Source organism: Paralichthys olivaceus, chromosome 6, assembly GCF_024713975.1.
Source record: "Paralichthys olivaceus isolate ysfri-2021 chromosome 6, ASM2471397v2, whole genome shotgun sequence".
NCBI lineage: Eukaryota > Metazoa > Chordata > Actinopteri > Pleuronectiformes > Paralichthyidae > Paralichthys > Paralichthys olivaceus.
The window spans coordinates 10,800,515-11,895,683 of NC_091098.1; the positions used below are offsets into that span (position 1 = coordinate 10,800,515).

At 40.7% G+C, this 1,095,169-nt stretch overlaps 60 protein-coding genes, 5 long non-coding RNA genes and 1 other non-coding gene across 151 annotated transcripts; 28 read left to right on the forward strand and 38 right to left on the reverse strand.

The window, feature by feature from the left end:
• Positions 1–9,766: 9,766 nt before the first annotated feature.
• On the reverse strand, positions 9,767–46,177 carry LOC109630572 (uncharacterized). 3 transcript variants are annotated; one of them, XM_069527181.1, is made up of 16 exons: positions 46,066–46,177; positions 34,100–34,165; positions 33,574–33,678; positions 31,802–31,906; positions 30,025–30,129; positions 28,247–28,351; positions 26,469–26,573; positions 18,971–19,075; positions 17,949–18,019; positions 17,096–17,725; positions 15,878–16,612; positions 13,472–15,266; positions 12,191–12,367; positions 11,468–11,644; positions 10,950–10,996; positions 9,767–10,781 (listed from the first exon to the last, which is right to left on the reverse strand). In XM_069527181.1, exons 2-16 carry the CDS (start codon positions 34,123–34,125, stop codon positions 10,255–10,257), a joined length of 4,815 nt encoding a protein of 1,604 aa, XP_069383282.1. In that variant the 5' UTR covers positions 34,126–34,165; positions 46,066–46,177; the 3' UTR covers positions 9,767–10,254. The 3 variants fall into 3 exon arrangements, with proteins under 3 accessions (XP_069383282.1, XP_069383281.1, XP_069383283.1); XM_069527180.1 differs by lacking the exon at positions 46,066–46,177 and adding an exon at positions 34,734–35,309; XM_069527182.1 differs by lacking the exons at positions 33,574–33,678; positions 46,066–46,177 and adding an exon at positions 34,734–35,085.
• A 4,366-nt stretch (positions 46,178–50,543) lies between these two features.
• On the forward strand, positions 50,544–52,779 carry LOC138410554 (uncharacterized). Its single transcript, XR_011243265.1, has 2 exons — positions 50,544–50,659; positions 51,077–52,779. It is a non-coding gene; the product is annotated as an uncharacterized lncRNA (long non-coding RNA).
• A 742-nt stretch (positions 52,780–53,521) lies between these two features.
• On the forward strand, positions 53,522–56,559 carry selenok (selenoprotein K). Its single transcript, XM_020088944.2, has 5 exons — positions 53,522–53,661; positions 54,101–54,191; positions 54,874–54,948; positions 55,391–55,486; positions 56,028–56,559. Exons 1-5 carry the CDS (start codon positions 53,643–53,645, stop codon positions 56,029–56,031), a joined length of 285 nt encoding a protein of 94 aa, XP_019944503.1. The 5' UTR covers positions 53,522–53,642; the 3' UTR covers positions 56,032–56,559.
• Positions 56,560–57,031: 472 nt separating this feature from the next.
• Positions 57,032–61,921, reverse strand: actr8 (actin related protein 8). Its single transcript, XM_020088685.2, has 13 exons — positions 61,634–61,921; positions 60,741–60,911; positions 60,522–60,632; positions 60,244–60,348; positions 59,934–60,107; positions 59,583–59,676; positions 59,337–59,469; positions 58,953–59,106; positions 58,763–58,858; positions 58,492–58,632; positions 58,076–58,385; positions 57,726–57,889; positions 57,032–57,531 (listed from the first exon to the last, which is right to left on the reverse strand). The coding sequence occupies exons 1-13, from the start codon at positions 61,766–61,768 to the stop codon at positions 57,388–57,390; spliced, it is 1,932 nt and encodes a 643-aa protein (XP_019944244.2). The 5' UTR covers positions 61,769–61,921; the 3' UTR covers positions 57,032–57,387.
• Positions 61,922–62,089: 168 nt separating this feature from the next.
• Positions 62,090–67,748, reverse strand: LOC109630736 (uncharacterized). Its single transcript, XM_020089071.2, is given in 12 exon segments — positions 62,090–63,125; positions 63,127–63,495; positions 63,702–63,973; positions 64,379–64,459; positions 64,563–64,598; positions 64,679–64,714; positions 64,829–64,961; positions 65,072–65,178; positions 65,695–65,814; positions 66,100–66,124; positions 66,207–66,288; positions 67,609–67,748. Coding segments are annotated over 11 exon segments (1,299 nt in total). The 5' UTR covers positions 66,282–66,288; positions 67,609–67,748; the 3' UTR covers positions 62,090–63,080.
• chdh (choline dehydrogenase) lies at positions 67,590–76,859 on the forward strand. Its single transcript, XM_020089068.2, has 10 exons — positions 67,590–67,729; positions 69,566–70,018; positions 70,247–70,477; positions 71,348–71,514; positions 71,631–71,782; positions 72,340–72,469; positions 72,609–72,743; positions 73,730–73,872; positions 74,559–74,661; positions 74,883–76,859. Exons 2-10 carry the CDS (start codon positions 69,594–69,596, stop codon positions 75,293–75,295), a joined length of 1,899 nt encoding a protein of 632 aa, XP_019944627.2. The 5' UTR covers positions 67,590–67,729; positions 69,566–69,593; the 3' UTR covers positions 75,296–76,859.
• On the reverse strand, positions 76,549–145,957 carry cacna1db (calcium channel, voltage-dependent, L type, alpha 1D subunit, b). 27 transcript variants are annotated; one of them, XM_069527184.1, is made up of 52 exons: positions 145,782–145,954; positions 142,692–143,160; positions 141,974–142,079; positions 120,167–120,306; positions 119,710–119,852; positions 119,013–119,165; positions 116,577–116,773; positions 115,041–115,144; positions 114,644–114,813; positions 111,280–111,354; positions 109,576–109,663; positions 109,338–109,364; positions 108,635–108,795; positions 108,279–108,504; positions 107,356–107,563; positions 106,449–106,569; positions 106,147–106,261; positions 105,940–106,000; positions 105,759–105,819; positions 104,729–104,873; positions 104,426–104,555; positions 102,059–102,118; positions 101,911–101,970; positions 100,669–100,775; positions 99,972–100,059; positions 99,761–99,868; positions 99,520–99,572; positions 99,285–99,431; positions 98,334–98,535; positions 98,025–98,183; positions 97,613–97,723; positions 97,182–97,259; positions 96,485–96,568; positions 93,867–93,908; positions 92,892–93,020; positions 92,247–92,312; positions 92,041–92,132; positions 91,794–91,953; positions 91,589–91,716; positions 91,328–91,424; positions 91,113–91,215; positions 90,319–90,420; positions 86,345–86,481; positions 85,297–85,413; positions 84,099–84,553; positions 83,153–83,179; positions 82,711–82,851; positions 82,428–82,588; positions 81,897–82,006; positions 81,650–81,784; positions 81,136–81,321; positions 76,549–80,400 (listed from the first exon to the last, which is right to left on the reverse strand). In XM_069527184.1, the coding sequence occupies exons 1-52, from the start codon at positions 145,813–145,815 to the stop codon at positions 80,095–80,097; spliced, it is 6,885 nt and encodes a 2,294-aa protein (XP_069383285.1). In that variant the 5' UTR covers positions 145,816–145,954; the 3' UTR covers positions 76,549–80,094. The 27 variants fall into 27 exon arrangements, with proteins under 27 accessions (XP_069383285.1, XP_069383287.1, XP_069383286.1 ...); XM_069527186.1 differs by having other exon boundaries at positions 104,729–104,846; positions 145,782–145,953; XM_069527185.1 differs by lacking the exon at positions 145,782–145,954 and adding an exon at positions 144,443–145,169.
• A 985-nt stretch (positions 145,958–146,942) lies between these two features.
• On the forward strand, positions 146,943–154,676 carry dcp1a (decapping mRNA 1A). The gene is made up of 9 exons (XM_020089070.2): positions 146,943–147,139; positions 147,467–147,507; positions 148,011–148,138; positions 150,189–150,255; positions 150,392–150,530; positions 150,798–150,893; positions 151,034–151,591; positions 151,736–151,963; positions 152,256–154,676. Exons 1-9 carry the CDS (start codon positions 147,008–147,010, stop codon positions 152,334–152,336), a joined length of 1,470 nt encoding a protein of 489 aa, XP_019944629.1. The 5' UTR covers positions 146,943–147,007; the 3' UTR covers positions 152,337–154,676.
• Positions 154,677–156,153: 1,477 nt separating this feature from the next.
• Positions 156,154–171,798, forward strand: LOC109630570 (transketolase). The gene is made up of 14 exons (XM_069527252.1): positions 156,154–156,392; positions 158,214–158,331; positions 158,887–159,000; positions 159,885–159,982; positions 163,500–163,691; positions 164,271–164,389; positions 165,917–166,113; positions 166,234–166,398; positions 167,214–167,370; positions 168,403–168,533; positions 168,631–168,714; positions 168,865–168,958; positions 169,128–169,250; positions 170,944–171,798. The coding sequence occupies exons 1-14, from the start codon at positions 156,286–156,288 to the stop codon at positions 171,129–171,131; spliced, it is 1,887 nt and encodes a 628-aa protein (XP_069383353.1). The 5' UTR covers positions 156,154–156,285; the 3' UTR covers positions 171,132–171,798.
• Positions 171,799–179,900: 8,102 nt separating this feature from the next.
• On the reverse strand, positions 179,901–183,982 carry nsun5 (NOP2/Sun RNA methyltransferase 5). The gene is made up of 4 exons (XM_020108376.2): positions 182,824–183,982; positions 181,485–181,692; positions 180,647–180,808; positions 179,901–180,212 (listed from the first exon to the last, which is right to left on the reverse strand). The coding sequence occupies exons 1-4, from the start codon at positions 183,746–183,748 to the stop codon at positions 180,017–180,019; spliced, it is 1,491 nt and encodes a 496-aa protein (XP_019963935.2). The 5' UTR covers positions 183,749–183,982; the 3' UTR covers positions 179,901–180,016.
• A 774-nt stretch (positions 183,983–184,756) lies between these two features.
• Positions 184,757–192,370, reverse strand: mybl2a (v-myb avian myeloblastosis viral oncogene homolog-like 2a). The gene is made up of 12 exons (XM_020108378.2): positions 192,211–192,370; positions 191,190–191,292; positions 190,768–190,836; positions 190,440–190,532; positions 190,105–190,325; positions 189,875–189,995; positions 189,288–189,326; positions 188,939–189,153; positions 187,974–188,676; positions 187,281–187,523; positions 186,271–186,471; positions 184,757–186,081 (listed from the first exon to the last, which is right to left on the reverse strand). The coding sequence occupies exons 1-12, from the start codon at positions 192,219–192,221 to the stop codon at positions 185,449–185,451; spliced, it is 2,652 nt and encodes an 883-aa protein (XP_019963937.2). The 5' UTR covers positions 192,222–192,370; the 3' UTR covers positions 184,757–185,448.
• Positions 192,371–195,939: 3,569 nt separating this feature from the next.
• On the reverse strand, positions 195,940–207,651 carry sgk2a (serum/glucocorticoid regulated kinase 2a). Of its 2 annotated transcripts, none has more exons than XM_069527222.1 (13): positions 207,459–207,651; positions 205,640–205,664; positions 204,968–205,029; positions 204,416–204,473; positions 203,686–203,769; positions 200,795–200,926; positions 200,358–200,470; positions 200,210–200,246; positions 200,012–200,098; positions 199,662–199,757; positions 199,075–199,230; positions 198,655–198,744; positions 195,940–197,858 (listed from the first exon to the last, which is right to left on the reverse strand). In XM_069527222.1, exons 2-13 carry the CDS (start codon positions 205,652–205,654, stop codon positions 197,703–197,705), a joined length of 1,086 nt encoding a protein of 361 aa, XP_069383323.1. In that variant the 5' UTR covers positions 205,655–205,664; positions 207,459–207,651; the 3' UTR covers positions 195,940–197,702. The 2 variants fall into 2 exon arrangements, with proteins under 2 accessions (XP_069383323.1, XP_069383324.1); XM_069527223.1 differs by having other exon boundaries at positions 203,686–204,183; positions 207,459–207,553.
• Positions 207,652–208,652: 1,001 nt separating this feature from the next.
• On the reverse strand, positions 208,653–224,543 carry l3mbtl1 (L3MBTL histone methyl-lysine binding protein 1). 3 transcript variants are annotated; one of them, XM_069527364.1, is made up of 22 exons: positions 224,386–224,543; positions 222,408–222,734; positions 221,654–221,841; positions 220,447–220,576; positions 218,627–218,789; positions 218,124–218,262; positions 217,812–217,860; positions 217,236–217,324; positions 216,608–216,712; positions 216,300–216,435; positions 215,100–215,191; positions 214,837–214,988; positions 213,630–213,706; positions 213,285–213,370; positions 213,051–213,161; positions 212,693–212,834; positions 212,232–212,334; positions 211,742–211,930; positions 211,609–211,658; positions 211,167–211,321; positions 210,999–211,061; positions 208,653–210,338 (listed from the first exon to the last, which is right to left on the reverse strand). In XM_069527364.1, the coding sequence occupies exons 2-22, from the start codon at positions 222,709–222,711 to the stop codon at positions 210,204–210,206; spliced, it is 2,658 nt and encodes an 885-aa protein (XP_069383465.1). In that variant the 5' UTR covers positions 222,712–222,734; positions 224,386–224,543; the 3' UTR covers positions 208,653–210,203. The 3 variants fall into 3 exon arrangements, with proteins under 3 accessions (XP_069383465.1, XP_019944341.2, XP_069383466.1); XM_020088782.2 differs by having other exon boundaries at positions 218,627–218,771; positions 224,386–224,541; XM_069527365.1 differs by lacking the exon at positions 224,386–224,543 and adding an exon at positions 224,035–224,369.
• A 1,330-nt stretch (positions 224,544–225,873) lies between these two features.
• Positions 225,874–229,984, reverse strand: LOC109630808 (serine/arginine-rich splicing factor 6-like). The gene is made up of 6 exons (XM_020089213.2): positions 229,682–229,984; positions 229,123–229,283; positions 227,423–227,541; positions 227,098–227,300; positions 226,907–226,993; positions 225,874–226,782 (listed from the first exon to the last, which is right to left on the reverse strand). Exons 1-6 carry the CDS (start codon positions 229,786–229,788, stop codon positions 226,332–226,334), a joined length of 1,128 nt encoding a protein of 375 aa, XP_019944772.1. The 5' UTR covers positions 229,789–229,984; the 3' UTR covers positions 225,874–226,331.
• A 2,041-nt stretch (positions 229,985–232,025) lies between these two features.
• Positions 232,026–238,727, reverse strand: eif2s2 (eukaryotic translation initiation factor 2, subunit 2 beta). Its single transcript, XM_020089356.2, has 9 exons — positions 238,567–238,727; positions 236,570–236,753; positions 236,336–236,436; positions 236,001–236,130; positions 235,815–235,915; positions 234,423–234,571; positions 234,198–234,254; positions 234,021–234,106; positions 232,026–233,280 (listed from the first exon to the last, which is right to left on the reverse strand). The coding sequence occupies exons 1-9, from the start codon at positions 238,579–238,581 to the stop codon at positions 233,105–233,107; spliced, it is 999 nt and encodes a 332-aa protein (XP_019944915.1). The 5' UTR covers positions 238,582–238,727; the 3' UTR covers positions 232,026–233,104.
• Positions 238,728–239,401: 674 nt separating this feature from the next.
• Positions 239,402–244,888, reverse strand: LOC109630498 (charged multivesicular body protein 4b-like). Its single transcript, XM_020088727.2, has 5 exons — positions 244,540–244,888; positions 243,209–243,386; positions 242,735–242,849; positions 241,422–241,548; positions 239,402–240,682 (listed from the first exon to the last, which is right to left on the reverse strand). The coding sequence occupies exons 1-5, from the start codon at positions 244,721–244,723 to the stop codon at positions 240,618–240,620; spliced, it is 669 nt and encodes a 222-aa protein (XP_019944286.1). The 5' UTR covers positions 244,724–244,888; the 3' UTR covers positions 239,402–240,617.
• Positions 244,889–245,753: 865 nt separating this feature from the next.
• Positions 245,754–252,373, reverse strand: LOC109630872 (vesicle-associated membrane protein-associated protein B/C-like). Of its 2 annotated transcripts, none has more exons than XM_020089351.2 (6): positions 252,031–252,373; positions 250,672–250,824; positions 249,812–249,915; positions 249,376–249,456; positions 248,491–248,673; positions 245,754–247,760 (listed from the first exon to the last, which is right to left on the reverse strand). In XM_020089351.2, exons 1-6 carry the CDS (start codon positions 252,086–252,088, stop codon positions 247,596–247,598), a joined length of 744 nt encoding a protein of 247 aa, XP_019944910.1. In that variant the 5' UTR covers positions 252,089–252,373; the 3' UTR covers positions 245,754–247,595. The 2 variants fall into 2 exon arrangements, with proteins under 2 accessions (XP_019944910.1, XP_019944912.1); XM_020089353.2 differs by having other exon boundaries at positions 248,491–248,622; positions 252,031–252,349.
• A 3,755-nt stretch (positions 252,374–256,128) lies between these two features.
• On the reverse strand, positions 256,129–279,977 carry gnas (GNAS complex locus). Its single transcript, XM_020089395.2, has 12 exons — positions 278,204–279,977; positions 274,786–274,858; positions 268,606–268,660; positions 268,307–268,426; positions 265,531–265,628; positions 262,213–262,267; positions 261,945–262,018; positions 261,246–261,304; positions 261,024–261,144; positions 260,313–260,443; positions 259,139–259,206; positions 256,129–258,280 (listed from the first exon to the last, which is right to left on the reverse strand). Exons 1-12 carry the CDS (start codon positions 278,340–278,342, stop codon positions 258,134–258,136), a joined length of 1,140 nt encoding a protein of 379 aa, XP_019944954.1. The 5' UTR covers positions 278,343–279,977; the 3' UTR covers positions 256,129–258,133.
• A 5,993-nt stretch (positions 279,978–285,970) lies between these two features.
• On the forward strand, positions 285,971–317,695 carry LOC109630521 (piezo-type mechanosensitive ion channel component 2). Its single transcript, XM_069527363.1, has 56 exons — positions 285,971–286,271; positions 287,675–287,770; positions 289,679–289,780; positions 289,997–290,042; positions 290,120–290,279; positions 290,363–290,576; positions 290,699–290,912; positions 291,373–291,565; positions 292,102–292,200; positions 292,437–292,478; positions 292,665–292,797; positions 292,934–293,088; positions 293,727–293,993; positions 294,603–294,711; positions 294,946–295,067; positions 295,420–295,479; positions 296,215–296,363; positions 296,468–296,632; positions 297,087–297,128; positions 297,301–297,333; positions 297,531–297,643; positions 297,788–297,963; positions 298,491–298,667; positions 298,829–298,993; positions 299,249–299,449; positions 299,604–299,808; positions 300,371–300,472; positions 300,587–300,752; positions 302,192–302,435; positions 302,575–302,671; positions 303,508–303,667; positions 303,849–303,938; positions 304,460–304,542; positions 304,936–305,001; positions 305,197–305,309; positions 305,821–305,941; positions 306,687–306,758; positions 306,869–307,035; positions 307,366–307,562; positions 307,998–308,147; positions 309,312–309,647; positions 309,769–310,027; positions 310,767–310,955; positions 311,096–311,306; positions 311,790–311,922; positions 312,130–312,277; positions 312,392–312,606; positions 312,948–313,106; positions 313,370–313,517; positions 313,652–313,840; positions 314,359–314,451; positions 314,618–314,787; positions 315,359–315,475; positions 315,724–315,803; positions 316,032–316,257; positions 316,815–317,695. Exons 1-56 carry the CDS (start codon positions 286,208–286,210, stop codon positions 317,068–317,070), a joined length of 8,259 nt encoding a protein of 2,752 aa, XP_069383464.1. The 5' UTR covers positions 285,971–286,207; the 3' UTR covers positions 317,071–317,695.
• A 64-nt stretch (positions 317,696–317,759) lies between these two features.
• Positions 317,760–319,693, reverse strand: atp5f1e (ATP synthase F1 subunit epsilon). Its single transcript, XM_020088771.2, has 3 exons — positions 319,536–319,693; positions 319,055–319,182; positions 317,760–317,950 (listed from the first exon to the last, which is right to left on the reverse strand). Exons 1-2 carry the CDS (start codon positions 319,565–319,567, stop codon positions 319,056–319,058), a joined length of 159 nt encoding a protein of 52 aa, XP_019944330.2. The 5' UTR covers positions 319,568–319,693; the 3' UTR covers positions 317,760–317,950; position 319,055.
• A 791-nt stretch (positions 319,694–320,484) lies between these two features.
• LOC109630888 (PRELI domain containing protein 3B-like) lies at positions 320,485–326,187 on the forward strand. Its single transcript, XM_020089381.2, has 6 exons — positions 320,485–320,661; positions 321,986–322,154; positions 322,267–322,356; positions 323,184–323,254; positions 323,385–323,487; positions 323,608–326,187. The coding sequence occupies exons 1-6, from the start codon at positions 320,630–320,632 to the stop codon at positions 323,722–323,724; spliced, it is 582 nt and encodes a 193-aa protein (XP_019944940.1). The 5' UTR covers positions 320,485–320,629; the 3' UTR covers positions 323,725–326,187.
• Positions 326,188–326,807: 620 nt separating this feature from the next.
• bpifcl (BPI fold containing family C, like) lies at positions 326,808–334,624 on the reverse strand. Of its 2 annotated transcripts, none has more exons than XM_020088953.2 (16): positions 334,473–334,624; positions 334,212–334,329; positions 333,797–333,905; positions 332,246–332,377; positions 331,411–331,566; positions 331,262–331,325; positions 331,091–331,151; positions 330,446–330,537; positions 330,113–330,289; positions 329,970–330,029; positions 329,547–329,714; positions 328,937–329,004; positions 328,806–328,848; positions 328,092–328,152; positions 327,220–327,296; positions 326,808–327,140 (listed from the first exon to the last, which is right to left on the reverse strand). In XM_020088953.2, exons 2-16 carry the CDS (start codon positions 334,309–334,311, stop codon positions 327,063–327,065), a joined length of 1,446 nt encoding a protein of 481 aa, XP_019944512.2. In that variant the 5' UTR covers positions 334,312–334,329; positions 334,473–334,624; the 3' UTR covers positions 326,808–327,062. The 2 variants fall into 2 exon arrangements, with proteins under 2 accessions (XP_019944512.2, XP_069383468.1); XM_069527367.1 differs by having other exon boundaries at positions 327,216–327,296.
• A 566-nt stretch (positions 334,625–335,190) lies between these two features.
• On the reverse strand, positions 335,191–338,851 carry LOC109630540 (vesicular inhibitory amino acid transporter-like). The gene is made up of 2 exons (XM_020088798.2): positions 338,023–338,851; positions 335,191–337,268 (listed from the first exon to the last, which is right to left on the reverse strand). Exons 1-2 carry the CDS (start codon positions 338,401–338,403, stop codon positions 336,081–336,083), a joined length of 1,569 nt encoding a protein of 522 aa, XP_019944357.1. The 5' UTR covers positions 338,404–338,851; the 3' UTR covers positions 335,191–336,080.
• A 6,848-nt stretch (positions 338,852–345,699) lies between these two features.
• On the forward strand, positions 345,700–351,155 carry actr5 (actin related protein 5). Its single transcript, XM_020088748.2, has 9 exons — positions 345,700–346,174; positions 347,138–347,376; positions 347,656–347,825; positions 347,918–348,135; positions 348,246–348,410; positions 349,127–349,231; positions 349,460–349,599; positions 349,828–349,960; positions 350,437–351,155. Exons 1-9 carry the CDS (start codon positions 345,797–345,799, stop codon positions 350,761–350,763), a joined length of 1,875 nt encoding a protein of 624 aa, XP_019944307.2. The 5' UTR covers positions 345,700–345,796; the 3' UTR covers positions 350,764–351,155.
• Positions 351,156–356,249: 5,094 nt separating this feature from the next.
• Positions 356,250–359,775, forward strand: ndufa4l2a (NDUFA4 mitochondrial complex associated like 2a). The gene is made up of 4 exons (XM_020089010.2): positions 356,250–356,415; positions 358,018–358,103; positions 358,929–358,989; positions 359,100–359,775. The coding sequence occupies exons 1-4, from the start codon at positions 356,371–356,373 to the stop codon at positions 359,154–359,156; spliced, it is 249 nt and encodes an 82-aa protein (XP_019944569.1). The 5' UTR covers positions 356,250–356,370; the 3' UTR covers positions 359,157–359,775.
• Positions 359,776–362,020: 2,245 nt separating this feature from the next.
• Positions 362,021–370,594, reverse strand: LOC109630655 (serine hydroxymethyltransferase, mitochondrial-like). Its single transcript, XM_020088964.2, has 12 exons — positions 370,470–370,594; positions 369,323–369,517; positions 366,767–366,846; positions 365,966–366,166; positions 365,571–365,652; positions 365,315–365,437; positions 365,038–365,177; positions 364,758–364,920; positions 364,477–364,576; positions 363,848–364,003; positions 363,422–363,529; positions 362,021–363,210 (listed from the first exon to the last, which is right to left on the reverse strand). The coding sequence occupies exons 1-12, from the start codon at positions 370,542–370,544 to the stop codon at positions 363,083–363,085; spliced, it is 1,551 nt and encodes a 516-aa protein (XP_019944523.1). The 5' UTR covers positions 370,545–370,594; the 3' UTR covers positions 362,021–363,082.
• Positions 370,595–371,368: 774 nt separating this feature from the next.
• On the reverse strand, positions 371,369–376,820 carry LOC109630695 (neurexophilin-4-like). Its single transcript, XM_020089011.2, has 2 exons — positions 376,631–376,820; positions 371,369–372,328 (listed from the first exon to the last, which is right to left on the reverse strand). Exons 1-2 carry the CDS (start codon positions 376,691–376,693, stop codon positions 371,501–371,503), a joined length of 891 nt encoding a protein of 296 aa, XP_019944570.2. The 5' UTR covers positions 376,694–376,820; the 3' UTR covers positions 371,369–371,500.
• Positions 376,821–377,031: 211 nt separating this feature from the next.
• On the forward strand, positions 377,032–381,631 carry LOC138410578 (uncharacterized). Its single transcript, XR_011243289.1, has 2 exons — positions 377,032–380,836; positions 380,933–381,631. It is a non-coding gene; the product is annotated as an uncharacterized lncRNA (long non-coding RNA).
• On the forward strand, positions 378,666–378,779 carry LOC138410649 (U5 spliceosomal RNA). Its single transcript, XR_011243350.1, has one exon. It is a non-coding gene; the product is annotated as a U5 spliceosomal RNA (small nuclear RNA).
• Positions 381,632–381,865: 234 nt separating the features above from the next.
• stac3 (SH3 and cysteine rich domain 3) lies at positions 381,866–388,333 on the reverse strand. 2 transcript variants are annotated; one of them, XM_020088968.2, is made up of 13 exons: positions 387,965–388,333; positions 387,203–387,243; positions 386,743–386,821; positions 385,831–385,984; positions 385,594–385,691; positions 385,380–385,440; positions 384,746–384,843; positions 384,505–384,571; positions 384,151–384,200; positions 383,701–383,783; positions 383,516–383,567; positions 383,271–383,408; positions 381,866–382,725 (listed from the first exon to the last, which is right to left on the reverse strand). In XM_020088968.2, exons 2-13 carry the CDS (start codon positions 387,208–387,210, stop codon positions 382,618–382,620), a joined length of 996 nt encoding a protein of 331 aa, XP_019944527.1. In that variant the 5' UTR covers positions 387,211–387,243; positions 387,965–388,333; the 3' UTR covers positions 381,866–382,617. The 2 variants fall into 2 exon arrangements, with proteins under 2 accessions (XP_019944527.1, XP_019944526.1); XM_020088967.2 differs by having other exon boundaries at positions 387,985–388,267.
• Positions 388,334–389,755: 1,422 nt separating this feature from the next.
• mbd6 (methyl-CpG binding domain protein 6) lies at positions 389,756–403,842 on the forward strand. Of its 2 annotated transcripts, none has more exons than XM_020089300.2 (13): positions 389,756–390,038; positions 390,958–391,175; positions 392,384–392,523; positions 393,471–393,573; positions 393,836–394,007; positions 395,184–397,619; positions 397,898–398,883; positions 399,200–399,308; positions 399,472–399,617; positions 400,031–400,804; positions 401,022–401,074; positions 401,271–401,337; positions 402,005–403,842. In XM_020089300.2, the coding sequence occupies exons 3-13, from the start codon at positions 392,408–392,410 to the stop codon at positions 402,074–402,076; spliced, it is 5,034 nt and encodes a 1,677-aa protein (XP_019944859.2). In that variant the 5' UTR covers positions 389,756–390,038; positions 390,958–391,175; positions 392,384–392,407; the 3' UTR covers positions 402,077–403,842. The 2 variants fall into 2 exon arrangements, with proteins under 2 accessions (XP_019944859.2, XP_019944860.2); XM_020089301.2 differs by lacking the exon at positions 389,756–390,038 and adding an exon at positions 390,105–390,413.
• Positions 403,843–404,846: 1,004 nt separating this feature from the next.
• Positions 404,847–424,083, forward strand: kif5aa (kinesin family member 5A, a). Its single transcript, XM_020089458.2, has 29 exons — positions 404,847–405,427; positions 408,168–408,255; positions 408,340–408,413; positions 408,719–408,823; positions 409,036–409,084; positions 409,197–409,252; positions 409,345–409,432; positions 412,360–412,484; positions 412,616–412,720; positions 413,299–413,447; positions 414,009–414,157; positions 414,268–414,440; positions 414,700–414,768; positions 414,857–415,063; positions 415,568–415,714; positions 415,788–415,976; positions 416,149–416,266; positions 416,373–416,434; positions 416,900–417,009; positions 417,159–417,260; positions 417,938–417,998; positions 418,100–418,171; positions 418,559–418,663; positions 419,030–419,246; positions 419,357–419,531; positions 419,706–419,785; positions 420,126–420,165; positions 420,467–420,552; positions 421,328–424,083. Exons 1-28 carry the CDS (start codon positions 405,299–405,301, stop codon positions 420,543–420,545), a joined length of 3,123 nt encoding a protein of 1,040 aa, XP_019945017.2. The 5' UTR covers positions 404,847–405,298; the 3' UTR covers positions 420,546–420,552; positions 421,328–424,083.
• A 1,771-nt stretch (positions 424,084–425,854) lies between these two features.
• LOC109630962 (pleckstrin homology domain-containing family G member 4B-like) lies at positions 425,855–462,679 on the forward strand (the record flags this gene model as incomplete). The annotated part of the gene is made up of 25 exons (XM_020089501.2): positions 425,855–426,103; positions 443,609–443,806; positions 443,968–446,230; positions 446,340–446,543; positions 447,047–447,167; positions 447,743–447,836; positions 448,231–448,317; positions 449,052–449,168; positions 449,293–449,391; positions 450,004–450,155; positions 450,677–450,815; positions 451,181–451,303; positions 451,390–451,587; positions 451,970–452,631; positions 452,789–453,238; positions 454,566–454,815; positions 455,128–455,217; positions 455,840–456,166; positions 456,273–456,443; positions 456,595–456,772; positions 456,899–457,015; positions 457,985–458,266; positions 458,587–458,822; positions 459,195–459,253; positions 459,817–462,679. Coding segments are annotated over 24 exons (6,846 nt in total), but the record flags the coding sequence as incomplete, so codon positions are not given.
• Positions 462,680–463,202: 523 nt separating this feature from the next.
• On the forward strand, positions 463,203–471,458 carry LOC109630806 (protein-glutamine gamma-glutamyltransferase 2-like). Its single transcript, XM_020089211.2, has 15 exons — positions 463,203–463,370; positions 463,785–463,970; positions 464,364–464,597; positions 464,804–464,922; positions 465,092–465,220; positions 466,258–466,426; positions 466,588–466,720; positions 466,849–466,952; positions 467,490–467,578; positions 467,768–467,921; positions 468,710–468,798; positions 469,449–469,632; positions 469,743–469,903; positions 470,599–470,735; positions 470,988–471,458. The coding sequence occupies exons 1-15, from the start codon at positions 463,361–463,363 to the stop codon at positions 471,133–471,135; spliced, it is 2,046 nt and encodes a 681-aa protein (XP_019944770.2). The 5' UTR covers positions 463,203–463,360; the 3' UTR covers positions 471,136–471,458.
• A 386-nt stretch (positions 471,459–471,844) lies between these two features.
• Positions 471,845–478,033, reverse strand: rprd1b (regulation of nuclear pre-mRNA domain containing 1B). The gene is made up of 7 exons (XM_020089212.2): positions 477,860–478,033; positions 477,203–477,332; positions 476,828–476,961; positions 475,512–475,630; positions 475,250–475,376; positions 474,288–474,463; positions 471,845–473,925 (listed from the first exon to the last, which is right to left on the reverse strand). The coding sequence occupies exons 1-7, from the start codon at positions 478,008–478,010 to the stop codon at positions 473,776–473,778; spliced, it is 987 nt and encodes a 328-aa protein (XP_019944771.1). The 5' UTR covers positions 478,011–478,033; the 3' UTR covers positions 471,845–473,775.
• Positions 478,034–478,564: 531 nt separating this feature from the next.
• Positions 478,565–486,322, forward strand: tas1r1 (taste receptor, type 1, member 1). 3 transcript variants are annotated; one of them, XM_069527372.1, is made up of 6 exons: positions 478,565–478,611; positions 482,191–482,518; positions 482,603–483,373; positions 483,465–483,683; positions 484,155–484,275; positions 485,268–486,322. In XM_069527372.1, exons 2-6 carry the CDS (start codon positions 482,222–482,224, stop codon positions 486,191–486,193), a joined length of 2,334 nt encoding a protein of 777 aa, XP_069383473.1. In that variant the 5' UTR covers positions 478,565–478,611; positions 482,191–482,221; the 3' UTR covers positions 486,194–486,322. The 3 variants fall into 3 exon arrangements, with proteins under 3 accessions (XP_069383473.1, XP_019944390.2, XP_069383472.1); XM_020088831.2 differs by lacking the exon at positions 478,565–478,611 and adding an exon at positions 481,526–482,063; XM_069527371.1 differs by lacking the exon at positions 478,565–478,611 and adding an exon at positions 481,526–482,063 and having other exon boundaries at positions 483,465–483,485.
• Positions 486,323–489,779: 3,457 nt separating this feature from the next.
• Positions 489,780–491,002, reverse strand: her12 (hairy-related 12). Its single transcript, XM_020088956.2, has 2 exons — positions 490,852–491,002; positions 489,780–490,742 (listed from the first exon to the last, which is right to left on the reverse strand). Exons 1-2 carry the CDS (start codon positions 490,918–490,920, stop codon positions 490,323–490,325), a joined length of 489 nt encoding a protein of 162 aa, XP_019944515.2. The 5' UTR covers positions 490,921–491,002; the 3' UTR covers positions 489,780–490,322.
• A 3,510-nt stretch (positions 491,003–494,512) lies between these two features.
• On the reverse strand, positions 494,513–495,936 carry LOC109630638 (transcription factor HES-5-like). The gene is made up of 2 exons (XM_020088940.2): positions 495,791–495,936; positions 494,513–495,678 (listed from the first exon to the last, which is right to left on the reverse strand). The coding sequence occupies exons 1-2, from the start codon at positions 495,851–495,853 to the stop codon at positions 495,229–495,231; spliced, it is 513 nt and encodes a 170-aa protein (XP_019944499.2). The 5' UTR covers positions 495,854–495,936; the 3' UTR covers positions 494,513–495,228.
• A 1,926-nt stretch (positions 495,937–497,862) lies between these two features.
• LOC138410575 (uncharacterized) lies at positions 497,863–499,012 on the forward strand. Its single transcript, XR_011243288.1, has 2 exons — positions 497,863–498,252; positions 498,665–499,012. It is a non-coding gene; the product is annotated as an uncharacterized lncRNA (long non-coding RNA).
• A 1,734-nt stretch (positions 499,013–500,746) lies between these two features.
• Positions 500,747–547,925, reverse strand: ubr4 (ubiquitin protein ligase E3 component n-recognin 4). Of its 13 annotated transcripts, none has more exons than XM_069526013.1 (106): positions 547,761–547,918; positions 544,049–544,146; positions 543,823–543,926; positions 543,427–543,556; positions 542,961–543,106; positions 542,723–542,822; positions 542,487–542,628; positions 542,187–542,311; positions 541,827–541,951; positions 541,452–541,511; positions 541,063–541,253; positions 540,749–540,848; positions 540,158–540,295; positions 539,735–539,852; positions 538,629–538,667; positions 536,699–536,886; positions 536,369–536,525; positions 536,175–536,260; positions 535,873–536,042; positions 535,310–535,589; positions 534,742–534,871; positions 534,338–534,417; positions 533,867–533,995; positions 533,383–533,565; positions 532,980–533,102; positions 532,655–532,884; positions 531,996–532,114; positions 531,787–531,884; positions 531,308–531,465; positions 530,985–531,191; positions 530,358–530,459; positions 530,174–530,274; positions 529,602–529,989; positions 529,314–529,377; positions 528,961–529,152; positions 528,319–528,389; positions 527,615–527,762; positions 526,605–526,838; positions 526,342–526,512; positions 526,057–526,239; positions 525,624–525,782; positions 525,241–525,393; positions 524,824–525,051; positions 524,538–524,695; positions 524,254–524,428; positions 523,740–523,941; positions 523,368–523,531; positions 522,855–523,071; positions 522,146–522,362; positions 521,597–521,629; positions 521,253–521,316; positions 521,015–521,149; positions 520,469–520,643; positions 520,171–520,302; positions 519,936–520,057; positions 519,574–519,685; positions 519,161–519,291; positions 518,625–518,802; positions 518,144–518,248; positions 517,693–517,830; positions 517,165–517,333; positions 516,723–516,927; positions 516,536–516,649; positions 516,020–516,229; positions 515,773–515,922; positions 515,442–515,669; positions 515,217–515,295; positions 514,878–515,111; positions 514,590–514,758; positions 514,262–514,406; positions 513,787–513,872; positions 513,603–513,690; positions 513,075–513,268; positions 512,715–512,954; positions 512,485–512,623; positions 512,142–512,267; positions 511,724–511,852; positions 511,263–511,612; positions 511,051–511,141; positions 510,829–510,913; positions 510,588–510,715; positions 510,234–510,363; positions 509,941–510,101; positions 509,646–509,755; positions 509,200–509,341; positions 508,877–508,958; positions 508,547–508,720; positions 507,774–507,895; positions 507,467–507,664; positions 507,244–507,324; positions 507,003–507,090; positions 506,679–506,806; positions 506,174–506,281; positions 505,976–506,092; positions 505,697–505,887; positions 505,366–505,539; positions 505,172–505,271; positions 504,794–505,012; positions 504,566–504,679; positions 504,205–504,347; positions 503,984–504,109; positions 503,696–503,890; positions 503,349–503,573; positions 502,990–503,080; positions 502,483–502,645; positions 500,747–502,266 (listed from the first exon to the last, which is right to left on the reverse strand). In XM_069526013.1, exons 1-106 carry the CDS (start codon positions 547,883–547,885, stop codon positions 502,202–502,204), a joined length of 15,537 nt encoding a protein of 5,178 aa, XP_069382114.1. In that variant the 5' UTR covers positions 547,886–547,918; the 3' UTR covers positions 500,747–502,201. The 13 variants fall into 13 exon arrangements, with proteins under 13 accessions (XP_069382114.1, XP_069382108.1, XP_069382112.1 ...); XM_069526007.1 differs by having other exon boundaries at positions 527,570–527,762; XM_069526011.1 differs by having other exon boundaries at positions 540,740–540,848.
• A 696-nt stretch (positions 547,926–548,621) lies between these two features.
• Positions 548,622–559,353, forward strand: emc1 (ER membrane protein complex subunit 1). The gene is made up of 22 exons (XM_020089181.2): positions 548,622–548,797; positions 549,270–549,397; positions 549,508–549,573; positions 549,647–549,740; positions 549,831–549,959; positions 550,226–550,352; positions 550,590–550,739; positions 550,939–551,106; positions 551,449–551,520; positions 551,778–551,876; positions 552,020–552,116; positions 552,742–552,858; positions 553,664–553,863; positions 554,410–554,559; positions 554,861–555,022; positions 555,321–555,440; positions 555,878–556,015; positions 556,943–557,116; positions 557,358–557,568; positions 557,719–557,803; positions 557,896–558,025; positions 558,147–559,353. The coding sequence occupies exons 1-22, from the start codon at positions 548,643–548,645 to the stop codon at positions 558,324–558,326; spliced, it is 2,952 nt and encodes a 983-aa protein (XP_019944740.2). The 5' UTR covers positions 548,622–548,642; the 3' UTR covers positions 558,327–559,353.
• Positions 559,354–559,747: 394 nt separating this feature from the next.
• On the reverse strand, positions 559,748–569,328 carry LOC109630793 (ERBB receptor feedback inhibitor 1). 2 transcript variants are annotated; one of them, XM_020089182.2, is made up of 4 exons: positions 569,116–569,328; positions 563,998–564,123; positions 562,799–562,878; positions 559,748–561,896 (listed from the first exon to the last, which is right to left on the reverse strand). In XM_020089182.2, exons 2-4 carry the CDS (start codon positions 564,033–564,035, stop codon positions 560,884–560,886), a joined length of 1,131 nt encoding a protein of 376 aa, XP_019944741.1. In that variant the 5' UTR covers positions 564,036–564,123; positions 569,116–569,328; the 3' UTR covers positions 559,748–560,883. The 2 variants fall into 2 exon arrangements, with proteins under 2 accessions (XP_019944741.1, XP_019944742.1); XM_020089183.2 differs by lacking the exon at positions 563,998–564,123 and having other exon boundaries at positions 569,116–569,282.
• Positions 569,329–576,849: 7,521 nt separating this feature from the next.
• LOC109630565 (putative oxidoreductase YteT) lies at positions 576,850–582,006 on the reverse strand. 3 transcript variants are annotated; one of them, XM_069527239.1, is made up of 14 exons: positions 581,869–582,006; positions 581,465–581,573; positions 581,139–581,223; positions 580,972–581,045; positions 580,598–580,657; positions 580,239–580,346; positions 580,067–580,123; positions 579,662–579,792; positions 579,414–579,468; positions 579,057–579,149; positions 578,824–578,958; positions 578,274–578,375; positions 577,653–577,814; positions 576,850–577,451 (listed from the first exon to the last, which is right to left on the reverse strand). In XM_069527239.1, the coding sequence occupies exons 2-14, from the start codon at positions 581,555–581,557 to the stop codon at positions 577,323–577,325; spliced, it is 1,284 nt and encodes a 427-aa protein (XP_069383340.1). In that variant the 5' UTR covers positions 581,558–581,573; positions 581,869–582,006; the 3' UTR covers positions 576,850–577,322. The 3 variants fall into 3 exon arrangements, with proteins under 3 accessions (XP_069383340.1, XP_069383341.1, XP_069383342.1); XM_069527240.1 differs by having other exon boundaries at positions 581,465–581,596; positions 581,869–581,942; XM_069527241.1 differs by having other exon boundaries at positions 581,887–581,930.
• An 874-nt stretch (positions 582,007–582,880) lies between these two features.
• Positions 582,881–586,198, forward strand: taf10 (TAF10 RNA polymerase II, TATA box binding protein (TBP)-associated factor). Its single transcript, XM_020088755.2, has 5 exons — positions 582,881–583,318; positions 584,006–584,163; positions 584,655–584,719; positions 585,628–585,742; positions 585,886–586,198. Exons 1-5 carry the CDS (start codon positions 583,186–583,188, stop codon positions 585,973–585,975), a joined length of 561 nt encoding a protein of 186 aa, XP_019944314.1. The 5' UTR covers positions 582,881–583,185; the 3' UTR covers positions 585,976–586,198.
• An 833-nt stretch (positions 586,199–587,031) lies between these two features.
• Positions 587,032–598,806, forward strand: ppih (peptidylprolyl isomerase H (cyclophilin H)). Its single transcript, XM_020089558.2, has 9 exons — positions 587,032–587,234; positions 593,985–594,049; positions 594,186–594,209; positions 595,787–595,831; positions 596,486–596,528; positions 597,361–597,453; positions 597,737–597,824; positions 597,915–597,955; positions 598,376–598,806. Exons 1-9 carry the CDS (start codon positions 587,169–587,171, stop codon positions 598,442–598,444), a joined length of 534 nt encoding a protein of 177 aa, XP_019945117.1. The 5' UTR covers positions 587,032–587,168; the 3' UTR covers positions 598,445–598,806.
• LOC109630992 (probable G-protein coupled receptor 160) lies at positions 589,169–593,343 on the reverse strand. 2 transcript variants are annotated; one of them, XM_069527380.1, is made up of 4 exons: positions 593,193–593,343; positions 592,270–592,434; positions 589,914–590,698; positions 589,169–589,814 (listed from the first exon to the last, which is right to left on the reverse strand). In XM_069527380.1, exons 3-4 carry the CDS (start codon positions 590,647–590,649, stop codon positions 589,549–589,551), a joined length of 1,002 nt encoding a protein of 333 aa, XP_069383481.1. In that variant the 5' UTR covers positions 590,650–590,698; positions 592,270–592,434; positions 593,193–593,343; the 3' UTR covers positions 589,169–589,548. The 2 variants fall into 2 exon arrangements, with proteins under 2 accessions (XP_069383481.1, XP_019945116.2); XM_020089557.2 differs by having other exon boundaries at positions 589,169–590,698; positions 593,193–593,342.
• Positions 598,807–601,068: 2,262 nt separating the features above from the next.
• On the forward strand, positions 601,069–606,469 carry ybx1 (Y box binding protein 1). Of its 8 annotated transcripts, none has more exons than XM_020089137.2 (8): positions 601,069–601,431; positions 603,683–603,746; positions 603,996–604,029; positions 604,117–604,206; positions 604,338–604,619; positions 604,996–605,081; positions 605,419–605,708; positions 606,130–606,469. In XM_020089137.2, the coding sequence occupies exons 1-7, from the start codon at positions 601,320–601,322 to the stop codon at positions 605,660–605,662; spliced, it is 912 nt and encodes a 303-aa protein (XP_019944696.1). In that variant the 5' UTR covers positions 601,069–601,319; the 3' UTR covers positions 605,663–605,708; positions 606,130–606,469. The 8 variants fall into 8 exon arrangements, with proteins under 8 accessions (XP_019944696.1, XP_019944690.1, XP_019944691.1 ...); XM_020089131.2 differs by having other exon boundaries at positions 601,120–601,431; positions 604,338–604,682; positions 604,996–605,093; XM_020089132.2 differs by having other exon boundaries at positions 601,120–601,431; positions 604,338–604,682; positions 604,996–605,093; positions 605,422–605,708.
• arhgef16 (Rho guanine nucleotide exchange factor (GEF) 16) lies at positions 606,254–619,501 on the reverse strand. 2 transcript variants are annotated; one of them, XM_069527378.1, is made up of 16 exons: positions 619,197–619,446; positions 618,455–618,634; positions 617,743–618,384; positions 617,160–617,211; positions 616,329–616,492; positions 616,053–616,109; positions 614,052–614,212; positions 612,743–612,895; positions 612,521–612,650; positions 612,035–612,109; positions 611,852–611,944; positions 611,544–611,695; positions 609,745–609,927; positions 608,853–608,923; positions 607,673–607,774; positions 606,254–607,557 (listed from the first exon to the last, which is right to left on the reverse strand). In XM_069527378.1, exons 3-16 carry the CDS (start codon positions 618,310–618,312, stop codon positions 607,418–607,420), a joined length of 2,103 nt encoding a protein of 700 aa, XP_069383479.1. In that variant the 5' UTR covers positions 618,313–618,384; positions 618,455–618,634; positions 619,197–619,446; the 3' UTR covers positions 606,254–607,417. The 2 variants fall into 2 exon arrangements, with proteins under 2 accessions (XP_069383479.1, XP_019944687.1); XM_020089128.2 differs by lacking the exon at positions 618,455–618,634 and having other exon boundaries at positions 619,197–619,501.
• Positions 619,502–620,737: 1,236 nt separating this feature from the next.
• On the reverse strand, positions 620,738–659,118 carry espn (espin). Of its 4 annotated transcripts, none has more exons than XM_069527374.1 (15): positions 658,115–659,118; positions 655,590–655,783; positions 650,275–650,461; positions 649,531–649,713; positions 648,552–648,683; positions 646,905–647,160; positions 646,182–646,465; positions 642,046–642,204; positions 639,017–639,248; positions 637,671–637,724; positions 633,544–633,689; positions 632,522–632,905; positions 624,348–624,427; positions 623,386–623,406; positions 620,738–622,819 (listed from the first exon to the last, which is right to left on the reverse strand). In XM_069527374.1, the coding sequence occupies exons 1-15, from the start codon at positions 658,412–658,414 to the stop codon at positions 622,672–622,674; spliced, it is 2,760 nt and encodes a 919-aa protein (XP_069383475.1). In that variant the 5' UTR covers positions 658,415–659,118; the 3' UTR covers positions 620,738–622,671. The 4 variants fall into 4 exon arrangements, with proteins under 4 accessions (XP_069383475.1, XP_069383474.1, XP_069383477.1 ...); XM_069527373.1 differs by having other exon boundaries at positions 642,046–642,207; XM_069527376.1 differs by lacking the exon at positions 637,671–637,724 and having other exon boundaries at positions 658,115–659,116.
• On the reverse strand, positions 627,772–632,509 carry LOC138410579 (espin-like protein). The gene has a single exon (XM_069527379.1). The coding sequence runs from the start codon at positions 630,938–630,940 to the stop codon at positions 628,838–628,840; it is 2,103 nt and encodes a 700-aa protein (XP_069383480.1). The 5' UTR covers positions 630,941–632,509; the 3' UTR covers positions 627,772–628,837.
• Positions 659,119–661,942: 2,824 nt separating the features above from the next.
• Positions 661,943–664,803, reverse strand: LOC138410580 (uncharacterized). Its single transcript, XR_011243290.1, has 3 exons — positions 664,657–664,803; positions 663,819–664,026; positions 661,943–663,261 (listed from the first exon to the last, which is right to left on the reverse strand). It is a non-coding gene; the product is annotated as an uncharacterized lncRNA (long non-coding RNA).
• A 7,982-nt stretch (positions 664,804–672,785) lies between these two features.
• hes2.1 (hes family bHLH transcription factor 2, tandem duplicate 1) lies at positions 672,786–674,189 on the forward strand. Its single transcript, XM_020089009.2, has 3 exons — positions 672,786–672,957; positions 673,067–673,250; positions 673,362–674,189. The coding sequence occupies exons 1-3, from the start codon at positions 672,868–672,870 to the stop codon at positions 673,712–673,714; spliced, it is 627 nt and encodes a 208-aa protein (XP_019944568.1). The 5' UTR covers positions 672,786–672,867; the 3' UTR covers positions 673,715–674,189.
• An 8,022-nt stretch (positions 674,190–682,211) lies between these two features.
• LOC109630703 (transcription factor HES-2-like) lies at positions 682,212–683,419 on the forward strand. The gene is made up of 4 exons (XM_020089020.2): positions 682,212–682,586; positions 682,690–682,785; positions 682,901–682,988; positions 683,088–683,419. The coding sequence occupies exons 1-4, from the start codon at positions 682,497–682,499 to the stop codon at positions 683,417–683,419; spliced, it is 606 nt and encodes a 201-aa protein (XP_019944579.2). The 5' UTR covers positions 682,212–682,496.
• A 1,028-nt stretch (positions 683,420–684,447) lies between these two features.
• Positions 684,448–732,217, forward strand: acot7 (acyl-CoA thioesterase 7). 4 transcript variants are annotated; one of them, XM_020088941.2, is made up of 10 exons: positions 684,456–684,770; positions 690,349–690,466; positions 691,321–691,477; positions 700,290–700,381; positions 700,655–700,769; positions 701,155–701,169; positions 701,303–701,389; positions 715,213–715,329; positions 721,718–721,902; positions 731,704–732,217. In XM_020088941.2, exons 1-10 carry the CDS (start codon positions 684,721–684,723, stop codon positions 731,800–731,802), a joined length of 1,035 nt encoding a protein of 344 aa, XP_019944500.2. In that variant the 5' UTR covers positions 684,456–684,720; the 3' UTR covers positions 731,803–732,217. The 4 variants fall into 4 exon arrangements, with proteins under 4 accessions (XP_019944501.2, XP_019944500.2, XP_069383327.1 ...); XM_069527226.1 differs by lacking the exon at positions 684,456–684,770 and adding an exon at positions 688,008–688,235; XM_020088942.2 differs by lacking the exon at positions 701,155–701,169 and having other exon boundaries at positions 684,448–684,770.
• Positions 732,218–736,760: 4,543 nt separating this feature from the next.
• Positions 736,761–769,882, forward strand: LOC109630492 (probable G-protein coupled receptor 153). 3 transcript variants are annotated; one of them, XM_069527157.1, is made up of 7 exons: positions 736,761–737,496; positions 751,929–752,551; positions 755,698–756,127; positions 761,337–761,526; positions 763,821–763,850; positions 766,084–766,103; positions 767,041–769,882. In XM_069527157.1, the coding sequence occupies exons 2-7, from the start codon at positions 752,178–752,180 to the stop codon at positions 767,884–767,886; spliced, it is 1,890 nt and encodes a 629-aa protein (XP_069383258.1). In that variant the 5' UTR covers positions 736,761–737,496; positions 751,929–752,177; the 3' UTR covers positions 767,887–769,882. The 3 variants fall into 3 exon arrangements, with proteins under 3 accessions (XP_069383258.1, XP_069383259.1, XP_019944280.1); XM_069527158.1 differs by lacking the exon at positions 763,821–763,850 and having other exon boundaries at positions 736,762–737,496; XM_020088721.2 differs by lacking the exons at positions 763,821–763,850; positions 766,084–766,103 and adding an exon at positions 764,333–764,517 and having other exon boundaries at positions 736,763–737,496.
• A 2,524-nt stretch (positions 769,883–772,406) lies between these two features.
• her3 (hairy-related 3) lies at positions 772,407–773,660 on the reverse strand. The gene is made up of 4 exons (XM_020089000.2): positions 773,538–773,660; positions 773,339–773,434; positions 773,168–773,249; positions 772,407–773,024 (listed from the first exon to the last, which is right to left on the reverse strand). Exons 1-4 carry the CDS (start codon positions 773,589–773,591, stop codon positions 772,552–772,554), a joined length of 705 nt encoding a protein of 234 aa, XP_019944559.2. The 5' UTR covers positions 773,592–773,660; the 3' UTR covers positions 772,407–772,551.
• A 6,935-nt stretch (positions 773,661–780,595) lies between these two features.
• LOC109630564 (taste receptor type 1 member 1-like) lies at positions 780,596–786,033 on the reverse strand. Its single transcript, XM_020088828.2, has 6 exons — positions 785,849–786,033; positions 784,942–785,242; positions 784,043–784,768; positions 782,272–782,478; positions 781,747–781,867; positions 780,596–781,524 (listed from the first exon to the last, which is right to left on the reverse strand). The coding sequence occupies exons 1-6, from the start codon at positions 786,031–786,033 to the stop codon at positions 780,596–780,598; spliced, it is 2,469 nt and encodes an 822-aa protein (XP_019944387.2).
• A 1,855-nt stretch (positions 786,034–787,888) lies between these two features.
• Positions 787,889–791,380, reverse strand: LOC138410546 (taste receptor type 1 member 2-like). The gene is made up of 5 exons (XM_069527137.1): positions 791,114–791,380; positions 790,293–791,018; positions 789,884–790,090; positions 789,263–789,383; positions 787,889–788,817 (listed from the first exon to the last, which is right to left on the reverse strand). The coding sequence occupies exons 1-5, from the start codon at positions 791,378–791,380 to the stop codon at positions 787,889–787,891; spliced, it is 2,250 nt and encodes a 749-aa protein (XP_069383238.1).
• A 2,822-nt stretch (positions 791,381–794,202) lies between these two features.
• On the reverse strand, positions 794,203–798,942 carry LOC109630699 (taste receptor type 1 member 1-like). The gene is made up of 6 exons (XM_020089014.2): positions 798,758–798,942; positions 798,182–798,479; positions 797,361–798,086; positions 796,770–796,976; positions 796,412–796,532; positions 794,203–795,687 (listed from the first exon to the last, which is right to left on the reverse strand). Exons 1-6 carry the CDS (start codon positions 798,940–798,942, stop codon positions 794,759–794,761), a joined length of 2,466 nt encoding a protein of 821 aa, XP_019944573.2. The 3' UTR covers positions 794,203–794,758.
• A 547-nt stretch (positions 798,943–799,489) lies between these two features.
• rer1 (retention in endoplasmic reticulum sorting receptor 1) lies at positions 799,490–807,236 on the reverse strand. Of its 4 annotated transcripts, none has more exons than XM_020089410.2 (8): positions 807,097–807,236; positions 805,503–805,584; positions 805,024–805,128; positions 803,591–803,687; positions 803,084–803,162; positions 802,093–802,228; positions 801,455–801,509; positions 799,490–800,024 (listed from the first exon to the last, which is right to left on the reverse strand). In XM_020089410.2, the coding sequence occupies exons 2-8, from the start codon at positions 805,581–805,583 to the stop codon at positions 800,014–800,016; spliced, it is 564 nt and encodes a 187-aa protein (XP_019944969.1). In that variant the 5' UTR covers position 805,584; positions 807,097–807,236; the 3' UTR covers positions 799,490–800,013. The 4 variants fall into 4 exon arrangements, with proteins under 4 accessions (XP_019944969.1, XP_069382762.1, XP_019944966.1 ...); XM_069526661.1 differs by lacking the exon at positions 807,097–807,236 and adding an exon at positions 806,559–806,743; XM_020089407.2 differs by lacking the exon at positions 799,490–800,024 and having other exon boundaries at positions 800,945–801,509.
• Positions 807,237–807,818: 582 nt separating this feature from the next.
• Positions 807,819–833,485, reverse strand: tp73 (tumor protein p73). 2 transcript variants are annotated; one of them, XM_069526110.1, is made up of 14 exons: positions 833,331–833,485; positions 828,190–828,285; positions 827,535–827,685; positions 822,632–822,880; positions 814,538–814,724; positions 814,259–814,374; positions 813,765–813,874; positions 813,252–813,394; positions 813,044–813,132; positions 812,648–812,775; positions 812,038–812,192; positions 811,710–811,842; positions 810,167–810,260; positions 807,819–809,854 (listed from the first exon to the last, which is right to left on the reverse strand). In XM_069526110.1, the coding sequence occupies exons 1-14, from the start codon at positions 833,360–833,362 to the stop codon at positions 809,453–809,455; spliced, it is 2,085 nt and encodes a 694-aa protein (XP_069382211.1). In that variant the 5' UTR covers positions 833,363–833,485; the 3' UTR covers positions 807,819–809,452. The 2 variants fall into 2 exon arrangements, with proteins under 2 accessions (XP_069382211.1, XP_019944921.1); XM_020089362.2 differs by lacking the exons at positions 827,535–827,685; positions 828,190–828,285; positions 833,331–833,485 and adding an exon at positions 823,727–824,015.
• wrap73 (WD repeat containing, antisense to TP73) lies at positions 831,313–843,685 on the forward strand. 3 transcript variants are annotated; one of them, XM_020089364.2, is made up of 13 exons: positions 831,313–831,566; positions 832,035–832,127; positions 832,281–832,433; positions 833,498–833,614; positions 839,248–839,320; positions 840,086–840,189; positions 840,477–840,563; positions 841,306–841,440; positions 841,820–841,897; positions 841,980–842,082; positions 842,178–842,303; positions 842,454–842,645; positions 843,137–843,685. In XM_020089364.2, exons 2-13 carry the CDS (start codon positions 832,059–832,061, stop codon positions 843,247–843,249), a joined length of 1,350 nt encoding a protein of 449 aa, XP_019944923.1. In that variant the 5' UTR covers positions 831,313–831,566; positions 832,035–832,058; the 3' UTR covers positions 843,250–843,685. The 3 variants fall into 3 exon arrangements, with proteins under 3 accessions (XP_019944923.1, XP_019944922.1, XP_069382213.1); XM_020089363.2 differs by having other exon boundaries at positions 831,313–831,476; XM_069526112.1 differs by having other exon boundaries at positions 831,313–831,476; positions 832,040–832,127.
• Positions 843,686–843,860: 175 nt separating this feature from the next.
• tprg1l (tumor protein p63 regulated 1-like) lies at positions 843,861–848,522 on the reverse strand. The gene is made up of 6 exons (XM_020088769.2): positions 848,121–848,522; positions 847,849–847,940; positions 847,535–847,585; positions 847,311–847,436; positions 846,489–846,642; positions 843,861–845,907 (listed from the first exon to the last, which is right to left on the reverse strand). Exons 1-6 carry the CDS (start codon positions 848,346–848,348, stop codon positions 845,713–845,715), a joined length of 846 nt encoding a protein of 281 aa, XP_019944328.1. The 5' UTR covers positions 848,349–848,522; the 3' UTR covers positions 843,861–845,712.
• Positions 848,523–848,570: 48 nt separating this feature from the next.
• LOC138410441 (uncharacterized) lies at positions 848,571–853,972 on the forward strand. Of its 2 annotated transcripts, none has more exons than XM_069526114.1 (6): positions 848,571–852,108; positions 852,260–852,301; positions 852,423–852,464; positions 852,681–852,764; positions 852,864–852,995; positions 853,078–853,972. In XM_069526114.1, the coding sequence occupies exons 1-6, from the start codon at positions 851,832–851,834 to the stop codon at positions 853,359–853,361; spliced, it is 861 nt and encodes a 286-aa protein (XP_069382215.1). In that variant the 5' UTR covers positions 848,571–851,831; the 3' UTR covers positions 853,362–853,972. The 2 variants fall into 2 exon arrangements, with proteins under 2 accessions (XP_069382215.1, XP_069382214.1); XM_069526113.1 differs by having other exon boundaries at positions 848,573–852,108; positions 852,414–852,464.
• Positions 853,973–854,059: 87 nt separating this feature from the next.
• prdm16 (PR domain containing 16) lies at positions 854,060–1,031,603 on the reverse strand. 9 transcript variants are annotated; one of them, XM_069526109.1, is made up of 17 exons: positions 1,031,465–1,031,603; positions 972,766–973,244; positions 936,776–936,823; positions 880,515–880,655; positions 875,556–875,658; positions 871,622–871,823; positions 871,381–871,528; positions 870,943–871,096; positions 868,657–870,292; positions 868,416–868,500; positions 866,246–866,418; positions 865,807–865,884; positions 865,234–865,403; positions 863,346–863,517; positions 859,118–859,375; positions 858,559–858,739; positions 854,060–857,453 (listed from the first exon to the last, which is right to left on the reverse strand). In XM_069526109.1, exons 1-17 carry the CDS (start codon positions 1,031,499–1,031,501, stop codon positions 857,319–857,321), a joined length of 4,200 nt encoding a protein of 1,399 aa, XP_069382210.1. In that variant the 5' UTR covers positions 1,031,502–1,031,603; the 3' UTR covers positions 854,060–857,318. The 9 variants fall into 9 exon arrangements, with proteins under 9 accessions (XP_069382210.1, XP_069382206.1, XP_069382204.1 ...); XM_069526105.1 differs by having other exon boundaries at positions 868,416–868,503; XM_069526103.1 differs by having other exon boundaries at positions 868,416–868,503; positions 868,657–870,325.
• Positions 1,031,604–1,031,790: 187 nt separating this feature from the next.
• Positions 1,031,791–1,034,344, forward strand: LOC138410442 (uncharacterized). Of its 2 annotated transcripts, XR_011243142.1 has the most exons (3): positions 1,031,791–1,031,930; positions 1,032,293–1,032,602; positions 1,033,690–1,034,344. It is a non-coding gene; the product is annotated as an uncharacterized lncRNA (long non-coding RNA). The 2 variants fall into 2 exon arrangements; XR_011243141.1 differs by having other exon boundaries at positions 1,032,293–1,034,344.
• Positions 1,034,345–1,095,169: the final 60,825 nt, after the last annotated feature.

Below are 1,095,169 nucleotides of genomic sequence, written 5' to 3' on the forward strand. Positions count from 1 at the left end.
TTGGTTTGTAGGATTTAGGAAACAAGACCAAGGCCACGCTCCTAAAGTTAATAGTGTTGTTCTGAGTGTGGTTCTGACATCACCATGTCCTAACTCAGGGGCATTGCAACATTGTCGGCAAGGAAGGCAATTTCTTTGGGCCCCCCGAGTGGAGAGGGGGCCCGGAGAGTGGCTGATTAAATTTGTCCCCAACGGTGACAATTATGTGAGAACCCCCTTAAAATTTTATGTACAGGCAATGACACTATGGTCGAAAACCCCCTAACAAGGCCCCATGGCACAAGCTCTCTGCCAAAAGCTTAAGAGGTTTGGTTGAAAACCAGAATGTCTAAATGCATGTTTAATGTGCATGGTGTGGATGGTGGTGGTTGCACTTAAACCCAGTCCCTTGAAACACTCCTGCCTTAACTCCAGGGGGTCTTGTTAAATACTCCATTTCCTTGCACAATTTGACATAAGGAGGAGTTGAGACAGGTGCTAAGCGACACACAACACTGCTCCTTCCCAGATGAGAAGTTTGCTTTCCCAGACTGCAACGTGTTTTTTTTAACCATTTTATTGTTTACAGTGTCAAATCTTTCTGAGAACTCTAAAGACAATGCCCCACAACATTTCTTTATTCATCTGATTCTAAATAATCTGTAATAGAAAAATCAGGAAATCCCCCAGATGGTAAAAGACCAGAATTTGCACATTTTGCACCAATATGACACAAAGTAAAATATATTCATACTCATACTCAGCTGATAACAGTAACTTTTACAATGTTTTATGTCCTGCTCTGAAATTTTGTGCTCGGCATGAGTCAGTGTTGGTTTTGACCTCATCATACGTTTCTCTGTCTGTCCAATTCTTGCAGGTATGAGGTGAATCTGAACAAATGTCTTTATCCTACCGATATTCATGAATTAATCACACTGTTCTTCAAGCTGGTCTCCAGCTAAGGAGAAAAAATGTACTGTTGATGGTATATTGGAGTCCCAGTGGGAGTTATTCAAAGCAAGGTTCTCAAGGCGCTGACCCTCTTCTCAGACCTTTTCACCTCTTCTGATTTATCACCACATGATCCAATTTTCCACAGCAGTGGAGGGGAAGGGAGGGGCGGTGAAACAAAACAGAAAAGGAGGGAGAATATGACAGAAAGAGAGAAACATACAAGACAAAATGTAAAACAAGAAGAGGAGTGACCACAGGTTGGATAAAGGAGGCCTTGGGAGATGATTGGAAAAAATATGGGGTGGGAGGGAAGAGGAAGAAGAGGAGGAAAAGGAGGAGGAGAACAGATGAGACAGTGAGGCAATCTACTGTATATCCAGAGTTAACATTTGTGTTCTGTCTAGGTATAGAGATGAAGAGGAAGGGAGAAGGAGACAAGAGAGGGTAGAGGTGAGTGTATTGGGCTGAAAAGACAAAAAAGAGAGACAGAGTAGAAGAAAGTAGGAGGGAGGGATGAAAAGAAACAAGGACAGGGCTCTGGGAATAGAAGCCTTTTCAGAGGTGATGAATGTTGTTTTGACACGTGTGTATCCACAGGCCCACAGGTCACAGTTTAACAGAAGGAACGCAGGTCAGTTTAAAGTCTGGGTCAAGTCAAATATGATTCCCCAAGTGACAGCTTTGGAATTTAAATATATGGATCAGTGTATGAGATTGACGCTGGTTTGACTGCATGATGGGTCAGATTTAGCAAAATGAGCATAGTGGTTGTAATGTGCAAAGTCATCCACCATATATGTAGATAGAAGGAAAGCAAGAATGGAGTAACATAATGCAATATTATATATTATAAATTTTGGATTGTACAACATGGAGGAAATAGAGCCAAGCGAGAAAACTACAGTAGATTTATAGAGGAGAGGGGGTATGAATGGGAGGAAAATATGAATAGAAGAATGAGGGAAAGAAAGTGGGAGTAGTATAAAAAAGATGGAAAAGAAAGTTAGTTATTGTTACACGTCAGTTTCAGCCTCTATTGCAAATGTGACGATAATTTTTATTGTTGCACCTTTGACCAGTGCAAATGCACACACACGCAAATCTGGGACCAATTACTCCTTACCTGCAGGCGACCCTCATCGCACACGCTGTGTTTGGACACGCGTAATCAACACTGCACTTTATGTGCTAAAAGAAGGCGTCTCCACGATGCAGAGCTCTGGCCAATCAAAGACTCTGGAGCTGTCAGATCTGATGTTAGTGACCGGCAGGAAACACGGACAAATGCTCAAAGTACAAAGTGTTGATTGCCCACAACACACACACACACACACATACTGACTAGGATTCTTCCAGACTAGCTAATGTAAATAAGTTGATATCAGGGAAGATAAGACAGACAAGTGAAACTGCCTCTGACATCATTTCAAGACCACATCTAGACTTTGTGGTTTTCTCTTTGTCTCACGCCAAAATTGTTTTGGTTTGCTCTCTGACATGTTCTGTGTCCTTGTCTCGTATTTCGACCAAATTCTTACACAAATAAGCTAAAAGAATTGCATCAGAATCACAATACGCTCTGTCTCTACTCTTCTGAAAAGTTACTGTTTTGAACTGTGTGCAAACTAGTTCGGTTTTGCTGTTGACGCGACTCAGGTTTGGCCCGTCTGTGTTTTGACTTGGCCTTGGAACGTCATTTTCCCTGGAGGACGACTCAGGCCGAATGAAAGGAGCTCGTTTTGAAATCAGCAAGGGGTTGTTACAGTTCAAGATCAGACACATCATGTTCGACTGGGGGGGGGCGGGGTTTACAGCTCCAACTTGGGTACAAGCCATTAAATTGCCAGTAGTATCAGGCAATTACACACTAGTTATCACTTGTTGCGAAGATACTCACATTAACTAACTACCCAACAGTAAAAGTAATTACTTATATTACTTTCTGTTACTCATGCCAGGTTAAAAGGCACTCACCCCCTCCTCAAGCCATGAAGCCGAGAAATGAATGCCCCACTGATAGAGGTTCTTCCAGTCATTTCTTCAACTCTCTCTTTCAGCTGCCATTATGAGACAGCCAGTGTTTTCAACAATCTCAAAATACTTTGCTAACAACTGTCCATTTAACAAACTCCCTTTCATTTTTAACAACAAAAAACAAGCTGGTTCTCAAAAATGTCCAAGTAATTAAATATTGTTAGGAGCAGAACAATAAAAGGTCTATAATGTCTACTACTCTCCAAAACATAATTCATAAATAATAGAGAGTGGTCAAATGTCCTGCGTATGACCAGGATTATTAATCCAGCACAGATCTGTTGTGTTGCTGACGTCTTCTCATTTTACAGGATGGAACGAGAGCAAAACCTTTTTAAAAATCAAAAGTATCCCATCATTCATAATCTAACGTTTCAACGCTATTGTGGTTTAAAATTTCCACATAAAAATCTATGACTCTGGCATCTGGTTTTATCTACAGTTTGCTCACAACAACACAATGAAGGCTAAACCTGGTTCAAAGCTGATTAGAGCTCATACGTGCAATTGTGTTGTTTTCACCGCTTTTCTCTTGAGTGACAGAGACATAACTTTACAATGAGCTCATTCCGGGGGTTCCTGTCCTTGGCGAGACTGTACGCTACGTCTCTCCCCAAGAGACAATCATGTGGGTGTTTCTCAGTGCTGAGTCCTGTTTTAGATATCTGGAAGAAATAAAGCCAGTCACAACAAACGCAGTACATACCCAGTATATAAATATGACACTGCTGTCTGCATGTAGGAAATCATCATATCCTGAGGGTCACCATTGTTTTCTGTCCATCTCGATACACACTGAGGATCTCATTAAGACACATTATACTTGCGTCTGTTTATGTTTGACTAAACATCTCTATGTTTATCATTGTATGCATCTGTGCCAAGGTTTCATGTAAATGAAACAAGTTTAAAGGTTAAAAACAGTTTAGTTACTCAATAACTGAGGGTAAAAAGTGAGGTAAAATACAAATGAAAGCAATGTTTAAACATCATGTATAAAATGTTTTAATGTTTTGCGAATAAGTGTGTGTGTGCTTGTGCATGTGTGTGTGCATGTAGTGGAATGTTTATATCTGGATTTGTTGTGACAGACCAGGTCGTATATCCCTCAACACTCTTCAGCTTTCCTCTCCATCATGACTGTCTGCACTCTGTTTTTCAGCAAGTGTATATGTGTGTGTGTGTGTGTGTGTGTGTGTGTGTGTGTGAGAAAATAGAGAGAGAGAGAGAGAACAGACAGATCATAAATGAAAGGTCACTGCTGTATGTTCTTAGCATGTGCTTCACATGAAAGAGGGAGCTGTTACATGGAAACACATGTTGGCTCTGTCATAATCTCTGTTACAAATTTATAAACAAAATTACAGTGTCAACACACCGGGTTTAAGGTGACACATGCAAATTGACAAAACACCCTCACCCGGTTGACAACATACAGTGTTGTGCTGAGAAATGAGGAGGTGAGATTAATTTAGAGACTCTGTACCACGTTTTTGAACCAGACAGTGATTTTTTTTTTTGCTTTTAAAATGGCAAAAGTAGACATGGGTATGCCCTAAATGTACATATGCCATGATTTTTAGACCAGATTGACAATATGCTTAAATCATTAAATAAAGCTATAGAGCTAAAGAGTTAATAGACAGGTATAGTTGAAAGTGGTATTCCGTCATCAATTTTTTTAATTTGCTTGTGTTTTTGTAAGGTGCAGTGAGTTGAGCCACCAAAGACAAACAAGATGAATAAGAGAAAACAGCAAAGGAGAGATAGAGGGATAATGAGAGAGATGAAGGAGCAGATGAATTGTGAATCAATCACAGTTTAACTTTGTGTTACTGGCCTATTTAAACCCACCAGTGACAAAAATCAAGCAGTATCCGGTCATACAACAGACAGACACAGGCCGGCTTTGCCACCCAAGAGATAAATGAGGGACTGGAGACATCCAAGACGAGAAGCTTTTAAATTTGAATAGAACAAGAGTCTGTCAACTCTTTTCCAATCCTTTAAGTTCTTCCAGGGCTTCAACCCAAATTTAAAATCTCAAATGCACCCGCACACACAACTATCAGCCATATGCAGACCAATCCTTTTATCTGTCATGATGATTTATGAGTTTTGAGCAGCTTCATGTGTGGACCAGATACTCTAAGCTAAATGATTTACGCTAATGTATAGTCAGCATGGTATTACAACATGAACATCTTATCAAGTTCATACAAGTAGCTCAATGAAGTTGGGAATGTTCAAAAATAGTTGGCCATGTGTAGATGGTCAGTGAGGAGCTCATATATCTGGAGGCTGCCTGGAGTGGAGCTGCTGCTCGTTTGGATTAGAAAGTAGCCAGTTGAGGTGGTTCTGAATTTGATCAGGATGACCCCTGTATGGCTCCCTGTGGGGGTAAAAATGAGGTTCAGTGGCAAACCCAGAAGACGCTGGAGGCCTGGGAGCCCCTCAGGAGCCCCTCAGGAGCCTTCAGATAAAGCTGCAAAAATATGGATGGAGAGGACTTGCTGCAAACTGGAACTGGACAGGCATCAAAACCTGGATGGATGTAAAAAAAAATATAGGAAATATTGAATGTAATACTTTTATATTGTGACTATGAATTGATGATCTAAGTTTGAATGTGAGAGTGAATAGTTGTTTGTCTCTTCATGTCAGCCCTGCGACACGCTGGCGACCTGTCCAGGATGTACCCCGCCTCCCACCCAATGTCTGCTGGGATTGGCTCCAGTCCCCCCTTGGGACCTTTAAAGGAGGATTAGCAGTAGATAATGGATGGGTGGATAGAGGTTTTTATAAACTCAGCCTTTAAATAATGGGAAAAGGATAAATAAAATAAAAATATTTGTGTTGAGGTCCAACCACAGCAGCTTCACACTAAATCATTAAATTGAACAAAAAGTCTGTCAATGTTTCCCCTCTACATCTCACAGCTAGTTTAAGTCTTTAGTCTTTTCCAGTTCAACAGAGCAGTGAAAACATGGTGGCAGTGACATCATTCTTCTTTAGTGATTCTTAAAAATCCCAGTGCAGCATTTTTTTATCCTTTTACACTCAGTGCCCAAAGACAGTGATGAAGTATAAATATGTATGTGTGTGGACAATATGTATTAATGCTTCAGTGGAGAAAAACATGTACATTTCTATATTGAATCATTCATATATTATATAATAACATAAATGTTTCAGTTAAGAGTGGCTTAGTGCTCTTCCTCACTCCCTCTCTCTTGTCCGTTCCTATTTTACCCCATCAGGTCTCATCTAATCATTTAAGTACCAAAGGGGGTGACCTCATCACCCCAGTGCCATGGTAACGCCCTGCAGCCGTGCACCCTGGGTCCCGAGGATCCTGGGAAGGTGGAGGAATGTGGAATGTGATTGGTCTGTGAGAGTAAATGTGGACACACAGGGTGGGAGCGGAGGAACCTGAGGATGGATGGATTAAATGACAGCTGGGGTATGCATGCGCACACACACACACACACACACACACACACACACACACACACACACACACACACACACACACACACACACACACACACACACACACACACACACACACACACACACACACACCAGTGTAAATGCAAGACAAAGACTCACAGGAAAACACACAATATGCAACTTCTGATCGTCAAAGTATTAGATGACATAACATGTGACCCTGCAGCTACACACTCACATTAACACATAACCATGTGATACCTGCAAAACAGCAGCTATCAGAGCCTAATTCACTTTGTCTTTCCAGGCTGCAGGGCAGAGGTACGAGGTGATGGAAGTGAAAGGTGCTGAAAGCCTTTGTTTTCATACATTCACACAATGTCAGGGTTGAAATATTTCAAATATCTGGGTCGTACTTGCTTTGCTGCAGTTTACTAAATCACAAGACCATTAGAGCTTCCTTTTAAACAGTTAAAGTGCACTTCACATTGATGACCCTGTTACTGAATGGGGCTACGTTGGATGTGAATCACCATTCTGAAAGAGCATTCAGGTTCATATTGAGAGCAACGTGAAAGGTTAAATATTTAGTTTTGGCTGAAAGAAGAGAGTGAAGTCACAAAGAGAAAGTCAGCTGCGGAGGAGAGTAAATCACAGTTCTACAGAAAGGTTTGTGTCTGTCTGCTGTGTGTACTCTCCATGATGCTGGGCTTCTCCAACCAGAAGTGCTGTCTCTATAACAAACACACCAAACTCTTTAGAATTCTTGATATTCTACAAATGTCTTCTTAAATTGATCTAAAGTTCAGTATCTTTTCTATCCACTAATTGCACAAAATGTTGACTGTTTGTGGAAAGCATATCTTGTGAATCTTTCATCTTCTAACCTTAACACTTTGCATGGTGGCCAAGGAAAGTGCTTTGTCAAATTTGGTGCAGTTTGGACATGTATCAACAAACTTTGGATGAACAGGCGACCAGCACTCTGTTGCAGCAGCCACTGGGACTAATCAAATTCAGTCATGTTGAGTCGAGCTTCACCAAACTTTAAATGAACAGGTGAACAGCTATTTGTGCAGCAGCAGTGAGTGGTGCAGTGTCAGGGTTCTGTGGACTGAGCTTTTATTTGCCACAGCTCAGTTCCTGCAGGTCACAACTTTTACAGTTTCATAAAGAAAGCTGCAAACACCATTAGCACAAGCCAAACTGGTTAAGATCAGCCACTACACAAGTTATCCTGGACTTACTGGGCCTGAAGCAGCAGACTGTCAGTTACACTTGTCATGGGAGATCATAATCACCGAAGATACATAGCACAAGAGCTATTACAAGTCAGTCTTCCATCCATATGATTTAGAAGCTGTTATTATAAGGTAAATAGGTTGCATAACATTTAACATATCTGAGAGGAATCAGAACTTTTCCTTTTCCATATATTCCATATATATATATATATATATATATATATATATATATATATATATATAATTGTACCCCAGCTCCATCACTTTCCATATCAACAAAGAATTAAATGGTATAGAGATTAGATTTTAATGTAATATTTTCCCAGCTGAATCAGAGCTGGATAAAGAGTAAGAATTACACATTTAGACTTGCATCCAGTTGAGCAACTTTTGAGTCAGAACTGCAGACCCACAGGATCTCTAAAGTGGAGCTTGCTGTAAGAAGAATGTAAGAAATCATACACAACTGTATGTGTCAGAGGGATCAAATAAGAAAATCAAACACAATTAATCTCCGAAATAGAGCAGGTCGTCCACTAACCAGAGGGTTGGCAGTTTGATCCCCATTTCCCCCATTCCGAATGCTGAAGTGTCCTTGGGCAAGATACTGAACCCCAAATTGCCCCTGACAACTGAGTGCTTAAACGATGTGTGCTAGAGGAAGTGTTGCACATGTAGATGCATTGCATGAATGTGTGTTTGAAAAAAACTGTAAAGAGCATTTACCATTAGATCTAAAAGACTAACAAAGAAACAATTTAATGAAGCATATGACATAGACTTGCAAAGATTTTTTGATCATGGAAGGAGGAATTCAAGTTTTGCAGCTCAAAAGCAATGACTTTGACACATACACACAAAGTCCCTTGTCTCCATCCAGCAAACCCAAACAGACGCTCATTCATTCAACTTGAGGCTGGCATAGGCAGCTCACTAATCAAAACAAATCTTCAGAGACAGAGGCAGAGAGAGCGAGAGGCACTCCAAATGTGTTGTCAATTAGCCGCAGCAGATCAATGGTACAGACTGAAAGAAGCAGGAACAGGAAAGGTCCTGAATGAATCAAACAGGTCTGTTGTTGTTATGAGGTCTGTGATGTGGGACCAGGACTAAATGTTCAGCTGTGAGTTTTTCAGCCTCTTCAAAGATTTGGTCAAGAATTAGGTTTATGAAAACAATGAGGCAGCTTGTGTAAAGAGGCCTTCACTGCACTGGTTGCTATATTGTCCCTGAACGTTTTCCTTTCAGTTCTTGGTTTCACCCTCCCTCTCTTTCCTCCTTCTTTTTGGCCCAGCTTTCCTTCAGGCCTGTCCTCCATGGGTGTAATTCATTATCGCGTCACACACATGCATGCAGACTTGCACATACCAGCAAAGACATTTAGCTGTGAAAGACACACATGAATACATGGGGAGTGGCATTCAAACGAAGTGATAGCTGTTAAAAGTATGTGCATGCACGTGTTTGTGTGTTTTTTGGATGATGCATTTGTTTGCATCATAATGAATTGATAGCTTGTACAGGGATTTCTGCTTTTGAAAATAGAGATTTGAAAATATGCATTGGTTTTAAGTGCATCACTCTGCATAATTAGTTGATGGGCCCAGGATCGATTAAAAGAGTTTCTTGTTTGGGATGACATTTTTAATTATTTTGTTTCGGGTATTTTGAATTTCTCTGTGCCTTGTTTGTGGGGAGGCGACAATTGGAATAATATTGATTTAAACTGCAGGCTGTTGCATTGTGCACAATGGTTATGTCGCTTTTAATCTCTGCATTAGTTTTTGTTTCAGTGTAGCTGAGTGCCACGTAAAATAAGATAATCCTTCATTATTCCCACAATGGGTAAATTTGCATTACAGTACTGGGAGGCTAGTCACTCCAGTTGAGGTCCCAACTTTGATGCAGTTGAGTGAGAGCACCGGGATATGAAAGTTTGTTGTCTCCGCCTCTTATCAGTACGAGCTTGTGCATTTGATTGGTGTCCAGTGAAGGACCTTGAAAGAAGATCCTGGGGTGCAATTCCTCAGGTGGCGTTGTTCTTCAAAGCAAAGTCAACAGTTTTAAAATATTATGTTAAAATATCAATTAATAAATTATGTGTGGCAAGACTATTTATTATGCACATTTAGGACACAATCGAAATTCAAAGGGCTTTATATATATATCAACATTCATTCCAGATCTGCGGAGCATAAAAACTAAAAGCTGCTTCTCCATATTTACCTTAGCTGCTTGTTACAAAATAACCACCCATAGGCAATTCTATGTGAATAGTTGCCCTATGATGTACCTCAAAAATTTAAAATGTGTAAACACAATGATCATTATAAGAAAACATGGAATGTGACAATGTAAACGTTTTCCATAAAAGCAGTTTTAAACAATTGCTACTTCTGTTTTTTTCATTCCTCACAATGTGAACTTTCTTCCTTTGCAATGGTCATACTGACTTTCAGTATGAACAACTGAACAAAAACAACATGGCATATTATTGTTGAAGAATTGAAATGATGCAGTGACGCTTTTACAAACTTAAATGCCAAATAGTGCATCAGGTCCTCAGCTCTTCCCACCACACAGTCCTTCAGTCAATCTCACACAAAGTCACAGAGCCCTTCTTGAACCAGAAGCTTGGGAAGAGCGGTTTTGTGAACTTGGCAGAGAAGGTGTGTATAAGGCTCAACTTTCCTGATGTCACACTGTAATAACTCACACTACCACCATCCCAATCCAGAAACACTGCTATTTTTTGGCAAAGGGGCACATTTATAGGTGTGGATGTTTTCCCTCTTCTGGCAGTGTATCCAGCCTTTGAACAGAGAAGACTCCAGGACATCATGTTGCATCCTAGGCCACCACTGCTGTCCCATTTTCTAGACACTTCTTCATATGACACTGCAATGCCAAGCTCCCCTTTCCACTCCACCTCCCAGTAGCAAAGGCCCTTCAAGCCCTCCTCACAAGATACCTGAGACCTCTTAAACCTCCTCTCATTTTCAGGTTGTGTAACCCTCTCCTGCCCAGTCTTTGCAGTTCTTACTTTCCTGTTCGATTCAGAAAGAACAAGTCGCTTGCTGGCTGTGTTTTCATCAAACTTCAAATCTACAGCATCTAAAAAAGAGAAACAAATGCAATAATTTAGCTGGAGTGTTAATTGTGTGGTTAGAAGACTACTTCACATTTTGAATTTGATTTAAATATTTATGATTTTAAAAAAGCAACATTATTAAGTCAGTTCTGTGATTCAGACTTTATTGATAAAAAAAATGTCACACTTACATTTCTTCAGTCCTGGCTTTAACCGATTTGCTCCACCATGGTCCAAACTGTACAAAATGAAAATATAGTTCTCCATATCAGGGTTGCCGTATAAATGCATATCAAACAACAGCAAAACCCACAAAAACAACCGTTCTTTTAACTGTGAGGTATTAAATGTATATGTAGTGCTTAAATAGGCCGGTTTTGTATTGAATTGAAGGTGACAGTTTGGTAAAGCGGCAAAATTAATGTGTTAAACTGAAGACAGTCTGAATCAGTCATGTGCTTAACTACTCTTGTAATTACTGAGAAGAAGTGCATTTTAAAAGAGAGGTAACCACTAAGCTTTGATTATAATCAATTATCCATGAATATGAATCTTTGAACTGAAGTGAATTTAATGACTGAATTATGTATTTTATGATTTCCATCTTCATGAGGAGCTTTTGTGTAGTTTCAGTATAACCTGTTGTAGGGGAACCGGCTACATCTTTAAAAATTGACACATTTAAACACATCCTGCCATCTTCACATACCACAATGTCTTCAGTTTCATTTTTGGATCATTTTTCACAGCAACGAGCATCTTCGACCCAACGTCTCCTGGATGATTGTAACTGAGGTCCAGTTCTTTTAAGTGGGAAGCTGTGTTGGAATTCAGAGCTGAGGCGAGGGCCCAGCAGCCTTTCTCTGACACCTGACAACCCGACAGCCTGCCAACCATACACACACACATTTTGAAAAAACAAATAGCAGAAAATTCTGTTGATGCATTAATCCTGATTAAGTGCTCAAGTATGTCCTGATTATGAAAACACAATCACAGACTGCATTTTTTCAGAATCAGAATCATTCTGATCTAATCATTATTAGAAAACAGTCTTATATGTTTTTCAAATATTAAACCTAGTCAGCCTGCCTCTAAATATTTTCCAAAATGTTCCCTAAAAATTAATCAAATCAACTTAGAGCAACACATACAATTTTGTCACAAAGATTGTTAATAGAAATGCTCAATAAGAAAATACAGAAAGCTACAAAGGTTAGCCGAGTAGCTAGGTCAGGACCTCATTCATGCTGCTTCTCTCAAACTTGAGCCACTTGAGTTACTCACAAGTGCAAGGTGTGCTGCAATGCTCAATACACTTTTTTGCACTTTAAAATAGTTACACTCAACTCAATGCAATGCCCCTAACATGTCCATGATATTGTGTAGGTTGTGTTGCTCGTTATAAAATGTAAAGGAAAGGTATACTTACTTTAGACTCTCTAGTTTACAGTGTAAACTATTTAGGCCTACAGCAAGTAGCTCCACCCCTGAATCCATCAGGTCATTATGACTCAGGTCCAGCTCTGTGAGATTAGAGGACGTGGAAGTGAGGACTGAGGATGTTAGACCATTGCATGACTCCTCAGAGAGCTCGCACCAACTCAGCCTGTAAAAAGAGAAAGGTCCTGAGGATGATTATTTGGTTTATTAGGTAGGTGCCAGTGCTGGAAATATGCTGGTTAGTTACATGTAGCTGAGACACTGTTATCTTGCTTCAGAGGACAGGGCTGAGAGTGTAAGAGCAAGAAAAGATGTCACTGGTTCAACTCAAAGAAGCACTATTTAAAAAGGTTATCCACTAGAGTGTAGAAAACCATTCAGTCATATTGGCTGGACTATCTACTTGATTTGTTACACTGCACGTGCCTTTAATCGGGAAAAAACAATGGGCTTGGACACAAAAATCTGAATCCTTGTCGGGTTTGCATCAGGCTTAGGTTAGTTTTCTATCGAGCTTGGTTGGGTTCAGTCAGAATATTTCAGCCCAACTTACTAGGGGCCAAGATTAATTTACAGTGGTATATACATATATATATATATATATATATAGTGATCACGGATATAGTAATCAAACGTTTATATGGATCAAAAAGCTTGGGACAGAATCGTTCCTATACAATTGCCATTTAAATAATTTGGTTATAGTGATCAGGTAATCCACTTAGTGTTCTTTTCTTTTTTTGTTTAGTTATTAGTGGCTCTTTCAGTAACTCACTGCTCCTCTCTGTGTCTCTATCACTATATAGTCCTCAGTGTTGATATTGTGGCATAATTTCAGCTGAGTTGGTGTCAGTGTGTGTTTGTCTGAGAGAGAGAGATATAGAGATATAGAGAGAGAGAGATAGAGATATATATATATATATATATATATATATATAGAGAGAGAGAGAGAGAGAGAGAGAAGCGAGCAGCAGATTCAGTGAGTGTGTGTGTGAGATGTGGGCAATGTTACCTTACCCTAAACTTCATACAGGAGCAACACAATTTGTTTCTAGCAATCAATCGCTTATAATGATAATTTTGGCTTAGGACAAACGTGATCACTCTAAGCAATTTCCACTGTATTGACCCTGACATACAAAGAAGGATCTAAAGATAGATAATAATCATCATCATCATATATATATATATTAGAGAGAGAGAGATTTTTGCATGGGGCTATATGAAAATTCCTAAATAATGTTTGCAACAATCATTTTAAAGTACTTACAAGGTAGTTTTGGAGACTTTGACCACTGGCAACATCCCCAGAAGAACTTTTTCTGATTTCAAGTACTTTTTCAGATCAAACACACCAAGTTTCTCATCGGACATAAGCAGCACAAAAGTCAGAGCTGACCACTGGGAGGTGGAGAAATTTTCATATGCCTTTGTCTCTGACAGCAGGTACTTTTTCACTTCTTTAACAAGAGAGTGGTCATTCAGCTCATTCAAACAGTGGAAAAGATTGAGGTTTTTATCCGAATCCTTGATCTCCTCGCTAATTTTCCCTTTGATGTAGTCAATTGTTTCCTTGTTGGTCTCTGCGTTATGTTCTGTCTTTTTTAGCAGGTGTTTCAGTAGATTTTGATTCGTTTCCAGAGAGAGACCAAGCAGGAAGCGAAGAAACAGATCCCAGTCTCCGTTTTCACTATCTAGAGCCTTGTCCACTGCTTTCTTGTAAAAGTCAGAAGCAGGCAAGTCTGCAACCACTGAGGTGGGTTTTGAGAGCAGATTTTCACCTTTGTTATTGAAGGCATGAAACACAAAAAAAGCTGCCAGAAACTCTTGAACACTCAGATGGACAAAACAGAAAAAATTCTTCTGGTGCAGCCCACAACCTTCTCGTGTAACCCGAGTAAATAATCCAGAGAACACTGCAGTTTTTTCTATGTCAATATCACACTCTGTCAGGTTTTCTTCAGTGAAGAGAAGGTTTCCTTTCTCTAGCTCCTCAAAGGCCAGTTTTCCCAAAGACATGATTGTGTCTTTGTTCCTTGTATTCCAGCATGAATCTGTTTCAGAACTCTCACTTGTCTCCTCATCACCATATTTCACATTAGCCTGTCTGCATTGCAGCAAAAGAAAGCAAACATACATGTCAGTCAGTGTCTTGGGCATGCCTTCTTCTTGGTTTCGATTCACAAAGTCCTCCAGAACTTTTGAAGTGATCCAACAGAAGACTGGGATGTGACACATGATATAAAGGCTCCTTGATTTCTTGACATGTGACAAGATTTTCTCAACCAGATCCTTATCATTGAATCTCTTCCTGAAGTACTCCTCCTTCTGGTCATCATTGAATCCTCGCACCTCAGTAACCCGGTCAACTTTATCAGCAGGGATATTACTGGATGCTGCAGGTCGGGAGGTGATCCAAATCTGAGCTTCAGAAAGCAAGTTTCCTTTGATAAGGTTTGCAAGCAGATCATTCACTGAGGTTTCCTTTTTCACATCAGTCAAATCCATACTTTGACTGAAGTTTAGGTCAAGGCGACATTCATCAAAGCCATCCAGGACGATCAGAATTTTGTACTTGTCATAGTTGCTTATTTCTGATTCCTTCATAGCAGGGAAGAACTGATGAAGAAGTTCTTCGAGACTGTGCTCTCCGTCTTTTTGCAAATTCAACTCCCGGAAAGGAAGAGGAAATATGTAATGTATGTTTTCATTGGCTCTACCCTCAGCCCAGTCCAGCATGTACTTCATTGATGCAAAAGATTTTCCAATGCCTGCCACTCCAATTGTCAACACAGTTCTAATGGGTATATTTTCACTTTCAGGTTTGAAGATGTCGTGAAATTTAATGGGCTTTTCTTCTTTTACCGGTTTGAATTTTGCTTGAACCTGTCTGGCCTCATGCTGAGCATTGACCTCTCCCCTCTGCCCCTCTATGATGTAGACATTTGTAAAGATATCATTCAGAAGAGCAGAGGTTTTCTGCTTATCAATCCCCTCAGACACCCAGGTGAATTGCTCCTTCAGCTGAAATTTGAGTTTTCTTTGACTTGTGACATCAGGCTTTTCTGTAAGAAAACATTTGTGCATGAATTATTAAAACACCAAGAGTTATGTGGTTGGTTTTTGTTTTCGTAAATGCTAGTGAAGCTCTAAAGGGTTACATAAGCAAAGAGTGTTCAGTCATCTGCCCCCTTTGTTGTAGTGTTCATTACATCTGTCTACTAATTCCAAAAGCTGTCTGTATGTCTCTCTGTATGTGGAATGCATATCTCAAGAATTGTTCATCTTATCACACTTGGTATGTGTATTGTTAAAACCCCTAGGAGGTGACATAATAGATAAAATATTAATAAACTTTGAATAAATCAGTGACCATCACTCATCAGCCTCAGTGATGTCATCTAATGTCGATACCAAAATGTCTTGATGGGTTAGAAGAATTATGTTTGTAAATTTTTCATAGCAGAGGGTTTAATCAGTTTGTGATACTAGTAGTGTGCAGGCTAATCCTGGGTTTGAGCCTGATCACCATGAAATGTCAGATGAACAATGTCATTTATGCTCTTGTTTGTTTGTAACTTGTTAACTCTAGTAACATAACTTCTTATTATAGATATGAAAGCTGCTGCAGTGACAGAAAAAAACACACATAAATACTCATAAAGATTAATAATACCTCGTATTTCTGTCATCCTGCCATATGTCTCATCAGGCAGCCGTTTATAAGACGAAGGTCGGGAAGTAATCCAGAGCTGGGCGGAAGGAAGCAGGTTTCCTTTGATCAGGTTTGTCAGTATCACATCCACTGAGGCTGGCTGTCGGACATCTGTTATAATGTCATTGTGGTTGAAGTCAAGAGAATGATGATAAGAGTCCAGTCCATCCAAGATAAATAAAACTTTGACATTGTCAAAGTTAGATATGACAGATTCTTTGGTCTCCTTGAATAAATGATTTAGAAGTCCCACCAAGCTGATTTTTTTCTCTTTTGTCCAATTAAGTTTAAGGAAATCTAGTGGAAATAAAAGTTCTTCACTATCCTTTGGTTGGAAAAACTTCCTCTTAAGGTTTTTTAACCAAGTGAAAAATGAATTCTTATCATCATTTTCTGCCCATTTTTTAATGAACTGCTGCACGTGGAAGGATTTTCCAATATCAGGTTCTCCAATAGTCAGCAGAGTTCTTATCTGTCCTGTTTCATCTTTGAAGATTTCAGATGTCTCATTCACTTTTTTCCATGATTTTTGCTTTCCATTTTTCTCTTCATCATTGGCGTCACCAACACTTTCACCTCTAATAATGTGTTCAGTGTTTGTCTTGTTAGGATGAGTTTTATCTTCAACTTGAGAGTATTCTCTACGAAATCTGTTCTTCAGGTTTGATACCAGCTGCTGTCGGCGCGAGCAGGTCTCTGGAAAACAGAACCATTTTCTGCATATTATATCAACTTTTGTGCTATTTTTAAAGGTTCAGTGTGTAAGATTTAGGTGAAAATAATCTATTGAAAGGAAATAGAATATAAAATAATCTTAGTGATATTTTCACAATGTGTTTCATCTAAATTGTACGTATTGTTGTTTTCTTTACCCTAGAATGGGCTCTTTATATGTAAATACTTTATATCTACATTAGGAGTGGGTCCTCTCTATGGAGGCCGCCCTGGTTTTTTACCGTTGTCCAAACTAGACATCTTTTGAGTTTTTATGACAGTTGAAGGCTTCCATGTGTGGAAAGGGAGGGTGAGCTGAGGGGTATTCAGCTGCAACACAACACTTTAGATGTCACTAAATTATACACACTGATCCTTTCCTGAACATTCATTTTTCATACAAAAATAACAACACCTACATACCAGTATGATATTGTGAGCGATGGAATGGCCATGGTTTCTTACCTCGACATTCTGTCACTTTCTGAATATATTGAGTAGGAATCTTGTCAACTCCTGAAGGTTGAGAGATGATCCACAGTCGAGCAGAGGGAAGCAACGTCCCCTTGATGAGGTTTATGAGCAGCACATCCATCGAGGCTGGCTCTGTTATGTCAGTCAGGTCCTTAGTTTTTTCAAAGTTAAGATCAAGTTTACATTCTTCCAGGCCATCAAGGATAAAAGCTATTTTATACTTGTCATAGGTGGGGACTTGTGGTTGTTTGATATCCCTGAAGAAATGATTAAGCAGACCTTCCATGCTTTGAGTTTCGTGACTTCTTGAATTGAGGTCATTGAAATGAAAAGACACGATCAAGTTTATGTTTTTGTTGGATTTTTCATTTGCCCAATCAACCATGAACTTCCCTGTTTGAAATGTTTTACCAATACCAGCAACACCCTTCATTAGCACTGTTCGCGTTCTTTTTTTCTTTGAAGGTTCAAATATTTCACTGTAACTTTTTAGTTGTTCATCTTTCTTCTCAGTTTTTATAACAAATAGTTCTGTGTCAAAATTTTTTTGACTCTGAGCTATATAATCCCTGATAATTATCTTCTTCAGCTCGGTTCCGAGGACATGCTTGGCATTTTTCTCTAAGGAAAAAACAAAACAAAATTTAAATATAATTTTATATATATATAAATTTCTAATGAGATATGGCAGTAATTGTATATTTTCGATCAATGTGGCATTTATTAACATGTTATGAATTCAGATAAAGCACAGAGAAGAAATTGTATTATGATGATGAATTGTGACCATCAATGTACAACGTTATGAAATTCAACTTCCTTTGTTGAATGTTTGTTTGAGTACCTGAATCTTTGTTGAAGTCGAGTGGGTCATCCTGAGATGGGTTGCCTTGCGCTGTCGTTTTCTGGGGAGGGCTTCAACAAAGACACAACATTTCACACTCACATAGTTCAGTTCTCAGTTTGTGTTAGTGAGGAAATATATATTAACTGTGACAAAAATAACAATTCTTGCTCATGTTTGACATTAAATGCCAGTGTCAGGCTTCACTGCACAATTAGGGCCTGATCTACTAAGATCCCAAATAAAGGGTGCTAAATTGTGTGTGCATTATAACAGATTGCACGTTTGTTTGTAGGGCATTTTGTGGATGAACTACTAAAAATAATTGCATAATAATGCTGTGCCGATTAGCACCTACCTTTCAAACATATTAAATATAGACGCGGTCACAACCACCAAAATTATTTTGAGGCTAAATGAAGGTATTTGCATCTACTCCTCCCAATATTTTGTGCACTTGGGTAGAAATGCCCGATATTGCATATTCATTAAAGTAAATGTACTAAATGGACACAAGTGTCACTCCGCCCGCAATCGCCCCATTAGGAGATGAGCTTGCAGGTGAAATCAAGTTTGCACACATTTTCAAACGTGCAAACCTTTAGTAGATCAGGCCCTCAGTTTGATACAGATTTAAACAGTGCATGACTTAACTACCAGCAGTTTTTACTTTTTATAGCTGTTCTTAATGGGAAAGAATCTTCTGTATCTAAGCAACCAACAGCAGAGTAGACAAACTACTTCCTGTTTTCACCAGCATGTGCATGCCCGGCGTATGTTCATTGATTTGCGGGTGTGTTAATATGGATAGTCATTACTTCTGACATATGCTAAAATGCTAATCTGGACAATCATTTTCAATTTAAAACTAAAATGTGTTAATGTGCATGTAACCTCAGTCTTGAAGGTGGGAGGTTCATCCATGTAATGTATTATCTTTTTCTTATTTTCATTCACTCAATTTTCTCTTTAACTCAAGATCTAACTGTACCAAAGCACTGGCATTACCAAAATGATCTCACCTTTGTTGTTTGTCACTGAAGTTTATAATTTTGTCCATGGAGCTGTCACTTTTCACAGAAACATGGCTGGGTTCAGGAGAGACAGATATTTCTTTGTCAGGAGACCTTGAACACAAATAGAAGAAGTGTCTTTACAATGTCAAACATTAACAGACATCTTCAAAATTATTGAGCGCTCCAATATTTCAATTATAGTCAATGCATATGCACCAGTGTACGTCACTCTTCAGAGTCAAGCTCAGACATTCAAGTGAAGTAGCAATAAGCAAAACACATTTCTGAGTGAAGGATGACTTCAACACAATGGAAGAATTGCTCTCTACTTCACTCAAGCCTCCTACAGCTGGGAGGTGTAATTCACTGTTGTAAATACAGTTACAGTTTTGAACCTCTCCATTCACAGCAGTGCACATGTGCATTTGTTTACATGCTGACGGAAAAGGAAGCAGCAACCTGAGAAGCCAAAGAACCAAGACCGACAGGGCAAAGTAATGTTACAGGATATCAGACTTCCGGTTATGGCGCGCTGCTAGGCAGACGTGTGAAAGAGAGCTCCCATGCACAATTCATAGAAAAGTAATCAGGAAGCCACTAAGAATTACCAAAAAGTTACTACTGATCCAAAAACACAACAAACAGCCGTAATGCCACCGAAACTGCAGCCAAAGACTTCAAAGTCTACTAAATCAACCGGTGGTTCCTCCAGCCCGACGATGCTACCTAGCTCCAATGCTAGCGACGACGACACAATTAGCCCCGGTCCAATTCTCAACGCTATCCAGACAATGAAAGAAGATTTTGTGTCGAGGTTTGATGGGCTATTGGGCGCTATTCAGGGAGTGCAAGGCGAATTAAAGTCATTGACTGGCCGACTGACCGAAGCTGAAGACCGAATTGGCACCATTGAAGATGACCTAGCATCTCTGAAAACACGGACCACCACCATGAAAGCAGCTATGGATGAGCTTGTGCTAAAGGTGGATGACTTGGAAAACCGAGCACGCCGCTCGAATGTGCGGTTGGTGGGTCTGCCTGAGTTAACCGAAGGAGGTGACGTGCGTACATTTTTGGAAAAGTGGATTCCTAAAGCTCTCGGTGAAATGAACTTTAATGGGCCATTGCTTATAGAAAGAGCACATCGAGTTGGTAGACTCAACAGTAAAGATGGAAGCCAACAAACCGCTGCACGCCCTAGAGTGGTGGTGATGAAGTTTCTGAACTACGCCGACAAAGTTCGAGTGATGAAAGCGGCCAGAAGCAAGGGAAAGATACTTGTCGACGATAAGAATGTCATGTTTTTTCCCGACGTGTCGGCGGATCTGCTTAAACGTAGAAAAGTCTTTGATTCAGCAAAGAAAGAACTAGCCTCCCTTTCTATCCATGACCTGCGTTACGGAATAATTCACCCAGCTACACTTCTGGTGACCATCAAGGGAAGACGGCACACGTTCAACACTGCATCAGAAGCGGAGGCTTTTGTGCAAGAATTGAAGTCTGAGCAAAGCTAGGCAACGCTGGGTGGTGAGAAAGCTAACGTGTTTAGCGCTGTCAATACAGGTAACTGAATTCTTCCTGGACTGTTTAAAGAATGCAGCCGCAATACAGGCGCGATAAGCTTTTCCTGGACTGTTTAAGACTGTTAATTTAAGTCTAATGTTTTGCTGCAACGTGGTTATTTCTGATTGCAATACACAATAAGTTCACTTTTAATATTTTGCATGGAGGTCCAACATGATCGCTGAGCATGCTGTTCCTCGACATGTGGGTGGACCAGCTTAGTTCCATAGTCAGACTCTGTTCAGGGGTCTATTGGAAGTGTGATCTATGGGAGGGAAGCGTGTACTTCGTTTGGGGAAGTACAACCCTATTATGTTTACGTCTACGTCTTAAGGCACATATTTTTATTTTCATTCTTATTAATTAAGTTTTCTTGTATTGTATACTCAATTCCAACCCGCACATACAATATAGTATTATACCATGTCATTTGAACTCCAGTTCACCTCTTGGAATGTAAGAGGTCTAAACAAACTTGTCAAGCTTAAGCAAGTAATGAGTAGGATTAAACAACTAAAAGCTAAGATAGTCTTTCTGCAGGAGACACATTTAACACCTGAAGATGTAGTAAAAGTGAGGAGGAGGTGGCCAGGTCGAGTTTTTTCTGCTTCACCTAGTTCTCGCTCACGTGGGGTAATCACTCTGATACATAACTCCCTACCCTTTCATCTCATCAATGTGGATGAAGACCGATACGGGAGATACATTATTATTCAATGTGAAATACTTTCAATTAGGTTAAATCTGGTAAACTTATATGGACCCAATGATGACAACCCGTCTTTTTTCAGAAATCTGTTTTTGTCCCTGGCTGATTTGTCTGGTAGTTTCATAATAGGTGGAGATTTTAATTGCACTCTCCAACCAGAGATTGATAGATCCACGGGGATAGATACCTCCCATGCCCAGACACGAAAGGAGTTATTACAATATATAAAAGAATTTAATTTAACTGACATATGGAGAAGAGACTATCCTAATCAGTCAACCTTCTCATGTTATTCTGCCACCTGCCAGACATTCTCCAGAATTGACTACTTTTTGGTCTCTGCTTCCTTGATGTCCACAATCACAAGAAGCTGGTACGACAGCATTGTAATTTCAGACCATGCTTCAGTTTCATTTAGACTAAACATGCCAAAGTCAGTGAATTTCTCCATGAGGTGGCGCCTTCAGTCATTTTGGCTGAAGGATCCAGAATTTATGAAGTTTATTGGGGCACAAATTGATGATTACTTTGTAAATAATACAACTCAAACATCAGCTGCTATACGGTGGGAAGCATTTAAAGCCTTCCTGAGAGGACATATGATAAGTTATACAAGTTATAAACAAAAATCTTGGAGGCTGGAGATGCAACAGTTAGAAAAAAAGATAAAAGAAACTGAATCAAAACACTTCAAAAATCCTTCCCAACAGTCATTTAGAGAACTTAATGAATTTAGAGCTAAGTATAATGTTTTATCTGTCAATAAGGCAACTAAAAGCCTGCTGAAATTGAAACAGTCCTATTATGAGCAAGGGGAAAAGGCTAGTAAACTCTTAGCTTGGCGTATTAAACAATCAGAATCTGAAAGAACAATAAATACTATTCAGCTAGATGATGGGTTGGAGACTAGTGACCTTAAAGAAATTAATAAAGCTTTTAAAGGTTTTTACGAGAACTTATACAGCACAGACTCTTCAGCCTCAGCCTTGCAAAAACAAAAAGACTTTTTGGATTCATTGAACATCAAGCCTCTTGAAGAAAACTTCCTGGATGATTTAGACCTAGACTTAACCATTGAGGAATTGTCTGCAGCCATTGGGAGTATGAAGGGGGGTAAGACGCCTGGCGAGGACTCGATTCCCATTGAAATCTATAAAGCTTTTCAGGACAAGCTACTGCCACCTTTACTTGAAATGTATAAAGAGTCCTTAGATAGCGGGTCCTTCCCCCCCTCTCTAAATATGGCCGTAATCACTCTATTGTTAAAACCAGGTAAAGCTTTTAACCTTTGTGGATCGTATAGACCAATATCACTTCTTAATAACGATCTCAAAATTCTCTGCAAAGCATTAGCCAGACGGTTAGATACACTTCTACCACAAATCGTGCACTCTGATCAAAATGGCTTTGTTCAGGGACGACAGGGTTTTCATAATATAAGACGAGTTCTTAATATTTTGTTCGAAAATTCAGGATGTATGGACACTGCTATTTTGTCATTAGATGCCGAGAAGGCCTTTGACAAGGTGGAGTGGCACTTCCTGTTTGAGGTTCTTCGAAGATTTGGCATAAAGAAGAAATTTCTCTGCTGGATCAGACTACTTTATGCTGACCCCCAGGCAGTAGTTTTAACAAATGGGCTATCTTCAGCACCCTTTAAGTTGTACAGGGGCACAAGACAAGGCTGCCCCCTGTCTCCACTGTTATTTACCCTGGCAATTGAACCGCTGGCCATGGCAATTCGCAACCATACTAGTTTTAAAGGCATAAGGATAGGAGATATGGAACATCGAATAGCACTGTATGCTGATGATGTCATTTTGTTTTGCTCTAATTTGAAACAGACTTTACCAGCTTTATTGGACCAAATTAACTTTTTTGGCACCTTTGCGGGATACAAAATTAATTACTCCAAATCTGTAATATTATTCATGAATGAAAAGGAACGACTACACCCCCCAATTCCTACTCCTTTTACGGTTTCACTAAATGGCTTCACATACCTGGGTGTTAAGATTGCCCCTACCACTGACAAAATTGTTCCTAATAACTACAATACCTTAACTGATAAGGTCACCCAACTTATAAATAGATGGACAAATCTACCCATTTCTATGATTGGGCGTATAAATGTATTGAAAATGTCAATTTTACCGAAGTTTCTTTATCTCTTTCAATCTATTCCACTTGCTCCTCCACCCTCACTCTTTAATTTTCTTAAAAAGCTTTTCTCTAACTTTATATGGAACAACAAGCGTCCCAGGCTCAGGCTCTCCCTGTTGTATTTACCATATGATAGAGGGGGTTTACAACTACCAAATCTTGAGTGGTATTACTGGGCAGCTCAAATCAGAGCAGGAATGTTTTATTTTGAGAGAAACCACCCTCCAGCTTGGGTTTCAATAGAAGCACATTTAACAAACATACCTTTAAACCTGTACATCTTCTCTGCTAAAAAACATAAACTAATCAAACATACTAAAAATCCTTTTCTCAAAAATACATTAATGGTTTGGCACAAATCTCTTGCATACCTAGGAGAAACAGCTAAACTATCTCGGTTTTCTCCAATTTTTGGTAATGATGACTTCCAACCTGGTAGAGCAGACCCAGGGTTTAAAATATGGGCAGCCCAGGGTATAGCTAAGGTAGCTGACCTTTACAATGAAAACTTGGCTCTCATGTCATTCGAAGAGCTCAAATCAAAATATGGGATTCCTGCAAAACATTTTTTTAAATATTTACAATTTAGAAGCTTCATCCTTTCCAGACAGAGCAATGATTTGAAACTTCCCCCCCTATCTACTCTAGAAGATTACACTTTGAAGTTTTTACATTCTAGGGGACAGGTTTCATTACTCTATGAGCTTTTTGTAAGCAAGTCTAAAGAATCATCACAGCGCTCACTTCAAGCATGGCGAAGGGACTTGCAGGATAATGTAACTGAGGAGGAATGGTCAGAGGCATGTTTTCTAGCTCAGACCCAATCCGTAAATACAAACTCCAAACTGTTACAATATAAATGGATAAGCAGACTGTACATAACACCAGCTAAATTGCACCACTTTAACCCTAACATACCTGATACCTGCTTCAAATGTAAAGACCAAAAAGGTACCTTATTTCATTGTATGTGGGAATGTCAAAAGACACTTTCTTTTTGGAGTAAGGTGGTGGACCTTGCTAGCCAAATCATTGGCAGGAAAGTGCCTCTTAGTCCTAAATTGTGCCTATTGAATCTCTATCCAGAAGACTTCACTACCTCTAAAAAAATTAGGTCTCTCCTGAATATTTGTTTTCTGGAAGCCAAACGATGTATTGCTCTCTCATGGAAATCAGATACACCCTGTGCCACATCACAATGGTTGAAGGGAATGACTTCTTACTTAGCTTTGGAAAAGATAAGTTACACAACAAAAAATAGACTTGACAAGTTTTGGGAAATATGGAAAATTTTCTACAACTTCCTTGAAAATAACAACATGGATGTTGATGGTTGGTTGGATGATAAGACGGATTGAGTACTTTTTGTTTCTGTTTTGTTTTGTTTTCATTTGTTCTCCCCTGTAAACAATGTAAGTTAGCAGATGTAATTTCAATGACTGTAACACACTGTCTACTGTGACAAGAACATCTATTATATGTGCTATATGTGAGAGCAAATTGCATTATATGTGCCTTGTTGTGTTGTCTTGTATTGTTTGTCTGTAAAATGAACAAAATTCTTAATAAATATATGTTTAAAAAAAAAAAATGTTACAGGATATTTTACAAATATGATGAATAGTTGTATTTGTTGTGACGTTGGAGAAAAAACAATGACAGGTATCAGAGGAGTGATGCATACTTTGTGCAAGTTGTATATAGGCTACAATATACACACTGTGCACTATATTTGTCACAGTAAAGTTAGAAGAGTTTGTTAAATCTGACATGTCATGTTTGTACAAACTAACCATACGATCAAATCTAAGAGAAATTTAGGGAAAACAATACATTTTTCTTGCATGAAGCCCATTGTTTTTCCTATCTTGGTTCAGGCTACATCCACACTACTATGTTTTAGTTATAATAATAATAATAATGATGATAGCTTGCATTTACAGAGCGCCTTTCAAGAGACCCAAAGATGCCTTCCATATCATTAAATGCATTACATACTACAGAGCTTTAATTAAGAATGCTTTTATCAGGAGACAGTGAAGTTGAATAAAAGTCAGGGTGATGTGCTGTGAGGGCTTAGTGCGGGTGAGAGTTCTGTACATTTTGAAGTCTGTTTAGCATGTTGTCTGGTAGAGCAGACAGGACCGACCCCATTACAGTAATCCAGGCGAGTGGGTGATGAAGGCATGAGGGAGGGTTTCTGTCACGGAGTGAAGACCAGACTCTGGAGAATGCCCCATCTCTGGACACCAACAGAAAGCTCATGAAAACCCACTTGTTCACCACAGCTTATGGACTCTAGCCTCAGCCAACCATCACTATTATTATCTTGTGTTTGTGTCCTTTTACTTTTGTGTTCTCTCTCTGTAAAGCACCTTGGGTACCCTGAAAGACGCTATACAAACCTGAGTTATTATTATTATTTTTATTATTATTATGTTCTTGAGGTGAAAGAAGCTGATTTGGAGACAGATTTGATTTGGGTTTGGAAGGAGAGGGTGGAGTCAAGAATGACACACAGGTTGCAAACCTCAGGGGATGGGAAGATGGGAGCAGCCGTCAATGTAGAGTAGGAGGTCTCCAACCTTCTGGAGCAGAGTCTTGAGGGCCACAACCATGAGCTCAGTGTTGTTACTGTTCAGTTTGAGAAGGTTTGATGTCAACCAGATTTAAATGTCGTGCAGGCAACTGACTAGTGACTGGAGGGGAGCTGAGCGGATGGATGAGTGCTTAAATGGAGCTGGGTGTCCTTGGCATAAGAGTTGAAATTTAGGCCATGTTGAAAGGATAGATACAACCAAGCGGGAGTATGTAGATGGTGAAAAGAAGGGGGCCCTGCACTGAGCCTTGCGGCACACCTTGGTTAACTGGGACTGATGTGGAGCTATATAAAAGGCTTGACTGTGTTATACTTACCATCCATACTACATAAGAATTGTACACAGCTTTGGTTTGAAAAAGGACAGACAGAAAGGGAGATGTAAGGAAACAATAAAGCGGTCACCAAAGTCTTGGGGTCTTATCCAATCTATCTGTACCAAAGCCCTGGCATTACCAAAATGATCTCACCTTTGTTGTTTGTCACTGAAGTTTATAATTTTGTCCATGGAGCTGTCACTTTTCACAGAAACATGGCTGGGTTCAGGAGAGACAGATCTTTCTTTGTCAGGAGACCTTGAACACAAATAGAAGAAGTGTCTTTACAATGTCAAACATTAACAGACATCTTCAAAATTATTTGCAGCTCCAATATTTCAATTATAGTCAATGCATATGCACCAGTGTACGTCACTCTTCAGAGTCAAGCTCAGACATTCAAGTGAAGTAGCAATAAGCAAAACACATTCCTGAGTGAAGGATGACTTCAACACAATGGAAGAATTGCTCTCTACTTCACTCAAGCCTCCTACAGCTGGGAGGTGTAATTCACTGTTGTAAATACAGTTACAGTTTGAACCTCTCCATTCACAGCAGTGCACATGTGCATTTGTTTACAAGCTGACAGAAAAGGAAGCAGCAACCTGAGAAGACAAAAAAACCACATCATCTGACAAGGCAAAGTAATGTTACAGGATATTTTACAAATATGATGAATAGTTGTATTTGTTGGGACGTTGAAGATAAAACAATGAAAAGCATCAGAGGGGCGATGCATACTCTGTGCAAGTTGTATATAGGCTACAATATAAACACTATATACACTATATTTGTCAGAGCAGAGTTAGAAGTTTGTTAAATCTGTTTGTACGAACTAACCATACAATCAAATGTAAGAGAAATTTAGGGAAAACAATACATTTTTCTTGCATGAAGCCCATTGTTTTTCCTATCTTGGCTCAGGCTACATCCACACTACTATGTTTTAGTTATAATAATAATAATAATAATGATGATAGCTTGCATTTATATAGCGCCTTTCAAGAGACCCAAAGATGCCTTCCATATCATTAAATGCATTACATACTACAGAGCTTTAATTAAGAATGCTTTTATCAGGAGACAGTGAAGTTGAATAAGAGTAAGGGTGATGTGCTGCCAGGGCTTAGTGCGGGTGAGAACCCTGGCAGCAGAGTTCTGTACATATTGAAGTCTGTTTAGGATGTTGTCTGGTAGAGCAGACAGGACCCCATTACAGTAATCCAGGCGGGGGATGATGAAGGCATGAGGGAGGGTTTCTGTCCTGGAGTCAGGGAGTGAAGACCAGACTCTGGAGATGTTTTTGAGGTGAAAGAAGACGGATTTGGAGACAGATTTGATGTGGGTTTGGAAGGAGAGGGTGGAGTCAAGAATGACACACAGGTTGCAAACCTCAGGGGATGGGAAGATGGGAGCAGCCGTCAATGTAGAGTAGGAGGTCTCCAACCTTCTGGAGCAGAGTCTTGAGGGCCACAACCATGAGCTCAGTGTTGTTACTGTTCAGTTTGAGAAGGTTTGATGTCAACCAGATTTAAATGTCGTGCAGGCAACTGACTAGTGACTGGAGGGGAGCTGAGCGGATGGATGAGTGCTTAAATGGAGCTGGGTGTCCTTGGCATAGGAGTTGAAATTTAGGCCATGTTGAAAGGATAGATACAACCAAGCGGGAGTATGTAGATGGTGAAAAGAAGGGGGCCCTGCACTGAGCCTTGCGGCACACCTTGGTTAACTGGGACTGATGTGGAGCTATATAAAAGGCTTGACTGTGTTATACTTACCATCCATACTACATAAGAATTGTACACAGCTTTGGTTTGAAAAAGGACAGACAGAAAGGGAGATGTAAGGAAACAATAAAGCGGTCACCAAAGTCTTGGGGTCTTATCCAATCTATCTGTACCAAAGCCCTGGCATTACCAAAATGATCTCACCTTTGTTGTTTGTCACTGAAGTTTATAATTTTGTCCATGGAGCTGTCACTTTTCACAGAAACATGGCTGGGTTCAGGAGAGACAGATCTTTCTTTGTCAGGAGACCTTGAACACAAATAGAAGAAGTGTCTTTACAATGTCAAACATTAACAGACATCTTCAAAATTATTTGCAGCTCCAATATTTCAATTATAGTCAATGCATATGCACCAGTGTACGTCACTCTTCAGAGTCAAGCTCAGACATTCAAGTGAAGTAGCAATAAGCAAAACACATTCCTGAGTGAAGGATGACTTCAACACAATGGAAGAATTGCTCTCTACTTCACTCAAGCCTCCTACAGCTGGGAGGTGTAATTCACTGTTGTAAATACAGTTACAGTTTGAACCTCTCCATTCACAGCAGTGCACATGTGCATTTGTTTACAAGCTGACAGAAAAGGAAGCAGCAACCTGAGAAGACAAAAAAACCACATCATCTGACAAGGCAAAGTAATGTTACAGGATATTTTACAAATATGATGAATAGTTGTATTTGTTGGGACGTTGAAGATAAAACAATGAAAAGCATCAGAGGGGCGATGCATACTCTGTGCAAGTTGTATATAGGCTACAATATAAACACTATATACACTATATTTGTCAGAGCAGAGTTAGAAGTTTGTTAAATCTGTTTGTACGAACTAACCATACAATCAAATGTAAGAGAAATTTAGGGAAAACAATACATTTTTCTTGCATGAAGCCCATTGTTTTTCCTATCTTGGCTCAGGCTACATCCACACTACTATGTTTTAGTTATAATAATAATAATAATAATGATGATAGCTTGCATTTATATAGCGCCTTTCAAGAGACCCAAAGATGCCTTCCATATCATTAAATGCATTACATACTACAGAGCTTTAATTAAGAATGCTTTTATCAGGAGACAGTGAAGTTGAATAAGAGTAAGGGTGATGTGCTGCCAGGGCTTAGTGCGGGTGAGAACCCTGGCAGCAGAGTTCTGTACATATTGAAGTCTGTTTAGGATGTTGTCTGGTAGAGCAGACAGGACCCCATTACAGTAATCCAGGCGGGGGATGATGAAGGCATGAGGGAGGGTTTCTGTCCTGGAGTCAGGGAGTGAAGACCAGACTCTGGAGATGTTTTTGAGGTGAAAGAAGACGGATTTGGAGACAGATTTGATGTGGGTTTGGAAGGAGAGGGTGGAGTCAAGAATGACACACAGGTTGCAAACCTCAGGGGATGGGAAGATGGGAGCAGCCGTCAATGTAGAGTAGGAGGTCTCCAACCTTCTGGAGCAGAGTCTTGAGGGCCACAACCATGAGCTCAGTGTTGTTACTGTTCAGTTTGAGAAGGTTTGATGTCAACCAGATTTAAATGTCGTGCAGGCAACTGACTAGTGACTGGAGGGGAGCTGAGCGGATGGATGAGTGCTTAAATGGAGCTGGGTGTCCTTGGCATAGGAGTTGAAATTTAGGCCATGTTGAAAGGATAGATACAACCAAGCGGGAGTATGTAGATGGTGAAAAGAAGGGGGCCCTGCACTGAGCCTTGCGGCACACCTTGGTTAACTGGGACTGATGTGGAGCTATATAAAAGGCTTGACTGTGTTATACTTACCATCCATACTACATAAGAATTGTACACAGCTTTGGTTTGAAAAAGGACAGACAGAAAGGGAGATGTAAGGAAACAATAAAGCGGTCACCAAAGTCTTGGGGTCTTATCCAATCTATCTGTACCAAAGCCCTGGCATTACCAAAATGATCTCACCTTTGTTGTTTGTCACTGAAGTTTATAATTTTGTCCATGGAGCTGTCACTTTTCACAGAAACATGGCTGGGTTCAGGAGAGACAGATCTTTCTTTGTCAGGAGACCTTGAACACAAATAGAAGAAGTGTCTTTACAATGTCAAACATTAACAGACATCTTCAAAATTATTTGCAGCTCCAATATTTCAATTATAGTCAATGCATATGCACCAGTGTACGTCACTCTTCAGAGTCAAGCTCAGACATTCAAGTGAAGTAGCAATAAGCAAAACACATTCCTGAGTGAAGGATGACTTCAACACAATGGAAGAATTGCTCTCTACTTCACTCAAGCCTCCTACAGCTGGGAGGTGTAATTCACTGTTGTAAATACAGTTACAGTTTGAACCTCTCCATTCACAGCAGTGCACATGTGCATTTGTTTACAAGCTGACAGAAAAGGAAGCAGCAACCTGAGAAGACAAAAAACCACATCATCTGACAAGGCAAAGTAATGTTACAGGATATTTTACAAATATGATGAATAGTTGTATTTGTTGGGACGTTGAAGATAAAACAATGAAAAGCATCAGAGGGGCGATGCATACTCTGTGCAAGTTGTATATAGGCTACAATATAAACACTATATACACTATATTTGTCAGAGCAGAGTTAGAAGTTTGTTAAATCTGTTTGTACGAACTAACCATACAATCAAATGTAAGAGAAATTTAGGGAAAACAATACATTTTTCTTGCATGAAGCCCATTGTTTTTCCTATCTTGGCTCAGGCTACATCCACACTACTATGTTTTAGTTATAATAATAATAATAATAATGATGATAGCTTGCATTTATATAGCGCCTTTCAAGAGACCCAAAGATGCCTTCCATATCATTAAATGCATTACATACTACAGAGCTTTAATTAAGAATGCTTTTATCAGGAGACAGTGAAGTTGAATAAGAGTAAGGGTGATGTGCTGCCAGGGCTTAGTGCGGGTGAGAACCCTGGCAGCAGAGTTCTGTACATATTGAAGTCTGTTTAGGATGTTGTCTGGTAGAGCAGACAGGACCCCATTACAGTAATCCAGGCGGGGGATGATGAAGGCATGAGGGAGGGTTTCTGTCCTGGAGTCAGGGAGTGAAGACCAGACTCTGGAGATGTTTTTGAGGTGAAAGAAGACGGATTTGGAGACAGATTTGATGTGGGTTTGGAAGGAGAGGGTGGAGTCAAGAATGACACACAGGTTGCAAACCTCAGGGGATGGGAAGATGGGAGCAGCCGTCAATGTAGAGTAGGAGGTCTCCAACCTTCTGGAGCAGAGTCTTGAGGGCCACAACCATGAGCTCAGTGTTGTTACTGTTCAGTTTGAGAAGGTTTGATGTCAACCAGATTTAAATGTCGTGCAGGCAACTGACTAGTGACCGGAGGGGAGCTGAGCGGATGGATGAGTGCTTAAATGGAGCTGGGTGTCCTTGGCATAGGAGTTGAAATTTAGGCCATGTTGAAAGGATAGATACAACCAAGCGGGAGTATGTAGATGGTGAAAAGAAGGGGGCCCTGCACTGAGCCTTGCGGCACACCTTGGTTAACTGGGACTGATGTGGAGCTATATAAAAGGCTTGACTGTGTTATACTTACCATCCATACTACATAAGAATTGTACACAGCTTTGGTTTGAAAAAGGACAGACAGAAAGGGAGATGTAAGGAAACAATAAAGCGGTCACCAAAGTCTTGGGGTCTTATCCAATCTATCTGTACCAAAGCCCTGGCATTACCAAAATGATCTCACCTTTGTTGTTTGTCACTGAAGTTTATAATTTTGTCCATGGAGCTGTCACTTTTCACAGAAACATGGCTGGGTTCAGGAGAGACAGATCTTTCTTTGTCAGGAGACCTTGAACACAAATAGAAGAAGTGTCTTTACAATGTCAAACATTAACAGACATCTTCAAAATTATTTGCAGCTCCAATATTTCAATTATAGTCAATGCATATGCACCAGTGTACGTCACTCTTCAGAGTCAAGCTCAGACATTCAAGTGAAGTAGCAATAAGCAAAACACATTCCTGAGTGAAGGATGACTTCAACACAATGGAAGAATTGCTCTCTACTTCACTCAAGCCTCCTACAGCTGGGAGGTGTAATTCACTGTTGTAAATACAGTTACAGTTTGAACCTCTCCATTCACAGCAGTGCACATGTGCATTTGTTTACAAGCTGACAGAAAAGGAAGCAGCAACCTGAGAAGACAAAAAACCACATCATCTGACAAGGCAAAGTAATGTTACAGGATATTTTACAAATATGATGAATAGTTGTATTTTTGTGACGTTGAAGATAAAACAATGAAAAGCATCAGAGGGGCGATGCATACTCTGTGCAAGTTGTATATAGGCTACAATATAAACACTATATACACTATATTTGTCAGAGCAGAGTTAGAAGTTTGTTAAATCTGTTTGTACGAACTAACCATACAATCAAATGTAAGAGAAATTTAGGGAAAACAATACATTTTTCTTGCATGAAGCCCATTGTTTTTCCTATCTTGGCTCAGGCTACATCCACACTACTATGTTTTAGTTATAATAATAATAATAATGATGATAGCTTGCATTTATATAGCGCCTTTCAAGAGACCCAAAGATGCCTTCCATATCATTAAATGCATTACATACTACAGAGCTTTAATTAAGAATGCTTTTATCAGGAGACAGTGAAGTTGAATAAGAGTAAGGGTGATGTGCTGCCAGGGCTTAGTGCGGGTGAGAACCCTGGCAGCAGAGTTCTGTACATATTGAAGTCTGTTTAGGATGTTGTCTGGTAGAGCAGACAGGACCCCATTACAGTAATCCAGGCGGGGGATGATGAAGGCATGAGGGAGGGTTTCTGTCCTGGAGTCGGGGAATGAAGACCAGACTCTGGAGATGTTTATGAGGTGAAAGAAGTCGGATTTGGAGACAGATTTGATGTGGGTTTGGAAGGAGAGGGTGGAGTCAAGAATGACACCCAGGTTCCAAACCTCAGGGGATGGGGAGATGGGAGCAGTCGTCAATGTAGAGTAGGAGGTGTCCAACCTTCTGGAGCAGAGTCTTGAGGGCCACAACCATGAGCTCAGTGTTGTTACTGTTCAGTTTGAGAAGGTTTGATGTCATCCAGATTTTAATGTCGTGCAGGCAACTGACTAGTGACTGGGGGAGGCTGAGTGGATGGATGAGTGCTTAGATGGAGCTGGGTGTCCTCTGTACAGGAGTTGATATGAAGGCCATGTTGAAAGGATAGATACAACCAAGCGGGAGTATGTAGATGGTGAAAAGAAGGGGGCCCTGCACTGAGCCTTGCGGCACACCTTGGTTAACTGGGACTGATGTGGAGCTATATAAAAGGCTTGACTGTGTTATACTTACCATCCATACTACATAAGAATTGTACACAGCTTTGGTTTGAAAAGGGACAGACAGAAAGGGAGATGTAAGGAAACAATAAAGCGGTCACCAAAGTCTTGGGGTCTTATCCAATCTATCTGTACCAAAGCCCTGGCATTACCAAAATGATCTCACCTTTGTTGTTTGTCACTGAAGTTTATAATTTTGTCCATGGAGCTGTCACTTTTCACAGAAACATGGCTGGGTTCAGGAGAGACAGATCCTTCTTTGTCAGGAGACCTTGAACACAAACAGAAGAAGTGTCTTTACAATGTCAAACATTAACAGACATCTTCAAAATTATTGAGCGCTCCAATATGTCAATTATAGTCAATGTAAATGCACCAGTGTACGTCACTCTTCAGAGTCAAGCTCAGACATTCAAGTGAAGTAGGAATAAGCACATTTCTGAGTGAAGGATGATTTTAACACAGATTAGCCAACTGCAAAATTTAGGTGTAATAGCCAGGGCAGTCACTATGCATATTTACTACAGTGTCAAAACACATTGCAGTACAGAGATTTGATCTATATAAATTCAAGTTGTTATTTATTATTGGTTCGACTTTAAGGTAAAACCAATACATTGTCTTGCTTTAATATTTTACTGTGTCACATTTCAATGGTATTCAGTGTGAAGTTAATTATTAATTGTACTTACATGTACTTCTCAGGTGATGGGAACATTGCCTGTCCCTTGTAGCTGTTGGTTTTAGCCACAATCTCCCTGAAAACAAGTCAGCAAATGGTAGAATGTCACTGACAAATAGTCCTTCAGTTCCTGTGGTATTTATATCAAGAAAATCTGAGTAAAAACTATGAGCCTCGGGATTTCAAAGTTAGAGGTTAATAATTACTCAAATCAAATATATAAAGTGTATGGACCTTTATCTTGTTGTGCACCTTGACAACCCACTTTTATAGCCAGATACTATGGAAATAAAACCTCCTGCACCGTCTTACATCAAGCCTGATGAAGGTCTAGTGGCAAAAAAAGCAAATCATTTGTTCCACTTACTTTTCTCTGAGGGACCTGGCACTAAAAAGATTTGAAGGCGAAGGATTCGTCTGTTCTGAATCGTAGTCAGATATTGCCTCAAGCGCTTGCATAAAGTAGCAACTAACATCATTATATTAATAAATAAGATATTTTCCGCTGGATTTAAATATTTTTCTATGGTTATTTAATACTTTAAAAGGCAAGAGGCCTTGTGTCAGCACATACTCAGACATGGCAAAATGATTGAATTAGAAAAAAAGTATGAATTTGATAAAGTAGATGGTATCAATCTTACCGCTACAGTCAAAGATACATTTCTTCAATCCAATGTAATTCCCACAGCTGTTGTTGTAATGCAGGTTTCACGAGGTGTCTCTTTCCTGACTGAGCAGACAAGCGGACTTTCACTTTAGTTTTGCGTCATAGCATGGACGTCTTCCTTAAGCCTAGTTTATGCTTCTGCGTCACGTCGACGCCGTAGCTAGAAGCTAGTGCTTCTTCTAGCCTGAAGCCTAGTTTATGCTTCTGCGTCACGTCGACTAGCTACGGCGTAAGCCTAGTTTATGCTTCTGCGTCACGTCTACGCCGTACCTACGCCGTAGGTCGTTGAGCATTCGAAGTTCTGCGTCGAGGGAACGCGTTGCTCTGCAATTCACCGCCATGCCGCTAGGGGGTGTAGCGGTGTGTTTGTGTGGTTATAGCCGAATCCTCGCTTTTTCTTCCGTAAAGTAAACAACAGTAAACAATGGTGACCGAGGTGGAGCAGCTGTTTTTGTTGTTGGAGCTCATCAAAAATGAAGAACAAATGCTTATATTGCAAATGTTGAAGCGCAGACCCCTACGCCGTAGCCTGACGCGCACCTCCAAAAAATCCTTTGACGCGGACCGCAAGCGCTGTGATTGGTCCGCTCAGAACGTAAGTTCCGGCAGCTGTTTTTCCGGTCTTTCTTCCTCGTGGTACAAACCACCTCTGCAAACGTCCTCTCTGTCGCCCGCGCTTCAACATTTGCAATATAAGCATTTGTTCTTCAATATTGATGAGCTCCAACTCCAAATACAGCTGCTCCACCTCGGTCGCCATTGTTTACTGTTGTTTACTTTACGGAAGAAAAAGCGAGGATTCGGCTATAACCACACAAACAGACAGCCACACCCCCCCCTAGCGGCATGGCGGTGAATTGCAGAGCAACGGCGTAGGTACGGCGTCGACGTGACGCAGAAGCATAAACTAGGCTTACATCCTCCTCAATGTAAAGACTGGTAACAAATAAGGACTCAAGTGCAAGACTATATTCAACAACAGTCAGTTAAGACACACGTATAGACAGTCAGATCAGGCAGAGGTATCAAATGACAAACTGGGTATTACACTCAGAAAGAATAAGGAAGAATGCTGGTATTCTCAGAGAAAACTAAAGAGTTTAACAGACAGAGAACTGAGGAAAACAAACTAAATACACAGCTGATAAGGACCACTGGTGAAACCATCAAAGGTCGGGCAGCACAACGGGCAGGAAGGCAGATAAAGAAAATATGATTTAACTCAGCCACTGGATGGAGCACTTAATATATTACATATTATCTCATACTCCAAGTTGCTTCAATTATTTACTACTCAGTTGCCTCCTCAGGTAAAATAATCTTAGTGTGTCCTTGACTAAAAAAGTGTAACTACATATGAACCTGCCTGTTTATTCCTGGGCATTGGTGAGTCCCCCTGAAACAGTTCTACAATATACTGTCTCTTTATTGTTTATGTGCTGGACGTTGTGTGCAGAGCTTTTCATAGTCTATGGTGCAGACTTCGATCATCCTACCTGGTTTATCTGCATTGAATGATTTATAGTAAATGTTTTTCATAAAATGATTCAATGCTTTATCACTGTTCACTTGTGAGTTTTATATATAAGTTTGAATGATTTACTGAACTTAATTTTTATATGACATTTCAGTTTCTGAGGTCTGTGAAGCAACCAACACAATCTTCAGCTCTGTTATTCTGCTCAGTATAAAGCATTGCAGCAAAAAAACAAAAGTTGGTCGCCAGTTTATTTATAACCCTAACCCATTTTTAATAGAATTGAAGGAAGTAAAATGTCCAAATCAGACTTCCCTGGTCCCTCAACAACACACATTCCAGTAGTGCATCCTATTTTCTCAAGGTATGTGTTCCACAGACAGACAGACAAATATTGAATTAGTCAGTAGATCAAGAATTATCAATGGTCATTTAACATTGGTCTTGTGTGATCTGATCACAAGTGGACTGCTATACACGTAGGTTCACAAGTTCACACCAGTCATTAGAATGTGTCTCATACAGTGTGAATGTGTCCAGCAACCAGTGGTGATCCGATTTCAAATGCATCCAAACTTGTTCACACCTGCACATAGAGGTGTTCAGCAGTGATTGAATAACCCAGGACAGATGTCATTGACTGAACAAAACAGAGCCGACATCCCAGCTCCAGTACTAATCACATTTTACCCTCTCATTGTTCATGTGTGTTTCTGTGTATGTTTCCCTGCATGTCTCACAGTGATGGGTCCAGGTGTCACTGCTCTTAAGGTGGGACACATCGCCACTGACCCTAAAATGAAGACACATCCATTATCTCACATATAGCTGTTTCCAGACCAGGTGTGTGTGTGTGTGTGTGTGTGTGTGTGTGTGTGTGTGTGTGTGTGTGTGTGTGTGTGTGTGTGTGTGTGTGTGTGTGTGTGTGTGTGTGTGTAGTATCTTGAGTCTGTGTGTGGCTTTCAGAATAAAAGCGCACAGCAAGCAGGGTAAATAACTGGGAAGACTCCCCATAGAAATGTAGGAATTTAGAACCTCCTCGATCTCACTCTGTCACGCATCGCTGAGTTGTGAGATCCACATACACACAATGCAAACATACAAAATAACAGACACACATGACCCTGCAGACCTGCGCTGTGTTTTGTCCAGGAGTGAGTGCATGGGGCAGGCATTGACTGTGTGTGTGTGTGTGTGTGTGTGTGTGTGTGTGTGTGTGTGTGTGTGTGTGTGTGTGTGTGTGTGTCACTGCCTTTACACTGAACACGTGGTCAGCACCTGTTCACTGCTCTGTGCCATGTTTTTTCATTACCCATGCAGTTCACTGAACCCTCACTACAAATACAACCTGATTCACCTCCTCATGCTCGTCCTTCACCCTCCTTTCTTCTGTATCTTCTGCCTACCAACAATAATTTTGCAGTACATGTCCATTAACGTCACTAAAGAGCAACGATGAAAAAGTGACTGGTCAAAACTAACGCAGCAGGTCAGGAAATAGTGACTTTTAGAGCATTTTCACACCTGAAGGTCTAAACAATGTTTCATGTCCTACATTTTTTAAATTTCATCCAGTTAGTTAGAGGTGGTTGTGGCTCAGGAGTTAGGAGTCAGAGCCAACCTTAGGTTGGCAGTTCAATCACATTCTTCCCTATTCATCATCCAAAACAGTTTTCAGTGTGCCACACCAAAATTTGGTCCATTGGTGATTGGAGGCACCTCTCAGACCTGCTTGTTTGGTGCGGACTAAACTGAAAAGATCCGGTCCGAACCACGTGGATATGAAAGTGACCTGAATTGGGTTGAAGTCCACAATGCTCACATAATCTGCGGTTATTTCTAATGACAAGACACCCCTGTGCCACATCTTTCACACTCTACATTATCTACATGATTACAGATCCCTGGTATGGAAGAATAAGAAGAGAACGCCAGAGTGAGAGAGAGAAAGACAAATTGTTACTTCTGTGTTCACTTCTGTGTAACATGCGTGAGTATCTGTTACCATCCAGAAAATGCAAACACACGCGTAACACATCAGTAAATTCACAGAAGAAAAGAACAATAGACTTATGTTGTGTTTAAACCAGAGTACAAAAGCCCATCAAGCTCATTTTGTACATTAATGTTTTCTCTGTGATGAATCCTAATGACGGGTGATGATTGCCTGACTATTCGTGTAGTACGCTCACAAGAACTGTGTAAGTCAAAGCGTTTTGATCCGTTGTGTCTCCCACTGGAGATTAGTATTTGGGCCAGTGGCAGCTTGTTTTTCTTGTTTTTTTTAAAATCAGAACAACATATTTGGATGCATACCAAGATTTATCATCTTTTTTTACTCTAAATTTGTTTATGATTTACAAAATAAACTTCATGCTGTATAGAAGAAGACCTGACACTAGTGCCTGAGACCATAAACTTTTTTTGCAACCCCAGGAGTCGCCCTCTGCTGGTCATTTGAGAGAATACAGATTCAGGCATTTGCTGATGGTTTCACTCTCCAGACCTGGCGTCTACATCCATTTTTCTAGACAGGCTATGGATATAGTTAACAGTAATGGTCTTTAAAAACACAATGTTGGAAATAACATGTTGCTAAAATCCCTCCAATTTAATTTTACTCTGTACTTTTTCATCCCTTTCTCTCCTCTTCTTTCTTTCTTCTTTTTCCATCTCTTTTTCTCTCTGCTCTACCTCTCTTTCGTCTTTTGTAAAACGTTCCCTCCAGTGGATAAGTTTGGTTAATGAGACGGAGACACAGCACACATATGGACGTGGTTCCCTGCTGATACACACATTGGATGCTAAAACACAAAGCCATAAACACAGACAAAAAGACCAGAATCCTTCTGTGGTCAAGCTTAGCTCAGCAGAGTGTGGGAAAATTACACCAAAGGCTGAAGATACACCACTCACTCAAGCTGGATGAGTGAGTAAGTTCTTTAGAATTAAAATGTGATGCATCATCGTTTTTGAGAAAGGGTGAATTGTTAGTTTTTACAGTTTTTATGTGTGTAGGGGTTGAAAGTAGTTGTTGATTCCAAAGACATTGAGAAGATCCATAATGACTCAACTGCATCATTAAAAAGATTTTGAGTGAAGGCCTATGCAAACTTGACACATTTCCATGCAATTAATTCGCAAGCTTTCACATCTGCTACAGAATTTCACTGAGAGATATTGCAGCTTTTATTTTTCTGACCCATGTCGATTTTTTCAGAAAGTTTCACATTCAACATGTGCACATCTAACCAATCACAATGCTTGTTGACAATGTCACTGCTTGTAGTAGTAGAAGAAGAAAGATTCCTTTATCTAGTCTGGTAGAAGTTTATTTGACGACTTATTCAATATATTTATCTTTAGTCATTGCTCATGGTTATAATCATCTTTACAAAGATTGTGATGTAGGAAGCTCGGATCAAGCAACAGGTGACCCAGCACCTCTCGAAGAAAATTAATGATCCAAATGCACACAGCTGGGATAGTTTAGAAACAAACAGGACTGTCTCAATTTGAATACTCAAGAAAAAGCTATGATCTTGGTTTAGGTTAAAATCTATCTTGATGTTGAGAAGGCGGAGATCAATGATCTTAAATAAAAGTAACAAGCCTGTTTGAAAATGTGAGGAGGAGAAAGTTGTCAGAGAAATAAATACGCAAGTGAAATACTGATACCTGAAAAAGTAACAAAGCATTTGTGCTTTACTACTTCCCTCCGCTGCAGTAAAGATAGCTCGTTGAAATATTCTCCATCACTAACCAGGTAGCAGCATGTCCCACATAGTTTCAGGGGAAGAAAAAAATATATTTTGACTTTCTCTACAAAAGTGTTCACACAAGTGATTTGTACTTTGATGCTGAGTCATTTGCAGCACAAACTACCTGGACAGTTTCACTGCCAAGATGCTGACAGCACTAAGCTTATCAGAGGGCCGGACCCCAGGTTGTGCTGTGAAATATGGTGTTGTGTGATATTTTACTGCTCCGGCCCTGACTCTGAGGTGAGAGAGGGTTTAAAGGATTAAGAGTGATGAATGACCCGGGATTAAAGAGGAGAAGATTCAACTTTAGCTCGCTCCAAGTTCATCAGCATCAGGTGCAACCTGTGCTCACTGGAGAGGAACCGAGGAGAGAGTAAGAGTTTCCCTCTTTTTTGGGGGATAAAAACTTTGAACCCATTTGTAAAAACTCAGCCACAAAAGGTAGTTTCTGTTTTCTGTGGGAGGGTTTGTTGTACTTTAATGAAGAATGCAACCTACATATATATCTGGGTAGGTGGAATAGGCACTTTGAAGTTCTGATGATTTGAGTGGACTCTCAATTGTGAATGTGACTGGCGACTTGTTCAGGGGGTTCCCTGCCTCTTGCCACAATGTCAGCAGGGATCGGCTCCCCCCACTACCCTCAAAGGATAAGCTATATCAATGATGGATGGATGGTTGATTTGAGGAATTAATCGTTATAAAGGAACTAAATAGTACGTTTGGCACGTATTCTGCAGCAGAGGTGGATGTACAGTTTGTAAAGGAGAGAGTGAGGAAAACAAGAGATCACGACAGTCAGAGTGTGGGTGACTGATGAGAGAAGTTCCGTTTAGGCAAAAGTATAATTACCTGATATCTCAGCTCCCATCTCTCACCCTCCCCTCTCTTTCTGTCTGCTCTGTCTCGTACCTTCCTACTCATGGTAATAACCTCTCCGTCTGTTTTTTCTCTCATGCTTGTTAATTATACCTTTCTTGTATCTCTTTCACCACCAGCTAGCAACACCCCCACCCCTCTCTCTGACTGCTCTCTCTGCCCCATCGCCAGCAGTGAAAGACGACCGGCCATCAGTGTGTGTGTGTGTGTGTGTGTGTGTGTGTGTAGACTGATATATGATGATATGAAGATTCAGAAACAGAGGCCCTCATTGTGAGGTGCAGGAATCAGACAGCACATCCACCTGACATTCCACAGAGACTCATGGTGGAAACATCAACTTGACCCATATAAGCTGCTCAGGGATGCATTTACCCACATTCACAAGAAGTGTTATTTTACATAAATAATAATCCAAAACAGAGTTTACACCACGGTAATACATCTTCTTACTTGAAGCGAGAGAAAGCTGAAAGTGTGTGTGTGTGTGTGTGTGTGTGTGTGTGTGTGTGTCCAGGTGCCTGAAAAGGGTTAGAGTGACTAAATGTTTCCAGTGGAAGAATTTAACCTCTGAACTAAAAAGCAAAGTGATTTTCATTCATCAGTATGAAACTGGACACAAACTCACATACACACAAATACTGTCACAAGCAAACACACTAATAAGCACATATGGGAGTTCCACACACACACCTACACCCACTTATTGGTTGCCATGATGATTCATGAGAACATGGTGTATGATCATTTCCCTAAAGGCCACACTCTGAACTCTGACCCCTCCAGTGGCAAAAAGTAGTTTAGCTCACCCTCAGAGAGATCACATCCGTATAGCTGTCTGACTTTCCTTCTTCCTTCACCTCAGTGTCTCCCATCCGTCCCTCCTCACCCTCCAGTCACCTTTACACTTTGCCTTCTCTAACTCTCTTCTAGAGTCTTTATCTTACCCAGCCACTCCACCCATACAGAGAGGATGCATACCAAACAGAATTATGAGCTCCTGGAATGTTTTTCACCTTGTCTTCCAGAAATTTATGGCCACTTATTTCCAAAAAGCTAACATATCATTTCCTGAATCTGCATGTTTTATTTTGATGGATGCTGCAGGTGGATGCTGGGGTGCTGGTGGGGCTGAAACCAGAAGGCTGTGTCTCTGAGGCATTGACAGGCAAAGGGAGGGACGGAAAATATCCATGAATCCATCTATTATCTATACAGCTTATCCTTTATTGAATGGGGCTGGAGCCAATACCGGCTGACATTGGGCAAGAGGATGGGAAATAGAAGGCTGTGTATGAGAGATGGTTGTGGAGAGGGAGACAAATCATATGTAGACCAGCCAGCTTCAGTTATCTGCCTGAATTAGCTTGCACGCATCACAGTCCACTAGTAATTTGTTCATCTAAATTTGTATTCTGATACTGGACATTAGTTGTAGGGAAACATGTTTTAGGTTGGATGGGAAAACATTTGAGCCATTTCCAGGCATGAACTCCAGAGAATGTCAGCAGAACTGGGTCTGGACTTTCTCTGCAGTTTGCCTTTCACATATGACGTCACAGCAGGAGATTCTTCACTCAGACACGTTCATGTTATTGTTATGATTGTTGTTACACGAATTGTTCGGTTGAGGGGTGGTGCAGCGGGCAGAAACTTGATGTAACATATTACATAGACAATAGTCTTTTTGTTTACAGCATATCAAGACTGGTGTCTGCCCTTAAAGCTCTCTTGACATGTTTTACGTTTTGGCTTCTTTTTTTAATCCTGAGATATTTGTGTTCTTTGTTTTTGCATCTGTCACATGTTTGAAATCATCATCTCCATCAATACACTGAAACATTTACAGTGAATCCTCAAGAGGATCTCCTGCTGCGTTTTCCCATGGGCTAAATCTGGAGTTTTGAAGATTTTGGTTTATCATTAAAATAAAGTCATCAGATCCAAATATAAACATTAGCATAAAAATGTTAATTGTGCATTCATTATTAGCAATGTGTCTTATAAATTGCCACTTTAAACAGTTTTTAAAATTGAAACAAAAATTCTGGTTATAAAAACGTGACTTTGTGAACACACACAAAAAAGACAATCAAAATATGTCCTTTCTTTCCTTCTGTTCCCCTCCTTTATCCTTCAATCTGTTTCTGCTCCTCACAGCTAATCAAGTAATTTGTCCGCTGGCTGTCATTATCCACTATTATACAGACTAGTCCCAATCCCTCTTGGTTATTGCTTTTCTTTTCCTTATCAGTTGAAGCCTAATAGTGAGTGTAAATACACAAACTAGCAGCCAAGCAGCGCCTCATAATCTCCAATAACCATTAACAGCTGAAACAGGCTTAGCTGCAGTTATTAGGGAGGAAAAGAAGAAAGGGGGGTGAAATAAGGAAAAGGAAGGACAGAAAGAAAGCTCAAAAAACTGCTGACATTCCTTCTTTTCTCTCACTCTCCTCTTTTATCCCCCTTCTTCCCCTGTGTCCTTTTCCTCCCATCCTAAACCTCATCCATATGTCTTCAGCAGGCCTGAAGGACCCTTAATGAAATATAGACTGGATAAATAATCAGATCTGCCCACAATTACACTGAAAAAGTCCCAAAATACACAAATTCCCACCTACACATGCTCACACGCATATCTTTGTTTTCCCATCGCTGGACATATGATTAGGTTACAGGCAGACATGCAAGTGCCAACACGTGCACACTCTCATGCACTCGATATACACTCATTCTAACACTTTCTCAGATGACTGCATCACTGTCAGCACCTACTCTAATTCAGCACTCAGATGTTGAAAGTAAATGTCATTTGTTTGTAGTAGGAAAATATTTCCACTTATTTTTTCCCTTTTTTTTAATACGTCTGAATTGTATTTTACAGTTTTTATTGAGATTATAAACAGTAGACATCTGTGCACTATTTCATTAAATCATGTTATATGAAAAGACTGATATGTCCGAGCTGGCAGAATGAGAGGATGAGATGCGCCAGTGTGTGCAGAGTGTGTGAACGTGTTTTCATGGTGTGAAGTGATGACTGTGTTGAAAGCTCTGCATATTGTATGAAGATCGGTCCACTTTTAGCCAAGTGGGGGCGTGAAAAATAGCCAAGCCTGCTACTTAACACTAATGGACTCATCCATTACAATCTTGTGAAAACACAGTGTAAGTGTCTAACATTAGCATTGGTGTGTGTTTGTGTGTCCAGAAAGTGATTGTCAAAATGATGGATGAATGTTTTCATATGTGTGTGCATGCCTGTACACCTGTATTGTGCGTGTGAGTATGATCACAATTATTCCATTGTTTCCCCTGTTAATAAACCAGACAAAGTACAGGCGGTCACATTAGCACAACAGCAATTCAGAATCCTGCTGCAAACGTATATAACAGAACATTGCTTTAAAAAATATATACATAGTGCAGAAATATCGAATACAAGTTAAATAAATAAAATAAAACCAGTTAGACTGAATTTATAATCCAAAAGAAAAAGATAAACCTCTCCAGCCTCTGTGAAACACTAACAATCTGACTCCTTCTGCTTGAATTTTCCAGAATTCAGAGTATAATTCGCAAAGGCACACACACAGACCACAAATGAGCACAATGCCAAAGTGTCTCAGCCACAAACCTGCACACATGTGAGATCAGAGAGCAAACTGGGTGTGGTGTACAAAGCAGGCCACATTTGCATTTTGTCTCGTCTCTTCCTCGAGCCCGCACGAACCAACAATCTCCTGTAATCATCTCCAGAAAGTTTGGTTTGTGACTGACACAGCAGATGAGAAAGATTTCAGAAGCATTGGAGCGTTTGTGTCTTAGAAACACATCAGAACCAACAGGCAATAACATGTTCAGTGCAACAACTCTCAGTAAACCCTCACTAGCATTGTAGTGACTTCATCTTTGTGAGTTAAAACTGGCAGGTTCTCATACAACCAGCATGCAACTGTCAAAAGTATGACTGTCTGACTTGAAGGATACACATTTTAGTCGACTAGAAAATGTTCAAACAGCCACTGCACAGCACAACACTCATGTTTTCTTTTCTTGAAATACCCTTACATGACAGCCACCCCCCCTGAGGACCAGAGACTGTATTTAAACTTGGACGACCAATCCACACTTCCTCCAATTATCCAACTAACCTCCATCTTGTGCATTTGGGGGATGGAGCTGCAGTATCGAGGTCCCGTCGATAAATGTGCTCAAACAATCACAAGTGCGTCTCAGCTGTCAATCACAAAGTTTTTATAGCATTAAATAACCTTTCAGAAAAATGTATTTAATGAGTATTCAGTCTTTAATTTTGTCCATGTCCCATCCACTAACATGGAGTTGGGATTTGTTAGCTGTGCACCACCAGGTGGCGATTGTGACACTCTCTCACACTCATCATCCATCTTTACATACAGTTTATGCTGAGGACAGTGACTTGGCATCCATTACAGAATAGTAATAGTACTGAGAGCTGTATCAGAAAATGTAAATCAACCCGTATCTGGTGGATTCTTTCAACAAATTGTACAAAGTGTTTGGAAAAAAATCATTTTAAAAAGAGTATTGCATTTTTGTAACAAATATTTCCACACTTGAAACACACGGACATTTTTAAAACAAAGCATTGGAATTTGCAGATCAAATGTGACCCAGCTTAAAAGATAGTGTTGGAAACAAATTCCAACATTCAGCAAGTGCTGAGTGTTTCCCTGTGGAGCTTCTCTGACATGAGTTGACAGTAAGCTGACAACTGCATGCTGGCTGAAATCCAATACCTGTTACATGTGTTTATGGGCGTGCCAGAAGAATGAATTCTTAATTATTTGGGGTAAATGAAGGTCGATACAGATTCAGAAAGAAAAACAGTAAAGGGTTGTGGAAGGAAGAAGAAGAACTGACCTTTGAGACAAGAGGAGATAATGATATCCAGCTGCCCACCACAATTTCATTTGCTTTCATGACAGTTGAATGATGCTGTATCAAATGCATTTAAACACACAGTTTAATGAGGAAAATAAACTTGATTAAAATACTCCCTTTCAGATCTTTTGCTCTCTTGCTCCTATGTGTGATCACTGTTCATGCCTGACTGTTGTGTGGTACCTTTGCCCCCCCCCCCCCTGGCCTGGGTCAGCACTCAGAAGTACAGCCCTGTTTTGTCTGAGCCTGTGACCTCTCACCTTCAGTCTGGGGTCGTGGCCATCAGGAGCAGCGGCAGACGAACACCAGTGTGGTTGTAAGCTGCTTCAAAAAACCCAGAATCCCAGTGGTAGAGCTGTTTCTTTTTCATTCATTAGTCTTTCCCAAAGGGCGGTATGGGACCTCAAGGGGCTTCACAGGGTCAGGAGGGTCCCTGTCAAAATAAAGAATAGTATATTATCACTGTTAGTTTGTTAATGAGAAGGTAACAGAGCCAGACTACTACAACAACTTTTTTAGAGGAATATTAATCTGTGGACTCTGTCGCCATCTGATGGCCGAACAGTGCAAACAAGATGATTGAAGTTAGAAGAAATCATGGAGCTTGTAGAAACAGGGAAAGAAAAACTAAGTACGATGTTATATTAACATTTTGTGACCTTGATGATATCCAATGCATAAGACCCAGAATAAAGTGGAACCAGGGACTGCTGTACCAAAATACAGATTTAATATACAATGCATGAAATAATAGGCTTATCTCTCTTCAACTAGATGGCTGTAATGAGGTTAGGTGACAGAGCACAACAAACACAAAAACGTAGTTGTGAATTAAATAAACAAACCCCCAAAATGAAACAGTGTGGGGTAAGACTGGAAGGCGTAGGTAAAAAAGATGAAATGGTCACAAATTATGAATAAACCACCACTACTCATAAAACAATTCAAAACGGTTCTGCAACACTGATGGTTGTTCATATGCACAGCAAGCTATGGTGACTTAAACCTCACACTAGAACACACAAGATGGCTTCTCTACCACTCAGACTTAAACACAGCAGAAAGACCCTCATGAAAATAAAACAGAAAAAAATACCATTTCATAGATGAGTTAAAGTCACAGTAGAATTTAATAAGTATAGAAAAACTAAAGACACAGAAGCAAATTAATAAACAAAAACACTTTTAATTCAAAAACATTTGTAATGTTAAAAATAAATATACCTTGCAGAATTGGGACAGTCCTTTTTGGAGACATGCAGGAGACTGGAATCTACATTTATAAATATTCATGTTAATATGACATTAAAAGGAGGACTTTATAATATATATGTGCATATATATATATATATATATATATATATATATATATATATATATATATATATATATGTATATGTAAAACAGGCAGTGTGATTAAAATGACACCATGGCTTTGGTGTGTGAAGCTTTGATTTGAATAAATTAATGAATGATGTTTGTGATGCCAATATATAAATTATGAACATATTAATATGGTGTCTGTCTTTATGATACGATGGCGGGGCCAAAAGGGAAAGTCGAAACAAAATTGGGAGAGGGTTGTGATGTGAATGTGCTTGTGTTACTTGGTTTGTGACTGTGCCATAGACTGTATATAAAGACTGTGCTCATGTTACTAGGGGCAACATGTAACACGTAAAATAGGGACAACATTTTATTCAACTTTATTTTAAATTAACTTTTCCTCAGTCATGGGCCTCAGGCGGTTTCCTTTTTTTTTAAGATGGTGTCGCCTGCTTTAGAAAATACCTTTTCACGGGGCACAGATGAAGCTGGGGTGCAGACAGGGGGAAATCTCCTCTTTCGTGCTGGTTCCATCGCAGAAAGAAGCTCGAACAGATTGCAAACCAACGCGCAGTAAAGTCTGAGGTCCACAAAATGTGTGTGTGTGGGGGGGGGGGGTTCATTGCCTTTCGCCCATAGACTGAAAATAAAGATAAAGATAAAGATAAAGGTAAAGATAAAGATAAAGGATTCGCTGATAAAGGATATTTCGAATCGCACGCCAAACCCGCGAACCAGTTCCTGATTCAGTCACGTGGTACGGCCGCCTCGCGAGGCTTCGAACGTCACCACATACGTCGTCACCACATACGTCATCACCACATACGTCATCAACACAAGCCTCAATACTAGGGCTGGGCGATACTAGGAATTTTGGTATCGGCGATCCGCTACCAAGTAAATACAGTGCTAGTATCGCCGATACCGATACCTTCTACTTGAAAAGTCCTGATTAATGATGTCAACAACACAACAATAATACTAACAGTAATAGAGCAACAAAGTCAGTTGTGCAAAATAAGTAAACAAAAGCAACAATGTAATGACAAACATGAACAGGGTCCACACTGCGCCTCTCTCTCCACCATCACAGGCTGCTCTCTCACTCAGTGCTCCGACTCTCCGCTCTGCCGCAGAGCAGGGGGGGGCAAGTGTTTCTGAGAGAGAGAGAGAGGTGAGTTGTTGCACAGACAGACTTGGAGAGAAGCTCATGCTCTCTCGCATGAACTCTGGAGGAATTTCGAGGAATTTGCTGGATGTATAGATGGGAAACCGTTCAGATCGATACGCCCAGCCCTACTCGACACGCACAGCAAAATCTTGCTGGATTATTTAGTCGACACACGCTTCAGAGCCTCGACACGTAATGACGCATCAGTAGTGATGACTCCTCTGTACACGTGTAGTAAGTGCATCACTACACCATCACTACCAGAGCGTGTCTCATTCATTAATGACGTAGCATTGATATTGCGACACCTTCCTCTGAGTACATGTTTTCTAAGCTAATCTAACTGCTTGCTAGGTGGCTAACATCAACTCACGTTACAGCCTCGGATAAGATCACAGAGTGGATTGAAAACCTTTATTTACAACATTGTTTTAGCACTGCACTATAAAGTGTTTATATTCTATTCTTTGTTTTCCAGCCTAATTAAATGTTAATTAACCTGTCTGAAATAATATGTAAAATATAAATAAGTATTGTAAACACAGCAACAAGGTGCTTTATGCGTTCGAAATGTAAAATTAAGGGCAAACTATAGGAGACAGGTTAAACTCAAACAATTTAAAAGTAAGATGAGCAAAGATAAAGCAGATTAAATACAATGTAATGAACTGAAAATAGTTAAAGGTAAAATGAAATATTTTCAGGCAGTGACAGAAAAAACCTTGTCTCCTCAGGACTGGGGATGAATGGTGAGTAGTGCCTTCCCTGAGGACCTCAGGTAGAGACGCGGCACATATTGTGTTAAAAGATCTCAAATGTACTTAGGTTCAAATCCAGAATGGAACCTTTAAAGCCAGCAATACAATCTTAAAATCAATTCTACAATTTACTGGAAGCCAATGAATAAAAGGTAAAATCGCTGTAATATGCTCATTTAGTAGATTTTGATGTGGTTATAAAAGTCGTGATACTGGATTTACTTTAATGCAGACTCTCACATGCAAAGCAGTGTTGCTGTTTCAGACCTATGTCTCTTTCACAGACCGACAGTGAATGTGGATCTCCCCTGCACTCTGCACATCGATGGGCCAAGCAAGGAAAACAGCACAGAGAAAAACATTGAAGTAAATCAGATCTACAGAGGCCGCTGCTCGGTTGATTGACCGTTGGGCTTTGTGTGCCAGCATCAGAGGGGACAGCCAACACCTCCACCGACAGCATGAGTGACTTAACAGACTTTGTCAGGGGCCAAATTGTTGGTGCCCAGCTGGCAGGTCTGTCTGTGAGTGAAACTGCACAGCTCTGTGACGTGTCAGGAAGAACTGTCCTCAAAGTCATGAGTGTCTACAATATGCACGGACATACTGCATCAGCAAAGAAGAACAGCAAGCGCAAGCCTAAAAGGAAAGCTGGAGTTGATAGAGGAGCTCCCATCAGGAAACCAACGTCTGACTCGAAGATGGACTCACAGAACCCTGAGGACGAGACTGAGACACCTGAATCCCAGAAGAAAGACAAGGAATAATGTGACTGGGTTTCAGACTTTCATGTATATTTAGACTGGTTGACGTTTGCATTAAGCCACAGCATGCCTTGATTTAAAACACAATTTTTGCTTACTTTATACATAAGTTATTTGTTTATTTCTATTGTAAGGCTTGAATATTAGCCTGTTCTGTCAGCCTCAGTACCTTTCCAGGCTTTGTCCAAGTGTCTGTGATTGTGTTTTAATACTGTGCAATAATTTCAATAATAGATAAAAACGTGTTCTCCTTTCTGCCTGTCTCTTCTGTCCTTCTATTACTGCTCTGGCCTGAGGATGCACTTTTTGTCATGACCATTAGATGTGACGGCAGATAAAGAATGGTGACTTTTGATTGTCACAGAGACACCCTCCAGAGTTGTAGTTTCCTCATTTTCCATTGGTCTCCCTTAGAGATGAATCAATAATAAATAATCGATAATGGTCAAATAAAACAAGGTTCCCCACAATAGAGCCGGGGGCCAAGCTAATGCCAGTTAGTCTCAGGTTGGTGATTCATTTATAATTAAAATATTTCTTTAAATGTTTTTATGGCAAAATTGTTGTTTTGTGTTTTTCATGTAGGCCTATAAGCTACTATGTAACCTTCAAAAGTAAAGAAGTTTGCATAAGTCTAATGCAATTTTTCCTGCTCATATGCAAAATAAATCAAAAAATGTAGTGGAGCAGATGACACAAAACTTTTATTCTGAAGGTGTAATACCGGATGTGTCGGTTGTCATTCTTCCTGTAGAAACAAACTTAGGTCGGTGATAAACAGCAGCAGTGGACAGACCATAGACACTGATCCTCTGTTCTGATCGTCACACAACATGTGAGTTTAATGTGTCAGTACGTAGCTTTAACATGATAACACACTTGTTGTCGACGGGAGCTAATATATTAGCTTGTAGCCTGGCTAGCTTAAATAATAGCATCGAAAACGCTGCTGCTCTCGAGCTGAGCACATAAACATCATCCCTGTCGTTAGTTAGCTTATTAATGAGTGTGTGCTAAAAAGCTTTGTGCTTTACTATATAATTCATTACTATATATGTAGTACATGCTGGCTGTTGAATGAGTTGATACTTAATTCCGTGTTTTAAACATTTATAAAAATAATTATGTTTACTGTTATTATTGTTTATTTTTATATGAATTACTATTGTTAGTATTATTATTATATACTGTATTAAACATTGTTATTATTTGCTATATCTTATTATCCCATTTTCATCTTTTTATGGATCAGTGATGACACCGTCCACCTCAGCCCCTAATCTATGGATCTTCCTCAAACCCTGGATCTAACTGTTCAAAATAACGGAAACAACACATGACAGAGGACTTTGATGAATTCAAGCAGCAGCTGCAGAGCCTGCAGCGTGTCTGTCCTTTGACTTAGCCTGTTGCTTCCATGAAATACACTCAACACTTTCACAGGGGTGTTCAAAGAAACATGAGTGACTTAACAGAGTTTGAAAGGTGCCAAATAGTTGCTGCAAGACTTTCCGGCGCATCTGTCACAAAAACTGCACAGCTGTTCAATGTGGCGCGGGGAACGGTCTCCAGAGTCATGACAGTGTACGTCAAACATGGACGAACAACATCGGCAAAGAAGAACAGCGGGCGCAAGTCAAAGCTCACAGAAAAGGACAGACAAACGCTTCTCAGGATAGTGGATGAACACCCTGATTATACGGCCTCAAAAATAACTTCAGAGTTGAACACACACCTCTCTCATGCCGTCTCAGTGAAAACTATAAGGCGTGAGCTTCACAAAGCTGGTATTTTTAGAGGAGCAACCAATCGGAGGCCAGAGACTGATGCACAGAATCCAGATGGAAACAACACTAAACCTGAAATTGAAAAAGATTGTGACACACAGAAACCGAATGAAGAGAGGACAAGACCTGAAATGCAACCAAATGTCAAAGAGTGTGGCGTACAGGAGCCTGTGGGACAGGTACAGACAATATCTGAACCCCAGGCTGGTGTTGAAGAGTACAACAGGAAAATCAGGAAAGAGGATACAATCTGAAACCCAGGAGTACAGCGCACAAAAGCCTGGTGAAGGGAGCACATGACCTAAACCCCACATCAGTGAATAAGATCACAACTCTCTTAAGTATGATTGAGAGGACAGAGGACCTGAGCCTCAGACCAATGAAAAGGACTAACACAATCTGATGTGTTGTATTTCAGCCTTTCTAATACATGTAGCATCTTGTTAAGGGAAGACCACAGAATGCCAGTGTCACCAACTATCAATCATGCTCATGGCTGTTTAAGAACATGTCAGATTGTAAATTATTTTATTTATTTTTGAATGAATGCATCATAGTGCAATACTAGGGCTTTTTATAGGCCCCGTGAGCCGGCCTTACCCAAGACTGATTCAGGAACTGGTTCGCTGGTTTGGCATACAGAATGTCCTGTCAATGAAAAATGGGATAATGCAGATATGGCACTTTGTCTACGTGTATGGAATGTAAAATATCATAAATTGAGGCATTTGACAAATTTACCTGCATGCACAGAATGCACTCTTTGCTTCCGATGCACAGAATGATAACTGATGACCCCACCATAATATGTTGAATCAGAAATCCCTACATCCATACCTAGCTACCTATGGTCTGCTGCATGTACCGTTTGTAGGACCTGTAGTAGAGAGGAGAGTGGGACACAAAGCGCGGGTTATCAATGATTGTTATGCATATTTAAAAACATTACACCAGAAAAGTTTAAAGGTTGTCGGTACTTTGTTTTGTTTAAGTGGAGATATGCTCTGTTCTCTCTGGACAGGTTGAATGTGGCTTTAGCAGTGAGTGAGAGTCCTAGAAAAGTTTCACCATGTGTTTTTCTTCTATGTGCATTATTCAGAGTAGACTACTTTATACTGCTACGCCACACACAGCAAATGAATAAATAATTGGTCATTGTTGCCAAACACCCAGTGCAGTCATTCTCAAGAATATGTCTTTCAAAGTGTGAATACTTACATGTAGCTTTGATTGATTGGAGTCTAACTTTAACACAACATGGTGTTAATGAACTGCAGTTCATTAACACCATGTTGTGTTCCTGTTGAAAAGATTATTTGTGAGTCTGTTAGCAATCCAGAAAACAAAACACGACAGACAACATTCTATAAATGGCTCTGTTGTGAATGGAGGAACAGACAGACTTCTTCCATCACATATGTGATTGTGGTCTTAATAATGTTTCTAAGTCAATGGTTTATTTAAAAGAAGGTAGACGGTATATAAGAAACCCCCTCAATATAACACATTGCAGTTCAATGCTTCTACAGCCTCCAGAAATACCAAAAGGTTGAATGAACGTCTGTGTAAAACTGCTAACAAAATGCTACTGTATATAAATGATTACAAGATAGACTAAAACAATTTGAGTTGGGTGTATTCAAAATAATGAAATAATTGTGGGGGATATAGTAGTTTTATCACATAATACATTAATTACAGACTCTTAAGCAAATCACATTTCTTCTCTTCGTTTTTAATCAGCAAGAGAAGAAACTACACATATACAGGGAGAGAAAAAGACAAAATACATAATGTAATGGGTTTTAATAACCTTTTTGTTGTTTATATATATCGATATATATATATAGATAATGAGAATAACATCTTTGAATTTGTATTTGTGGATAAAAAATGCACTATATGGATTCATTTCATCTTCCTATATCTCCTGCGCATGCGCTCGAAGTAATGACGCAACGGTGGTGTACCCGGAAGTAGAGTTGCAATTGTAAACACAGCCGTGAAAGCTGTGTTGCTACTCTTTACAAGATGGTGTACGTGTCCAACGGTGAGAGGTTTATCCTGTTTTCAACTGTTTTCTCTCCGTAATTACTAGTTTGTTGATTCCTCATATATATTCGAACAGTTTCTGTGAAAACAAACGACTCCGACAGGAAGTTATGGAAACAGAGCGATGTTATTTAGCAAAGTAGCCTGTTAGCTAGGCTAGCCGAGCTGGATCTGCGTAGATTTCTATGAGCGGATATTCATAGTGTTTCCTCTAGAGATGATTTCACTGTCAAGTGCCTGAGTTTTTTCGCTGGGCTGTGTTGAACATGAGGTTGTGTTAACTTGATGTATTTTGTGCTGTCTGTCTCATTTTTAAGCCCAGATTAGCTGTTAGCCTGTGTCTCTTGGGTGCTAGTGAGGGAGTACAATAGGTTGATTTGTAAACTAGAAGGGTCGTGCGTTTGGTTTTACGTAATAACAAACTGTCCCTCTCTCAGGCCAGGTCCTGGACAGCAGGCTCCAGTCACCGTGGAGACTCTCTCTACTGGTCGATCTCTTCTGGGGAGCAGTAGATTTTATCGGCCTGTTGTAAGTCAGTCACACAAACACTGGACTAACTGAACCAAAAAGTGATGTTTAAACCAATGTGATCTACACGGAATCAAGTGTTAGAACGTAACAAGCATACACACAATGCAATAAGTGCTTCTGATTTGTTTAATTTAGCAGTCTCATGAAGATTTCCATCTCTTTTTTAAGAGACACGTGACACTCACAACCAGCAAATATTATAAGATTCTTGAAAAACATCAGATAGCATAGATTAGATGTCAAGGGGAATGTAAGACTACAGGTGTTGGACAATGCAGCTGGTTCCTTTTAAAAAGTGCTTAAAACCTCTCTGTTCTTTTCTGCCATCATTAGTGTGAGCGAAGGCATATGTAATGAGGTAAATAGTTTTTTCTGATGCTGTAACTGAACACAACAGTGTTAATACTGTGGAATACTGAGATTTACTAGACTTTCTATAAAGTCACATTGGTAGCTCTGCTAGACAGCGGTGCTTTGAGTTAAATTACATGCTGATGATTAGCAGGTATAATGTTTATTATTCACCAACTCAATGTAGTGCATGATAACACGTACCAATTAGATAGATCCTAAGGCTTATAAGAATGTAATTTTTTCAGTAGGTGTCATGTCATTAACCAAAGAACTGTACTGTCCCTCTGTTACCACCACTCTGATCATCCTCTTCGATCTCTACCAGTTTTAGGACATTGGTTCACCCGGACTTGACAAAGGATGGAAAGCCTGGTTCGTCACAATACAGTGATGGCAGAGGGTAGGTTCCGGTGGCACAGTTATTCCTCTATTGACACATACATGGTAAAGAGGAGGTGCCCCTCTGTCCTGAACAATGGACGTGACAAAATCCAATGGTGGGATGATGAGTAAAGGGATTTTTGCAAGTAGCTGCATGCTGTGGAGCGCATATATGAAACCTATATATAAAAATTGCTTATAATGCAGGGAGAGTCCTGACCTGAGATCTTCAAAGTTAAACTATTATCTTGTGCACAACCCACTACTTCAAATTACTCCTAACTGCATAATAGTGAGTTGAATGCAGTGTTTCTCATTCATATTATCTATCCCACTGCACAGACCCAGTGTCATAGGTCTGATATAAGCAAGATAATGACAAAAACAGCTATAAAGGATTCATACAATTTCTAAATTTTATGGCCTCATTTTAAACCATTGTTCTCGTTTCTGTGTTGCAGTCCCCCTGGTCCCCCTGGAGGCAGGAGGAGAATGGGAAGAATAAACCATGGTGCAGGTCCCAGTGCTCCGCCAATGGGTGGAGGAGGATGAGGAAGGTGAGTAATAGTTTTTCTGTATTAAAAGATCCTCCTGGGATACAGAGCTCCTAACTTGTATGGCTGGAGCCTGACTCAGTAAATCTTCTTTCAAACATACATTGATCTCCAGCCATTGTGCTGAACCTTTCCGGAGATGCTGAACTTGAGAACCCATATGTCTGAGTCAGTAGCTGTGTGTGCCCATCTGAGAATACAGCATTACAATGTGATTTTTTGAGGGGTTTCTGACAAAAAAACATGTGATTTCTGCAGTGACATGTATACATCATATCCTGCCTCATGCATCCTCAATCCAGTTGCCACCTCCTGGCTTTGTTTTCTGGTGGTTTGTTAACCCCTCTGATGCCCACAATCTCCTGCTGTGTTCATCATATGTGAAAGACAAACTCAAAACTCTGAAAAGATTACAGGTGTAGTCTAGTAATAAATTCAAAAACTGTTGTGAATAATGTTAACACTTATCAGTTGCTCCTTAATTGATCAACATATATTTTGACAAAATGTATAAATATCATTGCCTCTCTCTCTCTCTCTCTAGGTAAATGCCTACACATCCAGTGTAGGCGTGGGGCTTGGCCTGTCCGTTTGCTGAGGACCTGAAGAAAGATGGTGACGTTACGGTGCTGAAGCCCCTCTTCATCAGCTGCCACTGCCACAGGCAGTTTCTTGACACCTTTCTGGGAATTCCTATTCATAGGGGCCAGAATGGCTGATACAGCAGCTAGCCACATCCCTCCCCCCATTTTCACCTGCATCTACCCTTCCCCTGTAGTCTCTCAGAAATGAGTATCACTGAAATCTCAGTTAGGGTAATCCCCTTAGTCCTTGTTTTGTAACCTTCTGTTTAAATAAAAAATGTGCAGTTATAAGATGCTGCTATTGAGTTGTTCTTATTCCATTACTGAAAAACTTGATAATCAGCCAGCTTGACTCAAGACAACGCTTGACAAAATGAGATGGCAAACTTTTGACTATATATTTGATTGTAAGTAATGTGAGGTTTTTATACAATATTAATTCTAAGTAGGTGATTTGGTGACTGCAAAATAAAGTGGATAATAGCAGAGCGACTAATTGTATTTGTTATTTTTTTAACTCAACTGCAACAGTTAGATAATGCATGTTAGACCTAAAAGCACTGAGTTGCTGTGAGGGTTTTTGAAGAGAGGTTTGGGCTGTATCAGAGACAACAATGTGTTTAAATTCCATTATCTGTATTACCCCCCCTACAAGCTTCAAGCTGATAATAGGCGAGAGCCAGGATACACCCTGGACTGGTTGACTAGAGTCTCACAGAGACAAACAACCATTCACACTCACATTCACACAGACAGTTTAGAATCTCCAATTAACCTGACCCAAATCTGCATGCATTTGGACTGACACCTTTCTGACTGGAACCTACACAGACACAGGGACAACATACAAACCCCACACAGAAAGACAGCCGCCAGGCTGGGATTTGAACCTGCACCACTGTGCCGCCCTGTTAAAATTCAATATATGCATAATTCAAAGAAAGGTAGAGTTGTTGGACAATTATTGTGTAACCAACTATCACAGGTTTATTAACACAGCTCTGAGTTTCCATAAACATGGGAGAATCAGTTATATTTACAGAATTGTAAAAAGTGAGCACACTCATATTATAGACTTTTCAAACATTCAAGACAATAGCAACCTCTGGGGTTTTAGAGCAAGAAGAGAAAAGATAGTTCTGGTGTTATCAGAAAAATGACACTTACCCATTATTCACAGGGCTGTTACATTGACTTTAACTTGAGCACCTCTGGTCTGTTCAAGAGCTTTATCATGAGCTTGAGAATTTTATCATTTTGTGATAAAAGTCTTGATGTGTCAATTTGTGTCCTGGAGGAGTTTCTGAGTTTGATTTTGTTTCACCAGACGAAGGCAGCTCTTTCGCGGAGCATTCGCACACCAAAGCGCTGCCATTCCCTCTGGTGGATCCACATCTCCTGGGTGGTGTCCAAACACGCCAGCACTGCTCCCCCCTTCCACGATATCAGACGAGGGTCCATGTCCTACAAAACATGACATTAGAAGAGGCAGTGTATGCTATTATTGTCTCCCTCTCTCTAGGATGTATGTATAATATTGTGCAGCACTCATTAATTCACATCTTCTATTAAATATGGTAATAATAATACTGAGCACCATGATACTCAGCCAGGATTGCGGATCCCTATCTTAGACTGTACAATGAATTCCAGGTTACCTTTGGTCGAGTGATAACTTCCACATTGTCTACCAGCCTTCTGAAGGAGGGCGGCATCTTATTGATGATGCGGTGTAGCAGAAATTCCTGAGCTCCGTGAAACATGAGCCCACCTCCTACTACCAGGATGGAGCTGTACATCTTTCGCTTGGTTTCGTCTGAGGCTGTTGAATAAAAACAGTAGACTTAAAACAGGATGTCCTGAGCTGTGAGCAACATCTATCCTCCTTTATTATTGTACTTTATTGTAAATTTAATAAGTTGACAAGACGTAAGATATGATTACATTTTTTTATAGTATTATTCTACCACTTAGTCCTTTCCTCCCTTCACCATTCATCCACGCTTACCACAGCAGTCGATGCTATGCAGGATGGCTTTATCCAGGCCCAGTGCTTTGCTCTCAAACTGGTTCATGATCGCAGTCTTCCTGGAGAGGTGAGCGGACAGGGGCTCATCTACTTCTCCCGTCCCCATCATGCACTCTCCCTGGGTAGGCCCAAGCTCCATCTCCCCTTGCATCCCGGCTCCACTGCTGCCACTCCCGCAGCCCCTGGGCAAGTCAGAGAGCTCTCCGATCCCTCCTTGATTGCTCATCTCCCCATCCAAAGCTCCACCAGGTCTGGAGAGAGCTTTCCGGTCTGCAGCCGATTTGGAGGACTGTAGCAAAAAACAATGGAGGAGTAAGAAAAGAAGAATGAGAAACCAAGAGCATGTATCTAAAAAAATCGGTTTGAATTAAAAGAGTGAAATGTGTGTGTGCTACCTGGTCCTGTTTGCTCTGTGTGGCCAGCAGGTAGTGTTCATCATGAGGATCCTCCGAGTTGCCTTGGGAACGGTACTGGAGTGATGACATCTTTTGACCTACGATGCCAAATGTGGTTGGGTAGAAAAGTCCCATGGGTGCCTTACACACACAGACACACACACAAGAGACAAATAGAGCCATACATAAAGCGTAATTCCAGATCACAAAATAATGCACAGCATTCCAGCACTTAATTAACATCAGCATTGTTTTTCATTACTGTTTATACCTGTAATTTCTCATCTCCTAGTCGAACCTGGTACAGTAGAGCTGGGGCTTCTGGGAAACGTGTCTGGAATTCATGATCTTGTAGTCCTGAAATGTCCTGTTAACGGAAAGCAGAAGACAACTGCAGATTTCTCTCTTTTCACTAAACAAAGATAAACAGATCCTGCTTCCCAGACAAAAAAAAAACACACTTGGTTTAGATGGCAGAACGTCTCTTTCAGGTGTTGCAGTAGCTGACTGTCCAGTCTGCTGCCCAGCTGACAGTCCCTGTAGGGAAACCCCGCTCTCTGCAGGAGCCAGAAGAAAGTACGGGTCACGTCTGAGCCACCGTACGCTAAACTCAACCTGTGGAGTTCAACAGAGTGATGTAAAAAGTCACACTTAAAGCAATATATCAACACACATTTTTTAATATCAATAAACTACTGTTATCCAATGTATGTCACTGTTCCTGATTTCGTTAATAAAAGGGATCCATTGTCTTTCTAATGAAAACCTGGACAAATGTATGATTTCATGGAAATGGAGAATAACAAAAAATATAATATAAATAAAAAAGCAGCTCTCAGTCAGACCTGGAGTTCCGGTGAGACACTCCATCCTCTACACAACAGAGACTGGTGTTCTGGTCTCCTACATCCACGACACAAGCACTGCTTAACCCACTGCCGAATGTAGCACACACCGACTCCTGGTGCACAATGATTGCTATTAACATGCAAACACACAGACACAAAAAAGACATCGGATGCTTATGAGTAACAGTCTTTGTCCAATGTACCATACATGAACTCTGTGTGTGTGTGTGTGTGTGTGTGTACCTGAGAAGCCCATATTAAGCAGCAGCATGTTGACAACTTCCTTTATGTGCTGCCTGTTGTAGATGTCAGGGACCAATAGGATGCATCTGTAATACTAACAACCAATAAAAAAGCTCAGCGTTGATTTGAGAAGAAAAGTGTAAAGATAAAAAGAGTACAAATTAAGGAACTTTAACATGATCACAATGATCTAACTTTCAAATACCATGATACATATTAAAATGATGATAAGCCTTTCTATATCTGTCTTCTTTCATCATTTATTATATTCTTCTTTCAATGTGTTGCAAAGCTTTTGCCCCTCTCTGCCCCTGGAGAAAAGAGAAACGAGGAGGAAGAAGTTTCCCCTACCTTTAAATCTTTGAGGGGGATCTCAAGTTGCTTCTGAATGACATGACTCCAGATCGTCTCGAGGTCAGACAGGACGGCAGTCAGTGAGCCTCCAGGACCAGGGTGCACATTGAGCTGACCTCTGACTACAGGCCAGTGGATGTTGTAACAATCGGATGGATTCACATTGAGAGCCTGCATGAAGCCACGATGGTAAAGTGGAGAGAGAAAGAGAGAAAAAGCTGGATGAAGAAAATGTATAAAAGAAACAAAGGCTCTTGTCTTGTTCAATGTAAAGAATAATAAAACTAATTTAGAGACATGCACTGACCTCCTCTCCCACCAGATGAGGAGGATGGTGGGCTGTGTTGGTCCACTTCACTCTAGAGCTGTTGTCGAGTACCGCTGGACGGATCTGACAATTATACGCTCTGGCCTACACACACACACACACGCGCACACACACGCACACACAATAGTAATTTACATTTCTGTCATTTGTCTCCTCCGTTCTTTCCCCCATGAGATGGACTCGAACCACTTTGCTTGCGTAAATGTATTTGCACAAATCCTTTCTCTTCCTGTTGTTCTCCTTCATAATACACACACCTGTTCAGCAGACACTGGAGTCCTCCGCACGCCATTTGACATCTTCTTTGACCAGATGGCCTGGTCGACCATTTTAAGTCCATTCTGCCTCTGCTCTTTACTCTCTGGTTTCTGGTGGATGAATGAAAAATGACACGCATATGAAATTTATTTGAACAGCCGAGCAAAACACAGACTGAAAGAATTTATCGTTGTTGTATCTAGTCAAGAGTGACATACATTGAGACCATCTCTCAGCAGCCAGGCGTCTTCATATCTGGGCTGTCCACTTTGCTTGTGCCTGCGTGCTATCACATGTGGGATCATCACCGGAAGATTGTCTGTTGCCCGGCCAATACGGAGTGTCCTTGAACCAGGGTGGATGACGACTATAAAATTGCTTTGTATTTGCTGTAAAAGAGGAACATTTAAAAATGATCAGGAAAAAGCCTAACTTACACTTCTATATGTGATTATTAAACATTTTGTTTCAAAACCAAAGACACTGATGTGCTTCTCCAACTCTCGCTGCTCTTCTAGGAAAACCTTTAACTAAGACTTTGGAGCCTGGCTGCAGGTATTTGTTCCTGTTCAGCCACAGCATCTCTAAATTGACACAGAGGTTAGGACATAATACCGAACACACTGTGTTCCGGTGCAGCACAAAGGTGTGGGATGAGGCTGAGGTCAGGAATGTTAAATAGTATTATAGTACTATTGTTTGCCTTTAATTTTTCAATTTTAACTTGTAAAGCACCTTGTAACTGTGTTTTGAAGTTTATCTTCAGATAAAGTGTATCTAAATTATTATTAATAATAATAATTTTCGGTTTGGAACATATAAACCAATGACAAACAGAAGTGCTGAACATGAGGACTCAAAGCATCTGAACACATCACTTTGGGCATATTGCAGCTTGAAATGGGTTTTGGTGAAATGTTTGACATTTAGCTCAGTATAAAATAAAAACAAAGAACAATAATATTATCAACAACTAGTGCGTAAATGTAAAGTAACCAATGAGTCTCAGTAACGAAGACTTTACTGTAGAGGAGGCAAAGCCTGAGCATGTGAAAGCTATAAAGAGAATCGTAGCCTCATATGAAATCATGAGGGTAAACAGTGGAGTGACCTCCTGCAGGGGCTCCGAGATGACTGGAGGAGCGATCGGTCTTTTCACCCCGCGCTGCTGCTCCTTCTCTTTCTCCTTCTCTCGCTCCTTCTCTTTCTCCTTCCCGTTGTCCTGCTCCTTCTCGGCCTGAGTCATCTTCACCTTTACTTCACTCGTCTCAAGGATCCGAGTCTCTGTCTCTGGCGCCTGTAAAACTCCTCAGAGTCAACAACAGACACGAAGCTTCCGCTGGAGAGAAACGCTGCTCGCTCCGCCACTTCCGTGTTTGGTCACATGGTACAAAACAGCGATTTCTATTCGTCGACAGGTTGATTTCCGCTAAGCGTCCACAGCTTCTGATCTCTGATTCAAAAATGATGAAATAAAGTTGCGCAAACCAGGAATTATTATTAATTGTTTCTAATTCTTATTATTTTTTTTACAGAACATTGACACAACATAACACGTTACTCGGTATCAAGTTTCACGTTTTATTTGTCAGATGTGAGTGAACACAATGAATCGTGTTGTAGGAGAAGTACAGGTCAATAACATTATCTCACAGAATCATTTCAGATGTGATTATTTTATTGGATTCATGATCCAACTGGTCAAACAGAGGGAGAGAAGGCAAAACAAGTGAATAAAACAGTCCCATTACCTAGTTAACAACACGTGAGGGTGAATGTGGACAAGGTTGCGATCCTTTTTTTATACAGCACTGTTTTCACACAACAATTTAATATTGGTTTTATGTGTAATGCTTATAGGATTCCATTTATTCTCAAAGTATGTTTGTCAAGGTATCCAAAAATCAAACAGTATATAGATGCAACTTATAAATAAAATAAATTAACTTATAACTTTTACATTTGTTTTCAGTATGTTAGTATGTATAATGCCAGACTGTCACATTTCTGAATTATGCATAAAAGATTTTAGTATTGTTTATGATCTTATATATATATCGTTGTAAACAAAATCATTATAAAGTACATAATAAATTAAGTATTACTATTCAGAAACAGTTTGTATAAATCTACAGTAATGTATTGACTCTACAGTATTGACTTTAATAAAGCTTTTTACTACAAATACATTTCTCAATACTCTTCCGCACAAAAAATGGAGACCTAAATTGTCTTTGTTCCCTATATCTGTCTTTGTTGGTGTTCACCAGTTTTGAAGCTGTTTACTGTTTTATATGAAAACAGATTAAAAGGGCAGGTTTCTACACTACTAGAAAAACATTTCTGTTATTACAAAATAGATGAAAAAACAGACTACAAAATGCAGTGGTGCAAACCACTGATTACATCCTGGTGTCAAATGGTTTGGATGATCTAAATACATAAAGGTCTGCAGTGAGATATCTTTGAAAAGTAAATTGCATTTTTCAAAACAATAAGAATAACTGAAGAGTTTCCATCCCTCATTATATAGTCATCTGCTCATTCTCATTAAATGTTCAAACTGAGGTGACCACATTTCTCAGTGGTTCCATGTGTCTGAAAAATCTTTTCTACAGCTTCTTGTAACTTCACTGTGCTCTTTTCACTGTAGGAAACCTGTGCCCGGGAACTCAGGTAGGACATCTTCTTGTTGCCCTGCCTCTGAGTATGAAGACTCCTGCACAGCTTGTTCAAATCCTTCATCAAACAGAAGGACCTGCACGCCCTAAGTTCCACTGCCAAGTCACTACACAGCCTTTTGTCCTGTTGCTTGCCCAGTTGCACCACCCAGAACTTAGCCAGGTCACTGGGGCTTTTTGCATGGCTGGCCACCATGTTGAGGGTCAGAGGGTAAAGGTCATGAGCAGCTGCTGGGATGGAGGGTTGTGGGAAACTGCCATCAGGAGGAGAGTGGCTGGGCTGTTGAGAGTGCTGAAAGGAGAGGAGATAATGCTGCAGCATGGATTAAGTCAATAAAGGTAATTATATATTATATATTATATTACAATATGAGAAAAGATGAGTCCATCATATAAACAATGACACAATAAACACTGACCCCAAAAGTCACTGCTAGTGAGATGGCAAAAAATAGTCGAAATATGCTGTATAAATGACCTACAACATACAAGCTGTACCTGAGGGCAGATGATGAGCACTCGGTCGGCAGCTTTGGCCTGTTCCGCCAGCCAGCGCATCGGCCCCAGAGCTGCTATCTTCCCCTGCTGCCACATGTCGATAGCCACTTGGCAGCCACCGTGCCACTGCAGGAACTCTGTCAGGGCCACCACAGCCTGCTGGAAGGCTGCATTCTCAGCAGGGTAAACCACCAGGACAGGGACCGGAACCACGAGAGTTTGAGGTAAAATTTGGAAACCAAACGGTTTGGCAATTCTGTTTCCATATTTATCTGTGGTGTAAGAAGACAGTTTCAGCACCTAGCAGCAGTATCAAACATTTGGTATAATCTGAAAGGGATCTCTACATTTTATAAGGAAAGGTTGTTCTGAGCCAAACATTTATCTAGTTGAATACTTGAAGAGAGAGATTGTTGTTAATGGGTTTGGAAACATTTTGCAATTTTCAAATGTTTTGGATCAGTAGTCAGCGATTGAGGACATATCCAGAAGACATAAATGTTAAATGGAATTATGATAAATGGGAGCAGTTCTGATAAATTTGACATTGCTTCACACATTATAAAAATGTAGCACTGGATTAAACCACGATGTGCACACATAGAAAAGGAGTTGCAGTTTTTTGGTGCCAAGGTCCTCCTACCACTAAATATACATTTTAAAAGTAGGAAAATTACATATAATGTAGCAGGATGTCAGGATCATCAAACAGATCATTCCTCCGACCATGGCAACAGCAACGTGACCTATTCTCAAGGCTGAACAAAAAACACATGAACATGAAACACATCCTTGTTTTACTTTGTGTGATACTGACATTGAATGATTTCGTGACAGTGTGATGTACCTGTGGATACTTACATGAAGCAGTGCTCCTGCCTGGAGTGACAGCTGTAGCTGAAATATTTTAGGAAATTCTTTAGGAAGGTATGATGGATTGCAAACACACACAAACAAGAAAAAATGTGATCACTCACCTGTAGAAATATGAGAAGACTGCAGTGCAACACTTGCTAAAAAAAACATGGAGTCAGAGAGAAAGTGTTAACATTGTATTTTATATAGTAATGTTACTGTTGAGGAAGTTACTGAGAATCAATAAAGATGGGAATAACAATTTTACTTACACTTTGTTGGATAAGGTATCCTAATTAGTTTTCTCTTGTAAGAGGAGTCGCTCCCCAGTGGAGGCAAAGGGAGATTAGTAGCTTGGATGAGGTAGGTACCAGGGCTTCCTCTTATTAAGTAATGAAACCATAACTAGATTTGAAAAGATGAAAAGTTAAAATATATATGTACATACATATATATATTCTCAATTTATAAAAATGAATTACTATCAATACAAGATAATATTCAATCCATGACACCTGTGGTGCGCCAGTCTTGTCTGCCTTGGACAAATGTGGGTTGTATTCACAGATGTACGATGCTTCCCCTGTCAAGATCTGCGTTCCCGTCAGATACTCAACACTAACTGCAGAGAGACAGAACATGAAAGGCAGAGTTCAATAATGTAAGATCTCTATCCTCTCACTGCTCAGTCTATTTGTTCATTTAGGAATTCCTGCTATGTTTTCATCTGCTTCACCACTCCCTCTTTTCCACACTGTCAACATTGCCGGTCATTATTTACTAATATGATTGTAACTGACACTGTCCTGCTCGCAGGATCACTGAGTCTACAGTGATATACAAAGTGCTGTACAGCAGAAAACAAATGGTTAGAATACACAATTCAGTACATGAATAATAATAATAACAACAACAATAGTGCTGCATAACAGAAAAAAACTAAAGAAAGTACATAAATGATAATGGTAGTAATAATAATCATTATAGAGATGAAAGAACAATAACACCCTGGCACCCCAAGTAAATTCTGGATTATGCCTTCTTAAAAAATATACGTTTTTGGACATCTAATATTTCATAGCTTCTATTGTTTGTCTGATAAAACACTATTAAAGTGAACCATATGTTTGTCTCCTACCATCAATGTTGACTGCCCAGCTGATGTTCAGCATATCCTTTCCTCCCTCTGTCACATGTGCCACCTCAAAGTCTGCCAGGACGGATGGAGAGGTGCCATTGCTGGGATGGAATTCTGTGACTGTGATCATTGTCCACAAACACATAATGCGTTTAATATCAATCTCTGATATTTGATCAGAATCTTTAAGTCAATGTAAAAAAGTCTGAAGCCATTAATGTTAAAAACCTGAGGGTCCAAGGATATTTATTAAACTCTTGTTGCTTACAAATGAAGCCATTTTATTTCACATAAGTTTGATTAACGGGAATTTCTAGCTGATGTGTCATTCTTGACAACAGAGATGACAGAGACATGGGAAATCTTTACTCTCACATCAGAAGTGAATACAAAAATACAACTTACCATCAAATTCGTGACACTCCACTTTCTGCAAACCAACGAATCACGTTAATTACTTCCGGTGTTGAGTAAAACATTTAAGGGCTTGGTTACTAAAATCAATAACTTACAGTCTCATGAGACATCACGTGCACGTGGACACAAGAGAAAAGAATCAACGCGAGTTTCCACATCATGAAGCACATGTCTGGCCTGACAATAAAAACACAGATAAAAAGAAGAGAAAAGTGAGGTACGCTTCTATAATCAAATAAATCTTAATTAATTAGTCTGTGTATTCTAATTATACTGCAAATAAAGACAAACAATTAAGGCCCATTCTGTCTTTATCAAATAATTCTGTCTCAGCTTGAGCAACAACAGCAACAACAAAGAGGAAAAACCAATATATAAAAACACATTCGATTAACATGAATGCACATGAAAGAAAGAAACATAAAGCTATCTTTTATTTACTTAAACATCTTGTGAATACAACTTAACAACTTTCAATGACTTATTTAAAAGTTTTAACTCATATTATGTACTCTATCTACCATTTATGTATAAAGAATCTGCCCTAAAAACAACACAATATTTAGGACGAATTTGATCATCTTGACTGTCAAGGGAGGTAGTTCAATGTCTCTGGACATCACAGCATCCCAGAAAGACTCACACTGTAGGGACACATGTTCCAAACTTTGACAACAAGGAATGACAGTTCAGTGGATGTTTGTCAGTCCATGTCTGTACTGGTATCTGTATTGCATTATACTGTGATAATAATAAACCTCAAATTATAGCACTTTACATAATAAACAGGCAACATGTACATAATGAATAATATCCCTTTCACAAAGTTATTCACATACAAAATACACAGTTATCCACATACAAAATACACAGTCATTCATATACAAAATACACAGTCATTCACATAGAAAATACACAGTCATTCACATAGAAAATACACAGTCATTCACATAGAAAATACACAGTCATTCACATAGAAAATACAGTCATTCACATAGAAAATACAAAGTCATCCACATACAAAATACAGTCATTCACATACAAAATACACAGTCATTCACATAGAAAATACACAGTTATTCACATAGAAAATACACAGTCATTCACATAGAAAATACACAGTCATTCACATACAAAATACACAGTCATTCACATAGAAAATACACAGTCATTCACATACAAAATACACAGTCATTCACATAGAAAATACACAGTCATTCACATACAAAATACACAGTCATTCACATAGAAAATACACAGTCATTCACATACAAAATACACAGTCATTCGTTAGTTGGCCTCATTTAAAATGTTGACTTCCACCCCTCACATAGAGGAAGTGGATATGAAATATAGGTTTTTCTTATTTTCTCTCTCTCTCCTCCACAGTGCCTCTGATCACATTAGGTAAAGATAATATTCATTTCCTAACCAGTTTCCCACAGAAAGAAAGCACTGACCCTGACACAGACTGTATTCTGAAGTGTATCATCCTACCTGGAGTGGATTTCTTGCAGATTCTGGTTTAAGCTTCAGCTCCGCTATTTTATACGATGGCCGCTAGGCTCCGCCCCTCAGTCGTCCACCGTTCAGTCTGCGGTGGTGAGTTCACGTCCAGGTAAGATCCTCGTTTAGTGGCTGCTTTAGTCTACACGGGGACACTTTCCTCCTCAATGTGACCACATTCAATCTCTTTTTAAATCCGAGTGTAGCGTGTGAAGTGGTACTGCAGAAAAGCGACTGTTTGTGTGTGTGTTTGTTTGTGTGTGTGTGTGTGTGTGTGTGTGTGTGTGTGTGTGTGTGTGAGAGAGAGAGAGAGAGCTGCGGACGAACAAACAGTCCAGAAATAAAGTCCTCACCGCTGACACCGAAGATTTGAGACATTTGATCGTCTCTTTGTCAGCACGAGGAGTTTCTAAAGTGTGTTTAAATGAAGGAGACGTGTTTCCACACACGCAGCTGCAGCAGACCGATATAGACCCAGCGAACGGTTACCACGTTCTCATTTGATCGTAAACATTTAACTCAAAAGTGACATTAAGAGATGCATTTAACTTCATTGAACTGTGTTTTCCTCTTGTTGTGTTATTTGTATGAAAGTGTCATTTGATTAAATGTGTTTACTGACATTCTGAGTTCAGGTTGCAACTGAAACTGCTGAGCTGAGTTTACTGCCACTGACCTAGATTCTCCTGACACAGCCTGATAACACACTCACTCTGGTAGAGATCAATAAGTATTGCAATATAACTTGCATCAATAGCAGCATAACAAATTTAAACTAAAGCAATATAACAAAAGTCCAATGTATGTCGATGTATTGCTTATGAATGGTGCAGAAATGGTTAGGAGGTTTATTAAGGCTGAGATGATAAATCAATATAAATAAGAAGCACAGTATCATTTTCATCATCGCAATATAACTGTCATCGATAGCAATATAACACAAATTCAGAATATATATTGGTATAGTACTTATACATTGTGTAAACACTGTGAGGAGGTATATTGTGGCAAGGCAATACAACAATATAAATAATTATCCCAAATATAATTTTCATCAATAGCACTGTAACAAAAAGTCCAATACATATCAATGTATCACTTATACAGTGTGCAAGCACAGTTTGAAGGTGTATTAAAATGATACCAATTATATTGCAGCATAATTTTCATAAATAGCAACATAACAAAACTCCAAAATACATATCCATATAATGCCTTTGCCTGTGCAAGCACAGTGAGGAGGTATATTAGGGCTGCAATTTATTATTGCAATATCATTATGTAGTTATAAAACAAAAGTTAAATGTATATCGATATATGGCTTATACATTGTGTAAGCGTTTGTCATTCTCTGCTCACTGAAGAAGAGTTTAAAACAACCTTTGCTCCAACTCAGGAGTAAAAATCTGTCTTTATATTGATTTTAGAGAGCTCCTGAAGATTTGGCCATATCATCCAGCCCTACTTGCTCCCAATATGGAAAAGCTTTCAAAAAGATTTACATTTATTAATATGACATTTAACACACACACACAGGAAATAGCTTGTCATGCTCTTGGATCTTAACAGACTGAATCATAAAGTCCGACTGCAGCATCATATTCTTACTGGTTAAAATGCTAGACTTTGCCTACAATGACACTTGGAATTAGATGAATGATGAGTGTGAAGCATGATGATGATTAATCTGGGCTCCAGGTCAGCCAATTCCCCATGCTCAGTAAGCTGTTAGTCATTTTGAAATTGGTCAGAGTTTGGCACAAGTAATAATTCACATTGATTGGATCCAAACTGCCAAATCAAATGTCTCTCTGAAAAGCACAGTATAGAATATTTAGTATGACACAAATTAGTGTTATTTCTTGACAATTAAACTGTGTTAGATCTGTTAGTTTCAGATCCAGCTTGACGTGTCTCCTTAAGTGTGTGTTGTTGTTGTGATTTCCAGTTTATGAAGAAACCCTCCCACACCCAGGATGTTGTCTTCGGCCACACTGTGCCAAGCTGGAGCCTGGCGAGTTGTGACCACAACTCAGTGGCGATCTTTGAGTGACAGGAGATGCTGGTTTGCCCGTTTGCCAGAATGTTTCTCTGTCCCAACGACCAGAAACACGGGTCCTTCCTTTTCCCGCTCCTCCTTAAGCCATTACCGATGCTTTAGTGCCTCTGCTGCTCATTGCAACTCTTCATCATCACCACATCAGAAAACCCCGTCCTACAGCTATATCATTGTCGGGGCCGGGTCGGCGGGCTGCGTCCTTGCAAACCGTCTCTCAGAAGATGCCCATGAGTCTGTGCTGCTGCTGGAGGCTGGGCCTAAGGACATGTTGCTAGGCAGTGTACGGTTGTCATGGAAGACACACATGCCGGCTGCACTGACCTACAACCTCTGTGACGACAAGTACAGTAGTTTAACTTTCTTTACTCGTCCGTCACTGGTTTCAAAACGTGTTGGTGCCAGATGTATGAAAATATTTTGAAATCTGAGTTAAAATTTGGATATGATATCAGAGTATTCAGTCTGTTAAATCACTGTCGAAGAATAATTATTCATAAAGGTAAATGTGAATTAATGCTATTGATGCCATTCATTTGATGCCATGCTGCATTTCTTTTCATTTCTCTGCAGGTATAACTGGTACTACCACACTTTACCCCAGGCCCATATGGACAACCGGGTGATGTACTGGCCGAGGGGTCGTGTTTGGGGGGGGTCCTCCTCGCTCAACGCCATGGTGTACATCCGCGGACACGCCGAAGACTACAACCGGTGGCAGAGAGAAGGGGCCGAGGGCTGGGATTATGAACACTGTCTGCCTTACTTCAGGAAAGCTCAGTGTCATGAGCTCGGAGAAAATAGGTTTGTACAAAAAACTATCTGGAGGATATTTTTTTTATACTTAGTGGATATTCAGGGACAAAGGAATCATTACACTGGAAGGGCGAGTACTTTGGTTCCATAGACTCATCAGGTGTCAACGGTTTATTTTTAATTTTGACACGGTGAGGATCTTTCCAGGAAGAAGCTGAACACACTGGCTTAATACTGCGTGTCACATATTTGAATAACATACAAAATAGTCTGGAAACCCGTAAGCACATGGAAAGGAAAGATGTAAAGCATCTCTGACCCAGAATGTCACTGGCCAAAGATACGTGTTTGTGATTTAATGAAAGATAGAGAACTAAGATATTACATACAGTAATTACATTGATTCTGTGAATGTGTTAAATGTGTCCAACGCTGGTTTAGATAAATGTTATTCTCCTGCTGAGCAATAAACCACCAGATATTGTCCATTTATTTCTGTTAAGAACAATCCAATGCTCAACATGAGATCAAAGTCCGATGGTTGCTAGTTTTCAGGAGCCGATAAGGTGCAAACAGCTTCACAGTTTTGATTTAAATAGAAAAAATGTGGCGGTCTAACATTTGTATAATCCCTCCAGCATGAGGTTTAGAACCTGTGTAGTCTCTATTTAAAGGGTTGTTTTATTTTTTGTGTCAATCGTTCATTGAAAACAACTCTAGAAATTGTTTAATCATATTCATCTTTTAGTTTTAGGAAGAAGGGTCTCAGCATGTTTGTTTATCAACCTTTATCATCACTATAAATTCAAAAGCTCTGACTGGATGTTTGGCATGAAAGCAAACAGAGGGATATGTAGTACTGCTGTTAATGAAATGATTGGGAATGTTAACATTTGTGTGTTTATGTGTGCACTCTAGGTATCGAGGTGGCAGTGGACCTCTTCATGTGTCGAGAGGGAAGACCAGCCACCCCCTTCACAAGGCTTTTATTGAGGCGGGGCAGCAGGCAGGATACCCCTTCACTGACGACATGAATGGGTACCAACAGGAAGGCTTGGGCTGGATGGATATGACCATTTATAATGGTTTGAGGAGCTATAACTATAATTATAGGATCTTTCAGATTCAGTGTTCAAACAGTTTAAAAGTTTATGAAACAACCCCTTAATATTATCTGCATCCAACTTCTAAATCTGTGCAGGGAAGAGGTGGAGCACAGCCAGCGCCTACCTGAGGCCTGTCCTGGGTCGACCCAACCTGAAGACAGAGGTGCGCTGCCTGACCTCCAAGATCCTGTTTGACGGAAACCGTGCGGTGGGAGTGGAATACATACAGAAGGGACAGAAGAAAAGGGTAAGATGCTTCCGGACATGCATTGAGCTCTGGACATTAAGCTGATTGGCTGTATGTGAGAACGCAATTGTCAAAGTCACTTGCTGGGGACATTTTATGCAAGCTTTTCTGCCAGACCCCTTGGTTCAATGTCTTGAGTATGTCCGAGTGAGAACACAGCAGGACAAATATCTCCGAAAGAAAATAAGGATCTGTATATGTAGAAGACATCAACATTATGAGACTTGAAAGCTTTTGGTGAAAAGAGCTGATGCTGGGGTCAATGTGCTGTAAACATGTGGTTTCCACAGTGGTGTTTATATCACGTGTAGCCCTCTACATGTGCTATCCAGGCATTACCCCTCTCCTGAATGTTGTGCACACTTTCCTGTTGTTGTGAACTGATCTGACCTAAACTATCTCCTGCTGTGTTCTTCAAAGGCAAACCCATGTCTGGAAACAATTTTCTGCAGTTAATGTCTGTAAACGTCTCTATCAACATTGCAGTTTCCCTAGCTTTTTATCTGGTATTGTAATTCCCATTCAGTCACTCATCAGTTTTTATCTTCTCTCCTCAGGTGTTTGCAGATAAAGAGTTGATATTGAGCGGAGGAGCCATCAACTCCCCTCAGCTTCTCATGCTGTCTGGGGTGGGAAACGCTGACGACCTGAAACAACTCGACATCCCTGTGGTTCAGCACTTACCAGGTATTTTTAGGCATTTACAAAGATCTAATTCCAACAAACTGAAATGGAAGAAAAGGACTCATAGAACCTCATAATCATTAGTTTTTAAAAACAGACCAAATTGCTTTTATTGTCTCCTTATGTATTTTCTTTGTCTCAGGTGTTGGCAGTAACCTACAGGATCATTTGGAGCTGTACGTCCAGCAGCAGTGCACTCAGCCCATCACCCTGTACAAGGCCCAGAAACCTTTCCACATGGTCAAAATAGGCCTTGAGTGGCTCACCCTGTTCACAGGTAATCAGAGGCACCTACACATGCAAATGGCAACACACACGTTCTCCTCGATGTTCAGCAAAAGAATACATTTCTGTGAGGTTGTTTCACTGAAAGACATTGATTCAGGATTTATCAGTTATGAGCAGGTATGTGTCCTATTCCTTCCACTCAATGTTCACCAGTCAGATGCATGGAATTATTTACTCTTTGGGATTGGCACTGCTAATACAAGTAATCTAAAGAGAAATACAACTAAAATAATAACTGAAATAATCTGACTTTTTTAAGAAAAAAAAAGAAATCTTTATTCAAGAGCGTGGTCTTTCACTTCGAGAGCAGGACTTATTGATTTCACGTTCAGATTTTTTTATGTTTTCACTCAAAACCCTGCAGTTGCATTAGAATATCCCCCGTTTGTGCTTAGATTTGCTCTGATTATGCTCAAACTGTGCACTTGCACTCAGGTATTTTGTTGCTTGGAAGGATTTCCTGCGCTCCAGCTTCAGCTCTTCTCCTCACACGGTGTCTATGCTTCTCTGATCTCTTTTCTGCGTCTATGCAACAAGTCTCTCATAATTCCCCAGCCATTAGAACACCATGTGTAGTGTTGACAAGAGAAATCTAAAGCAGGGTATATTTGAGTGAAAGTATTATAAAAAATGAACGTGAGATCAGTCCTGGTCTCAAGCTAAAAAGATCACGCTCTTGAATGAAAGAAACATTGTGTGATTGTAAAGAGGAGAAACACAACAATATAACAATATATTCAACTGTCTGGTGGAGGTTTCACGAGACAAATTCAATTATTACATGCGCACAGGAAATAAGGGGGTTTTATAGGTGAGCCGGAGGACCATTTTTTTGGGCATGCACACCACATTTCGCTCATACAGACAGGTAGAAGTCTTCATAATTTTGGCGGTGGCTTGACAAGAAAAACGAGGTGTGGTAAATGTCAGTGCAAATTAATTATCACGAACACAATCTGTGTCACCATCCCCCAGGTTATGGAGCAACAGCCCACTTGGAAAGCGGAGGGTTTATCTGCAGTCGCCCCCATGTTACACACCCCGACATCCAGTTCCACTTCCTGCCCTCGCAGGTTATTGACCACGGAAGAGTTGCCTCTAAGATAGAAGCGTATCAGGTAATAAACTGTGGCTGTGTTTTGTGTAGGTGGGAAATATGATGGGAGACAAAACCAATGTATTTGTGTTTGGCAGATATTAGGAGGAAGTTACTGTGAGTCATAATTAGATTTATGATTAGAGCAAAGGTCATAAAGGTGTGTTGACATCATAACTAAACGTGCTGTTCCATGTAAATCTGTTGTAATTTTTCTTTTTTGTCAGAGATGTTTACTCAGCCAACCACCAGGAGATAATATAGCCCTACCCTGCCCACAAATTACCACAGAGTCTGAGCTGTGGGTTTCTACAGGAACCCTTCAAATGCACAAAGATGGTTGTTTTTTACAAAGCTGTCTTAAAACACAGCACAAAGTTCACACTATTCCCAGGGAGTGTGATTCATGTGACAGAGCTTTGTTTTGTTTTCTGAAATTACGATTCAGACTTTTTCCATACACCCTGTTAGACTGAAGTGCTGTGTCAATAAACTCAGTTTGGGCTTTCAGTTCATTCAGCAGATCATTTGTCTGGAGATTTTCATTTTTGTTCCAGCACCTGTAGAGGGTTTCTGGATGTGGATTGTGCCACACAGAACAAGCAAGTCATTCGGAAAATACAGTGGCACTTTGGGATATTTGTTATCTGTGTTTTGTTAAGAGACATTCTTCTAAAGATCACTGGGTGTTGTTGCGTTGTGTTGTAGGTTCATGTGGGACCAATGAGAAGCACCAGTATCGGCTGGATGAAGCTGAAGAGCACAAACCCTCTGGATCACCCGAGTCTCCAGCCCAACTATCTCTCCACTGGTAAGATTCACTCCCTGAACTCTTCATCAACCAACTGCATCAGAGAGCTTGAGAAGATCTGTCTGTCCACGAAGATATTAAACTTCTGCTATGATTGAAGGGATATGATAGTAATTTGAAATATTTCCAATTCATTAGTGTAATTCGTAATAAATATTCAAATTTAAATGTTGGAGGTTTGACTGGTGTGACAGCCTCTCCATCATTTCCTCTCCTCTCAGATGTCGATGTGTGGGAATTCAGAGAGTGTGTTAAACGCTCCAGAGAGATTTTTGCTCAGAAAGCCTTCGATCCGTTCCGCGGCACCGAAGTCCAGCCTGGTCCTCAGGTCCAATCTGACGCCGACATTGACGCTTTCGTCCGCCGAAAGGCCGACAGTGCCTACCATCCTTCCTGCACCTGCAAGATGGGCTCGCCCTCTGACCCGATGGCGGTCGTCGACTCTAACACGCGGGTTTTGGGTCTGGAGCGGCTGCATGTGGTTGACGCCTCCATCATGCCCAGCATCGTCAGCGGCAACCTAAATGCGCCGACCATCATGATGGCCGAGAAGGCTGCTGATATCATCAGAGGACGGCCTCCTCTCATCGACGCAGGGGTTCCCGTGTACCGACCACCAACGCTCGACGTATAGAGATGAACAGAGATCCAGACGAAAGGGTAATATGTTGTCGGCCATTAGGCAACAACAGCAGTGAGCAGCTTGTCAGGAGGATCTTTCATCTGTTAATTAATGTGTGTTTTCAATACTGGTGAATTTTAACAGTTTACATCTGAAATGCAGTTTTACAAAGATAATATAGAAACAGTGGCCTTGGTCTCTCAGCCACACAGCAGTTTTAATGTTGTGGCTGAATATAAAAATAGAATATACATTCTATGTGTATATTGACTCAACTTTACATATACTGACTTGACACTTGCACACACTTCATCCAGTATTTGTTGCACCAGCTACAGTTATTTTTAAGCCTTTTTGAAAAAAAATCAAAACCCTTTTTTTCATAATCACACGACAATAATTGACAGCAGCAGGTTCGGTTATTAATCTGCTCTAGACAGTTATCACCATTGTCACATCCCTCTTCCTTCCTGAAAACTTGCAGATTCAACATTTAGGTTTGTCGTTTGTTTGTAACATTTTAACTATAAAAAACAATATAAAATTTCCACTTTTAGTAAATAGAAATCTAGCCTCATCTCTTCTTCAACAGTAAAACAGTTTGGAGTTTTATCGTCAGGCTTTCAATTGTTTTTAAATTCCACAGTATGAACTCTGGCCTTATATGGTCTTGAGACTTGAGCTCGTCTGACAAACAGATGTGACAACCAGAAGTGTGTTTCATATTTAAAAAGAAAAGCACACAGCTCATTTTCTGTTTTAATGCTTTGCTTCAGGTTAAAACGGATCCTCCTGATGTGTGAAATATGTTACTTTGGATGATCACGTTTTTCAGCTCCAAGCTTTCAACTGCATCTCGGTTCAGACCAGTCTTGCTGCAGCTGAAGTAGCAAAAAATGCAAATTATAACCCTGAATATATGAAAAAGTCCAAAAACGAATCTAAAAACTAGATAAAAAATCAATTGCACGTTTATTTCTATGTTTACAAAGAAGCTTTTGAAGATGATTGTGTTGAACCGACCGACCGATCAAGTTTTAGAATCAGCTTTACTGAAAGTCTTAAATTCATACATGAGGTATTACGATATGTTTACATTATATAGTGTGTTACACAATATTAATTTTATGTTTAAATCATTATCATGTGTATTAATGAAGGATCACAAAGGGAAATGAATTGTGAAAATAGATACAGTATTATGTTTGCATGTTTGTTTAATTGTTTGCACTATAAGAAAACACTAGAATCGTCCTGACACTGTCCTCATTTCATTCAGACTTTATTTAGTCTTTTTAAAAAATCCTCAGCAGGATCATTGTCATTTCAGACGAGAAGTAAAATGTACAAAACTGGGTTTGTGTTTTCATTGGTACAAAAGGTACGAGTACGTTTGCTACAAAGTAGACAGAGCTATGTTTGTTTTTTAATTTTCATACAACAATCGGGTAGAAAGCAGAAATCTTCAAGTTCATCACTGACTTTTTACAAACAACTGTACAGATTTTATACATCGTTACATATTCATCTGCAAAACAGCCAAACAGTACAAAAAATAAAGCTGTCAGTTGCACAACACGGTTCTATGTTGTTGTTTGTCACTATGCCTCTTGCGATAAAACTCTAGAAGTTGGACGTGTGTGTGTGTTTGTGTGTAGTTGTAGTGTGAGTAAACCGCACATTATTATCCTGGTATCTCTGAGTTTCTGAAATGTTGTGAATTGTGAGGTTTGTTTACATCGACTCATTGTGTTAATTTGAACTGAACAAAACCATGTAGTGTTTCCAGAGAATCATTAACTTACCTGAGGTGGCCAATCAGAACTGTTTACAGATAAAATGTTTCAAATTAATACTAACTTCTCAACGTCATGTTTCCTTCATTATGTGTAAATGCAGCCATTACCACACCGTTTCCCTGACACGTTAACTAACAAACCTGGATTGGTACACAGGTAATAACATTAGTATTTGTTGGAAATCTCAATTAAACATTTTACATGCAGTTAAAAAATGCATACGTTGTATATATATCAGGCATATTGGCCATTAAAATGTCATGTGTGTGTGTATGATCTGATCTGTAGAAAGGAGTAGAAAGGAGTAGAAAGGAATGTATTTACAGTACATGTGAGGAGTCTTTGTGAAACCAGCTCACATCCTGTTCCAGGGTCGATTCATCAGTTAATACCACAACAGCCAACAGCACACCTTCTCTTCAGTATCTGCGTCAAGCATGTTCAGTGTGTGGAACAAAATTTGAAGATCGATGTGCATGTAAATGATGCAATTTTCCGCTGGTTTGCTTTTATATTTGAAGGAGCCCTTTGACTGTACAAATTGAACTTGTTGCCTTGACAACAGTGTATAGATAAAGGGAAAAAAAAAGAAAAGGTCGATCGCTCTGCCATGACCCAGCGCTGGTTTTTAAAAGTTGTTATAGTAACGATTCACAAACACCGGCCTGTGTTGGAGGGAACGTTCAAAGCCGTGGGGGAAATATGTTGCTTCTCTAAAGTGTTTTGTTTCTACGAGCAGCTCGTGTCGCAGCATGTTTCTTCAGTGAAGCAGCTGTTTTATCTTGTGCACTCTAACGGTCAGAACAAAAAGGAATCCTACAGATAAAATGTGACAGCTACCATCATTTCATTAAAAAAAAGAATAAAAAAAAAAAAATACACACACCCAACCACTATTTACTGCATTTATATATATTTTCAGTAAATACAAAAAATTGTATAGTTTTCCTGTCTGTTGTGACGTTTCATGTGTCAGTGTACATTAAATTACACCTGACTCATCCTGAAACAAGTCAGAAAACTGTCATGGCTGCCCAGAGGAGGAGGAAAACATTCCAGCTTGACTCATGACTGACAACACATGATACTGTTGTGCTGCAGCAAAGCAGGGGAATCTCTGTATCATCTTTTACAGCATCATGGAACCGTTACTGTTTTGTTACTTTATTATGTATATTAAAGCAGTGACACCTGATGAGTCACCCGCTAGGCAGTGCTCAGTCTAAAAAAGCCTGAATTGTTTTGTTGGGGTTTCCCTAACAATTCTTAATAAGTGGGTTTAGCTTGACGTTACATTTTATGTTCAGTGGCCGTCCACCAAATAGCTGGTTACCTTTTTAACTGATTTGTATTATCGGCCATATTTAAATACAAGGACTCGTTTCGGTCCACTCTTACTTGCCCTGATTCTTTGCCCCACCATGTGCAGATGTGTGCACACACACATACACACAGTGTGATCAGAGCAGTGGACACTGAACCAGGTGAGGCGACTCGAGTTGACAACTATGCTCATCAGTGTCTGTGCGGTTTAAATTAAAAAGTGAAAGGCCAATTTAGTTCTTAATAAATATTTGTTCCACAAACACAGAAAAGTGAGTTTTAAATGTTTTGTTTTACACAACCACAGCGCACTGGTTAGGGTAAAAGCTAATATTCTGGGACATTATACTTTATATAACAAGAAGCCCTCCATATTCAGGTAGCTGTCAATCTCAGAAAGTTTGGTTACCCCTGGTCTAAAGCAGCTGTGAAAAAGAATCTCTGCATATTCTGAGTGCGGTTGTGACAGTTGTTCCTCACAGTTTTCAATTAAGTTAACATCATTGTAACGTCATTCTTAAGTTTGTTTGTTTACTGGTTGTAAAGAGCAGATTTAGCCTCAGGTTTGTTGGTATAAAAGGTGGAAAGGATTGGCAGTGTGTTTCTCTGTGTGTCATATGAGCGTGCATGTGAAACTGAGGGATATGCCTGAGGACAGAGTCTGTCTCGTTGATATGTGATTTCTTTTTCAAGTCAGAAAAACAGAGTAGATCAACATTTAACCCTGAAACCCTGAAAAAAAAAACGTTAACTGCGGATTCACCGGCTGCAAAGTCTTTGGATCGGCCTGATCTGCAGCCACCCTGCTCTGAGATGAAAATAAACCGACATAGAAATATTAACTATACATGTTTTTATGAAGTTATCTGAAGCATGGAGGCCAAACTGTAAAAGACAGAGCAGCAGATCAAAACTGTGTCTGTTGCTGTGGCCAGTGAAAGCTTAGAATCACACTTAATATATACATGAAGTGAAACTAAGGGGAATCTTGGAATCATTGAACTGCCATTTTTGGAGCAGGACCACTGCAACTTTGCAAAGCCAGCTCAAGCATTTTTCCTTCACTCCACTCATTGTCACTGGTGTTTGCTTCTAACATCCAAACTGGAGAACGAGGGAAATGTTCTGAACTTTTATTTGGAGTAAAATCTGTTTGTAAGTTTTATTGCCTCCTCATATACATGAGTAAACTGTGGGACTTACGGCCTCGCAGCAGAACAATAACAGGCAGACGATCCCTCAACCTGAAGCTAAAAGTATGACATGTAATCTCAGTTATTGTTATAAATCTTATCCCTGTAGTTTACAGCTGCTGGACTCTGTGAATGTTGTTGGGAAAACTAACTTGACGAACATCGGGCTGGCTTTGCGAGGTTGCTGAGTTGTTCTGCTGCACTGAAAAGAAATTCAAAAGAGAGTCATGAATTATCTTTGTTTAAGAGGCAGCCCGGCAGGTAGATGATTTCTTTATTTTCTCAATTCATCTCAGTTTTTTCACTTCTCATCTCTCTGGAATTTCAGTTTTCTACTCCTCAAAAAAGAGAATCCAAGGCACTTTGTTCTCTTATTTGTCCATGTTTGACATTTTCTGTCAATTCCAGGACGCACTTGAACAGAGACGTCCCCTCAGAGTGAAACAGCAGTTGAAGTTCAATTGAAAAAACCTAAATAATCCTGTGTGAGCCGCTGCTATAGCGACGTGATGCATATCATCTCATCTTTTAGGTCCTCCTCGCATTTCACAGCCACATACGGCTCCTCGTCACTGTAGTCGCGGATGCTGTGGTCTCTAAGATGTACGATGGCTTGTGTGTCCGGGCTGACGTTACCCGTTCCCCCGTTGGTGTCATCAGCCACACTCCCATTCAGGAGATTACTGGCGGCACTCTCCATCTCGTCTATGGTCATCTCGCAGGCGTCTGCAATCTCGTGTTTGGTCACTGAGACAAACTTGGGGTCTTTGGCGTATTTGCCCAAACCCTTGGAGATCAACACCTGGGAAAGAACAACAAAATGATCAAACGGCATCAGGAATGTTTGTGTTTTTTGAAACTGTTTCTTTGGTTTGGACAGTTATTACCATACATTTATTAATAAGCAGTGACATAAGAACCAGGTACAATCCAAAGCTCAGGAGGTCAGATCACAGTTTTTGAGTAATAGTGCCTCAACACGCACTGTTAACGTCCGTTCTGAGAGATTCAGAAGTGGTCAGCATTAAGTAGTTCACATCTGGCATTAAGATCTGAATGTGTCTGCTGTGTGATCTGATCTCACTTCCTGTGTTTTCCCAGTTTGAGTTTACAGATGTGTGTGTGTGGGTGTGTGCCCATGTGTCGGTGCAAGCAATGGATAAATAAAGAAAGGAAAACAAAAGTGAGCAACAGCAGGGACTAAGAGAATCCATTCACCGTGCACAGTTTTGCAACGGAATAACATTTTACTCTTGAGAATAAACAGAAATCATTATGTGGTGATCAGTGTTGATACTGTGACCACAGACATATCAATGTTCGGACACTGAGAAGCATAAAAATGTGTTTAAACTGTAGCAGGTCAGAGGATGTCAGCTCAGTATGTGGCCCAGAAAGCATTTGCAGTCACACAACGAAAAGAATGTTACCGCATGTATCCAAGACAACCTCCGAATGAGATCGCACCTCAGGCATTGATGACATATTCCAGTGAGTTCAGACCTGAAATTGAAAATATTTTTGAATAACTACTCACAGCCTCCACCAGACTGTTGGCACTGCCTCTCTTCTGCAGGAAGTGCGAGCAGCTCTCTGCAGGTAACTGCAGTCGTGACGGGGAGTGGCTGCGACTGGGAGGACCGTCCTGGCCGTCTGTGTACCACGAACTCCTCTTCACCGCTCCGGGGATGCTGCTGACGCTGCCAGGGCTGCGCCAGTCCACCTGAATACAAACAGACACAGACACACACACACACACACACACACAGACACACACACACACACACACACACACACACACACACACACACACACACACACACACACAAACTTTTATTGACTTTAAAATGCTTGGATCCAGCTTTACTGGAGCATCAACAGCAAATAAATACTTTTTCTGAACTTCTCTAACTTAAAATTCATTGGTGGGAAAACGATGATGAATGAAAGCCAGTTGTATTTCAGTTTTTTTCTTTGTCATTCTCCTTTTTTGTATTTTATCTTACAAAACCAGTCTTGCCCAAAAAACAACAAAACAAACATATAGAAACCTGTATGAGCGGCGTGTAGCAGGGCGAGCAGTTGAGGCTGATGGGTGAAGCAGGAGGCGTGGCCCAGGATCGCAGAGACCTCGTCGGAGACAGACGGTGAATTCTGCTGGGATCAAGACCAGCCACCGCCATTACCTGAGGTTGGAGTTAAAAAATCATGAAATATCATGATTTTAAAAATGAAGAAGAGTTATTGACAATGATGAGAATACTTTATATCTATATTTATATAATCATATGCTGGTACCTGTTGCTGCACCAGATGTAGTGGAAGAGCTGTGCATGACGGAGAAGGAGGAGCATCATCCTCACTACTTCTTCGACGGAGACACTCAAAACTAAATGGTTTGTTGGAGGCTGAGAGAAAAATGAAAAAAAAAAATGAAACTGTCAAACTTTCAGTTTCCATATTTGAGAACTTACTGAATTCATATTTTAATTTTATTCAAAAACACTGTTGGATGAAACATTAGAAAAATCAATTCTATGAACAATTATACAAGCACATAATACAGTTATAACAAAACCGAATAGATGGCCTTTTCATTACATTAGTGCTAGTGCCATAGTTATTTTTTACTTGGGTACTTTGAAAGGCAATACATAAATCCAAGTTTCAATTATTATTATTATTGTTTATTAATAAAATAATCCCAAAGTCGCTCCAACTAACATCTAATGTCACAAATAATAAATAAATAAAAGTAAAGTTTATAAACATCTTGAATCTCAATCACTCCACCATGACGACTACAGCTGTTGTACTGCGGCACCTCACCTTGAGGCGAGGGTAAAAACCATCTCCTTGGTGACCGCCTGCTGTCTTGGTGGATCAACTGTTGATCATCACTATAGCAACTATCAGGCTGGTGGTGGTTGCCCCCGGCCTCCTCATGTTCAAAGTCTGCCTCTGAATCATGTTGTTCCTTGTTGGAGAGCCTGTGAAACAAAGAGGATAAAACTTTGCATCTGTAGCTAGACTTTTTTAAACTTAAGTAGCTACATGAATTCTTGACGAGGAGGAATGTCAGACTCAGTTTCTTGTTAGAAACTTGCTGTACCTGTCTCTTGTGAGCATGATGTCATCCTCATGAAACTCCTCTCCGCTGAAGTACTCTCCTGAGCCTGGATCGTCATCGCTGTCCCCACCGCCTGGCTCCTCTCGACGAATGGTGGGGTAGAGTCCACCACCACTTTCTGACCTGGCATCAAAACATTGTGACACAGAGAGAATTTGCATGTATGAATTCAATATCCCCATCTTGCTAATATTCTTTGTTGGAGATTATTATGCAGATTCAGTCTCTCACCTCACGTCTCTGTATAACCAATAATACTGTAAAACCCTGAATTCACTGAAACATCACAGAGCTGCATTTTCCCACAGTGCTCATTCCCTCTTATTCTGCAGCCACGTTTGTTTTTAATTTACATCCTCTTTTTAGGAAAACTATCACCATCATGAAGAGCAGATTGCGGAATGAAGCTACTGCATGCACATACCTGATGTATGCCTCATAGTAGCGTGTCCTGCTCCGGGTAGAGTGAGTGGTCGGTCACAGAGGATTATTTGGAACAAGAGAGCAAGAGACGAAGGGAATGAGGTAGCATGCAATGACAAAATACAAGAGCACACAAAATAAAACGCTAAAAAATGTTTTAGGTACTGAGAGGTGTTACTGGTTTCATTTAAAATGTTGCCCCTGGAATCTGGCAGAAATCTGCCCCAACCTTTGGGAACAGTGTCTGGGAATGATCAGGAGTAATTGGGGCATTGTTTTTGGAGAGGGAAATAGCATTTTTCCAGTTTTTATGTTTTTAATTGTTTGATTTAAGGTGGCCAAGGCACTCTTGAGATATCATGTTCACAAAAATGAGATGGACAACCCGAAAACAAAATGCTTGGCCACTGGCTGTGGCTCTGGCTGGTGCGGAGGCATTAAAAAATAAAAAATGACACTGACCTTACTAAGTCAGCTAGAGGTAAAACAGGGGCAACGGAACATACTTTGTTCAACTATTAATCAGTTCAAGGCAGACACATTTGTAGAGTTTTATTTGTGTGGGGAAACTTAGTGGGAGATTCCTGTGAGAGACAGAGAGTCTGTCTGAAAAATGCACACTGGGAAATAAGGTGCTCTTTCATAGTCAGCAGCGTGGACAGACGAAACAGCAGTGGGAATAATATATTTGATAAAAGACGGAGTAGATCTGTGTGGGATGAACAAGGTTTGAAATGGAGTTGTGAAATCTGCTCATGCTGAACAGGAGGCTTGGGCAGTTTCAGGGTTTTTTTCACTGTTCAGAAGTAATTTTTCAACCAAAGCTGCCAGAAGGTCACTGATTCCAGCTTCTATTATGTGACATGCCGCTGCTTTTCATTGTCTTCAATGAGGGTAGATTGAACAACATAGTGACTAAAGGTCAGACAGAGAACCGATCCACTGACCTCGTGGAGTGTGACCTCAAAGTCTTGTCATGCGCTCCTTTGCTGTGAGTGGATGCAGAGGATCCCTTTTTGGTGGAGGACGGACGGTCTCGTTTTAACAAACACTTCTGTTGCCTCCCACTGGTCATGGAGAGAAGCGAGGGCACGTTGGCATTGTTGAGGTTGGCATTGGAGGGTATTGGCGATTGATTGCGGGTGGAATTACAATGAGGGGAATTATGCGGATGAGGGGGATGATAGTGATGATTGTACTGGATGGGTGAGGAGTTCATCTCTGTCTCTCCCTCCCTGTCATTGCTTCCGGCTCTCCTGCCAGTCTGGGTGGGCTCTGTGGAGGAGCTGCAGGACAACGTCAGGATCTGGAGCGGCCGTTGAGTGACCGTGGTCGGGTGAGAGGAGCCTTGCTGATCGCCGCTGACGTGGTTGACGTGGTTTCCAAACAAACCGCCATTTCGCTGCACAAACCAATGAGGAGGGAAACAACACAGCAAATCAAACACAACAGAAGGAAACAGTTTAAATAGACCCTGAACTCGTGACAACTTGGACCAGTGCCACTAATACACTGTAACCAATACACTTCACATAATGCTTCAATAAGCAACACAATGATTCATTTAAAGGTCTTATTTCATTTACTAAGATTTAACTGCTGTTTCCATTGCTTTTTTATTCTTATTTCTTAACCATGCACACTTTCTGAGACCTTGTGAATATACAGCATCAGCCATTATACAGTACACTGAGATAGGAAACCTGGAATAACCCTTGATTTGAAACATATTTTTAAAAATGAAAAAAACATTTTGTCCATTTTCATGACAAGAAAAAGTTGTTATTCATTCTTTCTGTAGCTGAGCAGATCAAGACTTATAGGACACAAGTAATTCCAATAAGGCGATTTAATCAAAGAATAGTGTGTAAAGAAACAAAACACTTATTTGTCAAGAAACATAGTTTGAGGATTCATTTAAGGTTTTATCATAAGGTTTGATCAATAATAGAAATTCTCAAATTTGAATTTGTATGAGATATTTGCTTTGATTCACTATTTCTGATTTGCTATAATATACATACAAGTTTCACTCTTTTGTGTTTCAGAAACTGTTTTGGTATTGTCAGTTGGTTCCACTACAGAGAAACATCAACATTAGAGATAAATCTTAATTGTCTGAAGAGGGTCTTTGTGCATGTTTACCCTGTAGATATCTTCCTCTTCCTCTCCATTAGCATCTACAAGCCCTTCTTCCTGCAGGTCGCATGATATGGCTCGACGGATCTCTGGTCCAATGTCATGCAGCGTGCGCAGGCCGGCCTGCAAAGAGAGCTGCTGTGATAACAAACCAACAAGCCGTGACAGGCTCTTTATCTATACTTACATCAGGCGAAGAGAAAACTGGGTGATTTTCTTGGAAATATTTTGTGCTGCTTTTACAGACGAGACAGGAAGAACAACTTCAAATGAGTGGCTACACCCAAATGAAAAATCAACAAATATCTTCTCATTCAGTTTGGTTGTAAAAGGGTTTCATAGGATCTAACAATATGTGTCTGTTAGAAACAGGACTAGTTCCAATGAAAACTTTACACACTGTACTGTTTCCAGGTTTTTTGCAGAGATGTCATCATGCTCCTTAATATTTTTTGGGGGGTATTTTTTAATGCTGTGAGAACAATAAAACAACTTCTATTCACCTTCATTGTTCTGTGGTGGAGACAGACTGACATTCACTTAACACATCAACTTTGTGTGGTGTGGCTATTAAAATCTAAGTGATTAACCAACAGACTGTATATACAAAAGGACGACATGCCCCCCCATTATCCAGGAATGAAGCCAAATTATCCTGGAAATGAACACTGTCATCTTGTCTATTTGGAGCCTGCCAAGTAATGATTGGAGACGAAGAGAAAGAATAACACATAAACAAACATCAGTATAATAAAAACTACAGAAAATGACAGAAGCCATCTTTGACAGAAATGTATATGCCTCTTTTGTATGGTTCATGTCCATATTCTATGACCACAGCAACCAGCCACCAGGTGGCGATCAAGACACTCTGCCCTGCTTTTAGAGAGCTTTCATGTCCTCTATGTTTAGATACAGTTGAGAGATACAGATTAAACCAATAGTTGATATAAAGGCTGATATAAAGGTTTCAACGACACATACATTCAATGTGATGACGGGACTTAAACATTCAGTCGCTGACATGTTCAGTGAAACACTGCACTTCACTCACTTGTAGAGCCATGGTGGTGTTCAGCCTCTCCCACGAGGGCCTTCCCACAAGACCTTGCTCTTTGCGCCTCTTGAATTTCCTGAAGTAGTCCTGTATCAGGAAGGTGGCATAGAACTTCCCCACTGTTACCTCGTCATCTGAGTGAACAGACCAGACACACCAAAGCCTCCCAGATCAACACCACAGTTCAGGAGCACCACAACGCCTCAACACTGAAATGCTCTTTCAACAAAATCCCTCAATTGAGGCGTCACCCACTACAATCACACAGTCTAAGAAAACTAACAGAGAAGAGACTATATCTTGACAGTAAAACAAAATACTTCTTTAACAATCAAAATGAAATAAATGGAAAGACATGTTAACTCTGAGAATGCCAGAAATCCTCACTGTTGCAGCATCATCATACATGTCTAGTCCAGGAAACAACAGAGACCAGCACTCAAACCTCTTTCATAATTCCTCCTGAATACATTGAAAAAACTGTGTTTTATGACTAAACTTGAAATAACAGGATGTGTCACCCACTGCAATGACTCACGAGTCAGGTTATTAAAGTTATTATCGTGTTGACACTAATGACAGTTAAACTCCTTCCTAAAGGTGTTAGTATTGGCAATATTCAAATTTCAGACCTTCATGTGAGAACACGTCCATTCAACTGTTTCAAACATTTGCAAGAATCACACACACACACACACACACACACACACACACACACACACACACACACACACACATCTCTCTACAGTTGTGAGGACACTCATTGACATAATGCATTCCCTAACCCCTTACCCTAACCTTAACTATCACAAATGTCCTGAACCTATAGATAGACATGTGCACACACACACACACACACAGAGACCGACAGACATGTCTATACTACACTGAGCCATAAGAGAGCAGTCATATTCAATGTTAGTTCAACTAAATCTCAGCAGCTCCTAGCTCACACACCACTGCCACATTATATGTCAACTGCTACCACAGTTAATGTCAGAGACAGGGATGTGTGTGTTTGTATCCCAGACATACAACATGATCTGTAGAAGCAAATGCAAGAAGGCAGCAAAGTAAAGTAGTGTGGAGAAGCAGCAAGGGTCAAACCTTCAGCTCCCGTCACAGAGGAGAACACAGAAACTACATTAAGCCAGCGAGCAAGCTGTGACTACACACACACGCCATGCAGGGAGGCTGATCAAGCGTGGATCTGATTCACTCAGATAAAGTGGTTTCTAAGAACTGGGGAGAGGCTCTTGAAAAAAAGAGGCTGAATTACAGTGTGTATGAAATGTGTGGGGTTTTTTCTAGAGCACGGAGCTTAATCTGATCCATCTTCAAACACCGAACACATTTCTCTACAACACCTAACACAGCCAGACAGGAACTATGAAAGCCTCTGTTCAGAAAGAAAACCTGACACCCAAAGACAAATTTAATTGAATTTTTCTTCCATCTTGATCAGAACGCGGAGATGTTAAACAGCTCCACTAAGCAATACACAACATGTAAATGACATCTGATTAGACTGATACTCTAAACCCGATTTTCACCTGAATATATGGATTTTTTTTACATTTTCATAGATTTGCTCAGTTTGGTAAATTTTGACTTTGAGTCAGTGGCCTTTTAGGATTGCATTTAACTGACTGACTTGATTAGATGGTAAGAAAGTATTTTAAGTTTCTAAATAATACATCAACCTGGTGTGGCCAGATCAACATATAGAAACTTCTTTTCCAAAAATTGGAAGACGCAGTTTCTGTTTCTGGAAAGAGGCAGATTCAGTTTTTATGAGAGGTATCAGTCGTTTCATGCCACCAGACTAAAACAGAACTGCTCCAAAGAGCTCAGGATGGCAGAAAGAGAAAAGAAGAAAGGCCAGCGACTGACACTGAAAGCAGAGGAAGCTGTGGAGAGCGAGGCTTGGCAGAAAAGTTTTTAAAAAGAGAGAGAAAGACAGAGGGGTTAGCAAACTAAGGCACACAGAGACATGCAGTCGCATTTAATTTCAAAAGTTCTAACAGCAGAGCTGAAGCAGAGCGGTTGTATGGGAGGATAGTGGAAAAACTCTATGTACAAAAGCAATGTTAATTTGAGGTTCGTGTGTGTGTCTTCAGGCTGTTCACTACCTCTATGCGAAGAAAGGAGATGTCTGATCTGATAAAGATATCTGGAACGTTTTGCACAACTGACGGCAAACCACATAATCACATTTCTAAATGTTATGTAATCATGAATTAGAAATATAATGGCAAAACAATCTGTTAAAAGAAGTGTTTTTTTATATATATGTGCACATATTAAATCAGTGTGCAAGCTTGTCCTGTAGATACATATAATGTACATGAGACAGGGGACTGACATGGTGCTAGTTGTGGCCACATGCAGCAGAGGTGTGTGAAAACAAAATGTTTTGATTCTTGTCTTATGCAAACTGTTCTTACTTTCTCTTTTATGTGCTGGTATGTGGCACTTACACAATATTCACTATAGGGTATTGTGGATCCTGTAGATTAAATTGACCCAGTTGCAGAACTAAAGGATTTAGAAATTAATTTATCCTTGCTGCCATCAGCCTTTTAAATATCTCACTCTGATGTATTTGTGCTGATGTGTATTTATTGTTATCAATGTGGTCTGACCATATTTGGCAATAATTTCCTTTCTGGGATAATAGAGATACCTTAAACCTTGAACTACCATACATATATATGTATATATGTGTGTGTATATGTACAGTATATATATATATATATATATATATATATATATATATATGTATATAATGAAAATGTCTTTTCTCCTGCAACCATAGTTAACAGTAGAAGTATACAATAAATATGTAAAAACAAAAGCAGCCAATGTATAACTTAATATCTGTATTGCAAAGACATACTGGTATATCTCTTTTATCATGAAAGGCCCTCTGCTTCATCTGTAAATGATGCATGCAGTTCAAAAAGAAAGTGCACTGTATGCTAAGAGGTGTGTGTATATCCAAATCTGTTGAACTCTGACAAAACCAGCTAGTTCTCTTACACCTAGTGTAACATACTGATCAAAGAAACTTAAGTCCAAGGTTATTTTTTTAAGATGATTGTAGGAACAAGGCCTCAGCACAGACTGAAACCTTCATGAGTTTAGGTTTCATAAACAATGAAGAACATTAGTGCTAAGCATACACTAGAGTGAGAGGAATAGACACTGAAGAACCACAGCCAGAGATGAGTGATAAACAAATCTGTGGGACAGAAACAGCAGCTCAACTGTGACAGTGATAAGGAGCGTTTCTGTGAACTGAAGTGAAAGGAAATGGCAGCAGAGGAGTTTTTCCCGTCTATCTCATTTGGTTAGTTGTGCTCAGCATTTCTCAAACCTTTGCTGAGTTGAGAAATGCAAAAACAGGATGAATGCGGTGTCTGATTGATCAACCACCCGTACCAAAATCTACCTTTTGTGTTAGAAAATATACAGTGTGGTAGTTCATAGAAAAGTCTCTAAACAATAGACCCATCACAGCAGACATTGACATGACACAGTAGAAAAAGTTAAAGTGTAAATAACAAAATGAATGATGGTTGAATTCCAATTAGCTTTTTTGAGTTTCTGGGTCCTGGTTGATGCGAGCTCACTCTCAAAACAGAGCCATAATAAATGCTTTATGTTTTTGTGTTGTTGTATGTTGGTCCTGTGATACACTGGTAACCTTTCCTGTGTGTAACCCACTGATTGGCTGCAGCCTCAACCCCCTGGGGGACCATCAAAAGGATAAGCAGTATAGAAAATAGATGGGTGGAGCTTGGAGAGCAGTATTTTTAGCTGTATGTTGGTAAAAGGATGGTTCACATGTGATGCAGTTTTTCCTTTTTAGGGAAATGTTAATGCAAAGCAGTGCATATTCAAATCAGGTGACTGAAGCCACCGTTTGAACTGTGAATAATGGTGATGAGGATGTAATGACCACTGACCGCCTGCAGGAGGGACAACTTGGTCCAGTAGCTTCATGCTGGTTCTCTTCCAGATCTTTTTGATCACAGCTCTGAGCTCCTCATTGGCTTGTTCCAGATTTCCTGGAAAATGGCAGAAAATGTGAGAAGTGTAACTGGGGCTCAAAAGCACATAATCAAATGTACAGTCGCTCTCTTTCACCAACACACACCATCACACAACACACACGACATCAGACACATGAAGTTACAATGAAGATTAAGAGCACTCCACAAATGCTGTTGCAACTGCAGTAGATGTCTACAGCCCCCTCTTGTGGCAAGATGTGGGCTGATCATATGCTCTGTGGTCAGATGGGCATATTCACATCCGACCACAAAAAGGTCAAGACGCAGGCACTGCTGAGAATGAAGAACTAGATCTTAGGTAAATAACGGACCGAACAACTACTACTCACAATAACTAATCGTTACTCTCTTTGTTTCTCCTGAATTACTTTGTCTATTTTTCTGATCTTACCAACTAGTGCAATCATTTTATCTTGTTTGTACTCTTTTCACATCTGTAACATTTTATATTTTGTACTATGCTCTTTAAATTACTTTTTACTTTTCCTATTGTTTGCCTTCGATTTACATTTTTAACTTGTAGTAAAGTTGTAACTGTGTTTTGAAAGGTGCTATATAAATATATATAATATAAAGTTTATAATAATAATATCAATAATAATAATAGTTGTTCAATCTTATTTCACACAGTACATTTTTTATTGCATCTACTGGCGACACACCACTTCATGCAGGTTCAGACTCACCCTCAGTCTTAATCTTGAGAGCAGTGCGGACCAGAGCAAACAGAGTAGCGTTAAACATGACAGTCCCGTCACTGTTCAGGGGCATGTTCATCGCCACCAGACGCTGCAATAGGATTCAAAGTACAGATCAATAAGGAGGCATCAAATGTGAAGTGAGTTCTGTGAAAGTTATTTATCTACATGTCTAAGACGTACAAATGCTTTAATGTACCCACCTTACAGGCCACCCTGTGTGGGCAGAGCTTGCCAAAGCCCAGAGGAGGCTGGATCCTCCTCAGCAGAGTCACCACGTCAAGATGCTTTATCCTGCCCCTGACAACAGCATGGAGTCAAATAAAAGTTGTTAGACCACAGTGAATAATTTGAATTTACCAGCAAACCGTATATACTGACGCAAATATTTCTGAAAAATATACAGGATAAATAACATGAGAAACGTTTTTTGTTTTTCCAAAAAATGGGCCCTGTGCACTCACTTGGCTTCAGGATCGTATTCAGACCAGATCCGTTTAAACTCATCCAGGTGATGCGGCCCCAGAATAGACCAATCACGGGTCAGATAGTCAAAGTTATCCATGATGACAGCTACAAATAAATTTATGATCTGAAACAAGAACATGCAACATAGTTTAGCTTTTTTACTACTGGCACAGTGAAGCCGGAGAAACATGTTAGGATTACCAGAAAAGCACAGAGCATGTAGAAGCTGATGAAGTAGATAATGGCAAAACCACTGCCACAAGTTCTCTCCTCTCCTGGGTTGTAGTCGGACTCTGAGTCACACAGCTTCCCAGGCAGACAGGCCAGCATGATCTCCTGCCAGGCCTCACCTGTAGCACACCTGACATACAACAATATTTACTATAAGAATGTATGATCACATATAATTTCTTGTAACCAACGATTTGACCTTCGCAAACACAAATACCTGAAGAGCATCAGGACAGCTTGAGGAAAAGTTTGAAAGTTGTTGTTGCGGTTGATTTGTGTTCCATCCACCATGGCTATTTTACCAAACACCTGATGGCAGACAGAGAAATGTTGTCCACAGAATCAGTCAGCATGCTCTCAAATGACCCTGCAGTGAATCTGGTCTGGTTTTACTGTAATTTTGAAAAACTGATTACATTTTACCTGCATTCCTATTACAGCATATATGAAGAACAACATGGCGATCAGGAGTGCAACATAGGGAAGAGCCTGGGTGGAAAAAAAAGAACGTTTCAGTATCTAAATCGAGTGATGCACATTATCAATTACAGCACAAGATCCACTGATAACTAATTGTCTGGTTAAATCTACAGTGGACCCCAAACAATACCGATTTTTAGGGGTTGATGTCAAAACGATGTTTGGGAGTAAAACAAATAAATCTTATATAATTTTGGCAAGGATTCTTAAGACGTAGAGATTAGATTATTCAATTTAAGTTTGATATTTTTACAGTTTTAAACTTTATCACAAATAACTTTAAGTAAATTAAAAAATACATACATTTTAGCACTTTTATTTCAAATGCTCATTACAACAGGCTCATTTTGATGTATGTACGTAGGCCAGAATGAATTAGCTGTCTTTGTCATCTGCTGAGTTCACCCTATTTATCACATGGGTTCTATTTGGTTATCAAAGACAATTCAATTCTGTTCAATTCTGTTCAATTCTGTTCAATTCTATTCTATTCTACATATATTCTTCTTTAAATTCACCAATCTCATGCTGAATTATCACTGCAGATACAAGAAGGATGTTTCCTGGCTGTTTATCTTACGATCTCACCTGGAAAGACTTGATGAAGGTCCACAGCAGAGTCCTGATGCCCTCCCCCCTGCTCAGCAGTTTCACCAATCGCATCACCCTGAACAGGCGGAAGAAGGTGATGGAGATGCGAGCGCTGTCTTCTGTGTTCTGAGGTGGAGGAGGTGAAATGTGATTACAAGAACGCAGAAGGAGAAAACATCCTGTACCACTCAATGATTCATGCAGTCAGTCATACATGCATTCTTCCAACCATCGTGTGTGACAAATATCAGCTCACAAGCATTGTATTAATATGATGAAATATTCCAGATTGTGATCTTTTTCCATCTGTGCAATGACAAAAATCAACATGCATGCATAGTTGACTGTGTCTTGAATAGCATGCCATTAACAGACCTGGACTTACACATACAGTACAGTTAACTCTGAACAGCTGATTAAAAACAAGCAACATACAGAATTAACGAAAAACCAAAAGACAAACTGTAACTTATTTTTTCACCTGATACAAACACTGAGATGAATCTTTTCCTGTTTCGTTTTTACAATACAAACACACAAGACCTTTAACGAGAAATGTAAACTCGAAGCAGTGCAATGTCCACACAATGCTGGTCACCTGACGGCAAACACTCAGAGAAGCTATGCTGAAATGACCAAATAACCAAACAGTGTTACTGTTCACCCGTAGTCATGCCATGCACCCAGACAGGACAACACGTCAGCTGCATGAAAGTGGAGCCAAAATGCAACAAACCAGGTGGAGTTGAAAAAACAAGACTTGATCAAACACAGAGAGTTCAGTCACAAACCCTCACGTTTTATTGAATAAGTGAAATTAGAGGTTCTGGAAGAAAGTATCTCAATGTTTTCTTCCCTAAGTGACTGACAGAGAGTGACAACAGAAAGATCTCGGCGCTTTCAGTTTTCCATTAACACAAAAGGAAAGGGTGAGGGTCTTTAATAGAGAAGGAGGGGGGGGGTTCTTCTTACCCCTGGCTCCACTATCACCTTGACGACAGGAATGGCTGCCGACTTGAAATCAAAAGCCTAAGGTTAATCCAAGTTACACAAACCAGCTGTGCAGCAACAAAACGTTCACGGGTCAGAGCTGCTGCAAATATGATCTCATATTAACGTAACCTTTGATTTATTTAACATGTAATCAAATGAAAGACACTTCACTTACACACAGCACCATTTAGAACTCATCCCACAGACAAGAACATCATCAAAGTAAAGCATAAAGCCCATCGAAGCTTTACCACATCATCTCAGCACTAACAGACATGAGAGGCAAGTGTTGGATAGTGAAATGATACTGAACAACAATAAGGAGAAAACACTGATACACCAGATCCTATTGTTTTTTTTTTATCATTACAATTGTCTTCATACAATTTGCTTGATACTCAACTGTTTTAACTCCACTATTTATTTTAAATTATGCAATAATTCAGTATCTAATCTGATGGTTAACAGTGGCACAATGTAAGGCAACCATTCTTTTAGTTCCGTTTAGGGAGGTGACGTTTTCATTTGTTGGTTTTTTGGTTGGTTTATTTATTTGTCAGCAAAATTACCCAAAATGACTGGACGGGTTACCATGAAACTTGGGTGAAGGGTGTGCTCTGCGTCACGGAGAGTTAATCACAGAGATCCCCAGGGTTCTGTGCATGGCCTAATTCTAATACATTATATTTGCTATTTATGCATGTTTATGGGACTGATTTCTCTGAGTGTGCACAATTTTGTACAGCTTTTTTTATTTTAAGGGGACTGTTGGGCCTTGGCTGAGATGCACTCTTCTGAGTTTTATAGCAAAGCTGAAATCCCTTTCTGTTGCTGTCTGACAATTAAATTTGAAAAGTAAGTTAAGCTGTTTGCTGTGATGCTTTTTCAATCTTATTAGCGAGGAGGTCGGATGTCATCTCTCTTTGCAAATAAACATCATTTAAACAATTGTATTCTCTTTAACAGTGGGTAAATGATGTGATATCTTCCAATCTAGTGGAGGAAAACTATATCTACAGGAAATGACAAGGACATTAAGATTTATAATCAATTTCAAATAATGAATAAACTGGTATTTTTTTAGTTGCAAATCCACACAGCACATGTTGATGGGGTACTGGCATACTCTCAGGGGATATTTACCCTGTAGCTGTAACTCAAGTGTCACATTCATTTTGTACATTAGAATGTTTCCAAACATCTGATCATAAAGAGTGAGTTTGCCGTAAATCATTCATTTAAAACAAGTGTTCTAAACAGGAAAAACAAACACCTTCACACAGATCCTTTAACAAGCATGGAGTCAAACCAGGACAGAGTGGCCTTTCAGTAGCATCACAGCAGATTCAAAGAGATAACAAGCGAAACAATCTGGCACAAAATGATGACGCCCAAGATTAGAGACAAGACAAATCAACAGAGCTGCATTCAAAAACAACAGCTCTCAATAACATTATAGATTGTTTTAGATAACTGTTGACATTTTATCCTTAGCATGTCACAACATCCCAACACATGTGAATGTTTCTAATCACATTTCCCCCCCTTTCATATTCAGTTAAATAATTGTTTAATACTGCGTCTACAGAAGAGTAATAGGGTCAGGCATGAGGCGTCTTTTTGCATTTCGAGAATAATGTTGAAATGTAAAACAATTAACTCTGTTCCTCCGGTCCATCAAATCCAGTTGTGTGAGCAGAAGGTGTATAGCTTGTTTATGTGATCAGGATTTGGCACAGTCTCTTCAAATTCATAACACTGATGAACCAACTGTGATTGTCAGGTCAAACAGAGAGAATCTTCTTACTAAAACAGGCTCAGAAGTACAATTTCATATGTCAATCTACACAAGGTATTTTGTAGTGGCAGTCATATGTGGTAACATTAGAAGTTTGATATATTAAAATATTAAAAGTTGGACTTTAATTTATTCTCAATATTATTTCAAATAGAAAAAAGCTCCTCTGATTTAGTTTGACTTTGTTCTCAACAGTTCTTCTTAATTCTTAAAATTCAAAATGAGAAAAACCTTCCTCTTCTTATTTTTTGTTCATAAACGTACAATGTGTAACTTTGGCAGATGGGTCTTTCAGTGTGGGATCATGGGAGTTGTTCACTTCACCACCATTGCTGATCAAAATCTACCTGACACAACTCAGGAGCAAGTCATGTACATGCGTGAGGTAACTAACTGCCTACTAAGGTTTTTTTCCATCATCATACATCGTTTGCACCGGACGTTATACCAAAGATGGGTAAAACCATGGGAGAGGTGCATACGATACAATTAAATGGACCAGTAACAGAGGACCTGCAAGCTTGAATAAAATTGGGTATTTCTCTTGGTTTGAATGTTGTTGAAAACATTTTGGATAATGTAAGTACACAAGTTAACAAAATATATAACATAAGTTTATCTTTATGTGTGTCATGCCTCCCATAATACAAAATACCACATTAATGCCAAATGTGAAGACCCTTAATTTAGCTGTGAAAATATTGTGATTTTGAAAACAGCTCTGATGCTAGAGCAAGGCCCCCTCTGCTGGGACGGTCACAGTAAGACTGGCGCGTATGTGTGATAAATGACTACTTACATTGATCTCAGTGATGGCAATGTCAACCACGCTACCCACAACAATTAAGGCATCAAACGTGTTCCATGCATCAGCAAAATAGTTCTGCGAGAACAAGCAACAAAGACACACAGAAAAAAAGAAAGAGAAAGACAACAGAGCAAGAAAGAGAAGGAAGAGGAGGTAAAACAAAATAAGGAAAAGAATTATGACAGATAGAAAGATGACAACATCAAGAGGTTTTGATATAACAGAGTGAGATTGAAAGTCGAATTATTCGTGCCACTGAGTCTGTGAGAGTATAACATTTTTAACTTGTTCTTTATTTATTCCATATTATAAATGAACTGTCTGTATAGCAAATTTCTCTCATTGATAGAGTGGCAGGTTGTAAGAAATGACCACCACAGACTTTAAAGTAAAAACTTCAGCAAGATTAAATCAGTATGAACGAGTGAATTAATGTGATGAAGCCATATCGTAGTTGTAGTGGATGGACATAGTTCCAGCCCATTTGCGTGTATTTAGTCTGTGGTGCTCATCAACTATCAGTCAGATTCAGCAGAATTCAAAAGTAGAAACTTGATCAAGCCGACTTAAAAAGATAAATTAAAATTAGGACAGGGAGTAAGGGAAGGAGGAAAGGTGTGAAGGAAAGAAAACAGTGGCAGCAGCAACGGAAGAGCACGAAGGGTTTTACATTATGGCGACTTTCTACCTGGCTGAGTATGATGTCGACTACACTGCCAATCACCACCAGGGCATCGAAGACATTCCAGGGGTCCCCGACATAGCCCTGAATACAGCAGCATGCACAGCCAGCAGGAGAGGAGGGGTTGAGAGGTTGCGGTGACGGGAGAGGTGAAGGGTGAGGAGAAAATGGTAGAGGAGTCACAGCCAGTGTGGTAAAGAGCCCACGAGTGAGCAGCGTCAAGGAGAGCCAGAGGGGAGGGAAATGGGACAGGAAGAGTGGATGAGGCCTGGGTTTAAGGGGAAAGGGGGACTCCTTAAAAATAAAAATTCAAACAGGAACTTTTTTAGGGGTAGAATTTTAAGGGAGATCTAAAGGAGAAAAGTCTGAACAGGAGGATTTAAGGAACAATACATATGTTTGTATGGAGGTACAGGAGAGGAAGGGGGGGGGCTTACTCTGGGTTTGAAGGCGATGAGCTTGAGGATCATCTCCACTGTGAAAACCCCAGTGAAGACCATGTTGAGGACGTCCATGGCGTAATTAAAAAGATGAGACTGACCATGATGCTAGAAAGAGGCAGGCTGATCAGAGACTGTAGACGAGCTGTATCTGTGTACACTGGTCTCTGTCATTTATTTAAACTGACATAAATCTTTCTGATAAAAGAGAGTTCATTAAAATCATAACTGCAAATGAAATGTATTCAGATTATAAGTCATGAATATTATATAATTCTAATTGCATGTAGAATTGAGGGAATTATAAAATAAATCAATCCTTTACATCAATAGACATGAATTAATCAATTGACTACATCAGCTAGTTTATGTTCATTGTCCAAAAGGACCAAAGAGAGAAAACACTTACCTGTATAGCCAGACACAAGGTGTTGAGGATGATCAGGACAAACATGACGTATTCAAACCCAGTGGAGTTGACCACATACCAGAACTTGTACTGGTAGGGGTTTTTGGGGATGTAGCGTCGCAGAGGGCGAGCCTTAAGAGCGTATTCCACACACTGACGCTGCGGTGGTTATGAGAGCAGGTGTAAAGAGACAGAGACAAGGACATTTAGTGACAAAGGATTATCAAACATAGTTTCTTTGTGTGTTGTGATAAAGATTCTGATTGTATACTCACAACACACACACAGACACACACACACGCACTGTACCTGGTTCTTGTCCAGCTCGCAGTTCTTGTACTCCTTCTCCCCCTGCTCCTGGAAGGTGACGATAACGAAACCAACAAAGATGTTCATCATGAAGAAGGCAATGATGATGATGTAGATGATGAAGAAGATGGAGATCTCGATGCGGTAGTTGTAGATGGGACCCATGTTCTCTTTGTTGGAGTCGATGGCCTTGTACAACAGTCTGCAGGGACGCACAACAAAGAGAGTCAGCCAAGATGATGGACAGTTACTAATTATATTAACTCTGCTAATTGACTTGGTTTAAAAGTAATTAATACTCCAGGATGCTGGAGGTAGGGGTTCTGAGTAACAGTAACCCCTACTGGCAAGAGTCTGTAAAAAAGTCTGTGTGTTAAGCTAAGCTAATCAGCTACAGCGTCATATTTAATGAAAAGACACAAGATTAGATAAGATAAGACAGTGAAAAGTCAAGAGTTGTATAATATTGAATATATTTTTGTGTTGACTATCTGATGCTCAAATGTATATGACATAGATTACGTGAGGGGTGATCTGACAGGATCATGTAATTTAGTTAGTAACAGTGGGTTAGATATGTCTCAGAATAAATCCTCTGATTAATGAAACTGCCCTAAAGCCAGGTTTGCTGACTGTTGTTGTGTAAAAAGTTCTTAAACTGGAATCAAATATTGTTGGGAAATTCATTTCAATACAAAATTCATGAATGTTACACTGCATTTAATATGACAGCATTCTGGCAACAACCCCAACTCTAACTCTGACTTCCATGAAAATTCAGTTTTTTACATTCAACATGCCTGTTTAAGTTTCTAGCAATAGAACATTTTCATTCAGACAGAGATAAAAGTGAAGAATTATCAAACAATAAATAAATCCAGAGTCTCGCTGTTATTCTCTTATAATGAGAGTCAAATCAGAGTTGTACCTCAGACACAGAGCGGTACTTACGTGGGCCATCCTTCAAATGTGGACACGGTGAAGAGAGCCATCATGGCCATGAGGACATTGTCAAAGTTGAAGTCACTGTTGTGCCAGATCCTCTCCTTCACCATGGGCATTGCCGTGTCCCCATTGTTGAAGAGAATATATGTACCCCTGAGATTTGAAGACGAAACTTTAAACACACAGAGACACTCAGGAAAATACACAGAGGTGGAAATACTGAAGAGTTAAACAAACTCACTTGCACTCCTCCGGGCTGGACTTTGCGTCATCTGTGCATCGATAAAATTTCCCCTTTATTAAAATCACAACAGAGAAAGTCAGAGGCTTATTTCTAACTTTTATTCAACTTCTATACAACTATTGGATGTTTTACAGAAGAACCAGTTGATTTGCACATCCATAAGAGACAGCAGTTAAACATCAGGTGTGGCCCAATTACCCTCTATCACATTTTCCCTCAACACATTTCTACAATGTACCTTAAAGAGCTGGACACCGATACAGGCGAACATAAACTGCAGCAGGGTGGTGACGATCATGATATTGCCGATGGTCCTGATCGCCACAAACACACACTGGACCACATGCTGAATGAGACACACAATAATCCTCAATTAATAGGAATACATGCTAATGAGTAGCAACCATAGAGATAAACACTGCACCATGTTGTATTATTTTCTTTCTGACCTTGAGTCCCTTGGCTCTGTTGATGGCCCTGAGGGGACGGAGGACTCTGAGAACACGGAGGATCTTCACTACGGAGATAGCAGAGGACCTATGGAAGACACAAACACACCAGAGGATTTAGCAGAATTTTCTAATTTCAAACTTTTGCAACTGTACTTTGAAAAGTGCAGTAAACTAAAAGTACATCCCTTGACAGCTCATCTCTTTTCACCAAGAACAGATTTTAGTTTAAGCTAAAACACTAACAGTGTTTGTTGGACAGTTTGTGGGATTTTCCATTTGAGTGAATAAAAAGATTTTGCACTTCTCCTGTATTTTTCCATGTCATACTTGTTTCATACTGAAACACAGCAGCAACAGTAACATGTGATTCAGACTCATCACAGCACAAAAGACTCCTGCTTTTCTGTCCTCACAGTGACAACGAGACATGATAACATCCAGCACATACAGTAAGTACTTGGAAAACTACAAATTATCTCCATGTTACTTAGAGAGCTTCAGATATGCTGGTTGGTAACTTTAAAAAGAGACATCCTTATAGTTTATTCTGGTTTACAGTCTCTGTGTTAAGCTAAGCTAATCAGCTACAGCGTCATATTTAATGAAAAGACACATTATATTAGATAAGATAAGACAGTGAAAAGTCAAGTCAAGTCAATAACCTGTTACTGATGAGTAACTGAATGATACGTACTGAATCCCGAATGATACCAGAGACACACCAACGACCAGCAGGTCTAAAAGGTTGAAGTAGTTTCTACAGAAAGCCCCTTTATGAAGGAACGCTCCGAATGCCGTCATCTGGACACATGGACAGAGGTTAGACTAACTTCAGGACTGAAGAGGACACATCTGCCATTCAATACATTCACATAGGGACAGTAAGGCTGAAATGGGATTATGACTGTAATAATGATTTTAATGATCTCTTGCCAAAACTAACTTTCAAAAGAATATTTTCTGTGAACCAAAATTTTAATTGTAAAATGTTCCTCTTAAGTTCAAATAATTGTTTTCAATTTAAAAGACTCAATGACAACAGTTTACACTATGATCTGAGCTGTTATCTCATTCTGAAATCAAACTATATTGATTATGTAGCAGTATTTCAGTAACTAAATAAACATTATCATTAACTATCATGTCGATATTGTTGTTTGGTTTAAATTAAAAAAATTCAAATGACTGGATTCACACTAACAAATGTTACAATTTGAAAGATATTGTGGCCCCACACACACACACACACACACACACACACACACACACACACACACAAATAAACCGATTACAAACAATTCAGAATGTTCAGACAAGGCAGGTCAAAAGCCACTAAACTAATTTCTGATGCAGATTAAGCCAGAAACAGCACTGAATAGGGGCCGGTAATCTTCTTCTGATAGAATTTCTTTTTTTTTTTTTTTCTTAAACCATAATACATGAGATTTACCTGTTGCAGGCATGCAGACAGCAAAGGGGTAAAAGCAAGAGGACTGAATTCTAACAGGAAATATTATGTTGTTTGTGGATTTCTTCAGGCTTATTCTTTAAAAGTGCATTAACCCCAAAAAACAGGTAAATATAAGGATGGGGGAACATCTGTGTGTAGAGTGTACGATCAGGCAGAGGGATGGAAAGTTTAAGGTTAGTTTGTCTCTGTACAGTTCAGAACATTTCAAATTTAACGTCTTTCTTGTTCATATGGTAAACTGGTCGAGGATGAAGGAGGGGGAGTGGGCTGTGATGGAAAAGTGACTGACAGACAAAAAAAATATGCGAGCTCCACGGATTGGCGTCATGACAACACGACAAGCAGGCGGCCATTTTACTCCAAAAAATATTGAGACAAAAATGAGGGGAGAGAGGATGTGTTCACCAAGCTCGGAAGAAATGGGTTGTTACCGAGGCAGCACAACAGTTTTTTTTAGTTGTTTACCTTAATAAGGATCTCAAATGTAAACATACTAGTGAAGACATAGTCTGCATAGCCTAGGATCTGAGGAGGCAATAAGAGTGACATAAGCACGCAGGGTTACTGAAGCTCTACCCAGCACAGCACAACACAGCACGCAAAGGACATTTACCTTCAACAGGATCTCAACAGTAAAGATTGCGGTGAAAGCATAGTCAAAATAACCAAGTATCTGCAAGAGGTAATGCACAAGTTCAAGTCATTGCAGGAAAACAACACAGTGAATGAGCTGTTAAATACTGTAGAAGAGCTGGAGATTGAAGAGTCAAACAAAGATAATACATGAACTAATTCCGAGTATATCAAGGCTGCACTAGGTAATTTTTAATGTAAACATGTATAACTCACACACCAATCCTGCCTCCACTCTGTCGCCTAAATTGAATTCTTAAAGGAGACATTTTACACTTTTGCAGTTTGTCTTTCTTCTTTCTTTCCATCTAGTTTGTTTGTCAAGAGTCTGCAAACACTTGAAATGAAAACACAGATTAAAACATTCCTGAATCTCTTGAAACGCCGCATTAGTAGTTCTCCCAATACTTCTGATTATTTACATAACACAGTTCAGACAAAGGCTGAAAAGAGGAGCTGCAGCAATGGACAGTATGAGGAAAGTTATACTTTTTTTTCTTTCCAATAACACAATTATGGATACTGAATATGAACCTAATATGCCTCTTTTAAGTTTGTGAATAGTAGGGGCAGGCTTTTCTCTCAGCAAAGAGTGTGTGAATAAAGATTTTATACAGACAGTCTTAAATTCACAGACTTGCCAAAGGTACATTTTCAGCCTCCAGTTATAGGGCTGTTGTTGTTTTTCAGAGAAGGTATTCGTGCCAAGCCATGTGTTGAACAGCTGTGAGCAGTCAAGCAATGCGGTGCAAGTGTTTTTAATTTGTAGAGTTGTTTATATTGATGATGTATCTGGAAAGACCTCATCACAAACCACAGTAAAAGTCTGTGACCCGCAGCTCTTTTATCTCAATGTGGTTTTTTTCTGTTCACACTATTAAAACTCCACCAACTTGATTGAAAAAGGTTTTCTTGTAAGTATTGCACTGCTGATAAAGCCCCACTAACTAAAACTAAAAGTACAAACTGGAAAACATGACTGAAAAGAGACAAAGGTAGAAGCTGCATATACTGACAGCTGAGCACAGAGATACTTTACTAAAAGAGCTTTCCCTCTAATCTCCGGCAGAGACACGCTGCTGTGTTCTGCTGTGAACACAGCAAGGAGGAGACGTCACAGATTGGCTGTGGTCGGCCCTCCTGCCACGCAGGACCACAGCGGCGCGGCTCACTGTGGTTATGTCTCCTGCTGTGAAGCTGTTGTAGTAACACATGTCATCACGACTTGGCTTGGCACGGCGCAGCAAATGCACATGTAGGGCCACGTCTGTTATGAGCACTTTGTTGTCAACACATTGCATAACTTCTGAGTGAAGAAATCCTGAAATGTACCAGTTGCCAACATTAGAAATTGCTTAGTGCAGCTTGTTTTTGTTTGTTGATCTGTAAGTACACAGAATTATAACAATGTAACATGACGGTATCGTGTAGGTTATGCAGTATGCAGTTCTGTGAAGCAGTTATATCAGTAAGGAAGCAAAACATTTTCAGACCAGAAACTGTTTATAAAGATGGACGTCACGACTGCTCCCAAAAAGTGAAGCCAAATCCTCATGATCACCCCCTGGTGGCTGGTGGCAGAATGGTTCATAAACCCTGCCTCATCCAAGTTAGTGAATGATGAATATGTCAAATTAAAAAGTACATGTTAATGTTACATGTTAAATAAATTCTTCTCAAAGATGGTTTCTGTCATTTTAGGTAGTTATCATACTGAAGTGTTTTTCCAGTAAATTTGGTTTTAATTAGTTATTTGATGCTGAAATAAGGAGAAATGTCATGATCGACAGCTGAGACTGATTTGTGATTGGTCAAGAGTGGGACCTTGATAGCGCGGCACCATCCCCATAGAGCTACTTTGCAGACTCTGGCTCCAAATGTGCGAGATGGGGCATTTATATCAGAGATATTCTGGCTTTATTTCTGGATAGTTGGAGAAAATCGAGACGCATCGTCCATTTTTATGTACAGTCTGTGGTTCAGAATTTTAAAAAAACCTAATCAAATAATTACTGTAACATAATATTTTTTTAGTTGAACATTTCACATTGTTTGAGTTACGTCCCTTAGGCCTTTTTCACAGTAGATATTTTGACTCAACAAAGTGTCACTAAAAACAATGACAATCGCTCTGTTTCTTCAGTAAGCCATGATAGTGTGACAACCCTGACAGTGAAGCAAATATATGGAAATCAGTCATTGTTAATCATATTATTTAAACCTGTACTTTTTCTATGGTGACATGTCGAGATATCTGCACCTCAGCCAGTTACAGTGACCCTGAGATATAAGTGGGAAAGCCTTTCAGGGACATTAAAGTCTGCAGTGCCTGTGGTTGTTTACGTACAATATTGCGAGCAGAGAAGTTGCGTATGGGGTCCTCAGCAGCCAGAGAGACAGAGCTGAGCATGATGAAGACCAGGATGAGGTTGGTAAAGATCTGATGGTTGATCAGCTTATGGCAGAACACACGAAACCTACAGGGAGAAATAAAAGAGGGTGGACAAAAAGGCACAGAGGCAGATTACACAAAATAAGTATTAACATTTTTTGTCTTTTTATATCTAAATCTTTTTCTTCTTTTTGATTTGAACATTTTTGTTTACACACTGAAACAGGGTGACTGTTACTGTTATTGTGTGTGACTCACGGGTTTGTGCTGCTGAAGATGAAGAAGGCGCTGCCCTCTGGGATGGGTGGAGTCTTTTCCTTGATAGTGAGTTCAGAAAGCCTCTGTGGGCGGGGTCCAGCGGGCACTTCTGGAAGATCTTCATTATCATGTTCAATGTTACACACTTTGACAGAAACAGAGCCATTTATTATTAGCTTGCGATACAATCCTACTGTTTTATATTTCATTTTGTTACTGAGGCTTAAAACAAATGATTTTTTTTTTTTTCAGTGTAGATCATTTTTACAGAAAGCTGTTTTAATATGTCAAACCAATTCTATGCAAGAACGTTTCATTAACGTGCAATATTCTGTTGTTTTTTTCAGTTGACATTTTATTGTGTACATGAATTGAGTTGCTATTACCTCAGCCAAGGATGTTTTCATCTGCGTCTAGCAGGATTATGTGAAAAACTACTCAACAGATTTCCATGAAATAGAGGGGTGGGGCATAACCTAAGGAAGAAACCTGGATCTCATTTAAATGTGGGCTCATAACGGGACTGTTGGGCCTTGGTGGAGGAATACACTCTTCTAAATGCCATTCAAGTTGAAAATATGGTGTTAAGTTTTATCTTATTGCACAAACTAATTTCTAATTGCAGAATCACTAAAATCAAATAAATAATCTAGAGGGCATTCAGAGACTCCATATCTCTGACCAGGCTGACACCCTGTCTCACCAGGACAAATAAGTAAAAAGAAATCCTGGATCCACCAAATATCTGGATCTGCTCCAAAATTGAATGGGTTCTTCCATGGGTCATGCTCGACTCATCTACAAATTTCATGAAAATCAGGTGAACAGACAACATAGCCGCCTTGGCAGAGGAAATAATTATTTCCCAAGCTATACTAAAATATGATTTTTTGAATGACACTTTTAATAAATATTCGAAGAGGACAAGAATTCAGTAAGGTTTTGCTTCTTGTCTATACGTAATGTGCTCTTAAACACAAGTAGAATTTGATTTATTTATTTCAGCAAATTTGCATATAATCACTTTTACCTGGAGAGTCGATGGCAGGATACAACTCTTTGTCTTCCTCTAGCATGGCGTCTGCTGGCATCTATAGATCGAGAACAGGTCAATCTTTTTGAAAACGTATACTTTCTGAGATGAAAACTAGATCAATGGTTCAGATATGTGGTCATGATGTAAAAAACTCAAGCCCCTGTCTGTCTCTTACCTTGGTCTCACCATCACTGGATTCTGTTATTTCCACTCTATTGTTATCTGTGCTTGTATCCCTGTTTGAGACACACAGAGAGTAACGTACAAGTCAGAGAGACATTTATTTCTGCCTCAGAAAAGTGCTTGTGACAAATGTCTAATCAAACAATTAAACAGCAAGTGTGAACAAAAATTATAATGTGAAATATTGAGGTGTCCTCACTTGGCACTGTTCTTCCTCTTCTTGGCCTCCTCTTCCTCCTTCTGTGCTGTGTTGAGGCTCTCTGCATCTGCCAGGTTGTCGACGGCAATGGCCAAGAAGACGTTCAGTAGGATGTCTGGTCACATGACTTAAGGACAGGACACTGACCAACATGATGAATTGAAATCATTAAACATCCACCAGGACTTTGTGAATATGGGACAACGTCAACTGGTTCAATATCAAAACACAACTTATTCACACATGCAAGTGAGAAAATGTGGATTATTGTTTTTTTCATTATTGTTTAGGCAGTAGGATACAGTTTCCACAGATGAAGAGGATGATGAAGTAAATGCAGACCACCATTCCAGAGGAGGCTGGACCACCGTAGGCCATGATGCCATCATACATCACTGTATTCCAGTCTTCTCCTGTCAAGATCTGGAGAACATGACACAGAGCCATTTCAATCACTATCAAGAAGCATCTGTCCATCCGTCATGTGTCTCTGTGACTGGCACAGTTATTTCACAGCAGTGATGAATTTGATAATAATCACCACACCCTCCAATTTAAATTATATTTCTCTCTCCCCTTCAAGCAGGTGCACTTGAAGACGCCCACATTGTTTATGCATCAAGACTTAAAGCTTCGCAAAAGTCATTGCACTTGAGTGATTAAAATTGGTCCCAAGAATTCTTTGGCAAGAAGTCTGGTATATAATGCTTTATTTGAAGCTTTTATTTTGAAATGAACTTGGGTCTGGACATCGTGTCGATTGCTTAACAGACCTCTGAAGTAGACATGCAATGTATGAAAAATATAACACCAGTTCAGTAAATCATTCAAACTGATATATAAGCCACACACGTGAACAGTAATGAAGAAAATACAGTTTCATTTTGTGAAAAACATCAACAGCAAAATCTCCAATGCAGATAAACCAGGTAGGATGAACAGGAACTTAACACACAGCTCTGCACAAAATGTTCAGCAGTCAAACAAAAAAAAAGACTGTATATTGAGGGTCTGTTTGCAGAGGACCCGCTAATGATTATGAGGAATGGATAGAACAGGCACTGCTCTAGTATTTTGAGAAAAATAAAATAATCTACTTTGCTAAGTAGAGAACATCTTGTTGAGTTTGAATCTTGAATTAGTTCTCGCCTTTCTTGTGAATGGATGTTATATATCCTGCGAGTGTTGGAAATTAAACCAACCACCAACCTGGAACACGGTGAGCAGAGCCTGGGGGAAATTATCAAACGTGCTCCTCTTGGTCACTGTCTCATCAAAGTTGAACTTGCCCCCAAAGAGCTGCATGCCCAGTAGGGAGAAAATGATGATGAAGAGAAAGAGCAGCAGCAACAGGGAGGCGATGGACTTCATGGAGTTGAGCAGAGAGGCCACCAGGTTACTGAGAGATGCCCAGTGACTGGAGAGGAAAAGATATCAAATGACTTAGCAGAAGGTCAGACAGAAAGAAAGCAAAGCAAATATGGAGATGAAAACACTGGAAAACTGCTTAGTTTGGTTTTAATTAGTTGTTTGATGCTTTAAAAAAAACAAGGTGAAACATTATTGACAGCTGAAATTGACTTGCGAATAGTCGAGTGCTTGAATCAGCAAGACCTCAATACTGTGGCTCCATCCCCCGATCGCTACTGCACAGACCCTGACCTCTAATTACGTCATTGGCACAAAATGGCAACATTCCTATCTGGGATATTTTGCCAGAATTTTACAGAACACTCTGTTGCAACCATAGACTTTATATAGAAATGAAGTCACTTTGGAGTGACAGTGTTGTACCTTTCTACGTTTGAGTGAGTTTTGTCACTGGTTTGTTTATTGCACAGGTCTGGATTGTACTGAAAGGTGTAGATTTATTTTTCAATGAGGATTTGAAATTTATACTAAAAATTTTACTTTTATATTGAGTTTATTGTAATACCTTACTGAATCATCTGAATGATTTCTTCATCATAGAATGAAAAGGAGTAAGTCGTCTCTACCACATCCACAAAACATTCATTGTTTTTTCTGTTGTGTTTGTATCTCTGCCGTGTAAGGTGCTCTGAAACGTGCCTATAAGTAAAATAAATTATTATTATTATTATAAAACACACTTGAGTCTTTCTATTCCTCACCGAGTAACTTTGAAGATCCTGAGGAGGCGTACACAGCGGAAAACAGAGATTCCCAAAGGAGACATGATGGCCAGCTCCACCAGGATGGTCTCTACGATGCCTCCGCACACCACGAAACAGTCAAAGCGGTTAAACAGGGACACGAAGTAGGCCTGCAGCCCCAGACTGTACATCTTCACCAGCATCTCCATGGTGAACATCGCCAGGAGAACTTTGTTGGCTATGTCTGGCCAGGAGAAGAGAGAAGAGTCAAACAAGCTGTTTACAATATCATCTAACATCTCATCATTGAAAACTGACCCAAACATATTATTTACATCACAACAGTAGAACAAAAACAGAATTAAAATAGATACCCTGTACTTCAGTCAGCCAGTCAGGCTGGTTGTAGTGCTCAGAGGCGATGGTGAGAGTGTTGAGGAACACCAAGATGATGACCAGCCAATAAAATGTCACTGATTTCACAGCTGCACGACACTTTCTGCGACAAAACCGGTTCCACCGCCGCCACTGACGACTGACAAACAGTTGCACTTTAGAATCAATTGTCAGGACACGTGCGAGCATGTTCAGAAGAGTTTATTTCCCAAATGAGACATTATTGGATGAGTTAATGGAAAACTCTTGAACATGTTTTGGAATGAAATCTCTTGACTTCAGACTCAAGTTGTATAAAATGTGATTGCAAGGTTTTATTTCTCACACATGCATTTAATTTATGGTGAATTAACATGACAGCACAAAATCACAACGAATCAAATTAGACAAAAAAATGGATTAGAAAGAAGCATGAAAGTAGAGTTTTAGGTGCAAAGAGAGAAATACAAAATGATGGAACTGGTGAGATCAGGATAACGATCATGAGTTTGTCACATATAAAACATGATACATGCTGGATAAAGGTCCAAATATTAAAATGGACAAGAACACAGATGGAAACATTTGGGATCAGAGCTTTCAGCATTAAAATATGAGGCCAACATCAGCCATGATGATGCAAGCATCAGCCATGCAAGGTGAGTTGGATGAAAAAAAAATGCATCATGCCAAGGTACTAACCTGCACTTTGACTTAGTAATTTTTTGACTGAGGAGAATAAAACATGAAGCAACTTTAATACAGGGCAACAACATGTGCAGCTTTGCATTGTGGGTTTGAGTTATGTATATGATTTGTATCAAAAGGCACGGTGTCATTTATCTGGTGAAAATGTCCTGGAAACACTCAGTGAACCTCTTTTCTATTGGCTCATTGTAAGCGACTGGACTGCCAATCAGTTATACTATGTTACACTCACCACAGTGGTCCACAACACGGTGATTTGTCCTCCTCTCCATTGTGATTGTCTGTGTTCACCGACTCTGTCTCACTCGTGGGCATGCTCGCTATGGTATCACACATACACACACACAAAAGTGAGTTAATGAAGAAGTACAGGGTAAAGGAAACAGGTCTCATCAATAAGTCACATGATGACATACATGCATTTTTGGTTTGGCTTGGCTCTAGTGTGACAAAATTCTATTTTTCTCTTTATGTCTTATTACGTCAGATTAAACCTTTGACTGAACAACAAAGCCATATTTCATGACTTTTCAATTCACGATGAAGTCATATTTTCAGGTCTTAGCTGTTGATTGAAAATAAGACTTCTTCACTTTTGGCCGAGACAAACCGCCAGAAAATAAAAACAAAAGCTGAAAATGTGAAGAATGCAGGTGTCAGGTAGGACATGTTAGGGTGACCCCCCTCTCAAACTTTGCCATCATTAAAGAGGTTTCTCCTTGAATCCAAAATGTTTTAGTTCTCAAAGACAGAGACTGACTGTGTCCATTTGATACAGATGTGAAAGCTGTTCTGTTTTATGACACAAAAAGATGAATTGCATAGATGAAGTCATAGTGAGTGCAAGCTGACCGACCTGAGTCAAATATTAGATTGTACAATTTGTACATTAATTCTATCAATGACTAACCAGAATCAGAATACAAATATTGTTACCCAGATTAAATATTTCCCTTGTGACACATATTTAGTGAAAAGCTGATGGCATCATCCTGTTTAATTATTTGATCAAACAATTTGGTCCAAGTCTTTATGTTGAGCAGGGTTACAGCATACAGTATATTATAGATCATATATACTGTATATACAGGAAATATGACAAATGAGAGAAATTCGAAATGATGAGTGAATGAAGGAACCAAGATATTATGACAGTTCTGTTTCCGTATATTTACCAAAATATAAATATAAATTTAATGAATCTAAGATAAACTGGAAACATTAATTTTAGCTTTTTAAAGTACAGCGTGCCAAGTATCCCCCGAGACATCAGATGGAAACTTCTAAGTATTAAATGTGTGATTTATTTTAAGTTAAGGTATTTGATATGATGCTTACCAATTCATCTGTAGTAACAGTAGTGTGTAGTATTGATAATGATTTAAATTCAGTCTTTCTCTTGCATGAAACTTTCTATGTTTCATATTTACTGAAACCAGTAATGTAAAATTGGTTAAAAGGGTATTTTATATTATATCTTCACACACTGTTGGTGCAACAGGTGTACGTGTATGATTACAATGATAAACCATGTTGAAGATGAGCCTCTCATGAGGGTGGTATCAGTGTTATTTTCTCTCAGATGAAAAACATTGTTTCCCATAAATGGGCACTTCTCCAGACAAAGACGACATCGCTGCTCAGTAAAATCCTCCACGGTTACATTTGCATTTCTTTTCTTGCTTTCTACAATGAGTTGATTCATTTCACAAGCGGTTTATTGTTTTTTATTGTTTGTTTTTTTCACTGGGAACAATGTAGTATCATGAGATGAGTTTTCTTATGATAAAGATGGTAGGGATCACCAAGGGCATGCGAATACAAAAGCACAAACAAAAGCATAGGTGGAGCACATGCACGCAGAAAGACACCCTGCAGGACAAGGATGAACTGTCTGCAAGAACACACGCTCGCACACACACTCAAACACATTTACCCTGTGTCTCTGTGGACTGGGTGAACCAGCCAAACTTCCCTTTCTTCTTCTCAGTGAGGTCAGCCAGTGTGACCCCTTGGTGTTACCAACATGCAGTGCACACAGTCAGACAGCAGAGGAAGCAGTGAGTCAGTACACAGCAGAACAAGAGAGAAAGAGAGGAAAGTAGGAAGGAGAGACAGCAGCAGTACAAACTCCTGACACAGCTACCATGTCCACACCAAGCAGAGGAACTAAACAAGTGACATCATCTTCCTGTAACTGACTGAATCAATCTATCGATGAACCTGTTCTTCCTCAGTAAAACTTTTCTGTATTATTTGCTTCTGTGACTGGCAAGTTACATGAAAGAGAAAGTTGAGACATTAAAGTTAAACAGTACTAGTTTTTAAGTTTTTGCAAAAAATGTGTACATACATTTGCTAGAAGCATATGATAGCATTACGTAATAGAGGTTTAAATAATATTTTGTGCAAATATGAAAAAACCGAAGATGTGACTGAGGTAGTTTTAACCAGTGTCGAATGCACTGGTTGTCAAATGTCATGCTTGGAACTGTAAATCTGGTGCTTTCAAAAAAAGTAATTAAACAAAACAGTTCAGTGTTGCTCGAGCTGCATCCAGGTCTGGACAGAGTAACTATGTAATATGATTTTAGACTGGGAGGGATCAGCAAAAAACAAGGCTCCAGTAAGAAAGCAGACAATAGAAGGAGGGCAGAGAAGAGAACAACTGTTGGTGACAAGAGAAGAGAACAACTGTTGGTGACTAGAGAAGAAGAACTGGGAAACAAAAGGAAGATAAAGGAGGAAGAGGTAAGAAAACTAATGTTAGCAGCAATCTATTTTTTTTTTTTTTACAAGGCACACAGACACTGCAGGAATAAAGGAAAGACAGTTAGTTGTTTGGGTGTTTTTTCTACAACAATGACAGCGGAAGTCAAAAGGACAGAAACTAATGGAGGACAAAGAAAACAGACAGGCGGAGATGCACTGACCACACTGGTTTTAAGGCACTGTATTAAGAAGAGAGGCGAGGCTGCCATCAAACGTCACTGTGGGCCAAACTGAGGTACTGCTTCACAAACGTTTCAAAGGCGCAGTTGGTTTCAGGTGATTTACACCCACATTTCATATGATTCAAACTCATTATATCCAATCTGTCCACAAACAAAAATGTTAAATTTAAACAAGAATAATAAAATTAAATAAATATAACCATGAATTTAATTTATTATAAAAGCAGATTCTGGGGAACATGCAAAAATTCTATACACACTCTGGCCTTCTTGTAAAATAACGGTGCTGAGCCACCATGTCCCCATTTATATTAGAAAAGAAATAATGAGTAAAGTAAAGTGTGAGAAATATACAAAGGAAATATAGAGTTACAACAAAAGCACGACCCTGTTCCCTCACCACCAAATATTTTCATGACATGAAATCCGAATACAAAAAAATAAAAACACAGTCTAAAAACATTTGACTGAATTCATCCAACATTTCGCAGCCAAAAATCAAAGACCAAGCATTTTGGTTCTTATCACAGGGCTTCAGTTTTTAGATACATTTTATCTTTCAGGTGCTTCTAATTTTTCACATCAGGTCAGAGTGTGTGAACTAATCTAAACAAAGCCGTCCAGCCTTTCATCTGTCTCAAGAGTAAATTTCCAGCTTTGCTTCATTTTGAAAACATACATAATCCCTTGGTAATCCCTTGATTATTTACCAAAATAAAATGAGTGAAAACTGTCCAGACTTCCATCTGTTACTGCAGAGTCAAGTTACGACGTAAAAACTAAATATCAGATGAACTTTCTTCATGGTTCATGCCTCAGATCAGGAAATGTGAGAAGGACTTTATTTAACAAAAGTGGATGAAGTGAGAATTTTTCTCTGTGAGTGATGATATGGAAAGAAATATTTTGTCTTTGTTTAAACAAACGGCTAAAAGATAAAGTGATAAAGAGGCCAAATGGAAAGGAAGAGACAAAGAAGAAAAAAGGTAGTTATGAAACTAGAATCATCGCACTGCCTCCACCAACCAGTCCAGTTTCTGTGTAAATATTTCTACATATCTTTTTCCAGATTCATATGAGGTCACTGTGATCTTTGAACTTTGACAACTGAAATGTAATCACAATTAGAAGAAAGTCCCAGTCGGTGATATATACATCACATGCAAGAGGCAAAAAACATGTTTCTGAGGCCACGGGACCTTGACCTTTGACATTTGACCACTGAGTGACATTTCACCACTCAGTGAGGCCCAGTGAATATGTGTGTCAAATCTGAAAGTATTTCCTCGAGATGATCCTGAGACATTACATTCACAAGACAAAACATGTGTTTGAGAGGTCGGAGTGACCTTTTACCACCTACGTCTATTCAGGTCATCTGTGAGTCAAAGGGAATTCCTGAGCTTAATGTTTGGCCTTTAAAAATGTCTTGGCTCATCTTTGGTTGCAAGTGAATGTTTGTACCAAAATCACATTCCCTTTAAGACATCATGTTTAAGAAAAAAATACTTGTATGAGGCCACTATGACAATAGCCTTTGACCTTTGGCTACAAAAAATGAAATCCAAGTTCAAGTGAATGTTTGTGCCAAATCTGAAAAAAATTCCCCCAAAGGCATCCCCGAGATATTAAATTCACAAGGCCAAAAATGTGCATTGCGACAGTGATCTTGATCACATGACCTTCACCTTTAGACCGTCGACCAACAAAATGTATTCAGTTCATCTTTGAGTCAAAGTGAATATTTGTACCAAATTTAAACAATAGACAACCCGCCGCCACTTTTTTTAAAAATTGTCAGCTTCAATGTGTATAGTTTTATTTGTATATTGTCCAGTTTGTTTTTTTTAATAAGTTTTGTTAATATTTTGTTACAGTTAATGACTTTTTTCTGGGTTGATTCTCTCTGACAAATATTTACTACATTTTTAATGTATCCCTGTAAGGTTGATACTGTCCTTATGTAGTAAATATCAATTACGATTTTTATATAAACTTCTTGTATTCATACAAGAAATCAGTATAACTTAGGTAAAAAGCTGCATATAATGATAACGTTTTGATGTATTTTTCAACAGTCCCACAGCTGAGCTAAGGCAATTTCCCCTGGTATACAGACATTTTCTTTACGACACATTTAAGGCAAATATAAATGAGATAATGTGTTAGAACAGCATGTTGTTGGGTGAGTAAGGGTTTGCCCTCATCATCTCCCTCTGTTCACTACTGATGGAGTAAAAAGATGTGCAACACTCAATTAAAGGCAAAAAAGTTAAGGCTTGGAAACACAGAGTACCGTCTGTATTCTTCTTTTCCCTGCTTTAGATAAGAGTAGCTATAACTCACGGTTACGCTTGCCCTCCTCGTCTCCTTCTTCCTCGTTCTCGGGGTCGATGTCCTCGGCCTGGGTAATCCAGTCCAGGTAGCCCTTCAGGTCTTCTTCCAACTGTTGCTTCTCACGGAGCTTTTGGAAGTCTCCGCGAGCCTTGGCCTTCTCTCGCTCTTTGGAAAACTCTCTGGACATGGCAGAGCATAATGACATTCAAACCTGCATCACATAATACTGTACAGGATCAGGACATGTGCTTTTTCCCCCTAACATCCCCCCAGAAATAATTAACAAATAATGTGTCAAAGTATATTCTTAGTCTGTACAAACTTATATGTCATATGTCATAAACATCAGTTGCAGAAAAGAAAAAAAAGGACAAGCCAAAACAAAGTAAAAACACTCTAAACCTACCCGCTCAACACACCCAGGACCAAGTTGAGTACAAAGAAGGATCCAAAAATGACCAGACTGACAAAGTAAACCCAAGGCAGCTCAAAGCCCATTGCATCATTCATCTACATGGAAACAAGAGCAGAGAAAAAGAAAAGAGGATTAAATAGTCTATATAATATTTTCTTTTTCAAATCGATGCATGACATATGCATAAAATATTGATAAAACCTATCTCAGTGAAATGCACTGTTTTAAACTAGTAAACAGGCTGAGATGATAGTGAGTGCTCAATATGTTTTAGTGTCCTCCAGTAAAACCACCTGCCATTTGAATCAGATACTGTTGTTAGTGCTGATAATAATAATGTTATTTATTTTTTGTCTTGATTTGTATTCCACTGTTATTTTTGTGTTTTAAGGGATCAACAATCTTGTGTTTTTAGAGCTATATAAATAAAGTTGAAGCACCAGTGGCTTGAGTGAACATTCACCAAACACGAATGCAAGGTTTGTATGTTTTAGTACTTGTTTTTATGCATCTTTTTTCACTTAAGGGGAACACTACTGAAGCACTGGATTACAAAAAATGAATGGCAGCTCAAAGCTGTTATTCAGCTGTTGAGGGCCACTGTCCACTCTTAGCTGTGGCCACTAGAGGGCACATGTGGGATATTAGTAATGAGTGACAGGAAATATTAGAAAATGAGATATCTATTAGAAATGTGGTGGTAGCCAAAGACCACACCACAGTGCAATTTAATAGTTTGGAGTAGATTATGGAGTTTGTTCATGTATGACCTCACATCTAATATTCACAGAGATGACAAGAGTTCTCCTCTCAAAACCAAACGCACAAAATGCTCTCACCCACCCTGCAGCGAATGATTTCTGCAGGGCAGGCCGAAGGTTCAGATTGAATTCATCCATTCCTTCTCCATCTACATTCTTTTAGGGTTTTTTTGAGTGTCCTTTCTCTGACACTTTGAAAACAGCATTAGCATGGTATCGCCATGGCAACACATACATGCATTAGAAAAGTAAAGCGTGTGTGAGGGGGAGAGAAAGCGAGGACGGAAGAGAAAGAGAAGGAGGGAGAGAACCTCATTATTTCATAGATGAGGGTCTCTGTCAATAAAAGGATGTGGGTGGATTGTGATTAAAACTGAGTTTAGCTTCTGAGTGTTTTGGTTGATGAAAAGCTCTTTGGTGATTTTTGCAAATGAGAAGCAAAGGGTTTTGCTTTGTGTGGTTTGTGTTGATTGTGCAGCTAATGTCACTTATCCCAAGACAATTCAATAACTCTACTTCTACTACCCTCCTTCAACTGAATGTATTTTGCCAATATATAACAGCTGACATTATCTAATGTGGCTAAACATTTAAGTGGCCTTTCTAGCAAATATGTGACCTAGTTTTCATCTGTAATCCTTTTTTTTGACATTTCTTGGAAGGTGCTATCAAAATCTAAAAATTAAAAAAAGTGAGAAACACAATATTTCATTTAAAAAAATATGGTACCGCATTTGTGCTTCATTAAAGTCATTTTGGAGATTACCCAGTAAAGAACGTCAGTCCAGCCTTCCATGGTGATGCACTGGAACACAGTGAGCATGGCAAACAAAAAATTGTCAAAGTTGGTGATGCCGTTGTTGGGGCCCTGCCAGCCCTCTCTGCAAACTGTACCGTTGAAAATGCAGTGACGGCCATGCCCTGATACCGCACATGGCGTGGACTCTTCTTCGGCGAGGGCACCTGGAGAGGCACAGAGATAGACGAATAAATCATTCAAATCAGTTTATGATAAAAATCAAACTGAACCAACTAAGGCGTATATCACCATGTTTTAAAAGTATAACCCGACCAATATATCGGTTGGCTGATAAATTCACAGTATCTGCGTTTATGTTTGCCAGTACACGACGATATGATGCAGACAAGATTTATTTAATAAAATGTATGGTTAAACTATGGTTAAAATATCATGCCTGAATTACATGTATTTTGTTCATAAATACATATTAGGAATCATTGACAATGTTTATTTATTTATATAAATATTGGCATTGGAAATGTTTTACCAATATTGGTATCAGCCCCCACAAATCCATCCTCAATTAGCATCATATTATTGCTGTGAAAGATAACTTGATTCTTTCGTAGGTCAACAAACACAGACTTTACTTTATTTGCACAATATGAGAGTCTTCCAATTGTGTTAGCATCTTGACATTAGTTGTCCATCTATAGTTGTTTTAGGATAGTTCTTACAGTACAAGATTGCACTGGTGAACATCTGTCTTCAGAGACTCCAGCTGCCAGATTAGGTCTTTGTCTGATGCTGATGTGCATCTGACTGCTACATCCTTCCATTTCCAAAAACCACTTTTGTTAAATCTCACCTCAAAACCCTCCTTTTACATTTTCCTTCCTACTTAAAAGCTTCTCTCTACATGTAAGCTATAAAGAACAGATTTCCACAGAGAATAGTTGAGAGTGTTGTACTTAGAGCTCTGCATCAGTGTTGTGACCACAACCCAGTTTTTTTCATCCTAAAGTACCTTCGGACATGGAAAGGAATTAAATGAAAGAAAGAGGGGATATTAGAGCACTGTGGAGATACAAATTTGAAATGAGTTAAAGAAAGCTCAAATTTGAACTTAACTGCAGGAGGGGCTTTTTGACTCAGGTCTTAATCATAATATTTTATCATCATCTTTCCACTGGTTATCTCAATGCAGTGGCTTAACTTACTATTGCGATGCATTTTTTGTAAGAGTGTGCCATTTTCTCATAATTTCTTCTCTTTTCCTTTAATTCCATTTTCCAACACATCCTATTTTCTACTGATTTTGAAATGATAAAACCGAGTTCCAGTATTTAAGCTGCATCACTACATGGAGATCAGCTGTCCATACAGTGTATTGTAATACAGTCCTCTAGGTCATACTTTGGTACTGGATGTTCTGTCACCATGCTGTCATTATATAAGTGTTGCAGAAATTTAATGTACACACAGATGAAACCACACCCACTCACAAACAGACATCCATCAGATTCTGTCCCTTCTCTAACAGAACAGGCACAAGGAAAAATGGGATCAAAAGCAGCTTCCATCTCCCTCTGACAGGACCTTGTGAGTTAAGTCTACAATTCTTCTCCTGACTTCAACAGACACACAGATCAGAAGAGATCAAAGCGAGAAAGAGAGAGAGAGGGGATGGGGTGTACAGTACATGATAGAGTGACACACACTGTGTAGTCCACCTATCCCTGTTTGCCATGTTAGAACAGGACTGTCCATCAATTTATCCTTACTTCTTGAATTATTCTGCCATGTTGGAAGCAATGCTGGAGTAAAGGTCAAGCATGTTTACATAACAGTCAGATATTAGTCATTTAATCCCAGCATCTGTTGTTCTGTCCCGTTTTCAGCAGCTTGTTGCTATTCATACATTATACAAGGACCATGTGTCCATTCATCCTCAGGGATTAAATCCTGTAGCCTGTTTATCTCTGATGTATATATCGGTTGACACTGTGCTATAAGTTGGTTTTTGAATTGGTTTAACTAGAGTTACCGCCCTGTGGTTGCATGCCTCCACCAACCAGTGCAGTTTCAGTCTAAGTACATCTCTGTCCAGACTCATAGGAGGTCAATATGACCTTTGACCTTTGCAATCTAATCAGCTAATCTTTGAGTCCAAGAGACAAGTAGTCAAACTTTGAGGGAATTCTCTAAAAGCAGACTTGCGATATCACATTCAAAAGGCCAGAACAGTTCCCTCAAGGAATTCTTGAGATATTGTTTTTCACAAAATGGGACGGATGTACATACAGATGTACAGACCGAAAACACAATTCCTTTGGCTACTGGCTGTCGCCCTGGGCATAGGCCTAAAAACCACTCTCTGACAGTTCCCCATCAGGCATGAGTATGAAATAAAAACCAACTACAACCAAAACATAAATGAATATCTCAGCACCACCTTACCTGTTTGTATCACATAACATGTGGCATGCATTTTGCCAATGAAGAGTTCCAGGCCAATGATGGCGTAGATTATGATGACGAAGAGGACGAGCAGAGCGATGTGAAGCAGGGGAACCATGGCTTTAATGATGGAGTTTAAAACCACCTGTAAACCTGCAAATATACACATAAGCCAAGGTCAACACATAAATATATTATTATACTCAGGGTTTAACAAACATCCCATTATCTACAGCCTCATGATACCACTGAGCACTGCTGAACAGGCTTGTATGCCAACAAACCGGCTGCTGTGGACAACAAAGACAAATGGTAAAATAGAACAGAAATTGAAAATGTCGTTTCAATTCAGTTCAACTTCATCTTTTCCAGAGGTCCTTTCCTTGCTGATAGTGGTGAATGATCTGTTGCTATGGCAACTCAAAGAATGCAGATACATTAGGGCAACTTCATGTAAGGCCAGATGTGAACTGAAAAAAGAAACTGAAGGAAGCAGTATCTCCTGAGAAATAAAGGAACTGATCAGAACAGTAGGGACGACAAAGATGCTTTCCTTAAGAAAGACGTAACATTTCTGTTTAAATAATATAGTATAATATAATCAATTATGGATATATAACAGAATATAGTGACTTAATGTACAATAGCAAGGTGTGAAATGTGACCTAGGCTTAAAAACAGCTCTGCGTTAACTCACTGGGAACTCCAGAGACAAGGCGAAGGGGTCGAAGCACGCGGAAGGCTCTGAGGGCCTTGACATCAAACCCCCCAGGTTTGCCTCCAGACTGTCCACCAGAGTCAGCGTCTTTGGTTATCATCTCCAGAACAACACTGAACAACCTGGAGAGCAAGAGACAGAGAAGGGCAGTGATGGAGAAGCCATCAAAACAGGGCAAAAAAATATGAAAGCGTAAGAGACAAAACACAGAGAGCAAAGCCACAAATCCTCTTTGTAGTTTTGCATGCACCTGTGTGTGTAAGTGTGTGCTTATATACATGGTTTATGTGTGCGTGTCATTTATGTCTGTGCATATTTACCTTTAGTTTTTCACAACTCATCACAGTTTACATCCCGGAGGAGCCAGGTGGTCTACTGATAAACCATCACACTTGTGTTTGATTGTGTACATACATACAGCTACCTTTGAACTTACCCCACAATGACAATGACAAAGTCCAGCATGTTCCAGCCGTTTCTGACGTAGGAGTTTTGGTGCATGACCAGGCCATAGGCAATAATCTTCAGAAATGTCTCTATAGTGAAAATGATGAGGAAGGCATACTCTACTGTTTCCTGCATGTAGAGAAAGGGGGAACAGAAGGAAGAATTGTAGGGAGAGAAAGAGAAGGAGATAAAGGAAAGTTATATTAAACTTCAAACACATTGACTGTTAGCCAAATAATGTGCATGTTACAGACAGGTATAAGGCTCAATAAAGAGGACATATTCAATGGTCAGCACAATTGGTACAACAATTTATTTATTTTTTGTCAAAGTCAGCATTAAATGATCCTTGATTTGACTTCCACAGCCTCATGTCGATCTCAGAAAAGAAATATATATATATATAATTTTTTTAATATTTTTTCTTTTATTAAACATTTTAATGGTTTTTCATGGTTATACCATGGCATTCACAAAAAATTAAACCCACCAAAAAAAGTCTCAAATCTTCAAACAAAACTTCTAATATTGTTTTGTAATAGAGAACAATGGTCAGAATGCAGGCGGTAGAGATGAAAGCTTTTCAAAAACAAAAACTGAGATCAGGCAGATTCGGCTGAAGTTCTTGTATCAAATGCTTTTCAACAATCTGGCAGGGTAGTGGTGTTCCAGTCAGTCTTTATATACTGCACGTAATTGCTTGCCTTGTCTACCTGGTTGCAACACCCCTGGTCATGGCTGAAAACATAGTTAGAACTTTCAGAATTGAGAAACATGTAACACTTGCCTTTAACAAAGGGATGTGAGTGGAGAAGACCTGTATGAAGCCTATATGTCTACCACCATATTATGATGCATCTACTTTAAAAGATATAATTCACGTCACGTTTATACTTGGTAATAAAAAGACTATCGTTGCAATGAGCAGTGAACATCAGAATACATCAACAAAAACATAAAGTCATCAGAAGAAAACAGAGGGGAAGATGTCACAACATGGCCTGTGCTGTTTGACAGATGATCTCTGGGAAAAACACAAAAAGAAAAATTTCAGGGCCAAACCTGTCCAGCCATACTGTCTGTCCTGCTGCATCATCAGCGTGTTTCCATGGTAACAATGTGTCTGATGATGGAAGCAATTCCTTGAATTTGGACGTTTCCTCAGACACATCTAATTATTTTGATAATACATTGTTTCACTTTATCAGCTCCACTTTCTCTCTCTCGCACAAGAGCACCAATCACTCTTCTACATATCTCACTTCTTTCTGTCTCTCCCACACACAAACTGTCTCTCTCTCTCTCTCTTTCTCTCTCTACGACTACCTCAATGCCACAGGTAAGTGGTGCGGCAGGTTTGAGGGCCCATTAAGTAAAGCTTGTCTGTTGATGGTTTAAAGAACTTAAATACATAAAGCGCACTTGGAAAGCATGCACAAAGATTCACACTAACACATTCATGCTCACAGAAAGTCACTGAAGACAACAGTAACACGCACACTCAGACTTCACACCCACACACCCGGGCAGAGAGACCCACAGAAATACACACACACTAACCGCATTTCTGAAAGGAAGCAAGCCACCCAGACAGACAGTTTTACACAGGGATTATTGACGCTCTTAACTGGTAAATTAGAGACAGCCACTGTATGAGCATGTACTTAAACAGCAGCCTTTGAAATTTAATAACACTAATGTGAGTACCAACGTTACATTTTTTCTTATTAATGCCAACTATTTTTCAGCGCAGCATTCTACTTTATATTTTGCAATCATTTTCTTTTCAGGTAGCCATTGGCTTCCATTTAAGTGCCCCTGCTATTCAAAGGAGGTTTTTTCTTATTGTTACTTCACTTGAATGTTTGGCCTTGGCTGAGCAGAATGACGTATCTGCACTAAAAGGCTGTTTTCACATTTATCTGCTGGAAGGGGAGAGTTTGTCTCAAATGGGATTTTAGCAGATTTTGACACGAGAGAGTTTGCAGGACCATTGGTCCAACATGCGGCTCACACATCATGGTCTGTAAACTTGAAACCTCCAGTGCAAACACATTGTACACAGACAATTTACTTTTCAGTGACGCTAGAAGATCTTTTGTCGAGCCAATCACTTGGAAACTTAAAATGAAAAGATTTTCATATAAAATGTTCATAGATTCTGGATTGTTAAATTTGTGTTATTTTAAGACTATTATAATAGGTGATAGCAACTTTATATGGAAAACCCATTTCTGATAGAAATTCAAAGAAAGAGAGTGTTTTAATAAGGAAACTAATATCTGTAAAGTAGAAAAATTAATAATCCCATTTTGTTTAGTTTTGAAATCCATCATAATGAAAAACTGAGTTTGTAAAAAAACATTGTTCCAGCTACAATGTGTCTATTGGTGTTGGTAATGTTGTTTTAGTCTGAAAGCTTTTTCCTGAATATAACATTAACGAATATCACTCAGCAGAGGACACACCCAATAATTCCCTTAAGTCAATCAAACCACAACAAGTTGCACACACTCATAGATATCAGTTCCCTAAATGTGACTGATTCTTTTCATCAAGATCCATGAATTACTTCCCTGACAAATCAAAGAAAATGTTGGAAAACATATCTCATAATGTTAGAGTAAGTGAAAGAAACTTTCTGGATCTACCCCCTGATCTGGATCCGCACACCAAAATCAAATAGCATCGTCCCTTGCCAATACCACATTCTTCCACCAAGATTTAATGGAAATCCATCAAGTTGTTTTTGTGTAATGCAGCCATCTAATAAACAAATACACAAACACAACAGATGAAAGCAGAACCTTCTTAACGGAGGTAAAAAAAAAGTGAATGCAGGCTTAATATTCAACGTGATGAGTAACACAACACAATAGTCTGCCAACTGATTTCCCTATCATTACTAAGGAATAGGAAAATTACGCCCAACAATCTGAAATGATTGGAGCACTCTGGTGGCTGAATACAGCGGTTTCCACATGACCACAGCTTCCATGGTTCGATTTCAGCTGTGAACCTTGTTGCATGTCACACACTCCGTCTTTCGCTTTGTTTCCATTCTGCTTCTTCACAGTTGACTATCAAATAAAGGCTAAATGACAAACAGTAAACACAATAGTTTCAGCATGACCACCACTTGGAGAATCACTGCTGTCTTCATTTCATGCTTCAGAACTGCCCAGATGCTTCCACTCATCAAACTCATGTCAATATTGATTTAGCTACAATGGTGGTGGTCTTTGTTGTCCTAATTGTTAGCTGGTGTAAACTGAGTGGTGTGCCATTACAGGAGCTGGGTGATGACCCGTTTAGGTCAACAGGTGCCATGACTCAGATCTGTGCGGCACTGATAAGAGCCATCGGAGCATACATAAACATGAACACACACCTGCCTCTGTCCAATTTAACATTCTTGTTCCATCCTCCTGTTGTTTACATTGGTCTGAAATGTCCGCTCTTCTGCTCAGTGAACAGATGACAAAGTGTGTGTGTGTGCTGAGATATGTGTGGAGCTGTCTGTGTGTGAGGCTGTGCCTGAAGAAGAGAGATTACTGCAGGACAATGGAGACAACGAATGGAGGGGTCACATGATCTTACACACCGATATGTAAAGAGAAATGCACACACATAACAGACACAATGCAAATGGAAGTTTAACACAAACACCTAATTCAACTGCCAGCTGTTAAAAACTGAAGAAAATATAAAAAATTTAATTCAGTGTATTAATTCAGAGGTTTACACACTACCTTCATTACTTTAAGACAGTGTGTTTGCCCAAATTAATAATTTAGTTGTAATACTGGTAATAAAGGTACCCCCACCAAGGAGGTTATGTTTTTGCCTCGGGACGATGTGACACGGACTAAGAAAGAATCCATTCAATATCTGGGGCAGATATGGACAAAAGAGCAGATCCTAGGTTTAAACAATGAGGGGTTAACCCTAACCCTTTAACAATGTAGGCATGTTTCTGACACTTTCACCATTTACCCAGGAAATCATTTCTGATTTTGAATTTTAAAATTGGGCACATTTAGGGGTCTAATATTTATGAGCGTGTGAAATTTGGGCCTGTTGAGCTGTGTTTTAGAATGTATCTATGCCATATTACAACTATCGTATCTTAAATATCTAAATATCCATAAGCACATAAATCTAAAGTAAAAACCAAAGACTAAACAAACTGAAGGGGGACAGGTGAGCAATTCTTAACTATTATTACTTCACTGTACTTTATTAGAAATAAATTCTCAGGACAATTCTTAACTATTATTACTTCACTGTACTTTATTAGAAATAAATTCTCAGGACAATTCTTAACTATTATTACTTCACTGTACTTTATTAGAAATAAATTCTCAGGACAATTCTTAACTATTCTTACTTCACTGTACTTTATTAGAAACAGATTCTCAGTTTCAATTAAACCGCAGCAAAATAACCCAGCCAAAAGTAACTCGAACAACCCTAAATCAAATGAAGAGACATGCTATGCTCACATAAGCCCCAATACCCCCCACCTCCCCGCTCTGCAAAGAAGTGGATTTAATATTATCAGCAGAAAAGTAACAGTCTTTGCCCTCTGCCCTACCTCACGGAAGCCATAAAACACATGGCATGATGTTATATAAATATTAAATCCGTCTTATTTTTCACATCCCCGGGGGGTTCCTGGTCAGTAAGTGGTGTGTGAGAGTAACACGTGGTTCCATCCTGAAACTGTTTCTGCACAAGAGAACTAGAGTGGTGTCGAGTGCACAGCGAGAAAACAAGTGGCACCTGAACCCGCCAACCTTCGTCTCTACTGAAGAGCTGCACAGTTGTGTGTGGTTTGTTTGTTGTTCTTTGGTTTACTTCATGTAGGCTTCTTCCAAAAAAGGATCAATGACACAGTTTAATGTTTATTGGTTCAAGTTGCTCTCGTTTCCTGTGTCTATGTTCAGTGAAGAACTTTACACCACTGCATTGTGGTTCACTTCTCTGCTTGTTGTGTGGATGTGATGGACATAACGTTGCCATGGCAATCAGCCTTGTTTTGTGTGTGGGCAGAGAATGAGACTTGAAGTTGAGATACTCAAGACAACTGCCTCGGGTACAGCATGCAGGCTAGTATGGTGCTCTACAGTGAAGGCTCAGATCTTTAACTGGAACATGTTCAAAATTATATATTTTAGACAGCAAACACCATTTAAATCTGCAAAACTGCAAGTGAGTGTAAACAGTATTTTATACATTAACACTGAGTAAGTAGTATTAAATATGTTTGATGTTTGCTTGGTTTTACGTTTAGTTTAAATTCACAATAAAATTCCATATACTATTATCTCAATGTATCTAAAGAAGAAAAGCTTAATTGGCGTGTTAACTGCTAATGACATCCACCACTAACCAAATAATTGGATTGTCTGCCTTCAGTAAACATATGAATCCCCAAGTCTGGAGCTCACTGAAGTCCCTGCAGAAAACAACACATGTGTTCAGTACGTAAAAGAGCCACTGGATGAGGCAGGGCTCTGCTTTCCCCTTTTAACTTACCCTCCATGGCTTAAAACGTTGTTCACGCAAAAACAGAGCACAGCACAGGCCCAGTGAACCACAGCAGAGAGAAAGCGAAGCAGCTTAATTGATTTAAGGAGGAGCAGTGCGTCCTGTAAGCTCCCAAATCCCTCATTTTGGGAGCCTGACAAGAAATTTTGGTTGCTGGAGCTGAAGCCAAGAGCGCTAAGAGAGTCTGTGCAGAGGACGGACAAAATGTCCCAGATGATGTTTTTGCAATCACAGCATGCACTGTGGAGAAGGTTTTCAAACAAGAGGAGTAAAGGTTATGGTTAAAAGAACTCTGAACAACTCTGCAACATGAAAAACATCATTCACTGCCCTATTAGCCTGCACTATAATTACTTGGCTTATTATCTGCAATGTCAATTTAGGAAACTTTACTACATTTGTTATCCAAGTTACATTTACATTAGCGTTGAATGTTTGTTTGACAGGCAACATCCATACTACTGTGTTGTCCATTGAATCTTCAAACTAGAATGATCTCTCTCAAAACAAGCATTTTGGCTCTGTATCAGTTATAAGTAATCCCAGACCATACTAACATGACTTAAAAGACATATTAAGTGACCACTCACACACATGTTCAGTACACCCGGTGTGAACATAAGACATTTGTGTCCAGGAATTGTCACAGATTGTCTTCTTCACATGTAAGCAACTGCATTATTGTAAAATGGGGAATTTAACTGTTCAACAGCAAAGAGGGTCAGTAACGCTTCACCGGCATTGATTATCCATGTTGTGTTCTATACTGGCAGCCAGTGTAGATGCTAGTGCTGGTTGTTTTCCTCCGGAAGGGGGTCATGTGATAGGAACGAGACAAATCAGGATCAAACAGACCCAATCAGGAAGTTGTTGTGTGTCTTTTTTATCAAAGGTTTCCAAACATGATTCTGCCCATCCACACTAAAATGCAGCTCTGGAGCTCTGGAAAACACATTCTCTCTCTGGAGTAGTGCAGACACCAGGTGTGTCCATAGCAAATGAAAAGGTAGTTGAATGCAGAAACATTTAGCAGGATTATGCAAAAACTACTGACAGGATGGAAAGGATGCAGGATGAGTCAGGAAAGAAAGCATTAAATGTTTGACCGGGACTGATCCGGGTTACATTACATTCTAAGAGAATCTTGCGTGAATCTTAAAGAAAAAAATCAGCTCATTTTTAGGGGGTTAGTATTCAAATCAAAATCTGTATCTTTATTTTGTTCAACACTGTTCCATGAGAGCTATCCAAAAACACTTAGAATGTTCTCCTAGACTATTGAGCAAATTATATTTCAACTCTTAAAATGAGAATGAGAAGTAATGCTGAATCACAATTCATGAAATAATAATGATAAACCTGATTTTAAAGAGGAGGTGAGTCATGTTAAAAGTACATTGAGGACTTCACTACTTTAAGTGCTACAAAGCTTCTACAAGTGTTCCCCATTTTGTGTGGGCCACAGACACACACAAGGACTCATGCACGCGAGCACAAGGGTGATGCCACACACATTGCGGTCACTGGTTTTACACAAAAGATTGACTGAGAGTTTGTGGCACTAACGTTTAAAGTAGCAATGCACCAATGAAGGCAAAGAAGATGTTGACTGCTGAGTAATAAATGCGCGTCAATAATGAAGGATTCAAAATTATTTTTACATTGAACAAAAAGAAGGTAAACAACAACTCAATTATCCAATTAATAAATATTATAATCATGGATTTCCATTTTTAGAACATTTAGGGTATTTTCTGTGCGGCCTACCTGATGTACAAATGTCAAACGGTTGGACAAAAGTTAGGCGTGACTTCTGATGAGGACTAAACCTGCATTGCATGTGTGAACTGTCCACAGCTAAATATGGTCCTCTGCTGCTTTGGCTTGAAAAAAAGTTTGTGTAGTTGTAGTTTTCTTTCTGTTATTTAAAATGTTCAAAAGCTGATGTAAAATGCTGGTGACCATTTCTGGTCCAAAATCATGAATGTTGAGCTGAAGCATTGTGCTTAATATGATGTCATTATATAGACTTCCTGAATGCCCAACTCTGACTGACATTCAATGTCCGTGTCATGAAGGGGAGTAAAAATGTTCTGATGTAATGTAGGAAAGTGGCTGGACTAATTAATTATTGTAAATATTTGACTGATAGAAGACATTATCTGCATTAAATTGAATGATTTAATTTATTAAATTACTACTTTATTATTATATTTTCAACATTTAAAGGGTCATTACAATACATTGTGTTTGATTACATTTGGATGATTGATACAACATTCACAGTTCCAGTGTCAAAATGTTTGAATCGCCTATTTGTGATGGAGATAAACTGACATAGTGATGTCCAATTCCTTATTACTTTGTAGGTTTTAACCTTGGCTCAGAAAACTGCAGACAAACAGTAGATGGCGTAAAGGATTAAGAGCCACATCACAGCAGGAGAGAGAAAAATAAAGAGTGACGAATCAGAGGGGAGGAAGGATGAGGGACAAATAATGAAACTGCCAACGAGAGAGAAGAAGAGAAGATGAGTGCAAAAGTACAATGAAAAATAAAATGACAGAGGAGCATATAAAAGGAAAGACAAACAAGGAAAGACAATCATCTATCAGCTTTCTGATAATCTATTTGTGAACCATTGGTGAACTCAGAAAGAAATCTATTTATCTAGCTTTAAATATAGACAGAGAATTTGGCTAAAAAACCCAAATTCTTCAACAGGTTTAATTCACATTTTGAAAAATGTAATCTAAAAAATCTATCACTACTCCATTAAAACACAACAAACTACATTCCTGATTCCTGAATCTTAGAGGCTGCACAAAGACAGTATTTGTGGCAGGGTGAGTGAATGAGATGGCATTACATTGTAGTTGTATTGTACACTCTGTCTTCACACTGTTATGGTAAGAATTCAGTGGCGTGTTCCCCAATAAGTGAAACTGGTAGCAGCAGTTGTGAGTTGGCTGTACTCAGCAAGTGCCACATTATGTTGTGTGAATCTTTGCAGTTATATTAACAAGTTAAGTTTTTATGTGCTGTCCCCACTACACATGTCCCCACCACCTAATTAATGATCTGAATGTGATTTAAAACACAGGACTGAGACTCAGTACTCCCGACTCATGGATCAGGCAAGACAAATCTTTGAGCTCTGCCATCATGTTAGATTTCATTGCAGTAGAGTTTTGTTACTATATCTTGCACGATTGTTATTATCACAGTGACATCATCATCTGTCCACAGATAGACAGACAGACTGACACCTGCCAAAGTACTTACAACCACATCAGATGACAGACACACATACACAGACTAACAATATGTTCTTTAACTGTTTCTTAAACCGTTTTCAGACATCATCTCCAATCTGGAGAATTGGTTTCGGACTTTACCTGCAATCTGCCTTTTACGCATGCACAACACAGTGAGGGGTTCTCTGCAATGACGCATCAAATCCTCCGCGTTGACAATGACACGTAAAAAAGGTGAATGCTAATCCTTGAATTCCCACTTTGTATCCTTAACACCTGTTACTGCACTATGGGTTTAGATAATATGATCTCCTGCGAATATAGTCTGTAACGCCTTCCAGCACTAGAAGTCACACACCACCAATCACGGTTCAGCTATAGCTAGAAGAAGAAGCCAGCTCGTGATTCTCAGGACGGACATCATGACAAAGCATCTACATTTGGCGGAGAGTGGGCTCAAATGAATTTGGTCAGTCAAAGTGTAAATGTGCGAACAGTGTGATTGCTGGTTTTTACTCAGATGATATTGTCTCCGAAGCCACTGATAGGCTAACCACTCGCAGCCCAACAGAATACACTGCTGGCAGATGACAGTGGCACTCACAATACAAGTGTACAATAGCAGTGCAATAAAAGAGTGTCACTGTACAGATGACTGGTGTACTGACACACATTTTTTCTCACCCCTCATTCAGACTTGCTGTAAATCAGTATATTTGTGTGTGTGTGTGTTTAAATTGATTCAAGGGAAGGGCAGGACCATACCACCATCATGCCTGACCTGCCTAATAGATCAGTGGAGAGCAACACACACACACACACACACACACACACACACACACACACACACACACACACACACACACACACACACACACAAACAAACACAAACACACAAAAACACACACAGAGAAAGGGAGCAAGAGAGAGAGAGAGGTTCACTCTATGTCACTACACTCAGTGATGATAACACAAACTGACATAATGCTCAATGCCATGTGGCTTAGATCAGTGTGTATGTGTGTTCAGTCTAACTCTGGTCATTTCCCACCCAACCCAACAGGTACTCCTGCATCCCATAATGCTCTGTGTGTGACCAAGAGCTGTGGTGATGCCGCCTGGGTCACATGATGTAAACAGGAAGTCTTTAAAAATGTATAAACTGTAGAAAATATGTTACTGTTTCATTTACATGGGCCTATTTGCACTTGAGCATGAACTACATTTTACAGTATATTTGACTTTCTTTAATGGAGGAGATAAATGGAGATACATTTTGCTATCGAGCTTGTCACATGGCAGAATCTTAATGTGTGTGTGTGAGAGAGAGACACACACACAGAGGACACGTGCGTGTGAATGGGTGTATGCCGGTGAATCATCCAGGCGGTCAGATGCAGGCTAATCAGCTCCTATTAGCCTGTGTTCGCAATGGTCTTAATAAGATTAATGAGGACCAGAAAGGCTGAGGATGTGCTGCTCATTGCTTCAGCACAAGCTGAACAAAAGAGCCACTGATGTCACCACCATTAGGGCTCCGTCTTTTACGCGGCTGGCGTTAAAGCAAGTGATGCTGAGGCCCTTTGATCAATTATCAATATGTATAGTATATATTTACAATCCTCTTAAAATGCCCAAAATACACACATAGAGTGTATCATGTTAACTGAGAAATTAGGTCTCCTTTGCACAACTCTCTCTCTCTGTTATATTCATGAAAAAAACGTGGTTACATTATGGATGCTTAAATAAACCAACTATCATCACCTGCAGGAAGCGCTGCACAATTTTTAAGATTTCAAGTCACTTACAAACACAAACAATTTGGTAAACTATATATGAACTCTATATATGCATGTAAGAGTAACCCAAAACATTCCAGTGATTGGTGAACTTGTTGTATTTGACCATATGAGAGCACAGTTGCAAATGCACCCAAGACAGAGCCAAACCACCTCCGGAAGTGATTATTGTGCCCACATTTTTAATGCAAAGGCCTTGTCAATCCAAATGTTCAAATCAGTGGCATAGCAGCAGCTAAGCAGTGATCACACAAAGCAGTTCTCTTTCCATTCGTCACGATATTCATGACCAACCGAAAAAGCAAGAAAACACAATAATGCAGAGTCACAGATGGTTACCATCTCCATTCTCCTATATGTTTTGTTTCTGTTTTCCTGATCTCTGCAAATGAGAGGAGGATGTGACAAAGAGAGAGCAATCTGATAACAATCACAACTTTTCAAAATATTATTATTATTAGATTTCATTTAACTGACGCTTTTATCCAAAGCAACTTACAATAAGTCTATACAGCCACGAGTATACAAACCCAGAAGGACAAGAATCAAGTGAGTACAATTTGTGTGCTACATGTAATATATATCAAATATGTTGATGTTTTGTGCTCATTAATGTTTGATTGATGTTCTGTGTTGCCTCCTGTTAAATAGAAATAGAAAAGGAAGAAACCGAGGGAGGGCTGAAGAATGAAAAAGCTGTCGATAATCTTACTTTGTCCTGGAGCACACAATTGCAACAAGGGACAGGAGAATATATTGTCAGCCTCCTGCCTCTCCCCTATGGCATGCCTTTTCCGCTTGGCCTCCCTGTTCCTCTGTCTTTCTGTCTGTTTCTGGTTTTCTTTTCCTCTCAGTCTCAATGTCCACATCCCTCTCATCAGTGGAGATCTGTCTTCTGATATTGTGTTTAGTATACATAAAATCCGATATGAGTACAGAGTAGAACTCTGTAATTGCTGCTTGGTAATTATTAAACCAATTAGTTTTGCCTTACAATCATTTTAATTGGCACAATTGCATGAAAGCGATTTTATCATATACAGCATGTTCTTTGTATATTTCAAACAATGGAAGTTGTGAGGTCTATTTTAATCCCAATATTTTGAGGAGTCAACTATGACTACTCAAAAGCCCAAACCAAAAGGGAGCTGCAAACCTGAGGTAAACAGACACTTAAATGCGGTAAAGTCTAATCCAGTTAGCAGAAAAGCAAAAGCCAGGGAAGTGAGAGGGTCATGAAAAGTTGAACTGGTGATGTATGTGATCATAGGATCTAAATGTCCCCAGAGGTAAAGATGCATATAATGTTCAAGCATAAAGGGAAGCAACTTCAACATATAACGGGCATCATCCGAAAGGAATGGAGAGAAAAAATGTTTCTGTTGTTGGTTAACTGCTGGCAGAACTTGTCATTTTATCAGTTTAAATGTGTCAACCCACCATGTTAAGATGCCATACACTTTGTAATTTGTCAAAAATATATTACGATGCTAATCAAGGAACAGATCTTTGTCCTATATGTAGAAAGACATTCAATTAGAAATGGATGAACTTGTGACTGATGCTGAATGCTAGTCTCTTCATATACTGCAACTAATTAACACTTTAAACAGTTATTGTGCTTATATGATCCCCATTTCCAAAGACAATTTATCCTCTTTAAGTATCATCCCCTCCAACCACAGAACAGATTTCTATAATTTGGTGGAAGCATGAGACATGGGCCAAGAAAGAACCCAATTTGTTTGGCACAGATCTGGACAAAAGCACTAATGCTTGATAGCAAGCATGTTTAGCAAATAATGCTACATACAGCTAAACAATGCAGCAACAGAGCAAAACACAAAGTTAAAGATCTCTTATGATAGTATAAGTGTAAACATTTTCATTGGTTCAACACTGCTTTGGCATGGTTAGATTACCAGGTCATTAGCCTTGGTGGAGGTATGTGCCCTCTAATGTCCCCCTTCTAATTACCTTTGACAAGGAGGTTATCTTTTAATCTGAATACTTGTTTTTTAGTTTGTTAGCAGAATTATGCAAAAGCTACTGGACATATTACCATGAAACCTACTGGAGGGATGCGATCTGGGTCATGAAATACACCATTACGTTTCATGATCATTTTTTGATCCAGGCCTTTTTTTTTTAACTTTGACAGTGTGAGATCGTTTTTGATCCAAATAAAAATCCAGATCTAGTAATTTTCAATGTGGTCTCAAAATGGGACTGTTGAGTGCTATTCTAGTTGCATATGGATTTGAAACGATGAGAAACATGACTGTTAACAGGTCTGCGATAACAGGTTGGCAATTATGTATTAGAAAAATACAGTTTTTGTAATGACTCTCTGATTTTTCTAAAACAAAATAACATTTTTAGTTTTTGAATCAATGTTTCACATCATTTCTTGCATCGTGGTAAGATCAGTCCAGACAACGTTTATTGATGGTTCAGCAGCGGAGTTTGGCCTCTGTGCTTTTCTATTTCTCTCTTTGGGTTTTTCAATTAAGCCCATACGATTCTAGCTTGCATCTATCTTTAGTCGTGGATATTCATAATCCCCATGTCAAAAGAGCGAGCGAGGGCACAAATGCAGTCAAAACAGCCAACATTGGTACTGAGTGACCACCAAAAGCTTCCTAATCCGGAGCTAGCATTAAGATCAACGACCATGACAGCATCCGAAATCTGCCACAATATAAAACAGTCATGTGTATGATGACCTGGCTTGATAAATGCAGGTAAATAATGGTAATGCACAGAATGCATACAAAGTAAAGCTGTTCAAACATCAATTCAATTAGATGCTGAATGTGCACAGCAGATTAACAGGAGGTCTCATTCTTCTCTTCATATTCCTCCTGCTTTAATCCTTTTCTCCTCTTTAATTCTTCCCTGTCTTGTCCTGCCCTCATTCTCTTCTCTCATCTGTGTGTCACCTACAATCTTAACCTCCTCTCTCCTCCCTCATTGTGTCTCTGCTTTTTTTTATCCTGCTCTTATTATCTCCTCCTCTCTCTCCTTGGACTCCTTTTCCACTCTTGTGTCCTCTCTACTCTTTTCTCAATATCCTGTTCCTCTCTTTCGCCTCTCATTCTGCCTCTCCTCCTTTTTTCTCATTTCTTTCTCTGTCCTGTCGAGAGCCTTCTCTTTGGATACTCCACAAGTCTCCATGGCCACAGTTGTCACGGCAGCAGACTTTGCTATATGTAAAACTAAGTGGAGGAGCAACACAATGAATGCAAATGCACCGTACTTATAAATATACAGTATATTTGTTAGTCAGTGAAGCTGTGTCTAACTAAAACAGTGCCTTTATTTTCTTAATGAATTAGGATTTCATCCAGTGTAACAGTGCAACTCGTGGAGGCGTTTGTACTCATTAATGCTCTACAGCACAGACAAATTAGCTAAACTAGATTCAAGGACAATATTTATTAGTAATTTGTACTTAATTATCATGACAACTATAGAAAATCTTCATCAGGCTGACCTGATATCCCAGTGCTGCAGTTGGACACTACCGAGCTGCAAAGCTCACATGCCAGCAGAAATTGCTGGATTTATGTTTGTATTTAGGTTTTGTTAGAACCTACTCTCTGAATAAAATGTTAAAGCCTGAATGGTTTGTCTCTGGCTGCTGTGGTGAGACCCTAGTTGGCAACGTCTATTGCCACAGAAAATAATCTTGAATATAATCCTATTTTAATTGTAGATTTTTTTTTAATTCAGTTATATTTCAATGTTTTACATGAAAACTGTTTTGTTGATATTCTGAACAGTAGTTAACTGTCTAACATTTAAATAAGACATAAATAAGCGGTTAAATTACAGTCAACCTGTAAAACAGACACGCTGCATATTTTTGCAGCTTCTTCACACACACAGCAAAGCATTCTGCTATAAAGGAGAAAACTGTTGCAGCTACAAAGAGATTTAAGTTCTCATTTATTCCACGAGCCATAAACCTGCTTAGCTGTAACAGATAATCTCCTCATCACATTTCCTGGTCATTCAATCGGGTGCAACTTTCATCATTCATAATAAATACATTTATCATTTGAACCATTAAGTAAAATCAATTAAGACACAATAACAAGTGGATCAATGGATCAGTAATATTAGAGTTATTGATTTATGAAGAGCATTTCCAAAAGACATCTTCATTTTGAAATAATTGCATTTCTTCTTTTTTTATTCAATATTTGTTTTGATCTATTTATTTGCAACAGAATCAGGTCAAGTTCACTTCCTTCTTCTTGTCTATTCATGAAAATCAAATTAGGTGCGCAGACAGCAATTTGTATAAAGTGCAGCAGAACAGGGCCTTTGGTCTGGTACAACAAGGTTTAACGCTCGTTCACACATTCATTCTCTGTGCACTGTTCTGTGGCTAATGTCTGAACAAAGTGTGTCTCAGGAATACAAAGCTCAAAAACTACAGTGTGTGCATGTTTGCATAGGTGAGTGCGTGTGTGTCCCTCATTCCCTGCAGTGTGTGTGTGGTCCCTTTGTTGCCTTTGGGTGCTAAGTAGCGAGTCCAGCAGGACTCCTGACATCTGGGCATCAACTCACAGCCTAAAAACCTGTAAAGCCCCTGGGCTCCTTTTTTAAAATAAACACTTGCATAACCATCAGACATGCACACGTGTGTTTGGGAAGGGGGGAGGGTACATGGTATATAAAAATACTAGTTGTATTTTCGTGAGTGTGAACATTGGAAGTGTTTTATGTTTACGAGTGGATATGAATGTTGCTGCTGTAGATATTCAAAGTCTATATTTAACACATTGTAATGATGAAGAGGAGTGACAGCACAGAGAGCCATGGAAATGACTCACAATGATGGGACTACAATGTAATATAGCTATAAGATGTCCTGAAGCTACTTTGACTGTGACTGCACACGCTACGCTCTAAAATAAAAATGATTCTTACAGAATCAATGTATATTTATGCATATATAATCAGACAGAAATGTTTTAGGCAAACCAAGGGAATTAAATATGTGACATATATACATACTTCATAATGATGCAAGAATCAGACTGATGAGGGTTGACTGTCAGTACGCAGTTCACCCTGATGTGCAACTGGGCTGAGTGAAAGGTAGAGAGAGGGTCAGTGGTATGCCTGCTGACAAACTGCACGCCCATCACAGAGCACACAAACCACAAGTTCTACTTTCCTGCTCAGGACAGTAAAAACTTTATGGATGTTTTGACAGATTACAAAAGTGATGGGATTCCTCCCCATGCTGCTAATGACCAGTCTGATTATGACAGATAGATTAATGTGTTTGTGTGAGAGAGAGAGAGAAAGAGCGCTGCACGACGAAGCAACTGTACTAAGTTAAAGAACTTTTTATGATATATAAAGTATTGAAAATGGTTGACAATGAAACTTTGGCAGGACAAAATTAGAATGGCAGGCCACCACAGTCTTGGTAATTCATGGAAAACACTACAGGGACAAACAAACCACACTTTAAACAATACTGAAAAATCAGTAGTTGACAAGTATTATACCCCTTCAATTGATTTCAATATATAATTATGTATATTGATTACAATTCCAACATCTTCTTTATTTTATCAGAATATTTCAAATAAATGCAAATTACACTTCTACCCAGTTAACAGTGACTAAAAAGTCATTTCAGAAGCTGTAATAAGATTTTTGGGGGATTTTTACTTAATAATTGAGATGATGCGTCTATTATAACAATTGTCATAAGTTTTTTTGTTGGTCTGCTTATTTGTCATTGGACTTATCATGGCAGGACTATCTGTGTCACTCTTATACACACACACACGCAAACACAGACCCTGAAGCATGTGAAACTGCTGTTGACATTTTATAAGACACACAACCACACACACACAGACACACACAAACACACACAATCATAACACGTGGACAGTGAGAGAACCAACAGGGTAAATGAAGCTTTAAGAACATGCGGTCTTGTGAACACTGTCCAACCCACTCTCTATCCTTTTTCTGTCCTTCAATGTGACACTGCTAAGTAAACACTTTGGTTTGGACACAAACACAACTTGGTTACATTTGAAGCCAGATCCCAGTTAGTATGTCATCAAGGTTAGAGGACTGTGGTGTGGTTAAGGTCACAGAACAATGTTGGTTATGGTTAAAAGAAACCTCACAGACTTTTGAATTAAGAAGTGAGCAGCAACCTCCTACGTGAAAATCCACTGAGACTCTCTTTTGTATGCATCATAATTATACAGCCACCAAAGAGCTTTGTCACTTCAATGTAAACATGTTGTTCTGACACTGCTGATATGGTCTCACATGACTGAGGCCAGACTCATGCATTAATTCCATTTTCCCATTGTCAGATTTTTTCATTCGGTTGTGTTGTGAGTATTTGCAGTGCATATTCTATTTGCTAAAATGAGTTGACAAATTGATGAAGATGTGTTGTGTCTATTAAATAACTTTTGACCATTACCTCAAACACTGATGAAATCCATCTCAGTCTCAAACATCAACCACTGTCCCTTTTACCTCTTAGCTTATTTCACACACACACCGTCCATGCTTCTGTCTGCCTGAATGTTAATGAGATGGCTTCACCTCAAACACTCCACACACACCTTCACACATATATCCATACACATGCAAACAGACAAGAAGACAGACATACATTTAAAATGTCAGCTGTGTGTGTGTGTGTGCGTGTGTGTGTGTGTGTGTGTGTGGGTGTGTGTGTGTGTTTGACCATGTATGTTGGTATGAAAACACTGCCCTGCAGGCTGATCAGCAACCAGTCACACGCTGCCTTCCTCTGATCACCAATACAATTAATCAATCTCGCTCTTTCACTCTCTCTATTGTTTTTAGGTCTTAAAATGGCAGACAAATTATACCAATACTGTTTCTAAGATATTTGAAATCAACATTACAATATGAATATGATATTTTTTCCTGTTATATAATACAATATATAAATGTTTGACATTTCCATAAATGATCATCAATGCAAGATTTAATACTTTTATTTCTGATTTCTGGCATAAAATGTGTTTTGAAATGTTGATCAAACCAAACAATTGATTCTTATATGAAATAGACTTTTAAATGATTTATAGAATTCAAAATAATCTGATTAGTGACCTTGATAGAAAACACTTTATGAGCACAGTTGTGTAACACAATATATTGATATCGACACATGATCAGACAATAACAATACAAAATCACTCAAGTCTAGGATATTGTTTAATTCTTCAGCTCTCACTTCAAAACCTCCATGAAGAAACCTCTAATTTCCCAGGCACAGTCTGTGTGCATCTCCATCTTTCATTGCAACGCACACATACAAACACAAACATGCAAAGAAAAAGTCACGTCCACACACGCTCACGTGCTTGATGGAGTAGTGTGTTGCTTAGTGTGACTCTCATTTCCCTTCTGCTCTAAACCTTTAATCCCTGACAGAGAGAAATGACGCAACCTGACATTCTCAGAATCTACACACACACACACACACACACACACACTTAGAGGAACACAAACACATGCAACCCAAAAACCACACATCATGCAGGAATGCAACAGCAACACATGCGCATGTACAGACTGTGTTGAAGTCAACACAGGCATAGGGGGCTGTGTGAATATAGATCCACAGTACAAATACAAACAACACACTTGTATGAACATACTCACACACAACACAACACACAAAGAAAACACACAGAAAAAACTGAATAAACTCTCTCCTGTGCTGATGTTTGGATGAACCTGCCCACCTAAAATAGCATTCAGGTCTTATGATTGCTGTTATACAACCAACTCAAATATCTTTCTGAATCACAGTGAAGACAAACAACTTTATGTCACACACACACACATGTTCGGGGGACATCTGGATGTTTTCTGCAGTGTGCTTTGCCTTGATGTCATGACAAGTCTCAGGCACTCGAAACTCCCCTGCTGCAGAGCTTGCCTATGTTTTTAATAAGAAAATTATGTGGCTTGTTACCATGGTTTTAACTTCGATATCCAACCCTGCATTAGCCAAAAGATTATTTACCCTCTGATCTCTGACTCATACTGTTCATGTGAAGACTCACCCACATGCAGTTAAAATGGAGTCCGATGATGAGGACAGAATTCAAACACAACCAGTCAGGTAAACTGGGATTGCACACTGGAGGACTTCAGCTTATGATACTCAGAGGACATTTCAGATATAAAGAAATTATATTTAAAAGTATTCATCTTCACATTGTCTTTGTCTACTTTTTACACCGTCAGTACTATCTATAATATTGTCTCATGCACTGTAGTATTAACGAGACACTATTAACCATCACACCTACTCCTTTCACCTAATGCCAGATTTCTATATGCAGTACTGAAGGTGTTCAGATAGAGCTGGGCAACGAATCAATATCTTCCCTATGAGGAAGGTTCTCATATTTATAATAATTATTGTGATGCAAAGTTCTAAAAAAATCTGTGACAGTGTGAAATCTAAAATACCTCTGAACATATCTTTTTTTTAAAATACACTGGACTGTGTTCTAACAAAAGACTGCAGGAATGATCTATACTTTGGATATGCATTCGGTTTTAAATAATGTGATTTTATTTACTTTGGCAGATACAGCACCATAATTATACTAGATAAAGTATAAGTGGTCATCAGTACATATTAGATTCAATACAGCATTATTGTTTATACATGATGTAAGTAACTCCACACGTCAGGATACCCAGATTTTATGTGATTTTTCCAATAATTTATTACTATTTAAATTGACTATTTTGTATCATGACACAATATTGTCTCAATCACTTGTCATAGGCTTAACTGAGCATATCCACTTCAACGTACATACAGTACATGCTTTTAAGCCATTCACTCAGACACACACACAGACTGCATCTCTGTCTCCATATGCTCATACAGCAGACTCATATAGGACTCTTATGAGATTATAAGATGATCAGCAGTGTATGTTAGTCAGCTAGCAACCAAAGGGGCCGTCATAAGTCTTCTAAATCACTTATCAGCTTAATATGATATTAATCATCATTCTCCACTCTGCACTGAGGGAGGGGGGGGGGGACAGATCAAGGAGAATAAACAAAGTGGAAAACAATTTAGTAGACATCAGAGAAGAGAGACGGATTACAAATATGAAGAGACAGAGTTTAGATAGATAGATGGACAGATTACTATAATACAATAAATAAATGTAGAACATATAGATAGATAGATAGAGAGAGAGATCTATGTACTAAATAGAATGCAGGTAGATAAATGAGAGGAGATTTCAATGAACACTGTCATGTGACTGACATGATTTCTACTATCAGTTGACCCTCCCACTTGTAAACTCCCGCCCTATACCTCTATCCATCCACCAATCCTCCCATCCATCCATCCATCTCTCTTTCCCCCCCCCTCTCTCTGTAACCTCCACTCATTTACTGTCGACTAATCCACTGCCCTGCTTAATCCCTCAACCCGCTCTCTCTCCCTCTGTCTCTCGCTCCCTCTCTCTCTCCCACACAGATACACAAGCACACTTACACACACTCTCTCAGTCAAGTCAACAGATATCCTGGAATATACAATTACATGGAGAATGGAGATACAGAACTGGCGTTAGTTAGAAAGGCTTGAAGGATGCAGGTTGAGAAAATTTTTACTGGGGTTAAATATATTTTGTTATTTCCACAACACACATTTTTACACTGGTAAATATACTGTTATTATATTAATATAATTTCACTGATGAGTCTTTTTCGTATTACAGTGTTTTTACACTGGTTCACTTGACAGAGACACAAAAAACTGCATTAATGTGCACACACATGCATGCAAAAACACACACCACACATACTGTACATTGTGCAGCGAGTGATGAACATAGACTTGGACATTATGAATAATTCCCATCTGTTAAAGGAACATGCAATATTTCTGTATCCATCTCTCATTCATTCAACATGCACACACACATGCGCGCACACGCACAGACACACACACAATTCCCTTCAGAAGGTCCTATGCCAGCCTCAGAGAAAAAAGCAAATGTTGGCACTGCATGAACAAATCAACAACACCAAAATGTGCTGCTCTTTTAGCAATTACATGTGAGGTGAATTGTTTTTTGGTCAAATCAAGTGAATTCACAAAAACAGGAGATTCATCCTTGAGTTAATTTCCATCACTGTTATTCAAACTTTCATTGTTTTGTAATATTTAGCTATATAAAAACATGTTACAGTCTAAAAAATGTTTGCTTTGGGGCAAATTTCAAAATATCACATCATGTTTTACATAATCAGATCTTAATTAAATTATTTAATTGAATTCACTATATTGTATTGTAGTATTGTATTGTGTGGTAATGATTGTTAATGTGTTTATAATTCCATGCTGTCAAACTACATTGTAATTATGGAGGCACCAAAAAATGGTGTGTATGTGTGTGTGTGTGTGTGTGTGTGTGTGTGTGTGTGTGTGTGTCCGTGTGTGCGTACTGGTGTTTACGTTTGTCAATAAAACAATGAAACCTGACACATCCATCCAAATATTGTCAGGAAAGCCCTCTGACGCAACTCACACATCCAACCGGTCACACTCTTTCAAAGGTGTTGTCTGGCTTTTGTGTGTAATCTGGCTGATGACAAATAGCGGCTCGATCAGCAGCGCAGTATATGTGTGAGAAACATTTTCAACCTTTGCTGCACAACAAAGCAGGCAACATCAGAAGAACTACATACAGAGCAAATTGATATGCGAATTATTAGAAAATAATTTACTCAATCGCTGACCTGTGTGTGGTATATTTCAATATTGGATAAAACTGGGGCAATAAAAACACATCTGTCTGTAGGTCTGGACACCACAGGAGTTAAGTGAGACAATGCGTTTGTTGATAACTTGGGAAAAAACAACATTTTAAGACTTGTCAAGCTAATACACTAAAGTTTAAAGTAGAATCTTCCTGATTTTAATGCATTCCTTCTGACCGCTAACAAAACTGAAATGCATATAACATGCTGATTCAAACCATCACAACATATCCTGCTGTCATGTGGATTTTACATTAAAGGGGATATATACTCTGCAGTGTGGTTTAGATAATGATAACATCACCAAGCCATGTTTCTGTATTTTCCAGTGTCACTCACCAGTTCTTGGTTGGTAGAATTGGAGTCGTCTCCAGGGAAGGGGATGTAGATGGCTAAGGCCACACAGTTGGCAAAAATAGACAGCAGTATAAAGATATCAAATGGTCTGGAAACAGACAGTTAAGGAACATGGTTATCTCAGAGAGACAGCACAATTATAATAAATATAAATAATAAATAATCAGGACTTATTTGAAGTTGGAAGTTTTTGAAAATCTTGTATGAACTGTGTTAATTGTGGTTTTTTTTGGTGAATTGCTGCAATACAAACAAAAATATGGGCGATATAATGATATATTAATGTGCGACGATAGATCAACATCTAATGTTTCATATTATACGCTATCATTTATTTCTCTGTTTCACAAATCCCTGTTTGGTAATTTCTTTTGTCATTTCTCAAAATAGACAAACACCACTAACCTCTATCACCACCTTCTTAAGAATCATGTCAATCAGCACTGAGATCATTTATTTAACATCTTATTCAAGCTTTTACAAAATTGCTGTCTTTAATTCAGGTATAGCACATGCACATTATACGGCAAGTCCATTCCATCAAAGAAGTTACGGGTTATTATTTCACGGATAAAGTGATACGTTATTTCAATCACTATGAAACAATCTGTCCGTACTTACATACACAATCCATTCAGACACCCAAACATCTACCTCACATCCATTCAACCAGAGCCTCAGTCTTTGGGATAAAGGATACTTCCACTCCACCAGGCTGATGCAGGCCCTGCGGATCGGATTGTTGAGGGTGAGGCAGAACAGTGCTCTGGGTGGCCTACTGTTGGTAGATCCTCCTTGTTTTTTGCTTTTGGCATACTGCTGCCTCTTCCTCTGTGCCAGTGAGCCTACAGGAGCTGGTCCAGTGGTGCAAACTGAGGGCCGTGAGTCTGTGTCAGGCTTTGCAGTATCGCCCTGTGCTTGGCGAGCGGCGCTAATGGCGGCGTGCCAAGCGAGAACCGGGCTGACACTGGAGCCAGTGCCACCGACACCCTGATTGCCACTGTTGACCCCAAGGAGGCCATAAGAAGTGCCCACTGGCTTGCCGGTGCTGGCCGGAGCCTGCAGCTGCTCTGGTGGATGGAGCTGGTGCAGGCGAGTGTTGCTTCCTGACCAGAGGGCTGAGGCATCAGTGGAGGGAGTGGTCGTTTTGTTGCTGGCATACTGTGCCCCTGGAGGGAGAGGGGAGGAAATAGAGACGAGATTTTGAGGCTGTAAGAGAGAGTATAAACAAAAGAGGTGGGAATAGTCACATGGCACTCTGTGAGTAAGTGTCAGAATTGCGTTTGGGCAAACTGGTAAAACATAAAGAGTTTTTTAAAGGGTTACTGTTGATTTTACCTAAAGAGGAATTTTAAAATAATGAATTGTCAGATAATTTCAGAAGAAGCAGAAGAACAGTTTGAAGGGAGTGTGGAAGAGAGCGACAGAGGGGGGGGGGGGGAGAGAGAGAGAGAGAGAGAGAGAGTTGGACAGCCTGTGTGGATGAGAGAGACTGTGTCATTAAAATCAATGCAAAGCTCCAGTGAAAAAGACAGTGTCCTTGACACAGTCACTTTGGTTCACAGCAACTCTACAGCAGAGTCTCATCGGGGAATAACTGTCACAGCTAACCAACATTACACGTCATAAAGCAGCTCCCACACAGTTGAACAAATGAACAAATTTGAAGAAACACATGTCATCAGAGATGTATTGTAAGAGCAACAGATCGAGTGAAAAAGTCAGCCTGATAAAAAAAAACTGAGATATTTAGAAAAGACACAAATCCAAAGGATCAAATAATAATAATACTAATAGATTTAAAGATGACCAGCCTGTGTGCTGTCTCTGAGATGAGGTTATAGGAGTGAGCCCTGGGTGTCGCACATCTGTCACACGACGCGTCACAACAACTGTTCACGACTTTAGTTTGACCCGTGGCTTCTTTTTAAACGGATCAGCGTTTGTTTGGACTACTTCCACACTGTGACAACTGAGGCTACAACACAAACTAAAAGAAACTAACGGGATTTACTTGAAAAGTTCGTTTAGCGTGTCATTCTCCAGGACGCATGACGCACAGTTTGTCACATGGTCCAAAAACAATCACTTGACCATGATAACATAATAAATACTGTCAACCATTTTTAGTTTTAAAGAAGTATAGTCGCAACTCGCTTCCCAGTGGATTTGATAACTGATGTCATTGCATCCATGTAGCAGCGCTCACAATGACAATACTTAATCTAATCACTGGAATAAGTTGGAAAAAGGACACAGCAGATTATGGACAGTTACATAGAACTGAGTAGAATATAACAGAATAGCGCAGAGTAGAATATAATAGAATAGAATATAAGAGAATAGAATAGAATAGAATAGGCCGACATCCAGGGAATACAGCACACGGGCGCTCTCGCCCCCTCGCGCAGCGCTCCAACTCTGCTCCTGCGCTCCACGCACGGTTTTTACCTCCACACTGTTCATCTGCTTCTTGCATCCTCGCATCCACATTGAAACAATCCGCTTTAAACCCAACTCATCGCTGGAGACATCATCCGGAGGAGCAGTCGACGCGCGCGCCCGAGCCGAACCTTCAGCCTGAATCATGAAATGTTTCCCGAGCGCAGCAGACCCTGAGAGGAGCGCCAAACATTTTCGCCACATCCGGGTGCCTGTCCGCAGACACACGGCGGATCCGAGGAGGACAGCAGCAGACAATCCACTGCTGTCCGTCAATGACTCCTCTCAGTGTGTCACTGTGTCCGGGGATGGACTCATACAAGTTGGAGCGACTGTAGCTGCTGGAGTCACTCACGCACGTAGCTTTCCTTATTATAGGACTATGCACTGACTTCCATTCATTGTGGACAGGCTAACCAAAACATTATCCCTAACCATAGTTACTACTTGCCTAACCTTATCTTAACATAACCTTAAAAAATATCTGCACGTTCAAAATTAATTATTTGCTTGCTATGCTTCATTGCTATAATGCACTCACTAGCCTCTTACCATAACCTCAATCACAATTAAATGCCTAACCCTAACCTGAGCCTAATTCTAAACCTAAAACCAAGTCTTAATCCTGAAACAGCCAATTTGAAAGTGGGTCAGAAACTGCCTAAATGTCCTCACTTTTCCAAAATGACCTCACTCCGTACAGGCTCAGTAACATACGCACACACATACATGATCTGAAAATGCACCTGCATGCCTTTCAGGAAACTTCCAACATCAGCTCAAACTTCATAAAGACTTTTGGCTAAAATGCTAAAGAATCATACAGTCTATGTAAAAAATGGTGATTTGAAAAACTTTGATGTTATGCTATATAAATTGAGCTCTGCCAAAACAAGAAAACGACATATGGCTGGCAGTGAACAACAGGCAGTGAAGCCAAAAAGGAGTCATCTGTTGGTAATTAGGTCTAATTGCTTAAATTGTATTAATTATGTTTCCATTAAGAAGCATGTGACTGTGACACAAACCCACAGAGAGACGCACACAAATTAAAGTCTCAGCTCCTAAAGCTTGGCTCGGAAATAGAGACTAAAGCTGTAAAAACAACATTTAAAACAACTGCATGTTCAGGCCAGCAACATGCAGGCTATTGCATCTTTCCTACCATGTTTTAGTTCACGGTCAGACTTAAATCATGACAAAGCCCATAATGCAAAAAAAAAATATCATGGCTGCTTGAACTTTCTCCTGACGGAGGTTTCTGGATTTTAGGATAAACAGCACATCTCATCCACCCCCTCCAGTTAAGCCACTAAAGAGTCTCTGTCCTCCAGCTCTTTGGACTTACCCCTCAGGGGTCTTCCCCTTATAATGAACGGCATTCTGTCACCTGGCTCTTCTCTGGGGCCTCATAGCGGCGTTTTCTGCCCTCACTCCTCGGTGATTCGAGAGGAATTGAGTTGCCGGGAGCTGTGCTGGAAGGTTACCAGTGATAGGATTACCTGCGCCTGTATGAAGGATAACAGTTTCACGGCAGCGCGTAATCCCCGGGATTATAATCCCAATGTTCTCTCTGCAGTGGCAGGTAAAGCAGACAGCTGCAGCTCAACTGGACTGGAAATAATAAACACGCTTTGTCTCTTTCCCAGAAGTTTACATATGATGGATTTAAAGATATGTGAATCAGTAGTCTACAATATTAAATTATAGGATACAATATTGGGGATAATCCAGGAGGCTGAATTCTTCTGTAGCCCTTGTCAATATCATTGTGGTTAGGCTGTGTCCTAGTAAAAAGTCAGGATTTAACAAAGCCCTGCAGAAATCTTGTGAATTCACTTAACATGTGAACAGCCCTTCACTTGTGGTCTGTCATGCATGGAGGTTCTCAGATTAAAAACCACGTGTCAGATTGGACCCAAAAATATAAGCAGCAGCGCAGCACTGTGGGATTATGTAACGTGAGGATACTGTGGAGGATTCTGTGCACGCACACTGTCCTTACCAAATAGAAAAAAATTTAATTATATTTATATATTATGTGTGTGTGAATATATGATTTAATCCCCATCATTTCAGCATAGTTAAAGTAAAATATATTCCCTCAGCTAATATAATTAACCTTTTTCCCTATTCACTGCTACATTTAAATTAATGTTATCTTCACATGGCAAGTTAGCTACTTTTTGTAATTTATTTTAATCAACACAGAGGCGAGCAAATGCTTTGGCAAAACTTCTGTCCATTGTGGCAACGTTTGCATCAACGTGGTCTGTTTTTTTTATCGCTTAAGGTTTTCACTCATTCATTTTATTTGTTTGTTTTATATCTAGTTTGATTTTCGAAAGCACACCGACTAAACTAAGCTAAGCTAAGATCACGAGGTGAACTACCTATCACTACAAACATGTACATTTAGCTGCACTCTGACCAACGTGAGACCAACCTGAACTGCATCTCAGACTGGTGCTCGCAGAATAAACACAAACCTCACAGCTGTGATTTCCGGGGAACAGCGGAAGTTTCAAGTGTCTGCAGAAATCCAACCGTGCGGGAGCAACAGTCACATCCAAGATGGAGACGCTAAATGCGGGACATATGATGAGCTTAGCAGCTCTACAGAGACAAGACCCGTACATCAACACACTGCTCGATGTCACCGGCCAGGTGGCTCTCTACAACTTCAACTCCAAGACGAACGAATGGGTGAGTTTGTCAAAAGAGCGCAAACTGTTTTGTGTATCCACTTAGCATGCTAACGCTAGCTCATCGCTAAAACAGAAAAAAAACAAGTAAGGCATGTGTTAGCATTGGTCTGAGTATAACTCATGTAGATACACTCACATACGCACTTGTTTTGATACCAGTGTCATTCTGTGAATGTTGTAACGACTTGAGCAATAACTTAGCGTCCTCTTACCTGAGCTAACATGGTAGCTGGTTATGCTAATAGCAAACGTTCGTTGCTCTTATTTAGCACGTTTCGGATTAGCGGTTGTTGTTTTTGACTCATAACGTCACGTTTCATTTCAGGAGAAGACCGAAATCGAGGGCACCCTGTTTGTTTATACCAGGTGAGCATTTACAAGTGTTTCTATGAGTCGTGTGGCTCAACAACCATGAAGGTTGCGGTCTTGTTCAACGTTACTTTCCTCTGCGCTGTCACTTGACGTAGTCCGCACACGTGTGTAGGCCGCAGTCTTTGTAAACAAACGTGAACTGCGTATCGTCAAAGACACATTCATGGACATCTCTAATACCTTCATCTTTGTTGTTCTTGTATTTCTTTTCATAGCATATTGAGCACAATTAGAACTCAATTAGATTGCAAAGGTCCATAGTTCAGTATATACATTATCGATCTTCACATTAAAAGGGAGGGAGGAAAGCAAATTGCTCGATCAACTGTTCAACTTGTTCATTCTATGCCACATCAAGTTTCAGAAAATCTTCTTAACCATCTTTAATTTGTGCAAATAACCTAGTTGTTCCCAACTAGTTTGCAAAATTACAATTCTTTTCATGGATACAGACCAACAATAAGGACTCAAACAGGTTTTATCTTCTCTCCTCTCAGGACTGCCTCCCCTCACCATGGCTTCACCATCATGAACCGACTGAGCACAGAGAACCTGGTGGAGCCGATCAACAAAGACCTGGAGTTCCAGCTGCAGGATCCCTTCCTGCTCTATAGGAACGGCAACTGTGAGTGTTATGTGTAATAGAGACACTAAAACAGTAGATATCATTACAAACCTCCTTTTGTGCCAACATGGGCTAAAATTTGATTCGCTCCAAAGTTTAGGAGACATATTTAAAAACATTGAAAAAAAGTCCAACATTTTGCACACACACGTAGTTCACACACAACATGAGACGTAATGTGATGCCCACAGCCAGGAAATCAGTATTAAAGAGACAGGAATGATCCGGATTCATGATCAGACATCATTGATTAATAACGAAATAGATGGTCAATTTGTGTGAAGCACAACAGGCACAAAGTGACACACACACAGGAGTGTGTCTCACACACAGACAGAGAGAAGTTTTTCTTATGATGCAGCGCAGTGTTTTAACTTCATTGTTGCAGAAGAAGCAACGCCCCATTTATCCAGGAAAATAAATATTTGAAATAATGAAAATATTGATTTGAAGTAATTTCGCCTAGCCCTAGTTTCTGTACAACTGTCAGGAAACACTGCTGTATCATTGCATATCTCTGAAATGCCAAGTAAACAGTTAAACAGGTGTTAGTGACATTCACTGCCACACACATTAAGTGCAAAAGATCAAAATAGTACCTCTGAAAATGCCGAACAAACACCTCCTCAGCGTTCTCTGGAACATCTCTTTTCCCCTTTGCTTGAGGTCATTGTGTCGTCTTGGAGTCACATTGAGCAAAACAATTTCCTCAGAGGCGACTTTTTCAGTCATGACGTCATGAAGGTCGTCCAGGCGGCAACCGTTTCAGCTTGCTTTGACCACTGTTGATGTTGTTCTCCATTGATGCAAAAGCAGCCTAGAGACCTTAAGGTTAAATCAATGAATCTATATTTTACTATACAAGTTGTGCATTTGTTGATGGCTTCATCTAATGCCAATGTCGCAGTCAAACTCATCTGGCCTTGTTGAAAGCGCTCTGCAGTAATGAGGTGAAAAGTGAAGAAATTCCTCAGAGCTTTAGAAAGTAACTGACAGCATTGCCACCGAGGTAATCGATCAGAAGTCTAAAAAGGACTTTCATCAAGGCAACCAACAAGGAATTTGATTGTTTTCCCAATTGTTTGCTTATCAGAAAAAATAACATGGCCAGGGTCAGCGTCAGAGTTGACTGTTCCCCTTTTGGACTTGTTTTGCCCATCAGCTTGGCAGGTATGGAAGACATTATGTAGCTTTCTTGTTAGTCTTCACACCAGAGCAGCTTCTCCAGTACTTAGCATCCTAAGTCCTCAGAGTGGGTTGAAGTGACAGATGTGTTCAACAAAAACAGAAAAAACATGGATATTCCTCAGGTTGTGTTGGAGATGCTTCCGATCCCTGGCAGCTGACGGTCACCTCTGGAAGACTGGTCAGAGTTAATTCTTCCTGTGAGTGTCCTGGTTTTTCCCCTGGCAACTTACCGGCTGAGGATCCTTAGGTTCGTCTGAGGCATTACTTGGTCGGACATGTCCACATTTCAGATGTTGAGAGAAAGAGACAGCTTCAAGATTGTTCTTAGATTCCTTCTTCTGCTGTAAACAAGGGTAAATCTGAACAGGAGCAAGATAGAAGGTTGATTGAAGAGCAGAGACCAACACAGGGAAGCTGGATTCTTCAGGATGATGAAAATGATGATTGTTTCTTGCTGTAAGCCTCGTTACCTACTGGTGAACTCTCTGCCTGAGGGTGACAAGTCCGAGAATATTGTTTCGAGAAGGCTCAGTTGTTTGACGCACACAAACTCACACACACCTGTTTACACCTTTCCATATTCCCCTTGGTTGCAGTAGATGCAGGAAGACAAACACTCAAGTTGCTAGGTTACCACAGCCTCCTGAGGGAACTTCCATACGACAGTGTTTCATCACACAAACAAATGACACACAAGCCTTTCAAGCTAACAAGCTGTACCTGCTATTTTTGGATTTGAATTTATTGTGTAATAAGTCTTCTGTTTTCTTGGGGGGGGGGCACTGAATTTATTTCATTTTATAACTGAGCACAGAAACATATTTTCAAGCAATAACATGTAGTATTTGTGTTCTTCTTGCAGTGGGTATCTACAGTATTTGGTTCTATGACAAGAGGGACTGTCAACGTATCGCTCAACTGATGGTCAAGTAAGTTGCTCAACATGTCTTATTTATCTGGGTTTTCTTCATCCATTAGGGGTTAGTTGACAGTGCAGCTCAAATATGACACATCAAGTACCACTTAGGCGTGAAGACAACCTGTCAAGCTTTCACTCTCCTCCAGGATTGTAAAACAAGAGGCAGAGCATGTCCAGAGAGAGTCACCAGAGAGGGCAGAGCCAAGGAGGACCAATGGCGTTGCAGAACCAAGGCCCATCGATATCCTGGAACTGCTCAGCAAAGCCAAGGAAGAATACCAGAGAGTGAGGAGGCAACACACACTTGCAGATATGAACATATGTTGTTTTTGTTGCACTGACAAAATGATTTTACAAAAGAGAAATTATTTCATAGCAGATGACGTATACAAAAACGTGAATGTGGCATTTGTAGTATTAGAGTGGGACTTAATCTGGGATTAGTTTAGGTTTGAGGTGTCTGTAAAAACAAGTGAAGTCTATGTGTTTATCCTCTGGCTTTCTATTTGAAAATACCATTGAATTTCTATGTACGTTTGTGTTGCGATGCAGGGTCGGGCATACGAAACAGATGGGCCTACAGAGCCACACCTGAAAGCAGCTATCAACCCTACAGAACATCCCCACAGCACATCACAACCTCAAAAGGTACGTACATTACAGAGATGTTTGTGGATGAGTAATTTAAGCCCTGTAGTTTATTCTGTTCCTCCCTACAACAAACACTGTCAAAGAAAACATAGAGATTCTTATTCTAGTGGCAATGAAATCCTATTTTTACCCACCAGAGCTCTCACACAATAGTGAAGCAGATCACAGTTGAGGAGCTCTTTGGCTCGTCCCTCCCCAAGGACCCCTCACTCCCCGCCATGCCTGCACAGAACACCACCAATGCTTCCGGTGACCCCTCTACTGCCTACATCCAGAAGCCCGGGTCCAACCAGCGACACCAAGTCCCCGGCCTGCTCCCAGCTCCATATGCACTTCATCCCAGCCCTGTTTTCCAGTCAGTAGTCCCCATGTCAGACCCCCAGCCTCTGTGCTCAGTTTCACCTCTCATGGTGCCGCCAGCTGGCTCAGAGCAGCGGACTGCTCCCCCTGGCCCTGCTGCAGCATCACCATCAGCCTCTGGAGCTTTTTTGGGGCAGGAAATATTAAGCACCCTCAAATCGGCAGTGCCATCCATGAATTCAGACATCCACAAACCCATCCTCGCACCCAGCTTTCTGCCAAGCACACTGGTTCCACCCCACAGCTTCCACGAGCCCATGGGGAAACCCATTATCCAGCACAGCAAAGAGATGGATGTCTTCACTCAACCTCCAAACCTGATCAAACCCATGTCTGTGAGTTGAAGGCTTTTCTTTGCTGCTGGTTGCGTGTATCTGTCTCTCACATATACTTTTATACTAAAACAGAATAGTTATACAACTACATGTCAGTTGCTCTCGTGTATTTTACTTTGCTTTGTCTGTTTTTCTTTTTCTCAGGCTGTCCCCATGAGTCCAGGTCTTGCTGTTCAAGGACCTGAGATTTCGGTGCTTCTCTCCCCCAGCGCCTTCCAGCAGTCCGTCAGTAAGATGACAACAACAGCAGCAGCATCGGTGGTCCTCCATGCCCCCTCTGAGCCCCCCTCCACCACCACAGGAGCTGTAGAGCCTCCGCCAGCTCCCTGCAGCAAAACACAGCTACAGGAGACTCTGATACACCTCATCAAGGTAACACCATGAGCATATAAATGTATATGTATAAATGTACTGCTGGCTTCAGTTAGCATGAAAAAAGCTAAACACAATTTTATGTCAGAATTAAATAATTCAAGTACAATTTTTTTTAATTTAAGTTAGCTGGTTAGTTATAATTTATTATAACTTTCTCCAAGTTATAGATTTAACTGAAAACAAACAAAAAATGTAAAAGGTTCTAGTACAACATGTGTCATTTTAAACTACACAGCGCACTCATGTAGTTTTGTTCATTGATTCTCTTTTTTACTTTCTCCCCCTCTAGAATGATGCAGACTTCCTTAGCACCATTCACGATGCTTATCTGCAGACTCTGTCCAAGGACTTCAGCAACATGAAGCTATAGTCCTACTTCATCCGCCCACCTCTGTTACTTTTAGTGCCACGACCCCTTTGTGACATGTGAGACAGCCAGAAGTTAATGTGAGTTGAAGAAGTGCAGCGAACAGGGTTTTGTCACTCTGTACATCACGACTCTGCAAAACATGTCTGTGTTCTGAGGGTTATTATAGCATGCGCCTAACTGTTTAATCCTGTTTGAGTCTTTTACTGAACACTGATGCTGCCCTGGCGACTATGTCAACATGGATCGACTTTTTGTCTGCGTACGTCGAGCCAGAACTATTGTGGGAGAAAGGGATGAGATAAAACCTCCCACTGTGGCCTGGGGTTTTCTTTTTATACTTAAGAAATGTGATGAAACTTTGGGCCACGTGCTGGTAAAGTCTAGCTGTTGCTGATGTGAGAGGGGACAACAGAGGAGCTTTCGGTGGCCTTGAGCTATTTGACATTTGTACTTTGAGCAGATGATTTTGCAGCTCAGAACCACTGACACTGCTTTTCTCGCAGTGCGAGAGTATATGAACGCTTATAAAACACCTAAGCTTTGACTACTTGAGAGAAAGACGTCTGTGTTTGGGACCTCAGAACTGTTTGGGGAATCCTTGTAGACAAACTGTCCACATAGTGGCTTGAAAAAGGACTGTCCATTAGTCTCTTAATAAGGAGGAGATGATTGATCTTTTCAGCCCTTGTTCAGGGAAGATAAAGAAGTTCCTTGCGTGTTTGGAGCAGCACTTGCAGCTAAACAATCTAAGAATTCATTCCTCTCAGCTGTTTCTTTTCTGTTACATCAAAGACTTTGACATGTTCACAAAGACAGATTAATGCGTTAACTCACTTCTTTGCTACATTTCCTTTCTCCACATTTCTTCTTATCCTTCATCTTTCTTTTAGTTTATTCTCTGCCTGTGTGGCTCCGCCTCCAGCTGAGCTCCAAGTACTTTCTGTTGTTGAGGAAGAATGTGCAATAGACCACTGTCGCGATGCCTTTAGGGACTCCAGCATTATGGGAGATTTGACGATGGGACCTTGAGCTAAGTTTATCTGAACACAAAACGTTCTGCAAGAGATGCATAATTTAAGTATTACAAAAAAAAGCTAAATAGCTATTAATTTTTGCTTCTTGTTTACATTCACCCCTTTAATGTTAAATTGCTTAAAAATATAGGGGACAGTTGTGTTTTTGATAGCACCAGTCTGTTTCAAATATACTAGTAGTCCAAATTAATAATGAAAAATACAAACTACCTCCATTCGTGCTACCACTTTTATTTTTCCAAGCCACAATTGCATCTTAAGTCAGAGTGACTGAAACACAAAACACATTTGCAGTAAAATGCTACTGCAGCACAGAACAGGAAGAAGTAGATCTGTCTTCTCATCATGTGCAACAGTGAGTGGGAATGAAAGGTGATTTCAAACTAAAAATCAGCTTTCAATAATTTTAAATGTTTCTTAGCTCGTGTGCATTTCTAAACACATACAACAAGTTTTATTGGTCCCGTTGTCACAATATGTTCAGCACAAAAAAGATCAGACCATGAAAACAGTCTGAAAATGATGTATAGCATGAAGATTTAAGTTATAAAGCTTTCTAACAAGTGGTACAGTGATATCAGCAGTTGGTTCAATAGTACAGACAAGTAAACCATCAGTATGCAAATCATTCCAGGTAGAAACTGTGTATTTTTGTTTAGTTGTGTTAACAACAAGGTGCAGAAATTGTTTCTTTTAGTTTCATGTCAAAAAATCCTTAAAAATCGTGTATTTGGAAAATGTTTTTCCCCGTTTAAAATTGGAAATATCTGAACGAGTGATATGAGTTTCATCTTGTTTGTTACACAATGACTTTGTATCTGGTCCTGCTATTTGAATGTATTTGAAGTTTATATGTGCCAGTCTTGTTTTCCTCTGAGCTCGGATCAACATTTTTTCACTTCAGACTTGTTTAACCTTGATTTTCTTAATCCCTTTATTTTGATATTTTTAAATTTAGGAAGCAAAAGAGGATATGTCCGCAGCTGGAGAGTTAATCAAACAATTTGTACACTTCAGTGCATTGTTATCATTTCAGAGGTGATTGTGGCCAACACGGGCCTGTGTTGGTTAAATAAACGCACACCGGAAGATTGATTTGAAATGGACAGATTTTTAAAATCCCGCTCACATATTTAAGATTTTAATGTTATTTTACATTGAAATAATTTATCTTAATTGATTGAGCCGAGGTATGATTTTGGAAAAGTCTTTGCAAAATACATTTTCTCATTTCCTGAGATTGTTGTCACTGTGCAAAATTTGGTTTATTATGATTATTTTGTGATATTAAAGATTTGAAAATGGAGTTGGCTGTTTTTTTTTTTTGCAGTGTGACGTTCAGCTGTCTAAATGAGCTTCAAAGAGGAAACGATGCATACTTTTATATTACAGGATTTTGTGAATGAATATTTTTTACACAGTTTAACATAGAGCCGACATGAACTAAGATAATATATAACTACAAAATTTTCCTCCTGAACATCTTTGTTTTCAGCACAGGATAACGGTGCAGTTTCTGCGTTTAGCCACCAGATGGTACCAGCTTCCTACTGTTAACCGCCTACAGTGAGCTGTACTCCTGCTATCACTAAATTGGAATCAGTTGATATCAGGCCTGACTGAAGTAACAGAAGTGGATGTTTCTCCTGATTTTCTTGATTGGCCAAGATAGTTTGTGTCATGTCCTCTTTGAATCACTGTCCCCCTGCTGTCCACATGAGGTTCATCTCAGCCAGTGCAAACATACCCTTGCCTTGAGATTTCTTAAAATAACAAGACAAACCATTACTTTGCTTAAACAAACATTTTTTAAACCCAATAAGCAAAATGAACTCAGTTATCAGTGAATGTTAAATGTGCATGTTGCAGGAGTAGCTGCTTTGTGCTGCAGCTAATCAGGTCAGGGAAATGTCATTAAGGAGAGATTACTGTCATTTGTGATCCTTCCCTTTGCGTGTCACCCATCCGTCCTCCTCGTATCCTGCAGCTTCAATTAATTTGCTCTTCAAAAATTCTTACACTAGAATTTTTGAGCATCAATAAAGTTTTGCCCCCTAAATTATCATGTTATCCTTGAGCACTGATACTTTGTGAAAAGGGTTGACTCCTAATTTGGTAATAGTCATATTTTCATTATAAAAGCCTAAAGATAAATATTTTATCATTTAAGGCCATTTTTCAAACGCCAGACTCAAATCCTTTGTGTGGAAATGTGACGGTTTCACATCCAGACCACATGGTGCAACTACAACGAACGACCACTATTACAAATTAAGAGTCACACATGTTCTCACTTTATATTACTGCATTTTATAGATGCGCTTTCTCATGAATAGGGGAATTAATTCTTTTTTAGTTCTGATCTTACCGACTATTTCAATTCATATTTTTTGTTTTGTTTCATCTTATTTTTGCTCTTCACATCTGCAAAATTCACATTTCATATTTATGCTCCAAAGCTGTTTTTTTTCCCTGTTTCCTATTATTTGCCTACAATTCTTCGACCTAAAGCTGTGTCCTGTCTGCCGCTGCCAACATCTAGATGCTTTGTGGAGCTTGACAGTGTGTGAACGTGGATTTGCGCGCACGCGTGTGGCCTTGGCCTCGGCCCAAAGCCGCCCTCCTATTGGCTGCGCTCCTGCGTGACACGGTGGACCAACTGTGGGCTCACTTTAGCCCGAGATTAGCCATATTCATAGGCTTTACTCGCGAACACGCCCCGTCCCCCCTCCTCCTCCTCCTCCGCCCCTCTGCGTCTCTCTCAGGTTCAGCTGCTCTGCCTCTTTTTAACCCCTGACATCGTCCGACGCACACTCATCATCGCCTTTTATTCTCGGGACAGCAAACCGGGGACTTTTAACTCTTAACTCCACTTAACCAACTTCTGTGTGTGTGTGTGCGTGTGCATCGGCCAGATGGAGGACTACCACAAACCAGACCAGCAGACTGTGCAGGCGCTCAGGAACATCGCCACCCGGCTCCGGATCAACTCCATCAAGGCGACAACTGCAGCGGGCAGCGGGTAAGAGGAGAGATGCGGGGAAATGACACCGAGCTGCAGGTGCAGTTTTTTAGAAGCGGGACGAAACAAATAGGACTCACTGTCCTGGGTCAGTTTCTATACGCTTCCTCTAGGTGATAGTGATTGAAGGACACATCCGAGAAGTAGAGGAGAAATGCGTAACAAGGGAAAATAAGACATGATGGACACAGTGTACCCAGCAGACGTGCAGGAGGAGCTGCAGCGTAAAGCTACGAATCATTTGAAGCAGAGTCTTTGAATCTTTGCGTCGCATAACGTGCGTAAACGGAAACATTTTCTATAGTTTCACTGTGCGTAAAATGGGTCAGCCTTGTGCGCAATTTACGCACCAGTCCTGAAATAGTTCGGTTTAAAGAGTTAATTTACTTCTTTCGGTTGACGAGTTTCAGAGAGCAGCTGGATTTAACACATGTAATAAAGTGTTCAGACACTGAACCATTAAGCAGATCGACTCGTATGTGCGGGTTCGATCATGAGCTGCTGCAGGTGCACCAGTGGTCCACTCTCCCTCTTTACCCTTGTACACTGTGACTGGTTATGTAACAGAGGGGACCGGATCGGTGCACGATGCCGTGCGTGCAACCAAGTGGTGCTTGGAGGCAGCGGAATGGAACCGGGGGGGGGGGGGGGGTCGCACGAACGCGCTCGTGCCGCTGCATCTTGTCTTCACAGTAGATTCAAGCAGCCTGAATTTAACAGGCAAAATACGTCCGGTGTGCAATTTTAAAATAAAACACGAAGTGACTAATGGAATGCAAGTTCTTTTTTAATGAAATTAAATAGGAAGTGTGAAACTATGTCATCTCTGCATGTCCCTGAACATCTGATGGGCAGTGTTCCACAAATGCTCTCCTTTCTGTCCAGTGTTTGATAATTGATCACTGAGATCTTGGAGTACTCTTCAGTCATGAGAAAGGTTTGTAGTGACTGACTGAATGAGTAGACTCAGAACTGAAGCACATCTGTGTCCACAGGTCTGAGTCTTGAGAAGCTGATTCCATGTCGATCAAAAAGTATAAACCAATAGAAATTTCCAGTTTTGAGTTTTGTAATATAAACCATGAATAATCTCAAACGGATGTGTGCTGTGTAAAAAGCTCTTTAAACTCATGTCTCAAGATCAGCTCTTCCTCCTGTTGAAATGTTAGTGAAATGTTAATCTAATTCAAAATCTGGAATATTACCAAATTTGTTTTTTGATTTCAAACTGCTCATAAGATGAAATATTTGTGTTTTTTTCCTTATTGGATAACAGGGAATTAATTGCTTTTGTCATTTAATCAGTGGATCCAACACCAAGGGGAAGCAATGATCGTACACTTAAGATGTTGATACAGAAATATACACTTGAATAAACTGAGACTTTGGCCTGGTGCTTTTTTTGGTGACTTTGTGTTAAGTTGTCATGACTCTAACAATTGAGGATTACTCACCGAATCATGTCTTTGCACTGTATGTACTGTATGTGTGCACATGTACAAGAGAGAGTGAAAGACACGTCCTCCAAACGTATTTACGCTGTTTGATATATGTCTGTGTTTGAGAGAGGGAGATACTGTGTATGTACTTACTGACAGGCTGACCCTGATAAACTCCTCTTTCCATCTGCTTTACTCCACTCTCTGACTTGGTCGGGGCATGAATCAACCAGTTAAATCAGAGTTGAGTCAAACTCCGCCTCTGGTCCCTTCTGTCCACCTGCCTCCTCTGTGTCTCTGTGGACTTAAGATTTGAACAGAAGAATGAGGAGGCTCCTAACATGTGATCCTATACCTCTTCTCTTTCTACCCTTTGTTGCAGTCATCCCACATCATGTTGCAGCGTAGCAGAGATCATGTCTGTGCTCTTCTTTCATACCATGAAGTACCGACCTGAAGACCCCCGCAACCCCAACAACGACCGTTTCATCCTCTCCAAGGTGATGATGCACGTCCACACACATCCATACAGGGGCCGTGTGTTACTGTGAGGCATCATACACAACATCTGATATATAAAGCTAGCTGAAATCTGATTGGCTCTGAAGTGCCTCTGTACTTTCAGTGCTCTTAAATAGAAAAAAAAATCTTATTTTCTAACATATTTAAGAATTTAGGAACATCCTAGATCCACCACTGCTTGTGTCACTTGACACATATGTTTAACTGTAATACTATAAATTATTTTATGTCAGCAAAAGCCAGAACCCAATTCTAGACTTTATTTTGCTTAGCGTGATGCACATACACTTTAGAATGACATTTAATTTGTCATTTCTCATGTCATTCATTTAGGAAACCCTTGGTTCAGGTTTGAGCTCTATTGATTGAAAAATATAAATTAGAGATTTGATGACATGATTTACATTAACTGTCATATCAGTTCTAGCTTTAGCACCAGCAGACAAGTTACACATTATGTGATCTGCACCACATGTCGTAATAACACAGATGAGACACTTCTGACCTTCGATCTTTTCCCTCTGCCTCCTCAGGGTCATGCAGCTCCTGTGTTGTACGCAGTGTGGGCAGAGACCGGATACCTGAAGGAGAACGAGCTCTTCAACCTGCGCAAGGTCGACTCCATCCTGGAAGGACACCCGGTGCCGGTGAGGTCACATTCACACCTACAGGATGTTCTGGATCTGAAATCTGATATATTCAATAAAACAACATGAGTGCCTTAATATTGTGAAAATGTTTCACCAACAAGCATTTTGTGAAAAGTAGCTCACAAGAGGGTTGGACTTCCATACAAAAGGTTTCACTAATTTACAAAGAATTTGTGATTGTGCAAATCAACAATAAAACAATCCTCATAACCTGCTGTTCAACTACTAACACTTGTTTTAATGAATTTAGAACCTACATATCCCTTTAAAATAAGTTCAGTCTACTCCTGTATGATTTTTCACAATTTTACACAGTATCACAATTTTATACAGTTTTAGGTTAAGTTTGAATCTTAAAAAGATAATGACAAGACCAAGGAAACATTCCAAAATGAATTTCAGTATTGTCTCATTCCTTCATTTAGAAATAGTTTGCATATTTCACACATTTCCCTATAAACATCCAGCAGCAATGAGCTATTGAACAGTGGCTCCAAACCAATGGACTGAGACTATCCTAGAGGTTGGGTCTCTAACTCTGCAGCACAAAACTCAGGTTTACATTCTTTGTCTAGTTTTTGCCTTTACCCTCTAAAATATAGTTTTACGTCTTCATGCCAGACAATCTACACATAGAGACATGAAGACACAGACAACACATTGTGTACATGCAGGGACACAGTGACAAAGATGTTCTTGTGTGAGAGATGGTCCGTCCTTGGTTCCTTTCTCTTCTGTTGCAGACAATGTTGCAGACTAGACACCAACTGTAAAAGAGTAATCCACCCACTGTGTTTCATGTTTTCTGTCTTGACAAACTTGAGCTCTCCTACATTGTGTAGAATAAGAAACATTTGTGTGTGATGGTGTGTGCCAAACAGAAGCAGCAGTTTGTGGATGTGGCCACTGGATCTCTGGGTCAGGGGCTGGGAGCTGCCTGTGGGATGGCATACACCGGGAAGTACTTTGACAAGGCCAGGTAACATACACACAAACACACGTATAAAAACACATTCTGTCCAGTTATAGCAGGACCCCCAAAAAAATGCAGAGGCAAAACTTAACAAAAAGTGTCCTTTAATTAGGCAAAATCCATAAACAGAAAATAAGGACAGGAAACCAAGAAGCAAAAATCCTCAAACAGCAAAACAACTTGAGAAAGACACCAAACAGGCTAAACTGAAAAACATAGAAAACACAAGGAACTCACGAGTGAAGGAGAGAGGGTGATGGCGTGAGGCGGCACGAAGACGACCAGGAATGAAGAGATTCATATACACATTGAACTGATGACACACTAGAGTCAGGTGGCACAGGACAATCAGTTGAAACTAATCAAGGCAGGAAGTCAAGGTGGAAAACACACATGAAACAGAAACTACAAAATAAAACAGGAAACAGAGTGAAACACAGAGTGGAACACATTGAGTGGAACACAGAGTTAAACAAATCTGAAAACAAGGAAACACACCAGGAGCAAATCTACAACATCAAATGGAAAACTCAGAGAACACAAACCCAAACATAAGGGAAACACAGGTATAGATACAATAAGCAAGGAGTCCATAATCAAAATGAAAACACCCTTCATAAAAGAGGCAAAAAGTCCAAACACTAGAGAGTCCAGAGAAATAAGTCATGACACGTACAAAGAAAAACAGCCTCATGCTGAGATGCTCCAACATACACAGGTCACATATGCAGCAGCCCAGCTCGTATCTGCACATACTAAAGTGGACCACATGAAATTATGCATGACATGTACACTGCAGTGCAGCGTGCTGACATGTGACATTTCAGCCTGGAGCTTAAGTGAAACCTTCAGTGACAGACCTGGTCTGGGATGACATTTAGGTAGCCAGTCAGGAGAGCTGACCTCTGATCAGTTTTACCTACACATCAGCATGAGTATAGTCAATGGAATCTGCCATAAACAGTCTGTTGTATCTGCTATATACAGTCTGTGAAATCCGCTCTATAATCTGACACTAAAGAAGAGATCTAATTAATTTTCTATCTGTATAAAGATTAATAGAGTTTACTTTGTTTATCCTGCTGCTATTTAATGTCCAAACATATATTAAATCAAATTACATCCAAATATATTAAAGAGCCTGTAAAGCAGTTTTTAGTCAAACGTTATTTGCTCTAACAGATCAGTCCACATGTGTCCCCCTTTGTTCTCGTGTGGTCTAGAAAGAGCCATGTGGGTTCCACTCCAACAATAGACACATGGAGTTGTGAGGCCTATACAAGCCCACAACACATTCCTCTGACATTGTCACAGAAGCATGATGTGATACAAAAGCATCTGGGCCGAACCTCAACTTTTCAGGAGCATCGTTTTTTTGTCTTTCATTGAGCACAGAACACACAGAGATGGTCTGAAAGGCAGTTTTGGTTTTGCACATAGCAGATGCATTGAAACGGGCGGTCAGCAAACGGCAGACTTGCAGTCTGTGATGGCGGGCCCTTGATATCTAGCTCTCGCTCTCTCTGCATTCTGTGTGCACTCAATTGTTTCTGCTCCAATAATTACACATGCAAGAGCACAGTTCCTCCCTCATCCCTCTGCCTCACCCTGTCACCTCATCTCCTCTCCCAAAAAAGAGAGGTTTATGCATACGCTGGGGATGTGACTGAATACACTATGCACGCGATTGCATACGTTGCGTGTAATTGTGCAGAAGCATGTGCGCTTCCCCATGCAAGGCTCGGAGCTTGTCAAGCTAATTTGCTGCAACCTATCGGCGCAAACCTCACTCACTTTGAGGTTTCAGAGCCTAATCAGAGGCAAAGACTGTTGGGCAATTATAACGACCTTCACACATTAATATTGTCTCAACAAGAAATCCTACAAACAAGCAGACAGACCTCTTCAGGTTCCCAGAGTGTGTGTTTTATTAAAGAAACGATACATGGACGAACATGTCACATGCACTTATCAGCAGCGCGGAGACGAGGCTGAATAATTGATACTCGTCACTGTTTCATGCTTGTGTGACTCTGGTTCAATAGTGTGCTGTTGTAAATATGAGATTATTGGATTAAACGCAGGCAGAGGTTTCTCTTCATGCTCCCTCACACTTTGCACCGACTCCAGGGGATAATACAACCTAACACCGAGTGTATCGAGTGGAAGTGCTTTGGCTCTGTGTTGGCAGAGTGGAATGGTGTGGGTGACACGATGAGACAGGGGTGTGTGTGTGTGTGTGTGTGTCCCAAAAAATGTTGGATATCAAGATTAAAATTTTATGTCATAATCTCATAAAAGCATTTAAAGGGTGTGGGGGGGTGGGGGGAAGTTTTTAAGGGGGGGCAGCACCTTACTGATCTGTTATTCTCACCTCAGGACAGATTGTTAGAAACACAAACACAAAATCCTGAGGGATGACTTTACTTCTGTCACTGAACCAGATTCCTCTCGGTCTCTATGTTCTCATAATGAATGTAATAGTAAGACTGATAATAGTAATTGTTGTAGCGGTTGTTGAGCTGTATAATGGGAGCAGGTGGGGGGTGTTTTACAGTCACTAATCTGGACTCCGCAGCTCCAGAGGCAGAAATAACAACAACAGGAGGAGAGAGAATAAGCCGAGCTAGTAACATAATGAGATATGAATTTGTAGAGAATGAGACAAGGCAAGAGGAGCTCAGTGCATCATGGGAAAAACAAACAAACGGCATAACTACAGGAATGTTCAAGACAAACCTCACAGACGGTGACTCTGCCTCCTCGACCCACAGTGTAGGATGGTTCCACAGGAGTGGAACCTTTCAGAGACGTTTGAACACAGTAATAAACTTGTGTACTTTTGTACTGTATCTGGTTATAAATACTAACAATAACAAAACTAATAATAAAATCAAACTAATGAATATCAGTACGAGTATAGACAAGCTTTATTGTCCTGGCCCTGTTGTTTCTTCAGACTTCTCCCTTGTAAAAAGTTTTCAAAATTGAACTTATTTACGTTATTCTCTGTTAAAGATTTTATAAAGATCTACAAAGGGCCATTTGAAAAATGTATAGAACCTGTAAAACAGGTAGGATGGTCGTCTTTCTCTTCCCTCTAGTCTTGACTCTCTTTTACCTCCCTCTCTCCATCTCCACCTCTGTTGAAAATATCTCTTCTCTTTCTTCTCCTCCTCCTCTCTTTTCTGTCTTCACAGTGTGTTTTTTCGTTGCACTCGGAGTTGGAATGCGTGGTGTAATGCGACATGTCTCGGCTGATCTTCCAGCTTTAATGAGAATGTGTCTATTTGACTGGAAAGCTGTCAGAAGTCGTTATGCCACGGGAGCATATAGCGAGGATGATCTGAGCATTGCAGGGGGGTGAAGGGCGTGTGTGTGTGTGTGTGTGTGTGTGTGTGTGTGTAAGTGTGCAGGGTCATCTCTAACGTCAACCCCTACAGGAAGAAATTGAGAATGAGAAAATCTGTCAAGGAGCTGAGACTTCTGATCTCTTCACTTCTATCTTACTGTCTGTTTGCAGCTATCGCGTGTTCTGCCTGCTGGGTGACGGAGAGCTGTCCGAGGGCTCAGTCTGGGAGGCCATGGCTTTCGCCTCCTTCTACCAGCTGGACAACCTTGTGGCCATCTTGGACATCAACCGCCTGGGTCAGAGCGAACCGACTCCGCTGCAGCACCATGTGGAGAAGTACCAGCGGCGCTGTGAGGCCTTTGGGTGAGCAGGGGGGGAGTCAGAGGATGAGAGGGTGGTGAGGAGGGCGAGTGTTGAGCTCTTTAATGCTGAAATATTACTAGATTAGGACAAATAATCCACAGCATGTCTTCGATTGGTTCAATCATTTTTTATTAATGAAACTAAAAGGCAAAAATCAACTTGTTCCAGCTGGTAATTTTTTAGGATTTTCTGGTTTTATGTCATCATTTGTTGAAAACGTCTCAGTTTTAAATTACTATCAAACATAAGTCATGTGAAGACATCACCCTGACCTCTAGGAAACTGTGATGGATTGTTCACATAAGAATCTTCAGATGAATTCCTGTGAAGTAAATTTTTTATATTTTAGTGTTTTGTCAGCATGCAGTTTCATGTGTTTGAAACAGTTGCGTGTTTGAGCTGGGGTCACATCAGACCTTCTGCCTGTCCTCCCTGTCACTCTTGCAGTAAAAAGCCATAATGCTGCTACAATACAGTGTGGTGGTGATGACTTTAGAAACCTGTGTGAACTCCAGAAGGATTGTTATAGTTATGTATCTGTAGGACTGCTTTTAAAGTCTGATCTCTGTGTTTTCCCAGGTGGCACGCTGTCATTGTGGACGGCCACAGTGTGGAGGAGCTGTGTAAGGTGCTGAGTCAGCCCCGCCACCAGCCACTTGCCATCATCGCCAAGACCATCAAGGGCAAGGGCATGTCAGGTACAACCAGTCACACTCAGTGGAGCGCGTACCTCCAACAGTCCCCTTAAATTCAATCATGCTGCACCAAAGTTCACAAACTCATAGATATCAGATTTTTTTGCAAAGTGCCAAAAAAGTCTTATCTTGCAATGTCAAAAAACATTCCTGGATCCACTCCCTGCTCAAAATCCACACAAAGTTTAGTGGGTTCCTCCCTGACCCATACCACATCCTTCAACCAAGTTAGAAAGCGAGGGGCCGCCTGAAGTACATCCCATGTGCATAACGTGACACCGGGTGTTTCACTCTAACCTGCTCTGAAAACGATGACTAGGTAGAATTGTGAGGACTGACAGGGGATTATGGCTCCGTCAGAAGTCTTCTTGACGGCCCCCGGGGGCATGTCGTCGGTGCAGAGAGGCGCTAAACTCGCTGTAATCCTGAAAGCGCTTTAGTGATTTAGCTGCCGCAGCTCGATAATACCTCAGAATGTGTAGGATTCACTCACAGCAATAGGCCATTGTGCTGGAGTTGTGATAAGAGTAAGGGGGAGTGTGTGTGCCCAATGTTTGTTTATGTGTGTGTGCGAAGCACGCTTGTAACAGCAAGGTGTTTGTATAAGAGAGGAGTAGGTCTTTATCTATTTAGGATTCTGTCAGAAGTGACAAAAGTAAAACTGTCTCATGATTTTAACCTTTGACCTCTGAAGTCGCCTGTTGTGACCCACTGAGGTAGAAAATTGCCGAGCATGGTTTATTTTATGTACGTTTTCACGTGCATGCACAAGCATGTGGAAGAGATGCATATGCAGGATGACATGAGGAATTTGGTTTATAGAGTATATGTACTTTTTATTTTCAGGACAATACTACAGATGTGTACAGGTCACTAGTGTCTTTTCAGGATTATGTTTAATCATTAAAGTTGTTTAATCATTTAGTTGTCGGCTGCATTTAAGAATTTTATGACTGTTTACTCTGTAAAAGGGTTTTATTGTTATTTTTCTTCATATCCATCGTGTTTCGCACATCAAAAAATACAAATTAATTAATAATAAATAAACAATAACACAAAAACAAATAAAAACTTGGTCATAAATAATTGAATTAAAGAATAAAACTCTAAACTTGTGAAAATTAAGCATGGTCACCCATTACAATTATAAAAACTAGAAAGGAAATCAGGGAACGTGGTCCAAAAAAGTGTGATTTAAGCTTTGATTCGAAGGAAGATACCGACACAGCCTGTCATATTTTCTCAGGCCAGATGTTAATAAAAGTCTATTTCAAAATCTCTGTCCCTCAAAGTCTTTAGTCTAGAATCTGGAACAGTTAAAAGGCTCCTGCTAGAGGATCTCAAAGTGCCAGCAGGTCTGCATGGGGATAAATGATCTGCAATACTGAGGAGTCAGACCTTTGAGTCATGTGTACTTCTTTGTTACTTGGGGTTAATGTAAGAAATCCACCAAAATAACAGAATGGTAAAGAAAACAAGTGTTTTAAATATGCATTGGTGCTCAGATGTGTGTCCATGTGTGTGTTTCAGTGGCTGAGGATAAGATGGGCTGGCACGGCAAACCTCTGCCCAAAGACATGGCCGAGAGCATGATCAAAGAGCTGCAGGGCCGCATCATCAACTGCAACAAGCGCCTCTATCCTGCTCCGCCGACCGAGGACGCATCATCCGTCAGCCTCCGCAACATCCGCATGCCAAGCGCACCCAGCTACAAATCTGGAGACAAGGTACGATCAGAGGTGGCAGCCAACATAAGGCCAAGAGCAACAACAGCCAAGTTGTGTAACCTGAGTAATTAACAGCAGAAGGTCATGAATGTGTTGATCCATTTGTCCCTGTGTGACCAGATCGCTACGAGGAAGGCGTACGGCATGGCTCTGGCCAAGCTGGGTCGCTACAACGAGCATGTGGTGGCTCTGGACGGAGACACAAAGAACTCCACCTTCTCCGAGCTCTTCAAGAACGAACACCCCAACCGCTACGTGGAGTGTTACATCGCAGAGCAGAACATGGTGAGAAACAAAGAGGAGAGCTTTCGAACCACAGCACAGACCAAGAACATAAGACATGAAGTTCAAAAGTCACTAAAACAGAGAATATTGTAATTATAATATATTTTCAAAAAGGTTTAGTGTTATAACAGATGTCAAGATGTGAAGTCAACCTTAGTAAAAGAAAAAAAGACCAGTATTTCAAAAATTGTTTCATATTATGAACTGTATTCACTTCTCGATTTGAATGTTAATATTTGTAAAATTCCTCTTGGCTATGGTTTACAAGGGAGAACAGGTTTATCTTGAACTCATATTTAAGTGAGTAATGTTTTAGTGTAAAATACGGTTTGTTTATTGAGGCTCATTCAAACCAGAATAGCAGGTTACAGCCGCACGAGCAGCTCTGTGAGGCTGAGCTCTAAACCTCGGCACTGCTGACACTGCTGAGAGGCTGATAGAGGCTGAGCAGGTTTGATGTTCACCTTCATCTTATTTCGGCATGTTAACCTTTGCTAATTACCTCTAAACACCGAGTGCAGCTGAGGCCAAGGACTATGTGGTGAGGTCAAAGCTCCAGCAGCGCTTGTGTCAAACTGGACACAAGCTAAGACACTTCGGTCTCCTCTCTGAGGAAGCCAGTGTACAAGAGATGATCACCAAAGTGATACAAGAGGGATCGTGTTGAAAACGATCGTGACGAAGTGTTCATTTAATAATGTTAAAAAAAAATCGAATTAAGCTTATGACTGATGATCTCTGACACACACATCCTGTTTTCTCCCACCTTAACTCCTCCCTTTTCCCCCTGATTGTCTCCCTTTCCTCTCCCGCAGGTGAGCGTGGCGATGGGTTGTGCGGTGCGCGACCGCAACGTGGTGTTCGCCAGCACCTTCGCCACCTTCTTCTCTCGAGCCTACGACCAGCTGCGCATGGCCGCCATCTCTGAGAGCAACATCAACCTCTGCGGCTCCCACTGCGGCGTCTCCATTGGTCAGTGCCCACCCTGTCTGTCCACCAATCATGTGATTGAAATGACCTGTTATGATGTTGAAAGATAAACATGACATTACTGATTTAAAATTAGGGTCATAAACAGATGTTTTTGACCACAGCAAAAATGTGTTTATTATCAGTTCCTCCACTTTATAACTCTTCTGTCCTCTCACTACACCTTTTTCTTAAATTCTGTTTGGTGAGTTTCTGGTTTAGTCTGATTCAGCCCACTGAAGGATAAAGAAAAACTGATTTTCCAAATTAATATCTTGGTCAAAGTAAATTCAGAAAAGTCTACTGATTGTAAATATGTTTTAAAATTAAATATTGCTTTATCATAAAGTATCTTAAAACAGAGAATTGCCAACAGTGTTTGAGTGATGTATGACAAAGAATGTGAAAATAGTGTGAAGCACTTTGAGTTGTCATCAAGACTAAAACGCTTTATATAAATACAGACCATTTATCTGATTTTATTCATCAAGCTCCACAGGAAATTAAAAATGTTTAAAACAAACACATCCTATCCAACGGTGTTAAAGAAAGTGAAAAATAAAATGTAATGGGTTCTTGGCCAATGTCTCATCCCTCCACCACGTTTTGTTGTAAATCCTTTTAGTAGATTTTGCGTAAATCCTTCATTCTTTGCTGTTCCTCAGTTTCACTGCAGTGGGTTGAACTCCTCCTACACTATGTCTTTTGTCTTAATTTCCCTGAATCCTAAACTTTTTTTGTCCTCTCACCTCCGGTATCAGCACTCCTTTTCCCCTCCTCCCTCCATCCCTCTCTCCATCTCTGTGTGTCATGAAGGTGACGACAGAGCGGCCTGATTCTCTTTTACCTCCTCCTCCTCCTCCTCCTCCTCCTCCCCTCTCTCCTTCTCCTCCACCTCGTCAGGTATATTGCATGCTCACGTTTGCAGATTGAATGCATGCATGCCAGTCTACTTGAATTTATTTCCCAGCCTTTAGTGACCTTTTCAGTCCCACCATACCTGACTTCTGTCTGTTTGTTGCTGTGTGTGTTCAGGCGAAGACGGACCCTCTCAGATGGGTCTGGAGGATCTGGCCATGTTCAGAGCCATTCCCACTGCGACCGTCTTCTACCCGAGCGACGGTGTCTCCACTGAGAAGGCCGTGGAGCTCGCAGCCAATACAAAGGTTTCCATTGACACCTGTCATAAAAAATAAGGGAAAAAGAAAAGTATAATATCAGATCAACTGTTTGTGCCAAAAGTAAAGTGTAGATTCTTTCTAGGGTTTGTGTTACATCCGAACAAGTCGCCCAGAGAACAACATGATCTATAACTGCAATGAAGACTTCCATGTTGGTCAGGCTAAGGTTCGTGTCGGCTCTTTTCACCTGTTATCATCGTTCAAAAAACTGAATTAAACCTATTTATGTTTGTAACTTTTTTCTGTTTTCATCCATCATGATTTACCACAATCTGACTTGTGCACGTTTTCTTCATCAAATATGTCTTCTCTTCAGGTTGTGTACAAAACCAACGATGATCATGTGACTGTGGTCGGAGCAGGAGTGACCCTTCATGAGGCTCTGGCTGCTGTTGAGATGCTGAAGAAAGGTACAGAGACAAAGATAAATAAAACCAACTCATGACAGCATACAAACACTGTAAAATCCAGCATATCGTGTCATAGCTTCCATTTCTGATTCGATATCTGAGGACCAAGTTGACTTTGACACGAAGCGTCAAATAGGCTAAAGGTGCATCCTCCCCTCTCCTCCCTCAGAGAGAATCAACATCCGTGTGATCGACCCTTTCACCATCAAACCCCTGGACTCCAAGACCATCATTGACAACGCCAGGGCAACCAGAGGACGCATCATCACAGTGGAGGACCACTACTATGAAGGTGAGGAGGGACAACACGGTCAAATTCACAAGATAACCTTCAAACCAAACAATTCAGGGAAACACTTTTAGGGTCATGTTGAAAAAAGAGATTTCAAGAATAAAATTGGAATTGAGAAGAAACTCATAAAATTATGAGAATTAGGTCATAATTCTTAATGTATCTTGATGATACATTTTGTAAAACTATGAATGTTGCTGCATGAGACCAATTATATGTCACATACTTTAAATGTCTGTAAGAAATTACTCATTTTCAACAGCCCCACAATATACAGAGCCAGCTCAAGTGCATTTGTGCTGTAAATCCAAAGAATCTTATGATCATACACAATTATACTCAGGACAATCTCCTGTGAGAGAGTAGAAGACATTTTGTGTATCATATGTATTCATGTGAATCAGCTCATTAATAAAAAAAAAAAAAGTGCAAGGGTCCATGTGCCGACAGTCTGAGGTGTCGTACAAGAGGATGGGACAAAGACTACGAGAACAATGGAGATGTAGATGGCAGAGCATTGTGTTGGATGTTGTGAAGAGAGGGATGGAAGATGCAGAGAAGGTGAAAAACAAACAGTATATGAAGGGGGAGGAGGAGGGAGGGAGGGAGGGAGGGAGGGAGGAGGAGCTGGGGGAGCCTGTCAGGGCATCTTAATTTCAGCTCTGGCCTTTGGGCTCTCGCTGACCTACATTCAGTACCAGCATGACAAAAACGAGTGTCTCTGTCTCGTCCTCTCTTTCATTGGGTTTGTATGCATTTTTGTTCTTTTACATGTAATTACTTCCTCCATCCTTTGAGATTAACCTCCATCTGCTTGATGAAATAGTCACACACAAAACAAATGGTAGATGGCACTGTTAAAACACACACACACACACACACACACACACACAAACACACACACACACACACACAGTAAATATTACTGTACTGTTGTTTTTTTGACCTCTTTGCTTTATTTCTTGAGTAATTCACAAAACTACTGAGAAATAACGTAATGCTAAAGTGAAAAAATACAATTCTGGGATCCGCCCTCTTATTCAAATCCGCTCTAAAGATTAATTACATTTCTTGATCCCTTCCTCAAAGTTTCAATAAAACAGGCTCAGTTATTTTTGTATGATCCTGCCTACATACAAATAAATACTTCATATTCATAGTTTTATCAGCAGTGAGAAGCTATTTCAAGCGTGTGTTGGATTCTAGTGTCCATCAACATTACACAACAACACATGTGGTTGCATAGTGGGAACAATCAAAGTGACACAACTCATCTATCTCTCTCTCTTTTGTGCTCATGTTCAACTAATGAAGGACAAAAAACAAATCACTCTCCTTTCTTAATTCTTCGGCTTTCCTGTCTCACTCACTGAGAAATGTTTGGAGGGGGAAGTAAAAGAAAACGTGACAGAAAGAAGGGAAGTGAGAGGAGTGTTCTGGGGGTGAAGGTGAGACAAGAGGAGTGAGAAAGTGGAGAGAGGGCGGTGTCAGTCCTGTCAGGCCTCATCACATCGCTCCACAGCTCAATCGTCCGTGGAGGTGTGAGAAATTAGATTGGACAGAAGGGTGGAGGGAAGGAAGACATTTGTTCCACTTCTTTGTGTGTAGACTTGAATATGAGAAATCTGATATGTGTGATTTGAGTGAACATTTTAAGCCACAGTTGTGACGGTTTTATTTTCCGATACCCAAGGTGGTCTGGGTGAGGCCGTGTGCTCGGCAGTCGTCAACGAAACCGGCTTCAACGTCCATCGCCTGGCAGTTTCCCAGGTGCCACGCAGCGGGAAGCCCCAGGAGCTGCTCCGGATCTTTGGCATTGACCGTGACGCCATCGTTCAGGCGGTCCGTAAAATGCTGAGCACCTCCGCCAACGCCAAGTAAGAACACTGCAGCCGGGGCGGCAGCTGCAACAACATGATCGAGGACTCTGTGGTAAACTGGTAATTATCATGGAGGCATCAAACAAACAAGCCAACACAGGAGGAGAAGCACTTTGGCCCAATTACGCTCTCCTCCCCGTAAAACTATCTGAAGCATTTGTCAGAAAAATAAAAAAAAAGATTCCATTGTTTTTCTCTTTCTGTCTGTCATCGATGTGATTTGATAACCCCACCCCAGATTTTTGCCCCATCTGTTTGTGAGTTCAGTAAACACACCTCCTCCCCTTCACACATATACACACACATATACACACACACACAAACAACACACACTGTATATTCACACCTGCACCCTCTAACCCTTCCTACCTCCCAGAGAGAGATCCGGTGCTGCTCTAGTGTCTCAGTAAAAGCAGTGAACGTGGTTTGGAGTAAAAAGTCTTTTTTAAAATCATTTCTGTGGAACCCATCTCACTACTTCGGCGCAGCATTTCAAACGCCTGCACCCAGTACGACTTTGTAAACCCCCCCCCCACCCCACCCACTATAGCCAGCAGGGTGTGGAGAAACTCTGGTTTGGTCTGTTTGAGCACTGACTGTTTCTAGCCCTTCTGACCCTGACTTGGATGGGACTGCTTCACACCAATAAAGGGATGGTTTCTTCACTATTCAACTGTGTCTGACGTCTTTCTTTTGGGTTGGGTTGTGTATGAGACAAGGATCACTGTTACACTGGAAATAAAAAGAAATGTTTTGTTAACTTTACGTTAAATTCAATTAGTTCACATCCTGTAAAACTGTCCTTGTAAAGGTTGCATAGTTAGAACATTGTCTGATGCACACAATGCCAACTCAAAATTCTCTGAATATATTTGTTAAGAGTTTATTTTCAAAGTCTGAATATTGTGGTTTGCAATTGAAAAGATGACAGAGTTAAGCTCAACAGTCATATTGCTGCTGTAAGTACTTTACAGGAAACTATAGCCTATCTGGCTGAAACGGTTGATGATGAGTTTTTAGTCAAACTCCCAGCAAACTTCTAGCGCTGCCAAAGATTCTCACAGCGCCACCTACAGGTGGAACTAAATACATTTTCACTTTATCAAAGCACATGTTATTTCAATACATTAAAATTTAAAATTAAAGACCAATTTGTTGTCCTGTTTAAAGTAAATATAGTTCAGCAGATATACATGGTGCTGGCATGTTATTAGATTAATTGCAGTATATTTTACTAACCCTGAGCCCAATCTATAATCACAGGCATACATGCTACATGTTGCGATGTTAAAATGCTAATCAGTACAGTGGGTAAAATAAGAGCACTGCAGAGACAGTCTCGTCTGTGTAACACTGCACGGTTTATAATGGAATTCACAACCAGGGACACTGAACCTCACACCTCACATCTTATATCACTCTGCCAATCTTAATCATCACTCACATCACATGCGTGTAAGGACTGCCTCATTATATAGAGTCAGTCTCATCCTAGACCGACATTTCCAAGTGGCTCAACCTGAGGAGTCCTTTCACTCTTCAAATTAGATTCCAATTAGATTAATTAATTCCATTAGAACTGTCTGTCTAATTGTATAAAAATAGTTGATAAAATGAAGATGATCTTTTGAAAGGATAAAGGTTATTAATCATCCGAGCAACACAATGATTACACAATACATCCCTTATCTATATTGATATCCTGTGAGGGTCAGGGGGGCAGGAGCCAAACTCAACTGACATTGGTTGAGAGGTGGGCTACACCCTGGACACAGGTCACCATCATAGGGTCAACATAGAGGCAAGCAACCATTCACACTCACATTCACAGCTACAGTATGTCTTTGGGCAGAGGGAGGAAGCCGAACCTGAAAAAAAACAAACAAAGAAAAACTCTGGCCAACGAAGGATTCAAACCGAGAACCCTTAGCCGTCAGGCGACATTGCAAACCACTGCATCACAGACCATTTCCACAAAACAGTGTTGTCCAAGAGGGAGATCAGTAAACCCGCCCCTACTGGTAATACTAGTAACTAGATGTTTAAGTCGTTTCCTTATCAATATAAACTATAAGTAATATTACATAACAAAAGTAATAAATTATGAAAATGAAACACACTGACTTTCTACAGGACAGTTATGAGGATAGATATGATTGGTTTAAATTCAGGTTTAAGTTCCCCAGTGAGTCTGGAGGTTCATCTGAGTCTGCAGCTGCCATGTGCTGTGCATATTTAATGTGTGTTAATAATTGAAAAGCCCATTGAAAAATTCACACACGCTGCAGCAAGTGTACGTGAGCATGTGCATTCGAGATGTGTGTGGTGAACATATCTGTGTCCTTTAATCCGATTTACAGACTGGGCTCTGCATTTCAGCAAAGGAAAACATTTTACACATCTTTGTATCTGTCATGTTACATCCATGACCAGACAGTACATTCATTAAAAACTTTAACAGAACCAATTCTGTGTTGCCTGAATGAATACTACAAAGGCTAAAAGCTCTTCACTGGACTGTACTTCATAAAAAGTATTTTTTTGAATTGCAGTGGATGTTGCTGGGTCACAACATTTATCTCTAACTGATCTTATAAACTAAAAAGCCAACAAGCTCAACTAGACCATGAACAATGTGATCTCAGACATTTTCTGATTCTGGGAGTTTTTTTAATTGTTTCTTTGGAAAACTATTTGAATCTGTAGAGGACAGACTGAATGCTTTACAGTATGCAACGTTTGTTTTTTATTACAAAGTAGCGGATCAGTTGTAAATATCGAAACTGTGTAAATATAACTTACTTCTTTTTTGGGCTTTGTTCAGTTTATTTTCGGGCAAACTGCCCCTTTTAGTTCTGCCATCTCTCTATTGACAGGAGTAATCAGGATTAGGATTTACATTTGCTTATTCACAACAATTGTGTATCCAAAAAAACGAAAGGGGATTTTGTGCAAATCCTTTCTAAATGCAGATAGTGTATCCACAAACACAAGCTCCAGTCAAAGGTCGGCACAGTTGTCTTAAAGATGTTTTGTGTATGTTTAAGGTGGAACAGCCGACTGCAGCAGGTCAGTGAGCTCCCCTTTGTCTTTGTACCTGACGTCGTTGTCGGCTCTTTGTGCACCACGCTGATGGTCTGAACTCCAGCTGGTGAGAAGGACCCGAGAAGATTGGATGTGATATCTGGGCCGACCTTTGACCCCCTGCCCCTATAGCGCAGCAGGAGCCCGTCTGCTCTGTGAGGAGGACAGAGTGTGTCAGCTGTGGCTGTGTGTGTGAGGGAGAAAAGTAAAGCGGAGTGACACATTGTGTGCATGGATGTACAGTACGTGTGTGTGTGTGTGTGTGTGTGTGTGTGTGTGTGTGTGTATGTTCATACTGTTCTCATACTGTACTGTGGGTGTTGGGAGCGGAGACAGGCGTCTATCTCTGAAGGCCGTCTAAGCATCTGTCTGCATATCTGTCAATCTGTCGTATGGATTCTTCTCCACCAATGAACACGCAACGCTCTCTCTCTCTCTCTCTCTCTCTCTCTCTCTCTCTCTCTCTCTCTCTCTCTCTCACACACTACAGGACATATGAGCACATACGGAGCAGCTCACACACCTGTCAAATTAAATTGATGCTGCTTTAGCACCTTTTAAACACGCATACCGTACATAACATGCATAAAACCCTCCACAATAAAACATGTCCCCAGCTCACACATAAATGAGTTAATTACATACAGTACAACCTGTACGTAACAAACACACACTTCGCAGTTATTATTCACTTGTCAATATAAAACCACACACATGCACACAATCCAGAATCCAAAGTTTCAAATCATCAAAGATAATTTTATATAAAGACGGGATCGTTTCTGTTTGTATACATTATGTGACAGTGCTACAGGGTCCCCCACTCCCTTCCACTTCACTGAGCCCCTGCCCCCCCCCACACACACACACACTGATGCTCACACATGCGTTAACAGTTGACCTCATGGCCAGCGTTTCAGACACAAAGGAATATCAATGTATAGTACGTCATTATCGTTTTAGAGGGTCAATGCATCTTAATATAAATATCTTGAATACAATGTAAATTTGGACACTGTAGTTTTGTGGACCGTACTGAACAGACATTTTTGAAAGGTGATTGGATTTCTGATGCTCAACATATTGGAAAAATGACAAAGAAAACATGAAATGAGTAAAAGCTAGAAGCATCCTCTATTTTTAGGAACAAGATAATCCACTGATCTCCATGAACACTGACTAGACACCACAAGACAACATCTTATTTGGGTGAAATGTTCCTTTGATGGATAAAAGCCAGACTAGAGTTGTGATTGTCATAGTTCCCAGACCATATCTTATATGTTTCGTAAACTATACATTTATACAACTGACACACAGAACTTCCTCTTAATCCTCTGACTTTTAAACTGTTCGCGCAGCTCAGTGAAAATGTATTCATGCTTGAAATAGCTAATTTGAAAAAGTGTTTGATCTGTTGAACTGCATCGAATATTCAAAACAATGTCACCTTAACACATTTTCATAAATGTCACTGAAGTAAAAGAAAACTAGAATGGCACCCAGTAAAAGGCAAATCGCAAAACACAAAACCTAATTTCAATCATTCACACAGTCATAGAAATCAGTTCCTGAAACATGTATATTTTTCTAATCAAGAACCATGAATTAATCTGTTGCAAAATGTCCTCTCTCACAATGTTAAAGAAAAAAAATCATGCATCTGTTCACTGATCTGCACGAGAATGTAGTGGGTTCTTCCCTGATCTATACCACATCCTCCCAGCAAGTTAACTGGAAATAAGTTCAGTCCTTTTTACGAAATCATGTGAACGAACAGACATATAAACCAACATACCCTCCTGCTTGGAGGTAATTAACAAAAGGGACAAAAAGAATAATCAGAGTCATCAACATTTAATTATTTTCAACTTATGAGTCGCTTCTACATTACTCCTCCCCCTCCTCACCCCATCTGTCACATCCACTCAGCCTCCCTCCATCCCTCCTCCCCCTTTAGCTCCTGTACTCATCCCCACAGTGCTCGAGGAGTGCCATGGCCTCCCTGGAGCACCGTGTCACAGCGAACTCTTCCTCCATCAGCGTCAGGGCTGCAGCTACGCAGACTGTCACTGATGTGTTGCCCCGCCCCCCATGTGATGCCTAACCAACACCCTTCATTCACCCGCCCATCCCAGGGTGGTCCAGCACATAACGTGATGCCTTGCTGGCCAGTGAACAGTCGGGTCTCTTGGCAACGGTAACTAAGGTGACAAGGATGTCCTGGAAAAACGGTCCAACCACCCAAAGTGAGGATCACGTTTTTGCACTTTAGAGAGCGAGGCGATGAAGACCTCCGGCCTATAGTTGGGCTCCGAGAGTAGACCGCCAGCTGAGAGAGGACAGATGTGGAAGAAAAAGAGAAAGGAAAAAAATGGAGGAGAGAGGCGGGCCGAAGAGTTTGAGGAGTCGGGGTTTCCCATTGCTTCTTTGCTTTGCCCTCTTCCTACATTTTCATTATTCGTGCCACCTCTTCCTCCCACTTCTCCTCTCTCCATCCTGTATTCTTACCCCTGCGGTCTCTCCATCCCCCTGACTCCTTGCAGTCTCCCCATGCTCCCTGAAGAGAGAGAAGAAGGGAAGAAGCGATGGGAGGAAGCGGGCAGATATGGAGACCATGGATGAGGGGGGAGGAGAGAGGATGTGTCGTAATGTCGACTGACTCCATCTTAGAAACCCACCATTTTACATTTTTCTGCCACGAGGTTGACTGTGCTGCTCACTTCATTAAACATGCTCCTGCTTTGTAACGGCTCCACAGGAGTAACAGTCACTATATAGTTAAGTGATGGGAAATATGAAGCTATAGTTTTATGTATCTCACCCTGTCGTCCATGTGGAAGTGACCTCAGTCCAGAATGTGGAACCTGCAGCGTCCTCTCCACCACCTGCACACACACATTCAAACTGTGGCCATGTAAAAAAACACGGGTGGTTTCACTCACCTCTCAATAACACAAACACAATACCTGACAAAACAATATACATGGATGTGTTTGTGAATCTGACAAACTAAATCATCCAACATGAAAAAACATTGTTGATTTACTAACATACTGTAGATATACATGCATCCTGTAAAGTGTGTGCACTTGCAAGATATTGTCTAGATGAAATCATATCCCAGTGCACATGAAGGCAAAAATAAAACCAGTTGTGATGTGAAATTAAAGTGAGAACCTGAGTCAGACACTAACAAAGAGATTGAATGTTCCATGTATTTTTTCTTTTGTTCAGTGGATCAGTGAGGAGATGTCCTGGTTCTTTGTGAAGACAAACACTGCTCTCTGCTGGATACACAAAAACACATTTTGGTAGCTTTACAGTTTTTAAGATTTTTTTTTTTTTCCGACACATTTTTTTTCTTAAATCATGTTCTATTTACTTGGTTGTATTTGTGTTTTCATTTTATTTAAAGTGATTTATTTTGAAGTGTATGGTTACACTGTAACATGTCAAGCCTCGGTTACATATCTTTGTCACAAGAGTTTGATTACAACATCTAAAGAATCATTGCCAACTTTTTTCTAATATATATCTGCACCAGATATATCAGAAGCAGTTATTCAGCTTAGTTCTACTCCATGTTTTCCACTGGTGATACACACCATCCCCAACACCCCCCTGCCCGATGGCTCGATGCCCCCCAAGGAGCGCTCACCCCCCCAGTTTGAGGACCACTGCATTAGTCTGTCACAACACATCAACCACAAAAACTCTGATCTGAGCCGCACAGAGACCTGTGTGTGTCTGTGTGTGTGTGTGTGTCTGTGTGTGTGTCTGTGTGTGTGTGTGTGTGTGTCTGTGTGTGTGTGTGTGTGTGTGTGTGTGTGTGTGTGTAGATCTTAATGTGTGTCTTGCGTGTCTGTAGCTCTGTGGCAAACACAAACACTAACAGCTGGAGGAAAAATCAATACCTGGACAGGACTGAGCTACAGGAATATACAGTGTCTATTATATCTGTTTTATCTTCATAAAACTTAAATGGCCTTAACATGGCTCCAGACCAAAGAAAATCACTTTACTTTTTACATATGAGGAGCGAAGAGAACTATTATTAATATTCATGAAGCTGAATTCAGAGAATGTTGATGTTTTTTCATTAAAAAAACATCAAAATTCTGATCAATCAAAACAGTTGGCGATAATTTTAGTAGTCGATTACTGATGGAATAATTGTTGCAGCCTCAGCAGGACAGGGCTCACTTAACCAAAACTGAGGTATCAACATATCAAAATTAGAGAAATTAATTGTATTTATAGATGAAATGCATTTTTAGGGAGACCTACCACATAACAGGTACTGATTTTTTGTTGTGTACATCCTAAAATACGAAGAGTCTTTTTGCTGTTTCTTGTTTCTCAATGTCTTATTCTCTTCCTTGTAAATGTCACATACAACCACTGTGGAACATTAAGTTCAGTCTATTACATTGCAGCAGCGCCCTCTTGTGTTTAAGGTAGAGAAGTCAGTCACCACATATTTACTGTAAATGACTTGACGACTCTACAGAAAGACAAGTTGTTAATTGTGTTACGATTGAGAAACTTAGGAAATAGGTTTGTTAATTTGGGACAAATCGTCTAAACAGTGTGTTGCACTGAAATATCCTAATAAAGGTCCAGTGTGTAAGATTGTGGTATTTTGAATATGGGGTACAAAAATTAAAATGGATAGATTGATTAAAATGTGTGTTCAGGTACTTTGACTGTTGAATCTTCTGCTGAGCCATAATCTTCTACCATGTCAAATGTGGAGAGGGCAGCGTCTGTGTAGGCCAGCACATCCGCAGCTGGAGAGAAGAGAGGAAACAGTGCAACCTGTGGTGAAGGAGAGAGGAGCATTTAACAGCAGGTAAGAACGTTTCTTTACATCTTAAGTATTGGTAACTGTCTATTTTGAAAAGATACTTTACTGAGATTTTTTAGACGTTATTACTCATTGTTGTACGTCACAGCTTTGCTTCATAACCCTAGTATACTGATCACTGAGGGTAAAGAGCATCTGTAGCTTGTTTAGTTTCACTACAAAGAAATCAGGCCTTTCACTTTTTGAACAACTAAATCGAGGTTGACAAGAGTATAAAATCTCATCTGGAAAATAATGTCCAGGTTGTCTGTTATTTCCATGATCTCTAGGCTTGTATTTACCGGCTGTGGCTGTATGTAACGTCCTGTGCGCCACATCAGCTTCATGACCCCGCAGATCTCCACACCCACGCACAGTCTTGCTCTGGGCACCAGGGACATGAGCTGGGGAGGCAGCTACAGGAGGCAGCCTGCAGGTTTGAACACAACTACACAACATTCTTCCAAGGTTAGTACAGAGACGGACAGCATTTTTTTCCTTTACACAACATTAAAATCAGCTGCATCGGAAAGGTAACTTGGGTTTTCTACAAGTTGCACTAAAACTAATACACAATATCACAGTATTTAAGTTACCAACATTTGATATTTCATAGGATTACAATAGTCTCATCGGTTAAAGGACTCGTGTCTACCCATGAGTCTTTAACATCTCAAATGTCCCCGTTGAGGGAGGACTAAATAATTTCTCTCCTGGTTATCTGGCCCCTCCCACATGATACCTGTTACTTCTCTGCAGAAACAAAAAAAACTCAACCTGTAAAAATACAAAGAAAGAAACCAGAGACTTCAACAATAATGAGGCGCAGACACGTGATACAGTAAAATATTATTTACTTCTCATTCACATTACACACATGTATCTATTGGAAATTAATATTTGCAAACAATTGCTCCTGGTAAAATAATGTGCAAGTCCTTTTCTTCTTATCATCACTCTGCCACCACTGCTGCTGCGGCCGTCTTCTTCTTCTTCTTCTTCGTCCTCTTCCTCTTCTTGCTTGGTGTACTGTCAGTCTGTGCGCAGGGCGTCACGTCTGCTGCAGGTGTCTGTTCGTCCTCTGATTCTGAATCTTCTGGTCTCTCCTCACAGGGTGGTGGACTGTGTGTAGTTGTTGCCTCAGGGCTGCTGTGATGGAGCAGACAGCCAAAGACAGATTACTAACAGATTGTACTGCCTCTCAGTGATGTGGCCATCAAGAGAAAAATGTCCACATCAGTCGATATATAGTGTATATATATAATTATTATGATAATTGTCACATTATAATTTTTTTTAAGTTTGAAGACTGATTTTGCCTCGAAGTGAAGGCTGTTTCACACTTTTCTTTATGAGAATAGAAAAACATTTTATGAATCTGAGGTCAATCAATTACGGGTTAAACATCCTCCGTACCTCCATATGTATTACATCTATACATAGACTTTTTTAGGAATCCTAAATAACTAGGTTGCAAAATCAATATCCATGAAATTGCTGATGGAGTATCGCCCAGAAATATAAACCCTACAGCATTTATAACATTATATAAGAAGGACTTTACATGATACCTCAGTATTTACCTGAACTGAACAGCTTCCTGATTTATATTCGCAGCCTCACTGTGTTTCTCCAGCAGCGCCACAAAAAAGCCATGTGTGCGGGTTGTGGCGGTGCTGGCACGCAGACACTGAGTAAAGGGCTCCAGGCCTCGTTCAGGCCACTGAGCCAACAGAGGAACCAACCTGGAGGAAAAACAACACATATACGTCACACATTCAAGCAATAGTGATGTTCCAGATTCCAAGCTCTTGCTGCATTTCAGTAAAACACAGAAGGGAATAAACTAAATATAAATGGGAAACCATCATACTGGCAGGTTTGTGAAAAGTACTACAGGCAAATATCTGGCCAACGTACCATATCTCCTGACTTTCCTTTCTTTAGAACAACAATGAGACTTAAACAGAGATGTTCTGATACCATTTGTCCCTTTCCAATTCTTGGTCCTTGCATATTGTCTTATATCGAGTATCGGTTGGTCATTGTAACATCTCTACTTCTAGATTCTCATGACAAAGTCTTTTAACAAGCACTGCTGGAGATCCAAAATACATTACAGAAATAATTATTCCAGCCCAATTTATTACGCTAACAAAATGCAATGTATCAGTAAAATGTTCACATCAAGTGACCAAAAAGTGAAGCTCTGAATTTGACCAAACTTTGAGAAAACTTTGAGTAACAAATAGAGTGTTTCTCTAACACAGGGTGGACAGAGCACTGACATTTAATACTGAACTACTCTGTAGAAAACAGCCTCAATACAAATTGAAGGAATGATGCCAAGTCACATGACATAGACAGGTCAAAAGTGAATATGGCAGTATGAATATTTCGATTTGGATTCAGTGTTGCTACCTGAAGCTGGGGTTCTGCTGCAGACAGGATCTTATGACGTCCTCATTCTCCTGGCTGTGGATGGAGCAGGTGGAGTAGACCAGGCGTTTCAGGCGGGGGAACCTGAGAGCGTGGTTCAGGCACCGCAGCTGGAAGGAGGCCAAGGAGGCCAGGCGAGCCTGATCCTTCTCCTGGTCGGCAGAGGTGCTGTCCCGGAGGCACACCATACCTGCAGATTATACCATCATTAATATTTCCATTTTAACATGATATGTCTTTTTGTTGTAACTGTTAATGGTAAAAATACTAAAATATGACTACACACGGTTTTTTAAAGACGCCATGAAGCCAAAAATGAATTGAACCACTGGATTAACCTCGAACAGATGTATTTCAGTAATTTTGTGTTCAATGTAAAATCATCTGTAGAGTAACCTGTAAATATCTCTGTCAAGCAAAGTCAGGCAAAGATCACAATATTATGAAATGCAGAGTAGAACAAAATAAAATACAATTTTTAGTCAAATTAAAAATTCATGTACCTCAAAATTTTACTTAAATCTACTATTTACTTTCCACCACCGGCAATAACATGTAAGTAGGTTTGATGGAGCCACTCTGCTCCTGTGATGCTCCAGAACAAATGTTTAAAGCTCCACAGAGAACTGACTCTGACCCAGGCTGGACAGATCCAGGACATTAAACTTTTGGACTCAGACAGGGATGTAACCAGAAGTAGTGGTGATGGTGCAGAGAGAAAATGATGAGGACAGTTTATATAAAGTGTGTTTTTTCAATATAGGTTGTGATCATATGATGATATGAGTCACAGGTTCCATAAACCCTTTTAAGATGAAACCAAGAGCAATGTCAAGTTTGAGGGTGTTTTTCTGGAGTGTTTGCTTTTCATATATGAAGAACGCAGCAGGAGCTCAGATGTGCTCACGACAACAGGAAAATGTCCAGAACATTCAGGCGAGAGGTGACATCTGGTTAGAGCGAGCAGGAGGCAGACATGACGTATAGATTCTGCTGCAGAAAGCCCAGTGGTTTTGTTTACAGCACATCAACACCAGCATCTTGACTTATCACATTATTACATTCTTCCACTTTCACGTTTGTTATGTGTTAGAAAAGTCATCAACTCTCTCTCGCTCGTGAATTTTCCAGTCATTTTCCTGCTGTATTCTCACGTGAGCTCACCCGGACATTCTACTGAGGAACTGTCTGGAAAAATGTTGTCCAGAATTCAGTGCAGGTCTGAAGCAGCTTTAGATTCACTGGGATGTCAAAGACCTGTGAAGACAGCAGGCAGGTGACACCTGGGTCATGAACACACAGGGATGATGGATTACTGTACCTGATCCACTGCAGGAGGGATCCAGCAGGATGTACTCAACATCTTTATACTGCGCGGCCTCAGTGTCCACCTTCAGGAAGTCCTGGTTTGCCAGCTGTTGACAGGTGACCCCGGCTCGGAGCAGGAGAGTCGACATGGTGGCCAGTCGCTTGGCGTCCAGATCAAAAGCAAACAGCTTGCCCTTGTTCTTCATGATGGCGGCCAGGTGGCTGGTCTTGTTGCCGGGGGCAGCACAGGCATCTAGGACATGGCAGCCAGGTGGAGGGTTGAGGAGATAGGCGGGGAGGCAGCTGGCTTTGTCCTGCAGGATGATGTGCCCGGTCTTGTACAGGAAGTGGTCATGGAAGTCAGATTTAGGAGCGAGGACCACAAGCTCTGGAAGGTGCATGTCCCTCACAAAGTGTTTAGGCTTCAGGGTGAGGTCCTCCAGCCTGGAGGCGCGTCCCTGGTAGGTGAAGCCATCCCTCTTCAGGTAGTCCACAACGTCCTCCACGGTGGTCTTCAGGGTGTTCACACGCACGTACCTGGGCAGGTGGTCCCCGGCGGGCTGCTGGACACCGGCCGGGAGCAGGTCTTCGTTCCTGCTGACCTTCTTCTTCACCTTCATGCGGGCCAGCGCCGCCTGCAGCCTGGAGCGGTGCTTCATCATGGTCACCTTCCAGGAGCCGCCGCACTTCAGGCCCTGTCCCATCAGCAGGTCGTACACCAGCACCAGGGCCAGGTGCGGCCTCAGCCGGGTCTGCTTCAGCAGCTTGGTGGACTCGATGAGCTCCTGCAGGACGGAGGTAAACTTCTGGGTCTCGCACACCAGAGCGAACAGCTGCTTGATGTTGGAGAACTTACTGTCGTACACCAGAGTTTTCAAAGCGCCCTGCTTCTTCTCCGCCTTCTCCAGGATCTCTGCGGCTTTCACGTACAGAGCCATGGCCACAAACAACCCCCAGTTAGCGAGCTAACCAGGTTAGCAGGTTACTTGTAGTCGGGCAGTTCCTGGTGTTTACCTCGTGGCAGCTCTCTGACTCAGTCCTCGGCGCTGGCAGGTGGTTTATTCGTCTCCTCCGGGTTTTATAAACGCAGCTCATGGGTTGTTTTCCCTCCGCACATGGCACAGGAGCGTCGCTGCGGAAGTTTCCGCTGGCGCATTGTTTTACACGTAGTTGGTCTGTCCAGCCAATCACTGAAGACTACAGAATGACGTCAACAAATCATCACAACTCAACAAAAATACTTTATTAGTAAAATCTACTACAGTACACAATGTGTAATGTATTTGACTGTACTCTCACACCTCTATTTATTTAGGAATTAACTAATTCATTTTTTTATTATTTTATTTTTATACATTTTTACCTTTTTATTTTATGTTAGATATGAATACTTATTAAAATAATTGACAATGTTCAAACAGTTGAGTTTATTGTGGAAGAATGTGTTACCAAAACCAAAAAAGGAAAGATTCTTTTATCAGAAATATATCTAAAAAAATTACAGATGAATTGACTTTGTATAATCTCCCTTTAAAATGTTTTCTTCTCCAAAATAAAGAATGGGAGAACTGAATGGCCACCATCCAGTACTCACAATCGGTACCCTTTAAATAAACTTCAACAATAATATCACAATAATTGAAGAATTATTGATTTATAATTCATGAAATGTTCAAATGTGTATTTCCGGGTTATGCTTTGATTTACAGCATATCTCATCCGGATTTGGATTCCTGGAGTCACAATGGTATTAAATATTTTAAAATTATGCTTTTCTTATTTTTTCAATCTTGTGTTTGGGATAATCTGCTCATACTACTTAACTGGCTCTCCTTTCATTCTTTATGGAGACACTATTCCCAGCTGATTGCAGCATTAGTTTTATTTTTACCAACATGGTGTTGTAACAAAAAAAGAAAACTTCACTGACATGAATTAAGTAAAGAAACTGTAGAGAAAAATGTCTTTATTTTATCATATATGAACATTCCCTGGGTACTTCCATGTGGATGACTGAAATTTGCATTTGATTCTTGAGAACAATTCATTGCTGCACATTGACACGACGGCCAATAAAAATGAAAGATGAACAAACTGTAAAAGACAAATAAAACAAACAAGATCTTTACAAAAACAGCAGGAAAAAGGTGCATTCTCATTCAGTTTACTGTCATGAACCAACACTGTACAACTAATTAAAACTTTTACAAACGTTAAACTCTGACTGACCTGCTGAAGAGAGCAGAGAACATTTCTCCATCAAGAGAAACAGTGTTCTTGCACATCTGATTTAAGCACCTTTACAATTACTTTGATGGTATTAAGGTAGATTTGTGTGGGTTTTTTTTTTAAAATATAACCAGTGAGAGACAGACAACTTCAGAATTTACGCATCAGGATTCAGATAACTTTTTTTTCATCTCCTCCTTTGTGACAGCATGAGATCTTCAGTGGAACTGATTTCAGTTTGAACTGAAAAAGCTGGATAACGCAAATCCCTGTTCACTCCCCTCTCCTGATCCGTCTTTATGCATCAATCAAAGTTGGGAATACAGTTTCACAAGTCTATCAAATTCTGTTTTAACAATAAAGGTTAATTGCTTTGTGAAAGCAGAAATATGCTGCTTTTTACTTGCAATCATCTGAGCCCAAACTCAGAGCTCTGACAGTCGGCCACTGGTTTACATTTTGGCTTTTTAACAGTCTTTGTCTTTAAGGAGTTCTTATATAGAAGCAGTCTCTCTGTGGTGTGAGGTGACAGGCAGTTTCTCTTGGCTCGTATAATAGATGCAGCCATTGGCCAGAGTCTGTCGAAGCCGCTTGAGGTGGCCGGTACTGCCAGTAGCTTCTTGGCGATGCCCTGCAGCCCAGGAAACCGAGCAGCAGATTTCCAAAACAGTAGACTGGAGTTGCACTCCAAAAGTGGTTCAGCCAGGTACACATCAAGCTCAGACATCTTCATGGTCTTTGCAGGTGGCTGGAGGAAGTTGAAGATGGACTTACGCTTGAGTTCATTTCCACTGACTTCATCGCAGCTGTTTTCATCTTTGCTGGCACCTGATGCCTCCATTATTGTGTTGGTTTGGTTCTTCTCTTGGTCATCCGGCTCTTTTTTCAACTCCTTTTTCATCTGGTCTTTATCTGCTTGCACAGAGGCAGATGCTGAGACCGCAATGCTTTCTAATGTGGCTTCTATGATGGTGTGAGCCTGGTGCTTTGTTGGAGGAGTCAGGAAACCTGTCTGGTCATCCAGTCTGGCATCAGAAAACGGCTGAAAAAACAAAAAAATATAATATATATATTATATTTTTTTAATTGATGCACTCCATATAAACAACATAGAGCTAAATATATATTGAGATAAATATCAATATTAAGATGCATTTTTAAGCATTCAGTTCAATCATCAGCTCTCTAGATAGAAAATGTGGGACAGAACCGTTCTCTGCTAATTCAGTACCTGCATTTTTATCCTAGGCTCTAGCACAGCTGCGAGTATCATGTCCTTCTGGTGAATTAGAGATTGAAAGTGTTTGTGGAGGCCTGTGCGCAGAGCCTTGTTGAAGTTGATGTAGTTGGTGACACAGCTCTCCAAGGTTTTATCCAGTCCAACGAGGGAGGGTATGATTAAAGACACGGTCACACCATTTCCTTGCAGGACCTAAGTTATAAGAGGCAAAAGGGAAATGTTTGCACATGCTCTTCTACAAACAATACCTCTATAACAAAGACTTTTGGATGTATTTGTATTAGGGGTTCACAAGGAAAACAGTGTTTTCTTGAGCCAAAGCTCAAAAATGAATTAATAAATAATAAAAATCAATAGTGTGTTCCCTCCTGTCTGCAGGTGTGTGTGTGTGTGTGTGTGTGTGTGTGTGTGTGTGTGTGTGTGTGTGTGTGTGTGTGTGTGTGTGTGTGTGTGTGTGTGTCTGCCCGTCTCAGGCCCTCTTCAAACTAAACGATCACATTTATTTATTAACTAATTGATGATATCGATCAGGAATCCTGATCGTTCTGGTCACTTCAACCCCGATGTCCCGACTGTGCACATCACCTCTCGTCTCATGTTGTGTGTGGTGGACTGCGTGCAAAATGACTTTTTTTCTCCTATGTGTTTAAATGCGTGTCTCACAAACTCTCTCTTCTTCAAAAGGTCCAGTGTTTAGGACTGAGAGGATGAATCAGCAGAGGTTGTAAGGTAAAGCTCATAATTAAATTTTAATAAGTGTATAATCACCAGACACTAACATTTTTGTGTTTCTGTCCTTTGAGAGTGGGTCCTCTTCCACAGAGGCCGCCATGTTGAACAGAGAAACCAAACACAGGATCTAGAAAGGGTCTTTTGAACTTAAGTTACCTGAGCCAGTGTTAATCTGTTTGAAGTTAGACGGTTGGTTGTAAGATGCAACTTCACTTGATGCCACTAAATCCTTCACAATGTATCTTTGCTTCATTAACGTTCTCTTTTACCTGTAATGCCTCCTCAAAGGGCTCAAGGAGACTCAGGATATCAATAACTTGCTCCCTCTTGACCATGACCAATGGAGGGGCGCTAGCTGTGTCGCTGGCCTCTATGCGGGCCTGGGCAAGGAGCATCATGATGGCGCTCCAGGCCGACTCCTGCACCATGCGGCGTAAAGACAGCATCATGGAGTTCCAGTGACAACTACTGGAAGATGGGCACAGAGACACGTTGCACTCCCTCAACAAAACCTAAATAAACGAAATGACACAAAATGGTGATGTTAAAACAAATCAAGAAATATATATTACCTTTCGAATCACTGTTGCCATAAAAAAATTGAATAACATATGCCCAGCATCAGGAATAAATTATGGAGTATTACCATTTATTGGACAGTTAACAAAGAAAATGCATTAGAAACTACTAGTAAATCTGGTGCCTGGGATTAAATGTTGTAAATAAATAAAGGATTCTAGCAAAAAATGTATTGTTGAAAAATTTAAATGTGAGATGTTCTGAGATTGATATGCACTTAAAACTTAATTAAAAGCAGAAGGCACCGTAGTGCCAGCTCTTGTAAAATGTAAAATCTGATAATCTCTAAAATAAAAAATACTTTCTGACAGGCAGTATGTGCCTTGTCAAGAAAAATATATAAAACATAGTAGAAAATAAATCTGCTCGTCTATTTCTCCTACCTCACTCCAGTAGGCACTGCTCCTGAAGAAAGCCACTATGTTGTTGACCTGTGAGAGCAGGTTCTCCACCACTCTGGAATTCTTCAGTGCCTCCTTGATCACTAGCTGCAGTGTTTTGGCCACACAGGTGATCCTGGTCCCAATGTGCTGATCTGAGAATGGGGACTCGGCTTCTGGTATCTGGTTTGACAAAAATGTCACTGTCTCCTTCCCATTTGGTTCTTCCCTGTTGGCTGAGCATGTGAGTTTGTAGTCGCAGAACAAATTGTTCTCAGTCAAGGTTTCTTTGGCCTGGGTGGTGAGGATGTAGCCGATGCTGCGAGGAAATATGCCGTAGCTCAGCAGCACGTCTTCGAGCTCTCTGGCCACGGCGGCACTGAGGTTCTTGTGGCTGAGGTGTCGGAAGGCCACCATAGGACGGCAGATCTGCCAGGAATCACTGACAAAGTGGAGCTGCACGACGACAACGGGCTCCTCCGCTGGTTGGGATTCATTCCCAGCCCAAAGGTCATAGGTGACATGAATGGCTTTCTCTCCATCTTTGGTGCTTGCAAGGCAGGCTTTAAGGTTACGGATCAGCTTAGGTTTGATTGTTGTTTCCACATCATTGTAAAGCTGCAGGCCCATGGCACGCTGGGATAGCCTGCTGTATTCAGGGCTAATGGTACTGATGAAATTCCTAAAGCCTGCGCCTTCAACAAAACTGTGTGGAACAAGGACATATTAATGTGGTGGGTGTGTGAGGAGGTGATCAGGTTTCGTATCAACATTTAGTAAACATTCAGATAACTGGCCTTTCTGCTTTAGTGCAGTCATTCAATACACAAACAAAGTTGCTTAAAAGACCAGGAACACACGTGACATCGACCAAGGAACACAGACTGATGAAGTTATTTCTTTAACTTTCAAATGAACACAATCTGCCCCACAGGAACAAATAAACAGCAGCAAGCACTCAAAGTCACCTGAGTGGCAGCATGTCTTCAGCGATCATCCTCAGTGCTGCATTAACAAACTTTTTCTGGTCCACTGGCATGGCTGCTGGTGGAGCACCTGAGTTGGAACTGGGACTGGAACTCGAGCTGGGGGGCAAGAGGGGACACGGAGAGGCGATCTCTCTCCTTGATGCCACAGCCTCTGGAGGTGGAACGGCCACCTCCTGTTTGGAGTTCAGCCTGACCTGCAGCAGAGCAATAAGAAGGAGAATGAGACCACGTCTGCCAGCTGGGGATATTTTTGGAAATAAATGCTAAAAAGTTATGCATCCAAAACCAGCTCTTAATTTGCAAGGTAAAAAAACACAACAGGACTTACTGGTTCAGCGTCTAACACAACATCACACTTAAAGTCCACCTGTAACACAACAGCTAATGTTAGTCCAGAATACTCTCAGGGCAGAAATATCTTATAGTTTCATTCATAGTCTGATCAGCAACCCACAAAATGTTTAAAACACTCACATAATAACTTTGCAGTATCTTAAAATACCAGTTTTATGATTTAAAGCAAGCAGTGTAATACAATCACCAAGAATTTATTAGGAACTAACAGTTCTCTTTTGAGTAAACTTATTTTTGAAAACCCCAGAGATAAGAAATACTCAAACAAGCGCATCTGGTAACATCAATTACACCAGATTTTCTCACTTCTGATGTCTGGTGTGAACATTAACTAATCTGTATCTGCATGATTTTATGCATCTGCTGCTACACAACGGGCTGATGGGATAAATACATGAATAAGCAGGTGTTCCTAATAAAGTGCTTTGTGGGTGAATTTGCATTTTTCAAACTGTGACCAATAAACATCTACATCCCAGTGATGATTAATCAACAACTAAAAGGGGAAATGAGAAGCAACAAGTCTTACACAGTACATGTAAAAAAATCCTCTCAAAATACCTCTCCTTCCACAAACTGTTGAACATCAATGGAAATGCTGTCAGCCGCATATTTGAACAAGCCCAGATCCACCTTATGTTTCAAGTTGAAGTGCCAGTGATTCTTCACAGAGGTGTTTGTCCTTCAAGAGAAATAAAAATCACTTTCATCCCTGAAAAAAAATAGACTCACAAACAACCATGCGGCTGCTTTACATTGACCTCGTCAAATTTCACCACAAACAAACCCACCTTCCAGGCAGCAGCTTGGCGATCTCCGTCCACTTGTTTCCAAGAATGGAGTGGGCTTTGTAGAGGACGAGGTCTTCTTCATTGGTCCAGGGGTTCTTACTGAGCAGTGGGTCAAGGTGGTTGTACCAGCGCGAACAACAATCTTTCCCCAGTCGCCTTTTCAAGCACTTGGCGATAAAAGACCATTGTCTGTTGCCGTACATGCTCACCAGCTCTGCTAGCTGTCCAGAGCAAATACATGTGCAAATGCAGAAGTACAAAGTGAGATGGTACAATATTAACTAAAAACTTTTAAAGTTAGATCTCTAATCAGACTTTCGGTGTAATTTTTCAACCTTTTCATCTTCGTCTTTGGTCCAGTTGTCTTTCACTATATCAGGATTGAGATGATGATGCCAGCGGCGCCTACACTGGATTTCTGTCCGCCCCTGTCATGGCAAGAGGAAATTAACCCTTTTTTATATTAAAGCAGGTTGTTGCATTATTCTATGTTTTAATATTCAACATGGAGACATTGGTTAGCATTCAGAGATTGAATGTTTTTTTAAATTATAGATACATAGCTCCAACCTCTCTGGATTCACCCATTCCATTAAGCTTTAGTTCACATTGCTGATTAATTCATTCTCTTTCTCAACCGATTTTGTTTTTCGGAATACTTACGGGTAAAAAAGTGGCAATGGTTTTCCATTCGTCCCCAAATTTGCTGAACAGAATTTTGAGATTTTCATCCTGAACAGAGGAAGAAATCAGTTCAGATGAACTATAATTCAATAAAAAATTTTATCAGGAACTCATTACAACAACATGGGTAAATCACAGAGACTTCACATTAGGATAATTGTAAGATAGCCATGTAGTTTTTATTGAATGTATAGTTATATTTAACATTAGCTAACAAATACATGTGGCATTTCATTTTCTTAAGACTAATCTGCCCTCTGCTAGCATGCAGCATCACATTTTAGTGGCCAGTGTAATTGTGTTAAGTGAGTAGCTCCAGATAACATCAATCAGTAAGTGTCCAAAATATGAATATCAGTGTTGTAAGGACAAAGATGTTTAAATGTCTTCCTCTCACTCACCTCTTCCTGAGCCCATTTGACTCTCCACTTGGTAGCATCCGTCTTCTCTGCTGTGTCCGAGTCAGTGTCGATGTATGGATTACTATCGCTGTTTTCCTCCATGCTGCGAACCAAGATAGAGAATAATCAAAACAATATTAGTGGCTTTCGAAAATATAGAAATTACTAAGAGTGAGAAAACACATTGGAAAAAACATTAGACATCTCAGCAAAATGTAGACAGTGTACATTGAGAGATCGACACATTATATGGTTGATAATAATATTGCTGTTATTTTGACCAGGGTATTCAGCTGCAACACGCAACTTCACCACTAGATGTCACTTAATTCTACACACTGAACCTTTAACTTGGATATTCATTTATAAGTACTCATCCAACTCAGAGTTTCCATGAGTATTTACTATTTCATTATCGTGTGCCACAACCTCAGACACATGTTGTTGTGTATTAGGTCAACCGTCTCTGTGATGCACAGTATTTTGGATTACTTTAAATACTAAGCAGATACTGTGGGAATAAACCAAGCATGCACATTGAGCTCAATCGCTTTGTATTACAGTTTCTGGTTGCGCTCCACAGCAGCGAGCTGACACAGAGAAGTTACTTCCGTTGTTAATTTATTTATATATTTTCAAAATATTAATGACAAAGTACAATATTTACCTTCTCCATTAGGCTGCAACTTCGCCACAGTTTTGTAGGAGAAAGTTATCGATCATTTAAAAAAAAGCAGACTAGAACACAAGAGTTTTCCGGGAGAGTAAAGAAATTCCTGCATTGACTTCAAATGTTGGTTGAACTTTTCCAGCGTGCTGCCATGACACAACAGAGCAGCACCAGAGAAGAGGAGACACCGTCGATCCCACACGATCTCCACAGCAGAGCGACCTCTTCTCAGGCAACTACAACTATGTTTGACTTGAAAACACCACAGGCGGAGGACATGTCCTCCCCGAGGACACTCACGTCTCATTCCCTCAGACAACACAAAGCTGAGAGACACGTTCCCTCACTCACCCGCGCGACATGTCCTCTGTGTTGTCTCTGGTCTCTGGTCTCCTCCACACCGCTGCTGCTGCTGCACAGTCCACTTCTGTCCACACATACGTGGGAGATGCCGCCGCCACACACTCTCAATGAAAACGTGTGTTACTACGACACACAAACAGGAAGTCGCGGCTCCGCGTGAGTGCGGAGAGTTCGCGGGAGAACGGAGGGGTGCGTTCAAGAACACCACGGCCGCTCCACTGACTCCGGAAACGGAACAGCTGCGGTTGCTCAGATGCTTGAGACTTCACTCTGTGTCCTGTGGAGGATATTACTTTTAAGTCGTTAAACACTGTGTACACCATGTTCCATCTCTTGTCCACAGCTTTAGTTGCCCTAGTTTTAGCATGACCATTGTTTGGAGCAATAACACACGAACATGATTGCAGTGTGCTCAGAAGGAGTTGCAGGACACGTCCAGGAAAGTTACCAGCATCTGCCCCAGGTTCTGAAGGACAGTAAATAATGTCAGACCAGGTGTAGTCTTGAATGGAAGATAAGCACACACATTTTGCTGTAAAGGTCAGGAGGAGCTCTTCCTTCTCCCACATTGACCAAAACCATATCAGGAGTTGTTATTGTGTTGAAACCAAAGATGATGCACTGTGCATGACTTGCAAGAGGAGATAAAAACATAACTGGAGTTAGGTAGAGATGGAGACACGAGGTTCAAGGTAAAGATGGTACCACATCGCCAAAGGAGGGACCAAGCAATGAGCAGCTAGTGCTAAACCGTGGCTATTCCCCGCCCATATTGACCAATCACGTTTATGCTCATGTTACAAAAACTGTGTGATACCAAATGTACAGCGACTTTTCACAACTCAGGGTGGCTTACAGCCAGATTGTGTGAGGATGCCCATAGCTATGAAATGACTTTTCATTGTTTGGTAATAAATGTTCATTGATTACACACAGATTGTACACGGATTGACTCTTCTCATATCTCGGGATAAACGAATTCGACAGTTCTCGTCTTCTCTTTCTTACATCAACGAAAGATCTACTCTTATAAAAAAGTTTAGAAAAAGAACATGGTCTCTTGCAAACATTGATAGACAATAATGGTAAAGCATGAGTGAAGTTTCTAATAAAATTGCGGTGGAATTGCTGCCTTGTTGCTAAACTGAATTTCTATGAGCAGTTGTAGTTGTATGAAGAGTTGAAAGTGACAACTTAAAACAAGAAGCACTGTAAGACTCTGGGCCTCCTCTCACACAAAGATTGGAAACAAAGTTTGTCTCATTTTCCAGATCCAATCCACAATTGAATAAAGATCAATATATTGATTTGGCATAATATGAGATTACACCAACTACAAAATATTTCTGTCTTTAGGCATTTTTTAGTGTCTGACTGATTGGTAAAAAAACAATGCCCCCAAATTCCCCAATTCTCCAAAACGATATATCTCAGAGCTCTCCCTTTATCTAAATGACACACATACACATGTAGGCTGCTCTCTTTCATAACAAAGTATGTAATATGTGTAAAATATTTTCATCTCCATTCACTGAGTCTCACTTAAAACAGTTTGGAGCCACAAAGATGCATGTAAGGCCTCGTTGCAGAATTCAAAGTGAATTATGTTTGCCTGGTCATGTGTGTGTGTGTGTGTTTTGAGGTTAAGTAAGTTGCACAGCCTTGTTCACTTTGCCCGTTTCAATCTCATCCCTTTGCTCTGCTCTCAGCGTTGCCAAGCAACTGTCAGTTCCTCACAGTTACTACGGTAACTTGCACCAGTGTGTCTCTGACCAAATGTACACGTTTATCTTCAGACCATATTTTGAATGTTTACCACTAACACAGCCTGTGTAAAGCTGTTACCTGTCATGTTACTAACCTTGGCTGCGGCTTGTGTTTATTTTGCGTATATTGTTCCATCAGCAGGTCAAGGCCATTAATAATGTGTTGTATTTCACTTGTCTACCACTAAGTGGGGCAATTCTACAAAAATGTAGATTATGAGCTGCTTTTAAAGTCATATCTTTTCACCTGACTACCTTCCTTCTTCCACAGAACCCTCAGGACCTGATGATCACACATCATTTAAAATAACAACTGTTACTTTACACATGTACTATTTATATCTATTATATCTGGAATTAGCATAATTTCCTTTGATATGAATGATCTGGAGTTTTTTTTTAAATCAGGGAAGTTTCAGTGATGACATGTTCCTCACACAGTTGCACATGTTCACACCTGGATGCTGTCAGTGCAACCACCAGACAGGTTTGGGCATTGAACTAGCGACAAAAGTCCACTTCAGACACCGCTGCCTCCGAGACGTGACGTGTGTTGTGTGACAATTTTCTGTAATGCAGTTGTGTTTTGACCCTCAGGGCCACCGTAGTACCACTTTGTCAGTAACTTTATTCAATTCATAAGACTAAACAGTGCACATAGTAGTGCCAATAGATAGTTTACCAGAAATGAGAGGTGTGCTTTTAAGTTGAGGAGAAAAATATCTGAAACGATGTCACATGGAAATAAAAACACAAATGGTGTACATCACTGTGAAATAAAACTAACAATGCTTTTATCTACAGAGTGTTTCATTTGTTTATTGTGGGTTCAGCAGTTCCACTGTGAAGTGTTTGTAGTGTTCACAGATGAATACAGTTTACTGACACCTTTGGACACACACACACACTGTGTATACCAAACCATCAGTATGTCACGGTTGAGATACCACTGTGTTACAGGAGGGAAGAGGAGCTCCTGTGATTGTTGCCAACAGAGCTGCAGTAATGTTATCACCTACTCAAGTGGTCTGACAGGTTTGAGTCCACAAACACACAGTATCTGAAGTCCAAGGTTTAAAATCACAAGTAAATTCAAGTATTATCAGCAGAATGCGCTTTAAGTAACAAAAGGCTCTACTCAAGTACTCCTTACTATATGTGATTAGTATTGTTAATGCAGTGATGCACTGCTATATACTGTTGGACTGACGGCATTTCTAGTTATAACTGAGTTAATGTGCAATGTTGTATGAATATTCAGCTTATTGAATAAATGTTCTACATGTAAAATGTTTTCTTTCACTATTTCACAAGAACTCAGTTTTTCCTGAAAGATGCATTCTGTTTTAGAAGCTCATCATGTTTCAAATAACTTTATTATAATAACAGCTGAGTTGTGCACCCATGTCTAAATATTAAATGGAAAAGTTAAATCAAAGTACTGCAACAAAGAACAATTACATGCTGGTTAATTATCAAAAACATTGTTTCTACTATTCACACGTCATTGTGTTTAATGGTTCATTCAAAAGAACATGCCAATATTTAGACATGTTTAATTTGCTAGCACGTTTACTATGTACACACACACACACACACACACACATACACACACATGGATTTTTGCTTCTGCTGTCATCAGCCCATAATGCTGCTGCTGCTGGCAGCGTGACAGCTCTGTGTTTACAGGATCAGTCAGGGAGAGACAGCTTGTCACGCAGGGTTACTTTTTTAGAAGGCAAATGTGAACAAGGAGAGTCAGAGAAGCATTTGTCCCTGAGAGCTTTTACATGAATCAATATAATTTACACCGTTTCATTCATTCATACAATTAAAGAAGTTTTCTGAGGAAATACATTGTGATTTCCCTGTTAGTGTATTTAGTTTTATAGAAAAGCATCTGATCCAGTATTCTGAGAAATTAAAAGTAAATAGATGAATAGTAACAGGCTTTCTTCGGAAATTGTTGCTTCTTTAATATCAGATGAATAAACAAGACTTTATGTACATATGAAAGACAAGGACATCAGCCGTCACTGCTAACATCAAACTCCATCCATCACTAATAAGGCAGAGAGGTACTTCATGGTTTACACTGATAAAATCCCATGGCTGCAGAACATAATCCTATTGGTGCAGTATATTTACAGTATTTTCACAACATGAAGTGTTTTAGCCCCATAGACTGTACTTAACGATGGATGGCATGACAGCTCCACAAACATAAAGCCAAAGTGTCATAAGTCCATCCTCCCATGTTAGTGGAGCGAAGGTAAAAAGTCAAAAATATGTAAAATGAACATTTCTCAAATATGATTTCTGTCTGTGTTCATTTTTTCCAGCAACATGCGATGCAAAACCTGACAGTTTGTATCTGGGATACTGGAAGGGAGTGGAGACACGTCGTCCATCTTTATATATAGTCTAAGTTGTAGCCTGTTACATATCATGAAATAAAACTAATTCATATCACTATCTATAATAATGTCCAGACAAATACATGTGAAAACTTTCCTCAGTTAAAAAGCATTAAAATAAAAGCACAATTCACATAAACCACATAAACCACACAATCTACATCATGTGCACACTGCTGCGTAGTGTAGTGAAATTATAAGTCTGCGTCAGTCATTATTTTTCTGATGCAAGACTGAAATTCTTTTTTTTCCACCTTCTTCGTTTCTTTGATCAAATATTTTATTTAGGTTTTTAAGGAGGAAAAAAAACATTTGAATCCATTTTTTCACCACTTGCTTCATAAACTTGTGAAGATATGGCACTTTTCTGTTTTATGTATTGTTTTATGTGGTAAGAAAAACAAATGAACAGGAAGCATGGGGAGTTTCTGCTGCTCAACCAAAACCTGTCCTTGTGTCACAGAGGGAAGCAGCAGTTTCCCTGAGAAATCTAATCCTGCACCGTGTAAAATCAGGTCAAAGCCAGTAGAGGCTTGAACAATCTGGCAAAAACATTTCACTAATATCTGATGTTAAAAAACAATTCAAAAGTTATTTTTTTACAAACTGTCTCATGACCATTTTTTGATTTAAATTCATTTCATTTTCTGCATCTAAATCTCAGTTTTACAGCAGACTGGAAGACAAGGGTTGTGTTTTTATACCCCTCTACACAGATGTGTGTAAAAAACCTTTAACATGTTCTTCATTCCTTAGCAAATGAATATAAAGTCTCTCCCACATCTTCTGAGCCCTTTGTATTAAGATCCCCCACAACCTTTTCTGAGGGCAGGCCTGGGATATATTCTGGTAAAAAACATGCAGACAGGCGATGAATTAAAGAAAAACCCTGAAAAAACGCATAGAGAAAGAGAATGAAACGCTTCCACCCATAGGGCACAGGCATGAAACTGATCTGAATCAGATGCTTTGGCCTTCACAGTCCGCTGGTCTCATCCTGACTGAACAGAAATGTGAGATTTTAGGCAGCTCTGTCCACCATCAACATCAGAACCACATGAGGGAATGTATTTTAGAAAAATAGCGACCGATCCATCCAGAGACTTGCAGAATCAACTTGCACCAAAGTTGTTCTGGTGGCTCATTACATTATCAACACATCACCAAGACGATTTACTTTTCCTTTAATTTGTCAAACGTCTGTCTTTGAACCTTACAAATACTCCATCACAGGCATTTTGTGGGTACCATAGTATGTGAGGGGCTCTTGTTTCCAGGACACCTGAACCCAAACGTCTCACAAAAAGCTGTCGTCGCTGCCGACAAAGGAGAAGCCGTTGAAGGCGTTGTTGCAGCTGGTGCTGGCGTTGAGCTCCGGCGTCCGACTCACCGAGTTGGGAACCATCTCTCTGGTGAACTCTGGATCGATATGCTGAGTGTCGGCTGGACCTTTCTGAAACATGAGATCATCAGGTTATGAGGTGAAGTCTCTTCTGACTTTTAAGGACGCTAAGTTTTTTTACTCGGGGTCTAAATTCACCTTCAACCTTTTATTTTTATTTATTTAGTTTCTTTTTTAATCTAGCTCTGATTTTCATTCTAATATTTGCGCACAATGCTTCTACTACTGCTCTAATACTTAAGAATGTTTCCTTCATTATTTAGTTTTAACTTGTCAAGCATCTTGTAACTGTGTTTTTGAAAGGTGCAATATATATCATTATTATTATTATTATTATTATTATTATTATCATTTACAGAGATTAAACTGGTAATGGTATGTGTGAGGTGTCCATTTAAACATACTTATGATACTTATAGTATGTAGTTGTAAGCTAATTATAATTATATAATTATATAACTATAATACTATTTTTTACAGTAATTAATATAAATAAGTATAGCAGTCTATATATTTTTGATATATGAATATGAAGATTAAAATCAATTGCTGAACGAACAAAAACTCAAGGTGATAAAGAGGGGATAAAACAAAAATAAAAATAAAACACACACAAAATGTGACCACGAGTCAAACTCTAACCGAGGCTGACACAGAGGATTAAGGGATTTAAGAAAATAAGTGGATCAGCTTTCGAGAAGACTACAAGAGGGGGAATTGTCGGCTGGTCTCACAAAAAATGGAGGGTGAGTAAAAGATTGTGCAGGAGATATGTGAGAAGGCACCAGAGTGTCTACAGGGACACACACACAGCTGACTGAAGACAGAGAGCAGGACGGAAACTCACCACATTGGGGTTGTAGGGAGGAGTGATTCTCTTGTGGTAAAGGTCATCCCAGTTGATTGGAGAGAAGAAGGTGTGGTTCTTTATTTCTAACTATAAATAAAAGAAAGAAATGTACTTAATATGAATATACCATCATTTTTAGAACTTCCTATTAAGAATTCAGATTCAAGATTGTCATGACAAATAAGTAAGAGAGAGAAATGCTGAAGCTTTGTCCTTGAAAAAAGTCCAAACCCTTTAAATGCTGTCTTTTCTTGTTGTATTTTCAGGAGGGACTGAGACTAGTCCTCGGTTAAAGCATAATTGAATGTGGTTGCCCTTTGAAATTATCCTTTGTCTCAGACTAAGCTTATGTCCTGTCTGGGAAACCATCTGTTTTATTGTGCAGCTACAGTTGAGAATTTCTTTGATCACACTCACAAAGTCAGCGATGGACCCGAGGCGTCTGTGCTGGTCCTTCTGCAGGAGACCCACCAGCAGAGAGCAGACGGCCTCAGACTTCCCCTGAGGCAGCGGCAGCGACTTGTGGAGGATCCCATCATACATTTCTCCGACGTCACGGCTGTAGAACGGAGGCTGAACCAAAGGGACAAATAGAAATAGAAAATTTAGCAAATTTGCCAAGATACAGTATATTCACTCGTAAGGAAACTGATCATGCAGGATATATGTTTTGTCTTATACCAGCTGTGTGTAAGGGAGATGAAGAGGGGGAAAACATTCACACAAATACAAATGAACATGAATGCAAAATACACACATTTTATATGTATAAAAACATTTTCAGCATAAAGTTTGATACTTGAAACATTAACCTGTGCGTACGGACTGAATGTAAAGTAGTTACCACTTGCCTAATCCTAACCCTTAACTTTAACCTAGTTCTTAACCTAACCATAACCTAAATTTAAAACTTTTAGACTGATTAACATTGTGGTGACTTGTTTCCTTTTTTTGAAAAGGAAGACAAGTCCTCATAATGTGACTGTGTAAACAGATTGACTCACCAGGCTGTAGATCATCTCATAGAGAACTGCTCCCAGACACCACCAGTCCACTGTCCTGTCATACGGTTCCTTACGAAGAACCTCTGGAGCCAAGTACTGCAGACGGAGAGATGGTTGAGGAGGGAAAGAGAGAAAACTCGATGAAGGGAAGAACAGACAGGATTTACTGCACATGACCTTTATAATCTCTAAGTCAGTTAGTTTGAATGGACTGGTGTCCGTTTGGTGAAAACTGGCTCATTCATTTTGGAAGAAAAAAACTCCCCTCCTTTTCAAAATGTTCAGAGGACATGGATGATGCATGTATGTAATATGACAGATGTCTTGCATGATCGTGACATGTCACTCACTTCTGGTGTCCCACAGAAAGTTGAGGTCGTCCCCTCCGGCTCCACACCTTCTTTACACAGCCCAAAATCTGTCAGTACCACGTGGCCCTGCACACACATAACATGAGCAGGCCTTCTTCACTCAGAGCAATTCTATATATGTATATATACAGTATTTTACAATAGAGACAAACACAGATGAAGGGGTTTCTGACTTACCTGAGAGTCAAGAAGAATATTCTCTGGTTTCAGATCTCTGCAGTGAACATGAACAAGCAGATCGTCATTATAAATAAAAAAGATCACATGTGAGTTCAGCTCACATTTTTAAGAGATATGTGACCGTGACTGTGCGAGTCTGTCGGACCTGTAAACGATGTTGAGAGAGTGAAGGTAGCCGATGGCGCTCGCTACTTCGGCGGCGTAGAACCTCGCTCTGGGCTCAGAGAAACATCTCTCTCTCTGCAGATGGAAGAACAACTGCAGCGACAGGAAGAGAGAGAGGAAGAGATAGAAAAACGCAAGGAGGGAAGAAACGACAGTAAGTAAGCCAGTAAAGAGAATACACACACAGACATCATGCAAAGCCAATATTAATTAAAACAAATTAAAATGTACTTTCACTCATGGTGTGGGGTAAAACACCAGCTCATCAGCATAGAAGAGGATTTCATTTGTCTGATTTCACAGTCTAACTGTTTTAATGTCTTTCTCTGGCTTCCAGTAAAACAAAAGCTGATTCTTTTTTATTCGAGTTCACCATCGACAGACCTTACATTAATCTATTCAGTCTCAAAAGCGTACCTCTCCCCCGTTTACATAGTCGAGGACAAAGTAAAGCTTCTCAGGTGTCTGGAAGGAGTAGTGGAGCCGAACCAGAAACGGATGTGTGAGACTCTTCAGCAGCACGTTTCTCTCGGCCATGATGTTCTTTTGCTGAAGAGAGAGAGGAGAAAGAGGTGAGACAGAAGGTAGAGAGGGAGAAGAGGCGGTCCGGTGGTGCTGTGCGGCATCGACCGTCCTGTGTATTTTTCTTAATCGTCCTCCTTTGAGAGGCTAACTGTCAGTTGTGTTATTTTCTGTGAAACTGTAAATCGTTTCCTGATCTATCCGGTTTCATCCTCTCTTTTTAGTTCCTGGTTTTGAAATCCCTTGAATTTCTGGGGAGGTAACACCTGCATATATGTTAAGTTCTAAATAAATACATTTAGATCACAGACCACAGAAGAGGAAAGTAATTAACTAAGAAACGCTACCTGTAAATCATTGGGTTCATTTTAGTTTTAGTGTCTCTAATTATCATATAATTCATGATAAATACTTGATTCTTTTCACTGTTGTTCCTGTTTCCTTTCTGCTGCACACGGTTTACAACAGGCTCCAAGATAAGTAAAAATCCTGTGACTGTAAATGACAGCACACTGGTGAAAGTACCTTTGTGTTCTTTGACGATACAAATCGAAAAAACAAACACAACATGTGAATGAGTTATTTTTATGCTGATGCTGCAGCATAAGCCAGATAATAAGAGCATTTATCACAATGCCACATGCACCCTAATGACTGCGATGCCTTTTTCAGCCAGTCGTCTCACAAAGTTATACCAACTTGTTCTCTAGGAATAGTCTCAGAACATAATAGAGTTTTTTAAATGTAAGTCTATATTCATGAAATACGATGAATGCACAATGACAAACGTTAATCAACAGCGAACACAAGAGGACGCTCACAAGATGAAGCTGCGACCAGTGAAGCACTGGAGCAGTATCACTGCCTGCTGAGCTGCTCGGCCACAAACAAGAGACCAAACGTAATGAAGGAGAGAAGCTGAGGACGAAGGTGGAGGAGGATGAGGAATAAAATTTCAGGTTTCAACCCTGATCCACTCAAGGACTTATTTGCCATCAGAGCAGATTGCATTGCCCTGAGGAATATTGTGTACTGTGTTATTGCATTTATTACTCGAATTGCAACTACTAATTACTGATTTTCGATGATGCTTCACATCAAAATATAAAAGATAAAGTGTTATGCTCCTGTGATAGACTACATGACGAGATGTAGGTTTAAACACAGTGATGACCCTGCCTCCTTTTCTCTCCTTTTTCTTTTCTTTCATATTACATATGTTTTGTTTACAGGTACACATGAGTATTACTAATCTATACTACTACTAATACACTATTTTCTTTTGCTAATGCTATTTATTCAACATTTCCAACTTTATCTGTAGTGATTTCAGTCATACTGTGTCACTACGTGTTGTTGTTCTCACACTGCCCAAAATAATTAAGATATTAATAAGAAAAAAGATGGAGGATGGGAGGAGAGACGTCTGAGAGTAAAGAGTGCATAGGAAAGAGAGGAGTCACAAAGGGGATGTGAGGAGGGGGGAGCATTATCACGAGGGAGAGGCGTGTGAGGGGAAGAAGAGGAGATAATACAGTGTTTAACACAGAAGGAGGTGTGTCTCCTCATACTGGCAGTAGTGAGAGTTTCTGAACAAACCTGCTGTATACTGAAGAGTATTTAACCTGGTAGTTTGTGGGACATGGACAAGTTTTTAGAGCAATAAAAAATAATTGGTAATAAACCATTTCTCCTTAAGTGATTCGGCTGTGAAATGCAGTAGATATTCTCACTTGTTAAATGTTATTTTATTATTATCACTGCATTTACAGTTTCTTTAAAAATATAGCATTTTCAATTTAATATCTTGACCCTAACCTAATGAACAAGATCAGATTTATAGTCAACAACTATATAACTTGAAAGAAAAATATTTTTCTTTTCATTTAAAAGCAGGAATGTCTGGGTTTTAGAGTAGATATTCATGTTTTAATCATACACACTGTATTAGTCTAAATGCTGTTTCAGTCAAATACTGTATCTTTGCAATGTTTCAAAAAGAAACTTCAAATAAAGTAAATTATATTAAACAACAGCACAGTGTAACTTTTTCTTCCTGAAATCTAAAAGACTGCTGTCTTTAAATAAGGTTTCATAAAAAAGACAGAGGAATTCCTCTAGAAACAGAGGAATGACGTGGACGAGTCGTCTCCGTTTTAAAAACCACACAAACAACAAAGTGTTTAAGCAGATAATCTCAGTCTCACTGTTTATTTTCTAGGAGTCATAAAAATTGTCCTTTGTACAGAACAAGCTGAAGATTAGATAAGATTCAGATCGTGTTGCTGGGTCAAAACGCTGTTTACTAATAACACTCAAAGATACTTGTACACACACACACACACACACACACACACACACACACACACACACACACACACACACACACACACACACACACACACACACACACACAAAGATTTTTTCTCTTGGCTCATGTTGAGATATTTTCCACCTTCACCTGCTTCACCTGCTTCAGCCTGCAGTTCAAGCTTCAGATTGAGGGTTTATATCAGTTTGTATGTTTATTTTCACTATTTCACATCATATAATTCTGTGAGTGTAACTAGTAACTATTTTAAGCCTGTGTTAATTAACGTGCAAAGTCCCTTTTAAATATATATGTTTATTTATATATAGTATATTTAAGATAGTATATATATAACTCTCCTTTATCGAGCTGAGTCTCTGAGCATGAGAACTAAAGTGCTTTAACGTTGCATTGCAAATGATGAATTCAGAAAGAAGCAGCCGAGATCAGAAATGTCAACGACAGCAGCACCCACCTCCTTTTTCTTCAGGATGACCTTCTTCTGCAGCACTTTGACAGCGTAGAATTTGCTGTCGGCTTTGAGCTTGGCGAGCAGGACCTGCATGAGGGGTTTGTTTGTTAGTGCTTTGTTTGGTAAACAGTCGGCGCCACCATCGCCACAGATCGCTGTCAGGACACTGCATTAATCCTCTGTGAGATCAGCACACACAACACAGATCTGTGGAAACAGATGATCCTGAGATATCTGAGAGGTGTTTCATATAAAGAGAAAAAGGAGCGTCCTATAAACAAAAATAACACTATTCATTTGTTTAAATTCAAAGCTGCTGACAAAAGGAAGTATTCATATAAAGAGTGTGTTGTATAGTTCATGTGAAGCACTTCTCTGCTGCTGTCGGACTCTTCTGTTGACTGGCTGATGTTTGGGTCTCAGTGGACTGCGCAGTTAATCATTCATGAAGCTGGCAGCACATTGTGATCCGACAGTGGTGAGCTGGTCCACTCTCTGACCCTGTGAGAACAACTAGGCTGAGAGTGACTCTCTATCTATATGACCCGCCATTAATTCCAGCACAACAGATTAATTTTTCACGTCCTCAATGCAAGGTCACAACACAGAGGCCACATCTGCTTTAATCACTTTCACTGACGAGTCTCTGTTTCCAACGTGCGACCTGATTGTGTCGCAACGAGGAAGCATTTTCAGACTCATGGATATAAATAAGTAATAGTTGGAGTGTTACCTTTCCAAAGGTCCCTTTGCCAATGACGGCCAAGAAGTCAAAGTCAGTGGGCCTGGCACTGAAACAACACACACAGAGTAATGTATTAAATGCATTATACAAGATTGCACAATAACCCCTGAAGAGCTGCATCTGTAAGAGCTGCAAAAAGTCACCAGCCAAAAAAAGTCATTCGCTGAAAATGATTCTTTCAAAAAAGTGGCCGTTTTCACCTCCGTCATGTTTTCATCCCTGACCATTTGTTGGTTTGTTAGTTAAGAGCAAAGCCACTGAACAGATTACCATGAAACTGACATGGTAGAGGTCAGGGAAGAACCCATTCAGGTTTGGTGCTGATCAGAATCACAGGGGTGTTGGTTTGTTTGTTCGTCAGGGGGATTACGCAAAAACTGCAAACATTTTTCAAATTGGGCGTATCTAGGGGACCCATTTCTATGAGTGTGGGTAATTTGGTGCGGTTGAAGTAGAATATGTTATTTCTAGATTGGGAGCTCTGCAGTGTGTTAGAGTAAAGAGAGCGATATGCTGGACAGTGAGAGCAGAGCTACTGACTGTGGGTTCGCTGAAGGTCCCAGGTTGACATCATCATGAGATGAGGAGGATGGTGACCACATCTGGAGAATGAAAATAAAAATAAATACAATTCAACACACTGAGGACTGAAAACCACAAACAATTAGTAGTCACTTTCATTCACTTGCACCTCAGCAGCAGGTGTTAAACCAGCATTCTGTTTAGTACAGTGTCCTACCTCCCTACATACCTACAGTATCTATCTATCTTCTCTACGTTGGCAACAACATTGTGCATTACAACAATCATATAGTACCTAAGGTGTGGGACAGAGCCAGGCCAGTTTCTCTTCTTTTTATTAGCATCACTTTTCCTCCAGAATCTTTTAAAAGCTTTTTTTTTCAGATTTCTTTGTGAAAAGCAAAACTTTTGCAGCGTGAAAATGTTTTTAAAAATATACAGAGTTTCAAATTTAGCTGGCTTCATGTGAACATCAGTTGTTGTGACAAATCAGTCTCTCAAAGTGAGAGTGGTTTAATATGAGCACATTCAAAATGAATCAATTTTAGATTGGAAATAGAATTGTCTTCACAAACTGGGAAACACAGTAATTTATTAAATAGACAAACCTTTGTTAAGTAGAATTTAAACATAACTGGCACAAAATTAAACAGACCAAGGCCCAAAACACAAGCACTGAAATGTACTCACATTACCGTCTGCCATTCCACTCCCACTGCAGAGTCAGCATCATGAGAGGAGAAGAGGAGAGAAGGGAGGAGAAGAAAGAAGAGGAGAGTTTGTCACAGTTTGTGAACGAAAATATCAACTTTTATCCTTTGAACTTTGATATTTCTGCTCATGAGAGGCTCATGAACTCTGTCTGTGTGTGTGTGTGTGTGTGTGTGTGTGTGTGTACGTGTGCGTGTGTGTGTGTGTGTGTTTCCGAATCAACCCGCTGACCTCAGTGTGACACCACAAGGATGCAGAGCGGCTGGTAATTTGGGTGTGTAAGAAACAAGATGCTGGAAAAGCAGACACACAATAAATGACATTGTGAGTATATTATGTGGGTGTGTGTGTGTGTGTGTGTGTGTGTGTAGGGACTGTATCAATGAACATGTTTATATAGTAAATATTGCTGTCTCAATCAAATCTGTCAAAAAATACGGGATCACCAGGGCGTCTCTCTCTCTCATGCAAACACACACACACACAATAAAAGTTGCAATTTTTTCGATCTATTTAAAGGCATAAAGAAAAAAGATGAAAATGTTGGTATTTAACTGTTTAACTAAACTGTAATTCTATAAATGGTGAAGACACACAAAAACGTCCCAAGCTTCAAACACCCTGACACACCGTACGAGAAGATAAGACTACATGGCAACAGACACAAAGCATCTATGTTTAAATATGGAGCAGGACAGATGTACACTGGGCACATCCAGTTTTTATTCATGTTTCCTGATGTAAAGTCCTCTATATGTTATCTGAGAGAGAACTGAAGAATTCCACACTCTGTCCATCAAATCTTTCTTTTCAACAAGAGAGTCTGTGATCTTCTGTCATTAAAAGTTTAATTACACGACTAACCTTTGCTTAATTGTTGGCACATGTCCATTCAGCCAAGTAGTTTTCATGTTTGTGGCAGATCTACTTACAAAACCACCGTGTCTACATGTTGAACACTGTGACAGGACATGAGCTGAACAAAATATTTTCTTTGTGATTTGAACTAAGCCTAAATAATATAACAGACTTGCTGAATACGGCTGTGATCATCAAGGTGAATCATTCAGAGCTCTGAGAGAAGGATTGTCAAGAAATAAGAGCTGAAAAGAGGGATTTACCAATAAGACAGCACGTCAGCAGGTTCATGAATGAAGATAAATGTCTTAATAACAAGCATCATCCACAGGCAAGTTAATCTATTTCCTGCAAATAACAGTAAGAGACAAACAGCTGCAGGGTGTCTCAAGGTTTATTTCTCAGAGTGAGCAGCAGACTGTGGATCACTGAATCAACACTAAACTAAAAGCTAAAAGAAATCAGCCACGGTAGAACAGACAAGAGATGTTTTCTTTCAGTGTTGAGACCCTGACTTAACATTTACTTAATCCTTCAGATGTTTTCATAAAATAATCTGTATAATAGCCTCCTTGTGTATCCTCAGAACCACTAAGAGCCTTCTTTAGAATGTGTTATCATAGACTTTTATTTAAAGATAGAAAAAGAAGTTAAGCGACAGGTTTCCTGGTTAAGAACATATTCATATACAACCAGTAAAATATATGATTTTCTTATCACCTGAACTCTGCATTGGCTAATTCTGATACCACAGGGGATCAATGACCTGATGTGACTATAAACCTGATAAGTATCACAGATATCATTGTCTGTGTTGGATCACACTTCTCAAAAACAACACTAACGAGGAGACAAGAGAGACCCTCCACAGAAAACAGTCTCTGAGCTGTGGGACCAAACCACGCACACATCAGTAATGTGGAATCAGGAGTTCGCTCACCTGTGTGCAGACACTTGTTCAGGTTCAGGACTGAGGCTGATCTCAGGTCGGTTCTCAAAGTCAGACAGTATGAAGAAGGTTCACTTCAACAGAGTGAATCATTGATGGACACTTTCTGAGTTTAAAACACCTGGGCGGAGCTTGTGTGTGTGTGTGTGTGTGTGTGTGTGTGTGTGTGTGTATGTGTGTGTGTAATGTCCTGAAGCGTAACCTTGTGTGTCTGATCCACACGTCAAAGTAAAGTAACTTCCGGGCGCTGCTTTTCTTTCAAAATAAGACAAGTAGCAGGAGAAGAGTTATTTTTTTCCCTTATTTAATCATCTATATTTTGATGTATAATTTCAAATTAAGTTTGAGTTGCATAAACATAATTAGGCTTCACCTTAACACTCTTAATGTTTACAGTGTTGTATTTGATTTTGATTTATATTGACTTTATTGACTCTATTCTTTTTTAATTATTTCATTTTGTATGAAACATTGCTCTTATCGCTGAGCTGACATGTTCCTTTCAACACTTTTCATTGTACCGTTGACCCTGCATTCATTTACATACACACAAACACACACACATTTACAAAGACATACTGTAGTTACTAGGAAAAACCTCATTCTTTTGACAAACAAATAGAAAAGCTGCATTCTCGTGTCAAACTCTGGACATGCACCTTTTGCAAAGTGAAGCCCCTTGAGCAATTTTCCAATCCTGCAGATAAGCATGCTTTTGTTTTGAAAGCACCCACCACCAGTCTTCTTGGCATACTCCCTTCAAAAGATATAGATCCTGCTCACATGCTGAACCCTCCAGTCTGAAACATTCACCATGCAACAGTTAACTGATGCTTGGGTTCTGCTGTGTCAGGCTGCAGCAGCATGTCATGTTTTCCTGGCCTCTGCAGCGGAACGTGAAGGAGATAAGCAGCCAGAGCAGAAAAAGGGCGTGAGAGGAGTTGTCACCACCACAGACAACTGTTGCTGACAATATGGTCGATGGGGGGATGTGATGCAAGCAAAATAAGTTTATAGTCAATAGTGCAACAAACACAACACACCTGCACAAGCACAGGAAATGCAGTGTGTGTGTGTGTTTGTGTGTGTGTGTGTGTGTGTGTTTGTGTGTGTGTGTGTGTGTGTGTTTGTGTGTGTGTGTGTGTGTGAAATCGATCATATAAAAGAAGAAGCAGAGACTGTGAATCAGACAAGACAGCTTTGGACATTTATTAATTCATATGGATTGAATGGCATTTGTGACCCGAGATTATCTTCACTTGCACACTCACACAAACTCTCTCACACACACACTCACTCACACACACACATGTAAATCCCATCAGAGAGACACACAAAGAAGTCATACTCCAGGAGCCCTTAAAACTTTCCAGTAAAATAACTTTTCATCTAACAATATCAAATCCATCCTTTTTTTTTTAAACCTATTCTGACATAAAATGTAAACATTTGAAAGAACAAACACTCTGAATGGAATTTCCATCACATCTGAACAATAGGCCGCTCCACTGGCTCCACATCAAATCCATGTTTATAGTGCTATCATGTGGATTTTTGCACTCTCTAGTGACCAAGTGTGAGAAAATCATGTGTAAAAATCCACTTGGATTTCACAGTTGTGCTAACATGCCAATGCAAAGTGTCTATTTCATCTATTAAGATTTGTAAAGAAAATCACTTTTTTTTATGCAAAAGTAAAAACACTGTTGTTTCTGACTCTAGATTGGAGGGTACGATTTTAAATGAGGGCTCTGGTTATCACTTCAGTGTTCACAGTAACGGTGCATCTGCCACAGCACTACACCTTTCTCTGATAGTCTGAACAAAGTAGCTTATTTATTTAACTTCCATTGTATTCTATTAGAATTAGTCTGATAACAAAGTAGCAGCAATATGAAGTGTTGCTGTATACAGTACATCTGTCTCAATATTTTTATATTGCACAAAACGTGAAGCTTGTAGCAGCTTCACTGACCAGCCTCAGCAGCTGCATTAAACTGGCCACATGTCCCTCAGCCCACAGTCCCCCCATTTATTTTCTTTTAAACAACATTGATATTTTTCACAGTTAGTTAGTACATCTGGAATTTCAGTGTTTTTAACTAATGGTTTTGTCCAAACAGGCAGCAGTTTCTCATGAAGATGAGGTCTTGTGTAAAGTTCGTTTTTTCCCAAATTCCCCTGGCTCCTCACCCGGTCTGAGCTCAGTTCCAACTGACCTGTGGAACAGCTTGAATTAATAGGAACGATACTCATTCAGGTAGATAACATATTAAATCAGTTTCTGAGAAGCTCCAGTGCAGCTGTGAGTTGCAGCATGATTCTTCTGCTTCTCCAGAAGCAGGTGCCACAACAGCTGGATATTCAAAACAAGTGGCGTTTGGTAGTCTGGTAAAAATCGAACTGTGATACTGAACCAATCTCATCAATTGTAAATCCACCAAACTATAAAAAACGTCTGTTGGTGCCCCTCACCTGCTTCTGCTGCCTTTTATCCACTCTTCACAGTTTGTCCATCATCTTCATGACATTCCTCCATTATTCCCCAAAAATATTTGCATTGCCTTATTTCCCTTTTTCTCAACACCCCCCACCCCCCTCTCTGATGGGTACAGGACACCAAACACATGAAAAAAGGGGTCAGGGTCTTTTTCCCTGCAATAGAATGAATTTGGCACATAATGATTGGTGGTCCCACTCCCCCCATGCCCACCCTCCCAATGAGCGAGGGCAGGATCACTTAAGTCCCTCGTCTGTGCTCTTGAACATGAGGATGGCGTTGGAGATCTTGAGGGCGGGGCCAAGCTTGATGCTCATGATTTTCACAATGTCGGTCTGGGTGAGCAGCAGGAAGGCCTCCCCGTCAATCATCTGCAGAGACGCAACAGTGGAGATGTCAGTGGTCATAATCACGGAGGGGTCAACAAAATAAAAGAAATATCTTATTATACACCTTGAAAATGAGATTTGGACAATATTATAATGTTCCCTTTTCTTGAGATGACCAAGTGTTAATTTGAGTTGTTGGACATGTGTGAGATCATAGTTTGTAATGTTTGTAGACTTAATGTTTGTGCACTAGCTGCCCAGTTCCAAATGGCAGACTGACACAGTTTGGTACTAGGTAGTGAACATAATGAGGCATTTAGCGGGCAGATATTTTCATTGGGGCTAAAGAGTTGCTGAAGAACATAACGGAGACAAAGGGGGAGCGAACATTGGACAAAAACTCAATTGAATGCTAATGTTGATCCATGTCACTCATGATCAAGCCCCTGTTAGGAAATTGTCAATATCAGAATTAATAAGTGATAACAGGCCTATATCATATCTTAACAATTTCTGCTCTGCCACTGACAGTGTGTCTTCAGTAAAGAACAACAGACACATAGCAACACTGAGTGAATCACAGCAAACAACTGATGTTTAATACTATTAAGTATTTTCCCTACACAAGTGTCTACAGTGCAACATGACAGCTAATTATGATGATGTTGTGTGGCTTTATTCACGAGCACTCAGTGGTCTCACCTCGTCTTTAAACAGACGAGCTTGTTCTTCACAGCCGATTAGATTCTGGACAAAACTGGAGACCTGCAGCGTAGAGTACACATATTTTGAATAATCAAAACAGTTAGAGATTTCCGACACATCAGAGAAAATAAATAAATAAGAAAGTAAGCAATGATACTCACTGACCTCTTCAACGTTCCATGCCACTACCTGGCTCGCGTGAATGCCCTGAACGCCAGGCAGCAGTTTACAGTGCTGCTCCCAGCACAGAGACAGTGTCCTGTCTGACTGGCCACTCAGCGCTGACATGAACAGTGATGGATACACTTCTGAGGACATGTCTTAGAAACACACATAAAAACATGTCAATATATGAACACTAACAGATTTTGACACATCAACAGTAGAAACAAAGTAGTAATTGATTCCATGTAGATGTCTTTGTAGAAGTAACTAGGCTTGGGTGTGTGTATGCAGACAGATAGAAAACTGTTTCTAGTGGATAAAATAAATGTGGTGGGAGATGATGGAGGAGCGTAGCCACTGAGCAAACAAGTTGCTGTCCATATCCCCTATGTTAATAAAGTTCAGTCAAAGAAGGATCAGCAAAAAACAAAAAAAAACTCACTCTGGTAGTCTCTCTGCTGGTTCTTCCTGTATTTGGGAGGACGACCGATCCTGAAAACAGAGAAAAACATACATGTGGGAAAAAAAATGAAACCTACACGTGCAACTATGCACATGCTTATACACATGCTTACCTGCCACGGTAATGGGTCTTCTTGGTTCTCTGGCCAAAGAAGAGGTTCCTCTTGCACTCCGAGTCTGAAAGCTCAGCCTTCAGCCTGCCCTGGTTACGCTCAGCCAGCGGGCAGCCAGATATGCAGTGATGAGCGGTGAAACGACCAGTCACATGGCCTGAACCGTCACAGCCTGGAGTCGGACACTTCCTGTTTAAATGACAGAAAACCACGATCATATGGAAATCTGGCCTCAGTACAATTTAAAGGTTAGACTTGGTAAGTTGTAACTTTGACAATAGGGATGATGGGAGGGGGTGGAATGTATCGGTTGCATTCATTTCAAAAATGCACACTGCTCTTGCCTTTTAAAGGATTCCTAACCCTAACTTTAAAAATATAAACAATCACATCATTATTTCAAAGTTTGAAAACGTTGTCAATGCTTTTAAAGTCTTTATCTCAGGGACTGGTGTGTAATTTTATTGGTAAATAAAGCATTATTTTCGACCTGTTGTGGAAGCTGTACTTGTTGGATCTGGGGTGGCTGATGGGTTTGCAGGGAACAGAGGAGGGGTAGACAGACTGACCCGTAGCAGGAAGCTCCCTCACACCTATAAACACAAATACAGTCAGATGAGGCCTCACATGTGCACACACAGCAGGATGTTCAACAAACCCTCATCCCATGCTGCTTGGTGCAACATTATTTCTGTTATGAACTTACAAGCAGTGCAGATTTCAACATGCTAGATACTTTTGACTGGTCAGAGTAGACAAAGAGTGAAGCCATGCGTGAGCTTATTATTTACACCTGTGCTTTTTCTGCAGAACAAATCTAAAGATCTTAATCCAGCAGCACACAAGATTATCGGTCCATTGAGTATATCGGCAACATTCATGGTATTCAGTTGTACTTTGCAACTTCACACACTAAACCTCTAGATGTGTAAAAAGCATTGTAGTTGCTACCATGTGGCTCCTGTGTTTTGGAGTCCCGTGGGGGAATTTTCAGTGGGTGACCAGTTGCTTCACACCAGCCTGCTGGATGTATGTCTGGGTGATCTGAGTCCATCCACTCATCATAGACGTGACTCCAGCCGTCATAATGGATCTGAAGGAGGAACAGTCCAAACCATTAGCAACAAAACCCCAGCTGACAAGTACACACAGTAAGAGCTATAATAGACCTGAGTGAGAAACATTTTTAACAATATCATACATATACAAGATCATCAAATATTAACCTCAGACATTTTGTATTTAAACATCAAGGACACACACACACACACACACACACACACACACACACACACACACAGGGTATTACCTTAATGCGATGAGTCTCGACCTCCTCCACTGTGGCTACTCTGATCAGACCAGGACTTCGCTTGTCCACGGCCTCCAGTTTCATCTGAGGTTGGAAGCTGTGGGCCACACGCTGGAGAAGATGAGCGAAGAACAATTTCCTTTCAATGAAGCATTGGTTTCACTTGCACCATTCTTACATAGATTCAGTAGATTGATACTGTGAACGAAGTCAAAAACTGTTCTTTGCTCTCACCACTTTAAATGCATCAGCAGCCACTGCCTTAGAACCAGTCTCCTCCAGGTAGTGAGACCAGGAGAACTGGGCCTGGTCTGGATAATCTAGAGAAGCAGCAAAAATAGAACAAAATCACAGTGATTAATTTGCCCATTAATTTCTCATATGACATCCCTTTACATGATCAGTAAATCCCACATAATTAATTGCCACACTCACAAGTATACATTCTGTGTGTAGTGTTTACATTTGAAAAATTTGACAGGGCAATGTTGAGGACATGGAGGAGAACTGGACAGGCTTGTTTTTTAGGTAAATGACCCATGATCGACTATAATGATCAACAGCGAACACACTGGTCACCTTGGGGTGGCGTTAGGGGCAGGTTCCTCTCCTGGCACCAACCAATCGGATGAATGTATGGACTGCTAGCATCACACCTGTATTATTTGACAGCCAACAACGACAACAACATTCAGTTTTGGTATAGATGAAATGATGATGAAGCAATGCTGCAATTTCATTGGAAAGGAAAAAAACCTGGTGAATTAAATGAGTTAGGAGGCTGCACAGAAAGAGCAGCCGAGCTGATGCTTTGTGACATGTTAACTATCTGGTTTAGTTTCACTAACACTGCATCCTGCAGCACCAGGGAGCAGTTTTAAATATTTGAATGTCATATGTGGGAATTTGCTGAACAGTTTAGATGACAAGGTATACTCAAAATTTAATGCAGATTGTTTTTTATTTTATTTCTATTTTATTGTTGGTCCATTTTTTTGAAAAGGAAAAAAATATATAAGTAAGATGTTGATGTTATGCTGTTAAAACCATATGAGGTACAGGGATGCCACGTGCAGGTAGGAAAGAGCAACCTCAACTGACTGAGAGCTGCTAATGAGATGTGATTATGCTAGTGTATCTTTTACAGATGCTGGTAAAAATAAAACTCATTCTCATTCTCTCTAAAGGACGGGTTTTTCTATTGAAGTGTGCTATATATATTTAATAATAAATGTGTAGGACAGACAATGTTAGCAGCTAATAAAGAAGCAAAGATGTTAGTTGAGACCAAATCATAAAGAACACAAGGAGAAAACAAACTCAAAATTCCATAAAGTGTCTCTATGTTTGCTGGATGTATAACTAGACTATTTTTTGCTATAACTTTAGCCGAAGCAACTTTATACAGTGATAATATGTCAGGGGAATTAGGCACTTTGTCTGCAAGCAGTTCTGTCCCTCAGTGGCCACGTTTAGATGAATGCAGGCCCAGCACAACTGAAGTGGAAGTTGTGCAGCTCTACAGCTCCAGCAGCTGTTTGAGAGGAACAAAGGTGCATGGGTGCTTTAAACACGTAAAACTGTAGTTAACTGAGAAACGTCAGTTTGCAACAGTGAGATGCCTTAACAACATCTTTCTCCTGATGAAGGGAAATGCAGAGAGTACTGTTCTCAGTGTACATTTTAAAAAATTCTATCCATATCCCAAGTGTCAGTTTCTCCATAGCTGCTCAGTATCATAGTAATTGGATCATTTCCCAAATCTAATGTGTTCAGACAGACCCACCAGTAGTCATATGTGTCATCCCAGTTGTCAAAATGAACCAGGAAACGGTAGTCCACCATGTCAGTGACAGTCGCTACACAGATGAGGGAGGGGTTCATGCGGTCGACAGCCTCCAGCTTCATTCCCATCTCGAAGCTGCACTTCACGTCAATCTGAACAGAAAGCTCAGATATTGGAAACCTCAACTAGAAATGTGAATTCATGCTTGCAGATGTTATATTACATACTATATACAACAAATTATACTGTATAGCAGCAGTTACCCTGCCAGGACTGGCGAACAGTTCTTTGGGAGCCACTTGTGCTTTAGTCATTCTCAGGTAGTTGGTCCAGGTAAACTCCTCCTCTTTACAGCCTGCAGAGACAGAAAAACAAAAGATTAACTTGATTCATCGTCTGGAAAAGCAGCAAAATATTTAAAACATTTAGAGGAATAATTCAAGACAATGCACTCATTCGCTTTCATGCCCAGAGTTAGATGAGAGGACTGATGCCACTCTCATCTTTACTGTACATACAGTACTAGTGTTTCCCCCCCATAAAGACACAGGGGGAAACAGTTTGTCTGATTCTGTCCAGAAGTGACAACAAAACCATCTGCATCACCTCACATATTTACTTAAGCTGCTTTCAGACATTCACTGAACTCAAGATAATCTCCTTACATTCTCAGCAGGGGCTGTATCTGAGAGCAAAAATGTCCATGTGAATGGCTAAGCACATCAGCCCTCTACTAAAAACTCTGGATAATGTCTGATGTGAGAAAACAGCAGGATATTCTATGGAGGATTCACAGCAAGCAAGTGGGCATGTTGATGATGTTTCTAACAATGCGAGAGATGCAAAACTGAGAAAAACTCAAAAAATACATCTCAGGATGACTACGAAGGGCTATTCTCAAAGAAGACACAGAAAAAGATGTCAGGAAAGCCTTTGGGAATGAGGCCAGATGCTGGTGTTGATGTGCTGTAAACAAAAATATGTGATCTGCACCACCCCACCTGAACGCTTCAGAGATTTCTGTGTTGTGAATGTTTCAGAGCAGAGAATCTCCTGCTGCGATGATCAAATGTGAAAGGTAACCTTCAGAGAAAGTCCAGACACCATTGAACAGACATTTTCAAGAGTTCATGTCTGAAAAAGACTTAATTACCACTTTATATCTTATCGTACTTGTATGGGTTAAACAAATTAGATAAAAAAGGTCAATTATAGTTTAAATGCACATAAATGTGTTACCTTTGCTCAAAGCTAGTTTCTTTAGAGCTAATTCTCTGCAGGCTCATGCTTCATATTTACTCTGTAGACGTGAGCGTGGTACCAACCTTCTCATCTAACTCATGGCCAGAACATGATGAGTGTATTTCCAAGAGTTTCAGTCTATTCTTTTAAGTGATAAGCTTCGTCCTCTGAAAGGGTAAACATAGTCTTTGGTCTGTGTACACTTTGTTGTCACCTCTGACCTTTGGGAGTGTGCAGTTTGTGTCCTGTGCTCTCACACCAGCCTGCAGGGTGGATGTCGGGAGAGTTTGCATTCACCCAGAAGTCGTGACAGTCGGAGTAGCCATCAAAATGGAGCCGCAACCGGTAACCACAGACCTGGACATGACATGACATGAGAAAAACAAAGCCAGGCTGAAGGAGATGACACCTGGCAGGACTCCTCCTGCATGCAAAGCAGTCTGTGAATTGACTGAAAGGGATTTTCAATTCTAAATAATCCCCCTGGTCATTAAGATCCATGGACCGTGTTAATGGACGTGTGGCTCACCTCTGCCACAGTGAGGACAAAGTACATGGACGGATGCTGTGGGTCGATGCCTTCCAGCTTCATCCCCTGTTTAAAGCCGTTCTTCACTGTCGGCACTCTCTGAGACTAGACACGCAGGATGAAAGAGCAAAATATGTCAGTACAGAACAGACAATAAGATAAAATTAAGTGAAATAAAAATCCTCCTTGTGGGAAAATTGGTTCAGAGGAAAGATAAGAACACAGCAAATTGACAAGCAGAGTTACAGAAATGTTCTCATAGTGGATTTTTACTTCCTTTTTCTGGAGACAAAAAGTCTGTGGCCAAGCTCAGATTGCAAAATGGTTAGATAGTTCAAGAAATAAATGTATTTAAAAGAAAACCACTTCAAGAACCTCCTCAACCGTACACTCAGTAACACGCTGGCTGCATGCATCACTTTCTCCAAGCTAAATTTACATTTCTCATCTCCTCCCTTGACAATGATGTACAATGCCAACTGGGTCTACCCTGTCCTATAAAGATAGCTGCAGTGGTCGTAAAAGAGGCAGTAAAAAGAAAAAAAGTATGGGTATACTGGGAGAAGCTGTGCGTAGGTAACATGAGTTCAGGCTGAAGCTGCAGTCTGAATATTAGAGTTTAACATACCTCTTGGAAAAGCTTGTTGGGAGCAGCAATAGCTTTGGTTTCCTCCAAATACAGAGCCCACGTCCACTGCTCTGTCTTACTGTCTCCAGCTTCACCAAAAACACAAATTAAAGGAATTTAATAACAGATGACAGACAAGAAGTCAGACTGGGAAGGAAACAGACTCATCAGCAGCTAATGTTGCAAGATTGCTGCTTCTGTAATATTACAGGCAACTTCTCAGCAAAATGTTCATCGAAAGTAGAATATTAAAAACAACCACTACAACTTTAGGATCAAATAACTGTCTCACAACAAAATCCACTGAAGAAGCATTATAATAAATAAAATGCATTTTTTTTATAGCGTCAGTATTTTTTTAATTCAACTTGAAGTTAATTTTAGAGTCATAATTTATTGCTGTTGTTTTATGGAATTGCATTATATGACCAGAGATATTGCATCATTATTTAACTTGTTAAGATGTTGCCTGCTTAAGTGAAAGGGGAAAGATAAGATAAAAAGATACAGTAAGCAAATTAACAAAAAATTATTGATGAAATGAGACCAACAGAATGACAAAATTATTATTCCAACCTGCTCTGATGTGTCGGCTGTCTGCTTTAGAGTCATCCATTTTCTCATCCTAAAAAACATGTAATAAAACTGGTGTGAGTGTAAAGCCACGGACAGAGTCACTGAATTAAAGCTGATTTTGATTAGAAAACAAAAATCTTGTGTTATTTGCAAGGACTATTCAGTCAGCTTTTCCCACCATATCACTCACAATATCTTTAGTCATGAAATGCCAAAGTCATGCACATTCGAATAAACTCTTCAGATACGACAACATCTGGCTATCTCTTGGTCATCCCCAGATGTTAAGTGGAGGTAAAATGACTGTCCCACCGTGCCCTCCATGTCGGAGTCTTCCTCAGAGGGACTAAGGTACTCCTTCCTCTTCCTCTTCCTCATGGGTTTCAGGTGATCAGGGTTAATTGAGGACACCCTGCCGCCTGCCGGCACTTTTTCCACCCCAACGCTCCTCCTAAGGTGCAGAGAGCACAGATACCATTCCTCAGGTCTAAACACATCACCACACTCTGAACCACTACCTATTTTTTTGTAGTCATGCAGTTTATTTCTACCTTGCAAACTCAGCTGGGTGCCTGTTTATCAAATTTTATATGCCACTAAATTTGACACTGTACTTTCCTGGGCCAAAAACAACACACAAGCCAAGTGTGAAGCCGATGAGATGAATAGTTTGCGAGTTATGAGTTCCACATACAGACAGACAGACAGACGTTTGTAGAATTAGTAGGTATACATATACATATATATATACATAAAACAATGTACTTAGAGATGCATGAGAGATTATACAGGAGAAGCAGCCACTGTGAACACACCTGTCAGTGATGGGCTCTCTTCGCAGCTCCTCTGTGTAGGGCCTCGGCACTCTGGGATCATGGTTAAGTTGTCCCGGTCCGACCTGAACTTCAGGTTTGACGGGAACCAACCTCCCAGGCTCCACAGCTGCTGCACGCACGGGGCCTACAGTGGACAACACATCTATCACATCAGGAACAGGCGAGTCAGTTAAACTGCTACAGGACGAAACTGACAGTTGATTGAATCCAAATGCATTGGTTAAGTGACTGGAATTTACCTGTATCTCTAGTCTATCATTACTTCTGACATGTACTTGAGTAGTTATTTCAATAAATTGTAGTTCTGAGAGTAGTTGTTTTGCAAAATACTTTTCACTCTTACTCAATTACGTTTATGATGAAAAAGAAATACTTCTGCGTGAGTGTAACAACTGCTCCGTGGATCTGGTTTCTGGTTTCTGGTATGATCACTGTATTTCCTTGAATAAAAGTACAGCTATATATGCAACTAACTGTGAGGAAACTACGCTATGAAACCATGCATCTTCAGGTCGTGCTTAACTCTAAAAATATTTTTAAAACAAAACCTTGTTTAAACAGCATAAACACTGTAGTGCTTTTACTTTGAAAGGAGTACAGGAAATAGAGTAAATATTTATTTTTGTATCATATTCAACACATGAACATTAAAACTGTGGTGAAAGGTCATTTTGACTGTCTATTCCGATGTGAACCACGTGGCACGTGGGGAAAATAGGCAAGACCACGATTCAAAAGATGGATGTTTTAAAAACATATGGAGAAATGGTTTATTACTGAAAGGCTACTGAAAATTACATGCCTGAATTTATTTTACATATTTTAATTAGATTTACTTTATTTAGTGGAATACATTGTTCTATAATGATTGCATAATAAGCCACTCAAATGTCAACACCAACACCATGTGCCTATATTCGTGCTCTTCACCTGTTTACTTTACACAACCCAGTTTGGAAGATGTTTATTATATGGTATAGAATTCTTTTGTTTAATTTATTGAAACATTATTTCAATTTTTAAATGTCTGCGTCTTCTTATCTTATGTTAATTAGGTTAACAGTTTCTAATTCAATTTCAGTGTAGGCTGCATCCAAGCCTTTCCTGGGGGGATTCAGTGAAGGTTTTTTCTTGATGTTTCAAAGCAAACAGTACTTAACAGCATGTTTTTTTTGGCATTTTCCTAGTTTTGAATGTCACTTTATTAATTACAATCAATGTGCACTTTACATTACTATTTTACTCTTACTCAAGTACTTTTTTATGAGTACATTTACTTCTACTTGAGCGATTATAATTATAAAGTAACAATACTTTTACATGAGTACTGTTTCTATTTAATCTACCCACCACTGTTTCTGTATAAACTTGTTCACTTTTCAGCAGAATTTGTATTCTCCAAACATCTTATATTGATATTTTTAACATGAACCTGCAGCTTCATTATCTTCACTTGTCAAGAAGAGCTCTGCTGCATCTGATGTAATTCTTGCTCAATTCAGCTTCATGCACATTAGTCATTGTTGAAAAGGGCATGCTGCAATATATGGAAAGCAGCAGTTTATCATAACACCTACAACATGAGTATTTTTTTATTCTTATAATACAAAACTGTATTTATCAGATATGTACTGTTATATATGAGATGAACACGTGGTCCCTTTAAAAACAAAAAAAACAGTATTTCTTGGTATTTTTCTGTCAGGCATTGAAATTGGCAGCTACTACTTCAATCTAAAATGTAGTATTTCTTGCTAAGTCCCTGATGATACAACAACCTTATGTAACTATGAGTCTACCTGGCTTGTCTGCTGGAGCCCCTTCTGCGTCAGCGGATCTCCCAGAAGTCCCTGCTGCTAATTCAGCTGTGCTGCTGGTGGTCCCTGGGGTGATCAGTGTGCTCAGCGTTCCTACGTCACTCACGCAGAACTACAACACACACACACACACACACACACACACACACACACACACACACACACACACACACACACACACACACACACACACACACACACATGCATCAATGAGTCCGTCTGTCAAAATGTTTTATGGTTTTATGATGTCTATTCAACTATTTATCAGACATTTCTTAAATACGTACTCTGTCAGGTTGTTTCCAGTTGAGACTCTGATCAGAGTGTGGAGAAATAAATGGGATAATTTGAATGAGTCAAGATTTTAATAAGCTATTATCATTCTGATGACCTCTCACTCCTTTTAATTCGAAAAACGCTGCATCACATAGTTCATCTGGCTGTTTGGCTTTGTTACTGTGTTTGCTTCCATACTGACCCAGTGAAATGAGTTCCAGTGCTTTCAGTTTCAGGTGCTAAATAATTAATCAGTTTAATTCCACTGACTCATTCGACATTTACTGCAGATACAGGATCACTGTGTTCAAAGGTAAGTGGAAAAAGCCTCCCTGAGCCACAGAGAAAGGAATGGATGAGTGATGAGCCTCTTATCATGAAACACTGTCTGATTAGAAACCAGTCACCCACCATGCACGTGTGTGAGATCATCCAACAAGTACCCAGGGACGGGACTATCAGTGATCAGCACTTCAGCTTTAATTGTGTTTTTTTCTGTTGCTATTTTTGCCTACTTTTAAAGCCAAGAAACAATAGTTGTGTAATTTGTTATATGGCCTGACTGATTTATTGTACGTATGAGCCTTTCCCAATCATATGGGGAGATATGAAAGCTTTTATTCAATAGAATAAACCAGGCAGAAAAGTGTTTCCTTTACTCGCATGTGTTTAGTGCTTTCCTCTCTTGCCGCAGCTGATCTCGTGAACAGGAGTTTGTGATGTGTGATAATCTAATTGCTGTGGGAATAAGATCAATGAGACACCAGGAAGTGAGCCACAATCTATAAAGCTCTTAAAGAAGCAAACAAGCAGGTGAGAAAAGGCTTGAAATCCTCTCTGAAAAAGATGCTGTGAGGAGTAAAGGTTTGTTGTGCAGCAAAACAAACTGTTGTATATTTTTCACATCACTCACCTTGAGGTTGCTGCTGGGCAGGATGGCCATTCCCTCCTTCCACTCCAGGACATGGACAATGCTACAAGCCCCACCCACTTGTGCTGTAAGGGTGGGTGCAGCCGTCTGATTGGCCCTGACTCCTTTACCTGGGTCTCCCACAGCAACAGTTGGAGTCAGCTCCACCTTCTGATGACTAAGAGCAGGAGCTGAGGAAAGATGTGTTCAGATTGAGGGACTTGAACCCATGAGAATACAACTCAACTAACACATCGCATCACTTTGTTTTCTGTATTATTTTGTTTTTAAAAGAAAACTTAATTTACTTGGTTTACTTTACTTTACTTTTTTGATTCTGTCTTGTCTTTGACTGGTGTTTAATGCTGACATCTTTCAGAAAAAACATCCAGATTATCTCTGAGATGTCCTCTGTCCTATTATATCAGAATACAATAGTTACTATTATTTTTTCAATAAATCAATTGATAATTTAGTCTGTGAAATGTCAAAAATATATGAGAAGTCATCTTTAATTGTCTTACTTTGCATGAGCAAAAGTCCAAAACACAAAGATACTCAGTTTACTGTCACATTAGTAAAATGAGCATGTAGTAATTATGGCTGATTTTTTCTTAAGACGACTAATGACAAGGAGTTTTACTGATGCCATAGGCAGCGTCACAATGGACCAGCGGGTTGCATCACATCCTTGTTATAAGGATGACATCTGTTTGTTAAAGGATGGTCTTGCCAACACAGTCAGACCGGTGCTCACCTGGAAGGAGTAGAGCTGTGGTGGTGGTGTGGGGCTGCTGCTGGGGCTGCTGCTGGGGCTGCTGCTGGGGCTGCGGCTGGGGCTGGAGCTGGAGCTGGGGCTGGAGCAGGGGCTGGAGCTGGAGCTGGGGCTGGGGCTGGGGTTGGGTTTGGGGTTGTGGTTGTGGTTGGGTTTGGGGTCGGGCCTTCTTGGCCACACCATCACTCCCACAGATGAGAATGGTCTCACTGGGAGACGAGGAAGATGGATCCACAGATCTGTGCTCTTCTTTGGGTTGAGCCTCCATGTTCACTTTGGCACTCATGACCTGTCCCTTACTCCGGAGCGCTTAAATTCAGAGAGTATGAGGAACAGTGTAAAGCACAAGACTGAAAGGGTGACAAGTTTACAGTGTTACCAGGGTGTGGTTTTGTGGTTTGGGTCCTTTTTAAAGCCACCCTTGAAAAGTTATTATAGCTCTTTTTTAAATCTAGTAATTTATCATAATCTTTTTGTACTACTCACTCTATTAATTACAGTATTAATGTTTTATTAATACAATACACAGGAGGACAACACAAGGTGAAATCTAAGCACACTTTGAAGCTATGAACAAATCCTGTTTTCATTTTCTCCATTATGTTTATACTATTTTTTGCTAACCATTAATATTCTGGCTATATAAACACCTATGCAAACATGTTTGGATTTAAGTTGGATTTTCTACACTTAGTTTACAATTTTTTAAAGTTTACTATTAGTAAATACTTTCAAGTTTAGTATTTTTGCACAAATAATTTTACACTGTCTGCTTCATATGGCATTGACTGCTGGCACAGCCTCTTATAAACATATATCTATACTTCAGTAATTCCTGAGGGTTTTTTGTCCTGTGTGTATCTTTACTTAACTACTTGATGCCTAAATTTCCTTTGGTATCGATCTGCCTATTTGTCCAAATTAAGTGTCAAGAAGATGTTATCTTTTAAAAATCACTGAGGCACATTGTCATTTTGGGGTGTATAAATAAAACTGACTTGCATGGTAAGAAATCTTAAAAGTTATTATAGCTCTTATTTACATTAGTTTATTTATCTTCACTGTTTTGTACTAAATACTCCATTTTTGTACTAGTATTATTGTGATATATAAATATATTCACAAATAAATAATTCAGCGGGGAACATCCACAGGAAGGGGAAATTATATAAGATATATATATAAATATAGGACAAATAAAAATAATTTATAGGTTTTTTTGCATGTGTATTTACTCTCTGCCATTTCCTCTAAAATGGCTTCTGGATGTACAGAACCATTAAAAGACAACGTTAAAACTGCATGAGTATATTTTCCTGGAACTTAAACCAAATGAGACAAACAATAAAAACAATGAGGAGCAGTGTTTTCAATAGAAATGGCAGAACAGAGACGAGTTCCTCCATCAACAGCCATGATGACCCCGAATGACTTTTTAACAGGCGTGAATAATCAAGACATTAATATGTAAAACTACTGTGTTCACGAGCAGGCGTCAAACTCCACACACACCAAAATACAGCATTTCAGTTAAAATGGCGGAGGATGTGAAACCCTTGAGCCAAAAAACATCAATGAAATGTGTAAAAAATCAGTGTCTCAAACCCACAGTGAAAAAAATCCCATTTAGTGAAAAAGGAACCCTGTCACCCATTCCGCCAACATCTCCGGCTCCCGGCAGCGTTAGCATGTCACATCTGACTCCGACCCCAGCGCCATTTCTTCGCGTCCAAATGTGTTATCACTCGATTAGCTTCATTAAACGCGCGCTATTATATATTTTAACATGGAACAGCTTGGAGCTTTAAATCCTTATCGTCGAACACGCTTTACATTCAGGTAAAAACACGCCGACACTCGCCGTCCTCCAGCCCCGCTCGGTTTAAAGACGCTTCCATGAGGAGGAAAAGATGAAATGTGAAATTAAATGGGATAAATTTCGAAGTGAAATTTCTCTCACCAGCTCTGATCTCCTGCGGCTCCGGGGCTCGCACTGCGCATGCGCGGGCCCACAGCACAGTCACTGCCTCGGACTGAAACCCGCTCCACTTACAGTAGAGATCGATACGCGAAAAGATCTTTTGATTGCAGTGGCGACCAATCAACACCAGCGTCTCACTTCAAAATGAATTACCGCTTCTGCAAACCACACAAAGGCAGTCCCCCCCCCACCCCCATACCATAGTATATATTATATAATTAGCAGGATATAGGTCATGTCAATGCTGCAGTCAAAAGAAATAAATAAGCAACACCACACAGAGATTTTTTCATTAAGATCTTTAATTGAACATACAATAAAAAAAAGGACATTTTCTGTTAGATCTCATTTGCATGGAGAAAAATACAAATCTATTCCACAACCTGGAGAGAGGGGCAGCATTCTGCAAAGCTGCTTTCAGACATGCACTGAACGGTAAGTTAACACAAAAGTGAGAGGCTCCAGACTTTATCCGACCCTAGTAAAAACTCCTGAGAAAGTCCGAATTGTTCCATATGAGAAAACAGCAGGCAATACTCTGGAGAGTTCGCAACAAAGGCGAAACTGGGGGGGGAAATACAAATATCACACCAACGTTGATGTCAAGAGCTTTTAGTGATGAGTACAGACGCCGGTGTCAATGTGCTGTAAACAGAAACGCATGGTTTTTGCAGTAGAATACATTACATCCTGCATCCGAACGAGAGATTTTGAGTAGCTGTGAATGCATGAGAGCGGAACATCTCCTGCTGTGTTGTTCATGTGCGAAAGGTTAGCTCTGAAGTCTGCACCAACCTGCGGACATTTTCCGGAGTTCGTGTCTGAAAACGTGTCGTCTGATGATGTTCGCTCTAATATAAACCCACAAGCTGACCTTCCAGAGATTTGTATGATGTACCTTTCCAATACAAAAACACTCCAGTAGTAGCTGTGCACTTTGAATAAGCAGAGGCGAAACCAAACCCTTAACCCTGAAGTAAGCTTGCAGGAAAAAAATTAAAACTAATTGAAAATCATCAAGGCTGCAATCAGAACTGAGGAAAGCCAAGAAAAATGTGGCGCTGCATTTGACGCCTTGAAACTTCCCAAACTGAAAACCATCACGTAAAACAAAGTGGTCTTCCACAGACTACCTGGTCATGGTTACAAAAAAAGGAATATATCTGTTTGATGCAAGATCTATGTACAAGAGGTTAAAAAGAGGTCATGACACCTACAACACAAGCTGTTCAAACGTGAAATTCAAACCCTTATCGTTTTCCTGCAAATATGAAGTTACAAGTTCTTGCATCCATTTGAGCATTTTAAAGTCCCGCAAGACAACACGAAGATCGATGATTTTTTTGTAAAGCAATTAAGAGACGGCAGATCAAAAGAGAACCTTCTCCAATGCTGTGGCCATATGCTACTTTTCTCCCACAACCACACAGTCAAGTGTATGAAACAGAGAGGTTGCATCAAACAAAGCCTGATGGATGATGCATTTATTAGCAGAGGGAAACTGTCACAATCTACCAACAGAGCAAGATCTGTCACAGACTGAGATGATTTAAGTCCAATAAAGAAAACTATTTTTGCTAAGCTATTACAGCTTCAAAAACATGAGACTGGTATAACAAGGTGACATGTTTGAGACAAAGTGACTTAAACTACCTCATGTTGCAGATCTTAAGACTATATACTAGCACTTTATTATCTGAAAATAGAGTGAAAATAAATCTGGGAGGCAGATGATTCAGAGACTCAAGTTTTCCAAAAAAGTAGCCTGGTCACTGTGGCACACCCTCTAATAAAACTGCATCTAAAACATGTTAAAGACAAGTGCACGCTTGCAGGAGAAAAGTAGACAAGTCAGGAAGCATAAGCCTGTATGACGACACTGCTCGTTATGTACAGCATAGGAATCCCTCCCATCTCTCATTCCACTAATCCTGAGAAGCTGATCTAGATCGTGAGCGAGATCTCGAGCGGGAGACTGAGCGCTTCTCCATTGAGTTGGATCGGCGGTCGTTCTCCCGCGGGGATGGGGAGCGGGAAGCAGATTTGGCAGCACGCGCCTCCTTCCCATTCTCCACTGGGGAAGATGATCGACTGCGGGACTTCTTGTCAACGGCCATCTCCTTTGAGCGACTGCGAGAATCCCGCTCTGACTTTGCCTTGGAACGGCTCTTAGAACGGCTCTTGGAACGAGACTTGGATTTACGGTCCGCTGAATGGGAGCGGGACTTGCCGGAGCGTGAATGAGATTTGGATTTGCGGGAACGAGAGTGCGACCTGCGATTGCGAGAATGTGATTTTCTTTCTCCTGACTTGGAGCGAGACTTCCTTCCAGATCTAGAGTTGGCTTGATTTCTCTTGTTGCTGGGGGAGCGAGACCTGTAAGTGATAAAAAAAATGCTTATCTTTTGCTACGTGATTTAAGGTTCAGATTTTTTTAAGTTATTAACACAAGATCCAGAATCAGAATTCTTTTTCTTTTGCTTTCTAGAGAGATCCTCACCTCGAGCGGGATCTGGAGCGACTCCTGGAGCTCCTGCTCCTGTGGCTTCTGCGGCTCCTACTACGAGAGCGGCGGCGACTGCGAGATCTGAGGATCAGTTAAGGAATTAAGTTAACATACAACATACAGTTTACAGCACAGCCTAGTGTGTCTCCAGTTAGAGAAATGATTGAGCGCTATATTGATCGTACCTGGAGCGACTGCCAGAGTAGGATTTACGTCTACGGGATCGTTCCTCCACAAGACGAATCTTCCGGCCATTGATGTCTGTACCGTCCAGTTTGTCCAGTGCCCTCTTCATGTCCGATTGAGAGCGGAACTCGATTACTCCCTCATTGGTGCGCTCTTTGTGGGCGTCTGCGTAGGTCACTTCCCCTGCTTGGCGCATGAAGTCCTGGAGGGCACAGGCATTTTAGTAAAGGAAAAACATATATATAAAAAAATATATATATATAGTCTGTAATGTGAATGACCTCAACCGAATTGACAAAACACAGTTTGTGAACAATCACATACCTTTAGGTCTTGCCAACTGCAGCGGCTGGACAAGTTCTCCACGACGAGACGGTACTCAGTACGGACCGGGGGTCCATACTTCTCCCTGCCAGTGTGGCTCCGGCTGCTGTAACCACTGCCTTTAAAAACAACAGCACATGAAAAAAGTAAGAACCGACCAAAATGGCCACGTCACAAAGAAATACTGGCCTGGGTTATCAAATCAACACAAGGCAGTGACTTGAAAGAATTAAGACCAAGGGGGTTAAAATTTGAACTTAATAAAAAGAGTAACTCTGATCCCATTTTCAAACAAAGGGCTTCAGATAAAGTGATCAACAGCCACTATTGTTCAGCATTTCGAAGTTGCACTCTGCTGCAAAGAACACCACTGCATCTGTCTCAGGCTCTACAAAACCTGTCTTACTTTCATGCATCACACTGTGACGCTTTAGTTGCATAAACAAATGGACAGTGATGTTCTTTCAAGACCTCTGAACCCTGGAACAAACAGAAAGGAGGCATCCACATAGGTCAAGGACACTGTTCAGTCAAATTAAGAGAGAATGGTGTAGTGAAACCTGTACACCAATCTTTTGGTATAGTCGCTAGACCAAATGTCAGTCTGAAAATATTTTCCACTTACAACATTTCTTTTGCTTGTAAGTTCTTTACTAGAGCCGGTCCACTTATGTTTGCTGTCAACATAGAAACCAATGGCAATTCTCACCATCACCCCTGGTCTATTGGCAAAAGGCTGCTGTCATCATGGCTTCCGGTTAGGTCAGCCAAGGATCAAGGGGGCAAAGGTCACACACACATTGTAAGGTGAAAGGCAAGGCCAAACGGGACAGGCAGTCATCTTAGCCAGTCATCTTTAGCCTCAATGGACTCTCAGCCTCAGCCCGCAACTGGACTCTTTCAAATTGAAACATCAAGGACTTTTGTTAATGTTGAATATGAAAATATAGATATGTATACCAAAGTTAGAAATACACATTTCACAAGAAAATGTTAGTCTAGTTCTATCAATCAAGCTAAAACTACACTAGCTATGTTCGCGGTCATCAATTGTGATGGCTACACTTCTGTGTTGCAAACAAATTTGGAAAGTCAAGCCTTTAAAAACACAAGGCTCACCATCACCATCATCCAAGAGAAGTTTGCAAACCATAGTAACGACGCCTTGCTTTCAAATTACTTTAACTAGCACCATCACTGCAGTCTAAACAAGAGTTCTGCTTTTTGAGGGCTCCAACTTGCAGCTTTTGTTTATACCCAATAATGAACCACAGACCAATTGCGTGTGGCTCATCCGGGAGGAGCAAAAGCCTGCAGGTCACCAACCCTGGATAGTCCAAACTAAGAACCACTCTTCCGCAGGATGAGATTGGGGAAAAAGTTAAGATATCCTGAGTGACAAAAGTAGATCAGACATTCTCTCCATAGTCAGGTTTACACATCAAATAAATGAGATCATTGGGTCACTACTGATGTAACTAATAAAGGCCCATGCAATCTTTATCATAGTAAATAGGGATTAAAGGTCTGGTTGGTAATAAACCGTAACAGTGTAACCTGGCAATAATCTATTAAACGCTCAAACATCTGTAAAACTTGAGATGCAAGAATCCAATAAACACTGTGTGTGCAGGCCACATCCGACACCTCGCCCCGAGGGGAAGGGGAAGAGGGGGTATCTTGTAATAGACTCCACTTACTGCGCCCACCACCCCCGTAACCCCCACTTTGGCCATCTCGGTCTCTCCGCGGCCCGCGTGCATGTTCGACGATCACCCGCTCCCCGCACAGCTCCTTCCCGTTCAGCTCATACACGGCATCGTCGGCGTCCCGGTTATCTTCAAACTCCACGAATCCATAGCTGAGAAAGAAGGAATACAGAGTTTAAACACGGAGTAAGAATAAAGTCAAAATCAACAGGTTCAATCCTAGTGTGTTCGATCAGTTCGCTCCGATGCGGCTAGCTAGCTAGCTAGGTTAGCATGGCCCGCTAGCTCCGCGCTGTAGCAAACACAAAGACGACATGTTGGCCATGCGACATTTTCCACACGGGTTAGAACATTGTCGAGGACATGAAGCACAGTTAGGCTCAAAATAATAATAACGTAGCAAATAAAACACACAGATATCGATTGCAAGCTAACGCAAATATTAAACTAAACATATATTTACTTATTACCGTAAGTTTTTTACTTTGGCTGCACTGTCGTATTTAGCATGAGAGGCTAGCAAACGTTAGCTTTCCACCGAAAAACTCACCCGTTCTTTAGATCGACTTCCATGAGTTTCCCGTATCCGCTGAAAAATCGCTGGATGTCTTTTTCGCGGACATTGTAGCTCAGTCGCCCGATGTACACCCGAGGCATGATCTCCCGCTTTTAGATGATATCGTTTCGGACAGTTTCTTCTCACAGGTCGCTGTTGAAAGGGACGATGCCGCCGCGCAGAGTGAGATTAGCCGCTGGCGTCTCAGCTAACATATTGTCTGCGACCGCACCGGATCAGCCAATCAGCGTCAGGCTAGAGATCACACGGTTCCGGTACGGAGTATCAAATTAAAAGCTCCACTTTATTCATTTGTATCATAGACGGACAGACAAACAGTCAGACAGACAGATCGATCGATCACAATTTGGGAAATAATTGTGTTCCAGCAGTATGTCAAGAGCAAAGAACAAAAGTTTAAATGCAAAAGACGACAAAACGGACAACTTGCAATAGTTGTTTGAAATTGCAGTCGTTGTTTGAGTTAGGTTAAAGTTAGGGACATGACACACGTTGAAAGTTCTCAACTTCCTCAGGAAATAGAGTCTGCTCATCCCTTTCTTGTACACAGCGTCAGTGTTGGTTTTCTGCTTTAGTCCATTATTGATGTGGACTTCCAGGTGCTTGTAATTTATTCACAAAGGCAAGCATTGCATCAAAAATAAACTAATAAAGTTTAAAAAAGTATAAGCAGTAAAATATGGCCTTATAACAATATAGATTGATGTCTCCATCCCTATGCAAGTGGTTCAAGTGGTATTGACTGAGTACTTTACTACTAATTTAATTTGTGCACCACTAGGCGATGCATTGCAGGGGCCCATTTAGAGCGAGTGGTCAACTGAACAAAAATGAGTGTGAAAAAAACGTCTGTTTTTCAACAGCTTGCTAAAACTGCTCTCAGAGCCACAAATGGAGGTTGTCAGACATGATTTTAATTTGAAAAAAAAATAGAGTTTGTTTCTTTCGCAGATATGTAACTATGACATCTATAGGACCTATACTTTTAGCTGTATCATTTTTTTAAAAAGAGTTTTCCGGTTTCACCTCTCCATTGGATGCCATGTTAATTTTGAAAAAAAGGTCAGAGAGGAGAACAGCAGTCAACATTTTCTAACTCACTCCCACGGTCACATTTCTTATCTCTCACCAATAAAAAATACATCTGTACGTCCGGGGAAGTCTTGGGATTCTCGCAGTGTTTTTATTTCACAGATTTAAAGTTTTTGAGTAACAAGCATTTGTTTTAAGACTGGTGCTAGAGCACAGCACTCTCTCTTCCCCATTGGCTCTAATGTTAATCTTGAAAGTAGATTCCCGATGAGAAAACTAAATTTCTAACTCGCTCCCACAGTCCCATTTCTTAACTCTAACCAATAAAAAAATATATGTGTATGTCTTCGTGTCTCTCCCAACTGGGAGATAACAAGTGCACACAATCATGTCAGTGAGTATCCATAGCAACCACATACGCATGCAGAGGAGAGGGCTCCTCTTTATATTTACTGATTTAGTCCAGTGGCTAAATCACTTGCCCAGTGATGCAATGGCAAGGGGTCAAGACTGAGTGAGGACAGGAGCTTCTGTTTCAGCCCCCCCACCCCCATAGTAACAGGATGATACCAAGAAACCTGTAAAGAGCCTGGATTTTCAAAAAAAAGCCCCCCCACCCCCATAGTAACAGGATGATACCAAGAAACCTGTAAAGAGCCTGGATTTTCAAAAAAAGCCCCCCCACCCCCATAGTAACAGGATGATACCAGGAAACCTGGAAAGTAAAAACAGGATTTGCTATTTATTGTGTGGTATTTGACTGTTGATTAGATTATTAAAGATTATTAAAGTGTAATGGTTATGGTTGATCTTGTACTTCAGGTTAATAAAATCATGTAGAAATTATTGATAGGTATAAAACCTGTGGCCCTTGTACACCTGTCGTATGAAATCGAAAAAGTTCAAATATCCTTTACGCTCTGCATGAATTGAGCTCAATAAAATTATTTATTAAATTATTATAATAGACTACACCACAGACGCTGAAAGTAGGGCTTCCAATGTTAAAGTTTACAGAATTTTGAGTTTTCTGTGTAGCCAATCTGATGCATAAATGTAGTTTGTAATGCAGATGGTAAACGTAGTACGATCACAGGTTTTAGTGATGATAATAGTATGTTAAGAGACATCTAAAAAAAAAGGTGAGTTTTGCCCCTCAGTACACCCTTGCTGTTGTTTAAAATGTTGTTGAGCATGCAAATGAATTTAATATGACAGGATTCACAAGTTGTGTTCTGTACATAAGAAACTGTAGTGTGGATGTTAAGTACAGACAAAGCAGTAATGGAGAGAGAGAATAAGATTTTATTTTTGTAAAAACCAGGTTTTAAAATGATTCCAGTCAGACGACATCCACTTTTTTCCAAACAAGAAGGGAAGCAGTATCGTTGGTCTGAAACTCTTCATATACTAGCTAGCCTGTGTTGTGAATTTCTTGATTCACACTGATTCACTATGACCTGCATTCGTTTTCAGACCGTCATTAGCTCAAGAAATCTTCTTCTTGAAAAAATTTATCGTATCAATTTTCACTTCTTTCTAATCAAATCTTTAGAGTTTGACAAATTGTGTTATCCTAAACCTTTGAAGTCAAAGAAATGATAAAGTACACAGCTGTTCATCAATGTCTCAAAAGCACTCCAACACTTTATAATTTCCGTTTCTGGCTCACATACAACGTCTCTCTAAGTCTTCAGTGAGAAGGTGCTCTCTCTATCGTCAACCCCTGCAAGTTTGACTTTGTAATTTTCTACTGTAAAACAATCCGTGACAAATCTCTCTGTATGTACTCCAACCTGGTGACTTTGAATTTTATCTTTGCTCCGGCAAAAAAATCTACTCTGGAGTGGCAGTTTTGTGATTCAGGGCCAGACCAGACACAGAAATTCAACCTTCAGTTTAACCGATGTTGAGCTCAAGAATAAAGAAGTGAACTGTTGTTGCAGAAATTACAATTTGGCTGGTTAGATGGAGAAATGTATTCATGTGTGTTGTATGCAAGGTAGGAGAATGAATGCGGAAGAATAGGAGCCGTGTTGAATCAGAATCAAGAATCACAGCAAATGGGAAGAAAAAAAACCTTGGAGGTGGAGGGTTCATCAGCAAGATAACAAATCAAATCCAACAGTGTATGTGGAATACATCATCTGCCTACAACACCTGATCCCCATGCGTCAACTTTAGATACTCTCTCACTCCCTGCCTGGTCAGGCCATGACACAGCTAACAGACAGCCAAACCCTCCCGCAGTTCGATTCAGAGAGTCCTTTTAGCAAATCAAGGGGCGCCCCGACCCAGCTCCAGCCCTTCTGACGAGGAAAGGGGAGGCATAGAGAGGAGCGGGGAGCCCAGTTTTGTTGGCCTTTAGTTGGCTTTGGCGCGGAGCTGCGCCCTCTTGCCCGTCACAGCCTGGAATCCGGTCTTGATGCTGGCGACTGAGCAGCGGGAGTGGCAGGTCTCACACTGCAAGAAATAGAGGCGAGTGTCTTTCTGCAGGATGGTCTCAGGGGAGCGGCAGGTGTGACACGTCACGTATTCCTCTGCAGGTGAGAACAGTTATTAGCACTGCAGCAAGCAAGAGTTCATGATAACTAACTATTTTGAAACATAAACAGTAGTAAGTAGTAAAGAAAAGAGAATATAGCTATGATTTTATAAAAACCTGAAGGGGAATTCTGGTATTTTTCAACCTGGGCTCTGGAGGTTACATTTATAAATGTGGATATGTAAGTTGATCGTACTTACAAAACCTTTTTTTATTAATAAAAGGCAGAAATTGTCATTGACTGTTGCCCGATAGGATTTCATTGTAGCCACAACTGCAGTGTCGACCACCAGCTGCTGGTGGAGAAAATCTACTGGACCGATTCCAAAAGTTTTGCGAGCACTGCTCATGTTCTAAAACATTTACACACCCACATTTAGAAACAAAGGACCCAGTTGAAGAATACCTGAATTCACCTCTCTCAATATTCTGAACGAGAACCCAGAGTTGGGATGAATGATGAAAAATGAAAGAATCAAACCTATTCATACTTTTATAACAAAAGGGCCTGTATAGAAAAATCATCACTTTCTGGAAATGAGATCAAACCATGAATGATTTCTATTAATAAACCGTTTTTTAACTTCTACTTGTTCCTGTGAGATGAGTTACATTTACATCTTCGATAGAGTTTAATGTGAAATTAGAAACACATCATCACTTACAGACCTTGAAGGAGTTTAAGTTTTAATTATCATTTCATTAAGGCAAATAAAATGTTAAATTCCCACTTACTGATATATCTTCTCAACACGTTTTCTATCTGTTTCTGTTGAAATCTGCCTTTAATCACGAGCTGGTTATTTCCGTCTATGGAACCACTGTTGACAGAAACAGATCCAACTTTCAGGGCAGTGCACACATACGTTTGCTGTCATTTGAGAAGTCTACACAGTAAATACAAAGACATACCTTGTTCCAAGCTCAGCCAACAGGAAGGCGAGGAGATGTTTAGGTTGACGATGCAACCTGGGATGAAATACACGAAAGGTCAGTTTGTAGATAGTGACACCATTTGGGTTTGATACTTGGATAATATGATTTGGTTTCCGTCAAACTTTATCGGACATTCAAAGTGAAGTGAGATCGACAGTAACAGTGAGGGAGGTCGGTGTGTACGGGGTGAGAGAGACTCACAGTTTGCAGATGTCTGTGAAGTTGACAAAGGAGGTTTTCTTGGTTCCCACTCGCACCACCTGAGGAGGCTTCATAACAAACTTCCTCTTCTCTCCAGCCACCATGTCTGGGTTCTTCTCCCTCATGATGTTGAAGACTCGGTTCAGGAGCTGAACACAGATACCGCAAGAGTTACGCCGACTGTGGCTGACAGTATCTACACCAGGATCTTTCATGACACTTGTTGACCAAAAGGTTTTTGAGACAGGAGTGGGGGTCATTCTACTTTGTTTTAGTTTTAAAACACATCACTGTTGCTAGATTCATGTCTAATGACCATAATACTGAAACTGACTGTTTGGAAAAGTTGTTGACCCTGTTTAAGTTTAAAATCTCTGGGGCTGTGTTGTAGTATGGACAGCCATACTTTTTGCTATTGCTGTTCCTAATTCATAGTATTTTGAGTAATTAAGCAATTGACTGCAGAGTAGACAATCGAGTATATAGGTGTGTGTGTGTATTTGTAAACTGCGTGTGCAGCGTCTGTTGTTTTCTTACAGTCATTGAGTTATAACTGATTACTAAAATCTTATAATTTTCTCTTCTGTTTTCTAGTCGTTTCTTTTTATTCATTACTAGAAGGCTACATAGCCACTACTGTATTTTGTATGTTCAAATATTTCTGTAAAGGAGTGTGTGTTGAAGTAAACTGGGATTTATTGTGCTGTTTTTGCCATGGTATCGAAATGTGTATCAAGAATTGCGAAAATGTCATGTTATTGCTACATATGAATGTGAATTACCATGTTCTCAGTTTTGGAACTTCAGTTTTTATATATAGAAATATTATGTTGTCATGGAGCCAGTTAAGTTTGCTAGGAAATATGCTCCATGAAAGGTATGCAAAATGAGCTAGTGCTTGTTTGCAAACAGACTAAATTACTAAATGATTACTTTGGCACTAAAGAAATCGTCAAATTTCTTTCTATGATATTTAAGTGAACATATGAGACTCATTCTGAAGACATGTGCCTCATGTCTGTGTGAGTAATTACACAGTTCCGCTGGTAACAACAAAAAGAAAGACTTCTATTTGGACTTGTGATCAGGAAGTCAGACAGAAAACATAAAATAACTTACAGACTTGCCCTTGTTCCATTCTGTTACCTTAACAAGGTAAGAACTCACATAACTGGATTCTTTGAGGCAACTTTCTTTCCGTTTAAAAATGCACAAGCGAGAACGACACTTGGCTGGAGAAGAAGACTTTAAATCTGCATCACTGCATTTTCAGAAATTACATCTTTTAGTTTTTCTGAACTCAAAAAGGTTGCCCTTCGTCATGTTGGTGGGGTTGCCAGTTTATAAATGAATCTTGATTGTGTGTGTTGTGATAGTTCACACTTGCCCTACCTCATCATAAGTGTAGTCTCTTTCTGTGCCGGCCCAAGCTGGTCCCGTGAAGGAGGTGAATGAGACACCATCGTTGTTCTTTCCATCGTCATCGTCCAGAACTACAAACACAACATACAGACATCATCAGTCATGCTGCTCATTTTACTTCTCTACATGAAAAAGGGGGAGGTGGCTTATTCCCACCATCGTCCTTCTCCAGTGCTTCTCCCTCGTCAAAATCTACTTTCTTCTGCTTCTTCTTTTTGGTTGGAAGCATCAAGTCCAGGTTGTCCTCTTCCAGCACCTCTGTCTGCTCTCCTTCAATTTTCAGCTCCTGGTTGAGACCAAGTAAAAATAAAATTCAGCGACAAGATGACAAACACTACATGTGAATGCGGTTAAGACATTAAAGTGAAGTGATGGGAAAACTACAGTAAAAGTGGAAGAGGAAGTACTGATGTAAAATGTTGAGAGAAACAGAAACGATGAGGAGAGAAGAAAAGAAGGATTGCGAAGGTTTCAGTTTAGCTGGGACTGACCTTTAATCCCTCCTCGACTTCATTTTCAAATACTTTTTTGGGCTTCTTCTTCTTTTTCTTCTGGTTGAAGAAGTTGAGGTCGTTCAGATCATCAGATGGCTCTAGAGAAGATGAAACTCAGATTAGATGCACCTTAATGCAGAGGGACATTAAATGAATATTGTAACATCCCTCTACAACATCAAGGCTTATACATGAGCTTTCAGTGAGAACCATCTTTGTTTTCATTCAAACCTTTCTTCCTGCCCTCATCTTCATCCAGATCCATCTCCTTGTCATCTCCAGCCTCTGGTTCCATCTCCTTCGCCTCCACCTCTTTAGCCTCTTCTCCGCCCACGCCCTCTCCTCCTTCCTCATCCAGCATGAAGGGCTTCTTCTTCTTCTTCTTCTTCTTGGTCATGTTGGGATCGAAAATCATCTGAAGTGAAGAGAAAACCAGAAAGAAATTAAGTTTTATGACCCCATTAACAAGATGACGGCAAACATGGACATTTTTGTTTTCCCCATGTGTGAAATTAGTTTTTTATTTTATTAACCAAAGGTCAACTTTTCCTTCCTTATCTATTGTGACGTTTTTCCCGCTTCCCCTTTCATGTGACTACAACAGGTTACAGGGCAATAAAGCTGTGAATCCAGGAGTAAAATGCCATTCATTTTCTGAATACAGATTTTGATTGTCAGCCATAATACTGTAACCATCCGATCCACAAGCTACACGACTGTGAAACAATGTTATGAGCTCCTGTAGAAGCCACAGGCCTGAATGAAGTCAACTGTGTTTTAAGAAAAACTTTTTTGTTTGCCATCTTAAGGAGGAATACTAGAATACCCACAATCCTTGGCAATGTACCACATTTACAAAAATTATGGCTAAAATCAGATTGTTCAGTGTGACATTACGTTCACCACAGAGCAACCGTGACTTCTCTTTCTAACATGAGAAGTCCATGGGAGAGAATATCACAACACGGTTTAATTCAGGAAGAAGCACACTGGAAATCATTGGAAAGAAACTATTCACAATGGTTTATGGGAAGTGTAGTTCCTTCACTCTATAGTCTTGTAATATTGCCTTTTTTCCATGGGAATCGAATGTTTTATGCTTGAAACTCTTTTTACAAGGATTTTCTGAAACATCAATGGAGACAATGAATGAAACATTTCTTTCTGGAACCAGAGCTGTTCTAAAAGTGGGCGGTCACAGTTACCGCAGGTGTCCCATGTACCAGGAGACCAGATGAGGCAGAAGGGAAGAACATGTCTCCTCTCTTTACACATCAAGTCACCACTGAGTCACCACAGCCACCTGCTGTGTAAAATGTGTTTCCAGTCAGTTTAACCCATTGCCACATTCACAGCAGATTCACATTCAATGAATGGAGTACTGTTGTTCCACCTCACTGTAGTTTGACAGATAATCACCACTATTAAGGCCTAAATGAAAACTCTGATTAAAAATCTGAGGCTGAAACCATCATTTCATTGACTAAGTTTATTTGATGGTGAGTCATGAACCTGAGTCAAAAATCATTTACCTGGTTAGAGACTCTCCAGTGAAATGTGATGGTTGATTGAATGTGTCATTGTTATGAACTTTATCCAGTTATTATGGATTGATCGATGAGCGGCAGCACAAACATTCAGAACTGGTTTTAAATGTATTAACGACTGAGATCTAACGTCACATTGACTCTGTTCCTACAAAAAGCACATAAATGAAAGACGACATGTTTCATTGTAATAACGATGAGCAGTCAGCGGTGTGTTGTCTCCACTGGGTTTTAGAGGAAAGACACTTCAGTAGAATATAAATGAACCCTCGCTGGCTCTCCTGCTCCCGATGGGGAAAAACCAAGGGCTAGCGCCGCAGCTTATTGAACAGTAAGCTAACTATGCTAACTAGCTAGCTCCAGCGCCTCGGTGCGAGTTCCCCAGCGGCCATGACAAGGCGGATTAAAGAGCCACGCGACTATCGATCATCTACACGATGATCGCGAGCACATGGACCGTGTAACAGTGGCGCATCGGGGGGTTTTCTCGTAATTTCAGACCGGGTCGGGCCGCTGTTAGCTCGGCTGCTGCCATGTGAGCGCTGCTGCGGACAGGGAGGGGAGCAGCAGCGGCGAGGCCCAAAGTCATCCTCCACATCTGAGCCGAGATCCCCGACACATTTACCCAGCGAGAGCGCCCGGTGACGCGGGCCGCGCGGCGGACAACCCCCGGAGACTCACCTCGTCTCCTGACATGTTTGCGGGCTGAAAAGAATCTGAACTCCGGTCACTTTTTTGTCCTCCTCGATCAGACCCACACCGCTGCGCCGAAAATGTCTTGCATCAGCGCCGGAACCGCAGTGCGCAAGCGTGACGTCGACGCAACCCGACGTGATCAGTGCGCGACGGCGCGTCTCAGTCGAGCTGCGTTCAAGAGCACATCCAGAACTGTTGCTAAACAAGTACTGTGAGTTAGAAGAGGTCTGTTTTCACCACGGTCCTGGAAACAGACACAGCAATGGTTCAGCTCTTATGTTCTGTATTTTTTAATGTTAGCTGAATACCCTGGATGATCACTATTATACTGTCACTTCCTCCTGTTACAGTTGTTTTACTAATAGACTGATTATGGAGATAACTAAACAACAGTTCACCTTCTGATTATTATAAAATTATACCAATAATAACTTGTAGATCTTTGTTGATTTGAATTACACTGAAATTATTAACCAATAATAAGTCAGTCAGCAAAAATTATAATCTATTGGCTATTTTTGGTGATTTTTTAATTCAGCTTTCAAACTAAAATGCCAGATTTGCTCTGATACTTTGTGATTTGCTGTTTGTCTTCTTTGATCGTGTGTTTTTAAGTGCTGGTCAGACAAAAGGTTCAACATGAAAGCTTTACCGAGGGAGAGGGAAACTTTAACTTCAAAGTTGATCAATCAAGAAAGTAATTAACAGATAAATTAATAATTCTGTGAGCCTGATGTGGCTGTAAAGCAACAAGTGATACACTTCACTAAATACACTGAGATCACATGACGAAAAAGTGAAAAGATTCAGTACAATAAAATCATTTGAAAACTTTTAATGATTTAGCAAATAATCTGGATAAATTAACACTGAAATGCAAACATGCTGCTTCATCCTTTATCGTGTTATGCTTTTCTATTTTTTATGTAAAAAATGTACATCATGACTTTGAAAAACTAAAGGAATTAACTCTTTCAACTCCAAAATGCTGATGTTGTAGACAGACTATGTATTCTTATTAATATTATTATTATTGTTTACATTATACAATTTGAAATAGAAACCTTTATGAGAAGGACGGAGACAGACAGCAGGATGTTTAAGGTTCAACACCTCTCTCTAGCTGTGCATTGTGAAGTGTGTTGTGACCTTCCACTGTTGCATGCTTTAGTTTACACAACCCCAACAGAAACTCTCAGTGACAGCAAAAATACAGCATATAAAAAGAGATACATTTGGGATATTTACAACAAATAACAAGAACCACTGGTGAGAATGTGTCTGTGGGGTGGGGGCATTGAAATGACAACAAAAGTAGGGAGGGGGGCAACGCACACAACCTAATACAAAAGAAGAGGTTCAGATTCTGGCAAACACACACACAGCCTCTAGCCTTTTCACCCAGCGCATGCTCAGCTGCTCTTCTATTTTCAGTGCAGTTAACAAATAAAATAAGATAAAACAACAGGGAGTAAAACTTATTTTTGTCAAAAAGGAAAAAAAACATCTAGTGGATTTCACCATACAAACAAAGGTAAATATGTCAGACACAGATAATTGAAGATTAATCTTCAGTCAAATTTCCCTCTTGTCATTCAGTGACGTGCACAACGCCACACACAACAGCTCCGTTAGTTCACCACAGAGCTCACAACAGTAGCAGCGCACTTTAATGTGAGCCCTGTAGGTGTTGAAATGCCCTGCCCACTGCAAGGACCAGGAAATGCTTGTGTTGTATTGAAATCAAGGGCATGGCAATTACCATGGTAAAGTGACAGAGATTCAATATAAAAGCTGCCGACTGGCTCATCTTCATTAAACACGGAGGGGTTTCTGGATATCGGTAGTGCAGGGGATGGAAAAAGAGACACTACAGCATTATTTGCTTTTTTTTTTTTAGTGTTACATAAAATAGACGTTATCTCTCTGCAGACACACAAAGAACACTCATCACAACATCCTATCAGTCCATTCATTTCCTAATTGTTCTTTCAGCTTCCCTCTCAGATGCAGGTATGATGTAGCAGATGCTGTGTTTACATGGCTTCCATCGCCCAGCGCTGCAGGTCCTCGATGTCGTCCTTGTCCTCCTCTTTCTTGGCTTTAGGGGTGAAAAGACAGAAATAATGTTACGTTATGTTTCAGCGGATGTCTGTTGGATTCCAGACCCAGGGATCAACATAAAGACAAACCCTCTACAACAGAAGCTGCTTTCAGACAAGCACTGAACTGATTCTCATTCTCCACTTCTTCTGGAATTTCTGTTGCCAGCACCCTGATAAAACTCAAGGTAAGCCCATGTGAGAAAACAGCCAGAGATTATCCAGAGGATTCACCCCAAGTGGGTGGACGCGTTAATGATGTTAAACATGTGACGGACGCAAAACTGCAAAAAAACGGAATACAAATGTTTCAGGATAGAAAAAAAGGAGTCATACATGTACGAGATGGCGACAAAGATGTCAACTTGGAAAGACAATAAGATTCGAGTCACCGTTTTGGTGATAAGGCCAACACCGGTGTTTTCGTACTGTAATTTAACACAGAGCTGTTACAGTGCTGTATGCTTGCAGCGCCCCCCCTCATCCTGAACACTCCAGAGATTTCTGGGTTGTTGTGAACACGTCTGAGTGGAGACTCTTCTACTTTGCAGTTCGTATGTAAAATGCAAACTCTGACCCCATTGTAAGGATATTCTCCACAGATCATGTCATAAAACAGCTGGAACCGGATTTTATTAAATAGTTTGTTCTCAAATTTCCCACCGAGCTCTAAATGAGACGGATAAAAAAAAATGGAAACTATTCTTTTCACTGATAAAGTGAGATAATGTGTCTCACCAGGTCTGGAAGGTAATGAAGTAGAAGGCACGTTTGGTAGAGGGACGTTCTCTGGTCCCCCGATCTCCAGCAGGTTATTGTCCAGCTGCTCCTGTTCCAGCTCATCCAGCTCCGCCAGCAGTTCATCCTGAGAAACACACAAACACAACAACACAACACTGCAGGTGAGGGAAAACCCAAACGTTATTTTTAATTTCACTTTCACAATTAGTGGGAGTTGGTACAATCTTGTGTGTCAATTACCTTGGTGAGTTAAATGTTTCACTAAGAGTTAAGATTAAAATACTTAAAGTCAGTTGACTGAGAAATTAAGAAAGAACATATTCATTATTTTCTCCCTAATCGTCCCAGGATGACTGGATACAATAATCAGCTGAGGTGAGGTCCAGCTATGAATAAGACCATTCAAAATGAGGTCGACAGCCTCAGCGAGTGAGGAAACAGAGGCCAGTCAGCAGTGATGAGCCTGAAAATATCCATCCTGCAGTAACAGGACAAGAAGAACCTGTGCTGGTGAATATAATACTTCTAGGTTTGTAATTGTTGTCCGGAAGCAAAAGATGACAAATCAGCAGGAATCCATTCAGAATAACAAAGTGATTTTAGAATAAACCACAAAGCTGGTAGTTGTATGCACCAGCCAGTTACAGTCCACATACATTTTGTTTTCCAGACTCATATGAGGACACTGTGATATTTACACTAGATTCCAACTGAAACGTACACCTGAGGATTTTTCTGCCACTGGTACAGCAGAAAGCCATGGCTAGCAGGATGTATAGAGAATGAGTCAGAAGATATCCAGCAGTATATGTCCCCTCCTTTTATTTTGTCTTCCTAGTGTTTGTTAACAGCCTGTATATGCTTCAGGAATGTGTACTTGTAGTAACAAGACTCTGTCTGTAGTCTAGTGATGTATACTCTACTTACTATCTGAACACAAGGTCAACAACTATTAATCATTTTATCAATCAGATGATTATTATCATTTTTCTATATATTACTTAGATGTAGTTATCTAAGTTTGTTTGTGAATATGCAGTATACTGTTAGCTTTCTGTTTTGGTGTAGAAATGACTGACATGTTTATTATTGTTTATTGATTCAATAATTACCGACTCTTTCACACCTGCAGTTTGTGTTAAATCGTAGTGGGATGGTTACTGAAAACTGAGTATGGCACGGCACAGCCCCACCAAGAATACTTTTCACCAGCTGTCACCGTTCTTGACATATCGAGTTCACAAGACCGCGACGGACAACCTGAAAACATTTATTTAAAAAAAAAACAGACATGTGAAAAAGTCTCTGACCTCATCAAACTCCTCCCCGAAGCCGACAGGTTTGGAGATGGTGTCAGATATTTCCTGGGCCAGCTCCTGCTGCTCTGTAATGTTCTGCATCAGGTCGTCCACTTTGTCAATGTCCCTGAAACATTCACAACAAGGAGAGGAGCAGAATGTTGTCCATTTAATCTGGAGGTGTAATGTTAACATTTCAGCAGGTACGTTTATATAAATACCTGTCTACTATACATGTTTCATTTTTGTCAACAGTAGATGCAGATGGTTTTGGCTGAAGCAGGAGAATATGTGCATATGGGTCAAATCTTTCAAATCCTCTTAATTTTCCAATGAGTGAAACATATTCCTCATAATCCTTCTATTGTAAGTAAAGACTAAATGTTTCCTCTTCCCCTGGATTTCCATGAAGGCTACGCTTCTGTCTGATTGATGGATCAGTGAAATTGCAAGGAACCTGATCAGTGACGGCGTGTTCGCTCTTACATGTTTTCATGGGCAGACTTGATAGCCTTTGCAGCGAAGCCCATGTTCTTGAGCACTTCAGTGTTGGTGTTGGCGTTCTCCAGAGCCTCCCTCTGAAACTCGATGGTCGACAGCGTGCCGTCGATCTGAGCGAGCTGCTTCTCGTACCTCTTCTTTCTTTTTAAAGCCTGCAGGGCCGCTGAGGAGCGAGAGAGGAATCGGGGGTCAGGAGGAATAGAGACAGGTTGACGACATAAATGCGAACTTCAACGGTGAATCATGGGGATTGTTTTGTGCTTCAACAGAAGAGTCGTGTCATGGGAGCTTGAATAAGTGGTTAAACGTCTGCTGCGTGAGTCAAGACCGCGCTTAACGCTCTGTGACATAGTGTTCCACCACTGATGGGAATCATTAAGAAAATACTTCTTTCCCGGACATTTTAGTGACAGCACAGACGACAAGCAGGACAACTGGAGACAGCTATGACGAGAATGTGAGGGATGAGGTGGAAAAGACTGAAATGTATTGAAGTCAGAGGAAAACACATTTTGACTTGACAGCAGCCATCGCACATGTTGATCAAAAAGCAACGACGCCTGCAAATAAAACCACTTACACACTCAGGTTCATTTAGTCAGTGTCTGTTGTTTTGTCACAATCTGAAAAGTCTTTTCCCTGAGATCCGAGTCTGCCCTCAAAATCTACATCACCCTTCTATATACACTTCAATCTAATATTGTTTTGTATTGATAGGCAGCACTGTACACATCATAATTGAAATGACACCTTCTCTAACCTTTGTTCCATGTTGATTAATGGCTTTGTATTTCAGAAGTTAAGCTTCATTAGTGGCTGTAAACGTGTTCTGACATTATGGACTCACACAGTCCCCTCGCAGTGAGCTGCAGGACCTGCTGCAGGGTTCACTGCACACCTCACACCTCCCTGTCAGTGACTCCAGACTCCAGCATTCAACCCTTGTCCCTGTCGGTATCTTCATGGCCTGTCTCTCTGCAGCAGGACACCTGTCCACAGCCATGTGCACACCAGTCACCCAGTGTTTTGGTTGTGTTCCGTGGCCACTGATCCATCACACGAAGTCGTGATGTGCAGAGACACGTCGGTAACAGAAGCTCCCTGACTGAAGACGATGATCGGGAATCAAATCTCACACTAAATAAATAAAACACGCAACGATCCAAGGTGTTGACAGCGGCTGTGATAACGGGCTGTCGTTACAACGATCACACTTCACCTAGCTAGCATGCTAACACTTAGCTCCGGATTATTGACCAGGCATTTCTGACGCCACGAAGCAGAAACCGGGAGGAAACCCCACGCTGCTGCCCCACCTCGTTTGTTTTTCGTGCCGTTTTTCTTGGCGATCTGCAGCTCCTGCTCGATCTTCTTCTCCAGAAATTCCTGCTTCTTCGTCAGCATCTCCTCCGTCTCCCGGAGCTTCTGGATCGCCTCCTGCGGGCTCGGTCCCTTTCCTCCTTTTCCTCCTGCTCCGAAGATCTTCGTCAGCAACGACATGTCCGCGACGTTCAAACACTGTTTATAAATATGAAACCAACAATGTGCGTGATGCCGGAGAGGACGAGGCTCAGCGGCTGGACCACACTGACACTTGTCCCAGTCTGAACCTGCAGGATTGTTGATGTTTTTCTACTTCCTGGATAAGGCCCGACGACGTCATGAGCACTGACAGCGTGTGGACGGCGCTTGTTGTCTCCACCTGCTGGCGAAGTTAATAATAACAATTATTATTTTATGACGGCGATGACAATTATTATGATTGTTATTTATGATGGTGGTTATTATTATAATTATTAGAACATAATATATATAATTATTATTGTTTGCCAATAAGGTTAATTATTTCCCAGCTGATCCATAATAAAAATCGCCATTAGATGCAATGAATGGTGGATTTATTTATCTGTTTACTTAATGAACATTCATAGCTTTTGATTAGATTCAAAGACTATGGACAGGTTTATAAACCTGAATGAAACTCTGGTCATGAATTCTCTAAACCCATTAGACATTAGTGTGAGCAGAGGTATAACTGTGGTGGGAAATCTAAAAAGAAAACCTGCGACACAAATTATTATCAAATAGAACTGCATCTCCTCAAACATGCCTGGAACCTCGACAGTTTTGAACAGCACTTGAAGTTGGGTGACTTGATTTGAGAGAGAACTGTCAAAGTAAGGCAGCAGGGCCCAGAGACTATGGCCTTTACTGCTCAGTGTGGATCAGGACCTCATAAACACTGGATCCTGTTGTTCCCACACTGCAACTGATGTCCTCTCATGTTCAGACCAACCATGAGACCCTGTCTGTTTATTAAGCATGTTCTCAAGGCACCTGAGTTTGATGACATGATCATGAGAAGATGTGAGGAGGAAATCAGTCATCTGTAAATAATGTGAAGTGGCCGATTAATCTGTTATCAGCTCTGTGCACCTCAGATGTTTTTATTGGCTTTAATATACCTCGGACACACACACACACACAGTCCAACTCAGAAAAACAGAGTAAAGTTTTCACAGAAACAAAGTTGGGGGTTTATGTATTTTAATTCATTATGATGCTACATGATCCATGGTGGTTGTTTACTCATTTTCTTCCTTTACTACAGTATGTTAATAACGTTGCCAGTTATCTTTTGAAGTCTTTTTTATTTTTATGTACATACAAAAGAGTATCCAATTACTGTGTGATTACATTGACTGTATCTCTGCATGTGTAGTCTGAAGCATAGATGCCTTTTTTTATTTTCTTTAATGTAGTGTGTATTCACAGGTCAGTCCTCCTCCCAGCCGCCCACATTTCTGCTCCCCGAGCTCCCTCATGTAACAAAAAAATACACATATAAAGTTTTTTTCAAAACAACCAATTTTGATGAGATGGCAACGTGATCACCGAGATAACACATCTGTGTTGTCTCCGTCATCTCGAACCCTCCTCTCGTTTCCAACAGGAAACAAGAAATTAAAATGACTGAAATGAAGCAAAACACACACAAGCCGATAACCCAGACTCAAGATGGTCCCTTTTTTTTTTAAAGACAGCTATTTTTTTGTTTTGCTAATATGATTTCAACACTCAAAATAATAATAATAATCATAATAAACCCAGGTCAGTTCATGCAAACTGCAGAGAGGACACTTTAATATAGTGCATTTGAATATTATAAACATCAGAAGCTTCGTGGCTACATATTTATGGAAGGGAGAAAAAAATGCAAACAAATCAATGTGATACACTAGAGGACACACAATACCCCATGGGTGAAATCAAACAACGTGGCGTAAACTGCTGAAGATGTACAGTTGGTTTTACTTGATATGTTCACTGGTTTCAGAGGGAAATTGGGTCTTTTTTTCCTTTCTCTGGCAACCTGAGGAAGTAAAATTATCTGGGAAGTGGAACTTGAACTGGGAAATACCTGACGCCTTAAACTTGATTACAGCTGTTTTTGAATTAGATCACTGCAGCAGAAATTATTGATCATTATCTTGATTTTACGGACCCATCATTTGGTCCAAGAATAGTTTGTTGAATTCTTTAAAGATTCTCTGGTCTGGTTAGCAACTGAAATCATAGGTTTTATTCAACCTGCCCCATTTTTCTGTTGTGTACAGGATATCTGTTCAGATGTATTTTTTCCCCACCACCCTTCATCCTTTGTTCTAAAACCGCCTACGATTTTACGTTTGTGGCTTCCTCATACAAACATCCACACGCAGTCACATGAGCCCTCCTGCAGGAGGCAAAACCAAAACACACACATGCATGGCCTCTACTGGCTTACATTTTCACCGCCTACTGTTCAGAAGACAATACACAGAGTATGAATCGAGGAAATAAAGTCTTTCACTGATTACTTGTGTTCACTTTTAGCAGATCATCAGTATTACGTGGAAGAGAGATTATCAGAGGAGTGTTAGAGCTTTCTTAGAGACGATGTGAGTGAGGAAGTCTGAGACTAATGAATCTATAAGGAAGAAATGAAAGACTTCAGACATTCAGCCAGCGTGAAGCTACTTCCACACACCACTAACTGTGACCTGTGCAAGTTGTGGAGGATCATTTAGGAAAGAGAGGTGGACGGAAAGAACAGATCAGAGATCATTTCACAAAACAAAGGAAAAGGCAAAACCTGTGACAAAAACGTTTGCAATCATGGTTTAACTTGGGATCACCTTCCTTCGTTTTCTTTTTACACATTAAATTATTTTCCATCCAGACAAACCATCATGATATTGCCTTAAATGTAAAAAAAAAAGAAAATAAAGAGAAATCAACATAAACCCAGAAGACATCCCCGTTGCCGTCATGGCGCGTGTTCGTCCAAGCACGCCGCCCGTCCGTCCCTGTGCTCTGTCCATCTGTGTCTCTACAGGGCCAGCTTGCCAATGATGACTCCAATGACAAAGAGCAGCACGCAGAGTGCCAGGACACGGGTGCTTAGGCCTTCGTCCCTCACAGCTGAGGTCGCCATGGCGGAGGAGTGAGAAGCGGCCACTGACGTCACCTTTCTCTTCCGCAGCCCGTCGTCCTCCTGCAATGAAGAGAGGAGTCAGATAGACGTTCAAAACAGCAAAACAATTAAATAAACACAACAAATAAAATATTGAAGCCACTTAGTTTTCAGCTTCACTCTCATACAGTTTGTTTTATTATGTCTGGTTATGTCAATAAAACAGGCTCTATTTTTTTTAAGTTATTCACCTTGTAATTTTATTCCAGATGATCTGGAACTTTCAAAATACAAACATTTTACTGTAAAGGTTTCTACTCCTCTTTGTACAACAGAGGAAGAGCTGCAGTAGAAAATAGAAGATGCAGGCTACATCCACATAATCTGATTTCTAGCCCGTATTATAAAGTATTATGTGTCCTAACTGAGACCTGAAAAGGTTTATCACCTGTCCATTAACACACTGATTATGCATGTTGCTATAAACAGGAAGCAGATGTTTTTTGCCGTTTGTTTAATTGCACAAAATGCAATAAGTGAAAAAAGTTTAAGGTGTAGCAACACTTTGTATTCAACAATGTCAGTCAAGTCAAGACTGCAGAGACCCAATCAGGCAAATATGGGCGGCTGGGTCACCATTTCCAAAAGCTTCCATTTCTGCCTGTTGGTACCAAACGCAAACCGTTTTCAATATTGCGTGAAAATTAGTCAGTCAGCTCTTCAGAAAACCTTCTGGTTTAAGGAGGTCGTTTTCAATGCTTTAATCAACGCTTCAGGTCTTAATGAGTTCATTTAATCTTGTGCTTCTCACCCTGATCTGTTTGTTTTCTTCCCGTAGCCTTTGCACCTCCATCTGCAGCCGCTTGCACTCCTCCATGATCTTCTTCACCTCTCCATCATCCAGCGAGGCGCTGGCTGACTTGGGCAGCACAGAGTGCTCAGTCTTAACAGAGGAGGTAGAGGAAGTGATAGTTTTGTTGCTTTCACTCTCATGCTGTGGAGAGAGTGAGGGTGTGGGTGGACAACGGGGTGAGAGCAGAGGGAGAGGAGGGAAGAGGACGAAGACACATGCAGAGACATGGCAAGGAGTGAGATGAAAGTACAGACAAATAAATCATAAATGAATAAATAAAACATGCAATGGGTGATACACAGTGATGTGCTGCTGATGAGCAAAAGATTGAGAAACTATCTAAGGACACATGTAATGTGAGTGTCTGATCTTCTTCAGTAAGATTGCATCCAATGGACGGAAATTGCTTCAGTTATTTTTTTAAAATATCAAATACAAAATGTCTTAGTTTGTAGATCAGATGAGGATTGTTTTTGCTCTGAGTAGTTGTAGTGAGCAGGTCCGACAGAAGAAGTGTGTAACTGGTCGTTGCAGCTTAAATTGTCAGAATCAGGTTCAGCAAGTTCATGAGTAATGCCGAACTATAGATCAGTTAAAAAGGCATCGAAGTCATTAAATACCAGCATTTATATCTGGGGCTCTGGTCAAGACAGTGATGGACTCTACATGAAAACTTAATCCCTTGGACAGAGCACAACAGACTTAATCACTGTGTAGTTGTGTATGGCTTCAGAGGGCGCTGCTGCTCAGTAAAAGTTGTGTTGCTTTAAAGCCTGAGTGCTCTTGAATAGAAAAATTGCCTGAGTACCCTGTAGTAGAAATTAAGACTAAATTAAGACTTACAGTTTTGTCATTTTCTAGAGGCATCTCAAATGCACATCTCAACTTTGAATCCATCAGCTCTTCAGGCTTCGCCTCCTTCCACTGTGGATGACAAAAATCAAGAGTGAACAAGAGACAGAAGGAAAATTCTGTGAAAATTCATACAGAGATTCTTTAGCGTCAGGTCAGTTTATTTTTCAAGTTACATCTTTCTATCTTTTAAGAATTGCTTCCACACAATGAGACAGACAGATGTAAACTATATACAGTATTCAAGAGTTCAGCTGGAGGCACTGTGTGATTGCGATGTCTCCAGTGTGATTCATCAAGAAAAACTCAGTAGATCATCTGTGATGTCATGTAAAGTTCAAATAGTTCAACAGCTACATACTCAAAGATTTATCCTTTGCTGACTAAAAAATATTTTGCCAAATCGGATTTAATGTTGTATACTCACAACTCCTTCCATGTCGGTCATGTCGTATGGAGCCAGCAGGGACTGCACCATGAATTTGTGTTTACTCTTTTCATTGGGGTCGTAGTCAAAAGGCTGTAGCATGACTGTGGACAAAAAAAATGGAAAACTTTAGAGACAGAACATAAGGGAAAGACCAACTTCCTGTTTTGCCCAATAACAACTATTACACAACCCGTGAATGAAAAGACATTGTTTGAGTTTATGATCCGAGTTGCAGCACGACATTCATACTCCTCGAGAACTGACTGTATAATTATTACAATAATAAAAGACATTTTAGTGTTATACAAAGGTTATTAACATATAAAGCTCAATATAACTGTAATTTTAAATAACATTTCATGAATTTAAACACTTAACTACAGTGTTATAGTTTCCATCTTCTTTTATTCTTCAAATATTTAAAACAAAGCATTGTGAAGGTATTTCCACATGTTTTTATGTAGATTGTTATTACACAGCACTTGCATAGATAGTTACTGATATAAATAAATACCTGGTCTGAGGTATAAAAATACTTGAGTACTAAAATAATTAATAGATGCAGCCCAACACATGGGACTATTTTATTAGTATTTAGATGATAGCTTGACTGTCACTGTAGCATTAAATAATCAATATCTCCCTCCTTCTGCCATTACATCCAGAATTGTTGTGACTTTTTCCACTTGAATAATCAATACCTGTCCTAAATGTAGTCGTTCTGTCTAAAACCAATGTTGCAGATCATCACATGACTGTGTCAGTATCCCACAGCTGTCTAAATGAAATGTGAGTAACCACACTGTGGGTTTGAACTTTATCACCAGTTGCAGAGGATGTAAAAAATTGTTACGAACCAGAAACATTGATGGAGGTTCCAGCGTCAATGATGCCGCTGTTTGGGCGCACGCAGTATCTGCGAGGGGCAGTTGTCTTGACTTTGAAACACACATTTCTATCTGTGGGGTTGGTGAGCTTCAGAGTGGCAGTGACCACGTCTGTGAACGGGCCTGAGGGGGAGACAGAGAGAAAAAGCACAGTGACTATGGAGAAGACGAGTGAACGCACAGACTTGTCTTGTAGTTTGGAGGCTGCATTTGTGAGTATCACTTGTGTTACCTCAATCAATCGAAATCTAAACGCAGGGAGCACTCAAAGCATCGATTCTTGTTTGCTAAAGCGTGAGTGGTGTTTGTGAGGGACTCTGGTCTGCCATAAATATTGCACATTAATCATTAAAACAGTGGAAAGAGCAGCAAAGTGCGCACATATTTATTATATTATTTATGCCCCGCCCTCAGCCATAAACCAGATGCTGTGGAAACCAGAGGTGCATTTTAAGACATATGAGCATGACTCTGGACAGGAGGGTTCAACTTGATTCAATGACTAAACCTTGGTTGTGGAAATTCGTGTCGGACAAACAACCTCGCTGAGCTTTCCGCACTCCTCCACTACAGTGTGTCCAGGATGGATCCTGTCCTAATAATCAATCAGGGAACAGCCTACCACTGACTGATCCGTAGGCCATCACTTGACCCATTTCTCCAGCTCTATCACACCCAAAGGCCAAAGGCAGTTCTCCACAGAAAACAGCATTTATCCCGAGAATTACTACAGCTCAGCCTGCATTTTCACAGTCATTCTGCCCGGATATAGAAAATCTGGAAAGGAATGCAGGTTGCACAGTTTAAGTGGAGTGTAAAGCTCCTCCTGGCAGCTTGCTAGCTTATCACATTGGGAAATATAGTGATAAGGCTAAGCAATGACACCCGATCGCAGAAAATGCAAAATTACTCCCTGTTTGACAGCCGGGCAATGGTGACAGCACCGATCACACGGTGCATGTCAGGAATCAGACCACATTACTGTGTCGTTTCACCTGCTGTCAGTGGACAGGAGACAGAGGCAGGGACCATAGGAGTCCGAACTAGAGAAATGGGACGGTGGGCCTGCCCTGACGCTGCAATGACAGCTAGCAGGTTAGCTGAATGCTAGCTGGATAGCATCGTCGCGCACACTGTCGTTTCACCTGTTTCAACGCATAGTGCGGCTAGCTAGGTGTGTCTAATTTAACACAACACCGACAACAAATGAAGACACCGGGACAAAGTGGAGTGGTTAACGCAGATGTCCACACACTAGCTGTCATTGAGGGCTTCTAGGTTAGCGAGCTAGCCCCCCGGCCGGGACCCGGCCCTCTGCTCCAGCGTTACCTCGGAATTTCAGTTCGTGTTGTGGCTCTAGCACCAGGACTTGTTCTGGTCTGGCCATGTCCCAGGGCTTCTTCCTGTCGTGACGGGGAGGACGGCAACGTTTTACTGCAGGTGGCCCGGCGAGGTGGAGCAGCTGGCTTCCGAGGTAGCGACCCAGCCGTTCACAGTTTTTTTTCTCTTCGGGAGGGAGGAGGATTACAGACGCAACACCCGGGCTGACTGACTGCCACCGACAGCTGCTGGAGGCTAGCGGGCTAATGCTAATTGTGCTAGCATCAGAGGGAGCGACGGGAAGGAAGGTAGAGGCTGACGTCACGGGAAGAGAGGGACCCGAACAGGATATCAGCAAAAAAAAAAAAGAAACTACATCTTCAATAATTAAACTTATATTTTAAATATAAATTATTGTAATATAATTCAACAATTTTTAACACTGAGATTAACATGGTTAAAATGAACAGGGAGCCATATGAGCCAGGGCCGTAGCTAAAGCTGGGTATGGATTTCTTCTGCACGGCCCCCAAAGCCTGGAGGGTGGGTGGTTTAATGCCTGGTCACATAATATGAAGCAAATACTGCAGGTCAAAGTTCACCAAAGTTGAACTCCGCACAAAGTCACCGGAAGCAAATGCTTTCTTCACCTCGGGAGACGAAGGATCACCGATGAAACATTTGCGTATGTGACCGGGCCCTTACTCCAAATGAATTGGATGTTGCATAATCTGACCAACAGAGGATTTGTTTGAAATGCGCTCTGTTAAAGTACATCACTTATGATGGCGCCTTCATATTGCTTCTGTATATGTAAGAGAATCAAACTAGTTTCATTCCATCATGAAGAATGAGTCTTCATATGATCAGCAGATCTGACAGTTATTTAACAGTGGATTGATCAGTGACTGTAGCAATATAAAGATGGACCACATGACTGCTTCTAAAATTGAAGCCAAATTATTTTGATTTCCCCTAGTGGCTGGAAGAAGTTAGGCCATAAGAGCCACCTCCTCCATTTTGTCCAGTCTGTGGTATCGATGATTAATCAATGCAGAACATATCAGAAAATAGTTAAAAGTGCCAATCATTCATCCCTGAAGCTCAAAGTTACAGTCCCTGTTCTGTCTGACCACCAATGAACACAAGATTATGAGTTTGCTATTGTAGGAAATGGAGAAAATATTCATATTCATAATCGAAAAGCTTGCACCAGAGAAGCTGTGGCTTTTGCACTTGAAAAACTGAAGTGAAACGATTGAGCAGTTATCAGTGTTGTTTTTCCAATTACCTTTCTGTCACTCAACAAGTCCATTGTTTGACGACTGGTTTGTTTTAAGGGTCATAAAGAAAGTGCCATGCCTAGTGGAAGTCAGCAGAGGAACAACAAATATTAGAAAAACTGAGGTTATATGTTCCGTTGCTAAACACACTCAGTAGACTCTGACCAGAAACAATAAGTCACAAAACCTTTTAAAGTTACTTCCCTTTTTTAATCCGTCACATTTAGACGTATTGAGTATAAAAGTACTGGAAATACCATGTAAAAATACCCACCATATGCACATTTGTAGACCGGGATGCTAAAACTGCAGATTCCCCAATCTGCCCTCAAAGTCCCTAAACAGCACCTACAACCATATTATTAAAAAGTACCATAAAAAACATGTTTCTATATTATACGGTAGGTTTGTAAGTGTTACCAGAGATCAGATCAATTTGAGCTCAACTACAAACTCACATCAGGATTCACATTGGTTTCAGCCCATCCCGACATTTCTTTCAGGTTGACTCAGTGCATGGGTCAGTTCTTGTGGCTGGTCTCGGGTTACCTTCTTCAAGCTCAGGTCCTCTAGCGCAGTATGTTAGCTGTTCCTAGGACTGTGGTCTTCTGGACAGAGATCTCAGATGTTGTGCCTGTTCCTTCATTTTGATGTTCTGTTGCTTGGGATCACTACATTTATCGCAACTGCCTTTTGCCGTTTGTTGACCACAACGATGTCAGGTTGGTTGCCGTCACGGTGGGTTAGTCTGGATCTTAGCTTGGTCAATCCTGACCACCTTCCATATTGACCCTGGGACTCCCAGATGTTCCTGTACACTTTGCCAGCAACTTGGTTATGGAATTCTGTGTAGGCTGTACCTGCCTGCATGTTACAGCCTGCTGTTATGTCTGCCTCAGGGGCATCTTTACTTAGCCTGCACCTGGGGACCTGTCTGCTGTGGTTATGCTCAGCGCCTGTTCCTGTGTTTCCATGATTAGAGCCAATCTTTCATTCTAGGACTCTACATAGAAGTACAGAGGAATTCTGTATATGAGTGATCAAAGATTCACTACAACATGAAGTTAGACTCACTAACCATCACAAAGCCATCCATGAATCCTGGGTGTGCTGAGTCAGGAGTCTCCAGTTTTGAACTTTCCTCTGCTGGTAGTTAAATTTCTTTAGGGTTTGACACACAACTCATCAGTCTTTAGGTTCTCCCTTCAATTGCACTACAGGTTTTCCTTTTCTGATAAATGTGTCGTTTCAGGCTTTGTATTCCACATCAATAAACAGAGAATTTGCTGGCACTGAATTCTCTTAAACTTGTTAAATTTCATACTGGCTACAAGTTTCACTGTTGACACCTTCAGCAGTCATGGGGGGTGGATTAGCCCAGTTGCAGTGAAGTAAATGCAGTGTAGTGTGGTATAAGTCAGTTAACAGTTAAGAGGCTAATATTTACATTTATTTAAATACATAAATATCAGCTGTGGTTAAACTTTTTATTCTGCTTTCAGTTCATGGTTCACCTCCACGCTCAAAACTTCCCTCCACATACGTTTTAATTTCCATTAGAGAAAAAAAAAAGATGCCTCTTTACTTTCTCATCAAACTCCACTTCTCTTTTGGTTCATCTTTGCCTTGAGGCCCGTTCCATCATATAATACCCGAGGCAACAATAAAAGCAACATTTACTCTCAGCTCTCCTCAGATCAGCTGAAACTTGGGAAGTTGAGCTGATGAGGTCAATTTTGGGTTGTTAGATGCACTGTGGCTATATAACACTTTGGCTGTCTGGGGTAAATGTGAGACTGCAGATAAGCACTGTGAAAAGATGACAAGTAAAATGAAACAGCTTGTGTGACGGAATTACAGAAGAAACCTTCTGTGTCCGTTTGGTGACCCAGACTTAAGCTCTTCTATTGGGTTTGAGAAAATGTTCTATTTTTGGATAAAACAACTCTTTTAAATCAGTTTCCTTAACTTTTCTGTCAAAGTGGCCTCAAGACTGAAAATATTTAGCTGCTCCACATCAGCAGTCTCTTATCAAGATAGTTTATCAGTGTGATCCAGCTCTACAGTGAAGACGTGGGCGTTGTTTACGGAGCGAAATCCTTGGTGTTTATGACAGCACAGTTTTATACACATTTGTCCCTAAAACAGAGGAAAAACATCCATCAGGAGTTGTATTTTATAGAATAAAGCTGGACGTTCAAAACCTGTCGGGTTCCTAAAATAGTTTCCACCCTGAATTTCCACATTATCGAGCATTAAGACAATGTGCAGAAAGGCCCTCCTATCAGAGTAGAACTTTCAAACCATCACGGTTGTCCCGATAAATACAAGCTCTGTTTACATGAAGAGGAAATGGCTGGTGGACGAAAAGGAAACTCCACTTCCTCTAGAGTAGATCTATAACAACCCTTCTAGCTGGTGAGCATTTAGTGAGAAGAATGTCAAACTGCAGCTCATGTAAGAAAGAGATGTTAGCTTTGTGTTTGACTGTAATGACAGACCGGTTACTGTCTGCACCCCCACAAAAACAACTTTATTTCTTAGAGCTCCTCTTCAGAAAGTAACGACCCATATTTGATGTACACATTAAATGAAGATGAGAGAGATGCTAGTACTGTACAGGCTGCCTCTGCTGTGCCAGGCTACGGAGGAGGACCCTCCTTTTCCACGCGTCAGAAAATAAACAGAAATGTCTTTTTAAGTTTTGGCCTTTTCTAGCAAAAGAATGAGGTTTTTATAGAAACAAGCAATGTTTTGCATCTGTCGTCTTTTAACCCTTTAAAAAGTTGTCAAGTGAAGAAAACAAAAGAAACCTGAACACAACTTCAGTTGAAAGGATTTAAGTTATAGCAATACGCACACTATCAAGTGTACAATTTGTCAAGGTTCATTTGATTCTAATAAAATACTTTTTTTTTTTTAAAACCCATATACATTTCATATATTTATCTTTTTGGGGTATATGGATCCAAAAATAGACATTTAAATCATAAAGAGAAAGGGAGGTGGGGGAGGAGAAATAAAACTACAAAAGCTACGAATGGTGGTCCTCCATCCCAGAGGAGAGAGTGACAGAGGACAGAGGGGAGAGACAGAGATAGAGAGAGTGGGATAAAGAAAGAGAGAAAAGAAAGTGATGAGGGAGGCAGGGAGTTGGAAGGGGGATTGGCCAAGCTATACAGCGCAGTATGACACCCACTTTAGCTCATTACACACGTACAGTCGTGATCAAGGCACAGGGATCTTCTAAAAGTCTTTTTTTTCAATAAAGTTGTACAAAATAATACATTTTACAGTCTGTACAAGAATAATAGTTCAGCAGTAAAGTAAAGACAGACATACAAAGGAGCAAGAGGTCAGGGAGGAAGGAGGAAAGATGGAAGAATGGCAGGGAGGTGCGAGCACATTGTTGTACAAAATCAAACATTAGTGTCCCATTTGTTGTTTTCTTCTTGTATTTTTTTATACTCGAGGATTATTATATTTTATTTTGTCTTTAAACAAAAAGAGCACTGAAAAGAGAGGTGAAAAGGCAGCTGAGAAGTAGGTGGTGGGGAGAAAGAGAGAGGCAGGAAAGATGTGAAAATGGAGAGGAGAGTGAATTCCTCAGGGGAGAAGAAGGAAAAAATAAAAGAAGGAGAGAATGACAGAGACAGAAAGCTTAAAGAGAAAGAAAGAGCGCACAGGGCACAATGGCACAAAAGTCTACACAGACAAAAACAGCTGTGGAGACAGTAAAACAGGGTCAATCATGACGAGATGAGAGTTCTTTTTAACTTATATGGTATTGTACTGTAGAAGGATGATTTTCGCCCTCTGTTTGTTAAGTTCCACAAAAGATGGTATATTTTTTCCTTTTTTGTTTTCAACTCAATACATCCTCATCACGTTTTGCTCCACTAGCAACAAGGCAGAGTCAGATGGCAAAACAATGTTGTGGAGAAGTCGAGGGACCGCCATTGTCTTCGACCGTGTCCAGACTCCATCAAAGTAATTCACATTGGAGTCGGCCGTCTGTCCCTTGTGCCTCCTGCAGCCTGACTGATCACAACACACCCCTGGTCCGTGTAGTCTGTGGTAATGCTGCAGTCGGTCACTCGTTCAGTTTATTCTAGAAGCACTGTGCTGGAAAAATATGCCAGCAGGTCGAGGAGCCTGCCGCTCGTCAGCAGGGATCAGTACGTTTCTGGATTGACGGCGATTGTGCATTCCGATAAAAAGCAAATGCGATGAGTTTCTGTGTGCAAGCAGATCCTGTGGTTGAATTCATGGGTAGGAACGATTGGTTTACACAGTCCTGAGCACAGTGCTTGTGTTTTCTGTTAGATACAGTGTTCAGCTGATCTTTTGTGACATGTTAATTCTCTATTTTTGTGGTAATTCAACACTTTTCTCTTTCCCAGTTGCATTTTTCATGCCGGCTCAAAGTACAGCCTCAACTGCAGCTCAAACCTGCCCCCCTGCAGGAAATACAATCCAGACTGGGCCAGTCAGGGTGTTTGGACAGGTGAAGGTAACAGGGGTGATACATGATGTTGAGAGCTGGGAGTATGGCTGAACGTGGACATCCAAGTTCCTTTATGCTTCAGCCCCTCAAACCCCTTCATCAAAATAACTCTGTCTACTGCAGGTGGGGAGTTTTCATAAGGGGAAGTTCTGTGTTCAGGGTGTGTTTGTGTGTAAATGTGTGTATGTTTGTGTGGTTGTTTTGGCCCCTGTTCCTTCACAAGAGCTCACACACTTCTATGGAAGAGGAGAGTTCAGAGACTCAGGGTTTCTCATAGTCCGATCTGTTTTTGTGTTTCTGGTTGAACCCTTTTCCTCTCCCATCACAACAGCTCGTACTGCCGCAGGTGCATCCGCTGGATGATGTCTCGACAGTCGTTGAAGACGCGGCGGATGTTTTCTGTGTCAACGGCGCAGGTAAAGTGAGGATAACAGTAGTGCCGCCCGTCCCCGCTCGCTGTGCTGATCCTCTGTACATGGAAGAATAGAAAATGTGAGGAAATGGTTTTACTACAAATATTACGAACTCTGGCTACATCCATACTGCTACGTTTTATTTTGAAAATGTTTTTTTAACTGGGGCATGTGTCTGCTGGTGTAAACAGGAGGCATTTGGTTGAGGTGTTACAGATTGTTTGAATAATAGCTTGTCTCCTCCATAGCTGTATCATTGGAAAATGCAGAATCTAACTGCACAACAGCTGTAAGCAAAGACAACAGGGTCAGCAACCCTCGTAAATAATTATCTATGTTGTGTTTTACACTGGTGGCAAAGGCTGATGTCAGTTGTTTTGTTCCAAAAGGGGGTCATGTGACAGGAGCCAAAAGGGGGTTGTGTGATCAGTTTATGCCTGTTCAGACTAAATTGCCAGAGTCCCGGAGTTTTCAAACTGAAACTGAAACTGGATCAGCAGTGTTTTCAAACCTCTCCATTTTAGCAGCTCTGAAACTCTAGAGAAGTGCAGACACTGGGAGTATCTGCAGAGTTGATGAATTTCTATTTTTAACTAACAGGCAATTGGGAACAAATGCTTAATACACTCTTTGTCATACCATGTTTAGCTCATTAAAAGATTCATAGCAATCCAATAAAAAGACCACAACATCGCTGGAGGCTCTCAGCTGAGGGCTATTTCTTATTTTTTATTACTACTGAAGAGAACATTTTTAAAAACAAATCCTAAATATTTTGATACGTGTCAGTAGAATCAGTTCATTCTTGGTTTTGGTCTTATCAGGGGATTTGTTGACAATAAGAACAGTAGGGACTATTGTAAGACTTACTCTTTAAATTTACATAAAGCACAAAAGCAGGCTTATGCACTTACCAGGAATTCATCTCTTATGAAGTACTTTGCCCTTGTAACACGTGGATCTTCTCCAGGCTCTGGTGTTGCTGAGAGAAGAGAAGAAGACTGATGAACATTTGCTTTTTGGGGCATTTGATAGTTAGAGAGGATATCTTTGTATAATGACTCATTACTAGGTTACTGTGGTTGAGTGTGTGAGATCAGAATGACCTCACAGGTGTGTATCAATGATGACCTCTTGTGGTCAACGACACTGAATTCACTGCCTGTCACAGATTATGTTTTATGAGCCAGTCATAAGTTTTGCAGGTCACATTTATATTCCCTCACAGTAAAAAGAATGCTATGTTTCTTGATACATCCCTATGAAAGCTAAAAACTATTAAATTGATAAGCAAACAAAATCATATATTTGGTAAAGGACGTGGAAAGCTGAGATATTAATAAAGTGTCTGCACAACCTATTTTATAAACATGATTACAAGATGTAATCAAATATGTAGGGTCAGGAACCAAAATCACAGCCGGTACCTGCACAACGAAGACTTCAGTGCCTGAGCTCTGGACAGAAATAGCTGCTCTAGTTACAGGCAACATAAACATCACCACATGTGTCTAGTTAACAATAACTCTGGTTTGCAACTCACTCTCTACATGGCTCTGGCAGCACGAAACATTAGCCTCAAAGTGAGTCGACACAACATCAAAATTACTAAAGCTAAACGGCCGACGTGTGGCTGCATTTCACAAAAAAGGATTTCAACACCAGGACGAGCAGCAAGTGTTTGAAATCAATTCTGTGTAGGGGGAGGAACACAACAAACTCAATGAGGCAGCTGGTGACACACAGATACATTTGAATGCGAGGGGATGCTGTGTTTGACTATTTGCTCGATGCCATGTTGAGCACATGCATAAATCTATTATATCTGTATATTAGTGTACCTTACATTAAACTCATTACAGGTAATATGTGAAATAGCAATAGTTTATATGTTAAATAGCAATAAAAAAAGCTGTATTCAATTGACTGTAAGGTAACGTAAGGTATCGAATTGGCATCCCAAGTTGATACCCAACCCTAAAATATGGCATTTATATTTGTACAGTATCATGGACAATGTTGACTTGAATTGTTGAGAAAACATTTCAATGGATTAAAAATGGATTAAACTGAAGAACGACTGCTCACCGTCATCAGGTGTGGTGTAGCGAGCAAACTCAGGAAAGTATTCCTCGATTTTGGACTTCCCTGCCAGCACCTTCTCTGCTAGCAGGTCCTGTTTATTTAGGAACAAGATGACAGAAATGGTCCGCAGCCACCTGTACAGAACAAAACAGTCTGGGTTAAGATCACATGTGAGTGTGATGTGAGATATGACAAATGGAAAAAAATACACAATGGATACATTTCTTCTAGAGAAAGATGATCTGTATGTGTGAATGGACTGAAACATTTCCACTCAAACCTGAATGAAAAGGGTGGAGTAAAATTTGACTGTCTAAGTCTCTGTACACGGACCATGCCGGCAGCTAAGCTGCCAACAATCTTAGTAAGTTTCCACCATTCTGCAACTTTTATTAGCGTACACGCCTGTGGAAGTAAATAAAGTACATGATCTAACCTTGATTTGTGTTATGCTGTGTGTGTGTGTTGCTAAGGAACCCCCACACTAGGTTATGCAATCATTCAGGAGAAAAATCAGGCAAGCCTTGACACTTGGCTTGGTTTTGTAGCTACCGATTATGCGTCTGCAGTTGAAAAAGCCAAAAAACAACAACAAAATCCCCAATAGAGACGCCTTATATTAAAAATAGTTTTTAATCACTTTGAAACTGGGGATCCATGTTGTTTTCCGTGTTTTCTACAGAAAACAACAGGTTAGTTTCTGCCCCTCTTCACCTGTTGTTCCAGATGTTCTTGAAGAGGTTGAGTGCCTCCTGTAATCGGTTGGTGTGATTGTCTTCTCTGATCACCATGTTGTAACTGCTACTTGCCACCACGAAGATGATGGCTGTTACATCTGATGGGAGACGAGAGAGGGAAAGTGATGATTTAGCCAAAGAGAGGGACAAAGACATGAGACAGGTGGAGTGAGAAGAAGCGGAAATAAACTTAAGTTACCGTTAAAGCATTGAATCCATTTCCGGCGTTCGTCTCTTTGACCCCCGACATCGAACATACTGTATAAATCAAATGAGACAATGTTAGCAGGTCAAATACCGCCATCATGTGGAGAATCTGCACATCTTAGATTCTCTAAGGTGGTCCATTTGATTATATTTGCCACCATAGTTCATGTTAAATATGGAATCAATGTGTGGGCTTGGTAGGACATCATTATATACACTCGGGCTTCCTCAGAGGCTCCTCAAGTGACTGAGATTCTTGTTATATATGAGACTTTTTTATGGTCAGTCAGTGTGCAGCAACTTGTGAAGACATTTTGGAACCCAAAAGTAAAGTAAAATCATTCCACTACATCAAGTCGTCCTGTCTGCTTGGTGAAAGTATCTGTGACATGCAGAGGCAGCTGTGGACCAACTTAATATGATATAGTCTTTGGATTTTGTTTGATATCTAAATGTTGCTGCACATTTTCGATACGTTTTAAGTGTAGTTAGCATGCAATAGCATGGAGGGCTATCTTGGCTTGTTTAATCTATTACTTCAAACCTATTTTAAAAACTGGCAGTTCAGAAAGGTGTTGCTTAATAGTGTATGTAACAAAAATACCTGAATTTACTGACAAGTGTCTTATTAAGGTACAGCCATAATATACACTAGTATTTCATGGTCTTTTTCTTTAAGTATTTTACTTACTGGAAATTAACTTTGTCCACTTGGAATCTCGTCTCAAAGATCCCTGAAGTCAGAACTCTGCAACGCAGCAAATCCTGGTGCAAATAAGAGAAATTAGCTGCAGTTAATCATTAAGGCAACGCTGCTCTATAGTAGGTAAAACACTAATCCACAACACATGGTTGCCCGCAATTAAACTTAAACATTTTGAAATTGCTGGGTATAAGTAGTTATACATATATAATGAGCAGTAAGTTATTTAACTTTGAGGCAGCAGAATTTCACCCACCTGATCTGTTGGAGTGTAGTCGCTCTGCTTCACAATGTCAATCTTTTCTAGAAAGCTAAAGAGAGAGAAAAGGAAAATGTAACAAGTAAGAGACTGTTACAATATCACTGATCACACAGTTCCTTCATATTGTTGAGGAGTTGTACAGATGTGCTCCACTCTGTAAAAAAAACAACCCCCCCCCCAAAAAAAAAAAACGAAAAGTAAAAGTTTGAGCTCTAAACATAACAGTGCACTTCTCTAACAGTGCACACACATATCATTTATGTGTCAGCAGATGTTTTACTGTTTTAGATGCAGAATATAATACCAACCAGGAACAGCAACAGCAGAAAGTAAGACCAGGGACTTGGACTGACGATGAGGTGGAACTCTTAGTGAAGTTTAGCAAAGCCAGTATGCATATGTTATCAATGTTGTATTAACATGTAGTCAAGTCATGGTTGATAAGACCCAATTAGGAAGCAAACTAATCTGTTTCGTTTCAGTAAAGTTTCTGATTGTCTAGACTTAAATGCATCCCAGGAGGTTTCAAAGTAAAACTGGGCCTGCAGAATTTCAAAAAGTTAAAGGGTCTTAAAATCTCTGGAGTAAAGTATGGAGGTCAGGCCATACTTAGCAAATGTTTTTGTTTTGAAACAAAAATACAATAAAACAACTGAAATGTGTTTTGCATGTCCGAATCGACTTGACAATGCACTTTCCTGGGCCACTAATAATACACATGCCAAGTGTGAAGCTGATTAGATGAACGGTTTGTGAGATATGCATGTACAGACAGACAGATGTTTGTGGAATTAGCTGGTAGATGAAAACGCTGGATTTTCTAAAAAAGAAACCAATTAGTTGTTTATTTTATATGTGTATGTCTTGTATGTATATTTACTATGAGGATAACACTACTATTTACTGCTATTATGGCAAAAATATTTTCTCATTCGATTACCTGATGAAATTACAAAATCACTGCATCCCTATTCACAAGATGAAATCACTAACATGTGAACTAGGTAGGGAAATGGGCTGAGAACTTTTCATCTCACAAAACTGAGAAGATCTCGGGAAGTATTTTGCAAAAACTGTAAATTCCTGAAAAACATAGAAAAACTGCAAGCAATGTGAGTGCAGAGCAAGTGCATGTGCTGAGATGAGAGTGCACGTGGAGTGCACATGAAGGAGGTGAAGAAAGAGAAGGAGAGAGGAGGACAGCGACTGCGAGAAACAGAGAGAGAGAGAGAAAATGAAAGTATAGTGGTGCCTGTCTGACATTACAGAGCAGATTTCAAAAATAGCTCCCCAGCGCCCTGGCCCACAGCGAGGTTACCATGGAGACCCAACCACAGAAGCTATTAATAGTCTATCAGCTCCCAATCTAGTGCGGCTGGAGTAGCTCCAGAGAGAAGACAGACAGACAGATGGGGATGGAGAAAAGACAGAAAGTGGAGGAGAAGAAGAAAGTGAGAGCAGGATGAGTTTGTGTTTTTGTGCTGGATGTGTGCAAGCAGGAAGAGGGAGGAAACAAGACACTGGACTGTACCATCTCAACCACGTGAGGGAGGATAGGGTGGAGGGTTTCTCCTCCTAAAAACACCTAAACCAAACGTAAATGCTTAATTAAATATGTGTAATGTTCACTAAGAAGGATTTACCAGTAGAAAGCAGCTGAGGCTCATAGTCTAGAGCTGAGGAGCGACAGTATCCTCCTGAAAATAGTACCCCCCCCCCCCCGTCCTCTAAACGTCCACTGATCTGCAGATGACTCAGCCTCGGCCATGTTTGCTCCCAAACACAGAAAACTGCCATTGTTTTATGAAAACTAGTTCAATTCATTATTTCTTTAACTATATTTTTAACTGTATTTGCTTCTGAAATGATTAGAGGACACCGGTTTGTTAGTTACCATTAAATCTGAGCCATTAAAACAACCCGTGTTTCCAGTTCATCTGCTAGAGCAGCTCAATGCTCACACAGGTTTCTACTGACAGACAGTAAACTGTAGAGCCACTGACATGGAGCAGCAAAGATGTTGTTAATGTTGGTGCTATCTGTGCTTTGGCTTAATATTGGTCTGTCAGTGTATACAGGAGGAAAATACACAGAAGAAACTAGTCAACCAGTTAACCAGTTCACCTGCAACACTTTTCACCACGTGCCAGTGAAAAATAACATCTGGCGGACGAGTGAGTATGTCTGAAGTTAGTTACTTAACAGGGAGGTATATAATGGCTGACAGTAGATGTTACTGCTGGGCCACACTGGGTGCATGACAGCTGTGTTGCTCATTTACTGCGTCTGTTGTTCACACACGGAGCGCGTCTCCTGCAGAGCTGCTACGTGGGGTTTCTGGTATGACTACTGCATTTCCTCCACACAGGCAGTGTGGCCGCTTTGACCTAATAACAGAGGCGTCAAAACGAAAAGCATGAGGACCCAAACCTCATCGCACATTTGACTGTACATGAATTGTTTAGTACTAGCACTTGACCTTGTTAGATATAGGACACAGTGCAGGGAAGTGGTAATAGAAAATGCACTGTATTTATATGGCGCTTTTCTAGTCTAAACAGTCACTCAAAGCCCTTTACACTACAAGTCGCATTCACTCATCCACACTGACATTCATACCTCACTTCTATGCTTTTTCTCTCACACCACTGTCGATACAGCTGCCCGTTTTTACATACATCTTTTAAAGTTTACATCAGCATGTTGTTTGAGAAAGAGGGAAGGATGACACTAAAATAAACAATGCCATAATAGCATTTAAATTCTAAAAAATTTTTTTATAATGTGGTTGCTGGTTCCCTTTCCTAACCACAAGGTGAACGCGGTTATCTGTTTACTTGTGATTGGGCAGTGTGATCCAAAACAAACCAAATAACTGCAAGAACATTTTGCCACTAACAGTTAATGTGTTAATGTTTAAAGTTACAGTTTAATTTTCTTCCTTGAAAATGCTTAATAATGAAAATCAACTTAAGTGAGAGCTATGGTTAAAAGGATCATCTAAATATGAGCCCGCAGATTTAGTCTCTCTGACAGATCGTTGTTTTTTTTACTAGTTTAGACTTGTATATGGCCATTAGGCTATTCGATCACAGAGGGTGATGTCAACCATATTTTTAACGATTTCAGCCATTTTACAGACAAAACAATACACTGATTGAAAAAAAATAAAGAAAATAATAAATTGAACCCCTAAATCCAAAATTATACCACCACCAACTACAATCCCAAAAATAAATGAGCTGAATCAAAGTCCATTAATTCACAGCTCAGTGTAAACACCAAGTCACAATGGAGCAGAGAGTTACTTACTACTGTGCACAGTCGATAAGCTGGTACTCGTTGGATCTCTCAAAGCACGCCCTGACCCCCTCATCCTGCCACAGTGTCTTGGCATGATCGTAAAACTCCTGCAGAGAGACAGGAAAACAAAGAAATATGTTAGTGAGAGGTAACAGAAAGTGGGTTTAAAAAATGGATGGAGAATTAGATAAGTTTTTGCTTCTGGGGATTTTCTACTGTTCACTGTGGTCACAGGTCAGAAGCAAAACGCACTCATTCAGTTTCACGGCAGGTGGTGTATATGTTAGATTACATGTTGTACATTAAGCCTGTGAACTTTGCTTGACTAAACACAGTCAGCTCACAGTTTGTCTGCTGAATCAAAGAGGGGAAATGCTCCTACAAGCAGGAGATGTTCTGCATTATTTGCAGTGCATTTTACCTCGAATATGACAGCTACGACGGACGTAAGAAAAAGGCCAGTGATGTCAGTCGACCGTGGTGCATGTCTGAGGGCACAGGGCACTCAGCGTTTTTGTTGACACCACATGCAGTGTACGTTGTGCCTGGGCGACGCCTGTATATGTCCGTTTAGGTAAATAGTGGTGGGGGTGAGAGAGGCGCAACTCACTGTGCACAGTCACTACAGACAGGCTCACTGGCACGCTGGGACTGAACAGTGGGTGTTCGTTGATGACGTTTGTAACAAGCGAAAGACGCAAAACTGGATTCAAAAAAATGGATTCAAAAAAGAAAACAAATACCTTAGGATGAAAAGAAGTTCCATAAAAGACACTGACAAGGAATACAGCTTTAAAGGAAAAATGGCCAGCACGTTAGGGACATAAATTGTCATCTGCTCTGGATCATGTAAAAAAATGATCTTTTCATCATGCAGTTTTCCATGACGACAAACTTATGTGTTTACAAACAGAGCACTCTTAATAATCAGTCATGTGCTTTAAGAAAAAAACCCCACTTTCATTCTTGATGTAATGCTTCCTCTATCCCTCCTTTCCTTCATCCGTCTATTACAGTCTCTCTTTGTTCTCTCTCTCATCCTCCAGTAACTGTCACTTTACAACAGTGAACCCATCAAAGCAGGGGACCATGTAAACCTAAACGCTCAAATGGGACACCTGACACTATCGGTCCTCATGAGGAGGACAGAGTGCAGTGTTAGCGTAAAAACAGAGCAGCTGGAAGTGGTAATTAGCAAGTGTCTTGCTCATGGACAAGTCGTCATCTGTGAGTGAATGGATGAGCTTTAGATTTCTAATCAGCTTGCTTCTCCAATTGATGCATTAACTGCAGGTAAGTCAAAATATTCTGCTTTTAATAACACATGGACACTTTTAATATGAACTCTGTGACTCAAGTTATTAAAAAGGGCCGTGCCAATGTTTCACATGTTTTAACTGTACATGGCTGCTCAGTGCAGCATCAGGGTTTTCATGACTAATGAACATGAGACATTTGTGGTGGTTCATTCATTTTAGACCAATATGAAAATCAATTTCCCATGAGGAGCATGAATGTCAGTTTAAAAACACGAATTATAAAAATCACAATGTGGAAATGTAATTCAAGCACAGTTAAAAGTGTTCTTCTAATACAACAATTCCATGAAGCTGCACCAAATGTTACCCACTGCTAAAAATCTGATCCCAAAAGAAGCCTAAAATATTTCATCAAGATCCACGAGCTATTCTCTGAGAAATCAACGGAAATGTTTAAAAACTTCCTATCTGGCAATGTTAAAGAAAGTCCATCCCCTGACCCGGATCCGCACAAAAATGTAATGGCTTCTCCCCTGAGCTATACTGCATCCCTCACTGAATTCCATGTTAATCCATCTTGTAGTTTGTGCATAATCCTAATAACAATCACACAAACAAACAGAGATTAAAACATAATCTCTTTAGCGGAGGTAATAAATGACTCCACAAGTTATATTGAAAAGTGAATTGGGGTGGCCCCCACAGGTGGTTGTGGATAACCATTTAGACTCAGAGGTTTGGTCTCTTGGCCTTGACAATTAGATAATGAGAAAGTCCCGTATGGGAATACTAAAGCCCACACAGACATTACCAATGAGGTCATTAGTAAACCTCAGTGTCTGCGACCCGTGTCATGGGATTAACAATTGGGATATTGGGACAATTACCAACCATCATCTACTGAAACACAAGCAGCAAGGGAAACCTGCCCCTGTGTGTGTTACACAGACCACTGTTTTAAAAGGTCCAGTGTAAGATTTAGGTGAAAGGGATCAATAGGTAGAAATTAAAAATAATCCAAGGGATTTTTTCTCTGGTGTGTTTCATCTAAATTGTACCAATTGTTTTTTTACCCTGGAACGAGCCCTTTATATTGACATCAGGAGCAGGTCCTCTCTACAGACGCCGCCATGTTTTTTTTTACAGTAGCCAAAACTGGACAAACTAAACACCCCTTTTGAGATTTATGACAACTGAAGAGTACCACAGGTTCTCTTTAATGTTTGAAGTGGAGGGATAGGTGAAAGCTATTCAGCTGCAACATACAACTTCGTCACTAGATGTCACTAAATTATACACACGGAACCTTTAAAAACTATCGTGTGTGCAGTATATCAAAACTGATGGCTGTTAACAATGATGTCGGTGTGGAAACCACTGTCATCATAGCAACAGGTATGAAGAGCTAAAGGGCAAAGACAGTTTGTAAACACTGCCAAAAAAGCTGTTTAAGCTGTTATGAAGATGATAATATTTCTCAGATGGTGTGTAAATGTTTGTGTGTCGTCTGATTTTGGGCTACTCACAGATGGAAACTCAAAGTCCTTCTGGTTGACGAGATTGACGATGTATTCGATCCGGTACCGGTTCTCTGGGCAGGCCAACTGCACGGGTGGCGTCAGGTGGTTCATAGCTGTTACTATGGTCTGTCACAAACACACAAACACAAAATCATTTAAAAGACAGAACATTAACACAATTTTATCAACATTAAATGAAAACAGCTTGACTTGCTTTCTTTACTCAGCCAAGTTAGAATATCTGATGGTATTTCAATGTTTTTATCGGTTATGAGCAAAGAAATTACACCAACATAGCCACTTACCTCTATAGCTTCTTTAATATTATTCTTGATGTCCTGAATTTTCTGCTTTTTCTCTCTGAAACAGACAAAAAGATTAATGTTAGGTATTAATTGTGTACAGCAGTAACATACACATGTAAGAGTGCCTTCAGAATAAACAAAACTCACAAAATCACAGACCATGACAGTGGCTCCTGATACACATTTAATTGATTAATATAAACCTAGATTATTTAATAAAGCCACAAGTGATGGGACACAAAAGAGGAACATTTTACAAGAGGAAACTCAACGCAGCCAAATTGTCCAACTGCCCTGACATGTAGTTACACACAAAACAAAACATATCAATAGAGAAAAATGCTGAGTCCGAGAGATTCAAATAACTTGCTGTTCATTGGGAGTGTGAATAATAATAATCATTGCAGTAGGAAAAATAAACACACTTCACTACATAATTTAAGTCAAAATTATTACTGGATATTATAATGTTAACAAGAACTTTCCATTAAACATTGCCACTTGCACTCATCACTCTAAATCTGCTTTGTAATTGAAAAACAGGGGAAACTAAAATCAAACTGTCATCATAAAGGATCCTGCACCTAAGATTACATAATTGTTTCTCACAAAACAGTTTTATTTAGCTATCAAGTATTGTTTTAGTCAAGTTTAAAAAAAAAAAAACCTGCAGGGAGGAAGTTCCATGTTACCAAGTCACGGTGCACTAAAGTAACCTGCATGAAGTTTGTTTTTGAGGCAGGAAGGGTAAACAGACCTTCATTGGCACACATGCTAGAGAAATTATGTCTGTCTACTGTGGAGGAGAGCTGTTTGTACAAAACGTTTGGACTCTATGTGACATAAATGTTTCTAATAAAGGCAACCGGGGGACCAGTTAGCTTATCTTTCACCTTGAGCCTATCAAGAAAACAGTGCATTGTGTTTACAATAGTTCTATGTCAGTGACAAAGGGCGAGATGAGCCTCTTTGCTCTGTGCCAGTTTTACATTCTCACAGGGACACTGTTTTATTGTTCCAAACCCTTGCAGAAGGTAACTAAAAGGAGACGACTGACAATCTCAGATTGCTTGTAAAACATTTTTGGGATGAGTGTGATTTCCATGCTGAACTATTTGATTTGCTGAAGACAAAAGTTACACAATTCTTCCACAACTTCAACCTACAGATAAAATCAATTGGGGGGGAAGTCACTCTTTTAACTGTACAACATAGGGCTGCATGATGCAAAGTGTATTTTAGAAGTAAAGCACCAGAGTTTAAGTGTATTCTAACTCAAATCACCAATATACTCACTTACGTTTGGGATTGATTATCCACAAGGGGGCGTTACTTTTTAAATAAACTCAGACCAGGTCTACTAATGACAACACCAAATACAAGGAAAGTAACAGCAATAGCAGCTTAGACATGCAGATATACCAATGTTAGCCACCTACTGGCAAAGAAAGTACTAACTACAGCGAGTTTGACAACAGCTGCTTCGGAACATGCACTGAACTCTGGATAATTTTGAGATTATCTGGAGTTATCTGGAGTTCAGTGCATGTTCCAATGCAGCCGTTGTCAAACTCGCTGTAGTTAGTACATTCTTTGCCAGTAGGTGGCAACATTGGAATATTTGGGGCTGTATGTGAGAACACAGATATTCGAATCAGAGGCTCTGGACATTCACAGTAGTTTCACCTGCCAGCCCCCCAGTAAAAACTCTGGATAATGTCAAAATGACAGTAGGAGATCCTAGGTGATAACGTTTCTAACACATGATGCCAATGAAAAAGCAATATCACACACATAGAAGACTCAGACAAAGATGTCAGGAGCTTTTGGTGAAGCCAGTGTTAATGTGCTGTAAACAAAAACGGGTGATCTCCGCAGTGAAATTTGTACGTTATGTTGTGCCTCCTGCTACACCCCTTCCCCAATGCTGCAGAGAATCCTGTGTTGTTGTGAACGTATCTGACCGGAGAATCTCCTGCATTCTCCATACATGAAAGGCAAAGTCCAGAGAACACAGACATTGTCTCAAATACTTATATATATATGGACAATATAAGGACTCTGACCAGCTATGACAAAACGTTGAGTTTGTACCTGAAGGACAAGATACCTCTGTTGTATCGACATGGTTTATGTATGGAACCTAAAAAGGGTTGAATTAAAACAAGGATTGGGCGATATGCTAAAATTTTCCTTTCAGCCACTGTCAGTAAAACAAAGTTTATTGGGTTAGGAAGGATACTGAGAAGGCTTTTTCTTTACATTTTCAACCTGACAGTCATTTAAAAAAAACAAAAAAAATAAAAAAAAACAATCACATGGTCGTGTGGGTGCATTCTCCAGACTAGAGCGTGTGAGTGCAAGCCTGTTTGTGGTTAGATAGAGGTGAAGGAGACAAGAAGACATGACACAACAAACTTGTTATACTGAGACATTAAGGTGAATAAAGCAGACAATTATCAGTTGGATTTAGAAAAGATGAGTGGGAGTTCCAGTATGAGCTCATGTAACATTTTTGTCATGTCATTTGTCATGGTATGGATTATTTTATCTTTAGGAAAATGCTTAAAACAGAGGCTGTGAAGAGCAAATTCATGATGTTATGATCTTGATGAGCTACCTTCCAGGTGACATCACTTCACTCATGATGCAATTTCACACTATGACTAAAGGCAGTCTGCAGGTCTGCTGACTGCTACTGTAAAAAATTCAGTTGTAAAGATACAATTTTGATAGTTTACGTACTTGATCCAGACGGTATAGAGATGCCTGTGATTTATTTTCACAATTGCATTTTCACCTATTGCATTACTATTGACTGCAATAGGTGACATGATGATAAATGTCATTTAAAAAATTCTGTTATTGAGATATGGTATTTGTCATTGGGAATCTGAGAATTTCCAGTATCTGTTTACAGTACAACATTTTTATGCACTGTGGGCTCAAATTGATCGATCAAATATCTGACCGGGTCGTTTGTGGAGGACTGGAGGTCTGGGAATGCTGTGTCGCAAGTTTGATGTCAATTGATCCAAAATTGTGGTACGAGACAGGTTTAATTAGTTTTACAATATTTGAGAGAAACTGAGTATTGGACTTCATAATTGCTGTCAACTCATGTGCATAAAACATCTTTGTCAATTGGGCCTATAATCTGGTGAAAATGGCAAAATTCTAGCAATTACTCCTGTTACGCAGTAGTATGGATGTAACCTCAGTGTCACTGGTCTGTTTGATGTCAGAGCTTTTGCATAATTGTTTGGTTTTGTCAGTTTTTTCAAACACCTCCAGCTGTTGACCACTTAAAAACTCTAGCAACAAAGCTGGCAGTAACATGCCTTGTCTAAGGGCAGCTCATAGGCTCACACACAGGTCACAGAGAGAGCTGAGTCAGTCATTAAATCCTCTTCCAAATCAGGCCAGCAACTGGAACCAACAGTCTTTCAGTCACAAGCCAATTACTCTGACCTTTAGGTTACCACAACACTCAATCCATTTACTCAAAATCTTTCATCACAGACGTTACTGAACTCTTTCAGCCCCAAAGCTGTAAATTGATGCCCTGCCTCAGGATCCAGGCTCATTAAAACATATTACTATGCTCGTCATGTGGAGACGCACAAGCAAGCAGACTGCAACACTGTTGATTTGATTTGACATTTGAGGATACACTGATAGTTTAACCGATCATATGGAGCAACCTATGTAGACAGGGTTAACCTCTATACTACATGTAGGAGTCAAAGGAGCCATTCTGCAAGAAGGATAGTCTAGATAATCCAAGCAATGTCATAGATCACACTAGGAGTGAGGCTGTTTGTGTTTGTGTGTCTTGTTAAGAAAGACACTCACCGACCAGTGCAGACACAGACAAATACTGTCACACACATTGTCATTGGTGACTTTTGGGGACATTACATGGACTCGGATCAATTTCCTGACTAAAGGCTAATTTATGCTGCCTTTACATATATAGAAAAGAGATGGGTCCATTACACCTGATCAGGTTAAACGTGATTGAAACTATTATGGTAAATTATAATATCACCAAACTACATGGATCAATAAGAATGACAACAAGTCCACAAGGCCTCCCACCCAAACAAGTGCTTCACAATTAACAGGAAAGCAGATTTGTCAATCAAACACAACTTGTTCATTCAGAAATGAAATTTGTCCCCAATGGTAGCCTATGACACGCGCACACATACACACAAACACAGTTCAGTGTTATGGAGTCACGCGCTGGGTCATACGCTCTTGTCAGCCTTAGGTGCTGATTTTCTCTTCTAACCTTGCAAAGATGCTTCTAATGCTCATCAAAACCACCAGACCAACACATCATCACCGACATACAAAAACACACACACGTCTTTCAAGTTCTCCTGTTGAAACCAACACAACTCAAATATACCTTGTGGCAAAAGGCAAGGAACAGAGAGCAGCATAATTGCAAGCTTTCATGAGAGATACTTGAGAGTTGTGTGTCTACACTCTATCTAAAGAAAAATGGAAGATTTTGTTACTAATGCAACAAAGTTTGAAAACGATTATTTGAATGGTACATGGTCGGCATTCATGTGGACTTTTCTAGTGTTGGCGGCCACTCAAAGTCACATTTACCCATTCGAGTGCTACTATATGCTGCATTTTTTCTTAAACATTCGCACTCTGACAGCACATTGGGAGCAATTTAAGTGTTCAGTGTATCGCCCCGTAGACACTTCTAGCACAGGGGCTGGAGGACCCTGGAACCGAACCACCGACCTTCTGGACAACGCACTCTACCGAAACCACAGCCACCTACTATGCTACATAAGCTAAATGTCACTTTTAGCCATAACAATCAGGCACCCATCAACTCTGTTGACCTGCCAATATCAACAACTCGAATGGCATGTAAAAGTTTAGGTTAGTATGTTTAACCCACAAATTCTGCATTAAAATTGTACATACTCTCACTACCTTAAATATACCTGATAATTTTTCATCTAGATCTTCCCATTATTCCCTGAGAAATAAAAAAAAACACCCAATCTATCAACATTAAGAAAAGTGAAAAAGGATAATTCATCATGAAACTTGTACCTGTTTATCACTCGTATTTAGCATTTGACAAATATGTCAGGGCAGCCGCAATGAGTTTTGCCAAATACACCCTGTACTCCAAGCTGCAGCCAAAATGGTCACATATGCAATTTAAGAGATGTCCTGGTTAAAAATATCATGTGGTCACATTCGTGTGAGTGCATGATGATCATGAGGCTGTTTTGGTGCCCCTTCGGCATGGTTACTGCCGTAGCCATTGTGGTTCAGAGCACTATTTCTTCACTGGCTCAGTCACTTTCTCCAAACCTGCACTGATGATGCAATATGCAAAACAATTGAGGCCATATTCCAAAGATGAAGTAGTGTATAGTTCATAATAAAAAAAAACTGTGGAGAGAGAAGGAGGCAGATGTTGAGGGGTCCTGCCTCAGATAACTGCTGATGAGTGCAGGTACAGGCACGAAGTGACCGACTGAGCCAGTGAAGAAGAAAAAGTACTATTTTCAAACACAGATTAGATTGAGATATTTTGAAAATGCCATCTCACAATTAAAGGTCCAGTGTGTAAGATTTAGGTGAATGGGAACTATTGGCAGATATTTAATGGAGAATAATCCTCATGATGTTTTCACTAGTTCATTTCATCTAAATTTTAGGAATTGTAATGTTCTTTACCCCAGAAAAGACCCTTTATATTTAAATACTTTATATTAACATCGAGGGGACCTTCTCTACAGAGGCCGCCATGTTTTTTACATTAGTCCAGACTGGACAAACTAAACACCTTTTGAGTTTTTATGACAATTAAAGGCTACCACAGTTTCTTTTTCACTTTTGGAAGGAGAGGGTGAGGGGTGTTCAGCTGTAACATGCAATTTCAACACTAGATATCACCAAATTCTACACACTGTACCTTTAACTGTCAATCTTAAGAGTCAGCAGGTATAGTCACTGATTAGTATTTGAGAAAATATGTAGCGTCAGAGCAACCACTGGAAAAGTTACTCTGGATCCCTGACACCATTACTTTGGTTTCGGTGAGACGCTGCATATTTAGTCTTGCCAAAGGGATCATCTGGTGCACTCAGCAGAAGCTGCCTAAAGTTTACTATTCACATATATACTTACTCTGCATTGAAGCCATTGACATGAAGGATCCTCATCTGTTTCACTATGGTGCTCTTTCCTGACTCTCCAGCTCCTGAGGTAGAGAGAGAAAAGAAAAATGTGGATGTGTTAACATGTGAAACAGGACAGCATACAATTGGATGCTCATAACCTGTCATGGCTGTGACATACCATGCTCTACAGGAAATTTGCAACGGACAAACACATTTCATACAAACTATGACTTTTTTTTTTTCCACGGAAAACTATGGCTAGAGGAAAATACAATTCTGGCTGCTGCATGTCAGGCCTGAAATACAAAATGATAAACTCCACTCGAGAGTGTGATCAAAAATCCTGAGATTACATTTTTAAACATGATTGTGGCAGATTATTCCATGAAAAGCAAGGTTGAAGATTTCCATTCAAAAGTGGGTCCCATAGTGATAATTGTAAAAGAGTTTGACGTGCAGTATACTCTTCCACTACTACCAACTAACCAAAATTTGAGTTTCCGATACGAGACCAGTAACAAAATTGAAGACAAGTCAATATCAATCAAAGGTTTTTTTTATAAATTATAGATTTTTGTGTGCACGTGTTTTACTTTTTGAAGTACTAGGCTACATGTTTGGATGAACGGTGCCATATAAAGTGGAGTTGATAAACTAGCTTGTTTGCTGTGTGCTGCAATTTGTGAGTTTCTGCTTAAGGAATGAAACACACAGCTCTTGCACTGCAACGTCAAACCTTCAGTATGTGAAGCTGCAAGATTGCGAATCATTTACAAGTTGAAACTCTTTCACACTTGTTGAGGAATTGACAATGAATGAACAATTACTTTCACTAAGTCAAATAAATATTACATCTTGGGCAAAAACATTCAAATATATTGCAGGGAAGAAAAGCTTACATGTCCACCATTGAGTATTCACAAGACATTTAAGTTACTGAGTCTCTTATAAAAGATGACAATGAGACTAGATAGACAAGCTACAGCTCATACCATGAACTCATAACATCATGTTCTCAAATCTGATGATGACCTCATGCAACGCAAAGTCAGCGCCCCCATTATTCTCGCAGTCTCCTCCCACAGTGCATTGTCTGATAAAACAGACACTGTGACATCTTGAAAAAGAATGGTATTAAATAGTAAAGTCAGGTAAAGTAGGGTATTGGTGATCTGAGGGGCCTGTACTTCTTGTGTGCTAGAAACATTTGTGGTTGCATGTTTGAAAACAGACTCAATAGAGTTTGTCACAAAACATAAAATCGTATGGGGACCAACAGAGCCCTGTCCAACTGCATTTGAGAAGTGTGAAATGTGTAATTGACATTCTGCCCATTAGTGATGTGTCCAACAGGAAATATTCCCACATCTACATGAAGAAACTTTAAAAACATGCTGTTAAAGTTTTAAAAATATATATCTCCAAAAGGGGTAGGGATCATACTACAATATACCAGTATTGTCAGGGGGAGCCTGTCTTTAATTGTAAATGTTGTTTAATCCAGAAGTTATGAAATATACCACTTAACTTATGTGTTACTATGTTAAATGGTGGGTTTGGTCTGCTCTGAAGGATATATAACCTAAACCCATGACAAATGCCCTCATAATATCACTAATAAATTCAGCTATTAAGAATCTAAGTTATAGAAATACACAGACATATGTTGTCCACTGCAACAGCGAAATAAAAGTTGACTTTCCACAAACTGATCTTGATCACTGGGGATTCAACATTGTATATTTAATATTTACTGCAGTTTAATAACATGAGGTAGGATGTTACTGTTTTAACAAACATCGGCAGAGCTTTGTGCGAAGACGATTGTCTCTTTCTCTTCTATCTTTCATAGAGGTTCGTAAAGTTGAGGTAAATTACTTGTTTTGGTTAATTTTAAACTTTATATTCATAACTGGAGACCACTATATCCATTTTGGTGAAAATAATGTTGCCTGATGTTCATTATATATTCAGTGTAGAGGCTCTTATCTTTAAAGGTGCTGTTTTGTCAAAAGTAGATTAAGATGTGCATATGCTCAATATAATACAGAATGGCATCACTCTTTTTGTGAACCAGTCTGTTAACATGGGCCAGGAACTCCTTAAGACTTCAATTAGGAGATCTACTTTCTCTTCTGTTCTGTAAATAAATGGTCACACAGTTCACGTTTCGTGTCACTTACACATACACCCAGTCTGATCAAATAATCAGATTAAAGTATGCGTCATGTTTTGGTTCCTGACTGCAACTTTCATCGCTGGCTCATTTATAGTAAGAATATGCTTTGTACTATTTAAAATACTATCTTCTCTGTGGATACAAACCAAGCAACAGGCCCTTTGCATACTAGCTTTTCCAGCTGCACTGAGAGTGACCCTTTGATGGATCATTCGGCTTTGTTCACTGTTCTTCCTTATCATCCAAAAATATGCAGAATTGCAAATAAGAATCTGCAGGTCTGCAAGTGTGTGAAAAAGTCAAACTAGTAGATTATATAATTGAAAGGCAGCTAATTTTGTGGCAGAAATCTTTATTTAGGCATTCATGTGGGTCCTGTCCTTCTGCTTTCCTAAAGTCACCACAACTTCCTACTCAACATAAATACCACTATGTCATACAATACACACCCTTGCCGGCATTTCTGTAATTAAATAACATGTTTGTTTTTTTTACAAAGAACATTATGACTTTGTGGAAGTGATAATAAGCCTGAAAACAGACAGTCGAGGAGGGTGCAGAAGTGAAAGAACGGCAGGGAAAGTTAGACGCTCTTATTTGTCTCTTATGTAATGTAGAGACCCAGCCCACCTCCAGTTCACTCTCTGACACACACACACACACACACACACACACACACACACACACACACACACAGTAGGTTTTAGTTGCTTAAAGTCACATTATCTTAAATCAGTTTAGGCTACACACCCACAAACCGGCATGTAATGCTACACTAGTGTTCATTTAGCCACCTTCCAGGCTCACATGCATGATTAGGACTAAAATGAGTTCTGTACACTACACTGCACTGTGCTTCATGCCAACCTGAAAAAGTTATGTTCAATTAAAAAGAATGGATAAATGATAGATCCTACTTGACTGGTGTATGTGGTTGTTTATGTGACAATGACATCTGACAGCAGTTGAACCACCAGATGAATTAACCTCCACATCATCATGTGCTCACATATCAACCTATGGACTGTGCTGCAGCTTGTTTTTGTGTTTTTTGAAAGCAACATGTGTAAAAGACCCAGCACAGGGCTGCATTTCCAGCCTTATGCAATGGCAAGTCCCACTGTTGACAATGTTTCCCAAAACAACATCCCAGAAGGTTATACAGAGGAAGCAAGAGCCCAACTGTGCACACCGAGGCCTTTAGCTGTAGAAACCAGCAACATGGACAGTAAAATGACAAACTCACCTAAAAGAAGTAGTCTGTGTGTTGCTCTGTAGATCTGTTTGTCTTTTTGGAGCTGCTTCTCTATCTTTTTGTTTGCTTCTCTTTGTGCCTTCTCCTCATTTCTCTGGTCTTCGGTCTTACTGTTGCCCAAACAACCCATCTTCCCTCAAGAATAAAAAAAGAAAAAGGGGGGGGGGGTCCAGGGAAGAAGGAGGAGGAGGAGGTGGTGGAGGAGGAAGAACAAGAAGAAGTAGTGGTGGAGGTGGAGAGGAGAGGGAGGGTATGTGCAGAAAGAAAAATAATAAATAAATAAACTAGTCCTAGATCCCTCGTTTGACCCGTGGATTTGGCAGCAATGTCAGCCACATTCACACCGGCCTGCTCCGGGGACAGCACGGTGCAGCACGGGGGGAACTCTGAGTCCGTAACGCGTCTTTTCGCTGTCAGAGGAAAGCGCAGGATACTGTTGCTGACGACACCGAGGCCGCCTTCTCAGTTTGCTGAATCCTCATTCACATGCACTGTAGTTTAGCTTCAGTTTCCACACACACTCTCACACACACACACACACACATTTACACACTCACTCACTCTCACACACACACACACTCCCCTCTGCGTAACGTTAACAACTATAATCCACAGCACCGCAAAAAAAAACGGGGCTTCTCCTCGTACCGAGGCACCAGAAACAGCCCAATGTGCATCTCCGGAAAAAAAAAAGCCCGGGTCTTGCGTCTCACTGCTGCCCGCGACGGGGAGCCCCGCTCGGCGTGTCCGAAAGAGTCGCCCGTGCTGCGGCGCGGCTCGTTTCCACGTCTCCTCCCGTGACAAACATTTCCAGAGGTGTGTGCGCCTTGTGCTCGCCGCTGGCGGGTCTTCTCCGTGGTGGGAGGCCTCGCAGGACAGGAGGAGGGGAAGGCAGATATGATATTTACACCCAAACCGAGCTACATGTGAGGCGTCCTCGCTGCTTCCGTCGCCATCCGGCTCCTTCTCGTTCTCTGCACCGAATCGGCCACAAACAGCTCCGGGGCTCGCACGGTCTCCTCGGCCACCCTGGGATCCAATATCCCCCCTGATTGATCCTCCTTATTATTCGTGATGGCTGCTTGGCGTGTTTTCTCCTCCACGGGGCCTTCTCTCTCTCTCCTTCTCTATCCCTCCCTCTCTCTCTCTCTTTTGTTGCTGAAATGTGTTATCAGCCCCTCACATCACCACCGAGCCTCCAAAAACTGCGCACCCATACACTTCTTAGAAAATCGGCTCCGATGATCCTCCTCGAGCAGAAGAGAAACACACAAAAAAGGAAGGAGAAGAAATGAAAACGTGATCGAGATGAGGGGGGGAAAAAAATCCCCCGAAATGTATCCACGTTTCTTGCAGGTGAAAAAAAAAAAAAAGCACCAGCCGCTGTCAGGCTTCAGCTTGTGGAGCACACGGCCTGTGAGTGTGTGCACGCTCCCATGCAAACATACATATATTCCTGTTGGATCCGAGGTGGAGGCTACATGTGCATTAACATTCACAGAAAACAGGACACGGGCTGGTTGTAGCAGCACATTCCCAGCGCGTAGGCCGCTCCCCTCCTGGCCGCCGCTCGTGGAAGGTGAAAGACAGGAATAACCAATTCTTGGAGGTTATTATTTTCTCCCTCTCTCGCTCTCTCCGAGAATAGTAGCTCACATTGAGGAGATAGACAGCAGCGCCGAGGAGAGACGGGGTGGGGCCACACGGCGCTCATTGAACCATGGGAAGGAAAAAGACCGAGAGAGGAGGAGAGAGGAGAGGCCGCTTCGCCCCGTCACGTGGCCCGGGCGCGGGGCAGCGGCGTCGGCGGCTCTGCGGAGAAAACGGCGCCCTCTTCAAAGAAAAACCACCGCACACCGTTTATTCACGGTGGGAGTCACGCACTGCAGCCGGGGCCGGGAGGGGGCTCCCCGCAGCTTTCTGCACAGCCGGGAGCAAAAGTAACAAGGGGACAGCTAAAAACAAGTCCCACATTTAAAATACTGGAAGTGCAACTAAATGTACTTGAAGCACCATAAACAGTAGAACTCATTATATCGAGTGATCTGTTTAAAAGAATATATTATGGTGGAACATGTGGAACACCACTTTATTGCTATTCTGCAGGTATCTCTGACTCCAGTTATTGTTATTATTGTTGTTATTATTATTAACTGGGGCAGCTATAATTAATAGCCCCCCCATTTTTCTCCTCTCACCCAACCGATCGAGCCAGATCCTACATATTGTCTTTGATTCTGCCCCAAGGTTTCCTCCAGTTTTTTTCATTGTGGGACCTGTTGGGTTTAATTTGTAAAGGTCTTGAAATTTACGTTTTAAAGTGCCTGGAGGTAATGTATGTTGTGATTTGGCGCCACAAAATTAAACTGAATCTAAAGCCAACATCGTGAGTCAAATTCACCAAAGATGAACTCCACATGAAGCCATGGTACAATTTGCTTTGCAACAGGAAGCAAATGTTTTACCTGTCCCCTTGTTCCTACAGATTGGAAGTGAACGGAAGGTGAAGGTTCGCCACATTTGAAACATACATTTGTACGTGTGTGAGCAGAGAGTCACAGCTACATTGAACCCAGTATTCCTCCAACCCTGAATAGGAATGTCTTTATAGGTCAGGAAATAAAACCCACTACCTCCTACCCTCAATTGATGTGCATGTATCATCAAGCACAGAAATCTCAAGAGCAACTGAGAATCCTGTTATTTATTTAGACAGCTTCTCAACCTTGATCAGCTGACCTCAGTTATCTCAATGCCTAAATTTACCTAGTATCTTAGATTCCATTCCAACAAAGTTAATAAATGGTACTTTACTGAACACAATCAATCTGCACGAACATGAAGTAGTGTAAAAACATGATGTGATTTCTGCAGTTTCAAGTCGAATTTGAATGTCAGAGTTTTTTTTCTGTTGTTTTTTACATTTGAAGACATGCTCACCAGTTACTTCATTGGATTTTGCTGCAATGCTGTTCACCCCTGAAACTCCCAAATGGTTTTGTGGACTCAGTGGAAACACTTCCCCCACCATTCCATCAGAAAAGTGGTGAGTAGATCATTTTTTGGTGAACTATTCCTTTAATATCTCACCAATACATGTTTCTGACTTGACCTCTTCCTTGGAGTCCTTGTGCTATATCTGAGGTCTGACATTTTTGGTCTGCGGACCGCGCGTAGCTCTCCCGTCCTCTCCTCCCCTCCACTCTAGTGCGCCCCTGAAGTTGGTTCTCTGAATTCTGAGATTAAAGTCAGAATTCTGAGATCCGAATTCTGAAAAAAAAGTCAGAACTCACTTTTTTTTCCCACAGTGGCCCTAATCCTCTTCCGTACGTTCAAGCCTTACAAACCTTAATAGTAGAATTAATGTTAAGAAGAGTTGATGTCACAAAATGTTTATAGACAAGTCCTACAAGAATTTTTTTGCCAATTAAATGAACCATTTAATAAATGTTTACAAAATGCTGTTAGAATAATAATAGTAACTTTGTGAATTGTATTTCCTTCGATTTTTTAAATTAAATCCCAAATTTTCTATAAATGAATTATGGATCTGAATTAAAAGGTTTAAAATGTTCACAGGAGCAGGAGTACACACCTACATTGCTGTTAGGTCTATTCAACACTAGGTGGTAGCAGTCTTAAGTCTGGGAGGCAGACTCAGGTTTCATTTATGAGCTTTGGAGTTAAAACTGTAATTCTCATTCCGCATTCTACAAGATTTTCTGAAGGGACATGTCACTCATGTTCTGGACTGACTTTGAAAGCATCTTCAAATGAGCAGGAACTGAAATAGATCTTAACAACACCAAAATATTTTCACTTGTACACAAATTGTTTGTTGAAGCAAATAATAGTTAATTTTTTGGATCCTCCACCCAGATCCTCCACTATATAGGCACAGCAAACGGAAGAAAACACCATCTCACACTCACATGGTTTGTCCCAGTAACATAAAAAGTGAAAAGCATCCTTGAGTGGACTAAAAGATGTGCCAAGCTCTGTAGTTGAAGCCCTCCCTGGCTTGTCCTCTGGGTTTTGTGGTGGGCTTCGGAATAAAGTGTTGTGCTGATCTGGTGCTCTCTGGAGCACGAGGCCAAGTCTCTGAGGAGCGGCCTCCCATCTGTTAGACTAACATGAGTAATATTACCACCACACCTCTTTTCTGAAGCTGGCTTTCCCCCTCTACATGCATTCTATAACTTTGTACATAAACTGGATGAAGTAAGTAACAGATAAAAAGAAGATGCACATTGAAAAGTTAACCTTTCTTACTCTGAAAAGCTCACGTCTGATGACCTGAAGTCATGACTTCATGCTATAAATCTGCCATTGATTACACGCTCAATAACATTCTTTCACCCCATGTGTTTTGTAAACATAGTTACGTCAGTGTGTTTACACACAGTCAATGGTCTGTGTCGACCCACTGTAGAACTTGATTTCTGTTTGTTGTGGTACGCACACACTTTATCATAAAACATTATGACCAAAACAAACCATTGAACCTACTAAACATGCATATCAATACGGCATACACTACAATTTGCATAGTGTGTGGAAGTGGAAGTGATTTGAGACTGTTAACAGCAACATATAAATGTCAACTAAAAATCTGGGCATATATATTGCTACCTAGCATATATATATATATATATATATATATATATATATATATATATATATATATATATATATATATATATATATATATATATATATATATCCTAGGGCATATATAACTTGACTTGAATAAAATAAACTGTTAGATGTAAAGAAGACTATAGGGACTTACAGTTTGAGATTGTTATTAAATTAATACCGCAATAACACGTTTTGTCACAATTTAATTGGTCATTGTGTGGATTTTAAATTTAAGATTTACACTTATGTATGCCACAGGCGTGGATCCAATCAGTGACGAACCTTGTTGATTGCAGGTATCTAACTTCTCCAGCAGAAGTTATGTCATTGTGTTTTCATCTTTGAGGATGTGGATTCTGTTTTGTAGTATTTCCTCTTTTCACACAAGCTCAGTACAGATTATTTATCAGCTTTGTCTAACTAACCAACACGTAATCAAATCATGATCCTAAAACTGAGGCTACATCCATATTACTTCTTGACTGTATCAACTGACACACAGACAGTGAAGCCGAGATGACAGAAGATGAACAGTGGCAACAAAATGTGTGAATACAGGATTTCAGCAACGGACTGCGAACACCAAACCATTAGCGCGGCTGCTTCAGGATCAGAGCAGAAGCATTGGTTGGTTTGTACTGTGTCAGAGCTCCTGTTTGAATGTCCTCCCTCCACACTCCCGCTGACCTGCGCTCACTTTAAACTTAAACGATAAACACCTGCATGATTATGCTATAGTATTATCATCGTACCAGTGGTTTAATATAGATTCAAATGACAATATTATCACCCACCACAATTATTTTGTTATTATGACAGATCTAGCTAAAACCCTTTTTAATAATGCACCAAGTTAGAGGTTTTCTATCACAGTTTACAGCTTTGGTTCTCTGAGAATGTTTATCATATCCAGGCAAAATTGATATTGCACAATTTAAAATACCCTTAACTGAATCGTTATTGGCTCGAATCGGAAATCGAATCGATTTGGGAAATCCATGATCAATACACTGCCCTCAAGAAATTACCTTTATATGGGAACTGTCAAGAAAAGCTATAATAGGTGTATTATTGTGGGGCTAAAAGGCACAGGGAAACATTTTGGGTGCACCTAAATTATGTGCTTATCTGGTGCAACCAATTTGTTAGTCTGGAGCCTTGAACCTAAACACAAGCTTTGACCATGAGCCCCACAGCTGAAGAGAGAACTTCAGTTGTTTTTATAATGTTTTCTTTCTATCCTTGGCACACACAGTCACCCACACACACACACACATGCTTTCCTCCCACATCACCCTTTTACAGCACGTCCGCTCACAGCTCTTTTTAACTGCACTGTCATGAAATGTTAGCTGCCTACTCAGCACTGATTCTCATCATAATCAATTCAGATCTACTGCTGAGTAGTAATTGAGTATGTGTGTTTTTTCCTCTCATTGAGTCAGGAGGTTTATCTGCCCACAGAGGGGCATCATCTACAATCATCTACAAAGGAAAATATATTACTTTAGTAGCCCTTAGTTAACAAGGTTTGGAAAATCCGGATTACCTGTAGTGTAGTGTTTTTTTTTTAATATTGGGATCAATATATTCGGGATTGAGTCGGTATTCTGAGCATTTTCTAAAACTGTTAAGAGGAAAAAGCTTCCTCATCCTTTCCCTCTTGTTTGTTTTTTCTTTTGAGTTGTGCTAAGTTATTTCTTTTCAACACAGCTGTTTTTCGTGACATACATAAGCTGCAGGACAGACTAACACATTGAGGCCCCTGAACAAGATTTTAATTAAAGGACGAATCGCTTAAAACATTTATAATAATAACTCTAAACACAGCTGAAGACCCACGGAGGTCAAGTACATGAAACCTCCAACTATTCAGTTAGAATTGAAGAAGCCCTGTGGATGAGAGGGGAAATTTCTTCAACAAACACAAGCAAGTCCAGTTGCCCATGTACACATGCACAACTCCTGAAGATAAACTTTACAAAGTATAAGGAATCTGCACCTGAAAAACTGAACCGTCCTGATTATACCTGTTTCATATCCTCGACTGTTAATGATCCTCCTCAGTTCTCTCAATGAAGTCAATGAAGAAGGTGGAGCTCTCAGGATACTACTGCTAAAACAAACTGGGACACACTATCTGTTAACTTTTTTTATTTCAATAATGTAAACAAGTGTTTCCTGTGTTTCCTTTTTTTGGCCCTGTTGCTCCAATTTTCTGTAAATGACATAAAACAATGAAAATCATTTAAAAACTGAATACACTTTACAGTGTTTACGTTCTCTGTTTGAAGCTGTTAATTAACTTCATACACTCTTGCTCAAACGTCTGTCACTGGTAATAAAACAGCAATTAACCACTTCCCCTCTCTGACAGTCTTAAACAGACAGAGCTGCTATATTAGCTTATTTGTGTTGATGCTTGATGTTTTCCAACAATATGAGTTGACACACACGTATTACATTCTTTTTCCCCTCATATCTTGGAATAAACTTGATGTATTTGCTCATCTCAGTCTTTGCATTGATCATTCCACTGTAGTCACACCAGCTCTTAATGGCCTCAAAGCCATGAATATTAGATACACTTCCCTTCACCCCACAGTGCAAATGTGATGAACCAGCCTGATGTGGCTGTGAGGATACAAACACAATCCTGCACGAGTATCTGTCTGAGTTTCAGATATACAAAGTACTCGACTAGTAGACTGCAATAATGTGTGAAAAAGTCCTGCAAGCACATGCAGAAACACATGTCTTTCAAAAAAACTTTTCAGCACAATGACAGGAGAGGAAATGGTGATATTTTGTATAATATTATGTGGCAGTGTTTCTCTCAGTTGCTGTTTGTTAATCAGGATTTTACATTTTAGTGGAAGCATGTTTTTCAGTCATGTAATGAATGCGGATATTCTCCTGAGTGAGATTAGCCTCAATATGAGCATAGTAACACAGTTGATGGGTTACAACCCATTATGTCTGGAAGAGAGTCAAAGAAAGAGAGAGAGAGAGGTGAGGGAGGGAAAGGAGGGCGTGACGGAGACACAAGCAAAGAGCAGACGGAGACATCCTCTCAGTTTTAAGTTCAGATCTTTAGCTCCCTCTCCTCTTATTTTCTTCGTTGTGCTGATAGTCACTGGACCAACACGTCTATCTTGTTGTATTTCCTGTGTTTTCACAGCTGTATTGGAGGATGCTTTGACTGCATCGGCACAAGTTTTTCTTCAGAGACATGTGTGAGCAGGTTGGAGTTTCCCTCCACACTGCTGAGACATTTACGTGTTTGTGCCCACATCTGGAGGACGATAGTATCTGAAGGAGCTGTGTGGGTGTCTCTGGCACAGTGGAGGAGACATGGCAGGGGACCTTGTGGTTGGGATGCTCTATAACTTATTACTGCCAATGCTCCTGCTGACTGGTGAGTTGTAGTGTGATTATTTTATCGATGATTTGCTGACAGGAATGATATTTCTGATGCCTCACCAGAGATCAGCTAGAGAGAAGGAATTATATTAAGCTTAGTTTAAATATACAAACGGTATTTCTGCAGCTGATTTAGATCTTATTGTGCCTGAGGTGAGATCAGATCTGAGTACGACTAATCATTAAGTTTACTACACACAAAATCTTATCAAAACTATTTATCTGCACTTTCTGTGTATAGAACAGTTTTACAAACTGCTTACGTTCTCAGGATCATGTACAAACATAATAAACATTTGTTCATAAGCTTTTTTACTTGTTGCCTAGTTGACCTATCTCTCTTCCATTTCATATATTTGAAAATGCCCGACATTAAATATTACTTTCCCACAAATTGTAATGAATTATATTATGATAAAGATAAAATAATGTAGGTATATTTACTCCAGTTATTGAAGGTGACATATCAAAGAGTTATTGGAGTACATGCGTGCTTACTGTTGCACACAGTTCTCCTTTTGCTGAACACCAATTCAGTTTTAAAGACTGATAGCTTTCTATTGGATTAATTGAGTTGGGTCCTAACTGTTGTTATTGAGAAGGAGTGTGTTCCTACAGAGATACAGTGGATCATGCTGACTGCAGACGATTAAACTCAACATCATTTCTGCATTTATGATCATTGTATAGTGAAACAATCTGTCAAACTGTTGATTAAGACACTGTGTGTAGTTTGCGTTTTTGTCCATACAAAGTGAATTTGCTCACTAAATGTACATTTATTGAAGAAGAAATCGATATTTGATATTCTAGAAACCATAATTTGATTTGCTGCACAACAAAAAAAAAAGGTATAAATTTACACAAACTTAATTTAAATTCTAATTAAGTTGTGTTTTCTCTGGGTTCATGGTCACATAGTTTGGGTTAATTGGAGAGGCTAAATTGTTCGTAGGTGTGAATCTACTGCGAATGGTTGTTTGTTTGCGTGTCGGCCCCTTTGGTAGAAGGGCTTGTACAGGGTGTACCCTGCCTCTCCCCCAAAATATTTCAATAAATTGGCCGAATAATGGAGAAAATATTAAAAACTTAGGAATGAGGACATGAGGACATCAATAACTCCTGATGACTGGTATTTATACACAACCTCAGAGATTAATGTAGCTATCACAAGGTATTTCAACTCAAGAAAACTTAGGCATAGGTCTCTATTTTTCTTGTTTTTCTGTTTTAATGTTAAGTCTCTGCACTTGGTGGTTTCTTTATAGTGCGATGAAATACTTATAAGTACTTATTTTCTCTTGTACATTTTTGTTTGTGTATTTTCGGCTGTTACAGTTGATTCAAATATTTCCATCAAACAGATGAAATATATGTCTTCTTTCTTCTGCACCTCAGCCTCTTCTTTCCGCTACAATGGTCTGTCAGTGGTGTATTTCCTGTTCCTGCTCGTCTTACCGCTGATGCCAAATCCCAGCCTGGTCACCATGAAAGGTGAGAGTGGCTCCAAAGACTAAATATATATAATTTGTTTATTTTAAACATTTTGATTTGACCCAGTTTCCAAAATGTATAGTTTTTCATATTATAGAATTACAAATTACAACACCAGAAGTTTCACTCCTACACAAAAATGCTGGGGTTGAAATTCATGTTCTTCCCTCAGTTTCTGTCACAGTAATTTTCCTCATTATTACCAGTAGTATCTAGCAAACGTTTTAAGGCTGTCAAGTATTAACTATTATGTGCACAAAACATTTCTATCAACAGTCCATGTTAAATCAAAGTCATATATATTTTTTACAGAAGTGTGTTTTTCTGAAAGACACTGATCTGTGTCCAGAAATATATATATATATACATAATTCAAATATAGTTTATTGTGCTATATCATTGCACTCATTGTCTTATTTTACACAAGCACCTTTGCATGTGTGTACATATGTGGTTGCATACATAATACAAAACAATGTATGTGATCTGACTCTCCCTTTATTAACTTCTGTAATGAGAAAACTGATGAAAAAATAACTTTTAATTGCTGATGAAAGTTTAATGTGATGAAAATGGTGGTGACAAAGCACAATATATAATATATATATCATATATATTTTGAGTAAAATAAAAAAGTGTGTGTGCATGTGTGTGTCCGCTTCGTGTGTGTGTGTGTGTGTGTGTGTGTGCGTGTCTTCTCTATATTGATCACTACAGTCTGATGAATTAAAGTATCTTCACCCCTCCCTCAAAGTACTTTGTAAAGGGGATGTGGTCGGAGCAGTCAAATCAATTATACATAGCCTGGTAATTACAGCGAGGAATTAAAAGATGTGATGTCAGCATTTTGACAGCCTCCTCTCTTTCTCTCTCCTCCCATCCCTCTATCTCAAAACAGTTTGCTTTATTGCTGGTCTTTGAAAGCTTCACAGATCACACAGTTATCTAAATCTCCCAAACATGGGCTCGCTTTGGGCTAAGTGGTCGAGTGTGTGTACATCCTGTGTGTGTGTGTTTGTGTGTGCATCTCCATTTGCTTCATGGGCTTTTGTGCGTTCACCTATTTTTTGCATGAGTGTCTATGTGTGTCTCTTATTGGGAGGCAGAGAGGTTTAAGTGAAACAAAGCTTTTAGTAAAAAAACCTGAACATCAATAACAGATATGCTGGCTCAGCTGATGTTGAGCTTCAACAACTATCAATGCTTTCAGATCTCCATTCTTTTTATTACTAGTATTTAAGTGAAGTCTGGGATGATAAATTGGAATATTTAAAAATCATAGTATTTTTAGGATCCTATTATAATCTTTAATGAAATCGAATTAATTTGGCACAGAAGGAAAATACTACTTACTGAGTCTTTGCCTTTGCTCAGAAACACACAGGCTTCAAACCAGGCCTTGGCAGAAAAGAGGTAAGAGAGGAGTTTCACATCAGGGACTCTGATCTGGATCTGATTACATTTGAATTCAAAGTAAATATTATTTTATTAATGTCAACACTTTGTTTTGTTGAGTACAATTGAAAATGTATTGAATATGATTCGTGTCTACTCGGCTTCGGTTCGCATCAGGTTAGAAAACTACTCAAAACACAGAAGTGGATTGCCATGTGACAGCTGTCCTGTTCAAAGATGACTGCCAAAGGATCTGGTCTAATACTTAAATTAGAGTTTGTACCACCCGATGAATTCAAAATGCTTAAAAAACATACAACCCGTGAAATCTGTGACATCCAACTGTGACAAACACTCCAGTTCAGACATAAATAAATAAACCATGATCTGCTTTTAGCTCCATAATTTGTGAAGATACACAATTGGTCTGAATAGCTTTACTTTGAAATGTATTTGTTCACTTTCACTTTTGTCTCCTCTTGCCTCTCTGTCACTCTTTGCTGCTGTGTTTAGGTAAAACAGGGCAGTTTCTGCTGATTATCATCTACACTAGTGTGATCTTCCTGACCCTGCAGTGCTTCATGCAGATCCCCTTCACCTACATCCCTCCACATGGTAAAAGCAAAAATTGTGTCAAATTTTGGAATAAGATCATCTTTGTTCAAATAAATGCCACAATCCTGTGATCAGACTTCAAAACTGGAAATATTGCTTGACTGTGGACAAGAACAAAGAAATTCAATGAAAGTGCTGCAAATAATGACGGTCACATATAAATTCAAATCTTTGAGGAAATAAAAAGTATCCTGATGATTATGTTTTCTTCAACAGTCAGTGGCCACTTGGATGATTTCCTCTGCCACGTGGGCATTGTAAGGTAAGGGTGCACATTTGATGTATATCCCAAAATTTTAAATCACATCTACTTCACTGCTAATGCTTGTGTGTTTCCAGATTCAGCTCAGTGGATGCAGGGGACATTGCGCGTCTCCTGGCCCCAGACGTGGGCCTCTTCGTTTCTTCCCTTTTCGTTCTGAGACTCTGTAAAAAGCTTCTGCGCCGCGTACCCCAAATCAGTCTCCATGAAAACGGAATACCCCCGTCTGACCCTGAGGTAACCACACACGCATCCACTAATATGGCATTATTCTAAAACCTGACAGTGATATCAATTGGATAATTCCCCCCATCTGGCAGGAGGTGGAGACGTCTGAAGCGGAGTCTGATGGAGACAGTGACTCAGAGGGATCCTCCTTTGACAGCTCAGAGGAGACCACGGTGCCGGTTCAGGCGAGTCCGCCCCAGTTTGTCCAGAAGCTGATTGTGTTTGCAGCTGGACTGAGGCTGCTGCTGTCAGCAATCATGAACACAGCAGGGAAAGTGGTGGTGACCTTGTTGCTGGGGTTGGCAGGTACATGACAGCAGCTGGTCTATCGAAATTACAATGCTCATACATTTTTGTATACATTTTATATATTTATTTAAAAATCTCTTGCCTTATCACACTTTGTTGTGGGGTTTGTGTGTGTGCAGGTATCACGCTGCCTTCCCTCACCTCAGGTGTGTATTTTGGGGTATTTCTTGGGCTTGTGTGGTGGTGGGTGTTCAGCCGCTCCATCAGCCTGCTGCTCTTCAGCTCTCTGTGTGTCATGATGGCCATCTTCAGCGGGGGACACCTGCTGGCTCTGTACCTCTACCAGCTGCCCCTGTCCCAGCAGATTGTCCCACCAGAAGACGTCTACGCCAGGTACAGAACTGATCGGAGACAAACTGTGGACTCATCTAGTGTTTGTATTAAATATATACAGTATAAGCAATATTGATTTTAGTCTAAAGTAACCTTAACACAAATAAAAGTTACAAGCTTTTGTTATTTCTGATAACCACTGAATGCAAGGACAAACATTTCCATGCAAGGTACATGTTCTACTCAATGAAAAAGTACTTTTGTAGGTAAGAAGGTAGAAATATATATGGTGCAGTTTAAAGACAAAGTAAGTAGTGTGATCATCTTGGGGCAAAGTATTAATGTTTACAGTGCTGAGAACTGATTCATTTAGTCCAGTCCAGTCAGTGTTAACAGGCCTGGCAGAGGTAGATGAGTTGATCATGGCCCAAATAATCGTTTTATTCCTCATGCACATCCATTTTTGAACCGCAAACAACCTCTTCACTCTACCGTATCTCTCTCTTCCCCCTGTCCCCAGACTGTTCGGTATGACAGGTATAATCAGAACCAACAGCTCAGACCGCAACTCTCTTGGTCTGCACCCACACGTCAGCTGGCCTGACTTCATCAACCCTTTGGTTCTGCTGCTGCTGTACTACACACTGGTGGCTCTGCTGCACAAATGGGTCCATATAACTGAAGAGGTTTGTGCAAATTGCACTATCACTACTGTGCAACCACAATTCCTGCTGGTGCCATTCTGCTACTAACAATCTCTGCTTGGGCTATAGTGGGTGGCAGTTACAGATCACATTAAAAACTCCAGAGGCTACTTTCCAGTAGTGTCCTTGGTAATAGGTGGCTGTGGATCAGAGTGGGTCATCCACTAACCAGAGGGTTGGCAGTTCAAACCCAGTCCACCCCATTCCATGTGCCAAAGTGTCCATGGCAAGATACTGAAAGCCAAATTGTCCCTGCTGTGCTGTGCCTGTAGTGTATGAGTGATGTGTGATAGTGAAAGTGCTTCACATAGATTCATTGTATGAAAGTGTGTGTGAATGTATCAATGGCACTTTACTACAACTATCACTATCAATGATTCTACAAAAACAAAGACTAGAGTGACTGCTGCTCCCTCGAATGACAAATGTCTTTTTGTGTTTGTGCTATTTTCTCAATTAATATAATTCACGCTCATTAACTTCACATATTATTCAGATGGTATTACCTTACATGACAGGCTCCTCACAGCTACTGTGCTTCTCAGGATACTGTTGATGGTGAGGAATCTGAGAGTCCAGTGGACAGTCCAGACATTCCTCCAAGCTTCTCCAGAGTCATCTACATCTCAGGAGATAAACAGGAGGTAATCTGTAAAAACAGATGTTTGGCTTCTTAATTACATTGTTGGCTCACAGGAAAAATGTTAATGTATTTGGCTCTGAACATATTTGTTACCTAAGTCTGTGATGGTTAGTTTGCCTCTGATAATTATAGCGTCAGGCAAATGCTGATAAAACAAATAACACATTATAGTTTTACTGCAGTTTCACTGCTGCACATGTCAGAAGACACAACCAACCAAAGATTTTATTGTTTCAGCTTTTGAGCAGCACAGATGATGAAACCTATCTACCTGATGAGGTAAGCCGGTTTATTACCCAATGTTGTTTTTCACATGACTCTCAGATGAGTCAATAGCAGTAATAAACAAGAAAACGGGAGGCATGTGGACTCATTTAAAAAGTACTAGTGTCTCTCTCACTGTTTTTTGCATCATGAACTTTTCAGACCTAAACTTACAGCATGATCTACTCTCTGTTTCTTCAGCCAATGATCTTAATGACAAGCAGCTCCTGGCAAGATGTCCATAGTAATGAGCTGGGATCTCTGTTAGGAGGGGCCGGTTTCACAAACTGTCATCCTCCGCCACAGTATGAAGACAAAGACTCAGTGTCTAATGGTAAACACACTAACATCTCTGAATACCTCAGTGCAGTGTTCTCAAATGTCACCTACACATACAGTATGTTAAATCCCTGTGAATTAATGAGCTGCATTTGATTTCCCACTTTTCTTTTGTCCGTACCTTGTGCTAGGGCCAGAAAGTGAGGAAGAACTGGAGGAGGAGAGTGAGGAGGTCCTGAACAGTCCGGCAGAGACGATGGCTCCTCCCTCAGGTCCAAGTGGTGTGGTCATCTTTGGACAGTTGGTGCAAAAACACAGCTATGTCAGTGCCCTGATCATCATGATGGTAAAGTAAACTGATTATTGAAGGTTTTGAGTTTGTGTGACAAGTCTTATAACAAACATTACTTGTACCACCATAGAGAAGAGAGACATCTAAAATAGAAAATATGCTCTGGTGTATCTGCAGCATGGGTCAGTTAAATCCAAGTACAGTGTATTGCAATAATAATAATAATAATAATAATAATAATAATAATAATAATAATGATAATTTCACATATAGGGCACATATATTATTAATGACACTTCACATAGGTTAAAAACAGGAGTAAGAAACACAAAGTTATCTAGACCTAAAACTATGCTAGTGTTTAAAAAATGTAGTTAATTAACTGTGGGCTATATTTACATTAGCACATTATGCTAATGTTGGCTAGCTGCTAGCTAATTGAGTAAATTTGAAAACAAAGTGATTGTTATGAGTTTGTTAGTCAAGCTAACTATTAGACATTGACTTAACAAATAAATCTGAAAATAAAAGGTGTAAAGCACAGCAGACGTCAGTGTTAACTTTACAATTTTTCATTTAGGATGAAAAGTAAAAAACAATTCCATGTTTTTTCATATACAGTCTGTGTTAGTGTTGTTCAATGGAGGAAAAACCAAGAATAGCATCAATGCATTTAGAATATGTGTCTTAAGGTTTGGAGCATCACCTACAACAACTGGCTAACCTTCGCCCTGCTGGTGTGGTCCTGCATCATCTGGATGATGCGAGATCGCCGGCGCTATGCCATGATATCCGCCCCATTCCTCGCCATCTACGGCACCGTGCTGCTGGTGCTGGGCTTCCTGAGCAGCCTGCGCCTGAGCCGGGCCGAGCTCTACCCGGGTCTGCCCCCCGCCGTCATAGTGGACTTCGACCTGAACAGCTACCACCCAGCGCCCTGTGTCCACCTGGGAGCAAAGGTCAGTGGACAGAAGACTGAAAGAAAAAAACTGCTAATTCTTTTCAGTCTTATGACAAAGTTAATGTTGATGCTAAGAATCCAACTTTGTTTATTGAGACAGGTGTATTAAATAAAGCGCCTGACAATGTTTGAATATTAAATGTATCTTTATAACATTAAATTCCTGTGACAAGTTCACTGAGAAACAATTCAAACATTTACTAAGATAAATAAAATAAAAATTCAAAACAATCTCTTGGTAGTTTAATTCAGATTATCTGCTTCATCAAGACTGTGTAGGAGGGTGTTCAGACTATCGTATTACTGTAATGTTAAAATGTGATGTCTACATAATGCAACTTAAATCAAATACTCTACGTCTTAATTTGATTGTTGCTTACTCAGAGTATGACATTATACTTAGGTAATCAGAAAATTATAAGAACAACCTTAAAGGACAGAGACCATCTGTGTTTTAATATGTACCTGGCTCATGTCCCATATATTAACATTGAGGAGGTGGGATTTAGGACCTATGTTCAGAACCTAAGTATGTTTACCATTGCAGAGTATAGCACTGCACATGTCCACTACATGTTTTACTCATGATAAACTGTGTGTGCTGCAGGTCTTCTACAGCTTCAGCTTTTGGCTGATGTTTCGACAGCAGCTGAAGGAAAGACTGGAGGAGCAAAGCTTAAAGGACGAGTCGCTAGATGAAGTCAAAGTCATGTCACGTAATTTATTTTTGGATTTTCTTTGTAAAGATTATGGTTAATGTGTTCAAGAAAAAAAAGAAGTGGTTTGGAGCAATGGAAGACGTACTCACCCTGACATGAGACCAGGCTGTGATTGAATGGCTGGCTCTGTTTCCTGCTCTTTTGTCATTTATTTTCCTTCTGTCTTTCAACTTTATCCCCATCTTTCTCACCCTTCTCCTCTCTCATCCTCCCTTCTCTGTTTTCTCTTAGTGGAGGAAAATCCACCCTCACCTCTCATAGCGATGCTGCTCTCAGGGGTTAAAGGGACACTGGTGAAATACTGGATACTCTTCTGCTGCTCCATGTTCTTTGTTGTCAGCTTCTCTGGAAAGGTATCTTTTGACATTTTTAAAAACTAAGTGCTGAAGAAATCAATGTTCATGACATATTCGTCATCAGACTCTCCCAGCTCTGCCACTTAATCTCTGGAATTACCATTTGAAGAAAGTCCATAGCAGTATCTTCGATCTGAAGTCAGGAAACTGGTGGATTTCATTTAAAAAATTATTGTAAACTGCATGAATGGGGGGTCACTGGGTTCAGGGCTGGGTTTGCTTTCATTTAATTGAGAATTTTTTTATTTATAATTATTATAATAAAATTAGTTCAGAATATTTATTAAATCAATATTTATTCACTATTCAGAATTGATTTATCTTTCTTTACCATGTTCCAATTTTTTAGGTGGTCGTCTACAAGATCCTCTACATTGTCCTCTTCCTCTTTTGTGTTGTCCTCTATCAGGTTAGTGATTTTAGAGACTGGTAAGATACAGACAAATAATATTCGTCTAAAGGACTAATGTGGGACCTTAGTTTTTCAGCCAATGAAGCAGTGACTTACCAGAATCCTGCAGCTTGTGTCTCCTGGGTGTAAAACTTTTACTCGTACATATTTATTATTATTATATTTATTTTCAGACGATGCAGCCTACTGTTTACGTATTGTTGTATCTCTATGATATTGTTGATTTTTTTTTTACAGTCACTATGGAGTAACTGTTACATCAATGAATCTTTAAAATGTGCATTAAAATGTTCAGAACAGTTTTAGCTTGTGCAGCTAAACTGTGTACGCTCACACAAACACTGCCTGTGCCTCATCAATGCTGCTTTACACTTAAAACTATTGATTACGTCTCATAAACACTCAGCCATTTTTTGTTGCTGTTTTTCAGTTTTCTCTTCACTGTCTTATGTTTCTGCTGACCTTTAAGAAACAGTGGGCACTTACAGGAAGGTCTAATGGCTGTAGAGGTGACGTAACACAAGAGAGCACTGTCTGTATGTTTGGACAACATCTGCAGCAGACAGTTGTTTTACATGCTGGAGCGTGTAATGCTGCTTATTTTTAGAGACACACAACATTCAGATAAAACTGTGAAATCGCAGAAGGTCTGACTAATGAGTAATCCTGGCACCTTCAGTTCTGATTAAGATAAAAGTACTGTCTTTTAAATTCTGCATCGTTCCCCCTCAGGTCCGTTATGACGTGTGGCGTCGGCTCCTGAAGACGTTCTGGGCCGTGGTGGTCGGTTACTCCATGGTGGTGCTGATAGCCATTTACATGTACCAGTTCAGAAGTGTGTCGGGGCTGTTTAGACAGATCATGGGCATGTCGGAGGATGGGTAAATTATTTGTGTTTTTCCTCTTATCGAAATAATTAAAAAAAGGATTTTATTCAGCAGACTTGACCTTTTAATTATATTGTGTTTCCTGTTTGATTCTGTAGTCTTCGTGACCTGGGTTTGGAACGATACGACACAGTGGAGCTGTTTGCGCGTATTCTCCTTCCTGCTGCGTTTCTATTGGCCTGTATTCTTCAGCTACATTACTTCAATACAGACTTCCTGACGCTCACTGACCTCGACAACGTACCTGTCAGACAGGCTTCCAGGTGAGAGCATCCTATTCAAATACAAATACTTTCACCTGACATAAAATCCCTTTTATTTTTAGAGGGGAGTCAATAAAGTACCAAAGGTACCTGAGTGTGTGAGTGATGTGTGACAGAGAAAGTGCTGCACATAGATGAACTGTATGAATGTAGTGTAAATGGGTGATTGGTACTTGTACTGTGGCTTGTAGTGCCTTGAGTTGTCATCAAGATTAGAAAAGCTTCTATATAAATAAAGACTTTTACTACTATTAATAACAGACACTTACACCTGGTCACTTTTCAAGAGTCCATATAACAAAATGGATAGATGTGAATAAATAAGTTTGTATTTTAAAAAAAAATATTTCATTGTAAAGTTTCATTCTATAAATCATAAAGTTGGCTGACTGGTAAATATACTATGCTATCTATATACTACTTGTTTGTTCCATGTGTCCTTCTCTTCACACAGAGAGGAACAACTCAGGGGTTCAGTCAATGTGATATCTGAGATGTAAGTGATGAATTTATTCCTCCATAAATGTTTTGTTGCATTCACATTTCACAGACTTCAACACTGTGTAAAGACTAATCACAATTTACTTTATCTTACACAGTTGATTTATCATCACAGTATCGTTCACTTTATGTAAAGTTCACAAATGTGTCTTTGATCTAATTCCCAGCATTAAAGAAAACATTGAAAAGTTCCAGAAAAGGTAAGAGCCTTGTTTGACTATTGATTATTGTTGTTTAATGACTCATAATGCTTACCTGGAACATTTATATACCTATGTAAATTTTGAGAATATTTCATTTAGGACAACCTTTAGAGTTATTTTTTTCCTTCAAATTACAATAGTAAAGAAAAAATTGTGTTTTAGAAAACTCTGAAACGTTCACTCTTGTCCTGCAGACTTGTGAAGGAGCAAGAGGGAAATGGGAAAAGTCAGGAGACTCTGGACGACATCGGACCACAAACGTCATTTGAGAGAGGAGCTGAGGAGCAAGAGGAGATAACAGGAGAGGGTAACTACAGCTCAGAAACAAAACTGGCTCTTCAGTCTCATTTACTGAATGAGAGCTGCAGGAGAGTTGTTTTTCATTTTCAGATTATGTCTGATGCTTTGCTCCTTCCCTCACGATGGATCCTCACTTCTCTCTTGCTCCCAGGAAGTGACCCCAGCAGCCAGGATGACAAGTGGATTGTGATCGTGGACCGTGCAAGCCTGCTGATCATTCAGGCTCTGTCTGGATTCTACAAGCTCCAGGACCTGAGCTGGAGACTGCTGGAGCTCCACAGCCTCAAAATCGTTTCCACAGGCATCATTTGGGTGTCACTACAGGAGGTGGGATGTTTGATGTGTGCATATGTGAAAAAGTATGCATATATATGTTTTTTTCTAACTTAATTCAAGAGCATGATCTTTCAGTTTGAGTGGAAGAACTTACTGATTTCACATTCAAATTTTGAAATGCTTGTAATGCTTGCACTCAAATAGCCCCTGCTTGTGCTTAGATTTGCTCTGGTTGTGCTCAAACTGTGCGCTTGCACTTAGATATTTTGTTGCTTGGACAGATTTCCTCTCCACGTGCTCCTCACAGAGATAGCTTGAGCATGGGGGAAAAGAGCTGAGCCTGGAGGGCAGGAAAATTAAAACATAAGCAGAGGCTATCTGAGTGTGAGCGCATGGTTTTGAGTGAAAGCCATACAAGAACTGAATGTGAAATCAACAAGTCCTGTTCTCCAACTGAACACCATACTCTTGAATAAAGTGAGGAAAAAACTCTCATATATGTAGTGGAGGTAAAATCACCATGGAAGACATTTTTTTGAATATTCAAGGAGAGAATCACTGTTTTTCCATGTTTTCAGGTTTCTCTGATGAACTTGGTCTTCCTGGTCCTGTGGGTGTTTGCGCTCCCGTTCCCACGATTACGACCTTTGGCGAGCAGCATCTCTGCTGTGTGGGCCTGCGTCATGGTAGTGTGTAAGATGTTTTACCAGCTCAAAGTCATCAAACCCCTCGATTACTCCTCCAACTGCACCGCTGTGAGTATGCATAACTGTGTGTTTGAGGCAGAATTAAAACATTAAGATCGTTGTTTTTTGTTGTTTGCTCTGGGCATCACCCCTCCTCATTTTTAATCACATACAACTGTTAAAATGCAACTCACCTTCCTGCTCACACATAGTTGTCTTACGTTTCTCAGGGCCTGGTGCCATCCAACAGCTCAAGCCTGGATGATGGATTCGGGATGAGGGGGAACATGGTGGAGCTGCTCAGAAGATCTATTCTCTACATCGAGCCTGTAGACCCCATCTATTGGTGTGGAGCGCTGCGCAAGTGTGAGGGCAGGATTCTCCCCTGTCTCAGGGTACGATGAGACTTACTTGTAGTCTGGTTCAAGGAAAATGTAATCCTTGCACAAAACTGGTTTTGCATTTCTGTATGAAGTACACTGAAACAGGTTTATATTGTGACATACTTTCCCATGCAACATTATATCAATACAAACCATTTTTTAACCTAATAATCACATTATTAATATTCCTTATCATTTGAACCACCTGACATTAGGACATTATGCCCCAGTTCAGTTTTCTTCTAAGAAGTGTGTTTTGTGTTGTAGAACCATCTGATGATTCTTGGGCTGCTGGTGTTCGAGGCCACTGTCCATCGCCACCAGCTCTACTTCCGTCTCCACAACGACCTGAAGACCCCGCCCTTTAGCATCATCTTCCAGGGAATCACGAGGCAGCACCTGGACCACGGTGTCCTGCCCTGCATCAAGTACTTAATCAACTTCTGCTTCTACAAATTTGGACTGGAGGTACGCTTTAAGGCCTATGTGTGTGTGTGTGTGTGTCTGTGTGTGTCTGTGTGTGTGTGTGTGTGTGGGTGTGTGTCCAGATGTGATCACATGTTTCTGAGCTGTGTAATATGTCTGTGATTGACGTCTTTCTCACACATGCACTTCCTCTTAGATCAGTTTGATCGTAGGGGTCAATGTGATTGGTCAAAGGATGGATTTCTACGCCCTGCTCCATTCTTGTGCCTTATTGGCTGTCCTGTCAAGGCGCCGCAGGAAGGCTATTGGGGAGGTGTGGCCTAAATACTGCTGCTTTACTGCAGGGCTCATGGTGCTGCAGTATGTGCTTTGCATCGGCATCCCCCCCGCCTTCTGTGCTGGTATGAAAGTTTTAATCTCTGGAATTTCTGTATAAACTATTGTTTACGTCCAGTTCTTGAAAAAAGTGATGCTTTTAAATATCTATAGAGTTTTGCTTTGAAAAACAGATGAGGAAGTGAGAAAATATATATGTAATTGACAAAATAGATATGTGTCATTCCTTCATTATTAATTTAACCTGCCAACTTTTTTATTAATCAATTATTAGATGATAATAATTAAATTAAAATAAGATAAAACAGAGAATAGGCACCCACTGGAAGTAGTGAAAATAAATGCCAATTATATTATTCCATATATATTTCCATATATTTCCTGTTATGAAAATGTGTATATAATGTCCATATCTCTGTATTTGTATTTGTTGTCTTGTCTACCTAATTCTGACTATCTGCTGCTGTAACAAGTGCATTTTCCTACCTTTTCTTATCCTAATTTGGGATCAATAAATTACTTCATTAGTGATTGGTGATAATTTTTCTGTTGATTGAGTATTAAATATGTCACTGCATTAAATTCTCGCTCTATGCTCTTCCTATTCTACTCTGTTATATTTGTCAGATTACCCCTGGAGAACGGCACTTAAACCTTTGACTTCTAATGTCATCAAGTGGTTTTACCTGCCTGACTTCGCCATGAGACCAAATCCTTTATTCATATTCTGTGAGTCTATCTTCCTGTCCTTTGTTTTCCTCTTTTCTCTTATTCCTCTATTCCACTGCTCCTCCTCTGTCATTCCTCATGTCAGATCGTTTGTGTCTCTCCTGCTCTCCGCAGACGACCACCTCCTGTTGCTGTGCTCGTCTCTGCAGTGGTTGGTCTTTGAGGAGGAGAACCGTGCGGCGGTGCGACTGCTGGCCGGAGACAACGTTGAGATCAGCCGCAGTTTGGATCCTTGTTCCTTCAACCAGTTCATACCTGTGAATAACTTCCTTCACTGCAGGTCAGAGATATTATTTTAGCTTTTCAAGTTTCTTATGAGTTGAGTCTTTGTCTCATTTCAGTTGGTCTGAATGTTCATTTTTAATGGCTATCTACACTATCAAAAATATATGTGACTTATGGTTGGATTTATTTTCTAATCACGATGCACACCGCTCTCAAATCTAAATGTATGGACTCTGAATAAAAGCATGAACAAGCCGGAAGTCCATAATCAAGCACTTAGTTAATTCTCAAAACAGCTTCCTGGTCTGCAGGTTAAACTGCAGGTGGAGAACCGGGACTGCATCATTCTGGTTTGTGGTTGTTTTAGGAGCATTAATGGGTTGAGTTAGATCATTAATTTATGTCCGTTGTCAAACTCGTGAAAGCTGTTCTGGTAAACTGAAAATGCTGGATAAGCACTCATGGACATTTCCCATTTCCATGATAGATCAGTGGCTTTGCTTATGGATTTCATTTCACTTTCTGCTGCAGGCCATCATCAGATTTCTTGCTGTTGACAGAATATATTTCAAAAAAACGAAACTCAACCACCAAGGACATATTCATGGACAACGCATTGATGTTTAAGAAGTTGTGTTGTTTCATTTATCAAGATTTTTTTCTAATTTTTTTTCAGGCTCAGAGCTGCATCCCTAAATTTGCAATTTGAATATATTTGGGCTTGAAATTGAGATTTATTTTTGTAAATGTTTTATAGTATATATTGAACTATCAAAATATCAATTAAATAAAATCTATTTATTGATTGAAAGAAATAAGCATTACCCTACATTGTCTTCTACCATATAATTACACTAAAACAGCAACAGGAGTTAAAAAGACATTTACGGTAAATCAGAAGCTTCAGTGAGAGAATGGTTATTTTAGTTTATCTCAGCATAAAGACTGGAAACAGCCAGACTGCCCTGGCAAACCACGTCGGGCTGTTGCCAGGAATAACACTGTAAAACCACAAGTTGTTGATTTGACTTTGTTGTTCACATGTGATACAATATGTTAATCAGTGTTAGCTGGATGGAAACATCCGCAGTAAGCTAACTATCTGTAGCTTTACATTGACGATACTGATGTGTATTGATCTTCTTATCCATCTCTAATTGGCAAGGAAGCAAATATGTGTTTTTTCAGAAATGTTCTTGGTGAATGGTGAGAGGTGTAGTGACTGTAAAATGCTGCTGTTTATGAAGATGAATTTAAAACCACAATAAACCTTCTTCAAATTTTCACTCAGCAGTAATAATCAGCCTGTAAACTTTTATCATGATAGTTCTGGATAAAGGCTGAGATATCATTTTTGGCCATATAACCCAGGCCAAAATTATGTCTTTTTTTCGTGAATGCAGCGATAAATGGAGTTGTTTGAAGATGCAATTTGACAAGAAGGATAAGAAATGACTTCATGTTGTAAAATGTCCGTCTCTCCCTGGTCTTCAGGTGCTACCTTGACATGGTGAAGGTGTTTGTGTTCAGCTATTTCTTCTGGCTGGTGCTCTGCCTCATATTCATCACCGGCACCACTCGGATCAACATCTTCTGTCTTGGCTACTTGGTGGCCTGTTTCTACTTCATGTTGTTTGGCGGCAGCGTGCTGATGCAGCCTGTCAAATACATCCTGCGTCTGTGGGACTGGCTCATTGGCTACACTTGCTTTGTGATCGCCATGAAGAACCTACTCTCTGTGAGTTACCACACAGTGATCAAGTTCAGCATTTGTCTGCCTCATTTTAGACATGCATTGATTTATTGTTTAGCTTTTCTGCTCTTTTTTGCCTCTACAATACTGATTACTGCCTCTTTCTGCCTCTTTCCCTGTTCAGCTCGGTTCTTGTGCGTACCTGGACAGCCTGCTGAAGAATGGCTGCTGGTTAATCCAGGCCTTCAGTATGTTCTGCACCATCAAAGGCTACGATTTCCGTAAGTGTCTGTTATGACAATCACTGACAGCTTCCATGTATTTATATACATTATGTGTTAAAATAGTGAAGTAAAGAGACACATTGATGATTTTATATTAACATCGTGAAAGATCAGAACATGTTTTGATTTATTTCATATTAAATGAATACTGCTGCTGTCACTTTCATGCAGTGTACATTAGAAACTTGGTCGCACATTATTTTACAGTGTGCTAATAAGACTTAACAAAGCATACTGTATACCAAACAAAACTAGAAATAATATTTCATTGATTAGACAGGAAACAACCCCAGTTGTACTTTATATTAGATTTGACAAACCAAGACATAAAACCCATTTTAAGTTTTGTCTAATTTGATATAAAGTACAGATTAGACCCAGATATCTTCAGATAAAAAAGAGATCCCTAAAGACATAATTTGGTACTAAAGTGGAAAAGGAAACAATTAATACACAATATGCTGCATTCATTTACTGCAAATGTTGTATGATAATGGTAATAAGTAGCAGAAGAAGCCAACACATACAGTACAAACCAATGACAAATATGTATAAAATGAGAGGTAATAATAATAATGCATTATTTTGATTCAAGTCCCTCTAAGTTGTTTGTAAAGTATGTGATTCATGACTCACTTATGCACCCTTCTGGTTCTGTACTAATAATAGTGAACAATAGTGAAATATGGATGGGAATTTAGCTATAATGTGTGTAGAAGCTTTATACATGTGTAATATTTAATCTTACAGTGTACATATACAAATACACACACATACACACACATACTGTATATGTATATGTATATATATGTATGTCTTCTCTCCCTTGGCAGCTGATCCTGATGATGAGTGTGAGCTGCCGGAGGGCGAGGCCGGCATCGTCTGGGATGCGATCTGTTTCACTGTCCTCCTCGTACAGAGGAGGGTCTTCCTCAGCTACTACTTCCTCTATGTGGTGTCGGACCTCAAGTCTTCTAAGATATTGGCCTCCAGGTCTGGGCTCTACAAATACTCATCAAACTCCTGTTTACAGATAGTGGGGGTACAAATATGCTGAGGGTATATCACTGAAAGTGACATGTCTGCAGCTGACAGTGTGAATTTAGTGGATCTCACTCTCTAATTGTCCTTTTATCTGATCAGATGTTCTGTTCCTCTTCTCTCTGTCTCAAAGGGGTGCTGAGCTGTTTGAGGCCAAGGTGAAGAAGCAGGTAGCAGCCAGACTGGAGATGGAGAAGAAATCTGTGGAGACGCTGAAGAAACAGTAAGACACATTTAGCAAAACTGACTCTTCAGTCAGTTTAAATTCACACAAATTCAAAAAAGATGTTTTGATACCAAGTTCAATGGTGAAGTCTCACTCTAAGAAAGAGTAAACTAGCAAACTGAGGTTTCCTGGTCCAACAGACTTTAATTATTTTAGAGTGTATTAGAGTACTAGTGTGATGGACCGTATTCAGACCTGGTATTGAAATCTGTCCTGAGTGATCTGATCAGAGGTCAGCTCTAACAACACAGCTGAATGCATTGAAATGCATCATGAATATGTCCTGAGATCCAATCACTTTTTGAGGTGGTTTGGGACACATGTGGCCACAGTCTTTTCACTGTGTGAATGCAAATGTGTTCTGGGCCACATACGAAAGACTGCTTACTCAGCTGATGCCCTCTATACAGTTTAAACATATGTTTATGCCAGACTTACTCTAACCTCAACCATAGATCCTACTTGAGAACAATGTTTACGAAAAGTAAACCACTGACCTCCCCACCCTCTTCCTGTAGGATGGAAAAGATCAAATCGAAACAGAAGCCCCCATCAGCAAACAAAGCAGAACCTCCTACGGTTCAGGAGCAGGTGACGCTGGGTAACACAAGTGAATCTATTTTCTTTTTCTACTGTTAATAACCCATCAAATCATGAGCAGGCTTTCACAACTGTATCGAAAATGTCCATGAAAAATATGTTTGGTACAAAAACTCATGTCTCTAAAAAAATTCTTGTAGCAAAAGAGATCTTAAATATTCAGTTGTTTTTAAATATCTTAAAAAAGCACAGATTTTTTCTATTTTTTATAAATTTGATACAGATGCAGATATAGAGAAGAGTTTGAAGTTTGTTTTTATGTTGTGCGATTTGTTCAGTCCAGCTTTAAAAATGTATAGTCAATGATGTGTAAAACCCATGGAGTTCATCAATCTCAAACACCATAAGAAGGAAAACAAATGTCATTTTGAACAGCATGAACTGTGTTTCTCAGGTGATGATGAGAAGGCAAAGAGAGATGCAGGAAAATGGTGGAAGCCTTGGGTCTCTCAGCCTGGAGGTGAGCAACAACACCACACAACCAATACACTGCTTGGTTCCCTGAGAGTGATGCACACATTTTTTTAAATCACAGAAAGCATAGCAATGGGAAAGAATGAAGACCGGCCACTGCGGCAGCTTTATATCAGGTGCCTGTTGAAAGGCTGAACACAATGCGTCTTGATGTAGTTTTGACACTTTCTGTTTAACACAGTGGAAAACAACTGTGGCTACCATCTGTTTGAGAGCGACACGGAGGAGGAAGAGGAAGAAGATCTAGAGAAGAAAGAGGAGGAGGAAGCACCAAAGAAGAAATCTGCTTTCCAGGTAAGAGCCAGAAAAACACCTGAGACATGAACCTAAATATGAATGAAAGGGACACGTTACATGTTTTCCATACACTGAATGATAATAGTGACTGACAGCCAGTGGCTGGAGGATTTCGTTTTGCAGCAGATATTCACTTCAACTCGTGGATGAACTAATTCGATTTTGATGGTCAATGCTCAAAGTCACTGTGACCTCAGAAAAAAACATTTCTTACCTTGTGAACGCATCTCAGGGTCTTCTTCCAAGGGTCTTCTTCAGATTGGAACAAAATTGTGACCTTGTGTTCTTGATTGAATGTGATTCATCAGGAACACCCATAGTGATTTCATTACGTCTGGCAAAACCTTCACTCAAAGATGAAATGATTCGACTCTGAGATTTCACCAACTGATTCGATATGGGTGGCCAAAGGTCAAAGGTCACACTGGTTATAGTCTTTTTACTGCTGATGTCTCTCTATGGTGACTTCAGCAGCCCATGACTTGTAACTGTGTCTGTGATATTCCAGCTGGCCTATGGCGCCTGGGTGACCAGCTCCAAGACGGCACTGAAGGACCTGAAGACGGATAAGAAGAAAAGAAAGAAAGAAGAGAAGAAGAGAGCAAAGAAAGAGCTGCAGAGACTGCAGGGTGAGAGAGCACCATGTGGTGTTTACAGCATTTAATCCCCCTCCCTAATCAGTCCTAATATAATCCTGTTTTTGAATGTGGTTTATGTGAACCAGCTATTTTATTGCTTTTATAAATGATTTGAGAATCTAGACACATTACTGAGACTTTGAGGTCACAGGTTTGATCCCCACAGGCACCAGTGCAGAGGAGAAGGAAGACCAAAGCTAAATGTAAATCCATTTCACAAAATGTTCAACATTTTCAAATCATTCAGAAATTTGTTGTGAAAGGGAGCCTGAGAAGCACTGTAAAGGATTAATCAAAATCTGAAACTCTGCAGATGCTAAATCTAATCTGCCGAGTGGATTAAAGAGTAGTGGATTACAGGGTAGAAGAGAAAAGTAGAAGAAGATACAGTATCTTGTTTGCAAAGTTTTCTCTTGTCGAAAGTGCCCAAATTTAAAGTGCCTTTTATTCAAAGCCTTGATTTAATCAGTCCATTATATTTTAATATTGCCTAAAGATGAACATTATGGCACCAGGGGATTTATCTGATCACAGAAGCTTGATAATTCATAAGTTTATATAATATTATTAATATTTTGTCCTGGAACTTGAGGTCACGAGGTCACAAAATCTCCCCTGTGGGGACCATGAATCTGATACTAATCTAGCTGATCATTGTGGAGACTTCCTGCTGTTGTTGGTCACCAGGTCGTCACTAGCTGCAAAAAAGTTATTCAAATTCCAAACCTTTTTACAGGCATTGACAGAGCGGACTCCAGTGAACTGGAGGAAAGCACTGTGGAGGAGGAGGTGGCAGAGGAGGAAAAAGGTAAACACACATGAATGACTTTATTACACAAACCACTGGATATCACCACCAGTGTTTGAGTGGTCTTTTTGGATCCATGTGTACTGTTTGTATGTGTCCTCTCCTGACAGAAAACATCCTGCAGCGTGTCATCAGCACCCTGAAGTTCAGCTGGGTGTTCGTTCAGTCTCTTCTCGACGACCTGACAGAGGGTCTCAACTCGTTCTGTAAAGACAACCTGGACATTTCCAAAGTCCTGCGCTTTGAGCGAGCGTTACTCAACCAGCAGCAAAAGAAGGTGGGATAAAAGGATATAACTGACCCCAACCCTTTTATATAAAATAACTATTTATTGAGAAATATGTTGTTAGATTTAGGAAAAAAAATGTAATCCAAAAAAGTTCTTTTCTACGTACTACATATCAAATTTTAAGTTTATTTCAATTCAGTGAGATAACTTGATTAAGTAAAGATCGGAAAACAAAATAGAAACAACTTAAATATTATATGTATTCTATAAAGTACATATCGTACAGTATGTACTTCCCACACACACTGTGTCTTGTGTGAGCTACAGCCTCAGTCTTTTGTTTCTGACAGTGTCAGCGTTTTGTTTCTCCCTCTTCAGGGCAAAGAGGTGAGCCAGCAGAGTGTAAAGCAGTTTTATGAGAACTGGCTGTCCCGTCAGAACACACAGTCGTCTCAGGATTACCTGGATGACTCCTCACCTCCTCCATCCTCACCAGCCATCATCTCTTCACACCATGCATATGCCAAGCTGAAGAACCAAGCGTCGAAAGTGTCCTGGGGCAGCAGTGTTTCCAGGTAGGACACAGAGTTAGTCACATAATAACGTCTTCTCATGATGTCTCTTCTCTGTCTGCATCCGCTGTGCCCTCTGTGTCCAAGCATGTAATGCAAATAAGTAGTTAATATAACAATTCGGCTTAATTGGCTTTTCTGAAGTTACAACTGCCAACTAATCCTAAAAATTGCACAAAGATAATCAAGGCAAGTTCATTTAGCACATTTCAACAACAAGGCAATGTAAAGTGCTTTACATAAAAAAGTTAAAAGTTACATAGAAAATAAAAAATACATAAATATATTGATAAATAAATAAAAAAGTAACAGTGCTATGTAAAAACTTTATAATTATTTAATTTAATAAAAGCTGGTTGCAATGTTTTATTTACTATACTATTTAGAGCCTACCTGTCTGTAGACCACTTATCTGCTCTCTCTCTCCTCCACCTTCAGCTGTATGACTGATGAGACGATGCTGGGCTCCCGGCAGCCGACCCAGGAGGAGCTGGACGAGCCGCCCGCCGCCGACCAGCTCAGAAGGAGGCTCCTGAAGACGACCAACATCGACCTCAACTCCTTTGAGATTGACGATCTCTCACCAAGGTGAAGGAGAAATCTTATGGTTCACAGACAGATTTGCTAAAGGTTTGTGTAGACAATAAATTCATAACTAAACTCTCAGTGGCCACATTATTAGGTGCACCTGCAAAATCTAATGCAATCCAATATGACAGCTCAGCCATAAGTTCTTCCTGTACAAATTAATATGTGTGCTGACTTTGTGTAACTGGATGTTTACAATTGAAGTTGCAGTTTGCAGTGGTGTTGGATAACACTGTTCTATATATTAAGAGATGTTATCGATTGTTTTCTATATAAATCGATTAATTAGGCCATAAAATGTCCGAAAATGGTTGTTTTGTCCAGATATTCACCTTTTTTCTTATAATATTAAGTCTATCAACTGATAAATTGATTATCACAATAGTCTGCAATGAATTTAGTTGTTGATTTTTTTAAATTAATTAATTAATCGGTTAGTTATAACAGTGTTGACCTTCACATTTCTCAACATGAAGGAGGAGAAATATTTGAAAACATATTTGAACACAAAGCTGTCCATTTCAACACCACCCCTATGAGCTATCCAAAAAAATTCAATCAACATCAGGGGTTTTTGTGATGTGGAATTTGTGGCATATCTTGTAGTATTATATTGCACTAAATTAAAATAGGTGTACCTTATAAAGTGGCCAGGGTGATGATGCAAATTAATTAGATGTCAATTATTCCCTATGGTAAGTCTAGACTGTCCTTAAATAATATCCATTTCCCCCACAAAATGAGCACAGTTTACATAATGTCCTTTAAATGTGGAAAGAAGACATTGCAGAGTTTAGCCATTTATTCATATAACCAGACGTGGGAAAGAGCATCGACATGAAACAGATCCGAATTAGGATTTACTCCAGAGGCCCAGTCCATCATGCAAATGTGGGCAGAATGTTTTGTGTGGGAATCAACCACCATCGATTAGTACAAATTAAATGGAAGCCATCATGTTGTTTTTGTCTGAGATGTTTTTTTCTCCTGGAGATTCATTTATTTCCCTACATCTTACTTGTTTCTCCATTTTGATTTGTTTCTTATGTGTTTTTATATATCTTGAATGTTTTTGAGCAACACAACATTTGCTCTCTACATGCCTTGTGTAAATGTCCTTTATTTGTGAAGATAAAATATCTGGTTCCATCTTCCTCTCAAAAGCTGTGAAGATGGTGTCCTTCCAAAGGAAGATCACAAACAGGAAGAGGAGGAGGAGGAAGACACAGAAGACGAGAAGAAACCTGAGCAAGAACAAGAAGAAACAGAGGAAGAAGAGAAAGATGAACTGCATGAAGAGGATCGTGAGGTCGAGAAAGAGCTTGAGCTGGACGAAGAACAGCAGCAGAGAGAAGAAGATGAGTGCATTGAATATCCAGAATGCGCCTTGGTGGGTTTCAGGGAGAGTGATGGAGAGAAAAGTCTGGACCTCACGGAGTCGCCCAGGCCTCTGAGTCAGGAGACGAGGAACCTCACTGCCAGCGAGCTTCTGCTCAACAAGTCAGTCGACGCTAGAAATGTTTAGAGCATCTTTTAAAAAGTTCTTCAAGAGACAAGCTGCTAATCTCCATCTCTTTCTCTTTCTCTGTCTCTTCCTCACTTCCCTCCATCCTTCCTGCAGCATGTTTGAAAATGATGAGATCTCAGACTCCGACAAGTTTTTTGTGACGTTGCCGAGGCCACTGAAGCTTCTGTTTGCCCTCTACCACACCATGGTGTCCAAATCAGAGATGCTCTGCTATTTCGTCATCATCCTCAACCACATCGTGTCAGCCTCGTTCCTCTCACTCATCCTGCCCATTCTCATCTTCCTCTGGGCCATGCTGTCTGTGCCTCGGCCGTCCAAACGCTTCTGGATGACAGCTATAATCTACACAGAGGTAGGTTTATCACCAGAGCTACAGGAGGTTTTTTTCACAATGATGTTATTGCTCTGCTTGCACAGTAACATAAAGATAGCCTTTATCAATTTTGCATACATATATTACTGTGCTCATATTTTCCATGATGCTGCACCACATGAATATATAATACAGTAATTTTATACTATCACAAGCTTTAAGTGTATGAACCACATTATTCAAGCTGCATTTTATTCTATTTTTGAACATCCATCCATCATCTATACCGCTATCCTTTAAGAGTCACGTGGGGAGGTGACATTGGGCGAGAGGCGAGATACACCCTGGACTTACGGTTAATTTAAGATAAGATAAGATAAAACAATCCTTTGTTAGTCCCACAATGGGGACATTTGCAGTGTTACAGCAGCAATGGCAGTCAAACTGACATCAGTAAAGTAATAAGTAACATGTAATACCTATGAGTGTAAGGAATATTCAAATCTAAATGGAATAATAACTAAACTCCATGCACAAGGACTTCTTTCTTTGAGGAGGAAGTCCGCTGCAGAGCATCTATTACAGAACAAATGAAATCCACAAAGTTGCATGTTGATCCATTACTGTCACAACAGAAAAGGTTTGATTTAGGGGCGACATCTTGAGAAGACGTCTGGTGTTATTTATTTATTTGTTTTGATATTTTTTCTCATTCAGTCTCAAATGATTAAAACTGGTGTTTTGCTCAATCAAGGACTTTCTCCTCTGTTTCTCTCAGCTGACTGTTGTGGTGAAGTACTTCTTCCAGTTTGGTTTCTTCCCCTGGACCACCTCTGCCTACAGAGGCATCAATGCAGAGCGGCCCTTTGCCCTGCCCAACATCATCGGGGTGGAGAAGAAAGATGGCTACGTCCTCATGGATCTCATCCAGCTGCTCGCCTTGTTCTTCCACCGCTCTATTCTCAAGGTTGTCATGAAAGACGACGGTTCAGATACATCTGCTCATTATCTAACATCCCCTTGTGCCACAGTATCTCTTGTACAGGAATTCCAGCACAGTTTCCGTGCAGCTATGTTGAATTAACTTGTGTGTTCATGACTGCACAGTGCCATGGGCTCTGGGACAACAAGGAGGTCGAGATGCCCGACTTCTTCAAGAAAATGAAGAAGAAAGTGGACAAGAAGAAGATGATGGGTGGTGATAAGATGGGCAGCAAAGAGAAAGCTGGACGCCGGCTGAAGTTCCTCCCGCTTCAAGCCTCCACCACCTCCATTTTCTGTAGACGAAAGAGACGCGACTCTGGCGGATCTCAGGATGGTGAATATTCAGATAGAAGACATTTTTATGAGAGTTTCACTTCTCCTCTCTTTTCTGATGTCTCTCCTGCTTAATTTTTGGTTTGTAAAAGTTATGCAGGAGAATATGTTTTCTTCTGCGTTTGTTTGTTGGTTTGGTATTTTACTTTTATATTTCCTTTTACCAGGATTTTGCAAAAACTACCCATAAAATGTTGGTCTGGATCTGAATCAGGGGGACTTTTTCCTCTCTTTCTTAAATTTTTATTTTGACATTTTCACTGATTTACAAAGAAATAATTAATGGATCTTTATTAAAATATTCAGGTATATTTAGGGAGCTGATTTCTTTGAGTGTGTGAAATTTAGTGCAGCTTTATTGAATTTAAGGGAACTGTTGGGCCTCGGCGGAGGTATGAGCTCTACTAAGAAACATTCTAGTTGCTTGATGAAATTTATCACCAGACAAGACTCACAAGACTCCATTTCATTATTTTCACTGGAGAGGTGAAGCCCAAGAAGCAGCACAGCAAGAAGACGAGACGACAGCAAAACAAGGTCCCACTGACCAGGAAGCAGAGGATCAGACAGCAGATCAGAGAGAGGATGCTTCGGGCCAAAGCTGCCATCATAGAAGTGTACGATGTTTTCTCTTTCTTGCTTCACATATGACATGCACAATGAGCTGCATTTCTTTTTGATTAATTGCATATAATCTTTTTTTGTTGCTTACAATATACAATGTTTTGTTTACGCCTGACGTCTGAGAAAAGTTTGCACCTGTAGAATAGTTTTCCAGCTTCTATGGGTTTCTGATTTCTGTACTTCTGTCTCTTTTTCTCTAGTGCCCTTCACATTTATTTACCCATAAGGCAGTTTTTCTACGACATCATCCACCCAGACTTCAGTCCTGTGTGTGACGTCTACGCCCTCATGTTTCTCATCGACGTGGTCAATTTCATTGTGACTATATATGGATATTGGGCTTTTGGGGTTAGAGTCTTTTGTGTATCTCGTCAAAATCAGCATACACATCTGTATGAATGTTACAAGATACATTCACACTCAAATGTTCAATATGAAAAAATCTGTGTCATATTTGTGCAGAAATATTCCGCAGCAGCCGACATCACAGAGTCCCTGTCGGAGGACCAGGTTCCAGAGGCTTTCCTGGTCATGCTACTTATGCAGTTCGGCACCATGATAGTGGACCGGGCTCTCTACCTGAAAAAGTCCCTGATGGGAAAGTGTGTTTTCCAGGTGGTGCTGGTGTTTGGCATACATTTCTGGATGTTCTTCATCCTCCCCGGGGTCACTGAGAGGTCAGAGTTCATCACTTTCATTTGTTTCTGGTCACTCAGCTGTAATATTCACTACATTGACACTGAGCCCTTGTTTAATGTACATGCACACCACACACACACACGCATTTAAAAAAAAAGCAAAAGGGGTGATGCATACCCTGCATGTGCATTGTATACATCACTGCAGTGTCTTTGTTAATGACCTAGACTGTGGTGGCCCACCATAGTTTCATAGTGATACACTCCTGGCCCTGATCTGTAAGAGCATACCATGTGTCCCACTCTGTAAAATGGATAAAGGGTAAAAAAGCAAAAAAAGAAAACACATTTCAAAACACGTGTCATTTATTTCTCTGCAGGCGGTTCAACAGGAATCCTGTCGCTCAGCTCTGGTACTTTGTAAAGTGCATCTACTTCGGCCTGTCTGCCTACCAGATCAAGTGTGGCTACCCAAACCGCATCCTGGGCAACTTCCTGACCAAGAACTACAACTACCTGAACCTTTTCCTCTTCCAGGGGTATGAAATAGTTTCAATCAGGATAGACTTCAAATAACAAATAAACTAAAATTATAGCCATGAATCGCTGAAATTACAGCTGAGAGTGACTAAGAGGAGAACAGAGTTGACAGCAGTGACATGATTGGCTGATTGAGATCATGGTGAGATCAAATTGGATCACCGTAAACATCCAACAAGCAGCTGATCAGAAGAGGTGGAGAGAGTGAGAGAGGACATTTTACAAAACAAACGTATTATTCTTGTTTCCTCTCCTCTTTCAGGTTTCGTTTGGTTCCCTTCCTGACAGAGCTGAGAGCAGTGATGGATTGGGTTTGGACAGACACCACTCTCTCTCTGTCCAGCTGGATTTGTGTTGAAGACATCTATGCGAACATATTCATCCTCAAGTGCTGGAGAGAGTCTGAGAAAGTAAGTGGGACACTGATGTACTGCTGCAGCACCGCCATGCAGCACACACTTGATAAAGAGAACGATATAAAAGCTGTGTAGACACGATCATTTATATCGTCAGCTTCTAATATATGACAAGTGGTTTCTTCCAGAAATATCCCCACACTCCAGGGCAGAAGAAGAAGAAGGTGGTGAAATATGGAATGGGAGGATTCATTATCTTCGCTCTCATCAGCATCATCTGGTTCCCACTCCTCTTCATGTCACTGGTCCAGTCAGCAGCCGGGGTGACCAATCAGCCGGTGGACGTCTCCATCCAGCTCAGCATTGCAGGATACGAGGTCAGGATGGACATGAGTGTGTTAAACGTTTGGTGTTAAGACCCTGTTATACCCCCTTTTGTTTTTTTCTCCTCCTCCTTTTTTCTCACTCTCTCTTCTGTCAGGGGCACGTGATGAGCAGGACTAAGTGGAAGGGGATTTAAGGACTTTAATCGCCATCTGAGTGCCAGCACCCTGTGTCATCGTGGCACAGTGATAATTGTTTGTTTCCTTTTGAGTTGGGGGTTTGATATTCCTCTTTTGGTTTTTTGTTTTATTTAGATATTGTTTCTTAGGTAGGCAGGAGGGGAAGTATCTGGATCAATGAGCAAAGAGAGAGAGTGAGAGAATTGGGACTGTCTTCCTAATTAAACTTACGCTGAGCTTCATAAGACAACACTGCAGCTCTCCGCTGCACAGGGCCACACTGCAAACAGCTGACCGCTACCACAACAACCACCTCCCTGCAGTGCAATCATGATGTGCACCAGTAATTATAGGTCTTTTACTCTCTGGTTTGTCTGCTTTCGTTTTCACAGCCTCTATTCACCATGAGTGCCCAGGAGCAGAACCTGGTTCCATACACAGAAGCTGGATTAAACCGGCTCACTAAAGTCTACGCTACTCATCCAGTAAGCACCACTTCATTTTACTGTGTGTGAGACCAAATACGAAACAATTCACCCCAGCACTTCAAGTTAGAGGAACAAGATATCAATGAATCGGACATAACAATGATCTGTTTGTGTGTTTTAGGATTTGATAGTCACCATCTATTAAATGTTCTCTCTCTCTCAGTCTGCCATGCAGTTCATAATGAACTACTATGCTGAGGACATCATCGTTGCTAAGATCAAGAGTGATGCCAGTCGGCTGTGGAGCATAAGCCCGGCCAGTCGAGAGGCCATGATACAGGAGCTCACCAACTCCTCTCACATATACATAACCCTAGGCTGGACGCTGCTAAGGTCAGTGTGTGTTTCATAATCTCTAACAATGTGCCTGTATGTGGTCATGTCGTAACATGTGTAGCTACTACTAAATGACTGATTTACTGTTATATGCATTTTTCTAAAATGTTAAGTGCTTAAATATATTTTCATACTTTTTGTTTTCACTACTTACTCTTTTCTGTATGTTGATCACTAGTTGAGAATCTGGATTAATAGTTAATGTGTGAATGGATGTGAATAGTTGCACATGTCGCCAATGTGAATACATGTACTTCAGGCAACAGTAGAAAAAGGTGCAGGGCAGGATCAAAGTCAGGCGATGAGCATGAAGACAACCATACAGTGTAAGCAGGGAGGTGCAGTATGAAGACAGAGGGGATGATCTGGTCAATTGAAACAGTTGTGTGCAGGGGGTGGAGCGGTGGTAGAGGGGTTTGGCTGGGTCTGAAAGACACACGTGACCGGTGACATCACACGTGACATGACTGTCATGATCATAGATGAATGTGATGACCGTGACACATTTTGCACAGATGTACAAAGCTTTGCATAAACTGTGGCACCTGTGCCACTTAACACTCCTCAGGGATGCGTCCATATCGATGAATGCAGAGACGGTGGGAGAACACACTGTGAAGTTTGAAGACAAGACCTTGAGAGAGGGGATCATCCACATGCTCAAAGGAAACAGCAGCAAATCTGTGTGAGTCTCTGTCAATGTGCACAAACAGCTGCTCTTGACTGTTTCATCTTCTGCAGGTTTCCTTTAGAAATGCTAGTGCAAAAAAGAAGAGCTTCATGGAATCAGACGAGTAAAACTCATACCTACAAATGTAATACGGATAAAACTAAGAGTTGTGTTATCAAGTATTTCCCAACACTTTCACAGCCCAGACATTCATCTCATCACATACAGTATATTTTGTTATGTTGTGTTATTCTGCTCTGCAGGATCATTAACTCTCTGCTACCAAAGTTCATCAGGGGTCCCAAAGGATCCGAATCCAAAATGGCGACCAGGATGAAAGTAGGTTAGTTACAGTTTATTTTACATAAAGAAAATACTGCAGATATTCTTTGGCAAATTATAATTGCATGGTACTAATGTCATGCATTTGCTTGTAATTTAGCTCCTTTTGTCTCTTTCTATGTAGGATTTTTGAAATTGTATATCAATGAGGTCTGGACTCCAGAGAGGATCAGCTGATCAAAGATCCTCCAGCAGTTTAGTTTGACCATGGTGTCTTTTCCCCCCCCAGAGCACTCAGACCGCCCAGACCTCCAGGCGCTCGCTTTCTTCAGGCCCATGTCGGTCAAACTTCAGCAGGTCAACAGGACGTCAGGGAAGGACGCAGAGCAGTGGTGGGTGGTGGAGGAGTGCTCGCCTGTTCTCACCTCGTCTGAGCTCAAGTGTGAGAGTATAGAGATCGTGGTGTTCAGTGATAAGGTCAGCCCCTCCAGTCTGGGCTTTCTGGCTGGACACGGGTAGGTAACAAGACAAATTTGATCTGCACTCTGTCAAGAAGTCAATATTATGATTGTGGCTGGACTTGATTCTCTCTTCTCTGGTTTTAAAGAGACATTTCAATGTGCACTGCAGTAAAACCTGTCCTTGTTTACAAAACTGTTATTTTTCCTGAGCTTAGAAAACACTGTCTCTGCTCACTGGTTCTCAACTTTAGAATTTATGATGATGATAATCCACACACCTCATTTCTTTCATTATTATATATATTACCAGTTTTCACAGTGGTGGGATGTTATAAACTACACTTCCTCAGTTACTCTACTTGAGTAAATTTTTCATGCATCTGTATTATAAATATTTTTTTACTTTTCTTTATACATATATCAGCATATATTTTTTCTGTGATATACAGCTGATATAGATTTAAACGTCAGCAGATTTGGGGAGAACTGTCCCTTTAATTTCACATCTGCACAAGTCAATGAAATGATCTAATGTAAAATTCTATATTGTTAAAACTTCAATGGGTTTTTGACTCTCACGCACACACTTACCTTAAACTTCCTCACCACAGCATCGTGGGTCTGTACATGTCCGTGGTGCTGGTCATCGGAAAGTTCGTCAGGGAGTTCTTCAACGGGATCTCCAGGTCCATCATGTTTGAGGAGCTTCCGTGCGTGGACCGGGTCCTGAAGCTCTGCACGGACATTTTCGTGGTCCGGGAGACGGGAGAGATGGAGCTGGAGGAGACACTGTTTGAGAAACTCATCTTCCTCTACCGATCGCCGGAAACCATGATCAAGATGACCAGAGAGAAGAAAGACAGCTAGGGTGTGAGGATATATCACCAATCACTTGCCATATCGATCAAGTTGTAATAAGGATGAGAATCCATTTCATCGATACTAATCTTGACCTCTGACCTTCATGGACAGACTTTTTTAGTGGATCAGTAAAATATTTTCCATTGTAAGAATTCATCCTTTTCCCGATTTCATTTATAAACATGTTTAAAATTTCAATAAAGATCATCGATGTAGATTTAACTTGTCTGAGATGTTTACCAGTATTATGTCCCTTCTTTTAACAAGTTCATCCAGGAAAACGATTATTCAATAACTAACAAGGCACTTAACTGTAACACCAGTTAATCTGGACTGCAGTTAGATCAATTTGACTGCAGGCTACTATTTGTCATTGTTAATACCATTTTCTGCCCATTGAGTATAATGCATGCATTTCTGATTTTGGATATAGGTTTTTACTGTTGTAAAGTACACACATCATCATACTCTTTTAGGGACATTTAAAAAAAAAAAAAATCCTTGATATACTTACAGATCAACACACACACATACCTCTGTTCTGTAAATACCAATGTGTCTATGTAAACTACTGCTCTGATTCATTTATATCAAAATAAAAATTGTGGTTACAGACAAAATGCTTTGTGTCTCAATCAATCTGGGATGGTGTAAATAGTGGATTCACCAACAAGCAAATATACTAGGAAACAACATGTATTTCAGATATTCATCTTTAATACAATTTTAATTACAAATGAAAGGGATAAACAGCAATTTCATTCGGGTCCCCGTTCTAACAAGTCATCTTGATAACATCCATTTTTCTTCCATTCTCCTTGGTGGACAGGATAGTGACAGGACCTCACAACTCCAGAAAAAGTTATCTACAGTGTAGTGTCACATCCTGGAGGAAAAACAGAGCAGAAGAGTGCAAAGCTTATTAAACATTAACAATATATATTTCAAGACTTGTGTTGCAGCCGGTGGAAAACACAACATTTTACTATTGTAATGGAAAAATAAATCCAATGAAATACCAACAAATTCTGTTAACAAGAGTTATTGGAAGATGATATATCCCACTACTTTGCACTGTCACTTAATTACCTCCACCAAAGAGGTTATATTTTCATCAGGATTAGTTTGTCTTTCAGTGAGTTAGCAGCATTACACAAACATCTGGAAGGATTTCCACAAATCTTTGTAGGATGTGATATGGGTCAGGGAAGAACCCATTCAATTCCACAGATACTTTCTTTGAATGTGAGCATTAGTGCATTTTTCACCAATTTCCCAGTGAATAATTCATGGTCCTTGATAGGAAAAAAATATTTAGAGGAAGCCAAATCTGAGTGTTTGCAATTTGGTGCAGCTTGATTCAATTTTAAATGATTTTTGGGCCTTGACCATTACCATTAAAATTACATATCCAATTATTCGTAAAATATAGTATATATTATGCATATTCATATGACAGCTGGAGTTACTAATATGCAGGTAAAGATTTTGCATTCTAACCAATCTTTGCCTCACGTAACTGAGGTAGAAAATATAATACGTTTCTATAGTTTAAACTAAGCAATACTACAGCTTATTAATCAGTTAAACAAGTTATATGTTAGCTGCACTTTAACAACGTCATTACAACGTTGCAATGATGCACAAGAGTTAGTGTCAGAAATAATAAAACCACATAACTAAAATACACTGAACAGGGTCGTTAGTTCCCTTTTACACTTTGCATGTTGTAGCTTATGTCAGTGATACTATTGTACTGACTCTTCATAAATTGGATATGTATTTGCTTGTCGTGCAGTACTGATCAGTGGTGTTGCTGCTTAAAGGATGTGAAGACTCCTCACACCACCGAGTGGGACTGAAGCGTGAAGCTGTCAATGTCACCGCCGCCTCTCCTCCACACAGCCCTGCTGCTGTCAGGGGCCATGATGACTCAACCTGCACTACCATTCTGTGGCTTCAGACCGTCGGTGTGACATGACGAACTTACGTTATGCTGCAGGTTTGGGTTTGAGGACTTTGACGTTGGCTTCTGCAGCCTTCATTGCTTCGCCCCGCAGCTGCGGCTTCAGCGCAGCGCGCACCGCGTTAGCGCAGATAGCGGAGAAGCGGATGTAGCTGCAGAGGACACACACATGTTAGCCGCATGCTAAAGGGCAAACATTGCTGAGGACGATCGGTGTGATGAGATAAGACACAAGTGTGAACATTTCTTTAATGACACATGATATCACCGGTGCATTAGCAGAGAGAGTCGCATCGTACACGGTTGTCACTTAAACGAATGGGTTGGGAAGCTAACTCAGGCTAGTAGCTTAGCCATGTAGCTCTGGTTAGCATTTAATAATGAAATACGGACAAATACTTTGTAAACGTTATGAGTTATGATAAAACAGTCTTTATTAACAACACAGCGTTTAACTGTGACCATAGCAGTGACTCTGTGGTGGATATTTCCTGCAGTCTCTTACCTTAGGCCTGCCTGTCTCCAGTATGCGACCATCTTGTCTGTGTTGTGGCTTCAAGGACAGGTCGGATATGTGCGTGATGACGTCTTTTGACCTACGCAGGCTCTGGTTTCCATGGTTTCTCCCTCACCCAATGAGGACCGCGCAGAGTCATGATTGACAGCTCTGATGTGGTCTGCTCCGCCCCCTCACACAGAGTTATAAAACAAATTGAAGTTTAGCGTTAATAAATATACTGCGAATAAAAACTTTACAAAACCTCACCCTCACTGAAGTTTGATTCTATAGCATTGACCCGAGGATAGAAACTGCTCGGTTTTTCTGGATCAGTAAAATTATTTTCCAAATCGAATGTTTCTCTGACTCAAAACGATTATTTTCTATTTTCATGAAAATAAATAATCTATTCTGAATTCTGTTAATTCTGAATTAATAAGGTTATTTACTGGTTCCATGTTATTAGTTTGTCAGCAATGTGACACCTCAGGAGTTTGAGATTGTAGATTTGTTGAGTACAAAGATTTTTGAGCCAGCTCAGAAATACAAAAACAGACAAACCGAGAAGATGTTTTTCTTCTCTAGTGAATGTAATTTACTTCTGTACACATTTTAAAGATATTTTTTAAGTTTGTGTAGAATGTAGATTAATCTACAACACATGTTCAGGACCATGATGATTTATCTATATATTTGAGTGCGGCTTCTCAGGGAAATAGCAACTTTATCATGATAATCATTATTATTAGGACTACGTGGTGATAATATCCAGAATAAACATTATTTGTGGCTGTAGTGAAAGGATTTCACCATGAGCCTGGGTGTAGAGCAGAGTAGCACAGGTAAAGAGTTTTAGTGACATGAACCTGTTCATATTATCCTTAATTATACTCACATTTATGAATAAATAAAAAAAAATTAAAATAAACTCAAGGATTGTTCTGGGTGTTGTCAGGGTGCAGTACGTCTCTCTGTCGCCAGGGGGGATGTCGGCGCTCATGTGAACTAAAGCGTCACTCCCCCGGCTCCTCCCTCCTCGCTCACAGGTCACGCTGTCACCAGTCGCCGGCTCCCGAGCCCCGACAGAAAAGTCTGTTAAAATGAAGATCTGGGCGTCAGAGCACATTTTCAAGTGAGTGGTTTTCTGTCTGGGGTCTTGTGTTATAAGAGGAGGGGGCTCAAAGTCACTGGTTCCCCCTTGAATGAGCTGTTTAGTCGGTTCCCTCCACACTGTCCGGGCAGCAGCTGCTAGCCGCCTGTCGCTGCTAAGGTTACACCTAAGTTAGGTAACTTCACACAAAGAGCCCGGGGTTAAATGACGTAAAGAACGTCTGGTACTTTATCTGTCGCGGACATTAAATCCAGCCACACGCAACATTATGGTTGAACTCTTCCTACAAATGTCTACATTTGACATTTCCGCCTTTGTCCGCGATAACCGCTGTAGCTAGCTGAGACTGAACTTCTAGGTTAGCGTTAGCTGCTAGCGGGGGAGCTAACTTTAGCAAATCTGATGCAAGTTGCTCCCAAAGTTACATCGTTGTCTGTGTGAAAGCTCGTGGTGACATTGACTCCACACAAGTAAAGATGTTTTCTAATCGCGGAGACTGAAGCTGCGGCTCAGTGTGACATCTGTTATGTAACGTCCTGTTGCACCAGATGCTCTGAGATTAAGAAGCAGCGTCCACCCTCCCAGTAGTTCTCTTCCTCAGTCCTCAGAAAGTATAGCGATGATACGTGGAATCATTTTTGTTGATCTCCCTGAGTGGAAGTGTAAACACATCATGTGATGATCTGTGATGTGCGGGGGGGGGGGGCGTTCACTGCTTCATCTGTAGCTGCGCAGTCAGAGTCATGCTTCAGTAAAACTCAAACATGTCTGTCAAACATATAATATGATTTCTACACGTGCACTAAGTTTAATGCAGGTCCAGAGGCACCACTACTTTTAATGATTTTCTACCAAAATTAGAAATAATCTTTTTCCACTGCCATCGGTGATAATTCGTTGTGGTGTTTGATGGAGCAAAGTTTTGTTTTAAGTTTGATGCTGCTATAGTCACAATCTGAAGACTGCACTTGGCTCAACCCATCAACACATGAGTTACCCATGTGTCTGTCATGAAATGGAGTGATCATCAGCATGATCAATCTGATTCCCACTCTTTGATATCCTCATCGTCGCAATGCATTCTTTATTTGCAGGTTCAGATCACCTAATCCAAAAAGTAATCAAGATATTCTTATTATTACATTTACCTAATATTATTATTATAACACAATCGTAACTTATTGTTTAGAGTTTTGTGATTATATATCACAGATTCTAAACTTGTGCATTACAATATAAATACTTATCAGCTGATTTACATCTGATCCAATTTTCGTCTTTTGCCAGGATGCTAAACACCCTGCAGGAATTTGCTGTTTCTAATGTCAGTGTTGGTTTTTGACAGCCACCCATGGGAGACGGTGACTCAGGCGGCGATGCAGAAGTACCCCAACCCCATGAACCCCAGTGTGTTTGGTGTGGATGTCCTGGACAGAAGTGTGGACACAGCGGGACGGTTACACAGCACCAGACTGCTCAGCACAGAGTGGGGACTTCCTGCCATGGCCAAGTCTGTAAGTTACATCATCAAAGAAATGCTTGAGTTGAAGTGAGGCTGCATTTTGTTTGAAGGTGTTAAATTGTTTTTCTTTGCACAAAGCCTGAGTTGTGTCCATTTTCCTCCAGATCATTGGGGCAACGAGAACATGCACGTATGTTCAGGAACATTCAGTTGTGGACCCCAAAGAGAAGACCTTCGAGCTGCAATCTACAAATGTGAGTGTTATTCATAGATGGATCTATATTAATGAGAAGAAACACTTGCTCTTCTTTTGGAGCAGCAGTTCTAGTAGACAAAGAAAAGAAATAAAGATCATGAATGAACAGAACTTGTCGTAACTTTCGCAGACCTCAGAATATCACCTGTCCTCTCTGTGATGTTACCTGCTATTTGTGTGGACATGAGAGCGTACTGAGTGTGTTTTCAGTGGGCAATCCTAATATATGCTGATGCTGTGCTGTTCAATCCTGTTGACTTGATGGGAATTAAAAAATTAAAAATTAGGCTGATGCACATGGCTCTTTTGAACATGGTGTCCTTATTACAATGTTGTGTTAAAAATAATATAAATAGAAAAGTCCATGGGCTGTTTTGAACTTGGATATACTCGACAGTACATTTCAAATTTAGGATGAAACGTTGAAATTCAGATTGTCGATCATCATTATCTTTTACAAATGTGCTACATCGCATGACTATGAATTTCAGGCATGTTCCCTCTGGTAAAAGTTTTTTTTGTTAAGTTTTTACAGCCATTGGTTTGAAAAGGGCATGCTCTATATTTCTCAGTGGACATTACTGTTTGAAACAAAATAAAGTTTAACATTTAACCATCAAAAAGTGATCTGTGTTACATGTTCACCAGGAGAACTCTCTATCAGAGAGTGGCTCAATGTTAGAGCTGCGTGGCTCTTCCCTCCCTGACTGTGCTCACTGTAGTTGCTGTTCATTTACCTGTATGGCATGTAAATGTTAACAATATAAACACTGTAAATTTTATATGTGATGTAAACAGACCAACCACTTTATTTTGTCTATCCAGATCTCCTTCACTAACCTGGTATCTGTGGATGAGAAGTTGACGTACAAGCCACATCCGCAGGATCCTGAAAAGTAAATGACCCTGTGTTTAACATATGAAATGAAATCAGTTTGTACAAACGTGCAGAAGTCACAATAGATTTAAAATGTTTTCAGGTTTATTGTTGACCTTTTAATTTATGTGTTTGTTGTTTTTTTTCAGAACGGTGCTGACACAGGAGGCTCTGATAAGTGTGAAAGGCATCAGTCTGAGCAGCTACCTCGAGGGTCTCATGGCCAAAACCATCTCTGTCAACGCTGGCAAGGTGAGTAAAGCACTCAAATCTCCCAATAAGTCGTCACGACACTGCGACTCAACAATGTACCTTACTGCGCTTAAAAATAATGTCCCTGTCGTTGTATAGTAATACAGTTGTCTGTCTCAGGGTCGGGAGGCGATGGAGTGGGTCATCAGACGACTAAACACTGAAATCGAGGAGTTGGCGGCAACTGCTCGTGGTACGATACGTGCTCCCATGGCAGCAGCCGTTGCAAACAAATGAGTAGGCCTGCCCCACCGCTTCCTCCTCCATCATGAACCGATGGTCTTCTCAAACCTCTGCCCCTTAAAGGGGTCCTCATCCGCCAGCACAGCCTAGTAACAGCCCCGTCCTTTGGTATGTTTGTCTTTGTACGTCACAAGAAGTCGCTGTTCGTCCTTCCCCAGCAGGCTGCGCAGACGAGTTCGATACTCGTCTCTGTGTGTGGTGACGGAGAGTATTGAGCTGATGACAGTTAAAAAACAGAACAAACAAACACAGGGTTCAATTGAACTGCACTTGAAGCTCGTAGGACTTAGTCTTGTGAAGTTAAAGCTCTTTTAAAAAAAATTCACGCCGTGCCTCCACATCATTCATTTAACTTATTCATAACTTTTCTAATCTTTCTCCCCCTCATCTTCGTATGTCTTTTCTTTTTATTCTTCCCAAGTCTTTATGAACAAGCTGAGCACTGCTAGCAGTCGAAATGAAGTCACTTTCACCATCCTGTTCTGGCTTTGTACAGCACAACTGGCCAAAATGTGTCACTACTAAAACCTCACCAGTTCCGACAGGCTACCATCTTAGACTGTTAGTCACAAACTGCATGAGCTTTCACTCCTTGGAACAATTTTTAGAAATTCCAGGATTTGGGTATTTCTGTCACGATTAAGGCTCCGAACAAGCCCCCAGAAACATCTGCCATCATGTGTGAAGAGTGTGTTTCTACTATCAAGACAGACACAGCTCAGTGCCAGATCTGAGCACAGGTTAAGTGGCCAGACAGGAACACCAGTTTGCGGTTATTGCATGGTGCTGGGAAAAAAATGGTGCCTTTCTTGTCTGGGTCTGGTACAAGCAGCACAAGTTTGCGTCAAGGTGGAAGTTTTAGTTTGAAAACTCTGATGCTGTGTTTTTGCCTGCGCAGGTCTGCTAACAGCTGTTGTTTAGTCAAATTCTGCTCTTCACAATGAAACAGCTCCTTACATGCGTACAAGAGCTGTTACTCCAGCAACCTGCGTCACTTGCCGTGTGCATCGGTACACACGCCTTCCCGTTAACATCGACACATGCATACCCAGTGTACGTGAGTGGTCATATGATGTGGGTTTTTCAGGTGTGTCGTTTTGGACGTTATCAAAACTGATAAGGAACCAAAACGCTTGTCTTTTATTTTGGAAACATCATAATAGTATTGATGTAACCAGTGTACTTAAGGTCCACAGCTCGGCAGCAGGGTGCGGTGCTGATAAAGGTTGTGCACAGCAAACAAAACGGCTTGTAGGCTTGTTATTTGTTGAAGGAGTCAAAGCATTTTAACAGAAAGATGCTGGTCTGGTGCTGGTGCTGGTCTGTCTGTGGTCCTGTTGGGCTGATTTAGTTGTCTCGTCTCTTGAGGTCAACAATGACTTGATTTCTCTCTCGTGTTTGTCAGACACTGATTGACAGTAGTGTTACAGTAAATGAACAAGCTTGGATGTTTAACTTATTTTCAGCATGTGTACTTAAACGTGGGGGGGGGGGGGGGGTTCTTGAGAAGTACAGAGCTTTGCATTTATATGGCTCTTGATGACCACTCGAACAGTTTGCCATTCACACCCGCACTCATGCAGTGCATCTATTAGCAGCACTTTTTTGGGAGTTCAGCATCTTGCCCATGGACGCTTCGGCATGCTGATGGGAAAGACTGGGGATCGAACTGCCGAACATCACCTGGTTGGAGGATACACACAGCTCTACCCCTCAGCCACAGCCGCCACATGTTCAGTGTGTTGTGAGCTCACCAGTGTTATCAGAGGAGCTCTACAGGGTTATGTTCAAGATCATCGAGTGTGCCAAGATGGAAATCATTTTTACTACCCCCATAACTGTTCACTTAGGATATAATGTATAAACAAACTGTTAATAGATGGTGATGTTTATTGTTTATTTATATTGGTGAATATTGACAAAGACTGTTAGATTGATTGATTAAAAAAAAAAATGTATCTGCAATTTTTATACCTCATTTCCCGGGTCCATCCCTGCAGGACTCTCATACAAATGCTAAGCGATGATGGTTTCAGTTTAATTTACTATTATATATATTTTGCACCGTACCATCTCTTAATGGAGCTCTACAGCATCTCAAGTCTTCCCACGTGCCTCCACAGTTCGTCTCTTGCTCGACCATCGTGGTCTCAGGTAGTTCAGTCTTTTTCACACCTGCCCCTCCGTGTAGCACCGTCCTGCCCCGGATCCTTCTGTCTAAAGCCTGGTCTGCTTCCTATCAGACCCATCCACCAGTCAGTATCCACACACAGCATCTCCTTCCGTGAGTGAACTGTGATGTTTTTTCTATGGGGAACATTTTAAGTACAAGTGGCTGTAAATAGGCTTCTATTTATATTTTGGTTGTGTTACATTCTGAGAATGTGAACATGGAATAGAATCTGAAGAGTGCACACTGAAATGTTTCAAAATAAAGAGATGTCATTGTTTCATGAACAAGTGTTTTGTTAACTGTCTCAACTCTCTCACTTTAACTGAGGTTCTCAACCAACAAATACATTCATGCCACTAAATCCGAGCATTGGCGCCAATACAGATGAAAATAATTATATTCCTTGGGTTCAGAAATATATAAAATTAAAACTAGACTGTTTCAATTGAAGTTCCAGAGCAGCAATACTTTTAGACCCTCTTTCATTTTGTGCTTTTTAAGATTCTTTGTGTATATTTTATGGAATGTGGCGCCCTCTGCTGGAAACTGGAAAAAACTTCAAACGTGAGAAGAAATCAAATACTCTGTTACTTGGCAAACAAGCCCCACCCCCTTTTCATTAATTCTGCGAATTGGTAGTACTACTTCCACAAAACCTGAATAAAACTTTGACTTTCTACTGTAGAAAGAACGTTTTTCAATTCAGGTTATTACTTACTCATTAACATGAGCAGCATTAAAGTACCATGATATTTATACATGAACGCACCCTTAGAAATAATGAAATATATAAGAGTCTGTACTTTCATACTCTGTAGTATGAATACTGACTTCTGGTGACAGTAAAATTCCCATCCCCTATAATAAGTTAGGTCTCAACATATTTGTACTAATGACAGTTTGATTGGGATTCAGTAATATTTAATCTTATTCATCATTACGTAGGCAACATTGTTTTTTATTGCAGTCAGAGTTGATTTGAATTGATTTTTTTTACATGTGTAAATTATGTATGTAACATTTCTTAATCGTTGTATTATTTATCATTTCCAGTCTAAGATCCAGAACTGGAGTTCAGACGACTTAATCATTTAGCTCAAGCTTCTGTCGTGTGGTATCAGATACAGAAACTTGTCTGTGAACTGCTTGATGTTGAGAGTTACACAGATCTGTTAGTCTGTAAGCTGAAGCCTCTGTCTGTTAACACCTCAGCATCAGAGAAGAGGTCGATGAATCCCTGTTAGGAACAAAGACAGTGGTCAGTTTAAAGACAGTGAAAAGTCAAATATTTAATAGCTGTTTTTAACGTTACTGACCTCCTGCACCTTCAGACCTGAGTTGACCAGCTGTGCATGTTTCAATCTGGGTATGAGGACACCTACGGCCAGTTCCTCTGAAACAGAAAATAGCAAATCATAAATTGATTCACTCGTAATATCAGAAGGAAAAAAAAGTCAACCACTACTGAACATTTCCTCCTCCACTACAGAGGCTATTTCCTTCATGTCTGTGAGGCTCTTCAGAATACAGACAGATTCTTACACAATCTTTTTTAAAGTCCTGATACTTATAATATGAAACTTATGACCAAAGTATTTAGTGTTTGGTTATTTGTTAAACTTTTACAAAAGTATAACTTAAAGGTACAGTGTGTAGAATTTTGTGATATCCAGTTTTGAAATTGCATGTTGCAGCTGAACACCCCTCACCTCACCCTCTCCTTCCAAACATGGAAAAGAACCTGTGGTAGCCTTTAAATGTCATAAAAACTCAAAAGGTGTTTAGTTTGTTCAGTCTGGACTAATGTAAAAAACATGGCAGCCTCCATAGAGAGGGTCCCCTCGATATAAATATAAAGTATTTAAATATAAAGGGTCTTCTCTGGGGTAAAGAAAACTACAATTAAATTTAGATGAAATGAACTAGTGAAAACATCATGAGGATTATTCTCCATTAAATATCTGCCAAGAGTTCCCTTTCACCTAAATCTTACACACTGGACCTTTGAGATGCTCCTCATTCATCATTTTAAAGCAGGCTGATCTGATGATGATGACACATGTGCCTTAATAACTAAAATCATGAATTTATTCTACGTACCAAGATTATACTTGATAACTAGGAAGTTGTCCGGTGATTCACAAAGTGAGATATGAATAAATGACAAATAAATGAAACTAAGACTCACCATTGACTTCTGCCAGGACAGTATCTACTCCTTTCCTTGTAACGTTTTCCAAAGCATCAGTCTGAAAAGAGGAATGTGATGGAAAACATGCATATGAACTTTGCTTGAACTCTTTCCTATATCTGATCAATGCTTGTGTGCTGTGTTCAACAATCACTTATATAGAAACACAATTGTGTTTGCATAAGAGAAACTGTCTGGCGTACGTGCAGACGGACGATTCGAAACTAGACAGACTTTTACTTTTTTATCCTCAACAATCAAATGCCCTGACTGTTGCTATGCACTTGGCGGAAGTAACCTCAGAGTTCATGTCCTTTCTTGATGATGATCCTCTTGTTGACCCTGATCTGTGCAGTAGCAAACTTCTTCTTTTATGCAGAAGTAAGAGCAGACAGTGTTAACCAGTTAAGCAATAGCATGAAAACTGTGTTAATCAGTTTTCATGCTCAGAAACAATTGTCTCTTATGTTTCCTGTTTACCTGTCTGTATAAACCCTTCTTCTTTCCCTATTCAGGGTTGTTGCACTTTGAGGTGTGCTGAGTGTGCAACCCTCTGCAGAGCTTTCTATTAAATCTAAAGACCTAAAGACAACTCCGGTCTGAGAAACTCTTTATTTCACATCTCGAGATAAATTTCCACCACATGAACTTGATTGTTTACAGTCACACACAAACAAAACATGGTGCATTGTTCTATCATGTTTCATTTACCTTAAATTTTCCGATTTCACTTCCCACCAGTGTCAGTGAGAAACTGTTTGAGAGAAAACAATAACTCACCATTAGTTTAGCTCTGAGTTTGTGATCTCACATCTGTATTTTTAAAATGTGCTGATGCTCACTTGTCCATTGAAACGGAGCCTTTGATTCTTTGATCAGCGATCCACACTGTGCTGCTGAAGTTTGACACCTGGAAGAAGACAGTGGTTTGACTTTAGGCTACAGAGGATGGTTATTTTAACCAGGAAGTCATTTTCCCTGTTGTTTCCTCAACAACATGTCTGACATTCAGCAGAAGCTTTTGCAGAACAATGTGATAAAAACTAATTTGAGAAGCTGGAATCATGACGATTCCCATTTATGCCTGTAAATAACTGACACTATAGGAATCATCCATTCATTAACTTTCTGATGATTTGATTGTAGAATAATTTGACAGATCCTTTGAGCACTTGTGTAAGTTTTTCTACTGTGGATTGAATAATAACAAAATGTTTATACGTTTCAATTTGGCCCAGAGGTTAAAGGATTTCCTAATAAATAATAATGATACAATATGTATTTACAAGCTCACAAAAAATAACCAAGATGTATTTTTGAGGAAGATCGTTTTGCTCAAAACATCATAATACGGCAAATAAATCCTTTAACATGAGCTTCTAGGTGTGCAGATGTTCACATGAACATTTATTTCTGGGCGTGCTAAAAGGACAGAAAAAAAATGGTACTCACAACACTGAGTTTGAACAGTGGAGTCTCTGTGGCGTTTGGCTGGATGGCGAAGGCCTCAATGGTGCCCTGGATGTGCAGGTTAACAGCATCAGGCTGGAAGGAAAACATCGGAACCTCTGTGGCATTAACCTGCAGGTTCATCAGCAGACCTGGAAACATCTTGGGAAGCTGCAGAGAGAGTTTGATGGTTTGAATATTCTTCTGTTTCATTAGATGGTAAATTAAAACATTTGAGAAGCATATTTTGGAGTCTTCACTGTATGGAGGAGCAGATTATTGATGTTTAAAGTTTAAAAGGGACAGGACTGTTTTCTTGACCTTAAAGTATGTGGATGCTGGCTCTGTGGGATTAGGTGCCTGCAGAAGCCATTCATACACAGAGATAATAAAAGCTAAATATAATCCATATATAAATGAACATACCTGAGGGATGTATGGTCCCATCAGGCTGGTATTCAGGTGCAGGGGAAAACCAGGAGGGATCTGAAAGGATGACAATGTTAGGAAATGCAAACTTCAAACCAAACTTAAATTGTCTTGCTTTCTTTTCTGCTTTTTGAACTTACATTGCTGTCGTTGATGAGGGTCTGAAACATTCTGGCTGAGTAGTATCCATACAAGACAGAGTTCACAGTGAAGTCCGACAGGCCCAGTGACAACATGTAGCCCTGCTGCTCAGGCACGGTGAAAGGCTGAGCTTCAAACGGAGGCTCTGCGTGAGTTTTGATGCTGTAGAACTCACCCTTTAAATAAAGAGTTTCCAATTTTATTTTTTATTTTCACATGCACGAGCCCTCATTTAGCTATAGGTGCCAGAGTAGCTTGAACACAGACGTATAGGTGTGTGTGTGTAAGATGAAAGTTTGTGTGTGTGTGTGTGTGTGTGTGTGTGCCTTTACCTTGAGACCCAGATTCAGACTTGAAACATTGGTAACAGGTGAACCGGTGAGAGAGAGGTTCAAAGTGAGAGCCTGACCCACATCGAAGGAAACTGGATAAAATAGAAAGTTAATAGTTTTATCTCACATAACCTAAAGTAAAGTAACATCTGTCTTATGACCCTGGTGTCAGAGTGTGCATTTCATTTTGTAATTGGGGTCTCTATATTCCTTTTCAGGAATATTTCCAAAGTCGGACCCTTTCTCTCCTGAGCAGACACAGAATAGTTAATACATGCTTTAATCTTCAGCAGGTCTGTCACAGAATTATTTTTAAATGATTTTACTTGTTTTAGAATCACTTTGCCCTAAAACTGTGGAAAAGTCTCCCTCATGGTCTTAGGGGCTTTACATCTGTTGACAGAATCTTTAAGACATTTCTTATTACAAACGCCTTTTTCTTTTGTTTTTATTCATTTCATTAATATATTTTATTGTCTTACCTGATGGCTGTTAGATCCTGTCCAATTTTAGTTTAATCTGCTATTTATATCAAATATTATGTAAGGCCATACGTGTTACATTGCATGCATTGATAATAATAATAATTACAATAATAGTAAGAAGAAGAAGACGAATTATTATAATAGTAGTCTACTGCAATACCGTTCATGGCCTGTAGGTATCGCTCTAACTTTACAATCGATTCCTCCACATTGGGGCAAATCTGAGGAGGGAACAACATTACAAAGGTTCAGAAAATGTTCACAGTTTATTCATCCTCAGATAATCACATCAGGGAAGACCAATGACTACACGATGAGGAGAAACACTCACTCTGATCTCGATTTCTCTCCTGATTTGTCTCCTGAAAAGCTTCTGAAAGAACCGGAACATCCAGCTGATGACAAATGAGAATGCAGGGCTTTATGTCTTGACATCAGTACCCCCCCCTCTGTGACTCTCTCTCTCTGTGTCTCCTGTACCTGGATCCACCATATAATCTGACGTCTACACGTCCAACTTGAGCGTCACAGCTCACACTGGTCACAGACAAACGGCCACCAGCATCTTTCCCCAGCTCCACCACAGAGATCACATTCACCCCATACACAGCCATGTCGAACGTCCCCTTGTCATGACTGGAAACACAAACACATCAGTTCACGTGGAAATCTGGTTGTGCAACAAGAGACACAAAAGCTGCAAGTCACCATCAGCCACCTAAAATCAGCTGCCTGACTGTGCCTCAGTGACTCATCAAGTCATAAGTTATCATGGGTTTTTTTATTGCATCAATCAATATCTGGAGTTTAATCTGTATAAGGTGCAACATCATCTGTCCCTTTACACTGTCTGTATTTGATCCAGGGCGGTTTGGCACAAACTGGTTTCAACAATCTTGTCTTTTGTCTTTTTGGGACCTGAAGAGCAAAGTAAAGATATATGTTACAAATTAAAAGCGTGGATGGTGGAATCTGTGTAAGAACAAAGCCAAAGCTGCTGCACGCATGAACATATAAAATAACAGAAGACAGGACGCACTGATCTGACACATTTAAAGAGACACTTTTCTAACCACATGATGACTTTTATGAACTCCTCAATCAACATTTAAAACAGAAGCATGTAACTTATACCTTGTAAAAAGGTTTGATTTTCATACAACAACACTTTTATCACACTTTTGATGATAACTTTTCTCAAGATTTGTCTTTCGCCCAAATGGAAAACCCGACAGTATGCAAACCCTGGGTTGTGTAGTCGCTGACTTTGAGATGAAGGAGTTTACATGTAGGGCAGAGACTAGATCAAACTCACAATATACCGAGGCATGTCCTCCACTGTCCGTACAATGCAACATTGAGGCCTGACAGTGACGTCTTGAATCCTGAGGAATCGGGATAGAACTCAGTAGACGGCTCTGGAAGGTCACACTTCTTTATACTGGTGCTGGAGCACATGAGGAGAGCACAGGCACGCGTTAATAGGTGAAATGACAGAGACCTACTGATAATAACAATAACAATAATAATTATAATAATAACTTTGTTGAGAGAACAAATTTCCAAACAAAGTTACAAAGTGCTTTACAATAAAGCAGACGATGAACATAATAAAATACAAAATATAAAATGTAACAGGAAAATATTCTATTGTTTCAACCATACCAAAGGTTAAGAATATGCCATTTGATAAAAGTGAGTCTTGAGTAGAGATTTAAAAGAAGATGGGAGTTTTCCTGCCTGAGATCTCCAGCAGTCAGACTTCTCACCAGATTCACTAAAATAGAGCATTTTAGCTTCTCTTCGTTGGCTTCAATACATTTTAGAACTGATTCTGAGATTTTATTGCTGACTTTTAAGGTTAAAGTACATTTCAATAAGTCCCTGTCGTAACCTGAGGTCTTCCCCTGTGGAACAATCTTCCTGAGGAAATCATTATCCTCTTTTAAATCTCTCTAAAAGACACGCTATCATAGGTAAGCTTTCTACTACTATACTGATCTAACCAACTACTTTAATAATTGTATTTCAATTTATGATCTTTTTAATCTTCTCTTATCTGTAACACTTTATATTTCTTTATTTGTGCTACAATGCTGTGTGTTTTTAAAAATGCTTTTGGCATGTGTCTTATTGTTTGCCTTTAATTTTTCCTGATTATTTTGAAAGGTGTATTTACAGTTATTATCATCAGTGAGTCGGGCTCTGCTGGAGGATCTCAGACAGTGAGGGGGTCAGCAAGAGCCCAACCGTTCAAATCTTAAAATCAATAACTCACAGATAACCAGTGAAAGGCAGCAAAGATTGGTGTCATGTCGTTACTTCTTTTAGAGCGTGTTAAAATCCTGGCAGCATACCGTGCTGTGGTTTTAAGATTTAACATGACAGGTACATTAAATGACCTACAGTGAGATGGCACCTCCCTCTCTTTACTCTCAATGTGCTATATTCATCTGTCTGTGCAATATCAACTGTTCATGTGCAATCCATTCACTGTTCACATGTTCACACTGCATATACTTTTTATATGTATAAACACTACAATTACATATCTTTACACTGTATATACTAGTTTAATTACATTCATATTTTTCTACATATTTTTAATATTCCTTACACTTAAGTATTGCATATTACTAATTCATTGCTGATGGCTATTTGACTCTTGCTGCTGTTATACTGCAAATCTTCCCATTGTGGGACTAATAAAGGAATATCTTATCTCACTTTTTTTTGCACCCAAAAGTTCAAATATACCCCATCTACTCTCTTTAAATAGTAAACAGTTTGAAGGGGTATAATCTTATTATGAAATTTGGAACCAAAAAGAACGTCAGTGTTCAGGAATCTCGAATGTATAACGTACCCGGTCAGTGTGTAGTGTATATTGACCACAGAGCCTACGTGACCATTGAAGTCAGGGAGGGTGATGAACTCCAACATCCCCTGAATCCAGTCTGTCACTGCGTGTTTCCCTGAGACACAGCACATGCATGAAGTGTGACTGCAACATGTCTTACATACAGATCATACAGTAAGATTTTGTACTCCTGCTTTACTCTTACAAGATAAGATAACACGAGATAACATTATTTATTATCCTTTATTAGTCCCACTATGAAAAATAATGTTTACAGTTACCGTGTTTAGCTGAAAAAAGGAAAAAAAGTTAAAGGAAATAAATAAGTCAATTTATATAATATGAACTCAAGAAACAATACCAAATAGAATTATGTAAAATCATAAACAGTAAAACAATGCCTCTCACTCTTACACCTTACCATACTGAAGCCCTTTGTTGGTCAGGATGACTTGTATTGCAGGGTTTTCTGCACAGGTGCAGGAGAAGAGTGTGAGAACTGCTGCCACAGACAGAAGCATGTTGCCGGGACCCCCCCCCTATTTGCACCAAATAAAACATGTGAGTAATGACTTTAATCACAAAACTCACAGAACTAATGAGACATTTACATTCCTAGTGTGAAACATAATGTCTACAATCCAACATGGTGTTCATATTAAAGTGGATATGAAGCATATACCTGAGTCACTGCAGGATGAATTGGTTGAAGGTGGCTGCTGATGTTTCTTCTACATGTGAGCGAACGTCGTCTCCGCTTCTGTGCTTTATGCGCTGCTGGTGCTTCCTGTATCACCGAGAAGTGAAACTCAGCCACACGTGACAATAGTGATGTGCTGGTGTCTCGAAAACCACATGGTACTTTTTCTTCCTTTTTCTTTGTTATTCTTCTTCTCTTAATTACGGATTTGAAAGACACTATAGTGTGTAAAAGAACTCACGACATATACCAGCAAAGTGTTGATAGAAATACGCACCTGCACTGAAGGTAGAGAAGTGTTTTAAATTGATGTCAGTGTATCTTAGAATAAAAACATATCTAGACATATGGACAGTTACCTTTAAAGGGGAAGTGAAACCTACTACCTTCTGTTGACTTATGTATTTCGAATTATTTTACGGAATGAGCAAAAGAAGAACTTTGAGATCTATTGGCTCAAAAATCCGTCTTCTCCACAACCTGTTATTTTTTTAACAATTATTTTGGGCCCCAAGATTTCCGGTGCACACCCAGGTCTGATCAGCCTGTGGTGGGCCTGCCCTCGGAGAGAGGGTTTGTGATTAACAGGCCGGAGCCCCCGATGACACTAAGGTTAGGGTCGCTAACATCTGCTGTGAAGCTTTTCAGTCCCCCCCCGGTAACATTTCATTACATTTCAATGCGCAAGGAGACATTAGAATCACCAGCCATAAAATATTTGATTTATTTATCTCTTAATTCAACAAACTCTTGGTCTCACACACCATGATTAGTTCCATTTAAATCACAAGTAACACGTTCAATAGGAAGAGAATATCATCAGACAGACAGTTTTCATACATATAACACAGTTAGGACCCACTTGCTTGAACTTTGAATTCACTTCATCCAGAATGACACTTGAAACACCAAGAAAACAAAACCAATCAACAGGACCACTAGCTATAAGATGTCAAATAAAACACAACAAAAAAACCAAACTGAAAATAAAAAGTAATTCTGTTTTAAACAACTACACATAAGTTATTCATGGTTTTTTAATATTCCACAGAGCATCCTGTGATCTGAAGGGTGCCCTGCTCTTATATTTTCTCTGAAGTGGGATTAATGATATATCTAGCAGCTCAAAAACCAGTAACAACATATTCACCTCATTGTTTTTCACATATTTCATTCCCCAACTATAAACACGTACACACTCACAGTTATAGAGCCACGGCGGACATTTTCACTGGCTCTCTGATAACTTTGCATGAAGACTCAGGCCTGGACGGGCTCCATCATGCCTGCATATTATTTAATCACCCCCCTGTCATGCGGAGGCTGTTTTCCTGTGTCCACTTAATAAAACATGTTTTCTGGAATGAGAAGACTAGACTTTACACTATGATTGTAGAGTTCATTATTGCACATTATATCACGAAGGCAAAATAAAAAGATGTAGGCTACATTTCACACTAATAATCCTCCTCCCAAGCTTCTATGTCAAGTGGTCAACATGATGTTTTGATAAGGTCTGAGTCATGACAGCCTGCAGGAGTGCGGCATTATGGGATGTCACGTTTCAGTAAAAGGTCATCTCTGAAGCTCTCAGTCTTGGATATTGTACCTGTAGGCCTCTATGAGTCCTTCAACCGAGTGAATGAAGCCAGATATGGCGCATATGCCTCCAATTACAAAAATGGCAACGTCGAAGAAGACGTGGTGCCACAGGAGGTTCCTCCACTGGAGCTTCAGGTGGAAGAGGCTCGGCAAGAGGAAGCAGAGGCCGGCGCCGGTGAGGCTTCCAGTTAGCCCCATCAGAAGGGCAAAATGGGGGACAAAGACAGCCATGAGCAAGGTGAAGACTACCAGGGTGACTCGAAGGCCGAGACCCCAGGATTTCAACTGCCCATTGGGGCCGTAGCAGTCAGGAAACACGGCCCTGCCGCCGTCCTGGAAAAAGGATTTCTCCAGAACCTCAACTGCAGCAAAGAAAGGCAGCGGGTAGGATAGCAGCGCCTTGGCGACGAGGAAGATGTTCACCACGGCCCTTATGGTTGAAGGCAGGTTATCCGTGATGACCTCTTTGGTGGCGTCTGCCCACGTCAAGTAGGCCACCAGGGCAAAGAGGCCCTTGAGGACGCAGGCAGAGATGTGAGTCCAATCCATCATGCAGTGAAACTCACTGGGCCTCTGCATGTTCCCCTCCAGGGAGGGCAGGAAGATCTGGGAGGTGTAGCTGAACACGATGATGCCGATGGAGATGGGGAACTTCTTCACGTCGATGTAGAACTTGACCTTCTCCCAGGCCCACTCGCGCGCCCTGGACAGACAGTAGGCGATCACGAGGACGTTGATGACGAAGTGCGCCAGCGTGCACAGTAAGCTAAACTTGGACACGGCCTTGAGGTTCTTCAGGAACGCGCACGGCAGGAGCGCGGCCGTGGCCACCACGGACCAGGCCTTCTGGGAGACGGGAAAACCCGGGAAGCTGTTGTACATCAGGTTGCCGCTCACCACCACGTAGAGGATGCAGGTCATGACCAGCTCGATGATCTGCGCCACGTTCACGACGTGGCCGCCCAGGGACGGGAAGCGGGGCGCGCAGCAGGCGTTGGCGATGTCCACGTACGAGTCCCTGACGCGCACTTTGATGCCGTCCTCGTTGTCCTCGTACAGACACGCGATGAGGATCTTGCCCGTGTAGCAGCACACCACGGCCGCGAAGATAATGAGGAAGAGGCCGAGGTAGCCGCCGTGGAGGATGGCGTACGGCAGGCCGAGGACGAACATGCCCTGCGGACAGAGAGGCGCAGTTGAATGGTAATGGACGAGGCCCACATCGCAGTGACAGGTCGAGGCAGCCCGGGCAATGACTGGCTCACACAGCGCACATCTTACATAATAACAGTAAAAAATACATGGGGATATTTGCGCATTCAAGCGTCATGCGAAGCAAACATGTGTGATTTAACACAACGGATCCATTTCTCATGTCTGCATCACACCAATTCTTTTCTATTTCACTTCGCCCTTGAGAAAACAGGCCTTTAGTTTGCTTTAAGGAAATTAGAGCTTTCAAAGGAAACAATTTCAAAACGAAATGTTCGTTAATTTGTTTAAAAACTGCATTTGATGGAGCCGCTGATAAGCACGTGGAGCCATTGAGACTCAGGTCTATCACGGAGGAACAGGCCCTGCCTGCAGCTCAGCTGATAAACAGATTTGAATAAATACATTCTAAGACCCACTGAATGCAAAGAATCACACACAATCCAAGAATTGTTTCATGTTAAATGGAAGCATGCATTTAATACGGCCATGATTAAAATATAGCAGATTAAAATATATTAAAATATAATTTAATTCTGCTATGTTAAATAGTTTTCTTTATTCTATTTTTTGTTGGTTTAATTTACGCGCACCTCCAGGCCCTCTTCCTCCTAAAACATCTTCAAGGTGACATCTTGTGCAGTCGCAGGCCTTCATGCATCTCATGCTATTCTTTGCATCCTCACATGATTTTGATAATAAAGTGATCACAGTGTACCTGAATGGCGTTGGTGACGTTCCAGCCAGCTTCCCATGTCGTGATTTTTGGTTTGTCCTCGTCCAGAGAGCCTCCTGTCTTCAGGGACGAAGGCCGGGGCCCGGTGCCGTCCCTCTGGTAGTGGCTGTCTCCGTCCAGATCCCCATCTCCCTCCACGTGTGCCCCTTCGTCCTCTCCCTGAAGGACATCCATCTGCATCCCTTGTCTGTAGTCATAATCCAGGTCGTCGCACTCGGCGAAACCCAGGCCCTCCTCGTCCGTCGCGGCCTGGAAGCCCAGGCGGGCGAACACCCCGCTGACCTTGGCCTGGGATTTGTTGGACACCGTGTGGGCCGCGTTGGTCAGCTTGTTGGAGAGCTTGTGTCGGATCAGGTGAGCCATCTTCTATCTGAGTAAATGCGGTCTTCGAATGAGAATGATATTACGGAGTGAAAAAGCAGAGCTGCAGATGCATGCAGGAGAGAGGTTTAATTCAGTGCTACACTGAAGTCATGCCTGTTGCCTCTTCGATGTGGAGCTGCCTGACCGTCTCACCCAAACCCTTCACAAATCCTCAGCCTCTTCTCTCAGCCTGCTCATCCATATTAGTCCTTCACAGAAAGAACAAGAAAACACTCAGACATGAGTCTCAGCGAGGAAACGCCCCGAAACATGCAGAGGAAAAAAATGTGTCCTCGATCATTTGTGGTTAAAAAAGACAATTTCGCATATTTCTTCTCATCCAAGCTGTTTTTTTATTCTCCCTGTTGGGGGTCCTGGTGGTGACAGCGCGAGCAGTGGAATCTCTGACTGCATCACCCAATGAGAGAGAGAGAGAGAGGGAGGGAGGGAGAGAGGAGCGTGCACGTGTCCGCATAGAGAGCCGGTGTAACACGGCTCGTGCACAGCGGAGGAACTGTCACGGAGAGAGAGAGAGAGAGAGGAGTGTGCACGTGTCCGCATAGAGTAAGATGCGCGACAGTGTGTTGCAATGTTTCTGACATTATTGCTTGAATGAATGAAAAGATCAAACATTTCACCTGCCCTCGTGCTCTACTCTGTCAACAGGTACCCCCCCCAGCCCCAGCCCCACACACGGCCATTATGCATGCAACAATAGCATTAACAATAAAAAATCTTTCTGCATCAACTTATCAAAAAATGAGGAATTAAAAATAGCCTGTATTTATGATATTTTTTAACATTCATCTGCAGTTGTATTTGTATTTGTTATCAAAATTTAACTGGATTTTAATAAAATCGTAAGGATAAACAAGTCTTCCACCTGATCTGTTCAACTGTGTTTTAACACGTGAATCAATCTTATATTTGTGAAATGAGGCACACACTGAACCTATTTTCAAAAATATCAAGACAAAAGTATATATATGGAACATATGTGGGATACTGTTTTTAAAAATAAAAAACACAACTATTGTTTTCCCATAGAAATAATCAAATGTTTCCAAATATTGTATTTTTTTATTTAAAAAAAATCCTTTTGTTGCGTAAAAAAACACAATTAAATTATTCCCGTGAAATACCGCCCCAACATTTAAATGAATGGCGCTGTTTGCCCAGATTTGTGCATGAATTCCTCACGCATGAATGCGGATTTTTACGTTTCCTGCTCATTTAACAGCTGGACTCCAGATGTGCATGTGCAGGCTGTGCGCGGAGGGAAGCAACTCGTTGGTGATATGATGAGCACCGTGCATCTGGCCTGATGCTGCAGCACCACGGACAGCTCCTCACACACACACACACACACACACACACACACACACACACACACACTGCAAGGAAAACACGACCTCTCAGCTTGTATTAATTTCTCCATCACATAATAATAAAAAAAACGAATATAATTATCAGCTAGTAAATATATAGATATTTGCAGCTTTGTTACATTTACCGAAGCTCCACACAGAGGAGAGGAAAGAGGGAGAATTATTTCTTCTCCACCTCGGCTCTAATCGTCGGGAATAGGAAGCACATCGTCTTCACCGCCGTAATCTGCTGTGACACGGCTGAGCAAAGCTGTCATCTTTTCTTTTCTTTTTTTTTTTTTTGCAGCATGCTTGCAGAAATGAAGCCCACTACAGCAAGAAGGCTGAAAACCCAAGTCTTTCCTCTCTGTAGTCGCCATCATTTAAAAGCTTCACACCCTGAAAAACAACACATTTCTGGTAATTATCAGAGGACATGTGAACATATTGAGACATTTTCAAGGCGGATTCAAAACAGGAAAATCTTGTGAGAAGTGTGAGACAATGTTGCACTAGCAGCGTCGCAAGACAAAATAAAAAAAAACGTAACATGGAGGAGAAGTCTAAATTTAGAAAGCAGCCAGAGGACAGAGAAAGTTCCGCATATTTTCATGCTTGACTTGGGCTGCTTTGCCAGCTGCTGTTTGTGTTCAGGCCAACGCAGTGTTTGTTAGTGAGTGTGTGTCATCAATGTCTGGGGGTATGTGTGTGTGTGCGTGTGTTCGTGTGTGTGTGTTTGTGGGACAGTAGTGAGGAACCAGGGAGAGACCTTGAGGCATCTCTCCCTCCCCCCATGCACATGCACAAACCCCGGGCTGACGCTGGGACTGAGGATGGGCTGCAAATGTCACACACACACGCGCATTTACAAGAAACGCAAGCACGCAAAAAAATAAAAAAAAATAGGCTACACGCATGCAGCCTCTATAAACCAAAAATGTGCAACGAAAAGAGAAGACGTAGGAAACGTAATGAGGCGGGTATATAATACGATATTACAAACATAGCTATAAAATATACCTTAATACATTGAGCTCTGTCAAACACGATGAAGTATTTCTGAGCTGACAAAATGGATTTTCAGTCTCTTTTCTCTTTGAAAGGGTTTGGAGATTGGTTGCTGTGGCGACCAATTTAACTTCAATAAGGCTACAAAGAGAAGGATTAATTCAGTGCAGTGTGTGTGTGTGTGTGTGTGTGTGTGTAGGCCTGAGATATGGAAGGGCTTACCGCCTCCTTTAACAGCCATGCAGCCCTGACTGGGAGCAATAATCTCTGATAGTTGCCATGGTCACAGTAATTGGAAAGGGTGTGTGTGTGTGTGTGTGTGTGTGTGTGTGTGTGTGTGTGTGTGTGTGTGTGTGTGTGTGTGTGTGTGTGTGTTGAGATTTTGGAGAAAAGAGATTTCCCCAGCAAGTAGTTTGCATTTTGCACCTGACTGACTCAATGTAAAAATAATTTAAAGCATTCAAGCCAAACCTCAAAAAAAGCGAAATACAAATAACAGAATGAAATGATGCTTCCTTCTTTCAATGATGCACAGTGCTGAGAATTTTATTTCCTTTTTTTGCTCATGGAAAATACATATTTTTTTGCATCTTCATGGTTTGATAATGTTGATGAGCTGATGGGGGTCACGATGTTTTCAGAAGTATGTCCGGGCTTTGCGCAAGTAGACATTGCACAAAATTACAAATTAGTCACACTTATTTCCAGATTCAATCATTTTCCTGTTGCACAATAGGCTGTGGGGTTTAGGAAATCAAGGTCCACAGATGTGAAAATGTTTTGTCTTTTCTACATCTAATCCAAAAACAGTATGTGTGCCACATAAATGAAATTTAACTATTTTGTAAAAATACAAAAAAACTGTTAAACACATCTGTTTCAGTGGAAGGCCCACAATTTTAGACTGAAAAGTGTGATTCAGAAAATATGATATTTTTACCTCCAATTACAGGTGTTAATAGTTATTAAAACTTTACTCATAAAGCACTTTTCAACACAAAGTATAAATCCCTGCATAACACAAAAACAAATGGTTAAAATACAAGAGGAAGTACACAAATAATAATGGAGATAAAAGACTGGTTATAGCCTGGGTAGATTCAGGAATGTGTCGAGGAAATATTTTTTCCTAGACTTTAAAGAAGAGGTGACGTGTATATATATTTATATAATTACTGGTGAATGAGATGTCCTGTCAGCCTCTTTTCAAAACACAGTGACACACATCCTGGTTTTCTTTTGGGGAAAGCAACAACACAAATGTTGAACCTGATTAAACCTCTTCCCAGGACTGTGTTAATTTTAATGGTGACTTGCGTTTTGTCCCTATAAGAAAGACAAGTCCCCATAATGTGACTGACGTAGGGAGGACTCTCCCAATCATCACTGCCCCCCCCCAACAAACACAAACACACATTTTAATATTTTTCAATCTAGAAATACCCTTCCCACACACAGTCACATCATGCACTTGTGCACACACTCCCACACATACATGAATGCATGAATAGTGACAGGTGCACAAACACATTAATCACTCTCTGGCCCAAAAATATCTGCTGGGCTTACAGGGCCATTTGAAGAGAGCGGTAGTGACAGACTGTGTGTGTGTGTGTGTGTGTCTGTGTGTGAGTGAGAGAGAGAGAGAGAGAGAGTTAGTAAGAGAAAGGCAAAGAGATAGAGGTTACAGTGTGTGCATCTAGAGGAATGAGAATGTGTGTGTGTGTGTGTGTGTGTGTGTGTGTGTGTGTGTGTGTGTGTGCGTGTCTGTGCAGGCGTGACAGGGTGTGGAGCAGAGTCATAGAGGTTGTGGGGGGGTTTTGTCCACAGTGATGCTCTGATATATAAGAAGTGCTCAGAGTCACGATTGTTATGTAAACTGGTCTCTGCTCCTCCAACTGTCATTTCATCACTCCCTCACTCACCGAGGAGTTTCTGCTCCTGTGAACAGGTGAATATTATTCTAAACATTGGAAATGTAGCAGAGAATACATTTTTAATGGATAACTCTATTGTGACATCATAAAAACACAAGATGGATAAAGTTCCGTTTTCTATGAGAAAAAGTGGCATCATGTGGTTACCCTGTTGTTTACAAAAGAAAGTTCTCTGTTGAGAACAAAATGGAAATGATTGCAGAACTCTGTGATTCATAATCACACATAATCGTCACTGACAGATGTTTTTCCCCTCAGAGCGTTCTGCAAACAAAACAACATAATGTCAGTGACAAGTCACAGTCTTTTCCTGCCCACAGAAACACATGACAGAACCAGAAGTGAGCTGGTGGTTCAGGGTTTCCTCCCTGGAGAGAGAGAGGATGCTCCACTGTGACATATGTGGAAAAACTCAAATAGAATAAATCAGTTATCTAATTGGTAGTTTATTATCCATCCATCCTAAATATGCAGCACTTTCCTGTATTACCATTGAAATGTTCACTGACTATTCCTCAATTATATGATATCATGGTCAGTGGGAACGACCCAAACATAAAATGAAAGACAAATCATTAAACTAGAAATCATGAGGACGTGACGTGAGGACGTGTGATCAAACCCTATTGTTCATGAACATTCAATAAAACTCAATCCAACAGAATATTGCCCTCCTTCCCCTCCCTGTCAGTGGGAACTAACAGTCTGCTCATTCCTCCACAAAATGGACGCTGCCTGGCATCACGCATGGCAGTCCCACAGTGCTTGTAGACTATTAGTTCCCCTGCGCCTCATCACTGCTGCCTGGATGACAAGCACAACAAGCAGAGAGCTGCGAGCAACGTGCACGGACAGCGGCACAATGTCATGTCTTGCCTCCTGGGAGTAATGGATGCCATGTGCGTGTGTGTTTTGGAGGAGAGAACGTAGATGGGGGTGTATTTGTTGTCTGAATTTGAGGCCGTATGTGCAAGTGTGTGTGCATGTGTGTTTGAGAGAGTAAGCTGACCCAGATCTGCTTATTAGCATCAGGAGGAGGGGGACGTCAGGCACTTAGAGCTTTGTGCCTGAGCACTGAACTGTGCTCGTGCTTCAGTGTCACACCATTAGACCTCATACAGTAACACCCCTCACACACACACACACACACACACACACACACACACACACACACACACACACACACACACACACACACACACACACACACACACACACACACACAGACACACACTTTCCTTCTTCCATCCTTCTTATACTCTCCACCCAAATATCGTTGCTGTCCAGGAAATAAACCCTCTCACTTCCTACTGTTAATTGCATGTTCTTCTAAATGAGAGAATCTCTTCAATGAATTCACAAATAACAGATAACAAGAACATATATATATATATTGTAAATATAATAACATAAAACATAATTGACTTCAGACATATTTGGCATATTTTGGATTTCAAATAGAATCTTCAAGATTAATATGTCTGATATTAATCTTGCACCTTTGAAGGGATTCTACAGTTACAGTTAGCCTCTGCATGTGCAGTGAATTAATCATTTCATTATTTTAGCAGTCAGAATATATTATTAAATATTATGCTATAAAAACAAGGCAATAAATAAGAGCATAATGAACACCGCTGTGAAGAACAATATTGAAAAAAAGATTATGCTCCAATCTGATGCTTCCATTTTAGTCCAACATAGATTATGTTTCACATCATATTAATCCCTCTCATTAATTTTTGGCTCATTAACAGATTGCTGAATTTAATTATGAATGAAAGGTAAAAGTTCTGTGTTGCTAATTTAGATAGCCAGTCATTTATGGAACATGACAAAGTGTTGCACAGAAAAGTATAAAGCCATGTGAGCAGAAATTCCATCAAGGTTAAGATTATTCAGTGCAGGGTGATAACAATCAGAGTGTGGGATCTGCAGCACGTTCATTGACTGAGTGGTCTGAAGTGGGCCGTGCAGCATCTCCCATGTGCAGGTGTCCCACATCACCAGCTGAGGCTTCACCCGGTCAGCTGAGAGTAACAGGATGGCAGACAGAAAGGAATCAGGAATCTCAGGCCTGAGGGAAAATGTCTCTTCACATGGTTTCATTCAAAATCAACTCTATGCATGTCCAGCAAATAATCCCAGTTGTGCCCAATTTGAGGTGATGATAACAGTTAGTTTGCATTCAGACAGAAAATAGATCTGCAGTAAACACAGGGCTTTTTATGACTGCATCATTCCATCAGTGGGACTAGAATTTAAAATGGAGGTCTGTGGATTTGAACAAACTGAGGCTGCACAGCTTGAAACAATGAGTCAGACTTTAGTGGTGCATTGAAATGCCTTGTGTACATTGTCATTTTCTTTTCAGTAAATTATTTTTAACATGAGGGAGAAATGTTTTCATAATGCTCATGTACACTGTGACTTAATGATAAATAGGCCTAATCAGAGTGTTTGACTTATAAATCGATGTGTCTCATCTCGCGTTCATATTACAATCAATGAAGTCGCAGTACGACCCCTGGTGGTCAAAAGTATGTATGTTTCTTTTAACCAAATTATTTCATAATTTCATCAAAATAATTTTCTTGTATTGTTTAACATCGTTTGTATTGTTTTACTCCTTTAACTAATTGTTTCATCCAAATTTTATCCGGTTCATCCCTTTTGCCTCTTATATCCTCTTATATCCTTGAATCTACCTCAGTGTATGAAATGTGCTTTATAAATAAAAACAGCTCGCCTTGCCTCAGAGCACATCCACATGGTATTCATACACAACACTTGTGCAGACAGACATGTGTTAAAGTTTTGCTGAAAATTAAAATATAAATCTTTGAGATATGGGGCATTTTGTTTGCAAACAGTAAAAACCACAGTCTTTTATATATATATATATATATATATATATATATATATATATATATATGAATTCTACTTATCTTGTTGTTAAAATATACAACAAGTAGTTTGTTGCTTTGCAAAGATTAAATGTCTTCTGAAGTTAAGGCAGAACTATAGGTCAGCGACACCAAGCTTCCACTCGGAGGTATTTTGCAGTAGCACCTTTTCAAAATGGCTTCCACGGAGCGGCCGGTCTGTCAGATCTTCTCCTTCCAGGACTGCAAAGCGTCTCCGGACCCGATCTTTGAGCTCCCCGCCCCGAGCCCCACACCGGCCTCGATAGTGATAGATAACGGCTCCTTCCAGACCCGGGCCGGATGGGCGACAGCGGCGGGGGAGCTGGACTCCCCGCGGCTGCTCTTCAGGTCCGTGGCGGCGCGCAGCAGAGGAGCCGCCCGCAGCGAGACCCAGATCGGCAACGACATCCCGAACCTGGAGCCTCTGCGGTGGCTGCTGAAGAGCCAGTTCGACCGCAACGTGGTCGTCAACTTCGAGATCCAGGAGCTCATCTTCGACCATGTGTTCACACATCTGGGCATCAGCTCTGAGGTGACTGCTGGGGGATCGAACATGGTGTCTCCCCTGCACACATGTGCAGTACACAATACACAGGGGAACGTGAACACAGTCTAACTTTTATAAATTATTTATTTTTATTATTATTTATTTCAATGAAGCTTTTTTATAATGGCATTCCTGAAAGTTTCAGCAAGAGTAGAACATGTTTATTTTGGTTGTAAAGCCATACCATTAGTATTATTTATTTTTCCACCAACATATTATCAGCAGCACTGGTCTTCGATTAGTGAGTTATTTAACTGACACAAACAAATGAAACATTGGGACCAAACATTCATATACAAATAAACAGTAGAAAGAAAAGGAAATGCCCTCCACAATGACCCAGAGCCAAATGTGACACCTAATTCAACACTTTAAACTTCTTTCTTGCCCTGACATAAACTTTGAAGATGTACTTGTCAAAACTGCTGATTTAGTGACTAATTGTTTAAGTTGGACAAGTAGACTGTATCTAATTTAGTAGTAAAAGCACCTGAATTCAACTTGAGGTCAACATATGTGTTTGGAAGTTCCAAATATTTACAAATGAGAAGTTTATGTGTTACAAGGTGTTTAATCTCAAACACATCCATTTGACTTCTCTCCCGGAAGTGACAGGGTTTCCACCTGGTTTTAAAAAGTCTTCAGTAGTTAAAACATCTGAAGTATGTATAAGTGGGTCTTAGCCCTAATCTCATCACACTTATAGTTCTTACTCTACAATATTAGATATTAACATTCTGTAATAAAACTCCAAACAATACTTGTTACTACCTTTATATCTGTCATACTTGCCATAGGACTTACACAATTTTTTAACAAAAGTTTTCAATGTAAATTTACACATTAAAATTTTGCCAGTTTTCAGTTTTACGTGTAATGTCAGTGGTGACCGGTCGATGATCGCATGACCAGGTGATCTCACAGCTTTTCTTTGCCATGATTTTGCAGGGCAGTGTGGAACATCCCGTTGTGCTCACAGAGGCCCCCTGTAACCCGCTGCACTGTCGGCAGATGATGTCAGAGCTGCTGTTCGAGTGCTACCGCGTCCCGCACGTCTCCTACGGCGTGGACGGCTTGTACAGTTTGTACCACAGTAACGCCCACAGAGAAGTCCATCCAGCACACACTGGCATCGTTCTGTCCTCGGGATACCACTGCTCTCACATCCTGCCGGTCATCAATGGCAGGTGAGGATTCACAGACGCAGACAAACTGCCCATGTATTGAAAAGTTGACCACACTCTGGACCTTTAACGATACACATGCCAAGAGTGAAGCTGATGAGATGAATGATGATGTGCGTTCCACAAACAGACAGTGATTTCTGGAATTAGTAGAGAGATTATTCACTCCTGCACTTTCCTTATTATGTCTTCATTGATTTGTTTCAGACTTCATTGAGTGCAACCAAGTCACACCCACTGATTGCTGTGTACAGTCTAACTTTGACATGGTTTTGATTCGAGGTTGGATGCGGTGAATTGTAAGCGCGTGAATGTGGCTGGGAGCCAGGCGGCGTCGTACCTGCAGCGCCTCCTCCATCTGAAATACCCAGGTCACCTCGCCGCCATCACACTCAGCCGCATGGAAGAACTGCTGCATGAGCACAGTTACACGGCTGTGGATTATCATGAAGGTACAGCTCCAAGCTACGGCAGCAATTTACAATTAAGTGTCTGAATTGTGGCCTCCCAAATTAATCTTAAGTTCCATTAACAATCTGTTTAGAGCTGGAAAAGTGGCGCAGTCCGGCGTTTTATGAGCAGGAGGTGCACCGTATGCAACTCCCCTTCTCAGGTAAGGTGCCGGGTGGATGTGTGAGCGTGGAGGAGAGGCAGGAGAGACGAGCTCAACAGCTTCGACGGCTTCAGGAGATCAATGCTCGCCGCCGGGAAGAGAAGCTACAGCAGGACCAAGAGAAGCTGGACAGACTTATGGCAGTGCAGGCAAGGAACCTGTTGTATCATGGTGTTATGGTTTATTGTTGTTTTATACATATGATAGTCCAGATTACAGATGTGTTCTGCACAGCGATCACAGAGTTTTATGTGTCCAGGAGCTGCTGGACGACGGCCTGTTGGATCATTTTCACAAGAGCTTGGTGGAGCTCAACATGGACTCAGCTGAGGAGCTGCAGTCGTACATCAACAAACTGCAGCTGGCCGTGGAGCAGAGCAGACAGAAACTGCTGCATAGTGACGGAGCAGAGGGAAAAATCGAGGTGGGTGTTACTCCACCAAATGAGAGGAAGAGGACATAAGGTCTTTGTACACCAAATCCAAAATGGTTGCATGTTTAAAAATAAATAGGACCACATTGTTTCAATCACGTTTAGTCAATGACTTTAAGGTCCTTAACGTTTTTGGAACAGCTTTGATCTGCTTAATTTTTAGCATTTGCTAAAGGCGTTTCAGAGAGTTGTTTGAGCTGTTCGGGATCAATTAGATCTTATTGATATGCAGTCTCAGTGCTGGTAGCATATTAAACTGGGCCCTGAAATAAACCTGGAAGCGATAGGGAAAAGTCTATAGCTCCTTGATCAGAGGATTCTCCTTGTTACTTTCTTTTTCTTTTTTCAAGAAGTGAGAAGAACACAAAATCATCCACAAATGTTCATAACAAGTAGAATTAAAATGCATCTCTAAGGGGCATTTCAAGAATGATGCATAATGGAAGAGCACTGAATGATTGTGAGTGAGAATGAGTGAATGTGACTGGTAGTGTTTTGGGCTAGAATAGTTCATCAAAGAAACATTTCTAAATCAATATTTTATTAAAAGTCAGAAGTTATTTAACTTAAACTGAAATGACCCAATTATTAATTAGCTCTACACGTCATTACCGTGAATATGAGTCTGGAGGGTCTGTCCTCGTTTGCTACAGCGGATGTGTCACAGCTGACAAAGTGCCTGAGGCTGTTCTGTCGCTCTCTGTCAGGTGTCTGAGCTGGACCATCCGATGGACGAGGGAGACGGAGTGGCACTGATGGATCCTGACTTTCCTGAGGACACGCTGCCAGAAAAACCTGCTAATGTGGTTCAGGTAGTGGCACAGAGGGACTGGAACTTCCCAGACTGACATTTAGATCCTCATTAATCCTGTGCAAGTAGTTACCTGCCAGGTTAATGTGTGGCAGGATGTGTGAGAAACACTTTGTCCTTTTGTAATGTTTTTGTGCCAGAACAGTAATGAGCTCCTGAGCTGAAACATTGGTGTCACTACTTCTCAAACATTTACACTGGTGATGAATATCTTGAATCTCATCTCCAGCCCATGTTCAGCGTGGCGGAGTACCATCAGCTGTTTGTTGGGACAGAGCGGCTGCGGTGCCCAGAGATATTGTTCCAGCCTTCGCTGACCGGAGAGGACCAAATGGGACTGATGGAGACGCTGCAGTACGTCCTGGCCAGGTGATAATACATTTCAGCAAGTGTGCACACAAAAAATAAGATCACATATGCAATATACAGCGTATGCACATAGCATACACAAATAAAGACATGCAAACACACACAAGGGTCATGATAATTCTCTCTTTTAACACAATTTTTCACATTTTTCTTTTGGAAAAACAACACTTTAAATGTTACAACTCAAAGGTATTGATGTTTTCCTTACTTTATCTACGCTACATACAGGTATACTCCAGAGCAACAGGAGGCGCTGGTGAGCAATGTGTTTCTGACAGGTGGAAACATGCAGTACCCAGGGATGAAGGAGCGAGTGGAGCGAGAACTTCTGGCAATGAGACCCTTCCAGTCACACTTCAAGGTGCAGACTTTAAACTCTTTAAAACTGCATGTATCGTTATACAGACCTGATCCAATGACAACTTGACAAATGGTTTTTGAAAACCTGTCATGTCTGATTGTATATAATTGAAATGGTGGCAACAAAACTTCCTCTACTTGCAACCTCAAAAATTCATAGTACAAAGTGTGCACACACACACACACACACACACACACACACACACACACACACACACACACACACAACCTCTGAACATTTTCCTGTTGTTGTTAAAGCATCTGAACTGATCGATTTCCTGCTTTGTTCTTCATATGTGATAATAAATCTCTGGACATTTTCATGTATGAAAGTGATGTGAAGTAAGACAAATTGAAATCCAGACACTCTCCGTGTTTACAGTGGCCAGATGCTTCCCAGAATGGGATAGTTTAGGTAATCTAGAGTCAATCTGTTTTTCAAATCAATTTAAACTCAACTGGCCGACTCCTTCCTAGGTGACCATGGCGTCGCAGCCGGCCCTGGGTGCCTGGTATGGGGCAAGAGACTGGGCCTTGGAGCATCCACCCGGAGCAGGAGCTGCAGAGGGATGGATCAGCAGACAGGACTACGAGGAGAAAGGAGGCGAGTATCTGAGCGAGCACTGTGCCTCCAACGTCTTCATTCCCTTGAAGATCGCCAAGCCGGTTCCCGCACGCCCCGTCGAACCCTCCATTACCACACTGGTTTCAACAGGAACTTCTACCACTGTCTCCACACTTACACCTGCCCTGACTCCCTCCTGTTCTACTGTTGCTGCTGATGTTTCTATGGTAACCTCATAAACTGAGATATTGGATAAAGCAATATAAGGTCTGAAAAATAAAGGGGGCGGCCACAGACTTCCTGTGTGCTCTCGGTCCGCAGAGCGACCTCACCTCTTCACACAATCTATTCTTCTCCAGGCACTTGTTTTAAACTTTGATCAGTTGTGGGTACAGCTTTGTTTTATTTTCATGATGCTTTAGAAAACCACAAGAGACTGTTCATATTGAATGGCCATCACATGATACTTTTGAAGTCCCATTACGAATATATGTGTTTTTGTATACTGTAAATACATTTTGTTGTTTGTGTTTTCTAAAAAAAAAAGTATTTTCACTGATGGAAAAACGTGTTTGCTTTGAATGACAAGTCTCCAATTCTGGACCAATAAAAGCAACAGTATTGTCATGGATACATGAGGAGAGAAGTTTTATTTACTAACTCTGCAGACTATAATTATACGATGTTGCAGTGTAGTGTTTCACCACTAGATGGCACGGATTAACAAACCCTAGTCGCTGTCCTCAGCTTCCAGTGTCACCTGAGCTCCTGTGTTGTGTCAGCAGCATAGTCACAGTAGTAGATTTATTATACAGACCTCTAAAGTCAGAGCTGAAAGTTGTTTTTCAAGGGGTTTCATCTCATACAGCTGCTGTGGGACAAAATGTACTTTGTTTTTAATGCACAACTCCACACAACCAGTTTAATCTATTTAATATTCACAAGAACATATGACAGCAATAACCTTTGACCCTTGATACTGTGAATTCATCATCATCATCATAATGTTTAGAGTTGAGCTGAAGGTCCAGTCAGGTGTAGGTATGTTTGAATGGCTGAACTGTTTCGCTCCTTGTTGGTCCACATCATGAACCCAACACTCCTCGACAGTCTAATAGTATTATGGGGTGTTGAACGGTGCCGCAGCTGAACATTCAAAACTTCAGATGGTGTTTTCTTCCACACACACACACACAAAGCACGGCAGACTGGGGCTAATCAGAGCCAGCAGAGTGATTGGCTCAAATTTAGCAAAAAGGGATTAAACAGGAAAAACAAGGCAATCTTTTATGTGTAATTAAGTGAAGAGGATTTATTTCTATGGCAACACTACATTTCAGCAAAGCTTTCCTGTTCATATAAAGGAGAGAAATATAACTAACTGCGTGTACTATTACAAAATAATGATTTTTTTATTATTTTTTATAACCATATGGAACATATTCATCATCTTTGACCACCATTGTGCCATAAAGTAGCAGTTGAATTATCTCCGGTATTGATCAGAGGTTTTTAGAAACACAGACACACATTTGATAGCCACAATGTTCTGTGGTTATGATCAGCATTTTGATTCTTCTGAGACTTTTCTTAATCTCAAATCAAAAAGCCAACAAACAAAAACACAGATGCGTTGTGTGGTTATGGTGCTGACTTACATCCCTGTTCACACCTGCTTCCTCCTCAACCTCTCCCCTCCTGGTCTCCTCTGTTGTGTGCACTGTCACCTCGCTGCCAGATGTCTGAGATACACAAGTCAAATTTACTGCTAGGACCAATGAACGTCATCATTAGGTGAGCTGGTTTCAAACAGCTCAGGGGATCCTGTAGAGACGCCGTGGAGATGCTGTGTATTTTTAAACGAGCCTGCACACTGTTGGGCCCTGTTTGGACCACAGTGTTGTACAGTGTCTAATTAGGAGGACTTACCTGTGCGCTGCAGTGTTGTAGGTCAGCAGGAACGGCAGACAGGGCCGAGCACGTGTCACACGTTCCTGTGTTGGAGGGGAGGAGGAAATAAAAACCCACAACTGGCTGCGTGACAGATACAAAATTAGATTTTTATAATGGTTGGACAATGTTGTACTTTTGTGTAACTCTTGAGCCTGTCAACATTTCTGAGTAGTGTATGTTCCCTTTCTCTTTCTCTTCCTCTCTCTCAGTACAGAGAGGTCTCCATGGTTACAGGGATTAAAATAGCCTGTTTGCAGAGTGTCCTGTTGGCACAGTTACATAGAAGTAACCAGGTAGCTGCAAGTTTTGAGTTAAAATCCAGCCTGGCGTGAGCAACTGTATCCACGTTTCCTCAGATTCAGTCCGTGCTAAAGCTTTCGGTGACTGAGATAGAATCCTTGTTTGAGGGCAGGAAGCCAGCGAGGGATCATGTCATTAGTGAAAGTGACGCTCAGTTTATTCCCTTTCCTAATAAGGTTTTCGTCTGTGTTTATTTAGTCATTTTGCACAATTACACAAAAACTACACAACCAATTTCCATGACATATTGTGGAGGACTGGGCCATGACCCAAGGATGAAGACATTACATTTTGGTGTGGATCCAGATCAGGGGGTGGATCCAGCATTTTGTTCTCCCTTAGTTTTACATTGTGCGATGTTTTTTTCAACATATATGTCGATTTCTTTGAGAATAATTCACGAATCTTACACAGAAAATGTGTAACAATCATTAAAATAAGTATTTGTTACTTTTATTTCATTCAAGCAAAAGTAGCAGCTACTAAAATACACTATAAAAAGACTCATTACACTTTTAGATTGTTTATTAAAAAACAATTCATCATGTTTTAGATATTGATGATAGGATGTCGTGGAATAAATGTAGTGGAATGAAAACTACAGGGAGTCTGAGGTGTATTGTGTTGAGAGTAGCATGAAGTGGTTCTTAAGTTAAGTTTTTCTCTGAAGTACAGCACTTGTGCAAATGTGCTTAGTTTCTTTGCAGCACTGAAAATCACAAAAAACTATTTTGGGTTGATGTGTTCATTTGAGATTCCCGGACGTCTGATTACAAATCAAACAGAAGCAGATTTTTTATTACGTTCTTTAAAGACATCAAAGTTTGACAAACTCTTCTTTGTCTTGTGGGAATTTGTAGCTCATCCGCTCAGTTCTGTTTGTCTGTTTCATCTCAAATGTCAGGGCTTCCCATGAGAACGTGACAGGAACATGTGAGGACGCTGCTGGGACTTTCAACAACACTGGCCTCAAGTCAAGTCAAGTCAAGTCAAGTCAAGTGTCCACAAGTTGATTTTTCCTGGACATGAACTGAAGATTAGAGTCAGTATAAAAAGACTTATGATCTGTGTATGTGAATATGAAGAATCTGTGGGTGAGGGACAAGATATCAGGGCTGGAAGCCATCTGATTTCTAGTTTGACCAATCACGTTTGAGGATGGCTTTGGTTGCCTGCAGGTAAACTTTCTGTGTGCAGAGCAAAAGAGGTGAAAGACTTTGACTGGAATACATCGGCTACAATCCTTCTAATGTATATGCATTCATATGCAGACAGATGTTAATAAAGATGAACCAAAATGTCATCTGGACCTAAAACAACTACACAAAGTTAGAAAATAATTATTGTGTGTTTTGTGTGGAGAAACCTTTGACTCGTTTGATAGAAGAAACAGAAGTTTTTTTTCTCAGTTTTGATCGTTCACTGTTCTTCTCACCGAGAAGCTTCAGCAGCATCAACATTATAAACTGACCCTCACAGATCCTTCCTGCCTGAACACAAGCTGCTGTCTCCATGTCATTCACATTATTAACTGTTATTTCAATCACCTTGCTTTTGTGCCACTTAGTATATCTGTTAACTCAAGACGTGTCTCTTCTTGAGTATGAAACCCTCTGCTACAGGAGTTTTGAATGATTCCGATACAAAAGTTGCTGCATGATGAATTATCATTGTCCTCTCATGTGTGTCCCAAGTGTCCCATGGCCTCGAAGGTTACTTTAGCTGGAACTTTCATATATTTATTTTGAATAGAATAAGAATTTGATTTGACTGTGGGAAACGTTGACTAAGTTGCAGGACAAGTTTCTGATTGTGATAACTTTTAGAATCTTTTGTAACCCAACCTCAAACTTTTCAGAGCCACGTTTCATCCTGACAGGAGGAGCTGTTCTGCAGGTGTTTGATATGAACAGGCAGATTCTGGATAGAGTAAAGTCACATTCAAAATAAACTGTGAAACCCTGATTAAATGTGCTCTGATTATTGTTGTTATTTGTCCTGTGAATGTTCCACCGTGCTACACACACACATACACACAAACACACAGAATTACATCGATGTCATCATACGATTATCACCATGTGACCTTGACAGTGTTGCTCACATGTGAAGGTGGATGACATGACGGCTCCTCAAAAGTGAAGCCTAAGCATCCCTATCTCCCCCTGGTGGTTGGCTTCAGTTTAGGTCACAAACCCCACGTCCTCCATGTTACTGGATGGGACAGCTAAGAATGTAATGTATCCATAATTTCTGGATGATTAGAGGCATCGTCTGCCTTTTCCATCTTTAACAGACATGTTGTGTCTTTATTGTCGTAAGATGTGAGGCAGACGCCTTTAATTCATATTGAATCATCTCTGCAGTTCAAAGCAAAGTGCTCCTGTGTCAAATTAAATTGTATTTTCTAATGAGACGGGTGCAATGAATCACACACACAGGTCCATTAGGTTTTCTGTGTTTGATGTAAGCACACAGGTAATTGTACATGTCAGTGTCAGTCAGTGACAGAAGAACTGCAACGCACAGCAGTATGTCTTTTATAGCTGAAAAACAATTGTTACTTTTGACAGAGATTTGGAGAAGTTTCCATCCAGTCATTTTTTCCTTTGGTTTTCAGCTTTGACCCTTTCAGATGAGGATGTGTTCACTGGGAATAAGATCTAATGATGATTCATTTTGATCCAGAAAATAAAAAAAAAACCTGAGAATTCACTTTAAATTGATTATCAAGGAAAAACGTATATTTTCCAACCTCTCTTGGATGTGCGTGCAGGTCATGTTTTGGAGTGTCAGTTGACCTTGGTTTACCAAGATCATCACTTGCAAGTGTTTTTGAGAGAACAAGATGTGGAGGCATTGTAGAAAATCAACAAACTTCTGTGCAGGTGTCTATTTTTTCAATCGAGGTCTTTCTTCATTTGTTTTTATTTTATTTAACCATAAATAGTGCCCTCAACATTTTAATGACTTCTTTTTTGAGATGTGTTTAAATGATGCTTTTTTTTTTGTTTAGAGCATTACTCCTCTGAGAGGGTATTTTATTCTCTTTATTTGTTGTCACAGTTTCCAAGTTAACTGTGTTTTGGGGGGGGGGGGGATCTGTTTTGGCACTGTTATCTTTTCTTATATGTATGAGTTCATCCACACAGATATTCCCCAGTGGCTTTTAAAAGGCCACAGAGTTTGTATGTTTTTTCTATTTCCTCTGTTCAGCTCCCAAAGGGCCAGAAAGTCTTCAGTCTTAGTGAAGGAAATGAGGTTAGAGCAGGCCTCTGAGTTTTTTGCACAACTTCTTCTGATCAAAAATCCTGATAAAAATAATCAGTTAATGTACATTTACAAGGATGAAACCTTACTTTTCAAATAGAAACTGTAGCACAGTCTAATCACCCTAACAAAGGAGCAGAAGTGGAAGCAATCAGACGTAAATGACCTCTTTCTCCACCCCCTCCTCCACTCCTCCCTCCCCATGCAGAGAACAACAGGTCCAAACCCCGTCAGTGCACAGCTCTGCAAAGCTTGTGATTGTTGATAACAAGTGCCTCAATTACTGACTTTATAATAAAATCATTTCTTCTTAAACTGGAGCGATGATATTTCGGACAGCTGTAGAGCATGCTAAAAGGCACCCCGGCGTAAGTAATCTTTATTTACTTCCTGTTGTGTTTCTTTTGTTTTGCTTTCATGTTTTTTGCAAAGTGGTAATTACTCTGTTTTCGGGTTTAATCAGGAACCAATCAAAGGCTCTGAATTGCCCAATTTCCTTAATTTTATTCAAGAAAGTGCAATAAAATAAAACAACCATGACATGAAAATGAATGAAATGTGGATGTGCTAGACTGAATGCAATCAGCTTTTGAACAGCTCCTGTACTTTTAGTTTTGTTTCATTTCTATTCTGCCAGAGCAATGCACATTAGCTACATTAATATCAATGTAAATACAGTTAGATTAACTCTAGAACTTTGTTTGTCCCTTTTATTAGTCTTTGTATTGAGTGGATCTTTTTACTGTTACACAAAGAAATGTGATATAACTTATACTCTACGCAGCAGGGCAGCTCACTGAAGCTAATTTGTAGCCCTTGTGCACAGCTAAAAAATGAAATTCATGTTTTAGCACCAACATATTGCAATATATGTTTGTTTTCTATGATATTATATTTTGATGAAATACATGCTGTTGGTTTCACCTATTATTTCACTTCTTCTCCTCTGGTAATAAGATACAGTCACAGAAAGTAAAACCTTATGAGAGTGTTGGCAAATTTTTTAGTCAAACTAAGTTTCAAAAACTCTAATGTATCATTTAGTTTTTATTCAGTTGCTTCAAGTCAAACTGAGACAAGCTCAGTCTTCAAAAACTCTGCGACCTTTACAAACCACCCGAATCTAAACGAGTAGTTGGAATGAAATAGATATAAGTTGTCCCTACAGGGGACGGGATTACCTCTGCTTTTCTATTTTTTTATTACCTCTGCTGTCAGAGAACTGAGTGACAGAGTTTTAACTTCTTGTCATCAGCGTCCCAGGAGAAAGACAGTGAGAGAGAGAAACTGCAGGGAAGAAATCCCTGTGAGACTCCACCAGGGCTCCTTAATATCATCAGAACAGACTAACAGGCAGAGAGACAGACAGCAAGAGAGAAAGAGAGAGAGAGAGAGAGAGTAGCTGCAGGGAGCAAATCCCTGTGAGCCTCAAACAGCTGCAAGTTATAACAGACCGACAGACAGAGATGAGACAGTCTGTTAAAGCCAGAGTCAGATGGGTACAGAGACTGAAAGCATGGAGATGGACAGACAGATGGAGAGTTTGTCAGATAGGTTGCAGGTGTGTCCAAATCACACACTACTAAAAGGAAATCTGGGTTATAACTTTAAAAGCTTTAGATAAACACATCACTGTCTTCATATACTGTCCATTACTGCAGCCCCTCGTTCCAGCCTCTGTCTGGAAAGCTTGGTTTTAGCTTCTGTCTCTTTAAGGCCCCCCTCCTGATAACAACCAGTCTGCTCTGATGTTGTCAAGGGGCTCCATAGCACCCCAAACACAGAGTCAAGTTAAAGGAACAAAATCAATCAATCAATCAATCAATCAACCAGCCAATCAACCACCAACCTACCACCCAACCAACCAGAGAGGCGTGTTGCCTCTGACAGTTTTCTATTTCTGACAAAATAAACTAGAACTTTATATTTAAGAATCATAACCTTTTTGATTTTCTTTCTTTCTACTTCAGCTCATCCCTCAGTTCTTCTTCATCTGTTTGGGACTCGGCGGTGCGGCTGTGTATCTGTTCCGCTTGGCCAAAGGACCCTATGTTGTGTAAGGACCTTAAAACGATTCAATAACTGACTTATGTTGACATTCTATAAAAAAAGTAAAATGTAGTGTCGGTATGAATCTTGCTTCTTTAATGGGCATTAGAAGACATGTTCCATAATTTAAACATCTCTGTATTCTCGTTGTTAAACACTAAACATAACACGTTTTTTCTGCATTGGGTCCAGTGCATCAATGAGCGCAAAGAATCAGTTAACAAGCTTGTCAATAGATGTGTTAAGACACCTAGTGAGGGCAGACGAACACTTTACACCATGATTAAACACAGAGATCTGTTTTCTGAGTGTTACTGACCACAGGGTACCCTTGCTTGCTTTCATTTCTCCCTCCAACCGCCTCTTGTTTGGACATCCTCTCCTCCCGCTGCTATCCAAACTGTTGATCTGCTCATAATGATACTCCAATAACAGCACAGCACAGCTAAGTGCTTTTAACAAGAGCTCACAGGATGGTGCGCCGTTGCAGGTCTTTCATCACTTCTTTACAGCAGCTGACTGTTTACAGGCTTGATGAAATTATGAGAACAAGCGTCCTGGTGGCAGCACAGCGGGATTAAAGCACATACTGTGCGTTGAGTTTGAATGTGACCCTCAACTTCTGTTTTATCTCATTTTATTTTTTATTTTGTGTGCTTTCTAACTAAGCAGGGATGAAATAAAGCGTCTCTCAGGGGTATCAGTATCAGTGGGGGATGAATATTGGCGTGCTTGTTCTGAATAGAGAGCTTTATTCATGTAGATGAGATTCTTTAACAGCCTGACATGATGCCAGTTTATCTCAAGTTTGTTTATTTGTTTGTGTGTTTAGCTGGAACAAGACCAACAACCCTGAGCCTTGGAATAAACTTGACCCCACATATCAGTACAAGGTAAATAAAGACACACTCTGGGGTTACACCCTAAATATCATCTAGATGTTTGTTTGGTTGCAGGTATTCTAACATTGAGATTCTGTTGCATTTGATATCTTCTCCCTCAGTTTGTCGCCATCAACACAGACTACAAAAACTTGAAGAAGGAGGGACCTAAGTATTAAATCAGAGTTGACACACTTTAAAGGATCCTAACCCAGGGTGAGATGCATCCCCACTCCTCTCCTGATCCTGGGTCAGGTTCCTTAAACCTAAAGTGTCACTGGTGTTAACATGGTAACATTGATAATACACGTGTCACATAATAAGTCAATGTATGACATAGGACTCTTGTATGCACATTCTTCCTCTATGTCGAAACCTTCCTGGTCTGTTTTGCTCATAAATCATAAAAGACATTTAGTATTTTGTTAACTATGCAGCAGTGTTTGAGTATGAATGCATTAAGTTAAATGCTGAAGGCATCTCTCACACTCTGATGTGCTTCTTTAAGTTTGTTCTTCATATTTTCAGTGTCTGAAGGTTAAATGCAGCACAGTGTTGTTTTCTTCTGCAGCCGGAAATTTGGGTCTCATATTCTTCAAGTGTGAGACTTTTAAATCTAAGAACTTCTCATTAATTACACTGGCCCTGCTGCACCTCACTGGAGTTAATGTGACTTAATTGCACGTGTTTCTTTTTGGTCTGGCAGCCTCCAGATCCACGGTGACTGCGTCAGTTATGAAAATGGTAGTGATGCATAAACAAAGCTGTAGTCTTTCAATAAAGAAATCGTCAAATCCATGTTTGGATGAGAGTTTTATCCATCAAAATAACACACACACACACACACACACACACACACACACACACACACACACACACACACACACACACACACACACACACACACACACACACACACACACACTCACACACACACAGGGGTTTTCATACTTTGTACTTTGCTTTGACTTCCATTTATTATGGACAGCTTAACCAAGTCCTTATCCCTAACATTAACCATGCCCACTTCCTGACTAACCCTAAGATTCACCTAACCACATTTTACATCTGATCTTAACCAGGACCTCGAAAAATTAAGTTTTGCCTCATTAGGAACAACCTATGAGGTTTACTTGGGTCTTCATGAGATCCATACACACACACACACACACACACACACAGAGGGAGAGACAGGTGACTTTCACCTTAATGGCACAGAGTTAGATACAGATCTTTTTCCACATTATATCAGTAACTTTGATGGAACAGATCCATCTGCAGTGCAGTGCGGTGCATGTGTGTGTGTGTGTGTGTTTCCATGTGCAACAGTGTCTGTGTGTGACAGCAGCTCTGTGTCTTTGATCAGTGACAACAGTGGCAGGATGTTGAACAGTCCCTCACCATGGCGTTGATGTATGACAGCAGAGCACACTATGCACAACCTGAGCACACACACGCACACACGCACACAGTCAACTTCCAGGTACCAATGTGCACAGAAACAAGCACACAGAGCACACGTAGGATGAAAATGAGATCCAGTGGAAACAATCTCTGTGATTTAAGTTCTTCTAATCTTTACAAGCAGACTCATAAAGAAGAAAAGATGGTTACAGACTAAAAAAAACAAACAGTAAAGAAATCAAACCTCTGTTTCTTCCATTCTTTCCATTCTGACTGAATATTGAAAATAGTGCTGATTTAAAAATGATCCTGCAAATGAAAAAGGATTATGTTAAAACAAACTTAAATCTGTGGAAACTGTCATAATTTAGTCCATAACTTCAAACTTTTTCCCGCTCTATTCTCTTCCTCAGTAACCACCTCACTACCTCTGAAGGAGAAATGAAACAAACTTGAAAGTTTTGACACTAACTCTGAGCTTTGTTCAGAGAAGGTGAGACTCGTGTTTCTTCCTCTTAAGAAACCTCAGACTCTCCTTCGGCTCTGTGTTCGTATTTATCTCAGTCTTGGCTGTGTCTTCTCCTCCCTTTAATCCAACAAAACGAGGGAATTGAGGTGAGAATAAGAATAATGTAGATTTAAAAAAACATCCTTCTTGTGAACACCGCAGGGAATGTTGCAGCAACAAGGAGAGGTCTGGTGACCTCGAGCGATGGAAAATGTTGGATCAAATGATTTCCCTAAAGGATATTCAAAGGCCTAAAGATTAACACACATGCACACACTGCGTCACAGGTGTTGTCGGGTCATGAGAAACAGACACAGAGATGAAGCGGATGAGTCGTTATTTGTGTTGTGAGGCTGCATGTGTGTGTCTGTGTGTCCTTGTGTGTTCGGTGCCCCGACCTTTGACCTGTGATTCAGCTGAACACTCTCAATGGAGGGGACACATTCCTCTGGCAGAAGCTGAAGCGATAAATTTCAAACTAAACAACAGATTTTAAAAGATGTCTTAGGAAACACACAAGTCCATACGGTTCTTTAGTGAAATAAATATATAGGAAGAAGTCCAGCACTGCTTTATGAAGAGGAAACATCATTCTCTGAAAAAGACATTAGAACATCAGAATAAAATAACAGTGCAGGGAGCACACAGATCAGACATCAGCAAGCATTTAAATAAAGAGGCGCAGCATCAGAAGGTTTCTCTGAAGACATTGAAGGACTCTGGTGTTACATAATGTAATAATCTTCTCACGAATATAACAAACTGTGTTTATTAGCATTACTAATATGGTAAAGCAGGGCAACTTAAAGAGACAGCACAGAGAGTAGCACAAAATTAAAATTGTTTTGTTGGAACCAATTGTGTATGAAGATGTGTTTATCTTTGGCCCCTGCTAATCTCCGTGCCAGATCTGTGTATTTGTGTCTTTTATCTGCTTTTTCTGATCTTAAGTTGACAGAGAAAATGAGCAGAGGAAATGCCAGCAGCAGATCAGTGTTTAGGCTTGTCCTTCCTTCGACTGTAAACAGATCATTTTCCTCTATCAAGTGTTACACAGCAGTAGGGTTTCATGCACCACAGTGAGACCAGTGCAAGTGACAACAGAGAGATTTATTCCAAAAGTCAACCAACTTGTAATCAGAGTTTTTTTATTTCTACTTTTTTGCAAATCCTTAACAATAACAAATCAAAGTGAAGGTAAAGTAGGTGACATTAGTACGTTTTACAAACAAAAGGTTGTATAACTGTTTCTGGTTTGTGAGGTTGTGGATGCAAACTGGTGTAAACTGTGAGTGTGTTTCAGTTCCCAAAACAGCTGCTGTAAGTTTCCCAGGCTCCGGGACAAAGCCTGACACCGACAAGGGCTCTTGAAAGAGTTTGGTGACAAAAAGCCAAATCCATAAGTAGAATTACAGTCATCTATTAGCTGTCCTGTCTCTCAAGAGGAAACTTGTTGATATACCAACTGCTTGATAATGCACAGCAGAGTACTATATTTTAAAAAATGAATTCCAACTTCATGTAAATTATGAGCATTATCAATCTTGCCATCAAACAAACAATTTCCCACACTTAGTACAGGCTTTTTCAAAGTAGTCCAACATGCATGCTCAGATCTGTAATAAACAAATAGTAATTATTATATTTTTCTGCTGAATGAGATGCTAATACAACTAAACCTGGCCATGTGATAACCTGCTGTAACATCCTTCATTATTATGGTATCACTTCATAAGGATCATGAAACACAGAGGTGACACTTTACCATGAGTTTCCTGATTTAGCATTAATCAGCTCTATATGAGTATTTGATAAATGAATTATAGCAAGTTATATTTAGCAATGTTGGGACATGCTTAAGTGTTTTACTTAAGGTTTCTGTTCATAGGTGCCCAAAGAATGACTTATGGTTGAATAAATAATTACATCTATTACAACAACTATTACATTATTAATAACCATCTGAATGATTATTATCACAGCCATTAAAAATAATAAATGTGTGATTCTGGAATCATCTTTTTATGTAAGAGAAAATAATATTATTATATTATGACCAGTCTCAATACTTTATTATCTTCTGTAGAAACGTGACTGTGTGCATGCGTGACACATGACATTATAGCAGGTCTGAAGGATCCAGTGTGTCCTTGAGGTCATGATGGGGAAACTGTCTTTCTGTCTGTGGTGTTGTCAGTGGTCAGTGAATCCCGGCATGGGGAAGGGTCTTGAGAATAGCTCCACCCGCTGGCGGAGCTCTGAGATGCGTGACACTGTCTCTGGGTCCTCCAGCAGGAAGGACCTGAAGCTGGCCAGGTTTCCTGTTGAGAGACGGATGAAACAACAACAAAAGCAAGCTTTCGGTTTAAGGTTGTGTATTTCAGTCTAAAAATATCCTTCATTGCTGTAAATATTCTTTAAATATAGTGAAGATGTCCCCAGCATGTGCCTGGTTACCACCATACGTCTACCCTTCTCACTGAATCATGAGTTTACACAAAGCAAAGAAATTCCTTCTTCTCCTTCACCCACCAGTTTTCTTCTTCACATCCAGTGCAATCTGAATCCCTTCATCAATAAATTCCACAACCTTCTCGAAGTCTGTCTCGTTGAATTGTCGGGACGTCAAAGCTGGAGTTCCTGTGAAAAAATAATAACAGATAAAAGACAAATAAGAATAATAAAAGATATCACTGTTGATAAAGTTGATGAGGAGGTTAAGACTGGTGAAGTTGAGAGAGACATGCTGACACATGAGTGACAGGCTGACGGGCACAGGCAAACAGACAGACGGAAGCTATAAGACAGACAGACAGAGAAGAAAGGGTCCAATATCATGCAGGTAGGAAGACTGACTGGTTGACAGATTCTTCACAAACAAACTCCTTCAGCTCGTCACCGAGAATAATCCATTTACCCACACATCCTGCAACAGCTTTCGTGTTTTTATCTAAGTACCGAGTCTGAGTCCTCCTGGAGTGAGGGCGCTCTTGTCTCCAGGGCAGGTGTTCTTGTTGGCGGTGATGGACACAAGCTCCAAGACCCTCTCGGCCCGAGCCCCGTCCATCCCGCAAGGTCGTAGGTCGACCAAGACCAGATGGTTATCTGTTCCACCTGAGAGGGAGAGGAGGCGGAAGAGGAGGAGGAGGAGGAGGAGGAGGAGGAGGAGGAGGAGGAGGAGGAGGAGGAGGAGAGAGACATTCTGCAAAATGAATGATCACAGGGATTTAAAGAATTTTCCTTCACTGTTCACTCAACTTTTCATGCAGGGAATCATTACCATTATCATCACACAAAAATTCCCCCTAATATTGGCTTTATTCCTTTTAACTGTCAAGTGAAGGTTAAGTGAACTTAGGAAATTAGGTCAGAGCACATAAAGAAGTGATAAATCTGAATCTAAATGTAACTCTGTCAGGGACTTGGAAAGACAGAAAAACAATATTACTTACAGCTCATTCTAAATACGGATTCAGTGGGAAAACCACAAAACTATCAAATTTGACCCTAACACTGTGTATGTGCATGTACAAGTAAACAAAAAAACACATGACGTGTATCTTAATCATCAGAAGCTGCTTCGCTACCTGACACCAGGGTGTAGCCTCTCTTCAGAAGAGCGTCAGCCATGGCCTTGGCGTTTAGCAGCACTTGACTGATGTACTGCTTGAACATGGGAGTGGACGCCTGCATAGAAAAATCCTACGTTACAGAGTCCACATCAGGACACTCCAGATAGGAATAAATTATTCATATATGAGTAACTGAAATTAAGCTGCAGTTTAAAATGATCTGCAGATTGTTTTCCCCAAAGGATTTAATCTCCTCCAGGCTTTTGTTGAATATTCTATGTAAAAGGAAGTTGGACCTGTTTTAGGGCGACGGCCACCCCGGCAATGGCGTGGTTGTGAGGCCCTCCCTGAAGCGAAGGGAACACGGCAAAGTTCACCCTGTCCTGGAGGTCGTAGGTCACCTCCCGACCTTTGTTATCCACAGAGCGCACGCCTTTGCGGTAGAAGATCAGACCGGCCCTTCAAAGTGGAGAGAGAGAAAGAACGCAATGCTTGAAATGTTGAATGTTAAACGTGATAATAAACTTGTCCTGTACTCTTGAGCTTATCAAAGTCTCATGGTATCCAGGCCCTCACCTCGCTCCACGCAGGGACTTATGGGTAGTGGATGTGACCAGGTCAGCATGGTGGAAAGGAGATGGAACAGCCCCGGCTGCCACCAGGCCGCTGATGTGAGCCATATCTGCCAGCAGGTAGGCTTTCAGCTCCACACACAGCTGCACACACAGTCAGAGACAATAAGTGTTACCAGCCATCGTTTGGAAAAGTCATTTTGTGTTTCCTACTTTTACTTTTCTTCAGTTTTTTTCTATTCTGCGTCATGATTTTTTCCCTTTCTTTCTATTAGACGTACCTTCTTCATGCGAGCGTAGTCGATGAGGCGAGCGTAGGCGCTGGTTCCTGCGATGATAAGTCTGGGCCTGAAGAGCCGGGCCGTCGCCTCCAGCCGCTCATAATCTATGAGACCTGTTTTGGGCTGAGATAATAAAAGTGGACACATAGATGCAGGAAAGGTTCAGCTAGGGACGTATTTTTCCCCTACAGATTTGCTTTGAAGATTTTGATTCAAATCTTAATTCCTAGTCACACGACGTCAAATCATGACTCACGTCCAGCTTGTAAGGCATCGACTCAAAGTAGATGGAGGTGGCAGAGATCCTCTTGGCATCTGTCATGTAGCCGTGGGTAAGGCTGAAATGGGGAATAGAAGTCATTGATAACTAGAGTAGAGCGTATACATCTCAGAAGTTCAGCATGTTCAGGAGAGGGTTCATGTCAGGTCTTCTTCAAACTGACCTGTTGAGCTCCTGATTTCTCTCTCATATCACCAGGATATTTACATCACCAGTGAAACACAGAAATATGAAATAAACTGATAAAAACAGAAGTAAGACTTAATGTTCTGTGTCTTGCAGGAGATTAACTTTTGCTTTTTCTTGTTGGAGAAAAATGTTAACAAACAGAGATGTTATTTTCAGTTTTTACAGTGAGGATGTTGTCTTACTGTCCTCCGTCAGGCAGATCCAGGCCCATGATGCGGTCATGAGGCTTGAGTACAGATGTGTAGGCTGCAAAGTTAGCAGGGGAGCCGGAGTATGGCTGGACGTTAACGCCCCACACGCTGGGGTCCAGACCAAAGGCGGCGAGTGCTCGTTTCTGACACAGCAGCTCAATCTGATCCACTACCTCTGCACCTCCATAATACCTGTTCCAGACAAAGGCATCCATCGCTTTCATTGATATGGTGGGACAAATGATGAAGAATGTTATATTAATATTACATTAAAGTCTGAATATTCTACAAGTATTTCTCTGTGTTGAAAATATCAATATTTTTATATATATTATATTATACTTTAGATTTATACTTACAGGAGCTGACAGTAATTGCCTTGCTTAAGGGCACCATGCCATTTCTTACCTACTCCTCCCATCTAAAGTATTTTTCATCACATTGTTATATGTTGTGTTTAATTTTGAATTGTTTCATATTATTTCATATCAAAGCACATATTGTACTGTTTAATATTGTACAATATTTCATCAGATTGTGTATCATTTTGTATCATATTATATTTTTGTCAGATTGTGTTGTATAATATCATTGTATTATATGTTGCCGTGTCATGATATTTTATCGTTTTGTTCATATTGTGTTGAAATGTGATCAGGGAGTAAAATCAACAACACAAGTCCACTTCACTGACATTTGTAGAATGAAACTTTCTAATTATCAGAAGCCACAGAATTATTGGGCTTCTGATAATCTTTTGAAGCTCTGTAGGTACATTGTCCTCGTAGTTACCTTTGTCCTGGGTAGCCCTCAGAGTATTTGTTGTTCAGACATGAACCCTGGGCCTCGAGCGCTGCCCTGCTGCAAAAGTTCTGACAGGACAAACAAGCTCAGAGTCAGGATCCAGAACCGCACAATGTTTTTTTTCTATCAGGCTTAAATATTCAGAAAACTGTCACCATATGAATATAAACTGGATATGGCTGACTGAAGATCTGTTTCACCGAGGCCAAGCTACACAGTACAACCATAGTCCAACTCTAGTTTTCCTGCGTTCAGTTTTAGTTCAACTGTGAGCATTTCTCTTATAAACACCAATTATAAAAAAAGTAAGACAAGTTCCAGAATCAGAGAAGGACAACTATATTTAAATCAATTAAATTTGTTGCATAAATCTCTACAAAAGGTCAATAATTTCTGAAAGTTGAAATGAGAACAAAATATTGGAGGTAATTTAAATTAATGGATGAATATGGCGAATTGGACAAAACCTCCATATTCACTCTGCTCTCTGATCCCCATGGGGCTCAGACAGGATGTCAAATCTTTCCAGTTGAGAGTCAGAAGAAAGAGGGAGCTGCAGAAAAAAAAAAAGGAAATGAATGTAAATGAATTTTTTTTCCTGTCTCAATGTTTTTTCCCTTCTCTCATTCCTGCACAGCCTCTCTCTCTATCTGTCTGTCGCTGTCCCCCTCTGCCTTGTTATTATACTAAGCCTGCCTCTGTTCAGGGAACCCGCAATCATACCTGAGGGATTTCAGGCCTGTCCCCCGTGTGACATGTGTCTCTCTAGGACACTTTCCAAACTCTATCTCAACAGACAGTTGAACGCACACACACACACACACACACACACACACACACACACACACACACACACACACACACACACACACACACACACACACACACACACACACTCACACCTCATCTGTCTCACAGCAGATCAATGGCGGAAAACAGTGAGGGGACCTACTGGGATCATTTGACTGTTCCTGAAGACATGACGCAGACTCTCTGTTGGGAGTCAGCCTGCAATGGCGACTGACTGACTGGCGGCACATGAGGGGATATGAAAATCTTTCAGACGTCATTGTGACTGATGGTGCTGGATATCTAATTGCTGGAGAATAAAAGAATGAAAGCTTTTTTTCTCCACAGCTTCCACTTAGATGAAATCAGTAACTTTCACCTTCACAGGGGGAGAATGTGCAAGAAATCTCTGTGAAGAAAAGCAGATAAATTCTAAAAACTGTAGCTCTGGTGACGTGTGGTTATACGGCTTCAGGAGGCTCCTCCTTGTAGTGTTTTTCTTGCCTTCTGTCTCACACACAACATCTTTAACATGTCTGTCCACAGAGAAACTCATGAGATAATCAGTCTTAATATCCTTATCATTTATATTCACAGGTTGAACAGCTGCTTTTTAACAAAGAAGATCCAAGGTAAGAATTTAAACTAAGTATTAAACCAAAAGCCATGCAGGTAATGAGCACACGCTGTGATTACACAAGAAATTCATATTGAATTATATTTGAATAAAAATGCAATGGCTGTGAATTATCCCTGTTTATCAGTAGGGTCTTCATGAAAATTTCCACACAGGAGAAGCCTCGACAAATTGGCATCATGGTTGACAATTAATTGAAATTGAGTAAAATCCACATATAACCTGCAAGGTCTGAGTGATTCTACCCACAGATGATATTTATGTTATCACCTTGTAAAGTTAAAGCAATAATTTGCTTAATGAAGGACTTTGTTATTGAGAGGAGCAATGTCTGAGACATGGACTGTACATAAAGATGGACTCCACTTCCTCCTACTATCCAGAAATATAAAATAATCCAGATACAAACGCTGCCATCTTGTGCATCTAGAGACAGACGTCCCGCAGATACACGTGCACGACCAATCATGAGTCAATCTCAGCTGTCTCATGACATTTTGCCACATTTATATAGCTTCAAATAATTAAAATCAAACTTACTGGAAAAATTTGCATATGAGTTAACATCAGTGTCATAAGAACTACCAACTACTTTGACTTTTTAAATCGGACTGTGTCCCGTCCACTAACATAGAGGAGGTGGGATTTATCTCATATACTGCAGCCAGCCACCAGGTGGTGATTGAGACACTCTGGTTTCACTTTTGAGAAGCAGACATCTTTATATTCAGTCTATGGTCTGATGGGGTTGCACAGTGTTTTGCTGCCAACATGCGTTGAAGGAATACAGTGACTACATGTTATAGTGAACAATCAGTAGCTGTGCAGTTACTCTATGAAAGCATGTAAACCACGTTGCCATTACTGTGCATACACTTTGTTCTGGGCTATAAATAATTATTTCAATATTCTTTTAAATCCACTGCTCAGTTAAATCTAACAAAGTGTACTAAGTATTTTAATCAATATTCAGTACTTGAAGGTACAGTGTGTAGAATTTTGTGATATCTAGTGTTTACATTGCATGTTGCAGCTGACCTCCCCTCAACATAATAATAAAACTCCACTTGCTTCTACTACTGCTTCTGCCCTTGTTTGTTTTTATTGTTGGCTCTCACCTCTGATGCAATGAGCTCCAGGCCACGGCACTGCCGGTCCTTCTCCTGCTGCAGAAGGCTCCACATCTCTGGGTCATCCTGGGCCAGGCTCTCCTGTCCCGTCCAGCCACTGGAGCTGCTGAGGCCTCGTCTGCATGGCTCCATGGTGGTCTGGCAATCTCGGCCCAAACATCCCGAAACCCTGGGGAAGAGGGGCTGCAGCGTGGGGCAGTGGATACACAAACCAACACAGTCAGAAAATATATATCCACTTTCTGAATGATGGCTGTCAAACTATTCTCTGCCTCAGACTTGTGTAGTCACAGGGTCTGATGCAACTCTCCATTGTGCTGTAAAATGTGAAAGGTTGAAAAGTTTCTGAGGGGTCTTGTTTTGTTGTTATTGTCTAAGATTGCTCCTTTTGTGTCTTTTGAAAAGCTCATGAAGAGTACGCCTGTGCAAAAACACTTTCATCACTCAAAATTATAATGCTTTGCACTGGGGGCTCTGAAACAAGGGAGCTGGAATAATGTGTCTTTTGATGTTCTAAACAATCCATTAAATGAAAGGCAGTGAAAAACCAAATGTGTTATTCACTGGAGCGGTTATGGAAAACCTTGGACATGAAAAGTATAATGGGGACTATACCCAGACAAGCCATGACTTGTTTATCAGGGTCGTGTTTGTTGAAGGCAGCTTGTACCTGCGTGATAGTTACATAACTATGTAACTTTGTTCTAATACACAGTTTACAATTCAAGCATAAAATATATTTTGAAGCAAGCCTGCTTTCATCTTTTGTGTTCATGTTCTCTAAACTGTTTTCTAAACTGTGTAAAGTTTTGCAAACAAAACATTTTCTGGGACAAACAGTGGTGCTCTTTTCTTCTCTAACAACCTGAAATAATCACAGTCATCAGACAAACATGGTTACACTTATGCGACTGGACTGAGCGACTGAAAATACAAAACAAAAAAACACACAATGTGCATTTTCAAACCAGTCTGTGTCAGGGTTGAAGTGACATGAGGTGACAAAACTGACCTAGTTTATATAAATTAACGATTTGAGCAACAGAACAACATGTAACACACACACACGTGGATCTGTGCATGTATTTTTTTTAAATTCTTTAAAATAAGTATAGTATTGAACAAACCTACTCACCCGAAATGTCTTCCGTAGCATGAAAGAAAACATGTCTGTCACAGCAGAGCGCTGGGAAAACACAAACACTCTCATGGTGCAAAGGTGAAAGTAAAATCAAAACTGGAACTGATCCAAGGACACTGGACACTGATAAAAGTGATGGCAGGTGTAAATCATCTGTTTCACGTCTTTGAAGGAGAAACATATCATCAATCATTGCTACTGTGCACGGTTCATTTAATTGTATAAAAACCTTTTGAAGTCAGTTCATTTTTACAAAACTACGGATAATTCTGTCCCTGCAGTCTGAACTGGAGAGGTTCATTTTGTTTTATTAATAAGCCAAGAAATCACATTTTTCAAATAGCGAATATTTTGATATAAAGTCTTCACATCTACTGATACATATTCAAAAGACAAAACTCATAAATCACTTTATACAAAGTTAAATATAAGATGGAGCTGTTCAGGGTGAGTGTCATTACAACATACAACTCATATTTTCAAACTCACTATAAACATTTTTTTGTCTGAAGCACAGTCTCTTAATGGATGGTGGGTGTTTTCTGTGTGTAACATGCAATTTACCAATGAGAGCTCCGTCTCCCGATTCCATTAAAAGCCAGGTGCTATGGTGAATTGCCAAAATAGAGGAAAAGCTTTCACTTTGCCCACAAGGATACGTCTGTGTTTACCAAGCAGAGTGCGCGGAGTGAAACGGCCAATAAGAGCAGATCATTATTGGTTAAAAGTGCAATTGCTTTCTGTTGCCTCTATATAGCCATTCACCAATGATGCACCTCATTATACCTCATTTTAAGCCCAACACGCCAAATGGATGCTGAGATGGCCACAAGGGAATTTGCTATTTAAACACCATGGGGAAGAAGCAGTCTGAAACTAGAGAAGAAACATGCTTAGCACCACATTGCACTGGGTGTAAGCTAGAGATCAGTCTGGGCTCAAACTGCTATCACGTGTTTTTAACATCATAAAAAACAGTCAGTATGAAAAGATGTGTTCGACGTCACAGATTCAGCTTGAGTCCATCATCCAAAGTGCTGCTGGTTCTGCTCCATCTGAAAGTTGTGGTCTGGACAGATTTTCTGCACCAGCCTGTAGTCGGTGCCGGTGAAGGCGATGAAGATGCATATAACTTTAAAGGGTTTGGCGCAGATCCAGGCTGCCTGTGACTGGGTGTTCTCTGAGTAGCACGTCTGCCCCGGGTTGTATAGGCAGGGCTTGGTCTTCTTAGACCGGTTGGTTCTCTGGTACTCAATCCTGCAGTTGAGTTCGGTGACCATCATCATGTCCGGCTGCTGCTTCTGCTGGTCAGGAGGGGCGGAGCTGGTGGAGTGAGGCAGGCTCTGGTACGAGGGCGTCACTTCCGGAACCAGGACTGAGTTTTTGGTGTGAGCGCTCTGAGTCACAGGATGCAGAACTTCCCAACCCACAGCTTTGGAGGGCGGAACGATGCTGACAGATATGTTCCCCAAACGGGAGGAGTTGTGGCGGAAGTAGACGCTGAAAGTCCCGTTGATGTGGTCCACGATTTTCCCAGTCACCAGGAGGCTGAACTTGACTGTTTTCACGTTGAAGTAAAAATCACCCCAGCCCAGGATCTTCTTGGCCTTTGTGGATGTTTTCGCAGGAGATCTGGGAGCAGGGCGGTGCAGATACTGATCCAGGGCTTGGGAGAAGTTCTGCGGCCAGCCGTACGGGCCGAGCGAGCTGTAAGCAGGTGTTTTGTGTTTGGTGGAGATGATCTGTAGATCTTTGGAGATGTGTTTCACCTTCAGTGCAGCTCCCACAGCGTCTTCTCTTCCTCCTTTCTCCTCCTTCCATTGTTGGTCCAAGGGATTCACTGTTTCTTGGACCTACAGAGAAGAATTAAAACACAAAAAAACGAGCTGTAACATTTAGTTTGTAAAAAGTAAAGTAGATTTGGTTCAAAATGTCTTGGCTTTGAGGTGACTGTGCCTGATATTGCTCTCACCACCCAATAGATATGAACAGAATTTGTTTTTGATTTTTACAGAACAATTAGATGTAATGATATTAAACTTTATTTCCACAAATAGCTTCTCTGTTACTTTGGATACCAAAGAAATAGTCCCTATCAAATCTTCTTACAGGTGTTTATGTTTTTGGATTTGTGTCTCTGTTGTTTGCTCCTTGAGTTGAGTTGTTCTTTTCTGTTATTGCACAGTCAGTGTCTGCTTTCCCCCCTGCCCCCGCCTTGACTGCCCCCACCTCTGCTTTGTTACCACCTCCAAGGAGGTTATATGTTTGTTTTTTTTGTTAGTTTGCAAGCAGCATTACAAAATAAAACTACAGGGTGGTTGACCATGAAACTTGATGGAAGGGTCATGAAAGAATACATTCGATTTTGATGAGGATCCGGATAAGGGTGCAGATCAAAGGCATTTCTTTGTTCACTTTCTTCAACATTGCAAGATAGGACGTTATTCATCATTTTCAGTGATTTCTCAGAAAATAATTCATGTGTAAAATTTAGTGCAGATTCAACTACAAATCTGGATCTAGTTCATTTGAATGTGGATTCATAAGAGTAACGTGTGGCCTTGGTGGATGTATGTACTCTACTGCATGCTCATCTGGTAAACGTCTGTATTCAAACCCTGTGTTCCTCTATGTTCCCTGCTTGTCATGTTTTCTAGTAAGTTTTTGACCTTTGCCTTTTTTGCGTCATTGTTTTTGAAAACCTGTGACGTTCTGTGTCTCAAACCTTGTTTCGTCTTATCAACAATATATTTTTTGATCTGTCCTCGAGTGTGTCATCTGCATTTGGGTCCTCACCGTGCTCCGGATGTACGACTAAAAACAAAGACTAAAAGGAAATTGTGAAAATTTAAATCACTTTATTATAATAGCGGTGCAGCAGATGGAGTACAGCATGAAAAAAAGATGCTCAGTGCAGCGTGTCAGCATCAATGAGCAGCACTCAAGCTTTGAATCGGAAGTTAATATGAGGCTTCAACAGTCTGTCGCTTCTTCCCAAGGTTCAGTCTTTTCAATGTTAAACTCCCTCTTTGTGTCATAACACCTGCAGCATTGCAAATAGAAACACTGTCTGTTAAGACTCAAGTGGATGATTCCCATTGGAATCATCTGAATGATAGCTCACAGATTGTTGTGGTTGAAAAATAGTAACTCAGAAAGCAACATTGCACCTGTGTTTATATCACTCCACCTTCATCATGCTCGCAGACAGCTTAAGCATATCAATATTAGCTCTGCAGAATAAAGAGTGACAAGACAGATTAGAGGGAGAAAGCCCTTTAGATCACCAGGACGACCGCAGATGAAGGACAGTTTTCACTGCAGCTACATTACAAGAAAGCAGATAATCGATCAAAATAATTATGCTTCAACGTGTCAGGTCCCCTGAACGAGAGCGAATTGAGATTGACTGTGATCGATAGTGTAGGTCAGCCCCTTCAGGCAAGGACTGCAGGAAGGAACATGCTCACGCCCACACACAATGTCACAGTCATATTTCCATGGACACATTTTAATTTGGCTGTCCTCTCTCTTCTTCCCTTGTTAAAACTCCCGATCCACTTTTCAGTGCGACCTTGATAATGAACTGAATCCATCGGCTTATTAATCAATACGTCTGTAGAAGAGACAGGGACACAGTCAACACACAGGTCACTGCTGAAATCGATGCTCATTCACCATTTATAATGTAAAGTTTAACAAACGTGCAAAGTGTCCACAGCATCTTTTCCACATTTAGCTTCTCTGTCTTTCTCAAAAAGACAAAAATAATCCCCTCTTCTATTTCCTCTCTCATTAGAAGGATTGGGCTTTCACCTGGATTCACGTTGTCAGTCATGTGAGCAGCAGTTCATGTTTTATTTGCAACTATTTCATCATCCCTGTCTTTGCTGCTATTATTGTAAATGCACCACATATAGGCAAATAACAAATAAATAAAGAACTCATGTGCAATCTAATTTAAACTGAGCAATTCTTCCATTGTCAGCGCAACTTCAATATTTTTGTCTGTGCAATCTCAATATCATCTAATGGTAAATATTGTTACTAACTAGGAACTGTTGGGTTTTCTATAATTTTTAAGGTGTCGACATTATTATGTAAAGTGCCTTGGGATATATGTTATGATTGAATGCGATACAAAACATATATATTTAATTGAGTATTACTTAATGCTTATATTCCATATTTTCTGAGGCTTTTTAAATATCCCCTTTGCTGCTGTTGTAGCAAAGCAACTGTCCCCTTATCATCTAATTTTTGTATTGCATTGCAAACATGGTAAGTTCCACTTGACTGTAAAAAGCACGACACAGAAATGAGAGGAGAGCAGCTGTGAAAATTAAGTGATTGTTAAGCTCAATAAATCCTGTCATTAATGAGGATGTTTATGTGACTGATATTTGCCAGATTCACTTGCAGCATTGTCCTGTGATCGGATGTAACATGATGTACAGACACAAAAATACCAATGTAAACACAAATTACTTTCAAGGGCAAAAACTAATTGGATCCTCTCACTAGTCAGGTCATTAAAATGCTTCATGCGGTGTGAGAAACTCCTGTAGAGAGTCGTGACACAAATTGTGCAGAAAGTTCTGCACACTTGTTGTTCAGGACTTTATTCTAGTTTCATCATAACGTGTCGGAGGCAGAGGTTTAGAAATATTCTCCCCCAGATTTCTGAATAAATAGATCTCAGGGTATCATTATCTCTCACCAGCAAGTGGGATTCACATCACCCCTCACCACCTCCAGCCCCATGTGCCAATCTCTGCCACCTCCTGGAACAAAGTGAGCTCCAGCTGTGCCCACTGTTACAAACCTAAATCTCCAACTATGGGCTGTTCTCACCTTCCCTAATTGGAGCTCGTGGTGTGACAGCCTTGTCATTGGCTCTGTGTCAAGATGCCAGCACAGTGACTGCAACTGAGCAACAGCGGGGGAGTGGATGCAAACACAACACCTGTGCAAAAGCACCTGCACAGGAATAGGAAGCTGGGAAACCTGAGAGCTGTAATTGCATTTGTGAGGACAGAGAACATACATGCCATTGGCTAAAAATATACTTAATGTGTTAGTTTTTCAGACTTAAGAAAAAGACAAGGTGATAATGTTTCTGAAGCTCTGGGGTGATAAAACTTTTCAAACAATCAAAGACAGAGGATTAATTTAGTTCAAGTCATAAAGCACAAAATGAACTCGCTTTGAGGGTTTCACCTGACAGCTTCACTGACAAAGTTACAGATGGTGCAGACGGCTGCTCCTGCTGCACAGTTAAATGAAGTTGAATTAAAGACAGGACAGCAGATGAATTTTCTATTATTAAGAATTACAGAGCAGAAGGCTGGAACTAATTACAAGTCTGAGTGTGAATTTCACATGAGACAACTCTGATCAAGCTCTGAGACTTCAAATCATGAAGTTCTGAGACATAATCATATCAGGACAAAAGACCAATTCCAGTCCCAATCCTCACATAACACATGTAATATAAGATATCTCAGATCAGAAGAATCAAAGAAGTCAAGTCTCAACCAAGTGGCATTAAAATTCCAACAAACCAGAGCAAAGATCAGTTGAGTGGACTTGTCACCTCTGTCTACTTCTTCAAATGATTTGGAGGATTTGCTCTGCAGTCAACGTCTCCATGTCAAGTTACAGAATCCTTTGAAACCACCATGAAGCATAAAGGGGGAAAAACTGCTGGTTGATTTTCATGCACAGAAAACCACGCCTTTCAACAAGAACAAATAATTAAACAAGACCAGTGTTTGTGCATCAATGATGCAACGTGATGACCAATAATAATATATTTTAGCACTTTTCCAAAAAACAGGATAGTTACATGCAGCGTGATTATAAACTGAAACAAGGTAAATGCAAGAGAACATTTATAATTGAGCAAAAAACAAACAAACTTCAGAGCTCAGGCTTATTTGAGATTTTTCTCCAACAATTACTAATAACTACAGGCTACATTAAAAAACTATAAATTACAATTATAGACAAATAGAGTTTCTATTTCCCAGCACAGTTCAGTAAATGTGCAGAAAATGAAAATCTGACAGTACTGCAACACCACACTGTGATTTTCAACCCCTCCACCTCAGCAGCGGAGTGGAGGCGCCGAGCAGTTCACCGATGTCACTCACCGCTGGAGGGAGAAGCCACAGACAGGTGACGGTGAAGGCAAAGTTCAAACACACACACTTCATCCTGCAGCATCCACACAGGCAGCTCCACAACAAGAGCTGCTTCACTGAGCCACAACCACCACAGCACCGCTGGAGTGAAGTGCAGAGAGGACACCACGCAACAATCCCCCAAGACCTGGAGTGAAGCTGCTCCTTCTCCACCTCCCTCCCATCATCTCTCTCTCTCTCTCTCTCTCTCTCTCCACCCATCACACACACTCTCTCTCTCTCTCACACACACACACACACACATACACACACACACACTCTCTCTCTCTCTCTCTCTCTCTCTCTCTCACACACACTCTCTCTCACACACACACACACACACACACACACACACCCACATTAATGCCCCTGCCTCCCCCTGCTCATTTCCACCACCTGGCCGGCCCTTGTTATGACTCATCAGCCCGGGGAAACGCGCTCTCGGGCGGGCGCAGTGTGACAGCCCAGCCCGCTGTCCCCCGCATGCTTTATCCACGGGGAGGCTGACAAAATGACAAGTGCTCTCTCCGGGAAATGTTAAAAAAGCACTGACAAGTGTGTTGAGATGCTGCCTCGGCTTATCAGTGCAAATCCAGTCCAACAAATCACTGCATGTACGAGCCTGGCAGACAAGTTGTCTCGTATAAAGAAGCATAATGAGGGAGCTGGACTCTAGACTCCTGCAGCATTAGCATGGGCTACATGTATAGCTCCATCATTAACTATCACACCTCAAGTGTCTTGGTGTTTGTACCAGCCTATAAAACATTTCTTCTGTTGGGAGTTAACACTAAATCAAACGTATGTTTTATTATTTTATGCACTTTAGAAAATTATAAGCAATTAAAATAGCTAAAACACTGGTGGCCAGTTTGACAAAAAAGTCATATTATGAGAAAAAGAAAAAAGAAATCATGAAATAAACATCTAGCAAGAAGAAGCAATGTTCCACTCTTCGATCCTGATCTGCTCATATTTCCCCCTGTACAATTACACATAGCCTAAAGTTATGACTTATTATCATGAAATTTAAACTTTGCAAATAAGGTTAAAATTCATATATATAGATCAACAGGGATATATGTGTGCACGTTGTGGAGTCAAATGGTGCAAATGTTCCAGCAAATTGTGCTTTTTCAAATGTTATCAATGATCTCTGTTGATGTCACAGTTTGTCATATAACATCGATCTGTCTGAAGCCTCATGAGTGTAATATCATGTATTTTACATCTTAGGCCATATGTTGAAGTCTGTGTTCAGGAGTCTGTGTTTCACACCCAGACAGAGCACAATGACACCACGTGAGGAATCTTGACAAAGGCCGCTCCTCGGTACCAGCTGCTCTTGGAGATTATTATCTCAAACTCTTCGTGTCTTTGTTTCTGCACACTGAGCAGGAAGTGGGACATAATAACGAGTAAAAACAGCTGAAAACATATGACTCTATGGAAATATGGTGACATGACGTGTGTGGACGGGTAGAAATTATCTTATTATGGAGTTAAATACTTTTTATAAGCTTATGTCACCAGTGTCCTGAACTCGTCACAACGGATTTGAGCGGAGCACTTTCTTGCCAAACACTTAATCTTTGATTTCTGTGCGCATGCGTCGTAAACGCTGCAAACAGCGAGAAGAACAACACATAAACACATATTGTAAAACCACTCAGCCCTGCACGTGTTCAAGAGTCGTCGTGTTTTAAAATGTAAAATGAACGAGATCGTTTTTTGAATGAATACAAGTGATTATTTGTTAAGGGGGCGTGGGGCAGTTTCGCCCAATCCCACAATGCTTTGCGCGTGTTAAACAGTTACAAACCTAACTATTTACACGTATTTCTCACAAACAGGACTTCGGTTTTGCTGTCGGAGATCTACAATTGAAATAGTTTATATGTTTGGATGAAACAACATTTCTCGGATGTGGGGTTGAAAATGGAAACGTAAGTGAGGGGAGTGAGGCGGAGAGTGGCTCGGAGCACTCGGAGCTGCAGGAGTCAGTACACTCTTGTTTCTCTTCAGATCGTATAAATCTTTCGCCTTTTACTAAAGATTTCCGTGGAGAGGAACAATAAGAGTTTCGCCCAATTTTTTGATGCCCGGCGCAAGCTGGGCTTCCTAAACCTGTGAATAAACAAAACTAATACCAACCTGAATAAACCTGGGGTCTGGAATCTCAGTTTGAACTGTCTGTCCCGAACACGTGTGCTGATCTCAGCAGGAAGCTGCAGAGAAACCAAGGAAGAACTAAACAGTGATCAGGGACAGTTCACGGTGATTCTCTCTTTCTCACAGAGACAGTGCTGCACACAGAGGCTCTGGATGCGTGTGTGAGTGAATGTAAAAGTGCTGTGAAGAACTGTTCGATCAGAAAAGCTGCGATATAAATACAGATGACTTACAGTTTAATATCAGTGCAACATACTAAAATCACAAAGTAGAAGTACTCTGTATGACTGTGAAACTGAGTTGTAGTACTGAATGATTTTATTTCAGATTATAAGACATGATGGTGGAAGTCCCTTGTACGTTTGAAGCTCTTACCAGTAGATGTTAGCAACTGTTAGCATGCAACAGTAGATGTTAGCAGGTATTAGCCTCCACCAATAGATGTCAGGGACAAAACCTCAGACCTCAGTTATAGTTCTTTGGCCTTGTAATCCACTATTCAGGCTGAATCTGAGGTTACACTGAGGCTAAAGGTACATCACAAATCAAATCAAATATACAGTACCAGTCAAAAGTTTGGACACCATTTTCTCATTCAATGTTTTTTTCTTTATTTTTATTTTTGTCTACATTGCAGATTAATATTGAATGCATCAAAACTATGAAGGAACACATATGGAATTATGTGGTAAACAAAAAAGTGTTAAACAAACCAGTGTTATTCATGACAAATAACGCTGAGTCAAGTTGCAAGTGAACACAGGGTCGACAGTACAATGAAAGGTGTTGGACGAGAAGAGACAGGTCAGCTCAGCAGTGCAAGAGTTAAATTAAAATTAAAGCAAGGTTAGAAAGAGCTGACTGTAAAAAAGTCAAATAAAGTACAGTACAAAACTTGAAAATGAAGAAACAACTTTTAATGTATGTAGTGTGTTTGAATAGTTGTTTCACATGTGTGTGTTTGGTTATTGCACCGTGTGTGTATCAGTTGTTTTCCACTGTTTAAGAAATATAACCTCAGCTGATTGGTCTCTTAACACGGTGAGAATAGTAACATGTTGTCAACTCGTACTTGAAGCAGCAGTTCACTGATTCTGTGATATGTGTCTATGGCCACAAGAGGGTGCACAATTCAACATAAGTCTTGTATACCCCAGTCTTTGAAAACATATTTATGTTAATAAGTCGTAACTTTCACATTTTATCCACAGATTTGAATGTTGACTTTCTGTAGCAGGTTCAGATGCATTTATTTATTTTGCATTTCACCTTCAAATATCCTGCAACTGGGTGTTTTATTTTTACAACAATTGTGATGTTTTATTTCACATGAATGCTCACCTTCATAACATGTAGTTTAAAAAAAATCACAGGTGTCAAAAAGGATACGCTATAGCCATTTTGCTGTAGTGGTAGAGAGATCCTGTGCACCAGCTTGCTTTAAAAGAATATCAAACAGCAAACGAATCATAGACTATATAAAAAAGAGAATTATCTATCTATCTATCTATCTATCTATCTATCTATCTATCTATCTATCTATCTATCTATCTATCTATCTATCTATCTATCTACTATCTATCTATCTATTATCTATCTATCTATCTATCTATCTATCTATTATCTATCTATCTATCTATTATCTATCTATCTATCTATCTATTTATCTATCTATCTATTATCTATCTATCTATCTATCTATCTATCTATCTATCTATCTATCTATCTATCTATCTATCTATCTATCTATCTATCTATCTGGATTTATATTTGAGTTTGTCTTGTGTTTTATCCTCCGGGGCAGTAGGTGGCAGTAACGCGCCCATCAGCTGACTGCCTAATATACTGGAAGAAGGATTAACAAAATGTCGAGTTGCACTGTATAATGCTGAACAGTGCAAACAATCCAAACAGCATCATAGACAGAGAACGAAGAGGATGAGCTCTTCTGAGCCGACACAACTCATCTGCGTTCTGTTCTTTATCGGTGGTGTTGTTGCTAAGGTAACGAGGCAGTGTCCGGAGCATCTGGAGCAGATCACACAGCTCCACGTGTACAGTCGTCATATTCGCTTCACCGCTAAATCCTGTTTATTTCAGTCAGGTGCTTCTCTGCCAGTAAACTCTGGAGCTGAGTCCAGCCTATTCAGTGGAAAAAAAGCAAGGACCAGTTTTGGTCGATGACGTTTTGTCCTGGAACCATAGACACTGTGTGGAACCTCTGTGTGGAACATGTCAGACAGTTGTGAGCAGATCAAATTACAGGTGCAACCTTCCCTGAGCCCTCATCACTCATGGCACCATCTGTTTGCCTGAATAGCTCATCTGAACCTGTTGATTTACCAAATCACCAAGTGATCCTGACAAGCCCTGAAAATGTGGCTGGAATAATTTCCATGGATCTTTTGTGGAGGGGTGTGTAAGATCTGTCATTACATGACGTTTTTCTATGTCATTGGTCACACATTCTTCACACCTTCCACAGGTACAAATCATTTTGACTGTCAACAACTGTTATCTGGGACCTGAAACTCAGAGAACTGTAAACACATCGAGGCTTCTTTAAAGTTTCTGTATGTTGGATGATTAATTCAATTTTATTTGTATTTCACCAAATCACAACATTTATTATATCAAGGTATTTCCATAGTAAGTTTGAGAACATACAAAGTTTTAGAGAAACAATTACATCTTAGCTGTATGTAATTATTACACAGTTGTTATGCTCATCACAAGCACTTTATGTCTTCATTTCTATCATTTGCTGCATGTGTTGGAATTAAAATCAAAATATAAATAGTTTTTTGTTTCTGTCACTGATCATGAAGCTTTCATTCAACCGAGAGAAATAGGGTGAAGAAGCAGATTTCAACAAGAGAAAGGAAGAAAAGAGGTTACTGCGTTTCACTGCAGTGCGTGACTGTATTCAGTGTCATGTAATTTCATCCAGAGAGGTTCCTCCCTCTCTTTCTGTATTAAATACTGTGAAGCTTTTCAGAAATATTTAGAAAAAAACGTTTCACAGGAAGTATGTAAGTGCACTTCAGGTTTATTTGAAACATTTACACGTCAGGCATTATCCGGTCGTATCCACAGTAATCCACAGTAAAATCACATGTGAAAGTCTGTTTAGACTCAGTCCAATATTATCTGTGTTTTTTCTTTTTACATTAATAGAAATCTATGTACATGTTGAAATGGCTTTTACTTGTAAAGGCAGAGAAAGACTTGCAATGGTAATAAATCATTCATTAGATCTTTCTGATTAGATCATAGATTTAATTATGATTTATTATCACTTTCCCATTTGCTGCCTTTTATAAAAATATATATCTGCTACTCAGAGGTATAGTTGTAAGATTTGAGAGGAACTCTCCGTCACTATCGTCAAAAAAATGAAATACATGGATGCATTTGTTAAATATCAATTGCCCACCTTTATAACAATTAATGCAGGTGTCCTCAGTCTGTCCTCAAAGGCAATAAATTAAAGCATTTAGTGTTTATATTTTTAAACTATTCACAACAAAACCAATATATCACAGATTGTGTCTTTCCAACTTAAGAATGTAAGTACCAATGAAACATTCTCAATTTCTCTGTTCTCATGCTTCACTTTGTGTCAAAGGCAGAAACAGATCACAGCAAATACACATCAGCTGTGACCGACACAGTAAGCAAATTCTTTTCTTTTCAGGAGACAGTTACAGAAAGTAGCTGTCAGGCACCAGTTTGTGCTGATATTTAAAGTGTGTTGTGGCCTCTATCATTGAACATTATGGTTTCTATGTCACAGTGATCTCCTCCAGCAGATCAGCAGGGAAGTAGCCCAGCTTGCGTCCGGTGCTGACCTTCAGGTAGCCGCCTTTCTCATCTCCTTTCTTCACCACAATCTGAAACACAGAGATGATCGTCGTCAGAACAAACTTCCACAAGCTCTCAAAGGCTTCTGCACATCTATGCACATTATGGCACTCAGTTGAGCACATATCTCTACCAAGACCCAACAGTCTCCTTAAATTCAATCATGCTGCGACAAATTTCACAAACTCATAACGTCAGTCCCCTAAATGTACCTGACTTTTTTCATCAAGAATAATGAATGACTTCCTGGGAATTGTAACATGAGAAATAGTTTAAAAAACACCCCCTATCTCAAAAGTCACAAAGGGGTGAAAACACAACCTCCATGGCGGAGGTAATTAACAATAGGCCTATAGAAGGGTGGAGGTTGATGTAATGATTTGACTGTGGATTTTTTAAAGTCTTATCAGCTATTTTGTGTGATCTCTGAAGAAGATTAAACAATATTGGAAGATATATGGTATATTTTTAGCCTAGAAAGCAATAAATGCACCAACATATGAGAATCAAGTTCCAGTGTGTGATCAGAAAATTGTTACATTCTGCTCAGTAAACACTTGCACACATTAGTTACCTGATCTTTCTTCAGTGTGATCTGTCCCATCTCTCTGTTCCCTACAAAGGAGCGAGTCACCTTGAAAACTCTCTCCGACGAACGCACTTTTATGAGGTAGTTGGTGGGGAAGTAGCCCGACTTATCTCCCATCTTTCCCTGAAAACACAGCGGACAAGTAAAAACTTTAAAAAACAAGAGAAAGACAGAACTGAAGCAGCAAAGATTCAGATTAAAGCTTAAGATAATCAGGAAGTTTAACTCACTCTCCACCACTCTTCATTAGAGTCATCCAGGACTGTGATCCGATCACCGGGGCTAACACACAACCACAATTTAAACAAAACACTTTTAAAAGTCTTCCTTACAAAAAAGGATTTTATTGAACAAAAAAAAGAAGAAATTCTTTTTAGTCAAAATAGTTACTGCATTGTTTGTCTTTCAAACTTACTGGAAGTCGAGGTCATCTTTCTCAATGGCCTTGAAGCGGTAGAGTGCCAGGTAATAGTGGGAGTGGGAGAATGTACCTTTACTCTGTTGATGACACAGAACTAGAATTACCACCCTGTTGTACGTCTCCATCAACCAGTGCAGTTTCAGTCTAAATACATTATTTCTCCAGATACATATGAGGTCTTCATGACCTTTGACCCCTGACATCTATTCAGTTCATCATTGAGTCCAAATGAGATCTGGTCAAAACTTGGAGGAATTCCCTAGTGGTAGACTTAGAGCTACATTCAAGAGACAAATATTATGTTTTGTGAAGCCACCATGACCTTGACCTTTGACCCTTTACCACACAACTCTAATCAGTTTATCCTTGATGCTCCAAGCCACTGGCTGTTGCATGGGCATAAAAAGGTGCATGTAGAAATGTTGAAGCTGGTTTGTGTCTCACCTTTTCATCAGCTTTGTCTCCTCCTTTCTCCTTCTTATCATCAGGCTTCCCTGTGTGCACATCAAAGTCAACAACATAGGCCTCATTGTTTTATGTCGAAGTGCTTCAACACAGCAAGTTAGAACCTGAGAACCTGTTTTGCATTTTGTATTATATAGAATCCTTGTGGAATTTATAACTTTATAATAGTTGTTCTGCATTTTTACATCACAGCACAGTTTCTGTATTGTTTATTTTGTTATTTTATCCCATGTTAAATATAGGGCCATGCACACATGCTATTCATTTTGAAAAGTTATTAGAACAAACAACACAGAAAACATGTAACCATCCAACTCTATTGTTTCTTTGTACCTTCTCCCTCCTCGTTCTCTTTGGGCTGTTGGTTCTCTTCTTCCTCTTCCTCCATCATCATCATCATCTTGAGGACAAAACAATGATAAAATGTGCATACATATTTCATTCAGTTTCATTATTTATTAACACACAAATTCAAACCTTTTCAAGATGTCGTATTTCTTTGGATATGTTGTGAATGTGAATTCATTCCCAACATAGTGTACATGATCTGATTGAAACTATAATACGCACTCACATTTTTCTTGTCGTTTTCATTCTTTTTGCGCTCCTTATTTGCCATGATGACACCGACCCGCAGGGTGTCAAAGACAGGGTCATTCCTGTTCGAGTTGTCTGGTTAAAGACAGAGTAGTTAGAGAGAATATAAGCGGAGTGGATAATTCAGTTTGATATTTTTTGTGAATAAGCTAAAGTCTTTCAGAAACAATAATTTAATTGCACAATTTGATATATAAGGGCCATGGCCTGAGTTTTATGTGATGAGTCGAAGAAATGTTTGACCAGATATTTTAATATTTTGGGTTTGTTGTTGCAATTCTAAAAAAGCTGTGTTCATTTTTAGAATTTAGGAAAAACAATCTTTTCTAAAGCTTGTGTGCGTGGCATATTAATTATATTATAATTTTTAAGCAAGTTAATTTAATCCTTTCATTTAATCTGGAAACTTAAAAGTAGAAAAATATGGAGATAAACTGGACATTGGTATTTAACTGATTGAATTAATTATTCAGCTGTTTTCAAAAAAAAAATCAACTTGAAGGTCAAATGTTTGTTATTGTAGAATTTTAACTTTCTCCATATCTCTCCACAGATTGTTAGAAAAAAAATAAGGACATGACATTAATGACGTGGTGACTCAGAGGGCTTACTTGGATCTGGTTGGTCGCTGCTGTACAGGGGGGAGCTGTAGGCCCTTCTGAAGCCAGGCGGCTACGGGAACAAAAAGAGAACATTGTGTTTGAATGGGTCCAATCAGCTTTGGTCACAAATATCTGTCTCAGCACAGACATAGCAGTGGGAATACATGTGCGTTTAACAGCCTACTGTACTGTAGACATTTCTAACAGAAGCAACAGGACTCACAATTTTGCCAAAGCATCTCTGGAACTCGACATATGACTGACATGAATGATGGATGTTGGTCTTGCAGTTTTTACACCTCAGAGCAAACTTGTTGTTCACTGAAAGATAAGCAACGGAACATTTTAAGCGCTGGTCAGAAATCAAGACTCAAGCATTAAACACAAAACATTTATATAGAAAAATCGAATATTATTTTGTTCATGTTTGTACTATCTCGACATAACGTCCAGTACGTACAGACTATCATTCGAGCACAGACGTCACAGAACTTGGGTTTCTTGCAGTAGTGGTCCTTGAACTTGTGCGGTTTGTCGTTGACTCTGAGAACTGGTGGAGGAGGTTCTGGTTCCTTCTCCTCCACCTCCACCTCCTCCTCATATATGAAATAGACCTGGAGATAAAGGACGTATGTTAGACAGTCATTAAAGACACAAAGGCACTCAGGGGAGCACAAAGGTCCAATAATCCCTGCATGAAACCACATTTAAAATCCCTAGAATCTGATTTTTCTATTTGATTCTAATAAATAATGAAACTCAGCCTTCATGTGAGTAATCTACTTCTATGAGTCCTATGGAAAAGAAAGTGATTTTTGAAATGTTGAAATATAATTTGCATAATTTGCCTTCATTCCCTCTGTATTATTGTCAAAAGTAAACATTTGTGTGGAATGGAATAATTTTGGTCTGCTGTTTTGTCCACTTGTCATCATTTTAACCTGACATGTAAGAACACAATGAAGTTCAGCATCATGTGCAGTTTAGTTCTGTAAAATCTTATTGTGTTAACATGTGTTAAGTCCTGTAACATGTGTTAAGTTTTGGTCCAACAGAAATAATATGCAGGTGAATTCCTACAGAGTGAGGATTGTCACTGGATGGTGCTTTTATTTGATGCAACCATAACTGCAGAATTTTGAATTTTGTGTGTTCATCACATTTATGATCAAACCTGCAGGTCTCGTCCTCTGCAGATCAGCCTGCAGCTTCACGTTATCCCAGGAATAAAAGACCCTCAAGTCAGAGCTCATATTTTCCAATAGACACTGCACTGCGTTCCTGTCCCAGCTGGTGGCTATTTTAAACCGCTCGGGAATGGCACCGTTAACATTGGGGGGTGGCTGGGATTTGACATGGTCTTGTCACTCACAGTTTCTCCGTCCTCCTTCACTACATTGTCAGGAGCTGGAGGGTTGTCATGGATATCCAATGAGTTCTTGTCATCCTCCCTGACACACAGAAACACAAAGAAAATAAAACAGAGTGACAGGGATGATCAGATCATGCAGATAGTTAAGATACTAAAGTTTGAGTTAACTTAAACAGGAGACGTGAACATAAAAACCGGATGTGTTGAGGTTTTCAGGATTTAATTCAGTGACCTGATGTAGCTGACATGATTTGTGTCAGCATCAAATTGCCATTCCACCTTAAAATAGTCGTTGATCATTTATTTTGGGAGACTCCTGTGGTTCATTTTCTCAAAAGAGTCTGGGCTGTTGCAACATTTAGCTCAATAATAATTTAAAAGAGTCATGTGGGGAGGGCGGGGAGGTGCAGGCAGGCGAAGTGGGGCAAGCAATATATGTGTATTTTCGAGGTATACTCACTGGTCCATGGTGTCAGGTGGACAATGTCAGCACTCCCTCTCCTATAAAGATATTTGCATTTTAATTAACGTCTTATTTTATTTCTTTTTATTGTGTCTTTTCCCATATCAAGTGATATTGATCTGGACAAAAGCCACAAGCCTGCACACTTTTTATCAAAAACAATTGAAAGAAACATATGCAGCAAATTAGGTGATATTTAGCATTTACTGTATAAATGTTGTTGGCCTTTACGTGACTTTCTGTCGCATATACTTTTGTCATCATTTTTATGTTACACAACAGAATATTATATTATTTTTAATTATGTAAACTAGCTTAGCACAATATTTTTTGAGACACACAGTGACACAAATACATGTGAAGATAGATATCAGTATGTATTCTTGTGTCTATATATGCCTTCTTAACAAATAGGTTACATGATGCCAGGCACCTATTGCTAACATGCACACACACACACACATACACTCTGTTTGAATGCACTTCACAACTTGACCCCAACTATTCAGGGATGTGAAATTGAATCTAATCACAGCTAAATCTGGTGCCTCCGCCAGTAAAGAAAACAATGGAAACATTTATTGCATTAAAAAAACTGTCATTGTGATAAAAAAAACATTAGTATATTATTATTAGTAATTACTAATTCAAAGCATCTCTCTTAATTTGATTGAAATAAACTGACTATAACACTTTTTTCATTCAAGCACATTCTGCATTCTTCAAACTGATATATCTGTTGGGGAAAAACACACAAACCTGTTAAATAAGTCCTTTACCTGCTGACGTTGACTGGAGCTCTGTAGATCTGAGTCGGACAAACCAACTGCTCAACCTGTCTCCTTGCCGTAAGCCCCTTGGGATTCTGTGCAAACACTTGGACAGGCTGGACCTCTGCCCTTGTTCTCTCCAGGTGATTCCCAAAGTATGATTCCCGGCTCAAGATCTGTGTAATTGTGAGGTTATCTATAATTTTGTATGTGTGTGTGTGTGTCTTTGTGATAGGCTGAGCACTCATGTGTTAAACTGACTGCTTGCGACAGCTGGGGGCCTCGGACTGAGCGCCGATGACGAGGGGAAATCAGATACTTTGTCCCCCCTGTCTTCATTACACACACATATACTCACCTCTCTCCCCTTGTCCCACTTGTTAAGGGGGGACAGAAACACACACAGACACACTAAGACATTTACTTCACTGAATGCCTTTGTCCTTTAATCCCCTGGGGAGCAAGTTGGATGCACAAACTTTTATCTGAAAAAGTGTCATATTAAATGTGTTAAGATCAATTATTGTGGTTACGTTGCACTGTCAGCAAAACAGAGCTACTCATGACGATGCTGTTATTTACCAGTTTTTACACAGTCAGAAAATATCTTAACATTTGATAAAGGTAAATAAAATATAAGGGGGAGGTTTTATTTTCTTTCGGAGGTTAGTACTGTGTAGGAGAGATTTTTACCCATGACCCCTTTGTTTCTGCAACCCTGGCAGCTGCCCTGTTGGTGGATTGTGCAACATTATACTGTGCTCTTACATCAGACCATGGCCTGTTGTATTTACACCTAAACCACTTCATACAGAGGTGAGTGCTGTTGTCAGTGTTAACACATATTGAATAAAACCTTTATACAAGCTGTCTTTTTCACATTTTAGGCTGTAGCTTGTTGTGCCATAAAATTGTATAGCATTACGTTGACAGGTGTTTCTATTATTTTGTCCACCCCATTTATATCTATCTCTCAGAGAACAGGCTAAATAAAAACACAAACAAACAACTCTCCTTAGTACACTTCAATAGCATCACAAACTGCAGCCTCCAAAATGATCATAAAGTTGAATCATCACCTCTCTAAAACAATTTCAACTGAATGGCGCTGTGGTACAAAACATACCTGCGTCAAGGCCCAATAGTCCCCTTACATTCAATCAAACGGCACATATATGTATATATACATTTATTTCAGTATCTCATTAAAATGATTAAAAGCCCATATACAGTTTACATCGTCATGCAATCATCCTATATGGCACTGCACTTTACTCAAGTACAGTATGTAGCTCTACCTATACAATTGTAACTGTAGAGACAGGCGTGTACATATTCGCTGTATTTTATTTCATTGCATTCTTATTATATTTCATTGCCTATGTCTATTCGGTTTTATACTTTCACGTGTTCTCTCGTCTCCCTCACTTTTAACGATCTGCTGTTGTAACAGCATCCTATCAGATCTTATTAGGTTTCACATGGAAGAAGCAGGGAGTAAAAGGACAGTTCATGTGATTTGCATCTTTACATTACACTTAAAATAACATATAAATGCATATATGTGTTAGACTTTATATCAGCATCCTATGTGTTTTTAAGGCGCATTTCAGTGAAGACAGTTATGCAACTGTGTGAGCTGTTATTGTGTCATTATCATGTCATACACACACACACACACACACACACACACACACACACACACACACACACACACACACACACACACACACACACACACACACAGCTCCTCCATTAGCCTGCTCCTGTCTGGAGCACTACAAAGGTCCCGGTGCATGTCGGGTACAATACTCCCTGGTCACCCAGTGCGCATGCGCAACTTAAAAAACTCCATTATTTTTTTTTCTCGGAATCTGTAAGAAAAAAAACAGAGGGTAGCTGTGGATCTGGATTACATGGGTCGTTATTATGGTTCTCGGGACACATCGGACTGTAAGACGCTTTAGGAGAGCTGGGAGCCAGGTGACGGCCGGGTAGCGGAGCAGCAGCAGCGGGAGCGGAGCGGGACATCCTCCAGTCTTGTCGGGACTCTCCACCATCAAGTAAATTTCAGGCAGTTAGCCGTGTTAGCCTAGCCGCTGGGGCTAGCAGCGACATCACAGGCGCAGCAAAAAGAAGCGTTATTGCCCTTTGTTTTTAAACCCGGCCGGCGGACGTCGCGCACACGCCGAGGGCTGCTTCTGCTCGCCCGAGTGTGTGATTTGAACGACAGATTTGTTTATTTCACGGAGATTTATTTTTAAGTATCTGTCGTTTTCAAAACACTCCGCGACTAGTCCGTTAGCTAACCAGCTAACTCTTGATTCTCCCGCGACCCAGAAAAGCCAGGACTCCAAAACTTCGCCAGCAGGCAGAGAGAGAGGCTCACAGGTCCCGCTAACACTGGCGCTAGCTAACGGCTGTCAGTCAGTCAGCAAGTGAGGGAGTGAGGCCACGCATGCATTTTTCTGTGCAGCTGTATTGTGCTTTGCTCGGTTCTGGTCCCCGCAGCTAACACGCAAGAGTTTCGCATCGGAGTGTTTTGTGCCTGACAGCTGTCACGACGAACGCACTATAAAGTGGTGTAGCCTGCTAGCTGCTACCTTAGCTGCTAGCTTTGCCTCGTAGTTGGGCAGGAATTGTTGTTGCTGAAAGCAGATAGCTTCACCTGAGTTCTGCACCTTAAAGATTTTATTTCAAGCTGCGTCCATGTTGCTAGCACGTTAGCTTCTTGGGAGGGCAGCTGCTTTATATTGTAGCTAAAGGTCCAGTAAACTACGGGCCTATCCAAACACACCCTCCCACATGAGAGCAGCCGCAGCTTGTCCTGAACTTGTTTTCTTTTATAACACAGTGATCTCTCTGATGTGAGCACGCTGCTGCTGCTATGACATCATTTGCAGGAAACAGTTTCGAGCGCGAGTTATTTACCCTGCTTCACCCTGACAGATTACATAACCCACCTCCACATTTCTTCTGCAGGCGCTTCATCTTCACCCGAGCCCCTACTCTGATGTGAGCTGAACAAATACATCTGCAGGAGTCATCCTCTACTGCGAGGGGCTGCCTCACAGCCGGGGGAAAGTCCAGGCATCGAGTCAGGTTTTACTGGCAGTCTGTGCGCTTCTAACCCACCAGCATGTACATTGGACAGTGGATACCCTAGCCAAAACAGATCCTGGCTTCCCAAAGATGACAAGGTATGTAAAAAGTGCATTGGTTGTGTTTTTTTTTTTTTTTTACCATAATTGACCTTAAACTAAAATCTTGTATTCTTTTGCCATGGCCACACCCAGTGAGAGATAAGTTTAATCATCCGAATATATTTAGTTTATGCATGTTTCATGATTCTGTAAAATCAACACTGATCTTATCATAGTGGCATGGATTCATTTTCTAATATTTGTTATTTGACATTTACTTTTGGTGTTGTGTAAAAAGATAGATGTGGCATGCAGGTTGTTTTAATCAGTGTTGATATTCCTTAGACTTCACTCCAGACATTCACATTCTTCCATTTTAAGCATGTATTTGGGCTCTGAAAATAAACGTGCCTATTTTAAAACTCTGAAGAAACCTTGGATGCTATATGCACTAGTAATGGGTCATTCCACAATGTCATTGACTGACTCTATGAGACATCTTTAGCCCATAACTTAAAAAGATTAACACATTTTAGACAATGACATTGACTTTGAAAATGCAAAACAAGGATTTGTTCTCAACATTTGTAAAGCCTCTTTTCCACTGGTCTATAAATCTGCTAACACCCACTAACATCTGGCTATTGTCTACAATGGGACTGGATCCATCAGAATTCAGGCCCGGGTCAAATGTAACTGCAGAACACACAACATCAACAGTGATGGAAACATGATACCTGGGTCAACACGCAAATTTCTTCTTCATTTTGGCAATCTAGAAACTGACTCAATATTTTTCTGCTCAGTGTAATTATGTGCATTAAAATTCTGGGCGTTGTCGCTTAAATAGCCATGAACTTTTTGTACGCATTGTTTTTTTTACATGTTGGGAACAATGCAAAACTACAATTATATGTCTTTGCAAGACGTATCACTGGCATGACAGCAAGATGAGCGAGCTTCTCATTTTTCGGTGCTTTTGTGACGTCGAACATGACTCATCAAGGGAAAATAAACAGAAAGGCAAACTCCTTTACTGGCAAGGAGAAAGGAGTAATAATTCTTTTTTTAGTTTCTTGATGTGCATTTGAAGAACCTGTGTACCTGCTAATTTGGACGTAAAAGGGGTATAACATATCCAAACTATCCATCCGCCATCAATACTGCTAATCTTATTTGGGGGGTGGTTTGTCTCTTAAAGTACTTAACCTTCATTTTACGGCATTGAGTTGGAATGATCTGTTAACATTAGCTTCTTTTCCAAGGTGCTGGCACGCTGCAGCTACGAAATGATGGGAGGCAGTGAGACTGTCAGTGGGGACAAGGATGGTGTCCACGCCACTGCAATACACGTCCCCATCGGCTGGCAGAGGAGAGTGGAGGGCTGGCAGGTGATATACGTCAGGTGTGTTGGCTCAGTTGAAAGTGTCTGCAGGCTCACTGCAGATGTTTGTACATCTAGAAGATTTTCATGTGATGGCTTATTAATATATAGTTCTACAAATGTGTTTATGTATGAGCTATATTATTTTATTGCAAAATGACTTTGCGGAAAAATAATACAGGCTTTTGTGGGTTTTTTTCAAAAATACTGCATTAAGATTCAGTGTTTTCCAATTATTTCTATTAAAGATTTCTCTTTCCCCTGTTTTCCTCGAACCAGCTCAGGGCAGAAGAGTTAATTTTGATGGAAATGCCCATATGTAAAATACAATTTGACATTTCAAATCTGAAATTGTGTATGACTACTGACTATCAGAATAAAGGCATTTTCAAACTGGTCAAATTGAAATATGCCTGACTGCTGAATAAACACGAATGAGCTTGATCTAATGTAACAGACAATTTTTTATACATAAACTATAACCTAGATTTATGACTAGTTAAATTATTAATGTTAACGAGCAAGCAAGTACCCACAATGTAATAATCTTCAAATCACCCACAAAAAGGGATGACAAGGTGACATAGAGCTGAGATCACATTCACGCACGTGTACTTGCACAAAAGTTTGACCAATTTGGTGGTCAAAGGTCAAGGTCTCTGTGAATTCACAAAAACTTTATTTATATTGCTTATTATGATAAAACACACAACACCTTTTATTAATCTGGACAGACATGGATATGAATGGCAAGTTAATTGGTTAGAAATGGCATATAACCACAGTTGTGCTTGAGTTTAAAAATAATATTCACATTTAATAAATGCGGATGGCTTCAAATATTTTAATGTGCAGATTTGGGTGTGTGCTCAGGTCCGCTACTTAAAATATTGCTGCGCTTTGAGCATGTCTGTTTTCATATACTTTTATTTTTACTTTGACTAATTATTGCTGCCTTCTTCATGTAGTCCCAGTGGCACTGCCTTGTCCTCTCTGGACGAGGTCAAGACCTATCTGTTGACTGATGGCACCTGCAAATGTGGTCTAGAGTGTCCACTCATCATCCATAAGGTAAGCTTGCAGTCTAAAAATTATAAAGTTGTGTGTGTGTGATAATGTGGGAGCCACGGTTGCTCTTTGAATTCAGTTTAAAGCTTTTCTACTGTATCCACAAATAATAGAATAGCATCAGTGTGCACTTAGTCATTAAATATTTAAATAATGAGTGATTAACTTTTAACCTCTTCAAAATCAACTGACCAGTATGTAATAAACATCAGGCAGAGATCTCTCTGAATTCCCCCTAATGCTCTTTTTATCTGGTATCCTGCAGGTTTTCAACTTCACTGTGGGAGTGAAGGTAAAACAGCACAGCCAGCCTTTAGGCAAAACAGAGCAGGACATGACCAAACTGTGTAACCACCGCAGGAAAGTGGTAGCCATGGCTGCTCTGTGTCGCAGTATGCAGGCCTCCCAGCTGCCTTTCACCAACCTTCATCATGCAGGTAAATCTTGAAACATTGAGACATACTTCAGATGAGACACGCTACTCCTGAACCTGTGTAATATTAAAACATTGTTGAATAAAATAGTAACAAATCAGACATACAGTTTTGTCCTCACTTTGGGATGAATTGAAAAGGGAATTCATGATAATAAAGGAAGCTGGTATTACATACTCTGTAGGTCAGTTAACCATATGCCTTCGAATATATTTCCTCCGCTCTGTCTATCTGTCATTGCTCCTTCTTTTTTAATTCAAAGTGAATAACTCTAAACAAATTGACATCCCTTATCCAAATCAAATCAGTGTGAGCCATAACTCCATCACCTCTCTCAAGTGTTACAGCTGTTAGCCACTCAGAACTGAAACCACTCTTATTCAAATAGCAGTATTGTTAATGTACATCCACTTTCCACTTTGGAAACAGGATTCATTCAGGATTTGTTTGCTCAGATGAGTTGTTGGGAAATTGACAGATACATTTTCATCACAGGCATTTACACGTGGGTTTAAAAGGGTTTGAATTCTTTGATTGAGTGAAAATATTTGGACTAAAAAATGTCACCAATTACTGGAAACTGGTAAAGCAAGTATTTTTGAGTTCAGTGTCTTTGGAGCTCTATGCATGACAGATTTTAACATCACACAGACATCCACCAATATGTATAATTGATGTATGCTGTTAAAAGGTCGTTCTGTGAAGTAGCTGCTGATCCAAGCCTTTTCTATGCAATTCAGGCCTTGAGGTGCCTGCATCTGTGCATATATTGGGCATAATAAATTCCCCCCATTCACTTTTTCCCTCCTTGGTTAGGTGTCATGTTTTTTTTTAGAGTTGGCATGTTGTTACCAGGTCTACATGATTTTTCTTAGTGTACTCTGGCATCCTCCCACTGTCCAAAGACACTTGAAGGATAAGGTTTAGATAATGAATGCTTTTTGAGACCCCCTCTGTCCACAGACCTTAATTTTTCAAATATTTTATTGGCTGATAAAAGTTAGTGGTTTTGCTTGGTTGTGTTTCTGTAGCATACCTCATTAAAGATGAAACATCGGGATGCTTTTCCCAAACACTCACTCACAGAATATTCATACACAGTAATTACCCCTGAATAATATTTGTAATGGATGAGAAAAGAAAATAACATGACTTTCTTGTGTGTGTCTTAACTTTCAGAGGTGAGCAGTCGAGTGGACAGTCGTGATCCTAATGGAATAGAGCGGGAAGAAGAGGACCGAAGCCTTTACCATCCCAAACTCCATCCAGTCCCTCCTCGACCCCACAACAATTTCCACTCAAATCCCTGTGCCAGCCCTAAATCCTCCCACCAGTTTATTTACCCATATAACGGTTCCTCCACCATCCTCCGCACAGGCACAAACCCTCATCATCCATTAGATACCCTGAGAAGGCTTCACCATCCTCCTTCTCTCCCTGCACCCTCCACCTCTTCCTCCACCTCCACATTCCCATCTTACAGCGCTGCTCAGAGGTCACCCCGCACACCCACACCTCAGAACGTCAGCCAAGGTCAAAGAACACCCAAAACTCCAGAGACTCCTGGTTCTCCTCGACTCGGGTCACTCTCTTCACCTCCTCCTTCCTCCCCTAAGACACTTGGTGGAGGAGGAAGAGGAGGACAGACCAACGCTCATCATCCTCATGGTGTCATCGTTGGAGGCTCCACCCCCTCTCCGTCTCCCTCTCTCTCTCCCTCTATTCATAACATAAACTGTGTTTCTCCTCACCAGCGGACACGACACCCTTCTGCGTCTCCCTCCCCTATCTCTGAGCAGGGCGGAGGAACTACAGCAGCAGAAGGAGGAGGGCAGTTGGGAAGTAACTTGTCTCAGAGGAGGAAATCCACCTCTTCCTCTCCACTCTCCCCTCTCCCTGGTGGCTCCCCAAACCCCAGCCCCCATTTCCCCAAGTACAAGCTGGAAGATATCTTGGAGCAGTTTAAGAACTCAGGCAACAGCAGCACTAATAACCACCACCTCCTAAACCCTAATAACCCCTCCTTACTGACCAACCAAAGCGGTAGCAACCTTCATGCTTGCTCCTCGAAGCCTTCTAAGAGTATCATGAGTCAGACTTCCAGCTCAGGAGCACCAGGTTTTGGGTTAAACTCTGCAGGCCCCTCTAGTTTACCTCTGGGGGCATTTCTGAACCACCAACACAGCCATCAGGGCAAAATGCCACACCCAGCTTCTTTCCCTGCAAGTAACTTGCTCTCTGCAGCTGCCAAGGCTCAGCTGGCAAACCAGATAACCCAGGGCCAGAGCTCAAATGTGGCCAGCAACCCAGTGAGCTTGCCCTCTTCTCTGGACATCTTGAAAGAGGCACAGCAGCAGCAGTCGTCAAAGGTAACTAACAGCACTTTACATAACAGCCACCCTCCCTCCTCCACCGCTTCTAGGTCTCCCCATCCTTCCCTCGCAGCAGCCTCTGCCATCCTCTTTCCTCCATGCCACTCTCTGGCTCAGTCCCTGGCTTCCTCTCTGCCCCACCTGCCTCCCACAGCAGAGCGCAATGCATCGCACAGGAAGAGGCAACGGCGATCTCAGACAGTGCTCAGCATGCTAAGAGACACTCAGCAGCTGGCTAATGGGCCACAGAAGATGCCACCAGTAGAAGCTGCTTCTGCCACAGTTATCAACCTTTCCTCGTCTTCCTCCCCTTCCTCCTTGCACTCCTCCTCCTCTACCTCAACTGTGCAGAACCAGAATGCTGTCATGGATACCCATCATCATCTCCTCCCCGGGCAGATGACCAGGCTCCCTGTTCCTCGACAGACCGCACACCTTCCCAGGCCTCCACGACAAAACGAGCCTCTGGATTTCACTACCAGCCTGACGCCCACACCTCTTGGCTTGGATCCTCCAACCCAGCCTCTGTCTGCTCTGTTGCACCTGCTCAGTGTGCAGAATGCACAGGCCACAACTTCAGCCTCTAACTCTGCTTCTGCTCAGCCAGGATCTATGTCTGTTGAAGGAGTTGGACACACTAATAAACAGAGCCCCAGAAGGTCACCCTCTTCTCCTGCTCCTCATTCTAACATCAGGCACACACAGTCACCCTCCCAAAGTAATGACACTACTTCTCTTTCTGTGATGCCACAGCCGCTCTCTCCTCCTCCCACTTCCTCTCAGTTCAGATCAGCACAATCTCATTCATACACACAGACAACTATATCAAGTCCCCTACAGAGACATTCTTTTTCTTCAACACTGCTGCCCAACTCAAATGTAGCTTTACCCAACAGCAACAGCCCATCTCACCGTACATGCCCAACTCCCTCTGACAAGCCTCAACCAACTGAGAGTCACATTCCTACAACAGACTCAGTTTCCCAGGCTCCTTTGCAGGAAGCCTCACCAGAGGGCACAGTGGGAATGGAGATAGGTAGTAACAGCACATCAACATCAGTGGACCTGACTCACTCTCAAGGTAGTGTTTCTATGGCAATATCCACCTCCCCAAAGCCTCTCGATCTTAGCAACCATGTCCTGGCACTTCTCGCAGCATCCTCCACCGTTCCACAAGGGGAGGGCAGCTCCTCTGACCGTACCACTGATGTTGAGATGTCTTCCCGAGGAAATCATGCTACAGGTGAGGATATTCTTTATTCTGCACTATATTGCTGCTGAAAATGAAAGATATGTTTTTAGAGCATATAGAAGTAACATGGTTGTTAAAGATTTGCAGCAGACTGAAAATGTGCCTATATGAAGACCCAAAATCTTTAATAAATCTTTATCTTACAACTTTGATAAATACAAGGTTTGTGTTTGGTGATATGGTCTCCACAGTTAAATCCTGTATTAAAAATGGTTGGTTGTTTGAATCCGCCTGGAAGAAGTGATTGATTTATGTCTCTCCTTCTGCAGAGCCAGAGGAGCCTGGATGTGCCGACCCAAAGGTCTCCACAGTAACCAAACCTCCAGCAGCCGTCAGCCCTGGGCCTGCCATCTCCACTCGTCTTGGGGATAATAACAATCCCCCTACCCCTTCAGCCATGGCCGACTCGACCAGCACCTTACCTCTGGCAGAGGCCTTTCCCTTCATGAACCAAGAGCAGCTACTCCAACTGCTGTCATCCACAGGAGGATTACCATCCCTCCTGGACCCTACAGTCCTTGCTTCATTGCCCCTAGGAGGGCTGTGGTTGGGAGGACAACATGCACAGATGCCCCCTGCCAATGCTACACTACAAACACCGGAGCAACAGCAGCTAATGCTACAACAAGAGACACAGCAGCAAAACCAGGATCAACAACAAAAGCAACAGCAATTAAACAATTCTCTGTTTCCCTTGTTGCCCTTGTTGAGTGGTACCCAAGGGGAGTTGCCTCTGAGCCTTTTGGGCTTATTGAACCCCCTCCCACCCCCAGCCTCTACCCCTACCACAGGACAGGAAGCGGATTTTGGGCTAACAGAAAAGCCCAACCTTCAGGCTCTGCTCATGGCCTCATTGTTGCTCGGGCAACAGCAGGCACCATTGATACCTCTGTCTGGGCTGGGTCAGCTGAGCCAGGTCAGTTTGGAAGTTCCTCTTCAGCAGCCACAGCAGATCCCAACCACATTGGAGGGACTCACGCTGGATAAAGTCTCTGGCCTCCTTGATCCATCTACCTTACCGGGCCCGGGGCTCTTGGAGGTTGCCCAGGGCCTTCTGCCCATCCCTCCAGGAGCGGAGGGCATTATCCAAGCCCTGCAGTCTTTGCTCTTCCCTGCCACTTTTCCTCCTCCCCCTGCAGCCTTCCTGCCCCTCAGCCCTGCCTTGCTCACCGCTGCCCTGAGCTCTGCTGAGCTCCACCCGCCTCCCCACACCCAGTTAGCTCCTGCACAGCTATCCCAACATACCCAACCTCAGGTAGGCTCCCCTGTCTCCTGTAACTCTTTCCTTGGAGCTCCTAGTTTCCCTTGAATCCACCTGTGAGCTATTTCCCTTTCCCTGCTCCATTTTTTCTGCTGTAGTTGCTTTTCCCTCTAAATGCAGACAATTCCTTCACAGCATAAAAATCTTTCTAGACTTCATTTAAATGAAGTCCCCCTGCTACAGTCTATCTTAATGTATTTGAGTTGTGAATGCACTTACTTCTGGAAACCTGTCCCTGTCTCTATCTTTTTGTTCTGTTTTTTGGGGGGGCCTGAAACTGAAATCTTCTCCTGTTCTCTAATCAACACAGGTATCTACTGATGCTGGTGTTGACACCCTCATACCCCTGTCTCTCCAAGGCAAGGACAACTCCATCCTCCAACAGTTACTTCCCACTTTGCTTAACCCTGCTGTATTAGGTGAGTTGGTGCCCACACTGCGTAACACATAATTCTCAAGTTTAAAGTCAGTGTCTTAGGAATGACTTATAAATTACCCGTTCTGTATAAAAACATAAAACACTGTAGGCCTTTTGTAGTAGTACAATTATATCACTGTATCTATGAAATGCGTCTTCGGTAGGAGATCTCTCTGGCATCACTGGCCTTCACAACATGGTCGGGATTGGGGCAGGTTCCATCCTCCTGCCCTCAGTCCAAACCTCTGCTTTGGGTATGCCTCTGCTGCAGGGTCCTGATGGGGCCATCAACTTGCTCAACAACATACAGGTAGGTAACTGGTGGATTAAATGTACACTGCCTAAACAGGGATTTTATTGCGGATGTATGCTATTAGAATATTCAATGATGCAGTACATTTTTTAACTGATTATTAAGATCAAGATCTGGACAGATGATTCAAACTCACTCTTTAAAACTGAGCAGTTGACAACATAGAGTGGCAGCAGTATGGAATGTCACTTGCACTTTAAAACGCTTGTTGTTGCCAGTGGCAAGTCATATCGGCCTTTCCTATTAACAGTAATTCTGTATGTTTATAATCTGCCCCTCTTTCACAAGACATTAATTAACAAACCAAATCATTAAATAAAATTAAAATTGCTGTGTCCTTCCATTTGTGTCCTTAAAATGTTTTTGGAATGTTTGACAGTCTGAATTAACCTTTTCTTTTTTTCCTCCAGCTAAACCTTGCATCAGCCTCAGAAGGAGAGAAGCCAGTCTCAATGCAGGAAACACAAAGCCCTGCTCCGCAGGAAGACATTCCAGCCAATCAGGTTGCTCCTGATTTGGTCCCCAGTCCTGTTCCAGCTCCGCCATCAGCTTCTGCCCTTGCCCATGACCCCACACCACCCCCCCAGAGAGAATCTGAGGGCAGGTCTGTTATTGATCCTTACACCTCTTTCATGGACACAATTTATACCTCTTTCCTTCAAGTCAGTGCTAAAGAGCAGGAAGATGGGGCCCACTTGGGGCCATCTGACCCCACTTCACCCTTCTGTGCCTTACCGCCAGTTTCTTTCCCAGTGGAGCACCATACCCCATCCACCCCTGTCCCAACTCTGCCGCAGGCAAGTGCCCCAGTTTCCCTAAGTCCTCGTAGGGCTTGCTCCCTCCGTAACCCAGACCTTTCCCGACTTAGCTTGGAAGCAGCAGCCCATTCCCCCGCTCAGGGGACGCCCAAACCCAGTGAGGACGGGTCTACGTCACCCTTGCACAGGAAGCCAGTCATAGTAGAGGGACATACCCACCCAGAGCCTCCAATGCCACCCATATACTTGGAGGAGGCTAAGACGGACTGTACTGGGCCTGCTGCAGCTGCGTGCCCTTTCGTGGAGGCAGGTGGGGATAGGCAGGGTCGTCTTCCCCATTCAGGGTACCTCAGTCCCATGGATGGATGCAGTGTGAGGCCCATTGAGGAGACAGCTGGGACATTGCTGCACACTGAACAGGGGAGGGTGAGTGTCACGTTCTTCGGTTTTCTTTCAGCTCAGGCACAATTTAATATCACAAATTGGGACTGAAGCATAATGGATGTTTGTATCAACCTAGGACTGTAAAAATAAATGAAATAGTATTGTAATGAACTTGAGTGGCTGAATTTTAAACATAGTGATGGATGCTTTCACTGCTTTCACTGTTTTTGTAATGGAATTTCTGTTTTCACCTTCTAAGGATCAAGCAGGAACAGCGGGCGGAGCCAGAAGAGGAAGGAAAAGGAAACAAACGTAAGTTGTCTTTTTAATGGTTCATTACAGTGGAATAATCTGGATACATTTATTTTTTAAATCTGAGTCGTTCTCACTGAGCAAACACTGTAATCATTACTTTAGACTGTATTTTAGTTTAGCCAATGATTGATTACAACTGTCTCTTCAATCATCCTGTATTGAGTACTAATGTGTTTCTTACCTTGTTTGTTAGGCTACAAAACGTGTTAGAGGACTTCAGAGACATGGATGCAACAGCACTAGAGGAAACCAAGGCTACAGTAAGAGTGCCTCACAGATCTATCAGTTTAGTTATCAACAGAGCTGGTTTCAGATTATCTTTCACTACTATCATTGGATTTTTTTCAAATTTTTTAAAATAATAATCCTTTGAGATAATAATTTGAGGTAATATAGGTTAAGATGATCAGCTTTGGAACTTATTTTTATTCTTTCCTGCAAAACAGTACAACTACACCATCTTATGATGCTGTGAAATACGATGGTGCTAGGTACACTGTGTGTGTGTGTGTGTGTGTGTGTGTGTGTGTGTGTGTGTGTGTGTGTGTGTGTGTGTGTGTGTGTGTGTGTGTGTGTGTGTGTGTGTGTGTGTGTGTGTGTGTGTGTGTGTGTGTAGTGTTTTAATTGTTTTAATTTGTAATATGTAACCACATATGATTTAATAATTTCCTGCCCTGGTCCAACCAGTTATATACTGTTGGTGATGCATTCTTGGTTTTCATCGCACCCCATATTTTAATTATCTAGACAAGTGCAGGTGACATTTTCTTGAATTAATCGAAGAGGTGAGATGAATTTGTTTATTTGTTTTGTTGTAGGACCCCAACTTTAATATTGTTATGCATATTTTAGTTTCAAAAAGTTTGCTACAGGGGAATGAGGAGTTAAGCCTGACTGAATGCACCCTCTGTCTCTCTCTTGTTCCAGACAGCACTGCTGAAGCCTGAGAGGTCAGTCCGCGGCAGGAGGCGACGAGGCGCCAGGTCTCAGAGACAGTGATTGGTGGAGGGAGCTGTCAGTCAGAGCTATGTGCACCAATCATAGGCGGCCAGGCGCCCCCCTATCCCCCTCCATTTCTCCACCATCATCACCACTGTTTAGAACTTTTTCTTATTAATTCAACTGCACTAATAAGTTGTTGTCATGTCAACCATTGTTATGGCAACCACTATGAAAAAACGCATAGGAGAGAGATCTAGTCTGAAAATTAATTTATAAAAAAGTCCCAAAAAAAATTTGGAGAGAGTTTGTGGATACATTTTCACTTCGTCTTCTCTTAGGTCTAGTTCACAAAATAATGGTTGCTTGACATTGTGATCAGAGATCTGTTAATTATGGTTGGTGTTAGATTTATGTCAGTGAGAAAATACAAAAAATAACAAACAAGTACTGTTTTCTTCTCATCAGTGTGTAACTGTGAGTCAGGATAAAGCCCATCTACTTGAACGATGCTCTCTGTTGAAAGTGTGTGTGTGTGTGCACATGTGTGGATGTGTGTGTCTTTTTATGTGTGTGTTGGACAACAGTGCTATTGCTGAGCCCCTCGCTGTCCAAACATGAGTTGAATTTTCGTAACCAAGACCCGGTTCGTTTGTGAGGTAAAGAAATGCACAGCAGTTGTTTTTCAAAGAATTCATGAAGAGAGAAAGAAAGGTGCCGGACGAATATAAGTAGAGCCGGAGTTTTTTTTTCCTCCTTCCTCAGGATGAAATAACCTTTGTATGGGCTAAGCCAAGGAAATAATGTGGTTCAATCTATCAGGTTTCAAGTTTACATCTGCCACTTGTCACATGTTGTTTTTCTTTAATCCTGATTCTACATTTTTCCCTTAATGGTTTGTATATCACTAATAATCTTATGAACTGAGAAAATGTTAATTCTAAAGTTTAAGTTTTTTGTACGACTGCCATACTACATTTATTTTTTCCCTTAAAGACCAGGGAACAAGTGAATCTGACCACATCCACAGGTTTTGAGGTTTGCAAGGTCCAGAACTGAATCTGGAACAATTCAGAAAAAACTTTGAGCACCATTTACTTCACTTTTGTAACCCACTTAAATTTCACATGCTGCGTTACTTGTTGCTGTGAAGAAATACTTGTGGCTGTGGTGTGATGGAGACTATGTAATTATCTGTTGACTTAACACTCACCCAAAACTTTCACCCCCCGGCCACGAGACAAATGTGTGGAGAAAAAAAAAAGAAGGATTTGATTTTGAAACTGAACATGAGCTCAGTTTATAGAAAGTACAGTATGTCTTTGGAGTGTATGAATGAATGGTTGGAAAACTTAAGTCGCAGAGAGTGATAATGTCCTACGTGGATCTGTTGAGTCCGTGTGTTACTGTGGATTTGGAGTAATATCCTCCCTCTGTCTCATGTCACTGTTTGAGCTCTCCTCCACACACTGCCCCGCCCCAAGAGTACTGGCATCGCTAGCTGTATTTAAAAAAAAAAAACAAAACAACAAAAAAAAAGAATAAAGAAAAGTGAAAAAGAAAGCAGATTATGCAATTTCTACACTTGGAGATTTGTACATATGTACAGTTAATGTGTTTTATTTTGATTTTATATTGTTAGAGAAAGAGACGAGAGAAAACAATGAATTGTGAATTTTTCTGGGAATTGTAATTAAGTATTTTTCTCATTCTACCCCTTTGCTTTCAATACTTATGTTTAAAAAGACGATTAAATTGTGGACTGTAGCTTTCTTTTTTATATGGGAGTCTTTTTTTATTTAATATTAAACTATTTACAGAAAATGTATCTTGTGTTGATGTCTGTTAAGAAAAAAATATGAGCAGCTTTATGATGCAGTTTATTTTGTATTTATCTGAATTTGCCCTTATGCATCGTATTGATGAGTGTTTACTGTTGCGACAGAATATATGAAGAAATCAGTTTGTAGTAATTGATAACTTGGAAAGAATAAGTGTCATAGTAGTACACTCTTAAAAATAGTCAGAAAATTACAGGTATTACAGATCAAGAAAAGTAAAATCACATTAGAATACAAATTAAAAAAGCAGAGAATCAATAAATACAAAGAGAAGAAAATGTTAAACATAAATAATTGAGAATTAAAATATTGCACATTAACAGATGAAATCAAGATTTAAATAATTAATGTATCTCGATGAAATCAAATTTGACATGTTTAGGGGATTGATGTATATAACTAATTTGGTGCAGATCCAAATAGAAGCCTGGATCTATAGGTGCTAGGTTCTGTTTCTTTCATCAGTTTATCAGACATGAGCTAAAGACACTTTACATATATGAAGGAAGACACTAAAGATAAAACAACATCATAAGAGTCAGGTTTCTTCAGTTGTGGCTTTCTGAGGTCCCCCCCTCGGTTAAAAGTTATTCCCCTCTCTAGTTGAGGGATTAGGGCAGAGGATGCCACACCTTGTCAAGCCCTTTGAAACAAATTGGCTACGTAAAGAACATTGAATTGATTGATCGGACACAGTGATGCCGCTTCTAAACTCATCTTTCAATCAAAAGTCCTCACTGCTCTCCCATGATGGTGTCTCGTGTCTTCGAGGACACAGTCAGAGTATGGCAGGTTGCATTATGGGGCCTGGTGGCTGCCTCATGTAAACTAATCAAGTCATCCTTCACCTCTGCTCGGATGTGACGCAGTGGTTTCCGCCTGCCTGTGGAAAGAAGGAGGGGGGGGGGATGCTGAGCTGGGATGCTGATGCTGTGGGTACCACTTTAACGCGATGGATGCAGACCACGCCCTTTCCCGACCCGCCGACAGAGGGCGCTGTGGCGAGCTGAGCATCATCCTCATCATCCTCATCAGCAGCTTCACCCCCCTGTCCTTCCAGCAGCGTCTCACCTTCAACCGGACACACGCACGTCCACCGCCGCGCCCGCAAAACACACGGAGGATAAATACCGATCGTCCCACAGAGGAGCACGAGCAGCACCAGAGTCGGTGGTCGTAATGATGTAGCGGATCGTTTTACGGTTTGACTTCAACATTTAGCGCGTCCGCCTCACTGCGACACGGAGACACCGTCCAGCTGCGCACCAATAAATCTGCACCTCACCCGAAACCATCCGGCCCGTCCTCCGGCCTCCTCTGCACCAAGAAGGTCCGAGAGTCTGCGCATCGCTCTCCCGCAGGCTCCGCATCCCGCTCCCGCAGCCTCTCTCCTCCTCCTCAGCAGCAGAACGCAGCATCCTCCACCAGCTCAGTCTGCGCCATGGCCGACATCCCAGCGGAGTGCAACATAAAAGTGCTGTGTCGCTTTCGCCCCCTGAACCAGTCGGAGATTAACCGCGGGGACCTGTTTCTGCCCAAATTTCAGGGCGATGACACCGTCGCCGTCGGGGTGAGTATGCACGGAGGCGCTTTGTTGTGCACACACAGGCCCCTCATCCATAAATCATCAGCTGCTGGAGACATCTGTTTGGGTCGTGGGCTGTGCAGCAAAACCTGATCATCGATGCAGCACCCCCCCTAATCTGTCTTTACATGACAAAGCAAAAATACTTGCAATGTTGTTGTTGTGCGTATTCGGGCCTTTGATGTGCACTCAATGATACAGGCTGTTTTACTGTACAGTTCACATCTGAGTGGTTCTCATTCATAATACATGATTATTAATAATAAAAAAGTTCAAGGCCACGTCACTCTATTGATTAAGTTTATTATCCTCTTTGTAATTAATTTCTCCCATATGAAGGAGACTCCTTTTCTTGTTAGTCAGCAGACACTGGCAGGTCTCAGGTCTGTGATGATGTTTGTTTAGACCCTGGCTGGTGAGCTGGGTTGATCAAAACCTGACTATACTGTTTTTCATTCACTCGGAGGAGTTGATGTGTGGAAGCATTTCTCAGAGCAGTATCTGAAATTGCTGTTGACACGTTGTGAATGATGAATCTTTTCAGGGTACCACCTTAGGCATTTACTAAATATCAAGATTATCAAAAGGTATCCAACACTGCAAACCTGTCCATCTGTTTATATGTTTAAAAAATCTTCTTTGGGTCTCATCAAATTTTCGTCAACAGTTTATGGTTTATTCTAATGATAGTTTCTAATATAATCACATTTTCTCAATTTTTATTTGGAACTACGTGCTGTTTGTCTTGATTCTTATCAGCCTTATTCAATACGTCAATGAAACCGATGTTCATTTCCAGAAAAATCTAGAAACAGGTTGACTTCCATTGGAAACAATCTGAAATAATGCCACTTCTTGTTTTTGCTACATAGTTTACATTTTTCAACTATAGACACAAAGGGTTTGACAAATGGAGATTTTCTACGTAGGCGTATTTGGGAATAGTGACTACGCCTTTGCTTTGTGATTCACGTTTACATTTGAAATTCAGAAAATGTATATTGAATTGATCCCATGCTAAGATAATTTCAGTTTAAATGAGGAGAAAATAAAAATATAGAGGCTCGTCAATCAATTTAATTGAATCATGTGTGAGTTCAGTTCATTAAAAATGTGGTCAGATTGCATAATAGTAAAGTTTATTTCAGTTTTGCACGCGTACGTTACTGGTGGTCTCTCTTTAGATTTAGAGTTTTATTATTGACTGTGTAACTCTTGTGTGAAGAGATTTAAAACGTGAAAATAGAGACTATACGGAGTTAAAAAGATACTGTTGAAGCATCCTCCTGATAATGGAGACATCTGGACCTGACCTTCTGGTCTCCTCTCAGCATGATGCTGGACAGTAGAGCCAGGAACTGATCTCTCTAATTGCATTCAGAGAGGATCAATAATCATTAAACGAGCTCATACATCGCTTACTGACCTGCTTTCTCTTTTCTCTGCCTCCATCCCCCCTGCCTGTTTCTCTGCCTCAGGTCTTTCACCAATCTCTTATTTCTTTCCTCCCCTGTTGTCACTGTCTCTCCGTCACTCAACCATCTCCATTTTTGTGTCTCCTTCTGTTCCTCCTCCCTCCTGAATGTCTCTCTCAGTGAAATCTTCCTGTCATGGCGGCAGATGAATCAATCTGTTAATGACATTTCATACGGCTGGTGTTCTGGCAGCTCGTGTTATTGTGTTGCATTGTGGGCCTGCGTATCAGGTGGGAGGGTGACATTCAGAGGCTTTAACGGCCTGGTTTATGCAGAGAGGATCGTCGGGCTGAGTCACGCGTCGGTGTGTCTCACAGAGGTTGTTTGTGTTTTAGGTGGAGCTGATGTATTGGGGACAAATTTTGAAGTAAACAAAACATATTCCTGTGGATGTAGCCTCCACCACACACTCTAATGTTTGAAAGATTTAATTTAAATAAATATAAATAAATATGCACTTTTTACTAAGCTTTTAAGTAAATTAATTTCAGAACACAGTGTGCAGCAGCTTCATTAGTCTCTATTAATTTTCACACAACATATTCAGTGCTGAGGGGAGTAGCAGTGGTAGGAAGAGTCTCTTCACACAGCTTCTGTAACATCTGTATGATGTCTGATGTCCGCAGGTGCTGAAGCTAGAGAAAGAAGCACCGCAGGACCGTTTCTCTCAGTTTCTACTGAAATCATCTTCTTTTGTTGACTTCTTTTGAGCTCAAATATGTTTGTTTTTTTCATTTCAGGAGATTTTTCTAACATAAAGAAATATAGTTTTTGTGTGTTTTCACACAACAATATATTGTGATGGAGAATATGTGTTTTTAATAAGAGGGTTGGCAAAGATTTGAACAAGCACTATTTTAGATGAGTGCACATCTTATTCTTGGTGTCTTTATATTGAGGCACGCGAGGATGAGTGAGTCACTGACCACCTCGCAGGGGTGACATCATTTCCCAAAGCTTACACAGATCATTTGCTTTCGAGGAAAAAATAAAAGTGTTTTTTAAATAGATTTTGTTTCAGACCACACATGAGTTACTTTACAATATCAAAGTGAGCATACATTTCTTTATTGATTGTCATTATCCCCCTTATTAGTTTCATTCCAGTGACACCCTCTGTTGAACATTTAAGACATAAAAGATTGAACACAGATTGATTATTCAAAAGCTAAAATGTAACATAGTTTGATGATAAAGAACTGTATTCTCTCTTATTTCCCTTTAACAACTGTGTGCTGTCTTTCTCACAGGGGAGGTCCTACGTCTTTGACCGCGTGTTTCCAACCAACACCACCCAGGAGCAGGTGTACAACACCTGTGCCAAGCAGATTGTCAAGGGTACGGATGAATAGCAGAAATCCGATTATTTAAACATACCTAAAATATTCACTGTGGTCTCATTTGTTCTTTTTTGTCTCATAGATGTGCTGGGTGGCTACAATGGCACTATCTTCGCATATGGACAAACCTCCTCCGGGAAGACTCACACCATGGAGGTGCACTTTTCTTTTAAATAAAAAGATGCCGTGTTTGTACTTTTGGTCATCTTATAGAAAAATCTTTGAACATGTCATCACCAGATTCATTTTAATGTTAATTCAACCATTGGAAAATGACCCTGTCTGCTCACACTGGATTTGTATTTTTGATGGCACCATGTATTTTATCTGTGTTCATTGATTCTCTGTCGTTATATTTGTGTGGTTAAGACTCTCCTTTACTTTGAATTAACAGACATGAAAATGTAATGTCATTATTGCAGGAAGTCCCCATTGACAGCCAGTAATACTTTTATCTGCAGGGCAAACTCCACGACCCTCACCAGATGGGTATTATTCCTCGCATTGCTGAGGACATTTTCAACCACATCTTTGCTATGGATGAAAACCTTGAATTCCACATCAAGGTATTTGATGAATTAATGTCTTGTTATTGTAAATCCACTTTATACCTTTTTAAAATTGTGCTCCACTGTCCTTGTATCTACAGTTCAGTTTCGTTTTTGACCAGAACAATAATAATTTAACTTTTATCTCTTGTTACTAGAATTTTAATGCTATAAAACACGTAAAACGAAATATTTTGGGGGGTTTAATAAATGTCCTTCTTCCTCACCAGGTTTCCTACTTTGAAATCTACATGGACAAAATCCGTGACCTGCTGGATGGTTAGTGCTTATAAATATTTGGATTTTCCAGACTTTAGTGCATTATGCACGAGTGTAACTTCTTCTTTTCCAGAACTTCAATACACTATTTGAATCCTTCTTTATTTTTCAGTGACAAAGACCAACCTGTCTGTCCATGAGGATAAGAATAGGGTGCCCTATGTGAAGGTTTGTGAAAGTACTGTTCTACACTGGGTGAAAGTCTGTCTTTGTGCTGCCTGAGATCCTCTGGATTAAATCTGTCTCATGTTCTGTGTCAGGGATGCACTGAGCGTTTCGTCTCCAGCCCTGATGAGGTCATGGATGTGATCGACGAGGGCAAAGCTAACCGTCACGTGGCTGTGACCAGTGAGTCCTTTTCATATTCTGATATCTGATCACAATATACTTGAATATTAGAAATCATGGTTACATATATTTAAAAAGAGAAATCCAGATGCTCACAGTAAAATATGTTTGGCTCTTCTTGACAATAGCAGTAAGTCTTCTTACCACTCCGCTTGCACATCAGAGCACGTGACCCAGTCGTGATTTCTCATCGGTGGCGCTCGCAGCTCGTCACTGATGCGTGAACTCATCGCTGAGTGGCCTGTTATTACGTCTTGTTATGTAATCTCCGTGTTACAGTGTGTCATACTCTTCCAGGTGCTTTAACAATGCTCTAAGACACTTTACATGGGTTTCATAAAACATAAGCAAGTTAAAAAAAATTACTAAAAGTAGACAATAATCTGTGGCAGTGCAATGTTCAGTAAACTAGCATCAGTATTTTTAGTTACAACAATAAAAGCTCCCTGATGTGAAGTAATTCCTGCTCTTTGGTTTCTCCTCTGTGCTGCTGACTCACTGACTTTGGTCCAGAAATAACGTCTGACTAATGGCTCCAGTATAGGTTTACAAATCAGAGTGATGCTGTAGCTTCATCCTTGGCACACAAAATGTTCTTACAGCGTAAAGGTAACAGATATCTTCATCACCATTTAATCCAGTTATTATACTCAATCATTTCCATAGATCTCTAATGTATTTAAATATTAAAAATATTCTTCATGAGGATTATATTTGTCTTACATGTTTATTTGTATGAGATATAATTGAAAGTGTCATTATCATTCTCATTTTAAGCAAATAATAATTTTTTATGCAATAAGTTTGAATAAGTGCTGTCAGTGCAGCTTTTGTTTGCAGGTATCTCAAAAGACAAAATAGTAACAACACAAAACACAAAGAAACCTCCTCTGAGAACTCTATAAGCAATAAAGCAGTATATGTACTGCCTTGTTTATTTAATAAATTAATGTATTAATTTGTTATTGCTGTGTTGGAGTCCTGTACTGAATTTGACCAAAGGGAGGAGCAAAGACAGTGAGACCAGATGAAGTCTGGGATTTAGTGATCACAACAAAAATAAATAAATCTCAACCCAGTCAGTCGTTTCTTCAGTTAATGCATTGTGTGCCTCTGCTCGCTGTGTTGGCTCGTCCTCAACACAGATAGATTTTGGCCTTTTCTTCAAAGAACCTGACTTGGCCTTTGTAAATCATCTGTGCTGCAGGACTCGAGCTGTTTGCAAACATATCCAAGAAGGGGAATATGATGGACACTGCCAAGGTGCTGTCTAAATTAGAGAATGGCCTACAATATGTCGCATTGCTAAGGCAGGGGGCGGGTAATATGAGTCAAGTACACGATTAACACGGTGAAATGAAATATAGTTAATGCAAATAAAGGGGAAACAAAAAAATCTTATATTTCCATTTGTAAAAAGAGAAACTCACTGTTGTTCAAATCAAATACTACAGAAGACCACAGAAACCAATATAGCCAATCACAGAGTTAGTTCAAATGTACATTGACTATTATTATTTCCTGCTTTTCAGTGAGAGGCCTAATCCTGCAGCACCATTTGTGATGAAACTGTGTTTACATCAGTAATGTGACACTGGAGTACACTAGCAGACACTTTTATAAGTGATGTTTTATTGGAATAAAATTATTTTCTTTGCAGACATCAGCACTGACTCATCTAAAATGCGTTCCTGGTCCTAGACCACTGAGTCTTAATGGATTCTTGTATATAAAAACCAAAGCTCAGATCAATCGTCTGTCGCAGATCTCTGTAAAAGAACACGTCTTACAAATCATCCATTCATTGCAGTGATCTATTAGCAATCTCTTACCAGACGGACCAATACAACACAACTCATCCTCCTAATACTTAGTTGCAGCTCGTTCTGGTAGAAGATGAGTCCCTGCTGCATGTTCAAATGCTTTAACTATTCATCTTCTTCTGTGTTACGACTGTGAATTAAACAGTGTCATTGAAAATGAGGGTTGTATAAGATCCACGCATATATATTATATATTAATTAGTATTTCACATGGGCTTTACATCTTTTTATAAATGTTATGTATTTGTTAGAGAGATGATGGATGTGTATGATTGACAGATGTCAAATGAAAAAGATCATATCACTTTTTAATAAAGAAAGGTGAAAGTAACTCACAGTAATAATATGTCTTAAAATATTAAGCATTGTAATGGTAATTATGTGATAAGAATCAAATTAACAATCCAGCCAGAGTTGGCAGCAGCAGAGGGCCAGATTAAGTGAGAGCGCCTCAGTCTTCTGTGTTTCCTGTCGGTGCTTGCTGACTCACCGTGCTGCAGAATGCTGAGCTGATAGCAGACTAAGAGTGTGACACTGCAGACACTGAGCTCAGGCCCTCGGATATCATCTGTGGAGAAACCTGAACTTTCTGACTGTGAGGACGTCCAACAAAACCACAGGCATTCAGATCAGTTTTATCTGCACTGGGAAATGGTGACGAATTTCTGCTGCGGTAGATGCTTGTTAAAAAGGACGTGGTACATTTCAAATGCCCATGCATGACTCTCCATTCGTACGTAAATGACCATAAATGAGAGGAAAAAGTTGACATGATCGTAAACACTGCTGATACTAAACAGAGGGAAGACACAAATAATAGTTTATATGTTTTAAAACATCTATGTCCTGAAATACAGGAAGTTAAAATCAGGTTAATTTCATCCGCCTGGGGGCTGAATGTTTATAGTGAATGCCACACAGCTGCAGCGTCCATGGTTCGATTCCAGATGTCTGTGTGCTCATATCTCAATCCTGAATTCTTGATATTCCCTATAAAACACTCACTTCAACACCAATTGAAGAAGGAATTTGTACAGTCAGGTTTGAGACTGCAGTCAAACCTCTTTGGTGTTTGTTTCCCCAACTGTTTCTGTCTTTGTTCAGACATGAATGAGCACAGCTCCCGCAGCCACAGCATCTTCCTGATCAACATCAAGCAGGAGCATGTGGAGACTGAGCAGAAGCTGTGTGGAAAACTCTACCTGGTTGATCTGGCTGGCAGTGAGAAGGTCGGAAACTCTCTGCAACACCTGCAACTCATTCTGACTTCAGAGTTTTTTGTTTTATTACATTTGAATGATCTCCAGCTGTGCATCAGTCTTGTTTGACTTCGCTCTCTCTGTCTTTGTCTTTCCTCCAGGTGAGTAAGACGGGGGCTGCAGGAGCCGTCCTGGATGAGGCTAAAAACATTAACAAGTCTCTGTCTGCTCTGGGAAATGTCATCTCTGCGTTGGCTGAGGGCACGGTGAGTCATTCCCACCAAAACTCCCTCATTCTTTATAGAGAGTAAACGCTGATGCCATGGGTATCTGATAAAGTTATTACATTTAACAAATTATTTTGGTGACTTAATCTGTCTTGAGCCAATATATGAGACATTTTTGGAGCTAATGTTAATTAGTTGATATATTTCCTTTTTTCATTTTAAGTGAAATGTTTTTTTCATTTTACTCGTAACTTTATAACTTTATAACTTGATTTATTTGTAGAATCTGAGAAAAATAAATGCAAGTATCCTTCATTCCTACAAATCGGACCCCATATAACGTGGCAAATCTCCATGTCATTTCTGAGAGTGATGTACAGCAGCTCTGTCACTGTCCATTACACACATGATGATGAGTGAATATAATCTGCTTATCAATCTCGACAGAACCACAAAATCAAGAAGCAAATAAAACACGCCAAAAAGTATTTATTTTTCCAGCTGTGGTTCCAAAATCTTGATTTTTCTCCTCCTCTTCCTCTCTCCTTCTCCCTCTTCCCCTCTCTTCCTCTCTCCTCCTCCCTCTTCCTCTCTCCTCCTCCTCCTCTCTCCAACAGAAATCTCACGTGCCGTATCGTGACAGCAAAATGACTCGCATCCTGCAGGACTCTCTCGGTGGCAACTGTCGCACCACCATGTTCATCTGCTGCTCTCCCTCCAGCTACAACGATACTGAGACCAAGTCGACTCTGATGTTTGGCCAACGGTAGATACCCCTGGAGATAAAGTCGATGTATCTTTGGAAAGAAACCATGCTCTTCAGAAACAAACATTTTACATTTGAAATAAAATCAATAACATAAATTTTTATTTTATAATAATAATCACATTTTTTATCTCAACAGAACTTTTCCTGGTTATAAAATGTGATAATGTAACTCAAGGAAAAATGGAAACCATAAATGTGTCTTATTTTTTTCCACATCTTGCAGTGTTGATTATTATTCCCCTCTAAAGTAGGCCAATGAGCTATTTTGGGCATGACCTAAAATCCAAACACAATAGATGCAGATGCTAAACAACACTAAATAAAATCGATTGCACTTATCATCAGTGGTGGAAAGTAACATTTAAATGTACATTTCAAAGTACATTTACTCAAATACTGTGCTCAAGTACAATAGAGAGGTACTTTAAACCAGTTATTGCATCCACATTGCAGGTATCCATCAGTTGTGAACAGCTCCACCAAAACTTCCTATTGAAGTGGGTTTTGGTGAGATACTCAAAAGATTTGTGTATCAGTGACTCTATGTCTTCGTCACAGTGCCAAGACCATCAGGAACACCGCCTCCATCAACCTGGAGCTGACTGCAGAGCAGTGGAAGAGGAAGTTTGAGAAGGAGAAGGAGAAGAACAAGACCCTGAAGGACACCATCCAGAAGCTGGAGGCCGAGCTCAACCGCTGGAGGAACGGTGAGTCGACATTTTCTGACTGACAGACGTTCATGAGAAGCCTTGTTTCTGCAGCATCACAGCAACTCTGCACATGTTTAAATGTCCTGTACCTTCATCCCTGCCTTCAGGAGAAGACGTGCCTGAGACAGAGCGGACCACTTCAGATGTGGTGATCCGGACTGTGGAGGAGCGCCCAATTTTGGACAACGACACCTCCTCTATTGTGGTCCGTATTTCCGAGGAGGAGCGTCAGAAGTACGAGGAGGAGATCAGGAAGCTGTACAAGCACCTGGATGACAAGGTTCTAATGCACAAACATTGTCATTACATTAGATGGAGACAATACAGACGTTTGAGTCATTATATTTGATAAGATAATCGTTTTATAATCAAGATTATACACCTGATTAAACCCCTGAAACATATTATTCACTGAAATGTCATTATGGAATTAATAATGTTAGACAAGATGATTTTTTCTGTGTCACTGCTGCTCATACACTCATGCAAGTTGTCCGGTGTGGGTGGTACTGATGTTGGTATTTATATCATTAATACAGGATGATGAGATCAATCTGCAGTGCCAGTTGGTGGAGAAACTGAAGCAGCAGATGCTGGACCAGGATGAGGTGGGTACACACAAATACATGCACACACACACACACACACACATTTCAAAGTAAAAGCTTCTCTAGATGTCTCCTTTCCTCCCTCCAGCTACTGGCCTCGTCCCGCGGTGACGGAGACAAGGTCCAGGCTGAGCTTGGCAGGCTGCAGGTGGAGAGTGACTGTGCCAAGGCTGAGGTGAAGGAGGTGCTTCAGGCTCTGGAGGAGCTGGCCATCAACTATGACCAGAAGAGCCAGGAGGTGGAGGAGAAAGGCCTGCAGAACCAGCTGCTGGCTGACCAACTGGCCCAGAAAATGGTACGTTTTAAGAGGTCTGGTGTGTATGTGTGATGAAGTCAGAGGCTGGAGGTGCAACAGAAAGATCCAGTAGCTGACTGCACCATGGAGACCAGCAGCTGCTGTAGCAATGCAGTTTATCATGAGTGAAACAAACTGCAGGAATTATATTGCAATCAGGTACCGGAGAAAACTCTTCAGGGCCTTTTCACTCAGTTTATTTCCTCCACCAAGGAGGTTTAGTCCCAGTATGATTTTCGTTTCCTTCATCATGGAGATTATGTTTTTAGCTCGGTTTGTTAGTTAGTTAGCAGGATTATGCAAAAACTACTGGATGGATTAGTAGAGACATGGTGGAAGAATGCGGTTTGAGTCAGCAAAGAACCCGTTTCATTTTGGAATTCTAAGATCCTGATGAATAAAATCAGACATGTTAAGGGACTGATATTTATGAATGTGTTACTCAGTAGTTTGAGATCTGGATCTAGTTTGTAAGAAAAGACACCGACTCTTTTTCTCTGACAGGCCAGTCTGATGGAGCTGGAGGCAGAGCTGTCTCGTATGCAGGAAGCGAGCAGTCAGCAGAGGAAACGTATCGCTGAAGTCCTCAACGGCCTGATGAGGGACCTCAGTGAGTTCAGCACCATCGTGGGCAACGGCGAGATCAAGCTGGTGAGTGGAATCACAAGACGTTTCAATCAGAGGGACAACTGATACTGATCTGAATTTCTCCTCCGACCTGCAGCCGGTGGAGATCAGCGGCGCCATCGAGGAGGAGTTCACGGTGGCTCGCCTCTACATCAGCAAGATCAAGTCGGAGGTGAAGAGCATGGTGAAGCGCTGCCGACAGCTGGAGATCATGCAGCTGGAGTGCCACCGCAAGATGGAGGAGACAGGGAGGGAGCTCTCCTCCTGCCAGCTCCTCATCTCTCAGGTGAGGGACAGAGGGAGAGGGACAGGAAGGGATGGGAAGAGATACAGCATATGGATGTAAAAGACAGAATCAGGCAAAATTTAAAATGTATTTGTAAAGAATCATCATGATCATCATGGCTGGGTTTTAAGCCATCCTTTGTGATTTGATGTGGGTGATTGTGTTTGTACAGCATGAGGCTAAGATCCGCTCTCTGACGGAGTACATGCAGAGTGTGGAGCAGAAGAAGAGGCTGCTGGAGGAGAGCCACGACTCGCTGAGTGAAGAACTGGCCAAGCTGCAAGAACAGGGTAACATGCAAAACAGTTAAAGACTTAAGCAAAGGAAAACTTTAATGCTGTACTGTACATAATTAATTATGTGCAAACTAAATGCTTCTTTCTGTTGTTTTTACAGATAACTCCCTGCTCGAAGGGAAGGATGGAGAGAAGGGCGAGACTGAGGATGGAAATGTGAAGGTGAGAAGCCTCGAAAGGTCATTTCAGAGTGGAGTATATTACTTTAAAATCTGATTTGGGAACAGAAGAAAATCAACTTAAAAAAATGGAAATGTGAACTGGCTTCTTTCAAGCAGCTCATTTACAGAGTTACAGCTCAAATATTTATTGAAAGATCTTGGGCCCCTATTTAGAAATGACAAGTCACCATGACAACTAAAATTCATATCTGATCTATACATCATTGATTTTTATACTCAGCAAATGAACAAAAGGTGAAATATAATAATATACCCTGTGTTACATGTCATCAAAGTGAATGTACATTTTCTAATTATGTATTTCTTTTTAATAAATATACATTTACATTGTCTGTAAATCCTTGCTTGAATATTGACGCATATACTTGGTTCTTCAAATCACATTTTTTGTGTCATGTCCTTCCTCCTATTGTGCACTTTGTGCATGTGCTCTTTTCCTGTGCAGAAGACTGTCCGTCAGCAGGGAGAGTCTCACCGCGGCCTCCATCACAAGCAGCTGACCCGCCTGCGGGATGAGATCAATGAGAAGCAGAGGATCATCGACGAGCTCAATGAGTCCGTGACCATCTTTATTTATGATTCTATCTTTACATAAATATCATTTCTTCTTAACATCCCTTATATACTAGTATCACAATGATTCACAATTTGCTAATAATCATTTCCTCCTCTCCTCCTGAACATGTGTGTGTTCACTATTCCAGTCGTAACTCTAAGATGGAGCTGGAGCTGGCTCAGGTTCGAGCAGACTTTGAGCGTCTGAAGAGTCAGGACAACAGCAAGAGCGAGCGCCTGGAGGAGCTCTCGTAAGTACCTGGGAAATCCTTATTCTCTGTACGGGTTGAAAACAAGCAGATGATGAGAGTCAGTACATGTTGGTGATTGGTGACATATTGATCGACACCTCTATGGAGGATGTTAAATATTAGAGGATTGAGTGGAAACAGTCCAGTCTACCTCAAGGATGGTGAAAGTGAGGGGGGTTCAGCACCTCCTACTGGTTAGAGAAAGCAATGGCAAGGCAATACAGTTTTCTAAAATCAATTAAAGAAACTTTAATTTGATTATCTACAGTGACCTTTTGACAGTAGCATAGTATCAGACCTAACATTAAGCCTTTTTTATTTTATTTAACATTTAATTCAATTTTAGAACATCCTGTATATTTTCGGTGGCATAGTTGACATTAGAAGAAAGCTGATGTGTATTTTCTTATGTTGGTAATAGACCCCAAAGTTAGCTGATTGTTTGTTTTTATAAAACTGGTTTAAAATGTTGCTGGTCTTTCAAATGAATAGGAATAATCATTATATAGACTTTATTGTAACTTCCCTCAACACTGACCGACCTCCAGCATCCCTGGTCTACCTCCTCATTAAATTCCAGCACAGGAAACTGAAAATTCAAGGCAAAATATTACAATGTTCTGACATATATACAAATATCGTCATGTTTAAAATGAGAGTTTTGTTGTTTCTGTCAGATTCCTGCATGAACGCCATGAGCAGACCAAACAGGACATGAAGGGTCTGGAGGAGACTGTCGTGAGTAAAATATAATTACTTTATCTATCTGCCGGCATCTCCCCTGAAACATTTGTCAAAAGTTGTCTTCTTAACCTTGTCTCAATCCATATGTCCTCCAGGCCCGCGAACTCCAGACCCTCCACAACCTGCGCAAGCTGTTCGTTCAAGACCTCACGTCGCGGGTTAAAAAAGTAAGCAGCTGAATTTTCCTTTTTAGGGTTTTAAGGAATCTTTGACCTTAATTCTGCCCCCTGATCAATCTCAGTAAAAATAGCAACAGCAATCTACATCCCTCTCATCCTTATGACCTTTAGATATGATACAGTATATGTGACACAAGAATTTCACTTTAAATATAGAATAGTGGAATGAACAAAGTAAATATCCAGAGTCCTAAAGAGGTCTCATATTTATATATATATACCATGCAAAATACTAGATGGCATTTGTCCTTGTTTTCTTTTTTGCAATGTTGTGATCCGTCACAGAGCTGTTGAAAAGCTTACAACCTTACCTTCTATTTTATTTCTGTTTCTAGTTTATATTCCTGTCTTTTTGCTCCGTCGTCTCTTCTGCAGAGTTCCGAAATGGAGCCTGATGATAGCGGGGGGTCTTGCACCCAGAAGCAGAAGATTTCCTTTCTTGAGAATAACCTGGACCAACTTACAAAGGTTCACAAACAGGTAAGAAACACATCCAGAGGATGTAACTTCAACTGTAACTTTCCTTGATGTAAACATGGCTCATGATTTTTATATCATTTATATCATTAGACTGGGAGACTGCTGTTTTCATTCCATGAGACGCAGCAGTTTTGGAGGATGATTTGCTCAATACATTAAACCTATTTTAAGTAGATTTACAGTTTTTGTAAGTGGCTGGAGAAGACACACATATAAGTGAATCAATTCACTTCCATCACACTTCCAACAAATGGTGTATTTCAATAATTCATTCAACCAGCAACGTTAAGTGTTGTACTGCATCATTTTCTCTGCTCTCCTTCGAGTGTCATTCTTTCTCTCTCACTCTGTCTCTCTCTCGTCCAGCTGGTTCGTGACAATGCAGATCTGCGTTGTGAGCTTCCAAAGCTGGAGAAACGTCTTCGGTCTACTGCTGAGAGAGTTAAGGCCCTGGAGACTGCACTGAGGGACGCCAAGGAGGGCGCCATGATGGACCGCCGCCGCCATCAGCAGGAGGTCGACCGCATCAAGGATACCATAAGAGCAAAGAGCGCCCTGCGCCGCTCCCACGCAGCACAGATCGGTACTGCACTCCAGTTCACTGATGATTCTGTTTCTATTAATGATGGGAAATATATTTGAATTTAACAATGACACAGCTTAACCCTATCTAACATCACTTTATCATCCAAGCCAAGCCGGTGAGACCGAAGCAGCTGCCAGTTTGCTCTCCCACAAACCCGTTCTACACCTACGTCCGTGCCACTGAACACGCCAACACATACAGCAACGCCCTCTTCCAAGGCAGCGCGATACAGTCAAACTCCGCCTCCGCCATCTGCAACCCCAACTCTGTCCAGAGCAACACGTGAGTGGGAACCATTCTACCTCCTCCAGCCAGATGTTGGACATTGTTATATAAAGAAAGAAAACATACTTTATACAGTATTATCTACTTTTGTTATTTCAAATGATTAAGGATATTCATTTGTAACCTCACATACTGTGCTGAAGTTTAACTTTTTCTCTCTTTTCTGCACAGAGTTTCCACAGCACTGGGCTACAGAGCAGGCAGATATAACGGAGACACACTGGAGTCTTTCCCACTCAACATTGACAATGGTAAGAAAAAGAACGCACATACCTGTAACAGTCTAATGCCCATGTATGTATTTAAGAGTAATATTTACATGTGTATTTGTACATGCTTATGTAGATGTGTTTGATGATCAAATTGGTTTTAAGAATGAGATTGTTGATCTTTATATTAAATACTTGAGATAATTGTTCTCAGTGAGTGTGTTTTATAATGAATGTAAACTCTTTGATACAATATATCATTGTATCAATTCATTAAAATGAGATTAAAATGAATTAAAGTAACAGTTATTTCTATTACTGAAGTAGTATTAGTGTTGATAGTTTTTATCAATCAATAAATCAAACCACTTTTCTGTTACAGGTAACAACATCAGTGAAACGAGAGACATCAATGACAACAGGTGAGGACGTCAGTAAACAACAACAGCTTCTTGTTTCTAGTCACTTGAACTAACTGTTTAAAACAGGTTATAAAATAAACTCTACTCTAGATTAAACAGTGATTTTACTCCTAAATAATTATTTATTCTTTTTTGTTGGAGCCTTTGAACAGATGTGAAGTGAGATGTGGTTTTGTTGTAATCAAGTGATCAAGTTCTCCATGGGGCTGATATTAAATGCATCGTCCAGGAGTTATTTGCAGTAAATTATAATGGAAGAGTTGGTTGTTCACTAAGTGTGATGTTTGTTTGTCCTTTCCAGGAGTGATGTTCACTGTGGCAGCGAGGTGGATGATTCAAACAGGCACTACGTCATTCAGCAGGAGACGGCTGCAAGTTAATCCCAGGGTAACTAAACACATACACACACACACACACACACACACACACACACACAAAGCAGGCTTTGGTTGGCTGCAGGTAAACAGTCTGTGTGGAGACAAAAGAGGCGGGGCACATAAAAATGCATCAGCTTGTTAAATGTATCTGCAGATAGCTGATAAAAGAGATCATCCAAAATGTCCTTTTGACATTTACAAAAAGTATCGCTGTTTGTATTTCGTGTGGAGAAATAATGTCTGATAAAAGAAACTAGAAGGACTGTAAATATTGTTCTGAGAATCTTAGCCCAGATATCTTTGAAGCCCTAAAATATTGGCCGTTGCCCCCAGAGGCTCATCAGCCGATAGCCCATGGTCCCCGAGATTGCTTTATCACAACTTCATGAATTGATGAGAAAAAAAATTTGAACTGAAATGAAAGCATAAAATAACCCCACCCCCCACCACCCTCAAAACCTTGTTTCTGCTGACCCCCAGCGATTGAACTTCTTGTTCTGCTGCAGTGATGTCCAGGTGTACTCCAGGACCCTGTGACATCACTGCTGGCTGCATAACAATTGTGACAAAGTACGTTTCTATCAGCAGCAAACTATACTCATCATTCGTGTGTGGGTGAGGTCAGTGGTGAAACGTTCAACTAGTGCACGCAGCCAAACTCAGCTTTTCACTCTTTGGGGGGGTTACACTTTCATCAGTTTTATTAAAATAACAGTTACGACATGATTAATATGATGTGTCCAAATCTATTTTTCCGATGACCACCTCTTATTCTCTCTCTCCAGATGACGACCAAACACTGTATCCACCCATGGACCCTCCCCTCCCATCTGCATGCAGCCTGTCTCCCTATCCCTCCACTGCATCACTGATGAAGACGAAGATGAAGATCTGTAGCCATGTATTCTAATTACTAGATGAAGCCCCCCTCCCCCCCCCCCGCTCTTATGGTGACCACCCTCATCCTCAGGTTTGGGATCAAGTCCACTCCAGTTCAGTCAGTGCAAGAAACACATGAAATCAAATGTTTTTATAGTTCCAGAATAACCACCACGAATTTGACCACAATTTGTCAGAAGTTGTCTGTGATGCTGATCAACCTCCTGAGGTGTTGGAACTGAGGTGGGGCTGACTCCATCCCTGAACACTTGGTACACACATGTTGTAAATAATAGTGCTGTATACTCCAGTAGAGGTTTTCGACCAGCAACTGTTTGTGTGAGCGCACAGCCTCCACCGTCCCCTGCACACGTCTTCTTTAGGGCATCATGTGGACGACATACAGTAGGCACACATGACCTTTTCCTCAGTCATAAATAAGAGTATAGTGTGTAGTGCCAGCTTGTAACTGAAGACCCACACTCTTCATGCATGTTAGCGGGGTTAGCTTTCAAATTGTTGCATGTCATGATTCCACTCAGGAGCTGGAATGCTGCGTGTGAAGCGTCTGATCGACTTCGACAGATGCCAAACAAGGAGAGAGAGATGGTTTCCCTTAATCCCGATCCTGGTGTCAGTGCTTTAAATTTTCTATTTTAAAATAAAATCCACTTCATGCAGGGTTGTTGTGGGTGTATCACAGGAAATATTAAAAAAAACCCACATCTGGGTTTACTTTTTATCTTAGAGAGAGACATCAGATGCAAAAATATGAGGGAAACCTGGCCCAGATTTAATGTGCATAGAGGAAAACTTTTGTAATTGCTTTCATACTGTGATGTCACAGCTGTATCATGCTATTGTACACGCCAGGTAATGCTGCCCACATGCATTTAATGTTGCTCCCTGTGCTGCATCCCCACCTTGTGATCTTCTTACCGAGCCTTAACAAGAGCTGGTTTCTCATGATCAATTTAACATGTGTTCATGTGCATACATTTGTAATTGCTACCTCTGAAGCTACTTATTACACGCACTATACTAAGATATCATCCTTTCAAAGCAGAGGTCTTTAAGACAAGTGGCAACTTTGGTACAAAAGCTCTATGTAGATATAAATGTTCTTTATAAAGCAGTAAAAAGGTCTCGTATGCAGAGATTCCTTCATTACAAAGCAAGATCAGAGCTGGGTAGGCACATTGACATAAACCCTTTACTGCAGGAGAGTCACCGGACGTCTGGGTTCATTCATCAGGGCAGGTCATATAATGTCAAGTTCAGTGTTAAAGGAGAAATATACAACATCGGTTTTCCTATTTCCCTAAACTTTAAACTTTTGAGGCTGAAAGGACGGAATCTGAAGCTACACTATTGACGTGCTTCTGAATTTTGGTTTAGGAACATCTCAGAACCTGTTTGTGGAGGCTGTTTAGCGATTCTGTGTGTTTTTAATCAGATCCATTAGACCGATGATGAGAAAGTGTCTGTAAACTCGTCCCCAGCTGAGCAGCCACCAGTCTGACGTGGACGGAGAGTTTGACAGATTGTTTGTTGTCAGATCGTGCTGTAATTCTTCTGTTTGAAATCCTGACCAGCCAATCAGGATAGAAGAAAGCAGCGCGTTGTAGGTGGTGGGCGTGTTTGGACTGAGCAGAATAAAAGGTCGATTTAGAGCAGACGTGGTGTTCCTAAATTAAAACAGGCTCTTTGTTGGACCAAATTTAAATATATTGTGAAGCTGAATGTGCCTTCTGCAATTATAAAGAGCAAAAATATGTGTAAATGAGAGAGATGTAATTTGTCTTTCCATTAACAGCGTGTATTTACACTTTGACCATGCTCATCGTCTCTGATCCAATTATCCTGAGTTAGATTCAGCCTCTTTTACTATTTGAACATCACAAACTTTAGTTTTATTTTCAAAACTATTTCTGAATGGAGACTTCAGTGTGTTACATTGAATGACTTGGTTGTTTCTAATTTCACCCAGGTATGAACTCAGAATGCTCCTCCTCCATCTCATGTTCTTACTGACATCAACAACATCTCAGGGCTTCACATCCACAATCACAGTGACCACGAGACACCGCCAATGTTTTCCTCATCAGATTTAAAGCTACGTGATCTCAGATGAACAATCAGCTCAGTGTGTGTTCTTAAACAACAGAACAGGATGATGACTCTTATAGAAATATTATAATTTCAGACAAACACTACGTAACATCTCCATTCTGGCTCATGACACCCTAAATGAAACAATCCCTCAGCAGCACCCTGGTCAGACCCTACTGTACGTGTCCAAGCAGACCCTCTATTTGACATCATGTTTTAAGTGTAATAAATAATTTAAATGGAGGGAGAATGTGTACTATATTGTCACCTGCTGTCCCACTGTCTGATTTCAACATATCTAAAAATGTATGTGCTATATATTGTTAATCTTGTAAGTAAAGTAGCGTGCCATGACATAGTGAAACGCAAAGGAAAGGTACGCGCTAACTTGTTCAGAGAAATGTTTGTTTTATTTATTTCTGTATGCCAATACTGTAGCGTCGACATGAATCACCGTGCAAAATCTCTGTATATATAGACTCATCACTATGCTGTACTGTCTGTGAACCATTGTGTTGTAGTAAAAAGTTCAATAAACTTGTAGAAAGGAGATTGTGGATGGGAATCATTTGGGTCCAAAGAGAATAGTCTGAATATGGATGTTTGAGAAAAAGAGAAAACTCGCTTTCAGTCCAAATTGGCTTCATCTAGTGGATGTGAAAGGACATTACAACACTGCTGCAGATTCAATTGAATGAAAAATCACTTTATTGGTTCATTGTTCCTCCACTTTCAGCTAATCTTCTCTTAGGAGGAGCAGCTGCATTTAAATCAAATGATAATGGGGTTTTATAGATGCAAAATTCCAACAGTGGAACAGTTTCATTTTATAAAAGAGATATACACCTCACTTTATCATTTCTATGGTCCAGTGTAGTCCTGCTGTTGGTTTCCCAAATGCATTTTATATCTGCCAAGTCAGTTTGTTTGTTTGTTTTTAGCAGGACAACACAAAATCCATTGAATGGATCGCCACAAAACTTGGAGGAAGGATGAGACATCAGCCATCAAAGAATCCTTAAAATGTTGGTGTGGATCCAGACAAGATAAGGTGAAATTTGATATTTTCACCAGTGAATCATTCATGAATGTTGATTATTAAAATATCAGACATATTTAGGGGATTGATATTTATGAGTGTGATATCTGATGTTTCTTTTTTGAATTTGAGAGGACTGCTGGGCAGAGTTATGTGCTCTGCTGGGAGCTGCAACTGTGAAATATGAATATATTAATCATTTTTGTCATCATATATAAGAACGAGATGTCTGATGTGGATATGTGGGCGTACGTAAGAATCTGAGATCCCAGCAGATCCAAATTTTAATGTTTCATCTTGGTGTTAAAAACCCTAGAAGTCTGTGAATGTAACTCATTCATTCCTCTTCTGTTTTGATGATAATCACTCTCTGTATGAGCACTGTCATCAGCCACGTTTCTTCTGCGGAAGTGATGAGAACCCCAAAGGACCTTCCTTTGCTCCCTCCATAATAAGCCACTCTACATTGTTCCCACGAGAAAGGAAGCAGTGATGTAAACAGCAGAGGCACGTGAGGCATCTTCATACTGGAATCTGTTGCATGCTCTTACAATAACACACATTCAGCTGATGAGAGATGATCAGAAATGTTCATGTCTACAGTGTTGGATCATTATCTGGAAACAATTTTGCTCTTGAACAGGAGTTAGAGAAGAAAAGAAATACACTTCAGTTATTTCCTCAGACTTATTGTGCAGCTTTATCTGGAGAAGTAGACCATAATAGTACTAATCCTATTGACAATAATTAACTTATCTTTAAATTAATTCATGTAAAAGCTTGACACAAGGAATCAGCCTAAACTGATGTGTTTTAACTGAGTAAGTGATGTTGACACTGTGTTTCCCGCCTCAAACATTATAGAGTATTCACATTAATCATAAATAGTTGTTACTCAATGAATTTTTTTATAATGTAATGTTAATACTGCAGTTTCATGTTTTTATTTACCCTTACACCTGTAGAAAAAGACACCAGGTCATCAATGTAGACTCAATACTCAGAATAATAACAATAATAATACTAATGATAATTAAAGACACAAACATATAAATCAGATGTAGCCTATAAAAACAGTTAAACTGATTCATTAACACAAATATACCCACCATGTGAATTCTCTGTGGTTGTGTTGTGAGTATAAAGCTGCAATGTTAAATTTGACTGAGTGATCCTATTGGGTGTAACATGTGAACACGTGATGCTCAGAGACTCTTCTCTTGTCCTCGGAGGTTTCAGTCTCTTCCTCTTCTCTCTGTCTGTCCATTGATTCCCACTGAACTCTGCGTGCGTCCCCGCCGCGCGCCCCCGCTGCCTCGTGGACAGACTGTGTGGCACCAGCAGGACGCGACAGCGCCGAGCAGCAGCAGGAGCAGCAGCAGCAGCAGGAGCAGCAGGAGACCGAGGGGCCTCCACCTCCGCTCCTCCAGGTGGACGCACAGCCGGGCAGCGTCTCCGGTGTCCGCAGCAGCGTGTTCCCGCAGAGGGTCCCGCACCGTCCGCAGTCTGGACACGAGGAGCGACACGCAAGGTAGAGAGCAGCCGCATGCATGAAGTTCAGTCAGTGTCGTGTCTGATCGATTACCTATATGATCGATCATGTATTTTATAGGTGATGTTAATATAGTGAACCACAGACTGATGTCACACTTGCTACTATGAGATGAGTGAGTTTAAAGTTGGTACAGTGGAGTGACTGATGAGGATGATGAGGATGATGATGATGATGATGGTGGCTTTCTGCCCTCTGGTGATTTTTTTCAAACAGAATATTTGATGAACAGGTCACAGTTTAATGTCTCCTCCTGGTACCTGTGGTGAGGCTCAGATGTCTTCATGTATCAACATGTATCTTAATGTATCTGCAGTGTGTTACTGCTGCAGATCCTCCTCTGTCACAGTTCTGTTGACTTCAGCATTATGCAATCAATCAATATTCATTTCCAATTTGATCACATAATATGCTGCTGCACATGTTATATAATCACATTAAAACTGATACACGTTTTTGAAATTCTTTATCATCAGACAGCAATATATATTTCAGGACATGTAAGAGCATTATAAGGCTTTTTCTTCTGCCGTCCAAAGATTAATAACAAAATATAGGAACTTTGTAGATTTCTGGAGAGGAGAGAAATGATGATAAAGAGCCGGGGAGACTAGAGAGAAGGCAACGAAATAAACATAGGCTCTTGTTGGGAGAGAAAATGAAATCATTCCACAATCTGTCCTTAGAGGCTTCATGTTTGACGCACCTGGACCAGAATTAACACAGTTTTGGTCTGCACACTAAAAACATCTTATTTCCAATGAACATCAGCACCCTGATGATTGTGTTTCTGTCTAATAAAGTTCACATCAATAGAGGATTGATGAATCCATGTAGATCTCTTTCAATCAGGAGCTAAGGAGAAGGTGATAGACGAGACCTCCCAACTATGTGCTCTGCAGACAGTCAGTTGCATAAATGTAAAAGTGATGATGTGATGACACACACACACGCTCACACTCACACATGCCAGATATATCCACACCAGAGACACTAGAGTGTGGATCAGAATAAGCATGATTGAGGATTTGACTCCCCCTGAAAGAACTTATATTTGATCTTGATCTGTGCAGCTCACGTTGTTCCTCATGGAGTCTTGTTCGTGAGATATTTGTCTCTATAAAGCAAATCTGCAAGCTTTAATGGTTTTTAAAGGAAATCAACGTTTCATGTCCCATCATTATACAATGTCCTGTGTGTGTGTGTGCGTGTGTGTGGTCCAGGTATTACTCATTTTTTGGGGACTTAAATCACATAATGTGGTAAAGGTTATATTAAGTCTACAGAAAATGAATGTATAGTCCTCAGAAGTCATGGAGACACGTGTTTGTTTTAAACTTGAAATATTAAGCAGATTATCTTCATCTTTGACTGAAGAACTGTTTCTTTCAGCTTCACTGTCGTAAAAATTAGATTTGAACCTTTTAAAGAAATATTAAATCATATCTATTTAGCTTTTTGGCTGTTGCTTTTTTATGCAACTTTAATGCAGAACTTTGTGATCTGGAAACTTGTGGTGAACTTTTGTCATTATTTTCTATTATAGGCGAAGCAGTAAGCAAAAAAAGAAATGTATAGATAAAAGTATAAGAAATATGCGCTGTGGCCTTTAGCTGTTATTCCTAATGTAGGGTGGAGCTGCTGTGTGACCTGAACTGTGAGACTTCACTCCAGTAACCAGCTGTTACTGTCTGTCTGTGTGAGTGGCTGCGTCTTCTCTGCTCTGAGGCTTCTTCTCTGCTGTGTGGGTGAGGTTATAAATAAAAGGCTGAAGCGTTTCTTTTTTTTCCGTGTGTGTGTTGTTTAACCAGCTGCTGGGGACGTTTGTTTTTTCTCCTCTAGAGTGCAGGTGTACTCGCTGGCCTCTAGATGCTGTTCTCAGGCCTCAGCAGCTCTTCTACCACCCGGCTTTTACCTCAGACGTTCCAGGCTGTTGTTTGTGTTGGGTCAGCATCACCTGTCCACCTCAGATTTCTGAAATGTTTCGCTGTTCATCAAGTGTTTGTCATTCTATGCTCATAAAGAAGTCGGAGCAAAAATCTGTCTTTAACAGCAATATTACATTTATCGTCATAATTATCGGTATTCACTGATATGAAATGATTTATTTTGATATAATTTTGGGCCATATCGCACAGCCCTATATGCATAAAGATGCATAAAGCTTTATATACAGGTACTGGAAACATGACTCTTGTGTTTTTGAATTTGGTAGGGTTTTAATTTGTCCTATTTCCTGAGATGCCAAGAGTCATTAACACTTTGAGTTAAGGAGGATTTCGTTTTTATCAACACATGATCCAGAGTGAAAATACTAGAAGAGTAGAAGAGGAGAGAAAGAGAAAAAAACTGAAAGAACCAGAATTATGTTCTCTGGCATGTGTGTGTGTGTGTGTTCTTGTCTAGACAGATAGAAGCATGGGAAAGTGGCCCTAGCGCTGCAGGGCAGACCACCAGCAGTGACAGTCACATACAGAGATCCCAGGTCACCATACTCATGTTCAGCATTTACACTGTGTTTTCAATGAAGGTGACAATGCTCATTTGAACTCCTTTCTCTTATGTCAAATTGCAGCCTCAGACATGATATTTTTTTTTTAATAACTCTTAAATAACTTTTTTTTAATTTGCAAGAAAGAACAAAATAGGATGAACTGGATTCACAACTAGAATGTCACTCACTAAAGCACATATGCCTCCTCCACGGTCCAATGGTCCCCTTTATTTCAGTCTCATAGATGTCAGTCCTTGGTCCCACCAAATCTGTCAGCATGTTTATTGAATTATAGTTTGATATTTGGGGAAATTGATGTATTTGTGCACAAAGACTGGAAGCAAAGTAATAATGAAATGTCCAAAAGTAATAAAATCCACCATGACAGACTAATCTATCTGTTCTCTGAATGTTCAACTGTTAATTTACATCAGCGATTAAATTAAGAAACAACGTGGAAAATGCATCAAAGGAAAACATGCCTCTGCTGCAATTTGTTACTGATGTGATCTCCAGCTTTTTTTTTTTACTCCACTCCTGCTGTGACTTGACATTGTAGACATGTGGGCGTCACACATTAGTACCAGCCCAAGGAACAAGTACTGTATGAGTCAAACATAAAGGTCTGTCTAAGACCTCGCCAGCGGGCCAGAACTGGGTCAAGGCCGTGGATGAATGTCTCTCTAGTGCAGTTCCAAACCTGCCTATTTAGATTGTGCTATTAACTTGGCCTGTGGTGATGCTGGTTTCAGTTCAGTGAAGCTCGACTCAGATCGCAGAACCCTGAACTGAAGAGACAGTTGTTGTTGCCATTGTCGTAAACACATTTGTTTTTGTGATCAACAATGTTGCCTGATATATTATCACATGTCCAAATCGCACCAAATTCGATACTGCACATCCGTGGGAGGTTACACATACAGATCCCACAATACAGATACCATGTGTGAAGCAGATAATATAGATAGTTCTTGAGATATGTGAGCCACAAACAAACACACAGAGATTTCTGGAATTATCAGACAGATAACAGCAGCTGGGTAGTAATGTACTGCTACAAGATGTAGGTATATCATCAGGAGTGTGATTTAAAAATGTATAGCTAGAAACTTTAAATCCAGTGTTTTGCCAAATGTATAAACTGTAGCAGTTTTTTTTTCTCAGTGTAGGCCATGCCCTCATCGTTATTTTGTTATATGATCGTTCGTGCAGCTACTGTAGGTATCATATTGCAGTGACACACACACATACTCTCACACACACACACACACACACACATACATACACACACACACACACACACACTTCTGCGAGAACAATATGTTTAAAAAAATCCAGTCACCAGTCACAGTTCACTCTGAGTGACCCCAAACAGCTCATGGTGATTAATGGCCACCAGAGTCCGCTTCAGAAGAGGCTGTGGGGGGGGGGTTGTTGTCTCAGAGTCAGTTGAACGGCCAAAATAGACGTGTCTCGTTCATGCCTCTCTCAACCTGGCGCTGTCGCTGTTTAATCACACAGCCTGGATCATCTCCTGGTTCAGCCCGTTTTTAAAAAATGGGTTTGGTGGTGGTGTGGTATAATATTAGTACCCAGTGGAATACTGAGCACATTTGTTTGTCATGTTGGTGTCACTGTAGTGATGGTCAACATGCATGTCAAGCCTGTCTACACCTTTGTAAAGGGGGTCAGTGCATGTATACGTTCTCCACTGTGGGTTGGATTAGTTTAACTTGCATGAAGCTGGAAAACACACTTTGGTGGAGGTGAGGTGGGTCGAACAGCCTGTGATTGAATGCTGTGGTGCTCACACTTGTGTTACTCCCTCAAAGCTTTGATATAATCAATAAAATCATTTTTAAATTGTCATAGTGACATAATAGAAGAGTGACCTGCACTTTTGAGATTTCAGCTGGTACTGACCTCCGCTCAGGGTCAGCATCTAGTGGATACTACAGGTACTGCATCTTAAGGCACTCACATTGGATTTAAGGTTCCGCTGTGCTGGAGACAACCACAGGGTGAAAACCAGTGTGGACGCAGCTAAGTGCTGGTTTGCAGAAAAACCATTGGGATTTTTTCCCCGGTTGTTTTCCTTGTCCACTCACCACAGATTACCGTTCACAGGCCACAGTCAGGAATGAAAAGTGTGTGGTTTGTATATTTCAGAAAGGGTCGAAAGTTTGATTCCCGTCTCTTCTCAGTCTCCTTGCCTGTCCTTAGGCAAAACACTGAACCCCATGCTTACCCATGCTGGCAGTGTATGAATGTGTGATGTGGTGTATGAGTGTGTATGTTTACAGGTCAATGTAACTTGCACAGTAAAGCGATACGATCAGGTCTATGAAACCAGAAAAGCATTGTTAACGAAGGACTCCATAAGAAAAGTTAAAGAAACACTGAAGCGGACAGTTCCCCATAAAACCGTCAGTTGCATGAACTTCCTGTGCAGCACAGGGTTGACCCGCACTCGCTCGACGGAGGAAATGCATCTCCACTTCTCCAGCTATGTTAACTGCTTTGCAGAATGGTAATGAGGTGCTAGCTGCCCATAAGCTAGAGCTTGGGAAGATGCATGCTTGAAGTGCTGAGGATGCTGGAGACAAAAATAGAAAGCCAAGACTCGAGGTGCATTTGTTTCCATCACTGGCTCAGGATTAGCAGCTTCTAAACACGCTGTTCCATTAAGGCTATTGTTTAAAGCACACAGACTTGTGAGCACACACACACTTATTTAAATGTGCTCTGACAACAGCTCTGCTTCCAAATACAGTAAAGACACTACGATACACATGTTTTGGTTTGTGGACATTTTATGTCTGAAGCAGTGAGGACACAAAGATGACAGGTCATGCTACACTTAACTCAAACACTACCTGCAAATACTTTTTATCTTATTGTATTTATTTAATATTTATTGTGTATTATGTGTGTATGTTTTATCCTCTGTGAGGTGTCAGACAATAAACCTTGAGAATCACTTTTTTATGCTTATTACCTTTTCCAAAAGGGTGTGATTTCATCAACGTTTGTCTGATTTCCATGATGTGGTATGTGTCAGACAAGAACTCATGTTTTTTTCCACTTTCTTTAACATTGCGAGATGGGAAAGCTTTGAGCATTTTCATTGATTCCTCAGAGTGAACGTAGTAGTTTGTGGATCAGAGTTCCTCATCTGAATCTCACATATGTTTACACGTGTGTCACACTGAAGCAGCTTTCATTCTCTGCAGGGGTGAACACACAAACATTTAAGAATAAGGATTAATCTTCAACCAGTGTGGCCGCTTGTGTGCAGATTGAGATTCAAAATGATGACCTGACAAAGAAGCACGAGAGGAGGGGCTTTTGGGATTAAAGCAAAATGTTAATAATATGTAAGAGTGACATGGAGAGAGGGAGGGGGAGAACAAGACTGAGTAAGAATGGGATTTCGAGAGAGTGAGAGAGGGACACAGAGAGATGAGGACAAGGGCGACAAGGCCTTGGCTATGACCAGTTGAATCAACAGCTTCTCTCCTCTGGCGAGGACACGCTCGCTCTGCTCAAGCCTAATGCCAAAGACATGCTGACACACACACACACACACACACACACACACACACACACACACACACACACACACACACATATACATTTGATCCTCTGTCATTCTCTTCTCTACCTCTTTTTCCCCTCCTATTCTCCCTCTCTCTGTCTTTCTGTGTCCCTTTGTGACTTGTGCATGATTTGCCATGTCGCCCAGTGGAGTCAGTTCATTAACAGAGCCACGAGCAGGACGAGAGGGAGGAACATAAGTACAACAGTGATTGCGCCAGTATGTCACAACAACGACAACAACAACATGAACACACATGTGTCCTCGGGCTTGTTCTCAGCTGCTGGAGTCGAAGTCGTGCAGAGGACACGTGACCCTCACATACATTACAAAGAATAAACAGATGCAGCTGAGATTTTCTTCTATTCTCACTGGAGCACATTATCGCTAATATAGAATAAAAAATACCTTTTAAATATAATACATGATGATATATATATATACCCCAGTTTTATCTCATGTCATCAGATTTGTGTTTTTTTCTATATAACAAAATGTCTGGATTGTTGTTTGGACAAAGTAACTGAATTAAATTTTTCATCTTTGGCTATTGTCGCACACTAAAACAAATTTGGTGCTGAGAAAACAGTAAAGATATCCACATTAAAAAGAGTGTTGTTTTGGACAAACGATTTGCTCTCACTTTGTGGTTTCCTTTGCAGTGGTTTTGTATTGTTGAGGTTAAGACTTATTATTTTTAATGTTCTGTTTGTGAAGTGGTAAGAAGTTGTATAAATCTGTGGAAGTTGTCATTCAGGCCCCATTTGGAAGTCGAGTGATACAAGCACACACACAAACACACACACACACACGCTTACATAATTGACCTATAATGCCGACAGGGAACAGGATCATTGACATCAACATGTCAGTGCCAGATAAAACAAAATGATACATCGACTCAGTCTCTGTTAACAACTCTATGCCACTAACTCTGAATGGAAGTAATGACCATTGTTTTGTTTTTTGGCTCAGGTTAAACAAATACACACAGAGAAAGATGCCGGAGAACTTTATTTTTAAGTTTGACCGTCATAAATGAAAAAGAACACAACAATGGACTCCATGAGTTAGTTTGCAGTTTACAAAATTTGTTTCTGCAGTTTGTTCTTTTTTCCCTTCACCTCGGTTAACTCCTCGAGGTCTTCTGCGTAATTGTTCTTCAAATGACGAATGAGATTGCTGACGTTGACACGTTACGCTGTTGGAAATCACTTCTTTTTGATGCTCTAAAAAGAGCACTTACCGATAAAAGTGATAAAATGGCTGGTTTATGTGGAACCAATATACTTGAAATCAGATTGGTACATATATTAACGTACTCGCTCATACCCGACTCTGCATTTTAGCAGTTTTGGAGGCATATCTAATGCTGGTATCAGTATCGTAACTTATCATAATCGTATCTCTACATTCACCTTTGTCAGTTTATTTCTAAAATTTAAAATATAATGTTTGACACATACACAGTTTACCATGTATTTCCAATACCTTTCTTTTTGTTTTTTGTTTTTTTTGTTTATGTGGTTTGGGGAAACTTTTTTCATTGAATTTCTGCAGACATGACAGTACAGTGCATTTAATAGAAGGCTTGGTAGAAGTGTCTGTAGTAGAAAACACAACAAAATCCCACCTGCCCTCCCAACGCCCACCCTTCCTACATCCTGGTCATGGCCACAGTAAAGTAAATAAATAGAAAAACAAACACATAAAATCGTAATAAAAAGAATGAATGAAATGAATAACATTACTAAAACACAACTTAAGGTGAAATGAAAAGATTTAAAACAGACTATACCTAAGAAATATCATTTGCATCAGGAGATTGTAAGTTACAGTGTTTTTATGTATACAGTTCCTACATAGTTGAGAATGATCAAGGTAACAATCATACAACATGTATATACAGGGTTTTTGGTTTTCTAAGAAATAAAGTGCAGAGAAAGCTCTGGAGGAATGTGCTGTATGGATTCACTGTCTGGGTTAGAGAGAGAGAGACGTCCACTCTCAGTCTGTCTCTCTCTGTCACTCTTTGTCTCCACTTTGACATGCCCAGGTCAAACATACAGAGACGAGATATTCTCGCTGTCTCACAACAGCTGCCGTCCGTATGATGTTTCACCCGATCACGTCGTCTCTTCCCTTTCTTTCCGTCTCATGTCTTCACTTCTCCTCTCTCGTCTCTGTCTCTTCTCTTGTTTCGGTCCCAGTCACCAGAATATCTTAAAGACTCTCCACACTTCTTCCTCTAATGTTTTTGTTTTGTGTGTTAGTGTAAACTGATCTTATTTCAGGATTCACAAATCTTGAAGTGTCATTTATCCTTTTCTTCGAAGCGAACATTTCTCATTGCTTCCCATGTTTTGATTGTTCACATTGTCAGACGTCCTCTTTCAGTATGTCCTCACTACGATCTTGTGATGGTAACAGAGACGCAGTGGTAGACGCAGTGGTGGACGGTGGTTTTGCTGTGCCACAGTGACAGTATTGAGTTTATCAAAGAATTAGTAACTGTGCTGCTCAGGCTTGGATAGTGTTTTCCAGCGTGTTAGCCCTCTGGGGAGATGACTGATTCCCTCCTGATTTTAGAGTTTGCACAGATTATTGAAATGGGAGAAGAAAAGATAATTGTGTGTTATTTATTTATTTTTAGTTGGGCCCTCAAAGCTGCCATATTGTGTACTGTAGCAGTAGTAGTAGTAGTGGTGTGAAATATACATATAGTGTAAAGAAGACAAAGTAAAATGATGATTAAACAAACAATTTTAAAATACATATTGTAAGATTGATTTCTATTTGTTGATTTCCCAAAGGCCCTCAATGTCCCATTCTTTATTTTATTAGGTTAAACAACATTTATGTCTACCTGCCAGTCCATAGAGCTCAACGGTCTGCTTCTGGAAGTAACATTCATTCATTTTCTGAATATAATCCATATTATTGTAACCCCTGAATAAATAGTGAAACAATTTTGTATACAAGTCTGAATGATATCAAATGCTTTTAAGAAATATTCACGATGTCAAGGCGTAGTACTACACTACCCACAATCCTCCGTTAAAACTCCTACTCAATTTAATAAAAACATGAATTAATTTCTTAGCATTTCCCATTTGTAAGTGGTTATGTGTGTTTGTTGCGGTTGTTAAATGATAAAATATTTTATGTCCTGTTCTATGAGTTGTACTGTATCTATGTATAAATTATCTACAGGCTGTAGAATAGGATACATTATGAATATGATATAACTAAGTACATTTATTTGAGGACTATTTCAAGATATATGTTTCTCTGAAGAATTTGTATATATGTTTGTATGTATGTATGTATGTGTATATATATATAGGTATATATATATGTATTTTGTTTCCTCTGGCACTGACCTGTTGGTATCAAGGATCCTGTTCCCTGTCAGCATTACTGACCGTGTGTGTGTGTGTGTGTGTGTGTGTGTGTGTGTGTGTGTGTGTGTGTGTGTGTGTGTGTGTGTGTGTGTGTGTGTAAGAAGCAGAATTAGGGCTTGTATGAACTCTGCTCACTATGAAGCTTGTTTCTCTTTTTCTCTCTCTCCCTCCTTCCCTCTCTCTCTCACCTCTCCTCATGTTCGGTCACTCTGCCCCTCTCAGACAAACATAGCGGCCGGCGCTCGAGGTGCTGTGAGAGGGAGAGAGCAAACAGAGAGACATAGAATCAGAGTGAGAGAGCCCAGTAAATCAGAGAAACACAGAGAGAGAGGAGAGAGTGAGGGAGGAAAAGAAGACAAATCACAGACTAAGTGTGGCTCGACTGAGGACTTGACGAATGCTCATCCGGTTGGCTTAAGGTTGTCCACACTCACTCAGCTGTGAACGAGTGTCCGGGCAGAATGGATTTCATTTTGGTGCAACAGCCGCCGAGCAGGAGCAGTAGTTCTGTAGACGACCGTGACTCTGTTTGGATTATTTTCATGCCACCACTGTTGTGATGAATGGGAAAAAGAGCGCGCAGAAAGGAAGATGGTAATGTGACAATCTGCTCTGTCTGCTGAGTAACTTTCACCTCCAGCCTTGTTCACAGGATTTGGTTCTAATAGCTGTCACCTTGAAATCTTTAGTTTAATCCCAGATTACATCTTTTCTCCACAGTTGTGACAAGACATTGTATGCAGCAGGTTTGGATTTCATTTGCTGATATGCAGCTGTGGATAGAACTTGTGTTTATATGAAGAAAACCTCTCAAATGATGCTGAAGTTCAGCACGACACAGTGTATCATGATGTTTCCTGTCATTAACCTGTTTGTCAGAGCAGGGATAAGTGATTTCTTCTAATCCTACATTTGAATAAGATCAGAGTTGATTAATGGATGTCGATTTATTTAAATTTCAATACATTTGATTCAACGTTGAACATCAGCTAATTCAAGATTCTCAAATGTTAAGATTTAAATTATTACATGTTAAGCGTACTTTCCACAATTTTCTGTAATTTTATAAACTAAATTAATTCAGGAAAATCATGAAAGTCATTATTTTCAGCCCTGAAGATCTAAAAATACACAACTTGATTTTTATAACACACCTGAAAAGACTCATACAGTCACAGCTCTTTTTTTAAATAGTCCCCCAGACTCATTTATACATTATGTCCTCACAAGTAGCCTTTTATGTCGAAACATGCATGTACTCTGTCTGTGTACGACATATAGCATAACTGCCATGGCTCACGCTGGCTGCTGCTCTTTGCCGGAGTGTTTTGATTCAAGGTGAAGGTCTCAGGTTACCGAGCGTTGAGGCATATTTCACAAACCAGCCACTGTATCTGCCTCCTTCCTGGATCCCCACTCACTGGCATGTGAGTCATACAGGAGCGAGAACAGATCTGGTGTTAGGAAATGGTCCCACATGGAGCATCAGGGAGGTGATGTTTGAAACTAGTGTCGTCTGGTGTGTTTGATTTGCTCAGATCTTCATTTTCTTTTATTTGGGGATTTTGAGAATCTTAGCCTGCATGACTCCTGAGTTACTTTATTTTCACACCTACTTCTGCTGCAGAGAGAGTGAGCGCCCCGCTTGTACATAAAGCTGATTTTGTTTGGCACTTGTTTGGAGGATGTAGGGAGATGAATTTTTAAAATGCCCGCTCAGCTCTCCTGTTTGATTTGCCAAGACACACACAGCGTTGTGTGTGTGTGTGTGTGTGTGTGTGTGTGTGTTTTCCCCACCCTGTTTCCTGCAAATTTACCATGTCGTTGAAACCAGAGGCCATTAACCCGACTATTCCCGCTTTGGTAGTGACCTCAATGTTTGGGTATTTGTTCCTGTGTTGACCAGGTTACACAGAGCATCTTTTCTCTACAGCAGAAAGACATCTTGTCCCTTCCCGGTGACTCAATGGGAAAATACACAACAGCTCAGTTTGCAAAAATACAAATCATTTCCTAGTCTTTAGACTGCTAGTGGATGTACTGTATGCTGCTTTGCCTGGGCACTCAGCAGCATCTGCATTCAGAGCACACAGCAACATTTCTCATGAATCTCGAAGACTTTTTCAGTTATAGTAACTTGGAGTGAATGAATGAGCTGATGTGGCTCTGAGGCAACTTTGCTCACGGGTTTGGACGACTATAAAGAGTTCATTTTCACTCTGAGGAAAACATGCATTGATTATTTCCCTGTTCAGGGGCAGTGCAGAGCATCAAAGGTTTTCTCATGAGCTTTAGTTTGCAGAGCTGCACATGAATATACTTTGCATCTCATAAAGATTTACATGACTTTAGTCATTAGTGTGTAGACAATTTCAGCAATCTCTTAACCTTAGTCGGGCTTTCTGTGTTTTTCCTAAGTTAATCGTTTCTGATCATTCTGCTGGTGCGAGTTACTGCTAAGTGCAGCTGTGGGCTAAATACAGATGAGATGTTTGTGTCAGTGAAAGCCCAGCCACGCTTCGATATAATAACACACCTCGTACACACACACACACACACACAGCACAGACACGTTAACTCTCTCACGAGGAGTTTAAAGATACACTTAAAGTCCTGGCTCATTCATAATTCCCTGATGTGTTTTTAATGACTTAAACACAGACCTCGCTTCCTCCTGACTGCTACTTTACAGCCACCCTCAAACCGTCCGAGTGATCGAGGCCGTCATGATTAGTGTTTTCCTCCCACAAGCTCCAATTTGCTGATCCCTGTGAAGCTACTAAATATACCGTCTGGCCTTCTCTGTGCCTCGGTGGTCATGTACAGTAGCTCCGCTGAGCCTGTGTTTATGTCCCGGAGTTATTTGGTTTGGGCCTGTGCTTGGGTGTCACCGGCTGAGCTGAGGTCGAGAGACACAAGATGTTGCACTATAAGGAAAAAACAACCTTTGGTGACTGTAACGTCTAGAGGTGCATCTTTTAGGCTATAAGGTACAACGCCAAGTAAAGCTCATCAGAGAAAACATGGAATTTGGTGCCTCATCTCTGTTCTTGTGTCATGCTGCAGATTTCTGTATTTTAAAAATTGGTGAAAATATCAAAAAACAAATATAAAAAACGTGATAAAAAAACTTCTGGATCTGCACCAAAATTTAACATCCCTTTACCAAGTTTCATGGTAATCTGGTCAGCAGGTTTTACGTAATCTTGCTGATTAATTATATACCTGTAATATCTTGTTTTTTTTTTATTTTTATTTATCTAGATGTGATCTTTTCTTTTAACATGTGTACTGGCAAGGACAGCCGCCCAATCTCATTGTACTTGATGCAAAGACAATAAACGTCTATGTATCTAGAATTAACAAACAGCGGAGGTAATAAAGGAAAATTGAGGATAATTGAAATACGTTCTTAAATACAAATGACAACATTGGAAAAGACAGTGCCTTGATGATGTTAATCAGTTATTTAAATACATTTGTAGTTGTTAAAAGTAATTCTGGGGGGTGGGGTATTAACAGATTTTTTTTTTTGATGTGACGTGTCCTCGTCGTGAAAGTACCTCAGATTTTCAGGCCTCTGTTTTGAACAAAAAGACTCTTCATCACTGCTGATGTTGTGTAATGTTCCTGCTGTGAGGCTCTGCTCCTCATTGATTGTTCTGCGGTTTGTCACTTGCACAACTTCTTCGTCAGCGCTATAATCTGTTTACGGCCCAATTGAATTTTCCCACAAATTCCAAAAATAGTGAAGATGGTCTGTCACTGTCAGCGTTTCTCTGTCTTGTGTTTGTGAAGCTGTTGTCAGTCAGAGAGTTGTCTTCTTCAGTGAATGGCTCCACAGAGCCGCAGGCTGAAGACACACCACTGGGGCTGTGACGTAGCTGTTAGTGAGGGAGTCCTCCCTGCACACACAAAGTCTCCCTATTAAATTGTTTGAGTTTGGTTTGAGGTTATGTTGTTTAAAGTGTTGACCCTGTAACAAAGAAAGCAGTCTGATCTGACATTGTATCATGTATCACTATACCTCCCTTCCTGTTAGCCACAATCTGCATAGAACAATAGATTGCGTTCATTAAATATTAATCAAGTTGGAAATAAAGGTCTGTAGCAAACAGTGTAATGAAAATCCTATTTATATCGGAGAACTTCTATGGTCCTGATTTTTGCAGTTGGGGAAATTAGACAATGAAAAGCTCAGGTTCGGCTTTAATCCAAAAATGTTACGCTGAGCGGAGAGAAGAAATCTTTATGTGTCACAGAGCAGCTTTTTGAGAGCATCATCCAAACAACTTCACACTCAACACTGCACCTCCTTTACTTCCGTGTTATACACCTGCCCTGACATAGTTGTGTTCCTCGATGGCACAGTCAATGTGTAGGTGGTGTGCAAGAGCTCACACAAGAAATTTGAAATCTTGAAAACATGTTTAAACATTGTAACATCTTTACATGTCATAAGAAAGATCAAAAAAGAGGAATGATGTCCAAAGTCTCTGAAAAGTCTCGACTGATTAAATTTTTATGAAATTAACTGGGATGAAACATTTCCTTCTTTCTTTTCTGTCCCGCAGCTTTTTTCTGTGTGGTCAGCAGGAAACTATTTTTGAAATACATCGTGTCCGCTTCGATGAAAAAGCACAGATGTAAACACAGGAAATTGATTCTCTTCATGCTTATTTAGAAATCATGTCAGTGTCAGGAGAAACTTTGATGTTTGGCCAAATCAGATCCATGGTGCTTATTAAGCTTCACATATTTCTCAGGCTTGTTGTTTAGGTAATAATACACAGAGGGAATATTTGTGAGGATGCTTCATCAGACTCATAAACTGAGGGATGTACAGAAGTTATATAAATGATAAGAAGTAAAAACATGAATGAAAACTGCCATTTGTTGAACAAAGTACATTGTAGTACTTTTCTACTCCTTTATTTCTTTACCCCTGAACACTTCCTGTAGATGTTTTAATGATTTTCCTCCACGTTTGTCCACATATATCCAGGACGGAAATAATGAACAGTTCTAAAAGCTAATGTAATGTAATGTAATAGCACAGTTGATGCAATCAAAACATCCCTGCCTCAAATCAGGTCGGGGATATAATGAAATTAAAAAAAATGTCCCAAAACATACTTTCCAAAGTCACAGTTTAGGACGCACTGTATAAGGGGTTGCATGTCCCGCAGGAATGTACTGAGTCACTATGAATACTTTTTTTTTCATAGTTAAATATTTGGTTCTTGTCCGGGCAGGAAGCTGCTCGACATCAGGAATTTGCAAAGACTATTTCTGTTTCATAATGACACTGGACAGACATACTCAAACCGTCTTCTGCTCCCACACTGGGACATCTTATCCACAGCAATGTGAGCGTCGTCATTTATTTCAGTGGCTGAGTGATAGAGATCCTGGTGTTTATATAGCGCCGTGTGAATCTGCAGCAACAGTATGTCGCCCGGGGAAGAGGGACGGGTCCATATACGACCCACTCGTACCCAGCATACTGGAAATACAGCCACAAATAAACACATTGTTAAAATACACTCATGCACGCATAACAAAGCATTAATGGTTTTACAGTGTTACATTTTCAAGTCTGCATTAAAATCTATCCGTGTGAGCAGTGACCAGTGTTGCTTGCTGCTGACTCAAATCAGCAGAGATAATCAAAATACCATTGCACTCTCATTTTGTAAGCATTGAGCCTGTGTGTGTTTAGTCATTGGATGTGAATCACTGCTTCCAGAAGACCCCACCCAATGCCACAGTTAAGTTTCCCTCTTAGGCCACATCCACATTACTGACTGGTTTTAGTTTGAAAACTCCAGGTCAGTGTTTTAGTCTGCAGGCAGAAACAAGATGTTTGTAAGCGATGGCGTAGACGGTCACGAGGTAGCCTTTGTCAGGCTTTAATCACATGACCCCCTCCCAGAAGACAACACCCAGCTCTAGCTTCGGCTACCAGTGTAGAACCCAACTTGTATGATCAATAACAAAGGTTGCTGACCCCATTGTCTTTGTTAACAGCTGTTGTATGGACCAAATTCATTGATTTGTCTGCATACCTGTCCGTCTCTGTATGACTGGAGAGACGTAAACTTACCATAGCTTTGTCGAGAGGGCTGATGGGAGGGGGTGAGATATATCTGTAGGCTTTTCCAGCTTTATTAACCCGAGGTCCCATAAATTTACATTTTTGCTGCTTACAAGCTGCACTTTACCAAAATCATTTAAAGGTTCGTGAGCTGTGAGTAAAAATTGCTCGTTATTCAGTCAGTGCTTCTGAGACTGCAAAAATCCTTGTGCAGCCACCACCACTGCCTCCCTTCCCATCCTCCTCCTCCTACTCCTCCTTCTCCATGTTATCACAGTGACCATCGCTGTGTTTGGTCCCAGCAGCAGGGTGTGGCAGGGCTGACCACAGACCTCCGAGTCACTGTGGGGGCTGCATGCTGGCTCAGAGTCCAGCGTTTTTAGATGATAATGTAACAAGATAAGACAGAGAGGGTGGTGATGAGCATTGTTGCTTGAGAGAGACCAGGCTGTGGGACATACTTAAGAAACCGTAAATATACAGGGACAGAATATAAAGTCATATCATGCTCCTTCTTTTTAATGTGCAGAGGAGATGAACGACAGATAACACGGCTGGAGAGGCACGAAGCCAGTTTTTGGTCTGAGGGGACATAATTCATGGAGTGCTGACACACCCCTCTCTGTTTCCATCTGCCGTGTCCGTGTTTGTCCTTCTTTGTCCATGCAGCTGGGAACATGCGGAAGGATTTATCCAAACAAAACCTGAATGCGAAGATAAAAAGGCGACTTGAACATCATTAAACATGAACTGGATACATTGAAAATGTGAGATGACAGTTTCTGACAAGAGGAGAAGATCGATCCCACTGTAATATGTATGAATACATATGAAAACACATAATGTGGCTTCACTTCACATTCATACTATGTGTTGACATTCACACATCACCCTTCCTGCTGCCATATATCTCCCCAGCAGAGTCTCTGCATATGAATATACATTAACCCCTGAGGTCTGCTGCTGTGGCCTTTGGCGGGCTAAATAAAGCAGGGCCTAAAAGTGGGTAGCGGACCATGAGTTCAGGTCAAAGGGAATGTGAAACCATAAACCAGGAGGCTAGCTAGCCTTGAGACCAGCCATCACACACTGTGTTTACTTGGATGTTTGCTGTCAGTCCGGCGGACTTTATGTTTAATGATGAGCACAGATTGTTTGTGTCCGTGTAGCTATTCTCTCAGCAGGTCACGACGTTGAGGACAGGGCCTCTGTAATTTACTGTAAGACGTGAGTCAAATGAAAGTGACTCACTCCAAGTGTTCTGTTGTTTAGCATTGTCTTACATAACAGTATTTATTTGTAGGAGCACTAGAATGCCACACACCTTACACACCAAGGACCAACAGTCCATACATTCAATCGTCATGCAGCAAATTTCACACATTCATAAAAATCTGTTCTCTAATCAAACCTGATTTATTACAGATGAAAAATATAAGAAGACAGACAGGGGGGAAATATAACCTCCTTCTGGTGGTAATGAATTGAATCAATTGCCAGAAATATTTTTATCATCATTCATATCAAGCACAATTTTCAGATAAAAGTCAAATTATTATTTCTGTTAAGCTTAAAGACTTTTGCTCCTGATTGAAGCTTGTGGTTTTAAACTTAAACTAAAGAGAATGACAAACACTTGACACATTTAACAAATCTGAGGTCAATCAATTATGTGTTATGCCTCCTCACAAATTGAATAATCAATATATTGATTTATAAGTATTGAACTGTTATTATATGGATTTTAATGAAAATGATATTGTGATAGTTATTGATAATTAGTGACAATTTGGACTAAATTGTCATCAGCCACAGAGCATGGCTCATCCACCTTCAATCTAATGATCAATGATTTCTTGATGGCTCTGTTTTCTCTCTCCTGTGTTTCCAGAACTTTGATTCTCTGGAAGACTCGATCCAGAACCTGCTGTCGGTGCTGTACCCCCCCTTCGAGGCCACCGCCCCCACACTCCTCAGCCAGCTCTTCCAAATCATTGATGGTCGTTATCAGGGAGACGCCCTGCGGTGCCTGCTGGACTTTCTGGTCCCAGCCAAGCACATCTTAGACACTGTGCAGCAGGCTGCATGTGTAAGTTCCTGCCTTGTGCACTGTGTGAGTGTAAAGAGACATAAATACACCACAAAGCTGAACAAAGATCTGTGTCTTTGACTAAAATTATGATAAAAACAGACAAAAAACATTCATATACTTCAAATTTCTGAAACCACATCTTGTCCGTGTCCTTTTAGGCTCAGTACTCTGATGCACTCTTCCGCTGTGAGGGCTGGCCTCTGTGTTTGCGTGACCAAGTTGTCGTCCACCTTGCTCCCATCAACCCCCTCATACTCCTGCCTGGTGACTTTTACCTACAAGTGGCACCATTTTGTGACCAATCAGCTCGCATCGTGGTGTGCAGCCTCCTGGAAGAGGAGGGGCTTAGAGTGGAAGTAGTCGAGGAGACTCCGATCCCTGAAACTTCTTACCCTTGTATATTCAGCTGTGAGTGGTTAAAGGAGATCAACCAGGGCCGCCATGGAACTCCCCTCAGCCGATGCCTGCTTGCCACAGAGCAGGGAGTGCTGAAGTTACCATGGGAACAGGTGGCCATGCCTGATTTTGTGGATGTGCCACAGTGTGCTGGGAGTAGTATGGCCTCTGTTCCTCCTTCATATCCTCCTTTACCACCTCCACTTCCTCCTCCACTTCCTCATTTCTCTGAGAACTCTTCGTCGAATCGTTCATTTCGTCTTTCACCTGCAAGGGAATCTGCACCAAACGAGTGTAACGTTCAAAATTCAGTCTCAGCATCTTCTTCACATCCCTCTGCCTTCTCTGTGGAGACGAGAATATGTCCAGCGAAGCACGGCATCGCTGTGTCCCTCTGCCTGGTGGATTTGAACGCTGCCTCTTCATCTAGACTTGTCAAAGTGAAAGAAACTGAAACAGAGCACAAGCCTATTGGCTGGGTTTCCCCAAATACATGGGACAGTCGCTTTACTGGTTCAGACACAGCGACAAAAACAAGTGCTGCTTCAGGTACATGCACTCCTGCAAGTACAAATACACACAAAGCTGCAGATAAGAGTCTGATTGTCTGTGAGAATACAGGACAAGATAAACATAAAGATACAAGCAGAGGTAGGTCAGCAGGCCAAGCTGCTGCAGAAGGGGAATACATTGATATTCTGCAGGCAACTATGCTTTTTTCTAAAGCTCAGTCAGTGACCAAGGAACAACAGAAGTTAGATTTGCAAATGCAACCGCACACACAAATTGAAGCACAAATGCAAAGACATCCACAAAGACGAGGACAAATGCAACCACATGCACAACTAGAGTCCTTCAGGCAAACACAGAGGCAGCTAAACACACAGACCTCACAACCTCAGGCGCATTCACAACCTTGGGTGCAGACATCTGCTAAACCACAAACGCACAGTCATTCTAGATCAGACGCTCCTGTATCACTTACGTCAAACATGTCCGCAGAAACAGGCCTTGCATCTGCTCCCCACCATCCCCACTTATACCACACCCCCCCCGACTCCCTGGAACCCTCTCAGTGTGTCCGCACCATCCGGTTCTCAGAGAAACCCTGTACTCCGTGCATGAAGAGGAGGCAAGGAGGACAGGTCTCCCGAGCTCAGGAGCTGAGGTGCCGATACAGGGACTCCTACCAAGCTGCTATACAAAACCCTGTCACCTTTGGACAAGAGAGAGATAGGGGGAATATGTTAGCTGTGGTGGAGGAGGATGGTGATTTCTCACAGTGTGACGACAGACAGAGGCCACCAGGGACTGAAACAGAGGATCCACGGTATAATGTACGAGGAATGTGGTGTGATCCTGGGATCCAAAACCAGCCTCCTGTCTCTGTCAGTGGAGCCATCTGTAAAGAGTCAGGAGAAGAAAACACTGTTCCATATTGGAAACCAGGAGATTCTAGCTCTGCCCCCTGTATGGAGCACAGGTGCACCAATCCTTTAAAATATGGTGGGCTACCAGAGCAGCCAGCTGAAAAAAACACTGTGCCATTCAGGGAAACAGGGTACACACACTCTGCCAAACCCGTGAACGGGAAACATTCAGCAACAGGAAAAAAGATCAACAATCAAGATTTGTCAGATTCTCAACAGACCTCTACCAAACACAGTGGATTCCAGTGTAGTGCAGGTGAAGTGTCAGGGACGAGCATGACTCCCAAGCCTCGGGAAAGATTAAGAAACAGAACCAGCTCCTCTGGAATAAGTCCAAACGTCTCAAAGCCTCTCACAGGGTCACACAACAGACGGGAATCCACGTCAAATGGAAGATGTTCGTCCCTCTCCACAGCGGTGGTGGACACCTCAGAGAAGTGTGAACTGGTCATTGTTGAAGGTCAAAATGTCAGGAGAAGAGAAAATAAAAGCTCCCACGCAGAGGTTCCCCAGCTGCATGTTGTCAAATGTAAAAACAGCACAGCCTTTGGGCTGGTGTCACCCAAGATCAGCCGGAGGAAGGTGGCCATTCCAGGTAGAGTGATGTTCTAGTTACATGTTATATGAGCTTGCTCTTTTCATTTGGCCTAGTTACAGATGAAGTTTAGTTTTCAGCAGCTTCCCTTCATATCCACTCTCTTCAGATGGTGCTCAGCCCAGCAGTACATCATCAACCAGCAGACACTGTCATCAGATGGAGAACCTTTCTCAGACAGGTCCACCTTCAGCAGCAGAGACGCAGAAGGTCTCCCAGCATGCCTCTGCTCGTCCCAGACCCGACCATCTCCCCCTGGGTTCCCCAGACCCCAGAGCCCACCCCCTCTATCTGGGAGTGGCATCACTAACAGGTAGGTTAGTGATGCTTTAAAGTACATCAGCTACCACGATTGTCATTACAATACACATAGGTGGTTGGGCAGATGTTGAAGAGCTACAAACAGTAGTTCTTTACAATGATTCAAATAAAAACAAAGGTAAGTAAATAGTTTTATACTGTGAATCACTAAATGAGAGCAGAAAGAGATGCTGGTTACACAAAAATATAAACTGTACTTAGAACAAGCTTCATTATAAATTCTACTGATGCACAGAGCCCACAGAGGGTCTCAGTTTCTCATGAACTATTGTGTTATCTTGCTTTACTTTTGCATTTCCTCCCCAACTTGTTTTCTTAAATGCTCTGACCCTGGAAGAGGTGGTTGGGAGGGAGAAGTTGAGAAATTGAAAAGTGTCCTGCCACAATAAACTACTCTTTTCTATTCTTAGCCCTTTTTGAGATAGATCAGGTGTTTGGTTCAAACAGCATGTTAGTTGTTCCCTCATCTCTCCCCTCTCTCTTAAATCCCTCCAGGTGGCAGAGACAGGACAGGCAGGGCGATCGTTGAGCTCTATGGAGAGCACCCAGGCTGGAGATCAGCTGGAACAAGCCAGGAGATCTTCCACATGCTGCTCTACTTCCACTTGATCACCAGGTAATCTGTAATCCTCATCCATATGCCTGTCGATCAATGAATAATGCAAGAAGCACATGGGACTCAGATCCCACTGAAAAAACAACTATACATTTATCGGCATTCAGGAGGGCCGTATCTGTTCAGCTCTAATTTATCTTTTTGTGCCTCCACACTGGCGACACCTAGTGGCCAGAGGCATTATGTTCTCAGGTTTCGGTTGTTTGATTTGATGGTTTAAGGTCAAAGGTCAAGGTCGCTATAATGTCACAAAACATGATACATTGTGAGCACCTTGAGGAATTTTCTTCAAATTTTGTACAAACATTCAGTTGGACTTAAAAATAAACTGATAGATTTGGGTGGTTATAGGTCAAAAGTCACAGTGACTTGCAAACACATCATATCTCATGTCTGCCTTTAGAGGATTTTCTTTTTGACAAATTGTCACTTGGATTCAAAGATAAACTGATTCCATTTCAGTGGTCACAGGTCACAGTGACCTCATATGAGTCTGAAAAAAAGTGTACGATTAAAACTGCACTAGTTGATGGCATACAACCACAGGGCAGTAATTGTATTTTTTCTATCCGTAGGAGAGAAATCAGAGAAGCTGGGATGACTCTTATATTTGATGCGAGAAAGACAAATCCTCAGCCACAGCTCTACAAGGCCTTGATGACGCTTCAGGTAGGAAGGTCACATGTTTTTGCTTTCAAGCGGATCAGAGCTGTTGGCTGATGCTTTAGAAACATTGTGAAGAGAACCTGGATATAAACAGCATGTACACATTCACCAGTTTGTGAAACATGTAATACGCTTTTTGTATTTGTAATCACACATACAATATATTGTATAATGATATACAATTTGATGTTTATTTGAATGACAGCTAAATATAGTTGTTTTCTGCCAGTTTGATAACATTTTCTACCATTTCTATCAGTTTAATTGTATAAATTGACTTGCATTGATGATTATTCTATTTTAATTTATTTGTCATGATGAATAAAAGTATGCAACCCAAATTTAAACATATAAAATTGTGGTAGTTTGGGATTAACTGAGTGCTAAACTGTTGCAGGAGCAGAGTCCACTGGTACTGAACAGTTTGGTGCTGCTGGTGGACAAGGACAGCAGCCTCCGGCCTGAGAGATGTCCCGGGGTCCAGGTGAGCTCTTCCACCCATCACAACATTCAATTTAAAACACTCCATATGGAGAAACACTTATGTTTAGTTAATTGAAATCTGAATAAGCTTCATTAACATCTTTTTTTAAAGTCCATTTCTAGTCTGGCTTGTTACATGGTCAGTTGTTTTTTTCGGGCCATCACTTCGGTCCAATGTAAAATACCTTGAGAAAATATAATGTAATGGAAGTTTACTTAATAACTACTTACTTTGCTTAATAACTACTTAGTTTATGATTACAGAAGACATTTTCTATCTAGGGTACAGCTTGACATAAACGTTATGTATAAAGCATGTGCACCACACTGTCTAGCATGTGAGCCCATTGTCTATTCATGGCTTGCAGAAGTTGATCCTGAGGTCACCCGGACTCTATAGTGACATTTGCTGCACTCTGGTTGACGTCTGTCTCCTTTGTTCGAAGAACTCACCTGACTGACAAGCACCCTTACCACACAGAACACTATTTCCTCTCCAACACATTTTGGGATGCAGCCTATAAGTCAGGCCTTTACAGACTATATGTTCTAGACACAGAACATAATTCATGGATGTTGATGAAGTACATCTATGAATAATCTGATATCTCTGTGAAATGTGGTGCAGCTTGTTTGAATTTAAGGGAACTTTTGGATCTTGGCAGGGGTATGGGCTATACTGAGTGTTATTCTTCTCTTTGCTGGTGTTTCTCTGACGGTTGTTACTTTGAGCAGACGGATATGGTGACATCGATGAAAGCCTTGCAGAAGCTCGTGGAGGGGAGTCAGCTGACCTCCCGTCTGGACGGCACACTGTCTCACAGCCACTGTGACTGGATAGAGCTGCACCAGGTGAGAGGGTCTCCTCAGTACAGTACATTACCTGTTCCCTGCTCCTCCTCTTTAATCAGGTGGGGTACGAGTTGACTCTTCACCACACGCATATTAATCCCTGTTCTCATCTTTCATCCTCTAGAAACTTTTCCCATTTGTATCAGATCTTCATGAAGCATCCAGCCTGCTTCTGAACGCCATCAGTAAAGTAGAGGAGCCCAAGAGGACAGACAATGTGCCGGTACTTTAAAGTTATAATATGTATCAGTTGTTTATTAAAATGTCTAAAAATAACCACACCTATGTTATATATTTTGTTGACTTGTATAGTTACTTTATTTAAACCTGGAGAAATTCACAATTATTTTTAAGGGACATTAAATTTTGTTGGCCTATTAACTGCATCATATCCTTTACCTGTGGTTTTGTCTGTCTCGGCTGTAACTTTGACGTATGACTAAAGAAAAACACACTTGTAGCTGTTTACCCAGTCTTATATTGGTCACTCTAGTGGAAAAACTGTTATTTGTTGCCGTTTGCTGCGAAACCTGAATAAAACTATAATACATCACCTCATCTATGAACATATTTTCCACCTGAGTCACGTCAGGTAGATTTTCATTGGCAATGATAGTGAAGAAAATAACTCCCATGATCCCAAACTGCTTCATAACATCATCAAACTAGACTTTGTTTATTGTTTTAATTGAGAGACCCCGAGCTGCTGAAGTTTCATTGTGTACATTTTGTGCCTCAGTTTCCACTGATTCCATTGAAGGAAAAGCTTTCAAGATAATTTATAAAGAAGTCACTGCATCATGTGCTGATGTTAAGATGACCTTTTGTCTAACAGACTGTGCAGCAGTGCATGATGGACCAGAGGACTCTGATGAGAGACGTACTGGAGGACAGCAGATTGGTCGGCCTGCAGAGGGAGGGTGGGGCCATCTTGGCGAGGCTGAGAAGGGAGAGCGACCTCAAATACCCCCACTGTGAAGACCTCAGGTAAACAGAGGAACTTACCTGCTGTTATTACATGTGCAGAAAACCCAGTCTGCAGTCTGATGTGGGTTTAACTGTTCATGTTACACCTTGTGATTCATCGTTCTTTCTGCTGTAAAATAAACCTCAAGCAAGACACGATTTCTGCTAATAACAGACACAAAACAAGCAAAATGTTTAAAAAACCCCACCAAAAACCTTGAAATGGCCCAGCAAGATTTTCAACTTTTTACAGAAGTCAAATCCAAAAGTCAAAGAAATTAGGTGTTTTAATAATATATGGTGCAAGGTATGTTTCTTTCAAACTGTGATTTTCTTCTAGTTGGAAAATTACAATTTTGAAACTGTTTTTCTATCTGGTGAGTCACTGAGACTGAGATCTGAGGGAGATTACTAATTGTATTGAAAAATACATTATTTAATGACATAACAATAATACAATTAGACACAGTAGAAAACAACATGATGTATATAATAATTACAGATTTTCTTAAGGCCCTGATCTGTCTTTTCCCTTCACACAGTGATGCAGTAGATTCTGTGAGCAGTCTGTACAACCACATGGAGGAGCAGGCTCACGTCCTGGTGCTGAGGTCCAACGTGTCACTGGAACACCTGGAGTACCTGCTGCAACTCCGGGAGATGGAGGGACACTTCACTCAGGTACTGCATGTTACACAAACTGACCCATCAAATGCATCTACAGATCTTTGACATCCCTCTATAGCAAATGTTATATGACAAAAGAAGTGGTTGTTGTTTAATGGTTGGGATGGAGGGTCAGATCAAATGACAGAGAAGTTAAAGAAATGCTGATGATGAGCATGGAACTGCATGCATTGTTTAATACATAATTTCTACTTATTTTTCTAATAATAAAATAAAACAACTTTAAACAGTTTACGTACATACAAGTGAAAATTTTAACTTAAAGTACATATACTCATAAAAACACAGGAACTTATGTATCCACCTAAGATTAATAACTATCTTACCAAATATTATTTTGCATCTTTCTCTCCCTGCAGATGCATCAGTGGTTTCATTTAGAAGGAGAGCGCCACCTGCTGGAGGCTGAGTCAGTGGATGACTCTGGGGACAGAATGGAGCAGATCCTCAACAGCTTCACTGGTTTCCTTATTGAAGCAAATGTGTGTCTCTGCTTGTGTCTGTGTTTGTATTAGTGGTGTTTGTCTGTCTGTCCTCCTCTCTGAATGTCTCTCCTCTCCCTCCCCAGGACCGAAGGCACCACGCCATGTCGTTAGTGTCCGAGGCAGAGCGGCTGCAGCAGAGCGGCCTCTACTACCCGGAGACGGAGACATTCAGGACTTTTGTCTGCACCTTCAAGTCAGGCCTGGAGGACTTCCTGTCCAGGGCTGAGGCCTGCGGCAGAGAGCTGCAGATAATGGTCAACGTGTGTGATTTCTGTGAGCAGGTTTGTATAAAATCAGAGTTCAGAAATCAAGTGCAGAGTCAGCTCTGGAGAATTGTCTTTCCAAGTTGACATCATTGTTGGCAATTGTCACCTCTTTCTTTTTACTGTATGTCTACAGAGCTGAAAGATGTGCTGCCACGTTTCTGTGTAAACTTCTCTTTAGAGCAGACAGTACATGACGTTATGTTCTGTTTCAAACAAGAGATCATACAAATATCAGTCAACAGGAAAACAATTACATCTGTGTTACTTATACACTTCTTGTAGTTTTCAGCATATGAACAATGTCACTGCAACTTTATCAACATTTGTTGCTTTATAAAAACAAAGAAAATGCAGTTTTTCTTTTTGTTTAGTAAAAGAGAACCTCTGTTGCACACAGGCAGCCGCTCTGGCTGGAGAATGCATTGATTACCTGGACCAGAGTCAAAAAAACTCTCAACAAAACCAAGACTCTGGACGGAGCACCCCCCCTCTCTGCCAGGCTGAATGTCCCGAAGCACATGGCTCTGGTCCAACCACCACCAGTGCTTCACCGTCAGGCAACGACAACTCAATTCTTCAGACTTTTCAAGAGCGGTTTCTCCAGTTCAGCCTGGAGAGGTTTCAGGAGGTGAAGGCTCAGGCAGGTGCCCTGCAGGGCACCAGGGGGATGCGGGTCTGGAACGTAGCCTGGCTCAGGTGTCAGGAGGCCAGACAGCAGCTTCAGGAGAGGATGCAGGGTGTGGATGAACTGCACCACCAAAACCCAGAGTCGAGCAGCAGTTGTGAGTGTCGCTATGTAGATGTGGTGAGCACAGATATTCAGGTGACGTCACCCGGTGGACAGAATCTGGTGGTACAATCGACCCCTGGGCCTCGGCACCCACAGTGGGAAGGCATTGTGTCCAGCGCGGTGGATTTAGGGAAGAGAAAGCCGATCATGGGCAGCAACACCACTAATTCAACCAATGTAGCCTGCTGTAACATCGTCATCAAACCTGAGGATACTAGTGATGCTGGAACCAGCCAGGGGTCAAAGGTCACTCCACAGTCACCTCACAGGTAATACAACTCTTTGGTGAGTGGACTCATCTCACTTGATGTGGATTTAACTAGAGCATTTCGTTCAAACAGGGTGAGGAGCCTTGATCTCCTTTATCGTGAATCAATTTCTTGCTGCAGCACTTGTTTCCTGACTCTACATTTAATTTTCAAATAGATCAGGAAGGAGAACAGAGAGGGAGGTGACGAGGAGACAGACAAGCAGAGCAAGGAGAGAGCGGGATGCTGCCGCTCTGTCCCAGTCACACACTGTCGGCTGCCAGTGGTTTCCATGGGCACGAGGCCTCAGAACGAGGTCCGTGAGCCAAGACACGGGCACCACAGGGGCAGTGACAGCAGGGTCCTCCACTCCTCCAGAGCAGAGAGTAAGACCACCCTCGTCCTGCTCCCACCACGGTCAGCCGTCCTGTCGGATTCTCAAGGAGGCTCAGAAGTTCCAGATCTCCCGCCACAGCAGCTTCTGCTCAGAGGACTCCTGTCCGAGCGAGCGAGGAGCTGCAGGTGGTGATGCGACTTTATGCTGCAAACACTCCAGCCTGCCCATAGGGGGCAGATATGAGGGGGCATTCTATTTGGCAAATCCTCAGGAGAGTGCCAGCAATGCCCTGTAAGTTCACACCGTCTCTGGGAGAACATAGATTAAAATATATGAAATATGACAATTGCAAATTATTTTCTCATCAGATTGGTGGAATGAAAATGTATTATTGAATTTTCTCAGTCGTCTGAGTCTTAATGAGATTTCATGCACTCTTTTCTATCTCTAAGCCAACAATGACGTACTACAGGTATTGTTTCTTCACACTTTCTTTGCTTCTCTTTTTTTTTTATTCTGCAACATGGATGGATTATCTAACAGGCCCACGATGCACAATCCTTTAGCTTAAGACGTTTTTAACAATGAGATGTTTCTCTGCAAAGTGAACATGCTCAGTCGACAGTGAGAAGAAGTTTTCTTAATCTGATTGTTGTCCTGTAGTACTTAAACATAACTATGCACTTAATTCAGGGTTCGCTCATTGCGCTCATTGCTTCTGTGGGGGCGTGAACCATCTGCTGTAAGATTTTCTTCTTCTGTTCTTTAATTTTCTTTGTGCAACAAGTGAAGTTGTCCCAGGTTCTGAGAGAAACTAAACATTAAAACAATAAGTCCCGCCCTCACACAGAAATAAAGTATAAAATAATATTTTAAAAAATCATATACAAGAGCAGGGGAGCTACATACTGTGTCCAGGGACCTGTCGTCTCGTAGTCCATCCATGCTCAGTGTGTTTTTTTCTTTCACAGTGGACGTAGAGAGAAAAAGGACAGTGTGCTGATAATGATGCATAACTTTATATATGTATATTTCACTTCACTTGGTGTGGAATAGGAACTTATACTTTTGGTGGACAGAGGACAAAGGTGGCGGTCGCTGTAACCAAACACCAATAATTAATGTGCTAATGACAAAAATGTCTCATGGTATGAAAGGGAGACATTGCATATCCAAAAGGTCAAAGGTCAACTTCACTTTGACATCATAAAGTTTTGTGAAAGCACTTTTCTAGGCATAATTCAACTCAGAAACATTGTGACCTTATCTCCTGCAGTTCTAGTACTCCCGGGACCAGATAGCAGGAGAACGTAGAGAAACTAACAGTATGTCATCAATGTTTCAACTAAGGGTTTTCTAACTAATCCATAAGTCAATCACAGTATGTAGAAATAAAAGTAATGTATCATTCAAAAAGGACAAGGGAAAATATTTTAGATCTAAAAAACACACCTAAATTCTGGATTTAAATGATGCAGAAATAAACGAATCAGATACTTATAAATTCTACTCAGTAATAAATATTTCATTTGGTATCGTTGTGAAATGCTTTTATGTAGTTAAGTGTACAAGTTAATGTCTGCGTTTGAAGTTGACTAGATACGTGTTGTGTCATCAGGAGGCTGCAGCGTGTGCTGGAGGAGCTGGTGGTCACGGAGAGGGAGTACGTACGATCGCTGAGCTACATCCTGACCCACTACCTCCCCCTGCTGGACAGACCTGACATCCCCCAGGACCTCAGGGGCAAGCGAGGCATCATCTTCGGGAACCTGGAGAAGCTTTACAACTTCCACAGCCACTACTTCCTGCCTGAGCTGGAGGCCTGCCAGAGGGAGCCTGCCATGGTGGCCCGCTGCTTTCTCAGACATGTGAGTAGTCACTGTGCAACTATCCTCAAATGAACTGTGTATGTTGTTTATCTTTATCTATATATATATATATATAGATATATATATAGATATAAAGATATTATATCTATATATAGATATAATATCTTTAAAGTGTCCCAGATTGTTTTTATCTTGAATTGATTTTTATTTATTATTATGTGTCAAGATTACACTCATAAGGTCAATGAATCAGTTTTATAGCAAATGAATAAGTGGCTTGTAAATCAGTTTACTCTTGTATCTTTGATAAAATGTGTTCTCTCATATTTTTGACTTTGGTTGTGTCCACAGAGTGAGAGCTTTGGCCTGTACGCTCTGTACAGCAAGAACAAACCTCAGTCAGACGCCCTCATCCTGCACCGTCGCCACGACATCTTCAAGGTCAGATTTCACATCCTGTCTCTCTCTAAACGCAACAACACAAGAGGTTTAGTTTAGTTTGTGTAATTAAACAAAAGCTTGTAATGATGTTTCATTGGCTGTATACAAAGAAGGAACACATGTCTCCACTTCCTCCCGTTATAACAAAACGAAGCTAAACTATCACTGATGCGATCATGGTGTGGACCAATCGTGAGTGAGTCTCAGCTGTCAATCATGACATTACACCCAGTTTTTATGCCAAATAACTAGTTTAAACCAAACTGACTGGAAACATTTAAATCTGAGCAAAAACAGCAGTGAGATAAGACCTACCTAAAATATCAGAAATCATCTTAGTTTTTGAGACTTTTTAATTTGGTCCTCCCATATATTACCATGGAGGAGACAGGGTTTATAACCTAAACTGGTGACCAGCCACTCGGGGGTGTTTAAGAGGATTTGGCTTCAGTTTTGGGGAGTTGTTGCAGCGTCCGTCTTTATAAACAGTTTATGGCTCCCGGAAGCTTCACATGTTCCATCTCAATCACCTGGAGTTTGAAACACGTTTCTGACCCTGTGAAAGCATTAGTTCCATGCTTCATCTTTTCAGCTGTACAGTCCACTTTGTTTCCCCTCACAGAGGAAGCAGCAGGAGCTGGGGGACATGATGGATCTTTCATCCTACCTGCTGAGGCCCATCCAGAGGATCAGCAAGTACAGCCTCCTGCTGCAGGACATGTTGTCTCTGGCCGGCTCATACAGACCAAAAGACATAATCCAGGACACGCTTCTCGAATCTTCTGTTTGCGCACAAAGTGTGTGTGGCCAGGGTGTGTATGTGCCTGATCTGACGAGCAGCGAGAGGGAGCGGGAGAGGTCCGAGATCCAGGCTGCTGCGGACCTGGTTCGATTTCAGATGCGTCACGGCAACGATTTGCTCACAATGGACGCCATCCAGGACTGTGATGTAAGATACTAAAAAGGTAGATCAGACATAGTTAATACACAGAAGTTAAATGAAGTTAACCGTCTTTTTCTTTCTGCTCTGCGGCTGCTCTCCTCTGTTCTCTCAGGTGAATTTGAAAGAGCAGGGCCAGCTGATTCGTCAGGATGAGTTCACAGTTTTCTTTAGGAAGAAGAAATGTGTCCGCCGCATCTTTCTCTTTGAACATCTCGTCCTCTTCAGCAAGACCAAGAGGACAGATGTTGGCAATGATGTGTATGTCTACAAGCAGTCATTCAAGGTCAGCACAGAAGAAAGCCTTGATACTCAACCTTGATGTATTGATATCATTTATTTCAGTTCGGAGTTACACTTTAGTCAGACATTTGAAGCCTCCAGCATTTAAAAGTATCTAGTGGGGCCAAAACTTGTCTTTGTGTTTTCTCTTCCAGACCAGCGACATTGGGATGACCCATAACTCTGTTGTGAGCGGCCTGTGCTTTGAGATCTGGTTTCGCAGAAGGAAGAGCGAGGACACCTACACCCTGAAAGCCTCCAGCATGGAGGTGAAGAAAGCCTGGACCACCGATCTGGAGAGGATCCTGTGGGATCAGGCCACTCACAGCAGAGGTTGTTAAAGTATATAAATAAATATACCAAATATATATTTTCTTTCATTTAACGAAGGTACAGTTTACAGTGCTGTGTGATGCTGTAGATGTAGAAAACATATTGAGAATATTCTTAATGTTCCAGAGCTTCGTATACAGGAGAGGGTGTTTATGGGAATGGCCAGCAAACATTTTATGGACATTCAACCCAGTGATTCTGCGATTTGTGACCGAGCTGTCAGCTGTTCCCTGCCTGGGAGAAGTAAGGAGCTGCACACACAACATTTTACACTTCAGATCAATGCCACCTTGGTCAAAACTGAAATTACTTCTCATCTTGCGCAATCCTCAGTTCAAAATTGGATTTTGTTCTTAAACCTTTTGATTCCCATCAGCCTCAGCTATACTCTGTTGTGTGATCTTTTGCAAATGTTAGCATGCTAATATGCTAAAATGAAATGGTGAACATGGTAGCAACATTCCACCTTTTCAAATTTGCATTGTCATATAGACAGTTATAAATATGGACGACGCATCGCTTCTTCCCACTGTCCAGAAGTATCAAGGATTCAAACGCTATCAAGTTGGGCATGTACGCAGTAACACTTTGGGGATGGGGCTGAGGTAGTGAGGTCCTGAGGATGCACACGGTCGACCAAGTCAGTCTTAGCTCTCAATCATGACATTCCGCCCTGTATTTATAGCATCAAATAAATAATTAAAACTAAACTTGGTGGTAAAATGAGCAGTTGAACATGTTAGTGTGATAACAAATACCTAACATGAAAGAAACCGTCTTTGGGGAAACAATTTTTTAACATGTACTTTGAATTTTTAGTTTGGTCCATGTCCCATCCACTACATGGAGGAGGGAGAGCTTGTGACCTGTACTGCAGCCAGCCACCATTTGACCATTGAGACACTGTGGCTTCACTTTTGGGGAGCTGCCATGTCGTCCATTATTATTGACAGTCTATGATTGCCATTGTGAGCATGTGAGCATGATGATATTAGCATTAAGCGTCACAGAGCCACTATGGAGGCTGATTCTCATCCTTTTGCTTTTAATTACATTTTTGAAAGATTATAATTTTGTTAAAAGCTTTAAAATATTTTTCAAACTGTCTAACTTCATTTAACAAGCTAAGTGTATTCATGAAATAACTGCAGGCCGTGCTTGTGTCCTCATTGCTCACTGACCAAGCACATCATTATCTATGTGTGTCGTCAGTCCCTGTGGCGTGTTGTTCTCACAGGGGCTTAGACTATCCACGGCCTCACTCCATTGGCTCTGGCAGCACGGCCTCCACCACCCTCAGCCAATCGTCTTCCTCCTCTGGCCGGGGCTCGCTGCCCCCTGCTGGATATCTCGGGAACCAGTCGCAGGGACTGGAGAGCGGTCCAGCCATTTGCTCCTTCCCTGAGGCAGTGACTGACAATGAACTCAACCATCATCATCTTCATCAGCATCTTCATCGTAACTGTGAGAAGTGGAAAAATCCTCATCTTCTCTGTAAGTGTTTTTGTCTTTCTTTAAATTGTTTAGTTTTTTGTCAGAAGACAGAGGGGTCTGTATGCTGCCGTAGCCTTTCAGAATCCATACATGTTTCAATAACAAAGTGTGAAATTATAATATGGTATTTGTAAAGTCACTGTAGATTTGCTAATTCTTTGGCACTCTCTGGTGGTAGCAACAAGAATGACACTGGCAAACAGCAATGCATGCACTCCTGGTGATTTGTCCCCAGTCAATCTACTCAGTGTCTGGATGATATTTATCTGCACAAACTTCAGCTTTGTCTGCTTCTCAAAGTGTTTGTGTTTCTGCCTTAGTGGACAGCACCGAGTCATCTAGGGAAAACATCAATGTCTTGAGCAGCTCGGACCCCAGCTGCCTGTCTGCCATCGGAGGAGAGGCAGTGGACAACTCCTCCTCCTCGTTCAAATCCCAGAATTCAAAGCCCCGCCCACTGTGTCATACTCCTAGCCTGAGGAGAAACAGCTCACCGGTGATCATCAGAATGAAACCGGGTGTCGCACCCAAGCCTCCACATTTGTCTAATGCCCAGGTACAGGTGAATCTATAATAATGAAATCAATCCGATTAATATACATACAAGCTGATGACCATGGTCTCAATCACATGTGGTTTCTCTAATAAATTTTAAAAGTTTGAAAAAAAGTTTACTCATGAATGAATTAATGTACAACTGTGTGGTATTTATTGCAACCAACTGAATATCCCTTACGTTATCTTCCCCTTCCAAGCCTGTAGTAGGAGAACCTTGGTAAAGTAAATTGTGATCGGCCCTCACCAAAGCGTTTGGCCCAGTGGAAGATCCGCCCCCTTTAGAGATATGAACGATTCATTCATTTCCCCCTAAATCATACACACAGGTATTTTAATAGTACATTTTTGTGTTTGTTATCTTGCATTTCAGAGTGAAGAAATTATAATTACAAAATCAACAGAAGTTTAACCCTGGATTCCCTGCAGAAGGTAAATGTGTATCGTCCTTCAATAACAAAAACAGTCATAGTGAAAGTATAAAAAGCAAGACAACTGATAAAGAGGTTATTCTGTATTTTCATTGTGAGTTTTTCCCTGACAAACTTAAAAGGGGAAAAAACATACAATAAATGATTATAGCAAAATAGTTTACATACAGTATGTTTACTTGTATATATACCTTTAGTTATCTTAATCAAGAAATGAACTCCGTTCAAAAAAATCTACAATGTTTCCTGAATTAATCATCATTTTCTTAACAAAAAAAAACAACCAAAAAAAAATTATATATATATATGGAAATGGAGAGAGTGTTTTTGCTGCCACACAGCTTTAATCCAAACACTGATTTCCCAGCAGCAAAGCAAACAATGTTGCATTTATTAAATATAAATTACTTTTTATATTGATTTCTAGTGAGTTGACATGAACAACGTTCTTAAAAAGCCAAATTTTGTATTATTATTATTATTATTGCTATTATTATCATTATTATTATAATTATCATTTCTATTATTATCAGTGAACAATTTGTGCTTTAAACATTGTTGCAGATTTTTGGTCAGCTGGAGCCGGAGCCATTCAGTCCAGCAAATCTTCTGGTCGCCCTTCTAAGGGAACTAGAGGGGCGCTCAGAGCATGTACCTCTGCTAGTATCCTATTTTGCAATGGTAAAGAAAATGAGGAAAAAAATTCTTGGTCCCACACAAAGTTGGTCCACGTCCCGTCCTTCCATCACGTTTTATGGAAATCCACTCAGTAATTTTTGTGTAATCCTGCAGACAAACAAACAATTAAACCAAAGGAGTGGGTAACACATTGTGTGGCCACAGTCATGAGACAAAGCTTTGTGTGGTCACATGTTCTGGTTTGCATGCTATCACATACAATCTTAACCAATATTCACAGAATATGTGTCTTGGTTCTTTGCTGCAGCAGAATTATTTTCATCCCCAGCCATGTTTTTTTATTTTAATATTGAAAGAAGCATCAGTTGCTACAGCTTCAGTGGATTAAACCCGTCATGAAGGACATAGTTTATTGACATACTGAGCATAGGAACCTGTTTTAGTCATATTGTGCTCAGTGAACTAACCATGTGTTTTTATATGGTTACCTGTCACATGTTTTCTAACTATACTGTTGTTTAGCATGAAACATGTTCTGCATATACATACATGAGTATCAGGTCTGTGTCATGCTACGATAACACAGAACGATATAGTTTGTGGACAAGGTATGTTGCTGGGTCTTTTGTACTCTATAGTCTGTACAATTAGTATAAAGCAGTGAGAGGCGGTTGTCATGGTGATCAGTAGCTTGTGTGGAAGACAGAGCTATAGCTTCTGTATTTGAGAGCAAGCTGCACTTTAGTTCTGAGACTAATGTGAAGTCTCTCTTTGTGCTGCTGTGCTACTTTTCATTTGATTTACCTGCAGGCAAAGTTTTGCTAAAGAGAAGCATTTGGATTAGCTGGACTATAAATGTTTTGTTTACAAGATCACAAGGGAAACTGAGGAACAGTTCATGACCAGAGTGGTCACGAGCCCAGGACTGGCTGCAGACCCAGACTGCAAGAATGGAGAAACAAGTGTACAATATGGAAAATAACTTGAATGGTTTAAAAATGAATGACTATTAGTTCATATGTGAAGATTTTTCTACTTTTGAGCCATTTGTTTCTCACATTTGTTCTATATTTGATCGTTTATCAGGACGGACAGACCACTGGCTCATGTGCTTTCACATCTGGATTTGAACTATTTCAGTAATTCATTCTCTCCATCAAAGAAGCAGCACAACAACGCCATATTAACTTAAAACATATGACTGTATGCTTGAAGGCCAGAACCACTTCCTGTTATTTAGGGTCCACTAATGGTTCCATACTCATCGATGTTCCACCCACCTGAAAATGACCATTACAGAAAAGGTGTTTCTTTGATTATTTAAATACTTTTTATTGTATTTTGTTTGTTGTTGTTATTATTTAACATGTTATTGATGGAAAGCATCATTTTTGTTATGTACAGTATGCAAATGATGACTGGATCTATGAGGGGTCGTCAGGGACATTATTCAGAGTGACCTCTCACATACACTACTGAAATGATCTCACACACACTACTGAAACACTCTCACACACACTACTGAAACACTCTCACACACACTACTGAAATGATCTCATACATACAAGTGAAATGCTCTATTACACACACAACGTTTTGCATAAACTACTAAAAAGCTTTACCTCATACTAGTAAAATGTGCTCATATACACAGCTGAAATGTTCTGATATAGAATTGTAAACTATAACAGTTCAGTAGTGAATACGAAAATTACAGTTAAACGGGAAGGCGTTCCTGTCATTGTGTGATGTCATTGTGTGATGTCATTAGTGTTACGAACAACATGGCTGACGATCAACACGTGAATCGCGCTTTGAATTGCATATTTTAGTTGAACCGAAGACCTTTTAGTTTTATTGAAACACCTTCCGTTTTAACTGAAATCCTCTCACACATTATAGTGAAATATGTTATATATATTATATATTTTATATTATATAAGAGCATTTCAGTAGTGTATGTGAGCAAATCATTTTCAGTTGTTAATGTGAGAGTGTTTCAGTAGTGTATGTAAGAGCATTTCATGTGTGTGTGAGAGGTAATTCTGAATAATGTCCCTGATGGCCCCTCATATGGATCTTTCATGGTCACATTGTCGACTTTTATTTATTTTCTTAAAAACCACTGACTTTTAATGACCTGGAAGATCCATGTTTTTTCTGTTCTCTGTAACTTTCTCAACTTCCAACTTCTTCTGTTTCTTTCCTTCATCAATGTGTAAATTATATCATGACTCAAATGTGGAGTCGGTGCAGTTCTTTTTTCTTTCTTTCTTTCTTCTGTTGGATTGTTTTAGTGGAATTTAGAGAACATTTGGTTTTGTTTGGTTTCTTCCTCTAAACTCTGCACTGCCTTTCTGGAGGTGATGTGACGGACTGCATGAGGATATGGCACCAATGTGATGATGCTTCATTTCCTCATTCCATAGAATAATTCGGCAGACAGTTGCAGACACTTGTTTCAAAACTCTTAATTGCCACGTTGCAGGTTTTACTTTGGCACAAACACCACTGCCCAAAACGGCAATCTGTCTCTTTTTTATTCTTTCTTTGCTTTTTGTGTTTTCTTCTTTTCAGTATTTTTACTGAATACATTTTGTATTGATTTTCTTTTGATCTGCATAGTCGTGGTGCGGTTTTGATGACCTATTTCACAACATCCTCCAGTAATAACAATGTGTGAAGCAGTTTTGTGGCTTTCAAAAAAATTTAACATATTGAAACAAGAAACAAGTTTTCACAGTTGGACATGTTCCTGTTTTGCATAATAAAATGTAATCAGTAATGACTCATTGTAAAGTGCCACACTTTGTTTCAGTTAAATCATACAATAATGCATGGTATAAATAATCCATGTTAAAAAAATCTTGTGGTGGTTGTTTTATTTTTATTTATAGGAAATACTTTGCTGTAAAGAATGGCGTTGTGTCTATTATTTAGATTCATTCATTCATTCAACCTTTATTTTGACTTGGAATCACATTGAGGTCTGCAGAAAATACACAAAACATTCCAAACACAAATAAGCAGCAGTAAGTTTGCAATAAATAAATAAAAGCCTCATAAATACAATTCTATTTAAAGCAAATGAATCAAAACAGAATTTGAATTTTATAATTTTATTTTGAATTATTTAACAAAAAGAAATTTAACAGTGACTGTTTAGTAGCTGACAAATGAATAATTTTGGTTAGTTGTGAGTAATTCAGCAGAAATTTTTCAAAGTTGCCCTAAAAGCTGCAGACAAATAGGAGAATAAAGAGGAAGGGGCGTGTGTCTCTGTAAGCCCTGACTAAAAACAGAATTAGTTATGTGACGACCAGACAGATGGGGGCGTCTCCGATCCGGTTTCACATGCTACAAATATCCCTCAGGGGTTGTTATACTGCACGGTCCTCGGCCAACAAGCACATGCTGAAGCTGAAGTGTCACTTTCCAGAAGCCAAGAGAGAAGGACTCTCCTGCAGACATGAGTCAAGGTAAGGAAAGAAAAAATATATATTTCTGTCTCATATTGTAGTTGTTTGCATGTCTTTAGTGAATTGTATTGAATGTGAGATGCAGTTTTCTCTGTCTTACTTCGGAGTCTGTAGATTTTTATAAGTATCAGATTGTGAGTGGTGTGTGAAATGTGATGAGCAGGAATGGTGGATGATATTAGATAAGTTAGATCAAGATCAGTGAGTAACACTCAATCTGTCTTGATGATTTCTGTTGATTTATCATATGTTGGATTAAGATCAGTGAGTAACACTCAATCTGTCTTGATGATTTCTGGTGCTTCATCGTTTGATTAAGACCTTCTGATTCGGTTTAAAGGAACTTTTTTTCATGTGTCCACATTGCTGCAGATGAGATTTTTTTAAATTTGAATGTTTTGTCTCTTTCCACAGTCTTGGACATTGAGCGCTGTGATCTGAACATTAAGAGCAACAGCAGCAGCCATCATACGGAGCTGTATGAAGAGGAGCGTTTGATTGTCAGGAGGGGTCAGCCCTTCGTCGTCACTTTTCATCTGAAACCTGGCAGCAAAGACTTCAAACTGAGTGACACAAGCTTCACACTCATTGTTGAAACAGGTGCCTCTTGTCTCCCTGTGATTAGGTCTATTTGTGTGTGAGACAGAAACATTTGGGGAGAGTGCGTGTGCGTGCATGAGAGCTGCTGCAGTGGATTTGCATGTGTGTCGCTCATCTGGACGTAGATTTGAGACAAGATAATATAAATTAGACTTTATTTGTAAGTGAAAAGTTGAGAGATAGCAAACTAATTCTAAAGTTGCAATAGAAAGGAGTAACAGCAGTGATAATAGGAGAAAGTAATATGGAAGTAATATTGCATTTGATATCGAACATAATATAATGCTAAACATACTAGACTTGGACATGAATAGTAATATTGGACATTTCAAAAAAACTGCTTTTGTAATTGTGTTATTATTTTTGTCAGATTTACTGTTTGTGTGTCTCCAGGTCCGTTGCCTAGCAAAGAATCAGGCACCGAGGTCACGTTCAGTCTCCGTGACTCCACAGTGGACGATGAATGGAGCGCGTCTGCTATGAAAGATCCATCTGGAAACACAGTGTCTGTGTCCATCAATTCCTCCCCCAATAGTCCCGTAGGACTTTATTCTCTGACTCTGGACCAGGGAGGACAGAGGACGAGTTTGGGACAGTTCACCCTGCTTTTTAACGCCTGGTGCTCCAGTGAGTGCATAATGATTTGTCTTCAACATTGTGTTGCTCCTGCAGCTTTCATTATTGTAAAAATCCTGTTTGCACATCACTCCCATACATAATGTAGAAATAAGACCTATTGATTTTCAAAAGCCTATAGCTCAGAAGTAGTAACACATCTAAACACTGATACTATGCGATCATGCTGTTCTGAATGAGTTTGTGCTGATTTACAGGAGATGCTGTGTACATGCACAGTGAGACCAAGAGGCAGGAGTATGTCTTAGCGCAGCATGGGCAGATCTACAGGGGAACAGACAGACGCATTAGAGGGAAACCCTGGAACTTCGGACAGGTACACTAAAGGTTAAATGTTACCTTCTTTTAATAAAACACAATCAAATATCCATTGAAAATTCTTCTTTACTCCAAATGATACATAAAATGACAGTGTTATTGACCAAATAAAAATATAAAATCACTCAAATCTTTGTTTGATGCTCACTAGTATCCATTTTCTGCAGTTTGAAGCAGGAATACTGGATGTTTGTCTCAAGATCCTGGATGAAAACCCCAAATTTGTTTCTGACGCTGACAAGGACGTCTCAGCTAGGAGAAATCCCATTTACGTGAGCAGGGTGCTGAGTGCCATGGTAAGTGTCCAGACCTTGGTAAGAGTTGAAACACTATGGATGTCTTTGAACCAGCCTGTGAAGCCTTTATTTTAGCTGTGCAGACGACGGTCACCATGGTGAAGCAGAGAACTCTGGCTCTTTCTCAGGATCAGGGCCTCTCTCCTTTTGAAATCATCCCGTCTCCCCCGGGAAACCTTTGTGATACAAAGCTGCAGCAAATAAAGAGAGTTTTTAACATTCCAAGCAGGTGGCAGATTAAAATACAAAGCTGTTTGTACTGGGTGTCATGATTCAGTAGCTGTAACCATAGAACCAATCAGTCCCAGGCACCACTGTGTGAAGTTTATATGACAAAAAATATCTGATCCAAGAATGGCACTCAGTAAGGCACACACCTCTGCCAAGGCCCAACAGTCCCCTTACATTCAGTCAAGCTGCACCAAATGTCCCACACTCACAGATACTGGCCCCTTAATATGGCAGATTTCTTTTTATCATGATCCATGAGTTATTCTTTTGGAAATCTGGGAAAATGTTGAAATGTTCCAGAAATTTTTTTTTTTTTTGCCCCCTGGGTTATTTTTGTCATTATCTAGACAATAACTACAAATAGAAATACAAAATATTGGTAAAAATATAAAAACCAGGAGTCGGTAAAAGAAAATTACACTATATAAAAATACAGAATATACATGCCACGGTTGAGTAGTATTGGTTGATTAATTGTTCACACAATCCTGCCAACAAATAAACAAACACACAAAAAACCTCTTTGGCTGAGGGAGCAATGAGCTCTTGACAGATTTTGAAACGTTTTTTTGGAGAATATTTGTATTCAGCTTTTGTGACTCTGAGGTCTGTCAAACATTTAAAAGGAAAGAATTCCGAACAATTTAGGAAATCTTGTACATATTGAATTTAGGAATACAGAAATAGAATATGACAAAATGTTCAGGAGTACACGTGATCCCCTCCCATTCTCTGTGACTATAATAAGTAATGGCCACTTAATGGCCCCTCTCCCCCTTGTGTCTCCCCCCTGTCTGTGCCCACAGATCAACAGTAATGACGACAGGGGGGTGCTGGTGGGATGTTGGGGAGAGATTACTGATGGAGTCCATCCAGGGAGGTGGACTGGCAGCGGGGAGATTTTGCACCAGTGGGCTGAAAGTGGACCCGTCTGCTATGGCCAGTGTTGGGTCTTCGCTGCTGTTGCGTGCACAGGTTGGAGTGCACGAGAGTCTCTAAACCACACCACTAAATTTAGAATCAACTTTAATAACTTTGTGTTCCATATTATATGATGACTTTGTATTTAATCTTTGCTTTTATCTCAGGCATATGCTTTTATGAGGTTGTGTGAAACGCTGTTCTTCCTCCCTCAGTGTTTCGAGGCCTGGGCATGCCATGTCGAGTGGTCACTAACTTTGGATCAGCCCACGATTCTGACGCCAACCTGATCATAGAAAACCTGTATAATACAGATGGAGAAATAATTTCTGAAGGGGATTCGGTATGGTGAGTTTGTAATAGACACATACATCAACACAACAGTCACTTACAATACATCCTGTATTTTTTCAAATTCTTGTTGCCTTTTTTTTGGCATAAAGCAGAATGGTCACATTACTGTCCTTCATTCTCAGGAACTTCCATGTTTGGGTGGACAGCTGGATGACTCGTCCAGACTTGGGCTCAGAGTATGATGGGTGGCAAACCAGTGACCCAACTCCACAGGAAACAAGTGGAGGTGATGATAACTGTCTTTCACTGCAACTAGACTGCCAAAAAGATGCATCATAGAGGTTTGCATGTCATGTGTTTAACCATGGTGGTTAGTTTCAGTTTAAGTCACAGGTTTAGTGTATGATTGTGGCCAATGGCTTGTGACAGCTTGTGACCGTTTGTTTTTGGGGAGTTTATGTGATTCAGCTGGAGACTGTCCTCCACAGGTTTATTTTTATGAATACTCTCAGAGGATATCCTCTTTAAGGATTTGTTAGTTGTCACCATATCACATGTGGTTAGATGAGCAGCCTTGGCCTTGCAAATGCTGCTGACTGGCATTCAAGTAATAAAACTGAAGAAGTGTTTATAAATATGATTATGTAACCTCTAACCTTTAATCATTTGGTGTTAACCACTTGTCCAATCTCTCTGGAAATGGCACAACATGCATCCACAAATATATTATTATCTAAGTGTTTTCTACATTACTTTAAGTATTTTATTTCTACTTGAATGATTTGTGTGACCTGAATGAAGTGGGATTTTGACTCCTTTTCAGGTGTTTTCTGTTGCGGACCGGCCTCAGTGAAAGCCATCAAGGAAGGAGAGCTGACCAAAAAGTATGACGCTCCCTTTATTTTTGCTGAGGTGAGTTTTTCTAAAACCTTTAACTAACATTTTAAGAAATACACACAGACAAACTCAGAAAAACTGAGGAGATTTTTTTTCTCAAGTGTATATACAATACACTGACATGTGGCCTTTGTATGCATGTGTATAAAGAATCCCTGTATGTAGGGCTAGCTGATGTTTTTCATGTTTCATGTGTGGAGACAGGTCAATGCAGATGTCGTGGACCTGGTGCGTCTGTCAAATGGTAAGACTGTCAAGTTCCGCGGCTCCACTAAGAGCGTCGGTCGCTTCATCAGCACCAAAGCTGTGGGCTCAGATGAGAGAAAAGACATCACATACCATTACAAGTATCCTGAAGGTACTGCAGCAGAGTTACATGTGCACGACACACACATGAGGTACTGTACATGCAAACATTCTCACACTTTACACAGATGGCCTCATGAGGTAATGCAGATTAAATGATGATGCACAACCCTGCAGGTCCTGTATATACCTCAGGGACAGCAAACATTAACACTGTAATAATGCTGTTGCATAATGAGAAACCAGTGGTTCTCAAATAGGGGTCCTCATAGTGAAGAGTTTCCAGATTCATCCATTAAAAATATCACAATATATGGCCATCTGTGCTAACACAGTAAAAAAATCATCAAAAAAAACATCTAATGTCTGAAAAGTGTCAAATTATTCCAGGGACATACATGAGGAGGTCCATTATCTCTCGACTGAGAACCTCACATTCAAATCTGTGATAATAATTGAATGGTTAAATTACATATGACACAACATCATGTATAAATCTGATCCATGTATGCTTAAGATTGTCTCTGTATCATTTGGGGATTTACTTTGAGGAATATGTGTTTGGTTCATATTTTGGTTGAACTTGATCTTTGACTGATCAGCTCCAGATGTTAGTCATCCGGACATGCCCTCCTAAGTAATATTACAGCCAAGTTTGGTGAAACTCCTTCCATGCGATTTTGAGTTATTTTGTACACACACACGGGGAAATCATCCCCCACGTCCAGTTATCTAATCACTGTGTTAAAGCTAAAAGCTCATAGTTTTGAATGAGCTTTGTGTTTGGAATGGTTCAGTTCATTGAATTAACACAATCTCATCTGTAATCTTTTTTTTAAGGCTCAAAGGAGGAAAGGGAGGTGTTTGAGAAAGCCCAGCACCAAAACAAGCTAAAGCAGCTGGAAGAAGAGCCAGAGCTCCTTCTTAAGGTACTTCTCTTTACAGTCCATTCATAGATAAACTGGTGGCAGAGATATTTACCAGAGTTACACAAAGGCTACATCACCTGTTCCTATAAAGTGTGGTTTCAGTGGTTAAAAAACACATACAGAAAATCACTCAACAGAAAAGGTTTTGGTAATAATGCTAATCCTTGCAAAACAGACAAAGTGTGGTAGAGAAAAGAGGAACAAGGATCACAAGTAGAAAATAATCAACATGGGTGGGACTGACACGCAGCAATGTGGTTGTCAAACACTGTGCACACCTTGACTTGGAGCTGAATATGATGAACTGTGTGTTTTTAATTTGTTTACATCAAAGATACATTCACTCTTGTTCAGTACTGTATGTGGGAAGGTGGGGTGTTCATCAAAACAGCTTTCATCAATACGCACACCATCCAGCACTTGCACATCTTACACAGCTTCTGCACATCTGTAACACATATATATATTTTGCACATTTTCTACATTGTTTTACTTTTATTTTTATATATCGAATTTTATTGTATAGTTTTTTTCAGTACTGCTCTTGTACTTAAGCTTCCTGTCTAAAGTATAGTACATGTTTCTTCATTTACTTTATCTTTCCCCCTGTTTTGTTATGCCCAAATTATGTTAAATGAATCGTCTTCAAGATCAAGCTCTCTGACAACATGATCGTGGGTTCAGACTTTGAGGTGCACGCTGTCATCACTAATAGCCACATGGAGACAAGAACCTACGTCGTCCTGTTCTTCGCCAAAGCCGTCAGCTACAATGGGAAACTTGGAGATGGCTGTGCTTTCATTTCAGAAAAAGTTGAGGTGCCGTCAGGAGAAGGTTGGCACTGATCTAAAATGATTTTAATGATCTTCTGCTTTAGACCTGGTTGACTGATATATGATTGTGATGTTGGAATAATTTTAATGTGAATAAGTGTTTATTTTCAGAAAGGCGCCTGCCCCTCAAACTGAAGTACGACAGTTATGGATCAGTGATCACTTCAGACAGGCTGATCCAGCTGACAGCCATCACCATCGACAAAGAGACCGCTGACTACAACAAGACTGAGAAGACCATCGTCCTAGATGAGCCAGAAATAGACATCAAGGTATGGATGGGAGGATGGACAGGGGGAAGAAAATATTATTCATGAGCCATTAAAGTGTAGCCTACACTTGTGATATCCTTTAGATTCTAAAATGTATAAAAACTCAGAATGAATCAATCAATAAATTTTACTCTTAGTAAATTACATCATGCCATTAGCTCAAAATACAGCACATGCTGGAAATCACATAGATAATATCCCACAATGCACAGAGACAAATTGTATTTTTTGCGAATCACACGTCACCAGTTGGAGTTCAGATTTAGCAAATGGTCCATTTAGTTGTATGAGAACTTAACAATGAGCTGGAGGAATTTATATCAGAAAGACTTAATAACAATCAGTTGCAGTTCTGTGGTACAGACAATAATACAGTACAATTTTAAATAATTACTCACTTGTCTGATTTGCATTGACTTGACACAAACCAAGGCTCACTTGCTGTGGACAAATGAAAAAGCCTTTATTAATGTGGCTAATGAATGGCAAAGAGAAAACAATTTGTTTTAAATTCACTCCTGGCCTTCAGCAGGGTGACTAACCAGGAGTGAAGAATGAACCAGGCGTATGTCAGCCCTCATGGGAGATTGTTTGCATTATTTAACAAGTGCACCTTTTCATTATGACTTAATGGTTATCAGTATTATACCACCTCTTACTTGATGAAACATATAATCCTGAACCCGTCTCTGCAGCTGACGGGAGAAGCCAGGGTGAAGCAGCCAATGACGGCAGAGCTGACCTTGTTGAACACTTTACCAGAGTCACTGAAGGACTGCAGCTTCACCGTGGAGGGGGTCGGCCTCACCGAGGGAAAACCCATCACAGTAAAGTACGTCAGCTCCATCTGCAAATTTTACGAGCAGATTTATGCTTCACTTATATCTCCCAATTACCATCGGTATGTTTAAAATTTTATGCACAAGACGGTGCTTAAATGGAACTAATTGTGATGAAGCTTAAAGCCAAAGCCAACAAAAACTAATAGCATTTACAGTAAACAATAGATAACAGAGATTACCAGAGGTGAGGACCTCTGGTTGCTTTGAAACATTATTCCTACTGTTGCACATGATTCTTGCAGGATTGGAACTGTGGGCCGGAAACAGGAGGCCAAAGCCAGAGTGGAGTTCAGGCCCACCAGGGTTGGCTCCAGCAGGCTGCTGGTGAACTTTGACAGCGACAAACTGAAGAACATCAAGAGCTTCATCAATGTTGTTGTGAAGGAGTGAGTCAGAACAGAGTCTGACATCAGTAACAGCTTTTGTTATTTTATTTCGTGCCGCCATAAAGCTTTGCTTTTCCAAAATTCACTTAACATTTGAATCCAACTGTTATTCAAGAATATACTATGCTATTGTATCAGTAATTTGTTTTCAGAGTACACAAAAACACAATAATCACCATCCTCTAACTAGATTGTGTAATGGAAAACTTGGAAAACCTTGAGTTGTTTTTTTTTTTATCAAGAGAGCAGCACTTCCCCACCTCTTTTTTCAAAAGATTTTGATGTTAACGAATATAAAGATTTTGAGAATAAAAACCTTAAAGCTGATATTCGTTGTCAGAGGGATAACGCCATCTCCTGGACTATTGAGCCCATTGTGCCTCTTCATTTACTTTAAGTCATTTGCAGACTTCCACAATTAGTGATTGAACTACCTTTCATCATTTAATGTGTCTTTATGACACTGTAGTAAATTGTATTGTTTTAATATATCACCATGGAAATGATATTGGCATAGTGTCAGTGATGGATGATGTTAGTCAGTATATGGTATTGTACTTTTAAGGCTCAGCCAAATGTCAAAAAGATCTTGTTTCATGTTGTATTAAGTGCAACTTGGTTCAATTCATTTTCACTTATGCAGTGGTTAGAAACTATCCTTCTCAGTCCTGTGTACTTACCTTATGTTGACTCCATGTAAAACACACATGTAGTTATTGTTCAAATGGTTCCAGTTTATTGGCATCCACCGAATTACTTTCATTACAGAAAAACTGACGGGCAAAGTCCTGGTGATACAGTGTGATTCTGCAGATGTCACACAGCAAGAAAGTAGGAAAAGACCTGACTCAAACAGTAAAGCACACGTGGGTCAAAATGTTGCTGAAGTCTCTCCTAGTGAACAGAACACTTCTTACTAATATCTTTAATAGTTGTATTATTAAAGATTAAACGTTGTATTCAAATACTAATCAGGACGTTTACTGAAAAAGATTTGTAACAGCATTTCTCGCCCCAAGCTTGTTGCACCAGCACGTGAGTTAGTTATTGTTAACTCCTTTAACTTTAGAAAACACTCATGTCGGCAGCAGCAGAAGGTGCGACTGGCTTCTGAAAGCTTTACAAAATTAGGACTTTGTCTTGGTAAACTTCTCATCACATTTCACCACAAAACATCTCCATAAAGAATTCTTTCTTTCTGCATACAGACAACTGAAAATCAGATATGAGATACGCAAATAATACCTATAGTTTTGAGTTTGACAGGCAATTGATTGAAAGTCCTGCTGTACCGAATATTACATTGGGAATAAGTCACTGACCTTAACGTATACATTTAGGGGTTTATACACTGTTTTGTAAATTTTCAAAAAAGACTCCAGGAGTGAGTCTGTTGCTAATCTTTAGTAAAATATTTCATCTTTACACAGGTGGGGCGAAGAAATATGAATCAGTTATTTATATTTTACCATATTGTGGGAATTCCATTTTCTGAAATACTTGAGATTGAAGCCGAAAGTTCAAGTTAATTTCACATTATTGAATGTAACTTGTTGTTTTTTAATTTTCCCGTCCTGACCTAGTTCTTTCTTTCCCTACTTCCCACCCAACACACACTAAAACTAATGATTTGACACCTTTCTTTAGTTCTTCGTTCAGATGATACTGATATTTTTTGAATTTTAGCATTTCATAAATGCTTACGTAAAAACAAAAAACCAACAATGTTTCTGAGAGAGCAAACTGAATTGTTTCCCAAAACTCAAAGCTTCTGTAGTACACATGAACATAATTAGCCTCATCCCTTCCCAGGAATCTGTCCAAAAAGAGTGTGAAAACAAGTAGGTTTTTGAATTTGCAGTTTTAGTCTGTAAATGAGAAAAAACTAAACAAACAAAGCTTCTATTGTCAGGATGATAAGACTGTCCCACAAATCCTTTTTCATCTCAGACTATATGGTGTTACTAATACCAGTGGGTTTTGCAGCGTCAATGACTAGCATTCATGAAATATCCAAAATCCAACATACCCAATCTGGTATCTCCTACTTGTACGCACTCATCCAAACCATCTATCACACTATGTGTCAATAAAAAGCCATTAACTGAAAGCCCAAAAAATAAAACTAATGACGCATCCTATTCACAGTGTAGTCACAAAACTCTGAGAACTGGAGAGCAAACGGCCCACCTTCACTCACTGAATACAAATGCAGCACACAGAAAGACACAGATCGACACGCCCTGAAAACCAATATTAATGTCTGTGAAAGATTTGCTTCTTTACTCCTCCACTCCTCCAAGAACAGTGACATCTCCAGCATTAAAAAAATAAAAACAAACAGGAAACAATCTTGTTCCAAGCTGGTGGGGTGGAATCCTTGTCGGTTGAGCAAGAAAGGGAAAAATCAAGGATGACAGAGTCTCTGTTCTCCTCTGCAGAGCATTTTGATTTCACCAAACCTTCCCTGTTGTGTCCCTTTCTCCCTCTTGTCATGCAGGTGGGCTGACTACTCTGCGGGGAGAGATTTTACCATGTGTCCTCTGGTGGGAGACATAGCTGCAGTATTTTTGTGAATCAATCATGGGGCTGGGTTTAGGTGAGGAGGAGCATCGGGGGGTTAGTTCTTCTGGGCAAAGACTCCTCAGTCGGTGGAGAAGAGGTCTCCAGCCGAGGGGAGCGGGGCCAGACCCCCAGTCACATTGGGCAGGAGAGAGAGGTCGGGGAGACTCTGGATGTGGGACTTAAGCTCTTTCCTCACCTGGGTCACTCTCGCCAGTTTCTGCTTGTATTCCTGCAGTGGACAAGAAGATGCAGCACAGATACATTTGAGCTGAAAACTATTAACTACAAAGCAACGAACTTAATTCTTACAACTCTAACATCTTTGAAAAACATCTGTGTCACAGTATTTGTTTCTGAAATCTGGAAACGTGTACAATTCGATAAAGATGAACTTAACAAATCCATTTAAAACGTAAAAATTAAAGTGTATGAAGACACACTGTCTTTTTTATCCATAGTAATTGTAGATTGGTTAATTTGCTCTTTGATATAAGGACAGTTTACAACACAGACTGAGTTTCAGACAGACATGCAATGTCTCGGTTCTCTGTGTGCTGCTGAGATGTTAGGTTTGTGTATGTGGTGTCGAACCTCTAGTTTCTTCTCTCTCTCCATGAGCGCCTCCTTCTGGCTGCCGATGTATTCGGACAGCATGCGTGCCAGCTGTCTGCGGTCCTCCAGCTCTGCAGCCAGTCGGCCGTTGTACTCAGCAAGCAGCAAACATGCTTCATCCACCGTCTTCGACAGCTTGTCTGCTGCCTCTTTGTCTGGAATCAGATCAAAGTGGCTTGTTAAAGTCACACATCATGACGTTTAACTTTAGACACTTTATTCTCTTTTCAAAACCTTTCTTTCTGTCCATTCAAATAATTTCTTTTCACTATTGAACATTTGCCACGACACACTATTTCCTTTTTGTGTTGTATATTTTTCCTGATATTGGTGAACAACCTGTCAACTAGGGATGTCACGATATTAAATTTTGGTGCCACGATTATTGTCAGAGGAAATATTTTGGTTTCACGATTATTTATACTATAGAAGGAAAAAGACACACAACAAACAATATACAGCGAATGTATAGCTAATAATATAGCTAATGAACTAAAATCCTACGCAGCTGGTCAGAAACCGAAAGTAAACAAGGATTTCTCCTCTCGCTGTGTACTCTGATGGACACACAAATTATGTGACTTGCGAGAGGCAGGACACCATAGTTAGATAATGAAGTTTTTACAAATTCTTACAGTTATGAAATCGTGACGTTACCAAACCGCGGTTAAATTGATTAATGGTGACATCCCTACTGTCAACACTGCATGGTTGTGTTTGTTCTTCTCAGTAATGAACTTTCTATTGTTTGTGTGTTTTTTAACCTGAATCAAATGACTCTTGTCTGTAATTTCCTCTCATTATAAACACATTTGACAACCCTCGCCATAGTTATACAGCACAATTAATTTAATGAGGGATTTTAAAATATAACAATATAAGATTTCATAAAGAGAACAAACAATAACCCTGCAGATCTATGCTGAAAATATATATATTACCAGTGATCTTCTCCAGCAGCGAAACATCCTGGACTTCCTGTGGAAGGGAGGCGATCTTCTGACGAACAGCTGCGTCACCTGATGCAGCATTCTCTAAGTCCTGCAGGGCCTTCACCAGCTCCTCTGTCTGTAGAGGTGTTTCAGGGATCAGAGAGAGATATTTAATTTTGTTTAAGAGTCGGGGAGACAGAAGACACCATGAGACATTTGAACAGAAAATGAGGGGTTTTGTGCGATTCAAACAAAAAGCTGGCCTCCTCACCAGCTGAGCTGCGGAGACATCTGTGTTTCTGGGAGAGTTGTGGCTTCTGTAGTCATCATCCTCGTCATCTTCTTCTTCATGAATCTTTTGGTAGCTTCGTTTCACAGCCTTCTTCTCCTCTGCAATGTCAAGTTTAGAAACCACTGAATAGAAAAACTCATGTTATTAAATTTACATAAGTTAATGTAGGTTTAATCCAAAAGTTTATTATGATTTTTTTAATTTAAAAATATGAACTGAAATTATTTTGGATTAAAGGTTACCTTGGAAAATACTGAAATGTTACCATTTTTACCATAGTCAGAGGTAAAGTTTATGATATGGCAGTTAAGTCACATTCAGCCTTTTTCAAATGAGGTAATCAACAGTCATTGCCAGCTTTGACAAAAGAGTAACATGAGACTGTCAAAGTTTCCCTTTAATATGGATACTAACACAAAGGTCAGATTTTGTAGGATTTTCTCACTATAATGTGTGGTATGGATCAGAATTTTTTTTTTAAACTTTAAAATAGAAACAAGATGTCAACAAGTCTTGTTTTGATAATCAGTCATGAGCTATAATATTGATCCACCTCATGTTTCTGCAACATGCATGTGTGCAATATCAGCTCATTATTTAAAAAAATCCACACAATAAAAACTTAAAATTAAATATATTACATATAAGACATATTCAGAGACAACATATTAATGACTCCCTCAGCTTATCATTCATGACACACTTCTCTCATAAGATGGAGAATATCCATCATGTATAACATTAGTATTAGTTGGAATGAAATTCTGGAGTCAAATTTAATTTGAATATTAGTAAAATTATATTTGATTTGAATGTGTATCTTTGATTTATTTTTTTAATCTATTGGTTCGGCAGCTCGGCGTCTGCTGATTGCCACTGGCTCACGTGTGATCTCCACACAATGAGCGTGCCAATGTGGTTTTGTTTACCCCGAGAAAACAAGAGAGGGAAGGACACTCACTCATATTAGACATGTATAGACATTGCAACTCTTGTGAAAAGTGTACTATTGCTGGTATAGTGTCAAAATTATCAACAGGTGGGTTTCACTGTCTATGCTGGGAAATGCACATTGCTCTTTAATAAAATAGACAAGACACCACGTATGCGACAGTGTACAGCTACTGTATATATGGTAAGCAGTAATAATAGGAGGATTGACAGCCCTAATTAATATTGGAATAAAAAGCAGGTATCAGGTTTTACTTGGTGTCTGATCGAGAACCTTTTTGTGGTAACATCCACCCCTGTATATATTTATGTATAAGAATGAGATTGTGTAACAGTGGTCTAACCTGAAGGCCTGGGGCTGTTTGTGTCTTCTATGGCCAGTTTGAGCTGCTGAATGAAGTCGGCTCTGTACAGGCTCCTCTCCTTCCAGATATTCAGCAGTCGCTCCATGTGCTTTTTACAGCCCTCATCTGCTTCACTGCAGGGAGACACAGGAACAGCACAGTTCAGCAGAAGACAAGAACAATACATACACACACACACACACACACACACACACACACACACACACATATATATATAATTATACATCGAATTTCCATGTTATGCTGATGCATTTAGCCCAGCCCATAGAAACCAAAATTAACTTATCGCACACAGGATGATAGCATTTCTATAAATTGAGTGGATAAAGACATTATTATCCTATTTTCTTGTACCTGGCAACGTGGGAGCAGGCATCAACAAGGACGGTCTCAAAGTCTTTGGTGAATTCTGGTCCTTTTTTCTTGCTGTTCTGGATGACATCATTGGCAAGATACAGGAAAGTCAGCTTCCTGGAGCTTTTAGCTGGTGAAGAAAATGACAAAAATACTTATTTAAATCATTATATTACACATTATGAAGAATCATAATTCTAACGCTAGATACATTATTAAGAAACTTGGAGGATTGATTCAGTGTGAATCAGGAGAAACCTCATTCAATTTTGCTGTGAATCCAGACCAGGGACCATTTACTTTCTTTAACATGATGAAATAACTTCTTATTTACATCTTCACTGATTTCCCAAGTAATAGTTCATAGACTGATCTCTGAGCGTGTGTGTAATATAGTGCTTATCCAATTTGGTGGGGGTATGTACTGAGCGCCATTCTAATGTTTTCTCTCCCTTGTAGAAGTGTTGTGTTTCCACATACAGAGGCGACAAACATAGCTTCTCTTTCAAAAACTACTGAAACTCCAAACATTTAGTATTATGTCAGCAACCATCAGTAAAATCTCCCACACTGACACCTGTGTCCATCTTCGCAGGTCAACACTACCAGCATCACTGTTCCTCCACATGTGGCCATGCACACTGCAGCAGCTCTCACCTTTCTTCAGCTCTCTGTGCCACACTTTGACGATGAGGGCTGAGTGTTTGCGGTGGTGGATGATCCACAGAGACAGAGTCTGGACGCTCTGCTGAGAGCTGCTCAGCTCCGTCAGCTTCTTCTCCAGAGCCGACTCGGAGAAGGACGACATGCCGCCGTCCGGAGTGTGTTAGTGCCTCAAGTGTTTCCCCCGGACCCGCTCTGAAGTCACTGAGCTCCGAGCTGCTTAGGAGAAACTCGCACCGTCATCAAAACTGAAGAAGTGTGGAAAACATCCGTACATGCAGCATTTAAACCGGCTCCTGCTGCCCGCTCCTGCCCCCCGGTGTTGGCTCTGTCCCGGGTTGAATATTTGGACCAGCGGTGCAGACTGTGCGGAGGTTTAGCAGCAGCGGTGTCTCCTCTGTCTCTAGTGTTTGTTTACAGCCGCAGCTAATGCTAGCCCGCCAAGCTAAGCAGCCATCTGCAGACCCGTGTTAAGGCTGCGCTTCGAGCCGAGGGCAGAAAGACGGAGCTTGTGTAAATGCACATCCACCGCGAGTCCTCCGTGTGTCCACAGGTTCAACCACACTGTTCAAAAGTCACGGAGAAACTCACACTTCGTCTTCGCTCGTCCAACTACTCTGGAAGATTTCTACGAGGAAAAAATGGCAGCCGTGCACTTTCACCTCAACATGTGCGTCGCATTTTAGTGACGTCAGAAGAGCGAGCCAGGCGGGCACAACCCCACAACCTCATGCAGAGTGAAGCATGTGAGGCGACTTTAAAACACACACACACACACACTTTACAGAAAATAACATCTAAAAACACAGGTTGAAACATTTTCAAACACACTGCGCCTGTTGTAATACTTGACTGAGGGTGAGTTTCTTTGTTTGAGACCAAACTAAACTTCACACACAAACTTCATCGCAGTTTTAGAAAAGGTTTGGAAGTGGGGTCAGACCTCTTTATATACAGTCTGTGGGTCAGACACAAAACTTTTCTTCATGTTTTGTCAATAATTTTCATTTATTGTCAAATGACCAGAGAACAAATCTACGGAGCCCGTCTGGTGACACGGGTGGGCGGAAAAGAGATTCCGTGGCCACAAATTAATAACGCGTGGGAACGAGAAATGTTTGTCATTTCATCAGTGAGACTGTTGACTTTCTGGCATCAGTAGCTTCAGCTGCAAACATGGACAAGTTTAATCTGATTTAGTTTTATTTTAATCTAGTGATGATTTATAATGATATCCTGAAATCACTTGCGGTTAGACATGGAGTAATTCTGAGACACTTAATTCGGCTGCTCAAAAAGCACGGGCTCAAACGTAAACAATATGCTGACCTCGGGGAAGTTATAGATTTCATCATGCGTCTTAATAATTCGTGACCACCTAATAATCATCTCGTTCCCACGCATTAAACAAGTCTTGGAATTTTGTTTTTTCCACCCATGTCACCAGACGGGCTCTGTACAATATAAATTTAAATCTCTTCATATTTTTTTATATGTGAGTTAGTGTAGTCAACTTGTTGCAGGTGCACCTGCGACTTTCTGACGTTTGCAACCTGCAGCTAACGTGTTACGGCAACAGAGTGCTGTTAGCATTCATTTGTATCACAGCAAACTTTTCCTAAAGTGCGTAGTTAGCTCTGACATGAAATTTGTTTTCACAGGCATTCCAGTACAATCAACACAAATAGACACATAGAGGCAACCCATAGGACAGAACATCACATGCAACATAAAAACATCGAACCTAAAACATTCTTGTACATACAAGTTACATTGATAACAGTGACTACTTTATTTTGAATGCTCAACCTCAAGCCCTGAATTATTTAACTACATCTTATTCACACAAAGCAGGCATCACACATCACGTACAGCTACACGCTACTCTTAAGACAGGATTTACTATGTTACTACGTTACTCACAACAGGGCTTATCTCTGCACCTGCTGGCTCTCTCTACGGAAAGTTCAACAACTAACTCATTCCTCTACACATAGATGACCTGCTAACTAGGGACTTACAAGCTGAGTTTGTTTCCAGACGATCACCGATTATCATATTACAGCAGTTAGAACAATATTTCTTCTATGAGTTAAAAACATAAATTATAGAAAAACATATGTACATAAAAAACTGACTCATGCTGCAGCATTTTGGACAAATTTAAGGCTTTTCACAGACTTACTGGGACATCCTGATATTAAAGATGTTTTTAATTGTCATAATATTGCGCAGGTGGAAGGAGGCTGTCCTAGAGTCTTGTTTTACATGTGGGTCAAATGACATGTCCTGGTCAAACATAACTCCATGTTCCTCACAGTAGAGCTGGGGGCCAAACTCATACCATCCTAGGTGACCATCTGGTCAGACAGGGTTTCTCTTCCACAGGGCCAATTCCAATTAATTCAGTTTTGGCTAAATTTAGTAGAAATAAAAAGTTGAAATGAAAACTGAAAACCTACTTTTATGACTGTTCATTCTTATGTGTTATTTTTTATTTTTTATTTTTATTTTTTTCTACCTCAGTATCTTATTCTATTGTATTTTTATTGTATCCAAATACCGGACTGCTATGACGACCTAATTTCCCTTTGGGGATGAATAAAGTAATATTTCTATCTATCTATCTATTTACTGTTCAACTATTACTCTGTCAAATGTTTGTTGATTTATCTGATATGAAAACCTTCTGAAAGACAACATAAGCATTACGAAAATCATCTTAATTACATGTTTGAATAGAAATGACCATCGAAGGTATTACTAAATCCCTTCTTCTGTTGAAAATGGAAGATCTTGCACAATGCAAATGTTTTTTCACTCAAATCTTTGTGTTTGTGCAGTCGTGGGAAATTTACATGTCTATTTGCCTGCACAATACTGTGGTTAACAAAATGCACAATATTCCTGTCAAAACAATGGGTTTGGTTGAGCATCAGGCAAATTGTATGTTAGTGCAACAGGTGTGTTTCACGAAATGAGCCTCAAATATCGACCAAAATGCAAAATCAGCCACAGCAGCGCAAAGTCCTTTTCATGAAAGACATTTTAACTAAAAAAAAAATCTGGTGCCACATTTGATTTTACTACTGTATCCTCTGTGATTCAAAAGCATGTGAGATTGGAAAATTAAAGATTCATATTAAATCAAATGACCCAGAAAGCTTTAACTTATTTTTCTCACACTGTTTTGTTTCTCCTAAAAATTACTGGCTAGAATAAAAACAATCATTTCACAATAGTCACCTTGTGAAGCCCTGTGAGGCAAATTGTTATCATGGGCTATAGAAATACAATTTGATTGATTGATTGATTAATAGAATTTTTGTTTTATTTTAATCTTTTTTTTTTTCAGTTTTCCAAATGCTATTTCTTAAAAGCAAATTCTTCTAGATTTTTTTTCATTTTAATGTTTTATCACAGTATCGAGAACATTACTATTATAGTTATTATTTTATTAGTTTCTCAAAAAACGGCCATAGAATCACCTTTGTTTCTGGTGGGAAATGTTTCCTCTACACTTGAATCCTTGTACTGAACCGAAAAAGAGATTATCAAATTAAGTTGTACATACAGATACTTGTTACATAAATAGAAATATTAGAAAAGATTGAAAATAATATAAAACTGATTATTTAAACATTCTTGATATAGTGAAACAAAAACTTCATAAATCTGTTATGTTTCAGTCAGTGTGAGACAAACTGTCTGCTTTCGCTCTAATTAAGCTGTTTATGTCACTTGTTAAAGATTAATGGTAAAAACACCAGTCTCCCTTTTCATGGCTTATTACATTCATGCAAATCATATTAATGAGAGGGAAACTCTACAGTCGGACAAACAAATGAAACATGCAAATACGCTTCACTCAACCAATACTCCCCGGAAAGATGCAAAAGTGATCCTCTCATCCCTCCCTCACTCCAAACTTTCAAAAACAGCCTTTGGTCCGTTGCACAGACCACACTGAGCTCTGAGAGCAGGAGTGTGTGAGGTTGAGGTAAAGTATGGGTTTGTGTGGTGCCGTGTTTCTTTCCTTGGCTTGGCTGCTGGTGCGGTTAACTGAGGGGGAACTAGATTACATCTCTCAGGGACAGGGGATGCAACTTCAGGGCGACTTCTCCATCGCTGGACTGTTTCCTCTCCACTACACTGACGGACCAGATTCTGGTTTGCCTGCTCTGGTTCCATGTAATGAGTGAGTTTAACTGGACAGTGAACTTCCAGCTCCACAGATCAAATGCATTTCATTGGTTGTGCCGGAACACTGTAATTCTTGTATCATGTATGTTTTCGTTATTTTTCCTTTTACATTAAATCCTTAGAGGTCGACCCAACAAACATGGCTTTCACCTGATGCAAGCCATGAGATTTGCTGTGGAGGAAATCAACAACGGCAGCAGACCACAGCCTCTTCTACCAGGGGTGAAGTTGGGTTACCAGATGTACGACATCTGCTCAGTGCCGGCCAGTATCCTGGCTACACTGGACCTGCTGGAGCAGCAGAATCAGAGCCCCTCTAGGCCTGAGACAGAGGGAGACACAGACCCACACGATGACTACAGTCAAAGAGCAGTGGCAGTGATTGGGCCAGACAGCAGCAGCAAAACATTCACCCCTGCTTCTTTACTGGGGTCCTATCTTATACCACAAGTATGTTTTAAACATTGGCCTTGAAATATGACCTGCATGCCACACAGACTCATCCCTCACATCCTCTCCTTTCTTTCATTGTAGATCTCTTACGAAGCAACAAATGAAATGCTCAGCAACAAGTTCCTCTATCCATCCTTTTTACGCACAATCCCCAGTGACAAGAACCAGGTGGAAGCCATGATCCAGCTTTTAATTCGTTTCAAATGGACATGGGTTGCTCTCTTAGGTAGCGACAACGCCTATGGCCTGAAAGGCATGCAGAGTCTCTCCCAGCAAGCACCACACCACGGTATCTGCATCGCCTACCAAGGAGTCATCCCCTCACTCAGTGATAACACCGTCCAGACCATGAGGAACATGGTGGATAGCATATTGAAGACCAAAGTCAACACCATCGTAGTTTTCTCTAGCAAGTCAAAGCTCAGTGGCTTTTTCCCATTTGTCGTAGAGCGCAACGTGACAGGTAAAGTGTGGATCGGGACGGAGGACTGGTCTGTAGCCACTCTTATATCAGGGATATCTGGGATCAACACCATCGGCACTGTGCTCGGTGTCTCCATCAAATATAGAGCTATTTCTGGTTTTGAGGATTTTGAGAAAAAGGTTTTTGAGGCTGCGATGCGACAGAAAGACACCCAGGAAGTCTCCAATGGCACCGTGAGCCCAGGAAATGACTGCCTACAGAGCACAGACCTGTACAGCATCGCCAGGAAGAATTTCTCACTGGAGAAATATGACGTCACCTCCTCCTTCAATGTGTATAAGGCCGTGTACGCTGTGGCTCATGCTCTGCACCAAACTCTTGGTTGTGATTTTGGAGAGTGCCAAAGGAGGAGGGTGCATCCGTGGGAGGTGAGCAAATGTTGAATCGTATTGTGCCAATGACGCAAACTTTCTCAGCATCACATTTTCTTAAGCCCTGGTGTTCCCCTCTCCCCTCCAGCTTCTTCACTGGCTCAAGCAGGTGCGATTCTCTCTGGGCAACACCTCAGTGCACTTTGACATGAACGGTGACACGCACACAGAATATGACATCGTCTCCTGGGTTTGGAGGGGGACTGAGTGGTCTCTCAGAGTGGTGGGCTCCTACAGCCCTGATTCTATCATGCTCATTGTTGATGATGACCAAATTGAGTGGCACGACACAGGACATGCAAGACCAGTAAGGCCAACGTGGAATTTTAACTACATTGATTGTAAAGGTTAAAGATTTTTTTAATTTCATTAAGTAAGTTTTCAAACAGTTTTCTGTTTTACCTTCAAAATCTCGTTGGTTCAAATATGGTGCAACTGTTAGTGAGAGTTCTGCTGATGAGATCAGATTTTAATAAAATTATAAAGAATTTAAAAATATTGTTGAGTTTTCAGAGACCCTCAGAAATTGTTTTAATATGTTTTGAAGGAATTCTGTAATTGTTTCTGAAGATTTTGTGTGCTCTCAATTCAATAATTGATTTAAAAGAAGAAAAAACAATTTGAATTGACTAAATTCAACTTCAGCTAAATTTATCAGATGAATTAACATTTAACAATTGGCTATAAATAAGTAACTAATTGAATTAATATGCTTTCATTGATGGTATGTTTATTTTTTTATTGATAATCTTTCTCAAACCCTGTTGCTTGTGTATAGGTGCCGCTGTCTATCTGCTCTCCACCCTGCCCAACGGGCCACAAGAAGCTGCTGACAGGGCAACACTCCTGCTGCTTTGACTGCCAGGCTTGTCCTTCCAACACATTCCTCAATATAAGTGGTAACATAAAGACATACAGTACATACACTAGAATGGCATTTAGTAGAGCACATACCTGCCCAACAGTTCCCTTAAATTCAATCAAGATGCACCTAATTACTGACACTCATATATTAGTTCCCTAAATATGATTTTGTTCTTTTTTCATCAAGATCCATGAATTACTCCCAGAGAAATCAGTGAAAAAATATATAGGAAAAAAATGTCCTGGATCCACTTCTTTGCTGAAAACATAACCATCTTGTTGGGGGTAAAAAGTCAAAGGCTGAACAATATCTAAAGAAGAAAAGAAACTAAGACTAAATGACAGTAACAGTGGGGTTGAAAGATGGCAAACCCACCTGTCGGCTAAAGATGGAGATTGATTGGGCCAATGTTTTTTATGAAAGTAATTCACAATTTATTAAACTGAACAAACGATGGATTGGGGGGGATTGATACCCTTATAAGACTCATCTCATCCAATCTTATAAATATCACACATTATACAAAAAACAAACAGAATATATACAAAAAATATCCCAAAAGAAAATTTTAATGTAAGTCAGAGAAACAGACAGAAAACAAACAGAACAGATGACAGTTTCTGATCTTCTGATCCTTAAAGTCTTGTTTTTCTATCACTTGAGCTTTTTTCCTATTCAATTCCATTTGAAACTGTGGTCACAGCCCCTTTGAACAACATGTTTAATAAAAAATATTGATACTCAGCAGGAACTTTTAGCTGTTGTGTGTTAGATTGACCAGCAGGTGGCGTGTGATGCTCATACTATGTGCTCATGTAGCTGGAGGAACTGACTCAGGATCCTTGAAAGGAGTCACTGTGTCTCACAACATGTAAACAAGTGCTGCTGTGTTTTCTCTTTCTCTTGTTTCTCCTCTAGTCACATCTCATGTTGTAAGGATTCACTAAAGGAGCTTGAGCCCTTGCTCAGATTTACATCCCATGTTTTCTCTTTTACATACAGTATATTTATCTTCTCCCACTATAGAACCCACCAAATGCCAGCCATGTCTGCCGGAGCAGTGGGCTCCCCCAAGCAGCGATCAGTGTCAGAATAGGACCGTCCTGCTGCTTGCCTGGGACGCCCCCCTCTCCATTGCCCTGCTCTTCTTTCTGGCCACGTGTCTTCTCATGACCATCAGCTCTGCTGTAATCCTCCTGCTTAACCTGAACACGCCCGTGGCCAAGTCTGCTGGAGGCCGCACCTGCCTCCTGATGCTGGCAGCCCTGACTTCCGCTGCCATGAGCTCTTTGTGCCATTTTGGCCAGCCGTCTCCACTGGCCTGTATCCTCAAGCAGCCTCTATTCATCGTCAGCTTCACTGTGTGCCTGGCCTGCATCACTGTGCGCGCCCTCCAGGTTGTCTGCATTTTTAAATTTGCATCCAAGCTGCCGCCGGCCTATGACAAATGGGCCAAAAAACACGGGCCAGAATTTACCATTTTCCTGTTGTCTGTCACCCTCTTGTTCATGTCTGTGCTCCGTGAGGCCCTCAACCCTCCACAGCCGTCCCAGGATCTTGACTTCTACAAGGACAGCATTGTCCTGGAGTGCAGCAACACCCTTTCCCCAGGCGCGGGCCTGGAGCTTGCTTATGTCTTCCTGCTCAGCATGCTCTGCTTCTCTTTTAGCTACATGGGGAAAGACCTGCCGGCGAACTACAATGAGGCCAAGTGTGTCACCTTCAGCCTCATGGTGTACATGATCTCCTGGATGAGCTTCTTCACTTTATACCTGATCAGCAGAGGCCCGTTCACCATGGCTGCACACGTGTTCGCCATACTCTTCAGTGTCCTCTCCTTCCTCGGGGGCTACTTCCTGCCCAAAATATATATTATTGTTGTGAAGCCGCAAATGAACACGAACGCCCATTTCCAGAACTGCATTCAAATGTACACCATGAGCAAACAGTGAAGCGTGCAATGAATTCATCTGATGAAATGAAGAAAAAGTGCAAATGCTGTGAACAACACAGGTTGAGTTTCACTTCTATGTTCATCCCACAACTGAGATTGTTTGTTGTACGTACACAAATAAAGTGGTATTGAACTGATCTCATCTTTTCTCTTATTACTGGAACTCAGAGCTCATGTTCAGCTATAGATCAGTAAGTCACGCTCTACAAATGAATCACTGAGGATCCAAAACTTTCAATCATCCGAAAGTAAAATAAAAAAGATTATCTTTGACTCACATGCATATATTTACAAGTACTATAAGTACTTAATTAAATTAAAACTGATAAAATGTTCATATTAAGCAATTTGATCTTTCATGCACTGTTGCTAATTAAGCGACTGAGGTGTAGATCAGAGGTTGGACAGAGAGGTTGTACTTTTATATCTTGTGATCAACTTTTCAGTCGTTTTATTTGATTTCTTTTTGATCATACATACAAATCTTTTTCACATTTTAAACACAGCCTTGTTTTAAGAAATATCCTCAGTTATCATTCCATCAAGAGTACAGTTAAAATCATTCTTAGTTAATTTATGTCTAATCCGAGTAGTAACGAAAGAAAATATTCATAACACAGAGATAAGGAGGTAAAAGAAAGAACTGAGGATGCAGTCAGTGCATTGAACATGTGATGTGAGGATTCACTGGTAATGTATTGAGCTTTCTTTATCACAGCTCCCCCTGGTAGTCGTGGTAGGAACTGATACACTTACCCTGATGGTTGAAATGAAGATGACTAAAGGAAATTTTTAGTATTGGGAATATTTATTTTCTCAAGGAGATTTTAGAACATTATCCAAAAAGTAACAAAACCAATGTGATTATCTCATAGAGGGTGTCTAGTAGAAAAAAGCTTGTATCTACCTGCTGTTGATTTTTATGATGTATAAACATGGGACCTGTAAAACGTTTATAATGTCAATAAAACAGGTTGCATGATCATATTCCCAGAACAGCAGCATGATCTTCCACCTCTACAGCTTTCACTAAATACACAATCAGCTTGTCTTGTGTTTGTTGTAGGTTTTCTCAGCTGGAGGAGAGCAGATGTTTCACAGCAGTATTAATATTTTTTCTGATGCTTTAACTCCCCTGTAATGCTCACTTGGATTTTTTGTTTCACTGTGTCCCAGTGTGGTGAACAGAGCAGTATGGAGCAGGGAGCCATGTCTGTGTATATGTGAAGTGAGCAGCTACTTCAGGGTGACACCGTGTCTGGAGGAGCCGCTCATCATCCTATAGGGAGATATTAGCATAACAAAGCCATGTGACTGAGATCTGTAACAAATGGATGCACATCAGTAACTCAGAGGTGAAGCAATCACGGTCTGACCAGTGGAGATAAAACCGTTCCCAAGATATATATCAGCCTGTGAATGATGTGCTGTCAGTGTGTTATCAGGGGCTGCTGCTTATCACACACTCCAGTTACACATCAGTAACACAGGCAACCCTGATGTGCACCCAGGGAAAAATTAAAGACAAGATTTAATGCATTGGTGGCATTTACGATAAAAATGCATTGAAAGTGTAAATTCATCTAATACTGACACTAAGACTATCTATTCTACTTTTCATCAAAATAATATGTTTTAGATTTCTTTCAGGTTTAAGTTGTCATTTTCTTTCGTCCTCTTATATATATACCTTTTTTAAGATTATTTTTTAAAAGATTGCATCAAAATCCACTTTGCTGTATTGCAGGTTTAAATGGCATCTAGTCAGGCTGAGATGAAATGGCCAAAAAAATAAAAATATGTTAATATCAGTCAATATCGATAAATATCATGATAAATGTCACATTATTATTTCATTTCAGTTTAAACCAACCAACTTTTGCTCCTGAGTAAAGGTTGTGGTTTTGAACTCTTCTTGAATGAGCAGGGAATGAAAGACACTTGATATACACAGAAACATTTATATCATATCTTTTTTTTCTTTAATTTATTGGGTTTCATAATTTAACAGGACAACAACCACCTCACAAAACATACTATTCAACAAAACAATGAACACATACAAATTTGGACTGTGAGAATGGGAAAGAGAGAGGCTCTCGAGATGACATTCTCAAAGCAGTTCTAGAACAGAAACCGGATTTTTAAAAACATTAATTCTTCCCACAGGAGCCGAAATTAAGTTTCTCCAGTTTAAGGCAATAAGTCTATCACCCAATGATTGTCAGCAAAAGAAGGTGCTACTATGTCTATCAGACCATATTTATCAAGAGAAGTGTGAGAAAAAGGTTCTGGCTTAAGGTGAAACCCACGTGTTAAAAGTGTGTGTTATGATGAATGCTAATGCTCTAAAATGCACTAGATGACAAATCTTGAGACGTAAAACTCCTAAAACCTCATCCTGGTGTTTATAGTGCTGACAATAAAACCCCTGCTTGTTCACCCGTGGCACACTTCGACTGTTGACTGGGGGTATTAAGCCGTGAGTGGACAGAGAGACTGTGGGAAAGCCAAGCTCGTATTCTACTCACACATCTACCGGTCAATAGCTCTGACCCCTCAGCCACAAAAGGCCTTTTCATCTCTCCTCTCAAACAACAGCCCACAGCAACTCTGTGTGTGTGTGTGTGTGTGTGTGTGTGTGTGTGTGTGTGTGTGTGTGTGTGTGTGTGTGTGTGTGTGTGTGTGTGTGTGTGTGTGGTTTGTTTTCATATGCAGGTGCTGCCTTTAACCTGAGGACGTCCACTGGGACTCTCGTCACCACAGGGAAAAAAATTGTGAACCCCACGTGTATAGACTTAGTTTTAGGATTCAGGTTACAGTGTGTGTGTGTGTGTGTGTGTGTGTGTGTGTGTGTGTGAGGCTGGTGTAGTTTTAAACATAGTTTAATTATTAACAAAAAGATTAAAAGTGATTTAATAGAATTTAAATAAAGCCTGTAATGTTTTCCAAATATGTGCGGCTTAAAATTTGGGTGCAACAGTTGTGTGTGGTGTTTTTTTAATTCTTTACACAAGCTTTTTCTCAACAAAGTATTTACACAACCATCAACTAATTTTGTTTTTACTCTACAAATGTACAGAAACATCAAGCCTGATATTTATTGCCACCTAAGAGGATATGGTTTCATCTGTGTTTGTTTATTTGTCTGATATTTCGCAGGGTTATGCAAAAACTCCATTTTTGAAAATTGATGGAGGGGTGTGGTGTGGGGATTTTTCTTTTTATCAGTGTCTTTAACATTGTGAGAGCGGATGTTTCTCCACATTTTTGTTGATTTCTCAGAGAATGGATCTCAGCGAAAAAAAATCAGACCTGATTCGGGGACTGATTTTGGTGTAGATCCAAATAACAAATATGGATCTAGTGAATTGAAATGTGGTTTCAAAAAGGGACTTATGACCTTCTGGATCATACATTACATAATCTTCTCCAAAATAAAGTCATGTCTCCTAATCAGAGTTTTGTATGAGAACTGGCCAAAGACACTGGTGCGAACATTCATTGAAAAGTCTCCTGAATGCTCTGCACTTGAAATAAACATTTTTCTGAAACAGTTCATGAAATAAAAATTTGTACTCAGCTTTTTCCTTTTTTGTGATTGTATCTTTTTATTGTTAATTGTCATACAAATGTTAAAAATAAGTTTTAAGAGCTAAAATGTAATAGCAAAACAGCTATATCAACATACAACATAGATGGACGTCCGCTTGCACACTCACACACACACCATTTTCATTCTCATCCATAAAATTTTGGCATAGATCATTCGCAACAGAAGAGAAATATTCTCAACAGCAGATGCAGTAAAACACAGTATGTACTGTTACGTCGAGCAGTCCACAGATAAAACTCCACTGGAGTAAACAATTACTTCATAAGATTTGACAAAACCATCATAACTCAACCTCCAGCTTCAAAACACAAGGGGAAAGCAAACAGATGTGAATCAAAAACCAAAGCAGGACAATCTTCAAATAAGTGAGATCCTTTTGCTTAATACTACTTGTCCATCAATGTGATGAGACAATAAAGAAACCCACCATGAGTAAGCAGGCTGGAAATACATTTCCTACATAGTGAGGGAGAGGACAGATTCCCTCAGGTGTCAATGTCTCAGTGAGTCTCTACCAAGGCCTCCACATGGGGCCTCTGCTGCTGCTGCTGCTACTGTCCTGCAGCACGGTGGGCCTGATGGTGGAGCAGACTGGGGAGGTGCTGCTGGCTCTCTGGACCTGACGGAGCTGCTCCTGCTGCTGCTGGAGGCCCCGCAGAGGAGACACACATGCCTCTGTGTTGGAGCCAGCAGAGAGGAAGTGCAGGGAGTCCCTCCAGCAGTGAGAGTAGCCCTGGTTGTAGTCGCTGCGACAGAGGCCCTGCTGCAGCTGCTGCCTCAGGAAGCTCACAGTCATCTCCAAGATGTCGGCTTTCTCCAGCTTGGAGTTGGGCTCCTGCTTGTGAAACTCTTTCTCCAGGATGGTCTTGAGCTGCTCGATGCAGGTGTTGATGCGATCTCTGCGCATTTTCTCCACAACAGGTTTTCTCATCTGTGGAAGAGAAGACAACCAGGTCAGTTCATGATCCAAGTCACACATAACCAATCGGATATTTGTTCTGTTCAGCTGCAAAACCACTGAGATCCGCATCACCACTCACCTTGATGTTATCTTTCATTGAGATCCCAATATGGTGCACTGAGGAGTAGTTGGTGGAACAGGGAGCCATGTCTGTGCAGGTGAGCTGAAGTGCTTCTTCTCCTTCTGGGCGGTAGAGTGAGCTCTGATGTGTCTGGAGGAGCTGCTCCCTTTTTATACTGGGACATTAGCATAACAAAGCCATGTGGCTCAGGCAGGGCTGGGGTTCCCACACTCTGACCAGTGGGACTCCCAGCACAACAATAGAACAGGTCAATAACTCACAGGGCATGTATCTGTGCATGGCATGTTTCCCAAGATAAGCAACAGGTAATTAACACTTTATCAAGCCGTCATCTGAGGATTTATCAAGGAGCACATGTCTGAATTACACTTTGTTTTTCAAATGTTCGATTAAATAAGGAGAAGTGATGCACACAGAGCATCTTCAAAGGGTTCCGCTGCAATGAAAGACCAAATGCTTCACTGCAGTAAAACAATATAAACGGAGGGCTTTCATTTTCTCTTCAAAGACAGCTCTAAAGGCATGTTGTTGCACAGACAGGAGCATCTGAACACAGGAGAAGATCGTTTTGTACAATCTTTTTATATCGTTTTTTCTTTATTTCTTGGAAAACAGTTTGGTGGCCAACAACCACACACATGCAGCACAAAGCATAAGAGGAAACCAAAAAAGCAAATGTACCCTTATAAAATAAAGGAAAGGGGCTCACAGTTTTTGACTTATTTTATTGTTTAAGTTATGAGTGTGTGCGTGTGTGCCAGCATGTGGATGAGCGTAAGGAGTTTTGTGTGCAAGATGTACAGGATAGAAAGAGTTGACCTCTGCACTCTTGGACACAGGGTCGTCACAGTTTGGTTAAATTATTATCAAAATGAGGAAGAAAACCTGAGGAAGGAGAATCATCAGTGTCGGAGGTCAGAGTGGCATCATCTGGCTGCAGGGGAAACATTTCTTTTTCCACCTGTTGCTTTTACAATAACGTGCTGCTGCTTAAACTTCAGGCTCCTAAACACAGGGACCACTCAAGGCTTTTTGGTGCCCAAGGCAAGAATAGGTTTTTCTGTAGAAGTTTTATTTCTCCTCAAATAAAGGAAATGTTTTATTGGTAACATGTAGCACAATATACCTCCATATCTGGCTTTCATTTCCACTTCCTCTCCTAGTGCCCGCCCTGACATCTAATATCTAAACACAAATAAATTCTCTAAACTTATCATCTTCCAAACTTTACCTTTAAGTGGCCCAACACAGGAGCCAGTTGAGTTTAAGTTTGCAATGTCATCAATTTTATCTTTTTTCTTAAAGAACTTGGATTATAGCTTTTTTTATTAGACTTAAAAACTGCAGTGACTGAGTTTTGCTAAAAAGAAACGCAGACTTTAATTATAAGCTCTTTTCTTCTTCTCCTGAGGGTCTGTTGTAAGTGAACTGTGTCAAATTATAGTGTCCAGTTAATGGCATTATGAGAGGGCTGGCAGTGTGCCTCTGAGGGCCTCCATCACGGCCTGGCCCCAGATGTGAAGCCGGCCTTGCGGGCGTAGTGTGAGTAGTCCTGTTTCCAGTTTCCCACCAGTCCCCAACATCAGGGTAAATGACCTACAAAAGCCACGTCACTCCTCAATGCTCCACTGGGAATGTTAATTGATCTTTTGTTGCAGGACAAACAGAAACTCTATGTCCCCGGTCCATCTGGGAAAAATCAAGTCAACTGGCTTCAGTGCTTTGCCACAGATTGGTCTGTCTGCCCTTGGACTGCGTTGACTTTTTTAATTTAGGGGTTCAGCTGACCATTTCCAAAGCTGAGAGAAGTGCTTTAAGTTTTAATTAAGTCAAAGAATTAGGGCCAGAACATTAATATGACTCCAGTGCATGTCAATTAAAAAAGATCTGAAGCACAGGTTGATGAAAAGGTTAAAGGATCTGCACACTGGAAAAACTAAAAGCATGAGCAGTAAAATCTACACAACTTTGGTTCTAATTGAGATGAATGGACCTCGTAAGAGTGTTGAATTATTAATGCACGGTCTGGTTTCTGGAGGGTCAATGCATGAAAAGTGAAAGTTTTCAATTTGGATCAGTTAAATGGTCACATTTAAATAATATCAAATAGATTCATAAATAAGAGTTTTCCACAAAACAAGTATTAAAACTTTATAAACATATTTGAGTAAATGTACAACTGTTTTAATGATATTTTCATCTGAGCAGGTTTGTGACCTGTTGATATTTTGGGTGTCACATGTGGTTTTTCACCGTATCTAGTGTTGCAAACACCACTCTCTGTTTTCTTGCTGTAAATTAGCATTTTGAGGAATGTGGATAAACATCTTTTCTATTTCTCTTCACTAGAGCATTTGAAAACACTGTAACTGCCAATCTGTCAAGTCACGTTGAGGTTTGGCTTTATTATCTGTCCCGTCCATTGATTTCTTTGTCGACATGTTTGTGTGAATCTGGGCCTCCACTGAAAGTTAGTGTGCACTACACGGCTGCTGGGGGTCTTTGTCTACAAGTGTGTGTGAAGATGAGTTTCCCTCCCACCAGCTCTGAATTCCTGCCATAAAGTCTCGGCCATTGCTCAGACCTACGGCGGCACAGGGCGGCTTCCCATCAGCCATCTCTCTGTGAGTGTGGTATCTCCTGTTTCCCACACTCTGCGCCTATTCACTGGCCCTGGGACGGGAACAATAGAAGTGTGTCTTGTTACACATCACATTAGCTACGGTGTTTGATCTCCTGTTGAAGGGGGAGGGGAGGCGGCCTCAGCCAGACCATCTGGCCTGGCCAACGAGACCCTGAGAAAGTCCCAGGCATGCCACATTCTCCACAACTTCTGCACACACTAATAGTTGTGAAAGACTTTTGTGGCACTTGAGACATAATTTAAGCACTAGACAGCATGCCACAACCACCACAACAGAAGTGGGACATGTGACACAAGTGGAGCAGGGGTGTCTCCACACACCCCAGGGCTTTCAGTGCTTTTTAAACACCTGTGCACCAGGCAGGTCAGATGAGATGTAATGTTAATGATCCCTGTGGGAAACACAGGATAAAAAAATACCCAGGGGAAAAGTGTGATCACCCCAATTTTTTTTTTAAGTTGTTGGTGAATTATGAATTCTCTCATTAATAGCATTCACATTTTTACATGTTTTGAACTTGTGTGTAAAATCTGACTTTCAAGGTGAATGATGTTAAAATGATGAAAATATGTTTTCAGGTAAATCAGAGCAAATCACAGATGTTCTGTCAGGTAGTAACAGAATACATCAAAAAATATGCTCATTATAAAATTCAATATTGTAAATATATGTAGTTGTATATATGTAATATATGTTGCTCCTGAAATGAGGGAACATTTTCTCAGTTACTTGATTCTTAATAAATTTGACAGGCTGCTGAAGGAATCAAACTCTACTTCCTATGCTGCTGTTCCCTTGAGCAAGACACTTGTGATGCTGCAGTTAGCTGATGCTGTGCTAAGGACACGTGTGACTGGATTTGCAGAAGTATGGAGAACTTAATGATTGATTTACTCTATTCAATTTAGATCAATTTTGCTTAATACAAACTGCATACTACTTTAAAATAAGATCTTCTCTGTACCTCTGACTCAGTACTGGATATTTTTATGAATAAAGTGAAAACATCAGTGTTTATATTTGCAAAACTTCATGTGAAGTTTCCCATTTATTTTTTTGAAATGTTCAAAAGTAACCTTCCACAGGAAGCAATTCAACAGATTCTTTCAGTAAAGATTGATGTCAACATAAAATACCTTTACAAAAGGTATAAATGTGAAGGTGAAGAAAACATACATGGTACAATTTCAACAGTTAACGCACAGGCCAAATAATGGTTACACAAAGTCACAATAAAGTATAATCATCACAAGATTTACAGTAAAAGTGGATCCATGGGATCCATTTATGTCATGTAGCTGATTCATCAGCACCAAGCTGATGAGACATCAGTCAGTGATACTCAGTATCAAAGATAAACACTGGTTCAACACACCAGACAAACAATGTCTCAGAGACATTTAGTTCCAACCCAACATGGGTCTTAGAACGAGATCATTCAGGGATGTTTGTAAAACAAACAGGATGTGTAGTTCCACAGGAACAATGAACACAATCACACAGTCAACACTCTAAATTAAAAGAGTATAACATGTGTACACATGGTGTAGATAAACAGTAAAACCTGATACATTTCAATCCTTCAAAGGATTACTGGGATTTAGCCCATTTCCATACACTAATAAAACACTCAAACAATATCAAATCTTCTGCCAAAAGCAAAACAGACTTGAGTGAGTATTCAACTTTCTGTCCATGACGTTCACAGACGTAGTTTTCTTTCTCCGTTCTACCAGGGCCTCCACAGACCACAGCTGGCCTGGCTCACACCCTTGCCGGAGCTGACTTGGTGGTTAGGAGAGCCGGGGGGTGAGAGGCTGGAGGGACTGTGGCTGCTCCTGCTGGACACCTGCAGGCCCTGGAAGTGGCCGAGCAGCCGTCTGTGAGCCTGAGTCTGGACCTCGCAGTGGGAGAGGAAGCTGACGGCCTCCTGCACGCAGCGGGAGTAGCCGTCGCTGGCTGTTGTCAGACCAGGCGTCAGGCTGCCCTGCTGCTGCTGCCGCTGCTTCTGCTGCTGCCAGCTTCTCATGTAAGCCACAGCCATCTCCAGGATGTCAGCCTTCTCCTGCTTGGAGTCGGGCTGCTGCCTGAGGAACTCTGGGCCCAGCAGGGATTTCAGCTGCTCGATGCAGGTGTTGATTCTGTCTCTGCGCAGTTTCTCCACCATCGGCTTTCTTAGCTGGAGAAAAGAAAAAGAGAAAACATTTAGTCCACTTGAATACATGAAAACTTTTTTAAATATAATATGATCAAACAGATTTGATATAAGTCTGTGTAGAAAAGATGTTTACCTTATGAGCAGGAGTCAGGTGTTCCTTAGAGTAGCTTGCTTGTCCAAAAACAGTGGGAGCCATTGCTGTAGTGTCAGAGTGTTTCTGTCTGAAGAGCCAGTTGAGTCTGAGCTGCCTTCCCCTCTGCCTCAGCCCTCTATTTATACGCCCACATCTCCATATGAATGTGTGGGTCTTGGGCTTGTTGGACTTTCTCACAGTCCCTGGGCCAATGAGAGCGCTGGGAAGGGCTTTGAGGAACGCAGGGCTGCCACATGCTCAATGAAGTGTTTATAGCCGTGGGGACAATGAGTGTGTCTCTGGGGAGCAGGTGGAGGAATAAACTGCAAAGAGAAAGAGCCCCCGGGTGCAGGGAGGGGGGGGTGGCGTATAGAGCTGGGAGACTGACCCAGTGTGCTTGTGTTGATATGGGAAAGTGGTGACCCCAGAGGGGGAGCACGCCGCTGTCTCATGTCATCTCCACCGCCACGTAATTGAGCACAAAGTGCCTCCGCCACCAGGCACACGTGGGTGTTACAGAGGGGCAGCCATTAGAAAAGATCAACATGCAGCCACTTCCACCAGTTTGACACGGCAGACTTCCCTCGTGGAGCCTGTGTGCAACAGTTGAGACGTCCAGGAGCAGATTAAAGAAAGAGCTTCTTCTCTGCAAGTTTGAAGAATAAAGATAAGATCCTTTATTTTTTTGATGAAGGAAAGAGAAAGCATATCTGTGGATTTGTATCTTGTAACTGATCTATGTGTGTTTACAATGAGACCCCAACTGTCAATCAAATCACACCCACACAGTTCAGAGGAACCAGGTTAGTTGACCACAATATATAACTTATGATGTTTCCCATGTTATTTGATAATGAGTCAGTTAGTTTAACTTTTTAAAAAGAGAGATAAGATACAATTGCATACACTTGACTATGTAATAATAAAGAGTTCAGATGACTAGTGTGGATATTTATATACATACATAGGTTATATACTTGGAAACTCCAAATAAGTATCATTGAAAAATCAATATGAATATTGGTCATCTTCCCGATATAAGGAGCCAGCGTCCGTGCTTTTGAAGTTCAGTCTGATCTGTCGTTTGATGGTACGTGACTGTGATGTGTTGAGGTGTTAGAGAACAACTGTAAACATCCTCCACACTCCGAGCACATGTTCACACATCAGGAGAATCCCCCACACACTCACACAGACAGACAGACACACTCCTGCTCACTTTCCCTCCCACACACACTCACACTCACACACACACACACACACACACAGCTGGCTGACCTGCCTGCAGCTGGCCACGTCTCAGTCACACGCTCCCTTCCTGCCTAGTGTGGAACGTGGGAGCTACTGTGGTCCCAGGCTTCCCACACTTCAGTGTTAATGACACTGAGGCCGGCTGCACAAAGGAAGTGTGCCCCTTCCAACAAAGATTGACTGACCAACCCCCCTTAACACACACACACACACACACACACACACACACACACACACACACACACACACACACACCCATGAAGACAGGGCTGTCAACAGGGCTTCCAGGCACACCATCTGGACGGATCGTACGCTATTGTCAGCCAATCAAGCATGGGAGACGTTCACCGTGAGAATTGGAAGGGATGAAATAGAGACAGAAAGTTAAATAAGAAGAAAAGGGTGTGTGTGTGTGTGTGTGTGTGTGTGCGTGTGTGTGTGTGTGTGTGTGTGGTAGGGAAACTTTGAAGATAGAGTTTGATGATGTTTGTGAAGGAAACTATCTAAATATCAAATATTGTGTGAGATAAAAAGTGAAAAAGAGAAAAGATTTATTAAAGTTTCACATTATAAAAGAATATGATGATGGAAAAAACAGGCAACAAAAACACCAAGTTTAACAAATAATAACAACAAAGGAAAGTAGAGTATTAGCAGTTGTGAATAAATCTTCTCTTAAAGGCGCTACACCTTTAAAGATTATTAAAATTCAGTAAATATTTAGATTAAAAACATGGAAGCTCAGATCACATCTTTAAACTGAACTTCTCTCCACCATGTTCTTAAACTGGACACACTCCATCTTCGTGTGAACTTCCCTCTCTTCTGCGTGGGTCGTCTTCAGGCAGATGTTTCTCCTCCACGTTCCCACCACATATCAGTCCACACAATACTCAGGATACCTCCGCATCAGCCCAGTGACAAGGGGCCCGGCGAAGGGCCCCTCCCACCTGTTTGTTTGGTTTGGGGGCCATTGTACCCCATGAATTCAACTAATTCATTCACATCCTATTGTCATAACGCTGCTTTGTGATTGGCCAAACACTGTGAGAACCAGCATCGCATTAAATCGATGGGAAAGTTGGTTTAAGTATATAAAGGATGGAAGAGATGCTGAAATCAGAACCTTGAACGCCTCTCATATCCCCACAGACCTGGACTGACTGGACGCCATCATACTACACGTTCACCATGAGGGATCAACACACAACGTAAGCTCAATTGTCTCATTGAAGGTTGTTTAGGTTGATAGAGATATTTATTAAAACTAAGTTCTGGCTTTGGGATGAGATGTTCAAAATTATCTGTTCAAGGGTCATTTCAACCTAATTTGGCTTATTTGCAAAGGTTTGATCAGGTTTCAGGGTTTTACAAATATTCAGTCTAGACTGTAAATATAATTTCTAATCTTTTTATATTTTCTTGTCTTATGTTAACTGATTCTAGAAATATCATTTCTGTGGAAATTTCTTTAATGCATTTTTACTTGTGCTGTGAGAGTGGAAGTGGAATCCCCAATATTATCATTAGAAGCAATCAATTTTCTTGATTTCGGAGAACAGGCTCTTTAAATAACTACTATAATACTCAACATTAATCAGATGTTTCTCTTCTCGTCCTCAGCCTGTGTAAGATAATGATTTTGGAGAGGAAGTGCACAGACAGGGCAGAGAGGCTCCGTTCGGCCCTGGAGAGCCAACTCGACTCAGGGGTGTCCAGCTCTGACGTGTGGGACAAGACGGTCTCCTTCTTCACTGTGAAGAAGGCCTTGATTTTCCCCAACGGCTACACCAGATCCTCCAGGAAAGCCATGAGGCTGTTCCCTTCACCTGCCGAGGATGTGGCTCCACTGTGCTGCCAGTGAGGAGTGGACACGTGATACAACATGAGGGAGAGTGTGTGTGAATATCTACACGATCCGAGGCATTGAGCATCTCCACGTCTTGTCGAGAAGAAAAGAAGAAGAAGAAGGATGGAGGACAGTTAATCCAAAAAAGACAACAATGTAAAACGTTTTTTTTGTTGCTTTTCTTGTTTGGATGTTTTTGCTGTAAAAAGTTGAAATGATTGGAGTTTTATACTCATCGTCTATGACCACGCACACTGTGATTTTATTGGTCCACAAACGAGCCTTAAAATGTGCATTCTATGCCTTAAACCTAAACTTAGTCTTCCCCACTGGTCACTGAAAGACCTTGTTGTTGAGGACGTGTTCATTTAGAGTTGTATTCCTTTGTATAAAGGTGAAATGTTTATGCCAATGCATATTTGTTTTGTAAATGTTTTATCACATTGCGTATGATATTATTTTGAAAAGTTACATATAAAGTGTGTATGAAGTGCCATAAATGAAATGTGCAATATGTGCTTTCAGACACAAGTTGAAAATAAAGTGTTTATATCTGTGTTAGAAATGATTCTCTCTTCATTCTGTCAGTTTTAAACAGTTGAAAACTGCTTAACAATTTACCAATCTCATGTCCCAGTGTCACCATCTAGTGGTCACTGTGCAGCAACACATCAAAAAATGATCCACACAGTTGCAGCCTCTTCTCCTAGTTCCCTTAAAACAAACCTCAGAACGTCCTTCTCCTTCAATCAAATAACTGCATTATATTCATAGTTCATATTTGAATAAAAAAATCGAATTAATTATTAGTTATTATTATTATTTGACATGTGCTTTTTACAGTATACCTCATGTTAAAAGAAGATTTAAATACACTACAAAGAAGATGACTCAAATGTGTAACTTAGACTGGAGATAATTAGTGATTACAAGCAGGTGGAAATATAATAGAAACTGAACGGACTGTTCTAGGTTGTAATATCAACATCAGGTGTATCCTATGGGTTCTCTCTTCTCTTCCAAGTTTAGTGTAGGGTTGACTCTATCACTCCCCCGATATGACTACACAGACATGATGGGAGTGACGAGCAAATACTTGTAAACTTGTAAATACTTTTATCCAGCCAAATATACCCAGATAACATCTTGGTCTTGGTTTAGCTCTATTGGTAGTGTGGTGACCCCTGGTGCCCTCTTGGGGTACGGGGGATATCAGGAAGTCAACTGTCTGTCTGTTCTGCAGGACAACAGGACAACATTTTAACCACACCCTACACCACTGACTTTATATTTAAAGGATGTTGTTTACCATGCCAAGGGGTATTTATTTTAAATTTCTCTAGGTGGGTTATAGTTATATGAGAGTAACTGGCTTTTATCTATGTTAATCTTTTATCCTGGTAGTTTACCACACTGTTGGAATGACAGCATCAGTTTAGGTAAAGAATATATTGGTGGCCACGGGTATATCAAACACTCATCTGCATGGCAGGCCAATTGGTGCTCCATCCCTTTAGTAATTCCTCTAATTAATATTTTCATTTTGTCTGATGTATTGAGCTAGTGACTGCATGTATCAGTAGTGGTGACCACGCACAACCCTGTCAACAACAGTTAGATGTTACTCTTCCCACAAAAGGTTTTAATTTATTATATAATCTACATGTCACCAATTATGGTTGTTTTTTGGGAAGCTTCTGCACTACCACAACCTATTTCATTGTGTTTTCAATGTTTCGGTTCTGAGCCTTTTCACAGGACATGAATAGAAATGTGTCGTTTTACTGGACACAGAAGGTTATTCATCTTTTTTAAGAGTGTAAACAGCAGCGGGGAACAGAAGAGGTTACCCTGGGTCGGATTGGAATTATTACAGCTTTATTAATCTTATGCTAAATTCAAAAAGCAGACATTCAGCAACAGTTGAACATTGTAACAGCAGGAATATGCGAATTAACAAGAAACCGGGTGAACTCTACATCACGCATACAACTCGAGTACAAGGACACCTTTTCAAATGTCTGTTCAAGTTGATCAGTAACTGAGGATAAAACTCAGCCGATCTTTGCTTTTAAGAAATCTGTTTTGGGAATTGACACAAGTGTGTTACCAATGATTTCTGGGAAAGTGAGCAGAGAAGAGAAACTGCTGCTGGGGGAGGAAGAAAAACCAAACGAAAAAACAATAAGTCAAAGAAAAAGGTTAAAGGATATAATGTAGGTCTGTTTTATTATTAATTTAGACAGGTCTGATATTTCACTGCAACAGATGGAATCTTTCAACATGTCCAAAATTCACTTTGACACCAAGCTTCATGGAAAAAAAACTAAAAAACTTTGATTCATCGTTCTTTTCTTCATTTCGCTTCTGAGATTGATAAAAGAAATCCATACACACACAAAAACAAAAAAAACATTTTTTTCTTTGCATCACTCAAACTCCAGTTAGAACCTATATGAAGACCAAACAGCAAAAGCCTGGAAGAGAGGAACAAGTTCTGCTCAAAACCATGTGACACTGAAACCTTCCATTTTAAAAAACCCTGACCAACAACAAACAAAAACCAAACAAATAAAAAAGAAAACAAGATAAAATCAAATGCCACTCGTAATACGTGGTGGGTCAAATCCCAAAACATTTTTAGTAATCTTAACATTGCACCCCAATATTAGGAGGAGCGGTAAATCGACGTCCATACTAAAACAGAACTTTTGAGTTATGCCCGTGACCCGGATGATTTTTTATTTTAAATATGAATCACCAGATTCTCTAAGATCGCCATTCTGTGACGATCGGTGATGTCCTGAACAAAAAAATTGAGCAACGGTGAAGCTTCATTTTTTTGGCAGCAACAGTCGATAAACATACCTGGTTTAATAATCAGCAGATTCATTGATCTCTTGTCTCGAGCTCAAACTAAGTTACATCCTCAACTTTAAATTGAAGCAGTTTGAGTCAGAAGGGCAACACGTAAAATTCAGTTTTAGTGTGTGTGTGCGTCCCGCCCCAGTACACAGGTGTTTGTGTGTTAAACATTAGAGACTTTTGCCAGAAGTGTATTTTTTTAGACTACACATAGATTCAGCTTTAAGTTAAATTGAAGATGTCGTGTGGGGGAGGGGGGTGAGCAGGAAGCTTGACGTTTACTCTGTGTGTCTGTGTGTGTGTGTGTGTGTGTGTGTGTGTGTGTGTGTGTGTACTCTGCATGTGTGTCAGTCTGTAAAAAGAGAAGGTTTTTTTTGTTGGTAGGTGTCTCGATGTGATTTGCAGAGCTGTTGTGTGTTGCCGGGGGTGTGGGTGTATGTTTGCCATCAGGGCAAAGAGTTCAACAAATCCCGCAGAAAGATGTCTGGGTCTGCGATTTCAGAGAGGAGACCTGGAAGAGAAACAAGTTCTGTGTTAAAATAAACGCCACATCCCAGTGTACAACTTATTCAAGGTAAGAACATAAAGCCAAGGGTCAGATCTGTTAAAAACATTTCAAGCTGCAACACAGAAGATTGTCCCACTTATGCTGGTTTTCTGCCAACTTTTAATCTTATAATTTTAAATGGGCCGTCGTGAAGTTTATCAGGTTTGGATGTTTACTCACCTACAACATCAAAGAACTCAGACAAGGACTCAGCGGGCATGAGTTCGTCCTGGAAGGCCCTGAGCACGCGCTCTGACGCCTCATAGATGGGCATGTCGTTGTGACGGACATATTCTGCCAGCGAGAAGGACCAGCCCCCCTCTGTGTTACTGGTGGGTACTTTCTGTAATGCCAGAAAAAAGAAAGAGTCAGGTCAGGAGCTGAAGTTTTAGTCTCAGTATTAGAATATATTATTGTAAGATCTAAGTAACAATGTTGAAGAAAAGAGGCCTCAAAATCTTACTTAAACAAAGTTTTAGTTGTTTTTGATTTTCATTAAACCCTGATTCATTTTCACACACACTTAAGTTCCATTAAATTATGCCTCTGCCTCTTCAGACCTGCAAAGATCAGACTGAAACTGAATTCTGTTGCACTGATCAGTGCCAAGTCACTCAAAGCATCAAAGCAGAATATCATTTGTTTAAAGCATCAATATGAACAGAGATTTAGATCCAACACATTTACCATGAACATGTCATAGACCAGATCCACCAGGCCCCAGAAGAGTAGAGGCGAGCGATAGACTGCATATTCCTTTGGTGCTTTGTCTGTGAGTCTGAAAACAAAACAGAGGAAACAGATTTGGAGATAAACTTTACATACACAAAATTCAACTCTTGAATACAGCGCACACAATTTTAGATGGTTTTCTTAATCAGAATATTAAAAATTTGAGACGCGTTCACGATAACATTGGTAACACTTTCTTGTAGCCACCGGATCAGTTGAAGCCAAGCTGAGGGGATTTAAATGTTGCTGCTTTAACCAGATTTCAGCTTTGAAAGAACAAGACAGAAAATAGAAAAAGAGGATAAGTGTCCTACTTGTTGGCGCAGACTGCTGAGACCTTGCGGGCATGTGCGGCTACCAGGAGTCTCCGTAGGAAGTATATACGTGAACTCCTCCAGCGTTCGGGTGGCATGATGTGCATAGCCAAGATGGTGAAATAGTGTGGTCCTTCAACATCGTATGAGCTCTCCACCCATTTCTCACATGGCTGCTCCTGGAAACTCTGCAGATTCTTCTCCTCCCGAGACGTAGCCCTTGTACTGCAGTGACAGTTTGCACAGTAAAGTGAGATGAGGGTGAGAAATACACGTAACATTGAACCTGAACTTAAGGTTTGTGTCATTGTATCATCACTGATGGGTAATTTCTGAAAGGTACATACGTGTTGAGGACGTAGAGCACAGTGTGGATGATGTAGGGGATGAGGTGGATGTTGCTCTCTCTGCCTCCTCCTCCTGTGTCCACGCTGAACGATTGTTCAGTGGCAAAGCGGAGGAACAGCAGTTTGGTGTCGTGGATGTTGAGTTGGTACGTGGGCTCCCGCTGGCCTGTGCACTCCTGCAGATATGTGTTGTGCCTGTGCAGCAGAGAGACGTCCAGTGGGTTTTGATTCACCGTGTGCCTTATGAAGTGGAACTTTTGCTGTGTCCGTGCTGATGCATCAACTTACCTTGCTAAGCATGTAGCAAAGGCTGATTCTGGAACATGTGGCCCCCAAACAGGAAGCAGCCCATTGCACTTGGTGTTGGCGTTCTGGAGAGCAGCACTCTCCCACTCCTCTCGCCCTCGTGCCAGCCTACCACAGGGAGAGGAAAAAATGAAAAGCTCAGATCAACTGTGACAAATTGACAGTTCTGTAAATATCAGCAAGTATATGATGTTCATTGTTACCTGACAGCAGCCAGATGGCAGTCATAGTGAACTATGTTAAAGTGCGACACAGTGCTGTAGCCCTGCTGCTTGCGAGGCTTGTTTTCGAAGTCCTCCAAGGCCACACGCTTTGTGAAAGTGTAAATACCCAGGACTTTGGTTGGCTACGATCAGACACAAGGACGAAAATGTTACTTTAAGACCCCACAAATCTGTTCGATACACAAGAGGACGGCTGAATGATCTGTACACAGGGTAAAACCATATCTGCAATATGGTCACAAGCATGAAACAAAAATAACTCATATATACATACGGTATGTATTATTTTCTTAAATTTGACCCGTTTAACACTATATGAAATCATAGTGTGTTGTTGTACCTGGAACTTGTAGCCTTCTCTACAGATACAGCAGGTTAAGCCTGGCTCTTCTATCAACTCCTCCATTTGCTTCAACAGTGAGGTCTTGGTCACCACCTGACCCTTCTCATTGGTCTGAAAGGAAAACACACAAGAATCAACAACATAATACGGATCTGTGTCACTGACATGGTAAAACAAAGTGGCAGTGATGAAATAAAGATGTTCGGTAAGATAAGAAATGCGTACCGTCATGCCCAGTGTTCCCAGGGCCTTTTGCCTCATGGCCATCGCCATACGCTTCTTCTCAGATCTGGTCTCCCTGCGGGCTGCTTCAATCTTCAGGTTGACGTCACTGTGCTCCCTCAGCGCCTCCAGAAGGTTCTCCGCCAGTGTGCCAATGCCTTCATCACTGGATACCTGCTCCAGCTTGTGCAAGTTGGTGATTGAATCTGTGCCTATCAGCACCTGGACAGATGATGAGAACAAATTCAGTTGTGTTACATAGCAACGTGTGTGTTTGCACACAAAGTTGATGCTGAGTTTGCAAGCAGACCCTCAATTTTTAATGGTACATGTAATATTTCCTATGCGTAATCAGCTCTGATAGCGTTTAGTATTTTGTACCTGTGTGGGGGGGTGTTGTGTAGCCAAACCACGAAGCAATCTGAGAATGAAGGGTAAAGCTGGTCTGGAGAGGAACTTCTTCCAGACATCTGCATCCAGACTAATGAGTTCAGAACATAAAGACGATAGTTAGAGCAATGAAGTGCAAATACTTAATTATATGAAAGGTTTTGATTTGACTCTGGGATGCCTACTTTTTGGCATTTGGGATATGTTTCTTCATGTAGTCCAGAGCACTCTGTGTGATTCCCTTTTGAAGAATAAGATCTTTCAGCTGATGGCCGTTGCTGTTGTTTTTGATACCAGCAGCGATTTTACAGAAGCAATCCAGAAACACTTTGTCGTCTGCGCTATGTTCCTCGTCATACCTTAAAAAAACAAATCAAGTGGTAAGTTTTCATACGACAGTTTAAAATGGTCCTCTTGATTGGTTTAATAATGTAACAACTATAATGACTGACAGTGTTTCTATGCATTTTACATTATTTGATTAAATTGGCCTAAGTAAAAGCTAATGATGCCTACTTGTCAAAGCTGCAACACGGTTTGAAGCGTTCCACCAGGATCCTCATCTTCTCCAGTTCACCGAAGGACAGATATGGGATGATGCGCAGCAGACCCTGCAGCACGCTGGGGTTGGAGCGCACAAACGGGGTGTTGATCTGGTCTAATAACATGACCAGCTGATCTTTGTCTCCTGTCAGCAGCAGGTTACCCTGCAAAACAATTCCCATTTAAATGTATAAATAAAGAGTTCCAGAGTCCTTGGTCACTGGATTTTTATTCAGAGGTTTGAATTCTCACCTTGTCCTCAGAAATCTCTGCGTTGGCTTCATCCAGAATGATTTCCATGATGCTCAGGACTTGCTCTGCTATGGAGGCTCCACCGCTGTCCTTACTCTCTTGTTCTGCCACTAGAGCCTGAAGTGAAACAAAATAATTGATGAATTGCAGAATTTTCACCCTCCTGCCCAGAAACCAGACAACCCAACACAAACTCACCAGGTTCAGAGTTCCCAGCATGACATTGAGCGTGTTCATTTCTGGTTTGACCAACTGCTGCCTGTTGATCTTCACCTTCACACAATAACTGAACAGCTTCAGTAAAACCTGAGAAAGACACATAGACACCAGTCAATTGTTTGCCTTGTTTTTACTGTTATCAGAATAAATTTTGTTCTTAAATGTGGATTTCTTTTAGAAACTGAATTGTTTTGGGAGTTTGCACTCTTGAATCAGACAAAATAAAATACTTAATGGCACCACCTAGTGTTCAAGGGAAATTGTTATAAGCACTTTTTCTGATGTTTTATATACCAAACAATTAATTGAGAAAATAACCAGCTGATTAATCAAAAATGAAAATAATAGTAACCATTTAAAAAATATTAAATTATTATTATTATTATTCAGACATTCACCAGCTTTTTTAAATTATAGCTTTAGATTGCTTTAAAAGGTCAAGAGAATAAAGATTAGTCATAATGTAAAACAAATATCATCTTACAGTGAGCAGATGCCTTCCTTGTTTGAAATCTTTGATTCCAGACAGCCGGTTGAGCATACACTCCAGTCCTCCACACTGGGCCATCACTCCTGCCATCTTGTACACTTCCTCATCATCCTCCTCCTCATCTGTAAAATGTAAAAATATGTAGAAAAAATATTTTGTCAATAGAGATAAAATAAATCTTTTCCACTTCTTCCAAGAATGTACTGATTACAAGCACAGTGGCTCAAATATTAGTGACCATCTCTGATACACATGATATAAATGAAGTTTAAATGACTCAGAATCCCAAACAAAAAGTATATTCATAGTAAATCAAACCTGTGGTTGAGTCCAGTGATTCAATGAACTCCTCAGTTGCGTCTCCCAGCAGGCCTCTCATTCGATAGATGATTCTCATTGGTTCTCCCTTGAAAAACAAAGGAAGCAGGCTCCATGACCAACACTGATTGCCTTATTGATCTTTAGAGTCCCGTCACCTTTTGATGACAGTTTAACGGCACAAAGTGTAATGTCTTTCAAAGTATTACTCATTCATTGACAAACTGACAAGGACTCTCACCTCGTTCGTAGGGCACCACACCTTCTTGTAGACCTCAGCCACTGACAGATCCAAGCTGATGATTTTGTTGTTTACCAGAAGCTAAAGGGAACAGGGCGGCATCAAATCAATAACTTCTAACAAGTCAGCGTTCAGAATTCCATGAGAAACAGAGAAGGGATTGAAAAAAGCAAGTGTACAAAGTGGATGAAATAAGAGTGGTGGAAATCCAGGGTCACTTTACCTCCATGCCACTGTCATCTTCAAGAAGTGCCACCAGGTCACAGTCTTGACAGATCTTGTTCTTGATGTCCCTCATGAGTGGGCCGATGCCAGGCTCGTTGCTGCTGTAGGGGTTTCCTGGCATGCGGCCCTGCAGGAAGTCCTCCTGCTGAGGATCCTTCTCAAGGGTCACAAAGAACTCTGTCACCTCATTCTCCTCCTAGACGCAGAGGATGAAACACAAGTTACAGACGAAGACCAACTCAAAGCTACACCAACTTCTAGAACAATGGAGGACATGTAAAAGAATAAAGGTGAAGGTCACTTACTGGATAGATGATGCTGCACAGCCTCTCAAAAATGAACACAGGTGTCCTGTAGTCATCCAGGTTGTATCGTTTTGCAGTCTCTATGCACACTGCCATGAAGGCTTTGGTTTCAGACTCGGTACCTATGAGCAATGCAACAAGATTTACAAACTGTTTTAAACAAATCAACAATATAGAACAGCCTCTGCTGTTTTACTAGCTTGGAAACCAAACCATTAAATCTGAAACTGTCCAGGGCAATGACAACTATTTATCTAACATGTGTTGATGAAGACAGAGGGGTGTCACTGAAGCATTTCAACAACCAAGACAGCTGCTGTCAATGTGGAGAGGTCTATTATGTGACAGTATTAAACCAACTGGACGATATAATCTCTCTATAATAATAATAAAAAATTGAAAGATGTGTTTTCCTTACTACAGATGGTATATGGTAGAAGTATAATTTTACAATTTACATCTTATTTATTTGCAGTTTGCCAAAGTCTGCAACCTTTGTTTCTCCTTGAAAATTACAGGGGATTAAATGTTTGACTAATTAAAAATTGTGAATCTCTATGCACATTTAGTATGTGCCCTAGTCTGGTAATGTCAGGCTAGTAAATTACTTGATTTAATAAAATGTTTTGGTGCGTTATTAATTCTGCAGAAAGCAGGGGTAGATTTAGAATTTATACTTTGTGTTATGACTATATTTCAGAGCTGAAACTGGTCAAGAAAGACTTAAATGACTCCAAGCAATTGAATTTCTTCTTAAAATTGTCAGTGCAGACCTGTCGTCATGTCCTCCAGCATCTCAAGCAGCATGTCCTGAGTCTCATCGATGAGTTTGGTGCGCTGCACCACCAGCTTTCTCAGGCACAGATAACCGTTAAGCACTGTGCCGACCAATCTACTTTTAAAATGTCGCTTAATGGATTCCACCTCCACGAAAGATGAGAGCAATCCTGCAATGACACACAAAATAATTACACACATCATTTAAGTACTTGAAACAGACATAGAAACAAAATAATGTAATCATTAATTAAAATGAATGTATTCAATATTAAAGTTTACTTTGCAGTTCAAATACTTCAACAGTTGTGATAAAACAAACATACCAGTCAAGCTCTTGAGGGCGTAGCCTTGTTGCAAGTCTGTGCTCAGTGTAGCCTCCTCCAGAGAAAGCAGATTGGCTATTTCCTAAACAGAGGATTAACAGATTCAGTTTTACTATCATGCTATTAGTATGAATACTCTGCATATTGCTTTCCAGTATAGAACTCAATGTTTTAAAAGGAGTAAAACATATAAAAGAGAAATGTGGTTTTGCAGAATGTCTTGCCCATGTATTTCACTGTATCCAATAAAATCCCATTCTATTTTAGTTTAAGGAAACTAGTGGCACATACAGATACGTTTCTCTTGAACTTGAGAGCGTTACCTTGGTGATCAGGTTACCGATGTAGGGCAGGACTCCGCGGGCAGCCAGGTAGACCTTCCAATGTGTCGGTTTGATCAGCTTCTGGTACAGACCCAGATACTCCACTGCACACTCTCCAGCTACACTCAGCTCATCCAGATAACTGACAGACACACAGCAAAAAGTTAACTTTTGGGTTTTAGGTCAAAGTCAAGTTTACAGCTAAGCTTTGTGGAAAAACATAGTTTCAGTCTCCCAAACACATTTTTCACTTGTAGGTATGAGTAGCATTTTTTGTAAAGCTGCAAGGCAATTTCTGTAACATTTTACTGTGATTGCTGACATACTTATTAATGCAACATACTGTTGTATATTTACTATCATATACAATTCAACGTCTCAATGTAATCTGCTTACTTAATGTCACACAGTATGATCATTTGTTTTTACTGTTTGAGGCTCATTACCTGGTGAGCAGATCCAAGACCTGCTGCTTGCGACTGGGGATTGTTGTAAGAGCCTCCACAATAGTGCAAGCAGCCTGTCTCGCTGCCTGAGTGGCAGGTGTGAAAAGGACCTGTGAAAAGAGGATGCATAAATTAGTCTATGAAATTACAAACCCCAAAAAATGTATTAGTATTTCCCAGTTATAAATTTAGTAATGGTAAAAATCAAAAGGTATCTGTATGTGACTTTTTGTGACTTATTATCAATATAGCAACAATCCGGTATTTGAAATATCACCTCAACTGTTTTTTTTACCTGTCGCAGCCAGTTGTTGTGACTCAGTTTGAGCAGGCGAGGGAAAAGGCCTTCACCTTTTCTTGACCTCATAAATTGCTTCCATTTCCACACATACTTCTCAAGAAGATATTGCTTCCGCAATTCAGACTTGCCCTGAGGTTTTGACACAGTCTCCTGGCCTTTAGGTATCAAGATACATACAAAAGGAAAAGATTGTCATCAAAAGTTTTCTTTATCTCACAGCAAAAATAAATAAGAGCATTCTTCAACAACGATATAGGATGCTTGTTTTGTTCTGACACAGTACTTACATCTTGCTGGGAGGCATTTTTTCCAGGCCTCATAAGATGCTTTGGGGTCCTTCTTGAGCCAGAGTTGGGCCTGGGCATGGATTTCATTACTGTAGGGCCTGACTGTGGTCAGGGACTCAGTAGCAGCATCCTTTGAAGAAAAGCAAACACAAACAATTGTGAAAGGGAACATGAAATAACCAATAGTCATAAATGAAATATGAAAATGATTAATTATTAGATTTCAGCTTACAAAATGGACAAATTATAAGTTTTGTCCTAATGTCTGCTGGGTTATCAAAATGTCTTCAACCTATCATATTCTATCTAAACTACACAACTGCCACCATAACCATGTAAAGGAAGATAAAATACCTTGTTCTTCTTGCTAGTGGGGGCAGGGGGCTTGATCAGCTTTTGCAGGATTCTCAGACACATGAGGGTGATGTTCTCCACCACAACAGGCGTCTTTATATTCACCGACATGAGGAACAGACTAAGAGCTGTGAACAAAAACATACATTGCTCTTAGACACAGACTTCAGCTGTAATGAGTAAAAATATGGTAAAAAAAAAAAGTCCACCCTCTTTTCAAGAGGTAATAAGATAAGCTTACCACAACGTAACCGCAACTCCCAGCATCCTCCCTCTTTGGAAATTGAGTCCGTCAGCAGCAGCATCTCATACTGCAGATTGCTAACCTGTTGGGAAAACAAGATGTTGATGTACATATGAAAACTGTAATTTCTAAAATGCTCAACCCAGAGGCTCTGCTCTTAATATGGATGTGATCTTCCAAAAATAAAACTTTAAATAACAAGACACTAAGAGGACATACCAGGTCAGGATTCGCCCAGTGCCCTTTAAGGGCTGCTGACACCTTAGCAATGATGAGGTCATTCATCTGTTGAGTGGCTTCTGGATGATCTCTGAAGCAGGAAAACATAAGTGACAGAGCATTAAATAATAAATACTTTGCTTTACTATATCAATAATCACAAAAAGTAGAACATCTTGTTCTATAACTGGACATGTGAGGGAGGGACATACCTGGTGAGGAGACAGACCAGCTGGCGCACCTCCTCCCTCATGGCTGCTGTACCACGTCGCAGGTTGTACTCAAAAAGCTCCCGGATGAGCCCCTGGAGGACCAGGATCTGCCGGAGGGCTGGGTTAGTGGCCAGAGCACGGAGCAGTGTGATACAGTGACCTGTGACAGCTGAGGCACAGCCATAGCACTTGGTCGAGGACGTGTGGCCGCAGCCCAGCACAGAGAGGGCACGGTACTGACTGGCGGTGAAGGTGGGCTGGTGGCTGCTACTGCTTCGAGATGACTTGGTGGCAGCCTCTCTTTGCTGCAGATCGTACTCCAGGAGCTCTTTGCGAGATGCAAGCACTTTCTGTAAACAAAGAGAAAATGCCAGAGTTGCATATGAGGAGAAGAAAATAGAAATAAAGGTAAAAACAAATACTACCAGTTTATGAATAAAATATCTTTTTTCCTCTCTAACCTGTATGATCTTGGAGAGTTCATCAAATGATGTCTTGCAGTCACCGCTGTACTCTTGAGCCAGCTGCTGAATGTACCGGTTCACATTAGCAGAGGATGCACCAAGTCCTGCACCTGCTCCTGTGTCATCCTAAAGGGATTAAAATATTAAAAAACAGGCTTTTAAATGTTACTTTCTACTGAAGTGTCTTCAAACACTTTTCATTCACTATCATGCATTACAAATATACCAAATACCGTAGGTCAACTGCTATTATAGCTTTTCAGAGATGTTTTTAAACAATAAACAAAAAAATAGCCCTGTTATGTACAATGTGTGCAAAGTGGCCTAAAACACATTTATGCCCCCTTTGAAACAACATCTAATATTAGACAGAATAAGAACATGAACTATCCATGCTCTCCATGTGAAGACTGACCTGTGGCTTTTCTGGTGCTGCCTCATTGACTTTAGACAGGAGGCTTTCTAACTGGGGTCGGTGTCCCATCAGCTGGTGGTAGACCCTGTCAGCTTTGTCCAGCAGTGTGTTGATGTTGGTTACAGCCTACAGAAACAAGAAAGACAAGAATGAATGGAGGCAGACGAAAGAAAAGATGAAGGCAAAGAGATAGACACCAAAATCCACTCAGCAAAATTTACTTCACTCTTCTTTCATCAGTAAAAAAAAAACTGGCATGTAAACTGATGTTTAGGAATGGTAGAGGCCATTTTGCCTTCTTTCTTTTACACTTTCATGTCTTTCTCAGCAGATAATTGCTTACCTTCTTCCTGTCTTCCTCATTCTCGATGGGATCCACAGCACAGCATGGCTTAGCGTAAAGCATGAAGTCAAATCGGGCATATTTGCAGAAACCACAGGCATTGCACAGGAAGGGGTCTTTTTCATCGTAGTTGATGGACCTAATAGAAGACAACCAGGAAGGTTAAATATAATTCAACTTCACTGTCTCCAATTATCTTTTCAGAACAGCAAAGGAAACCTGTTGCTCACCTGCACTTGTGGCACTGATACACATTCTCACCGCAGTTGCCACACACCCCGGGGTTGGCGGGCACAGAAGCACTGCAGCGGGGACACTGCAGGGTCTCAGTGGAGGCCTGGTAGTTCTCGTAAAAGTCAGAGAACTCAATCATCAGGTTGGAAGCAACAATGGGTAAGGGAAGGTCGATCTTCACCTCGGTTTGTCCCGGTGTCAGTTGAACCTTCTTGGCTTTGTGCCATCGAGCAGGCCTACAAAAATACAGCAGAGACCTTTAATTTTATATTGTTAAAGTGAGTGCAGGTATTATGGAATCTTAGTATCTTAATGTCATTGTTCAATAAGACCAGCAGCTCTTTGTTGTGACATACTTGTTCTTCAGCTCTACGATAGCCTGTACTGTCCGGTTGTTGTAGTACAGATTGATGGTGCGGACCATTTTGGTGCGTTTGAGGTCACCTATCTTCACGGTGACTTTGCTGATGGTGTGGCTACCAATGAGCTTGACGACTTGCTGTGTGGTGGTGTAGCGGGTGTCCACTTTGATCGATGACAGTTTTATATTCTAGAGGAGAAATACAAGACACTCAAACTTTAAAAATCCTTGATAAACTGTGATTATGCCAGTAAAGTCTAAGTAGCAGTATTTGTTTTTAATGTTTTATTATGATTGTTGTGATAATTGGCTTTTATAAGATAGAGAAATAAGCATAAACCTGCCACACTGTATATTACCTATTCAAATTACTAAGCCAAGATGAAATAGAAACACTTAACCAATGCAAAATGCATATTTACAGGAATGTAGAAAACTTGCATTAGGATTCTTTTAACGACATTTGCTGTGAAACAGTTTTAAAATATATTGAGTCCACTAGGGGAAGTTGTGTTGCACATACCGAGAAGGGAACCTCTGGATTGTTGCATACCAAGCAGGGGTCACTCTCCAGGAAAAAACCATCAAACTCCACTAAACCTGACAGAGTGCTGCAGGAGAGAACACAAAGACAACAGAAGAGTTTTATGTAGATGTCCACTGGTTGAAATTGTTTTATTCAAGATAGCATGTTTGTATAGACATACTTGTAGATGTTGGAGTTGGGGTGATTTGTCAGGATATGGTTCTGTGCCCTCAGAATTTCCACAGCTTTTTGGGAATATTCCTTTAGCTGGAACAGGAAAGAAAAACAATTTACACAAATTATGAAAACACATCCAGAATAAGTGCTTCAACCTGTACATTACAAACACAACCATGTCCACACTGTGGCTGAGTAATAATTCACTGGTTGAAAAATTGTGGGCAAAAACAAGGCTTGTAAATTACATTTTCAAACAAAGTAGAAACATGAAGACATATAGTCCATGTTATCTACAGGTTTATTTAGGAGGGATGATACATATTAATAAACATAAATGAAAATGTGCCAGAATAACCAATTTAACGCTATTTATCTGCTGTGAGGACGTTCCAATGTAGAATGTGTTTGATCTGATTTCAGACAAAATAATATCCAGACATCTCTAGAACCAGAGCTTGTGAAAACTTGAAACAAACCTTTTTCTCTGTCTGAGGAGTTTTGAGTGAGAAGTATCCAAGCAGGTCGACAAACTGGGCAGCTTTCCGGCCATATGCAGGGAGCTCAGGCCAGATGGCCCAGGTCAGTTCCAGCAGAAGCTCTTGCTGAGATTTATTGGAATTCCTGCAGAGATTCAGATGTCAGCCAGTGGTCCAGGTTATGATTCAACTATTTACTAATTTAGTCATGCTTTTGTTAAAGGATTAACAGTTTATTTATGCTATAACTGTTTGTATTATAGTTAAACTAGTCAATATTTAGACAAATACTCAATAAGGCTGTCTATGTCATGTGTTTTAACAGTACCTGTAGATGTGAAGAGCCAGGCAGTGTGCTTGCCAGCGCACAGCAGATGAGTTTGACTCCAACAGAAAGCAGCGCAGAAACTGGATGAGTGTCTCCTTGTCTGCAAACTTGTTTAGCTGACTGACTAGACCCATACACAGCTGATCCTCCTGGCTGCCAACACCATCACCTGTGGTCAGTTCAAAAAGATACAACACAGTCAGGACACTAGCATCTATTGTCCATTTTTTAAATATCCTGTTCAGGTTCAGAGGGTGGCTTGAAGCAGCATGTAGTATGAGAAATCACCCTCTTTGTCTTTCTCCTTGTCTTCTTTTTTGCTCTTTTTACTGGAGGACTTGCTCTGAGAGGACTGAGAACCTCCTGTCTGTCCAGCACTACTGGAGCCTCCAGAGAATGATGAAGAGGAGGAGTTTGCCAACACCTTACTGCCACACAGGGCACATGAGAGCAGTTGCAGCAATACTGGGGAAACGCCCTCATCCACAAGGAAGCTAACCTGGAGCAGGAAGTACAACACAGCTGGAGAGAGACGAGAAGAGTGTGAAGAGGGAAAAATACTGTTAACAGTACTGGCCTTAAACATTTGTTTGTTTCCAGTATCAAAACTGATATGAAAGAACTTACAGTCGTCCTTCATGCAGAATTTCTGCCAGTTGATTGTCCTCTGAGTGGCAATTTCAGCGCAAGCTTTCAGATGTTCCATCTGAAACAAGAGAAACATATTCAATTTAAGCACATGAAGGAAGATAAGAATCACAGTTCTTATAGCAATGGGCAGACGTAATCACAGTGAAAAGGGGGTATTTACTCTGTCCAAGTTATTCTAAAAACTGTTCACAGGACACTCACCAGACTGATTAGAGTGTCGTACTGCAGAGCTGAGCCAGATGTGGCTGTGACCACACCGGCCCGAAGGAAGATGCCCTGTTCCTCCAGAAGCTTCTTGATGCTGCGCACATGGGAGTCAAGAGTGTGCAGGTCTCGCAGCTGACGATACTTTTCCTTGGAGCCACAAATAAATAGCAACAGCTTTCTAACTTGCCTCCTGACAAATGGAGTCTGCTGGATCATCAGATACTGAGGAAAAAACAGTCAGAGAGTTAAAGGTTTATTCTTACCTGAAGACAAACACTGAATCTTAATCTAAAAGAAAATTCAAGTAAAACACTCAATAGCTTACTTCGGACAGATAGTAGAACCAGGAGTGGTCAAAGACAGGAGGAGGGATACGAGGGTTGGTGTCCGCAATCTTCTTGATCTGATATGGCAGCCGCAGCACCATTTCCGTCAACAGTTGAGAGTAGGCTTCAAATACATCAGCAGCATGACCCTGGTGCCAGGAACAACAGTTAGTTCACATTAACGTAACTTACAAAACAATAAGCTTTCATGTTACAGTGCTAAAAACGATTGCTGTTGTGTGATACCTTGACATATTGGCGTAGGAAGAAAGGACTCATGTCTGGAGGAGAGGAGGCTGTGTGTGGACGGAGGAGCTGGCTGGTGGTCACAGGCTCCTCTTCGCCCTGTTGGCTCTTCCAAAACTCCAGGAGCGACTTGAGCACATGGAGACAGTAGTCAATGGCACCCAGGCTAAGCAAGGCAGTCGCTGTGGCGTTGGAAATCAGGGAGGATGACTGGAAGAGAGAGGGGTATACAGCAGCTGTTAAAATTCATAGCAGTGCCATCAACTTTATTTCTAAACAAGCAAGAAAGTATGTGTGTTACGCACAAATTGTTCCACACAGAAAACTACATTTGAGTCATGTTCTATTGGCTGGTGTTGTCCATTATGCACAGTGTTGTGTCGAGTTCAGGAGACCAAAACTCCTGCTGAAACATCTAAATCCAGACATGTCTTTTTTGGCACTAAGCTCATATTGGTTTAAAATAATAATATATTTCATTAGTTATTCAGTACTAAGAAAAGAAAGAGGAGGTACCTCAGAGGAAGATTTAGATCCAGACTTGGTTCGAGACATAAAGACGCTGAGCAGTCTCATGATGACCAGGTGAACTTCATTGATGGAACTACGCTCATTCTTCTTGGACACATCCTGCAAAAGAATAACATGGATTCAGTAAAACGAAAACACAAAGCCTAATTCATCATAATGAGACCTTGGTTACCTTCTTGTGCATGCCAAGCTCGGCAATGAGCTGTGCAAGCAGGTCATCCAAGGCGCCCTTATCCTTTTCATCCTCGCCATCCAGGTCAGAGGTCAACATGAGGATTACCTGCATGTAAGGAATGGCTTGGACTCCACCTACATTGTGGAGCTGAGAAAGGTGCTGAAGCAAGCGCTCCAGGAGCATAAGACGAACCATGTGCAGCCTAATGACAAAGAAAACAAAAAGGGGGAAACAGTTTTGCATCTGAATATACCATGTCGAGTTTTCTTATCAAATGCAACTACATTTTCCGACATCTCTTTCCTGCCCTCAAACACATGAATACCCATTAATGGTGGGAGAATGTCTCTCTACACTTAAGCAGGCAGGGGTTAGCTGTCAATGAGATTGAACATTTCTATTTGATCTTAACTCCTCATTCAAGTTTGGGGTGTCTGACCTGTTGCTTGTGTGAATGTCTCCCTCTGTTTCCCCTTCTCCCTCCGAGCCTTCGCCTTCCTGCTGGGCTGTGGTGGTACTGATGGCTCCAGTGCTGGAACTCACACTGCCTGGACCGGCAGGATGGCCCTCCACCGTCGTGTCACCATATGCACTGCTGCGTCCTGACACTGAACAAATGCATGCACAAATGAAACTAAGTAAACTGGAAACATAGTTGCATATAATAAGTAAGTGCTAACCTTCATGCCAGATTATGGGGATACCATAACCTCAGACTGCGGTATGGGGAAAGGAAAGGGTGTGGGAAGTACCATGTGTACTGATATATAAACTACAGACAACTGTATTAAGAAGGTTGTTAAGATTATATTTCATTAAAAAAGGGGCAAGGTCTGAAAACTAGTCTACAAACATTGAATAATCATCAACCCTATCATTTAAGACATTTAAGTCTGACATTAAGAAAAACAGTATCTTGCATTAAGTAATGTCGGCAATTACGGTTGTTTTTCTTGAAACCACCTACCACTGTGCTCCCCTGCAACAGAGTCTATTGCAGACCCTCCACTCTCTGAGCCCACACTGCCTCCGTGCTCCGCTGGGGATGTCCGCAACGTGGAACCATCAGTAGCAGCTGTGCTGCCCTCGTCATCTGACGCCGGGGCTGAAATCAAAGCAAAAACTGTAACAGTAAATATGCAGTATTCATCTGGCCATGATATATGATCTTAGTCTACACTTGTGCACTTGCAATCAATAAGACCTGAAATGATGGGTTGTTATTTCTTCTTCTTTAAGTTTGGATGTGTGATCAGTGGTCATTTACATTCACCGTTAGATTTTGGCATTTTATACGTAAAAATTGTATCTAAGATTAAAAAAAATGTAAGCATCTTGTGGTATAGATCCCCACTGTGAGCTTACAGTTATAGCATATTTACATATTACATATTCTATCACAGAGGTAGTCTTATTACCTGATGCTGTGGTGTCTGAAAGAGTGCCAGCATCAAGTGAAGAGGAGCTTGGAGCCTGGCCAGACAGGCCAAGGCTCTGTAGGCCGAGGGCACTGCTGCTACTGCCTGAAAAATGGCAAAAGATAGAAAAGCTTACCCAACATACCAATCTCAAAGATGATAACTCACTTTGGAAGTATTTATAGAAATATGTGACCTAAATGACATGCAAATTCAATAATGTTTGACAAGTTAGGAATTCAATGTAACCTAAGTTCAAGGAAATAGAAGGCTAAGGTTGAATCTAAAGATTTCAAAGTTTCAGTTTTGCGGCAAGTGCATTGTTATCATTATTTAGCTTTATTTCAAGGTCCATATTAGTTTCAGGTTATAGGACACTCAAAACTTATCTCCCAGAATGACTTACAACCACTCAACACATCCATGCAGTGCAGTGTGTTGGAATGTAAAGTAGGACTACCACACATGTCTGGCCTCTTACCTTGTTGATCCTGCTGAAGGCTGAGAGCGATGGCGAGCTCGACCATAGTTTCATCATCCGCATCAGGTGGGATGTCCAGCATGGGGGGGAAACCCTCGGCTCCAGCCAGAAGAGCCTCAAGGGGAGACGGATTTCCATTATTGACATTCTCTGCTGTATCCAGGACCATGGACTCAGACTAAAGAGGCAGAACAACAAACATTGTAACATTTCTGTCTGTGCCATGTTTCTCAACAGAAAACAGTGTGCAACTAAAATGTATATCTGAAGATATAATAAACTCATACACCAACTATCAGGGATGCACCTGGTTGATATATTCCATAAAGCCTGACATGGCTGTATATGACTGTTATATGCTGCATCCCTACTGACTAAATGACAATTCCAAAAAGATCTTTTAAGTTATACATTTCAAATGATTTATTTTCCTCTGTGTGAAGACTTAAGTCAACATCAGTGTCCTCACACAGTAAAAACAATGCAGGAGAAGTGTCGATCACAACCCGCAGAATAAATCGCCCCTTTTTGCTCACCACCATCTCAAAGTCACCGTGGTCCACTTCATTCTGCTCCTGACTCTCCTGTCTACTTTCTTCTCCTCCGGTCAGCACTGATGACTGCATTTTGTCATCTGCATCATCATCGTCATCATCATCCTTGTCTCCTGGTAAAAGAAAATATCCAACAGTTTTACTGAACTGAATCCATATGTGATCATAGGAGCATCAGCAGATAATTGATTAAACTTTGTTTTATTATTGGCATGTATTGAGATTGTAAAGATTTTTTTTTTTTTACTGAACCTATCTAGTACCTTGTAACATCGAAACCAGAGGAACTTGAAGATTATTATACTTGACTCGACAAAATTGCCTTCAATCACATCTAGCAACATACAGTTTATATTGTTAATTGAGGTTTTCTATAAAATAATGTACAAACTTACCCATGGGTGTGTTGGAGCGTGGGGGAGACGGGAGGGTCACATGTCGCCGTTTATTTCTTGGTCTAAGAACTCGGATCAGAGCCTGCTTACAAGCAAAGCTGACAGCGGTGTCCTGGAATTGGTTTAAATACACAATAGTTACCGGATGTGTTCAAAGTGCTTTTGACACCTACTATCCTAATTGTAAATAAAAATAATAAGAAAGTAGATAAACTTTTATGGTGGTGAGGCTCAACAGCAACAGTGTTTTTCTCACCTTGAATGTAGAAAATCACAATTTGTCAACGTTTGTGATTCAATATTTCAACACATTCTTACAATATCAAAAATTGTAATTCCAGTGATAAAGGTTTGGTACTTACAGGACATAGTAACATCTGCATGTAGATTTTGGAGGCAACATTGATGTAATCCAATTCACATGCACAGTACGCATGGATGATGTCCACCAAGGCATTTACTGTTGCTTCCACATGAGTGAGGCCTTAGTAAGAGAAAAAAACATGTTTACAATCTTGCAACTGTCGACACAGTATTGACTCATTTTATATATAAATAAAACACAAAAAACGTTGGTGTCTAAATGTTTGCATTTACCAGGCAGGCAAGCAGGGGCAAGGAAGGCGTTCTTTGGTTTGAGGGCATGAAGCTTCCAGAAATTATTCATGAGCTGCGTGATGAAATTACAGCTTTCACCATCCACACGTTTTTGTCCATCTTCAGTCATTTCTGGATTAAAACAGAGAAACATGAATGACTCTTATTTGGCACTTTTGGACCACTTAGTCTCCTAACTACACATACCCCTAACCCATTTTAGCTGATCCATTACTCACACTAAATGGATATTCCTTAATATTGGGCAAAATTTGTCAACAGCTAATTATTATCTTACCAGAGTCATGGTGTAATGACTTTGTTTCTGTGAAATGCACCAAGTTGTTGGGTCTCATGATTGCAATGGAGCGGGCCGTGATTACAAGCCTCTGGAAAACATCAGGGTCGAGCTCCCTCCCCTCACGACTGCAGCCATTTAGGCATTGCACTGCGTTACTCAACAAGGACTGGTCCTGAAAGAAGCACACAAGCATTACAAGAAATGTTTCACAAGTGATGTAGAAGATAGGCAGATCTACCACCACAAAATACTTGAGTGCATCCCAACAGACTTCTGAGAATGTGGTGGCTGAACAAACTGTAACTGATAAATTATGTACAAGCACTAAAAGAATTCTACACACCATTTGTCAAATTTCCGAGCACTTGTGTTGGCTTACTACAATCATACAGGCTTAAAAAAGTACTCAGCGTTCTTCAAGCTAAATGTCCAATGTGTGCAATTAGATGTTCCATTTCACTGAGACTTAAAATCCTAACTGATTAAATTGTTTTTAAGAATGATAATTACATTTTTTAGGTTTACATAGGGATGTATACATACCTTGTGGTTGTGGTAAGCAGTTCGACTGGTGTGCAGGCTGGCAAGAAGTCCCTTGGTCTGCTGCTGCACACCTGCAGGGGTCGGCATGGACAGTAGTAGAGTGGCTAACTCCAAAGCTGCAGCCTTATTCTTCTCCTACAAAGAGGCAACCACAAGACTTGTAGTTACCAATTCAGCACAAGACAGTTTTAAACAGGACTTTCTTTCAATAATGCTTTTATAATCTCTATTCATTTACCTTTTCACTGGAGGAACCTACTGCAAAGCAACTTTCCAAAGACTCTAGGGAACTGACCACCAACCTGAAACAAGAAGCAAGATCAACAGACGGCTCCTGATGGTTTCACCTTAACTTGACCAAACCATCAAACAAAAACAAAATCTCAACTTGCTGCAGTCTGTGCTATTCTAAATGCCAAAACAACACTGAACGCAAGAATAAATGCAGTAAGGAAAAGAAAAAATGTTGTTGTACAAGCGTGGAGATGGTGCGTGGCATGTTCACAGTCTCAAGCAAGGACACACATACTGGCACACATGCACAAAACCGTACAAACAAGCAGAGAAAGGGCAGTTACTAACCGGTCCAAGGTTGATAAGGACTCAGTTTCACAACTTTTTATTGTATTTTTGGGAGCAAAAGAAAAAGAACAAAAAAGTGTGAGGTTCACAGAAAGAAACAAGTGGAATTAAATGATTCAGTTTAACAAAAGAGAAGCATGCAAGAAAAGATGACATCACGATAGCCATGCACTAAATACTCTAAAGAGAGCCTAACACCTGCTCATCCTCAACAACTCCTGCCCCACATAGCTGGACCCATGAAGGGTAAAGAAATAGTGGGTGATATGAACCTATAACATCGCAACATTCATGTATATTATATACATCAGTGCAGCTTACTGCATGATTATCAATTATCTTATATAGCCACAGGACAAAGGACAGACGTATATATGCTATCTCAAAATCGGAGAGTGTAGATTAAAGGTAGTTGAAAAGTGAAAAATTGGTTTATTATTAAGTCCAATAAATTGTCAAACTGTCTCATCAGATCATGTGTGATTAACTGAACAACAGGGGATTGAGATCTGTATACTTAAACTTAAACCGTAAGTGTAAAACACATACCTCTCTAGTACACTGCCGCTAGTGGTAGTTGGGGTGGCTATGTCTCCATCAGAAGCACCATTGCCTTGGTTGAGGTTCGGGCTGCAGACATTGTTAACCGAAGCAGAGGAAAAGTCCTCTGGTGGATCCTCAGGCCAGCCAAACTGCTCCTTGGTTTTACCATAGATCTTGATTGAATCAAGCATTGTGACTCCAGCTGGGTCAACAGACGCCCCAACTGTAAAAGAAAAAGAAAGATGAATCTGAATTAGTAGATGGTTTGAAAACAGTCTGCAGAAAGGTATCCAAGTTCAAGGGAGCAGTTGAGTACACTTATTAATAATTACATTTTGCTGCAAACCAATTTCAGACACTCAATATGTGCTCTTTTTGGACAAATAAGAAATAGTATTTCATTTAACATTTTGCACTGTTTTGAAGGAAGCCAAGAAGGGCAGTGAAAGTAAAATGCACCGTATTTTTAAATATAGTCCAAGTATTACGCAAAAACATACATATGGCAATCTTGGTATTGAAAGGCTGAATAGAGATGAAAGGAACACAGACGTGAACACAAGAGGTGAGCTTTTACTTTTTTGTGAAAATGCTTGTAACTTGCAGAGCAGCTACAAGAAGCTACAATAATGACTAAAATAATAGGCAGTGCATATAATTGAGACTATAGAGGTGGCAGAAAGAAATCATCATCCCAGCTAACTCTGGCACTTACTAAAGATGGACAGCTTCTTGTCCGCCTGCAGGGCCTCCTCTCTAGTGAAGGGGAAGTCAAACCATCGGGCTCTTGTCAGGTTTATCTGCATGGTGCGGCCAAAGACCTCCGCATAGGAAGGAGCCCTCTCAATGGCCTGAGTGCCCACTTGCACCCGCATGCCCGTCATCACCATTGAACTGTTGTTGTTGACAGCTTCCACTGTGAATCCCCCAGGCTAGAAGAAAACAACCAGATTTTAGACAACCTCTCTGTAAGTGCACCTAATTTATCTATCTGAGCCTGCATGGCCTCACATTTCACAGCTCCACTGTTAAATCGAGGCTAACGTTGGTTATTTATTTAGTTAACTTCGTTTTAGCTGTTAATTAGTTTCACTTGCAGCATATTATCTGTGCTTTTAATTAAAAATAGAAAAAAGAAGCTAACAGATAACTGACAGCAGTAATTCACTCCATTAGAAAAAAGCAGAGCAGTCGTTTTTTTTAAGACAGAATCGTAAAACTTTGTTACCTTTGTGTTGGCCACATACATCCCAGTGGAGTTGAGCCTGTGTTTGATCTGCTGTCCATTGTAGACCTGCAGCAAGTCATTGCCCCCAAACTCCACCTCTGTCAGCTGCTGGTTGTGTTCAAAGAAGTCCACTGGAAATGTCACCTGACTGGAAGTCCGGGTGGCTGAAAGTAAACCATTACATTAATATATGAACATTTTCCAGGGACACAGCATACAATATGTAAGTTAGCTTTTTCTTCAGACATTGTTTGTGATGAGGACTTATTTTGTCTGATATAGTCTGATAAACATTCTATGTGTTATTCTTCAATGTTCCATGATTATGATTCCTGTGACCAAGAATAGTTGTTCTTCATTTCTCAGACTCACTGGTAGCAGCTGCTTTGCGCTTGCGGACTGGCTTCATAATACTGATGCCACAGCTGGGCTGCAGTGAGGGCTGGAGCCAGTAAGAGGTGTTGTCCACATTGGCCATGTAGATTCGCAGGCTTCCATCTTCACAGAGAAGGATCATGGTAGTGCGCTGCTGCTCGTTACTGGCTGTGTGCCGAATAGCTACCATGTCTTGAATCTGGTGAAGAGAGAGAATAAATTAATTTTTGGAAAACATACAAAGTTTCACAATTACTATTTACATGTATCACTTATTGGTACTGTGTTTCATCAACATCCAACTAAAATTTTACCAGTTTACCAAAAATGTATGTATTTTATATTGTGAAGCAGACATAAAAAGCTTCATCCTGCGAATATACAGAATAGGACCACTGAACTCAGAGAAACATGTTCTTTCCTTTTCCTATTTTATTTCTTTTATCATTCTCATTACTATGTTTTTACTGTATGTGACAGTTCTATGTTAGAGCAGCTCATTTCACATTACCTTAGCTTTGGCTGGCAGAGTTTTGATCTCTTGGATGAGGAAAGTGTCAGGTTTGACCATGATCACCAGCGGGATGCCTGTCGTCTGCTGCACACAGCACACCAGACCCGGGTGGTTCATGACCTCGGACCATTGGCACAGAGCCGGTGACATCTTACTGCTACCGCCGTTAGAGCTTAAAAGGACAGGAAGAAAAGACAGAGATGGTGACATAGTGGCCAATTCCATTTTCCCATATCCAGTGCAGTAGCATCAGACTGTGTTTGATGAAGAAGAGTAGTTACCCTTTGACGTTGATGGTGAAAAGCCTCTGCACCTCGGATGTGCTCCGGCTCACTGTGGCAGCAAAGGACTTTCCCTGACTGTAGCTGAAGAAAAGCATCTGAAGCACATGAGAGTAGTAGACTGACACACCACCCCCAGCGACCTGCCCGTTGCTATCCTGGAGAAACACAGAAAGAAGATATATTGTTGTAGATTCTTTCATCGAGCAGTGATTTCTTCAGCTACTGATGTGATAACATTCAGCACATCACAGGATTTGAAAGGTACAATTTATGGCCAACTTACCTTCAAGTCTTCGTGGTTTATCTCCAAAACATTTGTGACGTAGAAAGGCCCGTGTTGGGCACTGCTTGATTCGTCCATGATCTGTGTGTACATATAACCTGCTGAAGACATAATGACGATAATGTTCTTCCCTTCCTCATTGAAAAGGAATGTAGCATCACGGATCTTGGAACTTGGAAGCAGGAAGTAGTACATTGGACTCAGGGCATCTACTGACAAGTCGTATATCTGTGAAGCAACAGAGAAATATATATATAAAGACGAGTAGCATTTTTCCCATCATGCAAAAATCAGTAGGATGTAGTCATCATGTTTAACAATCGTGATTGTCTCCTACTCAGCAATAACTTTTAAATCACATCAACAATAATACCAACAGGTATTCAGTACACATTCAACTATTCTCTTAAAACATACCTTTACAAAGTCAGCAGTGATGATGGCAAGTTCAGTCTGTGAGCCTGGTAACCAGACAGCTTTAATGATGAAGTTGCCAGTAGCCAGTTGTGGGTGCAAAACCAGATGGTCTGACACAGACCCTGTGCTGCTGAAAGTTAGCACATGGCAGTCCTGCAGAAAAAACAAGACAGTCAAATACCAGAACTCTAAAGTACTAACAAATTACAAAATATTCAATTTAAGAGTTTTGTGTAACCTAAAGGACTATCTACTATGGAATCTACAATAATGAAGGATTCTTCTTCTCTGCAAAACCACACCTACATTGTTCCTTTGTTTGTATGCTTAGTAACTGTAATAAAATAATAACTTTTGAGACAACAATCCAATCCACTACTGACCTTGAGGCCGCACACAGCCAAATAATCTTCATTACAAGGATTGCCTGTCAGACTGAGGACAGTGAAAGGGACTGGGGCAGAGGCCAGACGGGTCAGTGTTAGCTTCCTCTTGCTCGAGTCAGCTTGCTTCAGGAGAGTGGACAACTGCAGAACTGTTATCTGTCAAATTGGAAATACAGGAAAATACATGTTGGGGTGTTGTAACAGGGAAACAAGCAAATTGCAACTTTAATGGGTATTTGTAACAAAAGTGAAATCAGCAACAAAAAAAAAAATCACATTTGCATAACGCATAAACAGATGTGCTAGCTTTGACTGCCAATGTGTCCAATCTTGTTTGAAAACTTAGATTGACAAATAATTCTCCTCTAAAGCTTCTTTAAGGGAACCAAAGAGAAAAATGGGATTTTGTTAACTGGTTTGTGTCACTTACCTTTCCTTTTTCATGGCTGACTGCAAGGTGCTGGCGCCGGCCATGGGGGGAAGATAAGACACACATGGCAACACGCCGCAGGACATGTGCACTGATGAGCTGCCGTATTGTTTGCCCCTGGTCACCACTGTAGTTCATCCTCACATTCTCAAAAGCCCCCTCCTGAGAGCCGAGTGTGGGCACCTGAGTAAAAGAGAGATTGATAATCAACACAAAACAACAGAGTGTTACTTGTCAAATCAAGGTGATTTTCGTAACTCCATCAAACTCTAAAAACCATCATACCATTAACTGGTCTGTCATCTCGACGTTTTTGTCTTGAGTGTGTAGTTCATTGAGGGCTTGCTGAGCCCGGCTGCTGCTTCCCACTGCTGATGCCTGCTGGAAGTTGGTCTGGATGGCTTCCATGAGAAACATGAGCATCTCCAGTATGGCTGCTGCAGTGGATGATCCAATCTGCCGTGGAAAACCAGAGCCAAAATGTGAGTAACAGAATATACTGTGCTTAGCATGTAGAAGGAATCTTAAAAGTCCACATTTTCTCTCACCACTTGTGCTAGCAACTCTTCCTGACAGCCCTCAACGCTTTTGCACACACTGCTCTTTTTAGGTCTGTCCTCATCACCAGGTTTGCCGTCGCAGATCGTGACCTTGCCCTTGTCGGAGGGTGAGGCATTCTGGTGGCGGATAGCACTCTCCGGCATACGCAGTTCACTCTGGAACGCAGAAGACTCTTTGAGAGTGGAGCCCATGCCACTGCTGGGGCTGCGTTTGACCAAGGCCTGTAAATGATACAACACAAAGTAGAGAAGTGAGAAGAGCAACATTTTCTGTTCAAGCATTGATAAATGTTTAAATAAAGCGCATCCTATACAAGATTTTCACATTATAGCATCATCATTGTTTAACTTCTTTACAATAAGAATTACTTGATTTTGTTTTCATTAGCTTCTCCACTAAGCAGAGTCTAAAGTAAAAAATATTGTCATTAAGATTGTGTTGCATCCAACACATTTTATCTAAACTGCTTTCACAGGAAAACTAAAATCACAAATTGAAAGAGACCCTTGGTAGCACTGGAACAATTAACTAGACTCTTAGAGGGTATTTTCGGAATATCAGTAAAATATACTTCATTATGCCCTTGTGGGATAGCTCAACTCATGATGTATATCAATGCTAGAGTGAAAAAGACGAATTATGACTCAATATAAATCACAAGACTAACACAGAAGGAAATGTTGCAAACACAAAAAAATAATGCAAACACATACATCTTATCAGACTAAACTGAAGGTTAAATGTAGTTGATGGTTTGTTTCTTATTACATGCACATTCAGAGATCCCTTCATTTAACCTTAACTAGGAAAGCTGGCCTTTTCTTTACACAAAAGTTGACAACATACATTTGTAACATGATTTCTCGCCACATTTGTGGGCTAGCTATTACCCTGACCAAATGAAATGACTGGATGGAAGTCAATGGGAGAATGACTTGCAAGCCAAAGTTACCGCTGTTGTTCTCTTCCCATGATGACCTGAGGTATTCGGTCTCACCTGGCAGCTGCCATCCTCTTTGGCACCGCAGTCACAGAAGAAAGAGCCATATTTGGCATAGGAGATCTCATGGTCTTTGTGACAGACCTTGGCGCACACTGTGCACACACCTACCCCATCCACCATCTTACAGGTGTGACAGTGGTACCTGCAGAATGAAAAGGAACATGGCAGGCTGTGTATAACATGTCAGTTTTAGTAAGGAATGTCATCTGCAGAGTCTCTTTCTATATTAAGTCCTGAAGCACATAAAGCAGGAAACAAAAATGATTTTTTGTAATGCCCACATCTTAAGCTCCTTTGTGTATGTACCTGACAGATGCAGAGAAAATCAACAAGACCACATCTAACAAATCCTTAAAATGTGCTGCTCGCATGTAAGGTTTTGATTATAGATTAAATCTTCCTGTCATTTACTCAACTACATCACAGGTGAGTATTATTTTGTGCATCGTTTCTTCACTCTGAAAATGCTGTGGCTTTCCACTGTTTTAAACAAATGCCAACATTTTTGATTCATGTAAACCTATTGTGATTTTTATGACCTACTTTTTTATTCTGAGCTATGGATGATTCCTGTGCTTTCTAAATTGTACCAAAAGACCAATTGCCTGCGAAATTGTCAATGTTTAAGAAGACAAAAAATGACCTCTGAACTTGAAACTGAAATCACGGGAAACAATCAACTTCTTTTTTGTTTTTACCAGTGCTGGTTCATGAATTCCTTCTGAGTGATGGTGAAGGTGCAGAGTTTGTTGCACAAGGAGTCTTCATCCTATCAAACAATGACAAACATGTTAAGTCAAGGTTCTATTTGACAACTGATGGAGGAAATGAAGTAAAGCCAACAAAAGCCCTTTGAGAGAAAATCAAGTGTTATTAAACTCATATCATATGTCATACTGTAATGCTATTCAGTCTCTGAACAGACCTGACTGGATGTTCTCAAAGACTGTTTTTTGTTTATCTAACAAGAACTAAGACACAGAGTTGCTTTCTTAAAGTTAACAACCAAGTTAGTAGCAGATAATTTTTTGCTGTACTGGAAAATGCCCCTGAGCTACACTAAGAGCCAAAACATACTGTGCACCAAACCATTAAAATATTAATATGTTTTCTGGGACTAGTGGTATTTAACTGGTTTAAAGCAACTTTTTCTATTTCCTGATTAAACAATAAATAAATACGAGATTACAAAGTGGCCCACTCAGCATAGATCTTTTTTTTGTACTAGTTTTAACAACTATTCCCACAAATATTCCATTTTACATTCATTTCTGTTTACTGCAAATATATAAAACATGACCCTGTTTGAGGAGGACAGATTTAAAGAGATGAATTCTCACAGAGTCCTCTGCCTGGGAATCATCCTCTTCTACTGCAAGCTCCTCCACCCAGTCTGAGTCCACTTCCATGGCCTTCTCTTCTCCCTCCATCAGCAGTGCTGAGGTGCCTTGTCCACTGCTCTGGCGCAAGGCATTCATCACATCAGCCAGATAGGAGATGATATGGCATGAGCATTCCAGCATGCTTGCGTGCTGAAATAAAGGCACAGGTACAAATCACGACATGACGGTTAATGGAGAAAAAGCTAATGCCTCCATTTAGAGAAGTTAAAAGGAAAACAAGTAAGTTTAGTGTTTAAAACACAACTATACCTGGCTGGAGACAAAGGGTATTTATAAAGTGCTGCACTTACCTTTCCTTGGGACACGTTTGTGCTGACTTTTTCCACCACATTCTTCTGTGTCAAATACTTTTTGCTGCAGAAAAAACATAAAGCAATCTAAATATATATTCTAAAATGTAAAATCCTAACTGAATGATCATAGTTTGAGGGGTTAGGTGAATTAAGCAAAACAATATACATAAATATTTATGTCCCATTACCAAGCAATTTGTGACTACAAAATTGAGTACTGAGTAAATAAGCAGGCAGTTCCCAAATGTAAATTCAATCGGCGGGCCTGTGAAACTGATTTCTTACCATCTGGTCAGCCAGTCGATAGCTGCCCTGTGTAGTTGCAGGTGACCGGCCCCCTGTCCAGCACTGGCAAGTGTGGCCATTATGACCATGAGCTCGGGAAAGCCTGTACCATCTCCATGGGCCAGCATGTCTGTTGCCATTGGAATGAGCGTGCTGAGGAGGACCGTGCACACTCCCTCTCCCACCTGGCTGTTGTCACGTACAATATAAGTGGTGAGCAGCTGCAAAAGCTGTCGGTTTTCCTGCACTATTTCCAGTTGCTCTGAGTCCTTTGGTGGTGTAGCCGTCATGCGTGTCAGCCAGGACTGCAGACGAGAGGGCTCCACACAGGCCAGCTGGGCCAGAGAGCCACACAGACACAACAGGCTGGGGTTTGGGCTTTTCTCCGCTGGAAACAACAGCATGATCATGAGATTTAAGTTTATAGAGACATCTGATGCATCTGCAAGTTGCAGATGTCAAGATTTCTGATTTTTGACACTACAAATTAAGTGTGTGTGGAACTCCACCCCCATTTCTATCTACCATCAAACCTTGTGAGTACTTTTCTTAATGAAAATGATTTGACTTACTGAGTTGGAAAAGCTTGGTGAAGAACTTTAGCACCCTGTTGCAGAACTTCGCTGACAGGTTTTCATTGGCTGTTGCCATCATAATCTGCACAAGCTCACCTCTGAAAAAATAAGCGCACAAAATGATTATGGTACATGCATAAATGTGTAATAATGCTTCATGAGTTATCAGACGAGCAGATACCTGAATGAAAAGAACTCTTCCATGGCCTTGCGGACTTGACTGCTCTCAAGCTGTTTTTCAAGATACTGAAGGCACTCCTCTAGAACAGACTCATCCAAACCACTAGAAAAACACAGACAATAAATGTGGAGGCATGTAAACACAAAAGTGGGCTAAAAGCTACAAAAGGTCACACTATGATGCATTATTCTCAGTGCGTACAGTCACTACCAACACCAATATCAAACAAAAAAGTGTTATGATTCAATGTTTATCATTACAAATATGTTGTAAAAAAAGACCAGCGTATAGGATGTAGCATCTGATGGTTGATCGCATAATGCAACCAGGTGAATACCCCTCACTCTTCCATGCATGTAGGAGAACCTACCATGGCCTTCAGGTAACATACAAATGCGAAAGACCCAAGAGCCCGTGTTGTGTTTGCTTGTTGTAGGCTACAGTGGAAACATGAAGGTGTAACACGGAGGAGGACACCCCATGCACTACAGGATTCATTCTAAACTAACAAAAACACCCTAGGTCTTTGGTTCAGTCGATTAGAACTGATATTTTGGACCTTATGTTAAATTTCTTCCAAAACCCCACACACTGGTCCTTTAATGCAGACTTAACAAGCTCACCAACCTGTTCGGGTCTGAGTGAATGGCAATGATGTTGTAGCACCCAGTCACCAAGCGCTCATAGATGCGAGCTAAAAACGCATCTGACTCTGATGGGCCGAGGATACGCTCCAGTGATGTGCTACTAATCTCAGCCACACTCTCTGTGCTGCTCTCCAGGAGGAGGGGCAGCAGACTGCGCACAGCCTGTGTTGGATTCAGCTCCTCTGTGCTGGGGACACAAACATGCAGCGAAAACTTACTTTAATTAATTAACTATATTCATCACATATTATTTGTTAGATGTTTAAGGATTTAGATTTTAAACAAGAATGGACAAACACTTACACAATGAGATCCCCAGTGAGGCGAACCAGCGAAAGTAAGATGTGTTTAAGAGAAGAGGCCAGAGGCAAGGACTGACAACTCAGTGTGCCCAGGTGAGCTGCTTGGATAGCACTGATGTAACTCTCTGATGGAATGGTATCATTGGCAAATGCATTTCGCTGAAAAAGAGAAAAGCCCAGATTATTACTCTAACCAATGCTGATACAATTACTTTTATCTCGATATCTATTAGATACTTTAAGGTATTTAATAGTTCAGTAAAATATACAATTCAAAATGAACATACAATATTAAATTCAACTGGATATAAAATAAATTATATATTGAAATGAATAAATGAATAAATAAAATGACCAACACAAAAATATAGTAATCTAAGCATGAGTTAGCCAGAGCCAAAATTGCTATTTTCCTTTATTAAGGTGTTAACAAAGATTGAAGAAGTTAAACAGCAGAGAGCATCATCTTCACTCACGTACCCATGAACCAATGTTGGGGAATTCATTGGTGTGGATGCTGTTCCAAGTCTCACATATTGTCTGCACTGCCGATGGCAAGTTCTGCATAATGCTATGACCTGTAAAAGTTTCATTTTCAAAGTTCAGGTTAAAACAGTGAGTTTACAGGGAAGTTGTCAAAGCTCAAGTTTCGTTAAACAAATGTATTCTTGAGTGATTCTTCCACATACCCAGCACGTTGGCTTTGCAGCGAGTAGAGCCAATAGACAGAACTGCAGCATAACCTTGGAGCTTGGCATCTGTCAGCTTGTTTTCTCCCTCTTCTGGGATGTTCATCAGCAGGTAAGACCTGGACACGGTTTGATTATTCGATAAGGTTAAGAGAATTCTAAACAGATGGAAGATTCCCTTACTTTTCCAAAACAGATATGCATGTTTTAGGATTTAAGATTTAACTCTTTGAAATAAAATGATTAATACACATTTATTTACTTATTGGATTCAATATTTGGAAAATAGTTTGGCTTGGAGGTTGTATTACAATGTTGTGCTGCTTGCAAAATGTAAGGAAGTGATGACATTTTAAAAAAGCAAAAAGAGGAAACAGTCCAGTCCATAGTTAATATTGTAAATATTTGAAATAAAACCTTTAAAACATGATTGGAGATGAAAAACAGGACGGGAGCTCCACATGGCAGTTTTTAAAGTCAGCCTTTTCTATTTGTTTATATACAGACAATTGTTCCTGAATAGACCCTATGAATTAAACTGATTTGTGAAAACGGCCTATACAAATAAAATGTGATTGCTTTAAATATTGTCTTATAAGGATGAAACAGTGACCGAACAATCTCTCACTGCAGCTTTTCACAATTAAAGTCATTCTCACCTTGTGAAGGCTGTGTATACGTCAGTGAGCTGTAGCGTGGCAGGCAACAGGTTCTTTGTGATCTCAGAAGACTTGTTGGTATCTGCTTCAACGGCAACCTTTGACATATGTTCATCTAAGGAAACCTGGACTTTAGAGATGACTGCGTCCAGTGTATAGATGGCTTGTAGAGAGGGTAACTGATGAAGTGGAAGAATGGAGTTTGGGTCTACACTGGAGAAAGTGGAAATCTGTAACGGAATAAAGTCGTCAAACACTGATAAAGAAATTCAAAACTTTGAAGAACAGTTGAAACACACATCAGTAACTACATTGTATTTATTACCTGTCTGGCAATGTACTCTTCTGCTAGCTCCACATCATATTTAACGGCATTGCACTTAGCAGATGTCATCTCAACTAGTGAGGCTGCTTGGTCTGCTTTCATTCCCTGCTTCACCAAGTGTTCCTGTCAGTAATGACATAGATATAGTCAGACAACAAAATGAACTCCAATGAAAAAGGATAAAAGACATAACATTAGAAGGCTTACAGCATATAGTGTGGATTTGCAGTCACAGATTCAAAAATGCTAATATGAAACATCCAGTGTCAACAAATTTATTTTAACAGACAAAATATTTATGTGTAGAATAACTTGATATCATGAAACGAAGTAAAATAATATATTTTGTAGATCAAAAATATATTTATATGGTATTTTGTAGTACTTTCAGCTGTGAACAGACCTTGATCCAGTTCACGTAGGTAGATACTCGGAGACGTGAGGACCATCGCAGTGTATGTAGAATGTCACTCTCACTAGGATCGCTGCACCCAGACTTCAGCTGCTCCATGTAGGCTTTTGAGGGAGGTAAAACACCCAGGATCCTCCACAGCACGAGGAAGTAGTACTGAAGGGAGCATGCCTCCTGTGATGAGTAATAGACATACACTGTTAAACAAACCGCACTTAGCTGTTGTCAGAGCTGAAGTCTGCTGCTCAGCTTCATTTAATAAACTTTCTAATGGTCCTTGTAATAAAAAGCTTTCAAAATCAAAACACTGCAACACTTATTTGAAACACATTCAAAACTGAAAACTGTGAATGGCTCATTAAATCTGTTTACACCAGTTTGGACAAACCTGTGATGCCACCTGTGTCATGAGCTTGTTTACTTGTTTACTTACTGTTGGCACAGTTTCTGGTTTGATCATAAAGGGTGTTCTCACCATAGGAGAGATGGGCTTGTTCTCCTGCCTTCTTGCTGTGTCAAACTGAGACCCTGCTGCCAGGAGTGAGATGAGCCACCCGTACAGTTCTTCATATTTTACTGCTCCATTGAACAGCTTTGGAAAGACCTTAGAAAATGATGCAGATTGAATACAGTGAGGCACAGGGATAGATTTTATATGTATATATCATGCTCACAGTGTGTTTTTATGCAAATAAACAATTGTTGCTTCCCACCCTGTTGCCCTTCACGCATAGCTTTTGCCTTCTGATAAATTATTCGCATATATCAATATTTGCCATGAGAAACAAGGTCAATAGTGCACCAAATAAAGCATTAACAAAATGTATATATAAGGCACGGGGGGCTGCAATTATATTGCATTTGTGCGCACACACACACACACACACACACACACACACACACACACACACCTCTAAATGAATGAAAACCATACAAGATTTCTTACCTTGCCATCTAGTCTGCTGATATCATCTTCAGACGCCTCAGGGGACAGAACGCAGTAGAATTTGGGCTGAACATTTGAATCTAAAAATGGATTAAATACATGAAAATATGTTATTTTCACATCTAACACCAATAAAAACACCATCACCCTCTTCACAGATAAGTAGTAAGATCACAGACTGCGTGAAAATAGGTTTGTGTAAGAGAGTAGTTGCCAGCCATGTAAATGCTGGCAATTGCTATGGTTAATTAAATATTTCTATTCTACCAGTTGGAGGGTAGCTAACCAGCACTCAGATAAAACCTATAGTAAAAAATGTGGCAAGCAAAGATGGCCCAAGTAGCTGCTGAGTTTTTGTAGATGTTCTTGCCACTAAAAAAGTAAAATTCCTTTAATGGTTTTACCTGCTGAACAATGTTTAGCCCAGTTCTCCTCCACCTCTTTGAACCCATAGTAAAGTGGGAGACTGCTGCGTTTGCCATCCTGAACAGAACTTGGCCCAGTGGATGGTGGGGTGAGGAGGTTGTACTGCACCTATAAATATTCATGGAGAAGAAAAGCAAAATTTACCATCATCATAGTCCTACACACAAAAATGTACTTAAAGATTCAGCATTAAAAATAGATGATTTGGAAAACCAACTTTTCTGGCTGTCATATTGTAACTAATGTAATCGAAAGCAAACAAAACAACTATTCATCAAATCTGGAAACCACAGATCTGACTGTGTTATCATCAAGAGGTGAAAATAGAAGCTAAGCCAAAGCAACTTATTGAGAAAATAACTATTTTGAAGCCACACGTTATAATCAAGAAAGGTTCTTTTAGTTTGCTATGGATTAGTAAAATATTGAATCAATGTATTTGCTGAGTCGTATTTTACTTGTTTAAGACGAATACATACATCCAAGCATTGCTTATGCAATTTACCATCAAGACAAGATGTTGAAGATTATAAAATGAGCATTAACCTGTTCGAAAAGGTACACAGGAGCCTTGGAGTAGTGGCGCAGCAGGTAGTCAAAAACCAGCAGCAGGCGCGCCAGGTTGAGGGGCACAGCCTTTAGTTGAGAGTCTCTGCTCTGTGCCACTTCAGTGATGGCCTGGGTGACCTGGGTGAGGACTGACCATCGTCCGCGCTCTGACAGATTATGGAAAAGGAGCAGTAGGAGCTGGAGGTGCTCCACATTAAGGTCATCTTCACCATGAACTGAACCCTGGATGGTGTGTTGCTTCAATGTTCCCAAAAACCTGACATAGTGTAAGATAGAATATTCTTTGATTAATACATAGTCAACGCAGTACTAGGAATCAGCAGTGGTTTTACAAGCTATAGTTCACACTAAATGCCATTTTACACCAAAACCTTATAACTTAACCTGGATGTGAAAGTCAAGCAGCACATTGTCTATGAGCTCAAGTTGTTTAATGAAATTATTGGTAAAAAAAGAACAACTCGATAACTTTGTAGCAATACAAATAGAATAGAAACCACTCCACGGCACAGAACCGCCAGATGTGATGGTTGGCATACCTTTCCCAGACTTTCATACACTCAGGCACATCTGGTTCCCCTTGCAAACTAGCTTTGTGCTGCCATATGAGGAGAAGTCTAGAGAGGACTGATAATGATTGTGGATGAATGTACAGAGGCCAGGGACCCTCTGAAAAGGGTGCAACACCTAACTGCTGGAGAAGAGTGCTCTGGGGATGACAAGAGGTACAATAATAAGATGATGACACTGAATAACAATTTCTCATTATTACTGGTTTATCGTAGCAATGTTTGGTTTCTGTTTGTGTCATGTTATTAGTAAACTTTGATAATCCTCTTACCTGCAAGGCAGGGGATGGAAGATCTGATGTCACCAGAGTGTGGTTGAAGTGATACAGTGCTAAAGAAAACACTTCATCTGAGGAGCCTGTTAAACAATAACATGCATTAAAACTAGTGGAGTACATGGGGTACCCCAATCACTGGCTACAAGGCCATTGTATGATATACAATCTGTGATTTTCTTTAGTCGTACCTTTTACATCTTTGTCCACGTCTTTGATGATACTGGCTAGTGTAGCCATGTGCTGCTCTGTAAGAGAGACGCTCAGGTAGTTGCGGATGAAGTTGTTTCTGGACTTGAGCATCGAGGTGGTGATGAAGTTCAAAATGCTGGAGGCCAAACTGAGGAACTACAAGAACAAACAAATATGAGTTGCTAATGCTGTCACATATTAAAATATAAAAACCTGAATAAGCCGTTTCGAATGTATGCTAGCATCAAATATAATACAAGTACTGTTTACTACGGACTTGCAGCAGATTTATTCAGTATGTTGTAAGATGCACACAAACGAGTCCTCACCAGTTCTGGGTCTTTACGGCCAGCTAAAATGTTGCCGTTCTCACTGGGATTCTGCTTGCTGGGGCTCTTCAGTCTGGGAGAGATCTCCAGTGGTGGGGGTGGTGGCGGTGGTGGGGGAGCTACTTTGTCTTTGGTGGGGGAAATTGTCTCTTCAAACCAAAGTCCCAAGATGGGTTCACTGTCATCATCTATAACAAGAGAGTCAAAATGAGCTGCATGAATTTCTTACAGTGGAGATGAGAGACTAACAAGATATGTGTGGCGTGGTAGCGGTGTCATCAAACAGGCAAAATGTAAAAAGCTTCAAACTAGTTCATGACACCTACAACACAGTGCAGGTGGAGGACAAGAGGCAAACACTGCAGTAAAAGAGTGAACATAAACTGATGTTCTGTTGGTGAATATCCACTTAAAGGAGAAAACAACTGATTTCATCTTCTGAGAACATTTCACAGAAGAAATTAACTATTTATTGTTTTCTCTGAGAATGCCATAGAAAACATTAACATGGGTACTCAGTGAGTTTGAAATATGGGACACACCCACAGGGGGGTTTTCAATCACTGTGACAGCTTGAACCTTATAAGACTGAAAACGAATGGAGCTATGGTAGGAAGGTATAATGTCACAATACTCCAAGTACCAATAAGATCAAGTATCTGTCCGAAATTTCCCTCTGGATCAATTAATAAATAAAGTAAGTATGTAAGTAATTAAATAGTGAGTGAGTATGTATCCATCTGTGTATCTCTATCCATCTCTCTGTCTCTGTCTCTCTCTCTCTCTCTCTCTCTCTCTCTATCTGTCTCTTAATCTCTCCATCTGTCTCTCTATTCATCTCTGTATGAACAGGTCAAAAGGAGATAATGCCTGACCTCCTCACCAGCCCTGGGTCCTTCCCCATCATATATGTTGCATTATATAAGCTACTCCTCATAACTAGCTTTTGGCCTGAAAATTCCCAGCCTTCCTTTGCCACATAAATAGCAGAGAACTGAACCCTCAGATAAAGCATATCCTCAAGGGTGGTGGCTACCATTGTGAATTTAATGGATATGAATCAATGAAACACTTCACCAACATTATGATTAGACCAGAAAAGCATTTGACTGCAGGCGTTGTCAGTTGAAGTATGTACACATTAATTCAAAAACAAAAACAAGAAACAACTATTAAGTTTTACAAGAATATCACTTTAAGTTGATATTCACATTTGCATGCAACATACAAATTTCATAACTATCAAGGTGACAGCAAGACATAGCATAGTGTGTGTAAGCCCATAGTTTACAAGTAAAAGTTGAATTTGTTGTATTTAAGAATAATACCAATGTTTTCATGTAGGTGCTACATTATTTTTGTGTTAAGGAAATAATCAGATATCTGTAATTGAGGCCTGCAATAAAACATCTTCAGAGAGATTACGTTGAGATCATTACTGTTGGTGGCCCTCATGTCTGATGCTACTTAATTTGCAATGACTATACGGAATGACTACAAGATAAGGCAGGGGCACCTGGGAAAATCTTTTGCATACCACAACATTTGGTGGATTACTGCAAACGGTGGTCATCAGTGACTTCTCTATTCACCAGCCTGCTCTCTTTTTTTTAAGATAATAAGGCCTGTAAAGACTATGAGCACCCACATGTCAACACCACTGGTATGATCCTTTGACCCACACCGAGCCACAGCTGAACCTCTTCGACAGAAAGAATCAATCTAAATTTAGTTCATGTCAATTACAATGCAAAGCATGATTCAGAGAAGGAGCTATTTTGCCAAAGCCTTTTCACCTGTGGCTCTTTCATTTTCTAAGCTATTAGGACCACAGCTCAAAGCCTATATTGTGAGACAAACAATAACAAAATGAATCTAGGACAGTGAAGTGGACACCAAGTCTTTGACCTGAGGACAGAAAACTGCTGACCTGAAACACAAGCTGCACTTGTCTTCTCCTGTCTTCTCTCTGGTGAAATAGTAGACACTGTCAACTACACTGTCATCATGTGATGAGGGGGACAAACAAAGTTACTTACTCATCTGCGTGCATGTCAATGTGTTTACCCTTCTCCATGTTGCCATAACCTGACTGACTGATCCACTGACAGCATTTCACCACTTTGCAGATACAGCGCAACACTGACACTAGCTTGGAGATCAAACACATACATGACTTTATACAGCACCTGCAGCCACACTGTGAAAACTGAGGCACCTATGAAGGCATGGTACATTGTTGTTGGGATACTGGCTTCCTGGTCAAGTTACGCATTAAGTGATGAAAACATAGTTGTGTCTGCATCACATCTACAATTACATTGTGCTTTAACTATACCTTCATTTAATAGTCCATTATATAAACCTTCTAGATGCAACCATCTCCATTCATCTTTGGTTTTAAACATAATGATTGACAGCTGAAACAGACTCGCAATTGGTCAAATGTGTGAACCGCTGGGACCTCCACCCCCTGATCGCTACTGCATAGACTCTGGCTCCTTATGACGTTGCGTTGGTTTCTGGGATATTTTGGCTTTATTTCATTTCATCCATCTGTATATATATATACACAGATCATGACAGATCTTTGGATAAATGGACTGTAGGTAGTCCTTTATTGTAAAACGTTACCTAAATGCCCCAGTAAACACCCGTCTCAATGATCTGTAACTGCAAAACATTTTTATGAGAATGGGATGATGTAAATACATTAATAACTAAATTTACTAGACCAGTTTCTATTTTTCCCTATTGTGACAATTCAAGTCCTATGCTTCTTTCCCTCTGAATAAAATGTTTAATTCTCTAGATGTTTAAATGTATTGTTCATTTCATCATATTATTAATGCTGTGCAGAAAAATAGGTGCACCGTTTATTAATTAATCTGTGTTACTACTCAAGTTAAACTGATGTCCAAACAATTGCCAAGCCTAATGCTGCTATGTGGGTACATGTGTTAGCATGAACCTTCAATTTCAAGGGAGCTTTCTGAAGTGGTGGTGTAATTGCTTAAATCCAGAGTGAGAACGTACCTTGACTGCTATCCTCCTCTGTACTGCTGAAATCATCCTCATAGTAGGTGTTTGAATCTGTGGAGGCGCTGGCATCGCTGCTGACTGAACCCTTCCTCTGTCGCTGGAGAACACAGGCCTGATAGCAGCAAAGACAAGAGCATTCTTAAAAGATGATCGCACATCGCAATCTTTCATCCACCTTTTCACATGTTTTGTCAATCAGCCACCACTTTGTTAGAAAAACTGAATGGAGAGGATAAACAAAGCAGCAAAATAGTTCTTGTTTTTGGTTTATCAAATGTTTTGTAACATGTTATCCTAAATTTCTGTCGTATTTTATGTCACCTGTGTTATGTCAAATTACACTTTAACACTGCACATGACTATTAAAACAGTACATTATAACACTAAATAAAGATATGTGGATATAAATGATATCACCTTTTTGTATGAAGTGGAAAGAAGGGTGAAGAGTAGATTGGTCAGGGGCACAGAGTCAATGAGCCTTTGGACTCTCTGGATGGAAGTGCTCTGTGCCATGATGTTGAGCTCAGCTGGTGGCCCGTCACTTGCCCAACCCTGCAGGTAGAGGGATAGAGGGGTTGGAATAAAAAAACACGGGATCAAAATATAAAAATACAAGATTCCTCATTGGGTCTTTTCTTAAATATGTTATTTATTTAATAATTATTTTAAAAACATGGAGTTTAAGCACTTTCTCCCCATCCTTGAGAATTAATAAGATGAAAATCGTTTGTATACAGCTACAACAAATGAGTATGTATCTTTGAAAACATGTGAGTCTGCTTTTTGTGATAAATCAAACATGATTTGGCCAAAACAACTGAGAAGTTATGCAAGACAAGGACATGTTTCCATCTCTATAATAGTGGTCACAAGTCACCATTGTACTTAAACAGATATTGGCCACAAGACATCATTAAGACAAATGTGGTATAATCATTTCTATTTTATTTATTAAATAAATGAGACTGTAACTGTATTGAATAAGTATGTAAGTACATCATTTACCCGGTGGAGAGCCTCAACTTGCAGGTCCTGGAAAAGCGATGTCAAAAGTTTGATGGCGTGATTGGCCAGGATAACGGACAGAACTCCAAACCCTTGGTGTCTTGAGGAAAAAAAAACACAAATCAATTATCAAAGCGACCTTTAAAAATATATCAACATTTAAAGAAATGATATGTCTGAAATAATCAAATGGTGCTTTTATAGACCTTTGCTGCAAGATACATGGAATCCTGTACAAAATGAGGCCCTATTAGAGGTTTCATTTATACAATAACAGCATAGAATGATCATATTTATTATTAATTGAAAATTACCCTTTGCCAGGACCAAGTTTAGGCGATCCCGCGCCATCCTTGGTGCGAGCAGCAATATCCCGGACACGCAGGGCAGCCAGAGGATCTTTCTCCTTCCCTTTATCAGCCAGGGCAGTCGGGCTCAGGTTAAGAATCAGGTACAGGCTGTTTAAAAGGCACCAGGCTCCAAGCAGCTGGAAGTTCTGATAGTGCTGTATACACAAACAAGTAAAAAAGAAAATTAATCATCAATCAGAAAATTGATTTCATAGACACCTCTAACACCGTTCTTAACTGCGCTTAGCTTCAAAAAGAGAGAACCTATGAAGTGCCACAGTCTAGCGAAATGAAAAGGTGCTGCTATGATATTAGTCTCCTATTGTAGTATAGTACTCAAACCCGGTACTCACCTCTCCTCCAGCTCTGCGGGAGTTGCTGATAGCTTGTCCAATCATTTCATAAATCTCCAGCTGTTGCCAACACAAATGTTGCACTTGTTACTATTTTGAATGTGCTATAATTGGTCATGGTACGCATGTTAAGGATCAGTTATATGCAACTATAAAAAAAAACATGGAGAGATTTGATGCAGTGTGAAAATGAGAAAATAATCTGTCTAGACATTTTTAGGATACAAGTAAGTTTCACCCATCAACACAACTCTCTCACTCTTGGTAAGTAGGGACTCTGTAAAAACCCAGTTTGCAATAAAACTGGCAAAAGTGATTATAGTTTCTATTTAGCACATGACCAAACATTGATAATGTTGTACTCAGAATACTCACACATTTCTGGACAATTGTTGCTGCATCATTTTCATAGTCCTCCTCTTTAGTCCCAGTGGAGGCAGATCGAAGCTGCAAGCCACTTCCTACCTGCAGAATGGCCATGCAAGTAGCCACACTCACACCTAAATGGGTACAAGATATTTTTTACATTTACACAATTTGACTTTCAACACTGTGCAAATAATGACTATGAAACTGTTGCTTTCAGTTATTGACGCAATAGGGGAAAGAGCAACCGCTGTTTTTCCTGCTGGTGTTAGTACAGTCAAGCACATTCCTGCACTGTTGTCTCTTGAGATTGTTGTGAGTGGAGGAAACCCAGCCATTTTATTTTAACCTCAGAGAGTTACAACCTACCAGCATAGAGACAGCTCAAAGCCAGCACGGTCATATCCATCAATCTCCCTGGTGTCAGGGGCTCCAGTACAGGCAGGGAGAGTGTATCCAAAGCCATGGTCACGTCGATCACCAATGAATGAAATCTGGGCACAGGTTTTAAATATAGAAAGTTAAAGGAATGTCTGGAAGAAAAAACTTTTCAACACTAGCTATCTCATGCAGAAATGTACGCAGATTATGTTGCCCTTTTAAAATAAATAATAGTATGACAATATAGAGTATTTTTAATTGTGACCTTAGTAATTAAAAACATATTACCCATTGCGGACAGCAGTGGCATCAGCCACTGTGGCAGGCATGATAAAGAAAGAGTTGGCTGATACAGCGTCTTGGAAACGGTTGATGTAGCGGAGAAAGTAGGGTAGGTTGAGGCACACCCGCAACAACTTCTCGGACCCACCTGGAAATATAAGTCATCGGGGGGGAAATATTAGCTCCAAAGAGAAAACGAGAGAAAAAACACCATAAAAATAAAGCAACAAGATGCTACTCACCAAGTTCCTGTAAGCTTGACACATTCTGAGAGACAAAGGCATTTTTCATTTTGGCCTGAAGCGCTTGATCTGTGGTTTGGTCTTCACAATCACTCTCAGCCTATGATTGGGGAGGGTTAAAAAGAAAATTAACAACTATTAATGAAAATGCATGAATGTGAATATCACTGAATAACTCAACCAATCAATTATTAGTGTATCAATTACTAATTCAAAAGGCCTGTTCTAAGACACTGACCTGCATTTGAGCTGCTGATGGAGAGGCCAAGATGGTCGTAAGGTCAGGGTTAAAAACTGAAGTCAGTTGATTGAAGAAGTTCATTTGCACTTCTTTGTGTCGAAGCTCTGGATTGACAGCACTGGGCAACTCCTTCTGATCTTCCACTAGTGAATAAACAATGACAATTTTCTCAGTCACATTCCAAATTTTGCTGTTGTTTTGAACAAAGGCCTGTAGGAATATTCTGTCTTTTATCAGACCCAGTATAAGTACCAACATGAGTGAGTATCATTGAACAATCAATACATCAATCTGAAACAAGTGAATAAAGAGTTCAAGAAATAATTCCAATATAGAGACAAATACAGAATATAGCTACAGCCCCAAAAAGTTTTTCAATGATTTTTATATGAAGAGAAAGTAATTCAGTGCCCTATTCTGTTAATATAAATAAACGTTGGTACATCTCTAATTGGACACTTACCATCTGAAAGGGTCTTGACAGTTTGAGGCAACTTGGCAGACTTCATCATAGCAGTGAAAGTAATGATTTCTGTGCGATCTAGTCTGCTGCAGCCAGTGCAAAGTCCTTTTATAAGAAGAATCAGGTGTTTCTGAGGAAAAAGTTTCTGTTTTATTGGTGGGTTTATGCAGTACATAATGTGCTTTCTAAAAAAGACAATGGACACACATGAGCAGGAAATAGCAAGAGAATGCAAATTTCAAAATCCAAGAATTGAGCCAACGTAGCCGACACAGACAAATTCAGCAGCATTTATATGTGGCTGATGTAAAAAATGTTTAACTTCAAAAAAGTGACTTGCAATTATCCACAGACTAGAGCCCCACAATGACACTCTTCCCAGCAGATTTATCTTACCTGTGATACGGCACATGCTTCATCTGGGTTCTCCAAGCGCAGCAATGAGAACTCAATCAATACTTTGCACGCCGCAGCAACCGACAGCAACTGATTTCTCGGTACTAAAGAGATAGAGCAAAAATTATTAACTGACTGGAACTTTACCTACATTTAAATATTATAGTTGACTCCCAGAAGTAATTTCTAATCTATTACCCCAAAGAGAAAAGAGAAAAATACATACTTTGTCCACATACTGTGGTGATGTAATGTGCAGAGAGTGCCACGAACGATGAGTAGAAAGGCTCATACTGTTTGTCATGGTGAAGAATGTCAGATTCACTGTAAATGACAAATACATATCAGCAATTTATTTCTGGACAAAAGAGTGAGAAAGAAAGAACAGACAGACATCATGGTGTCATTTAAAGCCATTTTCAGACATGAACTACAGAGGTTGTCTGCACAATGCGGTCCGGACTTTCTCCAGGGTTTTCCTTTCACATTTGAAGAATGCAGCAGGAGAGTCTCTGCTAACATGCATTAAAGACAGAAAATTATCTGCAGTGTTCAGGCGAGGGGCAGGCACAGCTTGCAGGACGCATAACATATAAATTACGCTGCAGAGATAAAATAATTTTGTTTACAGTACGTTATAATATTGGCAATGGCCATTTTCAGGAAAAGTTTTTCAAATCCTGTCGTCTTTCCAAGTTGACATCTTCATCTGCATCTTCTACATGTATAGCATATCGTCAACACGCACACTCACTCGGGGCGAATCCTCCAGATAATCTCTTGCTGTATTCTCAAATGGGATCACTTGGACTTTAACCAGAGATTTTACTAGGGCCTGGCAGAAGAAAATCCAAAAATATCCACAACAACAGATTTGGACATTTGCATTGTCACATACAGCACTCCCAGTTAATGTTAGGAGATGTTCAGTGGATGTCTGAAAGCAGCTTTAGAAAAACAACAGTCACATTCTTAATGATTAAAAATAAAATCCTGAGTCGATAAACACACATGCAAACCTTCATAAAAGGTAGTGTGCAAATGAGATTAACCAAAATGATGTGACATTACATGTTGTATTATACATATTATGATATTAAATTCCATCGCTTCATATTTTAAAGCAAAAAGCTTTCTGTTCTTCCACTTGGCCCAAATACAAGCTGGAAATTGCATAAAGCTCATAAACATGAAGGCGTGATAATGTGACACAGCACAGAGTCATTCTCATACCTGTATCATTATATGGATATGCAATTACTTGTATCAGCATACTCCCATGCAGAGGGAGAGCTGTCATTATAGCTGCAGCCCAACCCGTGTGGCCAACCTACTGTCTGCATAAATCCTTCACAAATCATTTCTCTGCAGCTTCCAATATATTTATCTGCTCGGCAGTGCAAAACTACTTCACTGTATAATACAAAACATACAGCCCCTAATATCTACAATCACCATAAACCAATGACTTTCTGAGATTACAAAACAGTGAGGTTTCATTCAACTCCTTGGTTAGCAAGTTTGAAAACGGTCCAGGGGGAAATGCTACAATGACATTAAGCCTTTAACACCTCAGACCTGCTAGTCTTCGCAATTAAGCCTTTTAAGATTTAAGTTTAATCTAAGTTCAATGCCTGTCCTCTATCTACTCCACTTCCTTCTTCTTTGCTAAAGAAACCACTTCTACATTTTGTTCCTGGTCTACAAAGCAGTGAATTTCCGAGCTCCAGATTAAATATCCGACATGCTACCAGTTTATCAACCTCCAGATCACTCAGGTCACAAGACAGCCATTTCCTCCAGTGCAATCAAAACCTGGACATCAGAGCTTTCAGTATTTTTCTCCACTTATATGTTGAATACCCACCTGCTAAATCATTATAAAAATAAGCTCCTATTGCGTTTTAAATGGACTTTTAACTTGTTGGCTGCATGATGTGTCAGTGTTATGTTGTGTGTTTTCATGTATTTATCTTTATTATCGTAATACCTATTTTCTGGTGTTACGCAAGTACTTTTGTATGATATTGTGATATTCAAACAAACTTGAATCTAACCAATACAATTTCTCCCCTGTGAAAGAGAACATTACAACTGCTGGCTTCATTTTTTCTTGAGTGCTATATATAATTTCAGTCAATTAATGATGTATTTATGTAACTACTTAAAACCTAATTTGATATCCTGTGTTAATAAAGATTAAATCAAAAAATGCAAACAACAAGCGAAAACAATTCCCCCAAATGTGTGTCACTGAATAATCAGCTTTGAGATCGAATAATAAAACCAAACTAGTCTTACTGCTTTCAGCCATCTTGAACCATCTCTCATGCTAAGGATGTTGACTTTTGAATTGTCACAAACTTCGCCTGAAGAATGCTTTAAATTTAGTTCATAATGTAGCTAATGAGTGAACATCAGTAAAGTAATGGCCACATCAAACATGTATACATAACTACTAAAGCAAAGCTGAAGTACAATGGACATTCTCTTATGTGAAATCCTTCTGTATAGGCAGACTTTTGGCGATGCATGACCGTAAAGTCACATGTAAATCTACCAAATGAATTTGTGTGGCTAAACCATATCCACATGATGCATAACATACAGAATAAAAACACTGCAAGTGTGTATGTTTATCATTTATAACTTGAGCAACATAGAACTACTTGTTTGTCAACAAGGTTGGAAATATCAAATTAAAGATCAAACTTGACCACTAATGCAGAAATTAGTAGAATGTCTTGGTGTTTTCTTTTAGTGTAGGTTGAACTTTCCTAAGATCTGGGGCCTAGTGATTAAAATACTTTAGGTTACTCAAATAAAAACCCAGACTATTACTTTTACTCCAGCAGTAGCATATACAACAATAATACTGTTGATTCTTGCTGGTCACTTGCTTAACTTGAAAAATGAAACTAACAGCAGTAGTAGCAGTTGTGCTCAGATTGGGTTTTGCCTGCGAAAACGAAACTTATACACACAGTATCGAGCTCTTCACTTGGATGCCAGATGGATCAGCTGATGTAACCACTGTGTCAAGTGACAACCTGGCCAACGCACAGAGCCACTGACACCAAGCTATTGACTTGATAATCACCAAGGACGAAATGTGCACAAACTGCATAGTCTGAAGAGACGATCACTCACAGGTGCCCTGCTATAAGTTCCTCCTGCGTAACAGCCACTGCAGCAGACAGACATGGGTTACAAGTGTCGGGTTTCCCATTTAACCGGTGGCCTTACATTTGATGGGATAGCGATATCGAAGGGGTAGCATTCATTAGACTGCACATTTACATAAGGGACCCATCATCACCTCATCAACACTGAGAGGCGAGAGCAGGATCTCCGCCTACTCTTAGCTCAACCACACAGTACATAAGGATAAGCTAACTGGGTGTTAGCCAGCTAATGCATCAACAGTATATGGAAATGGTCCGAGTATGTGACAAGCTCAGCACACAAGCCGAATCGCATTTAGCCAAGTTAGCTGATGTGGTCAAATACGAATGTCGTCATTTCAACGCTACGTTATCTTGTACGTTTGGAAGGCCCATCAGTTCGCTTGGTGGCTAATGTTTGTGTTAGCTAGCTAATGATGAAGCAAAATTCCTACACGCTACAATGCGACATAGATATGGTTCATACGACAATAAAGTCCCATGATAGTACACTATTACAGACGACTTAACGTTTGAAGTAAGTTAGTTGACGTTAGCATTTTAGCCAACGTCATGAACCCGATTCGAAGCCAGTGTAAGTTAAGCTGAGATAGCGTCCTAGCCGCTAAAGTTAGCTAAGTGGGTAGCCCTTTCCCATTGAACTCAACTATCTGAGCTAAGTTAGCACGTTAGCCAGCCAGCTAACATCTGGGTGGCCTGGGCTGGTATCCGAGCAGACAGAGGCCCGCGATTCCCTGACATGTAACTGGTTACCTGTTGATTATAGACCCAACAAGCTGAGGTAGCTCTTTAGTTTCAAACGCGGTGTACGACGCCGACAGAAGCGGCCGCACTGCTGCTGTCCATTCGTGCTCCCCATCTCCTCCGCTCGACGCCATCTTGGACTCCCGTAGAAAAAAACAGCCAGTGGAAGAGGAAGCTGTGAGTCGCAGGGGGCGCTCACATCGCTCGAGTCTGGCAAAAACGTAACTTCGATGGCCTCCAACGAATAATATTACATCCCAGGGTTGATCATCGCAGATCGTGCAGTTCCTAGATTATAAGAAATAATAATAATAACTCTTTCCATACACAAATAACACAAACAGCACTTATTATTATCACTTATTCCCTGATGTTGTTCCCATTGGACAGTACAGCTGGACAACATTTTCAAATCGTTTTTTGATTCCATAAGATATATTTGTAAATGAATTGTGTGTGATTAGACACATTTTATTTGAATGTGGTGTATTACAGTGACACCATGGCCTCCCTGAGTGCACTGCATGCCTCATGAATCATAAATGGTCAGATATATAACTAGAATGGCACTCACTATGGATATGAAGTAACTTATATCAGAGTACCTCCATGCAACCCAACCTGTGTGGCAAACCCACTGTCTGCAAACAACCTTCACAGGGACATGACAGGCAACTGGACCTGCATGTGTTTACTGAAGACATTTTAATGACAGTGTATGGTGTAGCTTAACATCTGAGGATTTAATATTTATTCATCTATTTGTTTAATAGAATTTGTACATTATAACACTCATGGAGGTAGAATGTACTGTTGTACCTAACAATGTATTATGGAGCTATGTGCCTTGCTTGCCTGAAGGGGGCAGCACCTCTCGCTCACCAGACAAAAATGAGGCTCGTCGACTTCCGACTTCCTCCTTCCCATGAAGAGCAAGTCAAAGCTACTGCTGCAATGGAGAAGCTAATTTCGTTGTGGCTGAAATGTGTTATTTTGTGCAGCACCGTCGAGGCCGTGTTTGAGGATCAAGTGGGGAAATTTGACTGGTAAGATGAATGTGGAGAAGGAGCCGCATCCGTGTGTTGTTTAGAGCCATGTTTTAATGTGGGGATGAGAATGCTAACACCTGTCACAGCCATTAGCTGCGACCCGGTGTGCTATTGCTGGACTTTGTGTGAGAGAACAGGCCAAAAATAAATACTTAAATAAAACAAAAACACAATTAAATACAAAGATTGTATGAACTAGCTTTCCTCGGGTGCTGCTTGCTTGTAGGAAATCAAAGGCCTCTTTAAGTCAATGAGAACAATCTGAATAAATCTCTCAGCATTTGGATTCATTGTAATCGAACTGATAATTACCAGTTCACTGTCCACCAATATTTTCTATTTATTTCCATTTCAGCTGTCATAGTGACACTGGTGTTCGGTCCCTGTGCTGATACAAGCATTGGTTTTATTCATAAATATAAAGAAGCTTCATCACCCTCTGACATAATCTTTCCATTGTGATTCACAGGAGGCAACAGTATGTAGGCAAAGTTCGTTTTTCCCACTACGACACACACGTGCAGTCGTCCAAAAAAGTCATTCTGGCAACAGAGAACAACGTCTTTGCTGCACTCAACACCAGGACTGGAGAAATATGTGAGTATTTTGTTAATCCCTCTGAAAAAGACAGTCCTATTGGGCCAATTACGTAATAATAACAATGATATCAATTGTTTTAAACTGCTGCTTTTCAATGTTTGTCGCAGTTTGGCGACATGTGGATAAGACAGGGCCAGAGGGAAACATTGACGCTTACCTGCAGCATGGACAAGGTAAATGTTGTCACCGAGTTGAGCTCTTAGTTCCTCTATTGGGAGCAGATAACTCATTGAGTTGTTTCCTTAGATGCGGTGCTGGTCGTAGGCAACGGCCGTCTGCTGCGCTCCTGGGACATAGATGTCGGTGGTTTGAATTGGGAGGTTGTGCTTGACTCTGGCAGGTGACTACCGCTTTGATTGGCAGTGACTGAGAATATACAATAATTGCCTTTATTTTGATCAGGCATTAAGAAGTCTTGTTGTCTTTTTAGTTTCCAGTCAGCGTGTTTAGTTGGACAACATGACACAGTGAAACATGTGGCTGTCTTGAAGAAAACTGCCATCTCTTTCCATTACCTCTTCAATGGCCATCAAAAATGGATAGAGAATCTTCCTGAAAGGTAAATAATCATATTTATGCCAAAATTTAAGCCCTGATGTTGTCTGTGCACTTTAAATATTAGTTCATTGCTGTATTCATAGCAATATTGAATGTATTTCCATTAAAAAGCTGATTATACTTTTTTTTTTTACATTTCTGAGTTATGCTCACATTTAAGTGACAAATCCAAAATTTTAGATTTAAGTAAAAATTGGATTTGTAGAAGCGTAATAACGAAGGTTGTCATTATAACATTGTGCATCTGTCTGACTTTAATCTCAACAGTGAAACCGTGGATTACCAGGCTGTGTATTCTGGTGGAAATGGTGAAGTTTATGCACTGGGAATCGTTTCCCATTCCCACATTACTATTGTTGCTTACAGTGTGGAAGATGGAGAGATTATCAAACAGGTAATCCTTATTTATTGTAGCCATACATAGTACAAGTGTTCTCTATGTGCTAAAACCTTCTAGGCTGTTGTTTTATCCTGCCAATGTCAAATCTTAATACATTTGTAGAATATAACTACTTTGATACTTAGTTACTTAAATAAAATGGAAACATAATTTTGAATACATAAAATAATGATAAAACTTTGTATGATTAAAATTCCATGTTTGTCACGTCTCTGCTTGTGTTGTTTACAGATCTCAGTTGAAGCTCCATGGCTGTCCAACATACAGGCCAGCTGTGCAGTGGTTGGCCAGGGGATGTTGACATGTGTGGACTCTGCAACTGTGTCCTTGTACATGCTTGACTTACATGTACAATCACAGATGACCCAGATCCCCCTGCAGGTGCCCACTGAAATATAACAAAAATAAATTAAAACTTTTCCACTCAATAAAGCAAAGATGTGTCTACTGCTTTTGTTTGCTTGTTTTCTCCAACCCTCTCTTTTTTCTGCATTTTCCTTCCAAAATAATTAAACTGTCTCCATACATCTCCTCAATATCTCTGTCAATCTCTGTCTCTTCTTGAATTTTTTTCCTCTAGACACTGGGACTTGAAGCTGCCCCTGGATTCCATCCAGCACTTGTGTCCACTCAGCCCAACCCAGCTCGTCCACCACTGTCAGAGTTCTTCCTCCAGCTCGGACCTGAACACCACCTGCTCCTTCAGCTCAACAATGGTCAGATAGTTACGCTGAGGGATTTTAAGCCAGTACGTAACCGTTCCCCTACACTGCACTTACATTTCATACATGAGATTCTGATATTAAAAAAACAAATTACTTATTTTTTCTAATATTTTCTTTTCAAGAGTGTGTGTTTATACTGTAAGTTATGATTGTCTTAATGTTAAAAATACCCCAAATATAAAAAGTTCACATTGTTTTCTTATGTTCTAAATATGTCTTAATAATAAATATGTCCTTATACTTAGAAGATTTCCATAAAGCGTATATCGCAATGTGCCATTCTGTGATATTGCAGTTGTTAGTTTAAGAGAAAGTTTGTGTAAATGTTTGATGACGCATTTAATTTAATTACTCTTGTCTTATAGGCAATGCTGGTTTCATTTACTACCACTGGAGAGAAGACTGTTGCTGCTGTCATGTCACCCAAGAATAAAACTGTGAGTTAATGAGAAACCATACATTCAGATTTGTTATGTGTGGTTTAGTCCAGTCTTATTTGTTCCTGCTTGTGCTTGATACATGACTGACATAGGAGATTGATTTAGAAATCAAAGGTGTTGCACTAAAGTGCAGAATCTTTCCATGGTTGTTAAGCTGTTGAGAATGTTAAAATGATCACATCAAAATCAAATCAAATTATCAATTTCTTTTTGAACCTTTGTCAAAGATATAACTATCTGGTTATTCCCTATAGGCTTGCAGTCTTAACCTCTTCAGTGCAGAAACAGGACGCAGACTTCTAGACACAACAGTGATTTTTAATTTGGATCCTGATGGTGGGAAACCAGAGAAGGTATGTCTGGTTTGTTCCAGAGTCTGTGGCTCGTCATGCAACCATGGCTTTTATACAAAGTCAAAAAATATTTACTTTTGGAATAAGCTTCATGGTGTTACCAATGGGTTTGCACTTTACATAGTTTCCATTCTGTCTTCCAGCTTTATGTGCAGGCATTTCTCAAGAAAGATGACTCAGTTGGCTACAGGGTCATGGTGCAGACAGAGGACCACACACTCACTTTCGTACAACAGCCAGGTATGGATGGTAGAACAAGCAGCTTTATCAGTATTGGAAATAGTTATCTGTCTGTCATCTGAAGTATTGGTTATTCTGCCTGCAACAGTGCTAGTTTTTATTCTACCACTGAGAGGCGCTAAAGTAAAGCAAAACATTTTTGACATACTCTTAGTAAAAAAATAGATATGCAGACTGAATTTTTCCAGGGATGTAGTTTGACCAGACCCCACAACTATGCTAAAGTCTGGGCGTTATATTTTTCTACTTGTGGTTTGTTGGTATCACAAATAGTTGAAACTTTTGATTTCTGTGAAGAGTTGTTCTCTCATGGTGATTACTGTTAAGTACATTTTTCTAAAATTCAAAGAGATGACTGAGTCTTGCTTTGCCTTGTCATATCATTGTGGAATATTTTCATCTCTTAAACACTGTTAATACTGTCAGGCCAGTGTCTGGCAAGTGAGTGGTCGGGCATGTTGTTAGATTTCATAATACACACACAAACCTGGCCGCCTCCACAGACGTGAGGAGGAAAAAAATGGGTCATGTCATAATTCACAGAAAGCGTCAGCATAAACTGCATACTGTCACAGGGTGTGGAAAGTGGAACAAGTACAGAACAATAATGAGTCTTGTTTTCCAGGGCGTGTAATATGGATAAGAGAAGAGGCACTGTCAGATGTGGTGACAATGGAAATGGTGGATCTGCCCCTCACAGGAACGCAGGCAGAGCTCGAGGGAGAGTTCGGTAAAAAGGCCGGTAAATGTCAAAACCAAAATTCCTCCTTTATATTTTACTCCAGAGGTTCCATCATTAACAGCTGATCCCTGCTGTAGATTAGTACTGAGTATTTCATCTGCTATTTCAAATTCTCCTGCTTGTTTCATTATTTTGATATTTATGATTTTGAATTGATAGTTAAACCTAAATCTGTGAATTGTTGCTTTTACCTGATCCTCACTTCAGCTGCCCAAATTTAGTTTTGTCATGATTTGTTCTGTTGCTTTAGGCCGATAGCCAGTTCAAAAAACAATTCTTGAGTATGATGAGACAATGAATCACTTGGTTGCTATTGGCTTCACCTTCTTCTGCTTTGTCCTGTTTTTATTGCTGCGTTTGGATTCAGCCATTCAAGGTAACATACTTATCTGCTCCTATTCAGTAACTCTTATTTCGATTCCTAAGTTTAGGGTGTCCTGCTCTATCCTTTCTCTATGTCAACCCTAATCAACACTTGATTTCACTTTTAGGATTAGTCTTGTATTATACTCCTGCAGATTGTGTATGTCAATTTGCACCTCCTCTGTTTAATTCACTATTTAATTAATGATTCAAACAATATTCTGCAGCCTTTTATTTTACTGTATTTGAGATTTATACAGTCATCAGTGATCAATAGAGCCTTTTAATTTTGTGATGTGCACCTGTGATTTGCTTGCAATGACAATATGTCCTCCACAACACAGATCTACTAAATTGTGTTCTTGAAATTGTTCCCATAATGTGATGTGAATCCACTGAGAGTCATTTAGCAGCTTGTTTGCCCTTGCTGTTTTTTGACTAGATGGATTGTTGTCCATGGTGCTGAAGAGGCTCTCCTCTCAGTTCATCTTGCTGCAGGCCTGGGTAACCCACCTCTGGAAGCTGTTCTATGACGCGCGGAAGCCTCGCAGTCAGGTTAAAAATGATGTGACCATCGAGAACCTCTCAAGAGATGAGTTCAACCTGCAGAAGATGATGGTTATGGTTACTGCATCTGGGAAAGTAAGAAACTAAAATCTTCTGTTTTTTAAAACAACTTGACCTTTTTTCAAAACTTTCCAACAATGTTCAAACCAGATAAATCAAGTTTTAATATTGTTCACCTTTAAATTACATCATATCAACTTCACCAGTGGCTTCTCTGCTATAATTACCGGGGCACATGAAGAAGGACAAACAAGCCAGCCAGTCAGCTGTATTTTCCTTCCAATGTTTTTATTGGTCACTCATTATGGATCGTGATTATTCTCTGTTTATTATGTAACACGAGAAGACTCCAATGCACGGCCTCATCTATAAACATGATTTGCTTATAGAGAGGTTTTGCTCATGTTTCATTAGCGATCATCTCACACTGCTTGACAACGTCATCAAACTACGTCAGAGTTACATATTCTATATTTAACCTTGTATTTGTTTTGCATTGTTTCAGATTGTGTCTATTTTATCAGCCAGACCCAAATTACACCCCAATAACTTGAGTCTACCAGATCTCTGTGAAACTCACTTTTCCCTCTTCATTTCATCCTCTGCTTCTTTTCTGTTCAGCTCTTTGGGATTGACAGCAAGACTGGCAGTATTTTATGGAGGCACTACCTGGACAACATCCCCCCCAATGCCGCCTTTAAACTAATGGTGCAGCGGACCACTGCTCACTTTCCTCATCCCCCACAGTGCACACTGCTCATCAAAGACAAGGTATTTAATAGCAAGGCTTCTTAAGAATTACATTTCATTATTTTGTGGTCAGAGTAACCATTAGCAAAGCCAATGACTGTACTGTGAAATCACAAGTTTTGTGAGTCACAAAGAGTGGCGAGTTTCAAAAGCGTTGTTACTCATCTTGTCTTTATAAACACAGTCAAATCTCAGTACTTTTTTCCCCCTGCAGTTACCAGCACCTACATGAAAATACTTGGTTTAAACCGAGTAACTTTAGAAGCAGTGTAAATCTATTTAATCACTTCTTATAATTGTTGCTCTGTTCTTTTTTCATCAGGACACAGGGCTGGCAACATTTCATGTATTTAACCCCATCTTTGGAAAGAAGAGTCACATCACTCCACCCACTCTGCCTCAGCCAATACTTCAGTCTCTCATTCTGCCGCTCATGGACCAGGATTATGCAAAGGTTTTACTGCTGGTTGATGACCAGTACAAGGTCAGTGCCAAACTGTAAACCAGATCAACATCATAAATGAACTATTAAATGTACTGTAGGGTATGTCTTCAAGCCATCAGGGTCTTTGAGAACTTCGAAAAGTGCTATATAAATCCACTGTATTATTATAATTATTACTTTCTTTTGTTCTTCTTAGCTGCATTCTTTCTGTCTACATTTTATGATAGAATATAGCTAAAATATAGAATTTAATTATAGTGAGTGTACTGGGTGAGTGATATTGTCTATCGAGAAATAGCTTCTAAAAAGTGTATTTATCATATTGGTTTTCCCTCAGGTGTCTGCCTTTCCTTCGACAAAGAATGTACTGCAGCAGCTCCAGGACATGGCCTCATCCATATTCTTTTACCTTGTTGACTCCAGTCAGGGAAGACTTTCTGGTTACAGGCTACGAACGGCAAGTCAACAAATCTTTGCTGCATTATTTCAAGGTTCTTTGCACATCAAGCCTCAAAGAGGTTTGGACAAGCTTTAGCCACCAGCAGGTGGCAGATTGTTGCCAAAGCTGATGACAATGGTTGCAATATCTTAATTGTTTTTAACTGATGTGATCATTTTCCTCCATATTTCAGTAATGGAAAAAAGATCAAAATAGTAGAATATATTTTACATGACAATGTAATTGAAGGGTGTCAATTTAATTTACTTGGAATCAAGGAAATCAATACAACCCCTTTACGTGTGACTAGCAAGAGGATGTGTTCAATAATGTGTAAAATATTCTGAGAATAACAATTATATCCTGAGCGTTCATTGTGCCTGTTCACACTGAGGTGCCACAAAACGATAGTTAGAAAAAGCACGACTGAATGGAAAAACATTTTTCGTTTTCAGGATTTGTCCACTGAACTGATCTGGGAGGTCTTCGTTCCAACCGAGGTGCAGAGGATCGTCTCTATCAAAGGGAAGAGGCCCAATGAGCATGTGCACTCCCAGGGCAGAGTAATGGGAGACCGTAGCGTCCTGTATAAGGTACAATAAATTCACCTAAACCTTGACTAACACTGTGGTGTGGAAAGAGTGTTGTGCTGGATTGGGTCAGTGCGCTGCCTCATCTTTCCCACCTCAGTCACAAAGACAGTCACTCCCTGTTTTCTGATGTAAACGGAGAACTCGTCATTCCGAGAAGCACTGAACGTCACGTCTCTGTTTCCCTAGTGAATCATGTTGACTCTCTCCCACTGACTTGGAATAAGAAACAACACAGTTTTTTTCTCAGACTCAAGCACTCTGTGTTATAGTTCTTGTTTATAGTCTTTGTGACATATTATATGAATCATTCTATGCCTTCTCTTATCATCAGACACACTTACATGTACATGCCTAAAATTTACAATAACAACACAAACACCAAAAGTCTGTCTGAATATCTGTTGATACAATCTCACAATACAAAGGTATGGGATAGATCAAACATCATACTGGTGTCCTATCTACTCTTAGAGCTTTGTCAGTAGTTGTGGGCAAAAAAATATTTTGTCCTGAGGTTCACCTAACATCATCAGTTATTGTCCCATAGCAATCAGGAACATCAGGTCCTGTGTTGATTAACTTGTCACACAGATGTATTTGGCAAACAAGGACGTATTTAGGACAGTGATGAAAAGATATTTGCTATTTATATTTTTATTCATGATCTTTTGAGACATCAAAGGTGTAACTGCAAAATAATTCATCCTCATCCGATACAGCCAAGAAGCCCATTTGATTATATAGTAGGACCTGTGTTTTTTAAAATTAATTGGTCATTAAAATGTTTTTTTTCCCTAGATGTAAACAAATACCATTTTACATCAGAAACCTGTTTATATTTATCTTTATGATAGATACCTTTGGCTAAAAGTATTTCACTAAGTATTTTTTTATACAATTTTCAATTTATATATTTTTCTTTTATAGTACTTGAATCCCAATCTCCTGGCAGTGGTAACTGAGAGCACAGACTTGCATCAGGAGCGCAGCTTTGTCGAGATCATGTTGATCGATGGCGTCACTGGTCGCATCTTCCACCAGGCTGTTCAGAGAAAGGCCAAAGGACCAGTGCATGTTGTACACTCTGAAAACTGGGTGGTGGTAAGTATCAGTGACGGCTGTAGTCTCTGACCCTCTTATTGGCAGAAATAAAGATGAGAAATAAAGATCTGTTACGTTGCTTGGTTACAGTAAGAATGTGGTGTTTGCTCATGGCAGATGTATAAAAATGACTAAGCACCCACATTGTAATTAGACATATTCAACAGAAAGAGTTGAAACACAGGCAAAGCCTCCAGTAGTCTTGTTATCTGACCTCTGAACGTCTCCCCTGACTCCACAGTACGAATACTGGAGCACCAAGTCTCGCAGGAACGAGTTCTCTGTAATTGAGCTGTATGAAGGAATGGAGCTGTACAACAGCACCGTGTTCAGCTCACTGGATCGACCACATGCTCCTCAAGTACTTCAGCAGTCTTACATTTTCCCCTCCTCCATTTCTACCATGGAGGCCACTCTGACTGAAAAGGGCATCACCAGCCGACATCTGCTCAGTATGTTTCAGTGACATGTTTTCCTGTTTACCACACATTTTCTTTCCCAGTTAGATACAGTTGTTAGGATAACTTGCCTTTTCTCATCAACAGAAAAGTATTTTTTTTTTGTCTCATTGGCTTTTTTAATGTTTCTTTGCTATCTCACAGTTGGTTTGCCATCTGGAGGGATTTTGTCATTACCCAAGATGTTCCTTGACCCTCGTAGGCCAGAAATAGTGTCTGAGCAAATCCGGTAAGTCCTTGAGACAGATTCGGTTTAAAACATTTTTAAAGGTTTTTATTTTTTTCATCTCTACCTGCCTAACCTTTTCAATTGATCTCCAGAGAAGAGAATCTGATACCGTACGCACCAGAGTTGCTGATCCGTACTGAGTGGTTCATCAACTACAATCAGACTGTGTCAAGAGTGCGAGGAATTCACACTGCCCCCTCTGGGCTTGAGTCGACCTGCCTGGTGAGTCTGCCATCACAATACCAAGGAAACATAGTAGATGTAGATTACAAAGATTTTTGTAACAAAGTGTTCTCTCATGTTAAATCAAACAAAAGTCAGACTGTTACTTTTATCCTCGCAGGTGGTGGCATATGGTCTCGACATCTATCAGACACGTGTTTATCCCTCGAAGCAGTTTGACGTGCTAAAAGACGACTACGACTACATGTTGATCAGCAGCGTGCTCTTCGCTCTTTTCTTCGCCACCATGATCAGCAAACGCCTGGCCGAAGTCAAACTGCTCAACCGGGCCTGGCGGTAAAGTGACCGTCAAAAGTCTCATCTCTGACAAGCCCAGAGGCTGCACAGAGGACCTCAGCCCAAGGAGATGAGGTAGCTCAGGCCGTGCCTGTAGAAGAACCAAGGTCCAAGTTCAATAAGGCCCATAAGCAACTGCAGGGGTGAGGGGACGGCAGGGTGGGGGTGACGAGAGGGGTTAGAAAATGTTTTATGTGTTTATTTTTTAACTTATTTTGCAACCACAAGGAATAATTTCATAATAGAATAATCGTTTTTGTGCCATGTCGATTTGATGACATTTTTTAACACCTAACTAATTACAAATGAATGCAACATTGTTGGATCTATTAAATCATGGAAAGTCCAACACTGATTTTTTTTGTGTTTAAATTCTCCGGGACCAAGATGGGACAAAACCTTTTTTAGATGAATTTATTAACAATGAATAGGCTGAAAAAAAAACAGAACAGGTGGCTGTTTTTTTACAATGCTGTTTTTCCCCTAACTTGGACCTGGAGAATATAGACACTGCCTTTTTCTCGGAGGCAGAGGACTCAGCTGAACTTTAGTGCAGGAGAAGGGAACCCGTCTCCTGTTGTGAACATATGTAAACATCAGACAGTTTAGCAATGATGAATTTTTTCCCCAAATTTGTTTTGTCATGTTTCTGCTTTGTTAGACAGCTCTAATGGAGAGTGATAATAAATGTTGAGATCAGGTAAAAGAAGGCGTGCAACACGTGAGCATGATTTGGTTCAATGCCATAGTTATATGGTTTATACCTTTGGCCTGCTGAGATATCTTAATGCCCTTTGTTTTGATGGCAAATGAACTGTGAATATTATATTATTTCTCCTGAAGACACTCCCACCAAAGATGGTGACAAAAAATGTCACACTGTCTACACCATCACGTGGCTGATAAAGGAAAATGATCGACAGTAAATTTTATTGAATGTTATGTGTATCAGTCATCCACCAGCTCATGTTTCTGAGCAGTGTTCAATCTGCTGTTGTTGATGCTCCATTAAAATTAGTTTCAGATCTCCAGTTAATGTTTTTTTTTTTACAAAAGAGAAGAGTTCGATTAAGGTTTGACATTATATAAGTAAACATGTAGTAAGCTAGGATCAGGAAACATATCTGTAATGTGTCTACTTTTTCTTACAATGAATAGGTTGAAATGCATTTTCCAAATAGAGTCTCCTTTAGTCCAATCAAGCTGCACCAAATTTCCCACACTTTTAAATACCAATGCCCTAGATATGTCTGTTGATTTCCATCAAGATCCATTGTCATGATCCAATTATCCTCTGAGAAATCCACAGCAATCTTGAAAAACACCCTGTCTCACAATGTGAAAACGTTTTACTTTTATTACAGAACAAGTCTGTGAGAATCCGGGCAGAGCAAGAAAACAAAACACTGCACAATGACCCAATGATAGAATTAATAAGTTATTTTATTTCTATAAATATATTAAAAACAAATTTACAATGATTCACTTTTGACACAGCAACATGTTGAACTAACAAACAGCCACAGAACCTTCATGAGAACTTTCCAACTCACTGGTGTAACAGAGGCCGTAAATGTTGGTCTGCACTAATGTAACATGATAATTATTCTCCGCACACTGACATTCATCCACTTTCAGATCTTTACGTATGTGACCATGCAAGCAGTATTTGAGTTAAATTCATACACTTTGTTAAATACCTTGCTTTAAAATGATCAATATTTAGTATTTGTCAACAGATCATAATTAAAAATAATTGCCTCTTTTACAAAGATGTATATAAACACAGCTGATGTGAAATCTTAAAACATTAATGACTTGCTGATGTCACTGATATCAAAAGGCCTGTCAATCATTATCAAGTATGATGGCAGGTATAAATTAGTTGGATCACTGAACGTACTTTTAAATAAATGAAACACTGACCACATAATAGTGAAATATGAAAGCAATCAATCAATGATATGATAATTGTGAGTGTATAGCAGGGGAATGTGGTTTGGTGTTTAAAGTAAAACCAGCTTTTTGATTGAGGACTGCACAATTACACTCAATTTGCTAAATTAATTAGCATTGAAATTGACTAGAATCCATTGAAACTTATAAAAGAAAGTTCATTTTCAGGTGAAGTCAATATGAGAGGAGTTCACTGTCAAATTAACTATGAATCATAATTATCTTAGTGTGACAATGATTCTGCAAAAACATTAAATCCATCAAAAATATTATACTTAAGATGTAAAGCAGCATAGTCAAAAAATTCACGTACAAGCCCAGCTCGTACATACAGTAATTATTTGCTCACTTATAAGAGATGTCGTATTATCTCTGTTTCTATTGTGAGTGAGTGACTGACTGACAGACACTTTTTCTCCCTGTGAGATAACTGCAGTATCCCAGCAACCAAAATTAAAACTGGGAATAGGAGGTGAATATTTCTCTCCTGTTACTGAAAACACTGGAATGTTATGATGTTTCTCCCAGTTGAACTTGAGGAAAACGTGTTGCTAAAATACTGACTGGTAAAATGTTCAGTTAACATTCTCACAGTGTGAGAGTTTCTATCTGTTCTGCCACACCCTTGACGTTTCACCGTGGAGTCTCTCCCGTCGGTCTGTGCGTGCCGGTCGGCCCGGTGGCAGGAGGATGTAGTGTGTGGCGCTGGCCTGTCTCCCGTCCTTCAAGATGGGAACGATGCAGGGAGAAAACTGAGCTGCGGGGGGCGACCTTTCAGTGAGCTGTCTCTGTAAGGCCTTGCTCACATATTTTGGGTTAGCAGCAAAACTCTGCGTGGCAGGCATCACACCGTTGATATAAATTGGAAGGCTTTTGGGGCTAGGGGTGCGTGGTGGGCAGGGTGGGACTAAAGGGACCCTCGGAGGAATCTTGGGAGGCTTGTCTTCCCTGTGGGCGCTCACTGTCTTTACTAGAGCAGGAGGTTTTCCCGGGAGGGGGATGCGAGGAGGGATCAGTGGTTTGTCGGAGGGGCAGGTTGTGGTGCTGCTGTGTGGCTGGAAAGCATGGCCTGAGAAGGAAAAACGAAATCTGGCTGATTGCTGGGAATCCGACTGTTTGCTACACAAAGAATCTCCAACTGCTGACGCCACATGCTGCTGGTCCTCTCTGTGGAGAGCAGGTGCCCAGTTGTTGGCTTCGAACCCTCCTCCTCTACCTGTTGGTCTGTCCTCTCTGCCTGGCCAAGAGAAAGCCATGGAGCCGAGTCCAGCTCCACCTGCTGGGACTGGCTCCACCAGCCTTTCCTGGTAGGCATGATTCACTTGTCCACACTCTCTGTTGCTGCCCCTGGTTATGACCTTGGGGCAGCTTTTGGGCAAAAGGCGCCGTCGGTCACTGGTAAAAAACTCAACCTCGTTATCGGCTGCTTCGTCCGACATGAGCTCCTCAGGGTCAGGGAGAGGTGGAAGGGGTTTGGGCCCTCTGTGGAAGCTCCCGAACACTGTCCGTCTCTGGGAAGAAGGGACCACCTGGTCTCCCTCATGGGGCCGCAGTAGGTTATCTGACATCAGGCAATAACTATCAGAGTAGAATGGAGACTGAGGGCAGGAAATATTAGCTGAAAAAGAGAAAAAAGAATCACATATCAAACCCATGTCCTCGTGACATCTTAAACACCAAGAAACCACAGACAAGGTTTTGCTATCACTGTTGTTTCCTGAAGAGGGGAAACAACTCTCACAGGAAGAAACATGGAAAACAACTTGCAGTGAGAAAACCTGAGAGAAGTGATGGTGTAGGAGGGAAAAATACCAGAGGGAGCGGGCTGCCCACTCTTAGAAAAAAACTCTTGTTGTTTTTAATGAAGGTATCGTACAGGAAACTGGAGCAAGAATATGTCGAAAACAACCGCTTGACCTATCACCCTCTTCGTCAAACATCAGCCACAACACCCTGATTAACACAGGAATCGTCATTATCTGCAGGACGGGCCGCAATCTTAACGGAGCTTCCCATAACCTTCTCTGTGGAAACATCCGATGTGCTCCAGACTGCAGGAACAGCTGGTGACCAGGGAGCGATAGCTTCCCCTCCATCTCCACTCCGCTTCTCTGCTACACTGCTCAGTTCACTGATGACAAGCTCGCAAACACTCGCCTGGCCACATGCTGTTTTATTAGTCAACCAGGGTTTACACTGTATTTTGACAGGCCATGAAAAACTTTGGAATAAAATCTATTCATTCTAGTGGCGTATGTACAGGAAATATTTGATTTATTATCGCAAACATTTATAGCACTTGTTAAAGTCAAAAACAGTTCAACAAATTTACATGGATATGTTTGTGTGTTTTTAAAGTACGATGTCGCACAAAATATATTTCGGTAAATTTGACTAAAAGAAATATTGACTCAAATTTACAAAACATATGAATCAGTATTAGTGAATACATTTCAATCTGAGGGAAAATAATTGAGTAATGTCTTAAAATGTGTAAAAAATCATATGTAAAAGACTCACAGTTAAATTCCTTGGCCATTTGCTGCTGTTGAAGCTCCGTCAGGTTGTGTTCCATGTCAGCACTTAGGCCCAAGCACATGCTGCAAAGTAAGAGAGGTTGAGAAATCCATACTGTGTGTGTGTGTGTGTGTGTGTGTGTGTAAATCATTCCTGCACATAGTAAGTCATTATATGTGAGAAAACATGCTTGACATATGCTTTAACAGAATATATGTTCCGTTCATTATTTACATTATGTAACTCAACATCTTCACTGAACCGTATTCTTCACGTATGTTTGCTCTTTGTTTACCTGATGTCATTTTTCCATATCAATATTTCATTTTACTTTTGCTTCTTCAAATTATTTTTTTGTCTGTTTTTATCAAACTCAACAGTCTAAGGATAGAGGATGTTGTACCGTTTATAGATTGTAAAGGCAAGATTATGATTTTGTCCTTTTTAAAAAGAATAGACGTGGAAACACCTAGAGGATTATGTCAGGGAGTAATTTAAAGTGCAAGTTAAAGTTAGTTAACTTTAAATGAAAGGTGTTCTTATTTTAATAACATCTTAAAGACTTGCTGTTGAGTTGCTTTAAAACTTTTAAAATAGTATTAGTAATTGTTTTGTCTCTTCTTACATCAAACAAGGTAGAAGGATATGAAAAACAATGAAAAAAAGGAAACATTAGAGTCATACCCCTGATATGATATACTATACTGCATGATAATAACTGATTGCTGTTCACAGCTTGTTCCATGGACTGTATATAAAGACGGATGATGCATCTCCACTCCCTCAAATGAAGCCAAAATATCCCAGATAAGAATGCGGTCATCTTGTGCATTTGAAGCCTGTGATCATGGGATGGAGCAGCAGTAGTGAGGTCCCACTAATACACATGCTCAACCAATCACGAGTCAGTGTCAGCTGTCAATCAGGATGTTTCACCTTGTTTTTTATAGAATCAAAACCAAACTATATAAATATACCTAAAACGACAGAAACCTTTGAGAAAAGTATATTTAACATGTACTTTGACTTTTTTGTTTGGTCCACGTCCAAACTGCTATCAGGCAGGGTTAATAAATTTATTTCCAGCCAGCCACGTGACAATCAAGATGCTTTAGCTTCACTTTTACTGAGTTGCTGTTTGGTCCATCTTTATATAACGTCTATGGTTTGTTCTGGTCAGTGTCAGGATAGTGTTGGTGTACCTGAGGTCCTGCTGTCCCCAACTGTGTTTCTGACTCATGGTCAGTCGTGTTCTTTAATATCCTGAAGGTCTGTATCGGTAGAGCTCCAGCACAATTCAGCTTCGTCAAACCCATCACCGCTTCATTCTAGCCAGGGGGAGAGAGAACATAGAGCTGAAACATCCACACTTCGTTACAGCAGGTGAGTCAGAACGAAGCTTTAAACGCTAAAAACATGATTCCACCACATTCGGATTTTGCGTGACAGGACTCCATCCAGATGTTCTGGTCACGCCTTCATCAGCAGTTTGAAATGCTCATAAACAGGCCACATAAACTGTCGGATATTTAGGAGTGTATGTAATTTGGTGCAGATCCAAATAAATATCAGGATGCATTTAATTTAAATGTTTCATAAGGGGACTCTTGAGTTTTGGTGGAGGATTATGCTCTACTGAGTTCCATTCTAATTTATATGATCAACACAGCATGGCTACACACTTACATTCTACGTTGTGCACTGAAACAACACGGAGTGCATCAGAAGCATTTTGTGAAAAAACCATCACATCTTCATCTTGTCCTGATTATTTGCAGTAAATAACAACATTACATTCGCTGCATAGTTTAGGTGAGCCTCCAGGAAAACAACAGTCACAACAAAAGCTCAGTAAATGACTTCAGTCTGCTCGGGCAGCTGCCATGTGTATCTCTTTGTGGTTCCAGCTTAAAGCCATCTCTCTGATGAGCAGGCTATTGCACAACCTCTGGGTCAGATGTGGGAGGGCAGCAGGCAGCGCTCCTCACCCTCCTCACCCTCCTCCTTCTCTGTGACCATGAAACCCTGCAGTATCCGCCCTCACAACAGGGGCTAATTGTGCAGCATTCCTGTGATGCTGAATGACAAACCCGCCAGTGCTTACACACACACACTCACACACACACATACGCACACAGAAACTTAAGGAAAAGTTCATGTCATTCAGATTTGGCTGTGGTTCCTATATTTTGATTACCTTCCAAGGAGGTTATGTTTTAACCCCTGACCGTTTGTTTGTTTGTTTGTCAGATGGATTACACAAAAACTACTGAACAGATTTCCATTAAGAAACAATCCATTAAACTTTAATGTGGACCTAGACAACGTTCTATCTTTCTTCTTTAACAAATATCGAAGTATGGTGCTTTTCAACACTTTTCACTGATTTTCCAGGGAATAATTCATGGATTCATGGTGAAATATTTAGGGGACTGATATCTATGAGCGTGTGAAATCTGGTGCAGCTTGGTTGAATTTAAGGGGACTGTTGTTGGGATTGGTGGATATGTCATTCTAGTTCATTTATTTATCATTTGAAGAAAAGGGACTTGTAAAAACACCACACCACCACTAACAAGGAAATACTTTACTACTACAACAAATACTAAGTGTAATAAATAGTAGAAGCTTGGAGGTATTGCATGAAATATATGTCACCATCTACAGAGTGGTTAAAGAAACTTGTCAGAAAAATATGATAAGTGTGTTTGTTATATGTCAAATCCAAATCTCCATGTTTCTTAGATATTCGTCTTTTTAATATTAAACTACTGGTACATAAGTGACTGCCTCTTCTTGTTTCCTGATATGACAGCAGCTGTTCACATTTCCAATTGGAGACGGACACGTGTATTCTGGGTGAGGTGAGGATCATCCTGCTTTTATACGAGAGGTGACAACATCAGCTTTGCTCCCTTGGCTTTGAAGTGTAAAGCCAGAGCACAAGCTTAGATTAATCACATCGTCTGACAACTGACGGGGTTTAAAATTGAGTGACGGCCTTCTGCAGGCAGGACTCTACCCTGATGGCATGTCCATGAGCAAAGCACTCATTGTCTTCGAAAAGCAATGTAATTTCTGTAAAAATCTAAAATTCTGAACATCAAACTGTGCAGAATATTCCTCCTCTAGGGTTCAACACAATATTTATAACGTAGATACGACACAAACACTTAGTGCCCCAGTTAATAACACGAACAGCTATATTTCACAATAAAATATTAAATTTCAGGTAATGCTCACTTGAGTTTCTCTTTCCTGTCTGTATAAGCCTGCGGCAATTCACCTGCAAAACCACTAATTACAAATCCCCACACACACACACACACACATGCCTGGAGGCCTAAAGGTCTCCATCTTACTCTTCAAAGTCTTGCTTTGTTTCCTGTCCCTACAGTTGACGTGGGAAGCAAACAATGCAGCGCATGCATAATGCAACAACAAAAAAGAAACACTCCACAAACAAAACGAAGTGAGTCGTGCATCTATTTGAATATTCATGTGATCCTTAAAACAACCGACTGTGGCGTCATTTCCGCCAGTGAACCTCGGAGATGGAAGACGCTGAACAATTATGAATTCTACCGGCAATTACTCAGTGTCCATGAATGGGGCCACTCTCAGGCATGAATGGGCCTTTGTGTCACTTTAGTGTGCAGCGAAACAAGCCTGAAAATCCAAGTGAACTCTCCCATGAGGTTAGGACTGAAGATACGCCATGGAGACAAGCAGACAGAGCCAAGGTATGGGCCTGCACCACAAATCCCCTGCAGGACAACCACGTGTTGGAAGGACAAACCAGAGACTCCAAAACACTGTTTGTTTATCTCTTGCGGGAGCCTTGATGTGTTGTCGTTGGCTGTTCCCACTTCACTTTATTCAGGCAAGAAGCCATTCACTGACTGGACCATAGACTCTAAAGCTGAGTTCAGACATGCAATGGACTCCACAGGTCCTCTGTATTTTCTCCAGAGGAGATGCATGTGGAACGCAAATGTCTGAGTGAAGCCCTTTTCAGAAATCACCTCCGGGTAAAATCCGAAGAATTGGCTACAGAGTTTACCCGTAGTCTGCCTTTCACACATGCACAATACAGCGGAAGCTTTTATGCACAGACACGTTCACAACAGCAACAGTTCCTCCACGTTATTCAGGTGAGAGGCGGAGCAGTCCGGGGCAGAAGAAAGAGACAGGAAGTGACGTATTATTTTATCCGGAGGTCATGTCTGAAAACGGCTTATATAAAGATGGACGGATGACTGCTCCCCAAATGTGAAGCCAAAGTGTCTTGATTGCCTTCTTGTGGCTGGTTGCAGTATAGGTCATAAATGCTGTCCCCTCCATGTTGGTGAATGGGACATGAGTTCCACTAAAAAGTCACAATACATGACTGCCATTTCACCTAGTTCTTATCATACTGATATTTGTCCAAGTGTTTTCTTTTTTTTTTCTCACTACCGCTGCTCTATGCTATGATCGCTACAGCACAGACTCTGGCTCCAAATGAGAAAAGATGACAGTGTTCGTATCTGTGATTTTTGGCTTCATTTCTGGATAGTGGGAGGAAGTGGAGAAACTTTATACAGTCCATGGTAGGGGCCTTTAAAGATGATTTCATTATGATGCTACCATTAGGTATGTGTTTGCATCACTTTGTTACAACTTGCTTTAAACTCTACTGGCCAAATAATACACAGCCTAACGTTCTGAAGCAAAATCTTGATGTAAATATTTCCACCTCAACATTAGCGTAACACCCTACAGCACACATGGTGCTGTAGGGTAAATCCTCCTGACATGCTGGTGAATCATTAGTCTTTGGGATCGGCTCAATTCATTCATGAAGTATACTGTTTACTCATGCAGTTTGTTACGATATGAATCATTTTTCTGTTCAGGTTGTTCAGATAATTAAGAGCCATATTTGATTGTAGAGGCTGATTCAGTAGGTGTTGGTGGAAGTTACCCTCGAAGATAGTTATGAATGACAGCTCCGGGCAGTAATTTTGACTTGTGCAATAAAACACCGTCAATAATTAATGCCCTATAATTTTCCTCAATAACAGTACAACAAAAGCTCAATATGTATTATGTAATGGTATGCATTGAGTAAAGACATTGACGAGGTAACACGTAATTGATTTACCTCTTGTTTGTTAAATGTTTTACAGTTTCTCTACCAATGAAGAAGAGTTTAAAACTACAACCTGCATTCAGTAGCAAAAATATTATAAAATATTATAATGTGACATTTATCATCTATAGAAAATGAAAATCTAATCTTGATATTGTTTTTGGCCACAAACCTAATTTTGAATTACACATTTACAATAATTATTTGGTACTATTGGTTTAGTTTAATCTAGCTTAGTTTAGTTTAGTTTATTTAGAACTTTTTCTAAAAGGTAAAATAAAAATACCTTTGTTGAACAAATATCACAAAATGGATATAAGCAGCATAAGTAGTAGTAGAAAACAAAAAGCAGAACAATATTTTCAATAACATATATTATTATACCTGTGGCCCAACATTTCTATAAAGATGAAGTAATTCAAAATGTCCCTTCATATGTTTATATGCAGCTTTCACAGGTACTTGCATGCATATAAAACATTTAAATAACCTGAGTGAGCTAAAGTTAGGGACAATATTTATTTAACCATCATAATGTGATGGAAAGGGAACAATATTAAAGCAGCAGTTGGATTTTATGTTAACAATTTTATACAATTTGATTTAAATTTTACATTCAGGGTTGGAGGAGCCTAACTATGTTTTAATTGATTGATTCAAATTAAAATAGATTAAAATATGAATGAAACATTCTGTGGTGTCCATAAATGTCCCACTGTCCATGAGCTACATGTATTAGAGGAACACATGAGTCCCTCTCCAGCGCCCACTAGTGGCTCAGCGGGGACGGTCCCACAAACACCCCGCCTGTGTGGATCCTCGGGGCGGACATCGGGAGACAAGCAGCGGCTCAGAGGAGCACACTGTCCCGCTGCTCACAGAACGATGACCCGTAGTCGAGCTGTACCAGTCCACACTCAGTCCAACTTAAGAGTATTCTCAAAGAAACAACTACAACACTGTTTATATTTATATATTCTGTACTCTCTCTCTCTCTCTATATATATACGGACCGCGTCTCTCGTTCATCTAAATTCCCAGAGAGACAGAGAATCAAGTAATGTTGCTTTCTTCTCTATTTAAATAACATCACACAAAACGCTTCTCCTGACTTCATTAGATTATAAAACTCTCACTTTACATTAGTTATTGTTGTTTTCATGGGTAAATGGAAGAGAAGTCCTACCGTGAAGAAGCGGATTACTCCTCCATCACGTAGAGCTGCTGCTGCTGCTCCAGTCCAGCGATATACTCTGTCTGTGTGTGTGTCAGTACAGACTCCAGGTCAGATGTGACCCATGTGCCACAACATCCTCCTCTGTCACCAGCAGCAGAGACGCATCATGTCAGGGTGACGTGAGTTTCCACATCTCCTTATAAATGAGTCCAACAACCCGAGCACGTTACTGTAACTCCACCCTGCTGCAGCAGCCTGAGAGGAAAAACCTCCCTGACAAAAAAATCCCCAGGATCAATTCAACCGAAGTCAGAAAACTGCATCCTGGGCTGTGTGTGGACTTAAAAGATGAGATTTGCTACTTGATTATGCTCCAGACGAAAATATTATTTATTATATTATATATAATATTTATTTATATTTTGTATCCATTGCATTTGTCTCTCGTTACTTCACTCTTGTTACATTTTTTTAGGGTGATATTTGCCTTTGAGGTACTCAGGTGGAGTTACAGTATGTCTAAATTTAAATTTAATATATTGTATAAACAATGAGACACAACATGGCATATGTTTCATGAGACTTTAGACAAATCAATGTCCCCTAAAATACAATGCATTTTTCTTACTGACCATTTAAGCCACAACATTAAAATGTAACATGTATATTAAAGTATTAGTTGTTATAGTCCAATTAAACTCTGAAAGGTGTCATTCAGCATAATTAGTAGTTTTATTTGTGATCATTTATTAATTGCTTTTATGTCTGTATTATTTTATCAGGAATTTGTCCAGTAATGGAGTATTTAAAAGATCTGAACCTCGACCACTTCAAATCAGAGAAGTTGTCAGCCTGGTGAGTTTTCAGTTCAATATGCAAGTGAAAGAAGTGTGTATACGCCAACTGTCATTATGCCAAGTTCGTTGAAATCAGTGAGAGACATGTGACTATACTTCACGTCTAGACAAATATCTGTTCTCAATACTACGGAGCATTTATTCAACATTTTGAAAACAATGTTTCATCTATGCAAATGAACTCTATAGGTGAAATGGAAAAAGCAGTCTCCGGAATCAGAATTCAAATCTGCGCTGTAGTGAATGGGTGTATGGGAAATTGCCCTTCATAAACAATTTTGGTTTGACCTGTGTGGGAGTCAGAAAGAGTGTGTGGGTGGCTTCTGGCGTGCGTACAATATAGATCGTGGTGGATGAGGACTTGTTTTGAAGCCTGCATGTCACATCAGAGTTCACTGTCTGTTTGTCTTCACTCACGTTGAGAGGCACGGGGGCCATGTACGAGGCCGTTTACCAGAAAATAACAGGGTAGTGAGTGCAGGCCGTTCTTGTTTTGACCACAGAGTCCAGACCACACTGAGCCAACAGTCGTCCACCAAACTATCATATCATTTTTTATTGTAGCAACAATCTGACAAATACATATTTAATATTTTAATGTGCTGAATAATATAACCACCTTATAAAAGTGTAAGAGAGATAACTAATGACCCTTTGACCTTCCTTCCTTCTCTACTACTGTTCACTCATACCACAATACACCAATAAAATCCACACAGGGTCATATATGGACCAAGGAGTGCCTTATACCCACTGTAAATCAAAAACCCACAAAATAAATACATCACATTTAATGTTCTGCTGTGCTCATATTGCTGCAATCATCAAGTCTAACGTAACTTGTTTGCTTAAAGGCATACTCATGCTTTTGAGTAAATACGCAGTTTGATCAACTTCCTGTTGGGCAATAAAGTGATTGGTAGCACATGTGAGTCCAGTGTGGACATATAAAAAGAAACTGCCGTCACTTGTGACGTCAGGCTTTGCCCTTAAAGGGTAAAGCTGCAGCTCTCATCTTGATTTTGAAACATGTTTCTAAATACAATCAATCCTTGTCAAATTTAGTTTGCTCATTTGTTCCATTAAAAGTCAGACAGCGTCGTCCCAAAAATCCTCATGTTTTGCCACCTGGACCAGCAGATAGTCTCGGCCCTGCCTCTCTGCTGTAGATCCATGGCCCTCGGTGGGCGCCCGCGGTGACCCAGGATGCACAGAGCTGTGGGGGTTGTTGTCGGGCCGGGCCAGTCTCCCACAGGGAAGGTCAAGTCATTTCCTGCTCTGAGAGACCTCCGCCCCTCACAGATGTCAGTGCAGTCAGAAGCCCACCTCCCACATCTGTAACCCCCCCCCCCACCACCACCACCCCACACCCCACCCTCCCTTGTGCTTTTCTTTTTTCAAAGACATGATGGATGGCTCTGAAGGAAGTCCCTCACATCAAGGAGCTCTTTTCATCATAACTCTCTTTTTTCACGAGCTCAGTCTGATTAAAGAGGTGAAACTTCAAGGTTAAAGCAAGAAATACACACCGGTGATAATTCAGGAAATATCAAGCTGGATAGATGGAGCAGATCAGTTTCCATGTCCCTCCATGAAAACGCTGTGAACAGCAGATAATCCCTGAAATGAAAAACATTTTAGAAGATTGATCTCTGCCCACCCCCTATCTAACAACCTCTCAAGCTGGAATATGAAATGAAGTAAGTAGGTGTTAACATATGTGTTCTATGGTAAGTACATTTGTGTAGGTTGGTGTGCTGACATGGTGACACAGGGAATTCTCTTATAGAAGAACCAGCTGCGTACAAACATGTAATAGTAATTAGAGCACCGTTACAGACTTGACAGACAAGGCCTGTGGCTGTTTCCAAAGTCACGGTCGACCAATCTTATGTTTGAGTTTCACATTTCTTGCAATTGCGGTGATGTCGCCCTGTGAAGCTAAAACACTTTTAAAAAATAATCAATTTGTGAAATGCCTCAGTTACAGCTGCTGCATGTATAAGGAGGTGAAATTCCTATCTATTAAATCAGAAGTTTATTAACGGATGAGTAAACCTTGTGGTAGGGCACTGGGGCATTGTCATCCAACGCTGCACTACTTCCAGAGAAGTTAGTTATCAGGACATTTTCAAGTTGATTGCTGTCAACTTCTTTTTCTTTGCTTCTCTGTTACCACCCACCACTTCCTTCTGCCTGACATGGAACAGTCATGTTTGACGTTTTCATTTCAAAGTGCACGGCCAAACAGAGGATGTGTTTTAAATAAGGGGTTAAAGAGGTTTCCAAAAGTTCTGTCCTGTAAAGTTCTGGATCAGCACCATTCATAAATGTATCGCTGCTGCCTACTGAGTTGTGCGCAATGTGAAAAACACACCCTTCATTTAATCGTTTTTAATTTAATGGATTTGCGGTTGGGTCTGACAAGTTGGAGGCGTCAGGAAGGATTCGGGCTCCTCAAATGTCTGAGTGGGCTTCGCACCACAGCCTTTGACCTCATCCTGTGAGGAGACAGCTCAGTTATCGCAGAAGCCACAGCCACTGGGAAGAAGAGGATGAGCCGAAGAATGATGTTAGTGCTGCTGCTTTTAACTGTTGCATAGCTCAGCAACTGCCAAAGAAAATCTATTTTGTTATTATCTATTCTAACGCAAAACTGACTTTTGTAATTGCACCAATTGTATTACTAATACAATGGACTGTGAAAAAAATGTAATAACAAGCAAATGACTGGATTAGAGATGGAAAACACACAATTCAAACACGTACAAATACGCAGCTTTATGTGTGGCCAGGCTATCCCTGAAAAAGACAAGAAACAAATGAGTTTTTGTCATGCCCTGAGTGGAAAGACAAAAGAGGGTCAGGGGGAAAAGAAGTGACTGAGGAAGTGGCTTGGATTACAGTGATTTAAACTCTGTGACATCTGATTTCATGGTGACAGCTTCAATGAATGCCAGAGAACCAAGCATGAAAAGAGCAATTCTTTACCCAGGATGCAACACAGGGGGCCTGGGCAACGTCGCTGCCCATGGTTTCAGGGCAGTGTGTGCAGGCCCAGCAGGAGGCCTTCCGCTGTGTGTGAAGTTGATCTCCAATTCAAGAGTTATCATAGTAGCAGAGTTTTAAACCTGTCTGTTTGTGATGTTCTGGCGTCTTGGGTGATTTTATGCTCAGGAGCTACTTCATAATTATTCCTTGTAATTAGTGAGTCCTCCTCAAACACTTCTACAACATACTCTCATTTGTTATTGTGTGTGTGTGCAGGGCTTTTTATAACAGTCTATGGTGCACAGTGAAGTGTGAAAACTTTGTGATCATCCTACCTGGTTTATCTGCATTGAAGATTTTAAAATGACACTGAATATGTTTGAACAATTTATTTAACTGGAGATTTTTTAATTCAGTTGATAGAAAGCTTTACAGCAACAAAACAGACACTGTGCTTTGACTTTGAAGACAACTTGCTCAAGAGGAAATGATTCAATGAATGTTGCTGCCATGAAGACAAGCACCTGTGAATTATCTGGCTGCAATTTTGGCTTGGGATTTGACCCAGTTGCCGCCCAATGCTGTAGTTTTTAGAAAACATGTTTAAATCGGTCCAAAGGCTGAAGGCTCACTGCCCGCACCCACTGAAGGCTACAGAGCGCTGGTCGCCTGTTTATTAGAACTTTAATATTTAATAGTGAATGTCCAAATTGCACCAAATTCGACATTGCACATTCTCGGGCTATTTACGATACACATTCCAAGGGAGTAGCCGATAAGATGAATATTCTGCGAGATATACGTTCCACATACAGACAGACAGACATTTGTGGAATTAGTAGGTAGATGGTCTGTGCTTGGCATGAAAAGGATTTGTTGACACAAGTTTGCTGGATATGGATCAAGTTTTGTGCAAATGGTAAATGAACATGACAAGAAGACACTGTCAATATTTGCTTTTTTCTTCACAATGTTTGCAGCATGTTCTGGGGCCAAAGTCGATTTCCAGAGCGGTCGCTCAGGAGGGCAACATCCGACACTATTGCTAATATAGTTGTTCGACTCTTGTTTTTGTACCTTGTGTGTGGACGTGTGTCATGTCTCTATATTGTACAGAGTAGCAGCGGACTGCTGGGGTGAGGCCAGCTGTGTCTTCATGGCCCCTTTTATATCCTCAGGAAAACCATGGTATGCTCACTCTTTGTCTCTCCACGCAACATAGCTCAGAGTCCTGAGGCATGACAGAGTCAACCTTCTTGCTCCCTCACCCTATCTCTCACTCCCACCCTTCTCTCACCTTACGTACTGCAGCTCCATCATTTCCTGTTGAGTCACAGATAGAGCCAGACTGCACCAATGTTTTACAGTTTACTGCTCCCCTCTGTGCTTTCCTCCTCCACTTCCTCGTTCGAAGATGCCAGTCCTGTAAGTAGAAAAATAGCAGTGTGACTCTATCACAGCCCTCCAGCAGATATTTTTGCGTGAAGAGAAAAGTCAAGGCAGATGTAGGAGTCTCTTCCGGGCAACATGACTGATTCATACAGGGAATGACTCACAGAATCATTTGATTATTAGCTCTGAAAATGACCACATCACTCGCCACATTAAGTCTATATCTAACCAGTCTATATCAGTATTGGAAAAAGTAGAGCTTCAAGCAAAATGAGGGTAAAAAGTAACCTGATGACAGAAAAGATGAAGTCTTTACATAACCTTTCCATAAATTATGACCAGAGTTAAATTCTTTGGAATAATATTATTTCATAGAGCTATTGGGAGTTCAGGCGTATCCAAGTAAGCTGGGAGGAAGTGATGCTGAAGTGAGGTAAGGACTCGAGTAAATGAAGGCAGTGAGAGAGGGTTGAGGGCAGGGCTCAGAGAAACGAAAGGGCTCTGTGGCGGATTGGTTGAGTCATTGAAAAATACAGCTGCTGACTCAGTTTGCAAACTCGTCCTGGAGCACGTTGCCAGCCAGTCTGGCATCTTGTGTCAGTGTGTGTGAGGGAAAGAGAGAGCAAACATCCTCGTACAGATAGGTTGAGAAAATCTCTAAATGTTGGTCTTTAGTGGAAGAAGAGAAAATGTATAGTCAGAGGTTCAAATTTTAAGGAGGTGATTACATCAAATGGAAAATGAAGCATTGAGTGTCCATTCACACCAGTGGTGTATACTCACATCCTGGCACAGTGATTAATTTCGTCATACCTTCAGTTTTCTTTACACACCCTTCTTGCCACAGTACTCATATGACTCTTAGTCCCACCATCAACACAATGTGATCCATCTGGGAGTATGGACCCTTGGCCACACTCCAGAGTTAGTCATCCTGGCTGTGTTGCAAGGTCCACGAGTGGTGTGCTGTTCAGGGAGTAATTAAGAAAGGACGCCTCCCTCCATAACGGAATGTGATTGCCTGATAAAAGTGCAGAGCAGTTTTTTTGTGTGTGTGATGCAGTGTGAGTTATACTATATCCATGAACAGTAATAACCTGATTCGGTTTTACTCACTGGTTTAAATTTAGTCTCAACAACATTGCCTTTAAGCCAAAAATGACAATCAAAAAGGGCTGAATGCAGGTGTCATCTGCCTCTACGTGTTCAGACCACAGACCATCTGACATTCCTCTCCAGAAATTAAGTGAAAATATCCCAGATTCGCCGCCATCTTGTGCCTTTGGAGCCAGAGTCTGTGCAGTAAATGTCAAAAGATGGAGCTGTGGTAACAAGGTCCAGCTGATACACACAAACAACCAATCTTCAACATATACTTTTTGGTTTGGTCCATGTCCAATCCAATAACATGGAGGAGGCTTTGGCTTCACTTTTGGGGAGCAGTCATGTTGTCCATCCTTATATAAAGTCTCTGATTCAGACCTGAAACAGCCTGACTTAATGCTTTCATTTGAAGGTTTCCCAGACATTGAGTGCATCAACCAGGACTTAAAATAAAGAAATAGTGATTATAAATCTTATGCTGTAACACAAAATTAATTTAGGAAAAGGCACATTATACGAGAACAACATACAAACATACACGACATACACTCCACATTACATAGAACAGCAACCTATTTCCTGTGACCACACTGTGTCACCTATTTGAAGGAGTTAAAATATTAATTCATGGCTACCTCATAGATCTGAGTGTATGTAACTTCTACCATCCCACTGTTCCCATAAAGAGTGGCACCATGCACCTTATTTTGTTGACTGCTATACCAAAGCTACTGGCTGCCTGCTCCTGTTGTCGTCAGTGCATTGCTCTTAGTTCCACACAGTCCTTATATGCTTTATCATTACTGCTGTGGCTTTCACAAGTGCTAATTACTTTGTAACACAATAAACTATTATCACCCCAGACCACTGTTCACTAGTAATAAAATGAAACAGTGACACCTTGTGTTTGAAACATGTTACTTGACAGTGCTGTGAAATTAGTCTGGATACTTTTACTTTACTAACAAATGCTTGGCAGAGAAGACAGAGGAGAGGTTTTTCTATTGTTACTCATTATCTATGAGATCACAACAGTTTTAAACTAAAGGGAGGTTATATTATTGATTGTATGATTTATTGTTTATATAACACAGATTACAATATAACTACACAATGATCATTTTCCACTCAGCAAAACTTATGTAAATGCCTTTTGTAGAAAATAGTTGTATTAATACATTATATTTTAGTCAGAAATCAGAAAAGCAGTATATCTCTCTTTATACAAAGCGACATAGGAGCAAGAATTATCCATTGAAAGGTAAAGTAAAAACCCTGGATCACATTGGTTCCCATAGGGCGAAGGGCTTTCTGTCAAATAACCAGTAGTTTAGTTCATTAGTACTTTTTGTCTTCAGCTATCCTGACTAACTGATGGCATTATAATGAAAAACAAATGTTGTGGCAAACATGATTTAATTTAAAAAATAGTCCTTCAATTAGTCACACAAACAAAGACAGCAGTAGATTCCCTGAGTAAATGGAAGAAAATCATGAGCATCAAAACACAAAGCTTCGTTCAGTCATTCATTAGTCTAATTGTGTCTTTGATCATCCAGGTATCATAGGTCATTTTCAGACATGACCTCTGGAGAAAATCTGCAAAATTTGGTCCCGACTTTCTCCGGAGTTTGCCTTTTACACGTGACCAATGCAGCTGAAGATTCTCAGCTCGGACACGTTCACAACGACACAGAAATCTCTGGAGCATTCAGGAGAGGGGTGGCGCAGCGTGTAGGAGGCAGAACGTAACGTATTGATTCCCCTGCGGAGATCACGTGTTTTTTGTTTGTGGCACATCAATACCAACGTCACCCCTTATCATTTAAAGCTCTTTTGACATCTCCTCTAGGTGCATGGCACAACATTCATCTAGCTTTGGCTACCATTACCAATGTACACCACCCTGCCCTCCAGACGAGAACGCTCGGCTTCAAACACCAGCAGGTGGCTCAGCAGCGTCTCCTCAGGACCCGATCGGATCAGGGATGGATCATTGTTCTGTACACACACGCAAACACACAGAATTAAATCACAGTGAAACATAGTTTCTGTGTTTATCCCAAATAGCTACAGTTACAAGAACGACAAAACTGTTCAAAAATGATTCAAATCAAATCCTTTCTTTTTTTGCAAAAACCAAATGAGTTAATTATGGTTTTGGCAAAGGAGGAAAATAACAGCTCTATAGAGTTTACTCACTGCCACAGCAGAAATAAAAGCGTCCATCAGGTGGTAGTCTGCTCCACCGTGTCCACTCATGCAAAACTGTGAGGGAGTATTATCCTGTACTGTGTACTTCGTAGAACTCTGGGTCAGAAAGTCAAACACGCAGACATCATGGCCATCGTATGACAGCTCCCCCTGGGAAAACACATGTCAGTACAGAGAAACTGTAGCACGTAGCTGATACATCCATCAGAGATGTGCAGTACAAGATCGGGAACATACATCACAATTAGACAACTCTTAATCCAGTACAGCTTCGATTTGTGTGTTTTTTTAAATTGTCGTCTTACAGGCTGCGTTTTAATGGTTAACTGCGTTTGACCTGGTGTGGATCCAGATCAGGGGGCTGATCCAGGATTTCATTTTTTCCACTGTCTTTAACATTTTTGCAGATTTTTTTTGAGAATCATGTGTGAACGTCTGTGAAAATTTCAGACATACACTGTCGTTTTTTCAGCTGCTGTATGGTAACAAATGGGGCTGTTGGGCCTTGGTGGAGGAATGCGCTCTACTTAGTGTAATTCTATTTTTTCCTCTTGTATTTTAAATTTTTTTCATTTTCATTTCTGAATTCCACATTTCTTTCTGTCCTACCTTGCTGCCATAGATGGTTGTTTTTCGCTTGCATATTTCCTTAGTGAAGGCGACCATAGAGAAGACCGCTGTCAGGCCCCCTTCAAACTCCATGTTAACAACCTGGTCAAACACAACAGATGAACAAAACAAAAGTGGGAAGTATGTTATGCCTCTAACTGTAAATAATGACCTCACATATATAGTTTTCTAAATTCTATCTTGGAAAATGGTTAAAATGTCTTTTTTCAAAAGAGATAGAAATATTACATCAGCAAATGAATAGAGGGGAAAGGGTAAAGGATGTAAATAACAAAATGGCAACTAGAGCAATAGTTCAGAGTGGACAGGTACAAAAGGGCAATACAGCCTGTGGCTTCATCCAAAATACAAACAACATTGGGACAATGTGCGGCTTATTCTTGAAGGAATGTGAGTTGATGCTGTAAAACAATTCAGACAATAATTATCCCTTTAATTCAAGCAGAAACAAAGAGGGTTCAAGCTCAATAGTGAGTTGTGCCAAGGAAATTAAGAGTCAGTCTTGAATCCGTTATGAAGCCACTGTTACCTGATTACTACAGACATCGTTGTCACACTCGTAGACGCAGCGGCCATATGGTCCAGCGCTGAGAGCCTCGGTTACTGACTCGATGTCTGGCAGCGAGCTCTGACATATGACTGATACAGGCCAGCCAGTGTGACCCTGGAATATATGCATATACACACAGCACATAAAAGATGATGTATAACAGATAAATGGTCCTATTCATCAATGTGGTAGATCATCTGAGAAGTGTTCACCTGTTTCACTCTGTCCAGGTAGATTTTGCGAGCAGAGTATGGACAGTCTCTTTCTACTGAACAATCCAGGCAGCGATCTGCAGCACCCGCAGGCTGACAGACCACAAACAATATCATTGATAATATTCATGCTCGGGACAGAGAGTTCTGTCCACAGTAGAGCAGAGGACTGTCATATATGTAATACATCTTTTGATGACACAAAACAAAATGGTGAAAGGGTGTTAAGTGCTGTGATGCAAAGTGATGTGCTGGTTCACAAGGATCTACAAGCTGCTTCAGAGATCTACACTGAATAAACGGGTTGTTTCTATCAGCAGTTGTTATATGAGTGATTATTTGTGTTGGACCACGTACCTTGTTGTCTTTTCGGAAGTGGCTGACTGATCCAAATGATGACAATTTCAAACACCTGCAAAGTAAAAACTGTTGGGTTCAAGCTTAATATTAGGAAAAACTGTTGTATTTGTGTTGTGTCATTATTCATAGTTATTTATCATAAAGTCTGTTGATAAATTGTAAGCTATTAAACCTTGATTCAACATTATATTTCTAAACCTAAAGCCAGCGTGGAGTTCAGCATTGACTCCTGTCTGATGGTTTACCTGCGTGCTCCAGCCCAGTCATGTATCAGGTCGATGTCGTGGCACGACTTGGCCAAAAGAACAAAAGAGCTCTCGGCTTCATTCCTCCAGTTCCCCCGAACAAATGAGTGTGCAAAGTGATAAAACCCAACCTAGAACATAGGTCGATGCTGCTTTTAAACAAACTGTACACATGTGACATCATATTAACTTCAAGGGTTCATAGCTCTGTACAACGTTTAGGTGCATATAAGTATGAAATGGAACAATATCAGCTTTATGAAGATCTTTTTAAATCATCACAATAATGTGTAGAACTAACAGTTGGGCCACGTGAATTAATAAAAAACAAGAATAATATTACTGTTAAATTAAATCGGTTGATGAGGAGAAGATTTATATTATATTCATATATTTCATTCTTACTGGCTCAAGGTGTTGAATATGGATCACGTCACCTATGACTCCAGCGACTATCAGCTCCTAGAAAAGAATTTCATTTTTTAAGATTGTAAGATTCCCAAATTTAAATCTTGAGCCAAAAAACGGTGGGTAAGGGAAAAAAACTATCAGATGTCTTGATGAATCAAGTGTTCACCTTTATCTTGTGGATGGTGGGATCATACCGGAGAACGTGACCCACCGACAGTATCACACCACTCTTAGTGCAAGCCTCCACAATGGCCATGCAGTCTTCTGCAGTTGTCTTAAGTCATGTGGACACATGAATGTGTAAGGAGGGCATGAGAGTCACACAAATGCAATCACAGAATTTTAGTCTTTCAGAAACTGACAAATGAGGATGAATTTATATCTTTAAAGGGTCTGAATTATAAATTAAATGTAACAAATTACTACAAAAATCCACACGTAGACTCACTAACACCAATATTGAAAGTTAAACGAATGCTCTATGTTAAGATGCTTCGTGTTTAAGCTCATTTGAAAAACACTCACTGCCATTGGTTTCTCCAGCAGGATATGGTAGCCCTTCTTTGCAAAGGCCACAGCAGGCTCCTGGAGAACAAACGGTTGAATAACCACGATGATTAGACAAGAAACAAAGACGCAGTTTCCAAACGAATTATTTTCAGTTTCAGACTAATATTGAGGTGAGAGTCTTTGAGCAGTAGCTGGATATTTCTGAAACAGATACATTATATGGAAAGTGTCATATGAGAATTAGAGAGAAGCTGTATCAGTTGTATAACACACTGACTCAAAGTTTGGTTTTTCTTCTGCAGCAAAATGTGAGTGTTTTTATATAAATGTACGTCTCTGTGTGTGTGTGTGTGTGTGTGTGTGTGTGTGTGTATATATTGTATGTTTACCTTATGAAGGCTGTCTGGAGTACAAATTACCACAGCATCCGCAAACCTCTCTCTTTCAACTATATAGTGCCAGTCTAATTAAAAAGAAAAAAGGAGTAATTCAATACTTCAACACAAGGTTTATAATATTATTATATTTATAGACTTTTTATTCTTTTGATGCTCACCGTCAAATACGTTTTCATCTACAATCCCCTGTTGCTGTTGAAGTTTAGAGCGAGCAAATTTCCTTGGATCAGCAACACCTACAACCTGAAGTGGTGAAGAGTAAACACAACAAAGATATTTATTTGTCCTTTTTTATATATGTGAATAATCTACTCTGTAACCACCTTCATGGTGGCTGTAGAAGGAGAAAAACACAAACTAAATTTGGTCACAATAAAGAGAAAATGGATTTGAGGATCTTCTATTGTGACATGAACTTTTCTCAGATATTTTTTCATGAGTTTCTTCTGGGGGGCTACAGATCGAGGACCCCCTCTCTCCTGACCTTCATGCGTTCAGGATGGATGGTTGCAAACTTGGAGTAGATCTCCCCTCGACATCCAGCTCCCACCACGATCACGCTGACCGGGGAGGTCATTGTGGCTCCCTGTGACCTTTAACCCAAACACACACCTCGCTCAATGCAGGGGAAGATAATACACCAGTCAGTCAGGCTGTTCACCTCGACTGCCCCTAGAATATGACATCATTCACCAGGTACAGATGATCATGATTGGAGGCTGCAATCACAACACCCCTGTATCCATCTAAATACACTAGTTAAACCTCTTTATAAACAAGTCTATGGGTTAAACACACTAGCGTAGTAAGAATACAGAGTCCATGTGTTGGACAGTGTTTCTATGAATAATGTCTGTCGGTCTGAGACATGTCTGCTTGGATCAGTACCTGCTTTGTCCCACACACCTGTCAAGACCTCCTGTGTGTGTACGTGTCTCCCGCGCTGGTCCAGTCAATGGTCAACAACAGAGAGCTCACTTCTTCGTGCACTGAATACAACCTCAAAGCAGTCATGACGTGTCCCAGCGCCCCCTATAGTGAGCAGGAGGTACAGCTGCTGCATTCACAGCTGCTCGGAAACGGCGGCTTCTTAGTCTGAAAATCCCACTTCACCAGGAGATTGTTAATTAATCTGTGTTAAAGGAAGATGGAAACTGTATTAACTTTATAGGCATCATTCCGAGCTAAATAAAAAAAAGTTTTTTAATAATTGTGAAATTAGACAAAATAACCAATCACCAGGACCTTATTTTATACAAACAGACTCTCACAAGTATAATCACATTCTGTGTGAGTTGTTCATTGTTTGTTTCCCAGCCTCTGAAACAAATAATTATATATGTATGCACATATTTATACAGCACACTCTTCACTTTGGTTTTACACTTGCATCCTCTAATCATTTATGTTAGATGTTGCTTTTACATTTGATTTATTTTTAAATGTTTATCTTTATTCTATATGTTATTGCTCTTTTGCATCGCTAAGATGACCTGTCCTCGTCCAACAGTATATTGTACTGTTGACCCTGTGTTCACTTACACATGACAAATAAAAACTAGAAACTTGTTCTTTGTGTTTTAGGTTTCTTAAAAAGAATAATACATTTCCACGTAAAGGTCAACGATTGTCCCCTTTTGGTTAAATGTATTTGCCCTCCATACACTGAACAGTTGCTTCTCAGAGAAAAATACTTCAGTGGTTTATATATTGTGTATTTTGATTTGTGTGTTTTTATTGACGGATGTGTAAACTTATATTTTATCACAGTTAAAATTAATTTATAATTACGACACAGATTAAATTGAACTTAAAGAAGTCTACAGAGAAACATATAATGTGAACATTCAACTAAACTAAATATATATATATATATATATATGTCTTATTTGGGATCCTCGGAGATCTTCGGCTGACTTCGTGAGAGCCGATCCACACAGCTAGCGTCACGTGACGCGACTAGCTCTGCAGTGTGAGCTTAGCTTTGTGCAGCTCGGTAACAAACTCTCTGACGCTAGCTAACGCTCGTGTTTGTTATTTTAATCTCATATATTTAAAAAAAAAGCAGCTCGACTCTACAACAAACTACTTTATACAACCCGTTCTTAGAGCTATACGTTAGAGGTGCTGCGCTTTTGGGCATATTTGGACTTTTCTTCGTGCTAGCTAGCTACGGTTAGCGCGTTAGCTAACATTAACAACAACATGAACATTGACAACGTTAATCAGTCTGTCACAACGGGAGTGCCATCCACGACGTCTTCAACTTCAAGTAACTGTATCGCAAACGATAATGCAACATCCAACGTCAGCAGCATCCCTTCGGTCACGAGTAATGGTAACGTTATATCACTTTGGCTAATGTTGTGCTAAAGTCTTAGCTCAGTTCAAGGTGGGAGAGATGTTTTCTGCCCAGGGTGGATGAGTTTGTTAGCTACACGGGGAGAGATCAAGCTAATGCAGTCTATTCCAACAGTCCTGTGTCTAAGTCTATTCATTAAGGTTATAATCTCCAGCTTCTATTGAAAGTGTTTTAGATAAGTGTTGACTCAGCAGTATTATCGTTTGAATGACTGTGGGGCCGCTGAGTTGTATTGAATTGAGTGGGCATTATAATAATAATAGATTAAATTTATATAGCGCCTTTATAAGAGACCCAGGGACGCTTTACACGTGTCAATATTATAGATATAATAGAAATCATATTCTTATTATCTCAGTACAGTTGAATCAAGGCCTCTCTAACACAGTTTGAGGATAAAGCAACCATTATAACCTAAGTAAAGGCAGAATTTATTCGAGGACTGCTGTGTCAGACTGCATTTGTTAAGATCAATGTTCTTAATAAACTGACATCTTATTGTAAATGGAAGTGCTAAAGCATCTTTCATGCATTATGTATGGATTTAGGATTTTGTGCAACACCTTTTAGCAAGCAGTGTTGGGATTTAGCACAAATATTGCAGGTATTAAAACAATTTTGTGTCTTTGGTTCAAAATAAACTCATCTCAGTAAATTTTACAGCTTCCACGTCAGCGGCCATGGTGACACCATCCGTAGACACATCTGTCTCCAATGGCGTCTATTTGCCCGGCGGCATCACCAACGGAGATGTTAAACCTTCCATCTCCACCACACCCCTGGCGGATTTTCTCATGCAGCTGGAAGAGTACACTCCCACAGTAGGTCAAGTGTTGTCAGTCACCTTGTGTAATACTGCGTTCACACATGGGGATACTTGGTCAGAAAGACCAGGAACTCAAAACATTGCCCTGTTATTGCTGGAAACACCTGAGTGTTTCTGTTGTGAGTACAGAACTCACTAATAACCAACACTAAAAGTCACAAAACTGTTTGTATATAAAATGTATAAAGATGGGTACAGTTATCTGTTTTTGGCTCATTCACTGAAATAATCAGAAAATCAAGATTCTTAATCACATTAACAACTAAGACTTGTAGATTCAATACTGCCATAAGATACACTGTTGAATAATTTGCCTCAGTATAATCAGTGTAGTATAATGATCAAATACTTTTCAATAAATGAAGAGAATCAACTCCATATCCCCTTTTATATTAATGTTCTTTAGATATACTTGTCCATTGAAGTGAAAGAAGTTTATGTGAAACTTGACCAGAAGATGAAATCTGCTATTTTTTTCTTTTTCAGATTCCTGATGCAGTTACAGGGTACTACCTCAACCGGGCTGGCTTTGAGGCCTCTGATCCAAGAATGTAAGTCATGCAAAAGTTACCTGCAGGTTTCAGTGAGAGTCTGCCTGATATCCACAATCAGCTAAACATGCTATGCCTTTGTAGAGTCTTAAAACTGATTTTGTCCTGTTGTGCTTAAGCAATATCTGAACAACAGCTGGGACAAGCAAGGGCCACAGTTTGTTAACTGACACATTTGAATGTGGAATTGAGAAAATAAACAATCTACTTTTACAGTGATCACAAGGAATCATACGTATTGAGGCGATTTCTTCCTAATAGTCTGCATCTACCTCAGATTATTCTAAAGGCACAGAGTCACCCAGTGGGGTGAAAATGAAGCCAGAGTAACAGGAAAAGGCTCAAAATAATCTCTTGAGCTGGTTATTTTTTTCTATTCTGGAGTCTACAATAAACAAATCCTGGCCCATGGTGTCAAGGTAGGAGGAGGTTATGGAGAAAGCTGCTTCTCCCAAAATAAACATCACATATTCTTATTTACTTCCTCACTTATTTTTCTACGGGAACAGTGAATGTTTAACGGGTTTGTTCAATAAGGAATTATAGATTGTAATTGATTGTTTGGTATTAGCCTTGGCACATTATGTTTGTCTACACATGTGACTTAGAGGAAGATCAGATCATATTTTGTGACCAATTATTGCAACAAAAAAAAAAAGGTAAACCCAAAAGCTTGACTTACTTTTTCTTGCCACTGTACATTACTGTAGCAACTTATTTCCCATACTTACTGTCAAGAGCATGTATTGGCATAAAGTACAGACACTTAAAGCCTCGTAGGCCATTTATTGTCATTCTATGAAAGATGCTGTTGTCTGACGGCCTTGTTTTTTCCCACGATATTAGACACAATATGTCGATATGAAAAGGAAAAAGCACAGCAATCCTTTTTTTTCCCATCTCTACAGAATCCGACTGATCTCCCTTGCCTCTCAGAAGTTTATCTCAGACATTGCCAATGATGCACTGCAATACTGTAAAATGAAGGGAACTGCCTCAGGAAGCTCAAGGAGTAAGACAAAGGTATGTGTTTCTCTCATTTTGAACATGCACTTTAAGTATAATCCCTCCTGTATGTGAGGAAAAAGGGAGTGTTGGTTAAAGATGGTGACAGTTGTATCTTTCTTCTATTCATGGTGTTCATCTTTTGTCTCTTCCCTGTTAAGGATAAGAAGTACACTCTGACCATGGAAGACCTGTCTCCTGCCCTCTCAGAATATGGCGTCAATGTCAAGAAGCCATATTACTTCACATAGATCTGTTTTCTTTGAGGCTTTTTTTGCTTTTGCTAGGTTTATTGCCCTGCTGACCGATTAGCCTGTTAACAGCAAAAAATCTCTGTTGTTTGATGTCTTTTTTTTTTGGATCATCATACTTTAGTACAGCTTTGAGAAATCTTTGTAGTCACATTGCCATTTGTTATTTTTTGTGAAGCCACCACATTACATTTTATTGTGGAAATAAAATCCTTAACAAAAACCTTGTCTGTCATAGATGTTATATCTGGCGTTTGACAGTAATACATGATGGATGTTGACTGCAATAGTGGAAAGAGGTCTCTAGTGTCCAACACAAGTGGAAGTGCCTCTTTAAATGTAACTGAAACTTAACAGTGGTAACTCATTCTTTAAATTAAATTTATTTTTATAGTGCCAAATCACAACATATATGTTCCTAAGACACTTTACATAGTAAGGTTTAGACCTTACAAATGACAGAGAAACCCAACAGTTACCAAAACAAGCAACTTGATGATTGGAGAGAAAAAAAAACACTTAATGGGAGGAAACCTTTAGCAGAACCAGACTCAGTGTGAGCAGCCATCTGCCTTGGCTGGTTAGGATTAGAGGAGGAAAATGGGGGAGAAGGAGAGGAGGGTTTGAAAGGTGGGGGGAAGTACGAGAGGAGAGACACCAGGAGTTGCTTAACAATCTTATTTAGTTGTTAAAATGAAAATAATAATGATACTTATAGATGTAATTATATTACTATAGCAGTCATTAATTAGAATCACTATTAGAGAGGGTAAATTGAAGTAAAAAAAAAAAGTGTAATATTGCTTCGGAAAGGGTTTAACCTAAAGCCAGGTTACTGTTATTTGCTTAGTGTTTTGTTAACATACATGTTTGTGTCGGAGGCTGATGTAGAACAGCTGTAAATATTCCACTATGATGAAAAATTCAAATAGGTAGTATTAGTGACTTTAAAAAGTGCAGAATTATAAATGGCAGGTTTTTGTCTCTGCCTGTAGTTAAGTTGACCACCAGGCGGCACACTCAAAGCGCTTTTTCGCGATTGCACATTTTTGACCCCAATCGCGAACCGTAAACTGTCCCTCCCGAGCCTCCGTAGTGTCAAACCGGCGCATAGGCTGGATGTTCAAATAACTCGTGTCCACTGATTCAAACAGAGAATTAGAGAAGCCTCTCACAGCGAGAGAACCATCGACATGTCTGTTCAAACGACGAACCCCAACAACCCCATCGTGTTCTTCGACATCACCATCGGAGGGCAGGTGAGTGGAGCTGCTGGGACTTTAGCATCAAGCTAACGTTGCGTCAACGTCGCTCATCGTCATGAGTCGATCTGGTTCAAAGTTACAAACTACGTTGGTGGTGTTTAAACCTCTCCGTTTAAAAAACATACATCTACTGTGCGACGACGCATCGTTTACTTCTCTATCAGCTGCTTATGTTGTGGTGTTTATATTGGCCATCACTGAGATGGAGGTTATTGTTTTGAGCAAGTTGAATACTGTCTTCCGGTTCTATCTTTTTAAAACAGAGATGATGGTTATGGTTAAAATAATAACTAACATTCTCCCAAAAAGAGATGAATAAACGGAAATGTCTTTTCTTGTAGCCCCTGTCCTTGAACACAACACGTAACTGGAAACACGTGACTTTTTGGGAATTACAAATGTCTCTGAAGCTAAATAAACCTGACCTGATACTTCACTCGATTAAGAGAAGTTCACTTTAATGCACAACTAGGGCAAAACAGTATCAATACAATCTCAACATAATTTTCATAATAAAATAATTGAACAAAAGTCCAATATGTATTGATAATATACTTAGTTAGGAGGTAAAACCCAACTGATTTGCTGTATATCAAGTGTTTGTCATTTTCTAACAACAGTTTAAAGCCCCATCCTTCACTCAGATGTAAACATCTTTGTGATAATTATTAGTATTGACTGATATGAACATCTTAATGATGTTTGGCCTTATTGTCCAGCTCTATGCACAAATCTGAACTTATTTCACAATCTTAACATTTTTAAAATTAGAAAGTAGGTAATCATCCAACCTATACTGCCCCTTTCCCCACCATTGATGCTGATCTATACTTGTATAGATATAAAACAAAGCAGCATCTCCTCCATTGGATTCTCGTCCTTGACTTCTGGTTCGATGAGTTTCTCCTGTGTGTTGTAATGTTCACGGTGCAAAAGCAGAAACTTTTCAAAGACGTCATGGATTTGATACAAATATCTTGGAATGAAAAAGTGGTGCAGTGCATGTAAGATGCCAAAGACAAGATTAGAGAGCTTTTGTTGAAAATTCACAAAAAAAAAAAATCCAAAGTGAACTTCATACATCACTTACTTCTGCATTTTCTACCCAGGTATCGATGGCACTCGAGATTTTTGTGTTTTTATTAACTTGTCTGACTTGGACAATCTTTTGCTGTGTTCCTCATATGTGAAAGGCAAAGTCTGGATATTGTCTGGACCCATTTATCTGACATTTTCTGGAGTTGATTTTCTGAGCTATATACTAATCTTCTGTGCATGACACAGACTTTGTGATAGTTTGTCATTCCTTGGGTCTGCTACTTCACATCAAAATATTTTTTTACCATGAAATATTTATGACTAGAATTCAGTAATGTGAGAAAAAACATATTCAAAATGCAACTGCCATAATAACAAAGTTGATTGAAATTTGACTTTGCAAGCTCATCCAAACAAAGACAAGAGGAAAATGCAATACAATCAAAACACCCTCAGGTATTCACAGGTACAAATATGTAGCCTCATCAGGACTGTGTAGGTTGATAAGTTAAAGGCGAACCAGTTGTTTTCAGATTTGGTTTGGGACTTTGTGTTCCAATTCAAAATTGTTTTGTGCAAGTCAATATTTTCTAATGTTGTTAAAGGTTTGTTAATTTTTGTAAACACTAGAGTAAAATAGACCCACCTGTATATTTTCAATTTTGTCTATCAGGGACACAAAATACCAAAATGTTTAAAGTTCATTCTTGACCTCCTAGACAGCAGCTGAGCAAACGGTTCCATCTGCATCCCTCCTGCAGCTTTTTGATCATAACTCACTCTTCATCTTCATCAATGGCAGAAATGAACATTCAACCTTTTTGTATTGGTGGAGATTAGGCCTAGTGTGGCAAAGGGTAGCAAAATAAACATCATTTAGTGAAAGAAACTGTGTTTCTGAATATTTTTATTTAGACACACCATTTTAAAACATCATAACATATCATTAACATCACGATTCCCCAAAGTCCTAAATCATCTTTAGAGCTGTATAACAAACATATAAAAGTACAGAGAATATAAAATGTGTAGTTATTTCTGTAAATATTTACAAACGTTTTGTATTGCAGTTTTTTTTCACAGTACTTTGCTCCTCTCTAAAAAATTCATCCATCTCTATATATGGTAAATGGAGTTTTCATTATCATCACATTCACATAAGTAAACAATGTGTAGTGGATACATACAAGTCCTGATTCACTTCCCTATCTCATGGTTTTCAACTCTGTCAGTTCTGTGATGTAAGAAGTTTATTGGAGAACATTTGATGTCAGATGTAGAAAAGATGGTTCCTCTTCCCTTCTGATGGATTAAACACAGCTGCAGGGGGTTGCTGCTGCCATGTTCCTTTGCTCAAATGCCAGAAAACATGCCATAAACATACATTTTCAGGCAGATGGCAGTATGGCCCGAGCGACCTGCTCTTTACCCAGAACACCACTCCCACCAGTAAGCTGTTGGTGCACTCGATCCACAGAAGGTTAACAGTGATGTAGGCAGGCACTCCAAAGCCAAGGACCAGACAAGCCACAGACACTGTGAGATAAGGAATCCAAAATAAAGAAAAGCCCAGAGTTAGACTGAGCCACAGGGGCGGTCGTTGCCAGTTGGTCTCCCCCAGATCATTTTCCTTACTGCTTTTTGTCTCAGTGGACGGGCTTACAGTGAACAAGTCACTCCTCTGGTCCACATGTTTTTCCCTCAATTCAGATAACCTGTTGGCTTCCCTCACCCACATGGGAATGCTTGTTGAAAAGGGCAGCATCGTCAAAGTTACTGCAGCAAAAAGCCCCAAAAGGAAGTATGTAATCAGCATGGACTCCTTTTCCTCACACACCAAAGCCTTTACTGCTGTCACAGTAACCAGTTCCATCAGCTCAACTTTTGCATAAGCAATGGAGTAAATAACAGCAAGCATCCACACCAGCAATGTCATGACCACGTTCCTGAGAAATTTGCAAAAGGTGTTCTTATTGGCAAGGCAGGCATCTTCTATACAGTAGTCAATTATACCCAAGCCAATCACCGGCAGGGGCAGTGCTTCAAATGTTGCTGCGGTGTGAGCCAAAACAAAGCAGGGGGACAGAGGAGACCTCTCAGGCCCGAGAAGCCACACAGCTGTCATACAGAGCACCATCGCCAGGTCGGCGAGGACGATGGACAGGCTGCACATGTTCAAAAAGGAGGTATACAGCTTCCGGCAGCATAGGACAAAGACCACTGTGTCTATTCCCAACTTTATAAGCATAAGCGACAGGTACTTCCCAGTGTTGTCTATTTTGTAACCAGACCTCTCATCCCATTGCTCCAAGATAGCTAGCATTTTGAAGGTGTGGCTAGTATCAGGATACACTGGCAAGTCTGGCAGCATTGAAGTTATCGGCAGTGCTCAGGTCAGCATAAACACGTTCCAGGGATTGCTGTGAAAGGCAAGATAATATTGGATATGGTCAATAATTAAAAACAACAAGCGTGTAGGTGTGGCATGTGGACAAACTTTAGTTGGTCATGCTGGGAAGGTGTGTTTGATTAGGTATTAGGTTTCCGCAGATAAAAAGTTTTCAGCCAAAGTCGAGCGGATCTATATGCATCTGGTCTCATAATCAATATAGTCAGTAGCTCCCAGAGGAAAGTTTTACTGCACAAACTAAGTTTGCTCTTCTACAGCGCAGGAGACAAACGTGGCATCCTCACTTCAGCCTCTTTCTATTCTATTTTATATATATTTTATTTAATATGTAATGTATTTCTCATATTCTCACATGGACTTTTCTAGAGGAACATTTTTGCATCATTACATGTATTTTTTATGTAGCCAATCTGATGCCAAAATGTAGACAGTGATGTCAATAACTGAAGGGGTGAAGTGAAAGGATCACTCCCAACACTTCCCCCACTCTTCAGGAGAAATGAAACAAGTCATTTGGACTTGAGACTTGAAACTTAAGAGAGAAATGGTATCTTCCTTTAGTCTTAAGTCTCCCTTAATTTTAGGATCAAAATGTGAGAAGCATATTGGACAAAAAAGAAATTCAAATGAGGCTGGAGAAGTGAGACTCACACTTTTGTCTCTCAAGCTGTAGAAGGACAAACTATGAGCAGTAAAATTTTCCTCAGGCCTTAAAAACAGTTCCACAATTTAGAATGACCGTTGCTCTCTTCCCCTTTGCTCTATGTTATATTTTATAAATATATATATACATACAGATCTTATGATGCAGTGATATTTGTTTCAGCTCAGGTGGCCTGCCTCTGCTGCAGATCAGTAAAAAATCTTGATACAAATTCTAGTTTTGCTTTTTAAATCTGTACACTAAAAGCTCTGCTTTTTGAATGGTTATGAAACTTTAGCCTATGAGTGATAAAACATCCATAGTTTGCTGATATACGGGAGGAATATTCTGTCATGCAAATGTTACTTTCATGAAAATGTGTCTAAACAAAATATAGAGAGATATAGACTGACCTTAAACTGTCAGAGGAAACATTTGATGGTAAATGCAAATGTTTATATTATAAGTATTAGTATTATTAGTATCATTTATATTTATTTAAATGTTTATATTAACATTTTATTCATTTAAACAGGTATAAGGTTAATGTAGAGTAGTTGCCAGTGTTATATATCCACATCTTTTTTCCACTTTTCTGTCTAAGGAAAAGCCAGAACACTGATCTCATTCTACCTCACAATTTTAAATTTAAAACACAGATGATTTTCACTAGCAATATACGTTTTTCTGTAAAATAAATTATAATAATTAATAACTGCAGTTCACTTCTGGAATATGTTGTTTACTCACTTAAAATGAAAACATAGCTTTTATCTTTTCATCAGTTCTGACTTCCCTTTCCCTTTTAAAGCAGTAGACACATTCATACTACATGTACTTTTAAAATTGATGACAGGTACGTGTTAATTTGAAGTATGAAGGAATTATTCAACAAGGTGAAAGAAGTAAGATATTGTGTAGCTCTAAGAAGCCTTTACCTCTGTGCTCAGGATTATCGTCGTCCAGTGAGACGTAGTAGACGTACAGATGCTCAAGTCTTGTCCAGTGATGCAGCTTAGAGTCCTGTGTGTGCTCGTCACGTCTCGTCTGTGCAGGTCTGTGAGTTCTGTCAGGTAGACCTGTCCTCTATAGCCCCACCTTTTCTGTTGTGAATGCAAACAACTGATTGGACACGCCTATGTTGTCTTTAAGGAAATCTGCTTGTTTTCCCTCCCATACGCCCCAGAGGTGACAACCTCTTGTTATGTCCATTTGCATATCCAATGACTGGTAACCTGGATTCACTTCCTCATAACAACGCTTGCTGGTTGAAACCAAACCCTGTCACAGGTTTTGTTTGGGGCTTACGCCGTGTCCCTATACAATTACATGACAATCCAAGGAAATGGCATCAAATGCTGCTTGTTTGAGGCCTGAAGTTGCTACCTGACTGTAAGAAAAACAGCTGGTTTGTTGTCCTTTCAATGAAATTCTCTGTTTGTTCAATGTGTCAGAGCACAGTCAGAGGTTATGACTGACTGTACTTAACCTCTGGATATTGTATTATGTTAGAAAAATACTCCACATGCTAAAGGGGTGAAACGTGTAATGTTTGCTTTAAATGATTGTTTGCCCTCGGTGTGAATACTAAGTGTCAATAAAAGACTAAGTGGCTCGGGGAGATGGCGGCTGCATCTGGACTGTGAACCCATTAAACACGACTTAGGTGAAACCCACTGGCTTTTGTCCTAATCTGTTCAGGGCTCATTACACCTTTTCTCATCTTCCTCAGGATTTTAAATTTTAAGTTTTCAATTCGACACTCTCATACCAGCCCAATAAAAGTAGTTCATCAGTATGGATCTGCCAAGGTGGGAACACTATAGTCTACGTTTGTCTCACTTGATAAAAGCTGTCTTACCGGTTATTGACTTTGGTGGATGTTGCCCTCCAGCCACAGGAAACCCTCGGCAGCTCAAATGTTTGTTCCATGTTACTCTGCCTCTGTGTGTCATTTTGTCACTGGGATATTTTATACTCCGCACGGCCGTCGTAGCAAAGATGGGAGTGTTTTACAGTGAGTCGGCTGCATGGAGTGAAGGGACAGTTGTGCAGTAATGTCATGAGGACATCTTTTTACACCAGCTCATTGTCTGTGTCCACACACAGGCGTTGTTGTAGTGGTCGGCCACTTGCATTCCCCCCACTGGTTTGAGGGAAGCCTGGGTGCACAGACACGCAGGCACACACACAGACAGTTTAATGTCCAGTAATGTTTTACATCAATGATGTGGCATGTTCCCATTTACATATTTTTATTATGCATGCTTTGACCACAGGGAAATGGTATCAGTGGTGGTTAAAGTGCCACATATTGTTGAAATGAAACAGCGTCGACTTATTGTTGTCAGTGAAACCAACAGAGAAATTAAATATGTAAAAGGAATCAGTTTACATTTAAATGTGCACGTAAAGACAGAAATGAAGAAGACTGATTGAGAATGATTTTCTAAACCATTTATTAACAGGAGGAGGAACAGTCTGTATCAGTAGATATTAAACATATTTCAGGTTCAGCTGGATGCTGTTGCCAAGTACAATAATAACCTGTTAATCCAGACAAGGCCATGAGTATTATAGAAAGAATTCTCCTTTTGGGTGTGTATGTTTTTGTCTTCATGATATATCATTTTGTGTGTTTAACTGTTTGCAGGATGTTGGACGGATGAAGATCGAGCTGTTTGCTGATGTGGTTCCAAAGACAGCAGAGAATTTCAGGTGAGGAGAAAGATGATGTATTTTATCTTCATGGCAATTCGCATTTAAATTTTTTTATTTTTTTTTCAAGTGTTGTAATGGAATAGACTTTCTGAGTTTTCAGAGTTGTTGCTTACAGTTTCATCATCTCTTGCAGGCAGTTCTGCACTGGAGAATTCAGGTAAGGCAGTAAAGGTTTTTTTCACCAAAACACTAGAGAGGAAACGTGCTACACATTCATCCCAGCATTTAATAAGAAACAACCTGACATTTGAAACATGACACTGCTCCCTGTCTCAGGCTAAAGGATAAGGAGAAACCTGGTTAACACAATAGGTTTCTGTAGGTCACATCCTATGCCTAACCAGATCTCAGGAGTGCTTACATGTATATCAAAGAAGCATGGGCCTGCTTCTGTGTGGCTTCACTGAGCACATGACTCTTCCTGAATAACTAGTATCACAGAGCTGGTTATCAAGTGACTCAGTGTGTTCATGCAAAAGAGGCAGAGTTGTTCATGACAGGTGGCATTGTTGGAACCATTCTTAAAGGGATAGTTCACAGAAAAATTCAAATTCAAACCACAACTTTTTGCAAATCACTTTAGGAGTTTTAGGGAAGTCAATGGTATATCTTATATTTATATTTAATACCTGCATGTAAATTAAGTAATGGTGACAGCAAAAAGTGATATTCTGCATACATGCACATGAAAAATATGATCCCATAATTATTTTTAAAAAAAGACCTGAAATAATTTCCAGATATTTAACCTCTGGCGCAGGTTAGTCATGCTGCAATCATAAACTCTGTAGTATATAAAGATGTGTCCACTTCCTCCCTTTGTACAAGTTTTTTAATATAATAATATTAATAATGATACAATATAAAATATTCAGGATATATTTTGTTTTTGACATCATTTGCAGCCAGAGTTAGCTCAGTAGTGATTGGGATAGGAGCGATGATATAGCCGATACACGTGCCTGACCAATCACAAGTCAGTCTCAGCTTTCATTCATGATGTTTTTAAAGCTGCAAAAAATATAACATACAATGACATAAACCATCTCTGAGAAAAATGTGTTTGATGTGTACTTTGATTTTTTTAGTTTGGTGAAATTCCCATCCAAAAACACAGGAGGCTGGGCTCATGACCTATACTGCAGCCAGCCACCAGGGAGGAATCAGGATGATTTGGCTTCGCCTTTCGCTGCCATGTCATCCATCTCTATAGCTATATCGTCTATGGTTGCCATGGAGATCTCTCTCAGTTTTAAGTCCACATGCTTGTGATACCACTTAGTCCCCCACCCAGCTTCTCGCTTCATGGTACAGATGCCCGATCAGGGATGGAGTTGTTGGGCCAGGAGTACAAAACCTCCAGAGTAGGAAGCTTTTAAATGCCCTGCATGCTGGACAATTATAGAAGGGACATGTCACCATTTAACAGTACCAAGTGCTCCTTATGCCAGCACTCTTCCCTCGAGGGGTGTAGACTGTGATACAAGTGTGTTGTCATGAACACCTCAGACAGAGCTCCAGGATAGCAGGATCCTCCAAATGATGGCTGCCAGCCGTCATGTATCTGCCTGCAGCCTTGTGTGTATTGATTGACCCGAGGCCTGTTTACTGTCAAAAATGAAGCCACATAGAAAGGCCTACTTGCTTAAAGGTTATAGCTTCTCATGTTATATACTCTGGTTTTATCTTTATGGCTAACATCAATTTGTTCTGTTTAAAACATCTGCACCACAGAAAGGATGGGGTCCCGATTGGTTTCAAAGGCTGCACATTCCACAGGTACAAGCTTTTTTTGTTAAGCTCACCTTGTGCTCAGATGTTGGAAAGATTATTTGTTTTCTTTATTTTATAAAGTTATTTCAAAATCATGTCAACTCATCTAGAAACCTACCACCTCCTAAGATTTTAAAGTTGGTATTTAAACATCCTCTCCTATCCAGTATTTTTTTTCTTTTGTAGAGGCACTCATTTGAAGTTTGTTTCTATAACAGCACATTTAGCAAAGATTTTCACTTGATTTTTATTCAGGCTTGGTATTTTATATCCACTGAATATTTGCTGTACATTGTGCAAACATAGCAAACTCTCTACTACAATTACTAAACACATGATATTTCAGAGCCTGTTGGTAGTCCTGAAGTGCTAGAATGAGCAAATCAACAAAATGTGGAAAGCATTGATTTTTTTAATTAACAGGGGTCCTATCTTGCAGTGCTTTGTGGGAATCACAGTTTCTTTAAAAAGCATTCACCTTCTTTGAAAGTTTTATTTTTTATTCGACATGGTTTGTTGGTGAGTGATGAACGGAGAAAGATGAATGCTAGGTACTGTATCACTACTTTTCAGACTGCCCGGCTTAATCTTCTACCAAAGGTGAACTTTTACTCCGCTTAAGCTAAATTTATTCACATGTCTTCAATTGTTCATTGGCAGGGTGATCAAAGGTTTCATGATACAAGGAGGGGACTTTGTAAACGTAAGTATATGCACACCTCATCTGCTGTCATCATGTTCATGTCACCTCTGGGGGAAAATGTCACAGAGTCATTCAAGGGGTAATGTTTAGTATCTGTCTTTGTTTGCATGCATATTTTGAATTAATGCAACACTGAACTACTCAAATAATTTGTAATATTCATATCATATATATGTAATATTCTATACTAAGACCAAAACCCTGAGGAATGTATAGTAGGTTGGTTCAGCAGATGGTTTGTTCTGTATGTCTCTGAGCTCAGCCACCTTGCATCACGGTAGCTTTTTACACACTCCTTCAACATGCTTGCAGAACTATTGGAGTCAGTCTTATTGGCCAGGTATCTCTGCATATACAGGAAATTAAACTCTAGATTAGCTTTGCTCTCAATGTACTATTTACTGCTGCTGATGTTATGAGAGTCACCCAACAACCTTCGCTGTATGCGTACAAAGACAAAGTATCTGTTTGTATGTCTACTTACATAGTTTAAAAACAGCAGACATTAAGTTAGGAATAGTGCAAAAATCAAAGCAGTAGACAATAGGTAAAAAGAGTGATGAATTGGAAATTAATACACCATGACTCTAGTGTGTGTGCAAATCAGCTGCTCTGTAATTTTACACTGCACAAGTAGTGCAATAAAACTATCTGCCATTCCTGGTTAGACTGTATAAACCTTGCCATGATGTTTGAACGGAGCTGGAGGAAAAAACGTTGTTCTGTCACCCTCTGGGGGAAGCGTGTTGAATTACAGCACATCGAAACAGTTGCAGTGTTCAGCCCTCTTCATTGTGAGTCCTATCCTACGTCCTGCTTGTCTTTTATGAAGGGTGATGGCACTGGTATCTGCAGCATCTATAGGGGTCCCTTTGCAGATGAAAACTTCAAAATGAAGCACTTCACGCCTGGTCTTCTGTCGATGGTATGTATGCAGATTAATCTTGAAGTCAGGGACACTCCTGAATCTGGAAAGGGTTTATTTACTTGGACTTTAACCAAACAAGACAGGCGTTTCCTACAGTCATTTTGAATAACCTGTATTATACTGCACAAAGTAAAAAGTTATTTAGGATGTGATTAATCCATTATATCAGACAATAGGATTTGATTGATAGATTCAGAGTGAATTAGACCCAACATTAATATGTTTAAAGCTTTTATTTCTCAGTAGTCTGACTTTAATCTTCCCAAATAATGCTCCTCAGGCAAACAGTGGTCCAGGAACAAATGGCTGTCAGTTTTTCATTACCTGCACTAAATGTGACTGGTTAGATGGGAAGCATGTTGTTTTCGGTAAGTCTTGAATATTCATTTTGTATTAACATTCATTTAGAGCTTCGTTCATGTGCCAGAGTTTAATTGTCGTGTTCTCAACTGTTTCAGGAAAAGTGGTGGATGGTTTGCTGATGGTGAGAAAAATTGAGGTAAATACTCATTTCAATATTAATTTATGTTATATGTTTGTTAAAATGATTCCAGGAATAAATCAAAAGACATTTTAAACTGATTTGTACACTGACTAGATTAATAAGAAAAAGACAGTAAGGTGGTATATATATATATATATTTAGCTTCTAACAGCTGTGCCAGCATTTGTTATGTCCTCTTGATTGTTTCATTATCCCTAACATCAATGTCAGAATGTATCATAAATGCCTGTTTATTATTTTTGACAGTCTTCACTGTACTGAATATTACCACCTCCGTGCTGATGTTTAAAACGCAAATATTTCACAGCTGAACCTTCCACCTGTGACTGAAATCCAGTCGTTGACATTTCTTGAAGTTAGGTGTTTACGTGATTGATTTTGTTTCACTGAAATTTTTGTCCTTCCTCCAAACAGCATGTCGCCACGGGGCCCAACAACAAGCCCAAACTTCCCATCGTCATCGCGCAGTGTGGAGAGATGTGATCAGCTTGTTCACAACAACCAGTGTAAAAGCTACACATCCTCTGTAAACATGAAGCTGTGTCTAAATGTTGTTGGATGCACCGCAGCAAATGTCAATCTACAAATGTTTTTCTATGAATGACATTATAAAGTTAATTCGATCAATTTGGCAATTTTCCTCGACCTAATCCCCACTTGATAGCTGCTTCTAAACCCAGATAAGATGAGCTGCATATCAGGTGGGTGTTGGTACCTGAAGGATGTCATGTGGGTTTTAAATTAATTCGCTGAAACTTCATGTGGTTGACAATTTGTGTGTCCTGTGACTGAAATTTAAACACACTTTCACTTATTTTCAATAAATTGTTTTACATTTTTTATAACTGTTTGAAGCGATCTTGTTTATTTAAAAAAGCAATCTATTCATTAACATTGTCATGTTAATTTTTAATGTTGTTTCCTCATCCCCAAACAGTAAACATGTCCATACTATTTAAAGTATGCATGAGAATATTAGATAGGACATCACAGCAATAACAAGGACTGCTGTCCATCAGTTTAAATGTTTTTGCCACAAGTAGTGATGGAGCATAAGACCAATTACAAATGGGTAGCAAAACATAAAATATGTTGTAATCTATTAGATCAATTTTTATTTGTCTTTTTAAATTCACTTAATGTGTATTTAAAATGCATATCCATGGTTGGAAACTGAGTTCCACATTGCATTTCGGGAACATTGTGTACCCAGTGTAATGTGCATTGTCTAATGTAATTATTTCTTATTTTCTCTTCCTCGTGTTTGTGACCTTGGAGAAAAACTGATCTTTTCCTGATTCTATGGCTTGGGAAAAGATTTAATTTATCAAGGAATTGATTAGACAATTATAGTAACAGATTCTATGGGGATAGTGGGTCATAATCAATCTCCGCCTCTCTGGTGCAGAGGAGGAAAACACTTTGCGGCAAAAGACGACAGTCCTCAAAGGCATACACTGCGGTGCCAAGGCATCCTCTGCTGAACTTACGGTTACCTCGTCTTGTCCCAGCCATCCATACAAATCTTAGCCTCCAGATCCCCTCCCCCATCCACGCTCTCCCTCTCCTGCCTTGGACCTCGTTCCCTATAAGCACAAAAGAATCCTTTCAGATGTAGGCTCTGTTCTTACGGAGGCAGGAAGAAGGTTGGTTTTTGGGGGGGGGGGTTCTCTTCGTGGGGAGCCTTTCTGGGGTCAATGCTAAAGCCCATCTTTGTGTGGGAGAATGGGGCTCGGCCATTAACACCAAGTTCTTCACCCATTAGCCAGTGCTCATAAACAGTGCCAGTGGAGCATTAACATGACAATGGGTGGGGGGCGGGGGGGGGGGGTGTCCTCACACTCATGTGAGTCTATGTCTGCCTGTGCTACTGGAAGTGGAGTTTCTGAACTCACTCAGGATAACGACAGCATTTAACTACTTTATTATTCTGGACAATGTGTGTGTATTACATCAGGATTCAGTGTCCTTATGTGAGCTTTTGAGCGTTACAAAATTCAAGAGGGGTGATCATGTAAAGGAAATCTAAATCTAAATCTAAATGTAGCAAGTCATAGAAAGTAGGACTGATAGTTTAAAATATTCTACCAGTGAATCCTGAATCCTTTCAAGAAACAGTCATATGTTAGGGTGTTTAAAATTTTAAAGGGAAATTGCAGATATTATTCATCGAGTGTACAGTGTCCCAAAATGACCTTTGTTTAAAAATGTCATTTATTGATGTAAATTATATTATCACATCTAAACAATGAAATCATTGAATTATCTGTTATGACTTGGTGAACACATATGTTCTCTTTGCTGTGACAGCAGGCTGTGTAGAAAGACAATAGTAGGCTGTCTAGACTGGTGAGAACTTGATGTTCTGTACAGTTTATCAAAATGAGCTCTCTTCTCAAAGCCTCCATGGTTTATGTTTGAGAGGTAAAACCAGTGAAACTGTGAGAGCTCATCAGGATCATAAATATTATGTAACATGAACATAATGTTCAGTAAATTAAATATGTATGCTTTCCTGATGTATCCCTTAATTTAGGTCATTTGATATATTTCTGGGCTGCATGTGGGGATTAATATATTGTACAGCAATATGCTTAATATTCTGACATAAGTGAAGGCAGCCATACAAACAACCCTTCTATTTATCCTTTATTTAACAACTAGAATAAATAAAATTATATTCCATGGACTGAGGGACCACTCTGAGAAATTACACTTTAATTTTGCTTCTCGATGGACAGATGGCAACAAGTCAAATGAGGTGAAGACCTGATTTCCCCTCAAATCACAAACATTAAAATATATTCCATGTCTTTTGTTGTGTTTTGAGACAGTTTCGCGACGCCATTTTAAATAGATGTGACTGTATTATCATTCTAGTCGTCCTGATTTTGGACATAATTGTACAGATTGTTCAAATCCATCAGAAGAGTAACATATTGCAGACAAGCAGACACTCTGTTCCCAAAGAGTCGCGGTGATCCGTCTACCTCGTCTGGCTGTGACATCACTGCGGGGCGGTGACGATAGACAGGTACATTGTGCCGTAGCCAATCACATTTAGCAAACGCGTCACTCGTGGGAAACGGGCAGCTGTCTGAACCAATGGAGCCGCAGTTTGATCGCTGTCAACGAGTCCAGCCAATCCCAAGAGTCGTTGGGCGGGACCCCGGGCGAGAACATTGCCCGGCACAGCTTCACATTCTGCCCAGTTAGATCGGCAACGGGAGCGGAAAGAGGAAAGCTGAGAGCCCGAAGGCAGTAGCCCCCACCACCGCCGGCCCAGGTTACCATCTAGCACCGGGAAACATTGCAGAGAGCCGCCGCCGGCAGAAGCCATTACCAACCAATAGTAACCATGAGCAGCGAGGCCGAGACGCAACAACAGCCACCGCCGCAGCCTGCTGCCGATGCGGAGAGCCCATCCAGCCCGGAAGCCGCAGCTTCCACGGCGGATAAGAAGGTCATCGGTAAGACTACGGGAAATTAGCCTGTGAGCTAACATGGCTAACGTGGTTGGGACCCAGTTGATGCGCTAATGCGGCGGTTGTTAATGTTTACGAGCCGACGGTTGATTTAATTAACAATTTGATACAAATGATAAATCGACATTGTCTTAAAGTAGCACTGCATTTAAGGAATTGGCGGTTCAAGTTAATTTTGGTTTAGTGAAGACTGATTTCTCATGGTTATAGATATAGGTATGTGGGATGTCTGTGGTGATCAATGTTAAGTGGCCATTTGAGGTTTTATCTGTAATAAAGTAAAATCAAATTCTCCTCGCTGTCAAATAACATGTGAAGGAAGGGTGATATTGTCAGTGATGAATTATGTTTTAATTACGTTTTAAAATGAGAGAATGTGATGGGTAAAAAAAATGTCCATCCGAATTTAGTGTGTTCACCGGCCTCCCCACGATCCGAATCCGCCGTAGAGTCCCATGTTGCCGGTTGGCCGTCACATGTACGACCGCTGTAAGTGATGCTCAGCTGTTAGAATGAGCCGCGTCTGTGCGTCAGGTTGTCGGGCAGTGGTAGTTGACGTCGATGGAGTAACCATCATTAATACCGTCCAACAGTGTCGAAGCTAGTTACTGCACACTGCTCGTTTAACCGGCTACTGCTGCCGTCGAGTGCAAGCTAACGATAGCTGCTAGTCCCTTTGTTCACACGAGAACCCGGTTCCACGATGATATTTTTTTCTTTACAATAGCCGAAAAATATATAGAAAGTTCCGTATAGTGCTGGCGGTGAGCCGGTCAAATCAAACCTGTCTTCTTCTGGACACGGGGATTTATCAGTCAGTGGTTGAGGGTTTTTGAGGGAATTTGAGGGCTATCGTTGCGGCCTAGCTACTTAAGCAATGTAGCTCGTTGGCTAACGAACCCGTGTTAGCCAAACGGGCTAATGTTAGCTATTTACATGGCTGATGGGGCCACCCAAAATGTCCGCCGCATGATTCCACTGGCTTCTAAAGCGATTTAGTTATTTTCCCACAGTAAACAATTAGACCAGTGACACATTCATATTAATTATTAAAATACTCCAGGTCACCGTACACGCTTTCTGATGTGTTACGGTCATTTCCGCTTGCTGGCTCTAATCCAACCACATGGTTGAGACCCAGTTAGCTTAATGCTAACAAGCCAGCTGAGCTCAGTTTGCTAACGTCTCCGGGCGCGACTCGTACCACGTGTGCTCGCTCAGGCTGTGAGCAGTGCGGCTCAAAATGGGGCAGTAGGTCTGTGGCGGTTGAACTTTGAAACCCCGTCAGTGACCACGGTGGACCTTGCTCCACAGGGCACAGGCACCGACAATGCGGGTAAAATGTCGTCTATATTATGACATAAGTGGCGCGATCATTACTGATTAAACATTTCGGTTATCTTGTCCACACACCATGGGCAGCTGGCACTGGACACCCCCCAAGTACCAGGGGCTATAAAAAGGTCGACAGTTGGGAGTTAAATATAACTTCCACATTATCTGTGACCATGCTTAGTTTTTCATCATCTGTCGTTATTTGACGCCTCAACTGTTTCTCGTCAGTGGAGGCCTCGTGAAACACTGGCCCCGCACAAACCCGCTATTATTAACATGTGGTTTGTGTGATCCAATCACAAGTGGACAGCTCTAAGTGTGAACGCACTCAGATCGGATGGCAATCCGATCACGCCAGACCACATTCTTTTAGCGGTGTGAACGTAAATCTCAGCTGTCGTACTCTGAGACACCGCAGTTTCACCACGAATCGAACGCATTTGTCTCTCGTTGATTTATTTGTAATCATCACTGATCACGACGTAATGATCGATACTTGCAATTCTTTCTTCAGAGCTGCACGTGATTCATTCAGACTGTCTTTCACTCAGCGTGCGGAGTCACACACAAACAGTGACATCTGACACGTGTAAACTTAGACCGGCTCAAAACAACATCGTTTGGTCTTGACTAACACAAATGACGTACATGCCAATTTTAATGTCGAGCGGGGAAGTGAGATCCGAACACACGGGAGACACTTCCAGGACGCATTTTAACGCGTACTTAACACCGACCACTTGTGATCGGATCTCCCAGGACGGATGTTAAATACCAGTTGTATGCAGGCCGCTGATGAGCTTGTCTGGAGCTTTTCTGATATCTCAGCAGTGTTAACAGAAAGGAAGCGACTCACTCTTCTACCTCCTAAATAATTCAGGTTTGTCGTATCTCTTTGCAGCAACAAAAGTCTTGGGTACAGTGAAATGGTTCAACGTCAGGAATGGATATGGTTTCATCAATAGGTAAGTGAACCCCACCCCCACCTCCCCGATATTATCTGTGTGAGTGTAGGAAGGAACATTCCCAATCCTATTATGGCTTTGATTTGCTTACAAAGCTAACCAGACGATTTGTCTGCTGGTCTCCATACGTTGTTACATGCAGTGCTTATAAACCCTGATACTTCAGTTGCTATATGCATCATGGCATTATGTGGTGCAGCCGGATATTTTATACTAGAAGTAACTGAGTACGTTTTTCTTTCTTTCTAGGAATGATACAAAAGAGGACGTTTTTGTACACCAGGTAAGTTTTTATTTATTTTTCGTCTTTTTTTCCCCCCTCAAACATTCTGTATTTATAAAATCTCACTTCTGAACTCAACGTTTTCAGACAGCCATCAAAAAGAACAACCCAAGGAAATACCTTCGCAGTGTTGGAGATGGAGAAACTGTGGAGTTTGATGTAGTTGAGGGAGAGAAGGTAAAATATACTTTTGTGACTAGGTGCAAAGTTCTGCTTTTAATTTGCAGCTTCTAAAAATGCATCTGCTGAACTGATTAACTTACATTACATTTTAATTACATTTCTTAAAACAATTCTGCTGTGCACAGGGAGCAGAGGCAGCAAATGTCACCGGCCCAGGAGGCGTTGCAGTCCAGGGGAGTAAGTATGCCGCAGACAGGAACCGCTATAGGCGCTATCCCAGAAGGAGGGGCCCTCCCCGTGGTGGAGACTACCCAGAGAACTACCAGAGTGATGGAGAGGGTGAGCCCAGCAGTGGTGGTCGTGACAAAGGCAGCAGAGACGGGGGAGACAGCGCCCCGGAAGGAGAAACGCAGCAACAGCAGCGCAGACCCGCTTACCCTGGCAGACGGCGCTACCCGCCATACTTTGTACGTAGACGCTACGGCCGCCGGCCCCCTTATACCAACGCAATACGCGGAGAGATGACTGAGGTACGCAGGCACAGGTCTACCATCCTGAAGCAGGCACCCAGCTGTCCAGTAACAGTCGTGACTCTTGATATGTTGATGTCATACTCGACTCTGAACACTCTCCTTTGTAAGCTCACGTGGTTGTGAACAATTAATCTTGGTGTATCGGGGGTCTGCCAATATTTTAGCAAACTAACTCAAATAGGCCCCTCAACTCAAATTGCGGCGTGGCCATTTTCATTTCAAACTACACGTCATAAAGCTCCATACATCTGTTTGCCTCTGAACAGACTCCGGATAAAGCTGTTTGTCAGTATCATATGTTTGCTTTCAGGGAGGTGAGGGTGACGAAAACCAGGGAGGACCAGACCAGGGCAACAAACCAGCGAGGCAGAACTACTACAGAGGCTTCCGACCAAGGTTCAGACCAAGGTTTGCATGTTGGCTTCAGTGACGCAGGGCTGCAATAGTGGGAGAGTAAAACATTGGGCTTTCTGGATTCTAGTCTCACGCCCTCTTAATGGAATTTATCTTCAGAAAAAAAAAAAATTATAGTATCAATAATAAATGCCACCTGTTTTGGCAAGAAAAGCTCTCCCTTTATTGCAGCCTAACCTCAAAGAGCAGCTGTGCATTCAAATTTGACTCACATTAATTTTTTTTTATTGTATTACCAAAAAAACTGCATCTCACCTCAGTGGATGTCAGCTCCTCTTTGACTTCATGTGTGCTACAGCCTTGTTTTTCTTATTCACAGCAGGGGTCCACCCCGTCCCAGACCGGTGCGGGACGGTGAGGAGGACAAGGAGAATCGGGGAAGTGAGAGTGGTCAGGACCAACAGCCCCGCCAGCGTCGCTACCGCCGTAACTTCAACTACCGCCGCAGACGCCCACAGACTGGTGGCAAGCCCGGCCAGGAAACCAAGGAGGCCAAGGCAGGAGGTGACCCATCTGCAGAGAAGACGTCCGCTCCCGAGGCCCAGCAGGGTGGGGCTGAGTAGGAAGAAAACTGCCCACCGGCACCTACCATCTTTTACCATCGTCCGGGTGAGTCCACAGTGGCTGATCTTTGCTTCCATAGCTTTAGCTGCATTATTATTCTACATTCTTCATCTGGAGCTGACAGTTAAGGATACAGACGATGGATACTGGGAATAGTGAAACATACAATATCAGTAATTGCTGAAAGTTGCTTTTAATCTATTTAAGACTGCCTACCTCAGTCATTTGTACCATTTGGCTTTGTGATTAATGGGCTAATGCAGTGGATTTGATAAAGGAAACTGGCACCATAAAGCCTACTGGCCATTGTCTGACTTCCGTATGAGCAATAGTTTTAGATTTCTTATCTATCTGGAGATGAAGCACATTTTCAAGCTACTTATGTTTAAAAGATGACTAAACTTATTTTACTGTCATGTGAAAATTCCACACAACAGACTAATGTACCCATTTTCTTCTTTTACAGTTTTTTTGTCAACAAGAAACATCAACAAGATCTGAGCAATAAAGATTTGACTTGACGAACGTCACAAGCTTGCACCATGCATTTGACCAGATTACCACCGATTGCCTGCAGAATCTATGCAGACTTGTTTTTTTTCCATTATTTTTATGTGACAGCTACAAACGTTTCGGGGAAACAGCAAATGTTTTTCTAAATGTGTCCTAAGTTTTTACACCAAATGGTTTTTAAAGAAAAAAATGGAATTTGATATCTGGTCAGTTTGACATTTTTAAATAACTTTTTATGTATTCAAACATTTTAACAAAATGCAAGCTCAAATAAAAGTCCAGAAACCAGGAAACTGTCTCTACTGTGATTTTTCTTTTGCACTGGCTCCAAACCACATTTATTGGCTCATTTACAGAGTAGACTGGTATTTTAGTTAATTTATTTATATATTTGGACATAACCTTTGCAGTAAATTTTAGTAATCCACCAAATGCAACCAAGGCCCAGTGAGCTATTTCAAACTATATTTTAAAATGTTTAGCAAAATCTGGTTTATAAAGAAACTCAACAATTTGTTTGACACCAACACAATGTGATGCACAGAAATTTAAACATGATTAACACTTGGATAATTTCTAGACGTAGCTTCTCATACTATTCAGTATGCAGGCACAATTACAATGTGTAGCTCCTAGATTTGAAATAAAACCTAAGGCCACATCTGTGGTGGATTGTTTCCTACTGCCTGTAAGTTAAGATGTGTTTCCGGGAACGTAAAAGGTTGTTGTGGCTCAAGTTGAGTGAAATGTCCTGTTGGCCACTAAAAATCCTGCTCCTGCAAGTTTCTGATACATTTGCAGGACTAAGTGTGGGTGAACAAAAACAGCTTAACTAGAAGTAGTTTCTCTGGAGATTAAACTTCCTATTCAAAATGACAGTCCTGTTTTAATATAGTTACTTGGGATAGTTTACCATTAAAGGGCAACACGAAACATTGACGCTGACTGGACTTACACTCAAAACCTTCATGGCTCAGTTGTATACACACACCACTGGAGCACCAGGCTGGGATTAAACGCCTCTTAAACTGCATATAAATCCCAGAAAATGCTTTTCAGTCTGTTAAAGGAATTCTGAACCACTGTAACAGTAATTCATATTATCCCTGTGTCCAATGTTATTCATCTGCAATGCAGTCAACAAAAACTGAACATGGTGAGCATCACAAATCTACTGGAAGGTGTGTTTTCTTCTCCATCCCCTCTACATGGTGATATGATTATGTCAATGACAGTCACATTTAAACGTTGGTCTCTTTGCGCAGACGCTTCATGCGTTGCACGTTGTTCTCCATGGCGGTCGGGTCGGTGATCTCCATGGCACAGCTCGCTGGAAACCAGCCTCTCTCGCCATCTCGCATTCTCTCCCCATAGCAAAAGTCTGGAAGGAGCAGACAGTTTAAGATTGTTTGAGCACTGCAGCATGTTCTTTAAATATAATTTGTAGAAGGAAGGACATTGAGCTGGAATGACTGGACTGACAACCAAGGCCTCACCTTCTTCTTTCTGCAGGACGATAACAAGCTCAGCCTGCTTCAGCCCTAGCTCATCTGGCTCCTTTGGCATGTAGGCTTTAGTGGCCTCGTACTGTGGCAGACCTGAAACATTCCCATATTACTATGTGGTGGGGGAAAAAAGGCTTTTATGTTGCATATGGTATATTTTCTATGTATTCCAGGGTTTTTGTTTCTGTTTTCAGAACTTTATATGAATTTTTTGTGAATGACTTTCTGTGAAGGCTCATGAACACATGAACATCCTTTGCTGCCCTGTTGAATATCTTCAGCCCACTGCATCACTTCCTAGGATGTGTAATTTTTCCTGGAAAGGCACACCCTTTGATAAGGACGTCAGTAACACACAAACAATAGGCCACTGACACTGTTCAGACCTGGTATTAACATCCGTCCTGAGTGATCCGATCATGTGATCAGTGCTAAGTGAGTGTTCACACGTATTAAATACATCCTGAATGTGTCTGCTGTGACCACTTGTGATCAAATCTCACTTCCGCACTGTACATGCAAATCAACATGCCATTTGTGTATGATGACCAAAGACCAGTGTGAGTTTACAGATTTGTCTCATATCTGTGTGTGTCAGTGTGAGGGATAAGAGATGGCGAAAAGATTGTGGCCTACGTGCTTCCTAGACCTCAGAATGTCTGAGTGATCAAATCCAGGTGCTATCAGACCTGAACTTAGTGCTGACCACCTGTGTGATCCAATCCCTCAGGACAGAGGTTAATAACGGATCTTAACAAGGTCCAGGTGCTGCCAGTCTGAGGGTTATTCTTTAAATACGCCTTTAACAGGGAGCATCATGACGGCATGCACTCAGAAGAAAAATATTTAGATCATGCAAAACATTTTGTGTTTTCATCATATTTGGCCTGTGGACAAATTGGAAAAAAATAAACTTAAATACCACAGAAGTCCTGAGAATCAAGTGAATAGTTACAGACTTGGAAAACGAATGAAAACCATCTGTTATCTGTGCCACACACTGAAGGCTTCCATGACAAATAAATTCTTTCCACATGAGGTAAGAGAACAAACATCACAGAAGACACAAACACACTGGCAAAGTCAATTTAGTCATTTCAGATTTATATTTCATTCAGTATATTCCAATCAATGACATACTTGAATAAGTGAACAAAGCATGCTGACTTACCACCTCTAGAAGTGACGGCACCTGCCTGCTTGTGCTCTGTAAGAGCGACTATCCAACGTGCACGGTCCACCCTGAGTAACAGACACAAAAAAGAAGCGGTGAACACAACGCTACACCCTGTGCAGTGCACTGTGCGTGTGGTAGGGTAAAAACGTCTCATGAACTAAATGCATTGGATTATTTAGGTTGGTGTTCAGACTTCTGTCAGTAGAGGGAGTCTGACACAGCATATCAGCTTCCAGGTCATGTAAGGGAATGGAGGACAACGTTTCCTAGAGGACGCCTCAACAGTCACATTTAAAGCCCTTAACAATCAAGCCCCTTCATACATCAAAGACCTGATAACACCGTATTATCCAAATAGATCACTCTGTTCACAAAACACAGGCTCTCTTGTGGTTCCAAGAGTCTGTAAGAGTAGAAAAGGAGGAAGAGCATTCAGCTACCAGACTCCTCTCCTGTGGAACCAGCTCCCACTCTGGGCTCGGGAGGCAGACCCCATCTCAGCATTTAAAGTTAAAAGTTAAAAGTTAAAACGTTCCTTTTTGATAAAGCCTATAGTTAGTTCTGGATCGGGTGAGTCCTGAACCATCACTTAGTTATGCTGCTAGTGGTCTACACTGCTGGGGGAACTCCCATCATGCACTGAGCACTTCTCCACTTCTCTCTATATAATACGATTTTAAGGTCTTGACCTTCTATGTAAAGTGCCTTGAGATAATGTATATTATGATTTGGCGCTATACAAATAAAATTGAATTGAATTGAAAATTGAAGAAACTGTCAACATTCAGATATATTCATTAACCAATATGTGACAGAAACAGCAGCTAACATCATCTTATAATTCCTTCTTGGACAATTGAACGATGGGGGATGAGAGCAGCAGTACCTGGACTCGGCCATCAGGGAGATGTGTTCCGATCTCCCCTCGCTGTTCTTGCTCATCAGCAGTTTAAAAGAAAGATGGTAGCTGTTCTTCGCAGGTGGAGACATCCGTCCCTCGGCATCCTCTCCGACCTCCACCTCCACATTCTCCAGAGTAGCGTAGTCCATCACCACAAAGCTCTCCTCGCTGGAATCAGTGTTTACTCAGATTTAGAGTTTATTTATTTTTTCCCCAGACATATCTTATCCTCTGGCTGCAACCATAGACACCATAGACAGCTGTGAAGCCAATCGCCAACTGGTGGCTGGTTGCAGTATTGGTAATAAATCCTGCCTCCTCCATGTTAGCAATTGGGATATGGACAAAACAAAAAAGTAAAGGAACACATTAAATACATTTTCTGCCATTTTAGGTAATTGTCATTACACGGATTGTGGGTCCAAGTGTCTTTTATCTAAGTTAGGTTTCAATTAGTTATTTGATGATATAAAAACGAGGTGAAACGTCATGATTGACAGCTGAGACTGACACAGGATTGGTCGAGCATGTGTATCAGTTGAACCTAAATACTGCAGCTTCATCCCAAGATCGCTACTGTGCAGGCTCTGACTGCACAAGATGGCAGCATCTGAATCCGGGATTTTAGGATGAGGAGACGTGTCGTCCATCTTTAATGAGCAGTCACAGAGGTGTCTTCAGGAGTTGTGGACTTGTCTCGCCTATGAACACAACTCCTGAAGACACCTCTGGATGACTACATCATAGTTATTCGCAGAAACAGAGCAACTTAAATGATCATTTTTCCACTTATATGTTATGTAACCAGCTGAAACAAGTTTACTGTGTAGTTGTGTAGAACTCATAGAGCAAAAAGAGCCACATATCCTGACTATCTGCTGATAACATTTACTGCATATTATCACTTGAGGAACGGGGTCACAGTGACGACTTTAGAATGACTCAGAATGACTCCAGTGTTGTGGCTCAGTCGCTCCTCTGAGCTTACATTGTTTGGTTTCTCCTTAACTCAAAACAGAAAGCTGTAGTCCAGTCGAGCTGACATGTTGAATGCAAGATTGAAGAATCTCAAGTATGCACACACCACATCCCTACACTGCTCTCTTCTCTCTGTCCCCTTGCTCTCCCGCTCCTGTCTGCACTTTGTTTCTCATGTTCCCTGCCAGCAGAAGGACCTTCTTGCAGTCCACAGGTATTTGTTTAGTTAAAGAAGCCTTAAGGTTAGAACTCAAAATCAACAATAACAACTAACACTAAAAACAAACCTCCGGCTCTGGTTCTAATGTTGTCTCCATAAATTAGGTGTCTGCTTCTGTCAGTTAGCACGATTACACAAAAACAATCCAACCGATTTCCATGGAATTTAGTGGAGCTGTGGGGCATGACCCAAGTAAGACCTCATTTAATTTGGTGCACATCCAGCAGGTAGAGCCAGGATTTGTTTTACTCACATTGTGAGTTTGGGTGTTTTTCAACATTTAGAAGAATAATTGTGAGGATATTGTGAGGATTGATATTTATGAGTGTGCAATTCGGTGAAGATCCAAATAAATATCTTGAAGTAGTGAATTTAAATGTGGATCCATTCGGGGACTGTTGGTCATAGCAGAGGTAAACTCTACTGACTGACATTTTAGTTTCTATATCACAGAAGGCAAAACCTTAAGTGATCTGTATACTCGACCCTGGTGATGATTTAGTATGAAAATCAGTTCTGAGTATTGTTTTTATAAAACCCCTTTTCTAAAGAAACATATCTGTGTGTGTATTTGAGGCCCACTGACCTCTTCTTCTTGGTAATGATCAGCACGTCATTGAAGAGGAACAGGTAGTAACTCCTGTTGCTGAAAGCCCTCCAGATGCTGAGCTCCTCGGTGCAGACGGCCAGCTCGCCGCGCTTCTTCAGCCACCGCGATGATGACACCAGAGGAAAAGGCTGTGAGGACACAAGATTTATCCGGTAAGCAAACCGGACCACGTCTCATTATGTTCCTCGCTCTTCATATCTACACATTTAACCAACATTTCATCCAACACGTCAAAGCGGTTTGCTTTGAGGTTGCTTGTGCAGAAACATGTGGTTTGCTCTGACCTTGATTTTACCAAAGTCCATATGTTTCTGGATGGTGTACATCTGCTCTGTCCTCTCCATCCGCCTCGCTCCATCATTGCAGCTACTGACCAACTGTTAAGATAGTCATCACAACACAACTCAACCTCATGTGGTTGCTTAAGAGTTGGAGATTCACAGGCAGGCTGTTCTCAGTATCTTTACCTTGCTGATGGCGTGCAACGACCAAACGGCAGCAAAGTACTCCGCTGTCTTGTCTGGAGTTTTCTGGCAGATTGTCTACGAGGAGAAAACAATGGTAGTTAAGTTATGTACTTATAGTACTGTATACAGTACACGCATACACGGTATATGAAAGGTTGTAGTTGTGTGTATACAGGCACATGATTCTTGAAAATGTGAGATGTGATGCATACATAAGTAGAAATTCATTTTGATTTTAGTGGGTGCATCTTTTCATGACTTTATAAATAACAAAATAACATAAATGCATATTTCAATGACAGTGACACAAAGGATGAGAGTGGCCCCAGCCCCCCCGGGACCCTCAAAGGATAAGCAGCATAGATAATGTATAGATGGGTGTAAAATTACCATTATGGCTTAAAAACTTAAAAACTATCTATTAACTAAAGACTTTAATCTTTTTTGATTTGACAATCACATGGGCCCCTTCTAGAAGTAACTCACATCCTGCAGCAGTGGAAGTCTGGTTACTCGCTGCATTGGAAGGATGAGGAACGAGATCATGGGGAGGCCTCCGCACTCACTGCTCCCTTCAATCTGCCTAAGCGTCTCCTTGAACGCAGTGTTGCTCGTCCTTAGAGACACATAGAAAAAGGGAAGTTCAGCTCATCGTGCCGCATTACTGCAGAAACACAACAGCATGTTACAGTTCGCTCTGCTACCCACAGCAGCTTCTGCAGCGTCCTCTGCTGGAAGGTCTCGTTGGAGCAGTAGACAATGTAAGGCTCGAAGTGATGGGCAGCGTGGTTCTGAACAATATCGCTAATGTCCCGAATCACTGGGTTGTCATAGTGACGCCGCTCCAGGTCCTCGAAAAACCTGAAAAGAGAGAGAGACAGAGGGGGAGGTTGGTAAAGAAGTGAGAGGACACTGGTTTTCCTCCCACAGACTAATTACAGGAGCAGGATACACAGAACTGCGTGAGGACAGTGGAAGGTATTTCACAAAACAAGACTGGGCAATAAAACGATAACAAAGCCTCAACCTTCACTCAAGATCAGAAACTTTAAGCTTTAAACAATCAGACATTCATTGTGATAATTATCGATATGGACTGATATGAACATTTTTATCTTGATAATATTTTAATTCAAAAAGAGTATTAGGGCCACATGAAGGGGAAACAATATTCGAATTTCAAGAATAAAGTTATAATGTTATGAGAATAAAGTTATAATATTACGAGAATGAAGTTTTCCAAGTTTCCAAGGATACATTTGGAATATTAGGAGAAGAAAGTTGTAGTAGCCCAACAACATTAGTGTGTCCCTGTTGAAAGTGATGTTTACTGAGACAATTTAACTGTCCCCTCTGATTTGAGTGGTTTGAATGACTTAACAACAGGACACACATACAAAACACATACACTGTGAGACAGACATGTCGCACAGTAGCTTCTGCAGATCCTGTTTTACTATGAAACACATGACAAAAGGAACAAAGACGGACAAACAAGCCTTCTCCTGCTGCTGCAACTGAATCTATTTTCATTCACGATCAAGTAGCTGGCAATGCAGAGCAACAAAGGCTGCTCTATCACAAATTATCATCTTAAAGCCAGGAATACCACTCAGAGCTGCAGCTGAACCTGTTTGACTAGCATGTTTTAACACGTCCATGCAACCCACAGGATACTAGAGACATGCTACAGGCAAATATTCAACCTGAAACTTGTGACCCATTTTCTACTTGAAACCACAGATCCAGTGGGAATTTGATGCGTTTACCTTAATGTAAAGACAACACACTAAAATGCAGCTCTGTTTAAAATCTGTGAGTTAAAGTAGATAATGTCTGCAGATAACAAACAATTATCTTGCACTGCTTCACACAGACACCATTATCATTACCTTTTTTTTTTTTACAACATACCCCAGGGCTAGTTTTCCATTAGCCACACACACACACGCACGCACGCACGCACGCACGCACAACCACACACACACAAGTAAGGCTGTAAGAACGTGGAGCCCACCGTTGGCTGACTTTCTGGATCACAGAGATGTTGGAGAAGAGGTGATGGTGCTCCGTGGTGGTCATCGTTTTTCTCAGGGCTTCACTCTCCTTGAAGTGACGTACCAGTATGCCCAGGCTGTGCAGGTACGAATACTCCGAGGTGATTATCTCGAAAATGGCCTGTAAAGTGACCACACAAATGTTTGTGCATGAGGAACCATTCACATGCACACATGCAACATGTACATTTATTTCAGCTTTAACCTTTAAAAATATAAAACTCATCCAGTTGTGTTCTTTAGTTATTATCGTCTTTAATTAACTTTTTCTTGAATAAGTTTTCCTTCTACTTCCTACATTTCCCCCAAATTCCTCTAGAAAAAAATAAAGAAATCAACAATCCGCATCATGCAATGCATTCTGGTCTGTTGAGGCTGGAGAAATCTGCATCTCTGCTCTCCTCACATGTTGAATACTGGTACAAAACTGATGAGGTCTGATGTTAACTATGTTTTAAAGTCCACAGGAACGTAATCTCTACGCACTGAAATCTACCAGCAGACAACAACAGAGGTGCAGAAATGGAAGACACGAGCAGCAGCAGCGATTAAGGTGCAGTAGTTCCTGTATGACACTATACATATTCTGTAATGAGGGGTTGGTTAACCTGTGCTGTGTGTGGTCAAGATGTAAAGTGAGCAACCAGGTGGTGACAGCGCATCTCCCACACTCTTGTGGCTCACAAAGAACAGAAGGGCAGTAGCTGAACTAAAATCGAGAACACTAAAAAATCTCAGACCAACAAGAACGTTTCAAGCAAAACAGATCTGAATTTCAGAAAATGGTTCGTTTTGTTTGCTGAACTTTTTCACAGTTCCTTAGATGCTGATCTTAATTTCTAAAACCAAACTTCACGCAGAAGCTTTCATATCCCTGTGAGTGTGACAATAATAGAGCTCTAGGACTCTGGACCCAGGAACATAAGAGTGACATTAGAAGCTGCTCAGGAGAGGACCTGAGTTGTGATTACACTGGCAGGGTGTGGCTTTATTCAAGGACTGTAGTGCACACAGGGTGAACCTTAGCTGTTGACACAAGAAATGCATACAGATGACAAAAGGGAAAATCCACCCTCAGATCGTGTTACACTGTATAGATGGTATCAGTCTGTGATGTTCAGTTCATTTTTGAAACTGGGTTTGTTGTAACCATAGACTGTATATAAAGAGGTTGTCACACCAACATTCCCCCAATCTACTTCTGGTCCTGCTCAGTGAGTCGCTAAATTTCCTAAAAAGACTCGGTGGAGTTATAGTGAAAAGTACCAAAGAATAAATCTTAAGTAAATAAGTACAGATACATAAAAAAGGAGGGATTAAGTAAAAGTATTCTGTTACATCCCACCACTGGACTTCATTATCTAACTTAATATTAATATCATGATGACATCATTCCTACCATATGATCATAATTATTTGTCAATCTATATAAGCTTTGGTTTGCATCTATGAGAAAAATGCACTTTTCAACTATGCATGACGTCATTTTCTGACATCACTTGTCACAACACATGATGGGGAATAAATATCTGATCAATATAAGGTTCAGATCGTCTCTCCAGCTCTACTGTTTATTCATTCATCTTAACATTGTGATTAGTGAAAAGCTTGGTTTTCTTAAAGTGCACATTTCTTTTGTCAAAATGTCCTGACTGTGTTAATGAACCTAAATCAAAATGCAACGTGTCTTATTAGTGAACTGCATTCTGGTGTTTATTGTCTATGGAGGTTGGTATCAGTGCCTCTCTGTGTATCTGCTGGACGTGGATGCAAAAACAGTGGGTGCAGAAAGGAGGCATTGTGGTTTCATTCAGATACATGTTTGTGAGGCCACCGTGACCTTTGTCTAACTAAAATCTAATCAGTTCATCATTGAGTCCAAATGAATATTTGTACCAAATGTGAACCCTAAAGGCGTTCTTGAGATATCGCATTCACGAATGGGACGGACACACTCTTACCTCCTGTCTCTTCCTCTCCTGAGCTGAGATCAGTGTCAGGATACCTGTGTCCTTCACCTTTGTTAGATTGAAAAAAGAAAACAACCTTAAAGACTGAAAACTATTTGAAAAATGTTTCTAGTCTGTCAGACAGGAACATTTTCACACAGGGTCATGTAGTATGGAAGTACATGCAGTCGTACTAGAGGATTGTTAGCCCTGATGTCAGGAGATTTAGCTTTTGGTGACATGGGCCGACATGTTGATGTGCTCAAATCAAAAACATGTGATTTGTACCTGAGGTAGCTGGCTCCAGGTATGATATGCTGGCTTGTAGTTCTTCACCACGATGCCCTGGTCTTCCACAGGGGGCTCCACCACCACAAAGTCATCCAACATCTCATCCTGGTTGGTGGAGTGAAGCCCCCGCTCACGGATCTCCTGGTAGAGCTGCGGCGTAGCTGAGGTGTGCATCGACATCAACAAACAGCACTTAGCGTGTGATGGACTCACATGACTTTTTACATCACGCAGCAAATTTTTCATAATCATTCCTAAGCAACAGTGGGAAGAGTGAAAATACCTGGTTTCTAAACCGACGTATATAGTTCTCATAACAACATGGGCCATTTTAAGAATTAGAGATGCGAGGTGAGGATGCTTCTCTTTGGAATAAAGTGAGTTAGACTTAAATTGATAGTTTTTGGTATCAACATGATAAGCTGTTCAGAGCTCAAAAGAAAGATTTAAAATTTTTTTCTAAGATGACCAGTCTTGAAGTTCACATTTTTTTTAAAAACAGGTGGAAACATTCCTCGCAGCAGAAATATCGGTGTCTTCAAATCAGGTCAACATAGATATAACTGAACATTTGCTTTAGTGTGTCAGTGTCTGAGAGTACATAACTAATATCCACCTTTAGGACACCACAGACTCTCAGCATGCTGGGAGTATTCAGACAGTATAATTTCCTGTTTTGTCTTCGACTGTTGCCTTAAGGCTATGACATGTAGATCAAGGCCACCACAAAAACAGAAAAACATCAAATACCTTTGTAATTTCCCAGCTATTTGTAGTGATGGAGTTAACTTTAGTGCAGTGGACAGAATGACACATTAGTGAACATACCATCTTTGAAGGATCCACGTTGTTTCTGGTTCCTCTTTCTCCCCAGGGTTCTCTAGAGGGGAGACAGCAGTGAGTTTATCACCGGAGCAGCGAGTCAGTGACACTCAGTTTTTCTCCCAACACCTGATTCTATCTTCTGCACTGCTTCTTACTCTCAATCCTTTAATTGGTAATCATAATCACATGTAAAAAAAAAAAAAAACAAGCTTCCAGGTCTTACTCAACATTAGTACTTGTCTGGAAGACTGGAAACAGTAGCCATCATCCCTATGACTAAAGGAGAATTTGACAGAGGATACTGCCAACACTGTTTGCTCTGCTAGCTGTGACCTACGGAACTAGTAGAATAACAAACCTGGATCAGCTGGGCTCTGTTTTCATTTTAACACCGGCAGTAAAATCAACATCATTTTTGACTTATACAGGATTTCAGAATTGATCTCAAATATAGACTACTTTAGAAAATGCTTCTAATCCAGAGTACAGAGTATTTACAATGTATATAAAAATTGTGATCTGATTTAAATTACTATGACTCTGTGGTAAATGGACAATTCTGCCCTTTGAGCTCCAGCATCTTCACCTTGCGTCTAGGGCTGCGAGCTGGACCAGGACTGGGTGCTCTGTCCTCTCTGACAGCTTTCAGTGTGGTCTCAGCCCCTCGTCCTGAGGCCATGGCTTCGATGTCCAGGCTGGTAACTGCAGCTCTGTACGACTTGTTCCTGCGGTTCCTCCTCAAAGATAAACCATCTCCATCGCTGTCATAATCCTCCCAGGACACATCTGTCCCCTGGGTGGAGTGACGGCTGCGGGTCTCATTGCTGGAGTGCTCCAGTCCCAATGGGAATGTAACCACAGTGGTGTGGTGGCGGACTTTAGGCCGGCTGGGCGTCGCTAAATTCTTGGGGATGAGCTGATGGGTGCCAACCTTCAGCGCTGCAGGACTTTGGGTGCTCAGAACCACCTGCTGAGGCACCACGAGCCTGTCGACTGCATCTTCCTGGGGTGGGGATATTTCCAACTTGGGTGTGGAGGGGCTTTGTGGCTGGTAGTCCTCATCGCCCGGCTCAGATATATGCAGTTCTGTTAAGTGGCCCTCCAGAATCAGAGGGGCATGGTCGCCCGTGCAACCGTCTGACTGGCTGTTGGACATTGCGTCCTTGTGCCGTGTCCTCTGCCCTGTGTCTAGTGTTCACTTCAGCAACTACAACAGCATCGGAGGAGTCTGAGGAGGATGGTAAAAAATAACATAGTAATGAAGAGACATACAAGTAGACAACATATATGAACTATACCTTAAATGGAGATAAGGGGAGATGGCAGTGATAACACAGACAACCCTCAAATACCACCAGGGACCTGCAGAGGGGCTCCCAGATCTAAGGGGGGAGTCTATCCCATGATCCCTGCTCACACATTCAGTCAGGACAGAGCAGTCAGCTGTAACCTGTGACTCACTCACCATTCCCTCTACACTTAACTCACACACACACACACACACACACACACACACACACACACACACACACACACACACACAGACCTGCTCCAACAAATCTGTGCACCACAAAAACATGTCACACATTGTTCTGTTCCTATAGAATGCACACAGATTGTATGAATGTGTGTGTGAATGTAAAACTACTGTAAAGCGCTTTGACTGGTCACCAGGAGGAGAAAACCTTCTATTCTATGTCAATCCAGACCATTTATAAGGTCAAGTGCAGAAACACATTAGTACACTGTGTTATTATTCAACCCAAACCATAATAAACACTTCACAGCTGAGGCCTTACAGTAACATGGAGAACACACAGTCAGAAATGAGTTAGAAAAGAAGTTACACAGCGACAGAAGTGACCAGCTTGTTTTTCTCTCCTTGTGCTCAGTCGCAGTCTGAAACTTCCAGAGACGGATTAGGGAGGGAGAGCAAGAAAAAATGTCCGCCTCACTCACATTCCCACGGTTCACAACAGCGAGGTGACGCGCGGAGCACCGCGACACCGAGGCGGAGCAGCTGGGGAACATCTGTCTTACCTGTGCGAGGTGAGCGGCTCGTCTAATCCCTGGTGTGGTTCAGACTCAGCGGGCCGGTGGGTGGAAGTGGAGCAGAGGTTTGAACGGCTCCAGTCCTCCTCTCCTCTCCTCTCCTCTGTCACTCTCCTTCTTCACTCACCCACTTCCTCCTCCTCGGCCCGCACGCGCCCATTAAGCTGTCTACGTCACTACAGGTGAGTGTCAATCAATCATAGAAGAGAGGGGGGCATTTTAAACACATGCATAAGCACATGCAGGGGAGGACGGGTGGTGGAACTTGTGGATCAGCTTCTTACTTGGATGTATCAGCCACATGTGACTGGACCCCCCCCCCACCAAGTCTGGTTTATGCACTTTGAACTCAACCCCAGTTTTGAATCTAATGCACTGATTTAACCTGTGCACACAACCCTCCTGCAAAAAGACGCGTACATACACCGCCCCCCCCCTCTCTCTCTATATATATATCGCATTGAATTTCTATTCTTTATTTGTAAATGTTTGTTTATCGATATCGCAGCGGTATTTTAGCGCCCTCTAGTGATTATTAGGAGACATTACCCTTCCCTCCATATAATGCATGTTCTGGCAACCTCCACATGCAGACATAAACACTATCACCAGCCAAAACAAGCTGTCAGAGATTTAAACTACTTATCTCTTCAATGTCCCATTTGATTTCTGCTGTGTTTCTTTGTTTCTGATGTTTATTTACCTAAATGCCTGTAGCGCTTCAGCGCCCCCTAGTGACCACTAGTACATGTTCTGGCCACCAGCCACTCGCAGACATAAGAAATATCAACAGTCTTAGCAAGCTTTAAGAGATTTAACTACGTCACTCTCTAAACTCCAAGTGAATTTCTTCATTGTTTTTATTTATAATGTTTGTTTATCTTAATAGCAGCAGTAGTTTGGCTCCCTCTAGTGGCCACCGGATGAAATTAGACTACAGTCTAGTCCTCATATACAAACATGTTAGCAGTCTTTCCAAACTTTTAGATATTTAAATATTTAAATGGAGCAGTACTGTAGCAAACCTCTATATACAAAAAAATATCAACAGTAGGGGGTTTAGAGGTTTTGATTTGATGTTTCTTATTTAAATGATCAATTTACAGCAGTAACCATGGAAACTGTTCTGTCTGTGGCACCTTTTCTGTTGTATTTAGTTTATTTTAAATCTTATTTTGACATTTTATCCCCCTGACCTCTTCCCTGAGCGGTGACATGTACATTCTTGTATGTCCGACTCTGAGTTAAATTCAGCTTGCTTGATCTAAGGTCACTCAGCCTCATCAAAAGCTGAACATTATATTAATCCAGATATGATTTATTCATGAGTTTCATTGTTGTACGACTCATGGATTTTATCGTACACACGTTTCTGTTGGTGACAACACAAGCACATTCTGAACTGTTGATTACAGATTTATTTTCTTCATTTTTAACGGTCTGAAAATATAATTACACATGAATTAGCCAACATCCTATTCAAGCAAGGCTGAGACATGTAATATTATGGAAACAATGAAATGACAAAGTTCTGAGAGGGTCACTATATACAGAGATTTTATATATATATATATATATATGTATATAATAAAATGGCGATGACATTCACATCATTTTCATTTTTAACATCATATATGGCATCCGATGAAAGTGAATTCGAATATTTCCAAATGATTCCCTAACTAGGATCATGCATATATAAGCTCCATAACCTACATTTGTAAACATAGAGAATAATTTCCATCATGTGGGAATATCAATGTGTCGTATTCAGAAAGACGCACTCATGGTCGTGAGTTTACTTTAAATGTCAGTACACAGCTTAATGCTTTGCTAACGTTTAAAATGTGCATGTCTCCTCAGTTCTGTCACAAATATTCATCTCAGATTTTCCACATTTTCATACAATCTTGCACCAATGAATCCTGTAATTTCTCAAACACCTTGAACTGTACAGACCATGGAAATAAGATGTAGGATAATCAACTTGGCATTTGTGTCCGATCAGTCATGTAAAATGATTTGCGAGAAATGTCTAGAGTTAATTAAAGAGTTTGTATCATATTTCTGATCAGGTGTTTTACCTAAGATTTCGTGTTGAGTATTGAAACTGGACTCTCCACATTAGTGGCGGCAGATTATTACTGACACACTGACATGAAACTGACACAACATAAGGACATGTTCCATTCTGATGTTGCTGCTGTTTCTGGCAGACAGAGAGCGCTGTGTAAGCAGATCTGCTCATCAAAGATTTATCCTCCAGGTTAGTGGGACAGAGGGCAGAACAGCACACAGGACAAACTGATGCCTTTTCTCTGCTTTTGCAATATTCAGTTTTCGCACACGTCTACTGTCTGGTCACATATGCATGTATACGTTTTAAAAATTTTATTTGGAAAAGTCCTTATTCAAATAGAAACCATCAGGATAGTATTCACACATTTATGTGTCTTTGTTGTTTCTTTGAAAATCCAGGGCCGTGGGGTCGAATGGGCTTAATAGTACATCACAACATGCTCGATACACATTCTGCAACACATGCACACAACATTTCACATTCATAATCACAATAGCTTAACATTTAGGTCACATATAGAAAAATGAAATTGAAACATTGCAGCTTTTTTTCTGAGTGACAATTAATAAAATTTGATTTGCAGTTACTTAATCTTTTTTTCTTTCATTCTTTCAAATAGGATATACAAATATCAATATTCCAAATCCACAGAGAAGCTGTTCTAAAGAAACCGATTAGTTTGAGCTGTGTTAGGATCGTAAGATTATGACTGTGGCAGTAAAACCAAGCCGATTAGAAAGTGCTTCTACAAGTTTGATAAAAAAATATCTAATGACTAAGTGTATAACATGATAAAGATGTGATTCTGTCTACATACATAATGCATTAGCTGCTCTGCGGTGATCTAAGCCTTTGCTGAGTATGTCCATCCATTCTGTTATGAAGCTACAGTACCTGTCAAAGCTTTTCTTAACAGTGAGTGGGGATAATAGAGGGAAAATATGAATGCAATAACAGGCTTTTTCCCCCCATGGCAAAATGACCTTGTCAATCTATCACACACCTCTTAAATCTCCTACTGTATGTAGAATAGCTTATATTGATTTGCAGAAAAATATCCAATGGAAAGATACTAGAGATAATCATTATTTGAGGCAGGAGAATCTCTGCCGACAGTTTGTGTTTAGGTGACATTCAGTGGGAGGTGGAGGATTACGCTGCTATGTTTCATCAGGGCTGAGCCTCGGCGGCCCAGTGGAAAGCAGCAGCCACAACACGGTTCCCTGTGTGTCTGGAGGTTCAGAAGAGATGGGCTCTCCTCCTCTGTCTAGTACAGGGTGCAGGGGGAGGCTTAAAGAAGGGGAGGCATTCAGTGAAGGCCTTGGGGTGAGCGTGTGAGGGTGGGGAGGTTCTGCAGGGCAGAGGAGGGGGAGATGACCCAGTTCACTGTTTGGCTGTATCCCCTTTCTTTAAGATAATCTGCCGCTGCCAGGGGGCCAGCTTGGTCTCGTCGTAGCCGAGGGTCCGCAGCCGCTCCAGCTCCGTCTTCTCCTCCATCGCCTTGGCCTGTTTGGCCTTCTCATCTGCTTTTCTAGACGCAGCCACCAAGGAAAGGTCAAAAACAAAACAGTTAGAATCATACAGGAAAAGTCCACATTCAATTCATTCATCTTCTACATTGTATTCACATATAATCATTTGGTATTTGCTTCTGTCCAAAGCATTTCTACAAATAAGGTGGAACTTCTAAGAAGACAATAATGCAAATCTATGTGTGACGAGCGCCTCATTCTTTAGCAGTGTTAGCTCTGTCATGGAGAAGGAAGTGGTGTAGAGTATAGGTTGTACTTACAAAATCACTGCACTTTTTCTGACTGTGTACAGACAAGTTTCCTCATAGTTTTTTAACACTGACTTAGTTAGTATCTAGTTTGGGGCCATTAATTAACGAGCTGTTTCGTTACAGTCTCCAGCATCATGTTAGATAAACTGTCTTAACCCTGTTTGTTTTAACAGTGGAATCAACACTTTATCTCACACTCAGAGATTCATCAATTTATGATTTTCTGAGGAGTTCCCATCTTTTCATTAAACACGTTCACAATGTTTACGATGTCATGTAAACATCTCTTTGTGTAGTGCATCGTGTTTTCTTACCTTTTTTGTTCCCTGTCACATCAGGAGAACGTAAACACAAGAAGAAAAGGAGTAAATATCGTGCACTGCAACAACAAGTTATTCCACAAGTTAAAAACAGTGTTGATGCACAATTATATAGCAATAAAATACTATTATCGTTGTAAGGTCTGGCTCGGGGTAAAAACAAATACATACAGAGAATGAATGCAGCTTCTGTTATAATCTAGTTTGACAGTCATAACAATTACTTCCTTCAAAAACAATTACTCCTGTTGAATAGCTGTTGATGTGCACTTCCACTTCCAAATTGCTGCCATTTTATCAGGCACTGTTTAACACCACACTGCTGCAAGTGGCAGTACAGCTCAACTGCTGTTTTGGAGCAGTGATTTCCAGGAAAAGAAAATTGTAGTTTCATCTGGGTGAAACTAATAAACTGTAAAGACGTGGTACTGGATCGGTACATAGATTTGCACACTAACAGATGCAGGATACAGCATTTTTGCAGTATGAGAGGTGTTTCAAATGCAGTGTTTCCTGTGGATCCAGAGGTTTGGTGTGTTGGCAATGTGTTTTATGTTGTTTGTACTTAAAGAGTATTCAGTCTGACAATTGAATTAGGATTAAAGATATTAAAATATTGAAGTATCTGGCTCTGAACATTTTAAACATATGCACAAGATATATGTTACCAGGTCGGTAAACAGGATGAGATGGTTATTATTTAGATGAGCTTTTAGATTTGCATTGTATTAGGTTAGTATTCAAATATTTCCTCTGGGATTTTGTGTGTGTGTGTGTGTGTGTGTGTGTGTGTGTGTGTGTGTGTGTGTGTGTGTGTGTGTGTGTGTGTGTGTGTGTGTGTGTGTTCAAAATTAAAAAACTTGTCACTAACATATACAAACTTAATCTTCCCCCAATGACCCAAAAAATATGGTACAAGTAGAGATTAAACAGCACAACACAGCTTTGTTACTCACTTCTCTTCGTCCAATTTCTTCTTCATCATGTCTCTCCTCCAGGCTGGCATCGAGGCCAGGCGTGCTGCCTCCTCCTCTGCCTGTAGACGGACAGAGGGGAGAGACAGATAGGGGCCCACACCAGTTGGTAAAGGATCGTAATAGTAACAGCAGCCCTATTATCCTGCTTTACATGACCATATCCCCCATAGTGAAGAGATAAGCCTCCAACAAATACTGAAGAGAAATGTTACCTGAAAATGTTACCTGTCTGTCAAATAAGAATGCTCATTTATAGATGGTGTGGGTAAGAAACAACACAGTAACCCTCCTAAAATACAGTCTGTGTTGTTGTGGAACATCCGATGGTTGGCAGAATAATGTTATATAGTCTAGTGTTCCCCTAAGACCCACTACCACTGCAAAACACAATCCGAGGGGAAACACTGTAGTCACATCAGTCAATCACTAGTTTTAATCGAAATTTGTATGCTAACAAAAAAAAAATCTTTTGAAACTGATATTTGCTGCAATAACCTGCACATGTTTGAAAGTTCTCATTTCAGTTTTTGATGGTGTGTTTTATTTATTTTTTGTGACTCAATAAACCTTCTCACTGACTCAATAAACCTTCTCACTGAAACTGGAGTTAATTGGAATCTTTAGGTTTCTGTATTACTTTATAAAATAGAAAGCACTCAGTGGAGCAAATACAGGCTGGGTGATATGACTTCAAATGAGTATCATGATTATTTCAAACTTTTACCTCAGTTACGATAAATGACAATTATTTTATGGCACCCTACCCCCCACAGGATCGTGATCAGCGCGTCATGTTAGGTCTCATTTTGTGGGCAGCAGGTGAACTGTGTCTGCGCAAAATGTTGGACCTTTTTTCTGTGTTTTTAAATACATGTCTCATAAACTCTAGAGCGAATCAAACAAACACAAAGGAAACTTCAGTACTGTACGTGTCCTAATAACGTCCTAATTAGATTAGTGCTGGTGTTTATTGTTAACTTGTAAAGTGAGGGCAGATCAGTGGGAGAGTGAGGAGGGAGGACATGAAGGAAGGTCGTGGAAACCCAACAAATCGTGAATGTGAGCACTGGGGAAGGTATTAACCAAATAAGCGACATGAGATTACATCATTTAGAGGTTATAAATGTTGTTTTCGATAGATTTTCGGTTAATTGCCCAGCACAACATTAAACACATTAAATTCTCCATTTCCAGATTTTGTTTTGGATATGCACCAAATTGTAAACACTCATAAATATCAGTTAACTCAATGTTAAAGAAAGAGGAAGAGAAAATCCTGGATCCACCCCCTGATCCTGATCCGTACGGACGTTTTTTGCGTAATCCTGCAAACTAACTGACAGTCAAACAAACGCAGACAAACAACCCAACCCCTTTGGTTAAGGTAATGAATCACAGGTGGGATTGAGGTGTTTCCACATCACATAAGATCTCTGTAAATGTTGGAGAAGGTGGTAAACATCTGCTTACAGAGAAAAGTAATGAAATGTTAGTCCACCTATTAGTTCAACCAACACATTCGTTCTCAAATGTCAAGTTTTTGTCAAACAGCCTTTATGGAAGACCTATAGGACTAAATGCTGAAAATACACGTAGTATACTGAGTAAACTCACATGAGTACTTACAACAGCAAACAACTCACAATAGGCAGGTACTCGTCTCCTGTGTCTTTGAGTTAAAATAAAGCCTTTTCAATAGACAGGACTTTGTTTTACAGGACGTTCTCTCAGACTGTGCACTCACACAGTAACTGGATCCTTTACTCTCTTTCAGCCTGTAATTGGAGGTGCAGCAGCCAGAGGGCAGCCATCTTGGATATCTCATCTTCACCTGAGAAGATACATTATCCTTTCTGCATTCCTTTAACTGAAGCATTTCACTTGCCCTGGCAGACCCAAATCCAGGTAAGATTATCTACACAGTGAATGTTTAATGATTCCCCTGGGAATTACAGAGCAAGAAAAAAAAAAGCTAAAAAAAAAAAAAAAAAATCCCAAATTCTAATTAGCTATTTATTCTTCGATGATGTGAAAATAGTCAACAGTCCCTTGGTTTTACCTTTTAAATGGGTTATGTAGGGCAACAATAGCAACAATATTGTTCCTTTTTTGCAATGATTTAGTGACGCTATAGATTCACCATACTTTAGTCTAATTTTGGAAAAAGATATTATTGAACTCTGACATATCCCCTAAGGAACAGCATTAGTGAATGCACTTGATAAGAATCAAACCTGTGACCTTACATAAGTTAAAAGATTGGAGACTTTTATTTCTGAAAGATATCACTGCTGTCGGAAAGCTTTCAAATTTAAACTTGTTTCCAATAAACACTAGAACAACTAACAAGTAAAGGTAAAAGTGAAGTTCATTTTCTGCAGTAGTTATCAAGAGTTGCAGGGCCACGCCAGTTTACAAATAACGACAGTGATAGCTGAATCTCTACTGAAATGTATTGCCAGGAGTGTATCCATCTGAGCCAGGTAGCCAGTGCTTTGCATTAGCCCGGCAAGCATCCATTACAACCAATAATAGATAACTCAGGGGAGCTTCTCAAACTTCCTGATGTATCAGTTGAAACTTGTATGACCAATGATTGTGCCTGTTAACTTTTCCGGAATTATCAGGCTCACATGATGAAATTTCTGGTTAGACAGATGCTTTATTATTTAAAAAATATGAGTTGTTATGTGCTGGGTATTTATGTAGTGATAATGCTACTAAATGTCAGAAGAATACCTTAGTGGAAACTATAAGTTACTTGTATGTTGGGTCACTTTTTTAATCTGAAAGATGTCAAATTAGAATATCTGTTTCATACCTTCGGATACATCTAAGTAACTATTAACAGCAGGGTAGTATCTATTTTGTACTAGTTAGAAAACTGTATAAAGGACACAATGCAAATAGGCCTAACACTGTATGGTCTGGACAACTGTTGAAGTGGACAGAGAATTCAAATAACAGTATAGTTATATCAGGAATCGCAGTTTCTCTTGAATTAATGGACAATTTGAATTTTTTTTTGTTGTTCTTTTGCTAATCCTCCTAATTACATGGACTTTGTACCTTGACTACACATAACCTAGACTGTATAATTCCATTGTCACCCCACACTTTTTGGTGTGCTGGTTCCATTCATCAAATGCTTTACATAAATGCAAATCTATAAATATACCTTTAGTTTTACCAGCTGACTCCCTTCCTTTCTGGGCTGTGAGTTGATCAAGGTTCTCTGTAACCTCCTTATAGCTCCTGTAAGCCACGGATAGCATGACAGCGGGTGGTGCTAAGAGGGTTATTTGAAGGTAATCTTGATGCTGCAGAGGCCGCACTATGAGAATAGTGTGGTTCTTGACGGCTACGAATGTCGCAGTGGAGGATTACACATAAAAGAGCTTGGTGTTTGAAAGTGGCCCATTTACTGGTACAAGAGGTGATTGTTTGGATTCTCTCCAAGATAGAAACAACATGTTACAACACATATTAATTTGGATTTACAGTCAGTCAGGTAAATTCAATGTTTATCACTAGAGTAACCTCCAACAGTTAGTGTAGAAATGTAAAGGAAATAACTACTGAAATCCTATAATCACAAACTTTATTTCTAATAGCAATATAGAAATCAAATAATAAAAGACCACAAATTAAATTAAGATCACAACAATTGAAGTAACAAAATTATGGAATGAAATAACTACAAACTCTTAAATTGATGTTTAATTCACATAATAAATTTGTAAGATTAATTATTCCATTTGATATAAATTTGTAAATTTCAAGTTCTGAAGTACTAATACATGGTCACTAAAATGGTCAACAAAAGTCACAAAGGACCTTTCATTTACCACAGTGCTAATCTTTGCAATGTATACTGAAAGGCACTCATTGTGTTAAGGGACCCACTAAGTAACCTTAAAATCCTAAGCAACTGAAGACCTAGATTCATTGCATTTGAGTCAAGCAACAAAGTGTACTGAATTATACCACTTCATTAAACCATCACCATTTCATCTCTAGCAGCTGTAGAAGCTCTGAGTTGAATTGTGAAGTGATTGCTTGTCTTCTGAGGTGGTGATGTCAACATGAAATGCAATGTCAATAATTCAAGCCAAGTTATGTCCTTCATTCAACAGAAAATCAAAATAATAATGATAAACAATGCACTTGGCATTTGCAATGGCAAATCTTCAGCTTTAAAAACTTGCTTTCCCATAGGCAGTGTACCATGGCAATACACACTCTATCTTTTCATCCACTTAGGGCAAATGCAAATCAAAAAGTCAGCACAGCTAAGTGGATGCTCTTTGCTTCTCTGTAGTTAAGTCCCTTATGTTGTCTAAACGCGAATACACCAGCTTAGTTTCCTCCCTCAGCATACTCCACCGTGCAGATTTTCCTGGTCCTGTTCTTCTCTCTTTGGTTGTACAGGTGAACTGGGCTTTTAGTCAAGCCCAAATCCATAGATGTTAAATATCAAAAAGCTCTGCTTCCTTTTCTTTCCAAAAAGCAAAGCTTCGGTCAATGTATCTGATGATCTCTTCATTGCTAAACTCTTTTAGCTCGTAGATAAGTTTAATTGAGTCTCCATTACTTTCATCTCTTGGTGGAGGTTTATCAACATGAGGTTCCTCTAGGATTTTAACAGTAACAGGTGGAATATCTTTCACTGGATTTAGTCCTGAGCTTTCTGTTGTGTGCTGTGTTGTCTCAGCTTTTGCTGTTGTGTCAGCTTGTTGTAGAGTTTCAGTTGTCGAGCTCTGTATATGATCCTTGAGTGAACTATTTCCATTAGAAACCACCGTCTCACTTGATGACCTCTGCTCAATGGATTTCACATCCCCCTGAGCATTGTCCTCCATTGAGTTTCTCAGGGTTCTCTGCTCTACACACTGGCCATTATTAGATACACCATCATGGGTTCCAGCAGGTGATGAGGGTAACCCATCTGATGGGTTGTGTGGGGAAGGCAGCACAGGTGGAGTAGACTGTGTGTTTGGAAGCAGAGGTGCAGCATGGGTTGGTGGCGGAGGAGGTGGAGGATGTGAAGGTGGGGGAGGAAGTGATTCCTGGGTTGCCATGGGCATTTCAGGAGACATACAATGTAGTGAAGCTGTCATTACACCTCCCCCCTCATCACAGTCTCCAAAATACTTCAACTTTATGTCTTCAAAGCCGTCGGGCCAGTCTCGTTTCCCTCTCTCAATTTCTTCCATGACCTCCTTGTGAAACTGCCTTATGAACTCCCATTTCTGGCTACCAAGACGGTCAAACATCTCATAGCACAAAAGGTGGCGGAATTTCCGCTCACTGCGAGACATGTTCATCTCCAGCAACTGGAAGTATCCCAGCATGAAAAGGTCGAGGGTTAGACTTTCATAACTCACAGGTGACCCATTGATGTGCGGCAAGAAGTGCTCTGGCCAGTAGATCATCTGGGCACGACTCAGTCTGCGGATCTGGCGTGTGGGCACTTGACTCATGATTGTCCTCCAGTGGCCGATCAGATTCCCTACTACCTGCTTTGACTTCATGAAAAGGAGGAGCTTGTCATCTTCACTCTCTATCTCCGTACCAATCTGTTCACTGAATTGGTTGTAGTCCTCCCAGTCCACATCTAAATGATTTCCTCTCCTGCTTCCATATTTAGTCCGATAAGACTCAGAGATTGTGTACTTTCGCCAGTGTTCAAGGAACAAGAATACGATCCTCTCTTTCCTCATTTCAATGCATTCCTGGACATAGCTTAGATCTGTCTGCACCTCTAAGCTTCTTGTTAGTTGGCCATTATTTAAAATAGGGTCTGCAGACAGAACCTGATTGAACTGTTCAATGTTAGTTGGAGCCATTATCTCATGAGGGGCATATGTCTTTGGGGCATGAGATGCAATGATAACGGGTTCTTCAACCATTGGTAAAACTGATTCCTCCACTGAGGGTAAATGTCCATTGCTATTAGATTCAAGGACTGTAGCAGAAGAACAAGGGACAGCTTCCTGAATTGTCTCTGGAACATGATTAGACTCACTTACCAAAGGGAGGGATCTCTTACGTTTGTAAACCCTATTTGCTTTGTTGTCTAAAGACTGTGACTGATTCTGAATTTCATAATTGGCCTTGAGGTTCTTCACTGAAACCCCACACTGCTTTATCTCATTCTCCACATCCTCTCTCGTGGAGAAGGACTGAGACCGTCCAATAAATCCAGTACCAGCTGATCCTGCTGTTTCAGACTGACCTGTGCTCACACTCCTTGCCTCTTCCTGAGAATATACTGGGCATACAAGATCCAAGATATCTATCTCTTTTCCCCCCAGTGTGGCGAGAAGAATGGCCATACTCTTGAGTAGTGTGGAAATCTTACTGCACCAGGCTGGAAGATCTTCAGCCTGGCCATGCACCTGCTTTGGATTAACTGAGAAGTGCCCTTGATGGAGGGCAGCAGAAACTGGTAGGAGCTGGTGCAGCTCATGCTCTAATTCTTCCAGCTCCCTCTCGACTTCTGACACCTTGTGCATGACCTGGAGGTTCTCAATTTGCTTCTCAATACGATTAAGGTCAGCCTCTGTCATCAGTTCCCCAAATGGGCCCAAAATGGCATTGTGGGTGGGGGAGTAGTGCCATTCCTGAGGCTGGTAGTGTCCACTTGCCGCAAACTAAATCAGAGGTCGAAGGAGACCAGAAGACAAGAAACAGGGGAAGGAGGGAAGGTTTCTTCAGCTCTAACTTCCTGGTGTGAATACATGATTCAGTGCAAGTCCAACCTCACACACAGGTTTTACATGGATTTAGTGGTGCAATGGCACTGCCTCATTAAAAAGCATAAATCTTTTTACATTTATTTTGAGTGAAAGAACATTAAAAGCTAATATTTGAAATTATATTTAAAATATATCAATAGTGATATGTAGAATTTTGCTGTAAGTTACAAGATTACATTATGTATGTTTAGGCATTTGACACTGAGACATTCTAACATCTTTTTTTGCTTAATCATCTAGTTTTCTCCTAATTTTCTTTCTTTTCTTGTCAGTTTTTGATGTTTAAAGAGTGACTTTGAACACACTGAGAATTTTGTTTCTACTGATATCAAGCAGGTGAAAATTTCATCTTGCTGCATGTTCAGTCTGCAACCCAAACACGATGTAACACTGCAGTGTGACATCACTGTCGGGTACTGGCACAAGTGCAGCTGACAGACACACTTCAGTCCACACCCAACAGTGACAGGAAAATACTGTCGCTAAAGGTGCAAGAGTTGAAACTGTCAACCGAGAGAGGTCAATGCAACAAAATGTTTTTCTGAATAATAGACCTGGTGAAGAATTACCAAGGTCATGATCTGCTTTCCAAAAAGTTTATACAAATAATGTTCATTATAAATTCAGTATTTTACTACAAATGTAGTTAGTAAAATTCTCATTATTCTTTCTGTATTGTTATTATTACTGGTTGACCTGTAGTGTGAATGGGTCCGGCATCACACCACTGAATCGGCATGTAACAACTTGAAGCCGCAAAACTCCCATCAAACACCAGCCCACACTGTGTCCGTACGCCAAGTGTGTTAATGATGTGATGGGCACTGTAGCCAAGTATTCAGTTCACTGCAATCCAAACATCTGTTCAATAAATATCAAAAGTAAACATGCAAAAAAAAGTTAAAAGAAATTGGGAGATGCCAGATTATCAAAATTAGAACGACATTTCAGTATTTGACTGAAACCATGGGCAGCTTAGGCTCTGGCAATTTGTTTTGATGATGAGAATAAGGAAGGTGGTGGCTATTACCTGCAAAAATGCTCAAAAAGCCATAATTCAACAATCTCCCTCAGCTGTCATGCATTGGTACCAAATGAACATTTAAGCTTTTTGACTTCACCCTCAAATAACCGACTGACTAACAAGTCAAATAAACATACGTCATGCATGAATATATTAAAAACATATTAATACAACCTTGTTGTTCAAAACCACAAAAGACCACACTCAAATTCAAATGCCTGTTATCCCCTTTGTGGTGGTAATTATTTGAAACTAACTGAAGCCATCAAGATTACAATGCATTTAAAATCTACAGGACCACAAATGGGGATAGCTAAGACACAACAAAACATCTGGACCTTAGTGAAGCCTTGCAGCTCTATGCCTACCTTGCGCTTGTGCTCGTCCTCCTCTTGCATCTTGACCTGAAGCTTCCGCACCATCACCTGCCTCTTCCATTCAGGTATTGCTTTTCCCTGTTCATCATGAGTAGGCACTAGCGCCTCCACGTCAGCAAGGCTGGTCTTCCGTCCCGACTCTGCTCCTGCAGTGCCACCACCACCGCCACTGTTCCCATTGATCACAGAGTTAGAGGGCAGTTGCTCGTAGCTCACAGAGGTCGATATGGTTCTGCCAGATCCAGAGCCTGTAGGACTAGGGCTGGGACTTGGGGTGGTGGGTGGGGAGGTGACAGGCGTATTGGATAGTGGTGGAGATGATGGTTTGGCTGGTGGGCTAGATTTGCGTGTCTCTGGTGGAGATGTAGCGTTACCCTGGAGGAAAATAAAAACAAAGATACACAGAGGAGCATGGGTCACAAGACAACTGATTACTGGATTTATTTTCTTTAACAACCAGTCTTCTTTACATCCTAGGACAAATCAAGCCAGAATACATTACTAAGCATTGCTGGGCACATTAAATGTGTCACATGATGTAGAGGTTTCTTTAGATCACGATACATGAACCAGTTTCCTGAGAGAGCTGATCCATCTTTTAATCATCCTTTACTGAGCTGAAGGTTAATGCTACATTTTGTGGAGACCATGCTGACCATGTTGACTCTTCATAAGGTGACAGTTACTCCTCAGCCTTTAGGGACGATGGCAGTCATAACAGTTATGCACCATTTAGAGGGAACAATGCAATATATTTTGAAAAAAGTATTGCAGGTGGTGTTTTTCTTTGCAGATCATCTGATGACCTTGATAAATATATACAATTTCTATAGATCTAGTTGCCCCTTCGATTGTTTTACTTCATTTCTGTGTCTTGTGCATTAGTTTCAACTCAGTTTGCATTTCTTGATTTAAATGGGGGCAGAGCAAAAACCTTGCCTACATTTCTAAAAGTGGCCATTTTGTAATTTACAGTGAATGTTACATAAATGTATCATCAGTAGTGGACTTACATTGTTGCCCGTGGGTCCACTGTTGGAGAACACAGTGGTGTAGCCTTTACTGTGAGGTGTGGGCTTCAGGCTCTTTCCTGCTTTGATCTCTGCCAGCAGCTCCGAGTTGTCGCCAGTGGGGGACATCATGTTGAAAGATTTTGTACCTGCAGACAAAAGGACAGAGCAGAAAAGTGAAACCAGGTAGACAGAAAGAAGGAATGGAGTGAGAGAGAGAGGGAGAGAGAGACTCACTGAAGAAGAGGGAGTGAGAGAGGGGTTGGGTGGCATTTCAGTGTTAAATATTTCATCCGATCAGGCAGGTAACAATGCTGACCTGGAGCAGATTGGACAGTCATGGGAGGTCACTGTGGTGTACTGAGCCACTGTCTCATGGACGCGTTTATTTCTTTTTAGATTTGTTTGGTTTCATTATGTTATTTTCTTTTAAACCTCTTCAACCGTCTTTGGATTAATCAAATGGTCAACCAGCTACCTCACAATATATTTCAAAGACAAACAACAGAGTACACAGACAAAAGAAAATTGTTCATCAACTTCGAAAAAATACCACAATTTGTCACGTTTTTAAATTAAAGTTATGATTTGTTTGACTTGTTCAATTTAATTTTTCTGTTATCAGTTGATGTAACTGAACTGAATTTTTTAAGTTGCTCCAATATTTGTCCTTCTAACCATTTGCAGAAACTTCATTTTCTCTCTACCACCTGTTTTGTTGCGTTTGTCTGCTCTTTAAGTGTTTTATTGCTGTCCTGCCATTAGGCAGCAGGTGGAACATAAACGACACAATTGGATATTTGGTCAACAAAGTGCAATACATAGATTGTAAAAAAGGCGTCTAAATGAAGGATTTACATCTTAACTGATGTTACTGACTTTGCAAATAAACCAGTGAGAATTTGGCACAACAGGCAACCATTGCATCAGTCTGCAGTTGCATTGAGCCAGGATTAGATGGGGAGGAGCAATTCCAAATCATTTCACTACAGTGAGTCCAAAGAGAGGAGGCGCACAATCTCTGTCTAGTTTTGCCCTATTTTAATATACACAGTTAAGCTGCAGCTGAGCTTTCATCTTTTTAAAAAGTAGGTTAATGTAAAAATCTAAACATTCAGCTTCCATGGATCCTAATCAGCTTATAGTGAAGAATGAGCAACTTAAGACAGATTTCAACTCTAACCTCTAATGCTACACAGAGGAACTTTGTTTTCAGATAATTCATGAAATTTGAAATGTCAATCAGGCAAAGTAGTGCTTCTATGTGAGGCCACATGAATCTATCAATGAGCAACATTTCAAAATGGTGATAGTATTACATGACAACCCTATTCAAATACGTACAAACAGCAAAACAATTGAAATGTATAAAAATATGGAACAATGTAGCTGTTATTTTAGCATTATTCATACAAGTAGCTTTTAACTTGTATGTCTACTGTAAAAAATCCAAATCAAACATAATTAATGTTAATGTTAATGTAATTTACAAATAAACCAAAATTATAGCTGCTACACATGTAGTTTTACAACATTTAAATTTCACACATTGTGGCTCAAATACATTAAGATTGAACAGCGACAGTACCTCACCTGTTTGAATGTAAACCTCCAATGAATTGAATTTCTTCAATGCCTCATTGATCTCTCATTTTCTACTTGGGGAATAAAGTCCACTCGTAAAAATGTTCCCTGTTGAGGCGACCACAATGGGGTCTTGCTGGACATAGAGCTTCACTAGCCTGCCACCCCTCCTCACTCTCACGCGCTCTCCCTTTCTCTGTCTCTCTCTCTCTCTCTCTTTCTCTTTCTCTCTCTCTCTCTCGGGGAGGAGAGACCAGCTTTCTATTAAAGAACCATCATCACAGTTGGGGGAAATCTAAAGGAATCACCAGTAACTGGAAGTGACAGCGAGCCAATGGCAAGCTGGCCAGGAATTAACACACGCGCACGCGCACACTTGGACAGATTCTGTCAGCTGCAAGCACACGCACACACACACACACACACACACACACACACACACACACACACACACACACACACACACACACACACAAAGTTACCCTTCAATCCCCAGCTCGTTAGTCCACCCTACTGGACCATTCCCATCCACAAAAAACCTCACACAACTGACTCACACATGCACTGATGACAAGCATACAGTCTCGCCTCACATTTACTGAATTACAGAGAGGGAGAGAGACTGGTCAACAACATCCTTTACACATTATACAATCCATTATATCTTTAAACACTTGTACACACGCACACCTTTCCTGGTAAAAAGGTTGCAGATAAAAGAAACAACTGTTGAACCCTGACACACTTTTACAACATGTGACAGCTCCTTCAATGTTCAGTCAGCAAGTTATATTGTTCAGTAAATCTTCATTGACAGATGAATGGCGTGAGAGCAAAGAATTATAAAACTTTTATTGCATCCAATACGTGCAACTTAAACTATTGGCATTATAAAGAGCCTACCTTCACCCATTTATGGCTGAGTATCCACAGTAAGATGTGTAAGACTGGAAGGTTATGCTGCACTCAAGCTGGTGAGCTCACACCAGTTTCACTACACCTCCATATGCATGTGTTAAGTCAAAGGCCGTGTATGCGTGCGAGTTAAATTCTGTTTGGGCTAGGGGTGTGTACTGAGCAGGTCTGTCACAGTGAATGCAGAGGAGGGTGGAGCTCTGACAGGTCGAGAACATTTGACAAATGGCCTCTCATCATCACAGCACAAAGTTTTCTGCTCTGGGTTAAAAGAGCAGCCGAGCTGCTGTATCTGTTGACAGCTGTGCGGTCGCAAAGCAATCAGATATAGTTGTGTTCTGTAAATGTCTCGTAAAAAAAGTAGGATCCACTCTATCCTGTTAATCAGTGCAAACAATAGTGGACCTCTAACCATTACAATCTTGCAGCATTTTAAATCTGCCACCTGGTGTGTTGCCTTCCTCTCAATCAGCATCTGAGCTGTAAACTCATCTTGGGCTCTGGGATGTGTTGGTTTCATTTCATTTTACAACCACCTAAATGCCTGTTTATTACCTTGTTAATGCTACAGAACTAATCATATAATTAGAGAGCACTCGCTGCTCTTTAGTGCTAAACATAAAGATGCATCCTGTACAATATAAAAACTGCAATCCTCGTCTCTCTTATCAATGGAAAACAATAGAGCTTTGAACTATTCACGAAGAGCGTTTTCTCTCTGCCACCTGTTGTGTTGCTGTTGTCTCACTATCTGAGCTTCTTCTTGAGCACTTGGATGTGTCGATTGTTTTTAATTTTATGACCACCTAACTGCCTGTTTATTACCGGATTAACGGTGCAGCACAAATCATGCCGTTACTGAACATACACTGCTCTTTAAGTGTTTTATTGCTGTCCAGCCATTAGGCAGCAGGTGGAACATAAATAAATGGCACAAAGGGATATTTAGCAAACAAAGTGTAACAAGATGCTTAAATTAATGATTTACAGCTCAATTAATGTGATGTGAATTGAAATACTTGACCCTGGTGATAATAAATATTTAAAACCTTCTTTTAAGGAAACAAATAGACAAAATATTTCCTACTGTAAATATTTTATCTTGTCCAATGGAAATAATTCCTTCTGTGATGGCTGTTTTTCATATTGGCAAAAATTTAGGAAAATAAACAGAACATTATAAGTTGTAGTTGGAACGTGATTAATTGTTGCCACAGTCCAGATGAATCAGATGGGTTGTTGTTGAAGGTAATTGTGGTGTTCACTTGTTGAATTAATGGTGATTTAGCTTCTTCCTGTAGGTGTTGTTCTTTTGTCTGCTGAGCCATGTTGTATGTCAGGCTATCTACACGCTTCTATTTCTTTTGAACAATGGGCTTTTTGTCCTATTGGAAATGAAAACCCACTACTTCCAGTAAAATCTTTTTTTTTAGAACAACTTGTTGCTGTAAAAAGCTGCATACACAAGTTGATTCACTGCTGTTTGAAATAGGTCAACGACACAGACCAAATACTTCTAAGGTCTTATAATCATCTGAGGAATGTGTGGAGGCCTGTTGTTAAATGTGATGTATAAGCTGAAACTGAATGAACTGATTTAGTTGAAAGACTGCTTGGCAATCTGTACTTACTCTTCATCTGTCTTAGTGCCACTCCCTCTGCTTGAGAGGCGGAAATATCCCCACCTTGACGAAGCAGCAGTGAGGAAAAACCATGGCATGCAAAAAAAGAAATCAAACAAACCAAAAAAATTGGGAGAGAAACAAGTGGAAATGGAGCAGGTGAAAGAGGGAACATGTAGGTAGAAGAGACGTATATTAAAGGGATAATGGGGAAAAAAAGATTAGACTCACAAAAGACAAACACTTGACAAACAGCTGAACATTTTATAAATACGAGGTACATCAATGATGTATTATCTCCTCACTGCACAGTGCATAAGCATTATATCAATATATACTGGACTTTTTTATATTGTTATTGATTAAGATTTTATTGCAATAATTATTGAGTTATTACTCAGCCCTTTTTTTAGCTTGTGTCACAGTCAATTATCAGCATGATACTGTTGATTGACGTCTGAGCACCAGTTACACAGACCCGATGTTTTTGATGGTTTATTTATTTGAGGTTGACTGGACAAAGTTATGTAGATTTCTTATGGGTCCTTCATACCTATGTGCTAAATCGGCCTTTGTTCATTATATAATTTATTGTTTTTGCTATTGCTTGATTATCGATTCATTAGAAAAGGGCAGAATGTCTTTCTGTAAAGTCTTTTGTGGTATGTCGGTGAGAAATGGTGAATTGAAATTAATTTGAGCAGGGATTACTGATTTTATGACATGCAGCCCACTAAAGATGTTCAACAAATGTTAACAAACCTTTTGAATCTTGAATCAATTTGTGTATTTTGGTCAAACTGCTGCATTTCACCCCATAATTCTTCAGCCTTGCACTTTTTCAAGATTCATGGGCTCCTTTACATTTAATTTTAGGAGGCTTCAATTGGCTAAATGTGGTTTATACTCTGTATCACCCTGAACACCCCCACCCCTGATTCCCATTTAATTTTAAACACTTAACAAAAACACAACATTTCACAGTTAAAATTTCCCTGTATCTAAAACAGGCTTGTTCACTATCAGACAGCAGCATCCAGGACAGCGGGGCACTTAAGGAAATGGATGAATACTAAACCAGTTGTCAAGGTAATCTAAACCCAACATCATTAATTTATAATCTGTTATTTAGGATGCAAGGGTCAGACTCAACTCATCTGTACCCAATGAGATTTACATGTGCACATGATCCTTTTATGAATAGTTGTGCAATGTTCATTCAAAAGACTATGAATAAATGTGTTGTCTTCTTTGTTAAAGACTGTGAATATATGTTGAGTCTTAGAAAACAAGTAGGAAATAAAGGGAAACAAAAAATTGAAAGGATGGAGGGGACATTTTTTAGGAACACTCACTTCCTGATGAGGAGGATGGGCGTCGCTGGTTGGTGAAGGTGGAACTGGCGTTATTGTGGGTGGTTGGCATCTCTGGGGGCAGTGGAGGAGGTGGAGGGGGGGTTGGCGTTGGGTTGCTTGGGGGAAGAGGCGGTGGAGGTGGTGGAGGCGGGGGCGGGACCGATTCCTCCATGGTGCCATTCTCAGAGCTGTGGGCGGGACTGTCGTTTGGCTCCTCCAATAACACAGAGCCCTTGAAAGAGGGAGGGACGGGGGCAGAATTAGTCCGTCATGTTTTAAACCATTCACTTGTTGTAGTAACCCCTGCTGGACTCTCTTAGCAACCATATTAAATGTATTTATCCGTTGTCCCCTGTCTGGTCACTGCTAACAGGAATGAGACAGGTGCACCATGCAGTTCACTTTAAAAACACTTTAATGTTGATAATTAATTAAAATAACAAATCTTTATTTTTTGCTTTTTTTAATTAGTGTTATTTTTGCATTTCATTTATCAGATTTTATTTTATTAAAACATAAACATAATTGAATTGTTTTTATTCACACATTGAAAACAAATAAATGAGTTTATGAATAAATCAAATAAATGAATGTGACATTGAGTTGGCTTCCCTGCCTGCATTGGCCTGCAGCTCAAACTCCTGCTGTGCTGAGCAATCATTAAATTCTTGCACACCGACTGTTGACTGTGACAGATGTATACAGCACAATAGAACCCCCTTCCCTCTGCTTCCTGCCATCTTTAATCAACCCATAAAGACATAATACCCTGTTGCTAATAATGACGCTAATATGATCTAATCTCTCGGGAGAACTTCACAGGGAAAACTGTGAGAAGGCGCCATCTGTCACTGCAAGTGATAGTGCTTTAACCCCCACGCCCTGCACTCCCCCAGCGTGCACGCGTCTGACACACTCTGAAAGCGTGCCATAACCCTGTTGGATGCAAGTTAATAGGCCGTGACGTTTAACTCGACCCCGCCCCTCCTGTATTCTTCAGACGCGTGCTCATCATTGTTGCCCCCTTTACTTTTCATACCCCCCAGAGACCTGGGGAGTGGGGGCATGTCCAGATGGGTCTTGGCAGCACGTGCCGTTGCTCCTGTTGATTAGCCTGTCCATCTGCTACGGTGCCTCTGAGACCAGGAAGTCCCCACTGAGGCTTTAATTGGCTAAATGTGGATTATACCCTGTATCACCCTGAACACCCCCACCCCTGATACCCAGGAGATTATAATCCCCTGGGACACTGATGACTATCTAACAGACTCTCTTCATTCAGATGCCTGTGCTGGCATGTAGCAGCAAACAGGTTTAAACCAATAACCTTGGAACACCTGAAGTCATAGTCAGAAATTTTCTTTGATGAATCTTTAAGGTTACGTTCAAAAAGAAATGTTTATTTTTACTAGTAATGTTGCATTTTGTCCAAACGTGTTTTCACAAGAAAATTTATTCCAGAGCAACAGCAACTAATGCCAGCTCAGAGACCTCAATTCAAGATAAGAGAAATTAATACAACAAATCACAAGAATATCATGAGCTGGGACTAACGCACACTTATGTATAAAACAGATCATTAGCCCTAGATGTATTTTCTGGTTACTGAATCCCTGTTGCTCTGTCTGTAATTGTCCCGGGTTTGTTCTGTCGTAGGTTCTTGCAAAGTTTACACAACAGAGTGGTCACTCAAGAGACGATGGAAATGAGGAAGTATTTGCATCAAGTGGGGGAAAAACAGCTCAAGAAGACACAAGATTATGTAACATGCTGAGTAGCATAATGCACAGGCAAATAGTGCAGCAGCCAGAGTGGTAACCTAATGCCAACATGCCGTCACCCGGCCAAACCTAATCCTGAAAAGACACCTTGTAAGGAGCTGAGATGCCCACACAGCACAGTACAACAGAGGCAGCTGTTGTTAGTTACCAGTTTTAAAACCTATACCAACATCCTCCTTTGAATTTCAGCCCATATTCTATTGTCTTGCAATTTACAATTTATGCTATGTTAGACAGTAAAGTTTAAATTGTTTGTGAAATGTAGCCATTAAAAAGCAAAACAAAAACACAATATCAATGCTGATCTGGAATCAGCCGCTGCTCTGAATTAAGTTACACCACATCAAAGTGAAAATGCAACTAACTTTGTGAGATGATGTGGTTTTGAGAGATTATCTCCCAATGGATACACATATAGTGCGCAGTGTTTCACCACCCTCTTTTAAAATAATCCACATGAGGTCAGTGCTTGTTGATACCCTTCAAGCAGTATACAGCTATTAATCATCAGAGTCATCAGAAGAAAATCTTTCCTGTATCAGACGTTTGCAGAGGCACATCTAAATTAGCCTGATGTGTTTTGGGAATGAGTACTGTGGAAGGATGAACTTAGAGAAAATAACACCTTTCCAATTGTTTAGCACGAGAGTGGATCTGGCATGGTTTGGTTACAACCTGTCTCATAAGAAAAGTTTAAAGAATTGATTCAATGTCTGGAAGCAAACATTACAAATCTGCACAAAAGTTAGGATGAAACGAGCATCATGGCTTCTACAACAGGGAAATGATCCTAACTACACCTATAAATTCACAAAGGATTACTTCAAAAGGCCCAAGCTGAAGGTTTTGTTATTGACCTAGGTCAGCAGACCTAAACATTATCCAAAATTCAAAAGGAAGCAGTGCATGATGATCTCAGGCTTTATAGAGAACGACCAGAAGAAAAATCCTCCAAACGAGAACTGAAAGACTCTTAGCTTCTAAAAGAAATGTGCTACAAGCTCTGAAAGTAGATGGAAATTAGTACTGACCACTTTTGTTTTAGATCTTTTTTGTAATTTTAAATAAAGTGTCATCCTTATCTTTATGCCTCTTGGAAATTGGGTCATCTTTAACTTATTTAGACTCTCACGTTATCATAATTTTTGACCACAGGTACCCATAGTTTCCATGCCACTGTGCTTACTGTACTTAAAGAACCTGATGCTGTGTGATGCAACAACATTGAACAGTAGTGATCTGTCGTACCTCTTCATTGGGTGCCATGCTTTTGCTCCCCCGGGGCTCTGCAGTGTCACTGCCCAGGGTCTTATAGTAGTCCCCAGTACTGGGCTGTTTGCTGAAGCTCCTTGATTTCCTGTTTGAATCCACACGCCGCAGTTTCTCGTGGTTCTCTCCAATGGTGAGCTGCTTAAGAGATAGAGATAACAAATGTTAAAAATTCAGTGAGAGTTATAAATGACTTGGCTTTACATATAGTTCCAACTGTATGTTATAAAATCTTTCCCCAGATTTGCGTAAAAGACATGTATTGTATTGTTTGATATGTCTTATTTACAACCAAAGACTACATACAAGGTAGTACATTTCTTTTTATGACAGGAAATGGGAAGTTAAATTTGATATTCAGCAAGTTCACGATGCGAAACACAAATTAGTTACATTTTATTCAGTAATAAATAAATATGTATATAGTTCATCTTTTTTTTCTAAAACAAAAATAGACAAGGGAACAGAATCATAAAAAGATGGGAAATAGATTTTTATGGATTGAATGTTGCTTTTGTGGTGAACTTTTTGTGAAACCACGCGCTGTTAAATATTCTTAGTGGGTTTTGTTGGCAGATTAGCTCTCTCGTGTGACCAAAGCAGCTTTATTTGAGTAAGAGAACAAGGCTTTGATTCAGTTCATGTAAAAGGAGCATGTTTCATGTTAAGATTATACACATGCAGCTTTAGGTCCGGTGTAAGAGAGACCCCTCTATCCACAAAACGGAGTCAGATGTTTAACTCGGCTGTTTTAGTTGAGCACTCTTACTTTCCGACATCTGACATCTATCTGAACCTGGAGCTGTGAACGCAGAATATTAAACTTCTGTCAATGAGGAGTCGTCACTGTTTGCTGCTGTTAGATCAGACTCTAAATATTTCAGGGTTCTCAGATATTACCAAGGAATAAGTTCACTTTGCATTTTTGTCATTTTGACTAAAATGCATCTCTGAGTCAATGTGCTGATGTTTCGCTCATGCAAAACCATTGCATTTGCATGAATTTCTCTGCAAAATTAACTTTGCATGAAACCTTTTCCCAAGAAATTACTTTCCGTAACGTAATCATCCCAAATGTCAGCTAACCCTGAATGTGAAACAGACCCTTTTTACAATATATTTTGAAAAAGTAACCTTCAAAACTGTCAACTACAAGTGTGCTTAGTCAGCATAGGAAAATATAAAGTTACTTTGACATTCAAATCTCACGTAAGCTAATTTACATCTTCAATGCTTATGGCTGTCATAACTTCTCACAAAATCGAGAGGCTCAGACATCAAGCAGGTGTCCTGGGTGAACGTCAGCAGGAATTAATTGACAGCTGACCCCTGACCTCTCCTCCTTTTGTGGTGTCGTGTTCTGAGTTCTTATCAACCAGTGTTAGTTTTGTTGACTCATGTCTGCTGTCAAAGAAATGGTCCTTCAGCACTCATCAGGTGGGAGGGTAATGTGAGCAGGCAAGCGCTACAGATGGTTTCATTGTCATCCTCCGGGGAGGTGGGCCGACAATAGCAAATGCACAAAGCATATTAGCGGCACCTTCCCATCCCCCACACAGACGTACACACACAGACAAGCTATCGCCCTATTATGTGGATCTGTCTGTCATCATAAAGTCATTGTTATATATTTGTTCTTACACAGTTTTTGTATGCAACATGAGAGATCATTTAGCCTGGTTACCGCTTGACATGGTTCAGTTATGTTTGAATGCGGTTTTGCAAAAGCCTCAGATTATAATAGTTATGCTATAACAGGTATAGGCTGCAATTTTTAAACAACAATCAAAACAGAGTCAAAGTAGACAATTAAAAATAACAGATGCAACACAATTAGCCGTGCAGCATCTCAAACAGAACAGCTGCAGAAGCTGGAGATAAGTGAAAATTGACAAAGAAACTTTTAATGTTTACTGCATCTTCTTCTACATCGCCTTTGCCTCTAGTGAAAAACAAATCCTTTAGTAACTTAACATCTTACCTTAGGGTTAGAAATCCTCCCCTGTAGCTCTGCTCCAGTCTGGACAGAGCCTTCAGCTCAGCAAAGCACAGAGAGTAGTGGTCACCACCTCTCCACTCGGCGCTACACTTGCCACTCTACCTACCCTCTCACTTTACGCACAGGCCTCATCAATAACCTATCGGGCTGTCCACAGCAGTGACAATGATGTCACCCGGAGCCCACAGACCAACCACTCCCAATGTCTCTTATGCAAAACACAAAGTCCCTGGTGCTGCCCTCACCATGGCTGACTGCACGCAAATCTCACAGTTGATGATTATATTACAATAGTTTTCAATGCCACAATAATGTCTGAAAGTTTGCTTGTTACAGTCCAACTTTTCTGGAGAGACTACAAAAATTATAAAGAATAAATGATATGTGGTGAAACAATTTCGTCACCTGCACCACAAGAAACATTTGACTTTAGTCAAAGCTAATACAAATTGCAAATGAGGAGAGAAACAAACAAAACACAGGAAACTTATTTTACTCAAACCATCATTTAACAGTTTAGCTACTCTGTCCTTTTTAAAGATTCAATAAGAGTTGGACTCTACACTTTATCTGCAGGCTGTGAGATTGATCTATCTGATCTACTTTGTCCCTGGATGAGGTTACTGTTCCCTGTTACTATGGCGCCCAAGGCAGATTGTTTTTCCCAATGTATATAGTACACACTAATCTTGATTGTGTGTGTGCGCGCGCATGTTCCTCCTAGTTAAATTGTTAATGAGGGCGCGCCCCGGGTCGGTCACCTGGGTACAGAGAGGAGAGGGGGCGGCACTAATTAAAGTCTCTCCCACGTAGCTGATGGGGCATGCGTGCACACATGAAGACACAGAGCTCACCCAGGAGACGGGACACTGTCGCTGCTTGTGGACTTTAACAGCTAAAGGGCACTTTGAATGGCAGATCTATACAAACAGACCTCTGTGTTTTGTCTGAACAAAAGATTTTCCCCTGCAAATCAGATGGATCTGCTGCAACCCAAAGTTTTATTGCAGAGGTTCTCTATTTTTTCCTTAGCCAAGGAACCCCTACAAGATAAAAAATACTCTGGCGGACCCCCTCCCCAACCATCCCTGCATATGTCCCTTGGAATAATTTCTCCATTTTTTTTCGAGATGGGGCATTTGACATTTACTACATTCTATTATTTACTACAAACTATTATTTTCTTCTGTTATACATTTAAAGTAATTAAAATAAAACACTTAAGGTTGAAAACCAACACAAAAAAACCCTCACATCTGTATCTTGTGTTGTGTTTGGCTGAAGCTATGAAGCAATTGTGTTGGACAGATGTCACATGGTAACAATCAGAGAATAAATCCTTCATGAGGTGAAAGTGATCCCTCAGATTAGTTGTCTTTCAATTCAATTAGAAATACAACTTCACATCCAGTTTGTATGTAGTTTACAACAGCACTGAACGACAAGATACTTCACCCAAAACATTGTTGAGTTTTAATTGCTCCTTCTGGTCAGCTCTTTATACACATCTGAGTGATCTGTGGCCAGATCCAGATTAATTACTGGAATTAAGATCGAACCCATCACAACAACCTTTGTGTGTCAACCCAGAGGCCTGTCACGGTAATGAGCATCCTCGTTAGCCTCGTTAACTATGCTAACACAATAACATCATTGTGAGCACCCAGACAAAGCACATTGTTACACATCAGAGCAACAGCCCAGCTTATTAGACACAGGGGAATATGGCATCAAGGGCCAATTTATCCCAAACACCATGGTTCCTCTGCTTGTTTAGGATTATTCCATTACACTCATGTTAATTCTTTGGATATCTAGAGTTTTAATAAATTGTCTGTGTGTGTGTGTGTGTGTGTGTGTGTGTGTGTATTTAAGCTATGAAACTATTAGACATGCATTATCATCCTGTATGTGAAAGACCAGGAATCACTTCTCCTAATTGCTTATCGTTATATTACAACTCTTCCTCTGTACAGTGCATCTGTTTGATGGACAAAGAACTACCAGGGATCCCAACAGCAAATGCAACTGAGACAAGAAAATCTTTGCATAGCTCTGATGCTCAAGATATAAACAGCTTCATCTCTTGAATCCATGTAGGAGCTCACCACCTTACCTCCTTCTTGTTGGCATTACTCTCCACATGCCGCAGGTTGCTCTTCACCTTCAGGAACTCTGCTGATGTCGGCTCCTGAGGGGGCTGGGGTGCTGGGTAGCCCGGAGGCGGAGGTGGCAGCGGTGGAGACAGTGGGGGAGGTGGGGGTGGATAGGTCGGTGGTGGCGGGGCCTTTGTGGTGGCATCGGCCGGTATGTCCACCTTTTTTAGCACGTCAGAGCCAATGTCTGGGTTTAGCATGTCCATGTATGCCTGCATGTCTGAAATGGCCGACTCTGATGCACCTGTGAAAAGACATGGCCCTTGTTGGCATGTTTACTGTAGATCTGAGTTTTATTACAGGAACCCAAACATGTTAAACAATTGAGAGCATTACGTAAATCGGTCGTTTACTCCATTCAATTTTCACACAAGAGTGATTTACTTGGTTGGTCCACCTCTCTATCCTTAACAAACCTTAACAGACCACTAGGGTGCAGCACCAGTATATCATGCACCTGTGACCCAGAACAATTGGAAACACATTTGCTGCATGTTGTTAGCTCTACTTCAGTAAATAGCTGAGGCATGCAACAAACAACCAGTGAGGATTTATGATTGAAAACTGCAAAGCTTGTTTTTTCACATAAACTCCTTTGATTGAAAGAAAAACATTGTGCTAAGTGTGTTTCCAGTCATGACATGGTTCACCTGTTCTAGTCTTAGGTTTAAAAGGTTTCCAACCTGTGTGTGCAACTGTGTTCAGCTGAGCAGGCGGCCCTCGAGACGTTGTTAAGCTGCTCCTCTTCTCCCCGGTGCTGGACTGGCTGGAGCTGGCTGAGTCGTAGTTGGACAGGGAGCTGGATGGTGAACTGATGTCAAAGTGTGCCACCTGGCTGGCAGGGGGCATAGTTGTGTTTGGGGACGAGAGGCCCGAGTCGGGCTGCTTGTACTCCAGGTCGGTTGAGGGGTCCCGGGACAAAACACGGTGCTCAACGCTCTGTCGGAGGATGTGAGTGGACATGATTCACACAGTTATAAAAACTACAAAAACAACTGTTTATTCTCAATTAATTTCTTATTATAAAAATGTGTCTGGTTCATTTTAATTTAGTTGCTTTTAGTGCTATTAGAAAATGAATTATCCTTCACCTATCTATTCAACTTATTCTTTGAGGGTCACGGGGGGGAGCTGGAGCCAGTTTATTACAGGGCCAACATACAGAGACAAACAACCATTCACACTCTTATTCACACCGAAGAGCAATTAGAGTCTTCAACTAGCTTCACCATAATCTGCATGTTTTTTGACTACGGGAGGAAGCATCCAACTCATACACATTAAAGACCATGGCCTAACCGGGAATCAGACCGGGAAACTTTTGTCTCTGCGGCAACAGCTTGCTTATTATTGAATTATTATTAATATAAACAATCTTTTTCATTCACAAATTCCCAGCCCACCTCCTCTCAGTCCCTGATGAGTTACATGAGGAGAACAGCTTTATGAGTTTAATTACTGCACACTAATGACGTGTCTCACAGCTGATCAGAAAGACTCAGGGGCCCTTTGCTTTTCCCCTCAGTGCAGGACTCAGTTGGCTGGATGTCCCCTGTGGGAAGAATAGAAGTGGGGGCAGGGGTTCCTGCACACCAGAGACAGTTCAGTGTGCAGGAGTTATTATTCCCTGGGCCAGTTGGGGATTTCACTGGGTTGAAGCTATGGAGGCCTCTGTAGCTCAAGTGTTTATAACTCTAGTATCTGCTGTAATTAGCTGAGAAAACTCAAGAAACACGTTGGCTCAGTCTGCAAAGTGTTTTTCAAGATTATAATTTTCATTTTAACTTAATATGCAGAATATTGACTGCAGTTTGTTCATCAAATGTCCCTGTAGCAGCTATGATACTTTTAATTTCTAGGTATTTGTGCTACTTATGGAACAAACAAGGCGGCATTTATACCCTTCTGGATTTTCTCTGTCTAGAACAAATAATGTCTTGTTTTGATAGAGTTGAGCTCCCAATGGACTAATTAGTAACAGTAAATGCATGAAGCACATTGGTAAGACATGTGTCTCCATGTTTAATGAGAACCCAACCAGTGTCTGACTATTTAACAAACACTGTAATAACTGAAGCCTTCTTGACTTGAGAAATGAAGCAGTCTGCTTATGTCTCCCCTGATATATCTTATAGTTGTAGTTTAATTACATCAACCAAAGACTTCGCTTTTGTCAGCACTCAGATTTTGTACTCTGGGAGATTTGAAAGGCAGGTGAAAATATAAATTTGACAAAAACAGTAAATATTTGAGAAAAGCTGTAAAAGAAAATAAATTATATAGTTTTCTCTAGGTCTCAGAATGCAGCGTGGCGTCGCTGTGTCTCTTACCATGTTCTCCACAGTGCGCAGATACTTGGCACACTGGGAGTGGCCGTTATACTCGGCCAGGTCCGCTGCTGTGAAGCCGTCCTGGTCCCTGATGCCCAGGTCCACACCGTTCACCACAAGGATCTGACAGCACTGGACGGTGACGTGACAGAGGAACAGACAAAGTGATAGAAAGATGGGAAGAATGTGAACAAAAATACATTGACAGTGAAGAAGACTTCAATAAGACCTAAATCTGTTCGCACTTCACATTCTAGGGACTCCTCCTCATTATGTGGACAAAAACAAGTCCCCATAATGTAAACTGTTAAAGGTTATAGGTAACCCTATTCCACACAAAATTTGAATTAGTCACCACAACCTCACTGATCATATCCTCCTGTCATCAGTGAGGTTGTGGACCTGATTCTTGCTCATATATTATAGCAGATAATGGTTGACTAAATATCCTATTATCCTCCCATGGCTTTTTATAATGGGTTAAACTTTCATGGTCAGTAACATAAATCAAATAGGACAGTTTCCTATTTAGGTTCAATGGAACAAACAGTTGAGCTGACCAGACTTTGATACAACAAAACATTAGTCAAAGTATTAGGTCGGAGTTGTAAACCATAAGGTAGAGGCCTTTCATTCAAAACATATGGTCAAGATTTGTCAGTGCAAATCAGAGAGCATAGAGAAACACTCTGACACAACCTCTGTGAATATTGTTTGGTAAAGTACTTGACCTGTCAAATGATATCATACATCTATAGAAAGCCTTGATATTATTGTGCCAATTTATTACATTTCTTATGTATTATATGGGTTTGTAGACATAATAGATGAAATAATGATACAACTGAATCAGCTCTACATGTGGATTATGGATGGTTTGACTAACATACTGTGTTTAATATAAACTATAACACGTGGCAAATCTTCACTATATGAAAATCATGTAGCACGTTTCTGTGTTGACTTGTTTCACACACACCTCCAGTTCGCCGTTCTCTGCCGCATCATGAAGGGGGGTCCCTCCCCAGGTGTCAGTGACTATATCTCCTCCATGCAGCAGCAGCCAGCTGAGCACCTTTGCATGACCACGACTGGCTGCAAAGTGCATGGCCGTGGCCCCGTCGCTATCCTTGCCCGTCAGGCTGATCTCTGTGAAACTCATCTAAGGGAGGGAGAATAATGACCTACGTTACAGTCATATTCAACAACAGAAATTCAGTACATTGTTAAGGGAATGATGAAGTAAAGGATGTATGTAGAAGAGGAAAAAGCCTGAAGTGGTCAGAACTGCAGCATCACTTGTAGTCTATATCAAACAACTTTCTTTGACTGGGGCTTTTCTGAATTGTTTGTGGCCTTGAGCAGACAAGTTATTTTACTGTCAGGACTCTACAGGTGAGGAGCAGTTATTTGAGATTGTTGGAGGAATGTTCTTGCTTGTGTCATTAGAGATGTTTTGTTTCCATGATGTCATAGCAATAGTCCATGACTCAGGAGCCTCAGAACCACTTCAAGATTTTAGATAATGGAGTAAAAGTACTTCTGATGTTGATGAACAGTCATTTAGACGCAAAATAATAATAAATACATAGACTGAAGACTAGAACTTAGTATTATTAGCATAACATGAATTCCAAAGTCTTTTTAATTGCATCATTTAGTATAATACAATCAAGGACAAAATAAATGCATTCTGCATTTGTTTATAAGATTTGCAGTGTACCAGCCAGACGATGACTGTGTTGTGGCCCATCTGGGCAGCAGCATGCAGTGGTGTCATCCCATCATTGGCTCTGATGCTTGGATCGGCTCCACAATCCTTCACCAGGTATTGGACAACCTCAAGATGACCCTCCTGGCAGGCCAGGTAGAGCGGCGTGGCACCATTCTTAGTTTTGGAGTTGACAACACTGCAGGGAAATAAACAGGTGGTTACGCTCCCATGCAGCTCACTGGGATTTAAATTGCGTGTAACCATATCATGTACAGACCCATTCTTGCAGAGAAAGCAAGCATGATTTAGCATGGATTTCTTCCAGCAATATTTTCTTTCAGGCTTTGTAAACTAAGACAACTTGAGTTTCAAATGACAATCCAACATTTAAATTAGATGCAAAACTATTACACAAGGTTCAATGTATTTGAAGGTAAAATGTAGTCTGAAGGCAACAGGTAACAGGAAAACAGTCTTTTCTTGTCAACAGCTGACTATTTTGAGACCAGACAGCAGTGATGCTGAGACAAATCCTCTCCCCATTATTTTCAAAGGCCCTTCGCCCCGCCTCATGTGAAAAAGCACATCTAATGCGTATTTTCCTCCTTGTCCCGGATCTTTTCAGTCACAGTGGGAGGTCAGGGAGTGAATGTGTGCTTCACCAGTAAATCCCATGAGGTCATGCTTTATTTGGATACTGACAAATGAGCAATGAGTCTCCTAAGAGGATTATCACTCCACTGGCTTTGCCTGACTTGCCATGTGCTTAACGCAGGTTTGCCAGTGGACAAGATAGACTGAGTAGGTGAAGAGGAGGAGTAGAGAAGGTGGGAGAATTGAGAGGCAGGGTGGGTGGATCCTGTAGACACAAACATGAACCTGCTAAGCTTTCTCGCACAAGGATGTGGCTCAAGGCCAACCCTACAGACTAGAGATCCCGAATTAAAACTACTACATGAAGTTAATTATTTGTTCTGGTCCAAAGGCTGCTTCTTTTTAGGGACGATCACTCAGGTTTTAGGTGTAACAGATAAGTTGTCAGATAAATCTATGGCTCAGGTTTGTCTTTGGGATGGAGGTAAAAGTTCTACGTAAAAACAAATGCTTAAATGTTTCAAAATAAGAGAGGGAAGTAATATGCTGTTCTGTCATCAGGAAGTGGGCAGACATGTTAATTATTTATGGCTGTAACCAAAGTGGGCTGAAGCTCATCTGTGCACTGGGGTCTGTGGAGGACAGGAGCTTTGTATTTGTCAATAAACCAAACCCCAAACGTTGACAGTGATAAAGTTGAGTCTATAGATAGATACAAGATAGATGGTTGACAACACTACCTTTGTCATTACTCTCCAAAGTGAAGAGGCTTGAACACACCACTAAAGAAGTGCTGTTGGAGAACAGGTGTAGATTTCAAAGAGCTAAGAAAGAGGTTAGCCTTGTGTGACACATATGGCCAAGCGTCCATCACTTTGTCACTCAAAGAAAAACCAACACACTCTGAGGTAGCAGACATTTGATATATTTCCAGTTCAGTTCCAATGAGTAATTTACCGCAGTAATTATCTGTACACTGTCTCCTCCCATCCACTATGTATATGGTAACAAAGAACAGGGTTATCTTCATTACAAATGAAGTAATTGATGTCATACTAATGGTCCTCTTGCCTGATAAAGGTGTGTTAGCTTCTTGTCTAAATAATGAAAACCTGAAATTGTATACACTTTATTTAATTATGTGACCTCTGTGGCTTCTTTATGACGTAAAGGGTTTTATTTATTCCAACATGGACATTTATTGACATAACGCACACAACTCGTGTCTATATTTTCTTATAGAGGCAGTTATTGACAGTGTCCCAAAGCAAGAAAGCTACACAATAGGGATGTTTTATGTTGTCACTTCAGGGCTTTGTTTTATCTCCCACTGAAACAGATAATTAAAACTAGATACAACAGTCTCATGTTCATGTAATCATGTAATCCTTCACTTTAAGAATGCACATCTAAGGATTTAACTCGACAATTAACTTAACAATGCTCCAACAAAGTATGCACTTGTAATACTGTGGGCTCTTCGCCCAAAAGCATGTGAACATACAAAAGCTCCGGTTGTAGAACAGAACAGAAAGGGGTTTTATCCAACTTGTACCAAGAAGTTATTAAGAAGATTAAAGCTGAAGAAAATAGGTGCAACTCAGCCAATAGCTGAATGAAAACCCCTTCTCTCCTATTTACCCTTTGCTCTCCATGAATCAAAACTTGCTACTTACACATCACATTAAGAACTCATTTCATCAGCTCGAAGTGAGACAGGGCAGTAATAGAGCCTCTTTGTGACCTGCTGCACAATAAGCATCAGTACATCCACTTCAAATGTTCATTCTAATCATAACATGAACAACCTTCAGAGGTGCTGGTCATATAAACTGTGTTTTCTTATCAATGTGAACTGTAGAGCTTTGTCTCTCTCCCTCACACAAAGGGTGAATACTTGCCTCATCTTGAAACAAGAAGGGGAGAATATCCATATTTATCATTTAATGACTATAAGGAAACAGAAAGTGATGCTGCCCCTGTGAGTCCACCATGTATATTTAGACAGGTGAACTTCTAGAACGGGGGTTCTCAGACTTTTCATCCCTGACTACCAACGTAATGGTGCTAGAGACCCAGGACGCCCATCCTTCCAGATGACTGAAGCTTTCCAAAAACTATTCTATGCTACTATTAATTAACCTGCTGTAACAAAGAAAATCACAACGTTGATTGAATTGGCTAAAATATTCCCATTTTTGAAAATCCCCAATTCCCAAGGTTTGAAATGTTTTTGTTTAATTGAAATCATCTCAGGGCTCCCCTCTGTGACTTGTGATAACCTAAGGGATCCCGACCTTAACCCTAATTAGGGAACCAGTGTTAGAATACCCTAATGCAATCCTTCTCTTCTCAACTGCATGTTGTTAATTATGGCTGATTGCGTAACCTGTCTGTAGTCTACCCCCCCCCCCCCCCCCCCTCTCTCTCTCTCTCTCTCTCTCCTCCATACAGTCTTTTGTGTACTAACTCACTATCAGCAGAGGCACAGCACATGAGCCTGTTGGCTTTTGCTTCACTGGGATGAATGTGCAAACGATGTATCGATTCAGACGTAGCTTATAAATCTAAAGAACACTAAAACATGTGGAAACAAAGCCACATCTGTCTTCCTCTAATCTCAACACAAAGGGACAGGGGTTGCATAATGGAGAAAATTGCAAGAGAAAATTGCATGCACTATATCACCTATGTCCCCCCAAACATCCCTGAATTCTCTGAGAATTCAATGTCAAATGCCCTATATCACAAACAACACAACAACATTTCATGGAAACTGTTTTTTTGTGCTAAATCCTTCCAACAAACAAAGAAACAAACAAATGCAGATGAAAACCTAACCGGCGGTAATAATACTGGCAGCGTAAATGTAGTGGATATTATTTATTTACTAATTTACAGTGAAGTGTTGTTATATGTACTATTACCTCTGTGCAGCAGCACTCTCACCATGTTGTCATCATGCGGCTGCCAATTACTAAAGCGATGATGTAACACAGGGGGTCATATTATCCTTGTGAAGTCGAACAAACTGAGCTATCCAATTACCTCCTAAAACTCGCTGATACAAATTTGTGTCTTGTAATAAAGACTGAGACAACAATGCTATCTCGCCGCTGCAAAGTTCCATTCCACACAATGCCTTAGGATAGCCACTATCCATCTATTCAAACGGATTTGTTTCCCTCATTATCTTATCACCGGTTGCCGCTACTGTTTGTCACCATGGAGACAGCGGTAAACAGCATCAGCGGGGGGGTGGTGGAGAAGAGTGAATGGGACCCAGCTATCAGGGTGCTACCGTGTCCCTGAGACTCATTAAATTTTCAGCAGCTATGCACCTGTCTGGGGTGCAACCGGACAATATTAGAGGTGCAGAGCATGTATTAGTGCCGGGACAAGCCCAATTAATTCAGAACAACTTAACAGAATAGTAATAAAGTAAAAATAAAAAGAATAAGAATTGTTTACTACTACTCTCTCCACCGAGAAGCCCCTGAGCAAGACACTGAACCCTACTGTATCTCTCAATGTTCTGGAATTAGACCACAACAGAATATAGATAAAGTGTATATGGTGCTGAGATGAAATATTTAACAATTAATAAACATGCTCACCTACTTGGCAATGGCAGCACAAATCCCTGTCAATATTACTAATATACGTATTTACAGTGATCTGATAATACACTGTCAATCAAAGCTGCAGCCCACTTTGCCAACGCAGCATGTTAAGATATATCTCAGCTGGTGGCTCAGTGATGCTGGCCTGTTACAAATCTGGCCAAGGAGCTTTTCCACTGGCACTTTTCTCATAATACTCTGAACAATACAATTAAATTAACTTAACACGCATTCGGTTACAGTTGTGTAACCACCATTTAATACTGAGATGTTTAAGCTGCCAACTCAGTGCATAAATTGCGTCATCATTCATGATCATTACACATTTTAATACAATCAAACCCAAAATTTCAAGCTGACTGAAATGAGAAAGAGAGTAGGGGGCTTTAAACCTGGCTTCGTTGTGGCAGATGACTGACTGCATCATGTAGAGTTTGTGCTGTTAGTTAATGCTTGTGGGATTAGTGCTGCTTCCCAGAAAAGACAATTGAGTCCTCTTTACACCTCACCCGGGTAGATTATGTGTTCCATATTGGTAAGGCATTGGTGGGTCTGCCACTGCACTGATTAAGGACGCTCTTCATCGAGGGGAAATCAGAGGTGCACAGAAACACACAAGATCCAGATTTGTATTTGGCACTAAAAAGCTCACTCGTAAATTATTTTTGTTTTTTTTAATCAACAAAATGTGGAAGAATCCCCATCCCAAAAAAACACCTCCTAATGATGATCTACACCAATATTAATGAGTTCTTCCTTGGATCATGCTCCACAATATTTCATGGAAATTGGTTGAGTAGGTTTTGGAATAGGTAAATATCACATATATTACCACATAACCACTCATTAAAATACAAATATTGAAAATATAGAAAGAATTAATCTTTCATGAAAACACGCCAAACTATTTTGTACAGTCCACTTATTCAACTGAGAAAATAACAGATTAATTGATAATGGAAATTATCATTATTTGCAGCAGTACTTGATTTTGTAATAGACAGTGTGTTTGGAGTAAAATAAGACTCAACAGCAAGAAGAAATCAACAACATATAAATGACACATCCTGAACACAGTGACAGGAAGCATAACCAAGTTGCTCTTACTTTGGGCTGTGCCCCAGTAACAGTCGAAGAGACGGTAGGTCTCCCTTGGCAGCAGCATAGTGAACAGGTATGGCGCCCGTGTCGGTGGACGCCCCGGGGTCCACCTCACAACTCTTCAGCAGCCAATCTGTGATCTCGTTGTGACTGAAGCGGGACGCAAGATGGAGAACAGTGGCACCAGAGCTGTCCTTGTCCTATAAAGCAAACGCAACACAGCTTGAATATTGTGTTCTAAAATCAAAGTTCCGTTTGATGAATCATTCAAGATTTACTCAAACAAGTTAGCATTTACATGCAGTAACTTACTCCTACAGATGAGGTGACATATAAAAACAAAAACAAAATTAGTGAATACGGAAAGCTTTTCAAATGCAAACAGAAGGTTAATATACATAGTTAAAAATATTTGCAAGCAAAAGCTGATGAAAGTTGGTAAGTGTGCAACGAACCTGCACAACTTACATAGGTAAATATTTAAGCAAGAATGTAAGTCTGTAATTAGCTTGTGTACAATACACCTCACACACACACTTAAGTGTGTTAACGTATCCTTCAGCATTTAACATGCTGCATTTCTAAGCAGCATAGACGAAGAACTGAACTCAAACATCATGATTTTAAAGCCGGAAAGAGAGATTCTGAAACTATTCAGACATACTCAAGTACCTGTCGCAACTAAAGTGGTTATAAATGAGGCACAGATCATAGTCTTATCCAAACCTTAAAAAATCATTTGCATGTGTATGAACTCTGGAGTCTTATCAAATAATCTAAAGTTGCAGTCTGAAGCAGTAGAATGAAACACGTGAGCTTTAAAATCAGATAGAATTGCCATCACAGTGCAGAAACATAATAGTGAAAAGTGGAAGCTATGATCGACCATCAAGTAAATTGCACTGCGAGTGGTAATTGATAGGTTTTACTAAATGTCAGCCAAGTATCTTATCAGTTAGTTGTTGGCGTGGGGGGGGGCTCTTTGTTGCTCTTCAGTGCTCTGTCAAGCAGTCCTCAAAAGTAATGGAGACAGTAAGTAGATAATGCAGCTCTTATTACTGTGTTTTAAATTTAGAATCACAGATGACTACAGGTGAGATCAGCCTGACCAGCTCAGGTGTGGTACTTCTTTGTCTTGTGTGTTGGTCTAAATCATTTTTGAAGAAGAGGAGGCATAATAAGCATCAGTGTATTGGCTGAGCACTGTTGATTCAGAACCAACACAGTCTGAGGGATGAATCTGACATAACAACTAACTAGTGCAAGGTTATTTTTTAATCAGTGTTTGTTAGGTATTTAGCACGATTGAACAAAAACGACAGCTTTCTCAAAACTAAAGAATATCAGGATATGCTACAGCGTAACCTGTGTAGTATTAGCACACATTGAAAATGGCCAGATGTATCTATTATTCAGAAAAACAACACATTCTGCAAAAAGAAAAGTATTTGACACAACAGACTATAATGGCGGTTTAACAATAATAATAATAAACTTAAATCATAAACCACCTTTCAAAGCACAAGGTGCTTTAAAAGAGAAAAGTTGAAGGGAAATGATAAGAAACAATTTAATGATCACATTATAAGTGACAGTTAATAAGTGCACATACTGTGATACATACCGAGACTCATTCAACGTTGCATCTCACTAACCAGCAGCCACATGGAGGTGAGGTAATTGTAAAAGTCTATTAGATTTGCAAATCCAGCTTTGCATATACTTCATTACCATGGGAACATGAGGCAGTGCAGTTAAACTAGAACCTAGACAATATAGTCCCATTTAACAGAGAGCATATTCATCTATTTACGACCCACAGTTGACAATAATTTCCATGTATTGAAGTTTCCTGTGTTACTTATTTTTAAGTGATAGCAGATCCTAGTTTTCAATACCTCTTACTCAAACGATATAAAACAGGCTTCTGAACCAACAGTGTTCTGATGACTGAATTATTTTTGATAAACCTCTGTAGACATTTGCCATATTGGATGAACAAGTTATCTTTTGTCATAATCGGATCAATTACTTATCACCCGTTAAAGATAAATGGATTCTGGTTTTATAGAACCATTGTGAAGCATCATGGTAACGTCATGAACAGGTTTAAACCATATTTATTGGCCTTGTGGTCACAATGCCTCTTAAAACTGAAACAAAAAGACTGTGTGTGAAACACAATATTTAGCCACTTCACATTTAAAGGTTGACTGTATTGTAGCTCCTCCTCTATGAAAAAAGAGATGAGAGAATCTGCCTTTAGATTTTATGGCTTCGTTGTCTGACGATGTATCAGGACCTTTTTAAGTCCAAATTGGAATCTCTGTTACGGAAACACTTGTGATTTATATTTAGGATATACTCCAGATCCACTGAACTCCAGTTGGACCTGTCCAGCCCCACATGGGTTCACCTGGAAAGGAACTGGCTGTGGGAAGGCTTGACACGCAGGCCTCACATTTATGTGAGCCAGGTCAGAGGAAACAGAGACTTAGGCTGATGTCAGCCACACTTCAACGGTCACTCACCTCTGGCCGACATCCACCCTGGGTCAGCAGCCACTGTAAGCAGGCCAGGTTGCCCGTGGCTGCTGCGTCATGCGCCGGGCTCGCCCCGTTGTTGGCCAGGCAGTTGCCCGGCAGTCCTGCCTCCTCCACCAGGAACCGCAGGCAGATCAGTTTTCCGGCCCGGGCTGCGTGGTGGACCGGTGAAGCCCCCAGTACATCCTTCACATCGCCGCTCAGCGCTTTTGCCGCTAACTGCACTTTGAGAGTCTGCACGTCGCCCTGCCTGGCGGCGAGCAGCGCCCGGTCCTCCTCCACCACCATGACCGCCTCGGTGTGCACCACTCCTCCCTTCTGCCTGTGAGGGTCGATCCTTTCAGCTTCACCGTGTGGATGTGATCAGCATCGTACTCACAACTTTGTAGTTAATTTCCAGTCAGTTAATTTTGGTCTGGCAGCTCAATTACCGCCCCACATCCTTCCAGAGCCAAATGCGCAAAGCAAGATCAGATTCCATTCAAGAGCTGCAGCTTTTAAACAAATGACACGTGTTGTTTCACATGTTGAAGTAAAGCTCACTTCTATTTATCTTAAACTAGCCTGATGTCTATGTTTGTACCGGACGATGTGGGTCAGTAATCCGCTACCTGTCTATTTTACGCCCGCAGGATGCTGAGCACCTGTTGCAGAAGTTGCTCTGTGTTCCACTAAATCGTTTTTATAAAATAAAAACCCAGTTCACCCAGTTTATGATCTGGCTCGGAGAATATTCCGCAGTGTTTTTCTTCTTAGAGCAGATGGCGACATGGGACTGAGCGCCTGCTAAATAATCCATCAGGGGGAGGATCGCTGAGCCGGGTACAGGTTGTTGCTCTCTGGGAAATCGGCTCAGAAGTTAAAGGCGCAGTGCAACAACTTAAAACTGAGAAGATATAGAAGTTACACAACTGTGGTGGTGGGCGTCAAGTCAATTAGACCGACGGCTGAAAACGAATTTAGCAATTAACCTTTTGAATACGTCCGCTCTGGTTTGTATGCAGGCTTCCTGGTTATATCCATGAAAGCAGCATCATTGTGCACACGCTTGCAGCCTGTACAGGTCCATCTGGTGGTCTATTGCAAAACTGTTCCCTTATATCTATTCAGCCTGTGGTTTTTAACACGAGTCACAGTTTGGAGATATAAAAACATTAACATGACGATCCTCTTATGAAATTACTATTTATTAATGATGCATCTTTGCTGCCCTGCATTGTAGCTATAAAAACAATCACTATTTTATATTTATGCTGAGCCAGTGTGTCACAATACATTTTATAATATAACCTATTTATTTATTAGTTATTTTAAACCACTTAATTACAGTGTGAGGACTGGAAAACAATGGGAACTAGTTGTCACTGTGTGTCATTAGTAAAAATGTAAGATTACAAGTGCAAGTTTATATGATGATCTGTGCCGTGGTGTAAATAGTATACTTTGACTTTACTTATCCTGAACATTTCTACTTTTCAGATGGAAATATAATAAGGTTAACAGTCCACTAATTTATCCAACAATTACAGTAGGCCTGTACTATACAGATTAAGAATTCATATCCAATAGAAATGTTCGCCTTTAAAGCAGTTTAAACTGTGTAACAACCTTAAAGTACCTCAAATTAACCACAGTAATCGCTGCTTGCACGTTAAAGCATAATGACATTACAGAATCATAATTGTATTAAAATCTGAGTGGGGCTGATTTGCATTATAAATATTTTGCTCAGGATTTGTGGGTTTTATTTTGAGGATAATATCGGTGCCTTCCACCATTGTTTGTCAGTGTTAATGAAGAAAGTCCAAACCTAAACAATAAGTCAGTAACACTGTTCATATCTGTTTGAAACACAGGGAGGCATTATAGTCCCTGATGATGAACCTGACGTTATGGAGACCTGCAATACGTTGGATCACCAAACGGTGGCAGGAAAGGTTCATGTTCTGCAAGGTAGCTCTACCTGCAGAGGTGTGCAGGTGTCAGGTTACCATCACTTTGTATGGGCCTCTTTAAATCACTGTAAACTGGCTCACACACGTCAGCACATTAACCATCTGATCAACGACTACCATCATTCATTTGTATATATTGTCGCCTGTTTCCAATGCTCCTATAAGTCTTACAGGCTAAACATTACAAAGATGAGGGCTGTTTGAATTCAAACCAGCACACTTGTGTTCAGTCTTTATTACAGGCCAGTATAAAATGTTTACATATTGGATATTTTCATATGATAATGTGAGAGCTGATATAATAGTTATATAAATGCTTATTAACAACCTCACAGCAGTTTCGACACTTTGTGCCTGTTTCACTGTCAGATTAGGTTGATTGATTTTTGTGCTCAGAGGTGGTGTGTGTGTGTGTGTGTGTGTGTGTGTGTGTGTGTGTGTGTGTGTGTGTGTGTGTGTGTGTGTGTGTGTGTGTGTGTGTGTGTGTGTGTGTGTGTGTGTGTGTGTGTGTGTGTGTGTGTATGCGATTGCTGCGGAGCCGGGGCTGAGGCTGAGGCTGAGGGTGGATGAGGGGTGGGGGTTAAGGGCGAGTCTCGTGCTCGACGCGTGCCACCTCGGCCCATCTGTTGCACAGGTCCAACTGTCATAGACACCAGGGGGGGGGGGGATTCCCACGAGCATTCTTGACTAATAATGATACAACTCCCCAAAGGACATGGACGATAATGACTCTCTGACACGAATTAGGAGCCTTTGTCAATGCCATTATATACCTTCACATAGAAGGCCTATACACGGCCTTTATAAGCGAATACATCATTATTATTATTATTGTTATTATTATTATATGTATTATCATATGTATTATTATTATTAGAACAATACAATAATAGAGCTATAGCTTATGAATGCTGCATTTTGTTTTCAGTATATATGTGTATGTATATACATATATATGGATGTGTATGTATGTCAGCGTATATATATATATATATATATATATATAAATGTATATGTATAGTATATATCCCTTTGTAAATTCGATTGAATAATCATGATTTTTCGTTTAGGACAAATATAGGCTACACCCACAGTTTAAAATCCCAATGACACATTGACAACAGGCTACACTAAATTTGAAATTTGTATAGACCAGCTTTTTTCCTATATTATTGCACTGTATTTTCAAGTTCATACTTATTTGTGCATATTTGTCCGTTTGCTAATTGAGGTCCAGACATTAAACGCTGCCTCCAGCAGACATGTTGTGTGCAGCTGCAGCCTGCAGCAGCAGCTCTGTACAATAAAGGCTCGAACACAGGGTTTAATCATGTGGAGGTGAAGCGGAGTCTTTCCCAGGCTCCTTCAAAGACGCTCCCACAACTTAAGGCAATGAGAAAAGCTAAATCCCCATTCAAGTGGAAAAGGGGCTGCCAACGGTTCTTCCACGGAGCCTGGGAAAGCTGGGATACTTCGTGCACGCGTCAGACGTGCGACAGTTATTCAAATTGGACTCAGCTATTCAGCGCGTGGGCCCCATCTATTGTATGGTCACATCTGCTGCTGCGCGGGAACATTCAAATGAGGACAGGTCCTCTACTCATGTTCATGCTGCTGATTCAACCTGCAGCAAAATGCATGGTGTTTTTAAGACACTGTGTGACCCCCCCCCCCCCCCCCCCCAACCACCTTAAATAACACTGGAATACAAACAGGAGACAAATCCCAAATAACCCAGGTTCTAAATGAATCATTTACCAGTAAACACTGCAGCCCATGCTTATCACTGATATAATAACAACATTAATAATAACAACAACAACAATAATAATAATAGAAACAATAACAACACTACTAATAATTAATACAGATATAATAAAAACATATTTCTTTATTTATTGTAAGGGTTGTAGTTATGGAGCAGCTCCTCGCGTCCATGTGTCTACAACGGCTCAGCTGGTTGGCGCGTGCCGTGGAGTAATTGCTTTCGCTTGACTAAACCTGGGCGCGTGCAGGGCAGAGCCTGTCGTTCTACGTGGAACCAGAGAAACACGTCTGCACCTGAAGGTTTAATATTCAATATAAACTACACACCAGTTTCACATTTAACCCGATTAAAAAAAACACACAAACACGAGCTGGTAAATATAATGATAAGATTATATATAAAACCATTGTATCATAATAAAAAAAGACACCAGGCAATGTTAGCTTTATTAAAGTGGTGAAAGAAGACAAACACACAAAGAGAGAACACTTCTTTATTCATCTGTCTGCACCCTGCTATCCTCCACTCTTCTTTCTTTCTTTCTTTCTTTCTGTCTGTCTGTCTTCCTTCCTTTCTTTCTTTTTCCTTTCTTTCTGTCTTTCTTTCTTTCTTTCTATCTGTCTTTCTTTCTTTCTGTCTGTCTTAAATAATCAGAAAACCATAAACAACCTGAGAGCAAGTGGCCTGTGATGGATTCTGTACAGGAGGCATTAAACATTTGAAATTATACAGACACTGACTGTTTTACATTGTTTTGGATATAGGAAGATGAAGACTGGATTACATTTAGTCACAATTGTTGTTATAATAAACACTGCAGCTGTATTTCCTCAAAGCATCTGGCCCTGGTTGAAAAGATCTATACTCTCACAAGCTACTGCCAATGAATGAAGCACAAGGATTATATGAGCCTATTGTAGAAATGTAACACCTATAGTACATCTTTTCAAATAATTGATGGTTTTCTTCACTATAAAGATCAAATTCCAAACACATTTATTAAGTTCCATTTAATTTCTGTTCATGAGCATATTCAGTATGTGAGTGTCTCTATCATGCTATTGGTATAAATTTAATAAACAACTACAACTGAGCATAGGCTAAATGTTGTAGAGAAAAACAAATCTTATTTCTCAGGCTCATTCTCATTTTGTAAGTAAATGATCTATACTAAAGAGTTCATCATATTTATTGTTGATTTGATAGTTACACATTTGAAAGTAATTCAAACGTCTTAATAATAAAAGCAGGAACAAGCTGACATGTTTTCTGAAGCTGCAGGTGACGAACACAGTCATCTCATCCTAAAGTTCACCTTAGTTCTTCTGTCTTCTCTTGGAGACATCGGTGAGACGTCTCGTGTCAGCACGCAGCCACGGTGTCTCTCCCACAGCGAGCCAGTCATCCGTGAGCTGCAGTGAGAATTTCTCTGGTCAGACTTTCTCACACTCAGGCTCATTAGCAGCAGACAGACACAGGACGACAGATTTGACGAGACAGGCGTTTCAACAAAGCAGCGTTTACAGTGAGGAGTCAAAACAGCTGGAGGCCACTGGTGCCAGACACTGTGCCAAACTGGACTTTACATGGCTTCTCTGCGTCTCAGCTGATTGTATTTTCGGTTTTACAGTAAGAATAACTGTACAGCAAGGTGCGAAGTATAATGAATATGTAGAAAAAGATTATATACACATCTCACTCACATCATTAAATCTCATCCAAGCATTCACATTCACGTGTTACAATCAGAACAACTGTGGAAAAATCCAATAATTCAAGCTCAAAAAACATGAAATACTGGCACATATACACTGACATATTTCATTGGTCATGAACATTTGTTATAGTAGAATAACAAGTTGAGATTAATGTGATCGAATTAAGCCTACGTTTCCTATTAAACTGTATAATAATAATAACAACAACAATAATAATCATACCAACAATAATAATAATATAGAACTCATACCAGGTCGTGCCATGTCTGCTCCTCATGCCCACCATTTAAAGCCACCTCCTCGCTGCCTGCTTCCATGTGGCTGCTGCAGGCTGCAGGGTGGCTGCAGTTGTATTCAGCGCCCTTTTCCTGCACGAGGTTTGAGGCTCAATGACAGGGACGCGTTGTCTTTGTGGGCGGACACCTTGTACATTTGACCACGCCCACCCATGCCCTGGATCTGAGGAACATGCAACAGCACAGAGAAGAAGATTCTGAAAATTCATATTCATAGTCTTCATCATTTTAGTTATAATTCTATAAGACTAGAGATGATTTTATTTTGCTTTTGCTTTTATTCTTAAATGGTGGATTCAAAGATAAGAGATTGGATAAGGTTTATTGATGCCACTTTCCCAGTAGATTGTCAATATGGTGGAGACAAGAAAATAAAAAAGGTAAAAGAATAAAAATTAAAATGAAATACAAATACAGAGAATATGTACTTATTAATATTAATATTACTATACACATTTTACTAATTAAACTGTATTTCCTTGCAACAGTCCCACAGCATATATTTCATCTCAAGCAGAACAATGTCACTGCTTATTTGTTGCTTTTGTTAATTCAAAGTTAAATATAAAATGTGCATTTCTCGTTTAAATGCTCGAACAAAAGTGGCAGAGATGTTCTCAGCAACAAGGAATAATCATCATGATGACTGATTTGTGAAGCCTTGATTCTTAGTCGTTTAAAACTAAATATTATATATTTTATAAAATATAATAAAGTCCCACAATGGGGAGATATGAAAATGAGCCCTTACAGCATTATAAATGTGAGTTTCTGAAGTATTAAAGACACTTACATTGAAGGAGAGCACTTTGCTGATGATTTCCTCTGTACTGCACATTGCTGCAACATGCATGTCTTACTATAAATGTTTCCCTGATTATCCTCCCCCCTGCTCCTTAATTTCCCCCCGGACAACTCTTAATGGTCCCTGTGTCTGTGTAAGTTCAAAATAATTCATCGGAGCAGCGAAGCCATCTGCTGCCTTTGTTCTCCCGGCTCGTGCTGTTCTCGTGCCCCTGATATGGCAGCACAATGGATCCAGCTTCCATCAGAAATCCAATATTCAAAAAACCCGCCAACAAGCCGGCGTGTCCCATCCATCCCCTCCCCTGGAGCCGGGCTCGCTCTTTAATCCCCTGTAATGTGCTGCACTTTAGAGAAAGATGATGGAATAAACCACAATTTATTGTTCAAGTTTGAAGCAGTGTGTGTTTGAAATGTCAGTGTTGTAGAGTTGGTGTTGGTGTTTGTGGAGCGCACGGTGAAGAGGCCATGGATGAGAGAAGTCTGTCACAGCTGGGTTCTGGACAGCTATTGGTGGAGACGTCTTTTTTGCGTCGCTGTGAGTTTTACCTTTGTCAACTTCACTTTGAACAAAAACAAACGTGCACCACCAGATGTGCAGCTCGAACACAGCTTGGCTTTTGGCTTGGTTATTTGGATATTCAAATCCTGTCTGAGCCATTCACCCTCTGGTTTATAATGTACAATTACGCAGAAACACTTCTGCGCCTCAGAAAAGGACGCCTGCAGGCTTGATGCTGGGCACAGCCATAGTCCAGACGTCTTTTTCAAATGTATAAACTCTACAATTTACACTTAAATGTGACAGAAATAAATGAAGAAATTATTTCCCCCTTTTTTCTTTCTTTCCTCTCCTTTATATTATTTTTCAATATATATTTTTCACTTAAAGTACTGTTTTATCTTTTTCTTGCCTAATTAATATACATTTACCTCCATTGCTGTTATTTAACTGTCCTGTCACTTTAGCTGGGTATTTTCTGTGTCAAGCACATACCTGCAAAACATGTATTTATAAATGTGTTTGTATACAAATACATTTATAAATATAAAGTTATTAAAAAGCATGTGATAAATAAAGTGTCTGTAAAACCATTACAGTTTGCATGCCATGTTCAAAACATAAGTGAGTTCTCAGAGATCACAAATATGTCGTCCCACATTTAGACAAAATTTAGACAATAATTTGAGTATATAATTTAGCATTCTGGTGTATTTTAAGGGATATTTTTAAAGAATGAATGATGCTCTGTGTCCATGCGTAATATGGCACAGCTTACAGTTTCACCTCGTTGATCCAGGAACATCCAATAGACCTATATTTTGATTTTATATAATTTATAACATGAAGAGACATTTGAAGGAAGCGTGACATTGTTCAGACCTGACACGAGGCAACTGAAACGATCACGCATCATAATCAATTGTTTTCAGACTTTTGGATTATAGCTTATATATTATACATCACATATACTTTATATATCCTAGTACCATATATTTTATACTCTCGTTTTGTTTGATAGAGTGACTTTTTATTTACAAATCACTCTAATTTACCAGCGTCCTTTGTCATCGTCTTGTGGAGCACGTGACCTGTGAGGATGCTGATGCAGACTCCGGGTTATAGAATGAGTGACGTCAACAGGAGCTCGTATAGGAGGAAAAAAAAAGTTTGGGTTTTGGTCAGTGCTGCACGCGGCAGATGCTTCGTGAAAATGGCGTTGTTTTAGGCGTGGGAAGCTTCACGGCAAATTTTGATAGGTCTTCATGTTGCATCCTCACAGGGAGAACTGATGCAATGTCACATGAGAGCTTTACTAACGTGAACAAAGAGAGCAAACACAAAACCAGCAACGTGGACACGTTATTCGAGTTTTATTCGTCTTCTATCTATATATTCTTTTTATTTTATGTATATGTATTCATTCTCCTTTTACTCCTATGAGGCGGAGTTTTAATATCTTATATACCCTCCTTCAAATCTTTACTTTCTATATACAAGCGAGTTGGTTTACAAGTGAGGATATTTTGATAAAATATGATCCCACTCATGAGTTAAACTTGAGATATTCTTTATTACATTACACTGTGGACAGATTTACAAATGGAAACAGGACTCAGTCACCTACACCTGGCTACAACATATTCACTCTGTTATACAACAGAGCTGTTGTATAACGAATAATGAATCATGAAAGTTTTACTGTTTAGTTTGTGTGGAAACAGTTTTTTGGAGAGCTGTTGATCAGCAGCTCATTTTAGAGGATGTAGATTGTGGCACCATTGATTGGTGATTTGCATTGTACTGAGAGGTATTAAATAAAAGCATATGGTGGACAGAATCATAGAAACACTTTGAATAAAAATACTCTGATTCTTATAAGTTATGTTATAAGTATGATTGTATTAGATGTACCAAAACAATGCGAGTATATGATGTAAAATGTCAACAAAATGGTTATTGAATGAGGGGAGAAAAAAGCATCTGTATTCGGGCACAATCATTTTAATTTGTGAGCTTTTGGGCAGAGAGCTATTTTAACCCATAAACAGGCTTAAAATGTCTTGACAAGGTCTCTGCCAGAAAGCTCTCCAATTAAAAAGATATTAATTCTGACCAAAATCAGATTCTGAAAGTTAGAATGTGACTTTTTATTGGAGTTTATGATGGTGGTGGAGGATTCAATCATTCTAGATGGGTGTTAGTTTGTTCCTCTTAAACTGAAAAGCAATTTAAATCCATATCATTCATGTTTAGGTGAAGTACGATGCCACATTGGGCATCTAAACAAACAAAGAAGGAAGTCAGACATCAGTTCCTCATATTCTTTTTTGATTTTGAGCCTTTTCATTGTTAGAGAAACACAGACCAACATAACATGTAGTCAGACCTGAACTGACTTCAGTCAGAATATAGCAGCACAGCTTTCACCTTTTACCTCTCACACCTCTTTCTCATTCTTCAGCACTATAGAGGTCACCCCATTAAGCAAATACCCACAGATGACTCCTCTTAATGTGAGACAAAATGGATGCGAGAGAAAGGAGTGCATGCACTTACTGTACATTATAATATCTGAAATTCCATCCTATTTGTTCTACTTTGGTCTTTGGAAGAAGCTGTTCTTGAACGTTTCTTTGCTCATTGTCTGACCAGGAAGTCTCACAGCTTTGGGACCTGCTCTTCACCTCAGAAACAACTTGGTAACATTACAGCGTGTGTTATTTTCTGATCTGTCGTTTTATTCGTCAGTCTGAGTAGATCCCAGCATTCATGTTTGTGAGAAAAACAACTGACTCTTGAAATATAATCCTACTTTTTTGGAGGATTCAACAAAATCTAATGGCTTTAATCATGCTAAACAAACTAGAGTTCACTCATTCATCAGGAAGGTCAAGGCATTCAGTGAATGATAAAACACCAGAGTTGGATATAGAAATCAAAGGGAAATGAAGAGAATAGATTTTCTCCATTGTCTCTGTTGTTGCTTGTGTCAAAAAACAACACAACTGCTACACAACCACGGTGGAAGTGGTTTTAAAGTAGCCTCACTCTGAACTCTTGAGTGTATGAGAGTCTAATATCAAATATAAACAGTCTCAATTAGTTGATCAATGTTTTTGTGGACTGCTGCAGTTAGGAAACAAATATTTTCAGTCTAACAAGTGAATTATGAGGTAGCTTGTGCTATAGCCTTTCAGAGAACCATCAGTCCTGCAAACAGAGAGAGTTCCCATCTACAATGAGAGCTATCAGGTGTCAGTAATGGTACAATATTTGAGTAGGCATATTGTTCAAACAGCCTTGTTGTAATCATAGTACACGATCAGCAGCCACCACGATCCACAATTCACCATCACGATCATGATTAGTGTGTTTGAAAGGCTGCAAAGCTGTGTGTTCTAACCTTTATAACTTTACTTCAGTCAGTTACCTCACAAACGTCACACAAAGATTGTTTGGATCAGTTGAATGTGTCAGTGTACGGAGGAGTCAGGAAATGCTGAATCAGGCCTCTCTGGTCGATAAAGTCTAATGAAGACCAAAAACCAAACATGTTGGTATAACTGTGTTTCTGTCTTCTCAGTGTTGTTGGCTATAACTATTTATTTCCATTGGCTGCTTGTTCTATGACTCTAACGTATGTATGTAATCCCACCATGAGTTTGTCCTCTGGCTCAGGAGGTATACTGAGTTGTCCACTAACGAGGGGGTCAGCAGTTTCCAGATATACAGGTACAGCCCACGTCAGCCAATGATGCTGCACTAAAATGGATATAACCCTATAGTGGGCCACTTTACAATCGTAAATATATCCCACATATCCGAAAAAACAAATGTGTGCCTTTTTTGGCAAACATGTGCTGCTCTATACAAGGTGTAATCTGGATGTAAACCTGAGTGGCCCATGTGATAAATGGTGAATATGACCCAAATAACACAACACCCACCTTTAGCACCTTTGGTTGGTGTGCAGTATTGCTATGGTTTACCTGCCCCAGATCTGGCAAACAGGAGCTGACCATCAAGTGCTATTGTTCCACATGGCATGTGGGCCCAATGTCATTGTGGGCCAAAACAACTTTGCACATGGGTTCGATCCCAAATTTCCCCCATTCCACATGCGTGGTCCTTGGACAATATACTAACCCCAACGTTGCCCCTGATGGTTGTGCTGCTAGTGACTGAGTGATGTGTGATGGAGAAAGGGCTGCAGATAGATGCACTGTATGAATGTGTGTGAGGCAAAATCTTCATGGTGAAGAGCTGTGAGCGGGTTTCAAGACTAGAAAACACAATATAAATACAGAGCATTTATAGATGCATTTAGTTTAGCTGCAGACTTGAGATTTCTGGTGGTTCTTCTTCTTGATTCATTCAATAACAATGCATTTCTGCAAAAAGCTTTAATGTATTGAAGGGATAGTTCACTGAAAATGAAAATTCACTCATTATCCATCAACCACTATGTTTGAGTCCATAAAACGCTTTTGGAGTTTCAGGGGCAAACAGCATTTAACTTGCACATGCATTACTGCTGTGCGTATTGCTTTTTATAAGTCTGCGTTTTCAAGTGAAACTGGATTTCAAACAACAATTTCAATATGAATATTTCCAGAAAAGACAATTTTGTACTAATTTCTGTAATCTGGAATTACAATCACTACGGGCTCTGACTATTAGTTAAAATCAAATATTTTAAACATTCAAATCAAGACTCACTAAGAATTCTCCCCATTTGAAATTGAGTACTCTCAATTGCAAAAGCATTAAAAAACCAAACTACATCCAGTATTTACATTGCATATACTGTTATACATTTATATTAAATAGGGTCTTACCATTGACCCAAATGAGAAATATGAATAATATTTTTTTGGTTTACAATCTTTACAGGATTTATGATTCAAACCTGGCAGTTAAATGCTTTAAGATAATAATAAAAAAATAATTTTAACCAGCTACATTTAAGATACATTTGATTACAAATTGGAAACAGCAAGAGTTTCAATAATGCTCAGTCTGAACCACGTGCAGCATAGGGACAAACACCAGCCTGCAGTCTATTGTACAGATGCTTCAGAGTCATTCTTATAATGTTGGCGTAGATTTTGGCTTGGGATGCCAGACATCCTTCGAGCTGCAGTCACGATTTGGAGTCTGGAAAAAGCCAGAGGTCTGACATCCTCCGTGTAGCCGTGATGGCGACGATCACCTTCAGCGAGGAAGAGTCCAGTGACGCTTTTGGTTTCACGGTTCAATAAACCCGCGCAGCCTCCATCTGCCTGGACATGTTGGCTCGTGTCAGTCTCATGCCGTTTATACGCACAAATTATTTCTCACCCATTGTTATTTTACTCCAAACTCACTCAAATGTAAAATGTTTTCTGGGAATATATTTAAGATGTATTTCACCTTTTCACATTTTGATCCAGATTATAAAATAGCCTTGTAAAAATGTAATGTGTTTGTTTATTGTTCTTAATAATCATTAATGATATATAAATCCATTTACCAGTTTTCTTTATCAGACTTGAATCTTATTGTCAGAGAGTTCAACAACCTGTGGTTTAAATATAAGAAACTAAGAAAAGTATCATATCTCTTTCGCGTTGAGTTGCTGTAAAATTATTGGTGATTCCACTTTTCTGTACGACCTTCAACAAAGGATCACTGTGCTCTCGGCTTGCACAGATGGATACCCACGCTGAAACCAGGACAAAAAGGCTCCTAACCGAAGCATCTCTTGAACTTTTTTTTTGTCTCATATCACAGGGTCCGATCCCAGACTGGACTTGATGGCAGTTATGTGGAGGGGCCCCATGGGGCAGGACGCGTGCAAAACCCCGCATCTATAATGCCTGGAAAAAATAAGGGTGGAAAACCCCTCAAATTACAGCGGGGCAGCTTGCAGCCGAAGAGCAGCGTCTTTTTTCTTCTAACCAAAATGATACGAGCTTGTTGAGCTGCACATCTGTTTCTGAATGTAAATAAATGTGGCATTTGAATAGAAGTAAAATAGAAGCGCTTCAACGAACAGTTCTGTGCGTAAAATTGGTGCGTAAAGGCAGTATTTGGCATAGATATGTTATTTATCATATTAAGCACAAAAAGATAGATCTGTGGATATGATTGAAATATATTAAATTATCTATAACATTTAGCTACAACATTGGTTTATATATAAACGATATTTAAATACATTTTGTTTTATTTGTTCTTTGTGTGTCTCATAGGGTTTCCTTATATTGTTGTAGGCCTGGTGCTGCGTTTTTTTTTTACAACGGTACCATTGTGTTTATGACCCAAGCCAAACTCCCTCCAAAAAAAAAGGAAAGACAAAAAGCGTTGTAGGAGAACAGTGATGGTGAGGTCAGAGGAAGAGGAGCAGGAGCCGGGATGCTGATGGGGACCAGCAGAGGAGTGGTGCAGCGCTGACAGACAGGGGGTGGGAGTGGGGGAGGGTAGTGTTCTTGGGTGTGTAGACATGGAAGAGCTAAAGGGGAGGAGGGAGGGGGGGTCTACATCCATCTGTTGCTCGGCTGTGGCGCGTGCCGAGCGCGTGAATCCCACTGGCAGCTCACAGCGCTGTTTGGTTCCATGGTGAACAGCAGAGATTCACTGAAACTCCTCAACGGTTTTGAAATTAAAACACAATAACATTGAATTGAGTTTGAAATATATGCATTGTTATAAGTTGGTTTATACAAACAAGGGATAGGCTATCACTCTATGAAGGTCCAGTCTTTTCCTCTGTCACTGTCCCTCATCGTGTTATCCAGTGTGGGTGCAGACTTGTGTGTTGCATGACTCTTTGTGCACACATATGTTCATACGTCATACACACAGTCCTGTGCCTGTGTTGCAGGTTATCACTCAGTCTCCTCCTCCACATGCACGTCAGGTAAACACCGTGTTGTTGGATTGGAAACAAGCTGCTGGGGCCTCAATAAGCAGATGTTAATCCATACATAGCGTGGCTTGGGTTGCTGATTTATTAATTTGAGGAATAGATTATTCCTGTCACCACAGAAACTCTCGTCTGGTTCTGTGTTTTTGGGCAAGTTGAGCCCATGAGCATTATTAAAAATGTGCTTTGTATGTTTTATTATAATCATATACAAATAGTTGTTCAGTGCTTATACCAATATAACCGTCAGAATTGTCACCACACAAAAAAAGGATCTTTGACCATTTTACCCATTCATTTGAAGGGAATTAAAACATAAACCGGTTTATCTATCGTACACAAAGATAATAAACTTAACAAAGACAGACGAAACATTAAGCAGTCCTTGAAAATTGGAAGAGCCAGAAAGATGTATATATAATGCGGTCCATGTGCTGTGTTAGAGGGAAAGCAACATTGGCTCGTGTGCGTAATCGGATCTTGGATGAAAATTATAGAAAAGTCTTAAAATTTTAAACGCAACATCTTCGCGAAACTCCGCATACCAGAGGTAGACTGATGCAGGGGCCCACCAGAGGCCAGATGGTCCAGATAGAAGCACCGCTCATCTCCCAGGGGCATCGCCCCCACCCCTTTCCTCCCTTGTCACAGTGGCTTGTGTTCCCCCCGCCCTGACGCGCCGGACCCACATAAATAGGAGGCTCGCCAGCTCTGCCTCACACTTCAGCTCAGCCGCTCCAAGAGCAATTATCTCTCATCCAAAAGCACAACACCAAGAAGCAAACGAAATGAGTCCCAGCATCATCACAGAGGCCAACCAGCCTCTCCCTGCCAGGTCCACCGTGGCCCAGAGAAAACACGCCAACGAACTGAGAAAGGTAAGAAATGCGGAGATACTGCACAACTGTCTATTTCACTTGGATATGTTTCATGGTCCTGATTGTTTTAAAATTGCAACCATTAACAGTTTTTCATCATTTCTTCCAGACTCTGAAACCCTTGCTAGAGAAGAAAAGACGTGCTCGTATCAATGACAGTCTCAGTCATCTGAAGAGCCTCATTCTGCCTCTTGTTGGCAAAGACAACGCACGCTACTCCAAACTGGAGAAAGCTGATATTCTGGAAATGACAGTCCGGTTCCTCAGAGATCTTCCTGCCTCTCCAGTCAAAGGTGAGCGTCGCCGCCTGAACTATGATATTCATATTTTCAAAATGCTTTACTTCACACATCCTTCCCGTGAATTTCCAGTCACTAATCGAACGTTTTCTTCGCTTCCTCCAGATTCCGCAGACAGTTACAGAGAAGGCTACAAAGCTTGCCTCCAGCGCGTCTCCGCTCTGCTTCCCAAAACGAGCCTGGATCAAGACGCGTGCCAGCGGGTAAACGACTTCGTTCAGCAGTCCATGTCCGCCACCGTCACTCCAACCTGCCTGAACTGTTGCGCTCAGAGCTCCAGGAGCCTCCCTCAGATCCAACAGAGACTCCTGAGCCTCAAATCCAGCTTCAGCTCCAGACTGGAGAGTCAGTCCCGCAGCAGCAGCAGCAGCAGCAGCGGCAACAACAGCGCAGTGGCTCCCAGCCGCGCACAGCCAGGTCCGCAGCCTGTCAGCGCTGCCATGTGGAGACCTTGGTAGACTAGATGGACATTTCATTTCTCATGTGTGTTATTTATTTTGTGATTTACTACATGTATTACAATAACGTCACTGTAGTCTTGGTGACATAAGAAGAAGAATTGTTTGAGTTGCTGTATGATAATGGAATTCAGCATTTGGCTCATTTTGCGTTTAATGCCAGAGGGCACACGAGCACAGATCTTAAAGAAACGGTAAAGTCTATGAACTTTTTTAAGACGCAATCCTCTTTGGGGTTTCAAAGATACGGGTTGTAGACAACACTTTTGTAAAACCCCAAGGGTTATTTTATTTGAGGTTTGCACGATGGACTTAAAAGTATTTTGGTCTGTGCAACATAATAGTCTGTAAACACTATGTGTTAAATAGGATTTTTTATTATACATTGATGGCATAGAAGAGGAAAACAAACTGTTTTGTGAAACAAATGTTCTGTCACTGACAACTGATTTTCAATAAATGTTCACTCATTGAATATTTTTGTGTGGTTTGATCTTTATACCTCGTGGTGTTTAAAGTGTCTCGGGTTTATTATGAATCCCAGATGCCTTGAAGAGACTCTCAGGGTTATGAAAGGAATAAAAAGGCGCGTAAACGCATAAAGCCACAGGTCAGCCGGAGCCCATTGATGCTGCAGGGCAGCTGCTCCATTGTTGCTGATGTGTGGCGCCTCTCTAGTTGCCGCCAAATTGGTGGGAAGAGGTTGGAGACTGGTTGTGTGATGGGACACACACAGAGAGAGAGGACCACTGCTGTGAATTACAATGATAGATTTAACACACGCGTGTTCCAGAACCACAATCACAACATAGAGTGGAACATAGAATAAAGTAAGAAGCAGGAACAGAACTATGGGCTCCAATAAATACTATTAAAAGAAACATTTTAAAATATAAAACATGTAATGGTATCTTTGTGCAGATTGTGCTGAAGTTGTGTAAGTTATATGCAAGTGGTCCATGATGTTTGCATTCATGTAACACATGATGTCCATGAGGATCAGTATTAGTTTCCCAGTGGTTTCACATTATGGTGCAATATCTAATTAATTATGAGTTCACATCTCATCACAAAAAATTATAAATTATAAATCAATAGACCAATGGCTTTTCACACTATGTAAGATTTCACAGTATAATAATCCAATAATTTTATAGGGCTGCAGTATTTCTGTATGTCTGTAGTTGTCTATAATGTTTTTTTCCTTTCTCCAACACACACAATTTTACAGCCTATTTTTCGCGGATGATTCTTGTTACAGCAGAAGTCACATTTTAAAGAAGAATCCACCTTTACTTCCTCAATATTTGACTTCTATAGTCATATTCTATATATAAATATATATTTTTTTATCTTAAAACAATGATCAAATACTCATATGTCGACTGAAATAGTAACTGGTTGTTTGTAAAAGTTGGGAGTTCCATCTTCATTCTATTAAAAGTAAATTCCCAAGTTTAGCCAAAGTTGATATGAGGCTTCATTGTCTGAGTTATTGAGTTGCACAGTTTATAGACCTTTTGGTAGAAAACAGAACAAGTTGATTTATCTTACAGAGGCTGAGGTCTCATATTAACTTCAGCTGAACTAAAACTGTATTTTCATATGAACACTAATTGTGTGTAATGTTGTGAACAGACAGAATTAATCAGAAAAAAATTGGAGACATTTTTTCATTAAAATTTAATTCAGGCTAAAATGCCAAGTATTCATTGGTTCCAGTTTTTCACAGCTTGCTTTGTGTATCATATATGACAGAAAACTGAATATGTCTTGGTTTTGGGCAGTTGGTTGGACCAGTGATGTTGCACAAGGTTCTTCCTCAGATGTGCTGAGACGTGTACTCGAAACATTACCATGGAAAAACTTGACGTGAGTGTCTTTCCCATATTTTTTTGTTGATTTAGCATATTAGTTTCACACAGATAAAACTGCAACTTTATTTTCCTGGAAATCACTTAATCTTCACCGCTCCAAAACAACAGTTGCACTTTGGTGTCGCTGACAAGTACTGTTTTTAGATCTGCAAAGAGGAAGTGATTTCTGGTAGTGTAGCATTAGCCAGTGCTAGCTAATTTCAGCAATGTCACAATATTCGATGCTAGAAAGTCCCACAAGTAAAACAGTGACATGTACCATATGAAATACTGCTGTTTCAAATAGTTGTATCAGTGTTGCCAATAACAACACTACCAAATCTCATAAAGCATTTGAAAAGCCATTCTACTGAAGAGCAGGAGGAGTTCACCAAGGAGAAGGGAAGAACAACAAACTGCAGTTGCAAACTTTGGAAACCGCATTCAAACGACATGATCTATTCAACGTAGACAGCCCCAAATCAAGAAATTAGGAGTTCATTGTTGTATATTCCAAGATATATTTATCTATATTTATATTTTTTATGGCATCTTTCTCTGTGTGTATTTGTTTTTCAAAGGGTTTATCTGAGCCAGACCACACCACAATTATAGCAATCATCACTTCCATGCAGGGTTAGTCGCATACAGCTGTCAAACTATGTCATATACGTTTTTTCTTTTTTAATGCACTGATATCGGTTCATTACTCAGTATCAGCCGACATGCAAGGTCCAGGTAGCTGTATTGGATCATCTCTACCCATTAGAAGTATCTGTGATCTGTACAAGTTCTCATGTGTTATGACTCTGTGTGTCCTGTTTCTTATTTTGTTTTGAAACTGAATCAATGATTTAACATTCATTCATTCTTTTATGTCAAAGAGAAATCAGACCTCGAATAAGGAATATAAAATATAGAAGGCTTCTTATTTGGATTGGGATCCACCACCTTCAAGTCAGTATTTAGTATATTAGTATGTCCTCAGTCATTGTGAATAGATCTCTGTCAACTTTGAACATCTGAGCACTGCAGTGTTCAAACTACTCATGCTTTGGGGGATCATGAGTGAGATCTTTTGGATTGTGTTGGAAGACTTTCAGTCATGATTTAGAATCCACCGCAGCACAGAAACAGCACTGTTAAAAGTTACTGATGACCTTTTCATGGCATCAGATAATGTCTCTATACTTGTCCTGCAGGATCTTAGTGCCACATTTGACACCATAGATCATACAATTCTGTTACAGAGACTGGAACAACGTGTAGGGATTAAAGGAACAGCATTAAGCTTGTTTAAGTCATATTTATCAGATAGATTTCAATTTGTTCTTATTAACAATGACTCTTTCATGCACACACAGGTAAGTCATGGAGTTCAACAAGGTTCTGTCCATGGACCAATACGCTTCACCTTATATATGCTCCCCTAAGGCAACATCATCAGAAAGCACCACTAACACTTCCATTGTTACGCAGACGACACCCAGCTGTACATATCTATGAAGCCTGATAAATCTAATCACTTAGTTCAACTTCAGGAATGTCTCAAGAACATCAAGGCCTGGATGACCCAAAACTTCTTACTTCTTAACTCAGACAAAACTGTTGTCGTTGTAATTGGCCCTAAACATCTCAGATAATCACTGTCTGACCAGATAGTCACCTTGGATGGTATTAGTTTGGCCCCCAGCTCCACTGTGAGGAACATGGAGTTAGGTTTGACTAGGACATGTCATTTGACCCACATATAAAACAAGTCTCTAGGACAGCTCTCTTCCACCTGTGCCATATTATAAAAATTAGGAACACCCTGTCTCAGAAGGATGCTGAGAAACTAGTCCATGCATTTGTTACCTCCAGACTGGATTCCTGTAATTCTTTATTGTCAGGATGTCCCAGTAAGTCTGTGAAAAGCTGCTAGTTGGTCCAAAATGCTGTAGCACGAGTGCTGACAGGAACTAGAAGGAGAGATCATATTGCTCCTGTCTTAGCCTCTCTGCATTAACACCCTTTAAAATTCAGTATAGAATTCTAGAACTTGCTCCTCACATTCAACAATCAAGCCCCTTCATATATCCTGTGAAAGCAGCTCCTACTCTTGGTTCGGGAGGCAGACACTATCTCTACATTTAAGGTTAAAGGGTTTTGATAAAGGCTGAATCAGGTGAGTCCGGAACCATCCCTTAGTTATCATCACCATCATGCACTGAGCACCTCTCCCCTTCTTTCTGTCTCTCTGCCCCCACATTTATTTATTTATTTAATTTACTGCATGTCACTGACTTTGTTTTTTCCTTTGTCTCTCTCTTTCCCTCTCTCTCTGTCTCTTTGTCTCTCTGTCTCTCTCTCTGCAGATATCTCTGACTCCAAAGCTGCAGAATTCAGATAACAACTATCATCATATGAACGGTTACTGCTGTCATTAATAACATCTTTACATCCATAATTATCACTCATATTGTTTTCATTATAACAACTACTCTGTCAGAGCTGAAACTTGATGGTGCACAACTGTTCCTGCATGGTCTCTCTCTCATCTTTCTCCCCCTCTCCTCCCTCTACCCTCCCCCTCTCTCTTCTCTCCCCTTTTTTCCACCCACCTGTCCTTTCCTCCCCAGTTTTGTCTGCTGACCCCAACCGGTTGATGCAGATGGCCGCTCACATTGAGTCTGGTTCTGATGAGGCTTCTACCAGTTAATGAGCATGTTTTTTTCTCTCCACAGTCCAAAGTGCTGCTCACTGTGGGAACTGTTGAACTGTTGAACGGTTGGGTTTCTCTTTTTAAGGTCTTGACCTCCTATTTAAAGTTCCTTGAGATAATGTATATTATAATAATTATAGCGCTTTACAAATAAAATGTAATTGAATTTAATTGAATCTGAACCTTGACTGTGTGGCTTCAAGCTAAGGCTCACTGTCATGTTGGACAACACATCTCCAAATCTCCAGGTTGCAGGTCTCTTATAGACACCACCATATTTGCTCTATAGCTGCATTCATCCCCTACCCACAAGACTTCAGTCCTGCTGCTTAGAAGCATTCTCCATAGCACCATGTTTTATTTTAGGAGATACAGATTTGTAAAAAACACTTAAACATGGAGGTAAGGTGTGCCTCCTGACATACTGTAGCTGAGATGGAATGAGTAGTCTCTCCCACGCTTCCATAAAGCTGCTCTTGAGCTAGACACTGACTTTCCAGTCTAAAGATTGAAACAGTGTCAGAGTTGTCATCGGTCTCTTGGTATCTTGTGCGGTCTCTCCTTTGTGGTTTTCAGTCATTTTTGGTTGAGTTATTGAGACAGTTCCTTTGTCTTCACATGTTTCATGACGCTGACTCTCCAGCTGAGATACTGATGCATTTATGCTATAAAACTCTCCAGTTTACTAACCAGCTTTGTTTTTAACATTTCTAAGTGACTGCACCGTGATTTATCTGTGGGTCAATATTTACAAAGACATGTATTTTTTATCGTAGCTCATATCATCTTCTAGAAACTCTTCTCAAGCAAGGGGTTTCTATGATTTGCATCGTAAAATGCATAAAATACAACTTTCATTACATATTTGTAGAGAAACATACTTGAGTGTAGTGCAGTGGTACAGGATGAATACAATAGGATGTTTACTGTTTTTATCTGAAGTGATATTGATAAAGACATACATATATGTTATAAGTGTAGGAAGACATATACATTATGAACATGACCTAAAAATTGTATGTGCTATATGAGTATAAATCCACAGTAGTATACAATATGATCTAAATATAAAAATGAATTGAATTGAAAGTTAATTTTTACAGTAAGAGTTATACATATGGAATTATGGTATGAAATGTGTACACGTTGTAGACACACAAGTAATATGCAAGGGATACTAATGTGCAAAAGGACAAATTATGCAGTTTTTATTATTCATTTCAAATTGTGCTTATTCAGTTTTACTATTTTTGTTGAACATGAAGAAAGGGATTAAATCTCACAAAAGTAACGAAAATGACCATATTAGCCAAAAAACTGTACAAGTCTGATTTCACTATATTTGATTGCAGGGAGATGTGTTGTGTTCACGTTTGCTTTCATTGCTGAACAGAATAATGCATAAACACTGCAGACAACACATTTTGTCAACATATTACATTTCAATTTAACTGCTCCTCTTCATGTGGAGGGATCAGACATTGTCCAAAGCTGGAAACGACGCTTGGCGTTGTGTGTGACACCGGAGCCACATCACAGCAGCGGCAGGAGTCAGGTGGAGTCCCGCTTGTTGCGTCTCCACCATGTGACTCTTAATTCCCATGAAGTGTCGGAACATTGTCAGACAAAGGCTCCCTGTTATCCGGCCTGCACAGATGGGTCACCGACGCCGAATTTGCCTGTAGAGACAAAGGAGGACTCTAACCGTAAGAGCAAAAACTCAGGAGAAGTGGTTGCCCCCACCCAGCGACCTCCGCCCATCCCCCATCATCATCATCATCACCATCATCCCTCCATCCCAGCGGGACGGAGAGGGGCGCGTGCAGCAAGTGTGCCTCTCAATTTCAGGCCAGCAACGCTTGTCTCCTTTCTTCTTTTTTTAAAGCAGAACATGATGGCGACCTCAACATTTTGATTCTGCACTTTGTTTTTTCCATTTCAAGTTGTGGAAATAGAAATGAAATATAGCCTGCATGTGCATATAGATTAACCACATGCAATTCCACAGAAACTACAGTTAAAACTATTGTGCCATAAAAAGGAAGGACAACCAACCACATAAATATAGGCTCGTATTAATTAGAAAATAATATAACGTTAATAGGCTACAAAAAAGCTGAGTACAACGTTGGCTGCAGACTTTAGAGTTGTAAGTGAACTTCAAATCCATTGGATAACAGTTTCCCTTTGTTTGTTATACTTGACACGTATATAACTCATATGCTATGTGGCTTATATACTTTTATTTTTGCCAAATTGTCAGAATGCATGTCAGAATAAAACGTTCTTTTAAAGATTTGAACAATCTCACTGAGCGTTTTGCAGTGTGATTCTATAATCTACGGGGCCATGAGGCAGCGTGCTCCTCCAGACAAACATCTTTCATCTCCATGCGTCATGCAGACTGAGCTTTGTGTTTCGTCATCACCATAGCATTGATAAACAAGTACCTCATGATGGCGTGGACGCTGAAATATCCACGGAGTCAAGCTATAGAAAACAATTGCAGCACGGAGTTAGTGAACGGGGAGGGGGGGTTGGTTTGTTTCAGTTGAACTAACATGGAGCCATAATAACTCGCATACAGATGGGATACCCACGCTAATACTGCGTGGAGATCATGTCTCTTGGCTTGTAAAGTTTATGGTGAATGTGTGTGTGTGTGTGTGTGTGTGTGTGTGTGTGTGTGTGTGTGTGTGTGTGTGTGTGTGTGTGTGTGTGTGCTTATGGATGAGGGATGGATCTACGATTGGACATGGGGATTGGCTCCTCGTGATGCTGGTGGGGATAGCAGGAGGAGTGCATGTGTGTTGGGGGTGGAGGGGTGGTGGGGCTCAGCGATGGAGGTGGGTGGGGTGGAAGGGTCGGTAACAGACAGCCATCTGGTCCCCGTGGCGCGTGCTGCGCGCGTGGTTCCCCTGAGTGCAGTGGTATTTGATGGGTCGTCATGTCTCTGCAGTTTTTATTGAAAAATCTCAAAGATGTAAGTTTGATTCATATTCCTCACAGGGCACGATGCTTTTAGTTATTAACTACATGGAGTATTTCACCAAAGTATTGTGTGTACCCAAGGTCCCATGAGTTTAAACACAGGGTAACTTTACTGTACTGTGATTATCGGCTATTGTGATTAAAGAACATGCACCCTCACTGGCCACCCTCTGGCTTTCAGCCCCCACCGCCCTACATGCGTGAGTGGCTGGCAGCAGGGGGATGCACCGTACAGGTAGAGACTCCCCCGGGCTGAAACTGCATTAAACGTCATATGCAAAACTATTGTTGTCCAAATCTAGGAGCAGATGTTATATGAAAGTAGCGTGGCTTGGGTATGTGATTTAAGAGTCTGTATCTCCATAGACACTTAACGCGCACGCAAGCGTGCCCCCTATGCCAGCAATGTATGTACTGCACCCTGTTCTAAGTGTGCTGGATTATTTTTGAAATATTTCCAATATTCAGCATTAAATTATATGTTTTAAAAACTGAAACTGATCCAACCAAATGAGATTATAAATAATAATAATACATGATAATAATATACGATACTACCAACTGGAAAGAAGCAGTCAACTGCATCTTCAATCAAATGGAGACATTTTTGTCTCGATAAACATAATTCTTTTTGTTTATTCTGATGTGTTTCATCAGTAGCTCACCTAATATTTACATGCTATTAACCCTACGCTTTTCTCCAAACATATACAGCCCAAGTATTGGTGCGTAATTACGCGCCAGATATTTGTATTCAACAAATAAACAACATTATTTTCCATCTATACTTGAGAATTGATTACTAATAATGAGCTAAATTGTTTACTTTTTAACAGTATGTTTATTTGGAGAGTGCAGATTTGTATTTGGTGAATGGGCATTCGGTGCGTCCAAGCTTTAGGCTTCTTTACGCACAGTTTTCTGCAGCTTTTTGAGGCACAATTTGTCTGATTAGGTCGATGGATTTTACCGCAGACACGCACTGCAGTTGTCACGCTTGGATTAGAGTAGAAGACAGATGGTTATCTTTCCAAAATGTGAAGCGCTTGCGTTGTTTTCACCCAATACGTAGTCATTTCAAATTGTTTTGTGTCGGCTTGGGGGCGTACCCGTGACGCACGAAGACCGAAGCCACAGACCTGGATAAATACCGCAGCCTTCGGCCGTTAGAGACACTCTTCCACCAGATTTGTACTCCGGACACTTCTCTGGCACAAAGACGACGCTGAAAATGTCTCCAAACATGACTTGTGAAGCTCTCCAAGCTTTTTCTCCACGACCATCTGTGGCCAAAAGAAAACAGGCCCTTGAGATCAGAAAGGTATGTGAAGTCCTTGCATTTTCTTTCCTTATTTTAAACATTTTGTTCTATGTATTTCTCTTGATGTAACGAATGAAAACTAAACATCATTTTATCTTTTCAGACTATGAAACCTTTGATGGAAAAAAGAAGGCGCGCCCGTATCAACGACAGCCTGAACCACCTGAAAAACCTCATCCTCCCCCTCACAGGCAGAGATGTAAGTTATCATATACATTTCAGTATATGCAATATATACGCCTTTTATTTATACAAAAATCAAGGTAACGTAACGAATGATATATTAAACATGTTCTTTTTATAATTTTCCACAGAAGACTCGTTATTCCAAGCTTGAGAAAGCCGACATCCTTGAAATGACTGTGAGGTTCCTCAGTGACACCCCCCCTGTTAACACCAAAGGTGGGTTATGGTTCTGCTTGTTTGCAGATAAAAAACTGATTCTTTATTGATGTGAACGTTGTTTTGAACAATGAAAGTAACATTTCATTGTCTTTTCAGATTCAACAGACAGTTACAGAGAAGGTTTCAAAGCCTGCCTCCAGCGCGTTTCAACCCTGCTTCCCAAAACGAGCCTGGATCAAGACGCGTGCCAGCGGGTGAACTGCTTCGTTCAGCAGTCCATGTCCGCCACCGTCAGCCCAACCTGCCTGAACTGTTGCGCTCAGAGCTCCAAGAGCCTCCCTCAGATCCAACAGAGACTCCTGAGCCTCAAATCCAGCTTCAGCTGCAGACTGGAGAGTCAGTCCCGCGGCAGCAGCAGCGCAGTGGCTCCCAGCCGCGCACTGCCAGGTCCACAGTCTGTCAGCGCTGCCATGTGGAGACCTTGGTAGATCTCTCAACTTCAAGAAGCCGGGTCTCACCAAAGCCTGGAAAAGACTAAAATAATTCATATGTAGGTAACGTGTTCAGATAGATTCACTTGTAAATATACACAGTGATTTAATGCCTCGTTTCCGATGATGAAAAGCCAGAATTCATCGTTAAATCGTAATGATTGAGTATTATATACTTACGTTTTGCGCACGAGTCTTATGTCCTATATAAGTTGACAAGTTTAGACAGTCGTATTTTTTAAATCTGCATGTATGTATACGTTAAATATTTAGTCCTCTTTGTGGACTAAATGATGAAGGGCTGTTGAAACAGCCCTGTAAGACCCAAAGGGTCAAAGTATGTATGAATTTGCACCATAGACGTCAGTGTCCTGAGTCTGTGCAGATGAACATTGTAGACATATTATGTGTCTCTGCTGTATCTCTGTTGGGATCTGTTCTATTTTTGCTATTGTCAGCAAATGTTGTATATATGCTATATAAACAAAAATAAAACTGCGATGTCGTGGTTATATGCTGTGTTGTCTATTTGTTTACACTTGTATTGTGAGAATACTGGTCTTTACGCGTGCGTAATTACGCATTGTTGACGCACTAAAGGCTACAAAAAAGCCACATAAAAGAGGAAAACGTTGATATAGTTGGATAGACTGAATGTAATTTGTATGAAAGAATAAGTGATGAAAAAACAAGTCACAAAAAATATCACACACAAACTAAAAACATGTTTTATGCAGCCCCCACCAAACAATGGGTGAGTGGAGACTCACGACAGCATCGCCAGACTCTGAATTGAACTTTGGTGCAACTCGGTGACGCATAATTATATCGTGGGTAAAAGCAGGGGGCCACACATCTGTCAAACTCATCTCAACACAATAAAAGCCGTTGGACTCCCTGGTGGATGTTGAGGTCAGAGGCGCCCACAGCAGGCAGCTTGAAACACCACCACGGCTTTGATTACAGTATTATGTTGCTAAATGTGGTCTCTGCTGCCCCCATCTGGCAGATGAAGCCACTGACATGGTTGTGTTTCCTACTTCTCTTGCACAATTACATCTCCCACGTTTACTTCTCATTTGTTTTAGCCTATTCTAAGATATTTTAGCTCCTTCACTCAAACCAGTATTCTAGCAGTTCTGTGAATTTTGTACTATTATCCGGGATGAGTCATTTCTCAGAGAGACCGTGACCAGACCGGCTGCTGAACACCGGATGAGTCGGATCCCCTCCTCACACCACACAGGAACAAAGAGACCAGAGAGCTCATCATCATCATCAGCAGCAGCAGCAGCAGCATGTCGGCACCAGAGCCGTGCTGGGCAGCATCCTCCCTCCAGTTGAGCAGGTAGGACGATTTTATACGATTCGATCCCGGATGTGTGAGCAGCCATCACACGATTATAACGTGCGACTGACGAGAACAGCGCGGCCACCGGCGTCATCGCGTGAGCGCTCCTCACAGGACAGGATAATCCGCTCCATGTCCTGTTGTAAGACACAGACACCTTCGTGTCCACACCGTGGTCCACATAGAGACTGTCTCTGCCTCACCCGGCTCCTCGGTGTTTGATTATGTGAACCAGTTCCAGGGTTTTCAGCCCGAGCAGCTGTGCAGATGGTCTGACTTATGTCGTCGCCTGCATGATGACCTCAAGCACCGGTATGACGCGTTGAAACTACCAAGGACACGTCGAGGACGCCAATAAAAGTTGAATTCATGGCTTTTAAGCTTGAATAACATGGCTCCGGTAAAGTCTGGGTGTGTGGTTATAAACACAGCATGCAGCTGATCCATTGTTAATATTCTGACCATACAATAAAAAAGAACATTGTAGTTAAATTTCAGCTCCGAGTGACACAGTGAAAGTGGCTGGTACTTATTAAAACACCTTTGTAATGAATAGGTTTCATTTCCCAGCAGCAGGCAGGGGTGTTGTCCTTGAAGGTTGAGGTATACACCTCTGTCACACTACAACATCTCCATCTACACCATTCTCTGTCTGTCTGTCTGTCTGTCTGTCTGTCTATCTATCTATCTGCCTGCCTATTTCTGATTGTCAGTTGACTCAACAGACTGGACACAAGATTAATCCATAAAGCTGTCCTCTCAGCTGAAGACTGGCCTGGTGTCTTTATGAATCCTGATTATTGTGATGGCCAATGTCCAATGTTGCTTTCTGTCTTTGTAAGTGTTAAAATAACACAGTTCCTATTAACGCCTCATGGTATTTTGTGATTTTAAAGCTGCATTATAGTAAACAATTCCATTTCTACTTTTCATCTCTTGTAAAAACAACCAGTCAGAGCAACACTATGTAATTTGAGCAACAGTGCCCTCTGCAGCCAAATGTGGTGATCAATTCTGTTGGGCTCCAGCCCTGTCAGAGCCATTACAGGTACAGTGTGTAGAATTTTGTGATATCTAGTGTTGAAATTGCATGTTGCAGCTGAACACCCCTCACCTCACCCTCTCCTTCCAAACATGAAAAAGAACCTATAGTAACCTTCAGTTGTCATAAAAACCTCAAAAGGTGTTTCGTTTGTCCAGTCTGGACTAATGTAAAAAACATGTCGGCCTCCGTAGAGAGGACCCCCGCGATGTAAATATAAAGTATTTCAATATAAAGGGCCTTTTCTGGGCTGAATAAATCTACAATTCATACAATTTAAATGAAACGAACTAGTGAAAACATCATGAGGATTATTCTACATTATATTTCTGCCAAAAGTTCCCTTTCTGTTTCTGTCCAGGAGAGCTGCAGCTGTATTGGCAAACTCTGTTTAGAATTCTTCAAATCTTAAAAGTTTCCACACTGAATATTGAGATAAACACTGCCGTTTAGTTACTTCTGTCTTTTTAACTGATAGCCCAACAGTTCAGTATTAATCTTGAGCTCAATGGGCCTAATTCTGGTAATCTATGCAACTGTCAGTTACACACTTCTCACTATACCTGCTCACCAAGTTAAATAGAGCAAGAACAAACACAATTACATTTCAACTTGTTCTTCTATTGATTGCAGGTTGTCTCAAATGCAAATAAAATAGCAAATGGCCACGGTTGTTGATAATGTTTTTTAATAATCAAACTAAGGAAATAAATCAGATAAGCATGTGTCTGTCTGTTCAAACGCACACTAATGCATTTGTGGGACTGATGTGTGTGTTTGAAGTTGGTGTATACACAGTTGTGTTTGTTTGTTAAAATACCTTTCTTACCTGGTGTTGGAAGATTGTGTGGTTAAAATACAGTTTAAGCCGAGTGTTATATAAACTCCCTCCCAACACAGTCAGATCTAGATGTGTTTCTCATTGTTGGAGCCCGGGACAGAAATGACACCAAGATATGTTTTTCTGAAGCTGCTTCAAAGCTTTCACCACTGTTCTTCTCCACACAGGTAAAACATGGGTGAGGAACTGGGTTTCTGTGGGGTCTTAAATAACCTTAAATAGAATTGAATAGTCAGAATTGTAGGCCTGAAAAAGTCTTAAATATGTTGAAATATTACATCCTGGGTCCGAAATACATTTAGTTAGGTCTTAGTTGTGTTAGTGTTAATTTAAGGCTACTTCTGTCACGCTTTACAAGTTTTGGTACCATGTGTTGCTTGTAAAGTCTTATTCTTTCTCAACAACACAGAAATGATTCAGATAACAACTAAAAAGACCAGCGTAGAACTGGTAACTGTATATAAACGCTCTCATCAGAATATACATCGGTACATTTGACCTGGCTGTAGAAAAACTATGGTTACTGACTTTCTCTGCTTGTAAGATAACTTGGTCTCCAATATTCCTTCAAATCTGTCATACTTAACAAAGGTCTTTAAAAGTCTGAAATTTAACATGTTAAAACTGGCAGAAACCATGGAGGGAAGATTATGATGATGGATTTAAGTATTTGTTCATGGTAGAACTCTGACTTTTCAGTCAGTTCCGTGCTTTATTTTGATCTCACCAGCTATAACTATAATGTGTAATATGTGGCTGCTTTGACTGCCAAACTAATACATAAGGGAAACTGAAGGTTATATTTTACTACTTTGACATATGCCTCAACTAATTTTAAGCAGTTCACATGTTGCTGGGTTGTTTACACCTCTCGGACATGACCTCATAACTCAGTGATAAATTCCTTTCAGTTGTTTTTCATTTCATTGTACAGTATGAGGAAGTTTAGACTTTCATTGGCACTGAAAAGGACTATTATGCTGCACTTTAACTTTATAACTATAAAGTTTAGATGTGATTTGAAGGGCTGATGCAGACTTTCAGACTATTGGGTATTTAACCCTGGCATAGACGTTTACCTCTAAATCAATTCTCTCTCTCTCTCTCTCTCTCTCTCTCTCTCTCTCTCTCTCTCTCTCTCTCTCTCTCTCTCTGTCTTGGCATTTTGAGATTTTTGCGTCGAATTCAGCAGAAACAAATATTGTAACACAAATGTCCCTGTGTGTGTGTGTGTGTGTGTGTGTGTGTGTGTGTGAGATGACGGGTTTCATCGGTCTGCATCAGTGGGTGTGTTGGTTGTGATCCAGTTTGACCAGTTGTCATGAAGTCAGTAAGGCGGGGTCAACATGAAACCCTGCCAGGTATTAGTCGCTGCCGGGACCTAATTCTCCAGAGTCAGTGGATGTAGAGGCAGGAGAGAGGCTGGAGGTCAGAGGGTGAGAGTCAGTCAGGCTGGTGCAGAGATGCGGTGTTTCAGACCTCGGAGGGCGGCGGATGAAGTGGATAAGCTGGTGAAACGTCCCCTAGTCAGCGGAGATGTCAGGGAAGGAGGGGAGAGCTCCACATCTCAACTCAGCAGGTAGATCATCACACTGAGCTGCAACGTAAACACCACCACACGTGTGTGGTCAACATGACACTGGACCCTACAGGGCTGTGTTTAGCGTTAGCTCGCTGTTAGCCACTAGCTCCCTGAATGTGTCTGTGTATCACGAGGAAGGATTCAGACTCCATTTACGAGACTTCATGATCACCATGGTGACACATATGAAAGCTGAGAGATGCTCAGTTTTTTTATTTGATTAGTTCATTATTTGTATCAGCCCCACAACAGTGACATTTGAGTTAGGGCAGCAAAGAGGACAGTGAAAAAATAGAATCAGTAAAATGATGAGCAAACATGCAACAGAAGGGAAATATATATAAATAGAAATAATACATACAGTGTATACAATATATATAATATATATACAGTAAGAGCAGCATATATACAGTGAAAGGGATTGCACATTGACCATTGAATTGTACATAAATGAATTGTATATATATATATAACTATTGTATATATTATACTTACCCCCAAACCTTAATCAGGAACAATTAATACCTTATCCTAACCTAACCACGGTTTAAATCTTACCACTAACCTTAACCAGGACCTCAGACATGATGTTTTGCCTCATTAGGACCGAGCTTTGGTCCCCATGAGGTCTACTGGTCCTGACAAAGTCAGTGATAATGATGGAAAAGTTCCCAAAGAGATAACAGGCATACACACACACACAGAGGGATGCTGGATGTACGGTTTGCTTTTTGTACCAGACAACACATCTGACAATAGGTTTCACAGCGTCAGTCTCGTAGGTCTGAACTTTGACATTCATCTACACAAGGAACATTCATCACATTCCTGCAAATCTTAACAATGTGATTAGTCAGATGTCAGTGCAATGGTGCATACTTGTGTGTTTGTAACCTCTGAGTTTGTGAAGCGATCAGATTGTAAGTGGTAAGACTAGTTTGACGCACGCACTCGAGAATAGGAAACAGCTGATACGTGACACTGATGCATAGACAATGATATATAATGTATGTCGACTATATCTACAAGCACATCACAGCAGTTGTTGTTCCTGGTCCCTTTGTCTGCCTTTTGTCAACAAACATGGTTTCATTAAACAGGCCTTTCTTTTATTAAAGCAAAATATTGGCCTCATGGTTCAATTAAATCAACTACACTAACTAGAATGGCACTCATATACCCCCACCAGGTCAAGAAACCACATTGAAATTCATACTAACAAACTGACTAACTATCAAATGCCCATGGAAACATAACCTTGTCGGAGGTAATTTACCCATCTTCAGCCTTCTGTCTCAAGGTTCTGACTCAAATCAGTTTTTTTAAACTCAGTTGTTATAAGAAGAGCTTCATATCTGTGAAGGCTCAGTCCTTCAGGTCATTATTTCTGCAGGGTTTGTTCACCCGTACACAGAGAAGTGGACTTGCTGGTGTTCTCTTGAAGACATTTCACCTAATCCAAGAGGCTTCTTCACTTCTAACTGACTAGTGGAAGGTTTTCATGTATTTACCTCTGTGGGTCTGTTGATACCTGTGAGTTGTAGACCCTCCCAGATTTTGGGTCATTAGCGTCACTGGAGTTGAGGTGGGATACTGAGCTGTCTGGGGAGAGAATCCTGGACAACATTGTAGGTGGTTGATAGTTGGTGTCTTAAACAATTAACTATTAAGTTGACTGATGGTTTTCCCAGTTTGACAAAGATGGCTTCTTTCACCCCTCTTTCAAACCATCTGCCTTCTCTGGCTAAAATTCGTTCCATTACCATCCTCAAAAGAGTGTCCCTTGTCCTTGATTTATATAAATAAACTGCTGAGTACAGGCCTGATGAAGTGGTGCACCTATGCTGGGCCATCTGTTTATGTACTGATTGTTTTATTCCGCAACGTCTGAGCAATCCTTGTTACAAAGCCCTGCATAATCCACATTGTTCTGTTTGTGTCTGGATGTCTTATCTTCCATAAGAAGAAATTTCTCTCTCTCTCTCTGGAAACTAAAAATAAAATATGTGAAACAGGATGCTGTCATAACACATGATGCTAATAACACGTGTTAAACCTACCATTCATCAGATCACTCGGTTAATCTTAATACATCTCCTCTTTACTGCAGGATCATGCGGCCAGATGACGCCAACATCATGGGCAACGTCCATGGCGGCACTATCCTCAAGATGATCGAGGAAGCTGGTTGCATCATTGGCACACGACACTGCAACACACAGAACGGGGTGAGAGACGAGGACAAGGGTCATCATGGAAGAACATATGTACATAGTCGTCTGAACTGTAGAAATGAACTGCTCAATGAAATGAACTGCTCAATAGCCCATATTAACCTTAAATTGGGAAAAATTAAAATCAACCAAAGGTTTTGTTTTTCTTTCACAGTGTCATTAGAGCTGAAAAGCTTTTAGAACTGCTGAATAGATAGAATATGGCAAAGTCTTATAGTACAGCTTTTAAATCTGATATGTAAAAATGCGGAACTATAGGATACCTTTCATAAAAAATCTGTAGCATGTTACATCACAATGTGTTTACTAAGCTATTGCATTCTCTGGTATGCCATACCAAGAACTGAGTTTCCTCAGTCATCACATATTTTGTGCACAAGGGATATATCTTTTACAGACATCATGGTTCCTTTAACTAATCTGACAGTATGAACAAATGTTGATGAATAAGATTAAGAGGTTTTTACCTGGGTTTGCCCCTACAACCTCAACAACCTGATCGTGGACACACTGAAATTGCAGGAGCTAAAGAAGAGCAGGCGACGTACTTCAGTTCACAACTACATGTTTATTCAAATGGGATGGCTACTATGAAAAAAGAGAAAACAACAGAGTTCACAAGGACAAACGAGCAGGCATTACTCCAGGGAGATTCGATCATATACCCCAATAGAAACCATCACATGTGCACGCTGTGATCACTGGCAACACTGCAACCACAGGTCGTAGAATTGAGGGTGATGAAAGTCATTGTTTACTAAATTGCATCTTTTAAAAAAGACATTTTCGTGGTGAATTTGTGCATGACATTCCTTGAAGCTTGGAGGTTTGCTGTTTCTCTTCGCCAGGACCGCTGTTTGGCAGCTCTGGTTCGGGTGGAGAAGACAGAGTTCCTGTCCCCTGTGTTCATCGGCGAGGTCGCCCACGTCACGGCTGAGATCACGTACACCTCCAAGCACTCACTGGAGGTGCAGGTCCAAGTTATGGCTGAGAACATCCTCACAGGTGACTTATTTGGAAATGTAAAAACAGGCACTTACAGTGTACAACATAGTAAAGTTCAGGTATTGCTTTAACTATCTGATAATAAATGAATAATTTCATTCAAAGTAAATCATTAAAATTTAGTTTGTATAGTTATAATGTTACACATGCGTTGAGTCAATGATTTTGCTTTGTGGAAATCACGTTGAAGCTGCTATAGGTTTTTTTAAATCTAAGGATCAACATCAGGGGAGATTCCTACTAATAAAAACAGAAGTTATGTTGCTGAATAACCTTTGTCTGAGAGGAACTTATAGCAGACACTAACCACAGGTGTTCCAAAAAACAATAACCATCTGTCTCTGTAAGACATGACAGTGGGACAGTTTTCGCCAACAGTAGCACCAGGATAAAATTCAATCACTATTTTTTTATTATTCATACATGCTTTTTCTGAAATTACGTGGAAAAAAAGCTGCTGATGTGGCCCTCGCAGAACTGTAATACATTCATCCAATCATCTGGACATGACCAGGGAGATGCACACTCTTGAAGCAGAGACGGTAGCCAGAACTTAGCGAGTGAGTCACTTTGAAAAATATAATTCAACTACATAACTGTGATATTCTGCCATTTGATCAGTGGAGGGCAGCATACGATAAGTAAAGCAGCTCGGAGCAGCATGAACGCTTACAAGCACTTTACAGGAGGAGCTGCATTTAGAGCTGAGACACGGGAATAGAAACTCAGAGTCGTGTTGGCTGAGTGATGCAGTCTGTGTGTCTTGTTAATTACTAAGATTTGTGCACCTTTATTGTGTGCCATGTACATAACAAAGCATGCAGAAACATACATTATGTATGCAGACACATGCACACACACACACGCACGCACGCACACACACACACACACACACACACATGCTACCCAGAGTCCCTTCAGTAAAGACACAGGGAGGATCACATTGTGCTGACCTAGCGTTGTCTCTGAACCTTTAAATGCCAGAAGCAACAGAAATTCACAGACTGCCTGAAACAACCAAATGTCACGTGCTGTACTGGAACTTCTTTAGTTCACATCCAGGTTGGATAGACGCTGCATATACCTAGTAATACATGCAAAGATAGACACATGCAACATATCATTGAAGTTCTGCAACATGTGCAGTTTCTTGAGATGAACAACAGCAAAGCTCACTGGATTCTGTGTTGTTTTTATTTGTTTTTATGAATTCGAAATGAAGAGGGAGTTTGATTAAAGCAAAATGTCCCTCTTCCATTTCAGAAGATCCGAGAGAGTGACGTATAGAGAAAGAACGAGGGATATGGAAGTGAGACAGGAAGACAAATGGGAGGAGATAAGTAGTCAGACATATCAATGGGCAGAAAGACAGCTGAGAGATTGAAAGAGGAAGCAAGATTGAGAGTACGGAAGAGACGGAAAAAAGCATGGAGGAAAGGAGGTGTGAGAAACAAAAGAAGTATCCCCTAGACAGCCGTTGCCCTAGCAACAGGCTTATACTGGTTGGTTGGCTGGTTGCTGGGCTGGAAGCAGGTTGACGGAGGCGGAGGCAGTGATATGAGATGACAGGTGGAGAGAAGCGGATGTACATACAGGCATCTTCACAGGCAGCCCACTATAGTAGGTGGCCCTGCCAGGAAGGACCTCAGTCAGGAAGAGAGCTGATGGAGGGAATACACTGAAGGCACTTCTCATAGTGTTGCAAACTGTTATTTTCCAAGACGTTAATTTCATTTTCTTTTTTTTGTTAATTAACATACATTTTTGGCACGTAGTTATTGTTGGCGGCTGTGACTCAGAAGGTAGAGTGGCTCGTCCACTTTTTAAATTCTGCATGTCAAAGATATTGAACCCCAGAGTGCCCCTGATGGCTGTGCAGACAGTGTGCGATTGATAGAGAAATCGCTGCACATTGAAGCACATTGTAATATTGTGCGTCAATGGTTGAATGGCAAAACTGTACTGTGAAACGCATTGAGAGGACATCAACACTAGAAAAGCTGCTCTGAAACTGCTCTCTAATTACTGAAGCTCTGTATGGTAGTTTTAGTAATTATTAGATTTAACAAACTTTTCCACTTCAATAATTGCACAGCTTTGCGTGTGAGAGCTCAAAGAACAGTAAACAGTTCTGAAGTCTAGGTGCAGGTTCACTGTCAGGGCAGTGTGGGTGTAATGAAGATGAGGAGCTCATGCTTATGTCGAGAGCAGGCGCCGAGGTGAGTTCCTCTGGGAGGACAAAACTTCCCTTTCGAGCTCTCTGGAGGCTGCATGGGCCAACCACAACATCTGTGATGGGATTTGCCAACGTAATAGCCCAAATGATATGTATAAACTCTGCCTTCACCCTGATTAAGATTAAATGGCATAATTTTTTAGTCTAAAAATACAAAAAAAAAACTTGCATACCACTTTGAGAGAATAGAATACGATTTTCAAAGGAATATTCTCCAGTTCTGTGTGGAGTGAGCGGATGACTTTGTGTCCTCAAGTCAGGCACACACACAGGCAGCGTTGACATTAAAGGAGAGCCAGAGGAGGCTGCAGCCTGGTGGTCTATTAGTTCATAGCTATGGGATGTAGGTCATATGTGTGAAAATGTATGTTTGGTTGCATTTGAGTTGACACAGCTGTTATTCATTATATACGTATGGACGTCTCTGTTTCTATAGATTTATTTTTATCTAAACCTCAGTTGGCTTGTCCATGTAAATGAATGGCTGAGCATGTGTTGATTTGTTACGTATTTAGGTTTTAGAATGTGAATTTGTACAGGAGCTAATTTAAATGTCAATAATTGAGAAAAAGCAGAGGTTACATGTGTTTTCCACTTTGCACCTAGATGCATGTTTGTGTCTTTATGTGTGTACTACAGTATGTGTATGCACTGTATTGTATACATGCATGTGTGTGCATGGATATATGTGTTTTCATCAGTGTTTGGCCCTTTAAAAGGTTCCTGCAGGGCCGAGGGGGAAGAGAAGATAACGGGAGCAGACATTATTTGCTTCTGTCATGTCGTCTTAGCGTCAGGCCTCACACACTGTGGCCCAGTCAGATACAAACACCAAGAGGATGTACCTGCACACATGCTCTGACACGACGTACGCACGTACCCGACTCCCTGAGACATGTGGTTGTGTAGGAACGATCTGTGCATGTGCAGCCTGATCTGCACATACTGACACGTTCTGCACAGAAAAGTCATACATCTACACATTCTCTCTCTCTCTCTCATGCATGCACGCACACAGGCACGCACGCATGCACGCACGCACGCACGCACGCACGCACGCACACACACACACACACACACACACACACACACACTCACACACTTCCTTCTACACTAATTCTCATACTGAGGCAGGACTGACTGGTGTCACATGTTCCTGGCTGCACTTTTGCTCAGGAAAGATTGTTATTCTTTGGCTCTAGAATATGATATTTAGTGTGAGTGCATGTTTATGTACGTTAGAGGTTGAGTGTATGTGTAGCCATGCATGCTTTTACAGCTTTATTCATATGTAAGTGTGCATGGGTCTGTGACAGTATATCACACTCTGAGCATGCGTGTTTGTATTTATACATTCATGTTTATTTCGTGTGTGTGTGTGTGTGTGTGTGTGTGTGTGTGTGTGTGTGTGTGTGTTGGGGGAGGAGGCAAGAATCCAGGTTCCACAGTCAGTCAGGCAGCATCTCGTCAGGCAGTCCTCAGTCACGGCCCCCCAGGGGAAGGCTGCCTACTGTGGGCACGAGCCGTGATGATTGTCCCCGCTGGGGGGAATGCACATGCGCACAAATGTACTACACATCCGCACTCACAAAGAGACCAACACACAACAGCTCAAAGAGATTTGCATATACCTATATTTGTTCAAACATGCATGTAAGTACAGTACACTTACACTGAGTATCTGGGAAAACTGCATACTGCACACAGATGCAACAGGATACATATAGATAGACTTTACACTTACGCACACACATGCACACACGCATTCATCAAGATCTGCAGATGTGAAGAGAAAAAAACGTTAATGTATGAATAACGCAGTTACACTTTGAACAAACACACACAAGCAGAATTCTCACAGAGGTAATAATGCTTGTATCGCATGCACACTCAGGCGCAGATTTGCATAAAGACGGCATAGACAGATCGTGCCCCCTTAACACACACACGCATGCATAGACAGAGCTGAGAGCAATGCATTGTGGGTTGAGGCTTAAAATAAGCATGACAGTTCCTGCCATGATCCTGGTGGGTCACACAACTGCAACGCAGTGTTGTAGGAATACACACACACACACAGACACACACAGACACACACACACACACAACCTTTTAAGATGATAAATAACATATAATAATTGTTTCCTTTTGCACTTAAAAAAGATTATTCATGCTTTATTAAAGACGTGTACATTCATCGAATCAGTAACACCAACAGCAACATTTGAGGCTAGGATGACTTTTGTAGCAGAGAAAAGGACCTGAGGGCAGATCTGAGGTCTAGAACTGGATAGACAACACTCCTCTCATACTAAGCACAACAGACTACTGTTTATTTAGAGTCACTCTGCAACATGTCAACTGTGGAGTTTTTGTTTTCCCATTTTTATATTTTCATGTTTAAAAAGTGAGGTGCTCACTAAATCAATATTCACCGCTGAGTCTCATAAACTTAAATAAACCCTAATGTTGATAGTTTCTGTCAGAAAGCTCTGTCACAAAACTCAACTCCTGTCATGATTTAATTTCTCCCTATCAGGCTGTAACATCCCACAGTGCAACTGTAATGTAGTTAAAACTAATGGAGCCTTGGCTCAGCACAGTGGAAAATGTGGTTTTGATCACAGAGATCAAGCACTGAGGATGAATCTCTCTGCACTGTCTCTGAGCCTGGAACACGCTGTTCAGGAAGGAGAAGGAGTTTTTTTTGCTCCGGAGGAAGAATGAAGGGTATAGTGGGTAAGAGACGAAGGGGAGAGCAGAGGGGTGAACGAGTAAAAGGCTGCAATAAATCAAGTGAAACTGCTTGAGGTAAAAGAAATGGATCCGGGTGGGGTGCACAGAAAGAGGATGGAGCAAAAAGAGAGGGAGAGGAACAAGAAGATTTTATTTTAAAGATCTTAGAGCAGTGTAGGCTCAGGTTTGGTATTCTTTTGAGTGATAACAGACATTTTGCATTTAGGATTTTTCAAGACCAGCATGAAGTCATGATTGATGCCTTAAGCTTAGATTTAAGGGGACAGGACGAAGAATAAACAAAGACTTTCCTCTTGAGCTCCCATACTCATATCACCCCCCCCCACAAAATGCTTTAACTTATAATGAAATCTGCAGCCTGTTTGGAAGGGACTGTTCTCTTGTCCTGTGTTAATGCTCCAGAACTCCTTCGGAATGATTCCTCATGAGTGACTCCTCCTTAAACAGTTCTACCATATACTGTCACTTGTTATTGTCTCCACACTGGATGTTGTGTGCAGAGCTTATCATTGAAAGTCTGTGGTGCAGTGTAAAGTAACAAAACTTTGTTCATCCTGCCTGGTTTGTCTGCAGTGACGATAGTCAATGCTTTTCATAAAATGCGGCTGAAATTGCTTTATTACTATTCACATATTTGACTTTTATATAAGTTCAATAGGCCTGTTATGCAATCGACAAAATGTTCATACGCAAGTTCACAACTTTTCAAAATAAAACACTTATAATAAATCATTGCAGCTACAAAACGAACAATGTCCTTTAAATTCGAAGACAAATCACCAAACAGGAAATGATTCTATAAATGCTGTTGCTATGACTGAGATCAGCACCTGTGACTCAAGAGTGTGCTGTAAAACATTCTGCTGGTTTGGCTGCTGCTGCTTTGTGTTGATACCTGATTTGCTGTGATCGGTGGAAAGTATAATATTTTTGGGGTTGACGTATTAACTGTCAGACAAATCAGATTTTTCCTATTCCTCATTTTACTGCCAGATTTTATGTGCCTGTGCTTTCCATTGTTGCTATGCTTACATCATTATGTTTTATTACTTCTTATGTCAAAGTGCTTTCTGTTTGCTGACAATATATTCCTGTAAAATTAGCGAAGAGATGTCAGTTGGACTATCTGATGTGTAATATCCTGCTCACATGCAGGTTTCTTCTTGTAAGTTCATGCCCTCATTGCACTGCTGCAAATCTGTCACACCTTGCACTGCCAAGTACCTGTCATCAGAACATCCACATTTCCGTCTTATATTCATGGAGCTCCTGGTTTTAAAGCTTAGAGAAACTAGACAAACCATGATCCATGAAGTCACTATGTTTTTGGTGTGTTTCTTCAGCATTGTGCCAGGGTGTGGAAATCTGACTGAGCAGATTTGGAGCTTGTGTTCAGTGTGGTCACAGCCAAATTCTTATTCTTATCCCATTCACACAATTCATTAATGCTAACTAAGTAAGCCAGCTGTCCCCATTTTTAGTTGCACCTCCTCCATTGTGGCTTATTTTTGTTCTCCACAATCACTTATAAACCACATAGTCACATAGAAACCAATATGAACAACAAACCTATTCTACATGTTACAGTTTTAAGGTGAATTTAGACACAGTTTGTTTCCCCTTAACAACTTGCATGATACTGTGAAGTTTAAGTAGTGTGAAGGTAATAAGGGTGCAGGCGATAACATGATCAAACACTGACATTGTCTTCATTTGATACAGAGGGATTTCAAATTCAAATCCAGAGCCCACGTTACTATCTGGTCAAAAAAGGTTATCAGTCAGACTGGGAATGGTTCTTAGCTGGCCGGTTCATTCCAGTGCTTCACCCTCCAGTCTTTGTCTCTCTTTCTTTCTCTCTTTCTCACTCCTCCTCTTCTTCCCTCCATCCTAAACACAGTTCACTTAAAGGGTCCAGCAGGAACTAATAATAGTCACTCAGTCTTGGTAGAGTCAAGGATATGTAAATATGCCTCCCTTTCTCCTGTGGGCAACTTCCTGGTTGCTGGCAAGGGCGGGAGCCAATGAAAGGAGGAGGAGGAGGAGAGAAGTGCGGTCGGCATGGTAACGCGGCTCGACTGTCTGCATGATTTTAACTTGGGTGTAAAATGCAGATGTTATCCACGACGACTAGCCTGCTACTCCCTCAGTCTTCCTTTAACTTCACATTTCCTGTGGCAAAGTCTCAGTCACAGTGACACCCCAATTCTCCTTTTTTCATTTCATTATTTTTTATGTATGATGTGTCCTACTTTTATTTTTTCTCCATGTTGATGCACTGCACAGCTTTAATTTTGTAAACCATCCATCCCAGTGAAACTCCCCTCGCAGTTAATCAGATGGTGCAGCCTCAAGTAAGAAGCCTTTCACCTATACAGGCTGTGATTTCATTTCAACCTGATGGCCCTGTGCTGTCTTTAATCTCTGCGTCTCCCTTGCATGCCATAACAACACAACCTCAAAATAGCCCCCCTCTCTCTGTTAGGGAATTAAGTGAAAAAGTGTAAGCAGAACCGAGCAGATATTACTATGACAACCTCTCCGCCTGATTGCTATGAGATGTGATTTCCACAAGTTTCATACTTTTATCTTATGGTTCTTAACTTTCTGTCGGAAGGAAGAGCTCATGCTGCAGCCTCCAACGCCCTCAATATTTTATGATCTATAAGGTGAAAAATCTATTGGATCTAATGGATAAAATGTTAATGTCAGTGTTTTTCTATCATATTGACCCAAAAAGGGCTGGGCCCAACAGTTCCAAATTTAATGAAAATATGTTGAGTCGTTTTTGGTAATCCTGCTGACAAATAAACAAACTAACTAATAAACAAACTAGAACTTGGAGAGCATATAGGTCTGCCAAGGTTAACGCTCTAGCTTACCATGTTGAAGATAGTAAAAAACAAAATCCTGGATCCACCTGATCTGGATCCAGAAATTGGATGGGTTCTCTCTTCTCTGACTCCCACCCCCAATAAAAATTGATTGTTTAATAGGTTTTAACGTTTTTTGCATAATCTTGCAATCTGCTATACTTCTGTAACTACGGATGAAAACATAAGCTCTTTGGTGGTGGTAATAATTTTACTTAATATCCATTAATGCACAGGTTTATTCAGTAATTCTCTTTATCCTTTCTCATTGGAGTTTGGGAAAAGAACAGAACAAGGAAAAAATGAAGCTGCTATTGACAAAACAATATAACACACATATATCCATGTTTGCTGGTAGTTGTTTTGATGGACTGAATGAAAGATGTCCTATTGTGTGAAATCTGGATTTTTTGTTTTCATTTGAAAGACTCTTGTGATTCGTTTTTGAAAAAGTGCTCATGAAAACCATTTTAATTGTCACAGAAGACAACACCTCTAATAATAATGTGTCAAACAGCAAAACAATGAATGTCACAACAATTTTAATGAGTGAATTCATATTCCACCCATTTTATATTTACATTATACAAATGCAGATAGTTTGGGATTGATAAAGATCAGGCTAAACAATCTGCAAACCTCCTTAACAAGTTAAGCTTGAACAAAACATGAATTATTGTCTTTGAATATTTTCCTCAATTGTATTCTGTCCCTTTGTCTGCAAGAGAATGTCTAATGTTTGGACAGCACCAGTTGCTTTGTAAAATTTGGTTTGTGTTAACAAGTGTCTGCTTTGACAACAGCAGTTTCTAAATGGTTTGCTCCATTGTTGTTTTCTTCAAAAGAAACATCAAACATCAAAAACATGTCAATTTAGTTGGTAGCAGACTCCACGCTGACATTTTCCTGGGAAAAATAATTAATCCTTTTTTCTCTGTGACTGCAGGTGCAATGAAGCTGTCCAACAAGGCTGCGCTGTGGTACGTTCCCGTCTCTCTGAAGAATGTCGACAAGATTATGGAGGTGCCGCCTATCAAGGTACATCCATTCTGACCTTAGCAGACAGATTTTTGGCATTTTACCTGTCAGCTGTCCTCTCTTTATCAGACTCTCTTTCCTCCATATGTATGAGAAATTACACGGGAGGTCGAGGACAGCGAATCCATTGGGTCAAAATAAAAATGACATGTAACACTGCGAAAAGGTCCTATGTGCTCCTCTTGTTTCTCTTGAAACCCAGTGTATTAAAATAGTTTTATATATAGCCATGCAGGGACAGGTGTTTAATGGATGTGTAAATGTGTTCTGTAGTATGCCAGTGCAGAGCAAGCAGAGGAGGGCAAAAAGCGCTACGAGGCTCAGAAGCTGGAGAGACTGGAGACTAAAACAAGGATTAAAGACGTGGTGTCACCTCCATCCAACCCAGGTAATATCCTGTACCCTTAAAGGCTCCAAACACAAACATACAACATCAACAGAAATCTGAAGTTATGGATTATGCTTTTAACTCCCTCATAGATTGAAGATGTTGCAGTTGTTGAAACACTGTAATTACAGTGAAATATTATTGCAAAATACTGATTTAATAAAAGTAACTTATTTCTGTAGCGTAATGAAAAAATCCCTCATGCTTTCAGTATTTAATGTGCAATCCATTGTTGCAACGTTGCAACTTCAACATATGTTGGAAATACAAGAAAACACTTCCAATTTTTTTTTCAAATGTGCTTTATTGCTGTGCAAAAGTTTTCAGTCATCATGTTAATAAAGTTATTAACTTAAAGTTATTTGTCATCTTTGTGCAACCGCAGAGGATCCAACAAAAGGTATGATATGTTGTTGAGCATGCTGCATGTCAGTTCATGTGTGGAAGCATCAAGTGTTAGTCTGTGTTGGCTTGTTTGGGCCAAATATACACTCGTTAAGTTTTTTGGGGTGTTTGTGTGTTTTGCACTGCAGAGCAGCACACTGTGGGTTTCAGCCAGTCCAGTCTGATCCATCTGGTGGGCCCCTCTGACTGCACACTACACGACTGTGTTCATGGAGGTGAGTCCAACTGTTTCTTTTTTATTTACTGACTCAGGTCCAAAGTCCATCCGTTTTATATGCTGGTGTGAAGAATGAGTAGTCTCTAAAGGTCCAGTAAGCAATTATTTTAGAGGTGAATTAAATGACTACCTGTACCTTGAGGCGTCAAACTTATCTCCAAAGAGACCCAGAATTTGTAGCTGGATAAAACCAAAGCTGAAGAGAAGGGAGAGCTGAACTTATTAATGAAGTGGACAGAAACACGACTCCAGCAGGTTAACACTCCCAGTGGTATCTCAGGTCTGGGTTTCTTTTAGTTTTTTTTTCTGCACTCCAGCTTTTTTTTGGGCAGCTGTGGCTCAGGAGGTAGAGCCAGTCCTCCACTAACCAGAGGGTTGGTAGTTTGATCCTCTATTCCATGAGCTGAAGTGTCTTTGGGCAAGATGCTAAACTCCAGATTGCCCCTGATGACTGCGTCTGCAGAGTGTGAGTGTGAGTGATGAGTTATAGAGAAAGTGCTGCGCAGTGTGAATGGGGGAATGGAAAACACTGTACTGTAAAGTTCTTTGAGTGGCAATCAAGCCTAGAAAAGGGCTACATAAACACAGACCATTACCATTTACTTTCAGTGGTGTCCAACCTCTTTATATACAGTCTATGTGTCCAACATGTCCAAGAGTGGTTGATGTCATTTTCATGATATGATGATATTTTCTAAGAATCCAGTGAGGAGATGCAGTTCCTCTTAACTAAATTGACCAATGTGTTTGTAATTACCTTTTCATAGTTTTATATTATACATTTTAGCCTAAAGAATATAACTGCACATTATTTTCTCTAAAAGGAAGTAGCATTGCTGTAAGCGTGCAGTAAATGAACACACATCTCTTGCTGTAATTTTCTTCTAGTATTTAAATAAATGCAAAGTATCATTTTATAACTTATAACACTGTGTGATTGATCCAGTCTGTACATCTGCTGTTTCAGTGCAGTCTCCAAGTCGCCCTCTGCCACTTAGTCTCCGCTCTATCTGAGATCAAGGCAGGGAAAGGCGAGACTGTCCACTGCTTTGGTACTGTATGGAAATCCTGCAGAGGGAGAGTATTAAACAGAGACACTTACACAGAGAACATATAGAAAAGGATTAAAAGGTCAGAAGAATGGAGGGAGGCAGAGATTCATAGAAGACAAAGAGATGGAAACAGAAGGAGAAGAGAAAAGCAACATTTATGACTAGTGATCAAACATTTCAACACATGTACACACAAGATTCTCCGTCATACAGGATATACAGTTTATATTCTCATATGCTTTCAGTATCTAAATTGTTTTGTTAATTCTGTCCTCAGCAGTTCTCATGAATCACCAACAAGGTTCCCAAGTTTTATAGCCTTTAGCATCAACCCCCTCAGTCAGTACACTGGCACAGCGTGTCCTGTGGGACAGTAGAGTCACAGAGGAAGAAATGCTGCTGAATTTAATAGAAAGTGAAGCATCCTTGAGAAAGAATTTTATGGCCATTAGTGCTCCTAAGTGAGTGGACGAGAGATGAAAGTAAAATGTGTTTTTAGGTTCTGTAATGGAAATGGTAGTTTCTTCACTGTGTGTTTTTCTGTAGTTGTGTGTGTGTGTGTGTGTGTGTGTGTGTGTGTGTGTGTGTGTGCACTGTGTGTCTCGGTGAAATGAGTGCTGGAGTTGTTCTTTGTTCACTGACTGGTTTCTGCTCCTGTTATGAGCAGGGCTGTAATCGTAAAGAAACAGTGGCACGGACAAAACAGGAAAGGCAAAACTAGAACCATTAATGGAAACAAGAAGGCTGCTTCATTCACAGCAACATCAAAATCCTTTTTGCAAGCAAGAAGCTTCCAGTCGTGCTTTTTTCAGATATTTTCATAAAAAGTTTTCAGTCAACTTTGAAATCAAAAGCTAGAAAAACAATACAATAAAGATTTGATGGTTTAGCCACCCGTAAACAAAAATCGCAATTGTCTGATGTCTCATGCAACATAAAAAATGCAAATCCTCAGCTGAAACCTTTCTGGCTACATCTGTAACAAATCCTACAGTTTTATCAGCACCGAACAGATGACAGGATGGGAAGAGGAGGAGGGAGCTGGGCGGAACATATAAGCGTCACATGTGTCATGGTTGCCTTTTTAATTTGGAGAGCTAGCTGAAAAATCGGTCCAATTAAAAAATCAAATGAGGAACAAGCATGCGGGTCATTGCGAAAACACACACTCACACATACACACTCTACTGCTCTCTCTATATATGCCATCGCTCATTAGGCAATGTTCCCTGTTGTTCGCTGCTGCTGCTTTCACTACACTTATTTTGTTTACATAACCGAGTCAGGTCAGGCACCCAGGGCTCTCTCTCTCTTTTTCTCTCTCTCTCTCTCTTCCTCTCTTCCGCTCTCTCACCCCGTCCTCTGTCCTCTTGCTATTATCTTGTTGGACAAAAGCAAACTGACTTCTTCATGACAATGACAGGTTATTTACGCACTTTATGTTTCCCCTTTGAGGTGTGGAGAAGTGGCCTACTTAGTGTGAGCCTTAAGGAGTCACAAAGCACTCGCACATGAACATCTGAGGACACACACACACACCCTTTTTTCACTCAGGGAATCCTGACTGACAGCAGATGGTGTTAGCAAAGCCAAAACTAGACACTGTGTGACAAGTATGTCGCTAAGACTAATAAAATTAAATTTTTTACATTTTAATGCCATCAATTTGGTCAGGATTGATTTGACGGTCACATGGGATTCCATTCTGACCTGTGTGGGTGTCTCAGTCTCTCATTCAGCAAATGATGGTTGAAATTATTGAAATGAAATGACCGACAAATCCTGTTCATTAAAGGTTCAGTGTGTAGAATTTTGTGATATCTAGTGTTGAAATTGCATGTTGCAGCTGAACACCCCTCACCTCACCCTCCCCTTCCAAACGTTAAGAAGAACCTGTTGTAGCCTTTAAAAACTCAAAAGGTGTTTAGTTTGTCCATTCTGGACTAATGTAAAAAACATGGCAGCCTCCATAGAGAGGGTCCCCTCGATGTAAATATAAAGTATTTAAATACAAAGGGCCTTTTCTGGGGTTAAGAGAAAACTACAATTCATACAATTTAGATGAAACCAAGAACATCATGAGGATTATTCTACATTAAATTTCTGCAAATAGATCCCTTTAGCCTGAATCTTACACACCTTTAAATAAAAGAAAATAAAAATTAATATTTTTTTAATGACATTGGATATTTATGAGGTCTTTTAATTGGAACTACCTTCGACAGATGAAATAATCCATTTGAGAAACAAAATATTTTGAGAGTCACAAGATCTTGTTCTCAAATGTAATTTATCACTGAGTTTTATCTTTGTTATTTGAACTGTTGTTGGACCATAGAATGTAAAGACATGACTTCACGCTCCAAAAAGTGAAGCCAAAGTGTCTCGTGCCACCTGGTGGCTGTCCTCAGAATAGGTCATGAACCCTGCCATCTCCATGTTAGCGGATGGTACATGGACCAGATTAAAAAGTCAAGGTACATATCAAAAAAATATTTCTCAAAGATGATTCCTGTCATTTTAGGTAGTTCATATCACACTTCTGTATATTCAGGTGCTCATTTTTCTGTTAAGTTTAGTAATAAGTTATTTGCTGCTATAAAAACTGAAATATCATGATTGACAGCTGAGACTCATGATTAGTCGAGCAATTTTTGTCGGCAGGACCTCGCTACACTGGCACCATCTCTCAGTTGCCTCGTGTAGACTCAGGCTCCATATGAACAATCTAGCAGTGTTCATGTCTGGGATAGTTTCATTTCTGGATAGTGGAAGAATAGACGCCCATCTTTATATACAGTCAATGAGGTGGATTATCTCTTTATTCAATAAAACATTAATGTGCTGCTCAGCACTAAGTAAAGGAGAATAACCTGTGCATTGTGTCGAAAACCTTACCCATTAATACCCACAACGTTTACAAAGCCAGATGTTGTCAGTCCAGGCCTGCGACTGTACAGCTGCCACTCAAACGGCAGATGCCTGATTGTGTAATGAAAGTCTCCAACATGCCTGTAAAAAAGATCAAAGTATCAGAAACTTTGACTAGAGCCCACCATGAGTCCCTTTAACTCAATGTTCTTTCTTCTCTCTCTCTCTCCTTTTCTTTGTTGCATGCAGCTTCTTTAAAGTCTGTCCACCTCTCCTCATTATCTCATGCTCTCTCTTCCTCTTCTCTCCTTGCTCGCTCCCCTCTCACCTTCATGTTCTGAGGAAGCGTACCACCTGTTTCCATAGAAACAGCAATTGATTGCCACAGGTGGACAGCACTGCAGTCCCGATTAAATCAAACAGAGCGACGAAAAGGCTAAAGCAACAGAGCCGTTGATAGAGGTTGGGAATTGTTCTGTTGGTTATTCCTCTACATTTTCATCCGTGCACAAAAAAGTGTGTGTGTGTGTGTGTGTGTGTGTGTGTGTGTGTGTGTGACAGAGCACAGGAACACATCCATCACTGTGGCTCTATATATTATCTGTCCTCTGCTCTGATCTATGCTCAGTGAGTATATAAACATGTCACTGCTGGAGACACAGGAATTCATGGAGACAGGGATATGTCCAATGGAGCTTGTGTGATCGACCTTTATGAGGACTGTGTGTGTGTGTTTGTGCGTGCGTGCGTGCGTGCATGCGTGTGTGTGTCCCTTGACTTTGTCAGCCTTGTGTCTTTTCCAAACCAACATTGATTCAGAAATAAAATACTGAATCAGGTTGTTATGATTAAGACACTGGTTTCTTCCCTGGTAGACTGAAATATATGGTGCACCTCATTAACCCTAAAGTTTTCTTTGAAGGTTTTCATCCGTCTGATAAAACTATAGAAATCTCTGTTTCCCTGTCTGTGTATGGAACTCGTATCTTGAGAACCCTTCATTTTATTGGCTTCACACTTGACATGTGTATTGATAATGTGTAGTGTTGAAATTAGGGATGATATGGAAACGTGATACGTTCAATATTGATAACATTCGAATAAAAAGGACCAGCGCTCTGTAGCAGGAGTGGCTGGGATTATGCCGTTTATTTATTCTCAAACTTGTAAAAACCTCATCTCTGCAAGTGCAAAACCATGCTCGAAAGCAAACATTTCATGCTCACATATTTTGAGTCAAAATAAACATCATGTGGGACTCATTAGCAGTGCTGGCTGGGGCTCATCAACACAAGTGACGTTGTCAATCACAACAGCGTCTCATGACAGAAACGACAACTGATTTGACATTTCCAGGTTCTGTGTACTGAGGCGAGCTGCACTGAACTTTGAATGAACAGATCAACAGCTCTTTGTGCAGCAGTTGGTCTTTATTTGCCACGGCTCAATTACTGCAGGTCACTTCAAGAGTTTCAGAAAAAAGGCTGCTACCAGCATCACCACAGGCCAAGCCCATTCCAAACAGGCAGGTTTAGAACGAGCACTGCACTAGTATATTACAAATAAAAAAGAATCAGAATAAAGTTATATAGTCATAGTTTTCTATGGCTGCTGAGATGAAAAGTCTGTAATCTGGGATGGTAGAAGTGTGAAATCAGTGAGGAAACCTGAACGTGGTTATTACTGAGTAAAAGGATCTTCAGTGAGCTGAAGCAAAAACACAGCAGAGCAGCCTCACCATGTTCAAATCAGCCATTTAATGAAAGGAGAGTTTGTTTACTTGTGCTAAATGCTGACAAAAAATCAATATGGAATAGAAAAGGCATCAACTATTACCCCGCATCAAATTTATTCAACACAAGAAACACAACAATGCATAAAATGAATGCCTGTGTTTGTCTCTGTGTGTCTTGAAGAAGAGGGAAAGGAAATGGTCACATACTTTAAGCGATTCCTACAAGCTGTCAGGTGTTATTGTGAGTCATGCTATGAAAACGGTACAAAAGCACACACTTCAGACCACATCAACCTTGATCAGTGATGCTCAACCAAAGAAGACAGGAAAACACTGCTTTTCAGCCTGGTGTCAAGTCACTCTTTAGTTTTGATTATCTTCTGAAACGGGCAGAGGAAGGTGGCATTAATTCTTGCATTCCTGAATAGTATTTGCAGCTCCTCCCCTCAGGTCACATGCATCTGCAACAACCTCCACAAGTCAAGAAAAGAAAACACATGCAAATAGACTTAAAGGCACAGTGTGTAGAATTTTGTGATATCTAGTGTTGAAATTGCATGTTGCAGTTGAATACTCCTCACCTCACCCTCCCCTTCTGTTTAGTTTGTCCAGTCTGGACAAATGAAAAAAACATGGTGGCCTCCGTAGAGAGGAAAAATCACCTCAATCTTACACACTGGACCGTTAACACGGCCAAATACTCACAGCAGAACTAATTGTGGTAAATTTGTGAGTACTTGGTTGTGTTGTGAGTATTTGAAGGTTTTGTATTGAGATTTTTGGTAGTGTTGTGAGTATTTGTTGGTGAGTCCTTGATATTGTTGTGAGTATTTGGTAGTCTTGTTAGTATTTGGTTGTGAGTACTTTATAGTGTTGTGAGTATTTGTTTGTGAGTACTTAATAGTGTTGTGAGTATTTGGTTGTGTTGTGAGTATTGTATGAGTTGTGAGTATTTGGTTGTGTTGTGAGTATTTATTTGTGTGGTATTTGGTTGTGTTGTGAGTATTTTGTTGTGTTGTGAGTATTGTCTGAGTTGTGAGTATTTGGTTGTGTTGTGAGTATTTTGTTGTGTTGTGAGTATTTATTTGTGTGGTGTTTGGTTGTGTTGTGAGTATTTTGTTGTGTTGTGAGTATTGTCTGAGTTGTGAGTATTTGGTTGTGTTGTGAGTATTGTCTGAGTTGTGAGTATTTGGTTGTGTTGTGAGTATTTGGTTGTGTTGTGAGTATTTTCAGTGTGTTTTCTATTTGCCAAGCATATTTTGACAAACTGATGAAGTTGTTTTGTCAATTTAGATGTGCTTTGTACAGTAATGTCATTAGTTTCCAAAGATGAAGACTATTTTATCAAGCTTTCCTCCTCTACATCATGGTGGCTCGAGTGCAAGTCCACAAATTGTAGCATGAACAGAATAAACATACAAAATCTGATTAAAATGGAAACATCTTCTCACCCCCAGTGAAAATACACCCATGCTACGTGTAAATCAAGCTGATATTGACCAAAGAGGAGAAATTACCATTACCAGGTTAAAAACAGAACACAAGTGAGCCGAAGGCCAAGTTGTACATTAAGAGAACACATCTGCAGGAGCCAAGGACGTTTGCCATCACAGCCAGAGGTGTGTTAATCAAAAAGTCCTTTATGTGACAGAATTTCCATCACAGGAATAGTATCTCATTGATTTTCCCAGGCCTGTGGTGTGCATGGAGCTTAAAGTGTAACAGTAATCATCGCTGCACTCACCTCCGATTTGCAGAACTTAAAGCTGCATATGAATCTGTTGATGCTGCTTGGTGTTTAGTAAAGCGTGCCACAGCTGGAATGGTTAAAATATAAAGAAAATATGCAGTTTATGGGACTTTTTAAGAGGATGTGAGTGGGTTGCTGCGTGGCAGTAATGTTAACAAGAGCTGTTTCTATAGTAACAGCTCATTAGGAGGCAGTTTAGAGCCGTTTGATACCGTCCATGATTAAAGCACATATTGGGGAGGGGAAGAGAAGGACAAGAAGAGAAATGGGGATTGTCAGTGGTGGATAAAAATATAGGCTGAGGGCAAGAACAGGCATTTGAGGGAAGGAGAAGAGACTAAGATGGAGGAAGAACATTTCAGATGCGATACGAGGAAATGTGAGAGAGGCAGAGGTCACAGATTCTTTGCTGTCGATCTCTTGGTGTCGCACTCTCTTCGCCCTTACATCACTGGGTGCTTTGCATAGTGTGCTGAGCCATTTCTAATTAAACTGGCTTGAAGTCGGTTGACAGGGCTGATGAGTGACACGAGCTGCCCAGAAGATTCTCCCCTTTGTTCTCATGCCTGCTGCCAATGGACAGCACTGTGCAGGCAGATTTTGGGTAAATCGTCACATGGAATCTAATCAAAGAGGTATTCTGCCCGGTGGCAAACTGGGCTGCACTAGGGACCTGGTTACTAATTGCCCTTTTTTCCCCATTTGGAGTGAGCTGTCTTTCCCCCTTCACACACACCATCTCCAACCCACCCCTCACCCCCACCCCACCGCACCCCATCCCCACACTCTGCCTTTCGTGTTCCCACCCTACGGGAAAGGGAGAGTCATAGTGTGCCATGTCACCCTGTGAATGTGTAACGCCAGGCCCAAGGCTGTCTTGGCCTCGCTTGTCCTCATTTCCAGTCTCACATTGAGCTTCGCTTCAACCTTTTACATCCACTGTACAAGGAGAGGGTTGAGTTGCATTAACAGTTCCACTGATGGTTTGTGACTAATAAAGACAAGCAGCTTTGTTTTACTCAAGGACAGTTCAGCCCTCCACTCTTTGTCTGGTCAATTCAGTTACAGGTTTCTACTGCAACGGATAAATTCTGGGCTGCCTGCTGCATGAAACGGGGTTAATAAAATATTATGCTGAAGCTGCACTAAACTCTGGATAATCTCCTGACATTCTCTGGAGGGGCTGTATGTGATATATAGAAAAACAAAACCAAATCAAAACAAAAAATTATAGAAGACGTTGAAAAAGATGTCAAAAGACATGACCTCCACAGCAGAATAAATACATTAAGTCCTGCCTCTGCCTGCTGCTCCACCCCTCAGCTGAATGCTGCCGAGATTTGAGTCGTTGTAAATGTGTCTGAGCTGAGATTCTCCTGCTGTGTTGTTCATGTATGAAAGGCAAGCTCTGCAGAGAGGGTGGCCATTCTCCAGACTCCATGTCTGAATACTGCTTGAGAGAGACGAAAAAACTCAAAAAATCTCAGACACATGGTGATAATCCTCATTTAATAGTTTGTTAATGTATTATAGATAATAAGAAATATACATTTTACGATATTAAAAGTTACAAGAGCAAAAAAAAGGAAAACTGTAGAAAAGTGTATATTTCATTTACAACAGAAATTTTCTTGATTTGGGACTTGAGTCACAGGAAGGTGTGTGCGCCAATCAGCTCTGCTGTCAAGCCGAATGACAGTAATTTTCCAACATCCAAACCTGTAGGTTTCTGATACTCGTAGCCACTCTTCAGCCATAGAAAACCTCTGCGAAAAATGAATAGTGTGAGTAAACTGGTGTAATTATTCCCCCAGCACCCGCCGTCCTCTTTCTCAAGGCATCACGGGAGCTGTGGAACAAGACCATGGCAGCCCACTGTCACTGCTCCACTCAGAGTCAGATTTCCTCAGAAATGTTCAATCCAAACCAAAAATAGAAAGTCATCAGTCTATTTCTATTTAATTGATTTCACAGGGTCATAGAGGTCATGCCATCAAGTGATGTTCTTAACTGGTCCAGTCTAGCCACTTGCCCATGAGCATTCATTTCCTCCACAGTACGCTGAGAGGGGCTTTTTTCTGTCCTATATTTACCATGCATGACCTCCCAAAGATTGTTTTATTCTGATAAGAGCCTTCATACCATTACAGATAAAAAGACTGAAACACAATCTCATTCTCACCAGTTAATATTTGTAAATTGAAGATCAAATGAGATGAAACCTCAGAAATGCCGTGTCACTTTGTTTATCAAGGATTAATATCATCAGAGTTTATCAGCTGATTTTTCCGACCAGAGCTGCTGCTGCTGTGAGACAAAAACAAAAAAACACATAAAAGCAACAGCAAGATCTTTTTTATTGTAGTTAGATTCTCTTTTTGAATACTGCTTGATTATTATAGAGTTATAGTTTTCCTTTATAACATAAAATACCAAAGTTAGGGACCTATTAGGTTCAGTAGATTATCTTATTTTAAAAGCTAGCAGCATAATCATCAGTAAATTCCACTGATGCAACATGCAATTGTTTTTTTAGCTCCCAGAAGCTTTGAGTGGAACATACATAATTGAAAGGTTATCTGTAGGACATGTGTATGCATATGGCAGCAAACCTTAAAAGCAGATGTTCATAGTTTGTTGCTCTCAAGTGCAGCCTCCTTCAGTTTTGAACCAAAAAAACGTTCAAATTTTGGACATCTTCAAGAGTTCAGGGAAGGAAGTCGACCATGTAAGTCTCATAAGAGGGAGACAGTACAGAAGCAGTAACAACAGAGAACTGCTTCAGTTTGAGTTCATGCCTCAGTGAACATTTACTTTCTGGCTTAAATAAAGGAATGGATAATTTATATATATATGTATTCATGTAGGTGTTCATATTCTAGACAAAACCTTTTTCTAAACACAACACTGCCACCCTAAGTCCACATGGCAAACTTGTTGCTTATTTACACATTCGGACAATTCAGAACAACAATCATCTTTCTTGTGGAATCATGTCTCTTGGCCATCTGCTGAATAGAAATGCAATATTTTCTAGTCTCTCTATTTTGGTCTCCACCAACTCCTGAGGGAAATATATTTGTCATTAGCAGCTAAATGCTCCACTATATTCACTACCTTCTGTCATGTGGTGCTAAACAGGAAGTGTACAGTGTCTTTTAATGCTTGTTTGCTGCCATTAAAAACATTAGTGATGAGATTGGGGTAAGGCAAAAGCAGTTTGTTCGCTTTTTTGAAAACTCCCCAAAAATTCACTATAATTTGCCATAGAGATCGACAGAACTGGGAATTGTAGAGTCGGGTGATGAGTCTCTGAGTTCATCTCTTCTCATACAGTCAAGTAATCCATTATAAATGTGAAGATATTGATTATAGTTATAATAACTTTGCTATGGCCCCATTAGCAGCTACTCCTTAGTCATAGACAAGTTTTAAATATCAGAAGTGAGGAAATATGGAGACCACTGTAATAAAACTCAGGTAGGGCAACGTGTCTTTGAATAGAAATGAACCGTTTAGATTGAGTTTATCGCAATACATCGTTCAATTTCATCATCTCATCAGGTCATGATCCATCTCCATCAAGTGTTACCATATAGATGAGTGTTACAGGCTCAGACACAACCACTCCCAGCTCTGAATAGCAGCAGCCTGCTGTGCTTTGTACTCGGGGAGAACATTTCAATCTTAGCTGAGATCCCATCAATTTTCACTACATAGCTGAAATGGGAAGAAAGAAACAGTCGAGATGGGTTTTGAAAAATGCTTTGCAACAGGCTTAAGGATGTGAGATATCGGATTGCTCTCTGGGCCACTTACACTTAAGGCACAGCATCAGACTCAGTCAGGGTGTGTTAATAATAATAACAATAATCATATTTCTTTTATATATCACCTCACAAAACAGTTACAAAGTATACCAAAAATTAAAACGACAACTTAATGATAAACAACAGAAATAATATTGTGCTATATTAAATTAGATATATAAAAGTGAGTAAAATAATCAACAAGTTAAGAGCCAGGAGAGCTTGAGAGTTTTATATAAATGTATGTTTTAAGAATTGACGTATATAATTCAGTATTCATATTCCAAGCCCTGATTAAGCTCACTCATAAAAATGTGTCTTTAAAATGTATTTAAAAGAGGATAAGAAGCTCACTTCGAACAGAAAAGGCTGTGTCCCCAGCAGAAACTGTGGATTGTTAATATTATCGATCCGAGTTGAAGATGATGGATCCTTTTAACCGCGTACTTCCGAGTCAGAGCTTGATCCAATTTCTCCTGCATCCAGACTTTTCCTACATTTAAAATATCCAGTTACAATTGGATGTGTGCCAGAAAAACAAGTCCACTTTCCAGCTACTTTTGTACATATCAACACAATCAACAAAATAAAATGAAAGTGATGTTGTATTCATTTAAGAGGATAAAAGCATGTTTCCGTCTTAATCAGCTCAGCCGGTCCTCTTTTACAAGGAGCGTTGCATTTGGGAGCAAGCGGCACAGTCTGTTGGTACTCCCACACTTTGGCCGACATAAATAGAGATGGTGGTGGGAGCCTTTTTGGGCCAAACTAACTATCAGCGAGCAGACGTATTGATTTTCTGTAGCATGAGAGACACAAAAAACAGCTACCAGAGGGAACGACTGGGGCAACTGGAGCGTCTAGCGAAGGGCATGAACATCTTTAAATGAGCATACGTTCCCAAAGACGCGCACATTACACATGCACTCACACTTTCTCTGAGATGAGGAACAGATGCCACCCTCTTCCTCGCTTCTCTCTACAACCCACCCACTCCATACAAGATGTCCCACTTTCTGTGAGAAACCCACAAACAACTGTTTTCCTTCACACATGATCCAAGCTGCCAAGGGTGTTAATGTGTGTGTGTGTGTGTGTGTGTGTGTGTGTGTGTGTGTGTGTGTGTGTGTGTGTGTGTGTGTGTGAGTGTGTGAGTGTGTGAGTGTGTGGGTGTGTGAGTGAGTGTGTGAGTGAGTGAGTGAGTGAGTGTATGTTTGGTGTAGTCTGATAAACACAGGTGCTCACCTTGTGAGCTCTGCTTTATCGTAATCATCAAACTTTGATTTCCCGTTCAAAGTGCTTTCTTGTGCTTCAAATCATTTGCAAGCTTCCAGTGCTCTGTGCAAACTTTTTGATGACGGATTGTTTGATGGATATGTTCTCAGATCTTAAAAGTGAAAATTGACCTGTCGTATTTATAGTTTTAGTATCAAATAGTGTACCCAGCACCTGTCAGCTTAAAAGGTGGCTGTTAAATGTTCTTACACATAGAACTAGATTCATTTAACTCATGTGACTTTTCATGTGAAGTATAAACTCTTAAACAACCATGTGATCTAGAGCACACAGTCACAAATAAAGCTTTTAAAACTAGAACATTTCAATAAACAGAATATCTCACAGATCAAGGCCATGATGCACCAGTTCTAAGCTCCAATTTGGCTGATGTTCAAAGATCCCCATCTATTGCACCATAATCCACTTCTCTCGCTCACTGTGTTCAAAAACACATAATACCTCACTATTTAATCAAATTAGGTTAAACATACTTGTCACAAGTAATAACTACTGTGCTAACTAAATGTTTTGAGCACAGAAGACAGTGAAACAACAAAAAAGTTAATTTATCAGTGCTCCCAAAGAGATGTGATGTGATGTGGTGTGTGACTGGTCATACTACTTAATTAAAGGTAGTGACAGATCGCCTTATTGTGGAAATATCCTGGAGAGCTAAAGGTAGATTGGGGCATATCATTTGTTTTGTTTTGTCATATTGTTAATTATTTATATTACCATGAATGTGTAATACATTAGGGAACATTTATTTGACGTTTATCAGCTGCAAAAAAACAACTTAATGTTAGGGCATGCTCACACATGCAAGAATGCAAACTGAATATTGCGGGTCAGAGTTCACCAGAGTTAAGCCACACTGCAGATTTACAGCGCCACAGGAAGAAAATGTTTTACCCACCCCCTCCCTCAGACAGATTGCAAGCGAATGGGAGTCGAAACTTTGCCACTGCTACATTCGCATATGCATGACTGGTTCCTTAGGCGTCAACCTATACACAGCGGACTAATAATACTGCATGAGAAACTAATGTTGAGGGAATATCAATGAGACCCATTCAGAGTTTAGCTTGAGGTGGATATTGGATCAAGAAATCCAATAGCATAAACAGTATCTCATCTTTGTGAAACAGTGTCTCAAATATAATCCCTTCAACCTAATGTCGACATTTAACCATAAAAACCGGCGAGTCTCGGTAAAAAACAAATCAAATCTAAACAAAGGCGGCATCGTGAGAAGACAATTTAATCCTCCTGCTTGTATATGCTGTGCCTCTCACGAAAGTCAAACTTTGCTTGTGTCTGATATAGGTGTGACCATGAAGCTGATGGATGAGGTCGCTGGCATCGTTGCAGCTCGGCACTGCAACACCAACATTGTCACCGCCTCTGTGGACGTCATCAACTTCCATCGCACGATCAAGAAAGGTGAGAACAACGCAGAGAATCTATTCAGAGCTTTAGGTCACTGATACATAAAGATTGTTCATAGTTGTAAGGAATACAAACCTCTACATTACGAGTAGTGTTGTGTTGATGCAGGAAGCTCTGTCCATTTTCCATGAAGCTGCTTTTTATACATAAGTGAAGTGTACTCTGTAAAACCACAATTAGGATAATGTGGAAAAACTCAGCAGTCTATAAATTCAGCCTTAACACCAGACGCACTGTTTCTAATAAAGACCAGTTGTGTTCTGTTGCTGCATCTGGAAACACACAACTTTATTATGATTTAGGTATTTTCCATTACCAAGCTTTATCTCAGAGGTGTGACCTCACTCAGTGAACGTTTCAGTAAACATGATGTGCTATAAATGCCAAATGTTAAATGTCATACTAGGGCCAATATGGTGTCTCAGTATATTTGTCATCATATTTTTCATTCATTTGAGAGGCACTGCACTAAACTCTTGTAATTAAAGTGAACCACTGGGATAAAGGTTTTATTTGCAGCACAGTTTGGTTGTTGTCCAAACAAGGGAACAAACAGAACAGCTACCCACCTATAGACAGAAAGCACTGTTACAACAAAGTCTTCTTTGGTCCTTTTATGGAATCTAAATATGCTAAAAGTGACTGAAAGCAGTTTCTTCAAAGTGGCAGAGCACAGCAGTGTGTTACATTTGCATGACATCGTTTTTTTTCTCAGCTCAGTGTTTGTGCTATCTGTTCAAGTGCTGGACGTGATGTGATCCAGACATCCACATGTTATGATTATCTCAGGATATGATGTTAACAGAGGACTAGCTTCATCTATCCCCATTGTTGAGTTATGAAGTGGCAAGACATTTTTTGTACTGGCTGTCAGCTCAGCTCCGACTGCACTGCATGTTCATGCAGTTTCAAATACTGCTGACTTTGTTCAAGCTTAACAAGTCACTCAGTTCAAAAGTGTTTTTCCAAAGTAAGTCTGAGTACGTGGTGGTGGTGGTGGGGGGATTATTTGACATTTAAAACACACCTCTCTGTCCCTGCTTTCAGACAAGCACTGAGGTACAGATAATCTTCAGAAATTCTTCAGAGGGGCTTTATGTGAGAACGCAAATGTCCGAATCACAGAGTTTCTCTTACCAGCCTCTGAGTTAAAACCCTGTATAATGTCCAAATGAGCCCATGTGAGACACACAGCAGGAGACCCTTACCCCTAACCCCTAACCCCTAACCCTAAGAATATAAATATCTCAGGATGAAAATAATTTGTGTCATGAGTTTTTGGTGATAAAGGCTGACACTGTTGTCGATGTGCTGTAAAGAAAAACATTATGTTATGTCCTGCCTCTGAGATTTCTGTGTTGTAATATAAACGCATCTGTACTGCTGTCTTGTTCGTGTGTGAAAGTCTGAACCCAATGTGCACACATTCTCCAGAGTTCATGTCAGAAAATGGCTTGTGAGTTACCAGAAAACTGAAAATGATAGACTTCAGTTTAGATCTATGTCCACATCTCTCAGATGCTCCCTATCGCTCCAGTTGCCTCCTTCTTTCCTCTGAGTTTAGGAGGTGGTGACATGATTTTATCTGGCTTCCACTGTGACATAGGTGTTGTGTCACTAGTAGATTTTTCAATTTGGTGAAGGAGCTTCGTAGGAAAACAATGATCAAGGATTAAAACACAAAGCCAGATGAAAACAGCTCCTACAGCACCTATGGATGTACTATACAGTGTGTATTTCCTAAGGATACTTTCTTTATTTACAGACAGTAACATTTAGAATTCTGTCCTGTAAGACACTGGAGGCCAATATTAGGTCTGTAGAACTGGTGTGGTGTGTTCCCTTTTCAAACAAGGGAAGTTGATGGACAGGAAAGTTTTACTTTAATAATTAAATTGATCAGATCTCAACAATGCCAGGGCCAAAGCATCCTGCACATGATTGTCTCGTTCTTATTGTAGAAATATTACAGAAAATAATCCCCTGAAAATTGAATGAAAACTGTCCTTTGCAGTGAACAAGAAGCTGAGCCGCAAGGCAAAGCGTTTGATTTAATCTTCTTTTCAACCCTCATCTATGCTCAGGATCTTTGGTAGTGACCAAAAGAACAAGGTCACTAATACAAGTGGCTAACATGAGTTATCTCCATCAGGTCGTTATGTCTCTGTGTTGATAAGGTGAGGAGTTCAGAACCGCTGCTCCATGTTGAAAGGGGACAGTTGAGTTAGCTCAGGCATCCAGTAGGGATGGGGTTGGGGTTAGGGTTCCTTCCTTTGGAGGTTTACTGGGCACGTGAGTCCAGCTGGGAGGAGACCACAAGAGACCTAGAACTTGCCAGATGAATTTTGAAGGTTCCACTGTCTCAAACCAGAACAGTCACGGACCGGAGCCAATCCCAGCTGACATTGGGTGAGAGGCGGGGTACACCCTGGTTGCCAGCATATCACAGGGTTGACATATAGAGACAAACAGCTCACACTCACATTCAAACTTTTACCGTCTCTAATTAACCTAAACCCAATGTCATTGGACTGAGGGAAGCCGGAGAAAGCCCATGCAGACACGGGAAGAACATGTAAACACATTTACACCAAAAAACTATTGTGTTGTTAGGCAACAGTGCTAAACCACTGCACCACCAATACGCCTATAAGAAAACTATTGAAAGAAATAATACCATAGACATTATACTTAAACTGTTATGAATTAATTAATCATTTGTAATTCTATTAAAATATTACTATTTTATTTGCTTATTTGTCCTCTTATTCTATTCCTCCTCCGTCATTTGTCATTTTCAGTTTAGAGAATCAGTTTTGTCAAACTTGACAAGCGGAGGCATTAAATTGAGTCTGAAACATTCAGTCGCTGCCCTCACATTACTGCTTGTAAATCACTTGTTTATTAGACTCTTTCCTGTTCTCTGACACAGTCAAGTGATGCAAACTTTGTAAAAGGTAAAGAAACTGCCTGATTTTGAGCTGAGAATATGTCAGTGAGGTGCCGGCCAATATACCACAATGCTCAGTCAGAGCTCTTCTCCTTTATTCATTACAGTAAAATGCCCACAGGTACAAAGACTGAGAAGAAAGGCATAAATCTTCAAAAGGTGAAAGTCAGTTGAAAAGAGATTTCAGGGAGAGAGAAGAAAGTGCTCAAGGTGAGAGAGAAAGTGTGGGAGAAAGAAATAAGTTGCAGAACTTGTGAAGCATAATGAAAACTTCCAACGATATTCTTATTTATTTAACTTAAATCTTATTTAATTGATCCAATTTAAAGCCAGGTTCAGCTGGGGTCTTTCTTTTTGGAGTTTGCATGTTCACCACATCTCTGCGTGGGTTTGGGTGGTCAACACTTGAAAATGCAAATTCCAATTTCCAGAAAGCCCTGGGAATACAGGAAAATGTCTGACAGCAAACAAAATATAAATTTTAGTAGATTCTTTTGGTCTTGTTTTCACAACCTGACCAACATTTTCCCTCTTGTCCAAAAAACCCCAAACTCAGACTGTAGCTAAAATAGCAAATCTAGCTCAAAGGCGTTACAGTCCCAGTTTAGTTCATCCGACATCAAGACCTGGCCTGGACTCGCCTCAAAGCAGATTAGCTGCTTTAAACAGTTCCTCAGAGATCGGACTCAGACAGTTTTTCACGTTGGTTGACCTTCAGTACTGCACAAATCCATGATCCACTTTCTGCATAAATCAATTATTAATCATGAAGGTCTTTTAAAAACCACTGAGTCTCATCAAGGCTAATTTTTGGGGGTGTAATGTCAGTGAGCAGAGCATGCTTCAATAATCCTAATACATCTGCATCAGAGCTAGTTTCTCGGAATAAGTCAGGCTTCTTAAGGTAACACAAAAACAGTTAAAGGACCACACAAGGATATTTTCAGTGGTAACAATGCATCCAAATAAATGCTTTGTTACTTTGCATTGCCCTTATCCTGTTTTCTTATACAACCATGCAATCCATCACCTTTTCAGAGTTTATGTGATTTCAGAACACCAATCTGATATAGCGTGTGGATATGTGACCCAAGAGTCAGGCCAGGATTGGACAAACATTTTGAAAAGATATTTGGGTTTGGGCTGGGTTTGGTGACATTGGCTGGGCTATGCTTGATTTTTCATGCTTTTCATTACGTGCCTGTAATTGGAGAAAACACTGGGCTCAGGCCTGGTTCAGACACAAAAACAGAATGGTGCGGTTCATTTTCTCTTGGGCTTGGTCTAATTTGGACCGAAAATTGTAGCCCGAGCCACGCTCCATTCTGATAGAGGTTAGCAACCAGGGTACAAAAAAAATCCACTCCCTGTCATTTTTGCTCCAGTGCACAGCACAACTCTTTCACACACAAGTTTGAGAAAAAACATTGTTTGTTAGAGCCATGGATGTATGACAATAACTGCATACACGGAACATCACACCCCGGGAAAATGCCTCCTCTTCTCTTCCCTGTGTTTTGTGGCCTAGGAAATGTGTGCATCAGCATGTCTTTCTCAGACCTTCCTCTCCCGATCCTTAGACTTTACATCAAAAGTCTTTCAGCGCTCTGGGAAGCTTTACAAATATGAAACCTCCACATAATAATTCTCCTTGTTTGACTTTTTCTGTCAACTCTTTTTTAAATGGAAGTCTATGAGGGAAATATGGTTGGTTGAGCATAGCCAGAGAAAAAGAGCAGAACTTTTTTTTCCTGTTGAAATAAAAGTTCACAGGATGTATACTCAGACTTTTGAAAAGTTGCCAATGAAGTCTGTTGAAAGAGATTTATCCAAGGGCAGTAACACACCAGATTTAGTAACAGTGTGACATTTTCCATTTGTATGTGTGTTAATAAGACTGAGGATTTTCCAAATCTTTTCATTATTATTTTGATGCAATATGTTGAGATCCTTCTTAAAAATAATTATATTGGACTCGAGCTTCCTCCCAAAGTCCAATGACATGCAAAAAGGGGTGAGGTAAATTGGAAACACTAAGAAATGCTGGCGACCTGTCCAGGGGGTACCCCGCCTCTCAGGATGGATGGATGGATGGTTGGGTAGGTGAGTAAATGGTGGATGGGTAGTGGTTGGTTGAATGGGTGGATTGATGGGTGGGCGGATAAGTTCCTTCAAAACCAACCATATATTAAAATCCACTCTGATCTATAACATCTGGTTAAGGCCAAGTTAAGATAGCAAAATAAAAAACTACTTGGTATGATTATTAAATACATAATTTTGATACACAGCATATGTGTCATGGTTAAAATAAACAAGCCTATAGGCAGTACAGTGGAAACACTGTCTCTGATGTCAGATCACATACTTCATACTCTCTTTTGTGGTAGTACTTTACAAAGCCAGTATAGACATTGACAGTAAGAACTTGCATATCAGGAAAACATTTGAATCATTTGATGGTCAGTGCTGTCATTCATCAGCCAGTGAGAACAGCCACTGCCATGAATTTAATGAGTAAAAGAGCTCTGAACAACACCCATGTGTAGTTCCTGTAGCAACTGTTCTCATAACGTCAGATTAGGTGGCAGCAACATATTCTGATAAAAACACTTTATTCACTTCTGCATCTTTTATTCTTTAAGACAAATACTATTTTATAAAATCTGTCATATTCTGGAGGTATGTCTCAGATGGCAGGGATAACACCTTCCCTCACTGTCTCTATGGCAACAGCAGTAATAATACAGTACAGACTCATGAAAGAGAATAAAGAAACAGATCTGCGGGGCCCAGTATTATTACTGGACTTTTTTCCTCTATATCTCTGCAGTGACTAAAGGAGAGGAGCAGTCATTTTTCATGATTGAAACTCAGGATGAATTTCAATGAATCTCAGGTTGAAATCCGCAACAGTGGACATGAAGTGTCCTCTGAATTCATGGTAACAAACACTGATCTCTTTAAAAAGGTTTTAAAAAAATACAGCTTAACTTTTCTCATCTATTTGAGCACGAAAAAGAAGATCCTAATTTGTATTAATCTAAAAAGTGAAGGATGGATCAACTGGCTGTAGTTCTGAGTGGAAAAGACTTCTACAAGTTCATGATGCAACAATGTGAAGTCAATTGCAAAAGCAGATGTTAAATTTTCGTCAGTTGACAACGTACCAGCTAACTTCATGTTCAGTTTGTGTTCAAAACAAAGACACATCAAGGTTCTTAATTTGATTTCAACATTTTTGAGTGTGAGTTAATTACAACAAAATATTTATAGTTTTGTAAAACCTGATAACTCTTGTAGAACACCTTTTTATCCTGTACAGAATTAAATTCCTGTAGGTGGCTTAGGGACAGATTTTTTGAGCTAAGAGTCACACATTGGAAATGTTAATACATCAAATTGATTAAATTTTTCCCTCTTCCCTCCAAGGCTGCGTTGTGACGGTGACTGGGCATCTCACATTTGTCAGTAACAAATCAATGGAAATTGAAGTGATCGTAGATGCTTCCCCACTGATGGAGACAGAAAAAGGGAAATATCACGCGGTGTCCGCCTACTTCATCTTCATCTCCCTGGACAAGTACAACAGGACTCTCCCTGTTCCTCCTCTAAAGGTCGGTACCATCCAAGCTGTGCACTCTGGAGCTTTATTAAAACCTGAATGTTGAATTAATTTGATCCTTCATCTCTCTATGTACATTAACACAGGCTATTTATACAGAAGAGTGAAATTTGAGCATGAGAGACACCGTCCTTTATTTAGTAATCCTGCCTATGAGCGTATTTTGAGTACATTGAATTCTTTGCTGTGTCTACGCTCGGCCCATAAGCACCAGGGGCTTAATGCTAATATCCCCCCCAACATCCCAAGATGGCAACGTCTGGTTGACTCAGCACTTGTTGTGCAGATGTAAAGTGCGTATATTTACCTGCAGGAGAGGGAACGCCTGCTGTTTGATCTGCCCCCTCAGCACACGATGATTCCAAACCCTGTTTATATGCAAACACTGTATGCACTGGCCATCTGTTTAAATCAGCACATTAAATTAAGTTATTTCCTGGCACCGCTCACGCACCCTAAATGTCTCTGTGATGGTCCCTTTAAAACCCATCCAATTTATGCATGAGATGATGTCAGCTTGTCAGTGAGTGGGGTTGTGACAAGAGAAGAGCGCTTTAAATTTTATTCCAATCGCTAAATAAAGGATTGAGTAGATTGCGATTAATTTAAACGTCAGCTTTTATTCTATTTCACTGATAATAACAATCCCTTCATATTTCGAATTGACACTGATAATCTGTTTAATTTTGAAATGTCTTGCTTGGTTGATTTGTTTGCTTCCCTGCACAACATATGTGTTGTTGATATATGGATTGATATGATTAGCTTTGCATTTCAGTCAAGCTAAATCCATAAAAATGTCTTGAGTCGACTTGGCATCATCAGTGAAATGTGACAGACCAATAGCAGTTTATTATTTTCTGTAGTGCACCTGGGGCAATCATTAAACTTTAAGTATGGGGCAGAGTGTACGCCAGGGAAGTGCATTGAAAGTGAATATGATAAGGTAAAAACAAACCTGTATATTTTCTCCTGCCTTAACCTAAATAATGTCCCACCATGTTTCAAGTAAAACGAGCTTGTAATGAGAAACTTGGATGAAGAAATCCAAGCTTGGCTGAGACTGAAACGTGGAAAACAGATGCTATAAGTGCCATCGAGGGTTAACCTGACCCTGCCAACCTTAATTATTCATGTTCTCATACATGTAAAGGTGCAACATCAGCATTTAAAACCATGACACGTCTATTTCAGAATAGTGAGCTTCAAATCCATGTCCCGCTGGTCAGCCCGTTCTAAAGTGTCTGTGCGTATCCCCATCACCATTTCACAAAAAACCCACATTTGGTTCATCTATTGTCCACCTCCCTCTTCGAATTCATTACCTGTGTATCCATCTTGCACAAGCTGCTCTTTGCTTCTTTTTCAATAGCAGAGAGTTGCAGTGATGATTAGAGGCATTGTATTTTCTCTGTTCACCTCAATTTTATGAAAAGAAAGCCTGAAAAAAATATCTTGGTGATGTTAATAATTCATCCTCAATGCTATAATTGGAAATCTAAATGGAGCCCTGGGCTGCCAAGGGCTCTGATGTAGCATGTCAGATAAACAAGTGCAGGAATCGAGAAGTGTGTGTGTGTGTGTCTGGGTGTGTGGGAGAGAGAGAAAATGTTGGACAGAGTTGCAATATAGACAGACTTATGTGTCAGAGGAAGACAAATAGAGCTCCTCCTTATACAGGTCTGTATGTGTGAGAGAGGGCTTTGTGTGTGGATGTGCACGTGCTTGAACAGATCACGGAGCACAAATGCCTGTGTTTATTTATACGAGTGAGAGAAGGATGGGGAGGCTCAATCAAGGCTATTTCTGGCTTCGTAAATATTTACTAAGGGCTTCAACATGGGATGAGGTTGACTCAAAATGAGGGGGGGCGGCGGTGTTAAAATCTATTGATAGCAATTATAATAGATGTCAGTCCCTCTGCTTGTAGAGGAGATGTGTCGCATTCAGGAAATAAGGTTTAACAAGTCAATCTAATCAACACCTGGATTTCCCTGAGCAGTGGAGATGGGACTGTGAGGGAGGGAAACACAGAGATGACAATTATTTGCCTCGTAAGCCAGATGATATCGAGTTGAGTAAAGCACGAGAAACGTTTTGCCTCCCTTTACTTATAATTTTACCTCGGTAAAATACTACACTTTGTCATATTAACTAGTCCTATCAAATAACATTTCAATTCGGGAAATGCATGAACGAACAACAGCAATGCAGATGTATTTTCCAAAAACACCCAGTAAAAACAGTCACCACTGTCATTTTTCTGCCTTCGAGGTACAATAGTTACTGTTTCTATGACAACAAAAAGTTTCTTCAAAGATCATCCTCCAGAGAACAAGACTTTCCTCCTCTGTGTTATAATGACAACATGGCTGATTACTCACAGCCCATAGCTTTGCATTAACACTGGAAAAAGTAGGTTATATCTAAACTGGCTCACACCACAAATTCTGTCCACCAGCACTCAGCAGTGTAGAAATGACAAACTGCAGTGTTACAAAGGTCAAGTGCCCATTTCAAGACTCAAGAAAGTAACTGTGCCTTGAATACTTCCTCAGGTAACCACAAGATGGCGTTTTCACACTTTTATTTTTTATAGTGATTAGACATGTTAGACTATCAACAGAAAAAATAAACCTCTATTCTTCTCATGAGCCTATAATCACCTGAAACTAAGAATTGTTGCTTTTTGTTATAGATTGAGCCCTTTTAATCAGAGGGTGGATTGTTGGAGTCAGCCATATTGCTCAGTCATATTTCTACAGTAGCCTAGAATGGACAAACCAACACACTTTTTTACTTGGCCTGATAACCATTGGGTTCTCTGAAAGGCTTGGAAGAAGGATAATTAAGTTGGTTGCAATGTGCAACCACTCTTTAGCACTAGATGCCACTAAATCCTTCACACCGAACCTGTAGTTCATGAGCTGCTATACTTAGCTAACTTCTGCCAAAACTGATGTAGCTAAATTTTAAGCATACAAACATGAGAGCAATATTTATTTTCTCGTCTGACTCTTGGCAAGAACTTAAAATAAGACCTCAGAAAATGCAGTACCAAACTTCCTTGAAAGATCATGCTACTTTATCTTGTACGATTTTATAAAACTGCATTTTTCCTTCTTCCTCCTCCTCCTCCTCCTTCATCTTCCATTAAGCTAACCCCAACCGCCTTTGCCATAAAAACATACTCTACGTCAGACCAACTTCAACTGCTTGTGCTGAAAATGCCTGTCATAGATCAAACAAAGCGCCTCATAAAACAAACATCTCTTACTATTTAATCCAGGTCGTGAATTCTTAATTTGAATATTGTTTACCTGTAACCTGAATAGCAAACACTGACAAAATCTCATGAAACATGAGGTTAAATTTAACTGCCACAAAGTCCCTTTGATCTTGCGTTCTCCGCATAATCCATTCACATTGACAGTGATTATGTTTTACACAGGACAAGCATCTTTGCACATCTTATTTTCAAAACATTTCAGAGGACCAGCCCAAGTCATCTCCTCTTCTCAATTCCCACCAGAATTTAATATCTTACATCCTTCGACTTGAATGCAAAAACATCCCCGTAAGCTAAAAATAAATGTCGAACCTCCACCGAACCTGATGAAACCCTGTGGCAGATTTCGCTCCAGTTGCATTCTATAAATATCTTGAAGGAAAATAGCTTCAGCTATTTTTGACTGCAGGTGCTTTTCCCTGATTCTCTCATTCTGGCTTTCTCTCAAGTGAGCCTGCTGCGTTTACTATCTTTAGATTTTCCTGTTTTGCTCAGCGGGGGGTTAGGGACACACTCTTTCTATCTCTCTCTCTGTCTGTGTGTGTGTGTATGTGGGGGGTTGTAGATGAGCTGTCACTAATGTTGCATACTGTGGGTACTGCTGAAGTAGGGAAAGAGGACAGCATGAGCAGAGGGGAGGATATCAGGGGGATGCTTTGCCTCTCTGCACCAGTACCCTTGAAAAGTACTGAAATAATATATGTGCAGGCTGGGCCCAGGGTAGATGTAATCGAAAATGCCTGAAGGCACCTTAGGCGGTCTTGCATTTTGGATTATTTGTAAGGGTTAGCCATTGCCCCAAGGTTAGAAAAAGAGGCTCATTACCAGGAGCTCTGCACTTTGTATCCTTATCCAGGACAAAGTGAATACCAGCTGGTAGTAGGAGAATGTGGTTGTACTGTGGTTCCACTGGGCAGAAAACAAGTGTGGATGTGTGTTATGTGATGAATAAAAAGCTTAAAATCCATTTAAAGGTTGAAACAACAATAATAAGTGAAAAAATTCCATGTGAACATAGCATATAGGTTTTGTCCTCATATCTTGCTTTTCCTGACTATTCTTCATTCTTGTTTCATAATATCTCTTCCTCCTGCCGTCTTTTACTCCTCCCTTCATCTCCCCTTTCCTCTCTTCCTCCATCTCACCCCCTCCTCGCTGACAGAGGCTCAGCTGGCCTCCCTTGACACAAAAACAAGCCTGGTTGTCATGGCAACCCCATCGTAGTCCACATGAAGTGATGTACATTTATTTTTAGATGCGTCTCATTCAAGACAATCAGCAACGGGTTAACAGGTATACACTCGTGCCAGAGTAGCAGATATTTCCTCCTCTGTAGTAATGCTTGGCATGACAGGGAACAAACTGACATTTGTCCTCATAGTGCTTCAGTGCATGAATCTGTCAAGGGTGGTTTATTTTTCATTATGCTTTATTCATGAACATGCATAAAAAGCCTTCAGTGTTCCATTTTCATAGCCAAAACTAAATTACATCCAGTTTTCACCATGTTTTGTGAGGAAATGCAACCTGGCATGATCGATTTGTGAAGGTGTTAATAATTCACATCCGTACAGCAAACTACTTTTCACCCTAACAAATAACACATACTGTAAACAAGTTTTGTTAATCACTCTTTTTGGTGTGTTCAATCTCATCCAGTTCTGGGTTCATTCATGATTTCTTACATATCCCATTAACCATTACTCAGTAGTATGAGAAAAGAAGAGTTGATTTCAATTAAAGACAGGAACATAAACAGAGGAAGCTTGTACCGATCATCCTTTATAACGTTTAAACGTTTTGCATATGGAGACTTCATCCAACTTTAATTGATCTATTACTTTTCGTATACTATGTAATAAATAAAATTAGAAAAAAAAATCAACCTAGATGACGCCAGTCAACCATGTATATAAAGATGGACGACATGACTGTTCCCCAAAAGTAAAGCCAAAGTATCTCGATGGCCACCTGGTGGCTGGCTGCAGTATAGATCATAAATCCTACCACATCCATGTTAGCAGATGGAACATGGATCAAACTAAAAAATCAACATTGAATACATTTTTCTCAACAAAAATAATCTGTAATTTTAGGTAGTTCTTAACAGAATTGAGGGGTTTGTTCAAGTGTTCATTTTCTGGTAAGTTTGGTTTGGTTATTTGATGCTATAAAAACGGGGTGACACTTTAGTCCTGATTTGTCTCCATCCTCCGATCACTACTCTGCAGACTCTGGCTTCAAATGCACAATAAGGCAGCGTTGATATCTAGCATTTTTCAGCTTCATTTCTGGATAGTGTGAGGAAGATGCATTGTCCAACTATGTCGGTAGTTTATGCAGTAGACAAATAACAGTGATAAATAATTTTTTTTTAGTAAATTTCACTCAATTTAGGGTGAAATAAACCATTCAACAACTTTGAAGCTGTATCAAGTTACCACACAGCTATTACTGGAGAGATTAGTTTACTGACTAAACATTGTAAAATATTAATCATGATTGATCTGAGAGATGTTTGGAAGAGGTCCTTTTAGCAGTCATTAGCATTTCAGAGTATTTGTATAATGTCTACAAATGAAACCCTTTTCAGTTATGTCTAAAATGTTGCATGAGTGTATCTGTTTTTCTGTGTCACACACAAACATCTACTGTAGGGTCTTCTCATTAGTTTTGGGCTACTTGCTTACAGCTCAGTGGTATTTTCGAGACCCTGGCATTTGGCAGTGCCACTGATACCCTGTGTGCCCACTCTAATAACAGCTTGTACCAACACTGAGAAACCCCTCTGGCATATTGCTGGCATTGTCTGAGCAGTCACTTTTACAAACCTTGTCCATGTTCCAAGTTTACACCATTTGGTTTGTCACACTCCATTCGACTGTTCACCTAATGAGTGACCAGCATGCCAGGTGAAGCAGCTGTTTGTCTTGGATCTTTGACCCGATTAGCCAAAGTGCTGAGGTCTGTCTTTGTCACAGTTCCTAGTAGAAGGTGTTTAGAATTGAATTTAACGATGACAATTTATTTGTTTTAGTAATCTAACACTGTGTTTTTTTTTTGGTAACATCAGTCTCTAGGTTTGTGCACTTTGGTCCAGCTTGAAATATTTGAACAACAATGGACTGACATTAAATATTGTGCTTCAAGGGTTTCCTGCATGATGTTTCCCAATGGCTTTGATCTTTCCCATGATGTCTCTCATTTAGTTTTTTTTAAGAAATTTGGTACAGACCTTTATCAACTGTAGAATTATATTTGTCTTAAAGTTATTATATTTCTGCCAGGTTTGCCTTCATTTGGCAGTAGTAAAAGAGCTTTTACTCCAAAACAGTCATAAGATAAAGTATGCCAAATTAAATATTTAATTTACAATCATGAGATAATTCCCAAATAAGTGTAATCTGCTTTCAGTCTCAGACAGATGCAGTGGAGCCATGAAACAGTGTGTCTGAAGTATGATTTATGAATCAAAACATGGTATCTGTGGTATTGTAATTGTAACATCACTATTAAGTTTTGGAGAATTTGTAGCCTGAAATGTGAAACACAAAGGAAATAGAAATAAACACTTAAAACAAGCATGAGTGCTTTTTGGGATGTTGACAGGTTCTGCATCAAAGAGTCACCAGTAGTAGCTGATGATCCTGCATAATCACAGTTATTAGACTGGAGCCACTGTGGGAATACCAATTACATGGGGACACCAAAAGGACATTTGGAGCATGGCATTGAATTGTCTCATTGAGTTATGCAAATGTGATCCACATTAGCATAAACATATGCATGTGCAGTGTAGCAGTAATGTGCTCATAATACAGGCAAGGCAAATATTGTGTTCACATACAGATACACATGTACAAAAAAGTATAGAACGTCACTATTAAGTGTAGATGTTATATCACTTATGTTATGGTTCACTCATCTCCAGTCATTTAGATTTAAGCAATATTACAAATTGAAATATATTCTCTTTAGGACAGGTTGAATCACATTATAATGCATGTGAGAATGATTTATTTTCAGATTAGACAAACATAGACTAGCCGCTGTATATGTACATGATGCTAATGTGCGGCATAGTGGTGTCACATGACATTATGGTGGTAATGATATGAGACCTGTGTGGAATGGTACAGAAGTATCAGGAGCTTTAGAGGAGAGGAGGAGAGGGGATCCCTTTGTCGCTGACTGCAGGGTTTGGAACCTATTAAAACCTATAAAACCTACTATAGAGGAAACATAAAAACTGAAAAAGCACCCCCTACTAAAAAAGGATTTTTAGCCAATCTCAGGAGCCCACGTGTGTAAAAGAGTTTGCATGTGAATAAAGTTTCAATTATATAATAATATTGATTATACTAACACTATAGTTTTTATCAACCTGTTTGTCATTCAAACAATCAGCCTCACATTTACTCCTGCCTGAATCCTCCGCTTCCATTGTCTTGGACAGAAAGTGAAGAGCACCATATCTCCTACTGTTATTAATTGTCATTCTTAATTAGTAGCAGTCAGGTGTACAGTTAATTCTTAATTGTCTTGTTCATTACACCATCACAAGTTGTATATCACTATAGTTCAACTAAATAATAGGTCTTCATGGGCCTGATTAACAGAAGGAGGGGGATACAAGGTTCAAAGAACCCAAAGTAACTGTTTATAATTAACTTCTACTTCTTCCATCTGTGCATCACTACCATGCGGGCTTTTATTAAGCCAATACATTATGTCTTTGTATGTTTAAATTTACATTGTGTGCACACACTCTTGTTGCATCGATTTGCTGTCCAAATGTTTTCTTCTGTCCCATCATACCCAGATCAGATTCTTGGGCTTGGAAGCAGTGCTGCCCCATAAAATGAATTTACACACAACTTTAGAGTGTATTTTCACTCTGCAACAAATAGCTTTGTCTGTGATGACTCCAGAGAAAACTAGAATGGCACTCAGTGGAGCGCATACCTCCGCCACGGCCCAACAGAAACCAGATTTTTATTTGGATCTGCAAAGATAAAAATCCCTGGATTCCCCTCCCCAATTTCTTTTTTTGGTTCTTTCCTGACCCATACCTTATCTTTCCACCAAGTTTAGTGGTAATCCATTCAAACAAACAGATGATAACATAACCTCCTTGGTGGAGGTAATCAATAGATCAATAATAATTTTACCATCATGACTTTGAACTGATTCTGTTATCCAAAAGTAATCTCATTATGTTGTGGTTATATGGCTGCAGTCTCTATTGATATTTCACTATTTATTTTCTCCTTAATGTATTTGCTGGGTGACTGAACAAAGTCAGGTTGTATCTTCCACAACAACAAGATTCCACAGTTCTTGTTACGTATTTATTGATTTTTTTAATGAGCAAGTTAATTTCAGATTTTTTGGTCAGTGTTTGTGTTTATGTAAATGTTTATTATGTAAATACTGGAGCTACGGTTAAACTTCTCCCTCTCTCTTTTTTTTTTTTTTGCTTTTGAAGTCAATGAACTGGAATCATCCATTACTTTCAGATGAATGGCAAAAGCAAAATTGACTGAGCAGTATGTTGACTGTTATATAACCAGCACACAACAAACACACCAATACCACTGCTGTAAACTCCTGAACCTGCTTCAGTCTCATTGGTGTGTTTGTATCTCAGCGTCTCTATTTTAACATTCTCATCACATTTGTGTTGTGACCCCCGTGCTCGTCTCTGGTTGGATTTTTATTTTGTCATATCTGTTACCACGTTGCCCTCTTCATCAACTTAAGGTGCCATCTGTCAGCTTGCTGCTGAGTGGCAGGTGCCCTGGAGTCTGCCAACCACCTGGTGTATCACAGCACAGATCCATCTGAACACATCATTAACACTAGCATTCTCATTTACTGTACACTTTAAATACAAAAACAAACACAAACATATATATGGTGACAACCTCCTCCCCTGCTCCTGAAGAACACTGCACAGGGTAGGTGTAGTGGGAAGCGTGTAGCACCATAAAACCTAGTGTTGACACTGTCACTGTTGGTGGTATTGTTGTTTAAATCGCACAGTTGCCAGGCAATCTAATTAAACTGTGCAGGCTAGCAAGTGCCGCCTCCCATGAATCAGAGCTAAGTGAAGCTAAGTGAAGGAAAAACGAGGGAATTTGTTCTTCACACGCTTGACAGTGTTTCTCAGGATTAAAACAGAAGAGTAAAGGTGATTCATCACAGCTGTAAATCCAGCGTGGTTTCCCAGATTACCCATTTCTGATGGTGCAGCTGGTATAATTCAAAAAATCTGGAAGTTGATGCTGATGAAGAAGATGATCATGATACTATGGTACAGATCAGCAGAACAGCTGAAAACACCAGGATCCATCCAGAAGGGAGCTGTGAATATCCATAACTGGTTTTATGGAAATCGGGGCTTAATCATAATCAATGCATCCAATCATTCTAGTGTGCAATGTGTGTAAATGAAGAATGTGTCTGAAAACAAATGTTTTTGTCTTTTTCCATGTTTCTCAGATCGAAGGAGAGGAGCAGCAGAGAAGTTTTGAAGAGGGCAAAGCACGTTACCTCCAGAATAAAGCAAAGAGACTTGCAGAGAAGGAACGTCAGCAGTGATGCTGCTGTGTCACACACAATTTAACACCTGCTACCATAGTTTATTTACCCCACACAACACAACGTAGCATATGAAGAAATTAAAATAACCCTCTCTCCTGTTCTGTAACTGTAGCCTCCTGTGAAACCTGAACCTGTGATCCTCTTTAACTGTGCTACACACCAGAATGTCCATATATAGTTGTATACGTGTATAAAAGAAAGAGGGGAGGAGATTTTTAATGATGTATGAAGACTATTTATGAACGCTGTCCATGCAAAGTGACTCTCTGACTATAAATGTAGAAGTAAGAGCTCTATTTTGTTCTAAGCCGATTTTTAAAAATGAAGATTTCATGATTTGTGAGATGGTGTGAGAGCAAGAAAAATTATGAATAAGTGAGTGAATAATAATGAATAAAAGATCCAAGCGTGAGTCTGGGGCTCTCGTCTTGTGTCCTTGATGGTTTGTTGATGAGGATGATGATGATGTCATTGTTTTGGGCATGCCTCGGCTGAGAGGGCCCACGCTATTCATCTTTTCACCACTGTGTCTTTCACATAGAAATCAGGGGAGCTCAGGGGCTTTGACTCAACTCGCATCTCTCCCACGCCTGCCCGCCCTCCCTCCCCCTCCTTCCTCTCCGCTCTCCTCTTCCTCTCCGCCTGTCTGTCACACTCTCGCTCCAGCATTCGCTCTGCCTCACCTCGCTCCCCTTTCCTTCTCCTGGTTACTGTCACGTCCTCGTCTGTCTCCATACTCTCCAATGTCACTCTCTTGCTCCTCGCATTTACTCTGTTTGTCCCTCTGTCTCGTCTGTTCTTCTCCCTGCTTGAGTCTCTTTGTCCTCTCAGCCTGATAGGAGTGAGAGAGTGGGGGAGAGAAAAACTATCAGTATGTGAATCTTTCTGTAAAGAAAGATCAGAACAGTGAATTGAGGTCGGCAGTAGCAGCCGGTGAGAAATCAATATCTATATGGACATGCAGGGACTGAAATTGGCTGTGATTAATAGCCTGACATAAAAACTCCTGTTTAAATATGAACCGGATTGGTTTATCGTTTGTGTACCCAGAACATTGCTGAGACTTAAATCTGATTCATCAGGGGATGGAGTTAGGTTTCAACCCTATGCAACAGATTACAAGGACGAATATGAAATCAAAGTGAAATTCAAGAATATGAAGAACAGAGCTGCACACAGGTTTAAACCTCAGCAGAATGCCTTTTTGTTTGGACCCTTTTGTCCTTCCTGTGCTGTTTTCTGACAAAGACAGAATCTGATTTGTCATTGGATCTTGAAGGTTATTGTTTTGTCCATGAGTCCCTCACACACAGTATGTGTGCTTTTCATTGCCTGTATGAAAATAAAGTTAGGCTCAAGCTGCACTGGGAGAATATATCTATTTTTGACCCCATTGAAGTCGAGGCATCTTGTGGGTGAAGGAGAAAACGGGGAGACGGAATCCAGCTTAGATGGCATGGATAGGACTTCTGGGAAAACCTTTTTTTTAAATTAGCATCATCTTGATGTGCAACATCAGCACAGACACGTCAGATTCTTCCTGGTTTTAAAACATTCAGACATTAGTGTAATTTTCATCATTCAGCGCAGAGTTCATCACTGTGTGGCCATTTCGGATGGCAGCAGGTGGTTTCTAAACGTAGAGATACAATATGGTAACCATGGTTACATATGTGGAAGAACAGACTTGGATTAGAAGAGATGACATTATCAGAAATAGATGTTTCTCTGCCAGGTAGCAACTAAAAAGATGGAATCTGCTTTAAAATCACAGCATTGAAGTTGGATGTAGATATATATGTATATGTATATACTCTCAGAGAAAGTTGATAATTTGAGTGAATGAAACCACATCAAACTTCTTTTAATCACCACAGATTTATGGAATCCAGGCAAAAGCTGAACTAATATTTCCAATCATGTCTTTGCATTTAAATTCAGGGATAGCAGTCTTCTCACTGTTGTATCCCTGCAGACTGTCAGGGCTATTCGGACGATGAATGAAGCTCTGATGCAGGAGAAAATCCATTAAAGTGTCTGAATGAAGGATAAAATGATAAAGTGAGGTGGTAGAAAAATCCTCTGCTTTCGTTTCAGAGTGACCCGCTTTGCATTTTCTCCTCGCTCTACAAAAAGTGCGAGAACGTCTGCATTGTCTGTCATTCCTCTCTCAACAAGGGCTCCGCTGCACGAACACAGAGGCCTGAACCATATGTGCACATTATACTTCAAGGTCATGTGGAAATAAGTTTGTCGATAACTGCGCAAGGCACCGCTCACGTCAGGTTTGTTGGCAGAAGTTTCAGATGTTCAAAATCTGAGTCTCTAATGTTTCCATTTTGTTTGTAGAAGTTGTTTTGTTTTGCTCTTCCTGGAACACCTTCACAGAGCGAAGATATGAGTCCTACATTCAGACCTCTGCTGTTATCTGGGCTCGCAGCCAGCAGGGCTTTCCTCGCAGAGGAGTAGGTAAGGGGCCGTACTTTGTCTGGCCTGGAACCTCCCTTTCTCACAGCCGCAGGGGACCTCGCAAGGAGTACACTACTAAATTAGGCTGCCTCTTGACTACACAGGTACAAGAACCCCTTCACACGGAGAGGTGGTGATCCTGGGAGGCCATGGAAAAGTAGATCATAAGGGAGCAAATCAGCAGGACATTTAAAACAGTGTTGAGTATAAAACAGCTGCTGTGTCTGTGCTTATGTGTGTGTGGGTGTGTGTGTGAGAAAGAGATGTGATGTGATGTGTGATCATGGAGCTGACGGTGAGAGTGGAGGGCATCCCGGTGCCAGTGGAGCCAGTGGGCGGGAATGCCTTCTGTTACTTTTTACTTCCAGGTCAACTAGCATCACACAGGAGGAGCTGGAGATGGACAGTCTGCTTCTTTTACCAAACTCTGTTGCCCTGTCTGATTCTTATGATGCACTTATTTACAGCTAAATAAGAAAAAATAAAGAATCCTAGAGAGGCTGCATGTCCTGCACTTATCCATGAGCCAGCAAATCTCAGAATCTACACGTTTCTAACACAAGCTTTATCCAAATGTGTTTAGTTTACCACCAGAAATTGGTTAGATTTATTCATCCATGTGTTGCAACAAAAATGTATTTTCAAACCTTACATTTGTATGAGTCATCTACATATTATACCTCAGAGAAAGCTTGTTCGAGTACAGTGAAAGACCATGTTACCATCAGGACATGGTTGGATGGAGCTGGTGGAGTCCAACATGACGAGTGCTCAGACAATGTGTCAGGTCTCAAACAAATCTCCTGTTTATACCAGTCACCTGAACCTCCTTTTGGAATTTAGAAACCTTATTTCACAAAACATGCACAAATTCATGGCAATGCTCAGTGTAAGGTAAAAGTGTTATGGGATATCTGTTTTGGTAAAACAGTGAACCCTAACTATTATTCTTTGTTTTCACACATGAAAACAAGCAACAATTCTCAATGTAAAAACAGCTCATCCAAACTGTAGTTAAGATTCAACTTGCGTAAAAACAGTCTAAAGGTTTGTTGTAATAGTTTTCTTTATCTCAGTCATTAGGCTTTGCAAGAAAAATGTCATGTAACTGACAGTAATGTCAATTTTAAAGCAGATACTGCAGATTCAAACCTTTCCAGGTTTGCATTTTGATATCATGTATTTGATCTTGATCTAAAATAATCAAATTAAATCTTCCTCTTAAACATATGCAATAAATGTGTCCACCTTTAATTATTGACTGGAAAGCTCAGGAGGAAAGTTTCTCCTCTGCCTCTATAGACTTAGGACCTTCTCCTGCCTGTATATAAGCATATGTATGTATTTATGTAAATACACTGCACTGGCAGCTCCCAGGTGTGATAGTGTGTGTAGGCTATCCATTTTAATAAACAGGAAGCAGGGAGAGCATGAAGCACTTATCGCACCATCCACCAAACAAATGAAAATGAAAATAATTCTTATAATGACGACAAAAACTGAGGCGCCAGGGACCTCTCTGTGTCTCGCCTCTCATGCAGGGTCTATTAGTTTTCTCGCTGGGTACAATCTAAGCCCTGAGGGGAGGAAGCTGCCCATACAGAAATCATCCAGACTTACATAACAATCGTATAAGGTCAATGAAAAGGGCCCATTTACAGGAGCATGAATTACAGAAGAAAATAATGTGCATGAATTCCATTGATACATGAGGCCGATCCTGGATGGATCCAATAGAAGCTCAAGATATGTCTATTATAACCACCTCTTTTTTTTTCTGGTGTCGTCTGATCAAAGCTTAATGAAGTCCCCTCTTTTGTGTTGAAATATTTTTTTATCCCACACATAATAAGACAAAAATTCAGAATGAGGTAGACAAGAGAATAAAAAAGGCAGAGTATAAGTACACAATATACACCTTTCACTAGGAAAATATTTTTTGTAGAGAAATGTACTTGAGTAAAATGCAGTAGTACACAATGATCACATGATAATGTATACATTTATTGACTGTTATAAATATATAGGCAGGTATGGTATAAAGTATAAAATGTAAAATCTGTAGAAACTCACAATAGGATACTATATTAAATGAATATAAAATTGCATGTATTTTACATATGGAATAGTGCTGTCGAGTCGGACAGTAGTGAGAATGTGTCATTATTCTCAGTGGGTCAGTGAAGGTAGCTGTGTTCCTTCATTCACAGGTTAGAGGACCTGTTCTGTTTTCAGATCCCTGGTGCAGCTTCGTCAAAATGACTGACCTCTTTCTTTTTCATTAATTATTTCTCATTGCATCTCTCTCACTCCCTCTCTCTGTCTTTCTCTCACTCTAACTCCCTCTTTCTCTCATTCACTCTCTCTCACTCCCCCTATCTGTCTTTCTCTCACTCTAACTCCCTCTTTCTCTCACTCCCCCTATCTGTCTTTCTCTCACTCTTACTCCCTCTTTCTCTCACTCCCTCTCTCTCACCCCCCATGTCTTTCTCTACCTCCCTCTCGCTCTCATTCCATCTCTCTTATTCTCTCTCTCCCTCTCACACACACTCTCTCTCCCTGATTCTTTCTCTCTCTCGCACTCCCTCTCTCTCACCCCCTGTCTTTCTCTACCTCCCTCTCGCTCTCAGTCCATCTCTCTCATTTTCTCACTCCCTCTCACACAATTTCTCTCTATCTCACTCCTTCTCCCACACTCCCTCTCTCTCTCTCTCTCTCTCTCTCTCTCCCACGTCGGTTCTGAGCAGCGCGCACGAGCCCTGAGCTGTCGGGAGCGCGCTCAGCGAGTCATGCCTCGTCCGTCGCTGGCGTCGCCTTCAGTGTCAGAGGAAATAAGAGAGAGAGAAGAAGAAGAAGAAAAAGAAAAGGAGGAAGAAGAAGAAAATCCGCCTTTTTAGCCCCAGTCCCACGCTTTCCTCAGGTTTGGTGCGCGGAGGAGAAGCAGAGAATTCAAGCCAACACGTGTATGATTTGTCTTCCTCCGGTTTGTTTTGCGTCAGTGAGACAAAAGAGGGCAGGAAGACACGAGAGGAGTACAGCTGGTGATGAAGAGGAGGATGTGCTGTTCCACATCCTTCATCTCCTGCAGCTCACTGCTCTAACTTGGTGCCTCGGTGTGGGGATGTAAAGCCTTGAGGAAACACTTGGAAAAATCGGACCTGGACTGATGTGAGTGTTTTCATTCGCCACCGGGAGCCTGGAGGTCTGTGGAGACTAACGCAGGTAAGACCAGAGACATTATCAGCCTCACTGCTGATCACCTCATATCAATGGAGCCATTAAAACAACAAGGCTTCGTGTAAACAGGTGCAGTCGTGCAGCACGAGCAGGGGGGAGAAGCGTTGGAATGAAACATGCCTGTGCCAATCTGACCCATTTTTGATTGGCCCATTGATAACCAAGTGGCCTGTGACTGAGAGGTTGCATTCCAGCTGCTCGAGGCTGTGCTGCACTAACTTCACTGAGAGTGAGGTCTTAAACATGAAATGTGCAGGATGACACACAGTAACAAATCATCTAGTGTTGCGTTTGTTAAATGAGTGAAAGAATAACACAAAACATGACACACAACACTACATAGGGATTGCATTTTACAGTTTGTGTCTTTTCCAATAACTTACATTGTCAATAGTGTTATACTGTAAAGTGCTGATGTCTGAACGTAATCCATTTTTAAATTTTCATCTTCTTTCACTCTCTAACAATAATTATTTCATCAACAATCTATAGATAACCATTGTAGTTGTAGTGATCTAGTATTGTACTAAGATGTGATTGATAATCTTATCTTTTGATTTGAAACATTAACATGCTCATGTGATTTGATGATTTGCAACTTAAATCTCAAGCTAAGTAGAGTAACACTACTTAAAAAAATTGCGAATCACGATTATAAAAAACAGAACACATGAAATAACATTTATTAATATATATGATATTAAATTATCTTTTTAATTTGGAATATAAGAATGCACATGTGTTTTGTTGATTTTACACTTAAATATTAAGCTAAAATGAGTGAAAATACTTAAAAAATCAGTACCATCAATCATGTTATCAAGTAGGTAACTTCATATACAAGTGTGGAGTATTAGTAGTTAATTGTATATATATAGTATAAATAGTATATTGACACAGTACAGCAGAATGCACTGTAGTGATGGACTTAAGATACTGGGTGTATATTTAAACTAGGTTAAATAAATTCTACATTCTGTTATTCACCATTTTTACAGCATGTGTATAATCTTAATGATTTTTATGACCGAGAAGTTACAGTGTCACTCATTCGCCAACAATTTTCCTGACATGAAATTCTTTATTTTAGGAAGTTCAATTCTGGAGTTATATGTTGGCATTTAAAAAAAGTAAATTATGCTTCAAATGTCTGTTTAACACAATAACAGTAATCTCATGGATGTGACAAAAGATGGGAAAAAAAGAGGCAGTTTGATCTTTATTTTCTTTCAAATGTTATTTTTCAATATGATTTTCCTGATTGAGAAATAGCCACAAGTCAGAAAAAGTGGCCACGGACGATCATCATCACATCCACAGCTCAGAGACAGTGCTGCAGCCTACATGTGACAGTTGCTGCTACACCACAAAGCCTCACTACAGATCTCAGTGTTTCACAGGGCATATGTGACATTTTGTTTGTCACATGTTGGGGCTCTGTCATTTTGTGACCACGTTAAGCCGAGTTCACACTGTTCTGTTTTACACACAACACACTGAAAACAGTCTGCCTTCCCTCAGACACATAGTAAGATAGCATTAATGACCACAGCAGCAATTAGAAATAAAAACCAAATATAATCAACAATACCACTTTAAGTCACTTTGCGCCTGTTTGAATTTTAATAATTGATTCAATTGTTCATTTTTAATTCATGCTGTTTTCCCACCACATTAAAAATCCTGGTGGTTTCTGAGATAAAGTCTAAACCCTCTGCCATATGGCGCCCAGTGATCCAGCTACAGTCATAGTTGGAGGTGGCTTAACATAAACAGGAAGCGAGCCTCTAGGGTTACACTTGTGATGGAAAAATTCAACTCCTTGCTCTGAGACAGTCTGTTCGCTCAGCTAAGAGTGTTAAAAGTGTTTAAATGTGCTGCAGCTTCATCAAACAGCATTTTGACTTGTGACCCTTTAATACCTTTTTCTTTTTTTTAGTTAAATTGTGCAGAGGCATCCTCCTCACACTGAGTGCACCTTCACTTCTGGTAGTGACTGGCGTTTACTGCATCTCTCTTTACAGGACAATCATGTGCATGCTGGGAATTATCAAAATCACAGTAAATATTAGAGATGATCTGATACCAGCAACAGAAATACCTCTGATACTGCCAAAAATGCCAGGTCGGGCATTGGACAATACACAAATGAATGTACCAATCTGATATCACGTCTTTAATATAATATATAAATAACATACTGTATGTTAGTTTCACCCAGATAAAACCTGCATTTACTTTTTTTCTTCTTTGCTGCTCCAAAACAGCAGTTATGCTGTTCTACCACTGGCAAGTGCTGTTTTTAGAGCATCCAAGAAGTAGAAGTGATAACCGGTAGTGAAGTGTTAGCCAGTGCAGCAGCATACTTTGGAAATAATAATTATGAATTCGACAAAGACAGCCACAAAGCAAGAGAGATTATAAATTGGCAAAGTTGTCAAGTTCATTGTTCTGGACATCGAAACCCTGTCAGTTGTTGAAAATATGGAATGTCCGCATCTAGGCAGCTATTTAAAGGAGGTAATTGTTGCGTATTCATAGATTTAATTATTTTTGTTCTTTTTTTAGTTATGTAAGAAGTTCTATGGCATCATTCTTTGTATGTATTTGTTTTTCAATATGTTTAACCTGAGCCTGGACACACAACAGTTACAGTAATCATCGGTTTCATACAAGGTTAGTAGCATACAGCTGTTAAACTATGTTTGATAAGTTCTTCTGGTTTTGAATGCACTGGTCTCAGATCGGTACTCTCTATCACCCAATAAGTAAAGTCCAGGTTTTGGAATCAGTATCAGGACGGTAAAAATGGTATCAGAACATCTCTTGTAAACATGGCACATCACTTCTGAAACCTGGCTGCTCTCTTGTGACTGCCCCACACTATCTGAGAAAATAGTGTCAAGCTGGTTGCAATATTAGTTTGTGTAATGCATCCTCACAGGACCTACAAAAATAAAGAGCACTTTCTAAACATCGTACCAGCAAATTACAACCCGTTGGAAGCTGCTCTCATCAGCCACAATGTGGGTTTAAAACAGTTCCACTCTGGAACCAGTTACCCGTTGAAGATGTCTTAATGTTATTCATTCCATGTTTACTGTGGAGGGGAGAGCCCAGCAGACTCCATGAAACTGCAATGCACTGCAAAAGCCAATTAGAGCAGAAGCTTGAGATTTCCTCATAGAACCTCTGAGCACAATACCATCGATAGTTACTGATGAGCATTAAATCAGTGATACTTAATTTATTGTTTTTGATATTCAAGATTGTTACAACCCAGATTTTGTCTATCTTAATACCTTACTTTAGACGATACAAACATTTTTTTGTGAAGAATGTCTGATTCATGCATATGTCAAATATAAGTAGCTCTATATTTGGCACTATTGTGCGAAGGTATTGAGTTGAAGTAAACCTGTTGGCTATTGAATTCAATTTGATTCATTGGAGAGGCTGTCTTAGCTTACCTCTCCTGACCGGAAGATCAGAGGTCAAGGTCATAGAGCACCTCTAGAGCTTTCTATTTTCTGACGACTTGAGCTGATAGATTTTCAATGGTTCCGTTTGGAGACCTCAGTGGAGCAGAGACTGCACTGGGGCTTGACTCTAGATCTGGGCTCCTGGTTGGAGAGCACGGCCTCTAGCTCACTGTACCTCCCTGCTGTGCATTAGTGAAACGCTGTGATTAAACAGAGGGGGCATTTGCTCACAACATGTCTCTGTTGTTGTTTCAGTCCTTGAGTAGGAGTGCTTGTGCTGTCCGATCTCATATGCTGTAAGTGGATACATCTCAGTGAAAGCAACTAATGAGAGTTACTCACTATGGGGAAATCTTAATACCCCATATGAAATGGAAGCTATCATTTGGCATCAAATTCAGTGCTCCAATAAGACCATACTGTGTCCAAATATGTTTTATTCATGGTTAAAGAAAACATTTATCAGGTTTTACAAAATTTCAAAAACCATTTTACTTTAAATGTTTTTATAAATCGTTAGGAGCTTAATACAAGTCCCCAATACAAAGCACAGCCTTTTATTCTTATGGAAATCCCCCTTGTGTGAAACTACATCACCTGACTCGGAATAATCATGATTCATTACCACTGGGAACCAGAGTATTATATGGGGAACAGATATGGAATAATGAATAAGTGAACAAGGGAGTAATATCAGACACCTTTTACCTCTGACTCAGATTTCCATCGATAATATCATTACTGTAAAACTGCTGACTGGAGAATGTTGACACAGGAAATGCAATGTGCCATCACAACATTTTCTGGTCCCGCAATAGCTGCTCAACTAGACTTAAAGGTCCTATAATGCATGAAGTGATCTTTTCACAGCTTTTGGTATTATAAAGCAGGTCTAGGTGTTATATGAACACTGTAAGAGTATTGAAGTGCTCAATTGACAGAGAAATACACACAACCCATGGCACAAACTGTGGCTTAAAATGATGTCAGGACTTCCATACCTTTGTGATGTCACAAGGCTCCCACTGTCCAACATGGCAGTGTTGACCTGGCATCGCTGTACTTTTAATTGATCTTTAAGAACTCGTAATGCTTTGTTCAGAAGCATAGTGGAGGGCTTTTATCATGACCCATGCTTGGCCTGGTTATGTGTCACTCAGCATGAGCCTCTGCTCTGATTGGCTAACTGACCTTTTGATGAGATGTAAAGCTACCTTCAGATGTTTTGTAGTTCTTAAAACCACACGTATAGATATCAACACTTCAAAGAAAACACTAGAAGAGTGTAATATATTAGTCCTCTAAATTGAGTTGATCCAGGAAATCAATTATATAATTCACCAACTTTAAAATAAATATATATACTTTTATTGCAGACAAGCCACCGGAGCACAGAACATGTACATTTTTCGTTTCAACCACACAATGAAATTTAACAGACCGCATTAGACTTGACACAGATTACAGATTTCATTATACTGAGTAAATATTACACTGTCTGAGGTGCCCTGGGCTCTGCTCTACATCACCTATCGCTGAAGCTGTGGGGTGCACGGTGGTATCGCTCACTCATCTGAGGCTTATACTAGTTGTGTCTCCCTCTGTAATGTATTCTGTCTTTACATTTAGGTAAACTAGGCTGAATTTATTTTTGTCGACCTGCTGTGGCCTTCTGAATCTCTCTTCTGAGGCTTTTTTTGTATTTATGAATATTATGTGGTAGCCCATGTTTCTGTTTGTCTGTAGTGATACATTTAACAAGACCATTTTGTACAAATACAAATTACTGCAGGTAAAGTCAAACCCTTATAAAGATATATTTAGCTATCACTCTGGCTCTGAAAAACAGCTCAACATATACAGACTAACTTCATGAGGCGAACTTTCATGTTTTTTTACAGTGGATGCTTTCTTCTAGAATGAGGCAGTTGCTATGCAACATAGAAATAAGAGATGCAGTCTGGTACCAGTGCAGTGAAGCAGACTATCTAATGTGATAGTGGTTTGCCAATGGGCTGATCTGATGAACGGGTTGATGAGGATATGTCAGTCTTTGGTAACGCAGTAAGCCATCTGGCTGTTGTGTAAATAAAAACAGCTTAGTGGTCTAAGTGATTTTCTATGTAAACATAAAAAACAACATAGTTTAAAGGTTCTGTAAAGGACTTTACTTAGGAAAATGCAAATATTATAATCAATAATAATAATGATAATGATAGTCTTCAACAGATTTTTAAAAGATGGTGGTTTTTCGAAAAGATCTTAGGGCCTGATCTTCTAAAAGTTTGCAAGGTGTTTGAAAAGGTGTGTTAAAACATGTGCAAACTTGATTTCACCTGCAAAAAAACATGCAAGCTGATCTACCGGTACGCACTGAGGATTGCGTGCAAAATAACACGTGCTGTCCCTTTAGCACTTTTGCACTTAATGAATATGCAGTATCGGGCATTTCTACCTGAGTGCGCAAAAATTTGGGAGGAGTAGATGCAAATACTTTAATTTAGCACACGCTTTGTGATTTACAAAGCCTGACAAAAATTGTGGTGGTTGTGACTGCGTTTATATTTACTACCTTTGAAAGGTAGGTGCTAATCGGCACAACATTACCACAGATGGCTGCAGTTATTGTGGTAAGGAAGAGAAGGCACGGAAGAAGACGGAGAGAACCGGCTTTTTCTGCTCGTGTTACCATGTTTGGATCAAAAGAAGCAAAAAGAATCCCTGTCTTGCCAGGTCACTGATGGCCATCGTCACACCAGATAACTGGTGTGCACTGAGTGTCGCGCCTGACCGCTCGTGCCACAGAGGACACAGCTCTCACCTCCTGCTCAATATTGGTCAGAGGCATCTCTTCCACCGGCCCCCCACCTGTTTCATTTGCCGAGGTTTTATTATGAGCCATTTTTTCTTTTGTTCGTCTTCATATGTCCTGCCATCTCCTCTTAATTTCATCGTTTTTTGTTCTACCCACAGCGTTTGCTTTCTCGCAGATACTCTCCAATATCATGTTTCTTTGAGTTATATTAATATTTCTTTGCTGTAGTTCAAATGTTTGTTGGCCTCTTCCACTAACACCTCCAATTCAGTGGCATTAAATTTCGCTTTGCACTTGTGGCCACTCTGCTGTCCACAATGCTCCATGGCAGAAACCAGTAACACACGCAGAACACTCATTTAAATACTACTGTCTCTACTATGTTTGCACCTGTTATCAATTATGCAATTATTTTTAATAGATCACTCGCAAAACGTCCAGCAACCAAACCGGTAATCTGCTATAATGCACACTCAATTTAGCACCCTTTATATGGGATCTTCGTAGATCAGGCCCTATTTCAAACACTGCTGACTGAAATGAGCAGATGGTGGAGTGTTAGCTTATAAATGTTAAACAACAATTAATTTTACTGAAACATTCTTTAATTCTCACTCAACTCAATTCGAACAAACGAGCAGTCGGAAAAAGGAGGAGAATATGCGATGCTACCAGCCACTTCAGGCTATGGCACACTGCAAAGGCTATACACTTTGTGACCTTGCTATACCTGTACTGAGATTCTGCACAAATATAAACTTTTTCTTCTTCTTAGGCCTTAGTATTCCCTGAGGAACATAGGCCACGAAAACCGTCCATCCTCTCCGATCTTGTGCCCTTCTGTCAAGTTGTTGCCATGGCAGCCCCTCTGTCTTCATCTCCTGTTCTCTGCATCTTTTCCAGGTCTTTCTAGTTTTTCCTCTACTCTTTATTGTCATGTAGGTTCATTCAATTACATTACATGTCATTTAGCTGACACAATCATCTGACAAACATTTTGGGGTTAGGATTACATAGATAAGTGAAGCCAGAAGTTCACTGGATCATGGTTGTTCATTTAAAGTTTTGCTGCTGAATATATATGTCGAGAGACAAGAAATAGAATTAAAATATCTATAAATCTGATAGCAGTGCAGTAACCTTAGTGTTTTCATAATTTCCTTAAAGTGAGATGGAGAAATGTCTAACTGCCCTGACATTTCCCATATAAAAGCATTAGAGGGCTGTGTTAGTACTGGGCGGTCCCCTAGCCTGAGTGTTTATAACTGTGCAAAAGTGGTTCTGGGTGCTGCTGCAAAAAGCATACCTGCTGAGTAGACTTTCAGAGTACAGCAGCTGTCATGGGTAAGCATCAGAGATGTAATATTAAACACCAGTGCTGTGCTCTGAGGAGAGCGGCGCTGCCTCCTAGGGTGCAGTATTTACCTCTCTGACAGCTCCGGGGATGAGTGGCTGGTCTGGCTTTAAAAGACCCCATGCATCACACCTGTCTGCAGGGAGGTTTTAAAACAGGTCCACTTCCTTTCTACTACTCCAGCTCATGCCAATTTGAAGCTGAGAGATGTTGATCAGAACTACAAATGTACTGTACATCAGAGTTCACTGTGCACCACACCCAACAAACTGAGCAGCATGGTGCTGATTGGTTAAATTATGCCATGAACATTTCTTGGAACAGGTTTCTGTGTAATTACTGCTTTGATCTCAGCCATCTCTGCCTTTGATTTGATGGATAGATCCATCTTTACGCCTGCCAAAATCTGTCCAGACACACTCGCCTCCTCTCTTTATCTCAGCTGATTATCGTTGGAGATGAACAATGAAAAACCATTTGTCCTTTTTCTCAGTAGTTCAAAATGTGACTAATGTGCAAAGTGATAAATTACTCATCACGAGAAGACTTACTCTATGCCTAGAAATGAAAAGGTAATGCTGTGTAATCTGTATTGAAAAACAAAACAATGGTTAGAAAGCACTGTCATACATACAGCCGAGCTACAGGGAGTCATTTCTGTGCTATGTTATGTGTTCTGCGGCTTTGCTCATGGAACATATCTGATCTATAATACTTGATCATTTTAAGCAGGCATCTTTATTTACTCACTTATTGCTTTATAATTTGCCAGAGAGGATTTTGGCAAAAGTTAATTAAGGATTTTCCAAAAACATTATTATCAAATAAAACACTTGGTAGAAAATGCCATGCGACCCTTAAAGGCATAATTTCTGTCAATTATTATTGGTGTCAATTTTAAAAGTTGCAGAATCAAAATGTTCTTGATGGCCAAAGTCTTTTTTTGTACCACAGTTGATACCAAATTTCATCAGGTCAAAATATGATTTATTTACTGTACCTTTGCTCTGAAGCAGTTCTTTGTTTTGGGATGCAAACAGTTCATGTAAGCTCAGGGAAGTGGAAATGAGTAATCATTAAAAGACATGGCACTTTCAAATCTCCCTTGTATCAACACCTCCATGAATTTGTGCAACTCTATTAAAATTCAATATCTTGATGTTTGAGCACAAGTGTTTACGTCATGTGTGTAATTGTTGGTGCTGATTTCCCCTGTGTAGAGGACAAATTTGGCTTAGAGGCCCATGGGATTGTGGGTGATCAAGCTGTTAGATCCACTAGGGTTACAAAGACCATCAGTCAAGGGTTTAAATAAAAACCAGTCCTGCAACTACAATTAATACTTCTACTTAACGTCTTTACTATCAGTACTCATATCTTACTACTATAACTGCAATTAATTACTCCTTAGTGCTCTGACAATGTGCAATGTGTAGCATTGTATTTGTCCTTACCTTCATTGTTTTCAGATTTATTTACCAGTCGTCATTGAAAAAGAGTTGTTGAATTTCCTGGCAGTTTACGTTAAACAAAGGTTTCCTGTGGTAAGGACAGCTGAGATGTTGCTTCTACTGAGAGAAAGTAAAGTGGAAAAACAGGGAGAAGATGTGATTTAATGAGCTACAATCTTGGGAAGTTCAGTCAAAAACCAAAAACCAAGGGAGTTAAACAGCAGAGCATATTTTCTGACGGGTTGCTAATGAGGCTTAGAAAAGATACAGAAATGTTACTGTGTGTGCTCTGTTGCATCACTAAAAAATCTTCTCAGTTATGACTGCCAGGATTTATAGTGTGTGTTCTTTTTCACACTTAAAGCTACTGCGACAGTTGTATCAATATACACAATGAGCTGCTTGGCTTTAAGCCTGTAAATTTTACTAAAGAGGATGATACGTGATCATGGTTATTATGATCCTGGACATCTCAAGTGTTACTATAAATAAGGTGTAGATCTTTAGAATAACAGTGTCTCTGTGAGAACATAAACCTACAAATTAAGATTCAACAGTCCTTCCCACATTTGGGTCAGAGTATCTACAAGAAAGCAGGCTCTTATGTAAATGTCAGATATTTACAGCCAACAGTCAATCATATTGTGTGGCACAGCAGTTGCTGCAGATAGTGACACTTCTCTTTGTGATGCAAAGCTAAAACCTAATTTATAGTAATCCAATCCACTAATCATATACAATTCAATTCATTATCCCAGGAATTACAATGATTGGATGATTCCTAAACATGGGCCAATGACATCTTTTAGTGCACATGTAGTGGTGTATTCTTAATTTAGCACAGCAGATTGGCAAATAATGATTCCAAACTCCATTTTCCAACTTCTGATATGTACAATATAAGTTATAAAAAATCAAAATGTGTTTAGCTTGTCCAGTCTGGACTACTGTCTACTACTGTCTCCGTAGAGAGAACCCCCTCGATGTAAATATTTAAGTATTTAAATATAAAGAGCCTTTTCTAGGATAAAGCAAACTACAATTTATACAATTTAGATGAAACAAACTAGTGAAAACATCATCAATTTTTTCCAATAGTTACCTTTCACCTAAATCTTACACACTGGACCTTTAAAGGCCATGAAGGAAATGTATTTCATGGAAAAAAAATGAATTTGTAATATTGAGGAATAAAGACAATTTTTGAGGGTTTAATCAATGCCAGGAGAGGAATCTCCTCACAGTAAGTCTAGCTGTTCCCAGAGGCAGAAAAACTTCAGTTGCTTATAAACATCCTGGAATAACCTTGTTAGACCTTATTGAAATGTCTTGTATTTAATTGAAAGCTGGCATTGTGTCTCTTGAGCCTCAGGTCAGCCCAAGCAGGAAGGCTTAGTGTTTATTTTCCACTGCACTCTGCCTATGTTGGAACATGACTTATCGTGATTATGGATCATACTGTTATAAATAAATGGTCTTCTATTTTCTGCTGCAGGAAATATTATGTGACAATTAAATCCAGAAAAACAAAAAGTATCTCACTGAGACTGAAATGTTTTTTTTCTTTCTAGTTAAACCATCCAACACACAAGAAACCAACATCACAGTTTAGTGACATTTAGAGGCATTTTGTACCTCTGCTAAGGTGGTTATGTTTTCCCCCTGACCGTTAGTTAGTTAGTTAGTATATATATATATATATATATATATATATATATATATAAATGTATCTGAAACCACAACTATGCACAGAAGTTTAAGTTAAAGAGGACTCATTTACAATGGGTAAATTCCTCTCTGCAGCACTTTTGTTTTGATTTTAGCTTTTCTAGCCCTCTCCCTTGAGGCTCGGTCACAAGGTAGAGGGCTAGAAAATATTCCCCTAGGAATTGGGACACCACTCGCTATGTCATCAGCAGCCAACCGACGTTTTTTCAGTGACAAACAATATCAAATAATAACCGTTATCAACCAACATTATGATAGTGAAACATCTAACAACTGCAGGACAGACGGGACAAATTGATCTATTCATCAATACGCAGTCCCTCAGGGTGTTTACATTGGTTATTTCAATGTAACGTTGGTCCTGTCCATAGAAACTGAAAACAATACAACATGAGCTGGAAACCTTTTTGTGAACTTCATATACGGGACACAGGATTAACGAACGTTATTCGTTACTATCACTCAAACTGTTTACATGTTTGTTTTGATGGCGTAAATAGTGATTTTCCTGAAACGCTTGAAGTGATTCAATTACATTTTCATTTGCTGCTGGATTAAAATAAGATATTCCACTGGATTAAACTACCACTACATCACATGGAGAAAGGGGACAACACTACCCCTTCACGGCCACGAGCAAAACTAAGGGGTAGGGCCAATTGGTAGGGCTGAGGGGTGAATTGAGACAGGGCCATAGACTTGTTAAAGAACAAAGAGAACATGTGCAAGTAATATCATTGACAGTGGCTCCACTCCATTAAGTGTGCCAGCAGGTTATTGAGTGAGCCTGCACACGTAAATGGAATGCAGCCATCATTATTATTACTGATTCTAAGAATAAAGTGCCAGACAAGTAATACAGCAGGTTTTTAGGGTTTTTTTCACAACTGCCTGCTGTGGCTGTGAGTGAAATTATGAGAGTGATGATTGTGAATCAAAACAGTGACGTTGTGGACAAGATGAGCTGAACAGTGAACTGAGAGTTGCTGTAAAACCTTTGCAGTACCAGAGGCTGTCAGACCTGGGTTGTACTTTTCTGCAGGTTCGTCACTGAATGAAGGATCTTTTGGGATGATGTCGAATGCAATAGTGATTGATACCAATGTATTGACTGATGTGTATATTTATATATAAAAATTGGCAATGATTCCTAAGATGTTGTTGTCAAACCCTTATGTTCAGTGGCAGAGACATCTCACAGAAACACATTACCAGAAAACACGAAAGCAAAAGCCACACAACGGAAATACAATCACAACGGAAGTGAGCAATAATGGATGTTGAGAATGAAACAAGCAGAGTTACTTAGAAGCCTATCCCACTTTATAATGTGATCCTTGTCTATTGGTACGTGTGCTGGCAAAACTTTTACTCTCAGTCCAAGAGCTGGAAAGTTGTATCTAGAACTGTGACTCCCCAACAATAACACAAATAGAAAAGAATAACTGGGAAAAAACTCCAAGCGTAACATCACTGCTTAACCTGTGTACTCTAAAATGGCCTTTTTCCTACATCCTTCTTTGTTGTTTTTAAAACTATTTGGTGCTGGTTCAGATGAATTTTGAGGGGATTTGGACTGAAGCTGTGGTGGATTGTGCCACACCGTTGCAATGTTTAGTGTTTGACTCAGCTGAGGTTTGAGTCTACAGTCAACACACAAACTGTGTCTATCCCAACCACCTGGGGATTCCTGGATCAAAGCTTTCTGTCATTCTTTTTATATCCCAGCCTGCTTTCATGTGTTTTCTTTTTCAGGGTGTGATAACACTTTTCAACACAGTATGTTGTCTTTGATCATCTCCACGGTGAAATGTCAGTGGAAAAGTTTAAAACTATAACTACTGAACAATTTAAGTCTCATCGACTGGAATTGTCTCTGATACCGACACACACACACACACACACACACACACACTCAGAGATATCACATACCGCAACCAAACTGCACACAATTTTTGCACAGATGCAATAAGTCCATGTTGACTGTCTATTGCACTACATTGCACAAATGCTCTATCGTACATATTTATAGTTTAACATTTTGTTTTATTTATAGTGGAAGTGCGCGACCATCCCCTGATTCCTATGGTTACATGGATCCTGCAGGGGGAGCTCACACAATGCTGCTTTATAACCTTGTGCTTTAGGGGGACTGAATCTGATTGGCTGATAGTTGTTTAGAGAGAGAGAGAGATGTAGATGAGTGGAAGAGAGAGCAGGGTGATGATGATGTTGCTCTTGTTATTTCCAGTGTCCCCTCTCAAGGGTCTTGCCCACAGCACATCAGTGTTTGGACAAGCCAAAAGACAGGAAATAGATGTGACACCATGCTCCAGCTGTGCCAAGCATTTTTCACACCACAGTGGATGAACCAAAGTCATTCTCCTCTGAAGAGTGTCTCTGCCTGGAACTGTTATACTGGAAATGACCCTCACAAAACTCAACAAAACTGGAGCAACCTCCAAATTTCTTACATGTTTTTTAGAGAGCCACTTGTATGTTTTCTTTTCAGTTATGGGAACATTTTTTGAGTTGTTGACTCTGTAGAGTGAAAAATAAAGCAAAAAACAGAAACACTTAACTCAAGAAAGGGAAACCCTGTAGATCAATATAATGGATGACTTAACCGCTCATACATCCTGCCTCCTCCATGTTATTGGATGAGACATGGACAAAACTAAAAAGTGAACATACCTATCAAATACATTTTTCTCAAAGATGCTTTCAGTCATATAAGGTCTTATCACACTGATGTATGTTCAAGTGTTCATTATTTCTGGTAATTTTGGTTCAATTTTCTTATTTTATATTATAAAAATGGAGAGAAACGTCTTGATTGATAGCTGAGACTGACTCTCAGTTGTTCTAGCAAGCGTCTCCATCCCTGATCGGTGCTGCGCAGACTGTGGTTTTAGCTTCATTTCTGAATGGTCGAGACATGTCGTCCATCTTTACATACAGTCTGTGATCAACACCATGAAGTGCTGTGCAAACACTTCAATTATTGATTTTTATTTATCATCAGACATACTTATCTATGAATCGTTAATTTTCTGTCAGCCCCAAACTCATGCTTGATGAATGACTTAAAATATGTATTCATTGTTAAAATTCTTAATTAGTGAAGTATTGATTTAATGTACTAATAGCTCATTCTTAACATTTTAAAATATAATTTACTAAAGAATGATTTTTTATTTTATTTTTCATTGCATCATGTTCAAAGTATTCCCATCATACCTTTATGACCCTAATCAATGTTTTTATCTCCATGTGTTCACCATTGGAGCAGTCTGGACTCTATTGAAATAGCAGTTGCACACAACTGTGACTTATGTCTTGCAGCATTTTTAAATAGAGCTCTGCCGACTGATTCCAGTTCTGTTTTAACTACATGAAAAGGATGGCTTCAAGTATTAACAGTGATAATTAAACTGTTGTGATTAATGTTACCTTATTAGTCCACTGGGATGAGGAATTATGTATGATTAATGATTATTGTGACTAATATAATTTTCTTTATATGCTGCTGACTCCCTTCGTCTCTGATCATTGTGTGTCCCACTCTTCTCTCTCCCCCTCTCCAGCCTCAGGCTTATCAAAGAACTGGCCCGGCTCTGCCGTCCTCCCCCTCTAACGTCCCACTGTGTCACTCCAGGGCCATGTTCCTTCCCCACTGTGTCCTACCCATGGAGAATGCACGCCCACCCAGATAGGATGCCTGCCTTGGCCAACGCCCTACATCCCCTCCTACCCATCACCACCTCCTCCTTCTCCTCGCGTGTACCTGCTTTTGCCAACAGTTCCTCGAGGCGCCCACCCTGCCCCGCTCCAACATGGTGGATGAGGTAACCACCATGAAGGATGATGTCATCAATGCCAACACGCTGGCTTGGCTGGTCTGCTCGGGCGTGTCCATCCTGGCCAACACTTGGAGCATCCTCAGCGTCAGTGCCAAGCAGAAGAAATGGAAGCCACTGGAGTTCCTCATCTGTACACTGGCGGGCACGCACATCCTCAACATGGCCATCCCCATCACCATGTACTGCGTCATAACGCTGCGCCGCCATCACTCCAATTACGAGTGGAACGAGGGTCTATGCAAGGTGTTCGTCTCCACCTTCTACACTCTCACTTTGGTCACCTGCTTCTCCGTCACCTCGCTCTCATATCACCGCATGTGGATGGTACGCTGGCCTGTGAACTACAGGTAAGATGGTTTCTGAAGATGGTTTTAGATGCTGTATCTGTCTCTGAATGTTGTTGTGGTCCTCACACCACTAAAATGGCACAAATATTATGGCAGCAACGTTTCTTTCAACAAACAATGTTCGGGTTGCTGTGACAGTGTGATCTGTAGATGATCTCCATAGCAGTGTGAGTAAACATGTTTTGTCTTGTTATGCAAAGGGAACTAACATTTCGGACATGTCTGCACATTCCACACATGCATTTTAACCAGATATATTCTGTAATTACAAATATGTCAAGAAGAGAAATTTGGGAAAATACATTTTACGATAATCTCCTCCAAGGCTAAACACAATATCTGCCAAAGACACCTAGAGAGACGATATTCTGACATCTAAACTCCAAATTTGAGTCTTCTCCCTGCATTTCTGAGCAGATTCCTCTCATGGGATGGGGCCACTGGTTAGCTCAGTGTCACTTGTTTGGCCTGTTTACATCCGTTTTTGAGGGGGATGCTCTGCATCAGGTGCAATCTCTCATGCCAACACCTCTGTTGGTTGCAGTTATTTGGGGTAACACAGATTGAGGCTCTGCCAGCTCTGGCTTCCTTTTCATTTGGCTCCACACAACAAGTGATGTTACAAAGTAACTCTGAATAATTAGGATGAGGTTCACCTCACATTAACATTCAGCACTGCACTGCAGTAACACCATGCTGGTCGTGTCAGATCTCCAAGACGTCTGCTGTTGACACATAATCAGATGTTCTGAGCATCAGCTCTTTTTCCTTCACAACAAGCTTTTCACTCTATTTCTGTCTGTACTCAGGGATTGATGAGAGCTGCTTTAAGATAACTCAAAACCCAATGTTTGGCTTCTGTTGCATTTACAAATACTTCTGATTACACAGTAATACTAATATGCTGTCATTTTTCTTATACAATATCACGAAGGAGAAAAAACTCTTTGTATGTAGTTCTAGACTTTCGCCTGGTATTTTATTGGCAATGATACATGACAAAGATAGTCAGTCAAGTAAAACATTGGTCAAATGAAATGACCAGTATACAAATGTTAAGCTGTGTATCTTTAGATCATCTCTGGTCCTCAGACACAGAGTAATCATTGCAGATACATTTATACTGTGGAAAATACAGGTTGAGCACATATGAATTCATATTCATATTTACTGTGTGTGCTACTGAAATAGTGTAGAAGCTGGTGCTGTGGCACATGTGGGTAGAATAACTTTTCCATTAACTGTCTCTTCCCTCTCAACAAGGCGTGATTGTACTTCCTATGGCATCAGGCCTGCAGATGCTCAGCCTACAGTCAGCTTGGCCAATTTCACAGCTCCATGCAGATAAGCTCATATGAAACAAGATATGCAAACTTCCTTTTAAATCTATGCTCAATCATGTTATCTATATTGCTTGTGCAGCTGTCGCTGTTGGTTAATGCCAACACGGAAATATCAGGCTTTACACAAATGCTTTTATCTCCCTCGTCTGTTGTCTCACTCATCTGACTTTATTGTCTCATCTCCTGTCTGGAAACACTGTCTTTTCCTCTCAGCTGCTCATCTGCTTGTTTTCAAGTCACTCTTAACACTGATATGATACAGTGATGGCTCAGGTGATGCCCTGCGTAATTGCTGTTCATCTTTCGTTTAAATTGCTCCACGTTTGCTTTGCTGAGCTTGCACAGCTGCCTTTTCTCTGACATTAACTCACACTGAAGGCCTGATTATGAATTCCTACCTTGTATTTCGGCAGCTGTTCTCATCACCCCGCGCTCGCTATCTCTCTTAGGAGCATTTTCCCTTGCAACGCTCGTTCTCTGTTAATAGATTCAAGCAGCTTGGTGACGTAACCTTCCCATCATATGTACCCCAGGCACATTCAGGAAAGGCTAGCATTATTACTCACGGTGACAACAAGACTCACTTGTCTTTGCACAAAGCCACAGTGCAAAGATAGAGGCCACCGCTGCCTCCTCTGAGCCACTCACATTGTGTCAGTGCGTATAAGCTAATGAATTACTCCATATATTTTTAACTATATTTTTGATTTATCTTGTATCAGGCCAGTGCTCCTCAGGAGGATTGTAATGAGAGGAATACGAGGATAGATGACATGCTCTGGTTCTCTATAGGGAGACAGATTAGGTTTCCTGCTAAAACTGCTCCCAGACAACTGATACTGAGCAGAGACTTTACTGTATTCCTTCACAAACACAAATGAAATAGGAGAGGTACATTAATTGTGGCTTTAGCATTCTGTTTACATGCCCTTTGTTATTATTATATACACTTTTAATGGATATCCATTTATAGATGCTGGACTGATGTGACTAAAAAGTATTTAAGAGGTAATGCAAAAATTTTCCTCTGTATGTAATTTCTTGCTGATGCCTTGAACCAGCTCATAACAACTTTAGGTCCATAGGGTTTTGACAAGATGTCACAATCTTTCTTCACGTTTTGGAAATGAGAAAACCAGTCGCTGCCTGCCACATTTATAGATGTACGTGTGCTGCCGGTGCAAACCTTGAAAAGTGCCACACCCAGAGGACACAGACACATTTGGCAAATTGCTGGACTGTAACAATTACTTGGAGGTGAGAGGAAATAGAAATCCCTTCGAACTGAAATAGACCCAGATGACAAATAGACCGAGGAATGTGAAAAGCAATCTTTTGCCATCAGCAAAGCATTGATCTCTTTGCATTCAACTTCAATTTATCCAAGTGATGCCAATGACATTTTGTGGCGCGGACAGAATGTTGTGGCTTTATGATTGTACTCTCTGCTGAAATATTTATTCTCTCTGTATTCTCCATATGAAATAAGAACATTACATTTTTTGATGCAACACACAACACTTTTACTATTATCTGATTTCATATAATTTCTCGACAGAAGGTTCTATTTAGTGTTTGTGTAATGTCATACTGTCTATTTTAAATCATTCCAGGATGTACATTGTGGAATGTAGTATTTTTGGCCCAAGCACTAGCACAGTTTGCATTTAGATGCATCAGTATCTGAGTCATCGTCAAGAAGAAGACTTACAGGATGGGCAAAAAAGTCTAAAGCTAATTTCACCTGAAAGCCTGAAAACAGTTCACTTCATGCTAAAATAATGTCTATGGTTCTTCCTCCAGGTTGAGTAACACCAAGAAGCAGGCAGTGCACACGGTTATGGGCATCTGGATGGTCTCCTTCATCCTGTCCACTCTTCCAGCAGTGGGCTGGCACGACACCATTGACCGCTTCTACACCTCCGACTGCAGATTCATCGTGACGGAGATCGGCCTGGGCTTTGGCGTGTGCTTCCTGCTGCTGATTGGTGGCAGCGTGGCCATGGGTGTGATCTGCATCGGCATTGCTCTCTTTCAGACCTTTACTATTCAGGCGGGCCACAACGCAGACAAAAACAAATTCAACGTCCCCACCATAGTTGTAGAGGATGCCCAGGGGAAGCGTAGATCATCCATCGATGGATCTGAGCCTCTCAAGACGTCTCTGCAGATCACCTACCTGATCAGTGGCATCGTCTTCATCTACGACTTCCTGACTGGCTTCCCCATCCTGGTGAGTTCACTGCCTAAATCTGCAGTTACTGATAGAGCTGGTCCCAACACTAATAGTTCAATAGTTAGAGTATTTGGTTGGTTAAACTTTTCATGCAGATGTTATACTTTTGGTTCAGTTGTGACTGAGTGTGTTAATAACTGGTCTTCTACAAGATCAATTAGATTTAAAAAACACAGCCGGTTGTTTAACAGCATTTCCTGTTGGTTTAAAGGCATATCCTGAATCTCAAAGACTGTTTCCCCATTTGTATCAAAATGTTTTAACCTGTTTCTACACTAGCAGCTGTATTTCCTATCACACACACTATAGCATACAGTGAGGTCAGGCTGATGGCAGCCATTTTTGTGACCTCTTTGTCACTTGGTGTGTTCGCTGAGAGAGAGAGACACACAGTGAGAGAGAGAGAGAGATAGAGAGAATGGAACAGAGATGGTTGGGGTATAAATACACAATTAAAGGGATAGTTCACAGAAAAAAACCCTCATTATCTTCTATTATGTCTGAAGAAGAGGACACTATTGATTTCAATTGGATTTTGTTTTGTAGACTCAAACACTTCACCCACCCCTCCATCGGCATAGTGGTGCTTAGATAATGAGTGAATTTAAATTTTTGGGTGAACTATCCCGTTATGGTGAAAAGAACAGTGGGTGGAACTTCTCCACTGTAAACTATATCATACTGTTCATCACACTACATTATTTACATGGACTTAAATGTTTCTGCTCATGTGGAGCTGTAAGTAGGTCAGACTGAATGAGTGTGTGTGTGTGTGTCAGAGGAGGAGTAAGGTGCTGATTGAATTCTGTCAAAAAAATAACTAAAATGATAAAAGCAAGGAAAATAATTATTTAAAAAAAACGAACTTGGCAACCACTACAATTACAAACCCCCATCAGTCTTGTTTATCATGGTCTTTGATATAATGTGTGTCAGTCACCGTCCCAGTTATATGTTACACTTCACACTTCATCACTGGAATCATCATCCTCATGTTGTTGTGCAGAGACGTCTGTACAATGTTAAATACAGAGTCTAACTTCCTGGGGACACTAATCACCAGTTGGTTTTCAGATTCCACCCTCAGGTTCTCATTCATATTTCAACAAGTCAGTTCGTTGGTTTTCTGTGCAGACTTGACAGCCGGTAGAAAGCCTCGGGCTCATTGTTTGTGATGCAGCTTAAATCAGCCATCCTCTCATCGGACAAGCTGATCTGTTTGGTTTTTTTTGTTATAGCCTCTGCTCAGGTTTAAGCCACAGGGATTACAATCTGAATCTTCAAATTTAAACACTCTAGTTAAATGAGACTGACTTGTATAAGGTGTGACTACTAAGTGGGAGAACATGATGTTATCAAAGTTCTTCAGTTTATATATATAATACATCCCCTCAGTTCTGTTATGATTTGTACAAGCCATCTGTTAGTACCATTTTTTATTAAACAGACCTTTTTAATTAACTGTAATCAACCTGAGGCTCGCCAAACAGAAATTCCCGCTCAAAGCACAGTCTCCATCTGCACAGGCCTTTATTCTGAAATCTGAAGTTTCTTTGGCACATTTACAGGAGAGATACCCTTTAGGGTTCTGAGTTACACACTTGTTAGTATTTGTTGAATTTCCAGGAAGACTTGATCAATGACTAACCTAGAAGCAATGATTTTCTTGGACATTAATGGTTACTGTAGTTATAATAATTTGTACATTAGCATTATACTTCTTTACAACACAGAGGGGCATTTGGAAGTCTTTTTTGCCATGAGTCATAACAAAATATCTCACTGTTCTGTTGTGAGGATATAAACAGCCGTAGATGTTTAAGATTCTATGTTGCCTCTATGTTCTGGTTTTTAAAGTGGTCTGAAATTCATTGAGCTGAGTTTAGGCTGTAAAGTTATGCTGTTAGGATCATCAATATATGCCTTTTCTCACTCACTCCCACTCTACCTACTTATGTTTTGTCGGGATGTCATTTTAGGGAGATGACACCATATTTTCAACCAAAACTTTATGTGAATACAGGTAAAGAGAATGAATGATGATTATTCTTATGAAGTCTTTCCTGGGAAGAGTAATCACTCAGCATTTGAGGCACCACAGCTGCTGTTTGTGTATCAAAAACAATCAGAATAATGGAAAATTAGTTTTATCAATTTGTGAATTTCAAAATAAACATTAAAATCTCACAATTAAATCATAACATTATTTAATTTAATCAGTATGTGTCTCTATACCTCCCTGTTTGAGTTCAGACCAGAATGGAAACTGCTGCTTCATAAGTTGGAAGAGTTTGTTTGCATAGACAGGTGTATATTACTTTTACAACAACGTCCTATTGTGTGTCTGTATGAGTGTGCACAAAAGAGACGGTAGTATAGTACTAAAGAAAGATCATATTTCCTCTGCAGCGACAGAACAATAAAGAGTCTGGTAGCCATCTTTATGACCTGATGTAATGAGCTATTTAAATGCATGGAAAGCTGTAACACACATAAATGAAGGTGGATACTTCTTTCTCACTGGCGTGGCGTTATTGAGAAATGCTGGATGTGGATATACAGTAGATGTACATACAGTGAACACAGCAATTATAGATGCTACAAAAAAGCAAAGCAAACAATAATTATTTATATAAACAAATGGGAAAAAACTGTCCAGTAAGATGATTCTACAAGAAAAAAAATTATGCCTTATATGAAAGTGAGAGCTGGTATCAGCCACTGTCCATGCCTCCAAATTCTCCAAATTCAACTTGACGAGTGATTGTCATTGAAAACAGATCATAATTTTTTGTCTTTGATTCATTGTGTTGTATTGAGTCTGAATTCAAGTGTCTGCACTCTGGCGTGTGTGCTGAAAATCATCAGGTTCTGTGTTTTGATGGAAAGAAAATCTGTGGCTATCTACAGTGTCGTCTGGTGTCTCCACTGTCTGTGGTTGGCCTGCCACAGAAACACACAAGATCAGTATCAGGGCGAGACTTTAAAACTTGATCAAGTCACAAAGTGTGTGCAGTCCAGTTCAAGGTATGAACCTCCCATTAAGACTTTGATTAAGTCAACGTGCCCGATGCATTAGAGATGAGGATTAGACACAGAAGCAGTCACCTTTAATGAGCTGACAGGGCACTCTGCTGCCTCGCTGAGGGACATGTTAGCTCTAATGCTTTTATAAAGGGCTCTAGCTCAGAGTCAGATCACTTCTCCCAAAACTAGGAAGTAGTTTAGTGGATGTAATTATTTGTTGAGTCATTCCTGCATCCTGGTTTCTCAGATGATAGGATTTTGTGCTTGTCTCTTAGTAAACAAGATATTTGACAGTGTTTTATAATATATTACTACATTGTGGAGAATAAATAATTTATTGATTAACTGAAATTGAATCATTACTTACAGCAGTAAGGTGATGACAGTGACACACTGGAATGACACTCACATATTTGAACCAAGGCCGAACAGTCCCTTTAAATCCTGCACCAAATCTATCATGTTCACGTGGCCAAAGATCTAATTCTATTGATGATAAATATATACTGTTGATTCCCCACTGAATCCATGTTATCTCAGCTACACATAAAGCTTCAGGTTTCTTGCGCTATTTACAGCGGCGGACAAAAGCATACACTTATATGAAACCACTTTTCTTTTTTTTCATCAAGACCCTTTCATTATTTCCTGGAAAATCGGAGAAAAATGTCAAACACCCTATCTTGCAATGTTAAAGAAAGTGTGAAGTCCCTGGATTCATCTCTGGGTTAAGGTCCATTAGTTAAATTTACTCTGATCCAATATTTATATCTGGTGGTGTGACTCTGTTCTGGGACCTCGCTGTCTTTCTGTATGAAAAGGGTAAGGAAAGACTACAAAAGAAATGTAGAAATTTCAGAGAGAGCCACATGTGAGGGATCCCTCTCCAACAACAGTCAGAAGTGCAATAAATACTGCATGTAACTAAACACATCAACAAAATAATAGTATTTACAACACTGATTAGGAAAAAAAAGGTTTGCAACATAATGTTGGAAACAATATGTAGGACTGAACCTGAGGCGTGATGCTGAGTATTTTTAATCTCTATTTTTTGACCTTGTGCTTAGGGTCCACTTATAGCACTGTAGCTTGAATATTAAAAAACAGAAGGTGTGTTGTCAGAGCAAGTGTCTCCTAAAGGTTTTAACAGAGACATCTCACTGAATTTAGGCCAAACACTTGATAATAGTTCTGTAATACAGGTTCTGTCATCAGGCTGGAGCTGAACTGAAGTCATTTCTACAGCAGCTGATTTACCTGGAGCCTCAGTCTCAAAGTCATACCTGGTGACCACTGACACACTTTTCATTTTTTAATAGCCTTGGTCATCATGAAAAACGTTTGATCGTTTTTAAATTGTTCTATTTTGAACATGTAGAAACTCATCATGTAATCCTCATGTAACTACAATGACACATTTTTTCTGAAATGTAATTTGAGCTGAGTTTAGTCATTTATTTTTGTGATCTGATAATGTAATCCGGATTACATGTGATCCCTTAATCCCCAACCAAGATTGCATACAACAGGAGTCATTATTAAACAAATACGATCTGTTTCCTTTATTAAACAGGGCCTGAAAATCTGCAGGTAAACTGTGTCTTCACGTTACAGCAGCTTTGTGGATCTGGGGTCTTTTGTTGAAGGCAATCCATTTAATTAATGCTTTTCTTTTATCCCACTTCAGCTTCTGTAATATCGCAGAGTAGATTTTCTGGATTTTGGAATTTAATATAAACTGTTTTCAGACATGTCACACATAAGTCTGTCCGGACATTCTCTGGAGTTTCAGACACGTTTGCAACAACACAGAAATCTCCGGAGCGTTCCAATCACCAAAAACTCTCGAATCTCGTTGTCTTTCCCATTTGACATCTTTGTCTGCATCTTCTTTCAGTTTTGCGTCTGTCATGTGTTAGAAACGTCATCAACCATCCCACCCTCCAGAGAATCTCCTGCTGTGTTCTGACGTGGGCTCACTCAGATATTAGCCAGAATTTTTAAAAAGGAGGCAGGTAGGAGAAACTCCGGAGAATGTCTGCAGCGACTCAGACATTTTTGTTGTCATATACAACCCTACCAGATAGGTTTAGTGCATGTCTGAAACCAGTAAGTAGTCTAAGTCCTCACCACAGACTATAATAGGTGATTATGTTTTGTTCCCGACACTGTGCAGGTGGTGAGCTTTGCCAGTCTGAAGTTCGACCGCTCCTACAACTGGATGGTGTTGTGTGTGCTGTGGTGCTCCATCGCTCAGTCCATCCTGCTGCCCATGTTCCTCTGGGCTTGTGACCGCTATCGCGCCGACATCCGCATGGTGTGGGAGAAGTGCGTCGCCATCATGTCCAACGATGACGTGGATGAGGGTAAGTCACTGTCAGGTGTCTGCCTCCTGTCCTGCCCCTCCTTTTCCCCCTCCTTCTCCTCACCTGATAATGTGAATAATTCCTATTTCCCGAGACAGCTCAGTGTGGAGTGTTGACAGTAGTAATGGCAGTTTGTCCGGTCAAATGCTCCATGAGGACACACACAAAGTGAGCTGACAAAAAGGGTGTCATTAGATGATTTGGTTTATTTTTGTAATATTCCAATATAATCGAAACTTTTGAAATAGCAAATAATTTGTTGATAAAACTCAGTTATAAAAGGTGTTAGTTAAAGACTACAGGCATGACTCTCAAATTGAATGTCTGGAAACAGAAAATGGTGTTGGGAAGTCATCTGGACTGTCTTTGGCCACAGGAATAACAATGACAATTGTGATTTATTAACCTGAACTGTCTTGTCTCTTAGCCTAGGGAGCAGTTGTATTGAGAAATTGTGAGGAGCAAAATATTGCGAGGTTAGATAAGAGATCAGAGGTTAGTTTCAAGCTAAAACATATATACAGGTATGTCTACATCCAAAATGTGTGACAGGAAAAATAAACATGTCAGCATACTGCGGAGAAGAGGCACATGACTGTAAATTAGCTTTTCTCAGAGCGTCTGAAGAAAACTGATGCTATCAAATAACAGGATGCAACTTTAGGAATAGAATGTTGAAGTTCTCACAAATAATTTACCGACTCTCCGGTCTCCAGGTCAGCTTTTCATTACCAGATTATATATTTTTTTTACTTAAGTGACAGGCTTGTCTTGTGACAGTTGGCTCATTGTCATCTGTTGCTATGAATCATAGGTTTATCTCAAGTATCTCCCTATAAGATATAAAAATGACTCCTGATTTCTAGCTTATTGTGCAGGTTAAAATTACTCTTTGACTCTGGAGCACCCATGATTTCTGCAGCTCCACGCCCTCGTCCTCTGTGATGCACTGCTTGCTGTTCTAAACATTGAACCATGCAATTACAATTTAATCATCTATTTTCAGTCAAATCAATCAAACTCCCAAGTTAAACAAGAAAGAAACATTGATTCTGCATCTTTATTTTATGGAAATGTCACTGATTCTGGCCTGACTGAACAAAGGAGTTACCACAATATGTTGTATATTATAAATGCTACAAATCTGCAAACTATTTGAGTCAAATCTTTTTTTGAAGTCATAGACATTTATTGATGTTATTGGATTTTATCGACACCTATTCAGGGGGATGTTTTTAACATTTGATAACAACAGCTTTTTTTTATAGCAACTGTGATTTTGTTTGTTTGTACAAGTTACTTAAATAATTGTACATGTGAATTATCTTTAAAATTGTCATGATGATATTTTTAAGTTTGAGGTCTGAAATCACTGGTCAAATGTTATCATGTGACCTATCATGTGACCCTCGGTTGTCAGGAGATGAGACTGAAGTGTCAAATATGTGTTTTTATGTGTTTTTATGTGTGGTGTGTACTTAAAAAAATACTTTGGGAAAGAAAGATATATTGACGGACGAAAGACGTGTGGAACTTTTTTTCTTTTTCACTCCAATGCATGCACTCCAAGCTTCCTCTAGAATCCCCTTTCATGAGAGGATGATAAAAATAACCATTTCCCATGCATTAGATAAGTTACATAATGAAAATGGAACATATATACTAAAGCTGAAAAGCATCTTCATGTCATTGTGATGGTCATATTTCCCTCAAGTCACAAAGGGATGCAGTCAAGACAACACAGAACACAACACAGAAATAGGTTTAAATAAATTATTGATACATACTGGATATATAATTATTATTTTATCATTCTCTTTTTTTTGTTTTAATCTACTTTTTATTTTTGTAATGTGGGTTGACACCTAATCCTCAGAATACTGTGTATTTTAGAGGCAGAAAGACATAATGACAGAAATATAATTGTGTGTCCAAAGGGACTGAAACGTTTCACATGGAATCACAGACACTTCACCAAAATTCATTCCCAAAATGAGGTCACATGATAATCATGAGAACGTTGGTGGACACGTTCCATGACCAGATCGCCACAGTTCATGCAAACTAATGACAGTATGAACATTCAGTCTTTTTTTCGTAGTGGCTCTGTTTAAACTCAACCTGATCTGAACCCCTTCTCCCCTGTTTCTAACCTCCCGAACCTTCTGACCCTCTCCCCCCTGACACCCTCCCCAATAACTGCTCCATGTCCAGCAGGAGCCATAAAACAACACAGGGCAGTCCATATATTCTGTGTGAAAATTAACACTTGCCAGTTCTCTGTTTTTTTCCAGAGGGCTTGCCATGTATAACTCATCACAGTTGTATGTATAAGGATTGTTTCCTGTTTCTCCAAAGCTACTGACTTTGCATGCCAAGCTGCCTGTGCAAATAGCCACTCTCATCCTCCATCTTTTGGCCCAACATTTTCCTCCAGATCAGCATTTTACACCCATCTCCAATTGATCTTTAATGAACATGAATGCATTACTGGGAAACAAACTCAATGAGTATTCATTTATGCACAAAGACCACTGACCATTATTTGTATTACTATTTGGCATTGTTTCTAAATTCAGACCCAAATTTACATCCCCTTATTAAACATTTACATTTAATTATTGGTCACTTTGGTGGCATTTTTAATCTAAATCTTATTTTCCTGAGGAGGCTCGTAAGAAAACACAGCAAATTAGAGAACAATTGAACTTGTCTCTCTTATCTCCTCGTCTGTCTGTCTGTCTGTCTTGTGTATTGAGTCCGTTGCTCTCTAATCCTGACGCCCGTGCTTTTCTGCGCTTTGCAGAAAACAGCCAAGATGGAGGAATTCATGCCGACTTAATATATGACAGACCATATGACTATAGCTCGGCGCCTGAAATCGTGACGATAGACCGTAAAGCCAAGTATGAGTTCTCAACCTTAGAAAGGGGGGTTCTACAAGGGTATCCATTGAGGGAACAACAGGAAGATAAAATGCAGTATTTGCAGGTATATTTTCATTGATTTTCTTCATTTCTTTTACCTGATCAATTGAACTTTTATTAAATGATACTTCATTGCTAATGTGCATGGTGAAATGGCCTTGTGGGCCTTGACAGTATCTTGCATCTTACATATTGTGATGCTATCTCTTCCAGATATGCCATTTTTGTCTCATTAATCCAAAATACACTCTTACTGACTAATGTTAGGTAAATATGACCATCAGGCAGCTCCATCAACATATTATTAGATCATTTATCAACTAGTTAAGATGTATATCAGCCATGGAGCTACATGCAACTTAGTGCATTTTTATCTTGTAAGAGGGTAAGAGTTTAGTAACTGACTTACCTTCTACATTTCAGGAATCCCTTAAGGTTTCAGGAAACAACTACAAACATCTGCTCATGTTCTACCCATAAGCATTATGTCCATTGGATCCAGCATCCATCCCAGTGAAATGCAGAGCTGTGAAATCCTCCTTTTCAGCCTGCATTCGCACCAAAGCTTGTGCTAACACACAGCCTTTTAGGACAATACAACAAAAAACTTTTTTCTGCTTTATTTTCAATACTGATTTAACTCAATAAGCTCTCAAATCCGGCCCACAATCAGACATTGGATCAAACTGAATGAAATTGCTGATTAAATTGTTAAGATGGTTTTTTTTCAAATTCTTGCTTGTATTGGCCTGAAAGACTGTGGTGATAATATGTACTGTAACTCCAGAAACAACTGATGCAACCCACACAGTATTAACTTCAACAGAGCATCTTAACACTGTGTCATCTTTGTCATAAACAACTTAGCATTATTTCCTCTGCGCAGTATGCAGCCCAAGGAATTTCATCCATTCCAATAAATTGCCTATTGAGTATAACAAAAGTGAAACCCCAGATTTCTAACATTCTACTGAACAGTTCAAAGTTGAAACAGAGATGTATACAGTAGCTGCCATCACGTCAAACCATCACTCCATATATTGTTTTGTGTCCGATACGCCTCTATTCATGACATTAGATCCTTTGATTGCAAAGTATCACTCGTTGCTCTCCCGCTGTATATGTGTGATTGAGAAACAAACGAGGTGCATTTTTTTCAGTTACAGGATGACAACAATGAAACAGTCACGTCACATTGTCGCTGCTGGGGGGAGGGGAGGTGTAAAGGCCCAGTTAGACCATGAATCAACAAATTCAAATCCCTATCAAATAGCACCTCCATTTGGGATGTGCTACTGCACCTCTGAAGTGGTTCGATTGCAGAATAAAGCTTCTTTGGCTTTATTTGCATGTTAGTTGTTAGTCTCTCTCTCTCTCTCTCTCTCTCTCTCTCTCTCACTCCATCCTGCCAAGTCTGTCCTGCATCTTCCTCCATTCTAATGCCTGTGCTGCCCTCTGCTGTTCATCTCCTCCCATCCCCCCACCCCCCCAACACACTCACGTGCTACTGTATCGTCTGCTGTCTCATTTTTTTTATCTGCATCTACCAAAAGCCGCCACTGGGGGGCAGGCTGATATCAATCTTGTGGCTCTTGACGTCACCTTGACAAACCCTTTCTCTCTTGCATAGTTGTCAGAACAGAATGGAATGTGAGTATAACATGTAGAGAACTATCAATTACTATTGCAGTTTCATTTCCAAATAATGGACACGTTATAAGCCTGCTAATGAAAAACAGTCAATAGACATCTGAGGGATTTGCTAAAAAATAGATTCACAAAATTCCTCTTATAATCTTTGATGAACGCTCATGTTACATGTAGGATATTCCACAAACACAGTATCTGAATTATGGCACTAAAGATAAATTCTGCAATGTAATCTGCTCAAAAGCAGGTATTTGAGTTTCCTGTTTCACTAAAATTAGCACCCGCTATCAAAGTGGCACTTACAGCCACGTAACCTTGAAGAATCCTACACGTAATATCTTCTATATAACTTATTATATAGGTGAATCTACATTGATAACATAGCATTTCTTAAAAGCATGCTTCACTGAAAAAGGAAAATTCCCTCATTATCTACTCACCCCAATGCCGACGGAGAGGCGAAGTGTTTGAATCCACAAAAGACTTCTGAAGTTAAAGGGGTAAACTTTGTAGCAGCAGATCCAATACAGTTGAGTCTGATACAATTGAAGTCTTACAACATGGTGTAAATGATCTTGTTTCGAATGTGAATGTCGGGGCCTGTGGACACTTCGATGACACCACATGAGCAGAACGGAGGCATGTTGTGTTTTTTTCTGTTGTTTTATCACGTCTGAAGAAGAGGACACCATTGACTTCTATTGTATTGGATTCGGCTGCTACAAAGTTTACTTCTGAGACTCCAGAAATGTTTTGTGGACTCAAACACCTCACCCACCCCTCCATCGGCATAGTGGTGAGTAGTTAATGAGTGAATATTCCTTTTTCAGTGAACTATCCCTTTAATGTGTAGTGTTAATGCTGGCTCGTGTGTGTGATTGAGTGAATGTCAAATACATCTGCTGACTGACAGGATTGGTCTGTGTCTTGAGTCCAGGTGCCCCCTACAAGAAGATACTCCCACGACGAAACAGACATGTGGACCAGCGACCGGATCCCCTCATACCTGCACCGCTGGGGCTCCACCGAGGACATGATAGTGAGTGCCCACTACAGCTCCACCTTGCCGCGCCACGAGAGGCGCAGGAGCAGCCTGGTCTCCTACCACGAGGAGAGCCACCATCACCATCACCCACATCGCAAGCGTCGGCGATCTGAGGACAGCATGCACTCCCTCAAGCACCTGCCACGCGTGGTCTGCGGTGGCGAGCGCTACGAGGACGAGCTGCTGTGTTTCAGTCGCGATGAGGTGATCAACTTTATAGATGAGACGCCGCTGCCGAGCCCCAGGAAGAGCCCGCGGCGCAAGTCCACCATCTCGCTCATCCCCAATGTGTATGAACAGCACACAGTCATCCTGCCTCACTTTCCACTCACAGACTTTGAGTGTGAGCCTCAGGCACTCAGGAGGCTCTCAGAACACAAAAGGAGCAGCAGTTGGAGCAACTCACCTGAGGGTACCCCCAAACAGGAGAGACCCAGTGGAAAGAGGAGCCCCGTGGCTTGTAGCTCCAGTAAAGGTCACCGGGAGCGCATGCGGGACGGGAAAAGGCAGGGTGAGGTGGGTTCTCCTGGGCGCGGCCAGCAGACTGCGGGACACTCCACCTGTCGGCCCAGGACAGGCGGTGGAGGAGGGGCCGGTGCTGGAGCTGACTGGAGGCATCAGAAGCACCTGAGCAAGGCAGAGAGTAAAGGAAGCACAAACAGTTTTGTAAGCACACCCTCGGCATCGTCCTCGGGATACATCACCTTTCAGTCTGATTCTGTCGGCTCCACCACCTAAAAGCAATGTTTTCCCTTTTATTCTTTTTAAGTTGTCATCATGAAAACCACTTGAACATTTGTGGTTATGGAAAAGTTAATGATTTGGCCTTTTTACTTGTGCCACTCTGTTTTGCTACAGGCTACCACCGATAAATAGGCTTCAGTTATGCTAAATGGCCTTTGGAGTTTTTTCTGAATGGACCTGATGTAGATTTAGCATGTAGCCTGGTGAAACAGTTGAATGAACCTATTATTCGGCTTTCACGTCACAGAACATCAACAGAGGACACTTTTTGTTTCCAGCACTAACACAAAGAAACTGTTTTTTAAATGGCGTGAACATTCCCACATCTTGTTTTTGCTGTTTGATATTGTTTCTAATGAAATACTCAAATAATCTGAGAAGGTAATTGTTTGGGTGGTGTTTTTCTTCTTTCTTTTTTGTTTTTGCACTTGGAGCTGAAAACTCACTTTGTGTTTTATTTGGCCTGTAATGGTTTTGTGTTTTGCTGTAGGAACACATTTGATTTTAAACCAAACTTTCCCTGAACGCCGCTCATCTACGTTGAGACTTCAGGTTGTGCTTCAACACATATTTACTTTATTTTGATCTATTAACATTATTATTTGCTACACATGAAAAGTTTTTATGATGCACCCTATGTTGAAAAAGAAACTGAGAGTGGTTATCCCAAACTCTTGTGTGACCCCAGAAATTCTTAATGAAAATGTGAAGTTGGTTTTAATAGAAGATTGACATGTCATGTATATATGGAGGAGGTTGGATTTATGATTTTGGTGTTCTTTATTGTTTAATGAGACTTTACTTATAAGATTTCCCCACAGTTCGTATGATTCACATGTTCACGTCAACTTTGGTTTGATCATCAGGCACAACAGATGTTTGCCACATTGCGTATTCGCACACAGAACATCAGATCTGGAAATGGTGCTTTATCCTTTGCAGCGGAGCACGCCAGCTTGCATCACACATTTGTTTCAGTAACATGTTAGAAAAGCACCAGTGATGGTCTTTAGCCGTAGCCTTCAGGCCAACTAGATGTAGCATAACTTAATGCTGGTGTGTAAAGCCACAAACATGTTGCTGTAAAGAACGTTGTGAGTCGAATGGAAATGGCTTTGAGTTGTTAGCATTGTATTTGGTAATTTACCCTATGACCTTACATTAAGACTTCTATTGGTCCTATTCTGGAAGGTTTTTAGTCTTTTTTTTTGGCCCAATAAATAATGTAAATGAAATGTAAGCATCAGTCAGACATACTGTAGAAAAATTACAGTTTAGACTTTTGTATAACGACATATTTGGAGAGAAATTATGCTTATTTCACATCGAAGGAAGGTATAAAAAGCCAAGGACCAAAACTGCACTGTGGATGGAGTGACCTTTACAATGGAGCTGACTTTACAAATCCCACTTTTAAAATAAAATTAAAACACTTTCTGAGTCAAACAAATGACTAAAAGGTGCGAAAACTCTTCTGTTGACAAATAATTGCAGAACCAACATTGAGCTTTGACTTTACCTGCGATCATGAATGTACTTGCACAAATTAGATGTACAGTCTCAAAGAGTATAAAGATAATATGAAATGAAAATATCCCCTTTTGACAGCTCTATTATTTGTGAAACTTTTTGCTGTTACCATCCAGATAATAATGTTTGGCACTTATGATTTCAGTCATCTGGTGTCATTTAGATGTTTAGTTTGAATTTTCATGTAATATTGTACCTCTCACTCGTTGCAGCCTTTTTGATTGGACAAGTTAGTAGAAATGTCTATTTCTTTGGCAGCATAACATCACATTCCCCTGTCAAACTTTGCTCTGTCATAGATTTTTTGCATTTTGTTGTGTTTACAATTTTAAAGTATAATTTTGTAACATATTCAAAGATTTATGATTCAAATATGAATGATGTTAAATGTTATGATTTTCTTGTGCAAAGATGACTTGGTTAAAAAAAAGATATGACTGATTAAATTCACAAGACAATGCTTCAGAGTGTTTGTTGTAAACCAGGTGCATTGAATGTGTTCCTGTTTGTTGTGGAGTTTGCAATCATGAGTGTCTTTCCTTTTTTTTTCATGTCGACATGGACACATCAAGGCCAATAATGTAACACTGCAAAAAATGTAAGGTGTTCCCAAACATGAACAGAGCGGGGCAGCTGAAGCATTCTGGGGGAAAAAACTTCCCCAGAAAACGTTTTTTCCCCCAAAATCCTGGACGACCCCCCATCCATAAAATACCTGACCACCTGAGAAGAAATTGAAGGTTCATGGAACAGAAAATTATTCATATATCTGGGAAATTTCTGGAAAAGTTCTTACATCTAGAAAACTATAAAGAATTAATGAAAGAAAAAACTATTACCAAAAGATATTTTAATTTTTTTTTAAAAATCACTGACAATCAACAGAATACATTGAAAAATGTGAAAAAATACCAATACAATTTCTGGGAATTTGTTGGGAAATGAATGGCAAAATGCTGTAAAACTTTTAGAGAAAATTAGAAAAACTGAAGGATTGGAGCAGATCCAAATAAAAATCTGGATCTAATGAAGTTAGTGTAGTTTGATGAGGGGACTGTTGGTGGAGGTCTGTTCTCTTTCAAGCCCATAGTCTCTTATCGATGCCTCAGTGTCAGATCTGAACACGGTGGTGTGGTCCAGTGCAGTGAGCATGTTCAAGGGAGGTTTCTATGGTGTGTTGTGGGTCCAGCTGGAACCTGCCCGGAACACTTGACCAGCCCCATTGTATGAGAGTCACGCTTAATCAGGAGTCCTGGGAGAGTCACATATGGTTTGTGTTAATAAGTCATCAGGAGATATATGTGACATAGAAAATCATATTCTGAGGCTGCGCTGAACCTAAAGGAGCAGAGGACAGAGGCGCGCACTTCATCCACGTCTGCTCTCTTAAGAGCGCTTCACTGAGCCCAATCTAATGCTAATAACTTACTCTCCATCCCTTCGGTTCTATGCAATTATATGCGCTGCTTTTCTTGTGGCAAACCAAACTAAGCAACTTAAACAATGCTGAGGAGAGTTCATAGAGAGACTCAGACAGAGTTTAAGTGCTTTCAGTGGAAGTCACGAGGCTTTTTCTTTTTCCTGGATAAAACAAACTCTTCTTGTGCTGTGCGCCTCCGCAGGTCTCACCAGATGTGTGGATGTGGGAGAATATTTCTTAAAAAGTCCGACCAAAGAAAAAGCTGGAATAAAAAACAGGTGTACTTATCATGAGGGGTTTGGAGCTGTGAGTTAGTTGTTCATTTAAGGCAAACACAAAAAGTGAGAGGCACTGGCTGGTTCTTGCACTGCCCATGAAGAGTCCCTTCACTTCCACGGGGTCTTTGGAGGGTCTGAAAGAGTTGTGGGCGTTTCGAGCGATTCTCCTCGCTGTCAGGTGCCATCCTCTGCAGAGCTGCTGCTGAAGAATACACTTTATGACATCCCTGCCAAACTGCAGAGGAAAACTGTAAACTTTAAAAACATCTGGCTGGTGGACTGGTTATGTTTTTTGCGCATAAAACCTAAAAGGTGCAATAAGTTGATTGTGAGTATGTTATTAAGTAAGAGGTGGTCGAGATGATGGTCCTGGTTTGGAACTCCAGGACGCAAGGATGAGTTTAATGATGACATGGTAGAAATACAGTGTATTTCTTTTGTTTCTGATGGGCTACTTGATATATGCGTGTCCACGGGAGACGGAGAAGGGAGCGTGTAATTTGCAGCCTGTGGCAGAAAATTGTTGCATTTGTTCTACACGTATTTGATTTGAGCGCCACTGTTTCGGTACTTACGCATGAAAGCAGAGAAGAAAAGAAGAAATGACGGCTGAACCCACTCCCCTGGATCTTTTCTCTTTTGTTGTCTCTGTGTCAGAGCCACAAAATGATTTCTTGATTGTATTTTAAATGGAGGTGTTGATTAGAAGACAAATTATTGGGAACGTCTCTAATGGTCATATCATTAATTTCTATCCATCAGTTTCTGGATGTAGGTTTTCTATTTACACACTTGATTTAGTTAGATTTTCTTCTTTACTTTCTGAATCACTACCACAAAATTATTTCTTCACTGTGAATAAATTCGACGAGTTGATTGGAGGATACATTTTTGAAAACATAGCAAATTGTCATAAACCTATGATGATATTATTTATTAATACTTATTAATACATTTCTCCCAGGTTTAACACAATTTTACCCTTCCATTGTATTTTAAGTGCATGTATTCATCTACTTTGGTCATACCACAAAAGTGAAAATGGACCTACTTCTTTAAAGTTAAAGTTAAAGATATCACTTATCACGTCACCTTCCTTCAGTTTATTGTGCATCTTAAGATCATCTCCCGCACAAAACCAACCAGTTTCTTCAGGCGGGCTCAGGTCAAGAAGAAGTCAAGAAGTCAGTGTTTAAATCCACACATTATTTCCCATGAATCTAGTACACGTTGTATAAGGCTACAGCACCCTTTCACACGTGCAAATCTTTCACAACTTTGAATAAAATAAAGACATGTTCTTTATTTTGTCAATTTTATTAGGAAAATATAGAACATATACAGTTTTACCTAAATAAGTCATAGCATAATGTGAAAATCTATACAGTGCAAATATAAACATACAAGTTTTAAGTATACATTTCATCAGTTCTACCAAGGCCTCCAGACACTGTGTTGACTGTTCGCTGCTTCGTTCCTGTGGCTGACCGAGAGGCGCTTCTTGTGACTGGGACTGTTTTCAATACCGACAGCCTGTTTGGCTCCACGGGGCGGTCGTGCCTCCTCACTCGGTGGAAAACGAGACGTGCCTGCACTGTTGAGTCTCTGTACTGTGGATCTGGCCGTGTTTCCCTCCTCGGGTCCGGCCGCAGGTGGAAGGAGCCTCCGCGCCTCCTCTTCCTCCTCCTCCTCCCGTGCCTCAGCGCGGACCAGGCCGCTGTCCATGGTGCTGGAGACCTGCCCTCGTCCCTGCAGAGAGCGACTGAGTTTACCGGAGAGCTGCGATAACATCCAGCGGTCGCCCCCGTTCAAGGTGTCCGCCATGATCAAGTACTGGTCGACGTTTGCCAAACAACTTCGGAAGCCGGTTTTGTGATCAGAAAACTCTGAAGCACCGACAGAGCCTGAAAATGTATGAAAGACATGTTAGGGTCAGAGGCGGTCAGGATCTATGCGTAAAAGTTTGCGTAAATCTGCGCGTAAATCATCCTAAATTAGCCCAGCGTTTGAAAATGTGATGAACTGGAAGAATAAGTTTTTAACTCACAGCTCTGAATCCTTTGGAGGTTCCTCAGGTGTTTCACAGTGAGTTCCAGGATGTCGGCCTTCTCCAGTTTGCGCTTTCGAATCTGAGTGAAGAGATGAAAATATTGAGACAAATTCTTTGCAATAATCTCTTATTTTATTTGGAATTACAATGCGAAAAAAGACTACATACATTGCTGCTGTAGAAGCTCTCCAGAAGCGATTTTAACTGGTCCAAACACTTGTTTATGCGAGCTCTTCGTTTCTTTTCCATCAGTGGTTTGGATACCTGTTGAAAATAACAGGTACAATTAATACAGCACACAACCCTCCTCAGAGAAAGTCAGTTTAATCCTTGAATACACTTCTTCTATATGCGTTGCTCTGCACACCTTGGTTCCAGTGATGGGTTTGGACTTTTCCACGCAGTCTGTTGTCGCCACCATTCTGTTTGTTGTCTCTTGGAGTTAATGTCTGTCCTCCCTCTTCGGCGCACGAATGAATGAGCTGAGTTTAGCCTGAGTGGATTTATATAGAGACTCGCCCACTTAACATCTCAATGCAAACAGTCCCGCCTGAAGTCTCACATGAGGAACATTGGCGTCATATGACAAACCAACCAAAGACTTAGACTCATAGAACATGATTGTGAATTTCCTACCACTTATTCCACATGTGTTGACATGACCTACAACACTTTAGTGTATCCATCTACCTATCTATCTATCTATCTATCTATCTATCTATCTATCTATCTATCTATCTATCTATCTATCTATCTATCTATCTATCTATCTATCCATCTATCCATCCATCTATCTATCTTGTGTTGCTTTTACACTTTGTCATGATTTGATATTGTATTTAGCTCTTTAACTTGCCTATAGTTGCTATAAATAAACGTCCTTTGTCCTACCTTACAGTAGACTGTATAATGGTTATATTAAGGCTATAGGTGTAAATGTCCACCGATCAACGTGTGGGGCAAACACCTACAGAGAAGCGTATAAATCATAAACATAATGGCTGATCATATGGTTCTTGTTGGTGAGCAGTGTGCCCACTGTTGCCTCTTTTATGAAGGAGTTTCACGCCACCCGCTCGAAGGCAGCACCGTGGTAATTCCATGCGTGTCCACACCACATTCCGATTTTCTGGTGATCCTGGTCAAACTGTCACACCTGCACACTGTCAGGCTGTACCAGTTAAGCTTGATTATTTAATTGAGGCAAATGTGCAAGTGTATTTATTTGTTTATACACTAACACCAGTCGTGTAACCGCAAGGTTTTTAAATTTTTTAGCAACACTTAAAGATTCTTAGGCCATTGTGCGTCTCCAGGTTTTGTTTTCGTACCAGGCGCACTGAGGCACCGAGGAGAATCGCGGGCCGCCCCTTGTCCTCGCTCCCTCGCCTCCCGATTCTCCACACTGCTCCCTGAAAGGACTGAAGGCTTGGGAAAGTCATCGCAGCTGAAACAATGTGTTGACTATAGGCTCACTGCAGTCCACTGCGCGTCATGTGCGCACACACAGACCATCAGATAATGAAATGGAATTAAGAGCCACACTTGACCATCATGAGTCATTTCTGATAAAACTGTTGGATGTATCCTATCAACTATATTTACAGTCACTTGTTCATTTCCATAACCAGAGATATGAAGTTGGTTTAGATCGTGACAATGATAGTGACAAAGCCATGTCACCCAAGTGCTCTTGCGTGATTCCGTACACAATGCGTGTGTTAAGATGGCTGAGGGTGTGCTTATAAAGGAGGGGTATTTGTATTCAGTCTGGGGAGAGCGCCCATGAAAAGAGGCCAGTTTATAATGGTGCGCCATTGATCTTTTCTTCTCGTCTGCTTTGTGACCACAAACGTGTGAGCATCAAAAGTTTCCCTCCACTTCTAAAGTGAACAAACAGAGCTGCTCTAATAACCCCCCTTCATAGCACAGAGCTCCTGTACAATCTGCAGAACTTTAATTCACAACTTTAAATCAGCAGATTTAAGTTTTAAATGCCTCAGAGGCGTTTCCTTGTTGTCCCCATTATAGGCCTATCATATTAATCCTCATATGATTATCCTTTTTTATATTTCAACTTATCAACTGTGAGCTGACACACTTTTAGGATATTTGTATTATTTGCTTTATAATCGATGTGTTTTCGTTGATGACAGCCTGACTGGCTTCTCAGACCTAAATCACAGCTTTATGTTCGGATGTTTCTGACATGAAGCGCAGACATGCTGGGCTCGTGTCGTACGATAATTGCGTAAAATGTACCGAAACATTGCAGGCCACAGTCGCCGTGTTGTATTCTGAAGCATTTAATCGGTATGAAATTCGGCCGAGGTGTCCTGGTGTAAGTGATCTCTCTGGAGGCCTTTGTCCTGTCTCAGCGCCACATTATGTGCGTTTTCACGCCTGCTCTTTAACAGCAGACCGTGGAGCGCTGCTTTGAGCGCGGAGTGGTGGCATCACAACAGTCGCCTGTCTGGTGACTCTGCGCCTCAGAGGGGGGATTTCACCGCTGATTACTCGGTATAATTTCAATTAGTGTTGGCTCCCATATAGGCGAGAGGGGTGATTTGCAGAATGACAGCGAGACTGGTGCTATTTACTAAAGTATCTCCTGCTCTGTACAGTGAAGGAATGGAGACAGACTTTAAAACACCTTCCCTCCAATACCACACCTCTCAAAGGCCGCTGTGTCCTCGTCTATCCATGAGAATGGCGCAACGAGAAACTTGTGTCCCAATTTGACGTAATAATGCAAGTGCCATTAAAGAACAAGTTAAGTGTATGTTTATAAAAAGGCTCGGGGCTCTCACTGCACTTTCACTTTTCAGCCCCGGGTCATTCATTAACCCTATCGGACCTTTGTCATGGATGCCTGCCGGCGGGGTCCCGTCACTGCTGCTGTAATAATTGGACTATTGGGGAACTTGTTAACAACAATTAGTGAAGCAATTATGCAATTACCGCAATAAACTTTTTTCAGCCTGGAGGGAAACTGAGACATTTGCAAGCCAATGGTTATAGGCCCACGCCAAACAGTGGCCTATGATAAAAGAAATGCAGTGGTTAGCTACATCTTCCATTTAGGGCAGTTCTGAGGAAAACAATAGGTGGGTAATCGTGGTTAAGAATAACAATAGATGACAAAGAATCCCAGGATCTAACTACATGTACGTTTATATAAATTAAAAATGATCTAAAGCCATATAAATTGACCTGACGGATTCTAATAACAACACCTTACACTGTTTGTAAGTCTACAAGTAATTATGTGCAGAATACAATTAAGACTGACCAAAGTTTGAACAGATTTCTACCATACATCTTCAATTTAGTAAATGCATGCATTGCGGTGCATGTAAGTTAAAAGCTTTCCATGTTTGGACATCATAGCTGAACGCAGTTAAAATATGCAAACACAGGCCCATAATTTGGCTCACCGTGAGCGGAGCAAATCGATGAACCGCCTTCCATTCATATGGACCCGAGGCAGCAGTGGTGTGACCAAAACTCATTGTGCGTAACAAGGGCACAGTAGAACATGAGCAGGTACGTGGAGATGTGCACTGGAAATATTATAAATATGGACTGGACTGTCTGGAGAGCCACGCGACGGGCCTGTTGACGAAGCTCTGATCAAACATCAAATAGAAATAGCATCATGAATTTCTATGGAGTGCTCCTCGGGTTATTTAAAGACTTCTTACTTTGGTTCGGGGACACAATGGCCTCTGTTTGCCTGTGTGTGCCGGGGTTACCGCATGAAAAGACCAGAGGTGCACATTAACATCGCTTAAGGTTTTTTCAATAGCCGAAATGAACTGACTGGAAAGTAACTTTATAACTCGCTGGAGGATGAAGCCTTTGTCGAGCTCTGAACTGAAAGACACAAGTGCCTAACAAAAGGAGCGCGCCATTGTTAAACACTAAAGCGCATGGGCATTGATGCGCCTTGAATTGCAAAACATCTGCCATTTACTCTGAACGACTTGAGTGAGATTAGAATGAGAATAACCAGGCCTCGGCGCACTGTCTTTAGCCGTGCGTAAAACAACAGGCATATGACCAACGTGGAAATGAAGCGTTTGGTTGGAGATTAAAAAGCACATCAAAACAGATCCGAGAGGAAATTCTTTAGTCTTTTCTCCGCATGGCCTGTATGTTACCTCTGCGCCGAGGTGAACCTGTCATGATGTTTCTACTGGATGGAGTAGCTGGAGAAGGGTCCAAATGTAATTCATCTCACAGGAGTTTAGTTTTGACTTGATGGATTTATGATTGTGAGCTACGGGCAGACCAATTGACGAGATCCATCTTTTTACGCACAGTGTCAGGCTCTGTAGACCATTGGCACAATGGCGCATGACTAAAAATTAACTCAGAGTACTGATCATTGCTGAAAGGAACCACAGTTTGTATTAACAGTGAGTAAATTAAAAGATATCCAGGCTCACTCAAGAAAGAATAATATAGTTTTACTGGGATGAGTTGCCTCTAAATCTGAATTCTAAACACCACAACTGATCAATATGTGTGGCAATGAGAGCAATACGAGTTATTTGAAGTTTGGGGAAATATGGAGGCAGATCTATTGGCTCCAGCATGGTATAAAAGAAGAAAATTATTTATAGACAAATCCCATATGGCCACCAAACCTAAACGGCCTCCAGTTAATGTGTGTTTTGTTTTTGCTTGGGGTGCAAAAGGAAGAACCAGTCGCTTGCCAAGTTTTTTCCCAGGCCTTTCCCTTTATCTGGCTAACGTGGAAAATTGAAAGGTACGAGTGAAAAGCCATGGGGCGTTCCTCCGATTTTCCTCGCTCCATATTTTGTAAAACAGAAATATGTGCCCCCCTCAGCAGAATTAGCCACTTCAAGTATATAACAAATCATTCAAAAAACGAATTGTTTGCCTATGAACACACTAATGCTTTAGATGCTATTTAGATCTTGCCTCAGTTATTTAAACCAATTTCAAATACATTTAAATTAGTATTATATGTCAACCTGTAATTTTAAATAGTCTTATCCCAATCACCCAGAGCAAACAGTGGGGCATCACGCAAATCTAGCAACAAGTCACATGTTGGTCAATGCGCAAAATCTGCGTGACAACGTGTGTGGTGAGTGTGATTGTGAAATTGGTATGAAATCGTCAATTTGTTGGTGTCAGCGTTCGCCTCCCCAGGCGCGCCATATGCCATGCTAAGTGGCACTATTTACCAATTCGTTCCTAGTTTCACGGTCCATCCTCCCCTTCTCCTCGCCAGGAAACTGAATGGCTACAACAAAATGGCAATTTACCCTCTGGAATGGTCACATACCCCCTGCGGCAAGGCCTTTTCCGTTTCACTTGATATGTGCGCCCCGGTCTCACTGAGCTGCACGGCGTGAAACTTCAGCTGGAGAGGGAAGTGGTGGGATGTCAGCGACCCACACTGTCTCAGGTCATCAGTGGGGGTGATGCACTGTATTTATACTCGACATGTACTGCAGACATGGAAACTATACGTATCCCAAACAGTGGTGACAACAGGTCAACTTAATGTTGAACAACTGGACCAGAAGCCAAACAGCAAATATACATTTCCAACAAAATAAATGAATTGGAGACACACATTTTTGCAATAAAAACAATAGCAACACACACACACACACACACACACACACACACACACACACACACACACACACACACACACACACACACACACACACACACACACACACACACAATCAAAATACCAATAATTATCACTATAGCAAAATGACAAAGGTTCAACATATTGTTAAGGTAATTTATTACACAAGCATAACAGATCTCCCTCAGATTTGAAAAATGTTTGTCATCTCCTGCTCATAAGCGTTAAAAACCACAACCTTCACTCAGGAGCAACAACAAGTCTTTAAACTTAAAAAAAAAGAAGTGATTGTGATGATTATTAGTTTAGACTGATATGAACATTTTACTCTTAATATATTTTTTGGCCAAACCTTTGCAGATGCACATCAACTATCTTAGATATGTCTGTAAAGGTATCTCATACCTTTAGAAAATACTACAACTGTGCTCACATCCAATGTCCAGCAACACGATTGTGTATCACAGTGCAGTGAGGATGTAATTCATAATGTGGCTCTGAGAAGGAACAAGAAGATTCTACTGTGCATGAGAGGGGGCGAGATGTTTTAAATGCTTAATAAATTATCAGAAATACAAATGTATGAGCAGCAATAAACTTTGACAAATTGAGTCTTAATCTCTTCATACGGGAGAAGAAATCCAACTGCCACAGGCCCAGAATCTTTTACCCCAGTGACTTAGTTTCATAATTGATTGAATGAATTAAAGTAAAATAATTAAATTAGATAAATGTGTGTAAACAGAATAAATAAAATGCAAGTGTACATAATGCACAAAAGCTTGTCACCCCCACCTCTCCAGCCTAACTTTCACATCATTACAAAAGTTGTTTATTTCGTTGCTTTCTATCTTAAACTTGAATAAAAGGCTCAACAGTATGATGTTATTCATTAAAGAGCATGGCTTAGAGTTTTGTATGTTAACGTTACAGAAAAATACAGTTTTTTAAGTGGGGGGGGGGGTGCTGTTGTTTGAAGTGTTACTGTGGGGTGGTGCCATCGTGTGGTGAAATTTGAATTACACCAGTTAAAAAAACTTGAGAGAGAACAGTACACATTCCATGTTATGTATTTGTATTAATCAATATAAGTACTGTTCATATACATGAAAATATTTGATAGTTCATGGAGTTAACGAAGTTAACTTCATATGAAGTTTCTAATGACACAACGTCCAAAGATGTTGAAAGAATAATTCACTAGCAACCAAATGTACATGGATAACTTCAAGATAATGTTATAAATATGTGTTTTATATCTTACTAACATTACACAGGTAAAATATTCAAATATAATTCCTTCAGAATATTACAAAGTAAACCAATAAACATTAATAATTATTTATGTGTCTGCCTAACTGAGGCATATCACGTCGCCTATTTAATCAAAATAAAAGATAAATAATTGTGACAATTCAATGTTCCATGTGGCTGACACAGTCCGTCATATTATTGTAATTTATATTTTGTACAAAGGTAAAGCTTTCAAGCTTCTGTTTAGGAACATATTTCCAACATTTGCGAAATGGCAGTAAATGTGCCACTAATTTTTAATATGGTGTCTTGATTTAAAATTAACTTAATATTGTTCTTTTCAATTCATTCCACAATAAACACCTGATTAAATAGGCAGAGATATCTGCAAAAACGATGACTGAAAAGTAAACAAGACAACCATTGAATATATTAAATACATATATATATTAAAAAGCCAAATTATATGTTCTGTATTAAAAGTTTTCAAAAAACTTTTCTCATATCAGCGTGTAAATATTTGCCTCAGTCAGCTACTGGCTAATAGTTTTGGTGTAGTTCTGAATGAGACCTTGAAAGTACTGCTGTGTATTTTTCTTAGGTTGGAAAATGATGATGTAACATTTTGGAATGAAGTACCACGACAGAAAGGAGTAGAGACTGGAGAGCACTGCCAAGGCGTTAAATGTTTGGATGTATTTTCCCCGGTAAAGCATGTATTCAGTGGCAAAGATGATCCAGTTGAGGATCAGCAGCAGCAGACAGAACGTTATCGCTTTGGCCTCGTTGTAATTTTTGGGGAGGTCTTTTCCCATGTAGGAGAAAATAAAGCAAAGACTGCACAGAGACAGAAGTATAAATATAGAACCAAAGCAGGCTTTCAGATTGAAGTCACAACTAAGTATGATTTTATCTGGGTACCATACTGTTTCATTGTAGAGCCTGGGGGGTGCAGAGGAATAGCCAATGGTAAGGAAGATTGCCTGTGTAACAAATGCCACAGAGATGACCAGCCATTGTCCATGATACTTCATCCACCAGCTGTGCAGCTTGGGAAACTTGGCAGCCATTTTGAACACGCAAACAATTTGAAACGAGCGCACAACAAAACATGAGATACAAACAGTGTAGAACAAGAAGAACGGTAAGAACCTCAAGATACAAAAAGAAACAGTTGGTTTGCCAAAGTAAAAGAAAACACTGATACTACACAGACTGAGGCAGCCTAAGATTAGGAAGCACATGGGTCCCCCAGCAGATCTGACAACAGGGGTGTTGTAGTTCACGGCAAAGAGAACAGACATGGCGAGTGTGATGCCCACCAAGGCCCAGGCCCCGACCATGATCAGTATAGCCCCAATGTCTGTGAATGGGATGTACTCCACCAGCCGCAGGTTACATGATGAGCTTCCTTCTGCAGACCACTCTGTCTCCTTACAGGCCATGCACTGGTAGGGATCCTCTGTTTAACAAGAGAGAGAGAGACACTTTGTTAATACAGTTGTAAAAAGATAATCAGACTGTGGAGGAAGTTGTGTAACTCTTTTTATTTCATAATGTATGTTCTGCTAAGATAAGGTTTGTTCAATTCAAGTTGCTTTAATTTTTCACAATATTAAATATCTAAGAGTTGAAATGGAAGCGTATACATGTGTCCATTTGAAAGTAATAAGGATTTATTTACCTGTGCTGTTGACATAAGTTCCACTGGAACAGATTTGACAAGTGAAGCAGCACTTGTGGATTTCATCTGACTTTCTTACATATCCTACAGGACACTCTGGGGAACACAGTGAAGTAGGCACCTGTACAGGATGCGTATTTAAAAAACAACTAATAATAGTATAATGGAAGTGAATATAATATCTATAAGTACATAAGTGAAGAAGGAATGCAGTGAAGTGTGCAGACAAACATACACAGGAAACTATAAATAAAATGTAACAATAGGCACTTTCTAAAAGGGCCTGTAGATTACACATTGACACATTAACAGCTTTTATGAAATAAAGTTTGTACACATGTGCACCCGATAATAACAAACCAAATCATTTTCATCATTATACACTGTTTATACACTGCACTTATTAAAGTACAGATGTACACACATGCACAGATCAATGGAGGAAAGATCAAGAAACAAAACAAACATTAAACTGATCATCTTATTGTATTGTATTACACAAGATAAGTTAAAAAATAAACTCACCTCTCCACTCATGTACCACTCTATTTCTGTGCTGTTGATGAAAAAATTGACCGATGGGTGGACATGATAAAAGCCGATCTCCTGCGCATTACCACTGCTGTTCCAGAAAACTATAGAATAGGATCCAAACTTGGGGTCACCGTTCTCATCGAACTGAACACTTTGATTTAAAAGCGTAAAGTTTGACTTCTTCAGCTCAGCGAGAACCTGATGTGGACACACAAAGATCAGATGAGCATCACTTGCATGTGTGAACAAGAGAAACTGAATCCTGCAGAGCAACTTCTCGATGCATATGTGATCATGATGAGAGGAGAGATATCTTAACGATGTTGTTTGACAGAAGCTCAGGTGACTAAAATCATAAATACGTTTATCTTAAGGAATTTTGATCATTAGTTTTGACTCTACTAATTGTGGAAATACTCAAATTCCCTCAAATGACTAAACTACCTCCAAACCTTACTGCTTGTTATAATATTTCACTTCAGTTTGCTGAGCTGCCTCAGACACTGTTGGAGGGAGCAACAATAGTGTGATACTCTTCCTGACGGGTTATAAGAAGAGATTTGTCAGACTGTACAACTTGTTTGTTGTTATGGCTGCCAGGCTATCTCCTCGGCATATGTCATTTCTCTGTGTATTTATGTTAAGTAGGCTGTGCAGTCCCGGATGCAGGATTGGGCCCGACAGGTGGAGGCGTGGCCTGCCTTCACTCAGCAGCACCTGCAGGTGTTTCCTCTCCCTCCTCCTGATTGGCGGATCCCCAGACTGCTAAACCAATCAGCAGAGAGCATCTGCCCTATATAGTCTCCAGCTGAGGCGTCTCTCGAGTTGGTTGATTGGCAATACGTTTTGTTTGTTGGATGTGAATGAATTGTGTGAGTGTTAAACTTAGTGTGTTGCTGTATAGCCTCACTAGTTTCTTGGGCGTTGCTTACTTTGTGTTCTGTTTGCAGGTTTAGTGTTTATTAGAGGAGATTATTTTTGCATTTGTTTTTGAAGAAGCATTAGCTCTAGGTTAGAGTCCTCTTTTGGTTATATCTATTTGTTTGTTTGAGCAACACTTGCAGGCCTTTGTTTCTGTTCGCCTCATTTCAATTGTTTAAAACCTTATTTGGAACTCTGTAAATAAATAACTTTAAATTCAATTACCAATTCCAGCTTGTTTATGTACTTTCCTTTCTCTCTACGAGCTAGGGTCGTGACATTTGTTTAATTCTGACACCAAGGCAATGGTTGTATGGGAATGCACACTAATCCAAACTTTTAAAGGATAAAAAACTAAAAGTGTGTGGAAATCACACAAAACCTATGGACACTGTTTTGATGGCTATCAACAGATTCAAGTTTACAGGTGACAGTAGACATTACAGACAAACCCTTACAAATATCCCTATAAAGACTGAAAAAAGAGCTTCATCATGGTGTGGATCTATTACTTGTGTAAAAAGGCTCTCTAGTGTCAACTTCAGCTCTAATCGTTCTCTCTCATTCTCCCTCCCCTGCATGTGGACTGATCAGACTGCACCCGTTCTTTCATTCAGTCTGGAGTTAACGACAGAGTAGGAGGATCCTATACCTGAAGGACAGGTAGAGGACAGACAGAGATTACAAAACTATTGCTTCACCAGAAAACTGTACAGTGGAATTTGAATGTTGTAGGCAAATAAACAAGCTGGACTAAATAGTGTGATATTGACTGAACTATTTACATTGATCCAGCACACAATGAAGAGGGAAACTTCAATGAGATTAATTGTATACTTACCATGTGAGGGTACACTGCAGTGCTGTCATTAAATGTGCTGGCTCCACATTGCAAAACACTGTGTAAGGCGTGAGCGATGGCATACACAGCAGAATAAACAGGAAAAGAGAAAGATGGGTCTGCTGTAATGATATCTTCTGCACTCAGGCTGTTGCAGTTGCAAACCTGATTACACAACGTCTGCTGTCCTTCATGTCCACACTGAGTGTGGCTTTTAAAAGATGAGATGAAATCACTGAAACCAGGTATCCCAACGACTGTCTGAGACACTCCGAGCACAGTTCCAATATTTCTGATTCCTTTCTTTTTGGGGAGCTGCTTGTTCAAGGCCCATCCATCATCTGCTATCCACACCTTGTTTGAGATATTCAGTTGTATTGCTGATTCAATGAGAGCTTCAACATTCACTTTTGAAGCAAAAACAATAATTATGTGTATTTTCTGTTCCTCTATCTGTTTGAACATTTGCAAGTAATTAATTTTGTTATCGAGACTTTTGGTGTACGCCAGGCAGATCTCAGAGTCCCTAATCACATTTAAGAACATTTCAAGTCCATCAATGCCAAAATCATTGTCAGTGTGAAGGAAGGCAACCCAGCGCCAGTTGAAGTGTTGCAGAATGCTAACAATCACTGTTATGGTGTCTTTATTAGGATGGACTGTGCGTAGGAAAGAGGGGAATTTAGCTTTCTTTGAAAGGACAGAACTAGAAGATCCATAACTGACCTGCCAAAAGAGTAATAGTGAAATGAATCAAATTCATTTACATAAATCCTCAAATGTAATGTTAAATTCAGTTTTACATTATAAAACTATTTGAATTGATAATTACATCCTGATATCATTTATTTTTCATTACTTAGTCAAGCTGGAGAAAAAAATACAGTTGGCAAACTTACCACAGGAACGAGATTCACCATGAACATTGAGGCTACGGTCAGGGCCTGAGTGGTTGTGAAAGGACCAACCACTGCGATCACGTCAGATACATTGGACTTGTGTGTTTCACCCCAAGCTTCAATCAAGCCATTGACTGACATGAGGTTAAAAATCGCTGGGAAATTCCGTGTGTCTGAGCAGTGGTCAAAAATCTCATAGCCAAGAGACAGATTTGGCAGCAGTTCGGTAGAGTTGTTGATTTCCTCCACAGCGAATCTCATCAACTGAAACCTTCGATAATTTGGCAGAAGGAAGGGTTGACTGTGGACAAAGAACAGACAGCAGTAGAGTTTAGCGTTCTCAGTTTGGTTTCAGAGATCCTTATTTGCAACAAGCTCAGTGCCTGAGAGAGAGGGGGCGCTATAGACTAGGTCGAGCTATTGATCTCATGTTGCACAGCTCTTGAAAATATAATAAACTGGAATGGCACTCTATAGAGCACATACCTCTGCCAAAGCCTCACAGTCCCCTTAAATTCAATCAAGTAGCACCAAATTGCACACATTCATAGAAATCAGTTCCCTAAATGTACCTGGTTTTATTAAACAGGATCCATGCATTATTCCTGGGGAAATTGATGTAAATTTTAAAATACAACCTAACTCATAATGTTAAAGAAAATTTCGGTTAGGATCCGCCCCAAAATTTAATGAGTTCCCACTTGGCCCATGTTGCATCCTTCCACCAAATCTGTTTAGGAGATTTTGTGATAGTCTGCTGACAAACAAACAAGCCAACCAGCAAACAAACCAGTAAACCGGGCTGGATATATAATGTCCTTGGCAGAGGTAAATGTCTATTACCCTGAATTTTCTCCATTAGCTTAAGTGTCGCAACATATTGATAAAAAATCATTGTAAAACTCACCTGGAGCAGTCAAAGGCCTCTGGTCTGACATGATAATCAATGGTGCTGACGTGATGAATATCAAAAAGTCCACCTATCAGATAATCTCCTTCCAGCTGAAACTCCGAGGCTGGGACTGTGCATTGAGTCGAGGAGGCACGTAGAAGAGAGCCCAGCAGACACAGAGAAGCAAGAAAATCTTTCATGGTTGTAAAGGTTTCATTAATCAATCTGAGTTATGAGACACTGGAGCAGGTTAAGCCCCATTGACCATTTCCATGCACCTATACATGGTTGGAGGAAAACTCACAAATCAGTATGCAAAAGCATTGCACAGACTTCCTGTAATGTCTACATGCAGGGTTTCATAACCAAGTGTGAGTGTGAAATGCTTCTACCAGGAATAAATACTGTAATTATTTAAAGAAAGTTCCTTCCTTAAAGGCAAAATTATTATTTCACTTTAGCCTTTCAAGTGACTTTGTGTGACAGATATTAGAATAACAAAAATAATATGTCTGTTTTGCTACAATGTTAGTCTATATCATCCCCAAGGTTTTAAGGACTATATCAGGAAATATCAAGACTAACACTGTGTGTACACAGGAGTGTTAGCGTGAGCAGCACATTAGCAGTGCAGCAGCAGAACTTTTAGTCTATTGCACATTGCACAAGTGTGTCCACATCACTTTTTGTTCTTTTATTCGTAGACAAAATGCGGCTGGGACCAGAACATGGTTCAAAAAGGTTGTCCATAGTCTCTTGGGTGTTTTGGGCAGAACAGTGTCATCTTCTATTAGCTCAAAAAGACAGGTGAACCCTCATCCTGTTGGATTACTGTGATAAGGATAGATATGCAACCTTGCCTTTTATCTAAAATTTGTGGCCCAGACACACACATAGAGAGGAAGAGAGAGTGAATGAAAACTGTACAACAGACACTGACCAGCTAGTGTTTATTCATCACACTACAAGGCAACTGAAGATCTTTGCTGTTGCAAACCATGGAGGCAGTGTGTTTAAACAGGGCCTTACCCCTCACCAGGGTGGCAACACACACAGACAAGTTGCATAAACACATTTTAAATAAAGTGGGCGGATAAATAAAGATGAAGACGCAACATTTGCACAGGGGGCTTCATTTACATTTATATTTACATTTAGGGCATTTAGCAGACGCTTTTGTCCAAAGCGACTTACAATAAGTACAGACTTACAGCTTCCCTATATATCCAGGAAAGAAACAAGCACCAAGCTCAGATAAACAGATTGATATTAGTATAGTGCCATTTCCAGAATGTTGTCATTGGCAAATATACACAAATGAATTGGAATTAACCCAGTATCTTTTGTTTATTCTCAGAGGCCACCTCCTCTTACAATACATCTCTGCACCACACATTTGAAAGAGGAACATTTGCAACCACGCGGCAGTTGCAAGTGATAGATGATCTGGGCTCTCACCAGAATTTGAATTCCTCATAGAAGTGGGCGTTGTCCTGGAAGTTGAGGTTAAAGGCTCATAAAGAAAGATGAGTCAGCAATACGGCTGAACCATTGTTCAGATTTAAGACTAACTTAAATCAATCTCAATTGAAAACATACATCATGCATGTAAAGAAATACTACAAATGCATGGTCTGAGATGTTACTAACATAGTATGTATCCTAAATTAAACATCACACTAAGACCAAATAAATCTATATATTATATAAATATATTTTATAATTCATTTTGTTGAAATTATCCAATCACAAAGTAGGTTCATTAGTCAGGTTCTGTAATAATACAAATAATATGGGTACAGGTGGGAAAATAATAGTTTCCTTATCTCAAATTACACATTTCTGATACTGTTTCAAGATGGAATCATAAGGAAATGAGGACGAAAAAACTATAAGTGAAAAAATAAAGACGAGCTGTAGAACAACAGGCCGGAACAGTGAACCTAACTTTAGCCCAATTTGAAAAATGAAAAACAAACCTTTCCTGTAACAAAAAAAAAAGACAAAATGAAGCCTAAAGATTTCTGTCTTCAGTGACATATTTGTGTCAGTCTGCTACTGGCTAATAGTTTTGGTGTAGTTCTGAATGAGACCTTGAAAGTACTGCTGTGTGTTTTTCTTAGGTTGGAAAATGATGATGTAACATTTTGGAATGAAGTACCACAACAGAAAGGAGTAGAGACTGAAGAGCACTGCCAAGGCGTTAAATGTTTGGATGTATCTTCCCCGGTAAAGCATGTATTCAGTGGCAAAGATGATCCAGTTGAGGATCAGCAGCAGCAGACAGAACGTTATTGCTTTGGCCTCGTTGTAATTTTTGGGGAGGTCTTTTCCCATGTAGGAGAAAATAAAGCAAAGAGAGCACAGAGACAGAAGTATAAATATAGAACCAAAGCAGGCTTTCAGATTGAAGTCACAACTAAGTATGATTTTATCTGGGTACCATACTGTTTCATTGTAGAGCCTGGAGGGTGCAGAGGAATAGCCAATGGTAAGGAAGATTGCCTGAGTAACAAATGCCACAGAGATGACCAGCCATTGTCCATGATACTTCATCCACCAGCTGTGCAGCTTGGGAAACTTGGCAGCCATTTTGAACACGCAAACAATTTGAAAGGAGCGCACAACAAAACATGAGATACAAACAGTGTAGAACAAGAAGAACGGTAAGAACCTCAAGATACAAAAAGAAACAGTTGGTTTGCCAAAGTAAAAGAAAACACTGATACTACACAGACTGAGGCAGCCTAAGATTAGGAAGCACATGGGTCCCCCAGCAGATCTGACAACAGGGGTGTTGTAGTTCACGGCAAAGAGAACAGACATGGCGAGTGTGATGCCCACCAAGGCCCAGGCCCCGACCATGATCAGTATAGCCCCAATGTCTGTAAATGGGATGTACTCCACCAGCCGCAGGTTACATGATGAGCTTCCTTCTGCAGACCACTCTGTCTCCTTACAGGCCATGCACTGGTAGGGATCCTCTGTTGAACAAGAGAGAGAGAGACACTTTGTTAATACAGTTGTAAAAAGATAATCAGACTGTGGAGGAAGCAGTTTTACTCTCTTCAGCTTTCATAATCTACCACTGCAGTGCCTGTTCTGAACCAGTCTGTTTGGAATGTTCTGTTCTCTTGTACTGTGTTAATCCTCAGAAGCTACTTCAGAATTATTCCCTGTCCTATGAGTTCGCCTCAAACAGTTCTACAATATGAAGTCACTTTTATTGTTTGTGTGTTGGATGTTGTGTGCAGAGCTTTTTATAAACAGTCTATAGTAGATTCTTCATCCATGTTCAAGGGTCAAAGTTAAAAAAATGGAAGCTTATAGGTGTCTGAATGTTAAACAGCTTTGGAAATGACAGGAGTCCTCTCTCATCAAGACAAAATGCTTTTTTAAGTGTTCTTGTTTTCCTCCATAATAATTTACCTGTGCTGTTGACATATGTTCCTTTTGGACAGATTTGACAAGTGAAACAGCATTTGTGGATTCCATCTGGATTTTTTGCATATCCCTCAGGACATGGTGGGGAACACCGCGAAGTAGGCACCTGAATTGTTCATCAGCAAAGTAATTAAAGAAAAGAAAATACTGTTGAGGGCACTCACACCAACATTCATATGCAGCTTTTAAAGGTCCAGTGTGTAATATTAAGGTGAAATTGATCTATTGTCAGAAATTGAATATAACATAATCCTTTTCATCGATGTGTTTCATCTAAAATGTCTTTACTCTAGAATGAGCCCATTATATTTGGGCTGCAACATGCACCTTCACCACTAGATATCACTAAATTCTGCATGCAGAACCTTTAAGTATCTTGACATGTTTTGTAAAATGGGAACATCCTGTTTAGACACTGAGTAATATTTACATTCCCTCATATGCCAATATGTCAAACCACCATCTGTTTGTGATAACAGTTTGTCTGCTCTTTCCACTGCCGTTAAATGTGTTTTTTAAGCACCATCTTCTCAAACAACATACTGTACACAAAGTCTTGATATTTTGTATTCTCATACACATGATTAGGGAAAAAACACGACTTACTTCTTCACCTGAGTACCACTGTATTTTGGTGTTGTTCATGAAAAAATGGGGACATGTGTGAAAATCGTAAAAGCCGATCCTCTGGGCTTCACCACTCTGGTTCCAGAGAACTATATAATAGGATCCAAACCTGGGATTGCCATTCGGATCAAACCGAATATTTTGATTTAAAAGCATAAAGTTTGACTTCTTCAGCTCTGCTAGAACCTGATGTGGACACACAAAGTTCAGAGGACCGTTACTACTTTTGTTGGTTGTAAAGTTTAAATGTTGTGTGTTATATGATGTGTTTGTGATAAAACTCACGTGAGCCAATTATTTTGGATTAAGATCAACTTATCTACAGGTTCTATCATCATAAATGTGGGGAAAAATCTAATATAAACTTTCTAATCATTTGTATACTCACCATGTATGGGTACACTGTAATGTTGTCATTACATTGACCAGCTTCACATTGTAGGACATTGTGTAAGGCGTTTGCAACAGCATATACAGCAGAATACACAGCAAAAGAGAAGGATGGGTCCATAGAAATGAGATCCTCTGCACTCAGGCTGTCACAGTTGCAAACCTGATTACAAAACGTTGGTTGCTTTACATTACCACAGTGAGTCCTGCTTTTGGAAGAATGGATAAAATCACTGAAACCGGGTATCATCACTACTGACTGAGAAAGGCCGAGTACAGTTCCAATATTTTGGATTCCTGTCTCCTTGAGAAGTATCTTGTTTAAGGACCAGGTGTCTGTTGCTATCCACACCTTGTTGGTGACATTCAGTCTAATTGCTGACTTAATGAGAGTTTCAGAAGTCAACTCAGGAGCAAAGACAACAATGATGTGTATCTTCAGTGCATCTATCTGTTGGAACATTTGGGAGTGATTAGTGTTGTCAGTGAGCTTTTTGGTGAACGGCAGGCAGATCTCAGTGTCTTTAATCCTCTTCATGAACAAAATCAGGCCGTCAATTCCATATTCATCAGCACTGTTGAGGAAAGCAACCCACTGCCATTTAAAGTGCAGAATGATGTTAACAATCACTTCTATGATGTCTTCATTGGAATGCACTGTTCGCAGGAAAGAGGGATATTTCACTTTTTCTGAAAAGGCAGAGAAGGAAGCTCCATAACTGACCTGTTAAAAGAGTAATAGAGAAATTGGCAATATTTTCAGTGGCAATAAATAACAAAAAAATTCTCACTGTCAAGACCAAGTCAAAACAGATTTACCATAGGGATGAAATCCAACATGAACAGCGGGGCAACAGTTACTGTCTCAGTGCTTGAGAAGGGGCCGACCAGTCCTACCACTTTAATCATTTTGAATATATTCTCATGTTTTTCACCCAAGAGTTTAATTGAGCCATTGAATGAGATGAGGTTGAAAATTCCTGGGAAATTCTGAAATTCCGAGCACTGGTCAAAAATGTCATAACCAAGAGACACATTAGGCAGCAGGTTGGTGGAGTTATTGATTTCCTCCACAGCGAATCTCATCAACTGAAACCTCCGATAACTGGACAGACTGAAGAGTTGACTGTGGACAAAGGAAGGACAACAGGAAAGCTGGACTGACTTTAAATCAACATTAAGTCTTCAGACGTCAACACTGATATGTTTACATGAAGAGAAATAAACTATTTCATGGTACAAGGTTTGAGGTCTGATGTTACACAGTCACCTTGATCAAGTGCAATTAACTGGAGTGAGTGAGAAGAGAGCTTTAGTAACTAGTTTATATTTTAGTATAATCCGTTACACTAAGAGCTTATTTTATAGTTTCATAAAACATCCATTCTCAAGTATAATAAAACTCACCTGGAGCAGTTGATGGCCTCTGGTCTGACGTGATGTTCAGGGTCACTAACATAATGAATATCAAAAAGTCCCCCTATGAGATAGTTTCCTTCCAGCTGAAACTCCGAGGCTGGGACAGTGCATTGAGTTGAGAAGGCAGATAGAAGAGAGCCCAGCAGACACAGACAATAGAGAAAATGTTTCATGGTTGTAGGTATCATTTATCAATCTGCTGTGGTCTCTAAAGGGATTTAGCCTCTGCTCTTAAAAAGCAATGTGTGGTTTGTAATGGCAAACCCCCAGTCTTCATTACCATGCAGCTCACAGAGTAGTATGCAAACCGTATCTGAGCTGCACCAACTCCTGTGATGGCTACACACTGAGCCGAGCGATAATTATGAGCAAGCAAGTTGCCTCTATGATGAGTTTAAGACAAACGGTGTATAAATATGTATCTACACACACAAGCACAAATACGTTTTCATGTTAGCAACAGTAAAACACACAGGTTTAAGCACAGAATGACTTTGTTTAGGAAAAGGTAATGTCTAAATACTTTCTGACTATAAGAGGAAACTTTTCATCATGGATACAATAATAAACATCCGATTAAGGTTGTGGACCTGTAGTTAAATGATCATCCATCCATCCATTCACAAAAAGAAATTCGAACATCCTGGAGAAAGAGTAGAGGAGAAAGAGAGAGAGAGGGAGAAGGGAAAATGCACGTATGTGTTTAAGTCAAGCAAGGTTTGACACAAACTGTGAATATATAGTGAAGAAAAAAAATGCTCATTTTGTAAATGATAAGTAGAATCATTTTTCTGTGTATATCATTTTCTTAATGGCTAAACTGTTATATCAAATATTTTAATGTTATATGCTTTTGTAAGTTAAGTTCCATATTGAATTCAAGTGTTGCTATAGGGATGGTGTATGGATGACAGGGATGAAGTAAAGACAAGGCTGTGAGGTTGTGTGTGGTCTCAAGCAAATACAAACAAATTAATTGATTCAACCAGATATCTTTGGTTTACGCTAGAATGCTACATCCTCTAACAAATGAGATCTGCATGACTTAACCTCAGACCACACAGGTCATTTGGAAGCAGAACATTTGCAATCTGTCTGTGGATGATAATGAAGGATGACTATAGATCGTGAGCTGTACTCTCACTAAAGTCTGAAACCAGACAAATTCCTAATGACACAGCTGAACTCCACATTCTGTTTGGAAAGGGATTGACCCCTGTCTGTAGCAGATATTAAAGGGTGATGTCAAAGAAAATTAAAGTATAAATGAAATTTTCTGTGGTAGCCACATGAGGTGGGTCAACTACTAATAAGCAATCATTGCTGTCAATTGTTTGCACCTACTATCTATAATAATGTGCATGGTCAGTGTTTGTAATATTTGAACAGGAAATTTGAGTTTCCGGGGGCACTGCTTTTCTCTTTGTTTCCATCTCAGTCTTAAATGACACACTCCCAATACTACATTTATTCAAATGATTTCAACTTCATGTTACCAAGTAGTCAAAGGCAAATAAATGCGATCTTGAAGCTATCTTGCAAAATACACTGAAAAAATTATTCACAACTTTAACTTAGCTTTCTTTTAACTCACAAAGTTAAGTTGTACAAGTTGTTAAATTAATGATCATTTATTGTTTGAAATAGATACTCTGAGTTAAAACAAGTAACTTTGTTACATTATCCATTCATGAATGGCAAATCAAGGATTGTAACGGTGGAGTGTGATCATGGTGGCAGCTGATTGTGGATCGTGATCGGGGATTGTGGATTATGAATCATCATCATGAATCCTGATAATGGATAGAAGTGATGGATTGTGATTGTGGTGGTGGATCATGATGGTGGATTGTGGATTGTTGTGGTGGGTCCTGATAATGGTTAGTAACACCTTGTTAAGCCATATTAGACAAATTGTGATTTGTGAATATGGGACAACAGGAGTGCAGAACTAAAACCAGTCACTATTTGTATAGAGTTAAAGATTAAGAAAAGAAAATTGCACCTACAAACCCAAACCACATCTGGCTCTGACATCTCTGATAGTCTCATAGTGTTGTCTTTACAGCTGTATAACTGTTCAGTGATGACATCGTTCATTACCACACTGATACAGTCTAAATGTGACAGTATGGGCGTGTACGTAGAGAAATTATAATATTAGGTGGACCATTAGAGTTAGAGACTGAACTTTATCGCTTTCTTAGAGATTAAAGAAAATATATTACGAGCAATAGACATAAATGCAAAACATTTTTTAATGTGAATCTCCATAAAAAAAGCTACCAAGTAAATTCAAGATAGTCTCGTCTGTGAACAGATCACAGTGAGTTGATGTTTTCATGTGGTGAGAATAATGTAATATCAAGCACAAAAAATGTTAAGCTCAAAACTATATTCCACTTTAAATTTTTATTGCATTACATACATTTTTCTATCACTGTTGTAAATGGTGACCTGTATAAAATATCTAAATTGAGTCAGCTAAATGTCATAGAACCTTATGATATTTCAAAATGTATGTTTAGAAGTTTACATACTTGCAGGTGAGAACACAGAGGCAAACATGAGGAGGGTCCAAGATACTGGTGCTAGTCTGACATCTAGTGGCAGTGAATATCGCGATTGTAACCTTTGAACATCTGTGAAACTGCAGAAAACGGTTGAATACTGTCAGAGTCTGATACTGTGCTAGAGGATGGATTGATAAATGGAGGTATCAGTTGTATGAGTTATGTGTAATATTGTAGTACATCCAATGATTGGAGACTTAAGATGTAGCCCTGATATACCAGGTATCTAACTATAAAATGTATTTCCACACTCTAAATCATATTATTATAGGTTTTATCAAAGTGATAAAACTCAAGAAAAGCGGTAGCGACTGCTTAAACTACATATATCAGCAGCAACCTCTGGATAAGAGGGTGGCGCTAGATTTTTTTAAAAAGCATACATTTTTCATATAAAGTAATATATTATGATTTCATTATATGAAATGCACATCAGATCCATCAAATATTAACCCATAATTACAGTAAGCTGCTACTGGCTAATAGTTTTGGTGTAGTTCTGAATGAGACCTTGAAAGTACTGCTGTGTGTTTTTCTTAGGTTGGAAAATGATGATGTAACATTTTGGAATGAAGTACCACAACAGAAAGGAGTAGAGACTGGAGAGCACTGCCAAGGCGTTAAATGTTTGGATGTATTTTCCCCGGTAAAGCATGTATTCAGTGGCAAAGATGATCCAGTTGAGGATCAGCAGCAGCAGACAGAACGTTATCGCTTTGGCCTCGTTGTAATTTTTGGGGAGGTCTTTTCCCATGTAGGAGAAAATAAAGCAAAGACTGCACAGAGACAGAAGTATAAATATAGAACCAAAGCAGGCTTTCAGATTGAAGTCACAACTAAGTATGATTTTATCTGGGTACCATACTGTTTCATTGTAGAGCCTGGGGGGTGCAGAGGAATAGCCAATGGTAAGGAAGATTGCCTGAGTAACAAATGCCACAGTGATGACCAGCCATTGTCCATGATACTTCATCCACCAGCTGTGCAGCTTGGGAAACTTGGCAGCCATTTTGAACACGCAAACAATTTGAAAGGAGCGCACAACAAAACATGAGATACAAACAGTGTAGAACAAGAAGAACGGTAAGAACCTCAAGATACAAAAAGAAACAGTTGGTTTGCCAAAGTAAAAGAAAACACTGATACTACACAGACTGAGGCAGCCTAAGATTAGGAAGCACATGGGTCCCCCAGCAGATCTGACAACAGGGGTGTTGTAGTTCACGGCAAAGAGAACAGACATGGCGAGTGTGATGCCCACCAAGGCCCAGGCCCCGACCATGATCAGTATAGCCCCAATGTCTGTGAATGGGATGTACTCCACCAGCCGCAGGTTACATGATGAGCTTCCTTCTGCAGACCACTCTGTCTCCTTACAGGCCATGCACTGGTAGGGATCCTCTGTTGAACAAGAGAGAGAGAGACACTTTGTTAATACAGTTGAAGGTCCAATGTTTAAGATTTATGTGAAAGGGCTCTATTTGCATTTTCAGTCGTGTGTGATCATCTAAATTGTATTAATTACATTCTTTACCCTAGAATGGACCCTTTATATTTAAAGGGTTATCTTTAAATATTTACATCAGGAGCAGGTCCTCTCCACAGAGGCCGCCATGTTTTCTACAGTAGTCCAAACTGGACAAACTAATCACCTTTTGAGTTTGTATGACAACTGAAGGCTACCACAGGTTCTCTTTTAGGGGAGGTCGAGGTGAGGGGTATTCAGCTGCAACATGCAACTTCACCACTAGATGTCACTAAATTCTACACACTGAATTTTTAAGGTTGAATTTTTAGAACTAAAAAACAAAAGAAAAGTGAGATCTGAAGAGGTGTAGAGAAGTCAAACAGTGCTACATGTTGTAATGCTGTTATTTGAAATGAGGTTTTACTGCTTGCCAAAAGTGCGTAAGAGTTTACAGTGATGCACTGTAAAGGTAACTGTCAAAAGACAATAACATAACTTATCGCTGTAGTTCATTTGACATGTTAAGGGATCAGGGTGAACACTAAAACCTATATATCAGATGACAATGAAGTATTAAGCTATGAGTTGTGAAATACAGTCTGCAATTAGGTCCCATCAATGCAACAATGGCAGCACTATTCAGGCATAATTATTTACCTGTGCTGTTGACATATGTTCCATTTGGACAGATTTGACAAGTGAAGCAGCACATGTGTATTCCATCTGGCTTTTTTGCATATCCTACAGGACACTGTTCGGAACACACTGAAGTAGGCACCTGTGCAACATATCATTCAGCAGATAAAGAATGTCATGACGGGGAAATGATAGATTAGTAGCAGTAACTGAGCCAAAACAGCTTTTTAAATGTGTAATTCAGTTTTTGTTAAAAAAAAACAAACAATCACTTGCACCATGAACAACCATCAACACTTTACAGACACACATTTCTTCTGAAATGGGAAAAACTCTCCATATTCAATAGAAACTCTTGACTGTAAGAAAAACAACTTACTTCTCCATTTGTGTACCACTTAATTTTGGTGTTGTTGATGACGAACTGGAACGACGGAGGAAAACTATAAAAGCCGATCTCCTGCGCGTCACCACTGTGGTTCCAGTAAATTATAGAGTAGGATCCAAACTTGGGGTCACCGTTCTTGTCGAACTGAATGCTTTGATTTAAAAGTGTAAAGTTGGACTTCTTTAGCTCAGCTAGAACCTGATGTGGATAAAGAACATTTAAATCACAAGCTGTGGACATTGGAGGAGTTGATTGAATCCTTTTGTAGGTTTTAACTCTCATATGTAGGGAGAAAGTGCAGCGTGATGACCGTCTTTAGAGGTTTTAGGAAGCAGGTTATCAGAATGTACACGTCATCTCTGAAATTTGTCATCTGATGTAAGTGGAATGTTTACAAGGTAATAAATGAGTGTTCATACATCCAGGCAGAAATCAGACACACTATTTCACCTAGATTTACTTCAGCAATGTTTCGACTTCTCAGAGGTTCAATCAGGTAAAGAATCAGTTTTGATTAAATTCACATAACTTAGAGGCTGTAACATGTGATAATTAAATGAATCATATAATTATCATACTTACCATGTGAGGGTACACTGCAGTGCTGTCATTACATGTGCCAGCCCCACATTGCAAAACACTGTGTAAAGCATGTGCGATCGCATACACAGCAGAATAAACAGGAAAAGAGAAAGATGGGTCTGCTGTAATGATATCTTCTGCACTCAGGCTGTTGCAGTTGCAAACCTGATTACAAAACGGCTGCTGTCCTTCATGTCCACACTGAGTGTGGCTTTTAAAGGACAAGATGAAATCACTGAAACCAGGTATCATCTGCGCTGGTTCAGCGACTCCAAGCACAGTTCCAACATTTCTGACCCCTTTCTCCTTGGGGAGCCTCTTGTTCAAGGCCCATGCGTCCCCTGCTATCCACACCTTGTTGGTGACGTTCAGTCGTATCGCTGACTCAATGAGAGCTTCAGCGGTCCACTCAGGAGCAAAGACAATGAGTATGTTCACTCTCTGTGCCTCTATCTGTTTGAACACTTGGGAGTAATTTGTGTAATGATTGAGACCTTTGCTGTATGCCAGGCAGATCTGGCTGTCCTTAATCTTACTCCTGAACAGTTCCTGGCCATCTTTCCCATAATCATTGTCAATGTTGAGGAAAGCAACCCAGCGCCAGTTGAAGTGCTCTAGGATGTTGAAGATCACTTCCACGACGTCTTTATTGGGATGAACTGTTCGGAAGAAGGAGGGGAAAATCTGTTTTCTTGAAAAGATAGAGCTAGCTGCTCCATAACTGACCTGTTAGATGAACAATAAAGTAAATGTCAGCAACAGTAAATCCTCAAAAGTCAAATTCCTTTTTTATTTCAACATACAATAGATGACAAATTTACCACAGGGATGAGATCCATCATGAGCAGTGGGGCCACAGACAGTGTCGCAGTGCTCGTATAAGTGCCAACCACTGCTATCACCTCGGTCAGATTCTTGTGTGATTCACCACGCCATTGAACCGAGCCATTAAATGAGATGAGGTCGAAAATCCCTGGAAAATTAGATGTATCTGAGCAGTGGTCAAATATCTGATAGCCAAGAGACACATTAGGCAGCAGGTTGGTGGAGTTGTTTATCTCCTCGACAGCGAATCTCATCAGCTGAAACCTCCGATAACTGGACAGAATTAAGGGTTGACTGTGGAGAGAGAATATGAGTTACAGTTTCGAAGACTGTTCAGGTGTGGACCCTTAAAAGAACTTAATGGAACAAAGACCGATGTGAACAATGCAGACTCCTACAATAACTCTGATAATGCAGAAATGATTTAGATTGGTTTTGGGGGTAATGAGCAACCACAAAAAGCTATTCACTCTAATTAAGAAATACTTTTATGGTGCTGTAATCTGATACTACACGTTCTTTCATTATTTCTATGTCATTAGACATACATTCAGATCTGTTGTGACACTCACCTGGAGCAGTTGATGGTGTCCGGTCTGACGCGATGAACAGGACCATTAACATGATGAACATCGAAAAGTCCACCTATCAAATAATCCCCCTCCAGCTTAAACTCTGAGGCTGGGACCGCGCATTGAGTTGAGGAGGCGCGTAGAAGTGTTTCAAGCAGACACAGACAAACAAGAAAATGTTTCATGGTCGCAGTTTACTAATCAAATGCCACCTCTAATTTGTCTTGCCTGCCATAAGTTATGAGACACTGGTGACACCTGCCTGAGCCTCTGTGATTATTTCCATACTCTTGAGGTGCAATAAACGGTTCAAGGATAATTTACAAATCAGTATGCAAAAATCCTCCTGCAGTGTCAAGCTACTACTGGTAAGTTAAATGCCTCTGTCATGAATAAGTCTGGTCATCCAGTAAATTACATGTTTCTCCGTATATCTAAACAACCAAATGCAGTTAAATCTAAGATATATTGTGTGACAGGTATAAAAAATTATGAATTATGACTGTTTAACATTTATGGGAGACACTTTTTTTTTTTTTTTCCTCCATGTGAAGCACAGGGCTAAACAATAATACTAATAGAGGTAGAGCAATTCAAGAAAAAGTCCTTCTTGAGTGTGGAAAATGTCAAGTTAATTGTCAAAATTACTGCAATGGATTTGACGAGAGGAAATAGGTGTACTGACATCTTGGATCTAGAATACCCACAAAACATGAAGCCAAGACACTGACATACTGTTTGAAGGGACACATCTGCTTTAATGGCATTTGGAGTGAAAAAAAATTACACTTGAGCTATTAAAATCAATTTTTAATAACTGTAGCACAAGAAAACAAGAACATGCAATTCAATGAGAAACATGTTTAATCAATCAAATTTAGAATGCATTTAACCAGTTCTGCTTTTGTCAATTTCAACTTAAATGGATTAAAAATAATAATACAGGAAACAGGAAAACAGTATGGTGGTTGAAAGAAAAAAGAAAAATAATAATAATCTAAAAAAAAATTCTTATTTTAAAATATATATATATGTATATACAAATCCTCCAGACAATCATTTGAAACAAACTTTTTACAGGAAAATGTTTTGATCCCTTACTACAGTGCTGATCATAGTTTATTAATGACAGATAATCCCCTGCATTCTGATAAAAATGGGAAGAAAAAAAAAATCAACAGGTTTATAGAAAAGAAAGTGTGATCGTCACCCACTTCATCCATTTGTTATAATAAAAGCTCTCAATCTCTGTTTTCTTATGTTTCCTCTGCAAAAGAAAGAGAACAACAGTTTGCTTGGAATGACTATATTTACCAAAACGTTTTTTTATCAAAGTAAACACAAATGATCAAGGACTACAACAGCTCATCTATACAAACCGAATGAACCCCGGACTTTGAAACACAGATGGGTAAATGCTTCAAAGAGAGGTGGCTGGGGTAAACGTGGAATTGCTTTGTTATATTGTAAGATTACACCTTGTTAGGAATTGGACTTGAATACTGGAACTTTGAGGACAATATGTTTAGACTAATTATTCACAAAATGGTGTAAAAATCTGAGGTAAAGCAAATTCATTGACTTGCCGTTTCAAGCTAAATGCCCCATACGATGAATTCAAAAATTTGGTTTACAGGGGTGCTCGATGACACAGTATCCCATCTGTTTAACTCAAAGGCGAAAAGGTTCTAATAACTGAATAAGAGGTGAACTACAGACTATAGGAAACTAAATGGGTTGGGGGTTAGAGACATTTGCCCTGAAATATGCATTCAGTGTTGTGATGTGTGGCTGAAGATTCGAATAAAGTCAATGATAATTGTCCATACTGATCGCAATGTAGTGTGGGCTGCATAAAGAACATTAACAGCCAACCCACGATTTATTTAAATCAAGAAAGATTAATCCTGACTATTATCATCGATTAATTATTATAAGTCTTCTGTCCTGAATGCATATTCAAGTGTAATGTGACTAACTTTCTCAAAGCGTATGCATTTAGACATGAGGACAACTGGCCGACACACTTAAACCAGCTGCACATTTGTCACAAAAGATTAAATGATTTCAATTTAAAGATTGCTGCATTTCCTTCAGATTTTTTACTATACATCTAATCGTGTTATTTTGCTTTTAACACTACTGACTTTCAATATATAAGGTGTTACAAATAAGTAGGAACTGATATATTATTCAAAAGTTGGCAGATTTATTTCAGTTGGGTATAAGGACATGGACTGGAATCACCATAATTAAGGAAACAAAAACAAAAAAACAATTCAACCAAATAAATTCACTGCAATTTTTTTATATCAGTGTAGATCCTTCTTTATGAATTTTATACTTACCCCATTGGGTTAAAAATACAAAAGGCAACACTGAGTCAGATCTCACCTACTAGTGAACAAATGCAAAATAATTCTAAAATGAGGATTGGTGTCCTCAAAAGAAAAAGAAAAAAGGCTAAATTCCCAGACTAATCCATATTGTCATATCCTCATCAAACACCTTGAACCATGGATCAAAACTAGTATTTTTCATGTTATGTTTTCATTACTGTTCCACTTACAAAAAGAAAACATATCTCTAACCCATGTCACTCCCCATCAGCTGTGAATGGCAGATTTCAAATGAGAGGGAGGGGAAGACTAAGTGGGAGTTTTTAACTAGCAAAAGCTTTCCCTGTGTCTTCCTTGCCTTTGTATGTCCTCTTCCCGTGTGTGAAGGGTAGGTATCTGTACTTGACCATATGCTGGAAGAAGTGGAGAAAGAAAACAAGGAGAATTAGTGACAGGTATCTGGGTTTGCACAAACATTTTTACAATCATATACCATGTGATGGATAGAAGGAGTTGATGCTTTAAACAAGGTATTCAGGTCTTCAAACTAACTGAATACTAAAGGTGAACACAATAAGAAAAATACCTGTACAATATAAAGGATTCAAATAATATATCCCTTCAAAAACATGAATGTGACTTGTGGTGCATCTAAGGATGTTCATCATTAACTATTTAAACATGAACCGACTATAAGAATGTTGCCCGACTCATAGTATCGGTCAATGCATTCCTTGGACATCGATACAGTCTGAGCAGGTATCCCTCACCTTTTTCTGACATTTTGAACAACCAAATTCAGAGCTAACATCTATGGGGAATGACAAATAGATCTGACGCCTTTCTCAGTGGGTTATTGGTCTAAGCCGAAAAACAATACTTAGATGAACTGCAGTGCTTGCATTACACTGCTGTGACTCCATTACATCCACAATGTCATTGTAAACAGTGCGTATGTGTACTGTATGTTTCAGGGAGTGAGTGTACACGTTTTACCTTGATCTGCCTCTTCATGGTGATGCAGAAGAGCATGATGAAGTACATTACAAGTATAGGCCAGAACACTGGAACGTTGAAGGCCTCAAAAAATGTGCAGATCATGGCGATGACGATGCCTTTTGTCGCAGAATGCCTAGAAGAAAAGAAAAAAACAAATGACCAGTTAAAACAGTGTTCCTCTTATCCTTTGTGACACAGAGAAAGCACAAGTCGCCTTCATCCTTAACTCAGTTATTCTCTGAACATGTTCAGAACATGAAATAACAAAAACACAAATGCCACTACTTTTGTCAGTAAGGCCAAAAGCTTGGTGACTAAAATGTATATATACCTATGTTTTATGATATTTTATTAAACTAAATAAATGCCTTAAACTATGATAGTAATCTCAAAATTGTAAAATAACCTGGTATTTTCTATTTTTATGTCCAATCTTTTTGACAGCGCAGCGATTAGCCACATTGAAAGAGGAACCCAAGATTGTCTTTTAATACACTAAACAAATGGCTATTGCAGAGTGACTGATGCAAAGCCACTCCACTCTCTTCCTGTATTTGTACACAGGATGATGCAGAATATGCATAAAGACAGGACAAACCAGGTTAAATACAAAGTTTAAATGGTACAACACAAATAAGTATGGCTTTGCTGATCGATTAATAGCTTGTTCTTTGAACATATAACTTTTAGAATGGATTAAAACTGCTCGAAGATGTTAACTGGTGCTGTAGCAGTCTTTCAAACACTTCAATTCATAATCAATGTTTTAAAGACAGAAGTTTATCTATGGAGAATATGAATGATATAGACCTTATCACATGGTGTCACAAGCAAATACACATAATCTACCCCCATATCTGCTACGTGCTTTTACAAATGAGCTCTGCATGACCTAACCGTGGACCACACAAGTCATTTGAAAGAATATAATTTGCAATATCTGTGGATGGAAAGCGATAGGTGCCCAGACCACGAGTTGGACTCTCACCAGAATTTAAATTCAGGCAACCTCCTGATGAAGGGGCGAAACTCCTCGTTCTGCTTGGTAGGAAGGGATGGGCCCTCATCTGCAGGAAATATGTTACCCAATGATGTGGTGGTTAATAAAAATCATGCAATCACGACTGAGCATTTAGACAATTTTAAGAAACCTTTTGAGATAAAAAGTATAATTTTGCTTGAGAATTTTGTAGAAAATATATTTACTGTGGAACTGAAATTAGTAATTGACATGTTTACATCAGCGTGTCTGGTGCTATGACATTCCATTTCCTGTATTCTGTCCTTTGGACAAATGTATACACTATGAACGCATTTGCAGTAAGTAAACAGAGGTGATGCACACCTGTATAAAGTATGAGAACTTTGATGTTTTATGGACTGATATGTGAGGTAAGTTCAACATGACAAAATCCTGAATAAACGGACAGATAATATACAAAGAAGTGCCATGATCACATACAAAAAAATATCTGATTCATTTTAGTCAACTTGCCTTCGTCAAGCATTGAGGGATCCACTTTTGGCGATAGAAAAGCAATGAAGAGGTTGAGATGGTAGATTCCCAAAGCATATGTTACTATATACCATCCCTGAAAAGCAGCAGAGGAACATCACCACATTAAAATAATTTCTGGGAAGCAAGTAAACATGGATGTGAAGCTGTGTTAATGGTAGTTAAACACACACAAGCAGGAACATTTTATGGAAACAACACAGAGAAATTTTAAACACATCACACATTAGACAATTGAGTCCCATAACAACTGTTAACCCAACATCAGCAAGGAGCATCAGCCCCACAGAAAGAGTCAACAGTTACTGTTCACTTGGAGCATCCCCTAAGGAGGTGACACGGTTAAGATCAGTTTCAATGTTAATAAAATCCTTTAAGGAGCATACTAAATTCTTGCACACATATACTAACCTCGCTAAAACAATGGCTGGAACTGCCTTCTTCTCTTTGGTAAAGGTGTGATGTCAGTGATGATGATGCTACTTGCAGAAGGTTTTTAGCCCCAAAAAAACTACTCAAACAAATCCTCACCTTTGTTAGTGGCATGCATGACATGCAGAAACAGAAATTCCTCCCTTGTGTCAAACTCAACAGAGACCTCATCGAAAAAAATGTCTGGTTGCAATAACTGTCCTTCAGAGTTTTTTCAGTATGTTTTGCTGTATCAGTAATCTGCACTGCAACAGTTCTTTGTGACTAACTGTGAATTTGAAACTATTTTACTTTGTTTGGTTCTAGCAGCTCCACATTAGCAACAAGGCTCCTTCATATATTTTCCTTCTAGAAAAGGTTTATTTTCTTTTAGCTCACTCACCACATAAATTGCATGCATCATATTGTCTCTTTCCAAAAGTGTTGTTAGATGACGTGAAAAATCCAGCCACTGAGTGTTGCTTTGTCCACAACATGACTTTCTATAACATAGGCTGTGCCCCAACAGGCATATAGCCTGAAGGTACTACACTGGACATGTGAATCTACTATTTTATATAACTTTCTTTTATTGTAAAACTTAAATTGCTATCAAGAGAATGTCTGTGCATTTTGAATTGCGTTTTTAAATTCATGAATGGTTTCGCAAAAGGTATTCGGCCTGGAGGTGGGAGGTTCCTCACCCGTGCCCTAGGCTAATCGTTCACATTTCATGAAAATCAACAAATGTCAAACACAATGACTTAAATATAATTCAACCCAGAACAACAACACAAACTACATGTTACATAATTAGTAAATGAGAATAAACACCTGTCACTGTGACCAAAAGGTGACAGTTTTATCTTCACAAAGATCAGAAATCAGTTACCGTGATGCTTCCATTACAACTACTTACAATTCCCATGGCTTACATTTACTGACTTCACCTGAGCAAATAACAATATAGTATATCTGAAAAAACAGAAAGGAAAGATTACCTGTAGTATATACACTCTGATCATGTAGACAGCAGTAAGTAGTAGAGTGGATGCCCATCGCACTGCATAGAATGGAGTTGACTTGTCTAGCCATGACTGATAGACCTGTTCCACGATATACACAAAGGAAACAAAGAGTAGCCATCAGAGAAAAACATCTACGAACAAGTAAGATATAACCTTAGATAAAACACGTTTGTCTGGTTCACTTTGCAGAAATATTAACAAAAGACATAACATCTGCTCTATGACATTCGTATTTCTACAGACTGTAAAGACAAATATTCCCTAACCCTGGGACCTTTGTATCTCTCTGCCCAACTGTTAAATACACTTACGATAGTTTAAGCATAACACCCCTTTGACTACAAAGCTTGAGGAAAAAACTAGAGTGGTTATTTCAATATTTAGCACCAAATCTGAATATTTAATCTTGTTATATCAAGTTAATAAGACTCACACATCACACAGTCACTCACCTGTCCAACCCGTGTGAAGAAGGCAGCGACTACAGATGGTTTCCCATGGATCGACTCCCCAACACTGTCCCCTTCTGACATTCTACAAACAAACAGAGCATTTTGATTAGTTGTAGAAGAATATAACTTACCTGGCTAGTTTGACTGAAACTGATCATTTGTCGCTGCAGGGCAGCATCATTATCTAGGATGCACAACTCTAGTATGTCCCACCCTTCGGTATACAGAGGCTGGAATTTCAAGTTTGTAAATCAGCAAGTTGGAATTGTCTACATCCAACATAGTTTTTTGTTAGGGGACAAGACAAACATTAGTTTTTTGTTAGGAGAAAAGACACATTATTATTTGTTAGGAGACAAGACACACATTCCAACATTCTCTGGCTTTATCTATAATCACAATCCACGTGAGCAACATGATTTGATGCTTGAAGCGGTCACAGAGAGATGAAACAGCAGACAATGACATGGATGCAAGCAGACAGACACACAAATCATCCATCCATTAAGACTCGTGAAAAAGGGAACGCGCGTCTGAACTGTGTGACCAGCTAGTGGCAGTCTCTGTGTGACATCACCTGATGAACTAAATCTACAGGAGCTGCTCTCTTGTATCTGGAGATCAGAACGATAACCAGCTAAAGGAAACGAGAACACGATCTAATAGTGGCTCTGTGGACACGCTAACTGGCAATGGTCACACATCTCGGCTACTTTCACACAGGGACGAGAGCTCCATTGATTTAGAAACGAGTTGATCGTGAATCTTCTATGTGACGTTGTCATGAGTTGACCACCAATTACAACGTGTGGTGTCATGTTACACACATTCAAACGTTATTCGTAAAGATATATTTCGACATGTAGCGTTAGCTGAAAAACGGCAAGATCGTGTTTAACTGTTCGTTGTTGGGGCTAGCTAACGTTAGCAGCACAACTAGCTAACAATCTGAACAATCCGGAAGGCAGCTAACTGGTGATATTTTAGGAAACACACACGCCGAGAAAATGGCGACATCGCTATAATCGACACAAATAAAGCAATAATTGTTATTACCGGTTTGTCGGTTGTATTTGTTAAAATGACCGACGTTAGCCGACAAATTGGCCCTAGAAATAGCTAACAAGCTATCTCACTGTACATTGCCCTGTCGCCCAAATAACCCATTAGTATGGGTGATGTAGTTTTAGCCGAAGCTTCAGTTAACCCCATACCGTCCTTAAATGAATCCACGAGACTACACTTCCCACAGCTCACCCGTGCAGTACATAAAACCCGAGCAAAAATAAAATGTAGTTCGTGACTCGCGTTCACTCCATTGCAATTTAACTGTCTTTGGAAAACATTGAACTACAAGTCCCAGCATCGCGTTTGATAATCTGACAACTCACTTCCGGAGGTTCGGTACTACGCTGCCGACAGCTCCTCGGCTAGCCGTCCAGCTCAGGCAGAAATCTAACTCAACTCCAGAAACCGCGTCACTGTTTAACGATACCGAATCTGTTCTGCGTGTGTCCTGGTTTCAATGTCTCTCTGTGTCTTTGGGGTGTGTGTGAAAATCAAGTGAGGATAATCAATGGCGCTCCTCTCTTACCTGATGCGGCCGCTGATGTCACTACCCGGCTCTACCTAGCTAGCTAAACTAGCCACCTCTCGAGCAAACTGGTGTGAACACGTCAGTACTTCCGCTAGGACTCGAACATACGCCAGGCTGAAGAGTCGATCCCCGAGAACGACGAGCTGCTGACACTGATCACGCCACAGAGCGAATATAAAAAAGGGTTAGGGTCTCACCATAGACTGTTTAAAAAGGGTTAGGGTGGTTTTTATGTATCAAACTCTTTTTAACCGTTTTGATTTAAAACCGTGATATGTTATGACTAGTTTGTTTTATTTTGTTGAGGATTTTATGATGGGTTTGTTTTATTTTGCTGCCAATGTAAAGCACTTCGCAACGTGGATTTTGAAAATTGCTCCATGAATAAAGTTTGTCATTATTATTATTTTTACCTGATATCTTTATGTTTTGTGCATTTATTAATAGTTTTGTGCCACTCTTTTACTTAATAACTAATTTGGCTCTGTGTGCCATGCATACACATTCCAATGTACCTGTATTGTCTTACCTGTGCAAATGGAAATAAACATCAAGCAATCTTATCCATCTTATCTATCATAATTCCAATGCATGTCTTATAAAATGCTGCAGGCATTAACCCCATGTGTGATGATTAACATAAATATCAATAGGAATAAAACTCAGACCAGTGATTAGTCTTGAAACTTTTTTGACTTCAATAAAGAGAGACATTAAAAGACGGCAAATATTTTAATATCCACGATTTTAAGAAAAGAAAAACACTGAACTTTACAACCTCAGAAACTAACAGACATTGATGAACAGCAATAGTTACAAACATTTCAATAATAATCTTTATATATATATAAAAAAACGTAGCAGAAATATCAAAACAAAGCACTATTTCTATTTACATTATGATAATGCATAATACTGATCATAAGCACAAATAATCCTAAACCATTTTACCTTTAAAGCATTAAAGTGCTCTGTCTTTGACCAGTTGATGTTAGCCAGTGGAAGTGTGTATGTATGAGGCCCATGGAAAAATAACTGCATATCAGGTAGAGATTATTGTCATGGTACAAAGTCAGGTACTTACTACAAACAAATTTGACACCATACTAAAATTGCACCATGATCAATCATGTTAATGGAAATCTAGGATTCAAACTGGAATGTTGTTTATTATTAAATATCCACAATCAAGTGCTATGAAGAAACACACTGAGTACACAGCTAGTATGAGGACCCTGCCCTGCAAGGTTTTATTCAAAATACACCAAAATGTAGAAACATGCTGCTGTCTTGTCTAGTGTCTTAAACAGGGATGCTATTCTCAATGTCTTTTTTACAACTCTGATTAAATCCCTGCTATTAAGATATAATACTGTTTTTGATATTTTGACCTCTCAGCTGTTTTGTAGTGTGTTTCCATACTAGTATAAATACAACACTTCCCACAGTAAAAAAGTAATGGATTCAATGTTCTACTTTTGATTTTACTTGTTGACTTGGATGGGAGTTTCCTTGAATACACTCTATTCATACCAAATCCCATTTAATAAATGTTAAACTTGAAATGACGAGGGCATACTGAACTAGAAGTCATCCAGTTATCTTTTCCATTAGAAATAATATACACTACTAGGTGTTCCCATAACTGATTTACCAATCACCTCTGTTCATTTGGTTCAAACAGGAAACAATTTTGATTCTAAATACCCATTTTCAACCACATCTAGTCTAAAACATTTACAAGTTACAGTATATACATTTGCACAAGTCAAGTGAAACTGAAAGAGCAATAAATAAGGCAGCTGAGAACTAGTTTTATTTTTAAAGAAAAAGGAACAAATTGAAACTAGAACACGAATGTGAATTTACGAAATGTCTATTATGCGATTCTGTATCAATGCTACAGTTGATGTTCACCGTGTCAGTGGATGCTACTATTTTTTAAAATCTATTATTGCACTGTGAGACCAAACAACATCCCGCCTCCCAGAATATTTGATATTCCTCCCTTGTAACCTCTGATCATCAAAGTCACAAAACGTACAGTTCAAAAAATGTGTGCTTTCATTGGCATTGCCTTGACAGTTGTATTGTCGCAATGGTGAATGCCGAGAGAACTTGAGACGTCTTTTGTGGTATCTCATGTTCAAAGTCCTGGGTGGAGCAAGTGTTCATGCACAAAATAAGGACAGCACAGGAAAGTGCATTAATACACTGAAAAAAATTCTCTGCAAAATCACTGACAGCAACACCTAACTGCACATTTAAAGACCCAATCCACATTTCTTTACTCTGTTATTAGGCTGATTGTGACAATAACGCTGTCAAAACAGTCCCAAGATTCTTTTCAGCCTCAGTGAACATCACTTTCCATGAACTCCTCCTTGATGGAGTGTTTGTTGCGTGACATTCTGCAGTCGGGCATGTCGAAACCAAAGTCAGCCCACTCATCACCAGTCGCAGCCATACCTGAGGTCCCAACGACACCTGACCTGTTAGGGATAGTGATGGTGTGGCGGACGCGAAAGTGCACGGCCTCCATGACGCGCTGGCGTTGCAGTTCCCCACCAGCAGCACCGATGGCAGCCATCGCAGAGGCAGCCATGTTGCCACTGGAGCGAAGAAGCTGCTGGCCATGGTAGTCATGGTGATGATTAGAGGCGGGCAGCTGGATGGGAGCACCCTGTTTCATGTCCTGCAGACCTCTCCAGATGGCGAGGCGGGACTGCTCCGGTATCTTCAGCGCACCTAAGTCCTGGCAGAGGCACAAACAGACATTGGAGAAGTGTGAGAATGAAGTAGAATACTAAGCAAAGAAGACAGATAATGATAAGAGTGCCGGTGCATCCTTGTGTATTTGCGGTTAGACACTATCTGTGGTCAAATATTCCACAGGACACATTCAACACAATTAAGTGGGTTTCCAAAATGTTCATGTTCACTATTGGTTCCTCTTTCCTTCGCTGTTATTATTTTTCTTCTTTTCTATGAAGCTGTACACACGACATTTGATATTATAATGATTGTTGTCACTGTGAGGTAGTAAGTGAACAAACAGAGCAGTTACCTCCATGGAGAGAGTCTGAAGATGGTAGATAGACTGGAGGCCTTGGGAGGTGAAGTACTCGATGAAGTTTTGACAGCCCAGACTGGTCAGAAAACTGCATGGGGAGAAAAGCAGGGCTGCTTAGACTGTCATCAGACCACAGCTACAAAGCTTAAAATAGGACTGAAATATAAAAATCTATTTGACACTGATGAAAAGTGCAGTTGTGCTTTAGTACAACACAGAATATCCTACGTGTATTGTCAGGGGCAATAAGAATGAAGAGAAAAGCCTTTCAGTTTTGTTGTATCACATCATCATCTCACTGTCATCTCTGATATTAGTTTATTTTAAAACCATAAACATGCATTTATATTAATGATTCATAAGGCCGTTATTGCTTTGGTGTAGAACCTTTATTATAAATACATGAAGTGTTAAAGTTTGGGTGACATACAATGTAATCGAAAAAGACGCTATACTGTACAATTCAAAATAAACATGATGATCTAGAAAATGAAAAGCTGGACAAAGTCTGCTGCATCCAAAAAAAAAGTTGAATTTGTGTCAGTCAAACAACTGCATTGACACATTCTCTTAGAAAAATAAGAAAGTAAACAGTTTTAAATTAAACAGAACGTAAACAATGAGAGTTTCTTTTGAAGAAAATCCACTGTAGTGCATTGCAAAGATATATGTAGGCTGTATACATAGTGACAGTGCAAATGTTTGTAGATGCATGTGTATGACGCACAGTTTGGGCTTTATAACAAACCCCAACATCTCATTTAGACCCTAAGCTTATGCAACTAGTTGCAGCGAATTGACGTAAGAACACTTGCTTGTGGACAGTTGATAAAGACCCAGACAAACAGTTGTATCTTACACCGGTAACAGGACACGGCACACTTCTAATTTTTTTTACTTATCTTTTACTCAAAACATTTATTAACCTGTTGCTATAACACAACCTTTCCAATTAAAGTTCTATTTAGGCTGTTTTATCAATAGTTTATTGATCAATTCCTCTTTGGACTTGGCACCAGCCATAGGTGTTGGCAGATTTTTGATGTAATTGTGAGTTTTTGCAAAGCAGCCATGATCAAATCAAACTGTCTGTATAACACAGATCCATCTTAACACATTTCACTGCAAAAAGGCCCCCCCCTCCCAAAAAAAGAAACAAAAAGTTTGGCCAAAAAGAACGTTTATAAGATGACATGATGACATGGTTGTATAAAAATCTGACTAAAATATCACACATTCAAGTGCTGCCATCTTGCGCTTTTTTTACCCTTAAATGAGAGAAATCATCGTTTTTGGAAAAATTTGATGTGTTCTCTTTAGTTTGTCCCATCCACTAACATGGAGTGGGCAGGGTTTATGAGCTATGCTGCAGCCAGCCATCAGAGGGCGATTAAAAATGGCTTGGCTTCACGTTTGGGAGCCACCATGTCGTTCACCTTTATATACAGTCTATGATTTTAAACCAACAAGAGCATGTGATTGTCTGCTGGCCTTTTACACGAGAAGAGAGTAGAGGTGTCATTGGAGGGTGAGGTACCTGACGAGGCTGGGGTCAGGGTTATACGGAGGGGGTGGGCTGCAGTGGGAAGCAGACATTAGAGGCTGACTGCTGTGGCCACCGTTCATATCACCGTTGGCCTGCATGTGGTGGCTGTTGAGCATGTTTGAACCTGAGAGAGAGGAAGGGGCAGTCATTACATAATCAGCAGCAGAATAGCACAAAGACCTGCACTATAATGTACTGCATACTACAATCACATACAATTATCTTTATTAATATTTTCTGATCTGAAACCTTGACCAAGAAATTGATTCGAAACATGTAATGTGATTTGATTTGAATCACAAACGCAGTATAAACTCACCCATATGAGCTATGGAGGTGGGGGCAGAGGGGTGTTGCTGGGGCTGCTGCCCCACCAGCTGGTTGACTGAGGGCGGTTTGCTCAGGCCTCCATGGGCATGAAGCTTGTTCATGTTGGACAGTGGAGAGTAAGCGGTGGGGGATGATATATGACTCCTAGAGAAACGAGGACATTAAGGCAGAGTTCAGTGGGATACGAGTGTCCATGTTCGTTAAATTGAATAGTACGATCTATTCAGCTTCTTGTGAAGGTTAGTTCATTCTTCTCTGAGTTTGCAACTTCAAGTTTATCTGGAAAATGAATCCTATTGAAGTGTGTCTGGGTGTGGATATATTTGTGTGTACGGCAAATTGAGAGCAATTTAATATGTTTTGTGTATTTGCATTTTACAAACAGGAAGAGTTTAATACTGGCAGCATGTTTATGTTTCTCTTTAGCCCTGTTCATACCTGAGAGACCCAATCTGAAATGTGTCCTCAATGCATCACGCCTGTGATTCGATCAGAGTGGATGTTAATACCGGTTCTGAACAGGGTCCGTGTGTATGTTTGAGTGTTTTAGGGCATTTAATCACCAGGCATCTGTCTGCTTGTGCATTTGTGTGACTCACGGTCTCTGCAGCAGTTGCTGCTGTGTTTGTTGTCTATAAGAGTCCACCAGAGGCTGTGGCACCAACTCCACCAGCTCCAGACTGTCTTTAATCTTCATCAGCAGCTCAAAGTTCTCTCTGCCACGAACCTGCGGTCAAGACAACATCAAACACAATCAACAGCCGTGTGAGCACACCTTTAGAACAATGGTTTGTTTGTTGTCAGGATTTCAAACAATGGTATTTGACTTTTCGTTGAGTCAGTGTAATTATTTCAACATACTGCTACATGATTGAATTAGTTGAGTTTAGGGGTTAAAACCTCACACACATTAAATATAAATCAATTGTAATTTATGACATTATACTGGTCAATTTAAATAATTAATAAAATGTTAACGTTTGTAAATGACTTACAGGAATGTAGTAAATCTCTTCTTCTCCGTGTCGTCTCTTCCTCATGTTAATATTTGGACTCGGGATATTTGGCGGACTCTGTTTAAAGTCTGCAGACAACAGAATCATACTTAAACAGGTTTCTCGAACACAGTTCACAATCTCATTCTTTTAGACACTCAACAACAAAACATGACGTGAACTGACAAGTCTCAGAATTTCTACTCACTGCGCTTACTGGCACTGCCATTTTTGGCTATATTCTCATTCAGGGCCTGTTGTTCCCTGAAGTGATCCTCATCAGCTTTGCGGTCTCTGCCAGGACACGCACATATCCGACCTTCGAACGACCTCCTGCCCAAGACTTGACCACTTGAGTTAAAAGAAACATTTTCTTGTTACTGTAAGATGAAACACTGATAAAATAAATGCTCGCTAGCTTCTCCTAAATTCCAAACATGTCTCTACGACTCAGTTTTACCTTATACTTGAATCAAGCACTGGAAAACACTTGTTGTGTCTCTGCACTTGCCATTCTATTGTGAGTGTGTGTGTGTATTTGTGTGGTTCAGGTATTTAAAATGTTGTGGGGACCTAAATCTGTTGACAATGGTCACAATATGAGAACTTGTCTTTCTCATATGGATAAAAAGCAGGTCCCCATGAGATTTAGATTAGGTGTATACATTACGTGTAAAGGTTAGGGTTAGCCATGTGTTTGACCTATGCATTGCTGACTTACTCCCTGGTCTCCAAGGTGATGATGATGAGGATGGGTCTCCTGTTCATGCCACCCACACAGCTGCTGTTGCACATGAAGTTATACAGGATGGTGGTAAACTCAGTCCCCACCTGCAGCAAACAACGATCAATGTTTAGGGTTATAATGTGTTTTATGTATCGAAACAATTCTCATTACGCTCCATCTGCAGACAAGCAAACCTCCCATTTTCTCTGTAAGTGTGCCCAATGCACCACCAGGGGGCAGTGCTGTACTGCACTTTGATGCGAGGCAAGACAATTGATGCTTTTCTTTAACTTCCCTCAATGGTTTCGCACTATTGTGATCACTTGATCAACTTCATCCTTACATACAGATGTTATTAAGTATTTAACTGGAACGGACTATTCATTTGTAATTAACTTGACTGCTCATTGGTTTGATCATGGAAATCAACAGGAAATCACTTCATCACTACAATGCACTGTGTGTCTTTATGATACCGAGCCACCAACCTGAGGAGCCTCATAGGGCACGAAGACGCTCTGTCGGCCAGTGACAGGATCATCCACATACTGACAGAGGTTACTCCCCTCCACCCGGATCAAGTGACTGGCTGGGGCTGCTTGACCTTTGGGAAGAAGGATGGAAGAAAGGTCAGGATGCGGTTGGCTGATCTAACTCAGGCTTGTTTTCCTATTATGTTACTGCACAAAATGTTTCTGTTTAAAAAGAAGTGACACCAAAGTTGTGAATCATGAGTAACATGTCTTATCTTGTACTGTGTGATTTACCGTCATTGAAATCTCGCCCCAGTTCATGATTGGGGCAGCGCTTGACCACCTCTGTGACATGCTCTGCCTTCTTGTAAATGGGCATTGCTCTGAGGATGCTGCCATGTGGAGGAGAGGAGGACAGTTTGATCTGGATCGGACAGGTCTTGGCAATCTGACAGTAGAGTTTCTTCAGCAGGGGCGAGTACTGGATGGGAGAAGAACAGACACAGGGCCAGAGAGACTCAAGTCAGTGATCTGTGACTGTGACTGTGTATATAAAGGAAAAAAATGAAAATGAAAGAGCCATCTGTCTAAAACATTCTCAGAACATGAGCACAAGTGAACCAAGACTTTGTCCAACAAAATGCCAAACAGTTGCAAACAATCTGCATAGCCAGATTTCTTTCTCTTTTCAGTTTACACTTTAGTCATTTCCAGAGTGAAGAATCAGATCTTTTAGTGATCAGTTCACGCTTTTATGTTTTTGGAAATAACCTACAAAAAATTAAACTTATGACAATAAAGATGAACAAATTTAAAACTGTTCCCTCAAGACATCGATATGAATAATACAAAAAAAAAAGATAGGAAGGTTAATGTCAAAGGATTTACCACCATAGACATCAGGGTGAAATAATGTTGTAAGAGATGCCGCTGTTTCAAAATGAAAAAAAAAGTGATTTGAGTCATTACATTATCTATTAGTACAGCAGAGAAAAAAGGGATTCAAGTGGACAAATTAAAAGCTGGGTGATAATCTAATGATACAATTGCAGTGCCCAAGTAGGACACTGTAATTATGGTATAATGTTATGACTGGAGAACGCATGGTGTCAGGAAAGGGAGAGTAAGGAAAGGGAACCATAAAACAGTCATCAGTAAATTTGAGTCTGTATTATAAAAGTAAATACTGTGTTATTAGAATGAATAAATTATTATTATCCAGCAGAGTGGGTTTGTGGGTAGTAATGTGAGATGCTGCAGATGGTAAAGGAACGGCATAACTTCAAAAGGACAGACTCGAAAAATGGTTGTCTGTGTGTGTGTGTAGGAGTGAGTGCGTGTGTGTGCGCCTGTCAATACCAAAGGGGGAAAAAAGTGAAAGAAACGTTGAATGTATTTTACTGCATTCAATCAATTCAGTTCAATGAGATTCTCTGTGTTTGCTAAGTTTTCAATGACTCCTTGTTTATGAGCATTTACACATGCATGTGTGTACTTGTATGCATGTGTGCAAATGCCTGTTCAGACGCATCGCAAAGACACCGGAACAAAGGATGGAAGAGCCTTAACAAGCCCCGACACAATCACAAAATCTCAAAAATCTTCCCCACGGAAATTGGGACCTTCCAGAAAAAAAAGAGACGACAGTTGTCCTGTGTGGACTTGCAACAGTGAGCATGAATACAAATGCAGCAGTGCATCACATGGAAGAAATAGATTATATGTAGCTCAATGTCTGCTACATCACATCGGAATATAAAAAGCTGAAACTGATGGTCTGCATCTCCTCCCAGAACCCTCAAATATAATTTTTGGAAGTTTTTATCTGGTAACTTAAGTTTAATCATGTGGTAAATGGTTAATATTTTACAAACTTCAATGGAGTGTGTTTGTAGGAACTTCAAATTTATAAAGTCTTCAATGGATCTGAGGGACAATTCAAAAATAACTAACTAAGGTCATTTCCATTTAGGCCTTTTAACAAAAAGGCTGTATTACAAATTGGCATTTTGGGTCTAATATAACATGCAGTATAAAGAGTTCTGCTGCATTATGGGTTGTGTAGTATCCATTTGAGCTACACCTCTAAAAAATATCACCTTTTCATTTGGACTCTTGAATTTATGCACCTTACCACACTCCTCACGATATCCAGGGATTAAGAGAATCTGTTGCATGGACATCAACTAAATTCTTTAGATTCACGTATTATAACTTTTATAAATGTGTACTTATCAGTCCAACTCTGGTTTGACTCCCTCCAGACAGCATCTGGCCTGATGACGACTGGCATAGAGTCATCCCTATGCTAGCAACTGCTTGGATTCCTTGTTGTGACACCGTTACTAAGCCATACACACATCCCAGACTCACACACACACACACACACACACACACACACACACACACACACACACACACACACACACACACACACACACACACATACACACACACACACACACACACACACCCTTAGCCATGCGCAATCCCTTGAGGGCAATGGAAATACCTGTGCACAACATTACCTTTTCCCACCCAACTTTCCCTGACAAGTCTGAACAGCCCATCCATACCATGAATAAATAATATTTCTGAGATACAACAGCCAGACAGACTTCTTATTTACATAAGAAGTGAAGGGACTGGGGACTTTTCCTGTTGCAACAATCACTCACATCTAAAAAAAATGCATCCATTGATTTATCTTCCAGCACGAGCACAGCGGACTATTGACTCATTTTGTGATTAAAAATAAGATTATGGTCAAATTAGCAGGCAGTGTCACAGAAAGTTTGATATTTGGTCATGGTGGTGGTTTCATGGCTTTACGTTTGTAGAAAAATGCAGGCGCCACTCTGATCGTGTACAAGCAACAACTATCTGATTTACCCCACATCATTAATGTCATTAATGTAATGTTTGCTGGTAGCTGTCTCGCGATGTCCAATGTCTGAGTCTGTGAAGACAACGACAGAGATCCATGCAGTTACATTATGATGCAAAAACAGCTCTTTCTTATCCCAACAAGCATGACAACTCAGAGTGCTTTGTTTTAGTGCAGATCTGGATCAGGGGGCGGATCCAAGAACATTTTCTCACTTCCTTTAACATTGTGAGATAGGGTGTTTTTCAACATGTGACTTGATTTCCCAGAGAGTAATTTATGGATGTTGATGAAAAAACTGTGTGTGTTTAGAGGACTGATATTCATGAGGGTGCAATTTGGTGCAGATCTATGGAGCCACATAAAAATCTAAATGTGTTTGGCCTTGGCAGAGGTCTGTAAACTCTACTCAGTACTAGTACTTCTAGTTTTATTCTTTATTTTCTCTTCATGGTTTTTATTGTACAGCACTTTGTTTAATTTAGCAAATCCATGTCTTTCTCAAGTCCTGATGGCCGAGTACTAAAGTGACCATTAGTTCTTGAGACAACGTGGAGACAGTAGGTCAGTGGTTCGATGATATGGGTTCTTAAAATCTAAGAGTGCATGAAAAAGTCATAAATTACTTTTCCTGCAGATGCCAGGGGAGACGTCTCAACTCGTCCAGCACATCAACTAGTGTGTGCATGCACTGACGGTGAATAGGCACGCACACACATGCATTACAGATTAATCTGTGAGGTCAGCTTCTAGTCTCATCGACAGACGCGAAGCAATAATAAACTACACTATCAGATGTGTATCTTCCTGTTCAGACAAGAGATGCATAATATTCAGACAAGTGATGAATAAGCTGAGCTTCCTTTCAGGACACAGGGAGGGATGAAAGGATGGAGAGGAAGGACAAAGAGCGACTGAAGATGAGAACAAAGAACTAATGACTGAAGATTATTTGGTTTGAAGTGGAAAAATTGTTAATACAAGAAAATACAAGAAAATAAAATTAACAATTGAGGAAGAAAACTATTTGGTTACATGGGGATCAGATTATTAGAAAGAAACATTTGTAACTGTTCAAAAAAAGGAAAGATGTCAATTACAGAAGGTTCAACCAGATGTTATTAAATCTGTTGATTTTAGTTGACACTGTCAATTGACAAAAAAAGTCCACATTGCGTTTTACATTTAAGTTTTGCCAAACCTCATCCACGCTGATATGTTCATGTCCTTTCCCAAAATGTTCATGCTGGATTTCACATCATTGGGGAGCTTGTTCTGATTTACAACTAAAATTGCAAAACAATTTTAAAAAAAGAAGATATGTGGATATATCAGAAGCTCATGTAACGTTTTATCAAATGTGCCTAAACATTCAGCTAATCATCCAAAAATGGTGTAAAGTGACCATGACACGTTTTGATTTACAGTCAAATCATCCATACCTCCATCCAGTCATCCATCCTTCCATCCATCCATCACTCTATCCATCCATCCCTGCCTCTACACTGTGAACCAGCAGAGGCAGGTCCTGACAGGCTGCTGGAGACAGGGTGATGATTGCCAGACCGTCATCCATATACACAAGCAACAACTTGCCCGCTGCAAATTCACTTAACTGTCCAAATATCGAATACATTTATGCGCACGCAGACACACACACACACGCTGTAATTGCTGTTTGTCTCTAAGAGACTTTGGGAAAAAGGTGTAATGACCTTAACAGACTGACTTTTTTTTAAATAGGTTTTTCCTGATATAGCTGAAAATGTTCCTCTCTTTTTTCACCCTTGTAAAGCATTATTGTTAAAATCTTTTTTTTTTAGCCCATTAGCATATTCAAAAATAATGATTTTAACCTATTCAACCAACTGACAGATTACACAATGTAAGCAGTAATAGTGAGCTGAATGGCTTCATATTGACAGCTAAACTGTCCAGCACTGGGGAAGTAGGGATTGTAAAAGTTCTGTATTTATGACAGCATGGCATATACACAGTGTTACACAGAGTGTTAAGGGACACACAGCAGAATAGAGCAGTGTTAAACATATTCATTTCCAGGATTGATGACGTGCTGCAGTCCAGATTTCCACTGTGGTTATACTGGATAATGTTTACAGGGATGATATTATTTAAGATTGTCAATCCTAGAGCCTCTATTTTCTTTAATACATCTTCCAGGTGACTATAAAAAGCACCTCTCATTTACAAACACACAAAAGGGCATGTACTTGACTGGCATCTGAGTATGTGTGAAAGACACCATCTTTGTCCACTGCCTTTTCCCAGATCCAGTGGTCGACAGGACAGGAAGGCTTGTGGTGATGTAGCCGTGGATGATGCATGGGGAAAGGACGCATTGTGTGGGGCGTGTAGGGACCTGTGTCCTAACGGAGAGAAGCTAATAGCTGGGAAAAGCAGCTTCTGACAAGTCGCCGCGCGGTGCATGTTGGAGCCTGTGTAACCCCCCCCCATCATCCCCCACACATACTGTATGCACACACACTCCCACACACACACACACACACACACACACATTCACATAAACTGAAGTCTGAGTGCATGGAAAGAAGTCTTATTATTTGACAAGCCAGAGGTGTTACATCTCATTTCCAGCCGCAGTGACGCTTGCCTGCATCCACGCCAAGGAATCATCTTCAAGGGGCGAGATAGCGGCAGAGTTTCAGAGCTATTATCACTAATGCACGGTGTCTTGACGAGACAGGAGGGGGACTGAAGGATTACCAGGCGAGCTTAACATGGGCTTGGATGGATTTACAGCATGTGGAAACATTATGATAGTTAAGAAAGAGCATTGTGACTTCTCTTCTCTTCTCTTCTCCTCTCTTCTCTTCTCGTCTTTCCCTTGGTAACCAGCTGTGTACAACCACCAACTTAACCTTTCTTGTAATCTCCCAATGCCACCCACTCTTACTGGGAGGATGGGAACCAGGTACCTGATTACAGTCAATATGCTTCTATGGTGTTGGACATTCCCCACTGCCTGAGGCCTTAAAAATCTGCAAGAAACTCAGACTCTTAAACTTTATTCAAACAAGGTGACTTAGTCTGGTCCAGCTATAGTCATCCTTTTCATGTTCAAACCATGGTTTTCTGAATTCTGCACAAACACACAGAGCCACACGTGGATGCACGTTACACACACACACACACACACACACACACACACACACACACACACACACACACACACACACACACACACACACACACACACACACACACACACACACAAATCCTCATGCAACCCTGCTGTTATTTTGGGGGGAATCCCCTTCCATTCCAAGGGGCTTGACCATAATCTCTTTTCTTTTCAAAACACTTGAGAGACTTGACTTGTCCTTGATCTGATCCTTTAAACATATTTTCCCACTGAGCTCAAATGTAGCCTGGCACATGTTTATGTACACTTGTTTTTTTTTATATCTGTAAAAAAAGGAAATACTATTGCTACTGCATCCTGTCATTTTTATTCAGAAGAAAACATTTTCCTGCTTGCATTTTAAGCAAAACATCAGCAGCATCATAGTATTCCACAGGATTAAACACTATCATGCTGCATCATTTCACACATGAAATGCTTTGTTGTAACTCTATAATAATCTTTAAGTACATCTTCTTATACAATCATATAATCAGGCGTGAAAGATGAAAAACAAAGCATTACAGTAAATGCCATAAAAGCTATGAGCAATCCCCCTTTTTTCTCTCTCACTCTAATCCCTTCTGTTTAACTGCAGCAGACGCATCTGAATAATCACAGGCTTCCACACATTCTGCTGCCTCATCATCTGTATCGTAAGTCGTGTGCCAGTCACAAAACTCTTTTGTTTCTGCCGGTAACACACATACACACACTCACACACACACACACACAAAAGCAATGACTTGAGCTGTTTAGGCAGGTAGAATCAACACTTTCTTTTTGGTGAAAGAATTTTGAAAAAAATAAAATAAAATTGGGATCATTTTCAAGCTATTATCCATGCAACCAAAGAGGATAAGAAGAGTTTATTTCGTTTGTTGCAAAAGGCAAGATGGGGCCGCAGAATGGTAAAGTCAGTAGACACATTAAATGATCTGTTGGCATTTGTCCCTCAGTTAAAGGTAAAAAAATATTAAGAGATTGTCAGGAATTAAGGATTATTGCTGATTTGATACAATTTCTGGGATGAAACAGGTTTAAATTTAAATGACACAAATTTTTCTTGAATTCTATGAAAGCAGTTTGGCCATGAGAGAGACCTGCGTAAGAGAATGGATGTGAGAGAGAAGAGATGACAGACGTATTAAGAAAGGACTGAGAGAAACGTTGGGCGCCAGAGGTGACAGCCAAGAGTGCCTGTTAAGATCGGAGGAAGAAAGAGACGGAGAAGAAAAGCAGCAGGTCAAAGACCACCACTCTAAGGTCCAGGGGGGGATCTTCTTACATCACTGAGGGCTGAGTAAAACAGCCCGCACCATGCATGGTTACTCCCAGCAAACATAGCCACGGAGGAAAACCTCACTCTATCACACCGAGACACTCACAGGCCTGAAGGCTCGCAGACACACACACACCCACACACTGAGTGAAGGAAGAGCAGTTTGTCTCTCATTACTCTTGTTTCAGGGAGGTCAACTGTGTGACAGTCGGAGGTGACACCTTTCTAGCAGGAGACCTCTCATTGGGTCATAACGAATTACGCAGCTCCCATTTCACCTGTCTCTCAGCACCATCACATTCACACGGCAGTTGTGTGTGTTGTATTCATCAGGTTTGGTTTAAGTCTTAGTTCAAGTACCTCTGAGTTGTGTTTGACTGCGGCCGCTGGTATTTTTTTGTAACCATTCTGTATGTTCTATTAAATATACAATATATGAAAAAGTGTTATATTGTCCCAGTCGTAAAACTAATTAAAAAAAATGTTCATCTTTGTTAGTTAGAATAATGTCCCAAAAGTTCAAAACAAATAGTAAATATCAGTAACATCTACTTTGAATCAACAGGCAACAACAACGGTGTCAAGAATGGATTAAGACTTTATTTTCCATTATTACTGTAACAGCCTTTCTGAATATTTGTAATATTACTGTATTATTATTTCAGCAATAGTGATGGAACAATTCCTAAACTTATATTAATATTATGATTTGTGAATAAACATTGTTTCCTTTTAATAGATTGACTGAATTGCCTTAAAAGACACAAAGGTGAAGTCTCGGCCACATACCAAACTTTACCTGTCGCACTAGATTTGATTACAAGAGGTGAGTGGAGGACATGAGGAATTATTGAATGATGCACAACTTTCTCTTGCACGTGACATGCCAGTACATGTGCTAGCTTGAGTGACTGTGTGTGCATGTCAAAGAGTTGTGTCTGTTTTGGGATGTTTACGTGTGTGCAATACAGTTACTAAAGAACAAGGCAGTGGAAACACTAATACACAGACACACACGCACTTTGCACATCGAATAAGAAAGTCTGTTGTACTCACAGTCCATGTGGCAGACTTGGCGGTGCTGGACTGCTGGAAGGACACCTGGAAGGTGTGTGGTCCAGGGTAGTCGGTGTTGGAGGGGATGGCAGGGGCAGGCGACAGGCCCTCGAAGGTGGAGTTGGGCTGGGAGTAGGGAGAGGGGGTGGGCACGGTCGACGAGGAGGCGTTCTCGGAGCTGTAGGGGCTGGCGGAGGTCGCACGGCTCCCCAGGCTGTCCATGCTGCTGCTCAGCAAGTTGTACTGGGACTGGGGAGAAAGGAAGAGGGAAGAGAATGAGGGAGGCGAAGGAGGGAGGAGAGAGACAGAGGGAGGACACAGGTAGAGGTGCTTGAGAGTCAGGGGCTTGGAAGCTTGCAGGGAGGTCGGATTACAATGGGAAGAGAGAGTTGTGGGTGTGTGATGCTACATGAGTGTGAGCACACATGTAACTGTCTAGGTAGATGTCCATAATCTTCACTGAGCATTTTGTATGAAGGTGACAGGTGAAAAAATCATCACAAGCTCAGGACAACAAACCTGAATGATTGCGTGTGTGTGTGTGTGTGTGTGTGTGTGTGTGTGTGTGTGTGTGTGTGTGTGTGTGTGGCGGTTGCAGTGACGTCCTCACAGGAGCCTCCTTGGGGCTGTGTGAGGCAAGTTGTTAAACACAAGCGTAATCTGTGCTCTGCCTAATTGCCTGCCTTTCCCCTATTGTCCTCTGCGTTGTGTTTGAGAGGAGAGGGAAGATTTGTTGCCCTGTGTGCAGCGACACTCTTATTAATGCACTGTGTGAGGCCCGTAAATAAATAAGTGACTGTATCATAGAAGGAAAACTACTTTGTGACCCCCTTATTTCTTTTACCACATGGAAATTTGTCAATTCTTTGTCACATTACTTGAGCAAAAAAAAGGCAATATTTTGTATCATTTCTAACTCAGCTTACAACTCAACCCAACTTACAAATAATGACAACAATTAAATAATATAGATCATTAAATTAAATATGCCAGATGCCTCGGCCATATGAGTGTCACACAACTGACAGAGACTTCACTCTGAATTACACATACATACACAACTACCCTATGAGCAGAAAAGCACAAAATCTTTACCTTCTTTTTCACGTAGTACATCCTTTACTGCTTTGGTCTCATTTGTCAACTCTTCGGTCAGAAACGTCCAGACACAGTAAACCAAAGAGAATGCAGGAGCAACACAAGAGTTCAAGAGAAGTGTGCATCAGTGGACACACTGTCACACACTTACTCACTCACTCACACAGACACATGTACAGCCAGGACAGGGGGAAAAAGGTGAGGACTGGCGTGGAGAGAGAGAAACGATAGACTGAGACAAGAGGAGAGAGGGAAAGAAGGATGGGAACCCAAAAAATGGTTCGACGTTCTAATTATGGCATGCCCGGACATAGACGGCAATGCCGGGGCGCATGTACACACATGCTCCAAAACACCTTGTGAAGGCCTGCACTAAGTAAACACTGTCTCGTTTTGAGATAGAGAGAGAGAGAGAGAGAGAGAGGGAGAGAGAGAGAGAGAGAGAGAGAGCGGCAAGAAGGAAAACACATGAAAGAATAGTTCAAGGGTCAGACCCAGCACCCAGTATTGTATATCAATACAGCATTAAATCCACAGTCTAACTTTTAAAAACAGGGACTCCTGAACACTAATGGACACACAAAAATATATCATTGATCCAGAATGATCTGAGTAAATGGTTTATTAAATGTTTTTTTAATTTTACTTCACATTTGGTTAGAATCTAAAACCCAACCAACCCCAGACAATATTTACAATTACTTAATAAGTCAATTTTGACGATATTCACATGCATGAGCAGAACATGCCCATACCAATTAAAAACACCAATGATATTTAATTTAAATGCTGGAAATTTTCTTTATTTAACTATACCTATTCTCTGGAAGTTATAAAACCCTAACCTGAATTCATATCCTCATTTCACCTGCACATCCTGCCCCAAAGCACCATAGCATTAAGTTTACACAAGGATATGTAAACTTAATGCTACGGTTCATGAGATGAAAGCAAAGGGACAGGTCAATGTCCTCGACTTGACGCAAACAGTGTAGGTTAAATGCGGACGTATGCATCTGTGGGTGTTTAGAGTCCAAAAACTTCTAATGTATGATAGTTCTATGCTTTACTTTCTGGTGTTACAGCTAAATCAATCATATAACATGCAGCGCTGAAAAGATCATTACAGTCATTTTATTATAAAAAATGCTTCATTTGCTGCTTTCTTTGAAATGATGGTTGGGATTAAATAGCAGTTTAAAGACGTCACATAGAAGACTAAGTATTTCTTGTACTATCTGCTCACACTTTGATGACAAAACAATCAATACAATAGTGATTGGCGGATTAATCAAAAATAAAGGCAGCTTATGTCTTAAATGTCTAATATGTGGTGGTGAAAGTTGGGATAACTACAGCATTTGCTACATAAATACCACTATGAAAAGTATGAGAGAGTTGCTGATGTTATTTTTCTGATTAGTGTATAAATAACTGATTCTGTAGTGCTTTTGAATAAGAGCTATAGTAAAATGGACTTTATGGGTAAATCGTAAGTCCAGGTGTGTGTGTTGAACAGAAAACACTTGACACTTGGGGCATGCACACTGTCACACAGACGCATGCACTCACAGGTGCGCTTGGACTTAATGTCTAAACTTGATCTGCAACAAGTTGAAACAGGGCTAAAAACCTCCGCTGCAGCCGTATGTGTGTGTGTTTGTGTGAGCGCTTAAGCTTCCCATCCCAACAGAATCCGATGTCCCCTATGGGCAGCCATCCTGGTAGCTGCCACTCAAAGCCGAGCTTTAAAGGCTAAGGACATTTAGAAGCGTAGATAAGGCAGCCACAACAACCCTCACTTGTCAAGATGAGTGAAACATTATAGGCTGAGGAGAAAGAGAGTATCAACATGCTAATGACCTCTGTTTACAGCCACTTATTAAACTGAAGCCTATGGTTGAATGAAAACAGCACAGATACATTAAACCACCCAGACTCACGTGTTACTCACTGTTGAAAATAAAGACCCAACCTGACCAAAATGAAATGTTAGGCCTAATGAATGACATGGCATCATGAGAAAGCTGGTGCATGTCTAAACCTCGCCAGCTATGTTAAATAAAAGTGGGGATAAGAGGAGGTAAAACGTAGAGAGATGTGGAGGAAGGTTGCCCCCTGTTGGGAATACTTGGAAAAGTGCAGCAACAGGATGCATCATTAAGTGGTCCACAACCTGAAGAACGTTATATTCTTTAAAGTCATGTGAATTGTTATAGATTACAATAACATTATCAAAGTTAATTTATTATTACTTCATAATTAATGTGAGAGGAAAATGAAGTTAAAGCAGAATGAACCATAACTGGATCAATATTTGTCAGGGGCCTGTTTTAACGTCCATGTTTTCAAACAAATGCAACTTGTCAATGTACCAGCGAAGTGTGATCATAGCTGATGATATATCACATTGTTTTACTCATACACACACAAATGCAAGTTAGCCACTTCTTATGCACACAAGAAAAATAGAACGCAATCCAGAGTTTCAAATATCAACTCACTTTCAACACCATGATGAGAACAGAAAATACATTCACTCATGTCATGTTTGACTTCCACTGACAAACAGTGATCATGAGCCCAAGCCAAGCCCATCAACATTACAACCAAAGTCTACACTCCGGTTACACAGGTTACATTAACCATCTTCACTATCAGACCACAACATTTAAAAAGCAATCCTGAACGTGCCACAACACAAACCCTTCGCTCTTGTCCACTTACCACACCATACAGCATCTTAAGGCTCCTAACAGGTGAGAGGGGGTGTATCTATGGCGTCTCCGACCCAGCTCTCATAGGACTCGCACTGTGCTGTGGTCAAACGTGGCTGTAAGAGTCGAGCTCTCCACGGCCAGCTGCCCTCACTGTGGAGCGGGACATGATGGAGGATACAGGACACATCCAGCCTCCCTTCTCCTCCACTTGTTACCCCTGTCTGACTGGGCCTTCTACACCGGCCTTGCAACTAACAACAAATCCCCACTCCCCCCCTGTCTTTTTCTGTCATGACTATTCATTAACCAGGTCAGGCAGGCCCAGGCTTGCCCACTCAAAGATTAGATCCTACCAATATTACAAATCAGTAGGGGAAGGAAACATAGGTGTGTTTGGGAGGGGCCTCGCGATTTCCTTTTTGACAACCAGAGATGTATGGAGGTTCTGGAGTTAATAGTGTATATCAGTGTGGTCCTGCAAAAACTTTGTATCTGATTTTAGGCTCAGAAAATGATTTTGGTGTTGAATTTATGAAAAATAATTTGTGGTCAAGAAGAACACTAGGCTCTTTGTCCTCATTCATATAAAGAGTTGTCTGTGGATATAAATTACAATATAGCGACAAAAATGAGCAGGTGCGTGCACCTGCAAAAATGTGTGCATGTTTGTTAATGCACACCCACAACATAAACACCCACACAGATGGATCTACATTGGAGCAGCATGAAGTCCAAGCCTGCAGTTTAATTAGCCCTTCCCCAACTCAAACACACACACTACCCCCTCAGTCCCTACAGGCCGCTCAGCAGGGAGACAGATGGAGGGAAAAGGCTGCAGAGGAGAGGGAATCTACAGGGGAGGGAATCTCCTTCACACTGGAGGGAAAAAAGTGGAAGGTTGCACCAAAATGGGAAAGAAGGAGGGATCCTTGGGTGTGTGTGTGTGTGTGTGTGTGTGTGTGTGTGTGTGTGTGTGTGTGTGTGAGTGGAGTGGGGGGGTGGGGTGGGGTGGGGGTGGGAGGTGGGGGTGTGTGTGTGCAAAGCTTGACCACAAACTGAACTGCAATGGGAGCTCACGTTCTTACCATCACATTGTCGTTCATGTCCCTCATATGGTAGATGTCCATGGAGACTTCGGCAGCGCTGCAGTGGCTCCCCGGGGTGCTGGTGGAGGGCACTGGCCGCTCACCTGGCTGGCTGCCTGGTGGGAGCTCAAAGTAGGTGCTGTCTGGCTCCCTTTGAACACACAAACACCGTGGATACTAGATGGTCAAAAGGATGTTTCCAAAAATCATTGTAGCAGAAAGGGGGGGCTCTGTGTCTGATATGTAAATAAAACATGAGTTCTGGGACTGTTTGGTTTTTCAGGCTGGCAAAGAGAAATAAAAAGTATTTATATACCACAAGATTTTTACCCCAACATTAACATCCCTAAATCCTGCTGTGATGTTTGATAAGAGATTATTCACACTGTGATTTTGATTATGTTTGCACCACAGAAACACTGGTCTACCTAACATTCTATTACTGGAGTTTAAGTACTGAATGAATTCATCATCTGGACTAGTGTTGAGTTTGGAATAATCCGTCTGCTTATAAAATAATCTCTCAAGTGATGACAGAATCATGTGTCTGACACATCTTACATTTTGATTAAAGAAACCATTATGTCATCTGGAAAATATGTTAATCACTGCATGGAAAGTAAAAGGGTGATCAGCAGATGTTGTTAATACTCACAGGGAACTCCACAGGTGCTCAAAGGTGCCTCCCTCTTCAGTGACAGTGGACTGGGACATCTTAAAGGATGGGTAGTCTGGTGAGGGACAGATCACTCTGCAGAGCACACACACACACAAGTTTTTTTATTTAGCTGGTGAGACAAATAATTTCCATAAAACGAACTCATCAGTGTTTTCATCAGTGCTCAAAAGGAAGAAGCATCTCACACACACACACACACACACACACACACACACACACACACACACATCCAGGTGTGATCACACCAATGTAGTCCCAATAAGGTGGTACACGGTGTCAGGGGGCCTGGGCGTGCCCGGACCTGCCTACCTCGTCACCGTCTCAATCCGAGGGGAAGCTCCCTCCCTCCCCTCCGCAAAGTCTCGACATCACCCCCTCCTCCGCCTCTTGTCTCAAAATAACACAGCACCTTCAGCGCAACTCAAGCAAAAGCAGCCGCCTTACAGATTTATTGCAACTCCATCTACTGCCAGAAAACTTTGACCATGGTCGTGCACAGTTTAGAAACACGCGTCTAAGAAGGACATCCGGGCCTTGCACAACTGTCAGTGAAATAGAGAATGAAAGGCCGCAGGCCTACCGCGTTAAAATGATAAGATCACGTCCTCGATATGTCTCCAGTTTGATGTGCTGATCAAGAGGTAACACAAACCCCTGTCGGATACTCTGGGCTGAACTTGTGGGTAACACAGTTTGTTCTATTCACAGTTGCGCACCGCAGCAGCGTCGCATCTCCTTAGTAACCTCAGTGAAGGAGTGAGACAGTTTGTGCCTATTTTTAAAGACGCATCATCCCTAATTCAAACCACTTCCTTTATATGGTTTTCTGCGAATTATCTGCGTTGTTACTCTTGTGAACCCGCGAGTTTAAATGATCCCTACTGTAATCTTATCTCTTACCGTTTCACTTTGGTCTGCATCGATTGAAGATGTGCAGCTTTGTAAACATCTGAAGTGGTGTCGTGACTGTTGAACAAAGGCTGTTAGGTTCATCTCAGTAAGTTTTCAGCCATGATCCATTAGACGTGACGATCAAATAAATAGTTGTGACACACATGGATACAGGGGCCTGCAGTACACCGTTCAAGCCACGTGGTTCCCGCTGCTCCCCTGCTGCCTGCCGCTGCACAAATCAGCACCTGATTCCCAACTCGTCCCGTGGCGCCGCATCGCCAGACCCCAGAGCAGCTCCAGTGTCAACGCAGGGGATCTGACCTCAGCAGCTTAACTGAGATTTTCACCTGCACCACAGGACTGTCCTCTCAAACCCAGACCATACATAACAACAAGACTTCGTATCTATATCTACAATACATCTATATATACAGGATGGAAAGAAAATCATCATATCAGAGATAGACAGACAGACAGACAGATAGAATGAAATATAGAACGAAAGATAGATAGATGGATAGGTAGATAGAAAGACAGACAGACAGAATATATTTCACAGTCTATTTCAGTTTCAACCATAACTTGCATGGCGTCACAGTCAATGATAAAAACATATATTGAAACACTATAATTTAAATTCAAATTGAAGTATTTATTTTCTCAACACCTCCTCTTTAGGTTCCTCTGATCACTTGTCTCTACTTTGTGTCTCCACTCCCAGGTTACGGCACCCATGACAACACACACACATACACACACACTCAAACGCACATTGCCTCCCGAGGGCCAGTTTATGAAAGAGAATATAGAGTCCCGAGCGAGTTTAAATTAATTTAAATATTGTTTTAGATTCGATCTTCCTCAGCCCCAAGTGATATATTCAATAAGAGGTCTGTCGTTATTGTTATCATTGGATGTGGCTCGTTCACCCTACACACAGCATCGAAATGTATTTAAATAAAACAAATAACGGAAAAGAGAAACAATTATAAGATAATAGGAATTACTCAGCGTTTTATGAATGTAAATTAATATATGTTATGCTATTGATAACTGTCTACATGTTAACATAAAAAATAACAAGCTCGAATAAAATGGAAATAAGACATTTCCTATAAAACGTTTATGTAGGGGACATTTAAGGGACGGTTTCGAAGGCCTAGATTATTATTTAGACATTTAATTTAATTTATAATAACCTACTGTTTTTTTATACCATTAAGAATAGGCCAACATAGAAACGATCATTAACAAATACCCCTAACACGATCTGCTGCAAAATCAAATCAATAAAACAGCCAGAGAGATTTTAAAATAAAATACAGTTTCAAATGATAGGAGTCTTAAATAGACTTGGCAATTTCTAAAATGTAGCTTGTTTAGAATAATCTTTTAGATCAGTCTATTTCGTAAAAACAAATGCTGACAAACTAGGCCTGCTGCACAACTTAAAAAACGTATATCATCAGATAATAAATCACCACCGCCAGTCATTAAGGAATAAATCAACGTACCTGAAGGTTATTATGACTCCAATCCAAATGCACAGGAATTATGTTGCGCCGAGCACCTGCCTGTTTATCATGGAGCGTGCCAAGAGAGTGACCCTCCATAAAAATAAAAAAACAAACAACAAAAAACAGCAACAAATAAAGTAAAAAAAAAGAAAGAATCGACCGTGTTCAGAGTGTGATAACAGTGGTTGGAGGCGATTGACTTTTCGGAGAAGCAGGATGAAGTGCGAGGAAAGCGCAGCAGCAGCGGAGGGAAGCTGTGAGCTGTGCGGAGGAGGAGGAGGTGAAGCGGGGAGGCGGCAGCGCGGTTTGGACTCACATTAGCGGGAAACACTGAGATGGTGGGGGGTAAGACAAATGATACAAATTCTCTTTAGCCTACACCGACATCAAGTTTCTATGAATAAAACACAACCCTCTCACTACAGGCTGTAGGGCAATGAAAGAAGAACAGATGATAAAGTTAGGATTGTGAAAAAAAGGATGAATAATCAGAAAATGGCAGCATTTCAACTGATCAGCCTGAAAATAGAAGAAAACTACTTTTCTATTTGGGTTTATATTGATAAATAAATTAATTGCACAAGCAGGCGTATGCACGCGCAGAAAAAGAGGCGAAAATATGATAATGAACAACATTTCCCAGAAGGCATAGCGCAGCGGAAAGACGCTGATTGGACAGCGCCGGTGTGTCGTCATCTCCTCAAACAAACAAACAAACTAGCAACAGTTGGAGGGAGGACCAGAGGGAAACCGAGCTGGAGACATGTGGAGAAAACTACTTTCATAGAGTCAAACTGGGCTGTTTGCGTCCGTCCACTGGTCGACGCAGTTAAGATAGAGCTGAGGCCGGAGGTGAGACATACCACTGTTTGTGAGCAAGACCGTGACGGTTAGCTAGCGTAACCGAGACGATGCTAGCAGCGCATTAGCGTCCAGTGACAGGTAACAGCTAACATCAACGTTAGCGTATTATCTATCAGTCTGTCTGCTGGGTTAAAGTTCTCTATATAGCGGGGGAATAAAATGTCAAAACAAGTCCCGATTAAGACTCGTTTCATTTGTCACGTTTGAACTGTTTATTTTAATTGTGTTAGCTAAGTTAACATAACTTGTTAGCGACTGGTAGCTCTCGCTGCTGAGCTTGTTTTAAAATGGGTTAAATCCAGTGTTACTCCGTTCATCACTTTCCATTCATTATAACTACTCCTGCTGTTGAGGAGAACTGTAGGATGTGCTGCTCACTGTGTGAAGAGGGTTTATTGAATGGGCTTATGGCGCCACCACGTGTCAATACTCGTGCACTGCTGACTTCTCAGTTTGAACTGCTCATCTCTCATCATGTTTGAAGAAATTCGCTAAAGCTTTTATTTAAAAATCCATATTACATTTTATTTATTTAAATGTTCCCAGTTTAGGAACAGCTGTGATCACAAGATGAATTTCTCAGAGGTCTTCAAGCAATCCAACCAACTTTGTAAAGTTTCCCCAGATGGGAAATATTTGGTGAGTGGTTGTTGTTGTTTAAGACATACTATTTTGTTAGTTTTGTAGTGTGTATATTCAACTCTCATCTAAGGTATTTAACATATTTATATATGAATAAAACAGAATTGGAGGTGTTATTTTTTCTGACGTGTGTTTGGTTGAACTCCTCAGGCTACCTGTGTGCAGTACAGACTGGTGGTGCGAGATGTGAGCACCCTGCAGATCCTGCAGCTCTACACCTGCCTGGACCAGATATCCCACATGGACTGGTCTTCTGACTCTCTCTTTATTCTCTGCGCTATGTACAAGAGAGGACTGGTACAGGTATGTTAGAAGGGGACTGTAATGTGAGTAACTCAACTCACAACTGAAAGATTGCAGTCTTCATCAGATTGAGTATGGCTGTAGATTGAATACTTTGTTGGACAATCTATCTAAGCTCCAGCAGCTTGTGTTAGTCACACACTATCAATGTTTGTGTTATTTGATCAAAATAATAATTGAGAGATTAATCAACAACAAAAATTATTTGCCATACCCTTAAAACACTATATTTATAATACAGCATTGCCCAAGCAAAATATTTCTGCTTTCTAGTCTGTTCAAAATATGACAACATGAACAGGTTATGTGGTTTTAAAACAAAAGATAAATAAAAATAATCGAACTTAGCTTGTACATACAAGTTGGTAAAAAGAATAAATCGACCGTATTACATTGATTAACTTCCAAGTACAGACTAGGAAATGTTTTCTTTTAGAGTTTTGTCTGATGGACACAAAACCTTGCTGAAACAAGCAAAGATAACATTAACACCAAATTCATTGCACTGCACTACTAGGGGGTCTCTAATCATCACATCCTCTTTTGACAATATGTAGGAATCAGTTAAAATGCTAAAATATCTCTTCCTCAAAAAATGTTTGTCTTTTCAGTTGAATTTGTTTTAATTTAATATAATTTAGCCACTTCAAACATGCCCTGTTGCACAGTTAGTTAAACTCACATTTTGTGCTGTTCTGTAAATGTACATGTAATTTGCTTAAACAGTAATCATTCATTTTCACATTTTGTTCAATGTATACATTGTAGAACCATGTCCTCTTACTCCAGGCCCCTGTCACAGTTCACAACAACCAATCTCTGTTAATAAATCATTCTCATTTTCAGAAAATAGGGATGCAACTTTTGGAATGAAAAAACGTTTTTAAAGTATCTTACCTTTGAAGGGGTATCCAGCGCCAGTCTTTCATGGTTTGTGATGGTCAAGTGTTTCTCACTGATTAAAATCAGTTTTAGGGAGGTACAGGATGTGTGCGAGGGATGTAATAAGTGGTGGCTGATCACGGTTCTGTCACTCTCCCTCTCCTCTCTGTCTTCCTCTTCAGGTATGGTCACTCGAACAGCCGGACTGGCACTGTAAGATTGATGAGGGCTCAATAGGTTTAGTCTCCTCGCGCTGGAGTCCAGACGGACGTCACATTCTCAACACCACTGAGTTCCATGTAAGTGTGAAGTTGCTGTGTGCATGCGTGCATGCATCCATGCACACGGAAGTGTGTTTATGCATATGCTTGTCTGGTTTCAACTGTTGCTGGCCTACAAGTGAGGGGGACCTGAAAATAGCCAGACACCAGAGCCTTTCTTAACTGCCACTACACCCCCCACCTGCTGCATGTATTCAGCCTGATTTCATAGCTCCCCTCCTGTTAGTGTCCTGTCATACATGGGTCTCAAGTACCTCTGGACATGGGTGCATGTTGTATGTTGCCTTCCAATGTAGGTTTGGTATGTTCTTGAACAGCAAGTCTGTTAAATGATGTTCCAACCCAAATGTTGGAATGTTTCTACTTCTCTATCTGAGTCAATACAGTGATATCAAACCCCAGGTTGTACTTTGGGAGCAACTAAATGGTGAAAAAGAATCTAATTTCTGAGTTGTTTTTCACACAAGGGAATAGAACTGTGTATGTCGCAATATAACAGCAGTTTGATCAATGTAAGGGCCAAATTAAAGTCAAGAGAATTTGAGGGTTTACAAAAGTCATCAAAACAAAGCACTGCTCAATAATGATGCATTTAGTTCCATTCTATTCCTCCCGATTTCTTATTTATATTCACTCTACAGACTGAGGCGATGTAGCTGCTACTGTCGGGCCATGTGGTGTATGATGGGGCAGCGTGGGCGGCAAAGTCTGTAATGCAGAACCTGACTCCAGGAATCATTTGACAGGTGTTGTGGTCTAGAGGGGGGAGCAGGGAGTGCAAGTGTCTGTGGCATGTCTGCTTTGTGTCTGTCTGCATCTTCCCAAAAAAAAAAAAAACAGAAAAGAATGGTGTTGAAAAAGATGGATGCTCCTTTCCCCCAGAAATATGGCATCTGCTTACAACATTATTGCTAAGGGCTTAAAATGAGGTGTGGTCCAACGTATTGTTGACACATTTCCATCTTGAAGCAGTGGAAAGCAATTGCATGACTGACAAACAAAAACCTGATCTGATGCTTGTGTTCTTTTACTTCGGGCACTAGCAGATGCATTTCCTTTGTCGTGTTCTCTCTTACTACCTGGCAAATCTGCCATTTTAATAGCATAAACAACAAAAAATGAAGTTCACCTGGTGTTTACGAGAATGGGAAATGGCACTCTGAGTGGTTTTTATTTACATTGCACCTGAAATGATTAGTTGATTACCAAAAAACCAACAAATATGCTGATTAATAATGTATATTTTCTTAAAAAATGCAACATTTATTAGTTCCCACTTCTCAGTTGTGAGCCGTTAGTTATTGTGTTCATTTTTTAAATGTAAGGTGTAGTTTTGGAGTCTTGCATGGACAAATCAAACAGTCTGATGACTTCTGGCTTTAAAAAAAGAGAAATGAAGATTAATCAATGTTATGATGTTTGTTTGTTCTCATTTTGAGACATCTGCTTGTTTATCTGGAAAATGGTGTATAAAGGTCGGATAATGATTTTCTGCTTCACTTAACCTCAAACAAATGTAACCTTTAAGTCAAACTGGGAAGGGTGGGTGAATTCCCTTCAAGCAAGACACTCCAAATTAGTATTTATGGTCAAGTGCTTTATGAGCACCAGGCAGACCAGACAAGTCCTGTCAATATAGGTATTTTAAAGCCTGGGACTTCCCACTAGTTAATTAGCACTGAGGGAGCCCTTTGGATGAGAGGTGCAACTTCTTCAAGAACTTCAACTTCAAATGCCATGACATGGATGACTGAGAATCTTTACAGACACAACTAGACAATAGATTGTGATAACCTGATTGACAAGTAGGACCGCATCCTAACATCCTCTCATCTGTACTCACTCATTGCCTTTATCACCTGGCTAGCCCCAAGTCCTGCTTACTATTGCTTTCTATTGAGCATCCTCATGTAGTTGAAGTTGCCATGCTAATTTAACAGAGGGACCAGGCTACCACATTGCCAAGGGGCCCACTGAACTTACCTTCACCCTGGCCCAAGATTTCATTAAGGCTGTGCCAGACGGGTGTCCGTGTCAGGCTTAGATTTCAGCCTGACTCATAAACAGTCTGCTATATTAACTTGTTTATGGACAGCTGCCTGTGTTGTGGATTGTGCCTCTGTCTGCGTGTGTTTGAGTGTTTGTCTGTCTGTATATCAGTAAATCTGCTTAGTTGGCTATGTGTGTTTGTGTGTGTCTGTGTTTCACAGTGTTTGCCTCTTTTAACCCCAAACACAACATCTCTCTGATTTGTTCAATAATTCTTGATCTCACATTGTGACAGTAGGAGAATGACAAAGTGTACTGGTCACAGGGGCTTCATAGTCAGCCCTAGAAAGAATACAGGTGAGCACTGCTATCCCAGGTAGCTATAAATGCTCTTCAGCCATTCTTAAAGTCTGTGAGGTAGAACTATGGAAGAAAACAAAAAATCAGTTTTAAATTATAGTATGGCACCATGTCACAGATTTAATAGAACTTCACATTGCTGAAACCTAGCCTGTGTATTGTGAGACTTCATGCAAGTTGTCTCCTCTCTTTGAATTCCGATCGTTTATCTTAGGACCTCACAAAATGTCACGAGCACATCCATGTTAATCCACCTTTACCAGCTGAGGGGTGATAAACCGAGGGTGGAAAAACTCCAGCCAAGGACATCATTGAGCTTGACCTCTCTAATGGTTTTTACATTGTTGGGATCGGATTAGCAATAGCATTCTTGGCCAGTACCACTGGAGCCTTGCTAACATGTAGCATTGTTGGCAACAGTGCTACCGGACTAAACTACAAATGTAGGCAGCTGCTGCACTGAATCATGGGACAATAGCTTAGCCATACCTATGTGTGGGCTGTGAGAAGCTCCAGTTCCTTGGTAGAATCGTGAGGCTGTAACAAGAGAAATAAGCTATATTGGTTAGAGATGGCTTCATATGTGGAATGCCTACACTCTAATCCTCTGCTGACAGATAGGACTATATGGCATCAAATACACTCACCCATTCTCTCGCACTCGCCTAGGCGTGCAACAAGAATGGCTGATAGATGGTTTTATTCCAGGTTGCTGTCAGTAACTTAAGTCTGTAATTGATAGTCGTCATCATGTTGCCCACAGGCTGTCCTGTTGGGAATGTGGGGATTCTGCGGTTTTCTTGTTAATAATACTTTTTAATATATACAAAAATGCATGGACTACTAGAAATTAGCCACACTTGTCCTCAAAGGGCCTTAAAAAAGCTGTTTTATAAAACAATAATTTGCAAACTATTTTGTAATAAATTTGAATACGTCTGAGGCAGCATCTCCTCATGATACATTTTTGTGCTTGTAGTTATTAAAAAATTCAGAAAAGATTTACAGTACTTGTCTGTAATATCACGGCGTACCGAACACTATTTGCATTTATGCTAACCCAGGCACAGTCATGAATTTTTCCAAGTCTGATGGATAAACAGCAGCTGTGTGCCTTTTAACACCACCCTCAAGTCCGTAGCCCCAGATCCACATGCTGCTGCTCACCTTTGGTGAGGATACTTCATCTAAAGTGTGGCTTTACCAAGTTGGGATCTTATTGCCTTTAACCCCACACAGAGAAGCATTTCCCACCTATTTTCCTAACGGTACTCTCCCTCCCCCCCGTTTAGAGTTACACTGCCTTTCGGGGCTTGATCTACCCGCATCCCCCACGTGTAGGGTTCAAGGCATCTAAGAAGTGCTAGTGTGTTTGTGTTTGAGCAGTGTTGACACAGGTTGCCAAGGCACCAGTCTGCGGGGATGTCCATGAAGCTTGCAGTGATTTGTTATTACAGGGCTTACACAGCTGGATGTCGCGACCAAACAGGAGGGTTGACACTTCAGCTCAGTTACGTGTCAGACGTGGCCCAGTTCAAATGTCTGTCTGGATACTGTGATGAAAGCCTTGTCACTTCAATAGTTTTAGCTTTACACACTCTGAAATATGAAATATTAGGTGAAGGTAAAACATTTAATGCCCCACAGAATCTTTTGAAAAATTATTAATTATTGTTATAGATAAATCTTTTTGTGTGTATACTCAGGAATACTTTTTATTTGGAAGTGAAACGTCATTGCAACAATATAATATGGTGGTACAGTACAGTGCCTTAATCTGCAAACAATATTAGTTAATTTCATGTTTTTATTAAACTCTTCACTTGTGATTTATTTATGTTTGATATTTTATTTGCATAACTTACATTTACATAGTACATACAAATACATAGATAAAATGTACATGGTGCAGCAGAATGCAGAAAGACTTATTTATGAGCCTTTACCTTATTAATGTTAAAATTGTATTGTCTGTTATTATTAAAAAAGGGGTTGGAACAGTAGATCTCTCTTGTGAACACCTTGACACACAGACAACTACACAATCACACAGCAGATTTTTCAAGTGTCTCAAAGGTGCTTCTTGTTTCTTGAAGTGCAAGTAGCTGCATTTCATAGTATTTGGTCATAATACGCTGTGCTGCTGGCTGAAGGCCACCTGATTTTGTTGATATCAGTCTTGCTGAAGTGAGACTGTTAGGTATTTGAGTGACTGCTGTCAAAGCTGAACATTACCACGTGTGGTCTCTTTGTTATCCCAACTTGTTGCCAGATAATTATACTCTGGCACTGCTTCTCGTCTGTGGGAATGCACGCAACCTGCTGGCTATACTTACTGTTAATTTGTCACACTTGTAGCAAACATGTCTAACATAACATCACAGCCACTAAATGGATGGGCCCGATTTCCCACTTGTTGCTTTGGATCTCTTTATTTAATATATCCTCGAGTTCTAATTGAATCATTATAATCTCTTTTGATCCTTTTAAGTGACTACATCACTTAAACATATGTGGTCATTTCCTATGTGAAGTACTCTGATAGACAGCACTCCACTCAGGGCCAGCAGCACTATCCATCTAATGATGGATGAGCTCCATGTCAGTGTCCCATACCCCTCACAGAGATTTATCAGACCTCATCAAAGACATTAAGACACTGTCCACAGACATTAAAGGACATGGTGGACGACGCTGTAATCTGGATCTGCCCAACTGACAGACAAGTCTATGGGTTTAGAGGAGCACTTAGAGACCTCATTAGCCTAGTGGTCTGGTTGATTGAGCTTTTAATAATAGGCTGCTTTTGGCACCCAGTCGTTATACTCATATATTAGATCATAGCCTCAGATATGATCTTGTTATAGAAAACTTGCTGAATATATATCATACAAACTCTCCAATGGCAGTAGAGAGGGGATCTGGTCTTAGTGGTACAGCTTGTAACAGATCTCTTCTTCAAAACCAAGTCTCTAATGGGATGCTTGGGTAAGAGTCAGTCGGATGTAGAATGATTATTGTCTAAACAAAAATCTAAATATTCCTTTGAGGTTATTTATAGACAGTTACAGTCTCCAACAGAGAGCACCAATAAGGATGTTTTCTATTAAATTTCTCATATAGCAGTTTTCCTTTTTTGTTTGTTTGTACTATATACATGCTAAAAATGAACACTGGCTAATATTAACAAACTCCCAGTCATATATAATCGTATCAGTCTTCATCATGTTGCATATCTCAGTATACAATATATTGATATATATATATATATTTTTTTTCTTTTGTCTCTGGTACCTTGACAGCTGAGAGTCACCGTCTGGTCCCTGTGCACTAAAGCTGTGTCTTACATCAAGTATCCTAAAGCATGTCAGAAGGGTGAGTATGAGAATTTTATTGTTTAATTTATTTCTTCATGGCTTATGAGTGTATCAGTATTACCAGGAGTACCTGAGGACAGCACCAGCGGTATGAGTGCCTTAGCACGCCCTGTGAATCACATGCCGTTCTTTATCTTGTGGCATGACCCTGGGTATGTGGCCAAACTATGGTCCCCTCTGCTGACAGCTGTGCCTCTCTTCAGTAAATGGGGCATGCTCTTCATAACAGGCCTGTCAGCAACTAGGGGAAGAATGATTGTCTATGACTCTCCCCATTTTCCACATGCAATACTATGCCCCTCTGCAACCCACATATTCTCACAGCCGTTATATAGATAATATGACCGTGATAGTTACATACCACCAACCTGATGGTGCCAAAGTGTTAGATTATTACTTTGAAATACTCAGGAAAACCACAAGGCTACATTTTCAATTGTCAGAATTTATTTTTCACATTCACTTGTAGCCAAAACATGGTGTTTTGATCAATGGCAAATCTTTTTTTCCTTTTTTTTTTTTCATGCCTTTCTGCTGCTAGGGTCTCAACTTATGAGTAAATCCCAGACTTATATAGATTTTCTGGGGGGCAGATGCCAATACCTATATGATACTAATATATTGGCTTTGTATTTTTTAAACTATGATTTCTCAGGTCAGATTCATTGTCATTGTAAGATCTTTTTCATACTTGTGACTATATGCAGCAACTGGTAGTTGTCTAAGTAGTTGACTGCTTTTATCCACCATCTGTCATTCACAGGTATAGATTTTAGTAAAGATGGCTGCTATTTGGCCTTGGCTGAACGCCGTGACTGCAAAGACTATGTCAGTGTTTTTGTGTGTGACGACTGGCATTTACTCAGGGTAAGTAGAACATTAGGATTGCGCTCAAGTTTAATGACCATTTATATATATGTACTGCAATCGTGGAAGAAACCTAACTTTGAGTGTTCAAAACAAAACGGTGTAAAAGCTTCACTGCCACTGATACTCCAAATGCAGTATTTATTCTTTATAGTTGTTGATGACCAATATAGCAGGTAAACATTTATCATCACATCGAGACTTGCAAATACTTTAATTTAAAGTTAATGAGATCAATACTATGATGGAGTTATGTTGTAAAATAATTCAATTGAACTATGTTACAGCATTTTGAGACTGAGACACAGGACCTGGCAGGGTTGGAGTGGTCTCCCAATGGCTGTGTGCTGGCAGTGTGGGACAGCTGTCTGGAGGTGAGGTAGCTGCTTTACAGACTTAATAATCGACAATAGAGTCATGTACTTAAACCTTACTGACAGTTTTGTTGAGCAGAAACTTTGTCTTTCTACTGGATTAGATCACTCTGTTAAGTGTTAGTTTGAAAACAGACTTCTTATGGAGGCCACTGTTCTACACTTAGACAGAGGGTAACTGTAACTGTGCAGACAAGGGCCTTCATTAAAGGAGACTACCTCATTTTCAATAGTTCGACTTTTGAGGCCTGTTTGACATATAACATCTGCTGACATGATATCATCATATATTATATGATAAGTTCACAAGTAAAGTGTCTCTGTATACACATGGATGTAAGATTTCTTTAACTTTAATTTATTTTGTTATTAAGACCAAAATCTGCAGTACATTCTCCCCAGAAGGAAACACCTTTTTTCTTTGTGCATACACTGAATGTAAAAGACTGGATTCCTTATAGATATTATTTATATACATATATATCCATCCATGTTGATTTGTATTCACCAGTCTGCAGAAATTGTCTGTCTCCATATAACCAACCCTGGACACATAACATAGAAAATATGCATCGATTTAAAAGCACAAGCTGAAAATGTGCCAATTATAGCCTTTTTAGTTGTATTGTGTTATTGAAGGAACCTCTTGTTATTGGGAAAGTGCAGTAGTTGTTTTGCATCCAGTGGTGGCGGCAACAGAATGAAAGAACTGTTGTTTTGTGTGTTTGTTTCCTCTTCTTAGTACAAAGTGCTACTGTATTCTCTGGATGGCCGATTGCTGTCTATGTATAGTGCCTATGAGTGGTCGTTGGGCATCAAGTCAGTGACCTGGAGCCCCAGCAGCCAGTTCCTGGCCATCGGCAGCTATGATGAAAAAGTATGGAAAACTCTAATCTAAAGAATATTTAATACTATAATACTACCAATACTAAGTATTTCGCTTTTTTTTTTTTTTTAAAACTGACCTTGTTCAGACCTGGTATAAACATGAGTCATCCGATCACAAATGGTCAGCACCAAGTTCAAGTGTTGAAGCACTTAGATCTGATCACTCAGACCACATTGGGAGGTGGTCTGGGAAACGTGGATACATTCTATTTGAAGTGAATCTTCTTTTTCAATGAATCAAACTTATAACACACATGATTTTATTTTTTAGTGCTCTACAAACCTGTCAACAAAGTTTGATGTGTAAAAGTGGAGTTCTCCTTTAAGAAATTTATGCAGTTATCAATATCATTACAATATCATTTCAGGTGCGTATCCTCAATCACATCACATGGAAGAAAATCACACAGTTTGACCACCCTGTAACCATCAACAGTACTAAAGCTGTGAGTATTTCTTTCAGTCATTCTTCATGATAAACATAGGAGGCATTAAAGTTCAATTATTTACTGTTTTTTGTTTTTCTAGGTTGTGTATAAGGAAGTGGAGAAAAGGCCAGCTGCTGGAAGTGACGACCTGTCACTACACAATATCACAATTGGCAGAACCCTCTTTAACACCCAGAGCAAATGTATGTCTGCGTCTCCCCATTTTTTTAAGAGAAGGTTTCATCAAGTAACCAATTTTGGTTAAAGACAAACAAAAATTTGTTCCTTGCTCTTCCAGATGAGATCTGCCCACTGCCAGTCCAATTTCCTGTGGTCAAACCAGACCCAGACCGAGCCAACCCTAAGATCGGAGTCTCTTCCTTGGCATTTAGCTCAGACAGTCGATATCTAGCTACCAAAAATGGTACGATTTCATTTCATTTGACCCTCATATTCTTAGTCAGCAAAACTGTATTATTCCTGTTTATAGCTCTCACATTTTTTATCTTGCACCTCAACTCTTCACAGCTCGATAAGCAGAGAGTGGTTTTTGAATTAGTTTTTCTGTTTATAGATAATATGGCCAGTGTCGTCTGGGTGTGGGACATGCAGAGGATGAGCCTGGAGGCTGTGCTGGAGCAGACATCAGCTGTGCGCTGCTTCCAGTGGGACCCTCGACGCCCTCGACTGGCACTGTGTACAGCAAACACCAAACTTTATCTCTGGTCACCATCAGGCTGTGTTTCTGTCCAAGTCCCCACTGAAGGTAACGTGCTCTGTCACTGACAACTGAAACTGTGAAGCAGCTGGGATACACAGCTGCATTATGTCATTCTCAGATGAACCATAATGACCTTTCCACCAGAGGTCACTGTTTCAGTTGTTAAAGACTCAAACACGTTGAAATCCTGTCATATGATATTAGACTAATCCCAGTGAATTGCTGGCCATTGTTTTCAGTATTACTCTCCAATCTCAAATGATTCCCTCCTGTTCGGGGGAAGATTGACCAGATTTCAGATCAGATTTGTTTTGATTCATTTTATCCTTTTTTATTAAAAGTGGTACAATTGGAGCCATCCTCTCTTGCATATATAGATTTATTTATTTAATGAGGGTGGCTGTGGACTATTACCTGGTTGGACATAACCTGCTTCAATTTCAATTAAAACAATAAAAACTGGGCTGTTCTGTACAATTGACTGGTTGTGTGTATGTGGGTGTGTTGTCATCACAGTCGTCTATCTCTCCCACCAGGTGGTTTCCAGGTCCATTCACTAAGCTGGCACTGCAGTGGAGACTCTCTGATCCTGCTTGGGAAGGAGCAGCTGTGTTTGTGCTTCATGGACACTGACCAGGAAGACAAGTAAAACACACAAAAACACAGGGATAAAGAATGACTGAGTTCACAATGACACAGTTCAGGCTTATGTAGCCACAAGCACTTGTCCGGGAATGTGTTATGGTGATGACCAAAAGACTGTTGGAAACACTCCTCCTCCAAATCCTACTTTTCATGTTTTTTACTGCACCCGCTCACCAAACTCTTAAGGCTCTCTGTGCAGGTTGCTGAGATGTTCCTTTTCTCGTTGAGTTGAAAATGTTTTGGATACATATAACTTTTTTAGTAGATACATTTGTACTGAAGCACTAGTTCCTAACACTGTGAGAAGATAGATGTTTACAAGGTTTGATAGCTTTCTCTGAACTTTTAGTTTGACCTATTTTGTATGAAAGTCTATTTTCAATAAATGTGTCATAAGCAATACACCTTAAAATGAGATAATAAAATGTTGTGCATCATAACCATTTGTGTGTTCCGTGCCACATAATAATGGATTTCATGTCGCTGTTTTTATGAAAACGATAGATTTCAAACTGATAACACCTCACAACACTCAATCTACAACACACACAGTCCCTAAAGCTTGTGTTACTTATAATGTTTTGTCTGCTCGGAGGAACAAAGACATGAGACAGGTTTTTCAATGCGTCATTTTAAAGCAGTTTTTTATGACATGAGTTACACAATCTTTAATCTGCAAATACTGCATCACTACCGGTAAAATTAAATTTTTGTTACCCGCTATGACCAAACTGAAATGCCAGCAAGAGTCCAAACATCATATAAACAGGCAGGACTAAATATATTATGACCGTATTACTTGGCTTCAAGGCCTCATCTGTCTGAATGCTGTTCCATTTATAAAAGCCAACTCTGGACAGCCTCTTGAACTGTAATCACATTGTTGCAATAAGAACTCAATGTAAATGCACTTCTTTACAACAAACAGAGCTGAGGCCCCGATAAGAACATTTACTCTTGTCCATTGTGCCGACTGTGCTACAAATATCTAGGACAAAAAGTAACTCTCCTCATGTTTGTGACAATAAGTTAATCCCTCTCAAAATCCGTAAAGAAAACTCTTCAGAACTGGCAATGAAATATTAATTGCTCATGTATTAACATTAACATAACTGCACATAAATAAAATCTTATTAGTATTTACAAATTTCATTTTGGATAATCCTTTAAAAAAAACATCTGTCATGCAAACTCAACGTGCAAGACACATGCACAAGTTAAGACCAGAGAAAGGCATTTTGGGACACAAAAAATCATTGGCATTGTTGAGCATGAAAATATGGTCTGTTACCTTTGGTAGCACAAAGATGTACTATAGGGTGCAGCTTAAGAAAGAAAAATCACCTAAATCCTATTAACAAGAAACACAACGTGTAGTTAAGTAACTGATACGAAGCTCTATTTGCATGTAATTCATTTTCTAACATTATTCTCACTGCAGACGTTAATGCATCTTGCATGTTGAAGAACCATGAAGACAACTTACAAACACAAAGACATGTTTACAAGTTTGTTTTGCATAAAACATTTGTAACATACAAGAACATTTGAGCTATAATAGCTAGTGCAGCTCATCAAGAGGTACAGCAGCTCCCTAGTCTGAGCAAAGACATAATTCAGGCAAATGTAACATGGTGGCGTAAAGACGCTCACTCTGACCAATTCAAGAGGGGAAGGTGATTCATCATTTCTACAGAACATGTTTCATTAATTCTTAAATGTGTAACTTGGAGCTCTTCAGTGTGGAAGTGCAGATCTTTGAACAGTTTCCATATTAGTAACATTTATTACAATAATCATGTGACAAGACCTTTATACACAATCCATCAGCTGCTGCTCCTTTCCAAGAAGCTACGCTATGGCTGTATGATTGGAATAATACAGTTCTCCATAATAACCCCAGAGCAATGTAGCAAATGTGGAAAATATTCTTGACTGATGTTTTACTTTGACTGCTCTCTTCTTTGTGGCTTTTTTTCTTTCTTAACAAAGCTAACCTTTATCCCTGATGCCAGTACTCTTCTACCAAAATCTAACCATCGTAATAACACAGTCTGTCAGTGAGTGGTTAAACAAGGAGCATGAGGCAGCATGAAGCTCAATCTAGAACAAGAGCCGAGGTGATAAACTGATGCAAGTGCTGTCTCCTCTTTCCAACTTATCGCCCTCGATTTCACTGCTGATGTTGGATGTGTGAGCAGCTCCGTTATAGAAGGGAACTGTAGCGACTAAAAACAAATGAGTAGACAGTCCATGCAGTGCTGCACATCATTTACCTACATTAGGCTGACCTCTTGTCTGTGACACCAACATAAGGAGTTCTGCAAATCTCATGGGCCCAACCTACACACACACAGATTGTTTGCTCTTTACACTGCAGTGGAGCGACAGATTCTCTCAGACAGTGCAGTGTAACACAGACACATGGGTTTGAACGATTTTTTATAATTTGGAGAAATTGCAGCTTTTAGAAGCCGATCTTGCCTCGGGTCATGGAGTAGCCCAACTTGGCCTCATTGTTGATGAAGGACATAATGCCTAGATAAGTCTCAATGAGCAGGGGTCTTTCCAGGATAAGGACGCCGTTAGCCCGACCAGGGATGGGGTGCTCCTTATGGGCTTTCTTCACTGCCTGTACTAGCTGGGTCCTGAAATTGTCCAACTTTGCAAAGAAGAAAAACAACATGAGCTGTTCAAAAAAAAAACTTGCAATCAATTAAGATTTTTTTAAAATATTTTTGTAACGTGTCGAATAATGGATGTGATTGAGACTTTACAGCAAAGTAAAGCCTGTTTACTACATGCAGCAATGCAAAAGGCTCTGAATGAGAAAATGTAGTCATACCCCCAGAAAACAGCCCCAGGTGCAGATGTTGCCATGACAACAAGTAAGAAAAAACAAGCAGCTTCGAAAATAACTGTTCATAAATAAAGTCAGGACTTCACTGACATTAAAATGTATGAATAAGTAGCTTTCTCTCAAGGCATGAGTTTCATCTGTGAGGCTGCATCAGCCCATTGTTTTCAGTTGGACTGTAACTGCTAGAGCTGTGTTGGCCGCTCTCTGTGCCTGAATGAACTGCGGCACCAGTGGTCACCATTGTTTGTCTCGTAAAATAAGGTCAACACAGAAAAATAGCATGTCATATTTTGACCTTTGAATCCTCAAATAATCTATAATGCATTAGATTAACACCTCAAAATGCATTTTTAGTCTCAGTAGTAGTAGTTAAGAGATTATACCTGGCACAGAGAGGCGACCTTCTCATCAGCATGGGACATGGGGTGCTCCGTGAAGGTGGCGTAGGGCATGTCTGTGGACCAGGGGTTCCAGCGGTTAAAGAACGAAGCCCGAGGACGTTTGTCCCACTGCACGCGAATCCCATAACCCTCTCTCCTGTAAAAACAAAAAACAAAAATGGCAGTGTTTGAGTGACAAAAATTGGATCAACCAGTTACGAGGGCGACAATGCACCTCTCTGTGGATTCAATCTTTTTGTTTTTTATCTCCTCATAGTCTTTACTGCACATCTTAACCTTTGAGGAGGTTTTTTGTTGTTTTTTTTTTAAGCAAGAATATGCAACAACTGTGGTATGGATTACCATGAAACTTGGTGGAAGGATGCAGTATGGGTCGAGGAAGAACCCATTAAATCTGGGTGCAGATTCAGATCAGTAGGTGCAGTAGGTAATTCTTATTACTTTCTTTAACATTGCCAGACAAAGCTTAAAAATAGGGCAAATTTAGGGAAGTGATTTATGTAAATGTGTGTATTTTGGTGCAGGTTGTTTAGGCCTTGGCAGAGGTATACGCTCTACTGAGTGCCATTCTAGTTTTCTAAACGTTTCTATAAGTGATACATTTTTCAATCAGCTATTAATTGACAATATATACAAAATAATATTACCAATAATACCACACATGGACTGCTTAAAATAACTTTAACACATCAAAGCTGCAATATCTCACCTTATTATACATGCCACTTGCATGAGTGGAGTCTATCTCATATGACTTAAATATAATGAATACCAATTTGATTTTGGCAGACTTGCATGTCTTACTTGGTCAGGGATTTGGGGGGAAACTCAAATTCTCCGACTGAGAGGGTGTCGACAGCGTTGAGAGAGATCCTGACGACCTGCTGACACAACAGGTTGATGAAGTCGTACTTGCACACCAGCAGTGACCTGCCCGAACAACCAAAAGATGACGAATTGTGCCACACGCAATGTGGTTTCATTTCTTCTAAATTTGAGCCTCTGAACTACACACTTTGTTAACTCACCTGTCAGTTATCAGCACAAGTCTCTCCTTCTCATTGTTCCAGTGGTCGACTCTGTCCCACAGAAAACAGTTGACAATTTAGCACAATATAAAACCATGTCTTAATGATTTGGACATTACTGAATGGCACAATTATTTAACAGTTATAGAATAATAACCTCAAGATGAGGAGTGAAACAGTAATAAATCAGTTAGTAGCCTCAGTGAATGTCCAGCTGAAGTGACTGGGTATATTTTTACAATAAACCCTGGAGCACACAGCAGCTCTACATACAGATGCCTGATGTTTCAGTCACATGCTGCTGGGATACTTACTCTGCCAGCAGCCACACACTGAGCACCTCTCCATCCTCAGAGGGCAGTGCCACGGTCCTGATGTCGCTCACAGCCTGCTCGATGGTACCTGGCTGAGATCAGCATCACACAACAGCATCATAACACTGAGGACAGTGTCCCCTCACCCCTGCGGTGTCCATAGATCCACACTGTAACGCTTTACATGTCGGTTGTGTCCATTTACCACAAGCACCTCTAAAAAGCATTTGGTGGCTTACATGCACATCTAAATATAAGTGCGAGCAACTCACCCTGAACACGAAGTAGTCCTTCACTTTCGCCTGCACCGTGGGGTTGTGCACGATGAAAGGTGTGAGCGTCTGCAGCGGGGGGCAGCAGGCCACGGAGGCTCCGTGTCCCAGGCTTCGGTCGGCCTCCGGCGGCGTGAAGGCGACCTCCACCCCCTCCTCGGTCTCCCCGGGGTGGAGGATGGCAGCGCCGGGGCTCTCCGGGTCCATCGAGTCGTTGAGCTGCAGCATGGCGGTGCAGCAAGTGGCTGTTCGACGAGGAGCTTCCCGACGAGGTGTTAGATCAGAAAATGTCCATCCCAGGATGCAGACTCGCCCATTGCGCACCAATGTTTTGATTGTGAGGGCTACGAGGAAGTGGAGCCTCTTGCTTCACTTCCCCTCCTTAAAGGGACATCACGTATATAAACCTCTTTATATACAGTCTATGATATAAACCCAGAAATCTGGCGTCTCTCAGTGGATGAAGGCGATTGTTTCACAATTATCTGACCCATGATCATTAGATCATCTCAAACCAGGCGAAAGTTCGCTGATGAGCATCTGAATAACGTGATTTTCTTATTGTTACTGGCCTGTTTGTTTGCATTGGCTCTAATGTGAATTAACACTTTGAATTATGGGGCTAATGCACACTTTATGCAGTCTTTGTGCACAACAGATTTTTTCAACCACTTTCAAAGAATTTGAATTCAGCTTAAAGACTGAAGAGTTTTTTTTACTGTGAGTTTGCTTGTAATCTAAATTCTGGCATGTGGTATTTAACGTCCTTGAAGCCCCTGATCATTTCCCATGAGGTGATAGAAATGGCCCTAAAGTAGTAAACTGAAGGAAAGTCTTTTATTCTAAACCTGGCAGCCTGCAAAGCATATTGTATTAAAGGTCCAGGGTTTAAGATTTAGGTGAAAGGGATCTATTGGCAGAAATTAAATACAAAATAATCCTAGTGATATTTTCATTCATGTGTTTCATCTTAATATGAATCGTTGATTTCTTTACATTTGAATGGGCCCTTTATTTTTAAATACTTTATATGTACATCAGGAGGGGGTCCTCTCTACGGAGGCCGCCATGTTTTTTACAGTAACCCCGACTGGACAAACTATAAACACCTTTTGAGTTTTTAAAACAACTGAAAGTTTCCACGGGTTCTCTATCATGTTTGTAAGGGGAGGGTGAAGTGAGGGGTGTTACAGTAAGTGGCAACATGCAACTTCACCACTAGATGTCACTAAATTCTACACACTGAACCTTTAAAGGTCCAGTGTGTAAGATTTAGGTGAAAGGGGTCTATTGGCAGATATTTAATGTAGAATAATCCTCATGATGTTTTCAATAGTTCGTTTCATCTAAATTATATGAATTGTAGTTTTCTTTACACCAGAAAAGGCTCTTTATAGTCAAATACTTTATATTTATATCGAGGGGACCCTCTCTACGGCGGCCGCCATGTTTTTTACATTAGTCCAGACTGGACAAACTAAACACCTTTTGAGTTTTTATGACAATTAAAGGCTACCACAGTTTATTTTTCATGTTTGGAAGGAGAGGGTGAGGTGAGGGGTGATCAGCTGCAACAAGCAATTTTAACACTAGATATCACAAAATTCTACACACTGTACCTTTAAGAGTTTACGATATTTTGAAATAGACAAAGGTTGTGATTATTAAAGAGATTTCAGCCGTAAACCAACATATATGACTGTTCTTTGCGAAAACAAATTAATGCTGGTTTTATTATCACATTTATAAAAAATATTTATTTATTTATCTAGATTTATGAGCTGAACTTGGCTCATAACGCCACCCAATGTTTTAAACCCTCTTTGACCAGGGTCAGTGCTTTCGATTCGACCAGTTGGGACGTCTCTACATCATGACATTCATGTGGATTTGATAAAGTTAACATGCTCTGATCAAAGGCCTGACCACCAGCAACCGCTCATGACTGTGGATAGCTTTGATCATTTCCAAGCCTATGTTGATCATTCACAAACTCCAGTAATAATATCATTGTTTAGAGACAAGTTATTGCTCTTTATCTCTGAGGGGCTGATAACAAAATGACAGACACAGATAAGACATGCACTGCATACATGTACACATTAGAAAAGACTAAAACAAATAATACACCAGCTGAGCTCAGTATATTTGGAAGGGACTATTTTCAGATGCAGATTGAAATACATTTGGCACAGACTGTACTTGGTTTTTAGAAGAGCAGGAAGGAGTCTGTGTTTAAACCAAAATAAATCACAGTGGTCAATCTTGTCATAATGAGGAAATGTTCTATATGTATTAAATCGTTTTTGGACACACAGGTTCTTTGTGGCACACAGTAAAATGCTATTTGAGGTGTTGATACAGACTACACACGTAAGTTGAATCAAATCAGCGGTGGTCTCCGTCTTCATTGGATTATATATGATTAGAAAGGAAATTATTTAAACAGTGGTTGTGTTTGGGGAAGCAAGCCAATAGGAGTTCCCCGTTTTTGCTCTGGTTTCTTTCAGCTGTGTAATAAATTACCTTTTGCAATGGTTGTGGTGATGTGGTCATGACAGGGTTTGGGTTAGAGTGCAGCTAAGAACACCATCTATAGACCAGGTTTTCAACAATGGCCAATGCAACCTGCATTTATTGCACCAGATATTAGACTTGCTCATGTCAGTGCGGACAAATGAGTGTCAGATCAGATCAATTGTACACGTGAGTGCTGCAGCCTCCACTAGGTTTTTTTGTAGCATTGTGTTGTTGCCTTTGAAAAACTAGACTTTATCCCCCTGATCGATTTACTGAGGAATCAGAGAGATAACAATTATCTTTATTATGCTCAGAACTTTGTTTTCTCTAGAGGGTTGGTTTATCTAGATCAGGGGTCACCAACCTTTTTGAAACTGAGAGCTACTCCAGGGGTACTGAGTCATATGAAGGGCTACCAGTTTGATAAACTCTTCTGAAATAACAAATTTGCTCAGTTTGCCTTTAGTTAGATATTATTATTAATGATAAATGATCTATGGGAAGACACTGATCACGTTAATGATTTCTCACAATAATTATCAACAATGACGAAACAAAGTGGGAAACAGATAATATCAATATTCAACACTCTATTCCTATTAATCTCAGCAATTGTTTAAATTTTAAGATGATCACTTCTACAACATTTCATGAAAAATGTCTCATTTTCACTAGCCACTGACAAACTCTTTTAACAAATCATAGTCAATAGTCAACTTCAATATGGGAATACAAATTTGACAGTATAAAAAATAAATAATTAAATTTAATTAGAAACGCATATCAAATTTTAGATGCAACAGGCCTGTGGGCTACTCATGTGGTCCTTGGGGGCTAACTGGTGCCTGTGGGCCCCGTGTTAGTGACCCCTGATCTAGATCAATCAATGACCTTTTGTATTGTATTTCCAAACTCTAAAGTTACACAGTGAGATATCTTAGGCCCTCACAACATAGAAAATATGCTCAGTTAGAATTTGAATGAACTTTGGATTCAAAGGATTTGGCCTCTACATCACAGGTGAATTATTTCCATTTATGTGCTGTGTTATATATAAATAAGAAGTTTAATCACCTTCACGTGTTTCTGATAAACAACTTCTGGCAATGATTGATCAGGATAGGACATTATTTAAGGATGGGATTAGTACAGATGCTACAAAGCTGAACTGGACGCTCTGCCAGTCTGAGGATGGAGGTGACAATGTTTTTTCCACTGTTGCTGCTGATCTGCTCTCACTCCACAGCTCTTCCTCAACCAGAGTCTGACAATGAGATTACTCCTCTTGGAAAGCCAATTGACAACCAGGCGAGGCAACCTGCAAATGGATCTCAACAACAACAACAACAACAACAACAACAACAACAAAAACTCTGCCCACAAGACATCCATGCCGTGCTGAGAGAGATGAGCAGTTTGTTGGCTGAGCAGAGGGTGGAGCTGAGGCACTTACAGCAAGAGAATGACGGTCAGTGAGTCAGGCAGGGGGCAGTGAGAGGAGCAATGGTGTTGATACAGGAGATTTTACACAAACTTGTAAAAGATCATTTACATCATTTACAGGACAGACATGTGTGGCAGGACTTTGTCTCATTACATTTTTTTTCTACTACAAGCAGCAAAGCTGAGGGAACTGGAGAAATTAGAGCAACAAGTCAAAGGTACATGTGTGTATGTATATATATATATTTCAAATATATATATATATATATATATATTTCAAATTCAGACATGTGTGGCAGGACTTTGTCTCATAAATTTTTTTTTTTCTAGCACAAGCAGCAAAGCTGACGGAACTGGAGAAATTAGAGCAACAAGTCAAAGGTACATGTGTGTATGTATATATATATATTTCAAATTTTAATAAAGCATGTTATTCAGTTTCTCAGTTGGACAGTATGGTGTTAAAAATTTGAAACATGTTTTAAGTTTGTAGTTCCAAAGCAAACATTTGGAGGAAACAAGTTAGGATTAAATACTTTGTAATACTTTGTTTTTCTGTATTTCTCATTGCCTATTTGTTGATGAATTACACTTCAGAACAGGCAGGAGAACTGACCACCATTAAACAAAGGTCAAACGTGACAGAAAACCAGGTGGAGGCTCTGAGGAGAGAAACAGAAGGTTTGTGAGTTTAGAAATTCATAATAATAATAATAGCTACCATATGACTTCTGTATAACATCAGCTGTGCTCTAAAATGATCACCTGTCTCTTTTTCAGTCAAACGCGTGGCCTTCTCCGCCGCTCTGTTGACTTCAGGTGAAATATTTATCGGACCATTTAATTCATTCACTAATCTGGTCTTCAGACATGTCATTACAAATATTGGAAATGCCTACAACCCAAACACAGGTACTGAAATAATTTTCATTCTTGGAAATGTTGACTTTGACCTGTTACAATTCTCTTCTCACTATAAACAAATATCCCACAGGTTTTTTCATTGCACCGGTGAAAGGAGCCTACCACTTTGAGTTCTACATATGTGGACTAGGAAATCCTTCACATGCTTCTGGTGCCGTGTTGGTCAGAAATGGACAAAACATTTGTATTGCATATGAGCATCAGTCATCCAATTATGAGAAATCTGCTAATGGTGCCACGCTGCTGCTAGAGGTCGGGGATGTTGTGTTTTTGAATCAGTGGAGTAACTCAAGGATATATGACAATGGAAATCACCATAGCACCTTCAGTGGTCATCTGCTTTTCACCATGTGAGGGAAAAATCTAAAAATGATTACAACTGAAGCTTATATTTCATATTTTATATTAACATTTGAATAAAAGCAGAAATATATTGCAGTGATATTTGGGGACATTTCTTTAACATGTGTTAGTTTCAAAAAGAAATATTTATAATTTATTGAAAGAAAATCAAGTAAACCCAGTGATGGGATGTAACAAAGTTCTTTTACTTTGTTACTGCACTGAAGTACATTTTTCATGTATCTGTACTTCACTTGAGTAGATTTATTTTCAGGTACTGTTTACTTTTAATCCGTTACATATATTAGCAAATATCTGTACTTTGTACTCCACTACATTTTACATTGCAGTACATGGTCACACAGTTTTTTAAATTTTAAGTAATCTATCACAACAGGGGAATGTTTTTTGTATTTTTGGTTAAATGTTAAGTGTGTAAGATGGATGTGATTGTAAAAAGTCAAAAATCAGTTTTCCAGAGAACAAGGTGACTCTTAAAAAGATTAGTTGGTCCAATAGATGGTCCAAGAACAAAATGTATTGATTGACTAAAATGTAAAATATGGAAACGCTCACATTTGAGAAACTGGAACTAGAATTTTCTTGATAAACAATTTCGACGATTGATTTGCAGACTTGTCTTTTTGATTGATTCGTTCTTTGTTTACCGCTCGACTTTCAGCTCATGAATACACAGTGGAATCCTCATGTAAAAAGCACACAGGTTTTATTGCATATCAATTTCATGTATAAATTCTTCATAGCATTGGAAAGATTACATTTGGTATACATCGCTATTCTACAGAATTATCATCAGTCATATCTTTTCAATGAAATTTCTCTAAAGTACATCTTCAATAATCACAAGCATCAAAAAGAACTGCAATTTCAGAATTGTTCAATATTATTCTACAATCCTTTATTGTTTTTCATTACGTCTTCTCCCACAAGTCTTTACTTACGTCTTTCAGAGCCGCCTGCCCAGACGTCTGTAAGGCAGTCAAGAACTTGAAGTCAAACCTACTAAACCTAACCACATGTACAATAAGTGCATCTACGGATTTATTTTTTTCTTTCCTTTTTTTCTCATTTTTTGATTTGATACACATTTCACAAATGGACATCATTATGACTGCTAAACACGTCATGCACAATATCTTTTTTTTGTTTGTTTTCAATAAACATAACAGAGGAGATATACAACTCAGATCCAAACAAAACAAGCACCATCCATTTAAACCCATATTTTTCATTGATTTTTTTTTTCTTCAGACGAATGCACCATTGTTTTTCATTCTTTAAAATACTATACAGTCAAAAAGAAACAATATGTATATTTTTACTTCTCCTGTAACAGTGGGGGAAAAACAGCAACCATGTTCTATTATGCTGAAATATATTTCAGCGACCATCTGCCAGAATACTTTCTGAAGTTGGCAAGATGGAATACTTCAATGCCTTCGATGCCTTTGCTTTACACAGCGCGTGCTTATTACAGTAGTCCATGACATGAATTATTACATCTAGTCAACCAAAAAACGTAGCAACCCAAGTCTTTACATTTTATAACCACACGTTGGAAAACATTATGTGTTTACCATGAATGAGATCTCATCCAGCAGAATTATAAAAAGACTCCGGTCTATAGGAAAATGAGATGATGCAGCAGTCCTAGCATCACACTGCCACCTGCTGTCGTGAAGAAAAATTACAGTGCTTCCGTTAAAGATTTTTTTGTCTTTCTCTGCATGTTGAGCACAAGTAGCTCTTCTACTGAAAGAGGAACTAGTCAGAGAGTTGATCTGTGTTCTAAGCTCTAGAGACGTACGCCTTAATCAATGAATGGCTTGGACCCACGTGATTTAAGTGCTAGTTTGACAATACAGCATCAGGCCAAGTTCTCAAAGTCCCAGTAAACGCAGGATGGGGTCAGGGCAACAATCAACAACAACAATCACCCCCACCCGGCCCTGCCTCCTGCAGCTATCTACATTTATCTACAGTAAATGACCCATGACCTCCGTGGCACAGTGCCTCCTTTTTTTTGTAAGATCTCAGAAAGTACAGGGAATATACTCATGATTCAGCGTTTCGGTTTTCCCGTCCACACTCAACCAGAGTTTTTATTTCATGTGTTGGAGGGGCTGACAAGCAGAAATATAATACTATCTGTGGCTTAGTTTACTCTCTCAGTTTTTTGGGGTTTCACGAGAGCTCGTCTGCCTTCTTGCATGAGCAGATGTTCATGCAGATGTGACTGTGTGTGACTTTTGGACCATGTACAGTAATAAAGGACACGATGATGATTTTAAAAAAGAGTTTTTGTTGGATAAAGAAAATTCTAGCGTCAGATTCTATGTATAGAATATTGTGTTTACGTCAATTATTCATGACATTCAGAGTGAAGGTTGTCTCACTCTGCCCCACCTAATACTTCAACTCATTTGAACAAGACCAAATTCAGGGTTAAAATGGTTTAACTAAAATAAGAAAAAAAAAACACTGCAGGACGTTACAATGCCAAATAGGATCTACGATTAACTACGGCTATCTGTCACTATAAATAAAAACAGTTAATTTTGAGGGTTCTTTCCATTTTGGCACACTAACGCATCAAACGCAGCTGAGATTCAGAATCTCCCCCACGTCGTGATCGGCGTTCATTCCTTCAGCAACGAGAAAAGAGGGATAAAATGACTTTTCTTCATTTTCACTCCTCCAGTCATGATAAAACAACCAGAAATAAATACATACACACACTTCTGAAATCAGATACATAAGAGCGTAATAAGAAAACAAAAGAAACAAACTATGACAGCAAATGCAAGCCCCTTGGACATGAAATGATTGTCAGAGAACAAAACATTTTCTATGGGTTATTTGGCACATACCACTCTTGCTATGGACATCTAGGTTATTTTGTACATCATATGACAATATCATACAATTTTGGTCCTTCTCTAAAAATAATTATATTAACAATTTAGCACTGTGGTGCCTACAAAGAAACAATACTGTGGTATCTAAGAGGAAAGTAAGTAAATAAGATCGAACAAAACAAATGAGGATGAAATAAACAAGCAGAGAGAGACTTACTCTGTTTTCTTTTCGAGTGTGATTTGAATTCATTTTCTACATGATCAAAGTGGGTAACCAATTAGATGGCTGGTGTTCCCATGACAGCTCATTAAAATCACCAGTTGCTGTGCACATTTAAACATCGGACGCCATTTCCCCACGTAATCAAAAATCTATCAGGAATCAAAACAGTCTACTGCAACTGTCATTTCCTCGAGTAACATTTAGTGTGGTGCTGTTGGTGATTCTGCACGTACAATTGAAACACGATCAGTAAATGAGTCACCCATGATTGGTGGGGGTGGGAGGGGTGGAGGAACCTGGAGACAATAGTGCACGCGCCCACTATGTTCCCGGTGAAACAGCACCACCCTGTGGACATGCAGTGCTAATGCAGTGCTGATGCTGCAGTGCTTGTAGTAGCAGACTTTAGAGACTTACTAGTCGTTAAGTGTCTTTACGAGAGCCTCGAGCAGCGTCTCTGCCGGAGGAGCCTCGCCTCGTGGACTTGGGGAGGATCGGGTAAGAGGTCAGAGTTTCAATGCTGTTGAGAAGCATTCATCATGTCCTTCACATCAACAGGAGCTTCGCAGTGCTTTCTCTATGACAGAGTCTTGTGAGACCCCTCACCCAGGGCCATTCTCAACCCCCTCTCTTTTTCCATTCTCTCTCTCACACACACACACACACACACAAACACACAAAGGAACACAGACATCCGCACTAACGCATTTTTTCTATTTTGAATGTATATGACATTGATTTCTTCTCAGGGCCTCCACGTCCACTCAGCCACTTGTTTCTGTCCATTTACGAAACTTAAAGTTCCTCCCACTCTCGCTCCCACCTCTTCTCTCTCTCTCTCTCTCTCTCTCTCTCTCTTTCTCTGGTCTAGATGTGGTTGAGCGGGTGAAAGCTGCTCGTCTCAGACGGTCCACCTCCCATGCTCAGCCAAGCGTCCAGAGAGTTCTGGGAGGGCGCGTGCAAAGGGTTGTTCTCCGAGAGAGACAGCATCATTGCATAAGCCTGCGTGAGAAAACAGATGAGTTAAAAAGAGAAAACTGGTTTGATAGTCACATCTCTCCACTTTTTTACCTGTCAAGACATTTCAGGAATTATTATCACTCACTACTTATTGAAGATTTGAGAGTCTGCCTGTTAGTCAGCAGTATTAAAAAGTACTGGATGCATTACCATGACACTTGGTGGAGGTGGTGTGGGTCAGGAAAGAACCCATAAAATTCTGGATTTGGATCAGGCAGTAGATCCAGGAAATTCTTTCACTTTCTTTAACATTGGGAGCGAGAGGGTTTTTTCCCCTTGATTTCAAATGATAATGGATCTTAGCAGTCGTGTTTTTTTATATATTATATTAAATTTTCCAAATCCAAAATAAATCATCCAGAGTGAATGAAATGTGGTTTCATAAGAGGACCGTTGGGCCTTTTTTGTTTGTTTGTCAGTAGATTTACACAAAAACGTCTGACCGAATTTCCATGAAAATTTGTGGAGGGATGGGGTGGGGGCCAACAGAGAACCCATTAAACTTTGGAGCAGATCTGAAAAAACTGACAGTCCAGGATTTATTTTTTCTTACTTTCTTTAACATCATAAAAACTGCCTTTCTTTTTGCCATTTTCTTTGATTTCCCAGGAAATAATTCATGGATCTTGATGAAGAAATGTTGCATATTTAGAGAACTGACATGAGTGTGTGACATTTAGTGAAGCTTGATTAAATTAAAGGCGACTGTTAGGCCTTTGCAGAGATATGTGCTTGACAGAGTCCCACTCTAAATACAGCCTGGGTCTCATTTCTGAGGCTTTAGCCGTCACCTTTATAATAATATTGAGATTTTCTGTCGCAATGTTTCCATGTTCCCAGATCTCAACTTGTAATTATATTCTTACATCTTGATGCAAAACATTATGATGACTTTTCATAAGACTGTTCTTGAATATCATAGAAAAGATAAGAACAGTTAACAAAGAAGATGTTAGAAGGTTAAATGAGAGGAAAGACAAGAGGGGGCAGGACAAGGTACTTGTAGCTGCTGCTTCTCGGGTACATGATTCTGTCTCATCTTTCCTGTCCCTCCCTTTTATTTGACATCCAGAAGCCAGTCACATACCTGGGTTTTAGCCTGCCTGTACAATGTCTCTTTCAATGCCTCCGACTCTAGTGAAGTGTTAAATATGTCTTTAACGTCAAAGGGTTGCTCGTCACTGGCTGCTTTACGGAGCCCATCCAGGCTCTTGGGAAAGCTGGGCAGACCCTCCAGGTCCAAGAGAGAGCCCTCCTCCTCTATACACCTGTACACCAGGGGGGTGGATGGAGGGATGGATGGCAGAAACGTGGCGATATGGATAGGTTGACAGGTGGATGGATGGAAAAGTAAATGTGGAGGTAGGATGGATGTTGAGTTAATGCGATGGTGAGGGTAAGGAAAAGGAAAGAAAGAAGTTAAGAGAAAAGTGGTTAATAAAAGGGAAAGACAGATAGAGGGAATAAAATAGGAGGAGAAGAAGAAGAAGTAGGAGCAGAATCTGACCTAACATTTGCTAAAAGTGAAATATGGACTTTTTAGTTTTGGGTATCCATACAGGGAATTACATGTCCAGTCTGTGTTTCACCTCCGTCCCTCTCAGTACAGTGTGAATTGTATGTGTTGTTTAAAAGATGATGAATACCTGCGAGTGTGTTCATAGCTCATAGCCAGTGGGGTTGTCTCTGACTCCTCCTCTTCCTCCTCCTCTTCATACACTCCTGTTGTGACGGGGGACGGTGACTCAGGCGCCTCGTCGTGAGACTTCTCTGTCAGGCTGCCTTCTTCTTCCTCCTCATCATCGCCTTCCACTTCCTCCTCCTCTTCCTCCAGCCCCTGGAGCCCGAGCTTGGAGTTGGACAAACTGTGGCTTGGTGGGCGCTCTTCCTCAGCCTGGTCTGATCTACACAGGGTCAGAGGTCACAGGGGGGAAGAAGGGTTAATAATGTTGGAAGGTGCTTCAGAAACCACTGACCTTTGAACTCCAGCAAGAAAACTATGTTTTCACTCCTGTCTGTTTGTTGACTTGTTTGTTTGTAGGCAAAAATATGCAAAGGATTCCTGAAAAAACTTGACGGATGCGGTCAGGGAAGAGTTCATTACATTTAGTTGGGGATTTATGATTGTTTTAAACTCTCTTTACCATTTTTAAACCTTTTAATTGATTTGTCAGAGAACAATTGATGGATCTTGATGACAAAGATCCAGGGCTGATATTTGTAGATCTAGTGAATTTAAATGTGGTTTCACAAGCGGACTTTTGGGCATCTTCAAATTCAAATTCCAAACACCTTAATTTACCTCGGAGAACTGTGCTCTACTGAGTTCCATTCTTGTTCCTGCTTTATTAGTCTGTGGTTCAGACATTTTTGTTTTCTTTCTGTGAAAACAGGTGGGTTTCTTCTCCTGCCACAGACCAGTGTTTACAGTTGTAATACTCATTCTGGCCACAAGAGGCTGGAGTGCACCAAAAGCAGGAGATTTGTTATTTGTACTCAAAACACAAAGTACATTAAATTTTTGGAATATAGGACAAGATGGTGAATATATTACAAAAATAGCAGAATAATGTGGCTGCAAGTTCTGTAACATTATTACCTTATCTTTCTTTTGGTAAGAAAAAAGGTTTTCATGCCAGACAGACCAAAAAAATCCTCACAATTAAAAAAGGGGAAAAAGGTTGTTAAGATAAATAAATCAATTATTTAGCTTCTAGAAGTGGATTCAAGTGTGAGTACAGTCTATTTAATCAATCAGGAGCAATTTAAGAGAAATAAATCGGAATCCTGGATACTGTGTCCAGGATTATAAAGAAAAAAGAGGAACGATTTTTAGATGAAATAAGAAAAGAACATCTCTGGTTTTACTGTATTTTCTTGTAACTACTTTAGTCTCATCAGTCCCCCGTCCTTTTTGTATAATTAAATCACTGAGTGCTCTTTTGGTTGTTCTACAATGACTGAAAAGTGAGAACTTATTTTAGCTTGTTCTCTGTGGTCTGTGTCCAGGTCTGGGAGGCTGCTGCCATTTCCTGACCAGCTTTAGACATGACTCATCGTTGGCAGAGAGAGAAACATAAATAGTCTGTTGACAGCATGCACAGTTCGACCCCAGTGTCCACCCAAACAACACGGGTGCTGACAGTGTTTGCAGAGCGCTTTTCAAATGGCCCACATATGATTAATTGGTCGGCTCGTCGGGAGCGGAGCAGGAGATGGCCTGCTCCAGTCTGGTTGCTGCGTAATGGTGGAGCATACTTTGTGTGACTGAGGGAAGACGATGGCTGATCTGCAAACAGGCTATCAGCGCGCCGCCATTATGAGCTGCCATCTGTACATTTTCCAGCCAGCACCCCAGCTCCCCTTCCATCACCCCCAGACCACGATGTCATGGCTCATGATATCATTTCCTCTGGGACGGCAAATTTACCCCTTCCATTTTTTGCCACACGGTGGACATTTATCAAATCAGACAGGATCACCTCTGGGACCGAGTGCACAGGGACAGGATTGGGTCACACACAGTGGGTGGGTAAATGCAAGTAGGGGGACTTTTGAGTGGGGGGGTGGAGTTCTCCTCTTTCAATCTGGATTAAATATCACCATAATCAAATTGCAGAGCTGGTTGGCGGGGAAAAAGTCCATGCCTGTGTACAGAGAAAGAAGCGTAGCTCTGACATAGGGGGCCCTGGGTTTTGTCATTTAGTCTAAACACGTCAGTTGGGTGTTTGTGTTAGCGGGCTAGGAGTACGGGTATGGCTAGTGGAAGGGGGAAGAGCTCCATCATCAGTGGATCTCTTAGATAAATGCATCAACCCCAGTCCCCCTCAGGGTCCAAACTGCCAGCCGCTGAAGCCCTGTCCCAGACGAGGACCCAGCTCCAACTTTTAGATTTATTCAAACCATAGAGCTCAAGCCACGTCCTGGATCTTTGTTCCAGACCCTGATTACTGTCCAGAGGAGACAGATACTGAGAGACAGAGTCCATCAACACTGCAACATTGGAAATATCCATGTGCATCTTAACACCCCTGAACTCTTTCACTTTAAAATTCCCACCCTCAGACCAGCAGTGGTACCTCTGCTTCTACAACACCCCCAGCTTGGAAACAAGTCAAACAAAGTTTTGGTATTAAAACTCCAGCTACCAGGGACTTTTATTTTGACTGGCTGCGATGTTGACAAAAGGGTTTTTAAAGGAGGAGAAACTACATTGTGAAGGCGGTTAAGAGCGATTACAGATAGTTGAACGTGAATGTGTGTTTGCATTCGGCGTTTGACTTCAGTCACTCAGAGGGAGAATAAACAGTGGGTCGTCTGGAGGGAGGACAGAAAGCATAACACTTAGGCTGAATTACAGATATTAAAATGTCAGGCCAGTTTGTTGTGGATGAGACTCAGTATTGATCCCAGATGGCAGAGGGGCTAAATTGCCACTGGGTCTGCTGGCCGTAATGCGTGTTGACAAGAGGGAGGAGGGGGTTGATGGAGGAAGAGGCAGACAGAAAGTGAGACGACCAGAAAGGAATTCGCATCCTGAATGAGAGAAAAATGAAGAGTGTGTAGAGTGAAGGAACAAGGGCAAACCACTGACTGAAAGAGGAAAAACACGTTCATCCTCCTTTTCTTTCACGATGCCCTTGTCGAAAGTTTTTTTTTATGTAGCAGGAGACTGACCCTTTCTTTCACTGTTTGGTTTGAAATCATAATTTTACAAGAAAGTTCTTGTTTTTAGAGTGAAAAAAGAAAAAAATCACTCACAGGAGGACGACTCCTGCCAGCTTTTGCTGAGCAGAATTATTTATCAACTACTGTCAGCAGGTATAAATTGCGGTTCTCCGCAAAGACTTAATAAAGTTGTCGGAAATGTGTGAAACTGGAAAATCTTGAAAAGTTCATATTAGACTCAATTCACATTTTTACGAGAATAACACTCAGTAGAGCACAAACCTCCACCAAGGCCCAGCAGTCCTTTTAAATTCAAACGAACTGCACCAAATTTCACACACTTCAAGATATCAGTTCTCTAGATGTTCCTGTTTTTTTCCATCAAGATCCATGAAAAAAGTGAAAAAATGTCCCTCACAATGTTAGAGATAGTGAAAAGAAAATCCTGGAAGTTTTTTTAAATGGACTCTTCCCTGACCCATATCACAACCACCAAGTTTCATAGAAATCTGTAGTGTAATCTTGCTGACTAAAAAACAAACACACAAACAGACAGTAGTGTGTTTGAATGGAAAGTTGCACATTTTTGCTCTGTTTAAAAAAATCAACATGCAAATGAAAGTCACCTATTTTTTTATTTGAAATTCGCCTATGCACTGAAGAGAATTAGAAAAGATTCCTTGGCTGCAGGAGTTAAGGTAAATTGTGGATGGTTTAAGAACAGCTGCAAAAATAAATATATATTTAATAAAAATATTTTTGTCTCATTTGCAATAAATTAACTGTATTCTAACATATTAACTAACCAACTGTAGCTACTGTTAGTTTGTTTGTATGTTTTATGAAACTTGGACACTGCTATGATGATGCTCAGTATTGCCATGCATCTTCAACCCACTAGAGGGCGCTGTGCACTAAGCACTAACATTCTGGGGAGATGAGGGGGGGGCCTCTGAGCACAGCTGTTGTAAACACTGTGTTTTCCTGCATATCCACATATGTTTGGATCAAATGTCCAGATAGGACGTGAAGACAAAGTGAGGTCATGTGACTGTTGATACTTCTTTATAGTTTGCGTTTAGGTTCAATGTAGGATGAGGAATGGGGGTAAAGCGGGTATGCTCCTGGATCAAATGTAAATCATTGAAGGGCTTTGCAGAAATCTTAACACAAATGTGGTTTGGGTGAGCGTGTTTTTTTTGTTACCTCTTATCCATGGAGCTGGAGGCCTGGTTCATCTCACTGTTGGAAATAAAGTTGCGGATTTCTGAGAAGTATGAGTCCTCCTTCTCGTCTAAAAGTGCATGATTGTCTGGCTCGGAGTTTGGCGAGGAGATCGTGGTTCCTAGGTTGGAAAGCATCCCGGACTGTTGGCTCACTGTTGAAGAGAGACACACACACACACACACACACACACACGCACACACACACACACACACACACACACACACACACACACACACACACACACACACACACACACACACACACACACACACGCAGAGACATGCACATCAGCCACACATCCAAACACAGAGGGATGATTAGTTTGATGATCATCAGACATGCATAATAGATGAGTATGAGGAAAATGCAAAACATCATGAGGGTTATTATTATGCCCATTATTCACATTGTGATAATAAATCAAAAAGCTGAGATGTGCATTTTTTTTCTTTTGGTTGAAGGAATAGTTTCTGGAATTTTGTGTAAAAAATAAACTGTGGCTAAGGACAAAAGACAGAAGGAAGACCATTGTTTGATTTTTTACATGCATCTTCTCCCATTCCAAGAAATGTAAAGAATACCACAGTTACACATTGTATCCCAGTTAATTGAGAACATGCACTGAGATACGTGTGATTGAGACAAACAAGGACTTGAATTTAAGTCTCTAGATATTTCTCTCATCCTAGAACACTACATTTATATGAAACATTATCCAGGAAGAGCCGAGGTGAACTGCAGTGATTCCTAAACAATAGATTTGATGTTTACTTCTGTCCTGTTAACTTCCCCCCGGTCGTCTCGCTCATAAGACAACACCGGCCCGTCCCTCTCATACAGTCTGAGCTGATCAGTGTTCACAGGCGGAACCCTGCTGAATATTCAGGCACGCTCACACACAGGAGGTGCTCGGTTCAACCACAGTCTTCCACTGTTGGCCAATGTGCAGTCAAATGCAAACCTTGCTTTAGACCTCGTATTTAGGTAACATTTATAGGTTTAGAAAAATATTTACACAATAATATATTTTTAAATCTGTTCCCATTCTTACAGATTTTATAACATTGGGTCTTGGATGTATCTCAGTGGTATTTAAGGGCGAAGGGACTGTATAATTTACAAAATATAAGAATATCCATGTTTATGTTGAATTGAGGAGCCTGCAGGAGCCAGGCAGTGTTTTCTCAGTCTGTATCTTTGCCGTATACATCAAATAATTATAGCAGATGTTTACTTCAGAATTAGGAATCTGTTTTCAGCTTTCTAATTCAGGACACATCAGGAAACATCTGGTCACTCTGCCAAGAGGAACTTGTTCATGAATTGCCCCCTATTAACAAAGTCACATCAAACAATAGAATTCTTTGGTATTAGAGAAAGTCATTTTGTACGTTGGTGCCGTCACACAGCTTTTTACGGCTCCGCTTTGAAAAAGCTGCACACATGGATTTGCTTGTTTCATTTAGGTGTCATTTTGAATTTCGAAATGTAACATGGTTGTCAAGCACAAATCACTTGGATGTAAATGCTCAAACAAGCAATCACTCAGTAGACAAAACTTTCTTTTTCCATCCTTCGACGGGGGCATACTTCCATGACAGATGTGAAAAAGGCTGCTTTTGGCAACAAGGTGGGAAAAACGAGTGTGAATTCTTTAATTAAACGGTTTTCCCTCTTTAAATCATCCACAAAACCAAACGTAACATTCTCTGAGGTGTAGATTTAAAATTTTCCAAATGAGTAATGCAAACCATTCCTTATTCAGTCCAATAACTAAATACCAATTCTTGTTTCATTACTGCATTTTACAGTTCTCCAAGCCTCACTTTACTCAGAGTCAACTGAGTCATAGATGTTGCAAACTGACCAGGAATGTTCTCGTGCTCGTGCTTCTTGAGATGGCGGTCGAGGTTGGTTTGCTGACCAAAGCAGCGGTTGCACAAGTGACACTTGAAGGGTTTCTCCTTGTTGTGGATGTTGCGAACGTGGCGTTGAAGATTGGACGAGATGCTGAATGAGCGGTCACAGTATTTACACCTGCCAAAGGAGAACAGAAGGATAATGAATGTGGTTTTAAAGCGAAGCAGAGTGGCACAGTGAGCAAGGACCAAAGAAAATAGAAGGGTTAGTGGTGATTTTATTATCCGGAGGTGAGCAAGTAACTCCTTGAGGCTCTGTTTTTGAATATGTCTTAAAGAAAGAGCAAATTGGTTTTAGAAATTTAGAGGAAAACAACTTGGAAAATCTTTTAGTAGCTGGAATGATGGGAAGATTGAACACAAAGACGAATGATTTCGACTACAAAAGATAAAGATTAAAAACAAGATTAAAATAGAATAGAATAGATTAGGCAAACTGTGATTTGTGAATATGGGCAAAAAAATAAAATTTGATTGATTTATAGTTTGATTGATTGATTGATAGAATAAAAATAGAATACCTGTAGGGTTGTTCCCCTGTGTGCGTCCGCAAGTGTCTCGTGAGGTTTGCTGAACGAGGGAAGATTTTCCCACAGTACCTGGAGTAGAGAAGGATGGATGATAATCAGTCAATAACTCACAAATCCCACAATTAGATCTGTTTAAAGATGTTGTCTTGACAATTTTACACCTCTTGCATTAGATCAAGAGGAGTCATGTATTAAATTAGTTTGAATTAGCAAGGACACAAACAAAATACAAAATAGACAATTTCACACTATATATATTAATTTTAATTAATATTAAATTCATTTAAAAGAAAACCCCAAACTATTCAAATTCTCATTTAAAATATTTTACAATTGTAGTTTATGAAATGTTTGACTTTGAATCAGTCTTTGAGGCAGGTTGAGCACTGCAGATGTGCCCTCTATGGACCGGCCTGCCAGCAGAACTGACCTGCAGGCGTAGCGCTCCTTGCCCTTGCGGAGGATGGCCTCTGAGAGGGAGGGTGGTGGTGAGCGGAAGTTGAACAGTGGATGAGCTGAGTGTTGCAGTGAATTGGGCGGTACATCAAGTTTCAGAGCGCCAAAGCTCTCCAGCTTCTCTGTCATGGTCTCCATGGCTGACATCTGTGGGCAAGGAACATGTGGAGAAAAAAACCAAAAACAAAAAGAGGATAAGATAAAATATATGAGAGATTTTATCGATCTTACCATTACACCTCAATAGAAACCACTGAAACAGGTATGTGTGTGTGTGTGTGTGTGTTTGTGTGTGTGTGTTTGTGTGTGTGTGTGTGTGTGTGTGTGTGTGTGTGTGTGTGTGTGTGTGTGTGTGTGTGTGTGTGAGTGTGTGTGTGTGAGTGCGCGTGTGTGCTTGTTTTAAAGCAAAAAAAAAAGATTGAAAACAAAGACACAATGTCAGAAAAAAAAAAACATGGAGCGAGGGAAAGAGACAGAGAACGGAAGCAGTGAGGAAGCAGTATATCAGAGGTTAGCCTTGTTGTTTGTTCTAAAGGCGAGTCACCTCCATGACCTATAACACATTCACCAATGCTCAAGTATCATTTCTCCAGTGGGCCCTCCTCCCTACACCCTCACCTCTAGCCTCAACCAGTGCTTTGTTCTCCCTCTCTACCTTCTTCTACCAAAGCTACTGTTGCAGGCTGGCAAACTGGTTAAATGAGGCATTCAAGGGCCCCACGACAGGACCCTTACAATATAGTTTGAGATACCCCCAACCGATAGCCGCTTCCCCTCCCCTAGAAGCTTGCAAACAAAGGGGGCCAGTTATATAGAAGTTTATTTGCCAAAAACAGCTTACATCCTTCCTATTTTAGTGAATACGGGACGGGAGAGACAGGGACAGACACTCTGTCTCGACGTGTTTATTCGCAGTCTGAGAACGGGTGGAGCGGCGTGATTCCATCATACGACTGAATTAGAGGTGGCATTGTGTTTGGATCACAGGCAGAATCGCAGCTGAGACAATCCGATATGAGACCTTTACTTGTGTGCCTGTGAAAACCTTTCATCACAGGAATATCAATCAGTTCTGAGTATTGATTTACCAACACTGATAAGCTTTATCAATTAAATAACAGAGTAAATCATGTGGCTTGACATCCTCTCCTTTGAATGAAAATACAAATAATCAGTAATCTGAATCCATCTGTCCAATGAAGAACACAGTTGAGTGCTAAAGAAGATTGTGAGCAGGGATGACTGATGCACTCCATGCAAGTTTTTCTTACACCTCTCACTTGTAAAGGCAAAACTACACACATAGATTTATATGTAAAAGTCCGATATGTCAAAGAATGCTCATGTGTAAATGTATCTGTCTGTATGTGCACCAAATGTGTGTATTGCAAAGTAACAGTTGACTGAGGACACAGATTTCCAGGTCAGATTAAACCGCTTCCCCAACGAGAGCCCCCCATTCTCCTGGACACAAACACAGGATGTCCTTGATGGACACGGTGCTATTATCTAGCCAGCCAGCCAGCCACAGAGAAAAAAAACTTGGAGGGGATTGAGTTATTAGTTGGCCTGTGGGCTCTCAGCACATGAAACAATGCCACGACTAAGATTAGCATGGCCAAGAGAGGTACAAATCAAACTGTTATTATTCTTTCTTTTATTAATACTATCATTCCTTGCAATCAAGATTTGCAGAGGCAGGGGAGGGCCCAGGGACAGTCGAACAATGTGACTGATTATCAAAGGGGCTGCGATAAGAGACTGTGTCTTCTGAAAAAGGTAAAAGTGACGAGGTACACAGGCGCCATTTGGTAAACAAAGGAAGAAATCATACAGAACCCTTGAGAAAATAACATCAACACTGTGGAATGATGGTGCATAGGGCCCTATCAATTCAGGTTGAAGCGGCGTGGGAGGCAGGAGTGAAGTATTTTCACATAATACATGGTATGAACATAATAGTTGATAGCATCTGGGAGTAATAAGCCTATATGTAATACCTGGAGTCAATTCCCCTGTTTGGTATTCCCTCGCTGTAGTTTTTGTTCAAAGTGCATGTACCACTCACTGTTTCTAACTAAGATTACAGCTAGCGCCTTCCTAGATTTGCAGTGTGTGTGTGTGTGTGTGTGTTGTAATATTACCTGTGGGTGGAAGAGTGGCGGTGAGGGCCTGAGGAACTTTTCCTTCAAAGCTCCTACGGGGTCAAGTAGCTTCCTCTTTTCCACCCTGCTGGACCAACAACAAGGCAGAGGGTTACGTACCAAGGTCAGGTTCAATCACACACTAACCACCAACCTCTACCCTCCTCAATGTGTGTACATAAAAGGCTTGATGTTACTCAAGTAGCAACAGCAGTTTCTGGTCGAATCAGGGCTGAAATACCTGTATATGGGGTCCATGAAGAATGCAGAGGGCTTGGCGTAGTGCAGGGGTGGTGGCTGATGTGTTTGGGCCTGGGGCTGCTGGTGCTGGGAGATTGAGGATTGGTGCAATGACTGGGAGTGGGGGAACCCAACTGGTGTTTCATCCTTGATGGAGACCCCCTTTAGGACTCCATACATGTGGTTCTTTCGATTTTGTGGCTCAGCTGCCATGCCATTATGACCACCTCGGCTCCGGCTGCCAATGCTGAGGTCCAATGGCTGTTCTTCACCGCTGGATATTGCTAAAGGTCCGCTACTGCTTCCAGTGCTACTGTTGGGGTGTGAGGGGTTTGTTGGGCTGGGAAGAGATAACTTGGTCTCCTTGGGTTTTGTAGTGAGATCAAATGGTGACTCTACTGTGGGAGCAGGAGCGCCGGCACCAGAAACTATCTTATGAAGCTGCTCTCGAGGTGACTTGGGCTCTGCCTTGAAGAACATACTAGGATTGAGGGCACCTCGATCAGCACTGAAGGGATAGAGGGAGTTGTGGAAGTTGGGCAGGAACTGGAAAGGAAACATGGAATGGTAAGGCAATGGACCCATCTTCTTCTCCTGATGAAGACCAATCAAACCTGGACCAAAATATTTCTCTGCAATAGAAGCAATGGCTTTGATGGAATCTGTGGTGGCATTGGCATTTGTGGTAGTGGGTAAGAGGGCTTGCTCATCAGGTGGAGGGAAGAAGGAATGCTGGGATGATACAGAAGAGAGAAATGGACGATCAATTGCGAGATTCCCCGAACTAGACACGGCTGATATCAACGCACTGTTCATGTCTTCTGACTGGTGGCCTTCTTGACTTGACATGGCCCCAGATGGCTTCCTTCTTTTGCCACTTCGCTCGCGTTCACTCTCGCCGTCACTCTCCAGGTCAGAGCCATCACCTGAAGCAGTACCAGTGGTGGTGTCCAAATCTGTCCCACTTGTGGTATTAACGTCTTCAAGATCACTTCCGTCTGACATGTCTGCCATCTTAGATTTTGACTTTGCTTCTCCAATAGAGGACAAATCCAGTTTGTTCTCTTTTTCTTTGTCTTCCATCTGTGTCAAACTGTTGCCCCCATTGCTGTTTGTCGAGCTGACCAGGGACAGTGGAGGTGCATGTAGGGGACTCCGAGGCAGCTTCACCTCCTGACTGCTGCTGCCCAGCGGGCTCTTTATCAACGGACTAGCCGGCAATAAAGGTGGTCGGGGATACAGTGATGGTGGGAAGATACCTGGGAAACCATGGGGAAGGGATGGAAAGCCATGGGGTCCTGGGGAGAAGGGCAAGCCAGCATGAGGGTGAGGTCGGGAGGGAAAGTAGTCAGTGAATCCTAACCCTGCCTGGTTTAGACCTGAAAGGTGGTGATGATGGGACTTGGTTTTAGCCATGATGGGGCTGGAGCTCATGGGGATGCCAGGGTTGAACATCCCTCCAGGAGAGCCATAATGATTTTTGCCCTCACAGAAGCGACGGTGCTTGTTGAGGGAGGAGGTAGTGCTGAACAACTGCCCACAGTCCTTACACTTGATCTGGGTGCGGCAGTCAGCATGCATGCGCTTGTGGCGGCAGAGGTTAGAGAACTGGGTGTAGGATTTGTGGCACACCTCGCCTGGGGGAGCAAAAAGACACAGCCCATCAGGGCCTGGTTAAACCCATTTTAACACTGTCTCTAACTCTGAATACCAAATCAACTTCAACATACATCTGAATGGAAACTGATGAAATAGTCCTAGAGAAGGAAGGGAGCTGCTGTGGGTGAAATCAACCACTCATTCTGCAAATGGAAACAGCTAAATCATTCCCGATTTACTTTAGCTGCATTGTGATTTAATGCCAAATAATTACTGAACTAATTCAAGACAGAATAACAACACATATGTTTTCAATTTACTAGAAAAAAGAGGTCCTGAATCATAATTAAAAAAATCATATATCAACATTGTATTTGCTTATTTTTCAGTGTAAAATTGTCCAAAGATATCTCAACTACATGTCAGAAAGCCTTCTGTGGAAGAGGAGCTTAAGTGAACGGGTCAAATTATTTACAGTATAATCAAATTAATAGCAACACAGACATGATTTCTGGACATGAGTGTGCTTAGTTCAGAAGATGTAAGCAGAATAAAAATTTGTTGTACAGGGAGAAGAAAGACAGAATAATGGATGATGGAGAGATTGACGAGGTAGAAAGGAAAGAGGCGTAAAATAGATGCAGTGATAAGGATGAGGTCATCATTATCTCCCAGTGCTCTCACTTACAGATAAAGGGTTTGACACTGCTGTGGATGTGCTTATGCTGCTTGAGGCCTGACGAGGTGGCGAAGGTCTTGCCACACTCAGGACACGTGTGAGCGCGTGCGCCCACGTGCTGGGAGCGGATGTGGCGCTGAAGGTTGCTGGGATCTGTGAACACCTGAAATTTGAAATCAAAATGCAATGCATGCCATAATTAACAGCGCAAAAATATAAAGACCATGTATTTTCTCCCTGTTATATTAGATTTTGACATTGTAATTTCTATTGAAATAACAACTCTCTCTCTAACATCCACATACATTTGCAGTTCTTTCAGAATGACTAAAATCAATGTCTAGAATTGTTATGAACTAAGGCTAAAATACACAAGACCATCAGAATTTCTGAAGCAGTTGAAGCCTGTGTGTCATGTGTACAACTTACGTGCCGGGTGTGCTGTACCTTATCACAGTTTTCACACTCAAAGCGCTTGCCACTGTCATGTGACATCTGGTGACGGATGAGGTTGGACTTCCAGTTAAAGGCTTTCGGACACTGGTCACACTTGTATTCCCTCTCTTCTGTGTGGACTATCATGTGTTGGCCCAGACTTGATGAAGAGAGCACAAGTTGATCAGTGAATAGGATCAAAAGTGTGTGCTGACTATATATGTTTTTTTGTATTATCATTGTGTCTGCGTACCTGTACTCATTTGGAAAGATCTTCTCACAGTCTTTACACTCGTGGACGGGCTCGTCGCTGTCCTCGCGCTCCTGTTTGAAGTCCTCTCTCAGTGTGTCAAAGATAGAGCCTGCGCTGGTGCACGAATACTTCTGGTGCCGCCGTAGCTCGAGCGTTGAGGAGAACAGCTCATCACAGTCTTCACAGCGGTACATCTGCTCGTCTACACAAACAGACACACACAGACCTGTTGAGCCATCACACACATTCAAGTCACTATCATCTTAACTATGTGAAAACATGTTTCACATGAATCATCTGTTTAAATATTATAGTTAAAGTCTACATATCAAATCTCAAAACGTGGAATATCATTCTCCATTTTCAGGTAAACCAGATTTCTAGAGGGGGACAATTTTTTTTTTTTTACAATAAGGTTGTCAACAACTAAGGGCAGTGCCCACTGACTTTGATCAATGCAAACAAAAGTAGAATAGAGCCTTATTTACATCCATTAATTATTCTCTGAGAAATCAATGAAGGTGAAAAACACAAACTTGCAGTGATAAAGAAAGTTTAAAAGAATCCTGGATCTGCCCACTAATTCAGATCCGAACCAAAATGTAATGGGTTCTTTCTTTGTTCATACCCCAGCCCTCCAGAAAATTTCATGAAAATTGGTTAAGTAATTCTTGCGTAATTCTGCAAACAAACAAATTAAAACTTAACCTAACCTAACCCGAAGGCAATAGCTATATTTTATGGAAGACGAGACAATAGTGACTTTGCTGCAAAAAGAAAAGGGTGAGTGTTTATTTACATTCTTTAGGTTGCATCTTCAGAGCCAAGAATCCAACTGTTATAACAGTGATATAAAAATTGTCGATAGTCACTTAACAAGAACAATAGTCTATCTCTGTGTTAGTTACAGCTAAATAGACTCCCATTCAAGCAACAATCCTGTAATTGACATTCACATAAAATGGAAATCAATTAGCAGTGAAACGTAGCCTTCATTAACACAGCTAATTGCTTGTTAAAGCAAGTGTTTGCTTTAGACTGTTGGTGTAATAGCACACAGGGGAAACAAGAGGGGCTGGTCTTCCCCTTCCATGTTGATAACCTTTACAATACTTCTCACCGTCAAGGTCAAACGCATAAAACTCGGGCCAGCTTTTTCAATAGCAAGTTCCTGAGTCAGACGCCAAGTTCAACAGATCAGGGAAAAGCCCAGTGGAGAGTCTTTGTGCAGGAACACAAGTGTGTGTGTGTGTGTACATGTATTTATGTGAGCATTTTCCAAAAAGAATGAGCCACAAGTAACAGAGGTAATCAGGGGCACAGTGGCGCCAACCCCATGGTGATTTCAGCACCACCCTGCTATGTACCCTCTTTGCCATGACCTAAGCAGCCAACGTCTGAGTTGACCCCCTATAGGTGTCCAAACACACCACACACACCCATCCATCATTTCACGCTGCACTAAATGGGTTTATCCAAAACGACTTGCAGTCTTGCAGCTCACCTGTTTTCTACTCCATGTTGCCGTTTATCCAGCTGGAACTTCTTGGACACATTAAAAGGGCATTAGTGGAGCCACATCAATGTTTTCTAACCTTGGGGAGAGGGATAAATGACCTTTTGGTCAATGGCCCATTACACTGAGCTCAAATGCTAAACTAACTCTGACACCAGCGTGCACATATTTCACAAAGTACAACTCCTCTTGCAACAGGAGCCTTTGAGAAAGCTTCAGGTGCATATGGATCCTCAGGTGTGTGTTTCAGCGAGGACACACACAGATGAAGGGGCTTTGCGTGTGCGCATCGGCGTGCCTGCATTATTTCAGTCTGGCTGGTCTGGGCGCTTGGGTTGGGTTGGAATGGGGTGGGTGAGTGTGCAGGGGGGTTATAAAGGGGAGACTAATAGCTCTCTGGGAGACGAAGGGAAGCACAATTATGTGCAGTTTAGCAGCTAATCTGGGAGCATGGGTGAGGTCTCGGGGGACTCCTCAAGTCCTCTGCTTCAAATTCCTTCTCTGATAAGCCAGACACGGAGAGTAGGGCTACACTGCCAAGCTCCCACTCAGCCCTGCTACACTAGCTTCCCTCTCTCTCTCTCACACACTAACACAAATACATGGAGCCAAGCACACAATACAGACACTTTGATCACTGCTGGGAGTGGACAGCTGCCTCTCTCTCTCTCTGTTTTCCTGTCTCACAAACATCTTCAAACGGCAGATAAATTATAATGCTTGTTTTGTTTCTCCCTGCCCTCCTTCATCCCTCTCTCACACAAACACACAATGCCAAATACTTTGGCTGTGACATGCACGCACATTCTGGCAGGTGGACTGTCTCTCTTTCCTCCGTCTGCCTCTGTCTTGCATGCACACACAGAGGAAATGAACAAATCATTTACAAGTCTGCTCCGCCTTTGACACACTCCTACAACACGCCAATCTGGTTCTCGTCCATACTCTTGAGCTACCCGATTTGAGATCAGTGCATAAACTGTGCATCACGCAGAGGGGGAGGAGGACTATGGTGAACTGCACAACATCTCACGCACATCTTGTACTCCCTCCATCCTTTCTTATGACCAATGACAAGTAAGAGTAATCAGATTTTTAGTTTTTCATCCTAGAATCCAGAAACACAACAAAACAGCGTTTACCTGACAACAGCACTTCAGCACAATAAGTCCAAGATGTTTTCAGAAAATACAGCGGAACTACGGACCCTTTTATGCTTAAGTGAACATTGAAAGAAAAGACCATGTCGACATTGAACAGCTGTCCAAGTCAGATTATGAGATAAAATATTGAACATATTTAGTCTGACGTGCAGAGACATGGTTGAAAGGTAGTGAGCTCTGCAGTGAGTCAGGTTACCCACTCAGAGGAGGGGGAGACGGGCGGCCGAGAGCACCTACAAATGTGGTGGCCTTTGAAATGTGAGACTCTTTGCAGACAGCAGAGCACCTCACACACACGATCTTAAGTGTTAATATAACCGCAGAGCAAAGATCAAATAATAAATGCACAAATGAATTCTCAACATCAAATTTGATTTACAAAAATCCAAAATACCAAATTCTTCCACACGAATCAAATTGGAAACATTGGCTAAAAGTGAGTACATCAATATTTAATAAAATGTAATTATCAGGTTCAAACAACATATTTTATATTAATCACCAATTTATCTATTCTTGAGTATATATGTTGCTAGTGAGAGGCCAATCATTTTTAAGAATATTATTAAATAGTTTAATCTTGTTTCATCTGATTGTATATTTATTGACTTGTTCATTTATTATATTTTTCTGGTTGTAAGAGCACATGGCATCAAATAACTAAATGCAAGAATGTGGCAAAGAGTAAAGATGAAATATCACAGGTCAGCAACAAAATTATGAATTTTAATTTGGCCTGAAAATAAAAAAGATTTCATATATTGTTCTGTGGTGGAGGTGAATCAGTTCCAAACAGCTTAAAGTTCCTGATGTGTTTGGAAGGATACTGTTCTGAATACTGTCTGTCTGATCTTCTCCTTAAGAGAAAAAGCTTCAACCTGCTCAGGACATGTGCCAATTTATTTTTCGGGCCGAGAGGCCCATTAGCCACATCCCAGCTTTGTGAGCGCACAGTTCACACCACAGCCTTCATTATTATTGGCAGGTCCATTTTAAATGACTGGTCCACACGCGGCCTTCAGCCTCAGGCCTCAAAGGTGGATTTAATTCCTCTCTGGAAATTCATGATTTAAATAATTCACATTTCTCGAGAAAGAAAAAATTTAGTTTCTTGAAAGGAGAGATGGTGTCTTTTTTTCTGTCCCTCCTCTCATCACATGTAGCGGCCTCGGGAGTGTGTTGGCCGCTTAGAGCAGCACAGGATGCAGGTTGGAGTTTGTTTAAAATGTGCGCTAATGACGCGCATTAATCTTACCTTGTAGGTTGGGTGCCATGGATCCCTCGGGGAAAATACCGTCCTTCATATACACTAAAAGCTCCTCCCCTGCGTCAATGTCCCGCACCGATTTATAATAAATCTAAGAGAGAGAGAGAGAGAGAGAAAGAGAGAGAGAGAAAGAGAGGGAGGGAGGGAGACTTTAACTTCATGTCAACATGGTTTTAATAAGCCTGAACCTTCACATTTATTATCGTAGTTAAAGGAAGGATTCTATGTTAAAATTGATCATATTAACATATTCACATGTTACTACTAAGAACATAAAACATAATGCATGTCTAATCTAAACTATATTATCCAGAATAAATAGAGGATCATTTATGAAATATTAAATATTCACACTTTTACTATTTATTTGTCCAAATTAAAAGGCTGTCAGATATTATTTGAAAAACACACTAAATTATTCACTCCACATTCAGTCACACGTTAGAGAAAATAAACAAAACGAATATGAAATAGATTACAATTTATAGACCGTTATGGATCAATTAAAATGAGGGATAGATAAGGTTCTGTGTTCTTTCACAAAAAAGACTTAAACGTTGATTAAAAGAAAAGCAGAAAAAATAAAAATAAAAAATGAAGCTGTAATGAATCTAAACAGTCCGAACGAAAATAAAATACACATCCAAAAGCTTCTCAGATGTGTTTTTAATATACAGCTGCAGAGAACCGCAGAATGTCGGGTCTCATCTGCACAAAACAATCCCTTTCACTCAGGTCGTTTTACCCTTAGTGATCCAGCATAAAATATTGAACTATTCACTGATTTTAAGGTTTATTTTTCACTATCATAAATACGAGGAAAACTGACATAACAAGAATATAATTTATGACAAAATCCGAGACCATTCATTTCCCAAGGCCTCATGTCTCTATCCAGCATCCAGAAACATATGTGAACCAAACTACACTCATACATTAAAATACACCTCAAAATGTATCAAAATCAAATACCTTAAAAAAACTGTAGTTTAAGTGAAAAATACAACAGCATCGTAATAAAACACATCTACTACAACTGGCTGCATGAAGAAACATGTGGCCTCTGAACGCATGGGGGCGCTCTGCACCAATCCAACGGTGCAGACACACACACACACACACACACACACACACACACACACACACACACACACACACACACACACACACACACACAGTGAGGAAAAAGCTGGTGAAAACTACTCGCAGACTTAGTGATCCTAAGATGAGACCAGGACCACCTTAAAAAAGCTTCTTATAATTAACAACTTTAAGATTATTAGGCCTATGATTGTTATAATAATACTCGTTATTATTTACAGAAGTAGCGACACACACATTATGGCTGCGGACTCTTCTCTCTACACTTTTCCGACCTGACCTTTCTCTTCTCCGTGAGCCGGAGGAGTTGGGAGAGTTGCGCGGCGCTGCGGAGAGCCTCCAGCTGCAGGAGCACTTCAGTCCCGGTGGAGTTGGCGACACAACCCATAGTAGGTCTACCGGGGAGTAGAGCGCTGGAGCGGGGCGCAGGAGCGGACCTGGGCCGGGGAGCGGAGGTCGCGGAGCAGCCGGGCGCGCTGCGGACGGACGGACGGACGGTCGCTGATGGGTCCCTGTGGCTGGATGAAGCCCGGCGCGCGTCTGCCGGGCTGAGCTCTATAATCTAGTCAAGTGAGCGAGTCTCTCTATGATGATGAAGATGATGATGAGTCTCTCTCTCTTTCTGTCTCTCGGACTCTCTCTCTCTCTCATTAGTGATTCCCTAATGCCCCTCGGTGCTCTCTCGGTTACCCGTCGGCCACTCCTCCTCGTCTTATCTCCAGCCAAAAGGATTGAGGGATCTACGGCGCAGACCCCTCCCCGCATCTCCGATCCCTGCAGCCGCCGCTTGATAATAAATCTATTATCGATGTAAATAATGGATGAGACAGCCTCGGCAGACTTGAACTCTCCCCGCTCCTCTCAAACACACCCATGGACAGCCCGGACTAATACACGCACGCGAATTTATAGATAAGATCATAAAAATATACCTTATCGATCGACGTATTGATTAAATGTCACTTAACTCCTGGTCAGAGCGCTGCAACACTGTTTCCTTCACTTTGTCATCTAACTTATCTGCACTGAGTTGGGAACCTTCAGGTCAGGTCTGGATTCAATTAGATAAATAATAATAAAATAGTAACTTTAGTACAAATTCTGGGGAAAAAATTATCTATAGCCTTTGCACTCATCAGAAAAACTGTTATTTTCAGAATTTATAACCGAGTAACATTATTATTTCGACTTAATCAATATCCTGACTTTATTTCTCCGGAAAACAAACAAAAAAAGAAACGCAACAAAAATATGTTAACTGGAGAAAAACACTTGAATGAATTATACAGAATGAATATAATTAGAATATCTTATTTGCTCAATTATGGAATTATTTTACCACAATTTGTTTATGAAATATATATGTCATGAAATAGCATATCATTGTATGTGTTTAGATTTGTTTGATACATCTTTTTGTGGTAAGCAATTTCTTTTCTTTTTAACAAAAACAGACAGTTAATAAGGACTTTTTAATTACCTTCTTAATTAATATCCATAGTGTCTTCAATATTTTTAATCTTTCAAAATCTTTGTTTTTTGTGTGTGTGTCTTTGTCTTTTGTGTCTTTCCTACAGTACAAGGCCTACACATTTATGCCTGTCTTGACCTCTTCCCATCTCTGTCCAGTGTTCAGGGGACAGATGCCTCATCGATCAATGCCAGCCGCAGGGCCTGCAATAATCCCCCACCGTTGCCTCGTACACACATACACACACACACAGGCCCACAAACAGTGTCTGTTTATTGATGGATCCGTCCGGGGGTAGAGGGGCAGATCAAACACTGTTGGAAAGGGCTCCACTCAAAAACACAAAAGATGAAGGACTGACAAGAAGGTGGACAAGGTTCATCTCTTTTTCAAAAGCCCATCTCCTACTCACACTCACACACACACACACACACACACACACCACCCATCGCGCTCTCTCTTTCTCAGCCATTTCCTTCACCAGATGCAACTTTGGCCTTAGAGCCACTGAATGGGGTCGCTTACACACCAGTTTATTTGTAATGAATGGGAACTATTTTATTGTGGTAGGCACATGCATTCACACACAAACTCACACAGACACACACATAAAACGCGGCGATTGGCCCGAATATTGCATTAGGATGAAACTGCAAGCAGGGTCAGGTGAGAAGAGTTGTTTTGAAACAGTGGCTGCAGCAGATACATGCAAATAGCACTAGTACATCTTTCTGACACACACACACACACTCACACACACACACACACACACACACACACACATAAAAAAACACATAATAAAGCAAGACCAGCACAACTTCTGTTGCATATGAAACATATAAAAAATAATATCAAATTATTGCAAGACCATAAACATCTAAATTATGCATGATCATTCATACATTTGTTCATCGTGCATCATTAATGACAAACAAATAAACAAATAAATTATCCACTTGCTTTTTAAAAGGTTACTCCCTGCATCTGAATTTGCCCTGTGTGCACATATTTCCATAAACTCATGCATTGTGCATGCTGATACGATAAAACAAGAAAAGAAAAATCACTGAATAGTCTGTTAAATTATACATTTTAGCACTGAGTGGCTGCATATGTGTGTGTGTGTATGGGATGTTTGTAAATAAATGATAGGGTCATACCTGTGAGCCACACACCAAGCAACTGGTCAGGCAAACAAAAGCAGAGCCATATGCTCTGTACAAACAACCACAAATACATCAAAAACCCATCGTGCACGTGGCCTCTACTGGGTCCGATAATTCTCCACAATTTTCATCGGTGTCCTGATTCTTTCTTTGACATTGTGTGGCAGTGGCAGGGGGCACTGATGTGAAAATCTTAAAAGGATTAGGCGGGTTGGTGTTGCCAGCCAATTGGTGCTTGTCAATCTCGGAGGCCCCTGTTTGTTCGCTCTCTTACCAGGTCCGAGTCGCCTTTCTCTCTATCGGTCAGGCTTAATGTCTATGGCTTAAACGGACACACTAGCCTGTCCCCTCGGTGTGACAGAGTGACAGGTGGCAGATCAAGACACAAGGACGGAGAAAGAAGACAAAGACAGCGAGGAACAGGCGGCTAGAGACCGAGACAGGAGGGGGGAAAGAGCCATGTAGGCAGGGATTAGGAAACAAATAAGAGTGGAGTGACAGGAATGTGGAAACACACAAACACACAGTCATATGGATGCATTTGGTTACTGTCACACTGGCATAATGACTCATGTCTCAGTGCCTCATCTTATTCCTGCTTTGTTCCTTGCGTGGTGTTTGTTTTGAGCAGGCCCATTTTCACTCTCAAACTGCACTGAAATTAAAATGAAATATGTGTGAATACATGGCAGCTGGTATTTCTTTTAGCAGGAACTGGGACAAGACTCAGCGATGCATAACAGGAGAAAAACAGCTTCTGCAGGGCAAACAGAAACAGGGAAATATGCTCATATATTGCAGCAGTAAGTTGTGGCACATTGCATGGGGTTGAGGTTAGAGCCTAGTTAAGCAGTTGGGGTTTTATGGGCACTGACTGGGAGCCTTTCCAAAAGTATCTGATGCCCTACGTAAGTTTCTTCAGAGCGAGAGTGGATTGGCTATAGAGGCTGCAAGAGAGAAACTGCTGTCTCTACAGAAGAAAACCAAGTTCTGTGTGATGGTGATTATATGACTCAAAAGTGTCAGGTTATTCTTCAGCCTCTGGACGTGGTCATTTCCTAACGGCACTACAAACTGGCCCTGCCTACATTTTGCCACCACAATGGTAAACACACACACACACACCAACCAAGTGTTGACAATTGGTGGATGGGAAGCAACCAAGACAATTCCCCCATCTGCAGGGACCATCTCTATGGCGTCACTCACCTGGTCTCCGGTGAGGTGACAGGCTGCGAGGTTCTGCTCCTCAAATGACGGGGCACAGCGGACATATTTGAGCCAGCTGGGGCTGGTGGCATCCGGGCCTGTGTCCAGCGCAAATTTGACGTTTCCCATGTCATCCACCACCTGTTGGGAGAGTGACAGTTCACATTAAAAAAAGAAGGGAAATATATTTATGAAAAACAACAGGTTATCATCAAACGACAACATTTCTTGGAATATTTCTAAAAGTGACATTTTCAAGGAGGTTAGGGCAGTTTTAAATGTAACATTTGAAATTGGCACATAAGAAGGCTATGCCAGGAGTTTGATGTCAGTCAACCTTAACACAAACAGAGGCAACGTGTCAGTGGGTGTTAGGGCCACCTAACCTTGTCAGTCCTGACAACTGGAAGAGGAAAGAAAGAGAGGAGGTGAAAGGAGGAGGGAGTAGACTAACTGTGGCTTCTTTCACTTGTCTAAAGACTTTCTCTGGCACATATTGATCACCTTTTGTAACCCCGACACCCCCTGAGACTCCAAGAGCAGGTTTCACGTTACCCGCTTTCACAGAGAATGGAGGAGGATGGAGGTAGAGATGAAGGAGGAAGAGGAGAAAACGAGGAGAGGGGCTTATTGTGGAGCGAAAATTGAGGGGAAAACCAGGATGGAGTAACAAAGCTGCATCTTTGGCTGAAGAGAAAATGGGATCTCATTCTTGATAAATTCGTTAATTATGTATGAAAGATCTATACAAGTTGCCAAAAGAACCAATTTTTTTGTATCAGACGACAATAATTGCATTTATGAAACAACAAAGATTGTAAAAGCAAAGACAAAAAATGTTGCCTTCTCCTCTTGGCTCCTTTGAGTGCATTTGTGTGTGTGTGTGTGTGTGTGTGTGTGTCCATTGGCATCTGTGTCTGTGGTGGATTTCGGTGGTACTGGGGAATCTGGGGGCGGCTCGGCTGAAACCCCTGAATTAACCCCCTCGACCGAGCTGAGGGCTGAAGCTCCGATTTCGCCCTCGGCACCGCATGTGATACTGAGCCTGTGCGATTCCTCCGGGGAAAACTGGCCTGAGACAGAACAACTCCTCTAATTACAACTCCCAATCAGCCTGGCCTGAGTTCAGCACTGACCTCTAGCTCGACTCTTGCACGCTCCTAATCACAGTCGAATGTCTGCAGAGGGAAATCGAGGTGTGATGGAGAAGAACCAACAAACCCGCTGACGTTTTTAGATGTGCAAAGTTCGCGAACTTCACTAACTGGCCTCCTTTTCTTGAGGCACGCTATGGTGCTCTTTTTCCCAGCTCGTAAAGTGTGAATGGTCATGTTCTTGTTGTCTGGCTTGAACGCGAGCAGGAGGCGTATTTTCGTGGGCGGGGGTGCAGGTGCCAAGTTTGGTGAGTAAATATATATGTAAAGGGGTCTGGTTGGAGGTGTGGAAGAACTGCCATGTGCTTGTTTGTACGAATACGGTAACCGTTTTAGGTGGTTGGGTGTTCGCAGGGCTTGATGTAACAGTGATGTTTTGCTACTTTTGAACCAAGGTGTGAGTTTACTCTCTTCACATACTACACTTGCTTCAGAATAGCACTGCCTGTTAGTGCCTCGACTAAAAATAATTCATTAAAATCTTGACTTGACTTGCTTGAAATAAAACCGCTGCTTGTGTAAATGCATTTGCTGATTGTGAGAGTGGAACCGTTTATGTAAATCAGTTCCTCTTATGTATTTTTAATGTCAATTACACTGAGTTACGCAGACAAGAACACTGGAAGATTTTACATATAAACTGAATCTCGTCTCTTCCTCTTAGATTATCACTTCAAACACTCAAGTGATTCCAGGCTTTAATTTTAGGTGAGGAAACTGATAAACACATACCCCTTCACAGGTATCATACTGTCTTATGAACACAGAGATCATGGTGGTTTTGCGAATGTGAAGGTAGATTATCTCGACTCCGAACAGAATGCACATGTAAATACTACAAAACCTACATATCGAGCCATTCGTATTCATACACACACATTTTGGTCGCACCTCTTCTCCTACACACACACACACACACACACACACACACACACACACACACACACACACACACACAGCTGAGGGTCTTGATCGTGGGCTTAATGAGCAGCAGACCTGTGTGTGTAGTTCGTGCACATGTGTGTGTTGTCTGGGAGGCCTGCTAACACCCTGTCTCCGGGTGGAAGCCTGATTTATAAGGCTTCAAATGAGGTGCAACAGAGAAGGAGAGCCAGAACAAGCCCACGGCTGATTGTTTGTTTATTTACCTTTTCTTTTTCATCCCCCCCCCCCTTCCAAACTCCCTACCTACGTCATGTGGGTGACGAGGACTCAGCTGGAAATCATCAGCTCCACGTGTGAAAGGGTTTCAAGAAAACAAAGCCAACCTGACTACTGAAATTTTTTTCCCACAACCCTCTTCTCAGTCCAGAGGCCGAGACAGAAACGATGATGCTGAAATATCAGAGTTGTTGTTTCTGAGTTGATTAAATCACCATTACCTTCATCTGTCCTGTCATTCTCTCAACTTAACTCTCCAAGCCAGTTAATCAGGGGCCTGCTTTCAACAACACATTCCTCTCCTCAATTAAAGGATTCCTATTCTTAATTGAGTTGAATATATGAGTGAGTCGACAATAACAAAATTCTATTCACCCTGATCAGTGTTGCAAATTTGGAATGTGTCAAATTTGGAAAAAAAATTCAATTTTCAATGAGAAAATAAAGGTGAACAGTTAAATTATTACTCAAACTGCCTGTAAACATCCATCACTGTGTTGAGATTGAGTTGCTGTTTCAACTTTGGCCTGCCAGACTATGAGCACAGTTTCTTTGTGTAGTGACACAGGGGCTCACTTTCTGTTTCACCGCCTAATAAATAATTTTCACATAATGTGTCAAAACTGTTCACTGATGATTGGCCCGTCTCGTGTTTCTCGCCTCAATACATTTCGTTGTCATAATTTCTCTGGTTTTCTAGATTTCACCGCGTTCAGTGTAATTCTCACTGATACGTTTGGCAAAACAAATGAAGATAAGATCAAAGTTGTAATAACTGAGGAGAATTATCATTTAAACAAAATAAAGAAATATTCACTCTAATTAAGTGTATTCCTACATTCATTCAAAACTATAACACATTTCCACAAAAACAAATTTATCCCACAAGTTAGATCTATAGTTTTATTTTAACAGTATCAGGAAATAACCTGAAGACACACACACATGCATGCACGCACACACATATACACACACACAATTGCACACACACTCACAAGCACAGACACACACACACACACTCACAAGCACAGACACAATGAGACTTCGGTGAGAGAAGCGCCTCTGAGTGGACAGGATGCAGGGCAAACTCCACAGGAAGCTCTGATAAGAGCACGACACTTGTATTGCTCCTCACAACACAAAGGGGAACCTTTGACAGCTAGGAACCTTTAATGGATGTCTCGGCATGCCTTCTCCCCCGCCAGTTATATCTGACGGATGTGTGCGGTGCGCAGGGCTGAATTAGTAGAGGAAAGTTGCTTGTACGGGGAGACGTTGGTGACAAGGTACATATTATTTTCTGTAAGACGGAGGGCAGAAAATGGAAATAGCAGCTCAGAGCGCAGTGGTGATTGCGATTTTGATGTGAGATGGAGATAGAAGCAGACTTTCAGCATGTGAGACCTAAGTGTGAGGTTATTGTATGTCTCTGAGGGCATATTTTTATCAAGTGTGATCTTAGTGCTTTGTTACTCTGCCCATGGTCTCAATGTGTGAACACACCCTAATTTGTATGTAGGGTCCCCGTATTCACACAATATTTTTCTCACTGATAAAAAATGATTCTTCATTCTGACTTGTCTATACATGTTGTCAGAGAACAGACAAAGGAGTGTTTTCTTTAAGTATTTTCTTCAGTGGATTAAGCTACTTATTAATCAGTAATATTTGCTTTTTCTCATCAGGAAAAATCAACATGAGCAACAAACTATGACCAAGTAGTTTGTGTTTTGGAAGTGAGGTCCCACAAAAAAAGATAGAGAAGTAAGACAAACGTCAAATGTTAGATGAAAGATTTCTCTGCATTTAAGCTTTCTTTTCTATCTGTGGAAAACAGGAAAGCATGACTGTGAACATGTCGAGAGTAGGCCGACTTTCCCCTCGTTCATATCCTGGGGAAGTGGCCGACAAATGAAAACAGGTTGTTTCCAAGAGAAAGAAGAAAGAAAAGGGAAGCCATTCATTATTTATCATGCTTTTAACATATCAGGATGAAGTATATGTGAAAATGTGCAGGGAGACAAGCAAAGGGACTGATGAGGAACTTCTTCGTGTAGCCGCTAGGGGGCAGCGTGGAATGACGGCTCCTCAGGTAGAAGAGCAGAAGTGGAAATAAAACTTCTCTCCCTCTCTGCAGCTGTACACACATGCACATACAAAAAAACACAAGGCCGGTGGCTGTAGACAATAAAAAATGGCCGTCAGAGGAAGAATTCTGTGCAAACACACACATGCACGCTGCTTTAACGTGAAGAGAGGGTCAGTCATGGAAACAGAGCAGTGACAGTGACAGATTGAGTGGCTGTGAAGTGGGCTGCGAAGCTGGTTGTTAGAGGTGTTGCAAATTAAGGTGCAGGATGACTAACAAGAAATAAAGAAGTGTGTGTGAGAGTGTGTATCCTCTCTGGAACAGGGTCTGTTTCCAGTTGGGAGGCCCCTCAACACACACACACGCACGGACGGACAGACTAATAAAGCGGCTGACGGACTGCAGATCCCCACAGCCTCCGATGTGTTTGTGCACATTAACGTGTATGCATGCGTGTGTGTGATGGATGGGGGCCTGCAGAGATGCCCCAACCCTGCCACATCACTCAGTAGTCGAGAGGTGGAAAGGCACACAAGGGGTCCTGTCAATAAACCTTCTCTGAGAGCGAGAGATGGAAAATAGACAAAGAATATAAGACAGCGAAATAGAGATTGTTCACAATTAAATAAATTCTGTGTTTATGGTGAGACTGATGTGGGAGGGCAGCAAAGAAAGTTGCCCATTCAAATTAATGAAAGTATCTAACTCTTTATTCTACATGCATGTCAGTGAACGTGGGAGGAAGGTGTTTGTGTGGTTGGATGTGATGTTCGATACATGAAAGAAGAGTAAAGAGAAAACTATGGGTTAAAATAAGGGTCAATAAGATTTTGAGACTGTGGAATGATGTTCAGACATAATTTAATTGCTGTGGTTGTGTACCACCTTTTGAGGATGTGTAGAAAAGATTTATTATTGGAAAGAGTCAGAAAAGGTCTAAATAAAATTTGTATACAAATTATATCAATGTTGAGAAGTTTTTATTGCTTTGAATTTGAACTCGAATATTTACAAAAGAAGCTCTTTCTTCTAAATTATTTACACATTCCTAATGTCTTTGAGGCAGAGAAATAATTAATCACATTAATTTCACAATCTCAAAATCTCCCTGATGCTTTTTTGAACCCATATGTTAGAAAACAAAATGGAAAACACACACAAGCACATTTAACACACTCACAATGTCATAGAATGCAAAGCTGATGTGGGTGAAACTACACAACTGATCAGATGCAGGGAAGAAGATTCCTTCATAAGAACTCATTTTGGTTATGGTTCAAAAATGTACTTTTACTGTGAGTGTTGAGTCTGGATAAAGAGTCAGTGGCAGAGTGTTTCATCAAGAGGAGCCATGCTGTTAGTATAGATTGGGCCTTTAAAAATAATGTGTGTGTGTGTGTGTGTGTGTGTGTGTGTGTGTGTAAGGCCTATTACTGATGCTGGTAATAGTACACCTGTGTAGCCATGTCTGGCAGCCTAATGACAGCTAAAGAGGAAACAGGTTGTAAATCTGTGTACGCACACACACACACACACACACACACACACACACACACACACACACACACACACACACACACACACACAAACTTCCCTTTATCATGGTAAAAATATTTGAGTTGAATACCACAAAGACACAAGTGAGTTCCACTGTAAAAAGGTGTGTGTGTGCGTGAGGTGTATCACGAGTAATATGTATGCAGGGTGTCGGAGTGTGTGTCAGCAGTGTGCAAGTGTATGTGTTGTGTCTGTGAAGGTGAGTAAAGGCGTGTTAAATGTGACCCATTTTATCTGGGCCGGGCGGCCATCGACATAATTAAAAACCAGGCAGGCAGGCCAGAGAAGGCCTGGGGCCTTGTAAAAGCCATCTGGGTTCTAGTGTGTGTAAGTGTGTATGTGTAAGAATGTGTGTGTGTGTGTGCGTACATGTACGTGTGTGTGCCAGAATGTGGCCCGGCTCACTAATGACCAACGTGCTTCTCTTAAATCAAAGTCTCTGCAGCGACCGTCACACAGCTATCATTTGCGGTGAGCGCTCCTGTGCCACACTGAGAACAGCATGAAAAGTTCCAGCGTCTCCCACACTCACAGAATCATGGTCAAGTTTAACTTCAGTTCGTTTGCATTTGACCCATCCGACGTTTCCCTTAAACTTCGGCTTGAACTGCTGCTTCCATACAGGTTAGAATCCAAGGATAGAAGTTCGCCATCCAAAAAAAAAAGGCAGCATAATAACACCAATATAAAAATGTATAATCTAATCAACAATTTTTCATCTGAAACGTTGTGTATAGCTGATGACTATACCTTCAGCCACTCTATGTTATTTTTAACGTCACACCACCGTGTCCACCTCCGCACCCCTGCAGCTCATCTGAATGAGCAGGTTGCCATGTGCTGGGTTGCCAGGTTAGGGTAACTTTAAACAGGAAGCCTGAGCACTTTAAAAGAGGAGAGGCGGGGAGTTTTCAGGCTGGACCTCGTTAATGAAATGGCTGCATGTTATTTACAGCCTCCTGTTAAAAGGCTGGATGAGTGTGTGTGAGTGTCTGTCTGTGTGTAACTGCACATGGTTTCGTATGCCATCATATGTTATGTTTTTTTCATGCAGGTGTATGTGCTTATGTGCAAGACTTTTTGCTTGTGTCTGTGTATTTTTATGTACATTTGATTTGTACCAGTGTGTGTGTGTGTGTGTGTGGGTGTGTGTGTGCGTGTGTGTGTGGTTGCCATCATGCTATGTCTGTTTTACTGTTGGACAGCCTTTCTCCAGGCCGAGGTTTATGATATGTATTTAGGGCAATTAGTGAGCAGATATATTGGCTCATTATAGTAAAGCAGGTGCAGTGTAAATGGGGAAATATATGAACAGTACATCAGGGTCACACACTCGGTCGATGGCGTTTGAAGGCTCACAGCCAGACTTATATGTGTGACGAACGTTGAATCAGTCGGAGCCAGACTAAAGAAACATTTTTTCATACTGGTCTCCATAAAAAAAAAACAATCCTACAATCCAGCGAGAACATTTATCTCATTTTAAAATCTGCCAACATGATTGGTAACAGGCTTGAGAGGAGAACAAAGCGAGTGAACTGGTTGAATATTAACTGAGAGGGAATCAGAGTTAGCAGAGGATGTGTTTTATTGGCTTAAAGGAAGCTCAGTGAGCAGAGTGGTTGTTTATTGTCTCAAGAGTCCACATGCACACAGACAAACATTTACCTCCCAAAACAAATGTATATAAGAAGCGACTGCATGTATATACACCCACTGGGTACAAGACTTTTCCTCTTAAATCATATTTCTAATATTCAACTCATTGTTCTTCATTTAGTTTCTAAAAATTATACACCCTCCTTTTACATATGTATGAGACTTTAATTTTATGGAGCGTTCAACATAATTATTTGAGTATACAACTTCTGGGTTTTGTACTATATGAAAGAATATATCTTGGCACTGGCCCATAATAACCATTTTATAACCAAGGCCCAACAGTCTCCTCAGATTCAATCAAGCTGCACTAAATGTCGTCCGTCCATCCAAGAAATTGACGGTGGTGAAAACATGACAATACATCCTGGAAAAACATATGAAATGTCATATATGAATTATTTACTGAAGAAAAGATCAAAATGGGGAAAGAAATATCAGAATTTCCAACTTTAAACATAAAATGCATACCAACGATTTTATATCTTTCTTTTCTTAGTTTTAAAATAATGCAGATATGAAATAAAACAAATCCCGAGTTCCAGCAAATCACCTAAATCCATCAGATCTAATGAATCAATGCCAAGAATAATGGCAACTAATAATGAAGCGAGGAAGCTTGCATTCAACACTGGCACAACTTGACCTCCACTCTATGGACTGACATCGGAAGTGAAACACAAAACGGGACAATTCCTGGAACTGTGCAAACACAAATAGGGAAGTGGAGCTCAGGACAAATTTGTGGAACATGCAACACCATCAATTATTTATTAACACCCAAATAAAGGAATACTTCCTTCAACAACATTTGCTTTTGTGATACAATGGAGAGAGAGAGAGGTGGAGAGACAAAATGCAGCGAGAAAACAATTTTTCACTTATGTATTTGTAGTGATCCAAACCAGACAACAGAGGTTTCTAATATGAACTGAAAGAGAATTTTTCCCTCTGCATGTCAGTCCCTGCTCAGTATCAAATCAACGTTGGCCTCCACATTTATCTCAACCACTACCTCATTCCTCAAATCTCAGAGAAGCAGACTGACACAAAACAGGAGATGTCACATATGTCTCCAAACATCTTTAAATCTGATTTTTTTTCTGGTGGAATATCATTTGGTCCCTGTTTTGCAGAAAGTTGTAGTATCCTTGTATGTTATGAGATCGATTAGTTGGCATGACGACAGAGAACTTAAAACAAGAAGAGACTAAGAGACACTCACACGTCCCTCTTTAATTTTGTCTTTGTGTCTTCCTCCGACCTTCTCAACCCTATCACCTCGTCTCCACCTGAGGTTAGAATTTGCGAGCCCAAATTGACAAAGATGCATTGTGAAGTTAAAGTGTTTCTCAGCAGCCGGCCGGGTCAGCATGTGGCAGAACCTCTGTGTGGCGGCAGACCTGAGACTTATTGGAACCATGTGAGCAGAACTCTTCGTTTACTGTAATAACCAGACTCTCCTCTCACCACCTCCTCTCTCCTCCTCATCACCTATGTTGTGAGGTGTTAGTTCTCGATATATATGAAGACCCACAATGAAATAATTTGCTCTAAAATCTAACATAGATAAATTAGAAACAAAAGAAAACACATTAAGTGGGGGCTTCTGGTATTTGACTACACAAAAAATGGAAACCTGATGTAGTTCTTGGCCACTTGACTCTGTCAGGACAAATTCTGAGATAAAAAACTGTGCTGGATTTATTTTTTTGATCAGTTTTGGCATCAAACACAAAACAAGAGCCGCACAGAACTTCTCTATGTTAAAATGTGCTTTAAGGAATCTTTTATTTGGCTGACAATCTCCCACAGAAAATGGTAGACAGACAGGTGGACACCTCGCCACTTGAACCCATAATACATCTCACAGATTCACTGCGTAACAAAAGCAATGAGATTCCTTCCACTTTAAAAGAAAAATGCAGCTGAGAATACAAACATCTAAACTTTAAATGAAATACAAAACCAAACTTTGTGTGAATTCCAGAGAAATATAATGTGATACGTGTATGAAGTTAAACTGTATTTAAAAAGTGTAGAGGCACACAAAGTTATTTTCCTAAAAGGGTAGTAGCATTTTAGTATTTTTAAAGTAATTGTTATGTTCAAATAATTAGCAACAACTGCTGTAGACATAGAAACAAGACGAATGTGAAATGAAACAAATCACCAAGAAGCAGCTGCACTGTAGCACATGAGTATTGTTACTAGATAAAGGTCTTGCTACCAGTTTTCATCTTTCTCTTGTAATAAACCTGAAAAATGAACTGCTCCTTTCATTCCCTTTTGTAGGGTAAAGAGAAAAATATAAAGCACTTTATACTCTATGTTCAACCTGCAGATTGTTGTTAGTTGTGAGGGGAGGTGGTCTGCCCGGTAGGATTAGCTGTATCCATAGAGGCACAGGTGATGGTATGAGGCATGTTACTCTCCTCCAGCAGGATTAGAAGAATATCTGGCTATTCTCTTCTCTACCTAAGGATAATTTAATATGTGTGTTCTCATGTGCGCTCCGTGTGTGGCTGCGGAACACAGGTCTACCTATCTGAGTGTGCGTCTCAGTCCAATGCTGGCCTCTGCCTCTCCAACACCAGCCGGCCCTCCCCTCCTCTGCCCTACCAGCGGCTGAGACTAACCAGGACAGGAGGGCCAATAAAGCTTTCTCTCTTTGAGTGTTGGGCCTTCTGGCAAGAAGGAGAGGAAAAGACCTATTTCAGTGTTGTGTAAACCATTGTTTCATTTCCACACTTCTCTCTCCCTCTCTCTGATATTTCACAGGGTTTTTGGCCCCCGTTCAAGTGTGAACACAATACAGCTATTGAGATCATGGCTCGCACCTCCCGGTCTGAGCTGCGCTCTGCGCTACAGTGTTAGCACCCACAGCTACCACTCCATTCTCAAACCGTTATAACTACTTCTTCCTTTTTTTCCCCGCTCTCCTTAATTTTTTTTTGACTCAGGAAACTGCACAGACAGACCCAACACCCCCCCCTCCCATATTGTCGTTTTAACCTTAACCCTAACTCTGGCCCTGGAGGGCCCCAGCGCGCAGGTAATGCATCCTGATTGCCCATCGAAACCTAGAGGCCCATATATCCACCTTTTAATGAAGAAGATCGCTCATCCCCTCTCCTGAGAGGGAGGAGAAGAGGAGAATAGGCCGGGGGTTCAGTGTGTGAGTATATCATGGATGTGTGTTGCAGAAGAGCCCTGCAGCCATCTGGTTTGTGTTAGACAATATTAAGAGTGTGTCAGTGGCCGAGGCCAGGTTGATGGCTATCCATCTGCCCTTTAATGTATGATGGGATATATGGACGGATGGATGGATACAGGCCCCCCATGGAGGAAGCTAATGGCTAAACTGGAGCATTACGGTGATTGAGGCCAGTGGTGGAGATGGGGGCCATAGTGGAGCTGCACCAGAAGGCTTAATGGCCTTATTGAGGACAGCAGGACAGCTGTGTGGGGATGGATGAACGGAAGGATGTAGGGAGGAAAAAACAGTAAAGGAATGGGGACAGATGAGAAAATGTGTTTTCCTAAAACAACAGGAAATCTCCAGGAAAACACACAAAGAGCCAGTTAAATATAGTTAATATTAATAAAATGAATGGGTGATTTTATAAGACAAAACAAAGATGTCCCCTTTAACTTGAGGAGCAAATGGCATTATCTTCTATATTCTGATGACAACAAAAAGCATCAGCCCTCTTACATGACAATCTGCAAACATCAAGTTAGCTTTTGATTTGTGAGAGAGAGAGAGAGGGGGTAGGAGGGAGAGAGGAGGAGACAGAGAGAGATAAATGAGGAGGAGGAGCAGCTGTTGACACTAGCCGTCTCCTTTCTGTCAGATAAGAGATAACTGGGCTGCAAATGTTTAGACACACCATTAGTAGTGTCATCAATCAAACACACACACACACACACACACACACACACACACACACACACACACACACACACACACACACACAGAGTGGGAAGATGGAGGAGGATTACTGGGGGGTGACACAACATATTGCTCTATTACTGCTTCAAGCTTGTCCGACCATCCTTTTCATTACAGCTTATCACACACACACACACACACACACACACACACACACACACACACACACACACACACACACACACACACACACACACACACACACACACACACACAAGAATTCAATCCTGTTCTTTTGCTCCGCACAACACAGCGCCTACTACTGCTAGAGTGGAGACTTGATGTTTGCAACATAGAATATCTACAAACAGAAAAGACCATTGAGACATTAGAGCAGAGACAGCAGTCCATCATCAAAGCTGAAGAGCAGGTTGTTTTTCTTTTACTGGATGTGTGAGTTAAGTCATAAGTATACGAGATGCCATACTTCTCTGCAGTCTTAATGGGAGCACAGTGCCTGCATATACATGTGCATGAACGGTGGGGGATTGTGTGTGTACAGGTATTGTAATATAGCATACACTTTACATTCTGTATTATTCATGATATATTATGCTTTTCAGTGAAGAAAATAAATGACGTGAGTGCTACAGCGTGTAGTCATAGACACATAGCTGGGCTGGGTACAGAGGGGTCACAGAGGACAGAGAAAGGGCAGAAACCCAACTTCAACTCCCATCTGGAAACTTCTCATTAAAGCTCAAACGACCTCCACAGCCTCCAAGTCAGCCTTAAAGTCACACCAGCAAATAACAGTGACTTTCAAACTATCCTTTGACTAATAACGCTGTCTTTACAAGTTACTTGTGGCTTTGCAGAGACCAAACAACACTTTTCGAAGTGGCCCTGGGCTCCCTGTGGTCACATTAAAAGCTAAGGCATAATTTGGCCATTCGCTAACAACTCTTGGAGAATGCTTCCCTCAAGGAACACAATCAGGAATAATTGGCCAATCAACATTGGGAACAAACACGACAATATACCTCACACAGTGAGGCTGTTGGATACAGTCATGTGGACATGACTTCAGTCACAAAAACAAAGAGGGAAAAGGCACAACCTACTGTGTTTCTCTTGAGAATATATGTATGTAGTATTGGCACAAAGGAGGCATAAAAGAAATAACTTCTTGTCCATGCCTGTGGATTTTCATGCCTCTGCACCTAAACACCAATTGCAGGAATGGTCACATTATGACATGTAGATGAGAAGACCTTTCGTTTATCCTGATGTTTACTGATGCTGTGCTGAACTGTCATATACCAGTACTGTATCTTTTCAATAATCTATATTTGAAAGTAGTAACAGATGCTAATATGTGTTGAACTCATCAACTAATCAATTTTACCTCTTGGAAAGAATCCATTGCCTTTTCTTGTGGATCCAGATTAGGATGCAGACTTTTTTTTCACCTTCTTTAACATTGTACATAGGGTGTATCACAACATCACAACAATCACAACATTTTTGTTGATTTCTCAGAGAATAATTCATGGATCTTGATTAAAAAAAAAACAGGAAACTTTAGGAAACTGATGTAAATGAGTGTGCAACTTCCAAATACAAATCCCAATTCAGTGAATTTAAATGTAGTTTCATTAGGACACTGTTGGGCCTTGGGCTCTCTGAGCCATTCTAGTTTTAATATTTGAATCACCAGTGTCTTTAATTCATGATTGAATCCAAAAATCGTTTACCACTGAGTGGCAGGTTGCAAAAAGGTGATTGAACTCATAGGTATTTACTAGTTTGGTATCATAATAATATAATATCACTAATATTCTTTAATTGTTGAAAAACCTGCAACTTTAGCCATTTTGATTATTGTCAAGCTTTCATTGTTCTCTTGAGAGTCAGTCAAGAGGCTGCTTTCACAACCTGCTTTCATCCACGTCACTGAAAAGTTGTCAATTTGAAGAAGTGAATATTTCACTGGTGTCTACAAGCTGATCTATGAGGCAGTTTGAATATGATCAATAACACTGAGGACACTTTAGGTGCAACGGGTCATTGCTCAGCACTTAGACATCATTATATATTATTGACTGACTATCGATCAGTTTAGCCAGAAGCAGTCAATACACGCATAGCAGACTTAATTTGATAGACTTTGTGAACTCAGTAAAAAGTATTTTAATTTGAGGGCCTGGGAATAAAGCTCGCTCATCCTGAGAGGATAAACATCTCCCTCCCTGTATTTGTCTTCTCTTATTCTTTGCATTTGTTTTGGAAGCATTTCAATTCTTGAAGGCATCATGAACATAATTCTTTCTTTCTTTCTGCATTCATTTTATAAGCACAACATAACGAACAAAATGGATGCCATTTATGTAAACAACTTCTGTATGTGTTTGTATCTGTATTTGTGTATGTGTGTACAGTAATGTGGGCTTGAGCTTGTTAGTTGCACTAATTACTCCAAACAGCACAATGGATCTTTTTAGCCTGAGGGGTGTATTCACTGTGACCTCCCCATGTGCTGGATCTCAGCGGTCCTGGGGGGTATTTAGGAGGTAAACATGTTGACTGCACCTCTACGCGGCCATACCACCATCCATTTACTTCCCGCACGTGCAATTAACGGGCCACTAGCTAATTTGGGGTTGGTGCATATGTAAATGAAAGGCAAACAAAAGGAATGGCTGATGGATGACAAGAAAGGGGGCTTGGGCAGGGTCCATGTGGGACACTTAGCGACTGCGACACTAATTAAAAAGCCATAGCACCAAGAGTGGTGAGGTAACTCATTAGCTGCAACCTGCTCCTGAGCCACACAGCACACTGAGTGCTAACGCTATAGCTGGTTGTGGACGAAGGAAAGCTACATGGAGAAAGACAGAAGAGTGAGAGAGTGATGGACGTGGGCATTGTGCTGGAGTGAGGTATCCATGTGGGAATATAAACCCAAGCCAAATTAGCTTGGTTACATTAGGCCTTCTGTGCTATTACCCATTAGTTTAGTGCAGGGGGTAGAAAGCTGAAGAAAGGTTACCATAAGCATGGCAATTAGGGCTATAATAGGATAAACAACAACCTGGCCGATGGAGGGAGTGAAGCAGAACACAATGTAGGGAATGATTACACAGGCTGAGTGTGTGGAGGTGGGTGACTTTAGCTATATTGATCTGTGGCCCTGCGGTGGAGGGAGCTGAAAGTGTCACCCACTGAGCCCGCATGGCTTCTCTACTCAGTCGAGACAATGCCAACAACGTCTGCATGAAAACACAGGCCCATACAGATGTGCACATACTCTCGGATTTTCTCACACCCGCATGCACACACATGCACAACGTGGAAACATGTATGTGTAGAGTATATAACATCTCCTATGTGCATGTGTAAGCCCTCTGCTAGTGTCTGTGCCCGCAGTGCGCTCCTCCTCTGGAGAATCATTTCACCTCAGTATGAGTCGTCACGTCTTTCCCTCGCTGCTCTTTATAAAACACAGCCATCTCCTAACATTTACTTCATCGTTTAACAACAAAACCCCCAGAAATAACATTTTCATAGAGGAGAAGTGAAAAAAAAAAAAAAAAACAGGAGGGAGAAACAAGTGCTGTGGGATCAATGGTGCAAAAAATTGTTTTTATCGAATAATGCGTGGCTCACATTTCCTGCAGACACAGATAAGAGAATGGGAGTGAGTGGACCCTTTAGTCTGTGTGTGTGTGTGTGCGGTCGGTTGGCTGAGAGAAAGAGGGGGCAAGAAAATAAATGAGATTATTGATGTTACATGTCAAATATAATTGCTGAGATTTGAGCAAAGAGGAGGAGAGGGTAGGCTGATGGGCTCGCTGATCCGTGGAATGCTTCATTTGGGAGAAAGGCCAACAAGTCTCAGAATTCGGATTGTGACCTCGGGTGTGTGATACTGCAGGGGAATGAGATCGCTTAGCCTCAAACCCGAGTTGTTAACTTTTAAACTCTACATACACACTTGAACACACACACACCTCTGGCCTGCATGTCATAATCCCAAGACAAGGTGTCAGAGTCACAGCCTGTCAGATGTAATATGTTGTGATGTTTGCCTGTGCATGTACTCCTGCGTTTTCACCTCTCAGGTCAGACTTTCCATATAAAATGTGTTCAGGCCGTAAAGTATGCATGCTTTATTTCCCCTGTGGATCAAGTTTTAATCAGAGAAGAGCTGAGTGACAACCTGGGGTATGTATGTGCAGCGTCTTGAAGCAGTTAATATCTGCATATGTATAATAGAAAAAAGACAATCTTACAGAATGTGGATATTTCCCAGATTTGAATGACCAGAGTTAAAGAAAGACTTTTGGCTTTACTGCTGGAGGAGTGATTTCAGGTTGACTTCCTGATCAGTTAGAGAGAAAAGGAAGCTGCCTACTTTGTTACATTATAGAAACCCTTTACGACTGAGTAAAATATTTGAATCCAGAGCGTCCCACAAGTCTACTCTTTACATCAGATACAATCGATCATGACTTTCCACCTTGAGCCTGAAAACTAACTACATGAAATGCAATGCATACAGCAGAGGTTCAGATAAAGATAAAAAGATGGTGTGTGCGTGAGAGTATGTATTTGAATGAATGTGTGTGTGCGTGTGTGTTTTGGAGAACATATAATGAGAAGTCCCATGGCTGGTGGCTGCAGTCCCAAAGAGAGAGATGTTCAGTCACTGTATGAAATTAGAGATCATCTGCAAGGCCAAATGGACATCTGGCTCCTGCATGCATGCGTGTGTGTGTGTGTGTGTGTCCACTCACAAAGACACATTCACAGGGCTCATGGCTTCAGAGAGGTCTGGGCATCACGATGGAGTCAGCAATCTCATCTCATTCACAAAGCAAACATTCCGACTTTGCAGAGCTTTTCAACACATTCCACTAATTCTGCTCACATCGTCTTCATAAGTAAACAGTTGCTCCTTCCTGGAGGAAAAAAAAATCTAAACTCCTGACTTATCCCTCTTAAAAGGTAACATTTTCCAGCTCAGCGGCCAAGATGGCCTTCTGGCTCTGTCGTTATTCAAATGTCAAATGTCGGCGGCAACTCCAAGACAATTTGTTCCTTTTCAAGAAGGCATGTGTTTGTGGCAACGGGGGGAAAATTGTAAAGAGACAAAGAGAATCAGATCTGTGTTTGATGTCTTTACAAGGTAGTTTAACATGAGACAAGCAGGATGTAGACATGTGCAAAAAACAAAGCAAGTCATTAGAGGGAGATACTGTAAATGCCACAATGTGATGTAGCTGTACTGGAGAGCATGTTCTCAAAGTGCTAGCAGGCTAAAATACAACAAGTACTGGATGCTTAGATTTTTCATCAAACAAAAATATTTTACAAACTTAATTGATTTAAACTAATTTAACTTCCTGTTGCAAGAAAACCAATCAATTACATTAAAGTGAAAAGAAATTGCATGGAAAAGCAAATGAAATACAGTTTAGGCAAAATTAAAAAATCAGCAAATAAACAAAATCTAATCTTCTCTCAAAGTTTGAATGTTTAAAAATAATATCAATACATTTAGTTTTGAGATAATTAAAAAACACTAAACCTCAATTGCGAGCAAATAAAAAGCCATGTCTGTTCATATATATATATAGATAAATAATATCATTTGAATTTAAATCCTTACATTCATATTACAGCTCTCCGTCCTTCACATTGTCACAATGATGGTGCGTCCGTCAACAAGTTTGTGTGTGTCTGTGTCTGTATCTTTTCTTTGTCCCTGTGTATCTCTTGTGGAAACACATGCTGTCCATCCCCAGTTAAACGAGGCCAATTTGCAACAGGATCCCAAAGGTAGTCAAGTCCCCCTGCCAAGTCTCTCATATTTTCAAGCTGACCGTTTTATGGCGAGATCTGTAAAATAAGCCCTCCACCTTGGCCCCGGGTTCACGTCACCTCCATAAATACTGAGCTTATGACAACAGGGCACAGGGGTCAGGCCAGATTGAAGAGTTGTCAGAAGAACATCCTCACACCAACTGGTTCCATTTGATTTCTTTCCCATACTTTATCATTAACTTTAATTGCTCTTTTATTTTTAGTGTGGCACGGCACACTTCTTAACAATACAAGACTATTACACTTGTGTTTATAGTTTCTTCTAGTTTTTTTCCCCTATCTTTCCTGTCGTGGTCTTTCTTTGTAAGGGCAGTAGTTATTGATTTCATGTTCAGATTTTATAATGCTTTCACTGAAAACCTCACACTCTCTCTCAAATAGCCCCTGCTTGAGCTTAGATTTGCTCTGCTTGCGCTCAAACTGATTTCATTGCTTGAACAGATTTCCAACGCTTCTCCTCATGCTCATGTGTGCACATGAAACATCTGCCCTTGGATTTCCTCGCCTGCTCTTATATGGTCTGTCAAATCTACCCAACCAATAGAATGCCAGGGTTTAGTGTTGACAAATGAAATTGACCCGCCCTCGTTTTGGCTGTGAGGTGAAAGCATGACAAGATCTGAACGTGAAATCAATAGGTCCTGCTCTCAGACTGAACGACCACTCTCTTGAATAGAGAGAGGAAGAGAAGAGTTTTGCATAGACTTTGCAGATATGTAATCCCTCAAACTGCCTCTGCTCTCACTCCCCACCCATCTCTTTCTGTCCACAAACACTCCACACACCTCTGTGTGTGTCTTTGTGTGTGTATTCAGATGCTGGTTGAGAATGTATCTAATGACTCTGGTGCTGCCCTATCAATCAACAGCCTTGTGTGGACAGTGAAAATCAATGGTTCCACACAGAGCTACCTGAGGTCCCCCACACTTCATTTGTCATAACCGCTCGATACGTCAATGAGCAGGAACTACAACACATTTCAGTCGGGAGGCTATTGGCCGAGCGTGGTGGGTGTAAATCTTTTTGGTGTTTTCCGATGATTGTGAACTTCTCCATTTCAAAGCGGCATTGTGTTGAGTCAAAGATCACCTATTCAAGTATGCGCCTGTAGTCTTTTTCCATTGATAATTCATTCATCCATTCTCTTTGTTCCCCTCAGTCTCTTATATTATTTGTGTGATCTTTTTTTGTTGATGGATTCAGTTTTTCCTTCTTTTCCTCCCTCCAGCTCCTGACTCTCTTCTCTCTGGGCGCTTATTGACATTTCCCCGCTAACCTTCTCTCTTACGCTCACCTTAATGTGTGCTGCCTTATCAGATGCGCAAGTGGTTTGGAGTTTCATTCGACCTCACTCCCTACTCTCCTCCTTTCCTCCAGGTTATTCAGCTCTCCTTCCTGTGCACTGAAAGTCAAGCTTCCCTTTACAAACCCCTGCAGTCTTATCTGGGAGACCCCGCGACCCCGCAGTCTTTGCAGCAGCCAGTGGGCGAGAATGGAGACCATAAGTCCCTCGAGAGGAGGACAACGGGACCAAGGTGTGTGTGTGTCTCTCTTTCTGTGTGCGTGTGTGTGTCTTTCTCTTTCTGTGTGTGTGTGTGTGTGTGTGTGTGCCATTGGAGGAGTCTATTTACTGTCCAACTGTCTAAACACTTGTGATAACATACAGTGGTGCAGCAGCAGACTACAGTACTCCTGGGACAGTGCTTATGCTGCTCAACATGGAGTGAAACAAACAGTAGTGATTCAGCTGATTAATTGGTTTGTCTACAAAATGTCAGAGGTTTCCAGAGCCCTGCTGGTTCAAACTGCTCAAAGAAATCTAAACAAAATAAAAAAATGTGACGATCATATTTTTGCTTATCTATATATCTGTGCTTATTTCTGTTTATCGCTTATTATTATTTATTTTTTTATCTCATAGAACAGTTTCTAATAAAACAATTTTTGGCCTTTTGTCAAAGAGCAAATGAAACAGAGTGACGGAATCTCACATTTCCTGTGACCCATGTGTGTGTATGTGTGTATGTGTGTGTGTGTGTGGTCTTTGTCAAAGTCTGTGCAGGTGCACCACCGTGCACATATCCTATATTCATATCCTTATTCTATTGTTACCAAGAGAGCTCCCCAAGGAGAGCACCTGCCTCTCTCTCTCACACATGCACGGATGCACGCACACACACACACACAAACACACACACACACAGTTTTTAAAAGGCTGCATTCTTGTCCATTTCCTCATGTTCTCGCATTTTCCTTTTCTCTCTTTAGTAGCTTCATTGACAACTCTAAAGGGATATGTCCCTTCCTCTCTCAGTCATTGTAGCACACACACATGCACACAAGCACGCACACATGCATGCACGCATGCACACACACAAAAATGTTGATTAATAGAGAGAACAATAGAGAAAATAGGCATGGAAGAGCAGGAAAGAAACCGACACCGGAGGGAATATATATATATATATATATATATATATATATATATATATATATAGGAACTGCATTGATATGAATGGGTGTTGAAAATACAAAGAGCCCCAAGCTCAACAATGACCCTAACCCTTAACAAATTAAGATGTGATCAGTTGCCAAATAATGATGGAATGCAATTACAGGAGTAGAAAAATACATACGCATCATAGCAATTGCTAAGATAGAAGTCAAAGATGGTTTAAAACAATGTTTTAAGTCCATTTCGGACTAAAATGGGCGGTGCTAAAAAGTCTTCGTATATGTCTATTTAAGGTCATACATTCCAAAATGGTGAGATGGGTAGAGATAGACAGACATGGCTGCTGCTGCTGCCGAGTGTATTTATAGGCATTATCATCTACTTTGTAATGCTGGCGATCTACGGTGAAGGCATGCTATTCGGTTACAGCGGCAGAATGACATCACATCAAAACGAGAAGGACAGATGATGAAGACATTACGGTTGCTCGCAAAACTTCAGTTGCCCTTTTTGGAAGAAAACATCCTCACTGCTGGTCCGATGTCAGATCATTTTAAAAAACTGAATTTGTGAAACAGTTATGATCTCATTGTTATACACACCACCACGCCAGCTCTTCCACGCAGAATTTTTTATTTATTTATTCTTCTTGACAAACTGCTTTACACAGTGGGGAGACCTGCTGTTTTCACCCAACCTCATCCAAGTACACGATGAATAATGATGGAGAGGGGATTGACAGAAAAGCGTCAAAAGCGTGAAGCAATTTTGTGATTTTAGTATTTTGTAAGTATATAGTTCTGTAAAAGGACAAATACAGAGGTTGAAAGAGAGATAACATGTGGTCAAGGTCAATACAACTTCAACTCCTCCTGTGAAGCATCTCAAAGTGGATGCTGGTATTTAAACACAAAGAATGATATAAGATACACAGCTGTAAATACATCCAACATATCTTAACAGGAGAAATTGTTACTGTTGAATTTTTTTTATTAATGATAAAAATGTCTGTCTTATATCTAATTATAACGACATTATCATACATTTACTGTTTTAAAAGGATAAATAGATTGTTATGTTACTTTTCTGCAAAAGGCTTTTACACAGTAAAGTGTTTCTGTGCCACTTCTCGGTGAATTTGTCATTTCTAGATCTGCATTTATGCTTTCAGAATTACTCATAAAAATTCAATTTTTGAAAATGATCAAGTAGTACTATAATTTATCAGTTCTGCCTCTGCAGTAACTGGAAGTTAATAACCAATGCTGTATGACTGTTGAACTCTGATCTGTTGAACAATGTGAGGCATCAGGAAATAATTCTAAAAAAAGTAGTATTTATAATGAACAATCATTATACTGTACAGTATATGAAACCAGCAGTTTCATGCAGTGATTCAGTGGACTAATATCTTCAGCATTCATTCACATTTCCTAATTTTGATTATTGGAGTTGATAAAAAAGTAAGATGTAAACAGCAATCTTTGTGTATACACAATTAATTCCCTGATGTAAGTGTAAAAGAGCAGCAACTGTCAAACATTGACAACCTGGTAAGACCAACACGCATAAAGAAAGATTGAGGTATATAGAAATATGAAGATGGAAAGGACGGAGAGGGAGGAATAAAGAGAGAGGGGGGTGAAAGCCTGCAGCAGTTTTATGCAGGAAGTGACAATTTGGTTGTCATAGTGAGCTTTATAATCTACATCTCATTCTGCAGCCGTGCTTCACCTGTTGGACACTAACCAAGGTCTCTTTCCCTCTCTGTTTGTGAGTGTGTGCCATTCATGCATTCATCTGGTGTCTAATGGGGGATAGTGTTTCAGTGCACACTCAACACAATTTTGTTGAGTGTGCATTTTGCTTCATTTTCTATTTCAAATTTATGTTTCTTTATCTGATTCTCAAAACAGAACACAATAAACAAAGTCCCCCACCTTCTCCATTTTTTTTCTCTTGTCCTCCTCCTTTCCCTGCATCTCATTCTCAAAATGCAGATTAACATTTATGCTACATGACATTACATATGCTTTCTAATGTTTGCACACCTCAGTGCCCCTTCATATGCACTTTAGCCACCATGGTCACATACATGACTGCTCATGTTTAAGTCTGTGGGAGCACAAAGCGTCTCTGTATCTAATAAAGACTAATGTGTGAGGCTCTGTGCATGATAACCAGCCATCTAGTTTGTTACTGAGACCTGGGGATCTGTGAAACAGCCGAGACGCCAACACAGATTAGGGTGAAATGTTTGCAAAGGGGTACCGAGAGTCCTCGTATACGCACACCCGTGCTCACGCACACTGGTGACATCATAATCCAGACAGCCAAAAAAGTTTAGATCTGACCACAAAAAAATATGTTGCACTGAGGTGAACGACTCACTAAAGGGGACGGTGTTTGAACTGTGGGGGTTGTTTAAAGTGTGTTTTTGTGAGATGGACACATGCACACACACTGAAGATCCAGTTGAGGCGTTAGGTAGCTGAACCCAGACAGAAGATGAAGTCTGAGCTTTCACCAAAACACTAAAGGTTCTCTGTCATTTTAACTATTAGCCCAGGGGCCAACAGATATGTTGTTAATGGCTAAAATAAATGGTTCTCCAATCACGGAGGACGAGTGGTGAAGGTTATCATCCCTGGTGCAGGGAGCGAGGAAGAGTGGGTGAGACAGCCTAATTCCTTCCAGCTGCAAGACTGTGTGTGTGTGTGTGTGTTTGTGTGTGTGTGTGAGTGACTGAATGTTCAGGGGCTAAAATGACAGATTTACTTGGCCCCTTAAATGCACCAGACAGGCCAGGCTGCATATACTGCAAGAGAGGCCTTGTTAGAAGAAGACGAGGCCCCTCAGACCAGACTGTGGACATGTGTGTGTTCATATACGTGTGTTCATGCATGCATGTGTGTGTGTGTGTGTGTGCTAGTGTACGGATGTTTAAGTGATCTATTTGTTGTGTCGAGTCTCTTATTATCCCTTTATTTGTTGCTGCTTGTGAGATTCAGGCAGCATTGAGATATTTTCACCACTTTGTTTAGGTGTGTTTTTCATTTAAATGGAGCAGCTACTTTGACACACACACACACACACACACACACACACACACACACACACACACACACACACACACACACACACCTTTTCTCCCTAGTCCACTTAATTCATTTCCTCACTTATGTAGTTACAGTAGCGGGACCACCACAACCTCTCCTGCTAAGCCCACCTTGTGGAAAGAGGCACCTAGTTCACAGTGTCGCACAAACACATAAACACACACACACTAAGTGGGTTTCCCAGACCCATACGTTGCTCTTCGCCAATGCTCAGCCAATGCATATACTATATGAGTGAGGTTGGCAGCACTCACTGTAAGGAAGCCACACTTTTGGAAAGAGAGAGGTGGGAGGAATGGTTGAGGGAGGGAGGGAAGGAGAGGAGACAGATGAAGAAAAGGTGAACTCTTAGAAGATCATCTGTTATCAGGCAGAAGCACTGGAGAGATTCGGAAAAAAGATCTCTCATCCACATTTGTGATTAGATGACATTTGGGTTGCATCTTTCCTCTGATTTTCAGACCAAAAATTAAAAAAACCCATTTTATATTAGTTTTTCAATCATAAAAGCAGCACATACTCGAATTTCAGAAGGTCAAATCATAGTGAGTGGGAATGTTATAAGTGATTACTTGGTAATTAAATATTTTGGCCATAAATATTCTATTATTTGACTTGTCCCTTAATTAAACCTTTTAATTATAAAACCCACAGTAACTCTGACATTTCAATGTCCCTATTCAGCTGTAACTGCTCCAGTCAAGGAATAGTGCCATATATTGTTCATTTTAAAAAACATACTTACACGCACATGGCACAGCTTTGGTGTGAGGAGTCATGAGCTCATTAACTGCAGAGACTGAGCTCACTGCAGAAACATATGGACTCTCTCTCTCACACACATTCATCTATACTCAGAGTGCATGCACCTGCAGAGCAGAGGTACATGGGTGTTAAGGTGCAACACATCCATGCACATCTACACGGACACAGAACGCCTGAAGTACACATATTTAGGCACATACTGCACATTTGGCCCCTTCAACACGTATGATATGTTCAGGCACAAAGAGAAAGAAAAAAAAGGCAGAGGGGGAGCACAGAAGAAAATGCAAAGGGTATAATTTTCAACAATCAGTCTCCGCTTGAAACAAGCAATTAAGGGGAATGTGCAGAGCATCCCCTTGTGCTGGGGGAGGCTCAGTGTGCATGTGTGTGTGTGTCCATGTTTGTGCAGACCTTTCTTCTCCTCCTCTAGCTCTTTCTTGTGGTTGGGTTGGGTGGTTCAGGGGCAGTGCAAAGCAAATTCGATAATTCCACCAACAAATGGGCCAGAGTGTGCCCTCGTGTCACGGTTATCCCATACAGCATCACAATACACTTTATCTATTATACTATGTATAGTACAAACAACATGCACCACACGTAATAATTAACTGTAACTTTTTTGGTAGTTTATTACAGGTTAATTACCATGAGATGGATAGTTAACTTTTACTGGTTAGCTAGACGCCCCCCCTCGTGCCCTTACTGGATTGATCAGGACAATGTTGTTAAATTTAGTGAACCAATTCATTTCACATGGTAAAAGTAAATGATAGGAAGCAAAAAAAAACATCTATGTCTAAAAATCTAAAATTAAAAGTCCATGTTCATAACAATTCACAAGGAAAAGAAGAAGAAAACGATCAAAGAAATGCAGAAAACAATAATTTATATTTCAAGGAAATGCATATATTTGGTTTATAACTAATATCAGGGGTTGTGTTGGCCATTCATTTGTTATCAAAGTAGAAAAGAAGCGACGATACAGGACGAGCAGAACAGAAATGTATTGTCTGCGGCAGCTATGGCAGTAAATTGGGGAAACACAAGCCTTAATCCCAGAGGTGGAGTTTCCTCCTTTAGGTTCCTTCAGGAGGAAAAAGAACAGAGCACACTCTTTTATCTGTGTGGTCCAGCGTCTCAGCTTTCTTTCTCTCTGTCTGTCTCTGCCCCTCTCTCCCTCCTGCTATGCCTCGCTCACAGTTCACAGATGCAGCTTGTTCTCTGTTCAGGTAGTGTGTGTGTGTGTGTGTGTGTGTGTGTGTGTGTGTGCATGTGAAGTTTGATCTCTTCCCTCGAGATGCCCCTTTACCCCTGGAGTCACCTGTGTGACCCGTCCTTCCTATTAGCACCATTGCAATTCATGATCATCCAAAACCCTAAATTCATACCAAATAGCATTTCCCACATCTGATTTACTCTGTATCCATCACCATTTATTTTACCCAATGACCTCTGACCTCCCTTCCTTACAGTTTCGGAATCCAGCACATGCAAACACAGAACATGTGAGGTAACAGGATACGTGGTGGCAGCTATCAGCTTGCAGCCTTGTCTGTCTATAGAACAGACACCAGTGTTTGTCCGTGTGATCGCTTCAGTACATTTTCCCATCCAAAGTACACGGTGGCAGGATCTTACACTGCTTAAAACTTGCATTCTCTGGCATGATTATTTTCCTACAGGCTACTTCTGCCTAACACAAGTGTATGTTTAAGGCTGTGTGTTTATCTTAGATTAATTACTGATTGTGCATGTGCGTGTGTGTCTCTGTCCCGTATCCAGGGGCCAGGTTTATTGAAAGTCGCCATCCCTCGGATAAACATACAAGCACCTACAAGATTCTCCAAAGAGGAACAAGGTGTCATGGGAGATGCAGAGAAAATAATCATCCGGGGGTTCAGAGGCGGAGAGGAGAAAAGTGCGGAGGAGAGAATAACGCAGAAAACAACATGAGAGAAAAATAAATGGCAGGTGTTTGAAAGGATTTAGTGTAGCACTTGCAAAAATGGGGAAAATGGTGCACGTGGAGGAGGAGGAATTCCACATTCTTGGGAAAAGACGAGCGTCAGGGATACTTTGGAGTTGGAAAGCAGGAGGGGAGACTAAACCTAAACCTTTCTCTATTGCTGCACTACACTCTGTCTTATGCTTGCAAAAACACAAGGTAATTCAATAAACATTTTCTGCTTGAACAAGAGGGAGGTTACTCCCACTGCAGTCTGCAGAGATGAGGGGAGAAGTGCGCACCCAAATGGCAGCTGGACTGAGGCTGGCAGGGTTGTTCCGTGGGGGTCGGTATTAAAATGAAGTGCTTGTGGCTGGTGTGTAGAGAGCAAGGCATCTGATATGTGGTCTGCAAATGGGAGCAGTAAAGGAGGGAGACTCATTCCACCTCCTCATTTGGGGGAATTACGATGACAAAGAGCAGGCCTAGCAAGACCAGCAGCATCCTGCTATACATGTGAGCGCGCGCACACGCACACGCACACACACACACACACTTTTTTTCCAACATCTCTGTTTAAATGTGTCATTCATTAACTCCACAATGATTGCAGAAAAAAGAAAAATGGCACCCCGATTTAATGAAAACTGTGTCGTACAATTCAAGCAGTAACGTGGATTAAAATAGGAACACCTCACAAACCACACCGTTGCTTTGCTAAAGAAAAATTCCCAGAAAGTCCCAGAGGGAATGAAAAAACAAAAAAAAGAACAGGGCAATGCATGTACAGAGACAGAACTCTAAGCCTAACCCTTCCGTGCCGCCATGGCAGCAAAAGCCACAAAAGCCATAAAACGATGGCAGTACCTGCTTCCCAGGACTAGAAATACGAGCCCTCCTAAAATAAACCTTTAACTCTTGCCACCAGGCAAAAAATGGGAACTAAATGGGGTTTTCAAAACAGCAGCGACTAAAAATACAATATTGGTGGAGTGTTAGGTCCAACAGCTGTGGATGTGTGTGTGGGGGGGAGGCTGGCATTTCTGTGGCGGGCCATGTTGCGTGAGCCAAAAGACCCGAGGAAGGCTCGCCGCTGGAATGCCTGGGCCAACCGCCGGCTTCCTCCTAACAGTTATTGACAAGTCGTTGCTGGCACCTGCCAGGGACGCAGGCATGTGGGACATCAACATCCCATCCCCATTCCTCACTTCTAACAGCTACATGATAACAAATCATTATCTCATTCAATCAGCGTTCGTCTTTCCAGTATTACTAACCCCACATGTTTATTATACAGCACAAGAGGAAACTAGTCTGAACACAGCCTTGCTGTATAAAAAGGCTCAGATTGCTGCAGTTCATTTGATGTGGATGTGATCACCCTCAAATTACTGAGTCATGGACCGTGTTTTCTTTCTACAGAAACAAAAAAAACTGTGACAAGTCAATATACCAACTTACAAACTGCATTATACGTGTCAAAAGAGACACTGTGCGGTTTCTATTTTACATGCTTTCTCTTGTGGAAGTATTTGCACTGAATCTATTAGTCGATCATAAGTCAATCAATCAGCGAATCATTTATCCAGCAAAAATACAGCTAATATTAGATTATTAGTTTTGTGACATTTTCCAGTAATAACTGCAATTTACACAGAAACCATTCCACCTCACTGAAACATTATTTCATATTATCAGTGTGTTTTCAGAGCTGGTACTTATCCTCCAGACAAAGAGTTGATGTGTGGTTATAGACAGAGGGAATGAAGTGGAGGAAGATGTCGCCATGTTAAACATGAGACAAGTTTCTTTTGGCCAAAGGGAGGCTAATGGGGTTCTTGGGTGGGGGGGGTGGAGGTTTAACAGGGGGCAACGGACGGTTCATCTGAAAGCATATTGTAGGCCAGGAACAACCCCCATCGGCCATTGTGGTGTGTGTGCGTGTGTGTGTGTGTGTGTGTTCTGGGCCCATATCCAGAACCAATGTATTACAAGTGTTCCTGCTGTAACATTATATTTGGATTCTCTAGGCCCACTTCCAATTATTACTGGCACTTAATACTTTTCACACCATTCACAGATCCCCCTTACCCCACCACCCGTCATGCTCTCTCTCTCTTTTACACACACACACACACACACACACACACACACACACACACACACACACACACACACACACACGTCTGCAGCTTTGGGCTTGAGTCAGCACTTTTTATTGGTTTATTAGTCAGAAGGTATCAGAGCAGGCGAATGAAGACGTAAAGGAGGAGGTGATGTGGAACATTTTATGATGAAACACATGTTACAAGAGATTCAAACAGGCAAATGCATCATGCACACATGAGCCTGAGGAGAGGACGTGCAGCTCAGTATACATATGCTCTTTCAGAAGAAAAACACAAGACAGACAGCAGCCTTTTCGGTCTTAAAAAGACTCAGGGATATTATGGTCAATTTTTTACGATTCTACGAAACAGAAAGTATATACAATAAGTGTCCTCATGCCACTGACAAGGCAGAACAGAGAAGAGGCTGTCGGGTAAGAAATGAAGACAGCAGAGGAATGAAAGACAAGAGGCTCTTCTGGATGAGCGAGAGTGACAGGCAGCAACAGACCAGGGATTGTTTCAGCACTGATCTGCCTTTCATTATGCAGGAGATGTGTGTGTGTCTGTAGTGTTACCTGTTATAAGTGTGTATTGAAGAGAAGAGGGTGTGTATACAGTATATGTGCGCGATGATTTTCAGTAAACCCATGACCACCACACACAACATCATCCAAAAGCATTGATGATTCATTTTCTTCAATACTGTGACATGTTCTGAGAGGAAGTTTTAAACTAGTTAAAGAAAAAAATTTCAATGATGTTACTTTTCTATCTCTGTGTGAAATAGAAGTCAACACACTGCACAACTGTGCAAAATACACCCTGTGGAACAAAAGACAAAAGCTGTCAACTGAAATCAAACTATTGTTTCATGATAAATGGAGACAGTTCTTACCTTATTAACATATCAGCATATAGTCAGTTGAAGTTCTTCCTATTTCAAGTGAAACTAAACTCCACTCACATGATTTATCTATGTTACATATGTCTGAATATTGTTAAACACATAGGCTGCTTTCAGACGAGCATTGAACTCCGGATATTCTCGTAAAATTACCCAGAGGGGCTATATGTAAAGATGCAGATGTGTGAGTTAGCTGCTGCAGACTTTCTCTTACTAGAATTCAGGATTTGCAGCAGATTTTCTCTTATCATCATATAGCTACCATTCATTTCAATAATATAGCAATGGTGGTTGATAGCCATTCACATTGCACATTACATGGTATTAATATTATAATGATAAACCTGTCATGTACAATTTTAGTATTAGGACTTTTGCTTTAAATAGAGAAGCTCCCATCTCCAGCCACACAGAAGCTCTGCCTTTAAAGTTCAACCATATTTTCTGTTTCATGGAGCAGTATGAGACACTCCATGGTATCCAGCAGAATGCCCAGAATTTTTAAAGTCTTGCTTTCCCATCTTTGGGATGGAGGCAGTTTGTTCTGATTTATTCAAGCCTGAAAATAAATGCATAATCTAGCGACATGACATGTGCATTAAGGTGTTATTACAAAGAGGTATATGGTATGCTTCAGCTCACAGGTGCTCAAACACTCATACCAGTCAATTGGCCATGCCCCCAGAGAGCACACCTTTCTTGGGGAAAAAAGGGGAATTACAATGATTCAATAAATAAACAAGTGTATTTCCCAAGTCAGCAGAAACAGCATATTCCTGCGTGTGTGCGGATATGTGCAAGATTCCTTTTAGTTCACAAAGGTACAACATCCCCCCACTGTACACACACACACAACACACACGCACACCCTGTGTCTCATCATCTGTGAAGAAATAATGGAATTATATATATTTTCTCCCCTAAGCGCGACGAAGCATCAAAGTTCAGTGCTGTGATAAGTTGCCTGTGTGCTTTGCCCCTGGCCATAACGGTGTGTGGTGTTTTCCTATTACTGGCATGTCCTGTTTCATAGATGGATGGACCTCAGGCTGACGTCTGCCACTGCCTCTGCTCTGCTCTCCGTGTTATTACCGAAATCGATGTCCATGTCTGCCGCCATTTATTATCCCCCCCCACCACCACCCAAACAAACAACCGTGTGTACACACACACACACACACACACACACACACACACACACACACACACACACACACACACACACACACAAACACTACATAAACTGAAATGACATGAAGGTGGAATATTGGGAAGTTCTATAGCATGGAAATTTTGCTGGGCTTGTGATTCTCTGAATGTGTGTGTTTGCTTCACTTTTGCCCCAAGATAAGCTACGGTTTGCAGATTTTGAAAAGTAAGTTATGTTGTTTGGCGCTGTTTCTTATAACATGAGCTCATCAAAACAAGGCCGAAGGGACACATGTTAATGAGCAGAACGAATGAAAACCATACTTATTGAATCAATGTGTAAATTTATGAATACAAATACTATCTAAAAAAGATCAGATGACATCTTCACTCATAACAAGATTATTATGAATTCTACTGCACTGAAGCAAATCTTTTCTGGGACAGGTAGGCAAGTAGATGTGATAGAGGCGTTCTCTTCATTACATGCAGTTTTACATTGTTGATTGTCATTTCAACACAACTAATCATACTGATATTTCTGCTCAAACTTTTTGCTGGGTAAAAGAGTGAAGTTCTAACATGTGTTTCATCAGTCTGATGCATCCCTATCTCTTCTGTCACTACACCGCCTGCTGGAACAAAGGACTTTCTAAGGTCCCCTCGGATCAGAAATGCTAACGTACACTAACACCAGGCCTACTATACAAAAAAACTGCTCTGTCTGTACATATATGTACATGTATGTGTGACTGTGTGCGTCAGTCTGAATGCATGTGTCCTTGTGCAATAGAGTGTGCGCGTGTGTTACGCGGAGGTAGCGTCTCTTCTGAGCCCCTGCTGTGCTCCAGGCCTTCTGTCCTCCCCTCATAACCTCACAAAGACACTAATAAGCCCCCCGATGATGGACGCTTATGGATTTCTGCACTGCTAATTTCCGTAACTATCACTGTTTGAAAGATAGCTGAGGGATTTAGCAGAGGGGGCCAAGAGAAGGCCCCCTTGTATTCTGTGGGAACACAAGAGCTGTATTATGTGATATAAAAAAAGGAACGTCCCCCCCCTTTTCTCTCCCTCAGGCCAAGTCCATGATATTTATCTACACACAGTCACATGAGACCATTATGTTTATGGAATATCAAATGCGGACCTACACTGTTGTATTGTGTTGATGCTTGGTAATTACCAGGGGGATGCACAGGTTTTCAGCCACAATCCCCTCTTTCAGAGGTGACATTTTGAACTGAGATTCATTTGATTGACTTGCTGAGCAGTCACTCTGATAGTTGCTTAATCATGTTTCAGTTAAATTACCAGTAAACAACTTAATGGAAACACCAGTGTCCCCCTGATAAATAGAAGAACAAGCTGATGCGAATTCCAGTTCCTTCAAAAGCAACAGCCTGTAAGGCGGCTACAAAATGTAATAAGTTTCTCAAATTGATTGCTAATAGATTTCCCATCAAGCTTCCAGCTCTCCAAAGTAAGAAGAGTTTGTCATTCTGAGGCCGTAGGCCCCAAAAATCCTTTAATTACACTGTAAAGACAAATGCTGGCGAACTCCTGTAACCCTATCCCATGCAGCTGAACCATACACTGGCCCGAGACGGCACGCCTGATAAAACAATGTGAACCACAAAAAGTTTTCACATGCAGATTCTCCAACTTTCCTCTTGTTATACAAAAAACTCTGTTTATGTTATAAATTGCATCAACTTAATGAGAGTTTAGTATCCAGTCGTTCACTGTTCTTACTCAGACACAAGCAGCAGTGTCTGACAGAAAGTGAATGTGGAACAGGTTTGCCCCCACGTCCCCACTTACTGCTGAGTCTAACACTAACCACCATCCATCACTGCCTGTCATATCAACGTGCTGCAGAGCTCACTGGATACACCAGTCGATGAAAGTCAGACCACATGCACAGTAGCTACACACACACACACACACACACACACACCTAAACATGAGTGTGTGTGTGTGTTTTCTCTTCCACATGCATTAATTCATTTGTCATCACCGGTTATCCCCCAGTGCCTTCACCTCTACAGTGGATGGATCCTCCCGTTCCTCCAGCCGCGCTGTGGCAGGTTTCGCTACCTGGGCCCTGTTTGCAAAGGGTGATCGAGGCCAAGTTTCTGTCAGTGAGGAATGTAATTAGGGAGAATTAAGCGGCATGGGGCTACAGGGGAGGTCAGGAAGAGCTGGCAGGGTCGAGGAGGGTCACTACCAAGCATTCTCTCTCTTTCTCCCTTTCTCTCTCTCTCTTACTCTTGTCTTGTAAGACAGGGTCAGGGTGAGGAGGTGTCATATTTAGGCCTTTGCTGCACTGTGGGAGGCTGACACAATAAGCCATGGATCTGTTCTCACTGTGTTCTTCCAATTCAACTGTCTCCCCTCCTGCATGCAATCCCCTGGCTTTAAGATTTTCCTGCTCTTACTTAACCGCAATGAATCAAGACTGATTGAAACTTGATTTGGAGACACGTCAAGTTTCTTTGTATTGTCCAAGATAATACGATATCTCAAAGGGATCTCACAACGGTGGGAACTTATCTTTGTCCAGTGCAAGGAAGAACTTCATCCTAAACAAAGAAACATCCCCGTCGCCAGATGGCCGAGGGTGGGCGGGGAATGGAGTTTTACAAAACCATGTACAAAAATTGGTAACGACTTGTAGTATAGTGTAACGGGAAAAAAGGTCAGGGCTATCTTCACTGTACAGTACCTTAAATAAGTTGTTGTTGTTACATGAGCATCTCTGTAATCTCACCTCAGATTCATTCAGAATCACATTCCAGTTACCCAAATTTGGCATTTGCACAGGTTAACTTAAGTTAGCGTAAGGCCCTGGGAAATTATGCGTGTGTGTGTGTGAGAGAGAGAGACTGTGTGTGTGTGTGTGTGTGTGTGTGTGTGTGTGTGTGTGTGTGTGTGACCAGCAGAAGGTCTGTATAAGTGCATTTGGATGACTTAATATAGACAGGGAGTCCTCGGGGTAGTGTACTGTATAAACTGAGTACACCCGTATGACTGTCTCAGTTACACTGCGCACAAACACAGACAAACATGCACACACTCACACACACATACGAACACTGCAGCTGGGTGACTTTATTGAATATGTGCACAGAGGGGGATTTCCCCACTCATCTCCAGTCCAGTCTGTCTGTCATTGGGCTACTCATTTGCTAACTCACCCTACCCATCTCTCTGGGGACGTCTCCACTTGCGCTGCTTCAGCATCTCCTCATGTCCTTCCCTTCCTTGTTTTTGGCTCTCATTCCTTCTCTCAATTTGACCGAGTCTGTACTTTTTCCTCCACGTCTCGCTCTTTCTGCTTCTTGTCCAAAACTTTCATCTTTTTGTTCCAGTTTTGTTTCCCTCTCTGTCCACTTTACTAGACTCTTTAAGGATGCTCAATTCTGACATACTTTCGAATTTGTGAAAACTTATAATAACAAAATTGTGTTTGTGATTTTGCACAACTGGGCAAAGTCACCATTGTGATCACAAAACAAGGCAGCAGTCATTGTCAAGACTATGTCAGTCACTTCTTTCATTACACAGTTTTCCAATATCCCTCTCTCAAATATTATTACAGCAATTATGTAATAAAAATATGTTCGGAACAAAGTATGTTATCATTCTGACTATTTTATATAATGGTTTGTTTAACGGCTGTCAAAAAAAAAAATCAACCATCATATCTTGAACTTGTTTATAGTGCTGCTTTATTTCTGTCCAAACAGTATCTGCTTGAGTTTGTAGTTGTATAAAAAAGATATGTGGTATATAAAAAGTTTATAACAAATAAATGCAAAAGATAATAAACAAGTCTAGTTATTTGCAAATAGACGGTTGTCTACTGATTTGGAAAACAAATGTGCTGTCAGATAAATAGTGGGATAAAAAAGGATAATGATTATTCCTTTGCCAGAGCCATAAAAATTTTTATTTAAAATTTGCCAAGAGCCAAATGCAGTCATAATAACTATATAGGTCTTTAAAGTCAAGTTACAGAAATAAAACCAGTCTATTTCTTTGATTGACACAGGAAATGCTTTAGCTGTAAATGTCATCAGCAGGATGCATATATGTTTGCACCTAATCTATTTGAACAAAAAAACTCAACAGACAACAGTTCTATGGACTCAATGTCTGACAGAAAAATGAAAATGAAACAGTAATTCAAGACTTCATTGGTTTTGAATAGGATTCACAGCTTCATCTATGACACGCATGAACTGTCAGCTCGAATAAAAACGTGCAGAATATGTATTAGAAGTGTTTTCTGTGACAGGCACAAGAAAGCCTTTGTGATCTAACCAGGGCTTTACAACACTGCAGTGAAAACAAAGACCCCTTTTCCTTCCTTTTCCTCCTCCTCCCAATATCTCTTTTTCTCTCATGCTTTCTAAAAACTGATGAGTTTGACAGGCGGCAGTGTGTGTTCTGCAGTCCTCTCCCTCTTTTCGCCTGCAGCAACTGCCAAATCCTCTGAGGTAGAAGTGGAGGGAGGGGACGATTCAGGGAGAAGGAAAGGAAAGAAGGAAAGTCCTAGAGTCTGGATCCAATATGAGTGTAGATGGGAAGAGAGTGACGAGACGATAATACTTGAAGTATCTCTCATGCCAAGTTCCATGTCGACACAAAAGCAATAGTTACTATTTGAAAGAGAGAACTGAACAACAGTGACTGTTGGGACACTGACTGATGGATTCCTGGTGATTTGTTAAGTTTGGATATAGTTTCTGGACATCCATACCATATGAATGTGCATTTTAAAATAACGGTTGTCAGTAAATGTTATCAAATGAGGTAAACCTTGACTACACCAAGTAAAGCTGTACCACAAAATGTATAAAAATAACAGACATCATTACAGTAGTATTAGCCTTTTATATGTGTAGGCACAGAAATAGTAAATATCTCTATCTTTATCTTGTTGGATCTGAATGCCATCTATCCCCAACGCCTCCCATTCTACATCTGTTTTATGCAACAGCTGGAGAGAATTACAGCTATGTAAGGTCTTGGAAGGCAATCCAGAGGTTTTCAAAAGACAAGCCAGATTTAGGCCTAACATATAGTGTTTTAGACCATAATTACATACGTAAAGTATAATGGTCCAAAATAGAAAATGTCTGGTAAAAAGCATAATTAGGATGAAGTGCTGCCGCTGGTGAGAGTCTGTGCTACAGTTTGTGGTGCGAAAGAGGTCATTGTTTTCATGTTGATGTCGGTTATTGGGTTATAAATATATGTACAAAACATTTATTTTGAAATTAATGTCATGTCAATGTTAAAAAATAACAGAGTTAAACAGCTTATTTATTATTTGGCTATCGTTTATCATGATTTTATATCAGTATTAAATACCTTCAGAGCTTAAATGTGTCATATTAAATGTTAAAACAGGATTTTTTATATGTAGTTCTCAAAGAAGTTCACAAGTTCAGCTCTAGTTTAAAATTTGGATTTCATTAATGAACAGAGATATAATGTAACACCCAAGTCTTAAACTCCCAACTTCCTGTTTCTGTCAAAAAGCCTGAGGTAGCCAACCGCAATTTTGCAACTCAGTCTTGCTGCTGAAACACACACACACACACACACACACACACACACACACACACACACCAGCTAACAAGAATCATTACACGATGAATGGTTGTTTGGGATGGTGTTTCCGTAGAAACAGCAGGGGGATATTGGAGCCAGACGTGTGGAGCTGTCAGGGTCTAGTGATAGGGATGGGTGTCAGTCTCATCCCAGGGGTCCACAGACAGACACACACACACACACACACACACATTATCATTCACCCCTCTGCTCTCCTTTGCACACATACACACATACAGATGAGTGTGATTTGATGTGCTGCAGCACATGTAAGTGGACACCCTTATTCTCCTCAATGAAGATATATTCCTGGCCAGAGGTGGATGAGGGGCTCTGACTGCACCTTTACTATGCAGGGCTCAGTCCACATCTGCTTCCCATCAGCCACAAGGCTTACTTTTTTAAGGCAGAGGCGAAGGTGGGCGGGGAGACTGAGCAGGAGGGGCAGCGTTTGGTTTAGGCTTGATTCAATTACTAGCACCACCGTGAGAGAGCGTTCCCCCTCGGGTGTCTGAATCTGTGTATGTGTGCATGTTTATGTATGTGTTTGTGCTGCAAAGACAGACCTTGTATCAGTCAGAGAGTGCATGCATGTGCAGTGCTTGACAACCAGGGGTCTTTGAAATGTTGGCTGGTCACTCAGTGACCCAGTAAGGCCCCCGAAAAAGTTTCCTATTATTTCTCACCTGCTTATAAGCCCGTTACATTTCCTCTCTCGCGGAGGCAGACTCTGCTCTGTGTTATGCTTTACTGACAAATCAGAATGGATGGTTCTTGGGCTGGACAAGAAAATGGGTGTATTTATTTAGTGGAATTAGTGGAGTAAAGCCTTTGTTTATAAAAGCGTTAATTATCTGGGTTGAAAAAAAAGGAAAAATCCCAGTGTCTACTACTTCTCAGTATTTAATAGGAGTTAGAACGTGTTTTTAAGGGCACCAGCAGTTACCACAACTATTCACTGCAGTGTCCATGGTAACAGCAGCACATGGCCCGCATGGTGGTAGGATGTTAGCTAACAACCATTCATCAGGACCCTGTAAAAGAAAGTGGATAAATACAGACCAGGGAGAATTCTCCTTCTGGTTGACATTGTTTTCATATTACTGTTTGTTGTAATTACAGAGATCTAGTTAGTTATGAGGGCTTATCAATTATTGAAGCATTTAAAACATGTACATTTTGTGCAAAATTATAATCTCATATTTATAATTCTGCAGAGGTGAAACTGTGTGTCAGGAAGGGATGGATTTATGAAGGTTTCCCTCCAATTAGTACAACCACCACCGAGTTCACAAGAAGAACTGTCACATTCTGTAATGATCAATCACCTGCAGTAAAAGTGCTTATTCTCCACCTTTGCTGTGATGGTGTAACATGCATCCATGTGCAAGCTGCTGACATGATCATTTCGTGAAAGAGAAACTCCTGCTGTATAATTGGATTTTTCATCATGTCCCCTCCTCCTCTTCAAACTATGTGACATTTTCATTTTAATAAATGTCAGACTGATAAGGAGCGAAGGTTAGCTTGTGTGGGCTGAGATGGACGGTAGTAGCTGCTGTATATCTTAAACAAACAATCCATGATGACAGAGATGCTGTCTGGTTATCTTCCTTTCTCTAACGTAACTAAACATTATGAAATGGATCACATTCTTTGAACAATGTGGATGCACCTAACAGCCAAGCTACACTGTGCTCCAACCGCTCTCCACTGCACTCATCACTAGAATCTGATGAGCAGCATCAGAAAAACAAGTGACTATAGTTATCTTCAGGAAGGAGCTTATGTTTTGACTAATACTGAAGGGCACATTAAAACTAGGGATGCATTATGGGTCATAACGTTTCGGTGCGGATCCAGATCGTTTCCTTGATCTCTCAGAGAATCATTTTGGATCTTGATAGAAAAAATAAGGTGCATTATGGGGATGGATTATGGTGCTGATCCAAATAAATCCGGATCTAGTGAATTTAAATATGGTGGAGGAGAACACTCTACTGCGTATTGTTCTAGTAAATGTAAATGTGCCATTTACACAGAGATAGGACTGCAACACAATGTTACATTTTCAAATAGTTTTCCTAACTTAAAAAAACCCAACTACTCATCTCCATAGATATTTCAAATATAACTCATTCATTCATTCTCTGTGTCTCCTTTAACCTTTTCATGGATGAAGAGTCCATCTCATCATGTTTGCGGCACAGGGCAATCCACTGGACCAGTCACCACTCTGTGCTTATTATCCACATGTCTAAAGTATTAACTGAAACCTTTAGTTTACCTTTAATCAGGCAGATCTGCAAACCAAGAGCATATTACACTGAGACCACATATAAAGTCAAATAAGAAAAAAAAGGCCTGGCAATTACTTCGGCTTTAGGCTTCATGAACACACACACACACACACACGTACACTCACGCACACACAGACCTTTCTACTCCCTCCTCCCATTGTGGCATGCTGTGAGTTTTAGTGAGCGGCAGTCTGATGGGTCCATTTTATTTTTTATTTATTTATTTTTTTTCTTGTGAGGGGGGTGCTGGTGTCTGAGACGGTGAACAATGGCCAAACTGTTGAGCAGCGACTCAACTCAGCCCAGAGGATTTCCTCCTCAACCCTGGACCACCTAATAGTATATGACACGCTACATCAGGGAGAGAGGAGACATGCATTTAAAAAAACAGGAAAGGAGAAAGTGGGGAACATTCTATGCTGGTTTGTCTGCGGGGCTCACTAGCCGAGCTTTGAGCTTTGCCACATTTGATGTTAAATATGAAGGTGACGTAAAGATTCACTCACATTCACAACCAAATACCTTATTTCTGAAACTAAGCTTGAAAATGGGCCAAACTTGATATTTTGAAGAAGTGGTGGGCAGACAGACAATTCAAATTCTCATTATACACACACACCCCCCACACTTTCTCTGCACACATCATCATCAGATCGACTACTCACACATGGGTTCTCTTCCATTTCTCCCCTCGCCACCAAATGCTTTTACATCATAAATCAGTAGTAAAAACATCGCTCTGTGTAGCAGCTCCACTCGTCACATGATCGACTTTGACCTTCTCCATCAAATATCTCCCACCTCGGCCTACTGTAGCCTTTAGCGGCACTGTTAACCAGACGCAGATGGACATTTACAACTGACAGCAGATGGAAAGAACTTCACACACTGACTAAGGCCTCAGTGTTGGAGTTATGTTGTCTGTGGTGACATGTTCATCACTGGCACTGTTTTTATACTTAGCCACCCTGCACCATGGAAAACTTTAGTTTCTACTGGATATAGTTTTTTATGAAATAATTCATGTGACACTAGTGTACAGGGCAGTGTGTTGTCATGTTTGCTTATGTACATTTAAAAGGATACCTCAATGAGAAATTCACTCATTATCCATTCACCATATGCCGATGGAGGGGTGTGTGAAGTGACACTTTTAGAGTCTCAGGGGTAAACAGGGGTGCAGCCAAATCCAATCCAATTGAAGTAAACGCACACACTCGCCCAAGCGCATGTGCAGGGTGCATGCTTGCATCGCTATGTTCGCTAGCATCACTACTTCCACTAGCATCGCTACTTCCGCTATCATTGCTATTTCTGGCACCGGTATTGTTCAGGCCTAAAACACGGATTAAATTATTCTGAGACATGAACATGAATGTCGGGGCTTGCTTGGATGACACCACACAAGCACTATGGAGGCATGTTATGTTTTTTTCTGGTTGTTTTACTACATCTGAAGAAGAGGCACTTTAGCTGAAACACTGTTTACCCCTGAAACTCCAAAAGTGCACTTCACCCACCTCTTCATCAGCAGAGTGGTGAGTAGATAATGACTGAATTTTCATTTTTCAGTGAACTATCCCTTTAACATATGATATAGCAATAGTTTAGAGAGTAGGTTTTGGATGTACAATACTTGTATTTATGTTTTTGTTCAAAAAGCTTATTGTTCTGGTCTGAAGTTCCAACACTTAATTCTTCATCATCACTTACAGTTCATTAACACTTCTGTAAATGTGTTAGGTTGATTATCCACCCTGTTCTCTCCTGTTGTTCTCCTCGGAAGCACAGCCACCTCACATCGGGAACAAGAGAAAGTGCTCAGTAGAGGACGTAGGCTAATTTGTAAAAGATACAGTGGCTGCATGGCTTTCCAAGGCGCTGTGGGGGAACCAAAACATTCAGCAGTTGTCCAAACAGATTCCTTGCTCCCCTCTGCTGTGGACGACACAGCACTGCTATAATTTACACACGCACACACACACACACACACACACACACACACACACACACACACACACGGACTGTCTTTCCTCCAGCGCAGGAATTTATTTTGCTTGGGGTGATTGCTGTGTCTGCAAGTTTTTTGAAGCCTTGTTAATGAATCTGAAACGGGGTCACACCAGGATTGATGGGTGAGAATTGTGTGTGCGTGTGTGTGTGTGTGTAATGCATAAAAAGGGAAGTGATGTGAGGAGCCATTATGAGATCACACAACTTAAGAAAGCTTTGTTGCACTTACAAGGTCCGTCATTGTTTTGATAGAGATGGTGCACTGTGGCAGATTTGATCAATGTAAGAACTGTGGTATGGCTGTGATAACACAACTGCTGTTGAGTGCATTTTTTTGTTATATGCCCAAGTGCATGTGTCTGTGCGTTCACATGTGCAACTTTTTCCTCGTCTGCTCTCTGCAGGGAGAAAAGTGAAAGGCAATAGGCAATAGGGGGCGCCTGCACACAGCTGGACATTCAAGTAATGCCACTGCATCCGCAAACGGGTCGCGCACACACACAGAAAACGCACACATACACAAACAAACACAAGCTGAGAAAAGAGAAAGTAATGAATATGAACCCTTTGTCCACCCTGTCACTCATTATCTTACATATTCAAACATTAATAGTCGATATCCTAGTGGAGTAATCTTTTTCAGCACTAACAACCTCAGAATAATGTTCCTTGGCTCTGCTCTCCAGGCTGTGGCAGTGCCAATGTGTGTGTGTGTGATTCTGCGTGTATGTTTGCGTGACCACCGCTGCCCTTCCCATATCTGTCTCCCATCGCTCTGTCTTATCACAGCACACACATACCTCAGCGTTGCCTCCTGTGATTGTGTAAAAAGTCTCAGGCTTTTTTTTCTCCACGCTCAAAGACAAGGAGAGGAAAAGTGAGTCTACTTGTTTGTGACAATACCAGGGTGAGCGGGCGCTGTGGTGCGCAGGAGATTCTGTTGTTATAGGGACAAAACAAATAAAGTGTCAGCCATTCAAACGATGGCTCGGCTCAAGGGGGTCAGGCCTAGCTAATTCCTTTGGAAAACAATCAACTGCCATCTTGTTTTCTACCTCGACAGCTGTCTTGACTTTTTTTTGCTTTGATAACGCTGATGGACAATTTAGAAAACTCAGCCAGAGTGGCAAGAGGGTCAAGGATTAAGTTACAAGCAGAAGTATACAATATATTTCATGTTAGGGGCTTGATTCAAGAGATAAGAAGGACAGAAGAAAACTTTCAATTTTCAGTAACATATATAGATAGTTGAGTTTTATTTGGCGAGAGTTATTCACCAGACCTTAAAAAAACAAAACTGCGAAGAATCCTTGTCATTATTTTTGTCATTTTTTTATGTCACAAGATTTTGGCAAGTAAACTCTGTGTGGTTATTGTACATTAATACATTAACATTTTCAAACACCATTTGCTCAAACGTGTTTGTGCTTTAGGCAGCCTGCAAGTTCATCCCGAACCTTATACCATGTGGTTTAAGTGCAACAGCCCAGTGGCTCTCTTTCCTTCTCAGTGAGAGTCACTGCTTTTAACTGTGTAAGCAATGGAAACGGCTGCGCTAGCAGGCTCAATACATAGGTCAGCCAGGATAACCCCCATATCCTGATTACTGACACAGAGTGCCCTCTGGAACATAGAGCATGCAGCATAAAAAAAGGCTTCAGTGAGCTGCGGCAAACACTAGTCTGGCCAGAGACCTGACCGGAAACTGAAAGACAGAGATTAAAGTGCCACTACTACAAGGTGATGCAGTGCTGTGTTTTCTTCATGCATGTAAACTGCAATGTGCTTAGCTGCTGACAAAAGACCCTTCAAAAATTCTAAGAAAAAGATTCAAAACTGTTAAAAAGTGAATATGACTGTATATCAGCAGGAAATTGAGCCAGAGAAGGATAAGTCACAATAGCTTTGTAGCCAGGACATCGGAGTCCTTTAGGTTTCTCCAACTGTTTTGAACAGAGCTGAAAGATTGATGGACAGAAAAGAGAAAAAAAGAGCTACAAAGAGAGAGAATAAGAGAGACTGCGTGTAAGGAGAGAGAAAAAATGGGGCTTTTAAATCTTCAGCTGATATGGCAGAGTGGGACCCCCCTCCTCCCACATGTCTATGAATATCTCTTTTATTATTACTATTGACCCATGTGCCATAAAGAACAGCAGGAGCTCTGCATTACTCAAGCCTCAGAACGATGCTGCTGCTGAAGGCCAACAAGCTCATGGACACACTGACAAACAACATACACATTATTCATTCAAAGTCACTGTTTGTGCAGATCTGGAATCAGATTCTTCTCACATTAGATAACTATGATTGTACCACCCATGGCTGGACTAAGATATCATGCTGGAAACCAATATTGTTATGATATTTTGTCATAATATTACAAAATTAATAAACGTATAGACCAAACTCTTTGAACATAGGGTTAGATATCAAGAACATAATGCGAACTTTATCTACTCTCTAACTGAAAGTTGCTTAAAAACATATATTGAAATTCAGCAAAATCACAAGATGTTCATATAAGTGGGATATAATTACAACTATTTCTCTGTCTTTTCTCTATCTGTGTGTGTGTGTGTGTTTGTGTGTGTGTGTGTGTGTGTGTGTGTGTGTGTGTGTGTGTGTGTGTGTGTGCACGTGTACTGGGGGGACACTTTGATAAATGGCCAGTTTATGGTGCTGTCACACTGAGGATGTCTATGGGGAAATACTTCCCCACAAGCGCTAGTGTGTGTGTGTGTGTGTGTGTGTGTGTGTGTGTGTGTGTGTGTGTCTGTGAATGGGCGTGTTTATGTGTGGTGAGGGGTACAATGCTCTGGTCATCTGATTGCAAGCCTGTGGTCGCTGGCGCATGATTAATCAAACTGATTGGATCGGGCAAATATGGTTTGTGATAGCACAAAACAACGAGAGGTCAGAGAGGGAGAATGGATTACTCCGTTGTGTGAGAAGATGTGTGCGGGGGGGTTTGTTTGTGGACGCGAGGATGTTTGAGTGTGTTTGTGTGTGAAGGTGCAGAGGTGTGTATGAAGGCGACCGGAGTGAGGGTGCTGTGTGTTTGAGGGTCAGGGGTCAAGTAAATGGAACATGAAAGACTAAAAACATAGTGTGCCGCTGCTGACACAGCCACAACCCTGTTAATATCTCACACGGGCTACGCACTTAGTTTGAGAACAGACATTCTCTCTCTCTCACTCTCACACACACACACAATCACACACAATCACACACATGCAAGCACACACCTACATACACATGATGTATCCCAGCGAGGTACACAGCAGCTTTTGTGTAATTGAGCTGTGCAAGTGCAGCTTTGTAATCGCTGACGTGTCTTTACATAGCCTTTGTGCCTGAACAATAGAGTGCCGGGACTAAGTTGTCGCTGGTCACAAGAAAGGAGGACGGGAGAGAGAGAAAGAGAGAGAGAGAGAGAGAGAGAGAGAGAGAAAGTGAGAGAGGAAGAAAAAGAAGAAAGAGAAAAAGAGGGAGAAAGAGACAAAGAAAGAGAGGATGGGTGTATAAAAAAAAGCAAGCAAGCAAGCAGCTCAGCCTGCATATATGGGTGCCACCTGGCCTTAGATCAATGCACTGACACAAAGGTCATTTTTAATATGCTTTGATCTGTCACCCCAGCTGGGTCGTGTGTGTGTGTGTGTGTGTTTAGCGGGGGGTGTTTGGGTGTGCTCTATCAAGCACGTCTTGTTTTCGGACGCCAGACACGGTGCGTGAACTATCAAATTGTCCCTTTAATAGCCCCATTCTTCTTCAGTCATTATTTCTCTAACTGGCTCTCTGGAGACGTGGACAAGGAGACAGAGATGGACTGACAGTCTGAAAAAGCAGCGACATGGGAGCGTTTTTCTGTAGTTATTAATTAGAAATTAAGTCTGGTCATTTATTGACTATTTCTATTCGTGTGTTCGTATAAAATGATTATTTTGTCATTTGGGTTATGACATCTGTTCTCCGTCTTTGACCCACAAAATCATATAAGCTAGATGAGCCACACCACAGCTCTCCTGACAATAAGCATCCTTCAACATTTTTGCCCTTTTCCATGTTTACACAAACACAAACTATCAATCAAGGTCAATCTTACATCTTTCAACCTCTCATTCTTCTCCCCTTGTGCCACACCACCCTTGTCAATCATGTGCCATATGTGAGAAAAACAACTCCTAATTGTGAGGCGGCAGCACATAAGAATATCCTTGGCTGCATCCAATCAGCAAGACATTAAGATAATAATATACATTCCCCATCTTTCTTTACTCCTCACTCTCTTTCAATTTCTTCTCTTTTCCTCTCTGTCTCTTTCCTCCCTTTTCTCTCTTTGAATCGGTTCCAACCTCTCACCCCGTGGGCAGGTGCTACTGTAATTAGCCGTTATTTGACTATCAAAAGTCAGGGAGTTGATTAAATGGCCACGAAGCGGAGCACAGAGCACTTTCCCTCTGAGCCCAGCCCCATAATTTCAAAAGCTTCTTGCAACCTGCTGAGGGCCTTTCAGGTCTGTGAGACGCCGCTTCCGTCCGCTGGTAAGAGCCTGTTGCCGGCGGTAATCAAAACTGATAATCTTACAGGAGAGAAAGGGGGTGGGGGGGTTGGAGGAGAAAAAAAGAGAACGAAAGAAAGAAATGCTTGGGGGCTTTCGTGAGGTTGGAGCTCAAACAGAGAGCCTTCCATTAGAAATGTGTTGTGGCTCTGAGGGGGCCGGTGGCCAGCAAGCGGTGAAAAATGCTGCCTTCTTAAGGCAAGTGAATGGCATCTCTTTAGTGATTAGGAGCAGTAATAATGGGCACCCCTGCCTGTTACCCCTAAGTCCATTTTATTGCTAATTCATTTACCTGTTATTTCAGACATACTTGACAGGAGTCACCTGCTAAGAAGTCATGTTTGTCAGGCAGGTATGCCCATTAGCTGGGGATCTTAAATCAGCCTCACAATGGCATCGGTAGGGGAGTAAGAACGGACGGCTTTGTTGTTAGCAGATAACACCACACCGCAGTCATCCTGACCAACATGGAAAATCTTTTCTGCCGCAAAAATAATTAGACTCCATCCCCGGAGTGATTCTTAATTAATGCATATTTTTTCATTGTAAGTGGATTTTAAGCCGAGCTGATCTGCTTTTGTGCTCTGTTGTGAAAATCCTGTACACTCAGGAAAGAAAAAAAATTACATCTGACCTCGTGCATTAAGGAAAAACAGCTTATTGAAAATGAGTTATGAAAACATGCAATAATCTCTTTTTGTGTGAAAATAATTCCATCTTTTGAACCCGGAGAACAAATTTTGAATTTGCTACAGTTTCCATTGCGTTTCTGTATTTTCCTGGCAGGGTCTGTTTTCACTGAGCAAAGCCATTAATATCCAAATATAATATCTGACTAGATATAGTTTATATTAGAATAAATCATGTGATGTAAATGCTGTTCAATTCCCCAAGGAGAATAAATAATCACTTTGACTCCCTGGTTAATGTTCTGGATAATTCTCTTCAGGGAAACACTTTCTATGATAATATCCACATATGAGCATCTCGAGCTGAAATGTCAAAGCTGAGATTAGAGCAATCTTGACTCCAAGTGTACGGTTTATTCCCACGGAGTGTACAGAGATGAAATGGGCTGTGGTATTAACGTAGCCAAGTGAAGAAGCACAGCAAAATATATGTAAGACTGATTTGATTGGAAATTGGAATTATAGTTGGGTATTACATTTTGCTGAAACTCTACTAGTTGAGACAATTATCAGCCCTGGAAAAGAAAAGAAGGTTTGCAGGGCCACAGGCTTCGTGAGGGTTTGTTTCAGCAGTACGCAGGTCACCCATCACATTCAATGTTGTTAGCTGAATAAAAGGATTATCCACTATGAATTAGTACAGAGACACAGAAACCCGTCTCTTGGGAGGATGCTGCCTCTCTCTCCCCCTCTCTCTCAATGTGAGTGTGTGATCCCCTCTCATTGCCTCTCTCTCCTGGGATCCCCCCCTCGGCCTAATCATTGTTTCTCTAACAGATAATTCTCCATGTCCTCACACGTGTCTGTGTGCATGTGTTTGTGTATGTGTTAATTAGCACCGAGTGTGCTCTTCCTTGTAATCACTTAATTAGGGGTGACGGCCCCGATGCTTGTTTACTCAATTAGCCATCCTCTTTAATTATCTAATTCACGGCGAGTCAACTGTCCTTGTTAGTAGGCTCAGTGAAAGTGTCATATGCTGATGCAGCTGTATGCTGTAATGTCTGCATTTCACCGGAGCGAAAATTATTAGATGGGTAATAAATAAAAAAAGTCAAAAGCAGAAAAGAGAAGCTAGCGCGATGTAAAATATACTGCATGTCTTTCCTTTTAAGACGACTCACACACACTTCACATGCGTTGTCAGACACTAGGCCACGCTCATGGACTTCATATGAGTGCCGAGCCTCATGCCTCAGATTACTGTCGCTCTGATTCCCCGAGATTTAGTCATTAATGATAAAATCTACGTCAAAAAGAAAAGAAAGAAAGTGAAGTCTCATGGTGAGCATGATTGATGGCTGCTTTAAATGGAGGCGTCCAGGGCCGGCTCTATTGTTTCTCCCAACCAGCATCGCCACCTACTCCACCACCTCCGCCCCCGCCTCCTTCATGTGGATTAAGGCCTGCCGTTTATTTAACAGTTCATTTGAGCAAAGGGGCGACCAAGGTGAAGGCGGTGGGGGGTGAGGGGGGGTGTGTGTTGGCAGGGTGTCTGTGCTGTACCGTGGCGGGACGTCCCCTGCGGGACAGTGCCAGGCTGCGCTGTGGGGAGACGAGACAGGGCCTCCCCAGTGGACTAATGCCCTGTAATGAAGATTAAGACTCAGTCAAAGACCATACTGTTCAGCTGAGATCGGAGGGAAGGAGCGAGGGATGGTAGGAGGGGCAGAGGAAAGGAAATGAGGATAAAGGATAAAGTAGGGAGAGAGGGGAAAGAGAACCAGGTTGTCAGAGTGTGTTTGAGGATGGATTATCCTAACTTTCAGTCATCTACAGCAAAACAAAAATGAATACATAAATGAGTTATTGTTTGAGGAGCTATATAAACTCACATTTTACACTTTTTGTTGAGTTCTAAATTTCTGAAACAGCTGCAGACATAAACAGTAAGGTGAGTGATTTCCCCATCATTATCAATGCAGGAAAAATAAAAAAAACCTTATAGAAAAATCCAGTGAAACAAAAACTACAATAAAAAACAACCACAAAGTATAAACTACAAAAAGGAATATACATTTTTGTCAAATGAATTTCCCCTGACTGAGCTGGGATCATAAAATGCATGTGTAGATAAATGCACTGTGGTCACTGAGCTGAAGAGCAGTCACACTTTTGATTGATGAAGGAAACTGACCAACATATTCTGTAGCAGTTGAAAAAGTAAAACCTTAAGTAAGGATCTGTTATTACCTATTAAAGATGTTACAGTTCAAGTGATTCTTGCCTGCGCATCTAACAGTGAGAATTCTTGATAAAATAATTAATAATCAAGCCGATTTACCTATTTACTTAAAGAACTCCTGGGGAATATGTTTCTTTAATGCGAGTTACTCCACTTTCTTTACCATCAAATTTTATCCGGCTGCCACCATGGGTGTGCACTAGTCAGCTAGGAAACTATTCCACATTAAATATCTGTGTCATTCATTCAGTCTTCACTAATGTAACTTTGAAAGTTTGTTTACAAACGCATATTTTTTATCTTGCAAATTATAATTTCTTCACTTAACTTCGCTTTTTCTTTCATCTTTAAGACTGACCCATGATCCTGCATCTCACTGACAGCGAATTTGTCTTTTTGTAATACATGTATGTGTATGTGTGTGTGTGTGTGTGTGTGTGTGTGTGTGTGTGTGTCAGTGTGTGACAGTTAACCAGAGCAGCCTCAACACACGGCACACTTCACTTATCACTCTATGGTTAAAAGCTCCCCAAAGACCCTTTACACCCAGACACACTCCTACTGTCTCCCGCCATCCCCTCATCCTTTACTTCTATGTCTCCCTGAGTTCCCTCCTTCCCTATTCTTTGTTTTTCATGGAACAATTTTCAAAAGTTTTGTCTTCCTAAAATATTCAACAGGGGCAGAGCGATATGCAGACCCACGTTTAGATGGATGGATGGATGGATGGGTAGGTGGGTGGATGGGTAGGTGGGTGAGTGAAGAGAGGGGGATCTTTTTTCACATGACCTTGTGTTAGTGGGGCCAGTCCCTCTCCCCCCACTCTCTCTTCCCCAGACGAGCTATGTCTGTGACTGGACTGGCAGTTCTTGCCCCTCTTGGGCATTCTGGCATTCCTTCGTGTCATGCCGCCCCCATCCCCCTGCCTCCGGCTGTCTCTTGCCCTCTGAGGGTTTCCATCTTTACTGACGCTCACTCTCTTCCTTTAACTCACATTTTTTTCTACAGACATTGTGTTGTGTCAACACGTTGCCATATCTTGTTTCTATGGCAGCTTTTTTTGCCTTTAATTGTCAATTGAAACCTGACAGCTCATTAGGCAAAGATATTTTCTAAAGATATTCTGAGATGGTTCGATTTTAAAGATTTAAAGATAACTCAGACGTGTACATTGTGCACTTTTCCAACACAAAAGAAATGCTCCCCCTTGTGATACAGAGTTTCAAATGCAGCCGGCTGTTCTCACACACAGATGAACCTTATCTCCCTCATCTGACAAGTGAAATAGTTTTTGACGAGAGGGACCACACAACTTTGATTCGCCGCCTACCCCTGGCTTTCAGGTCTCCGTGGCAACGCAATGCGGGTTGTCATGTTATTATCAGCAGTGCTTGACCAGCCAGCCCTCTGCATTCACTCTGTCCGCCTTAATGGACTCACTGCTTTCTCGCCAGACGAAGTGTGTTTATGTGTGTGTAAGTGTGTTTGTGTGTATTTAAGTGTGTGTTCTAGTGTCTATTTTGAAGGGTATGTGCGCCAAATGCCCTTAAAAGCACCAGAAGGTGAAAATAATGTCCCAGAGTGAAGATATTGTACCAATGATTGAAGAGGCCATGAGCTGTTGAGTGCCTGAAGAAGTGTTGCTGCTTTCATATGATCATTTGTATATTCAAATAACACAAATCAATATTTTATGGAGCAAAAATGTCTTGACGAAAGGTCTGTTGTACAGGCAGTATTTCAGGAGATCCTCTTATGGGTCTTATAAGTAAATAATGAAATCTGATGTTTTATTTGTCCAGTGCCCCCCACCACCTCTACAGCCATTTCATTTAGTCATTTTGCAGGATGAGGAAAAGTCTGTTCTCTGCACTTTTTGACAAGTGTGTAATCAAGTTCAAGTTACAACAGAGGCTGGTGAATGACACACACTGTTGATTGTGGTATATTTAGGCTGTACTATTTGTGGGTCTTTTGCAATGGATCTGATGGCTGAATGCAATCAAACCCTGGTGAGTCCGGGTGCAACTCCAACACCTATGCAACAATGACAATAACTTCTTCCGGGCCACTGTATGACAAATTAATCATAAGGACAAGAAAAAGAAAACCTTTTTTTCACTCAAAAACAAAACCAAACCCATTAGTGTGTCAGGGGGGAGTTTTGTTGCTGTAGAAGTGTAGTGAAAAGTAAGGAAACAACACAATGTGCGCATTTCAAGTAGTAAATATAAATTTGTTAACTTGAGTGTGTGAGTATGTGTATGTGTCCGTGTCGGGAGACTCATATGACAGACCCTGCAACTGTCAGACTATCGCCCTCCTCCTTTTGTTGGGTGACCCCGGAGAATGTGGTGGGAATGGCCACTGGGTGAGAGATTATGGAGAGACAAAGACTGCGAGAGAGGGAACGAGAGAAGGAAAGAAAGAGTGAAGGGCAGAAGAAAAGAAAGAGAGAGAGTGAGACAGAGAGGGAAAGAGAGACGGGTCAGGGAGCCAGCTGATGTGAGAGTGCCTCCGATCACCTCGTGCTTCTCCTTCGCCCCCTCACTCTGTCCCTCTCTATCTGTTCTACTCGTTCTTTCTTTCATTCCCACTTGAATTCCTCTCCCAGCGCTTCACTCCGATGTGACGTCAGGTTTTGATCTGAGATAACAACAGAGATGCGTCAGTCAAGGCCCACACAAACACACTGGACACACACACACATACACACAAGTTAAGAGTGCCACTGCAAGTTAAAAGTGACACTCAGCAAGCAAGCACACACACACACACACACACACACACACGCATGCATAGTGACACACAGCAGTGGCCTTTGAGTGAATGTTCCTCACAGGGCATAATGACAGCATTCTGCAGCAACCATAGCTAGGACAGTTCCCACAGACAAGACAGAGAGAGAGAGAGAAAGAGCATTTCTTTCTGTTTTCACCTCTCCTCCTACTCCCCACCTCCTCTCCAACAACCCTGACTTTGTCTGAACCATGAAACCTTCCTCAGATCAAAGCTTTGGCTATTAAAATATGTAGACATGTGAATCTGCAATTTGTGATTATAGACACATCAGAAAAATGATCTTTTGATTCCTGAAAATTGTTACAATTGTGGGGAAATGTATAAATGATCAAATGTGAATTATTCAATTTATATATATATTATTTAAATAAATACAGTGAGTAAATTTTAGAATTGATTTCAAGGTTTTATTGCTGACAGATCTGGACTTGCACCTAAATACACTTCAGATCTTTTGACACCATAACTGTGTGTCTGGTCGTAACCTGAGGTCCTCAGTGAAGGCCCTGCTCGCCATTCCACAGTCCTGGCTGAGGACCAGAGGTGACAGGGTCTTTTCTGTCAGAGCTCCTACTCTGTTGAGATCTGAGGAGATCCATCTGGCAAACTCCTTATCCTTTTTTAAAGAAACTATTTTATAGGTGTCCTTTCGTTTAAAAAAAAAAATCTTGTTTATACTATTTTCTCATCTGTAACATTCTTTCATTTTATATTTGTGCTCTAATGCTGTGTGATCATTAAACAGTTTTCAATTGTTTCCTATTGTTTGCTTGAATTTTCAACTTGTATAGCACCTAACTTTGTTTTGAAAGGTGCTAAATAGATTGTATTATTATAATTTTTATTGCTTCCAGCTCCATTTTCTAGCCATGGATCTTTTTTGCACACTTATGTTATGGACAAATTTAGAGCATTAAAAATACAGATCAGTAGCAGAGAAGTTGATTGTGAGGTGGTTTGAGATAAAGTTTGTCACCAGTGATATCCAACAATCCTCTGCAAACAACAACCTTTCCTGACACACTTTTTCAATATGCATGAAACCTGGTTGAGTGTTCCCTCTGTTCATTTCCAAGGTAAACGTCTGTCTTTACACACAGGACGATGTCAGGTGGTAAGAGGTATGCATGAAAGATTATCCTGTCTCAGAATCCAAACATTCCCCAACATACATGATTTTGACCATGTGAGCTCAATCTCTGCATATTTGTCTGTCTGCAAAGGGACCACTCCCTGAGTCTCTGCAACCTCCCAGAAAAACACGAGGTGGAGGATCTCTGCTGACTGCCTCCAGTTTCAAACCACTTTGGTCATCACTTTTTTCCCCCTCATTGAACCTGACACAGCGCAGGACTTGGTGGTGTGTATTTTGAAGGGGGATGGGGATGGAGGTGGTGACGGTGGCGGTGCCGGGTGGGGAGCAAGTTTCTGAATAATATGAAAACATGTCACTCAGATCCCATTAAAACATCTATCTATCTATACATCAATACATACATATATAAATCTATACATCCATCCATCCATCCCCATCTATTCTTATTGATGATTAATTATTGTTTATTTTATCATATAAAATTTTAATGAAACAGACTCTATCCTACAATATGCTTTATTTTTATGAGTGTGTGTGTTCAGGCCATTTCCTGCTCTTTAGGCTCATCACTGAACAGTCAAGTCGTGGCCCTGGGGAACCCATTGCAGAGCCCTGGGCCTTCACACCCCCATACACACAGATATATACGCACACATGCACAGAGCCACCCCCTATAACCAGGGGGTATTTGTGATGCTCGGCATTATGAAAAATGACTTGCCCCCGTGGCGCACCGGGGTGGCAAATGATTATAATATCCAGATAATCATTTCAAACAAATTATCATAATTATCAATCAATCATGAGGCTATTTAAGCAGAGGGAGGGATGGGGGAGTGCGGTGCCATTGGCGGGGGGTAAACTATGGCCCGAAGCTCTGGATCACTTCTGTGACCCATGAGCCTCCCTCTGTCCACATAATAGCCCTCATACATTAAGGGTCATTTAGCTAGCGTATTTAGAGACTCAATTCCCCAGCTTGATACGGGAAAAGGAACATATTCACACACACAATTGCGTGCACTCACACACACCCATAGAAATCACCATGGCAGCTGACCCCCAGTTGGCTCCTTAGTCTTTCAACATAGAGTGGGAAAAATCTACTTATAGGTCAGGGTTCACAGATGTATACTTATGCATCATGACGCAGACAGAACAATAACAAGTGCTGGAGTTTGAATAAAAGAACATGAAAGAACAAACGCAGAAGAAAGGAAATGTGTCACTATCAGGAAACGCATCAGTCGGAAAGAGAAACACTTTAGGAAGCATGTTCACCTTCACTGAGACAAATAAGAGAGGAAGAGTGACAGTGAGGCGAACAGAAGACTTGATCATCTTAAAGAGATATTCCGCTGTATCTTTTCACAGAAAATCCCCTGTGAAAAGCAACATGAACTGATTCCATCTTGGTGGTACTGAGAAGCATATGAATGGGGATTGGGGAGAGAAAAAGAGACAGAGAGGGAGAGAGATAGATAGTAGCCTTCGGGGGAGATGATCGTCTTGGGAAAAAAGCAATCAGTGCTCATTGATTTTCTCTGCTGGTTGAATGGAGGGTGTCTATCTGGAAGTCATTATCTGCCATCTGATCTGCTGGAGTGTTTACACACGTTGGGATGGACAGCAGCCCTCTTCTGAAGATGAGGATTAACACACACACACACAGACCCACACACGTAAATACACCCACCCACGCACACACACACATACACGCAGAGCATAGCCAGTCTTTTTTGCCCCTGCGCCCTATCTGGCTTTCACGTTTAAATAAAAATAACACACACAGAGACTTAAGCACATGTGCTGAGTGTGAATGAGAATATACGTAAGCAGGGCCTAGACAGCTAAACAGACAGATAGTCCTGTTTTGTATGGCCGGACCAGAACAAACCCAACAATCCCTGATCCTATCACCAATAGCCTCTGATAGAAATCTATAGCTCCAACAACACCATCCTGTCTACAGAGAGAGAGAGAGAGAAAGAGCGAGAGGGATGAGTGGAGGAAGACGGATGAAGTCAGTGGAGACAGGATTCAGATAACAAATCCTTTTTATTTTCTGTCCGTGTGTGAAGATGCATGTGTATTTATGTGAGCGTGTGTATAAGCCAATGTGGCTTGATCTGAGTCTCAGTAAGGGCCAATGAATATTGGGACACACAGACACACACACACACACACTCAGGGCAGCTGAAAGTAAGAGGGCTGGAGAAGCTACAATAACATCTTTGCCTTTGTTTTATCCCTCGTCTTAACCCTGATTCCTGTAGTTGCCTCTCTCTGTCTGACTCAGCAATGAACCATTGTGGTGAACCATTTAAATGTGTCAATGAGTGGCAAGGTTAAACACATTTCTATAATAACTACAATACTGGGACGGCACTTATGAAACCACATTTAAAGTCACTAGATCCAGATTTGTATTTGGATCTGCACCAAATTTCACACACATAAACATTTTTTTTACATTTTTCATGTAAATCCAAATTGCTCTCTCAGCAATAAATGAAATGTTGCAAAACAGCCTATCTCACAATGGTAAAGAAAGTGAAAAAAAAATCCCTGATATATTGGAACTGCACCAAAATAGAGTTTTTTTAAAGATTTTAATTTCTGTTTCCTCTTTATTTCTTTTAATCTTCATCTCTGTTGTTTCACATGACTGAAATTGTTTTTTATCTTAATTATATTAAAATATATTTTCTTGAGTTTGATATACTCTGAGTCTCTTTGTAATTTGGGTTTTAAAAGTGCTTCATTGACATCACTTCCTGCCTCTGCCTGTTGCACTCTTCAGCTCCACCTCTTGTCCGAATAATGCGGTGGATAGCGTCTGTACAGAGAACCTCCCTCTGTGTTGTGCGTGTGTGAAAAGCAAACTGCGGGTAAACTCGATAGACGATTCTCCGGGTTTTACCCACAGGTCATGTATGAAAACTACTGAAGTCATGTAAAATGAATCTTTTCAAATCGGCTCCTCAATACCAAGTAGTCGCATGCAAAAATCTCTCTTTATACAAAACATATGTAACATATACAAACACAAATCGGTTGAGTTTAAATGTAGTGTAAAGTGCAGCAACAAATTAGATCTAATAACACACACACACACACACACACACACACACACACACACACACACACACACACACACACACACACACACACACACAGCTTTCAGCAGTGAACTAGTTTATTCACAAGCTACAACTCAATTAACCTTCTACCTTAATCAAGCATAGCGGTGGTAATGACACAGTGGCGGCGGGAGAAAGAAGACGTGCATGTGTACATTTGTCTGTGTGTGTGTGTGTGTGCCTGTGCCCTGTGTTTGTGTGTGACTGCACGATGTGGATGAATGAGTCATGTCATACGGAATGGCTCATGCATAATTTCATTCATATTCATAACAGGCATGTGGTCTGCCACCGCCCGATGAGGGCCCACCGCAACTCACACTCTGCATAATGAGATGTGGCCAGTGTGTGTGTGTGTGTGTGTGTGTGTTTTGATTTTAGGTACTAAAGGTAAGTGTACTTGATGTCTGAGTTCTCTATGACAACTTCATGCTCCTATCTGTGCATATACAGCACTGTTATACATGCCTATGCACTTGTGAACATAGAAAAGCCTGTGTGTGCTGAGTGGAGTGCACGGGCCACTCTCACGTGTAAGGTGGTCAGGTAGTTTATAAAACCATCCAGGTTTTTCCACATTGTATGAACATGTGGGGAACAGGGAACAGCCCAAACCACCTGTGGTCAGCTCTTAAAATAAGCTCATTGACTAATGTAGGATTTCAAATCAACCAAGCAGTCTGTGATTTGCATGGCTGCGTGTTTATAGAGGGTACAGCCTCAAGACCCTTGACCTGATATGCAAATGAGCAAATTTACGTGACTCTGTTTTTCTAAGGACAAAATTGGTCATAATTGTCAATTACACCAAAGGGGATTTGAAGTGAATTACGTCTTGTTGAGGTTGTTCATGAGGTGAGGTAAACATGTTCACTCCTCTCACACACTGCTTTTATTAAGGGGAGCTGTGTTTCTCATGGTGATGTAGTCCACCATTAGTTCTGCTCCTGATGTTTTGACCATCCTGTCATGTGAGATGAGGCAAAAGTCAAATAGGAACTTTTGGAGATTGAGTCCAAATCTCAGCTCTAATATCTTCTGATAACTAAATCCATATCCATTAAAACGTTCAAGGCAGCATCCATAGAATGCCACTCAGAAGAACAAATGCTTTTTGCTCTATTTTATCTACCAACATGAATCCATGATTTATATTATATTGTGAATTTCTAAGACAAAATCCATTAATAGGCCTTTAGGTTTAGGTATTTGAAAGTAGAAGTAAGTTGGTAGTAAGTGAGTATTTGATGGAAAAAAAAAAATCACTTAATTTACCACTGTCGCAGTTTCAGATTTCTGATTCGACTAACACGATTGACTTGAGCTGGAGCTACGCCTACATGGCTCCGGTCGTTCTATAGACAGAGTCAACTCTGCAGCCGCCATTGTTCTTTCACGGACGATTAGATGGACATGAACTCTCTTGCCATCCTGTCTTGACCCGGGCGACACTGGCCGTAAAAAACTAACTGCCCAGCCTCCTCAGTAAATTTATCACCTCATAAAGTGGTCAGTGACTAGTCAATGGTAAGCATCGGTCACAGTGTGTGTGTGAGTGTCAGCGTGAAGAGAGGGTTTCCTGGATTGTAGATCATTGTCTGTTAGTCTTTCTCGATGAGCAAACGTAGAAGTGGAAGGCAGACTTTGAATCCAGTGTAAAAAAAAAAGTAAAAAGCTTGTATGGAAATACATTTTCTTGTCTATTTATGTAGCAGTAATTAAAAGTGCGGGTGTCATGTGAGCCTCAGACATTTTAATGCATTTTATTTATCAGAATGGAAGAACACATCTGCAACTGGCGGTCCATGTGTAAAGACATCGACAGTGTACAGCATGTCCTTTTGGACAGGTTTCAGGGGAAACGTTTTGTTTCATGAATTCAGACACAAAAATGTATCTGGAAATTTGTGCTTGCTACAAAATCCAAATTCCCAGCGTAGATGTCACACTGGAAAGAGGTACAGAGATAGATTGGTACAGATGTAACTGTCTTACCTTTTTCATGCAGCTGTCAGTGGAGGTCTCTTCATGGTCATTCATCATCTGATGAAAACACACAAAAACAAAGCATTTGTTAAAGCTTTATGGTATCAAACCCACATTAATGTTCAAGAATGATCCCCAATTGGGAAGAAAATCTGCTGATTCATTAAAAGAGAATATCGACTGCCGTGCTTCATGGAGCTTCAGTCACGGCTTGTGACCATCGCTTGATGACATGAGCACAGGGTGTTCACAGTTCATCACACAGAGCCTCTGGGCAACAAATGTAACCAGAGGGATATAATAATGGTCTGAGAGGTCACAAAAACACACTCACAGATGCAAACACAACACTACACACACACCCTCTCTGATGAATGAATGCCCCACAGATTTGACGTTAATTCTCTGCTTCAGCGTTGCAGGAAATTCTCGCGGAGACTGTTTCTGTGTGTGTCTGTGAGTGTCTGTGTAATTAAGCCTTCAAGCAATATTTACTGGGGGCAGATGGGTGGTAGAATGCTCCCAGTGTCTACCAGAGGAAATGAGGGAAGTGGGGGAATGATGGAGAGATGGGGCTGCTCTGCTGCAATGAGGGAGCATTTCACATATAATGGCAACCCAGAGTCTCGCCCTGACCGTCTGTCTCTTTCTCTCCCTCTCTGAAGCCCATTGATGGCAGCCGAGGATCAAAGAAGAGATGCAGACTGTTTTCAGAGCAGTTTTAGGTGTAGGGTGCGGGGGATCGCCTCGGTACTTAGCTGAGTTTAAGTGAAATTAGGCCTATAAAACTTCCTCAAGCACTGACACACGGCATATCTGAGCCTCCCTTTTCCTGCTCCCTATCCTCCCCATCTGCCCTTTCACAGTAGGCGTGTTGTTTGGCTATTGCGACAAGACTGGCCTTTATATTAGAGCTGGCGTAATAAAGTTTGTATTTCCTAAACCAATGTGGCCCACTCTGATTGGGAAAGAGACATTTATCTGCTATGGAATCTGTGGAGCTATTCTTTGAAAGCTGGCATACAGCAACTTCTTTTCATTCACCTCTCTATACAAGGTTTCGATTCACAGGAGGGAAATATGAATTGTGTGCATGAATTTCTGGGCGTATGAGCTCACATTTGTCTCGTCACACCTCTGTCAACTCTAGTCCTTCGAAACAAACTACGATTTAATTTGGACCCAAATAACCTGACTCAGATGACTTGGGAGTTAAATTAAAGTGAAAAATCATGTTTAAAACTGGTACAGAAAAAGGTTGACTATGGAAACCATGTTTAGAATGGGTAGAAATACATTTCCTGGAGAAAGTGTGAGACCAGTTTGCTTCTTTGGCCATTTTAAAGATTGGTAAAATAAATAAATAAATAAATACTGTGACACAAAACATGCCCAACAATTTCATCCCAAGAGCTTAGAGGTAAGAACCACAAACACCACACCAACTAAAAGTGACACTTCAAGGCAAACTAACTAATGAGTAATTTTACCACTATTTCTGCCTGACGTCACTCACTGCTCTACACAAGGGGGCGGCTGTGGTTGAGGGGTTGGTGGTCAGTGGTTCGATTCCAGTCATGCCAGATACTGAACCATGAATTGCCCCTCATAGAAAAAAGTGCTACATATAGGTGCGCTGCATGAATGTGTTTGTGAATGGGTGAATGGTAATGTAATGTACTGTAAAGCATATATATTGTAAATGCATAATATACTTTTCTGCCTCTAGGGGTCTCTCAATAAAAATTACAATATATGGAAAAAAAACAATAGATGGAATTTAGGCTGCGAATCAACATCGCATCCTAATGTGAGTTCTTGTCTTCACCAACATTGTTGTCATTGTTTCTGCTGATTAGGATTTACTCCGTGTTAACATTTCAGGAGGTTTTTACCAGGAGCAGAATTACCCACCGAAGCCTCCTCCTATCCCAAAAAAATAACCTGGTAATTCAATTTGTTTAAAGTTTCCTGTTAGAAATCTATCGACCATTGGTGGACAAATGACTACTCATTAGTTGAAATTATCCAAAAGTGTTTCAGAAAGATAAATTAGGTTACTATGTCTGGACTATAGGTAAAATGTGCTTGTGAACTTTAAACGTGGCGACAAAGTAGACAGAGAGAGAGAGAGAGAGAGAGAGAGCGAGCAAGCACACTTCCCCTTTCTTGTAATGCACAAGACCAGCTGCAACAGTTTACAAAACCAACAGCTTGGCTGGGTCGTCTAAAATGCTACCAGGCGTTCAACAAGTATAAGACAATTTCTGGACTTTCCCCCTGCTCTATGGGAGCTACATGCCAAGTGTAAATATGTGTATGTATCAAATTGTGCAAGAGTAACCTAAAACTGTAGAAGACATGCAAGCAGACATGAGTGGTTTTACTGATTCCTTAATGTCTTTCAGCCTCAGGTGGGGGGTCGGGACTGTGTGGGCTTTTTATCATCCAAACATCAGCTCTGGGTCTACAAACACTGAGCTGACTGTCAGGAAAAATGCTAATTGTAAAACTTCTTGGCTTTGAATTCTAAATTGTTTAAACGTGGTCCAATAAACTTTTTTTGTTAAAAGTAGAATTTAAAGATTGGTGTTTGAACAAGGTTTCCAGTTCTTGAAACACAGGGGCACGAGCAATGATGACAATAACTAACACAAAGACAGGTGGAGAAGCTCTTTCAACACTGGGATACTGTACACACACACACACACACACACACACACACACACACACACACACACACACACACACACACACACACACACACACACACAGAATAGCTTAGCCTTGCAGTAGGACCCCGCCAAGCAAATAAATAAGCTATTAATTAGAGAAGGAAAATGTGATTGGCTGCTGACTGGCAGTCCTATGATTTATTGCATGTGTCACCATCATCTCAAAGTGACTTTTCTCTGCGTCGGTGAGACAGGTCCACATAGAGACTGGCCTATGTTGAGAGGGATAGATTTTCCACTACACAGAGAGAGGTAAAACTGTCCATTTGTTCTGTATCTTGCCTGCTGAATGCTGACATGTCAATATGCCTTATGGAAAAGAGAAAACAGTGAAGCGAGGGTAATTAGAAATAGAAAGTGCGTGTTAGACTGAGTCTGGGCTTACAGATTTCTCTCCCTGGCCCATATGACCTCAAACATAAACAAATCCAGTTGTGGCTTGATGAAAGAGCAGCCACCTGCAGAATCCTTCCACCAAGAGCTGTCCAGACCCTCATTAGGGGTATGCGTAAATGTGTGTGTTTGTGTATGTATATCTTACCATGTCTGTGGTGTGCGCTTTCACACTAGGCCGGAGGGAAAACCCCACCATTATTAGTGTCTCATAGCGCAGCTTTTGTTATTGGACAGAGTCAGGAGTTTTTCAACTCCACTTTAGCACCATTCGTATTGACATGCCATGATGACCAAGTGGACAAAAGAAAACACGACATGGGGAGAGGCACTCAGTGTGGACTGCCTCATTGTTTTTACAAGACCTGTCACAGCGTAAAACACATGACAGAGCAAAGTCCCACTCAGTTTATTTCCAGAACTTATTTAATGTCTAAAAAAGACAAGGGGGGCCTGTATGTGACCACGAAGAACATGTGGTGGCTTTACATGTACAGCTTAAGTCAAAGCATGATAGAATGACCCATACAGTAATCCTCTACTCATACAGCTTACCAATGAGAAGGCTGAGTAAGTAGCCATAGCAACTAGAGAAGGACCTTACAAAGCTTGCTGATCATCATCCTCAGGCACAAGGAGAAGAAGAGGGCCCCACTTGGAGGTTTGTACCGTAGGAAAATGTTAGCATTCTGTTGCCAAAAACAATTCTCCTCAACTCTGGATAATATGAGGCAATCCAGCAACACGGCCCAATGGATGGCTGCGGATGTCACAAAGCCACAAGTTTCCAAAAAGAACCAGCAGCAAACAAACCTCAGGGCTTTTTGAACCAGGGCCCTGACTGACAACCCATCGGCTGCAAGAGCCACACCAAGAAAACCACAAATTGAAAGTTTTGCTACGCATTTATTGGGAACTTTTGCAGCTTCTTGGCAAGTTGACAGGATTTCATTGTGGTGGTAATGCCCTGGATGGGTTATTGATCTTTTTGACACATGGATGAGAGAGAAAGCGGTCTTTCTCTGTGGGTCATGTTGAATAATAAACTGCAAAGAAAGTGTATTTGTGTCAAGACAGTGAAAAAGAAGAAAAAAGGAGAAAAATGAGAGGGGAAGCTCTGTTTCTCATTGTTGGAGCCTTAAAAATAGGAGCAAGCCATTATGTCAAACATGATCTCAACAAATGGATGTGATTCCTTTGACTCCCAGATACTAACAAAGCTGATCGAAACACTTCACAATCAATGAAAGGACACAGCTGCCCAAAAAAGGAAGAAAAAGAAATGGAGATATCAAGTCTCCAGTGTTTTTCTCTGAGGTCTCTTGCTATCATTTCAACTTCCTGATAATGAACCTTTTACACTTTCCTGCCAGAATCTGTTAGAGATTGTTTGACTAAGGATAGACGTCTGATTCAGTCTGCTTGTTAGGATCAAGTCAGATGGTGCCTGGTTGTAATTCCAAGTCATTTCTCTGGCTTGTCCTTTAAAATGGTGTAAAATAGGGCTATTTTGGGACGTCCCAGAGATAGGGGCCTTGACAGCTGACCCAAAACAAGACCAGTACTATGACTTCTTAAAAGCATGCCTCAACAATGAGGTTGCTCAAAGAGCTTAAGTAGGGTGGTGGGAAGACTAAGGCCAGAGGAGAAGGAAGCAGGGTAGAAATTTGCACTGCTAAATACCAGGAAGCTGGGCGTCCATCAGATAGAATATATTTATGATGATTTTAATAAGTGGAAGACTTGAAGTGCTTCGGCCAAGGCAAACATGAAGGAGAGTGCTGATAGAAAACTTTTCCGTCTCTCTCTCTTTCTTTGTCTTATAGCTGGTCTAGAAGGTGATTATGAGCATAATCACTGTTTGATTCCTTATCGCTATCTCCACTTTAGTGTGGAGCTTAATGTGAGAATATTATACAGTTCATTAGTAAAAGCAAAAAATAAACCTGATGCCAAAGGAATGCACAGGGAGCCATTGTCTGAGAGAAAAAGGAGAGATCAGATTGGCTTGACACTTATCACACCGAGCTAAAGCTAACACTGTTACCCAACCCTACATCCAGATGGGACTAAACAGGGTGCGGCCTGTGGTGGAACTGAGAACTGTTGGTGAGATAGAGCTTAGCGCACAAAGGTTAGATTTGGAAGGTAAACACTCAAGACCATTGTGCGACTGTGGAAAGTCACGGCCACTTGTCAAACATAAATGGCTGATATTTACAGAACGAGCAATGACCCCGTATGTCCTAAGAGTCTTTGTGTGATTTATGAAGAGAATGTCATAGTGAGTTATCCTGGCAGAGTTTACATTGACCCCGGACAGGCTTGTCTCATCATTTCAGTTATGATTCACCCGTCTTGTATAGACATGTGTGGTCTAGGTGTCACACATTATACACTTGGTACAAATGAACGGATCAAATATTTGTGCTCATTGGTTTGACAGTTGAGGCTTTTGAAGTCTTTCCTCTACAAGAAAGTGATGTTACAAGGTGAGGTTTGCACTTAGTCAGCAAACAAACCTTTGGAAAGAAGCTCACTTTTATGAAAGAGAGTGAGAGGGAGGTGGAGGGAGGCAGAAGAGAGCTGGATTCTGCAAATTTATTAAAAGGGTCATATTTTCATGGCGGACTTGTACAGCAATCCATCATCTAATGTCCAAGGTCCCTTACCCTTTTAAGGCCATTGACTCTGAACTTGATATCGACAGAAGCATACAGATAAATTATCTGCTTGGCCTCCGCTTTATTGATAAGTCATTTGGGCAGATGATCAGTAATAATCATAAGTGAATAAGGGTGCGCCGATAGATCTTCTGCTAGCAGATGCTGTGACAGCTGCAGGGTTGAGGTCCTATAAATAATGCTACCTTTTGGCCTAAGAGGATTGCCTACACAGCATCAGCAGCTGCTGTGCCATGCCTTTCAAATAATGATATATCACGTCCTCCCTCTTCATTTTGATAAAGGTTGCAGTTTATCGATACATGGTAGCAGGAAGAAAAATAATATTGCCTTATTTTTAATGATCTGCTATTCTTCTCATGACACATATTGCCCTGAGGCAAGCAGGCAGTTATGAGAGTAAGATTTAGCGTCTTGACTTGAGGGCACATAGAATGAATCAAAGGTCACGCCCCGGATACTTTTCATTTCACATATCTCAGTTGAGCAAGATGCCTACACAGCCTATATGCATATATTTATGTTAACATTTATGTGCCACATAAATCTGATATTGGCTTTTCAGCTCAGCAATGTTGCAATATGTTTCATATCTAGATTTACCCTTGGAAAGTGAGTTTGTGTATTTAGAAACATACGGCAGACCACACTGTCTGTCCCTGTGTCGAGTGCCAAGATGAATCTTTTCAGAGTTCCTTAAGTTGGATAAAAAAGGATAAGGAAACACAGAGAAGGTATTTCTCATCACATCACGGCCTTTTCTGGACAGCAGCCACAGAGATATTGTCGCAGGATGATAGATAATTGGGTGTATATTTCATATAATTTATCGTGGGCTGGTTAAGTATATACAAGTTTTGCATATTTCAACATAAACAGTCAGATTTTGGTAGCTTTCCATTAGTAGGCCTACTCTCTTTTTCTTCAAATTCAATATACATACAGGAAAGACAAGTTGGCTCAAATTTGAAGATTGGACATGGATAGAAGTTCGAGAAGGCTACACGATGGAAGGAGTTGAGGGGAAAGGTTAGTCTCTGTGAGCACATTTTCATTTGTATCTTTACATGTTTCTGTAAGTTCATCGTGCATCCTCCTGCGAATCTGCCCTGTGGCTTCCCAGCATTTCTGAATCACATACACATAAGCTCACATATATACAAGAAGCTTGGGCGCTGGCCCAAACATAGAAGTGAAAAGTCTCCAGTGACTTGGAGGCTAAGTGCATGTATATATGGGTCGGTGCCCTGGACAAGCAGGGGCTTTCTTCAGGGCTCTGAAGGTTTATGCAGAGGTCAAGCCCTACACATGATGGCAATGCTTGAGAAGGCCAAAGACACGCAGAGTGATTCGCTGATGAGATTTCTCCAACAGATAAATAAACAAGGCCTGACCATGGATTTCCTGCTCAGGGGTATGAGTGTGTTTTTGTTTGTGTGGAGCTTGGTACTTTTGAGATGACTTTGACCTGATACACCAAACCAAGACAAATTGAATACATAGTTTGACAATTAGATAATTACAGTAACAGTAAGTAGTAACACTTGTGCAGATTAAATATCAAATGCCTCCAACAGGTCAACTGTACACTGTAAGTATCAACTTAGATCTTTAGCCTGTCTTCACTCTCTAAATGGCCCTTTTGTGCTGGTGTAGCCTCTGTGGAGGGAAGACGTGGAGCTTAGATGTTAAGTCATCAGTGGGACAGAGGTGAATGGAGCAGCGTGTGCTGAGGAAGAGTAAACACATCATAGTGTTCTTAAGACGATCTTTGTTAAATAGGTAGGTCTGTGTTTTTAGCTGCTTTTACTTCACCAGAAGACTTGAACACATACTCGACTTCTTATGATTTATTCTAAAAAAAACATGTACCTAAAATGAATAAGACACTAATCACTGTATCTGTTAAATTTGAAGGCATCCCTCCTTTTACTGAAATTGATCCATCCATAATGTTTGTCCGTCCTTTACATGATTGATTCAGCCATCCACCTACAATGCTATTCAGCAATTTGAAAAATTACATCAAAAGCTTTTTTAAGGTTTAATTCCAATGCCATTACTACTGAATGAAGCACGCACAAGATATAAATACCAACAATAATAATGGCAGCATAATTGTTCTAATGATGGCTATTAGCAAGTGTATTATTTTGAGTATGATGTTAAATTAAAACACAAAAAGCATTTGTGTATAACAAATGGACTGTAACTACTGTGCTGTTTATCCTTGTGATTTGTTTTGGTGGCCAATCAGATTATTTACATGGTGGAAACATATAAAGATCAGAGGAGTTAGGCCGGCTGTTACTGCCCAAAGATACTGTCTGGAGATACGAGCCACAAATGGTTTCTTTTACTATGGTGGCCAGTGAGGAACCCAAAGAAAAAAATACGAACTTGAGTTGCATAAGCGTATAATGGCCCCTAAATCATGGTGGCTGGTTGTTTGCAAATTCTCAACTTTCACCAGCCGGCAAGTACATGAACAATTTAAAAGATTCCCTATAATGGTATAAAGGCTTCTGCATTCGTAACAACCATTTCTAGACCATTTAAAATGATCTATACCTAACCATCCACTTGGCAACTAGAATTACCGCCTCACAGTTGTATGTCTCCGCAAATCAGTTAGGTTGAAATTTCCATCCACGTCTGTCCAGACTCATATAATATATAAAAAGTAGACTTGGAAGTAATATAATCAAAGGTAATGAGTGTGTTTTCCCCCTTATGGTCCTGAGCCATGGTATTGAATAATAGCTGGAAAAGTTCTTGCAGACCATTATGATGTCACGGTTAAGTTTACCTTCTGGGTATGACATATCATCATCAATCAGTCATTTCATCCAGATATTTGTGTGAAATGCTGTCACAATTAGCATGTGTAATAATAAGTCTTGGGTTATGGTTGAAAACTTTTTTTTTGTAAGGTCACAATGACTTTGGTCTTTGATCACCAAAATTTGATCAGTTTCTTTGAGAGCAAGTGAACACTTCTGCCAAATTCAATGAAATTCCCTCAAGGCTTCCAAAGATATCACGTTCACATAGAAAAGGATGGGTGGGCATACAAACTGTGGCTAAACACACAAATTCAAAGAGAAGCAATACCACTAGAACAAACACCAATATCCCAATATTTACCATTATATAGACAATAGTCTAAATGAGACACTGCCATGCAAACAGTATTTTTTGATTACCTTAACAAGAATGAGGTCAGAGTCAGAATAAGCAACAATCAAATGAAGACATATGGAGTATTCTGACTTTAGTTTTTTTGACATCAACATACAGTCTTCAATGCATGACCAAGTTGGACTATAGACAATTATTAGGATGTAATGTTGACATCAGTCATAATATCACTATGTTCCGTTACATGTTAACGGGAATATGAATACAATATTCTATTCCCAACTCATTAACATGATCAAAATAATGTCTTACGCAGAATGATGTCAGTCGGTGGAATATTGTTGTCCATGTAAACATGTAAGTGAGAAATGACCCTGCACCTCTCATTGATTCACTCAGTTTGATGTTAGTTATCATGCAGCAAGCTCTTCTTTTAAACCCTCCCTCTGGCTTTCTGTACAAACGCTCTAATTATCCTTGCTCTCAAGAGATAGCAACATTAATCATCATAAGAGCTGTCTCCAAGTCCACAGGATCAACCCATCACCTCTACAATAAATGTCAAGCTGCCATGATTTATGTAGCTAATGAAAGTGATTAGACGGCCACAATGTCCCAGAACATTGTAATCACGATTCACCACTGTCCTGTTTACTCAAATTTCATAAAAGATCGACACCTTTGTGTCTGAGATGAAAGTAGCACTGGAGGATTAAAAACATCAAGTCAACCACCTCTTGACAATGATACAGTTGCATCTTTGGAGCCTCAGTCCTCAGTCTTTATGATTTGGCCTTGAAGACTCATCGAAGGAGATATAATTGAGTGGAGATAATGTAACGGTCCCACTCCCTTGTACAAAGGCCATTGTCTGATGTTTTTGCCATCAAAACCCGAGATGAGTTAAAGTGTCGCTGATAATTTCAGGGATAGTCTAAGACTTCAAAAGACTGTGTGGTAATGATGTTGCAAAAGCGATTGTATGATGCTGCCGACTGTCTTGGGACACTGAATGTAAAACCTGCTTATTAGACTGGACTTTGTGGTGCGACACACTGCCAAGGAGAATTTTAAAGTCTGACGGATACCTCATCAATCCAAAGTCCAACATCTACTGTGACATATAAACCAGAACTGTAACGTAAGTATGAAGCATCATGATTTTGACTACTCCATCACAGATATGTCAGACTACCAAATTATCTGCACTTTGTCAAAGACCAAACCTATAATTAATGTGCAGGTGAATTTGAATTTCTATTCAGTTGACCTTCGGGCTCATCACAAATGAGTTTATTAGCTGGGCCATATAAGGTGAAGGCCCTTTACAACCCTATTAGTGTTAAGCAGAGACTATCTCTGTCACTAAGATTGATGATCTCCAGCTTATCGAGCGCTTCCGTTATCAGCAAGAAACCTTCAGCAAGGGATACTAAGTCCCATTTGCACACCTCAGACTTGAGACTCATCAAACCTCATAGGTCTTATATCATTGGCATCATCAGCAGTTAAAACTCTTATCATTATTATCTTCATTGGTGTCAGTGATACTGGTTTTATTTTTTGATATTATCACATCCTAAGAAAAACAAAGGTATGATATTTGCAGATAGGATGAGCTGTTGTGGTCTCTGAACCTTGGTTTATAGCTGTCTGTCTGTCCACTCCACGGGATGATGACAGATGACTTTATTGGGGGAGTTGCATGGTCACAGTTTGGAGCCGGGACTTTCCATTAGTCATCTAACTAGAGCAATCAGCATGGAAAATGTTTGTGAACACTCTTGACCCTTTTTTCATTGTTTTTATATTTGCAAAGCCAGAGCGTATGCTATCCTTCACCCACGCCTTATTCTATTCTAATAACAAAATAACAAAAAGGGAAAAAGTAAACTAACAGCATGGAAACAACTGATTTTGGAGTAGTTTCCTCATTAAATCTTTTCTCTTTTGGCCCCTGTGGCTGTAATAGATGACTTAGGTAGAGAGTTATTGGAGAAAGGAGGAGGGAGTGTGACGAGTGAGCTTGGTGAGAAGAAACTTATCTGTCCTTGGGCTGTGGGACAGAACACAGTGCCGGCTTTATTCAGCGTCTCGGCACTGTCGTTAAGGAACGATGACACACTCCTCCAGGCCCACATTAATCTTTAACAGTGTGATTTCTAAAATAACACCAGTGTTTTCCCTAAGGCACGTGGGGAGGGAAGGCCCCGTTCAGTTCTGCCGAGCTCTGTCAAGGTTTTTTTCCCCTTTTCCCCACACTGTTAGCATTGGAAAGCAGAGAATGGGGGAATGGGTTAGTTTGAAGACTTTGAATAAAGAGAAAAGGAAAGACACAGTATGTGGAACATAGAGTGGAGCTGGAGCATATTCGATGCAACATAGCCAGATGTTAAAAGCCCTTGACCTGACTTACTGACCCTGACAGTGGTAGCTCCAGTGGCTCACTCGCGCCACGCATTAGTGTTGTTAACAGTTTTATCACAGGGCTGCCCTGGGCAAGATAAAGACTGTGGCCGCTGATGGGCCTTAAGTGAATGAGGGACTGGCTGCAGACACAAAGACAGAGAGGGGAGTGACAGTCAGTCTGTCTCTGGTTAATGACAGTGGAGAGATAGAAGCTGAAACAACAACATTTTGTGGGCAACTGTGTGTGTTTAAGAGCGAGCTGGAAAATGGAGCATGGGAGAAACAGGACAGTGTTGCTAATGTTGTTTGGGTTTTGGGAGCCAGACAGGAGTTTTTTCTCCATCCCTATCAGGGCCGAGGCCACTTGCTAGTGACCATTACAATGCATGACAGTGCTGCAGCTTGAGGTTTCCCATCAAAATATACAAGGGGCCACATAAGGTGCAAAGAAAGAAAATGGAGGGTCTCATAAGTTGATTCTGACAGAAATCCAAAGCTAAAACCACAAGTGTATGAACCCAAAGGATTCGCGTGAACATCTTGTCTCGTAAAATGGAGTCTTTCTCCCTTTATCCGTCTGTTTTCACCCCCTCATGTTTCACAGATTTTTTTTCACTTCAGCAGACCCAAGAGTGATAGGACTGCTCACTTTATAAGACTGTTTAAGACCTTTTTCTGAGGCTGTTAAGCTGTCGGATAGACTTATCCTTTTTGTAGCGTTCTACAACTTCCATGTGCGTTTCATTTCTCAGCTCCTCCCGCCGTCCTCCATCTCCTTTCCGCTGAGTGCTCCACACAGTGTACAGAAGGTCGAGCCAAGGCTAACATGTATCTATAATGTGTTCATCTCAGGCAGCCCCCTGAGGAGTGGAGTGCTGCTCTGGCTCGTTGGCACAGTGGACAATGTGGGTGTTGTGTGGAGGAGCTGGCTGGCTATCCACTCACAGACGAGTCAATCTGGGGCCACTGCTGAACTGCTGCCTGTCCTGCCGCTCTAGTGCCTCAATGAGACCCCTCTTCACTGATTTTTTTCAACATGCTTACCTAATTTGTTTTAATTTATAAAAAAAATGTCTTCTTCTTCTACTCCCCATTCTGGATTTGATCTTTTCTTACCCCTCACACTCAGTGCAGCATGTTGTCTTTTATGGGATGGTGCGTGTGTGTGTGTGCCTTCATGAGAGTACTCCTTTTCACAGTGCTGACAGCGGGCAGATTGAGACATCAGGCGTCTGCTCGCTGTGGTAAATTAGCCATTCTTCTCAGAGGCTAATTGGAAATCTAAATGTTTTGTAGGGTAGAGAAGAGCTGAGAGCGACTATGGGTAGCCTACAGGAAAAGAACATTTTAAGTTTTAATTCGACGATATGTTGATATGAACTTTTTCTGATCACCAGTATGTTGAGGGAAATCGCAAAGAACAAAATGGAGTCGAAATGCATAGTGGAATGCAGTAAACAATGTTTATCAAGAGACCCTTGATGGAGATGTATTCACATCCTGAAACCCATGCCACTTTTAATGAGAAAACACTCAAAGCTCTGAATTGAAGGCAAATACATTTCCATGCATAATGAGCCAACCACGAAAAAGAAAAAAAAACATTAATTACAGTGCCTCCATCTACATAATTCAGAATAAAATATGAAACAAAAAATGCCACTAACACTAATTGACTAATTCATCACAGGACCTCGATGGTAAACGGTCTTCCCTGCTTCAGCAGTTTTGGTAAAATGAAAATATTTGCATAAACTTGGGATTTGAGGACAGCCAGTGAAAAATAAAACAAAATATTGTAAAACAATGTCTGATTTCTTTATGTGAGAGTTAATAACTCCACTACATTTAGTAATGAGAAGATAAAATATATTTTCCATAAACTGTAGCGGTACAGAAGAATAAGCAGGTGTAAATTTGTAAATATAGATAAAGGTTTTATTTAATTTGTCTATTTTGTCCTTAAATTGTGATGGTGTTATTTGAAAATAACACGTCTTTGCAATGGTACATTTTCTGGCAGACATCATCTTCAAAGTCTCTTTACAACTCAAAGTGATGTGCAGACAGTCCTGTGAATGTGGCGAGAGGCTGGCCCGTGCACAGTTATGGGCGGTACTCCCCGTTGTTGGGGGTGAGATGGAGGTGCTGGGAAAAAGTGCCATGCATTCACAGTAAATGAAGCCTTGTGAGTAACCGTGGAGAGAGTGTTTCTTAACTGATGAGTCCAGAGACGACTTCCCAGATCTTCTTTGCCACATGGAGACACTGAGAATGCTAAAGACCTGCTGCCATCTTTAGAGCAAAGCACAGAAAGACACTGAATAGGTTAGTTTTAGCTTCAGCCATGAAAACAAATCTAAACACCGTGAATTGAGTATTGTCTTATTCTTCTTAATTGGCAGCAGCAGGTTTTTGCCTCTTTTTCTTCTCTGTTCAATATGAATAAATGCGACAAGCTCCTGATCCCGGCTTTTCAGCCTATGACTGTTTATTTATCTATTTCAACTACACCCAAGTGAACAAAAGGCATGCAGAATGGCCACTGACAGCCATGTCGAATATCTCTTTCTGCCAAATCTGGCTGTTTTCTCTCACTGCTGTCACTTGATGTCTTTATGCAGGGCTGAGAGTTCACCACTATGAAAAGGGTGAGGGGCGAGCTGAGTGAGTGACCCGCACAGGAGGGGAGTATTAAAACTAAAAAAGAGAGCATGAGCAAGGGATGGATGACCCAGGAGGCGAAGGGGGGGGAGTAGATGGAGGAGAGGGGGCACCCCTGCCGGGTCCCAGGCATCTCGGCTGGCAGTCCCCATCTTGGCTTCAGACGGCTTTTGTCAAAGAGGGGAAAAGAGGGTCTCTTCTTCACTTGGGCATGGGACAATAGACGTTTTGTCAGTCCGATGGGGGGTAGGGGCGGGAGGTGTCGGTGGAGGAGTATGGAGGGATGCTGAAAGAGGAATAAAGATGAGGACCCATCTTCACAAGGGGTGGGGTGGCGGCAGTGGGCAGCCCTTTGGGACTGGGCAGATGTTGAAACGAGGATGATTTATTAGCCTTAGTGTCCTTGGTGGCACTTGGCCACTATCCCAGATTTCGGAGTGAGAGAGAATGACTGAGAGTAAGAGACATGGGGAACAGGAGGAGGAGGAGGAGGGCAGCTATGTATCAGAGACATCTTAATACCTTCTATGGGCATGAGGCACTTCTTGCTCTCCGACCGTCATGGTATTTTTGCCCGATTCTTTCGTAGAAAAATAACTTGGTTGGGAGTCATCTGCATCACTGAGCTGGTCCTTGTCACCCAGCATTACCCTCCCCCCTCCACCGCAACCCCCCAGCCCCCCAACAGACCCAAACACACACAGACTGTGTTTGCTGCCCTCACTGCACCATTGCCACCATCCCTCCCCTGCTTATATAAAACAACAAATTGCCAAATTAACATTCCCAACAGCCCTCACTCTCCCTTCACAGTTCTGGGCAGAGACAAACTCTCAAACTTGCCAGAAAACAAGCGTAAAAACAGAAAACGCTCTATGGGTGCATGTGGCAGTGTGTGCTTGGAAGGCAGCTTTGCATGCATGTGTGGTCGGGAAGACCAAAGAAAAAAGTATAAAAAAGGAGCTAAAAAGTTATTTTGTCTGTGTGTGTGTGTCTTTGTGTCTGTGTGTGTGTGTAAGTCTCAAGCCACAGATCCCTGTAGCCTTATCCCTGCACTGTGCTGTAACTGGGAAGTGTCACATGTTTTAAGTCACAGTGTGTCACCCTGTCATGCCACCCATGTAGACCCATGAGCAGAGCTGTGTGCATGTGTGTGTGTCAGAAGCAACCAAACTTGAATAAAGTGAGAAGAAAAAGATGCATTCCTCTATGCAAACCTGCCTTTACAGTTTTCCATTATTCATATTACTAGTGTCCCAGTTTTCCATCACTGCAGCACACCTCTCCTTGTTCTTCAATCCAAACTCTGCCCCCCACTCCCATCACACATACGTTTTCTTTCCAGCTTGACCTCTCAGTTTCTCTCCCTGCTTCCTACAGTCCTCTCTGTTTTTACTCTCTTTTACTCTCTCCTCCCAGCAACATTTAATCTTTCGACTTGTTTGTCCAGTCCATTTCCCAGCCCTCAGCAGACAAACTGTAGGAAGGTTACTTAAAGTAGTGGCGGAACTTTGGACAGGTTTCATCAAGGGTACCCAGGGGGAGGATTGATTGGCAAAGTAATTTACTGCCCAGTGTCCGTTCTGCACTCCTCACTCCCTGCCCTTCTCCTGATCCGTCTTTCCCTTCATTCATCTCCAACTCTTTACAAATCCATACCTGCTGCCTGGAGGTAAAGGTCTCAGTGGGAGTGATGGGGAGTGTGTGTGTGTGTGTCTGAATATGACAAGGTCTGCAGGTCCGCATGTAAGGTTGAAAGGTTGCAGTCTTGGTAAACACGAGTAAAGATGAAAAAGACTGATTGTCTTGGGTTGACGACAAGACTGACTAGACGGCTGCAATAGTGTGTATGTGGCGTGTGCATGCATGTGCACATGGGCAGACAATAGGCATAGGTCTGGAGGGGCAATAGCTTTTGACATGAGTGAGAGGGAGGGTCATCTATCATCTCGAAAGAAGGGTTGAGGAGGGGCTGGAGCAAAAGGCAAGAGAAAGGAGGGAAGAGGTTGCGGGGTCAAGTCTCCATCACTCTCGCTATCCTCTGTTCTCTCACTGTCAACCTCATGCCGACTGACCACTCAGCGCAGGCCACTTCAGCCTCAGCACGGCTGTTCTCCCTCACAAACCGTCCCCCCTCTTCTGCAGGGCCCCCCGGAAAACTTTTGTTCCGTTCATTAGTACAACAAATACATACAGATGCCCATGGAAGGAGGACGCGGAGAGAGAACACAGATTTCTAAGTACATGCTTCCCCCAAATGATGGCTGATTCGCAGACAATCTGCGTCTTTGTAAACAAGCGGCATGCCGAGGAGCTCATGCGAGAAGTGGTCTCATTATTCAATGTAAACGTGGACAGTTACGTTTTTAAAGAGGGTATTAGTGATAGGATGGTCTGTGATTTGCTTTACTTATTTTCAAGTTAATAGTGGAAATACAGTGTGGAAAAAAAAGGAATGCCGTGAACGTTGATGAAATGGACACCCGTGGTTAATGGTAAACTGACAAGTGCCCGGTGGACATGTAGAAAAGCTGAGGGTGCTGATTTTAAGATTCACGAGATTACGAGAACGTGTCCGAGAATGTGTTCTTATGTATAACATCAGCATCACCTCACCGTAATCAAGTTTAATTTAATCTAAGCAAAACCCTGCCTCTCAGTACACACAGGTTAATGATTTTTGCTTATTGCATGTTCATCAAAATCTCCTCATCAGCAAAAAGGGTCCACGAAATGTCTATTTCCCTGCTTTACCCAGACACGATGAAATTATTTCTTTCCCATGGAGACGCGTCTTGATGGGAACAGAAGCGGGGCGACTTGTTCCAGAGGTTAATGACGAACACAGAACAATGACTGTGTGTGTGGGGACTGGTAATGAATGGAGAGAAGTAGAGAAGATGGGTCCAGGGGCACAAAGGCGGGCATGCATATCCCTCTACCCCCAATGACCGCTCCATCCAAACTTTTTTTTTACTTCTCAATGGCCGTTTTCTCCTGTGTCTCCCATGAATTATGTAAATGACCATGGCCTCCCTCCTTATCCCCCGGCTGCAGGAAGGCAGGAAGGAAAAGGGAAGACGAAAAGACAGCAGCGAGAGAAATGTCTCCTCCTCGCTTTTCTCTCTGTTCCTTACGCTGCCTCTGAACAACCTTTCATGTTGGCAGTGTGGGCCTGGGTTTTTCAGCTCTGCGGCCATGTGAAAGGATGATGGTGGCCGCTGAGTTGGTGCAAGGGGGAGGGTCAGGGCACAATGACATATACGAGGAACAGAGGAGGCAGGCAGGGAAAGAATGTCGGCCTTGTTGTTGAACGGCTTGACATTGATTAATGAGAGAGAGACAGAGAAAGAAGAGAGAAAATAAGAAGAGAGGCATTGGTATAGTAGGCCAGACAGGGGGTGGGTGGGGGTTTGGACCCTCGTAGGGGTAAGAGACTCCGGAAGAGCCCCGGGCTGCACTGCTGATGAGGAAGAGGCAAGCTGCAGTGTAACACCGCCCATCAAAAAGTGTGTTTGTGTGTGCTGTAGCCTGGGGGATTGTCTGTCTTCTCTCATACACAGAAACGTATGTAGGCACACACAATTCAACATGGGTCACATCAATCCTCATCCATCAAAGTGCTCCTAAAAGGCTGCCATCGTCATCACCACCACCATCATCATCACCACCACCATCATCTTCATCATCATCAGGAGTTGCTTTGGTGTCAGTTTGTCAAACATATTTGAGAGGCTCTGCTGCCTCGTGGCAAAGGAACCGCAGAAGTCAGATTTCCACAGGGCATTGACAACATTGCTGAGGTTTTGTTTCAATTGTTATCAGTTTATATAATGCACATATTCCCTTTAGAAGGATTCACACGCAGAAAATAAAATTAACGAAGATTCTGCGTGCTTGTATGTCAACTGGAAATAAATGAGCGGCATAAGGAAGAGTCCATGACGTCAACAGTTCATAGTTTGAGTGGTGAGATCATGGTGGTGTGAGAAGTTTTGACAGACATTTTTTGTATTTTATTTTACTGAAGGAAATTCTTAGTGAACTTAATTTAAGCTGACCTCAGGAGGGAAATGACAACTTTCACCAACCTCTTCTCCTATTTGAGGTGTAGTCACCCCAGGGCAAATAAAATACTTAACTGATTTTATGAGTGAAATATGGAAATTCAATCCAAGAGCACATCGACATAAAAAACAAGCTAGTCTTCAATTGTTAATCTGTTACTTTTTATTTTTGAAGTTAAAAAATAGCCTTACAGACTCTCAAGTTAAATCCGCTTCCAATTTGGTGTGTCTGCTGTTGACCTTTTCTACAGCAGGAGCTACTCCAGGCTGCCTCTGTCTCTAGCCAAGAGAGATTTCAAAGCCTCTCCTGGATGTCCCAGGACCCTTTGTCTCCTCTCTCGTCTATAGGTAAGCACAGTGTGCAGCCCCCTCCCCGCCGCCAGGCTCTTCAAAACTCCGCACAATAGCCAGATTTCCTCCCAATTTGCTGGCAGAGAATAGGAGGCTCAGGAACTCTTTTCATTAGCTTTGAATGGTGGGCCTAATTCAGACTCAATCTTTGGGTTTGCCAGGCCTCACCCCAACCTTAGCTGGCCTTACTTTGGGGCTCCTGACTTTGGCTAATGCTGGGGCAATCCCACTGTTGAGGGGCTTAGCCTGGTGCACATTTGTGCCTCTTCTGTAAAACACGGCAGCTTGCTTTTATACTTTTGTAGATGCCAGTAGATATTTTAAATCTTTCTTGTCCAGGCTAAGCAGAGAAGCTCCTTTTTCAGTAATGCTAGGCTTCACGCACTTACACTCATTTCCATCTGGGAGCTTCCCACTACAAACCACAGGCCTTTACTGTTGGCCATCCCTGACTGGGGAATGGAACTGGCAACTTTTTCCATCACAGCCTCACTTCTCTAACCTCAAAGTGACCAGTGCCCCTTAAACATGCATATATATGTGGTGAGTGTTGTGTTTTTTATAGACTTCGAGTTCACGCTGCCGACCATTTGTTCTACTTGACCTCGCTACACTCCTCTCTGCCCCAATTATGCAAGCACACACGTCCACTTTGCATATTTGTACTTCTCTTTCTCCTAACACTTTGAGGTCAGTTCTAATCAACCACCCTTGGGTTGTAGGCACTGCACACACACACACACACACATGTGCACACGTTTCTCACCAGAGTTCCTTAAAGACGCCCACCTTCCACATCCAAGGACTGCTATTAAAGCAATCAGGAGCTTTCTAAGCTAGGTCAAGAGCAAGGTGCTCACATGGGGATTCTGATTTGAATCATGCAAAGGGGGGAAGAGGAAGAGAAGGAAGAAAATGGAGAGTGGAGGGAAATAAAAAGAAAGATGGAGACACACAGAGGTAAAATCTTTCAAACAAAAGAAACAGTAGGAGAGAAAAAAAAGTAAAGGTGGGCAAGTGACTTGTGATGAGACAAAAGAGAGTGAAACAGTGAAGAATTTAAAAGATTAGTCTTAAGCCCGAGATCCTGACCTTGGGGCCTGATGAAGCATTAGAAAATACGGTGAGGCCTGAAATGGTGGGACCACACGCAGTTTTGTGTGTGTGTGAATATGTGTCTGTGAGATCAGCTTTCCCAGTGTCCCATTCAGTCTCTAGTGGCTCAGGATACTGAGACAAGAGGAGCGAGGGAGAGAGAATTATCTTGAAATACGATTGGATCCTGTGTGTGTGTGTGTACGCAAAGGAGGCAGTGAGAGAAAGAGTCAGTAAACATGGTAACTGTAGAGCTGATGTATAGTGGCAAGGAGGGAAGTGGGACAGAGAAAGTGTGCCTTTTTTGTGTGAATTCGACAGTATGTGTGTGCACATGCATGTAGGTGCACTTATTTACAAGCAATTACATCTTCAGCAGTTAGAATCTATTTAGGAACTTTTATGTTTGTTTATTTTCTTTTCATTGGGGGGGAATGATCGGTTAAGAAGAGGATTTCAGTCTGAATCCAAAAGAACTTAACACCAGACCTCCCCATCAAATGATACCTCACTTGACCACATGTCAACAAAAACACATTCATGATTCAAATACAATTTAATCTAATTTTAAAACTTTTCCAAAAACCGAAACTACTCTGCAAAAAATACAAAAGCCGATAATTGCCCTGGTGTCCACTATGACATTGTGTGTGTGTCCCATTGTGTGTAAAGCCAAGCGTCCTCTGGCCAAGCCTACCCTGCGGTGAACATAATCATGGCCCTGTCGTCCCCAGGTTAAAAGCTCACTGCTGGGTCTTGTGGCACTAATGCAGTGCCAAACTATAGGGGTCACATTAGCCTCGGCTACTTCAGCATGCATTACAGTAGAAAGACCTCCGTTCCCTATTGAAAGCCACCAGCGGGCTATGATGTGGGCCTACCTGTGATGGCCTAAATGAGTCACTTAATGATAGACGTGCTGCAGGGAAGGAGCGCTCAGACAAAGAAATACTGATTGGATACTGATTTAGTGCAACGGTCATACGAATGTGAGTCAGTGCATCATATCAGTTCTGTCACTTTTGTCACTTCACAAATTGCAGGGTTCTGAGCTTTGAGGTGATGTTATTAGAGATCACATACTTTACATACTTTTTGTTACTTTTTGTCACATTCTGTCCAGGCCTCAAAACTAGATGTGGTTTTAAATACAACATGACCTGCCTTAATGGATAAGACCAAATATATCACATCAGTATCTATGTGCAGAAAAGAAAAGAAAAATTCTTGGCATTTAGAGCACATTTCTCCACCGAGGCTGAATAATACCAAACAGGAATGTTGAAAGAAAATGTGTTGCTTTATATGTAATTGTCAACACAATATCTGAGAATCTGATTTTTTTTTAAATTAATAAATCATTGAATAATTTTCTATGATCAACTAACTGATTAAATTGCCAATTGTTTGAGCACGACTTGAAGCCGTGCAAGCAGCAAGCCTTATAGAACACTTCTTATCCATCACTAGATGTTGAATGACTCTTATTCAAACTGTAATTTGTTTTTCTTTAAGTGGAAAGCACAAATGACTTGTGGGTCACTGTATTGATCACTAGAGCTCTGTTCATCTGTCTGGGACTTCCTCTATTTATGCAGTAGACCAGCACAAAGGGAAAACACAACATCCTGGAGAGCAGAACTCAAACTTGTGTTCTCCCCAGGGTCTTGCCAAGGTCAAGTGCACAGCAAATAGGTTCAGAGCCTCCTTGGAGTCTGGGGCCATATGGCTGGTAAGCAGCATGATTAATGAGAAATATGGGCTGATATCAGGGTTAATTGACTGTGTTATAGTCACCCCTTGAATATGCAGTTACTTGTCCTTTGCACTACGAATGTTAACAGCAGAAGTTACAAAAACAAATTTAAAGCTTTTTAGAGATGGCACTTTTTTAAAATCATATAATTTTATTAAACCGGCTGTAAAAAGTATTATTACCTCAGCCAAGGAAGTTATATTTGTATGTTTGTCTGTTAGTAAGCAAGATTAAGCAAAAACGACTTGATGAATAACCATGAAAGAAAATAAACTTTTAAGTTTTGTTTTGATTCATGGATCTTGATGAAAAAAATCTGTTTAGGGAATCGATATTTGTGAGTGTGTGCAATTTGGTGATCCAAATACAAAGCTTGATCTAGTGAATTTGGTTTTATAAGGGGACTGTTGGACTTTGGCATATGTGCTCTCTGAGTGCCCCTTGTAGTTGTTATTATTATTATTATTATTATTATTATTATATGATAAGATTTCATTTGCAATCTTAAAAGTAAAAAAATTACAAAACTTTCTTTAAACGTGCTCTCCTTGTACCTGCTCTGATCTTGTGGATCCCCTAATTTCATACCTGCCTGCGTCTCTTTCTGTGTTTTATCTAAATTGCATTATTCTGACCCAAACCTTTTGAGTCTATAATTCAAATAACTCTGAGGATCAATCAAGCTGACTTCAGAATTCAAGATTCGATATTTCAGTGTTTATTTTATTAAAACAAGCTTGGCAAAATCCAGAGTATGGTGTTCCTCTGCATTCATAATGTTTTGGTTAATGGCTTCATGAAACTGGGTGTGAACCTCCCTGATAACTCTCAGAGGATGTTTGAATCATGGCTGAGGGGTGTAAGAGGGTGAGTGCACCCCAGCAGCGGAGATGAGAAGAGGGTAAGTGAGCCATGTGGAGGAAGCCAGAGGGTGAGTGGTGATCTGTAAGACAATCTCCTGCTACCTTCCCTGACCCCCCTGTCGGGCCACTCTGTTACCTGTACAAGATGGGAGGTATTGAGTGGCCCGCTGTCCCGCTAGGTTGAGTTGCTGATCCGCTAGCCAGAGAGGAAAGCCAACCCCTACTCCCATCTTCACTTCAGTGGGAGCGTTTGTTTTGATTTTTGTCCTCTCTTTCTCACAGACAAACCTGAGAGGCCCAGTTTATCTGGGAGAGAGTGAGGGGAAATAGGGCGCCTTGCCACTTGATCACCAGAAGTTTAAGCCAGCAATGGTTCGCTGATTCTGTCATGCTGATGTCTTCCTCAACTGTAATGCAATTCTGACATACACTGAACAACAGAGGGATTTTGAACATAAATTAATGACAGGTGGATAAATAATACATCATGATTTAGTCAGTTGGACTAATTATTCTAGTTCTCTGATGTATTTTGCAGCCAACTAGAGGACACCTCTTGGTTTCCTGCAAGGAGTCAACCACATGTGCTGGTGCCCACCCACATCTTCGGGCCGAGCAACACAGGGGCTGCCGAGAGAACAGGAGGAACAATTTGCTCATTCTCAACCAAGACATGGGGGCTTTGGACGACAAGAAAAAAAAGACACCCAATATCCAAAATCCCTCTCTCAGGGCCATCATGTGAAGAATTCCCCCTCTTCTCCTCCTCCTGTGCCCTCCCTCCCTCTCTCCTTTCCTCTTCTCTTCTTTTCTTTTTTAATCAAGCCGTCTGGGGTTGTCAGGTCTTTTGAGACGAGGACTCCCAGCCATGTGAAAAGTTAATCCCTTGCGGTCCTTCTTCTCCGTGGCGCTCATCTCCCTGGGAACTCTGGTGGTGGCTTGCAGGCAGGTGGTGGCGGGTAGGGGGAGGTGGAAAGGAAGAGGAATGGATGGAGGGAAGAAGATGAAGGTGGGATGAACGAGGGGCCACCCTGATGAACTGAGTGGTGCAAATTCTCTCCGTCATTAACTCTGGATTCCACACCTGGATTTAGGGCCTGTGTTTTGCATGTTATATCCCCTTCACACCCACTTACACACAAGCACAACTCTGCACTAACAACGTTCCTCCACCCTCCACCCAGTGTGTCTCAATCTCTAACTCCAAGACCTTTTGACGAGGTTCCCTGTCTGGCCGACAGACTAGTGGAATAGCGAGCAGAGAGGATTTGCGATGTTGAGAGGGACTAGAGTGGCTTCTGAAGGATGACAGTGGTTCACAATGGATAGAGCACTCCTGTTGCATTGTGCCCCAAACCTCCCCCGGCACAGCATCGACCCCCGCCCCCATCCACTTGGCTTCAACCGTCCCTCTTTAGACGTTTCACTGTGTGTCAAAGCAACAATCCCGAAAGACTCCTCTTGGGCCCTCTGCCAAGAAATGAAGGACATGATAGATAACAATGGAGAGACGAGGAGTTCAACAGTGCTTTTGTCAGGATTCTCAATGAACCGTTTCAGCATCCTCAACGGCAAGTAGAAGGAACTAAGACACAAACTTTCTCTTCTACGTCAAAGAAATCATATTTCTGGTTGAATGGTGAAGGCAGGCAGGTCAGAGAATGTGGCTCACAAAAGCCTCCTCTTGCAGTCTGAAGGAGACAGAAAAATGCACACTTGAATGCTTTGCTTGCAGTGCACTTTTTCTTCCTCTCCCTCCCTCTTAGAGCGAAGTGCCATTGGAAATATAGACAGGCTCAGTCAGCCATCTTAATCCCTCTCCCCTGTCCATCTCACGCTCACTCAATCCACCCTGACCCCACACACTCGCACTCTTTCACAGAAACACAAACGCACGCACACTCATTCGCCGTCTCCCTCCCAGAAGCCTCCTCACCCTAAGAAAGAAGCTTGAGGCCGAGAGAATCTCTGTTGGTGGGGTGTACAGAGCGAGATTTGGGAGTTTGCAAAGGTCAGCGCGGACTTTGTTCAATCTGAGGGTTTATCTCAGCAACAGCAGGGCAGGACAATGGGGCTGCATGCCGCGCGACAGAAACCCAAGCTGTGGCAGCTAAATTACTTCACTGATAAGGCCGAATTAGAAGCACTGGGACCCCGGAGGCCAGGAAAAGAGGAGGAGGGAGCAAGAAAAAAGAAAGGAAGGAGATGAGAAATAGAGAGAGAGGCCACATAAGGTTGAGAGAGGGGGTTGAAAAATCAATGAATCACAAAAGAAAAGATTAGAGTCCCGGTTTCATCTGGGCATAATTAAAGCAAATGTTGTGTATTTTGTCCTAAAGGCATATGATGTCTATTTCACAGAGATCAGTACTCAGGCACACTGGCGTGCAAAATGAGACCACAGTGTGCTATCTGCAAGCACTGTGATGGGACATGAACGTGATTATATAAAAATTTAACGGTGAATACAAGAAGACTTTGTGGTGATCCATCATAGGAATGTTAGCGAGAACACTGTGGTCTGTGCTCGCAATCATATGTGCAAGTGTGTCGGGACAGGAGTGAAGAGATCAAAATAAAAAAAAAGGAAATAAGAAATGGAAAGTGGGGTAAACACAGAAAGTGATCCTGCCTCACACTCTACAGGAGAGGAAGAAGGGTTGGAAAAGAGCTCACTTGTTCTATTGGAGCTGTTTGGTAGGCAATATTCTTCAAGTGTGTTTGTGTGTGTGTGTGTCTGTCTGTGGGTGTGTGTGTGTGTGTGTGTGTCTGTGTGTGTGTGTGTGCTCTTGTAGTTTGTACATGTATGTTTTTTTACAGTTGCATTAGAGCACCTGCCCCTGTCTCTCCTCCCCTCCCTGCCTTAAGAAACAACATCAGTTACACAACGTTAAAGACACTTAGCATCTGTTCAGAAAGTGGCATTGTGAGCTCTTGGCCAGCAGAGGGGAGCAGGCTTTATCACCACAAACACTAGAGTTTAATAAAAAAACATGTAAAGAATGTTATTATAAAATAGGATTTTTCTATTATTTTATATGATACACACACAGATGAAATACAGATTATTTTTTATGAGATTTTACAGATAATAAATGTAACTCTATTATTATCTTTAGGTAATTTCTCTCAGTGGGCATGTTAGTCCCACTCCCCTCACAATATGGCAATGCCTTTGTTCTGCTGTTTTACATACTATATGTAGCACATGGCTCAGGCCATAGAGTCTCAGAGAAGTCAAGGTTTTTTCAGGAGTTTTTTGTCAGCCTTTAACAGATGCCATGCCGAGTGCCACAGTGTAGCAGCTGCATAGACATCACCTCCTCTCCAGAGAGAGTGAAACGCAACAGAATCATTTGACATTTATAGACAACAGAATGACTGAGAGGCTCAAAGTGCACTGCTCTGACCATTGAGAGAATTTGCAGAAATCAATTTAGCCTCTCTCCCCTTCCATTTCTAACAGTCAGTTTATTTCTCCTCATGGTGACAGTAAATTATTAAAATGATCTGTGTTTGTTTGTGCGTTCAATACTTCACTTACTTGTTCATTTGACAAAACTTGGCTTTAAGTTTGGCCATTTGGTTAAACTAGTAAATGCAGAGTTTCACGACCCCTCACCCTCCCACCCACCCCCACACACATTTCTAGAGGTAAATATCCAAGTCTTTTGAATCACTTTGGAACTTCCATGTAAGCAGTATGTGATTTGTTCATTTTCACCAGAGGGGATGGTCACCTTTAGATGTACACTAAAAGTTTGTGTAGTATTTCTGATGGCATCTCCAAATTCCAAACTTTGGAGCTGATTGGTAGGGGGTGAGTGTGTGGGGGACGTCACCCCTGCACTAGAGAGCTATATGCGTGAAATCGCACAGCAAAAGCAGTATCTACCAAGTTCATGCTGACTTCTGCTTGAAGGCTGAAGACCACCAGCCACTGACATGTGGGATTTCAACTGTGACGGACAATCAGTGTGTTTGTGTGGGAGGGACATGGGGAGAGTGAGGCAAAGAGCGCTGTACTCCTATTCTTTTCTAACCCATTTGGTTTCAACTTTTAGAAATAAACTCTGCCTCCCGTGATTTACTGAGAATCACTAACTATGGGATGCTGCTGGCATCTCCCACGTCCCCGTCTATTGCATGTAAGTAAAAGTCACCAAATCAGGACATCCACACACTGTTGTCACTTGCTTAACATATTAACATATGATTAAAGAGGTATTTAAAATGATGCCTAAGGCTTTGCCATCCTGTCTTTTTTGTTTCAAAGAAATATTAGACTCAAATCATAACATTTGCTAACAATGCAATGTCAGCGCAGACAACAAAAATAAGAAACACCAAATTCAACTACAATATCAATGACATTGTAGCTATTAAGAGCGCTGTCAGAGTGATTAGTGGGGAGAATACTGCAAACAAATGGAATGAGGCAATGATATCTCATAAATGAAATGTTTGGGAAACATGTTATTTGTCATGGTGACACAAGCTTTCGTACTATATTAAGATATTACATCAAAGCCCTGTGATATCCGTCTTTAGTAGGGGAAATCCGCCAGATTTAGGATTTTGTGGAGGGTGGACCAATGCCCATAATGATTAATGGACAAAAATGTATAAAAAAAGCGCACACAGACAGACACACACACACACACACAGAGGGAGAGAGAGAGGAAGGGAAAGAGAGAGATATGCACACTTCTACAAATCTCAACTCTCTCAGAACCTCCTTGTTGTCTCATGCAGACAAGACGCCATGTCTTGCTCCCAATGACAGTGGTGGAGAAAATGAGCGAAAATCACTCGAGCGATTCCAAAGTCTTTCCAAAGTAAAGACAACCCGGCGTGTTCGACACTTCAACAATTCAACACTGTTTTTACATCTGATGTCGTCATCGTGCTCAGCTTCTCACTCTACCCTGTTATTCTAAATGAGCGAGTGAAGGAAAGAATAACATGGGAAAATGTCTTTTCCCTGCCTGCCTGTGTCTCTTGATGTTTGTGGATGTATGTGCATGTGGTAATGTGTAGTTTATATGTCTGTACAGGTTCCTGTGCTCAACACAGCATGTACACAACACATATTGTACATTAATATCACAATTATCTGGAGAGTTTAAAACAAACAAGAAGTCAAATAGCAGAGAATTTAAAGTTATACCTGAACTTTATTTGTTTAATTTTACTCAGCTTTATACTATGAGATGATTGGTTAATGGGTGCTTCTCCTCCTGGAACCAATAATATGCTCATGAGGGCCCTTGAGACTGTTTGACTCTGATGAAGACACACACTGTGCAGAAACATTACTCCTTCCACCTCATAAAAAGTAATTAAAAGGCACAGTCATGCACAGTTTCTTTCGGAGCTCACTCCTCATGGATCGGGGTCCACAGTTTAATAAAGGAACTGCAAGGAGTTAACGAAAATAGATATTTTTTACAGCCAATTCGTTTGGGCAGTGTTGTGTATCTGATTATGGAAAAAGGCAATCACAACAGCCACGGGAACCTGATTAATAGGTCACCACCTCCTGCTTGAGTCACAGAAATGTTAAGCGGCACAAGGGATTGAGATTTATCGTGAGGAGGAAAGGGGAAAGTGAGTGAAAATGGAAGAAATGGTGAGTGATCTGAGGTCTTCCATTAGAGAGCCTGCACCTATACATTTATAGACACACAAATAACACTGTCACACAGATGTTTCACATAAAGCAGCAGTCACGTCAGAGCTGAGGTTAGGTGAGCCAGGTTTCATGATATCACCCTAGCAGCAAGAGTTGGGATACCAGAAAATGACATGTCTACATAATAGCATAAATCTAATCACCAGCGTAAACTGCATTCGACAAATGTCATCATGTTCCACTGTGGTAAAGAGCAGTATCATTGTCTGCTCCTGCCCTGAGGCCCTGACTGATGGAACTATTCGTCGGAGCAATGATGAACGATGGGGTTACGCTCGAAGCGAAAAGAGAGGGAGAGGAGTAAATGGACAGGAGTTACCTGTGCTTTGCTTTGAGGACTGATGGGTCAATGACAGGGTTTTTAAATTAATGTGTAAAGAACGTCTGCAAAGAGAAGATACACAATAAAGGATAGCATTGTGGTGGAGATGCGTGAGGAGGCTGTGTGCGTGTGCGTGTCTGTGTGTGTGCGTCTGTTGGGGGGGGGGGGGGGGTATATTCGGGCAAACAAGAGGTCCCATTGAGAATGCTTGGCTAGAGTGGCTGAGGTCTGAAACCAATGACCAAGTAATAACAGCCCAAATCCCAGGGACAATATTTGTTGAGTTCCACTCTCTTCAAAGATGGATGACTTTGACCCGCGTATTTCCTCGCGAGCCTGCACACCTTTCATCCGAGCCCTGCAAATTAATTTATTAACTAATTAACAGATGTTGGTAATGAGTTATGAACAAATGATAAGGCATCAGGCTCCTAATCAAACCTGACATTTAATTTGCTGCCCTGCTTCCTCGTTATCAATTACCGTGTTCACTGAAGATAATTGACAACGGTTTGTGCTGGGACGCAGGAGGCTTGTCTCTAACAGTTTCTTAAAAAAGCCAAGCGGTGGTGTGGGGTTTCTAGGGGCAACGCCGACCATATGTTTAATATTAGATGGAATCTGTTCCAGTGGAGTGCTCCGAAAGCTGGGAAAATTGGATTAAATTGGCTAATGGCATGTTTAAAACCTACATAAAATGAACGTGAATGGAAGATATTACAGCACCCAGGGCTCAGGACTTGTGGTGTTACGCTCTTTCTCTAATGTTTTTGCTCTTTGTGTAAACTTGGGGTTTCCGTCAAAGTCAAATAATGAAGACAGAAAACCACACACTGTTGGTCAATACTGTTATTAGAAACCACAGGTTTGATATCCCTTTCATTACAATGTAGGACTATGAGCATGCGTGCCAGTAACTTCTTACGTTAACACACAATTCCATAATCATAGAATCACGGCAAAAATCAGTTAGATAAAATAAATATACTGGGGAGGAAACTATTTTCACAATTTCAGAAGATTTGGTTAAGATCCAAGCTTTACCACTGATGCAAAATCAGGACACTTCACGTGTAATGTTTGTGTGACATGTCTACTTCAATGCATTGTACAAAAAAGTAAAATGAAACAAAGTTAATCACAATTCAGGCAGATTTTATGTGCACAGCTTCTGAGATATTATCCTTCTATCCAAGACATGGTATTTTATTCACAGTTTATTCATCTATAGCTGTTGCAGGGGGTCGGCAGCAGTAGGAGTGTTGGGGTGAGTGACTTAGCACAGACCCTTTAATATCTTATTACCCTCTACTTTCCAATGAAACTGAGTCTGAGAAGGTAAAGCTGAGGAGGCCTGCTGTTTTTCATGCTAAGTGGCTTTAGGAGGAGGACTCTCAGCTCAAGGCCCTGCTCATCAGACCATGGTTCTGATTTGATTACTAAGAGACATGATAATGACCCCATTTATGTAAAAAAGCTTCACTCCTGCTATACAATAGTCTTCACAGTAGGGGTTAAAGTTAACTACAAGTAATATTAAGACTAAGTGTCTAAAAATGGATGACGGACAAATGGCTTCATGTAGGATGGAGGTTTCTCTTGTTATGGTTAGTGAATGTTCAGTTTGTCTGACCTTAACCAACTCGTAATTGAAACATTAGAACATGACTGCCAGTGTGAGAGCACTGGAAAGCACATTAGTCAAATAAAGCAGAAAATGACTCTCTCTCACATTATCTCACTACCTCTCTGTCTCATACGATCCATTTACATGGTGTGACTACTGTCTCTTGGCAGTCCCAGGGAGTTTCTGCCTTATCAAGTCGGTACCAGTCACCTTAAGGGCCAAACATCGAGATAAAGAACACCTTTCTGTTGAAGGCAAACAGATCAGACAGGTTGCAAGCTGCACCTTGAATGCCCTGTTGGGATATCTTGCAGCATAAGTACTTGGCCATCCGCCCTCCTCAGGAAAAACACAAAAGGCAAGCAAACACCTTAGGAGGCGAGAGGTGGGTCACGACAGATAAGTGTCAGGGTGCGCCAGAACTTCTTCTCCTTAACGTTGGGAGACAAGGACGTTAGCTTAGCTCAGTGATTAGGTCGAGAACAAAAGAAGCACAGCGTTAGAAAAATGAGGTAAACGCCAGCCATTTTGAGCCGGACAGAGGGCGAGGGAGGTGCATGATGCCATGGCCGGATGGGTATCTGTCACGTAGGACCTTGGCGACATGAGAGTGCCCGCTAGACGTCTTAGCCTATCACTAAGTCAATAGCAGGGTAAACAGAAGAGCTAGCATACTTTTCGCCTCTTTCCACACATCACTGGATGAATGATGCTGATATGGAAAATCACCCCACAAAAAGTAAACAGAAAGAGAATGAGGGACAAGGAGACAGAAGTTTGCCTGGAAACAAAGTCATCCCAAGGTCCACTGCTGCGAACTGACAAATATGGCTGCAGGGCTGACATGGACTCTATGATACATGTTTTTTCTTGTGTGTGAAAGCATTTGTGTTGACCTTGTCCAAAGCATCTACATCAATGCACATCCCTAAAATCAAAATTCACAATATGTCCTTGTCATATGATGCCTGAGAATATAGAATACCCTGAAGGTATTGAGCTATTTTCACTTCATGTTCCATAAGCAGACAATGCCAGAGCACCAAATTGCCCAAAACTGAGTCAAGAAAGTGACTCTATCTTCTCACAGTTGGTGAGATTTTACCACATCACCTACTATAGGTTGACCTTCAAGCTAGTGAGACTAGTGAAACTGAGCGAGATAGAAAAAACCCTGAGCTGTAGAAACAAAAGATAGTGAGAAAAGACAAAGCTTAAAGGTGTTGGAGGAGTTTAAATAGACATGATTCAGAGGTGCAAAGATACACCCATTGGTCAAAGGGTTTGGAGAAGGAAGAGTAAACACCATTAATATCACATCTAGAGGGCTTAGCCGTACTGTTTGCTTGCCTCACAAATGTTCAGAATACAAACAGAAATGTAACTTTCTTATGTTTCTACTAAAAGATAGCGTCACTGTTCCTTTTTTAATAAGCTCATTTGTTTAAAAAAAGAATAGATCTTTATTTCTGCATTTCCTACATGTAAATCTGAAGTTTTTGTTTGTATTAACATGTACCACTTCTGCCAAAGATATCCACAGATGTGTTGCCCTCTCTTCTGCTATACAAGTGGCAGAGGGGGCTCGATCAGAGAGTCCATTGAATGCCAGTCAATGAATAGCACAATACCTCCAGCCATTGTATTGTGACATGTCTCTATCAACAGGCAAGTTAGACCAATCCACTGAGCAGATAATAGCAGCAGTCACTCTGACAGTAGATCCCCACACTGGACTCTCTGAGGGCCTCTCCTCACTCTGCTGGCTCAGGCCTTCCTATCCTGAGGGATTGGCAGCCCTAAACACACACAACCAGAAACACACACACACACGGTAGACCTAGGGCCCTGGCGTTCTATCATGTTGTGCAAAAGGGGGAGCATAATGGTTTTTAAATGGATGACTCTGTGCTGGCCCAGAGAGGGAGTCTGAGACAGAAGAGAATGGCCATGGCCTGCAGCAAAGCAGCTCTTATATTAAGCTGTCCGTCTCACTGAAATGAGTATGAGTTAACACCTCTTCCAGTTCCTGACGCCCCAGGACAGACAATAGTAGGCTTCCTCTGGCCGTTCCTCTTTCTTCTTTCCCTTCAATCCTACTCTTTCTCTCTCTCTTTCCATTATTCTCTCCAGCGAACTACATCGCCACTCAGATATATCCAGAAAGCACCACATCGTTCGTCCACCATGAGATTGTTAGAGCTGTTTGGCTTCGATGGGAGACCGCAGTGCTTGCAAAGCCAATATAACGAGTTATTGCCAGTCTTAGTAAAAAATCCACAAAAATGCAGTCAATGTAGTTAAACTGTTTTGGTTTCAAGGGCACCACTGCAGATGGTGTATATCATTGTTGATTGGTGTTTTTGCATTTGTAAGGATTACATAGCTACAGCACATGTGGAGTACAACCTTTCATTTCAAGATACTTCAATCAACATCAGCAATTTACTGTGATTTATTGATTAATGAATGCACAGTTAAACTAATTGCTCTGATAAGTAAATTCAGCACTTAATCTAATTTCCTTTCCCTGCAAAGCAGGACTGAGTTGCAGTGCATTGTAAGACATCTTGGTTAGATATGATCATATTTACACCTCCGATGACATCATCTCTCATAACAATTTCCCGTTTTGGCAGAGAACCAGCGTAACACACAGATTTCACAGAATGTCCATGAACAGTGTTAAACTCCTACTGTGTTTCTGATGCTGTGAGAAATATGTATTTTTTTTACATCCTCTTTTTTTCCTCGATCCATCCTCATAAATCCTTGTTACTCTCATTTCTTTTAACATCTTTTTTCACTCAGCCATTCCTCTGTCGCTCCCTCGCCTGTCTATTTGTCTAAGACCAGAGGCAGTAGATGAGTGGAAGGGCAGATAGTGAAAGAGGGAGAGAAAAGGGGGTCCATGGGACTCCTAGGGGAGTCTGTTGATGACTATCAACAGGCTGACTGTTATGACTATCTGTGATAAGAGTCTGGGAGAGAAGGGCCCCTGAAGGCTTCCAGCCCCAAACCAGTCTGGATATCTTGAAAAAATAATATGGCCTGAGCCAGAAACAGTCCTCTGACGAACTTACAGGGGGAAGAAGACGAGACGGATCAATTGTTACCTTTAGACAAGTTGGAAGGCAAAGATCAAAGATTTTACCTGAAGAGAGGAGACAACATACATAAGTGGTTTTAAGACATGCACTGATCTCTGGATATTCTCCTGAAATTATCTGGAGGGGCTGTATGTAAGAACGCAAATGTCCAAGTCAGTGTCTCTCTCTGAACACCTGAGTAGAAACTCTGGATAATGTTGAAGTGATCCTGTGTGAGAATGCAGCAGGAAAATGTCCCGAGATTCACCACGACCAAGTGGACACGTTGACACGACAAATGCAAAACTGCAAAAAACAAAAGAATACAAATACATCAGGATGAAAAAGAGGAGTCATACACGTAGAATAGGCTGAAGAAGATGTCAACTTGGAAAGACAATGACATTCAAGAGTTTTTTGGCGATAAGTGACAACGCCTGTGTTGACGTGTAAACATGTAAATTCTGGGAAAAAAAGTATACGTCCTGCCTCCTATATACACTATACCCAGATGCCACTCCTCACCTTAAAGCTACAGAGATTTTCCTGTTCTGACAATCTCCTGCTGCGTTGTTCAAGGCAAACTCCAGAAAGTGTTGGACATATTGCGCACAATATTCTCCAGCATTCATCTTCACGGCTATACTGATCTAATTGTATTTTGAAAATTTCTCCAAAATGTTCCAAAGTGAGTGGTAAAATCTGACCTGTGTACATACTGTAACGCAAATTACCAGGTGGCATATGGCATAATATTTGTGATATGATGATCAAAGGAGCAGAATCGTCCTTCAGATGTCCAAAAAAAGTCATCCATCTCAAAGTGGCCAAAAAACTTGAAACCAGTGTTCTGACTCTTACCCCTTTTTGTCAGTGTGTGTGCATGTGTGCGTGTGTGAGTGTGAATGTATCTCTTTAGAGCTGAAGGTGGCCTTTTTTTCCTCGAAGCCAGAGAGTTAAAGCGTTGCTGATGAATATGCATTAGTCGGGTGTCTGGGGAGAAAAAAGGAAGGAGGAGGAAAACTGAGAGAAAACATGAGAGCTACAGGGAGAGTGTAGCTTTTGGAGAGGTGCCCTTTGCACCCCGAATGGCTAGCCATAATATGAACTTTAAAAAGGAAAATGTTCGGCCTGGCACACAGCCACATAGCGTGTGCCTGTGTGCTCTAATCGCCTGCATGCTTCTACAACTGTTGAGAAGGAAACGGGGTGAAAAAAGAAGTGAGGGCTTTGGTGGAAACCAGCAGCGGGATTTCTCGAGACTGAACCTATTGAGAGAACCTTTTGAGATTCCTTTCAAATTTTGTCAATGGCTGATTCATGAACATTATTTGCAATTCAAGTTTTTCCCAGAGATATTAAGAGTAAATTCCACAGGAACTGAAAAAATCCACCCTGTGGTTTGAAAATACAACTATTAATGTCAGTTTTAAATGCCTTTGATTCTACACTTCCACTAATTTCTCTCTTCTTATTTAACTTGAGAAAATTGGGTAACAGGATTTGTGATATTGTGAGTCACGTTCTCCTTGCTCTACAAGTAAACATTATGATTTTCTCTTGTCAGTTTACATTCTCCATAATACTTCCATTCGACATACATTTTCTGAAAACACCCCAGTTTGTTATTGTTTCCTGCAGGCACAGTTACCAGAAACTACACTGGCCCATTAACGTCTGTGTGCTACTCCCTATAAAGCCGGATTACATGTGTGATCTCATCCACAATGTCATTGTTTTCAAGACATGTGACTGATGAAATATCATCGTGATTTGGTGAAATACTTGCAAAAAACTAATTGTGAAATGCATTATGGGAAATGTAGTTTGTTTGTCTGTTATCTCTCTTAGCCTGCAAATAGTTTTTAAGCAGCATTTCAGACAATGGCTGACAATCTAACAATGAAAATAACAACAAAGAAGATTCCCACCTTGACAATATATAATATTCACAAAGTTTAGGGAAAGGGCAATGATTAAGAAACGTTTAAGCTATCAAATCTTTATATTTTATTCATTTCATATCTCTGAGTTTTTGTAAACACTGGCAATTCTGTAAGCTCCTCAGTATAGCGTCAGGTTTTAGGGGGTCCATTCCAAACAATGCTTAGGTTTTAAAATGCAATTTTATTTGGCGCCTTCGGTCTTTAATCGTTTAGAATAAAGAGAAAAATCTTTAAATGGCCTTTTGATCTTTTTGCAACTTCGTGTATCAGCTGATGTGAAATATGAGCACATCATGTCCTCTCAAACACGCCGTTCAAATGATTAACTCATCCAAGTCCCTATTCCTTATTACATACAAAAGTAATATGAGACCATGTGAAAGACCTGTCCCCTAAAAGTGAAGAGTCGAGAAGTCAGTGAAATGAAAAGCAGGCCAGTAGATTTCATCTCTGATTAGGCATATGAGAAAGAACGAGGGAGAAGGAGAGAGAGAGAGAGAGGGATGGAGAGAGTAAGAGAAAGAGAAGTAGATCAGGAGTTCCCTTTTTCCCTAATGAGCTTACTGAAGCAACTTCAATATCCTCTAATGTCATGTTGAAATGAAAATTAATAGTTCAATATGCAGCCACCGCATTGGGCTATACGCTTCTTCCATTTCCATATCGGGTGGCGTGACCAAATGAGTGTGCTTGCTCGGACTGATGCCCAGAAAAGCTGATACCTCCACTAATCAGGCAGATTTTTCCATCTGACATCGCTGTGCTGCTGGAATTCTGGACGAGTGCATTTGTATGTGTGTGTGTGTGTGTTGTGTGTGTGTGTGTGTGTGTGTGTGTGTGTGTGTGTGTGTGTGTGTGTGTGTGTTTGAAGGAGTCAAACATGAGGTCCAATCGTACAGGGGATGCAAATGGAATGGGCGTCTTCGCTGATAAAGAGATGGATTCCACTGAATAAAGACTGATGACTGGAATTGTGACAGCATGAATAAACTTACCCTCTTCAGTGATGCTTCATTGTTTCTATAACTCTTTATATTTCAGAGCTTGATGTACTTTTGGGTGTGTGACACAAACAAAGACAAACAGCCATTGTGAAATGAGAAGGGGAAAAAAAACAAAAGGTAAACACAAAACAAAGCACAGTAGCCTGGCTGTTTCCTACCTCCCATCCAAAGGAGCTGTCTTTGCCCGTGGCCCCATGGTGCAGCGTGCTGTGCAGACCAAACCTCTCGCCGGCACCAATGCAGCTCTTGGCCCACACGCCCAGGCCGGCACCAGGCACAGAGGACTCCCGCAGCTCCAGTTCGCTGGGAATGGGAATGTCGTCAGGAATGTAGACGGGCGCCTCGTAGGGCGAGCCCTCCTTGGGTGTGGTGAAGTCCTGGTCATTGCTGCTGCTGTTGCTGTTGTTGTGGAGGTGGTGGTGGTGGTGGGTGGCGTAGATGTGGGGGTGCAGCAGGTGGTGGTGGTTGTTGTTGTTGTTGTTCGGATGGGAGGGAGTTGGTGAGGGCAGGGGGGACATGTTGATGACACCGTCCTCCGTGTCGTCTTCTGGGCTGTCAGCGCCAATGCCACTGCCGGCAGCTAAACCGGGGAGGTCGGCCTCTGTGTCGTACATGCTGTCCACTGGCTCACTGTCATCTGATAAAAGACAAAGGAAGACAACTGTTAATATTGTAGGTGGAGGAGGTGTAATGTAACATGACATGAAAAGGTCTTTGGACATCAAACCATAGGCTATTAACTTTCTTACAGCTTTAAATACCCAAATTCAGCACATCCAATGACTTCTTGACCTGAAACAGCCCACTTCAATTTCTAAACTTTTAAACTGTTTGAAACCGCACTGTGCAATGAGGGGGTTTAGGGAGAACAGAACACCTATCCATCTAATGGCCTTCAAAATGCAAACTTCACAGAATTTTTTTCACAGGCTGTCTGCGAGGAGCCAAACACACCAAGAGAAGGAGCTTTAGGTCGGCCAAGTCCTCGATGGGAAAAAGTTCTCGTTTCCATTGGTCACTGGTGTCTGCCAGGATTCATTTTACAAATAAAGGATCCGTCTATCACTGACCTGGTTAACCTCATCACCTATCATTATTGTCATGTCCACAGACTGACAACATGATTGTGCCTGCACTCCAGGATCCCACCGGTTCCAACATGAGTGAAAATTATGATGGGAACCTTCAAGAGTGTGTGTGTGTGTGTGTGTGTGTATACATTTGGCTCTAAGTCTCATCCCATTTCTCCATGATATTTGTGGAGAGTGAAGGTTTGCAGATGCACACATGCATCTCAGTGAGTGATATGAGGAGCCTGTGTGGGGTTTGGGGATTTTTGACAGCAACATTGTGTGTTTCCTTCTTTACATCACGACTATCTGAACATCAGTTGGCAAATGTTATTTAGGGCCATACTGAATCATACTAGAATCTAATTTAGAGGAATACAAACATGTTTTTATACTAAGATACTTCCTCAAAGAGGCCAAACTTTTCAAATGATGAACACAAGCAGTCATCCAACACCATTCCCTTAAGTAGAATGAGTGCAGGCCAAGGCCGAACAGTCCCCTTTTGAAACCACATTTAAATTCACTGGATCTGGATTTTTATTTGGATCTGCACCAAATTGCACACACACCAGTCGCCTAAATATGCCAGATGTTTTCATGAAGATCCATAATTTATTCTCTGAAAATCAACAAAAATGTTGAAAGGTTCCCTATATAAAAAAAAATAAAAAAATAAAAAAAGCCTGGTCAGCAGATGCATTTCTTTCCTTTCCAATACCGTATCCTTCAGCAGCAGTTTATGTGTAATCCTCTGAATAATCAAAGAAAACTCCTATGAAAGCATTACGTCCTTGACGAAGGTGATAAAAGAGCATAACATTTAAAAAGTGAAATCAGAAACAATCTAAAGAAAAATAAGAAAACATTTTTACCAGACATCTGATGCGAGCTAAATCAGATATATTTCAGTAAGTGCAGAAAAAGTTCAGAAGTTCAAATCTCTGCCTGAGTCTGTATTATATATTTGTTTGTGTGTGTTTGTCTGAGCACATCTTTGTCTGTTTCCTACTTTTCGTCTCTGGACGGATCGTGGTCTCTTTAGTAAAGCACCGCAGCAGTTTTACTATCTAAACACAGGGACTGGCAATCAGCGGGCTAACTAGGCCCAAAATTACAGCAGGAGTGGTTTCAATCAAGCGCTCTCTCCCTCTGCTAGCCTCCATCTCACCCGCTGCCAAACCTGCCACTGAGCGGCAACATTACATTAGAAAAATTCTGCTTGTTAGTACATGGCAGTTTGTTGGGTCACAGTGGAACTTAGTGGGTTAAATTTTATTAAAGCTTCATGACACTGTAACTGTACTTAATTAATTAATTAAAAGATCAATTCATATGGTTTATTTCAGGTTCAAGTGCATATTAATGTTCAAGATATACTTTTTGTGCCTACGTATGGCAGGGTTACACTGATTGATTGCAAATTGGATAAAGATTGATTGAGCTAATCAAGAAAGCAAGAAAATTAAGAAAAGAGTCATCACTGAACCTTTGCAAGAGCACATTCATTGCACAATGCATGAGTTTTTTTGTTCTTCGATAAATATTTGGGTTTGTGCCCAGTGACAGATGTGGACTGTGAAAGCTGTTAAATTAACTGACATGTAAGTTTTAAATGTGAAATGTGAAACTATGAAAGCATGCGACAGGGGGCTTTTCAGCGGCTGGCAATCCTGCAGCCTTCCATGCAGATCTGGGAAACTTATCATATAAAGCTGCAGCAGTAAAAAACAGCCTTTTATGACTGATTTTGCGTCATCCAGTGATTTTGACTGGAAAAGAACACAATTTTTTTAATGATCACTGTTTCATAGGGGCTCAGACCATGCATGCAATTAAGCATTGGAACGTGTGAGCCAGCAGTAGCTTCCACTTTTCACAGATCAATTAAGGTTTTATATAACACAGCCCTATCTGCTGCTCCCTCTGCACAATCAAAAGTGTTTTCGGGCTATTAAACACTTTTTTTTTTTTCACTCACTTTCTCTCTTCACTCACTGACTCTCACTGGCACTTGACCCATTGAGAGCAATTTTGACAAGCAGAAAGACAGCCCTGGAAAATCTATTAAATAGCATTTGGCTTTAAGAGCCTCTGAGCACCCAAAAAAAATGCACAGATAACTACGTCAGATAATTGAGTAACAAGGACGAGGAGGGAAAAAAAAATCTCCTTAATTTTAATGAACAAAACATCTTTTGTGAGACACATAAAGTAGTCAAGTGGGTCTGGAATGGCGTGGCAGTGTGATATTAAACAAGTTCAACTCTCAGTCATAACTTTGTTAATTCATAAAAAAAAATGTGCCTGGAGAGAAAACAGGGACATTTTTAGATTACTTTAAATACAAGCTCCCCCCCTCCTCCGCTTTGTAAAACAAGTTGAATATGTTCGACCAGCGCTGAAAAAAGTTGCAGATGAGAAAAGTAAGCAGGAAAATAATGAAAGGGGCCAGGAAGAGGAGGAGGTGAAGAGTCTAAAAACTGACGAGTGAGCTGCTTTTAAACAGCTGTATGTTAGCTCAGGGTCTCTAAAGACCCAGAAAGAGATGTTAGATTCATCTCCCCGAGGGCTTCTTAAAAAACACCAGAGCCAGATAGTGCCTTCCTCTCCCTGGCTCCTTATGTTGTTCTTTCTCTCTCTGTTCGTCTCACCATCTCTTTCTTTTTTACGGGGAGCTATTTATCCTGATTACATCAGGGGTCAATCATTAATTCGCACCTTGGGGGTCCCGGTGCTGGCTGCGGCTACAATGGGCTGCTTGTTCAGCGGCTGTTATTCCAGTGGAAAACTACGCTGCTCAACCTGAGAGCCAGGCCCAGGCCACATGAAGGCATCCCATTTATTTGATAAATTGTAAATGTGTGCCATAAACGGAGCTCTTTGCTTTGTACCATGGCTTGCAATAACAAAGATTCGGGGGCACGTATGAACAGATGCAGGCTATCGCACAAACACACATCTGTTTGCAACTGCGGGAGCTGTTACTGTACTCTAAACACATGTGCAAGAGATCAGATGGTGTTGTAGGTAAAGATGATATCTCATAATTACTGCGCGTCACAGCGAAATTACAAGATGTGACATAGATACGACATTTATAGACAAAGATTTCTAAATTACAGCCTACGTTTAACGATGTGAAATATTTCACAGGCCAAGTACAGAGAGAAAAATGTCAAGCCATGAAAAAAAGATCTGAATTTATGTTCTATAGAGAGTCAAAATAAAGAAAAAATTGAAAAATACTACAACATTGTTGAAATGCTGATAACATAGTAATCAGCGTTGCCATGGCAAAATAACTTGACACGGTGCTGAAAATCAGCGGTTTAATCGAAGGGCCTTACAACAGGCAAATTGTTCTGTGGTTGTGTTTAATCAGAGCACTCTAGACTTAAATGCAGAAAGATAGAGATCTGGAGTCATTTTCTGCCGTCTGCCTGGACGCTGACAAACACATGTGCCTTGTGGCATATAGACTGAGCTGTATTGTCAACGCAGTCTGGGCAGAAAGAAACAACACTGACTCCATGCATGAATTCTCAGAAGGAGCCTATAAATAAATCATCAAATAAAAAACAAGCCAATTCCTGTCTTCAGAATAGGCAGTCATGCCTCTATTGAAACAAATTGTAACTCCTTCTAGATAAAGTTGCATTTTCTTTTTCTTATATATACAGGGATGTACATATTGTAAAGCACTGCCGACCACAGGCAAAAATAGATGCCAACAATAGCTTGAGTATTCAGAGCCAGGTGTACGCTTGAGAGCAAGCAGCACAGTGGAGTCATGGCTATGGCTATGATAACAACAGAAAAAAGAACTGGAAATAGGACGGGTGTGCCAACGATGGCCATCATAAAGCACACACGTCTTATTTCCCTCACTGCCTTCCCTCTCCAGCACACACAGAGACTGTATCTGTGTCTGGCCGTAAATTGATCTGGTTCAATTCAAAAGGAAAGTCAGCCACTGATGAAAAGAGAGTGTCCAGGGAAAAGGCGAAAGTATGCAAAATTCTGCACCGGCTCCAAATATGGGGAGAAAGATCGTCTGGTGGAAGGGGGAAAAAATGCAGGCAGAGGGAGAATGTGTGGACCATGACAGATATGAAAAATGGGTAGCTGGTTGAGCACTAAATGACCAAACATTTTGATGTGGGAACTCTGCGAATACATGTGTGCAAGTCTGAGGGGTTGTGTGGAAACCCTGAGCCTAATCTGCTGTTTGTGCCACTGTATTGTGTCAATATGGTCCCACTTAGTTTCATTATTGGGCCACAGAATGATATTGGTACCTGTTTCTCTGTAGTTAGAGGGTCTTTGATGATTCTAACCAAAGAGCTTTCAAACAAGGGGGGGCAATGGAGAGAGGCAGCTGCAAATTAAAGGTAGAGTGGCCGAGAGGTGAAAAATTGTACAGAGGTGTACTTTTCCACGGTACCGTATATTCAAAATGATGTATAAATGGAAGCATGTGACGAGATGGCAGCCAAACGAGGGCGTTCAGGGGGAGAAGGTGCATTCGGTGCGCACGTTTGTTTGTGTGTGTGGTAGTTACAAGGAAGTAATGAGTGAGCGATGGAGCCACAGTCAGCTACAATGCCAGCGATGCTGTCCAAGCGAGAACGCCACACTGTTTCCCCTTGTAAAAGCACCGGGGAACATTTCCAGGCAACACTTTAAATTACAACATGGCTTCGGAGCAGGGAGGGAAAAAACAAAAGAAAGAAAGAAATGGAAACGGTGAAATAAAATACAGATTACTAAGTTTGATTCAACACATTCTTTATGTTGCTCACCAACATTCAGTATTGTGTGTGTTTGAACGTGCACAGATAACTTTGTTAATTCCCCTTAGTTGTTTCCCTCATAGGTGATTTAACCATTTTTTTATATTTATATCCTACGAATGCACTGGGATCTAACAGAACCAATTCATTGTTTTGTGCTTAAAAACAAACTACAGGAAAAACACTGTTGGCTGAAAAGGTGGAATCAGCATGGTTACATCGGCAGCTCAAGCTGAAGGTTTAATTATTAGTATGCAACGTCTGGTCGTCGACACGCGTTCTGGCTGCTGCAGGTTTCTGCTCAATATTTCTTCATTGTTTATTTCTTCACAACATGATTTTGAGTTGTGAACATCAAACATGTTTGATTTTGTTCATATTTGATATCTTCATTACACTTCATGACCAGAGCAGCCTTGAATTCGATAACACCTCCACGATTCTCCCCTGGCCCATATCTGCCCATTCAGCCCTTAACGTGGGACCAAGTTTACCTCCTCTCTCTTGTAGTGAAGAGTGAAAAAACAATAACAACTCCAGTTGGGAACATTTCAACATTTCCACATAAAAACAAAGACAAGGAGATGGAATCTGGTCACTGCAGCTCAATAAGGAGCCGAGTGGAGCTTTTGTGAGTTTTATACGTGAGTGTGCACTTTTGTGTTTGTGTGTAGCGCCAATACAACAGGGCTGATGTATTGATGTGTTATTTGTGCTGAGCAGCCTAGAGGCATTCTGTCCTCCAATAGTGTGTATGTGTGTGAGAGAGAGAGAGAAAGAGGTAGAGAAAGAGCATGAGAGAGAAATCAAGCTTCTAGGCAAATAGAGGACAGCAGGCAACCTCCTGCAGCTGACAGCATATGTGTGTGTGTGTGTGTGTGCGTGCGTGTGCGTGTGCATGGACATGCGTATGGTGGCCCTGTGGTCCCAAGGGTCCCGGGGCCCAGGCTGCTGCAGACATTTATTAACAGGGCAGATTAATAGCACCAGGACACAACATGTTCACAAACATGATAAATATTAATAATAATCAATATTGAGTTACATTTGCCAAATTGAGTTGCAAACATCCCTCGGGGGGGAGAGAAGGAGAGGAGTGGGTGAGGGGTGGGCAGAACATGGGGATGGAAAAGAGAAAGGAGCAGAAGAAAGATGAACAGAGGAAGAGAAGAGAAGGAGACGTGGGGGTCAAAAATAACACTAGAAAGTGAAAATTATATAAAAACTAGATAAGAAAAGAGTGAAATACAGGAACACATGAACAGTAAAGTACACCTTCACAGCAAGAGCTTGTTTCACATCTACACATTGTGTCAGTCACCTCCTGAATCAGCCATTCAACAAACCAGAGCAAGTAAAACAAAATGTATCAGAGTCAATTCAAACCAATGACAGAAGATGTCGCACTATTTCAAGCTGACAGTGACAGTTAGATGTTCTATGGATTTCTCTTTTTTCAGAACTGCTAAATACGGTAATGGACTCTTATCATTTTTAATTTATCAATCACTCTGACAAAGCTTAAATATCTATCTTCCAGCCCTTTCTCTCTCTTCTCTCCCCCACTTTTCTCCTCTCACCCCAACCGGTCGAGGCAGATTATCCACACTGAGTCTGGTTCTGCTGGAGGTTTCTTTCCAGTCACCACATGCTTTCTCGCTGTGGGAACTGTTGGATTTCTATGATATTATAAGGTCTCAACCTTACCATGTAAAGTGAGATGAGATGACACATGTTGTGATTTGGCACCATACAAATAAGACCATCATCAACATTTGAAAACTGCATTTAGTTGTTATTCAAAACTGTCAGTGTCAGAGAAGTTATGGAAATCAATAAAATCTCTTGTTCCTGTTTTCTAATGAAGTCCAAGGTGCAGTGTATAGTTACTATAAATGAAATGTTAAAGAAAATGCCCTTTACAAACTAATTGCTACAATAAGGTGAACTGCTGCATTTGTCCCAGATAACATGACACCTTCCACTGCAGCAGCAAAACTACTGTACTCCTCAGTGTCTCTTTCTCTTTTCATCTGAGTGCGTGTCCATGTGAATGCGTGCGCGCGTGTCCGTGTCCCAACACCCACTCTCGGTGCAGCTTCATTTAGCGAGCCGCTCGGGAGGCCAGGCAGCCGGAGCTAAGGGAGCGCCGAGGCAGACAGCGCGCAGAACAAACCCATCCATTCTTATTAACTAGGGAGGAGAGAGGGTGATCTTGTGTGAACGGCAGCGTGTACGACTTTTTGGCAGCACCTTTTGTGTTAGTGTTAGTCTCAGGTGTGAAATGTGAAGTAGTAGACAAGTTTTTTTTATTTGATTCAATAAGATCTCATGAAATTCTGATCAACTTATTGTTACGCCCATCTGAGTTCTGTACCACAAGTCTAATATTAATCTTATTGTTTATGTAATGTGCACTATATCTAATATGAGGCAATGGGAATAAGAGAAAATTCTTGATTAGTGCAAAACATTAGTTGATTGTCTTTTCTATCTTTCTTATTCATTGTACAATTAACTAGTTACATGAAGACAAAAGGACAGCAAGCCCCTGCAATATGTGCAGAATATAGTGGTTCATTTTTACCCTGGGAACATTTTTTTTGACAGTGTTACTGATCACTGCAGTTTTTATGTGTTAAAATAATCCAATTAGGAACCACTTTGACAAACCGCAGAAGTAAATGTGCAGCGCTGAAGCAGACATGTCTGAGCCTTAAACACAATTTATCTCAAAATAACAGAAATGTTTTTAAATCTTTCGTGCAACAAATTGGAGAAACCCTAAACTGAGAAATGTTGCAGTAAAATCAGATGCCTGATATCTGTTATGTAAAATCATATTCACATGGGAGTCACATGTACTTGCATATACACTCATGTGAGTGAGTGTGTGTGTGTGTGTGTGCGCGAGCTACCTCCCAGCTTTTCTGCTCACTGTATACAGTAGCTGTCTGAGGTTGTACCGGTGTGTACTGAGTGGTGTTGGTGCAGATTGAGTAGGGGATGTGGTGGGGGGGTGATGATATTCACCTCTGCCACTGGAAGCAGCCTACATCCATACATCAGTCTATTACTCTCCAACCTCGCTCCGCTCCGCTCCTCTCTTCTTCTCGCCCGCTCCCTCCAGTCATTAGCCAGTGAATTAACAACAATCCAGTGTGCTATTAATCACCCTGACAAAAGTGTTAGTATTGCCTGGCTAGGCTGACACGAGACCGCGGAGGATGAGGAGGAGGAGGAGGAGGAGGAGGAGAGGGGCGGTGGGGGAAGATGGTTGGTGTGAGAGAGAAAGAGTGAGAGAGAGATGCAGCGAAGAGAGGACTGTTGTACTCTAGGAGAGGAAAGCTGATGTGAGTTGGTGAAGTTTAAAAGTAAGACAGTAAATAGTTCTGGTAAGAAATTACATCCAATAAAATAAAGAGTAAATGCATGTATCTACATCAGCACTTTTCTAGTAACCACTCAAAGTGGTTTACAGTTCAAGCCTCATTCACACACACACACACACACACACACACACACACACACACACACACACACAATCAGGGTTCAGTATCTTGCCCAAGGACACTTTGGCGTGTGTATTGGAGAAGCTGGGGATTTAATCTACACTCTTCTGGTTACTGGACGTCGCACTCCACCTCCTGAGCCACAGCTGCCCAAAAAATAGAATCAAAAAAAGTCTAAGTGTATTTAATTTCAATATGCTGTGATTATAAACTCTATATAGTTTTAGCCATTATTTTTGAATTGTTGTTGTACATGATTCCATTAATGTAGGACATGCAAAACAAAAATGCACAGATAGGAGGAAGAAATCAAAAACATCATTCTTCACAACAACAGTAAAAAAACAACACGTCTGCTTTTCACTTCAACTCATAGCTGCAGAGAACGTGACTTTACCTCCCACAAACCCACCTCCGACTCCCCCCACCTCTCCCAGAGTCAGACCACCTGCTGGGAGGCCTGAGCAGTGGACGTCAGGTGGGTCGCGGCCGTCACACAGTCCCATGTCATCAGGCTGTCACAGTGAATGGAGCTGACATGGGAGATATGCTAATCCACTTAGCTTCAAACTCAGCCAGGAGGCCGGTGCACAGTGCGACCCCGAATCACAACGAGCAGAACACACACACACAGGAACACACACATGCACACACCTAACTCAGACACATTAAGCCATTAAACGCTGAACTTTCCAGAATATGTATATAAGATTAAATGAGACGAAGCTTCAATAATTCCTGTGCAGATATTCAGCTGGTCTTCAGTAGGATATAAATTACATTGTACAAGAGAAATAGGCTACAGGTAAACATGATGAATTAAGCTTTTAATGTTCAGTATTTCAGATGAAGTGATGTTGTAATGATCAGTCACAGGACAGAGATGATAATCAATGAATTGCTTTACTTGTGGACCTGAATCTAAAGTATTTGAGAATTAGACTGACAGAAAATACTTTATACCTAAGTTATAAACTACAAAGTTAAGAACTGCATAGTTGTTTTACGTCTTCTCGTAAGTGTGGATGTCAAATTTCCAAGTTACTTGGATATTTGATCAGGAAAAAAAAGCAATATAAAGACGTGAACCTTCATTTTTGGAATAGATGTTCACATTTTTCATCATTTCATAGATTAAAGGTACAGTGTGTAGAATTTTGTGATATCTAGTGTAGAAATTGCATGTTGCAGCTGAACACCCCTCACCTCACCCTCCCCTTCCAAACATGAAAAACAACCTGTGGTAGCTTCAGTTGTCATAAAACCTTAAAAGGTGTTTAGTTTGTTCAGTCTGGACTAATGTAAAAAACATGGTGGCCTCCATAGAGAGGACCCCCTCGATGTAAATATAAAGTATTTAAATATAAAGGAAACTACAATTCATGCAATTTAGATGAAACGAACTAGTGAAAACATCATGAGGATTAATCCACATTAAATGTCTGCCAATAGTTCCCTTTCACCTAAATCTTACACACTGGACCTTTAAGACTTGAAACTAAAAAGAAAATGAACACCCTAAGAAATGCATCATCAGCACAAGTTATATTGAGCTGAATGTCTATATTAAATATAGCTGATCTGTATAAGAGCATATACAGTATATGCATAGATGCAACAGGAGTGCAACCAAGTGCAGATTATATGGACAGACAGACAGACAGACAGACACACACGCACACACACACAGACAGACACACACACACACACACACCCACACACATATACAGTATATACAGAGACTCTGCACCAAAGTGATCAAAGTCAGCCAGCAAGCAGTTAGGTGTCAGAGTTCAAAACTATTGCACCACTCAGCCAGATGATATCTCAAACAGATCCATCGTATTTCCCGACCGTGACTTCCCCTATTAGGAGCTGTGTCGGTCCTATTACTAATCTGCTCACTATCCCACAGAAACAGGAAGGAAGAGAGGGAAACAGATGGGAAGGCAGGAGAATGGCGAGCGAGGGACACAATGCTCAAAGCTCCCTTCCTCCTCCTCGTCCTCTCTCCCTCCGTCTCCCCTCTCTGCTCTGCTCGCTCGCTCTCTAGCTGTCCGTGGAGCAAGAGGGAGCGGAGGCTCACAATCAGTCTGACAATACTGTATACAAGTGGTGGTGAACAATGGAGGCCAACCACAAAGAATTCTGGGAACAGGGGCACAGCCTTCTTCTCCTTTGGGTGGCTCCCGCATGCCGGACCCATCGATACACATCGGCCTGCTGAGACTGACCGGTGCCAGAGACAGAGAGTGAGAGACAGAGAGAGAGAGAGAGAGAGAGAGAGAGAATGAGAGGGAGAGAATATGAAGCTGCCACATGACGGCTGCATCGTGCAGATCTATTTGTGTGTGTATGCATGTGTGGAAATGGTAATAATCAAAGTTTCCAAAATCCAATGCATGTGCACACATACACATAATGAAAAGACACACACACACTTTAGATCACACCCACACACAGGTTCAGTGTCAATCTGCCTATAATTAGGCCACTTAATTAACATCCAAAGAACCACAGAGTGAACAGAGGAAAAAAATGAGGTGTGTGCTGCTGTGCTTGTGCGTGTGTCTGTGGGAGGTTGGTTGGGCAACACCAGCAGCCAGCAAAAATAAGTGAAAATGTATTTCCCACTGGGTGAAGAAAATATTGAAACATATGGAAAAGAAGGAATGACAGAAAGATAGTGGAATTGTAAGAATGAATAAGAGACAGAGGGAGAGAGAGAAAAAGAGGGAGAGAGAGGGAGCCAATTTTGTCCCTCTCCTCTTTAAGTGAGCAGGGTGTGGGGTGAATGTGGTCCATTTGGAAATAATTGGCTGGTAATTAGGTGGGGGTCGACAGGTCGATTTGGGAACAAATGGCTGTCTTTAGCTCAGGTGGCCCTCCACACGAGATAATGGGAACTTTACGTCCCACCCCTCCCTCCCTCTCCATGTCCTTCTCCTCCTTTCCTCTATCTGCCTCTCCTCCACTGTCTAAATCTACTAGTGTAGAAAACTGCCCGACACTGCCTGATTGCCTTAAAGTAATATGAACACAAACCTTCTCTATTTCATTAAACAATAGAGGATGTAAGAAAGGAAAGAGTCGGAGGATTATGGAGGAGTCAAAGAAAAGACAATTAACACAAATAAATCAGCCCAAATACAACAATCGCACCCATTAAAAGTATCTCTTTTGTTTTGTATCTGCATAAACATGTATGAGGGTATTCCAAAAAATTCTAAAGGTTCAAAACAGCATTTTAAACACTTATTAATGTGAGATACATATGACAACTTCTACTTCAAACTTATGACACATTAATGTAGATGCAATGGTCTATCCTGCTTGCTATCCACGTGTTTCCCCAGACAAACACCTTTGCATCCTATCACTAACAGGATGTGGTTACTTACAAGCCCCCCTTGTCTAGTATCACTTTGCATATATTTGCCTCTATTCCACTTTACTGAAAAGGTGGCAATAACCAGGTCAGCTTTGATTGGCCTTTGGAAGATGTTCTTACAAAATTCTGTTTGTACTGGAAAAGTAACATTTCCACTTGTTATTAATTGTCTGTTTTTGCAGATTTCTCACAAACAGTTGCTGGTTTTATGGAGACCAAACTCAAATCTTACAAAATGATTATCCAGCTTATGGTAATCTTATAGGTACTGTGCATGCTTGACCTTAGCTAGCTAACTCTTTCTTTTGACTAAGAATCAGCAGCATCCAGCGTACGGTGCTGCCTAATGCTGGCGTGGAAGTGTCCCAGTTTTCGGACCCCTGGGTTTTACTTTACTGCCTCTAGTTTTACTTAAAGGTCCACTGAGTAGGACTCCAGGACAAATGGAAAATTATAGAATTAATTATGGTTTTAACTTGAATAACCTAAAAGAAAGGCTGTGTTTCCATTAACTTAAAGTGAGCATTTTAAACAGGAGTGGGTCCTCGTTCATGGAGTCCACCATGTTTGCTAATTTTGTTTTTAGGGGGCAGACAGTCTGTACTGGGTTGTAGAAGTGCAATGAGAGCATAAAGTAAGAATACACGGTGTTAAGTTTGAACTGACACTCAAAGAAAAAAATGAAAATACTGTTTATACATTCATAACTTTTTTTTCCCAAACAAATTTCAGACACAAATATACATGAAGGAAACATAAGTACAATTGAATCCAAACTTAAATAGTGTGGTTGTGTATTTTTACCAATGTGACCCCCCCCCCCCCCCCCCCCCCCCAAACTACTCTCTCTCTTACACTCTCTCTCTCTCTCTCTCTCTCTCTCTCTCTCTCTCTCTCTCTCTCTCTCTCTCCGTCTCCCATCCTCCCATTCAGCCGGAGTCTTGTTTGGCTTCCTGCTGTTTGTGTCCAGACACGGCCTTGATTTGAATACTGATTCCCCATTGATAGGCCTGCACTTCCGATCTAATTAACTTGTTTTGTCTTTGGCTAAATGGAAATGTCCGAGGGAGGGTGAGAGCAAGAGAGAGGAGGGGGGGAGAGAAAAGAGGAGCGACACCAAACAGACGCGCTGTAAATAACAACAAGTAAATACAAACAGGATGGAGGTTAAGGAAGGACACATTTAAAAAAAACTCATTGTGTGCACATCTAAAGGATTGCATCTGCTTCAAGGATAAATATTCATCATACAAAACAGAATAAATTAATTCACTGATCACTGAACGTAAAAAAACAATTACAGGCAGGGAGCAGTCGGGATGTAAAGTGCACGTTCGCCGAGCTGAGTTGTGACTGGAGCAATAAACACAAACTGCTGACAACAAAGTTCTTCAAAATTGTGATTAAAAATAGCAAATGTCAACTTATTTTCTAAAAACGCTGTAAAGCCTGAGTTGCAACTGTGTGGCACTATTTGACACATTAGCACTTAAGAGTTGGTAAAGAAATAAAAGAGGATTTTCTTTTATGAGCAACTTATTTGAGACAGATGTTTGCTGACTTAATGTCCAAAATATCAGCGCACATCAAATCAACATCTCCTTCGATTTAAAGCTCAGTCAAAAAAGCATATAACTCCACTTATCATTCAAAACTAGTGTAAATGTGACTTTCCCCACTGTTTATCATCCTCTGATCTGGTGTGCATATTTTCTGCAAGCCCCAGCCCCTGTATAGGAGGACATATTGGTGAACAGGGCATAAACATACATTTAGGAGCAGAGGGTCGTCAGACAGACACGTCATTGTGCGTTGAGAGAAAGATAAGGACAACAAGAGAGGCTCCTGACAAGAAAAGAGCAGGAAGGCAGAGGGGCGGGGGTCGGATAATGACATATGACCCAAAATAAACTGCACAAACAAAAGAAAGAGAGGCTGAGATGGGCTGAGAGGAAGAGGAGAGGGGGGAGATGAAGGGAGGATCAAAGGGGATGTCCGCCGCTGATACGCCACCTCAGATAATGTGTAGCACAATTAGTGCGCTGCGACGATTTCCATTAAGGCTAATCAAATATTTATACTGCCTCCTGAGCATGTCACAATGCTGCCCTGGCCCTTCATATCAATGTGACAAACACCTAATGAAAGAGCGGGTGTACAGACAGGGAGGGGAGGTGCAGATATAGACAGATAGAAAGGGAAAGAAAGAAAGAAAGAAAAAGGCGAGGTGTTATAGATGCAGAGTTTGCTCTGTCTCCCTCTTTCACATTTGGTTTGCAAATGGTTGGGCCTCTGTCATCAATTACAAGGCCGGTCTGGTGGCAATGAGTGGCTACGTGTGTATGTGCGTGATGAAACAAGGACGAGGCGGCGCGGATGCTGCCTCACCGAGAGCCATTAATCAAAGTGAGGCGGCTGCAGAACCAGTCCAAATTGGGCTCATCAGTCTGGGCATGAGCAGGAATCAAGGTGCAAGGACGGGGAGAGGCAGGGAGAGACAGCCGGGGAAAATAAGGTTGGAGGGTGTGGGATTAAATAAATTTACTTTAATACTTCCCCTCTCTAATGAGGTAATTCCCCTCAAGAAAATATTTGCTCCTCAATGATGATGATGATCATTATCATCGTCGGATGTTTACATTTTCACTGAAACTTGCTTGAGAGGAGACAACTCAGAGTTATGCCTCCACATATAATAGCTGTATATCAGATTTCTTATTGTAAGTCCCGCTACTGTGTTGAAAAGTGGGATAACAATATTATCTCATTGACATGACTCTTCATTCTCTGCACTGCTCCTTTTAAAACCGTTAGAGCCGATAGTGCTCTGTGGTATTATTCTACACCCCTACTCTGCAGCCAAGTGCAGAAAATTTATGTTAACATTTACACAGGCTACTTTCCTTTTTCCTTTCTTTTTAAATATTATGAGAACCTTACTTTAGTTTTCACACTGAGGGATTATCTGGGTAAGATTTCATAGTTGGCGTTTCACATTCACATCCTCTGCGCCGAGGGAGAAATGAGATACATTAACCACTGCCGGTCAGTGACACTATCAGCCAAAGGTTAGGGGTAACAAGATGGGCGGGCCTCCAGAGGTGAGAGGTCAAGTCCTGGCCTGACAGACAGATGGAGTAGAGTGGTCAGGACTTGAAGGATGAGAGGGGGATGAAGGATGGGCCTGACTGGGTGTGGTGACAGTCCAGGATATGGATGACCCTCCTCACCGGTGTGACAGAGAAAAGACCCCACGTTAAAAAGGAAAATGACTTTTACTCCTTTGTTTTTTTTAAATTTAGTGGGGTGTCAGACACATTTGTTACAAGGTTAGCAGCACTTTATCTAGAAGGGATGCAATGGAAAGAACACAGCTTTCGTCCCAAAAGATAAAGACCAATAGTGCAGGATTAGGCTGAAAAAAAAATGTTGCGATGTAATGTTTCAACCCATATATTAAAAGAAAGCTTGGCTAAAACAAATGAACCATATATCTAGTTTTATTTCAAACTCACACTGCATGTCCCAATAGAAACATAAGAAGAAAAGTACACATTATTATAACAAATGAAAGTACACCTAGGGAAGAAAATACAATCATATTGTAGATTTCTTAAATGAAGCAGACGGTGCTAGATATGTGACAATCCTTCTCTGCAACTCTCAACTCCTCCCGTTCAGTGTCTTCAGTATGAGGCCATTAGGTAAGTGTTGCCTTGAAAGCATGAGACAGACCTCTTCTTCTAACCTACATAACTCAGGATAACAGAAAATGTCAGGATAAGATGCTACAGCGCGCTAATCTCAGCACAAGCGATAACATTCAGGGGGTGAAACCATGACAGATGAGTATTGATCTCCTAGTTGCTGGAGGAGCGTTAAATAGATAACTAGACCACTTCATTGATATTGACTGAATCGTCAAAGAGGGGAAAATAACTTCCCCTTAAAAAAGACTTGAATTGTTGTGTAATACAATTGGATTCAATTGGGGGGAACAAAAGAATTAATGTTTCTTATGTGTGGTTATTGCAATGTTAGCATTTGGCTACAGGAGAGACTGTGAATTAAAGTGAAACACTTCACGTGCAAACACATGTTATCCCTGGTCATCCACATTGAAACGTGAGATGGTCGCCCCTCTCAACAAACACAGCAACTGGATAAAAACGACACCATCACAACACAACCTAAAAACCAAACACAACATGGACGGAACCCTAATGTTACGCATACTTCAATCACGCTTCTTCAACACTCACACGCATGGTCTTAACTCACCAAAAGCCGACATATTATCTCATGAGTCTTCTCGCCACAGTGCAGTCAAACTCTACGCTCCCGGCTACCCATAAACCCTGGTTACCAATTAACCATGTGTGTGTGAGGCAGAGATACAGGGAGAGGGCAGGGGGTGTCTGGCAGGCCTATCTGCGGCGCTGCGATGCGCTAACGTGAAAGAATGCCAGTGTCAATGTGACAGAGATATGGGAAGTGCAGGAGGCGATGGGCTGGGTTGAAGGTCGATGTCGAGGTCAAGTCCTAAAGGAGTGGACACTCCAGGGTCTGCCACATGTTTGAAAGGTGTTAAGAATCCCCACCCTGCGGTTTCTATTGTTGGTTTGTTGACAAAACAGTAGGGCTGTTACTGTTGGGACTGTAAAGAAGGTAGGTTTGTTTAAGATACATGAAATCTGCAGTGAAAGCAACACCATCGGGTAAAATGCATCGTCTGTCAACACATTTTTTTAAATCCTTTTCGGCACCATCTCCTTGAGATTCACTGATTCTGCCTCTCTCTGTCACTTATCCCTGTCATGAGGGTCTCCTCTGGTGGTGGCAGACAACAGGGCGGTGTTTGCGTGTCGCAGGGCAATTCCGTCAAAGTTTAAGTCAACAAAGACTTTGTGTTAAAAGCCCATTCAAGACCAAATCAGAGTAGTTAATGGAGTACTAAAGTTTAAAATGTCCTTTTCTAGAGTTCAAAGTGCATTTCAACTAACTTATTTTATTGGACCTGTATCGGACATTAAAATTATTATCCAGTTATGAAAAAGGAGACAGCAAATTAAACAGTGTAACTTAAAACATTACATTGTTTAAGTCTTCTTAACTAATTCACTTACATATTAGCAAGTCTCCCGACATGAGAGTTGAATGTCTTTTTGTTTTGTTTCTGTTCTAAACTCAAATCAAGTCTCACAACAGTCAAAGGTCAAGTTGCAGGTCCCTTAATTTTATGAGTGAAATCTCAGTCTGACTCCGATCCAAGTGTCGAGTCTCAAGGCAGGTCATGATGAGGAGGAGAGGTGGGGGGGAGAGGAGGGGGAGGACAGGGGTGAATGGGTGCTTGGGATGGGTGAAGCCATGGGACACTGGAGCAGGAACAGAGCAGCATTCCTCATGAAGGGATGATAGTGGCCAGGGCTGAGCGATGTGTGGTGGGGGGTTAGAGGAGGAATGGGTGGCAGAGGGTGCGGGCACAAAGCGGGGGTGGGGGTGAGAGGTGGTGGTGGGGGGGTCATTAGCACTAAATCTGTTCCATATGACACACACTCACATGGCCTCTGTCTGGACTCTCTCTTTCTGTCTGTCTAAGTGTCTCCCCTCCTCTCTCTCTCTGGGCCAGTGATGAGGAAAGGGGGGTGGGGGGGGGGGATTTCTCAGCCACAACAGGAGCTCTGTGATGACAGGGGCCAGGCCATGTCACACATCAGGGACTCTGGTGGCTCTCCTTATCACACAGAGAGGGCTTCATTAAATTCCCCTCTTCTTTCCCCTCCCTATCTCCCTTTGTCTGTGTAGCTTGACAAAAACAACGCACATGCTGCTGTGAACAGATCAACTTGCTGTGCGTCCCACATGAGTCCACTGGGCCAGCGCAGACACACCACGAACACGTCTACGCACACACGGACAGAGATAACGATCATCAGAAAATAAATCAACTAAAAACTGTTCAGTCCAAACAGCAGCTTAGTATCTCAGTGTTTTAGGTTCAGTAATTGAACATGGGAAGGTGATGTTTTCATGTTTCAGAGCTGAACCTCTGCTGCATACCTTTCACCTCCACTGGAGACAGAGACAGTTGGCCCTGTGGGTGGCCACTCCAACTTTAGATCTAGCAATGCAATGAAATTCCATCACACCCCCGATTCTGCAAGCTATTGGAGATTTTTATAAAAACTAGTGCAGTGGCATATAGAGTTTGTAATGGGCTGTTTGCTTAGCCTGTGGTCATGCTGACTGCAGCTTTCTTTCTGAAACTATAAAAGTTTCAAGTACCAACTGCAGGATGCGGTGTGAAGCTGTCCACCTGTTATGAATACTTGCATTGTCATGATCAACAATGTCACATATGTTGATGAGTCCCAGGCACCACTGCTACAGACTGCTGGCCGCCTGTTTATTCAAAGTTTATTAATATTTAACGTATCACGAGTCAAATTCGCACCAAATTCAACACTGCTCTTCCCTGAACCCTTAACAATGAATAAAAAATGTGCCACAGACAGACAGACACAGAATTATTATTACATTTATGTAACCTGGAAATTTCAAGACATGTTTGTTGCCAAAGTTTACACATGATCACAATATGTGTCATTTTGTCATTTTGACATTATTTCTTTATTTTTGGTCATGAATACAATCCTGTTCAGCCCCAGTGTTCAGGGATCTTAAGTCAGACTCGCACGTTATAGCCAGACTCATGTAAACACCATATACTCTTATTTTGTCTTATATCTGTCCTCAAAGTAAGAGTTAACACCGCAACACAAGCAGTGTCCTTCAGGTTTATTATGATTAGATGTTAATTAACTGAGATATAAAGTAAACAGCTAAAGTAAACAGCTAAAGTAATAATTTATTATATCTCCCCATCTCTATCACTCTCCTTTCTCCACTGTTGTCTTTACCTCTCTCACCCTTTTGTAGCACATAGATAAAAGGTGCGGAAGACCGTAATTTGACTGCTAACACATGGCCTGATTTTTATGCAGCCACAACACACACACATGCACGTACACAAACAACCACACTCAGGCCTGGATGAGTCTTGTCCCCTTATCCTGCTAACCACAGCCCTGACGACCCTCTCTCTCACACACACACACACACACACACACACACACATTAATACACGCGGTGCTCCATGTCTGTGCCTGTGAAACAAAAGCAGGCCTTGTCTGACCAGGTCCAGCACTTGTACAAGAGGCTTAGGGACATTTTTCTCATTTTTGAACAGCTAATATCTTGCAAAAGTTGTCTAATCTCTTTGCGTTTAAGTTGAGATTTGTGCGCCCCCACCCAGAGACACCCCCCACCTCCCCCACATGCCTAACACCTACTTCTGCTAGGCCCTGACGCATGGTGCTCAAGAAGGCCACTTTTAATTAGGTAAGATGTGTGTGTGTGTGTGTGTGTGTGTGTGTGTGTGTGTGTGTGTGTGTGTTTTACCATATTCCTGGGGTCCTGAAAACTGGAAGCTTCTATCTATAAATGTGGGGGCTTGTGGTGACCAAAGTGCTGGCATATACTCACAGTGTCAAAGTAAATGTTGTTACTCATAACTGGAACCAAAGAGGAGGAAGATAGTTTGCACAGTTTAGTCTCCTTTGCCACCGACAGCATGAAAGAGTACATAGACACTAAAGCCAGACAATGCACTGGGAGCTGCAACGCTACTACAAACCAATTCTCTCAGTGAATGGAATAAAGGCTACCAAGGTTACAGGAAGTACAACCAAGTTGGAGAGTGACAAAGAGACACAGAAAGGAAAAAAGAAAAGGAATAAAGAAAGAAAAGAAGAGGGCAGAAGAAGGGCTGCTTTTGAGAACCGAGAGACTGACGGGCTGTTTTCCGACAGTTGGCCCTGCCAGCTCCAAGTGTGCTGATGGCTGTGATTTCTAACAGGCTTAGAAGAGGGTCGTTTTCTGGCCTCTGCTTCTCTCTGTCCATCTACCTTACTATCTACCTTCCTCTATTTGTCCTTCTTAATGCCATTCTGTCTGCTACGTTATCTCGCTGTCTGTATGTGCACAAGATTGCATATATATGTATATGTATACCAGAGCTGAGACGGAGTGAGAAAGAAATGGAAAAGATAGGGAAAAGGCCTTTATATAAATGTCCCAAAAATGCTTTTTCTTTGCGTACAGGGCACAGGGCATATGTGGCAGGAGCCTGATGAATCAGTGAAGGCTACGTTGTGACCAAAAGGACACATCGGGAAGTAGATGTAAAGTCTATGTCATCGTTTCCACACATCACCCTTCCTGCCCGTCCAGGCTAAAACACAGCTGCGGACAGAGAATAAAGGAATAACAGACAAACTTAATAGCAGGGACACACAAAAATCTCAGCCAGATTGGAACAAGACAAGGTCTGCTCAGTTTCTCTCACTCCAGACTCCTTCAAGCAATTTCTGCTGCAGGTTTTGATCTACGGCCTTATAAGGCATCATTTCACAAAACAACCTGGGCTCATATACACACACACGAAAACATGCATTCAGACACAGACACAAGTACACTTACCCTATAAACAACACACAAGCTGGACCATGTCTTTTAAGTGTCATGACACAATTGAGCCATGTGACCTTTGCTATCGATCATGACCCTCATCCCTGCAACCTGTTAGATACGAATGCAATAAATGCCATGTAATGACGTGTGTTACCATATGCGTTGTTTCGTTTGCACTGCTAAAAGTTCTGTTTAGGTGAAAAATTTAAAAAAGCATATCCATCTGCAGCCACAACAAATGATGGTAATGGGTGTGGCTACAGGGGGGTGGCGTGGTTTGAAAGGCTGCGGCTGGAGTCAAGCGTGTCAAAGTCAGCGATGGGTTTTGTTTAAATTTGTGGTCTTGCACACTTGAAACGCTTGAAAAAAATGTCTTTAGTTCAACAGGAACCCTGACAGAAGTTTGACCTTTGGAGAATTGTGTTCTAACACTAAAACAGTGTGCATGAATGTATAAGATCAGAGGAGTTGGTTACTTGTTATATTGCTGTGCAAAAATGACATATTCTCCTGCAATATTCCAGAGAGGCAGGAAGGATGCTGGTCTAGAGTCCATTCTTTGCTGAGAGTCTGATCCAAAAGAAGTCAAACTGATTCCAGAACAGCACTTACACTCTCAAGAGCTTAATCTCCATCCCTATTACTATAATCAAGCACTGTAGCTGGCAGACATTTCCACTTCTTAGACAGCTGCTGAAACACTGGAACAGAGCTCTATGGTCCAATACAAAAACAGTGCTTCATGTTCAAGGAGTCACACTAACAAATGACCTCTTTATTACCTCTGTCTGTCCCAAGTCTCCTCTGTGTTTCCCCCTGCGACAGAAATTAACTTTTCTCTAAGCTCTCTCAGTCAAACAGCCATCGTCCTCTCTTCATAATAAAAATACCATTTTTTCCCCTCACAGCTTGGGAAGTTGGCAGACTGCTCAAGTAGACATTCTCTTCCTGTTGCTTCATGTTTTTTGGATGGGGGCATCGTGTACCCTTGACTCATTGCTTTAGTGATTCTAAATAAAACGTGTTTGGGCTATTTTGGGTCCAGATATGTTTTCAGCTCTCTTAAGCTGGGTCAGAGGGTCAACAATATAAAAAAAGGAAAATGGGAGATGAATGAGGAGGGAAACTGGAATGAGCGATTCTTGAAATGAATACAAAAAACAATTGAATACTAAATCCTTTTTTGTATTGCAGCGGAGTGTGAGCGTGTCTCGTGTGCATGTCTCAGCAGGGCACTGGTATTGAGGGTTGCAGGGGCTCTTGCCTTCAGCTGCTATGATCAGAGCCATAATTAAAAGCTGTGTTAATTGGTGTTGAGGCCAATACTGGCCACCCAGTTCATTAAGGCTCGCTATACAATTCTCCTTGTGCATTCCACTGAATAGCCAAAGAACTAGTGTTATTAATCTGCTGTACCCGGGGTCGAGTCAAGGTGTGGGGGAGACAGGATGTGAAAGATACAGAGTCAAACAAAGGAGAGTGAGAGAAAACGCTCTTTATCTATTGATCAAGTTGATCCCTTCCTGATCAATGTTTGAAGAACCCTGAAAAAATAGGAAATGCAAAGTACACAACTCTACAATTCACGAACCTTTACTACAAAATCTTAGTTGACAGTTTGAAATAAAGCTTTGCCATTGTTCTCATCTTATCCGTTTCTCTTTCACTTTCTCAAACACACAGCAAACATAATAACAGACAGACTTCCAACCTGTGAAAGGCCTTTTTTACCGTTAGGTGTGATAGAACATTGATTTCAAATGTAAACACACCAGTGTGCTCAGCTACAGCAGGTACAGGATAAATCAGTCTATTGTATTGACAAACTGGCCGAGCACCCTGCAATGACTATACTAACCTCCATCTGATTTTGCTAATTGCACTCAAGTGCCAAGTTACTGGTAGCCTCATTATCACCCGCTTTCCCTCCTACATTACTAATCGAGATCTGAGAAACAATTACTTTTCACAGTTTAGTTGCAGTGAGAGCTAAAACATGTGGCACTGAGAATGACGTTTCGCTCTGATGGCTCCTGCCCACACCTCATTCTGGTGTGTGTGTGTGTGTGTCTTAGTTGTGGGTTGGGTGGGGTCTCTCAGTACAGATGTCTCTCTCTGCTGTGCCTTCCAGGAAGAAGCTCAAGAAAAGCATTCATGCCTCAAGGAATGCTACTTTCTGCCAGAGACCGACGGTGCTTAGCAAATGTACCAGCTGAAACCTGTGATACCTGGAAGGGTTGGTCTCCAGCTCCTCAATGCCAATATTCACAGGGGCTAACATTAAGACCTTGTTTTCTACATCAATTTCCTGCCCTCCTAAACTCTTGAGGGAACAATGTGTTTTTTCATGCCTGTCCCGTGAATACGATACGTCTGTACAGCGACATCACTGTATGAAACCTAAGGGAAGAATCTTAGTCCTTCCGTGACAAAAATATTGCTTTTACTGATTAGTCAACCGGGTGCATGTAAAGGTGAGCTGTGCATTAAATAACTCCCTTGTACGCCGCTCCCTTTTGTCAGTAAATAGTCTAAACTGTGCCCCCTTTTCCTTGTGGAGCTCACCAGCTAAGATGTTGACACAATGAATCCCTCGCAATAACACTTTTGTTTTTGCGACCTCTCTGGTTGTGTTTACATTCAGCGAGCTCACAGACAAGGAAGCTGTTCAGTGTCCAATGGCCAAAAGTTCTGTATGTGCGTATGGTGGTGGTGGGAGGAGCACAGCGAGCGAGGCTTGGCTAGGGGGAGGGTCCTGGCACATTCCCACTTTGTACCTGTCGTTCCACTCACAAGGTGGAACGACAGGTACAGACGAGAGAGGGAGAGCGGACAAACAGGAGAACACGGAAGGGAGGAGCTTCAGACTTTTTCAGGTGCCTGACATTTAGATGTGGTGGAGGTAACTCTGGTTTCAGTCGCCCGTCCCAAGGTCAGATGCTGCTTTTCATGCAGCCTGGCCAGGAACAAACACCTGGCACGCTCAAGAGACAGGCCACTAGCAATGCCCAGCATTCGTTAGTCATTATTGGCTCTGCAGCATTGCCCTGCCATCGTCATGTAAATATCCACACGGGTTGGCTTTTTGCATGGAGGCCTGTGATTAATGATCTGTACCAAAAGAAAATAGTGCTTCAGTATGTGCAGTGTAAATGTACTGAAAAAGACACAACAAATGCAAAAGTGAAAATAAACAAGTTGACTGTAATGTTGTGTCTCAAGCGCCCATGACATGTTCTGAGGAGTATGCATGCAGCTGGGCCGCAGCTCCATCATGTTTGAATCAAAAGTAAGCCGGAGCCCTTCCTCATACACTAAGCAAACACGAGCCAGCATTCCTCTGTGTCTGCCATTTTAGCTCCAGTCAAACCCCACGTCGACGCGAGGGCATTAAAGCATTAGTGGCTAATGTTTTTAAAAGTGTACGGTATCTTGGAGGGATTCAGGAGGTGGGCGCCGTGTGTGTGTGTGTAATGGTGGATGAGATGGGTCCGCACATGGCAACCATTACACACACAGCCCCTCTAATCGCTGCCGACCTGCCTCCTCGCCTGCAGCCATCCCACCTCTGACTGGTGTGTGTATGTGTGTGTGTGTGTGTGTGTCAGGGGGCATCCCAGGTTCAGGAGGGCAGAATGTTCACATAGATGCATATTTTGCCACATTAACACACTATTTGGACACACACAGACACACACATGTGCACACATTAAAAGGCAGACAACATAACGCTACTACCTCACAGCATTCTTCACTCCAGTCAATGAAGCATTGCCCGTATTTGCTTGTGTCTCTGAAAATTGGCTGTAAGAGGACGGTGCAAAGAGGAGATGGACAGGGGGCGTCGAGAGGAAACAGGAGGGAAAAAAAGAAGTATGTGGGAGAGATTGTATCAATTGAAAAGCTGTAAACTAAAATCTGATAAATGAATGAATTATTTACTAAGATTTTATTGTTTGCTTTGAAAAATCTGGAATAAGGAATCCAAATCTAAGCAGGCATTCAGTGCCAGCTACGAGAGCCAAAGCTACAGACATCTCAGTGGGCACTGAAAACGATCGAGGTTTGAGCCATCCACGCAGCCATATGTAGGATGGATTGAGGATCAGTTGTCTGAGTGACAAAGCGCTAAAGCTGTTGTATACAGTACTTCAACTCTCGAGTGTGCGCGAGACTAAAACAAAAACAGATATGAAGCCAGACAGACAGAGAAGCAAGAACAATGTATCTCTGTGTATATATACATGGGTGTGCACATGTCTGGAGTTGTGTGTGTGTAGGGAAATATCTAAATATTATGGAAGATTTTGTTGTATGTTTACATCTTGAATCTCTGTATATGTGTGTGTGTGTGTGTGTGTGTGTATGTGTGTGTGTGTGTGTGTGTGTGTGTAACGGACATTGGTGGGAAGAGCAATAACCCAAAAACAAAAAAATTATAAAGATGCATCACGTGTTGGACCTACACCTACTCATCTCCATGAAGACACGCTCACACACACATGCATGAACATACATACACACTTGTGCACGACAAATATACATACAGTGCCCCAGGTGAGCGTGTGTGTGATCTGGAGGGGGATAACTCTGTGGCGAGACCACACAGGAGACAGCTTTCAACTGAGTAAACACCACATCAAACACACACACATACACACACATGCACGCACACACACACACAGCACTGGATACAGTTTTCTTGCCTCCCTCCTGCGTAATTGAGAAAAGCTGCTGTCCATTAAAACTTGCTGACATCACTTAGACAGCTAAATATGCAGGGAGCTAACGAGCTAGTGGGGCCTTTGATTGAGCTTCCAAACAGGTTCAAACTTTATTGCCAGCTACCCGCAGGACAGGACACAGGCCTGCCACACACTCGTAATTGAGCATCTCAAACAAACAATCCCAGACACCAGCAGTGGAGGTAAATATCTGCGGAGAGGAGAGCGGTGTTTCCCATCCTCTATACATGCAACCTTGTCCATCACACTGTGCCCACTCTAAACAGCAGGCGGCATCGCAAATTCAACTTCTCTGCGGTCACGTAGGTTTACTGCAGGCATCTGTGTGGACTTGCTCATGCTTTAGTTTCAGCTTTTTATGATTTTTTTTTTCCACGAGTGCAGCCAGCCACCACGCAAAAGGCCTGAATGCAGTCCTCAGTTCCTCCCCCACATCCCTCCATCTCTCGCTCGCTGCATCGCCTTCACTTCAGATAAGGAGAGAGAGGAGAGGTAAGGTTGGCTAGAGCCTGAACGAGCCTAATTAAGTCTCGCTAACTTAGCTCTGAGACTTCTATTACACACACACACACACACGCACACAGACACGCACACACACACACACACACACACACACACACACACACACACACTATTACTGTGGCTCTCTCCTCTCTCTATTAACACCTGCTTCTTTTCCAATTAGCCCCCCAAATAGAGACAAATGGACCAGAGGGGTCTGATTAATTCACTTCTGTCAAGGACTCTGCTGCACAATGCTGTCACTGCGCTCAGGCAGGCATGGCCTCATGCACATGAACACACACGCACACACTTCAACATGAATGCAAGCTACACTGAGCACATAGCATCAAATATACAGTTCGGATAAAACACAAAATTTAACATTTATAAAAAAAAAGGATAATAATCCACTTTCATGACATTTCCCCCACTGGGCATCAAGAGGCGAATAAAGGGAGGAGGAATTTGTCATTGACAAATAGAGACAGGGAATTTTTTTTCTTTTCATCCTCTGGCACAGATCACTAGTCTATCTCTACCACTCCTCTTCCGGGGACAAATTCCTCTCGTCTGTGCCCTGGTGAGTTTGTGAGTGCATACGTGCATCTGAGTAAGCATGTGTGTCTATACATGTGTACGTAAGCTGTGTGGATCCCATCATTAGTCTTGCTCTCCTGTCCTCCCCTGTTTGCTTAGGTAGAGCCCTGTGTTTGCTTGGAGCTGCACGTCCTCCAAAGACTGCAACAACGCAGCCACTTCAAAACCGAACCTGTTCACTTTACGCACGCGCACACACACACGCACACACAGACACACACCTACACATTAACACAAACACATGGACAGGCCATGGCTTGTTAATCTGTGACTTTAACTTTTCAAGGCACCCATCTTATTGATCATTTTTTTCTTTTTGTCACAGGATATCTTTTTATGGTTTCAGGATTCTGTTTAAGGCAAGAAGATATTTGTAGAAGCTTCTTGTCCGCGTTTGTTGTACCTGCACTGTCACTGAAATGAAATGCTGACATCCTGATGCTCCACTGATACAGTGAAGAGAGCTGAATGGGTTGTGGAAAAAGTACAGGTATTGACAAATGTTTGTATTTCTAGTTATTTGTTGTTTCAAAATTAGTCATGAAGACAAAGGCCCATGCATCAAACTAGATAAAGCCAGCTTTGTGGGTTGAAAGATTTGATAAATAGTCTCTGAGGAGGATGTGACAATCTCACCTTTGAACTATGAATGATGAAGACGGATCTTTTTAAGAAGATTACCGCTGTTTGCTCAATGGGTGGAGGCTTGCATTTCTCTCCAAGTGATAGAATGATGCAATGCTCTCCACTTTTCAAAAAGGCAGGTGTACACGTTCTCTTCGCCTAAAAATAGAAGCTCTTCAACTTTTTTGAAAGAAAAAGCAATCTTGGAGGAACAGTGGCCCTAACTGAAAAAACATCTATACCTTCACCGGTTTTCAGACAGAAAATTCAGTCAATCCGGGTGTCAGTGGTCTTGAAATGGTATTAGCCCCCAAGTCTGCTGACCACCAGCTTATCCGAGCACACACAGCAACTCCGACACAATGCTAACATCGCTCCAAATCTCTGCACAATGGTACGGCCGCACATTAGTTCCACACCAAATAAATAGCTGCTGCTTCAGTTCATAAACTCTGGGTTCAGAGGTCGAGCTATGTCAAGTAGGACGCTGAATGAGACTCCGTGGGATAAAAGAAAGACAGAGAGAGGGATTTAGGCAAGGAGGTGTGTGTATGTGTGTGTCTATGTGTGTGTGTGGTGGGGGGTGCTTATAGAATATCCTGGCAATCTTCCTTTCTCCGGTCCACCCGTTGAGTCTCAAATGCCACTCTACCGTTGGCCCTATTGTGCGTCCGTCTCAAAGAGCTTGTCTTCAATTAGCCTGATAAGAGGAGAGAGGACGAGGGTGGGGCAATTTGGCGGTCCTGCGGCTGCCATTGGTGGGGGTTACCTGGGCAGCCACTAATCACTTTCATGGCATTGGGGCCTTGGTGGCTTTTGTCTTTTTTGCCCCCTGTGTTGGTGCTAAATTTGAGTGCAATTTATCTTGTGGCTGGGGCAAACGGCAGCCACCTTTACTTTTGTTGTTTTAATGATATCATTTGGATCATGTAGGAGAGACAAGGAGCAAACAGGTGCCTGAACAGCAGACATTGATAATGATGCTGGTTTTCTGGTGATATGCGTGACCCAAAAACTAAATAAATAAATAAAAACAAGGTATTCACTAAAAGCTGCAGGGAACAAAAAAGAGCCGAAGCAAGTAAAAACCAGCAGAGGGACTCTACAGAACCCTGAGGCTGTGCAACCACTGCTGCTTAAAGGTTCAGTGTGTAAGATTTAGATGAAAGGGATCTATTGGCAGAAATTGAATGTAAAATAATCCTAGAGAAGTTTTCACTAATGTGTTTCATCTAAATTGCATGAATTGTTTTCTTGACCCTAAAACGGGCCCTTTATATCTAAATACTTTATATTTACATCAGGAGCGGGTCCTCTCTACGGAGGCCGCAATGTAGTCGCACAAACTGGACAAACTAAACACCTTTTGAGTTTTTATGACAAAGGAAAGGGCCTCTTTCTCCTTCCCCTTCCCTTTTTTCTCTCTTTTACATTTGTCAGCTGAAGGAAAGTTCATTTTGAGCATGTGATTTGTCATACGAGAGTAGCCATTCATCTGGCCACCTTTGTCCAACAGAGGAGGTAGGAAGGTGGGTAGGATATAATCAGAGGGAAGAGAGGTAGGGGTTGTGAAAGAGAAAGAGAGGGGGGCAAAGAGAGAAGATAGAGAGGGAGAAAGTGTATGAATGAAAGTTATTACCAGCGGTGTCTGCTGATTGCATTCGGCAGGGGACAGGGAATGAGTAGCCAATGAACCATCTAAACTCTGTGCTCTGAGAGTCTTCAGATGCCGACGGAAAATTGAGTTGAAAGAGGGAAGAAGACAGAGAGAAGACTTCAGAATAACAGGTTTTACAAGGCAAGGATAAATGTTATGGAAATTCACATGCTTTAGACGTTTACTTAGTTTTATTCTCCTTTTGTTGGTCTGCATTTATGACACAGTACATAAAGGTCCCGAAGAAAATGATTTATGTTCAACACATACTTTACATTATATTATAATACAGAGTCTTCTAGCTCTTTGCAGTATCTGTAGGAGCCAAGGTTGAGTTAAGAAACAAAAAAAGATAGCAACTGTCAAAGGATGCAAAGAATGCACTCTAATGTTACTGGAGTCAGGTAAAGCAATGGTTTGGAGACATGATCCAAGGTTAAGATACATTCATCCAATAGCGTGGCTCCACATAAAGACTAATGATATGATCACTTTGACTTTGTAGGCTACTCTTTTGCAAGGACAGTACAAATTTGGTAATGCAACTGGGAACTCATTAACTTTCTGGGCGGCTCATCTGCCTCTACTGTGGAACATTCGACAGCTTGATGAACATCCTTTCTGTGATTTATTTATAGAACAGTTTCATGTTTTGTTTTATTATTTAATTTATTGACTCACAGTATGGGCACAGTTCGGATCATTTGTTCATTCGTGACATCACTGTCATTAAAGGCTCAGCAAATACTTTAAATCTGACTCACATGTTAGATCACTTGTTACAACCGCTATAAAATGTCTCCTTAGACTAAGTCCTCCCGATGACATGGTGTGTTCAGTTAGGGAGGTTTCACTTCACTCATCTGTGGCTTTCTATTGACTCAGGTCTTCACCTGTTGGTTGAATAAGCTCTGGTGAAAATCCACCTACGCTGTCTGCCAGTATCTTGTCAATGTGTTATCAGCCTGAGGCCTGACTGGGCAAGGCCACAGACTGTCACAGCTGTAAACTTTCACACAGCAAAGCCTCTGACCCCAACATCAGAATCCTACCAACGCTGCTCCGAGTGCAGTCACGTCTAAACATCGCGGAAAAGGAAATATGTTTGTCTGAGAGCATTGAAATTTCAGAATATTAATTAAGAACAAAAAACAACAACATTACAGTAAGGTTTGTTGCACAGACATGAAATTAACTTAAGAAAAGCACGCTTATCCAACTAGTGCGTCTCATCTGTTACTCACATGCAATCCACTAGACGTGTCGGTGCACAGTGCTGTACTGCACACTAATAACGGAAAGCAATTAGCTTAGCTGTTTGCTAATGCAGGTACGGAATGTGCTAAGCCAAAGGAGTGTGGGGCTCAGTGAGGAGTGTGCCTACGTGGGTCTTGTCCTTTGTGTATTTGTGTGTGGTGTGTTAGAATGCAGAGCAGGGATATAAAAGAATTATATGCATTCAGCCTGATCACTGTCATATGAAAGAGATTGAAGTGACACACAACAAACTGGAACACCAGCTGTCTGTCAACAACCAGGTCCCCTGTCTGAGATTGCCTGTGTATGCGTGAGTATGAAGCATTTACATTGCACGGATGCTGTCATATCACAGACTGAATTGCAGTGACAGAATGGATAGAAGTTCAGTGTCTTGCTCATGCATGGACACTTGACGTGTGGCTATTTACAGGCATGACTGAAAGTGTGAGTATGTGTGCTTGACAGGGTTCACCAAATGTCTCCTATTTTTTTTTTACAGTTTGGTGCCTAAATGACATTTGTGTGAGACACCAGATTGATCCACCCACTCAATTCAAACATAACAGTGATTGCGCCAGTCATGTGGCGACTTAAGCACAAAAAGTTTTTCTGCAAACATGTGTAGATCGCTGCCTCGTCTACAGATATAGAGATGCAATATCGCTGAGACTTCTCAAAGCAAACAAGTCGGGTGTACGAGCATGACGGGGCCACTGAAGGCCCATCTGCAAGTGCTTATCGTGATGGATCCAGCCCTCTAACCACACAGCCAGTCGCTCTAGGAAGACAGAGATAGAGGGACGGAGAGGTCATGAGAAATGAGACAGATGACAGCCCAGCCCAGGGAGGAGAGGCTGGGGCAAAGCTGAGACCTGTACATTTTCATAAACCCCCTCTCTAAATAAAGAACACATTATAGGACTAAATCAATCAAAAGTCAAAATGTGGCATCACAGTAACCATCAGCAGAGTGGCAGTGGCAATAATTATTTAGTCAGATTTGAGTTGTGAGGATTTACAAAGCATAGCATAAATCATAGTGAATCTTGAGGGTGAATCAAAGTATTCACTCGTCTGGGCCTCTTTTCCTTCTGTTGTCTTGTTTAATCCTGCCTTTTTCATTTGAATGTGTATTCCAGTATTTTATGGTTTTAAATTGTTTGAGACTTTAAACCAGTGAAGCTTTTCATCATTTTCTAAACCAGATACACTTGAACCAGGAACAAGTAGCAGAGTTGCTCTTGTTCATATCCACAATGGAGGCTGTCACCTCTGACCCTAGACACCCAAACATCGTTCGGGAGACTATTTGTCCTTGCAGCACAACCAGCCGCCCCAAGTGTCCCCAACACTATTTCCCCTACTGAAAAAACAAGCCATTACTCCCTCCTGCAGCCACTACCACCCCCCTCAGAATCCGGCAGAACATGCGGCACAGCAGCAGCCACTGAGCCGCCCGCTTTATATTGTGCTGTCTTCCTTTTCTCCTGACCCCCTGTTGTTGTGCTCCCTCTGCCACCCCCCGCCTCTTCCTCTTATCCCCCCCCACCAATCCCTGCTTCGTGCTAATTAATTTAATCCTGTAAGCAGGTGTAAGCCTCGTCATTAAGAGACGCCAAGTCACAGTAAATGGGGGTGAAGGGGAGGAGGAGTGCATTGTGAAAGCGAGGACAGAGTGGGCATAAACAACCGATGTGGAAGTTGGTGGCAAAGCGGAAAAATCCTGCAGCAGGAGGAGGGTATGGAGGAGCAAGAGAGTCCAAAAGAGGAAGAAAAAAAAAATCTTGTTTTCACTTTTTCTAAGGAGAGGAGTGGTGAAGTGAAGGGGCATTCAGTGAATGTTATATCGATATCTCTCCCTCTCTCACCGTCCATTTCTCTCACTTTCCCTCCTCTCTCTTTTTGTTTCTCTTCCTGGAGATAGCTCCAATGGGGGTAGACTGAAAGAGAAAGGGGTGAAAAATGGGGATGCAGGGCTTGTTTTTCCTCCCCGGGCCAAACAGAGCAGGACTATGGGCCTGAGTCCGCACAAGTTATTTTCTATTTGCCAACCATTCTTTCTCTGTCCCTGTCTATCCCCTTTTTGTGGGACCAGGGGGTCTGAATTGAATCTGTTTGAAGGGGGTGTGGGGCATCCAAGTGTTGTGAAGCAATGGGTCTTAGCAACTGGCGATGCCCCCTGCACTGCCGTTACAGAGATGCTGTTGTAGCAATAGGGGGCAAAGGAAAGCGAAGAAAAGTAAGGGGTGGGGGGTGTTTGTTAGGTGGCATCCAGACCGCATGTCAGGAGCTCCCAAGTGGTTTCTTCCGCTGTGGTTGCTCTGTCTGTCCACCAATGGGGCAGGAGTTTACCATGCTGCTCACAGCCCCACAGAAAGTCGACTGAGCGAGCCGCTATTCTTCTCCGCTGGCCTCAATCCCCCCGGCAGCAGTCAATCAATCCCGCTCTCCCGTCCCCTCTCCGTCTGTCAGCCTCTATCAGCACCTCAATCTGCCTTCCAGCGCACATCCTCTGGCAAAATAGAGGTCGCAATTCAGACGCTCACTTTCTCTCCCTCACTCTTTTTTCAACCCCTAATTCCTTTTTAACTCAGTGAGCGGGTGTCAGGGATACAACTCGGTGCATTCCTGCCTGGCTTGTAGCGCAACAAGCTATTGAGCAGGAGATAAGCCTCTCTTTTAGGAGGGGTAGAGGAGAATTGAATTCAGGCCCTGAGTGACGGGAGGAGGAAGATTTATCCCCGTCAGTGGACAATGCCGCCTTTTCGGGGACTTTAATCTCCCCAGGACAATGGGCCTGGTTTTCCTCCTACCACCAACTCCATCACCACTGCCACCCCCGTCCCCCTGTGCTTTTCCCACGATGGTCGCTGATTAGCACCACGGGCCGATTGGACACAAGCCATTATCTCTACCTTGTTGATTTTTTTCTCTCTCTCTCTCAAGGGGACTCATCTGCGTTTTTTGTCAAGAGAGGAATAAGTGAGCTTGGAGAATAGTGATAAAAAGACGGTAAGAGGGTAAATGGTTTGTAAGGCGATGCAGAGAAACAAGGAGACAGACAGACAGGGGGAGAAAGTGAAAGGACGAATGGTGGAAAAGGTGGCGTGAGTGCCAAGTTCATTGAATGTGCCGAGGACAGAGAGTGATTCCACTCAGCTCGGGACCCGCGCACGAACGCACACACGCACACACTACTACGAGTTGTGCAACCCCCAAAAAAGAAAGGGTTAGAAAAGAGAGACTCATCTTTAGGACAGGCTGGATTTTGTAGGATTTGGAGGTGAGTGAGGTTTGGATGAGGTAAAGCAGCCTTTCAATAAATCTGACCTTCACGAAAATTAAACTGTTTTAAAGTGGTGTTGTTTGTAGTTTGTGGTACTGTAGACTGATTTGACTATCTATAGCCTCCTGTCATGATTTAATTCTGCAGCCTCATCTTAGAGACAAAAAGAAGAAGCTGGTGATGCAACACACAGTCAGAGAGTCTTGTTTCAAGCCTTTTGCCCAAATCCAAAATTAATTCAAAACTACTACACATCATTTTTTAAGAGTCGGCTTAAAGGTACAGTGTGTAAGGTTTAAGTGAAAGGGATCTATTGACAGTGATGTTTTCACTGGTTAGTTTCATCTTAATTTAACACATTGTAGTTTTCTTTAACCTAGAATGGGTCCTTTATATTTAAATACGTTATTTTTACATCAGGTGCGGGTCCTCTCTACGGAGGCCGCCATGTTTTTACATTAGTCCAAACTGGACAAATTAAACACCTTTTGAGTTGTTATGACAACTGAAGGCTACAACACGTTCTCTGTCATGTTTGGAAGGGGAGGGTGAGGTGAGAGGTATTCAGCTGCAACATGCAACTTCACCACTAGATGTCACTTAATTCTATACACTGAACCTTTAAAACCTTCCTTTATAATAAAGCTTAGAGTTGGTTCAGGTCTACTTTGGACCAGCTCTCAGTTATGATGCTATATTGTCAGGGGACACAGGGGACACAGGGGACACAGGGGACACATGAAACATGGAGCTCCTCTTTCCTCCTGTACTTGTACTCGTACTCATCAATCCAAATTACTGACTTGACTTCTTTTCTTGATCTATCTTTGCAGACCCAGGATCAGATTGCAGCTGCAGTAGCAGCGTCATCGTGATCATGGATCAACTAGATTGCACATTTATGCAGTTTATTCTTCTTCATTGGCAAATCTGGTGCACTAAAATAATGTTGTTTTTATGTTTTCCATTGATCATTTGTAATTGCTTCATTATCCACTCTTTGAAAAAGTAATAAAAAGTGCATCATAATTATCCTTGGTTGACTGTTGTTTGCTCCTCAGATCAAACCCTTCTGCACAGCACTGAGGTTAAAGTTTCGAAATACATCCACATATGCAGAAGCTGTTATAAAGTCAGTCAGATATTATAAGTGGGTAATAAGTGTTATGCAATGCAACGAGACATTATAATATCGAATCCCACTGTCTTGGCATTGGTGAGACTCAATCTGTCAAACGTTTACTCCGCTGTGAAAAGTTACAGCCTTGTTCCCTTTCTCCTTTGCTTGCATTCACAGCTGTGCACAAACTCTCATGCACATACACGCACACTTCCTTAAAAAAAAAACATACAGCCCGCACTCACATTACATCAAATCTCTGAATTATGGGTTACCAATTTCTAGTCAATGTACTGTGCGCCCTTTTTTCTGCTAAGCTGGATGTCATGAGCGGAGTGTGTTTCCATGTCCAAACCACACCACGGGACGCTCCTAACCCAGCGGGACGATCTGAAAAAATAAATACTGCCATAATTACAGAAGAGAGAGACATGGGCCATGTCTGACATGACAAACCCCAGATGAATATCTCAGGCTGACCCTGAGTGTGTTTGTATCCAAGAGTGTGCGTGGTGAGCGTATTTGTGTGAGCTGGTGTGTGTGTTTGAATGGAAACATGACCTGTGTACCACATCTGCATGGGCCCCCGCTCAGCTGCCTGTTTTGTGGGGGACTGTGATGGAGAAAAGGAGAATAAAACAATACATAGGTAACAAAAAAGAAGAATCAAAGACAGAGAGGGAGAGAAGAGGAGACAGAAAGTGCGGAGAGGAACCTCTGGATGTGATTTGGGGGAAGCTTCGGGTAAATATTTATTTCCCATCGCTGGGCCTGTCAGTGGTAACGTGATGGATTCACCGCCTGACGTCTACCAACACACACTGATGCTATTCAAAGACGCCCGTTTCCCCCTCCCTCCATGTTTATGGTGGCATGACTTGTACTGTGGCAGACTGCTTCACAATGCAGTCGCAAAATGAGACACTTACACTGTGGGCGTGCAAGTACACAATTGCAGCCACACACGTTCACACACACATACAAGCACACACACAAACAGACAAACACACGTGTCTCATAAACGCATTCCTTTGTTGAAGAAAAGATTACCAGCTCGGCTTATCCCCGCTTGTTTTGCACTTGCGCGTGTGTGATGTCTCTTTCTTTGCTCGGGAAATGGATTTGGAGAATGACAGAAGAAAAATGGGCCATGGACGTAAACTAAAAAAAAACATGGAGGAGGAGAGAAATATCGAAAATAAATCTTTGTTTTAATATGTTTGGTCTTATGAGTTCCAGCAAACAGTCTAGCCTTTCCATTTCTGTCACTGTCCAAAGTGCTTTGTCAGTGTTTCTAACTCCTTCAGAGTTGTGAAATCTCGCCTGGGAAGCCTGCTGCATGGATTTCGGTCTCCAGAGGCCATTTTCCCAGAGAAAGCCAGATCTTTGGCTCATCTCTGGTGCAACACTTTGCAGTTGGACTACGAGCCTGCGGGCTCTCTGTCCCTCTGCACACCCTCTTCTGGTCATCGTTCTCCCCTCAAGACCTCCGTTTTTTTTTCCCCTCCCATCTTCCGAAATAGTCCTCCTAACGAGTGTTGGCCCATCCCTGTTCCCAGCTATAAAAACAGGCCCCGGTGGCCGAAGATGCTTAGAGAATGTGGTTATTATTGCACATACACACACACACACACTCATAGGCAGGGGCCCCTCTCCAGTAGTTTGGTAAATGATGCCCCAAACTTAGCTCGGAGCAGGAATGAATCCAAGGTTTCTTCTCATCATCATCATCATCATCATCATTCCTCGGCAGGCCCATGACTCAGCCCGAGTCACATTATTTGTTCCAGAGAAAACATTTTTTTTTCTGTCAAGCCGCTCTCTCTCTTCTGTTTTCTCTCTTGCTAACTTGCACTGTTATTCTTTCTTTTCATATCGTCCTGCGTCTTTATCTCTATTGCTCTGACTGTAAATCGTCTCTTGTGTCTTCTCTTTTTTTAAATTTCTGTGTATTTGTTTCTCTCTTTTCTTACTCGGTACGCGCTTTCTACTCATTTTTTTTTGTTCGTGGGCAGACAGTTTTTCAAGACACAGGCCGGAGTAATTCAAACAACATGGCTCTAATTTGCTATGACATGTTTCATTTCTGACCTCACTTCAGATAACTATCTTGCTCTCCCCCTTTCTTTCTGCATCTCTTTCTCTTGCTCTCACATTCAGGGATATGCTCTGGATAAGCTTGGCCTATTCGTGGAGGATTCCTCTAACCATGCGCTCATGCTAATGGTTTTGTGGGTAGTCAAAAAGACCAAAATGTTAGCTTTTGCTTTGTAGGTCATGTAAACAAATGTATTCCTCAGAAGCCAAAATCTGCTGGATGCACCGTGAGCCGACCGTCAATTTCTTATCTGGATTCAAGAGGTTTTAGGGATCATGTTTTTTGGAGGGTCACTGTTTTTTGTAAATACAGCGTGGGTGACTTTTATGCAGAGGAAAGGACACAGCCAACCACAGAACACGATGTTTTGCCCAGGCGGACTCAGCGATGAAATTTGACATTATTGGCAAATATGAGACGGGGAGGTGGTTGAGGGGGGGATGACAGGAAATGACTGAACAGTTCAATTTGGGTGCTGGGGTAAGTCGGAGTGAAAAAACTTGACAGGCGCAGCACACTCTGCTGCCAACCCCGAAAGCCACAAATATGAGCGTGTTCCCTGAGAAGTTGGCCATGTGAAAACAAAAGTGCCTGGCAGTGGGCAGCGGAGAGAGGCTGAGGCAGGAGAGGGAGAGAACTGTGGAAGTTTAATTTAGGTAAGAGGTCAACGCAAAGCCACCGAGTATGACATGTCGTTCTGCTGCGCCAACGCACACGCATTTAAAACATGTTGACGCTGTCTCAAACACTTACACACACTCTGTGAGGGTCTTCATCATCAAGTTTGTGTCCCAGCCCAGAGAGAAGAGCCACATTAGAGTGTTGAAATGTGGCATCAGGGTGCCCTTGTGGTCTGTAAAAACGATCCCACATAAAATTCACCTTTGACTTCTACAAGGACCAGAGCCTATCAACATCCCTACGTCCTTTTGAGCTGCTCGTCTCAGCCAGCATCTCACTGAAGGTCACTCTGAATCAAAGAGTCTGCTAATGGATAAGATGCATGTAAAATAACAGCTGAGGATTTATCGCTAAAGCTCAGGCCCGGATTTTTTGTTTTCCACAGCCTGTAATCTACCCACAAAACAAAGCACAAACCCCATACTCACTGTAGAGATACAAGAGCACCCAGAATGGACAGCAATCCTAAGAACCAGGAGTTTGTGAAGTGTATGTGTGTTTTTCTGAGGGGGGGGTGCTTTGTGCATGTGTGCACATACTGCATATGTGTGTACGCAAGAGGACATTTGCATAGTGGAGGCCATAAGAAAGACTTCATTCACAGGTCCTGTGAAGTTAGCCAGAGGCTCACCTCAAGATGTTCATGCTCCAGACCTGCCAATTGTAAACAGAGTCAACTCTGTCTCTCTGAATACGCTCACTCTCACTCTGGTTTTTTTGACAGGATGCCTCAGAATTAACTTGAGAAGACAGTAGATCCAGGGAGTTCCAGAGAAGTTTTAAGTGAATTCGTGAAAATATGGCAAAATAAAACGTGATTTTGTGTTTTCATTAATTACCTTCATGCAAATATATTTAAGGGCATGAGACAAGATTGCATAATTTATTGTGCACCATTAAATCGGATAGATGACAGACTTATTTTTTAATTAATGCATCTGGTGGCCTAAACTTTAGGGTGCACACCTCATAACTGAAATGTCTACTGTTTGATTCATGACTGCAGGAAGCTCACTGCATGTCAGGACCCTCTCTCTGCCCTTTATTCTCATTGTCTGTGGCAAAATGCCATAAAATTACCAAAACAAGAGACTATCTTGAGATGGGATCACACCAGTGCAACACCCATCAACATGTTCTGACGTTCTGACCCTCCAGTGGTCATTATAAGTGCATCAATAACATGGCTCAGTGCCACCATCCTGGAACTCAACCTTTATTTTGAGCTCAACTACACACCTCAAACAAGTTGTTGCATCGGGGTAATGCTTCATCTCCTGTCAAATACACAGAGGTAACAAAAGGTATATAAGGTATATTTGGAAAATCAGTTCAAACTTTTTTATTTGGCATTTCTGTACGTGAACACAAGTAATAAATTAGTGGTACAAGTACAACATAGTGTGTTTTTTACACTCTTACTGTTATGTCGCCTGAATTGCAACCATAGTGAAAAGACTGCTGGTGGTTTTTGTTATGATCATGAGAGAAATATCTTCTTAATTTGTAATGTTTTTCTGAACCAATGACCCCTCAATGGCCAGCACTTCCTCCGATGGCAGAAAACCAGCAGAGTCAATTTGATTAGCTGCCACCCTTTCTTCCAATACTGCCCCAGGTAATGAGGTATGTCTGGAAGTAGAAGGGGCAAGATGAGGTGGGGGTATTGGGTCTAGGGGAAGGGGGGATTCGGCTGACGTGGGCATGTGGAGGAGCGAGGGACACTTCAAACTTCAAAGCTTTCAGATTGGACACAAAGCACACGTTACGACAGGGGCGGGACTACACAAATCAAATTTTCGTAAAAAGGGGAAATGCGGACAATGAGGAGTTGGAGGTAAACTACTTTTGACCTCACTTTTACCTGTTCACCCCCACCTATCTGTTTCCTCATCCCTTCCTCCCTCCCTCCAGTTCCAGATCTGATTAAGCCACGGTGGAAGGGAGCCTCCACTCGTTAAGGAACCCTGTCATGACAAAGAGAAACACAAAGCATGACCTGCATTCAATTGGAAACGGATCCACGGTGGAGGGGCAAATAGGGAGGGAGCCGGGGGAAGAGAAGGAGGGAGAGAAATGGAGATAATTGAATCAAGGCTGTGGGGGAAGAAGATAAATCTTATTATTGATACTTCAGTTGAGCAGTGAGACAGCGAGAGAGAGATCAGTCTCACTTCATTGAGGCAGCCAATATATCTGGCTCATTTAGCTGCCTGCTCAAGTTTAGAGAGTGTGCACGTGGAGGAGAACATGAGTTTGCATGTATGTGTATATATGTGCATGTGTGTTTTTCAGTTTTTATACTTGCACAAACACAAGCTTGTCTTTTTAGCTAGTCAAACCCATATTCAACTATAGATAATCATAGCATTTGGTCCATACACAGCTATAAGATGAACTCAAAAACTCTATGTTATAAAATACAACACAACCTACTCAGGATTTCCACAGAGGATGGAAACCAAAGGTGTTGAGCAAACTGTGATTTGTCTTTTCCTGAAACAAGGTATCCCCTCCAGAACCAACAGAACAAATGTGTCATTTCTCCAGCTTTCCAATTGGCTAATTTGTTGAAGCCTTGTTTTGTTATTGTAATGTTCCTCTTCACAGGGAAGCCAGCTCAAACACTTGTTGTCTTGGTAACTGTGTTCACATACTGTAGGTGTCTGAGCACTTTCCCTTATTAGTCTGCTGCACTGAAATGCTGAGTGCTTCCCCCTGAATATCTCGACGTAAAACATATACAGTTGGTGTTTGTGCAGGTGTGTGTATCTGTGTGTGTGTGTGTGTGTGTGTGTATAAAATCTGAACGCAGGAGATCATGCTCATATCTGTAATTTATCCCCATGAGAGTTTTACTCTTCAGACTAACTTAACCTTGTCTAACCCTAACACTTACATAAACTTAACCTAACCCTGAACTTAACTTTAACCTAAGCTTAATCTTTACTTAAACTTTACCCTAAAATTTTATAATTTACGTTTAGGGGATCTGCTTTTTGTCCCAATAACAAAGACAAGTCCACATAATGTGACTGTGTAAAACAGATGTAGGTCCCCAAAACATGAGTAATACCTAGACCACGCACAGGCACAGGCACACACAGATTAGATCACCCCTTGGAGAGACGTGGGGAAAACAAACGTGCTCTTCTCCTCAGAAAGCCACACGTGAAGTGTCACAGGTAGAAGTGAAGTAATACAGGACTCAGTCACGAGAAAGACTGAGCCCATGCTGTCATCACTGACCAATGCAACTGCTTGATTCAAGATCTAAGTTACTGAGGCTACTGTGTGTCTGTGCAGAGAGAAAGGAAATGCTGCCTTATTAGTCATCGCCTCTCAATATTTTCTCCAGGGAATATTGTCTGTGTTTACACTTTGGTTTCAACAAAGTACAGCTAAAGATGTAATTCGTCAAATCTGATGTTCATTGATTGTTTTTTTACTTGAAAAAAAATACTCTCCAAGTTTTGAGTGCAGAGTGAGGCAGGAGGCTTTTTTCAGCAGTGCATGTCGTGACCCGGGGCCTGTGTGTCAGAGAGCTGTAATGAGGTCTAGAAGCTGGTGTGAATGAATGTGGTCAATAATGGATGAAGAGGACAGCAAGGATGACTAGCTACATGGAAACTCAAGAGGCTGGTGAGCCGGGGAAACTGTCGTGCTCACCTCTTCTCTTCTATCTCTCTCCCAGTCTTTATCTCTCACATGCAAACACGCACCACACGGCCGACATGTGTATAGGTGAGCAAACAGAGCATATATGCATCCAAACACAAAGAGGGGGAGAGAGCCAGCTGCCTTTGAAACAGTCTGATGTGTAAATAAACCTTTCCAGCCGAACAAAACCAATTTCAAAGCTCAAGACACTTTTGGACCAATCGCAACCTGGCCTTTCTTTTTCTTTTTTCAGAGGAGCTGCTCAATTAATATGTCACCACAAGTCTTGACCACGAGACCCAGCTAAAATAAGCGAGCCACTTCAGTCCTCGCCTCTGGAGAGAGGGAGACGAGAGGGCATAAATTGCCCTATTTAGAGTAAAAGAGTCATCCAAAAAACCAATAAGCTGTGAGTGGGCACCTGCAGCACTGAAAATAAATGTTTTTTTTGTTTTGTTTTGTTCCCACCCTGCTCACACCTCATCACCTCATGAGCAACCTGTGAAAACATTTCTATTTATCCACTTTCATCAGGTGTTCCCTCCGTCTCTGCAGCCACACACTTTTCAGACATGGACTACAGCGTCCAAACACACTGACAGTTTATCAATACAATGGATTCAATTCAAAATACACTCCTGATTCATGCCTGCTGTCAAGAGGCTACTTTAGTTGTTTTAGTACCTGGATGACGGAAGGATGACGTATGGATCCAGGGACAACCCATTCAATTTTGGTCCGAATTTGGATTAGGGGCAAATTTTTTTTCCAACTTTCTTTAACATTGCAGGGTGTTCTTTATGGAGGTTTTGTCCAATCTTGATTCAAGACCGCGGTCTTTCAGTTGGAGAGCATGACTTGTTGAATATATGTTCAGATTGTACATTACTTTTCATCAAAACCCTGCCCTTGCACTAAAATAGCCTTGGATGTGGATGTGTTCGCTTTACTTCAGAATGTCCTGTCTTGGGTCCATCTACTCCCCCCCACTACGGCTTAATTATATGGACTTCCCCCGTCCCCTTCTGCCAAAAGTGAGTGAACTTACATGGAAAAACATTAATTCATAATAAAAATGAATTCATAATACTTTTTCTCAAGTAAATGAAATCACCAATGTCAGGACTACCAGTTTTTCTTCAGACACAATACCCCCTCTTTGACTTTGGGTAAATAAAGGAGAGGAGCAGCAGTGACACTGTCACCGTCACATACGCCGTGTTGGCTTGCTGCATTGTACCCTGCTACACCTGACACTGTCCCTTCAACCTGTGATGTGTGTGTGTGTGTGTGTGTGTGTGTGTGTGTCTGCGTGTGTGATCTGATCTTGAACACAATGAAAGTATAAAGAGTGGAGGAAGTGATCAAAGTGTCAACTAGAACTCCTGATAATGAAAACCTGCAGTGCCCCCTGCTCAGAAACGCTATCTACACACATACGTAACTTAGATGTCCAACCGGGGTAGGACGAGGCTTTGATGTTAGATTAATGCAGGTTTAAAGTTGTAGTGAGACGATCCTACACTCGTACTAACACTTCTGTTACACACCAACACTGAATACTGTTGTTACTTTTGAAAACAGTATAATAAGGAGCTTTGTAAGAAATATTTTTTGCAGCTTTAACATTGGATGTAAAGGATGTTGGTCCCTGGCAGCGTCAACATTATTATCATGGAAATAAGCTGCAGACATTTCAACAGTGAATAGATATTAACTCAAAAGACTCATAGCAGTCAGTTACCTAAATGTGCTGGATTTTTTCTCACCAAGATGCAAGAAATATGGTGGAAATGTTTAAAAATGCCCCATGTTACAATGTTAAAGAAAAAAAAACCTGGATCTGCCCTCTGATCCAGATCTACCCCACAATTAAATGGGTTCTTCCTCGACCCATACCACAATCTTTCCACCAAGTTTTTTGGGAAAACAAGTCAATTGTTGTTTCTTGCTAACAAACACACATACAAACCAACAAATAAACAAATGGACTGGGGTGAAAACATAACCTGGCAAAGGGAATAACTAGGCTAAGGGAAGGTTGTGAAGAGTTGTGCATTTGCTACCAGCATCAGTTCATGTGTCAAATTATATTTTAAGAATCCGCTCAAATATTCTGGAAATCACTAATATGAAGCTCTGATCCAAACAGCTGTAATTGTTGCTCTTCTTAGAATAAAAATATAATTGTGAAAAAGCAGAGAAAAGGCACATTTGATTCTTTACAAAACAATTAAAGAAAATAGAGAGAAAAGGTGAGAACATAGATTTAGGCCATACATTGCTTCATGATGTTGGTTTCAAATGTGCAGTTGAAACAAGTGGGAGAATAGGGGTATGAGGGGTGTGTTTCTGTGTGTGTGTGTGTGTGTGTGTGTGTGTGTGTGTGTGTGTGTGTGTGTGTGTCTTGGTAGATCCAGATGGCAGGCGGGCAAGGGGGAAAGGCGGGCCAAGCGGACAGGAAACAGTGAAGGAAAGTTCTGGTTACGAGGATCAGACAGCGGGACGAACTGCACTCAAAGCTACCGCTGCTACCGTACTCAAGGTGTGGGTTACACTACTGGACACAAGGGATACACACACACACATATGCACAGACACACACATTCTTGTATGTATGCTCCCCAAAGGATACTGTGGCCTTGTGAGTGTGTGAGTGTGTGTGTGTGTTTGTGTGTGTTTGTGTGTGTGTGTGTGCACGTGTCTCTTAGTTTTTTAATTTAGATGCAAAGCAAATGTACATACACACACACACACACACACACATGCTTGTATATTCCCTCACACACAGACTGTAACATCCACCATCCCCTCCCCAACCTAGCAGATCCACTTAAAAGGCCTCGTATCAATTGTCAACGGCCATGTTTAGTTGTTTAGGCCCCTTCTCTCCACTGATGAGGACCAGACCATGGAAAATGCAGTCACCCATTAGCCACATGTTGCTTCTAATACTGACCCAATAAAATGCCATTCCCCCCCTGCCACAGAGAGTTCATCTGGCCCACCACACAGAGAGAAGCCGGATGGACAGAGAGAGACAGGAAAGCAAATACTTTACTAAGAAAAGGAAGGACAAGGTGATGGAGAGAGCAAGAGAGAGAGAGAGAGAAGGAGGCACTCGCAAAAATAAAGATGTAGCAGTGTCAAAGAGCAGGGAAGCGTGTGGGCCTGCTGCTAATTTCCCGCCCTGAGTGCAGTAATCTGAGGGGAAGATTAAGGTGAAGGAGTTATTCTTAACTATTTTATTAAGAGGTGCTTTAGGCGCTGGAAGAAAGGGATTTAGAGCTCCTCCAGCAGCGTGCCATACAATACAAGACAAACATTTGCTGTTATTTCACCAAAGTACTCTCAGATGTGCTGGGTCGGGGCCTTGCCTTTTGCCGCGGAGGAACTTGGCATCAAAGTTTCCCGCAGTCCTCTGAAAACAAAAAATCTGCCCCTCTTTTCCGCAGGTCCTGCCCCGAACCTGTGTCCGGCAGATAAATTGCGAGGTGTCAAAAGCAAGGATGTTAAACCTCACACCTAGTTTTTATTAAAATGGGAGAGAACACTACAGAGGACCAGAGGGAGGCAGAAATCGTTTCCCCTTTAAAACAAGCTGGGGATCTGAAAACATGTTTTTTGTAAATATATTTTTAAAAATATATATGCATTTTCTCCCAGCCTCACAGTTAACCCTTAATCTGTGGGTTGTGACTAATGGCACTGTCTTTTAAAAGCTCTGTTTTAATGCCATGCATGATAACATTTATATAGAAGGAACATTTACTACTTCACATACTTTTAAAATTGAGTCAACGTCTTTTTTTGCATCATGCCATTCTTAGACGCTTAATGCTCTTCAGTGCAGCGCCTCTGTCACCGTGTGTGTGTATATGTGTGTGTGCTTTTATTGCATTCAATAAAATAAAGAGGAAACTATATTTGAGGGCAATGTGGTGCTAAAACAAAGAACCAACAGTAACACCAGGCTGTATGTCTTCGGCTTCCCGCCAGCTTGACCAACATGCAGATGCCAGAGTGCTGGAATAACATCTTCCCAATTAAAACAGCTTAATTGACATGTCTTGAATGCCTCAGGAACTTTGCGCTGAACAGACAGACAAAAACCACAGAAGTGGCCGTTTCAACCTCTCATAAAACACAATTCAGAAACCGGATCTTCCTCTTTCCTTTTCTGTACTCGTAAGCGAGGATGTGGCTTGACTTGATGAGGAGAGAGGTGGAGAGTGAAGGAGACATGAGAGTCAGGAAGCCTCTCCTTAAACCAAACTACAGATATTCTAAATGTACCATTTCGGGCTGCAGAGGTCGAAGGGCTGAGGACGTGGTTAAAAAAAGACACGGTCGTTCTTGTTCAGGTGTCAGCCAGAGAAATAGTCACTTTTGGAAGAAGAAACCTATTTTCCCTCTGACGCTTCCTCCGAATCCCACTGAAATGCTTCCTGAAAAACAAGGCTTGATAATGGAATGCATCAAATATCACAAATTGAAAGTGTGGAATTTCCCTTTAATGCCTGGATGATCCAACATAGACGTAACATCCAAATGATGGTAGTAATAGCCGACAAGAAAGGAGCAGCTCCATGTTCATGACATCATACGAGTCCTTAGGTGATGATGTGTGAAGTGTACAGAGGAGGGCAGCTGAGGCTGAGGCTGACAGCAGCAGAGAGATACTCAGGATGTGCAGACTGGATGGCAGGCGACATTTAAGACTACATGTAATTCCTTCTGAAAGAAAGTAGGATTCAATAATTGATGCTTTATAAAAGGAAAAATAATCACTATTATAATTGGTTTGACACAGAGACCCTCACAGATCCACACATTCAGTCTCATTTCATTTCTATTGGGGTCACACAAATGTTCCAGCTATGTTTTTTTTTACATCAAGTCTCAGTTTCAACATTTTTAGGTCAGTTGAAACATGTCTTGAGGTTACTGGGACCTCAGCTTCCCAATTAAAAGTCTGTTTACCAACTAAACTAATCCCAGTCTTAGAAACCAAAAGCCAAAGTCTGCTACACTAGCAGAACTGGTCTGGGTGTGTGCAGCTCCCAGTACCACCCATTGCTACTGCCTGCTGGAGTCGATACAGGACATTCAACCACTGCTTTGCTGAATAGGGAATTTTGAGAGTGAGAGAGAGAGAGAGAGAGAGAGAGAGAGAGAGAGAGAGAGAGAGAGAGAGAGAGTGTGTGTGTGTGTGTCTGTGTGTGTGTCTGTGTGTGTGTGTGAGAAATATTTGCGTTGTGTGTGTTTTATTGGAAGGAGTTCACTATGCATGCTTAGTTTATCAAATTTGAAATATCTGAACATAGCAGTGATAGTATATAATTCTCTAAAAATAATTTGTGCATCTGGATGGAGTAAAAATTCATGATCCACTTCCAGCCCAGTTAGCGTCATCCAAGCAAACCAACAAACCTGAAAACCGAAATGATGTCTTAATACTCCATTTTTAAAATTGAACATTGTATGTAATTAGCAAGACATAAATACTGGAATTTTTTGCACCCAAACATATTTTAACAGTTAACCCACTCAACACTGCACATCTCTTTGAAAGACTCAAAAAAGCATCTTGTTATCTGCAAATATGTGGTTGTAATTTAATCTCACTGCTGCTTTTCACAAAAATTCTCTATTTCCTGCAACACTCTTCCTTATGGACTATGCCAGGTGAACCAGTGCTACACTGAAAACACATCCTTTCCCTGTACGGAGAAGGTACAATTAATACAGGCCGAGCACTTTGCCTTTGGGACACTGAGCATCACTGAGACGTGAGCTTGTAATAGAGCTATTTGTTTTCCTCAGAAAGCTGTCTAAACGCCCTCGCTGGGATCGCTGGCCTGCACAAAGGCCAGCTATGAATTGGTCAAATCCAATGGGGCAGGTTATTGATTAGGCCTAAGGCTACTAGAACACAAATATGCAACTAAATTAGAAATGGGTGTTTCTGTGTGTGAGCGCATGCTCGTGTGCGTTTCTGTGTGTATGTGTATGTTGGTGTTGCAATAAAATCGAATTAATCTGCATCAACCACTAATCAAGCTTTATGAATCACAGACCTGTAAATGTAAAAAATGTTTTAAACCCCTTTGAGCCAAAAACTAAATATCCACTGCAGCAAATACTTCATTTTATTGGTTTACTTGACAGGAAAAAGAGAAGTGAGCCATGAGCCAAATGAGCCACTCATTTTATCTGTCCCTCTTAAGATCTGCAAGATGTACAAACCATAAACTGTTTTAATCCGAGAGAACATCTCCTTTTGATATGAACATAAGTTAAATGTAGAGTGGAAACGCTAACATTTATTTACCATGCCATATCCATTCTTCTTTAGGGCTATTGGGGTACAGGAGAAGTTAAACAAGCTAGGACAATATATCTGTAGATACATAACGTCCACAGCCACTTCCAAATTATGCCATTTCTTCCTCACATCTGTTGCCCCCCCCTCCACATCTCCCTTTTCAACAAGAGCAGTTTGTCAGGGTCAGAAAGCAATTTAAAACCTCTATTAATGAGAGTCAGTGAGAGAGAGAGAGAAGTGACAGAGGGAGAAGTTAAAGGGAGGGAAAGAAAGAGAGATGAGGTAGTGGGGCGGAGAGAAGAAGAGGATGAGGAAGGAGGGAGGGGTAGGCTGGGGTGTCAGCCATCAAAGCAGGCCAGGAGAAAAGAAGGCCAGGTGCTGGTTGTGGGAATGAGCCGTCCATGGTTCCAGGGACCAGGGTGTGTATGTGTGTGTGTGTGTTGGGGGGGTGGTGGTAATTAGCCAAGCCTGGAGGAGAGAGAGGGCCCTCCAGGGCCCGCGGGGATAGCCCCTCAGAGAGGATACCATTTGCACTTCTACAGGAGCCGCCAGCCCCAGGCCACAAAGAAGGGGAAAAGGGGAACTATGGCATCCTTTATCAGGCTGGACAAAGACGCCGCATCTTTTCAAAGGAGACCGGAGAGAGAGAAAGAGAGAGAGAGAGAGAAACTTCAGTTTTTCAGAGAAGGAGGGGAAAAAAGAGGAGAAGAAAGAGTCTTCGGACTGGTCAGGACTCAGACAGAGAGAGAGATGCCAGTGTGTGGGTTGCAAAGCGAGACAGGAGGTTACGGTCATACTGGGACCCAGTCAGTCCTCGGAGACATCAGAAATTCACTAATGTCCCACACATGCATAGACACACACACACACACACACACACACACACACACACACACACACACACACACACACAGATAGTGGAGCTGAGTTTCACTATATTCCCAGGACTTAGTCACGGAAAACAATATCATGTTATTCTTAATCATTTTCCATGCTAGTCCCAATTGTTTTACAGGTATGAAGATATGAAATTCTCTTCAAACCAAACCACAGAGCAGGTAGACTTTTCACTTCATGTCACGAAAGCTAAGTGGAGGCAGTGGATACTGAGCCAAAATGGCCACCCTCTACCTTTGACATTATCAGGGAATCTTAAGAGTTCTGCCCTCCTGAAGAGCGAGGGAAAGTGGAGGTCACTGACATTACTTTTACCTATTACCTTTGGAGTACGGCTACACAGGGGGAGTGAATGGTGGCCTTTGAGACTGCACGGCTTTGTGTTCCCCGTTGGAGAGCAGCCTGACAGCCTTAGTTGAGTTGGGGCCAAAGGTCAGACAGGTCATGTGATAAGGCATTTCAGACCTGCATATATAGGCCCACAGACTGAAGAGGCCCCAAAAATCCTCAAGACCCCCACTCCCTCTCTGTGCACATCTCCTCTTCCTCTCTTTTCTCTGTCCCTTCTAGGTCCTCTCTCTCTCTCTCTCTCTCTCTGGACACAAAATGCCATTTGTTGTCCGTCAGTCAGTAGCGCAGGGCCCAGGTCAGGCCCAGCGCTGAAAGCTCCATTCACACACCCTCTCACCCAGGGATGTTTTTGCAATTCAATATTTTCACACGCAGGCAGCTTCATCGTTACTTTGGAACCGTACACTTGGCAGGATGAGGATAGGGGCCTCTGGGACAGAGGGGCTGAGAGGTGGAGGGTTGGAGGAGTGGGGGTCAGCACAGAGGAATCCTAGTGTCGGGCGGGGACGGGCTCGCGCCAGCTAATGGGCCATCTTGAAATGTTTTAGCCGAGATCCCTCGGCTGACACCTACACACACACACGCAAAAAAGCGTGCGCTACACACACATTCCACCCTACTCATCACTTCACAGCCAATCTGACTCCAGGTTAACGAGCAGGGCTCTTATTTCCTTCATCAAAATCTCTGCTGGAGACTTTCAGCCCTTTGTCACTCATAGCAGAGATCATCCCACGTCTCAAATGTACAGCACATAGTTAATAACAGCCAAATGAGAGTGGTTGTACTTCTACACAACAAATGGCACATCCAAAAACTAGTATTTCAAGGAAATGTTCTTCATTTGAATCCAACCATTTAAGGAGATTTGTTCCAATTCCACATCTGTATCACCAAAGGATTTGTTTAGCATACAGAGTGGCTGAGGTAAATGGAGGGCCTGCAATGAGAGGGAGCGCTTAATATATTTATCCCGTGCGCCACACTCTACTTAATGAAATTAAACTACACCAATAGTGGTCCTTTGTCTCTGGGGGGTTCAGTAATCAACATGCCACCAGTTTTCATTTGGTATGAAAATAAATGGCAGCCGGTGATATGGGCCTAATTGTGTTGCACCAGGGAGGAGCTGGGTGAGAAAAGAAACTTGCAGCGGGGATGTAGTGCAGCCAATTTTCATGGACAGCAGCACTCGAGAGGTGGTCAAATAAGCAGAGGCATTCATCTGGGGACCGGTACCCCCGCTTCCACTCGCTCCCCCTCTCCCTCCTTCGCTTTCTATCCATCATACTCACAAAGAAGTTAGCCAAGTATCAAACAAATAGAGAACTGGTGAGCCCTGTGCACTAGCGCCTGGCAGGGTCACTGGATAATGACAGCTCAATTACTGCGAATCTCCTTGTACACCGCCCCTCCAGTACAATCCCCACAGCCGCCCCACCTAGCATGGCAAATTTGTCAAACTCACCAAAACGATGGGTCTGACAGTGTAATCGCTAACCGTCCCAACCGACATGAAAGAGGTCTTTATCTGGCCAAATCAAAGAACCTGATCTCTCAGAGAAAAGGGTGGGGGGGGTGACTAGAGAAGAGAAATGTCCCGCTTGGCCCCTGTGAGATTTGGAGATGTCTCTAATCCGCTTTAATGAGACACTGCGTGCCCATCTCTGTGGTAATGACGAAACGCAGTGAGAAAGACGGTGAAGAGGGGGGAGGGAGGGAGGGAGGGAGGAGTGGGTGAGATAGAAGTGAAGAAGGAGCCAAAGCTTTGAACAGGCGGTCTGATGAAAGAGGAGGCAAGCAGGGGGAGTTCAGAGCCACTCTGCCTCTACACACCACTGTCTGTGTCGGAGACGGACAAACAGCCCAGGGGACAGAGCATTTTGTCTGCTTATCATATCTGGACAGGATGAGCCGTCATCAGCAATGCTAGATTGGGACTGAAGGGTGTGTGTGTGTGTGTGTGTGTGTGTGTGTGTGTGTGTGTGTGTGTGTGTGTGTGTGTGTGTGTTTGGAAGAGTTTTTACAATTTGTGAAACCACTACAGGAGAAGACTAACAAAAATAAATATTTCAATTAATTTCACTCTTCAAATAAATCTCTGTATTCTCTGCTAGGAAAAAAATAGTTTCTATGGTTACACATTGTAAAATATAGTTTCTATGGTTACACATTGTAAAAAAATACCTCTTTACTCCAAAATTAGCAGATATACACAAACTATCAAAACACAGGTAAACCAGGTAAACACAACGAACTCCTTTCCCATGGTCAGTAGAGGAGTTTGCTTTTCTGTGGTTTTTTCACCTTGGTTAGTCTTGTTCAACATCACCAACGTCCCAGAAACCAACGCCCTGGAAACCTTGCTGTCTTGATGCATCTTGCACGATACGGAAAAAAATGCTGTTGGATTGGGTCACCTTTCCATTAAAATGTAAAGGTACTTAATTAAAAACTAAGATCTAACATCATATTAAATATTATATACCTGAATTAGCTTCAAAGCTGGACCGCATTCATATATATCATCTGTGTAAATCAAGTGTCCACTACATGAGACCAAGCTGAAACTGTATAAAACAAAACCTTCCAGGGTTAGATCATATCATCGCAACATGTTTCATCTGAAAAACATCGAAACAGTAACGCTGAACAATTGCTCAGCCTTTCTTAGTTTAGTGAAATTTGTCAGCACACCAAGATACACAGTGCCGCTGCACGGAGAACAGAGAGCCCGGCGTGAATGAAAGAGAGGACAACATAAAGGACAGGAAGTTCAGGAATGGATAAAAGGAGCGGAGCACGCTAAGGACGAATGAAGAAATTAAAGGAACGACTGAGAGCGAGGGAGAAAGTGAACGGGCTAATGCCAAACAAATCGGGATTAGACCCAGATAAGACTAGTCACAATGCTGAGCAATCCTGCGGATATCACAATGCAGGGAGGAATCATGAGGGCTGCTTAAGCACGCTAATTAGGGACTCGACACATTTGCCCCTTGTTTTGCAAACAACACACACTGTTAAACAGCGGGTGGTGCACAGTCACACCAGACACACAGAGAGATAATCATTTAGCATTAATCAGCATACTCGAGAAGTAGAGATGAAACATTTCCTACGGGAGAACTCCAGCAGTCGTGGGGTATTCTTAGCCCTAAGATGCCGGAGGGAATCTTCCTGACATGGTCCGGCTATGGGACGTAACTCGATAAGCAGCCACAGGTCAAGACAAAATGCATTTAACTGCACTGTAACGACTTTTCTTTTTTTGAACCCCCTTTTTGCCAACACATAACGCACTCCGAATGCTGCTCAGCTATTTTTAACAAGACCCTGCCCCCATCTGCAGGCTGAAAATGAAGGGTATGAGGAGAGACGAAAAACAGGGGGCTGCTAAAAAAGAAAACATCAGGGATATATCTGAAACTGTCTCAGGCATACCACAGCCTCCGCTGCCAAACGATCGGGAGATTGCCGTGTTTTTGCAAACATGGCGGATGAGGTCATGGTGCAAGGCAGGAAAGAGGCATATTTGCCAACTGGATAATGTGAGGTCAACGTTTCATTGGAATGAATGGGATTTAGAGCCATGTGCAAGAGCTTAATGCAATGGTATTTGTATGTCAACTCAAAATTTGACTTAGCCAGCATGAGACCAGGCAGGAAGCATGGGGCTAAAACGTGTGTGTGAGAGAGAGGGAGGGAGTGCGTGCGTCCAGGTGTAAGATGCCCACCCATCTCTGTGCCAGACTTGGCCAAGGTCAAAGCTCGGAACAGTGACAGGACCTCCAACAACTGCGCAATGGTGTGGTGTGTGAGGACACACACACACACACACACACACACACACACAACACACACACACATGCCAGCAGTGCCAGCTCCTGCTGTTTGGATGACATTTACACTCAACCTTTCTAGTTTGTGATTGATTGGGGTTAAATCAGACCAATGCCCAAAAATCTGTCACTGCTAAGGTGTGTGTGTGTGTGTGTGTGTGTGTGTGTGTGTGTGTGTGTGTGTGTGTGTGTGTGTGTGTGTGTGTGTGTGTGTCCATATAGGATCTATCTGCATTACTGCATATGTATGGTTTATAAATGCACATGCGTCACTGCAAAATAGGGGACTGTGAGTAACTCAGTCAAATTCTGCTGCTCAGTCTTTTCTGTTTATCTACAAACCATAAGCAAACCTGTCTTCTTCTATCTCTTGTATGCAGAGGGCAACACTATAACTTGAATATTGGCTATTTAATAAATCAAGCTTACACAAAACTGAATATGGGTTGCTCTCCGTGAATGCATACATCTTGATCATTACATCAACGTATTTTTAATCATATAAAAAAGCATATCTTTTGCAGTGGAGGTGGATGTGAGACTTGTTGGGAGATCACATCAGAGACAAGACGCCTGAAACAGCTGAACGGTGAATAAAAGTGATCTCTGTATTTTGCGGGCACATTAGGATCCATTCATGAGTCATTCCAACATCCACAGAGTCTTTGACATCTCTTTTCCACAGGAGTCTGAGCCAAAACAGCAGCACATTTACAACAGCAACTGTCTGAATAACAAGAAAAGCATTGAAATCACAGAGAGGAAGACGGGGAGTCGCAGTGCTGTTAGTGAAAGAAAACATTAAAACCTTTCAGTGGAACCGTCGTAAAACAGGCTATTTAAACAAATAATTGTAATATATCAATTGAACTATCTTCTAATAAATTCATCTCCTCTCTTTACAGCTTTGGAGCTCACAGGGTAACAAGTTCCTTATATTCAAAGTCTTTCTCTGGTTTATTGCCAGCACAGGTGGAAGAGATCATGAAAGTTTTCTTTATTGGCCGGCCATTTCAAAGATTTAGGACTCAGCAGAACTGAGACTTCAGACTGCACTGTCCTGCACATTTCAGGGTAATAGGGATACTTTTACTGGGAAGAACATTTTTCAAAAGTCTGCTCTCACAGAAAATTCAAAGATAAGGTTACAAAAGGCAATGCATCTTTGTTTGTATCATATTATGTGAGACAAATGTGGACCACATGTCAGTGAAACAGACAGTGGCTTGACACTGAACTAACTACGGCAACGACTGGAGGCTTAAACAAAGTGACTTCCCCTACAGCAAATTAATTTGTTAGAAACAGGCAAATCTATGGCCATATTATGAATAAATCGCCTAATTGTTTTGGGTGTTATGGCACAAAAACATACTCACTTCATCTTGTAGAATGTTTTGTCTTATGTGTCCAGTACAAAGGTACTTGACTGAACACACAAAGATGAGGAACTGCCTGAGAAATAAACATAGAAACAGCCTCTCTGCTCTCAACACACGCTAAACTGTGTCCTCCATGTGCACACGCTGGGATGAGGAACTCACTGCAGATCCAACAAACTCCCATAATCAAGTACTTATGCAGCCGATGTGGCCATGCCAAATGTGGACTGATGCAATTAGTTAGGCTACACAATTTTTCATTCCTTCAAAGATTGACACAAATAGTTCTAAAATCAGTCCAAAATGTTCAGTTTAAAATTCCCCGGACCATGAAAAAGGAAGTAAATGGAGTGATTCTGTATCACAAACATGTTTTACAAATCGCTTCATAATGGTGAACAATATTTCTGGAAACTAAAAACAAGAGACTTCTACAAAGGACCAACACACCAAATGGATGATTTCAGTTTCCAGGTGCAAAATGTCATGAGACTCTGTCTCAGCCATCACAGTCAGTCATTTTAGACTGGAGAGATGTAAAACTGTACAACTAGAGTTGAATGATTCAGAGTGCTGCAAATATCATTCACATCATCACACTTGAATACAAATGGGCTCCACGCAGCCACAAGAGTCTCGGGTTTCCGTTCCACTTTTATCTATGAAAATTCTACAACAATAAAATAAAGATTTCACAGCTATTTCCATTTTGCATTATTGTCAACCTGCGGTGAAATTCTAAATAAAATAGATTTATGAAAAAATGGCTCTGTGTCTAAATGGCACTGTGCATGATTAATCAATAGACTTCATCTATTAGCAACAAAATGAAAACATCTTCATCATCAACAAGATTTCTATGAATTTCAGTTGCCCTCATGGGCTCCCGGATACTCTGATTTCAAAATAGAAGCAAAACAAACAGAGATTCGGTAAATTGCAGTCACCCTACATTACATTTCCTTTTCATTTGCAGATCCTATCATTTTTATGTCGCAGGCTCTAATCTGCGAACATGGAGGAGTGCTATCTGACACACATTACAGCTGCATGGCAGTAATACATGGGAGCCCGCTGCAGGACCCTGTGAGCGTTTAGCCAGAAGTTCAACATAGCTACCATTGTTGGTTTTAAAGTGTTATGGGTTGGGTTTTATTACTTCTGTCAAAACATCAGAAGCTGTTGAGCCAGGCCAAGTTCATGACTGGGAGTCCACCTAATAAGGGCCTTTAACACAAAGATCAATAGAGTGGTATGGCAATTAGTATACATGGGCCAGAGAGAGAGGGAGACAGAGAAGCGAGTGTGAGAGGAAAATTGTCATAAGTTGTTGGGCATTTGTTCAGAGTGGGTCTGTTTTGTGAAAAATCTGAATGAAAAAAATCTGAAAATATATAAATAAACTGGTTGTTGAATAAGCGTCATCCTTCGTGTTATTCTCTTCATGACGCTATAACTACATTATAATTAAAATCAATATAGTGTGTAAGTTCTGTAAGAATCAGAGTTAATTCAGCTCCTTCCTCTTTCTCTGCGTGTTTCTATTTTAATTATTATATTTCTTGAGGTTTCTTTCTTTGCAGAGCTTTTTACGCACAGGAGAGCGAGAGAGCAGCGTGCGCGCGAGTGTGAGTGCGCGTTTGTGTGTCACACCTGTGCACTGAAAAAATGCAGAGGAAAAAAGAAATCTACACCCCCTCAACCGGAAGTCCTAATTGAAAGCCACTTTAAAGCTACACATGGGTCCAGCAGAAACACCACAATAAAAAACAGCCGCAGTTACACACACATACACACACACACATACACACACACACACACACACACACTGTTTGGCGCACAACCATACGCGCAGGTAAATGGAAAATATATGAGAACATGAACTGAACCACCAGATACACTGTCACTCTCTGCACTGCGCACATTTATTTTATTGTTGTTTTATTTATGACACAACCAGAGGCCAAGTCTCATATTAAAGCTGATATCGTTCATAAAAATGACACGTGATGTTAGGGCTCATGTGAGGATTTATTCATTCATTTTTAGATTTGGAAAACAATAAAAAAATATTTACATCACACATTTAAAATGAAATATACTCAAAAACGATACAATCTTGATTTGTAGCCTTTGGTCTCAAATCACATTACGCACTCCAATAATTAATTCAATCACAGACAAATTATTAACGGTGGGGAGCAGAGCAACAGAAGTTACATTTATTAAACACACACACACACACATCATCCTAAGACAGGGACACACTTGATACTGACACCAAACCATTTGGTAAATAAAGCTAAAAGGCTGCTTATATATATGTAAAATCCATGCGTGTCCTTATTGATTGTCTACGTTTCCTCGGTGTTAACGTGTGTCTCTGTGTGTGCAATCTGCCGATGGGAGGAATAATGACATGATACAGCATGTGGTGCATGTTTGTCTATGGGCCTCCTGTTCTCAGCTACAGGCGAGTGTTTCACCTAAGCGGGAGCAAAAAGAAAAAAAAGTCGAGTGGAATAAATTCCCACGCGTTGTATTCAAAATATGTGGGCCTGCATGTTTTTGAATGTTAAGAAGAACGAGATCTTTTTTCATGTCTGCTGTTATTCTTTCTCTCTCTTATGAACCGCTGCTGCAACACAACACATCCTGAGGAGGCCTGTGGGCTGCAGAGGCTCCAGTGGTCCGGTGAGACAGAGCCACAAAGCCAGGCATTTGTGTTCATTAGCACCCGGATCAACAGACTATCAGGGCTGTTTGGAGATCAAGACCAAGTGTAATTATACCGAGCAGAAGCAGGATCCGCAACATGTTTAAGTATTTTCACAAAGTGGCCCAATTAGATTTTTTTTGCTTTCGTTCTCTTTTTTATTTTTTCTTCTTCTCCTTTCTGTCTTTGTCTCAAACTTGCACGGAAACTTGACCCCTGTGCACCTATCATGCAAAACATGCCGGAGTAAAAACAAGAAAAACACGACTACGCTGCTTTTTATTGTTATTATTATTTATCTAAATGCATGAGCTTAATCGAAAACCTATAATCCCATCACATTTAAAAAGAAATTAAACTCACTGTAAGAAGAGGCTCATTTCAAATAACATGCTCCAGAAGGTTTGCTCAAATATTTATTTCACATTAAGTCTAAAATGTGAACAGGCAACTCGAGTAATTTTTCATGTCCAATATTAAGATCGGAGGCCAGTGGCTTTGGCAAAGTTACAGAGTCTTTAAAGGCCTGTACTCATGCATGCAAGTATGCCCACCACAAAAACAATGACAGCTATATTTTTAAATAATTTGTTTTTAATAGGATACTATATTTTTTGTATTTACATGTCAAAATACGTAGCTCTGCATTTTTACAAAACTATAAATCGAAAGTCACTGTGGATAAAATATAACAAACAGGCCTGCATAAATGGCTGTGTTATAGAGTAATCGACTTCCAAATGAATGGATAATCATAATAATAATAATAATAATAATAATAATAATAATAATAATACTAAAGATTGAACCAAATCATTGGCCGTGGAAAACAAAGTGCATTCATGCAGCACCAAAAAAACAAAAGACGCGATCCCTGAATCAACCCCAGCAACAATATACAAATGTCAAACTAAATAAAAAACAACACGCTCCATTTCCATCAACAAAGTGCTCATGTCCACAAAACTGAATACATGATTTTTTCCGAGTGACGCCAGCAGCCGTCCACTAAGTAAGTAGTAGTAGTTGTTGTGGTATGGGCGCCTTCTTGCACAAGACGCATTATTGATTGGCATTCCCTGGAGGAGGAACCAGTCCGCAGCAGTCCGAGGGCCCAGGGACTAAACAAAGTGGCCGCATACGGCGATATCTTCTGCGGCTAAAGCAGGATCGACTTTTCAAAAAATGCATTCAAATATTGCTCTTTCTTTCTAAATTCACCTCCTGGCGTCTCCGTGTGCAGGCGGCTGCGCACAGCTCGGTGAGCGCTGTGCAGCAGCAGCAGCTCTGCAGCAGAGCAGTGCCACAGCGCCCACTATTTCAAGAGCCGGGAATATGATTTCACAAGACTGGGAACTGCTCTCAAGACGAAAAAAAAAGTTACTATCCATTTCGACAACTTTCTCGGTAACTTTCGGGAAACGGTTCTGCGCCACCTCTGTGCGCCTCGAACCACAGAAAAGCGCAAATAAGAAGATGGAGCAGAGATTTGGCGACGTCTGAGTTTGTGATCAAGTAAAAAGCGCCAGCGGCGTTTCTCATCACACATGAAACTTTCTGACACTGCGGAAAGCAGCGAAGCCAGGAGCGCAGCAGCGGACACGAGCCCGGAGCGGAGACACAATTTCAGCGCAAAACTTATCTTCGGACAAATACGCGTCGCCCCCACCTCCTCCTCCTTTCTGTTTTAAAGGATATGACAAATGACAAGGACGCAGTGGACATCTACACACACAGCCGGAGAGTTTGGAGCCGGCGGCACAAAGCGATAAGAATTAAAAGGAGGGAGACAAAACCAGAAGACCTACTTTTGGCCAGTTTTCTCGCCCTCGCCTTGGATCTCATCTTGTCGGCTTGTAGATTCCTCTCGTCGTCCTCCGTGAGCCCAGAAGCAGCAACAACACTATCTTCATCTCACCAGCATTGTCAGTTAGGACACCTTCGCACATGCGCACAGGCCATTCAATCTGACACCCTCGCCGGGGCCAAAAAACTTTCCAATGTATTCATCATCATCATCACTTTTTTTGTCCTATCGTCTCCCCTTTAGATCACTTATCTCTTCCCCTCCTCCTCCTCTTCCTCCTCCTCCTCCTGCTCTCTCCTCGCCATCTCACCTTCCCTCCCTCCCCCCTTGCCATCGTCCCCCTCCTCCCTCCTTCTCACCCCTACACCCCCCAACCACCACCCGCCCCATTCAGCTCCTGCCAGAACCTTCTTGTATTTTTACCCCATCGACTACTTGGTTTTCTGCAACCGGCTGCGGACGCACAGGTATGTTGAAGTCTGGATACTATTATACATATACAGTAATGAAAATGTGCATTATTATTATCGTTATTATTGTTATTATTATTATTATTTTACCATCAATTTTTTTTGACAAAATAAGGTTGTTTGGGAATGTAGCCTGCACATGTAGCTGTGCATAAACGTAGTCTGTTAATGCAGCTGATATCTCATCACGTGTTTTGCCAGTAAGTGCTATAATTGCAGGTTATTTTTAAACGTAATTAATTCAAGTGCATGCGTAAAAAGGTGCAAGGTTTGATTGAAGTTGCACCTTATAGGCTACTATGATTTGGTTGTGTGTGTGTGTCTGTGTGTGTGTGTGTGAACCGTGTTGTTGCCCTCAGGACGAGCAGCGGCCAGCAGCTGTTTGACACATGCACGCGGAGGCTCCAGCAGCAGCACCGGGAGAAGGGGGGACAATCACGTTTGTATTCACAGTCGTGTTTGTGGCACTTTATTTCTGGGAGAAGTGCTCGTTGCTCACTTGTTTTAGCGCCACTGTGCCGCGTAAAGTTTGGCGCAGATCACCTGAGAGAAGCTGGACTCACGTGTGTGTATGTGAATTTTGCACCTGTTTGTTTGTTTGTTTGCTGCAGGCAGGAGGAGAGCGCCCTCAGTTTACATCTGGCATCCAACAGTCTGAAGAACCAACAGGTAATTTATACATTTCTATTCATACATTCATTCACAAGATCTGAATTCTGCAGCATTGATTTTTATTTATCGACTTGTGTGTTAATATTCGAGTTGTAATTTAGGCCTGAACTGTAAGAGGAAAAATAACTAACCTTTTATTATAGTTTTACTTTCTTAAAACAGTTTTGCATAATTAGAAATATCATAATTATAATTATACAGATAAATTAACGCTGTACATTTTTGTTGACCGAAATATTTAGTGATAACCTTTTTTTTTGAAGTATATATTTACTAGAGAATTTATAAAGTAATAAAGTGTTAGAGGGCTGCGCGGTGGCGGGCTGGACGTCACATTCATGTGGTGCCTGGGCCTTTAGCCTACATGTCATATGGGAATGGTTTCCGTCTGGTTCGGCTGAATAAAGGCGGCTCTATGTTGGAGCCTATTAAAGATCGGTGGTGATGGAGCAACTGCAGTCTGCTGCATGGGAGGAGCGGCACCAGCTCCCTGCACACCAGTCACACTGCACTTCTATGGAGGGGGGTTCAAATCCATTCGTAGATTATTATTATTGTTAATATTATTATTATTGTTAATATTATTATTATTACCCTGGTCCTCAGCTTGCTGTTCATGATGACACGCACGAAGCAGTAAATAACTGATTTGAATAAAGAGTTCATCAAACACGTCTTCAGTCCATTTTGGACACAAATTGCCTTTGGGATGTTTTCCCCTGAGTTGGAGTCAAATTAATGAAGTGATCATTAATCAATAATAATCAGCAGCAATTAGCATATATTATCTGTTTATTAGGGAGTTGCTATTGGCATCATGACGAGTTTTTTTTTAAATCCATTATAAAAGGAAGCATGTGAGGTATAAGTGTGAAGTGTCAGGACGTGGGTATATATTTAAATACCTGCACAATTTCAGGGTAATAATAATAATTATTGTTAATGTTGTTACTAGTATAATTATTCATTTATAGATAAGCTGCATCGTCTTTGCGCGCGGAGGAAACAAAATGGAAGCAGGTCGATAAACAAATAATAAATTATGTGGTGCACAAAGGTTCTGTTTATTCCCTTGTGTTTGAAGGAGGAGTGGGAGCGTGCATGGTGACAAGCTATCAATAATCGATCGGTCTCATCGATACGGCGTCCTTCAGTCAGAGGGAAAAGTGAGAAGGGGAAGTCTTCCAGCACAACTTTCCCTTGCAGGTTGTCAACATCATTTCCCTCAGCCGCCCGGAGCATGAGGCCAGGCCTCTGACTGCCTCGCACATCGGGTCGGACTCATGATTCCACACCGTGCAGCAGCTTCTAAACAAACAGGCCCAATTAACTGTGATTATGTTCGCACAGAGAGAAAAAAGGTGCTGCGCTCTGACACTGGTGTTGGGGAAAAGCCTACTTTCCTGCGTCATTTAAACGTCGACCTGTAGCTGGTTTGTGGAGACGCAGAACGGCTGCGCAGACACCCCTCGCGGTTTTTGTTTTCTTTTTCTTGGGGGGGTGGGAGAATTTGTTTTCCACAAATGTGACTTTTTTCTTTTCTTCTATTTTTTCTTTCTGTTCTACCGCTTGTGCGACGCGGTTCCTCCTCCGTCTCCGGAACAGAGGTGTGCTGCTGCTGTAAATCTGTTTTATTCATCACTGGATTTAGACTGAAGACAGAGAGATGAGATTCAAAATCAACTGAATGTGATAGTAAACGAATTAAATCTGCAGCACAATAAACTGAATGGAATCAGGCCTTTTGTTGGGCTGCTTTTATTTTATCAATGTGCGCTTATTCTTGAACTTGGTTATGTCCTCAGTGCGCCTGCAGGACGGAGCGACCTCTGTGGCAGTTCCTGCATAGCACACATTAGTATACACACCTCTATATAACACACAAGGGCCCGTCAGCCACTGGGGCCTGTTTATGTTCAGGCTAATTGTACAATTTGCGTAAAAAATCAGTTCAGTTTCTCTAATCTCAGTCTCATGTGAGTTTCTAACTGTTTCCCCCAGATATCCGTTTATTACCATTCACTTTTACAACAGGTACAGGTACCAGTGGATTTTCATTTTAAATCATCTAATGCAAAGAAGGGGGAGGGGTGAACATAAGTTTATAACACTGTGTATTGGTGTGGCCAGACCGTGGTGACTGTACCCCCCACCATCCTCACACACACACACACACATTCACACGTATGCACGCACACATGCACGCACACCACAACAGGCTGCTGAAACCCAAGCTTTATCCGCGTTGGAAAGGGCTCCGGGTCCCTGGATTAGACGTTTGGCGCAGATAACATCAGCGCACATGAGATATGTGAAACGGAGCACCTCTGGGTCCGGCCTGCGGACGAGGCGGGCCGGGGGACTTCAAACGGCCGCAGCGGGACCCTCTGTGGGCGCTGGGAGCATTGTAAATTTGTTAACTGTAATTCCACCGCAGTCGATGTAATGGGAGCGTAAACATGGTAACTAGCTGGGACGATGCGTGGAGGCGCGCGGCTCATGCGCGCACGCACAAAGCACTGTGCGTGACTGTGCCTGCACGAGGAGGGGGCGATGACCCGCACATCATCTCAGACAAGAAAAAATGACAAACACATTTCAAAAAAATCACCTCCACCACTGTTTTTCCCCTCCCACGGATCGATAAGTACAAATCAACAATGATCACAGGAGCTAATCAATTAGAATTAGAACCCCCCCCCTCTCTCTCTTCCTGTAGTGAGGTGTGAGTTTGGAGTGGCTCTCCACCCTCCTCTCCCCTCCTCCCCTCTAATGAAGCCCCCACAAGCGGTCACAGTGAAGTTGCCTTGGTAATTATTAGCCATTAATTGGGTTCAGGACCTTGTGCGTCTACGGAAAATGGGAAAACTGAGCGCTAATCCAAGACGTTTCTTTTGGGGCCTTTTGGCAGCGTCGTTAACATGCTGTCAGAGACATGACGGGCTACTGATAGCGGGAGTATGAAGAGGTGAGAGGCCAGCGACTGCACCGATACAGACGCACCGCAGGAAGCCATGCACTGCAGCCTAACTGGCAGTCCACATCTGGAGAGCTATAAGAATATATAGCCGCTGTAGAAAACGATTCAAACACATGTGCGCGGAGTGTGGGCTGCTGGTCGATCAGACAGATTGGTGATTTGAAATGAATCGATGAAGAATGTGCAGTTTGAGAAAAAACATATCCAAAATAAAGAATAAACATGGATCTTTTTAGTTAGGTTATATTTTTGGAACACATTTATCCACCGTTATTATTAATTTGTAATTTCTTAGGCTACATTAATCATCATTAATTAGCACCTCTACGATGACATATTAAAATGAATATATGATTGTTTAATTGTGTGTTTTGTAATTCCTGAAACATGCGTTTAGGTGTCACCTCATATGAAACACTGCTTCAATACCTGCTATTGACCAGGCCAATATATCGACAAATCCTTATATTTAATCATTTTCGTTTGTCCTATATTTGTTTAGAAGATATTTCATCATTTAACCTGTTTTCCCTTAATATCGCAGAAAGTATTGAATGGTGTCTGTGATTTAATTAAAAATGTTTTGGAAAATAAATCATGTTAAATTTAAAGCAAAAAAATATATGAATATTCTGAAAACTGACAAAGTAAAAATGAAACTACGGCTAACGATCAGTTTGCAAAATGTAAATAAGAAATATGCAAAGTCTGACTAAATCTGAGTGGGAATTAGGTCTATTTCCCAAATAAAAAAAGCTGTGCAGCACACAGCGCCTCCCGCCCCACCATCATTAATGCTGTTGTTTTTAATTAATCGCTCGTTAATGTCGCCATCAATTTCCCCGCAGATCAGAGGAGCGAGCAGCGACACCCCCGCCAAACAAACGCACATTAAAATATCGCCGGGAGGCTCGAGTGAAAATTACCCCGATGTAGAAATGACCTTAATATGATGTAATCAATCACGCTGTCTGCTGGGACACTGGGAATCACAATGTTAATCTTTTAGTTTGGAGCGGTGGGGGAAAATAGGCTGTCATATTTTACAACTGGAGCCCAAAGAGCGCACAGTTTGTGTAAGTTCACTGACACGTAGAGAGGAAGAAGAGGGAGACCGGTGCAGCCATAGAAGCTGCACAGTAAACGGAGAAAACGTATATTTACGCACATATAAGGATATGGGCCTAAAGGCCTTTGGGCCTGCTCGTTTTAAAAAAAGAATATTTCAAGTTTTCTCACTAAAGCCAAACTAAAGAAACATGTGTTGTAGAGGAGTATGTAGATTATTATTTCAATATTATGAAATCAACATTAACGTGAAATAATGCAAAATATTTTACAATTTATAAAAACTATATTAAAAAATATATCATATGAGTTTGAAGTGTGAAGATATGGCAAATATGATAATTTCTACAATATTTCTTTTTTTCCCCTAAAAGACCATTCATGACAAAATTGCTACAAATTCATTGAAATAAAATAATTAATAAGAAAAAAATATATCTGAGTCCCAGTTTCGTTTTGAATTAAATGGCATTTTAGTCACAGAGAAAACCTGATGAAACTTTGGAATGAGGTCTGACAGGTCTCATGTTCAATTGTAGGTGAAATACTTGAAGTTGTACAATGGAAAAAAAAAAGAGGGATCAATGACAGCGATGAAGGCTGCTGCTGTGTACAGCTGTTCAGGTAGCAAACACGGGTGCAGAAGTATCAGCACAAGAACATACACCTAACTTGGCAGGTTACAAGAGGCTCATGTGGGCAGCATCGGGTGCTGAGGCCGGTGCATGTTATCATTAACAACTGTGGACAGACGGAACAGGCCCGAGCCCACAAGTGTCCATTTCACAGCAGCCTGGCATGGAGGCAGGTTAGGACTCTGGAGAGCCGTCTGCCAGCCCTCAGCAGCCCTTTGAAGAGCCACAGCTTCTGTGAATTCTGGTTCTCGTCTTTGAAACAAACCCCCTTGAAGGTCCAAACCTGAGAGCTGTGTTCTCACCTTCTGCAACCATCTGATCTGGGATTTTGTTCTCATCAAACCAGCTTCAGTGACCCGGTTTCCCTGCTACTGGGCTTTGATAACACACTTGGGGATTAGGGAAATGTGTAGTGACAAGGGACTATATGGAGCTGGCTGAGTCTGTTTACTAAACTTAAATACATATTACAATCAAGTGTAATATAAATTAGACAACGGAACTACACCACAGCATTTAAAATGTGACAAGAGTGCATTGTCAATAATATTGATTTAAACTTATTTTAATTACCAATTTAATAAGTCACAGACAAAAAAAACATCTGTGCAAAAAAATATCTATCGGCTAAAAAATAAGATCCACATCTTTAAATCCCAAACTTCAGGTTTCAGTCACTAAACAATATTCTGTGAAAAGAAAATATAATTTTTTTTTGTTTCAGGAATATGGAGAATATTTAACCGCTCCAGATCCCACAGCCTCTATAGGAGCAGAAACTGCCCTCATGTATTATAATACTGTACGAGGGGAGTGACATCACTGCAGCCAGCTATAGTGGGGCCCCACAACACCACACACACACACACACACACACACACACACACACACACACACACACACACACACACACACACACACACACACACACACACACACACACAGCCGTAAAAATGCTTAGCAGGAGGGATGGGAAAGTCTCAGTGGTGAAGTATTTTCTCCACCCAGTTGTGGAGCAAAATCAATGTTAATGTGCAGCGTGGACATATAGGCTACTGGATATGTCATACGTAATGATGCATTTTCATTCTGCTGGAATATATAATTAATTTGCTGTAGCGGAATCATCGTCTCCTTACCCACATCTACAAGTCTTGTTAACGTCCCCATGCTAAACTGATCTGCTTTTCAGTAATGTTTCCACTGCCAAGGTACGCAGGCTGGCCCTCAGTCCAAGGGGCACTCTGAGGGATTCCAGCAAATCACAAATACGACTGAAACATAACCTGATACACATCCACGCACACACCAACACAACGCAGTGCCTCTGAGTACTGTGGTGTGTATACTCTGAGTCAAACATTTTCAACTTAGCCCCTTTCCCCCCGCAGCAGCTGATGGCTTCCAACAGGAAGAAAAAAAAAAACGGAGACCAAGCTGCACACTTACACTGTAAGCCCGAAACAAACAATAAAACACCAAACACTGCAACAAAGGCCAATAAAGGTTTTTCAACCACTGAAGCACAAACACTGCAAGTATAGCAAACAAACCCGGCAGCTCTCCTGCCCCGTTTTCCATTTCCATAGAGATTATTTTCTCATTCTCCCCTCAGACTCCTGTGGCCCGGCAGTGACCGGCTACATTATTTATTTGTATGTTTTTGATGTACAGTGTATGTGTGTGTGTCCATTGCGAGGAAGCAAAATGTGTGTGTTGCCGGACTGACAGGATGATTAATAGGAGCTAAAGCCACGGGTGGAGGGGGTGGGTGGGTGGGGTTTATGGTGGCTACGGAGGTGGAGGTGGGGGCTGGGTGGGACTTTGGCACAACACATCAAAAACAACAGCACTTCCCAGGGTTTGCCACCACTTCCTCTTTACGGCACCACCCCGCTCCCTGAAATCACCCCCTGCACCTGGGGGTGGATCAGTGGTGGTAGAAGCGGGGGGGGGGGTTCACAGAGAAGAGTTAACGCTCACCTACAGAAACAAAGAGGACGCACTGATTAATTAGTCGACAGGAGCGCTGAAGGAAGAAAGAGGCACCGGAGGAAGAAACGCAGGAATTTGAACATATATCAGAAGTGCATGTTTGTCGAAGGGGCACAGGGAGTGCTGAAATGGCACAACCTGGATAAATATTGACTCTGGACCCATTTCACTCATGACGGCTCAAGCTGGAGCCGTGAGCATTCGTGGCTGAAACAAGGTTGACAGGGGGACGCGCGGTGTTGTCGTGGTGAAAGGAGGAGGTCCGGGATGGAAGTGACTTGCGGCAAAAGTCTGGCAACGAGCTGTAAAAGAGTCAAACTCAGGCTCCAGGTGAAGGTGGTCCGCCAAGTACAGAAGCAGAGATGATGACGATGAAGGAATGAAACCATGATCCATTAATTACACACTTGACATGATATTAGAGAATCATTACAGCTGCAGAGGCCCAGGCCTGAGAGTAGAGTGCGACTTAACAGTGCACTGCTTTCCTCAACAGATGCAGGGAAGCGTTGAAAGACTGCCCTCCTGTGTCAGACGCACAAACACATGTTGCACAATAGACTCAGTCTGTTTCTGTCCCTCTCTCTCTCCTGACATCGCCTCCTTTAAGAGAAATAGCTTCTGTGCGATAGAGTTCCGAGCACAGGATACACCATCACTAACGTTACTCCATCTGGATGTATATTAAAGGTAAACATTTGTATACAAAAGGAAATGATTTGTCTTTTATGTAGAGAACAGGATGTACATCATATTAATATTAATGTTTCTGCATGTTTCCTCGTGCTACCTATTCACGAGTGAAACAAAGAGTGGATTTTAGCAGGTTGTCATCCTCCACTCTTTTCCGAAGGGAGCCTCCTGCCAAATCCCTGAGCAAGCTTAACAATTCCATTACCGCCGTGCAGAACACCCACACTACTCTTTTGAAGCCAAGGCATTTTAAAGGAGACGAGTTTATTGACTTCAAATTGTTACCACTTGGGCAACGAAAAAATAAAACCCCCAGAAAACAATAAGCCTGCATGTCAAAATGTAGCATGTTAAGCTCTGGGGTGATTTTCTTTTTGTCATATTTGTTCAGATGAGGTTGAGGAAGAGATCTGAATGGCAGTTGCTCAGTAAGACACCAGCACGAGACTTTTTCGCCAGCACACCAATACTTATTGCTCATCACTGGAGGGATTTTATTCGGTGGTGTGGTTTCTGTTAACATCCAATGGCTTGTTTTACAATGGGGCTCATCTGTGCACCAAATGTGTCACATGGTGAGACAGGAAAGATTCTGTCTCTCTGGTCGTGCTAATAAAGTGTGATGGATGATTGGATTCGTGATACGCCCTCTCCTCGCTTGCCATTTTCATAAGCCCATATATGTCACGCACTGACATTTGCCATGTGGTAAAACTGGACAACTTGTCACTCTGTTTTGGGGATTTATTCCCCCAACCATCAAATCACACACATGCTGAAAATAATGTTTTGTTGTTACCCATTCAGTGTAACCTTTGTGGTTGTCAGTTGGAACAAGGCTACTGTGGGACGTCTATAGTCAGTCAGCTGCGGACTTCAGTATGTGGATGGCTGGGTTTACATACACCTGTAGGCCTGGGGTCACGGTGGCACCTCTTAACTTTTCCTGTGGGACGGGCTGCTCTGTTGTCTGTATGTGTGTGAGTATGAGATCCTGTAACTCCAAAGTATATTAGAATTTTACTCAGTAGAGCGCATTCCTGCGCCAAACAGTCCCCACGTGAAACCACATTTAAACTCACTAGAACCAGATTTTGATTTGGTTCTGAAACAAATTTCACACACTCATTAATGTCAGTTCCCAAAACATGAACATCAGAATTATAGATCTGGCTTTTTCTTTGTGACATGCACCAACCCAGAATCTGTTCAGTAGTTTTTGCATAATCCTGCTAATAAATCAACGAACGCAGGCAAAAACATGAGCCTTGGATGAGGTGACTACAGGGAATAAAATAATCTCAATAACAATCACCAATAACACGTTTCATTACATCCATCAATGAGGTTATGTTGTTACCCTTATCCATTTGTTTGTTGGCTTGTTTTTTGTCAGTAGGATTAAGGAAAAAAACGATTTGCAAGTATTCATCCAGTTTTTTATTACTTTCTTTAAAAAATTGTTCTACTGAGTGACAATCTAGTTTTGAAAAGTACAGTCACTAACTGTCCTCTATTTAACTTGAAAATACATGTAAAATCTTTGTTAAAATGTCTAATCAACTAGACCTATTCTATATATGTTGCTGACTTATGCACTTACATAAGACAAATTATTTCCAACAATATTCAAACCCAGAGAGTCTCTTTTAAAACCTCCAAGGCAAACAACATATAAGACTAGTGGGCAGTTTTTCCCCACTGTTTAGAATGGTCACTCGTAATGGCTCATGATTATTCATTGCCGTTTCCTACACATTCTGTCACTGAAGCTCTCCTACTACAGTGCAAATGTTCAGGGGAACCAACCGACCCAAGAACATTATGGGGCAAGAGAAGATGATCCCACACTGTTTCACAACATCATCAAACTAGGTCTTTTGATTGAGAGACCCCTAGAGGTTGAAGATTACGATTATTGCAATAAAAAAAAAAAGATTGATTCATGTGCTCTACTCTGCTCACCACATCAGTGTTGTGGCATTGTACAACCACTTGTTAGTGTTGTTCGGCATTCATGCTTAACTGTTTCATGGCATCATGATCACAACACTTGAGATTTTCAGTGAGGAGATGAAATGAAATGGGTTTGGATTCTTGTTGCCTGCAGAGCACAACAGTTCTTGACTGTCTAGAATCAGGCTGTTCTTTTGATGTTGGGTGGTGATTTTACAATGAAACAAGAAAAGCCCCCAAAACAATGACTTTGCTCATCGTACTGCATCTCGGAAAAATATGAGGGGGAAAAAATCAATAAAAACTTTGTTACCACTGGAAGCTGGACATCTGAGGCAGTGCTTATGGGATAAAGTAGGAAGGGAAGAGTTTGTTTGTAGAATGTTCTAAATCCATTTTGGAAAGAAGGATTACCTCTAGGTTTATCATACAATATCTCATATATATATGACCCAGTCTCTAAGTATACAGATGGTTTTCTCTCATTTTGGAAACTCGGATGGAAAAAAACTCTGAAAACACATACACACACATTTACTGTATGTTGACATATATGTGTTGGCACAGTGTGTGTGTGTGTACATGACCATGTCTCCCACACACATCCTGAGAGATGGGTGTTGATGCATTATTCTCATAGAAAGACAGTGATGCTCGTTTCCAGGCAAAGTGATCTGTTTGCTAAAATTCACATTGCTGCTGATCAGCTCAAACCTGCTCTGCCCTGTCTGCACCAAGAAACTCAGGAACCTTCATCTTCAGTAGGCAAACAAATAAAGAATAATCACACTTATCATTGTTCCGTTCTGTACGGAGCATTAGATCAAGACAGGGGAGATGGGGGGGGGGGGGAAGACGGAAAGGCGTGCAATAAATGTGTGTATGTGTGTAGAGGGGGACGGGGGGTACGGGGGATTCACTGCCACTTGGTGAGCTTATCCAGAAGATCTGTTCTGCTTCAAGAGAAGGAGAGAGAGGCCTGATGAACAGAGTGTGCCACACACTTGCAGGCAAAACACACACACACACACACACACACACACACACACACACACACACACGCCAGGACTTCGTCAGCCTTACCTACCGCTGAGTGTACGAGCACCGCTGCTCCAAAATCAGCACTCCAATAACAAACTCTACTGGCTCCTCTGATTGGTCGTGACGAATCCTCTCTGCTCTGTGGACCCGTGTAATGTCTGCCACTGCAGGCCTGTCACCTATATTTCATGTGTGTAATTATGTGTGTATATTATGACTATTGTTTTTCACGTTAATACACATTAACATATGAATGTGTTTGAGTTTGTTTGAAGCATCAAGAGTGAACAAAGTAACGAGAGGAAAGACATAAAAGAGAAGCATAAGAAGTCAAAAGAAAAAAAAAAACCTTTCAGAAAATGTGGTATTCAAGCCGTTTTGCCTTGGCTTTAATTAAAATGCGCTATGTCTTTTATCAGAGTGGGCAGGGGGTGTGGCGGACTTGCCCTTTATTCTGTCCACCACCTTTTTTTAGCGAGCAATGTCAGTGGGTGCCAAATGGCAAAGCCTGCCGGATCATTATTTGAGTGCCAAAACGGCAGGAGAGGAAAAGGCTGCAGAAAGCCAGTCATTAAAATTCCTACCACCTTGTTGACTGCATCTCCCCAACCAGCTTTCATTTCCCTCCCAGGACTTGGAGGCAAGGGACAGTGAGCGAGTGCAGCTTGGCGAAGACGAGGGAGACAGTATGTCCAGCAAAATGACTCGAGACGCAATCAACAGTAAAAAAAAATGATGTTTTACATCAAAACAAGCCAAAAATAAGCCACAAACGCAAACTAGTTTAATAATCTAAATTACACCTCTGAATCTCTCCCAAAGACACAGGAAAGGTGACCATCGGAAAAAAGCAGATAATCTCAGGTAGATCTGTCAACGCTCTTTACCGGTTTCCTTTTCCTCTTTGTTGAAGCTCAGAGCGGGACCACACAGACAGCCGAAGGGAAGATAGTCAGTGTGAGTTAAGCGACTAGCGCAGAGAGAAGAGGTGGATTTGTGCAGTGGACCCTGGAGGCTCTCGGGGGTCCGGTGGTGGCCCTTCGTATTGGTGACAGTGTCTAGGCCACGAGCCACTGAGGAGAAAGGGGGAGACAATAAGCCTCAATGGTTCACTGAAGACTGGGTTTTCCAGTACAGAGGGGGATGATGTTTGATTTAAGTAAGTAGATACATAACGTCTTACGGTTACACAGCAATGTTATTTATTTAATAGTATCAACTGTATTCTTATTTAGATTTTGTCATTTCAATGCATTCGTGTTTTTGACACTACCAGAACCATACACACACTTTTTACACATGCTGCAGCAGAAAGTGCTCTTTAAGCTTATTGTTGATCGTTATAAAGAATGAATCTGAATACTGATGGACATAAACAACAGTGTGTGTGTGTGTCTAAATGACCTGCTGACTGACAGGCCGATGGCTGTGAGTGAGGATGTGCTGATGGGTGACCAGTGATGCACTCCTCCCCCTTGTCACCAACAGTCCTGTCCCATCACCCCTTCTCCTTCTCCTCCCCCCCCCCCCCCCAATGCCCCGTGATGCGCTGCGGTAGGTCAGGTAGGCAGCAAGGGCGAGCGAAAAAGAGAGCAAGGGACAGAAGCAGAGAGGCACACAGGGTGGAAGGGGAGACTTTTATTATCACCATTGTTTCAAGCTCACTACCCCCCCCCATCACTGACTGCTCAAATGTCTTCTCTTTTCAACACACCTGAGCTCTCCCTCGCTCACCTCACCCATCCATCCCAGACACTACCCTCCTCCTTCTCTCTCAAATCTCAGTCCTGCCCTCCTCACCCTCCACACAACTCCTCCACTCACCATTTGCTCCTCTCCTGTTTCCTCAGTTCCTCCTCTCAATGGGCTCACACTGAGTTTGGAGGGTTGGGGCGAGGGGGGAGAAAAAGAGGGGGAGCGAGACAGAGGTAGAAAGAGAGACGGAGAGAGAAAAGGAGGGAGAGCGGCAGGCCTCTGGCTGTAAGGGAGAGTGCACCTGGATGGGCAGGCTTCCTGGACACACTGTGAGGGGCTATTGTCCAGCATGTCAGCAGCCCCTCTCTTTTAATGGGGCCCGTATATCATCGTTCTGATTATGGCAGATGACTGGGACTTGGGGAAGGAGGGGTAGAGATGGTAGATCTGGGAGAGACGTACATGTGTGTGTGTGAGAGTGAAAGAGTGTATTGGGGAGGGAGGTGGGATGAAGGCGAGGTTTGGGGACAGAGGCTTAAAAACGCAGGGACCCCCAAATCCCCCATCGACTGAAATCCTAGCACTTAACCCCAGCTATGGCATTGTGTGCTACCATGGGGATTTTTTTTTCCTTTTTTGTGGCCGTCATTCTTTTTAATGGACTTTCTCGCTCCATCTACTCCTCCCTCTCTCCATTCACCCTGTGGATGCTTTAGCTGAGAAAGTTTTTTTTTTTTTTCTTTTGGTTTATGATTTGTTTTCTTTTCAGAAGTAGGAGGGGGGGCAGTTGAAGGCCAGTCACCTGTGTCCTCGGGCCTGTGTGCCCTCTCAAACCAGTAACTGTTAAGAGATTTCACAAAGGACAGAACCACAGAGACTGCTGCGATGAACTGTCCTTTTCAAGATACTGAGATTAATGTAGTCAAGTAAAAGTCAGTTGTACATATTTACCTTAAAAAGGACAGTGTGTTAACCCTCTAAATATCTTTTGGGGACATAGTCAAACTCAGTGTAAATGTCCATGACATAAAACATGCTTACAACACTGCAATTAACATATTTAGTTTTAGATTCAGAACTGAATCTGAGACATTTTCCTACAGATATCTATCTACTACTAGAAGTCTCTGTCGGACACAGAACACCTATCTCGAGAACAGTTCATTCTCTCAGGATCACACTTGGCATGTGCTTTATATGGGAACTTAGAGCAATTTGGACAAAGGATACGTGTATAACTTTGAATTAACAGGTGACCAGCACCAGGGCGTCAGTAGGGGCATGGCTTAACAGTCAGTCTATGGACCTAACTAAACTATTTTACTACTGCGCAAGAACAGATTGGTGTGTGCGTGTGTCTGTGTGTGTGTGTGTGTGTGTGTGTGTGTGTGTGTGTGTGCTCATTTCCCAGAGCTGATTGGGAGACAGCAGCCATACATCACACTGTGACCTGTGCTGCTGAATCTGAAATGAATATATACACAGTTTCCACTAATGGACTGAAGCATCTCCTCTGCCTTTTTCATTTAAAAAATCTATTTAATAGTATCTTAATAGTAAAGAGAAAACCAATTGATCACGGTTTTTGATTTGTTGAAAACCTATAACACGCTCTAACTACAGAGGCTGTAGTGATGATGACATTGCTGAAGGTATGTTTTCTTGGTTCATTATTATTCTGCACAGATGGAACCTTTTTCAACTTCTGTACTTTATATACAAATAATGTGGCTGACCTAAAAACCTAATGATCACCTGTGGATCATATATTCCTTTTTATTTTTCCAAGAAGAAAGATGAGGTGATAGATTTACAGGGTGTGAGTGCATGTCAGAGTACTTCCTATTTGGATGGAGGTAGCTGTGAATAGAGGGCAGGGAAACCTATAATCCCTCTATGCTGCTTGAATAGAGTCATTCTGAAAACAGTGAGTCAGTGTCCACTCGCTGCGTCAGATGAGAGGCAGTTAATGTGTCAGTAATTGGACAAGCAGTAGATTTTGGGAAAAGCCCTTTATAAAAATATCCACCCACAGACTCAAGAGAGTGTGTGTGGCACACAGGCAGCGCTCTTTACTGCCTGAGGAATAAACAAACAAACACACAAATGAACAGCAAAGACGAGATGGAGAGAGGTAGGGGGGGAAAAAAGAAGGTAGAAATAGCAGCTGCATTCTTCTGGTGCGTCTGGCTGGCAGCTCTCTGGGGATTGGCGGGATTAAGTGCGAGCTGCAGATGACATCACGGGTAAGGACGGCCGCTCGACTCGTAAAGTGCCCCTTGGTTTGTGCATCTACAGGCCCGGTGCCAGAGTCGGGGTGTGGACGAGGGGGGTGAGGGGGATCATTAGTGAGGTTTTATTGGAGCGTTGGGGAGGAACCGCTGGTACATGGGTGCAGACGCACAGGAAAACTGGACTCAGACAGGCTGTGTAGTGCAGCTATTTGATTGCTCCCAGACCCTCCATGCACACTGTGTGCGTGTGCGTGTGTGTGTGAGATGGAGAGACAGAGAGAGATTCGGTTTGATTCGAAATTGATACTCATATTGTGGTTGCCAGTGAGTGTGGGAGAGTTTTCACTCGTACACATAAGCAAGTCTGTGTTTATGTGTGTGTTTGTGTGTGTGTGTGTGTGTGTGTGTGTGTGTGTGTGTGTGTGTGTGTGTGTGTATGCGTGCGCACTTGCAAGGATTTGTTGGCACGTGTGTATAATTGTACTTTTATACATGCTCGTGCATGTGTGCACGCGTATTTCCTTGTGATGGAAACCAGAGATATCCTATAGCTGTGGGGGCCTGATCTGCGAGTGGGCTGTCCAACAAGGTTTGTTCCGAGTTCTCATAAAAAGCACAAGGCAAAAGCCAGAATGCCACCCCCACCCACACACTCATGCACACACCCACACACATGCATTCACACGCACACACACACGCTCCTCCTCCTCCCTTGCCTCTTTCTCCTTATGAACGTATATAAAACGACAGCAGAGCGATCCAGCGCTGGCCGATAAAAATCCGACTCAGTCACCTCCAGATGGGCTGGCTGCCTTTTACATGGAGAGCTCAGCAGTAGCCCGTCCCGACTCATTGTGTCACTCCATATAAAATGAAATCAACCACATCTTCTGGGTGTGACCAAACTTAAGCTACCTTTTCACCAGTTGCTGGAAGAGATCCCTTTAAGTGAACTGTGGCTGTGTCTTCTGTGGAGATTTGTCACAGCGAAACAGCTCATGATGACCCGTGTGGTGTTTTGTACATGAAGTCGGGCCTTAGCAGACAGTGGTTTGACACACTGTTAAAGATTTGCTCTGTCTGTGTCTTGTCACCGACAGCCCTGGAGGAAGGGCCACTGGAACTGTATCCTCTCCATCAAGCCACGGCTCGGAAATGAACCATTCATTCTGACCGCTGCTGTCGAGCCGTCTGACCTCTCGGGGCTGGAGGGCCCACTGTGGTCTCATAAAAAATGCCAGTCATAAAACAGCCGAGGGGGTAAGTCACTGTTGAGCTATTAGCTGCTGATATTGGATGAGATTTCAGTAGGTGTCAGGGTGTAAGATTGGATGAGGCTAGGAGGCAGAGGCCTGTGTCTCAGAAATGATGGATGTGCCAAGATCACGAGAAGGAGAGTCAATAACGTGATCATTATTGTGCCCATGTCTGCCTTTTATTTTCAATATCACACTTAACACAAATATCCCAACTACGGCTGTTCAAAGGGAACAGAGTTGGCCTTTAAATTAAGCCCAATAGTGGCGTTAGTTAACTTTCTCAAACTTTGAAGTCAAACAAAGCTCTGCCCACACACAGTCCTAAATACACTTGTTATCAATTGGGGGGAAAGGCATTATTACCTATTAGCTGTTTTAATGGTGCAAACAGGGGCACACAAAGTAAATACTGAGGTTTACGACTTCCCGTACTGGAGAACAGCATATGTTTGATTGTGGCTGCTAATGTTAAACTAATTAGGGGGTCTGAGCTGAAATACTACACATAACATTGACGTTCACTCAGTTGTGACTAAACACTAAATACTATGAGCAAAGTGGGAGTATCAACGCTTAATAATGGGCTTAACACACATCATGAAAGTGTTTACCTATTCGTACTAGCAAGATCAATCAATCCTTAAACAGGAAGTAGGATAAGGTTTTCCTCTAATATGTTCTTCTGTATCAAGAAATAACATTGGTTTAGTTGGCGCTGTTTTTGAGCATTGCAGCAGCTGGTGTAGAGGCAAATACAAATTTGCAAAGTAAAAAATGAAAAAAAAAGATCTACTATTGGTTATACAGATATAATTCTTTTTTTATCCTAAATAAAACCCTTGGGTCTTGTGTAGTGAAAACTGGGAGACATTGGGTCAGGTAAAACAAAATTACATTATCTTAAAAAAGCTACACAGAGTTGACTGGACAGGAATGTTTCAAGGAGAAAGCATGCTAATTCAGGAGACACATTTTGATTTTGGATTTTGGACTCTAATAGAGACATATTCCCTATGGAGCTCTGCAGTGACAAACCACATCAGGGCTTTACTGGGATATTTTACCGATGTGTGTCATGTGCTGTATATGTGTGTCTGTGTGTGTGTGTCTATGTCTATAGAGTGGACAGTGCTCAGCCTGTTTCCACCAACAAGAAAAGAAAACGAGAAAAAACAAGACTCAACACCATCCTAAGCACTCTACTCAGCAAAAAACCTGCCTGAGCAATATACCATCTGATCCCTATCAAACACACACCTACACACACACCCAAATCATTCTTGACCCCCCACCATCACCTTGATCTCGTAAATGTTTTTAGTACCAGGTCTGTCACAGAGAGCTGGACACCGAGGTGTTTACATTAAGGCTAGTCGTGCTAGCTAGCGGCACTGAACGCTGCATGGTCGTCTATCAAAATGAGAGTGTTCTCATAAACATACTAATTAGACTGTGCTTTGTTATTTAGCCCGTGGATCGTTAAGTTAGAATAAACCAACATATTAACCTCTGATTAGGTTGGCAGAGCTAATACTGTGTCATCACTGCGCTGCATTTATCACAGCACTGGGCATAACATTTATCATGGGGTCAGTCACCTGTAACAGCAGTGAACTGCTCATTAATCACATTATATCTCAAATTACACACTGGATGCATTAATGTGGTGGAACTAAATCTTGAATTGTGATTTTAAAATGTCAGATGGAGCCAGTAACTTAAAAATGACTGTTTCTGTATACACTGTGTAGTAACATGATTGAAGTTGTGAATGCCTTTAAAACACCTGCAGCATGTTTACTTCACTGTGAGTAAAACTGCTTTCAGACATGCATTGAACTCTGGACATTTTTCTGGAGGTGCTGCATGAGAGATGGAAAATTTCAGATTCCTAAACTGCGAAAAATGTTTGTTCTAAGTGAGCCCCTGTTAGAATACAGCAAGAAAATGCTTAGGAAATCCACAGTGAGCTAGTGGTTCAAATTTTAAAAAAAAATTGAATATAAACATCTCAGAATGAAAAAGAGGTGTCATACGCAAAGAATATGTAGACAAAGATGTCAACTTGGAAAGACAAGGAGATTCAGATTAATTCTGTTTGTCAATGTACCATTCAATGACTGGAAATCACCAAAAAATACTCCTAAATCTACAATGGCTGATTTGCCATTTGGTTTAGGCTATGACTCACTTTGAGTTTTGTACATCTGGGCGATACATGTGCCGACCAAAGCAAATGGTGTGGCCATTTAGCCATGCTCAAGCCCTTGAAAACTGTGATTCATTTGGGAGAAAAAGATATAAGTCAGCAAGCTAATCCCGTCTAATAAAATCACTTTGTACTTCAAGAGGCCCTGGTGAAAACTGCTGCATCCAGTCAGCCTTAAGTCCGACATGAAAAAAGGTTTCATTTTATCCAGGATTCTAAAGAAAAGAAGCACAAAGCCAAAATTAGCAGGTGAGTTTTTCCAAAGCACCAGGGATTTTAAATCTTTGTGCTTTTGTTTCTTCTCAGAAACCCACACCGCAAAAACAGGTACACAAACTACACATTTAAGAATAGTTATAGTTTTCATAAATGGGCTGCGTTTAATTAGCTCTCTTATGGGGAAACTTTTGTTTCCCCATAAGAGTTTTTAAATGAGATTTTCATCTGAGCTTTTCTTACTAAGAAACAGTAACTGTATATTCATGTGTATATACTGTACACTGGTGTATTTAAGTGTTATGTTAGAAGCTGAGACATTTCAGAGGACCAACTTCTTTGAGGCCAGTGGACACAGCATTCACATTGTCCTTTTACAATACCTTTGATTACAGTTTATCATCAGGCGGCTGTGGAACACTACACTACTGCAACCTCAACAGCACAGACATACAGACCATGCTGCACAGATTTTCTTTCATTTTTCACACTGACTGACACCACAAGACTGAATATGGAGACTTCCAGAAGGTGAATGAATCCCATCTTGGCTCAGGGATAATTATTCAATACATGATATAATTATATGCCATGTCACCACTATATCTATCAGAATCAGAAGTACTTTATTAATCCCCATAGGGAAATCTAAGGATTCTTGGATATATATGGATTTTTATTTTGGAGACAGTAATGTAGATCTGCTGAATTCAACAAAAATGTATAAATAGTAATTTGTAAGTTATGAGGTGTATCAGTCAGTTAGAGAAATAGCTAGTTTAACCTTTTGTACAATGGCAGTTAACTGTTGTGTCTAAGATATTAGCCCTCCCACAAAGTAACCTTATGTGAGCTTGCATGCATTTACCAAAATCCTCCCCTTACCCTCCCAAATGATGTCTGGTACTAGCTGTCACTGTGCTAGCATTACTGCTAATATCATTAGCAATATTTTAGCTTCCAAAGTAGTGAGAGAAAAGAACTCTTAATGAGATCCAACTAAGTGTGGTAACAGAGGAAAAGGGGGATCCTACGAAATACGTGTCAGTCAAAAACTGAAAGACATGATGTCACATTTCTGATGCGACCACAGTGATCAGAGAATAGAGTATGAAACTGACCCTGCAGTTTGTAGACTAATATTGTGATTCTTTAGTAAAAATGGCAAAGGGAGAACATATAATAGCAGCTTCTCAATTTTCCAAATTTATTGCAAGAGCCAGTTGTAGATCGCAACGGAAACAAGCAATAAAAGCATGAATGTATCCGTTTTATGACTTTAAAACAAAAGAATGGTAGAGGGGATGAATATCCGTATATGTAATGTAAAGTGACAGTATCTTAATCACAGCTTCAGCCCATTTCTGTGTCGTTCTTAACTTAAATCCACAAGAGCTACAGTCAGAGTTGATGTTTGCTTGAACTGTTCCAGAACAATCTGAACTTAAGACAATTCTTTCTGACTCTATGATTATGTACTCACACTGGACAATGCTGGATAAAAACAGCATTTTAGTCATGTTTCCTTTACATGATTCATGTGGGCCATTATCAAGTTCACATATTCCTTCCTCTAAACAATGAAATCCAAAAATCTGTAGATAGATTATGCTAAATCCAGAGGATGGTTTGGTGATTACAGTAACGACTCGAAATAGCACATAATGACGGACGCAGTGGAACAACATGCAGCAGGAAAAAAGCTCGAGGGCAAGGACCTTTCAGGGGAGTAATACTGCTGACATCACACCACTAATGCTTTTTATGGACATCTTCATTATCCTACGTATAGAGAGAGCAGAGGGAGATTATCCAGACATGTGAAAGGCCCTCAATTTCAGCTATGACAGCAGATTGTGATTTTTATCAAGTATAAAGCGTTTGTGCAAGTAGGTGTGTTGCTTATGTGTGGAGATACAGGCACAGGTATTTGTACTGTAGCTCACTGTAGTGTGTTTGTGTATGTGTGTGTATAAAGAGGCGGACTCTGGGGCCGAGCAGATCTTTGCGTGAGTGTCTATAATTGGCGGCAGAGGGAGAATCTATGAGCTGACATCTGCAGTTGATTTTTGGTGATAATAAATCAGGTTTCTCTCTCTGTTGGTGTGCTTCCACACAGCTCTTACTCTCCCCTATGTGTTTCTCTGTGTGTTACACACTCTCTCTCCCCTCTCTTCCTTCTCATTTCCTAAAGCCTGTGGAAAACCCAAGACTGTGCAGAGTTCCTGCAAAACTTTGGACACAGCCTCACTTGACGGGTGGCCACACAAGTTGAGTCGTGAAAGCTCCTTCCTGGCCAAAGCTCAAGTGAGAGAGCAGGGAAAGGAGTGTAAAAAACGGAAAGACCGGCTCTGTGATTATCAGCGAGTGGAGGTGGTTGCATGGAGACAGCGAGGTGTGAACACGCCGTAGCTGAGGGGAGCACAGGCCTGCAAAACCTAAAAACTACCCGTGTGGAGACCAGTTTTTGCTGAGTGTACCCATGGCTGAGTTAACAGTGAAAGTTTGCCACTGAGCCATTTTTCTCCACATCAATTTCCTGTCTAGCCGCAGCCTCGACACCAGAGTTCAGGCTGAATAACTGTTGTTTTGATTATGCTTCTTCTTATTACATTAAACATGATATGGAGTCACACAGAATGAAAAAGTAAAGGAAAATCCTTTCTGGAGCCCGGTCGGAGGTGACCAGGTTATTACATTCTTTACTTATCCCACTGACGATTACAGACGTCAAGCTCTGAAACAGTATCTCTGCTCCAAAAGATTACAGGAAGTAAACACTGTAAACATTTTTGGATAACTCTGTTTTCCATTTCATCAAGTCACTAAATAAAATAATGAGGTTGTGTTTCTTTCAAATGTTTGTCATATTCAATTGCATAGTGTACGGATGTGGCACAACCAAGAACAAGAACACATCTCGCTTGTTTTGGGGGGGGCATCCTGACCCTAAATACTGCCACTGCTGTTTTGATGTTGATGTTGAACACACCATGCTTTAGTCACTGCTTTATATTTAAAAACAAAAAGAAAAATCCTTTAATTCTCTTAAAACATAACAGAAAGAGAAAAGTAAAATATGTTCTTCCTAGTGTGAAGTGAACACGTTGATATGCACTTGTATACGCCATGCAAACGTTTGGATTCTTGTCCTTTGGTCAACACCATCAGGGAGCCATCTGATCAGCACCAGATTCATTCTACACTGCAGCACGACAACAACCTCTGAGAGCACCCACTGAGCCCTGACCTCAACTTCAAGGAGTCAGTCTGGGATTGAAAAGGCAGAATACACTAAAACAGACCAAGTCCAGAGAGGAACAAGTTCTGCCAGATGCTTGCAACCACCTGTATGCCAGGTACTTTCAAACTGTGTGTACCAGGAAGAATTGGTGCTGGAAGGCAAAGAGCGTACAGAGGAAACATTGCTTTAAGTGACTATATTAGCACACTACTGCACATGTGCTAATAAACTGGTGCCATGTTCTGGTCGCTTGGCCTGTGGTAATGCTGGTTGCAGCTTGTCTTTCTGAACCTGTAAAAGTGATCTGCGGCAAGTAAAGAGAGTTCTGTCTTTACTGAAGCTTTGCCACCACTGCTGCTCAAAGAGCTGTCCACCTGTTTGTTCAAAAATGGGTGAAAACTGAATCAGTACGCACAACCCCGAACTGAAGAAAGAGTTTTCATTGCTGTTGTTGTGAACACACCTGTTGTCGTAAACATTAGGGTTGGGCAAGATGCAAAAATGTTTCTAATAAGCCACTGTCAGCCGAGCAGAAAAAATTTACCTGGCAAATACACAAAGCACAATTATTTAAAGACAAAGGTTTTAATAAGTACAACAGCAGAAACCCGCTGCAGAAGTAAATAATGAGCTGGACTAAAAAGAGCATTCATGTACAGATCAGAGGTTTTGCTGTCAGGTAAAGCAGGGGTTCTTCAGAACGTCGGGTGTTTTCTGTATTTACTCTTTTTATGTGATCCAATGTAATACCATGCATGCTGGGATATGGAATCTGGAACATATCCAGTGTCTATGCACAAGCACAGAAATGGTGAATTGCTGTTATTCGTATGGATGTGTGTGTGCTTGCAGGGTAAAGTGTGTACATCTAAATACAAAGCAGCTCTGAAACCAGAGAACAGAACAACACAGCCTGACCTGCATTCTCAAGCCAGAAGCAGGAAGCCAGAGTTGAGATATTTGGAGGGGAAAAAAAGACAAACAAAAGACAACAAAACAACTTTTCACACTGTGAGTGTACAATGTTTTCTTGGATCATTTCCTTTACAGCAGTTTTAAAATATGCAACTTCCTTTCCCAGACTAGCTGAGGTTAGACAGGTGAAATGATCAGGCTTTAAACCCGGCTGACTTCTGACCAACATGACAAACCTGCATGGATGGATCAATAGACACCTGATGAAATGAAACGTCCTTCCTAATCTGTCCAAACCTTGAGGGAAGACACACAAGGAATATGAATTTAAAAAAAATGTTTTCCCCATATTGTAGGTTTTTTTAATAGCTTATGATAAATATAATATTTTACATAATGCAAACCTTTTGATTTATTTCATTAAGATTAAATTAGAGGCACATGCATGATTGATCTGCAATAAAATCCCACTGCAAAAAGAAATAATCAAACAAAGAAACGATGACGTATCCACTGTGCGTTTGTGCAATGTGTTTCTAATTGATTTGCACTGAGAATAGAATATCTGTAGAGGTTGTTTTGCAATATTTGTGCATCCAATCATTTTTTTTCCACAGAACCAACAAAGCAGCATCTTTCCCTCAGGCAACTGTAAACATTGGGCCTCAGTCTGTCAACACTGGTGTGTGTGTTTAGACATCTGTTTCAACCACAACTTCACACTGATCGTCAGTATCATGTGGCTCTAGTCTGGAGTCACATCCGCACTCCAAAATACATGTTGTCTATTACCACATTTGGATCTAATTCTGAGCAGTGTTTAGCGGTTGAAGTGGTGAAAGACCTATCCCTTCTTGTTGTTATGAAATTTGTAAGAGACGGTTAGCAGCAGAGTGTGCACGTGGTGTGCGGTGTTTCATGTTTGCTCTGACTGACACTGATCTGATAAGTATACATGTGCTTTTTCATTTCGTCATTTCTGTAGTTTGCAATTCTTCTATTTTAAACAAATGGTAAGATATAAAAATTTACTAGAATGTCTAACAATTTCACCTGATGAAATTTCTTTAGCTCATATGGCCCAAAAAGAAAACACTTAAAAAGAGCTATGTGTGCATTTGGTTAAACCGTTCAATTTCCTTTCAGTTCGCTTCCAGATTTGACCAATTTCTCTTTAAATTGTGCTTTTATTCACGTAGTTACATATTGAATGAAGTTTTTTTTTTAAATTATGTGTCAGTCTGAAACTATGAACCATGGCAATGACACAATCTTAGCATGTAAATCCATGTGAAGATTGGAGAAATAAAATGTCATCATCTTTCCACTGTTACTGGGGATGGTGCTTATAAACATACACACACTACATCAAACTCACTGGACCACAAACCTTAGCTCTCTGAATATCGCATATGAAGAATAATATATGACTTTGTCCAGTGTACCATTAAAGTATATGGAGCATTACCCATAGTGCACATAGGGGCCGTGCCATAGTTTTATTGCAGGTTTACAACTCGCTGGTGCAATAACAGCAGCTTGTTTCCTTAGTCGGAAGATGGGAAGAGGAGAGTGTGTGTGTGTGTGTGTGTGTGTGTGTGTGTGTGTGTGTGTGTGTGTGTGTGTGTGTGTGTGTGTGTGTGTACAACTATTACAGCCAGGTGTTGGAGGCTTTAAACAAGACCAGGTAGTGAAAAGTAGTCACTCCATCAATATGTTGATGCAAAAACATATGCTATTGGAACCAACACTAATTCAAAATAAAATATAGATACACAATACGGTGTCCGGAGACAACAGGAGCATGGGACCCTAAACCTCAACAGTCCAATCCAGTGACTCTCCAGTCTGTATTCAGCAACAAGTTCCACCAACTTTAACTTCAGCAAACTATTTATAACTTATAATAAACTATCATTTCTGTGCTTCATGACTGACCAAGACATTACTTGTAGAACGTGTTAACATCTGTAAGCAGCTAGGTAACCAATTGGGATGTTAGTCCCTTAAAAACATTGAAGTGCTGTGTCTTTCATCATTAATGCAGCCTCTTACATGACAAAATATTACAAATAATAAAATAATAATATTACAATTTAATGATCACTATTTTTGCAGCTTTATTCACTTATTTTTAACTTCAACAAAAACCCACAACAATCTAGATTGACTGAAAAATAATCTTGAGGCCCTTTTACAATTTGAAGCATTACTATTGACGTACAGTAGTGAACAGTGTGGACATGTTCCTTCAACACCAGCAGAATTACTTAATGATTAAATCTTTTATGGGAAGTTATTTTCATACTGTGAACATTTTCAGAAGTGCAACAGCTGACAATTATTCAAATTTAGTGTTTTCCTCCTGTTTTAATCTGCGTCATGAACATTTTGGGGGTTTGAATGATACTATGGTATGTGGATGTGTAATTAATATCGCAACCAGTTTCCACAATAAAAGGAAAATGATAGACAGATATATTCATGCAGACATGTGAAAAGGGACCCGGCGTATTGCTCATACAGTGAGTAATCATATTAATCTCTTTAATGGCAATAGATCTCAAATAACTTGGCCTGGAAAACAACACCTGTTAAAAGCCATTTTTCCGTCTATACAATGCAGGTCCTGCAGCTTAATCGCATCACTGAGGTTGATAATCTAGAATATAGAACTAAATCAATACCGGTGGGTAGTGTGTGGGATCAATTCCCTGAGGGGGAGGTTTGCCATTGAACACGACACCAAGGGACGAGCGTGCCTAATCCATGTTTGAACTTTAAGTGAGCGTGGGCCTCTCTCTTCTTAACATGACCACTCTGTTCCACCAGACCCATCAAAGCTGGCTGGAAGACATGGTCACTCCGATGATGATATGTAAGAGCTGGTGCCCGTGTGGGAGATGTGGGGACTCGACCAGCCTCTGTTCTATATCCACCCATTCACCCAAACGTCTAGCAGCTCCATGAGAATGCCAAATTTTCCCTGCGCTCCCTTGCTTCCAGGTGTTTTGGTCATTAGGGCCTCTGACTATTAGAAGCACCGTGTTGCTTGCTTAATGGTTATAAGGCCAACCATCGTGCTCAGATCACACCTCCGCAGCTGTAAAGAGCGGCAGGGAGGGGTGGCAGCCGGGGAGGCATGCGCAAGGGGGGACCGGGCCAGAACGCCCGCTTTGTTCTCTGGGGGCTCCGGTTACACCCAGCTCTCTCCACAGCCAGCGTGACATTCAATACTGCAACTGTAAATTTTACATTAAGCGTGTGAAATCACAGATGCACATGTCACAGCAGTGTCATAAAGTGAATTTACTTAGCTCGACTTCAGCACGCACCTTAACTCCTTAAGTCTCTGTAGGGGGTGGTTGGGGGGGGTGGGGATGCTAGACACAATTACAGCAATTAATTCTTAAAATGGCCCCCGAAAAGTTCACTACATGTTGACATGTTCAGGGCGCACACCTGGTCTCATTCGCCTTATTAACAATAGCCCGCCATCATTATATTTTCTTTGGTATTGCACATTAAAAATAATTGATTATTAGGCTCAGCTTGCAGCTTGTTAAGGGATTAATGGTCTGTGAATGTGAATAATAACTTAGGGTGAAAACTACGAAAGTGAGAATGACCTTTACAGTGCACACAGATATCACAGCAGAATGTGTAAACACACAAAGAATACAATTCAAGTTCAGGAAATCAAAGTGAAATATGCAGGAGAATTTACATTTTGAGGTAAAACTGTGGGACTGTCACATGAACCAGTTACTTTATTTCAGTCCGACACTATTTGAAACATTTGCAGACAATGCAGCTGCAAATCTGTCTGCTTACTGGTGACAGAGGCCAAGTCCACCTGTTCTCCCTCAGATCATCCCTCCACTAAAAATACAAAGTCAGGAATCCAGACAAGTCTCAGTCGTTAACAGCAACAGAGCCAGACCCGTATCATAATCTGCCTCCATACTCCCCTTAAGTCTGGCAAGGGCCAGTATTATAGTTATGTTTTGAATATCAGAAAGCAATGTTGTCACCAATTAGTTTGGTGACAACATTCATCGCTCTTAAATATGTGGATCTTTTTTATAATATTTTTAAATAACATTATTCCAGCATCATATTATGAGCACCCAATAATTCCGTTACAATATGTGTGACTTTGGATGGCGACGAAGAAAAAAAAGTTATGAGGTCAATGCCATGCAACTTCCCCACTTCCTATGCATAAAATGCTGAATATGACTAATTCATGTGTCCCCTGAACCCCCCGCGGTTCATTTGGCAATGGCTCAATAAAATGTGCAGAGCACCCCGTGCTGCCCGTATACTCTACCCTGTAAGAGTATTCCCCTGCTCAAAGGGTGGGGGGGCAACATTAAGACTGGTGGTTTGTAAAGTGAGCTGGGAAGTTTAATTGATCTAAAAGAATTTAATGTGGCGTAGTGAATTGCAGCAGACAGCATGGATTTATATCGCAACCCCGCAGAAACGAACATAATATTGCCAGCGTTTTACAGCAGAAGGGGGATTTTTTTTAATTGTGCCCACAAAAGTGATTTACGTTGTGTTGAGTAAAACTGCAGTTCAATAACAGCCCTGAATGCCTGTCTTAATTCTCACTCTTGCATAAAAAACAATGGAAAGTTTCAGACAATTTACTTCAGATCAAAATGTTTTTTTTTAAAGAAAGATAGTTTAATTGAGTATAAATTAAAGCCATCCTACGTGTAGAAGACCTGTTTTTGGCGCTGACCCATTTCACACATCACAAAGCAATAATCACGCCTGAGCTGTATCATTTTAAACTAAGCTCTCGCTCTCTCAAGTGTTAAGTCCATCCTGCATGGACGTCTACGAAAACACGGAGAACTCTGCAATGTGTTAGAGATTTTGAATGTAAAACCAAAGATTACCACACAGCCACGGGGAGAAGGATTCAGCCCAATCCCCACAGGATGTGTCGCGTCCAAGTCAAACAAGAGCACAGATATTTACCAATATGTTCTGGATACTGTGGCCACACATATAAAGTGATACCCACAACAAATAACAGATGGACGAGATCTTTTTTTCTTTGAGAATGTATGTAGTGGAATGTAAAACAGAAAACAAAAAAATCTGCATAATAAATATACAAAATACTGGATTAGTAGTTTTAATTGCCTATTTAAATAACTGCTTTTCTAACTTATCCTAAAGCACTGATGGTTTTTATTTATTAATAACTCTTGCAAAAGTGCCGAAAAATTATTAATTCAGTCTTCACCAAATCATGAACCCCAAAAGGCTCCTCTGCCTGAAACTTTTAGTAGTAAGCATTAATTTACTGTGTTATTGACATAATATTTGTAATAGTTATCAAGTATCAAACTGATTGGCTCTGATTTTCTGAAAGATTTCATCTGAGTAAATATGTGAAGAGTGGACAGCCAAGGAATGTTTCTGTGTTCCCTACGTGGTGGGACTTGAATTATTTTGTATGTCGCGTGATGACAAGTAAAGACATAATGTGGATTGACAGGCTACAGAAATTTGTCCTAACCCAAGCACAATGTAATGTTACGTTTTGATGCTAGATCAAATAATCAACCCCTTTCAAATACTGACGGAGGTCATCATCGGGCAAAGCTCCCATGTAGTTGGTGAAGTCCTTGCAATGCAGGTTTATACTGGCTGATCCTGGTTTAAAACAAAACTGAAAATTGGCTGACATGTAAAGTTTCAGCATGTAACTAAGCATAATCTGAAGCTCAACTAATACTCTTGTTGACTTAGCCTAGCCATCCTATCTGAGAAAAACCAGAGAGACCACAGCTCAGCAAAACGTATTTACATTACGGTAGGGAGCACCGGATGAGGAAGATTGAGTCAGGGAAAATGTACGATGTACCATAAAAAAAATGTGATTCTTCCAGAAAAATTCCACTGTGACTTCCCTTTGGAATGATTTTCAGACAGAGACGAGCTCAAGGGAGGAAACCAAGCACTCGTTAAACCGACCAGACCTGGCTCAGACCACACCTAGGCCTGGCCATCCATCAGCCTGACTGGACAGAATTTATAGTGTGACCTGATCGGTCATCATTTATTACTTTTACTGGTCCTAAGTGGAGGCAATCACCGGCTGGTGTTTGTGTAAGAGGAGACCTCCACCTGCGAGGGTCTCCCATTAACACAAACCTAACTTGGGGGGAGATATGTCATCTGTCTGCGTTCGTTTGGACTGGGTCTGCACAATTCTGTGGGGGAAATTTTCCTCATTAAATGAGCCGGTGTGTATCTTCATTCAACAAGAGACGAGTGACTAATCTGAGAATGTAATACTGCCCTCAGTCAGTACCCTGACTTTTCTCTTGCAGGAAATGCTTTTCAAACCAGTCATCTGAAACACTATCAAAGACGAAGATGTGCAACTGAATTACCATATCTGAGCAGTGAAGTCAGAGCAAACAGAATAATGTGCAGGAACTGGAGAACAGAAACTGACCATGTGTGCAGGACACTCTCAACCAGCTCTCGCTGCAGTCTTATCTTCTTGATCAGTGAACGCTCTAAGGGAGAGGCTGAGGTAAAAACAGACTGGATGATGGTGTAACTACTGCAGCCACTAACAGAGCTCCCCTGGAGCTACTGTCACCTCAGGCAGTGAAGGTAGCTCGTGGCTTTGAAGTGCAGCTGACATTGGCTTCTGTTCAAACTCATGACACGTCCTTTGGACGCTCCGCTGAACTTGATCAGTCACTCAGCAAATAAATGTACAACCACAGAGAGGGGGAAAGAGAGGCAAATAAAAAGAGAGCTAGAGGGAAGCGACCGTAAAATAACAAAACATGGGTGAGACACACTGTGAATAGGTTCACAGGAGGTCATGACCTTCTGAGCTTCCAAGAAGCCTTTGTTAAACACAGGTAATGATCCGGTGAAGGTGCTACTGTTCCAAACAGGGTGAGCAGAGAGTGTGACCCAGTGTCAAGGCTCCTCATGGACATATGTTTGGTCCAGCATCACATCCCTGTTTCACATTCTCAGTCAAATTTGATCAGATGCCACAGGTGAAGCGCTCCACAACTAATTTTGCATAATTGGCCGTATTTGTGTCTGTGTGTGTCTGCAGTGAGTTAACAACTGGCTGAGAGAAAGAGAGTAACAGAAGAGAAAAAGAGAATAATGAACAGAGTCAATCTCAGGCTCACCTTCACTTCCCTGTCTAATCACTACCACATGCTGATGAGAGGTGCATGGGAAGTCCCTCCAAAAAATACACATTCTTTCTCATTCACCTCACTTCCCTGGGTTAGAAGGGTTTGGGATTGCCTTAAACATTTTTTTTTTTTAAATCTCATTATGTTACTAAGTAGTTGTGAAATCTCACACTCACAAAACCAATGAGTAAATTTTGAATTCTGAGCTGGGAATTGTAATGTCGCTGATGATCCTATGGGAAGTTAATGTGTTGTCCTTTACAGGTTGAAGCCACTGCAAAGGTAGAAAGTATCTCTTCCTGGCTCGGGCTTATAAAAAAGCCTCACCAAAAGCAACCTTAGCCGTCCCAGTGAAAGTGTGGGAACCCAAGCCACAACTTGGCATTACATAGCTCACAAATAAATAGCATGCCCTGCCTCAACTCTCATCTAATTACAGGTATGGTTTACCAGCTACGGCTTATTAGTGTTTCCTCAGCAAACTATAAAAACTAAATGACACCGTTTTGTTGCTGCCTTGGTTTTCTTGTGCCTCCCTTTCTTTCCATGTTCTTGGACAGCGCAGATTATTTTTAGCCATGAGTTGGTGAGAGTTAAAAACTTGCAGCCAAAGCTAACGTCTGTCTTCTCCCTGGGTCAGCATTTAACATCCTGCAGAGGTTTTTTGCTTTGACGCTGCAGCTGAAACCTAGACAGAGGATATTTGTAATAAAATAATACCAATGTTTCTGCAGTGGCAGTGTCTCTTACTTTGCAGAAATAATAATCGAATGTGCATTTTGATAGTGAAATGATGATTCATTTCAAACAGATTTATTCCACACAGTAACCACCACAAATTCACCACAGTGTCCTCCCTGTCTTCTACTCTTGAGACAGCAGTCCTCTGTGGTGAGTACTTCTGGGAGACTTGCTCCCCCTGGTGCCAGGGGCTGTAAATTCAGGCAGAGATTTCCAAATCTGCATGTATCCCTCCTCTTCTTTTTGCTATTGCTGACATTTTCAAGCATGTGTGGTTATCATATAAACAATGTTATACCGATTAATATACATATTGCAGGCAAAGTTTAATTTTTTCCTTTTACTTTATGCTTTGGCAGGCAGCGCCACTTCCCACACTTGAACGACAGAACATTAAGCCATGGCTGCGCGGTGCCAAATGTATTTAAATACTGTGATACTTTGGCCAAACATAAAGTCAAGGACTCCATGTGAGCGATCAGAGACCACAGGCTTGTACTCAGTTTCACAGCCACAGGTCATACTTAATCTGTGTGTGAGTATCAGGGTGTCCGGACACTAAAACAGGCTTGAATGACTTTAGTGCTGTCCTCAGGGCAGGCACAGCGCTCTGACCTTCCTGAAAGCACTTCACAGACAGTGCTGCTGAATACTCTGCGGGCATGTTTGTTAACATTCGGTTCTGCTTGGGTAGGAATGGACACAACATGATGGTGAAAAAATATATATATTCTACATGAGGTCACCATTAGTTGAAAAAAATTGAATATAAATAATTGTAGGGATATGTTATTAGAAAACATGTGTTTTAGCTCCATTTGTGTATGAATCTCTGCCTAAAAACGCATGAATTTCTCATGCAATCTTCACAGATGAGCAAGCCTCGCGGTGTTAGCGCTGAAAAGCAGATTTCAAAAATACATTAAGATTAGTGAAACATCATCACTAAAAATACACACGCAAGCAGAACTGTCACAGACCTTTAGTCTAGAAAAGCATGCGACTGTAGTCTTGCATCCATTATCAAACATTCACCACCATCCATTAAAATCTTGTTTGCTTGTTTGTTTACTTGTCTCCGTAGGAGCTGACGGCTTGTCACCACCTTGTATATACGTTCCAGCCATTCAGTTGTGTTTCAATATTCACAATAATGTAAAACATGCACATCTAATATATTATTTAGTCATATTCCCCAGTAATAAAACACATTTTGATTCTTTCTGGTGTGATCCTGACATTGTATTTCCATTATTTTCTCTTTAAACATTAACCACGGCCTTGTTGAGGATGCATTTCATCTTCATCTCCTGCTTAAAGATTCAAATGGCATGCCGGTCAGGATAGGCGGGCCGTAATGTTTGAACAGAGCTGACAGAGGAAGGAATGTTTTGCCTAAAACCTGCTGAAAGTCCACTTTTTCAGGTCTCTCTCCCATTACAGCACAGTGCTATGACTGCAGTTTAAGGTTCGCTAGGTGCTGAGTAGGGATTTCTTCCCCACTTAGGCTGATAATAACCGCCCATAACACACACGTGCACACACGTGCACACACACACACACACAGAATATATTGTGTATTAGCTGATCTGTATTATGAAATGTATATCTGAAATGACAAAATGTGGAACAATATTCATAAAATTACAGATATTTAAAAAAATATATGGTTTAATTGATGATTTTAAAAAAAGCTTTGCAACATGGGAGCACTTGATTTCTGTCATTTTGACTCTGCTGGCTTGTACCTGAACATCCGACCACTAATACTGTATATTGTTTCTTTGGAAATGTCAACTGCACATTAAACATTTCTAAAAAGCTATTATTCGAGAATTTCCATGTATTAGTTCTGACATGGAAATTCTAACTGAAGAGTGTAAGATGTGAAAAATTAAAATTCACAACCTGAAATAGAACATTGTAATTTGTGTACAAATTCTCTGATATGAACCAAAACAGATTTTTCTGGTTACCTTAACACGCATAAGACTTGGAATAAGCAAAAATCATAATCAGACTGAACACAGAAATGTTCAATTATATTAGCAACTCATGTAAGCAGCATAATTGACATAATGTCATATTCTGAATAAGGTCAATCGTCTGAATATTGGTGTGAACGTAAACCTTAGTCAATGGTTTAATCTCCCTGTATCTTAATTCATTAACTCATAACACTGAATTGAACAGTGTATTTTCATCCCTTCATATATGCATCACTTGTTAATTATTCCTTGATTTCATTGCGCTAAATATCTGGATAAAAGCTTGCTTGAAGGTAATTCCTGAATGTTCATTTATTGCGATGTAAATGTTTTTCAAATTAAAAACACGCAACAAAAAATTCAGTATCAGAGTTCATAACTAATTTACAGATGTAAGATATTTTAGGTTTATAACTTCACAGAGCGTCAGTGAATGCAGAATTTATTTTGCTAAAACTAGTTTCCTCTGTAAAACACCTGAATCCACTGACTGAGATAGACCTCAAAAGTGTCAAGACCACCCTGCAGGTGGTAGAAAAGAGCCTTGTTATCACAAAAGTTCCCATTCTGCTACAGTGACTAAAGAAGCCATGGGTCTCCTCCAGAAGCACTGGATGTTGCCTCTTGCTGCTGGTACGCTGATTGGCGAGCTGCTCGAAGCCGTTCTCACTTGGTGTCTTTCCCTGAATCTGAATCAGACCCTGATTAGATCAAATTGCAGAGAGAAACCTGTGCAGCCCTCTGTGCCTACCCTTGTCTCACCTCGGTGCAACAGCAGTTAAATTGGACATTTGGAGGCAGGGCCAAGCCCCGTCACCTCCTGATCTGGGATGTTTTGTATCTGAATGACATGAATACAGGTGCTTGAGACTTCAGATGTCAGAGCTCGGATCCTGGCTAGCAACAGACAGGTATATGGAGGGACAGGATACAGCGACACTAACTAAAGTCAAAATATTGCACAATTTGCCTTTAGCAAATTGCCTATGCTCCGTGATAAATCACCGGCCGCAGATTCCCCATCATAGCATGCGTGCATCATCAAAGGGCTCATTTTACAGGCACCTAAGGAGGGGGGGGGGTCATCTGACTGCCTGGTTAACATTACAAATGAGAGACCCGTGTCTCTGTCTCATCATTTATCTGTCAGGCACACTTCAGGTTGTTGGCATTGGAAGACCTAAGTGTTTAAAAGACAGAAATACTAATATCTGTGTGAGTAGATGGAAAGAGAGGGAGTAGGGGGGTTTGGGAGGGGGGTTGCCTGCTTTCTATAATTGTTGTATTATAAGTGAAGCTCATCATTAGCAAAGGAGACAGGAGGGTAATGAATGACATAAATAGACGGCCTCTATGGCTCCATGACAGCTATGCCACAATGAGGGAGCGTCTCCCTGGGATGGGGAGTGTGTCTGTGTGTGTGTCTCACACATTTAATATATCTTCAATTCCAATCCAAGCGCACTGGAAAACTGCAATTATAAAGTCATTTTAAAGTAAATTTGACAGATTATTGATCATCTGTGTGGATTAGGTTTAGTGTCGGCAAATGAGAGCGTCTTGTCAAGCGCAGTAATAACACACAGACTGTATGAGCGCACATGCATGCGGGTAAATCTGTATCAGAATGTGTGCGCATGTGAAGGCAAAAGAAAGTGTGCCATGGGGAGAAATTGAAAAAAAGAGACAGGAGCAGAGGAAAAAAGATGATGATCATTAGCTTTTGATGGATCTAATGACCGGGTGGATTTATGTAAAGCGGAGCTGGGTAATGGGAAAGAGGAAAGAGGAAGGAGAAAATCATTTAGGGGAAGAGAGGGAGGAGGGGGACTATATCAATGGCATGCTGAGGGGTAACGACAGCAAGCTGAGAGGCATCATGACAGAGATATAGATCAATAACTCCTCCATTATGTTATGAAGAACAGGGAGAAGAGGAGGGAAGGGGAGGCAATGGAGGAGTAATTTGCTTTATCAGTACACAGGGGACAAGTGTGTGTATGTGTATGGGTGGGGGGGGGGGGGCACTGATAGGGTCACATAAACAAGTGGCAGCATCTCCCCCGAGAGGACCAGCAGTGGTGATGAGGAGAGGAGGCGCCGCTGGAGTCTGGAGGGGTGAGCGGCGGGACGCGCTCCGGCAGCATCTCTCTCCAGGCAAGTAAAAATAAAAGTCAACAGGAAAGGGCCGGCTCGCGGGCGCTGCTGTGATAGCTGCCATCCGTTATGGGTAAATTGAACTGTCAACCCCTCTGTGTCATTTCCATGGCTGGATGAGAAGGAGAGGCAGAGGCAGAGAGAATTATGGGGGTATTCACCAGGCGATCACAGTGTGCACTGGGAATGTTCTGGCAAATTAACTCTCAAAGGAGAGGTGAAAATATGTTCGGCCTGTCAAAGAGATAGAAGGATGGGAGGATAAACAGGCAGAGGGGAGGAGAGTAAACGAGTGCCAGTGTGTTTTGAAAAGGTATCTAGCTGTGTTGTCAGTTGCTCACTTAAAACCCATTCTGTCAGTGGATGCATTTGGTTCACATTAGCCCTCTGTGTGCAGCTATAACCTGGATGTTGTTTATATTCTGCCCCCATGAACGCCAAAGCTGTGCTGGCTGTGTTTGAAATAAAAACTACGTAGCGCCAATGTTGATTGCTTGTGATCGGAGATGTACACTATGTGCAAACGTTAAACACTGAATCAGTGTCGCTTACGCCTCGTCTACACAGAGTGTTTCAGCCATCTTTTTCACTCATTCATCTCATGCATGTCCGATGGAATAGATAACTTCTACTTCCCAGCTGTCTACACAGGTAGCAGCAAGTTTTATTGTTATTTGAACGCTTATAATCTATTTTCCTGCATTCTACACATTTCCATAACCTATGAAACCTCTTTGAAGGTTTATATGCAAATGTATGATTCCAATATCCTCACATTTGACCACTACCAAACATTTCCTCCTCAAAGTCACCTTTAACGTAGGCGAACGACTGATCTTCTGATATTCCCTCTCGAGCCCCAAGCCTGAAATTCGTACTTTATTTGCCTGAATTATCAAGTTGATTTTTGCATAATATTACAACTTTATTCATATAAATGTACAGCTTTATTCTAGTAATATTACAACTTTATTCTCATAATATCTGATTTTTTTCCTCTTAGTGACCTTCATGTTATGTTGCACAACACCCCTCTAACACACATCTTCTTCTGGTAATATATATATAAAACATGGGGAAAAAAGAGAAGGTATACACTAAATGGAAAAAAAAATCCAAATGAACTAATGCTTACAGAACTAATAAATATCTATACATTTAGTCAGTAAAGAGCTTATTTACTCTTCTCCACGTTTTCTCCAGGTAACTTAATATCTTTCTCTTACTAATCTGAACATTACGCAGTTCACAATCAAAGTGACAGTCGACAGCAGCTTTATACTAATGTATCGTCAAGTTTCCACAGTCAAAGGTAAAGTACCTGATCTACACACAAAGATCTTTGCATAGCTTGATATGTAAGAGTACATTTATTATGGATTATCCTACATGTGTAGTTACACACAAACATTATATTATAGATGAATGGTATATAGGAGATTAGATATGAGGGCCAACTTCTGCCTCCTTGTGTTGTCGCTGTTGTGCTGATCAGCATCAGTGTTTCTGCAGCAGCGTTACTTTGTGCACACACAGCTCCTCTGACTTTCTGCCCGCCCCTCCACTCTGTCTTTGTCCGCTTAAATATTTATAAAGATTCCTATTATTGTATTAACTATTTATCGATTTATAATTTAAAAGATTTATACTGGGCCACAGAACTCCAGGGGAGAGACAGACGTCCACCTAAAGGAGGGAAGCCATCTATGGCTATTTATTGTCTTTTAATGTTAAACCTGGGCCTGTTTGCCTCTTGGTCTTCAGAATAAGAGGGAAAAATTATACATAGAGAGAGTCAGGCACACAAAGGGAGCAGTAGAAAGGCAGAGAAAATGAATAGGAAGGACAATCTGGCTCAATATTGCTCCTTCTCAGATGCTGGTGAGCTATGCTCCGTCTCCCTTCCTGGAACAGGTCACGCACGGCGGTCCAGACACAGTCTCCACAATGAAAATGTATTACCTTGCTCCATCTCTTATTGATTTACATCTTATGACTCTTTGGACGTGCTTTTTTCTATATGGTATCTGCTCTCACCCTTTGCTGTCAATGGGGTATGGATGAGGGGACAGAGGGAACAATTCACCTGTCTCGTAAGCAGCAGACTGGCATTTTACAATTTTCATCCAACGATCAGGGAAAAAAGCATAAGGATATCAAATGCTTGTTACATGTACCAGTTGTCGCACTGAATGAAACTCTAGCAGATGTAGGTAACTGCAGCCACTTCATCATTGGTGTCACATCATGATTTGACATGACAGTACTGTGAACGTAGGATACTTGCTCCCTGCTTGTGTCTTGAAATTAACAAGTTAATAAAAAAGTCAGAGCTGGAAAAAATGTCTTACACAACATGAATGCAGCCGGTGAGTCCTTTGTTCTCTTGTTAGTGAGGAGTGGGATAACGCTCCTAAAGCAGATGAGGGGCAGATTCATCTTAATTCAGCTGCTCAATCAAAAGACAAGGGATGGAGGGAAGTTTGTGGTGGTCAGCAGCAGGAAGGATGCTTAGGAGGCGGCTGAGGGTAGGAGGGACGGTGCAGAGAGAAAGAAAGGTGTTGGGAGTGAAAAGCAGAGCGAGCTTTTATGCAGTGCCTGGTGAGTGACAAGGAAACCATTAACGGAGTAGCGCTGGCCAAAGGGATTAAGTCCACACATGCATGGCTATTATTCAAGGTAATTAAAGGCTCTTTTTTCTGGGAGGCCAGGTTTACCTCTACAACAAAGCGTGCGGAGAAAGAAGCAGGAAATAGCTCAGGCGATTCTGCTTAGCAGGCAAATCTTTAGCATACGTTGATCCAGGAGTGAACAATGACTTGAACAATGTGGAGAACCTCGTCTTTACTCTTGCTGAAATCTAATAAACGACAAGCACTTTTAAAGGGCTGCTCCAAAGGCCTGATCATTCACAACTGTTCTTTCAATCCATTCTTGTACAATATAATCAGAAAACTAAGATTTTCCTTCCCCACTGTAACACTTTGCTACGTCTCTGCCAGCAGAGCTTCAACTAAACAAAAACATAGTTTACAGTCTCTGTGCAATAAATGTGAAGAAAATTCAACCATATGAAAAAGGAAAATGTACAGTGGTAGATGACAGTATGTTATATTGTAGTGTTTGTGCAGTCAGGGATAGAACTTGAGACTTGAAAAGAAAATTCAAGCAAGTCAAAAGAAAGACATTACTTGAGGGCCCAACCAATAAAGCATCCTGTCAGATATGCATCAATATCAATATTTTTCAATATGTTTTTAAGTTTCAGATGATAACTATATAATAATTAGAGAAATGCAAAAGGTATTGTAACACAATTAATTTCATCTGAGAGCAGAGAAAAGCTTATTTTACTAACTGTAAAATCCCCTGCTCAGTGCATTTTGGTCACAACAAAATAAAGAATTTGATGTTGGTTGATATCCCATGAAGCAATTTGTGAATTACACAAATATCGATATTGTTAACTTAAGCATATGCGAGACACTGGTTTTATGTTAATTGAGCTGAGTCTAGCCAACTACATTCAGACCTAATCCTCATCATGGTCATGATGACTCTTTTCAAGGGGAAAGGTGGGGTACATGTTGGCATTAGGGGCTGGGTGCAGCACTATACAGGTGCAGGTAACAAGAGCACAGTGATGAGAAACTGACCTCTGACTGTTGAGCAGTTCAGGGTCCATTAAGGTCCACATGATGTAAATTTGGGCTCTGTGCGGACGTCCACATATCCACAGATTTAATACATCCAAGCAGACACTGGTACCAACTGTGCATGGGCTGGAAAACAGAAATTGTGAAAAGTAAACATTAGACAAACTAGCTCTTATCCTGATATGGATGTCGCCATTTCACTGTGGTCAGTGGTGGCATCTACGATATTAACTGTATATGGAGTTTAATTAATTTAGAAAATATCCATCTCAAGTCTTCTTCCTCAAGTCTTTAAAAAAACTGTTGTTTTACCTGGATTAGTATAATCATATTATTTATGAATATAATATGTATATATTTAGTGAGTATTTTATGTATTTTAATATTTTCTTCTAACAGTAAAACCTTGGCATCATCAGGGTTTCTGCAGGTTAAATAAGTTACATTTAAGACTTTAAGATCATAATGAATAAATATTCCCTATAAAAGAAGATAAATTGATGATTGGAGAATAACCCTCGAAACACAAACAAACCTTACAAACTATGCATACCAACAAAACATTTATCTTAAAAACATTTTTAATTGTGACAGAAGTGGCATAAAATGAGCATTAACATAATCAAGACCTTTGCACACTTTAAGGGTTAAAATTCAGATTATTACATAGACTTTTTTAAGACCCTGTAGAAACCCTGATCATGTAACACAGTGGGTTTTGATGCTAATCTTTCTCACATTTGACAGCTGAAACAAGCCCTGAATGAACAAGTTACCACTGCCACATGAGTCAATCTGGTCAAAAAACAAAGGAACCTGCTGCTTGTGAACAGCCGATGAGACCCTGCCATTCTCAGACAGTCATGGGATCAGTGGAGGTTCTGTCCCTAGTGGCTGTAAATGGCTGCCAAGTATCTTTTCTGGGGGGATTTCACCCTAACAGCTCCTTGGAGACTGCCGAGGGCCTGTTGGCCTCTCGACTGGCAGCAGCTTTACCGATAAAGACAGACAAGGGGGAGATGTGGGAGAAAGGGAGGGATGGGGGGGACATCACTTTACTGGTTTTACACCCACACACACGCCACAATGGACCAGTCAGTTGGGATTGCACCTGACACTTGACATGTGGCCAACAAAGCAGACAAGCATGGAGGGATGAGAGAAAAGTGTGAGAGCGAGCAGGGGAAGGAGAACGGCAAAGCGAGAGGGAGCGGATGTTGGAGTGCAGTGAGTGATGGACAACGGGCTGATGGGAAGAGGCAGGTGTAATGGAGTGTGAAGTGGAAGACCTCGGGAGACAGCGAGAGAGACCATCTGCCTGTCAGGGCAGCGCAGCCTCTCGTCTTTCCCTGTCTCCATCTTTAACTGTCTCGTTGAGTCGTTCAATCGGACACATTCGTACACAACAGGAGCGCAAACACACCACTCGGGTCAAGAGTGTTAAATTAACGAGAGAACCTCCCATTCATCTCATTAACTAAGCGACACTTGTTGGAATGAGGCTGCCAGTCACTAAACGGTCACATGAAGAGCAGTTCAGTGCAAAATACAAATGACAGAAATAATGAAAGAGGAATAAGAAAAAATCCTGCGAGTCGGCCCCATCTGCTCACCGAAGTGTCCTGGGAAACATACTGAACCCCCAAAGTGCACCTCATAGAATAAAGAGCTGCCCATAGATGCACTGTATGAATGTGTGTGTGAATCACGACTAGAATACCATTTATATAATTAGATTTATCGATATAAGCAATCCACAGGAAAATAAACACTTTATTACAGTGGTCAGCTGGAGAAACAATACTTCCTCCTGTAAACCTCCAAAGATGAACCATGGCATTTATAAGAAGTCTTTAAAGTACCACTGTTTATTATTTCCTAATAGTTAGACCCTCTTCACTATCCCATCGATTGTGTCCCTCATTTAGTAAAGTGCCACAGTTCCCAGAATACCACTGGACAAAACCTAAAAAATTGTTCAACTTGTGTGTATCAAAACAACATGTGTTAGAAATCAATACTGATGTATTGACACTTAAATATAATCAAAAATGTGTTTTAAATAGAGTTTGAAACCCCAACCTTCACTCAGGAGCAAAAAATGTTTTTTAAAATTTAAATAAATAATATTGTCACTATTAGGATAATTAATATCAACTGATGTGATTTAACTTAATAATTTTGACCATATTGTCCAGCCTATAACTGTATTGTGAATAAGAAGAAGATTAAAATCTAAAAATGGGGCATTCCAACAGATGAATCCCCAAATTGTAAATAACTACATTAGAGTCAAGTGAACTACAATTATTGACTCATCTAATATTACAATATGTACTTGACTGCAGCTTTGTTGATTGTTCCACTCATCCAGGTGATACTATTTCTTGTATTGGTATAAGAACTGTTTATTGTTGAGCCAGACACAGAGATTTAGGATATTTATAGATATTTAGGTTAAACAAGCAACAGTTTCCTCATCTCCCCAGGTAAACCCATCCATCCATCCATGGCGTCTACTGAGGGTCTGTTTTTGCAGCCTAATTACCTCTCTTTACTTTTTGTTTGGACTCTTCATCTGTCTATCTGCTGTCTCTGCCTCTCCAGCCGTGATAAAAAACAGTAACATGGGAGGAGGACCAAACGGCTTCTTAATTTTCCCTGACAGCCTCCTTTAAACATACGGGTCCAAATCCACACTCTAATTGAAAGCACATTCCTATTCCAAACAAATTAAGCACAATTAAGGCCCCTGAGTTATGAGTATCTATCACTGTGCGATGTTTTTGTAAAAATCACTGAGCTCTAGATCAAAGTCTCTCGACCCCTCGGCTTAATTGCCTCATTAAGAGCTCCCTTCTTTGTGCTATGGGCTTCATAAATACAGGGTCTGCTCATTTCATTTGGGAATTACACTAAAAGACGCCCCTTAAACTAATCGCTTCCACGTTTTCAATAAAAGATCATCTGTTTTTAGGTAGGGAACAGAATGAGATTTTCTTCCATTTATAGAGCATAATTTGCAAGGCCCTTTTTAGCACAGTGTGTGATATATCATTTCATTGTGTCTATGACAAGACACAAACCTTTACTCGTGTTCAGCTACTTTATAAACACATGTTAAAAAGGCTTCCTTAACTATTTTAGAAGTATGGTGAAAATCTTAAAAAAATATATGCTAGAGCTCATAACCCTGGATGCATTAGCTTAAGAGTCTTAGGTGTGGCATTTGACACATCATAGCAGGTGACAGGAAGAAGGTGTCACCACCAGAAACCAGCAAATCACATGACAGGAAGATGATTGTGTGCAGCTGAGGCTGCTGCCTCCCCCCCCGCCTCCCACTCCCTCCTCCTCATCATAGCAAAATGCCATCCGAGCATGGCTGGCTTTTAATTTAATCTTATAAATGAGGTGCGCACTCCTAGACAACATGCTGTTCCAATTTGAAATGGCTGCTTTATTGGGGACAGCGACACAGGGGAGAGAGAGAGAGGAAGAGAGAGGGAGTGGGAGATAGAGTGAGAGAGAAGAGGGGGGTTGTGAGGAAGAAAAAAAGAAAAAGAAAGCCAGGGAAAGACGGTGGTATGGAACATTTGCTAGTAATCCAATTCCACATACCATATGGCTTCATTACCATTATGCGGGAGAGAAGACTTCAGTCAGTCTGAAAATAAAGACCTACTTAGCCCCATCCAAACTGACCCCAAATGAGACATGTTTGTCTCCGTGTGACAGTGTTAGTGTTATTGCCCTGCTCTTGCATTCTTTGTGGTCGCTTTAGATTGAGCCTGCAGCTGTGCATGGTTTCAGCGCGTGTGTGTGTATGTGTGCATGCACGTGGCCGTCTGTGTCTGGGTGTGTGTAAGATAGGGATCGGGCGGTTTCCCAATGACTGATTATTACGGAAGAGAGTCCTTAGTCATTACAGCAGAAAGAGAAAGAGAGAGAGAGAAAGAGGTAGAAGAGAAGGCTCATAAGCCAGCTCCATTCAGATGTGAAGATGACTGATAATGCAGGAGCAGCAGGACCCCTCGCTGGGTTCATTGGCCCCTAAGTGCTCCTTTGCTGAATATGTCCCTTATCTTGCCCTGACAGCAGTAATAGAATATGCATAGCTCTATTAGCATACAAGGTAATGGCACCCTTGAGGGAGGGCACTGACATAAAACTTTAAGTAGAAATCAAAACATTGGTGAAGGCAGAAGCAGAATAAAAGGGGTTATTGTCACCCAGTGCAAACACGGCCCGAGGCCTCGACCGTGGCTGTGTCTAAGGTATGCTGCCGTCACGCTTCCTCGCACATCTGTCTACACATACACACACGAATACACAGACAATTTAATAAGCCTGGTATACCCATACATACAAATATGCATCATTTTATAACACATCACATATCATGTTCATATTCTGCACATATAGGCAGGCACGAACACACTGAATCCTCCTCCTCAGGGCATCTGAATAAATGAAATGGGGTGCAAAAAATGGCAGCGTACCAAAGTCTCCAAGTGAAGGAGAATAACAAAAACGAAAAAGATTTGCCATTTTCACACAATATAACAGACCTCAAAAACCTCAAAATCTCTGCTGAAGTGCCAGAGCGAGCTTTAATGAAGACGCACTTAAAAGAAACGAAACAGTCCAAGACCGACAAGAGGAAAAAAAGTGGGGAGGTGATGAGTAAGAAGAGGTGATGAGGTTTTTCACTCACATTATCTGACTGTAGTTTCCACCAAACCCCAAACCACAGGTATGAGACGTTTTAAATTAAACAGGTCAAACAAACAACACAAAGCCGAATGCTTGTCTGCCAAACAAGCATTCAGCATAAGAAAGCAATTTACTAATCCTCACACATCACCCGAAAAAATCATACGGAGCGAGGCCAGGTCCGACGAGAAGTCTAATTTAGTCTAGTGGGACGGACAAGGGGAGAGTTAGCTTTTCCACATATTAACTTTTATTAAAGATATTAACCTTGAGGAGGAGACCGAGGAAGCTGTGTCAGCGAAGGTTAGGAATTAACGCCACTTTGGCTTGCAGTTAAAAAAGTATAATACTGCTCACATGCAGCTCAGCCTCTTTCTTTCCTCTTTTCTTTTGTAAGTGTGCAAAACAAAATCAACACTAATAAGGCAATAATATCAGTAATTGCATCCTCAATTGTAATTACAGTGATTATGGAGTCCTCTTTGATATGCAGTCCTGCTCCACCGCCGATACGAGCCATATGTGAACATGGGACAATTATGCTAATCATTCCACATCCACAGTATGTAATTCTAAAGTGAAATAAAGTTCACCACCTTGTGTAGGAAAGGCCAATGAAGAATGCACCCCCCCCCCCCCCCCCCAGTGTTGAAACTTAGAACATTAAGAAATAAAAATTATGGTACGGCCAGCCATCAGTGTAGGTCTTTATAGAGACTCTAGGAGTGACCAACCAGTTATTGACTGTTTTATGTTAATTACCATGAAGACGTCTAACATCTACTTAACTATAAAGCATTGTTGGTGCATTCCAAAATACTATTATAAGACTGGCACATAATTAGACTTGGCCCAACTTTTATGGGCCGTTTTGGACTCTGCTAATGGCTCTGTGCTCGGACTCAAACAGACCAATAAAGCATAGCCATAGCGTTGCGGACCGGGCATTATTAAAAAGAGGCAGACACTATTAAGAGCTATCAAATCCATCTCAAACTGGGCAGGACAATTTCTTTGCCGAGAGGCCGGTAAAACAAAAAGACAGCCTTTTCTAATCTGTGGTTTATTTAATATGTTTATTGCATGGGTGGCCGGTTTAATGAGCAGTCTCTCGGCTACATCTCTTCAGGAATATAATAAGAGATCTGTTCCAGCATGAATCCACTGGGCAAATGCAGCCCAACAACTATGTAAAGTCCAAAAAAATAATATTTTGTCTCCATGGAAACCTCACAGTATTCATATAGGCAGTGAATGTTCCTTGAAAGTGGCTTTTTCACTGTTCAGGATTTCGACATTGAGTTCAGGCTGTGGGGTCTCACTGGTAGTTTGCTCCTACTGGTTGGTCCGTTTAGTTAAAGATGGATGGGAGTAGAGCAAAATACTGTTCTGAGTTTCCCTCTGGTCTATACAGATGGTTTGGCAGGGTGACAAGACAAACTGGGCCTGGCATCAAACCCCAACCTCTATTTCATGGTGGCTTAACACTTTCTCTCTCACTAGATTACACTTGCTGTGACTGACTGATTTACCAATCCAATGAGCGATACTTTCTGGCAGATATTATTGTGGAGGGGCAAGTCAATCCACGGCCTTCTTTATTCGGTGCAACTGCAATTCATTTTAAAGGTGTGGCTTTAATATCAAGAATGATCTGTTGATTAGAACCATAACTGCTACATGAGTGTGAGCCTGGCTCAGAGAGCACGAGCCGCATAATGTGATATACGCTGTGCGAAGGACTGTTTTGAGTATGAGTTTCTCTCTGCACGGCCTTACCTCCAGGCCCAGGCAGAGAGCCACTAACACATAAAGTGCACAGTGCACAGAAGACATGCAGAAAACACATATCCTTTAAAGAAATGGGACCAGAGCCTAGGATTTCCTGGATTTCTCTGTGGGCCTCTCTCCACCGCATATGCACAAGCATGACCGCACACACACACAAACCACACACGCACACAGATTCAGTCAGCAGAGGGACCGACAGGGAATGAAGTCACTCATAGTGATCTATTAACTGTAGTGAGAGAAATGCAACGGTGTCTCACATCAGCTCGACACTGACCTCAAAACAACAGTGGAGCTTGTGAGGATTTAAAAGTGAGACTAATAAGCATCACTAGAATTTTGAAAATCATGACTGAGATAAGATATGAGTAACAATCCCCCCATATGTGTCTCAGGATGAAAAAGAGATGGCATACATGGAGAAGATACTGAAGTCAAATTGGACAGACAATGCTTCAAGAGCTTTCATATGTGAAAGGCAAACTGTGCAAAAAGTCTAGACCCAGTGTAAGAGACTGGGCACATAGAAAAACTAAGAGAGTTAGAGCTCACACCTAAAAAAAGATATATTAGTTATTTCTTTAAATGTATTTTCAAATAACCTATATATTTTCAGTTTTAACAACAATGATAGTAGCAGTTTATTTTTAAATATTGATTGCTGAAAAAAAAATCAACAAAGAAAAAGGAAAGATGAGGAGCCATATTCTAATATGACAATAATACCAATACCCACGATGAACAACAGTTACAGTGGAGAAAATATAAAACCTGGCAACTCAAACTATGATAAAACAAGTCTAACAACCATTGCTGCCCCTTTACTTTGTCTGCTTCTCCCATAGTCTCACTACCTCTTTGTTCATCAAACCCACCAGGTATCCAAAGGGGATTCTAACCAAGCACTGCCATGGCTCACTTAACCATGAGATTGAGTGGAGTATGCATCCACACAGAAAGAACTATTTTGATTACTTATTACTTAACCTGTAATGTATTCTACCCCTTTCTTGTCTGCATGTCCTGCCTCCCCCATTCCTCTCATGCACCCCCACCCATAAATAAATGGAAAAATATTCACTGCCCTGGGCTACTGCTGAACTTCTCACTCTCTGCATCCAATTTGAAGCGGAGCTGCTGTGATGTCACCAGAGCGTCCACACAGCGAGAGAGAGAAAGGGGGAGGAGGGGGGAGGAGAGGGGAGGGGAGGGAACACGAGAGAAGAGCAGGAGACCTTCAGACCTCCAAGGTCACACTTCTTAACCCCGCTGCTAAAAATCCAATAACAATTTATGAATGTTTTAGTTAGAAGTCATTAATGCAACCGAGCATCTGTTTCGAAAAGAATACAAATGAGGAGCTGTCCTGCTCTGCACTTTCCCAGCTTACACACACACACACACACACACACACACACACAAACACACACCCTCCGGGCACAGCATTCTGATGTTCAGGGAACAAGTGGCCCCTAGGACCTGGACTCCGCAGTGCTAAGCCTGGACCATCTCTTTGGATTTGACTGGCTGAATTTTTAAGATTACTAGTCAGGTTAAACATCTGGAGCTTCAAAGCTGTGCAGCAACTCAGTTTTAAACTCATTCGCTGGCTCGCATTACCTCTTACTGAAAAACAGAGGGTCTGCAAGGTACTGACTGTTAAATAGCGACTGTTAAAATGACACAGGTTCAGATTTTGCCATGATGCACACACTTACATAAGACAGACACAGACAGATTGAGTGTATATGAAGTATCGTAGCATGTGCTGAGATTTATCTTACTTTGGGGGAAATTATCATATAGAGACACAAAAACGCATAACCAATGAATTTTACTTTCATAAACCACTTAGCCAATGTTTAGTTTAATACATTTTCTGAACTACATTTAAAATACATGTTAATAAACTGGGTTTACTTTAGTGAGAAAAGTTCAAGCTCCACCTCTCATTTCCTCTTTGTCTCCTACATCCACCACAAGCATGAGTGACGGTCAGGTGAGAAGAGATGCACAAAGAAAAGACTTCATGCTCCATATTCACATGCAACATCACATCACAATGTTGGATCCATATTTTACTTTGCAAATTATTAAAAGTAATTCTGTCGAAAATTTGGAAAGTATTGTACATGATGGATATTTTGATATTGTTTATCCTACATCACACGGTGGGTAAAATGATCGTACGCATAGAATAATTATTGAGCTTCACCTCAATGTCAATCCATGGCTTCTAGAGGCACAGGCTTCCAGCAGAGGTCCCAGTGCTGCAAACCTCCAAGTGGATTATGTAGTAGACCTACTATATTTTCAGATAGACCAGTCTCTCAAGCATGACTCAATACCACACAGTCCCAAACGCACCCTGCAAGCTACATGCTAAATCCAATTGGTAGAAATAAATCAGTACAACACTAGAAGAAAGCCTGCATTACGGAAAAGGAGTGAGTGCTTGTGTGTGTGAACTGTGAACATGAGCGTCTCTTCAGCACAAAAGTGAGTAAGAAGTCTCGGCAGTTTAATTAAGCCAACAGGGTTGTGTACCCTCCTATTTACCCGTGCGGGAGCTCATGGTCACCGGAGAAAAGGCCACAGGGAAGAAGGGAATAGAGGTGTCACAGTGGCCATGATGATGATGGAGTGTCTACAAATATGACTCCAAACAGGGTCATTTTGATTTAGCGGCAATACGCAAAGGCTGGCCCGTTAACTCCTGACCTTTTCTGTGTGACCTGTGGGGGAGGGGTCTATCCGCCAGCAGAGGACAGAAAGAAAGGGAGAGCGAGAGAAAGAGTGGGGCTGTGCAGTGTCAGGCCCATTATGACCCGCTAAAAACTCGGGCCGCTCTCCGGCGAGGAGCCATCCATCATCGGGGCCTCTCTAATCAGCATGTTTGTCACTGTAACTAAACAGTGGGCTGAGCCACATCGCCACGCTATAGGCCCTGACAGGGAGAAATAAATCTGCTGCCGGCCAATGGGCTGCAAGCAGCCGAGCGTGACAGGAAAGGTGACAGACTCTTGAGGTCTCAACTAGTGAGATTAAGGGGAACTAGCCCAGACTCTGGGGCGGAGGAAACATTTGAACAGTTTTACTGGTCTTTAGGCAGCAGTCGAGGCCGAGGCTGCAGTGGCGTGGGTGTTGAAAGTGAGAACGCCTTTGTCCTTTTTCACAAAAAGACAGGTCCATTTGTTCAAATGGGAGGAACTCTGATTCCCTTGGTAACAGATAGGTGTACTGTTCGCTTTCCCTGTGACATCTCAGGATTGAAAATCCTCTCTGTGGTTTTCACACAGGATTAATTGTAGCACTGTCTTCAGGGGAAAATGCTTCTTTGAGTAAGGCGGTTTATAGTTCAGTGAATATGAAATCATACACAAGTTCATAATCATCACATCTCCGCTGCCAAAATCTTTTTAACTGCTCATCTTTGGAAAATGTGTACAGTATGATGAATAAAAAGTAAGTAGATAATGTATAAATATTTGGGGGGGGTTCCTTACATCTTTCTAGTTAAACGGACATAACAAGTTCCTCTGTAAATATTACTCGAGAATTGTTCAGGGATTTTTTAAATGCAGTAATCACATTAGTTTCTTGTTTACACAAACATCATGTTTTGGAGAAAAATGTTGCTGTGCTTACTCCGTCCTTGCATTGGCAATCCATTCTGTAGAGCCTGCTTACTGTTGTGTTGTTTGGTTTTGTCTAGCCCCGTTCTTACATCTCAGCAGGTGGGCTGTATACAGGAGCTGAGAAAGCTGCAGTTATTTGACCACTTGGAGCAGGGACATTTTTTCCACTCACAACAGCTAAAAAGGGGGGAAAACATCGTTTTCTTGATGCCACTTACCAGCAGCTCGACAAAAAAAAATCTCAGGAAATCACAACTGGCACTGTTATGTTGAAGGTTTGATGACTTACATCATAACCTTGTACTTCTTTGCTTTTTTCTTTCCGGTCTTCAGCAAATGTGGCTGATGGTTGTGCTATATTGTACACAGCACAATACAAGTCCAGGATTCCGCCAGGAAAACACTTTTTACTTGTACTGCTGCTTACAGACTTGTAGTACAGAGGGCTTCTACTCCCAAAATAGTAGATGGAGAAATTCAGGTCTCTGAAACATTAATACTTGGCAATAGGGAACTTTAGCTGCCCGTGTGCTGTGAATGCACATTGTGGTAAATATAGTTTGAAAGCTATTAGTGAAAAAGGAAAAGAAAACTCCCAAGAACTGAGCTTTCGTCCAGGACCCTAATGACGTCAGACATTATTCAAAAGGAAAAAAAACCCTGTAAATGTAGAAAACAGAAGACAGAAACTGTCTACTTCTCTTTCACATACATGTGACATGATTCACATAGAATGATCTATATGAGACTAATTTAAGTCTGAGGGAATATAAAGACAATTGACCGATTTACCAAATCATATTGCCTTTGATTTGAACTTTTATTAACCACCACAGAACGAAATATTTAAACCACAAATGCCAAATTCTGTAAATGCCAGAACCAACACAGAACTGTAGCGGCATGTTAGGTATTTCCTATGAAAAGATTTTAGCCAATCTTGATGAATGTAAGAATTTTTTTCCAGTGTTGTTCAAGATTTCTGCAACATGCTGAGGTGTCTGAGAACCCCAACCTTAACCCAAGGGGAAAATCCAGTGGTCACATGTTTAACGTATCATAATGCACGCTACACAAGACATACTGTACTTTTACCAAGTGTACAGTGACTGATTCTCACAGTGAAAGAATATATTCAAGGTCCAATGCATAATCTTTTAGTGTCACTTGATAATCATTTAATAAAGAGCTCGTTCTTTTTTTTAACAGCAGTGGTAGTAACCCTGGATCGCATTTCACACCCCACGGGTTACAGTGGTGGCGGGTTGCGGAAAGGGGGGAGAACATGCATATACTCATTTCTGCAAAGTAAAATGACACTATATCAAATCAAGCATTTCCATATGTGGACTGCTGCTGCCGCTGTGGCAGTATAGGGGCAGCAGACCAAAAGATGGGCTGTGCTCTTCAGCGTGGTAAGAGACATTGGCATTCTGTGAACTCTGGGGCCTCCTACTGAGAGAAATCAGGTACTGTCTCTCAGCCCATATGGAGCAGTTCTTAAACTTGTCTGTCGGGAACAAGGCAATAATCCATGGCTGGTTTCTCTAGTCTACACATGATGAATATTGACTAACACTGAAACACTATTAATGTATCATAAAACAGCATCAGCTACATGAAATCACAGTTATAATATTACTTTTTATCCAAATCCCTTGACCTGTAGAGCAGCTGTTAATCAGGCAGTAAAACTAAGGTTGTGCAGACAAAAGGATGGGGGGGGACACGGGTGCGTGGGTATGGGAGACAGACTTACTTTGAAAAGTTAATAACTTCTACTTGACCATTAGACGTGGGAATTTGGGCCATAAATCTCAAGGGCACTCCAGACTTGTCTGGAGGCCAGCAAAGATAATTGGACGGCGTTCTGCTGCATTGGCCCTTCTACAGTAAGAGGATGTGTTTTCTGAACCAGGGAGCCGTATATTGTCAACCAGTGCAGGTACACAGCAAAGGTCACCATGACCTGCTTAACCCTCACAGATTGTCTGTATGGGGCAGGAAAAACACATCCAGGAGAGCATCTGCGTAGCCACAAATTTTCCAAGATGGTAGATGTTTTTTTCTTTTTGTGGTAGTAGAGACATTACCGCTTCCTCCTTCCATCTAAAAGAAATTAAATTAGCCACTTTGCCGTAGTGTGGGTCAGTGGCTCAGGCAGTGGCCTTTTACTAGGAGCTCCCCTTTGCCAAGCTTGTCTTTACAGACATAAATTAGCCCAGGAGTGCTGGGCTAAAACATGTCAGGGGCTAAACGAAGATTGAGCGATGAGGTCGAACAGGGGAGACTGAGGACCAGGAGGACTGGTGGAATGGAGAAACTCTTGTCCTTCAACCCTCCCTCCTTCACAAAATAAAAGGAGGAGGGGACCTCCAGTCCTCCGGTACATGAGTTGGCACAAGTTAGAGCTCAGGAAGTCCAGGAGACGCCTCTGCCTGCCTTGAGAGTGAAACCTAAAACCAGTGACATAGCCAATACATGTCATATTCTCTCAGTCAAGAATGGTTTATTTTCGAAAGAATTTCAACCTAAAACCTGTTCATCATAATTATCCTGACTTGTTTGAAAAACCAAGGTGGATGGGTCTGGCCCAATTGCCAACAAGAGACCACTGTTATGTTTGGGTGAAAAAATAAAAAAATGCTTTTCAGCAAGACATAATTTTTCACATTTCCAAAACAATGACAAAATGTCTTGTTCTGCAGTGGAGGGAGTCAATTTCCTTTCAGCAGTTGTCATTACAGAGTCGAAAATTTTGCAAATCTGTTAAAAATACAGAATATCTGGGCCTCAAATTGCACGCAACATGCAAGTAAGTCACCCAGTCACATGCATTCAGTGCCTACGGGTGCTTGGAGCAACTCCAGGTGCTGCTCTTCATCTAAATAACCCTAGTCATTGAAAAAGGCCAGGGAGACGCTGATCCAACTGCTCCCTGCATTAGGCCGAATCTCACTCTAGGTCTCAAGGAGACATTTTTATGTAAAGGAACAACAAGAACTACTGGACTTTCTCCCAGAGCTGTGTTGAAACAGATTGTAGGAAACATACATAAACTCGTTCAACTCAAGAGTTTAAATTGTCTATAAAATCAGATTCTTCTCATTTTCAATAACAAACACAAGGAATGGAAGTATATCGTCTATATCAAAGCAGAGGTTTTTAATGATTTTTTTTCTGTTTATAAGTAAGCGTAATTACAACAGGACATTAAAATGGTACACCAGTATGCCATTCATACTAGGCTGTGTAATTGTATGCGAAAACATTGTAATGAATCAGTTATTTTCAGTTCAGGAGAGTGTACTGCATATTTATATTTCTAAGATCTTTTTTTTGATCAAACAATGTTATTTTTCCAATTTTATGGCAAAATGTTTGGACAACAGATTCCAACAGTTCCGACACAATCTCCAGTTTCCCATAAACAACATATTTGTGATTTAAAACAAAAATGAATATTAGTAATATAACTAAAACCGCCTTTTGTTTACATTTACTAATTGTTGCTAAGCTGCTCATTCACTTTCAGTTTCACTTCAACATGAATAAAATTATACTAACTGCAATAAACAAAAGGGTTTACATCCGTCATCAATGAGGTTTTCCATGCAATCATCATTACTAAGTTGATGATTAAAATGCTGTCATGACCACTAACAGTATTGGTTTACGTATGAAAAGCGTGAGCAACATTAATATACTTTGTAAAACATATAACATATCACTCTGAGTCCAAACACCAGGATCCACATTCTGCATTCAGGACCACTGTCCTGGTTTGAACTGATATACATTCAGCAGATTGACTGTTGCCTTATTAAATGAAATAATAAAACGAGATGAGATTTAAGGTGTACAGACTTGCAATGGGTTTTTAAAAATATTAAAATACAAAAAGCAAAAGTTAAAAACAATGAAAACCCAGCCTATCAATGATTACAATACATAAAAAAAATTGGTCTGTGCCTTTAAAAGTTCTAGTTCCACTATTAGCACCAAGTTGGTGAGGCTTGGCGTAGAACAGGGGGTGGGGGCTGAAGGGGGCTCCACTCTTCTGTTTAAAAAACCCTGAGGTATTAGGGTGGGCTAATCTTTAAAAGGTTAATTTATTCATAGAGATTTTGACAGAGATGTATGGCCGAACCAACATCTCAGGCACCTCTTCCCAGAGGGAGACGACTGGTGCAAAGAACAGAGAGCGAGAAAGGCAGCAAAGGAAAGGAGGAGGTGGGGGAGTTGAGCAGAAAGATGGAGTGCAGAGGAGAGACAGAGTGGGGAGTCAACATGCTATAAACACAAACACATAATTACCTCATAGAGGCTGACGATGACTCTGGCCTTTAACCCGGTACACTTAGAGCTCTCCACTGTGTCCTTTAAGTCAGGAAGGGAAATGTAAACTCTGTAAATCATACTCTACACAGAAAATATACATAATACAAAGAGAACACGTGTTTCGAATGACTCTCGTTAGATTGTTTTTCAATTTTACGATTGGCAGCTATTATTATTTTCATAGAACAAAAAGACAAACACTTTTTAGTGCAACTGCACCCAGCTCCCATTTTTCCGTTGTTGATTTACATGATTGAACTATTGGTGATCACTTTGTGTGTGTGAAGGTGGAGGGGAGCAAATGATCAATACTGGATCTAATTTTTTCTCTTTTGTCCTTTGGAGCAGGACACAGGCTTTTATTCAGATTTGTGTTATTTATTAAGTTAGATTTTGAAGTAAATAGAGGTAAATCAGTCTATCAACAAGATGTCATATTAACTACAAATCATTAGAATGCATACCTCCACCAAGTCCAGGTGAAAAAATACCTCAAATACATTATTATTTAGATATACACCAAATTGCACACATTCATCAAGATCCATGATTCTCTGAGAAATCAAGAAAAATGCCCTATCTCAAAATGTTAAAGGAAGTGATCTGAATCTGCACCTTCCTTGAGCCATGCAGCATCCTTCTACCAAGTTTCAAGGTAATCCATCACATAGTTTTTGCGTAAAGAGATAAAGGATGAAATCATTACGTCATTAGCAGAGGTATGTACTGTATAAGCCAATCATTTGTAGATGCCGTCATGTGAAACTCTGAATGATCAGGAAAAACTACAAGTGGATGATCAGCATTATCCCAGTGAGACGATAAAGAAATTCAGTTTTCTAGTTTCACCTACGATGAGCTGCTGCGCTGTTGAAAACTACTCAGCAAGAAGAAATGAAGTGTGGAGAGCTGGAGTTCTTGTTGAAAACAAACTGTAACAAACCCACAACTGCAACAACACGTGCAGTGGAAAAATCATACGACATGGTTACGAAGAACAAGAGCACGACTGTCTTGAAAATTAAACACAAACACACACACTTGCGCTCTCTAGTATTTGTTTACTTTGCAACTTTACTAATGGCTAAAGAACCTGCCAGACGCGTATGAGTAAACATGCTGCAGTTGGTGATGTGGTTAAATTGCTTGTTTGCCAAGATTTAGCTGTTTGAGTTTTATTATTTCATGACTTTTACACATGGCACACACAATAATCACCATAGATAGGACCACCCAGGCCTGCAAACAAATTTCGTAATTGTTGGTTGTTTAAGTCAGATATTTGTTTGAGTAATGCCAGATAAAAGTCGGGCGGCTGTGGATTATGATGTAGGGAGCAACGTCCACTAACCAGATGGTTCGATCTGCTCCAGTCCATATGCCAAAGTGTTCTTAGACGAGATACTGAACCCCAACAGGCCCATGATGGGTCGTGTGAATGGTGCACCATGAGTGATTGTATAGCTAGTCTGGTCAAATTGACAACACTAGTAAAACTTACAGATTCAGAATTGATCATGTATTGATTTGTATGCGTTCACACTGAACACAAAGCAAATTTTCATGTTGCATTATTCACACCAGTCTGGTCACAGGATCTTCTGTGTTTACTTGTGGTATTTGCACGAGGAACACAAGTAAACACAACCTGCGAATATACACATTTTCTCTCCTGGAGGAGAGGAGGTTTACTGGCTGGGGCGACAACCATTGCTTCATTCTTCATCTACAGGAGCCACGTCTGGGTGAATACTGCTACCAGTGCTGCCTGAGAATGAGCAGTGGCCAGTTTTATGACCTGCTAGCTCGGCATCCGGTGAGTTTCATTCTCGGCGGTGATTGGTGATCGTGACTTTGCGTCATACAAATTTTCCAATCAAGTTGAAATATTTCAACTCGAACAAGTAAAGCAGATGATATGAATTTTGCGAGTCAGTTGCATTGCCTATTTTTATAAAAATTTAATATAATTAAAATTATATCTGTTCAGGAACAAAAAATAGATAAAGTTATAAGTATCGTAACACTTCATCAGGCAGAGTTGGACATTTGGAAAAATATTAATGTCCATAGGAATCAGCTCTTGAAATAGACTGAGAAGCATTACACAAAATTAAAGGTGCATGTGAATGTAAACCCTTCAGTTTGGGTTAAATGATGCTGAAAGCATAACATGGAGATTTCAGACTGTCAGTCTTTTACGGTGAAGGCTTCTCTCTAAAACATTTAGCGACTGTGAAAATAAACAGAAAATCCTAAACAATCAGGGCGTCTGCGTGGCTGTGCCTACAAGAAACTAAACAGAGGAGGGACTGATGTTGTGTTTCACAGTGAAGCCAAGCAGCACTCTGGATCAGCACAACAAGGAATGAACTGGTGCCTTGTACGTCTCCATCCATAACATCTAGGAGGTTTGAAATCCATCAACCACATTTGGAGCGCTCATATTATCTGATATCAAATGTGCTTCTGCTTATTTACAAAGCTGTATTTGTTGACAAAATGTTGCAACATTAACAATGTGATTTTATTATCCAGCCGTCTCAGAAAACTTCACCAGGTATGCAGTTCAATCACCAGATGTATTCTGCAAGTCCTTTACCACTCACACATAGACATGACTTCATTTGTACTGTAAGGGGGGGTTTCCTCAAAGTGGCCACACGTCATTGCATGCTCACATTTTTAGCTTTCCTGTCCTCCACTTGAATTATCTTTTATAAATTTATTTTTACGACCAGTTGAATTGTTCGAGCAGCTTAAGTATTTATTTTTTCACGTGGTTATTGTTGCTAATTTCTTTCACATTTTACACATGCGACCTTATTAAATTTGACCTTCTCAGTTTGGTTATTCATTTTGAAACCACTTTAACACCTAAAATGGTTTTATTTGTGGGGGTCTGAACAAACCACACGTACAGACAAGGTACATATACATTGGGATAATTCACAACCTGTCAGTACTGATTCAGGTCATCAAAAACATTGAAAACACACTGGTTGTTACTTTGTGTGTGTACAGCATGACCAGTTGTTGCAAAGGTCATGTATGAAAAGTTGCAGTCCCTTAGATGAGTTACATTTGCAATGATCAGCACATCCAGAGTGGAAGGGATTTTATTAGACAGGCATGGAAAACCTGGGCTACAGTTTTTAAGTCTTTTTTTTAGCTTAAAAGGATCCTGAGTTAAATGACCAGACGTTTCCAAGTTGCAGAAATAAGAGCTGTTAAATTCTCTAAATGCTAAGGAAAGGTGCCTCAGTGCTTCCTATTTAACTTTGTTCAGCATAGAATACACTGGACCATCATTGAATGCTTTCTTACTATTCCTCATGATAGTAACATTTAAAGAAATGCACCATTGTAGTTTCACCAGAGCACACATGTAAACATAGAAAGTGATTTATGTGACACCATCCGAAATTCATGGAAATCCTTAGCTAAAAAATAATTTTCTCTAAAAGTGCAAATGCCACGAGACTATATATCCGAATATAATTTTCTCTGCTAAATTTGTTTTTTAATTATTATAACAATAGCTCAACTGTATATGTTAGGGCTGGGTGATATGATACCAAGATAACAACAGGTTCATATCATATCATTATGTTGACAATGTCACTTGTTATATTTCTTTAATAATTAAAAACAGAATTTTGCTCCTGAGGGAAGGTTGTGGTTTGGAACTCTACTTTATGGGCAGAGAATGACAAACCCTTGATAAACAGCAAATGGTTGGATAGGTGGATATATTATGTGTTAGACCACACTGTGCCCGCACAATGCATCAACGTTATACCTTAGATTTTTTTAAATTGCTATTGATGAAAATGATTCTGTGATAACTAGACAATTTTATTGCCGAGCCCTGTTCTGCTCCTATGGTAACAGTCGAGAGGTGAGTTTGTGCCTATAGACGTCTGTTGATTTGCCCCTGAGCAAGGCACTTAACCCTCAACTTAGCCAGTGGACAGGGCTTCACTGGAAAGAGCACTCGCCAACTTCCCCATGAACTCAGCTTAAAACAGGAAAAAAACTGATAATCAGCTTGAAGCTATTCTGTCATTGCATGTTAACCCCTGTGGGATGGATCTGCTGCACTGTGACACACAGACGTGACCCTGACAGTCCAGACTTCGACGCAGACAAGAAGGAGGTGGAAACATATCCCTAACATCTCCTTCACAATTCCTACCTCCTCCGTACAGACGTTTTGGGCCAAGATGGTCTCTCGCCCTCCCTGTCTCCCCTCTACTCTTGCTCTGGGCGCATCTAATTGAAGCGATCTCGGGGCTGAGAGAGTTCCGTTTCTTCTCTAATCCCTCCACTGGGGGAGGCTCACATGGTCTTAATTACCCCCACCCCACCCCAGAACACTGGGTCCCCTCTCTCTGCTCCCTCTCCATCCGTCTCACCGACCTACTCCTCTGCCAATGCACCGGCCCGGGCCCTTTTTCAGCAGTTTATGTTATTAAGCACACACTGCCGAGTTCCTGTCCTTCACAGGGGCCTGGAGATGTTATCTCCCCTGCCGCCGTATACAGTTACCTCCAAAATATTCCATAAATTAGATTGGGATTGGCAATTCAGAATACAGAGGTGGAGGGTGAGGTGGTCAGGGATTGGTTGGGGATGGGTAGGTGTGGGGGCAGTGGTGGCAGGAGGGAAGCTCAGTCTAAGTAATAGCAAAGGAGGATCTCCTTGTATTTACATTGGATAGAGAAGCAATGGGAGGTATGTCACTGGCACAGCGTAGGTGAGCAGAGGAGAAGTGGACGGTGCTTAAGGGCTTAGGGATAAGGAGGAGAGGAGAATCAAATCCAGTTCCTATTTGGATAGAGATTCTTTTAGAGGTGGAGTTGGATATCTAGTCTGAAAAGAGTTAGACTGGGCATTTATTGGGATTGGGGGGGTTCTGTTCGGTGATATGCAGGCATCCCCCTCCTGTAATTAAACAAGGCTGTATTTGGACAAGTGACTTTTCAAGCCCTGAACAGCTCTGTCAATCCCCAGAGCATGGAGAAAGGTCCTGAGCCGGGACATCCGTGGCCAATTAGATTAGGAGGAACCTGTGAGGTCTCCAAACAATGGGCTCTCAGAGGATCTGCAATAACACAAACATGGCCCCTGACACACGGCTCGAGCACTTCAAAAGAAACTATTACAGCTTTTAGATGAAGCAGTTAAAAACACATGCAAACAAATACTAATTAATTACCATTGCAAAGGTTCATGGTCATTTTTTTGCTGTCAGAAATTAGTTGGACTAAAGAGCTTGTTCCATGGGTATTGACTGAATTCTTGATATTTAGTGTGCTGGTAATCATTATAATTGATACACAGAAGCGCAAGTAATATTAATTATTATTTAACCTCATTCATCCCAGACAAGCAAAGCACTGACATGGCCACCGAAAACACAACTTAAAAAACTAGAATTACACTCAGCAGGGAACATTCCTCCGCCATGCCCCTCAGTCCAATTATTAACAATATTTTAAATTCACTAGATCCACATTTTATTTTGATCTGCACTAAAGTAACACTCATAAATATCTGTCACCTAAATATTTTTCATCAAGATCAATAAATTATTCTCTGAGAAATTGAGAAAAATGCTGGACAACAAAAGAAAGAGCCAAAAAAAATCCTGGATTCTCCCCTGATCTGGATTTTGAGCCCTGACCCAAAACACAGCCTCCAAGTTTCATAGAAATCAACCCAGTAGTTTTTCTACAATCTACAACAAACAAACGAACAGGGGTGAAAACATAACCTCTTTGGTGGAAGCGAAAAAAAAACATGTAACTTGTGTAGACTACAGCCAACTGGTTTCCTCATCTCAGCGGAGGTGAAATATAATAGGTTTGAGATGGAAAGCGAGACAGACAGAGACTAAATGAGACCTTGTTTGGTCTTTGTTCAGGAATTAGTGTGCGGTTGAAGCAGGTATGAGCAAACATTAAAGGGAAGAGGGAAATGGGAGCACTAGGTCTGGGTCAAGGGTTCAGCCTTAACCTTGGGGGCTGACTGATCTAAATTCTGTTACCGGCTCGACTCCATGCATGGCTAATGTGGCACACTGTCCCTTTAATTATGGCTGACCTCCTAGCGAGCTGTTGGTAGTCTGCAGCTCTCAAGACAGACCGCCTCGTGATCTGAGAAGGGTGGGGAATCAATTAAAAAAAATTAACTCCTACCAACTTGCTAATTACCACTGTGCACGTTCAGTTAGGGCTCTGAGAGGGAATTGTAACATTTTATTGGACTGGTGGAAGAATGGAAACACAACACTGAACAACAGAAGTGCATCAGCAGCTCCAGCCTGCACAGAAGTTTTATGGAGGAAAACACCACAACTGACAAGTTTTCCAATAATTTAGACGGCCACCATTAAGAAAAAACAATAGCTCTGGTAAAAGTCACCCACTGAGGTTATTGAGGGAATAAAATAAAAGTCTAATCATGCAAAGAAGCGATGGAAAAATGTTCTTGCTTTTATGCTATTTGCTGGAAGAACCATCAGGAACTTCACTTCATTTGACAGAGAAATGTTCAGAAACTTCAGCGTCTCTTCCTGCTGATCAGATTTTGCACTCAGTTGGGATTTATATCCAAGTTTGGCCATTAAACACACCTCCTCATTTTAAGATACTGCTCCTTCTAATATTGCGACTTTTTTTCTCTGTGATGCAGTTATTCTATATGGCTGACTGACAGTTCTGTCTGACATGTTCTCTAAGTGTCTGAAGGCCATGGGCTATTGGCAGAGAGACTTATTTTTACCATTCACATGTGTTACACCAATTGATAATTACCTTTTGCACCTTTCGTTAAACATCTGTTGAAGCAATTATTAAAGAAAAAAACAATTTCAGGAGCAAGTGGCATGTTCACTTGTATTTAAAATGTGTCAGAACAAACCTGCTCCTTACACACCCATCTCCTGCAGCAGTTTTGTCAGGAACAATCTGTTCTCCATTTGGGTTTCCTGATACATATAAAATGCGCGACGTTGAGCGAGAGTGTTGCACTGGAGTCAAAAAGGAGCCCCTGAGCCCCCGATGATAGGGCACCAACTCCTGATGTGGAGCTGCGGAGGCTGCCTGTGTTTGCCTGTCCTCCACTCTGGAACATGTGGTTTTGGTTACAGAATGTTTTACTGCTCAACAATGTTTCTGCCTTAGAGCTCGGCACACTGCATAAAGACTACTTTGTCCCATGATGCCCACACGGGAAGAGTCTGCCTCATTGCACACACACATACACAGGGTGATGATGACATCAGCAAGGCCACTAAACCTGTGTCGATAAAAAGGTACCATTTTCCTCCTCGAGGGTAACATTTTATATTGCCCTCCAGTGCCTCTGCTTAAACTGCAAAGCTATATGTCAAAGCTAATATTTTCAATGCTGTCCATTTCTACTGTGCTGATATCAAAGTTTGACTTTCTTGCATGTCTGCTATCCACTGCATTAATAGTGCTTGCTAAAATAGCACATGCCACGACAAAACCCAGGCCTCTGACAGACGGACCACTGGATAAAAGTAATAGCAGACGTGTCACCAGGGCCATGTGCGCGGCGCTGAAACTAATAAAGATCAGATGCTAGGAGTAGTGCATTTAATAAAACTAACAATGAAACAAGAACTTAGAAAAAGTGGCATTACACATGTGCCTATGAAAGCAAATAAAACTTCAACGTGGAACTGTAAATTACCGAAGTGTAACAATGGGATCTCATCAGCCAATAATCTGGTTTGGAAAAGTGTACAAAGTCAAGAAGGTGACAAGTGAACACGGTGAATGTCACTAACCTGACATCACACCTGTAGCTCTTTTCATTCACACTGGTCTTATGCAACAAGAAAAATGTGACTGTGATCTCATGGCCCTGTTTGAAGGAGGTGATTAGCACACCCTGGAGTGCACGAGTGAGAGGGCTACGGGCAAGTTGGAAGATGTCTGGCATGAAGTCACTGCGGTTGTCACCTGGCGCACTTGAAACGTGTTCTTGAGCACCAAAGTGGTGCTAAACACTAGTCATATGCAATGACAGAGTCAGTGCAGAGGGGCCACTTAACAGCTTCTGCCCTGCATGTTCCATTAACTTAAACTACATTTCCCAGCAGCAAACCCAACACGGCCAACAGGCCCCGACTAACACTGGGCTGGCACAGACGAGCACATGCATGTGCAGTTCGTTTCGGCTGTGCTTGAACTTGAAGAGGTCCATGCATGGGCCATATGTCTACCCTCACTGTCCATCACAGCATCCGTCTCACACCCAAAACATTTTGCACACACCCTGAGGCCAACAACATGTGTAGTATTCAGTAGCCCTCTAACCCCGGACGTAGTAACAGATGGACAAGGGTCAAAGCAGAGTCAGAGAGTGACATCCAGGAATTCTGCGGAGTGCCAAAAACATCTCATCGCAGCACAGAAGAGGCTCAAAGGTTACATTTGTTAAACATTATTGCTTGTTGGGTTCAGTTTATGCGCTGGAAACCTCACACCTGCTGGTGTCCAGGGATCTGCCAGAAATTGCCGCCAGAAAGGCTGTTTCATATCAAAGATGTTTTCAATAACAATGCAGATTTACCGTCCAAATTATTTTCATGTACCCACTGACAACATCACTTACATTTGATAATCCTGCCTGTCACTGCAGTTATCTGAAATAAGCAAGAAAGAACTTCGCTTTTATCATAGAAAATATACAGTCGCATTTTATAGATATAAAGTGAAAGGGAGACAATATGAAATCACATCTCATTCAGCTGCAACCATCACACACATGTGTTTTGTGCATGGTTGTATTGTTGTAAAGTTTTGTACGCAGCTCAAAAAAAAAAAAGGTTGATGCCTCAATAATATATAAAAAAAATGTTTATCATTTCAGGTAACATACAATGTTTTAGTCTATAATACAGTTTATAGTTATGAAGCAACTCTTACTCTGAAAATACCACAGTACATCATCCCTCTCACCGGGCTGCAAAATAGTTATGTGTCGCCATCTTGTGGCAAAAGCAAACAATGCTCAGACACAGGAAAAGTTACCACTGAAGCAGTTTTCAGTAAAAGGACTCATGTCAGGTGTTAAAATGTCATTACTGACATTTTACTAAAAGGGAATGAAAACAATGTAATTAAGGACGTCCTATTAAGGGTTAATCAGACAGAAGGAATCCTGTGCTTAATGTGAACAACAAACCAATCACAGTTTTACCTTTCCTGTAGCATCTGATGAAAACATCATGATAAACAATTGAATTCAATAATACAAGTGACAAACTGTACTGTAGAGTTTGCCAAAACACATAAGTCACTGGATAAATTACAATATGCACTGTTATAATGGAGGTTGTGAGTAATGATACAGTGGACATGAAAACATCAGAGTAACTCTGGTGGAGGACAAATGAAAGATAAGGTTGCTCATTTAACTGCAATGACTTGTTTTCCTGTGTTTCTAATGATAATTAACATGCAAATGAGCCCTGGGAGCAAAACAGCAGCTCAGTGGTTTTTGTTCACATCATGGTTATAAATGAGATCTTTCCAGGTACAAGACAGGACAGTAATTGGGGTTGTGACTAAAGAATCTTTAATATATTAAAACTGTATTGGAACGTTCCCAGGGGAGGGTGGTCCAGAAAAGAGTGAGTACAGAAAATAATTTGAATTAAAGTAGTTTTAGGTTTGGTGTTTGCATCACTCTGTTGCCGTTTAAAAAGCCATATCCTCCAGGACTTTAGAGTAAATAATATTAGCTATTTCTGCTTCTATCTTACAAAAAAAAAAGATTATCAGAGCAGTTAAAAGCAGAACAGCATCTTTTATAAAACTGTTACTTTATAAAGATGAAGGACAGAAGCCGTACATTTAAGTGTGCACCTTTTTCACAGAAATGTATGTATTAAATATACACAAGGTACATATTAGTTGTTTTAAAGTTACTTATAAATGCATGTTTTTGTACAGAGCTGATCTCACAAATGAATTACCCTCTGTGAGATCAATATCATTTCTTTAATTTAACAACCTCCATGTAAACAGAAATAAATGAGAACATAACTGAGCTCCCCTTTTAAACATGAAATGATTCCATGAAAGGACGAAGATGACCTGGTGTAGTTTACTACAATCTAAATGTTCAATCATTAAATGTTATTATCTAAAC

Coding starts and splice junctions, on each gene's coding strand:
- LOC109630572 (XM_069527181.1), bottom strand. CDS start 34,125: ATGTTCCCATCACCTGAGAAGTACAT. Junction 17,726..17,948: donor CGACTTCAACAAAGATTCAG/GTACTCAAACAA, acceptor TTTTTTCCTTAG/AGAAAAATGCCAAGCATGTC. Junction 10,997..11,467: donor ATGAAACTGAAGACATTGTG/GTATGTGAAGAT, acceptor CATTTTGTACAG/TTTGGACCATGGTGGAGCAA.
- actr8 (XM_020088685.2), bottom strand. CDS start 61,768: ATGACTCAGGCCGAGAAGGAGCAGGACAACGGGAAGGAGAAAGAGAAG. Junction 60,912..61,633: donor TCTCGGAGCCCCTGCAGGAG/GTCACTCCACTG, acceptor CCTCTTTTACAG/CAAATACAAAGCAATTTTAT. Junction 59,677..59,933: donor TCCCCCTCAAAGATTTAAAG/GTAGGGGAAACT, acceptor ATTGGTTGTTAG/TATTACAGATGCATCCTATT.
- chdh (XM_020089068.2), top strand. CDS start 69,594: ATGTTGTCTTCGGCCACACTGTGCCAAGCTGGAGCCTGGCGAGTTGTG. Junction 70,019..70,246: donor TACAACCTCTGTGACGACAA/GTACAGTAGTTT, acceptor ATTTCTCTGCAG/GTATAACTGGTACTACCACA. Junction 73,873..74,558: donor CTAAGATAGAAGCGTATCAG/GTAATAAACTGT, acceptor GTTGTGTTGTAG/GTTCATGTGGGACCAATGAG.
- cacna1db (XM_069527184.1), bottom strand. CDS start 145,815: ATGCCGTTCATTATAAGGGGAAGACCCCTGAGGG. Junction 100,776..101,910: donor CATTTGAGATCCTTATTAAG/GTAAACAACTAA, acceptor CCATGTGTCCAG/ATGACGGCATTCGGAGCGTT. Junction 98,184..98,333: donor GCGAGCTGGACAAGAACCAG/GTACAGTGCGTG, acceptor TAACCACCGCAG/CGTCAGTGTGTGGAATACGC.
- dcp1a (XM_020089070.2), top strand. CDS start 147,008: ATGGAGACGCTAAATGCGGGACATATGATGAGCTTAGCAGCTCTACAG. Junction 148,139..150,188: donor GCTCTATAGGAACGGCAACT/GTGAGTGTTATG, acceptor TTCTTCTTGCAG/TGGGTATCTACAGTATTTGG. Junction 151,592..151,735: donor ACCTGATCAAACCCATGTCT/GTGAGTTGAAGG, acceptor TCTTTTTCTCAG/GCTGTCCCCATGAGTCCAGG.
- LOC109630570 (XM_069527252.1), top strand. CDS start 156,286: ATGGAGGACTACCACAAACCAGACCAGCAGACTGTGCAGGCGCTCAGG. Junction 166,114..166,233: donor GCTACAAATCTGGAGACAAG/GTACGATCAGAG, acceptor CTGTGTGACCAG/ATCGCTACGAGGAAGGCGTA. Junction 167,371..168,402: donor CCACTGCGGCGTCTCCATTG/GTCAGTGCCCAC, acceptor GTGTGTGTTCAG/GCGAAGACGGACCCTCTCAG.
- nsun5 (XM_020108376.2), bottom strand. CDS start 183,748: ATGGCTCTGTACGTGAAAGCCGCAGAGATCCTGGAGAAGGCGGAGAAG. Junction 181,693..182,823: donor TCCCTCCTGCAGTGGATCAG/GTACAGTAATCC, acceptor TATAATCTGCAG/GTATGGTGTGCCTCCGGGAC. Junction 180,213..180,646: donor CAGGAAGCTGTTCAGTTCAG/GTAAATACTGAG, acceptor GCTCCATCACAG/CAGCCCTGAGGCAACAACTA.
- mybl2a (XM_020108378.2), bottom strand. Junction 189,154..189,287: donor TTGTGTTAGACGCTGAACCA/GTAAGTCCTGTT, acceptor GCTCTGCTGCAG/GTCAGGCTGAACTCCAAACA. Junction 186,082..186,270: donor AGCCTAGGATAAAAATGCAG/GTACTGAATTAG, acceptor TTGTTTTTTCAG/CCGTTTTCTGATGCCAGACT.
- sgk2a (XM_069527222.1), bottom strand. Junction 200,471..200,794: donor ACTATGTAAACGGGGGAGAG/GTACGCTTTTGA, acceptor CTGTCGCTGCAG/TTGTTCTTCCATCTGCAGAG. Junction 199,758..200,011: donor CTTTCTGTGGGACACCAGAA/GTGAGTGACATG, acceptor CTCCGTCTGCAG/TACTTGGCTCCAGAGGTTCT.
- l3mbtl1 (XM_069527364.1), bottom strand. CDS start 222,711: ATGAGTGCCAAAGTGAACATGGAGGCTCAACCCAAAGAAGAGCACAGA. Junction 216,713..217,235: donor CCAACAAGCTTTTCCAAGAG/GTATGTTAAACT, acceptor CTGCGTGTCTAG/TCTCAGAGAGTGCCGACAGT. Junction 213,162..213,284: donor CTGCTGATGCATTTAAAGTG/GTGAGAGCAAAG, acceptor CATCTTCTCCAG/CGTGTGGCCCACAGCTTCCA.
- LOC109630808 (XM_020089213.2), bottom strand. CDS start 229,788: ATGCCTCGGGTGTACATCGGGCGACTGAGCTACAATGTCCGCGAAAAA. Junction 229,284..229,681: donor GAAGTCGATCTAAAGAACGG/GTGAGTTTTTCG, acceptor CTTCTTTCTCAG/CTATGGATTCGTGGAGTTTG. Junction 226,783..226,906: donor CGCTCCAGATCCCGCTCGAG/GTGAGGATCTCT, acceptor TATCACTTACAG/GTCTCGCTCCCCCAGCAACA.
- eif2s2 (XM_020089356.2), bottom strand. Junction 236,131..236,335: donor AAGTCGAGGAGGGATTAAAG/GTCAGTCCCAGC, acceptor GGTCTCAACCAG/GAGCTGAAAATTGAAGGAGA. Junction 234,572..235,814: donor GAGACTACACTTATGATGAG/GTAGGGCAAGTG, acceptor ATCTGTGTTCAG/CTCCTGAACCGAGTCTTCAA.
- LOC109630498 (XM_020088727.2), bottom strand. CDS start 244,723: ATGTCGTTGCTGACGAAGATCTTCGGAGCAGGAGGAAAAGGAGGAAAG. Junction 243,387..244,539: donor CGGCACGAAAAACAAACGAG/GTGGGGCAGCAG, acceptor CTCGCTCCTCAG/CGGCCCTGCAGGCTTTAAAA. Junction 241,549..242,734: donor TCGGGGAGGAGTTTGATGAG/GTCAGAGACTTT, acceptor TGTGTTTCTCAG/GATGAACTGCTGGCGGAGCT.
- LOC109630872 (XM_020089351.2), bottom strand. CDS start 252,088: ATGGCCAGACCAGAACAAGTCCTGGTGCTAGAGCCACAACACGAACTG. Junction 249,916..250,671: donor AACCTCCATCAATGTTTCTG/GTTCGTAACAAT, acceptor TTTTGTCCACAG/TCATGCTACAGCCTTTTGAC. Junction 247,761..248,490: donor AAGAAAACAAACAGATCAGG/GTGAGAAGCACA, acceptor TCTTCATTGCAG/GAGGACGACGGGCTGCGGAA.
- gnas (XM_020089395.2), bottom strand. CDS start 278,342: ATGGGTTGTTTGGGCAACAGTAAGACCGAAGACCAGAGAAATGAGGAG. Junction 274,859..278,203: donor ACACAGACTACTTCTTTTAG/GTGAGTTTGTCA, acceptor TCTCTACCTCAG/GAGCTGGAGAGTCAGGAAAG. Junction 262,019..262,212: donor ACTACACTCCAACAGATCAG/GTGGGTGAAATT, acceptor TATTTGCACCAG/GATTTGCTGCGTTGCAGAGT.
- LOC109630521 (XM_069527363.1), top strand. CDS start 286,208: ATGGCAGGGGACCTTGTGGTTGGGATGCTCTATAACTTATTACTGCCA. Junction 295,480..296,214: donor TTTGTGTTGTCCTCTATCAG/GTTAGTGATTTT, acceptor GTTCCCCCTCAG/GTCCGTTATGACGTGTGGCG. Junction 305,002..305,196: donor TTGGGTCTCTCAGCCTGGAG/GTGAGCAACAAC, acceptor TGTTTAACACAG/TGGAAAACAACTGTGGCTAC.
- atp5f1e (XM_020088771.2), bottom strand. CDS start 319,567: ATGGTCGCATACTGGAGACAGGCAGGCCTAAG. Junction 319,183..319,535: donor TGGAGACAGGCAGGCCTAAG/GTAAGAGACTGC, acceptor TGTCCTCTGCAG/CTACATCCGCTTCTCCGCTA.
- LOC109630888 (XM_020089381.2), top strand. CDS start 320,630: ATGAAGATCTGGGCGTCAGAGCACATTTTCAA. Junction 322,357..323,183: donor TCGAGCTGCAATCTACAAAT/GTGAGTGTTATT, acceptor TTGTCTATCCAG/ATCTCCTTCACTAACCTGGT. Junction 323,255..323,384: donor CATCCGCAGGATCCTGAAAA/GTAAATGACCCT, acceptor GTTTTTTTTCAG/AACGGTGCTGACACAGGAGG.
- bpifcl (XM_020088953.2), bottom strand. CDS start 334,311: ATGCTTCTGTCTGTGGCAGCAGTTCTCACACTCTTCTCCTGCACCTGT. Junction 333,906..334,211: donor CAACAAAGGGCTTCAGTATG/GTAAGGTGTAAG, acceptor GCTGTGTCTCAG/GGAAACACGCAGTGACAGAC. Junction 331,326..331,410: donor AGATTATATGGTGGATCCAG/GTACAGGAGACA, acceptor ATTTGTCATCAG/CTGGATGTTCCGGTTCTTTC.
- LOC109630540 (XM_020088798.2), bottom strand. CDS start 338,403: ATGGCTCACCTGATCCGACACAAGCTCTCCAACAAGCTGACCAACGCG. Junction 337,269..338,022: donor ACGTCACCAACGCCATTCAG/GTACACTGTGAT, acceptor CTCTGTCCGCAG/GGCATGTTCGTCCTCGGCCT.
- actr5 (XM_020088748.2), top strand. CDS start 345,797: ATGGCTTCCACGGAGCGGCCGGTCTGTCAGATCTTCTCCTTCCAGGAC. Junction 349,232..349,459: donor AACCTGCTAATGTGGTTCAG/GTAGTGGCACAG, acceptor TCTCATCTCCAG/CCCATGTTCAGCGTGGCGGA. Junction 349,600..349,827: donor CTGCAGTACGTCCTGGCCAG/GTGATAATACAT, acceptor CGCTACATACAG/GTATACTCCAGAGCAACAGG.
- ndufa4l2a (XM_020089010.2), top strand. CDS start 356,371: ATGATATTTCGGACAGCTGTAGAGCATGCTAAAAGGCACCCCGGC. Junction 358,104..358,928: donor GCCAAAGGACCCTATGTTGT/GTAAGGACCTTA, acceptor TTGTGTGTTTAG/CTGGAACAAGACCAACAACC. Junction 358,990..359,099: donor ACCCCACATATCAGTACAAG/GTAAATAAAGAC, acceptor CTTCTCCCTCAG/TTTGTCGCCATCAACACAGA.
- LOC109630655 (XM_020088964.2), bottom strand. CDS start 370,544: ATGAGAGTGTTTGTGTTTTCCCAGCGCTCTGCTGTGACAGACATGTTT. Junction 364,577..364,757: donor TGGCCGTCGCCCTAAAACAG/GTCCAACTTCCT, acceptor TTTTCTATGCAG/GCGTCCACTCCCATGTTCAA. Junction 363,530..363,847: donor TCCAGGAGGACTCAGACTCG/GTACTTAGATAA, acceptor ATTTTTTCACAG/GAACTCCAGCTTTGACGTCC.
- LOC109630695 (XM_020089011.2), bottom strand. CDS start 376,693: ATGAAGTGTGTGTGTTTGAACTTTGCCTTCACCGTCACCTGTCTGTGG. Junction 372,329..376,630: donor TGTGGCTTCTCCCTCCAGCG/GTGAGTGACATC, acceptor TCTTCTCTGTAG/GTCCAAGAAACAGTGAATCC.
- stac3 (XM_020088968.2), bottom strand. Junction 385,692..385,830: donor CTGTGCTCGAATGATAGTCT/GTACGTACTGGA, acceptor CTTATCTTTCAG/TGAACAACAAGTTTGCTCTG. Junction 384,572..384,745: donor ATGAAAACGACAAGAAAAAT/GTGAGTGCGTAT, acceptor TTTGTCCTCAAG/ATGATGATGATGATGGAGGA.
- mbd6 (XM_020089300.2), top strand. CDS start 392,408: ATGATGGGAGGCAGTGAGACTGTCAGTGGGGACAAGGATGGTGTCCAC. Junction 392,524..393,470: donor TGGCAGGTGATATACGTCAG/GTGTGTTGGCTC, acceptor TTCTTCATGTAG/TCCCAGTGGCACTGCCTTGT. Junction 401,075..401,270: donor GGAAGGAAAAGGAAACAAAC/GTAAGTTGTCTT, acceptor CTTGTTTGTTAG/GCTACAAAACGTGTTAGAGG.
- kif5aa (XM_020089458.2), top strand. CDS start 405,299: ATGGCCGACATCCCAGCGGAGTGCAACATAAAAGTGCTGTGTCGCTTT. Junction 416,267..416,372: donor GGCCAAGCTGCAAGAACAGG/GTAACATGCAAA, acceptor TTGTTTTTACAG/ATAACTCCCTGCTCGAAGGG. Junction 416,435..416,899: donor CTGAGGATGGAAATGTGAAG/GTGAGAAGCCTC, acceptor TTTCCTGTGCAG/AAGACTGTCCGTCAGCAGGG.
- LOC109630806 (XM_020089211.2), top strand. Junction 465,221..466,257: donor GCAGGGTGCTGAGTGCCATG/GTAAGTGTCCAG, acceptor CTGTGCCCACAG/ATCAACAGTAATGACGACAG. Junction 470,736..470,987: donor GGAAAACCCATCACAGTAAA/GTACGTCAGCTC, acceptor TGATTCTTGCAG/GATTGGAACTGTGGGCCGGA.
- rprd1b (XM_020089212.2), bottom strand. CDS start 478,010: ATGTCGTCCTTCTCCGAGTCGGCTCTGGAGAAGAAGCTGACGGAGCTG. Junction 476,962..477,202: donor GCCTGCTCCCACGTTGCCAG/GTACAAGAAAAT, acceptor GTCTCCCTGCAG/TGAAGCAGATGAGGGCTGTA. Junction 475,631..476,827: donor AAACAGCCCCAGGCCTTCAG/GTTAGACCACTG, acceptor TTGACATTGCAG/AGGAGAAGAAGGCTGTGAAA.
- tas1r1 (XM_020088831.2), top strand. CDS start 481,873: ATGGGTTTGTGTGGTGCCGTGTTTCTTTCCTTGGCTTGGCTGCTGGTG. Junction 482,064..482,190: donor GCTCTGGTTCCATGTAATGA/GTGAGTTTAACT, acceptor TTAAATCCTTAG/AGGTCGACCCAACAAACATG. Junction 484,276..485,267: donor CACATTCCTCAATATAAGTG/GTAACATAAAGA, acceptor CTCCCACTATAG/AACCCACCAAATGCCAGCCA.
- her12 (XM_020088956.2), bottom strand. CDS start 490,920: ATGGCTCCCTGTTCCACCAACTACTCCTCAGTGCACCATATTGGGATC. Junction 490,743..490,851: donor CAATGAAAGATAACATCAAG/GTGAGTGGTGAT, acceptor TCTCTTCCACAG/ATGAGAAAACCTGTTGTGGA.
- LOC109630638 (XM_020088940.2), bottom strand. CDS start 495,853: ATGGCTCCCACTGTTTTTGGACAAGCAAGCTACTCTAAGGAACACCTG. Junction 495,679..495,790: donor ACCTGACTCCTGCTCATAAG/GTAAACATCTTT, acceptor TCTTTTCTCCAG/CTAAGAAAGCCGATGGTGGA.
- ubr4 (XM_069526005.1), bottom strand. CDS start 547,885: ATGGCGTCGAGCGGAGGAGATGGGGAGCACGAATGGACAGCAGCAGTG. Junction 540,849..541,062: donor AAACTTGGTCCTGGCAAAGG/GTAATTTTCAAT, acceptor TTTTTCCTCAAG/ACACCAAGGGTTTGGAGTTC. Junction 532,115..532,654: donor GTATACACAGCCTTCACAAG/GTGAGAATGACT, acceptor AACCGTGTCCAG/GTCTTACCTGCTGATGAACA.
- emc1 (XM_020089181.2), top strand. CDS start 548,643: ATGAGGCTCGTCGACTTCCGACTTCCTCCTTCCCATGAAGAGCAAGTC. Junction 549,741..549,830: donor GTTGTGCTTGACTCTGGCAG/GTGACTACCGCT, acceptor TTGTCTTTTTAG/TTTCCAGTCAGCGTGTTTAG. Junction 557,569..557,718: donor CACCAGCCGACATCTGCTCA/GTATGTTTCAGT, acceptor GCTATCTCACAG/TTGGTTTGCCATCTGGAGGG.
- LOC109630793 (XM_020089182.2), bottom strand. CDS start 564,035: ATGAGTCAGAAACACAGTTGGGGACAGCAGGACCTCAG. Junction 562,879..563,997: donor TGGGGACAGCAGGACCTCAG/GTACACCAACAC, acceptor CTTACTTTGCAG/CATGTGCTTGGGCCTAAGTG. Junction 561,897..562,798: donor AATGGCCAAGGAATTTAACT/GTGAGTCTTTTA, acceptor TCTCTTTTTCAG/CTAATATTTCCTGCCCTCAG.
- LOC109630565 (XM_069527239.1), bottom strand. CDS start 581,557: ATGACCTCCCCGGTCAGCGTGATCGTGGTGGGAGCTGGATGTCGAGGG. Junction 580,124..580,238: donor CCACCATCCACAAGATAAAG/GTGAACACTTGA, acceptor ATTCTTTTCTAG/GAGCTGATAGTCGCTGGAGT. Junction 579,150..579,413: donor ACTTCCGAAAAGACAACAAG/GTACGTGGTCCA, acceptor GTGGTCTGTCAG/CCTGCGGGTGCTGCAGATCG.
- taf10 (XM_020088755.2), top strand. CDS start 583,186: ATGAACATTGACAACGTTAATCAGTCTGTCACAACGGGAGTGCCATCC. Junction 584,164..584,654: donor TGGAAGAGTACACTCCCACA/GTAGGTCAAGTG, acceptor TTTCTTTTTCAG/ATTCCTGATGCAGTTACAGG. Junction 584,720..585,627: donor GAGGCCTCTGATCCAAGAAT/GTAAGTCATGCA, acceptor CCATCTCTACAG/AATCCGACTGATCTCCCTTG.
- ppih (XM_020089558.2), top strand. CDS start 587,169: ATGTCTGTTCAAACGACGAACCCCAACAACCCCATCGTGTTCTTCGAC. Junction 594,050..594,185: donor AAGACAGCAGAGAATTTCAG/GTGAGGAGAAAG, acceptor CATCTCTTGCAG/GCAGTTCTGCACTGGAGAAT. Junction 594,210..595,786: donor TTCTGCACTGGAGAATTCAG/GTAAGGCAGTAA, acceptor TCTGCACCACAG/AAAGGATGGGGTCCCGATTG.
- LOC109630992 (XM_020089557.2), bottom strand. CDS start 590,649: ATGCTGCCAGACTTGCCAGTGTATCCTGATACTAGCCACACCTTCAAA.
- ybx1 (XM_020089131.2), top strand. CDS start 601,320: ATGAGCAGCGAGGCCGAGACGCAACAACAGCCACCGCCGCAGCCTGCT. Junction 604,030..604,116: donor AGGACGTTTTTGTACACCAG/GTAAGTTTTTAT, acceptor CAACGTTTTCAG/ACAGCCATCAAAAAGAACAA. Junction 604,207..604,337: donor ATGTAGTTGAGGGAGAGAAG/GTAAAATATACT, acceptor TGCTGTGCACAG/GGAGCAGAGGCAGCAAATGT.
- arhgef16 (XM_020089128.2), bottom strand. CDS start 618,312: ATGTCCAACAGCCAGTCAGACGGTTGCACGGGCGACCATGCCCCTCTG. Junction 614,213..616,052: donor AGGAGAGGAAGAGACAGGAG/GTAAGAGTGTGT, acceptor GTCACTTTACAG/GCCATTTTCGAGATAATCAC. Junction 612,110..612,520: donor GACTTCCACTGCTGCAGGAT/GTGAGTTACTTC, acceptor TTCTCCTCGTAG/ACAATCTGCCAGAAAACTCC.
- LOC138410579 (XM_069527379.1), bottom strand. CDS start 630,940: ATGACAGAGGCTGACCTTAATCGTATTGAGAAGCAAATTGAGAACCTC.
- espn (XM_069527373.1), bottom strand. CDS start 658,414: ATGGTGGTGGAGGAGGACCGGGCGCTGCTCGCCGCCAGGCAGGGCGAC. Junction 646,466..646,904: donor GAACACAGTTGCACACACAG/GTTGGAAACCTT, acceptor GTCTTTTCACAG/GTGCATCAGAGTCGGCCATT. Junction 639,249..642,045: donor GCATGGCACCCAATGAAGAG/GTACGACAGATC, acceptor CCCTCTTTCAAG/GGCTCTGTGTTATTGGAGGA.
- hes2.1 (XM_020089009.2), top strand. CDS start 672,868: ATGAGTCCCAGCATCATCACAGAGGCCAACCAGCCTCTCCCTGCCAGG. Junction 672,958..673,066: donor ACGCCAACGAACTGAGAAAG/GTAAGAAATGCG, acceptor CATTTCTTCCAG/ACTCTGAAACCCTTGCTAGA. Junction 673,251..673,361: donor TCCTGCCTCTCCAGTCAAAG/GTGAGCGTCGCC, acceptor CGCTTCCTCCAG/ATTCCGCAGACAGTTACAGA.
- LOC109630703 (XM_020089020.2), top strand. CDS start 682,497: ATGTCTCCAAACATGACTTGTGAAGCTCTCCAAGCTTTTTCTCCACGA. Junction 682,587..682,689: donor AGGCCCTTGAGATCAGAAAG/GTATGTGAAGTC, acceptor TTATCTTTTCAG/ACTATGAAACCTTTGATGGA. Junction 682,786..682,900: donor TCCCCCTCACAGGCAGAGAT/GTAAGTTATCAT, acceptor AATTTTCCACAG/AAGACTCGTTATTCCAAGCT.
- acot7 (XM_069527226.1), top strand. CDS start 688,120: ATGCGGTGTTTCAGACCTCGGAGGGCGGCGGATGAAGTGGATAAGCTG. Junction 691,478..700,289: donor GGCTGAGAACATCCTCACAG/GTGACTTATTTG, acceptor CTGTGACTGCAG/GTGCAATGAAGCTGTCCAAC. Junction 701,390..715,212: donor ACACGACTGTGTTCATGGAG/GTGAGTCCAACT, acceptor TGTCTGATATAG/GTGTGACCATGAAGCTGATG.
- LOC109630492 (XM_020088721.2), top strand. CDS start 752,178: ATGGTGGATGAGGTAACCACCATGAAGGATGATGTCATCAATGCCAAC. Junction 752,552..755,697: donor CGCTGGCCTGTGAACTACAG/GTAAGATGGTTT, acceptor TTCTTCCTCCAG/GTTGAGTAACACCAAGAAGC. Junction 756,128..761,336: donor TGACTGGCTTCCCCATCCTG/GTGAGTTCACTG, acceptor GACACTGTGCAG/GTGGTGAGCTTTGCCAGTCT.
- her3 (XM_020089000.2), bottom strand. CDS start 773,591: ATGGTGGCGACAACAGACTGCGTGGAAAAGTCCAAACCCATCACTGGA. Junction 773,435..773,537: donor AACCCATCACTGGAACCAAG/GTGTGCAGAGCA, acceptor TATTTTCAACAG/GTATCCAAACCACTGATGGA. Junction 773,025..773,167: donor CCTCCAAAGGATTCAGAGCT/GTGAGTTAAAAA, acceptor ATACATTTTCAG/GCTCTGTCGGTGCTTCAGAG.
- LOC109630564 (XM_020088828.2), bottom strand. CDS start 786,033: ATGAAAGATTTTCTTGCTTCTCTGTGTCTGCTGGGCTCTCTTCTACGT. Junction 785,243..785,848: donor GAGGCCTTTGACTGCTCCAG/GTGAGTTTTACA, acceptor CTTTGTCCACAG/TCAACCCTTCCTTCTGCCAA. Junction 784,769..784,941: donor TGGTGAATCTCGTTCCTGTG/GTAAGTTTGCCA, acceptor CTCTTTTGGCAG/GTCAGTTATGGATCTTCTAG.
- LOC138410546 (XM_069527137.1), bottom strand. CDS start 791,380: ATGAGATTCGCTGTGGAGGAAATCAATAACTCCACCAACCTGCTGCCT. Junction 790,091..790,292: donor TTACAGTGTACCCATACATG/GTGAGTATACAA, acceptor TGTCCACATCAG/GTTCTAGCAGAGCTGAAGAA. Junction 788,818..789,262: donor AACATATGTCAACAGCACAG/GTAAATTATTAT, acceptor CTTGTTCAACAG/AGGATCCCTACCAGTGCATG.
- LOC109630699 (XM_020089014.2), bottom strand. CDS start 798,942: ATGAAACATTTTCTTGTTTGTCTGTGTCTGCTTGAAACACTTCTACGC. Junction 798,480..798,757: donor GACACCATCAACTGCTCCAG/GTGAGTGTCACA, acceptor CTCTCTCCACAG/TCAACCCTTAATTCTGTCCA. Junction 798,087..798,181: donor TGATGGATCTCATCCCTGTG/GTAAATTTGTCA, acceptor TTCATCTAACAG/GTCAGTTATGGAGCAGCTAG.
- rer1 (XM_020089407.2), bottom strand. CDS start 805,583: ATGTCAGAAGGGGACAGTGTTGGGGAGTCGATCCATGGGAAACCATCT. Junction 805,129..805,502: donor TCTTCACACGGGTTGGACAG/GTGAGTGACTGT, acceptor ATCGTGGAACAG/GTCTATCAGTCATGGCTAGA. Junction 803,688..805,023: donor TCAGAGTGTATATACTACAG/GTAATCTTTCCT, acceptor GCTGCTTTTCAG/GGATGGTATATAGTAACATA.
- wrap73 (XM_020089364.2), top strand. CDS start 832,059: ATGAATTTCTCAGAGGTCTTCAAGCAATCCAACCAACTTTGTAAAGTT. Junction 842,083..842,177: donor CTTTAACACCCAGAGCAAAT/GTATGTCTGCGT, acceptor TTGCTCTTCCAG/ATGAGATCTGCCCACTGCCA. Junction 842,646..843,136: donor TGTCCAAGTCCCCACTGAAG/GTAACGTGCTCT, acceptor CTCTCCCACCAG/GTGGTTTCCAGGTCCATTCA.
- tp73 (XM_069526110.1), bottom strand. CDS start 833,362: ATGAAAGACTGGCGCTGGATACCCCTTCAAAG. Junction 812,776..813,043: donor AAGAGATTTACTACATTCCT/GTAAGTCATTTA, acceptor TCTTGACCGCAG/GTTCGTGGCAGAGAGAACTT. Junction 809,855..810,166: donor TTCAGACTCTCTCCATGGAG/GTAACTGCTCTG, acceptor TGCCTCTGCCAG/GACTTAGGTGCGCTGAAGAT.
- tprg1l (XM_020088769.2), bottom strand. CDS start 848,348: ATGCTGCAGCTCAACGACTCGATGGACCCGGAGAGCCCCGGCGCTGCC. Junction 847,941..848,120: donor AGGACTACTTCGTGTTCAGG/GTGAGTTGCTCG, acceptor TGCTGATCTCAG/CCAGGTACCATCGAGCAGGC. Junction 846,643..847,310: donor CCCCCCAAATCCCTGACCAA/GTAAGACATGCA, acceptor TTGTTTTTACAG/GAGAGAGGGTTATGGGATTC.
- LOC138410441 (XM_069526113.1), top strand. CDS start 851,832: ATGGAGGTGACAATGTTTTTTCCACTGTTGCTGCTGATCTGCTCTCAC. Junction 852,109..852,259: donor CTTACAGCAAGAGAATGACG/GTCAGTGAGTCA, acceptor TACTACAAGCAG/CAAAGCTGAGGGAACTGGAG. Junction 852,996..853,077: donor TGCCTACAACCCAAACACAG/GTACTGAAATAA, acceptor AATATCCCACAG/GTTTTTTCATTGCACCGGTG.
- prdm16 (XM_069526100.1), bottom strand. CDS start 1,031,501: ATGAGATCCAAGGCGAGGGCGAGAAAACTGGCCAAAA. Junction 880,656..936,775: donor CTGACAGCTGCATGAAAAAG/GTAAGACAGTTA, acceptor CTCTCCCAACAG/GTGGTGGATGACATGGGAAA. Junction 875,659..880,514: donor GTCACCTCACCGGAGACCAG/GTGAGTGACGCC, acceptor TCTCTCTCTTAG/ATTTATTATAAATCGGTGCG.